This window comes from Balearica regulorum, chromosome W (genome assembly GCF_011004875.1).
Source record: "Balearica regulorum gibbericeps isolate bBalReg1 chromosome W, bBalReg1.pri, whole genome shotgun sequence".
NCBI classification, from domain to species: Eukaryota; Metazoa; Chordata; class Aves; order Gruiformes; family Gruidae; genus Balearica; species Balearica regulorum.
Window position 1 is genome coordinate 9048579 of NC_046219.1, and position 1153433 is coordinate 10202011.

A 1153433-nucleotide genomic window follows, 5' to 3' on the forward strand; every position below is an offset into this window, starting at 1 on the left:
TCTTTCATGTGGGCATGAATGGCACTGCAAGACAGAACCTGGGTAGAATCAAGGAAGACTATAAAGGCCTGGAGGTGCAAGTGAAAAACATCAGAGCCCAAGTTAGCTTTTCCTCCATTCCACCAGTTGGAGGGAAAGGGGCAGCCAGACATAGACATATAATGTATATCAACTCCCGGCTACGTAGCTGGTGCCATCACGAGGGTTTTGGCTTTTACGGCAATGGGAAATTCTTTGATGACTATAGCCTGCTAGGGAGGGATGGGATCCACCTGTCTAGAAGAGGCAAGGGAATCTTTGGCAGCAGGCTGGCCAACTTGGTGAAGCGGGCTTTAAACTCAAGGATTCAGGGGGTGGGGTCCAAAATGGCAAAGCTCATGCCATTACATCCAACTGGGGAATAAGCCAGGCCAACCAAAGCAGCAACAAATCTCCTGTAACTGCCTCCCAAGATGAGAACCAGAAAGCCAACCGCCTCAAGGGTGTGTGTATGGCTATGGTGGATCCTCTTGATTCTATGATTATATGTAAACCAGTTGGGAATTACAGTAAATTGGCATTACTTAAATGCTATCTTCACACTTGTCCCAAGACTGGTAAGTCTAAAATATTCTACCTGAGTTGTTTCATGGTGTAGCTGTGGTAATTGCCCAAGCATGAAGATACACATATTGTTTTTTGTCCAGGGATGACTCCGTAAATGATTCTTTAGCTTATGGGGAAGCAAAAAGCACCTGCTTGGTAAATAACTATTTTTATACCTATATTTCAGATAAATAAAATGAAAAATAAACTGGTGCACAAATGGGTTTAGTGATGACAGGATTATTGAACAGTTAATCCACGGTGTGAATGAGACCAAAGCTATAGATGGCACTGTCGCTCAATTCAAAGTCATTCTGCTTATTCACAGAATGATTTTCTCTAAAAGACCTTCTGATTTCCAATAACAAGCTAGCATATGTTCTAGTAGTTCAAAGTAAACAAGAAGAAAAAAAGCCCTATTGCATCAGTTTATATTTAAAATGCAGTGTTATACATAAATAAAAGCCAGCAAAGCAGGTGCATTGGAATAATCTCCCCAGGGAAGTGGTGGATTCCCCAGCATCGGACACTTTTAAGATTCAGCTGGACGTGAGGAGGTAGGATGGAAAACCTACCTTGTCCCTGCAGGCACAAGTATGTAAGTTGCAAGGCAAAACAACCAGAAAAGGGGATTCTTCCAGGAAAAATGTCACTCCAGTCTCCAGCGGGCAGTCCCCCAAACCAAGTAGAAGGCCTAACCATACTTACGATCCTCTTGAAGGGACTTCTAAGTCATTTTTACAAGAAGTGAGTAGCGAATACGATGAGCAGGATTAGAGGGGCCCTGCCTCCAGCCAGGTGGAGGAAAGGGACAACTGGGTTTACTGGACTGTGTGGATCCAATGGCCTGGCACGTCAGACCCCCAGGAGTATAAGGCTCTAGTGGACACCGGTGCACAGCGTACTTTAATGCCATCGAGCTATGAAGGGGCAGAAGCCATCTGTATTTCTGGAGTGACAGGGGGATCCCAACAGTTGACTCTACTGGAGGCCAAAGTGAGTCTAACTGGGAATGAGTGGGAAATGCACCCATTGTAACTGGGCCAGAGGCTCCGTGTATTCTTAGCATAGATTACCTCAGGAGAGGGCATTTCAAGAACCCAAAGGGATATCGGTGGGCTTTTGGCATAGCTGCCTTGGAAACAGAGGAAACTGAACAGCTGTCTACCTTGCCCAGTCTCTCAGAGGACCCTTCTCTTATGGGATTGCTGAGGGACAAAGATCAACAGCTGCCGGTTGCAACCATGGCAATACCGCACCAACTGAGACTCCCTGATTCCCATCCATAAGCTAATTCATCAACTGGAGGGTCAGGGAGTGATCAGCAGAACTTGCTCACCCTTTAACATCCCCATATGGCCAGTGCGAAAGTCTAATAGAGAGTGGAGGCTGCCAGTAGACTATCGTGGCCTGAATAAAGTCACGCAGTTGATGAGTGCTGCCATGCCGGACATGCTGGAACTTCAATATGAAGTGGAGTCAAAGGCAGCCAAGTGGTACGCCACAACTGATATTGCATATGCGTTTTTCTCAATCCCTTTGGCAGCAGAGTGCAGGCCACAGTTTGCTTTCACTTGGAGGGACGTCCAGTACACCTGGAATCAACTACCCCAGGGGTGAAAGAAGGTTATTGGGAGCGGTCAACATTGATTCACCAAAGAGAAATCATGTCTGACCAATCTGACAGGCTTCTATGATGGCATGACTGGCTGGGTGGATGAGGGGAGAGCAGTGGATGTTGTCTACCTTGACTTCAGCAAGGCTTTTGACACTGTCTCTCATAACATCCTCATAGACAAGCTTAGGAAGTGTGGGTTGGCCGAGTGGACAGTGAGGTGGGTTGAGAACTTGCTGAACGGCAGAGCTCAGAGGGTTGTGATAAGTGGCACAGAGTCTAGGTGGAGGCCTGTAGCTAGTGGTGTGCCCCAGGGGTCAGTACTGGGTCCAGTCTTGTTCAACATATCCATCAATGACCTGGATGAAGGGACAGAGTGTACCCTCAGCAAGTTTGCTGATGATACAGAACTTTGAGGAGTGGCCGACACACCAGAAGGCTGCGCTGCCATTCAGTGAGACCTGGACAGACTAGAGAGTTGGGTGGAGAGGAACCATATGAAATTCAATAAGGGCAAGCGTAGGGTCCTGCACCTAGGGAGGAATAACCCCAAGCACCAGTACAGGTTAGGGGTTGACCTGCTGGGAAGCAGCACTGAGGAGAAGGACCTGGGAGTCCTGGTGGACAAGAAGTTAAGCGTAAGCCAGCAGTGTGCCCTTGTGGCCAAGAAGGCCAATGGTATCCTGGGGCGCATTCAGAAGAGTGTGGCCAGCAGGTCGAGGGAGGTTATCCTCCCCCTCTACTCTGCCCTGGTGAGGCCACATCTGGAGTACTGTGTCCATTTCTGGGCTCCCCAGTTCAAGAAAGACAGGGAACTACTGGGGAGAGTCCAGTGGAGGGCTACAAAGATGATTAGGGGACTTGAACATCTCTCGTATGAGGAAAGGCTGAGAGAGCTGGGTCTGTTTACCCTGGAGAAGAGAAGACTGAGAGGGGGTCTTATCAACGCTTATAAATATCTAAAGGGTGGATGCCTAGAGGAAGGGGCCAGACTCTTTTCAGTGGTGCCCAGCGACAGGACAAGGGGCAATGGGCACAAACTGGAACACAGGGAGGTCCATCTGAATATGAGGAAAAACTTCTTGACTTTGAGCATGACCGAGCACTGGAACAGGCTGCCCAGAGAGATTGTGGAGCATCCTTCTCTGGAGATATTCTAAACCCACCTGGATGTGGTCCTGTGCAATCCTGCTCTAGGTGATCCTGCTCTAGCAGGAGGGTTGGACTAGATGATCTCTAGAAGTCCCTTCCAATCCCTAACATTCTGTGATTCTGTGATTTTCATGAATTGTCTTACTAAATTTAATGGGAACTCTGACAAATTTAAGATCCTAGTTTTGAAATACTTCCAGAATATCTTTGCTTTTTATAACAAACATGATTTTAAAATCAAATGTATTTTTTCTCCTGACATGTTATGTGTATTTTTGCTGTGTCTACCTCCTGGACACTGCAAACAGCCCCGTCAATCTCATGACTGTTCCTGGAATTCTTATATACCAGGAAAATGCTGCACAACTGATAATTATTTTTGTTTCTGGAAATCCCTTCCCTGAATACAAATGTAATTATTTGGAGTAAAATACACTGTTGTGTTCCCTAAGTTCTAGGGAGGGGTGTCATTTTTCAAAGCGTAATTCTGTGGCTTTTACACTGGGGTAATTGCTGCTCCTGGAATGCTAATACCATAGCAGTAAACCTGCATATGGCTATGCTTGTTTCCTGCAAGAAACAACTGACCTCTTTCCAGTAATCACTGCCATTTGGTGTCTGTAAAATGACATGACCTACATTGAGCTCCTAGCAAATAAGTGTCTGTCCTGTATAATCACCAGAAACGCTGACATGGGTCTTCTTCAGCTGTTTCAGAAATGCCAAAGAAACCAAGTAATGTCCTGCTCCTCCTCCAGTGGGACCCTCCCACACAGATACCCCTGCTTCCCGTTGGCATCACCATCACTGAACAAAAAATCAGGAATTGAAAGGGAGGTTTAAGACAGCTTCTGGAAAGGTTTTAGCACAAAACTGAATGCTTAAGGTTCCGCTGGTTTAGATGTGTAAAACTGGAGATAAATAGGGGTGTTAAAGCATGTCAGTGTTAACTTCAGGGAAAACACAGCAGAACCAGTATGAACCCTAGAGACGGAGTTGTTCTGCTCTTTCTCTGGATGTTTTAGTGCCTATGGTGAGGTGATTCATATCGATCTGTGGTGGAGGAGATCTCCGCCCTCTGAGGAACACTAAGGTTTGTGTCTTGCTCCAATGCCTAGAGTTTTGTTATTTACCCAAGCAGAAATTGCTTGTGTAATACTAACATTGGAAAAGACAAAATATGGAAAAAATTATGATTGAAGGCAGGGCTTTCCTTTTGAGGAAAAAAAAAAAAGCCTTAGAAATAAGTATCTTTATTTTTGTGCATTCATGGGGCACAGCCCATCACAATAAAAATTATTTGGTGTGATTTGACCAGTCTCCTTTGGGAACACCACTGTATCTTTCTCAGGCCTTCCCCTCGGGGGCCCTTACAGTGCCCACCAGCTACTTCAGTTGTCAGAATTTCATGAGCTTTTGTACTCAACACCCCCTGGGCTGACCTGTGTGGAGGAGCCATCCCACTCAAGCCATGCAATGAGGTTCCAGCATCTTTGTGCTTGAGACTGCTTTATACAGGAAAGATGATAAATTCCTGTCCTTCCCATTCAGAACCAGCTCTGCTGAAGACTACAGGTATTAATTATAGATGCATGTTCATTTCTCTTTATGGCAATTACACACTGGTGAGTTTTTGTCGCAGGTCATGACCACACTGGATGCAGTTCCCATTGGGCAGCAATTCAGCTAATGGGAACTCCACTGGCGGTCCTGTCTCAGGTACAGAGCATCCGGGCAGAACCTTTTGGTTACTTTCACATTCAAACAAAGTTTCCACAGAAATTTTACTCAAAAAGCACTCTATGGTAGAACTGAGGAGAGTATAACTGTGGTGGGTTGACCCTGGCTGGAGGCCAGGTGCCCACCAAAGCTGCTCTATCAATCCCACTCCTCAAATGGACAGGAGAGAGAAAAATATAACAAAAGGCTCGTGAGTTGAGATAAGGACAGGGAGAGATCATTCACCAATTACCGTCATGGGCAAAACAGACTCAACTCACAAAATTCATCTAATTTATTACCAAGCAAAACAGAATAGGATAATGAGAATAAAACCAAATCTTAAAATACCTCCCCCCACCCCTCCCTTTTTCCCGGGCTAAACTTTACTCTCGATTTCTCTACCTCCTCCCCCCGAGCGGCACAGGGGAACAGGGAATGGGGGTTGCGGTCAGTTCATCAGACATTCTCTCTCCTGCTCCATCCTCCTCAGGGGGAGGACTCCTCACACTCTTCCCCTGCTCCACTGTGGGGCCCCTCTCACAGGAGACAGTCCTCCACAAACTTCTCCAATGTGAGTCCTTCCCATGGGCTATAATTCTTCACGAACTGCTCCAGCATGGCTACTTTCCATGAGGTGCAGACCTTCAGGAACAGACTGCTCCAGCATGGATCCCCCACAGGGTCACAAGTCCTGCCAGCAAACCTGCTCCAACATGGGGTCCTCTCTCCACAGGTCCACAGGTCCTGCCAGGAGCTTGCTCAAGCGTGAGCTTCCCACGGGGTCACAGCCTCCTTCAGGTGTCTCCACCTGCTCCAGTGTGGGGTCCTCCACAGGCTGCAGGTGGATATCTGCTCCACCATCATCTTCCATGCGCTGCAGGGTGACAGCTTGCTTCACCATGGTCTTCATCACAGGTTGCAGGAGAATGTCTGCTCCGGCGCCTGGAGCACCTCCTCCCCCTCCTTCTGCACTGACCTTGGTGTCTGCAAAGTTGTTTCTCACATCTTCTCATTCATCTCTCTGGTTGCAAAAGCCACTGCTAGGTTGTTTGGGGTTTTTTTCCATCTTAAATATGTTATCACAGAGGCGCTACTACCATCGCTGACTGGCTCGGCCTTTGCCAGTAGCGGGTCTGTCTTGGAGCTGGCTGGCATTGGCTCTATTGGACACAGGGGAAGCTTCTAGCAGCTTCCCACAGAAGCCACTCCTGTAGCCCCTCTGCTACCAAAACCTTGCCATGCAAACCCATAACGATAATGGCAATTATCCAACTACAAATATAAACTGTTAAAGCAGCATCTGGTGTGGTAGCTTTTTAGTTTAAAAGTATATTCCAATTACTTAAATTTTTTGCTAGCGTGATTCCAGAAAAATTACACAAATTAGAGAAATTTTTTAAAGTTGTGCTTCCTAAAAAGGCGAAGTAATTATACAGGCATCTAAACTAAATTTCACCTCTTCACAACCTGAAAACATATATAGGACGTAGGCCTTCTCTAGCGGGAAGAGAAAGAAAAGAGGATGAAGTGAAGAAGACTCTTGGATAAATTAGGAGAATAGAAAGAGGAGCAATACAGGGAGGAGAAGCAGAGACTGGAAGGGGAAAATGCAGAAGAGGAGGAAGGACCCAAAGAGGGAAGGGGAATAAGAGAAGTGAGAGGGATGGCATGTCTTCCTCTGTCTTTAAAAATTCTGGAGAAAATATTTCCTTGAAGAGAGTGTGAGCTTAACCTGGGAGATCAAACCCTGTGTTGCAGCAGGACAGTTTTAGATTTACAGAAAGACGTGAATACCTGGTGCTCCCTTCCCCTAAAATCTCTGCGCCTCACAAATTCAACCTGTCTTGGACTGGCCATGCTTGTGCTGCCCACAGAGGATAAACAAGCTCTTTCTGAACAGACTATCTGGCTTGTGTCTTACATTGTGTAGAGTATTCCATTAATATTTATAAACCTTCTGCTATGCAGAATATCCCCAAATCCTTTATGATAGGAATTATTTATAAACTGAAGTGGAAGGGGTACAAAGGGAAACATGCAGGCAGTGCTCTTGACTTTCAGTTAACGGGATTAATGTTGTTGAAGAAAACAAACTCCTCCAGATCTGTACCAGTATAATTGAGGGCAGAATTGCTATATTCACCTTCTCACATTTAAGAGGGCAGCATGTTCTTCTCCAGCTGTAACTTTTGTGATCATAAATTCTAACAGAAGTGACCTGATAACTTTGGAGGATATTTTCTGGTCCAAGAGGGTAGCATGCAAGAAAAGCAAATTGGAAATTGAAACTCAGTTAGGGGACAGAGAAAGGGGAGGCAGGCTTGCATTGGAGGTAAAAGGGGACAGGGCCATTGACAACCCAGTTAATGAGAGGCAGCTCTCTTCCACTAAGCTTCTGGAGCTGGCTTGAAAATTCATGGGTACTCTGAAAAGAGAAAAGAAAAAAACACTCTTGGCATTTCAGACAAAGAAATATTTTTCCTGTATCATGCTGACTGGACCCAGAGACTAGCTGTACCTGGCAGAGGTCAAGGACAACATAGCCATGATACTTTTGCTCTCCCCTGAATCTGGAATTAAATCAGTTGTATACACTTGTCGCATAAAAGGGTACAAGTCTGATGTGTGGCTGAGGGAGGCCCTCCCGTTGAGTCACGAGGTTCAGAAAGGACCCCCTTGCTTTCTAAACTCCTTCTCAGAGAGGAGCCTAGGTGCGGCTAGGTCCAGTCTTAGTCCCAGACTTGGTCAACGGTTTATGTCTAAAGGGTTATGTGTGTAGCCACTTATCAGAGTCAACGTTTGCCTGTCAGAGCCCCACCAAGGACTTTCACTGAGACAGTTTCACAAAGTTGAAAAAAGAATAGGTAATTTATTGGAGCGACAGATATAAAAGTTCAGAATTGCCGTTGATAAATGCACTAACTGCAACAATTTTGAGCTCAAGTTAATAGTTCAGCGCTTTTGTGAATGATAGTTTTCCCGGGGTAACATCCGACATAATCGGAGGCGCAAGTCTTACCAAAGAGGCGTCCCTGCTTGGGGAGGAGAGAGGTCCAGGCCCGTCGACCCGTCCAGATAGTTGGAGTTCTCGTCCTCAAAAAAGACGATTCTAAATGCCAGATTTATACTTTTGGCGAGGTGGGACTAAGTCAGGTATTGTGTGTCGATTGGCCCTTAACAAGGCTTGTTGTGCAGTTGATCGGGGCTGGGGGGGGAAGTGGCAGAGAACAAAGGCGTTCAGTACAGAGGAGCGGTGGTCTGTTTAGTTTTACCAAAGTAACGTCAAGCTGTGAAGGCTCCCCCTCACCCCAGGCGTCACTTAGTTGACTGAGTAGACCCGTCAGGCGCTGCATCTTGTTAAGATGAACACATTGCTCATCTCCTGCCCCTGTTCGGGTCCAGTGCTTATCAGTGCAAGATAAGCAAGTTGCTCAATCCCTGCTCTCGCCCAAGCTGGACTCCCCCAGGGCCCCTTCTGCTGGGTCATAATGGCCCTGTATTTGGCACCAACAAGCCTGGACAAGTCAAGCATCCCACAACACTGCAGTGCAGTCAACAGTGAAATTACTTCCAGTTGGGTTGCTGTTATTTTTGCTAATAGCAGCTAGAGTTTAGCTGTCTCTTTTCTCCCGAAGAATCAGTGTTAAGAGGGGGAAGATAATACACTGATGAAAATTACTGTTTCTGTTCAACATCCTATACTCAGTATGTTTTTCTACGCCTCTCTAAATATAGAAGTGAGTGCTTGGTGGTGGATGCTGCGCACTCTGTTCAGATTCACAGTGCTGCACAGGAACGGTGCCCTTCTCAAATGCCTTGTGTGCAAATCGCTTCCACAGCCTTCCTCAACCTCAGCTGCATCAGTTTCTTTTTCTTTAATTAGTAAAACAAAAGTGCAACAGGGAATTAATTTCCACTGGCTATGTTCTTTTTTATTAATGCATTTTTCAATTTTAAGTACACAAGTAAATAGGACTCAGACAGACTTGAGTAATTAAAGTGACGGAAGATCTGAGAATTTTTTTTTCTGATGAACACAATTTCCTCAAAAAACATCAGTTCGCTGAACCTAAATCACTTTCTTCAAAACATCTTGAGTTGGCCCTTTTGCTGACCCCAAAGCCAGATTCAGTGTTCCTAGCAGCTCTTGTCACCTGGAGTGGTGCAGGTGTCCCCGTGAGGTGCAGGGCTGGTCCAGGAACCAGGCTCCCAGCCTTGCAGCAAGTAAGTTCTGCTGGCCTGTCCATCCCAGGCAAGGGATGCCAGAGGTGCCAAGTACCTCTCGGCAGCACCTCCTGGCTCTGCCCCAGAGCCACGGACGATTTCCAGAGCCCCTGTCCACAGCAAAGCCAACACAGAAAGTCATTTCAATGGCAGGCTTCTGGGTTGAAGGAGCCTCAGGTTCACATGAAATTTGGGTCAGAGAAAGGTTTCCACCCAAAGTAAGCAAAATAACCACAAAGCTGAATACCTGGTTTCAGAGCAGTTCTTGTATCTTTCCAAGGTATGGAAATTGCACTCTCTGCTCTAGCTGTGAGCTTTGACTTTAAGAGACTAAGGGGAATCTTATATCCATGTGCAAATACTTTTATGGCCCCAATCCTGCAATTTATAATGCTCAGGCAGACCACTGTACTCAAGTGGAGCACCATTAACATTAATGTGGATTTCAGTCATGCATTTTAAAATGCCATATCAGAGGCTGAAATTATATGCACTTGAGGGCAGGCGTTGTCTAAAGCATCTTCTACAATACTGAGCAGATCGTGAGCATTTAACAAAGGATAATAAAAGCATTCAAATCATTCAAATATAATAATAGCAATAACAACAACAGTAATAATGATGATGAAAAAAGAATAGATTATAATGCTGTCTACAACATTATTTCAATTTTCTTCAAAAACAAAAAACATATCAGCTTGAACCGGAGTAAAGTAACATTTTTGAGCCATGATGCAGCAAGTTGAGCCCAGTTTGAGAAAATTCTGTTAGGAATATTGGATTATTTTTCCAATTATGAAACAATTTTGTACAGAGTTGTTTAAATAAAATAACATTTTTATCCCTTGTGCAGCTCTCAAATTGTGATTCATAGATAAGCGATGGCCGAAACAGGTCCTTTTTCAGAAGTGGAGGGAGTCTTCTCAGATTCATCAAATTCACAGCTCTCTCCTCAGCACCTAAGCAACCAGGGGCTCTGGATCAGCCTTGCCCAAACACCAGGGGCATATGGGCTGTCCTGTGTCAAATCCCTCCTCTAAACAATTGAGAAGCAAGAATTTGGAGCCATCTCCCTCTGTCATTAACCTTCCTCGCTATTAAAATCAGAGAGTAATTTGAATTCAATTGGTCTCAGCATAACCATATTTTTCTATTAAGTCTTTCTCTGGGAAACTTAAAGGACCTATAATATTCTATATTTTCTCCCCTGGAGGCATCTGTACATTAAAATCAAGTCATTTTTCACTATTAATTCTGGTAAGATAAATAGCTCAAGCTCTTGAAGTTTCTCACTGTACAACATTTCCTCTAAGCATTTTCTGGACCCATTTCCATATCCAGTTTGCCAATGCTCTTCTCAAATGGATGCAACCAGACCTCCATGCAGCCCCAGCAATGCCACACTCCCAGTTAGGTTTATCTTCTTACTCCTATCTGCTACTCCTATGTCTGCATGTAAGAAATCTCAGGGTAAGAGACCTCTTTTTGTGATTGTCCTGGCCACAGTTCTATTTAGCATTCTAATTATTTTGCCTTCCACAAATTGTAAATCACTATAATGATACACTTACCTCCAATTCACTGAGAAAAATATTGAATACATTAGGTATAATCCTGATTCCTGAACAATTGCCCTAGAAACTTCTGCATGAAGGGAAGATCCAGAAACTTGTGGAGATCTGCTTCTTTCTTAAATAGCCATTCCTTTAAGAGAAGAACTGCTGTTTTTCAAAACTGACCTTAAACTAATACTGATTTTTTTCTGATAAAGATCTGAGAAAAGATCCATAAATTTGTGACCTCCAGTCTGGATGAATGTAATGTACTCATCTTTGGGCTTCAGGAGAATATTACTTAGAAATATAAACTAAGACAAAATGGAAAAATCCTCTTTGGCTTGATCTAGAGTTTAAATACAAAGAAATCTTTCCTTCTCCATCAAGACATTTTAGATTATACATTTACCGGCACTGCTGATAGGGATTATGTCAAGTCTTCCAGACCAATAAGAAATTTGAAATCCTGGAAGATCACTTTTCTAACCATGTCCTATCACTGCAGACTGTGATACCTTACAAGAGACTCTAGATATGATTGCATTAGTCGTTTCTCAAGTGTGGGATGTAAAAGGCTTCATAAGTCATTATGAAATACTATATGTGGCTTAAATCTCTTTATATATGACCTGGAATTTCTATTCCCCACTTGGGCCCTGGGGGCGGGCGTGAGGAGTTATATGGAAAGAAATGAGTTATAATTTTAAAAAAACCAACATAGGAAATGCTGTCTAGATTTCCTATTCTTGGCAAAGACCATGACTCAGGAAGTCACTTCCCCAAGGCTGTGACAAGTGCCAGTGCTGCTCGCTCTGGGGCATCTCCATCCAGCCACTCAGATTTTTGCTTCAGAGAGGGCACATGATCTCTGGGCTTCTTTTTATACTTGCTTAGAGCTTTAATCTCAGGTTGCCCACCAGTTTATGCTTTTGCGGCTTTTGTGAAAGCAAGGTGTATTCTGTGGAGTTGTTAATTGCTGGCTGGTTAGTATTAATGTGTTTACTACACACCAGTTCATAGAATAATAGAATCATGGAATGGTTTGGGTTGGAAGGTGATGTTGTTTAGCCCCAGCTGGAAGCTGAGCACCACACGGCCGCTCACTCATCCCTCCCCCAGTGGGACGGGGAGGAGAATGGGAAAGACAAAGGCAAAACCCCGTGGGTTGGGATAAGGACAGTTTACTGGGACAGCAAGGGAGAGGGAAACAACAACAGTACTGATAACAGAATATTCACAATGGGTGATAACAGAAAGCAATTTATCGATCGGACAGATCGATAAATATTCAGGAGCGGACGACTGACCGACCAACCAACCGGACGCTCAGCCCACACTCAGACCGTCCCAGAGCCACGCCGAACCCGCCCCTTCCCCGACTAGCCCCCTTTTATGGTGAGCATGACATCACATGGTATGGAATAGCCCCCTGGCCAGCTTGGCTCACCTGTCCTGGCTCCTTGTGAAAATTAACTCTATCCTAGTCAGAACCAGGACAGAAGGGACCTCAAAAATCATCTAGTTCCAACCCCCCTGCCATGGGCAGGGACACCCTCCACTAGACCAGGTTGCCCAAAGCCCCATCCAACCTGGCCTTGAACACTTCCAGGGAGGGGGCCTCCACAACCTCTCTGGGCAATCTGTTCCAGTGCCTCACCACTCTCACAGTGAAGAATTTCTTTCTAACATCTAATCTAAATCGACCCTCCTTCAGCTTAAACCCATTACGCCTTGTCCTGTCACTACATGCCCTTGTAAAAAGTCCCTCTCCAGCTTTCCTATAGGCCCCGTTTAGGCTCCCCGGAGCCGCCTTTTCTCCAGGCTGAACCATCCCAACTGTCTCAGCCTGTCCTCATAGGAGAGGTGCTCCAGCCCTTGGATCATCTTTGTGGCCCTCTGGACTCTCTCCAAGAGCTCCATGTCTCTCCTGTACTGGGGCCTCCAGAGCTGGATGCAGTACTCCAGGTGGGGTCTCACCAGATCGGAGTAGAGGGGCAGGATCACCTCCCTCAACCTGCTGGTCATGCTGTTTTTGATGCAGCCCAGGACATGGTTGGTTTTCTGGGCTGCAAGCGCACATTGTCGGCTTATGTCAAGCTTTTCATCAATCAACACTCCCAAGTCCTTCTCCTCAGGGCTTCCCTGAATCCATTCTCCACCCAGGCTGTAGTTGTGCTTGGGATTGCACCAACTCATGTGCAGGACCTTGCACTTGGCCTTCATGTGGTTTGCACAGGCCCACCTCTCAAGCCTGTCAAGGTCCTTTTGGATGGCATCCTTTCCCTCCAGCATGTCGACCGCACCACACAGCTTGGTGTTATTTTTATAAATGTTGTTATAAATGTGAGAATGAACACCTTTTTTCTAAACTATCTGTAAATAGGGAAAGATAAATAAGGGGAGTTCCTGAAACAGGGAAACCTCATGGGAGCGTCGAGACCACCAGGAGCCCGCAGCTCATGGGAGAGCGGCTGATGAGACCTGAGCAGGGCCAGGAGCAACTAAGGCCAAGCCCCGACACCTATAAAAGAAACCCCTAGGGAGTGCTAGTGACCAGGGCGTGGAAGGGTGCTGTAGCTCTGCCAGCTTGATCAGGGAGCAATGGTATCTAACTGGCAGAAGGCTATGTCCTCTCTAAACTCTGCAACCCCCAAGGCTAACACAGCTTCCCAGACAGAGCTCCGAAGGGACCATGCTGCCACCCAGGTGTCAGGCTGTAGGGTGTGCCCTGCTTTTATGCCAGTACTAGCCGGCAGCAGTGAGTACATCTGTGGGACATGCGCCCAGGTAGAGAAACTCCTCTGCTTAGTGGCAGAGCTCTGAGAGGAGGTGAGTAGGCTGAGGAGTATCAGGGAGCCTGAGAAGGAGGTAGACTACTAGAACCTCACCCTACCTTCCCTGGGACAGACCTGTCAGGCAGACAGGACACATGATATGGAGGATTGCTTATCCTCTCTTCACCTGGCAAAACATGGTGATTTAAGGGATAGGGGGGAATGGCGACAAGTTCCTGCCTGGTGCAACTACCTCACCTTCCCAGGTACTGTTGCATAATAGGTATTAGGCTCTGTAAGTGGAACCAATGATGAGGACAATGGTCCATCTAGGTTGGAGGTGTCGCCAAGATAAGTTGGCCTACACCCTGTGTCAAAACCACTTCCATTAAGAAAAAAGATGGGTTATTGTCATAGGAGACTCTTCTGAGAGAAACAGAAGGTCCAATATGGCCACCTGACCCACTTCTTAGGGAAGTCTGCTGCCTCCCTGGGGCCCAGGTTAAAGATGTGATGAGAAACTTCCTACCTTGGTACAGGCCTTGGATTATTATCCATTATTTCTTTTTCATGTAGGCAGTGATGAAGTTGCAATAAGAAGTCTAAAGGTGATCAAAAGAGACTTCAGGGCCTTGGGATGACTGGTTAAGGGATCAGGAGCACAAATAGTGTTCTCCTCTATCCTTCCAGTTGCAGGGAATGATGAGGGAAGAAACAGGAAGACCCAGCTGATCAATATCTGGCTCCATGACTGGTGTCACAGTCAGAATTTTGGGGTTTTTGATCACAGGTCAGTCTACATGACACCATGCCTGCTGGTAACAGACAGGGTACACCCAGGGAAAAGGATCTTTGCACAGGAGTTAGCAGGGCTCACTGAAAGAGCTTTAAACTAGATTTGAAGGGGGAAAGGGATAAAACCAGGCTCACTAGTGATAAGCCATGGGGCAGCACACCAATGTTTGAGGGATGGTGTGCTAGTGAGGTCCTCCGGTCTGCTCCATAATGTGCTGAGTACACTGGAGCACATTTGAAATGTCTCTGTACTAACACGCACAACACCTTAGCCATCTCAGTTGGGGTAGGGGATGGAGCTCCACATGGCAGCAAAGTTGCAAGGGTTATTGATCTGTTAGAAACCATGGAAGCACCTGAGAACAGTCACATAGGAATTAGTGCTTGTACCCTCAAAAAGGTGGCAGGATCAATGGCTGTGGGAAAATAACAGAAGATTGGCAAGGAGGATTGTAACCACGCTCAAGTGACTTGCAGCTGGGGTATAGAAAAACACATATAACATACTAATCATTGTTTAGTCTTGTGTGCTTCACAAGTAGAACATCTGTGTTTAGATAACATAGGCCTGTGATAGACTCAGAGGCACCCTAATGAACATGCTTGAGATTCTTGCCCTGCTGTGGCAGCTTTTGCAGCCAGAGAAAGGAGTGAGAAGATGTAAGAAACTCTGCAGACACCAAGGTCGGTGAAGAAGGAGGGGGAGGAGGTGCTCCAGGTGCCAGAGCAAAGATTCCCCTGCAGCCCATGGTAAAGACCATGGTGAGGCAGGCTGTCCCCCTGCAGCCCATGGAGGATGATGGTGCAGCAGAGATTCCCCTGCAGCCCGTGGAGGACCCCACGTCAGAGTAGGTGGAGGTACCTGAAGGAGGCTGTGACCCCATGGGAAGCCCATGCTGGAGAAAGTTCCTGGCACGACCTGTGGACCCGTGGAGAGAGGACCTCATGTTGGAGCAGGTTTGCTGGCAGGACTTGTGACCCCATGGGGGACCCATGCTGGAGCAGTCTGCTCCTGAAGGACTGCACCCCATGGAAGAGACCCATGCTGGAGCAGTTCATGAAGAACTGTAGCCTGCGGGAAGGACTCATGTTGGAGAAGTTAATGGAGGACTGCCTCCTGTGAGAGGGACCCCATGCTGGAGCAGGGGAAGAGTGTGAGGAATCCTCCCCCTAAGGAGGAAGGAGTGGCAGAGACAACAGGTGATCAACTGACCGTAACCCCCATTCCCCATCCCCCTGTGCCACTGGGGGGGAGGAGGTAGAGAATTCAGGAGTACAGTTAAGCCTGGGAAGAAGGGAGGGGTGAGAGGAAGTGTTTTAAGATTTGGTTTTAGTTTTCATGACTTCACTCTGTTTTGTTTGGTAATAAATTAGATGAATTTTTTTCCTGAGCTGAGTCTGGTTTTCCCATGACAGTAACTGGTGAGTGATCTCTCCATGTCCTTATCTTCACCCACGAGCCTTTTGTTATGCTTTCTCTCCCCTGTCCAATTGAGGAGGGGGAGTGATAGAGCAGCTTTGGTGGGCACCTGGCCTCCAGCCAGGGTCAACCCACCACACAAGTTATTACCATGGTTCTCTTATATAGTAACGTGCACTTCATTTCAAAACATGATTATTTTAATATAAAGACAGTGCCTAACATTGTGCAAGCTTTCATGCAACATCAAAATCATACCATGTTCACAAATAAATATTGATTTTTTCTGCTACTACATTATTATCTCATAATGTGAAGGAGGGAAAAATCCTTATTCTGTAGAAGGCACTGGAAGCATTCAAGTGGATTTTCAAAAGCACTGGACCTTCACTCAGCTCTTCTCCTTGGTATGCATGTGTTTAGCTGCCTGGAGGCTTTAAATTGTCACCCATCATCTTTGTCTCCCAGTGCCTTCCAAATCAAATTTTAAACAGTGAAATTCCTAAAGGGGTCTTTGGAGTGTGGAAACCTCAGCTTCAGTAAGAAAAGAGTTAAGTCAAATGTCTGTTTCTCAATGTCTTGATCTTATCACAGTACCACTGTAGTTGAGGGACATTTTTGTCCATGGCTGTTACTCCGTTGTTAGACAGTGTGCATTTGACCGCTCCTAAAGTTGATAAGAATTGCTTGCATTCCTCACTCATGAGGAAGAAAATAAGCTTCCTTTCTCATTTTCTTATTCCTTTAGCTCTTTAACCTATGCAGAACATATGGAATTAAATTCTTATTGGGTAAAAAATGATGCATTCCTATAGCATTGTTTTCTAGCCGTGGGATTATCTGGAGACAGCTACATGAGCTTCCTATATCCCAGAGAGCTTCCTGTATCCCAGATCTGGAATTCAGCAACAAAATTTAATTCAGTGCAACCAGTTTCTTTCCACTGTCTACCATGAAGGTCACTTCAAATGCCTTAAAAATAAAGCTTATAATTACTATCCAAGGTAAAATATTTATAGCATGAAATACTTTGACTTGAAGGCATTTCATTTAGAAGAGAGAATTTCATTTTAGTTCAAACACCAGTTTGTGAATTTACATTCAGGGCTTCAGATTTTTTCTCTTTTATATCCATCTCCTGTTATCTGCCTTTTTAATATTGCATGCTTATATTCTGAAAAATATTCTTTTGATAAAAACTTACACTAGATCCCACAAAGGTACAAATGTATTCTTTAACTGTCACTGGTGATCTTTATTATTTAATCTTACAGGGATACTGTGGTTTTACAGCTTATCTCTTTGCTGAGCCAAATCAATGAAAAGATTAGGGTAATCTTAGAATACCTGGAAACACCACTGGAGAAATTTAATTTCCTCAGCATTTACTTTCCAGTAATATTGGCTTGGTTGTACCACTCTGCAGCTGTGAAGTAAATGGCAAGACTAAATGTGCTGAAAATCTGACATGTTCCCTGAGCAGAGGGACTGAAGGCAAATGTTAGAGTATTACTGACAAGACCAGTAGTGCTTGTTTAAGCATTTGCTTCATAAATAATAAAAAGCAGCATTAAAAAAGCAATCAAACAAAAGAATTTTCAAGCAAGCTTCTCTGCTTTTTCTTTCTCCTTTGATTAGCTTTCTTCTGCTGTTTCTCTTTATTCTCCTTTTTAATTAAAAGCTCATCTGCAGTAGCTGCTTATGAAGCTTGGTATTCTCTTCAGTGGCACTTCCTTCTAGAAGCCTTTGCCATTAACAGTTTTCTCCTTGATATGAGGGAGATTTTTATTATTGCTTACCTTGCAATATCACCTCCAGCTCTCAGTAACTGCATGATGAACAAACCACAAGAAATTTTCTGACCTGAAGACCTTAGAGTTTATCCTGTAGCAACGCAGCAGTAGAACATTATTGGCGGGGTTTGTTCATGGGGTTTTGTGTGGTTTTCTATTTTATATGGTTCACTGGTGAACTCAGACTAAGGGACCTGTGAGACCTGAAGTCCCATGGCCAAACTGATCTGATGTACAGCTCACCTGTCTTCAGAAAGTCTGGGGAGAGACCTCAGATATCCAGAGCCTTTGTCTCCTGGTCTAATCCCAGGGATTTTTTTTCAAACGAAATATTTCTCAGATTTCTCATTTTACAGATTCACAGAATCACAGAATGTTAGGGATTGGAAGGGACTTCTAGAGATCATCTAGTCCAACCCTCCTGCTAGAGCAGGATCACCTAGAGCAGGATTGCACAGGACCACATCCAGGTGGGTTTAGAATATCTCCAGAGAAGGATGCTCCACAATCTCTCTGGGCAGCCTGTTCCAGTGCTCGGTCATGCTCAAAGTCAAGAAGTTTTTCCTCATATTCAGATGGACCTCCCTGTGTTCCAGTTTGTGCCCATTGCCCCTTGTCCTGTCGCTGGGCACCACTGAAAAGAGTCTGGCCCCTTCCTCTAGGCATCCACCCTTTAGATATTTATAAGCGTTGATAAGACCCCCTCTCAGTCTTCTCTTCTCCAGGGTAAACAGACCCAGCTCTCTCAGCCTTTCCTCATACGAGAGATGTTCAAGTCCCCTAATCATCTTTGTAGCCCTCCACTGGACTCTCTCCAGTAGTTCCCTGTCTTTCTTGAACTGGGGAGCCCAGAAATGGACACAGTACTCCAGATGTGGCCTCACCAGGGCAGAGTAGAGGGGGAGGATAACCTCCCTCGACCTGCTGGCCACACTCTTCTGAATGCGCCCCAGGATACCATTGGCCTTCTTGGCCACAAGGGCACACTGCTGGCTTACGCTTAACTTCTTGTCCACCAGGACTCCCAGGTCCTTCTCCTCAGCACTGCTTCCCAGCAGGTCAACCCCTAACCTGTACTGGTGCTTGGGGTTATTCCTCCCTAGGTGCAGGACCCTACGCTTGCCCTTATTGAATTTCATATGGTTCCTCTCCACCCAACTCTCTAGTCTGTCCAGGTCTCACTGAATGGCAGCGCAGCCTTCTGGTGTGTCGGCCACTCCTCAAAGTTCTGTATCATCAGCAAACTTGCTGAGGGTACACTCTGTCCCTTCATCCAGGTCATTGATGGATATGTTGAACAAGACTGGACCCAGTACTGACCCCTGGGGCACACCACTAGCTACAGGCCTCCACCTAGACTCTGTGCCACTTATCACAACCCTCTGAGCTCTGCCGTTCAGCAAGTTCTCAACCCACCTCACTGTCCACTCGGCCAACCCACACTTCCTAAGCTTGTCTATGAGGATGTTATGAGAGACAGTGTCAAAAGCCTTGCTGAAGTCAAGGTAGACAACATCCACTGCTCTCCCCTCATCCACCCAGCCAGTCATGCCATCATAGAAGCCTGTCAGATTGGTCAGACATGATTTCTCTTTGGTGAATCAATGTTGACCGCTCCCAATAACCTTCTTTCACCCCTGGGGTAGTTGATTCCAGGTGTACTGGACGTCCCTCCAAGTGAAAGCAAACTGTGGCCTGCACTCTGCTGCCAAAGGGATTGAGAAAAACGCATATGCAATATCAGTTGTGGCGTACCACTTGGCTGCCTTTGACTCCACTTCATATTGAAGTTCCAGCATGTCCGGCATGGCAGCACTCATCAACTGCGTGACTTTATTCAGGCCACGATAGTCTACTGGCAGCCTCCACTCTCTATTAGACTTTCGCACTGGCCATATGGGGATGTTAAAGGGTGAGCAAGTTCTGCTGATCACTCCCTGACCCTCCAGTTGATGAATTAGCTTATGGATGGGAATCAGGGAGTCTCAGTTGGTGCGGTATTGCCATGGTTGCAACCGGCAGCTGTTGATCTTTGTCCCTCAGCAATCCCATAAGAGAAGGGTCCTCTGAGAGACTGGGCAAGGTAGACAGCTGTTCAGTTTCCTCTGTTTCCAAGGCAGCTATGCCAAAAGCCCACCGATATCCCTTTGGGTTCTTGAAATGCCCTCTCCTGAGGTAATCTATGCTAAGAATACACGGAGCCTCTGGCCCAGTTACAATGGGTGCATTTCCCACTCATTCCCAGTTAGACTCACTTTGGCCTCCAGTAGAGTCAACTGTTGGGATCCCCCTGTCACTCCAGAAATACAGATGGCTTCTGCCCCTTCATAGCTCGATGGCATTAAAGTACGCTGTGCACCGGTGTCCACTAGAGCCTTATACTCCTGGGGGTCTGACGTGCCAGGCCATTGGATCCACACAGTCCAGTAAACCCAGTTGTCCCTTTCCTCCACCTGGCTGGAGGCAGGGCCCCTCTAATCCTGCTCATCGTATTCGCTACTCACTTCTTGTAAAAATGACTTAGAAGTCCCTTCAAGAGGATCGTAAGTATGGTTAGGCCTTCTACTTGGTTTGGGGGACTGCCCGCTGGAGACTGGAGTGACATTTTTCCTGGAAGAATCCCCTTTTCTGGTTGTTTTGCCTTGCAACTTACATACTTGTGCCTGCAGGGACAAGGTAGGTTTTCCATCCTACCTCCTCACGTCCAGCTGAATCTTAAAAGTGTCCGATGCTGGGGAATCCACCACTTCCCTGGGGAGATTATTCCAATGCACCTGCTTTGCTGGCTTTTATTTATGTATAACACTGCATTTTAAATATAAACTGATGCAATAGGGCTTTTTTTCTTCTTGTTTACTTTGAACTACTAGAACATATGCTAGCTTGTTATTGGAAATCAGAAGGTCTTTTAGAGAAAATCATTCTGTGAATAAGCAGAATGACTTTGAATTGAGCGACAGTGCCATCTATAGCTTTGGTCTCATTCACACCGTGGATTAACTGTTCAATAATCCTGTCATCACTAAACCCATTTGTGCACCAGTTTATTTTTCATTTTATTTATCTGAAATATAGGTATAAAAATAGTTATTTACCAAGCAGGTGCTTTTTGCTTCCCCATAAGCTAAAGAATCATTTACGGAGTCATCCCTGGACAAAAAACAATATGTGTATCTTCATGCTTGGGCAATTACCACAGCTACACCATGAAACAACTCAGGTAGAATATTTTAGACTTACCAGTCTTGGGACAAATGTGAAGATAGCATTTAAGTAATGCCAATTTACTGTAATTCCCAACTGGTTTACATATAATCATAGAATCAAGAGGATCCACCATAGCCATACACACACCCTTGAGGCGGTTGGCTTTCTGGTTCTCATCTTGGGAGGCAGTTACAGGAGATTTGTTGCTGCTTTGGTTGGCCTGGCTTATTCCCCAGTTGGATGTAATGGCATGAGCTTTGCCATTTTGGACCCCACCCCCTGAATCCTTGAGTTTAAAGCCCGCTTCACCAAGTTGGCCAGCCTGCTGCCAAAGATTCCCTTGCCTCTTCTAGACAGGTGGATCCCATCCCTCCCTAGCAGGCTATAGTCATCAAAGAATTTCCCATTGCCGTAAAAGCCAAAACCCTCGTGATGGCACCAGCTACGTAGCCGGGAGTTGATATACATTATATGTCTATGTCTGGCTGCCCCTTTCCCTCCAACTGGTGGAATGGAGGAAAAGCTAACTTGGGCTCTGATGTTTTTCACTTGCACCTCCAGGCCTTTATAGTCTTCCTTGATTCTACCCAGGTTCTGTCTTGCAGTGCCATTCATGCCCACATGAAAGAGTAGCAGTGGATAGTAGTCTGTGCTCTTGACAAGCTGTGGCACCCTCTCCGCAACATCTCGGATCTTGGCTCCCGGAAGGCAGCATACCTCTCAGACCTCCCTGTCAGGTCAGCAGATGAGTGCCTCGGTGCCCCTTAACAGAGGGTCACCCACTATGAGCACTCATCGTTTCTTTTTACGGTGTGTTGGTTTTGCATGGCAAGGTTTTGGTAGCGGGGGGGGCTACAGGGGTGGCTTCTGTCAGAAGCTGCTAGAAGCTACCCCTGTGTCTGATAGAGCCAATGCCAGCCGGCTCCAAGACGGACCCGCCGCTGGCCAAGGCCAAGCCAATCAGCGCCTCTGTGATAACATATTTAGGAAAGAGAAAAAACAGTTAGAGAGCGCTTTTGCAGCCAGAGAGAGGAGTGAGAAGATGTAAGAACATCTGCAGCCACCAAGGTCAGTGAAGAAGGAGGAGGAGGAGGTGCTCCAGGCGCCGGAGCAAGATCCCCTGCAGCCCCTGGAGAAGACCATGGTGAAGCAGGCTGTCCCCCTGCAGCCCATGGAGGGAGGATGAGGGGGTGTAGAGATTCCACCTGCAGCCCGTGGAGGACCCCATGCTGGAGCAGGTGGAGGCACCCAAAGGAGGCTGTGACCCTGTGGGATGCCCCTGCTGGAGCAAGCTCCTGGCAGGACCTGTGGAGAGAGGACCCCATGTTGGAGCAGGTTTGCTGGCAGGACTTGTGACCCCGTGGGGGACCCACGCTGGAGCAGTTTGCTCCTGAAGGTCTGCACCCCGTGGAGGAGACTCACGTTGGAGAAGGTCGTGAAGGACTGTCTCCCGTGAGAGGGACCCCACGCTGGAGCAGGGGAACGATGAGAGGAGTCCTCCCCCTGAGGATGAAGAAGCGGCAGAAACACCGCGTGATGAACTGACCGTAACCCCCACTCCCCGTCCCCCTGTGCCGCTGAAGGGGGGCGGAGGTTGAAGCCAGGAGTGAAGTTGAGCCCGGGAAGATGGGAGGGGTGGGGGGAGGTGTTTTTAAGATTTGGTTTTATTTCTCATTCCTCTACTCTGTTTTGCTTAGTAATAAATAAGATGAATTCCCTCTCTAAGTTTGGTCTGTTTTGCTCGTGATGATAATTAGAGAATGATCTCTCCCTGTCCTTATCTCGACCCGTAAGTTTTTTTTTCATTGTACCTTTTCTCCCCTGTCTAATGAAAGAGGGGAGTGATAGAGCGGCTCTGGTGGGCACCTGGCCCTCAGCCAGGGTCAACGCACTACATACGGTATCTACTGTGTGCTGCTGGTACAATTTCTCCTTGCACATCTTGCTCATGGGTGTCTACAGCTGTTAAGGCTTCATATCTGGTTTTGGTTGTGAAGCTGGAGGGTGAAGACTGAAGCAGAGCCCTACATTTGTGGGTCACCAGGGTCCAAGGTGCCTCATTCTCTGTGGTGCCCACTACAGGTACTTGGTTATGAAACCACCTGTCTGTGTCTCGGCCCCCCTAATATTACACAGCCTTTTGACTGTTTCCTGCAACTCAGCCACCTGATGTAGCAGATCATCAACCTGTGCACACCTTTTCACCAGAAAAAGGTTCTGGGCACTCGCTGCAGCCTACCACCTGTACTGAAGTCTCCTTTCTTACCACTTCCATCTGGATGAATGCATCAGACATTTCAGGGGAGATGTTCTCTGTAGGAACACTGGCTTTAGCTCTGAGGCAAATGCCCACCATTTTGGTGGAGACCTAGAGCACTTCCCTGGGCTGTGGGCCTACAAGCAGATTACAGGGTGCAAACTGCCGCACAAACTGCCACGCAAACTGCTGCACCCTGACTGACGTGCCCCGCCCTGTTCACAGTGCTCCGAGTCGCTAGTGCTCCCTAGGGCCAATTAAATCTCCCACAGTTGCTCTTGGTAAGGCCCAAGCCACATCAGCCTCACGCAGGCCACGTCAGCCTTCCTCGCAAGAGCTACCAGTCCCTGGCGGGTCTCTCCACTCTTCCTCAGGTTTCCCTGGCTCCAGGAATCCCCTATCTGCCTTAATCTAGCGCTCGGCCACAGGACTTACCGTTGCCACCGCTGCGTTCCTCACCGACTGAGGAACTTACTTCCTCACTTCTTTATATTTTCCACTTGCTTGCATTGCTTCCACAAATAAAATCTTTTCACCTGAAGCAGTCTTCCTTCTCCCATATTTTGATAAGGAGGTGCTCTCCCATCCATGTAACATTATCTGTCATCAGTTCCACAGGTCTGATTCAGTCCCTCTGAATCCCCGCAGTGAAAGCATCAGGCACTGTTCAGCCAAATCTTCTTGCAACTCCTTTGGTTCTAAATTAGGTTTCCTCTCATTCTTTCTATCTCTTGTCTATTATCCTTTCTGCAATCCTTAATGGCAGTTAAGAGAAGCTGTAACTGTAACTGAGATTCAGCACAAAAAAAAATCTTCCTGTTTTTCTCCTGTTCTTGTGACCTCTGCTTGGAGAGGTCAGGTGACATCCGCAGGTTTTATGGTGTGACTCTGGAGTAGCTCAGTCAATGCCAGTGAATTTACAGTGTTGTGTTGTAATATTATAGTAAAGTGAGAGACTGATCTGTGTCAAGTATCCTCTGTTAGATTTTATTCTACTTCCAGTTCTGCTGATATTCTGTCTTCAATATCTTTATAGATTTTATCCAGCTGCGAGTCATGCAAGAAAACATGAGGGAAAGCCTGCTCTCTCCTAAAGCAACGTAAGCTTGGTAAAATCTGGGGAGTTTTCAAAGGTTAACTGAGAACAGAGTTTTGACCATTACTTGAAATGACAGAAGATAGACTTAGTCATTACAAATTAGCTATAGTGATTAAACCTGAGTGTCAGTACTTCTTAAAGAAAATATGACTACTTTTTCCCATGTGAGTTTTTGAAATTCATAATCAAGAAAAAGCAGTGGCAGCCAAGCGTCCATTAGTGACAAGTGCGTACCTGCATGTTTGTACCCTCAGGAATAATTAGATTAAGCTGGAACTGTAAACATCAAGAGTGGGGAGAGATGTACAGAATTCAAGTTGGAAATCCTAAGAAAAAAAATCTGCTTGTTACCGTGAAATAGATTTTTAATGCCCTGAAGGCTTCATAATCACAATGCCCATTTGAAGTGCCTAAAATACAAAAGAAACAAAAACTTACATTTTAAAGTGCAAGAAAATAAGGTGAGGGATAAGATATATAATTCTCAAGAAGCACTGAGTCTCAAGGTCGAAAAATTACATTAAGAAGTAGCAACTGATACGAAACTAGGAGGAGTGGCCGACACACCAGAAGGCTGTGCTGCCATTCAGCGAGACCTGGACAGACTAGAGAGTTGGGTGGAGAGGAACCATATGAAATTCAATAAGGGCAAGCGTAGGGTCCTGCACCTAGGGAGGAATAACCCCAAGCACCAGTACAGGTTAGGGGTTGACCTGCTGGGAAGCAGCACTGAGGAGAAGGACCTGGGAGTCCTGGTGGACAAGAAGTTAAGCATAAGCCAGCAGTGTGCCCTTGTGGCCAAGAAGGCCAATGGTATCCTGGGGCGCATTCAGAAGAGTGTGGCCAGCAGGTCGAGGGAGGTTATCCTCCCCCTCTACTCTGCCCTGGTGAGGCCACATCTGGAGTACTGTGTCCATTTCTGGGCTCCCCAGCTCAAGAAAGACAGGGAACTACTGGAGAGAGTCCAGCAGAGGGCTATGAGGATGATTAGGGGACTTGAACATCTCTCGTATGAGGAAAGGCTGAGAGAGCTGGGTCTGTTTACCCTGGAGAAGAGAAGACTGAGAGGGGATCTTATCAATACTTATAAATGTTAGAAAGATCAATACTTAGATGTTAGAAAGAAATTCTTTACTGTTAGAGTGGTGAGGTACTGGAACAGGTTGCCCAAAGAGGTTGTGGAGGCCCCATCCCTGGAAGTGTTTAAGACCAGGTTGGATGAGGCTTTGGGCAACGTGGTCTAGTGGAGGGTGTTCCTGCCTGCAGCAGGGTGGGTTGGAACTAGATGATCTTGAAGGTCCCTTCCAGCCCAAACCATTCTATGATTCTATGATTCTATGAAATATCTAAAGGGTGGATGTCTAGAGGAAGGGGCCAGACTCTTCTCAATGGTGCCCAGTGACAGGACAAGGGGCAACGGGCACAAACTGGAACACCAGAATTTCCATCTGCATATGTGAAAAAAACTTCTTTACTCTGAGGGTGACCAAGCACTGGAACAGGTTGCCCAGAGAGGCTGTGGAGTCTCCTTTTCTGGAGATATTCAAAACCCACCCGGACATGATTCTGTGCAACATGCTCTAGGTGATCCTGCTCTAGCAGGGGGGTTGGACTAGATGATCTCTAGAGGTCCCCTCCAGCTCCTGTGAATCTGTGAATCTGTGAATCTCTGAACTCTGCTCTGGGTTTCCTTCCCACAGGCTGGAGCAGTGGTCCCACAGAGGAGCTGTCCTAGAGACACCCAGAACAAGGGAGCATGGCTCACCCCATGCAATGCTCTGTGCTGGAGGCACTCACAACAGCTCACAGCTGGCAGGTAAGTGATTTTTTTATTCATTATGTATTATTTTTAAGAATAAAAGTGAGGACTTCTTTTCTAGCCATCGGGAGGATATTTGAGCAAAAGTTTTTGAAAGGCAGTGTTAAAAAAGAGAGGAGGAAGCAGTAAGCAAAATGTTGGCTTCTCCCATGCTGAATGCCCTTTCACAGCATCTTTCTTTTATTTCTCTACCAATGGAGAAGTAGTTACAGCACTAATGCAAACAGTAATTGGAGTAGTAAGGGGAGCACAAACCTGACCTAATTAGATATTATCCCCAAAATGTTAAACCCTAGAAAATCAGACATCCCACAGGTATAAAAGGGCTAAATCTCCACATCAAATCACTACCAAATATGGTGTGTGCACATGGGATTAGCAAGTGGCAAAGGAAGGGAAGACTCCCAACGCTCCCAGTTGCAGAACTCAAGAGCAAAATCAGGAAGAGGAAAAAGAAGGCTAGAAAGGCACCAGCCACCATGTATCTGAGCGTGCACTAAAAGACCCTCCTGGCCAATCTCAGTTATTTGACTCAACACTTAGTGTCCAGAGACACCAAAAGGCTATTTAGTTTTTGATATAAGTGATAGTCTGTTCACCTCCAAAGACATGGCTGGTGTGATGTTCGGGATGAAATACTGACAACTCACCAAGCATGGCAGTAACGCTGTGGTGTGTGGGAGGAATTGTCTAATAACAATAACATAGCATGTTCCATCAGCTTATACACCCTATAGACACAGTTCAGCTTTTGACTGGTGATGTTTGTGTGCATTGCCTGACAGTCAGCTGCAGTTCTCTGCCCTTCAAAAAGGAGCCTTCAACTCTTATTCAGCAATGATGAACCAGAAATCCTAGAAATTAAGAGAAAGGAGGGGGGATAAAAATCAGAGGAATTCAGGTAGTCACCCAAGTGGTAAGACGAAGCAAACGAGAGTCCTTTGTGAATATATAAATGCAACATTTTTTTCTTGTGCACTTAGTGAACATCTAATATGATGATCTAGGTTTGAAACGATCTCTATTTAAAGGTACATGTATTAATTTGGACTAATGAGTGGAAAACCTACCGGGAATTATAGAATTTGTAAATAACGTGGCAGCAAAAGAAACAAATAGGGTTTTGGGGCTTTTTTATCATAGAATCATAGAATGGTTTGGGCTGGAAGGGACCTTCAAGATCATCTAGTTCCAACCCCCTCTGCTGCGGGCAGGGACACCCTCCACTAGACCAGGTTGCCCAAAGCCTCATCCAACCTGGCCTTAAACACTTCCAGGGAGGGGGCCTCCACAACCTCTCTGGGCAACCTGTTCCAGTGCCTCACCACCCTCACAGTAAAGAATTTCTTTCTAACATCTAATCTAAATCGACCCTCCTTCAGCTTGAACCCATTACCCCTTGTCCTGTCACTACATTCCCTGATAAACAGTCCCTCCCCAGCTTTCCTGTAGGCCCCCTTCAGGTACTGGAAGGCTGCAATTAGATCTCCCCAGAGCCGCCTTTTCTCCAGGCTGAACCATCCCAACTCTCTCAGCCTGTCCTCATAGGAGAGGTGCTCCAGCCCTCTGATCAGCTTCGTGGCCCTCCTCTGGACTCTCTCCAACAGCTCCATGTCTCTCCTGTACTGGGGTCCCCAGAGCTGGATGCAGTACTCCAGGTGGGGGTCTCACCAGATCGGAGTAGAGGAGCAGGATCACCTCCCTCGACCTGCTGGTCACACTTCTTTTGATGCAGCCCAGGATGTGGTTGGCTTTCTGGGCTGCAAGTGCACATTGCCGGCTCATGTTGAGCTTTTCATCAATCAATCAATACCCCCAAGTCCTTCTCCTCAGGGCATTTTTTCATAGAATCTTTAAAGTTAGAAAAAGTTAATACCTGTTTGCAGTAATCTTTCTCACTAACAGTGAAGGTGGGATTGTTTGTTACTGAGGCACCAAAGGGTGTCAATAACAGACTGGTTTACATTGGATTTCCAGTATATCCTGACAGAGACTACTTAATAATACTGCATGTTCATGAGGGTAGGGGTCTTTTTAATATTAGCCCAACTTCTGGTTCTGATTGCTATCCATCACTCCCTATTTATATGCATGCAACATGCAAAACTATTCTCAGTATTCCCAGTGACTGTATTTTTCATGTTTTTTCATTTGTAATGGCCCCCTAAGCAAACCATACATAGCTCTATTCATCTTGCCTGAAAATCTCTACCACCCTTGCCTTTATTTCTTTGCTTCTCAGGTTAGCTCTAATGATTTAAACTATTTGAAAGCATACAGTAATATTCTACAACACATCTCGGCCCCCCTAGTATTAGCCTTCTTTTCTCCAGTCTCAACAACCCCAACTCTCTCAGCCTGTCCTCATAGGAGAGGTGCTCCAGCCCTCTGATCAGCTTCGTGGCCCTCCTCTGGACTCTCTCCAACAGCTCCATGTCTCTCCTGTACTGGGGTCCCCAGAGCTGGATGCAGTACTCCAGGTGGGGGTCTCACCAGATCGGAGTAGAGGAGCAGGATCACCTCCCTCGACCTGCTGGTCACACTTCTTTTGATGCAGCCCAGGACATGGTTGGCTTTCTGGGCTGCAAGCGCACACTATCAGCTCATGTTGAGCTTCTTATCAATCAATACCCCCAAGTCCTTCTCCTCAAGGCTGCTTTCAATATATTCTCTGCCTAGCCTATAGTCGTGCTTGGGATTGCGCCGACCCACGTGCAGGACCTTGCACTTGGCCTTGTTGAACTTCATGCGGTTCGCATGGGCCCACCTCTCCAGCCTGTCAAGGTCCCTCTGGATGGCATCCCTTCCCTCCAGCGTGTCGACCACACCACACAGCTTGGTGTCGTCAGCAAACTTGCTGAAGGTGCACTCAATCCCACTGTCCATGTCGCCGACAAAGATGTTGAACAGTGCCGGTCCCAGTACTGATCCCTGAGGAACACCACTCATCACTGGTCTCCACTTGGACATTGAGCCGTTGACCACAACTCTTTGAGTGCGACCATCCAGCCAATTCCTTATCCACCGAGTGGTCCACCCATCGAATCCACGTCTCTCCAATTTAGAGACAAGGATGTCATGCGGGACAGTGTCACATGCCTTGCACAAGTCCAGGGAGATGATGTCAGTTGCCCTTCCCTTATCCACCAATGCTGTAACCCCATCATAGAAGGCCACCAAGTTTGTCAGGCACGATTTGCCCTTAGGGAAGCCGTGTTGGCTGTCACCAATCACCTCCTTATTTTCCATCTGCCTGAGCATACTTTCCAGGAGGCTCTGCTCCATGATCTTGCCAGGCACGGAGGTGAGACTGACCGGCCTGTAGTTCCCTGGGTCTTCCTTTTTGCCCTTCTTAAAAATGGGGGTTATGTTTCCCCTTTTCCAGTCAGTGGGAACTTCGCCAGACTGCCAGGACTTCTCAAAGATGATGGAGAGTGGATTAGCAACTTCATCCGCCAGTTCCCTCAGGACGCGTGGATGCAACTCATCAGGTCCCATTGTGTTGGGTTTGTGTGGCAAGGTTTTGGTAGCGGGTGGGGGCATGGGCTATAGGGGTGGCTCCTGTGAGGAGCTTCTAGAAGCTTCCACAGTGTCTGATAGAGCCAATGCCAGCCAGCTCCAAGATGGGCCCGCCCCGGCCAAGGCCAAGCCAATCAGCGCCTCTGTGATAACATATTTAAGAAGGGGGGAAGTTTTTTTACAGCTGGAGGGGGAAGTGCGGAGATGTAACATCAAGGTCAGTGCAGGAGGAGGGGGGAGGAGGAGGAGGTGCTCCAGACACCGGAGCAGAGATTCCCCTGCAGCCCGTGGTGAAAACCATGGTGAAGCAGACTGTTCCCCTGCAGCCCGTGGAGGAAGGATGAGGGGGTGTAGAGATTCCACCTGCAGCCCGTGGAGGACCCTATGCTGGAGCAGGTGGAGGCACCCGAGGGAGGCTGTGGCCTGTGGGAAGCCCGGGCTGAAGCAAGTCCCTGGCCAGACCATTAGACCCGTGGAGAGGGGAGCCCACGCCAGGGCAGGTTTTGGTGGCAGGACTTGTGACCCCGTGGGAGACCCATGCTGGAACAGTTTTCTCCTAAAGGTCTGCACCCCATGGAAGAGACCACGCCGGAGCAGTTCGGGAAGGACTGTAGCCCGTGGGAGAGACTCCATTTTGGAGCAGGGGAAGGATGAGAGGAGTCCTCCCCCCGAGGACAACGAAGCGGCAGAAACAACGTGCGCTGCACTGACCGCAACCCCCCCCCCCGCCGCTGAGGGGGGAGGAGGTTGAAGCCAGGAGTGAAGTTGAGCCGGGGAAGGGGGGAGGAGTGGGGGGAGGTGTTTTAAGGCTTGATGTTATTTGGTTTTTTTTTCATTGCTCTATTCTGTTTAGTAATAAATTAGATGAGTCCCTTTTTCTAAGTTCAGTTTGTTTTGCTCGTGATGATAATTAGCTCTCCCTGTCCTTATCTCGACCCGAGCCTTTTGTTAACTTCTCCTCCCCATCATGCTGGGGAAGGAGTGAGTGAGCGGCCGCGTGGCGCTCAGCTGCCGGTTTGGCCTAAACCATGTCACCCATGGACTTGTGCACCTTCAGGTTCCTTAGATATTCTCGAACCTGATCTTCTCCTACAGTGAGCGGTTCTGCATTCTCCCAGTCCCTGCCTTCTGTGACCTGGGCAGTGTGGCTCAAGGATTTGACAGTGAAGACTGAGGCAAAGAAGTCGTTGAGTACCTCATCCTTCTCCATATCCTGGGTAACCAGATCACCCGTTTCATTCCAGAGAGGACCCATGTTTTCCCTCATACCCCTCTTATCACTAACATATTTATAGAAGCTTTTCTTGTTGTCCTTGACATCGCTGGCCAGACTAATTTCTATCAGGGATTTGGCTTTCCTAACCTGATCCCTGGCTGCTCGGACAGTTTCTCTGTATTCTTCCCAGGCTACCTGCCCTTGCTTCCACCCTCTGTAGGCTTCCTTTTTGTGTTTGACTTTGCCCAGGAGCTCCTTGTTCATCCACAGGGGCCTCTTGGTGTTTTTGCTTGACTTCCTCTTGGTTGGGATGCATCGCTCCTGAGCTTGGAGGAGGTGACCCTTGAATATTAGTGTGGGGTGCCAGACTTATCCAGGCTTGTTGGTGCCAAATACAGGGCCGTTATGACCCAGCAGAAGGGGCCCTGGGGGAGTCCAGCTTGGGCGAGAGCAGGGATTGAGCAACTTGCTTATCTTGCACTGATAAGCACTGGACCTGAACAGGGGCAGGAGATGAGCAATTTGTTCATCTGAACAAGATGCAGCGCCTGACGGGTCTGCTCCTTAATCAACTAAGTGACGCCTGGGGTGAGGGGGAGCCTTCACAGCTTGACGTTACTTTGGTAAAACTAAACAGACCACCGCTCCTCTGTACTGAACGCCTTTGTTCTCTGCCACTTCCCCCCCCAGCCCCGATCAACTGCACAACAAGCCTTGTTAAGGGCCAATCGACACACAATACCTGACTTAGTCCCACCTCGCCAAAAGTATAAATCTGGCATTTAGAATCCTCTTTTCTGAGGACGAGAACTCCAACTATCCGGACGGGTCGACGGGCCTGGACCTCTCTCCTCCCCAAGCAGGGTCGCCTCTTTGGTAAGACTTGCGCCTCCGATTATGTCGGATGTTACCCCGGGAAAACTATCATTAACAAAAGCGCTGAACTATTAACTTGAGCTCAAAATTGTTGCAGTTAGTGCATTTATCAACGGCAATTCCGAACTTTTATATCTGTTGCTTCAATAAATTACCTATTTTTTCTTTTCAACTTTGCGAAACTGTTTCAGTGAAAGTCCTTGGTGGGGCTCTGACAGGCAAACGTTGACTCTGATAAGTGGCTACACACATAACCCTTTAGACATAAACCGTTGACCAAGTCTGGGACTAAGACTGGACCTAGCCGCACCTAGGCTCCTCTCTGAGAAGGAGTTTAGAAAGCAAGGGGGTCCTTTCTGAACCTCGTGACTCAACGGGAGGGCCTCCCTCAGCCACATATCAGACATGTACCCTTTCACGCGACAGTAAAATTGGCGTCACGGACAGGATTGCCATGGATAAACTGCTGCAAAAATATAAGTGTGCACCATCCCAAGCGGGAATAGAATGGGCCCAAAAATTTTGGAAAGATGAGGAGAAAGTGATAGAGAGGATAGAACAGTGTAGAAGTGAGCAAAAGATTAAAAAAGGTAAAGGCAAAGGAATTGTTTGTGCAGTGTTGGGGGCTTGTTTATCCTGTGCACAAAGGGAAATTAAAGAGTCCCCTCCCCCCGAACGAATTGCAGATGTAGAATATGCCTCTCTGAAATCAGAAAATGAAGTATTGAAAACTTCATTAACCTTTGAAAAGGAAAAAGGTGAGAAATTGGGAACACGAGTAGATGCCCTCGTGACTGAAAACCAAAGCTTAAAAACAGAAAATAGGGAACTTAAAATGCTATTAGCCTCAGCGGAAAGGCGAGAAAAACAACTGCAGGAAAAGTTAAATCTTTTACTGAATCAAATGCCATCCTCGGTCTCGGCTAAACAGATCCGCAAATTAATACACTGTGCAGATCCCGAGACATGGGATGGAGACATCTGGTATGATAACGATAATGATGAACCGGTGGAAGATTTTGATCTTACCCCAGAACCTGTGCCTATACGACCACTGATTAAAACTGAAACTACAAATGAGGGGGATGATGATGTTCGTACTACTGTACGCACCATTCCCTGGTCTCCTGCTGAATTAGCAAAGTTGCAGGAAAAGTATTCCAGGAACCCGGAGGAGTCCGAGACGGAATACGTGTGGCGAGTCTCCCTTACGGGGGGGGACCGAATTTTACTAAGCGAGGAAGAAGCAGGAGGCTATTGGGGCCCTGGAGTGTTTTTAACCACTACACCAGGCAATCATAATTATTCATTAACGACACGGGCTGCCTATTGGGCTGGCAGCATAGACCCGCAAGAAAGAGGAGATCCCCTTGTTATCAAAACATCAGGATTCTCTGACTTGGCTGTGTCTGTACAAAAGGCAGCCTGCATACAAGCAATGTATGAGAAGGATGTGTTAAGGAAATCCCCGATGCTAGCCCCTATTGACCCAGCAAGGTTAACTCCCCTCATCCGTGGCCTCCCGGACAGCCTAAAGACATATGTAGCTAATGTCCAGGATAGGATCAGAGCCACCGGGGAGGCTAATGCTGTACCTTACCGTGCACCCCGAGTTGGGAGACACAGGGATCAGTCAATTCCCACCTGGAGCGAGTTTGTACAAGAGATAGTGAATTATGGGCGCCGCATGGGTTGGATTGGACCGACCACTGGGAAACCGCCAGAACCACCCCCTCGACGAGTTCGTCAGGTCCACACCACTAAGCCTAAATCAGAGTTCAAACTAAAGTTTGATAAGGAACGTAATGATCTGTGGCGCAGAGCCTTGGCGATGGGAGTGCCACGACAGTTACTATACAGCACATCCACTGCTGATCTCCGAGCTCTGGTACAATCACTAAGCCAAAGAATTGATTCAGTGGGGGGAAGTCAGACGGCTGGAAATAAATCAATTCCTGTTAGATCCTTGCCCTCAGCCCCACAGCAGGAGCTGATTGATTTAGTAGATACTCCAACAAAAAACTTGCATCCCCGGGGAGGACAGTGAGCCACCCTGCCCGGCAAGTGCTAACTATACAATGGCTCTTTGATAAACACCACGAACCTGTCATTGCTATTCCAGTAGGACCAAGGAGAATTTTTACATATTTCCTCATTGATACGGGTGCTCAAATGTCAGTAATCACCAAGGAGACCGTGGAATGCCTAAATGTGAAACCCGGTCGCCGTAAGGTAAAATTTACAGGGATTGATGGGATCGTAAAGGAATGCCCCACAGCAAAAATTGCCTTGTGGCTCCCAGGCGAGAGCAAATTGACCCGCACTGAAGTACTGGTCGGTGCTGCAAACACCAACATATTGGGATTTGATGTGTTGTATGGCAGAGTGTGGAAACTCCCCGATGGGGCACCCTGGAGTTTCGCCGGACGAGGTGATGGAGAAATAGCATGGCTTGAAGAGGATGAAACTAAAGCTATAAACTTATTAGAGATGTCTATACCTCTACCCCCATCAAGAATTACTAATGTAAAGCAGTACTCCCTGCCAGCAGCTGCACATTCGGGCATTGACGGGGTGGTAACAGATTTAGAAAAAAGAGGTATTATCACTCGCACACACTCCCCCTATAATTCTCCTGTCTGGCCAGTAAAAAAGCCAAATGGACAGTGGCGGCTTACAATTGATTATAGGCAATTGAATGCCAATACTGCACCTTTAACAGCAGCCGTACCAAACATTGCAGAATTAGTAACCCAAATTCAGGGAGCATCGCACCCATGGATGGCAACTTTAGATGTCAAAGATATGTTCTTTATGATCCCACTCCAGGAACACGATAAAGCCCAATTCGCTTTTACCTGGAAAGGGGTACAGTACACCTTTAATAGGCTGCCTCAGGGTTATAAACACTCCCCCACCATTGCTCACAATGCTTTGGCGAAGGTTTTATCAGAAATTCCCAGCCCACAGGGTGTCACGATATATCAATATATTGATGACATACTGATAGGAGGAGAAAACGCAGAGGAAGTCGGGCATACCATGGAAGGTATACAAGAAAAACTGATGACTTTGGGACTAGACATTCCCCCATCCAAGTGTCAGGGACCTGCCCAGGAGGTTAAGTTCCTGGGAGTTTGGTGGATTAAAGGAGCCGCCTCTGTTCCCCCTGACACCCTGGAAAAAATAGAGCATGGGCAGAATCCATCTAGCATAAAGGAGTTACAGCAAGTTCTGGGAACCTTAGGCAAACATATCCCTGGTTTTTCTATTATTGCCCGTCCCTTATACAATCTGCTCAGGAAAGGTAAATCATGGGAATGGACTAAACAGCACGAGACTGCATTAGAATTGTTAATAAGAGAACTGAGGCTATTTCAACAGCTAGGCCCCTTACACCCGACTGACCCTATCCACATAGAGTGGGGATTCAGTGAACATGGTTCCCATTGTAACCTATGGCAAAAGGGACCAGAAGGGCCAGAGAGACCGCTAGAGTTTAGCTCCCATTCTTTCAATGACACTGAAATGAGATATTCAGACCTTGAAAAAGGCTTGCTATCCTTAGTGCGAGCAGTGAGAAAAGTGGAACAGATAAGAAAAGAACAGAGTGTGATCATTCGGGGACCTTTCCGTCTTCTGGATATAGTTCGGAAGGGTACGGCACCACCTGCAGGCATTGCCCAGAAGCCTACAGTCCGTAAATGGTACGCCTACCTGGAAAGTATCAATGACATCATGCCTATTACGGAAGGCAGCATTAAAGTATCTAAATTGCAGAAAGATATAGTCAGCACATTGTTATTCCAAACTCCACCAAGCAAACCATCTCCAATTCAGGAGGTACCTCCTCTGAAGGAAGGCAGTGACCTTAAAGGGGTATGGTTCACTGATGCATCATCTTACAGGCAAAACAATGAGTGGAATTATAAGGCCGTGGCACTGGAAGTGGCCACGGGGGAAAAGTTAAGCGAAACAGGTAAAGGAAGTGCACAAGTAGGGGAGCTTAGGGCAGTCCTACTAGCCGCCCGACATGGTGCCAGCCATATCTACACCGACTCATATGCTGTTTTTAAAGGAGCCACAGAGTGGGTAGGCCACTGGGCAGTCAATGACTGGCAGGTAAACAGAGTCCCAGTCTGGCAAACTGACAGCTGGAAACAATTGCTAGAAATAGGAGAACAAAGGCTGCTGCATATGGGATGGGTGAAAGGGCATGATCGATCAGCTTCTATTGCTGCCCAGTTCAATCAACAAGTCGATAGCCTCACACGACTACAGAAAATTGATGTCGTGAGCAATGAGCATGAATGGGAACGCTTGCTTGAATGGTTGCACATAAAACGAGGCCACACTGGGCGAGCCGATTTGTATTGAGAAGGTATAGCCCGAGGATGGCCCGTATCAGTAAAGCTGTGTGAGCAAGTAGTAACTGCCTGTTCACAATGTTGTCTGCGACTTAACAAAGATCATCCAAGTAAGGCACCTCCCCTGCATATCCGGGACAAGAAAACACTGTGGCACACCTGGCAGATTGACTACATTGGCCCACTACGACCGTCAGGGGGTAAAAAATACATACTGGTGGGAGTGGAAGTCATTTCAGGAGTTACCATGGCTACAGCTGTCGCAGCTGCCACTGGTGAAAACACACTCCATAGTCTGAAGGAATGGTTTAGTACACTTCCCCTTTCTGAAGAGATTCAAAGTGATAACGGGTCACATTTTTCAGCTACAGTAGTACAAGACTGGGCAAAGGAAGAAGGCATCCGGTGGGTATTCCATACTCCTTACTACCCCCAAGCCAATGGTATTGTGGAGCGAACAAATGGCTTGGTCAAGCGATTTGCTAAAACTCGTGAATCTGGATGGCATCTACGACTGTCCAGTGCCATCTATCAATTAAACAATAGATGGAGCAGAGACGGTTGCCCAAAGATGAAAGATTTTTGTGCTTCTGCCACAACTTCAGTGCCAAAGGCAGATGTAAAACCTGGGGAATACCCTACTGGCTTTTATGCAGGCCAGCCTGTGCTGGTTAAAATGCCTCACATTGGGCCAGTGGCAATGGTACTAACAACTCCAAAGAATCTTTATGCTTGGGAAGTGAAAGACAGTTCTGGAAAACTCCATCGAATCAGCACTAGGTGGATAGTACCCACCTTCTAACCTAATATCTGCCGGTTAAATCAAGACCGAGCACTTCTTTTGTGTTCACAGGTATTCCGAATGACAGGAAATTGCACCTGGGATCACGGACTCCCCTACACCAATCTAGAGTGCCCCCAAGGGCTACTGATTTTTATTTGTTGCGTATTTCTATTTCTAATTCTCATACTTATCTGGAAACCAAAGTTTTAATATGGCCATGGTTAACAAAACTGTGATATTGTTTGGGGCCACAGTTGAAATAAGTTGTGTGTTTAGTAAAATGCTGGTTTGGAATATATTCCAGGCTTAACTGTGTTCATCATTACTGCTGTTCTGTTTGTACTATTTACTGTTAAGTGGCAACCAAAGTTTTGATTATGAGCCTATTATGTGTAAGTAGTTTTAGGATAAGTTTAATATATATGTACGTGTTAGGTATAGTAATTGTGTGTGTGATCCATAGAGACTATGATCAAAGAAGTAAAAGAACCTTAGAAATGCTACAGGACAACACTGCTTTTAAGCTAATGCAAGGATTTTTTAGGATGATGGAGTGGACTCAGGGTACTACTTGCTTAATGATGCCAACAACCCCTGCGGAGGGACTCCCTTTTATGGTGATTCCTCCTGACCTAAGTGGAGCACTGTCTGATCTGTGGAAAAGAAATGACACTCTAATACAAGACTTAACATGGATGAATGTAGAAAATACTACTTCTTTAAACTATACATATCCCTTGGGCCTCAACCTCAGCAATATATGGGGTACCAATTGCACTATGCAATATTGGCCACAGAATCCTTGGATAAACCCACACAGAGCAGCTGATAACAACAATGTACCTGCAAATGTCAGTTGCACTGAGGTACCTTGGCTTAATCAGCCTCCTCGGCCGTTCTGGGGTTTGCCTATTACATTCCAATATAATGTCCCAGTAGAAGCTGAATGGTGTATTGAGTTTCCCTCTAAGTATGGATCTGACTGTGGCCCACAATCTAATAATTCATCTTGCATATGGACCACCACTGATCACAAAAAACGTTTTGAACAATGGGTGAGGAGACCCCAATATACCACGCCATTGGGACCAGACAGGTTATGGAATTGTACCAACAAAATAAATTGCTCCAATATTGATGATTATCTATGGGTATGGTTTGCCTCAGACCTCTATCATGCCTTAAGAAGTATATGTCTGTGTCTGTATTGGGTCTGGCTGAGATGGAGTTAATTCTCCCCACAGCAGCCCTCATAGTGCTGTGCTGTGTATTGGTAGCTAGCAAACTGTTGATAACACACCAGTGTTTTGGCTACTACTGAGCAGTGCCAGCACACATCAAGGCTTTCCAACATTTCTTTTTCCCCAGCAGCAGGCTGGGGGTGGGCAAGATCTTGGGAGGGGACACAGCTAGGACAGCTGACCCAAACTGACCAAAGGGATATTCCATACCATATGATGTCATGCTCAGCAGTAAGAAACTGAGACCAGGGGGAGGAACAGGGCGGGGGCATTCGTTGTTTTTTTTTTTTTTACAATGTTTGTCTTCCGGGGGTAAGGGACACACTTACTGAAGCCCTACTTCCCAGGAAGTGGCCGGACATCGCCTGCTGATGGGAAGTAGAGAATAATCTTTGCTTTTTGCTTTGCTTCCGCGCGCGGCTTTTTGCTTTAGCTACATTAAACTGCCTTTGTCTCGACCCATGAGTTTGGGATTGTTTTTTTTCTCCATCTTCCTTTCTCCCCTCCCTGCCTTGCTGAGGAGGCGAGTGATAGAGCGGCTCTGGTGGGCACCTGGCCCCCAGCCAGGGTCAACCCACCACAGTCCTTTTTGGCGCCCAACGTGGGGCACGACAACGGCAGTTTAGTATTAAGAGTGCTACAGCTATAGTAGTTATTAAGTTGCAAGCTCCTGTGCAGGTCACGGGGTTTGTTAGCTGTGCTGCTTATCTCTATTTTGCTAAACTTAGGAACATGCTGATACAAACAATGGCTGCTCTGTGCTTTGGCCTAATGTTCATGATCTTACTGTGCTGGGGTAGCTATTTCGTGGGGAGGATGAAGGAACTTGGGAGCATGCTAGTACAAACAATGGTTATGTGCATGGCCCTGGCATCAATGTTATTGCTGTGCTGGGGGAGCTATCTTGTGGAGATGATGGGGGAATACATCTCTCTCTCTCTACCTGCTTTTGACGTGGATGGTTTCATTATGCAGGCTCCTAAGGTCCTTGTTCACCCTTATGTAAGCTCATTAATATTACTAATTCATACTGCTGGCATATTACAGGTGTTGTGGAGTTTGGTTTTGTCCTGGTTTAAGGGGAGACAACTTTTAAGTGAGGCAATACTGAAACGTGCCCTGAGGCAGCCAGTCCCCAGGTGGCAGGGTGTGTGGAAGGATTTGGGCAGGTTCCTAGGATGGTTATCACCTCCTATAGCCTGGGACTTCACACCTGAACAGGCAAGCAATCCCAGCAAACTGACACGCCACCTGATAGAAGGGTGTCTTGCCTACCCCAATGAAAACCAACAGCTTCTAGCACTGTACTGGGGCCTGGCCTGGGCCTATCGAGCCACAGTGCAGAACTCTCAGAGGACTGTGGTTGAGGAAGGCACCCAAACTGCAGCTGAGGACACCGTGGCTGAGATAGGGACACAAACAGTAACAGCTACAGTAATTGCCCCAGTAGTAAAAAAGAAACAGTGGACCAGGAGGTCAACAGGTCCCTATCATCGATTAGTAAGGGAAGAGGAAGAAGAGGAGGAGAGGTTTGAGCAGGAAGCTGGTCCTTCAGCAAAGAAGTGGGAGGAAGGAGTGAGAGAAATAAGACAAGAAGCAGAAACTACCCGGTCTCTGACCTCATCCGAACTTCGAGATATGCGGAAAGATTACAGCTGCCAGCCTGGTGAGCGGATTGCTGCCTGGCTGCTTCGATGCTGGGATAATGGGGCTGACAGTCAGCAATTGGAAGGCAGGGAAGCCCAACAGCTGGGATCCCTAGCTAGAAACCGAGGAATTGAGAGGGGAATTGGAAAAGAGACAGCAATTTGCAGTCTCTGGAGACGGCTGCTTTCAAGTGTGAGGGCAAGATACCCATTCAAGGAAGATCTTGTTAACTCCCCAGGAAAGTGGACCACCGCAGATGAAGGCATCCAGTACCTGAGAGAACTAGTGGTGTTGGAAGTCATCTATAGTGATCTAGATGATGAGGAGGTCTCCAAAGATCCAGAGGATGTCCTGTGCACACGGGCCATGTGGAGGAAGGTGATTCAAAGTGCCCCAGCATCGTATTCTAACAGCTTGGCAGCAATGTATTTCCCAGATATGGACACACCAACTGTGGAGAAGGTGTCTGCTTGGCTTCAGAACTTTGAAGAAAACCTCTGTACCACCTCCTCCTCCCTACGGGCCAGTACGTCGGCTGTCAGAGGTACCCCAAGAAATCAGTCATCTCCTGCTCCGGTCAGAGGGAAAGGGAGCCCCAGGCATATGCCACGTGGTACACTCTGGTTTTTCCTGCGTGACCAAGGGGAGGACATGAGGAAGTGGGACGGTGAACCCACCTTTAAGTTGAAAGCCCGTGTTCGTGAACTAAGAGGGAAGACAGCTATTAAGAAGGGGACACCCAAGAAGGCCATCAGTGTAGTTGCTACAGAGACACGAGAAGGCAAACAGCGATCTCCCAGATGTAAAACTAAAATCACCTCCCTTGATCCTGGTGAGGGGACATCTGGTCTGTCACCACGAGGGTCAGACAGTGAATACTCTGACCAGGAACAGGAATAGAGGGTCCCTGCCTTCGGCCAGGAGGAGGAAAGGGATGACCGGGTATACTGGACTGTGTGGATTCGATGGCCTGGCACATCAGACCCACAGAAGTATAAGGCTTTGGTAGACACTGGTGCACAGTGTACACTGATACCATCAGGGTATAGGGGCACAGAACCCATCCGGATCTCTGGAGTGACAGGGGGATGCCAAGAACTGTCCGTATTGGAGGAGCAGAGGAAGCTCATGGAATGGGATAATAACATCTATCTGTTAAAGGACTGGAAATAGTAGTTAATAAGAAGTAAATACAATGAAACGGTTGTAAAATATATATATATATATATGTATTAAAGTGTGTGGAGCGTAAGCACGACACAAATGGTATGGAATAAGGGGTGGAGACTGTATTGGGTCTGGCTGAGATGGAGTTAATTCTCCCCACAGCAGCCCTCATAGTGCTGTGCTGTGTATTGGTAGCTAGCAAACTGTTGATAACACACCAGTGTTTTGGCTACTACTGAGCAGTGCCAGCACACATCAAGGCTTTCCAACATTTCTTTTTCCCCAGCAGCAGGCTGGGGGTGGGCAAGATCTTGGGAGGGGACACAGCTAGGACAGCTGACCCAAACTGACCAAAGGGATATTCCATACCATATGATGTCATGCTCAGCAGTAAGAAACTGAGACCAGGGGGAGGAACAGGGCGGGGGCATTCGTTGTTTTTTTTTTTTTTTACAATGTTTGTCTTCCGGGGGTAAGGGACACACTTACTGAAGCCCTACTTCCCAGGAAGTGGCCGGACATCGCCTGCTGATGGGAAGTAGAGAATAATCTTTGCTTTTTGCTTTGCTTCCGCGCGCGGCTTTTTGCTTTAGCTACATTAAACTGCCTTTGTCTCGACCCATGAGTTTGGGATTGTTTTTTTTCTCCATCTTCCTTTCTCCCCTCCCTGCCTTGCTGAGGAGGCGAGTGATAGAGCGGCTCTGGTGGGCACCTGGCCCCCAGCCAGGGTCAACCCACCACAGTGTCATAATTATAGTGCTCCAATCCCTGGGCCAGCACCAGACTGTAAAAAGGAGGTGACGCCTGGAAACATCACTGTCTGGTCAGTGTACAATTCTGGTAAATGTAGAATCCCTACGAGACATTATAGGAATGGACACTCCACGCGTAGCGTAGTAGAAAACAGTACGTGTACCACTCTAATGTTACCTGCACCACCTGAGACCATATGGGTATGTTCTGATGGACTGATATCGGATTACATTCAACCCTATTGGGATGGGTTGGAATGCACTTTAGGACTTCCAAGTTTATGTCCTACAATAGCTTTTAATTACACTCAATCAATCATTGACGAAAGTAAGAGGGTACAGAACAAAGAGAAACGTATTGCCCCCCATGTCATGGCCAAGTTATTATACACCGGGAATGAGGATAAATTTAGCCATGAAAGCATTCTGGGGTCACTGGACAGTAATAGTTAACAATCAACTTCATATAGAAAATCTAACGTGGCAAGTAGAGACTCTTGCTAATTGGACACGAACTGCCATCGAGGCTAGCAACACCCAGCTACAAGCAACCTCACAGATGACCTTACAAAATCGATTGGCCTTGGATATACTACTGCTGAAGGAGAACGGCGTTTGTGGGTGGCTAAATAACACCTATCCCGATGAAACTTGTTGTGTTTCAATCCCAAATGTGTCTGATACCTTGCACGAAGCAATGGATGAGATGAGAAAAATTGCAGACCAGACCCGCGAACTCCATGAGAAAATGAAACCAGGAGACTGGCAGTGGACTGGGTGGATTTCAAAAGTTTTCAGTTGGTTTGGATTAAAAGTGAGTGGATGGATTCAGAATCTAATCCAGTATGCATTAATGTTTATCATAATGATTGTTATTGTTGGAATTGGATTGTCATGTGTGAAAACTATGATAACCAGAGCTGTAACTGCACAAGTCAGGATGCTTCAAGTCTGTGATCCTGAATATGTCCCTTTAATACCATCCCCTATTGAAAATTATGAGAATGAAAACACGGGAGAGAGAGATGGATCCCTCAACCCGCCTAAATCCAAATTATATGATGTTCCTCTTGGCGAGTTGTGACTAAAGTCATGGGGTGGATAATGTGGGGTGCCGGACTTATCCAGGCTTGTTGGTGCCAAATACAGGGCCGTTATGACCCAGCAGAAGGGGCCCTGGGGGAGTCCAGCTTGGGCGAGAGCAGGGATTGAGCAACTTGCTTATCTTGCACTGATAAGCACTGGACCTGAACAGGGGCAGGAGATGAGCAATTTGTTCATCTGAACAAGATGCAGCGCCTGATGGGTCTGCTCCTTAATCAACTAAGTGACGCCTGGGGTGAGGGGGAGCCTTCACAGCTTGACGTTACTTTGGTAAAACTAAACAGACCACCGCTCCTCTGTACTGAACGCCTTTGTTCTCTGCCACTTCCCCCCCCAGCCCCGATCAACTGCACAACAAGCCTTGTTAAGGGCCAATCGACACACAATACCTGACTTAGTCCCACCTTGCCAAAAGTATAAATCTGGCATTTAGAATCCTCTTTTCTGAGGACGAGAACTCCAACTATCCGGACGGGTCGACGGGCCTGGACCTCTCTCCTCCCCAAGCAGGGTCGCCTCTTTGGTAAGACTTGCGCCTCCGATTATGTCGGATGTTACCCCGGGAAAACTATCATTAACAAAAGCACTGAACTATTAACTTGAGCTCAAAATTGTTGCAGTTAGTGCATTTATCAACGGCAATTCCGAACTTTTATATCTGTTGCTTCAATAAATTACCTATTTTTTCTTTTCAACTTTGCGAAACTGTTTCAGTGAAAGTCCTTGGTGGGGCTCTGACAGGCAAACATTGACTCTGATAAGTGGCTACACACATAACCCTTTAGACATAAACCGTTGACCAAGTCTGGGACTAAGACTGGACCTAGCCGCACCTAGGCTCCTCTCTGAGAAGGAGTTTAGAAAGCAAGGGGGTCCTTTCTGAACCTCGTGACTCAACGGGAGGGCCTCCCTCAGCCACATATCAGACTTGGACCCTTTCACGCGACAATTAGCCAGCTGTCTTGGGCCCCTCTTCGTTCCAGGGCTTTGTCGATATCGATATTTATAAGCATCGATAAGATCCTCTCTCAGTCTTCTCTTCTCCAGGGTAAACAGACCCAGCTCTCTCAGCCTTTCCTCATACGAGAGATGTTCACGTCCCCTAATCATCTTTGTAGCCCTCCACTGGACTCTCTCCAGTAGTTCCCTGTCTTTCTTGAACTGGGGAGCCCAGAAATGGACACAGTACTCCAGATGTGGCCTCACCAGGGCAGAGTAGAGGGGGAGGATAACCTCCCTCGACCTGCTGGCCACACCCTTCTTAATGCACCCCAGGATACCATTGGCCTTCTTGGCCACAAGGGCACACTGCTGGCTCATGGGGAGGTTGTTGTCCACCAGGACTCCCAGGTCCTTCTCCTCAGTGCTGCTTCCCAGCAGGTCAACCCCTAACCTGTACTGGTGCTTGGGGTTATTCCTCCTTAGGTGCAGGACCCTACACTTGCCCTTCTTGAATTTCATTAGGTTCCTCTCCGCCCAACTCTCTATTCTGTCCAGGTCTCACTGAATGGCAGCGCAGCCTTCTGGTGTGTCGGCCACTCCTCCCAGTTTTGTATCATCAGGCCATTGATGAATATGTTGAATAAAACATATTCAGGTCATTAACGAATATGTTGATCCCATCATCCAGATCACTTCTGAAGATATTAAACAGCATTGGACCTAGTATCGATCCCTGGGGGTCCCCACTTGTGACAGGTTGCCAGTTCAAAAAAAGAGCTATTTACCACCACCCTCTGGGTGCAACCTGTCAGCCAGTTCCCCACCCACTGCATTGACCATTTGTCTAGACCGTAACGCATCAGTTTCTCTAGGAGGAGGCTGTGGGGAACCATATCAAAAGCCTTGGAGAAATCCAGGTAGACAATGTCCACTGCTTGCCCCACGTCAATTGAGTAGGTTACTTTGTCGTAGAAGGCGATCAGGTTTGTCAAGCACGATTTGTCCTTGGTGAATCCATGCTGGCTTTTCCCAATCACGTGCTTCATATGACTTGTGATAGCCCCCAGGAGGATTCGTTCCATAACTTTCACAGGGATTGAAGTAAGACTGATGGGCCTATAATTTCCTGGATCCTCCTCTAAGCCCTTCTTGTAGATGGGGGTGACATTAGCCTTCTTCCAATCTTCTGGGACGTCCCCCGATCTCCATGATGTCTCAAAGATTATGGAGAGCGGCCTCACAATGACATCAGACAGCTCTCTCAACACCCCCGGGTGGATACTGTCAGGGCCCATCGATTTGTAGGGGTCAAGCTCCTGTAATAGTTCACATACCAACTCTTCCTTCACTGACGGCGGGTCCGTGTTTGCATCGACCTGGATTCTTGTTCCCAAGGCCTGGGGCCCAACAGTGCAGGTAAAGACAGAGGTGAAGAAAGTGTTGAGAATCTCTGCCTTTTCAGCATTGTTGGTGACTAATTCACCTCTCCTGTTTAACAGTGGGCCAATATTGTCCTTCTGCTTCTGCTTGTTGTTTACATATCTGAAGAAACCTTTCTTGTAGTTTTTGACATCTCTGGCCAATTTCAATTTGAGCTGAGCTTTTGCTTTTCTAACTGCATCTCTGCATGCCCTGGCAATGCCCTTATAGTTCTCAATGGGTACTCATCTGCTTTTCCATCTCTGGTACGCTTCCCTTTTGGTTTTGAGCAGACTCAGAAGCTCGCAATTAAGCCAAGGGGGGTCTCTTGCTCCACCTACTTCCCTTACCTTTAAAGGGGATGAACTGTTTTTGTGCTTCCAGGAGACGGTTCTTGAAAAACTCCCAGCACTTGCTAGCTCCTTTATCCTCCATGGAAGCTTCCCATGGAATCTCTCCCAACTGAGCTCTGAGCGAGCTGAAGTTTGCTCTTCTAAAATCTTTGTCTTAGTACTTCACTTAGTACTTCAGCGTGCTCAGCAGGATCCCAAGCTCCACAATATTGTGATCACTGCAGCCAAGGCTGTCACTAACCGCGATATTACAAAGCAGGTTTTCTTGGTTTGTGAGTAGCGAGTAGTCCAGCAGTGCCTCATTCCTGGTTGGTACATCTAACATTTGTATGAGGGAGCAGTCCTCTATGCATTCCAGGAACTTGATGGATGATGTGTGAGCTGCTGTACTGTTCTTCCAACAAATGTCTGGGTAGTTCAAGTCACCCATAAGAACCAGGTTCTGTTGAACCGAAGCTTGCTTAAGTGACCCAAATATTGTTTTGTCCGCCTTATCGTCTTGGTTTGGAGGTCGGTAGCAGATGCCTACTGTAAGATCCCCCTTGGAGAGGCATGGTGGTGCAACCCCCCTTCTCTTGAGATGCTCGGTACTTGGCGCAATCTCCCCCCACTCTTCTCTGGGCCGCATATCTGAGCAGCAAGCAGACCAGAGCATCAAGGGGCCCCCTTAATGCGTCTGGTTCTTGCTTCCTTGGTAACGGTAACGACCTGGTACATCTGTGCTTGAACCATGACATTCTTGTTGCTTCATTACTTGGGAACAATAATGATAATTGATCACCTCCTGACAACCTGGTACACCTGTTCCTTTCCATGCAAATTTTGAACTTCATATCTAAATTGCCTGCTAAGGCAAGGTGCATTGGAAAATGAATGAAAAACTTAGAGTCATATTGTTAACTTAGTAGCATTAGCTCTTCTGGATAAAGACTGGTGAAGCATAACTGTATGCCTCATCTTACAAATGCCAGGACAAGCTACAAAGACTGCCATTTGATTTATAAAAGCCACTTGCTATCATTTATCAGCAGTTCTGGCTAACCGGGGAGGTCTCAGTTGACTGGAGGTTAGCTAATGTGATGCCCATCCACAAGAAGGGCTGGAAGGAGGATCCGGGGAACTACAGGCCTGTCAGTCTGACCTCAGTGCTGGGGAAGGTTATGGAGCAGATCATCTTGAGTGCCATCACATGGCACATACAGGACAGCCAGGTGATCAGACCCAGTCAGCATGGGTTCATGAAAGGCAGGTCCTGCTTGACTAACCTGATCTCCTTCTATGACCAGGTGACCCACTTAGTGGATGAGGGAAAGGCTGTGGCTGTTGTCTACCTGGACTTTAGCAAAGCCCTTGACACTGTTTCCCATAGCATTCTCCTGGAGAAACTGGCTGCTCATGACTTGAATGGGCATACGCTTTGCTGGGTAAAAAAACTGGCTGGATGGTCGGGCGGAAAGAGCTGTGGTGAATGGAGTTAAATCCAGTTGGCGGCCAGTCACAAGTGGTTTTCCTCAGGGTGCAGCACTGGGGCCAGTTCTTTTTAATATCTTTATCAATGATCTGGACAAGGGGATCGAGTGCACCCTCAATAAGTTTGCAGATGACACCAAGTTGGGTAGAAGTGTTGATCTGCTTGAGGGTAGGAAGGCTCTGCAGAGGGATCTGGACAGGCTGGATCGATGGGCTGAGGCCAACTGTATGAGGTTCAACAAGGCCAAGTGCCGGGTCCTGCACTTGGGTCACAACAACCCCATGCAACACTACAGGCTTGGGGAAGAGTGGCTGGAAAGCTGCCCGCTGGAAAAGGACCTGGGGGTGCTGGTTGACAGCCAGCTGAACATGGGCCAGCAGTGTGCCCAGGTGGCCAAGGCGGCCAACAGCATCCTGGCTTGTATCAGAAATAGTGTGGCCAGCAGGACTAGGGAAGTGATTGTGCCCCTGTACTCGTCACTGGTGAGGCTGCACCTCAGATACTGTGTTCCCTTTTGGGCCCCTCACTACAAGAAGGACACTGAGGTGCTGGAGCGTGTCCAAAGAAGGGCAACAAGGCTGGTGAAGGGTCTAGAGAACAGGTCTTATGAGGAGCGGCTGAGGGAACTGGGGTTGTTTAGCCTGGAGAAAAGGAGGCTCAGGGGAGACCTTATTGCTCTCTACAACTACCTGAAAGGAGGTTGTCGCACGGTGGGTGTTGGTCTCTTCTCCAAATTAAAAAGTGTTAGGAAAAGAGGAAATGGCCTCAGGTTGTGTCAGGGAATGTTTAGATTGGATATTAGGAAAAATTTCTTCACCGAAAGGGTTGTCAATCGTTGGAACAGACCACCCAGGGAAGAGGTTGAGTCACCGTCCCTGGAAGTATTTAAAAGATGTGTAGATGTGGCGTTTAGGGACATGGTTTAGTGGTTGGACTTGGAAGTGCTAGGTTAACGGTTGGACTTGATGATCTTAAAGGTCTTTTCCAGTCCAAACAATTCTATGATTCTATGGAGTCTCTGGCAGAAAGCACCAGGGGAGACTCCAGTTCAACCCCTAGGGTTTTGAAGTCAGGGATACAGAGGATCCGAGGCCCGCTCCATCGCACATAACATTTCCTTAGGAAGACAAACGCCATAACTCCAAATGTCCCCCCTCTTCCTTCTTCTTCCCCCAACTTTATATGCTGAGCATGATGTCATATGGTACGGAATATCGGAATATCCTCTTGGTCAGTTGGGGTGAGCTCTGAGAAGCAGAAAAGGTCTTGACCGTGTAAGAACTGCTTAAGCAATAACAAAAACATCCCCATATTATCAACACTGTTTTCACCACAAATCTGAATTATAGCCCCATACTATGAAGAAGATTAACACTATCCCAGTCAAAACCAGCACAGTACTGAAGCAGAGCTCCTCCTGGCACCCCTAATGCCAGTGCTGGGCTGGATGTTCAAAGGAAGGATCCCCTCTATGCACCATGCAACTGATGCTACATGGAGTAAATGGGTCACACTGATCACACAGCGGGCTAGAATAGGAAACCCCAATCACCCAGGAATCTTAGAAGTGATCATGGAATTGCAAGAAGGCAAAGATTTCAGAATATTGCCAGAAGAGGAGGTGATGCGTGCTGAAGAGACCCAACAATATAGTAAACTACCAGAAAATGAGAAGCAATATGCCCTGTTCACTGATGGATGGATGGGCATTTTGGGAAAACATCGGAGGTGGAAGGCTGCTGTATGGAGTCCTACATGACGAGTCACAGAAGCTGCTGAAGGAGAAGGTGAATCGAGCCAGTTTGCAGAGGTGAAAGCCATCCAGCTGGCTTTAGACATTGCTGATGGTGAAAAATGGCCAGTGCTCTACCTCCATACTGACTCATGGATGGTGACACCCTGTGGGGTGGTTGCAGCAATGGAAGCAGAGCAATTGGCAGCGCAGAGACAAACCCATCTGGGCTGCCCCATTGTGGCAAGATATTGCTGCACAGCTAGAGAAGCTGATTGTAAAAGTACGTCATGTAGACGCCCATGTACCCAAGAGTCGGGCCACTGAGGAACATCAGAACAACCAGCAGGTGGATCAGGCTGCTAAGATTGAAGTGGCTCAGGTAGATCTGGACTGGCAACATAAGGGCGAATTATTTATAGCTCGTTGTGCCCATGATGCCTCAGGCCATCAAGGAAGAGATGCAACATATAGATGGACTCGTGATCAAGGGGTGGACTTGACCACGGACGTTATTGCTCAGGTTATCCATGAATGTCGAACATGCACTGCAATCAAACAAGCCAAGAGGTTAAAGCCTCTATGGTATGGCTGAAATATAAATTTGGGGAGGCCTGGCAGATTGATTACATCACACTCCCACAAACCCACTGGGGCAAGTGCTGTGTACTTACAGTGGTGGAAGGAACCACTGGATGGCTGGAAACATATCCCGTGCCCCATGTCACTGCCTAGAACACTATCCTGGGCTTCAAAAAACAAATCCTATGGCAACATGGCACCCCAGAAAGAATTGAGTCAGACAACAGGACTCATTTCCGGAACAACCTCATAGACACCTGGGCCAAAGAGCATGGCATTGAGCAGGTATATCACATCCTCTATCATGCACAAGCCTCCAGGAAAATCTAACAGTACAATGGACTGTTAAAAACTACACTGAGAGCAATGGGTGGTGGGACCTTCAAACATTTGGATATACATTTAGCAAAGGCCACCTGGTTAGTCAACACTAGGGGATCTACCAATCGAGCTGTCCCTGCCCAGTCAAAACTTTTACGTACTGTAGAAGGGGATAAAGTCCCTGTATTGCACATAAAGAATATGTTAGGGAAGACAGTCTGGGTTACTCCTGCCTCGGGCAAAGGCAAACCCATTCGTGGGATTGCTTCTGCTCAAGGACCCGGGTGCACTTGGTGGGTAATGTGGAAAGATGAGGCAGTCTGATATGTACCTCAAGGGGATTTGATTTTGAGTGAGACTAGTCAATGATTTTAATTGTATGATGTTAATGGTTACATAACATTGCATGTTATTCACTACTATGATTGCTATATGCCATAACAACAGTATTACCGTAAAAATCAGCCAGACTAATGAAGAATGAACTTTGATGGAACCGAGCAATGTACAGAGGTGATGAAGCCAGAACTGGCTTCAGCAACGAGCGCTCAGCAACTTCCTTGATATCGACATCTTCAACCCGCAGAGCGTGAGCATGGACCACACCGAATACATCAGCTACGAGCTCCGGATGCAGCATGCAACAATCCAACATCACACACCATCTCCCCTGCCCTGAGAGTCTAACAGATGGAGCCTAAAATTCATATACTAAATGAACTCAATGGACATTTTAGAGGGATGATCCATAGACTAAAGGAATGATATCTGTGTGTACATATCAGAAGACAGGAAAAGTGATGGTGATTAATTGGAATGTATTAGGAAGTATAGGACCTGGGCATGACGTAGATGGTATGGAATAAGGGGTGGATAATGTCCTGGTTTCGACTGGGATAGAGTTAGTTCTCTTTCTAGTAGCCGGTATAGTGCTATGGTTTGGATTTAGTATGAGAATAATGTTGATAACACACTGATGGTTTTAGTTGTTGCTAGGTAGTTGTAGTGTCTACACTAAGTCAAGGACTTTTAAGCTTCTCACGCCCTGCCAGGTGCACAAGAAGCTGGGAGAGCATAGCCAGGACAGCTGACCCAGAATGGCCAAAGGGATATTCCCTACCTTATAACGTCATGCTCCTTTATATAACTGGGGAACCTAGTGTCATGTAAAGGGTGTGAGTCTGATGTGTGGCTGAGGGAGGCCTTCCCATTGAGTCATGAGATTCAGAAAGGATCCCCTTGCTTTCTAAACTTCTCAGAGAGGAGCATAGGCGCAACTAGGTCCAGTCTTAGTCCCAGACTTTGTCAACGGTTTATGTCTAAAGGATTATATATAGCCACATATCAGAGTTAATGTTTGCCTGTCAGAGCTCCCTAAAGGACTTTCACTGAGACGGTTTCACAAAGTTGAAACAGATAGAAAGTTTATTAAAGTGACAGATATAAAGAGTTCAGAATTGCCATTGATAAATGCACTTAAAGCAATAGCACTAATATATGACTATAATGCCAGAAAAATGCTATCCCAGGTATTCTTCACCAAAAAAGTGAAATTGCAATGCTTACCAAGAAGGCATCCCTATCTTGGGTGGAGGAGAAGGAACACAAACCGTCGACTGCCTCTTTGGGGATATATCCTTTATACCCTAACCTTAGCTGTCCTCTCCCTGGGGTGACATTTAACATGATTTGGGTGGACAGTCGAGTAACTATAGTCATATATGTTTGGCACGTACTTTTTTTAGCTCATTATCATACTTAGGGATGTCAACTACAATATTAATTTCATGGATAATGAAGCGAAAGGTCTCACTCTGGGCACCGTGGCCTTCAAGATTCTGTGTAGAAACTGTCTATCGGTTTATTCCGCGTTCTCTAGCAAAAACAGGGCCGTCCTGTGGCCGTAAGACTTCCTACTTCGGCTGCTTCACATACCAACCTTGGGGATCTCCATCCACAATGTTTGCATAAGAGATAAGCAAACACCAGTGTTTTTAACCTCTTATGTGCAATTGTCACACCTAGTCAGAAGGAAGAATCACTGCTCAGAAACAGACTGTGCATCGGGTTGTTTGTTTTTTTTCCTTCCACATGCAGTGAGCAATTGTATTTGTGCATCACTTGTTGTTGCTATTATCGTTATCATCATCATCATCTTACTTTGTTATCCTATGTGGTGGGTTGACCCTGCCTGGGGGCCAGGTGCCCACCACAGCCGCTCTATCACTCCCCCTCCTTCACTAGACAGGGGAGAAAAGGTATAACTAAAGGCTTGCGGGTCGAGATAAGGACAGGGAGAGATAGTTCACCAATTGCCATCACGGGATAAGCCGACTCAACTTAGAAAAAATTAATCCAATTTATTATCAAGCAAAACAGAGTAGAACAATGAGGAAAAACCCCAAATCTTAAAAGGCCTTCCCCCACCCCTCCATTCTTCCCGGGCTTAACTTCACACCCGATTTCTACCTATTCCCCCCTCAGCGGCACAGGGAGATGGGGAATGGCGGTTACAGTCAGTCAATGACACGTTGTTTCTGCCGCTTCTTCCTCCTCAGGGGGAGGACTCCTCACACTCTTCCCTTGCTCCAGCATGGGGTCCCTCTCACGGGAGACAGTCCTCCATGAACTTCTCCAATGTGAGTCCTTCCCACAGGCCTCGGTGTCTGCAAAGTTTCTCACATCTTCTCACTTCTCTTTCTGGCTGCAAAAGCTCCCCCCAGGGTGTTTTTTTTCCTTCTTAAATATGTTATCACAGAGGCGCTACCACTGTCGCTGATTGGCTCAGCCTTGGCCAGCGGCGGGTCCGTCTTGGAGCCGGCTGGCGTTGGCTCTATCAGACACGGGGGAAGCTTCTAGCAGCTTCTCACAGAAGCCACCCCTGTAGCCTCCCCTCTACCAAAACCTTGCCACACAAACTCAATACATTCTATTAAACTGTCTTTATCTCAGTCCATGAGGTTTTTTTCCATTCTCCTAACCCATCCCCTTGGGAGGGAGAAGGGTGTGTGAGTGGCTGTGTGGTGCTTAGTTGCCAGCTGAGGCAAAACCACGATAGAAGATGTCATGGGTTGACCTTGGCTGGATGGCAGGTTCCCACCAAGCTGCTCTATCACTCCCCCTCCTCATCTGGAGAGGGAAGAAAAATATGACAAAAGGCTTGTGGACCGAGATAAGGACAGGGACATCACTCAGCAGTTACCATCACACTGTTGTCCCAAAACTGAGGGTTCATTTACCCAGTGTGCAATATGCCAATATACACACAGAGCAGAGGTATTTTGTTGCATATTTGCGCAGATATGGGTGTCTGTCCCAAGACAGCACCCCAAAGCTCCAAATCAGTGGTTATTTATACATAAAACATTAACATATTCATCTTTCTAATACATATGTATTATTTATCATTATATGATTGGTTGATAAATGTTCGCCTCCTATGTAAATTAGTGCACATGCCTAATAGTTCTTTCTTTTGAGTCAGTGGTGTAATCAGGGTGGGTGGTCCATGGGTCGGTGGTTGCGATCTCCCCCTGTTGGAATTACCTTTCCCCTAATTTCCTCCTTCTTTGGCAATCCTTTCCCCTAGTTTCCTGGTACTTTTGGCAAGTCCAAATGGTTCTTCAAGGCTTGTTGGTCAAGCTAACAATTTATCAGTTATGCTTCTACTTCTTGACAATCCCATCTTAATTAGTACATTGTTTATATATACATTAACTAACACAGGGGTAGGACTATACAATGATCGCCCTTAGCAGCAATAGTCTTGGTTACATTTGATTTTGCTGCAACAATTTCCCCCCTTTGAGACTTATCAAAGTTCTATTTTTCGACAAGTCTCACCTCTATTTTGTACAACTAACATAGGACTGAGACATCTTTTTAGTAATCAAACTTTTCAAACATCCAAACATGATACAGACAATTATAATGATTATTATAAAGATAACTAAATTTTGTAGCAAACTTGGAAGCCATCCCGTCAGGGAGAATCCTAGGCCATGTAAAATTTTATTAAGCCACCCCGTTTCCATTGCCTCTCTCAGATTTTGACTTGATTTTGCTATTTGCTGAATAGTGTCAAGCTGCCTTTCCACATTTTCGGTTACGTTTGGAATGTGTACACAACATTTCTCATCATTTAATTTCAAATAACCAAGATACATCACTACCTACCCATACAGTATGTCCTACGGGGAGAATAATTTCCCATTCACAATTTATAACTTTGCCCTTAATCGTAGTTCCTGTCCAAGTATCGTTTATGGAAGTTGAATAATTCCAACATAAACACCCCAATTGTAGAGCTCTTGCTAGCGGTCCTGTCCTTTGAAGTTCGGATACATTTGTTGAACAGTCATAGACTCCAGTACAATTCCAATTATAAGCCTTAGGAGAACTTCTATTTTCAGTCAAATTTGAAGGTAAAATGATTTTTTTTAATCTTTTCTTTTGATTGATCTCCTATCCAATCAATAAACCAAGGAGTTGCCTGCATATAATGCCAATCTCCTTCTTCAGCAGTCTTCCAAACAGAGGGAAACTGCATTCCCCAAGGGAATCGATCACAAGACTCTGCCTCTTCAACAAATTCTGTCTGGTGTGTTTCATTAACACACCAACACAAATTTTTAGTTTCATCCCCTAAGATTTTCCACTTTCCTAGCCCAAATACTTTTTCCTTCTGTCCTGTTTTCAGCTGAGAGGGTTAATTTTCTTCATAGTAGCTAGTATGAGGCTATGTTTTGGATTTGTGCTGGAAGCAGTGTTGATTATATAGAGATGGCTTTGTTATATAGGGATATTTTTGTTGTTGTTCAGCAGTGCTTACACAGAGTCAAGGCCTTTTCTGCTTCTCGCACTGCCCCGCCAGCAGGATGGCTGGGAGTGCACAAGAAGTTGGGAGGGGACACAGTTGGGACAACTGACCAAAGGGATATTCCATACCATATGACGTCATGCTCAGCTCATAAAGGGCTTGGGGAAGAAGAAGGAAGGGGAGGGACGTTCGGGGTGATGGCATTTGTCTTCCCAAGTAACCGTTATGCGTGACGGAGCCCTGCTTTCCCGGAGATGGCTGAACACCTGCCTGCCGATGGGAAGTGGTGAAGGAATTCCTTGTCTTGCTTTGCTTATGCACGTGGCTTTTGCTTTACCTATTAAACTGTCTTTATCTCAGCCCATGAGTTTTCTCTCTTTCACTCTTCCAATTCTCTCCCCCATCCCAACGGGGAGGGGAGTGAGCGAGCGGCAGCATGGTGCTCAGATGTCGGCTAGGGTGAAACCATGACACCCCAGCTGCAGCTGAGCACCACACTGCCGCTTGCTCACCCCTCCCCCAGTGAGATAGGGAAGAGAATGGGAAGACAAAGGTAAACCCCATGGGTTGGGATAAGGACAGTTTACTGGGACAGCAAAGGGAAATAACAACACTACTTATATCTGAATATACACCACAGCTGATAACACAAGGCAATTTACAGATCCAATTACTGACCTGACACTCAGCCCACACTCAGACCTTCTGGGAGCCACCCTGAGCCACCCCTCCCAACTAGCCCCCTTTTATGGTGAGTATGACATCACATGGTATGCAATATCCCCCTGGCCAGCTTGGCTGAAATGTCCCGGCTCCTTGTGAAAATTAACCCTATCCTAGCCAAAACCAGGACATGAGGCCAGGGACCAGGTAGTTTCTGCTTCCTGTCCGAATTCTCTCACTCCTTCCTCCCATTTGTTTTCTGAAGAACCCGCTGCTTGGTCAAACCTTTCCTCTTCTTCCTCCTCCCTTATTAATCGATGATACGGACCCATTGTTCTCCTTGTCCACTGTTTCTTTTTCACTACTGGGGCAATTACTGTAGTTGCTGTTTGGATCCCTATCTCAACCAGGGTGTCCTCAGGTGCAGTTTGGGTCCCTGCCTCAACCACAGTCCTCTGACAGTACTGCCCTGTGGCTCAATAGGCACAGGCCAGGCCCCAGTACAGTGCTAGAAGCTGTCGGTTTTCATTGGGGTAGGCAAGGCACCCTTCTATCAGTTGGTGCCTCAGTTTCCCAGGGTTGCTTGCCTGTTCACGCGTAAAGTCCCAGGCTATAGGAGGTGATAACCATCCTAGGAACCTGCCCAAATCCTTCCACATACCCTGCCACCCAAGGACCGGCCACCTCAGAGCACATTTCAGTATTGCCTCACCCAAAAGTTGTCTTCTCTTAAACCAGGACAAGACCAAATTCCACAAACCCCATAATATGCCAACAGTATTAATTAGTAATATTAAACAGATCACATAAGGGTGAACAAGGACCTTAGAAGCCTGCATAATAAAACCATCCACATCAATCCCGGGAAGGGAGAGGGAGATATATTCCCTCATCTCCACAAGAGACCTCCCCCAACACAGCAAAGTCATCAATGTCAGGCCAAAGCACATAACCATTATTCGTATTAACATGTTCCCAAGCTAAGTGACCTGCACAGGAGCTTGCCGCTTAATAACTACTATAGCTATAGCATGCTTAATACAAAACTGCTGTTATCTTGTGCTCCACATTGAGCACCAAAAAAGACTGTGGTGTGTTGACCTTAGCTGGATGCCAGGTGTCCACAAAGCCACTCTATCACTCCCCTCCTCAGCAGGACAAGGAGGGGAGAAAAATAAGATGGAACAAAAACTTGTGGGTCAAGATAAAGGAATTAAAGGAAAAAAAACAAAAGATTTATTCTCTACTTCCCGTCAGCAGGCGATGTCCGTCCACTTCCCAGGAAGGAGGGCTTCAGTACACGTAGCAGTTGCTCCAGAAGACAAATATTGTAAATAACAAATGCCCCCCACTTCCTCCTCCTTTCTCTCAGCTTTTTATTGCTGAGTGGAAGTCATATCTTATGGAATATCCCTTTGGTCAGTTTGAGTCAGCTGACCTGGCTATGTCCCCTCCCAAGATCTTGACCCCCCTGTGGTGGGTTGACCCTGGCTGGAGGCCAGGTGCCCACCAAAGCTGCTCTATCACTCCCCCTCCTCAATTGGACAGGGGAGAGAAAGCATAACAAAAGGCTCGTGGGTGAAGATAAGGACATGGAGAGATCACTCACCAGTTACTGTCATGGGAAAACCAGACTCAGCTCAGGAAAAAAATTCATCTAATTTATTACCAAACAAAACAGAGTGAAGTCATGAAAACTAAAACCAAATCTTAAAATACTTCCTCTCACCCCTCCCTTCTTCCCAGGCTTAACTGTACTCCTGAATTCTCTACCTCCTCCCCCTCCAGTGGCACAGGGGGATGGGGAATGGGGGTTACGGTCAGTTGATCACCTGTTGTCTCTGCCACTCCTTCCTCCTTAGGGGGAGGATTCCTCACACTCTTCCCCTGCTCCAGCATGGGGTCCCTCTCACAGGAGACAGTCCTCCATGAACTTCTCCAATGTGAGTCTCTCCCACGGGCTACAGTCCTTCACGAACTGCTCCAACATGAGTCCTTCTCATGGGGTGCAGACCTTCAGGAGCAAAGTGCTCCAGCATGGGTCCCCCATGGGGTCACAAGTCCTGCCAGCAAACCTGCTCCAACACAGGGTCCTCTCTCCACAGGTCCTGCCAGGAGCTTGCTCCAGCAGGGGCATCCCACAGGGTCACAGCCTCCTTTGGGTGCCTCCACCTGCTACAGCATGGGGTCCTCCATAGACTGCAGGTGGAATCTCTACACCCCCTCATCCTTCCTCCATGGCCTGCAGGGGGACAGCCTGCTTCACCATGGTCTTCACCATGGGCTGCAGGGGAATCTCTCCACTAAACACTCAGCTCTGACTTTCATGAGCTGAAAAGTTTTTGATTGGTTAGAATTGAGCCAGCTGCAGTTGGCTCTAATCAGCTTTGGCTGCCTGATGTCAGTCAGTGAGTTACTAAATAAAGAGCATTACTCAGATTTCCTTACTTTGCCTATAAGCCACACTCAATTAAAAATGATGAGTTTTTATTCCATATGAGGGAAAACCAGGCCACTAATTCTACAGTTCAGTGACAATTACATAGTGTGTCAAGGATGTCCCATCTAAAGAAACACATGATCCGCATATTTTCTTGGAAGCTCCTCTTAGGTATGATTCAGGCAGCCATTCCTGCAGTGTAATAAAATGGAGTTTTTCCCTCTGTAACTATTCCAAGTAGGATTTGAGATTGCTCACTCTCTCACTGCTGGATTTTGTAATGTCTGCCTAGTCACTTACCATTTCATCAGCTGCAGAAGGCAGAAACAAAACCAAATAATTTGTCCTCCTCTCATTCTAGTGTCCAAAGCAGCACAGCATCTCAGAAGGCTGCAGCAGGCAGGGAAAGACTCATCGTGATCACCTTTGTTGCTGTCTCAGCAAGAACCTGCCTTCTCACCACAACCCCAAATATTCTGATAGTCAGGAGATAAATTGTGTCCTGGGAAGACTCCTTTAGAAAAGTCCAACAGACAGAAACCTGGCAGTGGGATGAAGGACTAAGTGAAGGCTGGCCTGGCAGCTGTGACATGCTCGGAGACAGTGACAGGAGTTGCAGCAACAGGCAAATAGCCCTGGAAAAGGATGTATCTCTGGGGGCCAGGAGTGCTTGTGGAGTTGGGGAAGAAGCAACAGAGAGAGAAGACCCTTCAGTCTTGAGAGGAGGGAATGAGGCACAGATTCACAGAAAGATGCCAGAAGAATTGAAATTTGTAAGTCGGGGGGTCAAATCTTGAGGAATTTGAACCAGCTCCACCTGAATCAGCTTTGCTAAGTTTGGTCAATAGTTCCCAAGGGAAGCAGTCAATAAGCTGCCAATTCCCAGCAGCTCCAGCTCCTCTCTATATCAGATCCCACGTACCAAGAAGGAGGTCAGATGGGGATTTTCATGGTCATCATGAGTAAAAACAAACTACATGTGAATTTTAGACATTGGCTTTCTTCCACTCCCAGCTACCCAACAGCTTGATCACAGACACCGTCTCCACAAAAAGCAGAGGCTGTGGCCAGGGGTGCGTGCTGTCAGCACCCCATAGCACATCATCCCCTCCCTGGTGGCTGCCAGCTCTAACCCCAAGACAGGAAGTTGTGGTGGCATACAGGGGATGAGAGCAAGCCAGCCTGTGCTGGGCTGGCAGTAGGGGGTTATTGCAGCTGAACACCATCCTGTAGGCATGCTGTAGCCATCATGCCTCAACAGATATAACCATGACTTCCCTGAGGGTTAGCACACAGCATGAGCAAGGCCCAGGACTCCTGCTTTTCAGGCTTTCAGAGTTCAGTGATAAATTAACTCAGCTGCTTAAAGTAAACCCAGCCCTACTGAAGTTGGTGAGAGCTTTGCCATTGAATGAACTGAGCTGAGACAGTTCATGACTGAGCTGAATGTGCATGCTTTGCAAGCTAAATCAGTCCTCTTTTTTTCTGATCTGAAGACTTCTGAGTGTATTTTGAAAGGGAATCATCTTTTCAGGGAGAAGGCAAGAAAGGAAAAGGAAACTTTGATATTTGTTTCATTCAGGTACCTGTGCAAATTTATAATTAACTTTTAAGAACGCCATCGCAAATAACTCAGTTGTGAAACACCATGGGAGATATATTAAGATCTAGTTCTAATTTTTGCTTTCAGTGATGATTGATCTTTTGGGTTTTTTAGCTCACTTCCACTGGGTTAATAAAAACTTGGGAGCAAAAACATGGTATTGTCCTTGCATTGCAGTTATGCTCCTTTGTTAATTTTGGACTGAGTCCTACACTGTAGCAAAATTATTGAACTTGGTTTTGCTGTACCCTGCAGCGATCAAACCTCTGTCTAGGTTGCAGCAAGGAGGTAGGAACGTGGGGTGCTGCTGAACAGCCAAGTCTTTCTTGTTTCTCAATGGAAGGAGGGAGTTGTATGCCCAGTGCCTCATTAAAAGGCTTGCAGCTCTAGTTAAGCCTGAATCTCATTAACAATGCCCTTTTCTCTTTGTCTCAGGCCCCTTTTTTTACCCTTCCCCATGAGCAGGATGAGGAGGCATGCAGGGAACTGGCAATTCGCTTCTGTGCAGTGCAAGGACCTGCGACAGGGCCTCATCTTGCTCAACGTGGCACTCCTCGCCATGCACATGCTTTTCCTAGAGTACAGCAACCCCATTGTGCTTGCAGAGCCATGCAAAATCATTTCAAGTGCAGCTGCTTTCCATAGCTGAATATTAAGAAGTAACACTAATACCTTACTCTTAAGCCTTTTTTGTCAGTAGACCTGCTTTTTACGTCATTTTACCCACCCATTATCTCTGACCTCTTCCAGTCCTTCCAAGGAGGGATTCCCCAGCGTCCCTGGATAACCTGCTCCCTCATTGCACTCTTCACCTAGCAAAGAAATTTTCCTAATGTCTACTCTGACCTTCCAAAGGTGCAGTTTGTAGCCATTGCCCCTTTCTGAGTTTTCTGCTGAGACTGCCATGAAAACAGTGTAGTGTGATGGTGGTGGTGCTCTTCTGTGAGAGGGATTTCTGTCCCAAGAAAAAGACTGACTATTTGCCCCTAGATGGTAAGGGTTACTGAGCCACTTTGTCTGTCCATTCAAAAGACAGAAGTTATCTCTCTCAAATAAAACTATTAGTGACTTGTACTTCTGTTTGGTCTTCATGTCAAAGTTGGTCTCTTCAGACTACAATATGAAGTAGTGCCAAGTTGTAATGCACATACACTGAAATGGGAGACAGTGATGTGGAGGACTATTCAGCCAACCCGGCAGACCTCCTATTCATTCTGCAATATGATTATGAGCTGGAAAACACTGACAGATAAATACCTTAGAGTTGCCTGCAGGCTATTTCTGTTCTGCAGTTCATACAGACAGGCCTGAGCTAGCTTTAGAATAGCCAACTTGGCTATTACAAACATTGCAGTTTTGGGTGAATTCATCTTGATGCAGATTAATCCCACAGATTTTCTGTTATCTCCTGCATGGGTCTTGCAAGCCACACCAACTCCTCCACTGACCCAGCTACACTGCTGGCAGTGCTGGCTGCACAGTGTGGAGGTGCCTCCTGCTTCTAAAGTAGAAGGATATAGTGTCCCAGCAATGCAATTCAGCTTCCATTTTTGCCTAGGAGCATATTCTGTAGAGGTGGCCATGAGGCAGCAACTTGGGCTGTGGGGGATATGAACAACCACCACTATTGACCTCATACGGCTCATTGAAGATGTGGATGGCTGGTCTACACAGCTCCTTCCCATTCCCTCCTTGTCGCAGTTCCTTTCTTATTCTTTCTTGCAAATATCCTTGCTGTGAAGCTACATTTCTTCCTGATGCCATAGACATTTTTAACATTGCTTATGCATACTAGTTTTTTGTATTATTTACTTAAGAAGCAGAAGGATTAAAGGGACCACTTTACTGCTACCCAAATGTTCTACGTCAGCAACAGCAAGCATCTTTATATCGTCATACAGCTACCATTTAACTGCTTGCAGACATGGAGTTCGTATGCTCGCTAGAATTGGGGTGCATTTTATAAGATGACTGCTGCTGACAGGACACCAATCCTGGCCAACCTTATGGTAACACATTATGGCAACAATTCATTACAAATATCCCTTTGTTATGAACCTATTTTGCTTTGCACTCAGTGTGTCACAATGATATCTGGTATTGAAGTTAAGAGTTAATCATGATTCTATAGCTAAGAAGTTACAGATAGTTCTTCATAGTTCCATAGTTAAGGATGTCACAGATAATTTTGCAAATAGTTGCTAGGTACTACTAAGGATGGCTATTGTACAATTCTACCATTATGTTAGTTAATATTCACCCAAACAATGTATCAATTAAGACGTGATTGTCAAGAGGTAGAAGAAATCGTTAGTCTGATCAATAGACCCTGAAGAAACATTTGGAAGTGCCAGAAGTATTGAGAAACTAGGGCAAAAGGTAATTTGGGCCAGGGTCTCCATGACCACCGACCCATGAGCCCCCTACCCAAATTATACCACCTATACCCAAAAGATAGAGGCGGAGAAAAGAACTGAGCGTGCGTTCTAGTTTGCATACTAGGCGAAGAAATATGAACCAATCGTTGTAACTGGGAGTGTACTAATTTGTAACATTTGTGTATAAATATGACAAGAGAACCAGCGTTAGGTGTGCCTGATTTGTGGAAATCCACCAAGCACCCAGGCCTGAATAAAAAGCAATATCTCTCCTGTGTGTGTGAGAATTGACTTATTGCACACCGGGCAACAAATCCGCTTTTTGGACAACAACAATGCCGAAACAGACAGTGCAATACATGCTTCTCAGGAGCTGTGATGTGACATTCTGTTTTCGTCCTCCCATTGTCCTACAGGGAAACACTCAGCCATCAGCATCTGAAGGGATGGCCATAGTTATTTTTGATGTTACAAAAGAACAGAAGAGAACATATTACCCTTTATGATGTGAATAATAACTAGATATCTGAAGGGTATTTATTCAACACATGAATTAAATTTCAAGGCTTCAAAAATAAACATCAGTGGAAGTTTAAAATATACTTTCCCAAGTGCTATTTTTACAGGGGTTTATTTGCTGAAATACCTTTGTTTTTACAGGAGATGACATTTAGCTGTGATGGGAATATATTATATACTCTTTAATAGGTTATTCTAAAAATAATTAACTGCTTAGATATAAGGCATTTATTTAAGGGGCAGTCATGAAGGACCAGGGTCTTTTAGGGCAGTGTGTCTGCTTCATCTCAACAATGTAAGAGCAGGGTCAGGACAAAACTCCACACGGCGTGAGCCTGCAGCCCACAGAAACCAAGGGCAGAGGTTGCCATTGCAGGAGCCGTGCTGGCATGTCCCGCCAGCTTTCAGCTGCACATGCTTTAGGGTCTTGGTGGCAGCATGCTGTGAGCTACCTGGATTAACCACCCCAGCGAGCATCTGCCTTCTCCCTGTGGTCCCAGACTGACTGGGCTGGCTGGTGTGGGGAGGCCAGGTCAGGACCACGGCAGGGGTGCGGAGGTGTAAAGAAGGACAGACCTGTTCACATCCTGACTTCTGCTCCATGAGTCATGTCCACCCCAGGATATGGCTTGTGAACCTCACTCCTCCACTGCAGGCACACTTGTGCATGGACGTGGAGCTGGAAGCGATGGGCCTGGAGCAGGGACTGACACAGCTGCAGCAGCCACAGCTCTCTGGAGCAGGGGTGCAGGGATCTGGCAGCAAGGAGAGGACCCTGCCTTTTTGCGCTGGCTCCTATAACCAGTAGAGCTACTGCTGCAAAAGACTACCTGGACCAACATAAATTTTTGAGCAGCATTCAAATTCAAGCTCATGGCTACACTAGCTAAAAGTAGCCTTTCTGCCTTTCTGCTCTTTGGATCCTGCATCCCAGGTCGCAGCCTGAAAATTGACCTGGACTTCATGCACCCCTTTCCTCCCGCCTCTGCCCACCCTCCCAGCTGTTCCTGAATGCCAAGGCATCTGTCTGCTTCTTGCCTTCAGCTTGCATTTGAATCCCTGGAGTCCTGTCCTCCAGCCTCCGGGTATGTACAATGCACAGAGATATCAAGGGGTCTCCAATGGCAAAACTAGCACCCAGCTCTTCTCTGCCTGTGCCACACTCCTTTTCCCTTTGTAGGCTCACCTCCCTGTCTCACTCTGTGACTTCCCTCTCCCATGTGTCACAGCAGCAGCTCTGAAGTCAGCAGTGAAGCTGGCTGATACTCAGGTTTAAGTGACAGAACAGGTCTTTTCAGCCTGGATAGGAGATGGCAGCAGCAGTAAGGACATTTGTAGGATGTAACTTTGTTCAAGGGCAGCTTGAAGCTCACCTTTGTACTTGCCTGGTCCTGCTGGCTGGGGGGGACAGCCTGGACTGGTATGAAGCAGAGAGACTGGTGAGAGGAGACAGCAGATTCTGTCCTTTGTTCTCTGTCCTGCAAGATGGTTAAATGCCAACTCTTAATTATGTTTCAGCATTTTCCCTTTTAATGTTAACGCCAATGTTAATTAAAGAAAGACAGTGTCACTCGATTTATCTGAGCTGAGATTGATTTATCTGAGCTGAGATGGACAGTTGTTCTGAAGGTAAATAGGTACAATCATTTTCATTTTACTGGATTTGCATTCACTTACACACTGTATTTATTTGGCCTTCTGCCTCTTAAAAATACACAAGAAAATTTTGTTTAGCAAATTACCTTTGAGTCACCTTTTGTTTGGAGGAGCCAGGCATACAGGTACCTTTCCGGACTTCTCTGTTGTGGGATGACACATGAAATAATACACTAAGTAATTTGATCCAGCAATTAAAAGCAAGGCATGAATTATACTAACAACTATCATGGAGAGAAAATTAATTCTCTCATAGCTACACTGGTACTGTAAATGAAGTATCACAGGTGATTATAAACCAATTGTGATGAGCCAAATTGTCTCAGAAAAATGTGAGAACTTTGTAAACATGCTGACAAGCACAGATCTGCCCCCCAGGTGTGGAGGGCCCGAGACCTTGCTTCACGGTTTAATCTGCAGTAACTGGGAGCATCAGCAGGGGATCCTAGAACCACTGTGTGAGCAGATTGCAAAAGTATTCATCTTTATACATCACTTGCAACTTTCTGTTAGCTTTTAAGAGCCTCCTAAAATGTGATGCTGCATGGTACCAGTTAATGTTCCCTATTGCTTCTGAGGGTAATGGTGAGGAAGAACTTCTCAAGTTAGCAGGTATGAGACCTCATTTCTAAAATTTTGACCCATGTTCACACCTGACAGCCTGACAGCCTTTATGTCAATTCTGATATTCTCTGACAAAAAAAACCCCAAAAAACAACAAAAAAGAGAAACAAATTATAGATTTTGCCCTGGATGATTCCAAAATTAAATTTCTTAATAGGCTGTAATACAGCAGGCTGATTTTTTTCCCTAACCTCAGAACACTGGATGGGAGAGGCCAATACCAGCCATCATGGACAGCTTGATGTTATCACAGACAGCCACATCATTGGATCCATTTCATTAACTCACAGTACAGAGAATACAAGAACTTCATTGACTGGTAAAATTTAATGGAGGGTGGTGAATGAAGAGATAAAAAAATTGGCCAGATCTGCTCATCTCTTTATTGATGACATGAAAATTGGGCATATGTCATAGACATACTGCTTCTAACGTCTTAAAAGACTCCTTCAGCTTAAAGAGGCAAAGATCTGTTTCTGAAGCATGAAGACTGAGGACTTAACCCTATTGTCACAGGAACTTCCATGTGTATAATGGAGCAGAAACAGAGCAGCCTTCGTGGTCATGGACTTGTCATACAATGCATGAGTCCAACAGGTCTAGCAGGAATGATATGTCAATCTTCCAGCTGTTTAGACATCACTGCCATGAAAGTGTGTTTCAGAGGTAGACAATAAGCACTGTCCTAGGAAAGTTGTTTTGAGAGTCATGAAATCAATCCACATGTGAAGCAACGAGGATTGGTCAGATGGTCAATCTGAGTAGCCCGGTCATCCTGGTGGAGCAGATCAGATTAACCTCCCGAGGAGCACCTTACTGATTGTCTGATGCAGCCCCATAGCGCATCTCAACACACACTACACAGGACCCACATGTGCTTCCCATTTGTAGCTGAAGGCAGAGTGAGGGTTTCCTTCACTGCATATCTGCCCATCCTGCTGCTGAGCATGCATGTGGTATAGCCACTTGTACTTCAGCTGACTAACTACAGAGTAAGGAATTTAGCCATTATTTACAGCCTGGCCTGTGCTGGATGAGTTTCCTCCCTTTTTACCATTACTTTACTGTTTTATTCCCATTACTTGGCCCTTCCTTGCCTAGCATCATTTTCACAACAGAGGTGTCCTTTACCTGTCAATAGAGAGGGTGATAGACAATTACTAGAAGTTGTTCTTGTGGACCAAGTGGCTCAGTTGGATGCCAAGCTGAGAGCAGGAGTGGGCTCTGTCATCAGACTGCAGAGTGACTCAGTATCCCCCACTACAGAACTGGGACAACAAGGTCTCCCTTTTTGGTGGAAATGCATAGAAAAGGGTTGAAGAAAATCAAGTATTCTTCTTCTAACTCATTAAAATGAAACCAGTACTTTGGAAAAAAAATTCTGGGAGGAGAGCTGCCTTAATTTTCACAGATTTGCATAACAGGAAGCATTTGTCACCCTGAATAAACTGTGAAAAGTATTTTTAGCATGTTTAATTACAATTGGCATTCCTGCAGCACAGCTGAATGCTAGACCTGGGCAGCTCTCTGAAAAGTGATTGTAACAACACTAGCAGTGTGGGAGCCCTGCGAGGAAAACTGTAAGCCAGTTTCTAGCTCTCTTTTATCATTAAGCCATCTTTAAAAACTAAGCTATCTATCATCTGCTCCATTTTAACTGGCTGAACATTAAGGATTTTCTTCAAAACAGCATTAATAACAGGAATAACTTGGGTTTTACAGTGAGTCCTATTGGCCTTTCACTTAGTGATGATAAGAACACCATTACCTTTGCCATAAGATGGTTATCACAGTCCGACTGCAATTATAAACTGTGTAGATGCACATACACACACATACAAACTCTGCTTGCTCTGTTCAGGGTAAGAAGTGCTTCTTATCTTCCACACTCTTAAATTGAGACACCAACAAAATTTTTTACTCCTTTCCCTTTATGGAATAATAGCTGTGCACACCAAGTGGGGGTTTAAGACTGTGATGGATTCATAAATTGTCATGGAAATAGCCCCTTTTAGGATTCTTTCCTGTATTCACTACAATTCTAGGATCTCCCTTCCAACCCCACCAGGCAAACATCAGTCACTTTAGTCTCCATATTGCCCCTTTCCTCACTGCAGTGGTGTTTCCCTCGCTCTCACAGTAAAATATGATTGACAACAGAAATGAAGAGCCATGTGTTAATGTCCTGGCCGAGGGCTGTTGCTGCACAGTGGGGCATGAAGCCACCCAGCCACAACCATTCCCATGTCTCATTCAGCGGGGAGTAAGGTCACCTGGCAGCCTACCCCAGGTAAAAGAAGATTATGGACATCCTATTTCAGTGTGCCACAAGCTACAGTGAATTTTTGCCGTCAAACTGCAGTAGCTCATGGTGCCAGCAGTACCCACAAGGTCAGCCTGGCCCTCGTTTCCATTCCCCAGGTTTGGTGTACTGTAAAGTATTAGTATTAATAAACATTGGACTAGATTCATAATTCATTAACATCTATTACAAATTCACAGAATCACAGAATGGTAGGGGTCAGAAGGGACCTCTGGAGATTATCTAGTCCAACCCCCTTCTAAAGCAGGTTCACCTACAGCAGGTTGCACAAGATTACATCCAGGTGGGTTCCAGTTCCTGTGTTCCAGTTTGTGCCCGTTGCCCCTTGTCCTGTCACTGGGCACCACTGAAAAGAGTCTAGCCCCATCCTCTTGACATCCACCCTTTAGATATTTATAAGCATTGATAAGACCTGCCCCCTCAGTCTTCTCTTCTCTAGGCTAAACAGACCCAGCTCTCTCAGCCTTTCCTCATACGAGAGATGCTCCAGTCCCCTAATCATCTTTGTAGCCCTCCACTGGACTCTTTCCAGTAGTTCCCTGTCTTTCTTGAACTGGGGAGCCCAGAAATGGACACAGTACTCCAGATGTGGCCTCACCAGGGCAGAGTAGAGGGGGAGGATAACCCCAGAATACACCCCAGGATACCATTGGCCTTCTTGGCCACAAGGGCACACTGCTGGCTTATGCTTAACTTCTTGTCCACCAGGACTCCCAGGTCCTTCTCCTCAGCACTGCTTCCCAGCAGGTCAACCCCTAACCTGTACTGGTGCTTGGGGTTATTCCTCCCTAGGTGCAGGACCCTACGCTTGCCCTTCTTGAATTTCATATGGTTCCTCTCCACCCAACTCTCTAGCCTGTCCAGGTCTCGCTGAATGGCAGCGCAGCCTTCTGGTGTGTCAGTCACTCCTCACAGTTTTGTATCATTAGCAAAAGGGTACACTCTGTCCTCTCATCCAGGTCATTGATGAATATGTTGAATAAGACAGGACCCAGTACTGACCCCTGGGGAAAACTGCTAGCCACAGGCCTCCCACTAGACTCTGCACTGCTTAACATAACCCTCTGGGCTCTGCCGTTCAGCAAGTTCTCAATCCACCTCACTGTCCACTCATCTAACCCACACTTCCTAAGCTTGTCTATGAGGATGTTATTGGAGATGGTGTCAAAAGCCTTGCTGAAGTCAAGGTAGACAACATCCACTGCTCTCCCCTCATCCACCCAGCTGGTCATGCCATCATAGAAGGCTATCAGATTGGTCAGGCATGATTTCCCCTTGGTGAATCCATGTTGACCACTCCCAATAACCTCCTCTTTCTCCACGTGCTTAGAGATGACCCCCAGAATGAGCTGTTCCATCACCTTTCCAGGGATGGAGCTGAGGCTGACTGGCCTGTAGTTTCCTGGGTCCTCCTTCCTGCCCTTTTTGAAGACTGGAGTGACATTGGCTTCCCTCCAGTCCTCAGGCACCTCTCCTGTTCTCCATGACCTTTCAAAGATGATGGAGAGTGGCATAACAATAACATCTGCCAGCTCCCTGAGCACTCGTGGGTGCATCCCATCAGGGCCCATGGATTTGTGGATGTCGAGTTTGCCTAGATGTTCTCTAACCCAATCCTCCTCGACCAAGGGAAGGTCGTCTTTTTGCAAGACTTTCTCTCTTCCCTCCAGGGTGTGGGATTCCTGAGGGCCAGCCTTAGCTGTCAAGACTGAAGCAAAGAAGGCATTCAGTAACTCCGCCTTCTCTGTATCCTCTGTCACCAGGGCACCCACCTCATTCAGCAGCAGGCTCATATTTTCCCTAGTCATCCTTTTGCTGCTGATGTATTTGAAAAAGCCCTCCTTGTTGTCCTTGACATCCCTTGCCAGATTTATATGCAAGTGGGCCTTAGCCTTCCTTGTTGCATCCCTATATTCCTCCCAAGTGTCCAGTCCCTTTTTCCACATTCTGTAAACTTCCTTCTTCCCTTTGAGTTTTTTCTGGGAGCTCCTTGCTCATCCATGTAGGTCTCCTGCCTCCTTTGCTTGAGTTCTTATTCATAGGGATGCACCGATCTTGAGCTTAATCTACTCTGTTTCTAAAAAGGAAACTACTGTACTACAATAACATGACCAGATCATTATCTTTCTGGTACCTCTATAACAGTTTTTGTATCATACTTGTTTTCTACAGAAATGCAGTATGTTATTCAAATGAGACCATGCCTCAGTTGTAATTTTGCCACTACACTTAATTCATCTTGCACCAACCTCTGTCCTCATTACATTTTTATTATAAGAATTAATACATTTTGCCATTTGCTATTCTAGTTACAATCATGAAGAAGTCATGAGAATGAATAAATTTTGTACCACATTGTCCTCGTTATAATTTTAAGATGTTCTCATCAAGAATGGATTAATTCAATGCCACTTTTCGCCCTTTATCCTAGAAGAAAAATTAAAATAGTTGTGAAACTCCTGCGGGCACTATTCTTTAGCTATTTTGTTATCAGTATAGAGATTATAACAAGAAGAAAAATAATAATAAAATGTATAATTCTGTTTGAGAGAGAATGTGCAGGAAATTAATAAAATGGTACAGATGACCTAGTCCTTGTGACTGTCCGAATGTCATAATCTCAAGTCCTGTTCAGATGCTATAATTATAAAGATATATTTTTCATTAGTTCCCAAGCGGAGTGAAAGCAACTGTTTAAAAATTAACAGTAGGAATATTTAGAGTTCTGCCATTTAGCTTCCCCAGCAACATTTGTCATTTTCTGTTCATTCTGAAAATCTGAAATAAAAATAAAACAAAATAAGTAGAATATATTCAAAGAGCAGTAGATTGTATTAGTAACTGATGTAACTCTATCATAAGTTACCAAGATGACACAGTGCAGTTGTCTTAGGATTTGATCATATTCCCATTAAATAAAATAAAATCCCTATGGATTTTTATGAGTGTTGGATCAAATCTATGCTCATCATGTGGAAACCAAGTTCAAAGCAACTCAGAGGATTTTCCTGTACTGATCATGGTCACCTCTTCCCTCAGTACCACATTCTTTCAGACTCGTAGAGTAGCACTGCCTCAGGTCCTGATGGAGATTTTATCTTTTTTGGAATCAGTGCATTCATATGGCTGAAGTTTAACAGGAGAAAGGAGTTTGAAGGCTTCCTAATGGATGATGCAAGGGCTCTGGATACCCTAATGGGTTGGCAGATGTCAGAGAAAACTCACATTATCATTAAAAAGCTGAGCAAGCATGTTGCACCTCTGCCGTCTTCTTTCTCAGTAGTGTGATCAGTAACACCAGCTCCTCAATGCTAGGTGAGATAAAAAAATTAAGAAAAAATCCTTTTTATTAAGTGAAGAGACTGAAAATACTGTAAAATAGGGCTTTCAATTCCTTTCCTAATAATGTAGATGAGTAACAATTCAGCTAATGCTTATTCTAGGTCCATTACTGCAAAAACAGCCATTTTCTCCCCGATAATATAACATAAGGAGAGAAAGATTAATTACATTATATCGTGCATCAGCAACTGCTGTGCTGGTGGTGGGTATCTGATGGTCTTCCTCTGTCTGTGGAGCTATTCTGTACATCCAACTTTCTTAATTTTTTTACAGTTTTGACTGTATTCTCACAGCACATAGCTATCCAAAGTGTATGTTATTGCATGCTACAACACAGCCTTCATGTCTGTTTTTTCCTGCCACGTGTTGTCTACTACAAGTGCAGGTTAGTTTCTACCTTACCTAAGGGAGAAGGAGAGAGTGAGAACAGAAAATGAGTACAGAGAAACTGTCCGAGCAGCCAGGGATCAGGTTAGGAAAGCCAAAGCCCTGATTGATAGAAATTAGTCTGGCCAGGGATGTCAAGGACAACAAGAAAAGATTCTATAGGTATGTCAATGATAAAAGGAGAACGAGGGAAAATGTGGGTCCCCTCCGGAATGAAACAGGAGACCTGGTTACTCAGGATATGGAGAAGGCTGAGGTACTCAACGACTTCTTTCCCTCAGTCTTCACTGGCAAGTGCTTGAGCCACACTGCCCAGGTTGCAGAAGGCAAAGGCAGGGACTGGGAGAATGCAGAACCGCCCACTGTAGGAGAAGATCAGGTTCGAGAATATCTAAGGAACCTGAAGGTGCACAAGTCCATGGGACCTGATGAGTTGCATCCATGTGTCCTGAGGGAAATGGCGGATGAAGTGGCCAGGCCACTCTCCATCATATTTGAGAAGTCCTGGCAGTCCAGTGAAGTTCCCGCTGACTGGAAGAGGGGAAACATAACCCCCATTTTTAAGAAGGGAAAAAAGGAAGACCCAGGGAACTACAGGCCAGTCAGTCTCACCTCCGTGCCTGGCAAGATTATGGAGCAGATCCTCCTGGAAACTATGCTCAGGCACATGGAAAACAAGGAGGTGATTGGTGACAGCCAACATGGCTTCACTAAGGGCAAATCGTGCCTGACAAATTTGGTGGCCTTCTATGATGGGGTTACAGCATTGGTGGATAAGGGAAGAGCAACTGACATCATCTCCCTGGACTTGTGCAAAGCATTTGACACTGTCCTGCATGACATCCTTGTCTCTAAATTGGAGAGACATGGATTTGATGGATGGACCACTCGGTGGATAAGGAATTGGCTGGATGGTCACACTCAAAGAGTTGTGGTCAACGGCTCAATGTCCAAGTGGAGACCAGTGATGAGTGGTGTTCCTCAGGGGTCAGTACAGGGACCGGCACTGTTCAAGATCTTTGTCGGCGACATGGACAGTGGGATCGAGTGCACCCTCAGCAAGTTTGCTGACAACACGGTGTTGGTTGATGAGAAGCTCAACATGAGCCAGCAGTGTGCGCTTGCAGCCCAGAAAGCCAACCGTGCCCTGGGCTGCATCAAAAGAGGTGTGACCAGCAGGTCGAGGGAGGTGATCCTGCCCCTCTACTCCGCTCTGGTGAGACCCCACCTGGAGTACTGCACCCAGCTCTGGGGGCCCCAATACAGGAGAGACATGGAGCTGTTGGAGCAAGTCCAGAGGAGGGCCACGAAGCTGATCAGAGGGCTGGAGCACCTCTCCTATGAGGATAGGCTGAGAGAGTTGGGATTGTTCAGCCTGGAGAAGAGAAGGCTCTGGGGAGACCTTATTGCAGCCTTCCAGTACCTAAAGGGGGCCTACAGGAAAGCTGGGGAGGGACTGTTTATCAGGGAGTGTAGTGACAGGACAGGGGGTAATGGGTTCAAGCTGAAGGAGGGTCGATTTAGATTAGATGTGAGGAAGAAATTCTTTACTGTGAGGGTGGTGAGGCACTGGAACAGGTTGCCCAGAGAGGTTGTGGATGCCCCCTCCCTGGAAGTGTTTAAGGCCAGGTTGGATGAGGCTTTGGGCAACCTGGTCGAGTGGAAGGTGTCCCTGCCCATTGCAGGGAGGTTGGAACTAGATGATCTTTGAGGTCCCTTCCAACGCAAACCATGCTATGATTCTATGATTCTATGATTCTATGAAGAATAGTTGCCACATTGTTCACAAGATGAAACTCAACAAGAAATCCAAGTTTTACTGCTTTGGACTTTGTAAATGAGTTCGAAAATGAGTTCTGCTCAAAACTCCAACTCATATGAATGACCTCAAGAGCAAGGGAAATTTTTTGCTGCCTGCAGACTGCTTATTTTGTATTAAATAAATCTGTGATCCTGACTCTGACTGGATATACATGGTTGGCATCTTTTTAGCAGCCTATTATTGAACTAAAAATTAACTTCTTTTCATGTACTCCTCCAAGCATCCCCTGTGCACCAAGAGAGGGACCTTTGTTTGGACAGACTGGAGGTGCATCTCCCATGACCAGGGCTGCTCTTCATCTCCTCTGTGGCTGGCTCAAGGTCTTTGCCTGGCCTGAGACTCCATAAACTCTAAATCCACTTGAAAAAAATCATGAAAGAAATGTGTCTTTCCATGTAGATAGCATCAAATCCCTTATTTTTAACCTTTTAAACTGTCCTGGCTCCTTGTGGAATTAACTCTGTCCTTGCCAGAACCAGGACATTATAGATAGATTGAGGCCAGGGCCCAGCACAGCGCAGTAAGTTGTGTCTCCTTAGAATCCCCACAGCATTTTCCTTTCAAATATTCCACCATTTTATCAGGGTCTTGCAGTTGTTCGGGAGTGAAGCTCCAAACCATTGGGGGTGAAAAGGTCTCTAGATACCCGCCCATACTCTCCCACATGCCATGCCAGCCCTGACCATTCAGCCTTGGGGAAGATCCCTGGGTGGTATTCTTGAAACAATTTTTGCTAACCCTGAACAGGACTTGGAAAGCATGCAGGAGACCTACCAATAGGAATATACTGGCCTGAACATTCCAAGGGTATTCAAAATTCTCAAAAATTGTTGGAACCAACCAGAAGGGAAAAGGGGAGGTGACACATGCTGAAGAAGCCCCACCGTATAATAAAGTAACAAAAGATGAGAAACCATATGCCCTCTTTACTGATGGGTCCTGTCACATCATGGGAAAGCATCGAAGGTGGAAGGCTGCTGTATGGAGTCCTACACGACGAGTCACAGAAGCTGCTGAAGGAGAAGGTGAATGGAGCCAGTTTGCAGAGGTGAAAGCCATCCAGCTGGCTCTAGACATTGCTGAAAAAGTGGCCGATGCTCTACCTCTATACTGACTCATGGATGGTGGCCAATGCCCTGTGGGGGTGGTTACAGCAGTGGAAGCGGAGCAACTGGCAGCTCAGAGGCAAACCCATCTGGGCTGCCCCATTGTGGCAAGATACTGCTGCCCGGCTAGAGAAGCTAGTTGTAAAGGTATGTCATGTAGATGCCCACGTACCCAAGAGTTGGGCCACTGAGGAACATCAGAACAACCAGCAGGTGGATCAGGCTGCCAAGATTGAAGTGGCTCAGGCAGATCCGGACTGGCAACATAAGGGTGAATTATTTATAGCTCGGTGGGCCCATGACACCTCAGGCCATCAAGGAAGAGATGCAACATATAGATGGGCCCGTGATCGAGGGGTGGACTTGAGCATGGACGCCATCTCACAGGTCATCCATCGATGTGAAACGTGTGCCACAAGCAAGCAAGCCAAGTGGGTAAAGCCTCTGTGGTATGGAGGACGATGGTTGAAATATAAATATGGGGAAGCATGGCAAATCGACTACATCACGCTCCCACAAACTCGCCAAGGCAAGCGTTATGTCCTTACAATGGTGGAAGCAACCACTGGGTGGCTGGAAACATATCCTGTGCCCCATGCCACTGCCCGGAACACTATTCTGGGTCTTGAAAACAAGTCCTGTGGCGACATGGCACCCCAGAGAGAATTGAGTCAGACAACGGGAGTCATTTTCGGAACAACCTCATAGACACCTGGGCCAAAGAGCATGGCATTGAGTGGGTGTATCACATCCCCTACCATGCACCAGCCTCTGGGAAAAATCAAAAGGTACAATGGACTGCTAAAAACTACCCTGAGAGCAATGGGTGGTGGGACCCTCAAACACTGGGACACACATTTAGCAAAGGCCACCTGGTTAGTCAATACTAGAGGATCTGCCAATCGAGCTGGCCCTGCCCAGTCAAAAATTCCACGCCCTGTAGAAGGGGATAAAGTTCCTGTAGTGCGCATGAAGAATATGTTGGGGAAGACAGTTTGGGTTATCCCTGCTTCAGGCAAAGGCAAGCCCATCTGCGGGATTGCTTTTGCTCAGGGACCAGGGTGCACTTGGTGGGTGATGAGAAAAGATGGGGAAGTCCGGTGTGTACCCCAAGGGGATTTGATTTTGGGTGAGAATAGCCAATAAATTAAATTGCATGATGTTAATAGCGATATACTGTATCAACTGTATGACCATAAGAATCACCCAAAACTAATGAAGGATGGACTTTGAAACTGAACAAAGTGCCACGATGATGGAACTAGAACTGACTTCAGCAACTGGTGCCCAGGAACTTTATCGAAAAATCACATCTTTGACATCCAGACTGTGAGCATGGACCATACCAGATACACCGGCTGTGAAAACTCCGGGTGCAGTGTGCAACAATCCAGCAGCATGCACCATTGTTTCTGCTCTGAGAGACTGTAATGGCAGATGGAACCCAAAACCATGGACTAAATGAACTCGACAGTCATTTTAGAGGGATGGCCCATAGAGTAAGGCAATGAGATCTGTAAAATAATCTGGGCATGACGTAGATGGTAGAGAATATGGGGTGGATAATGTCCTGGTTCTGGCAAGGATAGAGTTAATTTCCCAAGGAGCCAGGACAGGTGAGCCAAGCTGGCCGGGGGCTATTCCATACCATGTGATGTCATGCTCACCATAAAAGGGGGCTAGTCGGGCAGGGGCGGGCGTGTCGGCGTGGCTCTGGGGACAGGTCGAGTGCTGGTCGGTCGTGGTAAATCGTGGTAAATCGTTCTCTGTTACCACCCATTGTTACTGTCTGTTATCAGCACTGTTGTTGATTGTTTTCTCTCTCCCTTGCTGTCCCAGTTAACTGCCCTTATCCCAGCAGCTCTGTGACTTTATACCATCATTATAGCAATTTACCGTTCCATGGCACCTGTCAAACCAAAGCAAGCCAGTGAGAGTGCTGAAATGCTACCTCCTTGCAGTTGAAGAGTGGCAGATGCTGCACCACATGCTATATGACTGGGGTAGAAATGACATTTGGACAAGGACACAGGGACCAATTCCCATGAGAAAAACATCTAGCATGTGCACTGTGAAGACTGCAGAGCACAGAAAGGTCTCTTCCCAAAGATGCTATCACAGTGTGCAGCATGGAGCTTACTTGCTTCCGGATATGATGTTCTGGGATGCTCTTATAGAGAAACCCTGTTCTCTGGACTTTGGTATAAAGGTACTGAAGGGGAAATTCAAACTGTAACTGCTCAGCAGTGGTAATTTGTGACAGAGGAATGATCTGGCACAGCGGGCAAGAAGGCCCAACTGCAGAAGGGGTTAAACTGGCTGGAAGCAGGAATGCCAGAGATACTCCCTCTTTGCAAGGGAGTGAAGTTTCCCTGGGTGATAAGATAAGAAACAGCCTCAGCTATTGTCTTGTAAACCATTCTGGAATGTGAGTGTTCAGGGGCCCAAGCTCAGGGGCCATCTTTCTGCAGCAGAGCTGGGCTGGGGGATGGACCCAGGGCCAGGCTTAGGTGCCCCATGCAACTGCTCACAGGATTGATGCTGGTACAAGTGGATATAAGGCACCACTTATGGTGGTAGGACCCTGCACAATGTAATGTTCTTTTGTGTGTGTGTATATATTTTTAAGCACAAACATGTATTTAATTCTCCTCAAGGGGTACCATAAAAATTCCCCAACAGTACAGCCATCCCATCTGTGGCTTTTCGCTCTCTTCCCATGCTGCCAGCTCTACTGTTGGTGAGCTGAAAGGCACAGCGAGCCTCTAGGTGTGTCTGTGTGTGTGCATGTGCACATGTCTGTGAGCATGTGTGGAGTGGGGCACTCACAGGCTGCGGGGGCTCTGCAGTCACTTTTAGCAGATACATCCACAGCCGTGATTCAGCACTTGGCAGCCCATGAAACCATCTCTCTCTCTCACTCATGCTCACTATCTCGCTGTAGCAAAATACTCCATCTTTCCAATCTTATGACATTTACTATGCTATCTAAATGCACCCTGTGATTCAAGTGATGACAATATTTTCCCTGCGTGCCCACCTTGCCTTCAGGAGGGAGCTGCAAGGTGGCTGAGAGCAGCATGGTGAGGATGAAGATGCAGCCATGGGAGAGCTTGCACAACAATTGTCTTGAGCTCTGAATCATACAAGATTTGTAGTTATTTTTCTTGGCTAAGTGCAATGGCTTTCTACTGTTTTGGCTTTCTACAAGAGGACAGGAGAAGAAACAGAAAAGACTCTGCTGTGGGAGACCTTAACCAGAATTCATGCCATCGTTGAGGCTAGTAGGTCAGTCATGGCCTGAGTCTATTCATTTTGCAAGCAGAACCTGAGGCTCAGAGTGCCTTGAGATACACAGGCCTTGACAAAATGGCTGGCCATGGCCCAAACCATGGCTGCAAAGGATGGCATGTTTCCTTCCAATTTTTTTTCCTCTGGGGAGGGAATACCTAAGCTGGGAAGGCTCACAGTGCCACTTGCAGCAGGCAGTCATTCAGCAATTTGATTTTCTGTGTGATGTGCCACACACTTGCAGTGAGATAAGTGACAATTTCCACTGCAAGTTATTAAATAATAAGTGCAACATGTCCCCAGACACTCAAGCAGGTTCAGCACCAACAAGGCCCTCTCTCCCTGTGCTGAAGGATATCTGCTGCAGAGGGAGCTCTGGCAGGAAAAAATGAGCAGCAATAAAAGGCAGGCATTTGTCATGTATGAGGCAAGTCAGTGATTTTTGTCACCGAAACAGCAAGAACGGTGCTTGAATAGTTCTGATATTAACCTTCAATTAATGAAAAGGGGGAGGAAACAGCACAACAGGACTGTAGCAATGAAGCGGAAGATGAGCAAATGTTACGCTTCAGTTGAACACATGTAATCACTTCCTATACTCCCTCCTTTCCCTCCATCTTCGTTCTCCTCTTCCCTCTCTCCTTGCAGCTTGAAAGCAAGGCTGGGAAGGCAGGGAGTACAAGCCCTCCTCCTGCTTGTACAAATAAGATCAAACAATGAGATTTCTAGCTGGGGTTTTTCCACACCACTAGCAAAGGGTTCACAACAGTTTGCCTCACCTAAGAGCTTGCACTGGTAGTTAACCAGGCTGCTCTCTGTGGGCGAAGGTACGGGTCTGGCAGCAGAAGGAAACAAGGACTGCTCTTTCACTTCTCTTGCACCGAGCAGTGTGGTAAATCGTTGACAGTCCCTGGAGATGTGAATGGTGTTCATTATTTTTAAAAACTGGAACTGAATTTCTTATATACACACACAAGCTTGCTGGCTCTGGCTCTGTCCTGAAACACCCAGCACATTTTCAACTCCTACCAGTCCTGGAAAATGCACATGAAGAAAACACTAAGGCAAATATTTGCACACTTCAGTATCAGCGTGTGTTGGTTTTGTGTGGCAAGGTTTTGGTAGCGGGGGGGCTACAGGGGTGGCTTCTGTGAGAAGCTGCTAGAAGCTACCCCTGTGTCTGATAGAGCCAATGCCAGCCGGCTCCTAGACGGACCCGCCGCTGGCCAAGGCCAAGCCAATCAGCGCCTCTGTGATAACATATTTAAGAAAGACAAAAACAGTTAGAGAGCGCTTTTGCAGCCAGAGAGAGGAGGGAGAAGATGTAAGAACATCTGCAGACACCAAGGTCAGTGAAGAAGGAGGGGGAGGAGGTGCTCCAGGCGCCGGAGCAAGATTCCCCTGCAGCCCGTGGTGAAGACCATGGTGAAGCAGGCTGTCCCCCTGCAGCCCATGGAGGGAGGATGAGGGGGTGTAGCGATTCCACCTGCAGCCCGTGGAGGACCCCACGCCGGAGCAGGTGGAGACACCTGAAGGAGGCTGTGGCCCCGTGGGAAGCCCGCGCTGGAGCAAGCTCCTGGCAGGACCTGTGGATCCGTGGAGAGAGGAGCCCACGCCAGAGCAGGTTTGCTGACAGGACTTGTGACCCCGTGGGGGACCCACGCTGGAGCAGTTTGCTCCTGAAGGTCTGCACCCCGTGGAGGAGACTCACGTTGGAGAAGGCCGTGAAGGACTGTCTCCCGTGAGAGGGACCCCACGCTGGAGCAGGGGAACAATGAGTCCTCCCCCTGAGGATGAAGAAGCGGCAGAAACACCGCGTGAGGAACTGACCATAACCCCCACTCCCCGTCCCCCTGTGCCGCTGAGGGGGGCGGAGGTTGAAGCCGGGAGTGAAGTTGAGCCCGGGAAGATGGGAGGGGTGGGGGGAGGTGTTTTAAGATTTTGGTTTTATTTCTCATTCCTCTGCTCTGTTTTGCTTAGTAATAAATAAGATGAATTCCCTCTCTAAGTTTGGTCTGTTTTGCTCATGATGATAATTAGAGAATGATCTCTCCCTGTCCTTATCTCGACCCGTAAGTTTTACCTTTTCTCCCCTGTCTAATGAAAGAGGGGAGTGATAGAGCGGCTCTGGTGGGCACCTGGCCCTCAGCCAGGGTCAACCCACCACACAGCGACAGGGAGTAAAAGTAGAATCTGGAAATACATACAGTTTAAAATGCGATTTGGTAGTATATGGATACTAGACTATCCAGGATGGTCACAATCACTGACGACAAACATTTTCTTAAAGAATGCTAAACCATGCTTTCCAGGCCTGACTGCTACAGAACAGGATCTCTAATCTCAAATACAGATCCCAAACATATAGGATTGTTACTGCCTCTCCTGAAAAAAATATCAGCCATAATTAAAGATAGAGTCTAAACCTAGATGGACCTGGAGTCTGAATATGGCAGCTCCTCATCTAGCAATGCCAGATCTCCTGGGTCTGTGGAGGCAGAGCAGATGAAATAATAGAAAAACATAGATTAAAATATCACAGTAGCCTCTAGACAGCAAGGTAGGAATATTGGTAACTGTGTGTCCTGGTTTTGGCTGCCAGAAAGAAAATTAACTCTATCCCTGCCAAAACTAGGACACTGTGGTGGGTTGACTGTGGCTGGATGCCAGGTGCCCACCAAGTCACTCAATTACTCCCCTCCTCAGCTGGACAGGGGAGAGAAAATATAACAAAAGGCTCATGGGTTGGGATAAGGACACAGAGAGATCACTCACCAATTACCGTCATGGGCAAAACAGACTCAACTTGGGAAAATTAATTATTGCCAATCAAATGAGAGTAGGGTAATGAGAAAAATAAAAACAAATCTTAAAAACACCTTCCCTCCACTCCTCCCTTCTTCCCAGGCTTAACTTCACTCCTGATTTTCTCTACCTCTTCCCCCTGAGTGGCACAGGGGGATGGAGAATGGGGGTTATCTCTGCCCCTCCTTCCTCTTCAGGAGGAGGACTCCTCACACTCTTATCCTGCTCCAGCATGGGTGTCACGGAACCACACAAACTAGGCCAGTTCAGTTAACAAACAATCAATCAAACATATTTATTTTACAAGATGGAAGGGGAAAAACTAAGTTTTGTTCTAACTGAAACCACTCTGGCTCCAACAGACATTAACAATCCACAGGTTCAGGATGTCGGTCGGAATATTAGTACTACACCACTGACTTAAGAGCTCCTAAGGTTTATGGTTGATGACCCAAAAATGCGCAAAAATCACTCATCCATGTAAGATGATGTCTCTCAATCTGTACAGAAGATGAACCGTAGGTGGCGTCCCAACCTACAGGGAGAGCCTCTGACCGCAGTCCTGCTGCTCTGAGGGAGACTGACTCAAGATGGCCCCCTCGCGGGACCCCATTTATACCCAATTCGAATCTGGCCTGTGGTCATACATGGTCACGTAGGCCTCCTATTGGCCAAAGATCTCAGCTTTGTCTCCCGTCAACTGAAACTGCCAATGCCCTGCGGGCATAATTCAAACTGTGGCAGGAAGGTTTTCCTGCAGGCTTTGTCGGGGTGGGTGCATCTGCCACACAATCCACCCCATGACCACAGTCATGATTCGATTGGTTTCCTTGGAGTGGTGGCACAGTCACCTCTTGCCTCCAAAGTTAAAAGGGAGCGCAGTCTTGATGCTCATTGTGGATCATCATTTCTCAATTGTTCTATGGCTATATTGGGATATCATTTACATGAACAGGTTGTAAGGGAGTATATTTTACAACTGACACAGATCTTACTATCACGCGCTTAATACAACCTATTATAACACAGATTACAATGATTATAACTGCAAACATTATCAAAGACTGAAGGAGACTGGTTAGCCGTCCAGCAAGAGAAAAACCAAACATGTCAAAAACTTTCCCCAGCCAGTTCATTCCTAGTCCAGCAACAATTGCTTCTGAATCTTTGGCTACTTTCTTCATCTTGTTGATTTGGTCTTGAAGTCGTATTGATACATTTGGGATGTGGACACAACAGTCATCTATTGACAGGTTCAGAACTCCACATATGCCTTTCTCCTTTAGCAGCATCAGGTCTAAAACAACTTGGTTTTGAATGGTCATTTTACTGCTATGTTGTTAATTGATCATTTAAAAGCTTCAGACTGTCAGATGTGGCATTGGATCTTGGCCTACAACTATCAGCTTTAGCCAAAATAGCTTGTCGGTTTCGTACTGGGGCAATTCCTACTCCAAATAATGATTCCATCCACCACCCAATTCGTGTTGGGGCTTCTTGCCATCCCTTCTGTACACCCCTTGGTCTACAGTCCCACCACTGGTGTGGGATGGGCCCTTCCTGATAAATGGGACAGAGGGAGAGCACGGCCAGTGTACAGGCTAGCCCAGGAATAGTTGAATGTAGTCGGGAGTATAGGTGACCGTCAGAGCATGCCCATACTAAGTTAGGGGGTGCAAGGATGGTGGATGTTTGGGCATGAACCTGGTATGGTAGTAATAGGGGGACAATAGCCTTTCTTACTACAGTCTAAGACAAAGGGTCTGAGTAACAGGTATTACTGCACAAGCAGCCCTGTGTTAGAGCTCTTTTAATGGGAGGGTATAACCATAGTAATGGCATCTTGTCGATGTTTTTGCATCCAATTTCTACTTGGCAGTTCCAAAGAGGAGATTTCCTTGCTAGGAGTATTTTATCCTTGTTCCCATCCCAACTGGGCATATAGATATGTCTAGTCCATGTGCAGTTGAGAGGACAGTCAAATGAGTTTTGATTACATGTGCTGGGACACTCATTACTATCCCTTTCAGGGTGTTTAATACACCATGAGACGTTTAATGGTTTTGTATATTGTAGAGACTGATCGTCAGCACTCCATCAAATATTATATTCAGTAGCTCCCCATGAAATATAGGGACATGGTACAGTGCCATTCACACTCCACGCCGTGGTGTCAATAGGGGATTGGAGAATATAATTGCATCTTGCATCCCATACCGAGCTTGCATTTAACGCACCCAGTGACCAACTATAGACAACAGAAGTGTAACCTTTGCCTTCAGGTCTCTTGAAATACCAGCTATAATTGTTATATTGCTTCCATGTGAGCTCAAGAGCAAGTGATATGTTAATGTCTTGCACAAAAATCAGTAAGGGGTCTGCTGATGTGGGGGTAGGTAGACAAACCGTCACTGAGGTTAGATTCATCATTCGGGCAAACCCCATCATCATTTTCGCTACCATGTTATCATCCAGGTCTTCGCTGTCCGCATCAGCCAGTATTACTATTACTAGTAGGAGCAGCAGCAGGACAGCCCTCTTCTTCATTGTCCTGCAAGAAAGCACAAAAAATCGAGCCTCGATCCTTTGAACTGGGTTTTCAGGGTTAAAAATCAGGGATTATCCACTGAGTACTAATACAGTGGGTCTTTCCACTCCCATCTAGGGCTTCCCAGGCATATAAGCCTCTTGGTTTTGCCAGGGTCATGGGTACAAAGCCAATAGAAGGTAGTTTCACCATGACAGGTTGGCCTGCGCATCTCCTCAGTGGGAAGTGGTCCTTTTGATCATCAGGTATGGGGGTGTCGCCCATCAATGGTCCCGTGGGACAAAATGCTCGTATCTTTGGGCTTCCATAATTTCCCCATCAGTTATTAACAGTGAAGACTGCTTGTGGCAATCGTATGTCCCAGTTATGGTGCGAGACATCAGCATGTCTTTTAACCAAACCATTGGTTCGCTCAACTATCCCATTGGCCTGGGGATAATATGGCGTGTGAAACACCCATCTGATACCTTCTCTCCACGCCCAGTCCTGTACCACTGTGGCTGTGAAATGCGACCCATTGTCGCTCTGAATACATTCAGGAATGGGCAAAATACCAAACCATTCTTGCAGCACTTGAACTGTTTGATCTCCTGTGGCTGTGCCAACAGCTGTGGCCATGGTTAATCCTGATACCACCTCTACTCCTATCAAAATATATCTCTTTCCATGTGAAGCTCTCAAGGGCCTGACATAATCAATTTGCTAGGTACTCCAAAGACCTTTGCCTCATTTGATATGCTGGGCAGGGGCTTGATTTGGGTGGCTGGCCTTGAGCCTTATTTGGCATTGTGGGCAATGGTAGGAGATTATTTATATCCTTGAGGCAGTCGTTTAAAGGTGTACTGCACTCCTTCCCAAGTGAAAGCAAACTGGGGTTTATCCTCTTCTCTCAGGGGTATCATAAAGAACATGTCTTTAACATCTAAAGTGGCCATCCATGCATGAGCAGCTGCCTGGATCGCCATCACCACTGATGTTATGCTCGGGACAGCAGCAGTTAAGGGTAGAGTATTACTATTCTATTTTCTATAATCAATCATTAGATACCACCATCTGTCAGGCTTACAGACTGGCCAAACTGGATAATTGTATGGTGAGTGGGTGCGACTTATGATTTGCCTTTTTTCAAAATCGTTAATTACATCCGTAATGCCCTGTTTTGCTGCAGTTGGCAAAGGGTATTGAGAAACACAGGTTAGATTGTGGTAGTGCAGGTGCAAGCTGCAGGGTTCTAACATGGGCAGCTTTTGCCCATCGACTTCCAAAACTCCATATCTTGCCATTAGGTAGGCACCACTGCCTGCCCTCTAGTACATCAAATCCCAATATATTTTCCTTATGAGGGCTTAGGGTCACTTCCACAGCTGTCATTCTTTTCTCCCCAGGTAGCCAAAGTTGAATCCGAGCTAAAGGACATTTTTCTGCTGTACCTGTTACACCTATTATATTTATAGCTTTTTTTGAGGGTTTAATTCCCAATTTCTCAGCCTGTTGCTTATTCAAAACGCTAATTTGGGCTCCTGTATCAATTAAAAATTCTAATTTCACAGAGGCACAAAAGGGTTAAGGTTCCTTTCCACAGTGGTTGCGGTTGCTGGCACCTCCTGTTGTTCTTTAATCTTCCCCTCTAGCAATTCCACCGGTTTCCATATCTGAGCCGAGGACTGCCCATGCAGCATTGTTCTAGGTACTCCTAGTGCTAATGCCTTTTGCCAAAGGCTATTTCTTTCTGACTGGCTCTCTGAATTCTTTCTCTCAGAGACTGAACATGTATTTTCAAAGTGTCTGGCAATCCCCTAATAAGAGGTCTCAGGTTGATATCCAAAAGTAGAATTTTCCACTTTACAGGGACAGAAATGTGTTTGGGTTAGTGCTTAGACATTGTTTAATTTAGGGTTAAATGCACTACTTGCTTTGCTGATGACTATATCTTTGAAGAAGAGCCGAAAGACCGATAAAAAGCATGCTTTGCTAAAGAGTATCCTTGAAGGAGAGCTGAAAAACTGATAAAAAGGAAACATCCTGCCCCAGAAGGTGCCGAGAGCTGGGTGATTGCCAGAGAGGCCTGAAGTCAAGAAGAATCGCCAGTAACCAGGGGAAAGGAAAGGTGGCTGGGGGGAGCCGGTTCGCCACCACCTACCCAGTTAAAGGACTATGAAAATTACACCCACACACACACACATCCTCAAGGAGTATGTGTGCTAATTTAAAGATGCTTGACCAATAGTAGATGATGTGGTGATTAATAACGAATTAGTGTAAATTTAGGCAGGTTTTTCTAATCCTGTAACAAGATAAATATGTGGTAGATTGGGTGTGTAGTGTGCTAGCTTTGTGGAATTACCACCTAGCACCCATCTCTGCACAGACATGAAATAAATAAAATACTGAATAAGGGAAACTAATTAGCATAGAACAATTTTAAAACAGAATATATAACTTGGCAACACTTGAGTCAGGCCCCACAAACTCAGGCTTTGCCTGTCTCATGCTCCAGTATGAAAGGAAACAATTAGTAAAATAGTTGGAATGTAGAGACAGGATAAGAGAAGCCGTAAGTTAGGGAATAGTCCTTGGGTATAAACTAGAAAAAGACACAAAGTTTGAGGCATCCTGATAAAGGGGGCCCAATATGCCAACAAGCCTGGGACCATCTGGGCAGGACGGATAACAAGGTTGCTGAGCTTGCAAAATGGAGATAATGAAGAAGAGGTCACCCAACTGTGTACACTGAAGAAGAGGAGAAAGAGGAAGATTTGAGGAGGACGACCCCTGACAACCACCTGAGAAAGAAACTGCGCAGGCGTATCAGGACATTAGCATATATTCATGAGTTCCCGGAATAATAATGAATATGTATTAAATTTATCAGAAACCTAATGAATATGTAACTCTCTTGTAATATAAATCACGTACAATTTGTTTCTCATCGAGACGCACATTTGTGGAAATATCCCGGTGCGACTCCCAGCGCTGCAATAAAGGATACCTGCTTAATAGTCACATTGGCTATTGAGTGAATTTTTTTGATTCAGATTGGCAACCCAGATGGGACCCTCTCTTCCTGGCTGCAGGACCCATTGAGATTGGGACTCTCTTGGGTACCCCCGGGGATTTCTCTGGAGAGACTCCTCTCCTCAATCAGATCACTGCGGGGACAGACAAGGACCATCTATTGTTACCGGAAAGCGGCAAAATAATTCACACTCTAAGACTTATTTTGAAGTTTTAGAAAGCAGGCATTCTTTATTGCAGCGCTGGGTGCACCAAGGATAACTCCACCTAACGTACACACCCAAAAGACAAAACTAGCAAGTTTTTATATTATGTTAATATACATATTCAGTATATTTCCGAGTAGTGCTTATCACATTCATGGATTTTCCGGGAACTCGTTAGCATATGCTAATGTCTTTCGCGCATGTTTGTTGGCACCTCCAGGTGGTCGTTGGGGGGTCTTCAGACTCAGTCCTGGTATCACCTAAGCCTTATCCCTCAAGGCTGGTTTTGTGATCACCTTGTAACTCTCTTATCTTTGCGCATCTGTTCTTCCAAGGCGGAGCTGTTTAAAATGAGATTGTTCCAGAGCTTCTTATCTTACAACTAATTATTTTCTAAGTTACAATGTTTTCCCTTTTGTTTGGTTACATCTATTGAGCAATGGCTCTAATTGCTTGAATTGATCTTATTATTTCAATATTCACAGATATCACTATTCAAAGGTATTCTTTAAAATATTTTGCTTTTTTTATTTATTTTTTTTTAAGTAACTGTTTGGAGGTACTGGTTGTTTAGGAGTTTAACAGTTACTACTCTGTTTCTGGAACCGGTTCGTCTGTTAACTCCCCGTAGGTCATTACGTTATAACGCAGGGTGAGCGTATGCGGGACTGCTAGCGTCTTCTTCGCATACATTTAAAAAGTAACTGTCTGGAGGTACTGGTTGTCTAGGAGTTTAACAGTTACTGATACACACACACTTGAGAAGTAACTGTCTGGAGGTACTGGTTGTCTAGGAGCTTAACAGTTACTGTTTCAAGAAGTTTTTTTTTCTTTCTCAAATATAACTTGATGTGTTTGAATTTGTGTGAGTGTGTGAGACGTACAATCACGTACGAAGCGAATGTGGAGTCCGGATCTGTGGTTCTGTTATCCCGTGAGGGAAACAGCCAGAGAAGGACAAAGCGAATGATGAATGATACCCTTGTGGGTAATTAGATTAATAGCATCATTGACGTGTAAGTTTGGATGTCCTTTATTGCCGTGTTAAAACACTAACTAAAAATCTGAATGATGCAGCCCCTGAAGTAAAATTGTTGGTAAATGTGGGAACCAGAATATTGCCTTTTACACCCTAAAAATATTGTGAATCAATAATTATTTTTTGAATGTTTATGGTATTGTAACCGATGTGTTTAACTTTTTAACCATGGTGATAGGATCAAGATGAGATTATTAGCAATAGTAGGGAATGAGAAAATATTTTAGGAATGAGGACCTGAGAGCTTGGTGGTACCATGGAACTGATAAACTGTGTGGTCGATATGTACCATGGAACTGATAAACTGCATTATTGGTACGTGAGCCAAATAATATTTCATTTTCTGTCAAAATCATGTCCTTTGAGTGAACTTTGCTTATTATAATCTCATTATAATACCAAAACACACCTCCATGCTAAAAGCTACCCACCTCCAAGGTACGACCACCCCTCACTGGGCATGCTCTCTGAATTTCTTTAAGTCTGTAGCTTTAAAAGCAAAGCGAGAAAGTTTTACACCAATCATAATGAAGTAACTATGTAACTATGTGATGTAATTGTGACCATGTGTGTATTGAGAATATAAATATGTGCATGTTCGTAGGCTAGGTATGCACGTTGGGTGGAACTATCCCCCGTGCATCCAGCGCTGCAATAAAGAATGCCTGCCTTTTAACACTACATTGGTGTTACGAGGTTTATTCCCGGATTTCGGTGACAGTTTCTGGCGACCCAGATTGGACCCTGCTTTTGAACCTCGACGGATCCGTGGGATCGCAGGACCTCCAGCCGGCACCGGGGAATTCTCAGGGAGAACCTCCGATCCCCGGACCGAAGAGCTCTGAGCAAGACCCCTGGGAGAGGTAAAGGCATTCTTATTTGATTTGAATATTGTTTTTTTTGAATACTTGCTCTTACCATCGTGGCGGGACAGGCCCGCACCAAGAGCACAAGTTGAAGGCCTTATTCAAGGAGCCCCGTGGCTCTCCGGGACAGGCCCGCATTGGGACAGGACCGCACCGGGACAGGCCCGCATTGGGACAGGCCCACACTAGGAGCACGGGAGGCCTGCTCGTAAGGCGCGGTGAAAGCTGCGCAGAGTTGGGCTGAGGAGACGTCTCAGGTAAAAGTCTCTGCTAGGCGAAAGCCTGTGGAGCAGGGCCCACCGGGGAGGGGAAGCCTCCAAGATTGGGATTTCTGGTGGCAGCAGAAATCCCTGGGATTTCCAGTGGCAGGGGAAATCCCTGAGGGAGCTCTAACACGGGTTGGGGTCCCTCTGACTAAGTGCTTGTGATAGTGCACAATCACAACCACTGAGTCCTTGAGAGATGGGTACTTTTCCGAGTAAGAAATCAATCCCACGAAAAACACCACTGGGATGTATTTTGGAGCATTGGAAAGATCTGGGAAACATTGATCCTTTGACTTGGAAACAGTTGATTGAATATTGTAATCACTGGTGGCCACTGTATATTTTAGAGAATGGGGAAAAGTGGCCGGAAAACGGGACGTTGCAGTTGTGTTGGTTTTGCGTGGCAAGGTTTTGGTAGCGGGGGGGCTACAGGGGTGGCTTCTGTGAGAAGCTGCTAGAAGCTTCCCCTGTGTCTGACAGAGCCAATGCCAGCCGGCTCCAAGACGGACCCGCCGCTGGCCAAGGCCAAGCCAATCAGCGCCTCTGTGATAACATATTTAAGAAAGACAAAAACAGTTAGAGAGAGCTTTTGCAGCCAGAGAGAGGAGTGAGAAGATGTAAGAACATCTGCAGCCACCAAGGTCAGTGAAGAAGGAGGGGGAGGAGGTGCTCCAGGCGCCGGAGCAAGATCCCCCTGCAGCCCGTGGTGAGGACCATGGTGAAGCAGGCTGTCCCCCTGCAGCCCATGGAGGGAGGATGAGGGGGTGTAGAGATTCCACCTGCAGCCCGTGGAGGACCCCACGCCGGAGCAGGTGGAGACACCTGAAGGAGGCTGTGACCCCGTGGGAAGCCCGCGCTGGAGCAAGCTCCTGGCAGGACCTGTGGACCCGTGGAGAGAGGAGCCCACGCCAGAGCAGGTTTGCTGACAGGACTTGTGACCCCGTGGGGGACCCACGCTGGAGCAGTTTGCTCCTGAAGGTCTGCACCCCGTGGAGGAGACTCACGTTGGAGAAGGCCGTGAAGGACTGTCTCCCGTGAGAGGGACTCCATGCTGGAGCGGGGGAACGATGAGAGGAGTCCTCCCCCTGAGGAAGACGAAGCGGCAGAAACACCGCATGATGAACTGACCGTAACCCCCACTCCCCGTCCCCCTGTGCCGCTGGGGGGGCGGAGGTTGAAGCCGGGAGTGAAGTTGAGCCCGGGAAGATGGGAGGGGTGGGGGGAGGTGTTTTTAAGATTTGGTTTTATTTCTCATTCCTCTACTCTGTTTTGTTTAGTAATAAATAAGATGAATTCCCTCTCTAAGTTCGGTCTGTTTTGCTCATGATGATAATTAGAGAATGATCTCTCCCTGTCCTTATCTCGACCCGTAAGTTTTTTTTCATTGTACCTTTTCTCCCCTGTCTAATGAAAGAGGGGAGTGATAGAGCGGCTCTGGTGGGCACCTGGCCCTCAGCCAGGGTCAACCCACCACAGTCTTTTTGGCGCCCAACGTGGGGCACGAGAGACTCGAGATAAGGATAGTAATTGGAAGAGGTAACGGGCAAAACATTGACTGAACGTAACTTGAGAGTGATATATTTGTGAAGGGACTAGAGATAGATTTTGTGTGTAGATTGTCCACTCTTGTTTGGTGTTGTGATAGTGTTGTTTTGATGTTGGTGTGTGGAATTCTTTTTTCTTTTCCTTTGTTGATGTGATTAGTGTTTGTGAAGTTTTGTGTTGAATGTATATTTTAATGATAATTCTTAAATATGTGATTCACAGAGGCGAGGGGTGGAATGTGTTGGTTTTGCGTGGCAAGGTTTTGGTAGCGGGGGGGCTACAGAGGTGGCTTCTGTGAGAAGCTGCTAGAAGCTTCCCCTGTGTCTGACAGAGCCAATGCCAGCCGGCTCCAAGACGGACCCGCCGCTGGCCAAGGCCAAGCCAATCAGCGCCTCTGTGATAACATATTTAAGAAAGACAAAAACAGTTAGAGAGAGCTTTTGCAGCCAGAGAGAGGAGTGAGAAGATGTAAGAACATCTGCAGACACCAAGGTCAGTGAAGAAGGAGGGGGAGGAGGTGCTCCAGGCGCCGGAGCAAGATCCCCCTGCAGCCCGTGGTGAGGACCATGGTGAAGCAGGCTGTCCCCCTGCAGCCCATGGAGGGAGGATGAGGGGGTGTAGAGATTCCACCTGCAGCCCGTGGAGGACCCCACGCCGGAGCAGGTGGAGACACCTGAAGGAGGCTGTGACCCCGTGGGAAGCCCGCGCTGGAGCAAGCTCCTGGCAGGACCTGTGGACCCGTGGAGAGAGGAGCCCACGCCAGAGCAGGTTTGCTGACAGGACTTGTGACCCCGTGGGGGACCCACGCTGGAGCAGTTTGCTCCTGAAGGTCTGCACCCCGTGGAGGAGACTCACGTTGGAGAAGGCCGTGAAGGACTGTCTCCCGTGAGAGGGACTCCATGCTGGAGCGGGGGAACGATGAGAGGAGTCCTCCCCCTGAGGAAGACGAAGCGGCAGAAACACCGCATGATGAACTGACCGTAACCCCCACTCCCCGTCCCCCTGTGCCGCTGGGGGGGCGGAGGTTGAAGCCGGGAGTGAAGTTGAGCCCGGGAAGATGGGAGGGGTGGGGGGAGGTGTTTTTAAGATTTGGTTTTATTTCTCATTCCTCTGCTCTGTTTTGCTTAGTAATAAATAAGATGAATTCCCTCTCTAAGTTCGGTCTGTTTTGCTCATGATGATAATTAGAGAATGATCTCTCCCTGTCCTTATCTCGACCCGTAAGTTTTTTTTCATTGTACCTTTTCTCCCCTGTCTAATGAAAGAGGGGAGTGATAGAGCGGCTCTGGTGGGCACCTGGCCCTCAGCCAGGGTCAACCCACCACACAGTATAACACAATTTTGCAACTAATGTTATTTTGTAAAAGGGAAGGTAAATGGAATGAAATGGCATATGTGGATTTGTTTTTCACACTGCAAAATCATCCGGAATGGCAAAGACAATGTGAATTGGTTTCATCTAGTTCTACGGTAATGGCATTAAAGGGGCAGGAACCTGATAAAGATTTAAAAACAGGTTGCTCATCTTGTGATAGTGGTAAACGGTGTTTTAAATGTGAATTTGAAGATGATGATGTTGAATTATTGGTTGCACCTCGCAGGAGGTTAGGAAATGATCAAGGGGATCAAAATCTGGGGGTCAATAATGCTTCCGCCCCTCCTGTGGAAGAGGAGGCGGAAGGATTTAGCCCAATTGCTGGGAGAACAAGGGGAAGAGGGGGAGGAAACGGATTAACTCCCCTCCAGGCCCCTCTTCGACAGGCTGTTGGCAACAAGGGTCCGGTAATGGTGAAAGTCCCCTTCTCCATAACCGATTTAAGAGCATGGAAAGAAACTGCAGGCACCTATCAGGATGACCCAGAAAGAGTTGCCAAAGTAATGGAAACAATAATTAGAACCCAAAACCCTGATTGGGAAGATTTGCAAGTAATATTGGATACATTATTGGAAGACACTGAAAAGAAAATGGTATTAAACACAGCCCGAAAACAAGTAGAAAGTGCCCATGCTAATGGAAATATACAAGGATCGGTGGACCAGAATTTTCCATCCACAAACCCTGAATGGAACCCTAATCAGCCGGGGCCCAGAGGAATGTTGACTAGGTACCAGAAGTGGATTTTGTTTGGCGTTAGACATGCAATGCCAAAAGCAATTAATTGGTCTAAATTATATGAAGTAAGACAAGAATTAAACGAATCCCCTTCGGCCTTTCTGGAAAGACTGAAGGTGACTGCTAGAAAATATACTAATTTGGACCCAGAGAAAAAACAAAACAAAACAAAACAAAAAACCACCACGGAAGAAGCTATACAATTGGCCTGTATATTTATGGGACAATCAGCCCTAAAAAAAAAAAAAAAAAAAAAAAAACAAACCTCCAGAAACTGGAAGGGGCTGAGTCCAGAGACTTAGGTAAAATGCTTGAAGTAGCCTGGGCTGTGTATAACAACAGAGAGAAAAAGAAAAAGAAGTCAGTCAAATGCAAAGGGATGGAAAATTCTGGCAATCTTGACCGAGAATAATAAACATGTAAAGCAAAACTCAGCTATAAATCAGCAGAGGGTGTTGGTGCGACAGGGCAAAAAGAGAACTGGCCTTTCTTGAAACTGTTAAAATTTAAGCTGGGAAAACAGTGGGTAACACATCAATTTTTATATATGCCCGAATGTCCATTGCCTTTATTGGGGCGGGATTTATTAAGCAAATTAGAGGCACACATTATTTTTAAAGATGGAGAAATTAGATTACTAATACCAGAATCAAAAGCTATAGAGGCGAGAGTGTTTATGTTACAGGATTCCCCCAAGGAGGAACAGATTCCAGAAGCGGTGGACAATGCAGTTATCCCCCTGGTATGGGCAAGTGGAGTTCCGGGACGATCCAAACTGGCAGAACCGGTAAAGGTGACTTTAAAACCTGGAGCCAAGCCGGTAAGACAAAAACAGTACCCTCTCAAATGGGAAGCCCGAAAGGGGCTAGAGGAATTAATCACAAAATTTTTAGAATATGGGCTGTTAGTAGAATGTGAATCAGAATATAATACCCCTATATTACCAGTAAGGAAATCAGGAGGCAGGGAATATCGAATAGTTCAGGATTTAAGGGCCATAAATCAGATAGATAGTTCAAGATACACACCCAGTAGTGGCCAATCCATATACCTTGCTGACATCTCTGAGGGAGGAACATAAATGGTTTACTGTGCTGGATTTAAAGGATGCCTTCTTTTGCATACCTCTGGATACGAAAAGTCAAGGCATATTTGCCTTTGAATGGGAGAGTCCCACTACAGGAAGGAAAACGCAGTTAACATGGACTGTACTTCCACAAGGATTTAAAAATAGCCCTACAATATTTGGAAACCAATTGGCAAAGGAATTAGAAATGTGGAAGAAACAGAATCAAGGAGAAGGCATATTACTACAGTATGTGGATGACATCCTGATAGCAGCAGAAAGTAAAGAAACATGTTTCGAAATGACTATCAGTTTATTGAATTTCCTGGGCCAGGGAGGATATAGAGTCTCCAGAAACAAGGCTCAGATGATAGGGAAAGAAGCAGTAATTTATTTGGGATTTGAGATATCTCAAGGACAAAGACACTTGGGAAACGAAAGGAAAGAAGCCATTTGTCAGATTCCCGAACCTAACAGCCCAAAGGAACTGAGAGCCTTTTTGGGAATGATTGGATGGTGCCGACTCTGGATTTTAAATTATGGACTGTATGTGAAACCCCTATATGAAGCCCTGAAAGAATCTAAAGATCAATACCTGACTTGGACACCTGAATGCCATAAATCATTTAAAGAACTCAAAAAGGCATTGATGACGGCCCCTGCACTGGGTCTACCTGATCTAACCAAACCTTTTGAGCTGTTTGTACACGAAAGGCAACATCTGCCCCTTGGAGTGCTGGCGCAACGGCTGGGACCTTGGAAGCGACCGGTGGGGTACTTCTCCAAACAACTTGACACTGTGATTAAAGGACAGCCGGGATGTTTGCGTGCCGTGGCAGCAACAGTGCTGCTGATTCAGGAAGCCCGAAAATTGACTATGGGCCAAAGAATAGTGGTATATGTACCGCATATGGTAATAACTGTCTTAGAACAAAAGGGGGGTCATTGGTTATCCCCTAGCAGAATGTTGAAATACCAGGTTGTCCTATTGGAACAAGATGATGTGGAATTAAAAACCACAGCAATTGTAAATCCAGCAATGTTCCTGTCAACAGAAAATCCTACTGAGAAATTGGAACATGACTGTCTGTTAACCATTGAACAAGTTTATTCCAGCAGACCGGACCTGAAGGACGAACCCTTGGAGAATCCTGATCTGGAACTGTTCACGGATGGAAGCAGTTTTGTGCAAGAAGGAAGGCAAATGGCCGGGTATGCTGTTGTCACCATCGACAAGATATTGGAGTCAGGGACACTACCTGCAAATACATCAGCACAGAAAGCAGAATTGGTGGCGCTGAAGCAGGCCTTACGAATGGCCGAAGGGAAAAGAGTAAACATATGGACTGATTCCAAATATGCATTTGGTGTGATCCATGCTCATGGAGCCATATGGAAAGAAAGAGGGCTGTTATCAGCCCAAGGATCACCTATAAGACATAAGGAGGAAATTCTTCAGCTCCTACAAGATGTGCAGAAACCGAAGGAAGTGGCCGTAATGCATTGCAAAGCTCATCAGTTTGGTCAGACGGCTGTCAATATAGGTAATCGGTTGGCGGATAAAGCTGCAAAAGAGGCTGCAGAACGAGGTATCCTTGCACTGGTACCAGTAAAACAGGTAAAAATTCCAAATGTAAAAGTAAGATATGGTAAATTAGACGAACAATTGGCAGAGCATTTAAAGGCATCCCAAAATGCAGAAGGATGGTGGGTAACACCAGAAAATCAGGTAATAGTGACCCCACAAATTATGTTGGAATTTGCAAAAGAGCAACATGAACAGACACATTGGGGTGTAGATGCCATGGTTACAAATTTGAAAACATTTGTAGTGTGCGTAGGAATGACAGGAATAATTAAGTCAATAATAGCTAAGTGCCCGATCTGTCTTAAAAATAATCCTTTAAACCAGAGGAAAGCACCTTTAGAAGTAACAAAGCAGGGTAATTCCCCAGGAGATTATTGGCAAATCGATTTTTCTGAATTACCCAGACAAAATGGGTATAGATATCTGCTGGTACTGATTGATACGTTTTCTGGATGGCCGGAGGCTTTTCCTTGTCGCACCAACAAAGCGAGAGAAGTGGTTAAAATATTGTTAAAAGAGATAATACCAAGGTTTGGGGTACCATTGGGCATGTCTTCTGATAGAGGACCACATTTTGTAGCAGAAATAGTCCAACAAGTAAGTAAAATTCTGGGGATAAAATGGGACTTACACACTCCCTGGAGACCGCAATCAAGCGGGAAGATTGAAAGAATGAATCAGACCTTGAAAAGACAAATGAATAAAATTTGCCAAGAAACATCTTTGAAATGGCCACAGGCTTTGTCATTAGCTCTGTTAAGAATAAGAATCCAACCAAGGTCTAAAGGCGGTGTAAGTCCATATGAAATATTATATGGCAAACCCTACCAAACTCCTTTAATCCCAGGGGACATGAGGGTAACAGGGGAAACAGATTTGAAAACATACCTGATTTCTTTAGGAAAGACCCTCGAAGCGCTCAGAAGATATATTGTGCTGACCAGACCACTTGCTCTTGATACGCCTGTACATCCATACCAGCCGGGTGACTTTGTGTATATAAGAACATGGAGTTCTGAACCACTCCAAGAAAAGTGGAAGGGACCCTTCCAGGTACTGTTGACAACTTATACCGCAGTTAAGGTAGAAGGAGTGGAGCCGTGGATTCATTATACTCGAGTAAAGAAGGCACCGTCAGAGCAGTGGACATCTATGCAAAAAGGACCTTTGAAACTCAGACTGTGTAGAAAATTTGACAGGGAACTGGAAAGCTAAAAGAACTGGTTTTCAGAATGGAAGATTTATAAAGGGTTTGCATGTTATGTGTTGAACTATGAATATTATGAATTGTTTGATTGGGTTAATAACACTTTTTTGTGTTTTGTCGCTGATCCGTAGCCAAAGAAATACAGAATGGCCATGGTCCCAAGCTATGATGGGACCATATCCCAAAGACCGTTCCCCAAATTTAGCCACTGTGGTAATGCATGAATCTGAAGTTTACCACCCACCTGAGTGGGAATGGGACAGAAAGGACTGGGTCCGTGTCTTAACAGGAACAATTGGAGAAAAAATCCAAGTAGGATGCAGAAAGATGGAAGGATCTCTTCATGAGAAAGCTTCTTCAGTTACCATCACCGGAAATCTATTAGACCCTAGTTCTAATCTTACAACGAGACTCTGTCCCACCACAGAATGGAAATGTAACAAACAAGATTCTCTCATTACGTGTTGCCGCCAGCAGAATGTCGGTAATTACTCCTTAGACCCTAGTACCAATAATGTTGAAATCACCAAATTCTGTATTAAGGAACAAGGAGATTGTTGGCACAATTTTACTTTGACTAAGCCAGTTTATGTGATATGCAATTGGCGACCTAATCCATTGACAGGAGGATTACGAAGCCTTACATTCAAATTCAAGATAAATGTTGTAACTAAACCCCTAGTGATGCTTGTTGCAGTAGTCACGCACGCTGGCACAGATACCCTTTTTACGTTAACTAGTAAAAGTGAAGTCACCCCCTCTTTTATGGTACCACAAGGGAATGACATCACAATAAGATGCAGATTAATCACTGAATCTCGCATTGAACCTATAAACAGTTATGAAAATGGATCACATGGCCCTATTTTGTGTAAAGATCAAAATTTAGACTGTTGGTTAAATTTGACTGCTGTACAATACTCCCGTAAAGTGATCTGTGGTAAAAATAACACCAAATACTGGGGAGAACTTAAAATAGACGTTATAATACCTACTACCCAACCAATTGTTGCGCTTAACCCGAAAATCTTTGAAATTGGACCATACGTGATCAGAAATACAGGCTTGCAACAAATGTTGTTTAACCCGGCATGGTCTCTCAAACAAGTTGAATTGTCAATGCAAAACAATGTTTCGGATATTCAACCAGCTTGTTCACCTTTCTTAAAAATCTCATATGAGGGGTGGACAACCTGGCTACAAAAACGAACTCTTACTACGAAAAGAACACAAAGAGACTTGACCGGTGTTTTGGGAACAGGATTGGGAGTTTTAAATAGCATTGATTCAGAAGTAATAATGAACAAATTGGCAGCCTCAATTAGTGATTTGGCTAGATTACAACAACCTTTACGATCCTCTTTACTGGCTTTAGGAACTAACCAGTGGCTGTTGTCAAGTATATTACCCACATGGGAAAGAATAAATGTAAGGGACCACGAGTTAATTACGGACGCACTTGGGGTGATCCAAAATAACCTCTCCTTGACTCTCAGTTGTATCCAGGCTCAATTATGGATGCAGTCGGTGGCTGCCTCAATTATAAGAGAAGGCGAAGAAGGCACTCTCCCTACTGAAATTAAGAAAGTAATTTGGGACAGTGCTACTGATTTTGAGAAAGAACTCCAGTCCTGGTGGAGCCTGGTAAACTTTACTTATGATCCCGTTACAAACACAGCTACAACTTTTGTGCTCACTATATCTAATGCTACTAAATACTCAATTTATCCCATCATTGCATTAGGGATAAACCATAACGGAACTATACTCTATCCTTCCGAGCATAGAGTATAGGCCCGAAAGATGAATGAAAAATGGCAAGCTGTTAATTTGGAATCTTGCATCGTACGAGAACAACAAGGATTTGTCTGTGAAGGTAATGCAATTGAGGCACAAGATATTTGTTTGGACACTGAACAAAATATTTGCCATTTTGAGGTTCATCCTAACGAAAACCCTGAAACCATACTTATATATATTGGCAAGGGCTGTGTATGCTTGAGAACTGTTTGTGATTTTTTATATGTAGATGCGGTAGTGGTAGAGATTAAAAATAATTCAAATTTTTGTATTTATAATTTTACTAAGATTGATGGATGTGACTTTTCTTATTCGACCCCAGTCACATCGCACCAACTTTTGCAGTCTAACTACATGTTGATTCATGAATTATTACCTATCCCCATTGGAATGAATCTCACTTTAGTAAAACAGTTATTACGACACAAGGATTTGATTGAAATTCTGGGAAAAATTAAGGGAAACGGGCAGAAAACCCTAATAACTGTTCATCACAATGTGAAAGAAATACATCGAGTTTTTGAAAGAGTGCAGAGAGATGCAGAACTTAAATGGTGGGACACACTTTTCGGATGGTCGCCTACTGCTACAGGCATCCTAAACAAGTTGTGTCGCCCCATCGTGATTCTTTTAACATTGGTTTTGATCAGTATGACCTTGTCAGTAATATTATATATCATAACTTGGAAAATGATGAATCGGTTAACACATCTGAAAAAAACAAATTATTCGTGAAACTTCTCTCACTCATATGATCATCCAAGCTGTTGTGAAACAGCAAAATAAACAAACAATCCCAGAGTTTCCTCCAACACATAGAAAATAATTAGTATAGTGGAAGTATTGAAAAGGTGATTATTTCAAAACTTCCAAAGGGGGGATTGTAACCGATGTGTTTAACTTTTTAACCATGGTGATAGGATCAAGATGAGATTATTAGCAATAGTAGGGAATGAGAAAATATTTTAGGAATGAGGACCTGAGAGCTTGGTGGTACCATGGAACTGATAAACTGTGTGGTCGGTATGTACCATGGAACTGATAAACTGCATTATTGGTACGTGAGCCAAATAATATTTCATTTTCTGTCAAAATCATGTCCTTTGAGTGAACTTTGCTTATTATAATCTCATTATAATACCAAAACACACCTCCATGCTAAAAGTTACCCACCTCCAAGGTACGACCACCCCTCACTGGGCATGCTCTCTGAATTTCTTTAAGTCTGTAGCTTTAAAAGCAAAGCGAGAAAGTTTTACACCAATCATAATGAAGTAACTATGTAACTATGTGATGTAATTGTAACCATGTGTGTATTGAGAATATAAATATGTGCATGTTCGTAGGCTAGGTATGCACGTTGGGTGGAACTATCCCCCGTGCATCCAGCGCTGCAATAAAGAATGCCTGCCTTTTAACACTACATTGGTGTTACGAGGTTTATTCCCGGATTTCAGTGACAGTATAAACAGAGATTGTGGATTCAATCTGGGACAGACAGAGTGTGCTAAGTGTAAAGTGTGGATGCCTTGGGAAAAGAAGGAGCATGCTACTGAAATAGCAAAGATTGTTTGTGGTTGGCGAGATAGTAAAATGGGAAGTAATCAGAGCAGAGAAGTCTTGAAAAAAGAGTCCATTAGGATGCATACTGAGACATTGGAAAGAAATAGAAGGTTCACTGGGAGGTGTAACAGATAAGAGAACTCTGATAAAATATTATAATCACCGATGTATAAATTGGATGATCAGGAAAAATGGCACAAGAATAAGAATTTGGAATATAATACAATATTACAGTTGATGTTGTTTTGTAGAAGGGAGAAGAAATGGGATGAGGTACCTTATGTTGATTTGGTTTTCACCTTGCAAAATCATCCTGAGTGGCTGAAGGACTGTGGGTTTACCCTGCAAGACCCCCTGGCATCAGCATTAGAAAAGCAGGAAAAGGCAGCGAGAGGCTGTGAAGGTGTTGCTCTGCTTGTAGTACAGGGCAACGGTGTTTGAAGTGCGGGCGTGATGAGGAGGATGATTTGGAATTAATGAAAGATGTTGGAGGTTGCATGGATGGTTTTTGATAACAGGGAGAAAGGGAAGGAAATGAGAGAAGAGCAACGAGAAAACGAAAGAGAGCGGAGACAGGCACGGAGAGACAGGGAAAGAGACAGTAACCTGAGAGCTGTGCTGCAGGGAGCGTCAGCAAACAGTAACTTCAGGGGAGGACAACAATACTATGGGGGAGAAGCGGGGCCCTTCCAGCACAAAATACCAGGAATACCTTAGGAAATAATCGGTGTGCATATTGTAAAGAACTGGGACATTGAAAATGGGATTGTCAGAAATTTAAGGACCGTTTTAGGGGTCCTATTCCTATCAGTCGAGAGGTTCTGGAGGAGGCACGATACAATCAAGAAGCAACTCCCTTTCCACATCAGTTCCCCTTAACTAAGTCCTGAAGGGGACCAGGGGAAACCTCCCCAGCAGAACCCCTGGCTACAGTAGAGCTGGGAAAAAGGAAAATAGATTTTCTTGTAGATACTGGGGTAACTTATTCTGTGTTAAATACTTATCAAAGAAAATTGAGCGATAATACAATAAACATTGTGAGTGCCACAGGGAAAGCGGAACAGCGTGCCTTTTTCCATCCTTTAAATTTTAAGCTTGGAAAACAATGGGTAACTCACCAATTTTTATATATGCCTGAATGTCCTATACCACTCTTGAGACGGGACCTATTGAGTAAATTGGAAGCGCAGATCACCTTTAAAGATGGGGAAGTTCAATTATTAATCCCTGAATCTAAAGCCATCGAGGCAAGAGTTTTTATGTTGCAGGAACAACCTAAGACTAACAAAGGAATTCCCGAGGACGTGAAGAATGCAGTGACACCTTTGGTATGGGCTAATGAGGTCCCGGGTAGATCCAGAAGAGCGGAACCCATAAGAATTATCCTTAAACCTGGAACAAATCCGGTAAGACAAAAATAATACCCATTGAAAATAGAGGCCAAAAAGGGATTAAAAAGGTTAACACTCAACTTTATAGAATATGGGTTGCTCATATAATGCGAATCAGAATTTAATACCCCAATTTTACCGGTGAAGAAACCGGATGGGAAGAATTATCGGCTAGTACAGGATTTAAGAGCAATAAATAAGATTGTAGATGATTTGCACCCAGTGGTTGCAAACCCCTATACATTATTAACTCAATTGAAAAATGATCTAATTTGGTTTACCGTACTGGACCTAAAGGATGCTTTTTTCTGTCTGCCCTTGGCAGTAGAAAGTCAGAAGCTCTTTGCTTTTGAATGGGAAAATCCTGAAACAGGCAGAAAAACACAATTAACTTGGACAGTGTTACCTCAAGGATTTAAGAATAGCCCTACTATCTTTGGGAACCAGGTTGTAACCGATGTGTTTAACTTTTTAACCATGGTGATGGGATCAAGATGAGATTATTAGCAGTAGTAGGGAATGAGAAAAACATTTTAGGAATGAGAACCTGAGAGCTTGGTGGTACCATGGAACTGATAAACTGTGTGGTTGGTACATGAGCCAAGTAATATTTCATTTTCTGTCAAAATCATGTCCTTTGAGTGAACTTTGTTCATTATAATCTCATTATAATACCAAAACACACCTCCATGCTAAAAGCTACCCACCTCCAAGGTACGACCACCCCTCACTGGGCATGCTCTCTGAATTTCTTTAAGTATATAGCTTTAAAAGCAAAGCGAGAAAGTTTTACACCAATCATAATGAAGTAACTATGTAACTATGTGATGTAATTGTAACCATGTGTGTACTGAAGAATATAAATATGTGCATGTTCGTAGGTTAGGTATGCACGTTGGGTGGAACTATCCCCCGTGCATCCAGCGCTGCAATAAAGAATGCCTGCCTTTTAACACTACATTGGTGTTACGAGGTTTATTCCCGGATTTCGGTGACAGTTTCTGGCGACCCAGATGGGACCCTGCTTTTGAACCTCGACGGATCCGTGGGATCGCAGGACCTCCAGCCAGCACCGGGGAATTCTCGGGGAGAACCTCCGATCCCCGGACCGAAGAGCTCTGAGCAAGACCCCTGGGAAAGGTAAAGGCATTCTCATTTGATTTGAATATTTGGGGTTTTTTATGAATACTTGCTCTTACCATCGTGGCGGGACAGGCCCGCACCAAGAGCACAAGTTGAAGGCCTTATTCAAGGAGCCCCGTGGCTCTCCGGGACAGGCCCGCATTGGGACAGGCCCACACTAGGAGCACGGGAGGCCTGCTCGTAAGGCACGGTGAAAGCTGCGCAGAGTTGGGCTGGGGAGACGTCTCAGGTAAAAGTCTCTGCTAGGCGAAAGCCTGTGGAGCAGGGCCCACCGGGGAGGGGAAGCCTCCAAGACTGGGATTTCTGGTCGTAGCAGAAATCCCCAGGATTTCCAGTGGCAGGGGAAATCCCTGAGGGAGCTCTAACACGGGTTGGGGCCCCTCTGACTAGTGCTTGTGATAGTGCACAATCACAACCACTGAGTCCTTGAGACATGGGTACTTTTCCGAGTAAGAAATCAATCCCACGAAAAACACCACTGGGATGTATTTTGGAACATTGGAAAGATCTGGGAAACATTGATCCTTTGACTTGGAAACAGTTGATTGAATATTGTAATCACTGGTGGCCACTGTATACTTTAGAGAATGGGGAAAAGTGGCCGGAAAACGGGACATTGCAGTATAACACAATTTTGCAACTAATGTTATTTTGTAAAAGGGAAGGTAAATGGAATGAAATGGCATATGTGGATTTGTTTTTCACACTGCAAAATCATCCAGAATGGCAAAGGCAATGTGAACTGGTTTCATCTAGTTCTACGGTAATGGCATTAAAGGGGTAGGAACCTGATAAAGATTTAAAAACAGGTTGCTCATCTTGTGATAGTGGTAAACGGTGTTTTAAATGTAAATTTGAAGATGATGATGTTGAACTGTTAGTTGCGCCTCGCAGGAGGTTAGGAAATGATCAAGGGGATCAAAATCTGGGGGTCAATAATGCTTCCGCCCCTCCTGTGGAAGAGGAGGCGGAAGGATTTAGCCCAATTGCTGGGAGAACAAGGGGAAGAGGGGGAGGAAACGGATTAACTCCCCTCCAGGCCCCTCTTCGACAGGCTGTTGGCAACAAGGGTCCGGTAATGGTGAAAGTCCCCTTCTCCATAACCGATTTAAGAGCATGGAAAGAAACTGCAGGCACCTATCAGGATGACCCAGAAAGAGTTGCCAAAGTAATGGAAACAATAATTAGAACCCAAAACCCTGATTGGGAAGATTTGCAAGTAATATTGGATACATTATTGGAAGACACTGAAAAGAAAATGGTATTAAACACAGCCCGAAAACAAGTAGAAAGTGCCCATGCTAATGGAAATATACAAGGATCGGTGGACCAGAATTTTCCATCCACAAACCCTGAATGGGACCCTAATCAGCCGGGGCCCAGAGGAATGTTGACTAGGTACCAGAAGTGGATTTTGTTTGGCGTTAGACATGCAATGCCAAAAGCAATTAATTGGTCTAAATTATATGAAGTAAGACAAGAATTAAACGAATCCCCTTCGGCCTTTATGGAAAGACTGAAGGTGACTGCTAGAAAATATATTAATCTGGACCCAGAAAAACCCGAGGAAGCTTCACAATTGGCCTCTATATATTTATGGGACAATCGGCCCTAGAAAAAACCTCCAGAAATTGGAAGGAGCTGAGTCCAGAGACTTAGGTAAAATGCTTGAAGTAGCCTGGACTGTGTATAACAACAGAGAGAAAAAGAAAAAGAAGTCAGTCAAATGCAAAGGGATGGAAAAATTCTGGCAATCTTGACTAGAATAATAAACATGTAAAGCAAAACTCAGCTGTAAATCTGCAGAGGTTGTTGGTGTGACGGGGCAGAAAGAGAACCGGCCCTTTCTGAAACCATTAAAATTTAAATTAGGAAAACAGTGGGTAACACATCAATTTTTATATATGCCCGAATGTCCATTGCCTTTATTGGGGCGGGATTTATTAAGCAAATTAGAGGCACACATTATTTTTAAAGATGGAGAAATTAGATTACTAATACCAGAATCAAAAGCTATAGAGGCGAGAGTGTTTATGTTACAGGATTCCCCCAAGGAGGAACAGATTCCAGAAGCAGTGGACAATGCAGTTATCCCCCTGGTATGGGCAAGTGGAGTTCCGGGACGATCCAAACTGGCAGAACCGGTAAAGGTGACTTTAAAACCTGGAGCCAAGCCGGTAAGACAAAAACAGTACCCTCTCAAATGGGAAGCCCGAAAGGGGCTAGAGGAATTAATCACAAAATTTTTAGAATATGGGCTGTTAGTAGAATGTGAATCAGAATATAATATCCCTATATTACCAGTAAGGAAATCAGGAGGCAGGGAATATCGAATAGTTCAGGATTTAAGGGCCATAAATCAGATAGTTCAAGATACACACCCAGTAGTGGCCAATCCATATACCTTGCTGACATCTCTGAGGGAGGAACATAAATGGTTTACTGTGCTGGATTTAAAGGATGCCTTCTTTTGCATACCTCTGGATACGAAAAGTCAAGGCATATTTGCCTTTGAATGGGAGAGTCCCACTACAGGAAGGAAAACGCAATTAACATGGACTGTACTTCCACAAGGATTTAAAAATAGCCCTACAATATTTGGAAACCAATTGGCAAAGGAATTAGAAATGTGGAAGAAACAGAATCAAGGAGAAGGCATATTACTACAGTATGTGGATGACATCCTGATAGCAGCAGAAAGTAAAGAAACATGTTTCGAAATGACTATCAGTTTATTGAATTTCCTGGTCCAGGGAGGATATAGAGTCTCCAGAAACAAGGCTCAGATGATAGGGAAAGAAGCAGTAATTTATTTGGGATTTGAGATATCTCAAGGACGGAGACAATTGGGAAACGAAAGGAAAGAAGCCATTTGTCAGATTCCCGAACCTAACAGCCCAAAGGAACTGAGAGCCTTTTTGGGAATGATTGGATGGTGCCAACTCTGGATTCTAAATTATGGACTGTATGTGAAACCCCTATATGAAGCCCTGCAAGAATCTAAAGACCAATACCTGACTTGGACACCTGAATGCCATAAATCATTTAGAGAACTCAAAAAGGCATTGATGACGGCCCCTGCACTGGGTCTACCTGATCTAACCAAACCTTTTGAGCTGTTTGTACACGAAAGGCAACATCTGGCCCTTGGAGTGCTGGCGCAACGGCTGGGATCTTGGAAGCGGCCGGTGGGGTACTTCTCTAAACAACTTGACACCGTGAGTAAAGGACGGCCGGGATGTTTGCGTGCCGTGGCAGCAACGGTGCTGCTGATTCAGGAAGCCCGAAAATTGACTATGGGCCAAAAGATAGTGGTATATGTACCGCATATGGTAATAACTGTCTTCTTAGAACAAAAGGGGGGTCACTGGCTATCCCCTAGCAGAATGTTGAAATACCAGGTTGTCCTATTGGAACAAGATGATGTGGAATTAAAAACCACAGCAATTGTAAATCCAGCAATGTTCCTGTCAACAGAAAATCCTACTGAGAAATTGGAACATGACTGTCTGTTAACCATTGAACAAGTTTATTCCAGCAGACCGGACCTGAAGGACGAACCCTTGGAGAATCCTGATCTGGAACTGTTCACGGATGGAAGCAGTTTTGTGCAAGAAGGAAGGCAAATGGCCGGGTATGCTGTTGTCACCATCGACAAGATATTGGAGTCAGGGACACTACCTGCAAATACATCAGCACAGAAAGCAGAATTGGTGGCGCTGAAGCAGGCCTTACGAATGGCCGAAGGGAAAAGAGTAAACATATGGACTGACTCCAAATATGCATTTGGTGTGATCCATGCTCATGGAGCCATATGGAAAGAAAGAGGGCTGTTATCAGCCCAAGGATCACCTATAAGACATAAGGAGGAAATTCTTCAGCTCCTACAAGATGTGCAGAAACCGAAGGAAGTGGCCGTAATGCATTGCAAAGCTCATCAGTTTGGTCAGACGGCTGTCAATATAGGTAATCGGTTGGCGGATAAAGCTGCAAAAGAGGCTGCAGAATGAGGTATCCTTGCACTGGTACCAGTAAAACAGGTAAAAATTCCAAATGTAAAAGTAAGATATGGTAAATTAGACGAACAATTGGCAGAGCATTTAAAGGCATCCCAAAATGCAGAAGGATGGTGGGTAACACCAGAAAATCAGGTAATAGTGACCCCACAAATTATGTTGGAATTTGCAAAAGAGCAACATGAACAGACACATTGGGGTGTAGATGCCATGGTTACAAATTTGAAAACATTTGTAGTGTGCGTAGGAATGACAGGAATAATTAAGTCAATAATAGCTAAGTGCCCGATCTGTCTTAAAAATAATCCTTTAAACCAGAGGAAAGCACCTTTAGAAGTAACAAAGCAGGGTAATTCCCCAGGAGATTATTGGCAAATCGATTTTTCTGAATTACCCAGACAAAATGGGTATAGATATCTGCTGGTACTGATTGATACGTTTTCTGGATGGCCGGAGGCTTTTCCTTGTCGCACCAACAAAGCGAGAGAAGTGGTTAAAATATTGTTAAAAGAGATAATACCAAGGTTTGGGGTACCATTGGGCATGTCTTCTGATAGAGGACCACATTTTGTAGCAGAAATAGTCCAACAAGTAAGTAAAATTCTGGGGATAAAATGGGACTTACACACTCCCTGGAGACCGCAATCAAGCGGGAAGATTGAAAGAATGAATCAGACCTTGAAAAGACAAATGAGTAAAATTTGCCAAGAAACATCTTTGAAATGGCCACAGGCTTTGCCATTAGCTCTGTTAAGAATAAGAATCCAACCAAGGTCTAAAGGCGGTGTAAGTCCATATGAAATATTATATGGCAAACCCTACCAAACTCCTTTAATCCCAGGCGACATGAGGGTAACAGGGGAAACAGATTTGAAAACATATCTGATTTCTTTAGGAAAGACCCTCGAAGCGCTCAGAAGATATATTGTGCTGACCAGACCACTTGCTCTTGATACGCCTGTACATCCATACCAGCCGGGTGACTTTGTGTATATAAGAACATGGAGTTCTGAACCACTCCAAGAAAAGTGGAAGGGACCCTTCCAGGTACTGTTGACAACTTATACCGCAGTTAAGGTAGAAGGAGTGGAGCCGTGGATTCATTATACTCGAGTAAAGAAGGCACCGTCAGAGCAGTGGACATCTATGCAAAAAGGACCTTTAAAACTCAGACTGTGTAGAAAATTTGACAGGGAACTGGAAAGCTAAAAGAACTGGTTCTCAAAATGGAAAATTTATAAAAGGAACTAACCAGTGGCTGTTGTCAAATATATTACCCACATGGGAAAGAATAAATGTAAGGGACCACGAGTTAATTACGGACGCACTTGGGGTGATCCAAAATAACCTCTCCTTGGCTCTCAGTTGTATCCAGGCTCAATTATGGATGCAGTCGGTAGCTGCCTCAATTATAAGAGAAGGCGAAGAAGGCACTCTCCCTACTGAAATTAAGAAAGTAATTTGGGACAGTGCTACTGATTTTGAGAAAGAACTCCAGTCCTGGTGGAGCCTGGTAAACTTTACTTATGATCCCGTTACAAACACAGCTACAACCTTTGTGCTCACTATATCTAATGCTACTAAATACTCAATTTATCCCATCATTGCATTAGGGATAAACCATAACGGAACTATACTCTATCCTTCTGAGCATAGAGTATGGGCCCGAAAGATGAATGAAAAATGGCAAACTGTTAATTTGGAATCTTGCATCGTGCGAGAACAACAAGGATTTGTCTGTGAAGGTAATGCAATTGAGGCACAAGACATTTGTTTGGACACTGAACAAAATATTTGCCATTTTGAGGTTCATCCTAACGAAAACCCTGAAACCATACTTATATATATTGGCAAGGGCTGTGTATGCTTGAGAACTGTTTGTGATTTTTTATATGTAGATGCGGTAGTGGTAGAGATTAAAAATCATTCAAATTTTTGTATTTATAATTTTACTAAGATTGATGGATGTGACTTTTCTTATTCGACCCCAGTCACATCGCACCAACTTTTGCAGTCTAACTACATGTTGATTCATGAATTATTACCTATCCCCATTGGAATGAATCTCACTTTAGTAAGTTATTACGATGCAAGGATTTGATTGAAATTCTGGGAAAAATTAAGGGAAACGGGCAGAAAACCCTGATAACTGTTCATCACAATGTGAAAGAAATACATCGAGTTTTTGAAAGAGTGCAGAGAGATGCAGAACTTAAATGGTGGGACACACTTTTCGGATGGTCGCCTACTGCTACAGGCATCCTAAACAAGTTGTGTCACCCCATCGTGATTCTTTTAACATTGGTTTTGATCAGTATGACCTTGTCAGTAATACTATATGTCATAACTTGGAAAATGATGAATCGGTTAACACATCTGAAAAAACAAATTACTCGTGAAACTTCTCTCACTCATATGATCATCCAAGCTGTTGCGAAACAGCAAAATAAACAAATAATCCCAGAGTTTCCTCCAACACACAGAAAATAATTAGTATAGTGGAAGTATTGAAAAGGTGATTATTTCAAAACTTCCAAAGGGGGGATTGTAACCGATGTGTTTAACTTTTTAACCATGGTGATAGGATCAAGATGAGATTATTAGCAGTAGTAGGGAATGAGAAAAACATTTTAGGAATGAGAACCTGAGAGCTTGGTGGTACCATGGAACTGATAAACTGTGTGGTTGGTACATGAGCCAAGTAATATTTCATTTTTTGTCAAAATCATGTCCTTTGAGTGAACTTTGTTCATTATAATCTCATTATAATACCAAAACACACCTCCATGCTAAAAGCTACCCACCTCCAAGGTACGACCACCCCTCACTGGGCATGCTCTCTGAATTTCTTTAAGTCTGTAGCTTTAAAAGCAAAGCGAGAAAGTTTTACACCAATCATAATGAAGTAACTATGTAACTATGTGATGTAATTGTAACCATGTGTGTATTGAGAATATAAATATGTGCATGTTCGTAGGCTAGGTATGCACGTTGGGTGGAACTATCCCCCGTGCATCCAGCGCTGCAATAAAGAATGCCTGCCTTTTAACACTACATTGGTGTTACGAGGTTTATTCCCGGATTTTGGTGACAAGGTGGCCCGAGAATTTGAAACATGGACTCCTCCATCTCAGACAGAGACTTTATTATAGTATGTGGATGATTTACTAGTGGCTACAACTACTAAGGAGGACTGTGCCCAATGGACAGTGAGCTTGTTAAATTTTCTAGGATCGAGTGGGTACAAAGTTTCCCAGCAAAAGTCCCAAGTGATTCAGCAACAAGTCACTTACCTCGGATTTGAGATCTCAGGAGGACAAAGAGAACTCGGTAAAGGTCGAAAAGAAGCTATTTGCCGCACGCCATTGCCGGGAACTGCAAAAGAACTTAGGACCTTTTTAGGTATGACAGGATGGTGCAGATTATGGATATATAATTATGGACTCTTAGTAAAACCGCTGTATCAATTACTAAAAGATAATCGGTTAAAGTTGACCTGGACAGGAGAAGCAAAAAGAGCCTTTGATTTGTTCTTTGCATTGAGAAGTGATTTGAATGTTAGAAAGAAATATGGTTTGATGGATTTGGAATACCAGAAGGGAATATATTCTTTAACCGAGGAAAAAAAAGAAAAGGGAAAAGAGTGTTTGTGTTGTACCAATTGTAAGATGGGAAAAAACAGGTCAGAAGACACGGAGGAAGATGTTCAGCTATTGGTAGCCACACACACCCCCCCCCCACCCCAAAACAATTAGAATCAGATTCCACAAGTGAGGAGGAAAAGGAAATTACTGGTCCTGTTTCTGGAAGACCTAGGGGACAGAGACAGAGAGCTGTACTCCAGGCCCCTCTTAGGCAGGTTGTAGGACCCGACGGAGCCCCAGTGTATGTTCATGTACCATTTACCACTTCGGACTTATTACACTGGAAACAGGCAGTCGGGTCTTACCAGAATAATCCAGAGGGACTGTATAGCACAGTTAAGACTGTGATGATGACGACTCATGACCCTAATTGGAGAGAGATACAAGTCCTTATGCAATATTTGTTTACCCAAGAGGAAAGGAGGACAGTCTTAGAAAAAGCTAGGGAAGGATTGTACCAGAAGCATGGAGGAGTACCTAATGCTGACATATCTCTCCCGAGGGAAGATCCAAAGTGGGATCCTAATACAGATAAAGGATTACAGGGAATAAGGGAATACCAAGAACTAATTCTGTATGGAATCCAAAAGGGAGTAGAAAAGCCCAAAAATTTATCAAGTTGTATGAAATAAGGCAAGGAGACAAAGACGACCAATCTGCTTTTTATGAAAGATTGTGTGAGGCAGCTCGAAAATGGACAGATTTAGATCCGGAGGATGCTAGCAATATGAAATTGTTTAATATGTTGTTTATTGGTCAATCTGTGTCAGACATTAGAAGGAAACTGCAACAGGTGGATGGTGTGGATGGAATGCCAATTTCACAGTTGATGTTGATTGCATGTAAAGTATATAATAATAGAGAAGAGGTGGAAGAAAAGGAGACGCGAGGGCGAGCAAAATTGCAGGCTTCTTTGCTGGCTGCCCTGACAGAAGGACGGGGAAGAGGAGGTGTACGAAGAGGATTTAGAGGCACAGGCAGGGGTCATGGAGGTAGCAGAGGAAGTTGCTGTGAAATTTCTCTAAGAACAAATCAGTGTGCGTATTGTAGGCAGGAGGGTCATTGGAAAAAGGGAATGTCTTTTGAATAGCCAGAGGAAGAGAGGGAGGAAGATGTGAGGATAATGGCAGAGACTGGATTAGGTGGAAGGGGACTGGAGGAATCCATTAAAGTTTCCCCAGCCAATCCTCTGGTTCCAATTAAGCTGGGGACTGAAACAATAGATTTTCTGATTGATAACGGGGCCACCCATTCTGTATTAACTAATTGTAAGGGACCATTAAGTAAGACTAAGATAAGCATTGCTGGTCCTACAGGGAAAAAAAACTTTGAGGCCATTTTTACAGCCTATGGAACTCGCAATTGGGGATACTAAATTAACACACAAATTCCTCTATATGCCAGAATGCCCTTTACCATTACTTGGATGGGATTTACTCTGTAAATTAAATGCACAATTAACCTTCTCTGAAAATTCTGTTCAGTTACATATTCCCCCAGAGAATGTGTGGAGAGCTCAGATGTGCCTATTGACTGAGAAGAATCCTACAGAAGAGGGAGATATTCCCGATGAAGTGTTGTACGCGGTAATACCTATAGCGTGGTCCTCGGGAACTACAGGATGAGCCAAGAATGTGACTTGGGTAAAGATTGAACTGAAACCAGGAGCCCAGCCGGTAAGAAAGAAACAATATCCTATTAAATTGGAAATTCGGAGGGGACTGGAACTTACGATAAATTCTTTTTTAGAACATGGACAGCTAAGGGAATGTCAATCAGAATTTAATACTCCAATTTTGCCTGTAAAGAAATCTCACTCCCAGGGATATAGACTGGTACAAGATTTACGAGAAGTTAATGTGAGAACTATCGATGTGCTCCCTGTGGTTCCAAATCCTTACACCCTCCTTGCCTCAATTCCTGACAGCAATACTTATTTTACGGTACTGGACTTGAAGGATGCTTTCTTTTGTATACCTGTGGATGAACAGAGTCAGACCATTTTTGTTTTTGAATGGGAAAACCTGACTACAGGATGAAAGATGCAACTCTGTTGGACTGTCCTTCCCCAAGGATTCAAAAATAGCCCCACCTTTGCATTGGCGAAGGAACTAGAACAATGGCACAGTGAGTATAACACCATCACACTGTTACAGTATGTAGATGACTTGCTGATTGGTTCTGATACCTATGAAGAGTGTTTGGAAACCACAATCAGCTCGCTTAATTTTCTAGCTTTAGCAGGCTACAGAGTCTCCAAGAAGAAAGCCGAGATAGTGTTGCAAGAATGCCCATCCTGGGGGATTACTTACAAATGACCCAACAACAGATGCCAGATAAGAGTCAGGAAACACCTCTTGCAACACACTGTGACAAGATTGCTCAAGGAGTCAACTCATGACCATATATGGAAGAAAGACTCAGAAGTTCATGAAAAAGGACACCAAAAGTGCCTCTTCAATAAAACCACTAGGGACCACCAGAGACTTAAAGCACACATGTAATTAAGATGCAAATATTATAATGAGTTCTGGGAAACATAAGGAATATGTATGATTTGGGGCAATATAAACCTCACTGGTTATAGCTGGCAGCATGCATGATAGGCGGAGCTATCCCCCGTTCATCTGGCGCCATAATAAAGAATGCCTGCTCTTTAATACTACATTGGTGTTAAGGAGTTTTATTCCCGATTTTGGTGGTAGTTTTTGGCGACCCAGATGGGACACTGCTTCTGGACCTCAATGGATCTGCAGGATTGCAGGACCTCCAGCTGGCACCGGGGAATTCTCGGGGAGAACCTCCAATTCCCGGACCGAAGAGCTCTGAGCAAGACCCCTGGAAAAGGTAAAGGCATTCTTATTTGATCTGTATATTTGCTCTTACCACCGTGGCGGGACAGGCCCGCATCAAGAGCATGGGTTAAGGTTGCCTGCCTGTAAGGCATGGCAAAAGCCTCGCAGGGTTGGGCTATAAATGTACCTAAGGGAAGGATTTGATCCTATCGGGCGAAAGTCTGTAGGACACCCAGGTTTGGAATTTGTATTTGGCTTGGATGTCTTCTTGTTCTGTTGTTGTTTTGTATTGTTTTTGTATTGCCTTCGTGTTTTGTGGTTTTTTTTATAATGGGCAATAAGCCCTCGGCAGAAGGGGGGATTTTGAAAAGATCCCCCCCTAGGATGTGTGTTGAAGCATTGGGGAAAGATTGGGGGGGACCCCCTCACTCAGAAACAGCTAATAGAATATTGCAATAATTGGTGGCCGGAGTATACTCTTGAAGATCAGGAGAAATGGCCAAGGAATGGAACCTTGAGATATAATACTATATTGCAATTGATGTTATTTTGTAGACGGGAGGGTAAATGGGATGAAGTACCATATGTGGATTTATTTTTTTTTTACCCTGAGAAACCATACAGAATGGTAAAGGAAGTGTGGAATAATTCCACAGGACCCTATGGTCCTGACTTTAGAAAAGGAGGGGAGGAGAAAGAATTTAAAATGGTGTTGCTCTGCTTGTAGCATTGGGAAGTGGTGTTTAAAATGTGGACGGGAGGAGGAAGAGGATTTGGAACTGATAGTTACTCCTTGGCAGAGGCTGGGGGAGGGTCCTGATCCTGATCGGAATGATTTACAGGCAGTATTAGATACATTATCAAATGATACTGTCACCGAAACCCGGGAATAAACCTCGTAACACCAATGTAGTGTTAAAAGGCAGGCATTCTTTATTGCAGCGCTGGATGCACGGGGGATAGCTCCACCTATAGCACCTGGGATAGCATGCCAGGTGATCACCAACACGCAGGTTATGTAGGATCAAAACATACATATTCATCATTTTTCTCAGAAAAGGCAGTCCTATGATAATCATTTCTTGGAATTCATTTCCATATTCTCCTCCCCATCACGCATGCTCAGTGATTTGAGTTGGTGGTCCTCAAGGGGTCTCTGGTGGTCGTCAGTGGTCTCACACCCGTGTCCGCTGGGTGACCCCCTTCATGCAGGCATGCGCAGTATCCTTGTTGTAGGTGCACCTATCCATAGCAACTTACTTCATAAGATTAATATCTCCAAACCTATTGTTCAGTTTGGTAGGGACTGTACATGGAACATAGCAGCATTGTACCTTGCCATGGTCAGTTAGCTTCATTACCTATTACCTTGGTTACAAGCTAATTATCTCAACCTGATTCTATAGTTTCTGTTTCACGGCCCCTATCCCACGGTTACAATACTGAGAAAAGAATGGTATTAAACACTGCCCGAAAACAGGCAGAAGGTGCACATGCTAATGGGGATTTGCAGGGGACAATAGATCAGAATTTTCCTGCCACAGATCCAGGGTGGGGTCCCAACCAACCGGAACCCCGGGGGCTTTTAACAAGATAGCAAAGATGGATACTATTTGGCATAAGGCACACCATGCCAAAAGTGATCAACTGGTCTAAATTATATGAAGTTAAGCAGGAACCAAATGAATCTCCATCCACCTTCATGGAATGGTTAAAAGTCACTACCAGGAAATATACTGATCTGGACCCTGAGAAACCAAGAGAGGCTGTTCAATTGGCCTCTATCTTTATGGGACAATCGGCCCCAGATATAAGAAATAAACTCCAAAAAACTGGAGGGGGCAGATTCAAGAGATTTGGGAAAGATGTTAGAGGTAGCATGGACAGTTTTTAATAATAGGGAGAAGGAAAAGAAACACGCAACTTATTCTGTACTTAACACGTGTAAGGGGAATTTCAGCCATGAAACTGTAAATGTTGTTGGTGCAGCCCCTAAAACTTAAATTAAGAAAACAATGGGTAACTCACTGTCCTGGTTTCAGCCGAGAGGGTTAATTTTCTTCATAGTAGCTAGTATGGGGATATGTTTTGGATTTGTGCTGGAAACAGTGGTGATAATATAGAGATGGTTTTGTTCTATGGACCTATTGGTGAGCAGTGCTTACACAGAGCCAAGGCCTCTTCTGCTTCTTGCACTGCCGTGCCAGTGGGATGGCTGGGGGTGCACAAGAAGTTGGGAGGGGACACAGGACAGGTGACCCAAACTGACCAAAGGGGTATTCCATACCATATGACCTCATGCTCAGTTTGTAAGGGGCTGGAGGAAGAGGATGGGGGGAGGGGGGCGGCGTTCAGAGTGATGATGTTTGTCTTCCCAAGTAACCATTACGTGTGACGGAGCCCTGCTTTCCTGGAGATGGCTGAACACCTGCCTGCCCATGGGAAGTGGTGAATGAATTCCTTGCTTTGCTTTGCTTGCACGTGTTGCTTTTGCTTTACTTATTAAACTGTCTTTATCTCAACCCACAAGTTTTCTCACTTTCACTCTTCCAATTCTCTCCCCTATCCTGACGGGGGGAGTGAGTGAGCAGCTGCATGGTGCTCAGCTGCCGGCTGGGGTAAAACCACGATACTCACCAATCTTTATATAAGCCTGAATGCCCGATGCCCTTGATGGGAAGAGACTTATTGAGCAAATTAGACGTGCAGACAACTTTTAAGAATGGAGAAGTGCAACTGTTAATACCTGAATCAAAAGCTGTGGAAGCAAGAATTTCTGTGTTACAGGATGCACAAAGACCAGAGGAAGAAATTCCTGCAGAAGTAGAGGATGCAGTAACACCCTTGGTATGGGCTGGTGGAATCCCAGGTTGGTCTAAATTGGTGAAACCAGTAGAAGTTGTCCCTCCTAAAATCTGGAACTAAACCCGTGTCCTGGTTCTGGCAAGGATAGAGTTAATTTCCCAAGGAGCCAGGACAGGTGAGCCAAGCTGACCGGGGGCTATTCCATACCATGTGACATCATGCTCACCATAAAAGGGGGCTAGTCGGGCAGGGGCGGGTTCGGCGTGTCGGCGTGGCTCCGGGACGGGTCGAGCGTCCAGTCGGTCGGTCGTCGGATCGGTAAAATCGTTCTCTGTTATGACCCATTGTTACTATCTGTTATCAGCACTGTTGTTGATTGTTTTCCCTCTCCCTTGCTGTCCCAGTAAACTGCCCTTATCCCAACCCCCGAGGCTTTGCCGTTGTTTTTCCGTTCTCCTCCCCATCCCGCCGGGGGAGGGGTGAGCGAGCGACGCGTGGCACTTAGCTACCGGCTGGGGCTAAACCACGTCAACCCGTAAGGCAAAAACAGTATCCTATCAAGTGGGAGGTTAGGAAGGGATGGGAAGAGTTAATGAAATTTTTGGATTATGGATTATTGATAGAGTGTGACTCAATATAATACCCTGACATTGCCAGTGAAAAAGCAAAATGGCAAGGAATATAGATTAGCTCAAGATTTTAAGAGCTGTAAATCAAATTGTTCAAGATATTCACCCCATAGTGGCTAATCCATATACCTTGCTAACATCCTTGAAGGAAAAACATAAGTGGTTTACTGTACTTGATCTCAAGGATGCTTTCTTCTGCATACCTCTAGATAAAGATAGCCAGGTGATATTCACCTTTGAATGGGAAAGCCCCACCACCAGGCGCAAAACACAACTTACCTGGACGGTGCTACCTCAAGGGTTTAAAAGTAGTCCTACAATATTTGGCAACCAGCTGGCAAAGCAGCTGGAATTATGGAAGAAAGAAAACCCAGAGGGAACAATACTGCAATATGTAGATGATATTTTGTTGGCTGCAGAGACTCAGGGAGAGTGTCTATAGATGATTATAAGCCTGTTGAATTTCTTAGGACAAGGATGATATTGTGTATCAAAGAGCAAAGCTCAGGTGGGAAAAGAGACTGTGATTTATTTAGGTTTCGAGATTTCACAAGGACAAAGGAGACTGGGAGCCGATAGAAAACAGGCGATCTGCCAAACTCCAGAACCAAGAACTGTACAAGAGCTGAGGGCGTTTCTGGGTATGGTCGGATGGTGCAGACTGTGGATCCTCAATTATGGACTGTTGGTAAAACCCCTTTATGAAACTTTGAAGGGGTCAAAAGAGAACCACCTACTATGGACCCCTGAATGCCAAGTAGCTTTTAAGGACTTGGAAAAGGCTTTGATGTCAGTGCCTGCATTGGGATTTCCAGATCTGTCTAAACCTTTTGAATTATTTGTACATGAACGATGACATCTTGCCCTGGGCATGCTGAATCAGAGACTGGGAACATGGAGAAGTGCTGTGGGATATTTCTCCAAACAATTGGACAGTGTAAGTAGAGGATGGCCATGGTGTCTGCATGCTGTAGCCACAACCGTCCTTTTAATCCAAGAGGCCAGAAAATTAACTATAGGACAAAAAAATCACTGTGTATGTTTTACACATGGTGATTTCTGTCTTAGAGCAAAAGGGGGGGGGCATTGGCTGTCTCCAAGCCGTATGCTCAAATATCAAGTTCTCTTGTTAGAACAGGATGATGTGGAACTTAAAACCACCACAGCAATCAACCCAGTGATGTTTTTAAATTCAGAATTGAGGGACTCTGAACCCTTGCACCATGATTGTCTGCAAACCATTGAGCACATATATTCGAGCAGACAGGATCTGAGGGATGAACCATTAATTAATCCTGATTTGGAGCTGTTTACAGGTGGTAGCAGCTTTGTCCAAGATGGAAAACGGATGGCCAGATATGCAGTGGTTACAACCACACAGGTAATAGAGGCTGGGACCCTACCCACTAACACGTCAGCCCAGAAGGCGGAGTTGGTGGCGTTGAAGCAAGCCCTAAAGATAGCTAAAGGGAAAAAGGTAAATATATGGACTGATTCAAAAATATGCATTTGGAATAGTCTACGCACATGGGGCTATCTGGAAGGAAAGAGGCTTGTTGTCAGCTCTAGGATCACCTATTAAATACAAGGAAGAAATTCTCCAACTACTACAGGGAATTCAGAAAACTAAAGAGGTGGCAATAATGCATTGCAAAGCACATCAATTCGGGCAAACCGCAGTAAATGTGGGCAACCGATTGGCTGATAAAACTGCTAAAGAAGCAGCTGAACAAAGCATCCCTAATTATAATGAGGCAGATCAACAATTGGCATCACTGTTAAAGGCAACCACAAATGGAGAGGGTTGGTTAATAACTCCCATGAAACAAGTCATTGTTCCACTGCAGATAATGACTGAGATTGTAGAAAAGAGACACAAGGAAACACACTGGGGAAGTGAGGCTATGATTTCTAGTCTACAAAATTCGATTATATGTGTAGGGATGACTGGGATAGTAAAGTCAAAATGTCTCGTTCGTTTAAAAAATAATCCCATTAACAGGAAAAGTCCGCTCCCAGGGACCACTAGGAAAGGAAATTCCCCTGGATATTGACAGATTAATTTTTCTGAATTACCAAAATGGCAATAGATATCTCCTGGTATTGGTTGATACCTTCTCAGGATGGCTGGAAGCCTTCCCCTGTCGCACCAACAAAGCTAGGGAAGTAACTAAGCTGTTACTCAAAGAAATAATACCAAGGTTTGGGGTACTGATAGGAATGTCCTTTGATCAGGACCCACATTTTGTAGCAGATGTGGTCCAACAGTTAAGTAAAATCCTTGGTATCAAATGGGATTTACATACCCCATGGAGGCCTCAGTCAAGTGGAAAAGTAGAAAGAATGAATCAGACCCTGAAATGACAAATTAGTAAGATATGTCAAGAAACCTCTTTAAAATGGCCTCAGGCCCTTCCATTAGCTCTTCTAAGAATCAGAATATAGCCAAGGACTAAGGACAAAATTAGTCCTTATGAGGTATTGTATGGGAAACCATACCAAGCACCACTGATCCCAGGGGAAGTAAATGTAGGGGGGGAAATGGATTTAAAACTTTATCTGATTTCTCTAGGATAAGTCCTTACAGCTCTCTGACAACACATTGTCCTGACAGGACCACTCACATTGGACACTCCTGTCCATCAGTATCAACCCAGAGACTTTGTATACATAAAAACGTGGAACTCTGAACCTCTACGAGAAAAGTGGAAAGGATCCTTTCAGGTACTCCTAACGACTTATACAGCAGTCAAGGTAGGAGAGATTGAACCTTGGATTCATTATACACGGGTAAAGAAAGCGCCACCAGATCAATGGAAAATTACTTCTGAAGGACCCTTGAAGATAAAAATCAATCAAGTCATGTGAAACAGTGTATTTGCTGTTTACCTTGGTTGGGATTATAGGACCTATACTATCTGACGGACATGCATCATACAAATTATCTTTGTGTAACCCAGAGCTATTTTAAAACTTACAATAGGTTCCTCTTGACCATAGGGATCTTAATTAATTTGGCAAATTCCCTTCAAGGGCACAATAACATGAAACAGAGATCAAAAAGAAGCTTAGAGTCAGAAGGGCATGCATATGAACTTCCCATCTGGGATCCAGAGGAAAATTTATGGGAACAATTAGCCACTAAAGTAGTTAATACTTCTAACTTTTGTTTACATTCTGGTAGTTTGGTTAGTAAAGTGTTCACTTCCTGCCTTGTTGGAGTGCCCACCCCTCTGAGAACCTTGAAACATTATCACTTCCAATACAACAGCACAAGCCCAACCAGAGAAACCATATAATGGGAAGTCGTTAATAAAAATTGTCTGCAACGTCAGACCGGGCTTCCAACCGGGGAAATACTGTGTTGGGCCATAGCAGGAGATGACTTACAACATAGTGAAACCACAGTGGAGGCTTTGGGAAAAGTTAGTCAAGAGTTTAATAGGAAAATGCTCAAGGTTAGACTAGGAAACTCATTTCCAGCTGAGAGTTGCATGAGGTTTGTTAATTGCTCCCAAAACTGCATAAATTATCTAGACCTAAGCCTACATTACATTGTAATCGGACATACGACATGTCAACCAATCGCAAACATGTCATGTTACCTCAAGGGTGGTTTTTACCGTGTGGTAGAATGGCTTACACATATATCCCGGCCAACTGTACCGGAGGTCCCTGTTCTCCGGGAAGATTAGTTCCCCGATTATATAGGTCAGCTGATATCACAAGGCAGGAAACTAGGCCCAGAAGGTCAGTCCACTCATTGGGGGAAGAATGTGATGCGGAAGTAATGCTCTTTAGTCCTGAAGAAATATCAGCAGCTGCATTTCTGGCCCCTGGAGTAGGGGTTGCTATGAATTATAATATAATGAAATGACTGTCGTGCCTTAGTGAAAAATATCAATTACACCTCTCAAGCACTATCCGCTATACAGGAAGAACTGAGCCAGATAAAGCAAGCCACTTTAGAAAATAGGGCAGTCATAGACTATTTATTACTCCGTCACAATCATGGATGTGAAGAATTCGAAGGCATGTGCTGTTTCAACCTAACAGACAAGTCAGAGCTGATAGAGAGTAAAATACAGAACCTGAAACACGTAGCCCATGATATTAAAGAAAGACAAGGGCTGGATTGGTCATGGCTGACAAATTGGTTACCAAACTTAGCCTGGGTTAAACAAATCTTCATAGCTGTCATTCTTATTATTATAATCATCTTGGTAACTTGTATATTAATACAATGTATTCCTATAATTAGGACCCTGGGTGAGTCAAAATATATAAAGTATTGAGATCTCTCTAATGAGATAGAGAAATCTCAAAAGGGGGGAACTGTTGCAAGAACTTCCATCCTGGGGGATTACTTACAAACGACCCAACAACAGATGCCAGATAAGAGTCAGGAAACACCTCTTGCAACACACTGTGACAAGATTGCTCGATGAGCCAACTCATGACCATATATGGAAGAAAGACTCTCATGAAAAAGGACACCAAAAGCGCCTCTTCAACAAACCACTAGGGACCACCAGAGACTTAAAGCGCTCGCGTAATTAAGATGCAAATATTATAATGAGTTCTGGGAAACATAATGAATATGTATGATTTGGGGCAATATAAACCTCACTGGTTGTAGCTGGCGGCATGCATGATAGGCCGTGCATCTGGCGCCATAATAAAGAATGCCTGCTCTTTAATACTACATTGGTGTTAAGGAGTTTTATTCCTGATTTCAGTGACAGTACCAGTTATATTTGTCCATCAGGTGAAAAAATATTGACCAAAACTAGAAGCATGTGATCAATAACCTTGAATCTCTACCTCATCCTTTTTTAATCATCATTTTCCCAAGGAGAGAAAAACCTGGCTGCCTTGAGGTCCTTTCCCATCTACCCAGAGGGGTTTAGGGAGAAAGGAGGTTTGTAGTTACCAGGTAGCAGTCCAGGAAGGAGAACTGCCTGGCTAACTTCTATACTCCAGATACAAGTGTTTTTGCCTCCTGAAAAGATACCTGACTATGAAAATCTCCAATATTTAATATTGGCCTAAATTTTACCATCCCTTAACCAGGACCTGAGTTCTGTTCTATATCAAATCAATTGAAGCCAATCACAAGGAGTGATTATCTGATAACTATCTGAAGCATATTAAGGTTCTTTACTAGGGAAAACTTACAGACTTTAGCATTCACATAAACTATCACAAGTGCATTCAGACCAAACCTTATCTGCAAACAAGAGCATGTATACAACTGAGAGAGAAACATAATGCTTTATGTGGGTACTGTAAAAATATAGAAGCTTAGCTATAAGAAAACTTATATTAACTAGAAAGCTGCTTAAGGCCTAGAACTGTTTTAAAGCCTATAATCATGGGAAAGGGGTTTGTAATCAAGGTAATAGCTAACTGACCATGGCAATGTACAATGCTGCTACGTTCCTTGTACAGTCCCTACCCAACTGGACAATAGGCCCGGGAATATTAATCTTATGAAGTAAGTTGTAAGGGACAAGTGTATCCACAGCAAGGATACTGCGCGTGCCTGCAAGAAGAGGGTCATCCAGCGAACACGGGTGCGAGACCACTGACGACCCCCAGAGACCCCTGAGGACCACCAACTCAAATCACTGAGCATGCGTGACGGGGAGGTGAATATGGAAATGGATTCCAAGAAATGATTATCATAGGACTGCCTTTTCTCGGAAAAATAATGAATATGTATATTTTGATTCTATATAACCTGTATGTTGGTGATCACCTGGCATGCACATTTGGTGGAGCTATTTCCCCCGTGCATCCAGCGCTGCAATAAAGCAAACCTAGGGAAACTCACGCCTGGTAGAATTTTTCTTTAACAGATGGCGACCCAGATGGGACCTTAGGACGCAAGAGGAAGAAGCACCAGTTAATTCTCTGGACAAACCTGTGACCAACGCTCGTTGCCGGCAAAAATTGGTGAGTTCACCTAAGAGACTTGGACACGGGTCTTTCCAGACGATACTGGGAGTACTCTTGTGTTTAAACTTGCTGAAAGATTTGGTAAGAGGAAAAGAAGTAAGAAATGGGAAATACACCCAGCATTGAAAGGGGGACGCCCCTTGCTGAGGTTTTGGAAAACTGGAATAAGGTTTATGGGGCACAGACTTTGCAAAAGAAAAGACTGATTGTGTTGTGTCAGGAGGAATGGCCATTCCTAACTCGATCTCGAGGGGGAGGACCTATGGATATTTGGCCTTCCAAAGGAACTTTTAAGCCCCATAAGTTAAAGTTTTTAAGGACTATTTCAGAAGATACTGCAAGTCAAAATATTGATTATTGGTATATTTGGTATGATTGGTCTTGTCAAAGATGTAAGCCATCTAAACCATGGGTAAGCCCACTTCCCTCTGCCCCTGAGGCCGAGGAAACTTACCTTCCCCAAGCAGGGATGTTTCCCATGAAATTGGATTACATCCCAAATCCCAGAGCAGGACCAGGAGCTCCTCCTGATGTCCCTGCAGTGACTGCTGTGATGCGCCACGAACCTTGGAAACAAGGTGATTTGATTATGTGGCAAAGCAAAATGCCAAGATTAAGAGATGATGCAGAAAAATGTGCGCAAATGCTATCTGGAATAGTCACTGATTATACACCTAATTGGAGTGACATGAAAACTTTGTTGAGAGAACTATTCCAGATGGATGAGCGAGATAAAATTTTTCAAAAGGACCAAGAAATTGCTCAGAGGGGCCAAGGATTAAATCCCTGGCCCACTGAGGACCCTAATTGGAATTTAGCCACAACCGATGGAATGCAAGCTTATCGGGCAGCCATCGGACAATTATTGGAGGCCATATGGCAATGTGGCGAAAGAGTTACAAATTGGACAAAGGTCCTTGAATGCAGACAAAAACCTGATGAACACCCCAGCAATTATTGGATAAGATTGAAAACTACCTTGTTGAAATACGGGGGAATGACTAGAGAAAATTTTCAAGAACCATTGGCTATTAGTGTATTTGTGGAGCAGTCTTCTCCTGATATAAATAAGTATTTTAAAAAGCACATGCCCGGGTGGCAAGGGGAAACCCTGACTAAAATACTGCGTATTGCTGCGTTTGTTTTTGATGGTAGAGATGAAGAAAAACAAAAGAGAGAGAACGAGAGAAATAAACAGGAAAGAAAACGAGAGCGACAGGAAAAAGAGAGAGAAATTAGTTTGTTGGCTGCAGCAATTACACAGAATTATCAATCAAGAGGAAGGGGCAGAGGAATTTCAAGGGGAACGCCAAGAGGAAGGGGACGTGGGGGAAGGGCTCCCTTTCTTTCTTCTCTTAACCAATCTAATCCTAATACTTTAGAGGGTTTTTATTGTGGGAATATAGGACATATCCAGCGGGAGTGCCCACTCCGCCCAGTAAGTGCTGGATGAGGATCAAATCCACCATATCCACCGCACCCTCACTCACAATAGAAAATTAATGAGCTGAATTCCATGCTTGCCGAAGGACTGCGAAAATGTCGAATGAAGGAGTGAAGGTAAATGAGTATGGACAAATTACTGCAAAGGTAAACGGACTTTTTGTTGAATTTTTAGTAGACACAGGAGCAACTTTGTCCCTTTTGAATTACGCACTCCCACAAACATTGATTTCTAAAGAGAAGGTACTTATAAGAGGGGTTGTTGGACAAGAAATAAAATATATTTCAACCCCACTTCCAATTATCATTGCAGAGGAAATGGTATGGGGAAGATTTGTGATATCTCCAAATTCACCTGTGTCTTTGCTAGGACGTGATCTTTTGCAGGAATTTGGTACTCAAATACTCCTCTCCTTGCTCCGGCTGGAATCAAGTTAATAATCATGGGATCAGAAATTGTGCAAATTCCACAAGAAGAAGAATCGGCTTTTAAAATTCCAAAAGGACTTGAAGCAGTTCCCCGGGAACTATGGAGCAGCTCTGGTGATGATATAGGATTATTGTTATCCGCAGAACTGGTAATAATCAAAACAAAAGGAGGGTCACCTCCATCAATTAAACAGTACCCGATTGCAGATGGGGCTATTCTGAGTATTCAAAAACAGATTGCAGTTTTCTTAGAAAAAGGAATACTCAAGGAATGTCAAAGTCCATATAATACTCCAATCTTGCCAGTAAGTAAACATCGATTAGATAAAGATGGGGATCCAGAATTTAGATTTGTTCAAGATCTCCGTGCAGTAAATGAGCATGTAATTTCCCCACACCCTGTTGTCCCTGACCCGAGTTTAATTCTTACCCAAATACCTGTATGGGCACAATATTTTACTGTTTTGGATTTAACAGGAGCATTTTTCAGTATACCTATTGCTGAAGAAAGTCAATTGATTTTTGCCTTCACTTGGCAAGGGAAACAGTTGACTTGGACATGCTTGCCACAAGGGTTTACTAGTTCACCAACCATCTTTTCTCAAATTCTCAGAAACGATCTAAGAGACTTAAAATTTTCTGGGGGTTCTGTTTTGATTCAATAGGTTGATGATTCGTTACTAGCAAGCCATACGGCTGAAGATTGTATGCGGGAGACTGAATATCTGTGCATCCAACTTGCAAAAAAGGGTCACCGTGCATCTCTATCCAAACTGCAACTCTGTCAACAACAGGTAAAGTATCTGGGGTTTATTCTTAAACCAGGGAGGAGAGAAGTAGATCCAGAACGGGTAAGAGCTATACAAGAAATTCCCAGACCAGTAACAAAGAAACAATTAAGGGGATTTTTTAGGACAAGTAGGATATTGTAGGCCATGGATTCCTGGATTCAGTGAAATAGCAAAACCTCTTAATGAGGCAACGAAAAATGAGGAAGTGGAACCAATAGCTTAGGGTCCTGAACGAGAAAAAGCCTTTTGTGCATTAAAGGGAGCATTAATGCAAGCTCCAGCTTTGGGGCTTCCAGACTATTCTAAACCCTTTAAACTTTATTGCACAGAAAACAAAGGAACAGCAAATGGAGTTTTAGTTCAAACTTTAGGGCCACATGAAAGACCTATAGCCTATTATTCTTGCACATTAGATTCAGTAGCAAGAGGAACTCCATTTTGCATAAGAGCTGTGGCTACTGCTGCTGAGTTAGTAGAAAAAAGCCGGAACATAGTCTTGGGACATCCCCTAGTAGTCTGTGTGCCACATGAAGCTGAAATATTATTGAAACAATATGCCGAGAAAGCACTTTCTCCACAAAGGGCACATAAACATGAACTAATACTTCTGCTTGCTGACAATTGAAGATTGGAAAGATGTAACACTTTGAATCCTGCCACCTTAATGCCACTGCCCACGGATGGAGAAAAGGATGAACATGATTGTGAACAGGTGATCAAAATGACGAGCAAACCACGAGACGACCTACGAGATCAGCCTTTGGATAACCCAGATATGAACTTGTTTACCGACGGCTCCTCCTATTATGAAGAAGGATGGAAATGTACAGGGTTTGTTGTTACCATGGAAACTAAGGTATTGTTAGCAGGACCTTTGCCTCCCAGTCTAGGTGCTCAAGGCGCAGAGATCGTTGCCCTCACGAAAGCTGCACAATATGAGATCGGAATACGGGTTAATTTGTATACTGACTCTAAGTATGCGTTTGGAGTTTGTCATGCTACAGGAATGCTGTGGAAAGAAAGGGGGTTTCTCACATCAGCAGGTAAAACGATCGCCCATGGACAACAGATTAAAGAACTTTTGGAGGCGATCCAATTACCATCTGAACTAGCAGTAATATATATTAAAGCACACACCAACCAAGAGAATCAATTGGCAAAAGGGAACGAGCTCGCGGACCAGGCTGCAAAAGCAGCAGCCCGACAAGTCATCTTTGCAATGACACTGACCCATCAAGGAGAGCTCGACCGGGAATTGCCAGACACGCAAAAGCTGTATGAGGAACTTCCTGAGGAAGACAGCCAGCTCTGGGAGAAGCTGGGAGCTGAACAGCAGAATGGACAATGGTCTCTAGGGGGGAAACCATTACTCCCAAAAAGGTATTTAATACCGATCGCGCGATGGCACCATGAGAAAACCCATGGTGGACCTGAGAATATAGCTTTGAGAGTACAGAGACTGTGGGCAGCACCAGGGATTTACACTGCTATTAAGAGAGTTTGCGAAGGGTGTCGACTGTGCAAACAGTATGCCTCTTTGAAAATCAAGGCACCAGCAGGAAAGCGACCTCCAGCAACATATCCTTTTCAAAAACTACAAATTGACTACGCGGAGATGCCTAGGGCTATGGGATATGCTTATTTACTTGTGATCATTGATCAGCTTTCGGGCTGGGTGGAGGCTTTCCCAACTCGAAAGAATGACTCAAAAGCAGTGGTTAAAGCTCTGTTAAAAGAGATAATACCTAGATATGGAGTTCCTGAAATAATTGACTCGGACAGGGGAGCACATTTCTCTGCCGCAATTTTAGTGCAAATTTATCATTCATTAAATATCAAGATGCAATTGCACGCACCTTATCATCCACAATCGTCAGGACAAGTAGAAAGGATGAATAGGACGATCAAAGACAAATTGGTTAAGACCTGTAAACAAACTGGCTTGAAGTGGCCAGAAGCATTAAATTTAGTACTTTGGGACATTAGAAATACACCAAGGCAACCAGTAGGTGTATCTCCAGCAGAAGTTTTATTTGGGAGAATTTTAGCAGTACCTGGAACTTATATTCCAGCAAAAACAAGCCTTTTGGATGGAGATGAACAGGTAACTCAATATTTATTGTATTTGCAAAATTCTTTTATGCAATTATGAAATCATGCTTATTGGTATCAAGGGATAACACCTGAAATTCAGGTACATAATATTCAACCAGGGGATAAAGTGTATATAAAGAATTTTAAACGGAAAAATAGATTTGAGCCCAAATGGGAAGGACCTTACATGGTGTTATTAACCTCCTTTTATGCTTTAAAGGTACAAGGAAAAGAGATGTGGATCCATCACTCACATGTGCTTAAAGATTCCGTGACAGAATGAAAATCAACGCACTGCTGTATTTGCTGATTTGTTTTCTCTTGAGTAAGAGTGATACCTTGTGGACAAAGTTCATCCTGCGATACCGAGATGCAATTACAAAAGGAACCATAATACAATATAGTAATACTAGTCTCTGGGAGCAAACCTTTTGTAAAGTTTGGGGAACTAAGAATGCAAAAGGGGAAAATATTGTAGTGGGTAGAGATACTGAGATTGTATGGAATCCTTTTTTTAATCCTAATGTTTTTCTAGAATTTTGTGTTGGATTTGTGATGGGAGATCCTGAGAATGGAACGGAATCATCAAGAAGTTATACATGGAATATGTATCCATATCACACATATATATATGAGCCGCAAACAGGAACAGGAACCTGGTGTGTCAACCATCACTTATGGGTAATGACAGAGGGTAAAAACAATGATTGGTGTTGTATCAATTTGAATCTGACGAGTCCATCCTTTTTTGTAATGTATTACATTATCAAAGATGGGTTTAGGAATTTTCTGGTAGCACATGATTATGAATTTCCATGGGGTTTTCAAACTGGCATTTCTGATACTGACAAAATAATGACCAAATCTAGATTAAGTAAACGAAGTTTAGTTGGAAATGAAGAAGAAACTTTTTGGTTAAATAACACTCACGTTTCCTTAATGAAGTCCTTTGCGAAGAATTTGAATTATACTGAATGTTGGCTTTGTGCATCTTTACCAAAATCTGTAGGTCGAGGGTTTGATTTAATTGGTATTCCAATTCCGAAGGATTCAGTTTGGGAAAAGTTTTGGAGAAATACCTCTATAACGACTAAATATGAGGAGCAAATATTAACCATCAGAATTCCTCCTTTAGACGAATATCATAACATCCTCTGTGTAGAAAGATGTTACCCCCCAGAGAACTGGACTCGGCAGTTTTGTCTTAATCACACTTTTGTGGGAAATTGGACTAAATGCAACACAACTAATCATATTAAATCTCGCTTAAGCTGGGCTTGGAGGGGACCAAATGCACTAGGACTATTTTGGTTATGTGGTGACAAAGCTTATAAAGTACTCCCACCACGCTGGGGAGGAATTTGCACTCTAGGACTGGTAACTGTGGATTTACAAATTCTCCCTAAAACTATAAATGTTCCAATCTGGCATCGCACCTTTTTAACTCGTGTTAAAAGGACCAATAACCCACTAATAGAAAAACCCTCAGGATTTCACTCTTTTCTCCGATGGTTCATACCATCTTTAGGGGTGAGTGAACTGGAAAAAGCGATTTTAAACATATCAGGGGAAATTGAAAAATTGGCAAATTATACTGCTCATGGGTTAACAACCTTGCAAATTGAAATTGCAGAACTCTCAAAAATTACCCTACAAAATCATATGGCCTTAGATATGATGTTAGCATCACAAGGTGGAGTTTGTACAATGCTAAATGTGAGTTGTTGCATGTATGTAGATCATTCAGGGGAATTATTGACTGACGTACATAAAATCTGGGAGATTAGTTCTCAAATGCGACAAGTACAAAAAGATGATACATCCTGGGGTTTTATTGATACTGTGTCGTGGTTGACTTCCTGGGCTCCTGATTTATCTGTGTGGCTCAAAAAGGCGCTTGCTGTAGCAGCCTTAGTGATCATAGGGATTGTATGTATAATAGTGATTTTTCAATGTTGCATAACCTGTTTTTCTAGTAGAGTAGCAAAATTACAAGGAGCTTGGAGATATAAATAATTGCAGGGATGCAATGAAAACAAAAGGAGGGAATTGTAAAAATACAGAAGCTTAGCTATAAGAAAACTTATGTTAACTAGAAAACTGCTTAAAGCCTATAATCATGGGAAAGGGGTTTCTAATCAAGGTAATAGGTAATGAAGCTAACTGACCATGGCAATGTACAATGCTGCTACGTTCCTTGTACAGTCCCTACCCAACCGGACAATAGGCCCGGGAATATTAATCTTATGAAGTAAGTTGCTATGGACAAGTGTATCCACAGCAAGGATACTGCGCATGCCTGCAAGAAGAGGGTCATCCAGCGAACACGGGTGCGAGACCACTGACGACCACCGGAGACCCCTGAGGACCACCAACTCAAATCACTGAGCATGCGTGATGGGGAGGTGAATATGGAAATGGATTCCAAGAAATGATTATCATAGGACTGCCTTTTCTCGGAAAAATAATGAATATGTATATTTTGATTCTATATAACCTGTATGTTGGTGATCACCTGGCATGCACATTTGGTGGAGCTATTTCCCCCGTGCATCCAGTGCTGCAATAAAGCAAACCTAGGGAAACTCATGTCTGGTAGAATTTTTCTTTAACAGTTACTACCTAGTTGCAAAGGGCTGGGATTTCCATGTGTTAATTTTGATGGAAATATGCACATTCTGGAAAGAAGATCCTGTTAACCAGGTACCCAAATATTTTTTATTTCTTTGGTCTTTGTGTTTAAATCCATTAGGCTGTTTTAAGCTGCATGCCTAAAACCCACACTCAAGTGAGGAGTTTCCAAAACCATCTTAACGGTTCTGGAGACTCTGGGTACAACACTGATCAAAGGTTTTTACAGTGCGGAAGCAAATTAGATAGCAAATGTGGCACAGTCAGAGAGGGACACACACACACAAGGTAATGCAATGAGGCACATACAAGTCCAATGGTTTCAAGGTCAATGCCACTGCACACCTGTGATTCACCAGAGTCACAGTTCTGGATGCCCAGCAGCTCAGATGAAGTGGCATGAAAATAAGGGAGAAACCACAACTATGTTTTCCAGCTGAATCAGGGAAGTCAACAGTGTAATAAGAGAAACCCTGTGTTTTCTGTGTGGTAGCCCTAGAATTGGTTGATTTGTCTGGTGCCCCTTGAACTGAAGGGTGAACGCCATGTTCTTTCAGGGCCTTCGTGATAAAATGCAAAGGGAATTTCAAGTGGAAAGTACACAAAGAATAAAGCCTCTGAAAATGCCTCTGAATGTGGCAAGATGTTACTTAGCCAAGTAAAAGCACTGTGAGATCATAACTCAAGAGAAAACCAATGCCATCATATTGCAGGCATTTTAATTGAAAAATGTTCCACTTGAAAATTGTTAGATATTAATTTCTATATGCAGTACAATAAACTTTTCAATTATAAAAGGCATAAAAATGATGCTTAACTGCTACAACTAATCAGTCACTTTATTCTAAGCAGGTAGCCCTATGCCCACACTTTGTCATGCTTGCAGCAGCATCAACTAACCAACAAAGAGCCCAGAGCTAGACAAAGCAATGTATAAACAAGTTCTCATTGGGGTTTGGAAATGGGAAGGAGCACAGCTGTCATCCCTAGCCAGGACAAGGAAACCTGCAGGTAGATTAGGTGGTGGTGATCTCACAACTCTGCTCAGCACCAGTTTCTCACCTCAGATAAATCAGCAAATAGTTTCTTCTAAGACTAGGAATGAAGTCCTGACCATGGTGAAATCAATACCAAAACCTCTGTTAACTGTGCTTGTGCCACTATTTTACTTGGTGCCTCCAGTGATTTACATCACTTCAGAATAGGGTTCTGGATCAATATGTTTATTAATCTCACAAAGTAGATTACAAAGAGAGGCAGCTCAAAGTCTTAAGGGACAGCAGTGTGCATTGTGGGGGGTTATTTCATACCCATTTCATCATTTTAAACCTATTGTTGATTATCATGTGAATATTACATTAACTTTGGCTTTGAAAAGCTCCTAATAATCATGATTCATGAAGCTGTCAACTACTACTATACCTATTCACTTTTTTAAGACCTATACATCAATAGATTGGAAAAATCCTCGAAAATTAATAAAGGGAGAAGAGCAAGGAAAGAAAAGGAAGAGCTTTGCATCAGCCCTCTGTTGTGGAGAAGGATAGCAGCAATAACAGCAGTCTGTCTCAGGGGGTAGAAAGGCCTTTGGACAGCTATAGGTGACAGTGTAACATCCTGGGCCAGAGCATCAGTGCAAAGAACTCTTGCACCAAAGAGAGCAGAAAGGTAAGAAATTGAACTCTAAATGTAGGAAAGACCCACAGTTTCACCTTAGATTAGCAGAAGCGAAGCTCTCTACTGACAGCCTGCCAGGGAGTCATTTGTCATTTAATGACCTTCCCAAGAGAAGCAGGTCCATTAGTGACATATAAACCGTGCAGAACAAGAATACAGTGGATTTTCTTCTGTAATACTGAATTTTAGATCTACCCAAATGTTAGACAGTAAATAAAATGTCTTTGAAAAATAAGCTTCTCTGAATGATCCTTGGCACTGCACAGAAAGACACCCCTCCCAGGGAAGAGGGTGAGAGAAGTCCAACCATCAGATCAGCTCTCTCTCAAGCATTTGCAGCCTACCCTGTGGATCCCTACATGTCCTCTCACAAATAAAGCTATCAGACAGAAAGAAAACACTGTGAAAAAACAAGGGCACACATAAGAAACATTAGTAAAACTCTTGGTTGGGAGGGTGACCTGGTTTAGCCCCAGCCGGTAGCTAAGTGCCACGCGCTGCTCACTCACCCCTCCCCCGGCGGGATGGGGAGGAGAATGGAAAAACAACGGCAAAGCCTCGAGGGTTGGGATAAGGGCAGTTTACTGGGACAGCAAGGGAGAGGGAAAACAATCAACAACAGTGCTGATAACAGACAGTAACAATGGGTGGTAACAGAGAACGATTTACCACGATTTACCACGACCGACCAGCACTCGACCTGTCCCCAGAGCCACGCCGACACGCCCGCCCCTGCCTGACTAGCCCCCTTTTATGGTGAGCATGACATCACATGGTATGGAATAGCCCCCGGCCAGCTTGGCTCACCTGTCCTGGCTCCTTGGGAAATTAACTCTATCCTTGCCAGAACCAGGACATTATCCACCCCTTATTCCATACCATCTACGTCATGCCCAGATTATTTTACAGATCTCATTGCCTTACTCTATGGGCCATCCCTCTAAAATGACTGTCGAGTTCTAGTCCATGGCTTTGGGTTCCATCTGCCATTACAGTCTCTCAGAGCAGAAACAATGGTGCATGCTGCTGGATTGTTGCACGCTGCATCCGGAGTTTTCACAGCCGGTGTATCTGGTATGGTCCATGCTCACAGTCTGGATGCCAAAGATGTGATTTTTCGATAAAGTTCCTGGGCACCAGTTGCTGAAGTCAGTTCTAGTTCCATCATCGTGGCACTTTGTTCAGTTTCAAAGTCCATCCTTCATTAGTTTTGGGTGATTCTTATGGTCATACCATTGATACAGTATATCGCTATTAACATCTTACAATTTAATTTATTAGCTATTCTCACCCAAAATCAAATCCCCTTGGGGTACACACCGGACTTCCCCATCCTTTCTCATCACCCACCAAGTGCACCCTGGTCCCTGAGCAAAAGCAATCCCGCAGATGGGCTTGCCTTTGCCTGAAGCAGGGATAACCCAAACTGGTTTAACCAACATATTTTTCATGCGCACTACAGGAACTTTATCCCCTTCTACTGGGCGTGGAAGTTTTGACTGGGCAGGGCCAGCTCGATTGGCAGATCCCCTAGTGTTAACTAAACAGGTGGCCTTTGCTAAATGTGTGTCCCAGTGTTTGAGGGTCCCACCATCCATTGCTCTCAGGGTAGTTTTTAGCCGCCCATTGCACCTTTCAACTTTCCCAGAGGCTGGTGCATGGTAGGGGATGTGATACACCCACTCAATGCCATGCTCTTTGGCCCAGGTGTCTATGAGGTTGTTCTGAAAATGAGTCCCATTGTCTGACTCAATTCTCTCTGGGGTGCCATGTCGCCACAGGACTTGCTTCTCAAGGCCCAGGATAGTGTTCCGGGCAGTGGCATGGGGCACAGGATATGTTTCCAGCCATCTGGTGGTTGCTTCCACCATTGTAAGAACATAATGCTTGCCTTGGCGGGTTTGTGGGAGTGTGATGTAGTCGATTTGCCATGCTTCCCCATATTTATATTTCAACCATCGGCCTCCATACCACAGAGGCTTTACCCGCTTGGCTTGCTTGATTGCGGCGCACGTTTCACATCGATGGATGACCTGTGAGATGGCGTCCATGCTCAAGTCCATCCCTCGATCAAGGGCCCATCTATATGTTGCATCTCTTCCTTGATGGCCTGAGGTGTCATGGGCCCACCGAGCTAGAAATAATTCACCCTTACGCTGCCAGTCCAAATCCACCTGAGCCACTTCAATCTTGGCAGCCTGATCTACCTGCTGGTTGTTCTGATGTTCCTCAGTGGCCCAACTCTTGGGTACGTGGGCATCTACATGACGTACCTTTACAATCAGCTTCTCTAGCCGGGCAGCAGTATCTTGTCACAATGGGGCAGCCCAGATGGGTTTGCCTCTGAGCTGCCAGTTGCTCCACTTCCACTGCTGTAACCACCCCCACAGGGCATTGGCCACCATCCATGAGTCAGTGTAGAGGTCGAGCATCGGCCACTTTTCTCGTTCAGCAATATCTAAAGCCAGCTGGATGGCTTTCACCTCTGCAAATTGGCTCGATTCACCTTCTCCTTCAGCAGCTTCTGCAACTCGCCGTGTAGGACTCCATACAGCGGCCTTCCACCTTTGATGCTTTCCCATGATGCGACAGGACCCATCAGTGAAGAGGGCATATGGCTTCTCATCTTCTGGCAGTTTATTATATGGTGGGGCTTCTTCAGCACGTGTCACCTCCTCCTCTGGCGACATTCCGAAATCTTTCCCTTCTGGCCAGTCTGTGATCACTTCCAGAATCCCTGGACGATTGGGGCTTCCTATTCTAGCCCGCTGTGTGATCAGTGCAACCCACTTACTCCACGTAGCATCGGTTGCATGATGTGTAGAAGGAACCCTCTCTTTGAACATCCAACCCAGCACTGGGAGTCGGGGTGCCAAGAGGAGCTGTGCTTCAGTGCCAATCACCTCTGAAGCAGCTTGAACCCCTTCATATGCTGCCAATATCTCCTTTTCCGTTGGAGTGTAGCGGGCCTCGGATCCTCTGTATCCCCGACTCCAAAACCCCAGGGGTCGACCTCGAGTCTCCCCTGGTGCTTTCTGCCAGAGACTCCAGGTAGGGCCATTCTCCCCGGCTGCGGTGTACAGCACATTTTTTACATCTGGTCCTGCCCGGACTGGCCCAAGAGCTACGGCATGAACTATTTCTTGTTTAATTTGTTCAAAAGCTTGTCGTTGCTCAGGGCCCCATTTGAAATCATTCTTCTTCCGGGTTACATGGTAGAGAGGGCTTACTATCAAACTGTAATTCGGAATGTGCATTCTCCAGAAACCCACAACACCTAAGGCGGCCTGTGTCTCCTTTTTGTTGGTTGGTGGGGACATGGCTGCTATTTTGTCGATCACATCCATTGGGATCTGACGCTGCCCATCATGCCACCTTATGCCTAAAAATTGGATTTCCTGCGCAGGCCCCTTCACCTTACTTCGCTTTATGGCAAAGCCAGCCTGCAGCAGGATTTGGATTATTTTCTTCCCTTTCTCAGAAACTTCCTCTGCTGAGGTGCCCCATACAATGATGTCATCAATGTATTGCAGGTGCTCTAGGGCTTCACCCTTTTCCAGTGCAGTCTGGATCAGTCCATGGCAAATGGTGGGGCTGTGTTTCCACCCCTGGGGCAGTCGATTCCAGGTGTACTGGACACCCCTCCAAGAGAAAGCAAACTGTGGCCTGCACTCTGCTGCCAAAGGGATCGAGAAAAAGGCATTAGCAATATCAATTGTGGCATACCACTTGGCTGCCTTTGACTCCAGTTCATATTGAAGTTCCAGCATCTCTGGCACAGCAGCACTCATCAGCGGTGTGACTTCATTCAGGCCACGATAGACTACTGTCAGCCTCCACTCTCCATTGGACTTCCTCACTGGCCATATGGGGCTGTTAAAGGGTGAGTGGGTTCTGCTGATCACTCCCTGACCCTCCAGTTGATGAATTAGTTTGTGGATGGGAACCAGGGAGTCTCGGTTGGTGCGGTATTGCCGCCGGTGCACAGTTGTAGTAGCAATTGGCACCTGTTGCTCTTCAACCTTCAGCAGCCCTACAACGGAAGGGTCCTCCAAGAGATGGGGCAAACTAGACAATGGTTCAATTTCCTCCGCTTCCAAGGCAGCTATTCCAAAAGCCCACCAGTAACCTTTTGGGTCTTTGAAATACCCTCTCCGGAGGTAGTCTATGCCCAGAATGCATGGAGCCTCTGGCCCAGTCACAATGTGGTGCTTTTGCCACTCATTCCCAGTTAGACTTACTTCAGCCTCCAACAGAGTCAACTGTTGGGATCCCCCTGTCACTCCAGAAATAGAGATGGGTTCCACCCCTTCATAGTTCGATGGCATTAGGGTACACTGTGCACCCGTGTCCACTAGGGCTTTGTACTCTTGTGGGTTCGATGTGCCAGGCCATCGGATCCACACAGTCCAATAAACCCTATTGTCCCTTTCCTCCACCTGGCTGGAGGCAGGGCCCCTCTAATCCTGCTCATCATAGTCACTACTCACCTCTTGCAAAAAGGACTTAGAAGTCCCTTCAAGAGGATCAGAAGTGCGATCAGGCCTTTCACTTGGTCTGGGGGGCTGCCTGGTGGAAACTGGAGCAGCATTCTTTCTGGAAGAGTCCCTTTTTACAGCTGTCTTGCCTTGTAGCTCATGTACGTGTGCCCACAGGGTTGAGGTGGGCTTCCCATCCCATTTCCTCATGTCTTCTCCGTGGTCACGCAGGAAAAACCACAGGATACCTCGTGGTGTGTATGCTCTATATCCCCTCTCCAGAGCAGAAAAACGCTTACTCCTAACAGCTGAAATACGGGTCTGTACAGGTGGGGAGTAAGATACATCCTCTTTGAGTTGCCGGATGTCCTGAGACAGTTTCTCCACAGCCGAGACGAGGGAGGAAGAAAGGCTCTCTTCATATTGCTGGAGTCAGCCAGCCACTTCGTCCACCGTGGGTGCCTCTTCACTCTTCCAGTCGATTAGTGCCAGTGAGTTGGCGTACGATGATGGTGCACTTCGTACAAATTTTCCCCACATGGGTCGGGTACAGTGGACTTCATTGGGGTCTGTGGGCAACTGTGCATTGTCCAGATCATAATAAACCATCTCCCGCACAGCTAATTCCCTCAGATATTGAATACCTCTCTCCATAGTGGTCCACTTGCCTGGCCGACATATGACATCTTCGCTGAAAGGATACCTTTCCCTCACACTTGACAGGAGTCGCCTCCAGAGGCTAAGGGCCTGTGCCTTCTTCCCAATTGCCTTGTCAATGCCCCCTTCCCTAGACAAGGATCCTAGCTGCTTGGCCTCCCTGCCCTCCAGTTCCAGGCTACTGGCCCCATTATCCCAGCAGCGGAGCAGCCAGGTAATAATGTGCTCCCCTGGAAGGCTGCTGAAATCTTTCCGCATATCTCGCAGCTCCCTCAGGGACAGGGATCGAGTGATCACTTCTGGTTCTGGCTCTTCTTCTTGTTCTCGTGATGGCCCCGATTCATCATCATCTTTCACTAAGCGAACCGATTCCCTTGTGTATTTCTTCTTGTGTATAGGGGTGACTGATACTGGTATGGGTTGATCTTTTGGCTCGACTACAGTGCCTGTTGCAGGGGTTTGGGCAGCTGCAGTGCCTGTGAGTCCACTCTCTCCCTCTGGATGGTGCTGTCTACTATCAAGCAGTGTTTGATAGATTGTGGCCAGGGCCCAGCACAGCGCAGTAAGTTGTGTCTCCTTAGAATCCCCACAGCATTTCCCTTTCAAATATTCCACCATTTTATCATGGTCTTGCAATTGTTCGGGAGTGAAGCTCCAAGCCATTGGGGGTGAAAAGGTCTCTAGATACCTGCCCATACTCTCCCACATGCCATGCCAGCCCTGACCATTCAGCCTTGGGGAAGATCCCTGGGTGGTACTCTTGAAAAAATTTTTGCTAACCCTGAACAGGAGTGGGAAAACATTCAGGAGACCTAGCAATAGGAATATACTGGCCTGAACATTCCAAGGGTATTCAAAATTCTCAAAAATTGTTGTAACCAACCAAAAGGGAAAAGGGGAGGTGAAAGAGTGGGAGAAGGTATCCCCCCCTGTCTTCCCCATAGATTGGGTCCAATTATTAATTAATTCTGAAAGGTATTGACCGAGGTACGGGCCTGACCGAAATGCTACATACACATACCAGCTCAGACCCATGACTGTCAATGATATCTTATCATAAGTCATTATCACACAATATAACAACATGAGAACACGAACCCCTCTCCCAGAGGTGATAAACAGCGCCGCAGGGATTGCATAGAGTAAACACGGGTTTACAAACCAGAGCCATGTGACCAAACAGAACATCATTATGACCAGTGACTGTTTCAATAACATCATAAATGCTTATAAAACAACTTTGTTTTAACACACTTGGGTCAGACTTGTTGTTATCACAACCCCTCGAGCCCCACGTTGGGCGCCAAAAAGGACTGACGTGGTTTAGCCCCAGCCGGTAGCTAAGTGCCACACGCCGCTCACTCCTCCCCCGGCGGGATGTGGAGGAGAACGGAAAAACAACGGCAAAGCCTCGAGGGTTGGGATAAGGGCAGTTTACTGGGACAGCAAGGGAGAGGTAAAACAATCAACGACAGTACTGATAACAGATAGTAACAATGGGTGATAACAGAGAACGATTTACCGATCCCACGACCGACCAGCGCTCCACCCGTCCGGGAGCCACACCGACATGCCGAACCGCCCCTGCCTGACTAGCCCCCTTTTATGGTGAGCATGACATCACAAGGTATGGAATAGCCCCCGGCCAGCTTGGCTCACCTGTCCTGGCTCCTTGTGAAATTAACTCTATCCTTGCCAGAACCAGGACAGAGGGTATACACTGCTGATAAACAGAATCTCATTCTTATTTCTTAAGAATAATGAGAGGACAAAATAAAACACTTTTCTTGTAGGAATAAAGAATCTTTCTTCATTAGCCAGGTCTTAGACTCTTGTCTAAGCCTCAGAATGACTGAAATCTGGCGAGTTTCATAAAATTCAGTGGGTAAAAGACCGCCTTGCATCCAGGTGATGGTAGACACTTCTGCATTGATTTTGTTCAGGTGTATTTTCCTAAATTTGGTTACCATATAAAGCTTTCTGCAGGCAGAACCTCTCTTTGCTCAGCCCTGGTGCATGTACTGATATCTTGCATCAAATTTAAAAGTTAATCATGATTCTGTAGCTAAGAAGTTCCAGATAGTTTTTCATAGTTAAGGATGTTACAGATAGCTTTGTAGATAATTGCTAGGTACTACTAAGGATGGCTATTGTACAGTCCTACCCCTATGTTAGTTAATATTTGTCCAAACAATGTATCAATTAAATGTGATTGTCAAGAGGTAGAAGCATAAATGATAAATCATTAGTCTGATCAACAGACCCTGAAGAACCATTTGGAAGTGCCAGAAGTATTGAGAAACTAGGGAAAAGGTAATTTGGGCCAGGGTATCTGTGACCACCGACCCATGAGCCCGCTACCCAAATTATACCACCTACCCAAAAGATAGAGGCGGAGAAAAGAACTGAGCATTCATTCTACTTTGCATACTAGGTGGAGAAATATGAACCAATCATTGTAACTGGGAGTGTACTAATTTGTAACATTTCTGTATAAATATGACAAGAGAACTGGCGTTAGGTGTGCTTGATTTGTGGAAATCCACCAAGCACCCAGGCCTGAATAAAAAGCAATACCTCTCCTGTGTGTGTGAGAATTGGCTTATTGCACACTGAGTAATGAATCCGCTTTTCAGACAATGGTACCATTCGCCCCAAGTCAAGGGAGAGTGGATTGAGTTTGCTGTGGTAAAGGCCATGGTTAACACTTGTCCAGGCCCATTAAAGTGATCCCATTGCAGGCTTCCATGGCGCACACACATTCTTCCACACCCTGCAACAAACTGCATCCAACTTTCTGCCCTCTTCTACCTGCCCACTTTGTTGTCCCCTTTTTCTGCTATTAAAAATATGATGGCCTTAGACCAGATGGCATATAAGACCTTAACATCTCTTAGACAAAAAACCCCCAAAGTATCTCACTTGTGTAAATGGGCATACTCAATGTATTTATCCATTTGAAACAATAAAGTTTGAGCACAAAACGACCATGCAGACTGTGGGATTCTTTTAGAAAAAAAATACTAGATGAATATACTTTAGTGGAGCTGCACTGCAACTGTCAGTAGTAATAGGAAATAGACAGATGGATAGGTGTGACTTTTGAACCGCTCACTCCAAGTATAGAAGAAAGGATCACAGGGACTCCACAACTTACCTCATATTCCTATCTTGGGCAAAATGTTCTTCCAGCAGCAAGGGACTGTCCATTTTGTTTGCACAAGCACCTTGAGGTGGCTGGTGCATGAACTGTCATCTTCCTCCTAGTCACTTCCAGTCCAAGCAAGCTCAGAAACATCTCAAGTTAAATGTCAACACTGTCACTTCATAATTTGGCTCTGTCAGTTCAGCAACATGTGTCTTTCCAAATATAAACAAATGTTTTATAAAGTTTTGCTCTACTCAATTATATATGTACATTTATCTTGCTTGCAACCAATAGCTTGCTAATACTCATATATTGCTTGAAGAGCATTCCAGGTGGTTAGATTTTCACCCAAACATGTGAATTGAAACCTCAGGCAAAACAAGAACTGTCTCTCATACCTTTTATGGATTAACAAATAGTTCTTGCCCTGCTAATACCATTCTTAATTGGACTACACTGTGAGGAGCAATTAATACTAAATGGCCACTTGCTAAGAGCTGGTGAAAGAGAAATTGCAGCTTGAGACATCCACATTCTCCAAATAAAGTGCAGTTGCCTTGCTTTGGTGTTAAAGAAAGAAGCTTAATTTTTTTAATGGCTTGGTATATTAAAAATGAATTATTCAATTCACAGCAGGGAAAACAGTTTGGGGAGGTTTCAGGTTTTTTTGTTTTGGGGATTTTTTTTGCAAAACCATTTTGTACATTTAAAGCCTCCTGACTGACAGAACCAGAGGTGGGACTCTCCCATCCCAGAGAGAAGCAGTGACAGTTACAGCTGCAATAACATGCACTGGTAGCTTGCAGAAGCCATTCCAGGGCTAGAAAGAGATTTTCCCATTTAGCTTGTGTCCTGCTAATCTGTCAGATAAGTACTGGGTGCATGATGTAGCAGTTGAAATGAAATCTAGGTAACTATTGACATATCTTGGGGAGGTTCAGACTTGACATTTCTTTACAGAGAGGGTGGTCAAACACTGGAACAGGCTTCCTAGAGAGGTGGTCGATGCTCCATGCTTGTCAGTGTTTAAGAGGCATTTAGACAATGCCCTTAATAATATGCTTTAACTTGTGGTCAGGCAGTTGGACTAGATAATCCTTGTAGATCCCTTCCAACTGAACTGAACTGTTCTGTTCTATTCTATCTTCTTATCATGAAGGGCCTGTTAGCCTATGGAATGTACTCCCTCTGTTATAGCAAAATCAAATATAACCAAGACTATTGCTGTTAAGGACGACCATTGTATAGTCCTACCCCTGCGCTAGTTAATGTTTATCCAAACAATGTACTAATGAAGATGTGATTGCCAAGAAGCAGAAGCATAACTGATAAATTGTTAGTTTGACCAACAAGCCTTGAAGAACCATTTGGACTTGCCAAAAGTACCAGGAAACTAGGGGAAAGGTAATTCTGGCAAGGGGAATTGCGACCACCGACCCATGGACCACCTACCCCAATTATACCATCTACTCAAAAGATAAAGGCGGAGAAAAGAACTGAGCACGTGTTCTAGTTTGCATGCTAGATGAAGAAATCTAAACCAATCATTTCATAGAATAACAATGCATATGTATTAGAAAGATGAATATGTTAATGTTTTATGTATAAATAACCACTGATTTGGAGCTTTGGTGTGCTGTCTGGGGACAGGTACCCATATCTGCGCAAATATGCAATAAAATACCTCTGCTCTGTGTGTATATTGGTGTATTGCACACCAGGTAAACAACCCCCCAGTTTTGGGACAACACCTCTTCAGATATAGCCCAGTGTGAGCCATACCTGCTGCCTTTCCTCCATGATGATTAAAATAAGTGCCACCTGTAGTGAATTGCAACCATCTTGAGAAGGATCATAGTCCTTTATTTGAGAGAAAAGGTCACACTCACTCCACTGACTGACAACAGAGGAAGAAATTTTCTGCAGTCATAGCAAAGTATATATCCCAGAATGGTTAAACCTGAGGAGGACCACTGTCCCTCACAGCTGGCAGTCTGTTGTCTTTCGTTCATGCTAAAATTTGGATCCTGACAGAGTTTCCCAGTTTCACCTTCTACTCTCCCCTCTCCTCACCCCTGCTTGTATCCTCCCTGTGCTGATGTTAAGCCAGCTGTGTCTCACCCAGCTGCCCACATCCCTTGGGCGCTGCTGAAAAGCCAGTGCCTGGTCACCTTGTTTGTGGTTTAGCCACCACAGGCCACAGCAGGGCCATCAGCTGCTGGTATCTCAGCTCTGCCTGAAAGGGTTTTCTCACCAGAAGCCTTCTGCAATCCTCTCTGACTGGGAACAAATCCCCTTGTGGGAGTCAAACTCAGTGCAAACTGGCTGGACTAAGGTGTGGGAAGAGTGAGAAAAGCAGCCTTTGGTCTCAGCTGCTTGGTCTAACCCCAGCTGGAAAAAAAGCTCAAGAGGGTATCCATTTTTCCAGGAGGGAAGCCTATATTTATAAGGGTGGATCAAGAGCGTTCAACCACGGTTTTGGCTGCAACCTCTACGTATGTTTCTAAACTCTGAATTATGAGACTACCCCACTGGCTCCAACAGAAGAGCTTTGCTAGGTTTTCTAGGAAAGTCAATTGTTCTTCTGACAGATCCTTACCGAAATGAGGTCCCCTCAACTTCCATTGCTCACATCACTTCCATACAGACTTTAAAAGCCTGAATGGCTAAGGATTTGTCTAAACTAGTTTTATATCACACCCCAGGAATTTTTAGTGCAAGTTTTTCTTTGTCTGAAAAATTTGGAATTAGGAAATATATCAGTTCACAATGTTATCTATATATCTATATTTCATCCTTTTTACTTTCTACGTCAATTCTCTCCCTCCACAGAGACCATGATCTGAACTCCCTTTATCCAACATTGCAGGCAATCTCAGTATCATTAGTATAATTTCATCCTAGCATATCATCTATCTAGTGACTTAACCTCATGAGATGACACTAGCAAACATTAGTATTTCATTTTTCCATTCCCAAAAAGATATTTCTTTTCAATTTAACTACTACCTGACAACAATATTGGTGAACACCTGCAAGAGATAAAACAACTTTAATTCAATTTCTTTTCGCAGATGCTAAGGGCCATGTTTTTCTGCCACTCATGCAGCTTATAGCTCAGAATTCTGCACAATTTAAATGAGAAGCAAGTTGTTTGACTTGGCTGTGAGAGTTTTATAAACAAATGTAGTCTTCCCTTCGCTGATGTGTGCCTTGGAGAGAGCTCAGTGCTTACCTGAGGGAGGAGGGAGCACAAGTGTCTCAAAGCCAGGTATAAATCAGTAGCAATGGAGAAAGGAGCTGCTTCACTGTGCATTCCTCTGTAAGACTTGTGCATCTGAGGCAAGTCAAGGCAAAATAAAAGGAACCAAAAAGAAAGCCACTTCTGACAGTAAATGATCCACACTGGAGCTAGAGTCTATAATCTGCTGCTCTGACTCACAGACTAGATGTAGCTAATTGGCATAGCTCTTTAATTAGCACAGAGCTGCCATCTCCGCAGATGGTGAGAGAAGATGTACAACATGCTGGCATGGAGCACAGCACATGTCAAGCACCTGACCAAGCAACAGGCAGGATGGGGAGCCCTCTCCTCCCATTCGGCAGGTGGCGAACCTTCTCCTCCTCACACACCTCGCCTTCCCATGTAACCCTGTGCAACAGGTACCAGGCTCTGGCTGTGGAAGGCCACTCGAGCGAGGATACGGATGACAGTCAAGCTACGCCAGAGGTAGCACCTAGGCCAAAAAGGCCCATGCCTTGGGTCGTGACCACCCCCCCAAAGAAGAAAAGGAGAGTTATAGTCGTAGGGGACTCCCTTCTGAAGGGTACAGAGGGCCCGATATGCAGGGCAGACCCTCCTCTTAGGGAAGTCTGCTGCCTCCCCAGGGCCCATGTTAAGGACATCGCTAGGAAACTCCCCAGCCTGGTACAGCCCTCTGACTATTACCCACTGCTGCTCCTCCATGTGGGTGGGGATGAAGCAGAGACACGTACCACGAAAGTGAACAAAAGGGACTTCAGGCTCTTGGGACAGTCACTGAAGGATTCGGGGGCGCAGGTAATATTCTCCTCCCTCCTTCCAGTTGAGGGCAGCAATGGTGGGTGGAACAGGCAGACACAGTCCATAAATGCATGGCTCCATGGCTGGTGTCAATGCCACAACTTTGGGTTCTTTGGGAAAATGGGACGGCCTACACGGCACCAGGCCTGATGAACCCTGATGGGATTCATGTCTCTCAAAGGGGAAAGAGGATCTTTGCCCAGGAACTAGCGGGGCTCATTGACAGAGCTTTAAACTAGGCTCAAAGGAGGAGGGGGATAACATCATCAGGCTTGCCAGCGACATGTTGTGGGATGACGTGCCCAGGTCGGAGGGACGGGGTGCTGGCAAGGTCCCTCGGCCTACTGCTCAGAGACGTGCTGGATGCACTACAGCACGCTCGAAGCCTAGAGGAGATGAGCCGGGGGCTCCTGAGGTAATAGGAACCAACAGGGAAACACTGGTAAAATTCATCAAAAGAATTCCAGCCACTCCAGCCAGTAAGTCAGCTTCATTGTGGGCCCAACTTCACTGTCTCTATGCAAACGCACGTAGCATGGGGAACAAACAAGAGGAGTTGGAGACGTGTGCACGCCTGCAGGGCTATGATCTTATTGGCATTACAGAGACGTGGTGGGACAGCTCTTATGACTGGAGTGTTGGGATGGAAGGGTACAGGCTCTTTAGGAAGGACAGGCAGGGCAGGTGAGGAGGGGGTGTCACCCTCTATGTCAATGACCAGCTGCAGTGCATGGAACTCCACCTGGGGATGGATGAGGAGCACACCAAGAGCCTATGGGTCAGGATTAAAGGGAGGGCAGGGACAGGGGACACTATAGTGGGGTCTTCTACAAGGCCACCTGACCAGGGAGACCGAGCAGATGAAGCCCTCTATAGGCAGATAGGAGCAGCCTCACATTCACAAGCCCTGGTCCTTATGGGGGAGTTCAACCACCCCGACATCTGTTGGAGGGACAACACAGCTGAGTGTAAGCAATCCAGGAAGTTCCTGGAATGTGTTGATGACAACTTTCTCCTCCAACTGATAGAGGAGCCCATGAGGAGAGGTGCCATGCTGGACCTTATTCTCACCAATAAGGAGGGCCTGGTAGGGGATGTTAAGCTCAAGGGCAGCCTTGGCTGCAGTGACCACGAAATGGTGGAATTCAAGATCCTCAGGGCAGCGAGGAGGGCACGCAGCAAGCTCACTACCCTGGACTTCAGGAGAGAAGACTTGGCCTCTTCAGGGACCTGCTTGGTAGAATACCATGGGACAAAGCCCTGGAAGGAAGAGGGGCCCAAGACAGCTGGCTAATATTCAAGGGTCACCTCCTCCAAGCTGAGGAGCAATGCATCCCAACCAAGAGGAAGTCAAGCAAAAACACCAAGAGGCCCCCATGGATGAACAAGGAGCTCCTGGGCAAAGTTAAACAAAAAAAGGAAGCCTACAGAGGCTGGAGGCAAGGGCAGGTAGCCTGGGAGGAATACAGAGAAACTGTCTGCGCAGCCAGGGATCAGGTTAGGAAAGCCAAAGCCCTGATAGAAATTAGTCTGGCCAGGGATGTCAAGGACAACCAGAAAAGCTTCTATAGGTATGTTAGTGATAAGAGGAGGACGAGGGAAAATGTGGGTCCCCTCCGGAATGAAATGGGTGACCTGGTTACCCAGTATATGGAGAAGGCTGAGGTACTCAACGACTTCTTTGCCTCAGTCTTCACTGGCAAGTGCTTGAGCCACACTGCCCAGGTCGCAGAAAGCAAAGGCAGGGACTGGGAGAATGCAGAACCGCCCACTGTAGGAGAAGATCAGGTTCGAGAATATCTAAGGAACCTGAAGGTGCACAAGTCCATGGGACCTGATGAGATGCATCTGTGAGTCCTGAGGGAACTGGCGGATGAAGTGGCCAGGCCACTCTCCATCATCTTTGAGAAGTCCTGGCAGTCTGGCGAAGTTCCCACTGACTGGAAAAGGGGAAACATAACCCCCATTTTTAAGAAGGGTAAAAAGGAAGACCCAGGGAACTACAGGCCGGTCAGTCTCACCTCCGTGCCTGGCAAGATCATGGAGCAGATCTTCCTGGAAACTATGCTCAGGCACATGGAAAACAAGGTGGTGATTGGTGACAGCCAACACGGCTTCCCTAAGGGCAAATCGTGCCTGACAAACTTGGTGGCCTTCTAGGATGGGGTTACAGCATTGGTGGATAAGGGAAGGGCAACTGACATCATCTCCCTGGACTTGTGCAAGGCATGTGACACTGTCCCGCATGACATCCTTGTCTCTAAATTGGAGAGACATGGATTTGATGGGTGGACCACTCGATGGATAAGGAATTGGCTGGATGGTCGCCCTCAAAGAGTTGTCGTCAATGGCTCAATGTCCAAGTGGAGAACGGTGATGAGTGGTGTTCCTCAGGGGTCGGTACTGGGACCGGCACTGTTCAACATCTTTGTCAGCAACATGGACAGTGGGATGGAGTGCACCCTCAGCAAGTTTGCTGATGACACCAAGCTGTGTGGTGTGGTCGACACCCTGGAGGGAAGGGATGCCATCCAGAGGGACCTTGACAGGCTGGAGAGGTGGGCCCGTGCAAACCACATGAATTTCAACAAGGCCAAGTGCAAGGTCCTGCACGTGGGTCGGCGCAATCCCAAGCACGACTATAGGCTGGGCGAGGAATGGATTGAAAGCAGCCCTGAGGAGAAGGACTTGGGGGTATTGATTGATGAGAAGCTCTACATGAGCCGGCAGTGTGCGCTTGCAGCCCAGAAAGCCAACCGTGTCCTGGGCTGCATCAAAAGAGGTGTGACCAGCAGGTCGAGGGAGGTGATCCTGCCCCTCTACTCTGCTCTTGTGAGACCCCCACCTGGAGTACTGCATCCAGCTCTCTGGGAGCCCCAGTACAGGAGAGACATGGAGCTGTTGGAGCGAGTCCAGAGGAGGGCCACAAAGCTGATCAGAGGGCTGGAACACCTCTCCTATGAGGACAGGCTGAGAGAGTTGGGGTTGTTCAGCCTGGAGAGGAGAAGGCTCTGGGGAGATCTAATTGCAGCTTACCAGTACCTGAAGGGGGCCTACAGGAAAGCTGGGGAGGGACTGTTTATCAGGGAATGTAGTGACAGGACAAGCGGTAATGGGTTTAAGCTGAAGGAGGGTTGATTTAGATTAGATGTTAGAAAGAAATTCTTTACTGTGAGGGTGGTGAGGTACTGGAACAGGTTTCCCAGAGAGGTTGTGGAGGCTCCATCCCTGGAAGTGTTCAAGGCCAGTTTGGATGAGGCTTTGGGCAATGTGGTCTAGTGGAAGGTGTCCCTGCCCGCAGCAGGGTGGGTTGGAACTAGATGATCTTTGAGGTCCCTTCCAACCCAAACCATTCTATGATTCTATGATAATGATCCCCTGGATGAGCAAGCAACAGGTTGCTCTTAACTAAAGAGCAACACTGAAGGCAGAAGAGGGGAAACTATGAAAGCTATGGAGCTTCTTTAACATGCAGAGGGTTAAGCAGCTGAGCAGCCAACATGCTTCTCTGTAGGCCTTACCCTAAGGAGGTTTTCCCTGGAGGGCTGAAAACGGAAAATTTGTCATGCAAGTGGTTGCTCAGACTTAATACACCCTAATACGAAGGGAAGAGGCTGATGCTTCACTTAATGTGTTTTCATGTACATTCTCCATTTGCATTAAATGGTGCAAACCATGCATGCCCTGGGACAGGTAAGTATTTTCACCTCCGGCCCACAGAGTTCGTTGGCACTTCGGTATTGCCGTATGCAAACAGTTGCTCTGACTACAGACCAAACATCTTTGACTAAAGATTTTTACTAAACAATTCAGCAAGTAGTGAGCAACCTCTGCTAAGAATAACGTGACATGATATAGATAAGGCAGCAATTGGTTCCTAGCTACCAAATAAGCCTTAAGCAGGCAAATCAGCAATTTTTCTTTTTTGAGTTTTTAGACTGAGGAGAAATTTCCTGAAAAGAATCCATCCTTTGCAGAATACTTCTGAAGTTCATTTGCAGAAGTGGTTATGTATCTCAATATGTTCTGCTGTCCAAAGGCATCCATCCAAAGTGTCTATCACCCTCCTTTTTCATGCTCACAACTCAGCCTGCAGCTACTGAAGCTAAAGTCTGATGATAAGTCAGACTTTTCTGCTTCTCACACCACCCCACAAGCAGGATGACTGGATCACTCTGAATGCCACTGCCACTGCTACCCCCCCCGCCACTTCTTCTTCCCCAAGCCCCTTATAAGCTGAGCATGATGTCATATGGTATGGAATATCCCTTTGGTCAGTTGGGGTCAGCTGTCCTGGCTGTGTCCCCTCCCAACTTCTTGTGCATCTCCAGCCATCCCACTGGCGGGGCAGTGCGAGAAGCAGAAAAAGCCTTGACTCTGTGTAAGCACTGCTCAACAATAACAAAAAACACCTCTATATAACAAAAACATCTCTATATTATCAACACTGTTTTCAGCACAAATTCAAAACATAGCCCCATACTAGCTACTATGAAGAAAATTAACTATCTTGGCTGAAACCAGCCCTTAATATAATGTATACTTTTATTTGCTGAAGAGAGCTGCACTGTCCTTGAAGATGCTAGAAGACCCTAGGAAAGCTTCAGGTTAAGATAAAGTTTAAAATGAGATGAGACCTTCTCCCTCCTCCTGGGAAGAGTGACTACGTATAATTACAGTTCCAAGACTGTGTTAGGCCCAAATAGTTCCCCAGTTCCCTCAGCCGCTCCTCATAAGACTTGTTTTCTAGACCCTTCACCATCTTTGTTGGCCTTCTCTGGACATGCTCAAGCACCTCAATGTCTTTCTTGTAGTGAGGGGCCCAAAACTGTACTCAGTACTTGAGGTATGGCCTCACCCATACCGAGTACAGGGCGTCCTGCTGGCCACACTGTTTCTGATACAAACCAGCATGCTGTTGGCCTATCTGCAAGACTCTTAATTATGGGTGATAACTACTGAAATGAACAAGAGTAGGTTGTTTTTAGAATGGCTTATAATATTAAGCACTGGAATAAACCCTCAGCTTAACATCCAAGAAGTGATGGCAACAACTTTCAGTCACCAATGCCAGTTTGAACCAGTGCTGTATAAATTACTTCTCACAAGCATTAAGGACATTTTTTCCCTTAACTGAACAGCATTTCATATATTTTTTTCTGATTTTAATGTTGATTTAACAACAACAGGAATGCAGTAAACTAAACTTGTAGAAACTGGGTTTGTAGTATATTAATCAGGATATTTTCCTGCTAACTCCTCATTCACAACAGGGATGTGAATACAAGTAGTGTAGTCACATTCAGTAAAAGCTTTTTTCCTACTGAACCTTCTCACAGTTTGCTTTTGTTCAGAAAATTCTTCATATTATACTAATACATAACTTAGTCCTCTCTAATATTTGCTCAAACTTTCAATTCAGTGCAGTACATAAGTAGGCATAAGTTTAGAAGTTAAGCACATGCTTAGGTATTTTGCTAAAACAGATTTAAAAGACAAGTTTATAGAACAGCCCATGAGAATATTCAAGGAGAGTAGTTAATCCATGTTTTCTTAACATTAGACTCAAAACAGAGTTTCGCCACTATTTTTACATTTCACAGTAACTTTCCTAAAGTATATCTGCTTCAAAATGCACTCCATTATTAAGTTCTCCAGTCTAATCTCTTCTACAACATCCTCTGCCTTCCTTTTTGTATCCAGATTCCTTCCCTTTGCAGTGCCCATACACCCAGACGGTGCTTTGGAGACACCAGTCTACCCTTGCAAATGGACACACTGAAATCACAGAATCATAGAATGGTTTGGGTTGGAAGAGACCTTTAAAGGTCATCTAGTTCCAACCCCTGTGCCATGGGCAGGGACACCCTCCACTAGACCACATTGCCCAAAGCCTCATCCAACCTGGCCTTAAACACTTCCAGGGAGGGGGCCTCCACAACCTCTCTGGGAAAACTGTTCCAGTGCCTCACCACCCTCACAGTGAAGAATTTCTTTCTAACATCTAATCTAAATCGACCCTCCTTCAGCTTAAACCCCTTGTCCTGTCACTACACTCCCTGATAAACAGTCCCTCCCCAGCTTTCCTGTAGGCCCCCTTCAGGTACTGGAAGGCTGCCATAAGGTCTCCCCGGAGCCTTCTCTTCTCCAGGCTGAACAACCCCATATCTCTCAGCCTGTCCTCATAGGAGAGGTGCTCCATCCCTCTCATCAGCTTCCTGGCCCTCCTCTGGACCCACTCCAACAGCTTGATGTCTTTCTTGTACTGGGGAACCCATAGCTGGATGCAGTACCCCAGGTGAGGTCTCACGAGAAGGGAGTAGAGTGGAAGAGAAATCTAATAACAGGAACATTTTCACATGCCAATCAGTGGGTCACATTCAGATATCATGTTCCATCCTGCTCTATGAAAACAAAATCTTATATTTGTTATATATGAGTATTACATCATTAATACAATATAAATGGGTGATATGAATCATTAAGATTGTGACACACAAAGAAGTGGCACTTAATCAACTTTAAATAATATTTGACAAGTGATGTATGCTGTCAAATTTGTTGTCCACTGCTGTCACGCAACATGAACCAATGGGATAATGTACATAATTACTATGCAGTTGGACTACTATACATTATGTTGTTATAAGTTTTTCCTTCAAGCTTTAGACATGGAAACAATTAAAGTTAACAGAATACGTAGTAGCACTTCCAGCAAAGAAAATACATCAGTTAATTAACTGTACTTTGTGACCCGAATACATTTGAGGAAAGACACAAAGTGGGTAGAAAAACATATACCCACAGACCTAATTGTTCCTTTGCAGTTATGCCAAATCTTCTATATTGGATTTGTGTGGCAAGGTTTTGGTAGCGGGGAGGCTTTTGTGAGAAGCTGCTAGAAGCTTCCCCCATGTCCAATAGAATCAATGCCAGCTGGCTCCAAGATGGACCTATCGCTGGCCAAGGCCAAGCCAATCAGCGACGGTGGTAGCAGCTCTGTGATAACATTTTTAAGAAGTGGTAAAAACTGCTGCGCACAGCAGCTGGAGGAGAGGAGTGAGTATATTCGAGAGAAAAAACTCTGCAGACACCAAGGTCAGTGAAGAAGGAGGGGGAGGAGATGCTCCAGATGCCAGAGAAAAGATTCCCCTGCAGCCCATATGAAGACAATGGTGAAGCAGGCTGTCTCCATGGTGGAGCAGATATCCACCTGCAGCCCATGGAGGACCCCACACTGGAGCAGATGGATGTGCCCAAAGGAGGCTGTGATCCTGTGGACACATCTTGCTGGAGCAGGCTCCTGGCAGGACCTGTGGACCCGTGGGGGATCCACACTGCAGCAGTCTGTTCCTGAAGGACTGTACCCCATGGAAAAGGACACGTGGAAAGGACCCATGCTGGAGCAGTTCATAAAGAACTGCAGCCCGTGGTAAGGACCCACTTTGGAGAAGTTCATGGAGGACTGTCTCCCATGGGTGGGAGACATAAAAAATATGTCATAGGATGGAAAATGCAAAGCATTGCTGACATAGTACAAAAAAAGGTGTCCAATATGCTGTGCTAACAATCCAAAGGTGGAAAAGAAAGCAATAGAAGGAAATGTAAAACGAGGAATAACACCTGGGGAGTACTGGTAAATAGATTTTTCAGAGTTACCTAGATGTAACTTTTATAAATATTTGTTAGTCTTGGTAGATAACTTCTCTGGTTGGCCTGAAGCTTTCCCCCGTTGCACCAATAAGGCAAGAGAAGTGATTAAGGTAAGGCTAAAAGAGATAATCCCTCGATTTGGTATTCCAGAAGGAATATCTTCAGACAATGGACCTCATTTTGTGGCAGAAATAGTCCAAGGAGTATCAAAGATTTTGAAAATAAAATGGGATCTTCATACTCCATGGAGATCCCAATCTAGTGGAAAAGTAGAGCAAATGAATCAGACTCTTAAAAGGCAAATTTCCAAATTATGCCAAGAAGCTCACCTCGAATGGATAGAAGCTCTACCTTTAGCCCTATTAAGAGTTAGAATCACCCCCAGAATTAGAGAAAAAGTAAGCCCCTTAGAGATAATGTATGGAAAACCATATCCTATTAATACACTTAGAATAAAGGAGGAACAAATGCACCTCAAAGGACAGGAAATGGTCAAAGTATTATTCTCTTTTGCAAATTTTATCTTCTTTACATAGGTATTTAAATCAGAGAGCACCGTTGCTGTTGGACACCCCTGTTCATCCCTTTCAGCCGGGAGACCTTGTCTATATGCGGACTTGGAAAGATGAACCACTAAAGGAAAAGTGAAAAGGACCATACACTGTGTTGTTAAAAACTTACACTGCAGTGAAAGTGGACAGAGTGGACTCTTGGATCCATTATACGAGAATCAAGAAAGCATCATCTCTGGAGCAGAAACAATGGACTTCTAGAGAAACAGAACCTTTAAAATTAATACTCTCTCATTTTTGACTTATTATTTTATTGATTATAGTAATTTATAGTGCATTTTGTCTTAGTAAATCCAAACATGATGAAATTGAAATTGGAATTAGTCTTATTGATTTACCAATGCATGTACATCTGTCATAGCAATTTAGTTTTGCAACTTATCCGGTCCTTCAGGAGAATCCACAATGTTAGTCAGATCACAGCATGTTTACCATTGCCAAAATCTGCTGCCTCCCCTTTAGACTAGGGAATTTAAACTTTGGACTTAAATCGAACCTTTGACACCATGCTGACTAATGGGACAGAAATATTGCAGTTTAATTTAAAGAAGGTGTTGTGGTTTTATCCCAGCCGACATCTGAGCACCATGCTGCCACTCGCTCACTCCCCTCCCCGGTGGGATGGGGGAGAGAATTGGAAGAGTGAAAGAGAGAAAACTCATGGGCTGAGATAAAGACAGTTTAATAGGTAAAGCAAAAGCCACGTGCATAAGCAAAGCAAGACAAGGAATTCCTTCACCACTTCCCATCGGCAGGCAGGTGTTCAGCCATCTCCGGGAAAGCAGGGCTCCGTCACGCATAACGGTTACTTGGGAAGACAAATGCCATCACCCCGAACGTCCCTCCCCTTCCTTCTTCTTCCCCAAGCCCTTTATGAGCTGAGCATGACGTCATATGGTATGGAATATCCCTTTGGTCAGTTGTCCCAACTGTGTCCCCTCCCAACTTCTTGTGCACTCCCAGCCATCCTGCTGGCGGGGCAGTGCGAGAAGCAGAAAAGGCCTTGACTCTGTGTAAGCACTGCTGAACAACAACAAAAATATCCCTATATAACAAAGCCATCTCTATATAATCAACACTGCTTCCAGCACAAATCCAAAACATAGTCTCATACTAGCTACTATGAAGAAAATTAACCCTCTCAGCTGAAAACAGGACAGAAGGAAAAAGTATTTGGGCTAGGAAAGTGGAAAATCTTAGGGGATGAAACTAAAAATCTGTGTTGGTGTGTTAATGAAACACACCAGACAGAATTTGTTGAAGAGGCAGAGTCTTGTGATCGATTCCCTTGGGGAATGCAGTTTCCCTCTGTTTGGAAGACTGCTGAAGAAGGAGATTGGCATTATATGCAGGCAACTCCTTGGTTTATTGATTGGATAGGAGATCAATCAAAAGAAAAGATTAAAAAAAATCATTTTACCTTCAAATTTGACTGAAAATAGAAGTTCTCCTAAGGCTTATAATTGGAATTGTACTGGAGTCTATGACTGTTCAACAAATGTATCCGAACTTCAAAGGACAGGACCGCTAGCAAGAGCTCTACAATTGGGGTGTTTATGTTGGAATTATTCAACTTCCATAAACGATACTTGGACAGGAACTACGATTAAGGGCAAAGTTATAAATTGTGAATGGGAAATTATTCTCCCCGTAGGACATACTGTATGGGTAGGTAGTGATGTATCTTGGTTATTTGAAATTAAATGATGAGAAATGTTGTGTACACATTCCAAACGTAACCGAAAATGTGGAAAGGCAGCTTGACACTATTCAGCAAATAGCAAAATCAAGTCAAAATCTGAGAGAGGCAATGGAAACGGGGTGGCTTAATAAAATTTTACATGGCCTAGGATTCTCCCTGACGGGATGGCTTCCAAGTTTGCTACAAAATTTAGTTATCTTTATAATAATCATTATAATTGTCTGTATCATGTTTGGATGTTTGAAAAGTTTGATTACTAAAAAGATGTCTCAGTCCTATGTTAGTTGTACAAAATAGAGGTGAGACTTGTCGAAAAATAGAACTTTGATAAGTCTCAAAGGGGGGAAATTGTTGCAGCAAAATCAAATGTAACCAAGACTATTGCTGCTAAGGGCGATCATTGTATAGTCCTACCCCTGTGTTAGTTAATGTATATATAAACAATGTACTAATTAAGATGGGATTGTCAAGAAGTAGAAGCATAACTGATAAATTGTTAGCTTGACCAACAAGCCTTGAAGAACCATTTGGACTTGCCAAAAGTACCAGGAAACTAGGGGAAAGGATTGCCAAAGAAGGAGGAAATTAGGGGAAAGGTAATTCCAACAGGGGGAGATCGCAACCACCGACCCATGGACCACCCACCCTGATTACACCACTGACTCAAAAGAAAGAACTATTAGGCATGTGCACTAATTTACATAGGAGGCGAACATTTATCAACCAATCATATAATGATAAATAATACATATGTATTAGAAAGATGAATATGTTAATGTTTTATGTATAAATAACCACTGATTTGGAGCTTTGGGGTGCTGTCTTGGGACAGACACCCATATCTGCGCAAATATGCAACAAAATACCTCTGCTCTGTGTGTATATTGGCATATTGCACACTGGGTAAATGAACCCTCAGTTTTGGGACAACAGTGTGATGGTAACTGCTGAGTGATGTCCCTGTCCTTATCTCGGTCCACAAGCCTTTTGTCATATTTTTCTTCCCTCTCCAGATGAGGAGGGGGAGTGATAGAGCAGCTTGGTGGGAACCTGCCATCCAGCCAAGGTCAACCCATGACATCTTCTATCGTGGTTTTGCCTCAGCTGGCAACTAAGCACCACACAGCCACTCACACACCCTTCTCCCTCCCAAGGGGATGGGTTAGGAGAATGGAAAAAAACCTCATGGACTGAGATAAAGACAGTTTAATAGAATGTATTGAGTTTGTGTGGCAAGGTTTTGGTAGAGGGGAGGCTACAGGGGTGGCTTCTGTGAGAAGCTGCTAGAAGCTTCCCCCGTGTCTGATAGAGCCAACGCCAGCCGGCTCCAAGACGGACCCGCCGCTGGCCAAGGCTGAGCCAATCAGCGACAGTGGTAGCGCCTCTGTGATAACATATTTAAGAAGGAAAAAAAACACCCTGGGGGGAGCTTTTGCAGCCAGAAAGAGAAGTGAGAAGATGTGAGAAACTTTGCAGACACCGAGGCCTGTGGGAAGGACTCACATTGGAGAAGTTCATGGAGGACTGTCTCCCGTGAGAGGGACCCCATGCTGGAGCAAGGGAAGAGTGTGAGGAGTCCTCCCCCTGAGGAGGAAGAAGCGGCAGAAACAACGTGTCATTGACTGACTGTAACCGCCATTCCCCATCTCCCTGTGCCGCTGAGGGGGGAATAGGTAGAAATCGGGTGTGAAGTTAAGCCCGGGAAGAATGGAGGGGTGGGGGAAGGCCTTTTAAGATTTGGGGTTTTTCCTCATTGTTCTACTCTGTTTTGCTTGATAATAAATTGGATTAATTTTTTCTAAGTTGAGTCGGCTTATCCCGTGATGGCAATTGGTGAACTATCTCTCCCTGTCCTTATCTCGACCCGCAAGCCTTTAGTTATACCTTTTCTCCCCTGTCTAGTGAAGGAGGGGGAGTGATAGAGCGGCTGTGGTGGGCACCTGGCCCCCAGGCAGGGTCAACCCACCACATAGGATAACAAAGTAAGATGATGATGATGATAACGATAATAGCAACAACAAGTGATGCACAAATACAATTGCTCACTGCATGTGGAAGGAAAAAAAACAAACAACCCGATGCACAGTCTGTTTCTGAGCAGTGATTCTTCCTTCTGACTAGGTGTGACAATTGCACATAAGAGGTTAAAAACACTGGTGTTTGCTTATCTCTTATGCAAACATTGTGGATGGAGATCCCCAAGGTTGGTATGTGAAGCAGCCGAAGTAGGAAGTCTTACGGCCACAGGACGGCCCTGTTTTTGCTAGAGAACGCGGAATAAACCGATAGACAGTTTCTACACAGAATCTTGAAGGCCACGGTGCCCAGAGTGAGACCTTTCGCTTCATTATCCATGAAATTAATATTGTAGTTGACATCCCTAAGTATGATAATGAGCTAAAAAAAGTACGTGCCAAACATATATGACTATAGTTACTCGACTGTCCACCCAAATCATGTTAAATGTCACCCCAGGGAGAGGACAGCTAAGGTTAGGGTATAAAGGATATATCCCCAAAGAGGCAGTCGACGGTTTGTGTTCCTTCTCCTCCACCCAAGATAGGGATGCCTTCTTGGTAAGCATTGCAATTTCACTTTTTTGGTGAAGAATACCTGGGATAGCATTTTTCTGGCATTATAGTCATATATTAGTGCTATTGCTTTAAGTGCATTTATCAATGGCAATTCTGAACTCTTTATATCTGTCACTTTAATAAACTTTCTATCTGTTTCAACTTTGTGAAACCGTCTCAGTGAAAGTCCTTTAGGGAGCTCTGACAGGCAAACATTAACTCTGATATGTGGCTATATATAATCCTTTAGACATAAACCGTTGACAAAGTCTGGGACTAAGACTGGACCTAGTTGCGCCTATGCTCCTCTCTGAGAAGTTTAGAAAGCAAGGGGATCCTTTCTGAATCTCATGACTCAATGGGAAGGCCTCCCTCAGCCACACATCAGACTCACACCCTTTACATGACACTAGGTTCCCCAGTTATATAAAGGAGCATGACGTTATAAGGTAGGGAATATCCCTTTGGCCATTCTGGGTCAGCTGTCCTGGCTATGCTCTCCCAGCTTCTTGTGCACCTGGCAGGGCGTGAGAAGCTTAAAAGTCCTTGACTTAGTGTAGACACTACAACTACCTAGCAACAACTAAAACCATCAGTGTGTTATCAACATTATTCTCATACTAAATCCAAACCATAGCACTATACCGGCTACTAGAAAGAGAACTAACTCTATCCCAGTCGAAACCAGGACATTATCCACCCCTTATTCCATACCATCTACGTCATGCCCAGGTCCTATACTTCCTAATACATTCCAATTAATCACCATCACTTTTCCTGTCTTCTGATATGTACACACAGATATCATTCCTTTAGTCTATGGATCATCCCTCTAAAATGTCCATTGAGTTCATTTAGTATATGAATTTTAGGCTCCATCTGTTAGACTCTCAGGGCAGGGGAGATGGTGTGTGATGTTGGATTGTTGCATGCTGCATCCGGAGCTCGTAGCTGATGTATTCGGTGTGGTCCATGCTCACGCTCTGCGGGTTGAAGATGTCGATATCAAGGAAGTTGCTGAGCGCTCGTTGCTGAAGCCAGTTCTGGCTTCATCACCTCTGTACATTGCTCGGTTCCATCAAAGTTCATTCTTCATTAGTCTGGCTGATTTTTACGGTAATACTGTTGTTATGGCATATAGCAATCATAGTAGTGAATAACATGCAATGTTATGTAACCATTAACATCATACAATTAAAATCATTGACTAGTCTCACTCAAAATCAAATCCCCTTGAGGTACATATCAGACTGCCTCATCTTTCCACATTACCCACCAAGTGCACCCGGGTCCTTGAGCAGAAGCAATCCCACGAATGGGTTTGCCTTTGCCCGAGGCAGGAGTAACCCAGACTGTCTTCCCTAACATATTCTTTATGTGCAATACAGGGACTTTATCCCCTTCTACAGTACGTAAAAGTTTTGACTGGGCAGGGACAGCTCGATTGGTAGATCCCCTAGTGTTGACTAACCAGGTGGCCTTTGCTAAATGTATATCCAAATGTTTGAAGGTCCCACCACCCATTGCTCTCAGTGTAGTTTTTAACAGTCCATTGTACTGTTAGATTTTCCTGGAGGCTTGTGCATGATAGAGGATGTGATATACCTGCTCAATGCCATGCTCTTTGGCCCAGGTGTCTATGAGGTTGTTCCGGAAATGAGTCCTGTTGTCTGACTCAATTCTTTCTGGGGTGCCATGTTGCCATAGGATTTGTTTTTTGAAGCCCAGGATAGTGTTCTAGGCAGTGACATGGGGCACGGGATATGTTTCCAGCCATCCAGTGGTTCCTTCCACCACTGTAAGTACACAGCACTTGCCCCAGTGGGTTTGTGGGAGTGTGATGTAATCAATCTGCCAGGCCTCCCCAAATTTATATTTCAGCCATACCATAGAGGCTTTAACCTCTTGGCTTGTTTGATTGCAGTGCATGTTCGACATTCATGGATAACCTGAGCAATAACGTCCGTGGTCAAGTCCACCCCTTGATCACGAGTCCATCTATATGTTGCATCTCTTCCTTGATGGCCTGAGGCATCATGGGCACAACGAGCTATAAATAATTCGCCCTTATGTTGCCAGTCCAGATCTACCTGAGCCACTTCAATCTTAGCAGCCTGATCCACCTGCTGGTTGTTCTGATGTTCCTCAGTGGCCCGACTCTTGGGTACATGGGCGTCTACATGACGTACTTTTACAATCAGCTTCTCTAGCTGTGCAGCAATATCTTGCCACAATGGGGCAGCCCAGATGGGTTTGTCTCTGCGCTGCCAATTGCTCTGCTTCCATTGCTGCAACCACCCCACAGGGTGTCACCATCCATGAGTCAGTATGGAGGTAGAGCACTGGCCATTTTTCACCATCAGCAATGTCTAAAGCCAGCTGGATGGCTTTCACCTCTGCAAACTGGCTCGATTCACCTTCTCCTTCAGCAGCTTCTGTGACTCGTCATGTAGGACTCCATACAGCAGCCTTCCACCTCCGATGTTTTCCCAAAATGCCCATCCATCCATCAGTGAACAGGGCATATTGCTTCTCATTTTCTGGTAGTTTACTATATTGTTGGGTCTCTTCAGCACGCATCACCTCCTCTTCTGGCAATATTCTGAAATCTTTGCCTTCTTGCAATTCCATGATCACTTCTAAGATTCCTGGGTGATTGGGGTTTCCTATTCTAGCCCGCTGTGTGATCAGTGTGACCCATTTACTCCATGTAGCATCAGTTGCATGGTGCGTAGAGGGGATCCTTCCTTTGAACATCCAGCCCAGCACTGGCATTAGGGGTGCCAGGAGGAGCTCTGCTTCAGTACTGTGCTGGTTTTGACTGGGATAGTGTTAATCTTCTTCATAGTATGGGGCTATAATTCAGATTTGTGGTGAAAACAGTGTTGATAATATGGGGATGTTTTTGTTATTGCTTAAGCAGTTCTTACACGGTCAAGACCTTTTCTGCTTCTCAGAGCTCACCCCAACTGACCAAGAGGATATTCCGATATTCCGTACCATATGACATCATGCTCAGCATATAAAGTTGGGGGAAGAAGAAGGAAGAGGGGGGACATTTGGAGTTATGGCGTTTGTCTTCCTAAGGAAATGTTATGTGTGATGGAGCGGGCCTCGGATCCTCTGTATCCCTGACTTCAAAACCCTAGGGGTTGAACTGGAGTCTCCCCTGGTGCTTTCTGCCAGAGACTCCATAGAATCATAGAATTGTTTGGACTGGAAAAGACCTTTAAGATCATCAAGTCCAACCGTTAACCTAGCACTTCCAAGTCCAACCACTAAACCATGTCCCTAAACGCCACATCTACACATCTTTTAAATACTTCCAGGGACGGTGACTCAACCTCTTCCCTGGGTGGTCTGTTCCAACGATTGACAACCCTTTCGGTGAAGAAATTTTTCCTAATATCCAATCTAAACATTCCCTGACACAACCTGAGGCCATTTCCTCTTTTCCTAACACTTTTTAATTTGGAGAAGAGACCAACACCCACCGTGCGACAACCTCCTTTCAGGTAGTTGTAGAGAGCAATAAGGTCTCCCCTGAGCCTCCTTTTCTCCAGGCTAAACAACCCCAGTTCCCTCAGCCGCTCCTCATAAGACCTGTTCTCTAGACCCTTCACCAGCCTTGTTGCCCTTCTTTGGACACGCTCCAGCACCTCAGTGTCCTTCTTGTAGTGAGGGGCCCAAAAGGGAACACAGTATCTGAGGTGCAGCCTCACCAGTGACGAGTACAGGGGCACAATCACTTCCCTAGTCCTGCTGGCCACACTATTTCTGATACAAGCCAGGATGCTGTTGGCCGCCTTGGCCACCTGGGCACACTGCTGGCCCATGTTCAGCTGGCTGTCAACCAGCACCCCCAGGTCCTTTTCCAGCGGGCAGCTTTCCAGCCACTCTTCCCCAAGCCTGTAGTGTTGCATGGGGTTGTTGTGACCCAAGTGCAGGACCCGGCACTTGGCCTTGTTGAACCGCATACAGTTGGCCTCAGCCCATCGATCCAGCCTGTCCAGATCCCTCTGCAGAGCCTTCCTACCCTCAAGCAGATCAACACTTCTACCCAACTTGGTGTCATCTGCAAACTTATTGAGGGTGCACTCGATCCCCTTGTCCAGATCATTGATAAAGATATTAAAAAGAACTGGCCCCAGTGCTGCACCCTGAGGAAAACCACTTGTGACTGGCCGCCAACTGGATTTAACTCCATTCACCACAGCTCTTTCCGCCCGACCATCCAGCCAGTTTTTTTACCCAGCAAAGCGTATGCCCATTCAAGTCATGAGCAGCCAGTTTCTCCAGGAGAATGCTATGGGAAACAGTGTCAAGGGCTTTGCTAAAGTCCAGGTAGACAACAGCCACAGCCTTTCCCTCATCCACTAAGTGGGTCACCTGGTCATAGAAGGAGATCAGGTTAGTCAAGCAGGACCTGCCTTTCATGAACCCATGCTGACTGGGTCTGATCACCTGGCTGTCCTGTACGTGCCATGTGATGGCACTCAAGATGATCTGCTCCATAACCTTCCCCGGCACTGAGGTCAGACTGACAGGCCTGTAGTTCCCCGGATCCTCCTTCCAGCCCTTCTTGTGGATGGGCATCACATTAGCTAACCTCCAGTCAACTGAGACCTCCCCGGTTAGCCAGAACTGCTGATAAATGATAGCAAGTGGCTTTTATAAATCAAATGGCAGTCTTTGTAGCTTGTCCTGGCATTTGTAAGATGAGGCATACAGTTATGCTTCACCAGTCTTTATCCAGAAGAGCTAATGCTACTAAGTTAACAATATGACTCTAAGTTTTTCATTCATTTTCCAATGCACCTTGCCTTAGCAGGCAATTTAGATATGAAGTTCAAAATTTGCATGGAAAGGAACAGGTGTACCAGGTTGTCAGGAGGTGATCAATTATCATTATTGTTCCCAAGTAATGAAGCAACAAGAATGTCATGGTTCAAGCACAGATGTACCAGGTCGTTACCGTTACCAAGGAAGCAAGAACCAGACGCATTAAGGGGGCCCCTTGATGCTCTGGTCTGCTTGCTGCTCAGATATGCGGCCCAGAGAAGAGTGGGGGGAGATTGCGCCAAGTACCGAGCATCTCAAGAGAAGGGGGGTTGCACCACCATGCCTCTCCAAGGGGGATCTTACAGTAGGCATCTGCTACCGACCTCCAAACCAAGACGATAAGGCGGACAAAACAATATTTGGGTCACTTAAGCAAGCTTCGGTTCAACAGAACCTGGTTCTTATGGGTGACTTGAACTACCCAGACATTTGTTGGAAGAACAGTACAGCAGCTCACACATCATCCATCAAGTTCCTGGAATGCATAGAGGACTGCTCCCTCATACAAATGTTAGATGTACCAACCAGGAATGAGGCACTGCTGGACTACTCGCTACTCACAAACCAAGAAAACCTGCTTTGTAATATCGCGGTTAGTGACAGCCTTGGCTGCAGTGATCACAATATTGTGGAGCTTGGGATCCTGCTGAGCACGCTGAAGTACTAAGTGAAGTACTAAGACAAAGATTTTAGAAGAGCAAACTTCAGCTCGCTCAGAGCTCAGTTGGGAGAGATTCCATGGGAAGCTTCCATGGAGGATAAAGGAGCTAGCAAGTGCTGGGAGTTTTTCAAGAACCGTCTCCTGGAAGCACAAAAACAGTTCATCCCCTTTAAAGGTAAGGGAAGTAGGTGGAGCAAGAGACCCCCCTTGGCTTAATTGCGAGCTTCTGAGTCTGCTCAAAACCAAAAGGGAAGCGTACCAGAGATGGAAAAGCAGATGAGTACCCATTGAGAACTATAAGGGCATTGCCAGGGCATGCAGAGATGCAGTTAGAAAAGCAAAAGCTCAGCTCAAATTGAAATTGGCCAGAGATGTCAAAAACTACAAGAAAGGTTTCTTCAGATATGTAAACAACAAGCAGAAGCAGAAGGACAATATTGGCCCACTGTTAAACAGGAGAGGTGAATTAGTCACCAACAATGCTGAAAAGGCAGAGATTCTCAACACTTTCTTCACCTCTGTCTTTACCTGCACTGTTGGGCTCCAGGCTTTGGGAACAAGAATCCAGGTCGATGCAAACACGGACCCGCCGTCAGTGAAGGAAGAGTTGGTATGTGAACTATTACAGGAGCTTGACCCCTACAAATCGATGGGCCCTGACAGTATCCACCCGGGGGTGTTGAGAGAGCTGTCTGATGTCATTGTGAGGCCGCTCTCCATAATCTTTGAGACATCATGGAGATCGGGGGACGTCCCAGAAGATTGGAAGAAGGCTAATGTCACCCCCATCTACAAGAAGGGCTTAGAGGAGGATCCAGGAAATTATAGGCCCATCAGTCTTACTTCAATCCCTGTGAAAGTTATGGAACGAATCCTCCTGGGGGCTATCACAAGTCATATGAAGCACGTGATTGGGAAAAGCCAGCATGGATTCACCAAGGACAAATCGTGCTTGACAAACCTGATCGCCTTCTACGACAAAGTAACCTACTCAATTGACGTGGGGCAAGCAGTGGACATTGTCTACCTGGATTTCTCCAAGGCTTTTGATATGGTTCCCCACAGCCTCCTCCTAGAGAAACTGATGCGTTACGGTCTAGACAAATGGTCAATGCAGTGGGTGGGGAACTGGCTGACAGGTTGCACCCAGAGGGTGGTGGTAAATAGCTCTTTTTTTGAACTGGCAACCTGTCACAAGTGGGGACCCCCAGGGATCGATACTAGGTCCAATGCTGTTTAATATCTTCAGAAGTGATCTGGATGATGGGATCAACATATTCGTTAATGACCTGAATATGTTTTATTCAACATATTCATCAATGGCCTGATGATACAAAACTGGGAAGAGTGGCCGACACACCAGAAGGCTGCGCTGCCATTCAGTGAGACCTGGACAGAATAGAGAGTTGGGCGGAGAGGAACCTAATGAAATTCAAGAAGGGCAAGTGTAGGGTCCTGCACCTAAGGAGGAATAACCCCAAGCACCAGTACAGGTTAGGGGTTGACCTGCTGGGAAGCAGCACTGAGGAGAAGGACCTGGGAGTCCTGGTGGACAACAACCAGAGAGTCCAGCAGAGGGCTACAAGGATGATTAGGGGACTATGAGGAAAGGCTGAGAGAGCTGGGTCTGTTTAGCCTGGAAAAGAGAAGACTGAGAGAGGATCTTATCGATGCTTATAAATATCGATATCGACAAAGCCCTGGAATGAAGAGGGGCCCAAGACAGCTGGCTAATATTCAAGGGTCACCTCCTCCAAGCTGAGGAGCAATGCATCCCAACCAAGAGGAAGTCAAGCAAAAACACCAAGAGGCCCCCATGGATGAACAAGGAGCTCCTGGGCAAAGTCAAACACAAAAAGGAAGCCTACAGAGGCTGGAGGCAAGGGCAGGTAGCCTGGGAAGAATACAGAGAAACTGTCCGAGCAGCCAGGGATCAGGTTAGGAAAGCCAAATCCCTGATAGAAATTAGTCTGGCCAGCGATGTCAAGGACAACAAGAAAAGCTTCTATAAATATGTTAGTGATAAGAGTGAAAACATGGGTCCCCTCTGCAATGAAACGGGTGACCTGGTTACCCAGGATATGGAGAAGGCTGAGGTACTCAACGACTTCTTTGCCTCAGTCTTCACTGGCAAGTGCTTGAGCCACACTGCCCAGGTCACAGAAGGCAAAGGCAGGGACTGGGAGAATGCAGAACCGCCCACTGTAGGAGAAGATCAGGTTCGAGAATATCTAAGGAACCTGAAGGTGCACAAGTCCATGGGACCTGATGAGATGCATCTGTGAGTCCTGAGGGAACTGGCGGATGAAGTGGCCAGGCCACTCTCCATCATCTTTGAGAAGTCCTGGCAGTCTGGCGAAGTTCCCACTGACTGGAAAAGGGGAAACATAACCCCCATTTTTAAGAAGGGCAAAAAGGAAGACCCAGGGAACTACAGGCCGGTCAGTCTCACCTCCGTGCCTGGCAAGATCATGGAGCAGAGCCTCCTGGAAAGTATGCTCAGGCAGATGGAAAATAAGGAGGTGATTGGTGACAGCCAACACGGCTTCCCTAAGGGCAAATCGTGCCTGACAAACTTGGTGGCCTTCTAGGATGGGGTTACAGCATTGGTGGATAAGGGAAGGGCAACTGACATCATCTCCCTGGACTTGTGCAAGGCATGTGACACTGTCCCGCATGACATCCTTGTCTCTAAATTGGAGAGACATGGATTCGATGGGTGGACCACTTGGTGGATAAGGAATTGGCTGGATGGTCGCCCTCAAAGAGTTGTGGTCAATGGCTCAATGTCCAAGTGGAGAACAGTGATGAGTGGTGTTCCTCAGGGGTCGGTACTGGGACCGGCACTGTTCAACATCTTTGTCGGCGACATGGACAGTGGGATCGAGTGCACCCTCAGCAAGTTTGCCAATGACACCAAGCTGTGTGGTGTGGTCGACACCCTGGAGGGAAGGGATGCCATCCAGAGGGACCTTGACAGGCTGGAGAGGTGGGCCCGTGCGAACTACATGAAGTTCAACAAGGCCAAGTGCAAGGTCCTGCATGTGTCATGTTAATCCCAAGCACGACTATAGGCTGGGCAGAGAATATATTGAAAGCAGCCCTGAGGAGAAGGACTTGGGAGTATTGATTGATGAGAAGCTCTACATGAGCCGGCAGTGTGCGCTTGCACCCCAGAAAGCCAACCGTGTCCTGGGCTGCATCAAAAGAGGTGTGACCAGCAGGTCGAGGGAGGTGATCCTGCCCCTCTACTCTGCTCTTGTGAGACCCCCCCACCTGGATAACTGCATCCAGCTCTGGGGGCCCCAGTACAGGAGAGACATGGAGCTGTTGGAGAGAGTCCAGAGGAGGGCCACAAAGCTGATCAGAGGGCTGGAGCACCTCTCCTATGAGGATAGGCTGAGAGAGTTGGGATTGTTCAGCCTGGAGAAAAGAAGGCTCTGGGGACATCTAATTGCGGCCTTCCAGTACCTAAAGGGGGCCTACAGGAAAGCTGGGGAGGGACTGTTTATCAGGGCGTGTAGTGACAGGACAAGGGGTAATGGGTTTAAGCTGAAGGAGGGTCGATTTAGATTAGATGTTAGGAAGAAATTCTTTACTGTGAGGGTGGTGAGGCACTGGAACAGGTTGCCCAAAGAGGTTGTGGAGGCCCCCTCCCTGGAAGTGTTTAAGACCAGGTTGGATGAGGCTTTGGGCAACGTGGTCTAGTGGAAGGTGTCCCTGCCCACAGCAGGGGGGGTTGGAACTAGATGATCTTTAAGGTCCCTTCCAACCCAAACCATTCTATGATTCTATGATCTACAGGGCGGATGTCTAGAGGAAGGGGCCACACTCTTCTCAATGGTGCCCAGTGACAGGACAAGGGACAGCAGGCACAAACTGGAACACAGGAAGTTCCATCTGAACATGAGGAAAAACTTCTTTCATACCTGTGAATATTGAAATATTAAAATCAATTCAAGCAATTAGAGCCATTGCTCAATAGATGTAACCAAACAAAAGGGAAACCATTGTATCTTAGAAAATAATTAGTTGTAAGATAAGAAGCTCTGGAACAATCTCATTTTAAACAGCTCCGCCTTGGAAGAACAGATGCGCAAAGATAAGAGAGTTACAAGGTGATCACAAAACCAGCCTTGAGGGATAAGGCTTAGGTGATACCAGGACTGAGTCTGAAGACCCCCAACGACCACCCGGAGGTGCCAACAACCATGTGTGAAAGACATTAGCATATGCTAACAAGTTCCCGGAAAATCCATGAATGTGATAAGCACTACTTGGAAATATACTGAATATGTATAGTAACATAGTATAAATACTTGCTAGTTTTGTCTTTTGGGTGTGCACGTTAGGTGGAATTATCCTTGGTGCACCCAGCGCTGCAATAAAGAATGCCTGCTTTCTAAAACTTCAAAATAAGTCTTAGAGAGTGAATTATTTTGCCGCTTTCCGGTAACAACAGATTTTGGCGACCCACATGGGACTCTGCTCTTGAACATCGGCAGATCCGAGGGATTGCAGGACCTCCGGCCGGCACTCAGGGATTCTCGGGGAGAACCTCCGATCCCCGGACCAAAGAGTTCTGAGCAAGGACCATCAATAAGGTAAAGGCATTCTTTCAGTATTATTTTCTGTTGCCTGCCCGTCAGTCTTAGGGAAAGCTGCACAGGGTTGGGCTGTATCCCTGGGGCAAAGGGAAAGTACCCTTTGATTGAAACTGAAGGATAGGTTTCCTTCCTGAAACTGAGGCTCAGAAGTTTGTCTGTTGAATGTTGATCATAATTGTGTGGGTTTGTGTGTTTGTTGTTATAGTGTTTGTAAGCGTGTATTATTGTTGTAAAAAGCTGGGGTTAAATTGTTTTGAGCCCTGTTTTTTTAAAATGGAAACTGGAACTTCTAAAAGGGAATTGATCTTAAAGAAATCTCCTCTCAGGTGCATTTTATTAAATTGGAAGCAAATAGCAGGACCCCCCAGGAGGAGTCACAAAGAAAGATGATCTAATTAAATATTGTAATCAGTGGTGGCCATTGTATAGACTGGATGATGGAGAAAAGTGGCTGGTTAATGGGACTTTTATGATACTCTGTTACAATTTTTGTTATTCTTGAGACGGGAAGGAAAATGGGATGAAGTGCTATATGCTGATATGTTTTTCACTTTGCGTTCACACCCTGAATGGCAGAAGTCTGGGATAAATTTGGCTCCCTCAGATCCCCTGGCATTAGCATTAGAAAAGCAGGAAAAGGCAGCGAGAGGCTGTGAAGGTGTTGCTCTGCTTGTAGTACAGGGCAACGGTGTTTGAAGTGCGGGCGTGGTGAGGAGGATGATTTGGAATTAATGAAAGATGTTGGAGGTTGCATGGATGGTTTTTGATAACAGGGAGAAAGGGAAGGAAATGAGAGAAGAGCAACGAGAAAACGAAAGAGAGCGGAGACAGGCACGGAGAGACAGGGAAAGAGACAGTAACCTCATAGCTGCACTGCAGGGAGCGTCAGCAAACTAACTTCAGGGGAGGACAACAATACTATGGGGGAGAGGCAGGGCCCTTCCAGCACAAAATACCAGGAATACCTTAGGAAATAATCGGTGTGCATATTGTAAAGAACTGGGACATTGGAAAGATTAAGGACCGTTTTAGGGGTCCTATTCCTATCAGTCGAGAGGTTGTCACCGAAATCCAGGAATAAACCTCATAACACCAATGTAGTGTTAAAAGGCAGGCATTCTTTATTGCAGCGCTGGATGCACGGGGGATTGCTCCACCTAACGTGCATGCCAGGTGATCACCAACACACAGATTATGTAGGATCAAAACATACATATTCATCATCTTTCTCAGAAAAGGCAGTCCTATGATAATCATTTCTTAGAATTCATTTCCATATTCTCCTCTCCGTCACGCATGCTCAGTGATTTGAGTTGGTGGTCCTCAAGGGTCTCTGGTGGTCGTAAGTGGTCTTGCACCCGTGTCCGCTGGGTGACCCCCTTCATGCAGGCATGCGCAGTATCCTTGTTGTAGGTGCACCTGTCCATAGCAACTTACTTCATAAGATTAATATCTCCAAACCTATTGTTCAGTTTGGTAGGGACTGTACATGGAACATAGCAGCATTGTACCTTGCCATGGTCAGTTAGCTTCATTACCTATTACCTTGGTTACAAACTAATTATCTCAACCTGATTCTATAGTTTCTGTTTCACGGCCCCTATCCTACGGTTACAAGGTTCTGGAGGAGGCATGATACAATCAAGAAGCAGCTCCCTTTCCACATCAGTTCCCCTTAACTAAGTCCTGAAGGGGACCAGGGGAAACCTCCCCAGCAGAACCCCTGGCTACAGTAGAGCTGGGAAAAAGGAAAATAGATTTTCTTGTAGATACTGGGGTAACTTATTCTGTGTTAAATACTTATCAAAGAAAATTGAGCGATAATACAATAAACATTGTGAGTGCCACAGGGAAAGCGGAACAGTGTGCCTTTTTCCATCCTTTAAATTTTAAGCTCAGAAAACAATGGGTAACTCACCAATTTTTATATATGCCTGAATGTCCTATACCACTCTTGAGACGGGACCTATTGAGTAAATTGGAAGCGCAGATCACCTTTAAAGATGGGGAAGTTCAATTATTAATCCCTGAATCTAAAGCCATCGAGGCAAGAGTTTTTATGTTGCAGGAACAACCTAAGACTAACAAAGGAATTCCTGAGGAGGTGGAGAATGCAGTGACACCCCTCATATGGGCTGGAAAATTCCCTGGTAAAGCTAAGAATGCCGAACCTGCAAGGATTGAACTCAAAGCAGGAATGAAGCCGGTAAGGCAAAACCAATATCCTTTGAAACTAGAGGCTAGAATTGGGCTAATGCCAATTATTAAGAAATTTATAAAATATGGCCTGTTGAAAGAATCTCAATCGGAATACAACACCCCTATCTTGCCAGTAAAAAAGGCAAATGGGAAAAATTACAGATTGGTCCAAGACTTAAGAGCTATTAATCAAATCGTTCAGGATATTCATCCAGTAGTTGCAAACCCATACACTTTGCTGACAACAATAAATGAAAACCAAGAGTGGTTCACAGTTCTAGATTTGAAAGATGCCTTTTTCTGCATACCTCTCGAGCGAGAAAGTCAAAATATATTTGCCTTTGAGTGGGAAGACCCAGAAATGGGTTGCAAATCACAGTACACTTGGACAGTGTTGCCACAGGGATTTAAAAATAGTCCCACAATATTTGGAAATCAATTAGCCAAAGAATTGGAAACCTGGAAAAGAAAACATAAAACAGGGACTGTGTTGCAGTATGTTGACGATATTTTAATTGCAACTGTAACCTGGGAAGAATGCTTACAATTAACCATTGATCTTCTGAATTTTTTGGGATTAAACGGTTACCGAGTTTCAAAAGAAAAGGCTCATATCACACAAGAATCTGTTAAATACTTGGGATTTGAACTTTTAAAAGGACAAAGAAGATTGAGCGCAGAGAGAAAAGAAGCTATCTGTCAACTCCCAGAGCCCCAGAATGCACACGAACTGCGAACCTTCCTTGGAATAGTGGGGTGGTACAGGCTGTGGATTGCCAATTATGGACTCATTGTGAAACCTTCATATGAACTACTGAGAAATTCACCACCTGAACATTTGGAATGGGACAACAGTACCAGAAATGCGTTCAAACAACTAAAAAGAACTCTGATGAAAGCACTAGCTTTAGGACTCCTGGCTCTAACCGAAACCTTTGAATTGTTTGTTCAAGCTGTAGCTCTGGGGGTGCTCTCTCAGATGTTGGGAGGCAACAGACACGCTGTGGCCTATTTCTCCAAGCAATTGAACCATACCAGCAAAGGATGGCCAGGATGTCTGAGAGCTGTGGCTGCTACTGTGCTGCTAATTCAAGAAGCCCAGAAACTGACACTGGGACAGAAGATTGGTTTTGTACCACACATGGTACTCACTGTCCTGGACCAGTAAGGTGGGCACTGGCTGTCTCCGAGCCAGATGTTGAAGTATCAAGTGGTGCTTCTCGAACAAGATGATGCTGTTTTGAAATCCACTGCAGTAGTAAACCCGGCAGTTTTCCTGTCATCCTGACAACTGGAAGAAGAGGAACCCACACATGACTGTTTACAGACCATTGAGGAAGTGTATTCCAGTCAACCTGACCTGAAGGACTCTCCTCTGGAAAACCCAGACTGGGAGCTATATTCAGATGGGAGCAGCTTCATGGGAAAAAAAGGGATCTGGATGTCAGGATATGTTGTGACCACAGTGGATACTGTTGTAGAAGCAAAAGCTCTGCAACCAAAAACATCAGCCCAGAAAGCAGAATTGACTGCACTAACAAGAGCCTTGGAACTAAGTGAAGGAAAGCGAGTGAATATATGGACCGATTCCAAGTATGCATTTGGAGTATTACACGCACATGGAGCAATTTGGAAAGAAAGGGGACTGTTGTCATCTCAAGGAACTGGAATTAAACATGGGGAGCAGATTTTAAAATTACTTGAAAGTGTACAGAAACCAAGAGAAGTGGCTATCGTGTTGTAAAGCTCATCAAACCGGATGAACCCCACAAGAAAGAGGCAATCAATTGGCTGATGTGACCACTCATAAGGTTGCAGAAAAGGGTAAAGGGATATTGGCAATAATACCTGAAAAGAAGATAGAATTAGGAGAATTCCCTAACTATGATAGTCGGGATAAGAATTTAATTAAAATACTGAGAGCTGAAATACAGGAAAATGGATGGGCTGTTACTCCTATGGGGCAGGTAATACTAACCCCAATTTTGATGCATGAAATAGTAAAGAAAGAACAAAATAGCGTTCATTGGGGAACTGAAAATTTATTGAAACATCTACAAAAATCAGTGGTGAGTGGTAATATGGTAGAAATTATAAAGTCTGTAGTTGAAAGGTATGAAACGTGCTTTAGGAATAATCCAAAGACACAGAATAAAATTCAATTTGGGTTGACAAAACCAGGAAATATTCCAGGAGAACACTGGCAGATAGATTTCACTGAACTACCAAGAAAAGGAGGGTTGAGATATCTATTAGTATTAGTGGATACTTTTACAGGATGGCCTGAAGCCTTCCCATGTTGTATTGTGTTTGCGTGGCAAGGTTTTGGTAGCTGGGGGGGGGGCTACAGGGGTGGCTTCTGTGAGAAGCTGCTAGAAGCTTCCCCTGTGTCTGATAGAGCCAATGCCAGCCGGCTCCAAGACGGACCCGCCGCTGGCCAAGGCCAAGCCAATCAGCGCCTCTGTGATGACATATTTAAGAAGGGAAAAAACCAACTTAGAGGGAGCTTTTGCAGCCAGAGAGAGAAGTGAGAAGATGTAAGAACATCTGCAGACACCAAGGTCAGTGCAGAAGGAGGGGGAGGAGGTGCTCCAGGCGCTGGAGCAGAGATTCCCCTGCAGCCCATGGTGAAGACCATGGTGAAGCAGGCTGTCCCCCTGCAGCCCATGGAGGAAGGATGAGATGAAGGGGTGTAGAGATTCCACCTGCAGCCCGTGGAGGACCCCACGTCAGAGCAGATGGAGGCACCTGAAGGAGGCTGTGGCCCCGTGGGAAGCCCGTGCTGGAGCAAGCACCTGGCAGGACCTGTGGACCTGTGGAGGGAGGAGCCCACGCCAGAGCAGGTTTGCTGGCAGGACTTGTGACCCCACGGGGGACCCCACGCTGGAGCAGTCTGCTCCTGAAGGTCTGCACCCCGTGGGAGAGACCCACGTTGGAGCAGTTCATGAAGGACTGTCTCCCATGAGAGGGACCCCATGCTGGAGCAGGGGAACGATGAGAGGAGTCCTCCCCCTGAGGATGAAGAAGCAGCAGAAACAATGTGTGATCAACTGACCGTTGATTCCCCGTCCCCCTGTGCCGCTGAGGGGGGCGGAGGTTGAAGCCGGGAGTGAAGTTGAGCCCGGGAAGATGGGAGGGGTGGGGGGAGGTGTTTTAAGATTTGATTTTATTTCTCATTCCTCTACTCTGTTTTGCTTGATAATAAATTAGATGAATTCCCTCTCTAAGTTCAGTCTGTTTTGCTCGTGACGATAATTAGTGAGTGATCTCTCCCTGTCCTTATCTCGACCCATAAGCTTTTTGTTATACTTTTTCTCCCCTGTCTAGTGAATGAGGGGGAGTGATAGAGCGGCTCTGGTGGGCACCTGGCCTCCAGCCACGGTCAACTCACCACACTTTTATGGTGGAAACAATCATCTGTGACATGTCTATGTTATTTAGCTTTTTCTAAGAGACATAAACATATCTACAGTGACTCCACTTTTCATGTACCACCACCAGTCTGATCTCATTTCCAGCTGTATCTCTGGCAGTCGGAATTCATATTTCATTTGAGAGATTTTTTTTTAGGATGATTGATACATATATGAAATCTTTCTCTGGATTTTGTTCTACTGCTATTTTAAATGCTCTACCAAGTGCTTTTGCAATAGCCAGATCTCTCCCAGGATTGCATTCAAACAGCAGATCATAAATTTTCAGAGAAAATTAAATCCCTTTAGTCTTGAATAACATTTGTGAAGTTCATTTTGGTCATCATGATGAATGTTGTATGATTCCTCTGCACTGACATTGGCCTCTCAGAAATGAAGTTCTGAAACCTTTCACATGTGAGGACTAAGCATCCTTGTCTATGTAAGTGTACTGACTTCCAGTTTTTATTGATATCTATGGCATATACGTTAAAACTATCCAGATATGACCTTACAGATGTATGAGCACAGCATCAGCATGCTCTTTGGAAACATCTGTGAATAGGATAGACTTTAGCTCAGAGTGGGACCTCAGTGTTGCAAACACTTGTCAAGAGGTTTGACTTCATGCCCATCTGATATCCTTGATCAAAAAATCCTTATTAAAAAAAAAAAAAAAGACTACCCTATAAGTCTTCAGCCTTTGCTGCCTGTGCTTTCCTTGCCATGCTCACATCACAGTTTCTAGCACTGTGGGCACATGTTCCCATCCTGTTATTACTGAATGATCCATCTGAGATGAGTTTGACAAAGAGGGCAGTGCAGCCCTGGGACAGGTTACTGAGAGATACTGGTGAATCTCCATCCTTGCAGATTTTCAAGACCGGAGTAGATAAAGTCATGGCTGACCTGATCTGGTACTGGTGAAAGTCCTGCTTTGAACAGAAGGCTGGGTTAGATGTCTCCTCCCAGCCAGCATTTCTGTATGTCTAGTGTGAATGGTTCATTCGCCCTGAGCCGTGATACTGGCAAATGCTTTGCAGAGGATTTTCTGTGAGCTAATGGTGCTGTTGTCATCCTGTTTAAATCATCTCCAGTTATCCTTGTCACATCCAGCAATTTCATAATGCCACTTTTAACTCCTCCCTTCAGACACTTGGGAATTTTTCTGAGGTTCATTTTATAGGTAGTGGCACATATTGTTCAGCAACTGGCCAGAAACAGGATATCTATAGACTTGTGATTCATTTGGCCCAGTGCATGACGCAGGAACTGGTCCCACTAGTGCATTTCAGAGCCCCTTGGAGGTACTGCTTCCCACGGGGAAATACCCCAGCGAGTCAGACAGTAGCTGAGCTTGCCCTTTCACCAACTCCATAATAGCTTTTCTCAAGAAAAGGAGGTTAGGGACAAGCTGATAACTGGCGAGGTCCCCTGACAGCCAGACTCCTGATGCAAGAAGGAAACCTCCAGGGATGAGACTTGTGTGTGCCCTATGCTTCAGAAAGTCCCCTTATGAAACCTGGCTTCAACTACATCTGCCTTGCCCTTATTGTTAAAGAAATCTACCAGACGTGAGTTACCCCAGGTTTGCTTTATTGCAGCGCTGGATGCACGGGGGACAACTCCACCAAACGTGCACACAGGTGATTACCAACACACAGGTTATATAGAATCAAAATATACATATTCATTATTTTCCAAGAAAAGGCAGTCCTATGATAATCATTTCTTAGAATCCATTTCCATATCCTCCTCCCTGTCACACATGCTCAGTGATTTGAGTCGGTGGTCCTCAAGGGGTCTCCGGTGGTCGTCAGTGGTCTCGCACCCGTGTTCGCTGGATGACCCTCTTCTTGCAGGCATGCGCAGTATCCTCGCTGTGGATACACCTGTCCATAACAACTTACTTCATAAGATTAATATTCCCAGGCCTATTGTCCAGTTGGGTAGGGACTGTACAAGGAACGTAGCAGCATCGTACATTGCCATGGTCAGTTAGCTTCATTACCTATTACCTTGATTACAAACCCCTTTCCCATGATTATAGGCTTTAAGCAGTTTTCTAGTTAACATAAGTTTTCTTATAGCTAAGCTTCTATATTTTTTACACTTATGCTTAGTTACTTGTCTGAGTACCTCTATTATTATGGCTGCAGAAATATCGTGTAAAGTTATGTTTTATGTTTGGTGTGATTTAAACTTATTTTTTCATTGCAGGGGTTTTGGGGTTTTTTCCATTTAGATTTTGGATTATGTTGTCAAATTAGCTCCGAAAATAATTTCTTGACCTTGTTTGGCTTTGTAATGAAGTTTTAATTGCTTTATGCTATCCTTATTTCAATCAAGTATTTTTTAAATCCTTTTGGCCCTAGAATTTACTCTACAGGTTTGTTCTTGGTGCATCTCAGTTCCAAGATTTCTCCTTATACAAATCACCATCTTTGCTTTTTTGCTGACCAAATAACTGGAAGATATTTCCTTTGATTCATTACCCATCCGAATGCCAGGAGTCTCCCTATACCAGCATACAGTGCATGTTAATAAGACAATGTACACTAATGACAGCATTATTATATGCTATCCTGCAGCCTCTGATGACAGCCGGACTTTATAAAAACTGCATTATCACTTAGTGAAATGTGTCACCAAGAAAAGGAAATGGTCCCACAAGCAGTGAGACCGCAAAGTCCATAGTTCCTCTGCTCTTTTTTGCTTATACAGGACAAGAATTAATTTTGCATAGTGGTATACTTAGATCCAGATCATTGCCTGTATCACATAAATGATCTATGGAATTACATCAGAGATCATCTTGGGTCCTTGTGTCATTATGATGATTACATACTAGTTTTACCAGAACTAAAATAAAATTGGAAGCCTAAACTATATTTTTATAAAACATAGCTGCTTTACCCATTGTGGTGGGTTGACCCTGGCTGAGGGCCAGGTGCCCACCAGAGCCACTCTATCACTCCCCTCCTTCTCTAGACAGGGGAGAAAAGGTGCAACGAAAAGCTTGTGGGTCGAGATAAGGACAGGGAGAGATCACTCACTAATTATCGTCACGAGCAAAACAGACTGAACTGAGAGAGGGAATTCATCTAATTTATTATCAAGCAAAACAGCGTAGAGGAATGAGAAATAAAATCAAGTCTTAAAACACCTCCCCCCACCCCTCCCATCTTCCTGGGCTCAACTTCACTCCCAGCTTCAACCTCCGCCCCCCCTCAGCGGCACAGGGGGACAGGGAATGGGGGTTACGGTCAGTTGATTACGGTCAGTTGATCACACGTTGTTTCTGCCGCTTCTTCATCCTCAGGGGGAGGACTCCTCTCATCGTTCCCCTGCTCCAGCGTGGGGTCCCTCTCATGGGAGACAGTCCTTCACGACCCTCTCCAACGTGAGTCTCTCCCACGGGCTACAGTCCTTCACGAACTGCTCCAGCGTAGGTCTCTTCCACGGGGTGCAGACCTTCAGGAGCAAACTGCTCCAGCGTGGGGTCCCCCACAGGGTCACAAGTCCTGCCAGCAAACCTGCTCTGGCGTGGGCTCCTCCCTCCACAGGTCCACAGGTCCTGCCAGGTGCTTGCTCCAGCACGGGCTTCCCACAGGGCCACAGCCTCCTTCAGGTGCCTCCACCTGCTCCAGCGTGGGGTCCTCCACGGGCTGCAGGTGGAATCTCTACACCCCTTCATCTCATCCTCCCTCCATGGGCTGCAGGGGGACAGCCTGCTTCACCATGGTCTTCACCATGGGCTGCAGGGAGATCTTGCTCTGGCGCCTGGAGCATCTCCTCCCCCTCCTTCTTCACTGACCTTGGTGTGTGCAGAGTTTCTTACATCTTCTCCCTCCTCTCTCCGGCTGCAAAAAGCTCTCTCTGACTGTTTTTCTCTTTCTTAAATATGTTATCACAGAGGTGCTGATTGGCTTGGCCTTGGCCAGTGGCAGGTCCATCTTGGAGCCGGCTGGCATCGGCTCTATCAGACACAGGGGAAGCTTCTAGCAGCTTCTCACAGAAGCCACCCCTGTAGCCCCCCCGCTACCAAAACCTTGCCACGCAAATCCAACACACCCATTTTTATTAGACGTGTCCTCTAGCTTGCAGTATACTATAGAGTAGCCAGGAAAAAAAAAAAGATGCATTTTATACATAAGCAAGATGTGCTTCTGCCTACATTTGGGTACATGCTATGTTAACATTATTTTCTTAATATTTGCCAACATATTTGCAGCTGTACCTAAGGTTCTTCATTAGAATAGATAAAGGTCCTATATAAATCAATGAATAAAATAAATACTTCAGGGTTTAGTTTATTTTATTTTTGAGGCATACTTTAACTAGAAATGTGATAAAAAGCACATATGCAAGAGCATATTCAGACAGTACTTTGCCATGAATATTTTAAGGAATGCAAGGAGTACTGGAATAGCCAAAATGGCATATAAGCATATGTGGTGGTGCAGCCCCCCGGGCCACTCTGAGATCTCAGGATAAGCCCCATTGTGCTGTTATCTTGGATACAAGTGCAGTGACTTAGGTGCCAGACACTCTGGCCACACCTGGGCCACATGCTGTCTGAATTGTCTACCAGAATGACTCAGCAGGAACTGTGGCCAGAATGGAGAATAATGACCAAAGCAAATCATCTAGACATCCTATAAATAGCGATTGAAAAGTGAGACCTTTTGAGCTCTTTGGGACCACAGCTGGCTGTGTGACCCAGTATCTACCCCTGAGCTGGGATGCTTCTCAGGGTAGATTTTATGAGGACTGAAAGATCATCCGTCGACGATTTCATGAGGATGCAAAGGCCTGATTTCGTGAGGTTCACCGACTGTCCGTTGATGAATGCCGGCACATAAAAGTAATTTATGAAACTCACAAAAAGGGAAATTTTAATCATAGGTTAACCTCTGTGTGTGTATGCAATTTGGTTCAGAACTATTTGCCTGTCTGTCTGTGTGTGTAATTTGATTCAGGATTGTTTGTCTATCTGTCTGTACATGTGATTTGATTTAATCTCCATCTGTGTGTGCAACCCTGTTGTAAATTTTGGGCAACCCTCGAATCTTTAACTAAGTCGCTATTTTGATTGTAACAAATTCCATTGAATCATTCTGTTAAATTGGCTGATGATTAAGTGCTGTTAATTATACAACCTAATATTGTGATCTGTCTCAAATATTAAATCCTAAATTGCTGCTAAACCTAAGCCGTGCAACAAAATCTCATTTGCGACAGCATATTATGCATACATCATAGTGTCTATATATGTATATATAACTTGAATTAAATATTTAAAGAAATTGCAGAAATCATCTCATTTTATGATAGCATTGATTGGTTATTTTACTTGATGGTTATTTAAAACTGAATAATGCCCCAAAATAATTACATTTTAAAATAATATATCTAATTGTGGAAGAAGTATTCCAAAATAATTTTCAAAATTTTAAATTTACAAAATCTGTATTTATTGCTGATTTCTACTATTAAGCCAACTACATATAAGCAGTGCTGATTGCAATATAAAGAATTATTCTCCTGGGTCCTACTTGTATTCATTCTCATTCTACACTTTAAAAATCCATTCATCAATTACTCTGCAGTGGCACCAGAGCTTAGCATGTGCATATTATCCTTCACTCATATTCCAGTGCAGTCTTCTGGAGAGGAAGAGCGAGACTGCGAGTGTGCGTAGCATGTGTGACTCCCTTGCCATACACACACGCACACATAGATCTGTGTATACATTCATAGCGCATCACACGTTATTGCTGAGAAGCCCTTTGCAGGGGGTGGATATAATAGTCTTCTCTCCCCAGAATCTCTCGTAATGTTTGGAGTCTTGTAAACCAATCTTGTAAACAGCTAGGTGAGCATCAATGCCAGGAGTTTTTTGATATGCAGTGTAAGTGAAATGCTACATAATATAAAATGATGGCGCCATTAATCCTATAGCACTAGTGATTCCCAGCCCCCTCCGCTACTGATACCAATGCCATTGTCTCTGGCTTTACACTTCATCAGTATGCAAATGGAGTGTCACTATGATGGGTGGTAACTTGGTTGGATGCATTTTCTACATTTCTGGCAAATGAGTATAATTATTTTCAGAGCTGCGGGCAACTCATGCATGTTTTATCTTCCATCTGGACCTGCATGCTACAGGACAGTGATAAAAGATTATTTCCCCCCTTGGATGTTTGTAGGCCATCATTGACACTGTCCTGATGAAATGGTCATGTATCCCCTAGCATTTTATCTGCCACAGCTTGACAACAAAATTATTTCCCTATAGTACTAAAACACTTCAGTTATTCAAGCCCTCTGTGCATATATTTCTGGTTTGAAGCATTCTGCGTTAACGTAATGTGGTAATTTATAAACTGACAAGTTAACTATGCAGAAATCTGAGCAGGGTCTTATGAGGTTTGCAAAGCAGCAGAAAAGAAAGCAAAAGCTTTTTGTGCTCTATAATAATAATCTTATCAAGTGTCAGAGGCAGGTTTTAGTCTCCCATTATTAGTGCTTTTCACTCCTGGGCCTGCTTACTGTATGCTGAAGCTGAGATGCTTTGAATCAAACTATTGTCATGGTTGCAGTTCACAACAAACTGTACCATCATTGCTTGAGCAAAAAGGGTAAATATGAACTTCCATCGCTAACCATTTAAAAAGGAAAAAGATGAAGGCAAAAGGCTAAAATAGAATTTACCAAAATTAAACATTCACATCCATGATAGAAAATAAAGTCTATCCAAGCAAGAAGAATCAATATCTGCAAAGCTGATATTGCTCACAAGAAAGAGAAGAAAAGAAAGATCAGCTTCCTTTGTTTCTTTGTTATAAAATAATTTTAATTATTAAAATCCATCACTTCGATCTCACTCCTTAGTAAGCACAGGCTGCCCTTACAGGCTCGCCATTGATCCCTAAATAGCTAGACATCAGGATTTTCATTGCCTGTACCAACTGAGGTGAAGGACACGCTTCTCACTTTTAGTGCAGGAACCCAATTAACCCCCAAATAAATTAAGGACTAATTTTGCCGGAACCTGGGAGAGGACTCAGTGTCTTCTGCTACCCCTGTCTGTCTGGTGCAGACATGTCCAACAGGCGGCTTCTCCTGGCATGGGCAAAGCAAGGTGCACGGGGTGCTGCACCCCTTGGGGCAGCCCTGCATGCTACACCTGAGCACGGGGGTCACCAGCATAAACGCTTCTCACTGGGGCTGTGCTAGAGTCACCATGGCAACAGTATAATAGATTTGCCCTTATTCAATCCCAGAGGCCACATTGAAGCGTGATGCAAAATTTGCTGGAGCCTGAATTCCTTTCAAGTCATGGCTCATGTCAGGAAACAAGTCAATGCACAGACAGCAGTAAACACAGGGATGGAAAGAAACCTTTACTTTCCTGTGCTGTGTGCTCCTGATAACATTCAAAAGTCAAGACCCCTCTGGACCCCATTTCTGATGGGGGCGGGGGTGGCAATGGGACGAGGGCAGCCTGGCAGCCCAAAGGTGATTGCGCTCTGTGCAGGTGGAACCTGGCCCCCAAAACTACCTTACCCCAGAGGAAAGAGAGCCCCATCCCCAGGGCATGGAGCATCCCCTGTGAGGCCAGGGCCACCTCAGCATCACCTTTGGTGCTGCAAAGCATGGGCAAGCACAGCTTGGAAGTGAAACCATCCCCTCTGCAAAGTTTATCTTAGTCACTAGCCAAAGAGCAATGAGTTTAACTGGGAGCCATGCCATTTGCAGGGTGAAGACTCTCTGGCAAAGGCCTTGTGGTGTCCAGGTCATGGGCTGCAGTTGCTCTGCCAGTCGTCATGTGTTTGTCGTGCACCCTTCCACTGAGGCATGCTGGCAACTCTGCAGCAGGCCACCCTGGCCCTTGCCCTGGCCCTTGCCCTGGCCCTCCTCTCTCCTATTTGCCAAGGACCAATGCAGTAGGCTGCTCCTCAATGATGGCTTCCTGGCAGGGCTCATGGGGTACAGAGAGAGAAAGCGAGAGCTTCTCCAATGCAGATTATTCATTTAAAATATGTATTTATTTCTTTGGTTTCTTTTCTCTATCGTTTGTCTCTTGTCTTCCCTAACTTGTATGCTGAAATTGGCGCTTAATTTTCACTTCATTCCCAGTCTCTTATTGCAGTGATGTAAGACAGTGGGGAAAAAAACACCCAATCCTTACGCTCCATGAATCCACTGGTGATAGATTAAATATAACATATTTTTTTCCTTATATATTATGGAAATAGTTCTTGCATGTCTGAAGACACACAGTATTATTCACCTCTCTCAAAGGGGAAAGAGGATCTTTGCCCAGGAGCTAGCGGGGCTCATTGACAGAGCTTTAAACTAGGCTCAAAGGAGGAGGGGGATAATATCAGACTAACCTGTGAGTTGTGGAATGACATGCCAAGGTTGGAGGGATGGGATGCCAGAGAGGACCCTCAGCCTGTTGCTCTGAGACGTGCTGGACACACTGCAGCATGCTTGAAGTCTAGAGGAGATGAGCCAGGGGCTCCTGAGGTAATAGGAACCAACAGGGAAACACTGGTAAAATTCATCAAAAGAATTCCAGCCACTCCAGCCAGTAAGTCAGCTTCATTGTGGGCCCAACTTCACTGTCTCTATGCAAACGCACGTAGCATGGGGAACAAACAAGAGGAGTTGGAGACGTGTGCACGCCTGCAGGGCTATGATCTTATTGGCATTACAGAGACGTGGTGGGACAGCTCTTATGACTGGAGTGTTGGGATGGAAGGGTACAGGCTCTTTGGGAAGGACAGGCAGGGCAGGTGAGGAGGGGACATCGCCCTCTATGTCAATGACCAGCTGGAGTGCATGGAGCTCCACCTGGGGATGGATGAGGAGCACACCAAGAGCCTATGGGTCAGGATTAAAGGGAGGGCAGGGACAGGGGACACTATAGTGGGGTCTTCTACAAGGCCACCTGACCAGGGAGACCGAGCAGATGAAGCCCTCTATAGGCAGATAGGAGCAGCCTCACGCTCACAAGCCCTGGTCCTTATGGGGGAGTTCAACCACCCCGACATCTGCTGGAGGGACAACACAGCTGAGTGTAAGCAATCCAGGAAGTTCCTGGAATGTGTTGATGACAACTTTCTCCTCCAACTGATAGAGGAGCCCATGAGGAGAGGTGCCATGCTGGACCTTATTCTCACCAATAAGGAGGGCCTGGTAGGGGATGTCAAGCTCAAGGGCAGCCTTGGCTGCAGTGACCACGAAATGGTGGAATTCAAGATCCTCAGGGCAGCAAGGAGGGCACGCAGCAAGCTCACTACCCTGGACTTCCGGAGAGCAGACTTTGGCCTCTTCAGGGACCTGCTTGGTAGAATACCATGGGACAAAGCCCTGGAAGGAAGAGGGGCCCAAGACAGCTGGCTAATATTCAAGGGTCACCTCCTCCAAGCTGAGGAGCAATGCATCCCAACCAAGAGGAAGTCAAGCAAAAACACCAAGAGGCCCCCATGGATGAACAAGGAGCTCCTGGGCAAAGTCAAACACAAAAAGGAAGCCTACAGAGGCTGGAGGCAAGGGCAGGTAGCCTGGGAAGAATACAGAGAAACTGTCCAAGCAGCCAGGGATCAGGTTAGGAAAGCCAAAGCCCTGATAGAAATTAGTCTGGCCAGCGATGTCAAGGACAACAAGAAAAGCTTCTATAGGTATGTTAGCGAGAAAAGGAGGACGAGGGAAAATGTGGGTCCCCTCTGCAATGAAACGGGTGACCTGGTTACCCAGGATATGGAGAAGGCTGAGGTACTCAACGACTTCTTTGCCTCAGTCTTCACTGGCAAATGCTTGAGCCACACTGCCCAGGTCGCAGAAGGCAAAGGCAGGGACTGGGAGAATGCAGAACCGCCCACTGTAGGAGAAGATCAGGTTCGAGAATATCTAAGGAACCTGAAGGTGCACAAGTCCATGGGACCTGATGAGATGCATCCGCGGGTCCTGAGGGAACTGGCGGATGAAGTGGCCAGGCCACTCTCCATCATCTTTGAGAAGTCCTGGCAGTCTGGCGAAGTTCCCGGTGACTGGAAAAGAGGAAACATAACTCCCAATTTTAAGAAGGGCAAAAAGGAAGACCCAGGGAACTACAGGCCGGTCAGTCTCACCTCCGTGCCTGGCAAGATTATGGAGCAGAGCCTCCTGGAAAGTATGCTCAGGCACAAGGAAAATAAGGAGGTGATTAGTGACAGCCAACACGGCTTCACTAGGGGCAAATCGTGCCTGACAAACTTGGTGGCCTTCTAGGATGGAGTTACAGCACTGGTGGATAAGGGAAGAGTGACAGACGTCATCTACCTGGACTTGTGCAAGGCATTTGACACTGTCCCGCATGACATCCTTGTCTCTAAACTGGAGAGACATGGATTCGATGGGTGGACCACTCGGTGGATAAGGAATTGGCTGGATGGTCGCCCTCAAAGAGTTGTCGTCAATGACTCAATGTCCAAGTGGAGAACAGTGATGAGTGGTGTTCCTCAGGGGTCAGTACTGGGACCGGCACTGTTCAACATCTTTGTCGGCGACATGGACAGTGGGATCGAGTGCACCCTCAGCAAGTTTGCCAACGACACCAAGCTGTGTGGTGTGGTCGACACACTGGAGGGAAGGGATGCCATGCAGAGGGACCTTGACAGGCTGGAGAGGTGGGCCCGTGCGAACCCCATGAAGTTCAACAAGGCCAAGTGCAAGGTCCTGCACATGGGTCGGCGCAATCGCAAGCACAACTACAGGCTGGGCGAGGAATGGATTGAGAGCAGCCCTGAGGAGAAGGACTTGGGTTATTGATTGATGAGAAGCTCTACATGAGCCGGCAGTGTGCGCTTGCAGCCCAGAAAGCCAACCATGTCCTGGGCTGCATCAAAAGAGGTGTGACCAGCAGGTCGAGGGAGGTGATCCTGCCCTTCTGCTCCGCTCTGGTAAGACCCCACCTGGAGTACTGCATCCAGCTCTGGGGGCCCCAGTACAGGAGAGACATGGAGCTGTTGGAGCGAGCCCAGAGGAGGGCCACGAAGCTGATCAGAGGGCTGGAGCATCTCTCCTATGAGGACAGGCTGAGAGAGTTGGGATTGTTCAGCCTGGAGAAAAGAAGGCTCTGGGGACATCTAATTGCGGCCTTCCAGTACCTGAAGGGGGCCTACAGGAAAGATGGTCAGGGACTGTTTATCAGGGAGTGTAGTGATAGGACAAGGGGTAATGGGTTTAAGCTGAAGGAGGGTCGATTTAGATTAGATGTTAGGAAGAAATTCTTTACTGTGAGGGTGGTGAGGCAGTGGAACAGGTTTCCCAGAGAGGTTGTGGAGGCTCCATCCCTGGAAGTGTTCAAGGCCAGGTTGGATGAGGCTTTGGGCAATGTGGTCTAGTGGAAGGTGTCCCTGTCCATGGCAGGTTGGAACTAGATGATCCTTCCAAACCATTCTATGATTCTATGATTATATAAAGCACTCTATTTAGACATGAAGCTAAGTTGCCTCTGCTCTACTCTGAGTAAACAGGATCAGGCTAACAGTGTTTTGTGTAAATGAGGCACATGTTTGAGTGCGTTCAGGTCTGTTTATCTAGTTACGATTTTTCTTTGCAAGAGTCTTTCAGTCTCCAGTTTCCTTGTACAAATGTCCCTTGCACTGGGTATCTGGGTGATGGGGGAAGATCTAAAGAAGTTCAAGATTTTACAGATCAGTTGAATACTGAGGAAAATGGATACCAAGGTCAGGTTAAGAATAAAGAAATTGATTCCAAGGGCAGTGGAACAATGGAAAAGACCTAGGCTCCAGCAAAACGTATTCTTTATCATTGTTCTGCTATATAAAAAAAAGTTGATTGTAATAGAAGATGACAACACAAACCTGCTCCACCATGGGCTCCTCTCTCCATGGGGTCACAGGTCCTGCCTGCTCCAGTGTGGCCTCTCCATGGGGTCACAGCCTCCTCTGGGCACATCCACCTGCTCTGGCGTAGGGTCCTCCACGGACTGCAGGTGGATATCTGCTCCACTATCATCCTCCATAGGCTGCAGGGCGACAGCCTGCCTCTCCATGGTCTTCTCCATGGGCTGTAGATGAATCTCTGCTCTGGCACGTGGAGCACTTCCTCCCCTTCCGTCTTCACTGACCTTGGTGTCTGCAGAGTTGTTTCTCTCACATATTCTCACTCCTCTCATCCAGCTGCAGTTGCGCAGCAGTTTTTTTCCTCCTTCTTAAATATGTTATCACAGAGGCGCTACCACCATCGCTGATTGGCTTGGCCTTGGCCAGCAGCGGGTGTGTCTTGGAGCCAGCTAGCATTGGCTCTATCAGACTTGGGGGAAGCTTCTGGCATCTTCTCACAGAAGCCACCCCTGCAGCCCCCTGCTACCAAAACCTTGCCATGTAAACCCAATACACTACTAAAGTAAAACTCAAGGAAATGAGATAAGCAGGAGGACATATGTGAAGGACTGATTTGCAGACAAGTCACCTCATTCAGCCATTTGGGGCATGGAGGTCATGCCTTTTTAACTCTTATGGAGCAAGTCCAATCCCTTAAAATCCTGTAAGCCAAGAGATCTGCATTTGGGCAGCGATGTTCAAGGGAAGGTGGGACATGTAGGGGGTGTGAGCATGGAGCACTTGTTCATCCCATGAAAAACAGCACAGATTCAGGAAAAAGGGGCTTCCAGGAGTTTTTCTTTCCCCACTTCCCCGGGGTCCAGCTCACCTGCACAACTCAGTGAGGTTAGATGGGATGGGGGGAATCTGAATTGATTGCTAATGTATTGGGTCTGGCTGAGATGGAGTTAACTTTCCCCATAGCAGCCCTCATAGTGCTGTGGTGTGTATTGGTAGCTAGCAAGGTGTTGAAAATACACCACTGTTTTGGCTACTACTGAGCAGTGCTGGCACACATCAAGGCTGTCTCTCCAACATTTCTCCCCCTCCCCCTCAGCAGTAGGCTAGGGGTGGGCAAGATCTTGGGAGGGGACACAGCCAGGACAGCTGACCAAACTGACCAAAGGGATATTCCATACCATATGACATCTGGTCAGCAATAAGAAGCTGAGAGATAGGGGGAGGAATGGGGTGGGGGCATTCTTTTTTTTTTTTTTTTTTTTGCAACGTTTGTCTTCTGGAGTAACCAGTACACGTACTGAAGCCCTGCTTCCCAGGAAGTGGCCGGACATTGCCTGCTGATGGGAAGTAGAGAATAATCTTTTGCTTTTGCTTTGCTTCCGCGCGCAGCCTTTTGCTTTTGCTACATTAAACTGCCTTTATCTTGACCCATGAGTTTGGGGTTGTTTTTCCCCATCTTATTTTTCTCCCCTCCCTGACTTGCTGAGGAGGGGAGTGATAGAGCAACTTGGTGGACACCTGGTGTCCAGCCGAGGTTAAAGCACCACAGCTAACCACAGCCCTCCAGACTTTCATTAGCCTTTTTTGGGGAAGGAGGGGGTCAATGATCCCACCAGCCCCCAGGTGACTGTCCAGCAATGAGGCCACATCAAGACCTTCCCTTCTCTGCTGAAGCACTGTGACCTAGCTCTGGTCCTGTGGCTTCCCCACTCTGTTCCCTCCCATCTGTTGCTTTCTCATGCTTTGAACATGAGCCTCCTACCCTGGATGCTCTGGTGCTCTGGAGCAGCCTTCTATGCATCTCTCTCCTCTCTCATCAGGAACATATCCTTTTCCATCCTAATCTTTCTTTCTGGTCCAATTATTCAGTAATAAGATAAAACACAGACAATTCACTTGGCTTTCTTATATAATGTGAAAGAAACTGGGTGAATCAGGCACCAAGTCGGGAAGCTCTTTTCTGTTCTCAGCTCTGCCCATAACTGGCCTCACGGCCATAGAATCATAGAATGGTTTGGGTTGGAAGGGACCTTTAAATGTCATCTAGTCCATCCCCCCCCCTACAATGAGCAGGGACATCTTCAACTAGATCAGGTTGAGCTCAGAGCCCCATCAACCTGACCTTGAATTTTTCCAGGGATGGGGCATCTACCACCTCTCTGGGCAGGCTTTTCCAGTGTTTCACCACCCTCATTGTAAAAAATTTCTTTCTTATATCTAGTCTGAATCTACCCTCTTTTAGTTTAAAACCATTACCCCTTGTCCTATCACTACAGCCCCTACTAAAAAGTTTGTCTCCCTCTTTCTTATAAGTACTGAAAGGCCACAATAAGGTCTCCCCAGAGCCTTCTTTTCTCCAGGCTGAACAACCCCAACTCTCTCAGCGTTTCCTCATAGGAGGGGTGTTCCACTCCTCTGATCATTTTCATGGCCCTCCTCTGGACCCACTCCAACAGCTCCATGTCTTTTCTGTACTGAGGACTCCAGAGCTAGACGCAGTACTCAAGATGGGGTCTCACCAGAGCAATGTAGAAGGGCAGAATCACCTCCCTCAACCTGCTGACCAAGCTTCTTTTGATGCAGCCCAGGATATGGTTGGCTTTCTGGGCTGCTGGAACACATTGCTGGCTCATGTCCAGCTTTTCATCCACCAGTAGCCCCAAGTCCTTCTCAGCAGGGCTGCTCTCAATCCCTTCATCTCCCAGCCTGTATGGATACCAGGGGTTGTCCAGACCCAGGTGCAGGACCTTGCACTTGGCCTTGTTGAACCTCATGAGGTTCACATGGGCCCACTTCTCAAGCTTGTCCAGGTCCCTCTGGATGGCATCCCATCCCTCAGGTGTGTCAATCGCACCACTCAGCTTGATGTCATCTGCAAATTTGCTGAGGGTGCACTCAATCCCACTGTCCATGTCGTTGATGAAGATATTAAACAGTACTGGTCCCAATACGGACCCCTGAGGGACACCACTTGTCACTGATCTCCATCCGGACATTGAGCCATTGACCACTAGTCTCTGGATGCGACCATCCAGCCAATTCCTCATCCACTGAACAGTCCATCCATCAAATCCATATCTCTCCAATTTAGAGAGAAGGATGTTGTGGAGGACCATGTCAAAGGCCTTACAGAAGTCCAGATAGATGACATCCATAGCTCTTCCCTTGTCCACTGATGTAGTCACTCCATCATAGAAGGCCACTAGACTTGCCCTTGGTGAAGCCATGCTCGCTGTCTTGAATCATCTCCCTCTCCTCCGTGTGCCTTAGCATAGCTTCTAGGAGGATCTGTTCCATGATCTTCCCAGGCACAGAGGTGAGACTGACAGGTCGGTAGTTCCAAGGGTCTTCCTTTCTACCTTTCTACCCATTTTTAAAATGGCTGCAATGTTTCCCTTTTTCCAGTCACCAGGGACTTTGCCTGACTGCCATGACTTTTCAAATATCATGGAGAGTGGCTTGGCAACTACATCAGCCAATTCCCTCAGGACTCTGGGATGCATCTCATCAAGTTCCATAGACTTATGCATGTTCAGGTTCCTCAGGTGGTCTTGAACCTGATCTTTTCTTACAGTGGGAGGGACTTTGCTCCCCCAGTCCCTGCCTTGAGGTCCATCCACTCAAGAGGTGTGGGAAGAGAGGTTGCCAGTGAAGATCAAGGCAAAAAATTTATTGAGTACCTCAGCCTTCTCCTTGCATGTTGTTACCAGTTTGCCAGTTGTGTTCATCAGGGCGGGGGGGGGTGGGGGGTGGGGTGGCATACACTTTCTTTGACCTTTCTTTTCTGGCTGACATACCTGTAAGAAGCCCTTATTATTTTTTGCATCCCTTGCCAAGTTCAGCTCCAGCTGTGCCTGGGCCTTCCTGACTCCATCCCTACACAACTGGGCAACGTTCCTATGCTCTTCCCAGGATACCTGTCCCTGCTTCCACTGCCTGTGCATTTCCTTCTTGCCCTTTAGTTTGACCAGCAAGTCTTGACTCATCCATCTTGACTCTTGCCTTCCTTTCCTGATTTCTTACATGTCGCGACTGAGAGTTCTTGCACTCTATGGAAAGCATCCTTAAAGATCTGCCAGCTCTGTTCTGCTTCCTTGTCCCTGAGGGCAGTTTCCCGGGGGGTCCTATTGACCAACTCCTTGAACAGCTGGAATTTTGCTTTCCTAAAATTCATGGTCCTGACTTTACTCTTTGCCTGACCCATATCCCTCAGGACTGTGAACTCCACCAGTGCATGATCACCACAGCCCAGGCTGCCTCCAATCTTGATGTCGCCGATTAGCTCACTTGCACTGGTGACCATCAGGTCCAGTATCACATCCCCTCTGGTAGGGCTGTCTATTACCTGTCTTAGGAAGTTATCCTCAATGCACTCCAGGAGTCTCCTGGATTGCCTACAGCTCGCCGTGCTACTTTTCCAGCAGATGTCGGGGTGGTTGAAGTCTCCTAGCAAGATGAGAGCCTGCGAGCGCGATGCTTCCTGTAGCTGGAGTAAGAAGACTTCGTCAATAGGCTCCCCTTGAGCATACGGCCTGTAGTAAACACCAATCACAAGGTTCCCTTTTTTGCCTCAGTATCTAATTCTTACCCATAAGCTTTCAAACTGCTTGTGGCTATTCTTCAGAAACTGCTCTTCACAATCTATCCATTTATTGATGTAGAGGGCAACCCATCTACCCTTCCTTCCTCTCCTGTCCCTTCTGAACAGCCTGTAGCCATTGATAGCCTCACTCCAGTCATGGGATTCGTCCCACCAAGTTTCATTGATGGCAACTAAGTAGTAGCTTTCTAGCAGCATGGTGGCTTCCAACTCCTGTTTGTTGACCATCCTGCGTGCATTGGTGTAGAGGAATTTCAGCTGGGCTGTCAGCCGTGTCACCTTCTTAGAGGAACACACTTTAATTCCTTTGAGGTATTTCACCCGTGTTTCCCTGTTGGCTCCTATTACCACAGGAGTCCCTGGCTCATCTCCATAAGACTTCATATGTGCTGCAGTGTACCCAGCACATCTCAGAGCAACAGGCTGAGGGCCCTCGCTAGCACCCCATCCCTCTAACCTTGGCGTGTCATGTCACAGCTTGTCACGGGCAGGCCTGCTATTATCCCCCTCCCCCTTCAAGCCTAGTTTAAAGCTCTGTCAATGAGCCCCACGAGCTCCTGAGCAAAGACCCTCTTCCTCCTTGGACAAAGCTGAATCCCATTTGACACCAGCAGGCCTGGTGCGGTGTAGGCCATCCCATTATTGAAAACTGCGAAATTGTGGCGGTAACACCATGTATTAATAGACTGGGTCCATCTGTTTCTTCCAGTGTCGCTGGCTGCAACTGGAAAGAGAGAGGAAAAAAAATAACCTGTGCTTCAGATCCCCTTACCAATCATCCCAAGGCCCTGAAGTCTCTTTTGATTGCCCTTGGACTACACGTTGCAGCTTCATCACCACCCACATGGAAGAGCAGTAATGGGTAATAGTCCAAGGGCCATACCAGGCTAGGAAGTTTCCTAGTGATGTCCTTAACCCAGGTCCCAGGGAGGCAGCAGATTTCCCTAAGAGGAGGGTCTGTCCAGCTTATTGGACCCTCTGTTCCCCTTGGAAGGGAGTCACCTACAACTATAACCTGTCTTTTCTTCCTCATGGAGGTGGTCATGATATGGGAGGTAGGTCTTTCTGACCTTGGCGACACCTCTGGTATAGATGGACCATCATCCATGTCCTCCATTGACTGGCCTTCCACAGCCAGAGCCTCATACCTGTTGTACAGAGACACTTGGGAAGGCAAGTTCTTCACATCAGAAATTTCATCTGAAGGGAAGGGTGGCTAAGACCAATGTTTTTAAACACATGGGCCAACAGTTATGCATTTAATTTTAAGTGATATTAAATTTGTGGCATCAGAGAAACACAGAGTACCTCTAAACATCAGATAATTTATTCAGAAGTTTGAGGATAGATTTATACAATGAATTTACACTCATTGGTATGGAAGTGCATACCTCTGTCTTCCTATCTGCAAAACAGGGAGAACATATGAAATAACCACAGCTGTGTAGCATGTTGAAATCTGCAGAGGAAAAGTGATAAATAGGGCACCTGATCCTACATATTATCAAATGCCACTCACACTGGTAACACCATAAACTCCATAATTACTGTGCTGTCAGTATTCTTACAAAAATACTCAGTACATTGCTGTAGTAAAGCAGGGATGAATTTCCAAAATACTGCATGCAGCATGAAAGGCTGAAGGCTAGCATTGGTACAAGAAAAAGAGGTCATCCTTTGACCAAGAATAAATTTGAGCTGAAAACCGTAAAAAGATTTCTGACCACTAGAAGTTCAGGAGTTGCCTCCCAGTAGGAACAGTAGAAGCATATACCCTAACTAATCCTACAGGGCTACAAACAAGCTGTATAATATTGTTTCCTGAAATAACTGGACTTCCTGGCCTGGGAGTCTTTCCCATCCGTGCATTCTTTAACCAGTCTGAACAATCTGATGATGCTCATGAGAAAAATATTGTGCTCCCACATCCTCTGGTTTGGACAAGTCCTCATCCTCACATGGCACAGTGAATCAAGATGGGCAAACGTGGAACCCAGACGAATGCATCCAATTTCACATGCTCCACTGAAGCATATGGAGGATATGGTACTACAACCCACAAGATGTAGGAAAATTCTCCAAAATCTAGGGAAGAAAAAGATCTCCTTGGGACTGATTCACCCTGCAGTTGAGAAATCAAGTTACAGCAAGGGTTTCTGAAAAACCTCACTTACCTGCCATATTATATTGCTATTACAGACATATGCAGACATATATTTAGCTTAGCTTTTGTAGAATTAGGCTGTCTAATGCCCTTTTCCCACTGTGTTTTAATGCAATATGTGCAGACAGCAGTGATTTTTCCCTGTTTTAGGCAGAACGACAGAAAAGGAGACATTGTGTGCTCCAGAACCCAGGCTGTAGAAAGTGAAGTACCTAGTATGAAAGACAGATAAGGAATGCTCAAAAAAAATTATGAAAATTCATCAGTTTCCAGGAAACACCCCACAACCTGCTGACTTTTGTGGTCTCTAGTAGTTCAGCAGGTTCTTGTTCAAGGTCCTGCGCCATTAAATTTTTTCTTATTTATAGGAGTGAAACAGATCCAGCATGAGAAACCGAGAACAGTATTTGTGATACAGCTTCAGAGATCTGGGAAAGCTTTACAAAAAAAGTAGTTGTGAGAAGGTAAATAGCACAAATGACACTAGTAAGAAAAGGAGCAAAATCTCTGCCTAGGATAAGCTTAGAGAATACAAGGAAAAGTTAAATGTCTTCAAATCATGTGGCAGGAACTCCAGTTTAAGGTGCTCAGGGGATGGGCTGAGTCATTAGTGTTATCCCTTGGGACTCCTGAGTAACAGGTGAGGAACCAGAAGGCCCAAAATGATGCGACTCTTGAACAGGGGGAAAAGGGGAGGAGGTCTACTTGATTTCAGCGTCTGTGAAAAACACTGTAATGCAAGGTATATAAAAATGGGGTGATTCAAGCTGGTTTTATCTTACATTGGAGAAATCTTTGAATGCTGTCATAAAGACCAGAACAGACTGCCAGCAAAAAGCTAAATGTGTCCTCAACATGTACATCGAGGAAAGTTGCTAATAATTCTGCTGTGACTTGGTCATGGCTGCCTGGGTTTGTTTCCATCCCCTCTGTGCTTTTTGTTGGGTACATGCAGGAAAGCCACTATGCCGGAGGACATGCTGGAGAGGAAATTCACCAGAAATCTTTCCAAGTGTGCCACTGTCAGCATCTGCGTTGTTGCACACCTGATTCACCTGTGTGGGATCATGCACGGACATAACAGAGCTGCACCATATGACATGCATGTTCAATCAAAACAACTCGTATTTTGAGTATTAAATATTTGAAACAAGTAACACAAGAACAAGTTGTATCTCATGAATTATTCACTGTAATTTGGTGTTTTGAAAAGTGAATATTTGATAAACTGTGACTTGTTCATGGACAATATGTAATCAGAAAGAGACGAAAATCATCGATACATTATTCATTACAAATTATTTGTTCATTTCTAGTATCAAGTTATCTGAGCTGTTACTCTTAGAACTTCTCTCTGAAGTCATCCTCAATGTCATTTCAGATAGCACTGTGCACCCAAGAGAGCCCAGGGCCTGTTGTTCACCCAAGGTTCACCCAAGGTCCCTGGTGAGCAGCAGAGCTGTGGAGCTGTCCCAGCACGGTCGCTCCTTGCCCTTCCCTACTGCACAGGTGATGCTGTGGCACTGGCTACACCTGCAAATCCGGTCTCTCGGGGCTGACCAGACTTTGGGAGCAGGCGAAGCGTGTAGCAACAGCATGGTGCAACTTGAGGAGGAGGGAATATAAGGCTAACTCACTTCCTCGCCCTCCCCTCCACCTCTGCGAGGGCCTAGCTGCTGAGGTTGGCAACCTCCACTTGCGCTGCTGTGGGAAGGTTTCTTTCCACTCCCTCACCACCAGCCCCTTGTTTGACTCCCCAAAGCTGGCAATAGCTGGTGACTCTCTGGGAGGATGTCCTGGAAACTCACCGCAGCACCAGGCAGTGGTGCTTCACAACTTTGCCCACTCCTGCAGAGTTTGCCCAATGTGCTTGCTGCCACTCATTGTTTTTTGCAATGAAGCAAGCTTTCCTCAACTGCAAGGGTCAGGCTATGGTACCAAGCTCACTCATACACAACATCTCACTGTAAGGCACTACTCTTGTACCACTTTATTAGCTATTTAGCAAACCTAGATTTTTTGCATAGCTCTGAAGTGGGATGAAAGTAGTCACTTAAAACAGGGCAGATGCTGCCAAGCCAGTGTCCTGAGAGCAGAGGAACAGCTGGACTTAAAACCAAAAACTTATATGCTTCAGTGGCTAAGGAAAAACTCTTAGCAAAAAAATATTCATGTTACCCAAGATGAAGTACAGCTCCTTGAAACATATGATTTCATGCTGGGCATCTCTATGCTCCACAGAGAAAACAGCCCCAGCCTGCATCCAGGTCAGTAGGATGGGGGTGAGGTGGTTTCGGGCAGTTCGCAGAGTCAAGAGTTTGGTGGTGCTACAGGCTGGACTGGTGGGGCCCCAGCCCCACTCACAGCAGTGGAAGAGGTAATCAAGTCAGAGGGCTGGTGAAGGGGTCTGTTCCTTCTTCCACTTGGTCATTATCCATGATTACTACCCACAGAATCTGCTGGATTTTTTTAAGAAACTTTGGTTGGAAATGCACCTTTTTTTTTTTTCAGTGGCAAAATGAAAAAAGAGTGAACTGTGGAAGGGAGACAGATACTGGAAGAGATGAAATCTGACATTCAAGTTCCTCCCTCCACCTCTAAAACAGCTGTCGTGGTTTAAACCCAGCTGGTAACTAAGCATCACACAGCTACTCGCTCACTGGTCCCCCTCCCCAGGGGATGGGAAAGAGAATGGAAAAAAAACCTCGTGGGTTGAGATAAAGAAAGTTTAATAGGAAGAGATAGTTTAACAAAGGAAGAGAATAATAATAAAAGTAATACTAATAATAATAACAACAACAATATTAACAATAATAATGATAATGATAATAATACAAGAGATGCACAAATGTTCTATTTTTCACCTATTGTTCACAACAGGCAGAAAAAAACAATCGGATGCCCAGGCTGTTTCCAAGTAGCAATTCCACCTCCTGGCTAGCTTCCCCAGTTATATACAGAATATGACATTATAAGGTAGGGAATATCCCTTTGGCCATTCTGGGTCAGCTGTCCTGGCTGTGCTCTCCCAGCTTCTTGTGCACCTGGCAGGGCATGAGAAGCTGAAAAGTCCTTGACTTAGTATAGACACTACAACTACCTAGCAACAACTAAACACATCTGTGTGTTATCAACATTATTCTCATACTAAATCTAAACCACAGCACTATACCAGCTACTAGAAAGAAAAAATAACTCTATGTATGTCAGACGAAACCAGGACATTATCCAATCCTTATTCCACACCATCTACATCATGCTCAGGTCCTATACTTCCCAATAGATTCCAATTAATCACCATCACTTTTCCTGTCTTTTGATATGTACACAGATATCATTCCCTGAGTCTATGGGCCATCCTTGTAAAATGTCTGTTGAGTTCATTTAGTCCATGACTTTGGGCTCCATCTGTTATAACAGACTCTCAGGGCAGGGGAGATGGTGTGTGATGTTGGATTGTTGCATGCTGCATCCAGAGTTCATAGCTGATGTATCTGGTGCAGTCCATGCTCATGGACTCTGTCTGGGGTGCCATGGACTTGCTTTTCAAGGCCCAGGATAGTATTCCGGGCGGTGGCATGGGGCACGGGATATGTTTCCAGCTATCCGGTGGCTGCTTCCCCCATTGTAAGTACATAGCACTTGCCCCAGTGGGTTTGTGGGAGTGTAATATAATCAATCTGCCAGGTCTCCCCATATTTATATTTCAGCCATCATCCACCATAGCAGACAGGCTTTACCTGCTTGGCTTGCTTCATTGCAGCGCATGTTTCACATTCATGGATGAGCTGTGAGATAGCATGAATGGTTAATTCAACCCTTTGATTGCGAGCCCATCTATATGTTGCATCTCTTCCTTGATGGCCTGAGGTGTCATGGGCCCACCATGGACTATAAATGTTGCCAGTCCAAATCCACCTGAGCCACTTCAATCTTAGCAGCCTGATCCACCTGGTGGTTGTTCTGATGTTCCTCAGTGACCTGACTCTTGGGTACGTGGGCATCTATGTGATGAACATTTAGAATTAGGTTCTCTAGCCGAGCAGCAATATCTTGCCACAATGGGGCAGCCCAGATGGGTTTGCCTCTACGCTGCCAGTTGCTCCGCTTCCACTGCTGTAACCACCCCCACAGAGCATTGGCCACCATCCGTGAATCAGTATAGAGGTTGAGCATCGGCCACTTTTCTCTTTCAGCAATGTCTAGAGCCAGCTGGATGGCTTTCACCTCTGCAAACTGGCTCCATTCACCTTCTCCTTCAGCAGCTTCTGTGACTCGTCATGTAGGACTCCATACAGTAGACTTTCACCTCTGATGTTTTCCCACAATGTGACAGGATCCATCAGTGAACAGGGCATACTGCTTCTCATTTTCTGGTAGTTTATTTTATGGTGGGGCTTCTTCAGCACGCATCACCACCTCCTCTAGCAATATTCTGAAATCTTTGGCCACTCTGTGATCACTTCCAAGATTCCTGGGTGACTGGGGTTTCCTATTTGAGCCCACTGTGTGATCAGTGCAACCCACTTAGTCCACGTAGCATCAGTTACATGGTGTGAGCATGCTTTTTACATCTTGTCCTGCCCAGACTGGCCGAAGGACTACTGCATGGACAATTTCCTGTTGAATTTCTTCAAAGGCTTGTCGTTGCTCAGGGCCCCATTTGAAATCATTCTTCTTCTGGGTTACATGCTAGAGAGGGCTTACTATCAGACTGTAATTTGGATTATGAATTCTCCAGAAACCCACAACACCTAAGAAAGTTTGTGGGGTTTTTTTGTTAGTTAGTGGAGACATAGCTGCTATTTTGTTGATCACATCCATTGGGATCTGACAGCCATTTTATTCCTAAAAACTGGATCTCCTGTGCAGGTCCCTTGACCTTACTTTGTTTTATGGGAAAATCAGCTTTCAGAAGGATTTGGACTACTTTCTTCCCTTTCTCAAAAAATTCTTCTCCTGTGTTGCCCCATACAATAATGTCATCAATGTATTGCAGGTGCTCTGGGGCTTCACCCTGTTCCAGTGCAGTCTGGATCAGTCCATGGCAAATGGTGGGGCTGTGTTTCCACCCCTGGGGCAGTCGATTCCAGGTGTACTGGACGCCCCTCCAAGTGAAAGCAAAGTGTGGCCTGCACTCTGCCGCCAAAGGGATTGAGAAAAACGCATTTGTGATATCAATTGTGGCGTACCACTTGGCTGCCTTTGACTCCAGTTCATATTGAAGTTCCAGCATGTCTGGCATGGCAGCACTCATGGGTGGTTTGACTTCATTCAGGCCACGATAGTCTACCATCAGCCTCCGCTCTCCATTAGACTTCCGCACTGGCCATATGGGACTGTTAAAGGGTGAGCGTCACTCCCTGACTCTCCAGTCAATGAATCAGCTTATGGATGGGAATCAGGGAGTCTCAGTTGGTGCGGTATTGCCGCCGGTGCACCGTTGTGGTAGCAATTGGCACATGTTGTTCTTCGACCCTCAGCAACCCCACAATAGAAGGGTCCTCCGAGAGACTAGGCAAGGCAGGCAGCTGTTTAATTTCCTCCGACTTCAGGACAGCTATTCCAAAATCCCACTGTTACCCTTTTGGGTCCTTGAAATATACCCTCTCCAGAGATAGTCTATGCCCAGGATGCATGGAGCCTCTGGGCCAGTCACAATGGGGTGCTTTTGCCACTCATTCCCGGTTAGACTTACTTCAGCTACCAATAGTTAGCTGTTGGGATCCCTCTGTCACTCCAGAAATACAGATGGGTTCCACCCCTTCATAGCTCGATGGCATTAGAGTACACTGTGCCACCAGTGTCTACTAGAGGCTTATACTCCTGGGGGTCTCATGTTCCAGGCCATTGAATCCACACAGTCCAATAAACCCTATTGTCCCTCTCCACCACCTGGCTGGAGGCAGGGCCCCTCTAGCCCTGGTCATAGTATTCGTTATCAACGAATGGATTTGTGTGGCACACATGAGTTCAAATCTCATCCTTATTACTCACTTCTTGTAAGACCAAGCTCCTTCCATAAGATCAGAATTAAGATAAGGCCTCCTACTCTGTCTGGGGAATTGCCTGCTGGAAACTGGAGCAGCGTTTTTCCTGGAAGAATCCCCTTTTGTCATTGGTTTGCCTTGCATCTCACATACTCGTGCCTCAAGTGTCAATGCAGGTTTTCCATCCCACCTCCTCGTGTCCTTTCCGTGCTCACGCAGGTAAAACCACAGGCTGCCTCGTGGTGTATACCCTCTATATCCTCTGTCTGGAGTAGAGGAATGCTTACTCCTAACAGCTGAGATATACTGTTTCGTACAGATGGGGAATAGGACATATCCTCTTTGAGTTGCTGGACCTCTGGGGACAGTTTATTGAATAGATTTTTCCGATTTTTCAGACAGTGTTTCCACGAAAGAGAGGCCTGTAGGGAGGAAAAGAGATTTTCTTTGTATTGCCAGAGTCAGCCAGCCACTTCATTCACACTTGGTGCCTCTTTGTCTTTCCAGGCCAGTACTGCCAATGAGTTGACATACACTGGTGGTGCACTCTGTACAAACCTCCGCCACATGGGTCAGGTACATTGGACTTCATAAGGATCTGTGGGTAACTGCACATTGTCCAGGTCATAATATACCATCTCCCACATGGCTAATTGCCTCAGGTACTGGATACCTCTCTCCATGGTGGTCCACTTGCCCGGATGACTGTGATGGGTTGACCCTGGCTAGAGGCCAGGTGCCCACCAAAGCTGCTCTATCACTACCCCTCCTCAAATGGACAGGGGAGAGAAAATATAATGAGATGCTCGTGGGTCGAGATAAGGACAGGGAGAGATAACTCATCAATTACTGTCATGGGCAAAACAGACTCAACATAGAAAAAGAAATTAATCTAATTTATTATCAAGCAAAACAGAGTAATGAGAAATAAAACCAAATCATAAAACACCTCCCCCCACCCCTCCCTTCTTCTTGGGCTCAACTTTACTCCCAAATTCTCTACCTACTCCCCGCCAGCGGCACAGGGGGACAGGGAATGGGGGTTGCAGTCAGTGCATCACACATTGTCTCTGCCCCTCCTTCCTCCTCAAGGGGAGGACTCCTCACACTCTTCCCCTGCTCCAGTGTGGGGCCCTTCTCATGGGAGACAATCCTCCATGAACTTCGCCAGTGTGAGTCTTTCCCACAGGCTACAGTTCTTCACAAACTGCTCCAGTGTGGGTCTCTTTCATGGGGTCACAAGTCCTGCCAGAAAACCTGCTCTGGCATGGGGTTCCTCTCTCCACGGGTCCACAGGTCCTGCCAGGAGCCTGCTCCAGCATGGGCTACCCATGGGGTCACAGCCTCCTTCAGGTGTCTCCACCTGCTCTGGCATGGGGTTCTCCATGGGCTGCAGGTGGAATCTCTGCTCCAGCACCTGGAGCTCCTCCTCCCCCTCCTTCTTCACTGACCTTGGTGTCTGCAAAGTTTCTTACATCTTCTCACTCCTCTCTCTGGCTGCAAAAGCTGCTGCTCCTTTTTTTTTTTTTTTTTTTTTCCTTCTTAAATATGTTATCACAGAGGCATTACCATTGTTGCTGATTAGCTCAGTCTTGGCCGGCGGCAGGTCCATCTTGGAGCCGGCTGGCATTGGCTCTGTTGGACACAGGGGAAGCTTCTAGCAGCTTCTCACAGAAGCCACATCTGTAGCCCGCCCGCTACCAAAACCTTGCCATGCAAACCCAGTACAATGACATATAACATCTTCACTGAAGGGATACCTTTCCCTCATGCTTGAAAGAAGTTGCCTCCAGAGGCTGTGAGCTCATGGGTTTTTTTCCCAATCTCCTTGTCAGTGCCCCGTTCCCTAGACAGGGATCCCAACTGCTTGGCTTCCCTACCCTCTAATTCCAGGCTACTGGCCCCATTATCCCAGCATCGGAACAGCCAGGTGATAATGTGCTCACCTAATTGATAACTGAAATTTTTTTGCATATCTCGCATCTCACTCAGGGATAGGGATCAGGTGGTTATCTCTGGTTCTGTCTCTTCCCCCTGTTCTTGTCATGACCGAAGTTCATCGTCATCCTTTACTAAACGAGTTGACTTTCATGTCCATTTCTTCTTATGTGTAAGGGCAATTGATACCGGTATGGATTAGTTCGCTGGTTCAGCTGCAGTGCTTATCGCCAGGGTTTGATTAGCCACTGTGCATGTCTCCGGGGTTTGAGTAGCCACAGTGACTATCGCCAGGGTTGGAATAGCCACAGCACTTGTCATGGGGGTTGAAGTAGCCACAGCGCCTGTTGCAGGGGTTGGTGTAGCCACAGTGCCTTTCGCAGGGGTTGATCTCTGGATGGTTTTCTTAAATAATTCCTTAACCCTAAGCAAGACCTGAACCACATTCACCTAACAATAGAAGCATGCTGGTCTGAACATCCTATTCAACATTCTCAAGAGATGGAGAAGGGGAAGGTGAAAGAAGTTGTCTCCCTCACACATTTGCTCTCCAAGGAGAAAAAGTAAAAAGTATAACTATTAATAGCTTCTGACAGATGACTCTCGAAGTATGGAGATGAAGCTGTCACTGTCACTCCACTGCCACTGAATACAGATTCAGCTGCCACTGAATACAAATAGAAAACTGGTCTGACTATCAATGATTTTATCATACCATTAGCCAGTAGTACACTGAACAGCAGAGCAATAACCTTAATCCAATGCCCAGACGTGACAAACCACACATACTGGCTACTAGAAAGAAAATTAACTCTATCTATATCTCAGCCAAAACCAGGACAACAGCCTAGGTTTTTGTGCAGATATTTGACAGACCTGCACTGAACAATGAAATTGATTTAAGAAACCCTTCCAAACTTTCAAAGTGGAAATTAATGCAGTAATTTTCTGCAAAAATATCTTAACATTTTTTGATCAACACCAGTTATCTCTGCCAAAGTAGGGTTCAAAATTATCCCTACAGTACATAGAAGAAAACCAGACAAGTCATGTCATGATACCAGTCATGGTATCCTCATGTTTTGCTACTTTCATGTTGGGAAATGACTTTATCTCCACTCATCTCTGTCTCTAATCTGCCAGTTTCTAAACCATGACAGAACATTGTCTGTTCCTCCGCAATTATTTAGACTTGCTCTTGCAATGGATGGTAGCAAGCTTTTTGGAAACCTAAATATATATAATTTACCAGTTCTTTATCTTATCTCATCTCTGTAGAAAGTTGTGCTATTGTGACTAAAGATATAATTTTATATTGCATAAATCTGCATTAGCTTAATTCAGTTGATATAAAATTATGCCATTTGTCATTTATTAATATGTATACATCCATTATCAATTGAAACTTTGCTTATCTTCGTCCATCTTGCACTGATGAATTTACAGGTACAAGTTAAATGCATATAACACATTTGAAGCCTTTTTTTAAAAAAATAAATATACAGAAGTTGCATCACTTTTTAACTAAAAACAGATTCTGTATGGTGCTGTATACAAGCCCTAAGGGATGGGTGGCAACATTTCTCTTTACAGAAGATGCAAGGAATACAGATCTTGCAGAAGGAGCTAGTAAGTATATCACATTTTTAAATGTCGGCTGCTCAAACCATTACTTTTCTTAGTGTTTCATTTCCGGAAGTATTTCACTGAAATTCCTCCTTTCTATTCTCATTTAGAGCAAGCAGAGACTGAGGAGAGAGACTGGGAAGCTGACACTCATCCAGATCTAGAAAGCCGGTTGCTGGCAAAACATTTCTGGAAATTTGAAGAGTGAACCCAGCTCTTTGTCTTTTGTACATATCATTGTAGGGCACTCATTTCTGTAACACTCTTTTTTTTCCCTTTTTTTTTCTTTTTTCTTTTTTTTTTTTCTACCAGGTAATCTGTACATCCTGGTGCCATGCATTACCTGCTGTGCAATCAGTAGATATATGTGTGGTTTGTGTGAATTTTAATAGTTAAAGATCCCAAATGAATACACTTAAAGCAATTCTCCAACAATTCTGGAGTCACTTAGGTTCAACACCCATAAAAAGCTGTATTTCTCCATATATACACCTCTTTTTCATGGGTCTGTGGGAGAAGGAAACTCCCACAGGCTATGGCAGTGGAAGAAGAGCTGGGAACACAGCCTGAGAGGAGGGGAGCAGAGCAGGCTGCTCTCCCACCTTTGCCTTCTGGAGGCTCACATGCACCCCCCAATGCCCAGAGCAACTACAGTCCCAGGGGCATTCTTGAAGATCGCCTCAACCATGGATTTCTTTTTAAGGAACAGACGTTACATAAAGAGATGCACTCAGAAGCAACTTAGAATAGTCAGGCAGGGTGTGCAATACCTGCAACATAATGATAAGCTGGTAGCTGCCAGTAAATTAATTAAAATAGCCTGATAAATGCACCCATATTGAGAAGTATATGAATGCTTCAACCCCAAAGACTGATAGGAAAGGTACCCATTCAGAAATAATGGTAGAGTAGTTGTTCCCTTTCTGAATTAATATTCTCCATCAGAAGCTATACAGAGTCTGTTCTACTGGTTTTTGGTACCATCATTATGTGCCAAAGGAATGTGGTTGGTGATGAATAGTATTTGTCCTCAGTACAGGATTTGAACAGGAATAGATATAGAAAGGGATGTGAGACAGGATGTATTCAGATTATGAAGACTGCGAATTTTTAGGACTGAATGTTAGAAAACACATAATACCAAAAAAAGGCAGTTGTCTTAGATTTGGCAGGTATGCAGGCATTTCCTTCCATACTGTTGTGGTTTAGCCCCGGCCAACAACTAAGCACCACACAGCTGCTTGCTCACTCCCCCAGCTGGTGGGATGAGGGAGAGAATCAGAAGAGTGAAACTGAGAAAACTCATGGGTTGAGATAAAGACAGTTTAATAAGTAAAACAAAAGCCACGTGCACAAGCAAAGCAAGACAAGGAATTCATTCACCACTTCCCATGGGCAGGCAGGTGTTCAGCCATCTCCAGGAAAGCAGGGCTCCGTCACGCGTAACGGTTACTTGGGAAGACAAATGCCATTGCTCCGAATGCCGCCGCCCCCCCCCCTCTTCCCCCAAGCTCCTTATAAACTGAGCATGACGTCATATGGTATGGAATATCCCTTTGGTCAGTTGGGGTCAGCTGTCCTGTCTGTGTCCCCTCCCAACTTCTTGTGCACTCCCAGCCATCCTGCTGGCGGGGCAGTGTGAGAAGCAGAAAAGGCCTTGACTCTGTATAAGCACTGCTCAACAATAACAAAAACATCCCTATATAACAAAACTATCTCTATATTATCAACACTGTTTTCAGCACAAATTCAAAACATAGCCCCATACTAGCTACTATGAAGAAAATTAACCCTCTCAGCTGAAACCAGGACAGGACTATAAATAAAAAAAATCATGGGACAGACATTTATGCAAATTGCTTTGAAAGTGTGGTGGAGTTGTATTTGCTTTACTAAAAAGCCTTCCTTCTTTCCTTCCTTCTTTCCTTCCTTCCTCCCTTCCACCCTTCTTTTCTTTCTCTTTTTTCTTTCTTTCCACACTATACATAGCAGAGTTGCAGTGACATCACATGGATAGAAATGAGCTTATATTGTTTTTAATTTTTTTCCAATTAGAGGATTCTGCACTTGAATTGAGCTTTTCATTCTCCGGCTTGAACAGAAGTTTTTTTCAGATTTCTGATTTCTAGACAAGCAGAAAGAAAGAAAAAAACAAAGAGAGAAAAGGGAGGGAATTTCTATTTCTGCTGTTTTAATCAAGATGTGTGTTACCTTTCTCTAAGGAAGAACTGATGTCATAATGATGCCGCTGCAATTCTTTGTACATAGCACGAGCATGAGCAGAGTGTGAACCCCGTTAGTTATGTTACAGAACAGAAGCAGTCTTTATAATTATAGACCTTTTGCCATTTCTCCCCATAAGGTGCCCATTTCAAAACAGACAATTCCTGCTAGCAAAAGAGACCATATATCACTCTGTTGCACATTTCAGGTTGTTTTTCTGAGCAATAGACTTTATTATTTGTTGCATTTACACAAGAAGGTTATCCACAGTAAAAGTGCTTTTTCTATACACCAGTTTATCACTGTCATGGCTCATTTATGTGTGAATATGACTGACTAATGTCAACGTTATCCACAACTGACAAGTGTCAGACCTACAGTTCAATTTATCCCTTCCTTAAGATAATGCCAAGGGCCAGTTTTTTGAAGTATGAAGACAAAGAAGTGGAGAAAGACAATCAGGGTCAAATTGATCCAATTCCCTGTGTATAAAAGGGATTCTGCCTAAATAACACACAGCTCTTTTTGCTCTGCAAACACATTAGACCTTAAACAGGGACCTAGTCTTCAAGAAAATGTGTGACTGACATGAAAATGATGAAGTTTTAAGGTGGTTTCTTTACTCTTTTCCATTCAAGGCCTTTCATTAAGAGTATAGTGTAAACCCAAGATAAAATGCATCAGATTCAGAGATTGATAGGGGTTGGAAGGGACCTCTGGAGATCATCTAGTCCAATCCCCCTGCTAAAGCAGGATCACCTAGAGCAGGTTGCACAGGATCGCATCCAGGTGGGTTTTGAATATCTCCAGAGAAGGAGACTCCACAACCTCTCTGGGCAGCCTGGTCCAGTGCTCTGTCAGCCTCAGAGTCAAGAATTTTTTTCCTCATATTCAGGTGGAACTTCCTGTGTTCCAGTTTGTGCCCATTGCCCCTTGTCCTGTCACTAGGCACCACTGAAATGAGTCTGGCCCCTTCCTCTAGGCATCCACCCTTTAGATATGTATAAGCATTAATTAGATCCCCTCTCAGTCTTCTCTTCTCCAGGGTAAACAGACCCAGCTCTCTCAGCCTTTCCTCATACGAGAGATGTTCAAGTCCCCTAATCATCTTTGTAGCCCTCCACTGGACTCTCTCCTGTAGTTCCCTGTCTTTCTTGAACTGGGGAGCCCAGAAATGGACACAGTACTCCAGATGTGGCCTCACCAGGGCAGAGTAGAGGGGGAGGATAACCTCCCTCGACCTGCTGGCCACACTCTTCTTAATGCACCCCAGGATACCACTGGCCGCCTTGGCCATGAGGGCACACTGCTGGCTCATGGAGAGCTTGTTGTCCACCAGGACTCCCAGGTCCTTCTCTGCAGCGCTGCTTCCCAGCAGGTCAACCCCTAACCTGTGCTGGTGCTTGGGGTTATTCCTCCCTAGGTGCAGGACCCTACACTTGCCCTTCTTGAATTTCATATGGTTCCTCTCCGCCCAACTCTCTAGCCTGTCCAGGTCTCGCTGAATGGCAGCGCAGCCTTCTGGTGTATCGGCCACTCCTCCCAGTTCAGTATCATCAGCGAATTTGCTGAGGGTACACTCTGTCCCCTCGTCCAGGTCATTGATGAATATGTTGAACAAGACCAGACCAAGCACTGACCCCTGGGGCACACCACTAGCTACAGGCCTCCAGCTAGACTCTGCGCCGCCTATCACAACCCTCTGAGCTCTGCCATTCAGCCAGTTCTCAACCCACCTCACTGTCCACTCATCCAACCCACACTTCCTAAGCTTGTCTATGAGGATGTTATGGGAGACGATGTCAAAAGCCTTGCTGAAGTCAAGGTAGACAACATCCACTGCTCTCCCCTCATCCACCCAGCTGGTCATGCCATCATAGAAGGCTATCAGATTGGTCAGGCATGATTTCCCCTTGGTGAATCCATGTTGACCGCTCCCAATAACCTTCTTCTCCTCCACATGGTAATTGATGACCCCCCAGAATGAGCTGTTCCATCACCTTCTCAGGAATGGAGATGAGGCTGACTGGCCTGTAGTTTCCTGGGTCCTCCTTCCTGCCCTTTTTGAAGACTGGAGTGACATTGGCTTCCCTCCAGTCCTCAGGCACCTCTCCTGCTCTCCATGACCTTTCAAAGATGATGGAGAGTGGCCTAGTAATAACATCTGCCAGCTCCCTGAACACTTGTGGGTGCATCCCATCAGGGCCCAAGGATTTGTGGATGTCGAGTTTGCCTAGACGTTCTCCAACGTTCTCCAACCTGATCCTCCTCGACCAAGGGAAGGTCTTCCTTTCTCCAGACTTTCTCTCTTCCCTCCAGGGTCTGGGTTTCCTGAAGGCCAGCCTTAGCAGTCAAGACTGAAGCAAAGAAGGCATTCAGTAACTCCATCTTCTCTGTATCCTCCATCACCAAGGCACCCACCTCATTCAGCAGTGGGCCCACATTTTCCCTAGTCATCCTTTTGCTGCTGATGTACTTGAAGAAGCCCTTCTTCTTGTCGTTGACTTCCCCTGCGAGATTTAATTCCAAGTCGGCCTTAGCCTTCCTTGTTGCGTCTCTGCATACTCTGACTACATTCCTATATTCCTCCCAAGTGTCCAGTCCCTTTTGCCACATTCTGTAAACTTCCTTCTTCCCTTTGAGTTTTTCCAGGAGCTCCTTGCTCATCCATGCAGGTCCCCTGCCTCCTTTGCTTGTCTTTCTGTTCTTTGAGATGCCCCGATCTTGAGCTCAGAGGAAGTGGTGCTTGAATATTGACCAGCTCTCTTGGACCCCCTTGCCTTCTAGAGCCCTAACCCATGGGATTCTCCCAAGCAGGTCTTTGAAGAGGCCACAGTTAGCTCTCCTGAAGTCTGGGGTTGTAGTCCTACTTACTGCCCTGCTCCTTCCACGCAGGATCCTGAACTCCACCATCTCATGGTCACTGCAGCCAAGGCTGCCCTTAACCTTCACATCCCCAACCAATCCTTCTTTGTTTGGTAGTACAAGGTCCAGCAGCGCCCCTCTCCTCGTGGCCTCCTCCACCACCTGTGTCAAAAAGTTGTCATCAATGCTCTGCAGGAACCTCCTGGACTGTGCGTGCCTGGCTGTGTTGCTTTTCCAGCAAATATCAGGGTGGTTGAGGTCCCCCATGAGGTCCAGGGCCTGCGATTGTGAGGCTACTTCCAGCTGTCTGTAGAAGGCCGCATTGACTTCCTCTTCCTGATCAGGTGGCCTGTAGTAAACACCCACAACAGTGTCACCCATATTAGCCTGCCCCTTAATTCTTACCCATAAGCTCTTGACTCATTCTTCATCCACCCCTAGGCGGAGCTCAATACATTCCAGTTGTTCTCTCACATAAAGAGCAACTCCACCACCTCGCCTTGCTGGCCTGTCTTTCCTAAAAAGTACGCAGCCATCCATGACAGCATTCCAGTCATGCGAGCTATCCCACCATGTCTCTGTAATTGCAATGAGATCATGACCCTGCGACTGCACACAGATCTCTCTCTAGTTCTTCCTGTTCCATTAAATTTAATCCTGTCCCATTTTTAGGCTGTGAAAAGTGCCTCTTTTTTTCCACCAGAGTTACCCTAATGTGGACAAATAGAGCTCATCCTATAGTAAATTTAGACCTCTGTGTTTAGTTCAGCAGGGTTACGGCAGACCTCAGCTATGGGCCTGTGAAAGGCCTAATACTTGTCTCTGTATGGAAAAGTTGCATGTAAGTGATAGGGCTGAGATCAGTAGGAATCCAAAGAAATCATTCTAAAACCCAATAGTTTTCATAAAGAATAATCTCCTTTCTATATATTTTAACAATCCTATGAAATTCTCCAGTAACACTGTATATTTCTAACACATTCTATGTGATGGTTAGAAAAGACTGCATGAAGGTTATAATTTTCTCTGCAATTCTAGAGTTATTTGCCAAACGCAGTCATCAGAACTCTAAAAAGTAATAGTTTCACTGCTGGACATGGGATCTGAGAATTGATTCAGGAAAATGAGAATTTGCCTGTACTGAATTGGGGACTGTCTATATACTAATTCCATTTGCTTTTTGTGTGATCTTCTATGTGTGTTTACAACAGTGTGAAAACCCTATGTTAACTGTGAGGCTTGCCTGCCTCCTTTATTTCCTTGTGGATGATAATTCTGGCAAGCAGTGACACTGAGTTGACAGTGGAGGGTCATTAAGCATTGACAGTCCTTTATTCATGGAGGTAAACAATAGAGCAGAGGTTTGGTTACGATTTAGCGGAGTTGGGCTGTCCAAGTGGCCACATCTCTAAAGGGGAGTCCCCCCTCAGGGATCCTGCAATCCCACACTGAGGTACTTACCTGTGGTTATAGTTCTTAATATTAAGTGAACTAAATCCCACCGTATATATAAACTGAATACATCTTGTAAGGGCAGATAAGGGCAACTGTGATCATCTGATCTGACCACTTTTGTAACAAAGGTTGTAGGACTTCCCTGAATTAATTAATAAAGCTTTTTCATAGAAGAATATGTTTTCTTCCCCAAATGAGAGCCCAAGCATGCTGAAGATGGTGCCTTTCCAAGGAACATACCTGACTCACAATGCCTCACCTGTGCAAGAGGGTCTTGTGGCTCCCCTGAGCTCCGTCTGTAGGAGAGGTAGGAGCTGGCAGCCTTCACCTACCCAGATCACCACAGCCCCACTTCCTACCCTGTGCAGGCCCTCCTTGCACCAGCCAAAACCTGCTCTGTGGGGCGGGTGCCTGCAGGCTCAGGGAGAGAAGGGAGTTCCCCATGTCCTCCCTGGGCAGCAGGAGGGATGGGCTTGGAAATCCTGGAGAAGCCTTGGAGGGCTTTCCTTAAGAAGTTGAACTTTTTCTGGAGCAATTCTGAACCTTTTGAGGTTTAGCTGAACTCTGAAATCAATTTTATTTGCCAGCACTGTGGGACACTGAGCTTACCCTGATGCACACTATGAGAAAAAATTTTCTTTCATATGTGATATGAAACATCACACCACAGCTACTAGCCCTCTCTTCCAGAGGAATGAGTGCAATAAGACAAAGCTTATAGACATTTACAGCAGCCTAAGGGCAAGTAATTTCTAAATTTTCAGGAGAAATCACTGTTTCTTGCAGGATTGCATGTGCTGGCTGATATTTTGTTTAAATACCATACACAAGCATTATAGAAGAACATTCTTTTTCAAAATTTCTCAAAATATTTTGTGCTGGTGAGAGGAGCCACTTTACCATTTAGGAAAATGCATGAGGTCTTTCAACACGTTGACACCTTTCCTGAGACTGACACCAAGATTTTGAATGCTCTGGGAGAATTTTAACAATATGGACAAGATAAGTAGGTTGAGACATCAGTCCATTTCTCTTATAGATATTCAAGAAAGCTTATGTTGCCAGGTCACCATACTAAGAGTCTGAGTCAGATTTGGACCAGTGACCCTAGAAAGCTCAAGTACGCAAAGGAAAAACTCCTGTGCTTTGGGAAGCACACTTCAGAGTTATAAGTTGTCTTGGCCGCTGAGCCTAGCTGAGTTGCAGGTGGGCTTTTCACAGAGGATTCCCAAATAATTCATCTCTCTTCTGACTCATGGCTGTGTGCTTGCACATGTGATCTTTACCAAACCAGGCAATGCATACCACTCTCCTCTTGATAGGCTCAGTCTTGTCCCTTTGCCACACCCACAGTAATCCTCTGTCACCATCCCAAATGAGTGATTCACCCTGACAAGTGCTTCCACGACCAAACCAGTAACAGCCACCTCTCTAGCTATGGCTCAGATGAAATATGTTACCATGAAGTTACCTGTGGCACCTAGCCCACTGCAGCTGGGGTCTGGCAGTGCCAGGGGGTAGCTGTGTGACTCGGCCCATCTTCGGCGTTGTGGCAGGGCGGGCAGTGGGGCTGATGGTGGGTAACCCCACACACACACATTACCTCTCTCACCAAGGCAATCCAGCCTGAGGGGCTTTGAGGCATCTTCTTGAGGAGGAAGCGCAGGACTGTGACAAGGGAGGCAGAAGAGTGGCAGCAGATGAGGGAAAGGGGCTATTGAATGTCTCAGCAAGGAGCAGAGGTGACAGGAGGGAGGATTCAAGAAAAGAGATCAGCTGTATGGAAACTGTAGGGAAAAAACAAGGGCTGCCAGTCTTTCCTCCTGGTCAAAATCACATAGTTGCACAAGGCTATGAGTTTTGGTTGGGTTTTTTTGCTGCAAATGTTGCTAAAAATATACCTTTTTATCTTTGATAAAATAGTTCTTGGTAGACTCCTAACAAATATGATTGATGATTGACAGTCTGACGTTGAGTAAGGGACTATCTCTTATGGTATGATATGATGTATTTGGTTTGCATGGCAAGGTTTTGGTAGAGGGGGGGGCTATACAGGGGTGGTTTTTGCAAGAAGATGCTAGAAGCTTCCCCCATGTCAGATAGAGCCAAAGCCAGCTGGCTCCAAGATGGACTCGCTGCTGGCCAAGGCTGAGACAATCAGTGACGGTGGTAGCGCCTCTGTGATAACATATTTAAGAAGGAAAGAAAAAAAAAAACCACCAAGAGCAATTGCAGTCAGAGAGAGGAGTAAGAATATGTGAGAGGAACAACTAACTCTGCAGACATGAAGGTCAGTGAAGAAGGAGGGGGAGGAAGTGCTCCAGGCGCCAGAGCAGACATTCCCCTGCAGCCCGTGGAGAAGACCATGGTGAGGCAAGCTGTCCCCCTGCAGTCCATGGAGGATGATGTTGAAGCAGAGATTCCACCTGCAACCTGTGGAGGACCCCACGCCGGAGCAGGTGGAGACACCTGAAGGAGGCTGTGACCCCGTGGGAAGCCCATGCTGGAGCAGGTTTTCTGGCAGGACTTGTGATCCTGTGGGGGGAGTCACAGTGGAGTAGTCTCTTCCTGAAGGACTGCACCTCATGGAAGAGACCCATGTTGGAGCAGTTCGTGAAGGACTGTAGCCCGTGGGAAGGACTCGCGTTGGAGAAGTTCATGAAAGACTGTCTCCCGTGAGAGGGACCCCACGCTGGAGCAGGGGAAGAGTGTGAGGAGTCCTCCCCCCATAAGGAGGAAGGAGCAGCAGAGACAATGTGTGATGAGCTGACCACAACCCCCATTCCCCGTCCCTCTGTGCCGCTGGGGGGAGTATGTAGAGAAATCAGGAGTAAAGTTGAACCCAGGAAGAAGGGAGGGGTGGGGGGAGGTGTTTTAAGATTTGGTTTTATTCCTTATTACTCGACTCTGATTCGATTGGTAATAAATTAATTTTCCTGAGTTGAGTCTGTTTTGCCTGTAACAGTAATTGGTGAATGATCTCTCCCTGTCCTTATCTTGACCCACAAGCCTTTCATTATATTTTCTCTCCCCTGTTCATTTGAGGAGGGGGAGTGATAGAGCGACTTTGGTGGGCACCTAGTGTCGAGCCAGGGTCAACCCACCACAGATGAATACATATTCCACTGTTTCGAGGAAGAGATCTTAAGGTTCTGGCTTACACCTTTAAAGATGTCCCCATGGCAGATCTGCTCAAAGCATTAATTAAACCAAACTTTTCTTGGAATACAGCTCCCATGGAAAACAAGGCTGGAAGGGACATGGAGGACAGATGCTGCTGCCGCAGGCAACTGCATCAAAATGTACTGTTTCATAAACAGATTAAGAAAAATGTAAAAACAGGTTTATGTCCTCAACAGTATGAGTAGGAGATGTTAAAACACCTCGATCCTATGGTCAAAAGAAATTTGCTGATATTTTTTCTCAGGGAATGTTATTATGCAGTTGTCCTGGTTTCAGCTGAGAGGGTTAATTTTCTTCATAGTAGCTAGTATGGGGCTATGTTTTGAATTTGTGCTGAAAACAGTGTTGATAATATAGAGATAGTTTTGTTATATAGGGATATTTTTGTTATTGTTGAGCAATGCTTACAGAGTCAAGGCCTTTTCTGCTTCTTGCACCGCCCCGCCAGCAGGATGGCCAGGGGTGCACAAGAAGTTGGGAGGGGACACAGACAGAACAGCTGACCCCAACTGACCAAAGGGATATTCCATACCATATGACGTCATGCTCAGCTTATAAGGGGCTTGGGGAAGAGGAAGGATGGAGCGGGGGGCGGCGGCATTCAGAGTGATGATGTTTGTCTTGCCAAGTAACCATTACACATGTGATGGAGCCCTGCTTTCCTGGAGCTGGCTGAACACCTGCCTGCTGATGGGAAGTGGTGAAGGAATTCCTTGTCTTGCTTTGCTTGTGCATGTGATTTTTGTTTTACTTATTAAACTGTCTTTATCTCAACCCATGAGTTTTCTCAGTTTCACTCTTCTGATTCTCTCCCCCATCCTGCTGGAGGAGGAGTGAGCATGGTGCTCAGCTGCTGGCTGGGGTAAAACCACAACAGTTTTAAAGTTGATATTTCCCATTAACTGTAAATCTCTCTTTTCCCTTTTGGCATTAAACCACTCTACTTCCCAAGCTATTCACAGAGAGTGGCCATGTCCTTTATCTGCCAGTGAAGGCAAGAAGCTGGGAACCTGCCCCCTAGGGCATGCTACCATTGTCATGGCAGTCCTAGGAGCCTCGCTCTTCCTGACTCCCACCTAAGCACCTTCACTAAACACAGGAGACCAGACCTATATATACATTTCCAGATGGAATCTCTTCAATATTGCACCCTCTGGCATGTACAAAATATATTTCCCTAACTCTGATGATGCCACCCAGGCTTGCATTTTTTTTTCCACAGGTCCATTATATTTATAGCTACTTTATGCTTGGCAGAATGTCTCAGGACTTTCTTCTGTTGCCAGTCATCAACCTTATAGCAGAAATGTTTGTTCCCCAGTGAGTGACCCTGTGTATGCAGCAGCAAATCCCACACCACATCTGTTAGTCCCATCCACAATTTTGTCTGCTCCTTCCTCTGATATCCTCCGATTCCCTTTAATGCACCTATATCTTCACCAGCCACCATCCAGCCTGTTGTCCCAAAAGTGGGATCCCTTACCCGGTGTGCAGTACGCCAATATACACACAGAACAGAGGTATTTTATTTATTTCATGTCTGCGCATAGATGGGTGCTAGGTGATAATTCCACAAAGCTAGCACACCACACACAGAATCTACCACATATTTATCTTTTTACAGGATTAGAAAAACCCACCTAAATTTACGCTAATTGGTTATTAATTACCACATCATCTACTATTGGTCAAGCATCTTTAAATTAGCACGCATGCTCCTTGAGGGTGTGGGGGTGTAATTTGCATAGTCCTTTAATTGGGTAGGTGGTCGCGAACTCCCCCAGCCACCTTTCCCTTCCTCTAGATTTTTGACTTCAGGCCTCTCTGGCAATCGCCCAGCTCTCAGCGCCTTCTGGGGCAGGATGTTTCCTTTTTATCAGTTTTTCAGCTCTCCTTCAAGGATACTTTTTAGCAAAGCATGCTTTTTATCAGTCTTTTGGCTCTTCTTCAAAGATATAGTCATCAGCAAAGCAAGTAGTGCATTTAACCCTAAATTAAACAGTGTCTAAGCACTAACCCAAACACATTTCTGTCCCTGTAAAGTGGAAAATTCTACTTTATAGATATCAAGCCCATTGTAATTTTTCATTCCTCATTTGGACAAAGAATATCTTCACAAAAATAGCAAGAGAGCATGAGGAAGCCTGGATGACTAACTGTATTTTTACACTCCTTTTCATTCCCATTCGCAGCATTTCCACCAGCACGTAGCTCCTATACCTCTTCCTCTGCTGCATTAACACGCATTCCATTCCTCCCCAAGTCCCCCGCCCGAGTAGCCTTTTGTCACCAAACTGATGGCTATTATCACATCTTGGAATTTATATTTTTACTGTGTAATCAAAGTCCATGAGCAATGTCACATAAGCCATTTAGCATATACAAGATCCAGGGAAAAACATCTTTCCCCTATGCAATAGAAAGAAAAATGCCAAAAATCTATACCTAGGCTCCCTGCCTTCTCAGATTAATATTTCAAATATGTATTTAAAAAAAAACCAAACAGCTGAAGAATGTCTGCTGCTAAAGACATTAAGCCACATTCAGCTGGGAAGTCAAGTTCTCAAAAAGTTATGAGCCCACTAGGAATGAAGTAGCCCTGGAAAAGGCAAGCTTAGGATCTCACTTACCAGGGTCAGCATTTCTCATCCATCCCAGGTCAGTGTAGTAATCCTGCCTACTCAGAGCAGAGTGGGAGGATCTGGGAACTTTTACAGATAGTATAAAAATGAATCCAGGATCAGTCTGCTTAGGGCCACCTTCTGCGCATATCTTTTTCTTGATGGTATTGCTGTATCCTTCAAACAGCAGCCTGTTATGGACAAGGTAGAGCCCCGCAACGCCAGGAGGACAGGGCACTCTCAGCAAGGAAACATGGCAAAGTCCCAGCTGCCCCATCTTGTATCAGCTCTACTTGCAGCACCCAGGCTCTTGCTACCTGCCAGCAAACCCCGGCTGTGTCTTTTGCTGCATGTACCCTTGAGCCAAGAGCTACATTGAGGTTTGCCATCAGCCACAGCCCTAATGGTGGCTGTACTTGAGGCAGAGTACCTGAGTTGTTGGCATCTACCCTTTCTCCACTTGCAGGAAGGGGCCTCATGTCAACATTACACTGCAGCACCTGCCACAGAGGCTTTGGACAACATGGGTGCACAGGAATCAAATCAAACAAAGAGGCTACAGAGGCTCACATTTGTTGGTCTATGAGGTCTTTGCAGACATGGACTGATGTTCAGCCCAAGTGCCCCAGAGGCACAGATGTTCCCTGATGCTTGCCGGGACCCGTGGCTGCTCCTTCAGTGACACTGCACATGCACCTTCATCATGCATGAAAGCCAAGCTGGAAAGAGCAGTAGCTCTTTTGGCACCTGTATCCAGACAGGCACGGCCATACTAGCTGTACCTTGGGCTACTGAGAGTCAGGGTTTCCCTCCAGGATCATTTTCTCCCTTCCAGATGACAGTGGTGTGTGTATGTGTGTGCTGTCTGTCTCTTTGCTGAACAAACCAGCACAGGCAAGGAGCCCATCTCCCTGGGGACCCACCTGCTGCACGCTTGCTGTCACGGGTTAGGTAGACACCCAAGTCAGGGGTTTGGTGTCATTAGATATAGCTGTATGACTGCTACGCAGCAGCATGCCTCCTGCCATGTACCCTGAGGTGCCAAGTGGGGTCTTCATTAGTTTACAAGGGGCTGCTGTTGCAAAACATGCCAGCATCAGCACTCTCCCAAGCACAGTTGCATTGCTTCTTTCTTGCTTTGATGTGTCTCAAAGCCTAACATGGAAAAAAAAATCAGAGAGTAAATTGTCATATACTCTAAAAGTAGGAGGGATTGTGAGCTGTCTAGTCTCCTCCTCTGCATAACATAGACTGTTGTTTCAAGTCTGGACCAATACATCCAAGTCCATGGCACCTGCATGCCAGGTACCAAGAACAGGGGGTTCCCGGTGTCTGCTGTACTGTACACCCAGGGACTGATCAGCTTCCCTGTGGGAAAGCCATGCTACACGCTCTCCAGACACTACTGCCAATTGAGTTGATCCTCTGCACATGAATCCTAACTCTTGTGACCAGCGTGAACCTGAGCTTATGAGCAAGACAGACCAATCTTCCCAGGCACTGGACTAGCTTCTCAGAATCTCACAGCAGCACCAGCTGTACATCTGTTGTCTTGGAGCAAGTCTTTGTATATGTGGCAAATGGTCACAGTGCTGTAATTTCCTTTCTGGGCCCTTGTAGTTATTGTTGTGCATGTCTTTTTTTTCATAATTATGTGATAGCTGGATCAGTGGGAACCCTAGTCATTGACAGCAAAGCAGAATATAACAGGTCTGACACAAAAGGAATCCAGTAATGAGATTTATGCATTCAAGGTTTAATTGTTTAGCATTCTTCATCCAGTGCTCCTATTATTTTCTCCTGTTACACAATGGTTATCTTCATAGAATAGATTTCTATCAGACAAAAATGACTTAGTCTATAATTAACCACTAAAATGTATATATTAACTCTGTATTCACATGTACACAGACACAACAAATGGCTTGACAAAAAGGACATGAAGTGCGCTGTGTTTTCCATTACATGTGCCACTGAAAATACTACAGGAAAATGTATTCCCATGGTACTATGAATGAAATGAAAGATAATGGCATAGAAAATAAAAATTAACAAAAAATCCTGCTAAGCTATGCTAAAACACAAAATGTAAGGGACCAATACCGGCCAAAACAAAATTCTGAAAGTAAAAACTTACAGAAAAATTTAGGCAAACTTTATCCCATTGGTATATTTTTAGCATGAAGACCTGAAAAAATGCACAATAAAAAAAGATTGTTGTGCAGCAAGGCTGATCAGAGCCCCTATTGCTATCATAATTGCAGAGCAGTTGTACAAAATAAAAGAGAGGACATCCCTGTATCCCATATGCTTCAATATTCAAACTATCTGCCTGCTTATAATTACAGTGCTTGGAAAAAAAAATGTTGCAGAAGGAAAGAGGAAAAAAGTCTGCCTGGATATTTTTCTCCTGTTGTGTGTGGCTCCTTTGAATGATGGTGTATTGTGGTTCATAGCAGAGGATTTTGTGCCTGGAATAATGAATTGTCTTCTAGCATAAAATATCTATGCTCATCTTCAGCATCCATTGAGAAAAAGATGTTAAACACTGTAGTGATATACTGCAGCAGCAGGGAATTTCATATTAATTATATCATGTGATGCCAAATGCCCTGCTGGTATTGTTTGTGACACTGCTGTAGAGCTGTTAAGCTTTTCATTGTCAGTGTTGCTAGCTTTTTACTGAATTCAAATGTAAATACTATTAATAAATTACAGATTAAAATATGGTAGGAAATCCTCTCTCCTTTAGAAAAAAAAAGCAGCTGATATTTAAGTCTTAAACAAACTGTTTTCTTTCTAAGATCTTCACATATAGTACACAAACAGCTTACCACAGGCTAAGCTGAGATGTGAATAAATAGGCTGCTGTTGGCTGCTCTGGGTAGCCACCCGTGGGGATGCTCTTACTCTAGGGAAGATGTACACCAGCTTCTCTCTCCCCTCTCAGGGAAACAATTGCTCCACATACACCATGGGCAAGAGCATACTCACAGTCTGTAATCAAAAAACAGCTGACGTGCTCTATCTGCATGTCCAAAATTACTTCACAATAACTTTGTACTGGAACCGTATTCCAGGCGGAGATTTACCCTGGCAACATTAGGGATTTAATTTCTTCTTTTGTTCCCTGTCTACTAACCCTTTTTCCCTCCTCCCCTATCAGTGTGCTAGTGTCTCCAGTATAAGACTGTATCTTCTTTCTAATTCCCCAGTTTCACACACATGGAAGGCAAGTGCAGTAATGGCAATATATGAGGCCCATGCAGTCGCAAGGGAGGAAGAGATGGAAAGTGAAGGTACTAACACCTCTTCTTGGCTGAAGATATGTGTCACCAGCCTTCCTCCTGCAAGGGCACCCCTAGTATATCGTTCAAAACAAGGTGTTCTTGCATCAACTCACACACCTTCAAAATCTGTTCAGATACAGAGTTAACTGCAGCATATAGATAGGTATCTAATATACACAATATAGATTTTTAAAAGCAGAGATGAAGATAAATCACTTAGAGCAATCACATCCTTCCCTGACATTGCAGGGATGTTCCTTACAGTTTGGAGCTGAAAAGCACCAAATTATGGACTTTATGCACATTCTTAGCATATTGTTCTACTTTCATGGGCAGGAAATATTTTTCTAATCTTCATCTAAATTTACTCAAGCTGCTGTTCCCACACTACTGATAACAAATCTTTGAAAATTAGTATTCCACAATAACTGATTCACAAATTTCTCCCTCCAAACTGCAGGTCTGGACTGTGGTGATGGAAAAATCCTGCCTTAGAAGCATGCTAGCACTGCGGGTACGTTACTGTTGTAATCACTACTGAGACTGGCTGCTTGTGTAGATGTATGTGGGCAAGGCAGTTTGACAGTAGTTTGACTTGGGTATAGCCAGCAGAATGTTATAGCAACACAAAGCTCAACATAGGCAGAAAGCCTGACCAAGAGCAGGGATAAATAGTTTGCATGGTGAGGGTCACAGATAACCTGGTTAGAGCTCCCAGTTGCTGCAGTCACTCTGCTTGTTTCATCCAATCTAATTTCAATTGGTCAAAGCCAGCACAGATATATTCAAAGCTAGAGATGTAGTGAAGAAATGCCCTTAGGAATGAGGACAGCCTCTTCCAAATTTGACAGTGATATTTTTCTGGTGAGAAAAAGGATGGTGCTAAAAAAATAGAGAAAAAAGTTTTGATTGCTTGTTTTAAAAAATGATGAAATGTTGCATTGTTTTGAAGTTTCACTCTTGTTTCCTCTTCTTTCCAATATATAATAGCTGTTTTGAACTAGAAGATAGAATATAGTTACAAATGGGAGAAAAATTTTCTTTGCAACTTTTGTCTTTTAGAAAAGAGATTTCTCTGTTCTTTATACACCTTGTTTTGATGTGTATTTGATTAAAAAATACTTTTTAAAATGAAAGTAGGCATTTGGGGGGGTTGACATTAAGGATTCCCTATCTAGTCTAACATTTCTATAGTTGTTAACCCTGATAGAATGACCTTCAAAGTTTATTAATAGCTATCTTTCAACAAGCCAAAATGCAGATAAAATTCTGCTTAGCCTTGAACTCTGCCAGTCTCTCTCCATGTTGAAGGTACAAAGAAAAGGAAAGACCATGCCTTTGTAATTTTCCTCGAATAAATTGGAAAAATTTTAAAATTATGTTGGGGTTTTTTTTTCCCCTCAAGTTTAAAATTATTCATCTCCTCCAAAGAGGAACCTAATGCTGAGATGTTGCAAAACAACACTTTTGATTAGGAAACAATATTTGAGGGTAGAGGGATGAGATATTTTTCTATGCCTTTCTAGAGGACTCATGGGTCCTTTCTGGTTTTCTGTGGCTTTCTTGAAGAGTGCTGTTGTAGCTCTGTTCAGTCCCAGGCTGAGCTGCTCCAAGCAAGGAGAACTGCCAGAGCTGCTGAGGATACCACATTTTCCAAGAGGACCTGCTGCCCTTGGTTTTAGTGATAGAGAAGCTGGGAGCTCTCCAGAATTGGCCATGGGAGCTCTGGCTCAAATTCCTGGGACAACAATAGCCTTAGAGCCCTACAATTAAAGGCAGAAGTATATTTTTTTCCAAAATCCCAAGCTGCTTCCCTCAGACCTTTTTCTCCCTCCATAATAATCCAAACTCCCTTTCCACAGCTACAGCTCCTCAAACAAGATAATACTGGCTAGAACTGTTTTGCTCCCAAACCCCAACAATGGAGTTCATACCTATTCTATAATACAAAATCAGAATACAGTTTACAGACATAGCTTCTTCATCAAGCCACTTGGCAGCCAGTTCTTCATTTTGACATGCCTCTTATATGCATGGATGTAAAAGATTGCACAATGGCATTGCAGCCTGTGACAACGTGCATTTGGATAACAGCTGAGGTCTCTCACAGTGGTAAAAAGTCAGAAGTGGGAGGAGGGAAGGCAAAATCATCCAGCCTTTCCCATCCAACTTTGTAGTTCTCATAAAAACACAAGCTGATCCAGATTTCTGAAGTGTTTTGAATAAAACATATGATGCTAGCGTCCATACAGCCACACTACTTTGGATCTCTGTAAAGACTAAAGTAAAGTACAGTTCACGTTCTATCACAGCACCCCAAAATTTTGGGGGCTTGCACAAAGAGAACTCAGATACTCCAAAACACTTATGATTTTTATCTTATGACTTTTTTACAAGGGCATGTAGTGATAGGACAAGGGGTAATGGTTTTAAACTGAAAGAGGGTAGATTTAGATTAGATATTAAGAAGAAATTCTTTACTATGAGGGTGGTGAGGCACTGGAACAGGTTGCCCAGAGAAGTTGTGGATGCCCCCTCCCTGGAAGTGTTCACGGTCAGATTGGATGAGGCTTTGGGCAGCCTGGTCTAGTGGAGGGTGTCCCTGCCCGCAGCAGGGGGGTTGGAACTAGATGATCTTTAAGGTCCCTTCCAACCCAAACCATTCCATGATTCTATGATTTCAGATCACCAAAACCTGAGAAAAACAAAACTTCATCAACCTGCTTCTTGTATTTTTCCAATAGAAATAAAAGCACATATCAATACTGAATATGAGCAGACTGTGCAGGCTGAATATCTGAAAGGAAAGCCTTGTAAAGCAGACTTGTAAATCCATTTACTACATCTTTTAGATCAATTTCTTTCTGACTTCTGTCGTGGTTGTGGTTCAGCCCCAGCCGGCAGCTGAGCACCCTGGGGCTGCTCACTCACCCCTCCCTCAGCAGGATGGGGAGGAGAATGAGAAAGAAAAAGGCAAAACTCCGTGGGTTGGGATAGGGACAGTTTACTGGGACACCAAAGGGAGAGAGAAACAACAACAACAGTACTTAGAATATACACAACGAGTGATAACACAAGGCAATTTACTGACCCGACGACCAACCGGACACTCAGCCCAATTTACTTCTTTTCTCTCCATACTTTTGTTTTTGGCTTACTTTCAAACAAATGACTAATTCAATTTCTTGTTACTGTTCTTTCTCCCACTGTCAGGTCTTAATTGTAAGCCAGCAACACATTGGCTGTGTGGACAAAATTAAAAATGGAAAAAAAATCAATAAAAGCATGTGCAACTTTTTACTACAATTTACTCACCTTTGTTTGGCTTTATGACAAGCTATGGCTTGGCAAAATGTCTTACCATAATCTAGTTTTCTTGTTATAAATATAAATCCGCTGTTATTCTGTATATACTGCCCTTCAGTAACTTTCCTAAGATTTTGCCTTGCATTAAGTAGGAACATTTCAAAAATAACAGAGGAATTTGCTATAGCAGCTATGAGCTTTAGCCCCTCTCCTCTAGAAATGGAAAATAAAATTTCAAGAAGGTATTGGTCATGAGCTATTTTTACCTCTGTGGTTTGGGGGTTTTTTACCCGTATGATTACTTGGATGGGTACCTTAAGGGAAGAAAGAATTATCATTCTGCTCTTCTTTGAATATGTACTATAGCTCAGAATAAAACAACTAAACACATGCAAAGCTGTAACATCCCCAAGTTGATATAAATAAGTGCATATCTTCCCTCCAAGAATTGATTCGGATTATAACCTCTGTGTTGCCATTAATTCAAGGCTAATCTACATGCAAAGGTTTCAATGCATATGTAATGTGAAGTGGGGCTAGAGTCTGAGTACCCACAGCTCATCAGCTGTGGCTGGGATCACCGTGTGCTGCAAACCCCTGATTGGTGCCATGCAGGTGGTGCCCAGCACCACAGCTGGTTCTCAGCTGACCACAGTCAGCTCCAGAGGAGTCAATGTGGAAAATGAAAATTACTCTGAAGGTGATTTTACAGTGAAGGTGTAGTCTCTGGGTGAAGCTTATGTAGTCTGGCAACTGCTTCATCATTTGAATGATACCTACCAGCTACTACAGATTGCTGGACTTAGATTACTGTTGCTAGCACACAGTAAATTCATGTTACATGGACCCACAGCTTCTCCTATTGAACAATGCATTTAATTTGGTCCCTCGTATTACATCTACACACAGATTTCAGTGTTTTTATTATTTAGAATTATTCATTGAATAATTCATAGGAACATCTTGCAGACTGTGTACTTACTTGTGAATGCTGTGCCACAGTTATTGCTTGTTCACTAGTTGGACTGTGTGATTGGTCACCAAAGCCAACCAGTATTTTTTCTGCTCTCCCTGTAGCCTCCCCAGCCCAAGAAGCATCTTCAAGTTCCATGTTTTAAAAATGAGAATAATCAGTCATATGCACTTTTTTCACCAGTACCTATAACATTTCCAATTCCTTTGCACATTCCTAAGAGAATAAATTTTGTATGTTCACATGTGCAGCCAATAAAATGTGAAACAAAACTGTAAATGTAAATGAATACATAAATAAAGCCAGCTCTTAGCCTAGCGGGCAGAATACTTACCTAGGTGCGTTGGGTTTGCATGGCAAGGTTTTGGTAGCGGGGGGGCTACAGGGGTGGCTTCTGTGAGAAGCTGCTAGAAGCTTCCCCTGTGTCTGATAGAGCCAATGCCAGCTGGCTCCAAGATGGACCCGCCGCTGGCCAAGGCCAAGCCAATCAGCGCCTCTGTGATAACATATTTAAGAAGAGAAAAACAGTCAGAGAGTGCTTTTGCAGCCGGAGAGAGGAGGGAGAAGATGTAAGAAACTCTGCAGACACCAAGGTCAGTGCAGAAGGAGGGGGAGGAGGTGCTCCAGGCGCTGGAGCAGAGACCCCCCCTGCAGCCCATGGTGAAGACCATGGTGAAGCAGGCTGTCCCCCTGCAGCCCATGGAGGAAGGATGAGGGGGTGTGGCGATTCCACCTGCAGCCCGTGGAGGACCCCACGCCGGAGCAGGTGGAGGCACCTGAAGGAGGCTGTGACCCCGTGGGAAGCCCGTGCTGGAGCAAGCTCCTGGCAGGACCTGTGGATCTGTGGAGAGAGGAGCCCACGCCAGAGCAGGTTTGCTGACAGGACTTGTGACCCCGTGGGGGACCCATGCTGGAGCAGTTTGCTCCTGAAGGTCTGCACCCCGTGGAGGAGACTCACGTTGGAGAAGGTCATGAAGGACTGTCTCCCATGAGAGGGACCCCACGCTGGAGCGGCGGAACAATGAGTCCTCCCCCTGAGGATGAAGAAGCGGCAGAAACACCACATGATGAACTGACCGTAACCCCCACTCCCTGTCCCCCTGTGCCGCTGAGGGGGGCGGAGGTTGAAGCCAGGAGTGAAGTTGAGCCCGGGAAGATGGGAGGGGTGGGGGGAGGTGTTTTTAAGATTTGGTTTTATTTCTCATTCCTCTACTCTGTTTTGCTTAGTAATAAATTAGATGAATTCCCTCTCTAAGTTCGGTCTGGTTTGCTCGTGATGATAATTAGAGAATGATCTCTCCCTGTCCTTATCTCGACCCGTAAGTTTTTTTTTTCATTGTACCTTTTCTCCCCTGTCTAATGAAAGAGGGGAGTGATAGAGTGGCTCTGGTGGGCACCTGGCCCTCAGCCAGGGTCAACCCACCACAGTGGGTGAAGAATAAATAAAAAAAAAAACCCAAAACCCCAAGAAAACTTGATTTTGTAACTTTGTAGCCTGGCAGCTGGTGGGAGAAGGTAGCCGTGACCTGAAGCCCTTTTTTGGAGAAACTCTCTCAACTACAGCAAAGGCAATGGCAGAGGGTAGCACTAGCGTGGTGAAAAACACCTTCCAAGCAGCAAGGCCTGCTCACCCAGCACCAAGGCAGTTGCTACACTCTGGGTCCAGAGGGGATAGAGAGCGCCCAGGGTACAGCTCTGATTCAGGCACGAGGGAGGAACAGGAATGGAGAACATCTGTTGCCATGTCTCCTGCTGACTGGCTCCAGGTTGCTGTCTACCCGGTACGGGGAATTTGGGGGTTACCTTTTGGAGCTGTGTTACCCTTCCCATTGATTGCACAGGTCTCATTTTGACCTCTGAACCACCAAATGGGGTTGGACTCCTGAAGTTTTAGACAGTGCAAGGTCTACATGGGAAGCCCCAAACAGATGCTCTGAATTTGGCCCCTATTTCCTGTTTTCAATTATTTCTCTCACTCTAACCCTGTAAATTATTCTCATGTGTCACTCCTCATTGTCAGAGGGGAGGTGCAGTACATTGCAGGGCCTCCAGAAGAGCTGACAGAAACTTCACTTCCCTCCAGCTCTGTGTGTGCCATTGCCATGGCCCTGAATGTGCTGAAGACACAGGGACAGGGCAGGGGACAACCTCTGAGGCCAGGCCCAATGAAAGGCATGGCCAAGCCAGTGCCATGCTTCTGAATATGACTATCAAGGAAGGAGGAGAAGGAGGTGGGCTAAGCAGAAGGCACAGGTACTGCTGTAGAGCACTGCACACTGGACTAAAAGGAGAGCCATGCAGAGCCACAATAATCATGCAGGTACAATGCAGTAACTTGGAGTAGTGATGCAGGAAAATAAAGTCTACGTAGCAGGAGCAGAAATAGAAAGAATCAACAAATGCTTGTTGAGATGTTTGCTGAATCTGTTTATATATTTACATATCTCTAGAAACCAGGCAGGCATGGTTTGCCTTTGCACTCGTCTTGGAGGGAGGAAGGTGACTTCAAATAAAGGAAGGGGAAAAGGCACTGAAATGGGACCCCTCATCCACTGCCTCCCCATCCCCTGCTTACACACATGCTTACATGGCCTAGATGCTCTCGTGCTCAGTAGGGGATGTCAGCACCAAGAAGCTGCTTGAGCAGCGCAGCTTCCTGCCATGTCTACTTTGTTTCACATCACTTGGGAAAGTCCTTGAACATAGCCCATACATGCTACAGAGGTGCAGATGATTTTAAATTGCCACCTGCACTTGGTGGCACACCACAAGTGCACACTAATGTTCTCAAGTTCAGGCCCCTCAAGGCTTGCATTTGAAGACAGCTCCTTGTATGGTCCTATTTTCCATCTGTAGCACAAAAAACACTAGCTATTGAGAAGCACAGCCAACAGCAGTATACACTGAAGTTAGAAAAGTAAAGCAGCAGGCTCCAGCCTAATAAGTGAATGTGACGTGCTGTCAAATGGCAGGCTTGGTTCAGATGAACTACCTTAGGTCATTTTTTCTGAGAATTACTGGGACTGGGAGCATCACCAATGTAATAATCATTGCCTCCAGGGAAGAGTGCTGTTCTCACGGCTCCCCCATGCCCTGGCAGAGAAAATGGAGGTTGCTGTGATGGACCTTACAGATAATGGTGTAAAAAGGCACTTCAGTACTGTTGTCCACACCAGGCCTGTGCCTACAGCCACCTCATCACACTTCATGCTCCTACCACACATGGCTGGGGGCTTGAGGATGTCACCAATCTGTAGCTGACTCAAGCATCCTCCCTTTCTGAAGACTGGCAAATTCAAATGCAACATTAAGTTCATTTTCCAGCTCTTGACTCAAAGCAGACCTTTCCTTCAAGTCATGTGAATAATGGATTCATTTGATTTGTTGGTGACACCAAGAACATGTTTTTTTTTGTTATGAATCAACCTAAAGCAGTTTATCTGCTTTATGGCAGGGGAAAGTTCGTTGTGAATTAAGACGCTTAATTCAACCCCAAATCAAGATGTTTCATTTCATTCTTTGGATGGGGGAGGAGAACTGTGTCTTTTTCTCTAAATTAAAATTAGGAAAAAAAGGCAGAGGGGGTGTTGAGAAAGCTTAGGGTGGATATCTTGACATGAAACAAAGTTGCTTTACGAATCAGTTTGTCTCCCAATTTTAATGCAGTTCCGTATTCAGCATGAGACGAAAATTACTCTTTCTATGATTCATTCTCACATGAAATTCATAGGATTTAAAAAAGTGCCTGATTTTAGAAAGTTTCCTATGTTGCTACCTAGTTTTATAGCTTAGGTAAGGTCTTCAGTAATAAAGCCCAGTTCCAGCAAAGACTTCTGAACATGGGCAAGCAGAGAAATCCCACTGTGCAGGGCAGCCTGGCACAGCACAGTTTGTGACCACAGAATAGAGCATGCAATGCTGAACAGGGGTTAGGAGGTGGAAAAAGAAGGAAAGAGAATGGGGAAGTCTGAAGAAACACAGGATGTGCAAGAGGCACCATCAGAGTGAATCAGTGAGATTTTTCCAGTAACCCTGAAGTCACAGGAGGGGCCAAGTGGCAACACCCACATGCAAACTCCAAACTCCTGAAACCTTCAGACAGGGAAGGGCTGGTGGGACTCAGGTCACAGATTTGGGGTTGAATTGTCCATCTCTAAGCAGCATAGCCATTTGAAGGATCCATGAACTCTCTTCCTGCCTTGCTATCTCAAACATCCTTATTTCTCCTCTTTTAAGGAGAAATGTTCAAACATATGTGTTTTTAGACCTAATTAAAAGATGTGATTAGGCTAAAAAATATCTAAAACTGTTATAGTGAATGATTAACAATAACAAACACACTACATGATTGCATTCCATTTAATGGCATACACAGAAGCAAGGAATGAATATAGGATGTACCCCTGCTTGCCTCACTCTTGGACATGAGCTAGGAGCAGTAGCAGGGTTCACAGGCTTAGCCAAAACAACCAAGGTGCCTCAGACAGGCCTGAGGCTGGCTGGTCACTGGAGAAGGTGCACCATAGCTGTCTAGACCATAAATGACACTGTAAACACAAGAATTACACCATTGGTGTGTTAGAAATGTGAGCACTTGGACAAAATTTCAGCATGGGGCTGAATCATAGAATCAGAATATCCTGAGTTGGAAGGGACCCATAAGGATCATCGAGTCCAGCTCCTGGCTCCACACAGGACCAGCCGAATCATAGCATGTGACTGAGAGCATTGTCCAGATGCTTCCTGAACTCAGTCAAGCTTGGTGCTGTGACCACTTCCCTGGGGACCCTGTTCCAGTGCCCGACCACCCTCTCGGTGAAGAACCTTTTCCTGATATCCAACCTAAACCTCCCCCGTCGCAGCTTCATGCCGTTCCCACGGGTTCTATCACTGGTCACCAGAGGGAGGAGATCAGCGCCTGCTCCATCGCTCCCCCTCGTGAGGAAGCTGTAGGCCGCGATGAGGTCTCCCCTCAGTCTCCTCTTCTCTAGCCTGAACAAACCAAGGGACTTCAGCCTCTCCTCATACGTCTTCCCCTCTAGACCCTTCACCATCTTTGTTGCCCTCCTTTGGACACTCTCCAATAGTTTTATGTCCTTTTTGTACTGTGGCACCCAAAACTGTACGCAGTACTCGAGGTGAGGCTGCACCAGCGCAGAGTGGGACAATCACTTCCCTAGACCGGCTAGCAATGCCGTGCTTGATGCACCCCAGGATACGGTCGGCCTTCCTGGCAGCCTGGGCACACTGTCGACTCATGTTCAACTTGCTGTTGACCAAGACCCCCAAGTCCCTTTCAGCATGGCTGGTCTCCAGCATCTCATCGCCCACTCTGTATGTATAGCCAGGGTCGCCCCTTCCCAGGTGCAGAATCCGGTACTTGCCTTTGTTAAACCTCATGCGGTTGGTGATTGCTCAGTTCTCCAATCTGTCCAGATCTCTCTGCAAGGCCTCTCCGCCCTCGACGGAAGCAACAGCTCCTCCCAATTTGGTGTCATCCGCAAACTTGCTCATGACACCTTCTAGTCCTACATCCAAGTTGTTTATGAAAACATTAAAAAGAACTGGCCCTAAAATGGAGCCCTGGGGAACCCCACTAGTGACTGGCCACCAGCCTGATGTAACCCTGTTTACCATAACCCTTTGGGCCTGACCTGTCGGCCAGTTGCTCACCCATCGCGCTATGGTTTTGTCAAGCTGTATGCTGGACATTTTGTCCAGAAGGATGCTGTGAGAGACAGTATCGAAAGCTTTACTGAAATCTAAAAAAATGACATCAACTGGCTTCCCTTGGTCAACTAGACGGGTGACCTTGTCGTAAAAGGAAACTAAGTTTGTTAAACAGGCCCTTCCTCTCACGAACCCATGTTGGCTGTGACCAATGACTGCGTTGTCCTTCAGGTGTTTTTTGATAACTCCCAGGATAATTTTCTCCATAATTTTACCAGGCACTGAAGTGAGACTGACAGGCCTGTAATTACCAGGGTCTTCTTTCTTGCCCTTCTTGAAGACTGGAACAACATTTGCCAGCTTCCAGTCAACTGGGACCTCTCCAGATTCCCAAGACCATTGAAAAATAATTGAGAGAGGTCTCGTGATGACATCAGCCAGCTCTCTGAGCACCCTGGGATGAATCCCATTGGGCCCGATGGACTTGCATGCATCCAGGTGGAGCAGCAAGTCCCGCACTAGTTCGGGGTCAGCTGGGAGTTTATCGTTACCGCAGTCACGGTCCTCTAACTCGGGGCATCTGAGGTCCCAGAGCCCGTCATCAGTGTTGAAGACAGAGGCGAAGAAGGCATTAAAGGTCTCTGCTTTGTCTATGTCCCTGTTTGTAAGGTGACCATTCTCATTGAGTAACGAGCCAATATTCTCTCTGGTCCTCCTTTTGTTAGTAACATACTTAAAAAAGCCCTTTTTATTGTCCCCCACAGTACTGGCCAGCTTCGACTCTAACTGAGCTTTGGCCGCACAAATTTTCTCCTTACAAAGGCGAGCAGCATCCCTGTAGTCCTCCCACGTTGCCTGACCCTGCTTCCAGCGAGCATACACTTTCTTTTTCCACCTAAGCTCTAGAAGAAGATCCCTGTTCAGCCAAGCCAGCCTTCTGCTCCCCAAAAAGCTGTGTCCATCTAGAGAAAGAGTGGTTCTGTCTTCCAGTCCCTCAAAAGCTGCTTTAGAAACATAACACAGTGGGAAAAGGCCATTTCCTGACTAGGCAAGAAGTATCCTCTGAGTCTGGGGCAAGGATTTGGCCTCGCGTAGGACCGCAAACAAATTACAGGGCAGAAATGAAGGACACAGTTGGAGCTGGGGCTACAAATTAATAACAACACAGTGATGCCAAACAGTACTGCTAGTCTGTGGTGGGTTGGCCTTTGCTGGACACCAGGTGCCCACCAACCTGCTCTATCACTCCCCTCCTCAGCAGGACAGGGGGAGAGAAAATATAAAAGGCTCGTAGGTCAAGATAAGGACAAGGAGAGATCACTCACCAATTACTGTCATGGGTAAAACAAACTAGACTCGGGGAAATTAATTAATTTAGTACCAATCAAATCAGAGTAAGGTAATGAGAAATAAAACAAAAATCTTAAAACATCTTCCCCCACAACTCCCTTCTTCCTGGGCTCAACTTCATTCCCAATTTCTCTACCTCCTCCCCCGAGCCGCACATGGGGACAGGGAATGGGGATTGTGGTCAGTTTATCACATGTTGTCTCTGCCACTCCTTCCTCCTCACACTCTTCCCCTGCTCCAACGTGGGGTCCCTCCCACAGGAGACAGTCCTCCACAAACTTCTCCAACATGGGTCCTTCCCATGGGCTGCAGTTCTTCATGAACTGTTCCAGGGTGGATCCTTTCCATGGGGTGCAGACCTTCAGGAAGGGGCTGCTCCAGCGTGAGTCACTTCCATGGGGTCACAAGTCCTTCCAGCAAACCTGGGCTCCTCTCTCCAAGGGGTCACAGGTCCTGCCAGGAGCCCGCTCCAGTGCAGGCTCTCCACAGGGTCACAGCCTCCTTCGGATGCATCCACCTGCTCTGGTGTGGGCTCCACCATGGGCTGCAGGTGGATATCTGCTCCACCGTTAACCTCCATGGGCTGCAGGGGGACAGCCTGCTTCACCATGGTCTTCTCCAAGGGCTGCAGGGGGATCTCTGCTCCGGTGCCTGGAGCACCTCCTCCCCCTCCTTCTTCACTGACCTTGGTGTCTGCAGAGTTGTTTCACTGTATTGGATCTGGCTGAGATGGAGTTAATTTTCCCCATAGCTTTGTACTGATAGCTAGAAAGGTGCTGATAACACACCAGTGGTTTGGCTATTGCTGAGCAGTGCTGGCACAGCATCAAGGCTATCTCCCCAACATTCCTCCCCCTCACCAGTAGGCTGGAGGTGGGCTAGCTCTTGGGAGACAGCCAGGATAGCTGACTCAAACTGACCAAATGGATATTCCATACAATATGATGTCTGCTCAACAATAAATCTAAGAGAAAGGAGGAGGAAGAGAGGACATCATTGTTATTTACAATGTTTGTCTTCCAGAGCAACTGCTGTGCATGCTGAAGCCTGTCCTGGTTTCAGCTGAGAGGATTGATTTTTCTTCATAGTAGCTAGTGTGGGGATATGTTTTGGATTTGTGCTGGAGACAGCATTGATAATATAGACATGTTTTTGTTCTATGGACCTATTGTTGAGCAGTATTTACACAGGGCCAAGGCCTTTTCTGCTTCTTGCACTGCCCTGCCAGCGGGATGGCTGGGGGTGGACAAGAAGTTGGAAGGAGACACAGACAGGACAGGTGACCCAAACTGACCAAAGGGATATTCCATACCATATGACGTCATGCTCAGTTTATAAGGAGCTTGGGGGAAGAGAGAGGGGGGGCGGCGGCATTCGGAGAGATGGCGTTTGTCTTCCCAAGTAACCGTTACGCGTGACGGAGCCCTGCTTTCCTGGAGATGGCTGAACACCTGCCTGCCCATGGGAAGTGGTGAATGAATTCCTTGCTTTGCTTTGCTTGTGCGTGCGGCTTTTGCTTTACCTATTAAACTGTCTTTATCTCAACCCACGAGTTTTCTCACTTTAACTTTTCCAGTTCTCTCCCCCATCCCGATGAGGGGGGAGTGAACGAGCGGCTGCGTGGTGCTCAGCTGCCGGCTGAGGTAAAACCACGACAGTCCTTTTTGGCGCCCAGCATGGGGCACGAAGGGTTCGAGATAATGACAGATTTGATTGGAATGTGCTAGATTGAATTTATAGCTGTTATTAGCTATTTAGTATTAGCTGTTTAGCTATTAATTGGCAGGCTCCTGTGCTTGCCATGGGGCTTGCTTGCCTTACTATCCATTAGAGTCTAGCGCTCATTAGTGGCTGCTTTGTGCTTTCGCTGCTTGCTGTACTGCTGTTGTTTTTCCATCTTATTTCCCAACCCCCATCCCCATCCTGCTGAGGAGGGGAGTGATAGAGAAGCTTGGTGGTCACCTGGCATCAAGCCAAAGTTAAACCACCACAGTCCTTTCTGGCACCCAACATGGGGCACGACAACAACAGTTTTGTATTAAGCATGCTACACCTATAGTAGTTATTAAGTGGCAAGCTCCTGTGCAGTCACGGAGTTTGTTAGCTGCACTGCTTATCTCTTTATTTTGCTAAGCTTGGAGACATGCTAATACAAATAATGGCTATGATGTGCTTCGCCCTGGCACTGATGATCTTACTGTGCTGGGGGAGCTATTTTGTGGGGAGGATGAAGGAACTTGGGAGCATGCTAGTACAAACAATGGCTACATACCTTGCCCGGGCACTGATGTTATTGCTGTGCTGGGGGAGGTCTCTTGTGGAGATGATGGGAAAATACATCTCTCCCTACCTGGGATTGATGCGGACGGTTTTATTATGCAGGCTTCCAAGGTCCTTGTTTACCCTTATGTGATTTCTTTAATATCGCTAATTAATACTGTTGGCATATTACTGGTTTTGTGGAATTTGGTCTCGTCCTGGTTTAAGAGAAGACAACTTTTGGGTGAGGCGATACTGAAACGTGCCCTGAGGTGGCCGGTCCTTGGGTGGCAGGGTATGTGGAAGGATTTGGGCAGGTTCCTAGGATGGTTATCACCTCCTATAGCCTGGGACTTCACACCTGAACAGGCAAGCAACCCTGGGAAACTGAGGCACCAACTGATAGAAGGGTGCCTTACCTACCCCAATGAAAACCGACAGCTTCTAGCACTGTACTGGGGCCTGGCCTGGGCCTATTGAGCCACAGTGCAGTACTCTCAGAGGACTGTGGTTGAGGCAGGGACCGAAACTGCACCTGAGGACACCCTGGTTGAGATAGGGACCCAAACAACAACTACAGTAATTGCCCCAGTAGTAAAAAAGGAACAGTGGACAAGGAGGTCAATGGCTCCATAGCATTGATTAGTAAGGGAGGAAGAAGAAGAGGAGGAAAGGTTTGATCAGGAAGCTGGTCCTTCAGGAAAGAAGTGGGAGGAAGGAGGGAGAGAAATCAGACAGGAAGCAGAAACTACCCAGTCTCTGACCTCATCAGAACTTCGAGATATGTGGAAAGATTACAGCCGCCAGCCTGGTGAGTGGATTGCTGCCTGGCTGCTCTGATGCTGGGATAATGGGGCCGACAGTCAGCAATTGGAAGGCAGGGAAGCCCAACAGCTGGGATCCCTAGCTAGAAACTGAGGAATTGAGCGGGGAATTGGAAAAGAGGCAGCAATTTGCAGTCTCTGGAGACGGCTCCTCTCAAGTGTGAGGGCAAGATATACATTCAGGGAAGATCTTGTGAACTCCCCAGGAAAGTGGACCACCACAGATGAAGGCATCCAGTACCTGAGAGAATTAGGGGTACTGGAAGTCATCTATAGTGATCTAGATGATGAGGAGGTCTCCAAAGATCCAGAGGATGTCCTGTGCATACAGGCCATGTGGAGGAAGGGGATTCAAAGTGCCCCAGTGCCATATTCTAACAGCTTGGCAGCCATGTATTGCCCAGATATGGACACACCAACTGTGGAGAAGGTGTCTTCTTGGCTCAAAAACTTTGAAGAAAATATCTGTATCTCCTCATCCCTACAGGTCAGTGCCTTGGCTGTCAGGGGCACCCAAAGAAATCAGTTGTCTCCTGCTCCGGTCAGAGGGAAAGGGAGCCCCAGGCACTCTGGTTCTCCCTGCGAGACTAAGAGGAGGACATGAGGAAGTGGGATGGTGAACCCATCTTTAAGTTGGAAGCCCGTGTACGTGAACTGAGAGGGAAGACAGCTGTTAAGAAGGGGACACCCAAGAAGGCTGTCAGCGTAGTTGCCGCAGAGACACAAGAAGGCAATCAGCCATCTCCCAGACATAGAAGAACTGAAATCACCTCCCTCGAGCCTGGTGAGGGGACTTCCAGTCTGGTACTGCGAGGGTCAGACAGGGAATTCTCTGACCAGGAACAGGAATAGAGGGTCCCTGCCTTTGGCCAGGAGGAGGAAAGGGATGACCGGGTATATTGGACTGTGTGGATTCGATGGCCTGGCACATCAGACCCACAGAAGTATAAGGCTTTGGTGGACACTGGTGCACAGTGTACGCTGGTACCATCAGGGTATAGGGGCAAAGAATGCATCTGGATCTCTGGAGTGACAGGGAGATGCCAAGAATTGTCTGTATTGGAGGCTGAGGTGGGTTTAACAGGGGACAAGGAGGAGAAGCACCCCATTGTGACCAGCCCAGAGGCCCCTTGTATCCTTGGCATAGATTACCTCAGGAGAAGGTACTTCAAGGACCCAAAGGGGTACCGATGGGCTTTCGGTGTAGCCACTGTGAATACAGAGAAGATCAAATGGCTATCATCTACCCTGTCTGGTCTCTCAGAAGATCCCTTTGTTGTGGGATTGCTGCGAGCTGAAGAACAGCAGGTGCCAATTGCTACCAGGACAGTGCACCGGCGGTAATATTGCACAAACCGAGACTCCCTGGCTCCCATCCATGAGCTGATTCATCAACTGGAGAACCAGGGAGTCATCAGCAAGACTCATTCACCCTTTTAATAGTTGCATATGGCCAGTGCAAAAGACTGACAGAGGGTGGACGTTAACAGTGGACTACTGTGGCCAGGAATGAAGTGACGCCCCCACTGAATGCTGCTGTACCAGACATGTTAGAGCTCCGATATGAACTGAAGGCAAAAGCAGCCAAGTGCTATGCTACAAATGACATCGCCAATGAGTTCTTCTCAATTCCTTTGGCAGCCGAATGCAGGCCACAGTTTGCTTTTCACGTGGAGAGGTGTCCAATACACCTGGAATTGACTGCCCCAGGGGTGGAAGAATAGTCCTACCATTTGTCATGGACTAATCCAAACTGCACTGGAAGAGGGTGGTGCCCCTGAACATCTACAATACATCGATGACATCATTGTGTGGGGCAATAAGGCAGAAGAAGTGTTTGAGAAGGGAAAAAGAGTAATTCAGATTCTTCTGAAAGCTGGTTTCACCATAAAGAAAAGCAAGGTCAAGGGACCTGCACAGGAGATCCAGTTCTGGGGAATAAAATGGCAGGATTGGACGCCATCATGTGCCTATGCATGTGGTCAGCAAGATAGCAACTATGTCTCCACCAGCTAACAAGAAGGAGACACAAGCCTTCCTGGGCCTTGTAGGGTTCTGGAGAATGCATATTCCAGGTTACAGTCAGCATGTGAGCCCTCTCTATTGAGTAACCCGAAAGAAGAACTATTTTGAATGGGGCCTTGAGCAACAACAAGCCTTTGAGCAGATCAAACAGGAAATAGCTCATGCAGTAGCTCTTGGACCTGTCCAGACAGGACCAGCTGTACAAAATGTACTCTACACTGCAGCTGGGGAGCATGGCCTCACCTGGAGCCTCTGGCAGAAAACAGCAGGAGAAACCCACGGTCGACCATTAGGGTTTTGGAGCTGGGGGATATCAAGGATCAGAAGCCCACTACACCCCAACTGAAAAAGAGACACTAGCAGCATATGAGGGGATTCGAGCTGCTTCAGAAGTCGTTGGTACAGAAGCATCTCTCCTCTTGGCACTGCAATTGCCCATGCTACACTGGATGTTCAAAGGAAACATCCCTTCTACACATCACGCAACCAGCGCTACATGGAGTAAGTGGGTAGCAAAATCATGCAGCAAGCTCGACTGGGGAAACCCAACCACCCAGGAATCCTGGAAGAGATTATGGACTGCCCAGAAGGTAGAGATTTTGGAGCACTGCCTGAGGAGGTGGCTCGTGCCCAAGAGGCACCACCATATAATGAGTTACCAGAAGATGAAAGGCATTATGCTTTGTTTACTGATGGATCCTGTTGTGTTGTAGGAAACCATCGGAAGTGGAAAGCTGCTGTATGGAGTCCCACATGACAAGTCGTTGAGGCCACTGAAGGAGAAGGTGAGTCAAGTCAGTTCGCAGAAGTGAAAGCCATTCAGCTAGCCCTAAAGATTGCTGAACGAGAAAAGTGGCCAGTACTCTACCTCTATACTGAGTCCTGGATGGTGGCTAATGCCCTATGGGGGTGGCTACAGCAGTGGAAGAAGACCAATTGGCAGCGCAGGGGTAAACCCATCTGGGCTGCTGCATTGTGGCAGGACATCGCTGCCCGGGTAGAAAACACGGCTGTGAAGGTACATCATGTAGATGCTCACGTGCCCAAAAGCCATGCCGCTGAAGAACATCAAAACAATGAACAGGTAGACAAGGCTGCCAAAATTGAAGTAGCTCAGGTGGACCTGGACTGGGAGCGTAAGGGTGAGCTATTTGTAGCTCGATGGGCCCATGAAACGTCAATCAACCTCACCGTCCACTCATTTAACCCATACTTTCTAAGCTTACAAGAAGGACACTGGAAAGTCAAAAAATGGATGAAGGTGATTAAGGACAGAACTAAATATTCCTGTGGTGAAGTTGCTGGAATTATGTCAAGGCTGATCTTGGCACACACTTTTGGGAAGTCTACTAGTTACAAGAACAGTGGTGGGTAAAGTAGTGCCAAAATCTGCTTAGTCAGTGGGCAGGAAAAATCATTTGGGGCTTGTGGCCTCCAATTCCAGGTGACCTGAATCTCATTAAATGGCACAATGACTATTTCCATTGCTTTCTTTATCACCTAGCTTTTCCTATTGTCGTGGTTTTACCTATGCACAGGGAAACAAGTCAGGCAGACTGCACCTCATCTCTTAGATGCATTACAAATGGTAGAACTGAAGCCCTCTGTCCCTTTGCTGCTGTTCAAGTGTGTGCTTATAGGTGAGCATGTTCAGCGAGGGCAGATATAGACTGATCTCACTGTGTGGGGACAAGGGGGAGTCCAAGCCTAAACATGGCTACTAACCACTGGCCCAAGCTTTTTTTTCAGATGTTGCAGTTGTGTGAAACATTTGTGGAATGATGCACAGAACAGGCTGGCTCACTAGCTGATATCTGTAGCTTTAGTCTTTCCAAGCAGCGTGTACATCCTACATTACCCCAATGCTGGAAATTTTCCCCAACATTACCAATTTTCCCCAACATTAGAAACTTTTAAGATTCAGCTGGACAGATTGCTGAGCCATCTTGTCTAGATGGTGCTTTTGTCTAGACAGAGCTTTTGCCAAGAAAGGCTGGACCAGATGATCCTCGAGGTCCCTTCCAACCTAGTATTCTATGATTCTATGATCCTGTGAGGATGTGCTATGACTGGGCCAAAAGACAGCAAGGGAGACAAAACAACCAGGTAACATATTTGTTTCTGGACACAACTACACGGCTTGATAAACCATGGGCATAGGTAGCCCAAGGGAAACTGCTTGTTTCATCTTTCCCTAGTATTAAGTACTTCACTATTGGAAAAATGATGGCGAGGATTAAGGCAACAGGGTGAGCCCTATGCAGGGCATGTGATTGAGAGAGAGAGAGAGAGAGAGATCACACATCTTTAGAGCCTCCCTGTGTTGGGTTCCCCCATCCGATCTGTGAGCCTGAGTGCTGCCTCTGCGCCTTTGTTTGAAGTGAACGCTCTTTTGTGCAGCTCGGCTTTCTGCAGATGTTTTAACTTACCAGCAATTCTGGTGATTTTTTTGTATGTAAGAATCGTGAGGAATTAAACTGCTTATTTAACTGCCATGTGTTAAATTCAGAAATGATAGCATTTCGGAATTTGGTTATAAAAAATATTCCTTGGCTTGTTCAATGGGTCCTTGATGTCTGCCTTTTCCAAACTGATGGTTTTCAGCTTGCTGCATTTATTGCACAATTGGCAGCACAGCTGCAGAACCCTCTCAGCACTACAGAAAGCACATACAAGACACTGGTCTCTGGAAGCTGTAATTCCAAAAGACTAAATACATCTGGCTTTTGTTTTTTTCCCATGAATTCTTGTGCTATATACTGGGTGAGTAGCAGTTCCCACAGCAGACCTCAGGGATCCCTAACATGAAGACCAGATGTAAGTCTGGAACAGTCTTATTGTTTTAGGTTTCTGGATTAGCAAGATACAGGAGCAGACAGTTGAGTTTGTGTGAATAGTCCTTGTGAGGTCAATGGTACTTCTCACTTCCTTAAAGCACTTTGCTAAAAAGAGGACTTAGAAGCACAGTGGAGCACACAGCCAGCTCCTTCAGCAGCTGGCAGGAGCCAGACCATCTGCACAAAGTACGTCATCCTTGGGGGCATCTGCCCAGAGCTTCTGGGGGTGACTCCCCACTTCCACCCCTTGCTGCAAAGCTCCACCAACAGGTCCTGGGAGGAGCCTGTCCTGGTCTGTCTGTAGAGATCTGTGGGAGACATAGTGCTCCTTGGAGATTCAGATATGGGAGGGAGTTCACTAGGGAGGCTAGGGAGGGAACATACTTTCTTAAATGGAGAAGCTTTTCATTCAGTTTCCTTTTGTGGTGGTTTAAACTTGGCTGGATGCCAGGTGTCCACCAAGCCGCTCTATTACTCCCCTCCTCAGCAGGACAGGGAGGGGAGAAAAATAAGATGGGGAAAAACCCAACCCCAAACTCATGGGTCAAGATAAAGGCAGTTTAATACAACAAAAGCAAAAGGCCATGCATGGAAACAAAGCAAAAGATTATTCTCTCCTTCCCATCAGCAGGCGATGTCTGGCCACTTCCTGGGAAGTAGGGCTTCAGTACATGTAGCGGTTGCTCGGGAAGACAAACGTTGTAAAAAAAAAACCCCGAATGCTCCCCACTTCCTCCCCCTATCTCTCAGCTTTTTATTGCTGAGCAGACATCATATGGTATGGAATATCCCTTTGGTCAGCTCGGATCAGCTGTCCTGGCTTTGTCCTCTCCCCAAGATCTTGCCCACTCCAGCCATCCTGCTGGTAGGGTGGTGTGAGAAGCAGAAAAGGCTCAGCATATAAGGGGCTAGGGGAAGAGGAAGGAGGGGGGGGACGTTCGGAGTGACGGCATTTGTCTTCCCAAGTAACTGTTATGCATGATGGAGCACTGCTTTCCCGAAGACGGCTGAATACCCACCTGCCGCTGGGAAGCGGTGAATGAATTCCTTGTTTTGCTTGGCTTGTGTGCATGACTTTAGTTTTACTTATTAAACTGTCTTTATCTCAACCCACAAGTTTTCTCATTTTCACTCTTATGATTCTCTCCCCCATCCCACTGGGGGGGAGTGAATGAGCGGCTGCGTGGTGTTTAGCTGCCAGCTGGGGTTAAACCACAAGCTGTTAGCAAGTCATATTTTACATGACAAATAAAAAAGATTCAGATCTTTTCCTCCTTAATCTTCCAGAGACAAAAGTCTCACTGTCAGAATTCATGGGTACACTGGCATCTCTGACAGACGCTTGCTGCATGCTAATTCTCTTTTCACCTAAAAAAGTGAAGGTGTTCAGATCATGTAGTCAAATATGACATCATATAACATACCTATGATGATAAAGATCTTGGTAAAGCAGAAAGCTACTCTTCAATTTTCAATCATGTCATATCCCATTATTCACTGAGGGCTGGAAAACTTACACAAATCTTACAGAGCAAAGGCTCCAAAAAAGTAGAAATATTAGCTGTCAGCTGGCAAGCAGGAACTCCATGCTGGGTGGTGTGAGCTGCACTGTTCAGAACACACAAAATGCTTTAGAAAAGCCAAAGAACAGCAAGAATTGTCTTTGTATATATTTGCAGCACATCTCAACTCTCATGGTCACCCAAACAATCCAGAGTGGGAACATGCCCCTGTGGGGTGCCGGACTTATCCAGGCTTGTTGGTGCCGAATACAGGGCCGTTATGACCCAGCAGAAGGGGCCCTGGGGGAGTCCAGCTCGTGCGAGAGCAGGGATTGAGCAACTTGCTTATCTTGCACTGATAAGCACTGGACCTGAACAGGGGCAGGAGATGAGCAATTTGTTCATCTTAACAAGATGCAGCGCCTGACGGGTCTGCTCCTTAATCAACTAAGTGACGCCTGGGGTGAGGGGGAGCCTTCACAGCTTGACGTTACTTTGGTAAAACTAAACAGACCACCGCTCCTCTGTACTGAATGCCTTTGTTCTCTGCCACTTCCCTCCCCAGCCCCGATCAACTGCACAACAAGCCTTGTTAAGGGCCAATCGACACACAATACCTGACTTAGTCCCACCTCGCCAAAAGTATAAATCTGGCATTTAGAATCCTCTTTTCTGAGGACGAGAACTCCAACTATCCGGACGGGTCGACGGGCCTGGACCTCTCCTCCCCAAGCAGGGACGCCTCTTTGGTAAGACTTGCGCCTCCGATTATGTCGGATGTTACCCCAGGAAAATTATCATTCACAAAAGCGCTGAACTATTAACTTGAGCTCAAAATTGTTGCAGTTAGTGCATTTATCAACGGCAATTCCGAACTTTTATATCTGTCGCTTCAATAAATTACCTATTTTTTCTTTTCAACTTTGCGAAACTGTTTCAGTGAAAGTCCTTAGTGGGGCTCTGACAGGCAAACGTTGACTCTGATAAGTGGCTACACACATAACCCCTTAGACATAAACCGTTGACCAAGTCTGGGACTAAGACTGGACCTAGCCGCACCGAGGCTCCTCTCTGGGAAGGAGTTTAGAAAGCAAGGGGGTCCTTTCTGAACCTCGTGACTCAACGGGAGGGCCTCCCTCAGCCACATATCAGACTTGTACCCTTTCACGCGACAGTAAAATTGGCGTCACGGACAGGATTGCCATGGATAAACTGCTGCAAAAATATAAGTGTGCACCATCCCAAGCGGGAATAGAATGGGCCCAAAAATTTTGGAAAGATGAGGAGAAAGTGATAGAGAGGATAGAACAGTGTAGAAGTGAGCAAAAGATTAAAAAAGGTAAAGGCAAAGGAATTGTTTGTGCAGTGTTGGGGGCTTGTTTGTCCTGTGCACAAAGGGAAATTAAAGAGTCCCCTCCCCCCGAACGAATTGCAGATGTAGAATATGCCTCTCTGAAATCAGAAAATGAAGTATTGAAAACTTCATTAACCTTTGAAAAGGAAAAAGGTGAGAAATTGGGAACACGAGTAGATGCCCTCGTGACTGAAAACCAAAGCTTAAAAACAGAAAATAGGGAACTTAAAATGCTATTAGCCTCAGCGGAAAGGCGAGAAAAACAACTGCAGGAAAAGTTAAATCTTTTACTGAATCAAATGCCATCCTCGGTCTCGGCTAAACAGATCCGCAAATTAATACACTGTGCAGATCCCGAGACATGGGATGGAGACATCTGGTATGATAACGATAATGATGAACCGGTGGAAGATTTTGATCTTACCCCAGAACCTGTGCCTATACGACCACTGATTAAAACTGAAACTACAAATGAGGGGGATGATGATGTTCGTACTACTGTACGCACTATTCCCTGGTCTCCTGCTGAATTAGCAAAGTTGCAGGAAAAGTATTCCAGGAACCCGGAGGAGTCCGAGACGGAATACGTGTGGCGAGTCTCCCTTACGGGGGGGGACCGAATTTTACTAAGCGAGGAAGAAGCAGGAGGCTATTGGGGCCCTGGAGTGTTTTTAACCACTACACCAGGCAATCATAATTATTCATTAACGACACGGGCTGCCTATTGGGCTGGCGGCATAGACCCGCAAGAAAGAGGAGATCCCCTTGTTATCAAAACATCAGGATTCTCTGACTTGGCTGTGTCTGTACAAAAGGCAGCCTGCATACAAGCAATGTATGAGAAGGATGTGTTAAGGAAATCCCCAATGCTAGCCCCTATTGACCCAGCAAGGTTAACTCCCCTCATCCGTGGCCTCCCGGACAGCCTAAAGACATATGTAGCTAATGTCCAGGATAGGATCAGAGCCACCGGGGAGGCTAATGCTGTACCTTACTGTGCACCCCGAGTTGGGAGACACAATTACAGGGATCAGCCAGTTCTCAACTGGAGCGAGTTTGTATGAGAGAGAGTGAATTATGGGCGCCGCATGGGTTGGATTGAACCGACCACTGGGAAACTGCCAGAACCACCCCCTCGACGAGTTCGTCAGGTCCACACCACTAAGCCTAAATCAGAGTTCAAACTAAAGTTTGATAAGGAACGTAATGATCTGTGGCGCAGAGCCTTGGCGATGGGAGTGCCACGACAATTACTATACGGCACATCCACTGCTGATCTCCGAGCTCTGGTACAATCACTAAGCCAAAGAATTGATTCAGTGGGGGGAAGTCAGATGGCTGGAAATAAATCAATTCCTGTTAGATCCTTGCCCTCAGCCCCACAGCAGGAGCTGATTGATTTAGTAGATACTGAAACAAAAAACTTGCATCCCCGGGGAGGACAGTGAGCCACCCTGCCCGGCAAGTGCTAACTATACAATGGCTCTTTGATAAACACCACGAACCCGTCATTGCTATTCCACTAGGACCAAGGAGAATTTTTACATATTTCCTCATTGATACGGGTGCTCAAATGTCAGTAATCACCAAGGAGACCGCGGAATGCCTAAATGTGAAACCCGGTCGCCGTAAGGTAAAATTTACAGGGATTGATGGGATTGTAAAGGAATGCCCCACAGCAAAAATTGCCTTGTGGCTCCCAGGCGAGAGCAAATTGACCCGCACTGAAGTACTGGTCGGTGCTGCAAACACCAACATATTGGGATTTGATGTGTTGTATGGCAGAGTGTGGAAACTCCCCGATGGGGCACCCTGGAGTTTCGCCGGACGAGGTGATGGAGAAATAGCATGGCTTGAAGAGGATGAAACTAAAGCTATAAACTTATTAGACATGTCTATACCTCTACCCCCATCAAGGATTACTAATGTAAAGCAGTAGCTCCTGCCAGCAGCTGCACATTCGGGCATTGACGGGGTGGTAACAGATTTAGAAAAAAGAGGTATTATCACTCGCACACACTCCCCCTATAATTGTCCCGTCTGGCCAGTAAAAAAGCCAAATGGGCAGTGGCGGCTTACAATTGATTATAGGCGATTGAATGCCAATACTGCACCTTTAACAGCAGCCGTACCAAACATTGCAGAATTAGTAACCCAAATTCAGGGAGCATCGCACCCATGGATGGCAACTTTAGATGTCAAAGATATGTTCTTTATGATCCCACTCCAGGAACACGATAAAGCCCAATTCGCTTTTACCTGGAAAGGGGTACAGTACACCTTTAATAGGCTGCCTCAGGGATATAAACACTCCCCCACCATTGCTCACAATGCTTTGGCGAAGGTTTTATCAGAAATTCCCAGCCCACAGGGTGTCACGATATATCAATATATTGATGACATACTGATAGGAGGAGAAAACTCAGAGGAAGTCGGGCATACCATGGAAGGTATACAAGAAAAATTGATGACTTTGGGACTAGACATTCCCCCATCCAAGTGTCAGGGACCTGCCCAGGAGGTTAAGTTCCTGGGAGTTTGGTGGATTAAAGGAGCCGCCTCTGTTCCCCCTGACACCCTGGAAAAAATAGAGCATGGGCAGAATCCATCTAGCATAAAGGAGCTACAGGAAGTTCTGGGAACCTTAGGCTATTGGCGCAAACATATCCCTGGTTTTTCTGTTATTGCCCGTCCCTTATACAATCTGCTCAGGAAAGGTAAATCATGGGAATGGACTAAACAGCACAAGACTGCGTTAGAATTGTTAATAAGAGAACTGCGGCTATTTCAACAGCTAGGCCCCTTGCACCCGACTGACCCTATCCACGTAGAGTGGGGATTCAGTGAACATGGTTCCCATTGTAACCTATGGCAAAAGGGACCAGAAGGGCCAGAGAGACCGCTAGAGTTTAGCTCCCATTCTTTCAATGACACTGAAATGAGATATTCAGACCTTGAAAAAGGCTTGCTATCCTTAGTGCGAGCAGTGAGAAAAGTGGAACAGATAAGAAAAGAACAGAGTGTGATCATTCGGGGACCTTTCCGTCTTCTGGATATAGTTCGGAAGGGTACGGCACCACCTGCAGGCATTGCCCAGAAGCCTACAGTCCGTAAATGGTACGCCTACCTGGAAAGTATCAATGACATCATGCCTATTACAGAAGGCAGCATTAAAGTATCTAAATTGCAGAAAGATATAGACAGCACATTGTTATTCCAAACTCCACCAAGCAAACCATCTCCAATTCAGGAGGCACCTCCTCTGAAGGAAGGCAGTGACCTTAAAGGGGTATGGTTCACTGATGCATCATCTTACAGGCAAAACAATGAGTGGAATTATAAGGCCGTGGCGCTGGAAGTGGCCACGGGGGAAAAGTTAAGCGAAACAGGTAAAGGAAGTGCACAAGTAGGGGAGCTTAGGGCAGTCCTACTAGCCGCCCGACATGGTGCCAGCCATATCTACACCGACTCATATGCTGTTTTTAAAGGAGCCACAGAGTGGGTAGGCCACTGGGCAGTCAATGACTGGCAGGTAAACAGAGTCCCAGTCTGGCAAACTGACAGCTGGAAACAATTGCTAGAAATAGGAGAACAAAGGCTGCTGCATATGGGATGGGTGAAAGGGCATGATCGATCAGCTTCTATTGCTGCCCAGTTCAATCAACAAGTCGATAGCCTCACACGACTACAGAAAATTGATGACGTGAGTAATGAGCATGAATGGGAACGCTTGCTTGAATGGTTGCACATAAAACGAGGCCACACTGGGCGAGCCGATTTGTATCGAGAAGGTATAGCCCGAGGATGGCCCATATCGGTAAAGCTGTGTGAGCAAGTAGTAACTGCCTGTTCACAATGTCGTCTGCGACTTAACAAAGATCATCCAAGTAAAGCACCTCCCCTGCATATCCGGGACAAGAAAACACTGTGGCACACCTGGCAGATCGACTACATTGGCCCACTACGACCCTCAGGAGGTAAAAAATACATACTGGTGGGAGTGGAAGTCATTTCAGGAGTTACCATGGCTACAGCTGTCGCAGCTGCCACTGGTGAAAACACAGTCCATAGTCTGAAGGAATGGTTTAGTACACTTCCCCTTCCTGAAGAGATTCAAAGTGATAACGGGTCACATTTTTCTGCTACAGTAGTACAAGACTGGGCAAAGGAAGAAGGCATCCGGTGGGTATTCCATACTCTGTGCTACCCCCAAGCCAAAGGTATTGTTGAGTGCACAAATGGGTTGGTCAAGCGATTTGCTAAACCTCGTGAATCTGGATGGCATCTACGACTGTCCAGTGCCATCTATCAATTAAACAATAGATGGAGCAGAGACGGTTGCCCAAAGATGAAAGCTTTTTGTGCTTCTGCCACAACTTCAGTGCCAAAGGCAGATGTAAAACCTGGGGAATACCCTACTGGCTTTTATGCAGGCCAGCCTGTGCTGGTTAAAATGCCTCACATCATTGGGACATTGGCAATGGTACTAACAACTCCAAAGAATCTTTATGCTTGGGAAGTGAAAGACAGTTCTGGAAAACTCCGTCGAATCAGCACTAGGTGGATAGTACCCACCTTCTAACCTAATATCTGCCGGTTAAATCAAGACCGAGCACTTCTTCTGTGTTCACAGGTATTCCAAATGACAGGAAATTGCACCTGGGATCACGGACTCCCCTACACCAATCTAGAGTGCCCCCAAGGGCTGCTGATTTTTATTTGTTGCGTATTTCTATTTCTAATTCTCATACTTATCTGGAAACCAAAGTTTTAATATGGCCATGGTTAACAAAACTGTGATATTGTTTGAGGCCACAGTTGAAATAAGTTGTGTGTTTAGTAAAATGCTGGTTTGGAATATATTCCAGGCTTAACTGTGTTTATCATTACTGCTGTTCTGTTTGTACTATTTACTGTTAAGTAGTAACCAAAGTTTTGATTATGAGCCTATTATGTGTAAGTAGTTTTAGGATAAGTTTAATATATATGTACGTGTTAGGTATAGTAATTGTGTGTGTGATCCATAGAGACTATGATCAAAGAAGTAAAAGAACCTTAGAAATGCTACAGGACAACACTGCTTTTAAGCTAATGCAAGGATTTTTTAGGATGATGGAGTGGACTCAGGGTACTACTTGCTTAATGATGCCAACAACCCCTGCGGAGGGACTCCCTTTTATGGTGATTCCTCCTGACCTAAGTGGAGCACTGTCTGATCTGTGGAAAAGAAATGACACTCTAATACAAGACTTAACATGGATGAATGTAGAAAATACTACTTCTTTAAACTATACATATCCCTTGGGCCTCAACCTCAGCAATATATGGGGTACCAATTGCACTATGCAATATTGGCCACAGAATCCTTGGATAAACCCGTGCAGAGCAGCCTGATAATAACAATGTACCTGCAAATGTCAGTTGCACTGAGGTACCTTGGCTTAATCAGCCTCCTCGGCCGTTCTGGGGTTTGCCTATTACATTCCAATATAATGTCCCAGTAGAAGCTGAATGGTGTATTGAGTTTCCTTCTAAGTATGGATCTGACTGTGGCCCACAGTCTAATAATTTATCTTGCATATGGACCACCACTGATCACAAAAAACGTTTTGAACAATGGGTGAGGAGACCCCAATATACCACACCATTGGGACCAGACAGGTTATGGAATTGTACCAACAAAATAAATTGCTCCAATATTGATGATTATCTATGGGTATGGTTTGCCTCAGACCTCTATCATGCCTTAAGAAGTATATGTCTGTGCCATAATTATAGTGCTCCAATCCCTGGGCCAGCACCAGACTGTAAAAAGGAGGTGACGCCTGGAAACATCACCGTCTGGTCAGTGTACAATTCTGGTAAATGTAGAATCCCTACGAGACATTATAGGAATGGACACTCCACGCGTAGCGTAGTAGAAAACAGTACGTGTACCACTCTAATGTTACCTGCACCACCTGAGACCATATGGGTATGTTCTGATGGACTGATATCGGATTACATTCAACCCTATTGGGATGGGTTGGAATGCACTTTAGGACTTCCAAGTTTATGTCCTACAATAGCTTTTAATTACACTCAATCATTGACGAAAGTAAGAGGGTACAGAACAAAGAGAAACGTATTACCCCCCACGTCATGGCCAAGTTATTATACACCTGGAATGAGGATACATTTAGCCATGAAAGCATTCTGGGGTCACTGGACAGTAATAGTTAACAATCGACTTTATATAGAAAATCTGACGTGGCAAGTAGAGACTCTTGCTAATTGGACACGAACTGCCATCGAGGCTAGCAACGCCCAGCTACAAGCAACCTCACAGATGACCTTACAAAATTGATTGGCCTTGGATATAGTACTACTGAAGGAGAATGGCGTTTGTGGGTGGCTAAATAACACCTATCCCGATGAAACTTGTTGTGTGTCAATCCCAAATGTGTCTGTTACCTTGCACGAAGCGATGGATGAGATGAGAAAAATGGCAGACCAGACCCACGAACTCCGTGAGAAAATGAAACCAGGAGACTGGCAGTGGACTGGGTGGATTTCAAAAGTTTTCAGTTGGTTTGGATTAAAAGTGAGTGGATGGATTCAGAATCTAATCCAGTATGCATTAATGTTTATCATAATGATTGTTATTGTTGGAATTGGATTGTCATGTGTGAAAACTACGATAACTAGAGCTGTAACTGCACAAGTCAGGATGCTTCAAGTCTGTGATACTGAATATGTCCCTTTAATACCATCCCCTATTGAAAATTATGAGAATGAAAACACGGGAGAGAGAGATGGATCCCTCAACCCGCCTAAATCCAAATTATATGATGTTCCTCTTGGCGAGTTGTGACTAAAGTCACGGGGTGGATAATGTGGGATGCCGGACTTATCCAGGCTTGTTGGTGCCAAATACAGGGCCGTTATGACCCAGCAGAAGGGGCCCTGGGGGAGTCCAGCTCGTGCGAGAGCAGGGATTGAGCAACTTGCTTATCTTGCGCTGATAAGCACTGGACCCGAACAGGGGCAGGAGATGAGCAATGTGTTCATCTTAACAAGATGCAGCGCCTGACGGGTCTGCTCCTTAATCAACTAAGTGACGCCTGGGGTGAGGGGGAGCCTTCACAGCTTGACGTTACTTTGGTAAAACTAAACAGACCACCGCTCCTCTGTACTGAACGCCTTTGTTCTCTGCCACTTCCCTCCCCAGCCCCGATCAACTGCACAACAAGCCTTGTTAAGGGCCAATCGACACACAATACCTGACTTAGTCCCACCTCACCAAAAATATAAATCTGGCATTTAGAATCCTCTTTTCTGAGGACGAGAACTCCAACTATCCGGACGGGTCGACGGGCCTGGACCTCTCTCCTCCCCAAGCAGGGACGCCTCTTTGGTAAGACTTGCGCCTCCGATTATGTTGGATGTTACCCCGGGAAAACTATCATTCACAAAAGCGCTGAACTATTAACTTGAGCTCAAAATTGTTGCAGTTAGTGCATTTATCAACGGCAATTCCGAACTTTTATATCTGTTGCTCCAATAAATTACCTATTTTTTCTTTTCAACTTTGCGAAACTGTTTCAGTGAAAGTCCTTAGTGGGGCTCTGACAGGCAAACGTTGACTCTGATAAGTGGCTACACACATAACCCCTTAGACATAAACCGTTGACCAAGTCTGGGACTAAGACTGGACCTAGCCGCACCGAGGCTCCTCTCTGGGAAGGAGTTTAGAAAGCAAGGGGGTCCTTTCTGAACCTCGTGACTCAACGGGAGGGCCTCCCTCAGCCACATATCAGACTTGTACCCTTTCACGCGACAAAAAGTAGAAATATTAGCTGTCAGCTGGCAAGCAGGAACTCCATGCTGGGTGGTGTGAGCTGCACTGTTCAGAATACACAAAATGCTTTAGAAAAGCCAAAGAACAGCAAGAATTGTCCTTGTATATATTTGCAGCACATCTCAACTCTCATGGTCACCCAAACAATCCAGAGTGGGAACATGCCCCCACACACTCTTCTATCCCACCAGGGCAATATGTCAAGGCTTACAGTTCGTGGTATATATGACACATCTTCAATCGCAGGCAGCATTTGGTCCCTCTGACACACCAGGTTGTCTTCTACCAGCAAAGGAGCTGCTGCAATTATGAACACTACCATTCCTCAGCAGATTTTTTGAAGAACAAAACATTTCTTTCCTGGTCTTGGTGGTCATATTGCTTATCACCATCACACATCAAAGTTGCAAGCTGGGCATTTAACATCTATGAACTGTCCATATGCAATTCAACTGCAATAACAGACACCATAAAGGAGGCAGAATCAACTTTCAAAAAACTAATTTTAATCAAAACAAAAAAAAATTGTTGATCATCATTAACAAGTTTATAAAACAGTGATTTAGTTACATAAATAAATTGATATCAGTGTATCAAATCTTAATTACTTTCAACTTCATGAGCATGTTTACATGGGTGATGAAGTACAACCTTTTTACCTATAATAAATAAAATGGAGAGCATGAAATAGTTTTTCTAAACAAAAATACCTACAAACATACCTCTAGCGTGTTCTCTAATGAAGGGAACAAGAGACACTGGACAACTTTTGCACCAAAACATAAAAACTGCTTTAAAAAGCACAAGGATACAGAACCATCAGCTAAAGTAAAGACACTATACTGTAACCAAAGTTGGCACTTAATAATATAATGAACAGTTTGGTAGTTAGATCTTGAGTTTGGTTATTTTAAAGCATTAAGACAAGGCAAGATAGAAGGCTGCTTTTGTTTGAGTAATTCTAGAGAAAATAAAATATTTAAAAAAAATGAACAGAAAAGTAGAACAGTCATACCTACACAACTTTGTCCTGCACAAAGTCAAATTACCTATGCAGAATATATATATAATATATATATATTTGTGCACAAAGGTTAGCTTATTATTAGCTCACTGCAAAGGCGTAATGTATCATGTCAATCATTTTGCGTTTTGTGTCAAAAAGGATATTTCTTTAAGTTTCTTAGGCTAGGAGGCACAAACCCTGATTCTGGCATACTGTATTCTTAATGCTAAGGCTTGCTGCTCTGGCTGTGTATTTTTTGTTGTCCCTCTTTACTATAGTGCCTGTTACAAGCATGTGTGTATGTGTGTATACATATATACATATACACGTGTTGTATAAATATATATATATATATATAAAATTTTCCCCAATAGGTATCAGTCCAACCATGCAATCCAAAAGGTGGCTCTGCATAGATGCCCAGCATATAGTTCACCACCTGAGCCAACCCTGAAGCAAGGCGCACTTTAGTCCTTCGGATAGGTTTTCTTTTTTGTTTAAAACCAAGCTACTGCAGCTTCAAGTATTTTGCATTACATAGATTTTTTTTTTTATAAATTAATGTTATATTTTTTCAATATTCAGACATATACTATAATATAATATACAGTACAATAAATGCTCTCATTCTTTTTTAATTTTTGATAAATCCCTGAGAATGTATGTTGACAGTTGCTAAGTTTCCACATGCACAAGCATTGTGTGCCATGCTTCTGGATGAACAGCACTGCAAAGCCACGTGGTCAGCCTTTTAACTATTAGTATTTCATTTGTTGGTTTGTTTAAATATGCTGAAATGTAAGGATGAGTTACAAAGGAGTAAAGCTGAATCCATTCGAGGTACTTATCACAGGATGGAGGTGTGGTGTTTGGTTTTTAAAGCCATTGCAGTATATGTTTGTTTTTGAGACTGTGAACATATACAGAAAGAACAGGAGAGCGATGTGGGCTTTTGCCACTTGACAACATATACTCAGTGTAAACCAAAACTTTTTTAACCTCTCTCTCACACAAAACATTAAAAAGGAAAAAAATTATACACACAAACTTTCACAACATGACAGTTTAGTTTGCAAACTCAATATAACTATACACATATAATACCGGTGTGGCTCTGTTTCTTTAAGTTCAAAAGGATACAAAGGCAGACTCAAGTAAAAACAAACCACCCCTCCTCCCCCTGCATTTTCATCAACCAAACCGCTCACGAACCAACATCATCAGTTTCTTTTTGCCTTTGTAGATTTGTTTTAGGTTGTCAATAAACTGTGTAAACTGGATGTGTCCATCATGAGCCATTAAGAAGGTCTCTCGGGCCTTGCTGAGGAACTCTATAAACTCACTATAGTGTCGTGGGCTGATGTGAGTGAGACGTGAATGAGTTGTATTAATGTAGGCTCCGATCGTGGCATCCAAGAGTTGCCTTAAAGGGGCTTTGTCCAGTGACATGAGCTTACCAGAGTTCCTCCTTCCATGAAGTCCCACCATGCCAGGAGTGGTCAAAGTACATCTACGCAAAATATCTGACAGTACTGTTGCACATTTGACACTTTTGACCACCAGAGGTATTATAGCTGCGAGCTCATTTTTCCCAAGGGAGTGGCTGAGTGCACATGCCCACAGAACATCATTAATGGCAGGGTGTGTGTCCTGATTGTAACTCAGGTTGAGATGAGTCATGGCCAAAGTGGCCAGCTTGTAGGCCCGCATGGGGTAACCACGGTGCTCCATGTATCGTGCTATAGTAAAAAGCTGCGAGTAGCTCATGCCGGTTGTAGCAGCATCTAGAACAATTTGGTAAGCGGTCTCAAAAGCTATGTGATCCTTTTCGCATAAGGTCAGTGCAGAGAGGGCACAGTTTTGAGGATCCTTCATGGCACATTGTAGAGCAAGCGTCCTAGCACTGCCGGCCAGCTTCTCCTGCTGATGGCAGTCCAGATGCAGACGGACAATGGTGCTGTTGGACATCACTGTTGTAGCAACAATACTAGTGGCTTCTGTTGGAGTGAAAAGTGTAAACCAGTTTTGCATTATACTATCCAGTGCATAAACACCTGGGGAGAGAAAGAAAGGATTAGCCACAAGTGATAAAACCTAGCAGATACAGATGTTCAGCAAGCAATTACATTTTCAAAGTCTAAGAGGTTGCCAGTACATCCAAGGAGACGTGCTTCAGCAAGAAGGGCTAAACCAGATAGCATGGCTGGAAAAGGACATTAAAACAAAGGCTACTATGCAAACTCTGTAGCAATCACTGAAATGCAGATAACAACAAAAAAGCCTACAAGATAAGCTTTAATCTCCTGGTGTGACAACTGAGCTGTTTTACTTGTTTTCTAAGACAATTTGGATAACAAGTTCTGGCTCATTTGGTCTCATCACATCACTCAAAAGCAGCCCTCACATTGAACACTTAAAAAGGCAATTTTTACTTCTTTTCTCAATGTGCATCTCAATGTACAGTGCATGCACAAAAGAATATGAAAGCATGCTAAATGTCTCATTTAATAGAACACCATGGCATTTAATAGTAAGCATACCTTTAAAAAAAATCCTAACCCCCACCCCTTCTCAACAGGCTTTTCAGATACATCTTGTATCAAATTCATATGCACCCAAACATCAAGATCCTTATTACAGAAATACTCTGAGCAATATGCACTACTGGATATTATCTGAGATAGTTATTTTCCTTAGTATCACTTTATTCTTGGCACGTATGTGTGTGTGTGTGAGAGAAGGGGGAAACAGTGACTGACCCCTTCACTCGTGCAAAAATTCAGCATAGTCAGAAAATTCAGCATAGTCAGAAAATACCAGATCTTCATTTAAATAAACAGATTCTTTGTTTTATCAACTTGATTAAGTCTCAAGAATACTTTGCATGACATTAAAGTTTCTTTATGGGATGCTTCTATTAGAATACGTAAACTAATTTAAAGCAATATTAAAACCAGTATTTTATTTGCCAATATGTAACTGCACAAAATAATACCCAGGCACTAATATCTGCAAGATAGCCTCAGTAATAATTACCTTAGCAAAGATATAAAAGCAATAAAACAAGAGCATTGCATGAAAATTTGCAGACACAAACCATTTTCTGGCTGAGGGCATACAAAGGTAAGCTGTATTTTCCCATGCTACTGACAACATTAATTTCTCAGTTAAGCATAAAGCAAAGAATAAACTAATCCAGAGAATAAGCAGCAGCAATCCTTTTAAGTTCTGAAACTCAAGAAGCACCTATGTGATACAATCCAACTCAGATGTATGAAAAAGGAGTAAATATAGTAGGGAAGCATACTTTCCAAAAACTTCCTCCCTTATCATAGCATTTATATTGTCCTCACTACCACAGCTGCTGATTTTTATTTTTTTTGTTTTTACAGCTACACAGTTTTTAATGCTCTCATCTTCACTTTCAGATTCTGTATCCACATCTTGCAAATGGTAAACTGGAATACAGAAGCTAAGGGACAACTCATCAAGACACACAATAAATTTACGGCAAAGCCCAGAAATTAACATAATGTCCTTCTGAGCGCACTTTTCTCCCACTGCTATCCTCTAAGTATGAGGCTAGTTCTGCTCCCACCTTATTTTCACCTTATGTGGTTACAGATGGGTGCATTAGTGTTTGGTTTGCTTTCTAGTGCAGATGAGAGGCCTGCACAATGTCATAGCCACATAACAAAGATGCATTACACTCTAAGCTTGGATTTACCCAGGGGCTTAAAAACACACCCCCAAAAAACAAACAACAAGCAATGAGAAACCCTTCATGAGATCTTGTCTGCCACACAGTGGGAGGCATCCTCAGCATTTAATTCACCTGTTTTCTGGTTCCTCTTCCCACAGCTGACCAGATAGCACTCTCACCAGTCTTTTGGAGCCTCACCTTTCAGGGCAAGCAAAGTTGTAGCATAGTGTAACAGCCCATAACCACAAGCCTTTTCTCTGCTGCAGCCTCAACCTCAAACCAAAAATGAAGGGGACAAGGGGAAATCTGGGATATTTCCCATGAGGTTATGCACATCCCTACCTTGCAGGGAAAAGAAGTCACACTGCATTCATTACTCAACTGTTGTCTCACTTGGCCTGTGCCTATTCTATCACATACTCAAAAAACCCACTCATTATTGCCATAATTAATGTCTTCTAACCAAAGGAATTTTATAGATGAACAGAAAGTGGGAGACATTTGCAGAGCCTGGGTGTTGACAAACAAGGTCAAGCCCTCTAAGATTAGCTGACAAAAAGGCAGGAGCCCTTGAGAAGCGTCTTAGAACATACCTACTTCTGTTGCACATGTTACCAACCACCTCACCATTTCCCGCCGTCGCCAATTCAGTGTTGACAGTGTTATCCGCATCACCTATTAAAGCAACACAAACAGCCAACTGCACTTTACATCAGAAATCAGAATCTAAAAATTCCAGACAGAGTCCAAAGAGGGTATGATCCTCAGTGACTTAAAGAGCTGTACCCACCAACACAGGGGCAAATTCCTGTCTTCTACTGTAGTAATAATAAACAAGGGAAATACCTGAAGGCCCAACTCCAGAGAAACTTTCAGAAGAGTGATGTCTGGCAAGCTGTCCATGAGTGTTGCTATTTTAAATGCATCCTGGGCAAGTTTGAAGATGTGTGATGAGGAGTGGATATTTTTCTGGATGGATTCTAACACTGTTTCCAGCCTCCGAACATCACCTGCAAGGTGTAAACAGAATCACCAAAACAGAACAAGCTCCCAAAACATCCAGAAATTCATTATAATTGAGCCTACCATTGCTATGCAGTAGTATGACATTTCACAGAATCACAGAATGGTAGGGGTTGGAAGGGACCTCTGGAAATCATCTAGTCCAACCCCCCTGCTAAAGCAGGATCACCTAGAGCAGGTTGCACAGGATCGCGTCCAGGCGGGTTTTGAATATCTCCAGAGAAGGAGACTCCCCAACCTCTCTGGGCAGCCTGGTCCAGTGCTTGGTCACCCTCAGAGTAAAGAAGTTTTTCCTCATATGCAGATGGAACTTCCTGTGTTCCAGTTTGTGCCCATTGGCCCTTGTCCTGTCGCTGGGCACCACTGAAATGAGTCTGGCCCCTTCCTCTTAACATCTGCCCTTTAGATATTTATAAGATCTCTTCTCCAGGGTAAACAGACCCAGCTCTCTCAGCTTTTCCTCATAAGAGAGATGCTCCAGTCCCCTAATCATCTTTGTGGCCCTATACGCTTATACACATTTTGTTCTTCCATAATTAAATCACATGAATGAAAGATACAAGACAGCACAAACTCCTCTAGTGCCTGGTGGTGTTAGTATAGTACATGGCCAAGTCATCCTGATTTGTGAATTTTAGAAGTGATTTGTCCACTCCTGGGTTTCATAGTCTATATTGTGTCTCAGAAGAACAAAAAGCTGTCTCATCAGCCTCAAATCAAGCTCATCTGGCTACCATCTAGCTAGCTTAATTACTTTGCTAGAAAATTAAGTAAGTGACAGGTTTAAGCCAGTTCAGTTTGTTGGACCCATTTCAAGCTCCTGTCAGACTGCAATTTGGATTTCTAAACACAAGTTTTATAATCTGTTTACCCCATGCAATATTAAAAGCATACATTTAGTCGAGTACATAACTGACAGCAATGTACCTTTGGCCGCTGTTAGCATAGTCGATGCCAGCTCACACTGCTGGGATTCAATGTGACTTAGGGTGAACCAGCGGGGATAGCGGTTTGGAACAATTGATGCAATGTGGTGCGGGTGGGACATGTCTCCTGAAGGAGCTGTAGATTCCAATACTAGCAACCTGAAATAAGGAAGAAATCCTCTTTTATTAAATCATTATTATATTAGGTTATTCATAAGCAAAACTAAAGCTGCAAAAACACTTGACCTTGTTTATGAAATGTGTAGTTTTGGGTATAAAGATATTGGAAAACCACTTCTCTTCTTGGGGAATCTTAAAAGTCCATTTGCCAAACTTGCCTACATCAGTGGGCATCTGCAGGAATTCACAGGACAATTAAGCCATCCATTAGTCAAGGCAGCAGAGACTTTCTGCATCATCCATAGAGTTGAAGCTTTTTTCCCCTGCCTTGTTTCAGTCTTTGAACCACAGCCCTCAGGAAGGAAAGTGGAGTAGTTCATCATACCAAGAACATGTAAATATTTTCCAATATTTGGAATATACTTTCTTTACTTGCAAATGTTCAAAGTAAGGGAGAGGGATATTCAACAAGTCATTTGGATTTTGACCTTGCAATAAATTCAGACATACCAAAAAGGACATTTTACCGTTCAAATGTCAACTACTTTTTAAAGTCCTTAAATTCTAGCCTACCAACATTTGATAATGTGCATGCTAATATGAAAAAAAGACTTCCCTTTTGATTTGTATCAAGAGTTAAATCTCTTCCCTAGTACCACTGAGACACCTCTTTATATAGCTTTATATACATAAAAATAAAATACATATAAATTCTTCAGCTGATATTTTCCAAGCACAGAGAGAGGGGGGAGAGAAAAAGATGCATTATTAAATGGTTTCAACAAACAGGAAAAATCCCAACTACATAATGCAAAAAGGATTATTAGGTTATGAGTAACAGTAAATAGACAAAGAGCATGAAAAGAGGCGGCTGTTTTGGGGAAATCTTTTGTGACTTTGAATTTCATTTCCAGTTTCTATGTTCCTTTGCTGTGAAAAGAAATGCTGTTGTGAATTGGTGGCTTTCGTGCAATTTTGGCAAGATTAGGAAACATCATAACAAGCACAAGCAGATTTAACATTCTTCACTTTTTTTCCCTTTCAAACCAATTATTTTAGCTAGGTTTTAGCAAAGCTACTTTGTGATTAAAGTCTGACTCCCAAAGCCTGGGTTGAAATTCAAGCTTAAACAAGGGATCAGCCAAACTCAGCCAAACATTCAAGTTCAGATTCCAAGTGAGCAGTCAACTAGGTCACCACAAATCCACATTCTCCAAGGCTCTACTCCATATGTTTCAGTGCTGCAAGCAGAGAACTGTAGACAGAAGCAACCATCAAGGATAGCACATCCTGTCCTTGCAGACCTGAGGTGCATGCATGAAAGGCCTTATGGTCTCAGCTTCCATTGATTTCACACTGAGTGTTCCATACACTAAGAGACGATTAAAAAAACAAAAAAAAAGGAATAGCAACATATGATTTTGAATACAGAGAGGCAAAATACTCCAGAGTTGCCATCATGGGTCAATGACCTGTGTAGACTTGTATGTAGACTGACACTAAACACTTATGTCTGGAGAGCAACTAGCTGTAGTCTTAGGAAGTTCTTCGATAAATGTTCAAGTGAAGAAAAAAAAATTATGCTCCACTTCTAAAAGCATGAACAACCACACAGATTTCTATGCAGAAATATTTCACCTGTGTCATGGAAGAAGGGATGCTCAAATTTCCCTCTTCTGATCCATTCCACCTCACAAACATGAGACAGACATTCAATCTTCATGTTTGCTTTCTTCTCCTCGCCCCCCCCCCCTCAAAGCAACATTTGGTTTTAGTTAGTTTTTCATTTGGTTTGTATCATCAGGAGTGCTTTGTACACTGAACTATCACTTTGGTGTGAATGGAAAGAGTAACCAACCTTCTTTATGGGAATTTTTGAGAAGTGCTGAGGAATGCAAACAGACATGGAATAGAAAGTGTCTGCATCTGCCATCACCACAGTTCAAGATAACAGTCCACATTTAAGAGTGCCCTCTATATATATATAAAAATTAAAAAAAAAATAATAAAAAATATAAAAAGCTGAACTCTTATCTGCCTTATAAAGTGATGCCAAGAGAACTATAGAGAATAGCCCTGATTATGCTGATGTCTCCTGTGATTTTACCAGATGGATGGAAACAGACAGACAATTCTTTCTTATACTGGTCTGTTTGAGAAGTAACTTTTTTGGCTGAGATGGCAGCTTCATGCCAAAAGATGGCTGGAGCTCCCCATGATTAACTAGAGATTTCATCATTTGGATCTTTCAGTGCCTTGCTTGTTTTAGTTGAGAAAGGAAACCTCCAGAAAAGAAGTTTTCAGTTATGATTTGTTTCTGGGAAAGCCCAAATCCTTCCTCAAGAGGAATGGCCTGCTGCCATCACATTCACCAAAGCATTCGGTGCACTGTGCAAAGCTGCTGATAGATGTCTATTCCAACCTTTCAACATGGTTTCAGTAGTTTAAGGAGGAAAACTCCACACAAACAATCTCTGAGAAACACTTTAAGGTAGTGACTGGAATTAAATACAAGGACACAAGTCTACTTTATAAAATTAGTTGTTTTAAACAAACAAAAAAACCCCAAAACAAAACCACCACCCCCCAACAAAACCCAAAACAAACAAACAAACAAAAAAAACCCCAAAAACCCCCACCACACACAACCACACAGCACACATTTTGTACTATCTTGCTGAACTGGTATGACCAGGGTTATTGATGCACTTAACTTGCAATGAAAGAAATGGGGTGTACCTAGATGGCCCTGACAGCTTTCTAATCATACGTTTGAATGTTCTCAACAGTTTATCAGTAATGCACTTTTGTCTTCTCAATCTAAAACCTAAAATTCTAATCATAAGCAGCAATTATGCAAGGTCACTCTTCATATTTCTTTGACTCCTTCCCTAACATCCACTATTAGATATTCTTGGAGGCAAAAAAACCCCAAACAGGCTAAGAGACCTTTGGTCTGACCTGATAGTAGCTATGTTTTCTTATGCGTGCCCTCCCATTTAGTCCTTTGAACATAGGATTATTTCCTCCCCATTTAGCTTTCTGGAGAACTAGCTCCAGAATACACCTCTCCAAATCACTAGGACACAACCTGTCTGATGAAGCTAAATGCTACTTATGTGGATAGTGTGTCCTTCAGTCACTGTGCAATCATTCTTGATAATAAAGACCAGGAAAAAACAAATTTTAATTTTTTTTAGTTTTTTTTTTAAATCTGGGACTTGATTGCTCTTAGTATTCAATTGTGGCTATTCTTTGTCAACCATCATTCACTACTGTGTTGGGTTTGCGTGGCAAGGTTTTGGTAGCGGGGAGGGGCTACAGGGGTGGCTTCTGTGAGAAGCTGCTAGAAGCTTCCCCTGTGTCTGATAGAGCCAATGCCAGCCGGCTCCAAGACAGACCCGCCGCTGGCCAAGGCCAAGCCAATCAGCACCTCTGTGATAACATATTTAAGAAAGAGAAAAAAAACAGTCAGAGAGCGCTTTTGCAGCTGGAGAAAGAGGAGTGAGAAGATGTAAGAACATCTGCAGACACCAAGGTCAGTGCAGAAGGAGGGGGAGGAGGTGCTCCAGGCGCCGGAGCAAGATTCCCCTGCAGCCCGTGGTGAAGACCATGGTGAAGCAGGCTGTCCCCCTGCAGCCCATGGAGGAAGGATGAGGAGGTGTAGAGATTCCACCTGAAGGAGGCTGTGACCCCGTGGGAAGCCCACGCTGGAACAAGCTCCTGGCAGGACCTGTGGACCTGTGGAGAGAGGAGCCCATGCCAGAGCAGGTTTGCTGACAGGACTTGTGACCCCATGGGGGACCCCATGCTGGAGCAGTCTGCTCCTGAAGGTCTGCACCCCATGGGAGAGACCCACGTTGGAGCAGTTCATGAAGGACTGTCTCCCGTGAGAGGGACCCCACGCTAGAGCGGGGGAACGATGAGAGGAGTCCTCCCCCTGAGGATGAAGAAGCAGCAGAAACACCGTGTGATGAACTGACCGTAACCCCCACTCCCCGTCCCCCTGTGCCCCTGAAGGGGGGCGGAGGTTGAAGCCGGGAGTGAAGTTGAGCCCGGGAAGATGGGAGGGGTGGGGGGAGGTGTTTTAAGATTTGATTTTATTTCTCATTCCTCTACTCTGTTTTGCTTAGTAATAAATTAGATGAATTCCCTCTCTAAGTTCGGTCTGTTTTGCTCGTGACGATAATTAGTGAATGATCTCTCCCTATCCTTATCTCGACCCACAAGCTTTTCGTTGCACCTTTTCTCCCCTGTCTAGAGAAGGAGGGGATTGATAGAGCGGCTCTGGTGGGCACCTGGCCTCAGCCAGGGTCAACCCACCACAACTACTTTTGACAGCAACCAGACAATCCAGATGGGACCAGTTTCTTCCCTGCACTGTATGTGGACAACATAGATTTATTGCTGATCATTTAGGCCCTTGGAACTTCTATCAGAAGGTCCTTCTTAGTCACCATTAACAATCATCTGGCCTGCCCTGGGATAAAGCCAACACACACTGAGCACTCCCTGAGAAACATCTTTTTCCCCTGATTACTGAAGACAAATGTGATGCAAGTCAGACATTTTGTTGTCATATGACGTACTCGATTTAAATCCCAACATTCACCCAGAAGTGTGCAAGATGGCTTAGTTATGAAGCACAAGAAAAAGGTACTGGCTCAGACCACACCATATGGTTTCAAATCTACCATTAAGACTTAATTTATAAAGAAGGCTGGTGGAACAAATAGTCCTATCATCTGCTAAGCAGCAGATGATCCTGAGATTGCTGGTGAGATGCCTCTTTCCTCATTTCCTCACCACTACCATCACACACACAACCACATTAGTAAGAGAACACACACGCTAAAGCTGTCGTTTAACACAAAACCACATGCTCCAAGAGTAGAATTCTTGAAGGATTTGTAACATAGAAAGCTGTTTTACATTTGTAGAGAAACACTAATTGTACATTTATAAATTATTATACTGTAGTTACTACAGACATCAATTGCTTTTACAGATCATAGAATCATAGAATGGTTTGGGTTGGAAGGGACCTTAAAGATCATCTAGTTCCAACACCCCTGCTGCGGGCAGGGACACCCTCCATTAGACCACGTTGCCCAAAGCCTCATCCAACCTGGCCTTGAACACTTCCAGGGATGGGGCCTCCACAACCTCTCTGGGCAACCTGTTCCAGTGCCTCACCTCCCTCACAGTAAAGAATTTCTTCCTAACATCTAATCTAAATCGACCCTCCTTCAGCTTAAACCCATTACCCCTTGTCCTGTCACTACACTCCCTCATAAACAGTCCCTCACCAGCTTTCCTGTAGGCCCCCTTCAGGTACTGGTAAGCCGCAATTAGATCTCCCTGGAGCCACCTTTTCTCCAGGCTGAACTATCCCAACTCTCTCAGCCTGTCCTCATAGGAGAGGTGCTCCATCCCTCTGGTTAGCTTCATTCTTCAGATGACAGACCCAAAGTAATTTCTCCTTAAAGTGAACAATGCTTCTTTTAGAAAAAAAGACTAGGTCTTGATTACCAAGATTTTTTCCCTTTTCCAAACCACTACTTGTGCTCTTTCTAGATGACTTGTGAATACATACCGCATGGCTCTCAGTGCAGTTTTGTATGCCAGTTCAGCATCATGAGGTAGGAGAGAGGTGAAAAGATACTTGGCAAACATGTGCATTGGAACACTCTCTCGATGGATGACTTCACCTAAACCACTATATGGTCCAGCTGTGGGAAAGAGAAACAGAATGTCAGTCTTTACAGACTGTTAAAACCCAACTTCTGGACCTTTAAAAACATTCACTATACCTTGAGTTAGAATTGGTATTCAGAGACAGTTTGCTGTACAAAAAGTAAAGTTACATTGATATTTTTGTGAAATATATTACAAGTATATTAAATACCATATATTCTTTGAGACAAGACAGACTGCAAATTGTATAGTACTAAGCACACTACCAGTACACATACAAATGACAGAATGGTCCCAGGGCTCCATGGGGCTCATTCAGCAAGTCTATGGTATGCAAAAATAGAATGTGATAATCCTAGCTTTGCCTCTGTGTAATTATATTGTGCACATGAATCCCTATGCACCCTCTGCTGGTGCATAATTGCTTTATCACAAATCTACCGAAGGAAAACAAAACAAAAAAGTGGTTACAGTGGAAAAATATGTATCTTTAATTGAAGTTACATAACCAATTACTACAGCAGTACATGATCCCTATTAATGTCTCACCTGACATTAGGCATTTAAATAACCCTTTGGTCTAGACTTGGTCTCCAGAGAAGACTAGGTCAGATCTTGCACCAAAGCTACTTTTGTTAGTCCATTATAGCCACACGATCTTAAAAATTGTATTTGTTGTGGGGAAACTATTCCCACTGTTGAGGCAATGGATTTTGCTCACACTCAGTGCAGCCAGTGCAGTACTGGCCTTAGCACAAAATGCAAAGATAAAAATCACTAGGCATGAAAAATCTGAGCTCCATAGGTGGGCATTTCTGAAGACTGGGGCTGATCACAAAGGAAACCTCAATGAAGACTAAGTAGGTGACAGTGTGTCTGTCAATCATTTAAAATGAAGTTGAAAGCCATTCAAAATAGCTGGCATTGCTTCAATGAAAGAAGCCATTTCATGTATGTTTGCCAGTTGGTGGTCCAGTCAGAAACTCAGTTAGGACATGAATACATGACAAAGCATTTACATGAAAATATATTCTGCCATTAACTTAGCAGTCAAGCAAAAAATTAGAATACTTCTTGCAACACAGTCTTATGTTCTGCTTTCCCATGCGTTCAAATGGTAGCTACATACAGCATGCATTAATCTGCTTTAACAACACAGAAATCACCTTAATATTGGATTAAGCTTTCTTTATTATATCTACAGGACTTTTAACTATAAAAGCACAATTGATATGATTAGGATCTTAAATCACTGCACAGATTTTCCTCCATGTGAGCTGGCAGTTTCTGTCTAACCTGGAGTAAACAGAAGCTATTGCAGAAAAGCCAGATTTCACAGCACACAGTAATGCAAGACCATTATTGCACTCTGCTCACCACAGCAATTTTGTAGGTAGTTATTTTAGCAGATTTCCTGCTATGATCACTTGCTTACTACTCTAAGAAAACAAAAAGAATATCAGTGATCAAAGTAGTAAACTAGAAGTATCAGAGAATACTTGAGAGAAGTCCTGCCTTTTCCTCATAAAGCATCCTTACCAGTAAATAGATGCAGCAAATTGATTTTATAATCCATAGAATCCCTCTATGGCAGTTAACAGCTGGATCCAGCAAGCAGCTGTTCTTGTCCAAAGGCCATAAAGCAGCAGTTACAGCCACACCATAATGGAAACTCTCCTTATGATGCAGCTTCTCTGCAGTTTTGAATGGCAGTAGGTACCAAAGTCTTTAAGGATCTAGGCAATAATAATGACTCAAAGCTGAGAACCCTAAACAACATACTGCATCTCTTCCATTAAATAAATAGTTTTAAAAGACAAATGTCTTACAGAAAGAAAGCAAAACTTGACTGCTGTGTAATAGTCTTCACAACTTACCTAGAGCAGTATCACACTCCCCACCATCCCTTGAGCAAGCACTCAAAACTTGGACCATGCCTTTAGCTAATTGGTTCCTTTAAAGTTTTTTCTTCCATTTAAAAAAAACCCCAAAAACTAGAAAGACAACCTTAGAACCCACAAGACTACTCTGAACATGAGGCTTAAGTGCTATATGTTAAGCCTTTTTAAAAGCTAAGGCAAAAGCATGCACGTTTTTGTACAGGTTTTATTGCAATACACCAGATAATTCCCAAACACAAGTTATTTGTCTTAATCAAAATTTAGTCACAAGACCAGGTCTTAAGCCTCAATATATGACCACATATGATACAAACTTCAAAGGCAAGTAATTTTCCTAACTGCTGCAAAGAAAATGTTATATTTCTGTCACAGCAATTCTAAGTGAATTTCCTGAGCTCTTCACTTGGGAACAGAGGTAAAAATCTTCATACATTTACAAAGCTGCTAGTCCTTTTTCAGGATACAAGTGACATTTAGAAATTTGCTACCTGAGAACTGTTGATGATAACTGATGTCTATATTTTTTAATTGTGAGCCTGGGTTGTATAATTAGGATACTGAGATTATGACAAGCAACAAATCTAAAGAACAAAGTGCAATAAAAATTAAAATGAAAGGCTTATAGGTCAGTAGATGTGATATCTGAAGTATGTTTGATTTTCATAAAAGACTGGAAATAAAATTTTGCTGGAGTTCTACGTCAAAAAACATCTTAAGTATGTAAGGCAGTTTCCACTGGAATACTAATTCAGTGGGCTTGTGTAAGTGAAGACAGTTTAAAGCAGCAGTTAGAATCTACATTGAGCTACCTTCTAATAGGAAGACTGCTTGTTTTCGAAAAATCTTCACCAGAGTATCATCCAATTCAATTTCCTGTAGCTTAGAAATGAGCTGCTCCTCATTTCGACAAACTTTCTCTTGTGCATACAAGCCATCAGGCATTATTCGTTGCTGTCCCAGCCCTATCAATGCTACTTCCACAGCCAGCGTTAAATAAGATTCTCCTTCTTCTAAGAACTTGTGTGCAGGCAGGTGCTGGTACTCCAGAGATTTGCATTGCCCCATGTTCTCTGTAAAGGGTGACACAAAGAACAACACATCAGGGAAATCATTCTAATCCATAATCTTCCTATAATGCCACATTTACAAATGCTTCCTCTGTCAGTATTCATTTAAAAAAATTATTTAAATTACTAGCGCAATCTCAAGATCCAACGATTCAATCTAAACTACCTGATCCAATTCCACATGGCAGAAATACATGAAAAAATTAGGTTTTAAAAAACCCAATCAAGTAAAAATAAAAGTTTGCATTTTAAACTGCATTATTTGGAGGAAGGCAGTTTCTGCATCTTTGTGTTAATAAGGCCAAAATTGGAAGATCTATTTCAATTTTTTCCCCACTCATTTCTGTAGCTCCTTAAAGCTTTGAGGCATAAGTGGAAAGGGAAGGTGCTTATACACCTGCATAGATTTCAGTTGAAGCTATTAGGATTGTGCAAATACAGTAGGCCTGGGAACTCCACAACTTTAAAGCATCCTGTTTACTAGAGCTCTTTTCATGCTTTTTTAGTTGTTACAGTTGTATTTATGATAAACATGTAAAATGTTTCTGACTTTTACTAACACTAGAAGTGCTAATTTTAGTAAAGATCACTTGTAAATTCCACACAGACCAAGCCATAAATTGCTTTAAGAGGGTGTCCTGGTTTTGGCAGGGATAGAGTTAATTTTCTTCCTAGCAACAGGTATAGTGCTGTGTTTTGGATTTAGGATGAGAATAATGTCGATAACACCCTGATGTTTTTAGTTGTTGCCAAGGAGTCAAGGACTTTTCAGCTTCTCATACTGCCCTGCCAACGAGAAGGTGGGGAATGCCCAAGAAGCTGGGAGGGGACACAGCCAGGACTGCTGAACAAACTGACCAAAGGGATATTCCATACCATATGATGTCATGCTCTGTATATAACTGGGGGTTGGCTGGGAGGTGGGGCAGCTTGGAGTCTTGGGGAGCATCAACTTTGGGTGGTGAGAAATTGTGCTGTTCATCACTTGTTTTTTTATTATTACTATTATTATTATTTTCTGTCCTATTAAACTGTCTTTATCTCAACCCATGAGTTGCACTTTTTTTTTTTTTTTCATTTTTGATTCTCTCTCCCATCCCACTGGGAGAGGGGGGGGAGTGAGCGAACGGCTGTGTGGTTGTTTTAGCTGTCAGCTGGGTTAAACCACAACAGAGGGTACTACTGATTCATTTGGTACTTCATAGATACACCATATGACAAAATTCTATTCCAACCTCTAGCAGTTTACAATCTAGTTTGGAAACACAAAGTTGTAATGTACAGATGTAAGGAGATGGACAGCTGCAGCAAATGAGACTGCAGAATGCATTTGGTAGATTGCATATGCGTGTGTAGGGGGAATTTACTTTTCAACACATGCTACTTTTATTTCATGGGTTTGTTTTGTTTTTTTCTAATTGCAAATAATCTGATTTATTTTAATTAAAAGTTCTTCCAGAATTGGTGGATATGGGATTAGAAGTTTATTGAAGAAAAACTAATTGCATAAAATTAGTTTTGAGGCAAAGCCCCAAGAAGATTTGGGATGTGCATATAAAAGAGCTGCAGGTAGAGGGATGAATCGAGTTTCTGGCCACACAGAAGGTGAGAAGAAACTACCACAGAGGTGGAAAGAAAATGAGAATAAGGAATAAATTATTTAAGCTCCTGGGAAGCAAATACTGAAGTTAAAATGGGTCACACATCCTGTCCTAAATCATGTATAAATACTGCAACACTATTTTCCAATTCATAACCTTTATAGACCATGTATGTTATAAATTTTAAGTGTTTTGTCATCAATTTGAAGTATTATGTACACTTGTAGCTAAGTCATCAAATAACATCCTGGACTGCACAGGAGGAGCATCACCAGCAGACTGAGGGAGGTGATCCTTCCCCTCTGCTTGGCACTGGTGAGCCCACACCTGGAGTGCCATGTCTAGTACTGGGCTCCCCATGGACATACTGGAGCAGATCTAGTGAGGGGCCACAAAGATGATTAATGGACTGGAACATCTCCCATATAAGAGACTGAAACAGCTGGGATTGTTTAGCCTGGAAAAGAAAAGGCTCAGGATTATCTTAACAAAATGTATAAATATCTGATGGGAGAATGTAAAGAAGACAGAGCCAGACTCTTCTCAGTGGTATCCTGTGACAGGACAAGAGACAATGGGCACAAACCGAAATACAGGAAATTCCATTTGAGCCTAACAAAACACTTTTTTACTGTGAGGATGGTCAAACACTGCAAGAGGTTGCCCAGAGAGGTTGTACAGTGTTCATTCTTGGGGTTATTCAAAATCCAACTGGACAGAGTCCTGGGCAATCTGCTCTAGGTGACCCTGCTCTGAGCAGAGCAGGTGGACTAGACGATCTCCAGAGGAGTCTTCCAACCTCAACAGTTCTGTCATTTCCTGTAATTTCTCAAAAAGAGGACAGAGTAATGTACGGGGAGAGAGTTGCTGCTATAAAGTCTTATTTGGTTTTATTTTAAGCGTGAAATACAGAATTGTCTTCAAGAATGAGTAACTGGTAATTTTTTAAGTGCTGTCATAAAACTTATAACAAAATTTTACTTTAAACATTTTCTCTCCCTCATGTTTTCTTAGGGAATAGCAAATGTGAGTTCTTATACTATAAAGACACTGGCTTTGAAGTTAATTCAGAAAGGCAAGATAGAAAAACACTCCAGTTACTGAAGACTTCGAGAGAAGATTGCTCCCTTTGCATGGCCTTACCTGTGAAGTCTGAGAATCCATGGAAGCTCTCATCATCCACTCTGCAGGCTTCCATCAGGCTACTGAAGAGTGTGCCAATCGGATCCAAAGGGTGTCCCACCCAACCTTCAAGATTTGTTATTGAGGTTACTCCTTTGTGAAGAAGTTCTGTGACAAAAAAGATGGAGGGAGGAAGGAGGGAAAGAGAGCACATGTTAGCCCCTCAAAACAATTATAGAAGTAAAACTGATTAAAATGCTCTCAGTACAGAATTCAAACTATTTCCAGTAGCTTCTGCTTAGAAGGAGAAAATAGTATCTTTCAGGGTGAATTCATTGCCCTTTGTGAATATGTTAAAAGAGGAAAAAAAGAAAATGGATAAAGGCCAAACATTTCGAGCACTAGCAAAGTTCATTTTAGATCAAAAATTTCAACTGCAGTATCTTTTGAAATCTCTTACTTGATACCAGTAATTCTTCTGAAAATGTCTGCTGAAAAATTATAGTAAAGAATTTTTTTTTTGGTAAAATAGTCACAACTGTTTCCTCACTCAAAAGACGCAGTACCATTTTTACATTTTAAGTGATCTGATGGCACTGAAATAAATTAAAATATTAAAAATGTTCCATTTTAATAAATAAAGTATGAGCTTATCTTGCATCTAAATATTTATTGAAGTAATAAACACAGGGTGACAGCTTCCTCCCCCCCCAAAAAGGATAACATGCTTAAATGAGGTATATGAGAAAAAATTGTCCTTTAAGTGTATTTTTTGTCATTCTAAAATTTCAGTCAACAAATACTGTCATGGATACTTTGTTTTGTAGCCCTCATCTATCAGTCAGTTACAACATGAAAAAATTGTTTAGCATAATGAGTTGAAGGAATTTTTTACTAAGAGTCTTATGGCATTAGCTCCCCTTTGACTCAAATTCCCAACTTTTTTCTCCTAGACACATACACATGACTGAACTATGAGAGATCAGACGTATTACAGGTGACCATTTAAAAACTATATACAAGCCATTACGGTTACTCTGTTTCTCTGCCTATTACACACTAACTTGTACCTGCCTATGCTCTCTCTTGTTCACAAAGTGCCATCCTTCCGAGTAACTATATGTATTATCACAAAGCTTTAAAGCTTGCTTCTTGTCTATTTAAATGTGTGGGACTACAAAGTGAAACACAGCTACACTGTTGAACTGAGTGTTCAGGAGGGTGGCTTTTTTTTAAAGAATCAACTGATACATAATATGAAAAACAAACAAGTAAATAACTGTCTTACTAACAAATAGCATGTGCTAAAGATGACAGGCAGAAGCATGTAATATTACCAAAAAGAATTAATATCGGTAACTTCTTACTGACTCTTTTATATTCCATTTCATCTATTGTGTCTACTTATGAGCTTTACTTATGTATGTCAAACAAAGGCTTCAGTCCTCCATTCATATAGACATTTAACTTTAAATCACACAAGTGGTTCCATGGACATCAGATCAGTCACATGAATGAAAGCTAAGTAGAAGCATGTGGTGGTTATTGAACTGAAACCTAAAGCTGGGCTGTAGCTGCAGAATTAAACTGCTTATAGAGAAGTCCAGCATATTTTGCAGTATTAAAAGAATATTTTTATAATTCCAAACATAAGAGGAAATAAAATCCAAAAGCAGTGAATAACAACATAGAAATGACAAACTACTTTGTTTTGGGGTAGGATGAATCGTATTTCATACACTGTATTTTTTTATAATAGCATAATATCAGTTGACAGCTATGGAAACTGCTCACAGGGAAAGGAACTTAACAGAAGTATTGAATGTCTAGATACTCCATTAGCAACTGGGAATGAAAAGGAGCAGTACTACGACCAGCACACTTGCAGTAGACCCTTCACACCTGTCAGTGGTACATACACACATACACACATTGACAAAGCCCCCTTCCTTCTTACCTCCCCAGTCTGAGAAGCTGGAAAACGTGCAAAGCTTTTAAGGGAACACATGTTAAAGATAGATATATTACACAATAAAAAGACTCAGAAAAATTCTCCTAAGTAATAATACAAAGTGCTTTTAAGCACTAGGATCCACAATAGTGCTCAAAACTTCTTCCTCGGGTACCGTGAAACGGAAATGAAGGCACATAGGAACTGCCAGCCAATTTATATTTTTTTCAGTCAGGTGTCTACCTTGTCTTCACTTCAATTTCTAAATGATAATTTCTGGGAAAATACCTGCACATACACTTGAAAAATTTACACACGTGACTTCACACTGGTATTTTTGCCTACAATGCATGAGGATACACATAGTAAGAGTAGCAACAAAGATCTAAAATAAAATTTGAATGAAAGGTGTTCTTGTAGTAGCTGAGAACGTAAATCCAGTTTTTCCATGTGCATTCTTTAACCACAAAGCCATCCTTTCTTCTTCCACTACCTCTTCAAACTTATGACAAAGTTCAGTGCAGGATTATTTTTGGTAGAACGTTCCTTCAAAAAACAAGGGTAGTGCTCAGAGGAACACCACAGAACATTTTATAAAGCTAATGTTTCAAAAATCTAATTTCCAGTGATGTGAACCCACTAAAATTTTAAGCATCATAAGAGACTTTTGGAACAAACTGCCAAATTTGATGAATTTCTGTAGCACAGACTTTGCCTTGTTGTTACCCTCAATGTCAACTTTAGGCTTCCACCTCAGAAATATATAGCTCTGCTAAATTATACATCAGAGGAAAAAATTATTTTAAATACCTGACGCGTCAAATGCAAAGCTTTGTTTAAAAGCCTATAAATTACACAGGATGAATATTTACACTGTATAACCAAAAACCTTGATTTGTATAAAGGCCCCATCATGTCAGATGTATTGCAGCAGGCAGAACAGAGCCCTTGCCTTGCAGAGCTCACAACCCAGCTTAAAAAACCCCTCCAACATCCAGAATGTGACATTACCACTATGATCATTTGGACCAAAGAGTTAGTCATCTCTTTTGCTTTAATTTCAAAAGCAGTTTTCACATGCAAAGTTGCAGTCCATTATTATTGTCACCTTGTCATGTCCTTTGCCCTTTTCTCTCTTCCCCACATTTACCTTTCTTCTGAGCCTGGAACATTTCCAGCTGTTTCTGCTGCTGCCTTCTTAGTGTATTAACAATAGCTATTGCTAGCCTCAGTGCTTCTCGTGGGTATCCATGAGATCGTAATGCGTCCACCCTCGCACAGGCTGTAGGAACATGTTCTAAAATGGAGAAAATAATCGAGGAATAGCAATGCTTCCATGTCTGCAATAGTATGTTTTGCTAGGTTACTCAAAAGGATTTTTTTTCTTTGTTTTTAAAACTATGTAAGAGAGACTTAAAGAACTACTTCTGAGCCAGCATTTCAAGGGAGCCTCTGTTCTTTTTGCTAGGCTTTTCATTCATCTACCCACCATCCCCCCAAATAATGCCATAGAAACTGAACAAAGCAGCAAGTCATAGAAATGTCTTTCCGGTTTAGCCACTTACCATGCCAGAGGGGCCACCCGTGAGCGTCAAAGAGTGAGTTTTCAGTGTCGTCATGGTAACAGTAGTTGGTGTATAGGTCACTGTGGATAATGTGCTGTAAGTGGCTGTCTTGCCAGTGCAGATCGCACGCCTCTATGGCTCGAGTGAATACTGTCCGATGTGGCCTGTTCGATGAATCTGTCATTTTCACAAGTTCAGAAAGCTGCATCACCTTTTACTCATTCATATGTGAATCAGTCATTCACAGTATTCTTGTTTTCTGCCTATTCACCAACCTCCAACTGACAGCAGCCTGCCTTGCCCCCCTCTGCAAGGAGCAGCCCACAGATGACATCTCACATCCTATTACCCAACAGCTCAGACGAAATGTGTGCTATTCACTTTGCATTGAGAGAGATTTACAAACCAGAATGGCTAATGCTAAATAGGACTTTGCAAAGGGACCAGCTAGAGGTGAAGGACATTAAACAGCACATACAGAACTCCCCTAAAAACAAACTAGAAAGTGTATGGCACACAGCTACTCAAGCATCCTCAGCTTCTCTCCTTCTTAGACCCAGAGCAACTAGGATGAGGGACAGATAAATATCACATGAAAGATTTTTATTTGTTCTCTTTGAGAAGTGACATTAACTTTGAGCACTTATACATTTTTTTGTCATAAACATATACAAATGCTGCAAAGAAAGTGAGGTGCTGAGGCCATGGTACTGACATAATCCTTACTGGACATATTCCTATGGCAAAAGCGCTCTGTTGACACGGCACTGTGTCTATGAATGTTGAAATGGCATATTAGAGTTGCCAGTAGCCTGCCCAGGTTGAACTGAACATCACAACATCCAGAAAGCAAAATGTCTCTGTAGGAAGTTATATGTTGAATGAACTTCTGTCCCCAGCTAACTGCAAGATTTAAAAATGAACCAAGTCTGTTTCCTTCAGAGGTAATCTTCCAAGAAAAAGAAGGAAACCCCCATCTAAGTCCAAATCTGCCACCTCCCACAAGCATTTAATTTTAACTTTATCATGATTATATGAAATATGTATGAAAATACTGAGGGTTTTGAGGATTATGAAGGTTTTCTTCCCAGGTAAATATCCTGCATCTTCCTCTGTTATTAGCAATGCAGCAATCTTTGCTTGAAGATGACTGGAGAAGGCTTCTGTTAGATTTGATAATCACATTTTAGATTAGAAAGCATCATATTAAGTAAGAAGAGACATCTCCTCCAAGAAGGCAGTGTTGCCTCTGCACTCCCCACACACCTGTCAATGCAGACTCCACAACACAGAGCACATCCCACAGATAGCTGCTTTAGTTTCTTACGCACTCAGTTTAATGCAGTTAGAACAGATCTCCCTTTAAGTAAGTATCAAAGGCTTTGTAACTGCAAACAAAATAAAAACCCCAACACCAGAAGGGATATAAGATTATAGTCAAGCAAAAAAACAACAGGCTTTTATGTGACATACTTCAGGGACATCCAATTTTCATGCAACAAGTGTTTAGAAGGACCAAGTTAGAAGACCTAACTAAACACTAATACTTGCTTTGAAAACATTGCAGCTCTGGCACAAAAAACCCCCCTATTTATCCTTTCTGCAAGGATAGTATTAGTGAAACTAAATTGGGCTGGTCAATCCTCAGCAAGAAAGTTACTTGTCCCAGGAAAGAGTGCTGAATACTACAAGGCTAGAATATATAAATAGTGACTATATTATATGTTGCAGTCAGTACATATATTTAGTCTCACCTTGGTTAGCATTTGCATCCTGAGGCAAAGCATTGGTTAAATTGAGCAGCTCATTTCCATGGTTTCCATCTTCCCAGGGACAAACATCCACACTGTTCCATTTTTTCAGCTGTTTTAGCCAACTGGTCTTCTGCTCCAACTTGCAGTGGGGATTTAAGACTATACACATCCACAGAGCACCTGATTTAAAAAAAAAAAGCAAGCTAAATTATGTTTTCTATTAAAAATGCAGCAGCCCATGATTAATTGCAAACTTCTATACTGTAATGCTTTTTCTCCCCTCGAATGCTACACTGCTTGTTTTTCAGCTATGTCTAACACCAGGCAGACTGAATTCCTGACACAGAATCTTGGAGCTGGTGAGGCCCATCTGAAGCAGTTGAAAGACTGTATCAAGTCAACCTTCTCAATTAAAAGGCATTAAAGGGGTCTTTTGTATTAGAAAATCCATAGTTCACAATGTACGTCCCATGTACTATGTATCTTTCAGCTTCACATTACAGGAACCAAACAAATGCATTAGTAAGACATGTATTTTGTAAACATATACTTCCACACTCAAACCCCAGAAGTACTGCTGATCATATAACACATCTGGACCTCAGAGATCCAGTAAACACTAGTTTTGTGCAGTCTAATAGGAATAAGATATTTTTACTGCTACTATTTCAGTAATTTGGTTACACTAGAAAATTTTACGTTTTCTGTTGACAGAGCTTGAAGGGAAAGCTAAGTTGCACTGATGTTTCACATATACCATCACTTCAGAACCTGTTCTCTGACACTATATAGCAGAGCAGGCATAAATACATCATGGTCTCTAGCAACAATTTTCAAATGGAAAGATTTTTCTCTAAATCAGCTGTCTCTTCATCAGCGTGAACTTTGACAGAAACATGAAGACATCTGAAAGTACTGTTTAGCAACAGTTCATTTGCTCATTAAGAACATGCCTTATACACTACAAGAGATTTAAAGAATATGTTTCAGAAGCTCCTCTATGCATGTGGTACATCCAAGAGGCAAGAAAGAGAAGAGATATCCCAAAGTACCAAAATCATTTAAAAACTTTTTTGGTTTAAAGAGGGAAACTATGTCAAGCATAACTACATTGTTAGAGCGACTGTCTCAGAAATCCACGCTATTTTTATGCAAATGAAGCACAAGGACAAGTGTGTTTCTAATAAACCCCACACAAACCGCTTAAAATTTCAATAGATCAACTGCACCCTGCATGCACATCTAAGATCTTGCCCAGCTTTCATGGCTGCCGGATTCCCTGCAGAAAGAGGAGTGAAAGACAAAACTCTCCCACTGAGGAGAGAAGGGAACAGAAAGAGCCTCAGGCTCAGCTCCTGTAGCACTACAAAGGCTACCATCTGGGAGAAGGAAGCATAATGCTAATAACCTCACAATCTTCAGCCTATTTGGGTTTCAAGTTTTTGCATGTATGTGTGTGATCCCCCCAGCATGTGTGTGTTTGCCTGCATTCATATTTCTCCCCCCTCCCCTGACATCTGCTCCATTCTGGCTCTTTCACAATTCACTGGTTCCTGTCCTGCTCCTAGCGCTGAAAAGTCTGAGGAAAATGTTCACTTGTGCCCAGATTTTACCACATGCCAACTGGAAGGAGCCTGGAGGATATTCGCGCTTACCCCTTACTGCAGATAAGGCTTATGGAAAACCGAAGGGCAGCTACTTGCAATTAATTTGTGGGGAACGTATCTAAATCCATTTCTGGTGACTTCAGCCTGGAAACTGCTGTTCGCAACAGCCTATACTCAAAAGAAGTTTCTCAAAATACATTCCTGGCATTCTCAAATAAGTTTACCTGGTTGACTAGATCTAATGATGTCACCAATGCCACCCGCAATATGAACAAATGTCTCATTAAATGGAAAAAACAAAACAAACTCAAACAAAAAGATAATGTGTTTGTACTTACACGTTCTGGTTTTCTAACACAGTTCACTTTTTCCTGTCTCCCTTTCCCCAGGTACCAGATATCTTTTCATACTGGATCTCAGAAGACTGACACATCCCCCTCCCCCCCAAACTAAGCCAAAAGTAAAGTTCTGATTTGGATCCCTTGACTGTGACCCATGTCTTTCCAATATGAAGCTCCTCACAACACAGTGGCAAAATATCACAAACCAATATGCAAATATTTTCCCCCCAGAAGATAACTGGAAGACAAGTCATGATGTGACTGCAATTTGATATTAATTTCACAAGGGAATTGTCCTGGTTTTGGCTAGGATAGAGTTAATTTCCCAAGGAGCCAGGACAGGTGAGCCAAGCTGGCCAGGGGGCTATTCCATACCATGTGACATCATGCTCACCATAAAAGGGGGCTAGTCGGGCAGGGGAGGGTCAGCGCAGCTCTGAGATGGTCTGAGTGGGGGCTGAGCATCCGGCCAGTCATTAGATCAGTAAATTGCCTTGTGTTATCAACCATTGCGTATATTCCATTATAAGTACGGTTGTTATTTCCCCCTCCCTTTGCTGTCCCAGTAAACTGTCCTTATCCCAACCCACAGGGTTTGCCTTTGTCTTCCCATTCTCCTCCCCATCCCACCAAGGAGGGGTGAGTGAGCGGCCGCATGATGCTCAGCTGCCAGCTGGGGCTAAACCACAACAGGAATGAATATTACAACTGTCATATTGGAGTGAGGAATTGCCTATTTTGGTTTAACACTAATCCTTTTGACCTGGAAAAAGCTAGCTTTGCCAAAACAGACCTTTTGTTCAAATAGGCCTCTTGTTGAAAATGCACAGTTGTAATTCACCTTTAGTGCACCTCACACCACAAAGAAATAGGTTACAGTACTGCTTTACACAATGCATGCATACCATGTACATACAGGAGGAACATCAGTACTTTTGTATTTCTCAGTAGACCATCCATACCTCTGAACTCATGAGGGAGAAAGGAACAGCATGCCTTTACACTGATGAGGATTTAAACATGAAAACTGAAAAGCATTAAGTAGTATTTAGTCACTGTAAAAGTAGGTGTTGTAATAATTACACATCTTGTCTATGCATGTATTCATGAAGCCAAAGAAAGTGCAAGGAATGTATACAGACTCTCTCAAGAAATTAAGCATTGCTTGGTTTTCATAAATCCCATTATATTTTACTCTTGTCCCAGTAAATGGGAGGGTGGTGGTAGAAACAGTTTTATTGCGGGCTAGGACACTGAGCATGAATGATGATCCAGTGTACAGTTATGTTTGATTATAGCCTTCCCAAGAAATCTGCTTTTCCTAGAAATATTATGCTAGCTTGACAGGGCTGCTGTGTAGCTAAGTTTGGGTCAGTGTTTCCTCATTTACAATACCTGTGTAATCAGTGGCTCAAACTTGGCCTTTGCCTTGGAATTTTACATTTAATACACTTAAAATCAATCAATTCATTTGCAAAATTAAAATACGCAATAAGCTGATGCACGGTTGACGTGTCTTTGCTCTTCCTATTAATGCATGTCTCCCAAAAAACTAAAAACCCCAAAGCTACTAGGTTAGTAACATTTGATTATTTCAAAGTAAGCGGAGCCAGGTAATCAAGATCATTCCCTTTGTGCAACAGACAAATCAGCTTCAGTACTTGCTGCACACTTGCCACTGTGTCTTATTTGAACCTAATCAATTCTATTACAAAAGCATAATTTTCCAGCATTGGAAGTGCCAGAATAGAAACAATAATAGGAGATGGAACCTATAATCCCTTTAAAATAGAAGTGTCAGCACAAGATTTTAAAGTGGTTTACATCTGGTTTTTAAACACATATGCACTTTCACTGGAACAGTCACTTGGAAACCTCAAAGAACGTAGCATATGACACTTACTGCTTCTCAACAAGGACAAGTGCCTTGAGAATGACTGGCAAAGCCACCTCCCTCCTCCAGGAACAGCGAGATCTCCATTAAAACAAAGCATAATCAGAAGTCCCACTGGAGAATGCTCCAATTAAACAGTTGCTTTTACGGAATAGTGAAGATAGGCAAAGCACTTCAGTGCTGTTCTCTCCTTGATAAGAATCCCAAGGAAAAGTACTCTCAGCATTCAGCTGGATCCAAGTTGCAATTTTATTAATAAAAACAAGTCCGTGATACACTCTGGTTTCTCTATGCAGCCTTCAGAAAAAAAGGCTTGCTATGAGTGCTGTTTCTTGGAGAACAGAATGTTTGATTTTGCTCTATTTCATTCTATTAATGAATGAAACTTAGATGCATTGGTCTTAAGTGCTTCATACTGATTGTATTGTGTATGATAGCATAATCACTCCCCATGCATTTCACAGTAGCTGGTTAATTAATGCAATAGATTACCTGCAGCACTGATGGCAAGAGGGAATCATTGCCCTTCTGCACACTAAACTTTGAATGTGCATTAGAGGGAGTGGAGGTGTAAGCAAGGACAAAAAAAAGGGTCGAATTGCTTAAGTTTCCCTTTCTCTCTTGCTGCATACCTCTGCTCCAAAGGTTAAAGGCACACTTGTATTCATCTGAAAGGAAACAAGTATTTACATTTTGAGATTCTATTCTAAGCTACTATCAACTACATGCTCAGATCTGTGTGTCAAGTAATGAAAAACTCCTGCTCCTGTCTTCCTACATTTTCAACTTTTAGCACAATGGGAAAAAGGAACTAATCAAACACTTCTGTCATTTTGCATGAGCCCACTGTTCTGGGTTCACAGAATCATAGAATGGGTTGGGTTGGGAGGGACCTTAAAGATCATCTAGTTCCAACCCCCCCTGACATGGGCAGGGACACTCTCCACTAGAACATGTTGCCGAAAGCCTCATCCAACCTGGCCTTAAACACTTCCAGGGAGGGGGCCTCCACAACCTCTCTGGGCAACCTGTTCCAGTGCCTCACCACCCTCACAGTGAAGAATTTCTTTCTAACATCTAATCTAAATCCACCCTCCTTCAGCTTAAACCCATTACCCCTTGTCCTGTCACTACATTCCCTGATAAACAGTCCCTCACCATCTTTCCTGTAGGGCCCCTTGAGGTACTGGAAAGCTGCAATTAGGTCTCCCCGGAGCCTTCTCTTCTCCAGGCTGAACAACCCCAACTCTCTCAGCCTGTCCTCATAGGAGAGGTGCTCCAGCCCTCTGATCAGCTTCGTGGCCCTCCTCTGGACTCCCTCCAACAGCTCCATGTCTCTCCTGTATTGGGGCCCCCAGAGCTGGACACAGTACTCCAGGTGGGGTCTCACAAGAGTGGAGTAGAGGGGCAGAATCACCTCCCTCGACCTGCTGGTCATGCCTTTTTTCATGCAGCCCAGGACATGGTTGGCTTTCTGGGCTGCAAGCGCACACTGCCGGCTCATGCTGAGCTTCTCATCAATCAATCAATACCCCCAAGTCCTTCTCCTCAGGGCTGCTCTCAATCCATTCCTCGCCCAGCCTATAGTCGTGCTTGGGATTGCGCCGACCCACGTGCAGGACCTTGCACTTGGCCTTGCTGAACTTCATGCGGTTCGCACGGGCCCACCTCTCCAGCCTGTCAAGGTCCCTTTGGATGGCATCCCTTCCCTCCAGCGTGTCGACCACACCACACAGCTTGGTGTCATCGGCAAACTTGCACTCGATCCCACTGTTCATGTCGCTGACAGAGATGTTGAACAGTGCCGGTCCCAGTACCGACCCCTGAGGAACGCCACTCGTCACTGGTCTCCACTTGGACATTGAGCCGTTGACCACAACTCTTTGAGTGCGACCATCCAGCCAATTCCTTATCCACCGAGTGGTCCATCCATCGAATCCATGTCTCTCCAATTTAAAGACAAGGATGTCGTGCGGGACAGTGTCACATGCCTTGCACAAGTCCAGGTAGATGACGTCAGTTGCCCTTCCCTTGTCCACCAACACTGTCACCCCATCCTAGAAGGCCACCAAGTTTGTCAGGCACGATTTGCCCCTAGTGAAGCCGTGTTGGCTGTCACCAATCACCTCCTTATTTTCCATGTGCCTGAGCATAGTCTCCAGGAGGGTCTGCTCCATAATCTTGCCAGGCACGGAGGTGAGACTGACCAGCCTGTAGTTCCCTGGGTCTTCCTTTTTACCCTTCTTAAAAATGGGGGTTATGTTTCCCCTCTTCCAGTCGGCAAGAACTTCACCAGACTGCCAGGACTTCTCAAATATGATGGAGAGGGTTATGCCTTTTTCATTTTGTTTTAATAACTGCTGCATCTTTGCGGACACTCTGCCATTTGACCAAAGGGTTTCATAGAAGAGAAATTTGCTTGAAAGGGGCAGTTTACAGTATCATAGCCTGAGACTACAATCTCCCTAAGAGAGCATTTAAGGTATCTGTCACGTGTCCATTAGATGCCCCTCTATGCACTTATAGTACCCTATAACCTAATCACCATAGCAAGGCATAGGCTATTAGCCTACAAAGCTATAAATCACCTGCAAATGAATCTCACTGATTAACTTCCCTAATATTCACAAAACCATTCATTTGTTCACAGTCAATTGAAGGTAAAAACATTGCTAATACTAGCACAAATAGTATAAAAATACTCCTTTATGGATAACTTAATATGATTCTTCACAATTTTAAGTAGTTGCCAGCGTTTACAGCTAGGCGGCGAACACAAATATGCTCCAGCCCAAAACAAAGGCTAGACATTTTATCAAATATTTTAACTGGTAATACACTCTCAGCGGTCACAGTCTATTTTCAGAGATGTTGACAATTTTCAGAATAAAAGTTAATGCGACTACTAACTATAAATACACTATCCTACTTCTATTTAAATCTATCATAGAGATGAATGAATTCCTCTCAGTTAATTTTCTCAGGAAGATGCAAAACTGGAAAGTTTGAGAAGTTTGTCAAACAAAATGAGATATTCATAAAAAAAATACATATAGTTTTTTAAAAGAGTGGAGCAAGTGCAAATACTCCCTTATATGGTGGGAAAGGTCAGGAAAAAAAAGTATGATTGCCATAACTATGTTCACAGAAGGTAAATAACCCACTATAAATGGTCAGAACGCATTCTGATTATCTAGTCTGAATTCCTTCATACTCTAAGACTTCCTGTGTTAGGAGATCATCCTTCTTTGTCTTGCATGACAGGCCCGAGCAGACTGAGATTCTTGCATCTCTCAATTTAGATTATTTTTCCAATTTTTCAGTTATTTTTCCAGTATACATTCAAGACAGAAAACTGGAAAATATCACAAGGCCAGATTACTGGACTGCAGAAATTAGTGAAGATTCAGTAATTCTTCTCCATAGATCTATTACTTCTCTTTAGCTCTGGTATTTACTAGAAATGGTATCAGAAAATTAAGTGACAACTTAATGTTATTGAAGCATTAAAAATAGAGGAAGGAAAAAAATAATGCTAAGTACCAGTTTGGGCTCACAGTAAAACTCTGACCTTAATTTTGAAAGTCACAACTCTACAGTTAGAGCCACAATGAGTTTTGTATCTGCTCCAATATAGAACAATTTTTTAGAACATTTATAAGTAAATGAGTTCAACAGTTTAGAAATAAAAACTTCAAAAACTGTTTTAATGTGAGTACTTGAAGAAATTTGGCTCCTACTGTAAAGGTTTTGGTAGCGGGGGGGGGGGGGGGGGGGGGCTACAGGGGCGGCTTCTGCGAGAAGCTGCTAGAAGCTTCCCCTGTGTCTGATAGAGCCAATGCCAGCCGGCTCCAAGACGGACCCACCGCTGGCCAAGGCCAAGCCAATCAGCGCCTCTGTGATAACATATTTAAGAAAGAGAAAAACAGAGAGAGCTTTTTGCAGCCGGAGAAAGAGGAGTGAGAAGATGTAAGAAACTCTGCAGACACCAAGGTCGGTGCAGAAGGAGGGGGAGGAGGTGCTCCAGGCGCCGGAGCAAGATCCCCCTGCAGCCCGTGGTGAAGACCATGGTGAAGCAGGCTGTCCCCCTGCAGCCCATGGAGGGAGGATGAGGGGGTGTAGAGATTCCACCTGCAGCCCGTGGAGGACCCCATGCTTGAGCAGGTGGAGACACCTGAAGGAGGCTGTGGCCCCATGGGAAGCCCATGCTGGAGCAAGCTCCTGGCAGGACCTGTGGACCCATGGAGAGAGGAGCCCACGCCAGAGCAGGTTTGCTGGCAGGACTTGTGACCCCGTGGGGGACCCACGCTGGAGCAGTCTGCTCCTGAAGGTCTGCACCCCTTGGAAGAGACCCACGCTGGAGCAGTTCATGAAGGACTGTAGCCTGTGGGAAGGACTCATGTTGGAGAAGGTTGTGAAAGACTGTCTCCTGTGAGAGGGACCCCACGCTGGAGCAGGGGAAGAGTGTGAGGAGTCCTCCCCCTGAGGATGAAGAAGCGGCAGAAACACCGCGTGATGAACTGACCATAACCCCCATTCCCCGTCCCCCTGTGCCACTGAGGGAGGAGGAGGTTGAAGCCAGGAGTGAAGTTAAGCCTGGGAAGATGGGAGGGGTGGGGGGAGGTGTTTTAAGATTTGGTTTTATTTCTCATTCCTCTACTCGGTTTTGCTTAGTAATAAATTAGATGAATTCCCTCTCTATGTTCGGTCTCTTTTGCTCGTGACGATAATTAGTGAATGATCTCTCCCTGTCCTTATCTCGACCCACAAGCTTTTCATTATACTTTTTCTCCCCTGTCTCGTGAATGAGGGGGAGTGATAGAGCAGCTCTGGTGGGCACCTGGCCCCCAGCCAGGGTCAACCCACCACACCAACTGAACTAAATAGAAACCCAAACTTTCTGTATGGCATTAAAAATAAATCCCTCAAGCTATGCTTATAGACTAAAGTTAATTACTTTGACCATTATTCCTCAAATCCAATAAATACAGTTTACCTATAGGAAAGAATACCTTCTTTGAAAATGGCTCCCACTTACTGTCATACTCCAGCCTCATATACCCTCTATTTCAAATACCATTATGACAGATGCCAATAATCTTCTACTGTTTATAATGAAGGAGGAAGAAAATCATCCTCAAAAAAGATGGACAGAACCCATCTTTGCACAATGGTAGCCTCGCTTCATTCACCAGGGGAATGAACTTGACAGCAACAACTGAGACACTCCAGGGCCATGACAGCAATTTCTTTAACTTGTCATCTATAACTCAGGCCTTAGAGCAGCAAAATTGTCTTGTGATGCTAACTCAGAAGTACTGTTAATATAGTGCCTCCAATAGCATAAATCATTCAAATATACTGACACGTATTAATGGCTTGTTCTGTGAAAGAGATGTAACTTCAAGCGCATGAACTGAAGGCAACTGTGTTTTGTAACTGTATAGCAACCACACCAAGACTAAGCAAATCGACAGTAAAAAAAGGAATATCAATTAAGCAAAGACAGTCTACTGAATATGACACAGCTGTAGACATCCATTAAGTCTCACAATGAAAGACCAAAGGAAATGGTGCAAAGCATTGTGCATCCCATTTCCTTTGGTGGGGCATTCCTACAGCTTTCACTTCAAGGCCAGAAATGTAATATGTGCAAGTGATTAAATCTAAACTATGAAATTTGAAGGTGCAGGGAATTTGTACTCTCCTTAGCTTTAAGGCAGAACATGATTCCATTAGAAATTTGGATACTCAAAGAAATCATGTAAATATGGATAAAAGTTTGGCACTCAAATTTCAAAATTAGAGCCTCACCGTATGATTTTTGAAATACCATAAAATATAGGGAAAAGTAACCATTTCTACTGCATAGTGGATCCTAAAAGGGATTGCATGAAGTATGCAGCTCCAGAAAAATGGCATTAGAACACAAAAACTGTAATGAATGCTTAACTTTAGGGATTCTTTTTCATGGCAGCCCTGAAATAGTCACCAAATCTGGCATCAGGAAGGAATTTCACTATGGGCATACTGGCAACAACCCTAATGGTTTTTGACCTTTTTTTTTCCCCCCCTCCCTTAAGTACTAAGCAGAGATAATCTGTTTAGAACAGCTGGTATGTCCCATTCATTCAAGTTTGTGTCTCTAACTGCAAAGGGAAGGAATGCCTGAGATAAAATATAGATGGGGAAGAGCTTAATTTAGTTAAGGTTAAATCTAACTTGGTATTTTCTAGGGATGAATAAAAACTTATATCAGAAAAATCTGAATCAAAAAAGCATTATTTAACATTCAATCATTAGTTTGCTCATGGCAAAATAGTAATTAAATATCTCTTAATTAGAATCATAGAATGGTTTGGGTTGGAAGGGACCTCAAAGATCATCTAGTTCCAACCCCCCCTGCCATGGGCAGGGACACCCTCCACTAGACCACGTTGCCCAAAGCCCCATCCAACCTGGCCTTGAACACTTCCAGGGAGGGGGCCTCCACAACATCTCTGGGCAACCTGTTCCAGTGCCTCACCTCCCTCACAGTAAAGAATTTCTTCCTAACATCTAACCTAAATCCACCCTCCTTCAGCTTAAACCCATTACCCCTTGTCCTGTCACTACACTCCCTGATAAACAGTCCCTCTCCATCTTTCCTGTAGGCCCCCTTCAGGTACTGGAAGGCTGCAATTAGATCTCCCCGGAGCCACCTTTTCTCCAGGCTGAACAATCCCAACTCTCTCAGCCTGTCCTTGTAGGAGAGGTGCTCCAGCCCTCTGATCAGCTTCGATCTATAATGATTCTTTGCCTAAACTCAACATTTAGAATTAAGTTTTAGATGAGGAGCAAAGTGTTACTAAAAAAATTTAGGCATGATCCTTCAGGAAATGTACTATTTCTCTGCATGACATGACCTTGTAAAATGATATTTTAGTTTTAAATTTTAACACAAAAATATATCACTAATCCATAAAATGTCCAAATGTGGTGGGTCGACCCTGGCCGGAGGCCAGGTGCCCACCAGAGCTGCTCTATCACTCCCCCTCCTCAACTGCACAGGGGAGAGAAAAATATAACGAAAGGCTCATGGGTCGAGATAAGGACAGGGAGAGATCACTCACCAATTACCGCCATGGGCAAAACAGACTGAACTTAGAGAGGAAATTCATCTAATTTATTACTAAGCAAATCAGAGTTGAGTAATAAGAAATAAAACCGAAACTTAAAACCACCTTCCCTCCACCCCTCCCTTCTTCCCAGGCTTAACTTCACTCCCCAATTCTCTACCTACACCCCCAATGGCACAGGGGGACGGGGAATGAGGGTTGCGGTCAGTTCATCACACATTGTCTCTGCTGCTCCTTCCTCCTCAGGGGGAGGACTCCTCACACTCTTCCCCTGTTCCACCGTGGGGTCCCTCTCACGGGAGACAGTCCTCCATGAACTTCTCCAACATGAGTCCTTCCCACGGGCTACAGTTCTTCACAGACCACTCCAGCATGGGTCTCCTCCATGGGCTGCAGGGGGACAGCCTGCCTCACCATGGTCTTCTCCAAGGGCTGCAGGGGAATCTCTGCTCTGGCACCTGGAGCACCTCCTCCCCCTCCTTCTGCACTGACCTTGGTGTCTGCAGAGTTGTTCCTCTCACATATTCTCACTCCTCTCTCTGGCTGCAATTGCCCCTGGGTTTTGGTTTTTTTGTTGTGGTTTTTTTTTCCCTCCCCTTTTTAAGTATGTTATCGCAGAGGCACTACCACTGTTGCTGATTAGCTCAGCCCTTGGCCAGCGGCGGGTCCGTCTTGGAGCCGGCTGGCATTGGCTCTATCAGACACAGGGGAAGCTTCTAGCAGCTTCTCACAGAAGCCCCCCCTGTAACTCCTCCCAAACCTTGCCACACAAACTCAATACACCAAAATAGCAGCAAACGTGAACTCAAAGTAGATCATCAGGCTGTTCCAACAGTTAAAAAGCAGCCCACAGTAGGGCAAAGTGCTAGTGAAAAACTACTAAGACTATTAGAACTTCTAAGGCAAAGACATGTTATTCTGCTCAGGAAATACCTTTGAGAACAAGCCATTTAGTACGCATATCAGAAAGGATTGTAAGGACATCACCCAGAAAAAGCTTTATCCCACGAATGAGGCTCATGGCAATATTGTGAGAGGTTCCTACACTTAAAAACTTTAGATATCAACAAATGGTTGAGATAGACAGGAGAAGCTTATACATTAAAATGTGGAGAGTATCCAGCTGGAAGTACAGAATACCTTTTAAGTTCTCCTCAACTTCATGAAATACGAGAACCAACAGAGATCAGGATCAGCATGAGGAAAACCCAGAACAAGTTTGCCAATTTTATCCACTGCCCCACCTTGCAAGAGCTCTCTAAATATACCCTCTTCCCCATGTGTATTGGGTCTGGCTGGGGTGGAGTTAATTTTCCCCATAGCAGCTCTCATAGTGCTGTGCTTTGTATTGGTAGCTAGAAAGGCACAACACACCAGTGTTTTGGCTACACTACTAAGCAGTGCTGGGACAGCATCAGGGCTGTCTCTCAAATATTTCCCCTCCCCCCAACCAGTAGGCTGGGGGTATACAAGACATTGGGAGGGGACACAGCCAGGACAGCTAACCCAAACTGACCAAAGGGATATTCCATACCATATGACATCTGCTCAGCAATAAAAGCTCAGGGGGCGGGGGGGGCATTTGTTATTATGACATTTGTCTTCCAGAGCAACCACTATGTGTACTGAAGCCCTACTTCCCAGGAAGCGGCTGGACATCACCTGCTGATGGGAAGTAGAGAATAAATCTATTGTTTTCCTTTGCTTCCACATGCAGCCTTTGCTTTTGCTTTATTAAACTACCTTTATCTTGACCCATGAGTTCTTTTCCATCTTATTTTCTCCCCCTTGTTTTGCTGAGGAGGGGAGTGATAGAGCAGCTTGGTGGGCACCTGGCATCCAGCAAAGGTCAACCCACCATACCATGACACAGCCATCATATTTTGTTCCATAAGAAACTAATCCTTGACTCACGAAACGGCTCTCTTCCTCCTTAAACTGTTCTTAAATATAAAAATTGAGGAAATTACTAGAAATGTTTGTTTTGAAACATGCAAATTATGTGAAGACAAGCAAGAAGATATAAAGATATTGAAAATGGTACTTCACAAAAAATATCTGATCCTGTAATCTACGTGTTGACAAGCTGTTGGGCTCCCTCACTCCACCAAGTAGATTCTTGTCTTAGATTCTTCTACTTGACTACTTTCATCAGGTTAAGCATCTGGGATTTACTTTAACAGTTTCACCTTTATTAAGCTGTTACAAGAGCAGCCCTGCTTTGATAACAGTAGCTGCTCCAATTATGGCTTGGTTTAGGGTTGACAAGTATGATGATTCATTCCTGGCACATGAGAAGCAATAAAAGGTTGTTTTGCATTACAGATTTAAAAATGTGGGTACTTTTTTCATTTAATTTATCAGTTAGCTTTTGCTAAGAGGACATTTAAATTGCAGTAAAAGGCAAATGGTGCTTTTAGTTTAAATGTAATCCCCATATTTAAATGGTCTGCAATGGCTCAGTGTTCAATGGGAACACTATTGTTTCACAGTGGGCCCTGATGGTGACCTGACATTTGTATTCAGGTCCTGTATTATCCATGTGGCTAAAGGGCTTCCAATTTCATTTCACAGCCAGAAGCTTGCAGAAAACACCAACTAACTTGCAGATTCCCATTTGCCAACAAAACTCAGCCTCTTCTCAATGTCTGGCATCTGTCAGCACTCAACATTTAATTCCAAAGCAGACTCTTGCAGCCATCACGATCCCTGGGCTGGGGCACAAAGTCAAATTTTCCCCCTTTATTAAGGAATTTTTTTCACTTTTGTAGAAAACAAGAAACTTTTACTTAATTTTTGATGGACGAGTATGAACGAATTACTGCTGTAGTAAGATTGCATGGACCATTTTTTCTCCCTCTAGAGTACAAAGAAGGTTAACTGACCTTTTCTTCAAATCTGAGATCTCAGTTCAACAAGCATTAGCAGATATTTACTGTGCATTTTCATATTCCTCCATTTTACCAATGCAACTTAATTAAAAAGACAAACCAAGGGGCTTCAGATAGTTAATCACAAAGATCAGCATGTGAAATTTACCTACCTAGACACCATTTAAGCAGCAACAACATGAAGAATTCCAACTTGACTCTAAACTCTGGAAAGTGCATTCATGTATTACTGTGGCAAGTTGGAAGTGTTCACCAGTGCATCACTGAAGCTGCATCTAAATTCTTCTAGCATGAGAAGTATATGAGCAAGTCTTATAACTTTGACCTGTAATTTCAATCTTTTCAATACTACACCTTTGGAGCATTTAGCTCAACCTATTCTTTGATATACAATAGGGGAATCTGCTGAGCATAATTATATTCTTCCTCCTGACCTAGAGGCTTTAAAACACAACAAAAAAGTCTTACGCATAACTAGCTAGTTAACTTGAAGCCTTTGAATCATAAATTGCTTACAGAATTAGGACTTTATATTAGAAAAATCACCGGGCTCATACTTAGACGTGAAGTATTTAATTTTGTTTTTTAAATCAGCATCTTCAAACATACAAACCCAATCTGACTTCTACTGAAGTCAACACAATTTACCATAAACTTCATCATGAACTCTGCTCAGAGCCCAATGTATCCTTCCAGTATCCTTGGCTAATGCCAGGCAGGAAGCATCAATTAAGTTCTAATGAAAGGCTCAACTGACCCAGTCAAGGAGCAAAGCTGAAGTTATTTAAGTATGCTTAAAAACCTATGCCAAAATGGAACTGACAGAGTGGCCATACGCCTAGCAGTTGGCAGACAGCATACCAGTGCAAGCAAGCCTTTATTAAGCAAAGTCTATATTTACATACTTTACACGTCCTAAAAATCTCCATAACTACAATGTTGCTACCTATCTCTGAAATAAATGAGATATAAAGCTTTTTTTTTTAAAAAAAAGACATACATATATGCCACTCCTAGATTACTCTGAACAGATAATACAAAAAGTTAAGTATGCAAAGAAAGGCCTGTCCCACTCCCTTTATTGATATTTTAGTTCTCCGACATCCTAGAAGATTACAAGATAGGAAACCAACATTATTTTAGAACATAACGATACCATCGCCCCCATAAACCCAATGTCTGAGTTCTCTGCCACTACTGGCATGGATCAAGGGTCGCCAGGAAGGAACATCCTGTTCCTTCTGTAGTTTGCTATCATAACTCTGGTCTCCCTTAAAACCTCCTTCAACTTTTGCACATTCACATACATGTTTCACCTGGAAAAAGGGATGTGTTTAACTAGAGTGAAACTCAAGGTGAAATCCTAGCAAAAACATGGCAGCAGCTTCTAATTTTTACACAAGGCAGGAGTCAAGTTGGAGAGATTCATCCAATTAACAGAAATTTTCAGGGAACTTGCTAAGCACCAGTGGAAGGAATCCTACTGGTGTGGGGAAGAAATGGAAATGGACAGTTTAGCAACATAAACACAAGCAGGAGGTGGAAGAACCAATTTAAGTTCTACCCTTAGCACACCTGAAGTGATTGAAATGTATTTGCAATTGAAACTGTGGTACACGATCACATATTTTGATACTGTTAGGGGAGGCAGAGCTTTGCCTGCTCTGATATTAAGGCCTTCCACCACAGAAGTCTATAATATCAACTATAGACAGCCAGTGCTTTATTAGCCTAATGCTTCATTTAGAATGAACATAATTTATGCTAAACAGGTTATATCCAGTCTTAGCCCCACCAGACAACATGCAATCAATCATGATCATCTTTAACCTTTAACAGTGGAAAACGTAAGTTTTACTTTTGAATTTTCCTTTTTAAATGAAGCATGTTATTCTTGCTTGGATTTAATTTCATTTAGCTTGATTTTGGACCTTTAAAATGCACCAAGAACATTAGGGTTTTTGGCTTTGCTCTCTGCAGTGTTTACATATTGTCCCAAGGGGTGTCATCAGTAAGTTTTGGGTTGTTGGTTTTTTTTGGTTTGGCTTTCTAGGTTTGGTTTTTTGTTGTTGTTGTTGTTTTTGGGTTTTTAAAATATATATATTTAATATTCCATGCCACATAAGTCAGTAATAGCAATATTGACCAGAACCTATCTCAAAACAGACTCCTATAAGTCTAGACTTGAAGCGTCTTTCTAGATTGAGTGAGAGTACAGGTAACTACTCCAAGTTCCATGAATCACAAGGCAATTCCATCTAGGCTGTATATCTTCAACTTGCTTTGAGAAAGCCTCCAAGAAAGCATCCAAAACCTTACTACAGCTAAGATAGATACATTAATTTCTTCACTCATACACTCAAGTGAATTATCTTTTAGAGAAACAAATTATATTTACCACTGTATTCTAAATAATTCAGGTTGTCTTTTATTGCTTTTATTTTCTATATGCTTACATACCAACTGGCTAGTAGTTTGTTCTAGTACCTTACATCTAGGAAAGCAATGCTGGTGGTTATTTAACATTATTCTTTCCACCCACCTTTAAAATATTGGTGGCATTTACCTTCAAGTTGTTTTGAATTTCCCCTCCCTACCACAAATTCCTATAGATTTTGAGAACTTCTGAAGCAGCAGTTCAAAACTGTGTCAGCGAGTTTCTGGAACACTTTAGAGCAAGTGTCTTCAGACTTTACCAGTTTAAATATTCTTTTCTCATTTCAGCCTGCGTTCCTCTCTGTTGTACAAGTCATGTATCTGGTCACAACTGACCTTTCCTGTAAGACAGTGTTAATTGTTATAGCCCTCTGTTATTTGATCTCCTTTCCTGCTCAGTAATGGACTTCTGCTTTCCCTTGTTGCTATCTTCTCATACTCTTAATGAATCTTCTCTTTTTGCCTTCTATTTCTCTCTGGTTGTGAATCAATTTCTTCCTTAACCTTTCCAGTTTAGCACTAGTGGCTTATATACTTACCCTCAGTTGTGTAGCTATGTTTCCACTTTTTGCTTTATTCTTTTTAGATCCTCAGGTACTTACAACCTGTTGCAATCATACTTGTTTCATACCACGCTTCCTCTCCTCCAACTGTAATTGTCTCATGCAGTAGACCAAAAATTCAATTTTGCCCAACCTTAACCAAACAAGCAAACCTACAGAAAAATCTAACCTGCTTTATCTAGTACCACAAGAAAGTTTCTCTCCATCCAAAATATGTAATTGTTTCTTCATTATACACATGAACACCTAAATGATTTTGAAGTCTATTTACCCAATTCATCCCAGAGCTGCCTATACTTGTCAGTCATTGCAGTTCCTTGTTGTCTCCAAAGCGACAGACGAGGGTCAGCCATGAACTGTTCTGTTATCAATGTCAACATGCGAGCTCCATTTGAATCTCTCATCTTTAGCATCTCTCGCACCTAGGAAATGAGTTTTTTAATACAAACTTGAAAAAAACAAACCAAACCACAATACAGACAATATGCTGCAGTGTTAAACATTCCATCTCTGTTAAATAAGAAATATAATTTATACATCTGATGTGAAATTAAGTAGAAAAAAAAAAAATCTGCCTTCTCAATTTTAACAACAATTTTTAGTTTTGGTATCCCATTGCAATTCTGCAAACACACTTCTTCCACAAGTAATCCACAGGTGTATTATGCAAGCTGCTGAAAGACCATCATTTCTACAGGTTTCTCCAACATTTAGGGGTAGAAAGGAAGAGAACAGCAAAGCTGTAGACAGTTTAAATGTTACTTCATAACCTTAAACTGATCTCAAGAGACACCAGACTGTGTTCCATTACATTATTAATTTGCCATCATGTTCCCAAGGCTTTGTCTTGTTTTAGAACAATAGGACTTTTAGTAAGTGAACAAGTACAGACTGGCTGGGGGAGTGGGGGGAGAGAAAAGAGGAAAGGTTTAGAGTATTCAACATACCTTTGCAAAAAGCAAATTGAGCTGCTTCCCTGATCCATGGTATCCGCCCTGGGAGAGGAAGAGTTTAACCTGTTCTTGGACCTGTTCCTCATCCAAATGCCAACAGTTTTCATCATCTATGCTAGCGCCTGCTGTTGGGTCAGGAGCACCTGCAAACAGCAAGAAAAGAAATCATTATGTTCTATATAAAGAAGAGGGGTTTCTGGATCCAGGGGAAAGGAGTATTGCAGAGGGTTTTGAATTTGTGTATTGTCCCAGTTTGGATTGTCTTGGCTTTAATCTAGAAGTTCTTTAAAATAGACCTAAATTTCTCCTCAGTAGTGTTAAGCAGTTTGAAATGACAGCCTATGAAAAGGTATTTAAACAACAATATTTTATAATAAAACATTAAAATCAAGGTGAGTTTTTTCCTCCCATCTCAGCAGCTATTCTAGAATGCTTTCACAAAGAAAATACACTTTACATTGTATTTCAACAACTGCAATGTTAAAACCACTCTCACCAAAACACCTGTGTAATTCTTGTACCTCCAGCAATCTTGCTCAGATTTAAGTGACTGCTAATGAGCACTACTATTGATGAACATGAGGAAGATCACCTCAGTGTCTCTGAGCTGTGATGGCTCTGCAAAACTAAACAAAGAGTAAAAAAAAAAAAATAAAAAATCCCCACACAAATCCAAAGTCTTTAAGCACTAAAGGCATTTCCATCATAAAGAGTTACAGCTGTGTAAGACTGCAGTGCTTCTGAAAGAGCATTTTTACATAGGCAATTACATAGGCAATATCATCAGCACAGAGTCAGTTCAGAGCAACTCTACCTGAATTAGCCTAGTGCCAACTAAAGTGACTGGATTTATATCAGGCAATGCTTTGGCCACAGGTTGCTCTAACTCAAATTTTGCAGTTGGGATCAGCGAATTTCTACTTGTGGCTTCTTCTAAAGACTGACCAAACTAAAAAAAGTTCTTGCACCGTGTAGCAATCTACATATTTCTGAAGAAGCCTGCACCTTTACTAGATATTTTTAAAAGGTATTGATACCTGTGAATATTGAAATATTAAAATCAATTCAAGCAATTAGAGTCATGGCTCAATAGATATAACCAAACAAAAGGGAAACCATTGTAACTTAGAAAATAATTAGTTGTAAGATAAGAAGCTCTGGAACAATCTCATTTTAAACAGCTCGGCCTTGGAAGAACAGATGCGCAAAGATAAGAAAGTTACAAGGTGATCACAAAACCAGCCTTGAGGGATAAGGCTTAGGTGATACCAGGACTGAGTCTGAAGACCCCCCAAGGACCACCCGGAGGTGCCAACAAACATGTGCGAAAGACATCAGCATATGCTAACGAGTTCCCGGAAAATCCATGAATGTGATAAGCATTACTCGGAAATATACTGAATATGTGTATTAACATAGTATAAATACTTGCTAGTTTTGTCTTTTGGGTGTGCACGTTAGGTGGAGTTATCCCCCGTGCACCCAGCGCTGCAATAAAGAATGCCTGCTTTCTAAAACTTCAAAAGAAGTCTTAGAGAGTGAATTATTTTGCCGCTTTCCGGTAACAGTATTAAAACTGAACAGGTTGAAAAGCACTTATCTAGACTGTCAGGGAAACAACTCAAGGTAGTGCATCATCACCATACCAGATGTAAGGTATTTTAAGCATGCCCAAGACTCAAGTTAACTTGACATTTTGATTTTGGGCTTGTCACAACTGTGTAATCTTTGTCAGGTTTTGAGAAGATGTTAGAAATTGAATGGCATAACACGATCTATCACTTTTAAATCCCAGATCATGTTACCTCTGTAGCCAATACTAAAAGGATACTGGCAGGGAAGGAAAATTACATGGTCAGATTTGTAAAAATTTGCTTTCAAATAGGTCCTCAGGACTTGAAAAGCAAAGGTAGCTACAACTCTTCAGATGTATAGGAGTTGAAAAATTTACAGAAACATTGATTCTATCAATTTAAGCCTTTATTTCACAATTGCAGCTCTGCTATATAGGTGAATCTTTTAAATGGAATCTTTATTCAACAAAAATACAACCGGAAGATTTAAAGGGTCAAAGGGAGGTCTTGTTTACTAGTTCCTGAGAGAGTCAAAAAAGTCTTCCAAGCTCAGCAACTTTCTAAACTGCCTCCAACTTCAGAGCCTACAGCTGTGAAGATTGCACTGCTGTCCATATATACATACATATTTCAGATTAATAAGAAACTGTGTCTTTGAAGATGTGAAAGAACTCTCCTGTCTTCCACAGGAAAAGTAAGAGGGTCTCAGAAGACAAGAATCAAGCCCAAAACAGTACAAAAACCAAGGAATGAAAAACTCTCTCTCTTCCGTGAGTATTTCCATCTTTACTATATTAGTTTTAAGGGGGTTTCAATTCAATCAGCTACAAGAAACATGCTGATAAATCTTCAGTTGCAAAGAACAAGAAAAAAAGTGAAATCAACCACATGAGAGCAAGCAGCGCAGCTGTTGAACACATCCAGGTTTGCAATGTCACCTCGCAAATAATTTAAATATTTAATTGCTCTAAAACACAGTGTCATGGTTTAGTGCCAACCAAGAGCTGAGCACCACGCGGCCACTCGCTTTCTGACCACCCCCCCCACACGCACCCCACCCCCACCCCTCCACAGGATGAGGAGGAGAATGGGAAAACAAAGGCAAAACCTTGTGGGTTGGGATAAGGACACTTTACTGGGACAGCAAAGGGAGAGGCAAACAACAACAGTACTAATAACACAACACACAAAACTGGTGATACACAATGCAGTTTCTCACCCAACAATGTCTCCCAGAGCCACGCCGCCCCTCCCTGACTACCCCCTTCTATGCTGAGCATGTCACATGGTATGGAATACCCCCCTTTGCCTAGTTTGGGTCACCTGTCCTGGCTGTGTTCCCTCCCAGCTTCTTCTGAAAATTAACTCTATGCTAGCCGAACCCGGGACATTATCCACCCCTTATTCCATACCATCTATGTCATACCCAGATCCTACACTTCCCAATTAATCACCACCATTTTCCCTGCATTTGAGAGAGATATATATACACATGCACAGATATCATTCCCTTAGTTTATAGGCCATCCCTCTATGGTGTCCATTGAGTTTATTTAGTCCATAACTTTGGGCTCCATCTGTCATAACAGTCTCTCAGGGCAGGAGAGATGATGGGTACTGTTGGATTGCTACATGTTACATCTGGAACTCACAGCTGTGTGCCTGGCGTGGTCCATGCTTGTGCTCTGTGGGCTGAAGATCTTGATTTCAAGGAAGTTGCTGGGCACCAGTAGCTAAGGCCAGTTCTAGTTCCATCACTGCAGCATTCATCCTTCATTAATTTGGGTGATTCTTACTGTAATACCACTTATACAGCATATAGCAATTGTAGCAATGATAACGTACGACAGAGTTATTTAGCAATTAACAACATACATTGTAATTCATTGGCTATTCTCACATAAAATTAGATCCCCTTAAGGTACACATAGGACTACCCATCCTTCCCCATCACCCAGAAGGTGGACCCAGTTCCTTCAGCAAAAGCAATCCCACAGATAGGTATGCTTTTGTCTGAAGCTGGGCTAACCCAGACTGTCTTCCCCAGCATATTCTTTGTGTGCACTATGGGGACTTTATCTCCTTCTACAGTGCGTGGAAGTTTTCATTGCACAGAGCCAGCTCAATTGGCAGACCCCCTACATGTAAACTAACCAGGTGGCCTTTGCTAAATGTGTCTCCAAAGGTTTGAGTGTCATAGAATAGAATCATAGAATAGTTTGGGTTGGAAGGGACCTCAAAGATCATCTAGTTCCAATCCCCCTGCCATGAGTAGGGACACCCTCCACTAGACCACATTGCCCAAAGCCTCATCCAACCTGGTCTTAAACACTTCCAGGGAGGGGGCATCCACAACCTCTCTGGGCAACCTGTTCCAGTGCCTCACCTCCCTCACAGTAAAGAATTTCTTTCTAACATCTAATCTAAATCCACCCTCCTTCAGCTTAAACCCATTACCCCTTGTCCTGTCACTACACTCCCTGATAAACAGTTCCTCACCATCTTTCCTGTAGGCCCCCTTCAGGTACTGGAAGGCTGCAATTAGGTCTCCCCAGAGCCTTCTTTTCTCCAGGCTGAACAATCCCAACTCTCTCAGCCTGTCCTCATAGGAGAGGTGCTCCAGCCCTCTGATCAGCTTCGTGGCCCTCCTCTGGACTCGCTCCAACAGCTCCATGTCTCTCTAGCTCTAGGGGCCCCAAAGCTGGACGCAGTCCTCCAGGTGAGGTCTCACAAGAGTGGAGTAGAGGGGCAGGATCACCTCCCTCGACCTGCTGGTCATGCCTTTTTTGATGCAGCCCAGGACATGGTTGGCTTTCTGGGCTGCAAGCGCACACTGCCGGCTCATGTTGAGCTTCTCATCAATCAATACCCCCCAAATCCTTCTCCTCAGGGCTGCTCTCAATCCATTCCTCGCCGAGCCTGTAGTTGTGCTTGGGATTGTGCCGACCCACATGCAGGACCTTGCACTTGGCCTTGCTGAACTTCATGCGGTTCGCACGGGCCCACCTCTCCAGCCTGTCAAGGTCCCTCTGGATGGCATCCCTTCCCTCCAGCGTGTCGACCACACCACACAGCTTGGTGTCGTCAGCAAACTTGCTGAGGGTGCACTTGATCCCACCACCCACTGCTCTCAGGGTAGTCTTTAGCAATCCATTGTATTGTTCAATTTTCCCAGAGACTGGTGCATGGTACGGGATGTGATGCACTGATTCAATGCCATGCTCTTTGGCCCAGGTGTTTATGAGGTTGTTCCAGAAACGAGTCCCATTGTCTGACTCAATTCTCTCTGGGGTGCCATTTCGCCACAAGACTTGCTTTTCAAGACCCAGAATAGTGTTCTGGGTGGCAGCATAGGGCACAGGGTATGTTTCCAGCCATCCGGTGGTTGCTTCCACCATTGTAAGTACATAGCACCTCCCCAGTGGGTTTGTGGGAGTGTGATGTTGTCAATCTGCCAGGCCTCCCCATGTTTATATTTCAGCCATCATCCACCATAGCAGAGAGGCTTTACCTGCTTGGCTTTCTTGATTGCAGCGCATGTTTCACATTCATGGATGACCTGGCAGATAATATCCATGGTTAGGCCTACCCTTCGGTCACGAGCCCATCTATATGTTGCATCTCTTCCTTGATGGCCTGAGGTGTCATGGGCCCACCATGGGTTATAAATAATTCACCCTTATCTTGCCAGTCCAAATCCACCTGAGCCACTTCAATCTTAGCAGCCTGATCCACCTGCTGCTTCTTCTGATGTTCCTCAGTGGCCCAACTCTTGGGTACATGGGCATCTACATGACGTACCTTTACAACCAGCTTCCCTAGCCGGGCAGCAATGTCTTGCCACAATGGGGCAGCCCAGATGGGTTTGCCTCTGCGTTGCCAGTTGCTCCGCTTCCACTGCTGTAACCACCCCCACAGGGCATTGGCCACCATCCATGAGTCAATACAGAGGTAGAGCATCGGCCACTTTTCTCTTTCAGCAACATCTAGAGCCAGCTGGATGGCTTTCACCTCTGCAAATTGGCTTGATTCACCTTCTCCTTCAGCAGCTTCTGCAACTTGCTGTGTAGGACTCCAGACAGCAGGCTTCCACCTCCAATGTTTTCCCACAATGCGACAGGACCCATCAGTGAAGAGGGCATATTGCTTCTCATTTTTGGCAGTTTACTACACAGCAGGCTTCTTCAGCACATGTCACCTCCTCCTCTGGCAACACTGCAAATTCTTTGCCTTCTGGCCAGTCTGTGATCACTTCCAGAATTCCTGGACGATTGGGGTTTCCTATTCTCGCCCACTGTGTGATCAGCGCAACCCACTCCACGTAGCATCACTTGCATGGTGTGCAGATAGGACGCTCTCTTTGAACATCTAGCCCAGCAGTGGCAGTTGGGGTGCCAAGAGGAGCTGTGCTTCAGTGCCAATCGCTTCCAAAGCGTATCAAATCTCTAGCGGGCTTTGGATCCTCTGTATCCCTGACTCCAAAACCCCAGGGGTCGGCCTCGAGTCTCCCCTGGTGCTTTCTGCCAGAGACTCCAGGTAGGGCCATCCTCCCCGGCTGCAGTATAGAGCACATCCTTTACATCTGGTCCTGCTTGGACTGGCCCAAGAGCTATGGCATGAACTATTTCTTGTTTAATTTGTTCAAAGGCTTGTCGTTGCTCAGGGCCCCATTTGAAATCGTTCTTCTTCCGGGTTACGTGATAGAGAGGGCTTACAATGAGACTGTAATTTGGAACGTGCATTCGCCAGTGTCCTGGTTCTGGCAAGGACAGAGTTAATTTCCCAAGGAGCCAGGACAGGTGAGCCAAGCTGGCCAGGGGGCTATTCCATACCATGTGACATCATGCTCACCATAAAAGGGGGCTAGTCGGGCAGGCTCCGTGTGGCGCCCGGACAGGCTGAGCATCAGATCTGTAAATCGTTCTCTGTCATCACCCATTGTTACTATCTGTTATCAGTACTGTTGTTGATTGTTTTCCCTCTCCCTTGCTGTCCCAGTAAACTGTCCTTATCCCAACCCTTGAGGCTTTGCCATTGTTTTTCTGTTCTCCTCCCCATCCCGCCAGGGGAGGGGTGAGCAAGTGGCATGTCATGCTCAGCTGCCGGCTGGGGCTAAATCACGTCAGCCAGAAACCCACAACACCCAAGAGAGCCTGTGTTTCTTTTTTGTTGGTCGGTGGAGACATGGCTGCTATATTGTTGATTACATCCATTGGGATCTGATGATGCCCATATTGCCACTGTATTCCTAAAAACTGGATCTCCTGTGCAGGTCCCTTGACCTTACTTTGGTTTATGGGAAAATCAGCTTTCAGCAGGATTCCCTTTCTCAGAGACTTCCTCTGCTGAGTTGCCCCATACGATGATGTCATCAATGTATTGCAGGTGCTCCGGGGCTTCACCCTGTTCTAATGCAGCCTGGATCAGTCCATGGCAAATGGTGGGGCTGTGTTTCCACCCCTGGGGCAGTCAGTTCCAGGTGTACTGGACGCCCCTCCAAGTGAAGGCAAACTGTGGCCTGCACTCTGCCGCCAAAGGGATTGAGAAAAATGCATTAGCTATATCAGTTGTGGCATACCACTTGGCTGCCTTTGACTCCAGTTCATATTGAAGTTCCAGCATGTCTGGCATGGCAGCACTCATGGGCGGCGTGACTTCATTCAGGCCACGATAGTCTACCGTCAGCCTCCACTCTCCATTGGACTTCTGCACTGGCCATAAGGGACTGTTAAAGGGTGAGTGGGTTCTGCTGATCACTCCCTGACTCTCCAGTTGATATATCAGGTTATGGATATTAATCAGGGTAACTGCACATTGTCTGGGTCATAATAAACTATCTCTGAGCAAAGTCAAACAAAAAAAAGAAAGTCTACAGAGAGTGGAAGCAAGGGCAGGTAGCCTGGGAGGAATACAGAGAAACTGTCCGAGCAGCCAGGGATCAGGTTAGGAAAGCCAAAGCCCTGATTGATAGAAATTAGTCTGGCCAGGGATGTCAAGGACAACAAGAAAAGCTTCTATAGGCATGTTAGTGATAAAAGGAGGATGAGGGAAAATGTGGGTCCCCTCCAGAATGAAACAGGCAACCTGATTACCCAGGATATGGAGAAGGCTGAGGTACTCAACGACTTCTTTGCCTCAGTCTTCACTGGCAAGTGCTTGAGCCACACTGCCCAGGTCGCAGAAGGCAAAGGCAGGGACTGGGAGAATGCAGAACCGCCCACTGTAGGAGAAGATCAGGTTCAAGAATATCTAAGGAACCTGAAAGCGCACAAGTCCATGGGACCTGATGAGTTGTATCTGCGGGTCCTGAGGGAACTGGCAGATGAAGTGGCCAGGCCACTCTCCATCATATTTGAGAAGTCCTGGCAGTTCAGCGAAGTTCCCACTGACTGGAAAAAGGGAAACATAACCCCCATTTTTAAGAAGGGTAAAAAGGAAGACCCAGGGAACTACAGGCTGGTCAGTCTCACCTCCGTGCCTGGCAAGATCATGGAGCAGATCCTCCTGGAGACTATGCTCAGGCACATGGAAAATAAGGAGGTGATTGGTGACAGCCACCATGGCTTCCCTAAGGGCAAATCGTGCCTGACAAACTTGGTGGCCTTCTATGATGGGGTTACAGCACTGGTGGATAAGGGAAGGGCAGCTGATGTCATCTCCCTGGACTTGTGCAAGGCATGTGACACTGTCCCGCATGACATCCTTGTCTCTAAATTGGAGAGACATGGATTCGATGGATGGACCACTCGGTGGATAAGGGATTGGCTGGATGGTCGCACTCAAAGAGTTGTGGTCAACGGCTCAATGTCCAAGTGGAGAACAGTGACGAGTGGTGTCCCTCAGGGGTCGGTACTGGGACCGGCACTGTTCAACATCTTTGTCGGCAACATGGACAGTGGGATCGAGTGCACCCTCAGCAAGTTTGCTGACGACACCAAGATGTGTGGTGTGGTCGACACGCTGGAGGGAAGGGATGCCATCCAGAGGGACCTTGACAGGCTGGAGAGGTGGGCCCGTGCGAACTACATGAAGTTCAACAAGGCCAAGTGCAAGGTCCTGCACGTGGGTCGGCGCAATCCCAAGCACGACTATAGGCTGGGCGAGGAATGGATTGAGAGCAGCCCCGAGGAGAAGGACTTGGGGGTATTGATTGATGAGAAGCTCAACGTGAGCCAGCAGTGTGCACTTGCAGCCCAGAAAGCCAACCGTGTCCTGGGCTGCATCACAAGAAGTGTGACCAACAGGTCGAGGGAGGTGATCCTGCCCCTCTACTCTGCTCTTGTGAGACCCCACCTGGAGTACTGCATCCAGCTCTGGGGGCCCCAGTACAGGAGAGACATGGAGCTCTTGGAGAGAGTCCAGAGGAGGGCCACAAAGCTGATCAGAGGGCTGGAGCACCTCTCCTATGAGGACAGGCTGAGAGAGTTGGGGTTGTTCAGCCTGGAGAAGAGAAGGCTCTGGGGAGACCTAATTGCAGCCTTCCAGTACCTGAAGGGGGCCTACAGGAAAGATGGTGAGGAACTGTTTATCAGGGAGTGTAGTGACAGGACATGGGGTAATGGGTTTAAGCTGAAGGAGGGTGGATTTAGGTTAGATGTTAGAAAGAAATTCTTTACTGTGAGGGAGGTGAGGCACTGGAACAGGTTGCCCAGAGAGGTTGTGGAGGCCCCCTCCCTGGAAGTGTTCAAGGCCAGGTTAGATGAGGCTTTGGGCAACATGGTCTAGTGGAGGGTGTCCCTGCTCATGGCAGCGGGGTTGGAACTAAATGATCTTTAAGGTCCCTTCCAACCCAAACCATGATTCTATGATTCTATGACTTTGTCAGGGTCTGTGGGTAACTGTGCGTTGTCCGGGTCATAATAAACCATCTCCTGCACAGCTAATTCCCTCAGGTACTAGATACCTCCCTCTGTGGTGGTCCACTTGCTTGGCCGACATACATCATCTTCACTGAAGGAGGGATACCTTTCCCTCATGCTTGACAGGAGTTGCCTCCAGAGGCTGAGGGCTTGTGCCTTCTTCCCAATTGCCTTTGCAATGCCCCCTTCCCTAGACAGGGATCCCAGCTGCTTGGCCTCCCTACCCTCTAATTCCAGGCTACTGGCCCCATTATCCCAGCATCGGAGCAGCCAGGTAATGATGTGCTCCCCTGGAAGGCGGCTGAAATCTTTCTGCATATCTCGCAGCTCACTCAGGGACAGGGATCAGGTGATTACCTCTGGTTCTGGCTCTTCTTCCTGTTCTTGTGATGGTCCCGGTTCATCGTCATCCCTCACTAAGCGAGCCGATTTCTTTGTGTATTTCTTCTTGTGTATAGGGCCAACTGATACTGGTACAGATTGGTTTTTTGGTTCACCTGCAGTGGTTTTTTTGGGGGTTTGTGTAGTTGCCGTGCCTGTTGAGAGGGCTGAGCTATCTGCAGTGCTGGTGGGTGTTTTCTCCCTCTCTTCCCCCGATGGTGCTGCCTACTATCAAGCAGTGTTTGGTAAATAGTGGCCAGGGCCCAGCACAGTAAGCTGTGTCTCCTTGGAATAGCCACAGCATTTTCCTTTTAAATATTCTAACACTTTATCAGGGTCCTGTAGTTGTTTGGGAGTGAAGTTCTAAACCATTGGGGGTGAGAAGGTCTCTAGATACCCGCCCATACTCTTCCACATGCTATGCCAGCCCTGACTATTCAGCCTCAGGGAAGATCCCTGGGTGATATTCTTAAAACACTTTCTTGTAACCCTGAACAAGATTTGAAACACATTCAGAAAACATAATAATAGGAGCATGCTGGCTTGAACATCCCAAGGGTATTCAAAATTCTCAAAAGCTGCTGTGACTAGCCTGAAGGGAAAAGGGGAGGTAAAGGAATGGGAGAAGGTATTCCCCCCCATCTTTCTCATAGATTGGGTGCGACTATTAATCAATTCAAAATGATGTCATCTGAGATACAGGCATGACAGCAAGGCCACATACAAATACCAGCTTAACCTCACGAGCATTGATGTTATCATAAGGTGATATTGCACGGTACAGCAAAATGAGAATCCAGACTCCTGTCCAAAGGTAATAAACAGTGCAAAAAGGAATACATACATACATTAAGGGTTTACATACCACAGGCCTGTGAACAAACAAAACGCCATTGTAACCAATGACTGTTTAAATAATACAATAAATACTTATCACAACTTTGTTTTTAACACACTCTGGTCAGATCTGTCATTATCTCAACCCTTCAAGCCCCACGTTGGGCACCAAAAAGGACTGCCGTGGTTGCAAAGTATTAAATTGCAAATAATTTAAATATTTCATTGCTCTAAAACACAGTGTCGTGGTTTAGCCTCAGCCGGCAGCTGAGTACCACACGACCGCTCGCTCACACACCCGTGCCCCCCTCCCCAGGGATGGGGAGGAAAATGGGAAGACAAAGACAAAGCCTTGTGGGTTGGGATAAGGACAGTTTACTGGGACAGCAAAGGGAGAGGGAAACAATAGCAGCAGTACTTATAATATACAAAACTGGTGATACACAGTGCAGTTTCTCACCCAACAACTGTACAACTCAGACCACACGCTCAGACCCATCCCGAAGCCAGGCATCCTGGAGCCACGTTGCCCCTCCTGGACTAGCTCCTTTTTATGCTGAGCATGACATCACATGGTATGGAATATTCCCTTTGGCTAGTTTGGGTCACCTGTCCTGGCTGTGTCCCATCCCAGCTTCTGGTGAAAGTTAACTCTATCCTACCTGAACCCAGGACACACAGAGAAAAGACATATGAAAAGGCACTATATAAAAGCACCAATATTCAACACGCACACATTTATCCCTCACTGCAATGGAGATTTATCTTTAAATAATCTTGGTATGGCTATTTTTAAGTCATATTAAAAATAGCATAAGATTCCTCAGCTAAGCTTCCCTATTTAGAGAAAAAACAAAATTTTTCCATAACTGTTTACATTTTATCAAAAGCTCATTGGTCAGTTTGCGCTAGAAGGTTAAACACAGCTACCACAGATTCTTTAAACAGAGTTTCTTTACAGGAACAAGGGCACCTGCTGCCCCATGCCAGTAGCGCTGCCCCCACCAAGGCCTCTTCTCCCAGCACAATCCCAAATATACCTTCCCTAAGGGCTCAGCATTGCTATACTTACACCAGCATTATTTTCATTCCAGTGGGTTAGAAGACTATAAAAGCTGAGGACATCAAGCTGAGGGTCTGAGCTGTACAATGCTATTCAGCACAGTACTATAGATACTTCTCACTCAGAACAATTTTTCCTCACAAGATTGTATATAGGCTACACTCAGTATGATAAAAATTTTTAAGGCAGGATGTATAAAGAAATTTCAGTATATATGTAACCAGCACCAGCTCTTACACCACCAGTGGCAGTCTTCAGCAATAGCCATGGACTAACAAGGTATGGAGACAGTGTGTCTGATCAGGCACAAGTCCAAAACCCCTTCACAGCCCTGGCAGCAGCCAGGCCTCCTGGCTGTGCTGCTGGGGAAGCCTCAGCTCCCACTGCCCATGTCACTCTTGTTTTGGGGTCAAGACACTACCATCTCCACATCTCTCAACCAGACACTTTTCAAGATCACTACATTCACTTACAGTCAGGTGAACGCTGATTGACCTAGTCTGCTTCCTCTCCCATTAGCACAAACACATCACTCGAGCAACAGATAAGATTTCTACACTGACAATTTTCTTCTCAAGACATGGGACCAGATGAGTAGACAAGAAACTATCTGAACAAACAACAGGACTGCAGGAGGGAGCTGCCTTAAGAGCTGCGAGATGAAGCCCTAGCAATAGCCAGCAAGAAGTCTCAGGCTCAACACCAGGTAGATCTGAAGGGTCAACCCAAAGGCAGCGACTTCACTTGGGGTGCAGTGCAGCCTTGAACAGGTGGATGTTCAGTGGATGGACAGTTTGGCTGCTGAACATGGGCAGCCCTGAATTTAACCTCTGCAATACAGTTAGGTACCAAGACCAAATCCCTTTCCCCACTTGTAAACTGGGGATAATTATTACCTATACACTTTAGAGGTGTGTCATGAGGATAAATTAGTTCCCATTTTAACTATTAAATTGAAAAGCACTGTGTAATTATAGTAAAACTTGTAATTAAACTGTGTTAGTTTATAGATACTAACTTATTAATTTCTGTCGTGGTTTAACCCCAGCCAGTAAGTGAACACTATGCAGCCATTCAGTCACTCCTCCCCCTTGAGGGAATAGGGAGGAGAATGGAAAAAAAACCAAACTTGTGGGTTGACATAAAGACAGTTTAATAGAAAAACAATAAACTCAATAACAACAATAAACACAAGTGATGCACAAATGCAATTGCTCACCACATGTGAAAGGAAAATAAAACAATCCAATGCCATGTCTGTTTCTGAGCAGCGATTCTGCCTCCTGGCTAGCTTCCCCAGTTATATATGGAGCATGATGTTATAAGGTAGGGAATATCCCTTTGGCCAGTCTGGGTCAGCTCTCCTGGCTATGCTCTCCCAGCTTCTTGTGCACCTGGCAGGGTGTGAGAAGCTGAAAAGTCCTTGACTTAGCGTAGACACAACTACTACCTAGCAACAACTAGAAATATCAGTGTGTTATCAACATTATTCTCATACTAAATCCAAAACACAGCACTATACCAGCTACTAGAAAGAAAAATTAACTCTGTCTCAGCTGAAAACAGGACAATCTCCCTCCTGTCAACCTCTGGCTTTGTTAACTTGTTATGACTGGTCTTTGAAATAGGTTTCACATCATGTACTTAGAATTAAATAAAGTATTTATACTCACTAAATTGCAACCTTATCAAAGCAGGAATACCATGCACAATTGTAACACTGAACACTTAAAATTTGAAAACAGGGTAACAGCCTTTTATATTTATGGTCATAACAGGTTACACGTTAAATATAATCAACTCCCAAGTTCTAAGAAGCAGCAGCATTTAAAAAAAAAATTAAACACTTTAATAATTTACATAGCAATTTTCAGAGCAACTGCTTTCAAAATGAGCAAGCGCATTCAAGAACTGATATCATATGGAGAACTTAACCTCAAAAAGTAAATAAAAGCAAAACAAGGGGCTTGGACTAAAATAGGCTAAGAATAGCCTATATCACAAACTACTCGTGAGCAGATCAACAGTAAATTTTGGTTAAAATAACAACAGAATGTAGTATCTTCAAGGTAAACGGCTTCCCTGGTCCTTATTTCTGAGGTATCAGAAGAGTTGAATCTTCAAATGAAACCATGCCAGATTACTCACTCAGCCATACTGAATTTTCTGAACTCCATTTTACAAAACTCTTATGAATTTAAGTATAAAATGAACTGTAGATCAGTTAATTTGTATTAATGCTGCCATGGGATGACACTTAATTAGAAAAAGATATGGAAAAACAATTGCAATTAAAAAGCACGAGCACTATGCAAAGATTGAATGGTCCCAGCTAGAAACCAATACTGCTGTATGCTGATTCACAACATAATAGTCATTGATTTTATAAACTTAAGTGTGCTCAGAATTATTCTAAGCAGTAATTATATAGAAACAAAGATCATAAAATTAATGATTCAAAAATATTATGCCTTTGATTCCCCAAATGATTCAAAGTTTAGACAGAAGTCACTTCATCTTGTATTTAATTTCAAAACTCTTGGGTGAAATATAACACCCGTTCAGCAGTGCACAGCATCAAAGAAAAACAGCAACTGCTGTGAAGCAGCCAGTGCTAATAAAAAAAACGTAAAGACAGGACAGGCTATGCTAAGTTGCTGAGAACAGTTAATAAACACCCAACAAATTTTTAACTTCCAATAAATTCTTTCCCTTCCATCTGCACATACAGCAAAATACATAAACTTATCTGCGGACAATATCTAACCTCTCCTGCTAAAATCCCAGTCCCACAAACATTATATAGTAATAAGTTTCAAAGTCTACTTGTGCGAGGCAGTTAAACTTCCTTATCAGTACAGACTAGCATGCAAACAAAAAAAACTCACTATTTTCTATATAACAAGTTTTATTTTAATGATTAATATATCTGCAAAAACCTTTCCTAAAAATCCAAATTTCATAAAATGCTTTTCATATTATTTTGCAGCTATCAGTCTTTCATTTCATTTTACATCGTACTACTTATTTACCTCTAATTTGGTTTCTGAAATTTCTCTATTTTTGACTAGCCTTGTTACTACTTCCTTCTCAAATCCAATTCACTAAACTCTCATACTAAGCATTGGAACGCTTTACTTTTATCCTTCTTGAAAGGAAACCCACCTGCCATTTCTTATGTTATTTCTCTTGCAACTAGCCTCTCAATCAGTTTTATTAGTTTAAGCAGGTGACATGGTTTAGCCCCAGCCAACAGCTGAGCACCACCCAGCCACTTGCTCACCCCTCCCCCAGCGGGATGTGGAGGAGAACGGAAAAACAACGGCAAAGCCTCGGGGGTTGGGATAAGGGCAGTTTACTGGGACAGCAAGGGAGAGGGAAAACAATCAACAACAGTGCTCATAACAGATATTCACAATGGGTGATAACAGAACAATTTACCTATCCAGGGCCAACACCCACCAGATACTCAGCCAGTCCCAGAGCCACGCTGAACCTGCCCCTGCCCGACTAGCCCCCTTTTATGGTGAGCATGACATCACATGGTATGGAATAGCCCCCTGGCCAGCTTGGCTCACCTGTTGTGTTGGTTTTGCGTGGCAAGGTTTTGGTAGCAGGGGGGCTACAGGGGTGGCTTCTGTGAGAAGCTGCTAGAAGCTTCCCCTGTGTCTGATAGAGCCAATGCCAGCCGGCTCCAAGACAGACCCGCCGCTGGCCAAGGCCAAGCCAATCAGCGCCTCTGTGATAACATATTTAAGAAAGACAAAAACAGTTAGAGAGCGCTTTTGCAGCCAGAGAGAGGAGTGAGAAGATGTAAGAACATCTGCAGACACCAAGGTCAGTGCAGAAGGAGGGGGAGGAGGTGCTCCAGGCACCGGAGCAGAGATCTCCCTGCAGCCCCTGGAGAAGACCATGGTGAGGCAGGCTGTCCCCCTGCAGCCCATGGAGGGAGGATGAGGGGGTGTAGAGATTCCACCTGCAGCCTGTGGAGGACCCCACACCAGAGCAGGTGGAGGCATCTGAAGGAGGCTGTGACCCCGTGGGAAGCCTGAGCTAGAGCAAGCTCCTGGCAGGACCTGTGGATCCGTGGAGAGAGGAGCCCATGCCAGAGCAGGTTTGCTGGCAGGACTTGTGACCCCGTGGGGGACCCACACTGGAGCAGTTTGCTCCTGAAGGTCTGCACCCCGTGGAGGAGACTCACGTTGGAGAAGGCCGTGAAGGACTGTCTCCCGTGAGAGGGACCCCACACTGGAGCGGGGGAACGATGAGAGGAGTCCTCCCCCTGAGGATGAAGAAGCGGCAGAAACACTGCGTGATGAACTGACCGTAACCCCCACTCCCTGTCCCCCTGTGCTGCTGAGGGGGGGATGGAGGTTGAAGCCAGGAGTGAAGTTGAGCCTGGGAAGATGGGAGGGGTGGGGGGAGGTGTTTTTAAGATTTGGTTTTATTTCTCATTCCTCTACTCTGTTTTGCTTAGTAATAAATAAGATGAATTCCCTCTCTAAGTTCGGTCTGTTTTGCTCGTGATGATAATTAGAGAATGATCTCTCCCTGTCCTTATCTCGACCCGTAAGTTTTCTTTTTCATTGTACCTTTTCTCCCCTGTCTAATGAAAGAGGGGAGTGATAGAGCAGCTCTGGTGGGCACCTGGCCCTCAGCCAGGGTCAACCCACCACACCTGTCCTGGCTCCTTGTGAAATTAACTCTATCCTTGCCAGAACTAGGACAGCAGGGACATATAAAAGATTCCATCATTTTTTAAATATAATTTATCTTTAATGTTAAATGTTCCCTTTTCTAGTAGATTGGCAATACACTGTATTGTGTTGTTCAGCCCTACCCTACAATTTCCCACTAAAAACCCCACCGTTCCAGCTAAATACCCTAGGTTCAGATTAACACGTATTCATTGTTATCTCCAGATCACCCTTTGGAACTTACAATACAGGAACAGCACTAGATATTCTGAAACTTTCTTTCAAAGCAAATATGAATTTTGTTTTTATAGATGTTTTCTTTTCAAATGCCTCCACCAGCACTCCTAATACACGTTACAGATTAATGTTTGCAGAGGATGTATCTAACACTGCCTGGAAAATTAGAGAAACAACTACCTGGGCACCTCTGCTTCTGAGAAGACAAATGTACATAAACCCCTTTTTCTCCCAGTTCTTCCCTGTTAAATTTGAGTTCACCTGCATATAGTTTTGTATCTAATCAGAGAATGGGAGAAAGTGTGAAGACATCCATATGGCTTTCTAAAGAGAGACATAACAGCAGCACTAAACACTAAGGAAAGAAACAGTACACCTTAAAAGGAAAAAATTAAATTGATTTGCTAGGCTATCTTTATACCAGTAAGAGGCAGACCCTTCTTCAATACGCGTATAATGAAAAATCAATGCATATTAATCTCATATCAGCAAACAGAGCTTCCCCCCAATCTTGCAGTTACTTTCCTATTTCCACTCAAATTCTCAGGAACATAGTTTGATCTTGCAACCAATTTAAGTGAAAATTTCATATCTAAGACACAACGGACCCAAAGCTGACAAATGCAGCTGATAATCTGTCATCCTGACTGTTCTCTTCCTAGCCTTACACACCTGCCAGCTTCCTCTGCTATGATGGTACAAAAGTTAATGGGGGGGGAAGCCTCAGCTAAGCAGGATTCAAATCTACATCCAGCTTTCCAAGTCAGTATCCCCAAATTGAAACCCAATGTGAAGCCAACAGTTATGCAGCACAGAATTCAGGGTATCAGTATGAATACCTACTATTGTCTTCAGTACAGAAGATTAGACCCCACAGATGAGACAGATCTCCAGTTTTGAAATCATCAGAAACATGTACAGCTGTAGCACTGTCACATGAGAAAAGCAGAACACAAGAAATCTTCTCAAATGTAAGAGGTGCTTTTATGCCTTAAAAACATGCAAAACCCTCTTTGTAATGTAATCACCACCAAGTGAAAATTAACATGGCAAATACAGAAGATTTCCAATAAATCACTCAGCTCTCCTAAAGTTAGTGAATAGACAACATTCCCGTGCTTCTATCAATATCCCCTTATTTTTTCCTGCAGTGATGCTCAGTCATGAAGCAAGAAAGGATATTGCATCACTTGTACACACTGAGGAACTTAAAAGGATTTGTCATTTCAAATCCCATGACATCAATGTATGTCACTTCACTAATTCCCCCAGTAACCTCCTTCACAAGGAAGGTGGCCAAAGCCAGCCATCAAATACTGCTTAAGGTAATTCTGAGTAAATAATTACCCAATTCACCTTTTGTGAAAGGAAAGTACTGCAGAGTTATTCCATCTCCCTAGACTGCTGTGGTCAGAGATCTTCAAAGCCCCAGAGCGCTGTGAACAGGGCAAGCAAACAGGGCATGGCATGTCAGCCAGAGCATGGTATGGCAGTTTGCATGGCAGTTACAAGCAGGGAGCGCCCTGTAACCTGCTTGTAGGTCCACAGCCCAGGGAAGTGCTCTAGGTCTCTGTCAAAATGGTGGGCACTTGCCTCAGAGCTAAAACAAGTGTTCCTACAGAGAACATCTCCCCTGAGATGTCTGATGCATTCATCCAGACAGAACTGGTAAAGAAGGAGACTTCAGTACAGGCAGAAGGTTACAGTAAGTGCCCAGACCCTTCTCCTGGTAAAAAGGTAAGTACCTGTATAAGGCATGCATAGGTTGATGATCTGTTGTATCAGATGGCTGAGTTACAGGAAACAGTTAAAAGACTGTGCAGTATTAAAGGAGCAGAGACAGATAGATAGGTGAACTCTACTTCAGTCTTCACCCTCCAGCTTCACAACCAAAACCAGATATGAAGCCCTAACAGCTGTAGACACCCATGAGAAAGATGTGCAAGGAGAAACTATACCAGCAGCACACAGTAGATGATACCATAAAAGGAAACAATGAGTGCTTGTAGTGGGTGACTCTCTGGTAAGGGGCACTGAGGCACCCATCTACAAACCTGACAGGGAGTCACGAAAGGTATGCTGCCTTCCAGGAGCTAGGGTTCGAGATGTTGCCAAGAGGGTGCCACAACTTGTCAAGAGCACAGACTACTATCCACTGCTACTCTTTTATGTGAGCATGAATGACACTGCAAGACAGAACCTGGACAGAATCAAGGAAAACTATAAAGCCCTGGGGGTGCAAGTGAAAAACATTGGTGCCCAAGTTAGCTTTTCCTCCATTCTACCAGTTGGAGGGAAGGGGGCAGCCAGACATAGACGTATAATGCATATCAACTCCTGGCTACGTGGCTGGTGCCATTGCGAGAGTTTTGGCTTTTATGACAATGAGAAATTCTTTGACTATAGCCTGTTAGGGAGGGATGGGATCCACCTGTCTAGAAGAGGCAAGGGAATCTTTGGCAGCAGGCTGGCCAACTTGATGAAGCAGGCTTTAAACTGAAGGACTGAGGGGGTGGGGGTCCAAAGTGGCAATGCTCATGCCATCACATCCAACTGGGGAATAAGCCAGGCTGACCAAAGCAGCAACAAATATTCCTTAGCTGCCTCCCAAGATGAGAACCAGAAAGACAAACAACCTCAAGCATTTATATGGCTATGGTGGATCCAACCTGCATGCTCAATTACCTCTCTGAAACACCTGTACACCAATGCACGCAGCATGGGGAATAACCAGGAAGAACTAGAGATCTGTGTGCAGTCGCAGGGCCATGATCTCATTGCAATTACAGAGACATGGTGGGATAGCTCGCATGACTGGAATGCTGTCATGGATGGCTGCGTACTTTTTAGGAAAGACAGGCCAGCAAGGCGAGGTGGTGGAGTTGCTCTTTATGTGAGAGAACAACTGGAATGTATTGAGCTCCGCCTAGGGGTGGATGAAGAATGAGTCAAGAGCTTATGGGTAAGAATGAAGGGGCAGGCTAATATGGGTGACACTGTTGTGGGTGTTTACTACAGGCCACCTGATCAGGAAGAGGAAGTCAATGAGGCCTTCTACAGACAGCTGGAAGTAGCCTCACAATCGCAGGCCCTGGACCTCATGGGGGACTTCAACCACCCTGATATTTGCTGGAAAAGAAAAACGGCCAAGCATGCACAGTCCAGGAGGTTCCTGCAGAGCATTGATGACAACTTTTTGACACAGGTGGTGGATGTGAAAGTTGGGGGCAGCCTTGGCTGCAGTGACCATGAGATGGTGGAGTTCGGGATCCTGCGTGGAAGGAGCAGGGCAGTAAGTAGGACTACAACCCCAGACTTCAGGAGAGCTAACTGTGGCCTCTTCAAAGACCTGCTTGGGACAATCCCATGGGTTAGGGCTCTAGAAGGCAAGGGGGTCCAAGAGAGCTGGTCAATATTCAAGCACCACTTCCTCTGAGCTCAAGATCGGGGCATCTCAAAGAACAGAAAGACAAGCAAAGGAGGCAGGGGACCTGCATGGATGAGCAAGGAGCTTCTGGAAAAACTCAAAGGAAAGAAGGAAGTTTACAGAATGTGGCAAAAGGGACCGGCCACTTGGGAGGAATATAGGAATGTAGATAGAGTATGCAGGGATGCAACAAGGAAGGCTAAGGCCCATTTGGAATTAAATCTGGCAGAGGAAGTCAAGGACAACAAGGAGGGCTGCTTCAAGTACATCAACAGCAAAAGGATGACTAGGGAAAATGTGGGCCCACTGCTGAATGAGGTGGGTGCCCTGGTGATGGAGGATACAGAGAAGATGGAGTTACTGAATGCCTTCTTTGCTTCAGTCTTGACAGCTAAGGCTGGCCCTCAGGAATCCCACACCCTGGAGGGAAGAAAGAAAGTCTGGAGAAAGGAAGACCTTCCCTTGGTTGAGGAGGATCGGGTTAGAGAACATCTAGGCGATCTTGACATCCACAAATCCTTGGGCCCTGATGGGATGCACCCACAAGTGCTCAGGGAGCTGACAGATGTTACTGCTAGGCTGCTCTCCATCTTTGAAAGGTCATGGAGAACAGGAGAGGTGCCTGAGGACTGGAGGGAAGCCAATGTCACTCCAGTCTTCAAAAAGGGCAGGAAGGAGGACCCAGGAAACTACAGGCCAGTCAGCCTCACCTCCATCCCTGGAAAGGTGATGGAACAGCTCATTCTGGGGGTCATCAATAAGCATGTGGAGGAAAAGAAGGGTATTGGGAGCGGTCAACATGGATTCACCAAGGGGAAATCATGCCTGACCAATCTGATAGCCTTCTATGATGGCATGACCAGCTGGGTGGATGAGGGGAGAGCAGTGGATGTTGTCTACCTTGACTTCAGCAAGGCTTTTGACACTAGCTCCCATAACATCCTCATAGGCAAGCTTAGGAAGTGTGGGTTGGATGAGTGGACAGTGAGGTGGGCTGAGAACTGGCTGAATGGCAGAGCTCAGAGGGTTGTGATAAGCGGTGCAGAGTCTAGCTGGAGGCCTGTAGCTAGTGGTGTGCCCCAGGGGTCAGTGCTTGGTCTGGTCTTGTTCAACATATTCATCAATGACCTGGACGAGGGGACAGAGTGTACCCTCAGCAAATTCGCTGATGATACTGAACTGGGAGGAGTGGCCGATACACCAGAAGGCTGCGCTGCCATTCAGCGAGACCTGGACAGGCTAGAGAGTTGGGTGGAGAGGAACCATATGAAATTCAAGAAGGGCAAGTGTAGGGTCCTGCACCTAGGGAGGAATAACCCCAAGCACCAGTACAGGTTAGGGGTTGACCTGCTGGGAAGCAGCGCTGCAGAGAAGGACCTGGGAGTCCTGGTGGACAACAAGCTCTCCATGAGCCAGCAGTGTGCCCTCGTGGCCAAGGCGGCCAGTGGTATCCTGGGGTGCATTAAGAAGAGTGTGGCCAGCAGGTCGAGGGAGGTTATCCTCCCCCTCTACTCTGCCCTGGTGAGGCCACATCTGGAGTACTGTGTCCATTTCTGGGCTCCCCAGTTCAAGAAAGACAGGGAACTACTGGGGAGAGTCCAGTGGAGGGCTACAAAGATGATTAGGGGACTTGAACATCTCTCGTATGAGGAAAGGCTGAGAGAGCTGGGTCTGTTTACCCTGGAGAAGAGAAGACTGAGAGGGGATCTAATTAATGCTTATACATATCTAAAGGGTGGATACCTAGAGGAAGGGGCCAGACTCATTTCAGTGGTGCCTAGTGACAGGACAAGGGGCAATGGGCACAAACTGGAACACAGGAAGTTCCATCTGAACATGAGGAAAAACCTCTTTATTTTGAGGCTGACAGAGCACTGGACCAGGTTGCCCAGAGAGGTTGTGGAGTCTCCTTCTCTGGAGATATTCAAAACCCGCCTGGACGCGATCCTGTGCAACCTGCTCTAGGTGATCCTGCTCTAGCAGGAGGGTTGGACTAGATGATCTCCAGAGGTCTCTTCCAACCCTTACCATTTTGTGATTCTTATGTAACAATAAGTAATATTCAAGAGCTGATTCTTTTTTGGCTATTGCTAGAAATATATGAAAACCAGAATTAGCACAGCTATGACAAGAGGTAAAAAAAAAAAGTTTTATATTAACAACCCTGGAATTAAAACACCTCTAGGTAACATTGAAGAGAATTTCCTCATCCAAGTCCATATTCAGGACTTTCCTTTAATCAAAGCTGTTTCTGTTGTTTCTGTGCCAGGTCTCCTCTTGCTTCAGAAAGTTGAACCTCACTAAACCAATGTTTGAAGAGGTATCATATTGAACACTGCTTGAAGGCACAGGTAAGTAAGATGAAAAACTTCCTTACATAAAGCTTGCTTATAAAAAGTAAGAGAGGTCTACAAGACAGTTTTTTATTACAAACTGAGCACTTGCAACACATGAGATATGACAGTGAATGGTGATCTTATGTTCAGCCACCTATGCTATTAGAACCAGGGGTAGATTTCTTCTGGTTACTTTTTTATTTCTCATTTAAGGAATTTGATTAAAGATCAAAGTAAGAGAATTACAGTATGAATACCAGAAGAACACTCACTTGCTATACAATCAGAGGAACTAACTTTTTCCTTAAAAGTATCCTTGAATGTTTAACATCGTAAACATATCTTAAAAAAATAAAATAAAAACATAATCAGACCATGGTTTCACAGGAGTCAGAGGAAGATCAGGAGACTATAAATCCTCTTTTGTAACCCAGCTTTCTTTGGTAATAACAGCTTATTTTCTTGTGCTGCCTGGATTTTCTACTTCAGTTTTGGTTTTTTTTGTGTGTGTGAGATTTATTTGGTTTTTGGGGTTTTTTTAATACCAACAGTCAATAAAAGACATACTGCAGTCTCATTTACTAGGAAAACAGCAACATGTAGAAAGACAAACATTTTAGTTTTGTGGATCTTTAACTACCCTAGTCAAACACGTTGTGAAATTTTGTAATTGATCAACAACTTAGTTTTTTTGTTTCCTATTCTTTTTGCTATTTGAGCCGATATAAACATTAAATATCTCTAAAAATACTTTAAATACTAATGAGTAAAGAGATATTTTGAATAATAAGGAAATAGCTGACAAAGATCAACATGCCTGTGATTAGTATAATTACTATATTGATGAAGTTTAAGCACTCTCTCTCTGCAACACCCTTTCTGTCATTTCTCCTCTTACATTAGCCATAACAACCATCATATATCCTTCCTTTCCCACCCTTGCCTTCCCCTTTTCTAATCACCCTTGACTGTTTTAGTCTTCTCTGCACTACTGGCATACTCACCATAATTCTTCCTTCTCCTTAATTCCTTATGTTCAGGCTATTACCAACTCTCACGTGATAGATGCCTTCAGCTTACAACATCTGAGCATCTTCCTCTATTCCTTCATGTCCTACATCTGCTTTAGCTTCCCTTTCCACTGGCACTAGGCAGCTCTGCAAACTACCTTCTCATTAGGTCCCACAACTAGAGCAATTGCCTTGCCTCTGGCCACATCGTCATAGTCCTCAAAGGGAAAGAGCAGCACTGCTCACAAAATTAACTTTGCAGCACTGCCTGCCTGGGCCTGTCAGGGTCACCAGAAGGAGAGGGGCTAGGCTGCAGAAGAGCCCTGTTATCAGAAAGACTCTCTTCTTTTGTTCCACCTACTCTCTATCTAACAAACTTTTTGGAAAAGAGAAGAGACACATATTACTTCCTAAACATCTTAAAGCAAAGGTTCAATAACAGAATCCTCTTTAGTAAACACCATAAAAATCACAAAATAATTCAGGTTGGAAGGGACCTCAGGAGGTCATGCTCCTGAATGTCACAAAAAAGCTCAAAACCAAAGAGGGAATGAAACAAAGGGAAGAACAAGTATCAAACTTACCATGGACTTGACTGATTTCTGAATTCTGAGAAAGAATTTCATCTGCTAATTTTTGAGCAGTTGGCAAAACTTCTGTGTGGTGCACTGTAATCAAATACTGTACAAATTTTTGTAGTTGGTCTCTGTTCATTTGAAAGAGTGTCTCTGAAATGGGAAGATGCAGTTTGACCTGATCTGGCTTGCGGATCCGGTATAAAGAGAGTGCCACAACATGGGCACAGTAAAATATGTCCTTGTTTCCACAGCTACAGGTCACTGAGGTAATCTTGCAACGATCAAAGCTGATAGCTACATTGCAAACAGTTTCTGGCTCCGATTGCATTGCAGGCTCTGTCACTGTGCCACTCAAGTGGAAACCTGTGAAGGAGAAAAAAAAAAAGAGAGAGCTTACATTAAGTAAAATACCATACCTAATTATCAATAACCTTTCATTAAACAAATAAAAGTCATCATCTGTTTTTGAGAACTGATCTATCTTAAAGAACTTGCTTTAATTACAAATATGATGAATCCTTTCTTTTGTACATACCCTTTTCATCTCCAATAAAATCAAAAGGAAGGAAAGAGCTAGTTTATAAACTCTCTGCTATTCTATCACAACATTCATAAGATTCTGATAGTAAGAAAAACATTTATTTGGTAAACAATAGCTGCAGAAGCAGAGCTGCATCCAATTAAAACCAACACGAAACTCCCAGTAGCTCAGCAAGTTGGCAGCAATTTTCCAAACTCCACACCAGGGAGCCTGCACCTACCAGCAAATTTAACCATTCTCTCAATAAGTAAGAAGGAAGTAGTGCACTCTAGTGGCACCAACCCAGGTCCTAATCTCAACTCTGTCACTGATTCACTGACACAAGTAACCTCTTTGCTTTCACTTCTCCCACCACTGAGCTGATGCTAAAGCTCACCTTCAACTCAAGCAATCTGGTAGGGCAGCTGTAGTTGTGTAGCTATTTGGAGATGAAAAATGCTGCAGTTATCAATACAGAGGATATTAGATTTATAATACTGAAATGAGACATGCATGCACCATTTCAGAAGTCCGCATTTCCGCTTGGCACAATAAAGCACAAGGCAAAAAGATCTGTTCCTTATAAGAAGGTATGGTATACCATAAGAAAGATGTTCACTTCAGCCACTACTCGACAAAGCACAATGTTGAACCAAGGTCTCAAATTCTATTCTCTGAATATCAGATCTAAACCCATCTCCATTTTCCCCAATACAAAGACCCAAGTTTGGCTCTCAGTACTTTATCATTACAGAATTTGGATGTTTCTTTTGGATTTTATGTAAACATGACATTGATTTTTGGCTCAAGCATTAAGTCAGAGGTATACATAGAGAGCAATACAAACAAATTTCATATGCTATATCAGTATTAAACTTGAACAGACTGTGCATATAAAATCTGGAATAGATACTACAAGTAAGGTGTTATACATTAACTATTTATAATAGAAATAATATAAAACCACACTTCCTCAAAGTCCAAAACTTATTTAGTATTCTTGAAATATAATAAAAGTGTGTTGTAGGAAGCAGTATCACATGAAAATTAGGTTGAAAAAATATATATACATAGCTCTAATCCAAAATGTTCTATCTCCAATTGTTTTTAAAAGCTCTTCGAGCTACAGGAAATGAAGAGGAAAATCTCTCATTTCTTCCATTTGTTTATGCTGCACATTTCAGAGCAGGTTGTGCAGTCAGCATCACTGTTTGGATTATGTTCAACTGCAGTACTCTGATACTCTACCCTGAAGAAAATCATACACCCCTCCCCCTCAATTTTGCAAGAGGATGTTTACCAGTTAAAGTAGTTGGAGTTGAAGCTGAAGAGGCAGTAAGTTGTAAAGTGCACAGAGAGGAGGGGGGGAGGATGAAGAAGCCCTGGCACGTCATATTCTTGCTCTTGGCTCCACTCAACACTTATACAGAGAAGGGGAAGGGAACTGCCCCTTGAATCATGAACTCTATCTTTCCTTTTGGGTTGTAAGTAGTCATGGCACATTCCCATGAGTGCCCTCTCAAAAAAAAAAGAGGCTTTGTTAAAACTTGGCCAGCTCTATTTCAGGTTAATTCCCAGTAAACAAGAGTTAGATTAGTAGTCTCAAAAGAAACTGTACAGGAGATTGTTTTGGGTTGTTTTTTTTTTTCTTTAGTATCACTTTCCTATGAAGCATACATAAAACTCTCCTCTTTCTTTGACACTTGAACACTGGAAGGGCCTGATCCCACTCCTTCCTCCTATCAGTAAATAGCTAAACTCCTATAAATTCTGATAGAAAAAGACCTAATAAAAGATTTTCTATTAAACCACTTCAAAAAAGTGCCCAACCAACTACTCCAATAATATTATCACTTAATTTGTCAGCATATAATTCAAGTATTCAAAAGGTTAAAATTTTCCTGGACAGATGAGCATCTCCAGAAATATTTAGAGTTAACAGCAAACCTGCCTTTAAGTCCCTACTTGCATTCAGACACAAATGCAGCTCCCTCACCACTGAGATTTTTTGATAATTCATGTGCCAAAGCAACATTTATAAACACAGATCTTGATCTAAACAATGACAGCACTAATACACTCAAGTTACCTAACCCACCCTTCTTAAGTTACAGAGGGTTTAAACAAAAAGATCAGCTGCCCTTGCAGCCTAAAATGTACAAGCTCTGTATTAACGACAGTGCAATGATGTACTATGCCCGGTAATCACAAAGAACTATTTTCCTCTTCTTTTTCTGTTTGTGTATTGAAAGAAAGAAATTGTTGTTAGTAAATATGACCTTTAAAAAGGTTTCAACATGCAACAAAACAACACATGAAATTTCAGCTCAGAAGCCCTAGTAGAGCTGTTACAATTTAACCTACCAGACAAACACTGCCTTCTCCACTAGTCCACAACACTGGAGAGTACTCAACAGGGAAGGTTGTTCCCCTCCCACAGACATAGCCTTAATCTTTTTTTAACGTAATCATCACAAAATATCAAAAGCTTATAAAAAAATTGATGCACTGTGCTTCACTAGAAAACTTTCACTAGCAGTAATTTATAGCCTGCCAAGAAAAGAGATATTACATGCTTCTGGAAGAAGGGAAAAGGAATCACCTGCACAGAGACTCAAAGATAATGACATTTCACTAAGACCCAAAGCAGCAGAAAAAGTCTCCTCAGCTAAAAACTGCAAGCCCTCAGTCCAAATATGTATTTCCCTTCAAAGGGAAAATTCCTCTTTTACTCAGAGTTACAAACCTTTGCTAGAAGTATTTATCCATTCCAAAAAACCCCCAAGAACTCTAGTGTTTCAACCTTTAAAATAAAGAGCTTGTTATTATCTAAAGATAACAAAAGATTCACAGGCAGAAAAGCATGTGTTCGCTACTATTTATAGAGCAGGCACGTTTCACCTTTGCCCTTCAGCTGCAACAGTTAAAAATGTTTTACTGTTTTCAAACCGGCACCTGACCAGAACAGGGATTGTATTATGCAAAAATGCATTTAGAAAAGTAGTTAGAGCATTAAGAAAACATATCAAATTAAACTCTTTTGCAAAGTGATTATGTTTCTGTTCAACACTCACCTCAAACACACACACCACAAATGATTTAACATCAAAAAAAAAAATTTTTTTCAGCTGCTGTACTTTTGGAAGGAAACTGTGCCAAAGTGCCATCAGGAGGAAAGCATTAAGTCACTGAATTGTACAAAGTAATTTTTGCCAAAATGTGTTTGACAGCATCCAATCTGTTATGTAAAAACATTCTGGGAATGTAGAGTTATCTGATAAATGAAAATTCGCATTACTATAATGCGGTATTTGCCAGCACAAGTATATACAATTCAGATATCTGTCCTGGTTCTGGCAAGGACAGAGTTAATTTCCCAAGGAGCCAGGACAGGTGAGCCAAGCTGGCCGGGGGCTATTCCATACCATGTGACGTCATGCTCACCATAAAAGGGGGCTAGTCGGGCAGGGGTCAGTCAATAGGGCTCTGGGACAGTCCGAGTGTCCAGTCAGTTGTCGGATTGGTAAATTGCTTTCTGTAATCACCCGTTGTGTATATTCTGTTATAAGTACTACTGTCGTTGTTTCCCTCTCCCATTGCTGTCCCAGTAAATTGGCCTGATCCCAACCCATGGGATTTTGCCTTTGTCTTTCGGATTCTCCTCCCCATCCCACTGGGACAGGGTCATAAGCCTAAGCTGGTATCTGTATGTAGCATTTCTGTCATGCACATACCTTGGACAACATCTCTCAGAATTGATTAATAATCACACCCAATCTATGGGGAAGACGGCAGGGGATACCTTCTCCCACTCTTTCACCTCCCCTTTTCCCTTTTGGCTGGTTACAACAGCATTCAAGAATTTTGAATACCCTTGGGATGTTCAAGCCAGCATGTTCCTATAGCTAGGTCTCCTGAATATGATTCAAGTCCCATTCAGGGTTACCAAAAAGTGTTTTAAAAGAATATCACCCAGGGATCTTCCCCGAGGCTGAATAGTCAGGGCTGGCATGGCATGTGGGAGAGTATGGGCAGGTATCTAGAGACCTTCTCACCCCCAATGGTTTAGAACTTCACTCCCAAACAACTACAGGACCCTGATAAAGTGTTAGAATATTTAAAAGGAAAATGCTGTGGCTATTCCAAGGAGACACAGCTTACTGTGCTGGGCCCTGGCCACTATTTACCAAACACTGCTTGATAGTAGGCAGCACCATCGGGGGAAGAGAGGGAGAAAACACCCACCAGCACTGCAGATAGCTCAGCCCTCTCAACAGGCACGGCAACTACACAAACCCCCAAAAAAACCACTGCAGGTGAACCAAAAAACCAATCTGTACCAGTATCAGTTGGCCCTATACACAAGAAGAAATACACAAAGAAATCGGCTCGCTTAGTGAGGGATGACGATGAACCGGGACCATCACAAGAACAGGAAGAAGAGCCAGAACCAGAGGTAATCACCTGATCCCTGTCCCTGAGTGAGCTGCGAGATATGCAGAAAGATTTCAGCCGCCTTCCAGGGGAGCACATCATTACCTGGCTGCTCCGATGCTGGGATAATGGGGCCAGTAGCCTGGAATTAGAGGGTAGGGAGGCCAAGCAGCTGGGATCCCTGTCTAGGGAAGGGGGCATTGCAAAGGCAATTGGGAAGAAGGCACAAGCCCTCAGCCTCTGGAGGCAACTCCTGTCAAGCATGAGGGAAAGGTATCCCTCCTTCAGTGAAGATGATGTATGTCGGCCAAGCAAGTGGACCACCACAGAGGGAGGTATCTAGTACCTGAGGGAATTAGCTGTGCAGGAGATGGTTTATTATGACCCGGACAACGCACAGTTACCCACAGACCCTGACAAAGTCATAGAATCATAGAATCATGGTTTGGGTTGGAAGGGACCTTAAAGATCATTTAGTTCCAACCCCGCTGCCATGAGCAGGGACACCCTCCATTAGACCACGTTGCCCAAAGCCTCATCTAACCTGGCCTTGAACACTTCCAGGGAGGGGGCCTCCACAACCTCTCTGGGCAACCTGTTCCAGTGCCTCACCTCCCTCACAGTAAAGAATTTCTTTCTAACATCTAACCTAAATCCACCCTCCTTCAGCTTAAACCCATTACCCCATGTCCTGTCACTACACTCCCTGATAAACAGTTCCTCACCATCTTTCCTGTAGGCCCCCTTCAGGTACTGGAAGGCTGCAATTAGGTCTCCCCAGAGCCTTCTCTTCTCCAGGCTGAACAACCCCAACTCTCTCAGCCTGTCCTCATAGGAGAGGTGCTCCAGCCCTCTGATCAGCTTTGTGGCCCTCCTCTGGGCTCCCTCCAACAGCTCCATGACTCTCCTGTACTGGGGCCCCCAGAGCTGGATGCAGTACTCCAGGTGGGGTCTCACAAGAGCAGAGTAGAGGGGCAGGATCACCTCCCTCGACCTGTTGGTCACACTTCTTGTGATGCAGCCCAGGACACGGTTGGCTTTCTGGGCTGCAAGTGCACACTGCTGGCTCATGCTGAGCTTCTCATCAATCAATACCCCCAAGTCCTTCTCCTCGGGGCTGCTCTCAATCCATTCCTCGCCCAGCCTATAGTCGTGCTTGGGATTGCGCCGACCCACGTGCAGGACCTTGCACTTGGCCTTGTTGAACTTCATGTAGTTCGCACGGGCCCACCTCTCCAGCCTGTCAAGGTCCCTCTGGATGGCATCCCTTCCCTCCAGCGTGTCGACCACACCACACAGCTTGGTGTCATCGGCAAACTTGTTGAGGGTGCACTCGATCCCGCTGTCCATGTTGCCGACAAAGATCTTGAACAGTGCCGGTCCCAGTACCGACCCCTGAGGGACACCACTCGTCACTGTTCTCCACTTGGACATTGAGCCATTGACCACAACTCTTTGAGTGCGACCATCCAGCCAATTCCTTATCCACCAAGTGGTCCATCCATCGAATCCATGTCTCTCCAATTTAGAGACTAGGATGTCGTGCGGGACAGTGTCAAATGCCTTGCACAAGTCCAGGGAGATGACATCAGCTGCCCTTCCCTTATCCACCAGTGCTGTAACCCCATCATAGGAGGCCACCAAGTTTGTCAGGCACGATTTGCCCTTAGGGAAGCCATGGTGGCTGTCACCAGTCACCTCCTTATTTTCCATGTGCCTGAGCATACTTTCCAGGAGGGTCTTCTCCATAATCTTGCCAGGCACGGAGGTGAGACTGACTGGCCTGTAGTTCCCTGGGTCTTCCTTTTTGCCCTTCTTAAAAATGGGGGTTATGTTTCCCCTTTTCCAGTCAGTGGGAACTTCACCAGACTGCCAGGACTTCTCAAATATGATGGAGAGTGGCCTGGCCACTTCATCTGCCAGTTCCCTCAGGACCCGCAGATGCAACTCATCAGGTCCCATGGACTTGTGCACCTTCAGGTTCCTTAGATATTCTCGAACCTGATCTTCTCCTACAGTGGGCGGTTCTTCATTCTCCCAGTCCCTGCCTTCTGTGACCTGGGCAGTGTGGCTAGAGCACTTGCCAGTGAAGACTGAGGCAAAGAAGTCGTTGAATACCTCAGCCTTCTCCATATCCTGGGTAACCAGGTCACCCGTTTCATTCTGGAGGGGACACCCACATTTTCCCTCGTCTTCCTTTTATCACTGACATACCTATAAAAGCTTTTCTTGTTGTCCTTGACATCCCTGGCCAGATTAATCTCTATCAGGGCTTTGGCTTTCCTAACCTGATCCCTGGCTGCTCGGACAGTTTCTCTGTATTCCTCCCAGGCTACCTGCCCTTGCTTCCAGCCTCTGTAGGCTTCCTTTTTTTGTTTAACTTTGCCCAGGAGCTCCTTGTTCATCCATGGGGGCCTCTGGGTGTTTTTGCTTGACTTCCTCTTGGTTGGGATGCATCACTCCTGAGCTTGGAGGAGGTCACCCTTGAATATTAGCCAGCTGTCTTTGGGCCCCTCTTCCTTCCAGGGCTTTGTCCCATGGTATTCTACCAAGCAGGTCCCTGAAGAGGCCAAAGTCTGCTCTCCGGAAGTCCAGGGTAGTGAGCTTGCTGCGTGCCCTCCTCGCTGCCCTGAGGATCTTGAATTCCACCATTTCGTGGTCACTGCAGCCAAGGCTGCCCTTGAGCTTGATGTCCCCTACCAGGCCCTCCTTATTGGTGAGAATAAGGTCCAGCATGGCACCTCTCCTCATGGGCTCCTCTATCAGTTGGAGGAGAAAGTTGTCATCAACACATTCCAGGAACTTCCTGGATTGCTTACACTCAGCTGTGTTGTCCCTCCAACAGATGTCGGGGTGGTTGAACTCCCCCATAAGGACCAGGGCTTGTGAGCGTGAGGCTGCTCCTATCTGCCTGTAGAGGGCTTCATCTGCTCGGTCTCCCTGGTCAGGTAGCCTGTAGCAGACCCCCACTATGATGTCCCCTGCCCCAGCCCTCCCTTTAATCCTGACCCATAGGCTCTGGGTCAGCTCCTCATCCATCTCCAGGTGGAGCTCCATGCAGTCCAGCTGGTCATTGACATAGAGGGTGACGTCCCCTCCTCGCCTGCCCTGCCTGTCCTTCCTAAAGAGCCTGTACCCTTCCATCCCTACACTCCAGTCATAGGAGCTGTCCCACCACGTCTCTGTAATGCCAATAAGGTCATAGCCTTGCAGGTGCACACACCTCTCCAGCTCCTCTTGTTTATTCCCCATGATCCGTGTGTTCGTGTAGAGGCATTTCAGTTGTGCCCCCGATGAGGCTGACTTACTTATTGGCTGGGGTGGCTGGGATTCTTTGGATGTATCTTCCCAGTGTTACCCTGTTGGTTCCTGTTGCATCCGGAGCCCCTGGCTCGTCTCCTCTAGGCTTCGAGCGTGCTGTAGTGCATCCAGCACGTCTCTGAGCAGTAGGCTGAGGGCCCTCGTCAGCGCCCCGTCCCTCTGACCTGGGCACATCATCCCACAACATGTCGCTGGCAAGCCTGATGATGTTATCCCCCTCCTCCTTCGAGCCTAGTTTAAAGCTCTGTCGATGAGCCCCGCTAGTTCCTGGGCAAAGATCCTCTTTCCCCTTTGAGAGACATGAATCCCATCAGGGTTCATCAGGCCCAGTGCCGTGTAGGCCGTCCCATTTTCCCAAAGAACCCAAAGTTGTGGCGTTGACACCAGCCACGGAGCCATGCATTTATGGACTGTGTCTGCCTGTTCCACCCACCATTGCTGCCCTCAACTGGAAGGAGGGAGGAGAATATTACCTGCGCCCCCGAATCCTTCAGTGACTGTCCCAAGAGCCTGAAGTCCCTTTTGTTCACTTTTGTGGTGCGTGCCTCTGCTTCATCCCCACCCACATGGAGGAGCAGCAGTGGGTAATAGTCAGAAGGCTGTACCAGGCTGGGGAGTTTCCTAGCGATGTCCTTGACATGGGCCCCGGGGAGGCAGCAGACTTCTCTGAGAGGAGGGTCTGCCCTGCATATCGGGCCCTCTGTACCCTTCAGAACAGAGTCCCCTACGACTATAACTCTCCTTTTCTTCTTTGGGGGGGTGGTCACGACACGAGGCATGGGCCTTTTTGGCCTAGGTGCTACCTCTGGTGTAGCTTGACTGTCATCCATATCCTCGCTCGAGTGGCCTTCCATAGCAAGAGCCTGGTAACTGTTGCACAGGGGTACGTGGGAAGGCAAGGTGGGTGAGGAGGAGAAGGTTCACCTGCCGTGCCGAGTGTGGGCTTGTTTCCACTTGCTCCCCTCTTTGAGGCTGCTGCCTTCTGCCTGGCAAGGGGAGGATACAGGGTCCCCTTCACTTTGGCTTTGGTCTGTTAGCTGTCCCTGTCCCATGTACTCAACCCATGTGGCAGAAGTTTGTATGGAGCGCACTATCATCATACGCCAACTCACTGGCAGTAATAGACTGGAAAAGCAAAGAGGCACCAACAGTAGATAAAGTGGCTGGCCAACTCTCGCAATATGAAGAGAAATTCACTACAAGGCACTAAAAAGGAAAAACAATGGCAGCATGCAGAGAACCAGCAGCAGGTCAGCTTTCAGTTACTCAAGTCAAAAGCAAATTTTGAAATAGTGAGTTCCACTAATCTAATAGCATAAGCAGCAGATTTACTGCACTAAATAAGCATCAGTGTAAGTATCTCACAAACTTAGTTCATTTCTACTATCACCCTGTGTTACAAAGCATCTTCCTCAGTCTACCCAAGTCTAAAGATGTACTTTAAGATACTCACCAAAATGTACAAAATCTAATCAGAACAAGTGGCTATGTAAAATGCTGAGGGGCAGGTGGGGAAGGATGATTTATGCTGAAGATGATTTATTGTGTTGCGGCTCAAAGAAATTTAAAAAAGTACAATATAAATTTTAAATTAACTATAATTAGCAATTCAATTTAAAGTTTTAGACCATTGGATTCTTTTCTCTAAGTAGTTTAGAATTCAGAATTCTAAAATTTTCCTGTAGACACAGGAAAAAAAGAAATTAAAGAAAAAACCTCTCATTCAAGGGGAGCTGCATCCATTTGTCATTCAGCAACAATACAGCAAGCTATTATGAAGTGAACCTTAGAATTATTCAAAATATTTTTTCAGCTTTCTCAGTAAACTTTTTAGCTGCCTATTAAAAATGCCAATAATATGACATGAAAACAAACACATTACCTGGTCAAAAAAATAGCAGGCTTTTCTTATGAACATACAATAATAGTACTTTAACAAAATTTATTAGAAGAACCCAAACCTGCATTGCATATATTAAAAATATATCTTTGCTGTCAAGAATTCTAATGATTAGAAAAATAATCACTTGAAGTTCACACTTGTAATTGAAAGCTTTGATTGAAATGCAACCATAGATCAACACTGGGTATTGTTTATCCTCTACAGAAAATACAGAAATGTCAGAACTGGATTACAGATTTACCTTAAAGGTTAAAAACCAGTGCATTTGAATAGCTGTCTGCTATGTATCTTTTGAGAACACCATACATACTTCATCCACTATACACACACATTATCTTAAAATTAGGAAATGTGTTACCAACTGTATTTGGAAAACAGAAGCATTCCTTAATATTGATAGACTACTTGAAAAAAGGTCAGTGTACAAGAATCATCTTTATACTCCTATTTAAAAAAAAAACACAAACAAAAACCCCACAAAAACCAAAAACACCCTACAAAAACTGGGTGGGACCCCACCCTGCACTGGAGCAGGGGAATAGTATGTGGAAGAAGGAGCAAAGGCAACTTTCCGGTTTTTCAGAGATATGATCTTAGGCTGTGAGCAGTGCTGGTGAGAACATCATTCTATAGTTCGTATGGGGTTCCTATACAGTGGGTTGGAACACTCCAACTTATTAAATACGGATATAGTCAACCTCATTTTAGGTGTTTGCCACATTAGCTTTGTGGACAAGGCAAAACCAGCAAAATCTTGGTGTAAATAGGAGATATAAAAAAAAAAAAAAAAAAAAAAAAAAGAGCAGCACCTCCCAGACAGCAGTAACATAGAACTCTACCTCTATCACAGTGATCCAGGATGCTATGGCAAACAATGCTTATGGCTAAAAAAGCAGCAGCAGAGCAGCAGCAGCAGCAATGTCTCTTCAATTAAAGGCTTAAAGTGCCAAGCATTCACTAGAAGTGTCAATGCTGACCAACTCCTGTCAGGTCAAGAAGGCTAGCAATCCATGGTTGCAGGCCACCCTCTATCAGGTATATAATCCAAGTTTGTTTTTAAAAGGGTATCAGTTTAAAACTGACTTTGCTCCTCTGTGCAAAGAGTTTAACAACTCCTCTCCCAGTACAGTGTATCATAAGAGCAGCAGTAAAAAAAAACAAAAAAAACCCAAAAAAACAAAACCCAAAAAACCACACAACCAAAAAAACCCCACACACCACCACAAAAAACAACCCCAAACCAAAAACCAAACAAGAACGTAGTCTCAGTCTGACCCTGGAAACCCTGAAGCTGATAGGCAGAAAAAGTACAGTTTGCTGAGAGACACCAGCAAAAAGGAAATTTCTTTATATATCTGACAATTTTTCTAGTTATATACCCCACAGGGATCAGGTGAAAGCTATTGAAAAAAATCAAGAAGGCCAAATAAATCATAAGCTTCATAAAATTTGCACACATTCTGTGATTTATGACACATGTTTATTGATTGGGTCTGCATGGCAAGGGGGGGGAGCAGTACAAAGAGGTGGCTTATATGAGAAGCTGCTAAAAGCTTCCCCTATGTCCAATAGTGTAGCCAAAAAGAAAGGCCTGTAACGAAGGCCTGCTTATATTATACATAATAAGAAAATGTAGCCAAGAAGAAAGGCCTGTAATGAAGGCCTACTTGTATTATATGATAAGAAACTATTCATTATTACTTTAGGTAGAAGGCTAATGATTCTTAGAATGAGCACCTGCTACACATCATGAGAAAAAGGAGGAGCTACAAGACACTTCAAGGTCCTTATGTACATACTTTGCAGAAAGGGAGGACATTAATTCCCTCCAGCAACATCCTTATCTTTCTGAGGCGTATAGCAAACAATTACCAACACCGAAATACTGAGAAACTAGGGGAAAGGTAATTTGGGCCAGGGTCCCCACGACCACCGACCCATAAGCCCCCTACCCAAATTATACCACCTACTCAAAAGATAGAGGCGGAGAAAGGAACTGAGCATGCGTTCTAGTTTGCATACTAGGCGAAGAAATATGAACCAATTATTGTAATGGGGAGTGTACCACTTTGTAATCTTTGTAACATTTGTGTATAAATATGACAAGAGGACCAGCATTAGGTGTGCCTGATTTGAGGAACTATCCTCCTGACACCCAGCGCTGCAATAAAAGGAAATGCCTGCTGCTTCATGCTAAATTGGTGTTAAGGAGTTTTCTTTCATTCCTGAATTTCGGTGACAGTTTTGGCGACCCAGGTGGGACAAGGCTTTTGAATCTCGACGGATCCGTGGGATCATAGGACCTCCAGCCGGCACCGAGGGATTCTCGGGGAGACCCTTCGATCCCCTGGACCGAAGAGTTCTGAGCACGTTCCCTGGGACAGGTAAAAGGCATTTCTCTTACTTTTTAAATGTGATTTAAGATTTTTGGGTTAGAGGCCCCCTTAGCCTTCAAGTAAGCCGTGGCGTGAGCTACGCGAGGGGCTATTGTACTGTGATTTAAGATTTTTGAAAAGAACTTTTGAAAGGTATTGATCAATCAAGAATTTGTGTTTTAATTGTTTTGTGTTGCTTTTGTCACCTTTGTCATTTGTCAATTTTTGTTCTGTGGTTTTTTTGTGGTATTTGCGTTACGATGGGTAACAAACCTTCGGTGGATGGGGGAATATTAAAGAAATCTCCCCTAGGGTGTATTTTAAAACGTTGGAAACAAATAGGAGGGGACCCTCTTATAAAAAGACAACTAATTGAGTATTATAATCACTGGTGGTCAATATATAAATTGGATGATCAGGAAAAATGGCCCAAGAATAAGAATTTGTAATATAATACAATATTACAATTGATGTTGTTTTGTAGAAGGGAGAAGAAATGGGATGAGGTACCTTATGTTGATTTGGTTGGGTTTTTTTTCACCTTGCGAAATCATCCTGAGTGGCTGAAGGACTGTGGGTTTACCCTGCAAGACCCCCTGGCATCAGCATGAGAAAAGCAGAAAAAGGTAGCAGGAGGCTGTGAAGGTGTTGCTCTGCGTGTAGTACGGGGCAATGGTGTTTGAAGTGCGAGCGTGATGAGGAGGTGATTTGGAATTAATGAAAGATGTTGGAGGTTGCATGGATGGTTTTTGATAACAGGGAGAAAGGGAAGGAAGTTAGAGAAGAGCAACGAGAAAACGAAGGAGAGCGGAGACAGGCACGGAGAGACAAGGAAAGAGACAGTAACCTGAGAGCTGTGCTGCAGGGAGCGTCAGCAAACAGTAACTTCAGGGGAGGACGGCAATACTATGGGGGAGAGGCAGGGCCCCTCCAGCACAAAATACCAGTAATACCGTAGGAGATCATCAGTGTGCCTATTGTAAAGAATTGGGACATTGGAAATGGGATTGTCAGAAATTTAAGGACTGTTTTAGGGGTCCTATTCCTATCAGTCGAGAGGTTCTGGAGGAGGCACGATACAATCAAGAAGCAGCTCCCTTTCCACGTCAGTTCCCCTTAACTAAGTCCTGAAGGGGACCGGGGGAAACCTCCCCAGCAGAACCCCTGGTTACAGTAGAGCTGGGAAAAAGGAAAATAGATTTTCTTGTAGATACTGGGGTGACTTATTTTGTTAAATATTTGTCAAAGAACATTGAGCGATGATACAGTAAACATTGTGAGTGCCACAGGGAAAGCGGAACAGTGTGCCTTTTTCCATCCTTTAAATTTTAAGCTCGGAAAACAAAGGGTAGCTCACCAATTTTTATATATGCCTGAATGTCCTATACCACTCTTGGGACGGCACCTATTGAGTAAATTGGAAATGCAGATCACCTTTAAAGATGGGGAAGTTCAATTATTAATCCCTGAATCTAAAGCCATTGAGGCAAGAGTTTTTATGTTGCAGGAACAACCTAAGACTAACCAAGGAATTCCCGAGGACGTGGAGAATGCAGTGACGCCTTTGGTACGGGCTAGTGAGGTTCCAGGTAGATCCAGAAGAGCAGAACCACTAAGAATTATCCTTAAACCTGGAACAAATCCGGTAAGACAAAAACAATACCCATTGAGGATAGAGGCCAAAAAGGGATTAGAAAAGTTAATACTCAACTTTATAGAATATGAGTTGCTCACATAATGCGAATCAGAATTTAACACCCCAACCTTACTCGTTAAAAAGCCAGGGGGTGAGGAATACAGATTAGTGCAAGATTTACAAGCTGTGAACCAAATAGCGCAGGACATTCACCCGGTGGTGGCAAACCCCTATACATTACTTACAGCCCTCAAAGATAAACATGAATGGTTCACAGTCCTAGATTTAAAGGATGCCTTCTTTTGTATACCTCTCGAAAAACAGAGTCAGGCTATTTTTGCCTTTGAATGGGAGAGCCCAACCACTGGATGAAAAACTCAGCTAACCTGGACTGTGTTGCCTCAAGGATTCAAAATCGTCCAACAATCTGTGGAAACCAGTTAGCTAAAGAATTAGAAATATGGAGAAGAGACCATCCTGGAGGAGTTATGCTGCAATATGTGGATGATATCCTATTAGCAGCAGAAACCTGGGAGGAGTGTATACAAATGACTGTTGAACTTCTTAGGACAAGAAGGATGTAAAGTGTCCAAGAAGGCGGCACAGATTGCAAAACCAATGGTCACTTACCTGGGATTTGAGATTTTACAGGGCCAGCGGAGATTGGGAACAGATCGGAAAGAGGCCGTTTGTCAGATCCCAGAACCAAAGACAGCAATAGATCTGAGGGCCTTCCTGGGAATGGCTGGATGGTGTCGTCTGTGGATATCCAACTATGGACTGCTGGTAAGACCTCTTTACAACATCTTGAAGGAGGCACAGAGAGAATATCTGCCTTGGAACCCTGAATGTGGCAGGCCTTTCGGAGCCTAAAAAAGGCTTTGATGATGGCGCCTGCACTAGGGCTGCCGGACTTATCTAAGCCCTTCGAACTATTTGTATATGAAAGGCAACATCTCGCTTTGGGAGTATTGGCCCAGAAGATCGGGGACTGGAAAAGACCAGTCGGGTACTTCTCTAAGCAACTGGACCCTGTAAGTAAGGGATGGCCGGGATGTTTGCGAGCCGTAGCGGCCACCGTCCTATTAATACAGGAAGCCAGGAAATTAACCATGGGGCAAAAGATAATTGTATATGCACCTCATATGGTTACCACAGTTCTAGAACAAAAGGGGGAACATTGGTTATCCCCCAGCAGAATGCTTAAATATCAGGTGATGCTATTAGAACAAGATCATGTAGAACTCAAAGTCACCTCTGCTGTCAATCCGGCTGTTTTCTTGTTTTTTTGTTGTTTTTTTTTTTTTTAACCTTGAATGAAGAAAGCAAGGACCCTTTGAGCCACAACTGTCTGCAAACAATTAAACAAGTCTATTCCAGTCACTCAGATCTGCATGACGAACTTTTGACTAACCCTGATTTGGAGCTATTTACAGATGGTAGCAGTTTTGTACAGGATGGGAAATGAAGGGCCGGGTATGCTGTTGTTACAACTACAGAAGTTGTGGAGGCCAAGACGCTACCCATCGACACGTCGGCGCAGAAAGCGGAACTGATTGCACTATATGTCAGGCCTTGAGAATAGCTAAAGGTAAACAGGTAAAATATATGGACAGACTCCAAATATGCCTTTGGTGTCATGCACAGAGCCATTTGGAAAGAAAGAGGATTGCTGTCAGCACAAGGATCTTCTATTAGACACAAAGAAGAAATTTTACAACTTCTCCAAGCTGTCCAGGAACCAGAAGAGATTGCTATAATGCACTGCCGGGCACACCAGTTTGGGCAATCCAATGTTAATATAGGAAATCCTTTGGCAGATTGCACTGCCAAGGAGGTTGCACAACAAGGTATTCTAGCACTAATCCCAGCTAGAAGGATACAGCTACCAGGGACTAAGCCTTTTTACAGTGAAGTAGACCGTAAATTGGCATTGCATTTAAAAGCAACAGAATATTCAGAAGGATGGCTGATAACCCCCAATGAGCAAGTTATTGTGCCACCTCAATTAATGACACAAATAGCTGAGGCCAGACATAAACAAACGCATTGGGGAGTGGAGTCTTTGATTGACAGCCTCCAATCACAAGTACTTAGTGTTCGAATGACTAAGATTATAAAATCAGTTACAGAGAAGTGTCCAGTCTGTTTAAAAAAACAACCCTCTTAACCAAAGGAGGCCACCCCCAGGGGTTACTAAGCGAGGGAACTCCCCCGGAGATTACTGGCAAATTGATTTTTCTGAGTTACCCAGGCAAAATGGCTATTGATATCTTTTGGTTTTGGTGGATACCTTTTCAGGATGGCCTGAAGCTTTTCCCTGTCGCACCAACAAAGCACGGGAGGTTGTTAAATGCTTATTAAAGGAAATAATACCTAAGTTTGGTGTACCAATTGGAATGTCCTCAGATAGAGGACCGCATTTTGTGGCTGAGGTTTTGCAACAATTAAGTCAAACCTTGAATATTACATGGGATTTACATACTCCATGGAGACCGCAATCTAGTGGAAAAGTTGAAAGAATGTATCAGACTCTTAAGAGACAAATAAGTAAAATCTGTCAGGAAACAACATTAAAATGGCCCCAAGCCCTTTCTTTAGCACTTCTCCACATTAGGGTACAACCTCGGACTAATAAAAAGGAAAAACGCTTGCAGGTCTAAAGAGATACATCACCTTATCTGAGCCTCTGACCCTTGATACCCCCATGCATCCATACCAGCCTGGCAACCACGTCTACATAAAGACTTGGAACTCTGAACAGCTAAAGGAAAAGTGGAAAGGCCCCTTCCAGATTCTTTTGACAACCTACACAGCAATCAAGGTTGAAGGAATTGAACCATGGATCCACTATACCCGAGTTAAGAAAGCCCCCCTGGATCAGTGGCAAGTAACTATGGAAGGGCCTCTAAAAATCAAATTGAATTGGGTTTGAAAAAGTATGTATGTCAAGTATGTAAGATGTCTTGCTCTGTTAGGACAGGTATGGTCCTGTTCTGGGTATTACTGGCAGTTCCTTTGCTCTCCAGTCAAGGGAACCAACAGGAGCTATGGTCTCAAGCCCATAAACAACATACTGGTATAATGGGGAATGTAGGCAAAGCTACCTTACTGACAGTGGTAATACATGGAACTGAGGTGTTTTTAGAAAATGAATGGGGCTTGGAGGATGGCCATTGTGGGAAAATTCCCATAATTAAGGGGAAGGTAGGGAAAGAAATGAAAATAGGATGCAGAATGATAAATGGATCTACACATCAGAGGGCAAATAAGGCCACATCTTGTATAGGAGAAGGTCAAATTACGACCCAATGTATTTCTAGTACCTTAGATTGTTGGCACAATTTTACTTTGGTACAATCTGTGCACGTAATCTGTTTAGGCGTCCGTGATCAATTGGTGGCATTAACATTTAAATTTAAGATAAACGTTATCGAACCTAGCATGACACGATCCCCTAGTCTAAGCCTTCCCACAACATCTGGGCCTGTGCCAACAGGACCCTCTGGACTGACTCCATTTACTTTTAGCATTGGTCTATATGTTGTTAAAAATGTGGGACAACAACAAATCTTACTAAATTAATTTTATTCCCTTAAAAGGGTGGAGTTGTCCATACAAATCAATATTGTCGCACTAAAATCCTCATGTTCCCCATTCTTGAACACAGCCCATACTGGATGGCTGGCCTGGTTACATGGGCAGACTCCCACCTCTCATAGAGCACAAAGAGATCTAACTGGCACTTTGGGAACAGGAATGGAAACATTGAACAGTATAGATGCTGAAGTCCTCACCAATAAATTAGCTGCTGCCACTAAGGACGTGCAAGGATTACAACATCCTCTTCGATCCTCCCTTTCAGCTTTAGGGGCAAATCAGTCGCTGTTACCAGATATATTGCCTCAATGGAAACAAATTAATGAAAATGACCATGAGATAATCCTGGAGGGCCTGGGCACTGGCCAAAGTAATATCTTGTTAGCTCTTAGCTGTATTCAAGCCCAACTATGGGTCCAGTCGGTGGCATCAGCAATCATTAGAGAAGGGGAAGAAGGGGTCTTACCTAGTGAAGTCCCTAAAGTCATTTGGGATAACGCAAATGAATTTGAAAAAGAATTCCAGTCTTGGTGGCAGTTAGTGAATTTCACCTACAATCCCACCAACCATAGTGCCACAGCATTTGTACTGACTATATGAAATGCTTCAATACATACCCCTATAGGAATGAATTTAACACTCGTGAGAGAACTTTTACATCATCAAGACCTACAGGAAATTTTGCAGACATGAAAACGGATGGAAAACATTGATAACCATCCACCACGATACTGAGAAAATCCATCAGGTGTTGGAAAGAGTGAAGGAAGATGGGGAGCATAAGTGGTGGGATACTCTGTTTGGATGATCGCCTAACGTTACTGGACTATTGAACAAAATGTTGCATCCGGTTATTGTATTGCTTTTGCTTATTAGGCTTTGTTTTAACTACAGTTTTGTATATTAAGCTTTGGATAATGATGAAGCACTTGATACAGCTCACAATGTTTGCTAGAAGTACTGCTAATACATCTACTGATTTATATATGGCTCTGATAGAAAAAGGTGAAGGTGAAACTTATAAGAATCTGAAAGGATCTGAAAAGTTTCAAAAGGGGGGAATCGTAGCCAAAAAGAAAGGCCTGTAACGAAGGCCTGCTTATATTATACATAATAAGAAAATGTAGCCAAGAAGAAAGGCCTGTAATGAAGGCCTACTTGTATTATATGATAAGAAACTATTCATTATTACTTTAGGTAGAAGGCTAATGATTCTTAGAATGAGCACCTGCTACACATCATGAGAAAAAGGAGGAGCTACAAGACACTTCAAGGTCCTTATGTACATACTTTGCAGAAAGGGAGGACATTAATTCCCTCCAGCAACATCCTTATCTTTCTGAGGCGTATAGCAAACAATTACCAACACCGAAATACTGAGAAACTAGGGGAAAGGTAATTTGGGCCAGGGTCCCCACAACCACCGACCCATAAGCCCCCTACCCAAATTATACCACCTACTCAAAAGATAGAGGCGGAGAAAGGAACTGAGCATGCGTTCTAGTTTGCATACTAGGCGAAGAAATATGAACCAATTATTGTAATGGGGAGTGTACCACTTTGTAATCTTTGTAACATTTGTGTATAAATATGACAAGAGGACCAGCATTAGGTGTGCCTGATTTGAGGAACTATCCTCCTGACACCCAGCGCTGCAATAAAGGAAATGCCTGCTTCTTAATGCTAAATTAGTGTTAAGGAGTTTTCTTTCATTCCCGAATTTCGGTGACAATAGGGCCAATGCTAGCCAGCTTCAAGATGGACCTGCTGTTGGTCAAGGCCAAGCCAAATCATTGACAGTGGTAGCACCTCTATGATAATGTATTTAAGAAGGGGAAAATACTGTTGTGCAACAGCAGCTGGAAGAGCGAGAATATGTGAGAGAAACAACTCTGCAGACACCAAGGTCAGTGAAGAAGGAGAGGGAGGTGCTCCAGATGCCAGAGCAGAGATTCCCCTGCAGCCTGTGGAAAAGACCATGGTGAGGCAGGCTGTCCCCCTGCAGCCCATGGAGGTTAACAGTGAAACAGATATCCACCTGCAGCCTGTGGAGGACCCCACACCAGAGAAGGTGGATGTGCCCGAATGAGTCTGTGACCCCATGGAGAGCCCATGCTGGAGCAGGCTCCTGGCAGGACCTGTGACCCTGTGGGGGACCCACACTGGAGCAATTCATGAAGAACTGCAGCCCATGGGAAGGGCCCATGTTGCTGAAGCTCGTGGAGTACTGTCTCCTGTGAGAGGAACCCCATGCTGGAGCAGGGGAAGTGTGAGGAGTCCTCCCCCCATAAGGAGGAAGGAGCAGCAGAAACAACATGTGATGAACTGACTGCAACCCCCATTCCCCATCCCCCTGTATTGCTGAGGGGGGAGTAGGTAGAGAAATTGGGAGTCAAGTTGAACCTGGGAAGAAGGGAGGGGTAGGGGGGGAGGTGTTTTAAGATTTGGGTTTATTCCTCATTGCTCTACTCTGATTTGATTGGTAATAAATTAATTTCCCCAAGTCAAGTTTGTTTTACCCATGATGGTAATTGGTGAGTGATCTCTCCCTGTCCTTATATCAGCCCACAAGCCTTTCATTGTATTTTTCTCCCCCTGTCCATTTGAGGAGGGGTGATAGAGCAGCTTTGGTGGGTACCCAGCATCCAGCCAGGGTCAACCCACCACATGCATGGAATATGGTAAGCCTCAAACTTTTGAGGGAGGCTTAATAGTCTATATCTGAGCCGAGGCAAAATGGCTGGAACCATCATATAGTAAGCGTGAAGTGGGAATCATCACGTCTACGCTGGCACTGAAGAGAAACTGGATGTAAATTCAAAACCAAAAGGTAATGGGGGCGGGGGGGGGGGGAAGGGGTAATTAATACTCAAGAAAGTTGCTAGAGGTGGAGCTACTCCAAAATAATTGAGGGAGGGAAAAACAGGAAGAACCCAGCTCTAATCAATTTTTTTTGTTTTGAAGTTTCCCTTCCTCCAGTCCAACCTTACCTCTGCTCTTATCACCTTCAACTGGCTCAAAGCATGCCCTTATCCATTTCCCATTAAATAGGGGAAAAGATCCTATAAAGGAACAATACAGCACTCACTGATATAAACTTGGGAAAAGATTTTAAAAAAGATTAGAAAATAACTACTTACTGAAAAGAGTGTGTCTGGATTTTCATAGCCATACTTACAGTTTGGGAAAACCCATCACAGGATGTCTGAAACAAAGGCATCCTGCAGTAAAAGGTATTTAGGTCATTTCAACAATATAAATTACTCAATCAGTTAAATGTTTTAAAATTGCACTCAAACAGTTAAAATTTAAGCTATGCAAAAGCATAAGCCAGTATAGTTTTGAAACTAAACTGACCTTCCAATAAGAAGCATTACGCTTGTCCTAAAAGAGGAAACTGCCACTCCCATTTCCATTACTAGTTGTGGAATAAATAGTTTTCTTTGTTTAAAAAAAAAAGGGGGGGGGGGGGGGGGGGGGAGAAAAAAAAGAGATTAATATTTCACTTGTGCCAAATGAAAAACAGCATTAAAACTCCTAGAAAGGGAGACCCTTTCTTTATGACCATGATTCTATTTCACTTGTATACTAAATATTCAGAAAGAATTAATTCTTAGCACTTACAAAATTCTTTTATTGTTTTAGTTTTATTTATAACAAATGTTTGTGTATTACTGCAAGAGTCAAGATGTTTATTGACCTCATTTTATTCATAATCAAAATGGAAGTAAAAGGAGGAAGAGAGGAGTTTGTTTTGGTTTTTTTTAAGTGTAGAAACAATGTAGGACTTCAGGAGGGGCTCAGTTCATTTTGGACTGTGAATTTTACAAGATAAGTATTTTCAGCAACTTTCTCTGGTCATCAGAGCATTACACGTGACTCCAGCAAAAATAATGATGTAGTATTTCCTGACAAAGGAGGAGAGAAAAAAAAACCCAAAACACTAAAACCATAGGGTTGAAAGAGTTCCAGGATGAAAGTCTAAAAATACACCAACATCACAGATGAATCACCCTTGCATGGCTGGAGCCAACATCAGGGGGAAGCATCTATCTTTTTCTAGATGTCCAGAACCAACCACAGTGGAGCCCCAAATGCAGACTAGAATCCTGCAGAACTATAAAAAAAAATCTTAAAAAAAATCCAAACAAAACCAAAAAGAGGCATATACAAAGGTCACCTATATTCTAAATCAGGACATCCTTGATAACACTGGCACACAGCCTAAACCCACACAAGGGGACATGTTGTATGAAAACAGGTTCTTGTGGTTCACAGTTGCTAGGCTAGATCCTAATTCACCTCTCACTGTTCCAGTTATTAGTTGATGAAATCAAATCAATATACAGAAGCCCTGGCTAGTGCACCCCATCGTCAAAACTGGCTGATGAAACTTGCCATACTAGTACTCCTCCATACTAGGTTTGCATCACCTCTTTCCAGATACAGGATGCAGAATGAATATGCTTCACATAATAAAAACAAATTTCCAAAGGCACAGAAAACTGAGTGCAAGTCACTTGCATATCTTTTTGTATTTATAAAATACAAATATATGATAGTTCAAACAAAAATTACTATGAGATCCCCCCATGGGATGGGAGAGAGAATCAAAAATGAAAACAAAAAAAAGTGCAACTCATGGGTTGAGATAAAGACAGTTTAATAGGACAGAAAATGAAGATAATAATACTAATATAGAAAAACAAGTGATGAACAGCACAATTTCTCACCACCCAAAGTTGATGCTCCTCAAGACCCCAAGCTGCCCCACCTCCCGGCCCAACCCCCAGGTATATACAGAGCGTGACGTCATATGGTATGGAATATCCCTTTGGCCAGTCTGGGTCAGCAGTCCTGGCTGTGTCCCCTCTCAGCTTCTTAGGTGCCCCCCACCTTCTTGTTGGTAGACCAGTATGAGAGGCTGAAGAGTCCTTGACTACTTGGCAACAGCTAAAAACATCAGTATGTTATCAACATTATTCTCATCCTAAATCCAAAATACAGCACTATCTTCTACTACTTTCTTCTGCTAAGAAGAAAATTAACTCTATCCTTGCTGAAACCAGGACAATAGGGTTGAACGATAAAATGCAATATGAGATTTTTTTTTAAATTCTTGTCTCACACACACACAAAAAAATAAATAAAAAAATAAAAACTTTCCAGATAACACAGACTGAGATAGTAAAGAGTTTGGAAAGGAAGGGGGAAACAGGAAAAAAAAAGGAACTGCACAATCAAGGAAGTAAAACTTCCAGGGTAAATTAAAGAAAAACAATCAAGGAAGGAGGACAAATTATACAACCAAACACAATGTAATTTGTCATTTAGACTTATCAAGCAAATTACCGGAATTCAACATGCTGTGATTTGGCCTCCAAGACCAGGTTTTACAGTATCTAAGCTATTAGACTGAGGACCCCAACAAAAACAAAAAAAAAGCAAAACAAAAACCCCACACACAACACCAAAACACACACACACAAACCCAAACCAAAAATACCACACACAAAAAGCACTTCTGATAACATATAACATTTCTAACTTTCACTGACAAGCCAAGAAACATCTTAAACTATCCTTTGACAGACGAAAAGGAAACATTACAAAGCCACCACCATTTATTCCACTTTTACAGTGCACTGCAGGCAGACAAAAAACCCCAAGGGGACAGAAGACAAAAACCTCAGGGATGGCAAGTCTCTCTAGCTGCCAGTGAGCCAAGCAACATGCTGCTTTCATGCAACGATGAAGTAACTCACTCTCCCTTCCAGATCCCTGCATTCTCTTGCCAACTTATTTTTGGGCTTCAGCTTCCGATAACCTATCTATACTACAACTATTAGTATTTGTGATAAGGTGGTAGGTGGTGTACTTGCGGAAGTGTGCTTAATGCTTCATTTTGTTAGCTTTGGTTGTCTACTAAAATAGTCAAGGGTTAGGCTTGCTGATGAACACAAAACTAAACCCACAAGACTAAGTACATTGCTGATTAATTTTATGACTGTGTTGGTTTTGCGTGGCAAGGTTTTGGTAGCGGGGGGGGCTACAGGGGTGGCTTCTGTGAGAAGCTGCTAGAAGCTTCCCCTGTGTCTGACAGAGCCAATGCCAGCCGGCTCCAAGACGGACCCCTGCCCAAAGGACTGTGGTGGGTTGACCCTGGCTGAGGGCCAGGTGCCCACCAGAGCCGCTCTATCACTCCCCTCTTTCATTAGACAGGGGAGAAAAGGTACAATGAAAGAAAACTTACGGGTCGAGATAAGGACAGGGAGAGATCATTCTCTAATTATCATCATGAGCAAAACAGACCGAACTTAGAGAGGGAATTCATCTTATTTATTACTAAGCAAAACAGAGTAGAGGAATGAGAAATAAAACCAAATCTTAAAAACACCTCCCCCCACCCCTCCCATCTTCCCGGGCTCAACTTCACTCCCGGCTTCAACCTCCGCCCCCCGCCAGTGGCACAGGGGGACGGGGAGTGGGGGTTACGGTCAGTTCCTCACGCGGTGTTTCTGCCGCTTCTTCATCCTCAGGGGGAGGACTCATTGTTCCCCCACTCCAGCGTGGGGTCCCTCTCACGGGAGACAGTCCTTCACGGCCTTCTCCAACGTGAGTCTCCTCCACGGGGTGCAGACCTTCAGGAGCAAACTGCTCCAGCGTGGGTCCCCCACGGGGTCACAAGTCCTGTCAGCAAACCTGCTCTGGCGTGGGCTCCTCTCTCCACGGATCCACAGGTCCTGCCAGGAGCTTGCTCCAGCGCGGGCTTCCCACGGGGCCACAGCCTCCTTTGGGTGCCTCCACCTGCTCCGGCGTGGGGTCCTCCACGGGCTGCAGGTGGAATCGCTACACCCCCTCATCCTCCCTCCATGGGCTGCAGGGGGACAGCCTGCTTCACCATGGTCTTCACCACGGGCTGCAGGGGGATCTTGCTCCGGCGCCTGGAGCACCTCCTCCCCCTCCTTCTTCATTGATCTTGGTGTCTGCAGATGTTCTTACATCTTCTCACTCCTCTCTCTGGCTGCAAAAGCGCTCTCTAACTGTTTTTGTCTTTCTTAAATATGTTATCACAGAGGCGCTGATTGGCTTGGCCTTGGCCAGCGGTGGGTCCGTCTTGGAGCCGGCTGGCATTGGCTCTGTCAGACACAGGGGAAGCTTCTAGCAGCTTCTCACAGAAGCCACCCCTGTAGCCCCCCCGCTACCAAAACCTTGCCACGCAAAACCAACACATTCCACCCCTCGCCTCTGTGAATCACATATTTAAGAATTATCATTAAAATATACATTCAACACAAAACTTCACAAACACTAATCACATCAACAAAGGAAAAGAAAAAAAAAAAGAATTCCCCACACCAACATCAAAACAAGAGTGGACAATCTACACACAAAATCTACCTCTAGTCCCTTCACCACTATATCACTCTCAAGTTACGTTCAGTCAATGTTTTGCCCGTTACCTCTTCCAATTACTATCCTTATCTCGATTTTCTCGAGCCCCACGTTGGGCGCCAAAAAGGACTGTGGTGGGTTGACCCTGGCTGAGGGCCAGGTGCCCACCAGAGCCGCTCTATCACTCCCCTCCTTCATTAGACAGGGGAGAAAAGGTACAATGAAAAAAAAAAAAAAACTTACGGGTCGAGATAAGGACAGGGAGAGATCATTCTCTAATTATCATCACGAGCAAAACAGACCGAACTTAGAGAGGGAATTCATCTTATTTATTACTAAGCAAAACAGAGTAGAGGAATGAGAAATAAAACCAAATCTTAAAAACACCTCCCCCCACCCCTCCCATCTTCCCGGGCTCAACTTCACTCCCGGCTTCAACCTCCGCCCCCCTTCAGGGGCACAGGGGGACGGGGAGTGGGGGTTACGGTCAGTTCCTCACACGGTGTTTCTGCCGCTTCTTCATCCTCAGGGGGAGGACTCATTGTTCCCCCGCTCCAGCGTGGGGTCCCTCTCATGGGAGACAGTCCTTCACGGCCTTCTCCAACGTGAGTCTCCTCCACGGGGTGCAGACCTTCAGGAGCAAACTGCTCCAGCGTGGGTCCCCACGGGGTCACAAGTCCTGTCAGCAAACCTGCTCTGGCGTGGGCTCCTCTCTCCACGGATCCACAGGTCCTGCCAGGAGCTTGCTCCAGCGTGGGCTTCCCACGGGGTCACAGCCTCCTTCAGGTGCCTCCACCTGCTCCGGTGTGGGGTCCTCCACGGGCTGCAGGTGGAATCGCTACACCCCCTCATCCTCCCTCCATGGGCTGCAGGGGGACAGCCTGCTTCACCATGGTCTTCACCACGGGCTGCAGGGGAATCTTGCTCCGGCGCCTGGAGCACCTCCTCCCCCTCCTTCTGCACTGACCTTGGTGTCTGCAGAGTTTCTTACATCTTCTCCCTCCTCTCTCCGGCTGCAAAAGCGCTCTCTGACTGTTTTTCTCTTTCTTAAATATGTTATCACAGAGGCGCTGATTGGCTTGGCCTTGGCCAGCGGCGGGTCTGTCTTGGAGCCGGCTGGCATTGGCTCTATCAGACACAGGGGAAGCTTCTAGCAGCTTCTCACAGAATCAACCCCTGTAGCCCTCCCCCGCTACCAAAACCTTGCCACGCAAAACCAACACATTGAGTCAAGGTTGTTTGTTGATTTTACTTATCTCAAACTACACATTTGTCTTGTAGTGGTAGTAAATCTCCTTTTTGATGCAGGTCTCATGCCTACAAGTCTACCTTTTGTGATAAGAAAAGGTTCTCTTTCTATGCTCTTTTATCATAGCCTACATAAAAATAACTGGGAGAAAAAAGGAATAACATCTCAAGTTCTTTGAAGAAAAACAGGTGTTTACATGAACTGAAACAGATGCAGGTAAAGATAGAAAGGGTGCTTGCCCTTTGCTGGCAGAAAAGTTGAACAGGAATCATTCCTCTCACCACAGTTGTTGATATTATCACAGAAAACAAATTTTAACAATTAGTATCAGATTAATTTAAGATGAAATTCAGCAACATACTGAATTATTACATCGTACTGTTGTCACCTGGCTAATGTTGTATTATCACAGTGCATGTTAATTTATATGTAATCTTGTCTTTGTCTTGCTATTTAAGTGTTGCCCAAGATACTCAAATCAAGAGACTTGCTAGTATTCAAGGTGATTCTCTGTATCACAATAAGAAAGGCAGAAACAGAACAGAGTTCAATCCTATAATCTAGCCTTCGTTATGACGATAAAGATCCGTAAACTGAGAACTGGGCCTTTAACTTTTAACACTGTCAGTATCCCAGCTCTCAAAATTAATTTAAATACTTCAGTCAGGGCCCTTATGTAGAGGGCTATTGATTTATTTTCTTTATACTTTAAAAGGTTCAAAGAAATTTGAAGCATCTAGAAAGAATACCTTCAGTCTTGTCCCCTGCAACAACATCCCCATCCCTTTTCACAAATCTCCTCTGCTCTCTCACTTGGCAGAATAATTCAAAGGAAGCAGCTGGGTACTATACCAGAGTTGTCCACTTTTTAAATCAAAATAACTCCCCCCAAAAAATCCATCCATACCCTCTTCAGTCAAATGGGAAGGAAAAGAACTATTTAACTAGCATCATGCTTCCAGAAGGTTGACTACTCTGATTTAGTTATTTGTATCTGTTGAGAAAGGGTTTAAATAGATCATTCACTATACCAAGTTAGATTAGACTACGTAGCAAGGATTACTATTCCTTACATCTGTTTTTTCCTGTTTACTTAGCCAAACAGGAGGTTTCTTCCTCTGATAAGGAGGAAGACAGATATCAGGAGCTGCAAACATTATCAACTGCTTCCTTAGAAATCTGTCTTCTCTGTAGTCTGAATCTCTGGATGAGAGTTGTGACAGATGTCCATAGGATGCCTGCCTTAAATTCTCCAAGCAAGTCTTAAAAGTCCAGATTCATAGACCTAGCTTGGTCCTAACAAGCAATGATGATATTTTAAGATTAAATGGGATCACTTTCCTATATAAATATTTGAACGTTAGACCAACTATTTTCAAAATACTTTGAAAACACAGAATCATATCAGTAATAAATCTAGAAAACCCAAAGCTTTTTGACCCCTGCTTACTCAGCAAGAAAATCCTATTTCTCAGCAAGATATGTCCTAGTTATCACCTCTCACAAGACTCACAAGCCCATGAAATGTGTGAGTGCCAGATTCAGTTGCTAGCTGAATCTTCCTATCTGTGACATACATTCATTAGATCAACAAGCATCCTCACATGCTCTGAAAGAGGGATGAGGGAAAACATTGCTCGCCTTTTCAGTGCTAATTCTCATGTATGCTTTCACTTGTTTTTATTTCATCTTTTGGTTACACAAGAAGTAAAATACAAGACATCCACCACCTCAGAGGAGGCACCAAAACCTACCATCATCTCATCCCTGCAATGTGTATTTCATAAGCCTGCTCATTCATTTGCAGCAATAATTCCTCAGTTTGAATACTAAGTAAGAGATATTCAGATATTATGTACTCTTAAGTAGCATTATTCCCTTTGAAAAACATTGTACTTTTTATTAGGCCTTTTCCCTGGTATTCTTTGTAACAGAACCCCAAATGAACAGCTCAGACTATTCTAGACCAAAAAACCCCAGGACTCAGGGTGAGGTAACCAAACATGACAAGCTTCTGGCCTGCAACTACTAACATAATTCAGTTTTTTTCCTGGGTCTCACTCCCCAGTCTATAGTTTTACATTGTTTTGATATGAAGGGAAGTGGAAAGGGAATCATATCTGGACAACTGGTGGGAAACCTATTCCAGGTTATTCTTGCCACTGGAAATATGAATACTTGTATTAGAGCAGTAACCTTTGCAACAAGTTTTATTCTTTCTACTAGAGGACACTAAGTAGTAATATTAAAGTTCTACTACATACAGTTATTAATAATTTTGTTCGCAATAGCAAATTACTTCAGAGGAAAGAAGTCAAAGTTTTAAACTAGAGAAACAAGTTGTATTTTTGGGGGATTTTTTTGTTTTGGTTGGTTTTGTTGGGGTTTTTTTGCAGTCAAGTGTTGGATCAACGCACACAGGATGTTTCATGTCCTTCAGGAAATACTTCTGTGTGCTCCTACACCAAACATAGTCTTAAGACAGCATCACCAATCCTCCCTACATCTAACTCAGGGAAAACAGATTATGAAGATGGTTATTCCAAGTGACATAGTGACTGGTCATTTAGTCTAGAAGGCAGCAAGTACTAGCATGTATGGTTCCCAGCTCAGATTGTGACTTTAATTACATACTTTCAAAGCAGCCCAAGTAAAAGGTAACAAATCTACTCCGCATTACTAAAGCAATGCCCTCTGGGAAACACTTTATCACTTGCTCCAAAGCAGGTTTAATCTGCTCTCTGTTGGAGGGCAAGTGCAACACAAAGCAAAGGAGATTCCAATACACTTAGCTAAAACAAACTTTATCTCAACTAGACACTCACAATTATGTGGGCAGATGTTTGCTCCAGAATTAGTTTTCAGATCATTTTGATGTTAGGAAGATTTGGGGGCTATGACAACACAGAAATACCCCCAAAGGCTGCTTTAGGATGTTAGGAACAAAATTCCAATTGGTACATTTTCCTTGTTCCTAACTGCAAATAGATCTAAACATAAGAAAAGTAACAGAGACAACCCCCCCCCCCTTGCTGGCCAGACAGAGTCTCAATGTAGTCTTACCTGCTATGAGTACAGATAGTCAAATAGTCCATTGTTTTGATATGAAAGGATGCCCACGGCCTTCCTATCCCTCCTTTTTATTTATGCAGTAGACAAGTCTCATTCCTGAGGACAAAGACTCCAATGGACTAGGCCTTTCTTCTCATCCAACACACACAGGCTGCTCTGATCTGCAACCCAAACACTGCCCTGATAATTTTGGAAAGCAGAGCATCACTGCATTGCCTGACAACTTAGAGAAATCAGTAGGCTGAAGTAGGTTGCTGCCTGCTATGCATTGCTGATCAGAGTATGGACTGCAGGTACTGAGAAGACTGTACCAGGGAGGCACTGCAGAAGGAAAGACCAACATATTCCCCCCGCCATTACACACGTGTGCATGCACACACACACACAGTTTGCATGCAATCAGAACAGGAAAACTGTCAGTCTTTTCCATTTTGGATCTACTTAAGACATTCTATAAAGCAACAAGAAGGATATTTTAATTTTTTTGTGTGCTGTTACTGGAATATACAAAGTTTCTTTTTTTTTAAAGCAGTAAGCCATTCAAACACATCAATATCTCTCAAGATGAGACAATGCTGACGCTAACAGTGAGGAAGGACAGTCACAACTATTGAAATCTATGAAGCATATGAGGGTGAGTGGAGCCTTTTCTCAAATGAATCATGCCAGATTCAGAACAAAACACCCAAAACACCTCACCAAGCAAAAAAACCCCTAAAATTCTGTTTATTCCACCATATGCATATTTAACAAAGACAACCCCCTTGTCCATATGAAGAGAAACAACCCAAATAGTAAAATCATGAAGCAGAACCAAGACTTCTAAAAAAAGGGTAAGTTTTTTTTATTCCTCTACATAAAATTTATGAAGTAGAAAATAGAACTGTTATATTCTGGTTTTGCAAATTTAATATGCTTTTAAAATATTCCTGCCAGAGATAAAACTGGTCCAAAAAGGAAATAAGTCCTTCTTTTCTAAGAGTAAGGATGTCACAGTCCACACATTTTGTTTTGAGATGTGATGTTTGTTTTTTGCATGAGAGGGCAATGCAAATTCCAAACCTTCTAGATCATGAAAAACCAAAAGATGGCTGAAGAAACCATGTTTTAAAGCAGGATCATACTTCATTTCTGGAAAAAGAAAAACAGAAAAAAATAATTGTCCAGAATATGAAGAGATGTAACCTTTTCTCTTCAGTCTGCCTTCCAAACAAACACTGGAAAAGCCACAAGCATTATTTCTATTTCAGATGAGTTTCAGGGATTTTGGTTTTAATCTAGCTGTCCCTACAACCTTATTAACCACATTTGGACAGGGAATTTTTATATGAACTAATTTTTATAGTCAAACATATAAAGTTTTTCTGAGGACACTGATTTATTGCTCTAATGAGATGTTAAGAGAAGGAGTAATTACTTTAAAGATTTTCTACAATCTGACCAGCTCAAAACAAATACTACTTGTAGTTATTCTTTTAGAGTTAATATTGAAATCAGAAGTTGTATTGGGTCTGGCTGAGATGGAATTCATTTTCCCCATAGCAGCCCTCATAGTGCTGTGCTGTGTCTTGGTAGCTAGCAAGGTGTTGATAACACACCAGTGTTTTGGCTACTACTGAGCAGTGCCAGCACACATCAAGGCTGTCTTTCCAACATTTCTCCCTCCCTTAGCAGTAGGCTGGAAGTGGGCTAGATCTTGGGCAGCCAGGATAGCTGCTATTGCAGAGCAGGGGTGGCACACATCAAGGCTATCTCCCCAACATTTTCCCCCTCCCTTCACTAGTAGGCTGGGGGTGGGCAAGATCTTGGGAGGGGACACAGCCAGGACAGCTAACCCAAACTGACCAAAGGGATATTCCATACCATATGATGTCTGCTCAGCAAGAAAAAGCTGAGAGAAAGGAGGAGGAAGTGGGGGGCATTCATTATTTACAACGTTTGTCTTCCCAAGCAACTGCTACACATACTGAAGCCCTGCTTCAGTCCAGACACTGCCTGCTAATGGGAAGTAGAGAATAAATCTTTTGGTTTTCCTTTGCTTTTGCACTCAGCCTTTTGTTTTATTAAGCTGCCTTTATCTTGACCCATGAGTTTGGGGTTTTCCCCCCCCATCTTATTTTTCTCTCCTTCCTGTCCTGCTGAAGAAGAGAGTGATAAAGCAGCTTGGTGGACACCTGGCATCCAGCCAAGGTTAAACCACCACAGAAGTAAAACTTACTGAAACAAACTACTGAACTTTTTTTTTCTTAATTACCTGTTAAGCAAGAAAAAAGCCTTAATGAAAAGATAACTAAATTTGTTTGGATGCAGAGCTCCTGGCCTGACAATCTCCAGTAAGAAAACATCTTTCTTGAAAGCAGAGGAAGCCTCCCTTCTTACTGTTCTTTACGGGTAATGAAGAGAGAAAATGACTAATCTCACAAAGTACCTGTGCCTCCAATCACCTAATGAAGTTTTTTTTCTGCCTTTTTTTTCCCCTCAGGACTCCAAAGGCCCTGCTTGTAAGGAAGCCGCTCACCCCAACACTGACCCACACCACCACTGCTTCAGAACGTGAAGAAAAAAAATCTTCCAAAACACCACAGGCAGTTTACTAGTGCTTGCAGCACTACAGAGTATTATTTATACTCATAATCCACAAAAATAATCATGACGGGGGGGATATATATCTATTTCTCCCTTTATTATAGATTGCACAGGGCTGTATTGAGGAAAGGCAGTGAAGACGTGGCACAATGGCAGAGCAGGCTAAATGACAACAAGGTTGACGGCTATCCTGGAGGAATGCCTGGGTGACACCCGGCCTATCTCAGTCCAAGAGGAGAGTCAAGAGGCTGTAGTTACCAAAAACTGCTTCCTATTTGCAGCAGTCTGAAAAGCAGAAGCTTGTATATGAAAAGCTTGCAGGACAGACTAGAGGGTTAGATGAGAAGGTTGTCTAACAAACACCAACAGAAGGTGAACTCCAAACAAAGAGAGGAAAAGAGCCCACGCTGCTGCTCACATAGGAGTGAGCAGCACAACTTGTGAGTGATGCCTGCTCCAAGGAAGAGCAGTGCATGCTAAACAGGCAGTTTATACGGGGAGGTGGGGAGGGGCAGTAAGGGTGTTGTCCTGCTTTTTTTACTTCAACTGTTTCACAATCCAGACTTGTCCGTCCCACATGAAAAAAAGGGGGGGGGGAAGAGGCAGGCAGCCTTGCAGGAAGACTTACACCATTTCTTAAGAAATAAGTCTGCCACCATTTATTGATGGTTCTTACTTCAAGTCTTCGAAAAGGTTATTTTGCCACTTAATAGCTCAAGGATCATAATTTTCTCATAGCTGTGTCATCAAGAACAGAATCTGATCTCACTATCTCCACCAATTTGATGGTGGCTAAGTTGATGCTAAGAATTCTTCAGCCTAGTCTATAACCTACTTTTAGAAACTAGGAAAAGCCATTAAACTGACTACTTTAACGCAGCATAGTAAACAATTACCCAACAGATTAAAAATATGCAAAGAACAGCAGAGAATGCTGGGCATCCATACCCTGCAAACAACCTATTTTTCTTCACTCAACAGCAGTTCTTCAGTCATACAGCAGCTAGCCAAATGTACCAAGTTTTAACCTTTCAAGTAGGAGGATAGAATGGAATAAGGGTAAGGAAAGGACATATTAGGAAAATTAAGCCTTCATGAAACCAGAAATTATTTGAAACATAGTATTTAACAGTTGTTTAAAATATGCATAACTAGGTTTGGAATCGTTAACCTGATTTAGAGCATGAACACATCTGTTTACATGTAAACATACTGTCTGACAGCAATTTGGATCATCAGAAAGAATCAACTGCAAGTTTAATAAGCATTATTTGTATTCTACATAATAGTCTATTTGTTCTTTCAAGCCCCTGCAGTGATAACACATTCAAAGGTGTCTACTGTGTACTAAATCTAAGGTACCTAGGCAAAGCACAGCGTATTCCAGTTGGATGCTTCCCAAATCATATCGCTCAACTTATTTTAAAATAATATTACTGCCATCTGGCTACTAGGTTTTCTTTACCAAAACAGTAGCTGTGCACACATTTTTACAGCAGCTGTAGTAAAAAAAAAATTAAGTAATACCATTTGGTTAAGTCACAATTCACTTTAAAAAAACATAACAGAAAACTAAAACTATTTTATCAGTTACCATTGTACCTAGAAAAATTGACTATATGTAGCTTTGTGTTTTGCTTGCTTTCCCATTTCAATACTTTAATGTTCTTCAACTCATTTCCCATCTACACTGGCACAGGAAAGAAATAACAGTGATAGAAGAATTTGTGAAGAGCTAAATAAGTGGTCTTGTATTACCTGTAATTCCTTTCTGGATGAGCACTGGCACTATAAAAGTAGGACACTGAAATGCTGTTATGCTAGTACCTCTGTTCTTAGGATACATAGCAAGTCATACAACCCTCTCAAAGAGACCCCAAAATGAAGCTGAAATCTCTGATAAATTCCAGGGACTCTTCCCAGTGTCTAGACCACACTAAACAAAATATTTCAATTATGACTAATCTGAAACAATGCACCATGAAAGCTGGTAAAGTCTTGGGAACAGTGAAATATTTAAAATGGAAAAGAGCCTGCAGGGATTTTTCCTATTCCCAGTTACAGTACATCATTGTATTAATCAGGCCTGGAAACCACAAACCCAAGGCTCTTTGTGACTGAGTTGTCATGGCAGCACAAAACACACTCAAGGCCAAACAGGTGAAGAAGCATTTTCAGCAGCTTACTGTGTGGATATCTTATAGGTGTACAGCACAGAGGAATTCTGATCTTTAAAAAAGGTTGTGACCTCAGAGAGCAGATATCCTTAGCTGGATAAAACCCAGTGATAATGTAATTACAGCAGAGTGTTTTGAAGTTCTGCTGTTCTTAAAACTTTGCCTAAAGTTCCATCCAAATACCTATTCATTTCAATACTCAAATAACCAAATATAAAAGAATCTAGCAGTTACTTAAAATATGCCCAACTAGATTTGAAATGGTCGTACCAATTTAAAGCACACACACATGTGTTTGTGTGCAAGAAAATACAGCCTGACAGCAATTTGGATCAACTACCAAAATCAAATGCAAACTTAAGTTATGGGATAACTAACAAATGTCATTTGTACTTATGTGAATATGTTGAGATATATGCTATTGGCTCAAGTTTTCCACCAGCAACTCTGAGTTTGGTACACACACATACATTCTTTGTGGCAGTCACAGCTCATTCCTAGATCTGAATGAAGACTGCAGACTTATAAAGCGCTTTACAGTCCAGAACAGCTTTGCAGGCTTATTTTGCAGACACTATAGTAGAAAAGGGTCTCTGTTCTCATCCAGAAAGCAGAATTTTGTGTCCTACAGTTTGTTCGCATGTTGATGTTTTAGAAAGAATTCAGTATTTTTGGAAGCAATAATTAAGCTTTTACTTTTGTTTCCCCTCTCTCTGGAGTCAGTAACCCCAGTCCCTGTGAGAAGTGATATGTTCTAGCCCACCATGACTGACACAGGTACAGCATCTGGCTAAGTTTTAGCCTGAGCTAACTTGAGTGCTTTATAGAAGATTTCAGGCCATCAGAGCAGTTTCCCCTTGCTAGCAATCAAAACAAAAGAGTTGTAAAAAACCAAAACATATATACTTTTGATTCATAATAAAAAAATCCACCACAATTATGTGATAAAAGTCACCCAATACACACGGAACTCAGTGAGTCTATTAAAGTAAAATACCTTCATGAAAGAATCCTGAAGTATCAGGAAAATTACCATTAGAGGTTTTATATGAACCATCTACTAGGCCAAAAAGATAAACTGACACAGTAAGTATTTTCTCCTCTTCCTGTTTTATACAGAACAGCTTTGAGAAGGTCATCTAAAAAGCTAAGAAGCCATATTAGCTTTCCTCAAATATTTTCATAACATATTTTATCTTAGGGATGAATTACGCAGTAAGTCCTAATATAAGAGATTACAGTAACCAAATATTAATGAACAATAATAACATGATCCTCATATTTTATAATACTACTCAGCTGCTGGATATTTGAGAATGGCCAGTGCTGTCTCCTCCCATCTAGCTGGGAAACTTATGGAAGGATTGTGCTTTAGATAAACAAAACCAATACAGGTTATATAGCAGAACATGCCAGGTAAATCTCTGAACAGATAAGTAGTGAAAAAAATAGTGAACGATTACAGGAATTTCAAATTTCTCAAGTTTGAACAAGTTCAGGAATTGGATGTTCCTTTTTTGGATGCACGTCATGGTTTAGCCTCAGCCAGCAGCTGAGTACCACACAGCAGCTCGCTCGCTCCTCGCCCCTCCCCCCCCAGGATGAGGAGGAGAATCAGAAGACAAAGGCAAACCTCATGGGTTGGGATAAGGACAGTTTACTGGGAAAATAAACTCTGTCCTGGTTTCAGCTAGGATAATGTGAATCAATGAGTAAGCACTGAGCAATAATAAAAAAAAAATATATATAGGAAAAAAAATAGACAAGATAGAAGAACTGCAACACCAGATTATTACTCCTTAACTCTACTTATCTCCTAGAGAAGTTGGTTACTACTGTGGTGCTTGCTTCAGAAACATGTCCCTCTGAGAGATTAATTTGAGATCCTTCAAGCACAGCTGGCAAGGAAGAATGGTATTCAAGTACCAAATTCAGTTCAATTACTTTTTGGAAAGAGATAGAAAGAAAAAAAGAAGAATGCATTACCTTGTATAAAGACATATTCATTTTTAATATTTCCTTATATCTTCCACCCCAACCTTTTATGTGTCTTATCTGATAAATCTTGTAATGACAGAGAGTTGGCACTGATGCACTAAATGTTTTTCCTGTTTGTACAGCATACTTATACACAGTTCCAGTCTCAATGAAACCTCTAGAAACTACCAAAAATATTTATATTTAGTTTTTAAATGTAACCTCCAAGGTGTATACTGCAATCTAAACACTTAAATGAAAGGTGTCAAGAAGCAGTGGTAGTTTTGTTTCTTTCCTCCTCACTTCTCCCCAGCTTTGTGACAAAAAGAAATCCCCTTTTAATTCTCCCCTTTGCTTCTGACCCACACCTAACTGCTTTTCCAGTGTTAAGTAATACCAGCTGGGATAGCTGTGGATAAAAGCATTATTCACTTGCCCTGGGCTTCAGGAGCTGAAGTCAATGGTTCAACTTGCGCAGGTTGTCTAGATTCCATCACCATCTTGCCAATGATGTATACGCATCTAAATTCAAATGTAGTACAGGCCAAAGTTTAATTTAACATTGTTAGGAAGAAGGAGGCAGAATTGTTTTGAAGCTCTCCCTGAAAAACAGCCTGTTGTATTAGAATAAAGCAGCTTGTTTCTATCATTCCTTTGTCTGACAATTTTGGCTGGTTAGAAAGGTCATTTATGCCTCAAAGCATCAAATTAACATTTGAGGACACGAATTTTAAAAACAGCTATTTGCTTCTGCTCTCTGAATTGCTAATGATTTTTTCCTTTAAAAAAAAAAAAGAGAGAGAGAGAGACACATAGCCAGACCCCAAAAGGAAAGAAGAGCCTTTTCCTCAGGCAAACTAGGCATTGATTTTATGTCTATGTCAGCACAAGCTGACTATATCATAATTAAACCTCACAGGTAGCTGAAATGGTATCAAAGAAAAATATCATTTAATTACTAAAGAAATACTTTTTGGCATATCATATACAACTTCCTCCCTCCCTTCCACATAGACAAGCTCCGATACTCAAAATGTGAAATCCCCACTAACAGCAACAGCTTCCAAGATGTGCTGGTTTTGGCTGGGATAAAGTTAATTTTCTTCATAGTAGCTAGTAGGAGGCTATGTTTTGGATTTGTGCTGAAAACAGCATAGATAATTAAGGGATGCTTTCCTTATTGCTGAGCAGTGCTTACACAGAGTCAAGGCCTTTTCTGCTTCTCACATCACCCCACCAGTGAGTAGGCTGGGGGTGCACAAGAAGCTGGAAGGGGACACAGCCAGGACAGCTGACCAAGACTGGCCAAAGAGATATTCCATACCATATGACATCATGCTCACCAATAAAAAGCTGAGGGAAAAAGAAGGAAGGGAGGGGGACGTTCAGAGTGACAGCATTTGTCTTCCCAAGTAACGATTATGCATGATGAATGAATTCCTTGCTTTGCTTGCAAGCACAACTTTTGCTTTACCTATTAAACTGTCTTTATCTCAACCCATGAGTTTTCTCACTTTTACTCTTCTGATCCTCTCCCTCATCCCACCAGATATATATAAAATAATAACAATTTTACTATTATAATATATATTATATAAACTATATATTATGATATAATAATAAATTTCTAAGTGTTGGGGGTTTAAAAGAAATAAGGCCTATGTGCTTTTAAACTAGACAACCATTAGTATTTGAGACCACATTCTCTAAACATCAGACCTTCCACTCCCCACCTCTGAAAGCACTTGTGCTTTTCATCTGCTCTTCACAACTAGCATCATCTAAACTAAAAATTGCATTTCAATGAAAACCTTACAAAACATTCTCAAACCCACAAATATTCTTCAAAAACAATCAAGTTGAAGTCAAATCATTCCAAACAGGTACAATTTGAGCAAAACTTCAGGCCTGGTCATTTGCTCTCTCCAGCTCTCCAAAATCTGTTTGCCTGTGTTGCATTCATTTCCTCCTCCCAGTAGACGGGGACAGGAAGACAAACCACAGATAATATTCCCTGCTACCTGCAGATCTTGCTAACTAAAAGAACTCTAATTTTAAACAACAATTCCCAAACAATTACACTACTGGTTCAGCTCTAGCAATATGGATAACAACGACTAATAAAGCCAGTACCAACTAAGTTATTTCAAAGAGGTGGGGCACTGGGAGGAGCCCAAGATAGCACACACCTCCCTGGAAAATGTCCTCACCTGCCAAAAAGAATCACCCGGAATTCACTGGGGATTGTTTTGTAATGCTCCATTTTAATGGGAAATTTGTACTTATTCTGAACAAGCCACATTCACTGTAAAAACTTAAGAATTGTCCAAACCTTTCAGCCAAAAAGAACCTCTATGCTCTTTCACAGTCAGAAATGTTTCAGATTCAGCATCCACAAGAGCTCAAATATCATACCAAATGTAACAATTCCCTTCCAGCCAGGGCAAGGCTCAAACTCAGAAGTTCCACAATATCTTAAAGAGACACTGCTCACCTAAAAAACAATTAGATTGTCACAGAGTGTATACTGAGTAATCTGTAGCAACAAAAGCACTGCCTAGATGTTATGAGGCACTAGTTCATAGGAAATAAAATTGTAACTTGCTAGTACAAAACCAGCTGTTATTTTAAAGGCAGAAAAAAAATTAAGACAGCAGATCCTAACACAGGCAAGCAAAGTCAAAGTTTTCTTCATGTTTACACCTGTCGATGTGAAAAGTATCTCATTGCTTTATGCCAAAACAAGGAAGAGATCAGTGAGCAAAGAAAAAACCTAACCTGCACAAATCTGCTTATAAAAATGCTGCTTTGTCACTTTCCTGTAATTGTTGTGTTATTTGTTGAAACATCAATGCATGTGTTTGGTTTAACCCCAGCACCAAGCTGCCTTTCACTCACCCCTCTCCCGGAAGGGGATGGGGAGGAGAATGGAAAAAACCCTTGAGGGTTAAGATAAAGACAGTTTAACAGGATAAGAAGGGAAGATAATAATAACAACAACAATAATAACAACAACAATAATCGCCTGTGACAAGTTGTGGGATGACATGCTAAGGTTGGAGGGACAGGGTGCCAATTAGGGCCCTCAGCCTGTTGCTCAGAGAGGTGCTGGACACACTGCAGCACGCTTGAAGGCAATAGGAACCAAGAGGGAAACATTGGAAAAATACATCAAAGGAATTGATGGACAGATAGGAGCAGCCTCACGCTCACAACCCCTGGTCCTTATGGGGGACTTCAAACACACCGACATCTGCTGGAGGGACAACACAGCTGAGTGTAAGCAATCCAGGAAGTTCCTGGAATGTGTTGATGATAACTTCCTCCTCCAGGTGATAGAGGAGCCCACGAGGAGAGGTGCCATGCTGGACCTTATTCTCACCAATAAGGAGGGCCTGGTAGGGGATGCAAAGCTCAAAGGCAGCCTTGGCTGCAGTGACCACGAAATGGTGGAATTCAAGATCCTCAGGGCAGCGAGGAGGACACGCAGCAAGCTCACTACCCTGGACTTCCGGAGAGCAGACTTTGGCCTCTTCAGGGACCTGCTTGGTAGAATACCATGGGACAAAGCCCTGGAAGGAAGAGGGGCCCAAAGACAGCTGGCTAATATTCAAGGGTGACCTCCTCCAAGCTCAGGAGTGATGCATCCCAACCAAGAGGAAGTCAAGCAAAAACACCCAGAGGCCCCCATGGATGAACAAGGAGCTCCTGGGCAAAGTCAAACAAAAAAAGGAAGCCTACAGAGGCTGGAAGCAAGGGCAGGTAGCCTGGGAGGAATACAGAGAAACTGTCCGAGCAGCCAGGGATCAGGTTAGGAAAGCCAAAGCCCTGATAGAGATTAATCTGGCCAGGGACATCAAGGACAACAAGAAAAGCTTTTATAGGTATGTCAGTGATAAAAGGAAGACAAGGGAAAATGTGGGTGTCCCCCCTGGAATGAAACAGGATATCTGATTACCCAGGATATGGAGAAGGCTGAGGTACTCAATGACTTCTTTGCCTCAGTCTTCACTGGCAAATGCTTGAGCCACACTGCCCAGGTCACAGAAGGCAGGGACTGGGAAAATGCAGAACCGCCCACTGTAGGAGAAGATCAGGTTCAAGAATATCTAAGGAACCTGAAGGTGCACAAGTCCATGGGACCTGATGAGATGCATCCGCGGGTCCTGAGGGAACTGGCAGATGAAGTGGCCAGGCCACTCTCCATCATATTTGAGAAGTCCTGGCAGTCTGGTGAAGTTCCCACTGACTGGAAAAGGGGAAACATAACCCCCATTTTTAAGAAGGGAAAAAAGGAAGACCCAGGGAACTAGAGGCCGGTCAGTCTCACCTCTGTGCCTGGCAAGATCATGGAGCAGACCCTCCTGGAGACTACGCTCAGGCAGATGGAAAATAAGGAGGTGATTGGTGACAGCCAAACATGGCTTCACTAAGGGCAAATCATGCCTGAGAAATTTGGTGGCCTTCTATGATGGGGTTATAGCATTGGTGGACAAGGGAAGAGCGACCGACATCATCTACCTGGACTTGTGCAAGGCATTTGACACTGTCTCGCATGACATCCTTGTCTTTAAATGAGACAGGGGTCAGTATTGGGACCAGCACTGTTTAACATCTCTGTCGGTGACATAGACAGTGGGATCGAGTGCACCCTCAGCAAGTTTGCCAGTGACACCAAGCTGTGTGGTGTGGTTGACACACTGGAGGGAAGGGGTGCCATCCAGAGGGACCTTGACAGGCTGGAGAGGTGGGCCTGTGCAAACTGCATGAAGTTCAACAAGGCCAAGTGCAAGGTCCTGCACACGGGTCAGCGCAATCCCAAGCAGAAATACAGGCTGGATGGATTGAGAGCAGCCCCGAGGAGAAGGACTTGGGGGTATTGATTGATGAGAAGCTCAATATGAACTGGCAGTGTGCGCTTGCAGCCCAGAAAGCCAACCGTGTCCTGGGCTGCATCAAAATAAGTGTGACCAGCAGGTCGAGGGAGGTGATCCTGCCCCTCTACTCTGCTCTCATGAGACCCCACCTGGAGTACTGCATCCAGCTCTGGGGGCCCCAGCACAAGAAAGGCATTGAACTGTTGGACAGAGTCCAGAGGAGGGCCACAAAGTTGATAAGAGGGGCCTACAGGAAAAATGGGGAGGGACTGTTTATCAGGGAATGTAGTGAGAAGACAAGGGGTAATGGGTTTAAGCTGAAGGAGGGTCGATTTAGATGATTAGATGTTAGAAAGAAATTCTTTACTGTGAGGGTGGTGAGGCACTGGAACAGGTTGCCCAGAGAGGTTGTGGATGCCCCCTCCCTGGAAGTGTTTAAGGCCAGGTTGGATGAGGCTTTGGGCAATGTGGGCTAGTGGAGGGTGTCCCTGCCCGTGGCAGGGGGGGTTGGAACTAGATGATCTTTGAGGTCCCTTCCAACCCAAAACATTCTATGATTCTATGAATAATAATTAAAAAACAAGTGATGCACAAATGCAATTGCTTACCACATGCAGAAGGAGAAGAAAAAAAACCCCAACAATTCGATGCCCAGTCTGTTTCTGAGCAGCAAATCTGCCTCCTGGCTAGCTTCCTCAGTTATATACGAAGCATAATGTTATACGGTAGGGAATATCCCTTTCACCAGTACAGGTCAGCTCTCCTGGCTGTGCTCTCCCAGCTTCTTGTGCACCTGGCAGGGCATGAGAAGCTGAAAAGTCCTTGACTTAATGTAGACACTACAACTACCTAGGAACAACTAAAAACATCAGTGTGTTATTAACATTATTCTCATACTAAATCCAAAACACAGCACTATACTGGCTACTAGAAAGAAAATTAACTCTCTCTCAGCCACAACCAGGACAGCATGGAAAAGAAAAAGTATTAGTATAGGGTTACCCACAGAAGTTATTTCCAAACACAGAGGAATTATTCTTTTAATGTGTGCAGTTATCAGCATGAAAAGCCAGATATTGTACTTTTACATTATCAATTTTGCAGCTAATAAAGTTGTAATAAACTCTTATTAAAACAACCATATAATTCCAGCCAGGTAGGAGCAAGTATGTCAAAACTTGTGAATCCTTGTCTTTATTATTTTTAATTTCAGTTAGTATTGCAATAACATGTTGATTACAAGGATCTGTGCAGCAACTGTCACTTCAAATAGCATACTTTGAAATAGTCTCAAGAGAAAAAGTTTCCAAAATTTCATAAAGTCAGCCAAAACCAAGCCTATACTCTTCTAGTCCTCTCCTACAGATCCTACAAATCTCAAAGCACTGGAGAAATGCAGATAACGCTTGTAGTGGATTGACCTTGGCTGGATGCCGGGTGCCCACCAAGCTGCTCTATTACTCTCCTCCTCAGCAGGACGGGGGGGAAAAATAAGATGGAAAAAAACTCATGGGTTAAGATAAAGGCAATTTAATAAAGCAAAAGCAAAGGCTAGAACAAGGGTACATCATGTTTCATGGAAAATAATCTTGCATACTTGAGGCATCAGGAGCAGTTAACAACAAAGAGAATGCAAAATCTCTTTAACCAAATTCTAACTGAGCAGGATCCAGTTTTTCCCTAACTTTGGGCCTCCTACTAGCACAGGTAGACACATCCAAACCATGCCAACTGGTGTCTTGCTTTTGGGATGCAGACAAACGATACACTCAGCACAATGAGCTGTGCCATTTGCATCCTAAAATTAATAAAACATAGTTTATATTTTACAGAATAAGGTAAAAGAGTGGAATACAGTTGGCATCAAAAAAGGTTCAAATCAAAAAGATACAAGAATTCAAAGTTAAACTTTCTATAGAGACTGAAAAGTCATTTTAACAAAAGTTTAAGAAAAGGCTCCACTTGCTCATTTAGCTACAGTCCCCTCTGGATACAGTTATTTTACCATTATTAGAAGCATTAAGAGAAAAATTTAAATAACTGTTACAATGGTAAAACCAGCCACCTGCAGTCAAGTCTATGTCATGCAGAAGAGCTCTGAGCCACACACTGCATTTGGTGTGGGGTTCCCAGAGACATTAACATTCAGTTCCTCCTTGCTGCTGCTCAGCTGAGACTCCTGCAGACCAGAAGATCTGACAAAGGGCACCAATTACACTCACTATGGCTCACATCCTGGTGTAGGGACAATATGGGATGCTGGGCAGACAGACTTGCAGCAAAAGCTGCCAAGTGTTTGAGGAAGGAGAGATGGAGAAGTGATATGCAGCAAATAGGATGGGAAAGAAAGGTTGTTTATTTGTCACCCCTACTGTGTCCAAATCCCATCAAGGCAAGCATCAAGCAAAAGATATTTTTCATTCTCTTGATTCACCAAACCAGAGGAGAGAAAGAGAAGAAGAAAAAACCAACCAACAAAAAACCTGCCTTTTTAAAGCTAGAGGAGTATCTCCATCCCCACCCCATGAAAATTAAGAAACAACTGCAAAACAAAGGCATTTATGTGCCATGGCACATTGGGGGGAAAAAAAAGGGGGAGGGAGGGGGAGAGACACTTGGTAAACTTTCACATTCACCTTCTGCAAAAAGTTCTACTCAGAATCACTACAAATGCCTTTTGCTGCACTTAAAACCAAATTATTTTTGGCTAATAATACTCAGGAAACTAGTTCTGTTGAGTGCTATTTTCTTACCTAATCAAATAGCTTCCTAATTTATTATTCCTAATTTATCCACCAGCTGTGAGAGCACTCTGCTCTCAGTTCTCTGGCTGTAAGAGTTCACCAGAGGGACAGTCCCCAAAGAGAGACCTAGCAGGGGAAAAGAAGGGAAGAAAAAGTGGTGTCTTAATCAGAGCCCTTGCTAAAGTACTTTCTGTACAAGCTGTATGTGAAGTTGCCTTTTAGTTAAAGACTCTAGAAGTGAGGTGAGGACATGTCGTGTTTCAAACTTCTTTGGTTATTAAAACTCAAGGATGCAAATTTTGCATCAGTACCCCTTTACTCAAATAGTCAATACATGAAAAAAACCCAAAACAAAACATGGCACTTAATACCCTGTCAGGGATAGGAGGATCACCCAGTGAAAGTAGCTAGCACCCACACGGCATTCATTAGAAGTTTGATCTCTGTGCTATTACTCTATTATTAGCTTTTCAGAAGCATTCTGGTGTTTTGTTCCCGCAAACTTACACTGCCATTGTACTGAATTGCTAATACTGCATTAGTACAGATGGACAAGACCTCTACAAGACAAGACCATCAGCTGGTAGAGCACAAAGGGAAAACAACATGCCATTTGGGTACCAGCACTGAAGCACTGCTCCATGCTTCTTTTTAAAATGACAATAAATGCTATGCTGCACAGGATTTCTTAGTGGATACGTTACTGGGTATGTTTCCCTTCAGTTTACAGGGGAAGGGCCTCTCTCTCTCTGAACTCTTTCTAGATTTCTTTCATTATGAGTCACCATGATGAGGGATTTCGAGGTACAAGAGCAAGGAGCACTACGCCTTGAAAAACCAGGCTCCAAAAAAGAGAAGTGAAACAGTGAATATGAGGAACACTATCATCTACCATAACACCAATGAAAATCAAATACACAAGATTGCTTCTGCCATGTTAATTCATAGATTTAATCAACAAAGAAAAAAGAAATGCATGCTTACGTAGACATTTTAGTAAAATCCACAACCTTGAAGTTTAATCCACCTCCACATATCAAATTAAACCTCAGACTGAATTTCAGAAGCAGGCAATGTGTTAAGCTTTATGTGGTGCCTATTCTTTGTGGAAATGCAGAACTTCAACGAGTGTCTTATGGCTCAAATGCAACATACCTAATTTCTATTCAATACACAGCAATATTGGTCTGTGCCGTGTTTAACTAGACTCGGTAATTTTATAGCTCAAGAGGAAATCCCAGATTGTGCTCAGTGAAATGAGAGGTGTAAAACTAGTCTGATTCACAGAGGCAACCCAGAGGCTTCCTTATAGTCACACTACTGTATTACTACTGCCCAGATGCCCCAGACAGAACTTGAGGTACCACTGTGGTATGCACTGTCCAGCAGTAGTCATGAAATTTAATAATAATCTCCAACAGACAAGATAGGAGAAAGCAGCACATACAAGCAGTGACTCACCCAGAGTCATGCAGCACCTCAGTAGTATAGAAGAAATTCACCTCTTCTGAATCCTAAAGCTCCAACCACTGACTAGGTCATGTCTCAAATTTTAAAAGGTCTTTTCCATACTAGTGCATCTGGATTTTTTTGGTTCCACTTAAGACATGGCCCCAATACCATCTGGTAATGAATTTCATGAACTAGTGTTGCCTAGCACAAACAAGTTTCTTTTTAACAGTTTCAAAATTTGTTATCTCTAGTCTGCTGATTGTTCTCTCGTTTGTCTTTATTATTAGGAACAGGTAACTATAATGATGCCACCTACATCTGCAAAATCATTCACAGGATAGGAAGTGGGAGAACAAAGAGAAAAGGGCTTCTCATTATTTTTTTTTCATCTCCCCTCTCCTTCATAAAACTCTTAGAAAAATCAGTTCTATCATGTATTTATATTTAAACTCTGAATGGAGTCCTGCAACCTGTATCTCTAATTTACAACAGGATTAGACTGTTTTATATAAGACTTAGTGACAAGTGCACACTGACCAGAGACACCTGTGATGAGAAACACTGCCCCAGAAGTTTTGCAGATCTAATGAAGACTAGAAGCAGTAAGACTGGTTATAGGAGGAGAAGTCCAAAAAATTAAAACTGAATTAGAAAAGCCAAGGGAGTAGCTTCAAAGAAGCTGCCTGAACCTGCTTAGCAAGTGTCTAGACAGCCCAGAAGCCTCTGCAATCAACGGTTCTCCCAAAATCCTTTAAAAAGAAACATTTAAGTAATGCTCCATTTACCTATATTGCCAGTAAGGCTGATATTGAAACATGCTTTGTCACTCTTCCACAGCCTGCATATTTTCCAGATACGATCATATTTTCTATTTGTTTCATAATAATCCAGAACCATAAATCCACACTGAATCTGATTATAGAGCTGAAGAGAATATAACCCAGAAAGCAATCAAATCCAAAAATTGTATTCATTTTGAACCAAAAGCTTAACACCTTGCCACCCTCAAAATACTTTTCTATGGAAGTTTTCCCTAATTTTATAAAAAAAAAGAAGGAAAAAAAAAAAAAGCTGTGATGGCACCATGGCATCCTTACTGCTCTAGTGCTTCTGGCTGTAAGCTGATACCCGACAAGTCTCCTCTGTATGGGGCAGACAAGTCATGAGCTTCTGCTTCAGTATCTGGCTGGGCTGAAGATGGACTGGATGGGCAGTGGAAGGAGTTCTGACGGTGGATGACACACAATGCCTCCCAAAATCTTCCAACCCCAAAACTGTGAAAGCTAAAGGCTATTTTTTTGCACCCTCTTCACCAGCTCATCCGCAGTGCTGAAAACGAAATACAAAAGCAGACCTTGTGCCGTTGGGGGGAGACATTCTTTTTCAGTTCAATGACAACTTTGCCTTTATACTGTAGACCCCAGTATGATGGAGCAAGATGAAGAAGGGGATGGAAGCGGCAGGGAGGCCGCAGGACCTCGGCAGGGTGGGGGGGAGAAGAGGGTATTTCAAGGCAGTGAGGACAGAAGGCCTGTGCCTGCCTGCCTGGCTGTCAGCTGAACTGTGTCAGCTAGCAGCGGAGGCAGCATTCCTGAACAGTTCAAATTCACTGGTGCGAAACTTTGAAAACTCTCAGCTGTAGTAGAAAGCAAAGGCTTGGCCAGGAGCCAGACTACTGAGCTCAGCATTTTGTAATGCACTTCCTTTTTACTGAGCAGCATGTATAATGCCTCGGGCCCTTCCACCTTTTTAACCCTTTATTCACCCACACACCCTCATGCACACCTTGAAATCAGGTTTACAGTTGCAGCACTTTCTCATCACCCACTCCCACAATGCTGGGCTGGCAACTCTCCATTAGAAACACCAGAAAACAAACTGAGAGGCTGCAGCGACCAGGGGAGTTACTGCCACATTTACTCAAAACTGTGTGTCGGAAAAAGGAAAAGAGGAACTAACCTGAAGTACTGCAAAGTACATACAAATTCGGCAGTAACATTCACAGCCAAAAGATTATCTTCATTTCCTCTGGTTCTGCGTGAGTCTGTGTGTTGACAGAGACAGTTGAATGCAGATACTGTATTTAGAGCAGCTCTGATTTTAATCAGATTTATATATATGATATTTACACATGAATCCTGAAAGTACCACTAGTCACAGATTCATGCATACAAGCCAGAGAAACCAGCAGATTGTCATTTGTGCTGCACCAGGGGCCAGGTTCAGGGCTCAGAGCAAACACAGAAAGATGTGGTTCTCGTCATGATGAGCTGGCCGTCTAATTTAAGAAAAGACTCAAAACAAGCAGATCTGAAACCAGAGGTGGGGAGGAGGCTAAGAATAGCTGTGGCTGCTACATACACTATGCAAACAATTTCCAATAATCTCTACAAATCCAAAAAAATGAAGGAAGTTTTATGAAAGTCATGTAACCTTAGTTTCGACATTTCATTCATATACCCTGACTACATTTGAGACCACATAGTTCCCATTTTAAAGCTGTGAAGACAGTACAGTGGAATAAATTCTGCGCCGCTGCATTCCTCTCAGTCGGTGAGGAACGCAGTGGCGGCAATGGTAAATCCTGTGGCTGAGCACTAGATTAAGGCGGACAGGGGATTCCCAGAGCCAGGGAAACCCGAAGAAGAACGGAGAGACCCGCCAGGGACCAGCAGCTCTCGCAAGCGAGGCTGATGTGGCCTGCACATGGCTGACGTGGCTTGGGCGTTGCCGGGAGCAATCGCAGGAGATTTAAACAGCCCTAGGGAGCACTAGCAACCTGGATGCGGCACGGAGAGCCCTGTAGTCTGCTTGTAGGCCCACAGCCCAGGGAAGTGCTCTAGGTCTCCATGACAATGGTGGACATTCACCTCAGAGCTAAAGCCAGTGTTCCTACAGAGAACATCTCCCCTGAGATGACTGACACATTCATCCAGATGGAAACGGTAAAGAAGGAGACTTCACTACAGGCAGTTGGTTGCAGCAAGTGCCCAGACCCTTCATTCTGGTGAAAAGGTAAGTATCTGCACATGATATGCACAGGTTGATGATCTGTTACATCAGGTGGCTGAGCTGCAGAAAACAGTAAAAAGGCTGTGTAGTATTAGGGGGGCCGAGACATAGACAGATAGGTGGTTTCATAACCAAGTACCTGCAGTGGGCACCACAGAGAATGAGGCACCTTGGACCCTGGTGACCCACAAATGTAGGGCTCCGCTTCAGTCTTCACCCTCCAGCTTCACAACCAAAACCAGATATGAAGCCCTAACAGCTGTAGACACCCATGAGAAAGATGTGCAAGGAGAAACTATACCAGCAGCACACAGTAGATACCATAAAAGGAAACAATGAGTGCTTGTAGTGGGTGACTCTCTGGTAAGGGGCACTGAGGCACCCATCTACAAACCTGACAGGGAGTCACGAAAGGTATGCTGCCTTCCAGGAGCTAGGGTTCGAGATGTTGCCAAGAGGGTGCCACAACTTGTCAAGAGCACAGACTACTATCCACTGCTACTCTTTTATGTGAGCATGAATGACACTGCAAGACAGAACCTGGACAGAATCAAGGAAAACTATAAAGCCCTGGGGGTGCAAGTGAAAAACATTGGTGCCCAAGTTAGCTTTTCCTCCATTCTACCAGTTGGAGGGAAGGGGGCAGCCAGACATAGACGTATAATGCATATCAACTCCTGGCTACGTGGCTGGTGCCATTGCGAGAGTTTTGGCTTTTATGACAATGAGAAATTCTTTGACTATAGCCTGTTAGGGAGGGATGGGATCCACCTGTCTAGAAGAGGCAAGGGAATCTTTGGCAGCAGGCTGGCCAACTTGATGAAGCAGGCTTTAAACTGAAGGACTGAGGGGGTGGGGGTCCAAAGTGGCAATGCTCATGCCATCACATCCAACTGGGGAATAAGCCAGGCTGACCAAAGCAGCAACAAATATTCCTTAGCTGCCTCCCAAGATGAGAACCAGAAAGACAAACAACCTCAAGCATTTATATGGCTATGGTGGATCCAACCTGCATGCTCAATTACCTCTCTGAAACACCTGTACACCAATGCACGCAGCATGGGGAATAACCAGGAAGAACTAGAGATCTGTGTGCAGTCGCAGGGCCATGATCTCATTGCAATTACAGAGACATGGTGGGATAGCTCGCATGACTGGAATGCTGTCATGGATGGCTGCGTACTTTTTAGGAAAGACAGGCCAGCAAGGCGAGGTGGTGGAGTTGCTCTTTATGTGAGAGAACAACTGGAATGTATTGAGCTCCGCCTAGGGGTGGATGAAGAATGAGTCAAGAGCTTATGGGTAAGAATGAAGGGGCAGGCTAATATGGGTGACACTGTTGTGGGTGTTTACTACAGGCCACCTGATCAGGAAGAGGAAGTCAATGAGGCCTTCTACAGACAGCTGGAAGTAGCCTCACAATCGCAGGCCCTGGACCTCATGGGGGACTTCAACCACCCTGATATTTGCTGGAAAAGAAAAACGGCCAAGCATGCACAGTCCAGGAGGTTCCTGCAGAGCATTGATGACAACTTTTTGACACAGGTGGTGGATGTGAAAGTTGGGGGCAGCCTTGGCTGCAGTGACCATGAGATGGTGGAGTTCGGGATCCTGCGTGGAAGGAGCAGGGCAGTAAGTAGGACTACAACCCCAGACTTCAGGAGAGCTAACTGTGGCCTCTTCAAAGACCTGCTTGGGACAATCCCATGGGTTAGGGCTCTAGAAGGCAAGGGGGTCCAAGAGAGCTGGTCAATATTCAAGCACCACTTCCTCTGAGCTCAAGATCGGGGCATCTCAAAGAACAGAAAGACAAGCAAAGGAGGCAGGGGACCTGCATGGATGAGCAAGGAGCTTCTGGAAAAACTCAAAGGAAAGAAGGAAGTTTACAGAATGTGGCAAAAGGGACCGGCCACTTGGGAGGAATATAGGAATGTAGATAGAGTATGCAGGGATGCAACAAGGAAGGCTAAGGCCCATTTGGAATTAAATCTGGCAGAGGAAGTCAAGGACAACAAGGAGGGCTGCTTCAAGTACATCAACAGCAAAAGGATGACTAGGGAAAATGTGGGCCCACTGCTGAATGAGATGGGTGCCCTGGTGATGGAGGATACAGAGAAGATGGAGTTACTGAATGCCTTCTTTGCTTCAGTCTTGACTGCTAAGACTGGCCTTCAGGAATCCCACACCCTGGAGGGAAGAAAGAAAGTCTGGAGAAAGGAAGACCTTCCCTTGGTTGAGGAGGATCAGGTTAGAGAACATCTAGGCGATCTTGACATCCACAAATCCTTGGGCCCTGATGGGATGCACCCACAAGTGCTCAGGGAGCTGACAGATGTTATTGCTAGGCCACTCTCCATCATCTTTGAAAGGTCATGGAGAACAGGAGAGGTGCCTGAGGACTGGAGGGAAGCCAATGTCACTCCAGTCTTCAAAAAGGGCAGGAAGGAGGACCCAGGAAACTACAGGCCAGTCAGCCTCACCTCCATCCCTGGAAAGGTGATGGAACAGCTCATTCTGGGGGTCATCAATAAGCATGTGGAGGAAAAGAAGGTTATTGGGAGTGGTCAACATGGATTCACCAAGGGGAAATCATGCCTGACCAATCTGATAGCCTTCTATGATGGCATGACCAGCTGGGTGGATGAGGGGAGAGCAGTGGATGTTGTCTACCTTGACTTCAGCAAGGCTTTGGACAAAGCCTCTCATAACATCCTCATAGGCAAGCTTAGGAAGTGTGGGTTGGATGAGTGGACAGTGAGGTGGGCTGAGAACTGGCTGAATGGCAGAGCTCAGAGGGTTGTGATAAGCGGCGCAGAGTCTAGCTGGAGGCCTGTAGCTAGTGGTGTGCCCCAGGGGTCAGTGCTTGGTCTGGTCTTGTTCAACATATTCATCAATGACCTGGACGAGGGGACAGAGTGTACCCTCAGCAAATTCGCTGATGATACTGAACTGGGAGGAGTGGCCGATACACCAGAAGGCTGCGCTGCCATTCAGCGAGACCTGGACAGGCTAGAGAGTTGGGCGGAGAGGAACCATATGAAATTCAAGAAGGGCAAGTGTAGGGTCCTGCACCTAGGGAGGAATAACCCCAAGCACCAGTACAGGTTAGGGGTTGACCTGCTGGGAAGCAGCGCTGCAGAGAAGGACCTGGGAGTCCTGGTGGACAACAAGCTCTCCATGAGCCAGCAGTGTGCCCTCGTGGCCAAGGCGGCCAGTGGTATCCTGGGGTGCATTAAGAAGAGTGTGGCCAGCAGGTCGAGGGAGGTTATCCTCCCCCTCTACTCTGCCCTGGTGAGGCCACATCTGGAGTACTGTGTCCATTTCTGGGCTCCCCAGTTCAAGAAAGACAGGGAACTACTGGAGAGAGTCCAGCGGAGGGCTACAAAGATGATTAGGGGACTTGAACATCTCTTGTATGAGGAAAGGCTGAGAGAGCTGGGTCTGTTTACCCTGGAGAAGAGAAGACTGAGAGGGGATCTAATTAATGCTTATACATATCTAAAGGGTGGATGCCTAGAGGAAGGGGCCAGACTCATTTCAGTGGTGCCCAGTGACAGGACAAGGGGCAATGGGCACAAACTGGAACACAGGAAGTTCCATCTGAACATGAGGAAAAACCTCTTTATTTTGAGGCTGACAGAGCACTGGACCAGGTTGCCCAGAGAGGCTGTGGAGTCTCCTTCTCTGGAGATATTCAAAACCCGCCTGGACGCGATCCTGTGCAACCTGCTCTAGGTGATCCTGCTCTAGCAGGAGGGTTGGACAGGATCATCTCCAGAGGTCCCTTCCAACCCCTACCAATCTATGAATCTGTGAAATTCCTTCCTCACAGTCTTCCGTTTTGTAACATTATCTATTCACAGATCCCTATTCTAAACCATTAAGTTTAGGTCTATTCTTCTGAGCACATGCTACACAGAAATAATTTTCTAGCACATATAGAGTTTTTGCCGTATTAAGTGAACACCTAACCAGTACACGATGCCTCACCCAGCAAGAGGCACTCATTTTAAAATAGTGATAAGCCTAAGAAATATTTGTATAAGATTGTTTAATTTTGACTGTCAGCATCACCTCAGTACCATAACACTACAGATACTACAAACCTGAATCAAATAATGTCTGAAAAATTTCATAGTAAAACTAGAGATAAGTTTTAATTCAGCTAGCAAGTAAATTGCTGGCAATGTGAAACTGTGTCACAGAAAATTCTTTACAAAAAGCATGAAACCATTTTACAGACATTTAGTTTTGATCAGCTGTTTCCAGTCCCCACTACCATTTCCAACACAAGTAAACATATTCCTGTAACCAGGTCAGATGACCCAAGTTTAAAGAAAACAAAACCAAAACACATCTATGTACTTCCTGAAGAGCAGCAAGTACAGTGTTGACAAGGATTCATAAATAAGTTTACAGTTAACAGTTTTTCAGTGACAAACTACATTTCCTAAAATGGATTTTAATGTTTTTAATCAGAAAAAAATATAAGTTCCACAATTAAAAAGAAAACAAAAACCCCAGAAAAATACCCATCTCATCTAGCATTCTTCAGAACAGGACATTGCTAAGGAAAGTGACGAGGTTTAGCCCCAGCCGGCAGCTGAGCACCACCCAGCCCCTCTCTCACCCCTCCCCCAGCTGGATGGGGAGGAGAATGGGAAGACAAAGGTAAAACTCGAGGGTTGGGATAAGGACAGTTTACTGGGACAGCAAAGGGAGAGGGAAATAACAACAAAAGTACTTAGAATATACAAAACGAGTGATACACAATTCAATTTACTGACCCCACGACCCTACACTCAGACCACACACTCAGCCTCCCTGACAACCCTACCATGATGTCACATGGTATGGAATACCCCTTTGGCTAGTTTGGGTCACCTGTCCTGGCTATGTCCCCTCCCAGCTTCTTCTGAAAATTAACTCTATCCTAGCCAAATCCAGGACATTATCCACCCCTTATTCTATACCATCTACATCATGCCCAGATCCTACACTTTCCAATTAACCACCACCACTTTCTCTGTATTTGAGATATATATATATAGGCACAGATATCATTCCCATAGTCTATAGGCCATCCCTCTAAAATGTCCGTTGAGTTCATTTAGTCCATGACTTTGGGCTCCACCTGTCTTCCAGGGTAGGAGAGATGGTAAGTGCTACTGGATTGTTGCATGCTGCATCCGGAGCTCCCTGCTGGTGTATTTAGCGCCAATGCCCACAATCTGTGGGTTGAAGATGTCGATTCCAAGGAAGTTGCTGAGCATCAGTTGCTGAAGTCAGTTGTAGTTCCATGATTGCTGCACTGTGCTCAGTTTCATCAAAGTTCATCCTTCATGAATTTGGTTGTTTCTTACTGTAATACCATTGATACAGCATATAGCAATTGTAGCAATGATGATATACAATGGCAGGGTAATAACCTGCAATTAACAACATAGAATTTAATTTATTGGCTATTCTCACCCAAAATTAAATCCCCTTGAGGTACACTTTGGACTTCCCCATTCTTCCGCATCACCCACCAAGTGCACCCCGGTCCTTAAGCAAAAGCAATCACGTGGATGGGTTTGCCTCTGCCTGAAGCAGGGATAACCCAGACTCTCTTCCCCAACATATTCTTCATGCGCACTACAGGAACTTTATCTCCTTCTACAGGACGTGGAAATTTTGATTGTGCAGGGCCAGCTCGATTGGTAGATCCCCTAGTGTTAACTAACCAGGTGGCCTTTGCTAAATGTGTATCCCAATGTTTGAGGGTCCCACCACCCATTGCTCTCAGGGTAGTCTTTAGCAGTCCATTGTATCGCTTGATTTTCCCGGAGGCTGGTGCATGGTAGGGGATGTGATACACCCACTCAATGCCATGCTCTTTGGCCCAGGTGTCTATGAGGTTGTTTTGGAAATGAGTCCCATTGTCTGACTCAAATCTTTCTGGGGTGCCATGCTGCCACAGGACTTGCTTTTCAAGGCCTAGAATAGTGTTCCGGGTGGTGGCATGGGGCACAGGATATGTTTCCAGCCATCCAGTGGTTGCTTCCACCACTGTAAGTACATAGCACTTGCCTTGGCAGGTTTGTGGGAGTGTGATGTAGTCAATCTGCCAGGCCTCCCCATATTTATATTTTAGCCATTGTACCCCATACCAGAGAGGCTTTAACTGCTTGGCTTGTTTAATCACAGCGCGTTTCACATTTATACATGATCTGTGCAATAGCATCCATGGTCAAGTCCACCCCTCGATCACAAGCCCATCTATATGTTGCATCCCTTCCTTGATGACCTGAGGTGTCATGGGCCCAATGAGCTATAAATACTTCACCCTTATGTTGTCAGTCTATATCTACCTGAGCCACTTCAATCTTAGCAGCCTGATGCACCTGCTGGTTGTTCTGATGTTCCTCAGTGGCCCAACTCCTGGGTACGTGGGCATCTACGTGACGTACTTTTACAACCAGCTTCTCTAGCCAGGCAGCAATCTATCCTCCTATCACTCCAGAAATAGAGATGGGTTCTGCCCCTTCATTGCTGGATGGCATTAAAGTACACTGTGCACTGGTGTCCACTCGAGCCTTGTACTCTTGTGGATCTGATGTGCCAGGTCATCGGATACACACAGTCCAATAAACCCGGTTCTCCCTCTCCTCCACCTGGTTGGAGGCAGGGCCCCTCTAATCCTGGTCATCGTATTTGCTACTCATCTCTTGCAAAAATGACTTAGAAGTCCCTTCAAGAGGTTCCTAAGTACAATCAGGACTTCCACTCGGTCTGGGAGGCTGCCCGCCGGAAACCAGAGCGGCAGTTTTCCTGGAAGAATCCTCTTTTGTGACTGTTCAGTTATTGAGCTTCCACTTCCCCAGTTTTAGATTTTCTTTTGGTATACTTGCATGAACTATTAAAATAGCTCCCCATGTGCTTCCCCTGTTGCTTTTGTTCCAGTAATGCCCATAAATCACCTTTGCTGATAAAATACTAGTTGAGAAACATTTACTACATCTCCTTTTTGACACTACTGTTTGGTATAAAATTCAAACTAACAATGTAAAGTGGACAGACATTTTGAATTTGGATTTAGCTTTATGTCATGTTTATAACAGTTCCTCAGGACTATTCCAGGTAGTGCTGTCATTGAGAATGATATAATTTGCATCGTTTTTACCTTATCACCATCGCAATTATCCTCAGTATTCCTCAAAAGAAAAAAAAAGTCATCAGCACAGAAGCCAACCATATCACTTGCTGTTTCTGGCTCCTCTGAGGGATTTGAAAACAGGAAAGTGACTGATGGTCTACAGGCCATTCCAATCCTAGCAACATTTAGTATTACCAGGTTTGTGTTTCACTACTAGCTTACCATTTGAAAAAGCTCAACACCTCGATACTAGGACAGGCAGCTGCTATCTTCAAAAGTCTTCCTAGAATAATCCCATTCTTAAATTTCTCAGTTTTCTGCTTGCCATTGGGTTTCTCTTATTTAAAACAGTAAAGTTTTATTTGTGTCTGCTTTTTGACCTTTGGATTATTTTTGAACTTCTCTTTTTAGCTGCAGAAGACAGTTTGAAAACTGCAAGCCCCTAAAGCATTAGAAGAGGCAAATAACCATGGTATTCAAAAATTGTCTCCTAGGGTTTTTTATTATTATTTTTAAGCCTTTTGATTTCAGGAGAAGTTAATCATGATTTCTGAACACTTCAGTTGACAATTACACAACACTCTGTAATTATGTACCTGTTTAGCTGTGAAACCACATGTTCACATCTTTGTTCTCATTCACTCTTCCCCTTCAGGGTTTTTTTGCTACACCCTTTTGCATCATAATTTTAAGAATAAACTTTTCAGAGCAAGGACTGACTGTTAATGTGAGTTTGCACAGTATCTAACACAAACAGGATGAAATAATAAATGAGTACAGGTGGGTAAGGGCAGAGGTGATGGGGAAAGTACTGGAGTGACAGTGTACACAAGCTCTGAAGAAATCCTTCAGTCGTCTATGGATATCTCTATCAAATCAACCAAAAACAAGATGACTTTATAAACTTGAAACAAATCATTCAAACTTTGTAAGGGGGATAAATACAGTTATAAAAAGCTTCTAAACATGACTAGTATAAAATTGAAAATTCAGAGAGGAAATCCTTGTTCATGTGTTAGAGAAGTGAGTGAAGGGAATCAAAAGGACAACTCAGCATAAAGTTAAACTCAACATACAACTCAGCATACAGTTAAAATTTCCATTTCAAGAGAAAAGCTAAGGTGGCTCTTATAACCAATAAGCATCTTTATTTTTATTGCAGTTAAATATAAATTACTAGCCTTGCAACTGTTCTTAAAGACAAACTCCAGTGCTAAACTGTACCCTTTTGAAAGTTGGCAACTCTTCACAAGTTCTATCTAAGAACAAACCAAACACATTTCATTTATGCAGGCTAAGACATGGTTTTCTCCTGTGAGCTCTGCACTTTCAAAAGATCTCATTCTCAGTCATCTCTATAAACCCATATTTCATTCATAAGAGGCCTAAAAAAAGGAACTTTCAAATGACCTTAACTTGTCCCTTACCTACCTTTACAGTTTGTACTGCAACAGACAGTTAAGTGCACAGATACAGAGCATTTTCAAGCAGCTGTTACTATGTTGCACTGCAGTGTACTGCCTGCTTTCTTAGGGCTAAAGATGAAGTGTTGAGCATCAGGCTATTTCATGAACTCTACAGCAGAGACCTAAGGAATGACGGATGCTGCAGAGGGAACAACTCTCCATTTTCTCAGCCAACCTCGATACGTTTCAGGAAGCAGACCAGCATACGTTCCTTTTTTTTCAACCAGCAAAGACAGGAGTAGGAAGAAGCTTGCCCACCAAGGCTAAATTACATGGACTTTTTTACATGCAGAACTACATCAGATAAACCAAACCCTTGAAAGAGCCACCTGGGGGAAGGGACACTATTGTCAGGTAATTTTCTTCCTCCTCTTACTTTTGGGTGGCAGGGGATGGTTATTGCTTCCTCCTTCCATCTCGTTTTTTGGAAAAACTTCAGCAGCCAGGCCTAAAATGTAATTTAAGAGCTGATTAGGAGAAACCAGATGAGCCAGATACAAAGGGGATTCCCCACCTCCTCCTTAGCATAAGCACAGATTAGAAGAAAGGTAATAAAGTATTCCATTAATTGGTTATGATTAGGATTCGGAAATCCATAGCACCTCAGGCTAACACACCTATGGGAATGGCCTCATCTGTGTTACTTTCAGCATTAGGGAAGCAGCAGGAGCTGCAGAGAACTGCGCCAGCCACTGACCCTCATTCTTGTTCCCTACTCTGAGCTCTCAAGTTTCACCAAAGCTCCTCTTTGTGGTCTTACATCCTGAACTGAATCAAGGAATGGACTCAGCTAGGAGGGAAAAAAAAAAATTCACTAAGTTCCCTGACCCACATCACCACATCAGGCCACAGAAAACAAAACCCCCACTTCCACTGCCACAACTAAAGGAATAGTGCAAAGACAGAAAGAAACAACTGAGAGCAACTCCAGCTCATACTGACACTACAAGAAATGTACATGAAACCACAGCCTAAATCCTACTTAAGTATGCATTGAGTTTCCCCACTGGCCACAGTACATGGTAAAACATACTTGCAAATCTTTACCCCCTCTCAGGAATTATTTTAATAGGTTTTTACTAGTTTAAAATGTAAATTTAAGTAAAACTGGCTGAACCAAAAATGCAACAGCTTACACACAAAGACAGTAGGTACAAACACACACACGCACACACCTTTGTTCTCTCCCCACTGCACTCTCAGAGAATTGTTAAAATGTAACAAAACCCAGAACCCCCATGTCATTTAAGTTGCTGACCTGGCATGAAAACATCAGTCCCTGAACTTTTTTTTTTCCTCACCACTACTTTAGCTAACAAGCCACCACAGTATAAACACTCATGAAGCAGTCCGAAACTTTCACAAGTACTCTGAATATGCATAACTATATCATGCAATTTTAAGTAAAAGACATTATGTTCCAACCTCTGTGTTTCATTATGGCATGGCTCAGGGTATATATTGCTAGTTTCTCTCTTTCAAAACAGTTTTGCAAACCTCTAGCAAGGGTTAAACCTGTTTTCTTGAAATGTTAAACCCAAACAAGGAGAGGCAAAAACCCTGCTTGTATAACATGCTGGAGTTTACTATGGTAACTTCCAGCCCTTACAAAGAGCTGTTCTAGTTCAAACTACAGCCTTCCTTGTATTTTCTGCCCACAATATAGTGTTCATAATAAAATGCATTAATCTGCAAGGAAGCATCATCAGCTAATTAGAACTGCAACTCTAGCAACTGAAGGGGTGTCATCACGGGGTTCAAACAAAAAGTAAAAATACAACAGCAGTATATTGGGATGCTCCAGCAGTACAGTCATTACGTTTGTGTGTCGGACAACATAAATCATCATACAAAGAAAGAAATTCAGATACTTAAAATAATCATAGTTCATAAGCTGCTAGCCAATTATCTGTTCAAAACAGATTCTTCTGAGTAATCACCCCTTCTGTCCTGGTTTCAGCTGAGATAGAGTTATTTTTTCTTTCTAGTAGCTGGCATAGTGTTGTGTTTTGGATTTAGTATGAGAATAATGTTGATAACACACAGATGTGTTTAGTTGTTGCTAGGTAGTTGTAGTGTCTACACTAAGTCAAGGACTTTTCAGCTTCTCACGCCCTGACGGGTGCACAAGAAGCTGGGAGAGCACAGCCAGGAGAGCTGACCCAGACTGGCCAAAGGGATATTCCCTACCGTATAACATCATGCTCCGTATATAACTGGGGAAGCTAGCCGGGAGGCAGAATCGCTGCTCAGAAACAGACATGGCATTGGATTGTTTTATTTTCCTTTCACATGTGGTGAGCAATTGCATTTGTGCATCACTTGTATTATTGTTGTTGTTGTAGTAGTTATTATTATTATTCTCTTCCTTTTTTATCCTATTAAACTGTCTTTATCTCAATCCACAAGGTTTTTTTTCCATTCTCCTCCCCATCCCCTTGAGGGGGGGAGGGGTGAGCAAGTGGCTGCATGGTGCTTAGTTACTGGCTGGGGTTAAACCACGACACCTCGTTATTGACATTTTAATGGATCTGAAAGAACTGGAAAAAATCCTGCCTTGTACCAAAAGAGAAAGGCCAGCTGTTAAAACTGTGGTTTTGCTGAGGCAAAACAAAATAAAATGAACAAACAGGATTGCCAAGTGCATTGAAACATTGTAGTGTCACTGCTATAGGGCAAAATTAAGAGGTATTTGTGACTGTCCTGGTTTCAGCTGAGAGTTAATTTTCTTCATAGTAGCTAGTATGGGGCTGTGTTTTGGATTTGTGTTGGAAACAGCATTGATAATATAGAGATGTTTTTGTTATATAGACATGTTTTTGTTGTTGTTGAGCAGTGCTTACACAGAGTCAAGGGCTTTTCTGCTTCTCACATCCCCCTGCCAGCAGGATGGCTGGAGATGCACAAGAAGATGGGAGGAGACACAGACAGGACAGGTGACCCAAACTGACCAAAGGGATATTCCATGCCATATGACATCATGCTCAGTTCATAGGAGGCTTGGGGAAGAGGAAGGATGAGGGGGGTGGGGGTGGCGGCATTTGGAGTGATGGTATTTGTCTTCCCAAGTAACCATTATGCATGACGGAGCTCTGCTTTCCTGGAGATGGCTGAACACCTGCCTGCCCATGGGAAGTGGTGAATGAATTCCTTGTTTTGCTTTGCTTGCACACCCAGCTTTTGCTTTACCTATTAAACTGTCTTTATCTCAGCCCATGTGTTTTCTCACTTTTACTCTTCCGATTCTCTCCCCCATCCCACCAGGGGAGAGTGAGCGAGCGGCTGCGTGGTGCTTAGTTGCTGGCCAGGGCTAAACCATGGCAGACTCAAAGCTACCCCAACAATTGCAAAAAAAAAAAAAGGTAATATTTACCATTCAAGAAAAGCTACCATTACAGAAATAAAGTTAAAAGACACTAGTAAAATGCCAAACTTGCAGGATGTTTAAACACCATAGCAACACCACCACCTATAAAAGTAATGTTCACAATTAGTAACAAGGCCTCCAGCCTCTAATTCTATTTACAGAATGCTGGAGAGGTGTTCATTTGTATCCTGATGCATTAAAAGATTTTGTCCCCAAGTTAAGGATACGATGCAAAAAATGGAAGGACTGTCCTAGCTAATGACAACAGTACTGAGGTTCCAGAGAGTTTGATCCAGGCTGCCTTTGTGAAGGGGCAGCCTCTCTGAGAAGATAAGAGTCTAAGTCAAAGCACATTAGCAGCCATCTAACCTCTTAGTAGTTTCCTGGAAACTTCCCAACAGACAAACTGATAGAAACTAGCCTTGAAAAACTGAGATGTAGAAACCAATATCCAACCCTGTGTAACTCATCTTCTCCAAAGATCTTCAGGGAAGAAAATGGTTCCCAGGGAGTACCTGTTCCCTCAGAATGGCCAACTTTGAGAAAAGTCTTATAAAGTTTAAGAACTTAGCAACAATGAAATACAAACAATATTTACACAAAATTTCCTTCTCGTTGCTCATAAACTACCCTATTTCTCAAGGACTAAGTCATAATCAAAATTCTCTACTTCAAACCCTTTTATTTCACTGCTGTTATTTCAGGGAATGCAACTTTTAAAAATTGTCTTTACAAATAACAGCCTTTCAAATCTTTTAATTAGGTGGTGGTGGTTACCTCAGATTTTATCCGAAAAACTAATACCATACTTATTCATCATGCAAGGGCATAAATTATAACGTGTAAGCCAAAGCTATGCCAAAACTCCTACTGAGAATTTACTCCATGTCTTATGTTCCAAGGAAGCCCTAGCTTTTGATGGAAGGGTCAATCTTAGTAATTGTAGAAGGTGAAGACATGAATGGTTTGCAGATGAAACCAAAGTATTTAACTTACTGCTGTCACAGATTTGGTTGCAGCAACATCTACTTCTGAGATGATAGAAAATACTTCTCTAAGTTACATTATCTTCTCCATCCAGGATGGTGCTGGCCAGAACAAGAGTGTCGCTTCCCTTTCTGTCAAATGTAATGGGCTAGGCAGACTCTACTGATGTATCTGCAGGCCTATTTCTCCTGTTGCTTTACTGGCCCTGAATGGAATAACAGAACTGGGAAGGAAATATGGCTTCATCCTAGTTGCCTCAAGACATGGTCTAATCTCTGGACAAAATAATAATTTCTTAACCTGAAGCCACTGAAAAGACAAGGTCTCTGCTCCAGCAAAACAGAACCACATCTGCTCAAAACCTGAACTTCACACAGCTCTATTTTGTGTTCCAAAAATTTTAGGTTAGTCCAACCTGCCACTCTTAATTACTGAGAAAAGGATCTGAAGCACGATCAGCCAAAGCCAACAGACTGTGGTTTGCCTGTTTACATCCTCTGCTGATGAGAAAACTTCTGTCTCCGTCATCTTGACAAAACAGATGAGAAAAATGAATAAAGTGTGCAGAAATTCTAAGATCCCAAACACGCCAATGTTGTCTCAGTCATACTGCTCTCCAGTGACCATGATAGTGAAACTGTAGAGACAGAGAATATGAACAGAAGAAGCCAGGCTGAGTTTTATTAATTGCAGATTTCCCTGTCAAGAAAAAACAACAAAACACCTACCTACATGTTTGCACCAACAGTCCTGCCAAACCAAGTTGCTTAGATCCAAATAACTTTGTCTTTTGGACTGAAATGATCCATTTGTCTCCTTTGGTTAGTTATTTAAATTCAAGCCCATTAACATGCTCTTCAGTACCTAAATTCCATTATTATGTCACTTTACTTTGGAATTGTAAAACTCTGAATTTTCCCTAATTAAGTCTTACTTGGAAGAATCTAATTTACAGTAGCTTCCTCATACTCAAACAGACATTTTCTTACTGATTTCAGTGACTAGATTGAAATAATGTTAGGTAAGATGCAAGGCAAAATTTTAGTGAGGATGGGATTGGTGAAATGAATACTTTGCTAAACATGTTCATGGCATGGAGGGAATGTGAATGAGCAAGCATCTAGTAGCTCACTTGTCACTAATATAATAATTATGAGTCCTCTGGCTATACTTGCGATACTTTCCTGTGTCTGGCATGATCCTAAACATTTTAAATTTTTACTTAGTCATACATCTTCAATGATCCATTGCAATATATGAACTTACCTTTAATTACCATGAAATCTTCTGTACTACTTTCAAGATAAACTCTATGCCTTTTTCCATAACTTAAATTTTTGAATATCCTCTTAAAAGCAACAGTAGCATTTCTGCAATGTATTCTAAACAATCTCTACCATGAACTTTTCCTGCATGTTTATCTCCACCTGCTGCAAGATGTTCTCAAGAGTACATAGGAAGGCTACAGCTTAACAGATTCCAACTCAACTTAGGTCCACCTAAACTAATACACCCAACAAGAAGCTAGTATTTGACAATTAGGTTGTGGCTATGACTTCATCCTTACACGTCCAGGGGTAATGGCTGAAAATGCTTGAGGTTTTCCAACCAAGCGTTCAAAGACACAAGCAGATCTTCACAGTTTGGGGGGAGGATTTTGCCTAAACTCCCCCAAAAGGAGACCATTTTAGAACATGAGAATTTGCAAAGAAAACAATATATTAGAATACTACTGAGACAGGGGTCAAACACACAAACTGGAGTTAAAAATAAAAGACACATTGCTTACTTGTTTCCAGAACATTTCCTTGCTTCCTTATTTTTGGGGTTTTTTTGGAGGAATTATCTGCAAACATCTATAAAACTGTATCATTACTGCACTTCAAATTTTCCTCTGAGAGCAAGGGCTAAAACTTTGACTGCAAGGTGGTATCTGTATCTATATCTATTTTATCACCTACTTTCCCACCTTCCATCTATACACCACTTCTATCTAAACCACAGCCTACCTGTATTTCTCAACTATAATCCAAAAAACAAAGAGAACTTAAGTTTATTATAATGACAACAAAAACAATAGCAGATCCTATATGTAAGCTTTAGGAAGTAAACACATTTTTTAAATGTGGTAATCCTTTCTTTATTTTTTTTAATCCCTCCCGCAATGCTTATCTTCTGCAAATACTAGTGACTTCTCAAATGGCGTGGAATGGAGAGCAGAGGAGGGCATGGATCAGTTGTCTACTACTCCATTTGACAGCTAGCTTCTGAGTTGAACTGCAAACAAAAACCCCCAACTTTTCTTTAGAGAAGGGGGAAAAAAAGTCATTAGTACACACTTGCTATTTAGTTACCTCTTCATCTGCATGAAAATGCTTATTTTATAAGCCTTACTGTACACAGAAAAGGTACATAGATTCTGGAAACTGAGAGCCTCTTAGACCACTTTCAAGAAAAGATTTGCTGTTAAAAGAACATTAAATAATTTCATTTCTCAAATGTAATTCTGCAGCTGTTTTTCTCGCCTTTCACTTTCTCTATAACTGTGATAAACTGAACCTATAAAAATATGTTGCTTATTAAGGACAAATAATAATGATCTTGAAAACTACTTGGCTTTCAGCATTCTCTGCTCTACATTCAAACATTCTTTACCATCTGACCAGAAACTAGCCACTCAGATGTATTTTGCAACTATATTTTTTGTTTTGAAGTATCATCTATTTGTAGGAGATTCATCATAAGATTTATTTACATTCTGGGGGGCAATCCAGGTAAACCTTACATTAGTACCCCCATGCCCCAAGAGACCTGTCTGTCAGAACCAAAGCAGCAGCAGGTCATCTACAACCAAGTTCTACTAAGCAGAAATCCAAGAAATTCATAGAAACGACCATAACAAACTTACACTGGTTAACAAACAATATGCTAATGGAGAAGAAAATATACAATTAACAAAGTAATTATGTAGCTCCTCCCAAATAAAACCAGCACCAATTCCAATCTCCATCCACTAACAAATTAGTAATAATGTTGCTGTTGTTAGAAATTCAATCTTCAAACCTGTTCCCTCAGAGTTAAGAACAAAATTGTTCCAATTACACAGGCAGGGCAAATGAGGAGTTGTGACTGCTCTTTAATTTAAGTAAGTGTTTTTATTTCACTGATGTTTGGGGTTAAGGGTAGTCTGAAACTCTGAAACTAAAAAAAAAAAAGTTATATAGCTCTCTTTTGATTGTTAGTTGAAAAATAATTAGAAGCTTCAAAATTCTTAAACTCTTCACTTATATTAGTAAAAAATATCAATACAACAACAACAACGAAACTCCAACCTCACAAACAAGTGCAAGCACTCATTCATCAACAAGCTTGGAAGGATACTCATAAGCAAATAATTTGTATTCTACTTTCAGCCAGAATCACCATGAACTACCCTGAACTGAAAAAAGCAAATTATTTCCACTAAGTCCTACTCCACCAAGAATTAGTTTGAAGAAAGCAAGTGGGACTTGCACTCCTAAATAGAGCAGAATTTTATTTTTTTAACCTTCAATACACGATCACTGTTTACAGCTATTACCATGATATCTGCATCTTGGATTAAGAACATGGCTAGCATTTTACATAGCTTTTCTTCCTGCTCCAACAGTTATGTCCCTTCTCAAGCAAAAGCTGAGTAAATTTGATGAATAAGGGGACAGAAGATGTTTTTTTAAAAAAACCCACTAACCAAAGTGATGCATACTGTGCTTAAAATAAAGACCAAAAGTGTTTCTTAAAGGTACCTTGTGACTGAGCACAAGATTTCTCAGCCCCAGCAGTTGTTTGCTATAAGCTAAACTGCACCTATATCACTTAGCATACTGAAGAGACCCAAACACTGATGTGCCAGTGTGTCCCCATGGGCAGCAGAAAGGCAGTTTACCACAGACTCAGATCCAAGCAATCCACTGTCTTGGTCAGAATTTCTTTGGGTGAAGTCTCTCATGCCCAAGAATAAATCAAGTTCTGATGCATTAACTGCTATGCAAGCCTCTGGTCACTGACGTTCAGCTCTGCAGTAATGCAAGTTGTGTCTGTACTACTGCACAGAAAGTGTAAGATTCTCTTCCATCAGTAGCCTATAAAACAAATTTTGTTTATGTGGCCAGGTATTTGTATTGTGCCATGTATTGTGCTGTCGGCCAACCAACTGGAAAGCAGCTTTGCAGAAAAGGACCTGGGGGTCTTCGTGGACACCAAGTTCAACAGGAGCTCTTGTGGCAAAGGCATGTAGTGGCATCCTGGGCTGCATTAGGAGGAGCATTGCTAGCAGGTCAAGGGAGGTGATCCTCCCCCTCTGCTCCAATCCTCCCCATTGTTGAGGCCACACCTGGACTCCTGTGTCCAGTGCTGGGCTCTACCAGAGACATGGACATATAGGAGAGAGTCCAGCAAAGGGCCACAAAGGTAATGAAGAGACTGGAGCATCTCACATCATAGAAAAGGCTGAGAGAGCTGGGACTGTTTAGCCTGGAGAAGAGAAGGCTCATGGGAATCTCATCAATTTGTACAAATATATGAAGGGAGGGTGCAAAGAGGATGTAGCCAGGCTCTTTCCAAAGAGGTCAAAATCCCAGAAACAGAACTAGTTTTCTCCCTGGATTAACTTGGGGGAGGGACAACACGGACGGACGGATGGAACACAAACAAACACCACACACAACCAACCACCCACAAAACACCACACCACACAAAACACCACCACCAAACAAAATCAAGGAGACAATAGGCCTAAACTATATTGATAACTGTCCAAAAATTCTAAAGCTTAAATTCAGCTACCAGCAAACACAGAATCAAAGTGGTTAATGCCTGCCGAAAGATTTGAAAACATCAAAAGGGGCAGAGTTGTTTTTGTTTTAAAATCTCTTGTTAAAGGTCATTCTTCAGGAAGCAGTTATTTCTTGAAAGAAACCAGTATCTTTTTTTTTAAAGACATTTTAGTGCCAACGAATACAAACATGCACCAAGTGATTAGCTGTGTGGTGGTTTAAACTTGGCTGGATGCCAGGTGCCCACCAAGCTGCTCTATCACTCCCCTCCTCAGCAGGACAGGGAGGGGAGAAAAATAAGATGGGGAAAAAAACCCAAACTCATGGGTCAAGATAAAGGCAATTTAATATAGCAAAAGGCTGCGTGCAGAAGCAAAGCAAAACCAAAAGATTTATTCTCTACTTCCCATCAGAAGGCAATGTCCAGCCACTTCCTGGGAAGCAGGGCTTCAGTACGTGTACTGGTTAATCCGGAAGACAAACGTACAAACGAATGTTCCCACTTCCTCCCCCTATCTCTCAGCTTCCTATTGCTGAGCAGATGTCATATGGTATGGAATATCCCTTTGGTCAGTTGGGGTCAGCTGTCCTGGCTATGTCCCCTCCCAAGATCTTGCCCATCCCCAGCCTACTGCTGAGGGGGGGAATGTTGGAGAGACAGCCTTGATGCTGTGCCAGCACTGCTCAGTAGTAGCCAAAACACTGGTGTGTTATCAACACCTTGCTAGCTACCAAGGCACAGCCCAGCACTATGAGGGCTGCTATGGGGAAAATTAACTCCATCTCAGCCAGACTCAATACAAGCTGTGTAACTACTGTTGAGCTATACATTTGTCCACAGACTTAGGTATTAAGTACTCTACAAATCTGACTCCAACCAATTTCTGGTTTCAGTGAAAATTAGGTTTAAGTTCTGCAATCACTTATCAGCTTTCAGTAGGTTCCACATTAGCAGTATATGCCTCACAGCACATGTAATTCATGTAATCTCAATTCAAGGCCCATCAACACTTCCAGAGTACATGTTCTTCAACTGCAGATGTAGCCAAAGCTATGTTAGCACTAGGAATGTCCAATGACATACTGTGCAGATACATGTCTTAGAATAACCCAGCCCCATATTTCTATAAAGGTATTCATATATATATTCTAAAACTGCAAAAGAAATGCAAGCTATAACTTTTAGTTAGCCTTATCACATGCAGCTCTTCATAGGATGAACCATGTTTAAAGAACTGCAGATGCCCTTTGAAAAAGGTTTAAGACTTTTTATGCAGAGTTTCAAAAACACAATCTATATTAGATCAGTATTTTTCTTGCTCTATTTAAGTATCACAAACTACAAAGAACCCAACCAAGCCCTAATGAGGGTCATGAGCAAGAGACTTCATCCCATTATTCATTTGCAACAGATGAAGAACACAGTACAGAACAAAAATTGGGAGAGGGGGCCAGAAGGGCAGGAAAGGGAATGTATTGATACAAGTATCTAGCCAAAGGGAACCCAAAATGACTTGCTGAGCTCCAGTAATGCTGCTCTCCATAATCTAGAAGGCGCCTTCAATAGCTGACAAAGAGCTTGCCACAAGCAAGATAAAAAAAAAAAGTCAAGTCTACAATAGAAATAGGTCATTTTGGCTTGGTGGGGCGAACAGAATGATTGCTATCCATGATCTTTCTATGTCAGAGTCAGCTCAGCTTTATCTCTAATACAGAAGAACATTTTGAATGGTATAATCCATAGTATCTTTTAGCATTGAGCACGTTGTGTTTTGATAGCCCTACACATAGCGAGTCAGTGAACTGTTGTAACAACAGTTTTCAAATATGCACTACACCCTTTAAGAAAAGAATTCTAAACTCTGACGATCTCTTGCTCTTTATGGACAATACAGTTGAATAACTACAAAGCAGAGTAATTTAAAAACAGCGTAAAGAGCTTAGAAAAAAAGGTGGCTGTAACCAATTTTAAATTGCTTTCTGTTGTTCAATGAACATGTTGCACCTTATCCTCTGTAAAAGCAGCCTAAGCGCTCAACTCTGATGTAACTAAGCTCAATGTCTACTACATGCAAGACATGGAACTTAGAACTGCGTTATTTTGTAAGATATTATCACTGGCACAGAACTGAACAATATTTTTTAAAAAGTACCTCAATTAGTATAATTATTCTAAATCATGAATTTAATTATTTTTATTTTATATATTCAGTATCAGTTAAAGCTCCAAATGAAATGTTACAGACTGAAATGTTATTTTGTTTCAGATCATGTAACTCAGCTAGGTTAATACCTAGCTGAAGCTCCAGGAAGCCTCCCAAAGTGTTCAACAGCACACACTTTAAAAGAGGTAGCACACCACATTAGAAATCACAGAATCACAGAATGGCTTGGGTTGGAAGGGACCTTCAAGATCATCTAGTTCCAACCCTTCTGCCATGGGCAGGGACACCCTCCACTAGACCAGGTTGCTCAAAGCCTCATCCAACCTGGCCTTGAACACTTCCAGGGAGGGGGGCATCCACAACCTCTCTGGGCAACCTGTTCCAGTGCCTCACCTCCCTCACAGTAAAGAATTTCTTTCTAACATCTAACCTAAATCCACCCTCCTTCAGCTTAAACCCATTACCCCTTGTCCTGTCACTACATTCCCTGATAAACAGTCCCTCTCCAGCTTTCCTGGAGGCCCCCTTCAGGTACTGGAAGGCTGCAATTAGGTCTCCCCGGAGCCTTCTTTTCTCCAGGCTGAACAACCCCAACTCTCTCAGCCTGTCCTCATAGGAGAGGTGCTCCAGCCCTCTGATCAGCTTTGTGGCCCTCCTCTGGACATTCTCCAACAGCTCCATGTCTCTCCTGTACTGGGGCCCCCAGAGCTGGATGCAGTACTCCAGGTGGGGTCTCACAAGAGTGGAGTAGAGGGGCAGGATCACCTCCCTCGACCTGCTGGTCACACTTCTTGTGATGCAGCCCAGGACACGGTTGGCTTTCTGGGCTGCAAGTGCACACTGCCGGCTCATGCTGAGCTTCTCATCAATCAATACCCCCAAGTCCTTCTCCTCAGGGCTGCTTTCAATCCATTCCTCGCCCAGCCTATAGTTGTGCTCTGGATTGCGCCAACCCACGTGCAGGACCTTGCACTTGGCCTTGTTGAACTTCATGCGGTTCGCACGGGCCCACCTCTCCAGCCTGTCAAGGTCCCTCTGGATGGCATCCCTTCCCTCCAGCGTGTCGACCACGCCACACAGCTTGGTGTCATCGGCAAACTTGCTGAGGGTGCACTCGATCCCACTGTCCATGTCGCTGACAAAGATCTTGAACAGTACCAGTCCCAGTACCAACCCCTGAGGAATGCCACTCGTCACTGTTCTCCACTTGGATATTGAGCCGTTGACCACAACTCTTTGAGTGCGACCATCCAGCCAATTCCTTATCCGCCGAGTGGTCCATCCATGTCTCTCCAATTTAGAGACAAGGATGTCGTGCGGGACAGTGTCAAATGCCTTGCACAAGTCCAGGGAGATGATGTCTGTCGCTCTTCCCTTATCCACCAATGTTTTAAACCCATCATAGAAGGCCACCAAATTTGTCAGGCATGATTTGCCCCTAGTGAAGCCGTGTTGGCTGTCACCAATCACCTCCTTATTTTCCATGTGCCTTAGCATAGTCTCCAGGAGGGTCTGCTCCATGATCTTGCCAGGCACGGAGGTGAGACTGACCGGCCTGTAGTTCCCTGGGTCTTCCTTGTTTCCCTTCTTAAAAATGGGGGTTATGTTTCCCCCCATTCCTCCCTCTTTAAAGAAAAAAGTAGTTTCTACTGTTGGTTTTAGACTGGTAGATTCATGACAGTTTATAAACCGAAGTACAAAAACATCTGTTTGCCAGTCATGAAGGTTGTAATAAAACCTTTGGTTTTGCTCATCAAGAAAAATAAATTTACTCTCAGCAAATGAACAAGCTGAATTTTGCAACATTGCTTTGCTCCATTTACACCGTTTAGCCTGTAGAGTGCAACTGGGCTGCTTTCTCATCATGCTGTTGCACTCAAGTTGTTGTTATTTGTACCTGGAGAACTTGATTTAGTTTCTGCCAGTACAGCCTTCTCCTAACCCAGTCACACATTAGCAGTGGCTACCCTTCCAAGCAGAACATGCATTTCTCCTTAAGAAAGTTCTCAGAGCATTGCTGCTGAGTTATAGGGTTAAATAGCAGAGTAAACAAACAACTCAAGAGTTAAAGCAGTCACAGAGCATGATCAAGGGTTTGTGGTAATGGCTTAGATACCAAAAAAAAAAAAAAATAAGGGGCAGATGAGTAGCATTCCTTTAAGGTTATCTAAGTAATAACACATATGCAAAATAAGAGGTACTATGGCTGTGGAAGGAGTATTACAAAAGCAAGCACATCAAATTACTGGCTTACAAACAGCAGGGGCTAAGTATTTCCATAATGCTCCTGCATAATGCCAAATTCAGGAAAACCCAAGAGCTCCAAGACCTACAGGGTTTATTTAATCTAGTTTTACCCTAGAGACCCCCCATTCCTCACAAGACAAATCACATAATTTGTGCAAGCACTTCCTTCCCTCTATTTTAACAGAATTATTCTCTGTGCATTACAGTGTTTTTTACAACCCAAAAAGCAGCAGCATACAGTTTTATTTGCTAAATTTTAACATCCTTAAAGACAATAAAGAAAACATGAATCTCCCCTAGTTTCAGCTAGGAGACAGTTAATTTTCACCAGAAGCTGGGACAAGACACAGCCAGGACAGGTGACCCAAAAAAGCCAACCAGGTATTCCATACCATATGACATCATGCTCAGCATAAAAGGGGGCTAGCTGGGGAGGGGCGGCGCAGCTGCAGGACCAGCTCTGGGTTGATCTGAGTGTCTGGTCGGTGATTAGTTGAGAAAATTGCATTGTGTTATCACCCATTTTGTATATTCTAAGTACTGTTGTTATTTCCCTCTCCCTTTGCTGTCCCAGTAAACTGTCCTTATCCCAACCCACGAGGTTTTGCCTATATCTTCCCATTCTCCTCCCCATCCCGCCGGGGGAGGGATGGGGGCAGAGAGGAGAGGAGTGAGCGAGTGGCGGTGTGTTGCTTAGCTGCCAGCTGGGACTAAACCACGACAGTCCTTTTGGCACCCAACGTGGGGCACAAAGCATTGAGATAACAACAGATCTGACCTGACTGTGTTGAAAACAAAGTTGTGAAAAGTATTTATAATATTATTTAAACAGTCGTTGGTCACAATGGTGTTTTGTTTGGTCACGGTGCTGTGGTATGTAAACCCTTACTTACTCTATGTATTTCCTTCAGTGCTCTTTATCACCTCTGGGAGAGGGGTCAGGATTCTCATTTTCTTGTACTGTGTGATATTGACTTATGATATGATAACATCAATGGTCATGAGGTTAAGTTGGTATTTGTATGTGGCATTGCTGTCATGTTCGTACCTTGGACGACATCTCTCGGAATTGATTAATAATCTCACGATATCTATGGGGAGGATGGGGGGGGATACCTTCTCCCACTCTTTCACCTCCCCCTTTCCCTTTTGGCTGGTTACAACAGCTTTTGAGAATTTTGAATACCCTTGGAATGTTAGGGCCAGCATGTTCCTATTGTTAGGTCTCCTGAATGTGCTCAAAGTCTTGTGCAGGTTTACAAAAATTTTTTTAAGAATCCTACCCAGGGATCTTCCCCGAGGCTGAATAGTCAGGGCTGGCATGGCATGTGGGAGAGTATGGGCAGGTATCTATAGAACTTCTCACCTCCAATCGTTTGGAACTTCACTCCTGAACAACTACAGGACCCTGATAAAGTGGTAGAATATTTGAAAGGGAAATGCTGTGGCTATTCCAAGGAGACACAGCTTATTGCACTGTGCTGGGCCCTGGACACTTATCTACCAAACACTGCTTGATAGTAGGCAGCGCCCTCAGGGGGAAGAGAGGGAAAAAAGACTGACAGGCACGGTGGCTACTCAAACCCCGGCAAGAGACACTTTGGCTACTTAAACCCTGGCAACAGGCACTGTGGCTAATCAAACCCTGTTGACAGGCAGTACAGCTAAACCAAAAAACCTAACCCATGCCAGTATCAGTCGTCCCTATACAGAAGAAGAAATACACAAGGAAATCGGTTCGCTTAGTGAAAGATGATGATGAACTGGGACTATCACAAGAACAGGAAGAACAACCAGAACCAGAAGTGATCGCCCGATCCCTGTCCCTGAGGGAGCTGCGAGATATGCAGAAAGATTTCAGCCACTATCCAGGGGAGCACATTATTACCTGGCTGCTCCGATGCTGGGATAATGGGGCCAGTAGCCTGCAATTAGAGGGTAGGGAGGCCAAGCAACTGGGATCCTTGTCTAGGGAAGGGGGCATTGACAAGGCAATTGGGAAGAAGGCACAAGCCCTCAGGCTCTGGAGGCGACGTCTTTCAAGCATGAGGGAAAGGTATCCCTTCAGTGAAGATGTTTTATGTCGGCCAGGCAAGTGGACCACCATGGAGAGAGGTACCCAGTAGCTGAGGGAATTAGCCATGCGGGAGATGGTTTATTATGACCCGGACAACACGCAGTTACCCACATATCCTGATGAAGTCCAATATACCTGATCCATGTGGCAGAAGTTTGTACGGAGTGCAAAATCGTTGTATGCCAACTCATTAGCATTGATGGACTGGAAAGGCGAAGAGGTGCCAACAGTGGATGAAGTGGCTGGCCGACTCCAGCAATAAAAAGAAAGTCTCTCTTTCACCCTCATCTCGGCTGTGGAGAAATTGACCTGGAAGGTCCAGTAACTTGAAGAAAATATGTCCTACTCACTCCCCGCCAGAACGGACCAGTATTTCAGCTATTACAAGTAAGCGTTCCACGGCTCCAGAGAGGTGATATAGAGGGTACACACCATGAGGCACCCTGTGGTTTTACCTGCGTGACCACAGAGAGGACATGAGGAAGTGGGATGGAAAACCTACCCTGACCCTACAGACACGACTACGTAAGTTGCAAGGCAAAACAGTTACAAAAGGGGGTTCCTCCAGAAACACTGCTGCTCCAGTCTCCAGCGGGCAGTCCCCCAGATCGAGTGAAAAGCCTACTCATATGTATGATCCTCCTAAAGGGACTTCTAAGTCCTTTTTGCAAAAAGTGAGTAGCGAATATGATAAGCAGGATTGGAGGGGCCCTGCCTCCAGCCAGGTGGAGGAGACGGACAACCGGGTTTATTGGACTGTGTGGATCTGATGGCCTGGCACATCAGATCCACAAGAGTACAAGGCTCTAGTGGAAAGCAGTGCACAGCGTACTCTAATGCTATCAAGCCATGAAGGGGCAGAACCCACCTGTATTTCTGGAGTGACAGGGGGATCCCAACAGTTGACTCTACTGGAGGCTGAAGTGAGTCTGACTGGGAATGAGTGGGAAAAGCACCTCATTGTGACTGGGCCCAGAGGCTCTGTGCATCCTGGGCATAGACTACCTCCAGAGAGGGTAATTCAAGGACCCAAAAGGGTACCAATGCGCTTTTGGTATAGCTGCCTTGGAGATGGAAGAAACTGAAAAGTTCTCTACTTTTCCCAGTCTATTGTTGTGAGGTTGGTGACGTTTGACAGGTGCAAATCGCTACCACAATGGTGCACCGGTGGAAATATCACACCAGTCGAGACTCTCTGATTCCCATCCATAAGCTAATTTGTCAACTGGAGGGTCAGGGAGTGATCAGCAGAACTCGCTCACCCTTTAACAGTCCCATATGGCCAGTGCAGAAGTCCAATGGAGAGTGGAGGCTGACAGTAGACTATCGTGGCCTGAATGAAGGCACACTGCCGATGAGTGCTGCTTTGCCAGACATGCTGGAACTTCAATACGAACTGGAGTCAAAGGCAGCCAAGTGGTACGGCACAATTGCTTTCACTTGGAGGGGCGTCCAGTAGACCTGGAATCGACTGCCCCAGGGGTGGAAACACAGCCCCACCATTTGCCATGGACTGATCCAGGCTGCACTGGAACAGGGTGCAGCCCCAGACCACCTGCAATCCATTGACGACACCATCATATGTGGCAACACAGAAGAAGAAGTTTCTGTCAAAGGGAAGAAAATAATCCAAATCCTTCTGAAAGCTGGTTTCGCCATAAACCAAATTAAGGTCAAGGGACCTGCACAAAAGATCCACTTTTTAGGAATAAAATGGCATGACAGGCATCATCAGATACCAATGGATGTGATTAACAAAATAGCAGCTGTCTCCACCAACTAACAAAAAGGAGACACAGGCTTTCTTAGGTGTTGTGGGTTTCTGGCGAATGCACGTTCCAAATTACAGTCCCATTGTAAGCCCTCTCTATCATGTAACCCAGAAGATGGATTTCAAATGGGGCCCTGAGCAACGACAAGCCTTTGAACAATTAAACAGGAAATTGTCCATGCAGTATCCCTTGGGCCAGTCTGAGCAGGACCAGATCTAAAGGATGTGCCCTACACTGCAGCTGGGGAGTATGGCCCTACCTGGAGTCTCTGGCAGAAAGCACCAGGGGAGACTCGAGGTCGACCCCTGGGGTTTTGGAGTTGGGGATACAGACTATCCAAGGCCCGCTACAGTCCGACTGAAAAGAGATATTGGCAGCATGAAGGGGTTCGAGCTGCTTCTTGTGGTACGTACTGAAGCAGAGTCCTCCTGGCACCCCGACTGTCAGTGCTCGACTGGATGTTCAAAGGGAGGGTCCCCTCTACGCACCACGCAACTGATGCTACATGGATCTATTGGGTCTGGCTGAGATGGAGTTAATTTTCCCCATAGCAGGCCTCATAGTGCTGCGCTTTGCATTGGTACCTAGCAAGGTACCAATACACCAGTGTTTTGGCTACTGCTGAGCAATGCTGGCACACATCAAGGCTGTCTCTCCAACATTTCTCCCCCCATGAGGAGTAGGCTGGGGGTGGGCAAGATCTTGGGAGGGGACATAGCCAGGACAGCTGACCCAAACTGACCAAAGGGATATTCCATACAATATGATGTCTGCTCAGCAATATGAAGCTGAGAGATAGGGGGAGGAATGGGGGGGAGGCAGCATTTCGCTGGACATCGCCTGCTGATGGGAAGTAGAGAATAACCTTTTGCTTTTTGCTTTGTTGTGCGCGCTGCCTTTTGCTACATTAAACAGCCTTTATCTTGACCCAAAAGTTTGGGGTTGTTTTTTTCCCATCTTATTTTTCTCCCCTCCCTACCCTGCTGAGGAGGGGAATGATAGACCACCTTGGTGGACACCTGGCGTCTAGATGAGGTTAAACCACCAAACTGGAGTAAGTGGGTCGCATTGATCACACAGCAGGCTTGAACAGGAAACCCCAACCGCCCAGGATTTCTGGAAGCGATCGTGGATTTGCTAGAAGGCAAAGATTTACGAATATCGCCAGAGGAGGTGATAGGTGCAGAAGAGGTCCTGCCATATAATAAACTAACAGAAAATGAGAAGCCATGTGCCCTGTTCACTGATGGGTCCTGTTGCATTGTGGGAAAGCATCAGAGGTGGAAGGCTGCTGTATGGAGTCCTACAGGACGAGTCGCAGAAGCTGCTGAAGGAGAAGGTGAATGGAGCCAGTTTGCAGAAGTGAAAGCCATCCAGCTGGCTCTAGACATTGCTGAAAGAGAAAAGTGGCCGATGCTTGACCTCTATACTGACTCATGGATGGTGGCCAATGTCCTGTGGGACATTGCAATGCAAGCGGAGCAACTGGCAACGCAGAGGCAAACCCATCTGGGCTGCCCCATTGTGGCAAGATATTGCTTCCGGGCTAGAGAAGCTGATTGTAAAAGTATGTCACGTAGATGCCCACGTACCCAGGAGTTGGGCCACTGAGGAACATCAGAACAACCAGCAGGTGCATCAGGCTGCTAAGATTGAAGTGGCTCAGGTAGATATAGACTGACAACATAAGGGTGAAGTATTTATAGCTCATTGGGCCCATGACACCTCAGGTCATCAAGGAAGGGATGCAACATATAGATGGGCTTGTGATCGAGGGGTGGACTTGACCATGGATGCTATTGCACAGATCATGTATAAATGTGAAACGCGCTGTGATTAAACAAGCCAAGCAGTTAAAGCCTCTCTGGTATGGGGTACAATGGCTAAAATATAAATATGGGGAGGCCTGGCAGATTGACTACATCACACTCCCACAAACCTGCCAAGGCAAGTGCTATGTACTTACAGTGGTGGAAGCAACCACTGGATGGCTGGAAACATATCCTGTGCCCCATGCCACCACCTGGAACACTATTTTAGGCCTTGAAAAGCAAGTCCTGTGGCAGCATGGCACCCCAGAAAGATTTGAGTCAGACAATGGGACTCATTTCCAAAACAACCTCATAGACACCTGGGCCAAAGAGCATGGCATTGAGTGGGTGTATCACATCCCCTACCATGCACCAGCCTCCGGGAAAATCAAGCGATACAATGGACTGCTAAAGACTACCCTGAGAGCAATGGGTGGTGGGACCCTCAAACATTGGGATACACATTTAGCAAAGGCCACCTGGTTAGTTAACACTAGGGGATCTACCAATCGAGCTGGCCCTGCACAATCAAAATTTCCACGTCCTGTAGAAGGAGATAAAGTTCCTGTAGTGCGCATGAAGAATATGTTGGGGAAGAGAGTCTGGGTTATCCCTGCTTCAGGCAGAGGCAAACCCATCCACGTGATTGCTTTTGCTTAAGGACCGGGGTGCACTTGGTGGGTGATGCGGAAGAATGGGGAAGTCCAAAGTGTACCTCAAGGGGATTTAATTTTGGGTGAGAATAGCCAATAAATTAAATTCTATGTTGTTAATTGCAGGTTATTACCCTGCCATTGTATATCATCATTGCTACAATTGCTATATGCTGTATCAATGGTATTACAGTAAGAAACAACCAAATTCATGAAGGATGAACTTTGATGAAACCGAGCACAGTGCAGCAATCATGGAACTACAACTGACTTCAGCAACTGATGCTCAGCAACTTCCTTGGAATCGACATCTTCAACCCACAGATTGTGGGCATTGGCGCTAAATACACCAGCAGGGAGCTCCGGATGCAGCATGCAACAATCCAGTAGCACTTACCATCTCTCCTACCCTGGAAGACAGGTGGAGCCCAAAGTCATGGACTAAATGAACTCAACGGACATTTTAGAGGGATGGCCTATAGACTATGGGAATGATATCTGTGCCTATATATATATATCTCAAATACAGAGAAAGTGGTGGTGGTTAATTGGAAAGTGTAGGATCTGGGCATGATGTAGATGGTATAGAATAAGGGGTGGATAATGTCCTGGATTTGGCTAGGATAGAGTTAATTTTCAGAAGAAGCTGCGGCCGGAGGACTGCCCAGGGACCAGCAGCGCCCAAGCGGGCAGTGCCGCCGCCTGCCAGGGCTGCCCCAACCAGAAGCTCTGCGCTGCCGGCGCCGCCGCCCCTTCTCTATCAGACACAGGGGAAGCTTCTAGCAGCTTCTCACAGAAGCCACCCCTGTAGCCCCCCCGCTACCAAAACCTTGCCACGCAAAACCAACACATTCCACCCCTCGCCTCTGTGAATCACATATTTAAGAATTATCATTAAAATATACATTCAACACAAAACTCCACAAACACTAATCACATCAACAAAGGAAAAGAAAAAAAAAAATTCCCCACACCAACATCAAAACAAGAGTGGACAATCTACACACAAAATCTACCTCTAATCCCTTCACCACTATATCACTCTCAAGTTACGTTCAGTCAATGTTTTCCCCGTTACCTCTTCCAATTACTATCCTTATCTCGATTTTCTCGAGCCCCACGTTGGGTGCCAAAAAAGACTGTGGTGGGTTGACCCTGGCTGAGGGCCAGGTGCCCACCAGAGCCGCTCTATCACTCCCCTCTTTCATTAGACAGGGGAGAAAAGGTACAATGAAAAAAAAAAACTTACGGGTCAAGATAAGGACAGGGAGAGATCATTCTCTAATTATCATCACGAGCAAAACAGATGGAACTTAGAGAGGGAATTCATCTTATTTATTACTAAGCAAAACAGAGTAGAGGAATGAGAAATAAAACCAAATCTTAAAAACACCTCCCCCCACCCCTCCCATCTTCCCGGGCTCAACTTCACTCCCGGCTTCAAACCTCCGCCCCCCCCAGCGGCACAGGGGGACGGGGAGTGGGGGTTACGGTCAGTTCCTCACACGGTGTTTCTGCCGCTTCTTCATCCTCAGGGGGAGGACTCATTGTTCCCCCGCTCCAGCGTGGGGTCCCTCTCACGGGAGACAGTCCTTCATGGCCTTCTCCAACGTGAGTCTCCTCCACGGGGTGCAGACCTGCAGGAGCAAACTGCTCCAGCGTGGGTCCCCACGGGGTCACAAGTCCTGTCAGCAAACCTGCTCTGGCGTGGGGTCCTCTCTCCACGGATCCACAGGTCCTGCCAGGAGCTTGCTCCAGCGCGGGCTTCCCACGGGGCCACAGCCTCCTTCAGGTGCCTCCACCTGCTCCGGCGTGGGGGTCCTCCATGGGCTGCAGGTGGAATCGCTACACCCCCTCATCCTCCCTCCATGGGCTGCAGGGGGACAGCCTGCTTCACCATGGTCTTCACCACGGGCTGCAGGGGGATCTTGCTCCGGCGCCTGGAGCACCTCCTCCCCCTCCTTCTGCACTGACCTTGGTGTCTGCAGACGTTCTTACATCTTCTCACTCCTCTCTCTGGCTGCAAAAGCGCTCTCTAACTGTTTTTGTCTTTCTTAAATATGTTATCACAGAGGCGCTGATTGGCTTGGCCTTGGCCAGCGGCGGGTCCGTCTTGGAGCCGGCTGGCATTGGCTCTATCAGACACAGGGGAAGCTTCTAGCAGCTTCTCACAGAAGCCACCCCTGTAGCCCCCCCGCTACCAAAACCTTGCCACGCAAAACCAACACAGTTTTTACGAACACATTAACAACAAAAAGAGGGCCAAGGAGAATCTCCACCCTTTATTGGATGCGGAGGGGAACATTGCCACCAAGGATGTGGAAAAGGCTGAGGTACTTAATGCCTTCTTTGCCTCAGTCTTTAATAGTCAGGCCAGTTGTCCCCAGGGCATTCAGCCCCCTGAGCTGGAAGACAGGGACAGAGAGCAGAATAAAACCCCCATAATCCAGGAGGAAGCAGTTAACTACCTGCTATGCCACCTGGACACTCACAAGTCTATGGGGCTGGATGGGATCCACCCGAGAGTGCTGAGGGGGCTGGCGGAGGAGCTTGCCAAGCCACTCTCCATCATTTATCAACAGTCCTGGCTAACAGGGGCGGTCCCAGATGACCAGAGGCTTGCCAATGTGATGCCCATCTACAAGAAGGGCCAGAAGGAGGATCCGGGGAAATACAGGCCTGTCAGCCTTACCTCAGTACCGGGGAAGATTATGGAGCGGTTCATTTTGAGTGCGCTCACCAGGCATGTGCAGGACAACCAGGGGATCAGGCCCAGTCAGCATGGGTTCATGAAAGGCAGGTCCCGCTTGACCAACCTGATCTCCTTCTATGACCAGGTGACCCGCCTAGTGGATGAGGGAAAGGCTGTGGATGATATCTACCTGGACTTTAGTAAAGCCTTTGACACTGTTTCCCACAGCATTCTCCTGGAGAAACTGGCTGCTCATGGCTTAGACAGGTGCACTCTTTGCTGGGTAAAAAACTGGCTGGATGGCCAGGCCCAAATTGTTGTGGTGAATGGAGTTAAATCCAGTTAGCAGCTGGTCACAAGCAGTGCTCCCCAGGGCTCAGTACTGGGGCCAGTTCTGTTTAATATCTTTATCAATGATCTGGACGAGGGGATCAAGTGCGCTCTCAGTAAGTTTGCAGACGACACCAAATTGGGTGGGAGTGTCGATCTGCTCGAGGGTAGGAAGGCTCTGCAGAGGGATCTGGACAGGCTGGATGAATGGGACGAGGCTAATTGTATGAGGTTTAACAAGGCCAAGTGCCAGGTCCTGCACTTGGGTCACAACAACCCCATGCAATGCTACAAGCTTAGGGAAGAGTGAATGGAAAGCTGCCTGGCAGAAAAAAAAATGGGGGTGTTGGTTGACAGCTGGCTGAATGTGAGCTGGCAGTGTGCCTAGGTGGCCAAGAAGGCCAACAGCATCCTGGCTTGTATCAGGAATAGTGTGGCCAGCAGGAGTAAGGATGTGATCGTCCCCCTGTACTCGGCCCTGGTGAGACTGTACCTTGAATACCGTGTTCCGTTTTGGGCCCCTCACTACAAGAAGGACATTGAGGTGCTGGAGCATGTCCAAAGAAGGGCAACGAAGCTGCTGAAGGGTCTAGAGCACAAGTCTTAGGAGGAGCGGTTGAGGGAAATGGGATTGTTTAGTCTGGAGAAGAGGAGGCTGAGGGAAGACCTTATCGCTCTCTGCAATTACCTGAAAGGAGGTTGTAGTGAGGTGGGTGTTGGTCTCTTCTCCCAAATAATGAGTGATAGGAGAAGAGGAAACGGCCTCAAGTTGCGTCAGGGGAGGTTTAGATTGGATATTAGGAGAAATTTCTTCACTTAAAGCATTGCAACAGACTGCCCAGAGAGGTGGTGGAGTCACCATCCCTGGAGGTATTCAAAAAATGTGTAGACGTGGCACTTCGGGTCATGGTTTAGTAGGCATGGTGGTGTTGGGTTGACAGTTGGAGTTGATGATCTTAGAGGTCTTTTCCAACCTTAATGATTCTATGATTCTATGATCTTCAACCTGTAGACCATGAGTATGGACCACGCCAGATACACCAGCCGTGAGCTCCGGATGCAGCATGCAACAATCCAACAACACACACCATCTCTCCTGCCCTGAAAGACTGTTATGACAGATGGAGCCCAAAGTCACAGACTAAATGAACTCAGTGGACACCATAGAGGGACAGCCTATAGACTAAGAGAATGATATCTGTGTATGTGTGTGTGTGTATATATATATATCAAAGACAGGGAAAGTGGTGGTGACTAATTGGAAGTGTAGAATCTGTGCATGATGTAGATGGTATGGAATAATGGGTGGATAATGTCCTGGTTTCGGCTAGGTTAGAGTTAATTTTCAGAAGAAGCTGGGAGGGAACACAGCCAGGACAGGTGACCCAAACTAGCCAAAGGTGTATTCCATACAATATGACGTCATGCTCAGCATAAAAGTAACAGCTCAGTGTTCAGTTTTGCTTTTGCCTTTGTCTTTTCTTCTTGTCAGTACTACATGGTGGAGGGGAAAGAAGAGAAGGAAATTAACTGAAAAATCATGAAGCTCAATGAGAAATACAGTGTGGACCTGTATATTCACTATATTTCATCATTCAAGATAGATTTTTCCTTCTTTTAAGGAAGCTGGTATTTCCACAACTGATGCACTGCTTCTAATGTGAACGCTTAGTAAATCCAGACAATGGTCTAAGTCAAGAATAGCCACTCCTACCTGAAAACAAGTTTCATATAGGTGATTCCAGTGAAGAATGTTCTGAGGCCTCACAATAGCCAAGGCTGCAATCATTATGCACAAAAAAACCCACTTTTTGCTTTATTACCTGGTGCAGTGTTATTCTTGGGAAGATACTATTAAATAGCACCTCTTAAAGACTCAGACTAGTCAATTTTGTGCCTGTTGTTTCTGCCCAAGTATTCTGAGCTAAAACAGATCCAGTACTTGCATCCTGAATCTGTAACAGATTCAACTTGATGGAAGCCTATCAAATCACTTTATGCACTCTAAGTTCTTCTGGGATGCATTTAGCAGAAAATATGTGGTGAAAGTAATTTCATGAGTCCCAGCTCCTGCATAAATGTGTATATGAGTATTGGGTTTGCATGGCAAGGTTTTGGCAACAGGGTGGGGCAGGGTGGGGGAGGACCCAACTACAGGAGTAGCTTCTGTGAGAAGATACCATAAGCTTTCCCCATATGCAACAGAGCTAGTGCCAGCCAGCTCCAAGACAGACCCACCACCGGCCAAAGGTGAGCCAATCAGCAATGGTGGTAGCACCTCTGTGATAAAATATTCAATAAGGGGAAAAAACTGCTGCGCAACAGCAGCTGGAAGAGAGGAGTGAGAAGATGTGAGAGGAACAACTCTGCAGACACCAAGGTCAGTGAAGAAGGAGGGGGAGGAAGTGCTCCACATGCTGGAGCAGAGATTCCCCTGCAGCCTGTGGAGAAGACCATGGTGAGGCAGGCTGTCCCCCTGAAGCCCTTGGAGGTCCATGGTGGAGCAGATATCTACCTGCAGCCCATGGAGGATGCCACATCGGAGCAGGTGGATGCATCTGAAGGAGGCTGTGACCCTGTGGAGAGCCCGCGCTGGAGCAGGCTCCTGGCAGGACCTGTGACCCTGCAGGGGACCCACACTGGAGCAGTCTGTTCCTGAAGGACTGTACCCCGTGGAAGGGACTCATGCTGGAGCAGTTCGTGAAGAACTGTAGCGCATGGGAAGGACTCACATTGGAGAAGTTCGTGAAGGACAGTCTCCCGTGGGAGGGACCCCATGCTGAAGCACGATAAGAGTGTGAGGAGTCCTCCCCCTGAGGAGGAAGGAGGGGCAGAGACAATGTGTGATGAACTGACCGCAACCCCCATCCCCCTGTACTGCTGGGGGCAGGAGGTAGAGAAATCTGGAGTGAAGTTGAGCCTGGGAAGAAGGGAAGGGTGGCGGGAGGTGTTTTAAGATTTGGTTTTATTTCTCATTATCCTACTCTGATTTTGATTGGCAATAAATTAAATTAATTTCCCTGAGTTGAGTCTGTTTTGCCCATGATGGTAATTGGTGAGTGATCTCTCACTGTCCTTATCTCAGCCCACAAGCCTTTTGTTATATTTCCTCTCCCCTGTCCAGCTGAGGAGGGGGAGTGATAGAGTGGCTTTGGTGGGCACCTGGCATTCAGCCAAGGCCAACCCATCACAAATTGACAGGAACTCTCTGGCCTGAATTCAAATAGCACCAAAGTAAGTGGATAAAACCAAACAAACAGTTTTAATAGTAGTAGTAATCTGAAACCAGTATGACCTCTTCCCTCATATCTTCATATTGGGATTAAAATCCTGAGAGTTGTCTTGGACTTCTCTACTAGGTCAAACAACCTTGTATAACTTCACACCTACTACAGCAACAAAAACTATGCAAAGGCATGGCTGGTGGCACATTCATCACTCTACAGAAATTGCCCTGTGCACAGTCTCCCAACAGTGACTGAAAAGTAATCCACAGGACTTTACCCCTTGGTGGAAAGCAGTCAGCTGTCTTTTGGGAAGGTCCAAAGAAAGGACTTTTCAGCAAGCAGCTTCTGGCCATGCACCCACAGGCAGCATTCCCACCTTCAGCTGGTGTGAAGGTATTTATGTAATGCTCCTGGAGGGCTTTGGCAAGGATGGCAAATGCAGGTCAGGATTCCTGTACCAGTTCTGCAAAATTCTGAACTTGTGAGCAAATCTGTATGCAAAGAACTAGGTAAATTCTTCTGGTTTTTGGTGATAGATTGTTTTTCACTCAACCACATAGTTGTGATGAGAACATCCACTGTGAGCTGTCTGTTCCATTAAGAAACATCAATCCCACTGAGTTTTAAGTTTGGCAGGTTTGAGGAGGCTCACTCAACTGTAGGGCACAAAAATTCCAGGCTTTTAACCCTCTTAAATGCCTTTCCAATAAAATAATGCTTTTTTACTGAGGAAAAAAAAAATATTTTCCCCAGATTAAAGACAAAACATACTTGGTTATGAATAAAATGTGACTTAAAATACTTTTTCTAGACTAACCTGAATCTGTGTCATGATCTTGGATTTGTGTGAATATAATAATTACAGTACACACATCCACCCATAGCAGATGAAATAATTTAAGAATTTCATGAAGATAAAGAAAGCCTACAAGCACTGCTCCTCTCCCCCCACTCAGGTCCTGTAAGCCTTCATCCTTCCTGGGACAGTACTTCTCACACTGAATATAGCTTAGCTGAGCTTCAAAATTGAATGCTTTTGTTTTATTTGACTGTGTTTAAAGAACCTCTTGCATTACTCAAGGAGATTGTTCTTTTTCCTAGTTGTTAGCTTCATGTGAGCAACAGCACTACGTATAGCTCAGTACGCTGTTCTGAACAGTCAGTTTCCCCAATTGTATGTCTTCAAAATAGCAAAGAGGAAGTAGGGGTAGAAGTGGAGGGGTTAAAAGGAAGACAGCCATGAAACCAAACTAATTGGTACAAAAATTGAAGGACTGATATACTTGACTGCTCTTCAATCATTAAGTGTACAAGAGTTCAAGCTGGTACTTCTTTAACAAACCTGGCTTGCAGAAATCATGGTCAGCTCACAAAAGTATCACATTAATCACCTGTGATCAGCCTAAAACATGATTTGACAGAAAATAGCCATCTAATTTTAGAAGACTCATAGCAGTGCAGCAATGGAGCAGGAAAGGTAACAGACTAATTTTCTCATTTGAGGAAGGTGAAGTCTTTAGTTTAGAAGCCTGAATAAACATGTACAATAAACACCACCAGCAGAGGTTAGGAAGGAAACTAGACACTTCAGTTAGGGTTGGAGGTCATGCAGGCTCCTTTCCAGCAGGAGACAACCAAGAGAGGTAAAGTACCCTCCTTAAGCTCTGTACAACTTAAGGACTTGGTCTCTCACTCCACACTATGCAAGTTATACAAAAGCACCAACATTCTACTCAATTGCTGTTCTAGTTGGGGAAGTAGTAATGATACTGGAACTCCACAAAGCTATTTTAGACTCTCAGTGAGGTCCATATCAAAAGTACTCAGTTTACAAGCAATAAGGGTTGTTTTTTTCCCCTACATGCCAGCCATACAAACTCAGCTTGAGATCTACAAGTCCTACTTCCACCATTTCCTTCTCATGCATTACTACCAGTAATAAAGACTGTGCAAGCCAACTGAAGTTTCTGCTATACCATCATGACCCTGCAGCCTCCAGTGAGACTGTTGAGGGGCAACCGATCAAAGCCCAAGAAACAAAGAGGAGATTCCAGCTCATTCTTAGCTATGTTGGCTCAGCAGGCCTAACCAGACAAAAAGCTGTGAATGCTTACTTTAGCAACTGAAGTCAACAGCTATGAATGAAAATAAAACATAGAACACACTATTTGGTCACCAAAAAACTGTATAATAAGTGGAAAAATTGCCTCAAAAGTCTGTGCTATGTATAAGTATGCTGAAGCTCAGCACTGTCTCAAAAGAGGCAAGATATGAACTTTGAAGGCAAAAAGCACCTTTTGCAACAGCTATGCAGATACAGAGAGAAGTGAACAAGCACAATTGGAGTAAATAGGTATTTCTTTCCCCTTTCCTGTACTCCTAAAGTAACCATTTGTCTGGCTTGCTTTTAACCACTGGGGGAGCGTGGTAGGGGGACTTGTCTCTTGGTCAAGGTTTTGTAACAAGGAAAAACACTATGGATGAAGAAGTGTGGAAGATGGCTCACTCATACAGGCCCAACACACATCACAGCTCAGGAAAGGCCCATGCTGCCATCTCTGGAACAAGCAGGCCATCTTTTGCCAATAGTGAATTCCCAAGCACAGCAGCCACCTTTCCCCATATAGCAGTCAGAGCTTCATGATCACTTTAAGCCAGTCTAAGTGTGACTGACACAGAAATGAGTCCTGCCCTTCTCAGTGCCCCCTTCTTGCAATCTACTCTCCCTTGAATCAACAGTAGTATTTTTTTGGCCAATAAACCAGGTAAAACTCACCTAGCAAGATCTGAACTAATAAGCAGGCCAGTTGTCTGACTCGCCACACAGCTCCACAAACCCTGACACAAGGTCTAAGCTTGAGGAGAACTGCAGCATCCCTTTGACAGCAGGCTGCATTTAAGCCAGCCTAAAGCAACCATGTAAGTTCAGGGTGAATGACACACAGTGGTCTTCACAGTGGGTGAAGTTTGCAAATTACATTCACGAAAGCACTTTACAAATAAAAGTTTATAAGCACAGCAATATGCATTTTCTGTTCTAAGAGTTACACAATGAGGCACAGAGCAGTAAATGAGTCACAGCACAGCAAATGAGTCAATTAATTTACCATATTAATGACTAGAGTATTTCACATTTGTTAGGCCTGTTTGATAGTCCATCCTTGGAGAAGTTCACCAAGTGACAAGAGGGTGCAAGTTTGCTGGAATGGGCTCCTGGAGAAGGACTCCCATGCTCACAAGAAAGTGAGCATTGTGCTGCTGTATCATCAGCTTTCCTCATGGCAGCAGGCTTGGTCAACGAGGAATGTGCCCACTCCCTAGAAAAAGGGAGGAGGAAGAGTGATAACGCTACTAAATTATAAGTGGAAATACAGTTTCAACTTCTCTCAGACTAAAGGTTTATATCTTTTATCATTTATAATCTTTGTCAGGCAACCTAAGGTTACCAGCCTTAGAAAGACGACAGACATTAGGCTTGTATTTTAGCTTTAAACCTGTATTTACAAAGACCATAGACTACTGGTCTCAGCCTTTGATCAGCACATCACCTTTATGAAAACAATCCAGGTTTTGTAGGCCAGTACAAGAGTCTCTAAACAGCTGACATGCACAGCTCAAGCTAATAGAGGCCCTTTCATCATAACACCAACTCCTAGTACCTATATCACTGCACCAGCATGCCCATGTCAGCGCTAACGAGCTGTAACCACCACGCTGGGCACTGCCATTAGACACATAGAGCACATATTGCTAACAAACCTCACAACAGCCTCCTGCCCACAAATATATTCATTCCCACAGGAAAGCAAACTGAACAAAGGCCTGGCAGTGCTTTTGCCCATGGAAGAGAAGCTGCTTGGTGCTGAGAGCAGGGTGTGATGGCACTGAACTCTGTGGGGGATGAGCCTGTAAAAGGTCCTTCCAATCTGTGCTGAACATGCCGCTGGCAACTTCTACTTGTACCCAACCACTGATGGAAGATTAAATTGTAGGCTATGTCAGCAGCAGTCACACCACAAGCCCACACTGCAAACATACCCTTCCCACTGTAATTCAAACCAGCATCAGATGGCAGCAACTGCAATATAGGTGGATCTGCTTATTCCCTCCCCCATCCCCAGGTTCAAGACATTAATTTCCTTACCAAGGTCACATGCAATGCTATCCCTTCCAAGCTGCCTGGCCCAAAACACAGCTACAGATAACACCCCACTCCCACCTACCAATTGAGCTACATGTTAGGGATCAGGTTAGGAAAGCTAAAGCCCTGATAGAATTAAATCTGGCCAGGGACATCAAGGGCAACAAGAAAAGCTTTTATAGGTATGTCAGTGATAAAAGACTAGGGAAAATGTGGGCCTCTGTGGAATGATACGGGAGACCTGGTCGCCATATGGAGAACACTGAGGTACTCAATGACTTCTTTGCCTCAGTCTTCACTGGCAAGTGCTCTAGCCACACTGCCCAAGTTGCAGAAGGGAAAGGCAGGGACTGGGAGATTGAAGAACTGCCCACTGTAGGAGAAGATCAGGTTCAAGAATATCTAAGGAACCTGAAGGTGCACAAGTCCATGGGACCTGATGAGATGCATCCGCGGGTCCTGAGGGAACTGGCAGATGAAGTGGCCAGGCCACTCTCCATCATCTTTGAGAAGTTGTGGCAGTCCAGTGAAGTTCCCGCTGACTGGAAAAAGGGAAACATAACCCCCATTTTTAAGAAGGGAAAAAAGGAAGACCCAGGGAACTAGAGGCCGGTCAGTCTCACCTCTGTGCCTGGCAAGATCATGGAGCAGATCCTCCTGGAGACTATGCTCAGGCACACGGAAGATAAGGAGGTGATTGGTGACAGCCAACATGGCTTCACTAAGGGAAAATCATGCCTGACAAATTTGGTGGCCTTCTATGATGGGGTTACAGCGTTGGTGGATAAGGGAAGGGCAACTGACGTCATCTACCTGGATTTGTGCAAGGCATTTGACACTGTCCCACATGATATCCTGATCTCTAAATTGGAGAGACATGGATTTGATGGATGGACCACTTGGTGGATAAGGAATTGGCTGGATGGTCGCACTCAAAGAGTTGTGGTCAACAGCATCAGTGACGAGTGGCATTCCTCAGGGATCAGTATTGGGACCAGCACTGTTTAACATCTTTGTTGGCGACATGGACAGTGGGATCGAGTGCACCCTCAGCAAGTTTGCCGACAACACCAAGCTGTGTGGTGTGGTCGACATGCTGGAGGGACCTTGACAGGCTGGAGAGGTGGGCCCACACGAACTGCATGAAGTTCAACAAGGCCAAGTGCAAGGTCCTGCACCAGGATCAGGGCAAGCCCAAGCACAAATACAGGCTGGGTGAGGAATGGATTGAAAGCAGCCCCGAGGAGAAGGACTTGGGGGTATTGATTGATGAAAACCTCAACATGAGCCGGCAATGCGAGTTTGCAGCCAACCGTATCCTGGGCTACATGAAAACAGACATGAGCAGCAGGTCAAGGGAGGTGATTCTGCCCCTCTACTCTATGCTTGTGAGACCCCACCTGGAGTACTGCATCCAGCTCTGGGGGCCCCACTACAAGAGAGACATGGAGCTGTTGGAGCAAGTCCATAGGAGGGCCACGAAGTTGATCAGAGGGCTGGAGCACCTCTCCTATGAGGACAGGCTGAGAGAGTTGGGATTGTTCAGCCTGGAGAAGAGAAGGCTCCGGGGAGACCTAATTGCAGCCTTCCAGTACCTGAAGGGGGCCTACGGGAAAGATGGAGAGGGACTTTTTTCAAAGGCATGTAGTGACAGGACAAGGGGTAATGGCTTTGAACTGAAAGAGGGTAGATTTAGATTAGATGTTAGGAAGAAATTCTTCACTGTGAGGGTGGTGAGACACTGGAACAGGTTGCACAGAGAGGTTGTGGAGGCCCCCTCCCTGGAAGTGTTTAAGACCAGGTTGGATGAGGCTTTGGGCAACGTGGTCTAGTGGAGGGTGTCCCTGCCCATGGCAGGGGGGGGTTGGAACTAGATAATCTTTAAGGTCCCTTCCAACCCAAACCATTCTATGAATGCTCGGCTAATATACATACATACATTTTGCACTCTTATGCTGCTGACCCCACCACCTCATTCACCCATGTAACTTCTGCCTGAGGTGCTTGTGTTATTATATTACACCACGTGCCCCACATCACCATCTTCTCACTCCCACTGCAAAATAATTGAGTACATTGAGGCCGTTGCCTGAAATGTAATTCTGCTACTGTGCCTCTGCTGGTTTGTATTGGGTCTGGCTGAGATGGAGCTAATTTTCCCCATAGCAGCCCTCATAGTGCTGTGCTGTGTCTTGGTAGCTAGCAAGGTGTTGATAACACACCAGTGTTTTGGCTACTACTGAGCAGTGCTGGCACAGCATCAAGGCTGTCTCTCCAACATTTCTCCCTCCCTTAGCAGTAGGCTAGAAGTGGGCTAGATCTTGGGAGACAGCCAGGATAGCTGACCTATACTGACCAAATGGATATACCATACAATATGATGTCTGCTCAACAATAAAAGCTAAGAGAAAGGAGAAGGAAGAGAGGGCATTTGTTATTTACAACGTTTGTCTTCCAGAGCAACTGCTATGCTTACTGAAGCCCTGCTTCCGGGGAAGTGGATGGACATCACCTGCTGATGGGGAGGAGAGAATAATCTTTTGCTTTGCTTCCATGCGCAGCTGTTTGCTTTTGCTGTATTAAACTGCCTTTATCTTGACCCATGAGTTTTGGGTGGGTTTTTTCCATCTTATTTTTCTCCCCTCCCTGTCCTGCTGAAGGAGGGGAGCGATAGAGCACCTTGGTAGACACTTGTCATCCGACCAAGGTTATAACACAACAGTCCTTTTTTGCACCCAACGCGGGGCACAAGGAATTCAAGATGAGGACAGTAATTGGAAGAGGTAATGGGTAAAATGTGGACTGAACATAGCTAGAGAGTGAAATAATTGTGGAGAATTTCTGTTGTTCTGATTGTGGTAAAGGGATGAGGGGTGGATTGTGTGTATAAATTGTCCACTTTCAGTGTTGTAATGATGGTATTTTGATTTTGGTGTGGGGAATTCTGTTTTTTGTTGATGTGATTAAAGTTTGTGAATTTTGTGTGATGAATCTGGATTTTAATGATAATTCTTAAATGTGTAATTCACAGAGGCAAGGGGTGGAATGTTTTGGGTTTGCATAGCAAGGTTTTGGTAGTGGGGGGGGAGGAGCGCTACAGGGTGGCTTCTGCAAGAAGCTACTAGAAGCTTCCCCTATGTCCAATAGAGCCAATACCAGCCAGCTCCAAGACAGACTCACTGTTGTCCCAGGCCAAGCCAATCAGCAACAGTGTTAGCACCTCTGTGATAACATATTTAAGAAAAGGAAAAAAAACCTAGCAGTAGCTTTTGCAGCCAGAGAGAGGAGTGGGAAGATATGAGAAACAACTTTGCAGACACCAAGGTCAGTGAAGAAGGAGGGGGGAGGAGGTGCTCCAGGCACCTCAGCAGAGATTCCTCTGCAGCCTGTGGTGAAGACCATGGTAGAGACAGGCTGTCCCCCTGCAGCCCATGGAGGATGATGGTGAAGCAGAGATTCCACCTGCACACTGTGAAGGACCCCATGCCAGAGCAGGTGGAGGCACAGGAAGGAGGCTATGACCCCGTAGGAAGCCCACACTGGAGCAAGCTCCTGGCAGGGCCTGTGGAGAGAGAAGCCCACGCTGGAGCAGGTTTGCTGGCAGGACTTGTGACCCCATGGGGGACTCATGCTGGAGCAGTCTGCTCCTGAAGGTCTGCAACCCATGGAAGGGACCCATGCTGGAGCAATTCGTGAAGAACTGCAGCCCATGGGAAGGACTGTCTCCTGTGAGAGGGGCCCCACACTGGAGCAGGGGAAGAGTGTGAGGAGTCCTTCCCCTGAAGAGGAAGGAGGGGGCAGAGACAACATGTGATCAACTGACCACAACCTCCATTCCCTGTCTCCCTGTGCTACTGAGGGAAGAGCAGGTAGAGAATTCAGGAGTGAAGTTGAGCCCAGGAAAACAGAGTGGGGGGAGGTGTTTTAACATTTGGGTTTATTTCTCATTATTCTGTTTTGCTTGGTAATAAATTATATTAATTTTTTCTACATTGAATCTGTTTTGCCCGTGACAGTAATTGGTGAGTGATCTTTCCCTGTCTTTATATTAACCCACGAGTCTTTTGTTATATTTTTCTCTCCCCTGTCCAGTTGAGGAGGGGAATGATAGAGCAGCTCTGGTGGGTACCTGGCATCCAGCCACAGTCAACCCACTACACAAGTCATTGAGGCCACTGAAGGAGAAGGTGAGTCAAGTCAGTTCGCAGAAGTGAAAGCCATCCATCTAGCCCTAGAGATTGCTGAATGAGAGAAGTGGCCAGTACTCTATCTCTGTACTGACTCCTGGATGGTGGCTAATGCCCTATGAGGGTGGCTACAGCAGTGGAAGAAGACCAATTGGCAGCACAGGGGTAAACTCATCTGGGCTGCTGCATTGTGGCAGGTCATTGCTGCCCAGGTAGAAAACATGGGTCTGAAGGTACGTCATGTAGATGCTCACGTGTCCAAAAGCCATGCCACTGAAGAATATCAAAACAATGAACAGGTAGACAAGGCTGCCAAAATTGAAGTAGCTCAGGTGGACCTGGATTGGGAGTGTAAGGGTGAGCTATTTGTAGCTCGATGGGCCCATGAAACATCAGGACATCTAGGGAGAGATGCAACATACAGATGGGCTTGTGATTGAGGAGTGGACCTTACCAGGGAGGCTATCACACAGGTCACTCATGAATGTGTGTCCTGGTTTCAGCTGAGAGAATTAATTTTCTTCATAGTAGCTAGTGTGGGGATATGTTTTGGATTTGTGCTGGAGACACTGTTGATTATATAGAGATGTTTTTGTTCTATGGACCTATTGCTGAGCAGTGCTTACACAGAGCCAAGGCCTTTTCTGCTTCTCACATCCCCCTGCCAGCAGGATGGCTGGGGGTGCACAAGAAGTTGGGAGGAGACACAGACAGGACAGGTGACCCAAACTGACCAAAGGGATATTCCATACCATATGACATCATGCTCAGTTTATAAGGAGCTTGGGGGAAGGGGGGGCAGCAGCATTCGGAGTGATGGCATTTGTCTTCCCAAGTAACCGTTATGCATGATGGAGCCCTGCTTTCCTGGAGATGGCTGAACACCTGCCTGCCCACAGGAAGTGGTGAATGAATTCCTTGTTTTCCTTTGCTTGCCTGTGCAGCTTTTGATTTACCTATTAAACTGTCTTTATCTCAACCCACGAGTTTTCTCACTTTCACTCTTCCAATTCTCTCCCCCATCCCAATGGGGAAGGAGTAAATGAGCAGCTGCATGGTGCTCAGCTGCTGGCTGGGGTAAAACCACAATAATGTGAAATATGTGCTGCAATCAAGCAAGTCACACAAGTAAAATCTCCCTGGAATAGAGGGCAGTGGCTGGGTTTTTGAGATGGCAAGGCCTGGCAAATTGACTATATTGGGCCGCTGTCACGAACATGCCAAGGCAAGCGCTACATACTCACCATGGTGGAAGCAACTACTGGCTGGCTAGAAACATACCCTGTAAACCATGCCACTGCCCGAAACACCATCCTAGGCCTTTCACAGCATTGAGTGGGTGTATCACATCCCCTATCACCCACAAGCCTCAGGAAATATGGAGAGAGATATAATGGACTGTTAAAGACTATGTTGAGGGCATTGGGCAATGGGGCATGGAAGCACTGGGATACCAATTTAGCAGAAGCCACTTGGCTGATTAACACCAGAGGATCTGCTAACTGTCCTGGTCCTACCCAAACAAAATCCCTACATGCTGTGGGAGGAGATAAGGTCCCCATAGTGCACAAGGGGAAGTGGCTGGAGAAGGCAGTGTGGATTGCTCCTCCCATGGGAAAAGGCAAACCCATTCTTGGAACTGTTTTTACTCAAAGACCTGGGAGCATGTGGCAGATAACATGGAAGTAGGGGAGACCCAGTATGTGCCTCAAGGATATTTAACCTTGGGGGAAAAATAATCTGTGATGTGAGTTCTATGTTGTAGGAAGTAATGTAGCAGGAATGACCTGAACCAGCAAATAGTGAGCTTTGCAAGGAACCGGACAAGTGCAACAATGACCCAAACCAAGCCAGTGCCCAACTATTGAACATACTGCTTCTCCTGTCCTGAACACCTATCTTGACCAATAGGGCCCAAGTCTAGACTGTTCTTATGAAGATCCAGAGAATTAGAATAAGCTTATGAAACAGGAGAGCAATACCTATCTGTTAAAGGACAGGGGAGAGTAGTTAATGAGAAGGTATAAATTTTATGTTGGGTATAAACTACATACTTAAACCATATTTAAGTTGTAAGCATTGGTAAGAAGGGATTTCAGTAATGAGAATTAAATACAATGGAATGGTTAGAGGATAGATATGTATTAAATTATGTGGGACTTCAACATAATTGAAGTGGTATGGAATAAGGGGTGGAGATTGTATTTGGTCCGTCAGAGATGGAGTTAATTTTCCCCCTAGCAGCCCTCCTAGTGCTATGCTGAGTATTGGTAGCTAACAAGGTGCTGATAACACACCAGTGTTTTGGCTACTGCTGAGCAGTGCTGGCACAGCATCAACACTGTCTCTCCAACCTTCCCCCCTCACCAGTAGGGGACATAGCCAGTACAGCTGACCCAAACCAACCAAAGGGGTATTCCATACCATATGATGTCTGCTCAGCAATGAAAAGCTGAGAGAAAGGAAGAAGGGGATACATTCATTATTATGACATTTGTCTTCCAGAACTGCTATACATACTGAAGCCCTGCTTCCCAGAAAGTGTCTGGAAATCACCTGCTGATGGAAAGGAGAGAATAAATCTTTTCTTTTCCTTTGCTTCCTTGTGTGGCTTTTGCTTTATTAAACTGCCTTTTATCTTGATCCACAAGGGTTTTTCTGTCCTCCTCCTCCCCCACCAAGTGATAGAGTGGCTTGGTGGACACCTAGCATCCAGCCATGGTCAACCTACCACATGGTTCCAGCGCAGTGGATCACACTGTGATGGCTCTCAAAGTCCCCAGTGGAAAGCTTTTCTGGATATGCTTCAGGATTTGTATTCCTTTACTTTTCAAGCACTTCTATAAATTGACTATTCCTCTCCCAGAAGTTTTGACCTTTACTGGCTTTTGTGACTCGTTACTTCCTAAAAATCACAGCTCAGCATCTCATTGCATAGTTATCCTCCTCTGCTTCCTCCTTTCACTAGATATTTCTTGACACTTCATCTCTACTTCTTAAATTCATTTTGTTATTCTAGGAGGGAAGGGAAGATGGACCTCTTAATAGGCAGGATTCACCGAAGTGCATGCTCATGCTTGACATGCCTTTCCATTTATCCAGCCTAACATTGCACTTCCCATCCTTATTCCCAGGTCAGCACAACATATAGCCTTGGGGAAAAAAAAAAAAAACCCAAAACACCACCAAGCAAAAAACCCCAAAAATAAACCCTCTATATTCTTCTCAAGTCTGGGTACCACAAATATTCACTACTATGGAGGAAAAGAAAATAGAAGACACATCTGCTCTTTTTGTAATACGGAATGCTTTAAAATTAAGTCATTTATTGACTGTTGAGGAGAATTGAGACAATTTGACTATACCTTATAATAAAAGAAATTCAGTTATATTCTATGATCTTATCAATGCATATTTAACTCTATGAATAAATATGTTTCAAACAGTTGTACAAAATTAAGTCAATGGGTTGGGGTTTTTTACCACTAATGATGAAGCCTCTGCCATAACCCAACAGAAATAGCTTCCACTTCTGATAAAGTAGTCTGACAAACACCATTCAATTAAATATAAAGTCAGCGCTTTCTGAAAAAGTGTTTCCTTTGTGTGTCAGATACATATTATTTATAAAATTTTAATTGGGATATAAAATTAGAGAGCAAGAGAACACCCACTTCATAACTTTAAACATATTTTACAATTTCAAAAGCTACAGGACAGCTAAGTTAGTTTGCTGACCTGCTTCCCATTTTGAAAGCTTTCTTTCATTTTGTAGGAAAGAATCTATCAGCTTCCATACCTTCTTTAATACCCATTCAAAGTAGATCATGTAGAGGCAGCAGTCATTCAGACTATATCCTCCTTAAATACACCTCTTCAGGGATCAAGTGAGCTCTTTCACCTCTACCTTATCTCAGGCATCATCACTTTCCCACTTCTCTTCCTAGCCTCTCATCTATAAAGGTCAACTCAGCATTTTACTACCTCCCTTCTCTTCAAGTATATCTTTATTCAGTGAGCCAAACTCTTGTTTACTCCTAAACATTTCTTCCCTCCTGCCATCAAACGACCACTTACATTCATCATCTACGTAACTACCTAGAAATTAAGCCTGTAAATTATTGCCAGGATACACAACAATGTAAAGTTTTATCACTGAAAACCATCAGTAAAACTAAGTGGTATGTTGCTTCTAAAAGTAGCACTAATCAAGTTATTCTCAGCTTCCTTATCCCATCAGACTGCCAAGGCATCTGTTACATCAAGTCCCATTCCTAGTCACTATCATTCATGCATTAGTAGCACATTTAGCTGAAATCACCTCTATAAATTCATGCATTTAGATTTGACCAAGAAAGCTACATGATGACTCTCTCACATATCATGGCTTACAATAACTAAGAGCTAGAAGTTACATGTGTCATCCTCATCCCTCCGCTCTAGAAGAATCGAAGTTGAAATTTCATACTTCTACATAATATAGCTACACTAAATCCAGATACAGAATATAATGGACTGATATTTTATCCCCAAGACAGTAATTGTAATCAATTTGCAATGTTTCATTTTACAACCTAAATCAGTAGAGGAACAGAGACTCATTTTTGCATGTACAACAGCAGCAGTACAGCCAGTTGTCCCAGTCGTCATTGGTCATAACACAGTATTTCAGAATAAAAGCATTCCAGGTTTCCTTCCTTTAGCTAATATATTAGACAATTCATTTAGACTAATTTTTCCATGTTCTTGAATTCAGCAGAATTATCTTGAAGAAGCACAAGTCATGCTTAATGAGGTCACTGAGGGCAGCTTTGTAAATATGCTAACAAGTGTTTCATAGAATGGTTTGAGTTGGAAGGGACCTCAAAGATCATCTAGTTCCAACACCCCTGCTGCGGGCAGGGACACCCTCCACTAGACCAGGTTGCTCAAAGCCTCATCCAACCTGGCCTTGAACACTTCCAGGGAGGGGGCCTCCACAACCTCTCTGGGCAACCTGTTCCAGTGCCTCACCACCCTCACAGTGAAGAATTTCTTCCTAACATCTAATCTAAATCGACCCTCCTTCAGCTTAAACCCATTACCCCTTGTCCTGTCACTACATTCCCTGATAAACAGTCCCTTCCCATCTTTCCTGTAGGCCCCCTTCAGGTACTGGAAGGCCGCAATTAGATCTCCCTGGAGCCACCTTTTCTCCAGGCTGAACAACCCCAACTCTCTCAGCCCAAAATGTGAGAAACATGAAAACTGACCCAAAACAAGTGATGAAAAATTGTTAGGTCAACCCAATATAAAACTTTTTTATAAAAGAAGATTCCTTGTTTTAAAAATTGTGATGGGAAGTGATTTACAGTTAATTTTCTCCTTATAAAGAGTTCTAGAGCAATGACAACATTGTCCTATTACATTTATCTTACTATTCATAATTACATGGAAAGATAGTATAAAGTTTTATTTTTACCTCTTGGAATCACTTTAAAATGCTTAATTTCTCTTGAAATCCAGATAAGATATTTTTAGAGAAAGACTAAAAAGGCAGAAGCTGATTTACCAAGTTTTCCATGTTTAGTACTGGTCTTGAAAGAAAGCTCCCTCCCCCCTTCTTCTAGGGTTTCCAAAGAAATTATTCAAGGTCAAAGATAGTATATCAGAGCATACATGCATACACACTGAAAATAGCTTGCACGTTCCCTAATTAATGCATTGCATTCCAAATCTAACAAGGAAACTGGAATGCATTCAGACATCTCCCTTTGATTAAGAAATATTTAAAAGTTAGTTTACTGTTTCTGTTCTGGAACTTGGAAATATTGGTAGTTATTCTTAAAGGAAACTGAATCACTCAAGATATTTTCACAAGACACTAGTAGTCTTTGAACTATGTCAAAAAAAGTCCAACAAGAAGTCAGACATCGTTTATTTACTCCTCTACCACAATATTGCATTAACAAATTCTGGATTACTTGTTTTTAGTCATACATTCCTAACCAAATCCCATCAGGCTGACTGTGGAAGAAACCATGCTCATTTCTTTGGCACGTCAGCAGATAAACTTCTTGTCCTCCTCAGGCAGAGTTTAACACAACCTTCTCCCCTTGGAAAAAGGTCACTACACATACCAGGACAATTTGGTATCACAGGACACCAAGAAGTTAATGCGAAAATACAGTGCTTGTAACAAATGACAGCCTTAGTTTTGTCACATAATTTAGTATTGCTTGCATTAAATATATATATTTTTTTTTTTTACTAAAACTATATGTTCTACAGGTTTCATCAAGAATTAGATAGGTATTGCATACATCAGTGAAGATCATCATGTCTGCTAAAAGGTGCATTTCAATTCACAACAAACATTGTGCCAGCTTTGCTGATAAAATACCACCAGGTATTTTATCAACAGAAAGGTGTTTCACATGATACTGTTGGCACTCAAACAATTAAGCCTTGAAGGAAGAGAAATTACATTTAATTTGCTTGCTCTACAATTTCACATTATTTTGAGCAAAGATGGCTAGCGAAAAAATTATTAACTAGAATCATCACTCATTAAAAAATGATCTGAAATTTGCTGATTACAATACATAAATATATCACATTCCATCAGAATTACACGTAACAGTTACCAACATGGTCTTGTAAAGCTTTCTCTTCCTGATGAGAAAAATAGCTTCTGGTTTTGAAAGCAATCACCAACTTTTAGCTCACATTCCCAAAAAACCACAAACAAAAAAAAACCCACCACCACCACAAAAACCCCACAACACACATCCAAAAAACAATAAAAAACAATAAAAAACAACAAAACCCACCCAAACCAAATGAAAACAAACCCTGCAGGGTCTATGCAAAGACAAGCTGACCTCAAATTAGACAGGAATAACATATTAAAAAAAAGGCACTTCAAGTACTTCTAACATGGATGCAGCTACAGCAGCAAAGCTGAGTTTTTATAGCACTACAGCAAAGGCAGTCTCCATCTTTCCCCAAGCAAGAAGAGTCATAACAGCAGAAGCACAGGGTTTTGTTGGGGTTTTTGTTTGCTTGTTGTTTGTTTTTTTTCTTTTTTCTTCTCCTAGAACAGCTGCATTAAGGGCAGTCACCAGGGTCAACTGTGCTACTGACAGATCACCTCTTCCTAACTTTGACAGCCACAGCTGTGAAGACAATCAGTACCATATACTAATTCAGGGATAACCTCAGAAACCAAGTATACACTTCACCATCTAAAACTGTCTGCTCACTCCTGGCATATTCACCAATTTGGCCAAGTGAAACACAGTCAATTTTTAATTTTTCCTTCCAGATTGCTATACTTACTCACAAAGTGGTTTCATGTTTAGACTGTAACTTTTAGTAAAAATACTTGGTTTGAAATAAACACATGTATAGTAGAAAAGCTGTTTTATACAGTTGAAAAGGTTTGCTTTAGGAGCTTACTTTTTTTTTAATAAACTAAAGAAGAAAATACCTTCATGTCCAATTGAAACAAAAAAAGCTATAAAATCATCAATAAGTGCAAATGGAACTTTGAAGCCAACTTCTTGCTTAGACAAAAGTTTTTGAAATTCTTTCACTTGAAATAAGATGCCATGATAAAGTTGTATGACTCTTTATTCAGGGCTAGACAGAAAAAGAACCAAACGTAAGATTCAGAAGCAAATTGTTCAATTTAACTACCACTGAACTGAAATGTATGAATCTCCCTCAGAAATCAGATCCTGTATTCTCTGTTTATAGCAATACTTAGTGTTTCAAATAAAGCTGTTAGAATCAATATGTAGTAAAGCATACTTTGTCCAGTAACTGCACTTTTCCATAGTACAACAGTAAACATTTACAGAGTTTCCATTACTCATACTGTATTTATACATTCACTAAACATGCACTTAAACTCAGTCTTAAGTTCTCCTCAATGCTACATATTCAACCATATTATATGGAACCAATTCCATTCTCCACCCAATATATTTCACTCCAGTTAATTTGCTTTCACAGTTGTACCTTTCTGCTTCACAAGGAGTATCTCACCAGCAAGAGCCTTTACCAGCCCTAATGACACAGCTACCTATCCAAATTACACCAAGAACTTTCCTACATCAGGACTCAGCCTAGCCAAATGCTCCATGACTCCCTTGCTAGGCAAACCAAAGGCCTCCATCAGAATAAAGTAGAATAATTTCAGTTGGAAGGGACCTACAATGATCATCTAGTCCAACTGCCTGACCAAAAATTAAAGTATATTAAGGGCATTGTCAAGATGCCTCTTAAACACTGACGGGCTTGGGGCATTGACCACCTCTCTAGGAAGCCTGTTCCAGTGTTTGACCACCCTCTCGGTAAAGAGATGCTTCCTAGTGTCTGGTCTAAACTTCCTCTGGCACAGCTCTGAACCATTCCCATGCATCCTATCACTGGATACCAGGCAGAAGAGATCAGGACCTCCCTCTCCACTCCCCTCCCACCCCCAGGAAGCTACAGAGAGCAATAAGGTTGCCCTTCAGCCTCCTTTTCTCCAAGCTAGACAACCCCAAGAGCCCTTAGCCACTCCTCATAGGACATTCCTTCCAGCCCTTTCACCAGCTTTGTTGCCCTCCTCTGGGCACATCCAAGGACCTTAACATCCTTCTTAAATTGTGGAACCCAGAACTGCATATAGTACTCAAGTTGAGACCGCACCAATGCTAAATACAGTGGGAAAAACGTCCCATGCCTGTCAGTGTTTAAAAGTCAATTGTATTGTTAAGGACACTGTCCAAATGCCATGCTTCATATCACCAGCCTCTATTTTTGCATAGACTTCTAAAGTAGGCTCACATAAGGTTAAAAAAAAAACTAAAGCAAACTCAACTAAAGGTATTTTCAGCAGTAGCAATAACGTTTGTTTGGAATGCAGTTAAGGGGTCCAGAAGCACCAGTCAACACTTCAGTTGTATTTATTTATGCATATTTTCTTTCTTCACATTGACCCTTGCCAACATTACTCTCCTTCTGAAGCTATGCAAAAAGTTTTTTTTTCTTTCATAACTATTCATTGAGGCCTATTCCACTACTGAAAGCAAGCAAAGCCAAGCTCACACTGGGTGTCCTAGAAAAGATTGCATATTTTCTTTATCACACCTTGGCTTTATTTTCAGTGAATTCCTAGCTTAAAGGTAATCAGCCAAGAAACCCTCCCCACGTGCACTCCTGCCATTACACACTGCTTGCAAACAGAATCAAGCACAGAAGGGAAAAAAGTCTCAGACTAAAAAAGCCCTACTTCTGGTTTTGCCAGTCCTGAGAGGAACTACAGATGCACCTCAGACCTTTGGAAAGAGGGAGAAAGCCAAAAGACTAAAATTTTGTTTAAAAAAAATATCTAAAGCTGAACTTCACCTAGACAGAAGGGAAGGGCATTTGCCCAAGAACAGCAGCAGAGCTTCCCTTCGGAAAGTAGAAGGCATCTTTGCAGGCTGCCCCAAAGTGAAATCTGCTGCGGACAAAGCTGAGGGGTAGCCTGGCACCCTCCGATCCCGAACCGCAACACTGGGGCCTCCGCCAGAGCTCGGCGCGGCTCAGACCCACACAGCGCGGCGAACAAAAGACGAGCAGCAGCCACAGCTGAGCCACAGGGGAACGGTCCGACCCAGCACAGGGCGGGACAGAGGGACCGGCCCCGCAGAGCCACCGTCCCGCCCGCCCACCCCCCCCAATTGTCGAGCCAGCGGTGAGAAGCGATAGTCTCTTTTGTCTGGGTTCCACTTTCGGGGACGGGAGGGGGAACAGAAAACCGAAAAGAACACATGAAAATGAGAACAAAGTGCCCAGTAGTCATCATCGTCGTCGTCGTCTCCTCCGCGAGGCGCCCATGCCACACAAAGCGCAAGCACACCACCCCCCCACGGAAGTTTCCCGGGGAAGCTTTAAGCCCCTTCCCCGCGGGACCGCCACCAATTCGTCAGAGGGCGCCAACCTCCAGAGCCCTTTAAACGGAGCCAGTGAGGAGTTAACCGGGGGCGCCGTTCCGCTGCGGGTGAAGAGCGGCGGCAGACTGTGGCCGCCGGGTGCGGGGGCAGCGGCGGAAGGGGAGGGGGAAGTATTGTTCCAAGAGGAGGAAGAGCAGTGCTTTCCTCCTCACCTCGCCGTTGTCACGCAGGGACTCATCCTAAAATAACTCGTGGGTCCCTCCGCGCCCGAGCTGCAGCAGCTCCTCGCCGTCGGCCCGAACCGGAGGTCTTTCCCGACGCGCCCCTCACACACACGGCGGCGGGGCTTGGGCGGGTCGCGCCCCCACCGCTGTCCTAGAAATGCCTTTGTTCGCAGCTTCCCACACATACACCCCGCTCCTGGGGTCTCGCCCCCTCCTTTATTTCGCACCGCGGCGCATCCCACCCTCTTCCCCCGCCGGCTGCCTTCTGCTGATTCATTTCCACCGGTAGTCCCGGGAGGGAGGGGGGCGGAGGCATCTCCTCGCTATTGTGGCTCAGGGTATGGATTACTAAGGGTGGGGGCTGGGAGGGAGCAGAGCCAAACGGGATTACACGGAGCGAGCACGACGCGTCAGGAGTGTTAAAGGGACGGGGAGGGGGACGCGGACAGCGTGCCCGGCCTGGCTGCTGGCGGCGGGGGCCGTAGATGTATGATGTAGATGGGGAGGAGACTGGCGGAGGAAGTTGCCCGGGCCGAATTACAGTCTGGGAGCGAAGGGTTCGTGCAGGCCGGGCCGCGGCAGCTCCCCGGCCGCGCTACCGGTCCTCCGAGGGGCTGCCGGGGCGCGCCAAGGAGGCGGGGTGGCTCCGGCCATCGGGGCCGCGCAGGGAGGGAGGTGGCTCCCCGGATGGCAGGCGGGTGAGACGCAGGGGGAGACCCGCAGCTGAGGAGGCTGGCGGCGCCCTGCCCAGGTGGCCGCGGCCCGGCCCCAGCCGGTGACTCACCGACTTGCAGAACGTTATCGACACAGCCGCCGTCTAGCAGAACAATGCCCCTGCGGAAGGGCAAGCGGTTCTCGGCGGCGGCGTCCGCGCCCCCACCGGGCGCGGTGCCGGCCCCCCCGGGGGCGGCAGCGGGGTCCTCAGCGCCAGTGTTGAAGGAGGAGTACATGCAGATCTCTCTCTCACTGCGGGGGAAGGACCAGTAGACGATCCTGCGCTGCACCGGCTCCGGAATCCGCTCGAATCGCTCCTCCACCCGCTGGAAGGGCCATTTCTCCGCCACCTTGCGAGCCGCGATATCCAGCAGGGACTCGGGGCTCTGAGTCTTGCCGAGCGGCAGCAGCCCCAGGGCGGCGGCGGTGGCGGCGGCGGCAGCAGCAGCTGCTGCTGCTGCTGCAGAGGAAGGTCCGGCACAGAGCGCCCCACTGCCGAGTCCGGTGCCGCCCACTCGCTGGCCTGGCCTGCACCCCGAACCATAGCCAGGTCTGCAGCAGAGGCGCTTTGTGGGGGGAGGGAGCTGACTACGCTCCGCCATGATCGCACCGCTTCTAAACGAATAGCGGAAGTGGCTGTACCCTATAAATGGCACCAGGAAGACAGCGAGCGGCCGCGAACCATCCCGGTCACGCCCCCCCTTCCCTTACATGGCTGAGGGGGCGGTGCCGTTCGCCTCGCCCACGGCAGGGGGCGGAACCTTATGCAAATCGGCATCACAAACATAAATAGAACGGCCCGAGGAAGGCTCGTTCTGTGCCCTGGTGGGGGATGGTGCGTGTGCTCTTTGCGCGGGGATGCCGTGCTGAGGTGTTGCCTTTTTCTCCCTTCCCCCCTGCTGATGTCACGCGCGCAATCCCGAGAGCGCCTCACGCGCCCGGTGGGAAAAGGAGGTGTAGCTTGGTGGCACCCCTCTTTGACAGCATGTAAGGAATGGAATGTGGGGGCGGGGCCGACACGGCCTCAACCCGGTCACCTCTGCTAGGAAAGCTGGCGGGTGAGGAGAATTGCGCCCCGCAGCTAGAAAATACGGTAATGGCTGAGGCAGCCACCCTCGCCCGCGGAAGCAGAGCGACGCCTGCTTTTCGCCGGAGCTCCGTGGGAGTTCAGAGCTGCTAGGAGGCGGCAGAGGCGCCTCGGAGGGCAGGTAGGAGGCGCCTACGGCCGGCCCCACGTGGGGTGGCTTGGGCTTCCGCCTCAGGCGGTCTGAAACGGGTGCAGCCGGGGTGGTGTTGTCGGGGTACTGCTCCTCTGGGGTAGGAGCCGGGGTGGCTGACCCCACGCGTGCCCGTAACAAGCCCTTGAGGTAGCTCAGTGAGGCGCGCCCCAAATCTTTCCCTTCTATTAGAGGCACTACGGTAGTTACAGCCATTGGGCCACAGGGTGAGCCCCCGGCGTGTACTTCCTCGCTGGTCGTGCGCGCTGTGGGCGCGTTTGCGCGTGGGCTGGTCCCTGGAAGCGCTGGCTACAGCCTGATGTGAGCTCTATGCGGCTGGCTCGCTTCGCAGATGGTCCGGCTTGGAACCACTCTAGTAGCTCAACGTGAAGGGCTCCATGCCACGACCCGCAGTAAGTAAATTGAATGCAATTAACGTGTTGTGTTTACCTTGGTGTCGAAAAGGTCTGTAAAAAGGCTAGTGTTGGCCATCTGTCCCGGTTAATTTTTACCAAGGGGTGTGGTGTGTAATGCTTGCAGTTGCCGCAGAGCATAAAGAAAGAAGGATTCTTTTTATTTTTCTGTGTTCATTAAAAACCATACCATTCGGGATCATACCGATTCCTCAAATTCAAATGGCCTTCCTGAAAAAAAAAATTAAAAAAAATGCTGACGAGCCGCAGTGGCAGGCTGAGGACATAAGACTCCTGCATAGCACAGGGTAAATACCAAATGCTACCTCTGCTTTTACCAGGGAATTCTGTCCCTAATTACAGCTACACTGCCAATGTAAAATATTATGAAAATAATATACAATAAGGATCAGAGCTAGCAAAAAAAGCTGATACCATCTGTGGTGGGTTGACCCTGGCTGGGGGCCAGGTGCCCACCAGAGCCGCTCTATCACTCCCCTCTTTCACCAGACAGGGGAGAAAAGGTGCAACGAAAACCTTACGGGTTGAGATAAGGACAGGGAGAGATCATTCTCTAATTATCATCATGAGCAAAACAGACTGAACTGAGAGAGGAAATTCATCTAATTTATTACTAAGCAAAACAGAGTAGAGGAATGAGAAATAAAACCAAATCTTAAAAACCCCTCCCCCCACCCCTCCCATCTTCCTGGGCTCAACTTCACTCCTGGCTTCAACCTCCACCCCCCGCCCCCCAGTGGCACAGGGAATGGGGGTTATGGTCAGTTCATCACACGTTGTTTCTGCTGCTTCTTCATCCTCAGGGGGAGGACTCCTCTTAATCGTTCCCCTGCTCCAGCATGGAGTCCCTCTCATGGGAGACAGTCCTTCACGAACTGCTCCAGCATGGGCCTCTCCCACAGGGTGCAGACCTTCAGGAATAGACTGCTCCAGCGTGGGTCCCCCACAGGGTCACAGGTCCTGCCAGCAAACCTGCTCTGACGTGGGCTCCTCTCTCCATGGGTCCACAGGTCCTGCCAGGAGCTTGCTCCAGTGCGGGCTTCCCAGGGGGCCACAGCCTCCTTCAGGTGCCTCTACCTGCTCTGGTGTGGGATCCTCCACGGGCTGCAGGTGGAATCTCTACACCCCCTCATCCTTCCTCCATGGGCTGCAGGGGGACAGCCTGCTTCACCATGGTCTTCACCACGGGCTGCATTGGAATCTCTGCTCCGGCGCCTGGAGCACCTCCTCCCCCTCCTTCTGCACTGACCTTGGTGGCTGCAGAGTTTCTTACATCTTCTCACTCCTCTCTCTGCGGCTGCAAAAACTTACTTTAACTGTTTTTTCTCCTTCTTAAATATGTTATCACAGAGGCGCTGATTGGCTTGGCCTTGGCCAGCGGCGGGTCCGTCTTGGAGCTGACTGGCATTGGCTCTGTCAGACACAGGGGAAGCTTCTAGCAGCTTCTCACAGAAGCCACCCCTGTAGCCCCCCCTCCTACCAAAACCTTGCCACGCAAACCCAACACACCATCTTTCTTATGGAGAGAGACTTTGATGTATCATTTTAAAACAATCATTATTTTTAATTAATTATTTTGGAACTTTTGCCTGAAAATGGCATTTTTTTGAGATTTACGGTTGAAAACATTTACTCATCTCGCTTGGATTTAATAATGAACAGCACTTGATATCATACGATGTAGAAGCTGTAATTTGAGTGCCTAGTTGCTTCATTCACGGATAGTTTACCCAGTTAGACTACATTTTCCATGATGCAATGCAAGTGTTCAGCTGGGAGGTGCGCAGCCGGGAGATGGCTCCATCAGCGAATGCAGCGAAAGAATGTCAAGTGTGTCAGGCGTAAGATCTAAGATCAAGTTGACTTGAAACTTAACATCCACCAAAAACCAAGACTACAGCAATAGTTTATTTTCTAAACAGATGATGGAAGAGCTTTGTGGAAACTGTGTTTTCCACTAAAAATGGATGGGAAATTCAGTGAACTGTATCAGACTTGCTGACTTTGATTTTTAAAGAAAGATTGGCAGAAAACCTGAAGATGGTTTAAAATATGCAAGTATTGCCTTTTTTTATATGCTAGTAAGCTCTTAGACAGTAGCGTTGATTTGTAATTTCAACAGGTAAAGAATTTTTTTACATCTACGTATAGAACTTTTTGCTTTTTCTGCTGTCAGTTGCTTATACTAAGAAAATGGCTAATGGTTTTTAACCAAGGAGTTTAAACTGCAGACAGGGACTAACTTATGTTCTGCAGAGTTTATTTTCTGTATATGCTACAAGGTGTTTTTCCTTTGGGATCATGAGAGCTACCTTCTGGACAGGAAATGAGTATGAACTGATGCTTGTGCTTCTGGGTATAGACCACACAAAACAGTGACTCTTGAGGTGCCATTTTCATAAATTCACAGACACCTTGCTGGGATATTAACTGACATCATCATCATTTTAGGCATATATTTTACAAGTGATCTACTGGATTTATATACTTAATTCCAACTACATTTTGGAGGTATTTGGGAGCCTGAACGCTACAGGCAAGAGATGAGAATGTAGTACTTTCTTTTACTATTAATATGGTATTGATTTCAGTATTTCTGAGAGCAGAGAAATGGAATATGTAGGAGGTAAAAAATTAAGAACTTCATAATTGCATGTGTATGAGAACAGAGGAAAATTATATTTAATTTTCACCCCATCACTTTTTGTTAATAATTGTTCACATCTTGAAGCAATTTTTCTTCTATGTTCTTCTAGCACTATTTCTGTTTTAAACAAGTATCTAGCAAGTCAGTAAAAATGTTCTTCTAAATTGGGTAATGGCTATTCTTTACTAGATCTTAGCCACCTGCTGCAATAAAAATAACACGCTAATGCCACTGGAAGAATTCTTCCTGTCATAGTAAAGAAGCTTTACAGTAAAAATTGAGAAATAAGAGTGAGAGAGATCCCAATGAAAAATAGAACTTCCATAATAAGCAGAAGTAGCCCATGTGTCAGTTATCTCAACTTAGTCATTCTTCTGTTTTTTCAGATCTGGGCAGAAGTTATCAAATTCACTTAAGAAATCCCAGAGAAAAGCAGGTGGAAAAGCCCATAGATCCACCTTTTTCATCCATCTACTACTCAGCAGGAATAGCTACTTCCCATTAAGTCTATGAATATTAATAGCTACACAGGATGCTGTTGAAGCTTTTTTAATTTCTAGACTAGGGAGTACATGAAGAAGTAATGGCATATTTGCTCTTGAAATTCTGCCCTAAGCACCAGGTATGCTTCTCCTTGGGCTCCTTCTGCATTGATGTAGCTCTACAATGGCTTGCAAATTATAATCTGAGTCTGAAGTTCCTTTGTCCTGCTAGTATTGCCCCTTGAGTTCCTTTAACTTTCTGAAAGCAAGTGGGAAGATGTGTTAATTTCAGGGAAGAAATTAAAATGCGTTAAAGCCATACCTGAACTGTATTTAGATTTATAGTTAGTTTTTTCTTTCAATGGATGATGTTCTTATGGAAAGACCTAGCTGAGCTGAGCATTCATTTCCTTTTTTTCTGCCTCACTGTTTTGGGAGGTCTGTATTCCAGAGCTACGCAGAGAGGAAGGAATGGCTGCAAAACAGCAGCCTTGACTTGATTAATTTCCTGCATGTAATCAAAGGCTATTCTATGAGCTACTTGGAAAAATACCCTTGGCCACCACTCAGTGAAATTCATTCTTAATAATATTTCAAAGCATTAGGCCACTTGCAGTCATTTTTGCTCATTCCAGTAATACATACAGGGCTTGAGCATTCTACCAGTTATGGTAATTTAAAAGAAAGATCACATACAGCTGCATGGTTGTGTTTGTATGAAGCAAACAATGGTCTAAATGTAGAGAAATGGATTGCAGACAACCTAATGCTGGCCAACACAAGTCACCCTGGTGGTTAAAACTTATCTGGAAAGATGAGAACAAGTACAACAACCATTAAGAGGAGACATGGCATTTAAGCTGAACAAGAGTCCAGATTCATGCGCTGCATAAATGTTTCTAAACGCTGGGAGGGTAGGGGGTCAGAGATGAAGAGGAAGAAACTCAGGAAGGGAGGCTAGAGGGCTCTCAGAGCTAGAGCTTTAACAAAAAACACAAGAAAAATTACTCAAGGTGACAGCACTAAAATAATCAAATACAAAATGACTGAAACAGATGTATTTAAAATGCTAAAACAAGTCCTTTTTAACCTGTTTCTGCACTTCAGTTCTTATAAGAAATCTATAGATTTTATGGATTCCAAATGTATTCTATCATTTATCATTTGAAAGCTCGAAAACCGTTACTGTAGATAAAGGTAGTGAATATCACTACACTTTGCAGTGTAGTGACTCTGTAAATTCAAATACAGGAAAAATGGATAATAGTATTGAGTGTCAAAGTTATTGTCTTAAGATTGGTCAATGAAGAAAATAGTGTTTGATCAATATCTTTGGTTTTACAATGTTTTCTTAAATAGTTTCATTCATTATGTTCAGAAACTATTTTTAATATAAGGAGTTAAAAATAGAATGCTTCCCTTTTAGTAGCCTTTTAAATCAAATACTCTAGGATAAATATTGCCAGCTCTTTAGAGTCTCTCTATTAAAGTGAAAATAAACCAGCAGCACTGAATGAGCCCTTTCAAAGTGCAGCTTTTTATTCTAATTAAATTCCATGATGATTCCAAAACTGGAGTCAGAGGCTAGAATCTAAAAGCATTTAGTAAATGTACTTAAAATACTAAGTGTGCTTTACCAGTATTCTACAATAATGAAAATATACAAACATCCTAATTTCACCTAAATTCTCTTGACATTCATTTCTGTGTCCTCTGCCTTTTTGTGGCTTGATACTTGACGTATGAAGTCATTCTGAGATGGGCTGAAGGAGAGGGCATTGTGTGTGCCAGAGTCTCAGAGCTGTGTGAATTAATGCTGCTCTGTATTTCCTCAAGGAATGAGTACATGCAGTTGCAAAATGCCACCGATTGATCTACCATCATGTATAGGAACACCTCAGCATATATAATGTACAGAAAGTGAAGTAGACTGGTGGTCTAAATGGAAACATCATTGGACTGCCTTCACGTGGATAAGCATCCTACACTAACAAATCTCCTTTTTATCTTCTCCGGCTTCCTCCCTTTAAACTGAATTTTACTTTAGACTTCCTTGCATTTAGACCAAATAGCTACTTTGTCATGGCAGGCAACTGTGGTGGGTTGACCCTGGCTGAGGGCCAGGTGCCCACCAGAGCCGCTCTATCACTCCCCTCTTTCATTAGACAGGGGAGAAAAGGTACAATGAAAGAAAACTTATGGGTCGAGATAAGGACAGGGAGAGATCATTCTCTAATTATCATCATGAGCAAAACAGACCGAACTTAGAGAGGGAATTCATCTTATTTATTACTAAGCAAAACAGAGTAGAGGAATGAGAAATAAAACCAAATCTTAAAACACCTCCCCCCACCCCTCCCATCTTCCCGGGCTCAACTTCACTCCTGGCTTCAACCTCCATCCCCCCCTCAGCAGCACAGGGGGACGGGGAGTGGGGGTTACGGTCAGTTCATCATGTGGTGTTTCTGCCGCTTCTTCATCCTCAGGGGGAGGACTCCTCTCATCGTTCCCCCGCTCTAGCGTGGGGTCCCTTCTCACGGGAGACAGTCCTTCACGACCTTCTCCAACGTGAGTCTCCTCCACGGGGTGCAGACCTGCAGGAGCAAACTGCTTCAGCATGGGGTCCCCCATGGGGTCACAAGTCCTGTCAGCAAACCTGCTCTGGCATGGGCTCCTCTCTCCACGGGTCCACAGGTCCTGCCAGGAGCTTGTTCCAGCGCGGGCTTCCCACGGGGCCTCAGCCTCCTTCAGGTGTCTCCACCTGCTCGAGCATGGGGTCCTCCACAGGCTGCAGGTGGAATCTCTACACCCCCTCATCCTCCCTCCATGGGCTGCAGGGGGACAGCCTGCTTCACCATGGTCTTCTCCAGGGGCTGCAGGGAGATCTCTGCTCCGGTGCCTGGAGCACCTCCTCCCCCTCCTTCTGCACTGACCTTGGTGTCTGCAGATGTTCTTACATCTTCTCCCTCCTCTCTCCGGCTGCAAAAGCGCTCTCTGACTGTTTTTCTGTTTCTTAAATATGTTATCACAGAGGCGCTGATTGGCTTGGCCTTGGCCAGCGGTGGGTCCGTCTTGGAGCCGGCTGGCATTGGCTCTATCAGACACAGGGGAAGCTTCTAGCAGCTTCTCACAGAAGCCACCCCTGTAGCCCCTCCCCGCTACCAAAACCTTGCCACGCAAAACCAACATAGCAACATAATAATTCTTGGGCAGAAACTCTGCGTGAAGACGGGCATGCAAACCTCAATCCACTAATATAAGGGGGGAAAAAAAAGGCATTGCTTACCCAGATTTTCACCTATGGCAAAGAAAGAGAAACAGCATATACTAAAAATTCTCAGAAATGCATTTTCCAGGATGTTAAGTGCTGGTAGAACAGCTTTAAAGTGAGCAAAAAAAAAAAAATAATCCAGAAAGAACCCTCTTCCTCCCATTTCAAGAAGTCTGAGTCCAGATTCATTTGTGATGGTAAGGGAGCTGTACTTACAAGGGAACAGCTTAAATATGCCAAAACCTGAAGCTCTTGCCTATGCACTAGAGATGCGGTGTGTATCTGTCGGATACCTTGTTGTTCTGGTGCATCCTTGTCTCCACCAGTGCAGCCAAGACAACAGTGCAAGGAAGAGGAAAACATAGCTACCTGGCCAGCAATTGCTTCAGATATTTGCCAGTCTTCTGTGAACTTCTCTGTCTTTATAAATTATAACTGAGGACCTGCAGAAAGTATGGAGGCAGAGAAAAGGCAGATAGCTAAATAACACTTAAATTATTCCTGTTTAAAAAAAAAAAACTGGCATTCTTTTAAAAAGCTTGGGTACAACATCTGATTCCTCTAACTTAGTCACCAGTGATTGCATTTAGCAAGCTGGGGAAACTGAGCTGGTCTTAAAGATTTTTTTCTTAACAGTCCGTTTAAACTTTGATTCCCACTAGTTCTTAAATTCTTAGTTTACAAGTATTCAAACAATATTAAAAACCTGCCTCTAGCTTTGCTGGGACTGAATCACCTAGTCAGGATTTACAGACTTCTCTTTTCTTGGGTTGTATCAAAGACAAACTTACAAGGTAGTGCTCTAAATATGAGGGCTTCTGTATAATTTAGACATCCTATGAAATTAGAGACTTTTTTTCTCTATGGCAGAAAAATGATGCTGTGCCATCTGGTTAAGCTTTGTTTAGTCAAAGAGGAATGCACTGAGGAATTAATGGAGACCCAGTGTGAGGGTATAATGTTCTGGGGAGTTGTGTTTAATTTTTTCTTTTTCTTTCTTTCTTTCTTTCTTTCTTTCTTTTTTTTTTTTTCCCCCTTCAGATTTCATCTTCTATTTGTATCTATAGCAGTATTTGGTGTCAACTCCATCCATAAGCAAAGTGCCATTTAAAGGTGATGATATTTTTGTGAGTTGGGTTTAACTAAATAAAACTTAGTTACAGTAAAACTGTACTGTTCTGTCCTGACTAATGCCCCATAAACATTCCATCCACTTATCTTCCTTCTTCCTATTCTTCCTGTCCTGCAGTCTTGGAAACTGTACCAGAGGTAATATCTCAAGCTAAGCCCTGTAATCAAATTCAAAAGACAGAGATAAGCTATGGTTAGAGCTCTGCAGTAAAAATTTGTCAGAGAACCCAGTACTTCCTTCTACTTCAGAAGCTTCAAAGGTTTTGTTGGAATCCCTTTCTTGGAGCAGGGATTTAATTTTTTTTCATAGAATCATAGAATGGTTTGGGTTGGAAGGGACCTCAAAGATCATCTAGTTCCAACCCCCCTGCCATGGGCAGAGACACCCTCCACTAGACCACGTTCCCCAAAGTCTCATCCAACCTGGCCTTAAACACTTCCAGGGAGGGGGTATCCACAACCTCTCTGGGCAACCTGTTCCAGTGCCTCACCACCCTCACAGTAAAGAATTTCTTCCTAATATCTAATCTAAATTTACCCTATTTTTTTTTTTCCTACTGGTCTGTTGCTAAACATCATGTAACTTTTGAAGTTGTTCTGAATAGAAAGGGAGAACATTCTTCTTTTCCTTCTTCTGTGCTCCAGGCATTAAGATGAGCTGAGAGATGTCTCTGGTGCACTTCTCTACTTGGAATAATAGTGGCACAATGTACTCGTATATTTCCAGAAAATTAGTGCTTTCAGCCTCTTCCAGGGGATATTAAGAGTTGCAAGAATTTGGCAGTTTTACTACTGAAAAGAAAGGGACCCCTTGTTACTTAATACTTATCCATGCTTCTTTGCTTCAATAAATTAGGCAGGACTCATGGGACAGCTGTCTTATTGCTAGACGCTGTCATCTACTGGGCTGTATTGGGGTCCTTCAGAAGGAATAGATACAGGCACTGTGTGTGGTTTAAATGCTCTAGGAGATACTGTGTCACGCTGACTGTGGGCTTAGGCAGATGTCACCATCAGTAATCCTGTGGATGTTGTGATCCATGAGCAGGGGGGAGAGAAAACTATTCTGGTGTGCTCATGTAAAATACTTTTTAGTGGTTCCAAAAAATGTAGCCTCTGGGCAGGAACAGGTCTCAATGGAGCATCTGAATTCATATAGTTGTAGTGAAGATCCAATGCTATGTTACTGCTCCCCCAATCTGAGAAGAAGGAAGAATCTCTCCAGTACCCTAAGTCAGAATTGCTTCCCAGTTAGTAATTTTAATATGTGCTTCTCAGAGCTCTGTTACAGCCAGCACAAAAATTGCCTTGTTCTTCTGTGGTTTCAGTGGTTCTGAGCAGCAGCAGCAGCAAAGCCTGACAGATGCTGTCCAGTTTTCACTGTGCTCAGGGCAGCAGCACAGGCACCAAAGCTCTCTGCACACTTGGACAACCAGTACTAAGTAAGTTTGCACCCTACTCTGACCTTTCAATTTATCTCTACAAACATAAAGGCTTTGATTTTTTTGTTTTTTAAAACAAAAGTTCATTGGCTGCGGTTGAATGGCTGCTTTAGAAGTTCTCTAGGAAAGCCAGAGATCTTTTCTTTAAAAAGAAAATAAGAAATCACTAGGATATGAGTTAGGAGTGGAAGAACTGAGGAAGAGAAGGGCAGAACTAATGCAAATAAGATTTGAGGGATGAGTATAAACCCAATCCCTTGCCAACTGCACCCTTGTCGTGGTTTAACCCCGTCCGGCAACTAAGCACCACTTAAGCAAAGTAAAACAAGGAATTCATGAGGAGAAAAAAAGATGAGTTACAGTTGTAAGTGACTCCCTTCTGAGGGGAACAGAGGGTCCAATATGCCAGACAGACCCTCCTCTTAGGGAAGTTTGCTGCCTTCATGGGGCCTGTGTTAAGGACATCACTAGGAAACTTCCCAGTCTTGTATGGCCCTCAGACTATTACCCATTACTGCTCATCCATGTGGGTGGTGATGAAGCTACAATGTGTAGTCCAAGGGCAATCAAAAGAGACTTCAGGGCCTTGAGACGGTTGGTAAGGGGATCTGGAGCACAGATAAACTTTTCCTCTAGCCTTCCAATTGCAGGCAGCAATGTTGGAAGAAACAGATGGACCCAGTCTATTAATACATGGCTCCATGACTGATGTCACCACCACAATTTTGTGTTTTTTGATAATGGGATGGCCTACACAGCACCAGGCCTGCTGGTGTTGGATGTGATTCAGCTTTCTCCAAGGGGGAAGAGGGTCTTTGCTCAGGAGCTAGCAGAGCTCATTGACAGAGCTTAGTTTAAAGCTTGAAGGGGGAGGGGGAATAATGTCAGGCTTGCCTGTGACAAGCTGTGACATGACACACCAAGGTTAGAGGGACAGGTTGCTAGTGAGGGCCCTCAACCTGTTGCTCTGAGATGTGCTGGGTACACTGCAGCACACTTGAAGTCTTACAGAGATATCAAGAAATGGATAGATTATGAAGAGCAGTCTCTGAAGAATAGCCACAAGCAGGTTGAAAGCTTATGGGTAAGAATTGGAGACCGAGGCAACAAATGGAACCTTCTGGTTGGTGTTTACTACAGGCCGTCTGTTCAAGGGGAGCCCATTGACAAAGCCTTCTTACTCCAGCTACAGGAAGCATCACGCTTGCAGGCTCTTATCCTGCTGGGGGACTTCAACCACCCTGACATCTGCTGGAAAAGAGTCAGAGGCTAAGACTGGATCCAGCCACACCTAGACTCCTCTCTGAGAAGGAGTTTAGAAAGCAAGGGGGTTGAGTCTGAACCTCATGACTCGGTGGGAGGGTCTTCTTGGACTCTGCTAGAACAGATGGGACCCTAGGACACATCTGTGAATCTTCCCAACTTCAAACATCCATATTGCCGGCAGACAGATGAGTTCACCTGGGAACTTTGGAGTGCGAGGCTATAGAGAGAAAGAGTTTAAACTCTGACACAGAGATCAGGAAGGAGGTGGGGTTTGAGTCCCTATGCTCCATACTTAATAAGAAGGGGTTCGAGTCTCCTGAGTCCAAGTGGGTTCGAGTCCCACGTCGGAAGTCTGAGTGGGTTTGAGTCCCGCTTCAGAAGCATGCTAGGATAAGTGTGCGCAGCCTGATCAGCATAAGGCGCACAAATTTGTCATACAGATATGGGCAACGTACCTGGCATAGAGAAGGGGATGCCCTTGGCTGAGGTACTAGAAAATTGGAGGAAATTATATGGGACAGCAGATTTATCAAAAAAGCACACTATAAAATTGTGTCAAGAGGAATGGCTGTTTATTACTAGAAAAGCAGGGGGAGATCCACAGGAAATCTGGCCAGGCTACGGAACATTTGATCAAAAGCGACTAACATTCTTGAGAAAATCTTTAGAAGACCCTTGTCTGGGTCAATTAGATTATTGGTTCATATGGAACAATTTGGCTTATGAAAGGAAATAATTTAAAACAAAAATGGAAGAAAAAATAACATCTGCAATTTTGGAAACTGTAGCAGGAGCCAGGAAGGAAATTGTAGCTTATCTGTTTTCTCTTGCTTCTGCTCCCTCTCCTCTACCTGCTCTGCCTGCTTTCTCTTCTGCTCCCCCTCCTCCTCAGGCTGTAGGGCTATACCCTATCTCTATGCAACCAGTATTGAATCCTGCTGCTAGGCGACCTGGAGCTCCACTCGATATCACACCAGTATTAGCATTCTATAACCATTGCCCCTGGTCTCCAGGGGATTTAGCTGCTTGGGGAAGTAAAATGCCGAGGTTGAGAGATGCGCTCAACTCTTTTCAAATATACGCACTGGATATAATCCAAATTGGGGGGATATGCAAATGTTGTTAAGAGAACTGTTTAGGGCAGAGGCACAAGAAAAATTACTCCAGAAGGATGCAGAACTAGCTCTACCAGCTGGAGGGAGAAGAACTCCCTGGCCAGCAAATGATCCTAATTGGAATTATAATGATGTGCACGATAAAGAGGCGTGCAATCAAGCCTTATAGAATTTGGTAGAAGCAATCCGAGCATGTGCTGAAATGGGAGTAAAATGGATGAAAGTACAGGAATGTGAGCAGAGGCCAGATGAATACCCCAGTGATTATTGGGGAAGACTTAGACAAGCTTTATTAAAATATGGAGGGATGACCCTTCAAAATTTTAATGACACGCTAGCCATCACTGTTTGTGAATCAGTGTGGTGGTTTACCCTCAGCTGGACACCAAGTGTCCACCAAGCTGCTCTATCACTCCCCTCCTCGGCAAGGCAGGGAGGGGAGAAAATAAGATGGAAAAAACAACCCCAAACCCCCCAAAAAGACTGTGGTGGTTTAACCCTGGCTGGGGGCCAGGTGCCCACCAGAGCCACTCTATCACTCCCCTCATTCACCAGACAGGGGAGAAAAAATATAACGAAAAGCTTGTGGGTTGAGATAAGGACAGGGAGAGATCATTCACTAATTATCGTCATGAGCAAAACAGACTGAACTTAGAGAGGGAATTCATCTAATTTATTACTAAGCAAAACAGAGTAGAGGAATGAGAAATAAAATCAAATCTTAAAACCCCTCCCCCCACCCCTCCCATCTTCCTGGGCTCAACTTCACTCCTGGCTTCAACCTCCTCCCCCTTCAGTGGCACAGGGGGACGGGGAATGGGGGTTACGGTCAGTTGATCACATGTTGTTTCTGCCGCTTCTTCATCCTCAGGGGGAGGACTCCTCTCATTGTTCCTCTGCTCCAGCATGGAGTCCCTCTCACGGGCTACGGTTCTTCACGAACTGCTCCAGCGTGGGCCTCTCTCACGGGGTGCAGACCTTCAGGAATAGACTGCTCCAGCGTGGGGTCCCCCATGGGGTCACAAGTCCTGCCAGCAAACCTGCTGTGTCGTGGGCTCCTCTCTCCACAGGTCCTGCCAGGAGCTTGCTCCAGCGTGGGCTTCCCACAGGGTCACAGCCTCCTTCAGGTGCTTCCACCTGCTCCGGTGTGGGGTCCTCCACAGGCTGCAGGTGGAATCTCTACACCCCCTCATCCTTCCTCCATGGACTGCAGGGGGACAGCCCTGCTTCACCATGGTCTTCTCCAGGGGCTGCAGGGGGATCTCTGCTCTGGTGCCTGGAGCACCTCCTCCCCCTCCTTCTTCACTGACCTTGATGTCTGCAGAGTTTCTTACATCTTCTCCCTCCTCTCTCTGGCTGCAAAAGCTCCCTCTAACTGGTTTTTTTTTTCCTTCTTAAATATGTTATCACAGAGGCGCTGATTGGCTTGGCCTTGGCCAGCGGCGGGTCCATCTTGGAGCCTGCTGGCATTGGCTCTATCGGCTACAGGGGAAGCTTCTAGCAGCTTCTCACAGAAGCCACCCTTGTAGCCCCCCCGCTACCAAAACCTTGCCATGCAAACCCAACACAATCAGGCAGCCCCAGACATCTAGAAATATATTATAATACCCCCATTCTACCAGTTACAAAAATAGAATTGATGAAGATGGTAATCCAGAATATAGAATCGTACAGGACTTAAGGAAAATTAATGAGCATGTGATAGTACCACATACTGTGGTACCAGATCTGTCAACCATTTTATTACAAATTCCACATTGGGCAAAAGTTTTTATGGTTATAGATTTAACTGCTGCATTTTTCAGTATACCAGTTGAAGAGGAAAGCCAGCTACTGTTTGCTTTCACTTGGGAAGGGAAACAGTTAACTTGGACAAGATGATTGCCACAGGGCTTTGCGAGTTCACCAACTATATTCTCACAAATATTGAAAACATATTTGGAAGATATACATCTACCCAGACATTCAGTATCGGTGCAGTATGTGGATGATTTGTTGATAGCGAGTAATTGAAAAGATAACTGTTTGGTAGACGCTGTACACTTATATACAAAATTGTTGGAAAAAGGACACTGTGCATCTCCATCTAAGTTACAGCTGTGCTAAACAGAACATAAAATATTTGGGATTTATCCTAAAAGAAGGGCAGAGGTTAATAGATCCAGAGAGAATTGAAGCAATCATTAATTTACCCCAGCCAGTAACAAAAAAGCAGTTTAGAGGGTTTTTGGGACAAGTGGGATTCTGTGGACTGTGGATTCCAGGACTTGGAGAGTTAATTAAGCCCTTAACTGAAGCCACAAGACAGGAAGTATTAGAACCTCTGCAGCGGGGCCCAGAAAGAAGGGGGCATTTGGAACTGTAAAGAGAGCTTTAATGACCACTCCGGCATTAGGCTTACCAGATTACACTAAACCTTTTAATTTGTATACTCATGAGAGAAAGGGAGTAGTAGCCAGCAGAATGATTACACAGAAACTGGGACCACATCAGAGGCCCGTAGCATTTTACTCAGTCAAGTTAGATGCTGTTATAAATGATACTCCTCAATGTATTAGAGCAATAGTGGCAGCCAGCGGAGATGAATGATAGAAAAAAGCCGTCCTTTGATTTTAGGACATCAGTTATATGTGTTTATACCACATGAGGTGGAAATATTATTAAAACAATACGCAACTCAGGCCCTATTGCCACACTGAGCTCATAGGTATGAACTTATTTTATCAATGGCAGATGATATAATTTTAAAGCGTTGTAATACCTTGAACCCTGCTATGCTCTAGCCGTTGCCAGAAGACAGCACCCCACACCATGACTGTGAGAAAATCATTATGACTACTAGTAAACCACAAGAGGATTTAAAAGACAAACCCATGTTAAACCCTGATTTAACTTTATACATGGATAGATCCTCATATTACCAGGATGGGAAATGCATGACTGGATATGCAGTAGTGGATGATGATGGAGTGTGAGAATCAGAAGCTTTACCAGCAAAAACAAGTGCACAAGGAACAGAACTGATAGCCCTAACACAAGCAGCTAAACAAGGTAAAAACAAGCGAGTAAATATACCAACTCATGATATGCTTTTGGAGTGTGTCATGCTATAGGAACACTGTGGAAGGAGAGAGGATTCCTGACTACCTTGGGAAAGGAAGAAAGGAAGTGGCAAATGGAAAGGAGATAAGGAAACTACTAGAGGCTATACATTTGCCAGAACAAATATCGGTGATACACTGCGCAGCCCATACCCTGGAAGATAATCCAGTTGCTCGGGGAAATGCCTTAGCTGATGCCGCAGTGAAAGCAGCAGCTAGACAACAGGTGCCAGTTTTTATGCTTGTGACATGAAATCCAGAGGGACTGAGCTTACCAGGTATGACAGAACTATACAACGAGGTAAGCCCGGAAGAAAAAAAGCAATTTGGAAAAGTGGGAAGCAATCCAAGACAAAGATGGCATATGGACAATAGGAGGAAAGCCTGTTTTACCAAGAAAATATTTATTGGTCGTTGCTAGATGGTTCCATGATAAATCTCACGGTGGAGCAGAAAACGTTGCCAATCAAGTGCAACGAATGTGGGCAGCACCGGGAATTTATGCTGCTGCAAAGAGGATTGTAGGGGAATGTAAGACTTGTCCAAAATTTACCACTACCAAAGCCCCTGAGCATAAAGGCACATGACCCCTAGCATGCTTTCCTTTTCACAAGTTACAGATTGCTTACACAGATATGCCATCATCATTGGGATATAGGCATTTGTTGGTGATAGTAGACCAATTATCGGAGTGGGTAGAAGCTTTTCCTACCTGAAAGGCAGATTCACGAACTGTGGTAAAAATTTTACTTAAGGAAATCATTCCTAGATATGGAGTACCAGAAGTGATAGATTCAGATAGGGGCTCACATTTTGGGGTAGCTATATGCATTCAAGTATTCAAGGCACTGGGGATCTTACAACAATTACATACACCTTACCACCTGTCCCGATCCAATATCGGGGAGGTTTCGATACGATCCCAAGAGGGAGATTAAGACACAAACGAGGTCAAATGCCGTACACCAGAAACAGTTTTATTATGAAAAGAGTAAAAAAAAGAAAAGGTAATGGTAACCGATAAGAGCGATAGGACAGGGCAGAAAAGAAAGGCAGAAAACCAAGCAAGACTCCGGGATAGAATCGCAAGAATAGTCACTGCCATGAGTCCACGGTGCCTTGGTGGGGGGGAAAGGGGTCCAAATCTCTCGTTCTGCGACGGCGGACGAAGAGGCGGGTCCACAGCGTCTCGGAGGTCCGTCTCGGGAGAGTCCAAATCTCTTGCTCTGTGGCGGTGGGCAAAGGTGCGCCATCCTCATCTTGGCGGTCCCCTTTTATACTCGTGGTGGTCTTCACGATGGCATGACACGGCTTCCACATTCCTGCACATGCGTACACACAGTTCCAGCCCCATTCTTCACACGACTGTTATCTGACGCCGTGGCGCGTGATCCGGCAAGGCGTTTTTCGAAGGTTGAAAGTCTCGACGACCCGGCAATCGTCCTTACGACCCGGCAATTACCTTTATGGCACTCAGTAGTTGAAGGGGTTTCCCGCTTGAGCAAAGCGATCTTTGAGACAAAAGTTCTTTCAGTCCGGTTTCTCACACCACCCCCAATCATCAGGGAAAGTAGAGAGAATGAATAGGACAATCAAAGAAAAATTAGCCAAAGTATGCATGCAGGCAGGGTTAAAATGGCCGGAGGCTCTAAATCTAGTTTTATGGGACATAATACACCTAAGCATCCCATAGGACTATATCCGGCAGAAATATTATTTGACAGGCTTTTGGCAGTACCTAGAACTTATATCCCAGCAAGGATCAGCCTATTATTAGATGGAGATGAACGAGTGACACAATATGTATTATATGTGAGAATGTTGATAATGAGTAGGTGCTTTGAGAAATTCCAAGAACTCTAAAATATTAGCAAGTATGCTGAATAAAACAAAGGGGAGACTTTTGGGGATTAAAATAGTTTACTTATACAATATTAGAATTAATTCTGTGATCGCTTAAAATTAGGTTGAATTGAATCTTGAGTGGCTTTGCTCGGCATGAGTGATTTTTGCTTGGTATGAGTGACTGGAGTGCAGAAGCCTTAGGCTGCAAACGGTAACTGAACTTTAGTTGAACCTTTGCTTGGTCAGAAAGGAGAAGTACTGAGAGTCTTGCACAACAAGATAAACTGGACCAAGCCTATAATTCAAGGGAAAGACCTTCAAAGAAAGAGAGAAACCATTCCATCTCAAGTCAACAGAAAACAGACAAGACCCAAATGCAGATAAGATGGGAGGATGATGAAACTGCATGAGTAGATAAAATTTGAAAGATGTTACTCCAATCATCGTAGAGGAAAAGCGGCTATTAAACAAATTGATTGGACAAAAAGTCCACGCATGTCGCGTGGACAGCCACGTGAACACCTTGTGTAGTAGATTGTGAGGCCTTAAAAGGCACAGGAAAATAACCGAGGGCGTCTCTCTTTGGAGATACCCAGCTCAAGTTGAAATAAACCGACTCTGTGGCAGACCCTGGGGTCCGAACTCTTCTTTAGAGTTGGAGGCTAAGACTGGATCCAGCCGCACCTAGACTCCTCTGTGAGAAGGAGTTTGGAAAGCAAGGGGGTCAAGTCTGAACCTCACGACTCAGTGGGAGGGTCGTCTTGGACTCTTCTATAACAGGGATACTGATGGATGAAAAGCTGGACATAAGCTGGCAATGTGCACTCACAGCCCAGAAAGCCAACCATGTCCTGGGCTGCATCAAAAGCAGCTTGGTCAGCAGGTCGAGGGAGGTGATTCTGCCCCTCTACTCTACTCTGGTAAGACCCTACCTGGAGTACTGCGTCCAGTTCTGGAGTCTTCAGTATAGGAAAGACATGGACCTGTTGGTGCGGGTCCAGAAGAGGGCCAGAAAAATGATCAGAGGGCTGGAGCACCTCTCCTATGAGGACAGGCTGAGAGAGTTGGGGTTGTTCAGCCTGGAGAAGAGAAGGCTCTGGGGAGACCTTATTGTGGCCTTTCAGTACTTAAAAAAGGAGCTTATAAGAAAGAGGGAGACAAACTTTTTAGTAGGGGCTGTAGTGATAGGACAAGGGGTAATGGTTTTAAACTAAAAGAAGGTAGATTTAGGCTAGATATAAGGAAGAAATTTTTTACAATAAGGGTGCTGAAACACTGGAACAGGCTGCCCAGAGAGGTAGTAGATGCCCCATCCCTGGAAACATTCAAGGTCAAGTTGGATGGGGCTTGAAGATGTCCCTGCTCATTGTAGGGGGGGGTTGGACTAGATGACCTTTAAAGGTCCCTTCCAACCCAAACCATTCTATGATTCTATGATTTTAAGAAGCGTAAATGAAGAGGAACCACTTTAAGAGTACCTGGGGATTGGTCTAAATTGAATTTTGCCATTGAATGTGGGTTTATTTCATACTGTTTACTAAATGTTGCTATAACCATAGCAACATTCATGACATGCTCTGTATGGATCTGCCAACACAAGAGTAGAATTAGCATTCAGAAGACAACTTTCTGAAAGTGGCTTGAGAACTGAAAAATCATGTTTCGGACTACAGTCTGGATGAGAATACACTTCAGCATCTGCAAAGTGAACATTATGCAAAATTTACTACTTTGGCTTAAGCTGATCTCAGCAAGAGTATTTGTGGTATCATTTATATAGATCTTACCTTGATGAATGAAAGCATAATGGTATAAATATTAATTGCCAGTGGTGATTCTGAAAAGCCCAGTAACAGCTTCAATTTTGTGTGAAGTATACTTAAAAATACAAATACTACTAGCCTTGTATGCTCAACTGTAGTGCAAAGATAGTTAAAATCTTTTTTCCAAGTTTACTTGGAAAAAAATAATGAATGACAATTCCTGGATAAGATGAAGGTTCTACTGTCTGCATATAAAGAAAAAAGGTGTGGGGTAAATGGAAATAAGGAGGGGAATATAAAAGGAAATTTCTAGATCTGAGTTAGTCCTCTGCTGTCCCAGGTATAAACTGTTGATAAACTTAGTCTAATAAATTTGTTGTTGTTGTTGCAGCATGTTGTGATGTTCTTGCAGAAATCTTTAATATGGGAAGTTGTGGTCTGACAGAATGAAGGTGGATTGAATAATTGCATGCTGCTTCATGTATCTCCACAGGTCACTTCTTTTTTCTGAAAGGAACAGAATCAACGTAACTACACATTTCTCATTGAGAGTTATACCAGCTGTTGCAAGTAATGCTGAACAAAATATTTACCTGGTTATTCTGTCTACACTTTTATCTGTGGTTAACTTCAAAGTTTTTCTTTGAGTCAGTTTCTTCTTTTGTGTGCATCTGTCATATAGCAGGAAAGACATGTTTCTGTAAATAAGCTTCACAAGTCCTTTAGGAGATGCGTAGGAAAATATAAAACTGCTTTTAACTAACTTTTGAAAGTTGGCTAGATTTTAAGCTGACTCTGCCCTTTCAACAGATGCTCAGAACAGTGACTACTCTTTATTGCTTCAACATACCATCTTGGGATAACACATCAACCAGTCTTATGGGATATTTTATGTAGAGTTACTACTTCCCGTGAGTGCTGTAAACAGCAATCACATCTGCAAAGAACACAGCATAATTCATGTCCCTTACTGCCCTCATGGCTGAAAGTGGTACATTTAGGGAGGGTTATGTTAGTCCTAAGAATCATAAGGACTACAGAAATGATGGAAATGTTGTTAGTACATCACAAAAGACTGAATAAATAAATAATGTGCATTCATTCTTCGTCTCTCCTAGCTTTACTAGTATAACAGTTAGAGCTCTACAAAATTGCTCCAGATCATTTCTGAATGAGTCTTATTGGTACAAATAAAGGAATAAAACCATATCTGCAGATAATTACCTGTGGTGGGTTGACCCTGGCTGGAGGCCAGGTGCCCACCAGAGCAGCTTTATCACTCCCCCTCCTTCACTAGACAGGGGAGAAAAAGTATAACAAAAGGCTTGTGGGTTGAGATAAGGACAGGGAGAGATCACTCACTAATTATCGTCACGAGCAAAACAGACTGAACTGAGAGAGGGAATTCATCTACTTTATTACCAAGCAAACCAGAGTAGAGCAATGAGAAATAAAATCAAATCTTAAAACACCTCCCCCCACCCCTCCCTTCTTCCTGGGCTTAACTTCACTCCTGATTTCTACCTCCTCCCCCCTCAGCGGCACAGGGGGATGAGGAATGGGGGTTACGGTCAGTTGATCACACATTATCTCTGCTGCTGCTTCATCCTCAGGGGGAGGACTCCCCTGCTCCAGCATGGGGTCCCTCTCACGGGAGACAGTCCTCCACGAACTTCTCCAACATGAGTCCTTCCCACAGGCTACAGTCCTTCACGAACTGCTCCATCATGGGTCTTTCCCACGGGGTGCAGACCTTCAGGAACAGAGTGCTCCAGCGTGGGGTCCCCCACGGGGTCACAAGTCCTGCCAGCAAACCTGCTGTGTCGTGGGCTCCTCTCTCCACGGGTCCACAGGTCTTGCCAGGAGCTTGCTCCAGCGTGGGCTTCCCACGGGGCCACAGCCTCCTTCAGGTGCCTCCACCTGCTCCGGTGTGGGGTCCTCCACAGGCTGCAGGTGGAATCTCTACACCCCCTCATCCTTCCTCCATGGGCTGCAGGGGGACAGCCTGCTTCACCATGATCTCCTCCATGGGCTACAGTGGAATCTCTGCTCCAGCACCTGGAGCACCTCCTCCCCCTCCTTCTGCACTGACCTTGGTGTCTGCAGATGTTCTTACATCTTCTCCCTCCTCTCTCTGGCTGCAAAAGCTCCCCCTAAGTTGTTTTTTTCCATTCTTAAATATGTTATCACAGAGGCGCTGATTGGCTTGGCCTTGGCCAGCAGCAGGTCCATCTTGGAGCTGGCTGGCATTGGCTCTATCGGCTACAGGGGAAGCTTCTAGCAGCTTCTCACAGAATCAACCCCTGTAGCCCTCCCCCCTGCTACCAAAACCTTGCCACACAAACCAAATACATTCCCATGCTTCAATCATCAGTCACATTATGGCAAAGTTAATGCTGCTATTGCATTTTTTATCTTCACAGATTTGTGTTTTGCTTGACCTAAGAAAAACTGAAAATTCTACTTGGAATTTTTCTTCTGTTAACAGGTTTTTATTTGGGGATTTGGAGGAGGAATTAAGAGGTACAGAGAGATTTATCAAGGAACGTAACAATGAATGAACTCTTAAATATGGTGCTTTGTTCAAAAAGCCTCATGTAATTCTTGGCAATACAAAGAGAAATCTCTAGGGACTACAAAGACAATACTACTTCTATGTTTGGCACTGAAGCAATTTTTCTTGGAATTTGCTTTGTCCAGTTTAGGATTTAAAAGACGACTCTTAGTAGACTATATTGGGTTTGCGTGGCAAGGTTTTGGTAGCAGGGGGGCTACAGGGGTAGCTTCTGTGAGAAGATGCCAGAAGTTTCCCCCATGTCTCATAGAGCCAGTATCAGCTGGCTCCAAGACAGACCCGCCACTGGCCAAGGCTCAGCCAATCAGTGATGGTGGAAGCGCCTCTGTGATAACATATTTAACAAGGGGAAAAAACAGCAACTGGGAGAGAGAGGAGTGAGAATATGTAAGAGAAACAACTTTGCAGACACCAAGATCAGTGAAGAAGTAGGGGGAGGAGGTGCTCCATGCACCAGAGCAGAGATTCCCCTACAGCCCATGGAGAAGACCATGGTGAGGCAGGCTGTCACTTTGCAGCCCATGGAGGTTAATGGTGGAGCAGATATCCACCTGCAGCCTGTGGAGGACCCTATGCCAGAGCAAGTGGATGCAGCCAAAGGAGGCTGTGACCCCATGGAGAGGAGCCCACACTGGTGGGGAAGAGTTTTCTTTTCTTTGTGAAAGGGACGGGTGCCCTAGAATGGGTTCACCCCGAGAGAAAGGTTCATGCCTTGGAAAGTGTCATGATTCTGACGGCGTCCAGTGAGCTCTCACTGGCCAGTGAAAATCCAGGGGAGAGGCAGCCAATTGAAAGGGAGTCAGGTTCAGATCCCCGAATCTGCAGTGGCAGAAATGAGCGCTGTGAGGCACCCGGTGCAGTGATGCAACCAGTCCCGAAGAAGCCAACAGAAGTGCCTGGAAGAGTGTGAGGAGGAAGGAGTGGCAGAGAAAACATGATGAACTGACTGCAACCCCTATTCCCTGTCCCCCCTGCGTCGCTTGGAGGAGGGAAGATGTTGGAAAGGATCCATGCTGGAGCAGTTCATGAAGAACTGCAGTCTATGGGAAGGATCCATGTTGGAGAAGTTTGTGGAGGACTGTCTGCTGTGGGAGGGACCCCACACTGGAGCAGGGAAAGACTGCGAGGAGGAAGGAGTGGCTGAGACAAAATGTGATTAACTGACCGCAACCCCCATTCCCCATCCCCCTGCACTGCACAGGGGAGGAGGTAGAGAAAATCAAGAGTGAAGTTGAGCCTGGGAAGAAGGTAGGGGTTGGGGGGAAGGTATTTTAAGATTTGGGGTTTATTTCTCATTATCCTGCTCTCATTTGATTGGCAATAAATTAAATTAATTCCCCAAGTCAGGTTTGTTTTGCCTGTGATTGTAATTGCTGAGAGATCTCCCTGTCCTAATCTTGACCCAAGAGCCTTTCGTTATATTTTCTCTCCCCTGTCCAGCTGAGGAGGGGGAGTGATAGAGCAGCTAGGTGGGCATCTGGCATTCAGCCAAGGTTAACCCACCACATAGAGAGAAAAGGCTGAGGGAAGAGTCAGAAAAATCATTGATTCATGTGGCGTTCTCCTGGATTCATCTGTATTAGGTTTGCGTGGCAAGGTTTTGGTAGCAGGGGGGAGGGCTACAGGGGTTGATTCTGTGAGAAGCTGCTAGAAGCTTCCCCTGTGTCTGATAGAGCCAATGCCAGCCGGCTCCAAGACGGACCCGCCGCTGGCCAAGGCTGAGCCAATCAGTGAAAATGGTAGCACCTCTGTGATAACACATTTAAGAAGGAAAAAAACCACAGGAAGCTTTTTGCAGACAGAGAGAGGAGTGTGATGTGAGAAACTTTGCAGACATCAAGGTCAGTGCAGAATGAGGGGGAGGAGGTGCTCCAGGTGCCAGAGCAGAGATTCCCCTGCAGCCCATGGTGAAGACCATGGTGAGGCAGGCTGTCCCCCTGCAGCCCATGGAGGGAGGATGAGGGGGTGTAGAGATTCCACCTGCAGCCCGTGGAGGACCCCACGTGGGAGCAGGTTTGCTGACAGGACTTGTGACCCCGTGGGGGACCCCACGCTGGAGCAGTTTGCTCCTGAAGGTCTGCACCCCATGGGAGAGACCCACGTTGGAGAAGTTCATGAAGAACTGTCTCCCGTGAGAGGGACTCCATTTTGGAGCAGGGGAACGATGAGAGGAGTCCTCCCCCTGAGGATGAAGAAGCGGCAGAAACACCGTGTGATGAACTGACCATAACCCCCATTCCCCGTCCCCCTGTGCCGCTGGGGGGGCGGAGGTTGAAGCCGGGAGTGAAGTTGAGCCCGGGAAGATGGGAGGGGTGGGGGGAGGTGTTTTAAGATTTGATTTTATTTCTCATTCCTCTACTCTGTTTTGCTTAGTAATAAATAAGATGAATTCCCTCTCTAAGTTCGGTCTGTTTTGCTCGTGACAATAATTAGTGAATGATGTCTCCCTGTCCTTATCTCGACCCACAAGCTTTTCGTTATACTTTTTTCTCCCCTGTCTAGAGAAGGAGGGGGAGTGACAGAGCAGCTCTGGTGGGCACCTGGCCTCAGCCAGGGTTAACCCACCACACTGGTACAGTGCTGTATTTTGGATTTAGTATGAGAATAATGTTGATAACACACTGATGGTTTTAGTTGTTGCTAGGTAGTTGTAGTGCATACACTAAGTCAAGGACTTTTCAGCTTCTAACGCCCTGACGGGTGCACAGGAAGGTGGGAGAGCTGACCCAGACTGGCCAAAGGGATATTCCCTACCTTATAATGTCATATTCTGTATATAACTGGGGAAGGTAGCTGGGAGGGAGAATTGCTGCTCGGAAACAGACATGGCATCGGATTGTTTTATTTTCCTTTCACATGTGGTGAGCGATTGCATTTGTGCATCACTTGTGTTATTGTTATTATTCTCTTCCTTTTTTATCATCTTAAACTGTCTTTATCTCAGCCCATGAGGGGTTTTTTTTTCCGTTCTCCTCCCCATCCCCTTGAGGGGGGGAGGGGTGAGCGAGTGGTTGCATGGTGCTTAGTTACTGGCTGGGGTTAAACCACGACAGTCCTTTTTGGCAACCAACATGGGGTACAAAGGGTTGACATTGCAACAGATCTAACCAGAGTGTGTTAAAAGAAATTTATTATAAGCATTTATTATATTAGTTTAATAGTCACTGGTCACAATGTTGTTATATTTATTCTCAGAATTGTATGATGTAACACCTTAATTGCCGTACATACTCTTTATCAGTGTTTATGTGTAATTTGCCACCTCTGGGCATTGGATTAGGGTTATCACTCTGCTGTTCGGTGTACTTCTGGATTATGGTATGACAAAATCATTGATAGTCAGACCAGTTTTCTATCTGTATTCAGCAGTGCCTGAATCTGTATTCGGCAGCAGCGGAGCAACAGCAACGGTTTCGTCTCTGTACTTTGGGAGCCATCTGTCAGAAGCTATTAATAATTATTCATTTTCCTTTTTCACCTCAGAGAGCAAATATGTGAGAGGCAATGTGGCTACTCAAGTTCTGGCAAAAGGCACTGCAGTTACTCCAACCCCCACGACAAGCACTGCGGCTACTCCAACCCTGGTGATAGTCAGTGTGCCTACTGAAATGCTGGCAACATGCACTGTGGCTACTCAAACCCTGGTAACAGGCACTGCAGCTGAACCAAAAAAACAACCCATACCGGTATCAGTCGTCCCTATACATAAGAAAGGGACACAAAAGTCAACTTGTTTAGTAAAGGATGACAAAACAGGGACATCACAAGAACAGGAGGAAAAGACAGAAACAGAGTTAACCACCTGATCCCTAACCCCGAGTGAGCTGCGAGATATGCAAAAAGATTTCAGTTATCAATTAGGAGAGCAACTTGTCACCTGGCTGCTCTGATGCTGGGATAGCAGAGCCAGTAGCCTGGAATTAGAGGGTAGGGAAGCCAAGCACCTGGGATCACTGTCCAGGGATGGGGTCACTGACAAGGCGATTGGAAAAGGGACACAAGCCCTCAGCCTCTGGAGGTGACTCATCAGGCATGAGGGAAAGGTGGATCACCATGGAGAGAGGTACCCAGTACCTGAGGGAATTAGCCATGCAGGAGATGGTTTATTATGACCCGGACAATGTACAATTACCCACAGATCCAGATGAAGTCCAACATTCCCAACCCATGTGTCAGAGGTTTGTATGGAGCGCACCACCAGCATATGCCAAATCATTGGCAGTACTGGCCTGGAAAGACAGCTGTTACGAGTAAGCATTCCTCTGCTCAAGACAGAGGATATAGAGGGTACACACCACGAGGCACCCTGTGGTTTTACCTGTGTGACCATGGAGAGGACATGAGGAAGTAGGATGGAAAATCTACCTCGACCCTAGAGGTACGACTATGTAAGTTGCAAGGAAGAACAGTCACAAAAGGGGGTTCTTCCAGAAACACTGCTACTCCAGTCTCCAGTGGGCAGTTCCACAGACAGAGTAGGAGCACTGATCTTATGGAAGAAACTTCTGATTCATATTTACAAGGATGCGATTCGAACCCACATGTGCCACGTGAACCCATTTGTTGGTAACGACGAGGACTAGAGGGGCCCTGCCTCCAGCCAGATGGAGGAAAGGGAGAACCGACTTTATTAGACTGTGTGAATTCGATGGCCTGGCACATCAGATCCACAGGAGCACAAGGCTCTAGTGGACACCAGTGCACAGTGGCGTTTCTCAGGACCCCATTTGAAATCGTTCTTCTTCTGGGTCACCTGATAGAGAGGGCTTACAATGAGACTCTTAATTCAGAATATTCATCCTCAAAAAACCCACAACACCTAAGAAAGCTTGTGTCTCCTTTTTGTTGGTCGATGGAGACATAGCTGCTATTTTGTTGATCACATCCATTGGGATCTGACAGCATCCATCTTGCCATTTTATTCCTAAAAACTGGATCTCCTGTGCAGGTCCCTTGACCTTACTTTGGTTTATGGCAAAACCGGCATTCAGAAGCATTTGGACTATTTTCTTCCCTTTCTCAAAAATTTCTTCTATGTTGCCCCATATGATGATGTCATCAATGTATTGCAGGTGTTTTGGAGCTTCACCCTGTTCCAGTGCAGTCTGGATCAGTCCATGGCAAATGGTGGGGCTGTGTTTCCACCCCTGGGGCAGTCGATTCCAGGTATACTGGATACCCCTCCAAGTGAAGGCAAACTGTGGCCTGCACTCTGCCACCAAAGGGATTGAGAAAAATGCATTAGCTATATCAATTGTGGCATACCACTTGGCTGCCCTTTCCCTCTCAGCTGAAAACAGGACAACTTTTTTTTCTTTTTCAATTCTCTCCCCATGCCACTGGAGCACGAATACATGAGCTGCAAGGCAAAACAGTCACAAAAGGGGATTCTTCCAGGAAAAATGCCACTCCTGTTTCCAGCGGGCAGTTCCCCAGACCAACTGGAAGGCCTACTCATACGTATGATGCTCTTGAAGGGACCTCTAAGTCCTTTTTGCAAAAAGTGAGTAGCGAATATGATGAGCAGGATTAGAGGGGCCCTGCCTCCAGCCAGGTGGAGGAAAGGGACAAATCGGGTTTATTGGACTGTGTGGATCCAATGGCCTGGCACGTCAGATCCACAGGAGTACAAGGCTCTAGTGGACACTGGTGCACAGTGTACCCTAATGCCATCGAGCCATGAAGGGGCAGAACCCATCTCTATTTCTGGAGTGATGGGGGGATCCCAACAGCTGACTCTGCTGGAGGCTGAAGTGAGTCTAACTGGAGATGAGTGGGAAAAGTACTCCATTGTGACTGGCCCAGAGGCTCCGTGCATCCTGGGCATAGACTACCTCTGGAGAGGGTATTTCAAAGACCCAAAAGGGTACCAATGGGCTTTTGGTATAGCTGCCTTGGAAGCGGAGGAAATTGAACCGTTGTCTACTTTGCCCGGTCCCTCAGAGGACCCTTCTGTTATGGGGTTGCTGAGGGTTGAAGAATAACAGGTGCCAATGGCTGCCACAGTGGTGCACTGGTGGCAATACCGCACCAACAGACTCTCTGATTCCCATCCATAAGCTGATTCATCAACTGGAGGGTCAGGGAGTGCTCAGCAGAACTTGCTTACCCTTTAACAGTCCCATATGGCCAGTGCGGAAGTCCAATGGAGAGTGGAGGCTGACAGTAGACTATCGTGGCCTGAATGAAGTCACACCGCCCATGAGTGCTGCTGTGCCAGACATGCTGGAACTTCAATACGAACTGGAGTCAAAGGCAGCCAAGTGGTATGCCACAATTGATATAGCTAATGCATTTTTCTCAATCCCTTTGGCAGCAGAGTGCAGGCCACAGTTTGCCTTCACTTGGAGGGGTATCCAGTATACCTGGAATCGACTGCCCCAGGGGTGGAAACACAGCCCCACCATTTGCCATGGACTGATCCAGGCTGCACTGGACCAGGGTGAAGCCCCGGAGCACCTGCAATACATTGATGATATCTTCATATGGGGCAACTCAGCAGAGGAAGTTTCTGAGAAAGGGAAGAAAATAATCCAAATCCTTCTGAAAGCTGGTTTTGCCATAAACCAAAGTAAGGTCGAGGGACCTGCACAGGAGATCCAGTTTTTAGGAATAAGATGGCATGATGGGCGTCATCAGATCCCAATGGATGTGATCAACAAAATAGCAGCTATGTCTCCATCGACCAACAAAAAGGAGACACAAGCTTTCTTAGGTGTTGTGGGTTTCTGGCGAATGCACGTTCCAAATTACAGTCTCATTGTAAGCCCTCTCTACCATGTAACCCTGAAGAAGAATGATTTCAGTTGGGACTCTGAGCAACGACAAGCCATTGAACAAATTAAACAGGAAATAATTTGTGCGATGTCCCTTGGGCCATTCTGAGCAGGACCAGATGTAAAGGATGTGCTCTACACCGCAGACAGGGAGAATGGCCCTATCTGGAGTCTCCGGCAGATAGCACCAGGGGAGACTCGAGGTCGACCCCTGGGGTTTTGGAGACGGGGATACAGAGCATCCAAGGGTCACTATACTCTGACTGAAAAAGAGATATTGGCAGCCTACGAAGGGGTTCGATCTGTTCTGAGGTGACTAGTACTGAAGCACAGCTCCTCCTGGCACCCTGACTGCCGGTGCTGGGCTGGATGTTCAAAGGGATGATCTCCTCTACGCACTATGCAACTGATGCTACATGGAGTAAGTGTGTTGCACTGATCACACAGCAAGCCCGAATAGGAAACCCCAATCGCCCAGGAATTCTGGAAGTGATCATGGACTGGCCAGAAGGGAAAGATTTCGGAATGTCACCAGAGGAGGAGGCGACACGTGCTGAAGAAGCCCCACCATCTAATAAACTAACAGAAGATGAGAAACCATACACCCTGTTCACTGATGGCTCCTGTCGCATTGTGGGAAAGCATCGGAGGTGGAAGGCTGCTGTATGGAGTCCTACACGATGAGTTGCAGAAGCTGCTGAAGGAGAAGGTGAATCGAGCCAGTTTGCAGAGGTGAAAGCCATCCAGCTGGCTTTAGATATTGCTGAAAGAGAAAAATGACTGATGCTCTACCTCTGTATTGACTCATGGATGGTGGCCAATGCTCTGTCGGGGTGGTTGCAGCAATGGAAACAGAGCAACTGGCAGCTCAGAGGCAAACCCATCTGGGCTGCCCCATTGTGGCAAGATATTGCTGCCTGGCTAGAGAAGCTAGTTGTAAAGGTACGTCATGTAGATGCCCACGTACCCAAGAGTCAGGCCACTGAGGAACATCAGAACAACCAGCAGGTAGATCAGTCCGCCAAGATTGAAGTGGCTCAGGTGGATTTGGACTGGCAACATAAGGGTGAATTATTTATAGCTCGTTGTGCCCATGACACCTCAGGCCATCAAGGAAGAGATGCAACATATAGATGGGCTTGTGATCAAGGGGTGGACTTGACCATGGACGCTATTGCACAGGTCATCAATGACTGTGAAACATGCGCTGCAATCAAGCAAGCCAAGTGGGTAAAGCCTCCCTGGTATGGAGGCCGATGGTTGAAATATAAACATGGGGAAGCATGGCAAATCGACTACATCACGCTCCCACAAACCTGCCAAGGCAAGCGTTATGTTCTTACAATGGTGGAAGCAACCACTGGGTGGCTGGAAACATATCCTGTGCCCCATGCCACTGCCCGGAACACTATCCTGGGCCTTGAAAAGCAAGTCCTGTGGCGACATGGCACCCCAAAGGGAATTGAGTCAGACAACGGGACTCATTTTCGGAACAACCTCATAAACACCTGGGCCAAAGAGCATGGCATTGAGTGGGTGTATCACATCCCCTACCATGTACCAGCCTCTGGAAAAATTGAAAGGTACAATGGACTGCTAAAGACTACGCTGAGAGCAATGGGTGGTGGGACCTTCAAACATTAGGACATGCATTTAGCAAAGGCCACCTGGTTAGTTAACACTAGGGGGTCTGCCAATCGAGCTGGTCCTGCCCAATCAAAACTTCCACGCACTGTAGAAGGGGATAAAGTCCCCATAGTATGTATGAAGAATATGCTGGGGAAGACAGTCTGGGTTATCCCTGCTTCAGACAAAAGCCAACCTATCCCTGGGATTGCTTTTGCTTAAGGACCGGGGTGCACTTGGTGGGTGATGCGGAAGGATGGCTAAGTCCTATGTGTACCTCAAGGGGATTTGATTTTGGATGAGAATAGCCAATAAATTACAATGTATGTTGTTAATTTCTAAATAACCCTGTCATTGTACATTATCATTGCTACATTTGCTATGTGCTGTATCAATGGTATTACAGTAAGAATCACCCAAATTAATGAAGGATGAATGCTGCAATGATGGAATTCGAACTGGCCTTAGCAACTGGTGTCCAGCAACTTCCTTGAAAATCAACATCTTCAACCCACAGACAGTGAGCACAGACCACGCCAAACACACCAGTCGCAAGTTCCGGAATGCAGCATGTAGGAATCCAACAGTACACATCATCGCTCCTGCCCTGAGAGATTTTTATGATAAATGGAGCCCAAAGTTATTGGCTGAGTGAACTCAATGGACATTTTGTGGACATTTATGGACATTTTAAAAGGGTGGTCCACAGACTAAGGGAATGATATCAGCATATCAAGGGATGAGAAAGGTGGTATTGGTTAATGAGATGTATTGAATTGTGTGGGACCTGAGCATGACGTAAATAGTATGGAATAAGGGGTGGATAATGTCCTGGTTTCAGCTGAGAGTGTTAATTTTCTTCATAGTAGCTAGTATGGTGCTCAGCTACCAGCTGGGGCTAAACCATGACAAAAGTAAAACTTGTGGGTTGAGATAAATACAGTTTAATAGGACAGAAAAGGAAGATAAAGGAAGATAATAATAATAATAATAGCAACAATAATAATAATATACAAAACAAGTAATGAACAACACAATTTCTCACCACACAAAGCTGATGCTTAGCTAGTTCCTGAGCTGCCCTGTCTCCCAGCCAACGCCCCAGTTATATACAGAGCATGATGTCATATGGTATGGAATATCCCTTTGGTCAGTTTGGGTCAGCATTCCTGGCTGTGTCCCCTCTCAGCTTCTTGGGCACCTCCTGCCTTCTTGTTGGCAGGCCAGTATGAGAAGCTGAAAAGTCCTTGACTGCTTGGCAACAACTAAAAACATCATTGTGTTATCAACATTATCATCCTAAATCCAAAACATAGCACCATACCAGCTGCTAGAAAGAAAATTAACACTATCCCTGCTGAAACCAGGACAGTATCTTATACAAGTCTCCCAATCTCTTTAATTACTTTGATACTGATAAGGAAGGGATGTGTTTAAAAAAAAAGCATCACAAAGGACCCTGTGCCCTGTGTTTTCCTGTCCTGTGTTGAAGAAGCTAATAAATTGCATGATCTTAAGAAATCAAGATAAGGAAAAGCCACAGTAGTGTCATAAAGGTAGTAGATAGCACTGGTCACCTTGTTATTGCAGCACTGACCAGGAAGGAACTGCACTGATTGCTGCCCTTGGTATTAGTAGCTCCAGGGCTTAGCCTCTGTTCAGATGAAGCAAGTTTCTCACTAAGCTCCCAGGCAGTCATATTTTACTACTGAGGAGATTCTTTATTCTCAGCATTTACATTCTTATCAGACTGACTTGCATGTTCTTTGTAGTTTCACTGGTCACTACTCATTGAGGAGTACACGTGATGTGTCACTACTTCCTCATCCATCTTTGAATCAGATAGTTGTTTGATTATACTTAAACAAACTACTCTGGAAATCTACAGCTAAGCAAAGCACAAAATTTCTAAGTAAGCTTTATGTCATAGGCCTGAATCTCTCAGGTGGATGGTCCTATGTTTCTATGCCTTTTGAACTCCAGTTTTTGATTGCGTGCTTTTAAGAATCATCTTTAACTTTGGCTCTTTGTGTGTCCCCTCTATGGTAAAGACTGCCTGACAACTCTCACTGAGACAGGAGGCTCCAAAGTACAACTGTCATGAGACAATGGCTTAGTACCTCATGCATCCACAGTTGATTTTTGCCTTCTACCGGAGTCTTGTGTCTCAGATGCTATAGTCTGTGTTGCAACAAAGTCACAAGGAGAGACCTTGCAAAGCAACTTCTCACATGCACTCAGCACAGCATTTGCTGGTCTATGCACAACTACACTTGATCGTAATCCCCCCCTTTCTCATAGGCATTTGAAGAAACAAATTTTGATCTGTGGCTGTGGGGAAAGGAGGCAAAACCTTCTCCATCTTCCTTTCCCCAGTTTTGCTGTCTCTCTTTGCATTGAAGTACACTAGGCAGCATTTCTCATTTAAGATTCCTGTAGTGAGGCTGTATTTCCCATGATACCTCAGATTCTTATCTGGTGTAAATTATCATAGTTCCAGTTAACTTCAATGGATTTGATAATTTATACCATCTGAGGTTCTGCATATGAAAACTCTATAATAAAAAGCATCTGCTACTTTAACTAATCAGAAAAATTATAAGTGCCTAGTATGTGTCTAACTATCTTAATATCTGATAACTCAGCTGCCAGCAGACCGCCACATACTGGAGAATTAAAGTCCTTTGTCTTGTGTCTGAGTAACTGGGACTATATGTCCTGTATTTTATCAAAAATGAAAATTGAACAGACTGTCATAGTTCTTGACAGTAACTTTGCTGGGAGACCCAAAAGACAGCATTCCCTCAGCAAAGCCCATGAGCTTGGCTCTGCTAGAAGCTAGTCATATCTTTATACTGACTGTGAACATTACATATTAATATATGAAATATTTTAGAGCAGCTACTTAGGTTTGTCACTTTAATGTGTTTTAGTTTTGGTTTCCATATTCATCTTCAAGCCATACGAACATTACTTGATGTTTGGTATTAATTTGAACTTGTAAAGAATATGAGATTGCATGGGTATCAACTATTTATATCAAGAATATGGTAAGAATTTATAAAATGTTTCATAGAAAACATGGTCTCTGACCTATTCCAGAATGTGATACTGTAAATAAAGTGCCTATCACTATGCTTGAAGAAAATTTGTCTTCTTTATTTACAGTTGATTTAACTCTCCACACAGAACAAATCATCATTTTTATATTACTGGAGTATGTTATGGAATTTTGCCTGTAAAGAACTATTTTTTCCATAAAGCATGAAACTTTCCCCTATTACTTTAAAATTTATATACAATTGTGCTTTTTCTATTAGTAACAACAGGACATTAGATATACACAACACCTTTTCTATAAATCACATTCAGTCCTGGCTCAAGCATACTCCATGACTGCTAGCCAGCGGGGACACCTTTAGTGAATGACAGAAGTTTCTGTCCATACTCAGAAAACATCCTTAATAGGTCAGTGAGAAAAATAATAAAATTTAATTCCAGCTTGTTCATCATAAATCACTGGTCTGACTGTCTTTACATCTTGCAAAGACTTTACATCCATCTAGGCCTAAAAGTAACTTTTCCTGGTATGCATGAGTAGAAGCATTGATAAATGAGAGAATATTGGATTTTAGGAGATTAACTTTTTTCCTGCTACCCGAAGGTCATCTTTTACATTTCTAGGGCTGAATGATTGTTTCATGTTTCCTCTGCATCATCCCCTCTGTTTAATACCCTACTACATACCTTAAGAAATTGCTAGCTAGTGCTAAGCCCTTGTGTTGGTTTTGCGTGGCAAGGTTTTGGTAGCGGGGGGGCTACAGGGGTGGCTTCTGTGAGAAGCTGCTAGAAGCTTCCCCTGTGTCTGACAGAGCCAATGCCAGCCGGCTCCAAGACGGACCCGCCGCTGGCCAAGGCCAAGCCAATCAGCGCCTCTGTGATAACATATTTAAGAAAGAGAAAAACAGTTAGAGAGAGCTTTTGCAGCCAGAGAGAGGAGGGAGAAGATGTAAGAACATCTGCAGACACCAAGGTCAGTGAAGAAGGAGGGGGAGGAGGTGCTCCAGGCGCCGGAGCAAGATTCCCCTGCAGCCCGTGGTGAAGACCATGGTGAAGCAGGCTGTCCCCCTGCAGCCCATGGAGGGAGGATGAGGGGGTGTAGAGATTCCACCTGCAGCCCGTGGAGGACCCCACGCCGGAGCAGGTGGAGACACCTGAAGGAGGCTGTGGCCCCGTGGGAAGCCCGCGCTGGAGCAAGCTCCTGGCAGGACCTGTGGATCTGTGGAGAGAGGAGCCCACGCCAGAGCAGGTTTGCTGACAGGACTTGTGACCCCGTGGGGGACCCACGCTGGAGCAGTTTGCTCCTGAAGGTCTGCACCCCGTGGAGGAGACTCACGTTGGAGAAGGCCGTGAAGGACTGTCTCCCGTGAGAGGGACCCCACGCTGGAGCGGGGGAACAATGAGTCCTCCCCCTGAGGATGAAGAAGCGGCAGAAACACCGCGTGATGAACTGACCGTAACCCCCACTCCCCGTCCCCCTGTGCCGCTGGGGGGGGCGGAGGTTGAAGCCGGGAGTGAAGTTGAGCCCGGGAAGAAGGGAGGGGTGGGGGGAGGTGTTTTAAGATTTTGGTTTTATTTCTCATTCCTCTACTCTGTTTTGCTTAGTAATAAATAAGATGAATTCCCTCTCTAAGTTCGGTCTGGTTTGCTCGTGATGATAATTAGAGAATGATCTCTCCCTGTCCTTATCTCGACCCGTAAGTTTTACCTTTTCTCCCCTGTCTAATGAAAGAGGGGAGTGATAGAGCGGCTCTGGTGGGCACCTGGCCCTCAGCCAGGGTCAACCCACCTCAGCCCTAAACCCTCTAATTAGGGGAGGGGGAAAGTATTTTTGCTTTTTCCTCCTTTGTCAAATTTTCTTAGAGATGTGTAAACAAGAATGAGTTATGAATCAGCAATCTAAAGAAATTAGGTATTTACAATCCCAAATTGTGAGAGATATTTTGACAATATGTGTCAGGTCCTATTACAGTCATGGGACTTGGTAAGGGGATCCTGGGTTAGTTGCTTTGTACAATAGCTGTAGTTGCATTACCCAACAGAGCCTATTACATGCAAAAGGAACACATTTACCCTTCACAAACCTTTTGGAGGTGCAAACAGAAGCATGACAAAAATTACCTGGCTGACCTTAGGTAAATAAAACACCATCAAGCACAGTCAAAGTGTCCTTGTCTGTAGATTGGTAGCAAAACTTAAGCAAGGACCTCCCCAAACTTATCTTTTCTCGGCCTCCCAGTGTCTTTACCCTCACTGCTGTTTGACCACTGTCCACATTTGGGTGACTCCATCTTACTAAAGAGGGAGAACGTCCTCTACCCATCCCAAACTGCAGCTGCTTTCCAGCTCTTATATTCCTCGGCTTCCTGCCGTCTTGTTCCCACCTAGTGGCCATGTGTGTGAAGTAATCACCAAGAGTGAGAGAAAGGGCAACAAAGACAAATAAATGTATGAAGATCATCTTCTCAGTGAGTCTGCAGGAAGCCTGAGGTGTGGTTGAACTAGTCTGGTAATGTTCTGCCCTTTGGCGCTATTTTATATATACTCAGAGGAAATAATCAGAAGTACAGTCATTTTTACATTTAGGGTATACAGATAATTTGTGAGTCCAATAAATATTTTGTTTATGTAGCACATATGTTTGAGTACAGCTTTACCCACTTATGAGAAATTACTCTTTTTTCTCCATGTGCTTTTAAATATGCTGCTTACATTTTGCAGTGCTATTATGGATAGATAAGTAGTGTATGTTATGTGTGGGGGACAAATATTGCAACACTTGTGTTATTTTACATGCTGACAAATTGATTTGAATTTATTTGCAGCTAACCAAAGCACCATATCCAAAAACCTGATCTTAATTATGGATATTCAATTTTGCATTTGCTAGAACAAATAAACACCATCTTTTCGTAGATATGAGTTTGGATGATAAAATATAAAATGAGATGCAGTACCTGAAATTTCTCCTCTGGTCTAGCCAAAGGATGCCACAACCACTGAGTTATGAGTTGGCTCCAGAACCTACACAGCAAGCAAGGGTAAACACCTTGGCAGCTGAAAGGGAAAGTACTTGGGCTCCAGGGGATCTTCAGAGACAGGGAAGGGAGTCAGCATGAGCTCCTCCCACAAAGCTAGTTTTGCAGCTTGTCCTGACTTTTTTTTAAGGTGTATAAACTGGAGTGTAATCAATTGCTTCTTGTTTTGCTATTCCCATCAACAGTGTCTTTTGAAAACTTAACTCAAAACATTTTGCTAAGCTGAACTGGTAGGATTTCCCCTTCAGCTCTGAGAGATTTCATTCTTGTTCAAGATCTCATTCAGGCCAGTAATGGAAATACAAAAGTTTGGAAACAGCCACAGGACAAGGGCAAGCTGCCAGTGAGGGTCTTTGGTGAACTGCAACCCAGGAGGAGAGGACAGATCCCTGGCCCCTTTTTCTGTCATCTTTCTTACATAACATGGAAGTGATCTGAAAAGGGTATCTCCACATGTCATCTGATTTATTAAATTTTTGTTATTCCTTCTTGCCACCTGACATCCTGATCTGCCCGGTCTCCTTTCTACAACTACAGAGCTTTATTCCTACCCTCTTCTATTGCTCCAATTTCATGTCAGTGCTAGTTTATGCTGCCTTAAAAACCCCAGAGAAATAACAACCTAAAAAATCCACAGCCTTACCATTCCTGCTTTCCTTGTGATCCTGTTCTTCCCTGTTCTAGCATACTCCATTTAATCTCAGGCTAGCCTACAAAGCTTGTTTGACCAAAGTCAAACTATGCTCACTACTGCTGTTGGAACAGCTACACCTAGAGACTAGAATGATACCAATTGCCTCAGTGATATTACCTGAGGAAAGTGATAGAGCCACATATTGATATTCACCTCAACTCTTCTAGTTTGAACAGTCCCTAACACAGACTCCAAATGCCCCTAGTGTTTTGGTGAAAGGTCTCAAACTCAAAGTGTCTGAAAATTGATTGTTCCTTCTCTCCTTTAAATAGCAGTGCTGTTTTTAAAAAAAAGTGTACATCCTCTCAGCCTGAATGGCATATGAACATTAGGCAGCAAGAGCTGGACACTGCCATGTAAGTGAAGAGAAAAAAAGAGAGCGAACAAACCTAGCTTCACAAGACCATAGCAGCTGTAATATCTCTGTCCAGGTCTATTGCTGTGTATCCAGTAGAACAAGCAAACCAATGTTTTCCTCATCCTCAGGTCCTGCTGCCATCAATAATGTATACTGTATGACCCAAAATGTCACTACAGTTAAGGACAGGGCATGATATGAAAGCTACCTTAAAATAAAAAACAAAGTTTCATTGAGAATTTGATATTATAGGAAAATAATTTTCTGAATGTTGTGGTTTAGCCCCAGCCCACAGCTGAGCACCACGCGGCCACTCTCTCACCCCTCCCCCAGCTGGATGGGGAGGAGAATTCCTCTTTATGATTTTTATACTGTACACAAATTTCTATTGTATCTGACATCTCCTTCCAAACACTGAACTGTTTTCTGTCTCGTCATATGCAAGCAATAGATACTAATAATTTCCAGAAACTCTGTATTTCTATTAGGATTTTTAAATCTTGGTAGATTTCTTTTTATTTTAAGTGAGGACACTCCTATTCAGAAAAAAGCACGAAAACCCTCCACACAATATCTGATCCACACATTGCTAGCCCTTATATAGATAGATGGCATTTTATTAATATCCATCTGACTTCAAGCAGGCACAGTTAAAGGCTATAGCAGGAGAAATCAAGCAGAATTTACCTCTACACTATTTTTTTCATTAATTTTAAAGTATATTTGAAATTATTAAAATAATTTGTGTGAGACTAGCAGAACAAATAAAAAATATAAGGACATTAAAATAATTTAAATTGCTAAATATTTTGTATTAAAAGTCAGATTTGTCTAACATTCATGCAAGAATATAAGTGCTGACTGATATTGATAACATCTCTTATTTTCCTCATAATAAACCAGATTTGTATGCACATGTAAATTTGTGTAGTTGTAGTCTTCCTTGCTAACATTTAGTAATGCATATATATATACATCTGAACAGTATAATAACTGAACACATTTTGAAGAGGTAACAGTATTTAATTTGAATTTAAATGTCTTGTTTTGAATAAGCAGTTATGTTATGGAGCTAAATCAGTCAGCTTAACAACAAAGGGCAGTGTGCTGATGAATTATGTATGTTATCTGCATTTTCTGCCTGCTGATAATTGACAGGTATCATGGCACCTTTTACAAACTTCCTGTAATTATATGCCACATATCAAACACCAACTTATGTGTAATGGTCCTCTCCCCACATACGTACACACAAAATGTTTTTATGTTTTATTTAAAGCTTATAGCATTTTTAAATTTTCTGTTTCTCTCACTCTGGTTTCACAGAATGGTAGGGGTTGGAAGGGACCTCTGGAGATCATCTAGTCCAACCCCCCTGCTAAAGCAAGATCATGTAGAGCAGGTTGCACAGGATCGCGTCCAGGTGGGTTTTGAATATCTCCAGAGAAGGAGACTCCCCAACCTCTCTGGGCAGCCTGTTCCAGTGCTCGGTCACCCTCAAAGTGAAGAAGTTTTTCCTCATATTGAGATGGAACTTCCTGTGTTCCAGTTTGTGCCCATTGCCCCTTGTCCTGTCACTGGGTACCACTGAAAAGAGTCTGGCCCCTTCCTCTTGATATTCGCCCTTTAGATATTTATAAGTACTGAGGAGATCCCCTCTCAGTCTTCTCTTCTCCAGGCTAAACAGGCCCAGCTCTCTCAGCCTTTCCTCATAGGAGAGATGCTTCAGTCCCCTAATCATCTTTGTAGCCCTTCACTGGACTCTCTCCAGTAGTTCCCTGTCTTTCTTGAGCTGGGGAGCCCAGAAATGGACACAGTACTCCAGATGTGGCCTCACCAGGGCAGAGTAGAGGGGGAGGATAACCTCCCTTGACCTGCTGGCCACACTCTTCTTAACGCACCCCAGTGCTTTGCCACACAACACATTCAAAAATGTTAAATTAATAAGATTTCTTCAGTATTAGTTTGTTAGAGTCACTCATTCAAGCTTTTGTTCCATCCTTTTTATTTGTTTTGTTTCAAAAAATTTAGCAAGCATAAACGAATACCAAAGAAAATTTACCTTGTAAATGTTTAAGAGAAATTAACTGTAGTAAAACAGATGTCTCAGTGTTTGATATCAAGTTTCTGTCTTTATTTAAAGATATATTTTAGTTATTATGTAGCAACTTTACGTAGCAACAGGTTAAAAACCCTAGTGTCTTTAACAGAGCTGATTAAATAGCTAGATCCTTCTTGGTAGTACGCATTTATTTCAGACTAACTCCACCATAACAAGAATACATTAATTGGGTAGCTCTGCAATTGGACTCATTAGATGCAATGCTTACTGATTACATTTAAACCACTACTGGGTATCTTAGCACATGATTCAGAATTACTTTTCTTTTAATTCAGTGTTCTGTTCCTTGGAAGGAAATTTTGCTGAGAATTATTTTAATGAACCTGCGATAATAAAGCTATAATTAAAAAGGAATCTTTTAGTTACCTAGAAGGGCTTTTTAATTATATTGCCTTAAATACCGAAATTTATATTTTAATCTAAAAACCTATGTTCAGCAAATTATATGCCTGTTGTATGTAGAACAGCACCACTAGTATATGCAGTAGAAGAGTTCCTCACACTATACCATTGCATCCTTGACAGCTGTGGTGGTTTAAACTTGGCTGGATGCCAGGTGTCCACCAAGCCACTCTATCACTCCCCTCCTCAGCAAGGCAGGGAGGGGAGAAAATTAAGATGGAAAAAACAACCCCAAACTCATGGGTCAAGATAAAGGCAGTTTAATACAGCAAAAGCAAAAGGCCACACACAGAAGCAAAGCAAAAGATTTTTCTCTACTTCCCATCAGCAAGCGATGTCTGTCCACTTCCCAGGAAGCAGGGCTTCAGTATGCATAGCGGTTGCTCCAGAAGACAAATGCTGTAAAAAAATGAATGCCCCCCCCCCTTCCTCTTCCTATCTCTCAACTTCTTATTGCTGAGCAGACATCATATGGTATGGAATATCCCTTTGGTCAGTTCGGGTCAGCTGTCCTGGCTTTGTCCCCTCCCAAGATCTAGCCCACCTCCAGCCTACTGCTGAGGGGGGGAGAAATGCTGGAGAGACAGCCTTGATGCTGTGCCAGCACTGCTCAGTAGTAGCCAAAACACTGGTGTGTTATCACCACCTTGCTAGCTACCAAGACACAGCACAGCACTATGAGGGCTGCTATGGGGAAAATTAACTCCATCTCAACGAGACCCAATACAACAGTATTCACTACCAGAGAAAGTGCATGAAACAAAGCCCTAGAATTTACAGAAAGTAATTGTGCATAAAGAAAACTAGATAAATATCTGCTTTGTTCCCATTAATTTAGACTTCATTTGTCAAGTTCTTTAGAAACTGAAGCTTATATTCTTATCCTGTATTGTTGACTAAGTTTGTTCTGAGGCTCATATCATAATGAAACAAATGATACGATACACTGTTTCTCAGTGAATTAAAATATACTATTAAATATATTTATAAAGCCCCTTTCATAAAAAAGCACTTAAACTTTCAAGATATGATACCCTGGGACTTTGTAGAAGGTGACAGCCTGTGAGCAGTCAGTGACGGCAAAGGAATTGTAATGTACTACCACCAGCGAGTAACATCCTGTGGTGGGTTGACCTTGGCTGGCTACCAGGTGCCCACCGAGCCTCTCTGTCACTCCCCCTCCTCAACTTCCTCTTGTCCTTTCACTAGTTACTTGGGAAAAGAGACCAACATCCACCTCACTACAACCTCCTTTCAAGTAGTTCTCTCCTCTCAGCCTCCTTTTCTCCAGGCTAAACAACCCCAGTTCCCTGAGCTGCTCCTCATAAGACTTGTTCTCTAGATCCTTCACCAGTTTTGTAGCCCTTCTTTGGACATGCTCTAGCACCTCAATGTCTTTCTTGTATTGAGGGGCCCAAAACAGAACATAGTATTCAAGGTACGGTCTCACCAGGGGCGAGTACAGGGGGACGATCACATCCTTACTCCTGCTGGCCACACTATTCCTGATACAAGCCAGGATGCTGTTGGCCTTCTTGGCCACCTAGGCACACTGCCGGCTCACATTCAGCCAGCTGTCAACCAACACCCCCATTTTTTTTTCTGCCAGGCAGCTTTCCATTCACTCTTCCCCAAGCCTGTAGCATTGCATGGGGTTGTTGTGACCCAAGTGCAGGACCTGGCACTTGGCCTTGTTAAACCTCATACAATTAGCCTCGTCCCATTCATCCAGCCTGTCCAGATCCCTCTGCAGAGCCTTCCTACCCTCGAGCAGATCGACACTCCCACCCAATTTGGTGTCGTCTGCAAACTTACTGAGAGCGCACTTGATCCCCTCGTCCAGATCATTGATAAAGATATTAAACAGAACTGGCCCCAGTACTGAGCCCTGGGGAGCACTGCTTGTGACCAGCTGCTAACTGGATTTAACTCCATTCACCACAACAATTTGGGCCTGGCCATCCAGCCAGTTTTTTACCCAGCAAAGAGTGCACCTGTCCAAGCCATGAGCAGCCAGTTTCTCCAGGAGAATGCTGTGGGAAACAGTGTCAAAGGCTTTACTAAAGTCCAAGTAGACAACATCCACAGCCTTTCCCTCATCCGCTAAGTGGGTCACCTTGTCATAGAAGGAAATCAGGTTAGTCAAGCAGGACCTGCCTTTCTGGAACCCATGCTGACTGGGCCTGATCACCTGGTTGTCCTGTATGTGCCATGTGATGGCACTCAAGATGATCTGCTCCATAATGTTCCCCAGCATCAAGGTCAGACTGACAGGCCTGTTGTTCCCCAGATCCTCCTTCCGGCCCTTGTAGATAGGCATTACATTTGCTAACCTCCAGTCATAGAATCATAGAATATCCTGAGTTGGAAGGGACCCATAAGGATCATCGAGTCCAGCTCCTGGCTCCACACAGGACCAGCCGAATCATAGCATGTGACTGAGAGCATTGTCCAGATGCTTCCTGAACTCAGTCAAGCTTGGTGCTGTGACCACTTCCCTGGGGACCCTGTTCCAGTGCCCGACCACCCTCTCGGTGAAGAACCTTTTCCTGATATCCAACCTAAACCTCCCCCGTCGCAGCTTCATGCCGTTCCCACGGGTTCTATCACTGGTCACCAGAGGGAGGAGATCAGCGCCTGCTCCATCGCTCCCCCTCGTGAGGAAGCTGTAGGCCACGATGAGGTCTCCCCTCAGTCTCCTCTTCTCTAGCCTGAACAAACCAAGGGACTTCAGCCTCTCCTCATACGTCTTCCCCTCTAGACCCTTCACCATCTTTGTTGCCCTCCTTTGGACACTCTCCAATAGTTTTATGTCCTTTTTGTACTGTGGCACCCAAAACTGTACGCAGTACTCGAGGTGAGGCTGCACCAGCGCAGAGTGGGACAATCACTTCCCTAGACCGGCTAGCAATGCCGTGCTTGATGCACCCCAGGATACGGTCGGCCTTCCTGGCAGCCTGGGCACACTGTCGACTCATGTTCAACTTGCTGTTGACCAAGACCCCCAAGTCCCTTTCAGCATGGCTGGTCTCCAGCATCTCATCGCCCACTCTGTATGTATAGCCAGGGTCGCCCCTTCCCAGGTGCAGAATCCGGTACTTGCCTTTGTTAAACCTCATGCGGTTGGTGATTGCTCAGTTCTCCAATCTGTCCAGATCTCTCTGCAAGGCCTCTCCGCCCTCGACGGAAGCAACAGCTCCTCCCAATTTGGTGTCATCCGCAAACTTGCTCATGACACCTTCTAGTCCTACATCCAAGTTGTTTATGAAAACATTAAAAAGAACTGGCCCTAAAATGGAGCCCTGGGGAACCCCACTAGTGACTGGCCACCAGCCTGATGTAACCCTGTTTACCATAACCCTTTGGGCCTGACCTGTCGGCCAGTTGCTCACCCATCGCGCTATGGTTTTGTCAAGCTGTATGCTGGACATTTTGTCCAGAAGGATGCTGTGAGAGACAGTATCGAAAGCTTTACTGAAATCTAAAAAAATGACATCAACTGGCTTCCCTTGGTCAACTAGACGGGTGACCTTGTCGTAAAAGGAAACTAAGTTTGTTAAACAGGCCCTTCCTCTCACGAACCCATGTTGGCTGTGACCAATGACTGCGTTGTCCTTCAGGTGTTTTTTGATAACTCCCAGGATAATTTTCTCCATAATTTTACCAGGCACTGAAGTGAGACTGACAGGCCTGTAATTACCAGGGTCTTCTTTCTTGCCCTTCTTGAAGACTGGAACAACATTTGCCAGCTTCCAGTCAACTGGGACCTCTCCAGATTCCCAAGACCGTTGAAAAATAATTGAGAGAGGTCTCGCGATGACATCAGCCAGCTCTCTGAGCACCCTGGGATGAATCCCATTGGGCCCGATGGACTTGCATGCATCCAGGTGGAGCAGCAAGTCCCGCACTAGTTCGGGGTCAGCTGGGAGTTTATCGTTACCGCAGTCACGGTCCTCTAACTCGGGGCATCTGGGGTCCCAGAGCCCGTCATCAGTGTTGAAGACAGAGGCGAAGAAGGCATTAAAGGTCTCTGCTTTGTCTATGTCCCTGTTTGTAAGGTGACCATTCTCATTGAGTAACGAGCCAATATTCTCTCTGGTCCTCCTTTTGTTAGTAACATACTTAAAAAAGCCCTTTTTATTGTCCCCCACAGTACTGGCCAGCTTCGACTCTAACTGAGCTTTGGCCGCACAAATTTTCTCCTTACAAAGGCGAGCAGCATCCCTGTAGTCCTCCCACGTTGCCTGACCCTGCTTCCAGCGAGCATACACTTTCTTTTTCCGCCTAAGCTCTAGAAGAAGATCCCTGTTCAGCCAAGCCGGCCTTCTGCCCTGCCTGCTTGACTTGCGGCATTTTGGAATTGCCTGTTCCTGAGCTCTTAGGAGGTGGCCCTTAAAAAGTGACCAGCACTGATGGACCCCAATGCCTTCAAGAGCAGTTTCCCAGGGGACCTGACTGATTAGTTCCCTGAGCAGCCTGAAGTCTGCTTTCCCCATATCCAGGGTTGAAGTTTTGGTGGCAGTTTTCCTCCTATCGCCAAAGATTTTAAATTCTACCACTTCATGGTCACTATGGCCAAGACAGCCACCAATCACCACTTCCCCCACGAGACCTTCTCTGTTCACGAGTAACAGATCTAGGAGGGCACCTTTCCTCATTGGCTCCTTTAATACCTGTACCAGGAAGTTGTCATCGAGGTGTTTCAGGAAATTCCTGGATCTGCTGGTATCACCTGTGTGGTGTTCCCAGTTGACGTCTGGCAAGTTGAATTCCCCCATAAGGACAAGGGCAGTTGATCTAGAGGCCTCTCTTAGTTCCTTAAAGAATAATTCATCGGTGGCGGCGTCCTGGCTGGGTGGTCTATAGTAGACTCCCACAATGACATCCCCCTTATTTGCTTGTCCCTTAATCCTTACCCAGAGCCTCTCAACTGTGTCGTCACCGACTGACAGCTCCGTACAGTCCAGCCCCTCTGTTACACAGAGTCAACTGGGATCTCCCTGGTTAGCTAGGATTGCTGATAAATGATGGAAAGTGGCTTGGTGAGCACTTCTGCCAGCTCCCTCAGTACCCTTGGGTGGATCTCATCCGACCCTATAGAAGACTTGTGTATGTCTAGTGAAGGGTGTCCCTGCCCATGGCAGGGGGGGTTGGAACTAGATGATCTTTGAGGGCCCTTCCAACCCAAACCATTCTATGATTCTATGATTCTAAGTGGTGTAGCAGGTCGCTAACCATTTCCCCTTGGATTATGGGGGCTTCGTTCTGCTCCCTGTCCCTGTCTTCCAGCTCAGGGGGCTGGGTACCCTGAGAACAACTGGTCTTACTGCTAAAGACTGAGGCAAAGAAGGCATTAAGTACCTCAGCCTTTTCCAATATATTTCTCCCCACATCCAGTAAATGATGGAGATTCTCCTTAGTCCTCCTTTTGTTGTTAATGTATTTATAAAAACATTTTTTTTCTTTAACTGCAGTAGCCAGATTAAGTTCTAGCTGGGCTTTGGCCTTTCTAATTTTCTCCCTGCACAACCTCACAATGTCTTTGTAGTCCTCCTGAGTTGCCTGCCCCTTCTTCCAAAGGCAATAAACTCTCCTTTTTTTTCCTGAGTTCCAGTCAAAGCTCTCAGTTCAGCCAGGCTGATCTTCTTCCCTGCTGGCCTGTCTTGCGGCACACAGGGACGTCCTGCTCCTGTGCCTTTAAGATTTCCTTCTTGAAGAATGTCCAGCCTTCCTGGACTCCTTTGCCCTTCAGGACTTCCTCCAAAGGGACTCTGTCAACCAGTCTCCTAAACATGACAAAGTCTGCCCTCCGGAAGTCCAAGGTAGCAGTTCTGCTAACTTCCCTCCTTACTTCTCTGTGAATCAAAAACTCTATCATTTCATGATCGCTGTGCCAAAGATGGCCTCCAACCATCACATCACCCACAAGTCCTTCTCTGTTCGCAAAGGACATGTCCAGCTGGGCACCTCCCCTGGTTGGCTCACTCACCAGCTGTGCCAGGAAGTTATCTTCCACACACTCCAGGAACCTCCTGGACTGTTTCCTCTCTGCTGTATTGTATTTCCAGCAGAAATCTGGTAGGTTGAAGTCCCTCATGAGAAAAAGGGCTAGTGAGTGTGAGACTTCTCCCAGCTGCTTATAGATTATTTCATCTGCCTCTTCATCCTGGTTGCATGGTCTATAACAGTCTCCCACTATGATATCTGCCTTGTTGGTCTTTCCCCTGATTCTTACCCATAAACACTTGACCCTTTCATCACCATCATCAAGCTCTAGACAGTCATAACACTCCCTAACATACAGGGCTACCCCATCGCTCCATACCTTACAATGCCAGAGTGTCTCAGTGTCTTTTGTCTCTCTTACATATAGATATATATTTAAGAAGCAGTTATATGCTCCTTTTCTCAAATTTGAAGATCATCAACATCCACCTAATTGTGCAATCACAGTAGTAAATTAACAAGCAAGATTGATCTTTTTGATGTATATGAGAAACAAGTACATACTCTATCGCCCCAAACAGAAATATTTTGATACTACATTTCTCACTCCATCATTTGGTGTTACCCTTCTGGAGTCCTGCTTCGCCAGAAACATGGTGGGATGCAGAGCAAGGTGTCCAGGGACCAGGGACTTGTCTTAAAGACCAAGTACACAAGCAGTTCATTCTGGAGAAATGGAAAGCACCTATCTGCAGTGGCAAGCCAAGGATCTGAGTTCACCCCCTCTGGTGGTCTGCTGGGGCTTGCAGAGTGTACAGTGTCTGGCTGCATCCTGGCACACACTGCAGTCAGTCAGGGAGAACAAGATTGGGCTGCCTTGTCCTGTCTCTTACAGGGAATTTAAACCCTGTTGTTATTGCATAACATGCTATTAGAATAAGTAGTTACATTTTTTCCTAGTGTCACATTTCTTTGCATGAATACAAATATCAGGTGCCATACATGTTGCAGCACTGGTTTATATTTGCACAGTAATTACCTAAGCAAATTACAGTGCATGAGTAAGCAGAAGGGGAATAGAGAGAGGACTTCCCACCTGGATTAAAGTTTTCCATTGCCTGCGTAATATATATTTATCCTTGTGCTTGCCTTAGAATGGATCTTGTCGACCCAATAGCATGACACTGAATTATTTGGCACTATTAGTTTGCTGAAGTCCCCACATCACTGGCTATGTTGGAGCACTTCAAAAAGCAGCTGACTGCATCTGTGACTGAAAACACTAGCGCGCTCCATTTCCAACTGTTTCCTATGCATTCATCTCTCAATCTGTGAGGGTTGAATCCACAGCTTTCACCTCCCAGTACTTATAACTGTGAGAACAGAGGTAAAGAAACCACTAGGACTACTAATTTCTTAAGCAGAGATGAGAAGATGTCCTACCTAAAAATAAGATATTCTTCAAATCACCTCTGTTATTGGGCAAGGAGCAGAAGAGTTGGGAAGAGAGGTTTGGGGAAGAGAGATTGGAGCTATGCAGAATGCTTCAGTTCTTCCACTACCACTTGGTCATTGCTGAGTTTTGTAGCAATAACAACAGGTTTGGGGCTACAGTTGAAGATGGGTAACACTCCCAGAAAATAGCTTCAGTTGGGGTTGGCCAATACTAACTTAGTGTCACTGATAATGGCAGCAATGTCCATATCACAGAAAAGAGGCCTTGAATGATGATTCAGTATTTCCCTTTACAATGTTTTCAGAATTATTTTCAGCAGCATTTTACTTGCTTGAGTGCACTGTTTTACATCTCTCTAGAGCTGCATCAATAAAGATCTAATGTTCTACCTCTCCAAATGCCTCTCAGATATTGAAAAAAACATAATATACATCACAAATAGTGAACTTTTAATGTTCTCTCTTGTCACTGGTTCATTCTCACTCCAGCCAACATTAATCCCTGTTACTCTCTTGATGCTATTCTGTTATGAGGCTTAAAGTGCAGCTGCTACTTCACTGTGTAGGGATAGATAAAAAAAGAGACAAAGGGGAGGAACAATAGCTCTTTAGTGAAAATAAACACAGCCTTGGATGCAGGCAGAGTCAGGATTAGCAGATACACACACTCCCAGTTACACTGCAGAAGGCAGCTTACGTGGTTGGGCTTATGCTGAGATCCTTTGCATGATCAGCATCAAAGCATTCACAGTTCTGCTCCAATTTTCACATTTTATTTCATTTCTCAATTCTCATTTTTTTTCCTTGATTTGGCAATGAAACATAAAAGGTGGGAATGAGGGAGCCCACAGGAGCTGTGAGGTTGTCACAGAAACTGGGGAAGTGACTAGAGCAGGTATGCAGGTGAGGGAGGGAGGCTGAGGAGCTGTGGAAGTTGGTGGAGCAGCCAGGGAAGGAGCAATGAGAAAAACTCCAGCAGGGAAACCATAGCCAGGAAGATGGGTGAGGAGCAATGAAGAGGAGAAAGAGAGGTAACATCAAGCAGGCAAATCTACAAACCATTTGGTCTCAAATGTGCTCTGACACCCTTACTAAGATAAGCAGAATGGTTCAGATGGCTGACTATATGCCTAGGAAGACCCAAAGTACTCTCACCATATGGTGCATGCACTCCTAATGAAAGCCTAGAGCAATTTGTTATTAGCTTGTTCCTGTAAAACATACAAGATGTGCACTGACAAATTAGTATTGCACCCTGAAGTCGGAGAATTTTCTGACTTTTAGTATTTGGTCACTTAATCCCAACATTACTCTTATTTCATGCACGTATACATTCAAACACATCTAAGGAAACTTAAGCAAAACTACTACAACTTACTGAAAAGTCATATTCTCAGGTTGTCATCAGAGTGCCATGTTAAATCTTTGACTTTCTTAGAAAACTAGAAATGTGTTAAAAATGCATTCAGACTTAATTAGATGGTATTTCTGTTATAAAGGACAAGCCTCAGATTGATCTGCTCACATGAAAATACCAAACATGATATCTTTTTAAATTTTTCTTTTTTAAAAATATCCTCTTAAATGTGTTTCTTTTATCCCATTTCTTGGAATAATTAGCAATCACTGGTAGGTAGTATGCTCTGCTGTAGCTTATTTCCCTTAAGAAAAAATGAACGTATCAGGGCTGCCCATGTCTAATGGGTTTTTTTTACAAAAAGTTTTGAGGGTTAGGCTGGCTCTGCTCAGTGCATCATTTGTTATCCCAGGTCTCTCCATGAATAATAGGCAACAGAGTGTAAAGTGCATAGGTTTCAAAGTGATTCCTCTTCCTTTATTAGTTACAGATGCAAGCAAGGAAATCCAGAGTCTTTCACATTAAATCCTATACCTTCAGGAGAGCTGTTCCCATAAAACCTCCTTTGAGTCTCAGACAAGAAGCTCAACTATTGACTAGGAAATATCAAAACAAAGTCAACACATTAAAGGAATTTGGCTTCCTGGCCCAGCCAGCTCAGCACCACTGTCTTTAGGAGGCAAATCCACAAACTCAGATCTTCCTCAGCAATCCTGAGCAGATCCCATTCTTGGAAGCCACCTTCTGCATATCTCCCCAGGTAAGAGGGTAAATATGTTTTCTTCATGAGTTTGGCAGAAAGACTCTCTGATTAGCCACTAAAGCGAGACCTCTTGACCAGGAACAGTCTATTCTCTCTTTTCTTCTGTAACTAGCTAGTTACCTCACATATGGTGATAACAATACTTCTACCCAGCTGCCATCCTGCTGGATCCCTCTAGTTCCTTCACCATGTTAGCCCAAAGTTATGGCTACCAGCACCAACCAAACAGGAAAAAAAAACCCCAAAACAGTATCTGTCAGTTCATTAAATTATGTGGTGAAACAGGAATAGGATTTTACGTACAAATAAAATTTAATCAAGTGTATAATTGCTGATGTATGACCTCTGATATCTAAACCATACCTCCCAAAAACTTAATCTATGAAGGTCATAAAACCAAAAAGAAAACCCACAAAACTTGGAATGGCTTACCTTTGGGACCACCTGACACCTTCAGCCACAGTCCCTTATCCATGGGAACTCTTGTTATAGCCCTGGTTGAGTTCCCCTCTGTGACTAGTCACAGGACTGATGTATTGGATCCACCTTTTGGATCTTATTTGTTTTCAAGCCACCTCAGCTGGAGTTGTACCAACAGAGTGTCTAAGCCTTCATATGCCTTCATGGACCTTCTTCAGTTGCAAGTGCCCACTATGGGGATTATACAGTCAATGACATAGCTGTTCCAGTTACCAGTTTAACTCTCTGAGGACTGCATGATAGGTAGAGCATTTACAGCCTTCACAAACAAACTTTTTACTGTGAAGCCACCCATTTAACTTATAGGTAAAAAACATGAGAGTTAAGAGCTGGGCAAAAAATAATAAATGTCTTTTTTGGGATCCTCAGTACACCTAGGCAGCGTAACTCTTCCTGCTCCCCCATATTCCTGCTCACTCTTCCAGTCTGGTCATGGTGAGAACTCCTTCCCCTTTACTGGATGTTGCCATTCTCCTTCATCTTTTAAACTTGCTCACCAAGAGTTATTAGTAATCTGCAGCTGGTACCCTTTATTGGCCAGGCAAGACAGCTCTAATGGTTATTACCCTTAAAGGAATATCAGTTTCTCAGACAGTCTCCATTTCTTGACATAAAATGGACAATTCAGGTTGCACTGAAAGTGATGGGGAGTTTGTAGAATGGAATAAATGCACATTGCAGGGTTCCCTGGCCCACCACAGCCAGGGCTCCCTTTGCAGCCTGGGTTAGAGCCATGTGAGTTGCCTTGCCCAACGTGCAGCAAAGAAAAACTGCTTGGAGAACAATCATCTGGCAGCCTGTGTGTATTCTTTGTACCACCTCTGAGGAACATGAAACTGTGTCCACATAATTAAAGAAACCATGGCACATTCAGTCTTATTCTGGCCCTAAATCTCATGTTTGCCTAATTTATCTCTTAAAAATAATTATGACTATATGTTCTATGCACTGGCATATTTGTTCTGTTTTATTAAACCTGTTTTTCTTGTTACAATAGCATGTGATCCATTAACTATTTAATACAATTAAGGAAAAAACCCAGTAACTCTGCAAGTAAGGCTGTGAACACATTCCAAGGCTGTGATAATATCACAAGTCATGAGAGCTTTGCTTTTTGAGAGAGTATCGTTTTGTCAGAACGACTGGGTGTTGGTGCCTTTGGGTTAAAAATTTTGGGTTTTTTGGACGTAGCTTTTGATTCTCTAGCCTACATTTTTAAGATAGGAAGGAAGCTTCCTAGTGCCAAATGCTGCATCTAAACATGTGACTAATTACACCAGAGACAAGCAGTGCTACCGCTGATAGGAAGAACAAGTTCTGAGAATGAACATTTCTGGGATCACCCCAACATGAGCATACTGACAGCCTGATGATATTTAAACTGCTTATTGTAGAAACTTTCTTCCCAAAGTTCCCTTATTAGGCAACTTGAAGTTACTGTGGTTCACTTCACTAAAGATCTCCTGTTTGCTTTCCAATACAGTTTGGAAAAAGTAATTTTTGACCCACTCATGATGACCTCCAAGATGCAGCTCTCCTGACTTGCAGTACTGCTGGATTTCCAAAATAACTGTACATTCCATCTCATCCTAAGCTCTCTTGGATACCTGATGGATCAAGAGAGATATTTCAGTGGTTTTCTCTCTGTTGAATGCATTCAGGATAGTATCTGCATAATAATTTAAAGATCTAGCATTTGTTGTTTGAATCGATGAGGCCTTATTTAAGGTTGTGTTTCAAAAGTATATAACACTTCAGTGTTTTTGTCTTCTTTCCTTCCTAGCCTTTGCATGCCAGATATATTTGTCTTCTTTTCCTGCTGGCTATTGCATGCCAACTAACTTATCGCTATGGCACAGAATATACCCCATCTGTCACAAGTATTTTTTAACATAGTCTAAGCTGAATGTTGAATGAAGACATGCCTTATGTAGAGGAGTTTTAATTATTCTTTGGTCTGTGGAAGTAGGGAGTAGGGCCAGCATGAGGATGAGTAGGTTGTCAGGAAGATAGCTAGAGGGAATCAGAATATATCATTACCTAAGGGAACGGTATCCTCAGTCTTCATCTACTTTAATTTTCTCACCAGACACATCAAATGACAGTGCTGTAGGGCTTAAAAAAATTGGGGCAAAGCTGGGGCAGCAGGTGGCTGATAATGACAGCCTGTCTCAATGTCTGAGTGGCAGACAAGTGGAGAGAATGAAGTTTGCGGTACGGGCTAGCTCAAGTGGAGTGATAATGTATTTGGTTTTTATCTGCTTTCTTTCCTGAGCAGGATTTGGCAACTGGTTAAGCTGGCTAGCTCTACATGAGCTTCACAATGATGTCTGTTTTGGGAGTTTTTTTGCTAAAAGAAATGTGAAATTTGACAATCTCAGCTTGCCCACAACTGATTGCTATTGCATGGAGCACAAGCATGAATGACTTGAAAGACTCTTGCTTTATCGGCAGAAGCAAGAGGCAGCCACAGTCTGATTTCTTTCCACACCTCCTACAATGGATTCCAGTTAGGAGCCCATTGCAGATGGAATTACTCAGGGCAAAGGGCTCTCCGTGAAGGGATGTAGCTGCAGTTCTGCCAGTCTCTCCTTCCTATGAAAAAATGTGTCTATTCCATGTCTGTCTCACTATTTACTGTGGTTGGTTGACCCTGGCTGAAGGACAGGTGCCCACCAGAGCAGCTCTATCACTCCTCCTCCTTCACTAGACAGGGGAGAAAAGGTGCAATGAAAAGCTTATGGGTCGAGATAAGGACAGGGAGAGATCACTCACTAATTATCGTCACGAGCAAAACAGACTGAACTGAGAGAGGGAATTCATCTAAGTTATTACCAAGCAAAACCAGAGTAGAGCAATGAGAAATAAAATCAAATCTTAAAACACCTCCCCCCACCCCTCCCTTCTTCCCAGGCTTAACTTCACTCCCGGTTTCTACCTACTCCCCCCTCAGCGGCACAAGGGGACGTGGAATGGGGGTTACGGTCAGTTCATCACACATTATCTCTGCCGCTCCTTCCTCCTCAGGGGGAGGACTCCTCTCATTCTTCCCCTGCTCCAGCATGGGGTCCCTCTCACGGGAGACAGTCCTTCACGAACTTCTCCAACGTGAGTCCTTCCCACGGGCTGCAGTTCTTCCCAAACTGCTCCAGTGTGGGTCTCTCCCATAGGGTGCAGACCTTCAGGAGCAAACTGCTCCAGCATGGGTCCCCCATAGGGGTCACAAGTCCTGCCAGCAAACCTGCTCTGGCGTGGGATCCTGTCTCCACGGGTCCACAGGTCCTGCCAGGAGCTTGATCCAGTGCAGGCTTCCCACGGGGTCCCAGCCTCCTTCAGGTGCCTCCACCTGCTCCAGCGTGGGGTCCTCCACGGGCTGCAGGTGGAATCTCTACACCCCCTCATCCTCCCTCCATGGGCTGCAGGGGGACAGCCTGTTTCACCATGATCTCCTCCATGGGCTGCAGGGAGATCTCTGCTCCGGTGCCTGGAGCACCTCCTCCCCCTCCTTCTGCACTGACCTTAGTGTCTGCAGAGTTGTTTCTCTCACGTCTTCTTACTCCTCTCTCTCACTAGTTTTTTTTCCCTACTTCTTAAATATGTTATCACAGAGGCACTACCACCCTCGCTGATTGTCTCAGCCTTGGCCAGCAGTGGGTCCGTCTTGGAGCCGGCTGTCATTGGCTCTATCAGACACAGGGGAAGCTTCTAGCAGCTTCTCGCAGAAGCCACCCCTGTAGCCCTCCCCCCCCCAAAACCTTGCCACGCAAACCCAATACATTTACATATGGAAATCTATTTCCTACTCCCTAAGCAAATCTGACATGTGTTCCTTTAGCTCATTAAACTCTCATGGCACATGCATATATAGTTGTCACCATAGCCATAAGTAACCTGCAGAACCCTTGCTGATCCCACCCTGAGCCCTACGAGGCCAGGAGGTGCTGATTCACCCAGCACAGCTAGGAGCTCTGGCACTTTCCAATGATTCTCATGGGAGATGAGGTGCCTCATCGGCTCAGGGCGATGAAGTATCTCATAGAATCATAGAATCATAGAATGGTTTGGGTTGGAAGGGACCTCAAAGATCATCTAGTTCCAACCCCCTTGCCACAGGCAGGGACACCCTCCACTAGACCACGTTCCCCAAAGCCTCATCCAACCTGGTCTTTAACACTTCCAGGGAGGGGGCATCCACAACCTCTCTGGGCAACCTGTTCCAGTGCCTCACCACCCTCACAGTAAAGAATTTCTTTCTAACATCTAATCTAAATCGACCCTCCTTCAGCTTAAACCCATTACCCCTTGTCCTGTCACTACACTCCCTGATAAACAGTCCCTCACCATCTTTCCTGTAGGCCCCCTTCAGGCCTCTCATCATTCCTTTCCCTGCCCAGACTTGGCGATTACTATGAGCTGGCAAGCGAGGGGTAATATAGTGCTACCCCATCACTTTAGCATAGAAGACAATTTCTGACTTAAAAAGCTTTTCCATTTCCAGTGAAAGAGTGCAGATGAAAAGGTGAGGAGCATGCACAAGGAAGGGTGGGGTTGCTGTTAAACAGCTGTGTCTACTTAAAAGTTAGGCATTTAGCTGGGGTAGTCATAAGCCTCCACCTACAGACAAGGAAGAGAAACAGGTACTTCCAGAGACACATTCATGCCATCTGAGGCAGATGTCCAAAGAGAGCACCTCTGGCAGGTGATTCATCCCATCTAGTACTTTCTCCACAGACTAGAGAGGGAGTCTAGACAACTGGGTGTCTTACCTTCAGATGGCAAAAATTAGATGAGATGCAATGCAATATAGATAAAAATAAACATGGGGCATGAGTTTTCTTTGGATACCATCCCCCAGCTGTTCTTCAACAAAGTTAATGATGTTGTTTATTTTTTCTTTTTTAATGTTAACTCTTATCTGAAATCAAATATTTATTTAGTAGCTAAACAGGCCAAATCAGCTATTATAGATCTGCCTGTTGATTAGCAGCAGTTTTGTTACCACATAAGACAACTAATACACCATTCCCGTACTGTGTCATGGTAGCATTTTAATCAAAGTCTCAAAGATTTCTCTCTTCCACTCCCTGCTGTTTAAGCAGACAATAAAGGGTTGCTCAGATGTAAAGGTGGCTGGCCTTATATAAATATATGGTGTATAGTATATAGACTCTCTGAACTTACCCACCACTCCAGATTTCCAAATTGCTTATCTGTGATGGTAGTCAGCATGTAATTCCTTACAAACAAACTGCAAAAAGCTCACCGCCAATAGTCCTAATTTCTGCTCTCTTGGTTACACATCAGGTGACACTGCATCTATTCCCTGCACACACAGAATAAGATCTGTTTTCCTTTCCTGGTCTAGGACTACAATGAACTAATGTCATGCAAAAACCAAAATGACATATCCTTCCCTAAACACCTTACAATCTTAATATAAAAAAGAGACAATAAGCAGGCACAGAGGGGAGTACAAGAAAAATGGCAGTAACAGACAGCTTGTCAGGCAGTACACATTGTACATCTGCAGCCTGGTTTATTCAGGCCTCTGCAAACATCATGAAAGAAAAGAGCTTGCTGGAGACAAGCTGGCATTCTGCAAAGGCTTGCAGTGGGCTCCAGAACACCAGGCCAACATGGGCTTTCTCAAAGCCAAACATGAAGTTCTCTACTCCTTCAGAGAAAGAAGGAAAAGGTTCAGCAGAGTGATTCCAAAATAGCATCTTTTGTTGCCCAGAGTAAGACTTTCAATTCTCTGTGAAGGACAGAATTTAAAACATATCCTTCTCTCCTTGGCAGTGCTATTTCCCAGCTTTGGCAACTCCCCATTCAGCTGCCTTCCACAAATCCCACTCCAAGATGCCAAATTTCCAGCATACTCGTGGATCAGATTTGAATGTTAGAAATGCCATTGGTGCCTACAACTCAGGAACCTTCAGCATTATAATGTCCAAGTCTTTTATTGGCTATAGACCAAAGACACTGAAGGGCCTTATAGAAAGAGAAATAGAGGCTGTTCACATATGTTTTAGCTAGCAATAGTGTCGTGGTTTAGCCCCAGCTGGCAGCTGAGCACCACGCTGCTCGCTCACTCCTTTCCCCCCTCCTCAGTGGGATGGGGAGGAGAATTGGAAGGAAAAGGTAAAACTCGTGGGTTGGGATAAGGACAGTTTACTAGGGCAGAAAAGGAAGAGGAAAATAACAACAACAATACTTAGAATACACAAAGTGGATGATACACAATGCAATGTATATATGGAACAGCCCTTTGGCTAGTTTGGGTCAGCTGTCCTGGCTGTGTCCCCTCCCGGCTTCTTGTGAAAATTAGCTCTATCCTAGCCGAAAACCAGGACAAATAGGACATCTCTTTCTAGGCTGCCTCAGATCATGCCCTGCCAGTTTCCAATCTGTAGCACACTGGGTGCTAAGTCTACTACTTTCTAAAGAAAATAAGAAAAGACTCCAGTTTTACAAAAAGATCCATAGGGCAGATGCTACATTAAGAACAAGGGCTAAAGGTATACAGAATTCAAACAAGCCATACTGCTGAGTGCAATGGACCCTGGAGGACTCCCTCACAGGAGACCACTGCTGAAACAGTGCAGTTTAGATTTGGAGAGCCCATACTTGTGGCAGGGTGGGGAGAAACTGTAGCTCATTACCCTACCTCATTAGCCCTACCTGCTTGCTTCCTGTCACCCATGGCCTGGTGGCATTGGTGGCTCAGACTGGAGGAGCAGGAGCGAGGTGCTAGTGGCTCATGAGGGGCTCATACACTTTTTACAGACTTGGTGCAAGGATTTATTTGCTTCAGGTCTAGCTTATTAGTCAATCTTTGCAGTAATCAGAGAGCATGGAAATATTTGTAAGAAGCAAACAAAAAGGCCGCAAGCATCTCTTTCATGTTCAAATGAATATTCGTACATCTCCCCATTCCCTTTACCCTGTCTTTAGGTGTGCATTCCTCAGAAGTAACATATATCTGCGATTTATTTATTTATTTGCACGCTTGGATTTATATTTTGCAGGGGTCCATATTGGCCAACTCAAGGCAAAAGCCAGGAAAACATGAGGTTGTGCTTAAAATATAACTTGTAAGTCACTCAGAGTGGGAAAGGGTCCAACATGAAGTTATTCTATTCTGTCCTTCATTCCCAAATGGAGAAAAGCTTTTAAATCAAGCAAACCCATTGTACATCCACAGTAACTGGAAGCAAATTATATTATCAATTTCCAAAATGAGAAAACATATTTTCAGGAGAACTATAATGCACAGGCCCATGCATTAATCTAGGTCCCAAATAAGTTTGATATTGAGGACTTTGGTGACATGTGAGTGGCTGCTGGCACTAGCTGTGCCTGATGGGAGTTGCATCCTTCTGACTCAGCCTAGCACCCAGTAAAGTTGGTGCTTGATTGGCCACTGCCTCTGTGGCAGTGGGACCAAAGGCCACTGTTCAAGAGCAGAATATGATGTATTGTATCTTAGCCTCAGTCTCTGAGGGACTTCCATATTGCGAGTCCCTTCTGTCTTTTGTCTTTGCAATTAAATGAAACACATATTACAATAATTAAAAAATACATCCTTAGAGCATTCATATCTGCATTTTTCATTCCACATTGCACTGCCAAAATGTTCAGAGCCAGCCCTATCCATTAAAAAGGGATGTTAAAGACTTGGAAAAGCATATAATTTTCCGAAGCCATAGACCAAAGAGCCAGTAGACCAAAGTCTGCAAGATGAGAACTTCTTCAGGGCACATGTACTAACTTATTCAGGAATGAGCAAACTCTGCTTTATCCTGTTATTGTTTGATTTGCACAGAATAAACATTCCAGACCAATATACATCATACACAAAGGCCCATTTCTGGCTTAGGGGACCAGGGACTGTATTGTGTTTTGTTCAGTCCTAGACCTGAAAGCAAAAGGCTTCAATTAGAGATATTGCTCATTTTCTGAGCAGTAGCAAAACCAATCTGTACTCTAAAAATGGCATTCAGGTGTATTCCGCTTCTTCAGGAGAAGGGTAGATACTCAGTCTTGTGCTGCAATGTACTCCCTCTTCATTTGTGCTAGCACTGACATTTTCTGGGCTGCATTGTCAGCCAGGGTAGAGGACTGACATGACTTCAGTCCTTCTTACTCCCCTTTTCTGTCAGAGCACACAGAGATGAGCCTTTTCACTTTCTGGAGGGCTTCAATGAAAGGACAATTCATTCATTGGCTGCTGGCTCTCAGCCCTGGATTTGGTCATTCCTTTGGACCAAATTCTCCCCTTGGGCATGGCCTAACATGGTCACACAATGACTTCAATGGTGTAAGGCTCTGATAACAAGTGAATGTTGCAAACATCTGTCTTGACCCAAGCAGGGATAAACTGATAATGAGGGAATGCGGCAGACATCTGTCTTGACCAAGGACAGAACTTGTGGAGGCAGGATACCATCTTGTGAGCCCATTCCCCTATTCCTGAAACATGTAGACAAAAGACCATCTGTGTCCTGTGTGTGCGTGCCTGCGAAAGGCCATCACTCAGTTAACCCCAAAGTGGGGGGGACAGTGAGACCCCCAAGACCCCACAACCCACTGACTCATTTCTGGAACATTCCTGAGCACATACTGCGCCTGCTCAGTGATGACAGACCCCTGCCTATGATGTGGAGCATTTTGGGTTAGAAAAGGAGGAAACAAGTTTTCAGCACGCGCCTATCGCCTGAGGACTACAACTACGAGCAGAGAACATCGCTGGATCCAAGGGTGATGATATCTTTTCTCTCTCTCTATCACTCTCTCTGTCTCTAACTTCATTTTCAGCACATTAGGGTAATATCGTCAAAAGTTTTGCCAAGCCATTACCTTTCGTAGTTCTGCTAAGTTTTAAGTATTGTTTTAACTTTTGCCAAGCCACTATCTTTTGTAGTTCTGGTGAGTTTTAAGTAAATTTGTGATTTGTCTGAACCTCTAGAGTAATTGTCGTTACTCCTGATTACCACGCAGAGAATTAAAAAGTTAACCTCACCCTAACCCACCGAGTGGGACGGGACAAATGGCAATCCTGCCCACTGAGCTGAGAGCACAATTTAGCTGTTAAAGCTGACACAAATCCTGATGCAAAGTCTTTCCTTTGTTCTTTTCTATCTCAGAAAGAAAGTCAGCCTCCCTTGCAGCTGTTATTTTTATCCAATAATAACAACACTTTTGTGGTCTTCACAAAAAAAATATCTGCCCAAAACCTCTGCTTAAAATAGCATTGTACAGCATTTAAAGTATCATTTCTCTTGCATTACTGCTTTTAGGCATCACACTTAACTCCATGGGATGCCTTTTTATGTGTTGATTTAGGTAGTTGCATTTCCTGTTGCAGAGATGAAAATAATACATATATTTTTTAAAACTTCTCTCCAACTTCCAGTGAACAAAACTGTGTCCCAAATGGCATAGGACCAGGCTCTCATTCCTTTTCTGGTATTGAAGAATATTTTACCATGCAAGTTTTCCTATTGAAATCAGTGAAACTATCTGTGGAATAATGCACCATTTGGGAATAGTGGGATACTGACTTTTAACCCTTCATTACAGCAGCGCCTCTGTAACTGTAGCCATGTACCAAACCCAATACATTGCCCAGGATGATGCTAACAAAAAAACCCTAAACAAATTAGCAAAAACCCAATAAATCCTCCTTCATGATTAACTGCATTTAAATGAGCAACAAACGATATATGAATTCCTGGATTAATATTTTCCAAACATAACATCTTTTATGCATTTATTTTATACAAAAAATTTAATGAAATGCTTAGTTTTTTTAAATTATTATGCAAAAAATTAAAGTCTGTTTATATGCTCTGCTCTTCCAAGATGCTTAAAATATTGTTAAGATTTTGGGAAAATGGTCAAGAAGTCAGGGAAATTTTAAGTTTAAATTGAGGTATTACCAGTTTCTGAAGATTGTACACACACACGCACACACATTTAGGCTCACGATAATGTAGAATGGCTTCTAGGGCATCTTCAGATGTATTATCCTTGGCTCATTGAAATAACATTTTTGGTTGCTGATGATCTGTGCTGGTGACAAAGGGGACTAGAAGATCAGTAATTTTACATAGCTACTAGAAATGCTCCACAGGCTGCACAGGGTTCTGAACTCCTGTCATCCAACACTAAAGGGACAGACGGGTTCTTTTAGGGATCCTTGGCAGAATGATGATGGCACTAAATCATAGTTACAATTAAAGCTTTATTTTCTTAACAGGATATTATGTTTAGTATAGCACAGAATTTATGATTAGAATGGCACAGGATTTCTACAAGCAGAATCAATAGTACAATTTATAAACAGTGTAATACAGAATTTATAATACAACTTAACTTCTGACTTCTAATCACCTGGACCCTCTGCAAATCAGGTCAAATCTTAATATGTGGCTTGCTGTATTGATATAGCAATCATAATATAGACTCAAACATTGTATAAAAGGATCCGAGTCACTCAATCCTCAGAGGAAGCAAACAACAACAGTGGAGGCATCTCTGGCCACCAGGGGGTCATGGGTCTCACTGTGCAACAGCAGTTCCAGTCCAAGTTCCCCTCTTAGGACTTGTAACTGCTTGATTTTATAGACAGTGCTCTGTGTGCTGTTATGCTTCCCTGTTCTGTGATGGGATCATCAACAACACCTGGTTGGCTGTGTACCTGGGACCTTCAAGGCCGGTAAGGGAGTAATTGGCCTGGCACCCAGGAATCTCGAGACCGGTAGGGAGGAGAAGAAGAAATTTGGTTTGTCTACTTGGTTCATAGGACCTTCAGGGCCTGATAATGAGGGAAAGGGAATGAATATGTGACCTGCTCGGTCACAGAGAATGGCTGCTTGCCTCATAAAATGGCATTAGTTATGCTAACCACATTACCAAGGGTCAGGAGCAGGGGGTACTGGTCACAATTCCTTGCTGTTCACACCTGGAGAGCCTCACTGTGGCAGATACTACACAGGAACCCACAGTGAGGGCCAGGGCAATTAAGCAACAAGAGCAGGGGGAGAGAGGTCATATGCAGAAAAAGGAAGGCAAATGGACATTCTCACAGCATCTCCTTTGGCTTGTACATCTGTGACCAGCTTGGAAAAAAACAGCCCAGCCATTGAATGTAATCCTGAATTTGATACAGAGTGCCCCAAGACTTTTTTTCATTCATAATGATATGCCTCAGATTTTGAAGGAGTGGAGATTTTATATTCGACTAAAATTTTTCTGCATGTAAAGTAATTCTGTTGGAAACAGATTATCAATTCTTAAATTTCAAAAAAGGGCTTTGGGACTATTACAAAGCTCTTCTTCACATGCAAGTCAGGTTCCTTGCCCATCTCATTGCAGGGAGCAGGAGTGCTTACTACATGTACTTCAGTCAGCGGTCTTTTGCTTAAGATGAGTAGAAAGTGTGATGTACAGTGAGGAGCATGGGAGTCCTTTGCTTTAGTAGTCACCCATTTGCCCTGTCCTGAAGGTGTGCTTTTCATTCTAGGATGTTTCAGGGAATGGAAAGATACTGACTTTATTTTTGATGGTCAGGATGACCATTTGTTTTTTCTCTTTCTGAAAAAGAAAAAAAAATAATTCTTGGAACAAGATTAAGCCCATGGTACGTAGGTGTATACACAGAGAACACGACATTTTCCACTACAAACATATGGACAAAACCAGAAATATTTTTGCAAAAATACTTTATGGACACCATAGAAAAACAAAGTTGTAATTGTCATAGGAAGTTGCAAGAGAGTGGTAAAATATCTTGACATTTAAAATAAGACCACTTTGTGGGTGCATTTTGCTTTCTGAGCTTCTAAATCTGCCCTGCCTCTTTCCTTTTTGTCACCTGGACTGTAACCTATTCAAGACAAGAAGAATATGTATTATGATTCAGGATGAAATCTATTCATAGCAATTAACAATGGAACAGAAAGGACCATTGAAGGGGGAAGATTTCCTCAGTAGGATGTGTCTTTGGCAGGAACTGTATGTTTCTCTTCAGGAGAACCATTGTACAGGGAAAGATGAGACTTGAGAGCGAGCCTGGCATCTTGCACTAAACCTTAGGTGCAGAAGATAGGCAGCTTTGCTGCTCAGAGCTCCACAGTGTGCAGCCTGGCAAAGCAGCATTTACTACGTGGATCAAGAAAGGAGGTGCAATAGTGAAGACTGTATACTAATAACCCAAGTTTCAGTTAAGAGTTGGTTATAATAAAGGCAGGAATCCTCTCACCTCACCTGGCTGTATAAAAACTAGGCATCCCATCCAGTCATCTTGGCTCTCTCCTTATTGTCAATGGTGAGAGACAGACACTCCAGAGGATGATTTATCCTTCCTCTTATGGGTGCATGCCCTAGGATAACATCACTCACCTTCTGAAAGAAATTTTGAATAGAGACAGGTTACAGTCTTAACACCTTGTCTCTTCCAGAGATTTTAGCAATTCCCAATTAAAAATGGCAGCACTGCCACGGTGGTGGAAGCATGTGAGAATGCTGAAGGAAAACAACCTTTTTTGTCTACTAGTCATATGAACCTGCTTCGGGAAGTTGTAGGTAACATGATACTGAAAAAGCCCGTGGTCTCCAGAGCCTGATCTATATTCACATTCCCTCTGTGACTAGCCAAAAGGGAGCTGTGCTGGCAGCAGGAACAGCAATTTTTGCCACGCAGCATGAAAGGGCAGGATGACAGCTCTCCAGCTAGCTCCAGAAATTAACATTCTCCATTAATGGAATGAATGGCAACACAATAGACACAGCAAATTTGCCAAAGAATTCATTACAGTGGATTAGTGGTGTGGATTGCACTGCTGTATAACGATCCCTTTGTTAGGTGTAAGCTGCACATCCCTACATGAGAGGTTTGATCAAATGTTTCATCATTTTAGATTTTCATCTAAAGATGAGATTGCAATACAGATGTAAATATTGCCTTTTGTTTCCAAAAAAACATTTAACTCTAACAGAGGGGGACATATTGCCTCCTTTTCCATCAATATGTAGAAGTTGCACTGCAAGGGAATTCCTAGTGAGGCTCTTTTTGCATACACCAGCCATATTTTCTTCTTAGATGTATCTATTCACGCGGTTTTGCTTCACTGAAGTCAGTGAAATAATTCCAGCTTTTCACTGATGCAGAGGAGATCAGAATCTGCTGGCTGTGACATTAGCCTTCAGATTGCCCGTTCAAGCAAGTCCCACATCATTAAGTAGATTTTTATACAGAACAAACTACACTGCCAAGAGGGGGGCATGGCTTTGTAGTTAAAGCTCCAGCACTGGTTTAAGGCCTCTTTGTGCTACTGTTTAGGAGATTTAAGGAATAAACAACTGTACTAAGCATGTAACTCTGAATGACTTGGACTGGGAGACTCAGGAGCCCGAGGGCTGGTAGGGCTGGCTTTATCGTGCCTTTTCATATACAGTGTGTGGGCACAGAGGGAGTGATCCCTTAGTGGAACAGAGATCCCTCCACGCCATAACGATACACAAAACTTAGAGTTGCCCAGAATGAAGTGCTCAGTTAGTGTCTGAATGACAAAATCCTCTCCAGAGAACATAATTCTATTCTGCTGTGTAACCTAAATCTGCAGTATAAATGCAAAGAGAACAGTTTAGTGTAAATGTGTCTTTACATAACTATATATCTGGGAATGGTTCAGTTTTAATATGCCATTGATATCAATAAGAAACAAAATCTGGCATCTGGTGACCTCATAATTTCAGACATTAATAATAAAACCTCAAATAGCAATAATTTCAAGGTTTCACCCTCAACCTAGGGTTTTTTTTATCATTGGAGCTCACCTCTGTGTTTCCTCCCACACCACCCCCCCACCTTAGAGAGACTGGGAAAGGAAGGCACAAAGAGATGAAGTAAATAGTCCCAACTTACCCAAGACCCCAATGACAGAACCAGAAGCAGAATTATAGTCTCAACGTAGAGCAAATAACTACACTATGACTTGCTATGTGCCTGAGAGGGCCCAGTCACTAAAACGAGACCATGTTAGGGCTCTTACTTATGCTTACTCATGGGAAAACGTTCCACTGGTGGGAATACACAAACTGCCTTTGTGGGGAACCACTGCATCTGAGCCTTACTGCAGAAAGCAGAGAGTACAAAAGGTGAGCTGTGACCTTTCGAAGAAGATCCAGCTGGTAAGAAGCGTCCAAATCAAAGAGAAGATGTGGCAAAGCAACAGCTGCTTCACAGCCCATGTTCCTACTTCCACCATGTTCTTCTATGCTCACCTCCATCCTCTCTGCTGGTTATGATTTTTCTAAACTTTGTCTGCAATTTCTAGGTACGTGTGATTCTTCTTCCATAAAATGAAGGAAAATATTTTAAAAAGGGGATTTTTCTTGCTGTTCCCTTCAGCGCAAGCACCTTTCCCATCTCTATTTGCTGCCATTAGTCCTAGCCATAGCTGTTTGTACAGTCCAATAGCATGAGAGTTTGTGACCACTTAAGGATCAGAACAATTACTAAAAGCATTGCAATTAACTCAGGACCTTTTGTTGATCTACCAGGACAACACTTTGTTCCTGCATATTTCAACACGGGGCTCTTTCAGTTATTCTGGTATTATATGTTTTGATTCTGATCTTCCTTACAGCAGATTTAGGTAAATGTATGTTTTGGGTTTGCGTGGCAAGGTTTTGGTAGCGGGGGGGGGGCTACAGGGGTGGATTCTGTGAGAAGCTGCTAGGAGCTTCCCTTTATGGCCGATAGAGCCAATGCCAGCTGGCTCCAAGACAGACCCGCCACTGGCCAAGGCTGAGACAATCAGTGGCGGTGTTATCACCTCTGTGATAACTTAGTTAAGAAGGGGGAAAAAAAAAAAAAAAAAAACTAGTGAGAGCTTTTGCAGCCAGAGAGAGGAGTGAGAAGATGTAAGAAACTCTGCAGACACCAAGATCAGTGCAGAAGGAGGGGGAGGAGGTGCTCCAGGTGCCGGAGCAGAGATCCCCCTGCAGCCCATGGAGAAGATCATGGTAAAGCAGGCTGTCCCCCTGCAGCCCATGGAGGATGTTGGTGGAGCAGATTCCCCTGCAGCCCGTGGAGGCTCCACACCAGAGCAGGTGGAGGCACCTGAACCCGGGACCCCTTGGGAAGCCCACACTGGAGCAAGCTCCTGGCAGGACCTGTGGACCCATGGAGAGAGGAGCCCACGCCAGAGCAGGTTTGCTGGCAGGACTTGTGACCCCTATGGGGGACCCATGCTGGAGCACTCTGTTCCTGAAGGTCTGCACCCCGTGGGAGAGATCCACGCTGGAGCAGTTCGTGAAGGACTGTAGCCTGTGGGAAGGACTCACGTTGGAGAAGGTCGTGAAGGACTGTCTCCCGTGAGAGGGACCCCACGCTGGAGCAGGGGAAGAATGAGAGGAGTCCTCCCCCTGAGGAGGAAATAGCGGCAAAGATAATGTGTGATGAACTGACCGTAACCCCCATTCCCTGTCCTCCTGTGCCGCTGAGGAGGAGTGGGTAGAGGATTCGGCAGTAAAATTGAGCCCGGGAAGATGGGAGGGGTGGTGGGAGGTATTTTAAGATTTGGTTTTATTTCTCATTACTCTACCCTGTTTTGCTTGGTAATAAATTAGATTAATTTCTTTCTGAGTCTCTTTTGCCCATGACAGTAATTGGTGAATGATCTCTCCCTGTCCTTATCTCGACCCACATGCCTTTCGTTATATTTTCTCTCCCCTGTTCATTTGAGGAGGAGGAGTGATGGAGTGGCTCTGGTAGGCACCTGGCCTCCAACCGTGGTCAACCCACCACAATGTAATGCTACTGAAATTTGGTGGAATGTGTGGAAACTCATAAATATAGGATGAAAAGGTTTAACTCTAAGGAGGTGTAATCAGCAGGATCAGGCCTAATTCTTAGATGCTTAAAAAAAACCCCCTCAAACTTAATGGAAAATCTCATAGGATTCAAGTACTCAAAAGAATCTTTTTTTCTGTCTTATAGCACTGAGCTGTGAGACTGTGTGTGATTTCTGTCCCATTTCATGGTTAGTCACACTCACATCAGCAGAAGGAAGTGTGCAGTAGAATTTTTAATAGCTCAGATTGTTCTGTGCCATTGCCCTGAACATACCCACAAGTACAGCAAAGAGCAAAAGCTGTCATGGCCTTAACATTTAGACAATACAGCGTGTGTGCATGTAGTTGGAGCATGTGTTAACACTATAACTGTGACTAGTCTTATATCTTTAGTCATGCAGTTGAGTCTTGCAGCTATAATTTCTGAAACATCTTTCAGCGACAATTTACAAAAGTAATCCCCAAAGATGAGCGAGTGCCCTTTTGCTTTTCCTTACAGGCATGTTATTGCAACAGTGTCCAATGGGAGTGGTGGTGTGTTTTTGCATCTGAAACACATCAGACAAAGCATGTCACAAGACAGCATTCCTTCTGTGTCCCAAACTCCTAATGACTTTGATGAAGTTTGACACGTGTTTAGTGTTCTAAGAACTTTTATTTATACGGTGATTAAAAAAACCCTACTTGATAGTTTGTGTCAGCTGCTGCTTATTGTATAAAGAAATTATTATTTTTTTTAATTGATAGGTCTTTGTAATTGCAGCACAGCTGGAAAATCACAGTTCTAAAATATAAAATTATATATATATGTCTATGGTGATCTTTTGAAGATGATCATCAGCTAATCATAGACTGTACCAAAGCCCACCAAAGTCAGTGAGAATCTTTCCATTGCATCCAAGGAGAGAACTGTAATACCTGACAAATTAGGTATTACACTGAGGAGGTACAACAGAAGTTCAGCTCATCCTGAGGAAAGGCCAACATGGATATTGTTACACCACGTGAGTTGTAACAGACATATGGACTGCCCTGCTAGGATGCTCCCCACAGCTTTGTAGTTTACACCAGGGACCAACCTCTGCATGATCACCTTGCACAGCTGCCAATGGGCTATTCATGGCCCAGGCTCCTGAGACTGCTCTGCCTTCTCCACTTCAGCTTCTACTACTTCCTGAAGCAGAAAATGTTTAAGACTCAGCCTACAGTAGCTCTGTCCTGGCAATATTTCTGAATTGCTGTTATACTGGCTGCTGGTGTTGTAAATGGACAAGACTGTAATGGAGCCAAAATCTGGGCCATATGTTGTCCAATTAGCTAAATAAACTTGGATTTAAAAAAGCAAAGATGGCAAGGGGATTGTCTTTGATATGCATGCTAAATTTGCATTTGGCATTTGTTAGTCATAGGTCTTTTCTTCTTTTTATTATTATTACAGCATGAATCTTATTATTAGAGCATTTATTTTTAATTCCTTGTTGACCATAATACCAGAAAAATTGAAATTAACATGCATTTGTTTGCCAGCTTTGTTTTGGCAAATACTGCAATAACCCTTTTTAGGGGGAATTATATAAAGACATCCTGCTTTACTTGTTTTGGTATCTTAGACACATATGATTCCAACATAATTTGGGGATTAATAATGATTTATTAGCCTGTGCTCCATTTACTAATTGGCTGACTTTGTAACAGCAGAGCAAGCATGCTGAATAGAGCCACATTAGCATGGAACATTTTTTTGACATACCACCAATGGATTAAAAAGTAAACTAGAAATGAGAGGTCATCTCATGCAGTAAAACAGTCTCAGAAACATTCCCCAAACTATTTACCAGCATCTCGTTAATATCAAAACTGCACAGATGATACACAAGTATATTTTCCAATTCATCTAAACTTGATAGGTATGCAGTATAGATACCAGAAATGTATATTAATACAATAGGAAGGAATTTGTCTGTTACTATTAACAATAAGCATACTATGACCATGTGTCATCAAAAGAATTATCAGAAAAGTTGATTCATCAAAAAACACTCTAAACATTTTAAATATCATTAGAACTGATTTACAATGCATCGATGAATCTCTAGGGCAATAACATCATTGTTTCTCTGGAAAATAGTGTACCTCTAAGAGAAAAGCACAATAGAGGGAGGAGGAGGAAAAAAAGAAATATATAATAAGCTATATAACCAAAACAGTAATGCTCACAGGTACTGTGAACATTTAACTACTAAAAATTTTAGATGATCTACATAAGAAATGTATGCCAAGCATGCTTGCTCCAAATTCTTGCCATTAAAGTCTTATTGGACTTTGCACTATTACAATCTAATATACTGATTAAACGTGTGTGAGAGAGAAATAAAACATGTTTTTGTAAACACATTTATCAGAGTAGTCATTTTCTAAACCATCAGATTGGCTATTCAAATGTGGGATTTTTCATTTGAATAATACACTGGAATATCCCTCAAACTCATTTTTGTCTATTAGATAAATGATACATAGAGTAAACATTAGCATGAAACTGAAAAGGATAGTAACGTTTCTATCTAGCCTACATGGATATCTAAAAACACTAAGGGTACAGAAAAAATGAAGGAAAAAATACAGGCTTAAGGGGTGAGACTCATTTTGTCCTTAAGTCTCTCTCTGAATAACATGGTGTCAGTTTATACTGGATGATTCATACTTCTGCTTGCATGAAAACTTCAGTATTATGTACCTGTCTCTCAAGTATTAAACACAAGTGATTTTTTTTTCTTCACTAACAGCTAATTGCAGCGTGAAAGCAGATCCCTCTTTCCTGCTGTGCTCTTGGTAAACATCAATTGTGTCACTTGCCTTGGCAACATGTCTTCAGTATACCTTTTTCAATATGATTTTGCATTTGTATGTGTGGTGGGTTGACCCTGGCTGAGGGCCAGGTGCCCACCAAAGCCGCTCTATCACTCCCCTCTTTCATTAGACAGGGGAGAAAAGGTACAATGGAAAAAAAACTTACGGGTCGAGATAAGGACAGGGAGAGATCATTCTCTAATTATCATCACGAGCAAAACAGACCGAACTTAGAGAGGGAATTCATCTTATTTATTACTAAGCAAAACAGAGTAGAGGAATGAGAAATAAAACCAACTCTTAAAAACACCTCCCCCCACCCCTCCCATCTTCCCGGGCTCAACTTCACTCCCGGCTTCAACCTCCGCCCCCCTCAGCAGCACAGGGGGACGGGGAGTGGGGGTTACGGTCAGTTCATCACACGGTGTTTCTGCCGCTTCTTCATCCTCAGGGGGAGGACTCATTGTTTCCCCCGCTCCAGCGTGGGGTCCCTCTCACGGGAGACAGTCCTTCACGGCCTTCTCCAACGTGAGTCTCCTCCACGGGGTGCAGACCTTCAGGAGCAAACTGCTCCAGCGTGGGTCCCCCACGGGGTCACAAGTCCTGTCAGCAAACCTGCTCTGGCGTGGGCTCCTCTCTCCACGGATCCACAGGTCCTGGCAGGAGCTTGCTCCAGCGCAGGCTTCCCACGGGGTCACAGCCTCCTTCAGGTGTCTCCACCTGCTCCAGCGTGGGGTCCTCCATGGGCTGCAGGTGGAATCGCTACACCCCCTCATCCTCCCTCCATGGGCTGCAGGGGGACAGCCTGCTTCACCATGGTCTTCACCACGGGCTGCAGGGGAATCTTGCTCCGGCGCCTGGAGCACCTCCTCCCCCTCCTTCTTCACTGACCTTGGTGTCTGCAGATGTTCTTACATCTTCTCACTCCTCTCTCTGGCTGCAAAAGCGCTCTCTAACTGTTTTTCTCTTTCTTAAATATGTTATCACAGAGGCGCTGATTGGCTTGGCCTTGGCCAGCAGCGGGTCCGTCTTGGAGCCGGCTGGCATTGGCTCTGTCAGACACAGGGGAAGCTTCTAGCAGCTTCTCACAGAAGCCACCCCTGTAGCCCCCCCACTACCAAAACCTTGCCATGCAAAACCAACACAGTATGGAATTACTCTTTTCAGGGAAGTATATTCCTTCATTTTCATTTCAGGATGTGATTCCCTTCTAGAAATTTGTCCTATTTCGTACAAACTGTTTTAAGTGACATTGTGTTTCTTGCATAGTAATGGTCATTCACCCAACTTAAAGGATAAAAAATAATGTATTTTCCTAGTTTTGTTAGCATGAGAAATAATTTAAGATCTTGCTTACTAAAACCCAACCAAACAGAAAAACCCTCAAAGCATGTTACCATGAATCCAGAGTAACATTGACAGCAAGACACAGAATTCACAATAACATGGAACTGAACTGTGGAGAAAGAAAATGTCCTGAATTTTACAGCGGCCATAATTTGTCAATGTTGGTGAAATGAAATACACTTTACTATTTATTTGGGTGTTTTTGAAACAATGCAGTTGAAAATAATAGACTATTTTCAACATATTCATCAATGACGTGGACGAGGGGACAGAGTGTACCCTCAGCAGGTTTGCTGATGATACAAAACTGGGAGGAGTGGCCGACACACCAGAAGGCTGCGCTGCCATTCAGCGAGACCTGGACAGGCTAGAGAGTTGGGCAGAGAGGAACCATATGAAATTCAACAAGGGCAAGTGTAGGGTCCTGCACCTAGGGAAGAACAACCCCAAGCACCAGTACAGGTTAGGGGTTGACCTGCTGGGAAGCAGCACTGCGGAGAAGGACCTGGGAGTCCTGGTGGACAAGTTAACCATGAGCCAGAACTGTGCCCTTGTGGCCAAGAAGGCCAATGGTATCCTGGGGCGCATTCAGAAGAGTGTGGCCAGCAGGTCGAGGGAGGTTATCCTCCCCCTCTACTCTGCCCTGGTGAGGCCACATCTGGAGTACTGTGTCCATTTCTGGGCTCCCCAGTTCAAGAAAGACAGGGAACTACTGGAGAGAGTCCAGTGAAGGGCTACAAAGATGATTAGGGGACTTGAACATCTCTCGTATGAGGAAAGGCTGAGAGAGCTGGGTCTGTTTACCCTGGAGAAGAGAAGACTGAGAGGGGATCTCCTCAATACTTATAAATATCTAAAGGGTGGATGTCAAGAGGATGGAGGCAGACTCTTTTCAGTGGTGCCCAGTGACAGGACAAGGGGCAATGGGCACAAACTGGAACACAGGAAGTTCCATCTGAACATGAGGAAAAACTACTTCACTTTGAGGGTGACCGAGCACTGGACCAGGCTGCCCAGAGAGGTTGTGGAGTCTCCTTCTCTGGAGATATTCAAAACCCACCTGGATGCAATCCTGTGCAACCTGCTCTAGGTGATCCTGCTCTAGCATGGGGGTTGGACTAGATGATCTCCAGAGGTCTCTTCCAACCCTTACCATTTTGTGATTCTGTGAGTCTCTGCCACTGTTAGAATCATTAAAGACAGGAAGGGACCTCTCGAGATCAACTAGTCCATGCCTCCTGCTCAAGTGGGGTCTGCTACAGCGAGTTGCCCAGGATGATGTCCAGTTGGGTTTTGAGCATCTTCACAGATGGAGACTCCACAACCTCTCTGGGAAACCTGTTCTGGTTGTTTGACAGTAAAAAGTGTTTTCTTGTGTTCAGATGTAATTTCATGTGTTTCAATTTGTGCCCATTGCCTCTTTTCCTGTCAGTGGGCACCACTGATAAGAGTCCAGCTCTCTCTTCTTCATTCCTTCCCATCATGCATTTAGACACATTGGTAAGATTCCCCCTGATCCCTGTTCACTGGGACGGAGAAAGCTGTGTAAAACATCAAGGATCTGGCCCTATAGAAAAGTACCGCATGATCTCTAATTACCACCTGCAAAACTATCTGATCGGCAAAGTGAATTTCTCTAACAATTCATTGAAATGACAGAAATATTGCTTTCTTTAGAGCTGCACTGTTCTACCAGCACTTCCCTAGATTTTCTGATTCAGAGGGGAAAGTCTTGACAATTTAGCTTTGAGTCATGCATGCCACGAGAACAATGTGCTTCCACAAATAAGATTTCCATCCTTTCACCAGAACACATCCATATGACAGGATCATTTGGGCATTTTTCTGGGCCTAGCTAACCTGAATGCAAAGCCTACTGCTGCAGGTTTCAGAATGTATTTTATTTCTCAATTTCAAAAGCATTTTCAGAGCACAGGAGTCCACCATGAGCTACTGAAGGGGTTGTATTTAATGATGAGAACATTGATCTGTCTCAACATCCAGTCATTTTCAGGAACCATTCTGTATAGCTAGTCAACAAGTGACAATGGCTTCTGATACAGAGATACAAGTGTATTTGGAACTGGACTAGACTAGACTCTTTTAATTCATAGGCAGTGGCCACTATGTCAAGGAGAGCATGTCAGCTCCTGCTGTAGATATTTATTTTTCTATTGGTATGGGAAATTGGTATTACAGAGAAAATTCTGACACAAATAGATGAAAGTATTTAAAATATAAAATAACTATTAGTTAAATCTAAGATAGTATTATATTAAAATGTCCAGTGGCCTCCATACTGTCCATGTTATTTTTAATGAGATGGGTTTCAAGGTCAAGAAAGAACAATTCTGAAGCCTGAAAATTAAGGAAGTCAAAGCCAAAAAGTCAATTCTACTGCTTGGTGTATGTATCCCATGCACTCCACAGCATACTGGTTGGACACATCTGGTTGGCTACTGGTTGGCTACTGAAAATATGTACTATCTTCTAAGCTTTTGTATTGGGTTTGCATGGCAAGGTTTTGGCAGTGGGGAGGCTACAGGGCTAGCTTCTGTGAGAAGCTGCTAGAAGCTTCCCCTATGTCCGATAGAGCCAATGCCAGCTGGCTCCAAGACGCACCCGCTGCTGGCCAAGGCTGAGACAATCAGCAACGGTGGTAGCAACTCTGTGATAACATATTTAAGAAGGGAAAAAGAAAAAACAAACCAGGAGCAATTTTCAGCCATCAAGCTCAGTGCAGAAGGAGGGGGAGGAGGTGCTCCAGGCGCCAGAGCAAAGATTCCCCTGCAGCCCGTGGTGAGGCAGGTTGTCCCTGTGCAGTCCATGGAGGTTAATGGTGGAGCAGATATCCACCTGCAGCCCATGGAGGACCCCATGTCTGAGCAGGTGGATGCACCGAAAGAAGGCTGTGACCCCGTGGGAAGCCCATGCTGGAGCAGGCTCCTGGCAGGACCTGTGGACCCATGGGGGACCCACGCTGGAGCAGTCTGGTCCTGAAGGACTGCACCCCATGGAAGAGACCCACGCTGGAGCAGTTCGTGAAGGAATGTAGCCTGTGGGAAGGACTCACGTTGGAGAAGTTCATGAAAGACTGTCTCCCGTGAGAGGGACTCCACGCTGGAGCAGGGGAAGAGTGCGAGGAATCCTCCCCCTGAGGAGGAAGGAGCAGCAGAGACCACGTAGGATGAACTGACCACAACCCCCATTCCCTGTCCCACTGTGCCACTGAGGGGGAGTAGGTAGAGAAAACCAGGAGTAAAGTTAAGCCTGGGAAGAAGGGAGGGGTGGGGGGAGGTATTTTAAGATTTGGTTTTATTTCTCATTATCCTACTCTGATTTGATTGGTAATAAATTAAATTAATTTTCCCAAGTTGAGTCTGTTTTGCCCATGACGGTTATTAGTGAATGATCTCTTCCTGTCCTTATCTCGACCCACATGCCTTTCATTATATTTTCTCTCCCCTGTCCAGTTGAGGAGGAGGAGTGACAGAGCAGCATTGGTGGGCACCTCATGTCCAGCCAGGGTCAAACCACCACAGCTTTCTATTGAAGTTTTTGTTTGGTTAGAGACTTTGTGTGCAGGGGAAAAAGTCAGAGGAATTACATTCTCCGAAACAAGTAACTTGACTGGAATGCAGGGTGGTGGCCAGTCTTGTCCCTCAGAGAGGGGATGATAAGCAATAAACTTTTCTCACCTTGCTGTTTTTTTTAATCAAGATTTTTCATTAAGTTTAAATGGCACCTTAGTTCTTGTCACAAGATTTATAATCACTTATCATGAAGACTTTACTTAGTAGCCTATTAGGTAAGTTCTTCAATGAGAGAAAAACAAGTAGCTAATACTGAACTTTGCTCAAAATTCTTTCCAGTAGCCCTCTCCAATACATGAAATCCTGATCTACTGAAGTTAGTGGCAGAGCTACACTGACTTTAATTGGCATGATTTCACTCAGCCACTCTTAAACACTTTATGGCAGACACCCAATACCTGACTGTAAACTCTACATACGCACGCTTTGCAACTTGTTAATGACTTAATGTTTTTGCTCTCAGGGGAGCTTATCACATGTTAACCATTGCCCCAAGATGAGTAAAATCATGCAATGCATATTATAATAATTTATTTTAAACCTATAAAATAAAGAATGCCTTTGTCCTAATGAAATGGACACACAGCTAGTAGCACAAGAAATACAAGGGAAATAACATGTGATGGCTCTCCTGTTTCAGCATTCCTTGGTAGTTCTGATGTTTGCCATTACCAGTACTGGTGTAATTGTCTAGGAATCCAGAATTACATTTGCCATTCTTTGCTCATCATTAGAGTGTATTGTTTATTTTCCACAAAATTTAAAAAACTCCACCCAACCCCAATACACAAAACCACAGTAAAACTGGGAGGTAACTACAACTCTTAGAATAAAGATGGGCTGTCAGCTCAGCTGTTATCAGCAAAGCTGATTTCATCTCCATTTGCGGCTGCTTCTGCAGGGTTTAGATCAGGCACTTTCCTAGAAAGAATCTATTTCCTGATGGTAGGAGTGAAGCCCCTCCCCCCCTCAACTGTGAATACACTAGTTTTGGTCCACAAAATCGTGAATAGAATGAAACCCCCATCACTTACGATTGACAGAAAGAATCTGAATTCACTGGCCTCAGCTACAGAAGACACAAGAACACCAAATTTGATTTCACTTTAAAAAATATGTTCTATGATGTATAATTTAATCACAGATATATATACTTTGTCTCTGAAACCTCATTTTAAACCCAACCCTTATGCCCAAAGCTATTTTTAGATGACCTAACAAAGGCTTATTAGTAAAAGTATGGCACTCCAATATGTAAAATGTCACTCCAAAAGCTTTCTACCAGAGGCTGGTTATTCATGCACTCCAGTTGACAACAAATCAGTTATTTTTAATGAAATCATATAATATCATACTTTATAACTGAGAATTTGCAGGAAAGGCAAATACTTCCTTCTAAAAATTTCTTTCTACTCTTCTCTTTGAAGGTTGAAATGCTGGGGATAAATTGTGTCCCATTTGGGTGGTATCTGGAGTTTACCCCTCATTGGATCAGCTCAGTGGACAGCCTGGACCTACTGATGTTTTTATTTTTTTGTAATGTCCTTGGGGAACCAAAATCAGAAATGGTAAATGTCTTAGAACAAAGAAGCTAATTTGAGACTTATGTAATGTAGCAAGGCCCTATATTAGCCAGACAGGCTGCTTAAGTCACTGAGAGAACTTAAGCACTCAGACCTACATACATGAATTTTGCTGAAGTGGGGCTTTGAGCAGAAGAGTTTGGTCCAGAGAATACCTTGGATTCTGCTCCCATCTCTTCTGCTTGCTACCACTTACAACCTTAGTCAGATCTAGCAATGGATTTGAGCAATCAAAACTAGATTTAGGCATGCTTGAGGTGTTTTAAGCATCTGTGATGCCACCCTTCACACACACAGTGGCCATTTTTTAAATTAGGCTTACAACCTTTGGGCTTGAGAATCCCATAAGCACTATCTGATTTGTGACTGCTCCCACCAAACCAGGCAAGCACTACACAAGCACCACAGGACCTAGAAACTTGGAGAGCAACGTGTAAGCCCTGCTCAGTAAACGCTCTCTAAGCACACCTAACTGAAGCTGACAGAATGAGATCCTTCACAAAATGCAATTGCATTTGCCATCTGTCCTGGTTTTGGCTGAGAGAGGGTTAATTTTCTTCATAGTAGCTAGTACGGGGCTATGTTTTGGATTTGTGCTGGAGACACTGTTGATAATATAGAGATGTTTTTGTTATATAAAGATGTTTTTTTGTTGTTGTTGAGCAGTGCTTACACAGAGCCAAGACCTTTTGTGTTTCTCTCACCGCCCTGCCAGCAGGATGGCTGGGGGTGCACAAGAAGTTGGGAGGGGACACAGGACAGCTGACCCAAACTGACCAAAGGGATATTCCATACTATATGACGTCATGCTCAGTTTATAAGGAGCTTGGGGGAAGAGGAAGACGGGGCGGGGGTGGCAGCGTTCGGAGCAATGGCATTTGTCTTCCCAAGTAACCGTTATGCATGATGGAGCCCTGCTTTCCTGGAGATGGCTGAACACCTGCCTGCCCATGGGAAGTGGTGAATGAATACCTTGTTTTGCTTTGCTTGTGTGCGTGGCTTTTGCTTTACCTATTAAACTGCCTTTATCTCAACCCACGAGTTTTCTCACTTTAACTTTTCCAATTCTCTCCCCCATCCCGATGAGGGGGAGTGAGCAAGCGGCTGCATGGTGCTCAGCTGCCAGCTGGGGTGAAACCACGACACCATCCTTTTCAGACCCCGTTCTTGGTGGTACAGGTAACTTATCTATCCAACCTAATGGCTAGAGCACTTATCTGAAGTGGGAAATCCAAGTTCACATCCCTCTTTGGCCACAGTGAGTTCAAGTCCGCAAATGTCCCTTCACAGAAGACAATCCAAATCCCAGGATACAGGCTATGAAGCTAATGTAAGCAAAGCAGCAAGATTTACTGGGCAGCAGAACAGTAAGCAAAGGGCATGATTCTGCAGTGCTCAGCAGCTCTCAGGCCTTCTCCCGTGAAAAAGTCAGAATTGACCTTGTGCTGCTCCTCCAACTAGAATCTCCAGACATGTTTGGAGGGGGAGTGAAACAAGCATAAGCACAGTGTTCATTTTAAGGCCCACAATATTCACAATATTTTCACTATGCAGACATGCTTCTTTGTAAATATTATGTTTTTATCACCAAAGCAATCCTAAATGGCTACTCTATCAGAGAAATTTCTAGCTGGCTAGCTAGTCAGTTTACTTCCATCTTTTAGTTTCTGGGATATGCATGTCACATTCACAAACTCAGCTCAGCCTAATTTCATGCCAGAAGATATACAAAACCCATACACAGGGAATCGATTATGCTGTAAAAGGGAATAAGAGTTTAAGGATTCCAGGGGAGCGATGGTGGTAGTAATATTAATGAGTGCTGCAGGTGCCTTTGTTGTTCTAATAAAGCACACAGCGTGCCAGCTCTAAAGATATTACGCTCTGACTTAGCAACACAGAACAGTGCAAAAATGTAAAGAAACCAGTGATGCGTCTTTGCTGAGGAGTACAAGAGGAGAGCTTCATGGAAGAAAGGAATTTTAAAGATGAGTTTAATGATGATAAAGAAGAGTACACTGGGCATACCAAGTAGGAACCAGAAGTAAGGGAGATGGAAGTTACATCCTCCCTATATGTGTGCATCTGAGCCTAACTACTGCTAAATAGAGTCAAGGGCAAAATGTCATGGAAGAATACAGGTACTTGGGAACATACAAAGGATAATAGTGTGGAGATTTATGATAAGAAAATTACTGTGGTTTAATTAAACACTTCTGAAGGCCATATTTTTAACCATTACACTGTTAATAAAACACCAGGTGCAAATAATTTTAGGGTGTCAAAGTATGTGGGAGATGTCAGGGTCTAGCATGAGCATTACTGCACAGGGAGCGTGGCTGAGAGGCAGGAGGCAGCATATCTATTTCAGACTGTGCCACCAGTTTGTTTCTTAACTGAGTGAATCACAAGACTTAAATATTCAAAAGCAGCTTCTAATTCCAGATGCTTTGCCTTAGACACTGAGTCTGTCTTTTGAAAAGTGCTGGATACCTGCAGCTCTCCTTGTAGGCAGATGGGATATTCTCTGGATGAAGTCATAAATATCTGAAGGCAAGTTCTGAATAACTAAGAGTGAGATTTCATGTTATAGCAAAATTGATCAGCTGTCTAGCTGCTGGTAAAAGAGCTTTCCTGCTCCCACTTGATTCTCCCACGAGCTGCTTTTGCTTTTCTTGGGATAGGTCTGACCTCACAGAGCCAGGGGGCTAAACTGGCAGAAATATTCACTTGTGGTGGCTTACATATCTTCTGGATTAGCTCTTTGAGTCATCCTAACTTTTGGTTACACAAGCATTGGAGGCAGTAAGGAGGAGTAAGGATTCCCTCTGAGGCAGCCATATTTCAAGGCTAATTTTGAACACATATGTCATATTCACCATTCATTTGTTTCAGTCTCATCATTTGTAAAATAGGGTTGGGGACAGGTTATTGTAAGATGACACTAATGGGAATACATATGAGGAAGTGCAAAGACTAAGAGCAACTCCACATAAATACAAATCCTAACTAAAATGTTCTTATCCTCATGTTTCTTTCACAACACTGCCCACTATTCCTTTTTCATCATTCTCACCTCTCTCCTTATTAATGCTGTTGAACACATGTATTTGTTTCAATTCAATTTTAATTGAAAGACACTCACTGTATAGTACTTGTAATCAGGCCTGTGTGTTGAAACCAGGCCTATTACTTTTAGTTTCACTCCAGCTGTGCTGCTGCTTCTTGTACCTTGAAATATCACTCCTCAATCAGTGCCTCTTATCAGAGCCTGACAGGAGGTGCTGCTTCCAGTTCATCAGCTGGGAGCAAAAGGCTTGCAGTAGGATAGCTGCTGGTCTGCCAATGCCACTTGACAATAGTCAACTTTTGAGAGGGATTACTAATTCAAATATTCAATTAGTGAAATCCTAGCTATACTGAAGAAGGCAGTGGGATCTTTGTTACTTGCATGCAGTGAAGCCAAGATTTCACCCATTGTCTGTATGTGGTTGCAGCACACTGAGGCTCAGGATTTTCAGGCTTACCCATAAAAGGTTATTCTCTGCTTCTGAGTTAACTCAGAAGTTGTAGTTATAGACCATCCAGTATTTTACCATGACGGCCCCCACAGAGATAAATATGTCAGTCAGCATGGCTGTGAGAACAGGAGGGTGGGTGTTAAACATGAAATATTTAGAGCTAACAGGTGCTGAAAGGTAGGGTGGATTTCTTTTTGCCATACATTTCAGACTGAAAGACTAACTGGAGAAGAATACAAGAAGAACCAAGCTACATTTATCAGCAACTAATTATTAAAAAAATCCACATGAAATTAGTTTTTACCTTCTACATGAGCAGGTAGTCTCATTATGCAACTCAGTGATAACAACAATAGCTATGACCAATTCAGTTATATTAATTTTGCTTCTTAATACAACTATATTATAAGCAGATTTATTGACTGTACTGTTACATAAGGTTATTCCTCCCTAGGTGCAGGACCCTACACTTGCCTTTGTTGAATTTCATTTGATTCCTCTCCGCCCAACTCTCTAGCCTGTCCAGATCCTTAGCCATTTACTCAGCACTTGGAAATGTCACTCTGTGGACAAAGTAGACTATGCTCCACATTAGCTGCACTAAGCAAACAGACATTCAAAGTAAATATTAACAGGACTTCATTTAATGCAGGAGAGAATGTCCGTTTGCATTGTTTTATTTTCTTTAAAATGCTGAAGTATTACACTTGTGAACACAGGAAGACATCTATATCCATTAATATACCCAAGCTTAAACCAGACCAAGTTCCAAAATGGAGGTCCACAGCACCAATTCATCCAGTACCTACTGAAATTAATAGAAGGCCTTCCACTGACTTCTAAGTGCACTGAATCATGTGGTTAGTCAACATTGCATGATTTTAAAACTACATATAGATGGGTAGTTTCTTCTTATAAAAACATATGCTCATATTTTAATCACTAAAGTGGAGTTCTCATTTATAAATATTTACTTGTGCTCAACAGAAAATAGGTATTAGTTTTTTTTAAAAACATTTTGCATGTTCAAAAATAGCTAAAATATAGAAAAGTTTTTGCATGAATAAAGAAAGATAAGAGTTTGGTTAGGTTTGTCACATTCTCATATGCTTACCTTGTATCTTTTTACTTCCACATTAGGTAAGAGGACTGCAATCAAGTTTAATGGATACAATGAAGAGCTAATTTTAGTCTGGTGTAGGACAACAGAAAAAAAAGTCAGTTACAGTTAGAATTTCCCCTTTGGACACAACAGCACACATACCCTGCACTGTGCAGGGAGGCCTGTGAGGGGCCTGAATAATGGGAATGGAAAAGGAAAGGACCCAGGAAAGAGTTGTACTGCTAGAGAAAGAATAATAAGAAAAGCAATTTGATAAGCACCCTGATGTTCCTTTACCTGCTAAAGGTCTTTCCATGTGCTTTGCTTCATAGATATGCATGAAAGCACAAAATCCCACCTCCTCATCATATGACTCCAAGGAGATTCTGTTGCCAGGATGCTGCAAGTTTATAAATTGCTTTCAAAGCTGTTTAGGCAATACCAAGTAGTTTATGATACAATCCAATAAGCACAGTGTCATTCTGGAAAATGGCAGGCAAAGAAAATATCAAAATCTATACCGAAACACAAAACACAGAAACATAAAATTGTGTTTCTGAAGGCAAAGAGAGAATCTTTTTTACTAAACATTTATGTAGTGTGAAAAGCAATCCTAGTCTAGTCATGAAAACTATACAGTGCAAATTCATTTTATATTGGAGGAAAAATGTCTTCTGAATGTCATTCTCTTTGCTGTGAGGACTGCTATACTAGATTTTTAAGGTGTCCAGTTTGAAGAGTCTGTGTGCCTGAAGCACCCACATGTGCTTCTGGAGTGATGAGGAGGAGACGTGTAATTTCTGAGTGGGAGGGCTGTTATAGTATAGTATGAGAAGAAGGAGGAGGAGAGGAGCAGCACACACATTTGTGATTAACTGAACTGTAAGTAGATGTTTATGGATGATCTACTCATATTAAGTCCCTTTAATATTACTGCAGAAACAACTAGACATTTCCAGGGTTACAGTTCATCTTATCCCAGACTGAATGTCTGCATTGGGTCAGATAAATTGTACCTTTAAATTGGCACTTCTTTCCAGCAGCTGTAATGAGGTATTAGGACTCAGCTGTAGCAGGTAGGCAAGATAAATCCTTTCACCAATACTTGTTAAAGAGATACAGATGAATTAGAAGCAGAGAATAAAAAATCCAGTGCATGAAGTAGAGGAAGAGTCATGTGTAAAACCACCTAGGAATGGGATCTGATTCAGGATGGGGATGGGATGGGGGGGGCATTAGGGACAGAACAGTTCTCTGTTTCTGGAAGGGGGTCCATCCTTAGCTGAAGGGATACAGTGCCAGCAGCTTGAGAGAGAAGTCCATGCAGATTAAATGCTTAACACTGTGCACAGTGTAAATGAGTGAACAGAGTTGATCTCTCAGGGCACAGCTGTTTCCTGGCATAGTACCAAAATGCAAGTGATTCTTCCTCAGCCTATATGCCATACAGAAGAAGAAAAAGATGTTGTGGACTTCTGCTTGAGCAGACTTCTCTGACCTCCACAATATTGCTGATAGCACTATCTGTTTGCTTGGAAGTGCTGAAAATGCAGGTGGTAGTTATCATGATGCCTAGCAGAGCCAATTCACATGGCAGCTTCCAGAAGCTTTTCACTCTGGGTTACATGAAAGGCTAGGTGGGTGACACTACAACTTGGGTCTATCCTAAGGATTGGCAGCTGTTGGAGTCAGATCTTGTGGATGTGCCCTAAAGTCTAGAGAAATTGTGCTTTACAGTACAATCACTCTGTATTACTCTTTGCTAGGAGAATCATATCCTATCTCATGCCCAAAAGATCCTGGATACGGAAGACCCAATGTGATTCTGTTGTACAGCAGACAAATTCCATGACTGGGTTCTGATGATGTAGTTTGACATTACAGCCAAAAATTTTAACAGCCAGCTGCAACCAAAACCAGCAATTCTTTTCCCCCACTGCTCTTTCTTCATGCCCTGGCAGGTGGAAAGGAATGCATCGGAGGAACTTCCCTAACTCAAGGAAAGAGAAGCAATGGTGTGTGCACAGGGGAATGATAGCACATAGGTCCTTCACCTGGATTGGCATTAATCTACATAGCAGTGAAATGGGCTAGAGAGCTAACCTGGCACAAAAATTAGTGGTTCACTTGAAACCATTTGTCAATGGACTGAGTAGCCATGGCATCTCCAAATTTCTTAGCATCCAAGGCAAAATTGAGCTTTGTTGCCTTTAATTCACTTTAGAAGTAGATAATATAAACAGGAAAATCTCTTTACACAGTATGAATGTCCACAAACATTTATTCTGTAATGCTTATCCCACTTTATTTTACACTAGCAGTCACAAACAGATGAGTTCCAGGTATCCAGCTGCTTCATTGGTAAAAAATTGGTGGCAATCTAATCTAGGAAATGAGGTCTTTTAGCTTTCACTAAAGATTTTACAAATAAAAATACTTTGACACACTGGTAGTAGTGGTACATACTCTTTCATATGGAAGAAGGCACAGCTAATAAAAATATGGAAAATAAAATTCAGTATACTTTCTTAAAATTGACCTAAATAAAAACTGTCCCAAACCATACTCCTCTCAATTCCTGCTTTATTCAAAGTGTATTTGCCCTGAACCCATTAATTGTTTGTTTTGTACAACTTTTATGAAAAAATGGAAATTCTAGGTTCTAACTATATGTCTTAGGAAAGGGGAAACAGGTCTAAGAAATGTGATACTACAGTCAAGTCCACAAAGAAGCCTGTATCTTCCACAGTCTCTGCACACAACTGCAGTATTGGACCAAAGTACAGGGCAAACACTTGGCTCTTACTACTGCATTGTGTTCTAGAAAGAGTAAATCTCAGGCAAATAATAGAAAATGCCATGGTCTCCCTGACATGGGTACTTCCTGTTTTTACAGAAGAGGAAATTCAAATTGTATCTGCTCAGCACTGGTAATTTGTGACCAAGGAATCTGGCACAAAGGGCAAGAAGGCCCAGCTGCAAGAAGGGGTTAAACTGGCTGGAAGCTGACAGAGACAGAAGGACTCCTAAGTGTCCCTGGGTGATAAGAAACAGCCTCAGCATTGTCTTGTAGCCATACTGGAATGTGAGTGCTCAGTGGCCCAAGTTCAGGGGCCATCTTTGGGCAACAGAGCTGGGCTGGACCCAGAGCCGGGCTGAGGTGCCCCATGCAACTGCTCAGGGGATTGGTGCTGGTGCCAATGTATATAAGGAATCTGCTTGTGACTACTCTTTGCAGATGCCTTGTAGAACTGCTTATGGTGGTAGGACTCTGCCCAATGCATTGTTCATTATTTTTTTCTTTTATATTTAAGCACAAATCTGTGTTTAATTTGCCTCAAGGGGTACCATAAAAATTCCCCAACATTACATTGATTCATATTCTATTTCTTTTAGAATTCTCCTCTTGAAATAGCTAAACATTGAATTTAATTAGCTGCATTTAATAAGCAGAAAACATTGTCATATTAAATATACATTCTCTGTGAAGATGCAGTTATGTTTGAAGAAAAAAATATTCTAGCCTTCAAAATTACAGCTGCTAACCAATACTTAGACAAAGTAACTACATATTCCTTATTATCTTTACATTTCTTGTATGTTATCACTACATATATGTTAGATAGCTGTGGCCCAAAAGCAGGGCCCAAATTCTGAGGCTTTCTAAACTATTTGGGAGTTCAGGAATAACAGAATACTCCCCATGAGAGGTCCCCATGAGAGTATTCACAGCTGGAAATTCTGATGAACTGAAGTACCTACTGAAACCTTGTAGGCTTTCAGCAGGCTAAATGCAGAAAGATACTTAAAGCTGTGGGTCATTATATATGTCATTCACTTGTTCCACAACAAAAACAATATGAAGAAACTATGCCATATAATTAAGTAAGTCCCAAATAACTGCACTTATTAAATAATACACAAACATGCAAGATAGAGCTAGGAGCATGCTGCTGCTCTGAAAGGTTTCTGGCAGATTCTATAAACACAGAGTGTGCTATTGAGAGATTCACAAGTGCTTTAAAGAGATGTTAATGTATCCTTATACACTAAGAAATCAAATTGGTGCTGAAGAAATGAAATCAATAAATGAAAAGAACTGTACATTGTGTTATCCCAAAAGTGGGATCATTTACCCAGTGTGCAGTACACCAATATACACACAGTGCAGAGATATTTTATTCATTTCATGTCTGCACAGAGATGGGTACTAGGTGGTAATTCCACAAAGCTAGCACACCACACACAGCATCTACCATATATTTATCTTGTTACAGGATTAGAAAAACCTGCCTAAAGTTACACTAATTGGTTATTAATTACCACATCATCTACTATTGGTCAAGCATCTTTACATTAGCACACATACTCCTTGAGGGGGTGTAATTTGCATAGTCCTTTAATTGGGTAGGTGGTGGTAAAGCTGCTCCCTCCAGCCACCTTTCTCATCCCCTGGTTACTGGTGATTCTTGTTGACTTCAGGCCTCTCTGGCAATCGCCCAGCTCTCAGTGCATTCTGGGGCAGGATGTTTCCTTTTTATCAGTTTTTCAGCTCTCCTTCAAGGGTACCCTTTAGTAAAGCATGCTTTTTATCAGTCTTTCGGCTCTTCTTCAAAGATATAGTCAAAGCAAGTAGTGCATTTAACCCTAAATTAAACAGTGTCTAAGCACTAACCCAAACACAGTTCTGTCCCTGTAAAGTGGAAAATTCTACTTTATAGATATCATTTCCCCCCCCTTTGAGACTATGAGATCTCTTTTCATTGATCTCATATCTCACTATTTCTTTTCATTATAACTACAATTGTCATTCACAGATGGCTAATACTGAATATACTATTACAATATTTACAATTTTAGCAGTTAAATTAATAACACTTTCCCAGAAGGTTCTATAATTATCCCTGCAGAAAAAAAATTCATTCTGTACATAAACAGCAAAACAATCAGTAACTAAATTATTAATCCTAAATACCAAAACAATTGGCTTTGTGGGCACTTCACCTCTACTTAGGCAAGTCCTGTTTCTCAGGTACAGTTCATTGAAGCTTAACTTCTCTGGTTGGTGTGGAGGTCCATTCATCTTCATCAGGCCTTGGTGCTCTTTTTACCCATGTATAATGAATCCAGGAATTACTTCCCTCTGACCGCACTATAAATCTTCAATAGCACGGTATAGGGTCCTTTCCATTTCTCTTTTAGTGGTTCATCTTTCCAGGTCCGTATGTAAACAACATCTCCGGGTTGGAATGGGTGAACTGGTGCATCCAAGGGAAGAGACTCCTTTTGATTTAGGTACCTGTGTAGTGAAGATAAAGTCTGCGAAAGAGAAATCAAATAGTCTTTAATTGCAGCCTGACCTTTTATATGAACTTGGTCTCCCCTGACATTTAAAAGGTTTGTAGGATATGCTTTCCCGTATAGGATTTCAAAGGGGCTTACTCCTCCCTTGACCCTAGGGGTTATTCAGATTCGCAAAAGAGCTATGGGTAAGGCTTCTGTCCACTTAAGGTATGCTTCCTGACAGAATTTAGAAACTTGTCTTTTGAGAGTCTGATTCATTCTTTCTACTTTCCCACGAGACTGAGGCCTCCAGGGGGTGTGCAGTTCCCACTTAATCTGCAAAAACTTGGAAATTTCCTGTACTATTTCTGCAATAAAATGAGGTCCGTTATCAGAGGAGATCCCCTCTGGAATACCAAATCTGGGTATAATTTCTTTTAACAAGATTTTAATTACCTCTCTAGCTTTGTTGGTACGACAAGGGAAAGCTTCTGGCCAACCAGAGAAGGTATCTACTAATACCAATAAATATTTATACTGGTTACATCTAGGTAATTCTGAAAAGTCTATTTGCTAGTATTCCCCAGGAGTTATTCTTTGTTTCACAAGTCCTCCCATAATCTTCTTCCCGATTTTTGGGTTATTAGCGCAACAGATGGCACATTTCTTTACTACAATATCTGCTATACTCTGCATTTTGGGCCCAAAACCATTTCTTTTAGCAGTTAATACCAGTGCATCAGCTCCTGTATGTGTTTCTTGGTGCAGTCTTTTAAGCACAGTTTCCATCATTTTTTTTCAGGAATCAATAATTGTTTCAGTGGTGTCACCCACCAACCTTGATCATTTTTGGAGCAATCTAATTGTTCTGCCAACTGGTTTTCCTTTTCAGTGTATTTTGATGGTAACAGTTCTAAATGAGATCCTGGAATTAAAGCTCCTTCTAAGTTGGACTCCCTCATGGCTGCTTCTTTAGCTAGCCAATCTTTCAATTTCCTTTTATGACTTCACTGTTTCCCTTTTGGTGAGCTTTACAATACGTTGTTGCAACCTCTTTTGGTTGAAGAACTGTTTGTAAGAGTTTCATAACTTCTGTCCCATATTTTATCGGATTTCCTTGTGAGTTTAATAGTCCTCTCTTTCCAAATTGCTCCATGCGCATGCACCACTCCAAAAGCATATTTAGAATCAATATAGATATTGACCCTTGTTCCATGACTCAGCTCTAAAGCTCTAGTCAGTGCTATCAATTCTGCCTTTTGAGCGGATGTATTGCTAGGCAGTGCTCTGGTTTCTCATGTTTGGTTATTTGTTACCACTGCGTATCCAGCTCTTCATTTTCCTTCCAACACGTAACTGCTGCCGTCAGTGAAGAGCTCTGCTTCGGCATCCGGTAGGGGTTCATCTTGTAGGTCTGGCCTGCTGAAATACACTTGTTCAATAGTGGTTATACAATCATGTTGCAGTTCATCAGACTCAGAGATTGGGAGTAAGGTGGCAGGATTCAAGGTGGAGGTCAAAGAAAGTATGACATCATCTTGTTCTAACAGCACAGCTTGATATTTAGCTAACCTACTCAGGGATATCCAGTGGTGTCCCTTATTTTCAAGAAGAGACGATACAGCATGAGGTACAAATACAGTAATTGGTTGGCCCAGGGTTAGTTTTCGAGATTCCTCAATTAGGGTTACAGTCTCCGCTACTGCTCACAAGCAGGCGGGCCAACCTTTACTGACCTCATCCAGTTGTTTGGAAAAGTATCCCACTGGTCTCTTCCAGCTTCCCAATTTCTGTGTCAGCACCCCCAGTGCCATTTGTTGTCTCTCATGTACATATAACTGAAAGGGTTTTCTCAAGTTTGGGAGCCCTAGTGCAGGGGCTTCCATCAGTTTTCTCTTAATTTCATAGAAACTTTTATGACATTCCAGTGTCCATTCTAAAACCCCTTCAGTTCCTTTTACAGCAGCATACAATGGTTTGGCAATTAGTCCAAAATTAGGAATCCATAGCCGACACCATCCAGCCATTCCTAAAAATCCCCTTAATTGCTTCTTTGAAGTAGGTACAGCAATTCTGCAAATGGCCGCCTTTCTTTCAGCACTCAATTCTCTTTGTCCTTTCATAACTTCAAATCCCATATATTGGACCCTTTCTTTTCCTATCTGGGCTTTCTTCTTGGAGACTCGGTAGCCTGCTAAAGCTAGAAAATTAAGCAAGCTGATTGTGGCTTCCAAACACTCTTCATAGGTATCAGAACCAATCAACAAGTCATCTACATACTGTAACAGTGTGATGGTGTTATACTCACTGTGCCATTGTTCTAGTTCCTTCGCCAATGCACTACCAAACAAGGTGGGGCTATTTTTGAATCCTTGGGGAAGGACAGTCCAACAGAGTTGCATCTTTCATCCTGTAGTCAGGTTTTCCCATTCAAAAACAAAAATGGTCTGACTCTGTTCATCCACAGGTATACAAAAGAAAGCATCCTTCAAGTCCAGTACCGTAAAATAAGTATTGCTGTCAGGAATTGAGGCAAGGAGGGTGTAAGGATTTGGAACCACAGGGTGCACATCGATAGTTCTCACATTAACTTCTCGTAAATCTTGTACCAGTCTATATCCCTGGGAGTGAGGTTTCTTTACAGGCAAAATCAGAGTATTAAATTCTGATTGACATTCCCTTAACTGTCCATGTTCTAAAAAAGAATGTATTGTAGGTTCCAGTCCCTTCCGAATTTCCAATTTAATAGGATATTGTTTCTTTCTTACCGGCTGGGCTCCTGGTTTCAGTTCAATCTTTACCCAAGTCACATTCTTGTCTCGTCTTGTAGTTCCCAAGGACCACGCTATAGGTATTACTGCGTCCAACACTTCATCAGGATTATCTCCCTCTTCTGTAGGATTCTTCTCAGTCAATAGGCACATCTGAGCTCTCCACACATTCTCTGGGGGAATATGTAACTGAACAGAATCTTCAGAGAAGGTTAACTGTGCATTTAATTTACAGAGTAAATCCCATCCAAGTAATGGTAAAGGGCATTCTGGCATATAGAGGAATTTGTGTGTTAATTTAGTATCCCCAATTGTGAGTTCCATAGGCTGTAAAAATGGCCTCAAAGTTTTTTTTCCCTGTAGGACCAGCAATGCTTATCTTAGTCTTACTTAATGGTCCCTTACAACTAGTTAATACAGAATGGGTGGCCCCGTTATCAATCAGAAAATCTATTGTTTCAGTCCCCAGCTTAATTGGAACCAGAGGATTGGCTGGGGAAACTTTAATGGATTCCTCCAGTCCCCTTCCACCTAATCCAGTCTCTGCCATTATCCCCATATCTTCCTCTCGGCTATTCAAAAGACGTGGACATTCCCTTTTCCAATGACCCTCCTGCCTACAATAGGCACACTGATCTGTTCTTAGAAAAGTTTCACGGCAGCTTCTTCTGCTACCTCCGCGACCCCTGCCTGTGCCTCTGAATCCTCCTCTTCCCCGTCCTTCTGTCAGGGCAGCCAGCAAAGAAGCCTGCAATTTTGCTTGCCCTCGCGTCTCCTTTTCTTCCACCTCTTCTCTATTATTATATACTTTACATGCAATCAACATCAATTGTGAAATTGGCATTCCATCCACACCATCCACCTGTTGCAGTTTCCTTCTAATGTCTGACACAGATTGACCAATAAACAACATATTAAACAATTTCATATTGCTAGCATCCTCCGGATCTAAATCTGTCCATTTTCGAGCTGCCTCACACAATCTTTCATAAAAAGCAGATTGGTCGTCTTTGTCTCCTTGCCTTATTTCATACAACTTGATAAATTTTTGGGCTTTTCTACTCCCTTTTGGATTCCATACAGAATTAGTTCTTGGTATTCCCTTATTCCCTGTAATCCTTTATCTGTATTAGGATCCCACTTTGGATCTTCCCTCAGGAGAGATATGTCAGCATTAGGTACTCCTCCATGCTTCTGGTACAATCCTTCCCTAGCTTTTTCTAAGACTGTCCTCCTTTCCTCTTGGGTAAACAAATATTGCATAAGGACTTGTATCTCTCTCCAATTAGGGTCATGAGTCGTCATCATCACAGTCTTAACTGTGCTATACAGTCCCTCTGGATTATTCCGGTAAGACCCGACTGCCTGTTTCCAGTGTAATAAGTCCGAAGTGGTAAATGGTACATGAACATACACTGGGGCTCCGTCGGGTCCTACAACCTGCCTAAGAGGAGTACAGCTCTGTCTCTGTCCCCTAGGTCTTCCAGAAACAGGACCAGTAATTTCCTTTTCCTCCTCACTTGTGGAATCTGATTCTAGTTGTTTCAGGGGTGTGGGATGCCGGACTTGTCCAGGCTTGTTGGTGCCGAATACAGGGCCATTATGACCCAGCAGAAGGGGCCCTGGGGGAGTCCAGCTTGGGCGAGAGCAGGGATTGAGCAACTTGCTTATCTTGCACTGATAAGCACTGGACCTGAACAGGGGCAGGAGATGAGCAATTTGTTCATCTGAACAAGATGCAGCGCCTGACGGGTCTGCTCCTTAATCAACTAAGTGACGCCTGGGGTGAGGGGGAGCCTTCACAGCTTGACGTTACTTTGGTAAAACTAAACAGACCACCGCTCCTCTGTACTGAATGCCTTTGTTCTCTGCCACTTCCCCCCCCAGCCCCGATCAACTGCACAACAAGCCTTGTTAAGGGCCAATCGACACACAATACCTGACTTAGTCCCACCTCGCCAAAAGTATAAATCTGGCATTTAGAATCCTCTTTTCTGAGGACGAGAACTCCAACTATCCGGACGGGTCGACGGGCCTAGACCTCTCTCCTCCCCAAGCAGGGACGCCTCTTTGGTAAGACTTGCGCCTCCGATTATGTCGGATGTTACCCCGGGAAAACTATCATTAACAAAAGCGCTGAACTATTAACTTGAGCTCAAAATTGTTGCAGTTAGTTAGTGCATTTATCAACGGCAATTCCGAACTTTTATATCTGTTGCCTCAATAAATTACCTATTTTTTCTTTTCAACTTTGTGAAACTGTCTCAGTGAAAGTCCTTAGTGGGGCTCTGACAGGCAAACGTTGACTCTGATAAGTGGCTACACACATAACCCCTTAGACATAAACCGTTGACCAAGTCTGGGACTAAGACTGGACCTAGCCGTGCCTAGGCTCCTCTCTGAGAAAGAGTTTAGAAAGCAAGGGGGTCCTTTCTGAACCTCGTGACTCAACAGGAGGGCCTCCCTCAGCCACATATCAGACTTGTACCCTTTCACGTGACAGGGGGGGCTACCAATAGCTGAACATCTTCCTCCGTGTCTTCTGACCTGTTTTTTCCCATCTTACAATTGGTACAACACAAACACTCTTTTCCCTTTTCTTTTTTTTCCTTGGTTAAAGAATATATTCCCTTCTGGTATTCCGAATCCATCAAGCCATATTTCTTTCTAACATTCAAATCACTTCTCAATGCAAAGAACAAATCTGCATATGCTATCTCATCCCATTTCTCATTTCTTTGACAAAACAACATTAATTGAAATATAGCATGATATTTCAAAGACCCATTTTCAGGCCATTTTTCACCATTATCCAATTGATATTGTGGCCACCATTCATTTCAATACCATTTTAATTTACCCCTAGTCATGGGGTTCCCTCCGAATTTACTCCAATTCTTTAGGATGCATCCTAAGGGAGAACAAAGAGGAACCTCCTTGGAAGCAGTACCATTTTGGTACCAAACAAAAGAATTTCCTAACCCAACATTTCATCCACCAAAATTCCAAATACAAAATGAGAGATCTCTCCCCTACATTATTTAAAACAACATGTAGAAACAAACCAACACTGCTACTGTATATTTTTCTGATGCATCTTATGCAGAGCTTAATCAAAGAACAACTCCCACTGCTTCCTTAAGAAGTCTCACTTCCCCCCCACCTTTTCCTCTGAAATACCTCTTTCAAATAGCATTGCACCGTTGTGTCGATTACCACCCGACTGCAGGAGAGGGGCCACTGGAGTCCCCGATCAACAGGTCAGTGCGCACTGGAGTCCAGTTGGTCCACTTCTCCTCATCAGGTACAGCAAGACGATCTGGGCAAGGCTGTCAGCACAGTCCCAAAAACTGTTGTCCCAAAAGTGGGATTGTTTACCCAGTGTGCAGTACACCAATATACACACAGAGCAGAGGTGCTAGGTGGTAATTCCACAAAGCTAGCACACCACACACAGCATCTACCATATATTTATCTTGTTACAGGATTAGAAAAACCTGCCTAAAGTTACACTAATTGGTTATTAATTACTGCATCATCTATTATTGGTCAAGCATCTTTAAATTAGCACACATGCTCCTTGGGGGGGGGGGGGGAGTGTGTGTAACTTGCATAGTCCTTTAATTGGGTAGATGGTGGTAAAGCTGCTCCCTCCAGCCACCTTTCCCTTCCCCTGGTTACTGGTGATTCTTGTTGACTTCAGGCCTCTCTGGCAATCAATCACCCAGCTCTCAGCACCTTCTGGGGCAGGATGTTTCCTTTTTATCAGGTTTTCAGCTCTTCTTCAAGGATAGTCTTTAGCAAAGCATGCTTTTTATCAGTCTTTCAGTTCTTCTTCAAAGGTATAGTCGTTTGCAAAGCAAGTAGTGCATTTAACCCTAAATTAAACAGTGTCTAAGCACTAACTCAAACACAGTTCTGTCCCTGTAAAGTGGAAAATTCTACTTTTGGATATCAAGACCACAAATAGAAAAAGTATTAGAACCACATCCATACTCCCTGGATTTGAAAAGTTTATGTTTAGATCCATTACTTGCATATGGCTTCATAATAGGCATAAATTGAATGTTAAAATTAAGCTTCTACAAAATCAAGGAAAATATGAATCTGAAAGTTAAAGCAATAGTCATACTGGCCCTGCTCCTTTTACTCAAGAACCTCAAAATATTTTAAGATGGATAAACATTATCACCTACATACATATCATACACATTGTGCAAGCTGGCACAGGCAGGATGCAGGAACAACCACAAAACCACAGATGAAATACAAAGAGTAAAGTCAGAGGCACACAAGCAGGGACGCAGGCTCTGTGGAGCTTGGTCCATGCTAAAGGATCACTGAACCTGCTGGTTTTGCCTGTATATCAGGGATTCACACAGGCGTAATATACCACTGTGCTTTGATGTTTCCCACAGCAGGGCAGGAATCTCAAGCATGTTCGATAAGGTGCCTCTGAGTCTATCACAGGGCTATGTTATCTAAACACAGATCTTCTACTTGTCCAATACGGAAGGCTAAACAACAATTAGTATGATATATGTGTTTTCCAGCACCCCAGCTACAAGTCACTTGAGCGTGTTTACAATCCTGCTCACCAATCTTCCGTTATTTTCCCACACACATAAGGAGGTGGAGTTGATTCACTGAAGGATATGTTGTTTGTTTTGGGTTCCTTGCACTTCAATTTGGCATTTAACTGAGGTGTTTAAATTGGGAACACCCTCCACAATCCTTAGTGACCTCTATGGTCCGTAAAAGGAAACAAGCAGCTTCAGAGAGTGACTCCCATGGTGGTGGGTCTGAATCGCTGTTCAGAGGCACCAATCTTTCTCCATTGTTCCCAGCGAATCAGACTTCTGTGGAGACACCTAAAATTTTCAGAATGAGCCCAGGCCTAGTGTCACAGTTGGTATAAGATCCCATGATTCTCAGTTTCTTACTCAACCTGCTACACTAGACTACCTCTGGGTTTTTATAAAGCTGTATCGATGATGATATTTTTTTCTCTCATTCCCTTTAAAATAACCCAAGAAAATCCAGAATCCAGTTAATATGCATATTGACCATGGCCATATGAGAATGCAGTAGTGATCTAGGAGAAGAAAAGATCTCTATTTATTTGTATAACTTCCATTCGCATATTTGATAATTCCTTTCCCCTTTTGTATTGTAAAAAGACCTAAAATAGGAACAAATGAAGGATGGAGTAAGGTTGTCACACTTCAGTTCTTCACTTATATCATTCATTATAAAGGTAATAAAAACAATGCTATTACATAAATGAGTCCCCCTAGAACACAGAAGCATTTCATCATTCTTTAACTGAATATTGGAAATAAATACATACTTATATTGGGTTTATGTGGCAAGGTTTTGGTAGCAGAGGGGCTGCAGGAGTGGATTCTGTGAAAAGATGCCAGAAGCTTCCCCTACGTTCAACAGAGCCAAAGCCATCTGGCTCCAGGACAGACCCGCCACTGGCCAAGGCCGAGCCAATCAGTGATGGTGGTAGCGTCATTGTGATATATTCAAGAAGGTGTCATGGTTTTACCCCAGTCGGCAGCTGTGCACCATGCAGCTGCTCACTCACTACCCCCAGCGAAATGGGGGAGAGAATTGGAAGTGTGAAAGTGAGAAAACTTGTGGGTTGAGATAAAGACAGTTTAATAGTGTAACCATGGGATAGGGGCTGTGAAACAGAAACTATAGAATCAGGTTGAGATAATTAGTTTGCAACAAAGGTAATAGGTAATGAAGCTAACTGACCATGGCAATGTACAGTGCTGCTACGTTCCTTGTACAGTCCCTACCCAACTGGACAATAGGCCTGGGAATATTAATCTTATGAAGTAAGTTGTTATGGACAGGTGCATCCACAGCGAGGATACCGCGCATGCCTGGAAGAAGAGGGTCCTCCAGTGGACACGGGTGCGAGACCACTGATGACCACCAGAGACCCCTTGAGGACCACCAACTCAAATCACTGAGCATGCGTGATGGGGAGGAGAATATGGAAACGGATTCTAAGAAATGACTATCATAAGACTGCCTTTTCTTGGAAAAATGATGAATATATATATTTTGATTCTATATAACCTGTGTGTTGGTGATCGTATGCACGTTGGGTGGAGCTATCCCCCGTGCATCCAGCGCTGCAATAAAGAATGCCTGCCTTTTAACACTACATTGGTGTTACGAGGTTTATTCCCGGATTTCGGTGACAATAGGATAAACAAAAAAAAGGATAATAATAATAATAATATATACAAAACAAGTGATGAACAGCACAATTTCTCACCACCTGAAATCGATGCTGTGCAAGACCCCCAGCTGCCATGCAAGGCACCCAGCTGCCACGCAAGGCCCCCAGTTGCAAATGGAACATGATGTCATATAGTATAGAATATACTTTTGGTCAGTTTAGGTCAGCTGCCCTGGCTGTGTCGCCTCCCAGCTTCTTGGGTGTTGGCAGGGCAGAATGAGAAGCTGAAAAGTCCTTGACTACTTGGCAACAACTAAAACCATCAGTGTGTTATCAACATTATTCTCAACTTAAATCCACAACTCAGCACTACAACAGCTGCCAGAAAGAAAATTAACTCTGTCCCTGCCGAAATCAGGACAGAAGGGGAAAAAAAACACCAGCAATTTGAAGCCAGAGAGAGGAGTGAGAATATGTGAGAAAAACAACTCTGCAGACACCAAGGTCAGTGCAGAAGGAGGGGGAGGAGGTGCTCCAGGCACCGGAGCAGAAATCCCCCTGCAGCCCGTGGTGAAGACCATGGTGAGGCAGGCTGTTCCCTTGCAGCCCATGGAGGAAGGATGGGGGGAGCAGATATGCACCTGCAGCCCGTGGAGGATCCCACGCCAGAACTGGTAGATGCACCCAAAGGAGGCTGTGACCCCATGGGAAGCCCGCACTGGAGCAAGCTCCTGGCAGGACCTGTGGACCCATGAAGAGAGGAGCCCACACTGGAGCAGGTTTGCTGGAAGGACTTGTGACCCCGTGGGGACCCACACTGGAGCAGTCTGGTCCTGAAGGTCTGCACCCTGTGGAAGGGAATCATGCTGGAGCAGTTCGTGAAGACCTGCAGCCCGTGGGAAGGACTCACATTGGAGAAGTTCATGGAGGACTGTCTCCCATGAGAGGGGCCCCACGCTGGAGCAGGGGAAGAGTATGAGGAGTCCTTCCTCTGAGGAGGAAGGAGTGGCAGAGATAATGTGTGATGAACTGACTGCAACCCCCATTCACCATACCCCGTGCCACTGGGGGGGAGGAGGTAGAGAAAATGGGGAGTGAAGTCAAGCCCGGGAAGAAGGGAGAGGTGGGAGTGAAGGTGTTTTTAAGATCTATTTTTATTTCTCATTATCCTACTCTGATTTGATTGTTAATAAATTAAATGAATTTTCCCAAGTTGAGTCTGTTTTGCCCATGACAGTAATTGGTTAACTATCTCTCCCTATCCTTATCTTAACCCATGAGCCTTTCGTTATTTTTTTCTCTCCCCCGTCCAGTTGAGGAGGGGTAGTGATAGAGCAGCTTTGGTGGGCACCTGACGTCTAGCCAGGGACAACTCACCACAATACTTCTATGTTTTAACGCTTTCTTAAAATAGAAGAGTGTGCAGCACGTTACTTGGCATGTGGTCATGCACTGTCCCAACATATGCTCTGTCCTTGAAAGTATATAGTAGCAGAACAATGATGATGGGAAGTGAATTAAGTAGAACAGCAATATTACCCATAATTTTGACTACTTTCATCTTCGATACTCAGGCCTAGCTGCATTGAATGGCAGCCAAATTTCAAATATATGGGGTTGTTCATGCAATTTACGCAACAAAGACATACTGCAAATTCATTTAAACATACACCACCAATGTTTTAAAACAAAGATTTGTACCAGAAAAAGAATCATTAATCCCCAGTGGTACAAAGGAGTATTGTTGGCTCAAGTTGGCAGGGCATAAGCAATCCAGGAGGTTCCTGGAATGCATTGATGATAACTTCCTCCTCCAAGTGATAGAAGAGCCAATGAGGAGAAGTGCCATGATGGACCTTGTTCTCACCAACAAGGAGGGGCTGATGGGGAATGTGAAGCTTAAGGGCAGCCTTGGCTGCAGTGACCACGAAATGGTGGAATTCAAGATCCTCAGGGCAGCGAGGAGGGCGCACAGCAAGCTCACTACCCTGGTCGTAATGATGTTCTCTTTGGTCACATGGCTCTGGTTTGTAAACTGGTGTTTACTCTATGTAATCCCTGTGGTGCTGTTTATCACCTCTGGGAGAGGGGTTCCTGTTCTCATATTGTCGTATAGTGTGATAACGACTTATGATAAGATAGTCATGACTCTGAGCTGTTACTTGTATGTAGCATTTCTGTCATGCCCGTACCTCGGTCAACATCTCTCAGAATTGATTAATAATTGCACCCAATCTATGGGGAAGACGGGGGAGGGGGGGGGGATACCTTCTCCCACTCTTTCACCTCCCCTTTTCCCTTTTGGTTGGTTACAACAATTTTTGAGAATTTTGAATACCCTGGGAATGTTCAGGCCAGTATATTCCTATTGCTAGGTCTCCTGAATGTTTTCCAAGTCCTGTTCAGGTTTAGCAAAAATTGTTTCAAGAGGACCACCCAGGGATCTTCCCCAAGACTGAATGGTCAGGGCTGGCATGGCATGTGGGAGAGTATGGGCGGGTATCTAGAGACCTTCTCACCCCCAATGGCTTGGAGCTTCACTCCCGAACAATTGCAAGACCCTGATAAAATGGTGGAATATTTGAAAGGAAAATGCTGTGGGGATTCCAAGGAGACACAACTTACTGCGCTGTGCTGGGCCCTGGCCACAATCTATCAAACACTGCTTGATAGTAGACAGCACCATCTGGGGGGAGAGAGAACAGACCCATAGGCACTGCAGCTACCCAAACCCCTGCAACAGGCATTACAGCTACCCAAACCCCCCCATCAGACACTGTGGCCGAGCCAAAAGATCAACCTGTACTGGTATTAGTCACCCCTATACTCAAGAAGAAATACACAAGGAAATCGGTTCGCTTAGTGAAAGATGATGATGAACTGGGACCATCACGAGAACAAGAAGAGACAGAACCAGAAGTGATCACCCGATCCCTGTCCCTGAGTGAGCTGCGAGATATGAGAAAAAATTTCAGCCACTATCCAGGGGAGGACATCATTACCTGGCTGCTCCGCTGCTGGGATAATGGGGCCAGTAGCCTGGAATTAGAGTGTAGGGAGGCCAAACAGCTGGGATCCCTGTCTAGGGAAGGGGGCATTGACAAGGCAATTGGGAAGAAGGCACAGGCCCTCAGCCTCTGGAGGCGACTCCTGTCAAGTGTGAGGGAAAGGTATCCCTTCGGTGAAGATGTTGTATGTCGGCCAAGTGAGTGGACCACCATGGACAGATATATCCAGTAGCTGAGGGAATTAGCCGTGTGGGAGATGGTTTATTATGACCCGGACAACGTGCAGTTGCCCACAGACCCTGATGAACTCCAATGTACCCTGATCTGTGTGGCAGACGTTTGTATGGAGCACACATTCATCGTATGCCAACTCACTGGCAGTAATCGACTGGAAGAGTGAAGAGGCACCCACAGTGGACGAAGTGGCTGGCCGACTCTGGCAATATGAAGAGAGCCTTTCTTCCTCCCTCGTCTCGGCTGTGGAGAAACTGTCCCAGGACGTCCGGCAACTCAAAGAGGATATATCTTACTCCCCACCTGCACAGACCCGTATTTCAGCTGTTAGGAGTAAGCGTTCATCTGATCCAGAGAGGGGATATAGAGCATACACACCACGAGGTATCCTGTGGTTTTACCTGTGTGACAAGGGAGAAGACATGAGGAAATGGGATGGGAAGCCCACCTCAACCCTGCGGGCACGAGTACATGAGCTACAAGGCAAGACAGCTGTAAAAAGGGACTCTTCCAGAAAGAATGCTGCTCCAGTTTCCACCGGGCAGCCCCCCAGACCAAGTGAAAGGCCAGATCGCACTTCTGATCCTCTTGAAGGGACTTCTAAGTCCTTTTTGCAGGAGGTGAGTAGTGACTATGATGAGCAGGATTAGAGGGGCCCTGCCTCCACCCAGGTGGAGGAAAGGGACAATAGGGTGTATTGGACTGTGTGGATCCGATGACCTGGCACATCAGACCCACAGGAGTACAAGGCCCTAGTGGACATCAGTGCACAGTGTACTTGAATGCCATTGAGCTATGAAGGGGTGGAACCAATATCTATTTCTGGTGTGACGGGGGGATCCCAACAGTTGACTCTGCTGGAGGCTGAAGTGAGTCTAACTGGGAATGAGTGGGAAAAGCACCCCATTGTGACTGGGCCAGAGGCTCCGTGCATCCTGGGCATAGACTGCCCCCGGAAAGGGTATTTCAAAGACCCAAAAGGCTACTGGTGGGCTTTTGGAGTAGCTGCCTTGGAGATGGAGGAAATTGAACCATTGTCTAGTTTGCCCCATCTCTTGGAGGACCCTTCTGTTGTAGGGTTGCTGAGGGTTGAAGAATAACAGGTGACAATTGTTACCACAACTGTGCACCGGCGGCAATACCGCACCAACAGAGACTCCCTGGTTCCCATCCACAAGCTAAATTATCAACTGGAAGATCAGGGAGTGATCAGCAGAACCCACTCACCCTTTAACAGTCCCATATGGCCAGTGAGGAAGTCCAATGGAGAGTGGAGGCTGACGGTAGACTATCGTGGCCTGAATGAAGTCACGCCGCCCATGAGCGCTGCCGTGCCAGACATGCTGGAACTTCAATATGAACTGGAGTCAAAGGCAGCCAAGTGATATGCCACAAGTGATATGGCTAATGCATTTTTCTCAATCCCTTTGGCGGCAGAGTGCAGGCCACAGTTTGCTTTCTCTTGGAGGGGTATCCAGTACACCTGGAATCGACTGCCCCAGGGGTGGAAACACAGCCCCACCATTTGCCATGGACTGATCCAGGCTGCACTGGAAAAGGGTGAAGCCCCAGAGCACCTGCAATACATTGATGACATCATTGTATGGGGCAACTCAGCAGAAGAAGTTTCTGAGAAAGGGAAGAACATAGTCCAAATCCTGCTTCGCCATAAAAAAAAGTAAGGTTAAAGGGCCTGCATAGGAGATCCAGTTTTTAGGAACAAAATGGCAAAATGGATGCCATCACATTCATTGAAGTGAGTGTATGACATCCCTTACCATGCACCAGCCTCTGGAAAATTGAAAGGTACAAGGGACTGCTAAAGTCTACACTGAGACAATGGGTGGTGGGACCCTCAAACATCGCTATGGTGTAGAATAAGGGGTGGATAATGTCCTGATTTTGGCTAGGATAGAGTTAATTTTCACAAGGAGCCAGACAGGTGAACCAAGGTGGCCAGGGGGCTATTCCATACCATGTGACGTCATGCTCACCATAAAAGGGGGCTAGTCGGGGAGGGGTGTGGGATCGGGAGGGGTGTGGGAACGGTAAATTGCTTTCTGTTATCACCCAGTGTGAATATTCCATTATCAGTACTGTTGTTGTTTGTCTACCTTTGAAGAAGAGCCAAAAGACTGATAAAAAGCATGCTTTGCTAAAGAGTATCCTTGAGGAAGAGCTGAAAAACTGATAAAAAGGAAACATCCTGCCCCAGAAGGCGCCCAGAGCTGGGCGATTGCCAGAGAGGCCTGAAGTCAACAAGAATCACCAGTAACCAGGGGATGAGAAAGGTGCCTGGAGTGGGGGGCAGGTTTACCACCACCTACCCAGTTAAAGGACTATGAAAATTACACCCCCCAAACCCTCAAGGAACGTGCCTGCTAATGTAAAGATGCTTGAACAATAGTAGATGATGTGGTAATTAATAACCTATCAGTGTAAATTTAGGCAGGTTTTTCTAATCCTGTAACAATATAGATATGTGGTAGATTCTGTGTGTGGTGTGCTAGCTTTGTGGAATTACCACCTAGCACCCATCTCTGCGCAGACATGAAATAAATATAATACCTCTGCACTGTGTGTATATTGGTGTACTGCACACTGGGTAAACGATCCCACTTTTGGGACAACAGAAAAGCAGGATTGCTTTTGCTCAGGGACCAGGGTGTACTTGGTGGGTGATGAGAAAGGATGGGGAAGTCCAGTGTGTACCCCAAGGGGATTTGATTTGGGGTGAAAATAGCTAATAAATTAAATTGCATTATGTTAATCGCTATATCCTGTATCAATGGTATGACCATAAGAATCACCCAAAACTAATGCAGGATGGACTTTGAAACTGAACAAAGTGCCACGATGACGGAACTAGAACTGACTTCAACTGGTGCCCAGAAACTTTATCAAAAAATCACATCTTTGGCATCCAGACTGTGAGCATGGACCATACCAGATACACCGGCTGTGAAGACTCCGGATGCAGCGTGCAACAATCCAGCAGCACACACCATTGCTCCTGCTCTGAGAGACTGTAATGGCAGATGGAACCCAAAACCATGGACTAAATGAACTCGACAGACATTTTAGAGCGATAGCCCATAGAGTAAGGCAATGAGTTCTGTAAAATAATCTGGGCATGACGTAGATGGTATAGAATAAGGGGTGGATAATGTCCTGGTTCTGGCAAGGATAGAGTTAATTTTCACAAGGAGCCAGGACAGGTGAGCCAAGCTGGCCAGGGGGCTATTCTATACCATGTGACATCATGCTCACCATAAAAGGGGGCTAGTCAGGGAGGGGTGGGTTCAGTGTGGCTCCAGGACGGGCTGAGCATCCGGTCGGTCAGTCGTGGGATCGGTAAATTGCTTTCTGTTATCACCCATTGCGAATATCTGTTATCAGTACTGTTGTTGTTTCCCTCTCCCTTGCTGTCCCAGTAAACTGTCCTTATCCCAACCCTCGAGGCTTTGCCGTTGTTTTTCCATTCTCCTCCCCATCCCGCCATGGGTGAGGGGTGAGCGAGTGGCGCGTGGTGCTCAGCTGCCGGCTGGGGCTAAACCACGTCAAGGGTCACCTCCTCCAAGCTCAGGAGCGATGCATCCCAACCAAGAGGAAGTCAGGCAAAACCACCTGGAGGCCTGCATGGATGAACGAGGAGCTCCTGGACATACTCAAACACAAAAAGGAAGCCTACAGAGGGTGGAAGCAAGGGCAGGTAGCCTGGGAAGAATACAGAGAAACTGTCCGAGCAGCCAGGGATCAGGTTAGGAAAGCCAAAGCCCTGATAGAATTAAAACTCACCAGGGATGTCAAGGACAGCAAGAAAAGTTTCTATAGGTATGTCAGTGATAAAAAGAAGATGAGGGAAAATGTGGGTCCCCTCCGGAATGAAACAGGTGACCTGGTTACCCAGGATATGGAGAAGGCTGAGGTGCTCAATGACATTTTGCCTCAATCTTCACCAGCAAGTACTCTAGCCACACTTCCCAGTCCTCTGAATGATAAAAGGAAGACCCAGGGAACTACAGGCCGGTCAGTCTCACCTCCGTGCCTGGCAAGATTATGGAGCAGATCCTCCTGGAAAATATGCTAAGGCACAGGGAGAATAAGGAGGTGATTTGTGACAGCCAACACGGCTTCACTAGGGGCAAATCATGCCTGACAAATTTGGTGGCCTTCTGTGATGCGTTTAAAACATTGGTGGACAAGGGAAGAGCGACAGACATCATCTCCCTGGACTTGTGCAAGGCATTTGACACTGTCCCGCATGACATCCTTGTCTCTAAACTGGAGAGACATGGATTTGATGGATGGACCACTCGGTGGATAAGGAATTGGCTGGATGGTCGCACTCAAAGAGTTGTGGTCAATGGTTCAATGTCCAAGTGGAGTACAGTGACGAGTGGCGTTCCTCAGGGGTCGGTACAGGGACCGGCACTGTTCAACATCTTTGTCGGTGACATGGACAGTGGGATCGAGTGCACCCTCAGCAAGTTTGCCGACAACACCAAGCTGTGTGGTGCAGTCGACATGCTGGAGGGAAGGGATGCCATCCAGAAGGACCTTGACAGGCTGGAAAGGTGGGCCCGTGCGAACCCCATGAAGTTCAACAAGGCCAAGTGCAAGGTCCTGCACGTGGGTCGGCGCAATCCCAAGCACAACTATAGGCTGGGCGAGGAATGGATTGAGAGCAGCCCTGAGGAGAAGGACTTGGGGGTATTGATAGATGAGAAGCTCAGCATGAGCCGGCAGTGTGCACTTGCAGCCCAGAAAGCCAACCGTGTCCTGGGCTGCATGAAAAAGGCATGGCCAGCAGGTCGAGGGAGGTGATTCTGCCCCTCTAGTCCACTCTTGTGAGACCCCACCTGGAGTACTGTGTCCAGCTCTGGGGGCCCCAGTACAGGAGAGACATGGAGCTGTTGGAGCGAGTCCAGAGGAGGGCCATGAAGCTGATCAGAGGGCTGGAGCACCTCTCCTATGAGGACAGGCTGAGAGAGTTGGGATTGTTCAGCCTGGAGAAGAGAAGGCTCCGGGGAAACCTAATTGTGGCCTTCCAGTACCTGAAGGGGGCCGACAGGAAAGCTGGGGAGGGACTTTTTACAAGGGCATGTCGTGATAGGACAAGGGGTAATGGGTTTATGCTGAAGGAGGGTCGATTTAGATTAGATGTTAGAAAGAAATTCTTTACTGTAGGGGTGGTGAGGCACTGGAACAGGTTGCCCAGAGAGGTTGTGGAGGCCCCCTCCCTGGAAGTGTTTAAGGCCAGGTTGGATGAGGCTTTGAGCAGCGTGGTCTAGTGGAGGGTGTCCCTGCCCATGGCAGGGGGGTTGGAACTAGATGATCTTTAAGGTCTCTTCCAACCCAGGCGATTCTGTGATTCTGTGAAGTAAACCAAAATGTTTATTGGCTGGCACATGCTGTGGATGTACCATGCACAGTCAAAAAAGTGCCAATAAATCTTTCACAGCTTAGACATTTTACAGGCTGGGGAAAAAAGCAATAGTCAAGTTTAATTTTAAAATTTTTAAAACTATTCAGAAAAGCATCGTTGTGCAGAAGAATTCCACCTAGTTCTAGAAAGAGGCACATTCAGCAGGTGGAGTACATAAGTATACATAAAGGTTATTGGGGAATTCATGCTGTACGTAGAAAAAAGTAGCTTCAAGGAACTAATTTTTCCTCAGAATTTACAAATGATAAAAGAGTAGTTAGAGATTACACTGCATGAAAAATTTAGCAGCTTCCATGTATAGAGTGATTCTGGACCACTGATACATGTCAACACATCTAAGTGAAATGAATACATTTGCTCAAAGCTTGTCTTTACCACACACACTCAAACAGTAAGAGACTCTTGAGTCACTGCTGGCATGAGAAATTGACGTGGTTTAGCCCCAGCCGGCAGCTGAGTGCCACCCGTCGCTCGCTCACCCCTCCCCTGGTGGGATGTCGAGGAGAACGGAAAAACAACAGCAAAGCCTCGAGGGTTGGGATAAGGACAGTTTACTGGGACAGCAAGGGAGAGGGAAAACAATCAACAACAGCACTGATAACAGATAGTAACAATGGGTGATAACAGAGAACGATTTACCGATCCAACCACCGACCAACCAGACGCTCAGCCCCTCTGAAACCCGGCCGAAACCACACGGCCCCTCCCCTGCTCGACTAGCCCCCCTTTTATGGTGAGCATGACGTCACATGGTATGGAATAGCCCTCTGGCCAGCTTGGCTCACCTGTCCTGGCTCCTTGGGAAATTAACTCTATCCTTGCCAGAACCAGGACATTATCCACCCCTTATTCCATACCATCTACGTCATGCCCAGATTATTGCACAGACACCATTCTCTTACTCAATGGGCCATCGCTCTAAAGTGTCCATCGAGTTCATTTAGTCCATGGCTTTGGGTTCCATCTGTCACGACAGTCACTCAGAGCAGAACAATGGTGCATGCTGCTGGATTGTTGCACACTGCATCCGGAGTTTTCACAGCCGGTGTATCTGGTATGGTCCATGCTCACAGTCTGGATGCCAAAGATGTGATTTTCAATGAAGTTTCTGGGCACCAGTTGAAGTCATTTCGAGTTCCAAAGTCTATCCTTCATTAGTTTTGTGTGATTCTTATGGTCATACCATTGATACAGTATATAGCTATTAACATCATACAATTGAATTTATTAGCTATTTTCACCCAAAATCAAATCCCCTTGGGGTACACACCGGACTTCCCCATCCTTTCTCATCACCCACCAAGTGCACCCTGGTCCCTGAGCAAAAGCAATCCCACAGATGGGCTTGCCTTTGCCTGAAGCAGGAATAACCCAAATGGTTTTACCCAACATATTTTTCATGTGCACTACAGGAACTTTATCCCCTTCTACTGGGCGTGGAATTTTTGATTGGGCAGGGCCAGCTCAGCTCGATTGGCAGAACCCCTCGTGTTAACTAATCAGGTGTCTTTTGCTAAATGTGTGTCCCAGTGTTTGAGGGTCCCACCACCCATTGCTCTCAGGGTAGTCTTTAGCAGTCTGTTGTATCCCTTGATTTTCCCAGAGGCTGGTACATGATAGGGGATGTGATACACCCACTCAATGCCATGCTCTTTGGCCCAGGTGTCTATGAGGTTGTTCCAAAAATGAGTCCCGTTGTCTGACTCAATTCTCTCTGGGGTCCCATGTTGCCATAGGACTTGCTTTTCAAGACCCAGGATAGTGTTCCGGGCAGTGGCATGGGGCACAGGATATGTTTCCAGCCATCTGGTGGTTGCTTCCACCATTGTAAGTACATAGCGCTTCCCTTGGCGGGTTTGTGGGAGCGTGATGTAGTCGATTTGCCATGCTTCCCCATATTTATATTTCAACCATCGTCCTCCATACCACAGAGGCTTTACCCGCTTGGCTTGCTTGATTGCAGCGCATGTTTCACATTCATTGATGACCTGTGAAATAGCGTCCATGGTCAAGTCCCGCCCTCGATCACGGGCCCATCTATATTTCGCATCTCTTCCTTGATAGCCTGAGGCGTCACGGGCCCATCAAGCTATAAATAATTCACCCTTATGTTGCCAGTCCAAATCCACCTGAGCCACTTCAATCTTAGCAGCCTGACCTACCTGCTGCTTGTTCTGATGTTGCTCAGTGGTCTGACTCTTGGGTACGTGGGCATATACATGACGTACCTTTACAACTAGCTTCTCTAGCCGGGCAGCGATATCTTGCCACAATGGGGCAGCCCAGATGCGTTTGCCTCTGCGCTGCCAGTTGCTCCGCTTCCGCTGCTGTAACCACCCCCACAGGGCATTGGCCACCATCCGTGAGTCAGTACAGAGGTAGAGCATCAGCCACTTTTCTCTTTCAGCAACATCTAGAGCCAGCTGGATGGCTTTCACCTCTGCAAACTGGCTCCATTCACCTTCTCCTTCAGCAGCTTCTGCACCTCACCATGTAGGACTCCATACAGTAGACTTTCACCTCTGATGTTTTCCCACAATGTGACAGGACCCATCAGTGAACAGGACATATGGCTTGTTGTTTTCTGGCAGTTTATTATATGCTGGGGTCTCTTCAGCACGTGTCACCTACTCCTCTGGTGACATTCCAAAATCTTTCCCTTCTGGCCAGTCCATGATCACTTCCAGAATTCCTGGGCGATTGGGGTTACCTATTCGAGCCCCCTGTGTGATCAGTGTGACCCACTTAATCCACATAGCATCAGTTGCATGGTGTTTGAACATCCAGCCCAGCACTGGCAGTCGGGGTGCCAGGAGGAGCTGTGCTTCAGTGCCAATCACTTCTGAAGCAGATCAAACCCCTTCATAGGCTGCCAATATCTCCTTTTCAGTTGGAGTGTAGCGGGCCTCGGATCCTCTGTATTCCCGACTCCAAAACCCCAGGGGTCGGCCTCGAGTCTCCCCTGGTGTTTTCTGCCAGAGACTCCAGGTAGGGCCATTCAGCATAGAGCACATTTTTCACATCTGGTCCTGCCCGGACTGGCCCAAGGGCTACTGCATGAACTGTTTCTTGTTTAATTTGTTCAAAGGCTTGTTGTTGCTCAGGGCCCCATTTGAAATCATTCTTCTTTGGGGGGTTACGTGATAGAGAGGGCTTACTATCAGATTGTGATTTGGAATGTGCATTTGCCAGAAACTCACAACACCTATGAAAGCCTCTGTTTCCTTTTTGTTAGTCGGTGGAGACATGGCTGCTATGTTGTTGATCACATCCATTGGGATCTGATGACACCTGTCTTGCCACCTTATTCCTAAAAAATGGATTTCCTGTGCAGGCCCCTCGACCTTACTTCGGTTTATGGCAAAACCAGCTTTCAGAAGGATTTGGATTATTTTCTTCCCTTTCTCAGAAACTTCTTCTGCTGAGTTGCCCCATACGATGATGTCATCAATGTATTGCAGGTGCCCTGGGGCTTCACCCTTTTCCAGTGCAGCCTGGATCAGTCCATGGCAAATGGTGGGGCTGTGTTTCCACCCCTGGGGCAGTCGGTTCCAGGTGTACTGGACACCCCTCCAAGAGAAAGAAAACTGTGGCCTGCACTCTGCCGCCAAAGGGATTGAGAAAAATGCATTAGCCATATCACTTGTGGCATACCACTTGGCTGCCTTTGACTCCAGTTCATATTGAAGTTCCAGCATGTCTGGCACGGCAGCGCTCATGGGCGGCGTGACTTCATTCAGGCCACGATAGTCTACCGTCAGCCTCCACTCTCCATTGGACTTCCTCACTGGCCATATGGGACTGTTAAAGGGTGAGCAAGTTCTGCTGATCACTCCCAGACTCTCCAGTTGATGAATCAGGTTATGGATGGGAACCAGGGAGTCTCTGTTGGTGTGGTATTGCTGCAAGTGCACACTTGTGGTAGCCATTGGCACCTGTTGCTCTTCAACCCTCAGCAACCCCACAACAGAATGGTCCTCCAAAAGACTGGGCAGACTAGACAACGGTTCAATTTCCCTGTCTGCAAGGCAGCTATTCCAAAAGCCCATTGGTACCCTTTTGGGTCTTTGAAATACCCTCTCCGGAGGTAGTCTATGCCAAGAATACATGGAGCCTCTGGGCCAGTCACAATGAGGTGCTTTTCCCACTCATTCCCAGTTAGACTCACTTCAGCGTCCAGCAGAGTCAGCTGTTGGGATCCCCCCGTCACTCCAGAAATAGAGATGGGTTCTGCCCTTTCATGGCTTGATGGCATTAGCATACGCTGTGCACCAGTGTCCACTTGAGCCTTATATTCTTGTGGATCTGACGTGCCAGGCCATCAGATCCACACAGTCCAGTAAACCTGGTTGTCCCTTTCCTCCACCTGGCTGGAGCCAGGGCCCCTCTAAGCCTGGTCATTGTGTTTGTTACTCACTTCTTGTAAAGATGACTTATAAGTCCCTTCAGGAGGATCATAAGTATGATCAGGCCTTCCACTCTGTCTGGGGAACCGTCTACTGGAAATTGGAGTGGCATGCAAGCACCAGGCAAGGCCCCCACCTGCCACGCAAGACCCCCAGCTGCCACACAAGACCCCCAGCCACCGTGCAGGACCCCAGCTGCCCAGTTGACACATCTCTCAGCCCAGTCCCCAGTTATAAACAGAACGTGACATTGCATGTTATGGAATATCCATTTGGTCAGTTTGGGTCAGCTGTCCTGGCTGTGTCCCCTCACAGCTTCCTGGGTGCTCCCTGCCTTCTCGTTAGCAGGGCAGAATGAGAAGCTGAAAAGTCCTTGACTCCTTGGCAACAACTAAAACCATCAGTGTGTTATCAACATTATTCTCATCCTAAATCCAAACCACAGCACTACACCAGCTGTCAGAAAGAAAATTAACTCTATCCCTGCCATAACCAGGACATGGACCAATAGTAATCTTAGGGTCTGGGGTCTTCCTGTTCTTCATTGGGTCCTTTCCTTGTTTCTAGGTGGGCCATTTGTTTTCTTCTCTAAGGTTGCTGCATCTGCTGATGGTTGTAGCTTCTTTATCTTCCTGCTTCAACTGGCTCTGGGGCCTTCTTTTACTTAACCAGGCATAAGTTCAACAAAAGCTCAACATATCTAGGTGAAAGTTCACAGCTTGTGGCCTAAGGTTTCAGCAAATTTAGTCACTTATGCTAAGCTAGTTATGCCAACTCTTATGCTAAGCTTGACAACTAATATTTCCCAAGTCCTCTCTTTGTTTTTATTTAGCATTCCTGCTAATATATTAGGCAAAGTTCATGAAGTCTTTCAAAGTGTATAATTAATCTCCATATTTTATATATAAAATGATTACGAGCAGTAAGCAAAGCACAGTTAAGGTTAATAAGACTATAATCAGGTGAAGCATTATATTATATACTGTGGTTGCTGTTGGTAACCATCCCAGGAGAGTCTCCCACCATTTATGTCCTCCATCCCTTTTTACCTTTTCAAGGACATGATATATCTCTTCCATATCATGGTGGATGGTGATCAAAGTTGGTTTGGTTTTGGGTTTTTTTTCACACATCTCAATATTCGATATAAATTGTCATGCTGCAATAATTTTCTTACTAATGTAAGGTTCGTTCTTATAGGAGTGAGCAACAGATCCTGATATAGTGTATAGATAGATTGTAGTAGTTGGTGGGATACAATGGGAGCTGAATAATTAAAGTCACATCCCATAATATTAGTGAAGTTACAAACAGAAATATTTGAGTGATTGCTTTGGTTTACAGTAATGTTATCTACAAATATAAAATCACAAAGGGTTCTCATGCAAGCACATCCCTTTCTGATATATACCAGTACAGTCTCAGGGGTTTAATTGGGATTGTGAGGCTCTGATAACAAGTGAATGTCGCAAACACCCGTCTTGACATGGACAGGGATGGGCTGATGATGACCAGGGAGTGTTGAACAAGAACGGAGCCTGCGGAGGCAGGATAACATCTTGTGAGATCACTCCTCTATTCCTGAAACACGTAAACAATGACCATCTGTGCTCTGTGCACCATGTGCCTGTGACAGATCACCACTCGCTTGGTCAGCCCTGAAGTGTGTGTGTGGGGGGGCAGTGAGTCCCCCGGACCCCCACAACCCACCGACTCATTTCTAGAACATTTCTGAACATTCCTGAGCACATACTGCGCCTGCTCAGTGATGACAGACCCCCGCCTATGGGGCGGGCACATCGGGTTATAAAAAGTGGAAACATAAGTTTTTGCCACGCGCCCACCACCTGAAGACTACAACTACGAGCAGAGAACATCGCTGGATCCAAGGGTGGTGATATCTTTTCTCTCTCTTTCTCTCTCTCTCTTCTTTCTCTCTTTCTTTTCCTCTCTATCACTCTCTTTGTAACCTAATTTTCGGCATATTAGGGTAATATTGTCACACATTTTGCTAAACGCTTACCTTTCATAGTTCTGCTAAATTTTGAGCATTGTTATGACCTTTGCCAAGCCTCTATCTTTTATAGTTCCACTGAATTTTAAGTAAGTTTATAGTTGGTTTGAACCTCTGAAGTAATTGTTGTTACTTCTCATTACCGCGCAGAGAATTAAAAAGTTAACCTCACCCTCACCCCCTGAGTGGGATGGGACATTAAATTGGCGTAGTCGGCAGGATTCTCTGTAAGAAGCGGTAAAGAGGTTCCATAAAAGGGATATCAGCCAGAGTGCTGTAGAAAGGAGAACTGATATTCGGTTGAAGCCGAAATCTCCGGCGGTAGGTCATGGCAACCCGGGATAAGCCTGATCTTGACTGCTCCCCGCTGTTGGATTTGTTGAAGAGCTATAAAGCTTGCCCGACCCCGAAAGGGCATAGCTGGGCTGAGGGACACTGGCAGTCCCCAACAACTGTAGCAGAACAGATAAGAGACTTGGCAAAAGAAAATAAGTTTAAGCCTGGAAAGGGAAAGGCTGTGGTTTGTGGTGTCTTGGGAGCCGCGTTGATAGCTGCCCAGAAGGACAAATACGTTGTCACACAAGCTGAGCGGGAGGCAAATGAGTCCCTTCAGGAACTGGTTAGAAAACTACAGGCAGAACTGGAAACGGAATGGGTGAGACGGCAACTAGCCGAAAAAGCATTAGCGGATGAGAAAAGAATCACAGAAAACTTGAAGGGTAGCCTACGAGATGCTTTTGTGAGGGAAAGAGAGCTGAAGCTGCAGCTCCCTGGGGACCTTGACAGCGAACCAGGATTTTCTAGCTTATCAAAAGAAGCAGACCTCATTGCGAGGGAGGTTGCCCCTCACTATCCATGGGAGGAGCTCAGGGCAGTGACAGAACCTGACCCTACTCTCAAGCTCCGTCCACTTATTAAAACTGAAGTCATGTATGACAGTGAAAATATAGAACCTGCCGTTACCACTAAAGAGATACCTTATACCATTACTGAATTAGCAAAACTACAGGAAAAGTATAGTAGGCAGGCTAAGGAAACTGAGACCGAATATGTGTGGAGGGTCTCCCTGACAGGCGGAGACAGAATAAGGCTTTCGGAGGAAGAGGCTCAGGGATACTGGGGTCCTGGTGTATTTTTGACTGTAGATGATGAACGGGAACCTTGGTCCCTGACCCAAAGGGTGGCATATTGGGCTGGAGGGTTAGACCCCTTGGAGAGAGGAGATCCTATTGCCATCCCCACCCCTGGGGTAAGCCAGCTTACATAGAGTGTACAGAAGGCGGCTTGCCTCCAACTAATGCATGACAGGCGCCTAGTTCCCCGTCAGCCTTCCCCGATGCTGCTGTTTGCCAATCCGGATAGGATTGTAACCATAGGATAGGGGCTGTGAAATAGAAACTATAGAATCAGGTTGAGATAATTAGTTTGTAACCAAGGTAATAGGTAATGAAGCTAGCTAACCGTGGCAAGTGGCAAGGTGACCGTGGCAAGATACAATGCTGCTATGTTCCACGTACAGTCCCTACCAACCGGACAATAGGCCCGGGAATATTAATCTTATAAAGTAAGTTGCTATGGACAGGTGCAGGTGCACCTCTATGGACAGGTGCAGGTGCACCTGCAACAAGGATACTGCGCATGCCTGCATGAAGGGGGTCATCCAGTGGACACGGGTGCAAGACCACTGACGACCACCAGAGACCCTTGAGGACCACCGACTCAAATCACTGAGCATGCGTGACGGGGAGGAGAATATGGAAATGAATTCTAAGAAATGATTATCATAGGACTGCCTTTTCTGAGAAAGACGATGAATATGTATGTTTTGATCCTACATAACCTGTGTGTTGGTGATCACCTGGCATGCATGTTGGGTGGAGCTATCCCCCGTGCATCCAGCGCTGCAATAAAGAATGCCTGCCTTTTAACACTACATTGGTGTTACGAGGTTTATTCCCGGATTTCGGTGACAGGATGACTCCCTTGATTAAAGGGTTACCTGATTCACTGAAGGTTTATGCTGTGCAAATTCAAAACCGACTAAGAGCCACTGCAGCCATGGTACCTCAGGGTGGGCCGGGTCTTACCTGGGGGGAAATTGCACGGGAACTGATCAACTATGGCAGGCGTGTGGGGTATGTTGGAAAGGAAGGGAAGGCACAAGCGGCGGTCCGTAGGACCGAGACAGAGGAGAAAATACTCTGCCCCTGAGATAGAAGCTTGGGGGGGGGGGGGAAGGGGCCTCAAGGAATCAGTTGTGGAAGGAAGGTCGAGATAAGGGTATTCCCTGAGAATTAATGGATGGCTTACCCCTCCCCAATTTGCAGCTGCTTGTAAAAATGTGGAAACCGATAGATAGAGGTCAGTCGGGAAAAGAAAACGTCTCCACAGTCCCTGTACCTCAGAGATCAGCCGTTCCTACGACTCCCGTGGAGGGGCTCACCAGCCCTCCAAAGTCGGGAAACTTCTTGCGCCGTCCCCAGTGAGTGAGCCGAGGGATGGCCGGTGGGTGTATTTTAGAAGGCTCACTGAAAACGAGCAGGGGGATCTACTGGTAACTTTTCCCCTTGGTCCCTTTAAGACTCCGGTCACTTTTCTGGTAGACACAGGGGCCCAAATGTCTGCTTTAAATGCTAATACCGCAGACCGGAGTGGAATTGTCCCTGATAAAAACCAGATACGGGTTACCGATGTGTTCGGATATTCCAAACCCCAACCTACAGCCCAAGTAAAGTGCTGGCTGCCGGGAGACACCACCCCCACCGAGACCACTATGGTACTGGGAGTGCTCCCCACGAATATTCTGGGATTGGATTTATTGAAAGGGAAGTCCTGGACAGACTCGGCAGGGAGAGAGTGGAAGTTCGGGTCTCCGGCAACCCTGATAAGGCTTTTGCAGACTGCCCCTACCCTTCCCCCGTCTAAAATCGTGAATGTGAAACCCTATCCCTTACCGCTGGGAGCGAGGGAGGGAATCGCTCCGGTGATAAGAGAGCTGCGGGAGCAGGGGATAATTATTGAAACTCACTCCCCTTATAACTTTCCGGTGTGGCCAGTTCGCAAACCGAATGGTAAGTGGCCGCTAACGATCGATTATCGACGCTTAATCGCCGGCACTAGTCCCCTGACAGCGGCCGTGCCTAATATAGCCGAACTGATTGTCGCCATACAGGAACAGCCTCATAACATTTTAGCCACCATTGATGTAAAAGACGCGTTTTTCATGGTTCCTTTACAGGAAGGTGATAGAGATAGATTTGCATTTACATGGGAAGGTATACAATACACCTTTACTCGTTTGCCCCAAGGATATCGGCATTCGCCTACCTTGGCACACCACGCCCTGGCACAAGCACTATCACAAATCACCCCTGAGGAGGGAGTTAAAACCTACCAATACATTGACGATATATTGGTGGGGGGGTCCGACACCACTGCAGTGGGACAAACCCAAAAGAAAATAATCACTTACCTGGAAAGTTTAGAACTTCAGGTTCCAGCAGAAAAGATACAACTCAACTCCCCTCCCCTCAGGTGAAGTTCTTAGGTATATGGTGGAAAGGAGGAGTGATGTGTATTCCCCCCGAAACCTTGGTTACTTTAGAACAGATAAAAATCCCAGAGAACAAAAAGGAACTGCAACATATCCTAGGCTTGCTGGTATTCTGGAGGAAACATATTCCGGATTTTTCTATCACAGCTCGTCCCCTGTATGATTTAACACGCAAAAAAGCTACCTGGGATTGGACTCCTGTTCATGAGGAAGCCCTAAAATTACTAGTGTTTGAAGCAGGAGCATATCAAGCTTTGGGTCCAATACACCCAACAGATCCGCTCCAAATTGAATGGGGTTTTGCAATTCATGGGGTGTCTATACACATGTGGCAGCGTGGACTGGAGGGTCCGACCCGCCCCATTGGGTTTTATTCACGCAGCTTTAAAGATGCAGAAAAACGATACTCAGTCTGAGAAAAGGGTCTTTTTGTGGTCAGTCTAGCCTTGCAGGAGGCTGAAAGAATTATACGACAACAATCCATAATCCTGCGAGGGCCCTTTAAGGTCCTAAAACCCGTACTGGCAGGCACCCCACCCCCTGTGGGAGTTGCACAATGGGAAACAGTCAGGAAATGGTATGCCCAGCTGGAGCGTTACAGTCACACTTATCAAGTGCAGGAGGGAGCACCCAAAATGCTCCAAATACAGGAAAAATCATCCACTCCCTCAGAAGAGGAAAACCCTTCTTCCTACATAAAGGAAGCACCCTCATTTGAATCCCACCTGAAAAATGTGTGGTTCACTGATGCCTCTTCAAGGAGGGAGGGGAAAACATGGAAATACCGAGCAGTTGCTCTACACATTGATTCTGGGGAACAAATTGTAACAGAAGGAGAAGGGAGCGCTCAGGTGGGAGAACTGATAGCAGTTTGGAGTGTGATGAGAGAGACAGACAGTATTGAACCCGTACATATCTACACTGATTCTTATGCCGTATTCAAGGGATGCACCGAGTGGCTCTCCTTCTGGGAACAAAACCAGTGGGAAGTAAACCGGGTGCCCGTATGGCAAAAGGAAAAGTGGGAGGAAATATTAGATTGGTGGGGTGGATAGCCGCCCACCAAGGGGGAGACCACTCAGCGCACATTCTGAACAATCAGGTAGACTCACTCACCCACCTGGCTGTGCTGGCGGAAGAGAGAGAAGAGGAGAAATGGGAACGCTTATTGGAGTGGCTACACGTGAAACGTGGTCACTCGGGAGTCAAAGATCTTCTTAAGGAGGCTGGGAGCAGAGGATGGCCTGTTACCCGAAAACTCTGTAGCACAGTAATTTCTGCCTGCGGCCTATGCCATACCAGACTGGAAAAACACCCCTTACAAGATCCCCCACTCCATCTGAGGGATGGGAAAGGACTATGGGAAACCTGGCAGGTTGATTACATAGGGCCTTTCAAGAAATCAGAAGGGAAACAATATGTGCTTGTTGGAGTGGAAGTAATATCAGGACTTGTTCAGGCCAAAGCAGTAGCACGAGCGACTGGAGAAAATATGGTAAAAGGGTTAAAGTTGTGGTTTAGCTTTTTACCTAAACCTAATTCGATTCAATCGGACAACGGCAGCCACTTTACTGCCGGGGTGGTCCAGGAGTGGGCAAAAACTGAGGGAATACAGTGGACATTCCATACCCCCTACTATCCCCAAGCTAACGGGATAGTAGAAAGGACCAATGGACTCCTAAAACGCATCCTAAGGCCTCACGACCCTGGGTGGTCTGCAAGACTCCTGGATGCCATAGTCAGAGTAAACGGTCGGTGGGGGATAAAAGGATGCCCTAAACTTACTGCTTTCTGTCCAACACCCCCTTCCTTGCTCCCTGAAAAAAGGGAGAAAAAGGATCCTGTAAAACCCTTACACTATCCAGGACAACCTGTTCTGGTGGACCTCCCAACAGTGGGGGAGGTGCCTCTGACCCTTCAAACTCCACTGAACACCTATTCATGGATAACTGCTGATGCCCATGGAAAGGAACACAAGATTAATACCAGATGGATTGTCCCATCCTTTTAACCACCGATTTGAAAGAATCGGGATCTTTTCCTTTGTTCTTTCTTACAGGTGTAACTACCGGAAACATCCTCTACCTCAGAAAAACTGAAGCTGGTGCTATTTTTGGGAATTTGTACTCGTAATCTGTGTGATACAGAGAGGTACATAGCCAAACCATGATTGTCAATTCTGCTGAACACCGACAATTGTGGGTCTGGTCCTATGTTCTTTGTCTCTCCCTATGTGTTATAGGAATCACAAGCCAAAATACCCCAAATCTAGCTTGGGAATTAGTTCAAGGTTTTGTTAGAATGTGGGGTTACCAAAATAAAGGTCTGTGTCTTACTTTACCTAGATCAGCCGAAGAAGGTTTAAGGTTTTTTATGTCACCTGTAAATCTGTCGTTTAATATGACTAATGCCATGTCTGTAACATTCCTGTCTCCCAACTGGACCATCAGGAATAACTGGGTGTATTTTCGACAACAGCCAATGATAAGGTCTGATATATATGACGTTTGGAATAAACCTCCAAACAAGCCAAAAATGCGAAGTTATATTCAACAGGAAAGCTACTAGACCATCATTTAATGTCTCTATTCCTTCTCCGATAGATGGATCAAACTCCTTATTTGCTAGTGCCAGGGGGAACATACCTACCGGAAATGTCACTTTCAAAAAATTCACCAAGAGGACCTCCTGTTATTATCATCCATGGGATCCTCTGTTTGATCCATTGGCAAAGTCTGATTTCTATGAAGCAAACTATTCTACTCAAGGGACCCAGAATGGTGTATACTACTCCCAAGTAAGACTCATATAACCTCTCGAGATAGAAATAATTTGATGTGGGCTTGGTCAGGGAATAAAGTGGGAGAAGTTTTTATAGAGCCCAAATTTGATAATTTGATCCACCTATCAGGGAAGTTGAAACCCCCCTTTTTTAATTGTTCTAAGACAATCGCTTGTGATTCAGGACCAGGAGATCCTCCTGAAACTTGGTTTATTGATAGTCTCAGAACTCTAATTTGAGATATGTGCACATGTTGGGGATATCCATCAAAGGGATGGCGAAATAGTGACAAAACTTGTAACATCACTCTTCCCAGAAGTCACAATTTTTTTAAACAAGAACTGTGTGGAGTACCCTTTACTCATTATTCCCTACAAGGGACACCCTTAAACACCAAACCTATTATATATGCTGTAAATTATACCTGTAAAACTAGCATATATCCAGCTCCGTTGGGATTAGCATGGGGATGCTCCAATGGAAAATTTTACTCTTACTTAACATTGGAATAACATGCTGGCCTTAGGTGTGGATTAGCTATCCCTTCTTTGTGTCCATCTCGTGTTTTTAATTTTATAGTACCTTCCTGGCAATCGTGTAGAGAAGCGGGAAGTAATCCAAAGGCTCGTCCCGAGTGGGCGATTAACGGAGTCCAAACTCCCAATTATTATACTGCTGGACAACTAACTGCATTAATGTTCGAGAATATTTTTACCCCTTACGTAACCTTAAAACGACACCAATTTGTCCTAGAAAATATTACCTGGCAGGTACATCTTTTAAGTAACTGGACATGATATGCTTTTGGAGAATTAAACTTACAGGTCCAACAGGTATCAAAGATGACCCTTCAGAATCGTCTAGCCCTAGATACGATATTGCTTAAAGAACAAGGAGTTTGTGGAATGTTAAATCTCACCGATAGAGAATGCTGCATCACCATACACAATGCTACTACCTCAATAGAGGAGTCTCGAACAAAAATGAAGGAGATAACAGACCAGACGGCGGAACTTTTTCGATCCATGCAACCGAAAGACTGGTTTGATGACGAGACACCGAACTCTTGGTTACAATCCATCCTACAATCCATGGGACTCACGGGATGGGGGGCATGGTTAATGAAAATAGGACTAACATTAGTTGTCGGTTTCATATTTTTAAACATTGGCATAGCTATTGTTCACTGTATGATTACCTGTGCCACCTCTTCCTTTTCTTCTCTCCTTTCCCCCTCTGTTCGCTATGTGAGAATCACCACCCTAGAAGATGACATCCGAGAAGAAATCAAGACGTCTGTTTGAGCCACGGGGTGGTGTGAGACTCTGATAACAAGTGAATGTCGCAAACACCCGTCTTGACATGGACAGGGATGGGCTGATGATGACCAGGGAGTGTTGAACAAGAACGGAGCCTGCGGAGGCAGGATAACGTCTTTTGAGATCACTCCTCTATTCCTGAAACACGTAAACAATGACCATCTGTGCTCTGTGCACCATGTGCCTGTGACAGATCACCACTCGCTTGGTCAGCCCTGAAGTGTGTGTGGGGGGGGGGCAGTGAGTCCCCCGGACCCCCACAACCCACCGACTCATTTCTAGAACATTTCTGAACATTCCTGAGCACATACTGCGCCTGCTCAGTGATGACAGACCCCCGCCTATGGGGCGGGCACATCGGGTTATAAAAAGTGGAAACATAAGTTTTTGCCACGCGCCCACCACCTGAAGACTACAACTACGAGCAGAGAACATCGCTGGATCCAAGGGTGGTGATATCTTTTCTCTCTCTCTCTCTCTCTCTCTCTTCTTTCTCTCTTTCTTTTCCTCTCTATCACTCTCTTTGTAACCTAATTTTCGACATATTAGGGTAATATTGTCACACATTTTGCTAAACGCTTACCTTTCATAGTTCTGCTAAATTTTGAGCATTGTTATGACCTTTGCCAAGCCTCTGTCTTTTGTAGTTCCACTGAGTTTTAAGTAAATTTATGATTGGTTTGAACCTCTGAAGTAATTGTCGTTACTTCTGATTACCGCGCAGAGAATTAAAAAGTTAACCTCACCCTCACCCCCTGAGTGGGACGGGACAACCACTTAGACACACACAAGTCCCAAGGGCTATAGTTCTTCATGAACTGCTCCAGCGTGGGTCTCTTCCACTGGGTGCAGTCCTTCAGGAGCAGACTGCTCCAGCATGGGTCCCCCATAGGGGTCACAAGTCCTGCCAGCAAACCTGCTCCAGTGTGGGCTCCTCTCTCCATGGGTCCACAGGTCCTGCCAGGAACTTGCTCCAGCGTGGGCTTCCCATGGGGTCACAGCCTCCTTCAGGTATCTCCAGCTGCTCCAGCGTGGGGTCTTCCATGGGCTGCAGGTGGATATCTGCTCCACCATCATCCTCCGTGGGCTGCAGGGTGACAGCCTGCCTTACCACGGTCTTCTCCATGGGCTGCAGGGGAATCTCTCCTCCGATGCCAGGAGCACCTCGTCCTCTTCCTTCTTCACTGACCTTGGTGTCTGCAGAGTTGTTTCTCTCACATCTTCTCACTCCTCTCTCTGGCTGCAAAAAAACTGCTCCTAGGTTGGATTTTTTTCCTTTCTTAAATATGTTATCACAGAGGCACTACCACCATCGCTGATTGGCTTGGCCTTGGCCATCAGTGAGGCTTTCTTGGAGCTGTCTGGCATTGGCTCTCACACATGGGGGAAACTTCTAGCAGCTTCTCACAGAAGCCACCCCTGTAGCCCCCCTGCTACCAAAACCTTGCCACGCAAACCCAATACTCTAGGGAAGTGATCGTCCCCCTGTACTCGGCTCTGGTGAGGTCGCACCTCGAGTACTGTGTTCAGTTTTGGGCCCCTCACTAGAAGAAAGACATTGAGGTGCTGGAGTACGTCCAAAGAAAAGCAATGAAGCTGGTGAAGGGTCTAGAGCACAAGTCTTAGGAGGAGCGGTTGAGGGAAATGGGATTGTTTAGTCTGGAGAAAAGGTGGCGGAGGGGAGACTTTAAGCAATAAAGTCTCCCCTCCGCCACCTTTTCTCCAGAATAAACAACCTGAAAGGAGGTTGTAGTGAGGTGGGTGTTGGTCTCTTTTCCCAAGTAACAAGCAATAGGACAAGAGGAAATGGCCACAACTTGCACCAGGGGAGGTTTAGATTGGATATTAGGAAAAATTTCTTCACCGAAAGAGTTGTCAATCATTGGAACAAGCTACCCAGGGAAGTGGTTAAGTCACCATCCCTGGAGGTATCTAAAAGACACGTAGATGTGGTGCTTAGAGACATGGCTTAGTGGTTGGACTTGGCAGTGCTAGGTTAATGGTTGGACTCGATGACCTTAAAGGTCTTTTCCAATGTCATGGTTTAGCCTCAGCTGGCAACTAAGCACCATGCAGCCACTCACTCACTTCCCCCCCACCCCCGGTGGGATGGGGAAGAGAATCGGAAGAGTGAAAGTGAGAAAACTCGTGGGTTGAGATAAAAACAGTTTAATAAGTAAAGCAAAAGCCATGCGTGCAAGCAAAGAAAAACAAGGAATTCATTCACCACTTATCATCAGCAGACAGGTGTTCAGCCATCTCCAGGAAAGCAGGGCTCCATCACGCATAGTGGTTACTTGGGAAGACAAACGCCATCACTCCTGATGTGGAGCATCAGGAGCCCCAGCCAGCAGCTGAGCATCATGCGGTTGTTCGCTCACCCCTCCCTCCCCTAGCGGGATAGGGAGGAGAATGGGAAAGACTAAGGCAAAACCTTGTGGGTTGGGATAAGGACAGTTTACTGCGACAGCAATGGGAGAGGGAAACAACAACAGTACTGATAATGGAATATTCACACTGGGTGATAACAGAAAGCAATTTACCGATCCCACACCCCTCCCCGACTAGCCCCCTTTTATGGTGAGCATGACGTCACATGGTATGGAATAGCCCCCTGGCCACCTTGGTTCACCTGTCTGGCTCCTTGTGAAAATTAACTCTATCCTAGCCAAAATCAGGACATTATCCACCCCTTATTCTACACCATAGCGATGTTTGAGGGTCCCACCACCCATTGTCTCAGTGTAGACTTTAGCAGTCCCTTGTACCTTTCAATTTTCCAGAGGCTGGTGCATGGTAAGGGATGTGATACACCCACTCAATGCCCTGCTCTTTGGCCCAGGTGTCTATGAGGTTGTTCCAAAAATGAGTCCTGTTGTCCGACTCAATTCTTTCTGGGGTGCCATGTCGACATAGGACTAGCTTTTCAAGGCCCAGAATAGTGTTACAGGCAATGGCATGGAGAATGGGATATGTTTCCAGCCATCCAGTGTTGTTTTCACCACTGTAAGTACATAGTTCTTGCCTTGGTAGGTTTGTGGGAGTGTGATGTAGTCAATCTACCAGGTCTCTCCATATTTATATTTCAACCATCATCCACCATACCACAGAGGCTTTACCCGCTTGGCTTGCTTGCTTGAGGTGCATGTTTCACATTCATTGATGACCTGTGCAATAGCGTCCGTGGTCAAGTCCAGACCTCGATCACAAGCCCATCTATATGTCGCATCTCTTCCTTGACGGCCTGAGGTGTCACGGGCCCATCAAGCTATAAATAATTCACCCTTATGTTGCCAGTCCAAATCCACCTGAGCCACTTCAATCTTGGCAGCCTGATCCACCTGGCGGTTGTTTAGATGTTCCTCAGTGGCCCGATTCTTGGGTACATGGGCATCTACGTGACATACCTTTACAATCAGCTTCTCTAGCCCGGAAGCAATGTCTTGCCACAATGGGGCAGCCCAGATGGGTTTGCCTCTGCGCTGCCAGTTGCTCCGCTTCCACTGCTGTAACCACCCCCACAGGGCATTGGCCACCATCCACGAGTCAGTATAGAGGTAGAGTGTTGGCCACTTTTCTCGTTCAGCAGCATCTAGAGCCAGCTGGATGGCTTTCACCTCTGCAAACTGGCTCCATTCACCTTCTCCTTCAGCAGCTTCTGCAACTTGCCGTGTAGGACTCCATACAGCTGCCTTTCACCTTCGATGCTTTCCCTCGATGTGACAGGACCCATCAGCGAACAGGGCATATGGCTTCTCATCTTCTGTTAGTTTATTATACGGTGGGGCTTCTTCAGCACATGTCACCTCCTCCTCTGGCGACATTCCGAAATCTTTCCCTTCTGGCCAGTCCATGATCACTTCCAGAATTCCTGGGTGATTGGGGTTTCCTATTTGAGCCTGTTGTGTAATCAGTGCAACCCACTTACTCCACATAGCATCGGTTGCATGATGTGTAGAAGGAGCCCTCTCTTTGAACATCCAGCCCAGCACTGGCAGTCGGGGTGCCAGGAGGAGCTGTGCTTCAGTGCCAATCACCTCTGAAGCAGCTCGAACCCCTTCATAGGCTGCCAATATCTCCTTTTCCGTTGGAGTGTGGCAGGCCTCGGATCCTCTGCATCCCCGACTCCAAAACCCCAGGGGTCGACCTCGAGTCTCCCCTGGTGCTTTCTGCCAGAGACTCCAGGTAGGGCCATTCTCCCCGGCTGCGGTGTAGAGCACATTATTCCTAAAAACTGGATTTCCTGTGCAGGCCCCTCGACCTTACTTCGGTTTATGGCAAAGCCACTTTTCAGCAGGATTTGGATTATTTTCTTCCCTTTCTCAGAAACTTCCTCTGCTGCTGATTTGCCCCATACGATGATGTCATCAATGTATTGCAGGTGCCCTGGGGCTTCACCCTTTTCCAGTGCAGCCTGGATCAGTCCATGGCAAATGGTGGGGCTGTGTTTCCACCCCTGGGGCAGTCGATTCCAGGTGTACTGGACGCCCCTCCAAGAGAAAGCAAACTGTGGCCTGCACTCTGCCGCCAAAGGGATCGAGAAAAATGCATTAGCCATATCACTTGTGGCATACCATTTGGCTGCCTTTGACTCCAGTTCATATTGAAGTTCCAGCATGTCTGGCACGGCAGCGCTCATGGGTGACGTGACTTCATTCAGGCCACGATAGTCTACCGTCAGCCTCCACTCTCCATAGGACTTCAGCAATGGCCATAAGGGACTGTTAAAGGGTGAGTGGGTTCTGCTGATCACTCCCTGACTCTCCAGTTGATGAACTATCTTATGTATGGGAATCAGGGAGTCTCTGTTGGTGTGGTATTACCACTGGTGCACGGTAGTTATAGCCATTGGCACCTCTTGTTCTTCAACCCTCAGCAACCTCACAACAGAAGGGTCCTCCGAGAGATGGGGCGAACTAGACAATGGTTCAGTTTCCTCCTTCTCCAAGGCAGCTATTCCAAAAGCCCACCGGTAGCCTTTTGGGTCTTTGAAATACCCTTTCCGGAGGCAGTCTATGCCCAGGATGCACGGAGCCTCTGGCCCAGTCACAATGGGGTGCTTTTCCCAGTTAGACTCACGTCAGCCTCCAGCAGAGTCAACTGTTGGGATCCCCTTGTGTCATGGTTTTACCCCAGCCGGCAGCTGAGCACCACGCAGCCCCTCGTTCGCTCCCCCCTCATCGGGATGGGGGAGAGAACTGGAAGAGTTAAAGTGAGAAAACTCGTGGGTTGAGATAAAGACAGTTTAATAGGTAAAGCAAAAGCCGCGCGAACAAGGAAAGCAAAGCAAGGAATTCATTCACCACTTCCCATGGGCAGGCAGGTGTTCAGCCATCTCCAGGAAAGCAGGGCTCTGTCACGCGTAACGGTTACTTGGGAAGACGAACGCCATCGCTCCGAACGCCACCGCCCCCTCTCTCTTCCCCCAAGCTCCTTATAAACTGAGCATGACATCATATAGTATGGAATATCCCTTTGGTCAGTTTGGGTCACCTGTCCTGTCTGTGTCTCCTCCCAACTTCTTGTGCACCCCCAGCCATCCCACTGGCAGGGCAGTGCGAGAAGCAGAAAAGGCCTTGGCCCCGTGTAAACACTGCTCAAGAATAAGTCCATAGAACAAAAACATCTCTATATTATCAATGCTGTCTCCAGCACAAATCCAAAACATATCCCCACACTAGCTACTATGAAGAAAGATCAATCCTCTCAGCTGAAACCAGGACACCTTGTCACTCCAGAAATAGAGATGGGTTCCACCCCTTCATGGCTTGATGGCATTAAAGTACACTGTGCACCAGTGTCCACTAGAGCCTTGTACTCCTGTGGATCTTACGTGCCAGGCCATCGGATCCACACAGTCCAATACACACTATTGTCCCTCTCCTCCGCCTGGCTGGAGGCAGGGCCCCTCTAATCCTGCTCATCATATTCACCGCTCACTTCTTACAAAAAGGACTTAGAAGTCCCTTTAGGGGGATCATACGTACGAGTAGGCCTTTCACTTGGTCTGGGGGGGCTGCCTGCTGGAAACTGGAGCAGCATTTTTCCTGGAAGAGTCCCTTTTTACAGCTGTCTTGCCTTGTAGCTCACGTACTCGTGCCCGCAGGGTTGAGGTAGGCTTCCCATCCCATTTCCTCATGTCTTCTATATGGTTGCGCAAATAAAATCACAGGGTACCTCATGGTGTGTATGCTCCATATCCCCTCTCCGGCGCAGAGGAACGCTTACTCCTCACAGCTGAAATACGGGTCTGTGCAGGTGGGGAGTAAGATGTATCCTCTTTGAGTTGCCGGACATCCTGGGACAGTTTCTCCACAGCCGAGACGAGGGAGGAAGAAAGGCTCTCTTCATATTGCCAGAGTCGGACAGCCACTTCGTCCACTGTGGGTGCCTCTTCACTCTTCCAGTCGATTACTGCCAGTGAGTTGGCGTACGATGATGGTGCGCTCCGTTCAAACTTTCGCCACACGTCAGGTACATTGGACTTCATCGGGGTCTGTGGACAACTGCTCGTTGTCCGGGTCATAATAAACCATCTCCCGCACAGCTAATTCCCTCAGATATTGGATACCTCTCTCCATGGTGGTCCACTTGCCTGGCCGACATACGACATCTTCGCTGAAAGGATACCTTTCCCTCACACTTGACAGGAGTCGCCTCCAGAGGCTAAGGGCCTGTGCCTTCTTCCCAATTGCCTTGTCAATGCCCCCTTCCCTAGACGGGGATCCCAGCTGCTTGGCCTCCCTGCCCTCCAGTTCCAGGCTACTGGCCCCATTATCCCAGCAGCGGAGCAGCCAGGTAATGATGTGCTCCCCTGGAAGGCGGCTGATATCTTTCCGCATATCTCGCAGCTCCCTCAGGGACAGGGATCGGGTGATCACTTCTGGTTCTGGTTGTTCTTCCTGTTCTCGTGATGGTCCTGGTTCATCATCATCTTTCACTAAGCGAACCGATTCCCTTGTGTATTTCTTTTTGTGTATAGGGGTGACTGATACTGGTATGGGTTGATCTTTTGGCTCATCTACAGTGCCTGTTGCAGGGGCTTGGGTAGCCGCAGTGCCTGAGGGTCTCCTCTCTCCCTCTGGATGGTGCTGTCTACTATCAAGCAGTGTTTGATAGATTGTGGCCAGGGCCCAGCACAGCGCAATAAGTTGTGTCTCCTTGGAATCCCCACAGCATTTCCCTTTCAAATATTCTACCACTTTATCAGGGTCTTGCAGTTGTTCGGGAGTGAAGCTCCAAGCCATTGGGGGTGAGAAGGTCTCTAGATACCCGCCCATACTCTCCCACATGCCATGCCAGCCCTGACCATTCAGCCTTGGGGAAGATCCCTGGGTGGTATTCTTGAAACAATTTTTGCTAACCCTGAACAGGACTTGGAAAACATTCAGGAGACCTAGCAATAGGAATATACTGGCCTGAACATTCCCAGGGTATTCAACATTCTCAAAAATTGTTGTAACCAACCAAAAGGGAAAAGGGGAGGTGAAAGAGTGGGAGAAGGTTCCCTCCCATCTTCCCCATAGATTGGGTGCAATTATTAATCAATTCTGAGAGATGTTGACCGAGGTACGGGCATGACCGAAATGCTACATACAAGTACCACCTCAGACTCATGACTGTCGATGTTATCTTATCATAAGTCATTATCACACAATACAACAATATGAGAACAGGAACCCCTCTCCCAGAGGTGATAAACAGCGTCCACAGGGATTACATAGAGTAAACACGGGTTTACAAACCAGAGCGATGGGACCAAACAGAACATCATTATGACCAGCGACTGTTTGGATAACATTATAAATGCTTATAACAACTTTGTTTTAACACGCTTGGGTCAGACTTGTCGTTATCACAACCCCTCGAGCCCCACGTTGGGCGCCAAAAGGACTGACATGGTTTAGCCCCAGCCGGCAGCTGAGCACCATGCTGCCACTCACTCACCCCTCCCCCTGCGGGATAGGGAGGAGAACAGAAAAACAAAGGCAAAGCCTCGTGAGTTGGGATAAGGACAGTTTACTGGGACAGCAAGGGAGAGGTAAAAACAATCAACAACAGTACTGATAACAGATATTCACAATGGGTGATAACAGAAAACAATTTACCAATCCAAGAAATGACCTACCGATTAGACGCTCAGCCCATCCCGGAGCCACGCCACCCCTGCCCCTGCCCGACTAGCCCCCTTTTATGGTGAGCATGACATCACATGGTATGGAATAGCCCCCTGGCCAGCTTGGCTCACCTGTCCTGGCTCCTTGTGAAATTAATGGCAATACCAGCTTTCAGAAGGATTTGGATTATTTTCTTCCCTTTCTCAGAAACTTCCTCTCCTGCTGATTTGCCCCATACGATGATCTCTTCAATGTACTGCAGGTGCTCTGGGGCTTCACCCTTTTCCACTGCAGCATGGATCAGTCCATGGAAAATGGTGGGGCTGTTTTTCCAGCCCTGGGGTAGTCGATTCCAGGTGTACTGGACGCCCCTCCAAGAGAAAGGATACTGTGGCCTGCACTCCACTGCCAAAGGGATCGAGAAAAATGCATTAGCCGTATCAATTGTGGCATACCACTTGGCTGCCTTTGACTCCAGTTCATATTGAAGTTCCAGCATGTCTGGCACGGCAGCGCTCATGGGCGGCGTGACTTCATTCAGGCCACGATAGACTACTGTCAGCCTCCACTCTCCATTGGACTTCCTCACTGGCCATATGGGACCGGTAAAGGGTGAGCAGGTTCTGCTGATCATTCCCTGACTCTCCAGTTGACGAATTAGCTTATGGATGGGAATCAGAGAGTCTCTGTTGGCGCAGTATTGCCGCCGGTGCGCTGCTGTGGTAGCGATTGGCACCTGTTGTTCTTTGACCCTCAGCAACCCTACAACAGAAGGGTCCTCTGAGAGACCAGGCAGGGGAGACAACTGTGGTGGGTTGACCCTGCCTGGGGGCCAGGTGCTCACCAGAGCCGCTCTATCACTCCTCCTCCTTCACTAGACAGGGGAGAAAAAGTATAACAGAAAGCTTATGGGTCGAGATAAGGACGGGGAGCGATCACTCACTAATTATCGTCACGAGCAAAACAGACTGAACTGAGAGAGGAAATTCATCTAATTTATTACTAAGCAAAACAGAGCAGAGCAATGAGAAATAAAATCAAATCTTAAAACACCTCCCCCCACCCCTCCCTTCTTCCCGGGCTCAACTTCATAGAATCATAGAATCATAGAATGGTTTGGGTTGGAAGGGACCTCAAAGATCATCTAGTTCGAACCCTCCTGCTGCGGGCAGGGACACCTTCCGCTAGACCACGTTGCCCAAAGCCTCATCCAACCTGGACTTAAACACTTGCAGGGATGGGGCCTCCACAACCTGGGATGGGGCCTTCACTCCTGGCTACAACCTCCGCCCCCCCATCAGCGGCACAGGGGGACAGGGAATGGGGGTCACGGTCAGTTGATCACACGTTGTTTCTGCCGCTCCTTCCTCCTCAGGGGGAGGACTCCTCTCATCGTTCCCCTGCTCCAGCATTTAGTCCCTCTCACGGGAGACAGTCCTTCACAAACTTCTCCAGCATGAGTCCTTCTCATGGGGTGCAGACCTTCAGGAGCAAAATGCTGCAGCATGGGGTCCCCCACGGGGTCACAAGTCCTGCCAGCAAACCTGCTCTGGCATGGGCTCCTCTCTCCACGTGTCCACAGGTCCTGCCAGGAGCTTGCTCCAGCATGGGCTTCCCACGGGGTTCCAGCCTCCTTCAGGTGCCTCCACCTGCTCCAGCATGGGGTCCTCCATGGGCTGCAGGTGGAATCGCTACACCCCCTCATCCTTCCTCCATGGGCTGCAGGGGGGACAGCCTGCTTCACCATGGTCTTCACCATGGGCTGCAGGGGGATCTCTGCTCCGGCACCTGGAGCACCTCCTCCCCCTCTTTCTGCACTGACCTTGGTGTCTGCAGAGATTCTTACATCTTCTCACTCCTCTCTCTCCGGCTGCAAAAGCTCCCTCTAGCTGTTTTTTTTCCCTTCTTAAATATGTTATCACAGAGGCGCTGATTGGCTTGGCCTTGGCCAGCGGTGGGTCCATCTTGGAGCTGGCTGGCATTGGCTCTATCAGACACAGGGGAAGCTTCTAGCAGCTTCTCACAGAAGCCACCCCTGTTCCCCCCCCCCCCCCCCCCCGCTACCAAAACCTTGCCATGCAAACCCAAAACAACAATGGTTCCATTTCCTCCATCTCCAAGGCAGCTATACCAAAAGCCCACCGGTAGCCTTTTGGGTCTTTGAAATACCCTCTCCAGAGGTAGTCTATGCCCAGGAGGCACGGAGCCTTTGAGTCAGTCACAATGGGGTACTTTTCTCAGTCATTCCCAGTTAGACTTACTTCAGCCTCCAGTAGAGTCAACTGTTGGGATCCCCCTGTCACTCCAGAAATAGAGATGGGTTCCACCCTTTCATAGCTGGATGGCCTTAAAGTAGACTGTGCACCCATGTCCACTAGAGCCTTATACTCCTGTGGATCTGATGTGCAAGGCCATCGGATCCACACAGTCCAATAAACCCGGTTGTCCCTTTCCTCCACCTGGCTGGAGGCAGGGCCCCTCTAATCCTACTCATCATGTTTGCTACTCACTTCTTACAAAAAAAGGACTTAGAAGTCCCTTTAGGGGGATCATACGTACGAGTAGGCCTTCCACTTGGTCTGGGGGAGTGCCCGCTGGAAACAGGAGCAGCATTTTTCCTGGAAGAATCCCCTTTTGTGACTGTTTTGCCTTGCAACTCATGTACTCGTGCCTGTAGGACCGAGGTAGGCTTTCCATCCCCTTTCCTCATGTCCTCTCCGTGGTCGCGCAAGAAAAACCACAGGGTGCCTTGTGGTGTGTACCCTCTATATCGTCTCTCCTGAGCAGAGGAACGCTTACTCCTAATAGCTGAGATACTGGTCTGTACAGGCGGGGAGTAAGACATATCCTCTCTGAATTGCTGGAACTCCCGGGACAGTTTCTCCACAGCTGAGATGAGGAAGAGAGACTCCCTTCATATTGCCGGAGACGGCCAGCCACTTCTAGATACCTGCCCATATTCTCCCACATGCCATGCCACCCCTGACTATTCAGCCTCAGGGAAGATCCCTGGCTGGTATTCTTAAAACACTTTTTTGTAACCCTGAACAAGGTTTGAAACACATTCAGGAGACATAGCAATAGGAACATGCTGGCTTGAACATTCCAAGGGTATTCAAAATTCTCAAAAGCTGCTATGACCAGCCTGAAGGGAAAAAGGGAGGTGAAAGAGTGGGAGAAATTATCCCCCCCCCATCTTTCCCATAAATTGGGTGCAATTATTAATCAATTCTGAGAGGTGTCATCCGAGGTACGGGCATGACAGCAAAGCCCCATACAAATACCAACTTAAGCTCATGACCACTGATGTTATCATATCATAAGTTGATATCGCACAGTACAGCAAAATGAGAATCCGTGCCCCTCTCCCAGAGATGATAAACAGCATCGCAAGGAGTACATACAGCAAGTAAGGGTTTAAATACCACAGCCATGTGATCAAACGAAACACCATTGTGACCAGCAGCTGCTTAAAATAATGCAATAAATACTTAGCACAACTTTGTTTCAACACACTCAGGTCAAATCTGTCATTATCTCAACCCTTCGTGCCCCATGTTGGGCGCCAAAAAGGACTGTCGTGGTTTAGCCCCAGCTGGCAGCTGAGCACCACGAGGCCGCTCACTCACACCCCCGCCCCCCGCCCCCCGCCTCCCCCGGTGGGATGGGGAGGAGAATGGGAAAGACAAAGGCAATAGCCTTGTGGGTTGGTATAAGGACAGTTTACTGGGACAGCAAAGGGAGAGGGAAATAACAGCAACAGTACTTAACCGAATACACAAAACTAGTGACACACAATGCAGTTTCTCACCCAACGACTGTACAAGTCAGATCGCACGCTCAGACCCGTCCCCAAGCTGGACCGTCCCTGAGCCACGGTCCTGAAGCTGTGCTGCCCCTCCCTGACTAGCCCCCCTTTTAGACTGAGCATGATGTCGCATGGTATGGAATACCCCCTTTGGCTAGCAGGAGTAGGGATGTGACTGTCCCCCTGTACTCAGCTCTGGTGAGGCCACATCTGGAGTACTGTGTCCAGTTCTGGGCTCCCCAGTTCAAGAAAGACAGGGAAGTCCTGGAGAGAGTCCAGCAGAGGGCTACAAAGATGATTAAGGGACTGGAGCATCTCTCTTATGAGGAAAGGCTGAGAGCTGGGTCTGTTTAGCCTGGAGAATCATAGAACCATAGAACCATTAAGGTTGGAAAAGACCTCTAAGATCATCAAGTCCAACCATCAACCCACCACCACCATGTCTACTAAACCATGCCCCGAAGTGCCACGTCTACACATTTTTTGAACACCTCCAGGGATGGTGACTCCACCACCTCTCTGGGGAGCCTGTTCCAATGCCTGACCACCCTTTCAGTGAAGAAATTTTTCCCAATATCCAATCTAAACCTCCCCTGACGCAACTTGAGGCCATTTCCTCTCATCCTATCGCTTGTTGCTTGGGAGAAGAGACCAACACCCACCTCACCACAACCTCCTTTCAGGTAGTTGCAGAGAGCAATAAAGTCTCCCCTCCGCCGCCTTTTCTCCAGACTAAACAATCCCATTTCCCTCAACCGCTCCTCCTAAGACTTGTGCTCTAGACCCTTCACCAGCTTCATTGCTTTTCTTTGGACGTACTCCAGCACCTCAATGTCTTTCTTCTAGTGAGGGGCCCAAAACTGAACACAGTACTCGAGGTGCGGCCTCACCAGAGCCGAGTACAGGGGGACGATCACATCCTTACTCCTGCTGGCCACACTATTCCTGATACAAGCCAGGATGCTGTTGGCCTTCTTGGCCACCTGGGCACACTGCTGGCTCATGTTCAGCTGGCTGTCAACCAGCACCCCCAGGTCCTTTTCTGCCAGGCAGCTTTCCAGCCACTCCTCCTCAAGACTGCAGCATTGCCTGGGGTTGTTGTGACCCAAGTGCAGGACCCGGCACTTGGCCTTGTTAAACCTCATACAATTGGCCTCGTCCCATCCATCCAGCTTGTCCAGATCCCTCTGCAGAGCCTTCCTACCCTCGAGCAGATTGACACTCCTGCCCAATTTGGTGTCATCTGCAAACTTACTGAGGGCACACTCGATCCCCTCGTCCAGATCATTGATAAAGATATTAAACAGAACTGGCCCCAGTACTGAGCCCTGGGGAGCACTGCTTGTGACCAGCTGCTAACTGGATTTAACTCCATTCACCACAACTCTCTGGGCTCGGCCTTCCAGCCAGTTTTTTACCCCGCAAAGAGTGCACCTGTCTAAGCCATGAGCCACCAGCTTCTCCAGGAGAATGCTGTGGGAAACAGTATCGAAGGCTTTGCTAAAGTCCAGGTAGATATCATCCACAGCCTTTCCCTCATCCACTAGGTGGGTCACCTGGTCATAGAAGGAGATCAGGTTGGTCAAGCGGGACCTGCCTTTCATGAACCCATGCTGGCTGGGCCTGATCCCCTGGTTGTCCTACACATGCCTGGTGAGCGCACTCAAAATGAACTGCTCCATAATCTTCCCCGGTACCGAGGTAAGGCTGACAGGCCTGTATTTCCCCGGATCCTCCTTCTGGCCCTTCTTGTAGATGGGCATCGCGTTGGCAAGCCTCTGGTCGTCTGGGACCGCCCCTGTTAACCAGGACTGTTGATAAATGATGGAGAGTGGCTTGGCAAGCTCCTCCGCCAGCTCCCTCAGTACTCTCGGGTGGATCCCATCCAGCCCCATAGACTTGTGAGTGTCCAGGTGGCATAGCAGGTAGTTAACTGCTTCCTCCTGGATTATGGAGAGTTTATTCTGCTCTCTGTCCCTGTCTTCCAGCTCAGGGGGCTGAATGCCCTGGGGACAACTGGCCTGACTATTAAAGACTGAGGCAAAGAAGGCATTAAGTACCTCAGCCTTTTCCACATCCTTGGTGGCCATGTTCCCCTCCGCATCCAATAAAGGGTGGAGATTCTCCTTGGCTCTCTTTTTGTTGTTAATGTATTCATAAAAACATTTTTTGTTATCCCTTACAGCAGTGGCCAGATTGAGTTCTAGCTGGGCTTTTGCCTTTCTCATTTTCTCTCTGCATGACCTAACAAGATCCCTGTATTCTTCTTGAGTTGCCTGCCCCTTCTTCCAAGAGTGGTAGACTCTCCTTTTTCCCCTGAGTCCCAGCCAAAGCTCCCTGTTCAGCCAGGCCGGTCGTCTTCCCCTTCGGTTCATCTTACAGCACATGGGGACGGCTTGCTCCTGCGCCTTTGACTTCCTTCTTGAAGAATGCCCAGCCTTCCTGGGCCCCTTTGCCCTTCAGGACTATCTCCCAAGGGACTCTCTCAACCGCTGTCCTGAGCAGGCCAAAGTCTGTCCTCTGGAAGTCCATGGTGGTGGTTTTGCTTATCCCCCTCCTTACTTCACCACGAATCAAAAACTCTATCATTTCATGGTCACTAAGCCCAAGACGGCCTCTGACCTTCACATCTCCCACCAGTCCTTCTCTGTTTGTGAACAGCAAGTCGAGCGAGACACCTCCCCTGGTTGGCTCACTTACCAGCTGTGTCAGGAAGTTATCATCTTCCACACACTCCAGGAACCTCCTAGACTGTTTCCTCTCTGCTATGTTGTATTTCCAGCAGACGTCTGGTAAGTTGAAGTTCCCCACGAGAACAAGGGCTAGCGATTGTGAGGCTACTGCCAGCCACTTGTAGAATGTTTCATCTGCCTCTTCATCCTGGTTGGGTGGTCTGTAACAGACTCCCAGCAGGATATCTGCCTTGTTGGCCTTCCCCCTCATCCTTACCCATAAGCACTTGACTTTTTATCATCACAATCGTCAAGCTCTATACAATTGAAACACTCCCTAACATACAGAGCCACCCCACCACCTCTCCTTCCATGCCTATATGGTAGGAAATATCCCTTTAGCCAGTCTGGGTCAGTTGTTCTAGCTATGCTCTCCCAGCTTCTTGTGCACCTAGCAGGGCGTGAGAAGCTGAAAATTCCTTGATTTAGTGTAGACACTACAACTGCCTAGCAACAACTAAAACCATCAGTGTGTTATCAATATTATTCTCATACTAAATCCAAAACGCAGCTGTCGCGTAAAGAGTACGAGTGATGTGTGGCTGAGGGAAGTCATCCCGTTAAGTTACGAGATTCAGAAAGGAACCCCCTTGCTTTCTAAACTCCTTCTCAGAGAGGAGCCTAGGTGTGACCAGGTCCAGTCTTAGTCTCAGACTTGGTCAAAGGTTTATGTCTAAAGGATTATGTGGGTAGCCACTTATCAGAGTCAACTTTTGCCTGTCAGAGCCCCCTAAAAGACTTTCACTGAGACAGTTTTGCAAAGTTGAAAAAGATAGGTAATTTATTGAGGCAACAGATATAAAAAGTTCAGAATTGCTGTTGATAAATACACTTACTGCAATAGCGCTAATATATTGTGATAGTGCTAGCAAAATGCTATCCCAGGTATTCTTCACCAAAAAGGTGAATTTGCAATGCTTATCAAGAAGGCATCCCTGTCTTGGGTGGAGGAGAAGCACAGCCCATTGACTGCCTCTTCCAGGTCTTCAATCTCTTTGCTCCCCCCAGGGGTATTTTCCTCAATATCCTTTATACCCTAACCTTAGCTGTTCCCCTCCCTGGGGTGACGTTTAACATTATTTGGGTGGAGAATTGAGTACTATAGTCATATATGTTGAGCATGTACTTCTTTAAGCTCATTATCATATTCAGGGGTGTTAACTTTAATATTCATTTCACAGATAATTAAGCAAAAGGTCTCACTCCGGGCACTGTGGCCTTCAAGATTCTGTGTTGAAACCATTTATCTGCTTATTCCGCATTCTTTACGCAAAATAGGACTGCGCCATAAGACTCCCTCCTTCAGCTGATTCTTGTGCCGACCTTGGGGATCTCCATTCACAACGTCTGCATAAATAAAATGCTGCATGAAATATGCCATCTCATGAATCTCTAAAGGTATGTAAAATTATTGATCTCCTCTCAGGAGCACTATTGACATGTCTCAAGGAGGTAAATTACACATTCTACAGTAGGTGAACATACAGAACTAACATTACAGAAAGGTTATCTGTTGTCTGCATCCATATCACTGTTGGGGATTAAAATAGTTTACTTATACAATATTAGAATTAATTGTGTTATTGCTTAAAATTAGGTTGAATTGAATCTTGAGTGGCTTTGCTCGGTATGAGTGACTGGAGTGCAGAAGCCTTAGGCTGCAAACGGTAACTGAACTTTAGTTGAACCTTTGCTTGGTCAGAAAGGAGAAGTACTGGGAGTCTTGCACAACAAGATGAACTGGACCAAGCCTATAATTCAAGGGAAAGACCTTCAAAGAAAGAGAGAAACCATTCCATCTCAAGTCAACAGAAAACAGACAAGACCCAAATGCAGATAAGATGGGAGGATGATGAAACTGCATGAGTAGATAAAATTTGAAAGATGTTACTCCAATCATCGTAGAGGAAAAGCGGCTATTAAACAAATTGATTGGACAAAAAGTCCACGCATGTCGCGTGGACAGCCACGTGAACACCTTGTGTAGTAGATTGTGAGGCCTTAAAAGGCACAGGAAAATAACCGAGGGCGTCTCTCTTTGGAGATACCCAGCTCGAGTTGAAATAAACCGACTCTGTGGCAGACCCTGGGGTCCGAACTCTTCTTTAGAGTCGGAGGCTAAGACTGGATCCAGCCGCACCTAGACTCCTCTCTGAAGGAGTTTAGAAAGCATGGGGGTCGAGTCTGAACCTCAGAACTCGGCCAGAGGGTCTTATAGTGCTCTTCTATAACAATCACCTAGGGAAAGGAAAACTATGCAGTCCCGCTTTGTAGTAAAATATAAGAGGTTTCATCTAAACAAAACCATGTAATATTTGTATTGTGTGCATGGATTACATTCTAAATTCAAAACTACAGTACAAATGGAAACACAGTTTTGGATTTTTAAAACAAAATTCAACTTTATTTTCAGTGTACAAATAGCTAACACTAAGGAGAATGCAAGGGATTATGATTCTGTTTTTATAATATTGAGCATGTTTCAGTTTTAAAAAAGCCTTAATGGACATTCAAAAGTTTTGTAAAATTCACAGGTCTGAGAACTTAAGAAATTTAATCCTGTGGAGCACTTAAAACTAACATCTTCAGGAGAAAAAATCCAGGCAAACCCTTCAGGAGTAAGCCCTTGGCCCTGTATTCAGTAAACTCTCAGGACTAATACACAAACATACTCTCCAGAGTCTGAGGAACAGTTCGCACAGATTGAGTCTGTAATCTGGATGACTGGTTTATCTACTTGGTCTTGGTTACCCTATTTCATGTTTATAACTTGATAAATACAGTCCCAAAATCAACCCCTTAGTTCACCAGCTTTCCAGGCTGTAGGTCTTAGATACACAATGAGATTTAACTCAGATCCCTTCAAATGTCACTACAGGCTGCTCCCAATCCCTTGCCCTTGGTTTTGTGCAAGTTCTCATCAGTCAACTCACATCCTTAAATATTTCCAGGGACAGTACTTTTATTCATTTAGGATACAAGAGGTTTATTTTTCTAGCCTCAGAGTGTGACATAAGGAAACAGGGAGAGGGAAACAGTACCAGGATGACTGCTTTTAAATCAGGTGGCCATTAAGGATTACACAAGTAAAGCTGAGTCCTGGCAGAACAAAGACAGCACAGGTGAAAGCAGTTCTCCACAGATCCCTAGAAAAAAGAGAAGAAATAAGGCAGCAGTCACTTTAGTACAGTCCTTAAAGTGAAAAGCCTGAGAAGGCTAGGCAAGGAGATTGCTTAATTAGTCAAAGCTGAAGGAGAGAGGCTGTAGATGTTAGAGAGCATAGGCAGGATTTGGAGAGAAGGCCCCTGGAGATGTAAGCATGTGCCCAGCAGAGACAATTTAGAAGACTAAAAATAAAAAAAAAAAAATTAAGAGTAAAGAGAAAACAGAAGTAAGAAATATTATACAGTCTTCTATTCATCTTTTACTGTTCAGAGAAAAAAGCAAGTGTTTTAGAAAGCTTTCTGCAAAGTCTCAGACTATTTGCTGGAATGATCAGTGTCCACAACAGCATGAATTATGAAGTAAATACCCACAGAAAGAATTCACTGGGAAATTTTCAGGAGTCTGGACAGAAGATATAGAGTGAAAGTTCAGCACAGGTCTTGTGGGTCTGGGAAACTTCTAGACCAATCTTAAAGAGGAAAAAGTAGAGACAGAATTATAATGAGCCTTTCAGCAACTGTGTCTAAAAACCTTGTATTATAGTGTTCCCACTCAGTTAACTGGCTTCTATAGTAGTATTTTGTCGTGGTTTAACCCCAGTTGGTAACTGAGCACCACACAGCTGCTCACTCACTACTCCCCCCCACAAGGGGATGAGGAGGAGAACGGAAAAAAAAAAACAAAACAAAACACCTTGTGGATTGAGATAAAGACAGTTTAATAGGATAAAAAAGGAAGAGAACAACAACAATAACACAAGTGATGTGCAAATGCAATTGCTCACCACATGCAAAAGGAAAATAAAACAATCCAACACCCAATCTGTTTCTGAGCAGTGAATCTACCTCCCAGCTAGCCTCCCCGGTTATATACGGAGCGTGAGATTATATGGTAGGGAATATCCCTTTGGCCAGTCTGGGTCAGCTGTCCTGGCTATGCTCTCCCAGCCTCTTGTGCACCTGGCAGGGCATGAGAAGCTGAAAAGTCCTTGACTTAGTATAGACACTACAACTACCTAGCAACAACTAAAAACATCAGTGTGTTATCAACATTATTCTCATACTAAATCCAAAACACAGCACTATACCAGCTACTAGAAAGAAAAATTATCTCATCTGAAACTAGGATAGATGGCTATCTGACTGATACAGAACAAGGAGCAACTAGATTAAGACTTGCCAGCCAACTGTGGGTACTGTGGCAGTAGAAGACAGAAGCTGTTGATACTGTGGTTTCCCCACAGTTGACAAATGCTACTAATAGGGTTGAAACCTCTTTGAGAAGCTTTTAGCTGTTAATACTAGCCTTAGTTGATCACACGCACACAAAAAAAAAAAATCATAGGAATCAGTGTAATGACAATGATAAAATGCAAGATGAGAATATTTGATATTTCTCTACTGACTCCATGAAGGGATATACTGGGACCAAAGTTCTCTCTTAGCTCAGTATCATCTCCCTCAGGGGCCAACAGTGAGTGCCAAGGAAAGAGAATGAGGTAAAGCAAGTATATTGTGATATTTCCTCAAAACACACTGTAGCCTCCATTAATTTTCAGTTCACTGACAAATTAAACCAAAAGTGATGTCTGTATATGAGAAGGATTTTTCTTCCACAAATTTTTTTAATCACTTTTTGAACTCATGCAAACTTCCAGCAAGCAGAATATTCAATGACAAGGAATTCCACAGTTTAACTACATACTGCTTAAAATAACACATATGCTTGCAAACTAAATATTTTCTATGTTAAAAAATGAAAACCAGTAGGCAGCTCTCTGATAGGGAACATTCAATATATTAAAAGGGGAGCCAATGTGGAGAATCTGGATCTACATCCCACCCACAGATTCTACTACAGCCAAAGAGGAAGAACTAAAGTTCAGCCAGTGATGTAGTACACAGCAGTCAGATATCATGCTACTGTAAAGAGGAATAGATAGTGTATATTTCAGATTAAAAAAAAAAATTTGAAATATTTTTAACTACTGAAGCCTTCACTTTCGAAAGAGTATTTTAATTTGTTTTTGAATTAGCAGATGATACTGGAAATATGGGAAAGTTCCAAATCCCTCACAGGGGAAAATCCTAACAACATTCCCCAGACTTTTTCTCCCAGATTTTTCCCTTCCCCGGAGGCTCATATAGAGAAATTTGACATTTTGAGGAAACACAAAGAAATATCTGCTTAAAATATTTTCTTTCATAATGATGTGATTAATGCAGTTCATTCCTTCAATATGCTTTCAACAAGTATTTAAAATTAAGTTATTTTAAAACTGATAGCAGTCAGGAGTTACAATTCATCCATCTGTGGTTAATAGCTAAACTGCATACTATTGTTCATTATTATGTATTTAATACAGCAAAATAAGAAGAACTTGTATAGAAATTGCTATTCCTTTTTTAGGTACCTTCTTTAGCTTTATATTTCTTTTTATTTTTAATCAATTAATCAATTTTGTTGACTTCTGTATCTAACATTTTTTGGTGTCTGTTTCAGAGATACACCATCAGGCAAAGAAAATAGTGTTAGCGTACTTTCATCTCCAAGATTAGATGTTTTTATCAGTGTTGAAATATATATGATTTCTATTTATTTGTTTTATAAGTACAAAATTCCTATATGCTGAATACATTATACTTCATACACTTGCTTTAAAATAATTTCCTTTCAGCAATATCATGAATAAATCAATTTCTCAAATTTTTCTTTATCTATGAAGGAAAACAAAAATACAGAATTACTTTCTTCCCATACAGAAGATTTCCAGAAAAGTTGAAGACCTATCTATTTATGCCTGATCCTATGTAAGTCTTAGAATTAACACTCTTCTCTATTGTTGGAAAGTCACTGCATTTTACTGTTAGCACAGGGCCTTTTAAAAAACTGTCCATAATTTGTCCAGTTAGGACAGTCTGAGTAAACTGACATGAGCAAAAGTAACAAAAAGGAGTGTTTTTCTACCTGCCACCACGACATATGATTGATGTTATATCTTTATACATTCCCAAATAAAAAGTTCTTAACTAATCTACTTTTAACAAAACATACCACTTTTTATTCTGCTGCAAGCTTTCACAAAACATATGTAAAAAATTCATTCTCTGGATTCCACAGTCAAATCACATTGTAGAGCCAAACTCAGAAAATTATTTCCAAAAAATGTTATTTTGAAGAATCATCACACAGTAGTGCTGGTGGCTTTTAAGCCTCTCTGCATTTGTGACACACACATGACAGTAATTAACTTCAACTGTCTGATTTGCCTTGTCCCCTAGGTTTCTTTTGGCAGACCACCGCTAACAAATAATTTGCGTAGACTTTTCTATTGAAAATCACAGAGGCCTCTCTAGATTTAATTAAAACATTTTACAGTTTAGAGAAGCGTTTTTTCATACTAAAGATATTGACTATTTTGCTTTATATTGATTTATTCCCATGTTTTCAAATAAATACTGTGGTCTTTGCTATTGCAAAGAAACTTCACTTGTAAGCATATACATATGAAGCAATTGCAAATAGCAATGTAAGAATCACTTTTTACAGTTTTAACTTTAAAATTAAATTAACCTCATTTTCATGTGACCACTAGATCTTAGAAACATAGAAGAACTGCTATTACTTCAAGTTTTTTAAGTTGGGATTATATAAATCACAACATATCCAAAGAATAACAGACAATAACTCATAAAACAAAAAGCAGATTACTTCAGAAAGATTTTAACGGATGTACAGAATACTCACATAGAATACTCAGATAGAACATCATTTGCACAAAACACTGAAGTAGCCAAGATTTGACGCTGTGCATGAGTTACAAAGCCTGCATGAGCAGGCAAAATGGCCAAGAAGTCTAAGTAACGCACAGATCTTTCAGCAAGTGATACTGTACATATTTTCTCTAAGCCTTTCTGTCTCAGTCTATATGAATGTTCATGTGATGACTGAAGTGAATTTGTTTAAAAGCCTGAAAACAAAAGTCTTTAACAGAAGTTAGGCATCCTGCCAGCATGAGAAACGGGTAGCCAAAGCCAGCAAGGGAAATAGTAAGTTGTCCTGGTTCCGGGTAGGATAGAGTTAATTTTCACAAGGAGCCAGGATAGGTGAGCCAAGCTGGCCAGGGGGCTATTCCATACCATGTGACATCATGCTCACCATAAAAGGGGGGAGGGGTGGGTTCCGCATGGCTCCGGGAGGGTCTGAGCATCTAATCGGTCAGTCAGTCAGTCATGGGATTGGTAAATTGTTTTCTGTTATCACCCATTGTGAATATCTGTTATCAGTACTGTTGTTGATTGTTTTTACCTCTCCCTTGCTGTCCCAGTAAACTGTCCTTATCCCAACTCACGAGGCTTTGCCTTTGTTTTTCTGTTCTCCTCCCTATCCCGCAGGGAGACATGCTGTTCACAAACAGAGAAGGACTGGTGGGAGATGTGAAGGTCAGAGGCCGTCTTGGGCTTAGTGACCATGAAATGATAGAGTTTTCGATTCGTGGTGAAGTAAGGAGGGGGATAAGCAAAACCACCACCATGGACTTCCAGAGGACAGACTTTGGCCTGCTCAGGACAGCGGTTGAGAGAGTCCCTTGGGAGATAGTCCTGAAGGGCAAAGGGGCCCAGGAAGGCTGGGCATTCTTCAAGAAGGAAGTCAAAGGCGCAGGAGCAAGCCGTCCCCATGTGCTGTAAGATGAACCGAAGGGGAAGACGACCGGCCTGGCTGAACAGGGAGCTTTGGCTGGGACTCAGGGGAAAAAGGAGAGTCTACCACTCTTGGAAGAAGGGGCAGGCAACTCAAGAAGAATACAGGGATCTTGTTAGGTCATGCAGAGAGAAAATGAGAAAGGCAAAAGCCCAGCTAGAACTCAATCTGGCCACTGCTGTAAGGGATAACAAAAAATGTTTTTATGAATACATTAACAACAAAAAGAGAGCCAAGGAGAATCTCCACCCTTTATTGGATGCGGAGGGGAACATGGCCACCAAGGATGTGGAAAAGGCTGAGGTACTTAATGCCTTCTTTGCCTCAGTCTTTAATAGTCAGGCCAGTTGTCCCCAGGGCATTCAGCCCCCTGAGCTGGAAGACAGGGACAGAGAGCAGAATAAACCCTCCATAATCCAGGAGGAAGCAGTTAACTACCTGCTATGCCACCTGGACACTCACAAGTCTATGGGGCTGGATGGGATCCACCCGAGAGTACTGAGGGAGCTGGCGGAGGAGCTTGCCAAGCCACTCTCCATCATTTATCAACAGTCCTGGTTAACAGGGGCGGTCCCAGACGACCAGAGGCTTGCCAACGCGATGCCCATCTACAAGAAGGGCCAGAAGGAGGATCCGGGGAAATACAGGCCTGTCAGCCTTACCTCGGTACCGGGGAAGATTATGGAGCAGTTCATTTTGAGTGCGCTCACCAGGCATGTGTAGGACAACCAGGGGATCAGGCCCAGCCAGCATGGGTTCATGAAAGGCAGGTCCCGCTTGACCAACCTGATCTCCTTCTATGACCAGGTGACCCGCCTAGTGGATGAGGGAAAGGCTGTGGATGATATCTACCTGGACTTTAGCAAAGCCTTCGATACTGTTTCCCACAGCATTCTCCTGGAGAAGCTGGTGGCTCATGGCTTAGACAGGTGCACTCTTTGCGGGGTAAAAAACTGGCTGGAAGGCCGAGCCCAGAGAGTTGTGGTGAATGGAGTTAAATCCAGTTAGCAGCTGGTCACAAGCAGTGCTCCCCAGGGCTCAGTACTGGGGCCAGTTCTGTTTAATATCTTTATCAATGATCTGGACGAGGGGATCGAGTGTGCCCTCAGTAAGTTTGCAGATGACACCAAATTGGGCAGGAGTGTCAATCTGCTCGAGGGTAGGAAGGCTCTGCAGAGGGATCTGGACAAGCTGGATGGATGGGACGAGGCCAATTGTATGAGGTTTAACAAGGCCAAGTGCCGGGTCCTGCACTTGGGTCACAACAACCCCAGGCAATGCTGCAGTCTTGAGGAGGAGTGGCTGGAAAGCTGCCTGGCAGAAAAGGACCTGGGGGTGCTGGTTGACAGCCAGCTGAACATGAGCCAGCAGTGTGCCCAGGTGGCCAAGAAGGCCAACAGCATCCTGGCTTGTATCAGGAATAGTGTGGCCAGCAGGAGTAAGGATGTGATCGTCCCCCTGTACTCGGCTCTGGTGAGGCCGCACCTCGAGTACTGTGTTCAGTTTTGGGCCCCTCACTAGAAGAAAGACATTGAGGTGCTGGAGTACGTCCAAAGAAAAGCAATGAAGCTGGTGAAGGGTCTAGAGCACAAGTCTTAGGAGGAGCGGTTGAGGGAAATGGGATTGTTTAGTCTGGAGAAAAGGCGGCGGAGGGGAGACTTTATTGCTCTCTGCAACTACCTGAAAGGAGGTTGTGGTGAGGTGGGTGTTGGTCTCTTCTCCCAAGCAACAAGCGATAGGATGAGAGGAAATGGCCTCAAGTTGCGTCAGGGGAGGTTTAGATTGGATATTGGGAAAAATTTCTTCACTGAAAGGGTGGTCAGGCATTGGAACAGGCTCCCCAGAGAGGTGGTGGAGTCACCATCCCTGGAGGTGTTCAAAAAATGTGTAGACGTGGCACTTCGGGGCATGGTTTAGTAGACATGGTGGTGGTGGGTTGATGGTTGGACTTGATCTTAGAGGTCTTTTCCAACCTTAATGGTTCTATGGTTCTATGATTCTCCAGGCTAAACAGACCCAGCTCTCAGCCTTTCCTCATAAGAGAGATGCTCCAGTCCCTTAATCATCTTTGTAGCCCTCTGCTGGACTCTCTCCAGGACTTCCCTGTCTTTCTTGAACTGGGGAGCCCAGAACTGGACACAGTACTCCAGATGTGGCCTCACCAGAGCTGAGTACAGGGGGACAGTCACATCCCTACTCCTGCTAGCCAAAGGGGGTATTCCATACCATGCGACATCATGCTCAGTCTAAAAGGGGGGCTAGTCAGGGAGGGGCAGCACAGCTTCAGGACCGTGGCTCAGGGACGGTCCAGCTTGGGGACGGGTCTGAGCGTGCGATCTGACTTGTACAGTCGTTGGGTGAGAAACTGCATTGTGTGTCACTAGTTTTGTGTATTCGGTTAAGTACTGTTGCTGTTATTTCCCTCTCCCTTTGCTGTCCCAGTAAACTGTCCTTATACCAACCCACAAGGCTATTGCCTTTGTCTTTCCCATTCTCCTCCCCATCCCACCGGGGGAGGCGGGGGGCGGGGGGTGGGGGTGTGAGTGAGCGGCCTCGTGGTGCTCAGCTGCCAGCTGGGGCTAAACCACGACAGTCCTTTTTGGCGCCCAACATGGGGCACGAAGGGTTGAGATAATGACAGATTTGACCTGAGTGTGTTGAAACAAAGTTGTGCTAAGTATTTATTGCATTATTTTAAGCAGCTGCTGGTCACAATGGTGTTTCGTTTGATCACATGGCTGTGGTATTTAAACCCTTACTTGCTGTATGTACTCCTTGCGATGCTGTTTATCATCTCTGGGAGAGGGGCACGGATTCTCATTTTGCTGTACTGTGCGATATCAACTTATGATATGATAACATCAGTGGTCATGAGCTTAAGTTGGTATTTGTATGGGGCTTTGCTGTCATGCCCGTACCTCGGATGACACCTCTCAGAATTGATTAATAATTGCACCCAATTTATGGGAAAGATGGGGGGGGGATAATTTCTCCCACTCTTTCACCTCCCTTTTTCCCTTCAGGCTGGTCATAGCAGCTTTTGAGAATTTTGAATACCCTTGGAATGTTCAAGCCAGCATGTTCCTATTGCTATGTCTCCTGAATGTGTTTCAAACCTTGTTCAGGGTTACAAAAAAGTGTTTTAAGAATACCAGCCAGGGATCTTCCCTGAGGCTGAATAGTCAGGGGTGGCATGGCATGTGGGAGAATATGGGCAGGTATCTAGAAGTGGCTGGCCGTCTCCGGCAATATGAAGGGAGTCTCTCTTCCTCATCTCAGCTGTGGAGAAACTGTCCCGGGAGTTCCAGCAATTCAGAGAGGATATGTCTTACTCCCCGCCTGTACAGACCAGTATCTCAGCTATTAGGAGTAAGCGTTCCTCTGCTCAGGAGAGACGATATAGAGGGTACACACCACAAGGCACCCTGTGGTTTTTCTTGCGCGACCACGGAGAGGACATGAGGAAAGGGGATGGAAAGCCTACCTCGGTCCTACAGGCACGAGTACATGAGTTGCAAGGCAAAACAGTCACAAAAGGGGATTCTTCCAGGAAAAATGCTGCTCCTGTTTCCAGCGGGCACTCCCCCAGACCAAGTGGAAGGCCTACTCGTACGTATGATCCCCCTAAAGGGACTTCTAAGTCCTTTTTTTGTAAGAAGTGAGTAGCAAACATGATGAGTAGGATTAGAGGGGCCCTGCCTCCAGCCAGGTGGAGGAAAGGGACAACCGGGTTTATTGGACTGTGTGGATCCGATGGCCTGGCACATCGGATCCACAGGAGTATAAGGCTCTAGTGGACATGGGTGCACAGTCTACTTTAAGGCCATCCAGCTATGAAAGGGTGGAACCCATCTCTATTTCTGGAGTGACAGGGGGATCCCAACAGTTGACTCTACTGGAGGCTGAAGTAAGTCTAACTGGGAATGACTGAGAAAAGTACCCCATTGTGACTGACTCAAAGGCTCCGTGCCTCCTGGGCATAGACTACCTCTGGAGAGGGTATTTCAAAGACCCAAAAGGCTACCGGTGGGCTTTTGGTATAGCTGCCTTGGAGATGGAGGAAATGGAACCATTGTTGTTTTGGGTTTGCATGGCAAGGTTTTGGTAGCGGGGGGGGGGGGGGGGGGAACAGGGGTGGCTTCTGTGAGAAGCTGCTAGAAGCTTCCCCTGTGTCTGATAGAGCCAATGCCAGCCAGCTCCAAGATGGACCCACCGCTGGCCAAGGCCAAGCCAATCAGCGCCTCTGTGATAACATATTTAAGAAGGGAAAAAAAACAGCTAGAGGGAGCTTTTGCAGCCGGAGAGAGAGGAGTGAGAAGATGTAAGAATCTCTGCAGACACCAAGGTCAGTGCAGAAAGAGGGGGAGGAGGTGCTCCAGGCGCCGGAGCAGAGATCCCCCTGCAGCCCATGGTGAAGACCATGGTGAAGCAGGCTGTCCCCCCTGCAGCCCATGGAGGAAGGATGAGGGGGTGTAGCGATTCCACCTGCAGCCCATGGAGGACCCCATGCTGGAGCAGGTGGAGGCACCTGAAGGAGGCTGGAACCCCGTGGGAAGCCCATGCTGGAGCAAGCTCCTGGCAGGACCTGTGGACACGTGGAGAGAGGAGCCCATGCCAGAGCAGGTTTGCTGGCAGGACTTGTGACCCCGTGGGGGACCCCATGCTGCAGCATTTTGCTCCTGAAGGTCTGCACCCCATGAGAAGGACTCATGCTGGAGAAGTTTGTGAAGGACTGTCTCCCGTGAGAGGGACTAAATGCTGGAGCAGGGGAACGATGAGAGGAGTCCTCCCCCTGAGGAGGAAGGAGCGGCAGAAACAACGTGTGATCAACTGACCGTGACCCCCATTCCCTGTCCCCCTGTGCCGCTGATGGGGGGGCGGAGGTTGTAGCCAGGAGTGAAGGCCCCATCCCAGGTTGTGGAGGCCCCATCCCTGCAAGTGTTTAAGTCCAGGTTGGATGAGGCTTTGGGCAACGTGGTCTAGCGGAAGGTGTCCCTGCCCGCAGCAGGAGGGTTCGAACTAGATGATCTTTGAGGTCCCTTCCAACCCAAACCATTCTATGATTCTATGATTCTATGAAGTTGAGCCCGGGAAGAAGGGAGGGGTGGGGGGAGGTGTTTTAAGATTTGATTTTATTTCTCATTGCTCTGCTCTGTTTTGCTTAGTAATAAATTAGATGAATTTCCTCTCTCAGTTCAGTCTGTTTTGCTCGTGACGATAATTAGTGAGTGATCGCTCCCCGTCCTTATCTCGACCCATAAGCTTTCTGTTATACTTTTTCTCCCCTGTCTAGTGAAGGAGGAGGAGTGATAGAGCGGCTCTGGTGAGCACCTGGCCCCCAGGCAGGGTCAACCCACCACAGTTGTCTCCCCTGCCTGGTCTCTCAGAGGACCCTTCTGTTGTAGGGTTGCTGAGGGTCAAAGAACAACAGGTGCCAATCGCTACCACAGCAGCGCACCGGCGGCAATACTGCGCCAACAGAGACTCTCTGATTCCCATCCATAAGCTAATTCGTCAACTGGAGAGTCAGGGAATGATCAGCAGAACCTGCTCACCCTTTACCGGTCCCATATGGCCAGTGAGGAAGTCCAATGGAGAGTGGAGGCTGACAGTAGTCTATCGTGGCCTGAATGAAGTCACGCCGCCCATGAGCGCTGCCGTGCCAGACATGCTGGAACTTCAATATGAACTGGAGTCAAAGGCAGCCAAGTGGTATGCCACAATTGATACGGCTAATGCATTTTTCTCGATCCCTTTGGCAGTGGAGTGCAGGCCACAGTATCCTTTCTCTTGGAGGGGCGTCCAGTACACCTGGAATCGACTACCCCAGGGCTGGAAAAACAGCCCCACCATTTTCCATGGACTGATCCATGCTGCAGTGGAAAAGGGTGAAGCCCCAGAGCACCTGCAGTACATTGAAGAGATCATCGTATGGGGCAAATCAGCAGGAGAGGAAGTTTCTGAGAAAGGGAAGAAAATAATCCAAATCCTTCTGAAAGCTGGTATTGCCATTAATTTCACAAGGAGCCAGGACAGGTGAGCCAAGCTGGCCAGGGGGCTATTCCATACCATGTGATGTCATGCTCACCATAAAAGGGGGCTAGTCGGGCAGGGGCAGGGGTGGCGTGGCTCCGGGATGGGCTGAGCGTCTAATCGGTAGGTCATTTCTTGGATTGGTAAATTGTTTTCTGTTATCACCCATTGTGAATATCTGTTATCAGTACTGTTGTTGATTGTTTTTACCTCTCCCTTGCTGTCCCAGTAAACTGTCCTTATCCCAACTCACGAGGCTTTGCCTTTGTTTTTCTGTTCTCCTCCCTATCCCGCAGGGGGAGGGGTGAGTGAGTGGCAGCATGGTGCTCAGCTGCCGGCTGGGGCTAAACCATGTCAGTCCTTTTGGCGCCCAACGTGGGGCTCGAGGGGTTGTGATAACGACAAGTCTGACCCAAGCGTGTTAAAACAAAGTTGTTATAAGCATTTATAATGTTATCCAAACAGTCGCTGGTCATAATGATGTTCTGTTTGGTCCCATCGCTCTGGTTTGTAAACCCGTGTTTACTCTATGTAATCCCTGTGGACGCTGTTTATCACCTCTGGGAGAGGGGTTCCTGTTCTCATATTGTTGTATTGTGTGATAATGACTTATGATAAGATAACATCGACAGTCATGAGTCTGAGGTGGTACTTGTATGTAGCATTTCGGTCATGCCCGTACCTCGGTCAACATCTCTCAGAATTGATTAATAATTGCACCCAATCTATGGGGAAGATGGGAGGGAACCTTCTCCCACTCTTTCACCTCCCCTTTTCCCTTTTGGTTGGTTACAACAATTTTTGAGAATGTTGAATACCCTGGGAATGTTCAGGCCAGTATATTCCTATTGCTAGGTCTCCTGAATGTTTTCCAAGTCCTGTTCAGGGTTAGCAAAAATTGTTTCAAGAATACCACCCAGGGATCTTCCCCAAGGCTGAATGGTCAGGGCTGGCATGGCATGTGGGAGAGTATGGGCGGGTATCTAGAGACCTTCTCACCCCCAATGGCTTGGAGCTTCACTCCCGAACAACTGCAAGACCCTGATAAAGTGGTAGAATATTTGAAAGGGAAATGCTGTGGGGATTCCAAGGAGACACAACTTATTGCGCTGTGCTGGGCCCTGGCCACAATCTATCAAACACTGCTTGATAGTAGACAGCACCATCCAGAGGGAGAGAGGAGACCCTCAGGCACTGCGGCTACCCAAGCCCCTGCAACAGGCACTGTAGATGAGCCAAAAGATCAACCCATACCAGTATCAGTCACCCCTATACACAAAAAGAAATACACAAGGGAATCGGTTCGCTTAGTGAAAGATGATGATGAACCAGGACCATCACGAGAACAGGAAGAACAACCAGAACCAGAAGTGATCACCCGATCCCTGTCCCTGAAGGAGCTGCGAGATATGCGGAAAGATATCAGCCGCCTTCCAGGGGAGCACATCATTACCTGGCTGCTCCGCTGCTGGGATAATGGGGCCAGTAGCCTGGAACTGGAGGGCAGGGAGGCCAAGCAGCTGGGATCCCCGTCTAGGGAAGGGGGCATTGACAAGGCAATTGGGAAGAAGGCACAGGCCCTTAGCCTCTGGAGGCGACTCCTGTCAAGTGTGAGGGAAAGGTATCCTTTCAGCGAAGATGTCGTATGTCGGCCAGGCAAGTGGACCACCATGGAGAGAGGTATCCAATATCTGAGGGAATTAGCTGTGCGGGAGATGGTTTATTATGACCCGGACAACGAGCAGTTGTCCACAGACCCCGATGAAGTCCAATGTACCTGACGTGTGGCGAAAGTTTGAACGGAGCGCACCATCATCGTACGCCAACTCACTGGCAGTAATCGACTGGAAGAGTGAAGAGGCACCCACAGTGGACGAAGTGGCTGTCCGACTCTGGCAATATGAAGAGAGCCTTTCTTCCTCCCTCGTCTCGGCTGTGGAGAAACTGTCCCAGGATGTCCGGCAACTCAAAGAGGATACATCTTACTCCCCACCTGCACAGACCCGTATTTCAGCTGTGAGGAGTAAGCGTTCCTCTGCGCCGGAGAGGGGATATGGAGCATACACACCACGAGGTACCCTGTGATTTTATTTGCGCAACCATATAGAAGACATGAGGAAATGGGATGGGAAGCCTACCTCAACCCTGCGGGCACGAGTACGTGAGCTACAAGGCAAGACAGCTGTAAAAAGGGACTCTTCCAGGAAAAATGCTGCTCCAGTTTCCAGCAGGCAGCCCCCCCAGACCAAGTGAAAGGCCTACTCGTACGTATGATCCCCCTAAAGGGACTTCTAAGTCCTTTTTGTAAGAAGTGAGCGGTGAATATGATGAGCAGGATTAGAGGGGCCCTGCCTCCAGCCAGGCGGAGGAGAGGGACAATAGTGTGTATTGGACTGTGTGGATCCGATGGCCTGGCACGTAAGATCCACAGGAGTACAAGGCTCTAGTGGACACTGGTGCACAGTGTACTTTAATGCCATCAAGCCATGAAGGGGTGGAACCCATCTCTATTTCTGGAGTGACAAGGTGTCCTGGTTTCAGCTGAGAGGATTGATCTTTCTTCATAGTAGCTAGTGTGGGGATATGTTTTGGATTTGTGCTGGAGACAGCATTGATAATATAGAGATGTTTTTGTTCTATGGACTTATTCTTGAGCAGTGTTTACACGGGGCCAAGGCCTTTTCTGCTTCTCGCACTGCCCTGCCAGTGGGATGGCTGGGGGTGCACAAGAAGTTGGGAGGAGACACAGACAGGACAGGTGACCCAAACTGACCAAAGGGATATTCCATACTATATGATGTCATGCTCAGTTTATAAGGAGCTTGGGGGAAGAGAGAGGGGGCGGTGGCGTTCGGAGCGATGGCGTTCGTCTTCCCAAGTAACCGTTACGCGTGACAGAGCCCTGCTTTCCTGGAGATGGCTGAACACCTGCCTGCCCATGGGAAGTGGTGAATGAATTCCTTGCTTTGCTTTCCTTGTTCGCGCGGCTTTTGCTTTACCTATTAAACTGTCTTTATCTCAACCCACGAGTTTTCTCACTTTAACTCTTCCAGTTCTCTCCCCCATCCCGATGAGGGGGGAGCGAACGAGGGGCTGCGTGGTGCTCAGCTGCCGGCTGGGGTAAAACCATGACACAAGGGGATCCCAACAGTTGACTCTGCTGGAGGCTGACGTGAGTCTAACTGGGAAAAGCACCCCATTGTGACTGGGCCAGAGGCTCCGTGCATCCTGGGCATAGACTGCCTCCGGAAAGGGTATTTCAAAGACCCAAAAGGCTACCGGTGGGCTTTTGGAATAGCTGCCTTGGAGAAGGAGGAAACTGAACCATTGTCTAGTTCGCCCCATCTCTCGGAGGACCCTTCTGTTGTGAGGTTGCTGAGGGTTGAAGAACAAGAGGTGCCAATGGCTATAACTACCGTGCACCAGTGGTAATACCACACCAACAGAGACTCCCTGATTCCCATACATAAGATAGTTCATCAACTGGAGAGTCAGGGAGTGATCAGCAGAACCCACTCACCCTTTAACAGTCCCTTATGGCCATTGCTGAAGTCCTATGGAGAGTGGAGGCTGACGGTAGACTATCGTGGCCTGAATGAAGTCACGTCACCCATGAGCGCTGCCGTGCCAGACATGCTGGAACTTCAATATGAACTGGAGTCAAAGGCAGCCAAATGGTATGCCACAAGTGATATGGCTAATGCATTTTTCTCGATCCCTTTGGCGGCAGAGTGCAGGCCACAGTTTGCTTTCTCTTGGAGGGGCGTCCAGTACACCTGGAATCGACTGCCCCAGGGGTGGAAACACAGCCCCACCATTTGCCATGGACTGATCCAGGCTGCACTGGAAAAGGGTGAAGCCCCAGGGCACCTGCAATACATTGATGACATCATCGTATGGGGCAAATCAGCAGCAGAGGAAGTTTCTGAGAAAGGGAAGAAAATAATCCAAATCCTGCTGAAAAGTGGCTTTGCCATAAACCGAAGTAAGGTCGAGGGGCCTGCACAGGAAATCCAGTTTTTAGGAATAATGTGCTCTACACCGCAGCCGGGGAGAATGGCCCTACCTGGAGTCTCTGGCAGAAAGCACCAGGGGAGACTCGAGGTCGACCCCTGGGGTTTTGGAGTCGGGGATGCAGAGGATCCGAGGCCTGCCACACTCCAACGGAAAAGGAGATATTGGCAGCCTATGAAGGGGTTCGAGCTGCTTCAGAGGTGATTGGCACTGAAGCACAGCTCCTCCTGGCACCCCGACTGCCAGTGCTGGGCTGGATGTTCAAAGAGAGGGCTCCTTCTACACATCATGCAACCGATGCTATGTGGAGTAAGTGGGTTGCACTGATTACACAACAGGCTCAAATAGGAAACCCCAATCACCCAGGAATTCTGGAAGTGATCATGGACTGGCCAGAAGGGAAAGATTTCGGAATGTCGCCAGAGGAGGAGGTGACATGTGCTGAAGAAGCCCCACCGTATAATAAACTAACAGAAGATGAGAAGCCATATGCCCTGTTCGCTGATGGGTCCTGTCACATCGAGGGAAAGCATCGAAGGTGAAAGGCAGCTGTATGGAGTCCTACACGGCAAGTTGCAGAAGCTGCTGAAGGAGAAGGTGAATGGAGCCAGTTTGCAGAGGTGAAAGCCATCCAGCTGGCTCTAGATGCTGCTGAACGAGAAAAGTGGCCAACACTCTACCTCTATACTGACTCGTGGATGGTGGCCAATGCCCTGTGGGGGTGGTTACAGCAGTGGAAGCGGAGCAACTGGCAGCGCAGAGGCAAACCCATCTGGGCTGCCCCATTGTGGCAAGACATTGCTTCCGGGCTAGAGAAGCTGATTGTAAAGGTATGTCACGTAGATGCCCATGTACCCAAGAGTCGGGCCACTGAGGAACATCTAAACAACCGCCAGGTGGATCAGGCTGCTAAGACTGAAGTGGCTCAGGTGGATTTGGACTGGCAACATAAGGGTGAATTATTTATAGCTTGATGGGCCCGTGACACCTCAGGCCGTCAAGGAAGAGATGCGACATATAGATGGGCTTGTGATCGAGGTCTGGACTTGACCACGGACGCTATTGCACAGGTCATCAATGAATGTGAAACATGCACCTCAAGCAAGCAAGCCAAGCGGGTAAAGCCTCTGTGGTATGGTGGATGATGGTTGAAATATAAATATGGAGAGACCTGGTAGATTGACTACATCACACTCCCACAAACCTACCAAGGCAAGAACTATGTACTTACAGTGGTGAAAACAACACTGGATGGCTGGAAACATATCCCATTCTCCATGCCATTGCCTGTAACACTATTCTGGGCCTTGAAAAGCTAGTCCTATGTCGACATGGCACCCCAGAAAGAATTGAGTCGGACAACAGGACTCATTTTTGGAACAACCTCATAGACACCTGGGCCAAAGAGCAGGGCATTGAGTGGGTGTATCACATCCCTTACCATGCACCAGCCTCTGGAAAATTGAAAGGTACAAGGGACTGCTAAAGTCTACACTGAGACAATGGGTGGTGGGACCCTCAAACATCGCTATGGTGTAGAATAAGGGGTGGATAATGTCCTGATTTTGGCTAGGATAGAGTTAATTTTCACAAGGAGCCAGACAGGTGAACCAAGGTGGCCAGGGGGCTATTCCATACCATGTGACGTCATGCTCACCATAAAAGGGGGCTAGTCGGGGAGGGGTGTGGGATCGGTAAATTGCTTTCTGTTATCACCCAGTGTGAATATTCCATTATCAGTACTGTTGTTGTTTCCCTCTCCCATTGCTGTCGCAGTAAACTGTCCTTATCCCAACCCACAAGGTTTTGCCTTAGTCTTTCCCATTCTCCTCCCTATCCCGCTAGGGGAGGGAGGGGTGAGCGAACAACCGCATGATGCTCAGCTGCTGGCTGGGGCTCCTGATGCTCCACATCAGGAGTGATGGCGTTTGTCTTCCCAAGTAACCACTATGCGTGATGGAGCCCTGCTTTCCTGGAGATGGCTGAACACCTGTCTGCTGATGATAAGTGGTGAATGAATTCCTTGTTTTTCTTTGCTTGCACGCATGGCTTTTGCTTTACTTATTAAACTGTTTTTATCTCAACCCACGAGTTTTCTCACTTTCACTCTTCCGATTCTCTTCCCCATCCCACCGGGGGTGGGGGGGAAGTGAGTGAGTGGCTGCATGGTGCTTAGTTGCCAGCTGAGGCTAAACCATGACATTGGAAAAGACCTTTAAGGTCATCGAGTCCAACCATTAACCTAGCACTGCCAAGTCCAACCACTAAGCCATGTCTCTAAGCACCACATCTACGTGTCTTTTAGATACCTCCAGGGATGGTGACTTAACCACTTCCCTGGGTAGCTTGTTCCAATGATTGACAACTCTTTCGGTGAAGAAATTTTTCCTAATATCCAATCTAAACCTCCCCTGGTGCAAGTTGTGGCCATTTCCTCTTGTCCTATTGCTTGTTACTTGGGAAAAGAGACCAACACCCACCTCACTACAACCTCCTTTCAGGTTGTTTATTCTGGAGAAAAGGTGGCGGAGGGGAGACTTTATTGCTTAAAGTCTCCCCTCCGCCACCTTTTCTCCAGACTAAACAATCCCATTTCCCTCAACCGCTCCTCCTAAGACTTGTGCTCTAGACCCTTCACCAGCTTCATTGCTTTTCTTTGGACGTACTCCAGCACCTCAATGTCTTTCTTCTAGTGAGGGGCCCAAAACTGAACACAGTACTCGAGGTGCGACCTCACCAGAGCCGAGTACAGGGGGACGATCACTTCCCTAGAGTATTGGGTTTGCGTGGCAAGGTTTTGGTAGCAGGGGGGCTACAGGGGTGGCTTCTGTGAGAAGCTGCTAGAAGTTTCCCCCATGTGTGAGAGCCAATGCCAGACAGCTCCAAGAAAGCCTCACTGATGGCCAAGGCCAAGCCAATCAGCGATGGTGGTAGTGCCTCTGTGATAACATATTTAAGAAAGGAAAAAAATCCAACCTAGGAGCAGTTTTTTTGCAGCCAGAGAGAGGAGTGAGAAGATGTGAGAGAAACAACTCTGCAGACACCAAGGTCAGTGAAGAAGGAAGAGGACGAGGTGCTCCTGGCATCGGAGGAGAGATTCCCCTGCAGCCCATGGAGAAGACCGTGGTAAGGCAGGCTGTCACCCTGCAGCCCACGGAGGATGATGGTGGAGCAGATATCCACCTGCAGCCCATGGAAGACCCCACGCTGGAGCAGCTGGAGATACCTGAAGGAGGCTGTGACCCCATGGGAAGCCCACGCTGGAGCAAGTTCCTGGCAGGACCTGTGGACCCATGGAGAGAGGAGCCCACACTGGAGCAGGTTTGCTGGCAGGACTTGTGACCCCTATGGGGGACCCATGCTGGAGCAGTCTGCTCCTGAAGGACTGCACCCAGTGGAAGAGACCCACGCTGGAGCAGTTCATGAAGAACTATAGCCCTTGGGACTTGTGTGTGTCTAAGTGGTTGTCCCGTCCCACTCAGGGGGTGAGGGTGAGGTTAACTTTTTAATTCTCTGCGCGGTAATCAGAAGTAACGACAATTACTTCAGAGGTTCAAACCAATCATAAATTTACTTAAAACTCAGTGGAACTACAAAAGACAGAGGCTTGGCAAAGGTCATAACAATGCTCAAAATTTAGCAGAACTATGAAAGGTAAGCGTTTAGCAAAATGTGTGACAATATTACCCTAATATGCCGAAAATTAGGTTACAAAGAGAGTGATAGAGAGGAAAAGAAAGAGAGAAAGAAGAGAGAGAGAGAGAGAGAGAGAAAAGATATCACCACCCTTGGATCCAGCGATGTTCTCTGCTCGTAGTTGTAGTCTTCAGGTGGTGGGCGCGTGGCAAAAACTTATGTTTCCACTTTTTATAACCCGATGTGCCCGCCCCATAGGCGGGGGTCTGTCATCACTGAGCAGGCGCAGTATGTGCTCAGGAATGTTCAGAAATGTTCTAGAAATGAGTCGGTGGGTTGTGGGGGTCCGGGGGACTCACTGCCCCCCCACACACACACTTCAGGGCTGACCAAGCGAGTGGTGATCTGTCACAGGCACATGGTGCACAGAGCACAGATGGTCATTGTTTACGTGTTTCAGGAATAGAGGAGTGATCTCAAAAGACGTTATCCTGCCTCCGCAGGCTCCGTTCTTGTTCAACACTCCCTGGTCATCATCAGCCCATCCCTGTCCATGTCAAGACGGGTGTTTGTGACATTCACTTGTTATCAGAGTCTCACACCACCCCGTGGCTCAAACAGACGTCTTGATTTCTTCTCGGATGTCATCTTCTAGGGTGGTGATTCTCACATAGCGAACAGAGGGGGAAAGGAGAGAAGAAAAGGAAGAGGTGGCACAGGTAATCATACAGTGAACAATAGCTATGCCAATGTTTAAAAATATGAAACCGACAACTAATGTTAGTCCTATTTTCATTAACCATGCCCCCCATCCCGTGAGTCCCATGGATTGTAGGATGGATTGTAACCAAGAGTTCGGTGTCTCATCATCAAACCAGTCTTTCGGTTGCATGGATCGAAAAAGTTCCGCCGTCTGGTCTGTTATCTCCTTCATTTTTGTTCGAGACTCCTCTATTGAGGTAGTAGCATTGTGTATGGTGATGCAGCATTCTCTATCGGTGAGATTTAACATTCCACAAACTCCTTGTTCTTTAAGCAATATCGTATCTAGGGCTAGACGATTCTGAAGGGTCATCTTTGATACCTGTTGGACCTGTAAGTTTAATTCTCCAAAAGCATATCATGTCCAGTTACTTAAAAGATGTACCTGCCAGGTAATATTTTCTAGGACAAATTGGTGTCGTTTTAAGGTTACGTAAGGGGTAAAAATATTCTCGAACATTAATGCAGTTAGTTGTCCAGCAGTATAATAATTGGGAGTTTGGACTCCGTTAATCGCCCACTCGGGACGAGCCTTTGGATTACTTCCCGCTTCTCTACACGATTGCCAGGAAGGTACTATAAAATTAAAAACACGAGATGGACACAAAGAAGGGATAGCTAATCCACACCTAAGGCCAGCATGTTATTCCAATGTTAAGTAAGAGTAAAATTTTCCATTGGAGCATCCCCATGCTAATCCCAACGGAGCTGGATATATGCTAGTTTTACAGGTATAATTTACAGCATATATAATAGGTTTGGTGTTTAAGGGTGTCCCTTGTAGGGAATAATGAGTAAAGGGTACTCCACACAGTTCTTGTTTAAAAAAATTGTGACTTCTGGGAAGAGTGATGTTACAAGTTTTGTCACTATTTCGCCATCCCTTTGATGGATATCCCCAACATGTGCACATATCTCAAATTAGAGTTCTGAGACTATCAATAAACCAAGTTTCAGGAGGATCTCCTGGTCCTGAATCACAAGTGATTGTCTTAGAACAATTAAAAAGGGAGTTTTCAACTTCCCTGATAGGTGGATCAAATTTGGGCTCTATAAAAACTTCTCCCACTTTGTTTCCTGACCAAGCCCACATCAAATTATTTCTATCTTGAGAGGTTATATGGGTCTTATTCGGGAGTAGGATACACCATTCTGGGTCCCATCGAGTACAATAGTTTGCTTCATAGAAATCAGGCTTTGCCAATGGATCAAACAGAGGATCCCATGGATAATAATAACAGGAGGTTTTCTTGGTGAATTTTTTGAAAGTGACATTTCCAGCAGGTATGTTCCCTTTGGCGCTAGCAAATAATGTGTTTGATCCATCTATCGGAGAAGGAATAGAGACATTAAATGATGGTCTAGTAGCTTTACACACCACTGTTGAATATAACTTTGCATTTTTGGCTTGTTTTGGAGGTTTATTCCAAACGTCATATATATCAGACCTTATCATTGGCTGTTGTCGAAAATACACCCAGTTATTCCTGATGGTCCAGTTGGGAGACAGGAATGTTACAGACATGGCATTAGTCATATTAAACGACAGATTTACAGGTGACATAAAAAACCTTAAACCTTCTTCGGCTGATCTAGGTAAAGTAAGACACAGACCTTTATTTTGGTAACCCCACATTCTAACAAAACCTTGAACTAATTCCCAAGCTAGATTTGGGGTATTTTGGCTTGTGATTCCTATAACACATAGGGAGAGACAAAGAACATAGGACCAGACCCACAATTGTCGGTGTTCAGCAGAATTGACAATCATGGTTTGGCTATGTACCTCTCTGTATCACACAGATTACGAGTACAAATTCCCAAAAATAGCACCAGCTTCAGTTTTTCTGAGGTAGAGGATGTTTCCGGTAGTTACACCTGTAAGAAAGAACAAAGGAAAAGATCCCGATTCTTTCAAATCGGTGGTTAAAAGGATGGGACAATCCATCTGGTATTAATCTTGTGTTCCTTTCCATGGGCATCAGCAGTTATCCATGAATAGGTGTTCAGTGGAGTTTGAAGGGTCAGAGGCACCTCCCCCACTGTTGGGAGGTCCACCAGAACAGGTTGTCCTGGATAGTGTAAGGGTTTTACAGGATCCTTTTTCTCCCTTTTTTCAGGGAGCAAGGAAGGGGGTGTTGGACAGAAAGCAGTAAGTTTAGGGCATCCTTTTATCCCCCACCGACCGTTTACTCTGACTATGGCATCCAGGAGTCTTGCAGACCACCCAGGGTCGTGAGGCCTTAGGATGCGTTTTAGGAGTCCATTGGTCCTTTCTACTATCCCGTTAGCTTGGGGATAGTAGGGGGTATGGAATGTCCACTGTATTCCCTCAGTTTTTGCCCACTCCTGGACCACCCCGGCAGTAAAGTGGCTGCCGTTGTCCGATTGAATCGAATTAGGTTTAGGTAAAAAGCTAAACCACAACTTTAACCCTTTTACCATATTTTCTCCAGTCGCTCGTGCTACTGCTTTGGCCTGAACAAGTCCTGATATTACTTCCACTCCAACAAGCACATATTGTTTCCCTTCTGATTTCTTGAAAGGCCCTATGTAATCAACCTGCCAGGTTTCCCATAGTCCTTTCCCATCCCTCAGATGGAGTGGGGGATCTTGTAAGGGGTGTTTTTCCAGTCTGGTATGGCATAGGCCGCAGGCAGAAATTACTGTGCTACAGAGTTTTCGGGTAACAGGCCATCCTCTGCTCCCAGCCTCCTTAAGAAGATCTTTGACTCCCGAGTGACCACGTTTCACGTGTAGCCACTCCAATAAGCGTTCCCATTTCTCCTCTTCTCTCTCTTCCGCCAGCACAGCCAGGTGGGTGAGTGAGTCTACCTGATTGTTCAGAATGTGCGCTGAGTGGTCTCCCCCTTGGTGGGCGGCTATCCACCCCACCAATCTAATATTTCCTCCCACTTTTCCTTTTGCCATACGGGCACCCGGTTTACTTCCCACTGGTTTTGTTCCCAGAAGGAGAGCCACTCGGTGCATCCCTTGAATACGGCATAAGAATCAGTGTAGATATGTACGGGTTCAATACTGTCTGTCTCTCTCATCACACTCCAAACTGCTATCAGTTCTCCCACCTGAGCGCTCCCTTCTCCTTCTGTTACAATTTGTTCCCCAGAATCAATGTGTAGAGCAACTGCTCGGTATTTCCATGTTTTCCCCTCCCTCCTTGAAGAGGCATCAGTGAACCACACATTTTTCAGGTGGGATTCAAATGAGGGTGCTTCCTTTATGTAGGAAGAAGGGTTTTCCTCTTCTGAGGGAGTGGATGATTTTTCCTGTATTTGGAGCATTTTGGGTGCTCCCTCCTGCACTTGATAAGTGTGACTGTAACGCTCCAGCTGGGCATACCATTTCCTGACTGTTTCCCATTGTGCAACTCCCACAGGGGGTGGGGTGCCTGCCAGTATGGGTTTTAGGACCTTAAAGGGCCCTCGCAGGATTATGGATTGTTGTCGTATAATTCTTTCAGCCTCCTGCAAGGCTAGACTGACCACAAAAAGACCCTTTTCTCAGACTGAGTATCGTTTTTCTGCATCTTTAAAGCTGCGTGAATAAAACCCAATGGGGCGGGTCGGACCCTCCAGTCCACGCTGCCACATGTGTATAGACACCCCATGAATTGCAAAACCCCATTCAATTTGGAGCGGATCTGTTGGGTGTATTGGACCCAAAGCTTGATATGCTCCTGCTTCAAACACTAGTAATTTTAGGGCTTCCTCATGAACAGGAGTCCAATCCCAGGTAGCTTTTTTGCGTGTTAAATCATACAGGGGACGAGCTGTGATAGAAAAATCCGGAATATGTTTCCTCCAGAATACCAGCAAGCCTAGGATATGTTGCAGTTCCTTTTTGTTCTCTGGGATTTTTATCTGTTCTAAAGTAACCAAGGTTTCGGGGGGAATACACATCACTCCTCCTTTCCACCATATACCTAAGAACTTCACCTGAGGGGAGGGGAGTTGAGTTGTATCTTTTCTGCTGGAACCTGAAGTTCTAAACTTTCCAGGTAAGTGATTATTTTCTTTTGGGTTTGTCCCACTGCAGTGGTGTCGGACCCCCCCACCAATATATCGTCAATGTATTGGTAGGTTTTAACTCCCTCCTCAGGGGTGATTTGTGATAGTGCTTGTGCCAGGGCGTGGTGTGCCAAGGTAGGCGAATGCCGATATCCTTGGGGCAAACGAGTAAAGGTGTATTGTATACCTTCCCATGTAAATGCAAATCTATCTCTATCACCTTCCTGTAAAGGAACCATGAAAAACGCGTCTTTTACATCAATGGTGGCTAAAATGTTATGAGGCTGTTCCTGTATGGCGACAATCAGTTCGGCTATATTAGGCACGGCCGCTGTCAGGGGACTAGTGCCGGCGATTAAGCGTCGATAATCGATCGTTAGCGGCCACTTACCATTCGGTTTGCGAACTGGCCACACCGGAAAGTTATAAGGGGAGTGAGTTTCAATAATTATCCCCTGCTCCCGCAGCTCTCTTATCACCGGAGCGATTCCCTCCCTCGCTCCCAGCGGTAAGGGATAGGGTTTCACATTCACGATTTTAGACGGGGGAAGGGTAGGGGCAGTCTGCAAAAGCCTTATCAGGGTTGCCGGAGACCCGAACTTCCACTCTCTCCCTGCCGAGTCTGTCCAGGACTTCCCTTTCAATAAATCCAATCCCAGAATATTCGTGGGGAGCACTCCCAATACCATAGTAGTCTCAGAGGGGGTGGTGTCTCCTGGCAGCCAACACTTTACTTGTGCTGTAGATTGGGGTTTGGAATATCTGAACAGATCAGTAACCCGATCTGGTTTTTATCAGGGACAATCCCACTCTGGCCTGCGGTATAAGCATTTAAAGCAGACATTTGGGCTCCTGTGTCTACCAGAAAAGTGACCGGAGTCTTAAAGGGACCAAGGGGAAAAGTTACCAGTAGATCCCCCTGCTCGTTTTCAGTGAGCCTTCTAAAATACACCCACCGGCCATCCCTCGGCTCACTCACTGGGGACGGCGCAAGAAGTTTCCCGACTTTGGAGGGCTGGTGAGCCCCTCCACGGGAGTCGTAGGAACGGCTGATCTCTGAGGTACAGGGACTGTGGAGACGTTTTCTTTTCCCGACTGACCTCTATCTATCGGTTTCCACATTTTTACAAGCAGCTGCAAATTGGGGAGGGGTAAGCCATCCATTAATTCTCAGGGAATACCCTTATCTCGACCTTCCTTCCACAACTGATTCCTTGAGGCCCCTTCCCCCCCCCCCCAAGCTTCTATCTCAGGGGCAGAGTATTTTCTCCTCTGTCTCGGTCCTACGGACCGCCGCTTGTGCCTTCCCTTCCTTTCCAACATACCCCACACGCCTGCCATAGTTGATCAGTTCCCGTGCAATTTCCCCCCAGGTAAGACCCGGCCCACCCTGAGGTACCATGGCTGCAGTGGCTCTTAGTCGGTTTTGAATTTGCACAGCATAAACCTTCAGTGAATCAGGTAACCCTTTAATCAAGGGAGTCATCCTGTCACCGAAATCCGGGAATAAACCTCGTAACACCAATGTAGTGTTAAAAGGCAGGCATTCTTTATTGCAGCGCTGGATGCACGGGGGATAGCTCCACCCAACATGCATGCCAGGTGATCACCAACACACAGGTTATGTAGGATCAAAACATACATATTCATCATTTTTCTCAGAAAAGGCAGTCCTATGATAATCATTTCTTAGAATTCATTTCCATATTCTCCTCCCCGTCACGCATGCTCAGTGATTTGAGTCGGTGGTCCTCAAGGGTCTCTGGTGGTCGTCAGTGGTCTTGCACCCGTGTCCACTGGATGACCCCCTTCATGCAGGCATGCGCAGTATCCTTGTTGCAGGTGCACCTGCACCTGTCCATAGAGGTGCACCTGCACCTGTCCATAGCAACTTACTTTATAAGATTAATATTCCCGGGCCTATTGTCCGGTTGGTAGGGACTGTACGTGGAACATAGCAGCATTGTATCTTGCCACGGTCACCTTGCCACTTGCCACGGTTAGCTAGCTTCATTACCTATTACCTTGGTTACAAACTAATTATCTCAACCTGATTCTATAGTTTCTATTTCACAGCCCCTATCCTATGGTTACAATCCTATCCGGATTGGCAAACAGCAGCATCGGGGAAGGCTGACGGGGAACTAGGCGCCTGTCATGCATTAGTTGGAGGCAAGCCGCCTTCTGTACACTCTATGTAAGCTGGCTTACCCCAGGGGTGGGGATGGCAATAGGATCTCCTCTCTCCAAGGGGTCTAACCCTCCAGCCCAATATGCCACCCTTTGGGTCAGGGACCAAGGTTCCCGTTCATCATCTACAGTCAAAAATACACCAGGACCCCAGTATCCCTGAGCCTCTTCCTCCGAAAGCCTTATTCTGTCTCCGCCTGTCAGGGAGACCCTCCACACATATTCGGTCTCAGTTTCCTTAGCCTGCCTACTATACTTTTCCTGTAGTTTTGCTAATTCAGTAATGGTATAAGGTATCTCTTTAGTGGTAACGGCAGGTTCTATATTTTCACTGTCATACATGACTTCAGTTTTAATAAGTGGACGGAGCTTGAGAGTAGGGTCAGGTTCTGTCACTGCCCTGAGCTCCTCCCATGGATAGTGAGGGGCAACCTCCCTCGCAATGAGGTCTGCTTCTTTTGATAAGCTAGAAAATCCTGGTTCGCTGTCAAGGTCCCCAGGGAGCTGCAGCTTCAGCTCTCTTTCCCTCACAAAAGCATCTCGTAGGCTACCCTTCAAGTTTTCTGTGATTCTTTTCTCATCCGCTAATGCTTTTTCGGCTAGTTGCCGTCTCACCCATTCCGTTTCCAGTTCTGCCTGTAGTTTTCTAACCAGTTCCTGAAGGGACTCATTTGCCTCCCGCTCAGCTTGTGTGACAACGTATTTGTCCTTCTGGGCAGCTATCAACGCGGCTCCCAAGACACCACAAACCACAGCCTTTCCCTTTCCAGGCTTAAACTTATTTTCTTTTGCCAAGTCTCTTATTTGTTCTGATACAGTTGTTGGGGACTGCCAGTGTCCCTCAGCCCAGCTATGCCCTTTTGGGGTCAGGCAAGCTTTATACCTCTTCAACAAATCCAACAACGGGGAGCACTCAAGATCAGGCTTATCCCAGGTTGCCATGACCTACTGCCGGAGATTTCGGCTTCAACCGAATATCAGTTCTCCTTTCTACAGCACTCTGGCTGATATCCCTTTTATGGAACCTCTTTACCGTTTCTTACAGAGAATCCTGCCGACTATGCCAATTTAATGTCCCATCCCACTCAGGGGGTGAGGGTGAGGTTAACTTTTTAATTCTCTGCGCGGTAATGAGAAGTAACGACAATTACTTCAGAGGTTCAAGCCAACTATAAATTTACTTAAAATTCAGTGGAACTACAAGAGAGAGAGGCTTGGCAAAGGTCATAACAATGCTCAAAATTTAGCAGAACTATGAAAGGTAAGCGTTTAGCAAAACGTGTGACAATATTACCCTAACGTGCCGAAAATTAGGTTACAAAGAGAGTGAGAGAGAGGAAAAGAAAGACAGAAAGAAAAGAGAGAGAGAGAGAGAGAAAAGATATCACCACCCTTGGACCCAGCGATGTTCTCTGCTCGTAGTTGTAGTCTTCAGGTGGCGGGCGCGCGCCGAAAACTTATGTTTCCACTTTTTATAACCCGATGTGCCCGCCCCATAGGCGGGGGTCTGTCATCACTGAGCAGGCGCAGTATGTGCTCAGGAATGTTCAGAAATGTTCTAGAAATGAGTCGGTGGGTTGTGGGGGTGCGGGGGACTCACTGCCCCCCCCCCCTTCACGGCTGACCAAGCGAGTGGTGATCTGTCACGGGCACATGGTGCACAGAGCACAGATGGTCATTGTTTACGTGTTTCAGGAATAGAGGAGTGGTCTCACAAGACGTTATCCTGCCTCCGCAGGCTCCGTTCTTGTTCAACACTCCCTGGTCATCATCAGCCCATCCCTGTCCATGTCAAGACGGGTGTTTGCGACATTCACTTGTTATCAGAGCCTCACAATCCCAATTAAACCCCTGAGACTGTACTGGTATATATCAGAAAGGGATGTGCTTGCATGAGAACCCTTTGTGATTTTATATTTGTAGATAACATTACTGTAAACCAAAGCAATCACTCAAATATTTCTGTTTGTAACTTCACTAATATTATGGGATGTGACTTTAATTATTCAGCTCCCATTGTATCCCACCAACTACTACAATCTATCTATACACTATATCAGGATCTGTTGCTCACTCCTATAAGAACGAACCTTACATTAGTAAGAAAATTATTGCAGCATGACAATTTATATCGAATATTGAGATGTGTGAAAAAAAACCCAAAACCAAACCAACTTTGATCACCATCCACCATGATATGGAAGAGATATATCATGTCCTTGAAAAGGTAAAAAGGGATGGAGGACATAAATGGTGGGAGACTCTCCTGGGATGGTTACCAACAGCAACCACAGTATATAATATAATGCTTCACCTGATTATAGTCTTATTAACCTTAACTGTGCTTTGCTTACTGCTCGTAATCATTTTATATATAAAATATGGAGATTAATTATACACTTTGAAAGACTTCATGAACTTTGCCTAATATATTAGCAGGAATGCTAAATAAAAACAAAGAGAGGACTTGGGAAATATTAGTTGTCAAGCTTAGCATAAGAGTTGGCATAACTAGCTTAGCATAAGTGACTAAATTTGCTGAAACCTTAGGCCACAAGCTGTGAACTTTCACCTAGATATGTTGAGCTTTTGTTGAACTTATGCCTGGTTAAGTAAAAGAAGGCCCCAGAGCCAGTTGAAGCAGGAAGATAAAGAAGCTACAACCATCAGCAGATGCAGCAACCTTAGAGAAGAAAACAAATGGCCCACCTAGAAACAAGGAAAGGACCCAATGAAGAACAGGAAGACCCCAGACCCTAAGATTACTATTGGTCCATGTCCTGGTTATGGCAGGGATAGAGTTAATTTTCTTTCTGACAGCTGGTGTAGTGCTGTGGTTTGGATTTAGGATGAGAATAATGTTGATAACACACTGATGGTTTTAGTTGTTGCCAAGGAGTCAAGGACTTTTCAGCTTCTCATTCTGCCCTGCTAACGAGAAGGCAGGGAGCACCCAGGAAGCTGTGAGGGGACACAGCCAGGACAGCTGACCCAAACTGACCAAATGGATATTCCATAACATGCAATGTCACGTTCTGTTTATAACTGGGGACTGGGCTGAGAGATGTGTCAACTGGGCAGCTGGGGTCCTGCACGGTGGCTGGGGGTCTTGTGTGGCAGCTGGGGGTCTTGCGTGGCAGGTGGGGGCCTTGCCTGGTGCTTGCATGCCACTCCAATTTCCAGTAGACGGTTCCCCAGACAGAGTGGAAGGCCTGATCATACTTATGATCCTCCTGAAGGGACTTATAAGTCATCTTTACAAGAAGTGAGTAACAAACACAATGACCAGGCTTAGAGGGGCCCTGGCTCCAGCCAGGTGGAGGAAAGGGACAACCAGGTTTACTGGACTGTGTGGATCTGATGGCCTGGCACGTCAGATCCACAAGAATATAAGGCTCAAGTGGACACTGGTGCACAGCGTATGCTAATGCCATCAAGCCATGAAAGGGCAGAACCCATCTCTATTTCTGGAGTGACGGGGGGATCCCAACAGCTGACTCTGCTGGACGCTGAAGTGAGTCTAACTGGGAATGAGTGGGAAAAGCACCTCATTGTGACTGGCCCAGAGGCTCCATGTATTCTTGGCATAGACTACCTCCGGAGAGGGTATTTCAAAGACCCAAAAGGGTACCAATGGGCTTTTGGAATAGCTGCCTTGCAGACAGGGAAATTGAACCGTTGTCTAGTCTGCCCAGTCTTTTGGAGGACCATTCTGTTGTGGGGTTGCTGAGGGTTGAAGAGCAACAGGTGCCAATGGCTACCACAAGTGTGCACTGGCAGCAATACCACACCAACAGAGACTCCCTGGTTCCCATCCATAACCTGATTCATCAACTGGAGAGTCTGGAAGTGATCAGCAGAACTTGCTCACCCTTTAACAGTCCCATATGGCCAGTGAGGAAGTCCAATGGAGAGTGGAGGCTGACGGTAGACTATCGTGGCCTGAATGAAGTCACGCCGCCCATGAGCGCTGCCGTGCCAGACATGCTGGAACTTCAATATGAACTGGAGTCAAAGGCAGCCAAGTGGTATGCCACAAGTGATATGGCTAATGCATTTTTCTCAATCCCTTTGGCGGCAGAGTGCAGGCCACAGTTTTCTTTCTCTTGGAGGGGTGTCCAGTACACCTGGAACCGACTGCCCCAGGGGTGGAAACACAGCCCCACCATTTGCCATGGACTGATCCAGGCTGCACTGGAAAAGGGTGAAGCCCCAGGGCACCTGCAATACATTGATGACATCATCGTATGGGGCAACTCAGCAGAAGAAGTTTCTGAGAAAGGGAAGAAAATAATCCAAATCCTTCTGAAAGCTGGTTTTGCCATAAACCGAAGTAAGGTCGAGGGGCCTGCACAGGAAATCCATTTTTTAGGAATAAGGTGGCAAGACAGGTGTCATCAGATCCCAATGGATGTGATCAACAACATAGCAGCCATGTCTCCACCGACTAACAAAAAGGAAACAGAGGCTTTCATAGGTGTTGTGAGTTTCTGGCAAATGCACATTCCAAATCACAATCTGATAGTAAGCCCTCTCTATCACGTAACCCCCCAAAGAAGAATGATTTCAAATGGGGCCCTGAGCAACAACAAGCCTTTGAACAAATTAAACAAGAAACAGTTCATGCAGTAGCCCTTGGGCCAGTCCGGGCAGGACCAGATGTGAAAAATGTGCTCTATGCTGAATGGCCCTACCTGGAGTCTCTGGCAGAAAACACCAGGGGAGACTCGAGGCCGACCCCTGGGGTTTTGGAGTCGGGAATACAGAGGATCCGAGGCCCGCTACACTCCAACTGAAAAGGAGATATTGGCAGCCTATGAAGGGGTTTGATCTGCTTCAGAAGTGATTGGCACTGAAGCACAGCTCCTCCTGGCACCCCGACTGCCAGTGCTGGGCTGGATGTTCAAACACCATGCAACTGATGCTATGTGGATTAAGTGGGTCACACTGATTACACAACAGGCTCAAATAGGAAACCCCAATCGCCCAGGAATTCTGGAAGTGATCATGGACTGGCCAGAAGGGAAAGATTTTGGAATGTCACCAGAGGAGTAGGTGACACGTGCTGAAGAGACCCCAGCATATAATAAACTGCCAGAAAACAACAAGCCATATGTCCTGTTCACTGATGGGTCCTGTCACATTGTGGGAAAACATCAGAGGTGAAAGTCTACTGTATGGAGTCCTACATGGTGAGGTGCAGAAGCTGCTGAAGGAGAAGGTGAATGGAGCCAGTTTGCAGAGGTGAAAGCCATCCAGCTGGCTCTAGATGTTGCTGAAAGAGAAAAGTGGCCAACGCTGTACCTCTATACTGATTCACGGATGGTGGCCAATGCCCTGTGGGGGTGGTTACAGCAGCGGAAGCGGAGCAACTGGCAGCGCAGAGGCAAACGCATCTGGGCTGCCCCATTGTGGCAAGATATCGCTGCCCGGCTAGAGAAGCTAGTTGTAAAGGTACGTCATGTATATGCCCACATACCCAAGAGTCAGACCACTGAGCAACATCAGAACAAGCAGCAGGTAGGTCAGGCTGCTAAGATTGAAGTGGCTCAGGTGGATTTGGACTGGCAACATAAGGGTGAATTATTTATAGCTTGATGGGCCCGTGACGCCTCAGGCTATCAAGGAAGAGATGCGAAATATAGATGGGCCCGTGATCGAGGGCCGGACTTGACCATGGACGCTATTTCACAGGTCATCAATGACTGTGAAACATGCGCTGCAATCAAGCAAACCAAGCGGGTAAAGCCTCTGTGGTATGGAGGACGATGGTTGAAATATAAATATGGGGAAGCATGGCAAATCGACTACATCACGCTCCCACAAACCCGCCAAGGGAAGCGCTATGTACTTACAATGGTGGAAGCAACCACCAGATGGCTGGAAACATATCCTGTGCCCCATGCCACTGCCCGGAACACTATCCTGGGTCTTGAAAAGCAAGTCCTATGGCAACATGGGACCCCAGAGAGAATTGAGTCAGACAACGGGACTCATTTTTGGAACAACCTCATAGACACCTGGGCCAAAGAGCATGGCATTGAGTGGGTGTATCACATCCCCTATCATGTACCAGCCTCTGGGAAAATCAAGGGATACAACAGACTGCTAAAGACTACCCTGAGAGCAATGGGTGGTGGGACCCTCAAACACTGGGACACACATTTAGCAAAAGACACCTGGTTAGTTAACACGAGGGGTTCTGCCAATCGAGCTGGCCCTGCCCAATCAAAAATTCCACGCCCAGTAGAAGGGGATAAAGTTCCTGTAGTGCGCATGAAGAATATGTTGGGGAAGACAGTTTGGGTTACCCCTACTTCAGGCAAAGGCAAGTCCATCTGCAGGATTGCTTTTGCTCAGGGACCAGGGTGCACTTGGTGGGTGATGAGAAAGGATGGGGAAGTCCCGTGTGTACCCCAAGGGGATTTGATTTTGGGTGAAAATAGCTAATAAATTCAATTGTATGATGTTACTAGCTATATACTGTATCAATGGTATGACCATAAGAATCACCCAAAACTAATGAAGGATGGACTTTGAAACTGAGCCAAGTGCCACGATGATGGAACTAGAAGTTACTTCAGCAACTGGTGCCCAGGAACTTCATCGAAAATCACATCTTTGGCATCCAGACTGTGAGCATGGACCATACCAGATACACCAGCCATGAACACTCCGGATGCAGTGTGCAACAATCCAGCAGCACGCACCATTGCTCCTGCCGTGAGAGACTGTAGTGACAGATGGAGCCCAAAGCCATGGCCTAAATGAACTCGACAGATATTTTAGAGGGATGGCCCATAGACTAAGGCAATGATATCTGTGAATAATCTGGGCATGATGCAGATGATATAGAATAAGGGGTGGATAATGTCCTGGTTCTGGCAAGGATAGAGTTAATTTCCCAAGGAGCCAGGACAGGTGAGCCAAGCTGGCCAGGGGGCTATTCCATACCATGTGACATTATGCTCACCATAAAAAAGGGGGCTAGTCAGGGAGGGGTGGGTTTGGCGTGGCTCTGGGACGGGCCGAGTGTCCGGTCGGTCCTTGGATCGGTAAATTGCTTTCTGTTATCACCCATTGTGAACATTCGATTATCAGTACTGTTGTTGATTGTTTCCCTCTCCCTTTGCTGTCCCAGTAAACTGTCCTTATCCCAACCCATGAGGCTTTGCCTTTGTTTTTCCCATTCTCCTCCCCATCCTGCCAGGGGACGGGTGAGCGAGAAGCTGCATGGTGCTCAGCTGCTGGCTGGGGCTAAACCATGACATAAGTGAAATGTGAAGGGTTAGCAAATGGCTTAATGGATTATTTTCTACATTTCTACAGCCTTGTCTTTAGACTGTGAAGCCTAGAAACTAAGGTATATTTCCACAACAAAAACATGGTACACTGTAGAAATGCTCAGATGTCATAAAGCAAATATTTTAATTTTTCAGTTTCTTCTAGGGAAGAGCCTCTCTTCTATGGAAGAAAAAATCCTAGTCGTTTTCACTGCAGTCACTAAATCTGATATATCCACATTTGCATTAAGAAAAACTCACTGAAGAACCTTCCAGATCAAAATAAAGTTAAATAATGAATAATCCCAAGCTTGTGTTTTCCATATACTAATGAAAATTCTTCCCATATCAATTTCTAAAAATGATATGTATGTATTATTTTAAAGATCTCCAGTAGCCCTAAATTGATTTTCACTGTTTACAAAATTGTTACTGTGTACAGCTAGGACAAACTATGGCATGCATTATCATAGAGAGGAGAAACTGGACCATCAACAAGGAACTGGATGGTTTTGGTACCTGAAGTGAACAAGAGCTCCTTCTGGCTGTGAAATATCATTATGTTTTGCAGTCAGCAGATGGAAACAGGTCAGACACACATGGGCATGCATGGAGCTACCTCATGAAAGCAACAATTCACAACTCCCATTTAAATCAATCATCTCAGATGCTCATGAGAACTCAGGACTGGGACTCTTTTTGCTTGCTGATTTGCGCTGTCTGCATGGTAAGAGTCCATGGAAGAAACACTTTATTAATTACTTAAAGGGGGAAAAAAAAGCACAGTCTGAATATGCAACCTTTGTTAAGACAAATAGACTTGATTTCACTTGCACAGCCTTGCTGTAAACTTTATGATGAAACAAGCAAATATTTTTAAAGCATAGTTATTTATTGAAACACTATGTACTTGAAAGGAATTATATTGTATTTCATTTACTAACAGTATGTTATTTCATCATCCATAACACAACATAAACTTTACCTAGTGGAAACAAAGTTTTCTAAAAATTTTTTCAGAAGTATTTTAAGAAGTTCACAGAATGGATCCCCCACATCTTGTCTCTTGTATGGTGAGATCTCAACAAACTGCAGTTTTTGCTAAATATGAAGTTAGCAAAGCAACTGAACTATCAGCACTTCTTCCCACAAAGCAGAGAAAGAATTATTCCTCTAGAGACAACAAAACCTAGATTATTTCTCTACAGGCTGCAGGAGTGGCTCATCACCTTCAAAGCAAGATATGAAGCTCTCATCTCTATTGTAGAAGAGAAAAATAAAATTAAAAAAAAATCTGTTGTGAAGAAAAGGAAATGCAGCCCTTTTAAAGGTGAACATAAATTTGTGCAAGCCTAGATCCCTCCTTGGCATAGATTTATAGCTGAGTGACCCTGTTCATTGGTGACTGCCTTCATGTTACCTTGTGGTCAGAATTCCAATATTTCTGCAATAATAACCTTCACTTTAGGAAGGAAGTCAACATTTTAAGATAATCTTTTTCTCTCAAAGAATTCTGATTTTATTTGTTCATAATTTAAATTTCTATAAAGTTAATTAAGTTTTGCTGAGTGACAAATTAATAACTTTCAATAGTTCATATTTATTCATACAATAAATCCATGTTATAGTCTAAAATAAAATACAAAAAGTTTAATATTTGCACCTAACATCTATCACTTATGCATGTAGTTATATTTTCTCCAATAATTCACAGACTTAAAGTAATCTAAAACTCTTTATGCTTTATAAAATCATATTAGAAACTAATTTAAACTTTTAAGAGCAGCAAGTAAGTCCATAGGCTGCTTTGTTCTACAATTCTAGTTTCCATTAACTGCAAGAGAACCAGGATCAGTGATTTCCAGTTTTACAGTGATGCAGGATCAAGCAATATTAAACTTGGTAAGTGCTGAATGAGCAAGTCCAAAGAAGCTGGAAGCGCCTAGCACTCAGGGTCAAAATCATGCTTTGATTTTACTATTTATATTTACATCTTATCAACAATATATTTGGCTTTACAGAGTTGTCTGCAAGTACTATTTTCTTTCCAAAGAAAGATGTGTTTCTTCAGATTTCTACTGAAGGTTTGAAGTCAGGCCGATTGCTTCCATTTTTTGGGAACACATACTGCCAAAGGAAAAGACTCACATGCAGTACAAGCCTCGCAGTCCCTTTTCACTTCCCAAAAGAAATGCCAGCTGACAGTTCCAGTGTTATAGCCATACCATCTTAGTATTACTTGTTATTTTGTATTAACTGCTGTTCCAACTATCCCACACTGTGTACCAAAATAATTATTCCCACCTTGCTCTGATTTTCTATAGCATTTACAACTAATGTCCAGTAAGGTGGAAACAGCTTGCCATGTTTAATTCACTTGGTTAACAGATTTTTCCAATACAATTAATTAAATATTACTTGTATCCCACTAATAATGCATTAGACACGGTACAAAAAGATTAAGGGTAGACTCATGTTGCAACAGAAGCTAAAGATAGCCAAGCTAGTTTTAAGTGAGTTCACTTACATTCCAGAAACAGTCTAGTCACAGCAAATTCATAGCTTTGATACTTTCTCCCACCTTCTCTCAGAGTTTGACAGCCTTCCAGACACCTGCCCCAGCAGGTAACACTAGCCCAAATAGTCTATACATTTACTGCAGCCTCTAGTCAATGTACCTTAAAAAAAACTATAGCCTAAGTAGTTTAACACAGATAAGATCAGACTTACAGGTCTGGGTCTCTTGCAGGAGATTAAGCTTTTTGGTTTTGGTTTAATTGTCATGAAGTACTTATAATCACCACAGAAGATATCAAATTTTAATGTGGAATTTAGATGAGGAGAGAGTGCTAGCTTTGCCAGAGACATGTTTCAACATCATATCTTTTGTCAGAAATGAGTATTAGCATAATGGCAGCACATCTGATGCTGTCCCAAAAGACTTTGCTTCTCCTTTAAAATTTCCATCGACGAGGACTTCACATCTTGACAGGATCCACTGTCAGTTTCCCAGGGAAAGGGATTTGTATAAAAATCATCTTCAAAAGCTTCTCTAGGATGGACTGTTGGTCCTCTGGAGAAGTTCTCACACTTGTAAACATAATCGACACTACTATTCCAAAAGCATTATAGTATAATTAGCCTGGTTTTGTCCTAAATTTTAATCCAGGATGTCAACTTAAATCTGACTTTTGATGCCATCTAGATTCTGCCCTTCTTATAAGTGTATGCTAAACAATGAAGTTTTTGCAAACAAGACATTGTCCAACTATTCACTAACTATTGATCTATTACAATGTATAAATACTCTGCAAACAAACAAAAATCAAATGAAATTATGTCCAGAAGAAAGACCATACATTATTCCTTGAAACAAGAGCCACGTTGTTTATTTCTGAGAAAATTTTTATTTCCTTGGTGCATGAAAATTATTTACAGGCATATGGAACAGGAAAAACTGCTGAAGATCCTTCTTGCTGTAGTCATGTATGACTATAAGGAAATTAAACACCTTCTTATCCTGTTAGATCAAGAAATTGTTGCTGATTTTCCATGAAGTAAACAAGAAAGACTTAGAACAGTTACTTCCAAACAGGCAACAACTCAATCCTGCCCTATTTAACCCAACCGAATGCAAATAATATTGCAAGGTAACCAGGCCTATATGGAATAATTCCAATTTCATATACCAATTTGTATCTTTTGTCTGCTAACTAGAACAATTTTGACACTGTTAGCTGCTTTGTTTCTTTAGATGGATATATTCTGTATTTTGATTAATACAGAACAAGCTTATCCCTCAGCCCTCTCAAAAGACAATTCACTTTCATAACAGCTGTCAGATATCTAGAGTGTCCAGGCTGCAACTCAATTATGTTGCACAGTTAAAACCAGTTATGCATATTAAAATTTTCCATATTGGCACAAATGGCAGATATTTTTTTCCCCTCTCTTAAATCAAAAGGCCTATGCTTGTGCAGGTGATTAGTCCATGCAAATCACATTTTTGCTTAACTGCTCCATTGCATGCATCCAGTCACTGATATACTGAATGTACATACATACACACATATATACATACACATACAAATTTTCTACGACCCATTGCCTAATTATGGTTTCAGAAGAAATTAAAAATTACAGTAACATAAAATGTGCAATATAGATAATAGCAATGTTCAAATGAAAGTTACTCAGCCAAAGTGCTGATAATAAAGATATGGCTGATAATATGCTGATAATAAAGATCAATGAAACTTTGGGAAAATACCTACATAACCAGCCAGGAAGAAATGGGATGGGAGTAGAAAAAAAAATAGAACTCTGAGTTTAAAAATGCAGTTACTATAGTTAAAATGTGGACAACAAGTTTAAAAAAAATGAAAACAGCACAGGCTTTGTGTTTTATTGTTTTTTTAAATGCCTGCATATGCCTCCTCTCCCCTAATTATAAGTCTATGCTATTTTTTGTAGACTGCTACCTTCCTAGTCTAGGACTCTGCCCTGCACATATCTGTCAACTACCTAGAAAACTAGGATGACAAAGAATTAATACAAAAATTTGTCTAGAAGCTGTCTCTTTGAACAGGAAAAAAATATGCACATCAAACTCTTTAAAGTGAAAGAGGGTAGATTTAGATTAGATATAAGGAAAAAATTCTTCACTATGAGGGTGGTGAGGAACTGGAACAGGTTGCCCAGAGAGGTTGTGGATGCCTCCTCCCTGGAAATGTTCAAGGCCAGGTTGGATGGGGCTTTGGGCAACCTGGTCTAGTGGAGGGTGTCCTTGCCCGTGGTGGGAGGATGTGGAACTTTAAGGATCTTTGAGGTCCCTTCCAACCCAAACCGTTCTATGATTCTATGATTCTATGCACATACCTGGGTTGTAAGGCTCATTGATACAAGTTGTAATTTCTGAAACCGGTGATGGAACAAATATTTTAATACTAACTGGTAATAGAAGAAAATACTGGGAGAGGTAACCCAATTATACAGTGTGCAATGCTAGTAATGATTTCATTATCCATTTTCCCAAGGTAATCTACAACTGTAGATCTCACTGAAATCAGAAGGAGATGTTTTCTTAATATACACTGCTCCCTCCATTCATTTTACTCAGTAAGACCATAACAGTACCATATCGCTGTTAGTAAGGTCAGTTCCTTACAGAAAGAGCTTAGTACATTTTAGAACAGATTCCTCTAAGGTGATCTTCAGAATGTTGCTGGTCTCTTTAAATTACAAACTGTATTTCTGTCTGACTGCTCTAATTGCCAAAAGTTTAAAAATTTCTATCTGGATTATGGCCAACTGTGTTTAAATGTCTCTTAACTGTTTGTTTAAGTGTAAACAAGTATATTGTCTAAATTAAAACAAGTTTTGCTATGGAAAGTTCAAGTTCTCAAAAAACTTTGCAATAAATGTTTTATTTAAATAATATACTTCTGTTTTACAAACATCGTCAAAAAGTCTAGACGATATTCTAGCAAATCATTACTGGAAGACGCCACTTTTTACTTTGGTCCTGGCAGAGGGGAAACAACACCACCAGGAACATAACACAACCATTTAGAGGCTAGTAGAAGATAATTTTTTTGCTGTACAGACAGATGTGAAGACAAGCTTAGTAAAACATCTGATTAAAACATTTGCATGTGGAAGGAGAAAAGCTTTACTTACCACCAGTATGGCAGTCTAACTGCATGTTAGATTTCACAGAGTAATTCTGATACACTGTCTCCATTGTTGTTGAATATTGCTTTGAAATCCTTCTGGATGGCAATTGTGAACTCAACCCAAGATGGCCCCAAAATACAGTCTTTGGGCTGAGAGAGCTCTAAGTTTTTAGTAGGCCAGAAGATGCTTTTTCAGTGTAGAACTATAAAAGTCATCTTGTGGGGTCTGTGTTAACATCTATGTGCCAATCCAGAGATGTGGCACCAGCTCCTATAGATACGTCTCTAACATCTGAGGTGTTAGTTCATTGAATCTACTGTGGCAGGAATCATTTGATTAAAATGCTGCTATTGCTGGGTTGAGTTTGTTCATTGTTTACATGGTCCATGTATATTTGCCTAGAACTCTGACAAATACCTTTAATTTTATAAATAATAATTTCTGTCATTGTTCTCGAGGATGTGGATGCCATCACTGTTCCTGAGGATATGGGTAGCATTACAGATACTATGCTAATACCTTAGAAATCCAGGTCATGGACAAGGATCAAAACATATTGTTTGTTATCTCTGATAGCCTGTGCTGCTGAAGAAAAAGAATAATAAAATAACCACACTATTCTCAAAGAAGGGTAGGTAATTAGCACTAAGAAACATAAAACCTCTCTCCACTTTTGTCAGAGCGTCTAGGGCTGAAGGGATTATAAAAGAAATGAGAATATTCATTTTGAGATATGACAAATTCCTTCCAAGCAGTAAGATGAAATCTATCCTTAAATATAATAGAAGACAAGTGTGGTGGGTTGACCCTGGCTGGAGGCCAGATGCCCACCAGAGCCGCTCTATCACTCCCCCTCCTTCACCAGACAGGGGAGAAAAGGTATAACGAAAAGCTTATGGGTCGAGATAAGGACAGGGAGAGATCACTCACTAATTATCGTCATGAGCAAAACAGACTTAACTGAGAGAGGGAATTCATCTAATTTATTACCAAGCAAAACAGAGTAGAGCAATGAGAAATAAAATCAAATCTTAAAACCCCTCCCCCCACCCCTCCCATCTTCCCAGGCTCAACTTCACTCCCGGCTTCAACCTCCACCCCCTCCTCAGCGGCACAGGGGGACAGGGAATGGGGGTCAAGGTCAGTTCATCACACGTTGTTTCTGCTGCTTCTTCATCTTCAGGGGGAGGACTCCTCTCATCCTTCCCCTGCTCCAGCGTGGGGTCCCTCTCACGGGAGACAGTCCTTCACGAACTTCTCCAACATGAGTCCTTCCCAAGGGCTACAGTCCTTCATGAACTGCTCCAGTGTGGGTCCCCCACGGGGTCACAAGTCCTGCCAGGAAACCTGCTCCGGCATGGGCTCCTCTCTCCATGGGTCCACAGGTCCTGCCAGGAGCTTGCTCCAGTGCAGGCTTCCCACGGGGTCACAGCCTCCTTCAGGTGTCTCCACCTGCTCTGGTGTGGGATCCTCCACAGGCTGCAGGTGGAATCTCTACACCCCCTCATCCTTCCTCCATGGGCTGCAAGGGGGACAGCCTGCTTCACCATGGTCTTCACCACGGGCTGCAGGGGGATCTCTGCTCTGGCGCCTGGAGCACCTCCTCCCCCTCCTTCTGCACTGACCTTGGTGGCTGCAGAGTTTCTTACATCTTCTCACTCCTCTTTCTCCGGCTGCAAAAGCTCTAACTTGTTTTTTTCCTTCTTAAATATGTTATCACAGAGGCGCTGATTGGCTTGGCCTTGGCCAGCGGTGGGTCCATCTTGGAGCCTGCTGGCATTGGCTCTATCGGCTACAGGGGAAGCTTCTAGCAGCTTCTCACAGAAGCCGCCCCTGTAGCCCCCCTGCTACCAAAACCTTGCCACGCAAACCCAGTACAACAAGTAAACCACAGCGTTCTCTGGATCCAAATGTTTTACAGTATCTTCTCTGTAGTCAAATAAGAGAACAAATAAAACACACCCTACTCCAAAAAAAACCCTAAACCCTTATCTCTAGCCAAAGAGAGCGAGTAAAACAAGGCTCAGTTTCACCACATTGTAAATATTACAATTGGGCAAGCAGACAAATGCATACAAACTTAAGTATGTCTACAATATGCAAACTGAACCTAACACTCCATGCCACACTGGGAGTAGAAAGCCAATCCTGTACAAAAATTAAAAATATGCATTTTAAACCCAGCAGGAAGAGTACAGGAAGGCAGAACTTGAAGTCTGAATAACTGTATTAAATACTTGGTACAGATACTCCACATTATTTCACAGAAAGATTAGCAATCAGTGTGTATACACTGATTCACTAGGGCTCATATATATTGAGAAATATTTTACTTTCACAAAGACCAAACAAATGATTATTACAATGATTCCATTTTGAGTATCTCATTCTTAAAGAAATCGTCAAGAGCTATACATAGTGCTAATATCTGTCCTAGTAAAAGTCTCTGGACAGTACAATTTGTACAAAAATATCTCAAAGTTGGTTTTAGTCACACTTGATTATCAAGCAGCTAATGATTAAGAGGATGGTTTCAGCGTTTCTATACATTCAAATGCTCCCTGACAAACTGGTAGCTGTTACTGGAACTCTGACTCTACTGTCGAAAAGCTATTAACTGGTATCAAAAAACTAATAGATGCAACACTTCTGTTAATGAGGCCAAAGAGAAGGGAAAGAGAAAAAAAAATAAAATACAACAATTAATCAGTGATAGATTAGGTCTTCCATTTTTTTATATTTTAAAAATTAACTAGTATTTAATTTGATTTTTTATAAAGTACGAAAATACTTGTATGATATAACAAAAAATTAATACATATGCTGAAAATATAGTATATTTGCTGGTATAGTCCAGAAAATCTAGATGGTCTGTTCTGTTGATATGAATGATTGTAAGACTGGCCAGGCTCTGAACATGACTCATTTGTGAGCAAGATATGATCACTTCATAACTTTCTATCTGATAAACCAATGTGCATGCAGACCAAGATAAGTGGCAGAGACTTCAACTGCAAATCCTTAGTTTAGGTCATTACAATGCAAAACTACACCTTCTAAAGTTTTTATTCTGGATACTCCTCTAACAATTGCACATTGTCTTTTTAGCAGTACTATTTGCAATAAAAGAAATGGGAGGTAATATTGAACATACTGAAAGTACTCTTGTAACTTCAGCCTGAAAGCTCTCTAGGGAAGGAGTCTGCTTTGCCATTCATTTCAAATCTTATCCGTTATATGATAAGTATGTGAAAACTGTCCTCTGCTTGCACTGCACAGATTCACATTTTCTGTACATAAGGACAAAATGAATTTAAACATACTCATTCTAATTTCTGAAAGTCAATTTATCACTCTTCCCTGTACCAAATTTGTCATTTTGGTTTTAAGGGTTTTTTTAATCTTTTATCATTGTAGGACATTCTAACTACTCAGAAGGGAAACTACAAATGTGTTTTTCTCTCATAACAAAAATTAGTTTATTCTAATAAAATTAGAATGCTGTGAACAATTATGAGCTGCTGAGCAGTCAATTTGTATGCACCTATGTCTATGTTATAAGTATATGAAAAAGGGCATCCTGTATTTGTCCTGGTTTCAGCTGAGACAGTTAATTTTCTTCATAGTAGCTAGTATGGGGATATGTTTTGGATTTGTGTTGGAGACAGCATTGATAATATAGAGATGTTTTTGTTATTGTTAGCAGTGCTTACACAGAGTCAAGGCCTTTTCTGCTTCTCACACCACCCTGCCAGCGAGATGACTGGGGATGCACAAGAAGTTGGGAGGGGACACAGACAGGACAGGTGACCCAAACTGACCAAAGGGATATTCCATACCATATGATGTCATGCTCAGCTTATAAGGGGCTTGGGGAAGAGGAAGGATGGAGCGGGGGATGGGGGGGCGGCGGCGGCAACGACAACATTCGGAGTGATGGCATTTGTCTTCCCAAGTAACTGTTAGACGTGATGGAGCCCTGCTTTCCTGGAGATGGCTGAACACCTGCCTGCCGATGGGAAGTGGTGAATGAATTCCTTGTTTTGCTTTGCTTGCACACCCAGCTTTTGCTTTACCTACTAAACTGTCTTTATCTCAAACCATGAGTTTTCTCACTTTAACTTTTCCAATTCTCTCCCCCATCCCGATGGGGGGGAGTGAGCAAACAGCTGCATGATGCTTAGTTGCCAGCCGGGGCTAAACCATGACAGTGTTCTATATTTTCTTTTTAAGAATGACAAATTTAAGAATCCTAAAATGCTGAACATGTAAATGCACTAGGGATCAGAGCCCATGGCTTTTATACAAGTTCACACAAGCCTTATGTTTTGAAAGCCTGCTGTATCTCAGACACTGGCAGTTAACTCAAGTAAAAATACTTTTTATTGCACTTTCTCTGAGAAGCAAGTTCCTTCAGTGGACACTGAGATTTAAAAACCCTCTGCTAAATGCCCGTTGCCATTCTAGTCCCCACATCAGGATGCACTGACACTAGCCCCCATTTCCTGCTCACTGGAAAGCTTTGCGCCTTCTACCTCATCATAACAACAGGAAGCCCAACAGATACTATACCTTTACAAAGAACCACTGTTTTGCAAATGAATCTATAATAAACTTACTAGAAATACGCAACATTACAATTTTTTTTTGCAACAAAAGTGTAAATAATACAAGTACAAATGCCGCTTCCTTGGATAGCTGATGGATGCTCAGTGCTCTGGCATGCAGAAGCTTTCTCCCAACTCTTCTTTTGGTTTGTTTTGGTCTATCAGATTCAAGAAACTGTTTTCGACCAATTACTGTCAAAATGTGAATAAATCCAGGAATGAAGTACTGAATATTTTCTGTAAATATATAAAAAACAGCTTAAAAAAAGGTTTTAGTATGTATAAAGGGAATTTAGCAAGCAGATAGAAAGTGTACAATAAAAACACAATGCATAATATAAACAAAAAGACAGTCACGCAGGGAAGAGAAGTGGGCAAATGACAGCAAGGGTACAAATTGTAAATGAAATGAAAAGAAAGTTACAACCGTGGAGAACATCAATTAAGTAATATGACCCAACATAGCAGTGTTACAGTCTGGTTTGGATGATTAATTATATTTCAATTTTAAATCATTTGCAAATACTCATTTACTATCTCCATTTTTTCAGAATAAATGGAATTATTACAGCTAGCTGCACATACACGCTCAAGGAGCTAATGCTATTTCTGTTTTTTATTAAGTTTTAATAAATTTTACAAAAGTATTACGGGTTTGAGATTTGCAAAGAAAATTCAGTCTTATACAAGGTCTGAACACAATTATAACTAGTCCTGTGCATAGCACTTGAAGGATTAAAGAATACTAGTACTGCTATTTTATTGCACTTGCTTTTCATTGCAGAGTATAGGAGAGAATGCTCATGTATATTTCAGCCACAGTCAACCTAAGAGCACAGCTTCTGAAGAAAAGGAAGGTTAGCTCAACTAACTTGTCCTTTGAGATACATTATCCATTTCAGGTATATGCATATACTATAGACATTTCTTTTAAACAGCATTAAAAATTATCCTTTATCCTACAATTTATATGCTACTCATTTTATTATATAAGTTACAAAATTATCCTTTAAAGCTACACTTGCACTATTTGTATACTCCAAGACAGAGCATTTGAGAACATAAGAGAAGGTGTGTATATATAAATCCCCACCTAGTTAGTCCTTTCACTAACAGAAGTCTCATGAATACAGACTCAGATGAAAAAGTGGGATGCAGATACATCAATATAACACAACCAATAAAATCTTACTGTAGTTAAGTTGCTTGTTCTCACTTACAAAGCAATTAGACAAAAACTCTTGCAAAGCTCCCATCTGAGTGAGATGTGAACAGAATTCCTAAAATTTCAGATACAGAAGGTGGAGGTGAGCCCCTTCTAAATGCGTCAACGTGGCTCTGAAGTTGGTGGTGTGGTTTGAAATCTGAGTAGAACCAGACTTAGCTACTGACGCCCTCTGCAAATGCCACAGTCAACTTGGGAGACAAGATCAATGTGTATGTTTGGTTCAAAAAAACCTCTCAGTTCATTTAGCAGATGAAATACTACTCTTCATGGGTTAAAATATGGATTTTGGAAAGAAAATAAGAAATATTGACTGTTGTGAAAGCCCAAGGATCAAGGAAAAAGAGACAAAATAAAAATTAAAATATCAGAGAACAAGGCCTAAACATAATGTGGTCCTCACAGAACACTACCTGTTGGACCCTGACAGTCTGTCTTGCATTTCACTGACATTTTTAAACTAGGATGATGACCACCAAAATGACATTTTCAAAGTAAGACTGATAAAGGGAACAGGTTAGTGTGGATTCAGAGGGACAGCCCACTAGGCAGGACAAGGCCTGACAGGGATCTCAGGAAAGATCAATAGCTCTTCCTTGGGAGAAGAGGAAGCAATTTTAATACGACAGGACAAGTGACTACAGCATGACCCTGAACATGCAAATGATTTGCAGGGATGTCTGCTAAGTAAAGACTACATGACTTGTGTTTCACCATACTAAAGCACAACTCTGCATTGTTCAGGTACAGAGAACTCCCTTATCAGTTTCTGGAACATTTAGGTGTCTACTGACCTCAAAATTTATTTTTGTTGACCTTACTTAGCTTGCAAGACATGACAGAACTGCAGCATAGGATGGCATAGATGCAGACCATTAACTATGAGGAAAAGGCTTCTGAATATAACTCCGTGGGTATAGCTGCCTTGCTATACATTGGGAATTGCATGCATAAATCTCTAGCACCGAGATGAAAGAAAACACCTAAACATTAAAACTTCCTGTAGTCTTAAGACGCACAGGTATTTTGAAACAGAGGTGTTAAGAGAGTTACAGTCTCTCAAGGATGATAATAATGATACTGTTTCTGCCAAAAAAGAGGATATTTCAAAAATATTTAACTTTCCCCCCCTCCAGTTCATAGAATCATAGAATCATAGAATGGTTTGGGTTGGAAGGGACCTCAAATATCATCTAGTTCCAACCCCCCTTGCTGCGGGCAGGGACGCCCTCCACTAGACCACGTTGCCCAAAGCCCCATATAACCTGGCCTTAAAAACTTCCAGGGAGGGGGCATCCACAACCTCTCTGGGCAACCTGTTCCAGTGCCTCACCACCCTCATAGTAAAGAATTTCTTCCTAATATCTAATCTAAATCTACCCTCTTTCAGTTTGAGGCCAAAACCCCTTGTCCTATCACTACATGCCTTTGTGAACAGTCCCTCCCCATCTTTCCTGGAGGCCCCCTTCAGGTACTGGAAAGCCGCAATAACATCTCCCCGGAGCCTTCTTTTCTCCAGGCTGAACCATCCAAACTCTCTCAGCCTGTCCTCATAGGAGAGGTGCTCTAGCCCTCTGATCAACTTCGTGGCCCTCCTCTGGACTCACTCCAACAGCTCCATGTCCTTCTTATGTTGGGGCCCCCAGAGCTGGATGCAGTACTCCAGGTGGGGTCTCACAAGAGCAGAGTAGAGGGGCAGAATTACATCCCTCGACCTGCTGGTCACGCCTCTTTTGATGCAGCCCGGGATATGGTTGGCTTTCTGGGCTGTGAGCGCACACTGCCGGCTCATGTTGAGCTTCTCATCAACCAACACCCCCAAGTCCTTCTCCTCAGGACTGCTCTCAATCCATTCTCCACCCAGCCTGTATTTGTGCTTGGGCTTGCCCCGACCCATGTGTTCCTTCCATGGAAACATAAATGGACAGTAATATACAAAACCTTCTAAACAAGAGATAAATTTGTTCAATTACCTTATACCATTTGTCTCAATGGCATTTCTTACTAATTGTTTTGACAACATGTATTGTTTTTGTGAATGCATGTTTGCTTTGAAGTGATCCACGTAATGAGAGTTGTTAGAAAAATAAATTCACATCCTACACATCCTCTCCTAGCTGCAAATTTCATGAGACCTCCATCTTCACGATGAATGTTTAACTGAGTGTCAAAACAATCTGTGGATTTCTACCTGATTAATCACATTTTGAATTGTAAATTTCTGCAATTTTCTCATGTTAGAATTCGAGTTGCACTAAAATAGAGCTAGCTCAGATATAGTACCTAGCAGCTTGAGACAAGTCATTTTTTCCCTTCGTTATCTCTCTACACCATTGAAGGGGTTAAATAATAACCCATAAAAAATGACCTGTTTTTTTTCTTTTACATAAAATATTAAATTATATTTTATATTCTGTTTAGTAGTAGAACAAAATAGAAAGGCCTTCAATATATTCCAAATATTTTTCAAATCAGTTATTTGAACCCGCTATTCATTTTGCAGTATTTTGCAGTAATAAAATCCCCAAAAATAGCTGTAATAAAACTTAAAAGAATTTCCTATGGTGTCATAATGGTCCAATATTCAAGAAGAGCAAGTTCAGTTCACAGAAGCAGTTTCTGTTTCTTCCAAATCTTGACTTACAATAAATGTTGATGGAAAAAAGAAAATATGTATGTAAATTACTAAGATAAAAACTTAGTACAGTTTTGAACAGTTTGCTGTTCTCTGAATACAGAAAAGCAAAATACAATTTCTCATTCAGTTACTGTTTCTTACAATAGCTTAGAAAACACACACAGCCTATCAGGTATATTATAGCAGCTCAAGTAGTTTACCTTAGAAGAATATTTGTTTCTCTCTTCTGTAGACACTAACATGAAATATGTAAAACAATACTACTTTTCCAATTTGCAAGCAAACTAAATAGTCTGTTTATTGCAAATCCTTCTCATCTCCTTTTCCATATATAAAAATACCATTCACAAAGAGAAATTCACTGATAAAGACAATTCATCTATTATGTAGTTAAGAACTGGCTGCCTTTCTACTTGTTTTTTCCTCTCCAGGGATAAATACTGGTGGTGGTGGGGCTAACTGAACTGTACTTTACTAACACTGAAAAGAATGATGCCATTTTGGATGTTTCAATAAAAATACCATCTTCCAAAACACAAGACTGTCATTCAGTTTACACAAGAATTCAATGGGGCATCTTCTTTTTGTATACACCAAACTTTCAGTTAATTCTCAGAATGAAGAAAGAAGCCTAAAAAAGAGCAGCTACAGAATAATTCCCTTGCAGAAGACTTTTAATGTACTGAAGTTTTATCACTCTTAATATGTCACTACAGGATTCCTTTGGTCAAGCTGGGGGGGGGGGGCTTGGTTACCTGCACTGCATTCTGTTTTATGTGAACCTGAGAGCTGATCATATTTCCAAACTCTCAAAACTAACTGATCAATACAATTTCCCTGACAGGTTTCTTAACCTTAAGTATGATTTATTTATCAAAAAAACCCAAACCCACAGAACAAAACATATGAGAGAACTATTCTATGTCAAAAATCAGATTTGTCTCAAAAAAAGGCCCAAGGAAAGAATGCTGACATGCAGCTGCTGAGGGGAATTGCACTAGTTAGGTGAAATCTTATGCTCCAGCAAATAAGCAGGTCAGAGGGGTGAGTCACTCAGAGAAAACTACTGGGCTCCTTTTTAGACCATATTCATTAAACTGACCCTCATAAATTTCCTACTATTAGAATGCAAGCTCCCTGCTCAGCGTGACAAAACCCCCCCCCCAACTTTGCTCAAAATGTTATTTCAACGGATCTCTGGTTTTACTTCATTGAGTCGCAACATCCCAGATAAAATAATGCCAGGACTTTATTTCAGTTTCACATGGTCATGTATTTATTAGCTTTAACAGCAAAACAAAAGCACACCCTAATCTCTTCTCTAATGCCAGTCATTTTATATAGTGAAGCAGATGTTCTGTAACACATGTAGTTTCCAGTCACAAGTTTTAGTACCTGCGTATAGCTACAGATTCTGCTGGGGTAGATAGCAAGAATGGTAATTACTGAATGTATTATAATAGCTTTCATTATAACAGCTTCCTGAATATTGCATTATTTAGTTACATTTATCTGTGGAGCCTGCCAGAAAGGAAGGGAGGCATAACAAGAAAATCTGGTTCTATTTCTCAAAATATCCAGAGTACTACTCATAGAACTCACTGTAATATATGCGAAGGACAGGCACCAAGAATTCATCCTAACTGTATTAATCCACCATCATTGGGCATTTGTTTTTAAGGTTTAGTTTTGTCTCGCGTTATTTCAAAACCTCACCTCTATTTCTCAAAAACAATTACATCCATTGTATCCATATCTTTCAAGTTCTAAGCCATCATGCTTTATTAAAGTGCAGAGGGTTGAAGTACTTCCAAAGGGAGCTGAATAAATTTTCATCTAACACACTGAAGTGCAGAATTTTCCAATTTCTGTATGGACTCAGACATGACAACTTCCAGGCTTCCTATCAAAACTGAAAACACCAAAGTACTTTAAAACTTAGGCAAGAAAATGAAAATTGAAACCAGTGTTAGTAGGCAACACAGAGCTGCACAAAAGAAAACTCACTGTAGTACAAGACCAACAAATGCAATCCTACAAAATCTAAGATGTGCTACATAGTTCTTCAGTGCCATCTTCTGACACCAGTTAAAGTTACTAAACAAGTGTGATTTCTTTTTTCCTTCCAATATAACTTTGAAAATAGTTAGCATATCTCCTGGTTTCAGCAGGGATAGAGTTATTTTTCTTTCTGGCAGCTGGTGTAGTGCTGTGTTTTTGATTTAGGACAAGAACAATGTTGATAACTGTATTGGATTTGCGTGGCAAGGTTTTGATAGCGGGGGGGCTACAGGGGTGGCTTCTGTGAGAAGCTGCTAGAAGCTTCCCCTGTAGCCGATAGAGCCAATGCCAGCAGGCTCCAAGATGGACCCACCGCTGGCCAAGGCCAAGCCAATCAGCGCCTCTGTGATAACATATTTAAGAAGAAAAAAAACAAGTTAGAGCTTTTGCAGCCGGAGAGAGAGGAGTGAGAAGATGTAAGAAACTCTGCAGCCACCAAGGTCAGTGCAGAAGGAGGGGGAGGAGGTGCTCCAGGCGCCAGAGCAGAGATCCCCCTGCAGCCCGTGGTGAAGACCATGGTGAAGCAGGGCTGTCCCCCTGCAGTCCATGCAGGAAGGATGAGGGGGTGTAGAGATTCCACCTGCAGCCTGTGGAGGATCCCACACCAGAGCAGGTGGAGACACCTGAAGGAGGCTGTGGCCCCATGGGAAGCCCTTGCTGGAGCAAGCTCCTGGCAGGACCTGTGGACCCATGGAGAGAGGAGCCCACACCAGAGCAGGTTTGCTGGCAGGACTTGTGACCCCATGGGGGACCCACGCTGGAGCAGTCTGCTCCTGAAGGTCTGCACCCCATGGGAGAGACTCACACTGGAGAAGTTCGTGAAGGACTGTCTCCCGTGAGAGGGACTCCATGCCGGAGCAGGGGAGGAGTGTGAGGAGTCCTCCCCCTGAGGAGGAAGGAGCGGCAGAAACAATGTGTGATGAACTGACCGTAACCCCCATTCCTCATCCCCCTGTGCTGCTGGGGGGAAGTAGGTAGAAACCGGGAGTGAAGTTAGGCCTGGGAAGAAGGGAGGGGTGGGGGGAGGTGTTTTAAGATTTGATTTTATTTCTCATTGCTCTACTCTGTTTTGCTTGGTAATGAATTAGATGAATTTCCTCTCTCAGTTCAGTCTGTTTTGCTCGTGACGATAATTAGTGAGTGATCTCTCCCTGTCCTTATCTCGACCCACAAGCCTTTCGTTATACCTTTTCTCCCCTGTCTAGTGAATGAGGGGAGTGATAGAGTGGCTCTGGTGGGCACCTGGCCTCCAGCCAGGGTCAACCCACTGATGTTTTTAGTTGTTGCCAAGTTGTCAAGGACTTTTCAGCTTCTCATACTGCTAATGAGAAGGCAGGGGGTGCCCAAGAAGCTGGGAGGGGACACAGCCAGGGCAGCTGACCCAAACTGACCAAAGGGATATTCCATACCATACAATTTCATGTTCTGTTTGCAGCTGGGGGCCTTGCGTAGCAGCTGAGAGCCTTGTACGGCAGCTGGGAGTCTTGCACAGCGGCATTCGGAGTGATGGCATTTGCCTTCTCAAGTAAGCATTACGCATGATGGAGCCTTATTTTCCTGGAGATGGCTGAACACTTGCCTGCCGATGGGAAGTGGTGAATGAATTCCTTGTCTTGTTTTGCTTGTGCGTGTGGGCTGAGAGGCTGGGCAGCTGGGGATCTTGCACAGCATCGACTTCGGGTGATAAGAAATTGTGATGTTCATCACTTGTTTTGTATATATTATTATTATTATTACCTTCCTTTTCTTGTTTGTCCTATTAAACTGTTTTTAACTCAACCCATGAGTTTTCTCACTTTCACTCTTCTGATTATCTCTGTCCCACCTCAGGGGGGAGTGAGCCAGCAGCTGTGTGGTGCTTAGTTGCCAGCCGGGGCTAAACCACGACAGCATATCAATCAATCAATATGTGTGTTTAAAAGAATAGTAAATTATGCACACAAAAAGAGCCCTAATCCTGAGTAAAACAGTTTTAGAATTTTATTTTATTTTATGTGAAAAGTTGTATCTGGAGGGGAATTCAGTAATCTGCAGATATGAAAATATGCACCAATCAGTAACGTCACAAGTCAGATAAACAAAGGACAACACTAAACTTACATTTTGGCAAGGTGTCAAAAGTATTACAAATAAACAAAACCTGTAATTTTTATTGCATTAAATTATACCACCTGCAGATTTTATCGGCCTCTGTCGGGGTTTAGCCCCAGCCAGCAGCTAAGCACCACACAGCCATTAGGTCAGACCTTCCCCCTGAGTGGGACTGGGAGGAGAATTGGAAGAAAAAGGCAAAACTCATGGTTTGGGATAAGGAGAGTTTACTAGGAGAGCAAAGGAAGAGGAAACAACAACAACAATACTTATAAAAGGATATATAAAGCAAGGGATACACAATGCAATTTGCTCGCTGTCTGGAGCCCAATGCTTAGCCTGTCCCTGATCAGCTACCCCTCCTCCCTGGCCAGCCCCATTTATATATTGAGCATGACATCATATGGTATGGAATATCCCTTTGGTTAGTTTGGGTCAGCTGTCATGACTGTGTCCCCTCCCAGCTTCTTGTGACAATTAGAATCATAGAATCAAAGAATTGTTTGGGTTGGAAGGGACCTTAAAGATCATGTAGTTCCAATCCCACTGCCATGGGCAGGGACACCCTCCACAAGACCAGGTTGCTCAAAGCCCCATCCAACCTGGCCTTGAATACTTCCAGAGAGGGGGCATCTACTATCACTCTGGGCAACCTGTTTGTCCTGGGTTCAGCTAGGATAGAATTAATTTTCACCAGAAGCTGGGAGGGGACACAGCCAGGACAGGTGACCCAAACTAGACCCAAACTAGCCAAAGGGGGTATTCCATACCATGCGACATCATGCTCAGTCTAAAAGGGGGGCTAGTCAGGGAGGGGCAGCACAGCTTCAGGACCGTGGCTCAGGGACGGTCCAGCTTGGGGACGGGTCTGAGCGTGCGATCTGACTTGTACAGTCGTTGGGTGAGAAACTGCATTGTGTGTCACCAGTTTTGTGTATTCGGTTAAGTACTGTTGCTGTTATTTCCCTCTCCCTTTGCTGTCCCAGTAAACTGTCCTTATACCAACCCACAAGGCTATTGCCTTTGTCTTTCCCATTCTCCTCCCCATCCCACCGGGGGAGGAGGGGATGAGTGAGCGGCCTCGTGGTGCTCAGCTGCCAGCTGGGGCTAAACCACGACAGTCCTTTTTGGCGCCCAACATGGGGCATGAAGGGTTGAGATAATGACAGATTTGACCTGAGTGTGTTGAAACAAAGTTGTGCTAAGTATTTATTGCATTATTTTAAGCAGCTGCTGGTCACAATGGTGTTTCGTTTGATCACATGGCTGTGGTATTTAAACCCTTACTTGCTGTATGTACTCCTTGCGATGCTGTTTATCATCTCTGGGAGAGGGGCACGGATTCTCATTTTGCTGTACTGTGCGATATCAACTTATGATATGATAACATCAGTGGTCATGAGCTTAAGTTGGTATTTGTATGGGGCTTTGCTGTCATGCCCGTACCTCGGATGACACCTCTCAGAATTGATTAATAATTGCACCCAATTTATGGGAAAGATGGGGGGGGGATAATTTCTCCCACTCTTTCACCTCCCTTTTTCCCTTCAGGCTGGTCATAGCAGCTTTTGAGAATTTTGAATACCCTTGGAATGTTCAAGCCAGCATGTTCCTATTGCTATGTCTCCTGAATGTGTTTCAAACCTTGTTCAGGGTTACAAAAAAGTGTTTTAAGAATACCAGCCAGGGATCTTCCCTGAGGCTGAATAGTCAGGGGTGGCATGGCATGTGGAAGAGTATGGGCATTTATCTAGAGACCTTTTCACCCCCAGTGGTTTGGAATTTCACCCCTGAACAACTACAGGACTCTGATAAAGTGATAGAATATTTGAAAAGGAAATGCTGTGGCTATTCCAAGGAGGCACAACTTACCACACTGTGATGGGTCCTGGCCACTATCTACCAAACACTTCTTGATAGTAGGCAGTGTCATCAGCAGGAAGAGAGGGAGAACAGACCCACTGGCACGGCAGCTAGCCCAACCCCTACGACAGGCACTGCGGCTACTCAAACCTCTGTGACAGGGATCACAGGTGAACCAAATAACCAACCCGTACTGGTATCAGTCACCCCTATACACAAGAAGAAATACACAAAGAAATCAGTTCGCTTAGTGAGGGATGATGATCAACTGGGACCATCACGAGAACCAGAAGAAGAGCCAGAACCCAAGGTAATCAACTGATCCCTGTCCCTGAGTGAGCTGCGAGATATGCAGAAAGATTTCAGCCGCCTTCCAGGGGAGCACATTATTACCTGGCTGCTACAATGCTGGGATAAAGGGGCCAGTAGCCTGGAACTGGAGGGCAGGGAGGCCAAGCAGCTGGGATCCCTGTCTAGGGAAGGGGGCATTGACAAGGCGATTGGGAAGAAGACACAAGCCCTCAGCCTCTGGAGGCGACTCCTGTCAAGCATGAAGGAAAGGTATCCCTCCTTCAGTGAAGATGTTTTATGTCGGCCAGGCAAGTGGACCACCACGGAGAGAGGTATCCAGTACCTGAGGGAATTAGCTGTGCGAGAGATGGTTTATTATGACCCGGACAACACACAGTTAACCAAAGACCCCGATGAATTCCAGTGCACACACCCCATGTGGCGGAAGTTTGTACGGAGCGCACCATCATCGTATACCAACTCACTGGCAGTAATGGACTGGAGAAGCGAAGAGGCACCCACAGTGGATGAAGTGGCTGGCTGACTCAGGCAATATGAAGAGAGGGTCTCTTCCTGCCTCATTTCAGCTGTGGAGAAACTGTCCTGCGAGTTCCTGCAATTCAGAGAGGATATGTCCTACTCCCCACCTGTATGGACCAGTATCTCGGATATTCAGAATAAGCATTTCTGCTCAGAAGAGAAGATATAGAGGGTACACACCACAAGGCACTCTGTGCTTTTTTCTGCGCAACCATGGATAGGACATGAGGAAAGGGGATGGAAAGTCTACCTCAATGCTACAGGCATGAGTTGCAAGGCAAAACAGCCACAAAAGGGGATTCTTCCAGGAAAAATGACTCTCCTGTTTCCAGTGGGCAGTCCTCTAGACCGAGTGGAAGGCCTACTGGTACGTACGATCCCCCTAAAGGGACTTCTAAGTCCTTTTTTGTAAGAAGTGAGTAGTGAATATGATGAGCAGGATTAGAGGGGCCCTGCCTCCAGCCAGGTGGAGAAGAGGGACAACCAGGTTTATTGGATTGTGTGGATCCGATGACCTGGCACGTCAGATCCACAGGAGTACAAGGCTCTAGTGGAAACGGGTGCACAGTGTATTTTAATGCCATTGAGCTATGAAGGGGCGGAACCCATCTCTATTTCTGGAGTGACAGGGGGATCCCAACAGCTGACTCTGCTGTAGGCCAAAGTGAGTCTAACTGGGAATGAGTGGGAATAACACCCCATTGTGACTGGCCCAGAGTCTCCATGCATCCTGGGCATAGACTACCTCTGGAGAGGGTATTTCAAAGACCCAAAAGGGTACCAATGGGCTTTTGGAATAGCTGCCTTGCAGACAGGGAAATTGAACCGTTGTCTAGTCTGCCCAGTCTTTTGGAGGACCATTCTGTTGTGGGGTTGCTGAGGGTTGAAGAGCAACAGGTGCCAATGGCTACCACAAGTGTGCACTGGCAGCAATACCACACCAACAGAGACTCCCTGGTTCCCATCCATAACCTGATTCATCAACTGGAGAGTCTGGAAGTGATCAGCAGAACTTGCTCACCCTTTAACAGTCCCATATGGCCAGTGAGGAAGTCCAATGGAGACAGTAGACTATCGTGGCCTGAATGAAGTCACGCCGCCCATGAGCGCTGCCGTGCCAGACATGCTGGAACTTCAATATGAACTGGAGTCAAAGGCAGCCAAGTGGTATGCCACAAGTGATATAGCTAATGTGTTTTTTTTCACTCTCTTTGACAGCAGAGAGCAGGCCACAGTTTTCTTTATCTTGGAGGGGTGTCCAGTACACCTGGAACCGACTGCCCCAGGGGTGGAAACACAGCCCCACCATTGGCCATGGACTGATCCAGGCTGCACTGGAAAAGGGTGAAGCCCCAGAGCACCTGCAATACATTGATGACATCATCGTATGGGGCAACTCAGCAGAAGAAGTTTCTGAGAAAGGGAAGAAAATAATCCAAATCCTGCTGCAGGCTGGCTTTGCCATAAAGCGAAGTAAGGTGAAGGGGCCTGCACAGGAGATCCATTTTTTAGGAATAAGGTGGCAAGACAGGTGTCATCAGATCCCAATGGATGTGATCAACAACATAGCAGCCATGTCCCCACCAACCAACAAAAAGGAGACACAGGCCTTCTTAGGCGTTGTGGGTTTCTGGAGAATGCACATTACAAATCACAATCTGATAGTAAGCCCCCTCTATCATGTAACCCCCGAAGAAGAATGATTTCAAATGGGGCCCTGAGCAACGACAAGCCTTTGAACAAATTAAACAAGAAACAGTTCATGCAGTAGCTCTTGGGCCAGTCCGGGCAGGACCAGATGTTAAAAATGTGCTGTACACCGCAGCCAGGGAGAATGGCCCTACCTGGAGTCTCTGGCAGAAAGCACCAGGGGAGACTCGAGGCCGACCCCTGGGGTTTTGGAGTCGGGGATACAGAGGATCCGAGGCTCACTACACTCCAGCTGAAAAAGAGATATTGGCAGCATATGAAGGGGTTTCAGCTGCTTCACAAATCATTGATACTGAAGCACAACTTCTCCTGGCACCCCAACTGCTGGTGCTGGGCTGGATGTTCAGAGAGAGTGTCCTATCTACGCACCATGCAACTGATGCTACATGGACTAAGTGGGTCACACTGATCACACAGGGGGCTCGAATAGGTAACCCCAATCGCCCAGGAATTCTGGAAGTGATCATGGACTGGCCAGAAGGGAAAGATTTTGGAATGTCACCAGAGGAGGAGGTGACACATGCTGAAGAGACCCCAGCATATAATAAACTGCCAGAAAACAACAAGCCATATGTCCTGTTCACTGATGGGTCCTGTCACATTGTGGGAAAACATCAGAGGTGAAAGTCTACTGTATGGAGTCCTACATGGTGAGGTGCAGAAGCTGCTGAAGGAGAAGGTGAATGGAGCCAGTTTGCAGAGGTGAAAGCCATCCAGCTGGCTCTAGCTGTTGCTGAAAGAGAAAAGTGGCTGATGCTCTACCTCTGTACTGACTCACGGATGGTGGCCAATGCCCTGTGGGGGTGGTTACAGCAGCGGAAGCGGAGCAACTGGCAGCGCAGAGGCAAACGCATCTGGGCTGCCCCATTGTGGCAAGATATCGCTGCCCGGCTAGAGAAGCTAGTTGTAAAGGTAGGTCATGTATATGCCCACATACCCAAGAGTCAGACCACTGAGCAACATCAGAACAACCAGCAGGTAGGTCAGGCTGCCAAGATTGAAGTGGCTCAGGTGGATTTGGACTGGCAACATAAGGGTGAATTACTTATAGCTCGTTGGGCCCATGACACCTCAGGCCATCAAGGAAGAGATGCAACATATAGATGGGCCCGTGATCGAGGGCCGGACTTGACCATGGACGCTATTGCACAGGTCATCCATGAATGTGAAACATGCGCTGCAATCAAGCAAGCCAAGCGGGTAAAGCCTCTGTGGTATGGAGGACAATGGCTGAAATATAAATATGGGGAAGCATGGCAGATTGATTACATCACGCTCCCACAAACCCGCCAAGGGAAGCGCTATGTGCTTACAATGGTGGAAGCAACCACCAGATGGCTGGAAACATATCCTGTGCCCCATGCCACTGCCCGCAATACTGTCCTGGGCCTTGAAAAGCAAGTCCTGTGGCAACATGGAACCCCAGAAAGAATTGAGTCAGAAAATGGGACTCATTTTCGGAACAACCTCATAGACAGCTGGACCAAAGAGCATGGCATTGAGTGGGTGTATCACATCCCCTACCATGCACCAGCCTCTGGGAAAATTGAGCAATACAATGGACTGCTAAAGACTACCCTGAGGCAATGGGTGGTGGGACCCTCAAACACTGGGATACACATTTAGCAAAGGCCATCTCCATCTGCTTATTTAACTCGAGGGGTTCTGCCAATTGAGCTGGCCCTGCCCAATCAAAACTTCCATGCCCTGTAGAAGGGGATAAAGTTCCCATAGTGTACATGAAAAATATGTTGGGGAAGACAGTCTGGCTTAGTCCTGCTTCAAGCAAACCCATCTGCAGGATTGCTTTTGCTCAGGGACCAGGGTGCACTTGGTGGGTGATGAGAAAAGATGGGGAAGTCCAATGTGTACCTCAAGGGGATCTGATTTTGGGTGAGAATAGCCAATGATTTTAATTGCATGATGTTAATTGCTAAAAAACCCTTCCATTTTATGTCATCATTGCTACCATTGCTATATGCTGTATCAACGGTATCACCATAAAAATCACTCAAATTAATGAAGGATGGACTTTGATGATACTGAGCGAAGTGCCGTGATGATGGAACTAGAACTGACTTTAGCAACTGGTGCCCAGCAACTTCCTTGAAAATCAATGTCTTCAACGCACAGACTGCGAGCATGGACCATGCCAGATACACCAGCTACAAAACTCCAGATGCAGCATGTTACAATCCAGCAGCACACACCATTGTTCCTCCCCTGAGAGACTGTGATGACAGATGGAACCCAAAGTCATGGACTAAATGAACTCAACGGACATTTTAGAGGGATTAACTCTATCTTAGCCAAAACCAGGACAAGGTTAAAGAACAGCAGTTGCCAATTGCTTCCATGACAGTGCACTGGTTACAGTATCGCACCAATTGAGACTCCCTGGTTCCCATCCATAAACTAATCTGGCAACTGGAGAGTCAAGGAGTGATAAGTAAGACTTATTCACCCTTTAACAGTCCTGCATGGCCAGTGTAAAAATTTAACGGAGAGTGGAGGCTAACAGTGGACTATCGAGGCCTGAACAAAGTCACATTGCCGCTGAGTGCTGCCATACCAGACATGCTAGAACTCCAGTACAAACTGGAGTCAAAGGCAGCCAAGTGCTATGCAACAATTCATATCACGATATCGTGGTTTTTTCAGTCTTTGACAGCAGAGTGCAGTCCACAGTTTGCTTTCACTTGGAGGGGCATCCAGTACACCTGGAATTGACTGCCCCAGGGATGGAAACCCAGCCCCACCATTTGCCATGGACTGATCCAGACTGCACTGGACCAGGGTGAAGCCCCAGAGCACCTGCAATACATTGATGACATCATTGTATGGGGCAGCTCAGCAGCAGAAGTTTCTGAGAAAGGGAAGAACATAGTCCAAATCCTTCTGAAAGCCAGTTTTGCCATAAAACGAAGTAAGGTCAAAGGACCTGCACAGGAAATCCAGTTTTTAGGAATAAAATGGCAAGATGGGCATCGTCATATCCCAATGGATGTGATCAATAAAATAACAGCTATGTCTCCACCAATATAAAAAAGGAAACACAATCTTTCTTAGGTGTTGTGAGTTTTTGGAGAATGCATATTCCAGGTTATAGTGTGATTGTAAGGCCTCTCTATCGAGTGACCCAGAAGAAGAACTACCTTGAATGGGTCCCTGAGCAGCAGCAAGCCTTTGAACAAATTAAACAGGAAAAAGTTCATGCAGTAGCACTTGGACCAGTCCGGACAGGACAAGATATGAAAAACATGCTTTACACCTCAGCCAGGGACCATGGCCCCATCTGGAGCCTCTGGCAGAAAGTGACTCAAGAGACTTGAGGCTGACCTCTAGGGTTTTGGTGCTGGGGCTATAGAGGATCCGAGGCTCGCTACAGTCCAACTGAAAAAGAAATATTAGCAGCATCTGAAGGAATTCAAGACACTTCAGAAGTAGTTGGTACTGAAGCACAGCTCCTTTTGGCACCTTGATTGCCTGTGCTGGGCTGGATGTTCAAAGGGAGGGTCCCCTCTACACCTCATGGAACTGATGCTAAGTGGAGTAAGTGGGTCACACTGATAATGCAACGGGCTCAAATGGGAAATGCTGACCACCCAGGAGTCCTGGAAGTGATCATGGACTGGCCAGAAGGCCCAAACTTTGGAGTGTCGCCAGAGGAGGCGACGCATGCTGAAGAGGCCCCACTGTATAATAAACTACCAGAAAATGAAAAGCCATATGCCCTGTTGACAGATGGATCATGAGCCCATTTGTATGTTGCATCCTTTCCTAAATGTCCTGATGTGACATGGGCCCATTGAGCTATAAATAATTTACCCTTATGTTCTCAGTCCAGATCCACCTGAGCCACTTCAATTCTACCAGCCTAGTCCAACTGCTGGTTGTTTTGATGTTCTTCAGTGGCACAGCTCTTGGGTATATGAGCATCTACGTAACGTATATTCACAACCAGCTTATCTACCTGAGCAGCAATATAGAATCATAGAATCACAGAATGGTTAGGGTTGGAAGGGACCTCAAAGATCATCTAGTTCCAACCCCCCCTGCCATGGGCAGGGACACCCTCCACTAGACCACATTGCCCAAAGCCTCATCCAACCTGGCCTTAAACACTTCCAGGGAGGGGACATCCACAACCTCTCTGGGCAACCTGTTCCAGTGCCTCACCACTCTCACAGTGAAGAATTTCTTCCTAACATCTAATCTAAATCGACCCTCCTTCAGCTTAAACCCATTACCCCTTGTCCTGTCACTACATTCCATGATAAACAGTCCCTCACCATCTTTCCTGTAGGCCCCCTTCAGATACTGGTAAGCCGCAATTAGATCTCCCTGGAGCCTTCTTTTCTCCAGGCTGAACAATCCCAACTCTCTCAGCCTGTCCTCATAGGAGAGGTGCTCCAGCCCTCTGATCATCTTTGTGGCCCTCCTCTGGACTCCCTCCAACAGCTCCATGTCTCTCTTGTACTGGGGCCCCCAGAGCTGGACGCAGTATTCCAGGTGGGGTCTCACAAGAGTGGACTAGAGGGGCAGGATCACCTCCCTTGACCTGCTGGTCACACCTCTTTTGATGCAGCCCAGGACACGGTTGGCTTTCTGGGCTGCAAGTGCACACTGCCGGCTCATGTTGAGTTCTTCATCAATCAACACCCCCAAGTCCTTCTCCTCAGGGCTGCTTTCAATCCATTCCTCACCCAGCCTATAGTCATGCTTGGGATTGCGCTGATCCACGTGCAGGACCTTGCACTTGGCCTTGTTGAACTTCATGCAGTTCGCACGGGCCCACCTCTCCAGCCTGTCAAGGTCCCTCTGGATGGCATCTCTTCCCTCCAGCGTGTCAACCACACCACACAGCTTGGTGTCGTCAGCAAACTTGCTGAGGGTGCACTCGATCCCACTGTCCATGTCGCTGACAAAGATGTTAAACAGTGCTGGTCCCAGTACCGACCCCTTGCAACAATTCAGCAGCCCAGATGGGTTTACCTCTGCACTGCCAGTTTCTCTGCTTCCATTGCTGTAACCACTCCCACAGAGCATTTGCCACCATCCATGAGTCAGTATAAAGTACTGGCCATTTTTCTCGTTCAGCAATATCTAAAGCCAGCAGATGGCTTTCACTTCTGCAGACTGACTATATTCACCTTCTCCTTCAGCATTTTCTGTGACTCATCATTTAGGACTCCATACAGGAGCTTGAGTCTGCTTTGAATCTTCATGGTGTGAGAAGCACACCAAACCGCAAAAGCCAAAAGCAATCTTTAACATGCACACCTGTGGTGGGATGGGGGAGAGAATCAGAAGAGTAAAAGTGAGAAACTAACTCTTGGGTTGACATAAAGACAGTTTAATAGGTAAATCAAAAGCTGCACAGGCAAGCATAGGAAAACAAGGAATTCATTCACCACTTCCCATGGGCAGGCAGGTGTTCAGCCATCTCCAGGAAAACAGGGCTCCATCATGCGTAACGGTTACTTGGGAAGACAAATGCCATCACTCTGAACATCCCCCCTTGCTGCTTCTTCCCCCAGCTTTTTATTGGTGAGTATGACATCATATAGTATGGAATATCCCTTTGGTCATTTGGGGTCACCTGTCCTGTCTGTGTCTCCTCCCAGCTTCTTGTGTACCCCCAGCCATCCCACTGGTGGAGCAGTGTGAGAAGCAGAAAAGGCTTTGGCTCTGTGTAAGCACTGCTCAACAGTAACAAAAATATCCCTGAATTATCAATGCTATTTCCAGCACAAATCCATAACATAGCCCCATACTAACTACTATGAAGGAAATTAACTCTATCCCAGCCAAAACTAGCACACATGGTCTCACCTTGCAACATTTATGAACAGCATCTTGTGCTGGTCACATTTGTGTATAGCAGGGTCAGACCAGGGCTTGGGTGCTTTTAAAACTGGTAAAGAAGTTTAAAGATGGGGGATGGGGAAGGAAATTTATTTTAGTTTATAGAAACTAAAATATGCATGTGCAGAAAACTTCTGAAGCTCATTTTTAAAAGAAATTGGGAATTTAAAAGTGTGGAGCAAAACCATATTGAAGAAATGCTCTCTTTTTAAGTGTTGGAGAGCATTATTTGTTGTACATTAGGACAATCTGCAGCATATATATGGTTTATATCTTACACTCTGTCCTAGCCATATAGAGACCAGTGCAGGATGGGAACAGCACTGGAAAGGAAATTAATTATAAAGGAAACATTGTAGAGACACTCAGCTCTTGTATACAGGTTCCACTGCAAGGTCACTGCAGTGTGTCTGTCCTAAGCTTTGCTTTCCTCCAGATTTGGAGAGGACTAATTAGCTCTAGAACAGTGCTGGGCCTCATGTGCTTTATCCCCTTGTACTGTTCTTGAGTAAATAAGCTCTTGCAGAAAGAGAGTGCAAAACTGACAGGTGCTGCTTTGTCTTTTGTGTCCTAGACTTGGTAGGTATGTCCTACTCAGACCTGGGGCTGGGCTTTGTTTCAGACTAGGAGTGAGATCCCACCTTCAGCTAGAGGTGAGAATGGATAATGTAGGTAGTATCTACACCTTCTTGTGCTTCAAGCAAAAGCTGGCTGACAGCTTTGTTGTGGCCTGCCCTGGTCCTTGAAAGGGGTTTAGAACAGAAATACATGGAGCCTACAATGCAAAGAATTAATGTTTAGTTTCTTTCAGTTTTGAATTGTTCTCTCCTAAATTCAGTCCAGAGTCTAGGACTCTCTTGGACGCTGGGGCTGTGTCTACATTAGTTACAAGTGGTAGGAGCAGATCATCGGATCGAAGTGGTTGATGTTGAATTTCCTCACACTTCCATCAAATGTGATTCAGAGAGTTTATTTCTCATTAAATTTATTCTGTTTCCTAGGACTGAACGTCTACAATATATGTAGTTTGAAGTTCTCAGAAAGGTAAAAAAAAAAGTTAGGTAAATGCTGCAGGTGTGGCCTTCATGTGTCCTTGGTTCCTGGTATCCTGTTAACTTTTGAAATGTGAGGATTCCTTGTTTAAAAAAGCAAGTTCTGCACACAGAAACTACTTTGAGATACAAATCAGCATGTGGTAAATAGAGGCAGCATGGAATTCACTCCAAAACCACACTTGCTTTGAATCAAATCACTACTGTAGACATAGTCTCACAAATATCTTAAAATCTGGGATGTCCAGGTCAAACTCAAGATGGAGCAACTGTACCCTGAAACCACCTTTACTTGTTTGTAGTGACACAAAAGTTGTCTTGCATTCCTGATTTTGACTGTCTCTGAATAATTAGATTATTAGAAGGTGAGCTAGCAATTAGCTAGCAAACTTATTTCATTGTGATGTAGGGAATCATTGTGGAGATTTAAACAGGAGTATCAGCTCTCAGTGACATGCAAAGATACTGATTTTAACATGTTTTGGCTTATTTTAAAAAGACCTAATGAGTAATGGCAAAAAAATATGAGCTTGCAAGGGTATCACAGTTCTTCTGGGTGAACATAGAAAGGATTGGCAGTTTGGAAAGGAAGGGAAGGAAAATGTAAAACTGAGCTGCTTGAGTTTGGTTGCATTAATTCTCTTGAAAGAGAGAAGGTGAATGTTGAAAGTCCCTAGACTGTAAGAATGAGAAGTTAGATTCAGTAAAGAAAGGAATTGCTAAAAATAGATAAAGGAGTTAAGAAAAATTTCAGTGTTAAGACAGAGTGGAAAGACTCTGTAAAAGGAACCATTCTGCCCATGGGAATACAAAAGAATTGGTAAGAATTAGAGTAGTTAATTTTCTGAAAATGTGGAAGTTCAGATGCGGTGCGACTGAAGTACATTGTGTAATGTTTATCAGGGATTTTTATTTTCAAGTGGGAAGAAAGTATCATCTTCAAAGTCAAGTCAAACCTTCAACACTATGGTCAGGTAGGCTCATTTGGAAGAGATGACTGTATTTAATGACATTCTGCAAGTGGGGTTTTTTTACAAGATTACCTTCAAGTCATGACAGTGATTAAATAGTACAATTGCATTGTGCTTATCATGAGAGGAACATCCAGCATAACTAATTAACTCTGAGATGACTCTTCAGTTGCCAGTCCTGAAACTGAATGTGATAGAAGATGGGAATAGACAGTTGAGTAGTGGTGATTGGTGACTTATTTCAGTATCTCAGACAAGTATTTCACTAAACAAACTAGATTTATCAATGTAATTAATTTATTTTTCTTATTGTATAACATACTGTCAAGGCATTGCCATAGCTTTGCTATATGATTAATTGTTCTTGCTGCAGAACATGGAGTGATACTTAAAATGTTCGTATTTTTTTAATTACAAAACAAATTCCTCATACAGTTTATGCATTTATTACAACCAAATATATCTTATAGGAAATAACTGATTCCATTTTCCATTAAAAAAATTTATAAAGACTCTTAATAACCTATTTATTAAAAAATGCAGGAAGAGAAGAGGCACTAAATATTTAAGATCTGGTATATATTTTTCATCTTTTCTAAATGCTGATTAATGGGCAGCTTATATTTAAACTTTTCCTTTTCAATATCTTCATTTGTACTGTCATCTATTGTAATGATTAAGAGTTAAAATGACCGCACTGTGAAATACTGGCATATGCAAGTTTTTATAAGAATGGTAGATCAGCAACAAGAGGGTAGTTTCTTTAAAAGATTATGTATCGGTGTGACTCAAGTTTTAAGGTTCCCTTTGGGGAAACAACAGACTCAAGTTAGACTTGGTTTGCAGCTGCAACTTACCAGGAGTAGCTGGAAAAAGCCTGAACCATTCTGTATCTGCAGGTTTTTATATGTTGCATAAACCCTGTATTAGGGGGCATATGTGGCCTGAGCCTATGATGATCTGAGCTTTAAGAAGGAAGCTGGCAAGCAAAACGTTTCTCAGTATTCTTGTAAATGCCATCTGAAACAAAAATGGCATTATGAAGTTTCAGTTGTAAATTTTGTTGCTCTAGTAATTGGGTGTAAGCATTGACTTCTGTGGGAAATCTTTTGTTCGTGTGGAATGCCCACTCAGATTCACGGAAAAGGCCTGTTACCTTGTGAACTGTTTTTCTTGCAAACCAGAAATGTGCAAATAAGAAAGAATCTGTATAAGGAAAAGATAATAATTGCTCAGTTGTGTGAAATGTGTAGGATGTTCTAAATCTTATTGAATCCAGACTTTAATAGAAATATATACTTTTTAATGAAAGTTAGAAAAAATTTACAATTCTGTTAGGATTAAAAGAATCCTTTGTGATTGTTTCTGTTGCTGCTTGTTTTCTGTTTTAGATAGTGGCCTGTTACCTTCCTGTGCATCAGAAGTGTAGCATAGAATTCCTATTTTTTTTTTCAAAATTTGACATAAAATAAAATTTTATGTTGAAGACTAGATTGAAACACTCCTGCAATGCTTTATACTGAATAGGATAGAGTGGAAGGACCAAAATCTTATCTCCAAAGCATATCTTCTGAGGTTAGAGCTACAGTTTTCTTTTGACTCTGAACGTTACTTTTCTCACTAACAGGAATGAAGTCTGAGGAAGAGGCAGAAACTGATTCTGATGGTATGAAGCATTTGTAAACTGATTATCAAGTATTGCAGATTATTGTACGGAGTATTGGTGAACATAAAAAAAAGTTTTGCAAGCTAGTTTATCAAGTGTTGGTGGAAAGTTAATAAATACATTTTAGTTATACATGTCTAATTTTAAGATAATAAGGAAACACAGAATTTGAATTTTGATTAATGAATATGAAACCTAATTTTAAAAGACTTAATTATTTTGGATATGAAAATAAGTGTATTGAGAAAGTGTTTTTTCACATTAGGAGATTTTAGCCAGATACATACTCTCACATCCAGTAATAACTGGCAGTTACAGGTTTGTCCAGACGGTGGCAACGTTGTTTCAGAAACAGTGCATAGTGACAGCTCACTGAATATTCCTTTCAGATGAGACTACGTAACATAGAAACCTAGCTCTAAAATAATTGTGTGTATGTGTGTTTGTACAGAAATAAAACTTTTATTGCAGACTGCCAGCTTCTAGGATGTGGTGGGTTGACCCTGGCTGAGGGCCAGGTGCCCACCAGAGCCGCTCTATCACTCCCCTCTTTCATTAGACAGGGGAGAAAAGGTACAATGAAAAAAAAAACTTACGGGTCAAGATAAGGACAGGGAGAGATCATTCTCTAATTATCATCATGAGCAAAACAGACCGAACTTAGAGAGGGAATTCATCTTATTTATTACTAAGCAAAACAGAGTAGAGGAATGAGAAATAAAACCAAATCTTAAAAACACCTCCCCCCACCCCTCCCATCTTCCCGGGCTCAACTTCACTCCCGGCTTCAACCTCCGCCCCCCCCAGCGGCACAGGGGGACGGGGAGTGGGGGTTACGGTCAGTTCATCATGCGGTGTTTCTGCCGCTTCGTCTTCCTCAGGGGGAGGACTCCTCTCATCGTTCCCCCGCTCCAGCATGGAGTCCCTCTCACGGGAGACAGTCCTTCACGGCCTTCTCCAACGTGAGTCTCCTCCACGGGGTGCAGACCTTCAGGAGCAAACTGCTCCAGCGTGGGTCCCCCACGGGGTCACAAGTCCTGTCAGCAAACCTGCTCTGGCGTGGGCTCCTCTCTCCACGGGTCCACAGGTCCTGCCAGGAGCTTGCTCCAGCGCGGGCTTCCCACGGGGCCACAGCCTCCTTCAGGTGTCTCCACCTGCTCCGGCGTGGGGTCCTCCACGGGCTGCAGGTGGAATCTCTACACCCCCTCATCCTCCCTCCATGGGCTGCAGGGGGACAGCCTGCTTCACCATGGTCTTCACCACGGGCTGCAGGGGGATCTTGCTCCGGCGCCTGGAGCACCTCCTCCCCCTCCTTCTTCACTGACCTTGGTGTCTGCAGATGTTCTTACATCTTCTCCCTCCTCTCTCTGGCTGCAAAAGCGCTCTCAAACTGTTTTTCTCTTTCTTAAATATGTTATCACAGAGGCGCTGATTGGCTTGGCCTTGGCCAGTGGCGGGTCCGTCTTGGAGCCGGCTGGCATTGGCTCTATCAGACACAGGGGAAGCTTCTAGCAGCTTCTCACAGAAGCCACCCCTGTAGCCCCCCCGCTACCAAAACCTTGCCACACAAAACCAACACATTCCACCCCTCGCCTCTGTGAATCACATATTTAAGAATTATCATTAAAATATACATTCAACACAAAACTTCACAAACACTAATCACATCAACAAAGAAAAAGAAAAAAAAAAAAGAATTCCCCACACCAACATCAAAACAACACTATCACAACACCAAACAGGAGTGGACAATCTACACACAAAATCTATCTCTAGTCCCTTCACAAATATATCACTCTCAAGTTACGTTCAGTCAATGTTTTGCCCGTTACCTCTTCCAATTACTATCCTTATCTCGAGTCTCTCGTGCCCCACGTTGGGCGCCAAAAAGGACTGTGGTGGGTTGACCCTGGCTGAGGGCCAGGTGCCCACCAGAGCCGCTCTATCACTCCCCTCTTTCATTAGACAGGGGAGAAAAGGTACAATGAAAAAAAAACTTACGGGTCAAGATAAGGACAGGGAGAGATCATTCTCTAATTATCATCATGAGCAAAACAGACCGAACTTAGAGAGGGAATTCATCTTATTTATTACTAAGCAAAACAGAGTAGAGGAATGAGAAATAAAACCAAATCTTAAAAACACCTCCCCCCACCCCTCCCATCTTCCCGGGCTCAACTTCACTCCCGGCTTCAACCTCCGCCCCCCCCAGCGGCACAGGGGGACGGGGAGTGGGGGTTACGGTCAGTTCATCATGCGGTGTTTCTGCCGCTTCGTCTTCCTCAGGGGGAGGACTCCTCTCATCGTTCCCCCGCTCCAGCATGGAGTCCCTCTCACGGGAGACAGTCCTTCACGGCCTTCTCCAACGTGAGTCTCCTCCACGGGGTGCAGACCTTCAGGAGCAAACTGCTCCAGCGTGGGTCCCCCACGGGGTCACAAGTCCTGTCAGCAAACCTGCTCTGGCGTGGGCTCCTCTCTCCACGGGTCCACAGGTCCTGCCAGGAGCTTGCTCCAGCGCGGGCTTCCCACGGGGCCACAGCCTCCTTCAGGTGTCTCCACCTGCTCCGGCGTGGGGTCCTCCACGGGCTGCAGGTGGAATCTCTACACCCCCTCATCCTCCCTCCATGGGCTGCAGGGGGACAGCCTGCTTCACCATGGTCTTCACCACGGGCTGCAGGGGGATCTTGCTCCGGCGCCTGGAGCACCTCCTCCCCCTCCTTCTTCACTGACCTTGGTGTCTGCAGATGTTCTTACATCTTCTCCCTCCTCTCTCTGGCTGCAAAAGCGCTCTCAAACTGTTTTTCTCTTTCTTAAATATGTTATCACAGAGGCGCTGATTGGCTTGGCCTTGGCCAGTGGCGGGTCCGTCTTGGAGCCGGCTGGCATTGGCTCTATCAGACACAGGGGAAGCTTCTAGCAGCTTCTCACAGAAGCCACCCCTGTAGCCCCCCCGCTACCAAAACCTTGCCACACAAAACCAACACATTGGACAGTAATTCTGTAATGACAAAATAGCTTTTCAGTCTGGGTGATACATTATGCAGCAAAGCAATTACACTGTGAAGAGCTCACTGCAGAGTATAAAAGCATTAATATTTGAAAACAGTGTTTGGGTGCAGTGATATGTTTTCCCTTCAGCTGCCAGAAGTGAATTGACAGCAGGCATGGTATGTTAATCTCTCTGACTTGAAAACTAGGAATAGCAATAAGTAGTCATACAGACAACCAGTAACTTGCATGTTATCTGTTGCTATGGCCAGGTTTGATCTTATTGTGTATATTGATATTAAACTGAGATGTTGATCTTGTTGAAATTTGCCTACCAGTATTAAGTTTTATATGCTGTATATTTTTTTCATTTTAATTATTGTGTTTTTTGTTTCAGAACCTGTTTTGATTCTTTCAGTGGGGGTGTGTGTTGGGTTTGCGTGGCAAGGTTTTGGTAGTGGGGGGGGCTACAGGGGTGGCTTCTGTGAGAAGCTGCTAGAAGCTTCCCCTGTGTCTGATAGAGCCAATGCCAGCCGGCTCCAAGACGGACCCGCCGCTGGCCAAGGCCAAGCCAATCAGTGCCTCTGTGATAACATATTTAAGAAGGGAAAAAACAGCTAGAGAGAGCTTTTGCAGCCAGAGAGAGAAGTGAGAAGATGTAAGAAACTCTGCAGCCACCAAGGTCAGTGAAGAAGGAGGGGGAGGAGGGGCTCCAGGCACCAGAGCAGAGATCCCCCTGCAGCCCATGGTGAAGACCATGGTGAAGCAGGCTGTCCCCCTTGCAGCCCATGGAGGAAGGATGAGGGGGTGTAGAGATTCCACCTGCAGCCCGTGGAGGACCCCACGCCGGAGCAGGTGGAGGCACCTGAAGGAGGCTGTGACCCCGTGGGAAGCCCGCGCTGGAGCAAGCTCCTGGCAGGACCTGTGGATCCGTGGAGAGAGGAGCCCACGCCAGAGCAGGTTTGCTGGCAGGACTTGTGACCCCATGGGGGAGACCTACGCTGGAGCAGTTTGCTCCTGAAGGTCTGCACCCCATGGAGGAGACTCACGTTGGAGAAGGTCGTGAAGGACTGTCTCCTGTGAGAGGGACTCCATGCTGGAGCAGGGGAACGATGAGAGGAGTCCTCCCCCTGAGGATGAAGAAGCGGCAGAATCAACACGTGATGAACTGATCGTAACCCCCATTCCCTGTCCCCCTGTGCCGCTGAGGGGGGCGGAGGTTGAAGCCTGGAGTGAAGTTGAGCCCGGGAAGATGGGAGGGGTGGGGGGAGGGGTTTTAAGATTTGATTTTATTTCTCATTCCTCTACTCTGTTTTGCTTGGTAATAAATTAGATGAATTCCCTCTCTAAGTTTGGTGTGTTTTGCTCGTGACAACAATTAGTGAATGATCTCTCCCTGTCCTTATCTCGCCCCACAAGCTTTTCGTTATACTTTTTCTCCCCTGTCTAGTGAACGAGTGGAGTGATAGAGCGGCTCTGGTGGGCACCTGGCCCTCAGCCAGGGTCAACCCACCACAGGGTGTTATGGGGTTGTGCTGGTTTTGTGGGTTTTTGAGGTCTGTTTGATGGCTAAAAATCAGATAGTAAAAAATATATATTTTTATTTTCCTTGTTTTAATAGCTTTCTTTTATTGTATGTGGAAAAAGAAACAGTAAAGTACTGGACAGATACATGTTTTTAATAGCTGGAAAAAATCTTAGCTGATTTTGATAATCATGCTGACTTAAACAGCTGCCACCGCAGAGTTCAGAATAACAGCCCTTTTGGTTGTTGTTACAAGCATGTTTCATAGGCATATCTTTTCTAAGAGTTAAAATAACTATATAGGGTACCTGTGCTGTCTTGATGAAGTTGCTTGCACTTATTTTTCCTGTCTGTATATTAAAGAGCGGCGTGGCGTGACTCACTACTACATCATTCCATTGTAAGTTAGCACAGGTGAGCCTGCTGTGGGTTCACAGTGGCAAGAGAAGGGCAGCTGTCCCAAGAATAGAGTTTTGTTGCTTTCTGATGAAACTGTCAGCAGTCTTGCCCATATTTCATCCTTGGAACATGATCACTACAGAGCTAGGAGTGTTGCAATTGTCATATCATCATACTTGATTAATGGCTAAATTCTATCACTTTTAGTTTCAGTTATCTTGAAATACAAGAATTCAACTTATTTTTCTGGTTCAAAAGGAAAAAAAATTGGTCAGTAATATATATAAGAACAAACCACCTACTCTGTATAAAACTTTAGGGTTTGAAATCATATTAGCAAACTAAAGAACAGATTTAACATACAATAGAGACTTGAAGTGTGTCTGCAGCTGGTACAGGAAACATTTTTTAATATGTGTGTATAATTAATTTCAGCTCATTATATGAATTTGGATTAACAAAATTATAAATACTGTCCAAATACTTTGTTAATTGTGATTGTCATATGAAAATTTTTTATGTCCGCTTTTGCTAGTAGCTTATTTGATGTATCTTTTTTTTAGAAGTGGTTTATTACTGTGAAATAAGACTAGAAAGAAAATTAAAACATTTTAAAAAAAAACGTGGAGGAGCTACACTGTTATTTTTTAAAAGGAGAAGATGGAATAAGAAGGGTAAAGAGCTGAACAAGAGAGTGTAGTTGAGAAAACATAGTAAAAGAGAGATTAAATAAAAGGAGCTGAGGAAGGTTGGCATGCTACCCTGTGGGCCACTGTAACCTTTTCAGTTTCTCCTGAAGAATAGAAAAGGTGGTAAGGAATTAGGTGCCATGCAATTTAAAAGAACTTCAAGGATAGTTGTTTTAGATAAGCCACATTTTTGGTAGTTTTTGTGGGAGTGTCATGCCATGGTTCTGTTTGCTTGCTCCCTGGATCACTACTTCACTTTAGATCACTACTTCACATCAGATCACTACTTCACATCTTGCATCAGGTATGGTGGTCCTGTGCCTTACTCAAGGTGGTCTTTGTTACTAGTTTTTCAGACCAGCATGGGGCCAGGGCACAGCAAGTTCTGTGTTAGCTTAATCTGTTTTTATCTAGCAGCTTTTCTTGTTCCCCTATCAACAAGTGTTCGTTCTGTGTTGAAAGAAATGGAAAAAAAAGTCTAGTGAAGAAGAACTTCATGCTATACAAGAGCTGTGAAAGGTTCAGGTGGAGCAAGAGAGAAACTTCAGAGTTGGTTATTACCAGGAAACTCTACAGATTGTTTCAATATTATGTCTGAAAGAAGTGTTACAGTTGTCTATTTTAGTCATCAGATCTTGCCTACTTGTACTTGAGAAGTGGTGACTTTTTCTAGTATACTAGATAGAAATTGAAATATTGAATGCTGGTTGGTATAGTCATCACAATATTGAAACAACCAGAGATTATTTTAAACTTCAGATGAACTGATATTCTAGAAGCTTTAAAAAAGTTTGTCCTGATGTAAACAACCTCTAATTGTGGGACTATGAATGTTTTAGTTATAGTGATATGACTTTCCTAAGCAGATATAATACATCTTTTTCTTTTTTACTCAGTCAAGAAATGTTAGTTAATAAATGATGACTTGATTAGGGCCAGATCCATCTGTTATGCTTTCTCTTTTACTACATCAGATTTTTTTAAAACAGACTTTGAATGCTTTTTCCTAAGAAATGCAAAGAAACTGATACTGTTGAAGTCAATGATGTAATGTCTGTTGTCTTCCAAAATTTCACCTCTCTTTTTACCATTCTTGCAAAATAGCTACTGAGAGAGGAGTTCTGTATGGAAATGTCTATTTAATTTAATGCATGTGGTGTTTAAACTGATTTAAAAAGACAAACTGTAAATACTTGATCTAAGCAATATGCTAGAAACACAGGACTCTCAAATTGCCAAAAAATAAACTGTTCATGGTTCCATTTTGTGCAAAACTACTTGGCTATAGCCAAGTAAACATCCAGATTTATTTCCATGATAAAGTAAATCTCTGATCTGAGAGTTATCAGAAGCTAGTATTTCTGTCAAATAAAGGCAGAGTGGTCCTTTTCCTTTGTCTGGCTGCTCACATCTACCTTCTAACATTGGCCTCTCCCTCTTTCTCATCACAAGTGTTTGTGCAGCCTCGTGCTGGGTCTGTCATGTGTAACCTAGTGTGCTTCCTTTTCTCAGCAAGAGTAATTACCTGATCTGGTTCATGGCACAAGCTGTGCAAGTGCAAAAGTCAGTGTAAGGGAGCAAAAAGCACCTGGGGATGAGAACAAGGCAGGTCTGCTACTTAGTTGCTCTTCTAGCTCAAAATGCTAGTTAAACTGCTAATCTAGGTTCACTGTGGAGTAGTTGTAGTAATTCTAAAGAATTGAGGCTACGCTGTTCATTTTTACCTATCTGAAAATAACTACTGGAGATTTGCAAACTACTGGTATTGTTTTTCTTAGCTCATATTTGTAATAGCATTGAGAACTTTGCCACTGTTATCTTATCATACAAAGCAAAATCCTGAATTAAACCTAGTATAATAATTATAAAGTAATCATAGAATCAAAGAATGGTTTGGGTTGGAAGGGACCTTTAAAGGTCATCTAGTCCAACCCCCTTGCAATGAGCAGGGACATCTTCAACTAGATCAGGTTGCTCAGAGCCCCATTCAACCTGACCTTGAACGTTTCCAGGGATGGGGCATCTACCACCTCTCTGGGCAGCCTGTTCCAGTGTTTCACCTCCCTCATTGTAAAAAATTTCTTCCTTATATCTAGTCTGAATCTACCCTCTTTTAGTTTCAAACCATTACCCCTTGTCCTATCACTACAGGCCCTACTAAAAAGTCTGTCCCTATCTTATAAGCCCCCTTTAAGTATTGAGAGGCCACAATAAGGTCTCCCCATAGCCTTCTCTTCTCCAGGCTGAACAACCCCAACTCTCTCAGCCTTTCCTCATAGGACAGGTTGTTAGTGTTAGATCTTTTATATGAGAAAGAACTGGTAGTATTTGCTAATAGGAAGTTTAGTGTGATTTGTTGTTATGATCACAGATTTTTGGCAGGTATCTTAAACATTTTTCCAGTCCTGGAAGAAGCCATTTAACCTTTTCACCAGAAGAGAAGATTGCCAAATTGAGGATTTTAACAGACTTTACAGAAAGTTTCTGTCAGTTGAATCTCTACTAATATTTGACATACGTAGCTGGAACGTAGGTCTGTATGGTCTGTGCAGATCCCATACAATGGTAAGGTAATGCTTCTGAGGAGCTCCTCAGGCCAGGGCTTTCCTCTGAGTGGGGGAAGGAAATACGAAGACCCAGTCTCTTTGGAGATCATATTAATTTTTAGACTTTTGCAACAACCACAGTATTCCTGAATGTGAATACCTCTGTCATTCTGCTCTGGAACAGGAATATAGGCAGACTCTCAAAAAGGAGAAATTAATTGTCTGGTTTCTGCTGTTCCAGTGTGCAACAAGGCAGTTCAGTACACTCCATAACTCTGACTTAGTCTCTTCTGTGTCCTTTGAGTGTTCACATTTTCCTCTCAATAAAAGAAAGGTGGCTAATTCCAAATTAGAGTTAGAGGCCTTGGATGCCTAGCCACCACAGCCTACCAAAATAATCTCAATCATAGAATCATAGAATCATAGAATCGTTTTGATTGGAAAAGACCTTTAAGATCATCAAGTCCAACCGTTAACCTAGCACTGCCAAGTCCACCACTAAACCAAGTCCCTAAGCACCACATCTACACATCTTTTAAATATCTCCAGGGATGGTGACTCCACCACTTCCCTGGGCAGCCTGTTCTAATGCTTGACAACCCTTTCAGTGAAGAAATTTTTCCAATCTAAACCTCCCCTGGCACAACTTGAGGCCATTTAGCCAGCAAGAAACATGCTAGTTGCATAAGTCACATCGTTAAATGGCTAGTTCTTGGACATTTGGTATTTTGCTTTAATAACAATGAGGCAGCTGGTGAACAGACAGTTCAAATAAGGAACAAACATGGGTCACCCAAGCACCTTGGAGCCAGTTACAGTCACACCTACAAAAGAGAGCTTCAACCAGTAACATGTCCTGATCTCCCTCCTGAGTGACAGCTGTGCACTGGCTGGCTATCTGGTTTTTACAAATTGTGACTCTGTATGTCTCTAAGTGTTGTCAGAGTACATGTACATACATGTAGTAAGTTTATTTATAGTAACCTTTTGTATGAAGAGCAGTCATCAAAATATCTTGTAGTAATGCATTTGTAATTTATTAAAGTACATAAGAAATCAGGACTTTTAATACGAATTACAATCTCATGACCCAAAAAAGACTCTGCATTGAGTTTTATTACATGGTTGCATAGCAATAAATACTATTAGTTTATCATGGGAGTCACCTTATCACAAACAGTGTAATTTTGGGGGAGGGACAGAGAAGGGGCAAACACCCACTCAAGGAAAGATGGAAATGTGTGGAGAAATATACTATTGTGTTGGATGTACACATCTAAAGAACGATCTAAGTTTTCACCCTGGAGGCCTGCTGGTATGAAAATCTTGCTGCAATGGATCATGGACTTTACCATGAAGAACAGTAGGAAGACACAGCTGCACTTTCCTGAACATCTTGCCACCTGTTGTGGTTTAACCCAGCAGGCAGCTAGAACAACCACACGGCCATTCACTCACTCCCCCCCTCCCACTGGGATGGAGGAGAGAACTGAAAATGGAAAAGGGAAAAAAACCTCATGGGTTGAGATAAAGACAATTTATTAGGACAAAACAACAAAAAAAGGATAATAATAATTAAAAAAAAAAAACAAACAAGTGATGAACAGCACAATTTCTCACCACCCAAAGTCGATGCTCCGCAAGACCCTGAGCTGACCCACCTCCTGGCCCACCCCCCAGTTATAAACAGAACATGGCATCCTATGGTATGGAATATCCCTTTGGTTATTTTGGGTCAGCTGTCCTGACTGTCTCTAAACTGGGCCCCAGGGAGGCAGCAGGCTTCCCTGTGGGATGGGTCTGGTCGGCATATTGGGCCCTCTGTTCCCCTCAGAAGGGAATCGCCTATGACAATTACCCTCCTTTTTTTCTTAACAGAGGCAGTCATAATGCGCCCAATGTGGGGCACAAAGGGTTGAGATAATGACAGATCTGACCACAAATTTGTTAAATGTATTTATTATATTAAATAGTTGCTGGTCACAATGGTGTTTTGTTTGTTCACATGGCTGTGTTATGTAAATCCTTACTTACTGTATATATTCCCTGCAGCACTGTTTATCACCTCTGGGAGAGGGGTTTGTATTCAGATTTTGTTGTACTGTGTAATATCGATTTATGATATGATAATATCAATGGTCATGAGGTTAAGCTGGTATTTGTATATGTGGCATTGCTATCATGCCCATACCTTGGACAACATCTCTTGGAATTGATCAATAATTGCACCCAATCTATGGGGAAGATGGGGGGATACTTTCTCCCACTCTTTCACCTCCTTTTTTCCCTTCAGGCTGGTCACAGCAGCTTTTGAGAAATTTTAATACCCTTGGGATGTTCAAGCCCACATGCTCTTATTGTTATGTCTCCTTGTGTTGGTGTTGCGTGGCAAGGTTTTGGTAGCAGGGGGGCTACAGGGGTGGCTTCTGTGAGAAGCTGCTAGAAGCTTCCCCTGTGTCTGATAGAGCCAATGCCAGCCGGCTCCAAGACAGACCTGCCGCTGGCCAAGGCCAAGCCAATCAGCGCCTCTGTGATAACATATTTAAGAAAGAGAAAAACAGTTAGAGAGCGCTTTTACAGCCAGAGAGAGGAGTGAGAAGATGTAAGAAACTCTGCAGACACCAAGGTCAGTGCAGAAGGAGGGGGAGGAGGTGCTCCAGGTGCCGGAGCAGAGATCCCCCTGCAGCCCGTGGGGAAGATGTCGTGGTTTTACACCAGCCGGCAGCTGAGTACCACGCAGCCGCTCGTTCACTCCCCCCTCATCGGGATGGGGAAGAGAATTGGAAGAGTTAAAGTGAGAAAACTCATGGTTTGAGATAAAGACAGTTTAATAGGTAAAGCAAAAGCCGCGCGCACAAGCAAAGCAAAGCAAGGAATTCATTCACCACTTCCCATGGGCAGGCAGGTGTTCAGCCATCTCCAGGAAAGCAGGGCTCTGTCACGTGTAACGGTTACTTGGGAAGACAAACGCCATTGCTCCGAACGCCGCCGCCCCCCCTCTCTCTTCCCCCAAGCTCCTTATAAACTGAGCATGACGTCATATAGTATGGAATACCCCTTTGGTCAGTTTGGGTCACCTGTCCTGTCTGTGTCTCCTCCCAACTTCTTGTCCACCCCCAGCCATCCCGCTGGCAGGGCAGTGCAAGAAGCAGAAAAGGCCTTGGCCCCGTGTAAACACTGCTCAACAATAGGTCCATAGAACAAAAACATCTCTATATTATCAATGCTGTCTCCAGCACAAATCCAAAACGTATCCCCACACTAGCTACTATGAAGAAAAATCAATCCTCTCAGCTGAAACCAGGACAGAAGACCATGGTGAAGCAGGGCTGTCCCCCTGCAGCCCATGGAGGAAGGATGAGGGGGTGTAGAGATTCCACCTGCAGCCCATGGAGGACCCCATGCTGGAGCAGGTGGAGGCACCTGAAGGAGGCTGTGGCCCCGTGGGAAGCCCATGCTGGAGCAAGCTCCTGGCAGGACCTGCAGACCGGTGGAGAGAGGAGCCCATGCCAGAGCAGGTTTACTGGTAGGACTTGTGACCCCATGGGGGACCCATGCTGGAGCAGCCTGCTGACTCATGGATGGTGGCCAATGCCCTGTGGGGGTGGTTACAGCAGTGGAAGCAGAGCAACTGGCAACGCAGAGGCAAACCCATCTGGGCTGCCCTATTGTGGCAAGATATTGCTGCCCGGCTAGAGAAGCTGGTTGTAAAGGAACGTCACGTAGATGCCCATGTACCCAAGAGTCGGGCCACTGAGGAACATCCAAACAACCACCAGGTGGATCAGGCTGCCAAGATTGAAGTGGCTCAGGTAGATCTGGACTGGCAACATAAGGGTGAATTATTTATAGCTCTTTGGGCCCATGACACCTCAGGCCATCAAGGAAGAGATGCAACATATAGATGGGCTCGTGATCGAGGGATGGACTTGAGCATGGACGCCATCTCACAGCTCATCCATGAATGTGAAACATGCACTGCAATGAAGCAAGCCAAGCAGGTAAAGCCTCTGTGGTATGGAGGACAATGTCTGAATTATAAATATGGTGAGACCTGGCAGATTGACTACATCACACTCCCACAAACCTGCCAGGGCAAGCGCTATGTACTTACAATGGTGGAAGCAACCACTGGATGGCTGGAAACATATCCTGTGCCCCATGCCACTGCCCGGAACACTATTCTGGGCCTTGAAAAGCAAGTCTTGTGGCGACATGGCACCCCAGAGAGAATTGAGTCAGACAACGGGACTCATTTTCGGAACGACCTCATAGACACCTGGGCCAAAGAGCATGGCATTGAGTGGGTGTATCACATCCCCTACCATGCACCAGCCTCTGGGAAAATTGAATGATACAATGGACTGCTAAAGACTACCCAGAGAGCAATGGATGGTGGGACCTTCAAACATTGCTATACACATTTAGCAAATGCCACATGGTTAGTCAACACTAGGGGTTCTGTCCCTGCCCAGTCAAAACTTTTACGTACTGTAGAAGGGAATTAAGTCCTCCTAGTTCTCATAAAGAATATGCTGGGGAAGACAGTCTGTGTTAGCCTTGCTTCAGGCAAAGGCAAACCCATCTGCAGGACTGCTTTTGCTCAAGGACCTGGGTGCACTTAGTGGGTGATGCGGGAGGATGGGGAAGTCTGATGTGTACCTCAAGGGGATTTGATTTTGGGTGAGAATAGTCAGTGATTTAAATGGTATGATATTAATTGCTCAATAACCCTGCCATTGTATGTCATCACTACTACAGTTGTAGTATATAGGCTATATCAATCGTATTACAGTAATACTGAAATCAATGAAGGATGAGCTTTGACGAAATCGAGCAAAGTGCAGCAACGATGGAACTAGAACTGGCTACACCAACCAGCGCCAAGCAACTTTCTTGAAATCGACATCTTCTACCCGCAGACCACAAGCATGGATCGTGCCGGATGCACCAGCCATGAGCTCCGGATGCAGCATGCAACAATCCAACACCGCACACCATCTCTCCTGCCCTGAAAGACTGTTGAGCTGAAGTCATGTATTAAATGAACTCAGCGGACATTTAGAGGAAGAGACTAAGGGAATGATATCTCTCTGTGTGTGTGTGTGTGTGTGGTGGGTTGACCCTGGCTGAGGGCAAACTGCTCCAGCGTGGGTCCCCCACGGGGTCACAAGTCCTGTCAGCAAACCTGCTCTGGCGTGGGCTCCTCTCTCCACGGATCCACAGGTCCTGCCAGGAGCTTGCTCCAGCGAGGGCTTCCCACGGGGTCACAGCCTCCTTCAGGCATCTCCACCTGCTCCGGTGTGGGGTCCTCCACGGGCTGCAGGTGGAATCTCTACACCCCCTCATCCTTCCTCCATGGGCTGCAAGGGGGACAGCCTGCTTCACCATGGTCTTCACCACGGGCTGCAGGGGGATCTCTGCTCTGGCGCCTGGAGCCCCTCCTCCCCCTCCTTCTTCACTGACCTTGGTGGCTGCAGAGTTTCTTACATCTTCTCACTCCTCTCTCTGGCTGCAAAAGCGCTCTCTAACTGTTTTTCTCTTTCTTAAATATGTTATCACAGAGGCGCTGATTGGCTTGGCCTTGGCCAGCAGCGGGTCCGTCTTGGAGCCGGCTGGCATTGGCTCTATCAGACACAGGGGAAGCTTCTAGCAGCTTCTCACAGAAGCCACCCCTGTAGCCCCCCCGCTACCAAAACCTTGCCACGCAAAACCAACACAGTGTGTATATATATCTCAAAGACAGAAGGAGTGGTGGTGATTAATTGCAAAGTGTAGGATCTATGCATTATGTAGGTGGTATAGAATATGGGGTGGATAATGTCCTGGTTTTCAGCTGGGATAGAATTAATGTTGGTGGTGATGAAGCTGCAATGAGTAGTCCATGAGTGATCAAAAGAGTCTTCAGGGCCTTGGGATGGTTGCTGAGGGAATTTGGTGCACAGGTTATTTTTTCCACTCTCCTTCCTGTTGTGGGCAGCAACATTGGTAGAAACAGACGGACCCAGTCTATTAATACATGACTCCATGGTTGGTATCACGGCCACAATTTTGGGTTTTTCAATAATGGGACGGCCTACACAGCACCAGACTTGCTGGCGTCAGATGGGATTCACCTTTCTCAAAGGGGAAAGAAGGTCTTTGCCCAGGAGTTTGCAGGGCTCATTGACAGAGCTTTAAACTAGTCTTGAAGGGGGAGCGGGATAATATCAGGCTTGCCTGCAACAAGCTGTGGGATGACATGCCAAGGTTGGAGGGATGGGGTGCTAGTGAGGGCCTTCAGCCTGTTGCTCAGAGACATGCTGGACACACTGCAGCACACTTGAAGTCTTACGGAGATGAGCCAGGGGCTTCTGAGGTAATAGGAGCCAACAGGGAAACACTGGGAAAATACATCAAAGGAATTCCAGCCACTCCAGCCAGTAAGTCAGCTTCATTGGGGGCCTAACTTAAATGCCTCTATGCAAATGCATGTAGCATGGGGAATAAACAAGAGGAGCTGGAGATGTGCTCACGCCTGCAGGGCTATGATCTTATTGGCATCATGGAGATGTGACGGGATGCCTCCTATGACTAGAGTATTAGAATGGAAGTATACAGGCTCTTTAGGAATGACAGGCAGGGGAGAGAAGGAGGGGGTATTGCCTTCTATGTCAGTGACCAGCTGGAGTACATGGAGCTCTGCCTGGGGATGGATGAGGAGCTGACCGAGAGCTTATGGGTCGGGATTAAAGGCAGGGCAGGAACAGGGGACATTATAATGGGGGTCTCCTACAGGCCACCTGACCAGCAAGACTGAGTGGATGAGGGCCTCTACAGACACAAGTAGCAGCCTCACGTTCACAAGCCCTGGTCCTTATGGGGGAGTTCAACCACCCTGACATCTGCTGGAGGGACAACACAGCAGGGCATAAGCAATCCAGGACGTACCTGGAATGCATTGACGATAGCTTCCTCCTCCAAGTGATAGAAGAGCAAACAAGGAGAGGTGCCATGCTGGACCTTGTTCTCACCAACAAGGAGGGGCTGGTAGGGGATGTGAAGCTCAAGGGCAGCCTTGGCTGCAGTGACCACGAAATGGTGGAGTTCAAGATCCTCAGGGCAGCGAGGAGGGCACACAGCAAGCTCACTTTCACAGGAAAGCTGGAGAGGGACTTTTTAAAAGGGAATGTATAGAATTATAGAATCATAGAATCATAGAATGGTTTGGGTTGGAAGGGACCTCAAAGATCATCTAGTTCCAACCCCCCTGCCACAGGCAGGGACACCCTCCACTAGACCACGTTGCCCAAAGCCTCATCCAACCTGGCCTTAAACACTTCCAGGGAGGGGGCCTCCACAACCTCTCTGGGCAACCTGTTCCAGTGCCTCACCACTCTCACAGTAAAGAATTTCTTTTTAACACCTAATCTAAATCGACCCTCCTTCAGCTTAAGCCCATTACACTCCCTGATAAACAGTCCCTCACCATCTTTCCTGCAGGCCCCCTTCAGATACTGGAAGGCTGCAATTAGATCTCCCTGGAGCCGTCTCTTCTCCAGGCTGAACAACCCCAACTCTCTCAGCCTATCCTCATAGGAGAGGTGCTCCAGCCCTCTGATCAGCTTCGTGGCCCTCCTCTGGACTCACTCCAACAGCTCCATGTCCTTCTTATGTTGGGAGCCCCAGAGCTGGATGCAGTACTCCAGGTGGGGTCTCACCAGAGCGGAGTAGAGGGGCAGGATCACCTCCCTCGACCTGCTGGTCACACCTCTTTTGATGCAGCCCAGGACACGGTTGGCTTTCTGGGCTGCAAGCACACACTGACGGCTCATGTTGAGCTTCTCATCAATCAATATCCCCAAGTCCTTCTCCTCAGGGCTGCTCTCAATCCATTCCTCGCCCAGCCTGTAGTTGTGCTTGGGATTGCGCTGACCCACGTGCAGGACCTTGCACTTGGCCTTGTTGAACTTCATGCAGTTCGCACGGGCCCACCTCTCCAGCCTGTCAAGGTCCCTCTGGATGGCATCCCTTCCCTCCAGCATGTCGCCCACACCACACAGCTTGGTTTTGTTGGCAAACTTGCTGAGGGTGCACTCGATCCCACTGTCCATGTCGCCAACAAAGATGTTGAACAGTACCAGTCTCAATACCAACCCCTGAGGAATGCCACTCGTCACTGTTCTCCACTTGGACATTGAGCTGTTGACCACAACTCTTTGAGTGCGACCATCCAGCCAATTCCTTATCCACCGAGTGGTCCATCCATCGAATCCATGTCTCTCCAATTTAGAGACCAGAATGTCATGCGGGACAGTGTCAGATGCTTTGCACAAGTGCAGGTAGATGACGTCTGTCGCTCTTTCCTTGTCCGCCAATGCTGTATCTATTGTCCGAAAAGCGGATTCATTGCCCGGTGTGCAATAAGTCAATTCTCACACACACAGGAGAGGTATTGCTTTTCATTCAGGCCTGGGTGCTCAGTGGATTTCCACAAATCAAGCACCCCTAACGCTGGTTCTCTTGTCATATTTATACACAAATGTTACAAATTAGTACACTCCCAGTTACAATGACTGGTTCATATTTCTTCGCCTAGTATGCAAACTAGAATGCATGCTCAGTTCTTTTCTCCACCTTTATCTTTTGGGTAGGTGGTATAATTTGGGTAGGGGGCTCATGGGTCGGTGGTCATGGAGACCCTGGCCTAAATTACCTTTCCCCTAGTTTCTCAATATTTCTGGCACTTCCAAATGGTTCTTCAGGATCTGTTGATCAGACTAACCATTTCTTCTACCTCTTGACAATCACGTCTTAATTGATACATTGTTTGGGTGACTATTAACTAACATAATGGTAGAATTGTACAATAGCCATCCTTAGTAGTACCTAGCAACTATTTGCAAAACTATCTGTGACATCCTTAACTATGGAACTATGAAGAACTACCTGTAACTTCTTAGCTACAGAATTATGATTAGCTCTTAACTTCGATGCCAGATATCATAACCCCATCATATAAGGCCACCAAATTTGTTAGGCACGATTTGTGCTTAGTGAAGCCATGTTGGCTGTCACCAATCATACATAATCAAGAATCATGATTAATCAAGAGTCATGATTAACTCTTAACTTCGATGCCGGATATCAGTTCCCCCCTTTGAGACTTATATAGCTTAAAGTATTTTTAAGTCTCACTTTAATCCATTATACTTCCCTGGCCTACAGAGGGGTATGCACTGGATAAGGCAACAAGTAATGATAATCACAATTTCAAACAACAAAATGAATACAAATAATTGTTTCAACGAACTTAAACTGGGAAGCCATGAGGTCAACCAAGAGAGGTCCAATCCTTCTTGTTCTGCAAATTTAGAAGCCTACTCTTTCAACTCTTGGATTTTCTTTTCTATCAGCAGCCAATTGTCAGAAAGATTGAAACAACACATCCTCTTAAATTCTTCACATCCATGATTGTGCCTCAGTAATAAATAATCTGTAGCCGCTCGATTTTCTAAGGTAGCTTCTCTGATTTGAACCATTTCAGTTCCCAAAGCTTGTGAAGTATAGTTTATATCCTTTACCAAGGCACAGGCCATTCTCTTTAATGTGTGGTAGTTCGTGGCTACTCTTCCTCCTGGGGTCAATATTGCAGTGGCTGTCATCTCACCGTCACTGTATATGGTGACTTGGGAATCACAGTCTTCGGGCAACTGATGGACAGTTCTTTTTGATCTGTTTTCATGCTTTAAATCTTCCTTATTTAATAGTAAAGGAGCTAATCTTCCCACAGAGCAAGGACCTCCAGTTATATTAGCTGGCACATAGGTATAAGCAATTTGTCCACAAAGTAAAAACCACCCTAAAGGTAATTTGGTATGGGCCCAAGCATAACTCACAACCTGTGTTGTATTACAGGTCAAAGGGAGTTGGAGTTGTGCTAAGTTTTTGCATCTTGAGGTACAATTTACAAAGGTAACACAATATCTAGCTGGAAGAGTTCCTTGTATTTTAACTTTCAGCATTCCTTTTTCCTTGATTCTAGTTGTCCTTCCCATACTATGCAATTGGTGGTAAGTCAGATTTGCATCAAAGCTCTTAAACATTGTATAGTTCTTTAATAACTCCAAACGGGTTGGAACTCCTATTAAACAGGAACTATACATTTCTCCTACTGAATTCCCTGCATCCAAAGAGAAGGAAGACATGTTGGTTACTTCTTTGGCTAATAGCTCCCAAATGTTTCTATTCCAATCCCATTTTGGTAATAGAATTTGAGAATCATCGTTTCCTATCCAAGACATAAAAACACCCATAATGACTAACCCTTTCATTATTGATTAAAAAATTAAATTTGTTATACCAACAATACAATAGATACTATTCCTAGCAAAACTATAAAACTATACAAAAATATTTCTCCTTGGATTTAATCTAATTGAATAAATGATTCAGCATAATTCATCAAATGTGACTCAGTCTCAATTTCAAAGGTCCCTTTTGTATGGATGTCCACAGATGAGAAGGTGTCTTCTTTATCCTAGCATAGTGGATCCACGATTCAACACCCTTAAGCTTCACTGCAGTATTTGTGGTTAGCAGCACCTGGTAGGGTCCTTTCCACCTTTCTGCAAGTGGTTCGTCTTTCCACGTCCAGAGGTATACTGAGTCTCCGGGCCTGAAGGTATGTACTGGTGAATCCAAAGGCACAGGAGCTTTAACCTGGATGTATCTGTGGAGAGAGTTAATGACCTTGCCCAAAGATATTACATAATCACTCAAAATTTGCTCTCCTTTCAGGTGCATCTGACTACCTTTTCCTGTCAAATTTGCAACATAAGGCTTTCCATATAATATTTCAAATGGACTAACTTTCTTTTTTGTTCTAGGAGTTATTCTAATTCTAAGTAGTGCCAATGGCAAAACCTTGGTCCATTTCATCTTGTGTTTCTTGACATAATTTCCTAATTTGCTGTTTGACTCTTTGGTTCATTCTCTCTACCTTTCCACTAGACTGTGGTCTCCATGGGGTATGCAAATCCCATTTAATTAACAAAAAATTTAGAAACTTCCTGAATGATTTCTGCTTTTCTTTTGATTCCTAATTTCCTTTCCCCTTGGGATATCTCAAACTCTTAACTTCGATGCCAGATATCATCCTCATAGTGGTTTTTTTTTCCTTCTGTCCAGTCTGAACCTCTCTTGTTTTAGCATCTGCTGTCTCTCATCTCCCAGCATGCACTACTGTGACTGGCCTGACCTCTTGTAGATGTTGCAAGACTACTCTTAGCTCTGCCTGAAGCCTTCTCCTCATGATGAACAAGCCCAGTTTCTTCTTCCTCTCCTCACAAGTCAAGCCCCCAGACCATCTTGGTGACCCTCTGCTGACCTTGCTCCAGTTTACCCATCTTTCATGTAATGGAGGGCCCAACAGTGGGCACAGTTTTCTACATGCAGTCCAATAAGTACTAAGTAGAGGGATAATCACTTCCCTTGATTTAGTGGCTGTGCTCCTCTTGATACAGCCCAGGATGCTGTTGGCCATCTTAGCTACCTTTTCCGCAGAGCTACTCCCTGGCCAGTCAGACCCTTGTCTGTAAGGTTACAAGGGGTTCCTCCTTCCCAGGTGGAGGAATTTGCATTCATTCTTGTTGAATTTCATGCAGTTCCTCTTGGCATATTCCTCCAATCTGTCCAGGTCTCTCAGAACTTTGTTCCTCAAGGACCTGCCCTTCAGCATATTTACTGGTTTGCCCTGGGAGACCCATTTCTTTCCTTCTGACATGGAACTAGGCAGAACTGAGACTACCAATGCTCAACCCTGTCTGGTGTTTTCCCTCCTATTTTATCACTTTATTTATTTGGGGCTGGATTAATATTTAGATGCAGCTTTTTTAATGGATAGTGGAACAACGGATGTGCTTTTTCTGCTCTGCTTCTTGCTTTCTGACCCTTTTCCACTCTTTCTATACTGTAGCTAGTCACATTGTAGAAGTGAGGTTTTAAACGCTTCATCAAGAACATTTTGTTTTTATTTGCCTGTGAAATGTTTAGCATACATTGGGTCAGACTGTGAACTCTCTATTGACATTACTGAAACCTTACTCATAGTGTTACTGGCTTCAGAAGCTTTGAGAATTTACATAACAGGAATTTGATCCTGTCAGTCTGCATTCATGCAGTCCCATCTTTCAAATGTGAAGTCAAAAGACACGTATCAAACAAGACTAGTTGGATCTAGTCCTTAACAAAACTAACCAGACAAACTCAAGACACATGCTGGGGGCAGAGGAATTTTCAAGGGAGAAAGAAACTGCTCAAAGATGTGGTTTTCCAAGGTCAATTTCAGTAACAGTGAAACTCAAATCTGGTTAGGAAAAAGGTAGGTAGGGTATCTGGCAGTAGTAAATTTAGACTTCTAAGCAGTGAGAAGGACTTCGTCCAGCATTCACTGAGCAGTGAGCAACCTGAACCAGACATCATCATCATCGACATCATCATCATCAACATCATTAAGGTTCATTGTATTGGGTTTGCATGGCAAGTTTTTAGTAGTGGGGAGGGCTACAGGGTGGTGTGGTGGTTTAACCTTGGCTGGATGCCAGGTCTTCACCAAGCCGCTCTATCACTCCCCTCTTCAGCAGGACAGGGAGGGGAGAAAAATAAGATGGAAAAAAACCCCAACCCCAAACTTGTGGGTCAAGATAAAGGCAGTTTAATACAGCAAAAGCAAAACGGTGTGCGAGGAAGCAAAGCAAAACCAAAAGATTTATTCATATATTATATCAGCAGGCTATGTCCGGCCACTTCCCGGGAAGTAAGGCCTCAGTACGTGTAGCAGTTGCTCCGGAAGACAAACATCGTAAATAACGAATGCCACCACTTCCTCCTCCTTTCTCTCAGGTTTTTATTGCTGAGCAGATGTCATATGGTATGGAATATCCCTTTGGTCGGTTTGGGTCAGCTGTCCTGGCTGTGTCCCCTCCCAAGATTTTGCCCACCCCCAGTCTACTGGTATAGTGCTGTGTTTTGGATTTAGTATGAGAATAATATTGATAACACACTGATATTTCTAGTTGTTGCTAGGTAGTTGTAGTGTCTACATTAAGTCAAGGACTTTTCAGCTTCTCATGCTCTGCTAGGTGCATAAGAAGCTGGGAGAGCACAGCCAGGACAGCTGACCCAGACTGGCCAAAGGTATATTCCCTACCATACAACATCATGCTCCCTATATATATAATTGGGGAGGCTAGCTGGGAGGCAGATTCACTTCTTGGACACAGACTGGGCATCGGATTGATTTATTTTCCTTTCACATGTGGTGAGCAGTTGTATTTGTGCATGACTTGTATTATTATTATTATTAATGTTTATTACTATTATCTTCCTTTGTTATCCTATTAAACTATCTTTATCTCAATCCATGAGGTTGGGTTTTTTTTCCCCATTCTCCTCCCCATCCCCTTGTGTGGGGAGGAGTGAGCGAGAGGCTACGTGGTGCTTTTCTGCTGGCTGGGGCAAAACCATGACATACACAGTACAGGTTTTCTGCTCTCTGTTCCAGCTTGTCGCATAAAAGGGTATGAGTCTGATGTGAGGCTGAGGGAGGCCCTCTCATTGAATCACGAGGTTCAGAAAGGACCCCTTGCTTTCTAAACTCCTTCTCAGAGAGGAGCTTAGGTGTGGCTAGGCCCAGTCGTAGTCCCAGACTTGGTCAACGGTTTATGTCTAAAGGGTTATGTGTGTAGCCACTTATCAGAGTCAACGTTTGCCTGTCAGAGCCCCCAAAGGACTTTCACTGAGACAGTTTTGCAAAGTTGAAACTAATAGAAAGTTTCTTAAAGCGACAGATATAAAGAGTTCAGAGTTGCCATTGATAAATGCACTTATTGCAATAGCACTAATATATGACTATGATCATAATTATAATGCTAGCAAAATGCTATCCTGGGTATTCTCACCAAAAAGGTGAAACCACAGTGCTTACCAAGAAAGTGTCCCTGTCTTGGGTGGAGGAGAAGGAGCACAGCCCATCAACTGCCTCTTCAGGGTCTTCAATTTCTTCTCTCCCCATATGGGGTTAACTTCCTCAATATTCTTTATACCCTAACCTTAGCTGTTCCCTCCCAGGGGTGACGTTTAGCATGATTTGGGTGGAGAGTCGAGTACTATAGTCATATGTGTTTAGCATGTATTTCTTTAAGCTCATTATCATGCTCAGGGGTGTCAACTTTAATATTAATTTTGCAGATAATGAAGCAAAAGATCTCACTCCGGGCACTGTGGCCTTCAAGATTCTGTGTAGAAGCTGTCTATCTCTTTATTTCGCATTCTCTAGCCAAAACAGGGCCATCTTGCTGCTGTAAGACTCCCTCCTTCGGCTGCTTCTCATGCCAACCTTGCGGATCTCTGTCTACAATGTTTGTATAAGAGATAAGCGGACACCAGCATTTTTAAACTCTTATGTGCAATTCTCACAGACCTTAATCTAGGTTTGTTGGGGAATGGTGACCAAAGCCTGAAGAGAAGTGGAAGGAGATATGACAGGTAGTGTCCTGGTTTAGCCCCAGCTGACAGCTGAGCACCATGCGGCCGCTCGCTCACCCGTCCCCCAGTGGGATGGGGAGGAGAATGGGAAGATAAAGGCAAACCCCATGGGTTGGGATAAGGACAGTTTACTGGGACAGCAAAGGGAGAGGGAAATAGCAACAACAGTACTTAGAATATACACAACGGGTGATAACACAAAGCAATTTACCAACCCTACGACCTACCGGTCGCTCAGTCCACACTCAGACCGTCCTGGAGCCTCGTTGAGCCATTTCTCCCCAACTAGCCCCCTTTTATGGTGAGCATGACATCACATGGTATGGAATATCCCTTTGGCCGACTCGGGTCATCTATCCTGGCTTCTTGTGAAAATTAACTCTGTCCTAGCCAAAACCAGGGCATTATCCCTCCCTTATTCTATACCATCTACATCATGCCCAGATCTTACACTTCCAATTAATCACTACCACTTTTCCCATCTTTGAGAGAGAGAGATATATATGCATACACAGATATCATTCCCTTAGTCTATAGGCCATCTAAAATGTATGTTGAGTTCCTTTAGTCCATGACTTTGGTCTCCATCTGTCATAACACTCTCTCAGGGCAGGAGTGACGGTGTGTGCTGCTGGATTGTTGCATGCTGCATCGGGAGCTCATGGCTGGTGTATCTGGTGTGGTCCATGCTTGCAGTCTGTGTGTCGAAGATGTTGATTTCAAGGAAGTTGCTGGATGGTGGTTGCTGACATCAGTTCTAGTTCCATCATTGCAACATTTTGCTCAACAAAGTTTCATCAAAGTTCATCCTTCATTAAAATCAAATCCCCTTGACATGCACATTGGACTTCCCCATCCTTCCGCATCACCCACCAAGTGCACCCTGGTCCCTGAGCAAAAGCAATCCCATGGATGGGTTTGCCTTTGCCCAAAGCAGGAGTAACTCAGACTGCCTTCCCCAACATATTCTTCATGCACACTACAGGAACTTTATCCCCTTCTACTGGGCGTGGAAGTTTTGCTTGGGCAGGGCCAGCTTGAACTGGTAGAACCCCTAGAGTTAACTAACCAGGTGGCCTTTGCTAAATGTGTGTCCCAATGTCTGAAGGTCCCACCACCCATTGTCTCAGTGTAGTCTTTAGCAGTCCATTGTACCTTTCAATTTTCCCAGAGGCTGGTGCATGGTAGGGGGTGTGATACAACCCACTCAATGCCATGTGCTTTGGCCCAGGTGTCTATGAGGTTGTTCTGAAAATGAGTCTTGTTGTCTGACTCAATTCTCTCTGGGGTGCCATGTCGCCACAGGACTTGCTTTTCAAGACCCAGAATAGTGTTCTGGGTGGTGGCATGGGGCACGGGATATGTTTCCAGCCATCCAGTGGTTGCTTCCACCATTGTAAGTACATAGTATTTGCCTTGTTTGTGGGAGTGTGATGTAATGAATCTGCCAGGCCTCCCCATATTTATATTTCATCCATCCTCCTTGTGTTGGGTTTGTGTGGCAAGGGTTTGGTAGCGGGGGGGGCTACAGGGGTGGCTTCTGTGAGAAGCTGCTAGAAGCTTCCCCTGTGCCTGATAGAGCCAATGCCAGCCAGCTCCAAGACGGACCCGCCGCTGGCCAAGGCCAAGCCAATCAGCGCCTCTGTGATAACATATTTAAGAAGGGAAAAAAACAGAGAGAGAGCTTTTACAGCCAGAGAGAGGAGTGAGAAGATGTAAGAAACTCTGCAGCCACCAAGGTAAGTGCAGAAGGAGGGGTAGGAGGTGCTCCAGGCGCCAGAGCAGAGATCCCCCTGCAGCCCCTGGAGAAGACCATGGTGAAGCAGGCTGTCCCCCTGCAGCCCATGGAGATTAATGGTGGAGCAGATATCCTCCTGCAGCCTGTGGAGGACCCCACACCAGAGCAGGTGGAGACACCCAAAGGAGGCTGTGGCCCCGTGGGAAGCCCTTGCTGGAGCAAGCTCCTGGCAGGACCTGTGGACCCGTGGAGAGAGGACCCCAGGCCAGAGCAGGTTTGCTGGCAGGACTTGTGACCCCGTGAGGGACCCCACGCTGGAGCAGTTTGCTCCTGAAGGTCTGCACCCGGTGGGAGAGACCCACGCTGGGTCTTTAAAAAGAAATCATTTCATCCCCAGTGACGTGGTTTAGCCCCAGCCCCAGCTGAGCACCATGCCGTGGCTCGCTCACCCACCCCTCCCCCGGCGGGATTGGGAGGAGAACGGGAAAACAAAGGCAAAGCTTTGTGGGTTGGGATAAGAACAGTTTACTGGGACAGCAAAGGAGAGGGAAACAATCAACAACAGTGGTGATAACAGATATTCACAATGGGTGATAACAGATATTCACGATGAGTGATAACAGAAACCAATTTACAGATTCCAGGACCAACCCAACAACCAACCAACTGGAGGCTCAGCCCATCCTGGAGCCAAACCCACCCCTCCCTGACTAGCCCCCTTTTATGGTGAGCATGACATCACATGGTATGGAATAGCCCCCTGGCCAGCTTGGCTCACCTGTCCTGGCTCCTGGTGAAAATTAACTCTATCCTAGCCAAAACCAGGACACCCAGTGTGAAAAGGGGACATGAGTTCTTAGAATTGGTTTTTCTAGTTCCAAATCATGTGTGCACTATATAATGAAATGTCACTGACAAGAATGAAAGAAGAGGTCAATAGGTGAAATGTGGGAATGAAGTGCTATAATCCTGAGGAAACCACACAGTGAATTTTGCTGATTTATGAGGCAATCATAACTTCTAACATTTGGTACCAAGCTACGTGAGATCAAGTACTGATTTATGTCAGATTTACTCCATAAAGAGTTGCATGTGCTTTGTTCCAACCCCATTTTTCCACAAACTTTTCTTATCAAATAAAGTCAACAAAATCTCACTTTAAAGCCCCATCCATTTTCTCTTTCTTTCCTGATCTCTAATTTATATTTAAGAAGCTGAGGCAATGAGAACTTTGGAGGTGAAGCAGTTAACAGTTACAAGCAGGGGAATTTCAGGCTTCATCATTCTGTCTTGGCACATAGATCTTATGATGAGACTTTCAAGTATACTTAGGGCACCTTCACAGTCTTCTGCTAGCATATGCTGCTTTTGTACTGGTGCTGCACCACTGAAAACTTTAACCTAATTTTAAAATGCTTTCTTATGCCCTGGAATTCAACCCCCAAGTTAGATGCCCTCTCTCCCTACACAATGCTTGGGGAATGTCAGGTGTGTAGACATGGTATTCATTAAGACATTGTGCTAACATGTTAAGAGTATCATAAGGCTAATGTACAGACCTATGTTTAGGCTACATTTCTAAGACAAGGGTTTATATCTAGATAGAAGAAATTTCAAGATAGCTCTTCTAGCTTCTGAATGAGTGCTCTGTTTGGCAGTAAAGGATGAGAAGCAGGGTATTGTTCCTTTTTGACTGTGCTTTGTGGGACAGTTTGTCATTTTCTAAGGAATACTGTGGGCTTTGGACCCCAGAGATAGATATGTGGAGAATTCCTACTATGTGACTCTTGTTTGAGCTTAGCATGAGATAAACTGAGCATGCCCAGTCCGTAGGTGGCTCTGTACTTGCCCAGTAGCAGAAATTTAGAGTCCTGACAACTATAATGAGAAAGCTCACAGGCCTCCAGGTTTAGATGGTGAATTTTAAGGAACATATTTTGGACCTAGATGCCCACAGTGTCATATAAATACCTTTAGCCTCCCTATGACTATAACCTGAAGTACAGAGAGTATTCTTTCTAATTTAAGAAAGATAAGATATCTTAGTAAGAGAAAAGAAGGGCAAATGTGATTTTCAGATATCTGCTTCTTTATGTTACTTTCTTCTAGTCTGAGCCACTTACAGGTATTAGATTTTCTTTTTTCTTTTTTTTTTCCCCTTTTTTTTCTCTCTACATTCCTATGCAGGACAGGGAAGAGGCTCCAATTTGCTGAGGGAAATTCTGTTGCTAAGAGAAATGTAGTCCTGATACAGTGACTCAGAATTCTGTGCAACTCTAAGGAACTGTAGCAAACTGTCAACTTCAAGTGATTCCTTTCACCCACATACTCACTATTGCCTATTGTGGCACAGAGGGAAGAAGAAGGATGGGGCTAAGTGAGCATTACAGTGGGGTTATATTTGTAGCATGATGCTGAAACTTTGTGATCTCTGAGCTGTTTCTCAGATGCTACTTTTGTGGTGGACTGGCTTTTGGGAATAAATTACAGATGCTTAGAAAGAAAAAGAAAATATTAGGGCCTTTGACCAAAGGAAATGAAAATAAAATAAGGGCTTAAAGGAGGATCCAGGAAATTAACTGGCCACACCCAGAGGGTGGTGGTAAATAGCTTTTTCTAACTGGCAATCTGTTACAAGTGAGATCTCCCAGAGAGGGGGGAAATAGATACTTCCCCACTTCCCTCACTTCCCCACTGAGTGGGGAAATAGACACTTCAGAATGGAGAGCCACCCTGCAGGAAGACCTGTATAGACTGGAAGAGTGAGCTAACAAGAACCTTATGAAGTTCAACAAAGACAAATGTAAGGTCTTGCACCTGGGAAAACATAATCCAGGAGTGCAGCACAGGCTGGGATCTACCCAGCTGGGGAGCAGCTCTGTGGAAAGGGACCTGGGGGTCCTGGTGGGCAACAAGCTCAATATGAGTGAACAGCGTGCTGCTGCGGCAAAGAAAGCCAAGGGGTAATGGGTGCAAGTTACTCCTGGGGAGATTCCGATTGGACACAAGAGGAAAATTTTTCACAATGAGAACAATCAGCCATTGGAATAATCTCCCCAGGGACGTGGTGGATTCCCCAACATTGGACACTTTTAAGATTCAACTTGACAGGGTGCTGGTCCATCTTGTCTAGATGGTGCATTTGTCTAGATGGAGCTTTTGCCAAGAAAGGTTGGACCAGATGATCCTTGAGGTCCCTTCCAACCTGGTATTCTATGATTCTATGAAAGATATATACAAGAACAAATGAAAAGCAAGAATTGCAACATAAGAAGGGACATAATGAATGAAAAAAAAGCCAACCCCAATGGACAAATTAATGATCTCTTTGAGAACAAAAGCATGTCATTTTCCCTCAATTTTAATTTTGTCTCTTTCTGAATATTATCTTCCCTCACTTGCATCCCTAGACCTCCAATAATATTAAATAAGCTGGCATGTGTAAAGGGCAGTCACACCTAGGAAAAAGCAGTAAAATTATTACCTTTGCAAAACTAATGTACTGATAACCTGATGACTTTCAGTTTGAACTACTGAATTGCCTCACAGCTTTCAAAACAAAATAATAGCATTAATTGGTTATAACAGTCCTCTTAGATCCTGAAAAACTTCTAGAATTTACATAAATTAGAGAACTTAAAACCCCAAGGAACCTTTCAGCACAGTGACATTTTTTAAAACTAAGTTATTTCGTTTCCAAACCTCTTAAAAGTAAACTCAACTTTAACTAGTTGCATAGACACTAGAAAACTAGTATACAATGGAAGTTTTAGCCCTCAAATTTGGCAGGATTCCTGGACAATAATGAATAATGAAAGCTCAAAGATTTATTTAAAAGAAGGCTTCAGAGTTGACAGCTAAGTTGACCAGCGTACTGGAATTAAAAGCTGTGCAGGGTCTATTTATTTAAGCTCTATTTGCCAGAGAAACACTACCTTCCTTGCTCTTAATGGGGAAATTCTTCACCTTCTCCCTCAAATACAACTAATTAAACATGCAAATAAATACACATGAGGACTAGCAAAGGCAACATTTCATTCAGAACAGTGATTGGTTTGTAAAGTTCAAGGTCTTTCAACTAATTTAGTAAACAAGGACAATAGTATGATCATCTATTTAGGAGCAACAGAGATTTAAAATCAGAATATGTAGGAAGAAAATGTGACTTTCCCAATTGTCAGATGGTGATTTTTTCCTCTATGGTAAAATTAATGAGAAGCATTTTTGGTACTGAAATAATCTAATGACGTTTCTCTTCATTCTGCATATTTCTTTTGGGGCTTTTGTCCCAGAAAATCTCATTTCTATTCTCTTGGTTTTAGCTTGTCTGACTTTTGTTTAGCATATATGTTTTGTTGGTCCTGGAATATAAATTAAAATGTCATGGGCACCAGATGTCTGATGGTATGAGCCAGAGCAGAAGCCACAAAACAATGATTCCAATTCAAATGGAAAAATGAATAACAATGTAGGCAATGATGAAATCTACCTGGAGATCTACGTCTGAGAGAACAAAATATATAGAATGATGATTGTTTATTCCTTTACTAACATGATCAGATATTGCTATTAATTTGTTCTCACTGTGAGAATGTCTATTAATTTTTTTGTTTGTTTCTGATCTCCTTTCCAGCCATGGGAACAAAGGAAATGGAAGTCACACTCCCAGCCAAAACCAGCACAGCTCCTTATTTATACCTACTTAGACACTGGTTTGGAGAGGTTTAGTTGCCTGCACGTTCATGGATTTTGTAAATGCTATTGTACAGTCATTATCTTTTCTTCTTCTCTCACAGTTGAATAGTGTGGTTACTAGACTGAGCATTTTAAATAAAGATGAAAAAATTTATAGTCTTCAGAAACATGCCCACAGTGATGACTCAGTCAAGCCAGCTAACACAGTGAACAGTTCAGCAACATCTAAAGTACCCACAATTTCTTCTTGGCTCTTGAGCTAACATTTTTCATCTCCTCTATGAGGAGACTGTGGGAAATCGTATCCAAAGCCTTGGAGAAATACAGGTAGACAATGTCACATCAACCGAGCAGGTTACTTTGTTGTAGAAGGTGATCAAGTTTGTCAAGCATGATTTTCCCTTGGTGAATCCATGCTGGACTTTCCCAATCACATACTTCGTTTGACTTGTGATAGCCCCCAGGAGGATTCGTTCCATAACTTTTCCAGGGACTGAAGTAAGACTGATGGACCTATAATTTCCTGAATCCTCCTTTAAGCCCTTCTTGTAGATGGGGGTGACATTAGCCTTCTTCCAGTCTTCTGGGACATCCCCCAATCTCCATAATGTCTCAAAGATTATGGAAAGCATCCTTGCAATGACTTCAGCTATCTCTCTTAACACCCTCAGGTGGATATTGTCAGGGCCCATCGATTTGTGGGGGTCAAGAGAGTTCACATACCAACTCTTCACTGACTGTTTGAAAAACTGGTCCATGTTTGCATCAACCCCAAGGCCTGGGGCCCAACAGTGCTGGTAAAGACAGAGGTGAAGAAAGTGTTGAGAAGCTCTGCCTTTTCAGCATTGTTGAGACTAATTCACCTCTCCTGTTTAACAGTGGGCCTGAAAGTGCACAAGTCCATGGGACCTGATGAGTTGCATCCGTGGGTCTTGAGGGAAATGGCGGATGAAGTGGCCAGGCCACTCGCCATCATCTTTGAGAAGTCCTGGCAGTCTGGCGAAGTTCCCGCTGACTGGAAGAGGGGGAACATGACCCCCATTTTTAAGAAGGGAAAAAAAGAAGACCCAGGGAACTACAGGCCGGTCAGTCTCACCTCCGTGCCTGGCAAGATCATGGAGCAGACCCTCCTGGAGACTATGCTCAGGCACATGGAAAACAAGGAGGTGATTGGTGACAGCCAACACGGCTTCACTAAGGGCAAATCATGCCCGACAAACTTGGTGGCCTTCTATGATGGGGTTACAGCACTGGTGGATAAGGGAAGGGCAACTGACATCATCTACCTGGACTTGTGCAAGGCATGTGACACTGTCCCGCATGACATCCTTGTCTCTAAACTGGAGAGAGATGGATTCAATGGATGGACCACTTGGTGGGTAAGGAATTGGCTGGATGGTCGCACTCAAAGAGTTGTGGTCAACGGCTCAATGTCCAAGTGGAGAACAGTGACGAGTGGCGTTCCTCAGGGGTCAGTACTGGGACCGGCACTGTTCAACATCTTTGTCGGTGACATGGACAGTGGGATCGAGTGCACCCTCAGCAAGTTTGCTGACGACACCAAGCTGTGTGGTGTGGTCGACGTGCTGGAGGGTAGGGATGCCATCCAGAGGGACCTTGACAGGCTGGAGAGGTGGGCCCGTGCGAACCTCATGAAGTTCAACAAGGCCAAGTGCAAGGTCCTGCACGTGGGTCAGCGCAATCCCAAGCACAACTATAGGCTGGGTGAGGAATGGATTGAGGGCAGCCCTGAGGAGAAGGACTTGGGGGTGTTGATTGATGAGAATCTCAACATGAGCCGGCAGTGTGCGCTTGCAGCCCAGAAAGCCAACCGTGTCCTGGGCTGCATCAAAAGAGGTGTGACCAGCAGGTCGAGGGAGGTGATCCTGCCCCTCTGCTCCGCTCTGGTGAGACCCCACCTGGAGTACTGCATCCAGCTCTGGGGGCCCCAGTACAAGAGAGACATGGAGCTGTTGGAGGGAGTCCAGAGGAGGGCCACGAAGCTGATCAGAGGGCTGGAGCACCTCTCCTATGAGGACAGGCTGAGAGAGTTGGGGTTGTTCAGCCTGGAGAAGAGAAGGCTCTGGGGAGATCTAATTGCGGCCTTCCAGTACCTGAAGGGGGCCTCCAGGAAAGATGGTGAGGGACTGTTTATGAGGGAGTGTAGTGACAGGACAAGGGGTAATGGGTTTAAGCTGAAGGAGGGTCGATTTAGATTAGATATTAGGAAGAATTTCTTTACTGTGAGGGTGGTGAGGCACTGGAACAGGTTGCCCAGAGAGGTTGTGCAGGCCCCATCCCTGGAAGTGTTTAAGTCCAGGTTGGATGAGGCTTTGGGCAACCTGGTCTAGTGGAGGGTGTCCCTGCCCGTGGCAGGGGGGGTTGGAACTAGATGATCTTTAAGGTCCCTTCCATCCCAAACCATTCTATGATTCTATGATTTAATATTTTCCTTCAGTTTCTGCTTGTTGTTTACATATCTGAAGAACCCTTTCTTGTAGTTTTTGACATCTCTAGCCAATTTCAATTTGAGCTGAGCTTTTGCTTTTCTAACTGCATCTCTGCACGTCCTGGCAATGCCCTTGTAGTTCTCAACGAGTATTTGACCGCTTTTCCATCTCTGGTACACTTCTCTTTTGGTTTTGAGCAGACTCACAAGCTCACAGTTAAGTCAAGGGGGGTCTCTTCCTCTGCCTTATTCCCTTCTCTTTGAAGGGCATGAACTGGTTTTGTGCTTCCAGGAGACGGTTCTTGAAAAACTCCCAGCACTTGCTAGGTCCTTTATCCTCCACAGAAGCTTCCCACAGAATCCCTCCCAATTGAGCTCTGAGCGAGCTGAAGTTTCTAAAATCTAAAACCTTTGTCTTCTTAGTACTAACCCTCAGTGTGCTCAGCGGGATCCCAAACTCCACAATATCGTGATCACTGCAGACAAGGCTATCACTAACCAAGATATTACAAAGCAGGTTTTCTTGGTTTGTGAGCAACAAGTTGTGATGGTTTTGGCTGGGACAGAGTTAATTTTCTTCACAGTAGCTAGTATGGGGCTATGTTTTGGGTTTGTGCTGGAAACAGTGTTGATAATATAGAGATGTTTTCGTTATTGCTGAGCAGTGCTTACACAGAGTCAAGGCCTTTTCTGTTTCTCATGCCGCCCCACCAGTGAGTGGGCTGGAGGTGTACAAGAAGCTGGGAGGGGACACAGCTGGGACAGTCGACTCCAACTGACCAAAGGGATATTCCATACCATATGATGTCATGCTCAGCCTATAAAGCTGGGGGGAAGAAGAAGGAAGGGGGGGTGACATGTTCAGAGTTATGGCGTTTGTCTTCCCAAGTAACTGCTACGTGTGATGGAGATGGCTGCACACCTGCCTGCTGATGGGAAGTAGTGAATGAATTCCTTGTTTTGCTTTGCTTGTGCATGCCGCTTTTGATTTACCTATTAAACTGCCTTTATCTCAACCCATGAGTTTTCTCATTGTACTCTTCTGATTCTCTCCCCCATCCCACCTGGGGGGAGTGAGCGAGGGCTGCATGGTGCTTCGTTGCCAGCTGGGGTTTAACCACTACAGAAGACCAGCAGTGCCTCAGTCCTGGTTGGCACATCTAATATTTGAATGAGGAAACAGTCCTCTACGAATTCCAGGAATTTGATGGATGACATGAGAGAGATAGAGTGGTGGAGCCAAGCTCTGCCCTCCCTGAGACAGAAACAGGGACAGCTAACAGATGAAAGCCAAAGTGAAGGGGACCCTGTATCCTCCCCTTGCCAGGCAGAAGGCAGCAGCCTCAAAGAGGGGAGTGAATGGAAACAAGTCCACGCTGCGCATGCTTTCGCACAGGTGAACCTTCTCCTCCTCACCCACCTCGCCTTCCCATGTAACCCTGTGCAACAGGTACGAGGCTCTGGCTGTGGAAGGCCACTCGAGCGAGGATATGGATGACAGTCAAGCTACACCAGAGGTAGCACCTAGGCCAAAAAGGCCCACACCTCGGGTCGTGACCACCCCCCCAAAGAAGAAAAGGAGAGTTATAGTTGTAGGGGACTCCCTTCTGAAGGGTACAGAGGGCCCGATATGCAGGGCAGACCCTCCTCTCAGAGAGGTCTGCTGCCTCCCCGGGGCCCATGTCAAGGACATCGCTAGGAAACTCCCCAGCCTGGTACGCCCCTCTGACTATTACCCACTGCTGCTCCTCCATGTGGGTGGGGATGAAGCAGAGACACGTACCACGAAAGCGAACAAAAGGGACTTCAGGCTCTTGGGACAGTCACTGAAGGATTCGGGACTGCAGGTAATATTCTACTCCCTCCTTCCAGTTGAGGGCAGAAATGGTGGGTGGAACAGGCAGACACAGTCCATAAATGCGTGGCTCCGTGGCTGGTGTCAACGCCACAACTTTGGGTTCTTTGACAATGGGACGGCCTACACGGCACCGGGCCTGATGAACCCTGATGGGATTCATCTCTCTCAAAGGGGGAAAGAGGATCTTTGCCCAGGAACTAGCGGGGCTCATCGTCAGAGCTTTAAACTAGGCTCGAAGAGAGAGGGGGATAACATCATCAGGCTTGCCAGCGACATGTTGTGGGATGATGTGCCCAGGTCGGAGGGACGGGGCGCTGGTGAGGGCCCTCAGCCTACTGCTCAGAGATGTGCTGGATGCACTACAGCACGCTCGAAGCCTAGAGGAGACGAGCCAGGGGCTCCAGATGCAACAGGAACCAACAGGGTAACACTGGGAAGATACATCCAAAGAATTCCAGCCACCCCAGCCAATAAGTCAGCCTCATCAGGGGCACAACTGAAGTGCCTCTACACGAACGCACGGATCATGGGGAATAAACAAGAGGAGCTGGAGACGTGTGTGCGCCTGCAAGGCTATGACCTTATTGGCATTACAGAGACGTGGTGGTATAGCTCCTATGACTGGAGTGTAGGGATGGAAGGGTACAGGCTCTTTAGGAAGGACAGGCAGGGCAGGCGAGGAGGGGACGTCACCCTCTATGTCAATGACCAGCTGGACTGCATGGAGCTCCACCTTGGGATGGATGAGGAGCCCATCGAGAACCTATGGGTCAGGATTAAAGAGAGGCCAGGGGCAGGGGACACTATAGTGGGGGTCCTCTAACAGGCCACCTGACCAGGGAGACCGAGCAGATGAAGCCCTCTACAGGCAGATAGGAGCAGCCTCACGCTCACAAGCCCTGGTCCTTATGGGGAAACTTCAATCACCCTGATATCTGTTGGAGGGACAACGCAGCTGAGCATAAGCAATCCAGGAAGTTCCTGGAATGTGTTGATGACAACTTTCTCCTCCAAGTGACAGAGGAGCCCACGAGGAGAGGTGCCATGCTGGACCTTATTCTCACCAATAAGGAGGGCCTGGTAGGGGATGCGAAGCTCAAAGGCAGCCTTGGCTGCAGTGACCACGAAATGGTGGAATTCAGGATCCTCAGGGCAGCGAGGAGGGCACACAGCAAGCTCACTACCCTGGACTTCAGGAGAGAAGACTTGGCCTCTTCAGGGACCTGCTTGGTAGAATACCATGGGACAAAGCCCTGGAAGGAAGAGGGGCCCAAGACAGCTGGCTAATATTCAAGGGTCACCTCCTCCAAGCTCAGGAGCGATGCATCCCAACCAAGCGGAACTGAGGCAAAACCACCCAGAGGCCCCCATGGATGAACAAGGAGCTCCTGGACAAAGTCAAACACAAAAAGGAAGCCCACAGAGGGTGGAAGCAAGGGCAGGTAGCCTGGGAGGAATACAGAGAAACTGTCTGCGCAGCCAGGGATCAGGTTAGGAAAGCCAAAGCCCTGATAGAGATTAATCTGGCCAGGGATGTCAAGGACAACAAGAGAAGCTTCTATAGGTATGTTAGTGATAAAAGGAGGACGAGGGAAAATGTGGGTCCCCTCCGGAATGAAACAGGAGACCTGGTTACTCAGGATATGGAGAAGGCTGAGGTACTCAACGACTTCTTTGCCTCAGTCTTCACTGGCAAGTGCTTGAGCCACACTGCCCGGGTCACAGAAGGCAGGGACTGGGAGAATGCAGAACCGCCCACTGTAGGAGAAGATCAGGTTCGAGAATATCTAAGGATCCTGAAGGTGCACAAGTCCATGGGACCTGATGAGATGCAGCCGCAGGTCTTGAGGGAACTGACGGATGAAGTGGCCAGGCCACTCTCCATCATATTTGAGAAGTCCTGGCAGTCTGGCGAAGTTCCCACTGACTGGAAAAGGGGGAACATAACTCCCAATTTTAAGAAGGGTAAAAAGGAAGACCCAGGGAACTACAGGCCGGTCAGTCTCACCTCCGTGCCTGGCAAGATCATGGAGCAGACCCTCCTGGAATCTATGCTCAGGCACATGGAAAACAAGGAGGTGATTGGTGACAGCCAACATGGCTTCACTAAGGGCAAATCATGCCTGACAAACTTTGTGGCCTTCTATGATGGGGTTACAGCACTGGTGGATAAGGGAAGGGCAGTTGACGTCATCTACCTGGACTTGTGCAAAGCATTTGACACTGTCCCGCATGACATACTTGTCTCTAAATTGGAGAGACATGGATTCGATGGATGGACCACTCGGTGGATAAGGAATTGGCTGGATGGTCGCACTCAAAGAGTTGTGGTCAACAGCTCAATGTCCAAGTGGAGAACAGTGATGAGTGGAGTTCCTCAGGGGTCAGTACTGGGACCAGCACTGTTCAACATCTTTGTCAGCGACATGGACAGTGGGATCGAGTGCACCCTCAGCAAGTTTGCCGACGACACCAAGCTGTGTGGTGTGGTGTGGTTGACACCCTGGAGGGAAGGGATGCCATCCAGAGGGACCTTGACAGGCTGGAGAGGTGGGCCCGTGCGAACCGCATGAAGTTCAACAAGGCCAAGTGCAAGGTCCTGCATGTGGGTCGGCGCAATCCCAAGCACAACTATAGGCTGGGCGAGGAATGGATTGAGAGCAGCCCTGAGGAGAAGGACTTGGCAGTATTGATTGATGAAGAACTCAACATGAGCCGGCAGTGTGCGCTTGCAGCCCAGAAAGCCAACCGTGTCCTGGGCTGCATCAAAAGAGGCGTGACCAGCAGGTCAAGGGAGGTGATCCTGCCCCTCTAGTCCACTCTTGTGAGAACCCACCTGGAGTACTGCATCCAGCTCTGGGGGCCCCAGTACAAGAGAGACATGGAGCTGTTGGAGCGAGTCCAGAGGAGGGCCACGAAGCTGATCAGAGGGCTGGAGCACCTCTCCTATGAGGACAGGCTGAGAGAGTTGGGATTGTTCAGCCTGGAGAAGAGAAGGCTCCGGGGAGCCCTAATTGCAGCTTACCAGTACCTGAAGGGGGCCTACAGGAAAGATGGTGAGGGACTGTTTATCATGGAATGTAGTGACAGCACAAAGGGTAATGGGTTTAAGCTGAAGGAGGGTCGATTTAGATTAGATGTTAGAAAGAAATTCTTCACTGTGAGGGTGGTGAGGCACTAGTGGAGGGTGTCCCTGCCCACAGCAGGGGGGTTGGAACCAGATGATCTTAAGGTCCCTTCCAACCCAAACCATTCTATGATTCTATGACGTGTGAGCTGCTGTATTGTTCTTCCAACAAATGTCTAGGCAGTTGATGTCACCCATAAGAACCAGGTTCTGTTGACATGAAGCTTGCTTAAGTGACCCAAATATTGCTTCATTGTTCTTATCATCTTTTGGAGGTTCGTACTAGATGCCTACTGTAAGATTCCCCCTTGGAGACAACCCCTCTGATCTTGACCCAGAGGCATTCGATAGGGCTTCCACAGTCGCTGTGGTTGACTTCTATACTTTCAAGGATCTCCTTAAAATAGAGTGCGACTCCTCTTTCTCTTCTTCCCTGCCTGTCTTTATGAAACAGCCTATAGCCATCCATCGTGGTCCTCCAGTCATGTGAGTTGTCCCACCATGTTTCAGTCATTCCTATGATATCATAACTTTCTGACTGGGCGTGGAGCTCCAGTTCCTCCTGTTTGTTTCCCAGGCTGCGTGCATTGGTATATATATACCCTTGAGGTTGTTGGTTTTCTGGTTCTCATCTTGGGAGACAGCTAAGGAACATTTTTCACTGCTCTGGTTGGCCTGGCTTATTCCCTAGTTGGTTGCAATGGCATGAGCATTGCCACTTTGGACCCTGCCCCCTGAGTTCCTCAGTTTAAAGCCTGCTTCACCAAGTTGGCCAGTCTGCTGCTGTGGTGGGTTGACCCTGGCTGAGGGCCAGGTGCCCACCAGAGCCACTCTATCACTCCCCTCTTTCATTAGACAGGGGAGAAAAGGTATAACAAAAAGCTTACGGTTCGAGATAAGGACAGGGAGAGATCATTCACTAATTATCATCACGAGCAAAACAGACTGAACTGAGAGAGGAAATTCATGTAATTTATTACTAAGCAAAACAGAGCAGAGCAATGAGAAATAAAATCAAATCTTAAAACACCTCCCCCCACCCCTCCCATCTTCCCGGGCTCAACTTCACTCCCGGCTTCAACCTCCGCCCCCCCTCAGCAGCACAGGGGGACGGGGAATGGGGGTTATGGTCAGTTCATCACACGTTGTTTCTGCCGCTTCGTCATCCTCAGGGGGAGGACTCCTCTCATCGTTCCCCTGCTCCAAAATGGAGTCCCTCTCACGGGAGACAGTCCTTCACGAACTGCTCCAGCGTGGTCTCTCCCACAGGGTGCAGGCCTTCAGGAGCAGACTGCTCCAGTGTGGGGTCCCCCACGGGGTCACAGGTCCTGCCAACAAACCTGCTCTGGCATGGGCTCCTCTCTCCACAGGTCCTGCCAGGAGCTTGCTCCAGCGTGGGCTTCCCACGGGGCCACAGCCTCCTTCAGGTGCCTCTACCTGCTCTGGCATGGGGTCCTCCACGGGCTGCAGGTGGAATCTCTACACCCCCTCATCCTCCCTCCATGGGCTGCAGGGGGACAGCCTGCTTCACCATGGTCTTCACCATGGGCTGCAGGGGGATCTCTGCTCTGGCGCCTGGAGCACCTCCTCCCCCTCCTTCTTCACTGACCTTGGTGTCTGCAGATGTTCTTACATCTTCTCACTCCTCTCTCTGGCTGCAAAAGCTCTCTCTAACTGTTTTTTTTCCCTTCTTAAATATGTCATCACAGAGGCACTGATTGGCTTGGCCTTGGCCAGTGGCAGGTCCATCTTGGAGCCGGCTGGCATTGGCTCTATCAGACACAGGGGAAGCTTCTAGCAGCTTCTCACAGAAGCCACCTCTGTAGCCCCCTCCCCCCCACTACCAAAACGTTGCCACACAAACCCAACACATACATATATAAATTATAATAATATTATTGTTATTATTCACTTTGTTATCCTATTAAACTGTCTTTAGATAAACTCATGAGTTTTTTTCCATTCTCCTCCTCATCCTCTTGAGGGGGTGGAAGGGTGAGCAAGCAGCTGCATGGTGCTTCATTACCAGCTGGGGTCAAACCACTACAGTCCTTTTTGGCACCCAACATGGGGCACAAAGGGTTGAGATAATGACAGATCTGACCAGAGTGTGTTAAAACAAAGTTGTTATAAACATTCATTATATTGGTATAATCATCACTGGTCTACTGCTCAAAATGTTGTTTTATTCTCAGAGTTCTGTTATGTAAAACCTTACTTACCATATATACTGTTTATCAGTGTTTATGTGTGGTTTTTCACCTCTGGGCACTGGATTAAACTTATTGCTCTGCTATACTGTGTCCCACTGGCTTATCATGTGATAAAATCATTTAGGGTCAGACCAATCTGGAATCTGTACTCAGCAGCAGCAGGCAGCACACAGAGTGGTGTGATAGTGGCAGTTTCATCTCTGTACTTCGGGAGCCATCTGTTGGAAGCTATTAATAATTATACTTTTTACTTTTTCTCCATGGAGAGCCAATATGTGGGGAGACACCTTCCTTCACCTTCCCCTTCTCCAGGCTAATTACAACAGCTCTTGAGAATGTTGAATATCCTTGGGATGTTCAGACCAGCATGCTTCTATTGCTAGGACTCCTGAATGTGGTTCAGGTCTTGTTTAGGGTTAAACAACTATTTAATAATACCACCCAGAGATCAACCCCTGTGACAGGCACTGTGGCTTCTTGAACCCTGGTGATAAGCACTGCAGCTGAACCAGAGAACCAACCCATACCAGTATCAGTCACCCCTATACATAAGAAGAAATGGACACAAAAGTCAACTCGTTTAGTAAAGGATGATGAAACAGGGCTATCACAAGAACAGGAGGAAGAGACAGAACCAGAAATAACCACTCGATCCCTATCCCTGAGTGAACTGTGAGATATGCAAAAAGATTTCAGATTGATTAGGCAAGCGACTTGTCACCTGGCTGACCCGATCCTGGGATAGCAGGGCCAGTAGCCTGGAATTAGAGGGTAGAGAAGCCAAGAAGCTGGGATTCCTGTCCAAGGAAGGGGTCATTGACAAGGCAATTGGAAAAGGGACACGAGCCCTAGCCTCTGGAGGTGACTCTTGTTAGACATAAGGGAAAGGTACCCCTTCAAAAAGATGTTATATGTCACCCAGGCAAGTGGACCACCATGGAGAGAGGTATCCAGTACTGGAGGGAATTAGCTGTGTGGGAGACGGTTTATTATGACCCAGACAATGCGCAGTTACCCACAGATCCAGATGAAGTCCCACATGGCAGAGGTTTGTACAGAGTGTGTGTCCTGGTTCTGGCAAGGATAGAGTTAATTTCACAAGGAGCCAGGACAGGTCAACCAAGCTGGCCGGGGGCTATTCCATACCATGTGACATCATGCTCACCATAAAAGGGGGCTAGTCGGGCAGGGGAGGGGGCAGCGCGGTTTTTGGGCACGGGGTTCGGGACGGGCTGAGTGTCTGGTCGGTCGGTCGTTGGATCGGTAAATCGTTCTCTGTTATCACCCATTGTTACTATCTGTTATCAGTACTGTTGTTGATTGTTTTCCCTCTCCCTTGCTGTCCCAGTAAACTGCCCTTATCCCAACCCTCGAGGCTTTGCCATTATTTCTCCATTCTCCTCCCCATCCCACTGGGGGAGGGGTGAGTGAGCGGCCGCGTGGCGCTCTGCTGCCGGCTGGGCCTAAACCACGTCAGCATGCCACCAGCATATGCAAAATCGTTGGCAATACTGACCTAGACAGATGAAGAGGCACCAACAGTGAATGAAGTGGCTAGCCAACTCTTACAATACAAAAAAAATCTCTCTTGCTCCCTATGGGTCTGTTTCTTGGCCATGAAAAGACTGTCCAAAAAATCCAAAAACCTGTTCGAGAAACTGTCCCGGGAGGTCTGGCAACTCAAAGAGGATATATCAAATTCTCCACCTGTATGGACCAGTATCTCAGCTATTAGGAGTAAGCGTTCCTCTGCTCGAGGGAGAGGATATAAATGGTACTGATGATGAGGCACCCTGTGATTTTTACCTGCGAGACCACGGAGAGGACATGAGAAAGTGGGATGGAAAACCTACCTCAGCCCTACAGGCGCGAGTATGTGAGTTGCAAGGAAAAACAATAACAAATGGGTGTTCTTCCAGGAAAAATGCTGCTCCAGTCTCTAGTGGGCAGTTCCCCAGACAGTGTAGGAGGCCTGATCTTACTTCTGATCTTATGGAAGGAGGTTCTGATTTGTATTTACAAGCGAGTAACAAGGATGGGATTCCAACCCATGTGCTCCACATGAACCCATTCTTTGGTAATAAATACTATGACCAGGACTAGAGGGGCCCGACCTCCAGCCAGATGGAGGAAAGGGACAATCGGTTTTATTGCACTGTGTGGATACGATGGCCTGGCATATCTGACACCCAGGAGTATAAAGCTCTCTGGACACCAGTGCACAATGTACCCTAATGCCATCGAACTATGAAGGGGTGGAAGCCATCTGTATTTCTGGAGAGATACCAACAGCTAACTTTACTGGACACCGAAGTAAGACTAACTGGGAATGCGAGGCAAAAGCACCCCATTGTGCCTGGCCCAGAGGCTCCGTGCATCCTGGGCATAGATTACCTCAGTAGAGGGTATTTCAAGGACCCAAAATGGTATCAATGGGCTTTTGGTATAGCTGCCTTGGAGATGGAGGAAATTAAACAGCTGTCTACTTAGCCTGGTCTCTCGGAAGACCCTTCTGTTGTGGGGTTGCTCAGGGTTGAAGCACAACAGATGCCAATTGCTACCACAACTGTGCACCAGCAGCAATATCGGAATCAACTGAGACTCCCTGATTCCCATACATAAGCTGATTCGTCAACTAGAGAGTCAGGGAGTGATCAGCAGAACCCACTCACCCTTTAACAGTCCCATATGGCCAGTGCAGAAATCCAATGGAGAGTGGAGGCTGACGGTAGACTATCGTGGCCTGAATGAAGTCATGCTGCCCATGAGTGCTGCCGTGCCAGACATGCTGGAACTTCAATATGAACTGGAGTCAAAGGCAGCTAAATGGTATGCCACAATTGATATAGCTAATGCATTTTTCTCGATCCCTTTGGCAGTGGAGTGCAGGCCACAGTTTGCTTTCACTTGGAGGGGCGTCCAGTACACCTGGAATCGACTGCCTCAGGGGTGGAAACACAGCTGCCTTCTTTGCCATGGACTGATCCAGACTGCACTGGAAAAGGGTGAAGCCCCAGAGCACCTGCAATACATTGATGATATCTTCATAGGGGGCAAATGGGGCAGAAGAAGTTATTGAGAAAAGTTAATGAGCATGCACAAAAGTACTTCAGGGCTTGCCAGTGGGAAGCAGTTCAGTTTTTGGCTCTTACCCAAGCTCACTCAAGTTTGAAACTAAGTATTTCTCTGTGTCTTAGACTACACTTTCTGGTTCAGCACAGTACCAAGAGGAGTGACCATACTTTTCCACAAGACCACATTACTTATTGTGGATGTGTGGGACCCAATTTCAATTATTTTCTGTCTCTAAAGAGACTGAAGTTTGTGTTCCCTACCTCTCAGATGAATTCTCTGCCTGTATGATTAGTAGGATGTTTGAGGGTAAATATCTCTAAATCCTTCTTGCTGCTTTTCATGAAATAATGGAACATTTAACTGTACAAGAAAGGAGGCCTCTTTCACCCTTCTCGCCTTTCAGTACCACAAGCACTTGATTACAAAATCATTGTCTCACCAACTGGAGCCACTTCTGAAGGCCTAAGAGATGCCAAATATGCATCCAAATTCATACTTACTCTTTTAAGATAAAACCAGTCTCCACAATTGCTCCTAAAACTTATGTACATTTTTTATTTATTTATACGGGAAAATGTAGCATTGAGGAAGGTAATTTGGCAGTTTGGGTAGCTTTCCTTTTGGCCTGGTGCCTCCTAGAAACATCAAAGTTACACTGTGATAATGTATAGAATCATATAAAAATTTAGACCAAAAGGGGCCTCTGGAGCTCATCTGATCCATCATCCTGTTCAATGCTTGAATCAGATTGTAACATAAATCGTATTTCATGTTGCAGAAGAAAACTCAGATTACTTCATCATGAGTTCCAACTGACAGTTATAGGGAAAAAAAGTATAACTGCAGATGGATTTGGATTCTTTATGCAAAAAGTGATTAATAAATTAACTGTAGTGATTTTTCATGAACTAAATGAAATAGGAGCTGTGTGAACTCTAATATTGTGTGTCACAAACATGAAAACACAGCCAGTGAACTGTGACTCCAGTGATTTGCTGGCTTTGGAGTTAATGTTTATTGCTTAAGTGTGACATATACTGAGTGTTTTCCAGTAATTTCTTCGAAATGATGAGAATAACCTAGCTCTCCCTCTTAAATGACTGCAGACTAGCATCACTTTCGTGAGACTGCTGAGTTGTGGCACTGCCACTTCTCCATGCCTCAGACTATCCATAACTTGCTGCTTCCTTCCAGAATGACCAATGTGTGCTTAGGTGAACAATTTCATGGAGGACTTCTGTAACTTAAAGAAGTATCATAGAATCATAGAATCATAGAATGTTTCGAGTTGGAAGGAACCTCAAAGATCATCTCATGTTGACCATTTCATCAATCAACACTCCCAAGTCCTTCTCCTCAGGGCTGCTTTCAATCCATTCCTCGCCCAGCCTATAGTTGTGCTTGGGATTGCGCCGACCCACATGCAGGACCTTGCACTTGGCCTTGTTGAACTTCATGCAGTTTGCACGGGCCCACCTCTCCAGCCTGTCAAGGTCCCTCTGGATGGCATCCCTTCCCTCCAGCGTGTCGACCACACCACACCACACAGCTTGGTGTCGTCGGCAAACTTGCTGAGGGTGCACTCGATCCTAATGTCCATGTCACCGACAAAGATCTTGAACAGTGCTGGTCCCAGTACTGATCCCTGAGGAACTCCACTCATCACTGTTCTCCACTTGGACATTGAGCCGTTGACCACAACTCTTTGAGTGCGACCATCCAGCCAATTCCTTACCCACCAAGTGGTCCATCCATCGAATCCATGTCTCTCCAATTTAGAGACAAGGATGTCATGCGGGACAGTGTCAAATGCCTTGCACAAGTCCAGGGAGATGACATCTGTCACTCTTCCCTTGTCCACCAACGCTGTAACCCCATCATAGAAGGCCACCAAATTTGTTCAGGCACGATTTGCCCTTAGTGAAGCCGTGTTGGCTGTCACCAGTCACCTCCTTATCTTCCATGTGCCTGAGCATAGTTTCCAGGAGGGTCTGCTCCATGATCTTGCCAGGCACAGAGGTGAGACTGACCGGCCTGTAGTTCCCTGGGTCTTCCTTTTTACCCTTCTTAAAAATGGGGGTTATGTTCCCCCTCTTCCAATTGGCGGGAACTTCGCCAGACTGCCAGGACTTCTCAAAGATGATGGCGAGTGGCCTGGCCACTTCATCCGCCATTTCCCTCAGGACCCGCGGATGCAACTCATCAGGTCCCATGGCCTTGTGCACCTTCATGTTCCTTAGATGGTCTTGAACCTGATCTTCTCCTACAGTGGGCGGTTCTGCATTCTCCCAGTCCCTGCCTTTGCCTTCTGTGACCCGGGCAGTGTGGCTCAAGCATTTGCCAGTGAAGACTGAGGCAAAGATAGGCAAAGGCACAATAGCTTTGTGAAGGATACTATTTTATTTAAAAACTATTATTCTTATTTTTGTTGTGTAGGCAAAATGCGCACAATTACTGGAATTGGAGTCGGGTGTATGTAGAAGTCTTCATATGAAAATGAGATAAATTATTCACTGTAATGTTTTAAATCATTTATTACGCACATTTTAAATATTTAGTTTTATTTTTTTAATAATTTATTATGCACATTTATTTACCTCTCTTTCTACAAAAGTTATGCCAGGTATATTTTAAAAAGTAATCTGCTCCAAGATTGCTCTAAGGTAATCAAGTTTTTATTGTATTAACATAATAATAAGTCTACCTGTTCTGAAATTTTTTTTTTTCTTTTTTTGGAAGGCTAACATTGATCAGTGACATCTTAATGAACATTTGTAGAGTTTCGTGCTTGTATTACCATATAGCAAGCACATATTCAGATTAATCTTAATTGAATATATTCCCTGTTGTGCTGTGCATTCTTTCTAGAAATGAGAAATATCATACACTCATCTGGAATTAGAAAAGGAAGAGAGAACTGGGGGCTTCTTCTGTCTTTCTTTCTTTACAAGTAGTAAGCAGAAATATGTTAAATGACTTAGAGATGAGATGAAACAAACCATCTGGCCATAATAAAGATCTATGTCTGTCTTGAATTATTGCCAAATGTAAATGTGTGCATAGCCTCCAGGTCTTGTTCTACAGCTTTTCTGGTATCTTCTAGACATCAGTTTACTAATGCAGAAATTCTAGTTCATAGCATGGATCCTTCAGTGTCAGATAATTTGTAGGTGAAAATAGGCCATCTTTAAGGGGCATATCAGAAGTGAGAAATTTCTCTATTCCTTACTCCAAAACTGATAAAATCTGTTTTTCTAAATGTTCTTAATTCTTTACATGCAATTATTTATTCTTATTTTGGGGAGGTAGATTTTTTTGTGGTAAAAAGACTAGTAATTCTTTCAAATGATGTCTCAAGCCTAGTTTTACTCTTAAGTTTATATGGAGGCAATCAAAGCCATAAATATGTGTGTGTGTGCACACATGCACTCACACACACACACACTCAAAGTACCAACTAAATTAATCTAATTTTTAAGCATTTCAAAGCAGACTGGCATTAGCAAGATCTAGTGTTCTAAAATCATTAGGTGGTATATTATCACCACTGAAACCTAAAGGATTTTAAAATATCTTCTCATTATAAAAGTTCCTCATTTCTGTAATAAGAATGCTGGACCAGAAAGACAGCTTGTACAGTGTCCAACTGCTTACAGTAACAGGTGGCTGTGTTATAGAGGGCATCATTGTTATCATGCTTGGGCTGCTCAGGAAAAGAAAATTCAGAGAATGATTTGTATATTTTTTCCAGTTCTTCAAATTATAAGGAAAAATGACTCAATGGCAAAATGAAGCACTGCCACCACTGTCTTTCCTTAACATCTGTTAACTGCTAGCAATGACTGGATAGGTCTCATCGCTATAAATATTAAGCTTGTTCTAATTTATTTGGATCCTTGATTACAAAATATTTTGTCTGAGGAAGTGAAGAACTTTGATGTTTACACTTTCAGATATGGCTAGATTTAGTTTGCCTCCAGGTAGTTGTATGTACTTTTGTATGCTGAGAGAATTAGTTAATAAAATTCAATAGGTCATCTGTGCAAAGTGTAATCTCACATTATTTTTCAGTGTTTTTAATGAGAATTTTGAGATTTGCTGTTACTGCCACACATTATTATTGATGTCCAGGTGTATTATATTCCCAATTCTGTAAGTTTTGGGTCGTACAGTCAAACAGGTGTATTAAGGTCTCTGTTCAGTAAGTCCCTAAGCCTTTAAGTAGTTAGATGTATTACTAAAGGGTGCACTGAATTTGAAACACAAACATTTTAATCTCATCTTACTGAAAGGTGAAATATAGTTGTTCTACAAATTTTTTCCATATTACAAAAATTTTATTGAAATAAAATGTAGAAAATAGTGGTTTATCACTCTGAGAAAGAGCCTGTGAACAATATTCATCTTGGGTTTTTTGGAATAAATTATTTTACTATGTATTTTTTTCTATAAATAATATATTCTGTCCTTTGTACTTATGTAAAATGATGTACCACTTGAACAGTGCTTGTGTCATGGTTTAGCCCCAGTCAGCAGCTGAGCACCACCCGGCAGGATGGGGAGGAGAATCAGAAGACAAAGGCAAATCCCATGGGTTGGGATAAGGACAGTTTACTGAAACAGCAAAGGGAGAGCAAAATAACAACGGTACTTAGAATATACACAACGGGTGATAACACAAGGCAATTTACCAACCTACTGGTGGCTCGGCCCACACTGAGACAGTCCTGGAGCCACATGGAAAGACTAGCCCCCTTTTATGGTGAGCATGACATCACATGGTATGGAATACCCCCCTGGCCAGCTTGGCTCACCTGTCGTGGCTCTTTGTGAAAATTAACTCTCTCCTAGCCAAAACCAGGACAGCTTGTCCTACTGTGACTGAAGGCATGTTTTAGTGTAATGTAGAGCTCTGAAGCTACACCAGTCTACATTGGTTGTCTGCGTCACCAAATTAACTTTTGTCCTCATTTTGCAAAATTTAGTTTGCCTGCATCAACTGACCAATGCTTGTGAGTTGATTTCTTTATTTAGACTGATATTTTGATCAAGATAAGACAATTAATCAGATCACTGTGGAAAATGGAATCCTATATGTGAAGAGTACCTTAAAGTTGTGTTTCTCTAATATTTGCAGTTAGTATGAGAACTTTGAGATTTTTAGATAATTTTGTTGCCTTTCTATTAATTTTTGATTGAATAATGTACATTGTAGCATTGATTACTATGGAAGTAAATGTCTCAGAATTCTTTTGAATTTGAATACTTGGACTCACGATCCTTACTTGAATTTTATTTTAGGTTTTCTCTTCCTCAGAAGGTCAGACATTACCAGAAATATCTGATTTCAAACTTTACTGGTTTCCAGAAAGCAGATGATGAGATGGACTGAGGGGATACATGGCATTTTAAAATTGACCTTCTTTTACTAACATGTCCAGAATTCTCAACAGACTGTCCATCATATTTAGAACTTTTGACCTAATTCCATACCACAGAGGAATTGAGCTTTTTCACTTGAACTGCTGTGTCACTGTTTCATACTTTCATTTATGATTTTGCTTTGCAACATTGCAGCTTACACCAAATTTTAAGATAACTTTTAGAAATCTAAAGCAAAGAAAATTAAAGAAAGCAAGTTCACCCCACTGGGAAAAGGCTTCTGCTATCTGGTGGTACATCTCATAACTCGTGGTTTTGTCCCAGCTGGCAGCTAAGCACCACACAGTCACTCACTCCCCCCGAGGCAGGATGGGGGAGAGAATCAGAAAAGTGAAAGTGAGAAAACTCACGGGTTGACATAAAGGCAGTTTAATAGCTAAAACAAAAGCCATGCACTCAAGCAAAGCAAAACAAGGAATTCATTCACCACTTTCCATTGGCAGGCAGGTGTTCAGTCATCTCCAGGAAAGCAGAGCTCCATCACGTGTAATGGTTACTTGGGAAGACAAACGCCACCACTCTGAACATACCCTCCCCACCTTCCTCCTTCTTCCCCCAGCTTTATATACTGAGCATGACATCATATGGTATGGAATATGCCTTTGGTCGATTCAGGTCACCTGTCCTGTCTGTGTCCCCTCCCAGCTTCTTGTGCACCCCCAGCCTACTTGCTGGTGGGGCGGTGTGACAAACAGAAAAGGCCTCGACTCTGTGTAAGCACTGCTCAATAATAAAAAAAAATCTCTATATCATCAACACTGTTTTCAGCACAAATCAAAAAACATAGCCCCATAGTAGTTAGTATGAAGAAAATTAACTCTATCCCAGCCAAAACCAGCACATTCTACACCCCTTATTCCATATAATTTACATCATGCTCAGTTCACACACTATCCAATACATCCTCATTAACCACCATCCCCCTTCTCATCCTTAGATATAATATGCTGATATAATTCCCTTAGTCTATGGACCACCCTTGTAAAATGTCCATAAAATGTCCACAAAATGTCCACAAAATGTCCATTGAGTTCATTTAGCCCATGACTTTGGGCTCCATCTGTTATGATGGTCACTCAGGACAGGAGAGGTGGTGTGATGCATGGAGTTACTGGGCACCAAAAGCAGCTCAGGTCAGGTCCACTGCTGCACTTGCGCTGCTTCCTGTAAGGCTTGTTCTCCATTGGTTCGGGTGATTTCTGCTACAGTAATTCCTGTAACATGCAACTCAAGTCCTGGGTTACAACAATTTAAAGGTATTTCCATTACAGTCTCCACCCCTGGTCCCTTTGGACACGATCATTGGGTTTACCATTGCAATGAACTCTTCCCTTTGCCCCTGCTCCAGCTTGGACTTATCCACAGGCTGCAGTCCCTTAGGGGTGTACCTGCTCCAAGTGGAGCCTTATCCATGAGCCACAGTCTCTCCAGGGGTACACCTGCTGTGGCATAAACTTATCCACAGCCACAGTCGCTTCGAGTTGCACCTGTTTCAGTGTGGCCTTCTCCATGGGCCACAATGCCTTCAGAGATATACCTGCTCCATAATGGCCTTGCCCACAGTCACAGTCACTTCGGTCCCTTCAGAAATAAACCTGCCCTGTCGTGGGCTCATCCATGGCCACATGCTTTGAGGTGCTCCAGCATAACTTTATGCACAGTCACGGATGCTTCAAGGTGTACCTGCTGCAGCATGGATTTATCCACAGCCACATATGCTTTGAGGTGTACCTTCTCCAGCATGGACTTATCCTTGGACCACAATCCCTTTGGAGGTATACCTGCTGCGGCACAGACAAAACCGTGGCCACAGACGCTTTGAGATATACCTGCTCTGGGGTGGACTTATCCATGGCCACAGATGCTTTGGGGTGTCCTGCTCCCACATGGACTCATCCCCAGGTCACAGTCCCTTCGACTTGAGTTCACACTGGATTTCTAGCCTGTCCAGTTGTGTTGGTTTTGCGTGGCAAGGTTTTGGTAGCAGGGGGGCTACAGGGGTGGCTTCTGTGAGAAGCTGCTAGAAGCTTCCCCTGTGTCTGATAGAGCCAATGCCAGCCGGCTCCAAGACGGACCCGCCGCTGGCCAAGGCCAAGCCAATCAGCGCCTCTGTGATAACATATTTAAGAAAGAGAAAAAAAAAGTTAGAGAGCGCTTTTGCAGCCAGAGAGAGGAGTGAGAAGATGTAAGAACATCTGCAGACACCAAGGTCAGTGAAGAAGGAGGGGGAGGAGGGGCTCCAGGCGCCGGAGCAAGATTCCCCTGCAGCCCGTGGTGAAGACCATGGTGAAGCAGGCTGTCCCCCTGCAGCCCATGGAGGGAGGATGAGGGGGTGTAGCGATTCCACCTGCAGCCCGTGGAGGACCCCACGCCGGAGCAGGTGGAGGTACCTGAAGGAGGCTGTGGCCCCTTGGGAAGCCCGTGCTGGAGCAAGCTCCTGGCAGGACCTGTGGATCTGTGGAGAGAGGAGCCCACGCCAGAGCAGGTTTGCTGACAGGACTTGTGACCCCGTGGGGGACCCACGCTGGAGCAGTTTGCTCCTGAAGGTCTGCACCCCGTGGAGGAGACTCACGTTGGAGAAGGCCGTGAAGGACTGTCTCCCGTGAGAGGGACCCCACGCTGGAGCAGGGGAACAATGAGTCCTCCCCCTGAGGATGAAGAAGCGGCAGAAACACTGCGTGATGAACTGACCGTAACCCCCACTCCCTGTCCCCCTGTGCCGCTGAGGGGGGCGGAGGTTGAAGCCGGGAGTGAAGTTGAGCCCGGGAAGATGGGAGGGGTGGGGGGAGGTGTTTTAAGATTTTGGTTTTATTTCTCATTCCTCTACTCTGTTTTGCTTAGTAATAAATAAGATGAATTCCCTCTCTAAGTTCGGTCTGGTTTGCTCGTGATGATAATTAGAGAATGATCTCTCCCTGTCCTTATCTTGACCCGTAAGTTTTTTTTTCACTGTACCTTTTCTCCCCTGTCTAATGAAAGAGGGGAGTGATAGAGTGGCTCTGGTGGGCACCTGGCCCTTAGCCAGGGTCAACCCACCACACCAGTACAGCAGCACAGAAACAGCAGCGATGCCCTGGCCATCTGCCAGCCCAGGCACATCGCCATTGCTGTTATCAAAATGTTCCCAGGCACAGCACAGTAAGATGATAAGCAGTACAGCAAGCAGTGAAAGCAAAAAGCACCCACTAACGAGCACTAGACTCTACTATATTGCTCAACAATAACAAACACATCTCTATTTCTGCATAAATCCAAAAGATAGCCTCATACTTCCTACTATGAAGAAAATTAACTCTATCCCAGCCAAAACCAGCACACTCATAATTCTGGAAAATAACATTTTTAACCATTTTTAAAATTAATGATGTGAATACAGATGAGAGCAGTAGATGTCTTTTACCTTGACTTTAGCAAGACTTTTGACACTATGATGTCCCACAATATTCTTGCATCCAAGTTAAATTAGTGCAGTGTAGATAGATGTGCAACTTGATGAGTTAAAAACAATTTGGTGACCTGGCTCAAAGGCTGATGGGTAATGGGTTGTATTCTACCTCAATGCTGATAACAAATATAGTACTGCAGGGATCTGTTGTGGAACATATTCTCATTAACACCTTTATCAATGTTCTGGAGGAGGTGACAAAGTGCACAGTTGTCAAGTTTGCAGGTGACACCAAACTAGAGGACTTGTTGATATGCTCAAGGGCAGGGCTGTCATTCAGAGATACCCAGACAGTCTGGAGGAATGGGTTGACAGGAAATATAATGAAATTCAAAAAGGACAAATGCAAATTCCTCTTCCTGGAAAGTAAGAACCCATTGCTGCAGTCCCAAGACAGGAAGAGGACTGACTGGCCAGGGAGCAACTCTGCAGAAAAGGCCCTGGAAGTCCTGGTAGCCAGTAAGCTGAATGTGAGTCAGCAGTGAACCCTGGCAGCAAAGGCGGCCAAGGGTATCCTGGGCTGTATTAACAAGAACACAGCTCGTACATCAATGGAAGGGATTATCCCTCTGCTCAGTACTCGTTAGACCACATTAGAATACCGCATCCAGTGTGAGCTCCCATAAAAGAACATCACTAAACTGGATTGAGTTCAGCATCATGTCACCAAGATAGTTAGAGGGCTTTTTTTTCTGGACGATCCTACTTTTCTGTCTGCAAAGTCCTGCCCAGGCAGATTTTGACATTTTTCTTCCTTGCTGAGAAGTACTGCCCTTTCTGACACCTTTTGACTCTTGGTTGCATGCTTTACATCTATTTCTATTTTATTTACTTTTGGTTTACTTTTTCTTTTGTTGCTGTTGAAACTATGGTAGCCAATACATGTAGCACGTACCTTGTATCTCAGATTTCAGCCAACTACAGCAAAGTAATTGAGTCCTCTGCACAATGCAAAGATTGGAGCAGGTACAGCCTGAGTTGTGTGAACTCCCACTGTCATCCAACAGCTACCAATTTTTTTGTGGCTCTCAGCATTTTATCATTTGAACACCTCACAATCATTAAGGTATCTATCCACTTCAGGAAAGTAGAGAAGCATTATTATCTCAAATTCTCTGCCAGCTCTGTGGCAGATGAGGTGCAGAAGTCTGGGACAATTGTAGTCTGATGAGGATTGGATGCGAAGATCTAAAGGAGCTCATCTTAGTTGTGCCTTGCATCCAGAGCCAAAAAGCTAGAAACCTTTGAAGAGATGAGAAGTAAAGGATGTGCTGCAAGAGCATGTCCTTCTCTTTCAGGAAGAGGAATGCAATATTCAGAGAGAGTAGAGGAGGCATTCAAAGCTTGTTCCTCCTTTAGTTTGCATCATGGGGGCATTTTGAGTCTATGAAGTACTGGTATGACTTTTCCTGGGACTTACTGGAGTTGAAATGAGGTATATATATTATTTGAGGTACCTAATCTTGCAATAAAGTCTTGGACTGACCTATAACAGCAAAGTACTTCTGAAATACTGGTCAGTAATAAACACAGGAATTAACATTATAGCCGCTGGATGAATTTAGTAGGATATTATTTATATACAAAGACACACTCAGTCAGTAAAATTGTCTCTAAACATTAAATTAGTCACACTATTCTTGTAAATGCTATTCCCTTCTTAATAAACATTTAAGTAAAGTATCTCTCACATTCACTATATTTCAAAATGGAGTTGCTAAAATGCATTTAATTGAAGTTAAATGATTCAATACTTCTAAAAATAATTGAATATATATTCATTAAAAACAATACAGTTTTGAGCTGAGTGAGCCCATACTTTGAGTGAGCACATGCTGTCCTTCATTAGCCAGATACAGTATGATCTGTTCTTGGGCAATATGAAAGTGAACATTGGCAGAAAAGTTACTGGAAATTGAAATCAGGAGTGATGATGTATCAACTGCTCTGTGACAAATGTGTTTGTATTCAGTCTCATCCTGAAATAAACAGAGGTATCTTATCCCTCAATGTACATGACTGTCTGAAAAGTGATCTTAAATTCTTTGTGCTAAAGGCAAGCTAATACAAAGTATTTGCAAGATATTTTTGCTTAAAGTGTGACTGAGAGGGAAAAAAAAAAAGGGAAAAGAGTGGAAACTACAAATGGAGATATTTTCAAGTAGTTCATCTGGTCCAAATAGCTAAGCAGTAAAAACTTAAGAACATCTCATCATTTGGACTGTTTTGTCTTTTCACATTTTAAATTTTCACCTTAAGTTTTACCCCTCAACATTTGCCTGCACCTTCCTTATTGATACTATGCTGTGTCAAAACCAATGTAGCAACAAGTAGAAGTTAAGGAGTGCATGAATGGAAACTGTTTCATGGATCTGCAAAATAATTTTGTCAGATAGCAATTACTGTGAAAGAGTTTGTTTCTAAAACATTGTTTTTCCACTGAATTCAGAAGCTCTTCTACAGAAGTCTCTCCTAACAGTCAAAGACTTGCCCAAGTGACAACTGTTTTATACTTTAAATTTGCCACAAGCAAGCACTAGATTAGTGGCAAGCTATTTTATCAACTGGAAGTGTATTCCCACCAAGCAAAAGGAGATTTGGACATTTTTCACTTTTATTTAACAGCAACAACAGAAACAACAGAAATGAACCAAATATGTAACTCCTGTAGGCTTTCTATAGGTCTTATGAGTTCATCCCAAATTCAGTCACCCCAAAGTATTTAATTACAGTAACATCTGATCTCAGTCAAGAATTAGTAAACAGATTTTTTTTTTTTTTTGGTCTCATTTAAATGATAGAGAGAAATCTATGTTGGGAGTGACCTCTGGGATCTAATGTCTTGCTCAAAGCAGAACTAACTTCAAAGTGTTGTGTTTTTGCCCCAGCTGGCAACTAAGCACCACACGGCTGCTCACTCACACCCCCTCCCCGGTGGGATGGTGGAGAGAATTGGAAGAGTGAAAGTGAGAAAACTCATGGGTTGAGATAAAGACAGTTTAATAAGTAAAGCAAAAGCCTTGTGCACAAGCAAAGCAAGACAAGGAACTCATTCACTAATTCCCATCAGCAGGCAGGTGTTCAGCCACCTCCAGGAATGCAGGGCTCCATCACATGTGTAATGATTACTTGAGAAGACATACACCATCACTCCGAACGTGTCCCTCCCTTCCTCCTTCTTCCCCCAGCCCCTTATATGCTGAGCATGACATCATATGGTATGGAATATCCCTTTGGTCAGTTTGGGTCAGCTGTCCTGGTTGTGTCCCCTCCCAACTTCTTGTGCACTCCCAGCCATCTTGCTGGCGGGGCAGTGTGAGAAGCAGAAAAAGCCTTGACTCTGTGTAAGCACTGCTCAGCAATAACGAAAACATCTCTGTATTATCAACACTGTTTTCAGCACAAATCCTAAACATAGCCCCATACTAGCTACTATGAAGAAAATTAACTCTATCCCAGCCCAAACCAGCACAATTAGGTTGCTCAGGGCTTTCAAATATCTCCAAGGATGGAGATTCCACAACCTTTCTGTGAAATGTCTTCCAGGGTTGCACTATCCTCTCAGTGAAGAATATTTTCCTAAGGTCCTTATGTCAAGAAAAGAAAGGACTGAATTTCAGGATAAAAGTCTGTACCTGTCAGGATCCTCTAGGATTGTGAAGGATAGCATCATATGTTCCACTAAGACAGAAGGATTTTATTAGGCTTCTGAAAGAAGTCTCTAAAGGAAGCTCTTGTTGGGAGGCTTCCTCTCCTGGGTGAGTTCTCTCATGGAAGCATTTTCTCTTTATAAATGCGTCCTGACCCATAAACTATACACAGAGACTGAAACCTTGACTGCAGCCTTGACAGAAGCAAGCAGCAAGTCAGTGGGGTGAGAAACTTTCTAATGTATGTTTAGCTTAAGTAGATTAAGTGTATTCTGTGTATTTACCTATGACTTTTACAAATATTAAGTGCATGATTTATTTTGCATGTCATACATAAATGATTTTGCTTGGATTTGACCTATAAGTGGCTTCAGATAGGCATGACATAAGTTTGCTGGACAACAATATGTCAATCGTCTCTTAAAAGTGTGAGAAATACATCAAGTGGGGTTCCCGAGCTCACCAGTACAGCCCTGTCCCATGCCACTCGATGAGTTAGGGTGAGGTTAACTTTTTAATTCTCTGCACGATAATCAGGAGTAAGGACAATTACTCTAGGAATATTCAGAAATGTACTTGAAATGAGTCAGTGGGTTGTGGGGGTCTTACTGTCCCCCCCACCAAGTGAGTGGTGATCTGTCACAGGCACACGGCTCACAGGACACAGGTGGTCTTTTGTCTACATGTTTCAGGAATAGAGGAGTGGGCTCACAAGACGTTATCCTGCTTCCGCAGGTTCCATTCTTGGTCAACACTCCCTTGTCATCAGCCCATCCCTGCCCATGTCAAGACGGGTATTTGCAACATTCACTTGTTATCAGAGCCTTACAACCCCATATTGTATCCAAAGGGTAATGTAATGGACCTCTCTTTCATCTGCAAAGGCCAGAAAGAGAAATAGCCTGGGGAAGCAAGAAGGGAAGAAACATCCTCTGATGACCATGAAGCCTTTAAGATGTTGGAGTGCATGTTTGAACTACAACTGTCACAGGCGGTATGTTACTGGTACATATCCCTGAGATCCTCAGATCACAGAATCATAGAATGGTTTGGGTTTGAAGGGACCTTAAAGATCATACAGTTCCACCCCCCCTGCCACGGGCAGGGATACTTTCCATGAGATCAGGTTGCTCAAAGCCTCATCCAACCTAGCCTTGAACACTTCCAGGGAGGGGGAATCCACAACTTCTCTGGGTAACCTGTTCCAGTGTCTCACCACCCTCGTAGAGAAGAATTTCTTCATAAGATCTAATAGAAATCTACCCTCCTTCAACTTAAAGCCATTTCCCGTTGTCCTATCACCACATTCTACACTCCCTGATAAACAGTCCCTCCCCATCTTTCCTGTATGCCCCCTTTAAGTACTGGAAGGTCAAGATCCTGTCAGGGTATTTCAGGCAACAGCTACAGTGAGAGAAACCTTCAAAACCAGCAAGGAAACATAGAATCATCGAATGGTTTGGGTTAGAAGGGACCTTAAAGATCATCTAGTTCCAACCCCCCTGCCATGGGCAGGGACACCCTCCACTAGACCAGGTGGCCCAAAGTCCCATGCAACCTGGCCTTGAACACTTCCAGGGAGGGGGAATCCACAACCTCTCTGGGCAGCTCGTTCCAGTGTCTCACAACCCTCACAGTGAAGAATTTCTTCACAGAATCATAGAATCACAAGAATCACAGAATGTTAGAGGTTGGAAGGGAACTCTTGAAATCATCTAGTTCAACTCCTCTGCTAAAGTAGATGCACAGGATTGCGTCCAGGTGGATTTTGAATATCTCCAGAGAAGGAGACTCCACAACCTCTCTGGGCAGCCTGTTCCAGTGCTCGGTCACTCTCAAAGTAAAGAAGGTTTTTCTCATATTCAGATGGAACTTCCTGTGTTCCAGTTGGTGCCCATTGCCCCTTGTCTTGTCACTGGGCACCAGTGAAAAGAGTCTGGCCCCTTCCTCTTGACATCCACCCTTTAGATATTTATAAGCATTGATGAGATCCTCTCTCAGTCTTCTCTTCTCCAGGGTAAAGAGACCCAGCTCTCTCAGCCTTTCCTCATAGGAGAGATGCTCCAGTCCCCTAATCATCTTTGTAGCCCTCTGCTGGACTCTCTCCAGTAGTTCCCTGTCTGTCTTGAACTGGGGAGCCCAGAAATGGACACAATATTCCAGATGGGGCCTCACCAGGGCAGAGTAGAGGGGGAGGATAACCTCCCTCGATCATCTGGCCACGTTCTTCTTAATGCATCCTAGGATAACATTGGCCTTCTTGGCCAGAAGGGCACACTGCTGGCTCATGGGGAAGTTGTTGTCCACCAGGACTCCCACTCTGTCCCTTCATCCAGGTCATTGATGAAGCACTGACCCTTGGGGCACACCACTAGATACAGGCCTCCAACTAGACCCTGTGCCGCTTATCACAACCCTCTGGGCTCTGTCATTCAGCCAGTCCTCTACCCACCTCACTGTCCACTCATCCAACCCACACTTCCCAAGCTTGCTTACGAGGATGTTATGAGAGGCTTTGTCAAAAGCCTTACTGAAGTCAAGGTAGACAACATCCACTGCTCTCCCTTCATCCACCCAGCTGGTCATGCCATCATAGAAGGCTATATCAGATTGGTCAGGCATGATTTCCCCTTGGTGAATCCATGTTGACCACTCCCAATAACCACCTTCCCCACCACATGCTTATTGATGAACCCCAGAATGAGCTGTTCCATCACCTTTCCAGGGATGGAGGTGAGGCTGACTGGCCTGTAGTTTCCTGGGTCCTCCTTCTTGTCCTTTTTGAAGACTGGAGTGACATTGGCTTTCCTCCAGTCCTCAGGCACCTCTCCTGTTCTCCATGATCTTTCAAAGATAATGGAGGGTGGGCTAGCAATAACATCTGCCAGCTCCCTGAGCACTTGTGGGTGCATCCCATCAGGGCCCATGGATTTGTGGATGTCGAGTTTGCCTAGATGTTCTCTAACCCGATCCTCCTCAACCAAGGGAAAGTCTTCCTTTTGCAAGACTTTCTCTTCTACCTCCAGGGTCTGTCCATCTCTCAAGCCTGTCAAGGCTCAAGCTCCTTGTCCATCTCTCAAGCCTGTCAAGGTCCCTCTGGATGGCATCCCTTCCCTCCAGCATGTCGACCACACCACACAGCTTGGTGTCGTCAGCAAACTTGCTGAGGGTGCACTCGATCCCACTGTCCATGTCGCCGACAAAGATCTTGAACAGTGCTGGTCCCAGTACTGACCCCTGAGGAACGCCACTCGTCACCGTTCTCCACTTGGACACTGAGCCATTGACCACAACTCTTTGAGGGCGACCATCCAGCCAATTCCTTATCCACCGAGTGGTCCATCCATTGAATCCATGTCTCTCCAGTTTAGAGACAAGGATGTCGTGTGGGGCAGTGTCAAATGCTTTGCACAAGTCCAGGTAGATGATGTCAGTTGCCCTTCCCTTATCCACCAGTGCTGTAACCCCATCATAGAAGGCCACCAAGTTTGTCGGGCATGATTTGCCCTTAGTGAAGCCATGTTGGCTGTCACCAATCACCTCATTTTATAATGAACATAATGATGATGTGTATCACATATTAAAACCTGCCAATATATTCATAGCATCTGTTATTACAAGGAAGCATGCTTCAGAAATTTCTCCTCAAATGCTCCATGTCTGTTACTGTGCAAATCTTTTTTTACTGAAAACATATCCTAAACCAGCAAAGTAGATCATAAGTGTGTGCTACATTACAAAAGACAAGGGACTGTATAGCATGCAGTAGGTCAGCAGAAACCCTACTTTCGTGGTAAGGATGGGAATTAGGTGCCAGGGACCTAAAAGCACCCTCCCTTCTGGGGGAGTTGGCTGCTTGGGCTCAGGGCCAGCCTTGGTAGTGCAGCTGCCCGGCCTTGTATCAGGGAGCTGTCTGGAAACCACTGTGTGAGAAAAAGCTTTGAGCAGTAGGGCCTCTCCCGCTTTGCTTTGGAACTGCTTTTAAGCCCAGGCCCTTGCTCTCAGTCTCTATAGTAGATACTTTGCAGCAGTACCCACGCTTGGCTGTGTCTGTACCTTGGATGACATCTCTCAGAATTGATTAATAATCAAATCCCATCCATGCGGAAGACGGGGGGATACTTTCTCCTGCTCTTTCACCTCCCCTTTTTCCTTCAGGCTAGTTACAACAGCTTTTGAGAATTTTGAATATCCTTGGGATGTTAAAGCCAGCATGTTCCTATTATTATGTCTCCTGAATGTATTTCAAGTCCTGTTCAGGGTTACAAAAAATTGTTTTAAGAATAGCAACCAGAGATCTGCCCTGAGGCTGAATAGTCAGGGCTGGCATGGCATGTGGGAGAATATGGGCAGGCATCTAGAAAATGTCTCACCCCCAATGGTTTGAAGCTTCACTCCTGAACAACTACAGGACCCTGTACCCCTGTGCAACAGGTACGAGGCTCTGGCTGTGGAAGGCCACTCGAGCGAGGATATGGATGACAGTCAAGCTACACCAGAGGTAGCACCTAGGCCAAAAAGGCCCACACCTCGAATCGTGACCACCCCCCCAAAGAAGAAAAGGAGAGTTATAGTTGTAGGGGACTCCCTTCTGAAGGGTACAGAGGGCCTGATATGCAGGGCAGACCCTCCTCTCAGAGAGGTCTGCTGCCTCCCCGGGGCCCATGTCAAGGACATCGCTAGGAAACTCCCCAGCCTGGTACGCCCCTCTGACTATTACCCACTGCTGCTCCTCCATGTGGGTGGGGATGAAGCAGAGACACGTACCACGAAAGCGAACAAAAGGGACTTCAGGCTCTTGGGACAGTCACTGAAGGATTCGGGACTGCAGGTAATATTCTACTCCCTCCTTCCAGTTGAGGGCAGAAATGGTGGGTGGAACAGGCAGACACAGTCCATAAATGCGTGGCTCCGTGGCTGGTGTCAACGCCACAACTTTGGGTTCTTTGACAATGGGGCGGCCTACACGGCACCGGGCCTGATGAACCCTGATGGGATTCATCTCTCTCAAAGGGGGAAAGAGGATCTTTGCCCAGGAACTAGTGGGGCTCATCGACAGAGCTTTAAGCTAGGCTCGAAGAGAGAGGGGGATAACATCATCAGGCTTGCCAGCGACATGTTGTGGGATGATGTGCCCAGGTCAGAGGGACGGGGCGCTGACGAGGGCCCTCAGCCTACTGCTCAGAGACGTGCTGGATGCACTACAGCACGCTCGAAGCCTAGAGGAGACGAGCCAGGGGCTCCAGATGCAACAGGAACCAACAGGGTAACACTGGGAAGATACATCCAAAGAATTCCAGCCACCCCAGCCAATAAGTCAGCCTCATCAGGGGCACAACTGAAGTGCCTCTACACGAACGCACGGATCATGGGGAATAAACAAGAGGAGCTGGAGACGTGTGTGCGCCTGCAAGGCTATGACCTTATTGGCATTACAGAGACGTGGTGGTATAGCTCCTATGACTGGAGTGTAGGGATGGAAGGGTACAGGCTCTTTGGGAAGGACAGGCAGGGCAGGCGAGGAGGGGACATCGCCCTCTATGTCAATGACCAGCTGGACTGCATGGAGCTCCACCTTGGGATGGATGAGGAGCCCATCGAGAACCTATGGGTCAGGATTAAAGAGAGGCCAGGGGCAGGGGACACTATAGTGGGGGTCCTCTAACAGGCCACCTGACCAGGGAGACCGAGCAGATGAAGCCCTCTACAGGCAGATAGGAGCAGCCTCACGCTCACAAGCCCTGGTCCTTATGGGGAAACTTCAATCACCCTGATATCTGTTGGAGGGACAACGCAGCTGAGCATAAGCAATCCAGGAAGTTCCTGGAATGTGTTGATGACAACTTTCTCCTCCAAGTGACAGAGGAGCCCACGAGGAGAGGTGCCATGCTGGACCTTGTTCTCACCAATAAGGAGGGCCTGGTAGGGGATGCGAAGCTCAAAGGCAGCCTTGGCTGCAGTGACCACGAAATGGTGGAATTCAGGATCCTCAGGGCAGCGAGGAGGGCACACAGCAAGCTCACTACCCTGGACTTCAGGAGAGAAGACTTGGCCTCTTCAGGGACCTGCTTGGTAGAATACCATGGGACAAAGCCCTGGAAGGAAGAGGGGCCCAAGACAGCTGGCTAATATTCAAGGGTCACCTCCTCCAAGCTCAGGAGCGATGCATCCCAACCAAGCGGAACTGAGGCAAAACCACCCAGAGGCCCCCATGGATGAACAAGGAGCTCCTGGACAAAGTCAAACACAAAAAGGAAGCCCACAGAGGGTGGAAGCAAGGGCAGGTAGCCTGGGAGGAATACAGAGAAACTGTCTGCGCAGCCAGGGATCAGGTTAGGAAAGCCAAAGCCCTGATAGAGATTAATCTGGCCAGGGATGTCAAGGACAACAAGAGAAGCTTCTATAGGTATGTTAGTGATAAAAGGAGGACGAGGGAAAATGTGGGTCCCCTCCGGAATGAAACAGGAGACCTGGTTACCCAGGATATGGAGAAGGCTGAGGTACTCAATGACTTCTTTGCCTCAGTCTTCACTGGCAAGTGCTCTAGCCACACTGCCCAGGTCACAGAAGGCAGGGACTGGGAGAATGCAGAACCGCCCACTGTAGGAGAAGATCAGGTTCGAGAATATCTAAGGATCCTGAAGGTGCACAAGTCCATGGGACCTGATGAGGTGCATCTGCGGGTCCTGAGGGAACTGGCGGATGAAGTGGCCAGGCCACTCTCCATCATCTTTGAGAAGTCCTGGCAGTCTGGCGAAGTTCCCACTGACTGGAAAAGGGGAAACATAACCCCCATTTTTAAGAAGGGCAAAAAGGAAGACCCAGGGAACTACAGGCCGGTCAGTCTCACCTCCGTGCCTGGCAAGATCATGGAGCAGACCCTCCTGGAAACTATGCTCAGGCACATGGAAAACAAGGAGGTAATTGGTGACAGCCAACACGGCTTCCCTAAGGGCAAATCGTGCCTGACAAATTTGGTGGCCTTCTATGATGGGGTTACAGCACTGGTGGATAAGGGAAGGGCAACTGATGTCATCTCCCTGGACTTGTGCAAAGCGTTTGACACTGTCCCGCACGACATCCTTGTCTCTAAACTGGAGAGAGATGGATTCAATGGATGGACCACTTGGTGGGTAAGGAATTGGCTGGATGGTCGCCCTCAAAGAGTTGTGGTCAACGGCTCAATGTCCAAGTGGAGAACAGTGATGAGTGGCCTTCCTCAGGGATCAGTACTGGGACCGGCACTGTTCAACATCTTTGTCGGCGACATGGACAGTGGGATCGAGTGCACCCTCAGCAAGTTTGCCGACGACACCAAGCTGTGTGGTGTGGTCGACATGCTGGAGGGAAGGGATGCCATCCAGAGGGACCTTGACAGGCTGGAGAGGTGGGCCCGTGCGAACCGCATGAAGTTCAACAAGGCCAAGTGCAAGGTCCTGCACGTGGGTCAGCGCAATCCCAAGCACAACTATAGGCTGGGCGAGGAATGGATTGAAAGCAGCCCTGAGGAGAAGGACTTGGGGGTGTTGATTGATGAAGAACTCAACATGAGCCGGCAGTGTGCACTTGCAGCCCAGAAAGCCAACCGTGTCCTGGGCTGCATCAAAAGAGGCGTGACCAGCAGGTCGAGGGAGGTGATCCTGCCCCTCTAGTCCACTCTTGTGAGAACCCACCTGGAGTACTGCATCCAGCTCTGGGGGCCCCAGTACAAGAGAGACATGGAGCTGTTGGAGGGAGTCCAGAGGAGGGCCACAAAGATGATCAGAGGGCTGGAGCACCTCTCCTATGAGGACAGGCTGAGAGAGTTGGGATTGTTCAGCCTGGAGAAGAGAAGGCTCCGGGGAGATCTAATTGCAGCTTACCAGTACCTGAAGGGGGCCTACAGGAAAGATGGTGAGGGACTGTTTATCAGGGAATGTAGTGACAGGACAAGGGGTAATGGGTTTAAGCTGAAGGAGGGTCGATTTAGATTAGATGTTAGAAAGAATTTCTTTACTGTGAGAGTGGTGTGGCACTGGAACAGGTTGCCCAGAGAGGTTGTGGATGTCCCCTCCCTGGAAGTGTTTAAGTCCGGGTTGGATGAGGCTTTGGGCAATGTGGTCTAGTGGAGGGTGTCCCTGCCCGCAGCAGGCAGGTTGGAACTAGATGATCTTTGAGGTCCCTTCCCACCCAAACCATTCTATGATTCTATGATTCTATGATAAAGTCCTAGAATATTTGAAAGGAAAATGCTGTGGCTGTTCTAGGGAGACACAACTGACTGCACTGTACCCGGCCCTGGCCACTATCTGCCAAACACTGCCAGTATTAGGCAGCACCCTCAGGGGGAAGAGATGGAAAACAGAGTGACAGGCAGTGTAGCTACTCAAACCCCACTGACAGATTGGGCAGCTGAACAAAAAAAAAGAGCCCATGTTGATATCAGTCACCACTATAGAGAAGAAGAAACACACACACAAAAATTCAGTTCACATAGTAAGGGATCACAATGAATCAGGACCATCACAAGTAGAGTCAGAACCAGAGTTAATCCAGTCCCTGTCCCTGAGTGAGCTGTGAGTTATGAGAAAATATTTCAGCCGCCTTCCAGGGGAGCACATCGTTACCTGGCTGCTCCAATGCCTGGAATTAGATGGTACAGAAGCCAAGCAGTTGGGTTCCCTGTCTAGAGAAGTGGGTGGCAACAAGGGAATTGGAAAAAAGATGCAAGCCCTCAGATTCTGGAGGTGACTTCTTTCAGCATGAGGGAAAGGTATCCCTTCAGTGAAGATGGTGTATGTTGTCCATGCAAATGGACCACCATAGAGGGAGGTATCAAGTACCTCAAGGAATTAGCTGAGTGGGAGATGCTTTATTATGACCTGGACAACATGCACTTACCCACAGATCCTGATGAAGTCCAATGTACCCAACCCATGTGGCAGAAATTTGTACGGAGTGTACCATCGTTGTACGCCAACTCATTGTCAGTAATGGACTGGAAAAGTGAAGAGGCACCAACAGTGGATGAAGTGGCTGGCCGACTCTGGCAATATGAAGAAAGTCTCTCTTCCTCCCTCATCTCAGCTGTGGAGAAACTGTCCTGGGAGTTCCAGCAATTCAGAGAGGATATGTCCTACTCCCCACCTATATGGACCAGTATTTCAGCTATTAGGAGTAAGCATTCTTCTGCACAAGAGACAGGATATAGAGGGTACACACCATGGGGACCCTGTCATTTTCACTGCGTGACCACGGAGAGGATATGAGGAAGTGGGACAGAAAGCCTACCTCGATCCTACAGGCACGAGTACATGAGTTGCAAGGCAAGACAGTCGTAAAAAGGGATTCTTCCAGGGAAAATGCTGCTCCTGTTTCCAGTGAGCAGTCCCCCAGACCGAATGGAAGGCCTACTCATTCGTATGGTCCTCTTGAAGGGACCTCTAAGTCATTTTTGCAAGAGGTGAGTAGTGACTATGATGAGCAGGATTGGAGGGGCCCTGCCTCCAGCCAGGTGGAGGAGAGGGACAACCAGGTTTATTGGACTGTTTGGTTTCGATGGCCTGGCACGTCAGATCCACAAGACTGTAAGGCACAGCAGACACCGACTTGGGGCACTCACAAAGCCCCTGAGCCGTGGTGGGGAACTGGGGGTGGTTACAGCAATGGAAGCGGAGCAACTGGCAGCGCAGAGGCAAACCCATCTGGGCTGCCCCATTGTGGCAAGATATTGCTGCCTGGCTAGAGAAACTGGATGTGAAAGTACGTCATGTAGGTGCCCATGTACCCAAGAATCAGGCTACTGAGGAACATCACAACAGCCAGCAGATGGATCAGGCTGCCAAGACTAAAGTGTCTCAGGTGGACTTGGACTGGCCACATAAGGGTGAATTATTTATAGCTTGCTGCGCCAACGACACCTCAGGCCATCAAGGAAGAGATGCAACATATAAATGGGCTCGTGATCGAGGGGTGGACTTGACCATGGATGCTATCTCACAGGTTATCCATTGTCGGATGCTAGACTTGTCCAGGCTTGTTAGTGCCGAATACAGGGCCATTATGACCCAGCAGAAGGGGCCCTGGGGGAGTCCAGCTTGGGCGAGAGCAGGGATTGAGCAACTTGCTTATCTTGCACTGACAAGCACTGGACCTGAACAGGGGCAGGAGATGAGCAATGTGTTCATCTTAACAAGATGCGGCGCCTGACGGGTCTGCTCCTTAATCAACTAAGTGACGGCTGGGGTGAGGGGGAGCCTTCACAGCTTGACGTTACTTTGGTAAAACTAAACAGACCACCGCCCCTCTACACTGAACGCCTTTGTTCTCCGCCACTTCCCCCCACCAGCCCCCATCAACTGCACAACAAGCCTTGTTAAGGGCCAATCGACACACAATACCTGACTTAGTCCCACCTTGCCAAAAGTATAAATCTGGCATTTAGAATCCTCTTTTCTGAGGACGAGAACTCCAACTATCCGGACGGGTCGATGGGCCTGGACCTCTCTCCTCCCCAAGCAGGGACGCCTCTTTGGTAAGACTTGCGCCTCCGATTATGTCGGATGTTACCCCGGGAAAACTATCATTAACAAAAGCGCTGAACTATTAACTTGAGCTCAAAATCGTTGCAGTTAGTGCATTTATCAACGGCAATTCTGAACTTTTATATCTGTCGCCTCAATAAATTACCTATTTTTCTTTTCAACTTTGCGAAACTGTTTCAGTGAAAGTCCTTGGTGGGGCTCTGACAGGCAAACGTTGACTCTGATAAGTGGCTACACACATAACCCTTTAGACATAAACCGTTGACCAAGTCTGGGACTAAGACTGGACCTAGCCGCACCGAGGCTCCTCTCTGGGAAGGAGTTTAAAAAGCAAGGGGGTCCTTTCTGAACCTCGTGACTCAACGGGAGGGCGTCCCTCAGCCACACATCAGACTTGTACCCTTTCACGCGACATCCATGAATGTGAAACGTGCTACAATGAAGGAAGCCAAATGGGTAAAGCCTCTCTGGTATGGAGGATGATGGCTGAAATATAAATATGGGGAGGCCTGGCAGATTGATTACATCACACTCCCACAAACCTGCCAAGTCAAGTGTTATGTAATTACAAAGATGGAAGCAACCACCAGATGGCTGGAAACATATCCCTTGCCCCATGCCACCGTCCGCAACACTATTCTGGGTCTTGAAAAGCAAGTCCTGTGGCTACATGGCATCTCAGAAAGAATCAAGTCAGACAATGGGACTCATTTCTGGTACAACCTCATAGACACCTGGGCCAAAGAGCATGGCATCGAGTGGGTGTATCACATCCCCTACCATGCACCAGCCTCTTGGAGAATTGAATGATACAATGGACTGCTAAAGACTACCCTGAGAGCAATGGGTGGTGGGACCCTCAAGCACTGGGACACACATTTAGCAAAGGCCACCTGGTTAGTCAACATTACAATTGACCTGGCCCTGCTCAGTCAAAACTTCCACATCTTGTAGAAGGGGATAAAGTTCCCTTAGTGCACATGAAGAATATGTTGGGGAAGACAGTCTGGGTTAGCCCTGCTTCAGGCAAAGGCACCCCCATCCATGGGATTGCTTTTGCTCAGGGACCAGGGTGCACCTGGTGGGTGATGTGGAAGGATGGTGAAGTCCTATGTGTACGTCAAGGGGATCTGATTTGGGGTGAGAATAGCCAAGAAATTAAATTGCATGATGTTAATTGCTAAATAACCTTGCCGTTGTATGTCATCACTACTACAATTGCTATATGCTTTATGAAGGGTATTACAGTAAGAATCACCCAAATTAATAAAGGATGGACTTTGATGAAAGTGAGCAAAGTGCAGAGGTGATGGTACTAGAACTCACTTCAGCAGCCGGCACCCAGCAACTTCCTTAAAATCAACATTTCAACCTGCAGACCACGAGCATGGACCACACCAGATACACTAGCCATGAGCTCTGGATGCAGCATGCAACAATCCAACAGTACACATCATCACTCCTGCCCTGAGAGACTGTTATGACAGATTGCGCCCAAAGTCACAGACTAAATGAACTCAACGGACATTTTAGAGGGATGGCCTATAGGCTAAGGGAATGATATCTGTGTGTGTGCATGTGCGTGTGTACGTATATGTATGTAAAAGCAAGGAAAGTGGTGATGATTAATTAGAAAGTGTAGGATCTAGGCATGATGTAGATGGTAGAGAATGAGGAGTGGATAATGTCCTGGTTTCGACTAGGATAGAGTTAATTTTCACAAGAAGCTGGGGCTAAACCATGACACTCTGTCTTGTCTGACATCATCCCACTTCCAGATATCTTACTGGAACAAAACAACCATTTGAATGATGTCTCTGTGGGCTTTCTGGAAGAAATGGTTGACTTGGAAGTTTATGAGAATGAAATTTGTAGTGAGTACACTACATGTAGAGAATATACATGGTGATAAGTAGATGAAGCTTTAATAACTGAGGCAGCTGGAAGAATACTTTGTATGGTGTTGCTCCTAGAAACAAAATTCTTAATTAGGATGTTGTGGTCATTATGTGTATTCAGAAAAATATCATTAGATGAGGAGAACCAAATCCTCTCTTCCTGTCATCTCTTTCCTTATGTTCCACTATATTTTATGTATGTGATCTAAGGCAAAAATAAAATTAGCACAATAATTTATAAATTTATAAGTAGAAGATAAGATCAACTGCAGCTGCATATCTTTGTAAAAACAGTGATTAATTTAAATCAAGTCCTTCACTTGTTTATGAAACAGCACAAGTCAGAAATCCTTCAGAAGAATATTTCCTATATGGTACTTTCTATCCAATTTTTTATTAATTTGCATTAGTAATTTGATTTTCTTTGTAAAAAATAGATACATATGTAAAATTTTAATACCCCATTACAACTTGATCAGTTTTGGTTCTAAAAGCTATGCCACCCTAAAGGTAAAATAAATTTGACGTCAGGCAGGCTTTTTATGCATGTTTCTCATTCTGGGAACTAAGCATTCTTAATGTTAAAAATAATATCAGAGAAAGAAAAGTAATTGAAGAGCTGCAAAGAACAATTGGAAAAAATATTCAAGACAAATGTTAAATAAATTATATTGTCCAGAAAAGTGAATAATCGTAATACATTTATTGTGAACATTGTGATAAAAAGTTAATTATCTGACATTGGAAAAGGCTTACTGAGCATTTTTAGATTTGTTTTGCAAATTATTTGACTGGCCACAGTTTTATAATTTAGATATGACAGGACATCATTAGGGGAGGAAGAGTGAAAAATAATCATCCTTCAGAAACTCCAGTGTGAAGTATCTAGTCACGGTGAGTTGTTAGTCACATGAATATTTACTTAGAGCCCCTTATGTGAATAACTGATCACTGGGAGGAACAAACTTTCAAATCTGGCTTTGAATGATTACATGGTAACTATGGGCTTGTGAATGTTTATAAATCACTAAAATGGTATCTCTGTGTGTGTAGGTGTTTGATATAGCTGATTCAAATAATTCTAGGATGGGGAGGGGTAAAGTCAGAGTTTTGACTTACCCCTTCTCCAGCTGTGGCCACATTTGTTTCATACCAGAGGATATTTGAATGTTTTGGATTGATGTTGGTGACTCAGCTAGAATTTTAGATAAACCATTAGAAGCCTCCTTATTCTTTGAATCAAAAGTAGCTTAATGGATGGACTCTACAGGCATTCCTAACTTCATCCTATTTTTGAAATGTTTAATAAGATTGGAACATGTTATTTGCACACAGCCACCCGTACTTTTTAGCAGATTTGAAGCTCAAATCTACTCTTGCCAAAATGCAAAATCTCTGCTAGTTTCAGTGACATCAAGATTTGGCTCCTGATTCTTAAGTATAAAGCAACTTAAGGGTTGCTCTCCTTTACACCACTCAGCCTGTTCATAACTTACTGCAAACCAATGTGCCCTTCTCCTGGCATGCTGTAAAGTAATTTGATATAAGGCTCATGATTGCACTTAGGATGCTTGCAAACTAGATGTAACTTACAAAGCAAGGAGGATAGCATGAAATCTCCTGCTAGGAAGGCTGAAAATAGGATACGATGACCCTTATTTACAGTTTCACTGTGATTTCAGCTTTTTCTCATATGCATGAACATTCAATGCTAATTTGACTGCTTGAATGGATGTATAAATTGCACTACCATGTACATTATTTGCCATATTTTCCAGCAGCATGTGGAAACCAGTCACCTCAGAACACCATTGTGCAGGTGTTGTACAAGTATATAAACAAAAGCAACTCTAATACAGCGATTTTGTGTCTTGCTGCAGAATTTAGTACTGATTTTCACCTACTTGCTCCAGATCTGTGAGGTTTTTTACTTCCCTTTGTACTGGGAAAAGAAGAATGATTCAGTTCTATATATATTGTTAGTTGCAACACAGGGTTAAAGGCCTGTTTCAAGGATTCACTTTACTCTTATGTCTGGAAATCCTAAACCAAATCTTACATTCTTTTCTGTATCTTTTGACTACTACAGTTTGTTGGATTACTGCCCTTCAATGTGAATAGCCATAAGGTCTTTGCCTTTATGCTTGAGAAATTTCCTCCAGTTACAGGTAACAAGTAGTCTAAGGAGGACAAGATTTGACCCATATGTTTTATTCCTTTGAACTGAATTGCCTTTTCTAAAAGCAGCATTCAAAAAAAGTGAATTCTACAGCAGATACGCTGAGCCTAGTTGTCCTTTTGTGCACTGGTGTGTCAGTTATTCCACTGGTGTCAATGGAGATACTCCAATGAAAAATTATATCAAGAGGGAGTTTGGCCTTTACTTTTAGGAGCAAATGAAGTTATGTGGTCCATGGGGTGGCCAGATAGTCCAATCACAACATGCTTGTGGTACTCACTAACTTCATGAACTCTTGCTTCATTGTTTCGTAGAGCATTTTATATTTTAAGTGGTAATGTTGTTATCCGAAAAGCAGATCCGTTACCTGGTATGCAATAAGCCAATTCTCACACGCAGGAGAGATAATGCTTTTTATTCTGGCCTAGGTGCTAGGTGGATTTCCACAAATCAAGCACACCCAATGCCGATTTCCTCGTTATATTTATACACAAATGTTACAAGATAGTACACTCCCAGTTACAATGATTGGCTAGTAATTTACATGTAGTTATAATATTTACTGTGTCATTTTCTTCAATCACTGTGCCTGCATGGAGGAAGGGTCTTCACCTGGGCAAGGGTCTTCTTGACCTGTGGGTGTGTTTTTTAGTATTATAATGAAGACAGTTCAGTTGAGGACACCTGGACTTCGGTCTTCACTGTCAAATTGGCTATGTGTGTGGAAACATCTTGATTAGATATTCATTCAATGTCTTAGTGTTCCAGGACAATTAGTTTACAGATGTTCCTTCAAACAGTTCCCTTTGATCTTTTCCTTAGCAACCACTTAGCAACTATCTACAACATTCTTAACTATGGAGCCATTGTATATAAAATGTGATTAACTACAGAGCCATGGTTAACTTTAAATTCGATGATAGATATCAGTAATGTTTTTAAGCTTATGAACAAGTAGAATATGTTCTCTTTATAAATACAGTTTCTGACATTTAAAATCACTGCAATCCAATATATTCTTTCTTGGTGATTTAATACTGTTAGTGTTTGATAAGTGCATAAAGGATGGAGAGGAGAGGAAAGACTCCTAGAGCTGCTGAGCTAATTAGAACAATTGCAGGAAAATCAGATTTTTTCAATCATTAACCTAATCCAGAATGAGCATTGCCTGTGCAAAGCACACTTGACGTGTTTACTGATGTTTATTTTCCTCCATTTTTTTATAAAATACTTTATTGTAGTCCACAGTGAGTCATCCATTTGCACTGCTGTGTATTTTTTATAGACCTACTTGTTAACTCCTGTTACTGTTTTATCTTCAGAATTTAGGTTTCTTATAGCTTGATTCTGGTCTCTGATCAGATTATACATGGCTTCAAAGAATGGAGCAATATATGTAATGAAAAGAACCCCAAAGTTTTCTATGGAATTTGTATTGATCTCAGGATTAATTTGTTTTCTCCTAGAAATTCAGTAGGACAAATACACTTGTTTCACTTGCTTATTTGGAAAGATTTCTGAAAGGAAGCAATGAATAAATAACACTGTTCAAATATAGCCCATTAAACTAGTGATATGTGTGATATGTTACAGCTTCGTACTACAAACAATCCTTGCAAGTCTCTTCAGATGTTCATACAGGCCGTAGGGAAGCTTCAGTCAACTTGTGATTTACACAGCTTTTCATTATTCCTTAAATATATATGCAAGATTCAACACTCTGGGGCATCATATGCATGACTGAGATACCTGCAGGAAGACTGTGGAGTCATGATTTAATTATCATATTATTTACATGATTTGTTTACAGATTTTAAGTTATAAAAGATGTTCTTGGGGATATTCTTCATTTAAAAGATAATCCTAGCATAATTTCATTGTATCTTCATGTCATTTATCTAGTCCCAGAGAACAAACCTCAGAGAATGCAGGTGCAAATACATAACTATGAAAATATGGGTTTGTTGTGCAACATCTAGATACAGAAAAATGAAAAGGCACGTTATAATTTTTCTTTAGATGGATGTGGCAGATGTACCTGCCCTGACAAAGCCCGTGGAAAAACCTTCCCACCACAGCTTGAATTATGCCCACACAGCAGTGGTCATTTTGATTGACAGGTGATGAAGCTGAGGTCTTCAGCCAACAGGAGGGCTACATGACCATATATGACCACAGGTCAAATTTGAATTGGGTATAAATGGAGTCCTGTGAGAGCCGTTTTGAGTTGGTCTCCTTCAGAGCAGTATGTCTGTGGTTGAGATTCACAAGACAATCTAGTTTATCCATTTGTCCTAAGGCAATTCAATCATCTTTAAACATATGTTTTTCTGATGTTTTCTTAAAAGCCATCAATGATGGGGATTCCACCATTGCCCAAGACAATCCATTCTAATGCTTCACTCTTCTCCTAGTCAGGAATTTTTCCACTCAGGAAAGTGAATCTTGCTTGTGGGACTTCCTACACCAACTTCACTTCTCACCCTGATCTTAACTTGCAGTCTTTGTGTTTGGAATGCAGGCAACTTGGCACTGTTCCTGCAAAGTGCTCATGGCCCATGCTCTGGGAGGACAGTAAGGAAGAAGGATGCAGTGGTCTTTGGGTGGTCATAGGGTCTGTTGCAATCCCTTCTGAAACAAGCCATTTCATATACTCTCCCCTGTCTCTGCCTCTCATAAAACAGTCTTCTGAAATAAAGTGTGTGCGTGGGTTTCACTATTTTTATTTTTCCCTTCTACCGGGAAAAAGGGGCTTGTTTTCGCAGAGGCTTCCCAGCCTTGCCCGCGGGGAAGGGTTCTGTGCCTCCTCCTTGCCTGGCTCTGGTCGCTGCCTGTGGCTGGGATCGCCCCTCACTCCCACTCTTTCAATGGTGGCGGCCGCCGCCCGCGCCGCGCCTCACTCGCCTGCTCCCTCCCTCTCTTCAGCACTGCAGCAGAAGCTTCACCGCAACGCGAAGCCCACACAGCCACTCCGGACCGCCCCTCCTCTGGTCTGTCACGCTTGGCGGCTCCTCCGGAAAGCTCCTCGGTCCCTCCCGCAGCCTCACGCCGCGAGCAGGAGGCAGTGGGGAGCGGAGGGAACCGGAAACGCCCGGCCTGCCCACGCCACAGCTCTCCGCCGGCTGCCCCACCGGTAAGTGATGCTCCGGGTAGTGAGGCGGCCGCTACTGCTCTCGGGCAACTTTTTTCTTTTTCTTTTTCTTTTTCTTTTTCTTTTTCTTTTTCTTTTTCTTTTTCTTTTTCTTTTTCTTTTTCTTTTTCTTTTTCTTTTTCTTTTTCTTTTTCTTTTTCTTTTTCTTTTTCTTTTTCTTTTTCTTTTTCTTTTTCTTTTTCTTTCTCTTTCTCTTTCTCTTTCTCTTTTTCTTTTTCTTTCTTGAAGCAGAGGAGGAGTTCAACTTTTCCACAGGACTTATAGGGATTTTGCTTGCTGGGGAGGAGGGTGAGCTCTCTTCGCAACAGGTTGAGCATTACAGGGAGCACGGGGTTCCATCACATCTCAGCGGTGAGCGGGAGCAGTCTGCTTGGCTGATGCTCACTTCAGCTCTGTCCAGAGCTCTCTTGCTCTTTTGCACAGAGAGCGCAGGTTGCACAGATCCGAGGCGGTATGAGTGTCTAATCTCTGCTTTTGAAGCTGACTGGCATATTAAGGTTGGCAGAGCTTTTGCACACTAGGGGATCAAAACCCAAGGGTGTTAAGGTTTGCAGAGACTCCAGATGTTTGAAGAAAACAAGCTTGCAGATGTCCTGGCGGTAAGGCTGGTGAGGAAAATCAAAGATGTAGGAAGGGTGTCAAGATTCCAGCTCCTTAGAGAACCAACACTTTCTAAGATGGGTTTAGAAGGGAACAGGCAAGGTTTCAGACCCTGCAACAGAAAAAAAAAAAAAAGAAAAAAAAAAGAAAAAAAAGAAAAAAGAAAAAAGAAAAAAGAAAAAGAAAGAAAAAAGAAAAAAGAAAAAAAATAAACAATTTAAGTGCTTTTGAAAGCTATGTTACTTTTTTCAGTATAGGTTGCCTTCAAGGATCGTGACTCACATTGACTACGTGTGGAGAATAGCTTAACATTTATGACCCATAAAGGAGAGGAAGGATTCCCTTCCTTACAGCTTCAGGAAAGGACTTTTCCAAAAATCGTCTCATCGAAAGATGCTGAGATCATCCTCCGTGATTGATAGTATCTGTCTCTGCTTCCCATAAAGGGTTAGGAGGCTGATGAGTATATCTCTGATGGAGGCAGGGGAGGGGGTGGGGGGTGGATTGCAGGATTTTACAACACAAGGGAAACCTACCCAGACAAACACAATTGGTACTGCTGATACTTGGGCTGCATTGCACTGCACTGCAGGGAGCTCACAGCAACTTTTACCTTAGGAGAGAGAGGGAGACACCGAATTGATTTGTAGAGATATCACAAGCTATGCCAAAGATTATTGCTTTGCAAGAGAAATGCAGATAGAACAGGAAGTAGAACTGTAAGGAGATTTTGGAAGGAACTTCCTGATGAATTTACAATTAACCACAAAGGATTTTAGGGGGGGAAAAAACCCAAATAAAGTTCTCTGATTAGAATAATTGTAAATGGTATACTTCTGTCGGAAGTGTTTTTCCTCTTAGTTCTCTATGGGAAAGAGCCCTGTTTTAACTATGCCATATGTCCTCCTGAATTATTGAAGTTTTACAATGGATTATCTTTTAATGGATTGAGGTCCTTGTAGGAATGAAAACTACCATTGTGTTGCTTCGTGCAATATTCAGCATTTTTCCCTGTAATTAAGCATTTTTTTTTACCATTTTCATAGAGAACAAGGCACCATGGTAAACCAGAGACACCATTCCTTCCTTCTCAGCTAGTAATTTTCTGCAATTTTCCTGAATAATATGCATTAAATCTTACTGTTTTGGTGCTTATTTTGTGGGGGTTTTTATCTGTTTCTGTAATGTGAGAACAGGAGGCATTGCTTTTCTGCATTCCAAAGAAATGCAGAATTCACTAAAAGATAGCCACAGTGAATTCCAAGTGGACATTTATATATATATTTGGAGGAAAGCTTTGCATAGGCCAAATATTGCAAAAAGACAATCTGTCAATTAACATTATTGACACACATGGTGCCTCCAAACATCTTCAAATGATACTTGAAGAAAAAAAAAGAAACAATGTTTTAATGTCTATATTTCTGAAGCTGTATTCCTACTGCTAATTCATTAAAGGTGATCCTGAATATCAGTGGTACAGACTAGACATAGCCTTTCTCCGATTGCAACTTGATGTAAAATCACATGTCATTGCATTCTGGAAAAATAGATTTGTATTTGGCCCAATAAGATCAAGCCAAGTGTTTTCTGATTATATATTGGAGAAATCTAATTAATTTTTAATAGTAGTAAGATGAAAGAGTTTTTTCTCAGTTCTGAGTAACATGCAAGAAAGATGTTTGCAACAAAGGAAGATTGCATGAAGAGTCCAGTTATATTTGCAAAATATGGTGCTACCGCAGGTGACAACATGAAATCTATAATCGAGATCATATGTACCTGATTATATAAGCTTGTATAAGTTGCTTGCAGTAATGGCTGATTTCAAATTAATTTTTAAAATGATATGTTCCAAAGCACAGGGGACAAACATATATCCAGTGGTCCTGATCCTCCCATTAAAATCAGTGTGAATTGCATTGTACATTTCAGTGGGAACCACAATGAATTCAGCTATATAATTCTATTTTTTTAATGAAAATAATATTAATGAAGATATTTCACATTCTCAGTCATATCGAAATTGTTTCAGCCTCACAGGAAAATCACTTGGGCTGTATGTTGCTGTGAACCTTTGCAACCCATATGCATCATAGGATGCATATCAATGCTTGTTTAAAGAAAAGCTCATCAATTAGATTAAAGGTGTTTGCAAACCTGTGATAGGGAACCCACAGCTGCTGCCACTGCCTTCGTATTATGTAGTGCATAATATTTTCCTCTTAAAACATATCAGAGTCCTTTTTAAAATGATACAGAGGACTAGATTTAGAGCTTGTTTAAAGTGATTGTAAGCAGTTAAATGGAAAAATTAATTGATACTATGCTCAAAGTATTGACACTGAAGGAAAGAGATATTTAAATTTTTCTTTTAATTTATAAAACTGTTTCAGTTTTAAGTTAAATGTGATATATTCTCTGGTAACTATGTTACAAAACATGGTGGGCCTTTTTTCCATAAAATAGTGGTTGACAGCTGCAAATATGTGCCTCACGGGCTTTTAATTTATCTTTGATTTTCTGTATCACTACATGGTTCTTCTAGAGACATTCTAAACATGCAGAGTACCTATTCTCCTGTAAATATATATGTTGCCAGTCTGTGATATGTTAGCATCCTGGTTTTAGCAGAGATAGAGTTAATTTTCTTCCTAGCAGCTGATATAGTGCTGTGTTTTGTATTTAGGATGAGAATAATGTTGATAACACACTGATGTTTTTAGTTGTTGCCAAGCAGTCAAGGACTTTTCAGATTCTGAGAACCAGAAAGCCAACCACCTCATGGGTGTGTGTGGCTATGGTGGACCCTCTTGCACCCCTCCAGGGAAACCTCCATGCTCAATTACCTCTCTGAAATGCCTGTACATCAACACACGCAGCATAGGGAATATACAGGAAGAACTAGAGGTCTGTGTGCAGTCGCAGGGCCATGATCTCATTGTAATTACAGAGACATGGTGGGATAGCTCACATGACTGGAATGCTGTCATGGATGGCTGCATACTTTTTAGGAAAGACAGGCCAGCAAGGTGAGGTGGTGGAGTTGCTCTTTATGTGAGAGAGCAACTGGAATGTATTGAGCTCCGCCTAGGGGTGGATGAAGAAAGAGTCGAGAGTTTATGGGTAAGAATGAAGGGGCAGGCTAATATGGGTGACACTGTTGTGGGTGTTTACTACAGGTAAATTGTTACTGATTTCTTAGTTGTCTTTTGCAACTCAGCAGGAATTTCTACAACTGGTTACCAAGGAATCAGATTTGCAATCATATCTGTGCAGGTCTTTGGAGAACAATAGGTGATCACAACCAGAATAATTTCAACTCTATTATAGAATCATAGAATGATTTGGGTTGGAAGGGACCATTAAAGGTCATCTAGTCCATCGCCCTGCAATAAGCAGGGACATCTTCAGACTAATATGGGTGGCACTGTTGTGGGTGTTTACTACAGGCCACCTGATCAGGAAGAGGAAGTCAATGAGGCCTTCTACAGACAGCTGGAAGTAGCCTCACAATCGCAGGCCCTGGACCTCATGGGGGACCTCAACCACCCTGATATTTGCTGGAAAAGCAACACAGCCAGGCATGCACAGTCCAGGAGGTTCCTGCAGAGCATTGATGACAACTTTTTGACACAGGTGGTGGAGGAGTCCATGAGGAGAGGTGTGCTGCTGGACCTTGTACTACCAAACAAAGAAGGACTGGTTGGGGATGTGAAGGTTGGGGGCAGCCTTGGCTGCAGTGACCATGAGATGGTGGAGTTCAGGATCCTGCGTGGAAGGAGCAGGGCAATAAGTAGGATTACAACCCTGGACTTCAGGAAAGCTAACTTTGGCCTCTTCAAAGACCTGCTTGGGAGAATCCCATGGGTTAGGGCTCTAGAAGGCAAGGGGGTCCAAGAGAGCTGGTCAGTATTCAAGCACCACTTCCTCTTAGCTCAAGATTGGTGCATCCCGAAGAGTAGGAAATCACGCAAAGGAGGCAGGAGACCTGCATGGATGAGCAAGGAGTTCCTGGAAAAACTCAAAGGGAAGAAGGAAGTTTACAGAATGTGGAAAAAGGGACTAGCCACTTGGGAGGAATATAGGAATGTAGTCAGAATATGTAGGGATGCAACAGGGAAGGCTAAGGCCCACTTGGAATTAAATCTGGCAAGGGATGTCCAGGACAACAAGAAGGGCTTTTTCAAGTACATCAGCAGCAAAAGGATGACTAGGGAAAATGTGGGCCCACTGCTGAATGAGGTGGGTGCCTTGGTGATGGAGGATACAGAGAAGGCAGAGTTACTGAATGCCTTCTTTGCTTCAGTCTTGACTGCTAAGGCTGGCCCTCACGAATCCCAGACCCTGGAGGTAGGAGAGAAAGTCTTGCAAAAGGAAGACCTTCCCTTGGTCAAGGAGGATCGGGTTAGAGAACATCTAGGCAAACTCAACATCCACAAATCCATGGGCCCTGATGGGATGCACCCACAAGTGTTCAGGGAGCTGGCAGATGTTATTGCGAGGCCACTCTCCATCATCTTTGAAAGGTCATGGAGAACAGGAGAGGTGCCTGAGGACTGGAGGAAAGCCAATGTCACTCCAGTCTTCAAAAAGGGCAGGAAGGAGGACCCAGGAAACTACAGCCTCACCTCCATCCCTGGAAAGGTGATGGAACAGCTTCTTCTGAGGGTTATCAATAAGCACATGGAGGAAAAGGTGGTTATTGGGAGTGGCCAACATGGATTCACCAAGGGGAAATCATGCCTGACCAATCTGATATAGCCTTCTATGATGGCATGACTGGCTGGGTGGATGAAGGGAGAGCAGTGGATGTTGTCTACCTTGACTTCAGTAAGGCTTTTGACAAAGCCTCTCATAACATCCTCATAGACAAGCTTGGGAAGTGTGGGTTGGATGAGTGGACAGTGAGGTGGGTAGAGAGCTGGCTGAATGGCAGAGCCCAGAGGGTTGTGATAAGCGGCACAGAGTCTAGTTAGAGGCCTGTAGCTAGCGGTGTGCCCCAAGGGTCAGTGCTTGGTCTTGTCTTGTTCAATATATTCATCAATGACCTGGACGAGGGGACAGAAGATACTCTCAGCAAATTTGGTGATGATACTAAGCTGGGAGGAGTTGCTGATACACCAGAAGGCTGTGCTGCCATTCAGCGAGACCTGGACAGGCTAGAGAGTTGGGCGGAGAGGAACCATATGAAATTCAATAAGGGCAAGTGTAGGGTCCTGCACCTAGGGAGGAATAACCCCATGCACCAGTACAGGTTAGGGGTTGACTTGCTGAGAAGCAGCACTGCGGAGAAGGACCTGGGAGTCCTGGTGGACAACAAGCTCTCCATGAGCCAGCAGTGTGCCCTTGTGCCCTGCCTGAACGCCATCCTGTGCAACATGCTCTAGGTGAACCTACTTCTGCAGGGGGCTTGGACTAGATGATCTCTAGAGGTCCCTTCCAACTCCTACTGTTCTGTGATTCTGTGAGTGGTTTAACCTTGGCTGGATGCCAGGTGTCCACCAAGCCACTCTATCACTCCCCTCCTCAGCAGGGCAGGGAGGGGAGAAAAATAAGATGGAAAAACCAACCCCAAACTCGTGGGTCAAGATAAAGGCAGTTTAATACAGCAAAAGCAAAAGGCTGCATGTGGAAGCAAAGCAAAAAGGAAAAGATTAATCTCTACTTCCCATCAGCAGGTGATGTCCAGCCACTTCCTGGGAAGCAGGGCTTCAGTACGCATAGCGGTTGCTCTGGAAGAGAAACGTAAAAAAATGAATGCCTCCACCCCGTTCCTCTCCCTATCTCTCAGCTTCTTATTGCTGAGCAGATGTCATATGGTATGGAATATCCCTTTGGTCAGTTTGGGTCAGCTGTCCTGGCTGTGTCCCCTCCCATGATCTTGCCCACCCCCAGCCTACTGCTGAGGGAAGGAGAAATGTTGGAGAGACAGCCTTGATGCTGTGCCAGCACTGCTCAGTAGCAGCCAAAACACTGGTGTGTTATCAACACCTTGCTAGCTACCAGTACACAGCACAGCACTATGAGGGCTGCTATGGGGAAAGTTAACTCCATCTCAGTCAGACTCAATACAATCTCCACCCCTTATTCCATACCATTTGTGTCATGCTCAATCACCACACACTTTAATACATATAGAAATTTTATAACCATTCCATTGTATTTAATTCTCATTAACTACTATCCCCAGTCCTTTAACAGATAGATGTTAATCTCCTGTTCCATGACCTTCCTCCACTCCTCCAGATGTTCATGAAGAGGCTATGACTTGGGCCCAATCTGTTAGGATGGGTGTTCAGGACAGGAGAAGCAGTATGTTCAATTTTTGGGCATCAACACTGGCTTGGTTTGGGTCATCTTTGCACTCATCTGGCTCCTTGCGAAACTCACTCTTTGTCGGTTCAGGTCATTCCTGCTAAATTACTTCCTACCACATAAGTCTCACATTACAGATTATTTTTTCCCCAAGGTTAAATCTCCTTGAGGCACACACTCCATCCTTCTGCATTACCCACCAAGTACACCCAGGTCCTTGAGCGAAGACAATCCCAGGAATGGGTTTGCCTTTTCCCATGGGAGGAGCAATCCACACTGCCTTCCCCAGCCACTTCCCCATGTGCACTACAAGGACCTTATCTCCTCCCACAGTATCTAGGGGTTTTGTTTGGGCAGGACCAGCAGGGTTAGAAGATCCTCTGGTGTTAACTGGCCAAGTGGCTTCTGCTAAATTTGTATCCCAGTGCTTCCATGCCCCATTACCCAACACTCTCAACATAGTCTTTAACAGTCCATTATATATCTCTTCATCTTTCCAGAGGCTTGTGGGTAATAGATGTGATACACCCACTCAATGCTGTGTTTCTTTGTCCAGGAGTTTAGGAGGTTATTTTGGAAATGAGTCCTATTGTCCGATTCAATCCTTTCTGGGGTACCATGTTGCCACAAAATTTGCCTTTCAAGGCCTAGGATGGTTTACAGGATATGCTCCTAGCCAACCAGTAGTTGCTTCCACCATGGTGAGTATGTAGCGCTTGCCTTGGCATGTTCGTGGCAGTGGCCCAATATAGTCAATCTGCCAGGCCTTGCCATCTCGAAAACCCAGCCACTGCCCTCTATTCCAGGGAGATTTTACTCGTGTCGCTCGCTTGATTGCAGCACATATTTCACATTCATGAGTAACTTGTGTGATGGCCTCCATGGTCAGGTCCACCCCTCGATCACGAGCCCATCTGTATGTTGCATCTCTCCCTAGATGTCCTGATGTTTCATGGGCCCATCGAGCTACAAGTAGCTCACCCTTACACTCCCAGTCCAGGTCCACTTGAGCTACTTCAATTTTGGCAGCCTTGTCTACCTGTTCATTGTTTTGATGTTCTTCAGTGGCACGGCTTTTGGGCACGTGAGCATCTACATGACGTACCTTCAGACCCATGTTTTCTACCCGGGCAGCAATGTCCTGCCACAGTGCAGCAGCCCAGATGGGTTTACCCCTGCGCTGCCAATTGGTCTTCTTCCACTGCTGTAGCCACCCCCATAGGGCATTTGCCACCATCCAGGAGTCAGTACAGAGATAGAGTACTGGCCACTTCTCTCATTCAGCAATCTCTAGGGCTAGATGGATGGCTTTCACTTCTGCGAACTGACTTGACTCACCTTCTCCTTCAGTGGCCTCAATGACTTGTTGTGTGGGACCCCACACAACAGCTTTCCACTTCCGATGGTTTCCTACAACACGACAGGATCCATCAGTAAACAGAGCATAACGCCTTTCATCTTCTGGTAACTCATTATATGGTGGTGCCTCTTGGGCACGCGCCACCTCCTCAGGCAGTGCTCCAAAATCTCTACCTTCTGGGCAGTCCATGATCTCTTCCAGGATTCCTGGGTGGTTGGGTTTCCCCAGTTGAGCTCACTGCATGATCAATGCTACCCACTTACCCCATGTAGTGCTGGTTGCGTGATGTGTAGAAGGGATGTTTCCTTTGAACATCCAGTGTAGCACAGGCAATTGCGGTGCCACGAGGAGAGACGCTTCTGTACCACCAACTTCTGAAGCAGCTCGAATCCCCTCATATGCTGCTAGGATCTCTTTTTCAGTTGGGGTGTAGTGGGCTTCTGATCCTCGATACCCCTGGCTCCAAAACCCTAATGGTCGACCGTGGGTTTCTCCTGCTGTTTTCTGCCAGAGGCTCCAGGTGAGGCCATGCTCCCCAGCTGCAGTGTAGAGTACATTTTGTACAGCTGGTCCTGTCCGGACAGGCCCAGGAACTACTGCCTGAGCTATTTCCTGTTTGATCTGCTCAAAGGCTTGTTGTTGCTCAAGGCCCCATTCAAAATAGTTCTTTTTCCAGGTTACTCGATAGAGAGGGCTCACATGCTGACTATAACCTGGAATATGCATTCTCCAGAACCCCACAAGGCCCAGGAAGGCTTGTGTTTCCTTCTTGTTAGCTGGTGGAGACATAGCTGCTATCTTGCTGACCACATCCATAGGCACATGACGGCTTCCATCTTCCAATTTTATTCCCAAGAACTGGATCTCTTGTGCAGGTCTCCTGCTTTTCTTTATGGTGAAACCAGCTTTCAGAAGAATCTGAATTACTCTTTTTCCCTTCTCAAACACTTCTTCTGCCTTATTGCCCCACACAATGATGTCATCGATGTATTGTAGATGTTCAGGGGCACCACCCTCTTCCAGTGCAGTTTGGATTAGTCCATGACAAATGGTAGGACTATTCTTCCACCCCTGGGGCAGTCGATTCTGAGTGTATTGGATGCCCCTCCAAGTGAAAGCAAACTGTGGCCTGCATTCGGCTGCCAAAGGAATTGAAAAGAATGTATTGGCAATGTCATTTGTAGCATAGCACTTGGCTGCTTTTGCCTTCAGTTCATATTGGAGCTCCAACATATTTGGTACAGCAGCACTCAGTGGGGGCGTGACTTCGTTCAGGCCATGATAGTCTACTCTTAAACTCCATTCTCCATCACACTTCTGCACTGGTCACATGGGACTATAAAAGGGTGAGTGAGTCGTGCTGATGACACCCTGGTTCTACAGTATATGTGTGGTGGGTTGACCCTGGCTGGGGGCCAGGTGCCCACCAGAGCCGCTCTATCACTCGCCTCCTCAGCAAGGCAGGGAGGGGAGAAGGGAAGATGGAGAAAAAACAATCCCAAACTCGTGGGTCGAGATAAAGGCAGTTTAATGTAGCTAAAGCAAAAAGCCGCGCGCGGAAGCAAAGCAAAAAGCAAAGATTATTCTCTACTTCCCATCAGCAGGCGATGTCCGGCCACTTCCTGGGAAGTAGGGCTTCAGTAAGCGTGCCCCTTACTCCGGAAGACAAACATTGTAAAAAAAAAAACCAACGAATGCCCCCGCCCTGTTCCTCCCCCTGTTCTCAGTTTCTTACTGCTGAGCATGACGTCATATGGTATGGAATATCCCTTTGGTCAGTTTGGGTCAGCTGTCCTAGCTGTGTCCCCTCCCAAGATCTTGCCCACCCCCAGCCTGCTGCTGGGGAAAAAGAAATGTTGGAAAGACAGCCTTGACGTGTGCTGGCACTGCTCAGTAGTAGCCAAAACACTGGTGTGTTATCAACAGTTTGCTAGCTACCAATACACAGCACAGCACCATGAGGGCTGCTGTGGGGAGAATTAACTCCATCTCAGCCAGACCCAGTACAATCTCCACCCCTTATTCCATACCATTTGTGTCGTGCTCACGCTCCACACACTTTAATACATATATATATATATAGTAACTGTTTCATTGTATTTACTTCTTATTAACTACTATTTCCAGCCCTTTAACAGATAGATGTTATTCTCCCATTCCATGAGCTTCCTCTGCTCCTCCAGATGTTCATGAACCGGCTATGACTTGGGCCCAATCTGTCAGGATGGGTGTTCAGGTTCAGTTGTTGGGCACCAACACCGGCTTGCTTTGGGCTGTTGTTGCATTCATCTGGCTCCTTGTGAAACTTGCTCTTCATTGGTTTGGGTCATTCCTTCTACATTACTTCCTAGAACGTACAACTCACATTACAGATTATTTTACCCCAAGGTTAAATCTCCTTGAGGCACACACCGGGTCTCCCCATCTTTTCGCATTACCCACCAAGTACACCCAGGTCCTTGAGCGAAGACAATCCCAGGAATGGGTTTGCCTTTTCCCATGGGAGGAGCAATCCACACCGCCTTCCCCAGCCACTTTCCCATGTGTACTACAGGGACCTTGTCTCCTCCCACAGTATGCAGGGGTTTTGTTTAGGCAGGACCAGGACAAAACCAAACTCCACAACACCCGTAATATGCCAGCAGTATTAATTAGTAATATTAATGAGCTTACATAAGGGTGAACAAGGACCTTAGGAGCCTGCATAATGAAACCATCCACGTCAAAAGCAGGTAGAGAGAGAGAGATGTATTCCCCCATCATCTCCACAAGATAGCTCCCCCAGCACAGCAATAACATCGATGCCAGGGCCATGCACATAACCATTGTTTGTACTAGCATGCTCCCAAGTTCCTTCATCCTCCCCACGAAATAGCTACCCCAGCACAGTAAGACCATCAACACTAGGCCAAAGCACAGAGCAGCCATTGTTTGTATCAGCATGTTCCTAAGTTTAGCAAAATAGAGATAAGCAGCACAGCTAACAAACCCCGTGACCTGCACAGGAGCTTGCAACTTAATAACTACTATAGCTGTAGCACTCTTAATACTAAACTGCCATTGTCAAGCCCCACGTTGGGCGCCAAAAAGGACTGTGGTGGGTTGACCCTGGCTGGGGGCCAGGTGCCCACCAGAGCCGCTCTATCACTCGCCTCCTCAGCAAGGCAGGGAGGGGAGAAGGGAAGATGGAGAAAAAACAATCCAAAACTCGTGGGTCGAGATAAAGGCAGTTTAATGTAGCTAAAGCAAAAAGCCGCGCGCGGAAGCAAAGCAAAAAGCAAAGATTATTCTCTACTTCCCATCAGCAGGCGATGTCCGGCCACTTCCTGGGAAGTAGGGCTTCAGTAAGCGTGTCCCTTACCCCCGGAAGACAAACATTGTAAAAAAAAAAACAACGAATGCCCCCGCCCTGTTCCTCCCCCTATTCTCAGTTTCTTATTGCTGAGCATGACGTCATATGGTATGGAATATCCCTTTGGTCAGTTTGGGTCAGCTGTCCTAGCTGTGTCCCCTCCCAAGATCTTGCCCACCCCCAGCCTGCTGCTGGGGAAAAAGAAATGTTGGAAAGCCTTGATGTGTGCTGGCACTGCTCAGTAGTAGCCAAAACACTGGTGTGTTATCAACAGTTTGCTAGCTACCAATACACAGCACAGCACCATGAGGGCTGCTGTGGGGAGAATTAACTCCATCTCAGCCAGACCCAATACAATATGATTCAGCTCATGGATGAGAATCAGGGAGTCTCGATTGGTGCGATATTGCCACTGGTGCACTGTCCTGGTAGCAATTGGCACCTGTTGTTCTTCAACTCACAGCAATCCCACAACAAAGGGATCTTCTGAGAGACCAGGCAGGGAAGATAGCTGTTTGATCTTCTCTGCATTCACAGTGGCTACACCAAAAGTCCGTCAGTACCCCTTTGGGTCCTTGAAGTACCTTCTCCTGAGGTAATCTATGCCAAGGATACAAGGGGCCTCTGAGCTGGTTACAATGGGGTGCTTCTCCCACTTGTCCCCTGTTAAGCTCACCTCAGCCTCCAATACGGACAGTTCTTGGCATCTCCCTGTCATTCCAGAGATCCGGATGGGTTCTGTGCCCCTATACCCTGATGGTACCAGCATACACTGTGCACCAGTGTCCTCCAAAGCCTTATACTTCTGTGGGTCTGATGTGCCAGGCCATCGAATCCACACAGTCCAGTATACCCGGTCATCCCTTTCCTCCTCCTGGCCGAAGGCAGGGACCCTCTATTCCTGTTCCTGGTCAGAGTATTCCCTGTCTGACCCTCGTGGTGACAGACCAGAAGTCCCCTCACCAGGATCAAGGGAGGTGATTTTAGTTTTACATCTGGGAGATCGCTGTTTGCCTTCTCGTGTCTCTGCAGCAACTATGCTGACAGCCTTCTTGGGTGACCCCTTCTTAACAGCTGTCTTCCCTCTTAGTTCACGAACACGGGCTTCCAACTTAAAGGTGGGTTCACCGTCCCACTTGCTCATGTCGTCCCCTTGGTCATGCAGGGAGAACCAGAGTGTACCACGTGGCATATGCCTGGGGCTCCCTTTCCCTCTGACCAGAGCAGGAGATGACTGATTTCTTTGGGTACCTCTGACAGCCAAGGCACTGACCTGTAGGGATGAGGAGGTACAGAGGTTTTCTTCAAAGTTCTGAAGCCAAGAAGACACCTTCTCCACAGTTGGTGTGTCCATATCTGGGAAATACATTGCTGCCAAGCTGTTAGAATACGATGCTGGGGCACTTTGAATCCCCTTCCTCCACATGACCCGTGTGCACAGGACATCCTCTGGATCTTTGGAGACCTCCTCATCATCTAGATCACTATAGATGACTTCCAACACCACTAGTTCTCTCAGGTACTGGATGCCTTCATCTGCGGTGGTCCACTTTCCTGGGGAGTTGACAAGATCTTCCTTGAATGTATATCTTGCCCTCACACTTGGGAGGAGCCGTCTCCAGAGACTGCAAATTGCTGCCTCTTTTCCAATTCCCTGCTCAATTCCCTGGTTTCTAGCAAGGGATCCCAGCTTCCCTTCCTTCCTATTGCTGACTGTCAGCCCCATTATCCCAGCATTGGAGCAGCCAGGCAGCAATCCACTCACCTGGCTGGTGGCTGTAATCTTGAAGTTCGGATGAGGTCAGAGACCGGGTAGTTTCTGCTTCCTGTCTGATTTCTCTCCCTCCTTCCTCCCACTTCTTTGTTGAAGGACTGGCTTCTTGATCAAACCTTTCCTCTTCTTCCTCCTCCCTTACTAATCTGTGATATGGACCTGTTGTTCTCCTTGTCCACTGTTTCTTTTTAATTTACTGGGGCAATTACTGTAGTCATCGTTGTTTGGGTCCCTATCATCTCAACCATGGTGTCTTCAGATGCAGTTTATGACCCTTCCTCAACCACAGCCCTCTGAGAGTACTGCACTGTGGCTCGATAGGCACAGGCCAGGCCCCAGTACAGTGCTAGAAGCTGTCGGTTTTCATTGGGGTAGGCAAGGCACCCTTCTATCAGTTGGTGTCTCAGTTTCCCAGAGTTGCTTGCCTGTTCAGGTGTAAATTCCCAGGTTATAGGAGGTCACAACTACCCTAGGAACCTGCCTAAATCCTTCCACACACCCTGCTACCCAGGGACCAGCCACCTCAGGGCACATTTCAGTATTGACTCACCCAAAAGTTGTCTTCTCTTAAACCAGGACAAGACCAAATTCCACAAACCCCATAATATGCCAACAGTATTAATTAGTAATATTAAACAGCTCAAATAAGGGTGAACAAGGACCTTGGGAGCCTGCATAATAAAACCATCCACATCAATCCCGGGTAGGAAGAGAGAGATGTATTCCCCCATCATCTCCCCAAGATAGCTCCCCCAGCACAGCAATAACATCAATGCCAGGGCAAAGCACATAGCACATGTATTAACATGTTCTCAGGCTCAGAAAAATAGATAAGCAGTGAAGCCAGTTGTGGGAATTGCACCTAAGAGGTTAAAAACACAGATGTCCGCCTCTCTCTTATACAAACATTGTGGATGGAGATCTGCAAGGTTGGTAGGAGAAGCAGCAGCAGGAGGGAGTCTTACGGTGGCAAGATGGCCCTGTTTTGGCTAGAGAATGTGGAATAAACAGATAGTTTCTACACAGAATTTTGAAGGCCATGGTGCCCGGAGTGAGACCATTTGCTTCATTGTCTGCAAAATGAATATTCAAGTTGACACCCCTAAATATGCTAATAAGCTAAAAGGAGTACATGCTAAACATGGTACTCGACTGTCCACCCAAATCATGTTAAACATCACCCCTGGGAGGGAACAGCTAAGGTTAGGGTATAAAGGATATTGAGGAAGTTACCCCTGGGGCGGGAGAGAAGAAATTGAAGACCCTGAAGAGGCAGTCGATGGGCTATGCTCCTTCTCCACCTAAGACAGGGACGCCTTCTTGGTAGGCATTATGGTTTCACCTTTTTGGTGAAAAATATACCCGGGATAGCATTTTACTAGCATTATAATTATAATCATAGTCATATATTAGCACTATTGCAGTGAGTGCTTTTATCAATGGCACTTCCAAACTCTTTATATCTGTTGCTTTAAGAAACTTTCTATTAGTTTCAATTTTGCAAAACTGAGTCAGTGCAAGTCCTTTGGGGGCTCTGACAGGCAAACGTTGACTCTGATAAGTGGCTATATATGTAATCCTTTAGACATAAACCGTTGACCAAGTCTGGGACTAAGACCGGACCTAGCCGCACATAGGCTCCTCTCTGAGAAGGAGTTTAGAAAGCAAGGGGTCCTTTCTGAACCTCGTGACTCAGCCACGCATCAGACTTTACCTTTTACATGACACCAGCAAACTCCATGACCTGCACAGGAACGCTTCATACAAAACTGCCGTTGTCTCGTGCCCCACGTTGTGTGCCAAAAAGGACTGTGGTGGGGTGACTTAGCTGGATGCCAGGTGCCCATCGAGCCGGTCTATCACTCCCCTCCTCAGCAGGACAGCAGGGGGAGAAAACATGATGGAAAAAGTCCTTGTGGGTCACGATAAAGGCAGTTTAATAAAGCAAAAACAAAGGCTGCGCATGGAAGCAAAAACCAGAAGATTTATTCTCTACTTCCCATCAGCAGGTGATGTCCAGCCACTTCCCTGGAAGTAGGGTTTCAGTACGCATAGCATTTTCTCCGAAAGACAAACATTTTTATAACGAATGCCCCCACTTCCTCCTCCTTTCTCTCAGCTTCTTATTGCTGAGCAGACGTCATACGGTATGGAATATTCCTTTGGTCAGTTTGCATCAGCTGTCCTGGCTATGTCCTCTCCCAAGATCTTGCCCATTTCCAGCCTACTGGTGAAGCAGGGGGACAAATATTGGGGAGACAGCCTTGATGCTGTGCCAGCACTGCTCAGCAGTAGCCAGAACATTGGTGTGTTATCAATACCTTTTTAGCTACCAATACACAGCACAGCACCATGAGGGCTGCTGTGGGGAAAACTAACTCCATCTCAGCCAGACCCAATACAATGTGTGATGGACAAAGTGTCTTCAAAGACTCAAAGAAACCAGTTTATCAGGCAGACAGACATTTTTATCTGACTTTTATTTGGATGATAGAAAGTTGGGAGAGTAATGTAAACTAGGAAAATTAAGAAAATGGTGTAAAGTGACAATGGCTTTACATCCATACTGTTAAAGGTCTACATTCTCAAGTATAGGTAAACATTGCCAGTTTGCAAAAATTTCTTCATGTCACTTTATCTGGACTGAAATTATTTACAATATACTCGTTAGCAGTGTAGCAGTGGAGCCTCATATGAAGTTGAGGGAGTATGGATGATTGTAACCCATGTGATGTGCCACTCTCTGTGCTGTGTATTGTTTTTTTCTGGCATTTGTCAGACCTACTAATTTTCATAGTGCACAAATATTTTCCTTATCCACTAGAATTCAGAGTGATTTTTCAAGGTTGGTTCTGAAGTTGCCTCTAGCAAGTCTTGTTAAACAGAGATCAGGAACTGATAGATACAGCCATCTGTTTTCCATTTAGAGTTTATAACAGTGTCTTCTGGCACTACTGTAAATACTGTCCTGTCCCACTCGGTGAGGGAGGGTGAGGTTAACTTTTTAATTCCCTGCGCGGTAATCAGGAGTAATGACAATTACTCTAGAGGTTCAAACAAATCACAAATTTACTTAAAACTCAGTGGGACTACAAAAGATAACAGCTTGGCAAAAGTTATAACAATACTTAAAACTCGGGGGAAAGATAATGGCTTATCAAAACTTGTAATGATATTATCCTAATGTGCCGAAAATGAAATTAGAGACAAAGAGAGTGACAGAAAGAGAAAGAGAGAAAAAGAGAAAGAAAAGAAAAGAAAAGAAAAGAAAAGAAAAGAAAAGAAAAGAAAAGAAAAAGATATCACCACCCTGGGATCCAGTGACGTTCTCTGCTCATAGTTATAATCCTTTAGGTGGCGGGCACGCACCGAAAACTTGTGTTTCCCCTTTTTATATCCCAATGTGCTTCCCCCCCCATAGGTTGGGTTTTGTCATCACTGAGCAGGCGCAGTATGTGCTCAGGAATGTTCAGGAATGTTCTAGAAATGAGTCGATGGGTTGTGGGGGTCGTGGGGGTCTCACTGTCCCCCTCCCTTCAGGGCTGACCGAGCGATGACCCCTCATGGGTATGCATGCACAGCAGATGGTCTTTGTCCACATGTTTTAGGAATAGGGGGATGGGCTCACAAGATGGTATCCTGCCTCTGCAGGTTCTGCCCTTGGTCAACACTCCCTCATTCAAGATGGGTGTTTGTGACATTCACTTGCTATCAGAGCCTTACACCATCCCGTGGCTCAAACAGACATCTTGATTTCTTCTTGGAGGTCATCTTCTAGGGTGGTGATTCTCACACAGCGAACAGAGGGGGAAAGGAGAGAAGGAAGAGATGGCACGGGTAATCATACAGTGAACAACAGCTTTGTCAATCATTAAAAATATGAAACCGACAACTAATGTTAGTCCTATTTTCATTAACCGTGCCCCCCATCCCATGAGTCCCATGGATCGTAGGATGGATTGTAACCAAGAGTTCGGTGTCTCGTCATCAAACCAGTCTTTCGGTTGCATGGATCGAAAAAGTTCCGCCGTCTGGTCTGTTATCTCCTTCAATTTTGTTTGAGCCTCTTCTATTGAGGTAGTAGCGTTGTGTATGGTGATACAACATTCTCTATCGGTGAGATTTAACATCCCACAAACTCCTTGTTCTTTAAGCAATATCATATCCAGGGCTATACGATTCTGAAGGGTCATCTTCAACACCTGTTGGACCTGTAAGTTTAATTCTCCAAAAGCATATCGTGTCCAGTTACTTAAAAGATATTCCTGCCAGGTAATAATTTCTAGGACAAATTGGTGTTGTTTTAAGGTTACATAAGAGGTAAAAATATTCTCAAACATTAACGCAGTTAGTTGTCCAGCAGTATCATAATTGGGAGTTTGGACTCCGTTAATCGCCCACTCGGGGCAGGCCTTTAGATTACTTCCCGCTTCTCTACATGATCGCCAGGAAGGTGCTGTAAAATTAAAAACATGGGATGGACACAAAGAAGGGATACCCAATCCACACCTCAGGCCAGCATGTTATTCCAATGTTAAGTAAGAGTAAAATTTTCCATTGGAGCATCCCCATGCTAGTCCCAACGGAGCTGGATATATGCTAGTTTTACAGGTATATTGATTCGTATAACTCACAGCATATATAATAGGCTTGGTGTTTAAGGGTGTCCCTTGTAGGGAATAATGAGTAAAGGGTATTCCACACAGTTCTTGTTTAATAAGATTGTGACTTTCAGGAAGAGTGATGTTACAAGTTTTGTCACTATTTCGCCCTCCCTTTGAAGGATATCCCCATCACGTACACATATCTTGAATTAGAGTTCTGAGACTATCAATAAATCAAGTTTTGGGAGGATCCCCTGGTACTGAATCACAAGTGATCATTTTAGAACAATTAAAAAGGGGGCTTTCAACTTCCCTGATGGGTGGATCAAACTTAGGCTCTGTAAAAACTCATCCCACTTTGTTCCCTGACCAATCAAATTATTTCTATCATCTTGAGAGGTTATATGGGTCTTATTCGGGAGTAGGATACACCATTCTGGGTTCCATCGAGTAGAGTAGCTTGCTTCATAGAAATCAGGTTTTGCCAATGGATTAAACAGAGGATCCCATGGATAATAATAACAGGAGGTTTTCTTGGTGAATTTTTTGAAAGTGACATTTCCAGCAGGTATGTTCCCTTTGGTGCTAGTAAATAAGGAGTTTGATCCATCTATTGGAGAAGGAATAGAGACATTAAACGATGGTCTAGTAGCTTTACACACCACTGCTGAATATAAGTTCGCATTTTTGTCTCATCTTGGAGGTTTATTCCAAACGTCATATATACCAGACCTTATCATTGGCTGTTGTCGAAAATACACCCAGTTATTCCTGATGGTCCAGTTGGGAGACAGGAATGTTACAGAGGTGGCATTAGTCATATTAAAGATAAACGACAGATTTACAGGTGACATAAAAAAACCTTAAGCCTTCTTCAGCGGATCTAGGTAAAGTAAGACACACCTTTATTTTGGTAACCCCACATTCTAATAAAACCTTGAACTAATTCCCAAGCCAGAAAGCAAGCAAGCAAGCAAGCAAGCAAGCAAGCAACATTCTCTGCTCGTAGCTGTAACCCTTTAGGTGGCGGGCACGCACCGAAAACTTGTGTTTCCCCTTTTTATAACCCAATGTGCTCCCCCCCTATAGGCGGGGTTTTGTCACCACTGAGCAGGTGCAGCACATGTTCAGGAATGTTCAGGAATGTTCTAGAAATGAGTCGATGGGTTGTGGGGGTCTTGAGGGTCTCACTGTTCCCCTCCCTTCGGGGCTGACCGAGCGATGGCCCCTCGCAGGCACACATGCACAGCAGACAGTCTTTGTCCGCATATTTCAGGAACAGAAGGATGGACTCCCAAGATGGCGCCCTGCCTCTGCAGGTTCTGCCCTTGGTCAACACTCCCTCATTCAAGATGGGTGTTTGTGACATTCACTTGCTATCAGAGCCTTACAAATACATAATTAAAAAGCCTGTTTAGCATCACCAGCACCTGCAGGTGTATTGGCACTGTACAGAAGATTATTCTGATCCATTATTCCTCATTCTGATGTTGGATTAGTTAATTTCATTGACTCTAAACGGGAAAGCAGAAAGAAGTGAGACCATTAGCAAAGGGAGTTTCCTTTTTCACTCATATGCTGTTGTGTGCTAGGTGAGGAAGACCAGGTCTCTTGTCAGATGCTGTGGGAGATGTGTGGGTAGACTCTTATTAATTTTGGTAACCTGTTCCTGATGAGTTTAGGCCTAATTCAATGTCTTTTTCTGAAGCCAGTGGAATGTCTTTGGGTTTGTTTTTTTCTTTTTTTTTAGCATCATTTCTCTTCCCCCACCCTTTCACTTCATTGGAACAAAGGTGGTAACAGCCACCATATAGATGAAGGAAAATAAAATAGTTACTTCCTCCCATTTACAAGGAAATAATTTGGCACAGTACTGGAATATAGTTGCAGTAAGGAGAGTTAATGGCTGATTAAAAACTGAAGAAATAACCAACTGTTAGCTTTAATATTTTACAGATGCCTTCATTAGGAGCATAGTTTTATTAATTAGTTTTTAGTATCACATGCTTTGATTTGCTAAATTAGATGCATCTACTATTAATGTAGATGTAGATACTTTAGGCTTTTTTGTTTTAATTCAGCAGTAATTAAAAGTTAGTGATATTCATGAACTTCTCTGTTTTGAGTTAGAAGCAGGACTAGGTAAATAAGAAATTAACATTCAGGCAATAAAACATGTAGCCAAAATCAACAGTTTTGATATGAAATGAGATGATTAATGTTGATGACTGCATGGGCAATTTAAAGCTTTAGTGAAATATATTTTTTTACTTTGAAATTTAATTAATCCTAGCACATTGTACAGTATGTGCTGTGCACTGTTCAATCATATGCAGCATTTATAATCATTCTGATTCTTAGGATTGCCATGGAAGTGCATTTCAAATTGCAAAGTCACAGCAGTTTCTAGCATGACATAGTCAATTCAGAGCTGGGCAAAGAGTGCATTGAATTTAGCATCTAAATCTGAAAGGAGAAAAATCCAGAGGAACCTCTGCAGTTGCAGTGGAAAAAAACAGGAATTAGCGATATTAGGACAGCTTAACTAGGTGTGTTTTATCTGAAGCTTGTCTGTTAGGATTTTCTTTCTAATGTCAGAAGGAACTGTTGGATCAAAGGAGAAGATAGTGTGAAAATGTGTTCAGTGATAGCACCTATGGAATCTGTCAACAGCTTCACATCATCACCTGGGAATGCCTGGGGTTTTGATAAAAGTGCTTTATATATTGCATATTGGTAACAACAGTCTTTTAAAAATATTGTTTATATGGGAAGACAAATACCACATATTGGCTGGTTCTTACAGCCCCATGTTGCTAAATTTGAATGCTGATTGATTGTGTTGTATCAAGGAAGCAGCGCTTTGGTCTTTTTCTCTATAATGCATTGTTGATTTAGCTAGCCAAGCAATAGCAGTATAAAATAGTAGTGTGCTGCCATTTCCTGCAATAATCACTACCAGTATTCAGGTTGTAAATGATTATAATGAAGAAAATGGAATAACTCTGATCTGAGAAATCTGTTATGGAATAAAAATGATGCTAGCGTCTGGTAGCAGATTGCACTTTTTTAAAGACTTAATTATTGACATGATAACTTTCTTAAGGCAGAAGTGATGATGACAATGTACTGCAAAGTTACTGGTTTACCATATTCTCTATTTTGTTGCCTTGTCATAAAATACAGCTGTGAAGAAAATTCCCAATCCTAGCAAGTAATCTATTACCTGTCACAGTTTCTGCAGTTGCTAAACTGCTTCTATGCATTTATTAATTTATCTAATTTAGATCTGAGTAAAAGCAGGAGCAGTTATTCCTTTTGTTATTACAGTGTTTTAATTAAAATAATATCTGAGTACACAGGAAACATCTGTTAAGATAGAGTATTATTTCATTATTTTAAAAAGTATGTATCAATCAGCATACCTGCTTCTGTAAATTTTAGATATCTTATAAGGTGAACGTCCCTGGAACTGTAAGGACATTTAATAGCATACATACTCTTAAAGCAACAAAATATTTTGTTTTTCTAAATTGACAGGTAACGTAAAGGTCCAGAGCTAAATCATCTTGTTCTGCACTTACAACAAAATGGAATTAGTCTCATAAGACCAATGAGAGAAAAAATGGAGGCAAAATGCCATTTTTTCCCTCTTGGAATGAAAGTGAGCCTTAGACCACAAACACCTCAGGTTGTAAAGCTCACACTTGAGCTACAGGAAACAAATCAAAAGTAGACATATTAGCCACATAAACTTAACACAAGCATGCCAGAGGAAACAAACAAAATAATTAACTAATACTTGAATGAAATCTGTGCCAATGATTGTTTTGGGGCCCTTTGACTTTCATGTGAGTGGTATTTCTGATATAGCACTGGAAAAGCTTTGGTCAAACCTCTCCAGCTATGGGTTTTCATCTCTGGAATTTTTTTTTTTTTTGTGTCAATGTTAAATCAAGACAAATATATTATAGATATTTGTTGATATAAAATTTTTTGATCTAAAATTGTGTTGTCAAATTTTGTCTTGCATTATGTGCTTTCTGCTTTCCGAGTATGTCATAAGTCCCATTCACTTAGATTCAGTTGTCTTCCAACTATTTTGGAGGTTCCTTAGTGGGCTTCTACATCTATTTCCCTTTTTGAATTCAGTTCTCTGGAAAATTTGGACTTGATCCTTTTGAAAGGTTAAAAATATGGAAAAAATGTGTTTGTTGGGTTTTTAAATCTCCATTTAATATTTTGTACTTTTTCTAGGCTCTATCTTTGTTTAGTATTTGTCAGGCTTCTCTTTAGACGTACAGTACTTGGCTACCTCATGACAGTTTTCCTTTGACTAACTCAATCATCAAATTATGCCTGTCATACTATTACAAACCTGTGTTGTTTGTCTGTGTTGCTGATCATGTTTTTTCCCCTATTATCTTAAAGACACACATTATCTTAAAGCTTTGCACATAGAACTGTTGAGTTACTTTCTCTTTCATTTTCCTATTTACACTGGTCAACTGAATGTGATCTTGCTTTTGCTCAGCTTTGCTTTCAGTCCCATTTTCCTGACTTTCATGATTGAGTTCCTCTATCAAATATTGCAGTTCATCAGTATTGTCTGAGAACAGGATCATTTTGTCTGAGAACCAGATACATTCACTTGATTTCTATTTATGTGATGTTTCTGGATTGGTATCAGATTGAATGTCATCAGATGTTTTGTAGGTATGTTTGAAAGTGGTATAAGGAGATAGTCTGTGCTCGTTTTCTTCTTTCTGTTGACGGAGTAGAGGGACTATTTGTTGTATTGTTATTTGATGGTTTGAGCTATGAATTATATACTATGTATTTTTGGTAGCCTTTATATCAGAGCATTTCCGTGAGTTATTTTCCGATGTAAATGCTAGGGAAATGGACTTTTAGAAATTAATAAACATTTTTAAAAATTGATTTGGATTGAAACAATGTTTTTTAGCTTTCTTCCCTTCATGAAAACATTAACATTTCTGTATTGCTCAGAATGTTTCAGAAGAGGAGATGAGGTTGTCTTTTTTCACTGATCTCACTGGGATTCAGTATCTTTCTTCCTCTCAATGAATGTGAATTTATATCTTTCTTTAGTTATTATGGAGATAAAGTTGTCCTTTTTTACTGACTGTGAAGGATATCTAGAATGTCTTGTGCACTAAGCAGCTAAATATATGCAAAAGCTAAATGGTCTGTCATGCAAAGACTTGCCTCTTAGGAATTATTACTATTAGAGAACTAAGCATACAGGTTAGTTGCAAGTCCCACTGGAAGGTCCAAGAATCACTGCAGTGTGGTAGACACTGTACAAACTTTTATATTGAGACTGAAGAGCTTCAGCATTCATTTTAAAATAGCTTTATACCTTTCATGTATTTAAACAGATAAAAACCCTATTACCAGAATAATTGCTATAAATAATTCTAATAATGTAATAATTAGAAAAACTTGACTGTTTGTAAATATATATTAAGTAGAAGAGCAAAAAGCTTCAAAATGAGTGTGTAATTAAGCATCTGCACTAAAGAGTATGAAATTGCGGATTGAAGTCTGTCTGCAGCTGTCCTGAAAGTGAATGCAGGAGGAGTGGATAGTCTGAAGAGTAGTAAAAGAAAAAGAGCCTGATATGCTGTGGCATTTGGGGATTTGCATAAATTGCATATTATTAGGTAAGAGCAATCGTTTAACATCTAAAGTTAAGAGAAAATGATTGCTGTGGGAAACAGCTAGCATTTGGATAAAAGAAATCTATGGCTAGAAAAGTCTTGAACTTGCAAAGACTCATGCAAAATTTAAATTTTAATTAATATGGTTGCTGGCTCACACATTTGTTGGAAAGCAGTACCTATCATCTTTTTCAGATGGCTGAACAATTAATGTTTTACTCCTTTAACCATTTAGAACTACACCTTAAAAATTTACCATTCCATAAATATACAATTTGTTGTTCCACCACTTCAAGCACTGTTTAGATGTCCTGGTTTTCGCCTAGGATAGAGTTAATTTTCACAAGAAGCTGGGAGGGGACACAGCCAGGACAGGTGACCCAAACTAGCCAAAGGGGTATTCCATGCCATATGATGTCATAGTGCTTAGCTGCCAGCTGGGGCTAAACCACGATATTAGAGAAAAGAAGAAATGGTTGTTATGTAGGAATATTCATTTGTGGCAGTTCTTTATGTAAGACTGTTTGAGTGTTAGTACCTCTGAGGAGGTGAATGGCATAATATAACAAATAAGAAGTGAAGATCTAATATTCTGACTATACAGATGGTTTTAGATATCCAAGGACAATGGCTTTAGAAAACATAGTTCTTCTGTCAATTCTGGAGTTATTACAGTTTTCTTATATTTGTCGTCTTAATGGAAAAGTGTTTGCTTTAATTATCTCCTATTATGAACAATTTAATTATTTTTGTTTGACTGAAGTTAGTTGTTGCATGGTTTGCAATTCTTTTCAAAGTCTTTTCTGATCAAAGAAACTAATGACAGATAATAATTAACTATAGTTGTAAAAGATTATCATCTTTGAACTCTGAATATGCAGTTTATCAAGGTTAAAACAATGATAAATCTGGATATTCTTTCTTACTCATTCTGATGCTTATAGGCATTGGCGTTCTTCACTACGAACTGTTATATTCTAAACAATAACATATAGGAAGATCCCAGTACAAATAAATAAAACACTGATTAAAGTACAGTATAATCTTATGAAAGGAGTTTTTCTCCTGTTGGAGCTGTCTTAGATCTGCATTTATAATCTCATTTTCCAAAATATAAATAATCTTTTAATCTTATTTTTAGAGTATTTTTTTTAATGAGAGTACTTTTTATGGTTCTATGAAATATGTTCTTCACTCAGACAAATGGCCTAAACAAAACAACAGGATAAAACAACTTCAGACTAGTTTTATATCTACTTTATAATAGGTGTGTTAAAGCAAAAGACGGCCATCAGTGAGTCCCATAGCCTGAGTCTCTCTGTTGCAAGGAAGTCTGTCTTTAATTTTATTGCTTTCATTTCACCCAATGAAGTGTATACTTACAGACTGATTTTTCAGAAGGGTTTGGCTATCATTTAGATATCAGGATATGAATTGCAACAGCCAGTTGCAAGTAATAAAGTTATGGCAGCACAAGGAGTAAAATACTGTTGAACTGAACCTCAGTGATGGATCATACATGTATTCTTATCCCATTGCTTAAATTGCCTATAACTAGGGTTTGAACACTGAGGGATTTCTTGGTTGGCTGCTTTGTTTTTAAAAGGATGTGCACACAGCATCTTTCAGGTTGCTAGCAACAGCTAAACCTTACAATCTAGCTACCTGGTAGCCAAAGTGTGTGCATGGTGTAAACCAATTGCAAACTCGGCTCCCCTTATCTGAAGAGGAGGCAATCATGTATTTTGTATATTTGTACAATGAGAAAAATCATTGAAGTATGTAGAATTTCTGCTGTGGAAAGAAGATATAGATTGTTAAAACTTGGTAAAAGCAATAGAAGAGAATATTCATTTTAGCATGGTGCAAGTTTCTTTTCAGCTGTCACTTGTCTCTTCTTGTTACAGCAAAATCAAATGTAACCAAGACTATTGCTGCTAAGGACAACCATTGTATAGTTCTACTGCTGTGTTAGTTAATGTTTATCCAAACAATGTACTAATGAAGATGTGATTGTCAAGAAGTAGAAGCGTAACTGATAAATTGTTAGTTTGACCAACAAGTCTTGAAGAATCGTTGAGGATTGCCAAAGAAGAAGGAAATTAGGGGAAAGATAATTCCAACAGGGGGAGATCGTGACCACCGACCCATGGACCACCCACCCTAATTACACCACCTACTCAAAAGATAAAGGCGAAGAAAAGAACTGAGCATGCATTCTAGTTTGCATGCTAGACGAAGAAATCTAAACCAATCATTTCATAGAATAACCATGCATATGTATAAGAAAGATGAATATGTTAATGTTGTATGTATAAATAACCACTGATTTGGAGCTTTGGTGTGCTGTCTTGGGACAGACACCCATATCTGTGGAAATATGCAATAAAATACCTCTGCTCTGCGCGTATACTGGCGTATTGCACACTGGGTAAACGAATCCTCAGTTTTGGGACAACAGTTCTCAGTGATTTTCCAACAAATGACAGAGTTTGAGATTGCACATTACTTCCTGGGGGAAATCAAAGACTTATGTTGCAGACACCACTAGTAGTCTTAGTATTTTAAAATAGACTTTAACTTTTAAAAAATGTTTCTGGGATCATGCTGGATATGAAATCAGTGTGTGCCTTGTGCTACATGAGCTAACTTCTTTAGAGGCACAAGTAGGGTGTACCAAAAAGAAAAAGGATAGCAGCCAGTTTTGTGATCAGCAGTATCTTCTCAAAAAGGGCATACCACCTTCAGGACGACACGCTAGATTAAAATATATATACGTATATGCATACCCATATAATTACCATTGTGATGACAATTGTGAAAAGGTAATGAGAAAAGGGAACAAGGTCTGACTACCATCAGGATATTTAAATTTTACATATTTAAAATCATGCAAAATGCAAAGTATTTTGCAGTATGCAAAATGTAATATGCGATTTTATGAAAGGTGTGCAAAAAAAAAAGCAGCAACATTTTCCCCATGATATTCGTGTTATGACCAGTGGCATGATATAATAAATGAGCTACAAAGGTTAGAAAGGAAGGGATGATGAAGGCTAAAATGATAATCTGATGTCATTGGTTAGGTGGTACAGCTATTTCAACTGTTCATAGTTAGAGTTCTCCTTCACCATTTGTCACTTTTAAGGCTTATTGTGAATATTGCTGGAGGGGAAAAAGGTCTTAAGGAATGATTAAGCTGAGAAGAAGGGAACTATGTTTATGGGCTATGGGCAAGAGTTATGTTTTGTATAAAGAGAGAAGGAAAATATGAAAAAGATGACAGACAGGAAAATACATTGAAACAGGTATCATTGGCAGCTGCAGTAGATTCAAGATGGAAGGGATACAGATCTTTGGTGGGTGTCATAGCTTAACCCCAGGCAGCAACTTAGCACCACACAGGTGCTTGCTCACTCCCCTCCAGTACAATGGGGGAGAGAACAGGAAAGGTAAAAGTGTGTCCTTGGTTCGGCTAGGATAGAGTTAATTTTCACCAGAAGCTGGGATGGGACATGGCCAGGACAGGTGACCCAAACTAGCCAAAGGGGGTATTCCATACCATGTGACATCATGCCCAGCAAAAAAAGGGGCTAGTCGGGAGGGACGACACAGCTCTAGGGTGCGTGGCTCGGAAGGTCCAGCTTCAGGATGGGTGTGTTCGGGCGTGTGGTGTCATTGGGTGAGAAACTGCATTGTGTATCACCAGCTGTGTATATTCTGTTAAGTACTGTTGTTATTTCCCTCTCCCTTTGTTGTCCCAAAAGCGGGATCATTTACCCGGTGTGCAGTACACCAATATACACACAGAACAGAGGTATTTTATTCATTTCATGTCTGCGCATAGATGGGTGCTAGGTGGTAATTCCACAAAGCTAGCAGACCACACACAGAATCTACCACACATTTATCTTGTTACAGGATTAGAAAAACCTGCCTAAATTTACACTACTTGGTTATTAATCACCACATCATCTACTATTGGTCAAGCATCTTTAAATTAGCATGCATGCTCCTTGAGGGTGTGGGGGGTGTAATTTGCATAGTCCTTTAATTGGGTAGGTGGTGGTGGCGAACCGCCCCCCAGCCACCTTTACCTTTCCCCTGGTTACTGGTGATTCTTGTTGACTTCAGGCCTCTCTGGCAATCACCCAGCTCTCGGCGCCTTCTGGGGCAGGATGTTTCCTTTTTATCAGTTTTTCAGCTCTTCCTCAAGGATACTCTTTAGCAAAGCATGCTTTTTATCAGTCTTTTGGCTCTTCTTCAAAGATATAGTCGTCAGCAAAGCAAGGTAGTGCATTTAACCCTAAATTAAACAGTGTCTAAACACTAACCCAAACACATTTCTGTCCCTGTAAAGTGGAAAATTCTACTTTAAAGATATCACCTTTGCTGTCCCAGTAAACTGTCCTTATCCCAACCCACGGGGTTTTGCCTTTGTCTTCCCATTCTCCTCCCCATCCCACCGGGGGGGGCGGGGTGAGTGAGCAGCCACGTGGTGCTCAGCTACCAGCTGGGGCTAAACCACGACAGTCCTTTTTGGAGCCCAATGTGGGGCACGAAGGCTTGAGATAATAACAGATCTGACCAGAGCATGTTAAAACAAAGTTGTGCTAAGTATTTACTGCATTATTTTAAGCAGCTGCTGGTCACAATGTTTTTTTGTTTGGTCACGTGGCTGTGGTATCTAAACCCTTACTTGTTGTATGTACTTCTTGCGATGCTGTTTAACATCTCTGGGAGAGGGGCACAGATACTCATTTTGCTGTACAGTGCGATATGAGGCTTTGGGCAACATGGTCTAGTGGAGGGTGTCCCTGCCCGCAGCAGGGGGGGTGGGAACTAGATGATCTTTAAGGTCCCTTCCAACCCAAACCATTCTATGATTCTATTCTATGATTCTATATCAACTTATGATATGATAACATCAGTGGTCATGAGCTTAAGTTGGTATTTGTATGGGGCTTTGCTGTCATGCCTGTACCTCAGACGACATCTCTTTGAATTGTTTAATAATCACACCCAATCTATGGGAAAGATGGGGGGGAATACTTTCTCCTGCTCTTTCACCTCCCCTTTTCCATTCAGGCTAGTCACAGCAGCCTTTCAAAACTTTGAGTTCCCTTGGGATGTTCAAGCCAGCATGTTCCTATTATTATGTCTCCCAAATGTGTTTCAAACCTTGTTCAGGGTTACAAAAAAGAAGTGTTTTAAGAATACCAGCCAGGGATCTTCCCCGAGGCTGAATAGTCAGGGCTGGCATGGCATGTGGGAGAGTATAGGCAGGCATCTAGAGACCTTCTCACCCCCAATGCTTTGGAATTTCACCCCTGAACAACTACAGGACTCTGATAAAGTGCTAGAATATTTGAAGGAAAAATGCTGTGGCTATTCCAAGGAGGCACAACTTACCACCCTGTGCTGGGCCCTGGCCACTATCTACCAAACCCTGCTCGGTAGTAGGCAGCGCCATCGGGGGAAGAGAGGGAGAACAGACCCACCAGCACGACAGGCACTGCGGCCAGCCCATCCCCCACAACAGGCACTGTGGCCACTCAAACCCCAGCGACAGGCACTGTGGCTACTCAAACGCCCGTGACAGGGAATGCAGGTGAACCAAAACCCAACCCATACTGGTATCAGTCACCCCTATACACAAGAAGAAATACACCAAGAAATCAGTTTGCTTAGTGAGGGATGATGATGAACTGGGACCATCATGAGAACAGCCAGAATCAGAGGTAATCACCTGATCCCTGCCCCTGAGTGAGCTGTGAGATATGAGAAAAGATTTCAGCTGCCATCCAGGGGAGCACATGATTACCTGGCTGCTCCGATGCTGGGATAATGGGGCAAGTAGCCTGGAATTAGAGGGCAGGGAGGCCAAGCAGCTGGGATCCCTGTCTAGGGAAGGGGGCATTGAAAAGGTGATTGGGAAGAAGGCACAGGTCCCCAGCCTCTGGAGGCGACTTCTGTCAATTGTGAGGGAAAGGTATCCTTTCAGTGAAGATGTTTTATGTTGGCCAGGCAAGTGGACCACCATGGAACGAAGTATCCAATACCTGAGGGAATTAGCTGAGCAGGAGATGGTTTATTATGACCCGGACAGTGCGCAGCTACCCACAGACCCTGACAAAGTCCAGTGCACACGACCCATGTGGCGGAAGTTTGTACAAAGCGCACCATCATCGTATGCCAACTCACTGGCAGTAATGGACTGGAAAAGTGAAGAGACGCCAACAGTGGATGAAGTGGCTGGATGATTCCAGCAATATGATAAGAGTCTGTCTTCCTCCCTCATCTCGACTTTGGAGAAACCGTCCTGGGAGTTCCAGCAATTCAGAGAGTATAGGTCCTACTCCCCACCTGTACAGACCAGTATCTCAGCTATTAGGAGTAAGCACTCCTCTGCTCAAGAGAGAGGATATAGAGAGTACAGACCACGAGGCACCCTGTGGTTTTTCCTGTGTGACCATGGAGAGGACATGAGGAAGTGGGATGGAAAGCCTACCTCAGTCCTACAGGCATGAGTACATGAGTTGCAAGGCAAAACAGCCACAAAAAGGGGATTCTCCCAGGAAAAATGCTGCTCCTGTTTCCAGCAGGCAGCCCCCCAGACCGAGTGGAAGGACTACTTGTACATATGATCCTCTTGAAGGGACTTCTATGTCCTTTTTGCAAGAAGCGAGTAGTGAATACGATGAGCAGGATAAGAGGGGCCCTGCCTCCAGTCAGGTGGAGGAAAGGGACAACCGGGTTTATTGGACTGTGTGGATCCGATGGCCTGGCATGTGAGATCCACAAGAGTACAAGGCTCTAGTGGACACCGGTGCACAGTGTATCCTAATGCCATCGAGCCATGAAGGGGCAGAACCCATCTGTACTTCTGGAGAGACAGGGGGATCCCTACAGTTGACTCTGTTGGAGGCTGAAGTGAGTCTAACTGGGAATGAGTGGGAAAAGCACCCCATTGTGACTGGCCCAGAGGCTCCGTGCATCCTGGGCCTAGACTACCGCAGGAGAGGGTATGTCAAAGTCCCGAAAGGGTACCAGTGGGTTTTGGTATATCTGCCTTGGAGATGGAGGAAATTGAACCATTGTCTACTTTGCCCGGTCTCTCAGAGGACCCTTCTGTTGTGGGGTTGCTCAGGGTCAAAGAGCACCAGGTGCCAATCGCTACCACAACCATGCACTGGCAGCAATACTGCACCAACCGAGACTCCCTGATTCCCATCCATAAGCTGATTCATCAACTGGAGAGTCAGGGAGTGATCAGCAGAACCCACTCACCCTTTAACAGTCCCATGTGGCCAGTGCAGAAGTCCAATGGAGAGTGGAGGCTGACAGTAGACTATCGTGGCCTGAATGAAGTCATGCCGCCCATGAGTGCTGCCATGCCAGGCATACTAGAACTTCAATACGAACTGGAGTCAAAGGCAGCCAAGTGGTACGCCACAGTTGATATAGCTAATGCATTTTTCTCGATCCCTTTGGCGGCAGAGTGCAGGCCACAGTTTGCTTTCTCTTGGAGGGGCGTCCAGTACACCTGGAATCGACTGCCCCAGGGGTGGAAACACAGCCCCACCATTGGCCATGGACTGATCCAGGCTGCACTGGAAAAGGGTGAAGCCCCAGAGCACCTGCAATACATTGATGACATCATCGTATGGGGCAAATCAGTAGAGGAAGTTTCTGAGAAAGGGAAGAACATAGTTGAAATCCTTTTGAAAGCTGGTTTCACCATAAAACGAAATAAGCCCAAGGGACCTGCACAGGTGATCCAGTTTTTAGGAATAAAATGGCAAGATGGGCATTGACATATCCCAATGGATGTAATCAACAAAATAAAAACTGTTTCTCCACCAACCAACAAAAAGGAAACACAAGCTTTCTTAGGTGTTGTGGGTTTCTGGTGAATGCACATTCCAAGTTACAGTCTCATTGTAAGCCCTCTCTATCACATAACTCAGGAGGAGAACGATTTCAAATGGGGCCCTGAACAACGACAAGCCTTTGAACAAATTAAACAGGAAATAGTTCATGCGGTAGCTCTTGGACCAGTCCGAGCAGGACCAGCTGTAAAGAATGTGGTCTACACTGCAGCTGGGGAGAATGGCCCTACCTGGAGTCTCTGGCAGAAAGCACCAGGGGAGACTCGAGGTCGACCCCTGGGGTTTTGGAGTCAGGGATACAGAGGATCTGAGACCCACTACACTCCAACTGAAAAAGAGATATTGGCAGCACATGAAGGGGTTCATACTGCTTCAGAGGTGATTGGCACTGAAGCAGAGCTCCTGCTGGCACCCCAACTGCCGGTGCTGGGCTGGGTGTTCAAAGGGAGGGTCCCCTCTACACATAGCAACTGATACTATGTGGAGTAAGTGGGTTGCATTGATCACACAGTGGGCTTGATTAGGAAACCCCAATCGTCCAGGAATTCTAGAAGTGATCATGGACTGGCCAGAAGGGAAAGATTTTGGAATGTCGCCAGAGGAGGTGACGTGCTGAAGAAGCCCCACCATATACTAAACTCTCAGATAATGAGAAGCCATATGCCCTGTTCACTGCTGGGTCCTGTTGCATTGTGGGAAAGCATCAGAGGTGGAAGCCTGCTGTATGGAGTCCTACACGGCGAGTTGCAGAAGCTGCTGAAGGAGAAGGTGAATCGAGCCAGTTTGCAGAGGTGAAAGCCATCCAGCTGGCTTTAGATATTGCTGAAAGAGAGAAGCGGCCAGCACTCTACCTCTATACTGATTCACGGATGGTGGCCAATGCCCTGTGGGGGTGGTTACAGCAATGGAAGCAGAGCAACTGGCAGCTCAGAGGCAAACCCATCTGGGTTGCCCCATTGTGGCAAGATATTGCTGCCTGACTAAAGAAGCTGGTTGTGAAAGTACGTCACGTAGATGCCCATGTACCCAAGAGTCGGGTCACTGAGGAACATCCAAACAGCCAGCAGATGGATCAGGCTGCTAAGATTGAAGTGGCTCAGGTGGATTTGGACTGGCAATGTAAGGGTGAATTATTTATAGCTCGGTGGGCCCATGACACCTCAGGCCATCAAGGAAGAGATGCAACATATAGATGGGCCCGTGATCAAGGGGTGGACTTGGCCATGGACGCCATCTCACAGGTTATCCATGAATGTGAAACATGCACTGCAATGGGTAAAGCCTCTGTGGTATGGAGGACGATGGCTGAAATATAAATATGGGGAGGCCTTGCCGATGGATTACATCACACTCCCACAAACCTGCCAAAGCAAGTGATATGTTCTTAAAATGGTGGAAGCAACCACCGGATGGCTGGAAACATACCCTGTGGCCCATGCCACCGCCCAGAACACTATCCTGGGCCTTGAAAAGCAAGTCTTGTGGTGACATGGCACCCCAGAGAGAATCAAGTCAGACAATGGGACTCATTTTCGGAACAACCTCATAGACACCTGGGCCAAAGAGCATGGCATTGAGTGGGTGTATCACATCCGCTCCTATCATGCACCAGCCTCTGGGAAAATCGAGTGATACAATGGACTGCTAAAGACTACCCTGAGAGGAATGTGTGGTGGAACCTTCCAGCATTGGGACACACATTTAGCAAAAGCCACCTGGTTACTTAACTCTAGGGGGTCTACCAGTCAAACTGGCCCTGCATAATCAAAACTTCCACATCTTGTAGAAGGGGATAAAGTTCCCTTAGTGCACATGAAGAATATGTTGGGGAAGACAGTCTGGGTGTTCCCTGCTTCAGACAAAAGCAAACCAATCCATGGGATTGCTTTTGCTCAGGGACTGGGGTGCACTTGGTGGATGATGTGGAAGGATGGTGAAGTCCGATGTGTACCTCAAGGGGATCTGATTTTAGGTGAGAATAGCCAATACATTAAATTATATGATGTCAATTGCTATATACTGTATCAGTGGTATTACAGTAAGAATCCCCCAAATTAATGAAGGGTTAATGCTGCAATGGAACTAGGACTGGCCTCAGCAACTGATGCCCAGCAACTTCCTTGAAATCAATATCTTCAACCCACAGAGCAATCATGGACTATGCCGGATACACCAGGTGCAAGCTCTGGATGCAGCATGCAACAATCGAACAGCACACACCATCACTCTTGCCCTGAGAGACTGCTATGACAGATGAAGCCCAAAGTCACAGACTAAATTAACTCAGTGGACATCATAGAGGGACAGCCTATAGACTAAGGGAATGGTATCTGTGGGTGTGTGTATATATCTCTCTCTCTCAAACAGAGGGAGAATAGTGGTGATTAATTGGGAAGTGTAGGATCTGGGCATGACATAGATGATATGGAATAAAGGGTGGATAATGTCCTGCATTCGGCTAGGATAGAGTTAATTTTCACCAGAAGCTGGGATGGGACACAGCCAGGACAGGTGACCCAAACTAGCCAAAAGGGGTATTCCATACCATCTGATGTCATGCTCAGCATAAAGGGGGGGCTACTCGGGGAGGAGTGGTGCAGCTCCAGGATGTGTGGCTCAGGGACGGTTCGGCTTCAGGACAGGTCTGAGCATGCCGTCTGAGTTGTATGGTCGTTAGGTGAGAAACTGCATTGTGTATCACCAGTTTTGCATATTCTGAGTACTGTTGTTGTTATTTCCCTCTTCCTTTGCTGTCCCAATAAAGTGTCTTTATTCCAATCCACAAGGTTTTGCCTTTGTCTTCTCATTCTGCTCCCCATCCCGCTGGGGGAGGGGGGCAGTGAGCGACTGGCTGCATGGTGCTCAGCTGCCAGCTGGGTCTAAACCACGAGAGAGCGAGAAAGCTTGTGCATTGAGATAAAGACAGTTTAATAGGTAAAGCAAAAGCCACGCGCACAAGCAAAGCAAGACAAAGAATTCATTCACCGCTTCCCATGGGCAGGCAGGTGTTCAGCCATCTCCAGGAAAGCAGGGCTCCATCACACGTAACGGTGGAAAGACAAACTCCATCACTCTGAACGCTGCCGCCCCCTCTCTTCTTCTTCCCCCAAGCCCCTTGTAAACTGAGCATGACATCATATGGTATGGAATATCCCTTTGGTTAGTTTGGGTCACCTGTCCTGTCTGTGTCTCCTCCCAACTTCTGGTGCACCGCCAGCCATCCTGCTGGCAGGGCAGTGCGAGAAGTAGAAAAGGCCTTGGCTCTGTGTAAGCACTGCTCAACAATAGGTCCATAGAACAAAAACAACTCTATATTATCAACGCTGTTTCCAGCACAAATCCAAAACATATCCCCATACTAGCTACTGTGAAGAAAATTAACCCTCTCAACTGAAACCAGGACAACTAGCTACTATGAAGAAAATTAACTCTATCCTAGCTAAAACCAGCACAGTGGGGGAGAAGGTTTGCGGAGGATCTGCAAGGCATTTAGGAAAAAATTCAAAGTTAATATGATGGGAAATAATGAGCTAATGGTGGAGCTCAGAGAGCAGCTTATTTATAGTAGTTTATTGATAGGAGGGGAATATTGTTTTAGCAGCTATCTTTTGAATGCTCTTCCAGAGAATTTTATGAGTATCAGAGAGGCCACAGTACAGTACAATGATGAAAGGACTTTTAATCAAAAAATAAGATTAATGTTTTTAAATTCTTAAGACTTTGAACCTTTTTTTCTTTTGTTGTTCAGAGTGTTTTGATATGTCTATGCATCACAAGGAAAGTAGCTACTTGGTAAAATTAAGAGTATTTGCATAAAATATTTCAAAGTTATCTATATAAAGAAATGCCAAAATATTTGACTGGCCTTCTGTGAGTATTTCTAATATTAGAGTGGTGATCGGGAAAGCCCAACATTTATGCATGTCATATACAGTAGTAAATAATTTTGCTTTAAAAGTAAAAATTAACCATTTTTGTTGCCTTTTTGAAATCAATCCGCTGGCAATGCAGCTATTGAACTATTTTTGCTAAGATCTTTCAACTAATATTTACAAGTAAGCACCAGCTCTGCTGGATAGACTTTCCAAACTGCTTGTGATTACTGGTCTACTGGTACAGTAATCTTGCTCACAGGAGAGATCTTAAAGGAGGCTGAGTGAATATGTCAAGCCTCTCACCAACTTTGTGTCTTTAGAATCAGAAAATTTAAGAGCTCTGTGTGTGTGTGCTCTCAGGAAAATCCCAAGTATTGGAATAAAAATTTCTCATCAGAACGAAGGAACTATCTGATAAAGATCTGCTGCTAAACACTGCTAAACCAAAGAGAATATTGTAGTGTCTGCGTCCTTCCTTGGCTAAGAAGAAAGATAACAAAGATATCTTAGGACTTCTACAAATTCTGGATTTACCTACATTGTCATCAATATCCTTTGATGAAAGACTAAGATCCCAGTAACAGCTAGAAAATGTCCATTGAAAAAAGGTGTTTTGAAAAGACATTTGACTGTTGTTCTTAAGGAGTTTGTTGATCTTACTTAGGTAAAGAGATAGTTAATGCTCCTGTGATGAGCAACAATGGATCTGCCATCCTGTCCTTAGGGACTCAAGGAGAAGACAGTCTAGAAATATCCTGTTCTTATTTTCTGTTGGCTAAAAAGACAGCTGCAGAAACGGTTGTTTTGCTGGTATTGGTCACAGTCAAGGGCAAAGGAGATAGCTGTTTTCATCTACTTCAGATTGCCCAGGTTGAGGACTGACAGATATTCTTTTGGTCCAGATAACTGAGCATGTGGAATTCATTATTTGAATCAGAAATTGCTATAGGCTGCTTTCTTTTCAATAAGTAAGTTGAAATAGGAATGGACCAACAAGAATAATCTGCTCTAGTTACTACAGGTGTATTCTGCTCCTGTATACACGAAGATGATCCAAGGGCTGGAGCACCTCTCCTGTGAGGACAGGCTGAGAGTATTGGGATTGTTCAGCCTGGAGAAGAGAAGGCTCCAGGGAGACCTTATGGCAGCCTTCCAGTACCTGAAGGGGGCCTACAGGAAAGCTGGAGAGGGACTTTTTGCAATGGCAGGTAGTCATAGGACAAGGGGTAATGGCCTTAAACTGAAGAAGGGTAGATTTAGATTAGATATTAGGAAGATATTCTTCACTGTGAGGGTGGTGAGGCACTGGAATCATAGAATCATAGAATGGTTTGGGTTGGAAGGGACCTCAAAGATCATCTAGTTCCAACCCCCCCTGACATGGGCAGGGACACCCTCCACTAGACCACATTGCCCAAAGCCCCTTCCAACCTGGTCTTAAACACTTCCAGGGAGGGGGCCTCCACAACCTCTCTGGGCAACCTGTTCCAGTGCCTCACCACCCTCACAGTAAAGAATTTCTTCCTCACATCTAATCTAAATCGACCCTCCTTCAGCTTAAACCCATTACCCCTTGTCCTGTCACTACACTCCCTGATAAACAGTCCCTCACCATCTTTCCTGTAGGCCCCCTTCAGATACTGGTAAGCCACAATTAGATCTCCCTGGAGCCACCTTTTCTCCAGGCTGAACAATCCCAACTCTCTCAGCTGAAGAGTGCAGCTCCGGTGCCAGCCTGACCCGCAGCAGAGCGGCAGATCTAGCCGCACAGGGTTTTTTCCTGACTTTCCAGAGGCAGGGAAACGCCAGGGACACAGAAGAGACCTGCCACAAGCTGGCTGCTCTCGCGGGAAACGCTGACAGGACCTGGGCGTTGCCAAAGCAATGGCGCCCACCCCCCGACGCCTATAAGCAGCAGCCTAGGGAGCGCTAGCGACCCGGAGCACGGCATGTCAGCGGTTGCCCAGAGAAGTTGTGGATGCCCTGTCCCTGGAAGTGTTCAAGGATCATTCTCTAATTATCATCACGAGCAAACCAGACCGAACTTAGAGAGGGAATTCATCTTATTTATTACTAAGCAAAACAGAGTAGAGGAATGAGAAATAAAACCAAAATCTTAAAACACCTCCCCCCACCCCTCCCATCTTCCCGGGCTCAACTTCACTCCTGGCTTCAAACCTCTGCCCCCCCTCAGCGGCACAGGGGGACGGGGAATAGGGGTTACGGTCAGTTCATCACACGTCGTTTCTGCCGCTTCTTCATCCTCAGGGGGAGGACTCCTCTCATCGTTCCCCCACTCCAGCGTGGGGTCCCTCTCATGGGAGACAGTCCTTCACGACCTTCTCCAACGTGAGTCTCTTCCACGGGGTGCAGACCTGCAGGAGCAAACTGCTCCAGCGTGGGGTCCCCCACGGGGTCACAAGTCCTGCCAGCAAACCTGCTCTGGCGTGGGCTCCTCTCTCCACGGATCCACAGGTCCTGCCAGGAGCTTGCTCCAGCGCGGGCTTCCCACGGGGTCACAGCCTCCTTCGGGTGTCTCCACCTGCTCCGGCGTGGGGTCCTCCACGGGCTGCAGGTGGAATCTCTACACCCCCTCATCCTCCCTCCATGGGCTGCAGGGGGACAACCTGCTTCACCATGGTCTTCACCATGGGCTGCAGGGAGATCTCTGCTCCGGCGCCTGGAGCCCCTCCTCCCCCTCCTTCTTCACTGACCTTGGTGTCTGCAGATGTTCTTACATCTTCTCCCTCCTCTCTCTGGCTGCAAAAGCACTCTCTAACTGTTTTTCTCTTTCTTAAATATGTTATCACAGAGGCGCTGATTGGCTTGGCCTTGGCCAGCGGCGGGTCCGTCTTGGAGCCGGCTGGCATTGGCTCTATCAGACACAGGGGAAGCTTCTAGCAGCTTCTCACAGAAGCCACCCCTGTAGACACCCCCCCACTACCAAAACCTTGCCACGCAAAACCAACACACCCACAGAGGGTTTGTCCCTGGAAAGGAAATAATGTACAATATGATAAGATGTGAATGGTCAGAGTGTTAAATATTTCAACTTACCTTTCTATGGGAAAGTACTTAACTTTGAAAAAATCATTAACTTCAAAAAAAATCACCCCAAAATTATTTTTCCCCATCTCATTTTAATGTATTCAGATAAACTGCAATGTATCTGTTCAAAATTCTTTGTAAACAAAATTTTTCCAGTTCTTTTCTTTATATGCAGGACAATACCTTTTAAAATAAAGCATTACACTGCATAATTTTCTGCATAATTTTACCAGGCACTGAAGTGAGACTGACAGGCCTGTAATTACCAGGGTCTTCTTTCTTGCCCTTCTTGAAGACTGGAACAACGTTTGCCAGCTTCCAGTCAACTGGGACCTCTCCAGATTCCCAAGACCATTGAAAAATAATTGAGAGAGGTCTCGCGATGACATCAGCCAGCTCTCTGAGCACCCTGGGATGAATCCCATTGGGCCCGATGGACTTGCATGCATCCAGGTGGAGCAGCAAGTCCCGCACTAGTTCGGGGTCAGCTGGGAGTTTATCGTTACCGCAGTCACGGTCCTCTAACTCGGGGCACCTGGGGTCCCAGAGCCCGTCATCAGTGTTGAAGACAGAGGCGAAGAAGGCATTAAAGGTCTCTGCTTTGTCTATGTCCCTGTTTGTAAGGTGACCATTCTCGTCGAGTAACGAGCCAATATTCTCTCTGGTCCTCCTTTTGTTAGTAACATACTTAAAAAAGCCCTTTTTATTGTCCCCCACAGTACTGGCCAGCTTCGACTCTAACTGAGCTTTGGCCGCACAAATTCTCTCCTTACAAAGGCGAGCAGCATCCCTGTAGTCCTCCCACGTTGCCTGACCCTGCTTCCAGCGAGCATACACTTTCTTTTTCCGCCTAAGCTCTAGAAGAAGATCCCTGTTCAGCCAAGCCGGCCTTCTGCCCTGCCTGCTTGACTTGCGGCATTTTGGAATCGCCTGTTCCTGAGCTCTTAGGAGGTGGCCCTTAAAAAGTGACCAGCGCTGATGGACCCCAACGCCTTCAAGAGCAGTTTCCCGGGGACCTGACTGACTAGTTCCCCTAATAATCAAGAACTCTGTTCTGTAGAGCAATTAGTTTAGCATTTCTGGTAATTGCTTGATTCAGATAAAAACTCCCAATTACAATTCCATTTCAGGCCACTATCAGGCCACTATCAATCTTTAGGATGCTGAACAGGCAGGAGCTGCTAAGAGCACAGTATGTTGTGTTGTAAAGGTGTGCACAAAGTCCATTGCTTGTATGGTTTGTTTGCTGTAGTTTATGTAGCTGTAGTACACTAACACTATTGTGTGATGTTTGCATTTTTAGCAACCCCTTGAACTGGTCTGAAGTATGGTCTGAAGTAGTCATACCAAAAAGAAATTGCCATAGCACTAAATACAATTAAACTGATTTAGTAAGGTGGATAGAAGGGCAAGGGGAGAGAGGAAGATGTGAGGAGTCGTCTTGCTAGAAGAATATCCTCAGTCTGTCACCAAATTGTCAGACATGACTCTAAAAGAGGTTAAAAGGAAATGGCAACTGTTCTACTTCTTAAAACAAAAACAAAAAAAACTTAGAAAAACAAAAAAAAGCCCCATTCAGCTTCTCTACATGTTTTTAATTTCATAGGCCACTATCAGTTCCAGGTGCTATGTTTTGTCTCTCTATATTTCTGCATTTTCATCAAGGTCCTGACACTAGTTACAAGCTGTCTTCACTGCAAAGAGATTTTTCTGTTCTTGTACCTCTGTGGCTGGTTAATGGACCATTGTTCTGAGAAAACAATTTTTTATCATGTTGCATGACACTTTCACTCTTTCATGATCCTGTCAAAATCCAGAAGCTTGTTGTATTCCTGCTTAGCCTGCCCAATTCGTGAGGGCAGTACTGGAATCTTGTGCCACAAAGGTTTGTCTTTTGGCAGACAGGTTTGTGATACTGTTGGCTCTCACTCAGATTGTCCCTCTTGTGTTTGTCATGCCAAACTTGCCTGCAGGGTCTCCTCACCTGTAGCAGTAGCTTTTCCAGTAACTTACAGTGCCTGTAGCTTTACTCGTAATAGATGCATGTCCTGGATTGGGAAGCATGTTCAGTTGTGTACCTGGCTTATGATTAATGGTCTTTGAAGGAGCAGGCCCTTCATATCCATTTCTTATACCTCCATGTGGGTCCATGCTGTGTCCAAAGTCCTCCTACCTCATCTCTGAGAACTGCATGAACAGATGATTATAGATAATTTTCCACCATCTACTAACACCACCACCACAAACCCAAGACCACATGAGTTTCAGAGTCATTTCTCATAGCTATTACTGCAGAGAAAGATTCATGGCTGGCTCACATTTGTTTCTTCAAATACAGGGTTTCTCTCCAGAAGAACCTCCTTCAACTGGTATCAGTTGCATTTTATCCTAGATATCACCTATCATAAAAGCCACAAGTTTTCTAGAACTGAATCTGTCCTTCATACCCTCGAGATGAGGGAAGGCTCTTCCTTTTTCTGTTCTCACTGTTTTCCTGTGATGATATAGTTTTTCCACCAGACTTTGCATGTTTGGAGCCCTTCTTTTCAGAACATTCATCGGCTCACCCACTCTCAGTGAAAGCTTACTTTTCACTTGAGTGGTATTCAAGATGGCATTTGTGTCACATCTGCCTTTCCTCTGTTTTTTAATCCCATTTTATCTATGATCTTATGTTGAGAGCAGTTGTAATAGCAACATACACATCATATGCCAAACACCAAGAAAGAAAGGAGAGGCTAGAACATTCCAACTGCAGAGGCTGCAAAGTAAAATCTTTCTGCTTTTAGACAGCTGTGCACAAATATACCCACTGTTAGAACATACATCTTACAGTTCTCTATTTCCAGATACTTGGCATCAGCCTTTGTGCAAGAAGGCAAACTCTTTTTGGTATCACTCACTGAAGAACTTCCAGATGTTTGTGCCAGCTTTGAAGCCATATTTTCTTGCAGTATGACAGGAAATTTTCTCAAAGGGTTTGAATTAAATCTTTAACATTTGTTGCATTCCTTACTACATCTCACATCTTGCTCAAATGAAAAGGAAATTGTGTCAGTTGAATGGGAATAGAAATTCAACTTAATTTCTCTTTATAACCTCTCCTCATTTTAGAGGTCCTGTCTTTGGACAATACATGTCAGTTCCCCTTTCTTAGTGAAAGACACTGAATATATATCTCTGTTATCAAGGGAGGAGGTTTTGTTCCAGTAATTTTGTGTGAATCAGAGCTCAAATATGAAATATGAATAATTTCAAGCAGTGAAATGAATTATATGTTTTAAAGGTAAAATAATATTTACTCAGATTGGAGAAGAGCTTTCTGAAGGGGCAGAGAGTTACCTGGACAATTTCATATAATTAAAAGTCAATAAAATTTTAAGAAATATTCATAAGATATAAAATTGTTTGGGTGTATAGAGTTTAAAATGGTCTGTTATCTTCTAGAAAATATAGATTAAGAAGCATGAACAATAAAACCAGCATCCAATAGAAGATTTTATTTATAAAAAATACTATAAAATAGATTGTCCTCAGATTCTCTTGTAGTCAAAATGTGTTTATAGAAGTAAATTGCTCAGGGAAAAAAATCCCTTCTGATCATTTTTTTTGCATCTGAAAAACCTAAAACTAGTAAAAATTTTTCATTGCAAAAAAGTGATTCGGAATACAAAACTGTATAAATAATATTAAGATATTGCTGGGTAAAGGGCATTGAGGGATATGAAAGTCTGAAAGGTGAACTTAAGCTAGTGAAAAGAATAAAGAAATGTTGGACAGTCTGCAAAATTTTTTCTTTTTACATAAAATAATATCACAACTCTGATTCCTCCATTGATTAATGCAAAATCAAAACTCAAAAAGAAATTTAATCCCAAAGCCAGATAAAGATCTAGGAGGGATTTAGACATGGCTTCCTACAAAGTAAAAAGACCTAGACAAGAAACTGTGAGCTATATTCATCATTAGCCATTGGAGGAATGTGCAAAGATTTATCATCAAAAAGCACATTGTCAGATCTGTCTTTGAAATTGTCAAAGGAAGGTTTCTCTAATACCAGAACATGACTCATAATATCGCTGCTAACTTGAATGGAACTGGAGTTGTTGCCTATTCAACACTGCCACTGTTAAACATTAATCTCAGCTAAAGAATTTTATCTAACCTCTAGTACAAAAAAAAAGTTATATTTATTTCATCTAATCAATTAATTTACTGGTTTTGGTACTTTTAGATCAGTTTAGATGCAGTTTTTCTAAGTACAACAACTCAATTTAAAGTGCTTAAAAGTGCACTATATGTTTGTATTATCCCAGCAAATTTCATTTTGGTTTCCTTGAAATAACCAAAGATGATACAATTTGGGAAAATGTATCATGCTTATCCAGCCCAAACGTTACTTCTAAAAGTAATCAAAATTTTCACGTAGTAAAAACCTAGTTGAAATAAACATATACATAATTGAGACCAACCACAGTTTCGAAATTCTCCAATACATGGTGCAATTTGAGAAAAAAATCACTCTTTGCAGAAAAGCTGCTTGCAATTTGGGTTTTAAATGATTGCAAATCTAGGTGTCATGGTTTAGGCCCAGCTGGCAGCAAGGTACCACGCAGCCGCTCGCTCACCCCTCCCCCAGCACGATGGGGAAGAGAAGTATAACAAAAGGCTTGGGTCGAGATAAGGACAGGGAGAGATGACTCACTAATTATCATCATGAGCAAAACAGACTGAACTTAGAAAAGGGATTCATCTAATTTATTACTAAACAAAACAGTACCTGAAGGGGGCCTACAGGAAAGATGGTGAGGGACTGTTTATCAGGGAATGTAGTGACAGGACAAGGGGTAATGGGTTTAAGCTGAAGGAGGGTCGATTTAGATTAGATGTTAGGAAGAAATTCTTCACTGTGAGAGTGGTGAGGCACTGGAACAGGTTGCCCAGAGAGGTTGTGGAGGCCCCCTCCCTGGATGTGTTTAAGACCAGGTTGGAAGGGGCTTTGGGCAATGTGGTCTAGTGGAGGGTGTCCCTGCCCATGTCAGGGGGGGTTGGAACTAGATGATCTTTGAGGTCCCTTCCCACTCAAACCATTCTATGATTCTATGATCAGACATGAAAGCATCTACTACATAATGCAACATCTGTTGATCTCTTTTGTATTCCAGTAAGAGGCAAAATGATCCCAAACGTGTTGTGCTTCCCCACATACTTAGTGCACTTCCATTAATTTTGTATCTTGCAGGCTGAAGCTATATCTATACTTTTAAAATTCAAGTTAATTAAAATGGATGTGAGATAGTTTTAATGTTAACTTGAGTTATCAATTCCTATTCATGAACTGTTTTTCATTTGAAAAATATCCTATGAAATTAGATTATAATAATGTGTATACTTAAAAAAACCCTCTTTGTTTTGTGGATTGTAAAGTGCCTTCACTGAACAGTTGCACAGAACCAGACCCAAACAAGGACTTTGCAGAACTCTATGTGTACCTAAATCTCTGGGGTCACTGACTCAGCCAGACAGTCAGATCAATTATGTGACACAGTGCTTGTAATGAGATTGTGGTGGGTTGACCCTGGCTGGGGGCCAGGTGCCCACCAGAGCTGCTCTATCACTCCCCTCGTTCACTAGACAGGGGAGAAAAGGTATAACAAAAAGCTTATGGGTCGAGATAAGGACAGGGAGAGATCACTCACTAACTGTCGTCACGAGCAAAACAGACCGAACTGAGAGAGGAAATTCATCTAATTTATTACTAAGCAAAACAGAGTAGAGGAATGAGAAATAAAACCAAATCTTAAAACCCCTCCCCCCACCCCTCCCATCTTCCTGGGCTCAACTTCACTCCCGGCTTCAACCTCCTCCCCCCTTCAGCGGCACGGTGGGGGAATGGGGGTTGCAGTCAGTGCAGCGCACATTGTTTCTGCCGCTTCTTCATCCTCAGGGGGAGGACTCCTCTCATTGTTCCTCTGCTCCAGCATGGAGTCCCTCTCACGGGCTACAGTCCTTCACGAACTGCTCCGGCATGGTCTCTTCCATGGGGTGCAGACCTTCAGGAGCAAACTGCTCCAGCGTGGGTCCCCCATGGGGTCACAAGTCCTGCCAGCAAACCTGCCCTGGCATGGGTTCCCCTCTCCATGGGTCTACCGGTCCAGCCAGGGACTTGCTTCAGCCTGGGCTTCCCACGGGCCACAGCCTCCTTCAGATGTCTCCACCTGCTCTGGTGTGGGATCCTCCATTGCTGCAGGTGGAATCTCTACACCCCCTCATCCTTCCTCCATGGACTGCAGGGGGACAGCCTGCTTCACCATGGTCTTCACCATAGGCTGCAGGAGGATCTTTGCTCCAATGCCTGGAGCACCTCCTCCCCCCTCCTCCTCCTGCACTGACCTTGGTGTTACATCTTCACACTTCTCCCTCCAGCTGCAAAAACTTCCCCCCACAGGTTGTGTTTTTTTTTTTTCCCTTCTTAAATATGTTATCACAGAGGCACTGATTGTCTTGGCCTTGGCCAGGGGCGGGCCCATCTTGGAGCTGTCTGGCATTGGCTCTGTCAGATACTGTGGAAGCTTCTAGAAGCTCCTCACAGGAGCCACGCCTATAGCCCGCCGCCCCCCCCCCCCCCCCTACCAAAACCTTGCCACCCAAACCCAACACAATAGGCTTGTTCAAACTTTAATTAGCTGTTAAGCTCTGCCTTAATCCATGATATATATCTCCTTTTAGGATTGGTGGAGCTGTGCCCACAGTCGTCTCCTTTTTTTTTGGAAGTGCTTGCTCAGGAGAAACGAGGCAAACACCTGATTTGGCTCTGTATGTTTTGGATGATTGGTGGTATCTACGCTTCTGCATTGGTTCGGGCAATAATTCCTCATTATGGTAAGAAAAACATCTCTGTGATTTGTAGCTTTTCTAGTATAAAAGTAAATTCTAGTTTCTAGTATAAAAGTAAAGTATAAAAGTAAAAAGTATAGTTTGAAGAGGGGACTTTATGTCTGTTCTCAAAATACTTATCCTGCCATTAAGAAAAAATCTATTCCTTTTGGGGAAAGTAAGGAGAATAAATTGTACACTAAATAACAATATATTAAATGGAGCAAAAATTAGCCATTCCCCTTGCTTAATCAGATTCTTTAAATTACTGGAAACTTGGACACATGAAAATACAATTGGTGTTATTGTTGAAACTGGAGAAAATAGGTGATATGGAGACTTGCATCAGAGAAAAATAGCTTTTAAAATGCCAGATGTCAAATTTGTGCTAGATTTTTTGCTTGTTTGAAAGAGAGATAAAATGTCAATTATACACTCTTGAGAAAGAAAAGAAAGGACCATCATAATGTTTGCAGCACTAGTTCTGAATATAAAACTATGCTGAATGTTTTGTTCTTAGTAGATCTTTTAAAATGATATAGAAATATAGAAATCAGAGTGCACTTAAATGCTGTAGGGGTGAATGAGGGTGAATAAGACAGAAAGCTTCAATGTTTGAAATTCTATGAACATGCAATATATGCCACTTTGTGAAAAAACTCTTTACTGTCCTGACACAGTTAAATATTATGTAGAGGAACAGATTCAATTATTAGTATCTCGGGCTTGCCTTTTAGAAGAGTTAAGTGTTCATGGCTCTCAAGGGTTGCTGAGACTGCTCAGTGGTTCTTAAAAATCAGCCTCTGCAAGCACTTCTCCCCAGCACTCTTCAAGTAAAGCAAAGTTGTGAGTTAGCTGGCATCCAAAGCAGCTTTCTTAAGGCAAGCAATGAGGTTTATTGCAGTTGGATTGTGAAAGAGAGGAAAACTTCATAAGGTTTGCTGAAAGTGATTGGAACATTTAGTAAGTGATAATGCCTAGAAATAAATTATAATCATGCAGACTAATCACATATCTAGACTGATGTATTAAGATTAATTTTAGAGTGCTGTACACGCTGCCTGAATCTGTCTTTAACCTTGCCTTTTGGCTTTGAATTGCTGGAATGAGAGAGGAATTTTTGCTGACAAGACACAATGTGGATAATTTTTTCCCAATTAGTAAATTGCTCTGGATGCCAAGTATTTTTTGCTTTCCTATGTATTTTTATTTTCTTTATCTTTCAGTGTAAAATGTAAACATTATGACAGAATGATTTAATAGGTTGTCTAATTTCATTGTAGATTTTATAAATAACTCAATATCCTTTACTGAGTTGCTTTAAAAACATCACATGGCAGTATATCTCGATGAATAATAATACACATCCTTATATCAAAGCAGTGGCACGAGAGGGAATAATTTTCCTCTGTCAGTGCCGCAGTGACTTTTTTTTTGTCCTGCAAAAATATCTGCAAAATCACTTAAGACAAAAGAATGTAAAAACAGAATTTAAAAGACAGTATTCTTCAGTGTTAGACATATAGAGTTGTAATAGCCAAAAGGAGGGCTAAAAAGGGAGCTATAAACAGCAGAATCAATCCTTTCTCACAGGAAAAGAATTGGGTTTACATATCATTTTGGCAAAATGAAACAGAATATATTTATGGGGGTTCAGTCCTTCTCATCATTCACATCTCCATTGACTAGGAAGCAAAAATTAATTTTGTAGATTTTTTTTTTTCTCTCCCTCTTCTACAAATGTATTCCTTTCATTTGCACTGGTTCTTATATAAGTCACTTTAAAAAGTCCTAGATTCATAGCCAGTTTACATTATCTAGCCCAAGGCAGCCAGTGAAGCTGAGTTTACCAGTTGAATATTTAGCTCTAATGAGAAAAGAAAGATTACATTCTCTATATGTAATAGTTTATCTCTGATTCTGTTCAAGAAGCATGAGAGTGTCTGAAACCTGAGTAACACTCTGAAACATAAAATAAAGGGAAGCTAACAGTTGCGTTGGCACCAGCATGTTATTAAGAGAGGACTCAATGTGATGTAGTGCTGCAGTGACCATATACTGAAAGGTTAATTCAATCTGGAAGACAAGCATCTCTGTTTCACGGCTTCTTTAAGTCTATAGCTGTTGGCTTGTGTTTAAAAATTGAAAATGGATGTAGACTTGTTCAGGGTTTCTGAAACAGGAGTTCAGGTCATGGAGAAGCTATTAGAAGAAACATCTGCAGAGAAATGCTTCGAATTGCTGCCAATAAACAAAGTCCCAGATTAGGCTGCTACAAAGAAATTCCTTATGCAGTACTTAGGTCAGGTTGGATAGGAAGGATAATTACTGTTTTGTAATCCATTTTGAAAGTTGTCCTGGTTTCAGCTGAGATAGAGTTAAATCTCTTTCTAGTAGCTGGTATAGTGCTGTGTTTTGGATCAGTAAGAGAATAATTCTTCTAGGTAGTTGTTGTGTCTACACTAAGTCAAGGACTTTTCAGCTTCTCACACCCTGGCAGGTGCACAAAAAGCTGGGAGAGCATAGACAGGACAGCGGACCCAGATTTGTCAAAGGGATATTCCCTACCATGTAACGTCATGCTCCCATTATATATAACTGGGGAGTCTAGTTGGGAGGCAGAATCACCTCTCAGAAACAGACTGGGCATTGGGTTTGTATTTTTTTTTTTCTTCTTCATATGGTGAGCAATTGCATTTGTGCATCACTTGTTTTATATATATTATTATTGTTGTTGCTATTCTTATTACTATTATTATTCTCTTCCTTTGTTATCTTATTAAACTATCTGTATTGGGTCTGGCTGAGATGGAGTTAGTTTTCCCCATAGCAGCCCTCATAGTGCTGTGCTTTGTATTGGTAGCTAGAAAGGTGTTAAAAACACACCACTGTTTTGGCTATTACTGAGCAGTGCTGATGCAGCATCAAGGCTGTCTCTCCAACATTTCCCCCTCATCACCAGTAGGCTGGGGGTGGACAAGATCATGGGAGGGGACATAGCCAGGACAGCTGACCCAAACTGACCAAAGGGATATTCCATATGACATCTGCTCAGCAATAAGAACCTGAGAGAAAGGAGGAGGAAATTGGGGGCATTCGTTATTTATGTTTGTCTTCCGGAGCGACTGCTACACATACTGAAGTCGTACTTCCTGGGAAGTGGCTGGACATTGCCTGCTGATGGGAAGGAGAGAATAATCTTTTGTTTTTCCTTTGCTTCTGCCTTTTGCTTTATTAAACTGTCTTTATCTTGACCCATGAGGTTTTTTACATCTTATTTTTCTCCCCTCCCTGTTCTGCTGAGGAGGGGAGTGATAAAGCAGCTTGGTGGACACCTGGCATCCAGCCACGGTCAACCCACCACATTGTCAGAGGTGTGTTTTCCATTCTCCTCCCCATCCCCTTGGGGGGGAGGGATGAGCAAGTGTCTGTGTGGTGCTTGGTTACCGGCTGGGGTTAAACCATGACACAAGTGCAACTATAAATTTAGCATAATGTTTCAAGGTAGATTAGTTCAAAGACTGTCAAATGCATCAAATGTGTATCACAGTATTGTATAAAATGTTAATTATTCAACTAATGAAGAATCTTAAGAGTGAGGAATTATATTTCAGTTTAAAATCCAGATAGTGATACATTCCCATTTTTTACACCAAGGTTCTGTATTACTTTGAGGATAGGAACAAAAACGGATCATTATACTCCTTCAGCAAGCTCACTACCCTGGACTTGAGGAGAGCAGACTTTGGCCTCTTCAGGGACCTGCTTGGTAGAATACCATGGGACAAAGCCCTGGAAGGAAGAGGGGCCCAAGACAGCTGGCTAATATTCAAGGGTCACCTCCTCCAAGCTCAGGAGAGATGCATCCCAACCAAGAGGAAGTCAAGCAAAAACACCAAGAGGCCCCTGTGGATGAACAAGGAGCTCCTGGGCAAAGTCAAACAAAAAAAGGAAGCCTACAGAGGGTGGAAGCAAGGGCAGGTAGCCTGGGAGGAATACAGAGAAACTGTCCGAGCAGCCAGGGATCAGGTTAGGAAAGCCAAAGCCCTGATAGGATTAAATCTGGCCAGGGATGTCAAGGACAACAAAAAAAGCTTCTATAGGTATGTTAGTGATAAAAGGAGGACAAGGGAAAATGTGGGTCCCCTCCAGAATGAAACGGGTGACCTGGTTACCCAGGATATGGAGAAGGCTGAGGTACTCAACGACTTCTTTGCCTCAGCCTTCACCAGCAAGTGCTTGAGCCACACTGCCCGGGTCACAGAAGGCAAAGGCAGGGACTGGGAGAATGCAGAACCGCCCACTGTAGGAGAAGATCAGGTTCGAGAATATCTAAGGAACCTGAAAGTACACAAGTCCATGGGACCTGATGAGTTGCATCTGCGGGTCCTGAGGGAAATGGCAGATGAAGTGGCCAGGCCACTCTCCATCATCTTTGAGAAGTCCTGGCAGTCTGGCGAAGTTCCCACTGACTGGAAAAGGGGAAACATAACCCCCATTTTTAAGAAGGGAAAAAAGGAAGACCCAGGGAACTACAGGCTGGTCAGTCTCACCTCCGTGCCTGGCAAGATCATGGAGCAGACCCTCCTGGAATCTATGCTCAGGCACATGGAAAATAAGGAGGTGATTGGTGACAGCCAACACAGCTTCACTAAGGGCAAATCGTGCCTGACAAATTTGGTGGCCTTCTATGATGGGGTTACAGCACTGGTGGATAAGGGAAGGGCAACTGATGTCATCTCCCTGGACTTGTGCAAGGCATTTGACACTGTCCCGCATGACATCCTTGTCTCTAAACTGGAGAGACATGGATTCGATGGATGGACCACTTGGTGGATAAGGAATTGGCTGGATGGTCGCCCTCAAAGAGTTGTGGTCAACGGCTCAATGTCCAAGTGGAGAACAGTGATGAGTGGAGTTCCTCAGGGATCAGTACTGGGACCAGCACTGTTCAACATCTTTGTCGGTGACATGGACAGTGGGATCAAGTGCACCCTCAGCAAGTTTGCTGATGACACCAAGCTGCGTGGTGTGGTCGACACGCTGGAGGGAAGGGATGCCATCCAGAGGGACCTTGACAGGCTGGAGAGGTGGGCCCGTGCGAACCGCATGAAGTTCAACAAGGCCAAGTGCAAGGTCTTGCACGTGGGTCGGCACAATCCCAAGCATGACTATAGGCTGGGCGAGGAATGGATTGAAAGCAGCCCTGAGGAGAAGGACTTGGGGGTATTGATTGATGAGAAGCTCAACACAAGCTGGCAGTGTGTGCTTGCAGCCCAGAAAGCCAACCGTGTCCTGGGCTGCATCACAAGAAGTGTGACCAGCAGGTCGAGGGAGGTGATCCTGCCCCTCTACTCCGCTCTTGTGAGACCCCACCTGGAGTACTGCATCCAGCTCTGGGGTCCCCAGTACAGGAGAGACATGGAGCTGTTGGAGGGAGTCCAGAGGAGGGCCACGAAGCTGATCAGAGGGCTGGAGCACCTCTCCTATGAGGACAGGCTGAGAGAGTTGGGATTGTTCAGCCTGGAGAAAAGAAGGCTCTGGGGAGATCTAATTGCGGCCTTCCAGTACCTGAAGGGGGCCTACAGGAAAGATGGTGAGGGACTGTTTGTCATGGAATGTAGTGACAGGACAAGGGGTAATGGGTTTAAGCTGAAGGAGGGTCGATTTAGATTAGATGTTAGGAAGAAATTCTTCACTGTGAGAGTGGTGAGGCACTGGAACAGGTTGCCCAGAGAGGTTGTGGAGGCCCCCTCCCTGGATGTGTTTAAGACCAGGTTGGAAGGGGCTTTGGGCAATGTGGTCTAGTGGAGGGTGTCCCTGCCCATGTGAGGGGGGTTGGAACTAGATGATCTTTGAGGTCCCTTCCCACCCAAAACATTCTATGATTAAAAAACACCCAAAAAAGTTATAAAAGTATCCATCTATCAAAAAAGAAAAAAATTATGTTGCCTGCAATACACATTTATTCCTGAATGAGAAGGAGAATACAGGGCCTAAAGGAAATTAGATTACAAGGCAGAGAACTGGAGGTGATGGGGAGTATGACCAGGATGGTGCAGATGTCAAGTGTCATAGTTTAACCCCAGTCAGCAACTAAGCACCACACAGCTGCTTGCTCACTCCCCCGTGACAGGATGTGGGAGAGAATTGGAAGAGTGAAAGTGAGAAAACTCATGGGTTGAGATAAAGACAATTTAATAGGTAAAGCAAAAGCCACGTGCACAAGCAAAGCAAGACAAGGAATTCATTCACCACTTCCCATGGGCAGGCAGGTGTTCAGCCATCTCCAGGAAAGCAGAGCTCCATCACACATAACAGTTACTTGGCAAGACAAACGCCATCACTCCGAACGTCTCCCCCTTCCTTCTTCTCTCCCCAGCTTTTTATATGCTGAGCATGATGTCATATGGTATGGAATATCGCTTTGGTCAGTTGGGGTCAGCTGTCCTGTTTGTGTCCCCTCCCAACTTCTTGTGCACCCCCCCAGCCTGCTCACTGGTGGGGTGGGGTGAGAAGCAGAAAAGGCCTTGACTCTGTGTAAGCACTGCTCAGCAATAACAAAAACATCTCTATATTATCAACACTGTTTCCAGCACAAACCCAAAACATATCCCCATACTAGCTACTATGAAGAAGATTAACTCTATCCCAGCCAAAACCAGCACAAGGCTGCTACAGCATAAACTGCAGTTGTAAACTGAAGCTCAGAAACCACAGGATTGTGTGACAGTAATCAGAAGACTGCATCAAGTATAAAATAAGATTTCATGTTCCTCTTTTTTATATTTCTTTCAAAATAATGTAATTTGTTTTTTTTCTTAGAAGATCAGTAAAAAAAATATTCAAATGTGCATATCTTTTTAAGCTCATTCCTAAATTATGGGAAGGGGCCTTCATTGGCATTAATTGTTACTGATTTCTTAGTTGTCTTTTGCAACTCAGCAGGAATTTCTACAACTGGTTACCAAGGAATCAGATTTGCAATCATATCTGTGCAGGTCTTTGGAGAACAATAGGTGATCACAACCAGAATAATTTCAACTCTATTATAGAATCATAGAATGATTTGGGTTGGAAGGGACCATTAAAGGTCATCTAGTCCATCGCCCTGCAATAAGCAGGGACATCTTCAGACTAATATGGGTGGCACTGTTGTGGGTGTTTACTACAGGCCACCTGATCAGGAAGAGGAAGTCAATGAGGCCTTCTACAGACAGCTGGAAGTAGCCTCACAATCGCAGGCCCTGGACCTCATGGGGGACCTCAACCACCCTGATATTTGCTGGAAAAGCAACACAGCCAGGCATGCACAGTCCAGGAGGTTCCTGCAGAGCATTGATGACAACTTTTTGACACAGGTGGTGGAGGAGTCCATGAGGAGAGGTGTGCTGCTGGACCTTGTACTACCAAACAAAGAAGGACTGGTTGGGGATGTGAAGGTTGGGGGCAGCCTTGGCTGCAGTGACTATGAGATGGTGGAGTTCAGGATCCTGCGTGGAAGGAGCAGGGCAATAAGTAGGATTACAACCCTGGACTTCAGGAAAGCTAACTTTGGCCTCTTCAAAGACCTGCTTGGGAGAATCCCATGGGTTAGGGCTCTAGAAGGCAAGGGGGTCCAAGAGAGCTGGTCAGTATTCAAGCACCACTTCCTCTTAGCTCAAGATTGGTGCATCCCGAAGAGTAGGAAATCACGCAAAGGAGGCAGGAGACCTGCATGGATGAGCAAGGAGTTCCTGGAAAAACTCAGAGGGAAGAAAGAAGTTTACAGAATGTGTAAAAAGGGACTGGCCACTTGGGAGGAATATAGGAATGTAGATAGAGTATGTAGGGATGCAACGGGGAAGGCTAAAGCCCACTTGGAATTAAATCTGGCAAGGGATGTCCAGGACAACAAGAAGGGCTTTTTCAAATACATCAGCAGCAAAAGGATGACTAGGGAAAATGTGGGCCCGCTGCTGAATGAGGTGGGTGTCCTGGTGATGGAGGTTACATAGAAGGCAGAGTTACTGAATGCCTTCTTTGCTTCAGTCTTGACTGCTAAGGCCAGCCCTCAGGAATCCCACACCCTGGAGGTAGGAGAGAAAGTCTTGCAAAAGGAAGACCTTCCCTTGGTCAAGGAGGATCAGGTTAGAGAACATCTAGGCAAACTCAACATCCACAAATCCATGGGCCCTGATGGGATGCACCCACAAGTGCTCAGGGAGCTGGCAGATGTTATTGCGAGGCCACCCTCCATCATCTTTGAAAGGTCATGGAGAACAGGAGAGGTGCCTGAGGACTGGAGGAAAGCCAATGTCACTCCGATCTTCAAAAAGGGCAGGAAGGAGGACCCAGGAAACTACAGGCCAGTCAGCCTCACCTCCATCCCTGGAAAGGTGATGGAACAGCTCATTCTGGGGGTCATCAATAAGCATGTGGAGGAAGAGAAGGGTTTTGGGAGTGGTCTACATGGATTCACCAAGGGGAAATGATGCCTGACCAATCTGACAGCTTTCTATGACGCCTTCTGTGATGACATGACCAGCTGGGTGGATGAAGGGAGAGCAGTGGATGTTGTCTACCTTGACTTCAGTAAGGCTTTTGACAAAGACTCTCATAACATCCTCATAAGCAAGCTTGGGAAGTGTGGGTTGGATGAGTGGACAGTGAGGTGGGTAGAGAGCTGGCTGAATGGCAGAGCCCAGAGGGTTGTGATAAGCGGCACAGAGTCTAGTTAGAGGCCTGTAGCTAGCGGTGTGCCCCAAGGGTCAGTGCTTGTTCTTGTCTTGTTCAATATATTCATCAATGACCTGGACGAGGGGACAGAGTATACTGACCTAGACAGGCTAGAGAGTTGGGCGGAGAGGAACCATATGAAATTCAAGAAGGGCAAGTGTAGGGTCCTGCACCTAGGGAAGAACAACCCCAAGCACCAGTACAGGTTAGGGGTTTACCTGCTGGGAAGCAGCACTGCAGAGAAGGACCTGGGAGTCCTGGTGGACAACAAGCTCTCCATGAGCCAGAACTGTGCCCTCGTGGCCAAGAAGGCCAAAGGTATCCTGGGGCGCATTAAGAAGAGTGTGGCCAGCAGGTCGAGGGAGGTTATCCTTCCCCTCTACTCTGCCCTGGTGAGGCCACATCTGGAGTACTGTGTCCATTTCTGGGCTCCCCAGTTCAAGAAAGACAGGGAACTACTGGGGAGAGTCCAGCGGAGGGCTACAAGGTTGATTAGGGGACTGTAGCATCTCTCTAATGAGGAAAGGCTGAGAGAGCTGGGTCTGTTTAGCCTGGAGAAGACTGAGAGGGGATCTCCTCAATGCTTATAAATATCTAAAGGGTGGATGTCTAGAGGAAGGGGCCAGACTCTTCTCTGTGGTGCCCAGTGACAGGACTAGGGGCAATGGGCACAAACTGTAACACAGGAAGTTCCATCTGGATATGAGAAAAAACTTCTTCACTTTGAGGGTGACAGTGTACTGGACCAGGTTGCCCAGAGAGGTTGTGGAGCATCCTTCTCTGGAGATATTCAAAACCCACCTGGACGCAATCCTTTGCAATTGCTCTAAGCGATCCTGCTCTAGCATGGGGGTTGGACTAGATGATCTCTAGAGGTCCCTTCCAACCCCTACCAATCTGTGAGATCTGGTTGCTTAGAGCCCTGTCCAGCCTGACCTTGAATGTTTCCAGGGATGGGGTATCTACCACCTCTCTGGGCAACCTGTTCGAATGTTTCACCATCCTCACCGCAAAAATTTTTTTCCTTATATCCAGTCTGAATCTACCCTCTTTTAGTTTAAAACCATTACCTCTTGTCGTATTGCTACAGGCCCTACTAAAATGTGTGTCCTCATCTTTCTTATAAGCTCCCTTTAAGTGTTGAAAGGCTGCAATTAGGTCTCCCCAGAGCCTTCTTTTCTCCAGGCTGAACAACCCCAACTCTCTCAGCCTTTCCTCATAGGAGGGGTGTTCCACTCCTCTGATCATTTTCATGGCCCTCCTCTGGACCCACTCCAACAGGTCTATGTCTTTCCTGTACTGAGGACTCCAGAGATGGATGCTGTACTCCAGGTAGGGTCTCACGAGAGCATAGTAGAAGGAAAGAATCATTTCCCTCAACTTGCTGGCCCAGGATACAGTTGGCTTTCTGGGCTGCAAATGCACATTGCTGGCTCATGTCCAGCTTTTCATCCACCAGTAACCCCAAGTCCTTCTCAGCAGGGCTGCTCTCAATCCCTTCATCCCCCAGCCTGTATTGATATTGGGGGTTGCCCCCCACCCAGTTGCAGAACCTTGCACTCGGCCTTGTTGAACCTCATGAGGTTTACATGGGCCCGCTTCTCGAGCCTGTCTAGGTCCCTCTGGATGGCATCCCATCCCTCAGGCATGTCAACTGCACCACTCAGCTTGGTGTCATCTGCAAATTTGCTGAGGGTGCACCCGATCCCACTATGTCATTGATGAAGATATTAAACAGTACTGGTCCCAATACGGACCCCTGAGGGACACCACTTGTCACTGATCTCCATCCGGACATTGAGCCATTGACCACTAGTCTCTGGATGTGACCATCCAGCCAATTCCTTATCCACCAAATAGTCCATCCATCAAATCCATATCTCTCCAATTTAGAGAGGAGGATGTTGTGGGGGACCATGTCAAAGGCCTTACAGAATTCCAGATAGATGACATCCATAGCTCTTCCTTTGTCCACTGATGTAGTCACTCCATCATAGAAGGCCACTAGGTGGATCACGCAAGACTTGCCCTTGGTGAAGCCATGCTGGCTGTCTTGAATCACCTCCCTGTCCTCCATGTGCCTTAGCATAGCTTCTAGGAGGATCTGTTCCATGATCTTCCCAGGCACAGAGGTGAGGCTGACAGGTCGGTAGTTCCCAGGGTCCTCCTTTCTAACCTTTTTAAAAATGGGTGCAATGTTTCCCTTTTTCCAGTTGCTGGGGACGTCACTTGACTGCCATGACTTTTCAAATATCACGGAGAGTGGCTCAGCAACTACATCAGCCAATTCCCTCAGGACTCTGGGATGCATCTTGTCAGGTCCCATAGACTTATGTATGTTCAGGTTCCTCAGGTGGTCTTGAACTTGAGCTTCTCTTACAGTATGAGGGATCTTGCTCCCCCAGTCCCTGCCTTGAGGTCCATCCACTTCAGAGGTGTAGGAAGAGAGATCACCAGTGAAGACTGAGGCAAAAAATTTGAGTACCTCAGCCTTCTCCTTGCATGTTGTTACCAGTTTGCCAGTGTGGTGGGTTGACCCTGGCTGAGGGCCAGGTGCCCACCAGAGCCGCTCTATCACTCCCCTCCTTCATTAGACGGGGAGAAAAGGTACAATGAAAAAAAAAAACTTACGGGTCAAGATAAGGACAGGGAGAGATCATTCTCTAATTATCATCACGAGCAAAACAGACCGAACTTAGAGAGGGAATTCATCTTATTTATTACTAAGCAAAACAGAGTAGAGGAATGAGAAATAAAACCAAATCTTAAAAACACGTCCCCCCACCCCTCCCATCTTCCTGGGCTCAACTTCACTCCCGGCTTCAACCTCCGCCCCCCTCAGCGGCACAGGGGGACAGGGAGTGGGGGTTACGGTCAGTTCATCACGCGGTGTTTCTGCCGCTTCTTCATCCTCAGGGGGAGGACTCATCGTTCCCCCGCTCCAGCGTGGGGTCCCTCTCACGGGAGACAGTCCTTCACGACCTTCTCCAACGTGAGTCTCCTCCACGGGGTGCAGACCTTCAGGAGCAAACTGCTCCAGCGTGGGTCCCCCACGGGGTCACAAGTCCTGTCAGCAAACCTGCTCTGGCGTGGGCTCCTCTCTCCACGGATCCACAGGTCCTGCCAGGAGCTTGCTCCAGCGCGGGCTTCCCACGGGGCCACAGCCTCCTTCAGGTGCCTCCACCTGCTCGAGCATGGGGTCCTCCATGGGCTACAGGTGGAATCTCTACACCCCCTCATCCTCCCTCCATGGGCTGCAGGGGGACAGCCTGCTTCACCATGGTCTTCACCATGGGCTGCAGGGGAATCTTGCTCCGGTGCCTGGAGCCCCTCCTCCCCCTCCTTCTGCACTGACCTTGGTGTCTGCAGATGTTCTTACATCTTCTCCCTCCTCTCTCTGGCTGCAAAAGCACTCTCTAACTGTTTTTCTCTTTCTTAAATATGTTATCACAGAGGCGCTGATTGGCTTGGCCTTGGCCAGCGGCGGGTCCGTCTTGGAGCCGGCTGGCATTGGCTCTATCAGACACAGGGGAAGCTTCTAGCAGCTTCTCACAGAAGCCACCCCTGTAGCCCCCCCACTACCAAAACCTTGCCACGCAAAACCAACACAGCCAGTTGTGTTCATCAGGGAGGGATATACTGTCTTTGACCTTCCTTTTCTGGCTGACATACCTGTAGAAGCACTTACTATTTTTTGCCAAGTTCAGCTCCAGCTGCACCTTGGTTTTCCTAACCCCATCCCTACACATCCCTATATTCTTCCCAGGATATCTGTCCCTGCTTCCACTTCCTGTGCATTTCCTTCTTGCTCTTTAGTTTGACCAGGAGATCTTGACTCAGCCATGTCAGTCTCTTGCCAGTTTTTCCTGATTTCTTACACCTGGGGATCAAGAGCTTTTACACTCTACGGAAAGCATCCTTAAGGATCTGCCAGCTCTGTTCTGCTCCCTTGTCCCCAAGGGAAGTTTCCCAGGGGGTCTGACGTGATTCAGCCCCGGCCGTTAGCTGAGCACTGCGTGCCCCTCCCTCACCCCCCCTGGTGGGATGGGGAGGAGAATGGAAAAGACAAAGGCAAAGTCTCCTGGGTTGGGATAAGGACAGTTTACTAGAACGGCAAGGGAGAGGGAAACAATCAACAACAGTGCTGATAACAGATATTCACAATGGGCGATAACAGAAAGCAATTTACCGATCTGACTACCGACCCACCAACCACTCAGACCACACCAAACCCACCCCTCCCTGCCCCTCCCCGCCCAGCCCCCTTTTATGGTGAGCATGGTATGGAATAGCCCCCGGCCAGCTTGGATCACCTGTCCTGGCTCCTTGTGAAAATTAACTCTATCCTAGCCAAAACCAGGATATGGTCCCATTGACTAACTCTTTGAACAGCTGGAAGTTTGCTTTCCTAAAATTCAGGGTCTTGACTTTACCTTTCACCTGATCCATATCCCTCAGGACTGCAAACTCCACCAGTGCATGATCACTGCAGCCCAGGCTGCCTCCAATCTTGATATCTCTGATTACCTCACTTGTGTTGGTAACCAACAGGTCCAGTAATGCATCCTCTCTGGTAGGGCTGTCTATTACCTGACTTAAGAAGTTATCCTCAATGCACTCCAAGAGTCTCCTGGATTGCCTACAGCTCGTCGTGCTACTTTTCCAGCAGACGTCAGGGCAATTGAAGTCCCTGTATTGGGTTTGTGTAGCAAGGTTTTGGTAGCAGGGGGGCTACAGGGGTGGCTTCTGTGAGAAGCTGCTAGAAGCTTCCCCTGTGTCTGATAGAGCCAATGCCAGCCAGCTCCAAGATGGACCCGCTGCTGGCCAAGGCTGAGCCAATCAGCACCTCTGTGATAACATATTTAAGAAGAGAAAAAAAAAAAAAGCCTGGGGGAGATTTTGTAGCCAGAGAGAGGAGTGAGAAGATGTAAGAAACTGCAGACACCAAGGTCAGTGAAGAAGGAGGGGGGAGGAGGTGCTCCAGGCACTGGAGCAGAGATCCCCCTGCAGCCCGTGGTGAAGACCATGGTGAAGTAGGCTGTCCCCCTGCAGCCCATGGAGGGAGGATGAGGGGGTGTAGAGATTCCACCTGCAGCCTGTGGGGGACCCCATGCCAGAGCAGGTGGAGGCACCTGAAGGAGGCTGTGACCCTGTGGGGGACCCATGCTGGAGCAAGCTCCTGGCAGGACCTGTGGACCGGTGGAGAGAGGAGCCCATGCCAGAGCAGGTTTGCTGGCAGGACTTGTGACCCTGTGGGGGACCCATGCTGGAGCAGTTTGCTCCTGAAGGACTGTACCCCGTGGGAGAGACCTATGCTGGAGCAGTTCATGAAGGACTGTAGCCCGTGGGAAGGACTCACATTGGAGAAGTTAAGCCTGGGAAGATGGGAGGGGTGGGGGGAGGTGCTTTAAGATTTCATTTTGTTTCTTATTGCTCTACTGTTTTGCTTAGTAATAAATTAGATGAATTTTCCTTTGAGTCTGTTTTGCTTGTGATGGTAATTGGTGAGTGACCTCTTCCTGTCCTTATCTCAACCCACAAGCCTTTTGTTATACCTTTTCTCCCCTGTCTAGTTAAGGAGGGGGAGTGATAGAGCGGCTAAGGTGAGCACCTGGCCTCCAGCCAGGGTCAACCCACCACAGTCCCCCAGCAGGATGAGAGCCTGCGAGTGCGATGCCTCTTGTAGCTGGAGTAAGAAGGCTTTGTCAATAGGCTCCCCTTGATCAAGTGACCTGTAGTAGACAGCAACCACAAGGTTCTCTTTGTTGCCTCGGTCTCTAATTCTTACCCATAAGCTTTCAACCTGCTTGTGGCTATTCTTCAGAGACTGCTCTTCACAATCTATCCATTTCTTGATGTAGAGGGTAAACCCTCCTCCCCTCTTTCCTCGTCTGTCCCTTCTGAACAGTCTGTAGCCATCGATAGCTACACTCTAGTCATGGGATTCATCCCACCAGGTTTCAGTAATGGCAACTAGGTCATAGCTTTCTAGCAGCACAGTAGCTTCCAACTCCTCTTGTTTGTTGCCTGTGCTGTGTGCATTGGTGTAGAGGCACTTCAGATGGGTTGTCGGCAGTGTCACCTTTTTTAGAGAAACACCCCTTAATTCCTTTGAGGTACTTCACCCGTGTTTCCCTGTTGACTACTTTTACCTCAGGAGCCCCAGGCTCCTCTCCATAAGACTTCAAGTGTGCTGCAGTGCACCCAGCATGTCTCTGAGCAACAGGCTGAGGGCCCTCACTAGCACCCTGTCCCTCAAACCTTGGAGTGTCATCCCATGGCTTGTCATGGACGATCCTGATGTTATCCCTCCCTTCATGTCTAGTTTAAAGCTCTGTCAATGAGCACCACTAGCTCATGAGCAAACACCCTCTTCCCCCTTTGAGAAAGATGAATTCCATTGAATGCCAGCAGGCCTGGTGCTGTGTAGACCATCCCATTATCGAAAAACCCCAGATTCTCATGGTGACACCAGCCACGAAGTCATCTATCAATAGACTGGGTACATCCGTTTCTTCCAATATTGCTGCCTGCAACTAGAAAAATAGATGAGAAAATTACCTGGGCTCTGGATTCCCTTACCAACCATCCCACAGCCCTAAAGTATCTTTTGATTGCCCTTGGACTATGTGTTGCAGCTTCATTGCTACCCACATGGAAGAGTAATTATAGGTAATAGTCTGAGGGCTGTACCAGGCTAGGAAGTTTCCTAGTGATGTCCTTAACCCGGGCCCCAGGGAGGCAGAAGACTTCCCTAAGAGGAAGGTCTGTCCAGCATATCAGATCCTCTGCTTCCCTCAGAAGGGAGTCCCCTACAGCTATAACCCACCTTTTCTTCCTCACGGAGGTGGTCGTGATACAGGGGGTAGGCCTTTCTGACCTTGGCAACACCTCTGGTATAGATGGACCATCATCCACACCATTAATTGACTGACCTTCCACATCCAGAGCCTCATACCTGTTGCACAGAGGCACCTGGGAAGGCAAGGTAGGCAGGGAGGGGGTTTGCCTGCTGCCCTGAGCGTACACTTGTCTCCATTCACTCCTTCCTTTTAAGCTCCTGCCTTCATCCTGGCAGGGGGAGGATACAAGGTCCCCTTGATCTTGGGTTTTGTTTGGTGTCTGTCCCCATTTCTGTCTCAGGGAGAGCAGAGCATGGCTCCACAAGTGTATCTTTTTTGCAGCCTCCCTGATGCTCCTTAACCTTTCCACTTCCTCTCATAGCTCTGCCACCAGGCTGAGTGGGTCTTTCACCTGGTCATGCCCCACACAGGTGTTCTCACTACTGCCATCAGGTACTGATGAAAGGCTCTGGCACTCACTGCACTTTGGGACTTGGGTGGTTGTGTGTTTTCATGGGGGTGTTGTCTGGGTAGCTACATCAGTTCTGGTGATTGCAGAGGATGTCACTTTCTGCTGAGTGGTTACCACATAAGTCCCTTGTGGGAGGGTGATGATCACCAATTGAACTGATCTATGGTAGCAGAGAACCTGGCACAAGGGGATTGTGCTACTGACTAAGGTCTGAAGGTCCTAATAATATCAGGATTGGAAATAGGTGGGATTTTTCATTTTGTGGTGTAAACAACTCAAAATTTCAAGCCACTGGTCTCTAACGTCCCTCACTGCCTATACTGTGTTCATTACTTTCATAAGGCCTTAGCCTCAGGAATCCTCCTTAAAATTATCTTTCTGAACTTTCTGATGGTTTTAGGATGAGGTTGTTGTCCCAAAACTTGGGGTTCATTTACCTGGTGTGTAATATGCCACTATACACACAGAGCAGAGGTATTTTATTGTATATTTGTGCAGATGTGGGTGTCTGTCACAAGACAGCACACCAAAGCTCCAAATTGGGGGTTATTTATACATACAACATTAACATATTCATCTTTCTAAAACATATGCATTGTTATTCTATTAAATGATTGGTTTAGATTTCTTCATCTAGCATGCAAACTAGAATGCATGCTCAGTTCTTTCTCCACCTTTATCTTTTCTGTAGATGGTGTAATCACATTACATAACAGATCTTCATCTGAACTATATGCCCATCTACAAGAAGGGCCAGAAGGAGGATCTGGGGAACTACAGGCCTGTCAGTCTGACCTCGGTGCCAGGGAAGGTTATGGAGCAGATCATCTTGAGTGCCATCATGTGACATGTACAGGACAACCAGGTGATCAGGCCCAGTCAGCATGGGTTCCAGAAAGGCAGGTCCTGCTTGACTAACCTGATCTCTTTCTATGACAAGGTGACCCACTTAGTGGATGAGGGAAAGGCTGTGGCTGTTGTCTACCTGGACTTTAGTAAAGCCCTTGACACTGTTTCCTATAGCATTCTCCTAGAGAAAATAGCTGCTCATGGCTTGGATAGGCATATTCTTCACTGTGTGAAAAACTGGCTAGATGGCCAGGCCCAAAGAGTTATGGTGAATGGAGTTAAATCCAGCTGGTGGCCAGTCACCACTGGTGTCCCCCAGGGCTCAGTATTGGGGCCAGTTCTCTTTAATATCTTTATCAATGATCTGGACAAGGGGATCGAGTGCACCCTCAGTAAGCTTGCAGATGACACCAAGTTGGGCAGAAGTGTTGATCTGCTTGAGGGTGGGAAGGCTCTACAGAGGGATCTGGACAGGCTGGATCGATGGGCCGAGGCCAGTTATATGAGGTTCAACAAGGCTAGGTTCTGGGTCCTGCACTTGGGTCACAACAATCCCATGCAATGCTACAGGCTTGGGGAAGAGTGGCTGGAAAGCTGCCAGGTAGAAAAGGACCTGGGGATGTTGGTTGACAGCCAGCTGAATATGAGCCAGCAGTGTGCCCAGGTGGCCAAGAAGGCCAACAGCATCCTGGCTTGTATCAGGAATAGTGTGGCCAGCAGGACTAGGGAAGTGATCGTCCCCCTGTACTCGGCTCTGGTAAGGCCGTACATCAAATACTGTGCCCAGTTTTGGGCCCCTCACTACAAGAAAGATATTGAGGTGCTGGAGTGTGTTTAAAGAAGGGCAACAAAGCTGCTGAAGAGTCTAGAGAACGAGTCTTATGAGGAGTGGCTGAGGGAACTGGAGTTGTTTAGTCTGAAGAAAAGGAGGCTGAGGGGAGACCTTATCGCTCTCTACAACTACCTGAAAGGAGGTTGTAGCCAGAAAGGAGGTTTTAGCAGGTGGGTGTCAATCTCTTCTCCCAAGTAACAAGTGATAGGACAAGAGGAAATGGTCTCAAGTTGCACCAGGGGACATTTAGATTGGATATCAGGAAAAATTTCTTCACTGAAAGCGTTATCAAACATTGGAACAGGCTGCCCAGGGAAGCGGTTGAGTCACCACCCCTGGAGGTATTTAAAAGATATGTAGATGTGGTGCTTAGGGACATGGTTTCATGGTTGGACTTGGCAGTGTTAGGTTTACAGTTGGACTCGATGATCTTAAGGGTCTTTTCCAACCTAAATAATTTTATGATTCTATTATTCTATTCCTTTTTCATCAACTGAGTCTTTTTTCCACTTAGTTGAGGACCAGCCACTTGTTCATAAGAGAGGTATTTAGCACCAATCAGGGAACACAAATTTGGAGGAGAAAGAAATGGAATAAGAAGTCTAAGGATAAAGCATTTAGTTTCAGAATAGATGATTTCTTGTCTACCTGTAATGTCTCTTGGTGTAAGTAGGAAAGTATTAACTTGTTCAGTATTTAAGCAGATTTTTCTGTTGCATTGGAAATAACTTTTATTTTGTACTGTGACTGAAAGAGGATAAGTTACAAATGATATTTCTACACCAGTCATTAGAATTTTGCTAAACTAAAGAAAGCAAATTTTTTCTGGATATTAAAAAAAAATTTTTTTTACAGAGAATCACATTTTTACAGTAACACAGAACTTAAAAATATGTATATAGAAGTGTCTAAACTACGGACTCAAACCTAAGACTTGCAAAACATTGTATTAAAAACATTAACTTAAAAGTTTTCATTATATCTTCTACTGGAAAATTTGTATTCTTTTCATGGTTTGTAAAATATATTTGCTCCTATTTTTTTTTCTCTGAAGATCTTTGCCTTTTGCTTTTCTCCTTCCAATATCCTTAAGTGAGTTCAAATAGCAGGAACTGGGATTTAGTTTAGATAGGAAAAAAGTTAAGTTTCAAATATAGATGTATTAAAATACTAACAGAAACTGCAAAATGCAGTTACAGAATCTCCATCACTGGAGGTTTTTAAGGGCACATTAGACCACAGCCTGTCCTCAATAGTTTAGGACCACACTAAATTCACTTTCTGTAAGTAGATAAGTCTTTTCATAGGCACAGGAGTCCATAAAAGGCTTGTATTTCCAGCTGAGTGTAATTATGATTAGAGTAGACAAATCTGGTTTTCTTTTGAGTAAGTGGCTTGCAAAGTGACCTGAAAACCATTTCTCAGTTTGTAGCAGAAGATTGTTGAGGTGAAGCAGATCATTTCACCTGAATAAACTAACTTTACTGGCAATCAAAAAGATCTTTTTATCATCTTTTTGGTAGGTGGCTCAAGAGTAGTTTCTGTAGTATTTTCTGTTGTCGTGTTTGCTTGGGTCATCCAGTTGGAGATAAAAAAGGTAAACATACCTTCAAAGCTGCAATAAAATCCCTCTCAATATGAAACCATTGTGAACTATACTGTGATAAAACAGGCAAGGAGGTAAACAGAGCTGGATGCAGCCACTGTGTGGATGACAAGATGGAGAGCTATTGGCTTGCTGTGCAACTCGGAGCATGTAAAGCACCAGGCAGTGTTAATGGAGGAGTTAATCTCTTAACTTGCGACAGACTATACGGAAAACATGATGGATTAAAACTATTCAGTGGCAATGAAGTCAGAAAAACTTTTAACTTCCTTATTCTATCTTTTTTGTTGGGCTTAAGGGTTTCTCAGTGACACATGACAGCAGCAGTACTGGGATAAAAAAAATCCTATTCCAATGCTGTGTGTTATCAGTGGGGTTATGGCGAATACTTGAGTAGCTATAAAAGCAGAAGGAACCATTCATCTTCAAGCACTTCTGATGAGCAGAACCAGATCCTTCTGAGCGGTGGGAGTTGCAAGAATGGACGTACATAGATTTCTATCTAGCCTGCTGGATTCCTCCCATTATGAGGAGACAAGAGTAAGTAGCAAAGTAGAGTCAAAAGGTTGCACTCTTCTGTGGTGATTATTCCAAGAGGAATGCCACAAAACAATTGTTCCCCACTATATAAATATTACATATTATATAGTTTAGATAATATAAAGAAAAAGTGGAGTTTTTTCTGTTTGTCAGCATTTATTTTTGTAGAAATTAAAAGGTTAATGAGTGGATTTTTTACTAAGATGAAGGACTAGAAGCCAGATTTTTTTGCTAGCAAATTGTATAGGCTACATTTTTTCAAAAGTAACCCATGAACTTGGGTATCTCAAAGCATCTTCTGACATCTTTTTGAATTAAGGTTTAGGTCAGGATTGTACCTGGATGAATATAGAAAATTCTTGACTACTTTGAAAAATTAGGGTCTTAACCTCATTATTACTTGTCTGTAGAAAAAAACACTATTAATTACTATGTTGAGATTGCACAGATTAATATCTGTAAAGCATCCTTAGACACAATTTTTCTGTTCAAATATATAAGTTTCAAAGTGTCAAAGTTGATGGTGATGCTGTAAATAAGTGGCTGTTACTTTTACAGATACCACTGCTTTTCAAATATTTCTGTAGCGCTTCTAAATTCTGAAATGTGTGTTAGAGGTGAGTATGAGCATCAGAGAAACAGCTTGATTTCACTCATGGCTATTTCATCAGCTGCTCCCAGAATTTCCTCAGCAGTGAGGTGCCCAAAAGCTTATAAACATATTATAAATCACGGTTTCATTTTAGGCAAAGGATCACCAAGTTCTTTCTTCCACCCTTCCTTTGCTGTAGTCCCCAGAGGGGACTAGAATATGACTGTCTCTGATGCAGTGCACCTATCCAATCAAAAGACCAGAATGCACTTAGATGATTTATAATAAAAAGAGCCATGCCTTACTGATTTCATATTGCTGCATCATTGTGGTGACTGTACCCAAAACAACCAGGGAAAGAAATTATACTCAGTAGTCATATCTATAGAGATGATTTACTGCAGTCCCTTGTATATCAACACCTGATTGACGTGAGTTGGAAATAGGAAAAATAGCTACATTTGGTTTCTTTGTTCAAAGTTTGAACGTGCTGAAATAGGATGTCATCACTGATTTAGACATGAAAGATGTGATGTCTTCTCTAATCTTGCAGAAGACATAGGAAAAAAGCATTATTAGCTGCAAAGGGAAAAGGAATAAACTGCTTACTGGTGATAAGACAAAGAGTAATGAGCTGAAATTTCTATCAAGGGGGGTACTATAGATAATGAAAAAGACGTTCTAATGGTGTGTTCGTAAAGCATTTGAATAAAACTGCTATTGAAGTAGTGAAATCTCAGTCACTGTAAGTCTTTAAAAAGAGATTAGATTAACATATTTTGAGAATATTGCAGGGGCCATCATTGATTCTGATTTAGAGCAAGTGGATGCATTGGATGCTCCCTCGAGGTCCCATCCACCCCTGTTCCCATAGAACTATTAAACAGATGCTGTTGCTCCAGAGGGTGCTGGGGTAAGCCAGAAAAGAGCAAATGAAGAAAACAAAGACAAAAAGAGAGAACTTCAGAAATCAGAAGAAATAAAAGAGAAGACAAAAAAAAAAAAAGATTCCCAACACATGTAGGAAAATGCCGGTCTATCAAACTGTTCTAGCTGGTAGCTCCAAAAAGAAGACAAAGTTTCTCTGCACTGGTAGAAAGATAAATGAAAAAGTCTGTCCTTCTCTAATCTTTAAAATTCTGGAGTCTCGATTTTAAAAAGCATTATTTTTCTTATTTTTTCCTCAAATTTTTGCCTACTACTCTGCATTTTCATGGTGGTTCAGAACAACTCCAAGCCATGGCAGCAGCTGTTTTAGAAAAAGCTAAGCCAAGGCTCCATTTTCTATTACACAGTAGCTTCTGTCCTCTGCAGAAGATCTCTAAATTTTATCAGTAGTTGAAAACAAAGAGAGAAGCCAAAGATGATGGCCTGGGGAAGAGCTGTATGTGTATTTCCTCAGTAGTAAAAAGTCCATGAATGCATTAATACATCTTCAGAATTCGAAATCAATATATTCTCTTTTTCTTTTTTTTTTTTTTTAACTTAGTGGAGGAAATATTTGATCCAAATTTTAAAACTGAGAGCAGGTCTTCTACTTTGCCTTTTTCATACAGTTGCCTTTCTGATACACCTTCTGGCTTAAGAATGCATGAATCTATGGATAACTTTTAACCAATGGAAAATACTGTTTGAGATTTAAAAGAAATTTGAGATTTGTTAATGTTGAATCTGCATTTGCTATGAGACTCTGTCATGATGAACAAATGGAATAGATCAAGATCATGGAGCAGATCCTCCTGGAAACTATGCTCAGGCACATGGAAAATAAGGAGGTGATTGGTGACAGCCAACATGGCTTCACTAAGGGCAAATCATGCCTAACCAATTTGGTGGCCTCCTATGATGGGGTTACAGCATTGGTGGATAAGGGAAGAGTGACAGATGTCATCTACCTGGACTTGTGCAAGGCATTTGACACTGTCCCACATGACGTCCTTGTCTCTAAACTGGAGAGACATGGATTCGATGGATGGACCACTTGGTGGATAAGGAATTGGCTGGATGGTCACCCTCAAAGAGTTGTGGTCAACGGCTCAATGTCCAAGTGGAGAACAGTGATGAGTGGAGTTCCTCAGGGATCAGTACTGGGACCGTCACTGTTTAACATCTTTGTCAGCGACATGGACAGTGGGATCAAGTGCACCCTCAGGAAGTTTGCTGATGACACCAAGCTGTGTGGTGTGGTCAACACGCTGGAGGGAAGGGATGCCATCCAGAGGGACCTTGAGAGGCTGGAGAGGTGGGCCCGTGCAAACCGCATGAAGTTCAACAAGGCCAAGTGCAAGGTCCTGCACGTGGGTCAGGGCAATCCCAAGCACAACTACAGGCTGGGCAGAGAATAGATTGAAAGCAGCCCTGAGGAGAAGGACTTGGGGGTGTTGATTGATGAGAAGCTCAACACAAGCCGGCAGTGTGCACTTGCAGCCCAGAAAGCCAACCGTGTCCTGGGCTGCATCAAAAGAGGTGTGACCAGCAGGTCGAGGGAGGTGATTCTGCCCCTCTGCTCCGCTCTGGTGAGACCCCACCTGGAGTACTGCATCCAGCTCTGGGGGCCCCAGTACAAGAGGGGACATGGAGCTGTTGGAGGGAGTCCAGAGGAGGGCCACAAATTTGATCAGAGGGCTGGAGCACCTGTCCTGTGAGGACAGGCTGAGAGAGTTGGGATTGTTCAGCCTGGAGAAAAGAAGGCTCCGGGGAGATCTAATTGCGGCCTTCCAGTACCTGAAGGGGGCCTACAGGAAAGATGGTGAGGGACTGTTTGTCATGGAATGTAGTGACAGGACAAGGGGTAATGGGTTTAAGCTGAAGGAGGGTCGATTTAGATTAGATATTAGAAAGAAATTCTTCACTGTGAGGGTGGTGAGGCACTGGAACAGGTTGCCCAGAGAGGTTGTGGAGGCCCCCTCCCTGGAAGTGTTCAAGGCCAGGTTGGAAGGGGCTTTGGGCAATGTGGTCTAGTGGAGGGTGTCCCTGCCCATGGCGGGGGGGGTTGGAACTAGATGATCTTTGAGGTCCCTTCCCACTCAAACCATTCTATGATTCTATGATCAGACATGAAATCATCTACTACATAATGCAACATCTGTTGATCTCTTTTGTATTCCAGTAAGAGGCAAAATGATCCCAAATGTGTTGTGCTTCCCCACATACTTAGTGCACTTCCATTAATTTTGTATCTTGCAGGCTGAAGCTATATCTATACTTTTAAAATTCAAGTTAATTAAAATGGATGTGAGATAGTTTTAATGTTAACTTGAGTTATCAATTCCTATTCATGAACTGTTTTTCATTTGAAAAAAATCCTATGAAATTAGATTATAATAATGTGTATACTTAAAAAAACCCTCTTTGTTTTGTGGATTGTAAAGTGCCTTCACTGAACAGTTGCACAGAACCAGACCCAAACAAGGACTTTGCAGAACTCTATGTGTACCTAAATCTCTGGGGTCACTGACTCAGCCAGACAGTCAGATCAATTATGTGACACAGTGCTTGTAATGAGATTGTGGTGGGTTGACCCTGGCTGGGGGCCAGGTGCCCACCAGAGCTGCTCTATCACTCCCCTCGTTCACTAGACAGGGGATAAAAGGTATAACAAAAAGCTTATGGGTCGAGATAAGGACAGGGAGAGATCACTCACTAACTGTCGTCACGAGCAAAACAGACCGAACTGAGAGAGGGAATTCATCTTATTTATTACTAAGCAAAACAGAGTAGAGGAATAAGAAATAAAACCAAATCTTAAAACCCCTCCCCCCACCCCTCCCATCTTCCTGGGCTCAACTTCACTCCCGGGTTCAACCTCTGCCCCTCCATCAGTGGCACAGGGGGACAGGGAATGGGGGTTACGGTCAGTTGATCATGCGTTGTTTCTGCCGCTTCTTCATCCTCAGGGGGAGGACTCCTCTCATTGTTCCCTTGCTCCAACATGGAGTCCCTCTCACGGGAGACAGTCCTTCACGAACTTCTCCAGTGTGGGTCTCTCCAACGGGGTGCAGACCTTCAGGAGCAGACTGCTCCAGCGTGGGTCCCCCACGGGGTCACAAGTCCTGCCAGCAAACCTGCTCTGGCGTGGGCTCCCCTCTCCACGGATCCACAGGTCCTGCCAGGAGCTTGCTCCAGCGAGGGCTTCTCACAGGGCCACAGCCTCCTTCAGATGTCTCCACCTGCTCCGGCGTGGGGTCCTCCATGGGCTACAGGTGGAATCTCTACACCCCCTCATCCTTCCTCCATGGGCTGCAGGGTGCAGCCTGCTTCACCATGGTCTTCTCCAAGGGCTGCAGGGGGATCTCTGCTCCGGCGCCTGGAGCCCCTCCTCCCCCTCCTTCTGCACTGACCTTGGTGTCTGCAGAGTTTCTTACATCTTCTCACTCCTCTCTCTGGCTGTAAAAGCTTTCTCCCTAACTGTTTTTTTCCCCTTCTTAAATATGTTATCACAGAGGCGGTGATTGGCTTGGCCTTGGCCAGCGGTGGATCCATCTTTGATCTGGCTGGTATTGGCTCTATCAGACACAGGGGAAGCTTCTAGCAGCTTCTCACAGAAGCCACCCCTGTAGACTCCCCCCCCCTGCTACCAAAAACTTGCCATGCAAACCCAACACAGAGATTTTTCAATGGTATCAGATAAATCTTAATCCTTGGTGGTGTATTCTGTTATTTTTTTACATGTGAGTAATTAGAAAATCATCTTTTCAATTCTTCAGTCTCTGTTCTGCTTTGGACTATAATATAAACTCAGTGTAATTACTGAATAGCTCTTACTGATAATGGAAAAGGCTCACAAAGCTCTGTGTGAGGATCCCATATCAGCTGGTGAATATTCAAGCACCACTTCCTCTTAGCTCAAGATTGGTGCATCCCGAAGAGTAGGAAATCAAGCAAAGGAGGCAGGAGACCTGCATGGATGAGCAAGGAGTTCCTGGAAAAACTCAGAGGGAAGAAAGAAGTTTATAGAATGTGGAAAAAGGGACTGGCCACTTGGGAGGAATATAGGAATGTAGTCAGAATATGTAGGGATGCAACGGGGAAGGCTAAGGCCCACTTGGAATTAAATCTGGCAAGGGATGTCCAGGACAACAAGAAGGGCTTTTTCAAATACATCAGCAGCAAAAGGATGACTAGGGAAAATGTGGGCCCGCTGCTGAATGAGGTGGGTGTCCTGGTGATGGAGGTTACATAGAAGGCAGAGTTACTGAATGCCTTCTTTGCTTCAGTCTTGACTGCTAAGGCCAGCCCTCAGGAATCCCACACCCTGGAGGTAGGAGAGAAAGTCTTGCAAAAGGAAGACCTTCCCTTGGTCAAGGAGGATCGGGTTAGAGAACATCTAGGCAAACTCAACATCCACAAATCCATGGGCCCTGATGGGATGCACCCACAAGTGTTCAGGGAGCTGGCAGATGTTATTGCGAGGCCACTCTCCATCATCTTTGAAAGGTCATGGAGAACAGGAGAGGTGCCTGAGGACTGGAGGAAAGCCAATGTCACTCCAGTCTTCAAAAAGGGCAGGAAGGAGGACCCAGGAAACTACAGGCCAGTCAGCCTCACCTCCATCCCTGGAAAGGTGATGGAACAGCTCATTCTGGGGGTCATCAATAAGCATGTGGAGGAAGAGAAGGGTTTTGGGAGTGGTCTACATGGATTCACCAAGGGGAAATGATGCCTGACCAATCTGACAGCTTTCTATGATGCCTTCTGTGATGACATGACCAGCTGGGTGGATGAAGGGAGAGCAGTGGATGTTGTCTACCTTGACTTCAGTAAGGCTTTTGACAAAGCCTCTCATAACATCCTCATAGACAAGCTTGGGAAGTGTGGGTTGGATGAGTGGACAGTGAGGTGGGTAGAGAACTGGCTGAATGGCAGAGCCCAGAGGGTTGTGATAAGCGGCACAGAGTCTAGTTAGAGGCCTGTAGCTAGCGGTGTGCCCCAAGGGTCAGTGCTTGGTCTTGTCTTGTTCAATATATTCATCAATGACCTGGACGAGGGGACAGAAGATACTCTCAGCAAATTTGGTGATGATACTAAGCTGGGAGGAGTTGCTGATACACCAGAAGGCTGTGCTGACATTCAACAAGACCTGGACAGGCTAGAGAATTGGGCGGACAGGAACCATATGAAATTCAATAAGGTTAAGCGTAGGGTCCTGCACCTAGGGAAGAACAACCCCAAGCACCAGAGCACAGGTCAGTGGTTGACCTGCTGAGAAGCAGCACTGCGGAGAAGGACCTGGGAGTCCTGGTGGACAACAAGCTCTCCATGAGCCAGAACTGTGCCCTCGTGGCCAAGAAGGCCAAAGGTATCCTGGGGCGCATTCAGAAGAGTGGGGCCAGCAGGTTGAGGGAGGTTATCCTTCCCCTCTACTCTGCCCTGGTGAGGCCACATCTGGAGTACTGTGTCCATTTCTGGGCTCCCCAGTTCAAGAAAGACAGGGAACTACTGGAGAGAGTCCAGCAGAGGGCTACAAGGTTGATTAGGGGACTGTAGCATCTCTCTAATGAGGAAAGGCTGAGAGAGCTGGGTCTGTTTAGCCTGGAGAAGAGAAGACTGAGAGGGGATCTCCTCAATGCTTATAAATATCTAAAGGGCGAGTGTCAAGAATATGTGGCCAGACTGTTTTTCAGTGGTGCCCAGTGACAGGACCAGGGGCAATGGGCACAAACTGGAACACAGGAAGTTCCATCTGCATATGAGGAAAAATGTCTTTACTCTGAGGGTGACCGAGCACTGGAACAGGCTGCCCAGAGAGGTTGTGGAGTCTTCTTTTCTGGAGATACTAAAAATCCACCTGGACGCAATCCTGTGCAACATGTTCTAGGTGAACCTGCTCTAGCATGAGGGTGGGACTAGATGATCTCCAGATGTCTCTTCCAACTCCTGCCATTCTGTGATTTTGTGATTACCCCATCCCAAGTGGAGAATCTGGCACTTGCTTTTGTTAAATTTCATATGGTTGGAGATTGCCCAGCTCTCTAGTCTATCCAGATCTCTCTGTAAGGCCTCTCTACCCTCAAGAGAGTCCACAGCTCCTCCTAATTTAGTATCATTGGCAAACATGCTTAATGTACATTTGATTCCTTTGTCCAGATCATTTATAAAATATTAAAGAGCATTGGCCCTAAAATTGAGCCCTAGGAAACCCCACTGGTGATTGTAAAGAGCTATCAAGTTCCCTTTCTGCCCTTATTTTGAAAATTTAAGTAAACCTTCCCCATTAGCCGGCTCTCATTGGGTAGTCTCTCATCACATAACCACTGCAGAAGATGATCCTTGTCCTTGAATATACCCACTGTTTCTCGGGTAATATACATTTATAAAATTCAGCATAATATGGACAAGTTTACCTCTATATTTATTCAGAAAGTCTATGACAGAAATGGTCTTTTTTTTCCTTTGGAGCAAGAACCTGTTTATAATATCCTTTTAATTTATTAATATTATGGAGTAGATGAAATGCTGCATTGAGAGGGAAGATTGACATTGAATTCAACATATAAATTGGTGATTAGATATAAATTATCATCTTGGTACATTTTGCTTTTGCTCCGATCCATGCTATGGTGGTTCTGTAATCAGTAATTGCCATGTCTGTGATTCATTTGGTCTTTTCTAGCAGTCAGTAAAGTGAGAGCGTGATATTCAGGAAGAAGGCTGCTGCAGTGGCTTCAGATTCAGTCATTGCAGGTTTTAAATTGCTCAGTCATTCCCAAGATGCATTTGGACATAGCCAGGGAGCAAGGGTGAAGTTTAGCTCTAGATTGCTGTGTACTGCTCTGAACGCAACTGTGTAGAGCTGCTCCGACTTTGCTATTGTATCATAAATCAGGGATGGGAGAAGCAAAATGAATTACAGCCAAGAACACACTTCCATTTGGTTTCAAGACTTGCATACAAAAGGAATGAAAGTCAATTTGTGAGATAAATTCAGAACTACTCTTATGTCTCATGACCTAGGAAAATGGGATGTGTTAAACATAAGAATAAATCTAAACTTTCTCCACATTTAAAATATATATTTGTTTTACTGATCTAGCATGTGGTGCTGGAATAGACAGGAGAGTAGCCTCAAGAAAGCTGTGTTGCAGCTGCCATTTTTTCTACCAATTGCTTCTTATAATTGACATTCACTATTATCATTAATTCAGCAGATATGTTAAATCATGAGACAAATTGCAGCAGATAATACAATGCATAGAGAAAAAGATGGAATAAGAGCAATAAAAGCCATAATGAACATTTAACTTGACAAGCCCCTCAGATATTTTGAGGAGTAAAAAAGATGTTTTGCAGGTTGTCACGATGACAGCAGGATGAATGGTGCACTCATTGCTTTTAATTAAGTGTAGTATGGTTCACTTTTACATTAATAAATGACAGCTTAAAATAAATTATTAACAGTGTTTTCCAGGACTGGCTACAGAGCACAAGATGCTGCTGTTGTTTTATAACAGATATAAAGCCAGGTTGATTTAATTTACCACAGAAGTGCCCTTTCTACAGCTCAGTCTTACAAAACATAAGCCAGAGTGATAAAAGGCAGATTGTCTAAACATACTAGTGGCTCTGTGTATTTCTGGGACAGTTTCTAATGACAACAAGAGCCAATACCTTGATCGTACTGTTCTGAGAGATGAAAACCCCAGTCCTGTGCCTCCTTTCCTATGATGCTAGCAGTTGCACCACTGCCCAGCAAGTCAGATGAGCTCACTGCTCTAATAAAAAAATAATCTAACTAAAAGGAAATAATTTTGCAAGTTCTATATCAGGTGATTTTGTACTATAGTTTAAAATATATAATGAAGAATATAATTGTAATTATTATAATAGAATGTGTACACAATAGACAAAACATAGGTATGATTTCTAATTGCCTCATTAACTCACTGCAAACCTTTCCTTCTTTATTTCCTTCCCTTCCCAATTTAGATGAAAAGTATGACCATATTATTTAAGATTTGAAATTCCATAAGATTAAAAGTTGACATTTTCCAAAAGTCAGTAAAAGCAAATTTTTAATACACTTTTACATCCTTTTCTGTTTGTTTTTTTTAATCTTAAATTTTCATTCCAAGTTCTATTTTGGAATAAAATTTAACATGACATTTTAGACAGCGTCTTTGGACAGCAGCCTTCTGGTGGAGGGAACTTTGGAGGAGGGAGGTATGTTTATCTGGAGCCTTACTTATGAAAAAAAGTAATATGGCATTCCAAGATCATTGCCAGTACTGTCACTGATTTTGCCTCTGTCTTCCTGGGGTAAAGATGGCAGGGCTAAATGAGGCTGTAGAGCAAGCTGATATCATTTCAGAAACAGAAAGTTTGTAGGACACCAGAAAAAAACAGGTTCTGAAGACTGCAGATCAAAACGTTTCACTGAGCTGTTGATAAAGGGCAAATGAATAAATTTTTCATATTGTAGTATGTAAGTACTTTAATAAGAAAAAGGATTTTTTTTCTAAGAATGTATTTATGATCCACAGTATGAGATCTTTAAATTCCAAAATACACTATACATTTAATAGATTAATACCTCCTTTGAAGAACTATTTAATAGGCCCTTTGGTACCATGTTGTACCAGTTGTTTACTGACATCCAGACATTTGCCATGTCTTTTGTCTAGAAAAATCAGTTAGCAGAGAAATATAGCAGATGAATCTGACATCAGCTCTTTCATTAGCCAGGATTCCATTTTCTTCCAGTATCCACTTCTGTCATTTATCGTTATTCTTATTTTCCACTCTGCTTTTAATAATTTTTCCTTGAAAATTTTCCTTGAAAGATTCTGCTGTATTGAAGCCAGACTAAAAGGTCAGGTAGTTACTCAAATCATATTTTTCTCTTTCTTAGGATAAATTCTTAAATTTCTTAAAATTCTAGCATTTCAAGAGTCCAGTCATAATATACCACCAAATCAGATATTTTATTAAAAAGCTGAACTACCACCCCTGCAGTTTCACATACAGGTTTTCCAGTATTTCCTTTTACATTCTTCTCAATATATTTTAACAATGGCTTCTACTGCATATTATTAGTCAGCGCTCAGATATATCTCAAGAACAATTTTTCGGAGGAAGAGAGGTTTTTTTCCTGTAGTACTTTTTTCTTAACCTCTTTATATAATTATAATTTTCTCTCTACTTCAGTGTTAAGATTGTCCATTTCAGATATAAGTTTAAATACTGAATATTTTTTCCTGTACATCTAGTTATGGGGCAAGGGGTCAGCTGTTAGTCTGCTTTTACCAGAATTGAAGGAGTGGTATAGTGCTCTGGAAGAAGATGGAAACCAAAGTTGGGCACTGTAAATGCTTTATGTGTTACACTGTATTACATTAGGAGACTGTTATTAAGAGTATTGAAATTAACTCTTTATTAATAATAATGACATAATTGCAAACCTTAAAACTCCAATTGTCATATTTTGTAATCAAATATATAGATAATTATTATTCCTGCAACATTAATTTTTATAAAATAGCACAGTGAATATCACAATAAAAACTACTCTCAAAATTCCAAAATACTAATCACCCATACCTAAAGGAACCATTGGCTTCAACCATCCATACTACTAATGGAAGGGAAACACTAATTCAGAAACATCTCAACCAAAAAAAAAAAAAAGGAAAGAAAATTAGATCAGATGTAAACCATATCCCTGTGCTTTAGTGCTGAGTTACAAGATGCGTGCTTATTTGAAGAAGGTCCAAGAGCACAGAGATTTTGAATAATTTATTCTGGTGTCATGGTTTTACCCCAGCTGGCAGCTGAGCACCACACAGCCGCTCGCTCACTCCCCCCTCATCGGGATGGGGAAGAGAATTGGAAAAGTTAAAGTGAGAAAACTCGTGAGTTGAGATAAAGACAGTTTAATAGGTAAAGCAAAAACCGCGCGCACAAGCAAAGCAAAGCAAGGAATTCATTCACCACTTCCCATGGGCAGGCAGGTGTTCAGCCATCTCCAGGAAAACAGGGCTCCATCATGCGTAACGGTTACTTGGGAAGACAAATGCCATCACTCTGAACATCCCCCCTTGCTTCTTCTTCCCCCAGCTTTTTATTGGTGAGTATGACGTCATATGGTATGGAATATCCCTTTGGTCATTTGTGGTAACCTGTCCTGTCTGTGTCTCCTCCCAACTTCTTGTGCACCCCCAGCCATCCCACTGGCAGGGCAGTGCAAGAAGCAGAAAAGGCCTTGGCCCTGTGTAAACACTGCTCAACAATAAGTCCATGGAACAAAAACATCTCTATATTATCAATGCTGTCTCCAGCACAAATCCAAAACATATCCCCACACTAGCTACTATGAAGAAAATCAATCCTCTCAGCTGAAACCAGGACATCTGATTTTAGCATTTCCATTTCTACCAGTCTGTAGACTTGACTGTACTGTTGTTTGAATGCTTTTCTCATATTTTTACTGTTTCTTCCTTTCTTATTGATTGCTAATGATTTGCTATGAGAATTCAATACTCAATACTCATTACTACTTTAAATAGCTTCTAGGAGGAAGACTTGAAGAAGCCAATTAGGTTTTGATTTTGTCAGTGTTGGTGAAAGCTAATAGATTGATGGATTTTTTTTTTTAAACTCTTTAATAGATACACAGATGCATCATTTCCAAAGTCATAAAATTCCATAAAATATATCATCTGAGTGCAGATTTTTTATTCTCCCCTCTTCCAATATTCATACAAAACTATTTCTTTGTATATATAGTCTTATTTATGATGATGGTGTCCCTGTTTTGGTCACATAACTACCTTCATGCAGATTTTGCCAAAAATCTTGAAAGAGGCTTCTTCGTCTCTGTGTAAGGAAGTCTCCCATTCTGCATTATATGGCCATTTTCCAGCATGATGAGTCACATGCAAGAGGTTGAAATTCATAGTGTAAGATTATTTGTGAAATCATTGATATTTCTGGAAATAGAAGAGATCAATCAGGCTTCATTTAGATACAGGTATCATTTTGCATCTCCAAAAAGCTGCAGACTCCCACATACAATACTCATTTCTCTACATTTTGTGAATTTCTTCTTTCGTAGGATGGAGTTTCAGCATGGGCTCTGCCTACCAGTTTCACAGCTGGCGAGTGTTTGTGATCTTCTGTGCACTGCCCTGCATCTCTTCTGTGGTAGCTCTCACCTTTATGCCAGAAAGTCCACGGTTCTTGCTGGAGGTATTACTTTCAAAATGGTTTTTAGATTCCAGTCAAAATTATTTCTGTGTTTACATCATAAGATCTGTATAACAGGCATTAAGATTGTTCAGTGACTATAGTGAATATCTTAATCTGAATATATGTTTTATTTAAATGCTTTGATCAAATGTTTAGGTTGGAAAACATGATGAAGCTTGGATGATACTCAAACAAATTCATGACACAAACATGTGAGCTCGTAGTCAGCCTGAAAAAGTCTTCACAGTGAGTATTGCTTTTTAAGCTAATCGCTTAGCATGTCAGCCAGCTTGCTGACTGGCAAGGTCTGGAATGCTTAAGCAATCAATATTAATACTCTGCATGACAAAGTCAATCATTTGCACTCTAAATATAAGAACTGAATTCCTACTGAAATTATTATATATTCAGCAGATGTTAAGATATCAGCCTTTGGCCAGGATATTCTTGAGCATATGAACCCATGGTACGATCACTTTCTCTGTTGTACTGAGATACTTAATAGACTCCATCTGTGGTTTTTTAAGTTTACTTCATCCTTAATAATAACAGCAAGCACATAGTACAAGTCCAAGTTAGTTGTTTGTTGTGTCTTTAAAGCTTTTGAAATTATTTTTCATTTTTATCAGCTAGAATAGTAATTTTAAAAAAATCATTTTAATTTCTGTGAAATAGTAATTTTTCAGACATTGAATTTTCTCAAAATATCTTGGAAGCTCAACTGCATCTTGTTGACTTGCAAGTCTAATGATAACACCATATTCAAAGTATTGATGTGTTGTTTCTATTTGGAGGAGAAATTGGCAGTTCAGATGTGGGGCTTTTTTATGGCATCTTCCTTATTTATAAAGAATATACACAGCAATTTTGTCTTCCTGAATACAGTAGGACCAAACAGCAGAAGGCATTTTCTTGCTTTCAAATCCAGTCTGCCTTTCCAGCCTGTGCTGTGCCATGGGAGTGCTGACACTCTGCTCCCTCTCAGAGCCATGTGTGGCATTTTTTTCCTCTTCCAGAGGCTTTCTCCATGCTTTAATGCACATATAACTCAATTAAGAAATTCTCTTTAAGGTTCTGTGTTTGCAGGAAGTCTCAAGGAATGACCATCTGACCATATAACTTTATTCCATTGAGACTTGCAATTTATTGCCTTGGATGCCATTTCCGTTGTCTCCATTTAATTTTTTCCACAAAGAAGCTTGAGAACTCCTATATTTAGCCTGAAAGAAGGCTGGTTAGCATATCTATCATGTTAAATCTACATTTATTGATACACTGGTGACCTATCCCATATCTTGTCTAATCTAAAATTTTGGGGTTTTATTTAATTTACAAGTAAAGGGATTTGCCTAACACCATACAGCTAGGGTCTAATTTCACACTTGGCTCATGCTGATCTGAGCTGCTTTCAGACAGAGTATTCCTGCCCCCAGTCACTTTGTTTTTCTTCTTCCAGCATTGATATTGATTGATTGCACAGTCAGCAATAGCATAGACTCTATTCCCCTATGGTGTTAGTTTAGGCATGAGGAAGAAGACAGAAATATTCTGGGACAAGAAGTAAAAGGAAGGATCAGATACAGTCTCACAGCAGTTCAACATAATTGTAATCATTTCATAAAGCAGCCATGGAGAAGAAAACAAAGCATGTGCTTGTTGTTTCCAGTTCTTGTGATCTAACAAGTCTTTCTCTCTAAGGTTGTTGAAATGTAACACTGAACCATGTTAAACTCAGCAGTTTATTTATAGCTATTTTCATTAATTGGCCAGCCATGAATAAAGAAAAAAATACCTTTCTCTTGGGATTTTTTTGCCAGTTTCTGCCATGAGCATTGGGAAGACTCAACTCTTGATGCTGAAGAGTTGCAGGATTAGAAGTACTGTACTGTATGTCAAGGTTACACACTGATAGAAGTCCCTAATTTTAGCTTGCATTAATATGATTAGAAAATACATCATTGTCTTCTCTTTGGACACTATTAGCACTTTATCTTATAAACCCCAGAATGCAAAGAAAGTCTGCATAATCTGTTTGGGACATCCTTTTAGTCTCTAAAAATTTAAATTAGTCCTGGATATTGTGGCATTTTGTCTCAGTAATTTATTCACATAGCTCTCCTAAGCCCCATTGCTTCATCCAGTATCATTCTATGACTAATGTGTTAATATTTTCCTCCACTTCGGGTGACTAGTTTCATCAAACATACACTTTGATAGTATGTTTTCTAATCCTACAGCTGATGTAATTTTTAATCCATTACTGCTATAGTTTTAGTGTGCTTTCCCTTAATATATTTTCCTAATAATATTGATGTCATCTTTTCCTGGAAGCTTCTTTCACAAGTCATGTTTATTCTTGTTGCTCATATTATTGAGGATTTTATCTTCAAACAGAAAAAGCATCACCTGATGAACAGTTGGTTTTAGAGTTAGAAACTCCAAAATGGATGTATTCTAGTGACTGTGAAATTTGTGGAGGTGGTGGCTCTTAACACTTTTGAAAATCTCCCCTGAGAGCAGTGACACTAATAAAGCCAGTAGTAAGTTGACAGTATCTTCCATTATGGGGCTACCCATGTTAAACATTTATGTACATGCTTAATTACCTTCCTGGGTCCTTAAAATATACATTCGTTAGATCAGTTGGTTTAAATGTTTAAGTAAAAAAAAAATCTTTGTATCCCTAAAACCAAAATTCTCTCTGCTCTTTCATTGCCATGTATTAATTAATCATTTTTTTTACAAACATTCTCCTTTGCAGCATGTCTTGATTTTGTGAAATTTAAAACATTGCATATTTCTAGCCATTGCTTTTAAACAGAAGTTCCATTTTCATTTAAATAGGTATTCTTTATTGTTTTTTCTTTTATTCTTCATATACTGACAGCTGAATTTGCATGCTCCAGATGGACCATTGTCCTGATTGAATAGGACTTTTCTTATGTTAAAGGACCTTCAAGGCCATGGGCTATTTGTCCCCAGTCAAATACCATGGTCCTAGAATATATATGATTCCTCTAACCTTCACAGCTCCAAACAAGTCAGGTGGCCAGGACAGTGAAAAGGCTGCCTCTCAGCCTACAAGTGTTGTTCTTTCTTATACAGTGTGATTCAAAAGGCATGCCCTTTCTGCCCAGAGGTGTGGCATGAGAGCACATGAGGATGTCTGTATGTACAAGGTCTTAAATAATCTTGGAGGACTCAACTCAGTCTTTTGTATAAAATGTTTAAGAAAAGCAGTTTAAGAAAAGCTTAAAATCAACTAAATGATGCAGACAGGATTATTGCTATTGGAAGAGGCATGACGAGAAGGGTACAGGCTTTTGATATAGTCGTGGTTTGGCAAGACAGTGAGCTTCAGTGTTTCAGAAATGAAGGTGATTACAGCTAAAACTGCTTAGTGGGCTTTTGTTTGGTTTTGTTCATGGGATGAGGCTGCTTGTGCATCTTAAACAATGTACATCTGTAAAAGCAGTGGGCTGAAAACAAGAGCTTTACCATCAATACTGCTATTCGTTGATGTCCTCTAATCCACTATGATACATCTCTGTGGGGGGTGTCCTCATTCTGTTAAGAAGAAACATGAGCTATTGCTACCTTTGGAAATTGCAGTATGTCGTGGTTTAACCTCAGCAGGCAGCTAAGTACCACACAGCCGCTCGCTCACTCCCCCATGACAGGATGTGGGAGAGAATCAGAAGAGTGAAAGAGAGAAAACTCATGGGCTGAGATAAAGACAGTTTAATAGGTAAAGCAAAAGCCACGTGCACAAGCAAAGCAAGACAAGGAATTCATTCACCACTTCCCATGGGCAGGCAGGTGTTCAGCCATCTCCAGGAAAGCAGAGCTCCATCACACATAACAGTTACTTGGCAAGACAAACGCCATCACTCCGAACATCTCCCCCTTCCTTCTTCTCTCCCCAGCTTTTTATATGCTGAGCATGATGTCATATGGTATGGAATATCGCTTTGGTCAGTTGGGGTCAGCTGTCCTGTTTGTGTCCCCTCCCAACTTCTTGTGCACCCCCCCAGCCTGCTCACTGGTGGGGTGGGGTGAGAAGCAGAAAAGGCCTTGACTCTGTGTAAGCACTGCTCAGCAATAACAAAAACATCTCTATATTATCAACACTGTTTCCAGCACAAACCCAAAACATATCCCCATACTAGCTACTATGAAGAAGATTAACTCTATCCCAGCCAAAACCAGCACACAGCCAAACACTGAACACTCAGTCTGTTTCTCTCTCCCTCCTTATATGTCAGTCCCTTTCCCCATTTTATTTATTTTCTTTCCATTGTCTTTCTATTTGCTGTCTTTTTAAATAAAATGTGTATGAATACACTCCTTTTTGTGATATTGCTATGATCCTGGGACCAGAGTGGAAGCCAAAACCAAAACCATACAAAGGTCTAAGTTTGCCAGTTCCTGAATTGGCTGAGAAGACCATATAACATATTCTTGTTCTGCTACACAGGAGAGTGCAGGTGAAAATTAGCATTGTAGACAACATTGCATTCTCTGTCACTTGTATTTCTGTTTTTTTCCCTGATGTTTGTTTATCTCATTTCACTTTAGATTAAGTAGATGATTGCTCATAACAGCAATAACATGCATGGTTCCAGATAATTTCTCATAATTTTTTCTCTCTTCATTAAAAAGAATAGTTAAAGTTGATATCCAAAAGTCAGGGAGAGTTCTCTGTCTACCACTACAGGAAATAAGAACAAAAGAAAAATGTTATTCAGCTATTAATTCTTGACATTTCAAATACTTCTATTTTCATATTCTATTTTTAATCAATAGAGTTTCAACAATTTTGTGATCGCAAGTCGGAAACAACTTGATAGAAAACTCTGGACATGCTTAACTGAGGGTTTAAACAATGTTTTATCCTTTGTGGCATTAGAGAGGTGTACAGCAACACTCTAGCAAAACCTGACAGTAACAGCTTTTTTTATTCAGAGGAAATGGATTTCCTGCATGGTTTGAAAGTAGAGGTTTTGAATGCAGTTCTATCCATAATGAACTTTGGGATTATAATGTGCTACTAATCTTTTATATTCCTAAAGCATTCCTTGTTGTGGTGGGTTGACCCTGGCTGGAGGCCAGGTGCCCACCAAAGCTGCTCTATCACTCCCCCTCGTTCACTAGACAGGGGAGAAAAAGTATAACAAAAGGCTCATGGGTTGAGATAAGGACAGGAAGAGATCCTTCACCAATTATCGTCACGGGCAAAATAGACTCAACTTAGAGAAAAATTAATCTAATTTATTACCAAGAAAACAGAGTAGAGTAATGACAAATAAAACCAAATATTAAAACACCTTCCCCCCACCACTCCCTTCTTCACGGGTTTACCTTTACTCCTGATTTCTACCTACTCTACCGCAGCAGCACAGAGGGATGGGGAATGGAGGTTGTGGTCAGTTCATTACATGTCGTCTCTGCCGCTCCTTCCTCCTCAGAGGAAGGATTCTTCACACTCTTCCCCTGCTCCAGTGTGGGATCCCTCTCACAGGAGACAGTCCTTCACGAACTGCTCCAGTGTGAGTCCCCCATGGGGTCACAAGTCCTGCCAACAAACCTGCTCCAACATGGGTTCCTCTCTCCACAGGTCCTGCCAGGAGCTTGCTCCAGCATGGGCTTCCCACAGGGTCACAGCCTCCTTCAAGTGTCTCCACCTGTTCCAGCATTGGGTCCTCCATGGGCTACAGGTGGAATCTCTACACCCCCTCATCCTTCCTCCATGGGCTGCAGGGAGACAGCCTGCTTCACCATGGTCTTCACCATGGGCTGCAGGGGGATCTCTGCTCTGGCGCCTGGAGCACCTCCTCCCCCTCCTTCTTCACTGACCTTGGTGTCTGCAGAGTTGTTTGTCACATCTTCTCACTCCTCTCTCTGGCTGCAAAAGCTGCCGCTAGTTTGGTTTTTTTCCTTCTTAAATATGTTATCCCAGAGGCACTACCACTGTCACTGATTGGCTCGGCCTTGGCCAGCAGCGGGTCCATCTTGGAGCCAGTTGGCATTGGCTCTGTTGGACATATAGGAAGCTTCTAGCAACTTCTGACCAAAACCACCTCTATAGCCCCCCCCACTACCAAAACCTTGCCATGCAAACGCAAAACACTAGTATAGACACAGGTTTAATATCTGCTCATTTTTAGTTTATGGGTTTTATTAAAACCTTCTATTACTCCTTGATAGGCAGTTAATGATTCAAGAAATACAGATGTATGTGTACAAATATTTGCTGTTCTGTTTTTATTTCTAGGTTAACAGAATCAAAACTCCGAAGCAGATAGATGAGCTCATAGAAATAGAGAGTGATACAGGAACTTGGTACAGGAGGTGTTTTGTTAGAATTCGCACAGAGCTATATGGTGTAAGTAGCAACATCTCTGTTCATTCTGTAATTACATTTCTCTTTTTTAATTAGCATTCAGAAATGGGATGCATTGATTGAACTCATGCTGGTGATAGCTGCAATGCTACATTTTCCATGCAACTGGGAGATTCAGGAATCAGTGTAAGATTCTGGTTTCCCAACCCAGAAGAGCAACAGATGAATCACAGAGGTTGGTTCCAACTTCTGAGGATGAAAATGCTACATTGGCCTTTACACAACTGATGGCTAATAGTTACACAGCCATATGCCCAAGCACCACAATATAACACGTAGTGGGAATGCATATTAACATATACTTATGGAAAGAGGTGACACATGACCAGATGAAAAATTATCAGCGGGAACTTGAGGCAGCCACATTACTTAGAAATGGTAAAGTCATGAATAAACTGTGTAAATGAATGTCAATAAAACCTTTTATAAAGCATTAAATCTGCATGTATTTTTAGTCATGTCAAACGTTTTACCAGAAAACTACTTTAGGACTATTTCAGAGAGTTTAATACAAACTCACTGGGAATGTGCTCCATATCCTTTTTTACAAAACCAAAATTATGCAGTATCTATGAACCTTGTAATGAAAATTGAGAAAAGTCCCATTAATTTAAAAAACACTAAAAATGTCAAAAATAGCTTTCCCAGCTGTTAAAAATCTGGCATCTTAAAGTTCTCCAGAGCTATGATGAAGTGTTGTAAAAAACGGTTTGTCACATATTTCCAATCAAAATTGCTTTGATTGGAAAAATAGTATTTTCCCTATGAAAAAAAATAGAATCATAGAATCATAGAATCATAGAATGGTTTGGGTTGGAAGGGACCTCAAAGATCATCTAGTTCCAACCCCCCCTGACATGGGCAGGGACACTCTCCACTAGACCACGTTGCCCAAAGCCTCATCCAACCTGGCCTTAAACACTTCCAGGGAGGGGGCCTCCACAACATCTCTGGGCAACCTGTTCCAGTGCCTCACCACCCTCACAGTGAAGAATTTCTTCCTAATATCTAATCATCTAAATCAACCCTCCTTCAGCTTAAACCCATTACTCCTCGTCCTGTCACTACATTCCCTGATAAACAGTCCCTCACCATCTTTCCTGTAGGCCCCCTTCAGGTACTGGAAGGCTGCAATTAGATCTCCCCGGAGCCTTCTCTTCTCCAGGCTGAACAACCCCAACTCTCTCAGCCTGTCCTCATAGGAGAGGTGCTCCAGCCCTCTGATCAGCTTCGTGGCCCTCCTCTGGACTCCCTCCAACAGCTCCATGTCTCTCCTGTACTGGGGCCCCCAGAGCTGGATGCAGTACTCCAGGTGGGGTCTCACCAGAGCGGAGTAGAGGGGCAGGATCACCTCCCTCGACCTGCTGGTCACACCTCTTTTGATGCAGCCCAGGACACGGTTGGCTTTCTGGGCTGGAAGTGCACACTGCCGGCTCATGTTGAGCTTCTCATCAATCAACACCCCCAAGTCCTTCTCCTCAGGGCTGCTCTCAATCCATTCCTCGCCCAGCCTATAGTTGTGCTTGGGATCGCACTGACCCATGTGCGGGACCTTGCACTTGGCCTTGTTGAACATCCTTGTTATCTCACTGGACTAGCCTCTGGGTGAGAGTGTCTTCCCTGTTGTATGATGTGTGCTAAAATCTCCTAGGACAGACTGCCTCTTCTCTTCAAAAGGAGGAGATCATCTTGAGATATTGGGGGGGGAGAGAAACACCATTCTCAGCCAGCTCTGCTGTAGCATCTCCAACCTTGGGGTAGTCCCAGCTTTTCCTCATATAGTTAAAGTATTGATTTCTAGCTGTGATTGATAACTTATGACAGATCAGACTCTGAGTGTGTCCCTGTTGAATTATGGAATATAGTTTGTCAAAACTTAAAGCAGTGTAATGCTGGGAAATGAGGAGGAAACATTTCTGATGATCTCTGATTTATTTGAGATGATAGTGAAATGAAGCTGCCTAGAGATTAGGAAAGTTTGAGGTGATCAGAGCAGAGGTGAATTAATGACACAGTCCACACTGATGGATGAAAAATTGGACATGAGCCAGCAATGTCTGCTTGCAGCCCAGAAAGCCAACCGTATCCTGGGCTGCATCAAAAGAAGCATGGCCAGCATGTCGAGGGAGATGATTCTGCCCCCTCTGCTCTCATGAGACCCTATCTGGAGTGCTGTGTCCAGCTCTGGGGTCCTCAGTACAAGAAAGACATCGACCTGTCAGAGCAGGTCCAGAGGAGGGCCACAAAAATGTTTAGAGGGCTGGAGCACCTCTCCTATGAAGAAAGGCTAAGAGAGTTGGAGTTGTTTAGCCTGGAGAAGAGAAGGCTCCGCGGAAACCTTATTGCAACCTTCCAGTACGCAAAGAGCGCCTACAGGAAAGATGGAGAGGAACTGTTTACAAAGGCATGTAGTGACAGGACAAGGGGCAACAGTTTTAAACTGAGAGTAGGTTTAGATTGGACATTAGGAAGAAATTATTTAGTGTGAAGGTGAAAAACAGAACGTGCACAACCTGGCTATAGCTGGAGATTAACATACTTGTATCAGAAGTATAGCTGATCTGCTCTCTCTGATGTCCTGAAGAAGCAAGCAAATAAGAATCAAAACCTTCTATCATTTAACAAAATGATTCAAAATGTGATTTAAAATAAATTTATTTCCTAATGATTTACAGATTTGGCTGACTTTTAAGATGCTTCAACTACCCAGTGAAGAATAATACAATCAAACTTACAGATGTATGGTTCACCCTGTCTTTTGGGTAAGAGTGGTTGAGATCCTAAACCATTTTTGATAGACTTTGACAAACAGAAAAATCATGTGCATGCAAATCTCTGTCACTATGATTACCTTCTTTGTTTGAAAAGGTTTTATTCAGTATCTTTCCACAAAACGTTAATTTATCGGTTAGTCTATTCTTGGTTGCAAACCTGACTCATCAAAAATATCTCCTTCAGAAAACTGGCATCTTCTTTGGTCAGCATCTTTCAATATTTTTATATAGTCAATCAGCAAACACAGAGGAACTGTGCCTGCCTCAACATTTTAAAGATGTGAGCTTGGTACTCTATCTGCATGTTTTACGTGTTTTAACCAGGGAGGTCAGACTTCATTCGTACAGGGTTTAGAAGATGTACTGGGTGTTGTCACACATTGTTCCCAAGCCCACTGTTGTCATTGCAGGCACATGCTCCTGTAGTTCACCTGTTTATATCTAAAGGCAATTGTGCTGTGTGGATTTTTTTTTTTTTTTGTATTTTAAAAACTAATTTAAGTTTAAAGCAGACTCTAGAAAAGATTTCTTCTTTGTACCTCTCATGCTCTGCAGTCTGTGGAAAACTCCATTTTTTGTGTCTGGGCACTGCAGGGGCTCCCCAGTGTCTGGCAGGGCAAGGCCTGGCAGCTGGGGCCTGTTCCGCTGTCCCAGCCAGGAGCAGGGCAGGCAGGGGCACCCGGGCATTGGGCACCTCCCTGGGGACAGGAACAGGCTGAGGCCAGGCCAGGATGTGGGCCCGAGGACAGGTCCAGTTCAGTGCAGCCCATGGCCAGGCAGGACAGGGCAGGGCTGTGGGGACCTGGAGACCGGCTCTGTTGTGGCATCACTGGGGCAGGGCATGATGGCCTCAGGGAGTCTGGGTTGTGAGCAGGGTGAGGGAGCCCTGGGGGTGTGTGCAGGGATGTCAGGGCTGCGAGTGCTCTCAGGGCCCAGACACATTGGTTTCATGCAGAAGTTAATTCCACTTTGAATTTGCTCTTTAGAAATGATATGTGGAGATCATGATACAGGGCACAACAGCTCCATCATGTAAGTGGCCAAGGGAGCTGCTCATCCTCACCTTGCACAGGTTTACAAACCAGTGAGATGATTGGCAACTGAGCATTTTTTGGTTTTTTCACAGCTACTATGGCTTATCTGTCTGGTTTCCTGATGTCATTAAACATCTGCAGTCAGATGAGTATGCGTCCCGAGTGAAATATTTCCGCAATGAGGAGGTTTCAAATTTTGTCTTCAACTTCACACTGGAAAATCAGATTCACAGCAATGGAGAATACATCAATGACAGGTTTAGAGATTTCCTAATGTCCTGAGTTGGCTGGAATAAATAAATGCATGTTTTAAAGCAAGTCCTAATAATCTAATTTTTTTCTTCATTAACTGTTGTGTTTTAACCCCAGAGGCAACTAAGCACCACACAGCTACTCGCTCACTTCCTCCATGATGGGATGGGGGAGAGAATTGGAAGAGTGAAAGTGAGAAAACTTGTGGGTTGAGATAAAGACAGTTTAATAGGTAAAGCAAAAGCCACGCGTGCATGCAAAGCAAAACAAGGAATTCATTCACTACTTCTCATTGGCAGGCAGGTGTTCAGCCATCTCCAGGAAAGCAGGGCTCCATCATGCATAACAGTTACTTGGGAAGACAAATGCCATCACTCTGAACATCCCCCCTTCCTTCTTCTTCCCCTAGCTTTTTATTGCTGAGCATGACATCATATTTTATGAAATATCCCTTTGGTCAGTTGGGATCAGCTGTCTGGGCTATGTCCCTGTGGTGGATTGACCTTGGCTGGATGCCAGGTGCCCACCAAGCTGCTCTATCACTCCCTTCCGCTGCAGGATGGGGGAGGGGGGAGAAAATAACATGGAAAAAAACCCTTGTGGGTCAACATAAAGGCAGTTTAATAAAGGAAAAACAAAGGCCATGTGCAGAAGCAAAGAAAACAAAATATTTATTCTTTACTTCCCATCAGCAGGTGATATCCAGCCACTTCCTGGGAAGTAGGTCTTCAGTACATGTAGCAGTTGCTCCAGAAGACAAATGTCATAATAACTAGTGCCCCCCCCCCTTAGCTTTTCTTGCTGAGCAGATGTCATTTGGTATGGAATAGCCCTTTGGTCAGTTTGGGTCAACTGTCCTGGCTGTGTCCCCTCCCATGATCTTGCCCACCCCCAGCCTACTGGTGAGGGAGGAATGTAGGAGAGACAGCCTTGATGCTGTGCCAGCACTGCTCAGTAGTAGCCAAAACAGTGGTGTGTTTTTAACACCTTGCTAGCTACCAGTACACAGCACAGCACTATGAGGGCTGCTATGGGGAAAATTAACTCCATCTCAGCCAGACCCAATACAGTCCCCTCACAATTTCTTGTGTACCCCCAGCCTACTCACTGGTGGGGCAGTGTGAGGAGCAGAAAAGACCTTGACTCTGTGTAAAGCACTGCTCAGCAATAACAAAAACATCTCTGTGTTATCAACAGTTTTCAGCACAAATCCAAACCAGCCCCAGACTAGCTACTATGAAGAAAATTGACTCTATCCCAGCCAAAACCAGCAGACTAATAATAGATGGTTTTGTTACTTTTTAATGGGAATTTATTTCTCTTCTTGGTTTCTTATGACTTGATCTTGAACCATGCTCTGGAGCATGGGGAGAAGTGGACCTGTACATGCCTGGTCATTCCTGTATGAGGATCCTCCATGAAACCCATCTTCTTTGCCTTCCCAAAAAACACACTAAAAAGCCTAAGTTAATGATGCTTCCTTTCACACTGGCATTCAAAGGTTTTCAGACCCAACACATGAGGCATATTGTAGGGGGCTGGATGTACTTTCATCTCTGTTGCTGGTTCTTTTCTTGTATCAATGAAAGATGGTTCTGTGAAAACATTGAGCATTGAGAGGATAGGATTTTATCACAGAAAAATAAAAACTAAACACTACTGTAAATCAACAAAAAGTATGAACAGCTGTCCCGTCCCACTCAGGGGGTGAGGGTGAGGTTAACTTTTTAATTCTCTGCACGGTAATCAGAAGTAACGACAATTACTTCAGAGGTTCAAACCAATCATAAATTTACTTAAAACTCAGTGGAACTACAAAAGATAGAGGCTTGGCAAAGGTCATAACAATGCTCAAAATTTAGCAGAACTATGAAAGGTAAGCGTTTAGCAAAATGTGTGACAATATTACCCTAATGTGCCGAAAATTAGGTTACAAAGAGAGTGATAGTGAAAGAGAGAAAGAAGAGAGAGAGAGAGAGAAAAGATATCACCACCCTTGGATCCAGCGATGTTCTCTGCTCGTAGTTGTAGTCTTCAGGTGGTGGGTGCGCGCCAAAAACTTATATTTTCCCTTTTTATAACCCGATGTGCCCGCCCCATAGGCGGGGGTCTGTCATCACTGAGCAGGCGCAGTATGTGCTCAGGAATGTTCAGAAATGTTCTAGAAATGAGTCGGTGGGTTGTGGGGGTCCAGGGGACTCACTGCCCCCCCCCCCCCACTTCAGGGCTGACCAAGCGAGTGGTGATCTGTCACAGGCACATGGTGCACAGAGCACAGATAGTCATTGTTTACGTGTTTCAGGAATAGAGGAGTGATCTCAAAAGACGTTATCCTGCCTCCGCAGGCTCCGTTCTTGTTCAACACTCCCTGGTCATCATCAGCCCATCCCTGTCCATGTCAAGACGGGTGTTTGCGACATTCACTTGTTATCAGAGCCTCACAACAGCTCTAAAATGGGAAACAACACGTTGGCAATGCCTTTTGTGTTTTTTAACTGAATCTGTACATATTAAGGCTCTATCTAGACTTTACAGATAACTAGATAACTTAGGGGGAAATTAAACACAGCTGGTTTAGGTATCTGGTTTCTCTTAAGAAATATACAGAACAACCATGTGGATGGTCTCCTGGATGTTATGGTGCTAATTATTACTTCCATAGGAAAATGTATATCTAAGTGAATAAAATTAATGATTTTTGTAATTCAGGGCTTTTTTTTTTTTTTTTTACAAGAATTTGAGTTTTGATGCAGTTAAAAGTCTATGCATTTCAGACAAAAATGAAGAGTTATCTCATTTTTAAGCTAGCCATAGCTTCCCAGTTCTGTTTCTTTCCAGGAGGTACATGTTGTTCTAAAAGCAAAGAACCATTTACTGTCATTAAGTTTTAGTAATTTTGCACTCTGTCAACCAAGATCTTATCAATTTAAACTGAAAATTCTTGTAAAACACTAAATCTAACACTAATCTCCTCTAAAACACTAATTTACTCTTTCAAATGTGCAAATTTAATAGGCCTCTGACAGTTATTTGAGATTCACAAAACATTTTCCACAGTAGTATGAACTCTTTTGATATTCTTCCTCCACAAATGTTTCAATGCTCCACTCACTTCTAATTTCAGTGTTTCCTTCATGTTCTTTCTTAACTAGAAGACCCATCAATACTTTTTAATTAATTACATTTCTGTTGGGTTTGAATTCAAATCATTGCAACACCAGTTTTAATATAGTCACAAAATATTTCCTGTGCAAAGGTAAAAAATGCTTCAGAAGACTGTAGGACATATAGTCTGTCATTTCTTTTCCAACTGACTAATGTAATTGCTAAATTCTCTTTGTTCTCCTCTGGAATTAAGCTACATTTTAAACCAGAAATTGCTATATGAAAAATGATAATGAGTTGACAGTGAATGCCAGCCTGATTTTAATTGGTCTGTCATAAATGAGAAATGATATAGTAACTAAAACTAATGGGCTGAAAACACCATTTTTCTGACCAATACACAAAGAGAATTCATTAGCTAAGAAGCCTTTTCCTGTGATAAACACAGTTAGCTTTTGCTCTCCTTTCTCATAAAGATGTGATTCCAACAACTTTATTGTTGAGTTTAATTCCTACTGTTTTGTAGGTAGCATATTTTGTGTGTTCCTATTCCTACTATTAGTCTTGTTATAAGAAAAAATATTTAGCTAGTCACACCAGGTTTAATTAGACTAGAGCCAGATCTGTGTTCAGAAGGCTTTACCATTTCAACAGTTCTTACCATCATATAACTATTAAAGTACTGCTTTTCAAAGTGTTGCCACTTTGGGTGAATTCGGCCAGCAAAACTGCCCTTTTTTAGTTGTAGCTTTTTCCACACCCTCATGTGAAATAAAAGACATCACAAAAATAATGATATATTGCTACATTTGTCTTTTTTTTTTTTTGTTGTTTTCATAATGTTAGTTGATATGAGTATACTAGAAAAGGCTTACAGCATTGTTTTAGCCTAGTAACATTGAGGTACAAAGTTACTGCTAGTAATACATTTTGTCCCTGACTTTTTCTATGAATGACTTCATTTACAGTCATGATCAAAGACCTAGGAGTTAAATGAGAGTCAGTAGGAAAAAGGATGTTTAGAAATAAGAAAAGCTACTGATAATTTGTTTGTGCATGTTTTATGCACACAATTATGGCAATTGCATCCACAGACAGGAATAACAAACACACACTTCCAGTTAGATACCTAGCTGTATACTGCCAACGTAATTGTTGTATTTGTGTTAAACCATTTTGTGAAACCATTTTTAAACACTTGGACCACTGTGGTTTGGATTTGAATCTGACACTGTGCACAGTGTGTTCATCTGGAGAAATAAAGGTACTTTCAAAAATTCTTTCTTTTGAGTTTGTTGGTACCAGCAGGTGATTGTTTGTTCCAAGAGACCGGGTTACTAGAGACTGAGCTCCCAATTTCCAACTGTAATGTCAAATTACAAGTAATAGTGATTTTACAAAGCTATTCCATGAATGTCATGACATTGTTTTTTGTTGATGATTAAGAGTAAGTAATAACTGAAATACTATCAAAGAAATTGTATTACTGGTTATGGCCAGCAGCTATGTGGAGCTATTTGTCTTATTAATGCTTTTTCTGAATGATAATATTCTAAAATCATCTAATTTTTAATTATGTTTCCAGAATGCTTTTAAGGAATCACTGTTTCTGGGGTTGAGATTTTTTAGACCTGTGTAGCTGTATCAGCTTGACCTGTTGCTCTTTCTAACCTATGAAGGTAGACTGACAGAAATTATTTGTATTGAACAGGTTTATTATGATGAAATTTAAATCAGTAACCTTTGAAGATTCCCTTTTTAAGAATTGTGTGTTTGAAGACATTACTTCACTGAACACATACTTCAGGAACTGTACTTTTGTGAATACTATCTTCTACAACACAGGTATTACAAGAAAAAAAACTGAACACCAATTGTTTAGCTGCATGTTGTCATCTTACTATTTTGGACTGTTTATAATTTCTGTATTTCTAATAGGGCATACAAGAAGCCTTCTTGTAGGGAATAAAAAGCTATAAAAAGCAATAGGCCTCAGTAATATAATACCAGAAAAGAGAAAGGATCACACCCCATTAGAGATATCACAGGCCTAATATTGACTCGGATAATAAACATCTCTTTGATTTTAATATTCTCTAAAGAGATTCAGTCTGGAGAGGAGAAAATATGTTTACTGCTTTATTGATAGCTTTAACTAGGTGAATTTTTATTTGGTCTAAATGGGACTGGTGAAATACATTGTTGTATTGTGCTTGCTGTGGCACGGGGATCTGAGTTCAGGACTCAAACTAGCTTATCTATAATCATTCTCAGTCTACTAAGTATTCTACCAAAAAAAGGAATGCATATTTTCATATGTTTAAATAGAGGACTCATTTTTTTCAGTTTAATACAATATAAGTGAAAATAGAATATGGCCAACTAAGCTTGGAAAGATGTGGCACTTACCACTTTCCTGTAACTCCAGCAATCGTAATAGCAATAGAGTTATGTTTCAGAACAAACAATGCCCAGCTTGCTTTGCCTGGAAAGAAAGTATTCTTGATTCAGGGTTAAAAGGCTGACAGGAGGAACAGAAAGAAAGAGAAAAGTATAAGGAGAGATCTCTGAAATGGTATTCGAAGAAGAATGGCCTAAACTGTTGCATGTAGTAACTCATTCATGTTCAAGCTGAAGACAAAGCAGCCTGCTCAGAAATGAAAATGGGTTTAATTTGAATTCATAGGAACATTTCCCTTTAAAAGAAGTCAAACCAAACTGGGCACGATCAGCAGTCTCATCTGAAAGTCTATCTGGTGTGGGAATATATCTGATACTGAGCAAGACCAAGTGATAGAAAATTGCAGATATCCAGTGCTTTTTATATAAGACCGGCTGGTGCTGAGAGGTCTTAACCAAATATAGTCCAAGCAGAGCTGAAATACATTAATATAATTTGCCTAATTCCAGGCCTTAGTTGCTCTTTGCATATTTTTCTATTAAGATAAAAAGGTATCAAAATTAACAGCAATAACTAGTCCCATTTTACAAAGCAGTGAAAGCTCCTAGTTGTCATTAAAGTTGCCTAAACTTAAAATGTTTTTAATCAAAAACTGTACATGGAGTCGGCCATTAGCTGAAATCTTTCTTTTTCTTCTTTCCACAGATCTCGAGCAATATAAATTTGTTGACAGCAAATTGATAAACTGCACATTTTTCCACATCAGGACAGGATGCCAGATTTCTTTCAATGATGAATACAGTGCCTACTGGATCTACTTTGTTAATTTCCTGGGAACTTTGGCAGTGTTACTGGGGAATATTGTGTCCACTCTCCTGATGGATAGAATTGGACGGCTAATGATGCTAGGTAGGGGCTTCACTTTAAAACAGAGAACACCACCAACACCTAAAGCTCTCCTGGTAAAGTAACATATTCTCTTTTTAAAGGATTTGGGTCAGAGAGATGCAGAAAATTCCTTTTGCAGATACTTTTTTTATATGGTATTCTAAGTGCAGTTTTAAAAAGCCCCCAATTTAGAAACTCTAGGAACAAAGGAGTCTGTAACCAGTTCTGCTATGTTGTGTTATCAGTCATTGCTCTTCCACACTTATATTACAAGACTGCAATTTAGGCAATTGGGATGAGATTTTGGAGAGTGCTGACCATTGGCTTATCTTTGCTCTAGCTGAAAGGAAAGCAAGATGTATACAGATGACCCTCAGTTTATGAAGCAGCTCCTAGGGAAAGTTGCCTGTTATCTACTTTGCAAAGTAACACAGGTGAAAGATGTCTACTGTGGATTATCTGCAATCACAAATCTGTTTTCATTTTATTTAAATAACTATGTCTTAGTTCATTACATTCATTTTCCAGGAGAATATCTTTTGTCCTGATTTCAGCAGGGATAGAGTTAATTTTCTTCCTAGCAGCTGGTGTAGTGCTGTGTTTTGGATTTAGGATGAGAATAATGTTGATAACACACTGATGGTTTTAGTTCACAGAATGGTAGGGGTTGGAAGGGACCTCTGGAGATCATCTAGTCAACCCCCCTGCTAAAGCAGGTTCACCTAGAGCAGTTGTTGCCAAGCAGTCAAGGACTTTTCAACTTTTCATACTGGCCTGCCAACAAGAAGGCAGGGGGCACCCAAGAAGCTGGGAGGGGCACAGCCAGGACAGCTGACCCAAACCAACCAAAAGGATATTCCATACCATATGACATCATACTCCATATATAACTGGGAAGTTGGCTGAGAGGTGGGGCAGCTTGGGAACTAGCTGAGCATTGGCTTCAGGTGGTGAGAAATTGTACTGTTCATCACTTGTTTTGTATATTATTTTATCATTATTATTATCTTTGTTTTCTGTTCTATTAAACTGTCTTTATCTCAACCCATGAGGTTTACTTTTTTTTTCTTTCTTTTTTGATTCTCTCCCCCACCCCACTGTAACGGGGGAGTGAGTGAACAGCTGTGTGGTAGTTTTAGCTGTCTGATGGGTTAAATCATAGCATCTCTATATAAATGCAATTCCTATTCAATGTTTTTATTACTGCAACATATGAGTGAGTTTCATGTAGTTGCAGAAGATGATGAATGAAGCAGAACAGGGGTAGTTTTTCCCAGGCAGGTTGCTTTGGGAGCTCAGAGAGCTTAATACTTTATTATATATACTAATGTTTGAGGAGTTATGGTTTTTTCCCTGAGCCCCTTATAAAGTTTGTCTGCCTGACTGGTCTTACCAGCAGAGGATGTCTATTTTTTTAACTCAATTATACAGGGTGACTACCCCTGTAGCCCCCCCCCCCCCCCCCGGCTACCAAAACCTTGCCATGCAAAGCCAACACATTGGGTAAGTTATTTAGCTACATTGTGTGAATAGAAACATTTGACGCAACAAAGATAATCCTTTAAATACAGCTCCATTTAGTGTTCATTTCATCTGTCTTGTACCTAGGGGGTTCTATGGTTCTTTCTGGCACAAGCTGTTTTTTCCTGTGGTTTGGGACCAGTGAATCCATGATAATAGGTATGCTGTGCCTCTACAATGGTCTCACCATCTCAGCATGGAACTCTCTTGATGTCCTTACTGTGGAGCTGTATCCTACAGACAGAAGGTATGTGCAGATACATCTCCATTAATGCTGTTGACTCTATCTACCAGCAGAAATGGTTAAGTATGAGCTTTACAGTGGTAGTGATGTTTTGAGTGGGCTGAATGAATAGTTTGTCTTATGAATAACAAGGGGGGGGAAATAATCAAAATATTATTTTTTGAGTTATTTGGGATGTATTTAATATCAAATATTGCCTAATCAGGAAAATACCACAAATGTAGCTTCATATGAATAAAACCCTGCTACTCTCAATTAAAACACAGCTAATGAGTAGTATTTCTGAAAAGAGTAATGGAATATTTCTGAGTTTCCCCTAGTGCAACTAGCTATGATGACAATAGTTGGTCCAAAATAGCAATATAGCTGCATTTGTCTGTTGGCTGTGAAATGGTGGGGGTGATAATAAAAAAAATCCCTCTCTGGAGATGAACAGCATCTTCTGGAAGAGATTGTTGGCTTGAACCATACTGAGCTGTTAATCAGCCTGCTATGAATTTGTATGCAGGGTCACTAGGAGTCTGTATGTACTCATCATTAAGCAGATACAAAACTGTCTTGGGCACTGCTCCTGACCCTTCAAGGCTCTTGCAGAAAAGCTCAGGACAGTTTTCATGTCCTGCAAGCATTGCTGCTAGACAGCATGGGCTGGTTGGGTTTTTTTGAAGTACAGGGTACTCTTTAACCCTGATCTTAAGTCACTGAATGGACTGAAGGAAGAACAGTTAAGTCATATGCCACTGTATGTCAAGTGTAAAAATGTAAAAGCCACATTTTCCTGAATAGACCTATGAACCCCCCCCTCCTTAAAAAAAAATTCTGTGTAAAATTGCCTAGATGCCTGCCAAGGGATGGCATGTCCTTTCTCTTATCACTTTGCTATTCATTATGGCATTCACTAGAAGTTTCAAATATGGTGAAAAAAATTTCTAGTTTATTAATATGTGATGCCATGCTGGCAAGTCTAAGTTTTTTGGACACAGGTGCAACTGGCTGTGGTATTGTCCATTAAGAGAGGAAGATTGTAGACTGGCTTCTTTGGGTATATTTCATTGGCATTGGAAAAAAACCAACAAACTTCTTCACACAAGAAATACATCTCCATTGTTGTGGTTGTATCAAATAACCATACTAGGCTACTTATGAATCCAAAGCATTAAGCTTTAATATTAAGCACTACTTGTTTTCATTGCACCTCAGGAAATTGCTCTTCTGGCAAGAATTATTCCATCAGCCAAAATCTATGATATAATTCTAATAAATGTCCTGTAGAAATAGCTATCATCTTGACATTCCTGAATGTAGTAGGCACAAATATTTTCTTAAAATGAAGTAAAGAAAAATAATTGAAAAAGCCATGATGGAAGAAAAAATTATAATCATTACTAGAAATGATAAAAAGAATGTAACTGATATCTATTCTAGGGAATCTGAATTTTGTAGATAACGGTTGTTTTGAAGTTTCTGCTAGCTTTGAGAAAAAATTGCTACAGTCCCCATTTTCCTTTTTTAAAAAGCTTGTGTGCAATAATAGCTGTATTGAATTTCATCTCAAAAACTTACTTGCAGCTGAGTTGTTGGGGTTTTTTTGCAACAGCTTGGATAGAAAACTTGTCATTTTATATCATCAATATAAAAAGGCTGATAACCCAAATCTACATTTTTCAGGAAAGACATTGCTGACATATACTGAAGATTAGATTTATTTTTTTTCCCCAAAAAAGTTCTGGTTCCATCACTGCCAGTTTTTGCCAGTTTGGTTACAAGGAAACAAGCAAACAAGGCGGCAGCTCTTCCTATACATATTTTCTGAGATTAGTGCAAAGCTTCTTCATGTTTCATAGAACTATTTGAAAATTAATACCTTCAGGGACTCAAATAGGCTGCTTCCCACAGGTTTTTTTTCTCTGATATATTTTTTGTCCAGACCAGCTGCAGTTTAACAGCTGCCATTACTCATCTCTGATGGTCCTGTCTTTGCTTCTAAGATTCCTCTGATCTCCATAGCCTGGCATGACTTGCCACAGTTTGCCAGGAATTTCCAGGTTCTGCAAGTAGCTGTAGGGCTGAACAGCTTTTCCAGGTACATACAGTACACAAAGCTACCTGATCTGATTTTGCATATGGGGTCCTTCATACTTAAGATGATGTGCTTCACTTTAAAGCTGCATCCAGAATTAATGGTCCTGGTCTTGAAACTAGCTTCCAGTTTTCCCTCCAAATGTGATCTAGGCACAACAATTTTGCTCACTGCATCACCATTTTACTATTCCAATACGTACTTTTTCCTTATTCCCAACCAGTGAAATAACCACAAACCAGCAGCAAAGTGCAGCTGGAGGTTGGGCTGGAAAAAATGTGTGTGGAAGGAGGCCAGTTCACACTACCACAGACAAGAGACCAGCCTGGCCAGCCCCTCCTTTTCATCCTGCACAACTCCTCATGGAAACTAGCCAATTGCCAAACCACTGGGGCTTTGCCAGTGTCGTGCAGGGTAGTACAAAAGGTGTTTCATATATCGTGCTGCAGGTTATTTATGGATCATACTGGCTTTTTTGCCAGGTAGGGGTGTGGTGAGCAATTTGGAAATGTGCAGTGTATATGATACATGGGACATATTTGTTTCCTCTTCATCAGCTGCCCGCAGGGTGGAGTTAAGATTGCTTCAAAATCTTAACAGATTTGGATTCTATATGCATTCAAACTCACCTGCGTATTTACATTTTCATTTACTTATGCCTGAATTTGAGGTAACTAAGTAGTTTATCCTAAATTCTTGATAAGTACTTTCAAACTTTATGCTATTGTAGCATAGCTTTTGTCTGCATATTCTTTATAAAACCTCAGTTGATTTGCACAACTGCTAAAATAAGAGATGTTAGACACTATAGATTTCAAATGGTTCTCAGGTAGATGAAGAAGTTATCTTAAAAGGTGATGATATGTTACCAATGCTAGTCATAGGTAGGTTTCTGTCTTCTAGATGATACGCACGGTGGTAACGAATAATCATATAATAATTTTTTTTTTTTTTTTTACTTTTCAATACACAAATTTTAAAGGACACCCATGATGACTAGCTATAAACTAGCTAATTTCCAATAAGCAAGTAAATTAATCCAGCTCCACAATGTAAAGAACTTGAATTATCTCATCTTTTGTCTCATCTTTTCTCTTGTCTTTTGTCTTATCTTAATGGCCTGTGCTATCCTGGATTGCTCAGCAGTCAGCTGGTTCTGAAAAGTCTTTGGTCAGTCATGACCCTCTTGAAAGCAAAACCAAACTATTCTATAGCCATGGAAGCTCTGCTCTGAAGGAGAATTATTGAATGTCTTGCAAACATTTCTGAGTGCTCCTAGAGTGATTTCCTACTATTTCTAAAACTTTCTGTATTTTCAGAATGCTACTTTGAAAGAAGGTGATGTATAAATTGAGGCACAGAGGAAAAAGATATTTTTAAAAATTACTTTAGGTGCCAAATTTGACACATTTGGTACCTATGATCACAGTCACTGAGCATTTTAGAAGGGGGAATGGGCTGAAAGTATAACTTCCACTGCAGCTATAAGCACTCAGCGCTTCAGCAACACAAACCTGAAGGTGCTAAGCTGAGCACACAGAAAATGTGAAATGCATACTTAATGACTTTAATTAGCTTTAAGTGACTTGCTAGCATCTTATTGGAATTCTGTGGCAGGAGCAGGGATTGTATCCATTCTCCTGACAGCACTCAAGTACCTTAACCATGAGACTCTGTTTTCTTGTCCTGTAGTCCCTAACCTTATTCACAGCGCACCTTTCAACTTCTGCAACAGATGAGGGAAACCAAGTTTCCTTCTAGATACATGTGTCCTGGTTCTGGCTAGGATAGAGTTAATTTCCCAAGGAGCCAGGACAGGTGAGCCAGGCTGGCCGGGGGCTATTCCATACCATGTGATGTCATGCTCACCATAAAAGGGGGCTAGTCGGGCAGGGGTGGGTTCGGCGTGTCGGCATGGCTCCGGGACAGGTCCAGCGTCCGGTCGGGTCGGTTGTGGGATCAGTAAATCGTTCTCTGTTATCACCCATTGTTACTATCTGTTATCAGCACTGTTGTTGATTGTTTTCCCTCTCCCTTGCTGTCCCAGTAAACTGCCCTTATCCCAACCCTCGAGGCTTTGCCGTTGTTTTTCTGTTCTCCTCCCCATCCCGCCGGGGGAGGGGTGAGTGAGTGGCGCGTGGCACTTAGCAACCGGCTGGGGCTAAACCATGTCAGTCCTTTTTGGCGCCCAACATGGGGCTCGAGAGGTTGTGATAACGACAAGTCTGACCCAAGTGTGTTAAAACAAAGTTGTTATAAGCATTTATGATGTTACTGAAACAGTCACTGGTCATAATGATGTTCTGTTTGGTCACATGGCTCTGTTTTATAAACCTGTGTTTACTCTATGCAATCCCTGTGGTGCTGTTTATCACCTCTGGGAGAGGGGTTCGTGTTCTCATGTTGTTGTATTGTGTGATAATGACTTATGATAAGATATCATTGACAGTCATGGGTCTGAGCTGGTATGTGTATGTAGCATTTTGGTCAGGCCCGTACCTCGGTCAATATCTTTCAGAATTGATTAATAATTGGACCCAATCTATGGGGAAGACAGGGGGGGATACCTTCTCCCACTCTTTCACCTCCCCTTTTTCCCTTTTGGTTGGTTACAACAATTTTTGAGAATTTTGAATACCCTTGGAATGTTCAGGCCAGTATATTCCTATTGCTAGGTCTCCTGCATGCTTTCCCACTCCTGTTCAGGGTTAGCAAAAATTTTTTCAAGAGTACCACCCAGGGATCTTCCCCAAGGCTGAATGGTCAGGGCTGGCATGGCATGTGGGAGAGTATGGGCGGGTATCTAGAGACCTTTTCACCCCCAATGGTTTGGAGCTTCACTCCTGAACAACTGCAAGACCCTGATAAAATGGTAGAATATTTGAAAGGAAAATGCTGTGGGGATTCTAAGGAGACACAACTTACTGCACTGTGCTGGGCCCTGGCCACAATCTATCAAACACTGCTTGATAGTAGACAGCACCATCCAGAGGGAGAGAGCAGACTCACAGGCACTGCAGCTGCCCAAGCCCCCGCAACAGGCACTGTAGCCGAGCCAAAAGATCAACCCATACCAGTATCAGTCGCCCCTATACACAAAAAGAAATACACAAGGAAATCGGTTTGCTTAGTGAAAGATGATGATGAACCGGGGCCATCACGAGAACAAGAAGAAGAGCCAGAACCAGAAGTGATCACCCGATCCCTGTCCCTGAGGGAGCTGCGAGATATGCGGAAAGATTTCAGCCGCCTTCCAGGGGAGCATATTATTACCTGGCTGCTCCGCTGCTGGGATAACGGGGCCAGTAGCCTGGAATTGGAGGGCAGGGAGGCCAAGCAGCTGGGATCCTTGTCTAGGGAAGGGGGCATTGACAAAGCAATTGGAAAGAAGGCACAGGCCCTTAGCCTCTGGAGGCGACTCCTGTCAAGTGTGAGGGAAAGGTATCCTTTCAGCGAAGATGTCGTATGTCAGCCAGGCAAGTGGACCACCATGGAGAGAGGTATTCAATATCTGAGGGAATTAGCTGTGCGGGAGATGGTTTATTATGATCCGGACAATGCACAGTTGCCCACAGACCCCGATGAAGTCCACTGTACCCGACCCATGTGGCGAAAATTTGTGCGAAGTGCACCATCATCGTACGCCAACTCACTGGCAGTAATTGACTGGAAGAGTGAAGAGGCACCCACAGTGGACGAAGTGTCTGGCCGACTCCGGCAATATGAAGAGAGCCTTTCTTCCTCCCTCGTCTCGGCTGTGGAGAAACTGTCTCAGGACGTCCGGCAACTCAAAGAGGATATATCTTACTCCCCACCTGTACAGACCCACATTTCAGCTGTTAGGAGTAAGTGTTTTTCTGCTCCGGAGAGGGGATATAGAGCATACACACCACGAGGTATCCTGTGGTTTTACCTGCGTGACCAAGGAGAAGACATGAGGAAATGGGATGGGAAGCCCACCTCAACCCTGCGGGCACGCGTACATGAGCTACAAGGCAAGACAGCTGTAAAAAGGGACTCTTCCAGGAAGAATGCTGCTCCAGTTTCCACCGGGCAGCCCCCCAGACCAAGTGAAAGGCCAGATCGCACTTATGATCCTCCTGAAGGGACTTCTAAGTCCTTTTTGCAAGAGGTGAGTAGTGACTATGATGAGCAGGATTAGAGGGGCCCTGCCTCCAGCCAGGTGGAGGAAAGGGACAATAGGGTTTATTGGACTGTGTGGATCCGATGGCCTGGCACATCGAACCCACAAGAGTACAAGGCCCTAGTGGACATGGGTGCACAGTGTACCCTAATGCCATCGAACTATGAAGGGGTGGAACCGATATCTCTTTCTGGTGTGACGGGGGGATCCCAACAGTTGACTCTGTTGGAGGCTGAAGTGAGTCTAACTGGGAATGAGTGGCAAAAGCACCCCATTGTGACTGGGCCGGAGGCTCCGTGCATCCTGGGCATAGACTACCTCCGGAAAGGGTATTTATTTCAAAGATCCAAAAGGTTACCGGTGGGCTTTTGGAGTAGCTGCCTTGGAAGCGGAGGAAATGGAACCATTGTCTACTTTGCCCAGTCTCTCAGAGGACCCTTCTGTTGTAGGGTTGCTGAGGGTTGAAGAGCAACAGGTGCCGATTGCTACTACAACTGTGCACCGGCGGCAATACCGCACCAACCGAGACTCCCTGGTTCCCATCCACAAGCGAATTCATCAACTGGAGGGTCAGGGAGTGATCAGCAGAACCCTCTCACCCTTTAACGGTCCCATATGGCCAGTGCAGAAGTCCAATGGAGAGTGGAGGCTGACAGTAGACTGTCGTGGCCTGAATGAAGTCACACCGCTGATGAGTGCTGCTGTGCCAGAGATGCTGGAACTTCAATATGGAGTCAAAGGCAGCCAAGTGGTATGCCACAATTGATATTGCTAATGCATTTTTCTCGATCCCTTTGGCAGTGGAGTGCAGGCCACAGTATCCTTTCTCTTGGAGGGGCGTCCAGTACACCTGGAATCGACTGCCCCAGGGGTGGAAACACAGCCCCACCATTTGCCATGGACTGATCCAGACTGCACTGGAAAAGGGTGAAGATCCAGAGCACCTGCAATACATTGATGACATCATTGTATGGGGCAACTCAGCAGAAGTTTCTGAGAAAGGGAAGAAAATAATCCAAATCCTTCTGAAAGCTGGTTTCACCATAAAACGAAGCAAGGTCAAGGGACCTGCATAGGAGATACAGTTTTTAGGAATAAAATGGCAAGATAGGCATCGTCAGATCCCAATGGATGTGATCAACAATATAGCAGCCATGTCTCCATGGACCAACAAAAAGGAAACAGAGGCTTTCATAGGTGTTGTGAGTTTCTGGCAAATGCACATTCCAAATTAGTCTGATAGTAAGCCATCTCTATCACGTAACCTGGAAAAATGATTTCAAATGGGGCCCTGAGCAACGACAAGCCTTTGAACAAATTAAACAGGAAATAGTTCATGTGGTGGCCCTTGGGCCAGTCTGAGCAGGACCAGATGTAATAAATGTGCTCTACACTGCAGCCAGGGAGATTGGCCCTACCTGGAGTCTCTGGCAGAAAGCACCAGGGGAGGCTCGAGGTCAACCCCTGGGGTTTTGGAATCGGGGATACAGAGGATCCAAGGGTCACTATACTCCAACTGAAAAAGAGATATTGGCAGCCTACGAAGGGCTTCGAGCTGCTTTAGAAGTGATTGGTAGTGAAGCACTGGTCCTCCTAGCACCCCGACTGCCAGTGCTGGGCTGGATGTTCAAAGGGACAGTCCCCTCTACGCACCATGCAACTGACACTACATGGAGTAAGTGGGTTGCATGGATCACACAGTGGGCTCGAATAGGAAACTATAATTGCCCAGGAACTGTGGAAGTGGCCAGAAGGCAAAGATTGGAATATCACCAGAGGAGGTGGTGACGCATACTGAAGAAGCCTCACTGTATAATAAACTGCCAGAAAATGAGAAGCCATATGCCCTGTTCACTGATGGGTCCTGTCGCATTGTGGGAAAGCATTGGAGGTGGAAGGCTGCTGTATGGAGTCCTACAGGACAAGTTGCAGAAGCTGATGAAGGAGAAGGTGAATGGAGCCAGTTTGCAGAAGTGAAAGCCATCCAGTTGGCTTTAGATATTGCTGAAAGAGAAAAGTGGCTGATGCTCGACCTCTATAATGACTCATGGATGGTGGCCAATGCCCTGTGGGGGTTTTTGCAGCAAGGGAAGCAGAGCAACTGGCAGCTCAGAGGCAAACCCATCTGGGTTGCCCCATTGTGGCAAGATATTGCTGCCCGGCTAAAGCAGCTGGTTGTGAAAGTACGTCACGTAGATGCCCACGTACCCAAGAGTCGGGCCACTGAGGAACATCAGAACAACCAGCAGGTGAATCAGGCTGCCAAGATTGAAGTGGCTCAGGTAGATCTGGACTGGCAACATAAGGGTGAATTGCTTATAGCTTGGTGGGCCCATGACACCTCAGGCCATCAAGGAAGAGATGCAACATATAGATGGGCTCGTGATCGAGGGGTGGACTTGACCATGGATGCTATCTCAGATGTTATCCATGAATGTGAAATATGCGCTGCAATCAAGCAAGCCAAATGGGTAAAGCCTCTGTGGTATGGAGGATGATGATTGAAATATAAATATGAGGATAGCTGGCAGATTGATTATATCACATGCTTGAAAAGCAAGTCTTGTGGTAACATGGCACCCGAGAAAGAATTGAGTCAGACAACAGGACTCATTTTCGGAACCACCTCAGAGACACCTGAGCCAAACAGAATGACATTGAATGGGTGTATCGCATCCCCTACCATGCACCAGCCTCTGGGAAAATCAAACAGTACAATGGACTGCTAAAGACTACACTGACAGCAATGGGTGGTGGGACCCTCAAACACTGGGATACACATTTACCAAAGGTCACCTCGTTAGTTAACAGTAGGGGGTCTACCACTGTCCTGGTTTTGGCTAGGACAGAGTTAACTTTCACAAGGAGCCAAGACGGGTGATGCAATCTGGCCAGGGGCCTATTCCATACCATGTGATGTCATGTTCACCACAAAAGGGGGCTAGCCGGGGAGGGGTGGCTCTGCAAGGCTCCAGGATGGTCTGAGTGTGGGCTAAGTGTCCGGTCACTCATGGGGTTGGTAAATTGCCCTCTGTTATCACCTGTTGTGTATATTCTGTTAAGTACTGTTGTTATTTCCTTCTCCCTTTGCTGTCCCTGTAAACTCTCCTTATCCCAATCCGCAGGGTTTGCCTTTGTCTTCCAATTCTCCTCCCCATCCAGTCTGGGGAGGCATGAGTGAGTGGCCACATGGTGCTCAGCTGCTACCTGGGGCTAAACCACGACAACCAGTCAAGCTGTCTCAGCCCAATCAAAACTATTACATAGGAGATAAAGTCCCCATAGTGCACATTAAAAAAAAAAAAAAACAAAAAAAAAACAAAAAACAAACTATGTTATGGAAGACAGCCTGGCTTATTCCTGCCTCAGCAAATGCAAAATCTGTGGGATTGCTTTTGCTCCACGAGCCGGGTGCATGTGGTGTGTAATGCAACAGGATGGGAAGTCCGAGGTGTACCTCAAGTGGAGCTGATTTTGGGTGAGAATAGCCACTATATTGGCATGCAGGGTGTGCGCGTAGGGTCTAGTCAGTTTACCTGCTCAAGGGGGGAGTCCATTGGTGGTCATCACCCTCTCACAGATGGAGTTTAGCCATGGCACCCACCAGGCAGAAAGCCCTAAGCTCTGTGCTCGACAGAAGGCATGTGGCAACGCAGACAGAGCTGCCACAGAAGCATGCAGCCACCCAGCTCTCAGGCTGCAGGGAGTATCTGAACTTGGCACTGGCAGGGGAAGGCAGTAGTGAGATTGGCTGCCTGAGGTGTGACCAGGTGGATGATCTGCTCAGCCTGGTGGCAGAACTCCATGAAGAAGTGGAGAGGTTAAGGAGCATCAGAGAGGCTGAGAAATAGACTGGTGGAGCCAAGCTCTGCCCTCCCTGAGACAGAAACAGGGACAGCTAATAGACCAAAGCCAAAGTGAAGGGGACCCTGTATCCTCCCCTCGCCAGGCAGAAGGCAGCAGCCTTAAAGAGGGGAGTGAATGGAAACAAGTCCACACTCGGCGTGGCAGGCAAACCTTCTCCTCCTCACCCACCTCGCCTTCCCATGTAACCCTGTGCAACAGGTACGAGGCTCTGGCTGTGGAAGGCCACTCGAGCGAGGATATGGATGACAGTCAAGCTACTCCAGAGGTAGCACCTAGGCCAGAAAGGCCCACACCTCGGGTCGTGACCACCCCCCCAAAGAAGAAAAGGAGAGTTATAGTCATAGGGGGCTCCCTTCTGAAGGGTACAGAGGGCCCGATATGCAGGGCAGACCCTCCTTTCAGAGAAGTCTGCTGCCTCCCCAGGGCCTGTGTCAAGGACATCGCTAGGAAACTCCCCAGCCTGGTACAGCCCTCTGACTATTACCCTGTGATGGGTTGACCCTGGCTGGGGGCCAGGTGCCCACCAGAGCCGCTCTGTCACTCGCCTCCTCAGCAAGGCAGGGAGGGGAGAAAGGAAGATGGAGAAAAACAACCCCAACCTCGTGGGTCGAGATAAAGGCAGTTTAATGTAGCTAAAGCAAAAAGCCGCGCGCAGAAGCAAAGCAAAAAGCAAAGATTATTCTCTACTTCCCATCAGCAGGCGATGTCCGGCCACTTCCTGGGAAGTAGGGCTTCAGTATGCGTGCCCCTTACTCTGGAAGACAAACATTGTAAAAAAAAAAAAAAAACAACGAATGCCCCCACCCTGTTCCTCCCCCTATTCTCAGTTTCTTACTGCTGAGCATGACATCATATGGTATGGAATATCCCTTTGGTCAGTTTGGGTCAGCTGTCCTAGCTGTGTCCCCTCCCAAGATCTTGCCCACCCCCAGCCTGCTGCTGGGGAAAAAGAAATGTTGGAAAGACAGCCTTGACGTGTGCTGGCACTGCTCAGTAGTAGCCAAAACACTGGTGTGTTATCAACAGTTTGCTAGCTACCAATATGCAGCACAGCACCATGAGGGCTGCTGTGGGGAGAATTAACTCCATCTCAGCCAGACCCAATACATACCCACTGCTGCTCCTCCATGTGGGTGGGGATGAAGCAGAGACACGTACCACGAAAGCGAACAAAAGGGACTTCAGGCTTTTGGGACAGTCACTGAAGGATTCGGGGGTGCAGGTAATATTCTACTCCCTCCTTCCAGTTGAGGGCAGAAATGGTGGGTGGAACAGGCAGACACAGTCCATAAATGCGTGGCTCCGTGGCTGGTGTCAATGCCACAACTTTGGGGTCTTTGACAATGGGGCGGCCTACACGGCACTGGGCCTGATGAACCCTGATGGGATTCATCTCTCTCAAAGGGGGAAGAGGATCTTTGCCCAGGAACTAGCGGGGCTCATCGACAGAGCTTTAAACTAGGCTCGAAGGAGGAGGGGGATAACATCATCAGGCTTGCCAGCGACATGTTGTGGGATGATGTGCCCAGGTCAGAGGGACGGGGCGCTGACGAGGGCCCTCAGCCTACTGCTCAGAGACGTGCTGGATGCACTACAGCACGCTCGAAGCCTAGAGGAGACGAGCCAGGGGCCCCGGATGCAACAGGAATCAACAGGGTAACACTGGGAAGATACATCAAAGGAATTCCAGCCACCCCAGCCAATAAGTCAGCCTCATCAGGGGCACAACTGAAGTGCCTCTACACGAATGCACGGATCATGGGGAATAAACAAGAGGAGCTGGAGACGTGTGTGCGCCTGCAAGGCTATGGCCTTACTGGCATTACAGAGACGTGGTGGTATAGCTCCTATGACTGGAGTATAGGGATGGAAGGGTACAGGCTCTTTAGGAAGGACAGGCAGGGCAGGCGAGGAGGGGACGTCACCCTCTATGTCAATGACCAGCTGGAGTGCATGGAGCTCCACCTGGGGATGGATGAGGAGCTGACCCAGAGCCTATGGGTCAGGATTAAGGGGAGGGCTGGGGCAGGGGACATCATAGTGGGGGTCTGCTACAGGCCACCCGACCAGGGAGACCGAGCAGATGAAGCCCTCTACAGGCAGATAGGAGCAGCCTCACATTCACAAGCCCTGGTCCTTATGGAGGACTTCAACCACCCTGACATCTGCTGGAGGGACAATGCAGCAGAGCACAAGCAATCCAGGAAGTTCCTGGAATGTGTCAATGACAACTTTCTCCTCCAAGTGACAGAGGAGCCCACGAGGAGAGGTGCCATGCTGGACCTCGTTCTCACCAACAAGGAGGGCCTGGTAGGGGATGCGAAGCTCAAGGGCAGCCTTGGCTGCAGTGACCACGAAATGGTGGAATTCAGGATCCTCAGGGCAGCGAGGAGGGCACACAGCAAGCTCACTACCCTGGACTTCAGGAGAGCAGACTTTGGCCTCTTCAGGGACCTGCTTGGTAGAATACCATGGGACAAAGCCCTGGAAGGAAGAGGGGCCCAAGACAGCTGGCTAGTATTCAAGGGTCACCTCCTCCAAGCTCAGGAGAGATGCATCCCAACCAAGAGGAAGTCAAGCAAAAACACCAAGAGGCCCCCATGGATGAACAAGGAGCTCCTGGGCAAAGGCAAACACAAAAAGGAAGCCTACAGAGGGTGGAAGCAAGGGCAGGTAGCCTGGGAGGAATACAGAGAAACTGTCTGAGCAGCCAGGGATCAGGTTAGGAAAGCCAAAGCCCTGATAGGATTAAATCTGGCCAGGGATGTCAAGGACAACAAGAAAATTTTCTATAGGCATGTTAGTGATAAAAGGAGGACGAGGGAAAATGTGGGTCCCCTCCAGAATGAAACGGGTGACCTGGTTACCCAGGATAATGAGAAGGCTGAGGTACTCAATGACTTCTTTGCCTCAGTCTTCACTGGCAAATGCTTGAGCCACACTGCCCAGGTCACAGAAGACAGGGACTGGGAGAATGCAGAACCGCCCACTGTAGGAGAAGATCAGGTTTGAGAATATCTAAGGAACCTGAAGGTGCACAATTCCATGGGACTGGATGAGTTGCATCTGCGGGTCCTGAGGAAGCTGGCAGATGAAGTGGCCAGGCCACTCGCCCATCATATTTGAGAAGTCCTGGCAGTCCGGCAAAGTTCCCACTGACTGGAAGAGGGGGAACATAACCCCCATTTTTAAGAAGGGCAAAAAGGAAGACCCAGGGAACTACAGGCCGGTCAGTCTCACCTCCGTGCCTGGCAAGATCATGGAGCAGACCCTCCTGGAGACTATGCTCAGGCACATGGAAAACAAGGAGGTGATTGGTGACAGCCAACATGGCTTCACTATGATGGGGTTACAGCGTTGGTGGACAAGGGAAGAGTGACAGACGTCATCTACCTGGACTTCTGCAAAGCATTTGACACTGTCCCGCATGACATCCTTACCTCTAAATTGGAGAGACATGGATTCGATGGATGGACCACTCGGTGGATAAGGAATTGGCTGGATGGTCGCCCTCAAAGAGTTGTGGTCAACGGCTCAATGTCCAAGTGGAAAACGGTGACGAGTGGTGTCCCTCAGGGGTCGGTACTGGGACCATCACTGTTCAACATCTTTGTCGGCGACATGGACAGTGGGATCGATTGCACCCTCAGCAAGTTTGCCGACGACACCAAGCTGTGTGGTGTGGTCGACACACTGGAGGGAAGGGATGTCATCCAGAGGGACCTTGACAGGCTGGAGAGGTGGGCCCGTGCAAACTGCATGAAGTTCAACAAGGCCAAGTGCAAGGTCCTGCATGAGGGTCGGCACAATCCCAAACACAACTATAGGCTGGGTGAGGAATGGATTGAAAGCAGCCCTGAGGAGAAGGACTTGGGTTATTGATTGATGAGAAGCTCAACATGAGCCGGCAGTGTGCGCTTCCAGCCCAGAAAGCCAACCGTGTCCTGGGCTGCATCACAAGAAGTGTGACCAGCAGGTCGAGGGAGGTGATCCTGCCCCTCTGCTCCGCTCTGGTGAGACCCCACCTGGAGTACTGCATCCAGCTCTGGGGGCCCCAGTACAGGAGAGACATGGAGCTGTTGGAGGGAGTCCAGAGGAGGGCCACGAATTTGATCAGAGGGCTGGAGCACCTCTCCTATGAGGACAAACTGAGAGAGTTGGGATTGTTCAGCCTGGAGAAGAGAAGGCTCCAGGGAGATCTAATTGCAGCCTTCCAGTACCTGAAGGGGGCCTACAGGAAAGCTGGGGAGGGACTGTTTATCAGGGAGTGTAGTGACAGGACAAGGGTTAATGGGTTTAAGCTGAAGGAGGGTCGATTTAGATTAGATGTTAGAAAGAAATTCTTCACTGTGAGGGTGGTGAGGCACTAGTGGAGGGTGTCCCTGCCCATGGCAGGGGGGTTGGAACTATATGATCTTTGAGGTCCCCTCCAACCCAGACCATTCTATGATTCTATGATTCTGTTATCCTTCAGAAAAGCCAGACTGTGGCACTTCTAACCACAGAATGGGAAATTGTCAAAATATTCCTCAAACACACAGTCCAGTGCTAAAAAAATAGGTATTGAAGAATCATCAGCTACAAGAATGAAGTGTGAATTGCCTGCTGTAACCACTTTAAATGTTGGTTAGATATCTAGATATTTTGGCTGAATTCTAATTAGATACAGGCTAAGCTAACCTCTTTTCTCCTACTGGCAAATGGCACTTTTATTAAAAAAGTTTCATGATAATGCACAGAGTTGGATTATTGCAGAACAACAGTGTTTTTTTCGGTGTTTACAATAGCTCTGAATTGTGGATTTTACAATAGGTTACATTATAACATATTTAACTGTGTTTTCCCTTATTCATCATCCGACACTGACAAGTCATAAAAAAATTCTCAAATACACCTGAAAGAGAGAAAGGAGAGAATGGGTGAATAGGGATGAATCATTTTTATGTTCTTTTTATGTTCTTTCCCTCCAGGACTTTCTTTTTCTCCTCACCCAAGGAACCTGAAACTGAGACTAGAATCATGCAATTTTCATCTGATTATTTTGAGCACTTCATCTAATGTCACATGTTTCCTTCAGGTGCTCTCCTATTGCCCACTTCCTTTAAACTACTGCAACAACCACAAATTCTGTCAGAGAATGAAAATGTTGGTCTTTAGTGTTGTCCCAAAAGTGGGATCATTTACCCGGTGTGCAGTACACCAATATACACACAGAACAGAGGTATTTTATTTATGTCTGCACAGAGATGGGTGCTAGGTGGTAATTCCACAAAGCTAGCAGACCACACACAGAATCTACCACATATTTATCTTGTTACAGGATTAGAAAAACCCACCTAAATTTACGCTACTTGGTTATTAATCACCACATCATCTACTATTGGTCAAGCATCTTTAAATTAGCACGCATGCTCCTTGAGGGTACGTGAGGGGGGTAATTTGCATAGTCCTTTAATTGGATGGGTGTTTGCGAACTCCCCCAGCCACCTTTCCCTTTCCCCTGGTTACTGGTGATTCTTGTTGACTTCAGGCCTCTCTGGCAATCACCCAGCTCTGGACACCTTCTGGGGCAGGATGTTTCCTTTTTATCAGTTTTTCAGCTCTTCTTCAAGGATACTTTTTAGCAAAGCATGCTTTTTATCAGTCTTTTGGCTCTTCTTCAAAGATATAGTCGTCAGCAAAGCAAGGTAGTGCATTTAACCCTAAATTAAACAGTGTCTAAACACTAACCCAAACACATTTCTGTCCCTGTAAAGTGGAAAATTCTACTTTATAGATATTATCAGGACCTGTGTGCCCATACAGACTGACTTGCAATAAAAACATCCTTTGCTTTGCAGTCAGATGAGCTGGCAGACTTTACAGAGAGTAGGAATGAGAAATCAGATAAAACTAAGAGTAATTCACCTTCTCCAGCCTCCTGGAGTGAAGCCATTAGTGGACTCTTATATTTGCTACATCATTTAGCTTTGAGTAGCTGTCCTTGCACACACTCCCCCAAGGACTCCGTTGCAAATTGTGGATTCTGTCTACAAACAGTATTTTGCAGCATTGGTGGTAGAACTAGACCATTTGAAAGGCAATCCTCCTGGTATGTAGGATTACATAGCAGTTAGGATCTTTTTTCCCCAAGTTTATTTCCCATCTAGCAGGTCTGGGGCCTTGGCGAACTGCTATCTATTGATATGTTCCCCTGCTATTCTGTTTGTAATGAGTTACAGAAATTATTTTTTTATTAGTGTGCAGCAAAATTATATAGAAAATGAGCTCAGCCTCCTTGAGCACAATTACTCAGCAGCCCAATTCTCAGTATGCAACAGGAGTTTAACTCCATCTTTTCAGTTTTAGCTAAAATTAGAGCTTTTTAAATTCGAATAAAATGGTGAATTTGTTCAGAAAAAAAGAGATCACTAGCAATTAGTGAAGATGTTGAAGTAGGACCAAGGAACAATAAGATATTGCAATACTCTTGAGTTACAGGAATATCAGTATTACACCGCTAATGTGAACTCTAACCAATCTTTGGTAGGGCTGTCATACTGTGTTTTCTGAACTAAAATACATAATTGGTAAGAATAGGAATACATGAGTGTTGTGGTTTAACCTCAGCCAGTAACTAAGCACCACACAGCTGCTCACTCACTCCTCCCACATCAGGATGGGGGAGATAATCAGAAGTGTAGAAGTGAGAAAACTTGTGGGTTGAGATAAAGACAGTTTAATAGGTAAAGCAAAAGCCACGTGCACAAACAAAGCAAAGCAAGGAATTCGTTCACCACTTCCCATGGGCAGGCAGGTGTTCAGCCATCTCCAGGAAAGCAGGGCTCCATCACGCGTAACAGTTACTTGGGAAGACAAATGCCATCACTGTGAACGTTGCCCCCTTCCTTCTTTTCCCCCCAGATTTAAATGTATACCATGATGTCGTATGGTATGGAATATCCCTTTGGTAAGTTGGGGTCAGCTGTTCTGTCTGTATCCCCTCCCAACTTCCTGTGCACCCCCAGTCTACTCACTGGTGGGGTGGTGTGAGAAGCAGAAAAGGCCTTGACTCTGTGCCAGCACTGCTCAGAAATAACAAAAACATCCCTGTATTATCAAAACTGTTTCCAGCACAAATCCAAAACATAGCCCCATAGTAGCTACTATGAAGAAAATTAACTCCATCCCAGCCAAAACCAGCACAGTGGGCATATGGAACCCAATTCTCAGGGAAAAACTCTGGACTTTGCCTGGCAAAAGCATATCAGAACTATTGACTGATTATAACACACACCCCCCATTCAAAAAAAAAAGGTGGATAATAGAGCACATTTGTTTATGACATCATCTGTAATTAACTATGTTCTTACCGTTATTGTTACACGAATGTTGAAACCAAGGAAAAATTTCTTTTCACTACGACAGAGGACCCTCCCTATGTGGAAACATTAATGTTAGCCATGTCAGGGGCTTTGATTGCATAAGCCAGTATCTGGGTATAGAAAATTAACAGGCCTATGTTGATATAATGCAATTGCCAATTTGACCTACAGGTGGAGCAGGAAAAATAACTAATGGAAACGATCAGGAAAGATCTTCTTATCATAAAGCTTGCACAGTTTCAGCTATCATCGCCCAGTAGCAGGCTGAGATCTTTCACTTGTGCCTAGGAACGTACTGCCTGGGAACCACATGCTTTGTGACATGGGCAAGCAAAATGTCCTGAGCCAGAGACTAGCGCACCTCTGCCCACAGACAGACAGTGCTCAGGGAGAGCATCGTGCAGCCCCTAGTCACCCTGACTACTTCAAACAGGGCATTTTCAGGGGCTTTGTAATTACCACAAACTTTGGCTCCAGGATGAAACTTTGAAGATAGCACCATGGAAAGCTTCCAGCAGAAACGAGACATTTAATAAGTTCTACAGGTACAAACCAAAAGTGATTTCACATCCTTTTTTTTGCTTGCCTGCCACAAGAAATAGCAATGTGTTTTGGTGGGGCCTTGTGAAGGGCAGTTGACGAGGACCCGAGCCAGCCCCTCTCCACTTGTTATTGACAGAGAGCTGAAAAATAGTTTCAAGGTTAAAAGCACCATGAGAACCCAGCTGGACATTTCTCAACCGACGACACGACAGCCATACACAACTGCACGCTCACACTGTCCCAGAGCTGCACCACCCCTCCACGACTAGCCCCCTTTCATGCTGCGCATAATGACACCTGTCCTGGTTATGTCCCCTCCCAGGTTCTTGTGAACATTAACTCTGTCCTAGCCAAAAATCAGGACATTATCCACCCCTTATTCTTTACCATCTACATCATGCCCAGATCCTACAGTTTCCATCTAATCACCACCACTTTCCATGACTTTGAGATATATATATATACAAGCATAGATATCATTCCCTCAGTCTATAGGTCATCCCTCTAAAATGTATGTTGAGTTCATTTAGTACATGACTTTGGGCTCCAACTGTCATGTCAGTCCCTCAGGCCAGGAGAGATGGTGTGTGGTGTTGCAGTGTTGCATGCTGCATCCGGACCTCGCTGCCAGAATATCTGGCTAGACCCATGCTCGTGGTCTGCGGGCTGAAGATGTCGATTTCAAGGAAGTTGCTGGGCAATGGGTGCTGAAGCCAGCTCTAGTTCCATCATCACGGCACTTTGTTTGGTTTCATAAGAGTTCATCCTTCATTAATTTGAGTGATTCTCACTGTAATACCATTGATACAGCATAAAGCAATTGTAGAAATGATAACGTACAAAGAGTTATTTAGCAATTAGCATCATACAATTTAATTTATTGACTATTCTCACCCAAAATCAGATCCCCTTGAGGTACACATCGGACTTCCCCATCCTTCCACATGACCCACCAAGTGCACCCAAGTCCTTGAGCAAAAGCAGTCCCATGGATGGAGTTGCCTTTACCTGAAGAAGGACTAACCCAGACTGTCTTACCCAACATATTCTTCATGCGCACTACAGGAACTTTATCCCCTTCTACAGGGCGTGGAAATTTTGATTGGCAGGGCCAGCTCGATTGGTAGACCCCCTAGTGTTAACTAACCAGGTGGCCTTTGCTAAATGTGTGTCCCAGTGTTTGAGGGTCCCACCACCCATTGCTCTCAGGGTAGTCTTTAGCAGTCCATTGTATCATTCAATTCTCCAAGAGGCTGGTGCATGATAGGGGATGTGATACACCCACTCAATGCCATGCTCTTTGGCCCAGGTGTCTATGGGGTTGTTCTGGAAATGAGTCCTGTTGTCTGACTCAATTCTCTCTGGGGTGCCATGTCGCCACAGGACTTGCTTTTCAAGACCCAGAATAGTGTTCTGTGCGGTGGCATGGGGCACGGGATATGTTTCCAGCCACCCAGTAGTTGCTTCCACCATTGTAAGTACATAGCACTTGCCTTGGCAGGTTTGTGGGAGTGTGATGCAATCAATCTGCCATGCTTCCCCATATTTATATTTCAGCCATCATCCTCCATACCAGAGAGGCTTTACCTGCTTGGCTTCCTTGACTGCAGCACATATTTCACATTCATGGATAACCTGTGCGATAGCGTTCATGGTCAAGTCCAGACCTCGATCACAAGCCCATCTATATGTTGCATCCCTTCCTTGATGGCCTGAGGTGTCATGGGCCCACCGAGCTATAAATAATTCACCCTTATGTTGCCAGTCCAGATCTGCCTGAGCCACTTCAATCTTAGCAGCCTGATCCACCTGCTGGTTGTTCTGATGTTCCTCAGGGGCCCGACTCTTGGGTACATGGGCATCTACGTGACATACTTTTACAATCAGCTTCTCTAGCTGTGCAGCAATATCTTGCCACAATGGGGTAGCCCAGATGGGTTTGCCTCTGCGCTGCCAGTTGCTCTGCTGCCATTGCTGCAACAACCCCCACAGGGCATTGGCCACCATCCGTGACTCAGTATAGAGGTCGAGCATTGGCCACTTTTTCAGCAATGTCTAGAGCCAGCTGGATGGCTTTCACCTCTGGAAACAGAAGCGATTCGCCTTCTCCTTCAGCAGCTTCTGCAACTTGCCTTGTAGGACTCCATACAGCGGCCTTCCACCTCTGATGCTTTCCCACAATGCAACAGGACCCAGCAGTGAACAGGGCATATGGCTTCTCATTTGCTGGCAGTTTAGTATATGGTGGGGTCTCTTCAGCACATGTCACCTCCTCCTCTGGCAACATTCCAAAATCTTTGCCTTCTGGCCAATCCGTGATCACTTCCAGAATTCCTGGATGATTGGCGTTTCCTAATCAAGCCCGCTGTGTGATCCATGCAACCCACTTACTCCATGTAGCATCAGTTGCATGATTTGTGGAGGGGACCCTCCCTTTGAACATCCAGCCCAGCACCGGCAGTTGGGGTGCCAGCAGGAGCTGTGCTTCAGTACCAATCACTTGTGAAGCAGCTTGAACCCCTTCATATGCTTCAAATATCTCTTTTTCAGTTGGAGTATAGCAGGCTTTGGATCCTCTGTATCCCCGACTCCAAAACCCCAGGGGTCGGCCTCGAGTCTCCCCTGGTGCTTTCTGCCAGAGTCTCCAGGTAGGGCCATTCTTCCCGGCTGCAGTGTACAGCAGAGTCAATTGTTGGGATCCCTCTGTCACTCCAGAAGTACAGATGGGTTCCACTTCTTCATGAATTTATGGCATTTAATACACTGTGCACCCATGTCCACTAGACCCTTATACTCTTGTGGATCTGATGTGCCACGCCATCGGATCCACACAGTCCAATAAACCCGGTTGTCCGTCTCCTCCACCCGGCTGGAGGCAGAGCCCCTCTAATCCTGCTCATCATATTTGCTACTCACTTCTTGCAAAAAGGACTTAGAAGTCCCTTCAAGAGGATCATATGTACGAGTAGGCCTTCCACTCGGTCTGGGGATCTGCTGTCACGTAAAAGGTTGCAAGTCTGATGTGTGGCTGAGGGAGGCCCTCCCGTTGAGTCACGAGGTTCAGAAAGGATCCCCTTGCTTTCTAAACTCCTTCTCAGAGAGGAGCCTAGGTGCGGCTTGGTCCAGTCTTAGTCCCAGACTTGGTCAACGGTTTATGTCTAAAGGATTATGTGTGTAGCCACTTATCAGAGTCAACGTTTGCCTGTCCCACTAAGGACTTTCACTGAAACAGTTTCGCAAAGTTGAAAAGAAAAATAGGTAATTTATTGAGGCGACAGATATAAAAAGTTCGGAATTGCCATTGATAAATGCACTAACTGCAACAATTTTGAGCTCAAGTTAATAGTTCAGCGCTTTTGTTAATGATAGTTTTCCCAGGGTAACATCCGACATAATCGGAGGCGCAAGTCTTACCAAAGAGGCGTCCCTGCTTGGGGAGGAGAGAGGTCCAGGCCCGTCGACCCGTCCGGATAGTTGGAGTTCTCGTCCTCAAAAAAGAGGATTCTAAATGCCAGATTTATACTTCTGGCGAGGTGGGACTAAGTCAGGTATTGTGTGTCGATTGGCCCTTAACAAGGCTTGTCGTGCAGTTGATCGGGGCTGGTGGGGGGAAGTGGCGGAGAACAAAGGCGTTCAGTACAGAGGAGCGGTGGTCTGTTTAGTTTTACCAAAGTAACGTCAAGCTGTGAAGGCTCCCCCTCACCCCAGCCGTCACTTAGTTGATTAAGGAGCAGACCTGTCAGGCACCGCATCTTGTTAAGATGAACACATTGCTCATCTCCTGCCCCTGTTCAGGTCCAGTGCTTGTCAGTGCAAGACAAGCAAGTTGCTCAATCCCTGCTCTCGCCCAAGTTGGACTCCCCCAGGGCCCCTTCTGCTGGGTCATAATGGCCCTGTATTCGGCACCAGCAAGCCTGGACAAGTCCGGCATCCCACAACTGCCCGCTGGAAAAAGGAGCAGCATTTTTCCTGGGACAATCCCCTTTTTGTGACTGTTTTGCCTTGCAACTCATGTACTCTTACCTGTAAGATCGAGGTAGGTTTTCTACCCCACTTCCTCATGTCCTCTCCGTGGTCACACAGAGAAAAAAAATTGGGTGCCTCATGGTGTGTACCCTCTATATCCTCTCTCCTGAGCAGAGGAACACTTACTCTGAATAGCCAAGATACTGGTTTGTACAAGTGGGGAGTAGGACCTATACTCTCTGAATTGCTGGAACTCCCGGGACAGTTCCTCCACAGCCGAGATGAGGGAGGAAGAGAGACTTTCTTCATATTGCCAGAGTCAGCCAGCCACTTCATCCACTGTTGGTGCCTCTTCACTTTTCCAATCCATTACTGCCAGTGAGTTGGCGTACGATGATGGTACGCTCCGTACAAACTTCTGCCACATAGGTTGTATGCACTGAACTTCAGGGTCTGTGGGTAACTGTGTCCAGGCTACTGGCCCCATTATCCCAGGATCGGAGCAGCCAGGTAATGATGTGCTCCCCTGGATGGCGGCTGAAATCTTTTCTCATATCTCGCAGCTCACTCAGGGACAGGGATCGGATGATTGCTGCTGGTTCTGGCTCTTCTTCCTCCTGTTCTCGTGATGGTCTCAGTTCATCATCACCCTTCACTAAGCAAACTGATTTCTTGGTGTATTTCTTCTTGTGTATGGGGGCAACTGATACCAGTACAGGTTGTTTTTTTGGTTCACCTGCAGTCTCTGTCACAGAGTGTCCTGATTCTGGCAAGGATAGAGTTAATTTGACAAGGAGCCAGGACAGGTGAGCCAAGCTGGCCGGGGGCTATTCCATACCATGTGATGTCATGCTCACCATAAAAGGGGGCTAGTCGGGCAGGGGCGGGTTCGGCGTGTCGGGTGGCTCCGGGACAGGTCCAGCATCCGGTCGGGTCGGTTGTGGGATCAGTATATCGTTCTCTGTTATCACTCATTGTTACTATCTGTTATCAGTACTGTTGTTGATTGTTTTCCCTCTCCCTTGCTGTCCCAGTAAACTGCCCTTATCCCAACCCTCGAGGCTTTGCCGTTGTTTTTCTGTTCTCCTCCACATCCCGCTGGGGGAGGGGTGAGCGAGCGGTGTGTGGCACTTAGCTGCCGGCTGGGGCTAAACCATGTCACAGAGGTTTGAGTAACCAGTGTCTGTCGTTGGGGTGTGAGTAGCCACAGTGCCTATTGTGGGGGTTGGGGTAGCTGCAGTGCCTGTCATGAAGGCTGAGCTAGCTGCCGTGCCAGTGGGTCTATTCTCCCTCTCTTCCCCCGATGGTGCTGCCTACTATTGAGCAGTGTTTGGTAGATAGTGGCCAGGGCCCAGCACAGGGCGGTAAGTTGTGCCTCCTTGGAATAGCCACAGCATTTTCCTTTCAAATATTCTAGCACTTTATCAGGGTCCTGTAGTTGTTCGGGGCTGAAATTCCAAACCATTGGGGGTGAGAAGTTCTCTAGATGCCTGACCATACTCTCCCACATGCCATGCCAGCCCTGACTATTCAGCCTCGGGGAAGATCCCTGGCTGGTATTCTTAAAACACTTTTTTGTAACCCTGAACAAGATTTGAAACACATTCAGAAGACATAATAATAGGAGCATGCTGGCTTGAATATCCCAAGGGTATTCAAAGTTCTCAAAAGCTGCTGTGACTAGCCTGAACGGAAAACGGGAGGTGAAATAGCTGGAGAAAGTATCCCGCCCCCTCCCTTCCCCATAGATTGGGTGTGATTATTAAACAATTCAAAGAGATATTGTCCGAGGTACAGGCATGACAGCAAGGCCCCATACAAATACCAACTTAAGCTCATGACCATTGATGTTATCATATCATAAGTTGAGATTGCACAGTACAGCAAAATGAGAATCCGTGCCCCTCTCCCAGAGATGATAAACAGCATCGCAAGGAGTACATACAGCAAGTAAGGGTTTAAATACCACAGCCACGTGACCAAACAAAATACCATTGTGACCAGCGGCTGCTTAAAATAATGCAATAAATACTTATAACAACTTTGTTTTAACACACTCGGGGCAAATCTGTCTGTTATCTCAAGCCTTCGTGCCCCACGTTGGGCTCAAAAAAGGACTGTCGTGGTTTAGCCCCAGCTGGCAGTTGAGCACCATGTGGTTGCTCACTCACTGAGCATGATGTCACATGGTATGGAATACCCCCTTTGGCTAGTTTGGGTCAGCTGTCCTGGCTGTGTCCCATCCCAGCTTCTGGTGAAAATTAACTCTGTCCTAGCCAAACCGAGGACAAGCAGATATCCACCTGCAGCCTGTGGAGGACCCCACACCAGAGCAGGTGGAGACACCTGAAGGAGGCTGTGACCCTGTGGGAAGCCCACGATTGAGCAGGCTCCTGGCAGGACCTGTGGACCCGTGGAGAGAGGAGCCCACGCCAGGGCAGGTTTTCTGGCTCCGTGGGGGACCCACGCTGGAGCAATCTCTTCCTGAAGGTCTGCACCCCATGGAAGGGACCCACGCTGGAGCAGGTCTTGAAGAACTGTAGCCCATGGGAAGGACTCACGTTGGAGAAGTTGGTGGAGGGCTGTCTCCCGTGAGAGGGACCGCACGCTGGAGCAGGGGAAGAGTGTGAGGAGTCCTCCCCCTGAGGAGGAAGGAGCACCAGAGAGAATGTGTTTAAACCCCATTCCCCATCCCCCTATGCCACTCGGGGGGAGTAGGTAGAGAATTCGGGAGTAAAGTGAAGCTCGGGAAGAAGGGAGGGGTAGGAGGAGATGTTTTAAGATTTGATTTTATTTCTCATTCTTCTACTCTTTTTTGCTTAGTAATAAATTAGATGAATTTTTTTTCTAAGAAGTTCAGTCTGTTTTTCCCATGATGGTAATTGGTGAATGATCTCTCCCTGTCCTTATCTGAACCCACATTATACCTTCCATTATTTTTTCTCTCCCCTGTCCAGCTGAGGAGGGGGAGTGATAGAGTGGCTTTGGTGGGCACCTGGCATCCAGCCAGGGTCAACCCACCACAGATAGTTAGACCAGTTTTGTATTTATATTCAGTGACAGCTGAATCTGTATTCAGCGGCAGCGCAGCGACAGTAACAGTTTCATCTCTGTACTTCGGGAGCCATCTGTTGGAAGCTATTAATTATACTTTTTACTTTTTCTCCTCGGAGAGCCAGTATGTGGGGGAGACACCTTCCCTCACCTTCCCCTTCTTCTCTAGGCTAATTACAATAGCTCTTGAGAATGTTGAATATCCTTGGGATGTTCAGACCAGCATGCTTCTATTGCTAGGTCTCCTGAATGTGGTTCAGGTCTTGTTTAGGGTTAAACAACTATTTAAGAATACCACCCAGCGATCAAGCCCTGTGACAGGCACTGCGGCTACTCCAACTCTGGCGACAGGCACTGTGGCTACTCCAATCCTGGCAACAGGTACTGTGGTTAATCCAACCCCTGTGACAAGCACTGTGGCTACTCAAACCCCAGTGACAGGCACTGTGGCTACTCAAACCCTGGTGACATACTCTGTGGCTATTCAAACCCAGCAATAAGCACTGCAGCTGAATCAGAAAACCAACCCATACCAGTATCAGATGCCCCTATACACAAGAAGAAATGGACAGGTTTAGTAAAGGATGACGGAACAGGGCTATCACAAGAACAGAAGAAAGAGACAGAACCGGAGATATCCACTCGATCCCTATCCCTGAGTGAGCTACGAGATATGCAAAAATATTTCAGCTCTCGATTATGCGAGCAACTTGTCACCTGGCTGCTTCGATGCTGAGATAACGGAGCCAGTAGCCTGGTATTAGAGGATAGGGAAGCCAAGCAGCTGGGATCCCTGTCAAGGGAACGTCATGGCGGCAATGATAAGTTCTGTGGCCGAGCGCTAGATTGAGGTGGACGGGGGTTTCCTGGAGCCAGGGAAACCCGAGGATGAGCAAAGAGACCCACCAAGAGCCAGCAGCTCTTGCAAGTGAAGCTGATGTGGCTGGGGCATTGCCAGGAGCAACTGTGGGAGATTTAAACAGCCCTAGGGAGTGCTAGTGACCCAGAGAGCTGTGAACAGGATGAGCAAACAGGGCGTGGCATGTCAGTCACGTGGCATGGCACTTCGCATGGGAGGGCACACAGAGAAGGCCCTGTAACCTACTTGTAGGTCCACAGCCCAGGGAAGTGCTCTAGGTCTCTGCCAAAAAGGTGAGCATCTGCCTCAGAGCTAAAACCAGTGTTCCTACAGAGAACATCTCCCCTGAGATGTCTGATGCATCCACCCAGATGGAACTGGTAAAGAAGGAGGCTTCATTACAGGCAGTAGGTTGCAGTGAGTGCCCAGACCCTTCTCCTGGTGAAAAGGTGCACAACCTGCACAAGATGTGCACAGGTTGATGATCTGTTACGTCAGGTGGTCAAGTTTCAGGAAACAGTTAAAAGGCTGCACAGTATTAGAGGGGCCGAGACGGAGATAGATAAGTGGTTTCATAACCAAGTTCCTGTAGCGGACACCACTGACAATGAGACACCTTGGACCCTGATGACCCACAAAAGCAGGACTCCAGTCTCCACTCTCCAGCTTCACAACCAAAACCAGATATGAAGCTTTGACAGCTATAGACACCCACGAGCAAGATGTGCAAGGAGAAACTGTACCAGCAGCACACAGTGGATACCGTAAAAAGAAATGACGAGTGCTCGTAGTGGGTGACCCTTTGTTAAGGGGCACTGAGGTGCCCATCTGCTGACCTGACACAAAGTCACGAGAGGTATGCTGCCTTCCAGGAGCCAAGATCCGGGATGTTGCTGAGAGGGTGCCACAACTTGTCAAGAGCACAGACTACTATCCACTGCTACTCTTTCATGTGGGCATGAATGGCACTGCAAGCTGGAACCTGGGCAGAATCGAGGAAGACTATAAAGCCCTGGGGGTGCAAGTGAAAAGCATTGGTGCCCAAGTTAGCTTTTCCTCCATTCTACCAGTTGGAGGGAAGGGGGCAGCCAGAAATAGACGTATAATGCATATCAACTCCTGGCTACGTGGCTGGTGCCATCACGAGGGTTTTGGCTTTTATGACAATGGGACATTCTTTGATGACTATAACCTGTTAGGGAGGGATGGGATCCACTTGTCTAGAAGAGGCAAGGGAATCTTTGGCAGCAGATTGGCCAACTTGGTGAAGTGGGCTTTAAACTGAAGGACTCAAGGGGCAGGGTCCAAAATGGCAATGCTCATGCCATTGCATCCAACTGGGGAATAAGCCAGGCCAACCAGAGCAGTGACAAATGTCCCGTAGCTGCCTCCCAAGATGAGAACCAGAAAGCCAACCACCTCAAGGGTGTGTATGGCTACGGTGGACCCTCTTGCACCCCTCCAGGGAAACCTCCATGCTTGATTACCTCTCTAAAATGCCTGCACACCAACACACGCAGCATAGGGAATATACAGGAAGAACTAGAGGTCTGTGTGCAGTCGCAGGGCCATGATCTCATTGCAATTACAGAGACATGGTGGGATAGCTCTGTCGTGGTTTTACCCCCGCCAGCAGCTGAGCACCACGCAGCCGCTCGTTCACTTCCCCCCCGTCGGGATGGGGGAGAGAATTGGAAGAGTTAAAGTGAGAAAACTCGTGGGTTGAGATAAAGACAGTTTAATAGGTAAAGCAAAAGCCGCGCGCACAAGCAAAGCAAAGCAAGGAATTCATTCACCACTTCCCATGGGCAGGCAGGTGTTCAGCCATCTCCAGGAAAGCAGGGCTCTGTCACGCGTAACGGTTACTTGGGAAGACAAACGCCATTGCTCCGAATGCCGCCGCCCCCCCTCTCTCTTCCCCCAAGCTCCTTATAAACTGAGCATGACGTCATATAGTATGGAATACCCCTTTGGTCAGTTTGGGTCACCTGTCCTGTCTGTGTCTCCTCCCAACTTCTTGTCCACCCCCAGCCATCCCGCTGGCAGGGCAGTGCAAGAAGCAGAAAAGGCCTTGGCCCCGTGTAAACACTGCTCAACAATAAGTCCTGTGTTGGTTTTGCGTGGCAAGGTTTTGGTAGCGGGGGGGCTACAGGGGTGGCTTCTGTGAGAAGCTGCTAGAAGCTTCCCCTGTGTCTGACAGAGCCAATGCCAGCCGGCTCCAAGACGGACCCACCACTGGCCAAGGCCAAGCCAATCAGTGCCTCTGTGATAACATATTTAAGAAAGAGAAAAACAGTTAGAGAGCGCTTTTGCAGCCAGAGAGAGGAGTGAGAAGATGTAAGAATATTTGCAGACACCAAGGTCAGTGCAGAAGGAGGGGGAGGAGGTGCTCCAGGCGCCGGAGCAAGATTCCCCTGCAGCCCGTGGTGAAGACCATGGTGAAGCAGGCTGTCCCCCTGCAGCCCATGGAGGGAGGATGAGGGGGTGTAGCGATTCCACCTGCAGCCCGTGGAGGACCCCACGCCGGAGCGGGTGGAGGCACCTGAAGGAGGCTGTGGCCCTGTGGGAAGCCCGCGCTGGAGCAAGCTCCTGGAAGGACCTGTGGATCCGTGGAGAGAGGAACCCACGCAAGAGCAGGTTTGCTGACAGGACTTGTGACCCCATGGGGGACCCACGCTGGAGCAGTCTGCTCCTGAAGGTCTGCACCCCGTGGAGGAGACTCACGTTGGAGAAGGTCGTGAAGGACTGTCTCCCGTGAGAGGGACCCCACGCTGGAGCGGGGGAACGATGAGTCCTCCCCCTGTGCCGCTGGGGGGGGCGGAGGTTGAAGCCGGGAGTGAAGTTGAGCCCGGGAAGATGGGAGGGGTGGGGGGAGGGGTTTTTAAGATTTGGTTTTATTTCTCATTCCTCTACTCTGTTTTGCTTAGTAATAAATTAGATGAATTCCCTCTCTAAGTTCGGTCTGTTTTGCTCGTGATGATAATTAGAGAATGATCTCTCCCTGTCCTTATCTCGACCCGTAAGTTTTTTTTTCATTGTACCTTTTCTCCCCTGTCTAATGAAGGAGGGGAGTGATAGAGCGGCTCTGGTGGGCACCTGGCCCTCAGCCAGGGTCAACCCACCACAGTCCTTTTTGGCGCCCAACGTGGTGCACGAGAAAATCGAGATAAGGATAGTAATTGGAAGAGGTAACAGGCAAGACATTGACTGAACGTAACTTGAGAGTGATATAGTGGTGAAGGGACTAGAGGTAGATTTTGTGTGTAGGTTGTCCACTCTTGTTTGGTGTTGTGATAGTGTTGTTTTGATGTTGGTGTGGGGAATTCTTTTTTTCTTTTCCTTTGTTGATGTGATTAGTGTTTATGAAGTTTTGTGTTGAATGTATATTTTAATGATAATTCTTAAATATGTGATTCACAGAGGCGAGGGGTGGAATGTGTTGGTTTTGCGTGGCAAGGTTTTGGTAGCGGGGAGGGGCTACAGGGGTGTCTTCTGTGAGAAGCTGCTAGAAGCTTCCCCTGTGTCTGACAGAGCCAATGCCAGCCGGCTCCAAGACGGACCCGCCGCTGGCCAAGGCCAAGCCAATCAGCGCCTCTGTGAGAACATTTTTAAGAAAGACAAAAACAGTTAGAGAGCGCTTTTGCAGCCAGAGAGAGGAGTGAGAAGATGTAAGAACATCTGCAGCCACCAAGGTCAGTGCAGAAGGAGGGGGAGGAGGTGCTCCAGGCGCCAGAGCAGAGATCCCCCTGCAGCCCGTGGTGAAGACCATGGTGAAGCAGGCTGTCCCCCTGCAGCCCATGGAAGGAGGATGAGGGGGTGTAGCGATTCCACCTGCAGCCCGTGGAGGACCCCACGCCGGAGCGGGTGGAGGCACCTGAAGGAGGCTGTGACCCCGTGGGAAGCCCGCGCTGGAGCAAGCTCCTGGCAGGACCTGTGGATCTGTGGAGAGAGGAGCCCACGCCAGAGCAGGTTTGCTGACAGGACTTGTGACCCCGTGGGGGACCCACGCTGGAGCAGTTTGCTCCTGAAGGTCTGCACCCCGTGGAGGAGACTCACCTTGGAGAAGGTCGTGAAGGACTGTCTCCCGTGAGAGGGACTCCATGCTGGAGCGGGGGAACGATGAGTCCTCCCCCTGTGCCGCTGGGGGGGGCGGAGGTTGAAGCCGGGAGTGAAGTTGAGCCCGGGAAGATGGGAGGGGTGGGGGGAGGTGTTTTTAAGATTTGGTTTTACTTCTCATTCCTCTACTCTGTTTTGCTTAGTAATAAATAAGATGAATTCCCTCTCTAAGTTCGGTCTGTTTTGCTCGTGATGATAATTAGAGAATGATCTCTCCCTGTCCTTATCTCGACCCGTAAGTTTTACCTTTTCTCCCCTGTCTAATGAAAGAGGGGAGTGATAGAGCGGCTCTGGTGGGCACCTGGCCCTCAGCCAGGGTCAACCCACCACAGTCCATAGAACAAAAACATCTCTATATTATCAATGCTGTCTCCAGCACAAATCCAAAACATATCCCCACACTAGCTACCATGAAGAAAAATCAATCCTCTCAGCTGAAACCAGGACAAGCTCACATGACTGGAATGCTGTCATGGATGGCTGCATACTTTTTAGGAAAGACAGGCCAGCAAGGCGAGGTGGTGGAGTTGCTCTTTATGTGAGAGAGTAACTGGAATGTATCGAGCTCTGCCTAGGGGTGGATGAAGAAAGAGTCGAGAGCTTATGGGTAAGAATGAAGGGGCAGGCTAATACGGGTGACACTGTTGTGGGTGTTTACTACAGGTCACTTGATCAGGAAGAGGAAGTCAATGAGGCCTTCTACAGACAGCTGGAAGTAGCCTCACAATCCCAGGCCCTTGTCCTCATGGGGGACCTCAACCACCCTGATATTTGCTGGAAAAGCAACACAGCCAGGCAGGCACAGTCCAGGAGGTTCCTGCAGAGCATTGATGACAACTTTTTGACACAGGTGGTGGAGGACCCCACAAGGAGGGGTGTGCTGCTGGACCTTGTACTACCAAACTGCAGTGGGTTGACCCTGGCTGAGGGCCAGGTGCCCACCAGAGCCGCTCTATCACTCCCCTCTTTCATTAGACAGGGGAGAAAAGGTAAAACTTACGGGTCGAGATAAGGACAGGGAGAGATCATTCTCTAATTATCATCACGAGCAAAACAGACCGAACTTAGAGAGGGAATTCATCTTATTTATTACTAAGCAAAACAGAGTAGAGGAATGAGAAGTAAAACCAAATCTTAAAAACCCCTCCCCCCACCCCTCCCATCTTCCCAGGCTCAACTTCACTCCCGGCTTCAACCTCCGCCCCCCCCAGCGGCACAGGGGGACGGGGAGTGGGGGTTACGGTCAGTTCCTCACACGGTGTTTCTGCCGCTTCTTCATCCTCAGGGGGAGGACTCATTGTTCCCCCGCTCCAGCGTGGGGTCCCTCTCACGGGAGACAGTCCTTCACGGCCTTCTCCAACGTGAGTCTCCTCCACGGGGTGCAGACCTTCAGGAGCAAACTGCTCCAGCGTGGGTCCCCCACGGGGTCACAAGTCCTGTCAGCAAACCTGCTCTGGCGTGGGCTCCTCTCTCCACGGATCCACAGGTCCTGCCAGGAGCTTGCTCCAGCACGGGCTTCCCACGGGGTCACAGCCTCCTTCAGGTGCCTCCACCTGCTCCGGCGTGGGGTCCTCCACAGGCTGCAGGTGGAATCTCTACACCCCCTCATCCTCCCTCCATGGGCTGCAGGGGGACAGCCTGCTTCACCATGGTCTTCACCACGGGCTGCAGGGGAATCTTGCTCCGGCGCCTGGAGCACCTCCTCCCCCTCCTTCTTCACTGACCTTGGTGTCTGCAGATGTTCTTACATCTTCTCACTCCTCTCTCCGGCTGCAAAAGCGCTCTCTAACTGTTTTTCTCTTTCTTAAATATGTTATCACAGAGGCGCTGATTGGCTTGGCCTTGGCCAGCGGCGGGTCCGTCTAGGAGCCGGCTGGCATTGGCTCTGTCAGACACAGGGGAAGCTTCTAGCAGCTTCTCACAGAAGCCACCCCTGTAGCCCCCCCCGCTACCAAAACCTTGCCATGCAAAACCAACACATTCCACCCCTCGCCTCTGTGAATCACATATTTAAGAATTATCATTAAAATATACATTCAACACAAAACTTCATAAACACTAATCACATCAACAAAGGAAAAGAAAAAAGAATTCCCCACACCAACATCAAAACAACACTATCACAACACCAAACAAGAGTGGACAATCTACACACAAAATCTACCTCTAGTCCCTTCACCACTATATCACTCTCAAGTTACGTTCTGTCAATGTTTTGCCCGTTACCTCTTCCAATTACTATCCTTATCTCGATTTTCCCGTGCCCCACGTTGGGCGCCAAAAAAACTGTGGTGGGTTGACCCTGGCTGAGGGCCAGGTGCCCACCAGAGCCGCTCTATCACTCCCCTCTTTCATTAGACAGGGGAGAAAAGGTAAAACTTACGGGTCGAGATAAGGACAGGGAGAGATCATTCTCTAATTATCATCACGAGCAAAACAGACCGAACTTAGAGAGGGAATTTATCTTATTTATTACTAAGCAAAACAGAGTAGAGGAATGAGAAGTAAAACCAAATCTTAAAAACACCTCCCCCCACCCCTCCCATCTTCCCGGGCTCAACTTCACTCCCGGCTTCAACCTCCGCCCCCCTCAGCGGCACAGGGGGACAGAGAGTGGGGGTTACGGTCAGTTCCTCACACGGTGTTTCTGCCGCTTCTTCATCCTCAGGGGGAGGACTCATTGTTCCCCCGCTCCAGCGTGGGGTCCCTCTCACGGGAGACAGTCCTTCACGGCCTTCTCCAACGTGAGTCTCCTCCACGGGGTGCAGACCTTCAGGAGCAAACTGCTCCAGCGTGGGTCCCCCACGGGGTCACAAGTCCTGTCAGCAAACCTGCTCTGGCGTGGGCTCCTCTCTCCACGGATCCACAGGTCCTGCCAGGAGCTTGCTCCAGTGCGGGCTTCCCACAGGGTCACAGCCTCCTTCAGGTGTCTCCACCTGCTCCGGCGTGGGGTCCTCCACAGGCTGCAGGTGGAATCTCTACACCCCCTCATCCTCCCTCCATGGGCTGCAGGGGGACAGCCTGCTTCACCATGGTCTTCACCACGGGCTGCAGGGGAATCTTGCTCCGGCGCCTGGAGCACCTCCTCCCCCTCCTTCTTCACTGACCTTGGTGTCTGCAGATGTTCTTACATCTTCTCACTCCTCTCTCCGGCTGCAAAAGCGCTCTCTAAATGTTTTTTCTCTTTCTTAAATATGTTATCACAGAGGCGCTGATTGGCTTGGCCTTGGCCAGTGGCGGGTCCGTCTAGGAGCTGGCTGGCATTGGCTCTATCAGACACAGGGGAACCTTCTAGCAGCTTCTCACAGAAGCCACCCCTGTAGCCCCCCCCCGCTACCAAAACCTTGCCACGCAAAACCAACACACAAACAAAGAAGGACTGGTTGGGGATGTGAAGGTTAAGGGCAGCCTTGGCTGCAGTGACCATGAGATGGTAGAGTTCAGGATCCTGTGTGGAAGGAGCAGGGCAATAAGTAGGATTACAACCCTGGACTTCAGGAAAGCTAACTGTGGCCTCTTCAAAGACCTGCTTGGGAGAATCCCACGGGTTAGGGCTCTAGAAGGCAAGGGGGTCCAAGAGAGCTGGTCAATATTCAAGCACCACTTCCTCCGAGCTCAAGATTGGTGCATCCCGAAGAGTAGGAAATCAAGCAAAGGAGGCAGGAGACCTGCATGGATGAGCAAGGAGTTCCTGGAAAAACTCAGAGGGAAGAAAGAAGTTTACAGAATGTGTAAAAAGGGACTGGCCACTTGGGAGGAATATAGGAATGTAGTCAGAATATGTAGGGATGCAACGGGGAAGGCTAAGGCCCACTTGGAATTAAATCTGGCAAGGGATGTCCAGGACAACAAGAAGGGCTTTTTCAAATACATCAGCAGCAAAAGGATGACTAGGGAAAATGTGGGCCCGCTGCTGAATGAGGTGGGTGTCCTGGTGATGGAGGATACAGAGAAGGCGGAGTTACTGAATGCCTTCTTTGCTTCAGTCTTGACTGCTAAGGCCAGCCCTCAGGAATCCCACACCCTGGAAGCAGGAGAGAAAGTCTTGCAAAAGGAAGACCTTCCCTTGGTCAAGGAGGATCAGGTTAGAGAACATCTAGGTGATCTTGACATCCACAAATCCTTGGGCCCTGATGGGATGCACCCACGAGTGCTCAGGGAGCTAGCAGATGTTATTGCGAGGCCACCCTCCATCATCTTTGTCATGGAGAACAGGAGAGGTGCCTGAGGACTGGAGGAAAGCCAATGTCACTCCAGTCTTCAAAAAGTGCAGGAAGGAGGACCCAGGAAACTACAGGGCAGTCAGCCTCACCTCCATCCCTGGAAAGGTGATGGAACAGCTCATTCTGGATGTCATCTTGTATTGGCTTTGCATGTCAAGGTTTTGGTAGTGGGGGGATACAGAGGTGGCTTCTGCAAGAATTTGTCCTACACAATCGATGTCAGCTGGCTCCAAGACGGACATGCTACTGGCCAAGGCCAAGCCAATCAGCGACAGTGGTAGCACCTTTGTGATTATACCTTTAAGAAATGGGAAGAAAAACCTTAGGAGTGGCATTTGCACTCAGAGAGAGGAGTGAGAAGATTTGAGAAACAACTTTGCAGACACCAAGGTCAGTGCAGAAGGAGGGGGAGGAAGAGGTACTCCAGGTGCCGGAGCAGAGATTCCCCTACAGCCCATGGGGAAGACCATGGTGAGGCAGGTTGTCCCCCTGCAGCCCATGGAAGATGATGAGGAGCAGATATCCACCTGCAGCCCATGGAGGACCCCACACCAGAGCAGGTGAAGACACCTGAAGGAGGCTGTGACCGCATGGGAAGCCCGTGCTGGAGCAAGCTCCTGGCAGGACTTGTGGATCTGTGGAGAGAGGAGCCCACGCCGGATCAGGTTTGCTGGCAGGACTTGTGACCCCGTGGGGGACCCACGCTGGAGCAGTCTGTTCCTGAAGTTCTGCACCCCATGGAAGGGACCCACGCTGGAGCAGTTTGTTGCCCGTGGGAACGACTCACATTGGAAAAGTTCGTGGAGGACTGTCTCCCATGAGAGGGACCCCACGCTGGAGCAGGGGAAGAGTGTGAGGAGTCCTCCCTCTGAGGAGGAAGGAGCAGCAGCAGAGATAATGTGCGATGAACTGACTGCAACTCCCATTCCCCATCCCCCTGTGCCACTGGGGGGAGTAGGTAGCAATCGGGAGTAAAGTTAAACCTGGAAAGAAGGGAGGGGTGGGGGCAGGCATTTTAAGATTTGGTTTTATTTCTCATTGCTCTGTTTTGGAAACACAGCCCCAACATTTGCGATGGACTTATCCAGACTGCAGTGGAAAAGGGTGAAGCCCCAAAACAACTGCAATGCATTGATGACATCATTGTATGGGGCAGCACAGCAGAAGAAGTTTCTGAGAAAGGGAAGAATGTAGTCCAAATCCTTCTGAAAGCCGGTTTTGCCATAAAATGAAGCAAGGTCAAGGGACCTGTGCAGGAGATCCAGTTTCTAGGAATAAAATGGCAAGACGGGTGTCGTCAGATCCCAATGGATGTGATCAACAATATAGCAGCTATGTCTCCACCGACCAACAAAAAGGAAACACAACCTTTCTTAGGCGTTGTGGGTTTCTGGAGAATGCATATTCCAAATTACAGTCTCATTGTAAGCCCTCTCTATCGCATGACTCAGAAGAAGAATGATTTCAAATGGGGCCCTGAGTAACGACAAGCCTTTGAACAAATTAAACAAGAAATAGTTCATGCGGTAGCTCTTGGACCAGTCCAAGCAGGACCAGATGTAATGCATGTGCTCTGCATCGCAGCCGGGGAGAATGGCCCTACCTGGAGTCTCTGGCAGAAAGCACCAGGGGAGACTCGAGGCCGACCCCTGGGGTTTTGGAGTCAGGGATACAGAGGATCCGAGGCCCGCTACGCTCCAATGGAAAAGGAGATATTGGCAGCCTACGAAGGGGTTCGAGCTGCTTCACAAGTGATTGGTACTGAAGCACAGCTCCTCCTGGCACCCCGACTGCTAGTGCTGGGCTGGATGTTCAGAGAGAGGGTCCCCTCTACACACCAAGCAACTGATGCTACGTGGAGTAAGTGGGTCACACTGATCACACAGCAGGCTCGATTAGGAAACCCCAATCGTCCAGGAATTCTGGAAGTGATCGTGGAGTGGCCAGAAGGCAAAGATTTTGGAATATAACAGAGGAGGAGGTGACACGTGCTGAAGAATCCCCACCATATAATAAACTGCCAGCAAATGAGAAGCCATATGCCCTGTTCACTGATGGGTCCTGTCACATTGCGGGAAAGCATCAGAGGTGGAAGGCCGCTGTATGGAGTCCTACACGGCGAGTTGCAGAAGCTGCTGAAGGAGAAGGTGAATCAAGTCGGTTTGCAGAGGTGAAAGCCATCCAGCTGGCTCTAGACATTGCTGAAAGAGAAAAGTGGCCAACGCTGTACCTCTATACTGATTCACGGATGGTGGCCAATGCCCTGTGGGGGTGGTTACAGCAGTGGAAGCAGAGCAACTGGCATCATAGAGGTAAACCCGTCTGGGCTGCCCCATTGTGGCAAGACATTGCTGCCCGGCTAGAGAAGCTGATTGTAAAAGTACGTCATGTAGATGCCCACGTAGCCATGAGTTGGGACGTGGTTTTTTTTTTCATTGCTTGCTATACTGCTGTACTGCTTATCTTCTTACTCTACCTTGCCTGGGAACATTTTTATAACAGCAATGGCCATGCGTCTGTTCTTACAGATGGTCAGGGCATTGCTGCTGTTTCTGTGGTGCTGAACTGGACAGGCTGGAACTCTAGTACGAACTCACATTGAAGGCATTGTTACCTGTGCATGAGTCCACGCGGTACCAGGAGACTCCATGGTGGAGAAGGTACACCTCAAAGCATCCGTGGCTGTGGATAAGTCCATGCTGCAGCAGGTACACCTTGAAGCATCAGTGGCTGTGCATGGGGTCGTGCTGGAACATCTCAAAGCACGTGGCCATGGATAAGCCCAGAACAGAGCAGGTACACCCTGGAGGGACTGCAGCTATGGGTAAGGCCATGTTGGAACAGGTTTACTTTTGAAGGCATTTTGGCTCATTGAGAAGGCCACGCTGAAACAGATGCAACTCGAAGCGACTGTGGCTGTGGATAAGTCTATGCCGAGCAGGTATACCCCTGGAGAGACTGTGGCTCATGGATAAGGCTCCACTTGGAGCAGGTACCCCCTTAAGGGACTGCAGTCTGTGGATAAGTCCAAGCTGGAGCAGGGGCAAGTGGAGGAGTTTATTGCAATGTCATCCCTATGATCTGGTCCAAAGGGACCAGGGGTGGAGATTGTAACGGAAATAACTTTAAATTGCTGTAACCCATGATTTGAGTTGCATGTTATAGGAATTACTGTAGCAGGAACCACCTGAACCAATGGAGGACAAGCCTTACAAGAAGCAGTGCAAGTGCAGCAGTGGACCCGACCCGAGCTGGCTTTGGTGCCCAGTAACTCCACTCAACACAACACCTCTCCTGTCCTCAGTGTCCACCATAAGAGATGGAGCCCAAAGTCATGGACTAAATGAACTCAATGGACATTTTACAGACATTTTACAGGGGTGGCCCATAGACTAAGGGTATGATATCTGTGTATTATATGAACAAATGGGAAGTGGGGGGTTGGTTAATGAGGATGTATTGGATAGTGTGGGACCTGAGCATGACATAAATAGTATGGAATAAGGGGTAGAGAATGTGCTGGTTTTGGCTGGGATAGAGTTAATTTTCTTCATAGTAGCTAGTATGGGGATATGTTTTGGATTTGTGCTGGAAACAGTGTTGATAACACAGGGATATTTTAGTTATTGCTGAGCAGTGCTGGCACAGAGTCAAGGCCTTTTCTGCCTCTCACACCATCCCAGCAGTGAGCAGGCTGGGGGGGTGCACAAGAAGTTGGGAGGGGACACAGACAGGACAGCTGACCCCAACTGACCAAAGGGATATTCCATACCATATGACATCATGCTCAGCATATAAGTCTGGGAGAAGAAGAAGGAAGTGTGGGATGTTCGAAGTGATGGCGCTTGTCTTCCCAAGTAACCATTATGTGTGATGGAGCCCTGCTTTCCTGGAGATGGCTGAACACCTGCCTGCCCGTGGGAAGTAGTGAATGAATTCCTTGGTTTGATTTGCTTGCATGCATGACTTTTGCTTTACCTATTAAACTGTCTTTATCTCAGTCCACGAATTTTCTCACTTTTATTCTTCCGATTCTCTCCCCCATCCCGATGTGGGGGGAATGAGCGAACAGCTGTGTGGTGCTTAGTTGCCACCTGGGGTTAAACAATGACACAGGGTCAAGGAAGCTTAGAGAAATACTAAACTTAGATTTTTATTTTTTTTTCCCCAGAATGTTTTCAAGTTGTTTTTTTTTCATGCATTGCATTTCTAAACTAATTTCAGTAAATACATATTCTACTACTGGCAATGCTTACTGGCAAATGATCAACTCCCAATCTCTCATGTTGGGTGTTATGGTTTATTAGACCTTTCTATATGCAAATTTTTGCAGCATTTCCATGAGGGTCTTAAGGAAACAAACTTTACATGCACAAAAATTTGTGGTTTTTTTTTTTTTAATTAAAATGAAGATATTTGCAGCATACATTAGAGTAATTGTTGTATAGCAGTAACCACACATCTGCCTTTACTTTTAGGCTTTTTATTTAGAAAATGGTGAGCAAAAGAAACACTGTCTTTATATTGCCAGTTACCATCATTACACAGTGTCCAGAACTCAAACACTGCCTTTGTATTCTTTGTATCATATCCATTTCTACTATTTAGATGAAATAGCAGTACTGTAAGAATAAAAACTAACCTGTAAAGAATTGTAGTTCTTTGATTTAAGGAAGTCTTTTTCAGTCTCTCCTTGGTCCTCTGACAAAGTGGCTTAATTTTCTATTATAAAATATCTGTATGACAAATCTTAATCCTATTTTTTCCTAGTTTTCAGCAGTCACCACTACCTTCATCTTGCATTTTCTTAAAAAGCTAGAAGAGTTCTTTACAGATTTTTTTGACTCAGTCTATTGCTGTTTTACCAAGATTCAAAATAAATTTATGTTATTGTAGCAACTTCCATTAGTAGCATGTATTCTTACAAGCACATGCATAAAGCTGCCCAACAGCCCTGCAGTTACCCAGTTTTCAATCCACAAATCTTGTCACAGTAAAACTCCAGTCTAACAGTGTTGGAATAATTGCAGCTCTGTTCAACACATGCACTGCCAGAATTTTCAGAGAGGATACTATACAAGTCAAGGGAAAGCAGAGTGTTTTCTGACACTCAAATGCATATAGAAATATTGAAGTAATGTGGATGCAACTCAGGGCAGGGCTTTAAATAAATGACTTTGAGGAACAGAACGCATTGCAATCCACTTCAGTTTTGCAGAAGTTGTATCAAGTAGTTCAGTGCTTTGCTCTCCTAATGCTTAACGCATTTGATTTTATTTTTTTTCCCCTTATTTAAAACCATGCACTGTGGACATCTCTTGAGCAATGCATTTCTGACCTCTGAAGGACAATTATCTGCATCAGATTGAACAATATCTGATGTTCAATGCTCTTCAGTTATGGGTTGGTGGAAGAGTAATCTTTTCTGATGGTACCAGTCACATGAGTGCATAAATAGGAAATCCCTCTCCAGAAGTAGAAGGCAGTCAACTAATGACCCCTCTCTAACTCTTTTTAAGTTGCAAGTCCAAGATGTGATCTGGGTTAGGGACAAAGGGAAAAGACCTCTTTCAGAAAGAGGTTTAAGTTATGATGAATTTGAGTTCAACACTATATTTAACGGGCTTACCAGGAACATCTGTTTGCCTTCTGGTTACAATAATCAGGAGCAGCAGTAGAAGAAAAGCATGCTGCTCTAAGAGGCAGAGCCAGCACTATATCACACAGGGAGTTGAAGCGCACAGACTGAACATGTAGAATTATCTTGCTTAGTGCTGTGCTTAATACAAGTGGGTCAGTTTACATGCTGGTTTTTATTCACTGTTTAGTTTTTAATATGGAAGACAGCAAGAGATGAAGTAATAAGAAACATGCTGCTCAGTTCATTTATCTTAGGGATACACTGTATACTGTATTTCCAAGCCAGGGTCAGACATCTGAAAGTGTGACAGTTAGTAGCAAATGAAATTCCACATACATTCCCAAAGCAGCAGAATTTAAGTTGATACCTCTGCCAGTGACAGGAGAGGAATAAAAGGAGAAGAAAAAAATAGATTTATAAGACTGTTTATTTTCCCATCAAGGCTTACCTGTTGCTCTCTACTGTCTTTGCCATTTTATAAGGGAAACTACTTTGGTCTCAGTCTTATTTGATGCAGGTTTACAGCATTTCACTTGCCCATGCCAGGTACTGGCCAGGAACCCCAGACGCCATATCAGGATTACAGACCACCCCAAGCCACTGGGGCAAAGGAGGCCCAGGGATGGCAAATTACTCCCCAGGTCCCACCAACAGCACAAGGGCCATTGGCAATCATCAGTTTTTTGAACCATGAGGCAGGGTGGGGAAGGGGACACAAAGAAACATCTCATTTCAATACATTAGACATTTGCATCTGAAATTATGTCAATCCACTCACTCTAGTGAGGTACAAATAGATTGGCCACTGGACTAGTTAACATGCTTCTTCCCTTCCTATTCTCTGCTGCTCATTCTTGCCTGAATTTCCCCTCAACCTTTTGGCCACACTGGCGGCCCAGGGGCTGTGAGGAGAGTGTGACTGGGGAACTGATCTTGCTGAGAACTAATGCAACACCACAAGATACATGTTAGTGCTTGACCGGATCAATTCCCTGGTCTGACACATAGCTTGGCTGCATGAACTAGTGCTGGCACGAGGCAGAGAGAACAGGATTAGTCACCCTCTGATCATCTGAAAACATGGTTTGAGGAACACTGCAGCTTTTCTTTATGCCTTTTGCACTACCTCTGCATTTAATAAGTACACACACAATTATACTGATTTTAAAATTGACATATGCATCTGATATGCAGCTATTTCTTTTTTGTTCTTGTCAGCCCAATTTCTAAAAAGCCTTTGGTTTGTACATAGGATATTACATCATTATTCAAATGACATCATTTTCTAGCAATTATGCCAGGCCTAACCTGCGAGTCACTTTCCAAAAAAAGGGAAGAGCCACACTAGGGAAGAACATGCAATTCAAAGGTTTCTATTGTTCTAGTGGACTATGGGCTCCATGCAAGATAGGTCACTGCTCAGTAAAGAAAATCAGCTAAAAATCTCACTATTGACTTAAATGAAAAGGAGCATCTTAGAGAAGCAAACAGGCAGATACACAATTGTACAGTCCAAAAAACTGGAGCTACATGATCACATGTTTGCATGTATTGGTTTATTAATGGGTGATGCATAGTAGATATGCAGGCACACATTGAGCTGCAAATTACTTTACCTGTATTTGCCAGCTAAGAGTTTCCACAGCTATAAGCAGCAGTTTCACTAACACTGTGCACAAGACAGCACCACGGGACAAGACGACTTACTTATCTACTCAAATCTGTCCAACCCTTCAATCAATCAGAGAAATAGATGAAAAGAGACCCAAAAGACTATGGAAACAGTTTCTCTTTACAGACTGTCTTTAGGAATATTGCTAATCATCACAGAAGTGTTTCCAGTTCTTTACCAAAATCAGAGAAGAATGTTTCCTTTTTAGTCACTAATTGGATATTGTTTGTAAAGCCAATCTTTGTTTCAAAGTCTAACATAGTTTGGCAACCATGGTACTATGGGGGCAGAAGAATAAAATGCCTCTCCACAGCTGACAAAGTGTTGTGGTTCAGACCCAGCCAAAGCTGAGCACCATGCGGCAGCTCGCTCACCCCTCCCCTGGCAGGATGAGGAGGAGAATGGGAAGACAAAGGCAAATCTTGTGATTGGGATAAGGACAGTTTACTGGGACGGAAAAGGGAGAGGGAAATAACAACAGTATGTATAACAGAATATACACAACGGGTGATAACACAAGGCAATTTACCAACCCCACGCTCAGCCAAAACTCAGACCATCCCAGAACTCCTCCGAGCTGTCCCTCCCTGACTAGCCCCCTTTTATGCTGAGCATGATGCCACATGGTGTGGAATAGCCCCCTGGCCAGCTTGGATCACCTGTCCTGGCTCCTTGTGAAAATTAACTCTATCCTAGCCAAAACCAGGACATAATCCACCCCTTACTCCATATCATCTATGTCATGCTCAGATAGTACACTTCCAATTAAGCACTACCACTTTCCCCATCTTTGATATATATATATATATATGCATACACAAATATCATTCCCTTAGTCTATAGGCCATCCCTCTAAAATGTCTGTCGAGTTCATTTAGTCAATGACTTTGGGCTCCATCTGTAAGAACAGTCTCTCAGGGCAGGAGCAATGGTGTGTGCTGCTGGATTGTTGCATGCTGCATCCATAGTTCGTGGTTGGTGTATCTGGTGTGGTGCATGTTTGCAGTCTGTGTGTTGAAGATATTGATTTTTCAAGGAAGTTGCTGGGCAATGGTTGCTGAAGTCAGTTCTAGTTCCATCATCATGGCACTTTGCTCGGTTTCATCAGAGTTCATCCTTCATTAATTTGAGTGATTCTTATGGTAATACTGTTGATACAGCATATAGCAATTGTAGCAATGATGACATGCAATGGCATGGTTATTTAGCAATTAGCATCATACAATTTAATTTATTGGCTATTCTCACCCAAAATCAAATCCCCTTGGGTAATCCTTTCGCATTACCCACCAAGTGCACCCGGGTTGTGGAGCAAAAGCAATCCCATGGATGGGTTTGCCATTGCCTGAAGCAGGGATAACCCAAACTGTCTTCCCCAACATATTCTTCAGATGCACTAAGGGAACTTTATCCCCTTTTACAGGGCATGGAAGTTTTGATTGGGCAGGGCCAACCTCATTGGTAGATCCCCTCGTGTTAACTAACCAGGTGGCCTTTGCTAAATGTGTGTCCCAGTGTTTGAGGGTCCCACCACCCATTGCCCTCAGGGTAGTCTTTAGCAGCCCATTGCACCTTTCAACTTTCCCAGAGGCTGGTGCATGATAGGGGATGTGATACACCCACTCAATGCCATGCTCTTTGGCCCAGGTGTCTATGAGATTGTTCCGAAAATGAGTCCCATTGTCTGATTCGATTCTCTCTGGGGTGCCATGTCGCCACAGGACTTGCTTTTCAAGACCCAGAATAGTGTTCCGGGCAGTGGCATGGGGCACAGGATACGTTTCCAGCCATCCGGTGGTTGCTTCCACCATGGTAAGCACATGGTGCTTGCCTTGGCGGGTTTGTGGGAGTGTGATGTAGTCAATCTGCCAGGCCTCCCCATATTTATATTTCAACCATCGTCCTCCATAGCAGAGAGGCTTTACCTGTTTGACTTCCTTGACTACAGCACATATTTCACATTCATGGATAACCTGGCGATAGTGTCCATGGTCAAGTCCACCCCTCAATCACAAGCCCATCTATATGTTGCATCTCTTCCTTGATGGCCTGAGGTGTCATGGGCCCAACGAGCTATAAATAATTCACCCTTATGTTGCCAGTCCAAATCCACCTGAGCCACTTCAATCTTAGCAGCCCGATCCACCTGCTGACATTTTGAAGCTCTTCAGTGGCCCGACTCTTGGGTACGTGGGCATCTACGTGACGTACTTTTAGAACCAGCTTCTCTAGCTAGGAAGCAATAACTTGCCATATCATGTCACCTCCTCATCTGGCGACATTCCGAAATCTGCCTTCTGGCCAGTCTGTGATCACTTCCAGAATTCCTGGATGATTGGGGTGTCTTAACTGAGCCTGCTGTGTGATCAGTGTGACCCACTTACTCCACGTAGCATCAGTTGCATGGTATGTAGAGGGGGCCCTCCCTTTGAACATCCAGCCCAGCACCAGCAGTCGGGGTGCCAGGAGGAGCTGTGCTTCAGTACCAATCACTTGTGAAGCAGCTCGAACCCCTTCATAGGCTGCCAATATCTCCTTTTCCGTTGGAGCGTAGCAGGCCTCGGATCCTCTGTATCCCTGACTCCAAAACCCCAGGGGTCGGCCTCGAGTCTCCCCTGGTGCTTTCTGCCAGAGACTCCAGGTAGGGCCATTCTCCCCGGCTGCGATGCAGAGCACATGCATTACATCTGGTCCTGCTTGGACTGGTCCAAGAGCTACCGCATGAACTATTTCTTGTTTAATTTGTTCAAAGGCTTGTCATTGCTCAGGGCCCCATTTGAAATTGTTCTTCTTCCAGGTTACGTGGTAGAGAGGGCTTACAATGAGACTGTAATTTGCATTCTCCAGAAACCCACAAAGCCTAAGAAAGCCTGTGTTTCCTTTTTGTTGGTCAGTGGAGACATAGCTGCTATTTTGTTGATCACGTCCACTGGGTCTGACGATGTCCGTCTTGCCACCTTATTTCTTAAAACTGGATCTCCTGCGCAGGTCCCTTGAGCTTACTTCATTTTATGGCAAAGCCAGCTTTCAGAAGGATTTGGACTACATTCTTCCCTTTCTCAGAAACTTCTTCTGCTGTGCTGCCCCATACAATGATGTCATCAATGTATTGCAGGTGCTCTGGATCTTCACCCTTTTCCAGTGCAGTCTGGATCAGTCCATGGCAAATGGTGGGGCTGTGTTTCCACCCCTGGGGCAGTCGATTCCAGGTGTACTGGACGCCCCTCCAAGAGAAAGAAAACTGTGGCCTGCACTCTGTCGCCAAAGGGATCGAGAAAAATGCATTAGCTATATCAATTGTGGCGTACCACTTGGCTGCCCTTGACTCCAGTTCATATGGAAGTTCCAGCATGTCTGGCATGGCAGCACTCATTGGCGGCTTGACTTCATTCAGGCCACGATAGTCTACTGTCAGCCTCCACTCTCCATTGGACTTCTGCACTGGCCATATGGGACCGTTAAAGGGTGAGCGGGTTCTGCTGATCACTCCCTGACTCCCCAGTTGACGAATCAGCTTATGGATGGGAATTAGGGAGAGACCAGGCAAAGTAGACAATGGTTCAGTTTCCTCCTTCTCCAAGGCAGCTATTCCAAAACACGCTGGTACTGTTTTGGGTCCTTGAAATACCCTCTCCAGAGGTAGTCTATGCCCAGGATGCACGGAGCCTCTGGGCCAGTCACAATGGGGTGCTTTTCCCAGTCATTCCCAGTTAGACTCACTTCAGCCTCCGGCAGAGTCAGCTGTTGGGATCCCTCTGTCACTCCAGAAGTACAGATGGGTTCTGCCCCTTCATGGCTTGATGGCATTAGAGTACGCTGTGCACCAGTGTCCACTAGACCCTTATACTCTTGTGGATCTGATGTGCCAGGCCATCGGATCCACACAGTCCAATAAACCCGGTTGTCCCTCTTCTCCACCCGGCTGGAGGCAGGGCCCCTCTAATCCTGCTCATCATATTTGCTACTCACTTCTTGCAAAAAGGACTTAGAAGTCCCTTCAGGAGGATCATAAGTATGATCCGGCCTTCCACTCACTGTGCGGGTTGCCCAATGGAAACAGGAGCAACATTTTTCCTGGAAGAATCCATTTTATGATTGTTTTGCCTTGCAGTTCACGTACTCGTGCCTGTAATTTTGAGGTAGGTTTTCCATCCCACTTCCTCATGACTTCTCCATGGTCATGCAGGTAAAACCACAGGATACCTTGTGGTGTATACCCTCTATATGCTTTCTCTGTAGCAGAGGAATGCTTACTCCGAATAGCTGAAATACTGGTCCGTACAGGTGGGGAGTAGGACATATCCTCTTTGAGTTGCCAGACCTCCTGGGACAGTTTCTCCACAGCTGAGACGAGGGAGGAAGAAATACTCTCTTCATATTGCCGGAGTCAGCCAGCCACTTCATCCACTGTTGGCACCTCTTTGCTTTTCCTGTCCATTACTGCCAGTGAGGTGACGTATCATGATGATGGTGCAGCTGTAAAAACTTCCGCCGCATGGGTCGGGTATATTGGACTTCATCGGGGTCTGTGGGTAACTGTGGGTTGTCTGAGTCATAATAAACCATCTCCCGCACAGCTAATTCCCTCAGGTACTGGATACCTCTCTCCATGGTGGTCCACTTGCCTGGCCAACATATAACATCTTCACTGAAGGGATACCTTTCCCTCACACTTGAAAGAAGTCGCTTGTTTCTTTTTCCCAATTGCCTTGTCAATGCCCCCTTCCCTAGAAGGCCTCCCTACCCTCTAATTCCAGGCTACTGATCCTCTTATCCCAGCATTCGTTAAGCCAGGTAATGATGTGGTCACCTGGAAGGCCACTGAAATCTTTTCTCATATCTCACAGCTCACTCAGGGACAGGGATCGGATGATTACCGCTGGTTCTGGCTCTTCTTCTGCTGTTCTCGTGATGGTCTCAGTTCATCATCACCCTTCACTAAGCGAACTGATTTCTTTGTGTATTTCTTCTTCTGTATAGGGGCGAGTGATACAGGTACAGGATGGTCTTTTGGCTCAGCTACAGTGCCTGCCACTGGGGTTTGACTAGCCAAAGTGCCTGTTGTGGGGGTTGGGGTAGCTTCAGTGCCTCTTGCGGGGGTTGCGGTATCCACAGTGCCGGTGGGTCTGTTTTCCCTCTCTTCCCCCTTGATGGCACTGCCTACTATCGAGCAGTGTTTGGTAGATAGTGGCCAGGGCCCAGCACAGGGCGGTAAGTTGTGCCTCCTTGGAATAGCCACAGCATTTCCGTTCCAAATATTCTAGCACTTTATCAGGGTCCTGCAGTTGTTCGGGAGCGAAGCTCCAAACCATTGGGGGTGAGAAGGTCTCTAGATGCCTGCCTATACTCTCCCACGTGCCATGCCATGCCAGCCCTGACTATTCAGCCTCGGGGAAGATCTCTGGCTGGTATTCTTAAAACAATTTGTTGTAACCCTAAACAAGAGCTGGAACATGTTCAGGAGACCTAGCAATAGGAGCATGCTGGTTTGAACATCCCAAGGGCATCTCAAAAGCTGTTGTAACCAGCCAAAAGGGAAAAGGGAAGGTGAAAGAGTGGGAGAAATTATCCCCCTCTGTCTTCCCCATAGATTGGGTGTGATTATTAAACAATTCTGAGAGATGTTGTTAAAGGTATGGGCATGACAGAAATGTCACATACAAATACCAGCTTAAGCTCATGACCGTCGATGTTATCATAAGTCGATATCACACAGTACAACAATACGAGAATCCAAACCCCTCTCCCAGCAGTGATAAACAACAAAGCAGGGATTACATAGAGTAAGTACAGATTTACATATCACAGCCACGTGACCAAACAAAACATCATTGTGACCAGTGGCTGTTTAAATAGCATTATTAATACTTATCAGAACTTTGTTTTTAATACGCTCGGGTCAGATTTGTCCTTATCTCAACCCTTCCTGCTGGGCACCAAACAGGATTGTCGTGATTCAGCCCCAGCTACATCTCAGCACTACGTGGCTGCTCGCTCACCCCTCCCCTGGTGGGATGGGGAGGAGAATGGGAAGACAAAAGCAAACCCCGTGGGTTGGGATAAGGACAGTTTACTGGGACAGCAAAGGGAGAGGGAAATAACAACAGTACTGATAACAGAATAACTACAACGGGTGATGACACAGGGCAATTTACCAACTCGATGACTGACGAAATGCTCAGCCCACACTCAAACCATCCCAGAGCCTCGCTGAACCTGCCCCTCCCCGACTAGCCCCCTTTTATGGTGAGCATGACGTCACATGGTATGGAATAGCCCCCTGGCCAGCTTGGCTCACCTGTCCTGGCTCCTTGTGAAAATTAACTCTATCCTAGCCAAAACCAGGACACAAAGACCCTAGAAACATTGCCCATACATAAAAGGACGGGTTGCATTAACATACGTTGTTTTCCTTTTTGTTTTTATTTTGCAGCTAAGGTAAGATGTGACACTAACTCTGTTCTAGGTATATTGGAAGCATCTGGTCTTACACGACTGCTGAGTCCCATTTAAAATATTTATTAACCTGGAAGGCTAACTGTACACTGAATCAGTCACTTTAAATGCGATGAAAATGATGGATTTATTAATTGCTTAAGTTTGGGAAACTTAGGAGACAGCTACTCCAAGAAAGAACCAGCATTGCTTATTTAAGGCAGTGGTGCATACCAGAACAAAATACAGATTTGCTATACTGATGTTTTCCTGCTTTAGACTCAAACCACTATTTCTCCCCTCCCCAATAATGGGGATACCTGAAAACACCAGAAATGGACAAATGTTGCACAATGATTCATTACAAGCACAGCATATTGGCAAACCTCCATCCCTTGCAAACAAGAAGTTTGACCTAGGGGAAATGAACTTTCCTAGAATTTAAGATCTCATTGTTTCTCATTACTGCAAAAAGCTTAAAATGTGAAGGCAATGTAAAAGTATCACCAACTTTTTGAGCATGCAGACTCCTACAGCACTTATTTACTGTCTTTCTAAAACCAGGGAGACTATATTTATTCTGTTCACTTTTGCTCCTGATGTTCAGGATACAGAAAGGCCCATACCTGGCTGAGGCAAAGCAGGGAACACCAGTAAAGGGTGGAGACTAATTGTCAGTTATATATAGGCAGCAAGTCTCTTAACCCTCCCAAAAGCAAAGGCTTAGGAAGATGCAACAACAACAAGAACTGGGCTTGGCTGTAAGAGAGACTAGTAGGAAGGAAACCAGAAGAAAAACTCCTTTCTTAAACCAAAAATGAGGGGGCAGAATAGGAGTTATAAAACTTCAGGTTTGGTTTGTGGTTTTTTTTCTCCCCCAAAAATAGAGACACTAGCTAAGACTTCATCTAGGTTTGGGAACAACACTGTTGTCTCACATCTGGGTTCTTCACCCGGTGTGCAAAGAGCCAGTCACACACAGAGTCAAGATATTTGTTTATTTCAGTTCTGTCCAGAATAGAGTGTCAGGCATCTAACACCAGCTGGCAAACCGAGTACATCAAACATGCCTTTTTTATAATAACAAGATATAGCTGATTGGTGTTCTTAAACTTCCTTAACCACCTTTTACCCGCCTTCACCATACATATGCATTTTACTTCATGTTTCAAACATTTGGGGAGGTCTTCTAATTAGCATGCTCATTATTCACAAAGGGGTGTACATTTTAGTATTAAAATCAATACAGGTGAGTTGAGGATACACTATTTCATGATACTATTCCAAGGCTAGATATATTTTATATACACTTACAGTAAGGAAAGAATAGCTTGAAAGGTCCTATTTTTCTAAACCCCTAGTTGAGAGATCACAATACCTATTGTTTTAAATCCTTGGTCCATTGAGAGGTCCTACTCTGGTTACTATGGTTTCAGAACATACTGTCAAGGATACTTAAAGTGCCATGTACTTTATACAATCTTAACACTTATTTTTCCTACATCAAGACCTGTTGAAAAATATACGGTCTCACAGCCGCCTTTCTTCCCAATGATGATTCTTAAAAGGATGCTTTCCTGAGCACACCTCAATTTTCATGCTTGCCACTGGCTAACAGCTTTTTAAATATTGGTCAGACTACTCAAATAGTCAAGGATTTTCAGCTTATTTCCAATAAGGCATACCAATTTGAGGCTGTTACAGCAGCACCATACTAACTGTGCAATGTCTTTTACATAGATACTGTGTCATGGTTTAGCCCCAGCCGGCAACTAAGCACCATGCGGTCGCTTGCTCAATCCTCCCCCTGGTGAGATGGGGAGGAGAATCAGAAGAAAAAGGTAAAACTCATGGTTTGGGATAAGGATAGTTTACTAGGACAGCAAAGGGAGAGGAAAATAACAATACTACTAATAAAAGAATATACAAAGCGGGTGATACACAATGCAATTTGCTCCTGCCCAGAACCCGATGCCCACCCCATCCCCGAGCAGCAATCCCTCCTGCCTGGCCAGCTCTCCCCCTTATATACTGAGCATGATGTCATATGGTATGGAATATCCCTTTGGCTAGTTTGGGTCAGCTATTCTGGCTGTGTCCCCTCCCAGCTTCTTGTGAAAATTAACTCTATCCCAGCTGAAAACCAGGACATACCGAGACAGGATATTTGCTGTATTCATCCCTAATCTATTCAAACAGGTCACTCAAAGTTCAGTATTGCACATAGATACCACTACCAGACAGGTTATCTGAAATGCAGTATTTTCTCAAGTACTCTAAAAAAGCATGACAAAGGCAGACCTCAATCAACGTGACTACCTATAAAAAGCAGATTTAAGCAATGCAATAACTATCTCAAAGTCTGAACCTTTAGCCTTCCCGATCTATACATTTACATGTTCAGTTGTAATACTTGTAATACAGAACTAGTGAAGTGCTTTTCTAACTTGAATCCTAATGGGAGTGGAAGGAAAGAAGTGGCAGAAAAAAGATCATTAAATACTTTGGCAGCTAGCATCAGCTCAATACCCTTAAAAGCATTTTAGTCCCTCCAATACACATGATCAAGGGTAAAGATTTCCAGCTGTAACTCTTCCACACCAGAAGAACAGAGCTGCTTCTGACTTTAACAGGGCTGGCACAGAGATGACCACAGAGAGAGCCTAAGAGATTGCATTTTTAAAGTTTTAGAAAAAAGGCTATTAATGGGCTCCTTAGCTGCTTGGGTGCATGTTTCTTTGCCATTCACATCATGGAAAACTGTCAAGCCCGCTAAATACACAAATAAGTCAAACAGAACAAAGCTATCTGTCCCCTCTCACATATCCCAGCGCTTTCCCAGGGAGGGGGGAGGAAGAAAAGGTTGGGTTCACTACAAAACACCTACTGAGTGTTTCTCACACAGTTTCGCTCAGGAAAGTGGCAGGAGTCCATTTTCAACTCTTGCGCAGATATGCCAAGTTTATAATTCAAAACACTTCTTCCAGTCTCCAACCTTGAAAAATCTACCATGGGACTCAAGCTATTTCACCTATTATTTGCAGCTGTTAAAAATGCATTCTGCAGATCAAGTCATAAGTCTTTAATCTGTCTTGACAGGTTTACATCTATTAATAAATTGTAGTTAGAAGTCTTACCTCTAAGAAAATCCAATACAGTTCACTTGTAGCACCATAAGCCAGCATAGCTAACAAAAGTGAATTACAACAAAGGCTTATTTGTATCACCAGCTCAAGCACTTAAATTTTAATATATGACCCCTATTCAAATCAGGATTGCACTTTAAACTCATTAAGCCACTTTCTAGGACATACTGTGTCAGGGCACTTCATCACAATTTGTGAATGGGTGCCTTGAGAAACTTTCTAATAGATGATGCAGAAGGAAAAAAAGTCTGAGGTTATTCAGGGTTTTTTTTGGCCCCTTGATCAGATTCCTTAAAGTAATATGGTCATCATGAAAACATTCTGCAACACTGACTCAATATTATTTCAACATTTAATGTGTCAGACATGGATGAAAGTGGTATTGTACAAAAGTTCTAACAACTGTTATTGTAGAAAGTGCTTTATCAGACATTACCATTTACTAGTAGACAGCCACACAAAAGAATTTACTACTTCAAGGTGATAGCTGTTTTACACTAGACACATGCTTATTTCAATAGCAGCACTCAAAAAAGCTGAATGCCTCATGTTAAATATTTGGACCTCTAGTTCAGCTAACAAATTTGCACATCCCTTTCCCCAATCCTTGCTCAGCCAGTCTTGAGAAGAGCAGATATTCCTCTTCTGTTGCAGGAGGAAAACCCCAGTTGCATCTTCTTCTGCTATATCTGCTTCTGCTGCTCTGCTACAGATGCCCAAGCAAACCAACACCACTCTTGCAAGATGCCCACTCCCATCATACTGCTGCATGTCCCAGCACACTTCTCTGGTCTAAAACAAATGGCTAAAAAAAAAAGGAAGTTACTAGCAGAGAAAGGTCAGGAACTTTGTTAAAATGAAACTGAGAAGTGGGAGACTTAAACCCAACAAGAAGTCATTCCTTTGGTGCCTTCTTAGCACAGAGAACATCAGCCAAGAGCTCAGAATTTTTCTTCAAAGAGCTGGACTGGTTTTTCATGCCTGCCAAAAGCACAAAAAGCTGTCATAGCATTTAGTTTACAAGAATTAAATGTTTGTTTCATCTTATTCTGTCACTCTCCTGCTTAAAAAAACCCAGGGGGTTATTTTGATGTACTGTTCTTAAAGCGTACTGGAAGACTAGAAAGCCATTTTCATACCAGTTTGAAGTGTGTGTGTGCATAAGTCCAGGAGTAAATAGCACCTTCTGGAATAAATTCCTGTTTTAATGTACATTCTCTCCTATTACTTCTCATTAGGGAAAGCAATATGTGCTAGTAACCATTATGTGATACCACTTTGACCTTGATGAAGTGGAGAAAATGTTGAAATTGGAATCACAACAGAAATATGTTTATTTAGCAGCAGCAGATCAAGGTCTCTCTCTGGGGACAGAAAGCAGCAGGAACATTAAAAAAGCATTTGCCAGCTTCACAAACTGAACACAGAAATACGCCAATAACATTCTATACTTTACTCTCGCATTTATCAAGACTCCAATTAAAGTATAAGCCCTCCCAAAAAAGACAGTAGTCATCCCAGTATTAAGTATGAAGCTAATCACAACGTTAGATCAATGCTTTTGGGGAGGAAAACAAGGGGAAGGGGACACAAACAGAAGATGTGAAAAATACTATAAATGCATGCTATTAAAAATCCAAAAACCTGCAAACACAGCTCTTTCAGTGCCATCAATACTTTATAAAAAGTACTTTTTCCCCTCTCCCAACAGTTCATGTTCAACAAAAACATGAAGAGTTTTGATTTCTGTTTTTGAAAGCAGCTGAAGAAAGTGTAACTCAGAGTTAATGGGCATATCATGTTGACTCTCTCCTGTTCATCAGAAAAAACAGAAGCCCTAAAACCCAACTTCAGTCACAAATCCAATTGAACTCTATCCCAGTAAAGAGTGCAGCTGAGACCAAGGGCTGACACTCCCTCAAACATGCTGCAAAGCAAATCCCACATGACTAAGTCTGTACATCACGTGAACACAGACACATTTGAGTTAAACACACTGTGCTTTCCTTGGGCCATGACAAGGGAGGTGATGCAATCTGCAGCTTGGAAGCTGTCAGGAAAGGAAGATGTTCCAGCTTGCAACATTCACCGATGCCACATTATTTCAGTGCTTTGTTTCTTTAACAGAGAAAAAGAGGTTTGGCACAATGTGTAGATAGATGTTTGATATAAATCATGCTATTTACCCATCTTAGAGGAGCCTGTATGAAATCCAGGCTTAAAAGACACTCCTACCACTGAGTATGACTTATGATGCATTTGATGCTGAAACTTACCGTAAGACCGGTGACAGGGTGCCCCATGGGAGAGCAAGGCTGACATGCAGCAGCATCCTCCTGTATTAGGTTTACATGGCAAGGTTTTGGTAGCAGGGGGCTGCAGGGGTGGCTTCTGTGAGAAGATGCCAGAAGCTTTCCCCATGTCCAACAGAGCCAGTGCCAACCGGCTCCAAGACAGACCCACTGCTGGCTAAAGCTGAGCCAATCAGTGATGGTGGTAGCATCTCTGTGATAACATATTTAAGAAGGGGGGAAAAAACTGTTTCACAGTAGCAGCTGGGAAAAGGAGTGAGAATATGTGAGAGAAACAACCCTGCAGACACCAAGGTCAGTGAAGAGGGAGGGGGAGGAGGTGCTCTGGGTGCCAGAGTACAGATTCCCCTGCAGCCCATGGTGAAGACCATGGTGAGACAGGTTGTCCCCCTGCAGCCCATGGAGGTTAACGGTGGAGCAGATATCCACCTGCAGCCCATGGAGGGCCCCATGCTGGAGCAGGTGAATGCATCCGAAGGAGGTTGTGGCCCTGTGGAGAGGAGCTCACACTGGAGAAGTTTGTGAAGAACTGCAGCCCGTGGGAAGGACCCAAATTGGAGAAGTTTGTGGAGGACTGTCTCCCATTGGTGGGACCCCATGCTGGAGCAAGGGAAGAAAGTGAGGAGGAAGGAGCGGCAGAGACAACGTGTGATGAACTGACCGCAACCCCCATTCCCTGTCCCCCTGTGCTGCTTGGGGTGAGGAGGTAGAGAAATCAGGAGTTAAGCTGAGCCCGGGAAGAAGGGAGGAGTGGGAGGAAGGTGGTTTTAGATTTGTTCTTATTTCTCATTATCCTACTCTGACTTTTGATTGGCAATAAATTAAATTAATTTCCCTGAGTCAAGTCTGTTTTGCCCATGACAGTAATTGCTGAGTGATCTCTCCCTGTCCTTATCTCGACCCACGAGCCTTTTGTCATATTTTCTCTCCTCTGTCCAGCTGAGGAGGGGGAGTGATAGGGCAGCTTGGTGGGCACCTGGCATCCAGCTAAGGTCAACCCACCACACCTCTGCACACCCCCCCAGCCTCACAGCTCAGGAGCTGCAGTCGGGGCACTTACCATGTATTCAATGACTTTCCACAAATTCCTCCTACTTTTAAGCCTCCTCTCTAGACTCCACTCTCAATTCCATATATATGAATCTTTGTGAAGGCTGTGCCCAGTCCCAATGTCAGCACCTGAAACCCCTCTCCCTGATCTTTCTGTGAGCATATTCCCTCCCTCACTTCACCAGCAATTTTCAACTAAAACACCAGAGGAACCGGAGGAAGGGCAGTCTGGTGTACTTTTTGCACAACTCCAGTGCCCCATTCCCCTTTCTCTCCTTGCTCCTATTGCTTTTCCCTATTCCCTGCCCCCACTGGGAAACACAAACACTAGTGTCCTGAGCATACCTACACCATATCAGGGCAATTACTATGTAGTGAGGGGTGCCTGGCTGCAGGTACTACTGCAGCTTTTACTGCCTTCATGCACGAATTCTGCCTTTGCCACTATGACAGGCAGACTGTTAGGGAGCAGAACGATAGAGGTAATGAAAAGCACTGGGTTTAAGGCAATTTCATTCATTACAAGAGTTCCTTTTACATTCTTACTTACTGCACCAAATTTTATAATACTCCCATCCACTTTGATGGTAATTAGAAATAGCTAACATGATATAGATGGCCGAAGAGTTCAAGGTGTCAGACTAGATTTATCACTTCCCTCACAGGGTGGAGACACCATAAATAACCCAAAACCTTTAACAATCCAGGGAGGAGCAATAAGAACCAGGATCAGAATTCCAGGCTCTCATCTCCTCTGCTGCACAAAGCAATATGAGTACGGTACTCGTGCATCAGAAGCCTTTATAGCACATCTTTATGACTGCAAATATATGAGCTCTCATCCCAGCTAGCTGTTTGTCCTCTGGGTAGCTGGAAAATTATGCATGCAGTTAACCATCATTCTGCTAGAATAAATCTGTACTCAATACCACAATAACTCACTTGTCAACACTTCTCATCTCAACTCAAAAAAACCTGCAAGATTCTCTCCCCTTCAAGCTGATAGAGCTGTTACACTTGCAACTAGTACAGGTCTCTGCTTTCAAGCCATGTGAAATCCTTCCTAGCACTTCAAACTTTAGAGCAGCTCCATTCATTTGCTTGAAGATTCATTCACAGCCCTTCCCTCAAACACAAATTTGTCAGGCTCAAAACCCATTCACAGCTCTTGGTCTCTACTTCTGAAACCAATTTCAGGCCTTAGTTGTCAAGAATGATGCTAGCGTGGAGTAGAAATAGTGGAATACGTTAAGTATTCAGGGACATGTCCTGCTTTCGCTGCACAGACAGACAAGCATGATCTCACTTTATCTTGCAGCTAACACAAGGCTAATTCTGAACACATACACTGTGGACAATTATGGCAATGATGTTTTGGTCCATCATTTCTCAAACAGAAACAGATAACTCCATGTACTATTTTCTCTTCTACACATGCACTGGTCTCTGTCGTGGTATAGCCCCAGCTGGCAGCTGAGCACCACGCAGCCGCTTGCTCACCCCCCCTGCCCCGGTGGGATAGGAAAGAGAATGGGAAGACAAAGGCAAAACCCATGGGTTGGGATAAGGACAGTTTACTGGGACAGCAAAGGGAGAGGGAAAATAACAACAACAGTACTTAACAGAATATACACAACTGGTGACACAATGCAGTTTCTCACCCAATGACCATACAACTCAGACCGCATGCTCAGACTCGTCCCGAAGCCAGACTGTCCCTGAGCCACATGTCCTGGAGCCACCCAGCTCCTCCCCAACTAGCCCCCCTTTTATACTGAGCAGGATGTCACATGGTATGGAATACCCCCTTTGGCTAGTTTGGGTCACCTGTCCTGGCTGTGTCCCATCCCAGTTTCTGCTGAAAATTAACTCTATCCTAGCTGAACCCAGGACATTATCCACCCCTTATTCCATACCATCTACATCATGCCCAGATCCTACACCACCAATTAATCACCACCATTTTCCCTGTCTGTTATATATATACACACACAGAGATATCGTTCCCTTAGACTATGGGCCATCCCTCTAAAATGTCCATTGAGATCATTTAGTCTGTGACTTTGGGCTCCATCTGTCATAACAGTCTCTCAGGGCAGGAGTGATGATGTGTACTGTTGGACTGTTGCGTGCTGCATCCAGAGCTTGCGCCTGGTGCATCTGGCGTGGTCCGTGCTCACAGTCTGCGGGTTGAAGATGTTGATTTCAATGAGGCTGCTGGGTGCTGATTGCTAAGGCCAGTTCTAGTTCCATCATCACAGAATTCATCCTTCATTAATTTGGGTGATTCTTACTGTAATACCATTAATACAGCATATAGTAATTGTGGCAATGATAACGTACAATGAAAGGGTTATTTACAAATTAACAACAATTAAATTTATTGGCTATTCTCACCCAAAATCAGATCCCCTTAAGGTACACATCGGACTTCCCTATCCTTTCACATGACCCACCAAGTGCACCCTGGTCCCTGAGCAAAAGCAATCCCACGGATGGGTTTGCCTTTGCCTGAAGAAGGACTAACCCAGACTGTCTTCCCCAACATATTCTTCATATGTACTATGAGGACTTTAACCCCTTCCATAGTATGCAGAAATTTTGATTGGGCAGGGCCAACTCGATCGGCAGATCCCCTCGTGTTAACTAACCAGGTGGCTGACGTGGTTTAGCCCCAGCCGGTAGCTAAGTGCCACGCGCCGCTCGCTCACTCCTCCCCCGGCAGGACGTGGAGGAGAACGGAAAAAAAACGGCAAAGCCTCGAGGGTTGGGATAAGGGCAGTTTACTGGGACAGCAAGGGAGAGGGAAACAATCAACAACAGTACTGGTAACAGATAGTAACAATGGGTGATAACAGAGAACGATTTACCGATCCCACGACCGACCGACCGGACGCTCGACCCGTCCCGGAGCCACGCCGACACGACGAACCCGCCCCTGCCCGACTAGCCCCCTTTTATGGTGAGCGTGATGTCACATGGTATGGAATAGCCCCCCCGCCAGCTTGGCTCACCTGTCCTGGCTCCTTGTGAAATTAACTCTATCCTTGCCAGAACCAGGACATTATCCACCCCTTATTCCATACCATCTACGTCATGCCCAGATTATTTTACAGATCTCATTGCCTTACTCTATGGGCTATCGCTCTAAAATGTCTGTCGAGTTCATTTAGTCCATGGCTTCAGGTTCCATCTGCCATTACAGTCTCTCAGAGCAGGAGCAATGGTGCGTGCTGCTGGATTGTTGCACGCTGCATCCGGAGTTTTCACAGCCGGTGTATCTGGTATGGTCCATGCTCACACTCCGGATGCCAAAGATGTGATTTTTCAATAAAGTTCCTGGGCACCAGTTGAAGTCAGTTCTAGTTCCATCATCGTGGCACTTTGTTCAGTTTCAAAGTCCATCCTTCATTAGTTTTGGGTGATTCTTATGGTCATACCATTGATACAGTATATCGCTATTAATATCATGCAATTTAATTTAGTGGCTATTTTCACCCAAAATCAAATCCCCTTGGGGTACACACCGGACTTCCCCATCTTTTCTCATCACCCACCACGTGCACCCTGGTCCCTGAGCAAAAGCAATCCCGCAGATGGGCTTGCCTTTGCCTGAAGCAGGGATAACCCAAACGGTTTTACCCAACATATTTTTCATGCGCACTACAGGAACTTTATCCCCTTCTACTGGGCGTGGGAATTTTGACTGGGCAGGGCCAGCTCGATTGGCAGATCCCCGAGTGTTAACTAAACAGGTGGCCTTTGCTAAATGTGTGTCCCAGTGTTTGAGGGTCCCACCACCCATTGCCCTCAGGGTAGTCTTTAGCAGCCCATTGCACCTTTCGATTTTCCCAGAGGCTGGTGCATGATAGGGGATGTGATACACCCACTCAATGCCATGCTCTTTGGCCCAGGTGTCTATGAGATTGTTCCGAAAATGAGTCCCATTGTCTGATTCGATTCTCTCTGGGGTGCCATGTCGCCACAGGACTTGCTTTTCAAGACCCAGAATAGTGTTCCGGGCAGTGGCATGGGGTACAGGATATGTTTCCAGCCACCCAGTGGTTGCTTCCACCACTGTAAGAACATAACGCTTGCCTTGGCGGCTTTGTGGGAGCGTGATGTAGTCGATTTGCCATGCTTCCCCATATTTATATTTCAACCATCGGCCTCCATACCATAGAGGCTTTACCCACTTGGCTTCCTTGATGGCGACGCACGTTTCACATTGATGGATGACCTGTGAGATGGCGTCCATGCTCAAGTCCACCCCTCGATCACGGGCCCATCTATATGTTGCATCTCTTCCTTGATGGCCTGAGGTGTCATGGGCCCACCGAGCTACAAATAATTCACCCTTACGCTGCCAGCCCAAATCCACCTGAGCCACTTCAATCTTGGCAGCCTGATCCACCTGCTGGTTGTTCTGATGTTCCTCAGTGGCCCGACTCTTGGGTACGTGGGCATCTACATGACGTACCTTTACAACCAGCTTCTCTAGCCGGGCAGCAATGTCTTGCCACAATGGGGCAGCCCAGATGGGTTTGCCTCTGCGCTGCCAGTTGCTCCGCTTCCACTGCTGTAACCACCCCCACAGGGCATTGGCCACCATCCATGAGTCAGTGTAGAGGTACAGCGTTGGCCACTTTTCTCTTTCAGCAATATCTAAAGCCAGCTGGATGGCTTTCACCTCTGCAAACTGGCTCGATTCACCTTCTCCTTCAGCAGCTTCTGCAACTCGCCTTGTAGGACTCCATACAGCGGCCTTCCACCTTTGATGCTTTCCCACGATGCGGCAGGACCCATCAGTGAAGAGGGCATATGGCTTCTCATCTTCTGTTAGTTTATTAGACAGTGGGGCTTCTTCAGCACGTGTCACCTCCTCCTCTGGCGACATTCCGAAATCTTTCCCTTCTGGCCAGTCTGTGATCACTTCCAGAATTCCTGGATGATTGGGGCTTCCTATTCTAGCCCGTTGTGTGATCAGTGCAACCCACTTAGTCCACGTAGCATCGGTTGCATGATGTGTAGAAGGAGCCCTCTCTTTGAACATCCAACCCAGCACCAGCAGTCGGGGTGCCAGGAGGAGCTGTGCTTCAGTGCCAATCACTTGTGAAGCAGTTCGAACCCCTTCGTAGGCTGCCAATATCTCCTTTTCCGTTGGAGCGTAGCGGGCCTCGGATCCTCTGTATCCCCGGCTCCAAAACCCCAGGGGTCGGCCTCGAGTCTCCCCTGGTGCTTTCTGCCAGAGACTCCAGGTCGGGCCATTCTCCCCGGCTGCGATGCAGAGCACATGCATTACATCTGGTCCTGCTTGGACTGGTCCAAGAGCTACCGCATGAACTATTTCTTGTTTAATTTGTTCAAAGGCTTGTCATTGCTCAGGGCCCCATTTGAAATTGTTCTTCTTCCAGGTTACGTGGTAGAGAGGGCTTACAATGAGACTGTAACTTGGAATGTGCATTCTCCAGAAACCCACAACGCCTAAGAAAGCCTGTGTTTCCTTTTTGTTGGTCGGTGGAGACATAGCTGCTATTTTGTTGATCACATCCATTGGGATCTGATGACGCCTGTCTTGCCATCTTATTCCTAGAAACTGGATCTCCTGCGCAGGTCCCTTGACCTTACTTCGCTTTATGGCAAAGCCAGCTTTCAGAAGGATTTGGATTATTTTCTTCCCTTTCTCAGAAACAACTTCTGCTGTGCTGCCACATACGATGATGTCATCGATGTATTGCAGGTGTTCCGGAGCTTCACCCTTTTTGCAGTGGACTCTGGGTCAGCCCATGGCAAATGGTGGGGCTGTGTTTCCACCCACGGTGTAGTCGATTCCGGGTGTACTGGATGCCCCTCCAAGTGAAAGCAAACTGTGGCCTGCACTCCGCTGCCAAAAGGATCGAGAAAAATGCATTAGCTATATCAATAGCTAATTCCGCACTGGCCATATGGGACTGTTAAAGGGTGAGCGGGTTCTGCTGATCACTCCCTGGCTCTCCAGTTGACGAATCACCTCATGGATGGGAATCCGGGAGTCTTGGTCAGTGCAGTATTGCCGCCGGTGCACCACTGTGGTAGCGATTGGCACCTGTTGTTCTTTGATCCTCAGTAACCCCACTGTCCTGGTTTCAGCTGAGAGAGTTATTTTTTTTCGTAGTAGCTAGTATGGGGCTATGTTTTGGATTTGTGCTGAAAACAGTGTTGATAATATAGAGATGGTTTCGTTACTGGTGAGCAGTGCTTACACAGAGTCAAGGCCTTTTCTGCTTCCCACACCGCCCCACCAGCGGGATGGCTGGGGGTGCACAAGAAGATGGGAGGGGACACAGACGGGACAGCTGACCCAAACCATCCAAACAAGGTATTCCATACCATGTGACGTCATGCTCAGCATATAAGGGGGGCTAGTCGAGGAGGGGTGGCACAGCTTCAGGGTCTGTGGCTCGGGGATGGTCTGAGCATGCCGTCTCAGTTGTACGGTCGTTGGGTGAGAAACTGCATTGTGTATCACCAGTTTTGTATATTCTAAGTACTGTTGTTGACTGTTTTCCCTCTCCCTTTGCTGTCCCAGTAAACTGTACTTATCCCAATGCAGGAGGCTTTGCCTTTTCCTTCCCATTCTCCTCCCACTGGGGGAGCAGAGGTAGGGGGGGGTGGGGCGTGAGCAGCTGTGTGGTGCTCAGCTGCCTGCTGGGGCTAAACCATGACAGAAGGGTCCTCCGAGAGACCGGGCAAAATAGATGACTGTTCGTTTTCCTCCGTCTCCAAGGCAGCTATACCAAAACACGCTGGTACCGTTTTGGGTCCTTGAAATACCCTCTCCAGAGGTAGTCTATGCCCAGGATGCACGGAGCCTCTGGGCCAGTCACAATGAGGTGCTTTTCCCAGTCATTCCCAGTTAGACTCACTTCAGCCTCCGGCAGAGTCAGCTGTTGGGATCCCCCTGTCACTCCAGAAATAGAGATGGGTTCTGCCCCTTCATGGCTTGATGGCATTAGGGTACGCTGTGCACCCATGTCCACTAGACCCTTATACTCTTGTGGATCTGATGTGCCAGGCCATCAGATCCACACAGTCCAATAAACCCGGTTGTCCGTCTCCTCCACCCGCCTGGAGGCAGGGCCCCTCTAATCCTGCTCATCATATTTGCTACTCACTTCTTGCAAAAAGGACTTAGAAGTCCCTTCAAGAGGATCATAAGTATGATCAGGCCTTCCACTCGGTCTGGGAGACTGCCTGCTGGATACAGGAGCGGCATCTTTCCTGGAAGAATCCCTTTTTGTGGCTGTTTTGCCTTGCAACTCACGTACTCGTGCCTGTAGGATCGAGGTAGGTTTTCCATCCCACTTCCTCATGTCCTCTCCATGGTCACACAGAAAAAACTACAGGGTGCCTCGTGGTGTGTTCCCTCTATATCCTCTCTCCTGAGCAGTGGAACGCTTACTCCAAATAGCCGAGATACTGGTCCGTACAGGTGGGGAGTAGGACCTATCCTCTCTGAACTGCTGGAACTCCCGGGACAGTTTCTCCACAGCTGGGATGAGGGAGGAAGAGAGACTCCCTTCATATTGCCGGAGTCGATCAGCCGCTTCATCCACTGTTGGCGCCTCTTCACCTTTCCAGTCCATTACTGCCAGTGAGTTGGCGTACGATGATGGTGCGCTCCGTACAAACTTCCGCCACGTGGGTCGGGTACAGTGGACTTCATCGGGGTCTGTGGGTAACTGCGCGTTGTCCGGGCCATAATAAACCATCTCCCGCGCAGCTAATTCCCTCAGGTACTGGATACCTCTCTCCATGGTGGTCCACTTGCCTGGCCGACATACAACATTTTCCTTGAAGGGACACCTTTCTCTCACACTTGACAGGAGTCGCCTCCAGAGGCTGAGGGCCTGTGCCTTCTTCCCAATTGCCTTGTCAATGCCCCCTTCCCTAGACGGGGATCCCAGCTGCTTGGCCTCCCTACCCTCTAATTCCAGGCTACTGGCCCCATTATCCCAGCATCGGAGCAGCCAGGTAATGATGTGCTCACCTGGAAGGCGGCTGAAATCTTTTTGCAGCTCACTCAGGGACAGGGATCGGATGATTATCTCTGTTTCTGGCTCTTCCTCCTGTTTTCATGATGACCCAGGTTCATCATCATCCCTCACTAAGCGAATTGATTTCTTTGTGTATGCCTGCCACTGGGGTTTGACCAGCCAAAGTGCCTGTTGTGGGGGTTGGGGTAGCTGCAGTGCCTCTTGCGGGGGTTGCGGTATCCACAGTGCCGGTGGGTCTGTTTTCCCTCTCTTCCCCCTTGATGGCACTGCCTACTATCGAGCAGTGTTTGGTAGATAGTGGCCAGGGCCCAGCACAGGGCGGTAAGTTGTGCCTCCTTGGAATAGCCACAGCATTTCCCTTTCAAATATTCTAGCACTTTATCAGGGTCCTGCAGTTGTTCGGGAGCGAAGCTCCAAACCATTGGGGGTGAGAAGGTCTCTAGATGCCTGCCTATACTCTCCCACATGCCATGCCAGCCCTGACTATTCAGCCTCGGGGAAGATCCCTGGCTAGTATTCGTAAAACAATTTTTTGTAACCCTGAACAAAACTTGAAACACATTAAGGAGACATAATAATAGGAGCATGCTGGCTTGAACATCCCAAGGGTATTCAAAATTCTCAAAAGCTGCTGTGACTAGCCTGAAGGGAAAAGGTGTGGGATGCCGGACTTGTCCAGGCTTGCTGGTGCCGAATACAGGGCCATTATGACCCAGCAGAAGGGGCCCTGCGGGAGTCCAGCTTGGGCGAGAGCAGGGATTGAGCAACTTGCTTGTCTTGCACTGACAAGCACTGGACCTGAACAGGGGCAGGAGATGAGCAATTTGTTCATCTTAACAAGATGCGGCGCCTGACGGGTCTGCTCCTTAATCAACTAAGTGACGCCTGGGGTGAGGGGGAGCCTTCACAGCTTGACGTTACTTTGGTAAAACTAAACAGGCCACCGCTCCTCTGTACTGAACGCCTTTGTTCTCCGCCACTTCCCCCCACCAGCCCCGATCAACTGCACGACAAGCCTTGTTAAGGGCCAATCGACACACAATACCTGACTTAGTCCCACCTCGCCAGAAGTATAAATCTGGCATTTAGAATCCTCTTTTCTGAGGACGAGAACTCCAACTATCCGGACGGGTCGACGGGCCTGGACCTCTCTCCTCCCCAAGCAGGGACGCCTCTTTGGTAAGACTTGCGCCTCCGATTATGTCGGATGTTACCCCGGGAAAACTATCATTAACAAAAGCGCTGAACTATTAACTTGAGCTCAAAATTGTTGCAGTTTAAGTGCATTTATCAACGGCAATTCCGAACTTTTTATATCTGTCGCCTCAATAAATTACCTATTTTTCTTTTCAACTTTGCGAAACTGTTTCAGTGAAAGTCCTTAGTGGGGCTCTGACAGGCAAACGTTGACTCTGATAAGTGGCTACACACATAGTCCTGTAGACATAAACCGTTGACCAAGTCTGGGACTAAGACTGGACCTAGCCGCACCGAGGCTCCTCTCTGGGAAGGAGTTTAGAAAGCAAGGGGGTCCTTTCTGAACCTCGTGACTCAACGGGAGGGCCTCCCTCAGCCACACATCAGACTTGTACCCTTTTACGTGACAAAAGGGGAGGTGAAAGAGCAGGAGAAAGCATCCCCCCCGTCTTCCCCATAGATTGGGTGTGATTATTAAACAATTCAAAGAGATGGTGTCAGAGGTACGGGCATGACAGCAAGGCCCCATACAAATGCCAACTTATGCTCATGACCATTGATGTTATCATATCATAAGTTGATATCGCATAATACAGCAAAATGAGAATCCGTGCCCCTCTCCCAGAGGTGACAAACAGCATCGCAAGGAATACGTACAGCAAGTAAGGGTTTAGATACCACAGCCACGTGACCAAACAAAACACCATCGTGACCTGCAGCTGATTAAAATAATGCAATAAATACTTATAACAACTTTGTTTTAACACACTCGGGGCAAATCTGTCCGTTATCTCAAGCCTTTGTGCCCCCACGTTGGGCTCCAAAAAGGACTGTCGTGGTTTAGCCCCAGCCAGCAGTTGAGCACCACGCGACCGCTTGCTCACTCACCCCGCCCCCCCCCTCCCAGCGGGATGGGGAGGAGAATGGGAAGACAAAGGCAAACCCCGTGGGTTGGGATAAGGACAGTTTACTGGGACAGCAAAGGGAGAGGGAAATAACAACAACAACAGAACTTAGAATATACAAAGCAGGTGATACAGAATGCCATTTGCCTACTGCCTGGAACTTGATGCCCAGTTCATCCCTGGGCAGCAACTCCTTCCCGGCCAACTCCTCCCTTTATATACTGAGGATGACATCATATGGTATGGAATACCCCTTTTCGTAGTTTGAGTCAGCTGTCCTCGCTGTGTCCCCTCCCAGCTTCTTGTGAAAATTAACTCTTTCCCAGCTGAAAACCAGGACAACGCCTAATTGCTTATTCCTGATTTTATTCTTATCAGGAGTTTAAGGATACTGGAGACTATCCATTTTTCTTTACTTTTTTTGTAATATGCAATAAGCTTTCATTAAAGACAAAAGTAATAAACCAAACAACACATGAGCAACCAAAACGTCAGTTTGTCAAATGTGTGATGTGGGGAGAAAGGGGCCAGCAATCTAAGAGTAAAATGTTTTTTTCTTCCAGTATCAAATATAACATCCTATTCAAACCTTACTGACCTCTGCAGATATTACAAGCTTGCTCATCATGTTTAAAAAACAATTTCCTACACTGTACACATACAATAGATACTGTACCTAGCACAGAAGGTACTATTTGCAGAAGCATCAGCTACCAGCAACAGGATTCTTTTTTCATGTTAAACTTGGAAAGTTTTTATTAAAGCTGGGCTACAGGAAGTAAGTGTGCAAGCAGTGGTCTAAAAAAACAGATGAAAGTACACATTCTTCACCATTTTAATTAACTCTAGCATTTCAAAATGCAGAGCTGCTATAAAATATTTTTATTACAAATATGGCCAGAAAAAGACAACTCCTGCCATAGTACTGTATATAAAGCCATCTTCTGTCTCAATCTTTTACTATTTATTGCTTATTTTAGTATTTATTCGTCTTCAATATGGGCCAAAACACATTGTGTTTGCACACTGCTGCTTAGCTGAAACAGTATTTGCTGTCATTTCAGCAGCTGCCAACTGAATGGAAAAACTCACCTTGCTTTACCCATTTCAATCTATTTATCATCATTGCTGTTTATAGTGTCCTGAAAAACACTAAAAAAATCCTCTCCATGCATTCAGGTTTTATAGAAGCATAAAAAAGCTTGCAACTGTAAACAGAAATCAAATATCTAGATCAAATGTCAGAGAAACACTGCCAGGAGCAAGCAGGCAGCAGCCGCAGCACCTGGGGCCAAAGGCATCATCCCACCTCCTCCAACCCAGCCCCACCACAAGTGTGCAGCCCAGGAGAGGGCCCCATGCACCCTGAGGGGGCTGCTCTAGCACTGGGGAGCAGGGGCGAGCACCCAGCTTGGACCCCTCCATTCAGCAGCAGCAAAAGCTGATCCATCAGCTGGCGCCGCCTGCAAAACTGCACCCCCAGCACGGCTGAAGCACATGAACTGCCACATGCTGTCAAGGCAGCTTATGCCCTACACCCAAGCCTCCCAAGCTTGTGCTGGTCTCATCTTGCCACAGTTTAAATTACAACTCTGTTACCCCCTCTGAGGCTGCTATCTCACTTTCCCTAGTTTTGTTTAGGCTCTGTTGTTACAAAAGAAAATGCTACAACCACGCAAGTACAGAACAGAGGCTGCACATCAATGTATTTCACCCCTAATAAAGTACATCAAGGGGGCGATAACTGTGCAGTGAGAAGAGATACAGCATTTTCTCATGCTGCTGTTTCACTGGGTCAGGGCTGGGGAGAGTGTGGCTGCGCACCTTCACCACCCCAGCCCGTCCCTGCTGCCAGCCCAGTCACCCTGGCCGGCGTTACTCTCCTCCTGGGGAAGCAGGGCTAGGGGCTATACAACTATGAAACACAGGCATTTTTGCTTGTTTCTGCAACGTTTATTGAACTTGTTCATTGCTGGGCTGTTTTCACATTAGTAGGAGTCCTTCTCAGGGCAAAATCTCATTATGCAACTGAATTATCCCAGCAGCTCACTCTGAAGGGAGAAGTTTCCCTTGCCCTCTCTTTTCCCCCACAGCAGCTTCATCCATCTGAGCGCACCCTGAAAGAATCTTCACCACCCCCACCATCACTCTCTCCTCCCTAACGAGCACTGGGGACAGTGCATTGAGGCACAGGAGGAAGATATCCAGCAGCATCAGGCTGCCACATCAGCTCCACCAGTGACAGTCCCACCCCTCGGCGGGGGAAGCACAAGGCCCCTTATACTGCAGCACTCATCCCTGCCTCACACAGTAGCGAGCATTACCAGTAAATTCCAGATTGAGATCCAGAAATGCTTCCAAGGTAGCTAGCAGCCCTGGGAGTGACTGTTCTGGCTAAGGGTCTGCTGTGAGTCCCATTATCTGCTAGCAGAGCTAAAGGAGTGTTTCTTCCAGAAAATCACCAATAGCATGAATCCATATGAAAATAAATACAAGGAAGAGGAAGGGGTTACTCATAGCAGATGCTAAGTCACTAATTGTAAAAATAACTTCACATTTCCTTGTAAAGCATCAAGGGAGACACTTCAAACAAAGAACTAGAGAACTTGAGTTCAAAGTGACTAGTAGCCCTGGGAAGGGGGGAGGGTGGGGAAAAAAGTCAGGAAGATTAATTAGCAATAATAGTAATAAGAAGAGAAAAGGCTGGATTTGGAGACTAATTATTATTCCTATCTTGCCAGAAGCCAGCAGGTTGCCAAGTTGCAACAAACTGAGGAAGAACCTTGAGTAAAATCAAAGCTTGACTCAGATGGAGGTATCCTGAGATGGTAAAGCTGATCTAACCTCTCAGCAAGCAAGGTGGAAACCTGCTCCCTCCTCTGTGCAGCTGCACCCCATCCCCTTGTTAAGGAAGTTTCTTCACCCTAGGTTTCCCACAGCAGAGTTTCAGGCTCTAAATCCCATGAGATAATTTATTTGGGTGGTACAGCAGTTGTAAGAGCTCAAGCTGGGTGCCTCCGCAGAGAGACCCTGAATAAAGAAATCCCTGGGCAATTACACCCTTATAATCTAAGTTCCCCTCCCCTCGTGTGACAGTTCAAACCAATAGTAATATTAGGGTCTGGGGTCTTCCCATTCTTCATTGGGTCCTTTCCTTGTCTCTAGGTGGGCCGTTTCTTTTCTTATCTCTAAGGTTGCTGCTTCTGCTGACAGTTGTAGCTTTATCTTACAGCTTGAACCGGCTCTGGGACCTTCTTTTACTTAACTAGGCAAAAGTTCGACAAAAGTTCAACATATCTAGGTGAAAGTTCACAGCTTGTGGCCTAAGGTTTCAGCAAATTTAGCCACTTATGCTGAGCTTGACAACTAATATTTCCCAAGCACTGATTCTCCTCTGACCCCTTGATCAGACTAGTCAGCTCACTAAACCAGTAGAAAACTAACTCAGCAAAAGAGCTACCAATTTTCTGCCAGCATAGCTAGCTGACTCATTTGACCAAGGGCAATCTCTTGCAACTGCACGATGGAGGCAACAGGAGTGTGCAGGATAGGACAGTCTTCTCTAGCAGCAGTAAGACACTTGCCGTCTTACATATGTGAACAGGGAAACTGCTCTGCAGTGCAAAGAGGAAGAAGGAGCAAAGGAGATAATGTTTGCTACAGCAAGTGGGACAGCATAATGAATAGGAAATAAGAATGGCTGATTTTTATAACAATCTCCCTAGGACAAGATAATTGGCAGCTAGCTGCCCCAAAACTGCTAGAAAGATAACAGTCAGTGCCACACAGTGATGGTGAGGGGAACTGTGTGGACACAAAGCCCAGGACGCTGTTTTACAGTTGATTCCTGACTGAAGTATGCTGGGTTACTCCATTCTAAGGATTCTGTGATTTGTAATCGGACTGAGGTTTCCCAGGCTTGTACTACTAATCAAAGTTCAAATTTTCTTTTGTACACAGAAGTTTCTAGGAAATTCATCCAAATAAAGATTAGGACTAAAGATACCACCATCAAATGCAGAACAGAAGCAAGACACTTACCAACAGTGCCCAGGGCATTAAAGTGAGCACAACAGGCATCTTTGAAAAATTCCAACTAGACTGAATGTAAAATATGCTTTTACATATGATAATGGCAGCACTTCAAGCTACTCCAAAAGCACAAGGATATTCCACCTCGGTTCCTTGCTCAGTAATGACGAAAATATTGTTGAATGTCTGTTTTGAGAATGAAATGTATATAGCACAGTGCATTTGCACAAGACAAAATCTCTGTGCACTTGCAGATCAGTGCTTCATCATGGGCTGTCACTTCAAGAGATGAGTACACCTGACCAACGGGTTAGAGGAACTAAAGGAAGCGCAGAGTCCAGGTTATCTGTTATTGCCCTGCCTGCACTTATCACTGAAACACTGAGACGGTATGGATCATTAACCCAGTAAGAGCCCAGGTGATTTTCTGCCATCTTAGCAACCTCAGTCTCTCCACGAGCACTAGCATCAAGGGAGTAGGACCTGCAGCCAGGAGCAAAAGACTTTCCCCTAGTTAGTCACATAAGCCTGACTCAGCTTCTCACAAAACCACAGCCTTAGGTTTTAGTAAAACTTTCATTGAAGACGGTCACCACAGTAACTGAGGAAATTTTCTTGATTATTTGTAAATCCTTCTTTGAATTAGACTTTTCATATTGGGCATTTGTTTCTCATACTGAAATGCTATAAAATTCTAACATTAAGTTAATCTTTTAAAGTTTCAGTGCTCAAGAACACAGGCCTGAACTTCTGTATTTAAAGGCCAGGTATAAGCGTGCTTTCATTTACTTACCTTTTTGCTTCTTCTAAGTGGCAGAGATACTCATAAGCAATGTTCTGACGCCTCCTCTCATCCATTTCCTCTGCTGAAAGCCTTTCATCATCCACAATAGCTGCAAACAGAAACCCATATCAAGTAACACAAGTCAGGGGTGATTCTTCAAGCAATTTTTCTGAGAACCTAAGTAAATTACTGCAGAAAAGAAATTAAAATAGTCATCTCTCCTCCTCAAAAGAAGCCTTTTATTGCATGGTGCACAAAGATATTTAGATCACCAAGAATATGCCATTCTCTGTACAGTGAATTGCTCAAGTTCCACTTGTTCAAACCAAGCATGTATCATTCTTTGTCCATCACCTGGTTTGGGGGCAGGATGGAACACTCAAACACATGGGGCTAAGGAGGGGAGCCAGCAGAGTTTCAGCTTATACATCTTCAGAGGACTGTGAGGACTCCCATGTTGTGGTGGGTTGACCTTGGCCGTCTGACAGGTGTCCACCAAGCCACTCTATTACTCCCCTCCTCAACTGGACAGGGGAGAGAAAATATGACAAAAGGCTCAATTACCATCATGGGCAAAACAGACTCATCTTTGGCAATAAATTAAATTAATTTCCCCATCAAAAGTCAGAGTAGGATAATGAGAAACAAAACCAAATCTTAAAAACACCTTCCCTCAGCCCTCCCTTCTTCCCGGGCTTTCATTCCTGATTTTCTCTACCTCCTCCCCTCCTGACCCCAAGCAGTGCAGAGGGACAGGAAATGGGGTTGTGGTCAGTTCATCACACGTTGTCTCTGCCACTCCTTCCTCCTCACACTCTTCCCCTGCTCCAGCGTGGGTCCCTTCCACAGGCTGCAGTCCCTCAGAAGTAGACTGCTCCAGCATGGGTCCCCCACAGGGTCACAAGTCCTGCCAGCAAATCTGCTCCAGTGTGGGCTTCTCTCCACAAGTCCACAGGTCCTGCCAGGAGCCTGTTCCAGCACAGGCTCTCCATGGGGTCACAGCCTCCTTCAGGCACATCCACCTGCTTCAGCATGGGTTCCTCCATGGGCTGCAGGGGGACAGCCTGCTTCACCATGGTCTTCTCCATGGGCTGCAGGGGAATCTCTGCTCCAGCGCCTGGAGCACCTCCTCCCCCTCCTTCTTCACTGACCTTGGTGTCTGCAGGGTTGTTTCTCTCACATATTCTCACTCCTCTCTTCTGGCTGCTGTTGCACAGCAGTTTTTTTCCCTCTTCTTAAATATGCCATCACAGAGGTGCTACCACCGTCACTGATTGGCTCAGCTTTGGCCAGCAGTGGGTCTGGGAGACAGACAGCTGGCACTGGCTCTGTTGGACATGGGGGAAGCTTCTGGCATCTTCTCACAGAAGCCACCCCTGCAGCCCCCTGCTACCAAAACCTTGCCATGTAACCCCAATACACACGTGCAAACTCAAAGTGAGCAGTGGATGGAGCAGCCCCATGCTAAGCAGAGTCTCAGCAGTAGAGATGAAGACAATAACATGCTGCAAACGTATCTCAAGGGCAACTTGGTAACCAGCTGCAGTTTCAGCAGCCTGTTAGACTGCCACAGACTGAGCTGCCTCCCACTGATGGGTGTAACAAGGGCTGTAATCGAATGAGCAAGCTATGATATTCACATCCCTACTTTCTGCTGCAACCACATCACCTCCCATAAAAGCCCTCCTCCCACCTATTAAGGATGACTCTGTGCACATCCCCAGCTAGAAACAGCCCTGATTAACTACTACCCCATGACTGGTCTCCCTCTCTTCATAGGGAACAGAAGTCCTCTGTGAGCAAATCTGCAATTCTTCCAGTCGTTCAGATGTTTCCAGCAACGAATCTGAAGGACTATATAGTGGTGCTGACTTCTGGCTGAGTTTCAGTCACAGCATGTGAAGCTTTTGGAGACAGCCTTTGGCATAAGCCAGTTACCAAAATGACACCCTATTTTTGCTAGCAGCTGCTAAAAGAGCTGGCCCTGCCCTTGTGTTTCCCAGCCACATACTCCCATCACCTCTCATGTCAGAGCCAGCAATCCTTCGGCTGCTTCAGTGAACCAGAACAAGGAGTAACCCTCACTGAAGAGCAATGGCTATGAAGAAACCTGCTTCTAGGGAAATCAGGTTTCTGATCTGAGCCACTGCACATCTGCGGGCATGCTAGCGCAGGCACAAAGGAGGGGACAGAAACACAGGGCTGGGCCAGCTGCTTTCTGTGGCAGCCCACAAGTGGGTTAGCTGAGAACATCAAGATGCATCCTTGGTAAAATCACGGTCCTTCTCCCCAAATGCGCTGAGACGCACTTTTTTAGTTGAACTGCCACACTGATCATGCATGCTGTGAGCAAGTTTTCAGCATTTCCTTGATGCAGCTGCCTCATTTAGTGAGTAAACACTTTCCTGTAGCCGATATGAGCAACTTGGGTAAAAGGCACTATAATAAAGCAAGAAACTGTGCTTTACAAGTACATACATTGAAGGCTGTACCTGAAAGAAGTGATCCCACATGCAAGAATGACACTACTCGCCCACATTTTAGACTGATGCTACCACACATTTGTTAGCGTATCATACAGCTGCTTTAAGCTTTGTAGTTTCAGTTTTAATCACCACAAGCACTGATATCTCATCTTCCTTGGCTTTTAAGATGGCTCTTCTTAATTACCCAGAAGTTTCATACACTGATAAAACAAATATGTGTCTTTCTCCGAGTAACTTTTAAGTCTAGTACCTCCAATAAGCATGACTCACTCTAAAATGAGTTCTCAAATACTGTAATCAGGTCATCACTTGCTATGAACTGAAACATTAGTTTGGATGCAAACATGAGGCGCGGGCTGTAAAACACTCTGCATGGTAAACTGGCTGTGGGGGCTGCTCTGCTGCTACACTTGCCCATGCTGCCATCAGCACATACAGGACAGGCTGCTCCCACACCCCAAAAGCTCCTCTGCTGGGGAGGGATCCTGGCTCCCCAGAGCAAGGGAGGAGTATTGATGAGCCACCACACTGAAATTTAATATACCACTTCATTACTTGTGGCATTGAGCTCTAGAGCCACTTTTCAAATGGCACTGCTCTCCCACAGCTGAGCCCCCCACAGGTGAAGACAAGTGCCATCAGAGGAGCCCAGCCAACTGCCCTAGCATGCTATGGTCCTGTCATCCAGAATGTGGCAGCTGATACCAGACTCGGCCTCAGTCCCCCGCAACACAGCTCCCATGCCCTGCTCCTCTCAGCTCATTAAACAGACATTTACTCCTGCCCATAAACACAACTCTCCACAGCCATAAGCAAAGCAGCAAAAAAGGCAGCTTGTCTGAAAGTAGGAGTAAAAAAACCACATAGCCCATTTGATAAGCATCAGTCTAGGAATTTACCTGACTAATGCTTTACAATCTAGTCCTGGATCTACACATCCATGGGTCCCTCCCATCCTCAACAAGGACATCCCAGATCGAGCAGCCCTGACCAGCTACGAATCCCTCATTAAAATTATTTGCAAAGATTGACTCAGAGGGTAGATGAAGGCACTGAGATATTGTGGTATTGTACTAGTTTTGCTTAGGAAACCCTCCGATAATGAGGGCAAGAGCAGAGAATGAGTAACTTGTAGACACTGAAAAGTGAAAAACAGATACTTTCTAGAAGAGATGCTGTATTAGCAGCTCACAGATAGGAAGTCGTCTTTCCTGCCAGGGCCAAAGCAGCTGTTTCTGAGCTGAATATCCAAGCACTGAGAAGGCAGAGCACAGGGAGTGCCAACACCTACAGTGTTTATGCTGGGAGGAGTCTCTTTCCACACCAGCTTCTGATAAGTCCAATTACATGCTTTCCTCCTCCAGCACATACTGGCTTCAAAGCAGCAGTGCTATCACATTAAATAAGCAGTTACAGATGATTTTAGAAACAGCAATGACAACCTGCAGGATAAAGGTGGCCCCAGGACTGAGCTGAAGAGGAAACTAGTTTGAAGACTTTCAAAATTATGAGTCCTTAAAGTCTAGTCTGCTATAATATTTTTTGGCAAAGACTTCAGTCTGACTAGGACCCAGCAGATAGTTTTCCACAGCTTCAGACAAACACCTTATGAGTACATCCATCCATCAATCCAGCCACATCAAGTTCAACACAAACAAACTTGGTTTGAAGACAGAAAGCTCAGTCTTTCTGCTTAACAGGGCAAGTATTAGTCAGAAGACTGGGAAGATTTATGAAAGAATAAACACATTTCTGCTGTACCAGTAACTTCTTCATAGTGCTCAACTCATGAGGGAAGAGAGTGCTGCGATAAAGGATGCTACAGGGCAGAGTAAGTAGGACTGGGGTTCAACTGGAGACCTCCAGCCCACTGATAATCATGGAATCATAGAATGGTTTGGGTTGGAAGGGACCTCAAACATCATCTAGTTCCAACTCCCCCTGCCATGGGCAGGGACACCCTCCACTAGACCAGGTTGCCCAAAGCCTCATCCAACCTAGCCTTGAACACTTCCAGGGAGGGGGCCTCCACAACCTCTCTGGGCAACCTGTTCCAGTGCCTCACCACCCTCACAGTGAAGAATTTCTTCCTAACAGCTAGTCTAAATCCACCCTCTTTCAGTTTAAAGCCATTACCCCTTGTCCTGTCACTACACTCCCTGATAAACAGTCCCTCACCATCTTTCCTGCAGGCCCCCTTCAGGTACTGGAAAGCCACAATAAGGTCTCCCTGGAGCCTTCTCTTCTCCAGGCTGAACAATCCCAACTCTCTCAGCCTGTCCTCATAGGAGAGGTGCTCCAGCCCTTTGATCGTCTTCGTGGCCCTCCTCTGGACTCGCTCCAACAGCTCGATGTCTCTCTTGTACTGGGGCCCCCAGAGCTGGACGCAGTACTCCAGGTGGGGTCTCACCAGAGCGGAGTAGAGGGGCAGAATCACCTCCCTCGACATGCTGGTCACACCTCTTTTGATGCCGCCCAGGCTATGGTTGGCTTTCTGGGCTGCAAGCGCACACTGCCGGCTCATGTTGAGCTTCTCATCAATCAATACCCCCAAGTCCTTCTCCTCAGGGCTGCTTTCAATCCATTCCTCGCCCAGCCTGTAGTTGTGCTTAGGATTGCGCCGACCCACGTGCAGGACCTTGCACTTGGCCTTGTTGAACATCATGCGGTTCGCACGGGCCCACCTCTCCAGCCTGTCAAGGTCCCTCTGGATGGCATCCCTTCCCTCCGGCGTGTCGACCACACCACACAGCTTGGTGTCGTTGGCAAACTTGCTGAGGGTGCGCTCAATGAGGAGTGCACTCAATAAGACCAAGCACGATCCAGGCAGACAAAATGTTGCTGCTAAAAAGATCCAAATGCAACAGAACAAGGCACATGCATGCTACATAGGAGCTATACAGGAAAAAGATGCATCTAAAATAATGTCTTATGATTAATTGAATCAATTTTTTGACTTTTAATTTGAATTAAGATAAAAATATCAAATATTCCCTCAAAGAGAAAGTGTTATGAGTGTCCGGACTACTGACAAGAACTAGTAAAATGCCAGTGCAGCTAGCATAAAAGCTCTCCATTTCAGTTCATTTTAGATGTTGCTACCCCCATTAGCCAACAGTTAATACATACAAAATGTGTGCTAAGTCACCATGTTCCCTCATTATAGAGATTGCTTCATGGAAAACACTAAAGGAAGTGTGTAGGAAACACTACATGGAGCAGTGAGCAGCATTAAAGCTTAAATTGCCACACCTAATTTTGAACAAACCCAGGAACAGACTTATTCTGGCACTCGGTATGGTGTAACAATTGTCTAAGTAAATTCTTCCCACGATTAATTGATTCAATGGAAAAAAGTCACATTCTACTAGCGACTTCCTACATATTCTCATTCTACATTTCTTGCAAAAGATATGTTTGTTTACCAGGGAGTGTTCATGAGTTAAGAGACTTGAGACTTTTCTATCAGCTGATATATCACACCTGTATCCACCTTCACCTTTGAAATATTTCTGTACTGTGTACCACCACCATGAAAGAAGCAGAAGAACAGGTAAGGCAGTAGCTAGGACTAATGGAGATTTGGGGTTTGTTTATGGATTGCAAAAACTTTCTAATACTCCCTGATCCAAGACAGCCACTCCAGATCCTGGCAAATACTTGGAGCTCTGTCAGCTGCCAGCCACAGGGCTGCCAATACAGCCCAAGGAAGGTTCTCCATGCACCTAACAGTCAACATGGCACAAGAAGCATTTACTGAGTAACTCAGTATTAGTAGACAACATAAAAGCATTTCAACCTTCTGGATTTGAGCATGTTTTCAGAAATAGGGCCGCCACTTCTGAAGCTGCAATACAGTTACTGAAACTAGTGATCAGCCCAGATGTGCAAGAGCTACTGGAACCATGCATGACCTTATTAATGGTGTCTGGAAAGAGATTCAAAACTTCAGGTTCACCTAAGATCTCCTCAGTTTACACAAGAATTTTAAGAACAAGTGCTAGCTATTTAAATGCTGCCCAAGTTCAGAGTTAACCCTCTTATCACAACCAGGACAAGGATTTTGGAGGTCCCAGGGTAACAGAGATAATCCACATAAACACCGAGCTCACAGAATCTCTCACATTAGTATATTATACTTGAGATTACAGTAAATAAAACATGTTTTACAGGTCTAATTTGCAACAATTTTCAAATGATCCAATGGATTTTTAAATGAAGCTAAAATTGAAACTTCTGTAAAAAGATAACCAAAGAGCATGCAAGGAAAATAACATTTGTTTTAATTTCTGAATGCAAATTTATGGAACCCTTCACAAGACAATTGCAAGATATTCAGTGATAACACTTCCCAAAACTGTCGTCTTTTGTTATCTTTAAAAACCGAGATTGGAAAAAAAAAGTACTGCAAAACATACAGCAGCATTTAATGCTTCCTGGTCATTCATTTGCACTCAGCTATATGACTATTTGCAATAGTTGCAGAACAACATGTGGCTGCTTCTAGCAGGCAGATACTTTAATAAGGGGTTTGCCACAGACATACAAAAAGACTTCTTATACTGAAGAAGGCAAAGAAGGGAGCAGAGGCTTTTATTTCCCAAGGCCAATCCCCCTCAAATTCCTGCCACCAGAGACTTTTTCCCCACGGAATGCGAGACATGAGCAAGAAGGGCTCTTTTGGCACCACAACAGGGAAGCTCAATGCACAGGACATAAGAGGATGGAGAGAACAAAATCATCTTATGGTGACAGAAAAGAATTTGTAAAGTCAGGATTGAGAGAGAGGAAAAGAGATACATGAGTGAATACTGTAAAATACTGGAATAAAAGTTTCTCACTGGAGCATTTGAATTAAATATTAGCTAAATCACATTTGACAGTCCCAGCTGTGTGCCATCCTGGCCACACAGTAGGCAAGGTAGCACTCCAGTCCACTGGCAAGAAATTCTGCAAATTTTGTGTATCCCCTTCTCACACTTTCCTGCCTCCTCCACCTGAGCCCCTGCCCCGCCCCCCCCCCCCCCCCCAGTATTAGCACACTGAAAAACATTTAGCAGAGCCATGCTGTAACAGCTGAAAACACAGAAAAAAAAGCCAAGCCCCTCTTGCACAAAAACTCCTGACTGACACTTCGCTGGCTGTAGCCAGCCCCAGTGAAAGCAGAGCCCAGTTTCAATGCAGTGACTGACAGACACTAGGCAGCATACCATTTACATCTGTCTATACCATGAGGACAAATGACTCCATCATATTTGAGAAGTCCTGGCAATCCGGTGAAGTTCCCACTGACTGGAAAAGGGGAAACATAACCCCCATTTTTAAGAAGGGAAAAAAGGAAGACCCAGGGAACTACAGGCCGGTCAGCCTCACCTCTGTTCCCGGCAAGATCATGGAGCAGACCCTCCTGGAGACTACGCTCAGGCACATGGAAAATAAGGAGGTGATTGGTGACAGCCAACATGGCTTCACTAGGGGCAAAGCGTGCCTAACCAATTTGGTGGCCTTCTGTGATGGGGTTACAGCGTTGGTGGACAAGGGAAAAGTGACAGACGTCATCTACCTGGACTTGTGCAAGGCATGTGACACTGTCCCGCATGACGTCCTTGTCTCTAAACTGGAGAGACATGGATTCGATGGATGGACCACTTGGTGGATAAGGAATTGGCTGGATGGTTGCACTCAAAGAATTGCGGTCAACGGCTCAATGTCCAAGTGGAGAACGGTGACGAGTGGTGTTCCTCAGGGGTCGGTCCTGGGACCGGCACTGTTCAACATCTTTGTCGGCGACATGGACAGTGGGATCGGGTGCACTCTCAGCAAGTTTGCCGACGACACCAAGCTGTGTGGTGTGGTCGACACGCTGGAGGGAAGGGATGCCATCCAGAGGGACCTTGACGGGCTTGAGAGGTGGGCCCGTGCGAACTGCATGAAGTTCAACAAGGCCAAGTGCAAGGTCCTGCACGTGGGTCGGCGCAATTCCAAGCGCAACTACAGGCTGGGTGGAGAATGGATTGAAAGCAGCCCTGAGGAGCCGGCAGTGTGCGCTTGCAGCCCAGAAAGCCAACCGTGTCCTGGGCTGCATCAAAAGAAGCGTGACCAGCAGGTCGAGGGAGGTGATCCTGCCCCTCTACTCCGCTCTGGTGAGACCCCACCTGGAGTACTGCATCCAGCTCTGGGGGCCCCAGTACAAGAAAAACATGGACCTGTTGGAGGGAGTCCAGAGGAAGGCTACGAAGCTGATCAGAGGGCTGGAGCACCTCTCCTATGGGAACAGGCTGAGAGAGTTGGGATGGTTCAGCCTGGAGAAGAGAAGGCTCCGGGGAGATCTAATTGCGGCTTTCCAGTACCTGAAGGGGGCCTGCAGGAAAGATGGTGAGGGACTGTTTATCAGGGAGTGTAGTGACAGGACAAGGGGTAATGGCTTTAAACTGAAAGAGGGTGGATTTAAATTAGATGTTAGAAAGAAATTCTTCACTGTGAGGGTGGTGAGGCACTGGAACAGGTTGCCCAGAGAGGTTGTGGAGGCCCCCTCCCTGGAAGTGTTCAAGGCCAGGTTGGATGAGGCTTTGGGCAACCTGGTCTAGTGGAGGGTGTCCCTGCCCATGGCGGGGGGGGGGGTTGGAACTAGATGATGTTTGAGGTCCCTTCCAACCCAAAGCATTCTATGATTCTATGACAAGCTGCAAATATGAAGCATTTGCCATCACAGTTCAGTGCTGTAGTTTCAAGAAAAAGCTAGTTGCATTTTAGATGGTCAAGGTGACCCCAAAAACCTTAGGCTGTATGAGAGCATATAACTATTTTGTCCTAATGTGAATGAGGCCAATAAGTTCAGTACCATCTTTTTATTTCTAGTAAAATTTGTGCTTTCAGGTACCCAGGACCCCAGCACTGTCTGCCCAGAGTGGTTTGGCTCAGCTGTCACTCCTAGGGTGGAAGTTCAGGTGCTGATACCCCACCAACACAGCACCAGCCAGCCCCCGTAACTGGAACAGGTCTGATCTGGCGATGCTCTCTGAGCCAGGCTCATCGCTACCTGAGCTGCCCTCACTACAGTGGGGCAGAAGCTTATGGCATTGTCAGGCAGTTGGAAAATACATGGACAGGATTACATGTAGAGATATCAGAAGAACGCTGCTCAAAGCTGCAGAGGCAGAAAGAGTTCCTTCCCCAGCCTCCATTCCCAAATACCGACTGACAGGTATCTAATGCAACAGCTTATTAAAAATGCAGAAGAAAATACGCCAAATTTAACTATGAACAGAAATCATTCAATAGGCCACTAAAAAAAAAAGTTTTACAGCACCAAACGTCTATGAGTTCTCTTAAGGTATTTAGTACCTACAGGTCCACTGTTTTACTAGAAGATATTTATCTTTGGATGAAAAATTTAAGGCTCTGATCAAGACAGCCTTCTATAGACTTCCTCTGTCAAAGAGGACAGTTGCAAGCAGCTAGTGCATGTCCCACAACAATAAAACCAGATTACTTGAGTCTTTTTGTCTATGGCTCCGGTTAAGGGAATTTAGTTCGTTCCCTGAAAATTTTCTCCAAGACAGGGCTCTGGGCAAAGGCAGACACTGTAAGCACTCAAACACCTATCACAGTTATGAACTTGGAGGGCAGATTCGCTTGATATAATAGACTAATACACTTTATTAAATTATGAGGCTCTTCAATCCGGCATTTTTCAAATCTTTCCAACATTAAATTACTCTCCCTTAAAAAAATGGCTATGGCTCTCCAAATCTAGTTATTACGTTGTCCGAAGCATGCAGGCTCAGATTTTCATACAGGAATGCACATGCATCTTCTGGAGAGCAGACAGACATTAACCACTCTCACAAATTATTTGTCACACAGGATCTACAGGGCCACTGCTCTGGACCAGATCTTACTGCCAGACACCATGCAAACAGGGAAAACAAACACCATTTGCATGGGAGCGTTGACAACAGAAGTCCAGTAAAAAGACATCTTGATGCAAAATTAAAAACTAATCCTTCCCTTGACCTTTCTTGTAGAGCCTTATTCCGGTGCATTTACTCTCCTGAGTCCTCCTCAACTTCCTTGAAAAAGGTCTTATTTCAGTCTTATGTATCTGTGTGTTGGGTTTGCGTGGCAAGGTTTTGGTAGTGGGGGGGGGTCTACAGGGGTGGCTCTGTGAGAAGCTGCTAGAAGCTTCCCCTGTGTCTGATAGAGCCAATGCCAGCCGGCTCCTAGACGGACCCGTCGCTGGCCAAGGCCAAGCCAATCAGCGCCTCTGTGATAACATTTTTAAGAAAGAGAAAAACAGCTAGAGAGAGCTTTTGCAGCTGGAGAGAGAGGAGTGAGAAGATGTAAGAAACTCTGCAGACACCAAGGTCAATGAAGAAGGAGGGGGAGGAGGTGCTCCAGGCGCCAGAGCAGAGATCCCCCTGCAGCCCGTGGTGAAGACCATGGTGAAGCAGGCTGTGCCCCTGCAGCCCATGGAGGGAGGATGAGGGGGTGTAGAGATTCCACCTGCAGCCCGTGGAGGACCCCACACCGGAGCAGGTGGAGATGCCTGAAGGAGGCTGTGACCCCGTGGGAAGCCCACGCTGGAGCAAGCTCCTGGCAGGACCTGTGGATCCGTGGAGAGAGGAGCCCACGCCAGAGCAGGTTTGCTGGCAGGACTTGTGACCCCATGGGGGACCCACGTTGGAGCAGTTTGCTCCTGAAGGTCTGCACCCCGTGGGAGAGATGCACACTGGAGCAGTTCGTGAAGGACTGTAGCCCATGGGAAGGACTCACGTTGGAGAAGGTCGTGAAGGACTGTCTCCCGTGAGAGGGATCCCACGCTGGAGCAGGGGAACGATGAGAGGAGTCCTCCCCCTGAGGATGAAGAAGCGGCAGAAACAACGTGTGATGAACTGACCGTAACCCCCACTCCCCGTCCCCCAGTGCCGCTGAGGGGGATGGAGGTTGAAGCCGGGAGTGAAGTTGAGCCCAGGAAGATGGGAGGGGTGGGGGGAGGTGTTTTAAGATTTGATTTTATTTCTCATTCCTCTACTCTGTTTTGCTTAGTAATAAATTAGATGAATTCCCTCTCTAAGTTCGGTCTGTTTTGCTCGTGACGACAATTAGTGAATGATCTCTCCCTGTCCTTATCTCGACCCACAAGCTTTTCGCTGTACTTTTTCTCCCCTGTCTGGTGAATGAGGGGAGTGACAGAGCGGCTCTGGTGGGCACCTGGCCCCCAGCCAGGGTCAACCCACCACAATCTGCTACCACAAGTCCAACCACATCTGTTTACAGAGATGGAGTGCTATTACAATACATGAACCTTAGGACTATCATACCAAGGGGAATGTGATACAAGAGCAACCACAAACCATGTGCCTGGAGCCAAGCATCGAAACTCCTTGATTTCAGAGTCTGTCAAGTGCCAACACTGGCAGAAGGCTGTAGTACACCTGAGAAATGTCTCAAGATACATGAATTCCCACAAAGTTAAAAAAAGTCACATAGACAAGATATATGAAACCCCAAACAATTTCAATTAGCTTCACAGTAGTGCTTCCACCTGCAGTTATGAACCTGAAATGCAATTATCAGACTGGAAAAGCAAACAGGCACCAACAGTGGATGAAGTGGCTGATCGACTCCGGCAATATGAAGAAAGTCTCTCTTCCTCCCTCGTCTTGGCTGTGAAGAAACTGTCCCGGGAGTTCCAGCAATTCAGAGAGGATAGGTCCTACTCCCCACCTGTACGGACCAGTATCTCAGCTATTCGGACTAAGCATTCCTCTGCTCAAGAGAGAGGATATAGAAGGTACACACCATGAGGCATCCTGTGGTTTTATCTGCGCGACCACGGGGAGGACATGAGGAAGTGGGATGGAAAACCTACCTCAACCCTAAAGGCACGAGTACATGAGTTGCAAGGCAAAACAGTCACAAAAGGGGATTCTTCCAGGAAAAATGCCACTCCTGTTTCCAGTGGGCAGTCTCCCAGAGCGAGTGGAAGGCCCGATCATATTTATGATCCTCTTGAAGGGACCTCTAAGTCCTTTTTGCAAGAAGTGAGTAGCGCATATGATGAGCAGGATTAGAGGGGCCCTGCCTCCAGCTAACTGAGTTTATTGGACGGTGTGGATCCGATGGCCTGGCACGTCATATCCACAAGAGTACAAGGCTCTAGTAGACACCGGTGCACAGTGTACCCTAATGCCATCAAGCTATGAAGGGGCAGAACCCATCTCTATTTCTGGACTGACAGGAGGATCCCAACAGCTGACTGTACTGGAGGCTGAAGTAAGTCTAACTGGGAATGACTGGGAAAAGCACCCCATTGTGACTGGCTCCAAGACGGACCCGCCGCTGGCCAAGGCCAAGCCAATCAGCGCCTCTGTGATAACATTTTTAAGAAAGAGAAAAACAGTTAGAGAGCACTTTTGCAGCCGGAGAGAGGAGTGAGAAGATGTAAGAAACTCTGCAGCCACCAAGGTCAGTGCAGAAGGAGGGGGAGGAGGTGCTCCAGGCGCCAGAGCAAGATTCCCCTGCAGCCCGTGGTGAAGACCGTGGTGAAGACCATGGTGAGGCAGGCTGTCCCCCTGCATCCCATGGAGGAAGGATGAGGGGGTGTAGCGATTCCACCTGTAGCCCGTGGAGGACCCCACGCTGGAGCAGGTGGAGACACCTGAAGGAGGCTGTGACCCGTGGGAAGCCCACGCTGGAGCAAGGGGAACGATGAGAGGAGTCCTCCCCCTGAGGATGAAGATGCGGCAGAAACACCGCGTGATGAACTGACCGTAACCCCCACTCCCTGTCCCCCTGTGCCGCTGAGGGGGGGCGGAGGTTGAAGCCGGGAGTGAAGTTGAGCCTGGGAAGATGGGAGGGGTGGGGGGAGGTGTTTTAAGATTTGGTTTTATTTCTCATTCCTCTACTCTGTTTTTGCTTAGTAATAAATTAGATGAATTCCCTCTCTAAGTTCGGTCTGTTTAGCTCGTGACGATAATTAGAGAATGATCTCTCCCTGTCCTTATCTCGACCCATAAGTTTTTTTTCATTGTACCTTTTCTCCCCTGTCTAATGAAGGAGGGGAGTGATAGAGCGGCTCTGGTGGGCACCTGGCCCTCAGCCAGCGTCAACCCACCACAACATTTTATCCATGAAAGTTAAACATGTGCTGCAATCAAGCAAGCCAAGCGGGTAAAGCCTCTGTGGTATGGAGGACGATGGCTGAAATATAAATATGGGGAGGCCTGGCCGATCGACTACATCACACCCTCAAACCTGCTAAGGCAAGCGCTATGTACTTACAATGGTGGAAGCAACCACCAGATGGCTGGAAACATATCCTGTGCCCCATGTCCCCGCCCGGAACGCTATCCTGGGCCTTGAAAAGCAAGTCTCGTGGTGACATGGCACCCCAGAGAGAATTGAGTCAGACAACGGGAGTCATTTTCGGAACAATCTCATAGACACCTGGGCCAAAGAGCATGGCATTGAGTGGGTGTATCACATCCCCTACCATGCACCAGCCTCTGGGAAAATCGAACGATACAATGGACTGCTAAAGACTACACTGAGAGCAATGGGTGGTGGGACCCTCAAACACTGGGACACACATTTAGCAAAGGCCACCTGGTTAGTTAACACGAGGGGATCTGCCAATCGAGCTGGCCCTGCCCAATCAAAATTTCCACGCCCAGTAGAAGGGGATAAAGTTCCTGTAGTGCGCATGAAGAATATGTTGGGGAAGACAGTTTGGGTTACCCCTACTTCAGGCAAAGGCAAGCCCATCTGCGGGATTGCTTTTGCTCAGGGACCAGGGTGCACTTGGTGAGAGACTGTAATGACAAATGGAGCCCAAAGCCATGGACTAAATGAACTCGACGGACATTTTAGAGTGATGGCCCATAGACTAAGCAAATGATATCGGTGTATGATCTGGGCCTGACGTAGATGGTATAGAATAAGGAGTGGATAATATCCTGGTTTTGGCTAGGATAGAGTTAATTTTCTCAAAGAGCCAGGACAGGTGATCCAAGCTGGTCAAGGGGGTATTCCATACCATGTGACCATAAAAGGGGGCTAGTTGGGGAGGGGCAGCTCGGCATGGCTCCGGGATGGTCTGAATGTGGGCTGAGCATCTGAGTTGGTCATGGGGTCGGTAAATTGCCTTGTGTATCACCCATCGTGTATATTCTGTTATAAGTACTGTTGTTATTTCCCTCTCCCTTTGCTGTCCCAGTAAACTGTCCTTATCCCAACCCATGGGGTTTGCCTTTGTCTTCCCCATCCCACTGGGGGAGGGGTGTGTGAGCGGCCGCATGGTGCTCAGCTGCCGGCTGGGGCTAAACCATGACAATCCTTAATAAGACTGTAACTGTTTACTTTTACATACTTGGCTAGTTCGTCACCTGTCATGGTTTAACCCCAGCTGGTACCTAAAATCCATGCAGCCACTCACTGACCCCTCCCCCTGCCAAGGGGATGGGGAGGAGAATGGAAAAGAACCCCACAAATTCGTGTGATAAAGACAGTTTAATAGGAAAACAAAGGAGGAGAATAATAATAATATTAGTAATAACAAGAGAAATAATAGAAACAACACGAACAACAACAACAACAGTAATATATATTTTAAAAAGTGATGCACAAATGCAATTGCTCACCACATGCAGAAAGGAAAAGAAAACAAACCCCGATGCCCAGTCTCTTTCCGAGCAATGATTCCACCTCCCGGCTAGCTTCCCCAGTTATATATGGAGCATGATATTATACGGTGGGGAATATCCCTTTTGTTAAAGAAAAATTCTACCAGGCGTGAGTTACCCTAGGTTTGCTTTATTGCAGCGCTGGATGCACGGGGGAAATAGCTCCACCAAACGTGCATGCCAGGTGATCACCAACATACAGGTTATATAGAATCAAAATATACATATTCATTATTTTTCCAAGAAAAGGCAGTCCTATGATAATCATTTCTTGGAATCCATTTCCATATTCTCCTCCCCATCACGCATGCTCAGTGATTTGAGTTGGTGGTCCTCAGGGGTCTCTGGGGGTCGTCAGTGGTCTCGCACCCGTGTTCGCTGGATGACCCTCTTCTTGCAGGCATGCGCAGTATCCTTGCTGTGGATACACTTGTCCCTTACAACTTACTTCATAAGATTAATATTCCCGGGCCTATTGTCCGGTTGGGTAGGGACTGTACAAGGAACGTAGCAGCATTGTACATTGCCATGGTCAGTTAGCTATTACCTTGATTACAAACCCCTTTCCCATGATTATAGTCTTTAAAACAGTTCTAGGCCGTAAGCAGCTTTCTAGTTAATATAAGTTTTCTTATAGCTAAGCTTCTATATTTTTACAATTCCCTCCTTTTGTTTTCATTGCATCGCTGCAATTCTTTATATCTCCAAGCTCCTTGTAATTTTGCTACTCTACTAGAAAAACAGGTTATGCAACATTGAAAAATCACTATTATACATACAATCCCTATGATCACTAAGGCTGCTACAGCAAGCGCCTTTTTGAGCCACACAGATAAATCAGGAGCCCAGGAAGTCAACCACGACACAGTATCAGTAAAACCCCAAGATGTATCGTCTTTTTGTACTTGTCGCATTTGAGAACTAATCTCCCAGATTTTATGTACGTCAGTCAATAATTCCCCAGAATGATCTACATACATGCAACAACTCACATTTAGCATTGTACAAACTCCACCTTGTGATGCTAACATCATATCTAAGGCCATACGATTTTGTAGGGTAATTTTTGAAAGTTCTGCAATTTCAATTTGCAAGGTTGTTAACCCACGAGCAGTATAATTTGCCAATTTTTCAATTTCTCCCGATATGTTTAAAATCGCTTTTTCCAGTTCACTTACCCCTAAAGATGGTATGAACCATCGGAGAAAAGAGTGAAATCCTGAGGGTTTTTCTATTAGTGGGTTATTGGTCCTTTTAACACGAGTTAAAAAGGTGCGATGCCAGATTGGAACATTTATAGTTTTAGGGAGAATTTGTAAATCCACACTTACCAGTCCTAGAGTGCAAATTCCTCCCCAGCGTGGTGGGAGGACTTTATAAGCTGTGTCACCACATAACCAAAATAGTCCTAGTGCCTTTGGTCCCCTCCAGGCCCAGCTCAAGCGAGATTTAACATGATTAGTTGTGTTGCATTTAGTCCAATTTCCCACAAAAGTGTGATTAAGACAAAACTGCCAAGTCCAGTTCTCTGGGAGGTAGCATCTCTCTACACAGAGGATGTTATGATATTCGTCTAAAGGAGGAATTCTGATGGTTAATATTTGCTCCTCATATTTAGTCGTTATAGAGGTATTTCTCCAAAACTTTTCCCAAACTGAATCCTTCGGAACTGGAATACCAATTAAATCAAACCCTCGACCTACAGATTTCGGTAAAGATGCACAAAGCCAACATTCAGTATAATTCAGATTCTTCACAAAGGACTTCATTAAGGAAACGTGAGTGTTATTTAACCAAAAAGTTTCCTCTTCATTTCCAACTAAACTTCGTTTACTTAATCTAGATTTGGTCATTATTTTATCAGTATTAGAAATGCCAGCTTGAAAACCCCATGGAAAATCATAATCATGTGCTACCAGAAAATTCCTAAACCCATCTTTGATAATGTAATACATTACAAAAAAGGATGGACTCGTCAGATTCAAATTGATACAACACCAATCATTGTGTTTACCCTCTGTCATTACCCATAAGTGATGGTTGACACACCAGGTTCCTGTTCCTGTTTGCGGCTCATATATATATGTGTGATATGGATACATTTTCCATGTATAACTTCTTGATGATTCCGTTCCATTCTCAGGATCTCCCATCACAAATCCAACACAAAATTCTAGAAAAACATTAGGATTAAAAAAAGAATTCCATACAATCTCAGTATCTCTACCCACTACAATATTTTCCCCTTTTGCATTCTTAGTTCCCCAAACTTTACAAAAGGTTTGCTCCCAGAGACTAGTATTACTATATTGTATTATGGTTCCTTTTGTAATTACATCTCGGTATCGCAGGATGAACTTTGTCCACAAGGTATCAGTCTTACTCAAGAGAAAACAAATCAGCAAATACAGCAGCGCGTTGATTTTCATTCTGTCGTGGAATCTTTAAGCACATGTGAGTGATGGATCCACGTCTCTTTTCCTTGTACCTTTACAGCATAAAAGGAGGTTAATAACACCATGTAAGGTCCTTCCCATTTGGGCTCAAATCTATTTTTCCATTTTAAATTATTTATATACACTTTATCCCCTGGTTGAATATTGTGTACCTGAATTTCAGGTGTTATCCCTTGATACCAATAAGCATGATTTCGTAATTGCATAAAAGAATTTTGCAGGTACAACAAATATTGAGTTACCTGTTCATCTCCATCCAAAAGGCTTGTTTTTGCTGGAATATAAGTTCCAGGTACTGCTAAAATTCTCCCAAATAAAACTTCTGCTGGAGATACACCTACTGGTTGCCTTGGTGTATTTCTAATGTCCCAAAGTACTAAATTTAGCGCTTCTGGCTGCTTCAAGCCATTTTGTTTACAGGTCTTAACTAATTTGTCTTTGATCGTCCTATTCATCCTTTCTACTTGCCCTGACAATTGTGGATGATAAGGTGTGTGCAATTGCATCTTGATATTTAATGAATGATAAATTTGCACTAAAATTGCAGCAGAGAAATGTGCTCCCCTGTCCGAGTCAATTATTTCAGGAACTCCATATCTAGGTATTATCTCTTTTAACAGAGCTTTAACCACTGCTTTTGAGTCATTCTTTCGAGTTGGGAAAGCCGCCACCCAGCCCGAAAGCTGATCAATGATCACAAGTAAATAAGCATATCCCATAGCCCTAGGCATCTCCGCGTAGTCAATTTGTAGTTTTTGAAAAGGATATGTTGCTGGAGGTCGCTTTCCTGCTGGTGCCTTGATTTTCAAAGAGGCATACTGTTTGCACAGTCGACACCCTTCGCAAACTCTCTTAATAGCAGTGTAAATCCCTGGTGCTGCCCACAGTCTCTGTACTCTCAAAGCTATATTCTCAGGTCCACCATGGGTTTTCTCATGGTGCCATCGCGCGATCAGTATTAAATACCTTTTTGGGAGTAATGGTTTCCCCCCTAGAGACCATTGTCCATTCTGCTGTTCAGCTCCCAGCTTCTCCCAGAGCTGGCTGTCTTCCTCGGGAAGTTCCTCATACAGTTTCTGCATGTCTGGTAATTCCCGGTCGAGCTCTCCTTGATGGGTCAGTGTCATTGCAAAGATGACTTGTCGGGCTGCTGCTTTTGCAGCCTGGTCCGCGAGCTCGTTCCCTTTTGCCAATTGATTCTCTTGGTTGGTGTGTGCTTTAATATATATTACTGCTAGTTCAGATGGTAATTGGATCGCCTCCAAAAGTTCTTTAATCTGTTGTCCATGGGCGATCGTTTTACCTGCTGATGTGAGAAATCCCCTTTCTTTCCACAGCATTCCTGTAGCATGACAAACTCCAAACGCATACTTAGAGTCAGTATACAAATTAACCCGTATTCCGATCTCATATTGTGCAGCTTTCGTGAGGGCAACGATCTCTGCGCCTTGAGCACCTAGACTGGGAGGCAAAGGTCCTGCTAACAATACCTTAGTTTCCATGGTAACAACAAACCCTGTACATTTCCATCCTTCTTCATAATAGGAGGAGCCGTCGGTAAACAAGTTCATATCTGGGTTATCCAAAGGCTGATCTCGTAGGTCGTCTCGTGGTTTGCTCGTCATTTTGATCACCTGTTCACAATCATGTTCATCCTTTTCTCCATCCGTGGGCAGTGGCATTAAGGTGGCAGGATTCAAAGTGTTACATCTTTCCAATCTTAAATTGTCAGCAAGCAGAAGTATTAATTCATATTTATGTGCTCTTTGTGGAGAAAGTGCTTTCTCGGCATATTGTTTCAATAATATTTCAGCTTCATGTGGCACACAGACTACTAGGGGATGTCCCAAGACTATGTTCCGGCTTTTTTCTACTAACTCAGCAGCAGTAGCCACAGCTCTTATGCAAAACGGAGGTCCTCTTGCTACTGAATCTAATGTGCAAGAATAATAGGCTATAGGTCTTTCATGTGGCCCTAAAGTTTGAACTAAAACTCCATTTGCTGTTCCTTTGTTTTCTGTGCAATAAAGTTTAAAGGGTTTAGAATAGTCTGGAAGCCCCAAAGCTGGAGCTTGCATTAATGCTCCCTTTAATGCACAAAAGGCTTTTTCTCATTCAGGACCCCAAGCTATTGGTTCCACTTCCTCATTTTTCGTTGCCTCATTAAGAGGTTTTGCTATTTCACTGAATCCAGGAATCCATGGCCTACAATATCCTACTTGTCCTAAAAATCCCCTTAATTGTTTCTTTGTTACTGGTCTGGGAATTTCTTGTATAGCTCTTACCCGTTCTGGATCTACTTCTCTCCTCCCTGGTTTAAGAATAAACCCCAGATACTTTACCTGTTGTTGACAGAGTTGCAGTTTGGATAGAGATGCACGGTGACCCTTTTTTGCAAGTTGGATGCACAGATATTGAGTATCCCGCATACAATCTTCAGCCGTATGGCTTGCTAGTAACAAATCATCAACATATTGAATCAAGACAGAACCCCCAGAAAATTTTAAGTCTCTTAGATCGTTTCTGAGAATTTGAGAAAAGATGGTTGGTGAACTAGTAAACCCTTGTGGCAAGCGTGTCCAAGTCAACTGTTTCCCTTGCCAAGTGAAGGCAAAAATCAATTGACTTTCTTCAGCAATGGGTATACTGAAAAATGCTCCTGTTAAATCCAAAATAGTAAAATATTGTGCCCATACAGGTATTTGGGTAAGAATTAAATTTGGGTCAGGGACAACAGGGTGTGGGGAAATTACATGCTCATTTACTGCACGGAGATCTTGAACAAATCTAAATTCTGGATCCCCATCTTTATCTAATCGATGTTTACTTACTGGCAAGATTGGAGTATTATATGGACTTTGACATTCCTTGAGTATTCCTTTTTCTAAGAAAACTGCAATCTGTTTTTGAATACTTGGGATAGCCTCATCTGCAATCGGGTACTGTTTAATTGATGGAGGTGACCCTCCTTTTGTTTTAATTATTACCGGTTCTGCAGATAACAATAATCCTATATCATCACCAGAGCTGCTCCATAGTTCCCGGGGAACTGCTTCAAGTCCTTTTGTGATTTTAAAAGCCGATTCTTCTTCTTGTGGAATTTGCACAATTTCTGATCCCATGATTATTAACTTGATTCCAGCCGGAGCAAGGAGAGGAGTATTTGAGTACCAAATTCCTGCAAAAGATCACGTCCTAGCAAAGACACAGGTGAATTTGGAGATAGCACAAATCTTCCCCATACCATTTTCTCTGCAATGGTAATTGGAAGTGGGGTTGAAATATATTTTATTTCTTGTCCAACAACCCCTCTGATAAGTACCTTCTCTTTAGAAATCAATGTTTGTGGGAGTGCATAATTCAAAAGGGACAAAGTTGCTCCTGTGTCTACTAAAAATTCAACAAAAAGTCCGTTTACCTTTGCAGTAATTTGTCCATACTCATTTACCTTCACTCCTTCATTCGACATTTTCGCAGTCCTTCGGCAAGCATGGAATTCAGCTCATTAATTTTCTATTGTGAGTGAGGGTGCGGCGGATATGGTGGATTTGATCCTCGTCCAGCACTTACTGGGCGGAGTGGGCACTCTCGCTGGATATGTCCTATATTCCCACAATAAAAACACTCTAAAGTATTAGGATTAGATTGGTTAAGAGAAGAAAGAAAGGGAGCCCTTCCCCCACATCCCCTTCCTCTTGGAGTTCCCCTTGAAATTCCCCTGCCCCTTCCTCTTGATTGATAATTCTGTGTAATTGCTGCAGCCAACAAACTAATTTCTCTCTCTTTTTCCTGTCGCTCTCGTTTTCTTTCCTGTTTATTTCTCTCGTTCTCTCTCTTTTGTTTTTCTTCATCTCTACCATCAAAAACAAACGCAGCAATACTCAGTATTTTAGTCAGGGTTTCCCCTTGCCACCCGGGCATGTGCTTTTTAAAATACTTATTTATATCAGGAGAAGACTGCTCCACAAATACACTAATAGCCAATGGTTCTTGAAAATTTTCTCTAGTCATTCCCCCGTATTTCAACAAGGTAGTTTTCAATCTTATCCAATAATCGCTGGGGTGTTCATCAGGTTTTTGTCTGCATTCAAGGACCTTTGTCCAATTTGTAACTCTTTCGCCACATTGCCATATGGCCTCCAATAATTGTCCGATGGCTGCCCGATAAGCTTGCATTCCATCGGTTGTGGCTAAATTCCAATTAGGGTCCTCAGTGGGCCAGGGATTTAATCCTTGACCCCTCTGAGCAATTTCTTGGTCCTTTTGAAAAATTTTATCTCGCTCATCCATCTGGAATAGTTCTCTCAACAAAGTTTTCATGTCACTCCAATTAGGTGTATAATCAGTGACTATTCCAGATAGCATTTGTGCACATTTTTCTGCATCATCTCTTAATCTTGGCATTTTGCTTTGCCACATAATCAAATCACCTTGTTTCCAAGGTTCGTGGCGCATCACAGCAGTCACTGCAGGAACTTCAGGAGGAGCTCCTGGTCCTGCTCTGGGATTTGGGATGTAATCCAATTTCATGGGAAACATCCCTGCTTGGGGAAGGTCAGTTTCCTCGGCCTCAGGGGCAGAGGGAAGTGGGCTTACCCGTGGTTTAGATGGCTTACGTCTTTGACAAGACCAATCATACCAAATATACCAATAATCAATATTTTGACTTGCAGTATCTTCTAAAATAGTCCTTAAAAACTTTAACTTATGGGGCTTAAAAGTTCCCTTGGGAGGCCAAATATCCATAGGTCCTCCCCCTCGAGTTCGAGTTAGGAATGGCCATTCCTCCTGACACAACACAATCAGTCTTTTCTTTTGCAAAGTCTGTGCCCCATTAACCTTATTCCAATTTTCCAAAACCTCAGCAAGGGGCGTCCCCCTTTCAATGCTGGGTGTATTTCCCATTTCTTACTTCTTTTCCTCTTACCAAATCTTTTAGCAAGTTTAAACACAAGAGTACTGCCAGTATCGTCTGGAAACACCCGTGTCCAAGTCTCTTAGGTGAACTCACCTATTTTGCCGGCAACGAGCATTGGTCACAGGTTTGTCCAGAGAATTAACTGGTGCTTCTTCCTCTTGCGTCCTAGGGTCCCATCTGGGTCGCCATCTGTTAAAGAAAAATTCTACCAGGCGTGAGTTTCCCTAGGTTTGCTTTATTGCAGCGCTGGATGCACGGGGGAAATAGCTCCACCAAACATGCATGCCAGGTGATCACCAACATACAGGTTATATAGAATCAAAATATACATATTCATTATTTTTCCGAGAAAAGGCAGTCCTATGATAATCATTTCTTGGAATCCATTTCCATATTCTCCTCCCCATCATGCATGCTCAGTGATTTGAGTTGGTGGTCCTCAGGGGTCTCTGGTGGTCGTCAGTGGTCTCGCACCCGTGTTCGCTGGATGACCCTCTTCTTGCAGGCATGCGCAGTATCCTTGCTGTGGAAAAGAAAACAAACCCCGATGCCCAGTCTCTTTCCGAGCAATGATTCCGCCTCCCGGCTAGCTTCCCCAGTTATATATGGAGCATGATATTATATGGTGGGGAATATTTGGCCAGTCTGGATCAGCTGTCCTGGCTGTGCTCTCCCAGCTTCTTGTACGCCTTGCAGGGCATAAGAAGCTGAAAAGTCTTTGACTTAATGTAAGCACTACAACTACCTAGCAACAACTAAAAACATCAGTGTATTATCAACATTATTCTCATACTAAATTCAAAACACAGCAATATATAAGCTACTAGAAAGAAAATTAACTCTATCTCAGCTGAAACCAGGACAGTATCCACCCCGTATTCTATACCATCTACATCATGCCCAGGTCTTATACTTCTCAATACATTCCATATAATCACCATCACTTTTTCCTGTCTTTTGACACACAGATATCATTCCCTTAGTCTATGGGTCATTTCTCTAAAAAGTCCGTTGAGTTTATTCAGTCCATGACTTTGGGGTCCATCTGTCATAACAGTCTCTCAGGGGAGGAGAGATGGTGTGTGATATTGGAGTGTTGCATGCTGCATCCGGAGCTCACGTCTTGTCTATCTGGCACAGTCCATGCTCACAGTCTGCAGGTTGAAGATGTCAGTCTTGAGGAAGTTACTGGGTGCTTGCTGCTGAAGCCGGTTCTAGTTTCATCACCACTGAACCTTGCTCAGTTTCATCAAAATTCATCCTTCATTAATTTGGGTAATTCTTACTGTAATACCGTTGTTATGGCATATAGCAAACATAGTAGTGATGACGTGCAATATTATGTAGCAGTTAACATCATACAATTTAATTTATTGACTGTTCTTATGCAAAATCAAATCCCCTTGAGGTACACATTCAACTGTCTCATCCTTCCACATCACCCACCAAGTGCGCCCAGGTCCTTGAGCAAAAGCAATCTCATGAATGGGTTTGCCTTTGCCTGAGGCAGGGATAACCCAGACTGTCTTCCCTAACATATTCTTTATGTGCACTACAGGAACTTTATCTCCTTCTAAAGTATGTAAAAGTTTTGATTTGGCAGGGCCAGCTAGGTTGGTAGATCTCCTAGTGTTGACTAACCAGGTGGGTTTTGCTAAATGCGTGTCCCAATGTTTGAGGGTCCTACCACACATTTCTCTCAGTGTAGTTAAAACAATCCTAGCGGGACTCTGTTTTCAACAGTTTGCTAGCTACCAATACACAGCACAGCACCATGAGGGCTGCTGCGGGGAGAATTAACTCCATCTCAGCCAGACCCAATACAATCTCCACCCCTTATTCCATACCATTTGTGTCGTGCTCACGCTCCACACACTTTAATACATATATATATATATTTTATAACCGTTTCATTGTATTTACTTCTTATTAACTACTATCTCCAGTCCTTTAACAGATAGATGTTACTCTCCCGTTCCATGAGCTTCCTCTGCTCCTCCAGATGTTCATGAACCGGCTATGACTTGGGCCCAAACTGTCAGGATGGGTGTTCAGGTTCAGTTGTTGGGCACCAACACCGGCTTGCTTTGGGCTGTTGTTGCATTCATCTGGCTCCTTGCGAAACTTGCTCTTCGTTGGTTTGGGTCATTCCTTCTACATTACTTCCTAGAACGTACAACTCGCACTACAGATTATTTTACCCCAAGGTTAAATCTCCTTGAGGCACACACCGGGTCTCCCCATCCTTCCACATTACCCACCAAGTACACCCAGGTCCCTGAGCGAAGACAATCCCAGGAATGGGTTTGCCTTTTCCCATGGGAGTAGCAATCCACACTGCCTTCTCCAGCCACTTCCCCATGTGCACTACGGGGACCTTGTCTCCTCCCACAGTATCTAGGGGTTTTGTTTGGGCAGGACCAGGACGGTTAGCAGATCCTCTGGTATTAATCAGCCAAGTGGCTTCTGCTAAATTTGTATCCCAGTGCTTCCATGCCCCATTACCTAATGCCCTCAACATAGTCTTTAACAGTCCATTATATATCTCTCCATCTTTCCAGAGGCTTGTGGGTGATAGGGGATGTGATACACCCACTCAATGCCGTGTTTCTTTGCCCAGGAGCTTATGACATTATTTCGAAAATGAGTCCCATTGTCTGATTCAATCCTTTCTGGGGTACCATGTCGCCATAAAATTTGCCTTTCAAGGCCTAGGATGGTGTTTCGGGCAGTGGCATGGTTTACAGGAAATGTCTCTAGCCAACCAGTAGTTGCTTCCACCATGGTGAGTATGTAGCACTTGCCTTGGCATGTTCGTGGCAGTGGCCCAATATAGTCAATCTGCCTGGCCTCGCCATATCGAAAACCCAGCCACCGCCCTCTATTCCAGGGAGATTTTACTCGTGTCGCTCGCTTGATTGCAGCACATATTTCACATTCATGAGTAACTTGTGTGATGGCCTCCATGGTCAGGTCCACCCCTCGATCACGAGCCCATCTGTATGTTGCATCTCTCCCTAGATGTCCTGATGTTTCATGGGCCCATCGAGCTACAAATAGCTCACCCTTACGCTCCCAGTCCAGGTCCACCTGAGCTACTTCAATTTTGGCAGCCTTGTCTACCTGTTCATTGTTTTGATGTTCTTCAGTGGCACGGCTTTTGGGCACGTGAGCATCTACATGACGTACCTTCAGACCCGTGTTTTCTACCCGGGCAGCGATGTCCTGCCACAGTGCAGCAGCCCAGATGGGTTTACCCCTGCGCTGCCAATTGGTCTTCTTCCACTGCTGTAGCCACCCTCATAGGGCATTTGCCACCATCCAGGACTCAGTACAGAGATAGAGTACTGGCCACTTCTCTCATTCAGCAATCTCTAGGGCTAGATGGATGGCTTTCACTTCTGCGAACTGACTTGACTCACCTTCTCCTTCAGTGGCCTCAACGACTTGTCATGTGGGACTCCATACAGCAGCTTTCCACTTCAGATGGTTTCCTACAACACGACAGGATCCATCAGTAAACAAAGCATAATGCCTTTCATCTTCTGGTAACTCATTATATGGTGGTGCCTCTTGGGCACGAGCTACCTCCTCAGGCAGTGCTCCAAAATCTCTACCTTCTGGGCAGTCCGTGATCTCTTCCAGAATTCCTGGGTGGTTGGGTTTCCCCAGTCGAGCTCGCTGCGTGATTAGTGCTACCCACTTACTCCATGTAGTGCTGGTTGCGTGATGTGTAGAGGGGATGTTTCCTTTGAACATCCAGTGTAGCACAGGCAATCGCGGTGCCAAGAGGAGAGACGCTTCTGTACCAACGACTTCTGAAGCAGCTCGAATCCCTTCATATGCTGCTAGGATCTCTTTTTCAGTTGGGGTGTAGTGGGCTTCTGATCCTCGATACCCCTGGCTCCAAAACCCTAATGGTCGACCGTGGGTTTCTCCTGCTGTTTTCTGCCAGAGGCTCCAGGTGAGGCCATGCTCCCCAGCTGCAGTGTAGAGTACATTTTGTACAGCTGGTCCTGTCCGGACAGGCCCAAGAGCTACCGCATGAGCTATTTCCTCTTTGATATGCTCAAAGGCTTGTTGTTGCTCAAGGCCCCATTCAAAATAGTTCTTTTTCCGGGTTACTCGATAGAGAGGGCTCACAAGCTGACTGTAACCTGGAATATGCATTCTCCAGAACCCCACAAGGCCCAGGAAGGCTTGTGTCTCCTTCTTGTTAGCTGGTGGAGACATAGCTGCTATCTTGCTGACCACATCCATAGGCACATGACGGCGTCCATCCTGCCATTTTATTCCCAAAAACTGGATCTTTTGTGCAGGTCCCTTGACCTTGCTTCTCTTTATGGCAAAACCAGCTTTCAGAAGAATCTGAATTACTCTTTTTCCCTTCTCGAATACTTCTTCTGCCTTATTGCCCCACACAATGATGTCATCGATGTATTGCAGGTGTTCAAGGGCATCATCCTTTTCCAGTGCATTTTGGATTAGTCCATGACAAATAGTAGGACTATGCTTCCACCCCTGGGGCAGTCGATTCCAGGTGTATTGAACACCTCTCCAAGTGAAAGCAAACTGTGGCCTGCATTCGGCTGCCAAAGGAATTGAGAAGAACTCATTGGCGATGTCATTTGTAGCATACTACTTGGCTGCTTTTGACTCCAATTCATATTGGAGCTCTAACATGTCTGGTACAGCAGCACTCTGGGGGTGTCACTTCATTCAGGCCACGATAGTCCACCGTTAACCTCCACCCTCCATCAGACTTTTGCACTGGCCATATGGGACTATGAAAAGGTGAATGAGTCTTGCTGATGACTCCCTGGTTCTCCAGTTGATGAATCAGCTCATGGATGGGAGCCAGGGAGTCTCGATTTGTGCGATATTGCCGCCGGTGCACTGTCCTGGTAGCAATTGGCACCTGTTGTTCTTCAACTTGCAGCAATCCCACAACAAAGGGATCTTCTGAGAGACCAGGCAGGGTAGATAACTGTTTGATCTTCTCTGCATTCACAGTGGCTACACCGAAAGCCCATCGGTACCCCTTTGGGTCCTTGAAGTACCTTCTCCTGAGGTAATCTATGCCAAGGATACAAGGGGCCTCTGGGCCAGTCGCAATGGGGTGCTTCTCCCACTTGTCCCCTGTTAAGCTCACCTCAGCCTCCAATACGGACAGTTCTTGGCATCCCCCTGTCACTCCAGAGATCCGGATGGGTTCTGTGCCCCTATACCCTGATGGTATCAATGTACACTGTGCACCATTGTCTACCAAAGCCTTATACTTCTGTGGGTCTGATGTGCCAGGCCATCGAATCCACACAGTCCAGTATACCCAGTCATCCCTTTCCTCCTCCTGGCCAAAGGCAGGGACCCTCTATTCCTCTTCCTAGTCAGAGTATTCACTGTCCGACCCTCACAGTGCCAGACCAGAAGTCCCCTCACCAGGATCAAGGGAGGTGATTTTAGTTTTACATCTGGGAGATCGCTGTTTGCCTTCTCGTGTCTCTGCGGCAACTATGCTGACGGCCTTCTTGGGTGTCCCCTTCTTAACAGCTGTCTTCCCTCTTAGTTCACGAACACAGGCTTCCAACTTAAAGGTGTGTGGTGGGTTGACCCTGGCTGAGGGCCAGGTGCCCACCCGAGCCGCTCTATCACTCCCCTCTTTCATTAGACAGGGGAGAAAAGGTACAATGAAAGAAAACTTACGGGTCGAGATAAGGACAGGGAGAGATCATTCTCTAATTATCATCACGAGCAAAACAGACCGAACTTAGAGAGGGAATTCATCTTATTTATTACTAAGCAAAACAGAGTAGAGGAATGAGAAATAAAACCAAATCTTAAAAAAATACCTCCCCCCACCCCTCCCATCTTCCCGGGCTCAACTTCACTCCCGGCTTCAACCTCCGCCCCCCTCAGCGGCACAGGGGGACAGGGAGTGGGGGTTACGGTCAGTTCCTCACGCGGTGTTTCTGCCGCTTCTTCATCCTCAGGGGGAGGACTCATCGTTCCCCCGCTCCAGCGTGGGGTCCCTCTCACGGGAGACAGTCCTTCACGACCTTCTCCAACGTGAGTCTCCTCCACGGGGTGCAGACCTTCAGGAGCAAACTGCTCCAGCGTGGGTCCCCCACGGGGTCACAAGTCCTGTCAGCAAACCTGCTCTGGCGTGGGCTCCTCTCTCCACGGATCCACAGGTCCTGCCAGGAGCTTGCTCCAGCGCGGGCTTCCCACGGGGTCACAGCCTCCTTCAGGTGTCTCCACCTGCTCCGGCGTGGGGTCCTCCACGGGCTGCAGGTGGAATCTCTACACCCCCTCATCCTCCCTCCATGGGCTGCAGGGGGACAGCCTGCTTCACCATGGTCTTCACCACGGGCTGCAGGGGGATCTTGCTCCGGCACCTGGAGCACCTCCTCCCCCTCCTTCTGCACTGACCTTGGTGGCTGCAGATGTTCTTACATCTTCTCACTCCTCTCTCTGGCTGCAAAAGCGCTCTCTAACTTTTTTTTTCTCTTTCTTAAATATGTTCTCACAGAGGCGCTGATTGGCTTGGCCTTGGCCAGCGACGGGTCCGTCTTGGAGCCGGCTGGCATTGGCTCTATCAGACACAGGGGAAGCTTCTAGCAGCTTCTCACAGAGCCACCCCTGTAGCCCCCCCTGCTACCAAAACCTTGCCACACAAAACCAACACAAGGTGGGTTCACCATCCCACTTGCTCATGTCCTCCCCTTGGTCATGCAGGAAAAAACAGAGTGTACCACGTGGCATATGCCTGGGGCTCCCTTTCCCTCTGACCAGAGCAGGAGATGACTGATTTCTTTGGGTACCTCTGACAGCCAACGTGCTGGCCCGTAGGGAGGAGGAGGTACAGAGGTTTTCTTCAAAGTTCTGAAGCCAAGAAGACACCTTCTCCACAGTTGGTGTGTCCATATCTGGGAAATACATTGCTGCCAAGCTGTTAGAATATGATGCTGGGGCACTTTGAATCCCCTTCCTCCACATGACCCGTGTGCACAGGACATCCTCTGGATCTTTGGAGACCTCCTCATCATCTAGATCACTATAGATGACTTCCAACACCACTAGTTCTCTCAGGTACTGGATGCCTTCATCTGCGGTGGTCCACTTTCCTGGGGAGTTGACAAGATCTTCCTTGAATGGGTATCTTGCCCTCACACTTGAGAGGAGCCGTCTCCAGAGACTGCAAATTGCTGCCTCTTTTCCAATTCCCCGCTCAATTCCTCAGTTTCTAGCTAGGGATCCCAGCTGTTGGGCTTCCCTGCCTTCCAATTGCTGACTTTCTGCCCTGTTATCCCAGCATCGAAGCAGCCAGGCAGCAATCCACTCACCAGGCTGGCGGCTGTAATCTTTCCGCATATCTCGAAGTTCGGATGAGGTCAGAGACCGGGTAGTTTCTGCTTCTTGTCTTATTTCTCTCACTCCTTCCTCCCACTTCTTTGCTGAAGGACCGGCTTCCTGCTCAAACCTCTCCTCCTCTTCTTCCTCTTCCCTTACTAATCAATGATATGGACCTGTTGACCTCCTGGTCCACTGTTTCTTTTTTACTACTGGGGCAATTACTGTAGCTGTTGTTGTTTGTGTCCCTATCTCAGCCACGGTGTCCTCAGCTGCAGTTTGGGTGCCTTCCTCAACCACAGTCCTCTGAGAGTTCTGCACTGTGGCTCGATAGGCCCAGGCCAGGCCCCAGTACAGTGCTAGAAGCTGTTGGTTTTCATTGGGGTAGGCAAGGCACCCTTCTATCAGGTGGCGTGTCAGTTTGCTGGGATTGCTTGCCTGTTCAGGTGTGAAGTCCCAGGCTATAGGAGGTGATAACCATCCTAGGAACCTGCCCAAATCCTTCCACACACCCTGCCACCCAAGGACCAGCTGCCTCAGAGCACGTTTCAGTATTGCCTCACTTAAAAGTTGTCTCCCCTTAAACCAGGACAAAACCAAACTCCACAACACCCGTAATATGCCAGCAGTATGAATTAGTAATATTAATGAGCTTACATAAGCATGAACAAGGACCTTAGGAGCCTGCATAATGAAACCATCCACGTCAAAACCAGGTAGAGAGAGATGTATTCCCCCATCATCTCCACAAGATAGCTCCCCCAGCACAGCAATAACATTGATGCCAGGGCCATGCACATAACCATTGTTTGTACTAGCATGCTCCCAAGTTCCTTCATCCTCCCCACGAAATAGCTACCCCAGCACAGTAAGATCGTCAACACGAGGCCAAAGCACAGAGCAGCCATTGTTTGTATCAGCATGTTCCTAAGTTTAGCAAAATAGAGATAAGCAGCACAGCTAACAAACCCCGTGACCTGCACAGGAGCTTGCAACTTAATAACTACTATAGCTGCAGCACCCTTAATACTAAACTGCCATCCTCGAGCCCCACGTTGGGCGCCAAAAAAGACTGTGGTGGGTTGACCCTGGCTGGGGGTCATTCACCCCTCATTCACCAGACAGGGGAGAAAAAGGACAATGAAAAGCTTGTGGGTCGAGATAAGGACAGGGAGAGCGCAGGGGTAAACCCATCTGGGTCACGGGGTTTATTAGCTGTACTTTTTCTCCCCTGTCTGGTGAATGAGGGGAGTGATAGAGCGGCTCTGGTGGGCACCTGACCCCCAGCCAGGGTCAACCCACCACAGTCTTTTTTGGCGCCCAACGTGGGGCTCGAGGATGGCAGTTTAGTATTAAGGGTGCTGCAGCTATAGTAGTTATTAAGTTGCAAGCTCCTGTGCAGGTCACGGGGTTTGTTAGCTGTGCTGCTTATCTCTATTTTGCTAAACTTAGGAACATGCTGATACAAACAATGGCTGCTCTGTGCTTTGGCCTCGTGTTGACGATCTTACTGTGCTGGGGTAGCTATTTCGTGGGGAGGATGAAGGAACTTGGGAGCATGCTAGTACAAACAATGGTTATGTGCATGGCCCTGGCATCAATGTTATTGCTGTGCTGGGGGAGCTATCTTGTGGAGATGATGGGGGAATACATCTCTCTCTACCTGGTTTTGACGTGGATGGTTTCATTATGCAGGCTCCTAAGGTCCTTGTTCATGCTTATGTAAGCTCATTAATATTACTAATTCATACTGCTGGCATATTACGGGTGTTGTGGAGTTTGGTTTTGTCCTGGTTTAAGGGGAGACAACTTTTAAGTGAGGCAATACTGAAACGTGCTCTGAGGCAGCTGGTCCTTGGGTGGCAGGGTGTGTGGAAGGATTTGGGCAGGTTCCTAGGATGGTTATCACCTCCTATAGCCTGGGACTTCACACCTGAACAGGCAAGCAATCCCAGCAAACTGACACGCCACCTGATAGAAGGGTGCCTTGCCTACCCCAATGAAAACCAACAGCTTCTAGCACTGTACTGGGGCCTGGCCTGGGCCTATCGAGCCACAGTGCAGAACTCTCAGAGGACTGTGGTTGAGGAAGGCACCCAAACTGCAGCTGAGGACACCGTGGCTGAGATAGGGACACAAACAACAACAGCTACAGTAATTGCCCCAGTAGTAAAAAAGAAACAGTGGACCAGGAGGTCAACAGGTCCATATCATTGATTAGTAAGGGAAGAGGAAGAAGAGGAGGAGAGGTTTGAGCAGGAAGCCGGTCCTTCAGCAAAGAAGTGGGAGGAAGGAGTGAGAGAAATAAGACAAGAAGCAGAAACTACCCGGTCTCTGACCTCATCCGAACTTCGAGATATGCGGAAAGATTACAGCCGCCAGCCTGGTGAGTGGATTGCTGCCTGGCTGCTTCGATGCTGGGATAACAGGGCAGAAAGTCAGCAATTGGAAGGCAGGGAAGCCCAACAGCTGGGATCCCTAGCTAGAAACTGAGGAATTGAGCGGGGAATTGGAAAAGAGGCAGCAATTTGCAGTCTCTGGAGACGGCTCCTCTCAAGTGTGAGGGCAAGATACCCATTCAAGGAAGATCTTGTCAACTCCCCAGGAAAGTGGACCACCGCAGATGAAGGCATCCAGTACCTGAGAGAACTAGTGGTGTTGGAAGTCATCTATAGTGATCTAGATGATGAGGAGGTCTCCAAAGATCCAGAGGATGTCCTGTGCACACGGGTCATGTGGAGGAAGGGGATTCAAAGTGCCCCAGCATCGTATTCTAACAGCTTGGCAGCAATGTATTTCCCAGATATGGACACACCAACTGTGGAGAAGGTGTCTTCTTGGCTTCAGAACTTTGAAGAAAACCTCTGTACCTCCTCCTCCCTACGGGCCAGCACGTTGGCTGTCAGAGGTACCCAAAGAAATCAGTCATCTCCTGCTCTGGTCAGAGGGAAAGGGAGCCCCAGGCATATGCCACGTGGTACACTCTGTTTTTTCCTGCATGACCAAGGGGAGGACATGAGCAAGTGGGATGGTGAACCCACCTTGTGTTGGTTTTGTGTGGCAAGGTTTTGGTAGCAGGGGGGGCTACAGGGGTGGCTCTGTGAGAAGCTGCTAGAAGCTTCCCCTGTGTCTGATAGAGCCAATGCCAGCCGGCTCCAAGACGGACCCGTCGCTGGCCAAGGCCAAGCCAATCAGCGCCTCTGTGAGAACATATTTAAGAAAGAGAAAAAACCAGTTAGAGAGCGCTTTTGCAGCCAGAGAGAGGAGTGAGAAGATGTAAGAACATCTGCAGCCACCAAGGTCAGTGCAGAAGGAGGGGGAGGAGGTGCTCCAGGTGCCGGAGCAAGATCCCCCTGCAGCCCGTGGTGAAGACCATGGTGAAGCAGGCTGTCCCCCTGCAGCCCATGGAGGGAGGATGAGGGGGTGTAGAGATTCCACCTGCAGCCCGTGGAGGACCCCACGCCGGAGCAGGTGGAGACACCTGAAGGAGGCTGTGACCCCGTGGGAAGCCCACGCTGGAGCAAGCTCCTGGCAGGACCTGTGGATCCGTGGAGAGAGGAGCCCACGCCAGAGCAGGTTTGCTGACAGGACTTGTGACCCCGTGGGGGACCCACGCTGGAGCAGTTTGCTCCTGAAGGTCTGCACCCCGTGGAGGAGACTCACGTTGGAGAAGGTCGTGAAGGACTGTCTCCCGTGAGAGGGACCCCACGCTGGAGCGGGGGAACGATGAGTCCTCCCCCTGAGGATGAAGAAGCGGCAGAAACACCGCGTGATGAACTGACCGTAACCCCCACTCTCTGTCCCCCTGTGCCGCTGAGGGGGGCGGAGGTTGAAGCCGGGAGTGAAGTTGAGCCCGGGAAGATGGGAGGGGTGGGGGGAGGTATTTTTTTAAGATTTGGTTTTATTTCTCATTCCTCTACTCTGTTTTGCTTAGTAATAAATAAGATGAATTCCCTCTCTAAGTTCGGTCTGTTTTGCTCGTGATGATAATTAGAGAATGATCTCTCCCTGTCCTTATCTCGACCCGTAAGTTTTCTTTCATTGTACCTTTTCTCCCCTGTCTAATGAAAGAGGGGAGTGATAGAGCAGCTCGGGTGGGCACCTGGCCCTCAGCCAGGGTCAACCCACCACACACCTTTAAGTTGGAAGCCTGTGTTCGTGAACTAAGAGGGAAGACAGCTGTTAAGAAGGGGACACCCAAGAAGGCCGTCAGCATAGTTGCCGCAGAGACACGAGAAGGCAAACAGCGATCTCCCAGATGTAAAACTAAAATCACCTCCCTTGATCCTGGTGAGGGGACTTCTGGTCTGGCACTGTGAGGGTCGGACAGTGAATACTCTGACTAGGAAGAGGAATAGAGGGTCCCTGCCTTTGGCCAGGAGGAGGAAAGGGATGACTGGGTATACTGGACTGTGTGGATTCGATGGCCTGGCACATCAGACCCACAGAAGTATAAGGCTTTGGTAGACAATGGTGCACAGTGTACATTGATACCATCAGGGTATAGGGGCACAGAACCCATCCGGATCTCTGGAGTGACAGGGGGATGCCAAGAACTGTCCGTATTGGAGGCTGAGGTGAGCTTAACAGGGGACAAGTGGGAGAAGCACCCCATTGCGACTGGCCCAGAGGCCCCTTGTATCCTTGGCATAGATTACCTCAGGAGAAGGTACTTCAAGGACCCAAAGGGGTACCGATGGGCTTTCGGTGTAGCCACTGTGAATGCAGAGAAGATCAAACAGTTATCTACCCTGCCTGGTCTCTCAGAAGATCCCTTTGTTGTGGGATTGCTGCAAGTTGAAGAACAACAGGTGCCAATTGCTACCAGGACAGTGCACCGGCGGCAATATCGCACAAATCGAGACTCCCTGGCTCCCATCCATGAGCTGATTCATCAACTGGAGAACCAGGGAGTCATCAGCAAGACTCATTCACCTTTTCATAGTCCCATATGGCCAGTGCAAAAGTCTGATGGAGGGTGGAGGTTAACGGTGGACTATCGTGGCCTGAATGAAGTGACACCCCCAGAGTGCTGCTGTACCAGACATGTTAGAGCTCCAATATGAATTGGAGTCAAAAGCAGCCAAGTAGTATGCTACAAATGACATCGCCAATGAGTTCTTCTCAATTCCTTTGGCAGCCGAATGCAGGCCACAGTTTGCTTTCACTTGGAGAGGTGTTCAATACACCTGGAATCGACTGCCCCAGGGGTGGAAGCATAGTCCTACTATTTGTCATGGACTAATCCAAAATGCACTGGAAAAGGATGATGCCCTTGAACACCTGCAATACATCGATGACATCATTGTGTGGGGCAATAAGGCAGAAGAAGTATTCGAGAAGGGAAAAAGAGTAATTCAGATTCTTCTGAAAGCTGGTTTTGCCATAAAGAGAAGCAAGGTCAAGGGACCTGCACAAAAGATCCAGTTTTTGGGAATAAAATGGCAGGATGGACGCCGTCATGTGCCTATGGATGTGGTCAGCAAGATAGCAGCTATGTCTCCACCAGCTAACAAGAAGGAGACACAAGCCTTCCTGGGCCTTGTGGGGTTCTGGAGAATGCATATTCCAGGTTACAGTCAGCTTGTGAGCCCTCTCTATCGAGTAACCCGGAAAAAGAACTATTTTGAATGGGGCCTTGAGCAACAACAAGCCTTTGAGCATATCAAAGAGGAAATAGCTCATGCGGTAGCTCTTGGGCCTGTCCGGACAGGACCAGCTGTACAAAATGTACTCTACACTGCAGCTGGGGAGCATGGCCTCACCTGGAGCCTCTGGCAGAAAACAGCAGGAGAAACCCACGGTCGACCATTAGGGTTTTGGAGCCAGGGGTATCGAGGATCAGAAGCCCACTACACCCCAACTGAAAAAGAGATCCTAGCAGCATATGAAGGGATTCGAGCTGCTTCAGAAGTCGTTGGTACAGAAGCGTCTCTCCTCTTGGCACCGCGATTGCCTGTGCTACACTGGATGTTCAAAGGAAACATCCCCTCTACACATCACGCAACCAGCACTACATGGAGTAAGTGGGTAGCACTAATCACGCAGCGAGCTCGACTGGGGAAACCCAACCACCCAGGAATTCTGGAAGAGATCACGGACTGCCCAGAAGGTAGAGATTTTGGAGCACTGCCTGAGGAGGTAGCTCGTGCCCAAGAGGCACCACCATATAATGAGTTACCAGAAGATGAAAGGCATTATGCTTTGTTTACTGATGGATCCTGTCGTGTTGTAGGAAACCATCTGAAGTGGAAAGCTGCTGTATGGAGTCCCACATGACAAGTCGTTGAGGCCACTGAAGGAGAAGGTGAGTCAAGTCAGTTCGCAGAAGTGAAAGCCATCCATCTAGCCCTAGAGATTGCTGAATGAGAGAAGTGGCCAGTACTCTATCTCTGTACTGAGTCCTGGATGGTGGCAAATGCCCTATGAGGGTGGCTACAGCAGTGGAAGAAGACCAATTGGCAGCGCAGGGGTAAACCCATCTGGGCTGCTGCACTGTGGCAGGACATCGCTGCCCGGGTAGAAAACACGGGTCTGAAGGTACGTCATGTAGATGCTCACGTGCCCAAAAGCCGTGCCACTGAAGAACATCAAAACAATGAACAGGTAGACAAGGCTGCCAAAATTGAAGTAGCTCAGGTGGACCTGGACTGGGAGCGTAAGGGTGAGCTATTTGTAGCTCGATGGGCCCATGAAACATCAGGACATCTAGGGAGAGATGCAACATACAGATGGGCTCGTGATCGAGGGGTGGACCTGACCATGGAGGCCATCACACAAGTTACTCATGAATGTGAAATATGTGCTGCAATCAAGCGAGCGACACGAGTAAAATCTCCCTGGAATAGAGGGCGGTGGCTGGGTTTTCGATATGGCGAGGCCAGGCAGATTGACTATATTGGGCCACTGCCACGAACATGCCAAGGCAAGTGCTACATACTCACCATGGTGGAAGCAACTACTGGTTGGCTAGAGACATTTCCTGTAAACCATGCCACTGCCCGAAACACCATCCTAGGCCTTGAAAGGCAAATTTTATGGCGACATGGTACCCCAGAAAGGATTGAATCAGACAATGGGACTCATTTTCGAAATAATGTCATAAGCTCCTGGGCAAAGAAACACGGCATTGAGTGGGTGTATCACATCCCCTATCACCCACAAGCCTCTGGAAAGATGGAGAGATATATAATGGACTGTTAAAGACTATGTTGAGGGCATTAGGTAATGGGGCATGGAAGCACTGGGATACAAATTTAGCAGAAGCCACTTGGCTGATTAATACCAGAGGATCTGCTAACCGTCCTGGTCCTGCCCAAACAAAACCCCTAGATACTGTGGGAGGAGACAAGGTCCCCGTAGTGCACATGGGGAAGTGGCTGGAGAAGGCAGTGTGGATTGCTACTCCCATGGGAAAAGGCAAACCCATTCCTGGGATTGTCTTCGCTCAGGGACCTGGGTGTACTTGGTGGGTAATGCGGAAAGATGGGGAGACCCGGTGTGTGCCTCAAGGAGATTTAACCTTGGGGTAAAATAATCTGTAGTGCGAGTTGTACGTTCTAGGAAGTAATGTAGAAGGAATGACCCAAACCAACGAAGAGCAAGTTTCGCAAGGAGCCAGATGAATGCAACAACAGCCCAAAGCAAGCCGGTGTTGGTGCCCAACAACTGAACCTGAACACCCATCCTGACAGTTTGGGCCCAAGTCATAGCCGGTTCATGAACATCTGGAGGAGCAGAGGAAGCTCATGGAACGGGAGAGTAACATCTATCTGTTAAAGGACTGGAGATAGTAGTTAATAAGAAGTAAATACAATGAAACGGTTATAAAATATATATATATATGTATTAAAGTGTGTGGAGCGTGAGCACGACACAAATGGTATGGAATAAGGGGTGGAGATTGTATTGGGTCTGGCTGAGATGGAGTTAATTCTCCCCGCAGCAGCCCTCATGGTGCTGTGCTGTGTATTGGTAGCTAGCAAACTGTTGAAAACAGAGTCCCGCTAGGATTGTTTTAACTACACTGAGAGAAATGTGTGGTAGGACCCTCAAACATTGGGACACGCATTTAGCAAAACCCACCTGGTTAGTCAACACTAGGAGATCTACCAACCTAGCTGGCCCTGCCAAATCAAAACTTTTACATACTTTAGAAGGAGATAAAGTTCCTGTAGTGCACATAAAGAATATGTTAGGGAAGACAGTCTGGGTTATCCCTGCCTCAGGCAAAGGCAAACCCATTCATGAGATTGCTTTTGCTCAAGGACCTGGGCGCACTTGGTGGGTGATGTGGAAGGATGAGACAGTTGAATGTGTACCTCAAGGGGATTTGATTTTGCATAAGAACAGTCAATAAATTAAATTGTATGATGTTAACTGCTACATAATATTGCACGTCATCACTACTATGTTTGCTATATGCCATAACAACGGTATTACAGTAAGAATTACCCAAATTAATGAAGGATGAATTTTGATGAAACTGAGCAAGGTTCAGTGGTGATGAAACTAGAACCGGCTTCAGCAGCAAGCACCCAGTAACTTCCTCAAGACTGACATCTTCAACCTGCAGACTGTGAGCATGGACTGTGCCAGATAGACAAGACGTGAGCTCCGGATGCAGCATGCAACACTCCAATATCACACACCATCTCTCCTCCCCTGAGAGACTGTTATGACAGATGGACCCCAAAGTCATGGACTGAATAAACTCAACGGACTTTTTAGAGAAATGACCCATAGACTAAGGGAATGATATCTGTGTGTCAAAAGACAGGAAAAAGTGATGGTGATTATATGGAATGTATTGAGAAGTATAAGACCTGGGCATGATGTAGATGGTATAGAATACGGGGTGGATACTGTCCTGGTTTCAGCTGAGATAGAGTTAATTTTCTTTCTAGTAGCTTATATATTGCTGTGTTTTGAATTTAGTATGAGAATAATGTTGATAATACACTGATGTTTTTAGTTGTTGCTAGGTAGTTGTAGTGCTTACATTAAGTCAAAGACTTTTCAGCTTCTTATGCCCTGCAAGGCGTACAAGAAGCTGGGAGAGCACAGCCAGGACAGCTGATCCAGACTGGCCAAATATTCCCCACCATATAATATCATGCTCCATATATAACTGGGGAAGCTAGCCGGGAGGCGGAATCATTGCTCGGAAAGAGACTGGGCATCGGGGTTTGTTTTCTTTTCCTTTCTGCATGTGGTGAGCAATTGCATTTGTGCATCACTTTTTAAAATATATATTACTGTTGTTGTTGTTGTTCGTGTTGTTTCTATTATTTCTCTTGTTATTACTAATATTATTATTATTCTCCTCCTTTGTTTTCCTATTAAACTGTCTTTATCACACGAATTTGTGGGGTTCTTTTCCATTCTCCTCCCCATCCCCTTGGCAGGGGGAGGGGTCAGTGAGTGGCTGCATGGATTTTAGGTACCAGCTGGGGTTAAACCATGACAGGTGACGAACTAGCCAAGTATGTAAAAGTAAACAGTTACAGTCTTATTAAGGATTGTCATGGTTTAGCCCCAGCCGGCAGCTGAGCACCATGCGGCCGCTCACACACCCCTCCCCCAGTGGGATGGGGAAGACAAAGGCAAACCCCATGGGTTGGGATAAGGACAGTTTACTGGGACAGCAAAGGGAGAGGGAAATAACAACAGTACTTATAACAGAATATACACGATGGGTGATACACAAGGCAATTTACCGACCCCATGACCAACTCAGATGCTCAGCCCACATTCAGACCATCCCGGAGCCATGCCGAGCTGCCCCTCCCCAACTAGCCCCCTTTTATGGTCACATGGTATGGAATACCCCCTTGACCAGCTTGGATCACCTGTCCTGGCTCTTTGAGAAAATTAACTCTATCCTAGCCAAAACCAGGATATTATCCACTCCTTATTCTATACCATCTACGTCAGGCCCAGATCATACACCGATATCATTTGCTTAGTCTATGGGCCATCACTCTAAAATGTCCGTCGAGTTCATTTAGTCCATGGCTTTGGGCTCCATTTGTCATTACAGTCTCTCACCAAGTGCACCCTGGTCCCTGAGCAAAAGCAATCCCGCAGATGGGCTTGCCTTTGCCTGAAGTAGGGGTAACCCAAACTGTCTTCCCCAACATATTCTTCATGCGCACTACAGGAACTTTATCCCCTTCTACTGGGCGTGGAAATTTTGATTGGGCAGGGCCAGCTCGATTGGCAGATCCCCTCGTGTTAACTAACCAGGTGGCCTTTGCTAAATGTGTGTCCCAGTGTTTGAGGGTCCCACCACCCATTGCTCTCAGTGTAGTCTTTAGCAGTCCATTGTATCGTTCGATTTTCCCAGAGGCTGGTGCATGGTAGGGGATGTGATACACCCACTCAATGCCATGCTCTTTGGCCCAGGTGTCTATGAGATTGTTCCGAAAATGACTCCCGTTGTCTGACTCAATTCTCTCTGGGGTGCCATGTCACCACGAGACTTGCTTTTCAAGGCCCAGGATAGCGTTCCGGGCGGGGACATGGGGCACAGGATATGTTTCCAGCCATCTGGTGGTTGCTTCCACCATTGTAAGTACATAGCGCTTGCCTTAGCAGGTTTGAGGGTGTGATGTAGTCGATCGGCCAGGCCTCCCCATATTTATATTTCAGCCATCGTCCTCCATACCACAGAGGCTTTACCCGCTTGGCTTGCTTGATTGCAGCACATGTTTAACTTTCATGGATAAAATGTTGTGGTGGGTTGACGCTGGCTGAGGGCCAGGTGCCCACCAGAGCCGCTCTATCACTCCCCTCCTTCATTAGACAGGGGAGAAAAGGTACAATGAAAAAAAACTTATGGGTTGAGATAAGGACAGGGAGAGATCATTCTCTAATTATCGTCACGAGCTAAACAGACCGAACTTAGAGAGGGAATTCATCTAATTTATTACCAAGCAAAACAGAGTAGAGGAATGAGAAATAAAGCTAAATCTTAAAACACCTCCCCCCACCCCTCCCATCTTCCCAGGCTCAACTTCACTCCCGGCTTCAACCTCCGCCCCCCCTCAGCGGCACAGGGGGACAGGGAGTGGGGGTTACGGTCAGTTCATCACGCGGTGTTTCTGCCGCATCTTCATCCTCAGGGGGAGGACTCCTCTCATCGTTCCCCTTGCTCCAGCGTGGGCTTCCCACGGGTCACAGCCTCCTTCAGGTGTCTCCACCTGCTCCAGCGTGGGGTCCTCCACGGGCTACAGGTGGAATCGCTACACCCCCTCATCCTTCCTCCATGGGATGCAGGGGGACAGCCTGCCTCACCATGGTCTTCACCACGGTCTTCACCACGGGCTGCAGGGGAATCTTGCTCTGGCGCCTGGAGCACCTCCTCCCCCTCCTTCTGCACTGACCTTGGTGGCTGCAGAGTTTCTTACATCTTCTCACTCCTCTCTCCGGCTGCAAAAGTGCTCTCTAACTGTTTTTCTCTTTCTTAAAAATGTTATCACAGAGGCGCTGATTGGCTTGGCCTTGGCCAGCGGCGGGTCCGTCTTGGAGCCAGTCACAATGGGGTGCTTTTCCCAGTCATTCCCAGTTAGACTTACTTCAGCCTCCAGTACAGTCAGCTGTTGGGATCCTCCTGTCAGTCCAGAAATAGAGATGGGTTCTGCCCCTTCATAGCTTGATGGCATTAGGGTACACTGTGCACCGGTGTCTACTAGAGCCTTGTACTCTTGTGGATATGACGTGCCAGGCCATCGGATCCACACCGTCCAATAAACTCAGTTAGCTGGAGGCAGGGCCCCTCTAATCCTGCTCATCATATGCGCTACTCACTTCTTGCAAAAAGGACTTAGAGGTCCCTTCAAGAGGATCATAAATATGATCGGGCCTTCCACTCGCTCTGGGAGACTGCCCACTGGAAACAGGAGTGGCATTTTTCCTGGAAGAATCCCCTTTTGTGACTGTTTTGCCTTGCAACTCATGTACTCGTGCCTTTAGGGTTGAGGTAGGTTTTCCATCCCACTTCCTCATGTCCTCCCCGTGGTCGCGCAGATAAAACCACAGGATGCCTCATGGTGTGTACCTTCTATATCCTCTCTCTTGAGCAGAGGAATGCTTAGTCCGAATAGCTGAGATACTGGTCCGTACAGGTGGGGAGTAGGACCTATCCTCTCTGAATTGCTGGAACTCCCGGGACAGTTTCTTCACAGCCAAGACGAGGGAGGAAGAGAGACTTTCTTCATATTGCCGGAGTCGATCAGCCACTTCATCCACTGTTGGTGCCTGTTTGCTTTTCCAGTCTGATAATTGCATTTCAGGTTCATAACTGCAGGTGGAAGCACTACTGTGAAGCTAATTGAAATTGTTTGGGGTTTCATATATCTTGTCTATGTGACTTTTTTTAACTTTGTGGGAATTCATGTATCTTGAGACATTTCTCAGGTGTACTACAGCCTTCTGCCAGTGTTGGCACTTGACAGACTCTGAAATCAAGGAGTTTCGATGCTTGGCTCCAGGCACATGGTTTGTGGTTGCTCTTGTATCACATTCCCCTTGGTATGATAGTCCTAAGGTTCATGTATTGTAATAGCACTCCATCTCTGTAAACAGATGTGGTTGGACTTGTGGTAGCAGATTGTGGTGGGTTGACCCTGGCTGGGGGCCAGGTGCCCACCAGAGCCGCTCTGTCACTCCCCTCATTCACCAGACGGGAGAAAAAGTACAGCGAAAAGCTTGTGGGTCGAGATAAGGACAGGGAGAGATCATTCACTAATTGTCGTCACGAGCAAAACAGACCGAACTTAGAGAGGGAATTCATCTAATTTATTACTAAGCAAAACAGAGTAGAGGAATGAGAAATAAAATCAAATCTTAAAACACCTCCCCCCACCCCTCCCATCTTCCTGGGCTCAACTTCACTCCCGGCTTCAACCTCCATCCCCCTCAGCGGCACTGGGGGACGGGGAGTGGGGGTTACGGTCAGTTCATCACACGTTGTTTCTGCCGCTTCTTCATCCTCAGGGGGAGGACTCCTCTCATCGTTCCCCTGCTCCAGCGTGGGATCCCTCTCACGGGAGACAGTCCTTCACGACCTTCTCCAACGTGAGTCCTTCCCATGGGCTACAGTCCTTCACGAACTGCTCCAGTGTGCGTCTCTCCCACGGGGTGCAGACCTTCAGGAGCAAACTGCTCCAACGTGGGTCCCCCATGGGGTCACAAGTCCTGCCAGCAAACCTGCTCTGGCGTGGGCTCCTCTCTCCACGGATCCACAGGTCCTGCCAGGAGCTTGCTCCAGCGTGGGCTTCCCACGGGGTCACAGCCTCCTTCAGGCATCTCCACCTGCTCCGGTGTGGGGTCCTCCACGGGCTGCAGGTGGAATCTCTACACCCCCTCATCCTCCCTCCATGGGCTGCAGGGGCACAGCCTGCTTCACCATGGTCTTCACCACGGGCTGCAGGGGGATCTCTGCTCTGGCGCCTGGAGCACCTCCTCCCCCTCCTTCTTCATTGACCTTGGTGTCTGCAGAGTTTCTTACATCTTCTCACTCCTCTCTCTCCAGCTGCAAAAGCTCTCTCTAGCTGTTTTTCTCTTTCTTAAAAATGTTATCACAGAGGCGCTGATTGGCTTGGCCTTGGCCAGCGACGGGTCCGTCTAGGAGCCGGCTGGCATTGGCTCTATCAGACACAGGGGAAGCTTCTAGCAGCTTCTCACAGAGCCACCCCTGTAGACCCCCCCCCACTACCAAAACCTTGCCACGCAAACCCAACACACAGATACATAAGACTGAAATAAGACCTTTTTCAAGGAAGTTGAGGAGGACTCAGGAGAGTAAATGCACCGGAATAAGGCTCTACAAGAAAGGTCAAGGGAAGGATTAGTTTTTAATTTTGCATCAAGATGTCTTTTTACTGGACTTCTGTTGTCAACGCTCCCATGCAAATGGTGTTTGTTTTCCCTGTTTGCATGGTGTCTGGCAGTAAGATCTGGTCCAGAGCAGTGGCCCTGTAGATCCTGTGTGACAAATAATTTGTGAGAGTGGTTAATGTCTGTCTGCTCTCCAGAAGATGCATGTGCATTCCTGTATGAAAATCTGAGCCTGCATGCTTCGGACAACGTAATAACTAGATTTGGAGAGCCATAGCCATTTTTTTAAGGGAGAGTAATTTAATGTTGGAAAGATTTGAAAAATGCCGGATTGAAGAGCCTCATAATTTAATAAAGTGTATTAGTCTATTATATCAAGCGAATCTGCCCTCCAAGTTCATAACTGTGATAGGTGTTTGAGTGCTTACAGTGTCTGCCTTTGCCCAGAGCCCTGTCTTGGAGAAAATTTTCAGGGAACGAACTAAATTCCCTTAACCGGAGCCATAGACAAAAAGACTCAAGTAATCTGGTTTTATTGTTGTGGGACATGCACTAGCTGCTTGCAACTGTCCTCTTTGACAGAGGAAGTCTATAGAAGGCTGTCTTGATCAGAGCCTTAAATTTTTCATCCAAAGATAAATATCTTCTAGTAAAACAGTGGACCTGTAGGTACTAAATACCTTAAGAGAACTCATAGACGTTTGGTGCTGTAAAACTTTTTTTTTTAGTGGCCTATTGAATGATTTCTGTTCATAGTTAAATTTGGCGTATTTTCTTCTGCATTTTTAATAAGCTGTTGCATTAGATACCTGTCAGTCGGTATTTGGGAATGGAGGCTGGGGAAGGAACTCTTTCTGCCTCTGCAGCTTTGAGCAGCGTTCTTCTGATATCTCTACATGTAATCCTGTCCATGTATTTTCCAACTGCCTGACAATGCCATAAGCTTCTGCCCCACTGTAGTGAGGGCAGCTCAGGTAGCGATGAGCCTGGCTCAGAGAGCATCGCCAGATCAGACCTGTTCCAGTTACGGGGGCTGGCTGGTGCTGTGTTGGTGGGGTATCAGCACCTGAACTTCCACCCTAGGAGTGACAGCTGAGCCAAACCACTCTGGGCAGACAGTGCTGGGGTCCTGGGTACCTGAAAGCACAAATTTTACTAGAAATAAAAAGATGGTACTGAACTTATTGGCCTCATTCACATTAGGACAAAATAGTTATATGCTCTCATACAGCCTAAGGTTTTTGGGGTCACCTTGACCATCTAAAATGCAACTAGCTTTTTCTTGAAACTACAGCACTGAACTGTGATGGCAAATGCTTCATATTTGCAGCTTGTCATAGAATCATAGAATGCTTTGGGTTGGAAGGGACCTCAAACATCATCTAGTTCCAACCCCCCCCCCCGCCATGGGCAGGGACACCCTCCACTAGACCAGGTTGCCCAAAGCCTCATCCAACCTGGCCTTGAACACTTCCAGGGAGGGGGCCTCCACAACCTCTCTGGGCAACCTGTTCCAGTGCCTCACCACCCTCACAGTGAAGAATTTCTTTCTAACATCTAATTTAAATCCACCCTCTTTCAGTTTAAAGCCATTACCCCTTGTCCTGTCACTACACTCCCTGATAAACAGTCCCTCACCATCTTTCCTGCAGGCCCCCTTCAGGTACTGGAAAGCCGCAATTAGATCTCCCCGGAGCCTTCTCTTCTCCAGGCTGAACCATCCCAACTCTCTCAGCCTGTTCCCATAGGAGAGGTGCTCCAGCCCTCTGATCAGCTTCGTAGCCTTCCTCTGGACTCCCTCCAACAGGTCCATGTTTTTCTTGTACTGGGGCCCCCAGAGCTGGATGCAGTACTCCAGGTGGGGTCTCACCAGAGCGGAGTAGAGGGGCAGGATCACCTCCCTCGACCTGCTGGTCACGCTTCTTTTGATGCAGCCCAGGACACGGTTGGCTTTCTGGGCTGCAAGCGCACACTGCCGGCTCCTCAGGGCTGCTTTCAATCCATTCTCCACCCAGCCTGTAGTTGCGCTTGGAATTGCGCCGACCCACGTGCAGGACCTTGCACTTGGCCTTGTTGAACTTCATGCAGTTCGCACGGGCCCACCTCTCAAGCCCGTCAAGGTCCCTCTGGATGGCATCCCTTCCCTCCAGCGTGTCGACCACACCACACAGCTTGGTGTCGTCGGCAAACTTGCTGAGAGTGCACCCGATCCCACTGTCCATGTCGCCGACAAAGATGTTGAACAGTGCCGGTCCCAGGACCGACCCCTGAGGAACACCACTCGTCACCGTTCTCCACTTGGACATTGAGCCGTTGACCGCAATTCTTTGAGTGCAACCATCCAGCCAATTCCTTATCCACCAAGTGGTCCATCCATCGAATCCATGTCTCTCCAGTTTAGAGACAAGGACGTCATGCGGGACAGTGTCACATGCCTTGCACAAGTCCAGGTAGATGACGTCTGTCACTTTTCCCTTGTCCACCAACGCTGTAACCCCATCACAGAAGGCCACCAAATTGGTTAGGCACGCTTTGCCCCTAGTGAAGCCATGTTGGCTGTCACCAATCACCTCCTTATTTTCCATGTGCCTGAGCGTAGTCTCCAGGAGGGTCTGCTCCATGATCTTGCCGGGAACAGAGGTGAGGCTGACCGGCCTGTAGTTCCCTGGGTCTTCCTTTTTTCCCTTCTTAAAAATGGGGGTTATGTTTCCCCTTTTCCAGTCAGTGGGAACTTCACCGGATTGCCAGGACTTCTCAAATATGATGGAGTCATTTGTCCTCATGGTATAGACAGATGTAAATGGTATGCTGCCTAGTGTCTGTCAGTCACTGCATTGAAACTGGGCTCTGCTTTCACTGGGGCTGGCTACAGCCAGCGAAGTGTCAGTCAGGAGTTTTTGTGCAAGAGGGGCTTGGCTTTTTTTTCTGTGTTTTCAGCTGTTACAGCATGGCTCTGCTAAATGTTTTTCAGTGTGCTAATACTGGGGGGGGGGGGGGGGGCGGGGCAGGGGCTCAGGTGGAGGAGGCAGGAAAGTGTGAGAAGGGGATACACAAAATTTGCAGAATTTCTTGCCAGTGGACTGGAGTGCTACCTTGCCTACTGTGTGGCCAGGATGGCACACAGCTGGGACTGTCAAATGTGATTTAGCTAATATTTAATTCAAATGCTCCAGTGAGAAACTTTTATTCCAGTATTTTACAGTATTCACTCATGTATCTCTTTTCCTCTCTCTCAATCCTGACTTTACAAATTCTTTTCTGTCACCATAAGATGATTTTGTTCTCTCCATCCTCTTATGTCCTGTGCATTGAGCTTCCCTGTTGTGGTGCCAAAAGAGCCCTTCTTGCTCATGTCTCGCATTCCGTGGGGAAAAAGTCTCTGGTGGCAGGAATTTGAGGGGGATTGGCCTTGGGAAATAAAAGCCTCTGCTCCCTTCTTTGCCTTCTTCAGTATAAGAAGTCTTTTTGTATGTCTGTGGCAAACCCCTTATTAAAGTATCTGCCTGCTAGAAGCAGCCACATGTTGTTCTGCAACTATTGCAAATAGTCATATAGCTGAGTGCAAATGAATGACCAGGAAGCATTAAATGCTGCTGTATGTTTTGCAGTACTTTTTTTTTCCAATCTCGGTTTTTAAAGATAACAAAAGACGACAGTTTTGGGAAGTGTTATCACTGAATATCTTGCAATTGTCTTGTGAAGGGTTCCATAAATTTGCATTCAGAAATTAAAACAAATGTTATTTTCCTTGCATGCTCTTTGGTTATCTTTTTACAGAAGTTTCAATTTTAGCTTCATTTAAAAATCCATTGGATCATTTGAAAATTGTTGCAAATTAGACCTGTAAAACATGTTTTATTTACTGTAATCTCAAGTATAATATACTAATGTGAGAGATTCTGTGAGCTCGGTGTTTATGTGGATTATCTCTGTTACCCTGGGACCTCCAAAATCCTTGTCCTGGTTGTGATAAGAGGGTTAACTCTGAACTTGGGCAGCATTTAAATAGCTAGCACTTGTTCTTAAAATTCTTGTGTAAACTGAGGAGATCTTAGGTGAACCTGAAGTTTTGAATCTCTTTCCAGACACCATTAATAAGGTCATGCATGGTTCCAGTAGCTCTTGCACATCTGGGCTGATCACTAGTTTCAGTAACTGTATTGCAGCTTCAGAAGTGGCGGCCCTATTTCTGAAAACATGCTCAAATCCAGAAGGTTGAAATGCTTTTATGTTGTCTACTAATACTGAGTTACTCAGTAAATGCTTCTTGTGCCATGTTGACTGTTAGGTGCATGGAGAACCTTCCTTGGGCTGTATTGGCAGCCCTGTGGCTGGCAGCTGACAGAGCTCCAAGTATTTGCCAGGATCTGGAGTGGCTGTCTTGGATCAGGGAGTATTAGAAAGTTTTTGCAATCCATAAACAAACCCCAAATCTCCATTAGTCCTAGCTACTGCCTTACCTGTTCTTCTGCTTCTTTCATGGTGGTGGTACACAGTACAGAAATATTTCAAAGGTGAAGGTGGATACAGGTGTGATATATCAGCTGATAGAAAAGTCTCAAGTCTCTTAACTCATGAACACTCCCTGGTAAACAAACATATCTTTTGCAAGAAATGTAGAATGAGAATATGTAGGAAGTCGCTAGTAGAATGTGACTTTTTTCCATTGAATCAATTAATCGTGGGAAGAATTTACTTAGACAATTGTTACACCATACCGAGTGCCAGAATAAGTCTGTTCCTGGGTTTGTTCAAAATTAGGTGTGGCAATTTAAGCTTTAATGCTGCTCACTGCTCCATGTAGTGTTTCCTACACACTTCCTTTAGTGTTTTCCATGAAGCAATCTCTATAATGAGGGAACATGGTGACTTAGCACACATTTTGTATGTATTAACTGTTGGCTAATGGGGGTAGCAACATCTAAAATGAACTGAAATGGAGAGCTTTTATGCTAGCTGCACTGGCATTTTACTAGTTCTTGTCAGTAGTCCGGACACTCATAACACTTTCTCTTTGAGGGAATATTTGATATTTTTATCTTAATTCAAATTAAAAGTCAAAAAATTGATTCAATTAATCATAAGACATTATTTTAGATGCATCTTTTTCCTGTATAGCTCCTATGTAGCATGCATGTGCCTTGTTCTGTTGCATTTGGATCTTTTTAGCAGCAACATTTTGTCTGCCTGGATCGTGCTTGGTCTTATTGAGTGCACTCCTCATTGAGCGCACCCTCAGCAAGTTTGCCAACGACACCAAGCTGTGTGGTGTGGTCGACACGCCGGAGGGAAGGGATGCCATCCAGAGGGACCTTGACAGGCTGGAGAGGTGGGCCCGTGCGAACCGCATGATGTTCAACAAGGCCAAGTGCAAGGTCCTGCACGTGGGTCGGCGCAATCCTAAGCACAACTACAGGCTGGGCGAGGAATGGATTGAAAGCAGCCCTGAGGAGAAGGACTTGGGGGTATTGATTGATGAGAAGCTCAACATGAGCCGGCAGTGTGCGCTTGCAGCCCAGAAAGCCAACCATAGCCTGGGCGGCATCAAAAGAGGTGTGACCAGCATGTCGAGGGAGGTGATTCTGCCCCTCTACTCCGCTCTGGTGAGACCCCACCTGGAGTACTGCGTCCAGCTCTGGGGGCCCCAGTACAAGAGAGACATCGAGCTGTTGGAGCGAGTCCAGAGGAGGGCCACGAAGACGATCAAAGGGCTGGAGCACCTCTCCTATGAGGACAGGCTGAGAGAGTTGGGATTGTTCAGCCTGGAGAAGAGAAGGCTCCAGGGAGACCTTATTGTGGCTTTCCAGTACCTGAAGGGGGCCTGCAGGAAAGATGGTGAGGGACTGTTTATCAGGGAGTGTAGTGACAGGACAAGGGGTAATGGCTTTAAACTGAAAGAGGGTGGATTTAGACTAGCTGTTAGGAAGAAATTCTTCACTGTGAGGGTGGTGAGGCACTGGAACAGGTTGCCCAGAGAGGTTGTGGAGGCCCCCTCCCTGGAAGTGTTCAAGGCTAGGTTGGATGAGGCTTTGGGCAACCTGGTCTAGTGGAGGGTGTCCCTGCCCATGGCGGGGGGGGGGGTTGGAACTAGATGATGTTTGAGGTCCCTTCCAACCCAAACCATTCTATGATTCCATGATTATCAGTGGGCTGGAGGTCTCCAGTTGAACCCCAGTCCTACTTACTCTGCCCTGTAGCATCCTTTATCGCAGCACTCTCTTCCCTCATGAGTTGAGCACTATGAAGAAGTTACTGGTACAGCAGAAATGTGTTTATTCTTTCATAAATCTTCCCAGTCTTCTGACTAATACTTGCCCTGTTAAGCAGAAAGACTGAGCTTTCTGTCTTCAAACCAAGTTTGTTTGTGTTGAACTTGATGTGGCTGGATTGATGGATGGATGTACTCATAAGGTGTTTGTCTGAAGCTGTGGAAAACTATCTGCTGGGTCCTAGTCAGACTGAAGTCTTTGCCAAAAAATATTATAGCAGACTAGACTTTAAGGACTCATAATTTTGAAAGTCTTCAAACTAGTTTCCTCTTCAGCTCAGTCCTGGGGCCACCTTTATCCTGCAGGTTGTCATTGCTGTTTCTAAAATCATCTGTAACTGCTTATTTAATGTGATAGCACTGCTGCTTTGAAGCCAGTATGTGCTGGAGGAGGAAAGCATGTAATTGGACTTATCAGAAGCTGGTGTGGAAAGAGACTCCTCCCAGCATAAACACTGTAGGTGTTGGCACTCCCTGTGCTCTGCCTTCTCAGTGCTTGGATATTCAGCTCAGAAACAGCTGCTTTGGCCCTGGCAGGAAAGACGACTTCCTATCTGTGAGCTGCTAATACAGCATCTCTTCTAGAAAGTATCTGTTTTTCACTTTTCAGTGTCTACAAGTTACTCATTCTCTGCTCTTGCCCTCATTATCGGAGGGTTTCCTAAGCAAAACTAGTACAATACCACAATATCTCAGTGCCTTCATCTACCCTCTGAGTCAATCTTTGCAAATAATTTTAATGAGGGATTCGTAGCTGGTCAGGGCTGCTCGATCTGGGATGTCCTTGTTGAGGATGGGAGGGACCCATGGATGTGTAGATCCAGGACTAGATTGTAAAGCATTAGTCAGGTAAATTCCTAGACTGATGCTTATCAAATGGGCTATGTGGTTTTTTTACTCCTACTTTCAGACAAGCTGCCTTTTTTGCTGCTTTGCTTATGGCTGTGGAGAGTTGTGTTTATGGGCAGGAGTAAATGTCTGTTTAATGAGCTGAGAGGAGCAGGGCATGGGAGCTGTGTTGCGGGGGACTGAGGCCGAGTCTGGTATCAGCTGCCACATTCTGGATGACAGGACCATAGCATGCTAGGGCAGTTGGCTGGGCTCCTCTGATGGCACTTGTCTTCACCTGTGGGGGGCTCAGCTGTGGGAGAGCAGTGCCATTTGAAAAGTGGCTCTAGAGCTCAATGCCACAAGTAATGAAGTGGTATATTAAATTTCAGTGTGGTGGCTCATCAATACTCCTCCCTTGCTCTGGGGAGCCAGGATCCCTCCCCAGCAGAGGAGCTTTTGGGGTGTGGGAGCAGCCTGTCCTGTATGTGCTGATGGCAGCATGGGCAAGTGTAGCAGCAGAGCAGCCCCCACAGCCAGTTTACCATGCAGAGTGTTTTACAGCCCGCGCCTCATGTTTGCATCCAAACTAATGTTTCAGTTCATAGCAAGTGATGACCTGATTACAGTATTTGAGAACTCATTTTAGAGTGAGTCATGCTTATTGGAGGTACTAGACTTAAAAGTTACTCGGAGAAAGACACATATTTGTTTTATCAGTGTATGAAACTTCTGGGTAATTAAGAAGAGCCATCTTAAAAGCCAAGGAAGATGAGATATCAGTGCTTGTGGTGATTAAAACTGAAACTACAAAGCTTAAAGCAGCTGTATGATACGCTAACAAATGTGTGGTAGCATCAGTCTAAAATGTGGGCGAGTAGTGTCATTCTTGCATGTGGGATCACTTCTTTCAGGTACAGCCTTCAATGTATGTACTTGTAAAGCACAGTTTCTTGCTTTATTATAGTGCCTTTTACCCAAGTTGCTCATATCGGCTACAGGAAAGTGTTTACTCACTAAATGAGGCAGCTGCATCAAGGAAATGCTGAAAACTTGCTCACAGCATGCATGATCAGTGTGGCAGTTCAACTAAAAAAGTGCGTCTCAGCGCATTTGGGGAGAAGGACCGTGATTTTACCAAGGATGCATCTTGATGTTCTCAGCTAACCCACTTGTGGGCTGCCACAGAAAGCAGCTGGCCCAGCCCTGTGTTTCTGTCCCCTCCTTTGTGCCTGCGCTAGCATGCCCGCAGATGTGCAGTGGCTCAGATCAGAAACCTGATTTCCCTAGAAGCAGGTTTCTTCATAGCCATTGCTCTTCAGTGAGGGTTACTCCTTGTTCTGGTTCACTGAAGCAGCCGAAGGATTGCTGGCTCTGACATGAGAGGTGATGGGAGTATGTGGCTGGGAAACACAAGGGCAGGGCCAGCTCTTTTAGCAGCTGCTAGCAAAAATAGGGTGTCATTTTGGTAACTGGCTTATGCCAAAGGCTGTCTCCAAAAGCTTCACATGCTGTGACTGAAACTCAGCCAGAAGTCAGCACCACTATATAGTCCTTCAGATTCGTTGCTGGAAACATCTGAACGACTGGAAGAATTGCAGATTTGCTCACAGAGGACTTCTGTTCCCTATGAAGAGAGGGAGACCAGTCATGGGGTAGTAGTTAATCAGGGCTGTTTCTAGCTGGGGATGTGCACAGAGTCATCCTTAATAGGTGGGAGGAGGGCTTTTATGGGAGGTGATGTGGTTGCAGCAGAAAGTAGGGATGTGAATATCATAGCTTGCTCATTCGATTACAGCCCTTGTTACACCCATCAGTGGGAGGCAGCTCAGTCTGTGGCAGTCTAACAGGCTGCTGAAACTGCAGCTGGTTACCAAGTTGCCCTTGAGATACGTTTGCAGCATGTTATTGTCTTCATCTCTACTGCTGAGACTCTGCTTAGCATGGGGCTGCTCCATCCACTGCTCACTTTGAGTTTGCACGTGTGTATTGGGGTTACATGGCAAGGTTTTGGTAGCAGGGGGCTGCAGGGGTGGCTTCTGTGAGAAGATGCCAGAAGCTTCCCCCATGTCCAACAGAGCCAGTGCCAGCTGTCTGTCTCCCAGACCCACTGCTGGCCAAAGCTGAGCCAATCAGTGACGGTGGTAGCACCTCTGTGATGGCATATTTAAGAAGAGGGAAAAAAACTGCTGTGCAACAGCAGCCAGAAGAGAGGAGTGAGAATATGTGAGAGAAACAACCCTGCAGACACCAAGGTCAGTGAAGAAGGAGGGGGAGGAGGTGCTCCAGGCGCTGGAGCAGAGATTCCCCTGCAGCCCATGGAGAAGACCATGGTGAAGCAGGCTGTCCCCCTGCAGCCCATGGAGGAACCCATGCTGAAGCAGGTGGATGTGCCTGAAGGAGGCTGTGACCCCATGGAGAGCCTGTGCTGGAACAGGCTCCTGGCAGGACCTGTGGACTCGTGGAGAGAAGCCCACACTGGAGCAGATTTGCTGGCAGGACTTGTGACCCTGTGGGGGACCCATGCTGGAGCAGTCTACTTCTGAGGGACTGCAGCCTGTGGAAGGGACCCACGCTGGAGCAGGGGAAGAGTGTGAGGAGGAAGGAGTGGCAGAGACAACGTGTGATGAACTGACCACAACCCCATTTCCTGTCCCTCTGCACTGCTTGGGGTCAGGAGGGGAGGAGGTAGAGAAAATCAGGAATGAAAGCCCGGGAAGAAGGGAGGGCTGAGGGAAGGTGTTTTTAAGATTTGGTTTTGTTTCTCATTATCCTACTCTGACTTTTGATGGGGAAATTAATTTAATTTATTGCCAAAGATGAGTCTGTTTTGCCCATGATGGTAATTGAGCCTTTTGTCATATTTTCTCTCCCCTGTCCAGTTGAGGAGGGGAGTAATAGAGTGGCTTGGTGGACACCTGTCAGACGGCCAAGGTCAACCCACCACAACATGGGAGTCCTCACAGTCCTCTGAAGATGTATAAGCTGAAACTCTGCTGGCTCCCCTCCTTAGCCCCATGTGTTTGAGTGTTCCATCCTGCCCCCAAACCAGGTGATGGACAAAGAATGATACATGCTTGGTTTGAACAAGTGGAACTTGAGCAATTCACTGTACAGAGAATGGCATATTCTTGGTGATCTAAATATCTTTGTGCACCATGCAATAAAAGGCTTCTTTTGAGGAGGAGAGATGACTATTTTAATTTCTTTTCTGCAGTAATTTACTTAGGTTCTCAGAAAAATTGCTTGAAGAATCACCCCTGACTTGTGTTACTTGATATGGGTTTCTGTTTGCAGCTATTGTGGATGATGAAAGGCTTTCAGCAGAGGAAATGGATGAGAGGAGGCGTCAGAACATTGCTTATGAGTATCTCTGCCACTTAGAAGAAGCAAAAAGGTAAGTAAATGAAAGCACGCTTATACCTGGCCTTTAAATACAGAAGTTCAGGCCTGTGTTCTTGAGCACTGAAACTTTAAAAGATTAACTTAATGTTAGAATTTTATAGCATTTCAGTATGAGAAACAAATGCCCAATATGAAAAGTCTAATTCAAAGAAGGATTTACAAATAATCAAGAAAATTTCCTCAGTTACTGTGGTGACCGTCTTCAATGAAAGTTTTACTAAAACCTAAGGCTGTGGTTTTGTGAGAAGCTGAGTCAGGCTTATGTGACTAACTAGGGGAAAGTCTTTTGCTCCTGGCTGCAGGTCCTACTCCCTTGATGCTAGTGCTCGTGGAGAGACTGAGGTTGCTAAGATGGCAGAAAATCACCTGGGCTCTTACTGGGTTAATGATCCATACCGTCTCAGTGTTTCAGTGATAAGTGCAGGCAGGGCAATAACAGATAACCTGGACTCTGCGCTTCCTTTAGTTCCTCTAACCCGTTGGTCAGGTGTACTCATCTCTTGAAGTGACAGCCCATGATGAAGCACTGATCTGCAAGTGCACAGAGATTTTGTCTTGTGCAAATGCACTGTGCTATATACATTTCATTCTCAAAACAGACATTCAACAATATTTTCGTCATTACTGAGCAAGGAACCGAGGTGGAATATCCTTGTGCTTTTGGAGTAGCTTGAAGTGCTGCCATTATCATATGTAAAAGCATATTTTACATTCAGTCTAGTTGGAATTTTTCAAAGATGCCTGTTGTGCTCACTTTAATGCCCTGGGCACTGTTGGTAAGTGTCTTGCTTCTGTTCTGCATTTGATGGTGGTATCTTTAGTCCTAATCTTTATTTGGATGAATTTCCTAGAAACTTCTGTGTACAAAAGAAAATTTGAACTTTGATTAGTAGTACAAGCCTGGGAAACCTCAGTCCGATTACAAATCACAGAATCCTTAGAATGGAGTAACCCAGCATACTTCAGTCAGGAATCAACTGTAAAACAGCGTCCTGGGCTTTGTGTCCACACAGTTCCCCTCACCATCACTGTGTGGCACTGACTGTTATCTTTCTAGCAGTTTTGGGGCAGCTAGCTGCCAATTATCTTGTCCTAGGGAGATTGTTATAAAAATCAGCCATTCTTATTTCCTATTCATTATGCTGTCCCACTTGCTGTAGCAAACATTATCTCCTTTGCTCCTTCTTCCTCTTTGCACTGCAGAGCAGTTTCCCTGTTCACATATGTAAGACGGCAAGTGTCTTACTGCTGCTAGAGAAGACTGTCCTATCCTGCACACTCCTGTTGCCTCCATCGTGCAGTTGCAAGAGATTGCCCTTGGTCAAATGAGTCAGCTAGCTATGCTGGCAGAAAATTGGTAGCTCTTTTGCTGAGTTAGTTTTCTACTGGTTTAGTGAGCTGACTAGTCTGATCAAGGGGTCAGAGGAGAATCAGTGCTTGGGAAATATTAGTTGTCAAGCTCAGCATAAGTGGCTAAATTTGCTGAAACCTTAGGCCACAAGCTGTGAACTTTCACCTAGATATGTTGAACTTTTGTCGAACTTTTGCCTAGTTAAGTAAAAGAAGGTCCCAGAGCCGGTTCAAGCTGTAAGATAAAGCTACAACTGTCAGCAGAAGCAGCAACCTTAGAGATAAGAAAAGAAACGGCCCACCTAGAGACAAGGAAAGGACCCAATGAAGAATGGGAAGACCCCAGACCCTAATATTACTATTGGTTTGAACTGTCACACGAGGGGAGGGGAACTTAGATTATAAGGGTGTAATTGCCCAGGGATTTCTTTATTCAGGGTCTCTCTGCGGAGGCACCCAGCTTGAGCTCTTACAACTGCTGTACCACCCAAATAAATTATCTCATGGGATTTAGAGCCTGAAACTCTGCTGTGGGAAACCTAGGGTGAAGAAACTTCCTTAACAAGGGGATGGGGTGCAGCTGCACAGAGGAGGGAGCAGGTTTCCACCTTGCTTGCTGAGAGGTTAGATCAGCTTTACCATCTCAGGATACCTCCATCTGAGTCAAGCTTTGATTTTACTCAAGGTTCTTCCTCAGTTTGTTGCAACTTGGCAACCTGCTGGCTTCTGGCAAGATAGGAATAATAATTAGTCTCCAAATCCAGCCTTTTCTCTTCTTATTACTATTATTGCTAATTAATCTTCCTGACTTTTTTCCCCACCCTCCCCCCTTCCCAGGGCTACTAGTCACTTTGAACTCAAGTTCTCTAGTTCTTTGTTTGAAGTGTCTCCCTTGATGCTTTACAAGGAAATGTGAAGTTATTTTTACAATTAGTGACTTAGCATCTGCTATGAGTAACCCCTTCCTCTTCCTTGTATTTATTTTCATATGGATTCATGCTATTGGTGATTTTCTGGAAGAAACACTCCTTTAGCTCTGCTAGCAGATAATGGGACTCACAGCAGACCCTTAGCCAGAACAGTCACTCCCAGGGCTGCTAGCTACCTTGGAAGCATTTCTGGATCTCAATCTGGAATTTACTGGTAATGCTCGCTACTGTGTGAGGCAGGGATGAGTGCTGCAGTATAAGGGGCCTTGTGCTTCCCCCGCCGAGGGGTGGGACTGTCACTGGTGGAGCTGATGTGGCAGCCTGATGCTGCTGGATATCTTCCTCCTGTGCCTCAATGCACTGTCCCCAGTGCTCGTTAGGGAGGAGAGAGTGATGGTGGGGGTGGTGAAGATTCTTTCAGGGTGCGCTCAGATGGATGAAGCTGCTGTGGGGGAAAAGAGAGGGCAAGGGAAACTTCTCCCTTCAGAGTGAGCTGCTGGGATAATTCAGTTGCATAATGAGATTTTGCCCTGAGAAGGACTCCTACTAATGTGAAAACAGCCCAGCAATGAACAAGTTCAATAAACGTTGCAGAAACAAGCAAAAATGCCTGTGTTTCATAGTTGTATAGCCCCTAGCCCTGCTTCCCCAGGAGGAGAGTAACGCCGGCCAGGGTGACTGGGCTGGCAGCAGGGACGGGCTGGGGTGGTGAAGGTGCGCAGCCACACTCTCCCCAGCCCTGACCCAGTGAAACAGCAGCATGAGAAAATGCTGTATCTCTTCTCACTGCACAGTTATCGCCCCCTTGATGTACTTTATTAGGGGTGAAATACATTGATGTGCAGCCTCTGTTCTGTACTTGCGTGGTTGTAGCATTTTCTTTTGTAACAACAGAGCCTAAACAAAACTAGGGAAAGTGAGATAGCAGCCTCAGAGGGGGTAACAGAGTTGTAATTTAAACTGTGGCAAGATGAGACCAGCACAAGCTTGGGAGGCTTGGGTGTAGGGCATAAGCTGCCTTGACAGCATGTGGCAGTTCATGTGCTTCAGCCGTGCTGGGGGTGCAGTTTTGCAGGCGGCGCCAGCTGATGGATCAGCTTTTGCTGCTGCTGAATGGAGGGGTCCAAGCTGGGTGCTCGCCCCTGCTCCCCAGTGCTAGAGCAGCCCCCTCAGGGTGCATGGGGCCCTCTCCTGGGCTGCACACTTGTGGTGGGGCTGGGTTGGAGGAGGTGGGATGATGCCTTTGGCCCCAGGTGCTGCGGCTGCTGCCTGCTTGCTCCTGGCAGTGTTTCTCTGACATTTGATCTAGATATTTGATTTCTGTTTACAGTTGCAAGCTTTTTTATGCTTCTATAAAACCTGAATGCATGGAGAGGATTTTTTTAGTGTTTTTCAGGACACTATAAACAGCAATGATGATAAATAGATTGAAATGGGTAAAGCAAGGTGAGTTTTTCCATTCAGTTGGCAGCTGCTGAAATGACAGCAAATACTGTTTCAGCTAAGCAGCAGTGTGCAAACACAATGTGTTTTGGCCCATATTGAAGACGAATAAATACTAAAATAAGCAATAAATAGTAAAAGATTGAGACAGAAGATGGCTTTATATACAGTACTATGGCAGGAGTTGTCTTTTTCTGGCCATATTTGTAATAAAAATATTTTATAGCAGCTCTGCATTTTGAAATGCTAGAGTTAATTAAAATGGTGAAGAATGTGTACTTTCATCTGTTTTTTTAGACCACTGCTTGCACACTTACTTCCTGTAGCCCAGCTTTAATAAAAACTTTCCAAGTTTAACATGAAAAAAGAATCCTGTTGCTGGTAGCTGATGCTTCTGCAAATAGTACCTTCTGTGCTAGGTACAGTATCTATTGTATGTGTACAGTGTAGGAAATTGTTTTTTAAACATGATGAGCAAGCTTGTAATATCTGCAGAGGTCAGTAAGGTTTGAATAGGATGTTATATTTGATACTGGAAGAAAAAAACATTTTACTCTTAGATTGCTGGCCCCTTTCTCCCCACATCACACATTTGACAAACTGACGTTTTGGTTGCTCATGTGTTGTTTGGTTTATTACTTTTGTCTTTAATGAAAGCTTATTGCATATTACAAAAAAAGTAAAGAAAAATGGATAGTCTCCAGTATCCTTAAACTCCTGATAAGAATAAAATCAGGAATAAGCAATTAGGCGTTGTCCTGGTTTTCAGCTGGGAAAGAGTTAATTTTCACAAGAAGCTGGGAGGGGACACAGCGAGGACAGCTGACTCAAACTACGAAAAGGGGTATTCCATACCATATGATGTCATCCTCAGTATATAAAGGGAGGAGTTGGCCGGGAAGGAGTTGCTGCCCAGGGATGAACTGGGCATCAAGTTCCAGGCAGTAGGCAAATGGCATTCTGTATCACCTGCTTTGTATATTCTAAGTTCTGTTGTTGTTGTTATTTCCCTCTCCCTTTGCTGTCCCAGTAAACTGTCCTTATCCCAACCCACGGGGTTTGCCTTTGTCTTCCCATTCTCCTCCCCATCCCGCTGGGAGGGGGGGGCGGGGTGAGTGAGCAAGCGGTCGCGTGGTGCTCAACTGCTGGCTGGGGCTAAACCACGACAGTCCTTTTTGGAGCCCAACGTGGGGCACAAAGGCTTGAGATAACGGACAGATTTGCCCCGAGTGTGTTAAAACAAAGTTGTTATAAGTATTTATTGCATTATTTTAATCAGCTGCAGGTCACGATGGTGTTTTGTTTGGTCACGTGGCTGTGGTATCTAAACCCTTACTTGCTGTACGTATTCCTTGCGATGCTGTTTGTCACCTCTGGGAGAGGGGCACGGATTCTCATTTTGCTGTATTATGCGATATCAACTTATGATATGATAACATCAATGGTCATGAGCATAAGTTGGCATTTGTATGGGGCCTTGCTGTCATGCCCGTACCTCTGACACCATCTCTTTGAATTGTTTAATAATCACACCCAATCTATGGGGAAGACGGGGGGGATGCTTTCTCCTGCTCTTTCACCTCCCCTTTTGTCACGTAAAAGGGTACAAGTCTGATGTGTGGCTGAGGGAGGCCCTCCCGTTGAGTCACGAGGTTCAGAAAGGACCCCCTTGCTTTCTAAACTCCTTCCCAGAGAGGAGCCTCGGTGCGGCTAGGTCCAGTCTTAGTCCCAGACTTGGTCAACGGTTTATGTCTACAGGACTATGTGTGTAGCCACTTATCAGAGTCAACGTTTGCCTGTCAGAGCCCCACTAAGGACTTTCACTGAGACAGTTTCACAAAGTTGAAAAGAAAAATAGGTAATTTATTGAGGCGACAGATATAAAAAGTTCGGAATTGCCGTTGATAAATGCACTTAAACTGCAACAATTTTGAGCTCAAGTTAATAGTTCAGCGCTTTTGTTAATGATAGTTTTCCCGGGGTAACATCCGACATAATTGGAGGCGCAAGTCTTACCAAAGAGGCGTCCCTGCTTGGGGAGGAGAGAGGTCCAGGCCCGTCGACCCGTCCGGATAGTTGGAGTTCTCGTCCTCAGAAAAGAGGATTCTAAATGCCAGATTTATACTTCTGGCGAGGTGGGACTAAGTCAGGTATTGTGTGTCGATTGGCCCTTAACAAGGCTTGTCGTGCAGTTGATCGGGGCTGGTGGGGGGGAAGTGGCGGAGAACAAAGGCGTTCAGTACAGAGGAGCGGTGGCCTGTTTAGTTTTACCAAAGTAACGTCAAGCTGTGAAGGCTCCCCCTCACCCCAGGCGTCACTTAGTTGATTAAGGAGCAGACCCGTCAGGCGCCGCATCTTGTTAAGATGAACAAATTGCTCATCTCCTGCCCCTGTTCAGGTCCAGTGCTTGTCAGTGCAAGACAAGCAAGTTGCTCAATCCCTGCTCTCGCCCAAGCTGGACTCCCGCAGGGCCCCTTCTGCTGGGTCATAATGGCCCTGTATTCGGCACCAGCAAGCCTGGACAAGTCCGGCATCCCACACCTTTTCCCTTCAGGCTAGTCACAGCAGCTTTTGAGAATTTTGAATACCCTTGGGATGTTCAAGCCAGCATGCTCCTATTATTATGTCTCCTTAATGTGTTTCAAGTTTTGTTCAGGGTTACAAAAAATTGTTTTACGAATACTAGCCAGGGATCTTCCCCGAGGCTGAATAGTCAGGGCTGGCATGGCATGTGGGAGAGTATAGGCAGGCATCTAGAGACCTTCTCACCCCCAATGGTTTGGAGCTTCGCTCCCGAACAACTGCAGGACCCTGATAAAGTGCTAGAATATTTGAAAGGGAAATGCTGTGGCTATTCCAAGGAGGCACAACTTACCGCCCTGTGCTGGGCCCTGGCCACTATCTACCAAACACTGCTCGATAGTAGGCAGTGCCATCAAGGGGGAAGAGAGGGAAAACAGACCCACCGGCACTGTGGATACCGCAACCCCCGCAAGAGGCACTGCAGCTACCCCAACCCCCACAACAGGCACTTTGGCTGGTCAAACCCCAGTGGCAGGCATACACAAAGAAATCAATTCGCTTAGTGAGGGATGATGATGAACCTGGGTCATCATGAAAACAGGAGGAAGAGCCAGAAACAGAGATAATCATCCGATCCCTGTCCCTGAGTGAGCTGCAAAAAGATTTCAGCCGCCTTCCAGGTGAGCACATCATTACCTGGCTGCTCCGATGCTGGGATAATGGGGCCAGTAGCCTGGAATTAGAGGGTAGGGAGGCCAAGCAGCTGGGATCCCCGTCTAGGGAAGGGGGCATTGACAAGGCAATTGGGAAGAAGGCACAGGCCCTCAGCCTCTGGAGGCGACTCCTGTCAAGTGTGAGAGAAAGGTGTCCCTTCAAGGAAAATGTTGTATGTCGGCCAGGCAAGTGGACCACCATGGAGAGAGGTATCCAGTACCTGAGGGAATTAGCTGCGCGGGAGATGGTTTATTATGGCCCGGACAACGCGCAGTTACCCACAGACCCCGATGAAGTCCACTGTACCCGACCCACGTGGCGGAAGTTTGTACGGAGCGCACCATCATCGTATGCCAACTCACTGGCAGTAATGGACTGGAAAGGTGAAGAGGCGCCAACAGTGGATGAAGCGGCTGATCGACTCCGGCAATATGAAGGGAGTCTCTCTTCCTCCCTCATCCCAGCTGTGGAGAAACTGTCCCGGGAGTTCCAGCAGTTCAGAGAGGATAGGTCCTACTCCCCACCTGTACGGACCAGTATCTCGGCTATTTGGAGTAAGCGTTCCACTGCTCAGGAGAGAGGATATAGAGGGAACACACCACGAGGCACCCTGTAGTTTTTTCTGTGTGACCATGGAGAGGACATGAGGAAGTGGGATGGAAAACCTACCTCGATCCTACAGGCACGAGTACGTGAGTTGCAAGGCAAAACAGCCACAAAAAGGGATTCTTCCAGGAAAGATGCCGCTCCTGTATCCAGCAGGCAGTCTCCCAGACCGAGTGGAAGGCCTGATCATACTTATGATCCTCTTGAAGGGACTTCTAAGTCCTTTTTGCAAGAAGTGAGTAGCAAATATGATGAGCAGGATTAGAGGGGCCCTGCCTCCAGGCGGGTGGAGGAGACGGACAACCGGGTTTATTGGACTGTGTGGATCTGATGGCCTGGCACATCAGATCCACAAGAGTATAAGGGTCTAGTGGACATGGGTGCACAGCGTACCCTAATGCCATCAAGCCATGAAGGGGCAGAACCCATCTCTATTTCTGGAGTGACAGGGGGATCCCAACAGCTGACTCTGCCGGAGGCTGAAGTGAGTCTAACTGGGAATGACTGGGAAAAGCACCTCATTGTGACTGGCCCAGAGGCTCCGTGCATCCTGGGCATAGACTACCTCTGGAGAGGGTATTTCAAGGACCCAAAACGGTACCAGCGTGTTTTGGTATAGCTGCCTTGGAGACGGAGGAAAACGAACAGTCATCTATTTTGCCCGGTCTCTCGGAGGACCCTTCTGTCATGGTTTAGCCCCAGCAGGCAGCTGAGCACCACACAGCTGCTCACGCCCCACCCCCCCCTACCTCTGCTCCCCCAGTGGGAGGAGAATGGGAAGGAAAAGGCAAAGCCTCCTGCATTGGGATAAGTACAGTTTACTGGGACAGCAAAGGGAGAGGGAAAACAGTCAACAACAGTACTTAGAATATACAAAACTGGTGATACACAATGCAGTTTCTCACCCAACGACCGTACAACTGAGACGGCATGCTCAGACCATCCCCGAGCCACAGACCCTGAAGCTGTGCCACCCCTCCTCGACTAGCCCCCCTTATATGCTGAGCATGACGTCACATGGTATGGAATACCTTGTTTGGATGGTTTGGGTCAGCTGTCCCGTCTGTGTCCCCTCCCATCTTCTTGTGCACCCCCAGCCATCCCGCTGGTGGGGCGGTGTGGGAAGCAGAAAAGGCCTTGACTCTGTGTAAGCACTGCTCACCAGTAACGAAACCATCTCTATATTATCAACACTGTTTTCAGCACAAATCCAAAACATAGCCCCATACTAGCTACTACGAAAAAAATAACTCTCTCAGCTGAAACCAGGACAGTGGGGTTACTGAGGATCAAAGAACAACAGGTGCCAATCGCTACCACAGTGGTGCACCGGCGGCAATACTGCACTGACCAAGACTCCCGGATTCCCATCCATGAGGTGATTCGTCAACTGGAGAGCCAGGGAGTGATCAGCAGAACCCGCTCACCCTTTAACAGTCCCATATGGCCAGTGCGGAATTAGCTATTGATATAGCTAATGCATTTTTCTCGATCCTTTTGGCAGCGGAGTGCAGGCCACAGTTTGCTTTCACTTGGAGGGGCATCCAGTACACCCGGAATCGACTACACCGTGGGTGGAAACACAGCCCCACCATTTGCCATGGGCTGACCCAGAGTCCACTGCAAAAAGGGTGAAGCTCCGGAACACCTGCAATACATCGATGACATCATCGTATGTGGCAGCACAGCAGAAGTTGTTTCTGAGAAAGGGAAGAAAATAATCCAAATCCTTCTGAAAGCTGGCTTTGCCATAAAGCGAAGTAAGGTCAAGGGACCTGCGCAGGAGATCCAGTTTCTAGGAATAAGATGGCAAGACAGGCGTCATCAGATCCCAATGGATGTGATCAACAAAATAGCAGCTATGTCTCCACCGACCAACAAAAAGGAAACACAGGCTTTCTTAGGCGTTGTGGGTTTCTGGAGAATGCACATTCCAAGTTACAGTCTCATTGTAAGCCCTCTCTACCACGTAACCTGGAAGAAGAACAATTTCAAATGGGGCCCTGAGCAATGACAAGCCTTTGAACAAATTAAACAAGAAATAGTTCATGCCTTAGCTCTTGGACCAGTCCAAGCAGGACCAGATGTAATGCATGTGCTCTGCATCGCAGCCGGGGAGAATGGCCCGACCTGGAGTCTCTGGCAGAAAGCACCAGGGGAGACTCGAGGCCGACCCCTGGGGTTTTGGAGCCGGGGATACAGAGGATCCGAGGCCCGCTACGCTCCAACGGAAAAGGAGATATTGGCAGCCTATGAAGGGGTTCGAACTGCTTCACAAGTGATTGGCACTGAAGCACAGCTCCTCCTGGCACCCCGACTGCTGGTGCTGGGTTGGATGTTCAAAGAGAGGGCTCCTTCTACACATCATGCAACCGATGCTACGTGGACTAAGTGGGTTGCACTGATCACACAACGGGCTAGAATAGGAAGCCCCAATCATCCAGGAATTCTGGAAGTGATCACAGACTGGCCAGAAGGGAAAGATTTCGGAATGTCGCCAGAGGAGGAGGTGACACGTGCTGAAGAAGCCCCACTGTCTAATAAACTAACAGAAGATGAGAAGCCATATGCCCTCTTCACTGATGGGTCCTGCCGCATCGTGGGAAAGCATCAAAGGTGGAAGGCCGCTGTATGGAGTCCTACACGGCGAGTTGCAGAAGCTGCTGAAGGAGAAGGTGAATCGAGCCAGTTTGCAGAGGTGAAAGCCATCCAGCTGGCTTTAGATATTGCTGAAAGAGAAAAGTGGCCAACGCTGTACCTCTACACTGACTCATGGATGGTGGCCAATGCCCTGTGGGGGTGGTTACAGCAGTGGAAGCGGAGCAACTGGCAGCGCAGAGGCAAACCCATCTGGGCTGCCCCATTGTGGCAAGACATTGCTGCCCGGCTAGAGAAGCTGGTTGTAAAGGTACGTCATGTAGATGCCCACGTACCCAAGAGTCGGGCCACTGAGGAACATCAGAACAACCAGCAGGTGGATCAGGCTGCCAAGATTGAAGTGGCTCAGGTGGATTTGGGCTGGCAGCGTAAGGGTGAATTATTTGTAGCTCGGTGGGCCCATGACACCTCAGGCCATCAAGGAAGAGATGCAACATATAGATGGGCCCGTGATCGAGGGGTGGACTTGAGCATGGACGCCATCTCACAGGTCATCCATCAATGTGAAACGTGCGTCGCCATCAAGGAAGCCAAGCGGGTAAAGCCTCTATGGTATGGAGGCCGATGGTTGAAATATAAATATGGGGAAGCATGGCAAATCGACTACATCACGCTCCCACAAAGCCGCCAAGGCAAGCGTTATGTTCTTACAGTGGTGGAAGCAACCACTGGGTGGCTGGAAACATATCCTGTACCCCATGCCACTGCCCGGAACACTATTCTGGGTCTTGAAAAGCAAGTCCTGTGGCGACATGGCACCCCAGAGAGAATCGAATCAGACAATGGGACTCATTTTCGGAACAATCTCATAGACACCTGGGCCAAAGAGCATGGCATTGAGTGGGTGTATCACATCCCCTATCATGCACCAGCCTCTGGGAAAATCGAAAGGTGCAATGGGCTGCTAAAGACTACCCTGAGGGCAATGGGTGGTGGGACCCTCAAACACTGGGACACACATTTAGCAAAGGCCACCTGTTTAGTTAACACTCGGGGATCTGCCAATCGAGCTGGCCCTGCCCAGTCAAAATTCCCACGCCCAGTAGAAGGGGATAAAGTTCCTGTAGTGCGCATGAAAAATATGTTGGTTAAACCAGTTTGGGTTATCCCTGCTTCAGGCAAAGGCAAGCCCATCTGCGGGATTGCTTTTGCTCAGGGACCAGGGTGCACGTGGTGGGTGATGAGAAAAGATGGGGAAGTCCGGTGTGTACCCCAAGGGGATTTGATTTTGGGTGAAAATAGCCACTAAATTAAATTGCATGATATTAATAGCGATATACTGTATCAATGGTATGACCATAAGAATCACCCAAAACTAATGAAGGATGGACTTTGAAACTGAACAAAGTGCCACGATGATGGAACTAGAACTGACTTCAACTGGTGCCCAGGAACTTTATCGAAAAATCACATCTTTGGCATCCGGAGTGTGAGCATGGACCATACCAGATACACCGGCTGTGAAAACTCCGGATGCAGCGTGCAACAATCCAGCAGCACGCACCATTGCTCCTGCTCTGAGAGACTGTAATGGCAGATGGAACCTGAAGCCATGGACTAAATGAACTCGACAGACATTTTAGAGCGATAGCCCATAGAGTAAGGCAATGAGATCTGTAAAATAATCTGGGCATGACGTAGATGGTATGGAATAAGGGGTGGATAATGTCCTGGTTCTGGCAAGGATAGAGTTAATTTCACAAGGAGCCAGGACAGGTGAGCCAAGCTGGCGGGGGGGCTATTCCATACCATGTGACATCACGCTCACCATAAAAGGGGGCTAGTCGGGCAGGGGCGGGTTCGTCGTGTCGGCGTGGCTCCGGGACGGGTCGAGCGTCCGGTCGGTCGGTCGTGGGATCGGTAAATCGTTCTCTGTTATCACCCATTGTTACTATCTGTTACCAGTACTGTTGTTGATTGTTTCCCTCTCCCTTGCTGTCCCAGTAAACTGCCCTTATCCCAACCCTCGAGGCTTTGCCGTTTTTTTTCCGTTCTCCTCCACGTCCTGCCGGGGGAGGAGTGAGCGAGCGGCGCGTGGCACTTAGCTACCGGCTGGGGCTAAACCACGTCAGCCACCTGGTTAGTTAACACGAGGGGATCTGCCGATCGAGTTGGCCCTGCCCAATCAAAATTTCTGCATACTATGGAAGGGGTTAAAGTCCTCATAGTACATATGAAGAATATGTTGGGGAAGACAGTCTGGGTTAGTCCTTCTTCAGGCAAAGGCAAACCCATCCGTGGGATTGCTTTTGCTCAGGGACCAGGGTGCACTTGGTGGGTCATGTGAAAGGATAGGGAAGTCCGATGTGTACCTTAAGGGGATCTGATTTTGGGTGAGAATAGCCAATAAATTTAATTGTTGTTAATTTGTAAATAACCCTTTCATTGTACGTTATCATTGCCACAATTACTATATGCTGTATTAATGGTATTACAGTAAGAATCACCCAAATTAATGAAGGATGAATTCTGTGATGATGGAACTAGAACTGGCCTTAGCAATCAGCACCCAGCAGCCTCATTGAAATCAACATCTTCAACCCGCAGACTGTGAGCACGGACCACGCCAGATGCACCAGGCGCAAGCTCTGGATGCAGCACGCAACAGTCCAACAGTACACATCATCACTCCTGCCCTGAGAGACTGTTATGACAGATGGAGCCCAAAGTCACAGACTAAATGATCTCAATGGACATTTTAGAGGGATGGCCCATAGTCTAAGGGAACGATATCTCTGTGTGTGTATATATATAACAGACAGGGAAAATGGTGGTGATTAATTGGTGGTGTAGGATCTGGGCATGATGTAGATGGTATGGAATAAGGGGTGGATAATGTCCTGGGTTCAGCTAGGATAGAGTTAATTTTCAGCAGAAACTGGGATGGGACACAGCCAGGACAGGTGACCCAAACTAGCCAAAGGGGGTATTCCATACCATGTGACATCCTGCTCAGTATAAAAGGGGGGCTAGTTGGGGAGGAGCTGGGTGGCTCCAGGACATGTGGCTCAGGGACAGTCTGGCTTCGGGACGAGTCTGAGCATGCGGTCTGAGTTGTATGGTCATTGGGTGAGAAACTGCATTGTGTCACCAGTTGTGTATATTCTGTTAAGTACTGTTGTTGTTATTTTCCCTCTCCCTTTGCTGTCCCAGTAAACTGTCCTTATCCCAACCCATGGGTTTTGCCTTTGTCTTCCCATTCTCTTTCCTATCCCACCGGGGCAGGGGGGGTGAGCAAGCGGCTGCGTGGTGCTCAGCTGCCAGCTGGGGCTATACCACGACAGAGACCAGTGCATGTGTAGAAGAGAAAATAGTACATGGAGTTATCTGTTTCTGTTTGAGAAATGATGGACCAAAACATCATTGCCATAATTGTCCACAGTGTATGTGTTCAGAATTAGCCTTGTGTTAGCTGCAAGATAAAGTGAGATCATGCTTGTCTGTCTGTGCAGCGAAAGCAGGACATGTCCCTGAATACTTAACGTATTCCACTATTTCTACTCCACGCTAGCATCATTCTTGACAACTAAGGCCTGAAATTGGTTTCAGAAGTAGAGACCAAGAGCTGTGAATGGGTTTTGAGCCTGACAAATTTGTGTTTGAGGGAAGGGCTGTGAATGAATCTTCAAGCAAATGAATGGAGCTGCTCTAAAGTTTGAAGTGCTAGGAAGGATTTCACATGGCTTGAAAGCAGAGACCTGTACTAGTTGCAAGTGTAACAGCTCTATCAGCTTGAAGGGGAGAGAATCTTGCAGGTTTTTTTGAGTTGAGATGAGAAGTGTTGACAAGTGAGTTATTGTGGTATTGAGTACAGATTTATTCTAGCAGAATGATGGTTAACTGCATGCATAATTTTCCAGCTACCCAGAGGACAAACAGCTAGCTGGGATGAGAGCTCATATATTTGCAATCATAAAGATGTGCTATAAAGGCTTCTGATGCACGAGTACCGTACTCATATTGCTTTGTGCAGCAGAGGAGATGAGAGCCTGGAATTCTGATCCTGGTTCTTATTGCTCCTCCCTGGATTGTTAAAGGTTTTGGGTTATTTATGGTGTCTCCACCCTGTGAGGGAAGTGATAAATCTAGTCTGACACCTTGAACTCTTCGGCCATCTATATCATGTTAGCTATTTCTAATTACCATCAAAGTGGATGGGAGTATTATAAAATTTGGTGCAGTAAGTAAGAATGTAAAAGGAACTCTTGTAATGAATGAAATTGCCTTAAACCCAGTGCTTTTCATTACCTCTATCGTTCTGCTCCCTAACAGTCTGCCTGTCATAGTGGCAAAGGCAGAATTCGTGCATGAAGGCAGTAAAAGCTGCAGTAGTACCTGCAGCCAGGCACCCCTCACTACATAGTAATTGCCCTGATATGGTGTAGGTATGCTCAGGACACTAGTGTTTGTGTTTCCCAGTGGGGGCAGGGAATAGGGAAAAGCAATAGGAGCAAGGAGAGAAAGGGGAATGGGGCACTGGAGTTGTGCAAAAAGTACACCAGACTGCCCTTCCTCCGGTTCCTCTGGTGTTTTAGTTGAAAATTGCTGGTGAAGTGAGGGAGGGAATATGCTCACAGAAAGATCAGGGAGAGGGGTTTCAGGTGCTGACATTGGGACTGGGCACAGCCTTCACAAAGATTCATATATATGGAATTGAGAGTGGAGTCTAGAGAGGAGGCTTAAAAGTAGGAGGAATTTGTGGAAAGTCATTGAATACATGGTAAGTGCCCCGACTGCAGCTCCTGAGCTGTGAGGCTGGGGGGGTGTGCAGAGGTGTGGTGGGTTGACCTTAGCTGGATGCCAGGTGCCCACCAAGCTGCCCTATCACTCCCCCTCCTCAGCTGGACAGAGGAGAGAAAATATGACAAAAGGCTCGTGGGTCGAGATAAGGACAGGGAGAGATCACTCAGCAATTACTGTCATGGGCAAAACAGACTTGACTCAGGGAAATTAATTTAATTTATTGCCAATCAAAAGTCAGAGTAGGATAATGAGAAATAAGAACAAATCTAAAACCACCTTCCTCCCACTCCTCCCTTCTTCCCGGGCTCAGCTTAACTCCTGATTTCTCTACCTCCTCACCCCAAGCAGCACAGGGGGACAGGGAATGGGGGTTGCGGTCAGTTCATCACACGTTGTCTCTGCCGCTCCTTCCTCCTCACTTTCTTCCCTTGCTCCAGCATGGGGTCCCACCAATGGGAGACAGTCCTCCACAAACTTCTCCAATTTGGGTCCTTCCCACGGGCTGCAGTTCTTCACAAACTTCTCCAGTGTGAGCTCCTCTCCACAGGGCCACAACCTCCTTCGGATGCATTCACCTGCTCCAGCATGGGGCCCTCCATGGGCTGCAGGTGGATATCTGCTCCACCGTTAACCTCCATGGGCTGCAGGGGGACAACCTGTCTCACCATGGTCTTCACCATGGGCTGCAGGGGAATCTGTACTCTGGCACCCAGAGCACCTCCTCCCCCTCCCTCTTCACTGACCTTGGTGTCTGCAGGGTTGTTTCTCTCACATATTCTCACTCCTTTTCCCAGCTGCTACTGTGAAACAGTTTTTTCCCCCCTTCTTAAATATGTTATCACAGAGATGCTACCACCATCACTGATTGGCTCAGCTTTAGCCAGCAGTGGGTCTGTCTTGGAGCCGGTTGGCACTGGCTCTGTTGGACATGGGGAAAGCTTCTGGCATCTTCTCACAGAAGCCACCCCTGCAGCCCCCTGCTACCAAAACCTTGCCATGTAAACCTAATACAGGAGGATGCTGCTGCATGTCAGCCTTGCTCTCCCATGGGGCACCCTGTCACCGGTCTTACGGTAAGTTTCAGCATCAAATGCATCATAAGTCATACTCAGTGGTAGGAGTGTCTTTTAAGCCTGGATTTCATACAGGCTCCTCTAAGATGGGTAAATAGCATGATTTATATCAAACATCTATCTACACATTGTGCCAAACCTCTTTTTCTCTGTTAAAGAAACAAAGCACTGAAATAATGTGGCATCGGTGAATGTTGCAAGCTGGAACATCTTCCTTTCCTGACAGCTTCCAAGCTGCAGATTGCATCACCTCCCTTGTCATGGCCCAAGGAAAGCACAGTGTGTTTAACTCAAATGTGTCTGTGTTCACGTGATGTACAGACTTAGTCATGTGGGATTTGCTTTGCAGCATGTTTGAGGGAGTGTCAGCCCTTGGTCTCAGCTGCACTCTTTACTGGGATAGAGTTCAATTGGATTTGTGACTGAAGTTGGGTTTTAGGGCTTCTGTTTTTTCTGATGAACAGGAGAGAGTCAACATGATATGCCCATTAACTCTGAGTTACACTTTCTTCAGCTGCTTTCAAAAACAGAAATCAAAACTCTTCATGTTTTTGTTGAACATGAACTGTTGGGAGAGGGGAAAAAGTACTTTTTATAAAGTATTGATGGCACTGAAAGAGCTGTGTTTGCAGGTTTTTGGATTTTTAATAGCATGCATTTATAGTATTTTTCACATCTTCTGTTTGTGTCCCCTTCCCCTTGTTTTCCTCCCCAAAAGCATTGATCTAACGTTGTGATTAGCTTCATACTTAATACTGGGATGACTACTGTCTTTTTTGGGAGGGCTTATACTTTAATTGGAGTCTTGATAAATGCGAGAGTAAAGTATAGAATGTTATTGGCGTATTTCTGTGTTCAGTTTGTGAAGCTGGCAAATGCTTTTTTAATGTTCCTGCTGCTTTCTGTCCCCAGAGAGAGACCTTGATCTGCTGCTGCTAAATAAACATATTTCTGTTGTGATTCCAATTTCAACATTTTCTCCACTTCATCAAGGTCAAAGTGGTATCACATAATGGTTACTAGCACATATTGCTTTCCCTAATGAGAAGTAATAGGAGAGAATGTACATTAAAACAGGAATTTATTCCAGAAGGTGCTATTTACTCCTGGACTTATGCACACACACACTTCAAACTGGTATGAAAATGGCTTTCTAGTCTTCCAGTACGCTTTAAGAACAGTACATCAAAATAACCCCCTGGGTTTTTTTAAGCAGGAGAGTGACAGAATAAGATGAAACAAACATTTAATTCTTGTAAACTAAATGCTATGACAGCTTTTTGTGCTTTTGGCAGGCATGAAAAACCAGTCCAGCTCTTTGAAGAAAAATTCTGAGCTCTTGGCTGATGTTCTCTGTGCTAAGAAGGCACCAAAGGAATGACTTCTTGTTGGGTTTAAGTCTCCCACTTCTCAGTTTCATTTTAACAAAGTTCCTGACCTTTCTCTGCTAGTAACTTCCTTTTTTTTTTAGCCATTTGTTTTAGACCAGAGAAGTGTGCTGGGACATGCAGCAGTATGATGGGAGTGGGCATCTTGCAAGAGTGGTGTTGGTTTGCTTGGGCATCTGTAGCAGAGCAGCAGAAGCAGATATAGCAGAAGAAGATGCAACTGGGGTTTTCCTCCTGCAACAGAAGAGGAATATCTGCTCTTCTCAAGACTGGCTGAGCAAGGATTGGGGAAAGGGATGTGCAAATTTGTTAGCTGAACTAGAGGTCCAAATATTTAACATGAGGCATTCAGCTTTTTTGAGTGCTGCTATTGAAATAAGCATGTGTCTAGTGTAAAACAGCTATCACCTTGAAGTAGTAAATTCTTTTGTGTGGCTGTCTACTAGTAAATGGTAATGTCTGATAAAGCACTTTCTACAATAACAGTTGTTAGAACTTTTGTACAATACCACTTTCATCCATGTCTGACACATTAAATGTTGAAATAATATTGAGTCAGTGTTGCAGAATGTTTTCATGATGACCATATTACTTTAAGGAATCTGATCAAGGGGCCAAAAAAAACCCTGAATAACCTCAGACTTTTTTTCCTTCTGCATCATCTATTAGAAAGTTTCTCAAGGCACCCATTCACAAATTGTGATGAAGTGCCCTGACACAGTATGTCCTAGAAAGTGGCTTAATGAGTTTAAAGTGCAATCCTGATTTGAATAGGGGTCATATATTAAAATTTAAGTGCTTGAGCTGGTGATACAAATAAGCCTTTGTTGTAATTCACTTTTGTTAGCTATGCTGGCTTATGGTGCTACAAGTGAACTGTATTGGATTTTCTTAGAGGTAAGACTTCTAACTACAATTTATTAATAGATGTAAACCTGTCAAGACAGATTAAAGACTTATGACTTGATCTGCAGAATGCATTTTTAACAGCTGCAAATAATAGGTGAAATAGCTTGAGTCCCATGGTAGATTTTTCAAGGTTGGAGACTGGAAGAAGTGTTTTGAATTATAAACTTGGCATATCTGCGCAAGAGTTGAAAATGGACTCCTGCCACTTTCCTGAGCGAAACTGTGTGAGAAACACTCAGTAGGTGTTTTGTAGTGAACCCAACCTTTTCTTCCTCCCCCCTCCCTGGGAAAGCGCTGGGATATGTGAGAGGGGACAGATAGCTTTGTTCTGTTTGACTTATTTGTGTATTTAGCGGGCTTGACAGTTTTCCATGATGTGAATGGCAAAGAAACATGCACCCAAGCAGCTAAGGAGCCCATTAATAGCCTTTTTTCTAAAACTTTAAAAATGCAATCTCTTAGGCTCTCTCTGTGGTCATCTCTGTGCCAGCCCTGTTAAAGTCAGAAGCAGCTCTGTTCTTCTGGTGTGGAAGAGTTACAGCTGGAAATCTTTACCCTTGATCATGTGTATTGGAGGGACTAAAATGCTTTTAAGGGTATTGAGCTGATGCTAGCTGCCAAAGTATTTAATGATCTTTTTTCTGCCACTTCTTTCCTTCCACTCCCATTAGGATTCAAGTTAGAAAAGCACTTCACTAGTTCTGTATTACAAGTATTACAACTGAACATGTAAATGTATAGATCGGGAAGGCTAAAGGTTCAGACTTTGAGATAGTTATTGCATTGCTTAAATCTGCTTTTTATAGGTAGTCACGTTGATTGAGGTCTGCCTTTGTCATGCTTTTTTAGAGTACTTGAGAAAATACTGCATTTCAGATAACCTGTCTGGTAGTGGTATCTATGTGCAATACTGAACTTTGAGTGACCTGTTTGAATAGATTAGGGATGAATACAGCAAATATCCTGTCTCGGTATGTCCTGGTTTTCAGCTGGGATAGAGTTAATTTTCACAAGAAGCTGGGAGGGGACACAGCCAGAATAGCTGACCCAAACTAGCCAAAGGGATATTCCATACCATATGACATCATGCTCAGTATATAAGGGGGAGAGCTGGCCAGGCAGGAGGGATTGCTGCTCGGGGATGGGGTGGGCATCGGGTTCTGGGCAGGAGCAAATTGCATTGTGTATCACCCGCTTTGTATATTCTTTTATTAGTAGTATTGTTATTTTCCTCTCCCTTTGCTGTCCTAGTAAACTATCCTTATCCCAAACCATGAGTTTTACCTTTTTCTTCTGATTCTCCTCCCCATCTCACCAGGGGGAGGATTGAGCAAGCGACCGCATGGTGCTTAGTTGCCGGCTGGGGCTAAACCATGACACAGTATCTATGTAAAAGACATTGCACAGTTAGTATGGTGCTGCTGTAACAGCCTCAAATTGGTATGCCTTATTGGAAATAAGCTGAAAATCCTTGACTATTTGAGTAGTCTGACCAATATTTAAAAAGCTGTTAGCCAGTGGCAAGCATGAAAATTGAGGTGTGCTCAGGAAAGCATCCTTTTAAGAATCATCATTGGGAAGAAAGGCGGCTGTGAGACCGTATATTTTTCAACAGGTCTTGATGTAGGAAAAATAAGTGTTAAGATTGTATAAAGTACATGGCACTTTAAGTATCCTTGACAGTATGTTCTGAAACCATAGTAACCAGAGTAGGACCTCTCAATGGACCAAGGATTTAAAACAATAGGTATTGTGATCTCTCAACTAGGGGTTTAGAAAAATAGGACCTTTCAAGCTATTCTTTCCTTACTGTAAGTGTATATAAAATATATCTAGCCTTGGAATAGTATCATGAAATAGTGTATCCTCAACTCACCTGTATTGATTTTAATACTAAAATGTACACCCCTTTGTGAATAATGAGCATGCTAATTAGAAGACCTCCCCAAATGTTTGAAACATGAAGTAAAATGCATATGTATGGTGAAGGCAGGTAAAAGGTGGTTAAGGAAGTTTAAGAACACCAATCAGCTATATCTTGTTATTATAAAAAAGGCATGTTTGATGTACTCGGTTTGCCAGCTGGTGTTAGATGCCTGACACTCTATTCTGGACAGAACTGAAATAAACAAATATCTTGACTCTGTGTGTGACTGGCTCTTTGCACACCGGGTGAAGAACCCAGATGTGAGACAACAGTGTTGTTCCCAAACCTAGATGAAGTCTTAGCTAGTGTCTCTATTTTTGGGGGAGAAAAAAAACCACAAACCAAACCTGAAGTTTTATAACTCCTATTCTGCCCCCTCATTTTTGGTTTAAGAAAGGAGTTTTTCTTCTGGTTTCCTTCCTACTAGTCTCTCTTACAGCCAAGCCCAGTTCTTGTTGTTGTTGCATCTTCCTAAGCCTTTGCTTTTGGGAGGGTTAAGAGACTTGCTGCCTATATATAACTGACAATTAGTCTCCACCCTTTACTGGTGTTCCCTGCTTTGCCTCAGCCAGGTATGGGCCTTTCTGTATCCTGAACATCAGGAGCAAAAGTGAACAGAATAAATATAGTCTCCCTGGTTTTAGAAAGACAGTAAATAAGTGCTGTAGGAGTCTGCATGCTCAAAAAGTTGGTGATACTTTTACATTGCCTTCACATTTTAAGCTTTTTGCAGTAATGAGAAACAATGAGATCTTAAATTCTAGGAAAGTTCATTTCCCCTAGGTCAAACTTCTTGTTTGCAAGGGATGGAGGTTTGCCAATATGCTGTGCTTGTAATGAATCATTGTGCAACATTTGTCCATTTCTGGTGTTTTCAGGTATCCCCATTATTGGGGAGGGGAGAAATAGTGGTTTGAGTCTAAAGCAGGAAAACATCAGTATAGCAAATCTGTATTTTGTTCTGGTATGCACCACTGCCTTAAATAAGCAATGCTGGTTCTTTCTTGGAGTAGCTGTCTCCTAAGTTTCCCAAACTTAAGCAATTAATAAATCCATCATTTTCATCGCATTTAAAGTGACTGATTCAGTGTACAGTTAGCCTTCCAGGTTAATAAATATTTTAAATGGGACTCAGCAGTCGTGTAAGACCAGATGCTTCCAATATACCTAGAACAGAGTTAGTGTCACATCTTACCTTAGCTGCAAAATAAAAACAAAAAGGAAAACAACGTATGTTAATGCAACCCGTCCTTTTATGTATGGGCAATGTTTCTAGGGTCTTTGTGTCCTGGTTTTGGCTAGGATAGAGTTAATTTTCACAAGGAGCCAGGACAGGTGAGCCAAGCTGGCCAGGGGGCTATTCCATACCATGTGACGTCATGCTCACCATAAAAGGGGGCTAGTCGGGGAGGGGCAGGTTCAGCGAGGCTCTGGGATGGTTTGAGTGTGGGCTGAGCATTTCGTCAGTCATCGAGTTGGTAAATTGCCCTGTGTCATCACCCGTTGTAGTTATTCTGTTATCAGTACTGTTGTTATTTCCCTCTCCCTTTGCTGTCCCAGTAAACTGTCCTTATCCCAACCCACGGGGTTTGCTTTTGTCTTCCCATTCTCCTCCCCATCCCACCAGGGGAGGGGTGAGCGAGCAGCCACGTAGTGCTGAGATGTAGCTGGGGCTGAATCACGACAATCCTGTTTGGTGCCCAGCAGGAAGGGTTGAGATAAGGACAAATCTGACCCGAGCGTATTAAAAACAAAGTTCTGATAAGTATTAATAATGCTATTTAAACAGCCACTGGTCACAATGATGTTTTGTTTGGTCACGTGGCTGTGATATGTAAATCTGTACTTACTCTATGTAATCCCTGCTTTGTTGTTTATCACTGCTGGGAGAGGGGTTTGGATTCTCGTATTGTTGTACTGTGTGATATCGACTTATGATAACATCGACGGTCATGAGCTTAAGCTGGTATTTGTATGTGACATTTCTGTCATGCCCATACCTTTAACAACATCTCTCAGAATTGTTTAATAATCACACCCAATCTATGGGGAAGACAGAGGGGGATAATTTCTCCCACTCTTTCACCTTCCCTTTTCCCTTTTGGCTGGTTACAACAGCTTTTGAGATGCCCTTGGGATGTTCAAACCAGCATGCTCCTATTGCTAGGTCTCCTGAACATGTTCCAGCTCTTGTTTAGGGTTACAACAAATTGTTTTAAGAATACCAGCCAGAGATCTTCCCCGAGGCTGAATAGTCAGGGCTGGCATGGCATGGCACGTGGGAGAGTATAGGCAGGCATCTAGAGACCTTCTCACCCCCAATGGTTTGGAGCTTCGCTCCCGAACAACTGCAGGACCCTGATAAAGTGCTAGAATATTTGAAAGGGAAATGCTGTGGCTATTCCAAGGAGGCACAACTTACCGCCCTGTGCTGGGCCCTGGCCACTATCTACCAAACACTGCTCGATAGTAGGCAGTGCCATCAAGGGGGAAGAGAGGGAAAACAGACCCACCGGCACTGTGGATACCGCAACCCCCGCAAGAGGCACTGAAGCTACCCCAACCCCCACAACAGGCACTTTGGCTAGTCAAACCCCAGTGGCAGGCACTGTAGCTGAGCCAAAAGACCATCCTGTACCTGTATCACTCGCCCCTATACAGAAGAAGAAATACACAAAGAAATCAGTTCGCTTAGTGAAGGGTGATGATGAACTGAGACCATCACGAGAACAGCAGAAGAAGAGCCAGAACCAGCGGTAATCATCCGATCCCTGTCCCTGAGTGAGCTGTGAGATATGAGAAAAGATTTCAGTGGCCTTCCAGGTGACCACATCATTACCTGGCTTAACGAATGCTGGGATAAGAGGATCAGTAGCCTGGAATTAGAGGGTAGGGAGGCCTTCTAGGGAAGGGGGCATTGACAAGGCAATTGGGAAAAAGAAACAAGTGACTTCTTTCAAGTGTGAGGGAAAGGTATCCCTTCAGTGAAGATGTTATATGTTGGCCAGGCAAGTGGACCACCATGGAGAGAGGTATCCAGTACCTGAGGGAATTAGCTGTGCGGGAGATGGTTTATTATGACTCAGACAACCCACAGTTACCCACAGACCCCGATGAAGTCCAATATACCCGACCCATGCGGCGGAAGTTTTTACAGCTGCACCATCATCATGATACGTCACCTCACTGGCAGTAATGGACAGGAAAAGCAAAGAGGTGCCAACAGTGGATGAAGTGGCTGGCTGACTCCGGCAATATGAAGAGAGTATTTCTTCCTCCCTCGTCTCAGCTGTGGAGAAACTGTCCCAGGAGGTCTGGCAACTCAAAGAGGATATGTCCTACTCCCCACCTGTACGGACCAGTATTTCAGCTATTCGGAGTAAGCATTCCTCTGCTACAGAGAAAGCATATAGAGGGTATACACCACAAGGTATCCTGTGGTTTTACCTGCATGACCACGGAGAAGTCATGAGGAAGTGGGATGGAAAACCTACCTCAAAATTACAGGCACGAGTACGTGAACTGCAAGGCAAAACAATCATAAAATGGATTCTTCCAGGAAAAATGTTGCTCCTGTTTCCATTGGGCAACCCGCACAGTGAGTGGAAGGCCGGATCATACTTATGATCCTCCTGAAGGGACTTCTAAGTCCTTTTTGCAAGAAGTGAGTAGCAAATATGATGAGCAGGATTAGAGGGGCCCTGCCTCCAGCCGGGTGGAGAAGAGGGACAACCGGGTTTATTGGACTGTGTGGATCCGATGGCCTGGCACATCAGATCCACAAGAGTATAAGGGTCTAGTGGACACTGGTGCACAGCGTACTCTAATGCCATCAAGCCATGAAGGGGCAGAACCCATCTGTACTTCTGGAGTGACAGAGGGATCCCAACAGCTGACTCTGCCGGAGGCTGAAGTGAGTCTAACTGGGAATGACTGGGAAAAGCACCCCATTGTGACTGGCCCAGAGGCTCCGTGCATCCTGGGCATAGACTACCTCTGGAGAGGGTATTTCAAGGACCCAAAACAGTACCAGCGTGTTTTGGAATAGCTGCCTTGGAGAAGGAGGAAACTGAACCATTGTCTAGTTTGCCCGGTCTCTCAGAGGACCCTTCTGTTGTGGGGTTGCTGAGGGTTGAAGAACAACAGGTGCCAATCGCTACCACCACCGTGCACTGGCAGCAATATCACACCAACCGAGACTCCCTAATTCCCATCCATAAGCTGATTCGTCAACTGGGGAGTCAGGGAGTGATCAGCAGAACCCGCTCACCCTGTAACGGTCCCATATGGCCAGTGCAGAAGTCCAATGGAGAGTGGAGGCTGACAGTAGACTATCGTGGCCTGAATGAAGTCAAGCCGCCAATGAGTGCTGCCATGCCAGACATGCTGGAAATTCCATATGAACTGGAGTCAAGGGCAGCCAAGTGGTACGCCACAATTGATATCGCTAATGCATTTTTCTCGATCCCTTTGGCGACAGAGTGCAGGCCACAGTTTGCCTTCACTTGGAGGGGCGTCCAGTACACCTGGAATCGACTGCCCCAGGGGTGGAAACACAGCCCCACCATTTGCCATGGACTGATCCAGACTGCACTGGAAAAGGGTGAAGATCCAGAGCACCTGCAATACATTGATGACATCATTGTATGGGGCAGCACAGCAGAAGAAGTTTCTGAGAAAGGGAAGAATGTAGTCCAAATCCTTCTGAAAGCTGGCTTTGCCATAAAATGAAGTAAGCTCAAGGGACCTGCGCAGGAGATCCAGTTTTAAGAAATAAGGTGGCAAGACGGACATCGTCAGACCCAGTGGACGTGATCAACAAAATAGCAGCTATGTCTCCACTGACCAACAAAAAGGAAACACAGGCTTTCTTAGGCTTTGTGGGTTTCTGGAGAATGCAAATTACAGTCTCATTGTAAGCCCTCTCTACCACGTAACCTGGAAGAAGAACAATTTCAAATGGGGCCCTGAGCAATGACAAGCCTTTGAACAAATTAAACAAGAAATAGTTCATGCGGTAGCTCTTGGACCAGTCCAAGCAGGACCAGATGTAATGCATGTGCTCTACATCGCAGCCGGGGAGAATGGCCCGACCTGGAGTCTCTGGCAGAAAGCACCAGGGGAGACTCGAGGTCGACCCCTGGGGTTTTGGAGTCGGGGATACAGAGGATCCGAGGCCTGCTACGCTCCAACGGAAAAGGAGATATTGGCAGCCTATGAAGGGGTTCGAGCTGCTTCACAAGTGATTGGTACTGAAGCACAGCTCCTCCTGGCACCCCGACTGCTGGTGCTGGGCTGGATGTTCAAAGGGAGGGCCCCCTCTACACACCATGCAACTGATGCTACGTGGAGTAAGTGGGTCGCACTGATCACACAGCAGGCTCAGTTAGGAAACCCCAATCATCCAGGAATTCTGGAAGTGATCATGGACTGGCCAGAAGGCAAAGATTTCGGAATGTTGCCAGAGGAGGAGGTGACATGTGTTGAAGCAGCCCCACCCCCATCACAACACCAATACACGCAGAGTCCACCTCTCGTCCCTTCACCAATATTTCAGTCTCAAACAATGTTCAGTTCATGTTTTGCCTGTTACCTCTTCCAATTAGTATCCTTATCTCAATTTTCTCGGGCCCCACGTTGGGTGCCAAAAAGGACTGTCGGGGTTTAGGCCCAGCCAGCAGCAGGGTACCACGCGGCCGCTCGCTCACCCCTCCCCCAGCACGATGGGGAGGAGAAGTATAACAAAAGGCTTGGGTCGAGATAAGGACAGGGAGAGATCATTCTCTAATTATCATCACGAGCAAAACAGACCGAACTTAGAGAGGAAATTCATCTAATTTATTACTAAACAAAACAGAGTAGAGCAATGAGAAAATAACATCAAGTCTTAAAACACCTCCCCCCACCCCTCCCATCTTACCAGGCTCAACTTCACTCCCAGCTTCAACCTCCTCCCCCCTCAGCGACACGGGGGGGAAATGGGTGTTGCGGTCAGTGCAGCGCACGTTGTTTCTGTTGCTCCTTTGTCCTCAGGGGGAGGACTCCTCTCAACGTTCCGATGCTCCAAAATGGAGTCTCTCCCACGGGCTACAGTCCTTCACGAACTGCTCCGGCATGGTCTCTTCCATGGGGTGCAGACCTTCAGGAGAAAACTGCTCCAGCGTGGGTCCCCCATGGGGTCACAAGTCCTGCCAGCAAACCTGCCCTGGCATGGGCTCCCCTCTCCACGGGTCTACCGGTCCAGCCAGGGACTTGCTTCAGCCTGGGCTTCCCATGGGGTCACAGCCTCCTTCAGCTGCCTCCACGTGCTCCAAGGTGGGGTCCTCCACAGGCTGCAGGTGGAATCGCTACACCCCCTCACCCTTCCTCCATGGGCTGCAGGGGGACAGCCTGCTTCCCCATGGTCTTCACCTAAGGCTGCAGGGGGATCTTTGCTCCGGTGCCTGGAGCACCTCCTCCCCCTTCCTCCTCCTGCACTGACCTTGGTGTTACATCTTCACACTTCTCTCTCCAGCTGCAAAAACTTCCCCCACAAGGGTTTTTTTTTTTTTCCCTTCTTAAATATGTTATCACAGAGGCGCTGATTGGCTTGGCCTTGGCCAGGGGCAGGCCCATCTTGGAGCTGGCTGGCATTGGCTCTGTCAGACACTGTGGAAGCTTCTAGAAGCTCCTCACAGGAGCCACCCCTATAGCCCCCACCTGCTACCAAAACCTTGCCATGCAAACTGAACACACCACCATATACTAAACTGCCAGCAAATGAGAAGCCATATGCCCTGTTCACTGCTGGGTCCTGTTGCACTGTGGGAAAGCATCGGAGGTGGAAGGCTGCTGTATGGCCTCCTACACAATGAGTCGCAGAAGCTGCTGAAGGACAAGGTGAATCGAGCCAGTTTGCAGAGGTGAAAGCCATCCAGCTGGCTCTAGACATTGCTGAAAGAGAAAAGTGGCCGATGCTCTACCTCTATACTGACTCAGGGATGGTGGCCAATGCCCTGTGGGGGTGGTTACAGCAATGGAAGCAGAGCAACTGGCAGCGCAGAGGCAAACCCATCTGGGCTGCCCCATTGTTGCAAGATATTGCTGCCCGGCTAGGGAAGCTGGTTGTAAAGGTACATCATGTAGATGCCCATGTACCCAAGAGTCCGGCCCCTGAGGAACATCAAAACAGCCAGCAGGTGGATCAGGCTGCCAAGATTGAAGTGGCTCAGGCAGATCTGGACTGGCAGTGTAAGGGTGAATTATTTATAGCTCGTTGGGCTCATGACACCTCAGGCCGTCAAGGAAGAACATATAGATGGGCCTGTGTTCCAGGGGTGGACTTGACCATGAACACTATGGCACAGGTTATCCATGAAAGTTAAACATGCGCTGCAATCAAAAAGCCTCCCTGGTATGGAGGATGATGGCTGAAATATAAATATGGGGAGGCCTGGCAGATTGACTACATCACACTCCCACAAACCCACCAAGGCAAGTGCCACGTGCTTACAACGGCGGAAGCAACCACCGGATGGCTGGAAACATATCCTGTGCCCCACGCCATTGCCCAAAATACTCTCTTGGGTCTTGAAAAACAAGTCCTGAGGTGACATGGCACCCCAGAAATAAGTGAGTCAGACAATAAGACTCATTTTCAGAACAACCTCATAGACACCTGGGCCAAAGAGCATGGCATTGAGTGGGTGTATCACATCCCCTACCATGCACCAGCCTCTGGGAAAGTTGAAAGGTGCAATGGGCTGCTAAAGACTACCCTGAGGGCAATGGGTGGTGGGACCCTCAAACACTGGGACACACATTTAGCAAAGGCCATCTGGTTAGTTAACTCCAGGGGGTGTACCAATCGAGCTGGCCCTTCCCAGTCAAAACTTCCATGCCCTGTAGAAGGTGATAAAGTCCTCATAGTACATATGAAGAATATGTTGAGGAAGAGTCTGGGTTAGTCCTTCTTCAGGCAAAGGCAAACCCATCCGTTGGACTGCTTTTGCTCAAGGACCAGGGTGCACTTGGTGGGTGATGCAGAAGGATGGTGAAGTCCGATGTGTACCTTAAGGGGATCTGATTTTGGGTGAGAATAGCCAATAAATTTAATTGTTGTTAATTTGTAAATAACCCTTTCATTGTACGTTATCATTGCCACAATTACTATATGCTGTATTAATGGTATTACAGTAAGAATCACCCAAATTAATGAAGGATGAATTCTGTGATGATGGAACTAGAACTGGCCTTAGCAATCAGCACCCAGCAGCCTCATTGAAATCAACATCTTCAACCCGCAGACTGTGAGCACGGACCACGCCAGATGCACCAGGCGCAAGCTCTGGATGCAGCACGCAACAGTCCAACAGTACACATCATCACTCCTGCCCTGAGAGACTGTTATGACAGATGGAGCCCAAAGTCACAGACTAAATGATCTCAATGGACATTTTAGAGGGATGGCCCATAGTCTAAGGGAACGATATCTCTGTGTGTGTATATATATAACAGACAGGGAAAATGGTGGTGATTAATTGGTGGTGTAAGATCTGGGCATGATGTAGATGGTATGGAATAAGGGGTGGATAATGTCCTGGGTTCAGCTAGGATAGAGTTAATTTTCAGCAGAAACTGGGATGGGACACAGCCAGGACAGGTGACCCAAACTAGCCAAAGGGGGTATTCCATACCATGTGACATCCTGCTCAGTATAAAAGGGGGGCTAGTTGGGGAGGAGCTGGGTGGCTCCAGGACATGTGGCTCAGGGACAGTCTGGCTTCGGGACGAGTCTGAGCATGCGGTCTGAGTTGTATGGTCATTGGGTGAGAAACTGCATTGTGTCACCAGTTGTGTATATTCTGTTAAGTACTGTTGTTGTTATTTTCCCTCTCCCTTTTCTGTCCCAGTAAACTGTCCTTATCCCAACCCATGAGGTTTTGCGTTTGTCTTTCCCATTCTCCTCCCCATCCCACTGCTGGAGGTGAGGGGTGAGCAAGTGGCCGCGTCGTGCTCAGCTACTGGCTGGGGCTAAACCATGACACTGCTCTACCATGTATCTCCATGGGCTGCAGGGGGACAGCCTGCCTCACCATGGTCTTCTCCATGGGCTGCAGGGGAATCTCTGCTCCAGTGCCTGGAGCACTTCCTTCTTCACTGACCTTTTTGTCTCCACAGTTTTTTCTCTCACATATTCTCACTCCTCTCTTCTGGCTACAATTGCTCTTTGGGTTTTTTTTTTTCCCCTTTAACTATGTTATCCCAGAGGTGCTAGTACCGTCACTGATTGGCTTGGCCTTGGCCAGCAGTGAGTCCATCTTGGAGCCAGCTGGCATTGGCTCTATCAGACATGGGGAAAGCTTCTAGCAGCTTCTCACAGAAGTCACCCCTGTAGCCCCCTACCCACTATCAAAATCTTGCCACGCAAACCCAATACGCTATCAATGATTTTATTATACCATAAGCCAGTAGTACACTGAACAGCAGAGCAATAACCTTAATCCAACGCCCATAGTTTACAAATCACACATAAACAGTGATAACCAGTATATATGGCAAGTAAGGTGTTAGATAACACTACTGTGAGAACAATCATTTGAACAAATAAAACAATATTGTAACCAGAGGACCGATTAAACTAATACAATAAATGCTAATAACAAATTTGTTTTATCACGCTCTGGTCAGATCTGTGGTTATCTCAAGCCTTCATGCCCCACGTTGAGTACCAAAAAGGACTGTCACAGTTTAACCCCAGCCAGCAGCTAAGCACCACACAGCCACTCACTCACTCCCCCCATGTCGGGATGGAGGAGACAATTGGAAGAGTAAAAGTGAGAAAACTGTGCGTTGGGACAGTTTAATAAGACAGTTTAATAGGTAAAGCAAAAGCTGCATGCATAAGGAAAGCAAAACAAGGAATTCATTCACCACTTCCCATCGGCAGGCAGGTATTCTGCCATCTCCAGGAAAGCAGGGCTCCATCACACATAATAGTTACTTGGGAAGACAAACGCCATCACTTCAAATGCCCCCCTCTTCCTCCTTCTTCCCCCAGCTTTATAAACTGAACATGATGTCATATGGTATGGAATATCCCTTTGGTCAGTTGGGGTCAGCTGTCCTGGCTGTGTCCTCTCCCAACTTCTTATGCACTCCCAGCCTACTCACTGGCAGGGTAGTGTGAGAAGCAGAAAAGGCCTTGACTCTGTGTAAGCACTGCTCAGCAGTAACAAAAACATCCCTGTGTTATCAACACTGTTTCCAGCACAAATCTAAAACACAGCCCCATACTAGCTACTATGAAGAAAATTAACTCTATCCTCGTCTAATCCAGCACACTCTGTTTCTTGCTCCATACAGTTGGTGTGTTTCTCTGTCCAGTTTTAAATACTTTAGCCAGAGATGTGGTGTTCTTGTTGTACACTGCTGTAGTGGTGGGATAGTAGTCTTTCGAAGCAAGCCAGAATCGAGCAGAGAGGCAGTGTTTATGTCAAGTAATCTGTGTGAAAGGACCATACTATAATGCAAGAATAACATATATTTATAAATGTAGAATTAATTTACTCAGGATTTTGCTAACAAACTGCTCATATCTTAAGACTACATCTGCCACCAGAGTGATATTGAAAAGAATAGCTTAACTTTCATTTAACATCTTTGCAAAAAGAATCAATTGCAAAGAAAAAATATTGTTTCTGAAGGATAAATGCTTATACTCTTTCCCTGGCCAGCCATCCTGAACACAAAGCACTTTTGTGCAGATATCTAGAAAAGTATAATTTCCAATATCTTTGAGTTAGGGCATTATGCTGTGTGTATTCTGGGTACATTCTGCTATTTTTTGGTAAAGCTAAGAGAAATAAAGACTGTATTTACAGCAGTCAGTTGATGGAAAAAATGATTACTCTGGGATTTCTCTTGATACCAGGTCTACTGTCTGTTACTGTGCATAAATGTTACTTTATTTTCATGCCTCAGATACTGTCCTGGTTTTCAGGTAGGATAGAGTTAATTTTCACAACAAGCTGGGAGGGTGTATTAGGTTTGCATTGCAAGGTTTTGGTAGCAGGGAGACTACAAGGGCGGCTTCTGTGAGAAGCTCCTAGAAGCTTCCCCTGTGTCTGATAGAGCCAATGCCAGTCGGCTCCAAGACGAATCTGCCACTGGCCAAGGCCAAGCCAATCAGCAAGGATGGAAGACCATGGTGAGGCAGGCTGTCCCCCTGCAGCCCATGGAGGATGATGGGGAGCAGATATCCACCTGCAGCCCGTGGAGGACCCTGCACTGGAGCAGGTGGAGACACCTGAAGGAGGCTGTGGCCCTGTGGGAAGCCCATGCTGGAGCGAGCTCCTGGCAGGACCTGTGGACCCGTGGAGAGAGGAGCCCATGCCAGGGCAGGTTTGCTGGCAGGACTTGTGACCGCCTGGGGGACCCCATGCTGGAGCAGTCTCTTCCTGAAGGTCTGCACCCCGTGGGAGAGACCTACGCTGGAGCAGTTTATGAAGAACTGTTGCCCATGGGAAGGACTCACGTTGGAGAAGTTCGTGAAGGACTGTCTCCCGTGAGAGGGACCCCACGCTGGAGCAGGGGAACGATGAGAGGAGTCCTCCCCCTGAGGATGAAGAAGCGGCAGAGAAAACACGTGATCAACTGACTGCAACCCCCATTCCCCATCTCCCTGTGCCGCTGGGGGGGAGTAGGCAGAGAAAACCTGGAGTGAAGTGAAGTCTGTGAAGAAGGGAGTGGTGGGGGGAAGGTGTTTTAAGATTTGGTTTTATTTCTCATTACTCTACTCTGTTTTCCTTGGTAATAAATTAGATTTTTTTTTAAGTTGAGTCTGTTTTTCTTGTGACAGTAACTTGTGAATGATCTATTCCAGTGCTTATCTTGACTCACGAGCCTATCGTTAATTTTCTCTCCCCTGTCCATTTGAAGAGGGGGATTGATAGAGCAGCTTTGATGGGCACCTGGCCTCCAGCCAGGGTCAACCCACCACAGAGGGCACACAGTCAGGACAGGTGACCTAAACTAGCCAAAACTCAGCATATAAAAGGGGGCTGGCCTGGGAGGAAGGGTGGCTCCCAGACAGGTCTCAGTGTCTGGTCCTTGGGTCCAATCATCAGGTGAGAAATTGCATTGTCTATCGCCCATTTTGTATATTCTAAGTACTGTTGTTATTTCCCTCTTCCGTTGCCGTCCCAGTAAACTGTCCTTATCCCAACCCACGAGGTTTATCTTGGTCTTCCAATTCTCATCCCCATCCCATAGCACTTGCCGGGTTTGTGGGAGTGTGATATAATCAATCTGCCAGGTCTCCCCATATTTATATTTCAGCCATCATCCTCCATACCAGGGAGGCTTTAACTGCTTGGCTTGCTTGATTGCAGCGCACGTTTCACATTGATGGATGACCTGTGAGATGGTGTCCATGCTCAAGTCCACCCCTCAGTCACAAGCCCACCTATATGTTGCATCTCTTCCTTGATGGCCTGAGGTGTCACGGGCCCACCGAGCTACAAATAATTCACCCTTATGTTGCCAGTCTAGATCTGCCTGAGCCACTTCAATCTTAGCAGCCTGATCCACCTGCCGGTTGTTTTGATGTTCCTCAGGGGCCCGACTCTTGGGTACGTGGGCATCTACATGACGTACTTTCACAATCAGCTTCTCTAGCCAGGCAGCAATGTCTTGCCACAATGGGGCAGCCCAGATGGGTTTGCCTCTGCGCTGCCAGTTGCTCTGCTGCCATTGCTGCAACAACCCCCACAGGGCATTGGCCACCATCCGTGAGTCAGTATAGAGGTCGAGCATCAGCCACTTTTCTCTTTCAGCAATGTCTAGAGCAAGCTGGATGGCTTTCACCTCTGCAAACTGGCTCAATTCACCTTCTCCTTCAGCAGCTTCCGCGACTCATCATGTAGGACTCCGTACAGCGGCCTTCTACCTCCGATGCTTTCCCACAATGCGACAGGACCCATCAGTGAACAGGGCATATGGCTTCTCATTTTCTGGCAGTTTAGTATATGGTGGGGCTGCTTCAGCATGTGTCACCTCCTCCTCTGATGATATTCCAAAATCTTTGCTTTCTGGTCCATGATCACTTCCAGAATTCCTGGGCTATTGAGTTTTCCTGTTCAAGCCCGCTGTGTGATCAGTGCGACTCACTCCATGTAGCATTAGATGCATGTGTACAGGGGACCCTCCCTTTGAACATCCAGCCCAGCACCAGCAGTCAGGGTGCCAGGAGGAGCTGTGCTTCAGTACCAATCACTTGTGAAGCACATCAAACCCCTTCATAGGCTGCCAATATCTCCTTTTCCGTTGGAGCGTAGCGGGCCTCGGATCCTCTGTATCCCCGACTCCAAAACCCCAGGGGTCGACCTCGAGTCTCCCCTGGTGCTTTCTGCCAGCGTCTCCAGGTAGGGCCATTCTCCCCGGCTGCGGTGTAGAGCACATTTATTACATCTGGTCCTGCCCGGACTGGCCCAAGGACTACTGGATGAACTATTTCCTGTTTAATTTGTTTAAAAGATTCTCGTTGCTCAGGGCCCCATTTGAAATCATTCTTCTTCTGAGTCATGCGATAGAGAGGGCTTACAATGAGACTGTAATTTGCATTCGCCAGAAACCCACAAAGCCTAAGAAAGCCTGTGTTTCCTTTTTGTTGGTCGGTGGAGACATAGCTGTTATTTTGTTGATCACATTCATTGCGGTGCCCGTCTTGCCATCTTATTCCTAAAAACTGGATCTCCTGTTCATGTCCCTGTGTCATAAGTTATCTTCCACACACTCCAGGAACCTGGACTGTTTCCTCTCTGCTGTATTGTATCTTCAGCAGATATTTGGTAAGTTGAAGTCCCACATGAGAACAAGGGTGAGCGACTTTGAGCCTTCTCCCAGCTGCTTATGGAATATTTCGTCTGCTTCTTCATCCTAGCTGGGTGGTCTATAACAGCATCCCACATGATATCTGCCTTGTTTGCCTTCCCCCGATTCTTACCCATAAACACTCAACACTATTGTCATCATCGTCAAGCTCTAGACAATGAAAACACTCCCTAACATACATGGCTATCCCACCACCTCTCCTTCCTTGCCTGTCCCTCCTGAAGTGTTTATAGCCATCCATTGCAGCACTCCAGTTGTGCGAGTCATCCCACCATGTTTATGTGATGGCAACTATATCATAGTTTTCCCACTGTACAATGGCTTCCTGCTCCTCCTGTTTGTTGCCCATGCTGCGTGCATTGGTGTAGATGCACTTCAGTTGGGCTATTGATCCTGCCACCTTTTTTTGCAGGGGAAGCCCTAATTCCTACATGACTGTTCTCAGGCACTTCCATGGTTTCTAGCACATCAATAAACCTTGTGTCTTTGCTGCCACATGGATCTCCATCGCCTACCTCCACTGAGATGGCAGACCAAAGGACCTCGCTATCACACTGTCCCTCAAACATTGGCATGCTTCCCCCAAGCTTATCTCTAGTGAACCTGGTTTTATCCCCTTCCCCCCTTCAAATCTAGTTTAAAGCTCTTTCAATGAGCCCTGCTAACTCCTGTGCAAAGATCCTGTTCCCTCTTTGAGACAGGTGTACCCCACCTGTCACCAGCAGGCCTGGTGCCATGTAGACCAACCCATGATCAAAAAACCCAAATTTTGCTGGTGACACCAGACTCAGAGCCAGGTATTGATATGCTGGCTCTTCCTGTTTCTCCCTTCATCATTCCCTGAAAATAGAGGGATAGAGGAGAACACTACTTGTGTTCCTGAACCCTTAACCAGTCATCCCAAGGTCCTGAAGTCTCTCTTGATTGCCCTCAGACTTCTTGTTGCAACTTCATCGCTGCCTATCTGAAAAATCAATAATGGATAATAATCTGAGGGCCATACCAGGGTAGGAAGCTTTCTCTTCACATCTTTAACCCTGGCCCCAGGGAGGCAGCAGACTTCCCTAAGAAGTGGGTCTGGTCTGCATATTGGGCCCTCTGTTCCCTTCAGAAGGGAGTCTCCTATGGCAACGACCCATCTTTTTTTCTTTATGGAAGCAGTTTTGATGCAGGGTGTAGGCCAACTTAACCTCAGCATCACCTCCAAGCTAGATGAACCATCTTCCTCATTAATGTTCAGTTCCACTTGCAGAGCCTCGTACCTCTTATGCAAAGGAACCTGGGAAGGTGGGGTAGTCACAGAGGAGATGCGCCTGCTGCACTGGGCAGGAACTTGTCACCATTGCCCCCTATCCTTTAAGTCACTGTGTTCGGCCAGGCAGAGAAAGGATAGGAAATCCTCTGTGTCATGCATCCTGCCTGCCTGTTGAGCCTGTCCCATGGAAGGTAGGATGCAGTTCCAGTAGTCTATCTCTCTCTCGCACTCCCTGATACTCTTCAACCTACTCACTTCCTCCTGGAGCTCTTTCACTAAGTGGAGTAGTTCCTCTACCTGGGTGCACCTCCCACAGGTGTGCTCACTACTGCCATCTGATACTGGCATAAGAGTAGGGCACACCCTGCAGCCTGACACCAGTTAGATATTTGAAAGCAACACAAGTAAGGATTTTTATTTGTAGTCTCCGAACAGTACCTCTGTGCATCAGGTCTATGTATCTAATGAGAATGACTATATACCAAGAAGACTTTGCATACTACTTGCCCACTTAAGTATTAGAGGGCATCTGCCCTGGGAAGATATAAAATCCTTCTAGAAAAACTTAATGAGATAAATACAAAGAGCACAAGAACAAATACATCATATGCTGTCAGCTGCATAGCAAACAGCTTCCTTTCCACCACATAAAATGCAGAGTAAAAGTGACAGTAATTTACATGGACTAAAAGGTATACAGTGGAAAACATTTCTCTTTGGCTTCAGTACAGACTGAAGTTATTCTCAAGAAAAAAAACATACATTAAGATTTACCTGTAAAAGGTAGAATAAATATTGATAAGCCTCCAGGTTTTTTTTCTCTCTTTACTTAAACCTTTGATACCCTGTTTGTCAACCATAACCATCTCTTCCAGCTGACTTTTGCTCTTTTTAAGTTTCTTACTGTGCAGTACCACATCCTGCAGACAGGATGATCAAAGGTTTAGATTATATATTCACAAAAAAGACAAATTGGAAAAATTAACATTTCCCCAAACATTTTAAATGTCATATTCTTCCAAGGGCCTTTATTAGCAGCTTTGTACATTTTGCTGTTCTATTCACTAACTTGTCCTTCGAACATCTTTATCTTCTCACCAGTATGGCTTGCCAACAATGATCATCTGCGAAACCTGATCTCATGTATGGACTCATTCATCATTTAGTTAACAATGAACAAGCTCTCAAATATGATCAGAAGTCTACTCCGTTCTACCACAGAAAAGATGCTTAAAATCTGCCAAGCAATTACTATTGTCCACAAGTAGCAAAACAGTGACATTCAGTAGCAAACTGACATACCACTTGGGACAACAGAGCAACTTCTAACACAAGCTATTTTGACAAGATTACTTAAGCAAAGAAAGTGCTTCATTTCCCAGGAGTATTTTAACTAGTTGAGGGTGACCAAGCATTTGCACAGGCTGCTCAGAGAGGTTGTGGAGTCTCCACCCTTGGAGATATTCAAAAGCCATCTGGACATGGTCCTGGGCAATCTGCCCTGGGTGGCCCTGTTTGAGCAGGGGGGAGGTGGACCAGATGACCTCCAGAGGTCCCTTCCAACCTCAACCATGCTGTGATTTTGTAATCCTGAGCTTCTTGAACACATGGAAGTGTTCAGTGCATGCTGCCAAGTGAGCCTGAACAGAGCCTGCTGACCTGAAGAGTGATTCTGTTTTTCACCAGCAGTCCAATCTTTATATCCATTAAGTTCAAGTCCTTCTCCAGCTGTTGATTGGATCGAATTTTTGTAACCACTTCTTCCCTTAACCTTGTTACTTCTAGTTCTTCTTGAAAGTTTAAGTCACTTTGGTCCAAAAGGTAAGCAAATTTGTGCAGGACAGTCAAGGGTGGATTTTCAGCACCAACTATAGTTGAAGTAAATAGGCTTGTTAGTTGACATAATACTAAACACGCCTAAAACCCTCAGGAAACTGATCACTACAGAAAATTTCTGAACTGCAGAGAGGTTTATGCTAGTTACAGCAAGAGTTGAATACTTTTGTCATACTGCATAAGTACAGCTATCTATAATAGTTTCAGCTGTAAAACAATTGGTTTACAAATACTCACATCTCCTTTTGAAGGGGAATAGGAGACTGAAAAATCCTGGGTGAAAGTTTTTAAAAAATAACTGAACACAGTAACATACTGCTCCCCAAATATACAACATTCAACTGTTACCACTTAGTGTTCTGTAGTCCTCCCTGACTTTGTTTGTTCTGAGAAATGCTTGTATCTTCACAATTGCTTCATTCTGGAAGGGACCAAGATTAAGCAAAAGAATCAAAGTTATGACATTTCTGCTCAGAAACATACTGCAGAACCTTCACACTCTTTCCTGAGATTCCCAAAACTGCACGTGCAGTCATATTACCCTATTTTAATGCTTCATGTTCAAAATGGAGAAAAAGGACTTACGTAATCCTTGAAGTATTGCAGCCGTTTCCTGTAAGCTCTCTTTGCTAGCCATATTTTGACCCATGACTGAATCTGAAAATTAAATAAAAACTTAACAGACACTGCACAAACTGTTTTGCATGTGTGTCTGCAAGTGTATGTGTGCTCTAAACTCACCTCTGACAGTCCTCTGCTGCAGGCATGCGGTTCTCACATGCTTAGGGCCATAGATGACTGGGCTCCTAGAGTTCAGTGACAGATTAATGGGTTTTGACTAAAATAGAAAGTTGAATTCAAGGCTTTATCTACTATCCATATGTAGAATTATCTTTAGAATTAATTTCTACTTTCGAGTCTCATCTCTTAGTTGTAAACCAGTCTCCCTCAGAGACAGGAGATCAATATCAATCAGGGTCTTGAGGGAACTGGCGGATGAAGTGGCCAGGCCACTCTCCATCATCTTTGAGAAGTCCTGGCAGTTCAGCGAAGTTCCTACTGACTGGAAAAGGGGAAACATAACCCCCATTTTTAAGAAAGGTAAAAAGGAAGACCCAGGGAACTACAGGCCGGTCAGTCTCACCTCCGTGCCTGGCAAGATTATGGAGCAGACCCTCCTGGAGACTATGCTCAGGCACATGGAAAATAAGGAGGTGATTGGTGACAGCCAACACGGCTTCACTAAGGGAAAATCGTGCCCGACAAACTTGGTGGCCTTCTAGGATGGGGTTACAGCATTGGTGGATAAGGGAAGGGCAACTGACATCATCTACCTGGACTTGTGCAAGGCATTTGACACTGTCCCGCATGACATCCTTACCTCTAAATTGGAGAGACATGGATTCGATGGATGGACCACTGGGTGGATAAGGAATTGGGTGTATGGTCGCACTCAAAGAGTTGTGGTCAAGGGCTCAATGTCCAAGTGGAGATCAGTGACGAGTGGCATCCCTCAGGGATGAGTACTGGGACCGTCACTGTTCAAGATCTTTGTCGGCGACATGGACAGTGGGATCGAGTGCACCCTCAGCAAGTTTGCCAACGACACCAAGCTGTGTGGTGTGGTCGACACCCTGGAGGGAAGGGATGCCATCCAGAGGGACCTTGACAGGCTGGAGAGGTGGGCCCATGTGAACCCCATGAAGTTCAACAAGGCCAAGTGCAAGGTCCTGCACGTGGGTCGGCACAATCCCAAGCATGACTATAGGCTGGGTGAGGAATGGATTGAAAGCAGCCCTGAGGAGAAGGACTTGGGGGTATTGATTGATGAGAAGCTCTACATGAGCCGGCAGTGTGCGCTTGCAGCCCAGAAAGCCAACCATAGCCTGGGCGGCATCACAAGAAGTGTGACCAGCATGTCGAGGGAGGTGATCCTGCCCCTCTACTTTATGCTTGTGAGACCCCACCTGGAGTACTGCATCCAGCTCTGGGGGCCCCAGTACAAGAGAGACATGGAGCTGTTGGAGCGAGTCCAGAGGAGGGCCACGAATTTGATCAGAGGGCTGGAGCACCTCTCCTATGAGGACAGGCTGAGAGAGTTGGGATTGTTCAGCCTGGAGAAAAGAAGGCTCCAGGGAGATCTAATTGCGACTTTCCAGTACCTGAAGGGGGCCTACAGGAAAGCTGGAGAGGGACTGTTTATCAGGGAGTGTAGTGACAGGACAAGGGGTAATGGGTTTAAGCTGAAGGAGGGTCGATTTAGATTAGATGTTAGGAAGAAATTCTTTACTGTGAGGGTGATGAGGCAGTGGAACAGGTTGCCCAGAGAGGTTGTGGAGGCCCCCTCCCTGGAAGTGTTCAAGGCCAGGTTGGATGAGGCTTTGGGCAACGTGTTCTAGGGGAGGGTGTCCCTGCTCGTAGCAGGGGGGTTGGAACTAGATGATCTTTGAGGTCCCTTCCAACCCAAACCATTCTATGATTCTATGATTCTATGATTCTATGAATATCCCATCTGCAATCTACATCTATTCATGGCATAGCATCCTATTAGCATCTCAGAGAAGTGAATGCTTTTCAGACATATATTTGACAGCTTTTAATGAAATAACACACAGTCATCTCCAATATTTTCTTATTTAGTATTATGGAAAGGGAAGCATAAGGAAATCTCTATTATGAGTTACTCAAGTTCAGCAAAGACTGATAAAAGTCAAACACCTTTCAAGAAGCTATTTACTTAAGCTCTCAGTTAAACAATTTTCAACACCATGCAAATTTCTGGAGTACAAGTCCATTCAGTTTTTGCTGTTAGTCTCTGATACCCAGGTGGAGGACCATGCCAAGGGATAAAGCGTACTCAGAGCCCGAAGCACCATGAAATCTTACCTTAACAATAGCAGCAACATTGCCTTGAAGCACCTTTAATCTATCAACATAACTTTTCCTTTGTTTGAATCCTTTCTAGAAAGCCTATTTTATAAAAGGCAGAAGATCATTATTACTAATAAGAAACTAATATTTATTCAAGTCTGCATATATACACTAAAATCACAAAGTGTTTATCTTGTAAAGATAACTGCCATTGTGGTAAAATTACAATTAAGGTGTAAGCAAGCTTGCCTCTATATTTTCAAGGTGCCCTGATATATTTCATGTAAATTTTGGCCAATCTCAGCACAAACACTCACTGGCTTTTCACAAGCCATTTCCATTTTAATGTCCATGGAAAACAATCAGAGAAGAGCTTTATTTACCTAAATTTCTCCATACTTTTGAATCTGTTCATAGACCCTGAATTACTCAAAGAACAGTACGGTCCTTTAGTGGGCCCAGACACCAGAAAAAGAAAATCCAGTCCAAACAACAGCTATTTGTGGTAAAAGGTATTTATCATAATGAATTGTTAAGTTACTATAGATTAAAAAAAAAAAAATCAGTTGTACATTTTTCTATAATTTTGGGGTGGTTGGTTGTTTTTCAAGACTAGAATAAACTGCTTTTAACAGGAGGTAGATATTTCACCATTCAAAACCAGCGTGCGTACATTTATCAGTGTTCATACCCTCAGCACAAAGTTTCCTTTATACTCATTTTGGAGTTCAGCAAACTGAAGACATCCAAGTAATAGTGCCAGAGCCCGAAAATACCAGGGTAGCTGCCACTCCCTACCCAGTTATGACTTCATGAAGCAGAGGCAAACCACTTCCAAGTGGGGATAGTCTAGAAAGAAATGTATTTCTTAAGTCATGCTTTGCAAAGGAATTTTTGCTTCAATACTCAACAAATATCTTCTGATCTTGTACTGCAGGTAATTAGGTATACCACGCAAAACCTGAGCACCTCAGAATAAAGCCAGGGCTGTGTATTTCTGAGCTTCTCCCACTGAAGTAACTTAGATGGCAGGTGGATATGATCCATTCTTTTAAAACTAGAGATTTGCTATTTTAAAAGCACAATTACTCCAATGAAGACAAAAACAAATTTGCAGATGTAGAAGTTTGAACTGCTGCTAACGAAGACAGGGAAACAGACCTATTTGAAAATTTTATTAGCGGTAAGCAGCCATATCATCTGTCACATTCAGAAAGTTACCCAAGCCAGGTTACCTTCTCATTCTAGTATAATACCTACAATTTGACAGCAGATGATTCCTGGTTTTGGAGGTATAATTTTCTCTCACAATATTTTTTTCTGACTAAGAATCCCCTTGCTCGAGCTTGCAGCTGAACAATCAGATTTTCATTAGCAAGCCACAGCTGCTCTCAATTGTAATCTGTTACAACTTGCCCCATAATGCTCTGTTAAAAGATCATGAAAAAAGGTTATTTAAAAGGAGCTAAGCAAAAAAATGAGCCAAAAAAATCTAGAATTTGGCCTGTATTCTCTCCATCTATATGGCTTATGTGCATCATAAGAGTCACTGAGGGGAGTTGCTCTGGTGCTGGCCTGACCCACAGCGGAGTGGCAGATCTCAGCACACAGGGGCTTTTCCTGAGGAAGGGAAGCACCAGGGGAGTGGAGAGACCCGCCAGGAGCTGGCAGCTCTTGTGGGAGGTGCTGACAAGGCTTGGGCATTGCCAGAGCAACTGCATCCACCCCCATGCCTATAAAAAGCAGCCTAGGGAGCACTAGTGACCTGGAGTGTGGCATGCCAGTTTGTGCATGAAGGATGTAGTCACCATACCAGCTCAAGAGGTGAGTTCAGTTGGTGTTCATCACCCACTCCAAAGGACCTTAGCTATGGTATCCACCTGGTAGAAAGCTCTGTGATCACCAGAATGGATGTGGCAACCCAGACAGAGCTCCCATGAAAACATACAGCCATCCAGGTCTCAGGCTGAGGGATGTGCCAGAGCCTGTCACTGGGAATAGGTGGCAGTAGTGAGAACAGCTGTGTGAAGTGTGACCAGGTGGATAATCTACTCAGCCTGGTGGCAGAGCTTACAAGATGAAGTGGAAAGGTGAAGGAGCATCAGGGAGGCTGCAAAAGAGATACTTGTGGAGCCATGCTCTGCCTTTCCTGAAACAGAAATGAGGACAGCCACCAGACAAAAACCAAAATCAAGGGGACCCTGTATCCTCCCCCTGCCAGGATGAAGGCTAAAGTATATTTTTAAAAGATGATATGGTGTTTATTGTTACAAAAGTGAATAATTGTCATCTGCCTTACAAGATTGTGTCTTACTTTGTTTACAATCATGTCTGGCATGCATTTCTCATTCTGTCTGTGAGTACCTAATGTATTGGGTTTGTGTGGCAAGGTTTTGGTAGCAGGGGGGCTACAGGGGTGGCTTCTGTGAGAAGCTGCTAGAAGTTTCCCATGTGTCCAATAGAGCCAATGCCAGCTGGCTCCAAGACGGACCCGCTGCTGGCCAAGGCCAAGCCAACCAGTGATGGTAATAGCTCTGTGATAACATATTTAAGAAGGGAAAACAAGCCACCAGGAGCAATTGCAGCCAGAGAGAGAAGTGAGAATATGTGAGAGAAACAACTCTGTAGACACCAAGGTCATTGAAGAAGGAGGTGGAGGAAGAGGTGCTCCAGGTGCTGGAGCAGAGATTCCCCTGCAGCCTGTGGAGAAGACCATGGTGAGGCAGGCTGTCCCCCTGCAGCCCATGGAGGGAGGATGAGGGGGTGTAGAGATTCCACCTGTAGCCTGTGGAGGACCCCACACTAGAGCAGGTGGAGGCACTCAAAGGAGGCTGTGGCCCTGTGGGAAGCCCGTGCTAGAGGAAGCTCCTGGCAGGACCTGTGGACCCGTGGAGAGAGGACCCCATGCCAGAGCAGGTTTGCTGGCAGGACTTGTGACCCCTATGGGGGACCCCACGTTGGAGCAGTCTGTTCCTGAAGGTCTGCACCTTGTGGGAGAGACCCACGCTGGAGCAGTTCATGAAGAACTGTTGCCCGTAGAAAGGACTCACATTGGAGAAGTTGGTGGAGGACTGTCTCCCATGAGAGGGACCCCATGCTGGAGCAGGGGAAGAGTATGAGGATTCCTCCCCCTGAGGAGGAAGGAGTGGCAGAAACAACATGTGATGAACTGATTGCAACCCCCATTCCCCATCCCCCTGTGCCACTGAGGGGGGAGTAGGTAGAAACTGGGAGTGAAGTTGAGCCCGGGAAGATGGGAGGGGTGGGGGGAGGTGGTTTAAGATTGGGGTTTATTTCTCATTGCTCTACTCTGTTTTGCTTGGTAATAAATTAGAGAAAAAAATCATCTAAGTTCAGTCTGTTTTGCCCATGATGATAATTGGTGAGTGATCTCTCCCTGTCCTTATCTTGAACCACAAGCCTTTTGTTATACCTTTTCTCCCCTGTCTAGTTAAGGAGGGGAGTGATAGAGCAGCTCTGGTGGGCACCTGGCATCTAGCCAGGGTCAACCCACCACAATGGGCATGACAGAAATGCCACACACCAATACCAGCTTAGGATCATGACCACTGATGTTATCTTATCATTAGTTGATATCACACAGTACAACAAAATGGGAATCCGAACCTCTCTCCCAGAGGTGAGAAACAACACAGCAGGGATTACATAGAGTAAGTACGGGTTTACATACCACAGCCACCAAACAAAACATCATTGTGACCAGCAACTGTTTAAATAGCATTATAAGTACTTATCACAACTTTGTTTTTAACATGCTCTGGTCAGATGTGTCCTTATCTCAACCCTTTGTGCCCCATGCTGGGTGGCAAAAAGGACTGTTGTGGTTCAGCCCCAGCCTGCAGCTGAGCACCACGAGGCTGCTCGCTCATCCCTCCCCCAGCGGGATGAGGAGGAGAATGGGAAGACAAAGGCAAACCTTGTTGGTTGGAATAAGGACAGTTTACTGGGACAGCGAAGGGAGAAGGAAATAACAACAGTACTTATAATATACACAACGGGTGATAACACAAGCCAATTTACCGACCCGACAACTGACCAGACACTCATCCCACGCTCAGACTGTCTGGGAGCCTCGCTGAGCTGCCCCTCCCTGATTAGCTCCCTTTTATGATGAGTATGATGTCACATGGTATAGAATAGCCCTCTGGCGAACTTGGCTCACTTGTCCTGGCTCCTTGTGAAAATTATCCTAGCCAAAACCAGGACACAGGTGTACTGGATACTCCTGCATGTGAAAACAAACTGTATCCTGCATTCTGCTGCCAGAGGGATCAAGAAAAATGCATTGGTGATATCAATTTTGCTTACCATTTAGCAGCCTTTGACTCCAGTTCATATTGGAGTTCTAGCATGTCTGGTATGGCAGCACTCAGCAGCGGTGTGACTTCATTCAGGCCTCAGTAGTCCACTGTTATTCTCCGCTCTCGATTAGGTTTTTGCACTCGCCATATGGGACTATTAAAGGGTGAATCAGTCTTCCTGATCACTCCTTGACTCTCCAGTTGCCAGATCAGCTTATGGATGGGAATCACGAAGTCTCGATTGGTGGGATACTGTCACTGGTGCATTGTCATGATAGCAATTGGCACCTGCTGTTCTTTAACCTGCAGCAACCCCACCACAGACGGATCCTCTGAGAGACCAGGCAAGCTAGACAGCTCAGTACTCAAGGCAGCTATACCAAAATCACACTGGTACCCTTTTGGGTCTTTGAAGTACCCTCTTGTCCTGGTTTCAGCTGAGAGGGTTAATTTTCTTCATAGTAGCTAGTGTGGGGATATGTTTTGGATTTGTGCTGGAAACAGTGTTGATAATATAGAGATGGTTTTGTTCTATGGACCTATTGTTGAGCAGTGCTTACACAGAGCCAAGGCCTTTTCTTCTTCTTGTACTGCCCTGCCAGCGGGATGGCTGGGGGTGCACAAGAAGTTGGGAGGGGACACAGACAGGACAGGTGACCCAAACTGACCAAAGGGATATTCCATACCATATGACGTCATGCTCAGTTTATAAGGAGCTTGGGGGAAGAGGATGGGGGGGCGGCGGCATTCGGAGCAATGGCGTTTGTCTTCCCAAGTAACTGTTACGTGTGACAGAGCCCTGCTTTCCTGGAGATGGCTGAACACCTGCCTGCCCATGGGAAGTGGTGAATGAATTCCTTGTTTTCCTTTGCTTGCACACCCAGCTTTTGCTTTACCTATTAAACTGTCTTTATCTCAACCCACGAGTTTTCTCACTTTAACTCTTCCAATTCTCTCCCCCATCCCGATGAGGGGGAGTGAACGAGTGGCTGTGTGGTGCTCAGCTGCTGGCTGGGGTAAAACCACGACACCTCTCTTGAAGCAGTCTATGCCAAGAATACATGGAGCCTCCGGAGCAGTCACAATAGGATACTTTTGCCACTCATTCCCAGTTAGGCTTACCTCAGCCTCCAACACAGACAGTTCTTGGGATCCTCCTGTAACTTCAGAAATGCAGATGGATTCTGCTCCTTTATAATCTGATGGTATTAGAGTACACTGTGCACCAGCGTCCACTAGTGCTTTATATTCCTTTGGGGCAGATGTGCCAGGTCATCAAACCCACACAGTCCAGTAAACCCGGTTGTCCCTTTCCTCCACCTGGCCAAAGGCAGGGCCCCTCTATTCCTGGTTGGAGTCTTCATTACTTGATTTTTATAACAGCAAAACAGAAGTCCTTTCATCAGGGTCAAAAGTACAATCATCCCTTCTACTCTGCCCAACAGATAATGGAGCAGTGATTTTCCTGGATGGATGTTTTTTTGGCTGTTTGTTTTCCTTGCAGTTCCTATACCCAAGCTTCTTGTCTCCAGGTAGGTTCACCATCCCACTTCCTCCTGTCCTCCCCCGGTCACGCAGGAAGAATATCAGGGTTGCACGTTGAAACTTCCTAGCCTGGTACAGCCCTTGGACGATTACCTATTACTGCTCTTCCATGTGGGTGGCGATGAAGCCTCAATGCGTAGTCCAAGGGCAGTCAAAAGATACTTCAGGGCCTTGGGACAGTTGGTGAGGGACTCTGGTGCACAGGTTATTTTTTCTTCTCTCCTTCCAATTGCGAGCAGTGACACTGGAAGAAACAGACAGATCCATTATATGGATCACGATCATTCTTCTAGAACAAAACAGCTATGATGCTAGTACTGATCCACTGCCAGCTTCTCCAAACCCCAACATGTCAAGTTGGTGCTTGCTCCTGAAACAGTGTATGCCACATCTTCCATTATCGCTCACATAACTGGAACTGAAACTGTTTATAAAAAAATATTCTTCTTGTCTTCTGGCCAAATGCTGAGACTTAATGATACTTAGCTCACACTGGACGTTTCCAATATCCACATCATTGCCTTGTTTATTGCTTTGATAAGCAAGGCTATATAGAATCATAGAATCATTTAGATTGGAAAACATGTTTAAGATCATTGAGTCCAACCATAAACCTAACACTGCCAAGTCCACCACTAAACCAGTTCTTGGTTAGGGTTACAAAAAACTGGTTTAAGAATACCACCCAGGGATCTTCCTTGAGGCTGAACATTCAGGGCTGGCATGGCATGTAGGACCATATAGGCAGGTATCTAGAGACCTTCTCACCCCCAATGTCTTGGAATTTCAGCCCCGAACAACTACAGGACCCTGACAAAGTGCTAGAATATTTGGAACGGAAATGCTGTGGCTATTCCAAGGAGACACAACTTACCGCCCTGTGCTGGGCCCTGGCCACTATCTACCTAACACTGCTCGATAGTAGGCAGCGCCATCAAGGGGGAAGAGAGGGAGAATAGACCCACCGGCACTGCAGAAACCCGAACCCTTGGAACAGACACTGTGGCTACTCAAACCCCAGTGACAGGCACTGTAGGCGAGCCAAAAGACCAACCCGTACCAGTATCAGTCGCCCCTATACACAAAAAGAAATACACAAAGAAATCAGTTTGCGTAGTGAAGGATGATGATGAACTGGGACCATCACGAGAACAAGAAGAAGAGCCAGAACCAGAGGTAATCACCCAATCCCTGTCCCTGAGTGAGCTGCGAGATATGCAGAAAGATTTCAGCCGCCTTCCAGGGGAGCACATCATTACCTGGCTGCTCCGATGATGGGATAACTGGGCTAGTAGCCTGGAATTAGAGGGTAGGGAGGCCAAGCAGCTGGGATCCCTGTCTAGGGAAGGGGGCATTGACAAGGCAATTGGGAAGAAGGCACAGGCCCTCAGCCTCTGGAGGCGACTCCTGTCAAGTGTGAGGGAAAGGTATCCTTTCAGCGAAGATGTCCTATGTCAGCCAGGTAAGTGGACCACCGTGGAGAGAGGCATCTAATACCTGAGGGAATTAGCTGTGCAGGAGATGGTTTATTATGACTCGGACAATGCACAGTTACCCACAGACCCTGATGAAATCCAGTGTACCTGACCCACGTGGCGGAAGTTTGTAGGGAGTGCACCATCATCATACGCCACCTCTCTGGCAGTAATGGACTGGAAAGGTGAAGAGGCGCCAACAGTGGACGAAGCAGCTGGCCAACTCCAGCAATATGAAGAAACTCTCTCTTCCTCCCTCGTCTCGACTGTGAAGAAACTGACCTGGGGGGTCTGGAAACTCAAAGAGGATATATCTTACTCCCCACCTGTACAGAACAGTATCTTAGGTATTGGGACTTAACGTTCCTCTGTTCAAGAGAGAGGATATAGACGTACAGACCACGAGGCACCCTGTTGTTTTACCGGTGTGACCACGGAGAAGTCACGAGGAAGTGGGATGGAAAACCTACCTCAGTCCTACAGGCACGAGTACGTGAGCTGCAAGGCAAAACAGTCACAAAAGGGGATTCTTCCAGGAAAAATGCTGCCCCTGTTTCCAGTGGGCAGCCCCCCAAAATGAGTGGAAGGACTACTCATACGTATGATCCTCTTGAAGGGACTTCTAAGTCCTTTTTTGCAAGAAGTGAGTAGTGAATATGATGAGCAGGATTAGAGGGGCCCTGCCTCCAGCCAGGTGGAGGAAAGGGACAACCGGGTTTATTGGACTGTGTGGATCCGATGGCCTGGCATGTCAGATCCACAAGAGTACAAGGCTCTAGTGGACACTGGTGCACAGTGTAATTTAATGCCATCGAGCCATGAAGGGGCAGAACCCATCTGTACTTCTGGAGTGACAGGGGGATCCCAACAGCTGACTCTGCTGGACGCTGAAGTGAGTCTAACTGGGAATGAGTGGGAAAAGCACCCCATTGTGACTGGCCCAGAGGCTCCGTGCATCCTGGGCATAGACTACCTCTGGAGAGGGTATTTCAAGGACCCAAAAGGGTACTGGTGGGCTTTTGCTATAGCTGCCTTGGAGATGGAGGAAATGGAACCATTGTCTAGTCTGCCCAGTCTCTCGGAGGACCCTTCTGTTGTAGGGTTTCTGAGGGTTGAAGAGCAACAGGTGCGAATTGCTACCACAACTGTGCACTGGCAGTAATATCGCACCAACAGAGACTCCCTGGTTCCCATCCATAAGCTAATTTGTGAACTGGAGAGTCAGGGAGTGATCAGCAGAACCCACTCACCCTTTAACAGTCCCATATGGCCAGTATGAAAGTCTAATGGAGAGTGGAAACTGACAGTAGACTATCGTGGCCTGAAGTCACACCGCCGCTGAGTGCTGCCGTGCCAGACATGCTGGAACTTCCATATGAACTGGAGTCAAAGGCAGCCAAGTGGTACGCCACAATTGATATGGCTAATGCATTTTTCTCAATCCCTTTGGTGGCAGAGTGCAGGCCACAGTTTGCCTTCACTTGGAGGGGCGTCCAGTACACCTGGAATCGACTGCCCCAGGGGTGGAAACACAGCCCCACCATTGGCCATGGACTGATCCAGGCTGCACTGGAAAAGGGTGAAGATCCAGAGCACCTGCAATACATTGATGACATCATTGTATGGGGCAGCACAGCAGAAGAAGTTTTTGAGAAAGGGAAGGAAATAATCCAAATCCTTCTGAAAGCTGACTTCACCATAAAGCGAAATAATGTCAAGGGACCTGCACAGGAGATTCAGTTTTTAGGAATAAGATGGCATGATGAGCGTCATCAGATCCCAATGGATGTGATTAACAAAATAACAGCTATGTCTCCACTGACCAAAAAAAAGGAAACACAAGCTTTCTTAGGTGTTATGGGTTTCTGGTAAATGCGTATTCCAAATTACAACTCGTCCTGGCACCCCAACTGCTGATACTGGGCTGGATGTTCAAAGAGAGGGCCCCCTCCACAAATCATGCAACTGATGGTACATGGAGGAAGTGGGTCACACTTTTCACACAGTGGGCTTCAACAGGAAAACCCAATCTGCCAGGAATTCTGGAAGTGTCAACAGACTGGTCAGAAGGCAAAGATTTTGGAGTGTTGCTAGAGGAGGAGGTGACACACGCTGAAGGAGCCCCAGCGTATAATAAACTGCCAGAGAATGAGAAGCAATATGCCTTGTTCACTGATGGGTCCTGTCGCATTGTGGGAAAGCATCAGAGGTGTAAGGTTGCTGTATGGAGTCCTACATGACGAGTTGCAGAAGCTGCTGAAGGAGAAGGTGAATCGAGCCAGTTTGCAGAGGTGAAAGCCATCCAGCTGGCTCTAGACATTGCTGAAAGAGAAAAGTGGCCGATGCTCGACCTCTATACTGACTCAGGGATGGTGGCCAATGCCCTGTGGGGGTGGTTACAGCAGTGGCAGCAGAGCAACTGGCAGCGCAGAGGCAAACCCATCTGGGCTGCCCCATTGTGGCAAGACATTGCTGCCTGGCTAGAGAAGCTGGTTCTAAAAGTATGTCACATAGATGCCCACGTACCCAAGAGTCGGGCCACTGAGGAACATCAGAACAACCAGCAGGTGAATCAGGCTGCCAAGATTGAAGTGGCTCAGGTGGATTTGGACTGGCTATGTAAAGGTGAACTATTTATGGCTCATTGGGCCCATGACACCTCAGGCCATCAAGGAAGAGATGCGACATATAGATGGGCTTGTGACTGAGGGGTGGACTTGAGCATGGACGCCATCTCACAGGTTATCCATGAAAGTTAAACATGTGCTGCAATTGAGCAAGCCAAACAGGTAAAGCCTCTCTGCTATGGAGGAAGATGGCTGAAATATAAATACGGGACAGTATGGCAGATATTTATTACATCACACTCCCACAAACCCGCCAAGGCAAGCACTATATACTTACAATGGTGGAAGCAACCACTGGGTAGCTGGAAACATATCCCGTGCCCCATGCCGCCACTGGGTTATAACAAGGGGAAACAGAAGTTTTCAGTGCGCGCCCACCACCTGAGGACTATCACTACAAGCAGAGAACATTGCTGGATCCAAGGGTGGTGATATCTTTTCTCTCTCTTTCTTTCTCTCTTTTCCTCTCTATCACTGTCTTTGTCTCTAACTTCATTTTCAGCACATTAGGGTAATATTGTCAACAGTTTTGCTAAGCCATTACCTTTTGTAGTTCTGCTAAGTTTTAAGTATTGTTTTAACTTTTGCCAAGCCACTATCTTTTGTAGTTCTGCTGAATTTTAAGTAAATTTGTGATTTGTCTGAACCTCTAGAGTAATTGTCGTTACTCCTGATTTGATTACTGCGCAGAGAATTAAAAAGTTAACCTCACCCTAACCCACTGAGTGGGATGGGACATTAAATTGGCGTTACGGACAGGATTCTCTGTGAGAAGCAGTAAAGAGGTTCCGTAAAGGGGATAGCCAGAGTGCTGAAGAAGGGAGAACTGATTTTTGGTTGAAGCCGAAATCTCTGGCAGTAGGTCATGGCAACCCAGGATAAGGCTGATCTTGACTGCTCCCCGCTGTTGGATTTGTTGAAGAGCTATAAAGCTTGCCCGACCCCGAAAGGGCAGAGCTGGGCTGAGAGACACTGGCAGTCCCCAACAACTGTAGCAGAACAGATAAGAGACTTGGCAAAAGAAAACAAGCTTAGGCCTGGAAAGGGAAAGGCTGTGGTTTGCAGTATCTTGGGAGCTGTGTTGATAGCAGCCCAGAAGGACAAATGTGTTGTTAAACAAGCTGAGCAGGAGGCAAATGAGTCCCTTCAGGAACTGGTTAAAAAACTGCAGGCAGAATTGGAAACAGAATGGGTGAAACAGCAACTAGCTGAAAAAGTGTTAGTGGACAATAAAAGAATCATGGAAAACTTGAAGGGTAGCCTGCGAGATGCTTTTGTGAGGGAAAGAGAGATGAAGTTGCAGCTCCCTGGGGACCCTGAGAGTGAACCAAGATTTTCTAGCTTATCAAAAGAAGCCGACCTCATTGCGAGGGAGGTTTCCCCTCACTATCCATGGGAGGAGCTGAGGGCGGTGACAGAACCTGACCCTACTCCCAAGCTCCGGCCACTTATTAAAACTGAAGTTGCGTATGACGGCGAAGATGCGGAACCTGCTGTTACCACTAAAGAGATACCTTATACCATTACTGAATTAGCAAAACTACAGGAAAAATATAGTAGGCAGGCTAAGGAAACTGAGGCCAAATATGTGTGGAGGGTCTCCCTGACAGGTGGAGACAGAATAAGGCTTTCGGAGGAAGAGGCTCAGGGATATTGGGGTCCCGGTGTATTTTTGACCGTAGATGACGAGTGGGAACCTTGGTCCCTGACCCAGAGGGTGGTATATTGGGCCGGAGGGTTAGACCCCTTGGAGAGAGGAGATCCTATTGCCATCCCCACCCCTGGAGTAAACCAGCTTACAGAGAGTATACAGAAGGAGACTTGCCTCCAACTAATGCATGATAGGTGCCTAGTTCCCTGCCAACCTTCCCCAATCTTGTTGTTTGCCAATCCGGATAGGATGACTCCCTTGATTAGAGGATTACTCGAATCACTGAAGATTTATGCTGTGCAAATTCAAGACTGACTAAGAGCCATTGTAGCCATGGGACCTCAGGATGGACCGGGTCTTACCTGGGAGGAAATTGCACGGGAACTGATCAACTATGGCTGGTGTGTAGGGTATGTCAGGAAGGAGGGGAAGGCACAAGTGGCGGTCTGTAGGACTGAGACAGAGGAGAAAATACTCTGCCTCCGAGATAGGAGACTTGTGGGTGGGGCCTAAAGAAATCTGGTTGTGGAAGAAAGGTCTAGATAAGGGTATTCCCTGAGAATTAATGGATGGCTTACCCCTCCCCAATTTGCAGCTGCTTGTAAAAATGTGGAAACCGATAGATAAAGGCCGGCCAGGAAAGGAAAGCATCCCCACAGCCCCTGTACCTCAGAGACTGACCGTTCCCACGGCTCCCGTGGAGGGGCCTGTCAGTCCTCCAAAGTTGGGAAACTTCTTGCGTCATCCCCAGTGAGTGGGCCGGGGGACAGCCAGTGAGTATATTTTAGAAGGCTCACCAAAAATGAGCAGGGGGACCTACTGGTAACTTTTCCCCTTGGTCCCTTTAAGACTCCGGTCACTTTTCTGGTAGACACAGGGGCCCAAATGTCTGCTTTAAATGCTGATACCACAGGCAGGAGTGGGATTGTCCCTGATAAAAAACAGATATGGGTTACCGATCTGTTTGGATATTCCAAACCCCAACCTACAGCCCAAGTAAAGTGCTGGCTGCCAGGAGACACCACCCCCACCGAAACCACTATGGTATTGGGAATGCTCCCCATGTATATTTTGGGATTGGATTTATTGAAAGGAAAGTCCTGGACAGACTCGGCAGGGAGAGAGTGGAAGTTCGGGTCTCCGGCGACCCTGATAAGGCTTTTGCAGACTGCCCCTACCCTTCCCCCCGTCTAAAATCGTGAATGTGAAACCCTATCCCTTACCGCTGGGAGCAAGGGAGGGAATCGCTCCGGTGATAAGAGAGCTGGGGGAGCAGGGGGTAATTATTCAAACTCAGTCCCCTTATAACTGTCCAGTGTGGCCAGTTTGTAAACCCAATGGTAAGTGGCAGCTAACGATCAATTATCAGCACTTAAATGCAGGCACTAGTCCCCTGACAGCGGCCATGCCTAATATAGCCAAACTGATTGTCATCATACAGGAACAGTCCTATAGCCAAAAAGGTAGGACTGTGACCAAGGCCTACTTGTGTTATATGTGATAAGAAACTATTCATTGTTTACTTTAAGTAGAAGGCTAACGATTCTTAGGATGAGCACATGTTACACATCATGATAAAAAGGAAGAGCTACAAGACACTTCAAGGTCTTTATGTATGTACTTATCAGAAAGGGAAGACACTAATTGTCTCCAGGAGCATCCTTATCTTCTTAAGGCATTTAGCGAACATTTACCAGGACCGAAGTAGTGAGAAACTAGGGGAAAGGTTACTTGGGCCAGGGTCTCCGCGACCACCGACCCATGAGCCCCCTACCCAAATTGTACCACGTACTCAAAAGATAAAGGCGGAGAAAAGAACTGAGCATGCGTTCTGGTTTGCATACTAGGTGAAGAAATATGAACCAATCATTGTAACTGGGAGTGTACCACTTTGTAACATTTGTGTATAAATATGACAAGAGCACCAGCATTAGGTGTGCTAGATTTGTGGAAATGTACCACCTAGCACCGGGTGCCGAATAAAGCAATATCTCCTCTCTAAACTGAAATAAGTTTCAGGAGTTTTACTTTTGGTAACAATTTTTGGTGACCCAGATGGGACAGTGACTTCGAGTTCAGCCATTTCTCCTCGCCGCTGGGACCATGACGGGAAACTCCAGCACGCACCAGACAAATTTTCTGGGGACTCCCCCGAAGTGTTTCCTAGTGGGCGGTGAGTAATTGCCAGGGCCGCAAGCAGAGATATTGCTCGAATATTGGAACAAGTCCCCAAGTAAATCGTGACATTTAGAGTATGCATTGGCGGATTTAGGATTGGGTTTTGGTATTGCAGCTGCAGGGTATTACTGGACTGGGTATTACTTGCACTTGTACAGTGATGACCAGAGCAGGTAATAGGGTGTAATGGGTAATGTAACATCTTTTATGAAAGGGGGGATTATAAAAGCCTCTCGATTGGGATGTATATTGAAACATTGGAGTAAGTCTGGGGGATATCCACTGACGCGTAACAAATTAATTGAATATTGTAACCAATGGTGGCCAGTATATGTTTTGGACGATCAGGAAAAGTGGCCAAAGAATGGCACTTTGAATTATAATACCATATTACAATTAATGTTGTTTTGTAGGCGGGAAGGAAAATGGGATGAAATACCGTATGTTGATTTGGTTTTCGCCCTGAGAAATGATTATAAGGCAAGAAAGGATTGTGGGTTAGTAACTAAGGATGCCGGTGTGTTGTCATTAGAAAAAGAGGATGAAAGAAATAATTGTTTAAAGCACTGCTGTTCCACATGCAGTATTGGAAAGTGTTGTAATAAGTATAAAGATGCAGATGAGGATGATGATGTCCAACTTCTGGTGGCTCCACGTAGACCGGAGGAGAAACTGGACAATGCTAGTGAAAACCATGATGTTGAGAATGATCAATATAGCCCGATTGCCGGGAGAACGAGACAGGGGAGAGGGGGGCTGTATTGCAAGCACCTTTGAGACAAGCTGTAGGACCGGCAGGGGAACCAGTGTGGGTAAAAGTACCTTTTTCTGTGGCTGATCTGCAGATGTGGAAAGAGATGTCTGGGACTTACAGAGAGGACCCAGAAAAGGCAGCACAAACTTTAGAAACTAATATAGAGAATCACAATCCGGACTGGAAGGATCTGCAAGTGGTAATGACTACTTTGTTTACTTCCGAAGAACCCATCCAAGCCATGAGCAGCCAGTTTCTCCAGGAGAATGCTGTGGGAAACAGTGTCAAGGGCTTTACTAAAGTCCAGGTAGACAACATCCACAGCCTTTCCCTCATCCACTAAGCGGGTCACCTTGTCATAGAAGGAGATCAGGTTAGTCAAACAGGACTTGTCTTTCATAAACCCATGCTAACTGGGCCTGATCACCTGGGTGTCCTGTACGTGCCACCTGATGGCACTCAAGATAATCTGCTCCATAACCTTCCCCGGCACCAAGGTCAGACTGACAGGTCTGTAGTTCCCCGGATCCTCCTTCCAGCCCTTCTTGTGGATGGGCATCACATTGGCTAACTTCCAGTCAACTGGGACCTCCCCAGTTAGCCAGGACTGATGATAAATGATGGAAAGTGGCTTGGTGAGCACTTCCACCAGCTCCCTCAGTATTCTTGGGTGGATCCCATCTGTCCCCATAGACTTGTGTGTGTCTAAGTGGTGTAGCAGGTCATTAACCATTTCCCCTTGGATTATGGGGGCATCATTCTGCTCACCTTCCATGTCTTCCAGCTCAGGGGGCTGGGTACCCAGAGAACAACTGGTCTTACTGCTAAAGACTGAGGCAAAGAAGGCATTAAGTACCTCAGCCTTTTCCTCATTCTTTGTCATTATGTTTCCCCCTCGCATCCAATAAAGGATGGAGATTCTCTGAAGTCTTCCTTTTGTTGTTAATGTATTTATAAAAGCATTTTTTAATTGTCTTCAACTACAGTAGCCAGGTTAAGTTCTAGCTGGGCTTTGGCCAATAAAGCTTTTGGCTGTATTACAGACCTAAGGAATACCAGTGGAATAAGTATTTTCAAAGAAAAGAGCCTAAACAATACTGCAAATTAGCAAAATATTTTCCTCTATAGTTTTGATTAGGTTTCAGTTCAACCAGCTCTTGATTCATGAACAGCTCTGAAGGACAGAACAAGGCTTTCCTGTCTGAGGCATGTGCCGCTGGAGTTCAGGATTGGCACCACTTCCTCAGGATTCTTGCATAAACCAGAACAGACACAAGGACTGCAAAAGCTAGGTAATGAATTGACTTTAGGTTGCCCTGTACTTGTAGACCAGTAAGCTTACTGAACCCATGCAATAGAAGCAAGCTGGATGTCTATTTTATACAAAGCAGATCTATGTATTAAGGAGTTTTTTTCTGAATGAGTGTGATCTTTCAATTACAAACAATGCAGATGTTTCAACTGGCCTTGTAACTGGTTGCTGCTGTGGGGCATTAGCAATTTGGATTGCATAAAAAATTTTTGCAAACTTAGCTTAGAAAGCTTAAAATAATTCCTTGAAAATAACCCTTTGTTCTATACTTCCTACCTTCTCACTCTGCCCAAGCCCTTGATTCCTTCCCATTTCTCAGCTGTGTGCCAGCGCTTTCCGCTGCCGTTTTCGCAGCGCCGAGGCTGCTGGCTGGGCTGTTGTGCTGCGGAGGCAGCAGAGGCGGGCTAGCCCCAGCACCCTCCGAGCTGCGGGCTCTACCCTGCCCTCCCCTCGCGGGGACGTCGAGTCCCGACTCTCCTCCCCGCCCTCCCGGTGGGTGGTGCGGGACCGGGGCGCAGCTCCCCCCCGGCCGGGACGGCGCGGCAGGATGGTGCCGTCGCCGGTCCTGCCGCCGCAGAAAACTGCGGCGGATCTTCCCCTACCCCAGCCTCCCAGCGGTTACTCGCATCTTTCTGCGCTAGACGAGCGGAGCGGAGCGGAGCGGAGCGGAGCGGAGCGGAGGGAGCACCCCCCGCGCGACCTGCCCCCTTCCCCCCCTCGGCGCGGTGGCCATGGAGCCGCGTGCGCTACCCGCGTTGCTCTGCGTTCTGGCGGTCCTCAGCTCCCTGCTCCCGCCGCCCATCTCGGCGACCCGCGTCGGTGAGTCACCGCCTCACCCCTGCGCGGAGGAGGTGCCGGGGGGACGGGACGGGAGCCTTCAGCTCTCTCGGGCCTGAGCGCTCCCGTCCCAGGCGGGGTCTCCTTGGAAGCGGTGACCGGGCGGCCCGGCGGGGCGCTGAGTGAGGAGCCCGGCTGTCACCGAAATTCGGGAATAAAAGAAAACTCCTTAACACCAATTTAGCATTAAGAAGCAGGCATTTCCTTTTATTGCAGCACTGGGTGTCAGGAGGATAGTTCCTCAAATCAGGCACACCTAATGCTGGTCCTCTTGTCATATTTATACACAAATGTTACAAAGATTACAAAGTGGTACACTCCCCATTACAGTAATTGGTTCATATTTCTTCGCCTAGTATGCAAACTAGAACGCATGCTCAGTTCCTTTCTCCACCTCTATCTTTTGAATAGGTGGTATAATTTGGGTAGGGGGCTTATGGGTCGGTGGTCGTGGGGACCCTGGCCCAAATTACCTTTCCCCTAGTTTCTCAATACTTCGGTGTTGGTAATTATTCACTATATGCCTCAGGATGATAAGGATGCTCCTGGAGGCAATTAGTGTCCTATATTGCCCAAACTGGTGTGCTTGGCAGTGCATTACAGCAACCTCCTCTGGTTCCTGGACAGCTTGGAGATGTTGTAAAATTTCTTCTTTGTGTCTAATAGAAGATCCTTGTGCTGACAGCAATCCTCTTTCCTTCCAAATGGCTCTGTGAGTGTGCACCACACCAAAGGCATATTTGGAGTCTGTCCATATATTTACCCATTTAGCTACTCTCAAGGCCTGATGTAGTGCAATCAGTTCTGCTTTCTGCACCAACATGTTGATGGGTAGCGCCTCGGTCTCCACAACTTCTGTAGTTGTAAAAACAGCATACCTGGCCCTTCATTTCCCATCCTGTACAAAACTGCTACCATCTGTAAATAGCTCCAAATCAGGGTTAGTCAAAGGTTCGTCATGCAGATCTGAGTGACTGGAATAGACTTGTTCAATTGTTTGCAGACAGTTGTGACTCAAAGGCTCCTTACTCTCCTCATTCAAGGTTAAAAACATAGCTGAATTGATAGCAGAGGTGACTTTGAGCTCTACATCATCTTGTTCTAGTAGTATCACTTGATATTTAAGCATTCTGCTGGGGGATGATCAATGTCCCCCCTTTTGTTCTAGAACTGTGGTAACCATATGGGGTGCATATACAATTATCTTTTGCCTCATAGTTAATTTTCTGGCTTATGGTGGCCGCTACGGCTCACAAACATCCCGGCCATCCCTTACTTACAGGGTCCAGTTGCTTAGAGAAGTACCCAACCGGTCTCTTCCAGTCCCCAATCTTCTGGGCCAATACTCCCAAAGTGAGATGTTGCCTTTCATATACAAATAGTTCAAAGAGCTTAGATAAGTCTGGCAGCCCTGGTGCAGGTGCCATCATTAAAGCTTTTTTTTTTCAGACTCTGAAAGGCCTGCCACATTCAGGGTTCCAAGGCATATATTCTCCCTGTGCCTCCTTCAAGATGTCGTAAAGAGGTCTTACCAGCAGTCCATAGTTGGATATCCACAGATGACACCATCTGGCCATTCCCAGGAAAGCCCTCAGATCTCTTGCTGTTTTCGGTTCTGGGATCTGACAAACGGCCTCTTTCCGATCTGTTCCCAATCTCCGCTGGCCCTGTAAAATCTCAAATCCCAGGTAAGTGACCATTGGTTTTGCAATCTGTGCTGCCTTCTTGGACACTTTGCATCCTTCTTGTCCTAAGAAGTTTAACTGGCTTATAGTCATTTGTATACACTCCTCCCAGGTTTCTGCTGCTAATAGGATATCATCCACATATTGCAGCATAACTCCTCCAGGATGGTCTCTTCTCCATATTTCTAATTCTTTAGCTAACTGGTTTCCAAAGATTGTTGGACTATTTTTGAATCCTTGAGGCAACACAGTCCAGGTTAGTTGAGTTTTTCGTCCAGTGGTTGGGCTTTCCCATTCAAAGACAAAAATAGCCTGACTCTGTTTTTCAAGAGGTATACAAAAGAAGGCATCCATTTAATCTAAGACTGTGAACCATTCATGTTTATCTTTGATAAGTAATGTATAGGGGTTTGTCACCACCGGGTGAATGTCCTGCACTATTTGGTTCGCAGCTTGTAAATCTTGCACTAACCTGTATTTCTCACCCCCTGGCTTTTTAACGAGTAAGATTGGGGTGTTAAATTCTGATTCGCATTATGTGAGCAACTCATATTCTATAAAGTTGAGTATTAACTTTTCTAATCCCTTTTTGGCCTCTGTCTTCAGTGGGATGCCGGACTTGTCCAGGCTTGTTGGTGCCGAATGCAGGGCCATTATGAGCCAGTGGAAGGGGCCCTGGGGGAGTCCAGCTTGGGCGAGAGCAGGGATTGAGCAACTTGCTTATCTTGCACTGATAAGAACTGGACCTGAACAGGGGCAGGAGATGAGCAATGTGTTCATCTTAACAAGATGCAGCGTCTGCTCCTTAATCAACTAAGTGACGCCTGGGGTGAGGGGGAGCCTTCACAGCTTGACGTTACTTTGGTAAAACTAAACAGACCACCGCCCCTCTGTACTGAATGCCTTTGTTCTCCGCCACTTCCCCCCCCAGCCCCGAACAACTGCACAACAAGCCTTGTTAAGGGCCAATCGACACACAATACCTGACTTAGTCCCACCTCGCCAGAAGTATAAATCTGGCATTTAGAATCCTCTTTTTTGAGGACGAGAACGCCAACTATCCGGACGGGTCGACGGGCCTGGACCTCTCTCCTCCCCAAGCAGGGACGCCTCTTTGGTAAGACTTGCGCCTCCGATTATGTCGGATGTTACCCTGGGAAAACTATCATTAACAAAAGCGCTGAACTATTAACTTGAGCTCAAAATTGTTGCAGTTTAAGTGCATTTATCAACGGCAATTCCGAACTTTTATATCTGTCGCCTCAATAAATTACCTATTTTTCTTTTCAACTTTGCGAAACTGTTTCAGTGAAAGTCCTTAGTGGGGCTCTGACAGGCAAATGTTGACTCTGATAAGTGGCTACACACATAACCCTTTAGACATAAACCATTGACCAAGTCTGGGACTAAGACTGGACCTAGCCGCACCTAGGCTCCTCTCTGGGAAGGAGTTTAGAAAGCAAGGGGGTCCTTTCTGAACCTCGTGACTCAACGGGAGGGCCTCCCTCAGCCACATATCAGACTTGTACCCTTTCACGCGACACCCCTAAAACAGTCCTTAAACTTCTGACAATCCCGTTTCCAATGTCCCAATTCTTTACAATATGCACACTGATTATCTCCTAAGGTATTCCTAGTATTTTGTGCTGGAGGGGCCCTGCCTCTTCCCCCATAGTATTGTCATAGAATCATAGAATCATAGAATGGTTTGGGTTGGAAGGGACCTTAAAGATCATCTAGTTCCAACCCCCCTGCCATGGGCAGGGACACCCTCCACTAGACCACGTTGCCCAAAGCCTCATCCAAACTGGTCTTCCAGGGAGGGGGCCTCCACAACATCTCTGGGCAACCTGTTCCAGTGCCTCACCACCCTCACAGTAAAGAATTTCTTCCTAACATCTAATCTAAATCGACCCTCCTTCAGCTTAAACCCATTACCCCTTGTCCTGTCACTACACTCCCTGATAAACAGTCCCTCACCATCTTTCCTGGAGGCCCCCTTCAGGTACTGGAAGGCTGCAATTAGATCTCCCTGGAGCCTTCTTTTCTCCAGGCTGAACAATCCCAACTCTCTCAGCCTGTCCTCATAGGAGAGGTGCTCCAGCCCTCTGATCATCTTCGTGGCCCTCCTCTGGACTCGCTCCAACAGCTCCATGTCTCTCCTCTACTGGGGCCCCCAGAGAGCTGGGTGCAGTACTCCAGGTGGGGTCTCACAAGAGCGGAGTAGAGGGGCAGGATCACCTCCCTTGACCTGCTGGTGACACTTCTTTTGATGCAGCCCAGGACACGGTTGGCTTTCTGGGCTGCAAGCGCACACTGCCGGCTCATGTTGAGCTTCTCATCAATCAATACCCCCAAGTCCTTCTCCTCAGGGCTGCTTTCAATCCATTCCTCACCCAGCCTATAGTCGTGCTTGGGATTGTGCCGACCCACGTGCAGGACCTTGCACTTGGCCTTGTTGAACTTCATGGGGTTCACATGGGCCCACCTCTCCAGCCTGTCAAGGTCCCTCTGGATGGCATCCCTTCCCTTCAGCATGTTGACCACACCACACAGCTTGGTGTCTTCCCCTGAAGTTAATATTTGCTGACGCTCCCTGTAGTGGAGCTATCAGGTTACTGTCTCTTTCCCTGTCTCTCCGTGCCTGTCTCCGCTCTTTCATTTTCTCATTGCTCCAATTCCCTTCCCTTTCTCCCTGTTATTAAAAACCATCCATGCAACCTCCAACATCTTTCATTAGTTCCAAATCATCCTTCTCATCATGCCTGCACTTCAAACACCGTTGCCCTATACTACAAGCAGAGCAACACTTTCACAGCCTCCCACTACCTTTTCCTGCTTTTCTAATGCTAATGCCAGGGGGTCTTGCAGGGTAAACCCACAGTCCTTCAGCCACTCAGGATGATTTCACAAGGTGAAAAACAAATCAACATAAGGTACCTCATCCCATTTCTTCTCCCTTCTACAAAACAACATTAATTGTAACGTTGTATTATATTCCAAATTCTTATTCTTGTGCCATTTTTCCTGATCATCCAATTTATACATTGACCACCAGTGATTATAATACTCAATTAGTTGTCTTTTTATAAGAGGGTCCCCTCCTATTTGTTTCCAGTGTTTTAAAATACACCTTAGGGGAGATCTCTTTAATATCCTCCCATCCACTGAAGGTTTGTTACCCATCATAACACAAATACAACAAAAACCACAAAACAAAAAATGACAAATGACAAAAGTGACAAAAGTGATGAAAGTAACACAAAACAAAAAAACCACAAGTTCTTGATTGATCAATACCTTTAAAAAGTTCTTTCAGAATTCTTAAATCACAATACAATAGCCCCTCGCATAGCTCATGCCACGGCTTACTTGAAGGCTAAGGGGGCCTCTAACCCAAATCTTAAATCACAATTAAAAGTAAGAGAAATGCCTTTTACCTGTCCCAGGGAACGTGCTCAGAACTCTTTGGTCCGGGGGATTAAAGGGTCTCCCTGAGAATCCCTTGGTGCCGGCTGGAGGTCCTATGATGCCACAGATCCGTCGAGATTCAAAAGCCTTGTCCCATCTGGGTCGCCAAAACAGGCGTTACAGGCCTATCTTTTTTGCTACATGGCCGTCCAACAAATTCCGGGCAGCTGCACCACCATTTGCCTCGGCAGCAGGGCCAGAGCTGTGTGCCTTGACAGAGGAAAATAAATAATATATTTATTAGCACACAGCATCATTGGCCTGTATATAGCTAGGATAAGGGTCTCCTCCTCTGAAGTTTTGATTAGAGCTTTTCTTTGGCATTTTAAAATGCTTCTCTAGGTTTGTTCTCATAGCAGTTTCAAGAGAACATGCTAAAAAACAGTTATCCTGGGTTGTGTTGGGTTTGCATGGCAAGGTTTTGGTAGGGGGGGAGCTACAGGGGTGGCTTCTGTGAGAAGCTGCTAGAAGCTTCCCCTGTGTCTGATAGAGCCAATGCCAGCCGGCTCCAAGACGGACCCACCGCTGGCCAAGGCCAAGCCAATCAGCGCCTCTGTGATAACATATTTAAGAAGGAAAAAAAAAACCAGTTAGGGAGAGAGCTTTTGCAGCCAGAGAGAGGAGTGAGAAGATGTAAGAAACTCTGCAGCCACCAAGGTCAGTGAAGAAGGAGGGGGAGGAGGTGCTCCAGGCGCCGGAGCAGAGATCCCCCTGCAGCCCATGGTGAAGACCATGGTGAAGCAGGCTGTCCCCCTGCAGCCCATGGAGGGAGGATGAGGGGGTGTAGAGATTCCACCTGCAGCCCATGGAGGATCCCACACCAGAGCAGGTAGAGGCACCTGAAGGAGGCTGTGGCCCCGTGGGAAGCCCACGCTGGAGCAAGCTCCTGGCAGGACCTGTGGACCCGTGGAGAGAGGAGCCCACGCCAGAGCAGGTTTGCTGGCAGGACTTGTGACCCCGTGGGGGACCCACGTTGGAGCAGTTTGCTCCTGAAGGTCTGCACCTCGTGGGAGAGACCCACGCTGGAGAAGTTCATGAAGGACTGTCTCCCGTGAGAGGGACTCCATGCTGGAGCAGGGGAACGATGAGAGGAGTCCTCCCCCTGAGGATGAAGAAGCGGCAGAAACAACATGTGATGAACTGACCGTAACCCCCATTCCCCGTCCCCCTGTGCCACTGAGGAGGGGGCGGAGGTTGAAGCCTGGAGTGAAGTTGAGCCCGGGAAGATGGGAGGGGTGGGGGGGAGGTGTTTTAAGAATTGACTTTTTTTCTCATTGCTCTACTCTGTTTTGCTTAGTAATAAATAAGATGAATTTCCTCTCTCAGTTCAGTCTGTTTTGCTTGTGACGATAATTAGTGAGTGATCTCTCCCTGTCCTTATCTTGACCCACAAGCCTTTTGTTATACCTTTTCTCCCGTCTGGTGAATGAGGGGAGTGATAGAGTGGCTCTGGTGGGCACCTGGCCCCCAGCCAGGGTGAACCCACCACGTGGGTAAAGCAACGCCAGCCAGATATTTTTTGTTTGAGAACTACTGTTTTGAATAAAGGAAATGTCATAGATCTGAAATACATATATTTGAGAAAGACACAGCATTACAAGTAGGATTATTGAAGATGAAGAATGGTTTACAGTTGTCCCATGGCTAAGGAGGCAGCCAGGCAATAGTGATTTATGATGGAAAGAAGTGACCAGGCTGGTGAGATGTGCTGGTGGACTTCCTGAAAGAACTGGTGTTGCCTTTCATTAACAACTTCAGGAGATAAAGTGCCCGCTGAATTTTTAGGTAGCGGGAAGTTTGACAGATCTGCCAACACAAAATAATTCAGAATATCCACCCCAAGTAGATGACCTTCATGTTTATTTAATTAGAAATAGCACTAATGGCAACATCAGTGCTATAACTGGTGAGACCTTGGATCTGCTAGCTCAGAGCTTGTCTGACACTGCAGATGCTGAGGGAAGGAAGATAAGAGAAGACATGTATGCATGTAACCTCCCAGATTATACATTTAGACATTAGCAACTCTTTTTTTTTTTTCTGTAAAATTCAACTTAATATTTCTTTTAATCACATAGTGATCATAGTGCTCCTGTACAAATAACTTAGCCCCATGAGATTCCTGCTGGGAAGACTCATTTCAAGCTCTATGTACAGAAAAGGGCCGATTAGAGGAACAGCTAAGGAGAAATTTCAGTGTGGCATACTTTGACTACTAAAAGGAAGGCTGAAAGTGGACATAGTATTTATAATTATGCTGGGAGGGAAATATCAGAGAGGGCAAATTATTTTGGCTAAATGACTTTTTGGCACAAGGACAAGTGGGAATGAAGAGATCACAACCATGTTCATATTGGAAGTCTAAGGAACATATCCTTATTTAAAAAAAAAAAAAAACCGGCAGGGGGGATAATGACAAACTGTACAAATAAAAAAGATTGTATTGTTCAATGCTGTTCTTCCAGTTTATGGAAGTATTCAAACTTGTTTTCCTGCCTTTTTGTAATTATAGTCTTCATTGAAGAGCATCCCAAATTACACTATTTATTTACTGCTTCCTTAGGAAATAATGATCAAACCAGTTACTCTATTGCTGTTATAGAAGAGTCCAAGACGACCCTCACACTGAGTTGTGAGGTTCAGACTGGACTGCCTTGCTTTCTAAACTTCTAGGTGCGGCTGGATCCAGTCTTAGCCTCCGACTCTAAAGAAGAGGTTGGACCCTAGGTTCTGCCAGAGTCGGTTTATTTCAGCTCGAGCTGAGTACCTCCACAGAGGGACCCTGAACAAAGAAATTCCTGGGCAATTATACCCTTACAATCTAAGTTCCCCTCCCATCACGTGACAGTTCAGTCCAATAGTAATATTAGGGTCTGGGGTCTTCACATTCTTCATTGGGTCCTTTCTTTGTGTCTAGGTGGGCCGCTCATCTCTAGGGCTGCTGCCTCTACTGATGGTTGTAGCCTCCCTATCTTCCAGCTTAAACCAGCTCTGGGGCCTTCTTAACTAGGAAAGGATTCAGCAAAAGTTCAATATATCTAGGTGAAAGTTCACTGTTTGTGGCCTAATGTTTTGGCAAATTTAGCCACTTATGCTCAATTAGTTATGCCAACACTTATGCTAAGCTTGACAACTAATATTTCCCAACAATTGCATCACTAGGAAAAGAAAAATTCAAAACAAGTTACTTCATGCATACTAGAGCTAATAAAGCCTGGCCATCTGAACATGTCTTCTGCTCTCCTTGTGCCCGCTCCCACTGTAACAATATAATTTCCCTGCTGTCCTGGATAACCTTCCCTGTTTCCACCACAACATACTTAATTCCTGTCACACATGCACTGCTATATCCCCAGGTCTGCTCTGCCCTTGCACCTGCGGCTTCTCCCCTACTTTTCCCTTGGTCTGTCAATATCCACAGTTCTCACCTTATTGACCTGTTCTGGTCCTGCAGGTGGGTGAAAAAGCAATGGCTTGGCAGTGGGTTGGTGCTAGGTGCTTGCAGATTAGCCAACCAGGTGGTGCCAAAGTGGCTAGCTGAAGTCTGAACCTGCCCAGACTTTCCTGCATTGGGACAATGATAGTGGGATAGAGAAAGATGTTATCATTGATTGAAGCCAGCACCTCTGATGAAAGCTATTGAGAAAGGAAAGCAAAATGGAGCAGATATCTGGTTGCAAGAAAATGATACTTTAGGAAAATGTGTTCAAATTGTTACTACATTACTTGTCTAATACAATAATGAATTCCGTATAAACGTAGATGTGGGCTAAAGTATATTTTTAAAAGATGATATGGTGTTTATTGTTACAAAAGTGAATAATTGTCATCTGCCTTACAAGATTGTGTCTTACTTTGTTTACAATCATGTCTGGCATGCATTTCTCATTCTGTCTGTGAGTACCTAATGTATTGGGTTTGTGTGGCAAGGTTTTGGTAGCAGGGGGGCTACAGGGGTGGCTTCTGTGAGAAGCTGCTAGAAGTTTCCCATGTGTCCAATAGAGCCAATGCCAGCTGGCTCCAAGACGGACCCGCTGCTGGCCAAGGCCAAGCCAACCAGTGATGGTAATAGCTCTGTGATAACATATTTAAGAAGGGAAAACAAGCCACCAGGAGCAATTGCAGCCAGAGAGAGAAGTGAGAATATGTGAGAGAAACAACTCTGTAGACACCAAGGTCATTGAAGAAGGAGGTGGAGGAAGAGGTGCTCCAGGTGCTGGAGCAGAGATTCCCCTGCAGCCTGTGGAGAAGACCATGGTGAGGCAGGCTGTCCCCCTGGAGGGGACAGCCCATGGAGGATGATGGGGAGCAGAGATTCCACCTGTAGCCTGTGGAGGACCCCACACTAGAGCAGGTGGAGGCACTCAAAGGAGGCTGTGGCCCTGTGGGAAGCCCGTGCTAGAGGAAGCTCCTGGCAGGACCTGTGGACCCGTGGAGAGAGGAGCCCATGCCAGAGCAGGTTTGCTGGCAGGACTTGTGACCCCGTGGGGGACCCACGCTGGAGCAGTCTGTTCCTGAAGGTCTGCACCTTGTGGAAGGGAGCCACGCTGGAGCAGTTCATGAAGAACTGTTGCCCGTAGAAAGGACTCACATTGGAGAAGTTGGTGGAGGACTGTCTCCCATGGGAAGGACCCTACGCTGGAGCAGGGGAAGAGTATGAGGATTCCTCCCCCTGAGGAGGAAGGAGTGGCAGAAACAATGTGTGATGAACTGATTGCAACCCCCATTCCCCATCCCCCTGTGCCGCTGGTGGGGAGTAGGTAGAGAAAACCGTGAGTAAAGTTAAGCCTGGGAAGAAGGGAAGGGTAGGGGAAAGGTGTTTTAATATTTGGTTTTCTCGTTACTCTGATTTGCTTGATAATACATTAAATTAATTTTCCTGAGTTGAGTCTGTTTTGCCTGTGACGGTAATTGGTGAGTGATCTCTCCCTGTCCTTATCTTGACCCATGAACCTTTCATTATTTTTTCTTTCCCCTGTCTAGTTAAGGAGAATGAATGATAGAGCAGCTTGGTGGGCACCTGGCATCTAGCCAGGGTCAACCCACCACAATGAAGCAAACTGTCAATTTTGTGCCAAATGAAATTTGGAGGTGAGGAGGTGTCCGGCATTAAAAATGCATAAGAAAGCTTGCTAATGTTGTAGATATGCCAGCTTCATGTTGTGGCGATATTGTAATCAGCATGGTTTCTGTTGACAGAACACCTCATATAATGGCTGTCACTGGTATAACATTTCAGGAAATATGGGGCTATGTTTTGGATTTGTGCTGGAAACAGTGTTCATAATATAGATGTTTTTGTTATATGGACCTGTTGTTGTTGAACACTGCTTACACGGTCAAGGCCTTTTCTGCTTCTCACATAGCCCCATACTAGCTACTATGAATGAAAATTAACTCTCTCTCAGCTGAAACCAGGACATTATCCACCTCTTATTCCATACTATTTACGTCATGCCCAGGTCCCACACAATCCAATACATCTTTAACCACCATGACCTTTCTCATCCCTTGATACAATATAATATGCTGATATCATTCCCTTAGTCTATGGACCATCCTTTTAAAATATCCATAAATGTCCCTAAAATGTCCATTGGGTTCACTCAGTCCATAACCTTGGGCTTCATCCACCATGGTGGTCACTCAGGACAGAAGGGGTGGTGTGATGTGTGGAGTTACTGGACACCAAAAGCAGCTCAGGTCAGGACCACTGCTGCACTTGCGCTGCTTCTTGTAAGGCTTGTTCTCCATTGGTTCAGGTGATTTCTGCTACAGTAATTCCTGTAACATGCAACTCAAATCATGGGTTACAACAATTTAAAGTTATTTCCATTACAATCTCCACCCCTGGTCCCTTTGGACCAGACCATCCAGATTAACATTGCAATGAACACCTCCCCTTGCCCCTGCTCCAGCTTGGACTTATCCACAGACTGCAGTCCCTTAGGGGTGTACCTGCTCCAAGTGGAGCCTTATCTATGAACCACAGTTTCTCCAGGGGTACACCTGCTGTGGCAAAGACTAATCCACAGCCACAGTCGCTTCAAGGTGCACCTGTTCCAGCATGGCCTTCTCCAAGGGCCACAATGCCTTCATAGATACACTTGCTCCAGCGTGGCCTTGCCCACAGTCACAGTCACTTCGGTCCCTTCAGAAATAAACCTGCCCTGTCGTGGGCTCATCCATGGCCACACACTTTGAGGTGCTCCAGCATGACCCCATGCACAGCCATTGATGCTTCAAGGTGTACCCACTGCAGCATGGACTTATCCTTGCCACAGATGCTTCAAGGTGTACCTTCTCCAGCGTGGACTTATCCTTGGCTCATAATCCCTCCAGAGGTATACCTGCTGCAGCACAGACACAACCACGGCCCCAGACACTTCGAGATATACCTGCTGCAGCACAGATGCAACCACAGCCACAGATGCTTTGGGGTGTCCTGCTCCTACATGGACTCATCCACAGGTCACAGTCCCTTGGACTCGAATGCACACGGGAGTTCCAGCCTGTCCAGGACAGCAGCACAGAAACAGCAGCGATGCCCTGGCCATGTGCCAGCCCAGGCACATCGCCATTGTTGTTATCAGAATGTTCCCAGGCACAGCACAGTAAGATGATAAGCAGTACAGCAGTACAGCGAGCAGCGAAAGCAAAAAGCAGCCACTAAGGAGCACTAGACTCTACTACACAGTAAGGCAAGCAAGCCCCATGGCAAGCACAGGAGCCTGCCAATTAATAGCTAAACAGCTAATACTAAATAGCTAATAACACCTATAAATTCAGTCTAATCTAGTACATTCCAATCAATCCTGTAGTTATCTTGAATGCTTCGAGCCCCACCGTTGGGCACCAGAAAAGACTGTCGTGGTTTCACCCCAGCTGGCAGCTGAGCACCACACAGCTGCTCACTCACTCCCCCATGACGGGATGGGGGAGAGAACTGCAAGACTGAAAGTGAGAAAACTCGTGGGTTGAGATAAAGACAGTTTAATAAGTAAAGCAAAAGCCACGTGCGCACAAGGAAAGCAAAGCAAGGAATTCATTTACCACTTCCCATGGGCAGGCAGGTGTTCAGCCATCTCCAGGAAAGCAGGGCTCCATCGCGTGTAATGGTTACTTGGGAAGACAAATGCCATCACTCTGAACGCCGCCGCCCTCCTTCTTCCTCTTCCCCAAGCTCCTTATAAACTGAGCATGACGTCATATGGTATGGAATATCCCTTAGCTACTATGAAGAAAATTAACCCTCTCAGCTGAAACCAGGACAACCACCCAGAGACCTGCCCTGAGGCTGAATAGTCAGGGCTGGCGTGGCATGTGGGAGAGTATGGGCAGGTATCTAGAGACCTTCTCACCCCCAATGATTTGGAATTTCACTCCCAAAAAACTACAGAACCCTGATAAAGTCATAGAACATTTGAAGGGAAAATGTTGTGGCTATTCCAAGGAGGCACAACTGACTGCACCGTGCTGGGCCCTGGCTACTGTCTACCAAACACCGCTTGATAGTAGGCAGCACCCTCAGAGGGAAGAGAGGAAAAACAGACTCACTGGCACTTCGGATACCCAAAACCCCCAACAGACACTGCAGCTACCCCAGCCCCCACAACAGGCATGGCAGCTACCTCAACCTCCACAGCTACCCCAGACCCAACAACAGGCACGGCAGCTACCCCAACCCCCACGGCTACCCCAGCCCCTGCAACAGACACTGTGACTACCCAAACCCCTGTGATAGGCACTGCAGGTGAACCAAAAAACCAACCCATACTGGTATCACTCGCCCCTATACACAAGAAGAAATACACAAAGAAATCGGTTCGCTTCATGAGGGATGATGATGAACCGGGACCATCACAGGAGGAAGAGGCAGTACCAGAGGTAATCACTTGATCTCTGTCCCTGAGTGAGCTGCAAGATATGAGAAAAGATTTCAGCCGCCTTCCAGGGGAGCACATCATTACCTGGCTGCTCTGCTGCTGGGATAACAGGGCCAGTAGCCTGGAATTAGAGGGTAGGGAGGCCAAGAAGCTGGGATCCCCATCTAGGGAAGGGGGCATTGACAAGGCAATTGGGAAGAAGGCACAGGACCTCAGCCTCTGGAGGAGACTCCTGTCAAGTGTGAGGGAAAGCTATCCCTTCAAGGAAAATGTTGTATGTCGGCCAGGCAAGTGCACAACCATGGAGAGAGGCATCTAATACCTGAGGGAATTAGCTGTGCGGGAGATGGTTTATTATGACTCGGACAATGCGCAGTTACCCACAGACCCTGATGAAATCCAGTGTACCTGACCCACGTGGCGGAAGTTTGTAGGGAGTGCACCATCATCATACGCCACCTCTCTGGCAGTAATGGACTGGAAAGGTAAAGAGGCGCCAACAGTGGATGAAGTCGCTGGCCAACTCCAGCAATATGAAGAAACTCTCTCTTCCTCCCTCGTCTCGACTGTGAAGAAACTGACCTGGGGGGTCTGGAAACTCAAAGAGGATATATCCTACTCCCCACCTGAATGGACCAGTATCTCGGCTATTCAGAGTAAGTGTTTCTCTGCTCAGGAGAGAGGATAATGAGGGTACACACCACGAGGCACCCTGTTGTTTTACCGGTGTGACCACGGAGAAGTCACGAGGAAGTGGGATGGAAAACCTACCTCAGTCCTACAGGCACGAGTACATGAGCTGAAAGGTAAAACAGCCTCAAAAGGGGATTCTTCCAGGAAAAATGCTGCCCCTGTTTCCAGCGGACAGTTCCCCAGACCAAGTGGAAGGCCTGATTGTGCTTATGATCCTCTTGAAGGGACTTCTAAGTCCTTTTTGCAAGAAGTGAGTAGTGAATATGATGAGCAGGATTAGAGGGGCCCTGCCTCCAGCCAGGTGGAGGAAAGGGACAACCGGGTTTATTGGACTGCGTGGATCTGATGGCCTGGCATGTCAGATCCACAGGAGTACAAGGCTCTAGTGGACACTGGTGCACAGTGTAATTTAATGCCATCGAGCCATGAAGGGGCAGAGCCCATCTGTACTTCTGGAGTGACAGGGGGATCCCAACAGCTGACTCTGCTGGACGCTGAAGTGAGTCTAACTGGGAATGAGTGGGAAAAGCACCCCATTGTGACTGGCCCAGAGGCTCCGTGCATCCTGGGCATAGACTACCTCTGGAGAGGGTATTTCAAGGACCCAAAAGGGTACCAGTGGGTTTTGGTATAGCTGCCTTGGAGACGGGGGAAACTGAACCGTTGTCTACTTTACCCGGTCTCTCGGAGGACCCTTCTGTTGTGGGGTTGCTGAGGGTCAAAGAACAACAGGTGCCAATCACTACCACAACGGTGCACCGGCGGCAATACTGCACCAACAGAGACTCCCTGGTTCCCATCCATAAGCTAAATTATCAACTGGAGAGTCAGGGAGTGATCAGCAGAACCCACTCACCCTTTAACAGTCCCATATGGCCAGTGCGGAAGTCCAATGGAGAGTGGAGGCTGACGGTAGACTGTCATCGCCTGAATGAAGTCACGTCACCCATGAGTGCTGCCGTGCCAGACATCCTGGAACTTCCATATGAACTGGAGTCAAAGGCAGCTAAATGGTACGCCACAATTGATATAGCTAATGCATTTTTCTCAATCCCTTTGGCGACAGAGTGCAGGCCACAGTTTGCCTTCACTTGGAGGGGCGTCCAGTACACCTGGAATCGACTGCCCCAGGGGTGGAAACACAGCCCCACCATTGGCCATGGACTGATCCAGACTGCACTGGAAAAGGGTGAAGCCCCAGAGCACCTGCAATACATTGATGACATCATCGTATGGGGCAACTCAGCAGAAGAAGTTTCTGAGAAAGGGAAGAACATAGTCCAAATCCTTCTGAAAGCTGGTTTCACCATAAAATGAAGTAAGCCCAAGGGATCTGCACAGGAGATTCATTTTTTAGGAATAAAATGGCATGATGGGCATCATCAGATCCCAATGGATGTGATCAACAAAATAGCAGCCATGTCTCCATCGACCAACAAAAAGGAAACACAGGCTTTCTTAGGCGTTGTGGGTTTCTGGAGAATGCACATTCCAAGTTACAGTCTCATTGTAAGCCCTCTCTATCGCATGACTCAGAAGAAGAATGATTTCAAATGGGGCCCTGAGTAACGACAAGCCTTTGAACAAATTAAACAAGAAACAGTTCATGCGGTACCTCTTGGACCAGTCCAGGCACAGCCAGATGTAAAAAATGTGCTCTACACCGCAGCCCTACCAGGAGTCTCTGGCAGAAAGCACCAGGGGAGACTCGAGGCCGACCCCTGGGGTTTTGGAGTCGGGGATGCAGAGGATCTGAGGCCTGCTATACTCCAACGGAAAAGGAGATATTGGAAGCATATGAAGGGGTTCGAGCTGCTTCACAAGTGATTGGTACTGAAGCACAGCTCCTCCTGGCACCCTGACTGCTGGTGCTGGGCTGGATGTTCAAAGGGACAGTCCCCTCTACACACCATGCAACTGATGCTACATGGAGTAAGTGGGTCGCACTGATTACACAGCGAGCCCGAATAGGAAACCCCAATCGTCCAGGAATTCTGGAAGTGATCATGGACTGGCCAGAAGGCAAAGATTTTGGAATGTCGCCAGAGGAGGAGGTGACACACTGAAGAAGTCCCAGCATATAATAAACTGCCAGCAAATGAGAAGCCATATACTCTGTTCACTGATGGGTCCTGTTGCATCTTGGGAAAGCATCAGAGGTGGAAGGCCGCTGTATGGAGTCCTACATGATGAGTCGCAGAAGCTGCTGAAGGAGAAGGTGAATCGAGCCAGTTTGCAGAGGTGAAAGCCATCCAGCTTGCTCTAGACATTGCTGAAAGAGAAAAGTGGCCGATGCTCGACCTCTATACTGACTCATGGCAGCAGAGCAACCGGCAGCGCAGAGGCAAACCCATCTGGGCTGCCCCATTGTTGCAAGATATTGCTGCCCGGCTAGAGAAGCTGATTGTGAAAGTACGTCACGTAGATGCCCATGTACCCAAGAGTCGGGCCCCTGAGGAACATCAGAACAACCAGCAGGTGGATCAGGCTGCTAAGATTGAAGTGGCTCAGGCAGATCTGGACTGGCAACATAAGGGTGAATTATTTATAGCTCGGTGGGCCCATGACACCTCAGGCCATCAAGGAAGAGATGCAACATATAGATGGGGTCGTGATCAAGGGGTGGACTTGAGCATGGACGCCATCTCACAGGTTATCCATGACTGTGAAACGTGCGCTGCAATCAAGCAAGCCAAGCAGTTAAAGCCTCCCTGGTATGGAGGATGATGGCTGAAATATAAATATGGGGAAGCATGGCGGATTCATTACATCACACTCCCACAAACCCACCAAGGCAAGCGCTACATACTTCCCATGGTGGAAGCAACCACCAGATGGCTGGAATCATATCCCATGCCCCATGCCATTGCCTGGAACACTATCCTGGGCCTTGAAAAGCAAGTCCTGTGGCAACATGGCACCCCAGAAAGAAATGAGTCAGACAATAAGACTCATTTCTGGAATAACCCCATAGACACCTGGGCCAAAGAGCATGGCATTGAGTGGGTGTATCACATCCCCTACCATGCACCAGCCTCCGGGAAAATTGAACAATACAATGGACTGCTAAAGACTACCCTGAGAGCAATGGGTGGTGGGACCCTCAAACATTGGGATACACATTTAGCAAAGGCCACCTGGTTAGTTCACTCTAGGGGGTCTACCAATCGAGCTGGCCCTACACAGTCAAAACTTCCATGCCTTGTAGAAGGAGATAAAGTCCCTGTAGTGCACATGAGGAATATGTTAGGGAAGACAACCTGGGTGTTCCCTGCTTCAGACAAAAGCAAACCCATCCATTGGATTGCTTTTGCTCAAGGACCTGGGTGCACTTGGTGGGTGATCTGGAAGGATGGCTAAGTCCTATGTGTACCTCAAGGGGATCTGATTTTGGGTGAGAATAGCCAATAAATACAATTGTCTGTTGTTAATTGCTAAATAACCTTCTTATTGTACATTATCACTGCCACAATTGCTATATGCTGTATCAATAATATTACAGTAAGAATCACCCAAATTAATGAAGGATGAATGCCATGATGATGGAACTAGAACTGGCCTTAGCAACTAGCACCCAGCAACTTCCTTGAAAATCAACATCTTCAACTCACAAACCTCGAGCATTGACCACGCCAAACACACCAGTCGCAAGTTCTAGAATGCAGCATGCAACAATCCAACAGTACACATCATCACTCCTGCCTGGAGAGTTTGTTATCATAAATTGAGCACAAGGTTATTGGCTGAGTGAACTCAATGGACATTTTGTGGACATTTATGGACTTTTTAAAAGGGTGGTCCACAGACTAAGGGAATGATATCAGCATATTATATTGTATCAAGGGATGAGAAAGGTGGTGGTGGTTAATGAGAATGTATTGGATTGTGTGGGATCTGAGCATGACGTGAATAGTATGGAATAAGGGGTGGATAATGTCCTGGTTTCAGCTGAGAGGGTTAATTTTCTTCATAGTAGCTAGTGTGGGGCTATGTTTTGGATTTGTGCTGGAAACAGTGTTGATAATATAGAGATGTTTTTGTTATATGGACCTGTTGTTGTTGAACAGTGCTTACACAGAGTCAAGGCCTTTTCTGCTTCTCGCACCACCTTGCCAGTGGGATGGCTGGGGGTGCAGAAGGAGTTGGGAGGGGACAGAGACAGGACAGGTGACCCCAACTAGCCAAAGGGGGTATTCCATACCATGTGACATCATGCTTAATATAAAAGGGGGACTAGTCGTGGAGGGGCAACACAGCTCCAGGACGCATGGCTCAGGGACAGTCCGGCTTCGGCATGGGTCTGAGCGTGCGGTCTGAGTTGTACAGTCATTGGGTGAGAAACTGCATTGTGTATCACCAGTTTTGTATATTCTCTGATGTACTGTTTTTGGGTTTTTTTCCCCTCTCCTTTGTCCCAGTAAACTGTCCTTATCCCAACCCAGGAGGTTTTGCCTTTTCCTTCCCATTCTCCTCCCCATCCCACTGGGGGAGGAGGGGCCGGGGGGAGTGAGCGAGCGGCTGCCTGGTGATCAGCTGCCGGCTGGGGCTAAACCACGTTAGTCAGAGCTGATAAAGTCAACCTACAATAAAAATCTTGCTTAGTGTTCCCTCACCAAAATAAAAATGAATGACATCATTGAGTCAAATTCATCTCCATTCCATAGTAAGCCTGGGAAAGTCCCTGAGAACCCAGTCCTGGATGGGGAAGAACAGAGAGAGAGGGAGAAAACTTTGCTATCCAGACTTTTACACTGCTGTTCAATCACTAATAAATCTCCCTCCTTCAGAATAATATTTTAACTATATTTCCAAGAATATTTTTCTTGCGTGCTTTTACTATAGGTCACATAAGGAATAAACGTCAGTAGCAGTGCCAATTGTATAATTTCTTTTAATTTATTTTCATGCTTTTTTTGTCTCCACCTTTGCTGACTCTGAGGTACATGCAATTCTACACAGCAAATAATATAATACATCCAGTTAATTATCACTACTTTTGTATTCCTACCAATGAAAATGCCCATTTATATTTATAGAAGCTCTGAAATTCAGTTTAGTTCTCCTACTTTGCTTTAACATTTTTTTCCTGTTTTGTTTTGCATATTATCTTTAGTAAAATCTTTTAAAAGGAGGGACTTATTGTGCTTCACTCAGTAGATAATTTACATATTTGTAAATTTGCTGTGAACTTGTCATGGTTTTACCCCAGCCGGCAGCTGAGCACCACACAGCCGCTCGTTCACTCCCCCTCATCGGGATGGGGGAGAGAATGGAAGACTGAAAGTGAGAAAACTCGTGGGTTGAGATAAAGACAGTTTAATAGGGAAAGCAAAAGCCGCGTGCACAAGCAAAGCAAAGCAAGGAATTCATTCACCACTTCCCATCACAGGCAGGTGTTCAGCCATCTCCCTGAAAGCAGGGCTCTGTCACACGTAACAGTTACTTGGGAAGACAAACGCCATCACTCTGAACGCCGCTGCACCTCCTCCCCCCCCCCAGTCCCTCCTCTTCCCCAAGCCTCTTATAAACTGAGCGTGATGTCATATGGTATGGAATATCCCTTTGGTCATTTGTGGTCACCTGTCCTGTCTGTGTCCCCTCCCAACTTCTTGTGTACCCCTAGCCATCCCGCTGGCAGTGTGAGAAGCAGAAAAGGCCTTGATTCTATGTAAGCACTGCTCAACATTAATGAAAACATCTCTGTATAACCAAAACAACTCTATATTATCAACACTGTTTCCAACGCAAATCCTAAACATAGCCCCATACTAGCTACTATGAAGAAAATTAACTCTCTCTCAGCTGAAACCAGGACAGAACTATATGGACATTTTTCATTAAACAGTTAAAATATTTTTAAATGTTTTATATATCTGTATCAAAGATACTGAGTTTTAGTACTGAAAATTCTTTCAAAACTACATTTAAAATGTTAAGACTGTTAAAGAGACAGACTTGCCTAAAGAAATATTATCTTTCATTAGCCCAATAGATACATTTTAGTGGAAAAAAGAGACAATGTTTTGGGTACTTTAAACCATTCTGGGTAACTTTCCAGGTGTCCTGGTTTCAGCAGGGATAGAGTTAATTTTCTTCCTAGCAGCTAGTATAGTGCTGTGTTTTGGATTTATGATGAGAATAATATTGATAACACACTGATGTTTTTAGTTTAGGACAAAACAAAAAAAGGACTATTGTCAAAACCATTAAAGAAAGGCCAATCTATCCTTGCAAAACTGGTGAAATGGTTCTCACCAGAGCAAGCAGACAATTTGCAGTTATGGTGAAAGCTGTGTGCACCTAGCCTGGCATTGCCTCCCTGAGCTCAGGCTGGGGATGAGCAGCCCCCCAGGTCCCTGGGGCCAGCTGGGGTGGCAGCAGGCACCTCAGCAGCTGTGGCTCAGCTGTCTCAGCTCTCCTGGTCCTTCACTCACCCATCTACTCAGCTCTCATGAGCACAGTCACACATCCAAACTGAGGAGAAGGAGGCAAGATGATGGCAGCCTCCACCCTCCTCCATCTCCATGGCTGAAGTTCTCTGCTACAGCCTGGGCTCTCACACGCGGCAGGGTACAATCTCTGGGGTGTGCAGCAAGCCAGCCTGCGTCTCACATTTTTCTGGGACCTGGGAGCTTGCCCAGCCTCTGCCCCCAAGCACAGGGACAGCCATGCCTGGGCTTCCTCTCACATGTGCAGGGCAGGGATTTTTGCTGCCCCCATTAATAGGCAGGTGCCAGCCTTATCTGTGCCACAAACCAGGCCCAGCCCTTGACTTTTAGAAGACTTCATTAAGATTTATTTACCTCTGTCAAGAGGAAACAGGACTTAGCTTATCAATGATACAGCAAATGAGCTTCTCCTGCCTAAAGTGGTGTGGTTTTGTCCATGTGCGAGAGCTTGGATAGGCTAATTTAGGACTTTCCTTTGACTGAGGAATCATCTGTCTTGGTCCCAGTGCCAAAGAGCAGAGCCTGGTTGCCTCCAGTTTCCCTTCAGCATCTCATCTTCCTATGTGAGCAATGTACAAACAGCCCAGGTTTACTCCTCTCCTCACAGGAACAACCTGCATCAGACCTTACTACGTGAGGGAGGTGGGACCATGGAGCTAGGGGTGGCATCACCCTTGCATTAGCAAACTGGCATAGCCTCTCCACTGCCTGGGACCCATGGGCACGTGGGGTTACAGAGCAATCTTACCAAATGCTGTTGATGCCTGAGGTGCAGCCACCCTGGAGAGGGTGCGAGATGGGAACCCACCCTACGAGCCCCATGTCCAGCATCTATATGTATATGTGTATCAGTCACTTATCGGACAGTTTTATTTTAATCCATTGCTGTAACCATGACAGCAGCACTATCAAGCAGGCATTTCCTGTATTTCTTTCTCAAATACAGAAACCAGATGTTTTATGAGTGTCCTGGTTTCAGCTGAGAGGGAGTTAATTGTCTTCATAGTAGCTAGTATGGGGCTATGTTTTAGATTTATGCTGGAAACAGTGTTGATAATATAGAGATGGTTTCGTTATTGTTGAGCAGTGCTTACACAGAGTCAAGGCCTTTTGTGCTTCTCGCACTGCCCTGCCAGCGGGATGGCTGGGGGTGCACAAGAAGATGGGAGGGGACACAGACAGGACAGGTGACCCAAACTGAACAAAGGGATATTCCATACCATATGACATCATGCTCAGTTTATAAGGAGCTGGGGGAAGAGGAAGAGGGGGGCAGGGGCATTCGGAGTGATGGCGTTTGTCTTCCCAAGTAACTGTTATGTGCGACCGAGCCCTGCTTTCCTGGCGATGGCTGAACATCTGCCTGCCCATGGGAAGTGGTGAATGAATTCCTTGTTTTCCTTTGCTTGTGCGCGTGTGGCTTTTGCTTTATCTATTAAACTGTCTTTATCTCAGCCCACGAGTTTTCTCACTTTCAGTCTTGCAGTTCTCTCCCCCATCCTGGTGGGGGGGAGTGAGTGAGCAGCTGCATGGTGCTTAGTTGCCAGCTGGGCTAAAACCACAACAACAAGCCATAACCAGAGTCGATCACTTTTCATAATGACCCTGATAAAGACATCCAGCCCCACAGACTTTGGTCTTTAGGGCTTCTCTAGCAAATCACGAGTTACATTCTGCAGCAGTTAGACTGCACGCAACAAAAGGAAGAAGTTTTTAAGGACGATCTTCCAATATAATTCACTGTGAACAAATATCACATGGAGAAAAATCTGGAGCTCACTTTTATAAGCAAAGTCGCAATATCGTGCGTGAGGATCCTTGTATGTATTGTTAGCTCCTTAAACTCATCAGACAAATGCTTTGTGACAAAAGTAGGGACAAATAGCATTGCTGTCCTTTGTGTGAGGGTTTCCTTAGAGAGATTTTTACTCCTGCTTGTTGTATTGGACAAGAAATTACTATAATTGTGTGGTGGGTTGACCTTGGCTGGATACCAGTTGCCCACCAAAATAAAAACAAATCTTAAAACACTTCAACACCACTCCTCCCTTCTTCCTGGGCTCAACTTCACTCCCGATTTTCTCTACCTCCTACCTGCCAGTGGCACAGGGGGATGGGTGTCGTGGTTTAGCCCCAGCCGGCAGCTGAGCACCACTCAGCCACTCGCTCACCGCTCCCCCCGTGGGATGGGAAGGAGAATGGGAAGACAACGGCAAAAGCCTCGTGGGTTGGGATAAGGACAGTTTACTGGGACAGCAAAGGGAGAAGGAAATAACAACAACAGTACTTAACTGCATATAAAAAACTGGTGATACGCAATGCAGTTTCTCACCCAACAACCATACAACTCAGACCGCATGGTCAGACCCATCCCAAAGATGGACTGTCCCCGAGCCACACACCCTGGAGCCACGCTACCCCTCCCCGACTAGCCACCCTTTTATACTGAGCATGATGTGCCTCTATGCGAATGCACAGAGCATGGGGAATAAACAAGAGGAGCTGGAGACGTGTGCGCACCTGCAAGGCTATGACCTTATTGGCATTACAGAGACGTGGTGGGATAGCTCCTATGACTGGAGTGTTGGGATGGAAGGGTACAGGCTCTTTAGGAAGGACAGGCAGGGCAGGGGAGGAGGGGGTGTCACCCTCTATGTCAATGACCAGCTGGAGTGCATGGAGCTCCACCTTGGGATGGATGAGGAGCCAACCAAGAGTCTATGGGTCAGGATTAAAGGGAGCACAGGGACAGGGGACACTATAGTGGGGGTCCTCTAACAGGCCACCTGATCAGGGAGACGGAGCAGATGAGGCCCTCTATAGGCAGATAGGAGCAGCCTCAAGTTCTCAAGCCCTGGTCCTTATGGGGGACTTCAATCACCCCGACATCTGTTGGAGGGACAACACAGCAGGGCACAAGCAATCCAGGAAGTTCCTGGAATGTGTCGATGACAACTTTCTCCTCCAAGTGATAGAGGAGTCCATGAGGAGAGGTGCCATGCTGGACCTTGTTCTCACCAATAAGGAGGGCCTGGTAGGGGATGTCAAGCTCAAGGGCAGCCTTGGCTGCAGTGACCACGAAATGGTGGAATTCAAGATCCTCAGGGCAGCAAGGAGGGCACACAGCAGGCTCACTACCCTGGACTTCAGGAGAGCAAACTTTGGCCTCTTCAGGGACCTGCTTGGTAGAATACCATGGGACAAAGCCCTGGAAGGAAGAGGGGCCCAAGACAGCTGGCTAATATTCAAGGGTCACCTCCTCCAAGCTCAGGAGCGATGCATCCCAACCAAGAGGAAGTCAAGCAAAAACACCAGGAGGCCCCCATGGATGAACAAGGAGCTCCTGGGCAAAGGCAAACAAAAAAAGGAAGCCTACAGAGGGTGGAAGCAAGGGCAGGTAGCCTGGGAGGAATACAGAGAAACTGTCTGCGCAGCCAAGGATCAGGTTAGGAAAGCCAAAGCCCTGATAGAGATTAATCTGGCCAGGGATGTCAAGGACAACAAGAAAAGCTTCTATAGGTATGTTTAGTGGTAAAAGGAGGACGAGGGAAAATGTGGGTCCCCTCCGGAATGAAACAGGAGACCTGGTTACCCAGGATATGGAGAAGGCTGAGGTACTCAATGACTTCTTTGCCTCAATCTTCACTGGCAAGTGCTTGAGCCACACTGCCCAGGTCACAGAAGGCAGGGACTGGGAGAATGAAGACCCACCCACTGTAGGAGAAGATCAGGTTTGAGAATATCTAAGGAACCTGAAGGTGCACAAGTCCATGGGACCTGATGAGATGCATCAGTGTGTTCTGAGGGAACTGGCGGACAAAGTGGCTAAGCCACTATCCATCATCTTTGAGAAGTCCTGGCAGTCTGGCGAAGTTCCCACTGACTGGAAAAGGGGAAACATAACCCCCATTTTTAAGAAGGGCAAAAAGGAAGACCCAGGGAACTGTAGGCCGGTCAGTCTCACCTCCGTGCCTGGCAAGATCATGGAGCAGACCCTCCTGGAGACTATGCTCAGGCACATGGAAAATAAGGAGGTGATTGGTGACAGCCAACACGGCTTCACTAAGGGCAAATCGTGCCTGAACAAATTTGGTGGCCTTCTAGGATGGGGTTACAGCATTGGTGGATAAGGGAAGGGCAACTGATGTCATCTCCCTGGACTTGTGCAAGGCATTTGACACTGTCCCACACAACATCCTTGTCTCTAAATTGGAGAGACGTGGATTCGATGGATGGACCACTCGGTGGATAAGGAATTGGCTGGATGGTCGCCCTCCAAGAGTTGTGGTCAATGGCTCAGTGTCCAAGTGGAGAACAGTGATGAGTGGCATTCCTCAGGGGTCGGTACTGGGACCGGCACTGTTTAACATCTTTGTCGGCGACATGGACAGTGGGATCGAGTGCACTCTCAGCAAGTTTGCCAACGACACCAAGCTGTGTGGTGTGGTCGACACGCTGGAGGGAAGGGATGCCATCCAGAGAGACCTTGACAGGCTGGAGAGGTGGGCCCATGCGAACCCCATGAAGTTCAACAAGGCCAAGTGCAAGGTCCTGCATGTGGGTCAGCACAATCCCAAGCACAACTACAGGCTGGGCGAGGAATGGATTGAGAGCAGCCCTGAGGAGAAGGACTTGGGGGTATTGATTGATGAGAAGCTCAACATGAGCCGGCAGTGTGCTCTTGCAGCCCAGAAAGCCAACCATGTCCTGGGCTGCATCAAAAGAAGCGTGACCAGCATGTCGAGGGAGGTGATCCTGCCCCTCTACTCCGCTCTGGTGAGACCCCACCTGGAGTACTGCATCCAGCTCTGGGGGCCCCAGTAGAGGAGAGACATGGAGCTGTTGGAGGGAGTCCAGAGGAGGGCCACGAATTTGATCAGAGGGCTGGAGCACCTCTTCTATGAGGACAGGCTGAGAGAGTTGGGATTGTTCAGCCTGGAGAAGAGAAGGCTCCAGGGAGATCTAATTGCAGCCTTCCAGTACCTGAAGGGGGCCTACAGGAAAGATGGGAAGGGACTGTTTATCAGGGAATGTAGTGACAGGACAAGGGGTAATGGGTTTAAGCTGAAGGAGGGTTGATTTAGATTAGATGTTAGGAAGAAATTCTTTACTGTGAGGGTGGTGAGGCACTGGAACAGGTTGCCCAGAGATGTTGTGGAGGCCCCCTCCCTGGAAGTGTTCAAGGCCAGGTTGGATGAGGCTTTGGGCAACGTGGTCTAGTGGAGGGTGTCCCTGCCCGCAGCAGGGGGGTTGGAACTAGATGATCTTTAAGGTCCCTTCCAACCCAAACCATTCTATGATTCTATGATTCTATGATTCATACTATTCACATGGTATGGAATACTCCCTTTGGCTAGTTTGGGTTATCTGTCCTGGCTGTGTCCCATCCCAGCTTCTGGTGAAAATTAACTCTGTCTTAGATGAACCCAGGATAATGTTATATAGGAGAGAAGGAATGGATACACAAACTCACGGTGAGATTGATATGATTACCAGAAAAAGCAGTAGCCATGACCAAGCATCTTTGCTTGACCAAGTCAAGATTTCTGTAAGCCTCACAACCCAAGTTAAAGTGAAATCAGAAAGTGGGTATTTCTTTGCGGATTTTGCAAGGAGGTTCTTCTAGACATAAAAGATGACACAAAAGAAATAATAACAATAATAAAAAGAAAATTAAATGCAAATCTATTTCTAAACAATATTGGAGGTGACCTGTGGAGGCAATTATTTGTTGGAGGAGGGAATAATAAGATAATAAGAAGGGAAATATTTTTATTAAATTACATTGTGTATTGTTAAAGTTTCCTTATCTCTTTTACAATACCTAGTAAATAACCATGACAAAGTTGGATGAAACATTTTTCACCAAAAAAGCCCCAAAAGTTCTTGGTCCTTCCATGCAAATGTCAGCAAAAATGAAGAAAGAAACCCAGAACCAATTTCTAGGTTCTTTCCTTCATTTGTCGGGAAAGCAAAAAATACAAGAAGTAGAATTACTAATTTTAAGAATTTCATGACAGGTTTAAATTCCAGTCTTCACCCATTAACATGTCTTGTTTTCTACTGCTATGTATTGCAGAACAATTTTCACTATGTAACACTCTTTAAATAAAGTTTTCTGTCTGTCTTTGAAAGGCAAGTGCAAAATATAATCAGTATTATTCTAATTAGGTTAAAAAAATAAGGTAACATAAACCTTGGTCCTGCTACATAGAGTTGTATGAGTTGATCTTTGAGCTCACAAGGCTTCTTAATGGAATAAGTGTGTTTTGGTATGACCTAAAGGTTATTCCCATATTAATCTCTTTTTCCACAGCCAACAGACCTTTGTCAAGGCTTGGTCATAAATGGATTTTTAAGGTAATCACTGTATTTAAAAAGTTCTGTTCATGCTGTCTCCCAAAACCCCTCTTGTCATCTGATAGTTTCAGGAAAGTTACATTATTTTGGACATGCATGTGGTAGGAAATCATTATTAATGCTCTGAATCCCTGCTCCTCTCGCCCCTGGAGCAACAAACTTATCTTTGGTAGACAGCATTGTGAAGTCAATGGACTGCTGTCCCTCACATGGGGCAGTGACCCCATTTTGTGCTCAGTCTCCTCTGTCCAAATGTAGAAAAAAAGATAGGCCTGTAATGAAGGCCTACTTATATGTGATAAGAAACTATTCATTGTTACTTTAGGTAGAAGGCTAACGATTCTTAGAATGAGCACCTGCTACACATCATGAGAAAAAGGTGGAGCTACAAGACACTTCAAGGTCCTTATGTACATACTTTGCAGAAAGGGAGGACATTAATTGCCTCCAGCGACATCCTTATCATCCTGAGGCATATAGTGAATAATTACCAACACCGAAGTATTGAGAAACTAGGGGAAAGGTAATTTGGGCCAGGGTCCCCACGACCACCGACCCATAAGCCCCCTACCCAAATTATACCACCTATTCAAAAGATAGAGGCGGAGAAAGGAACTGAGCATGCGTTCTACTTTGCATACTAGGCGAAGAAATATGAACCAATTATTGTAATGGGGAGTGTACCACTTTGTAATCTTTGTAATATTTGTGTATAAATATGACAAGAGAACCAGTGTTAGGGGTGCCTGATTAGAGGAACTATCCTCCTGACACCCAGCGCTGCAATAAAAGGAAATGCCTGCTTCTTCATGCTAAATTGGTGTTAAGGAGTTTTCTTTTATTCCTGAATTTCGGTGATGCCAATGATGTCACCACAGCTGTGCACCTAGTACTTCCCCAGCTTGGCGCAAAGGATCACACACTACAAAGCAAGGGTACATTGCATTGCCTAAGTCAAGTGTGAGTGCTGTCATCCCATAAGAATCTTTGTTTAATTTTGTTGCTCTTCAGTTCCCTGGCATGCAGGTCTTCTTAGGGGTAGATGCTCTGGTGCCACGGCCTATTAGTGGTCAGTGCTGGGAAACAGGGCTGGCTGTTGGCTGTTTTCCTTTGGAAAAACATGCTCCTGCCAGTAATTTAGTTCAGTTGGCCCCCTAGTTTGGTGAACAGGAGCGATGGTGAGGCCTCAGGCTGGCCCGGGTGTGTCAGAGATGGGGAGGCGGCGGCTCGAGGTGTAGCAGCGGGAGTGCGTCAGCGGCGAGGGGCGGGAGGGGAGGCCGCCGGGGAAGATGATATCAGGCGCCGGAGAGCCTCGTGAACGCTGCCAGGGAGTCCGGCCACCGCCTACTTTCTCTCCTGCCACAGCCGCGGGAGGCTGCCTGGCCGGCTGAGGTGAGGCGCGGCGGGGATGTGAGGGGTAACTTACCGGGGCGTCCCGTTTCTCCACGCAGCCCAGCCGGGCCTGGCTAGGCGAGTAGAAGGACTCGGCGGCCGCCTGCTGCGGCCAGGGTAATGGAGGTAGGTCCGGCTCGCCGCGCCGATGGGCGCGGGACGTGCTGCCCACCGGGAGGCAGGTGGGCGGGCCGGAGCGGCTGCTACCTCGCGGCCCTTCGCGCCCGCCGTCGCGGCAGGCTCCGGCGCCAGGTGTCCGCTTGCACCCCTGCCGCTCCCTCCTCCCGCGGATGCCGCGCTCCCTCCCTGGGGGCAGTGCCCAGCCTCCGCCGCCCTCTGCGGCCATCGCGGCGCCGGGCAGGCTGGTGTGGCTGCGCTGAGCCCGCCGCCGTAGGAGCCGCCGAGGCCACGGAGAGGGGCAGATGCGGCTCTGTCAGGCTCGGGCGGGCGGTGGGGCCAGCCAGGCCTCCTCTCGGCTGGGCCTGCCGTCCCTCGCCTCGACTGATCTCCGCCCGGCGCGGAGCCCGGACGCCGTGGGGTGCGGGCCGGGCTATGCGCAGTGCCAAGTTTTGTGTGAGTTTTTAGGAAAACGGCCACGTTTTGGCCCAGGCCGCTCCATGTTGGGTAGGGCCAGCCATCTTTTATGGAAGCATCTATTGTAGCGTTGCAATTTATATATTATAGCCACATACGTATATAAGATCTATTATATATACATATATCTTTATGCATATATATGAAAATAAAAATTGCAATGCTGCAATAGATGCCTCCTACAAAAGATGGCTCTGTGTGCATGTGTGTAAAAATACATGTGGATGCATACAGTCTCACATATGCACTCACCTGGTCTCCTATATGACGTGTGGGGTTTTTTTTAATTTTATTTTGAGGTAGAGTTGATTCTTTCCTTTTAAAACAAGGGGAAGCATTTTGCCTAAGATATCCACTGATGCAGCATTGTTATCCTGCTTATGAAGTGTTAAATTCAGCCTGAGAAAGTGGGTTACTTTGGGTGCTAGAGCAAAAGGTTTTACTAGCGTTAATGGAAAACAAAATATACTAACTCGCTGGTTTTAGATACATATTAATGTCCTATTTAGAGGAAACAAAGAAGGATCTTTAAGCTGTGTTGGGCTGTGGTGTTTTCAGCATTAATAATGAGAAATTTGGAAAACTACCCTTTGGTGTGGAGACACTGTCCAGCTGATACTTGGTTTTGTGTGTGTGTGTGCGTGCAAGAGAGAGGAAGGAACTTTTTCTCCTTCCTGCTTAAGTTCAGATACTTGTTTTGTGTGTTGGGCCACGCCATTGGTCATAGTCTGGTATATAACCCACCAGTTTTTAAGGGGAATAAGTATTGTGGCAGAGTGATCAGTAGAATAAAATCAGTGCTGCTTCACTGGAGGACCTATAAAAGATTGCTGCAGATCAGAATGATTGTGGTCTCTCCTCAAAACTTTTCCTATGGGAACTGAATGCATCTTCTCTCTGTTTCCTTAACCACACCAGAACCTTTCTTGTTTAATTGACCTCTGCTTGATTTAAATATTGAAGAACTTCTCACTTCTTGTCTTAACGGTGTCTAGTAAGAAACATTTTAGCACCTATTTCATAGAGGAAAACATCGGGGCAGAGAGATGCTTATACTAGAAATCTTTAAATTCAGGTGTTAACTTCAGCGATCATCCCAATTTCAACACTATTTTATGAATGAAAAGTTGCTGGGGACTCTGATATAGCAGACTGGTGTTTAAGTTGCTTCCCCAGTCTGATCTTACTTAGCATCTGCTCTGTGCAGAAGCAAATGTTTTACATCTTTACTGTTGTGGAAGATGCGTAATTAAAATGGGATTATACTGTACTTTTCCAATGAACTATCTCCAGCAATGCATGATCAAGACACACAGTACCAAGTCTTTTTGGAGTGTTTCTTAACCTAGCTCCTTTCCAAAGAGGCATTACTCTGACAAATTACTTGTAAAATACTCTTAATTTCTTCTGTATGGATATTAAGATAGATAACATCACTTTAATTATTAAAAACCAGATTTATTTATTTTTTAATTCTTATTAGTATTGCAAAAAATAACATAACTCAGAACAAACTTAAAACTCTCCTTACTTATCCAAACATCTTATCTGTGCAGGTTGGTTTAAATACTTGTAATTGCACACCTATTATGGTGCAGAATCTTTGCCAGTGAAAGACGGATGAAGTTCACTTCAGTGTTAAGGCTGACATTTAATAATGTTTTTGTTTTTATTTTTAAATGTGAAAAATGGAAATGTTTGATATGAAATTGTTAAGAGAAGAACGTGGAATTTGGTGGTATTAGAGAAAATCATCGGAGTAGAAGAGCCCTTTACTTGCTTATTTTCTTAGGTATAGTAAGGCTTGGTTTATCAATATCTTGTACCAATCAATGCATATCAAGTAGTAGTAATTATTTCAATGTGTTACCAATTACATTTTTAAACTTCAAATACAAATAGTATTATTACAGCTGAAGTGAAGTGTACTTATGCTTTTTTTCACATTGCTATTCCTTATATATTTCTATATTCAAGTTACTAGCTTCTCATTTCCTCACAGATAAATACCTTCCTCCAGCCTCACAAGGTTGTAACCTAGTCATCAAATTGTATCAGCTATACATCCCAGAAAGCCTTTATCATCCTTTGATCTGTGAAATGTAAAGTTTTGGGCAGGTATGGTAGAGCTGCATGCTTTTCTTTGGAACTGTTTTCATCAGTGAATGAGTCTTGAATAGTCATTTTGTAAACTGGTTATAAACAAACGAAAAACTTTTTCATACAATAGAAATGGGTTTAAAAAAAATTCAAGCAAAATTCAACCCTCCTCCCAAACTTCTGCTTCCAGCTGTTTCAGTATGGATTAAACAATCCTGAGTGGAAAGGCCTGCTTTAATGTGTTTCCCCTACTGCATTGTTTTAAATATGACTGAAATGGCATATGCATTGTCTTGATAGCTCTTCTCTGGCATTTTTGCAGTTTTGTTTGCTATTGCTGACTTTCAAATTTGTTTTTCAAATATGGGTTGTTCCTCTCTTGGTCCTGTACTTTATTTTTGTAGTAAAATACTATCCTATGATTTTATTATTACTGTAGAGCAGGGGACCTGCGTGTTCACAGTGGCAGTGTTTCTCTCTTCTGCTTATGGTTAGAGCTTGTTTATGGGCCAGGGTGAATTGAATTCACTGTTACCCTTTCTTCTAGGCTTCATCAAAACATGTAAAGTAAGGGTGGTTAAATAGGTTTCTTTAATTCTGTGGAATGGCTGAAGAGGAAGAATAATTGGTAAAGGTGTGGTCTCTGTCGAATCAGTAGCTCCTGAGGCAGTGCTAGAAGAATACACCTTGTTCAGAAGTTCTAGCAATAGTGGTGGTTGTGAGCCTGTTGCTGCACTGGCATTTCCCAAGCACTGAATATCGATGAACTCCGAATGTTATGGAATGCTGCATTAACCATAACTGATTTTATACTTCTGTGGGCTTTTTTTTTTAATGAGCTTGTAGCATCTCCTGTTCACAGTTGAAATGCTTTTGGAAACAACCAGTTGGTAGGCACACTAACTGGCCAGTTGTAGAGAGAAGTTCTGAACAACAACTCTGTTTCTTCAGAGAGAGATTTCAATGCAAAGTCTCCAAAATAAATGAACTCCTCCTTCCCACTGTTATCTTTTGGGCTGTTTACTATTTATTTGCTTATCTGTGGCTTCAAAAACATCAGCTGGAATGGAGATAAGTGAGCCTGCCACCTCAAGGCAGTATGTGGTCTATTGTAAACGTGCTGCAAACAGGGGGGTTGTGAGTTGGAAATCTGCCACGTTTGGGTCTAGGGGGATCTATGGGCTAAACCCTTCCTTGTCTGCTTATAAACGTAGATTGGGTTCACGTATCATTTTACAGACTGGGTGTTAATAGGCACCATCCTAATTAAATGCCTGGAGCATTTCTCCTTTCCAACTTGGACATAGAAGGCTCTAGAGAGCAGCAGAGGGAGGTGTTCAACAGTCTTAGTTACATGTTTAGTAGGAATATGTGATAAACTGTGCCTCATATCTCTCAAACTATCTGCAGTAATAATGTTGCTTATTTCTCAAGATGATGGCATTCCCTGTGGATATGTTGAACAGCTACAGTCATGAGGACTTGGAGAGCTCTGCAGAGGACTACTTGTCTGACCTTCGGTGTGGGGATCCATGTTGTCCTGAATTCTTGTCCCTGCCAGACCGTGGCAAAGTAAGAACTAGCAAATACCTTTGTCCCAGTTTTGTTGATATACTTGTAGATTTTAAATATTTAAAATATCCAGTCCATAACTATTGAATTACATCATTATTTTAGCAAAGCTTTTATATTTTCCAAATTCCTGTTTGTGTGTTAAGCTCTACTTTTTTCATTTTGTAATTGGGTTTAAATTTAGGTGTCAGTGACTATTTGCTGCTTCTAGTCAATGGATCTGTATGCATTAAGTAATTTTAAAAAGCCCCAAATTTAACATCTCAACTGATGAGTCAAGCTCTTTCCTAAAAACACTAACTCAGAGTCACAAAAATCTATCATCATAACTAAGGGGTTCATGATTTACTGAAGCTAACTGGCTCTCTTTGTATCTCAGTCCTTCAGTGATCTTCATGGTTGGGTTCAATTCCTGATCAGCAAGTTTCACTAATTTTAAAAACAATTCTTTTCTTTTTATCTGAAATATTCCCTGCTGTTGTTGGGAGCTCTAGTAGAGGCTGGTTGTGACACTTCATGTTTTAAACACTTATCCCTTAAGTGATAAGTTAGTTAATGTTGCTTCTGTCTAGATGAGCATTTCTAATAGAACTAGTACCAATAAAAGCAATGGTGTATAACTTCAATGAAAAATAAGTGAGCTGAGAGGATTCTCTGTGGGAACAAAAGGTCAGTGCTGCAGATTCCTTGGCAGAAGCAGAGTCTTGAGTACTTTCCTGCATTTCTGCAGGTGCTGTGTACCTAAATATTTGTTTGTATTAACATCATTGTTTGTGGCATAGCATATCCTAATCTTCTTAAATTGGATAAGCAAGTCTGTCTACCACACCATTAATGTCTGTCTAGTTTTTATGCATTAATTAAATATTGAAAACATGCAAATTTAAATATCAAAATGCTTTTTCACAAAGGTTCTCAGCTCCTGAAAGGGGGATTGGTTTGACCCTTTTCACGTTGTTCCTGAGAAAGTCAAGCAGACAAATTTGGAATTTCTAAAATGTGTGCAATTTAAGGGAAGAAAATGGTTTTGAATTCAACCTTCCCAGCTTGGCATGTTAGGGCTCATGTTAACAAACAGCAGTTTCGCTGTGCCAGTTTGTTTCTGTGCCTGCCTGCTTGCTTCGTTCTTCTGTCAGCTTTGACAGCTTGTGTAGCTGGGGCAATTGAAGTGATCATACTGCTGGCTCCTTGCACACCTTACTTCAGTTGTGCACATAAAAGCAAACTGCTGACAGCAGAGAGCTGTAACAGTATAAATTGCTGTAGCTAAATCTGCCAGAGCTTGAGAGTCAGAGCTCTCTATAATGTAGTCTGTCTTTAGGAAGAAAACGTCTAAAGTAAGGGCCAAGGTCTGATACTTGTCTTTTACAGTTAACTGTTAAGCACTCAGTTTTCAACATTCATCTTGCTTACCATGCTAAACATTGTCTGTATATTTTACTAATGTTGTATTAGCAAGAGTCTATTGAAGTATTGTACGTTCTTGTTTCAGATTCCTATTAGATTGTGAACTGTAGGCTTTGCTCCTCTTTATGATGGAGGGCAGACACACAAAGTTCTTGCTTTGTTTGCACCAGAGGACTTGCTCACAGGTTTCATTTTAAGATTCTAATCTGTGTGTTGCTGTTTCTTTTTCTGTGACAAATACATGTAACCAGGCCCTTGCTCATTCCATGCTAGTGTAGCTTATAACTTTGCCACTTTTGCATTTGTTGTTCGGTGCCTTCTTGTTCTCGTACTATTCTTGTTGTTGTAAATTCATATAAACAAGTGATAAAACCTTGCTTGCTAATCAGAGTAGAACTGAATTTGGAACATATGTAGCAAAATAACATGATGGTCATCTGAATCCAAGTACAACATGTGTCTCTTGATTGTTTTATGTATACTTCACCTCTCCAAAAGGAATTTATTGAGCATTCGTAGAATCTATTTATTTGCCTGTGAATTTAGATGCTCTTTATTAGCAGTGATTGATCAGCATCAAATGTAAATTTGTCTTTACCTTCAGGTCCTAACATAGCTCTGACCAAGGTGACATCTCACTTTTTGGGATTTGTTTTTTTTCCCCTCCTTTTCTCCCTTCTTTTCCAGTCCTTCATGTTTCCTTCTCTTTCCATATAATGCCATGTATATGATTGCTAAGTTTGTCACAAATGCCCGTGGATCAAACTCTTCCTGATTGCTAATCACATGACTATCGGCTTTTTTACATTTATCTGGCTCCCTAAAACTGGCACAGTTTCAATATCAGTATCCATTAACAAGCCAAAACTAAAATACATGTATGAATGAGATTCTTCTTGACAGACCCAGTTTTTAGTGGAAGGAGGTGTTAGAGCACAGTGACGCAATTCCTGTATGTCATGCTACACAAAATCTGAATTTGGTTTTATTGTTCTCAGTTTTCAAACAAGTTTTGGACCAGGGAGCGTTTGTAGTGGGTTGACCTTGGCTGGCTACCAGGTGCCCACCAAGCTGTGCTCTCGCACTTGGGGGGGAGTAGCGGAGAACAAAGGCGTTCGGTACAGAGGTGCGGGGGGTCTGTTTAGCTTTACTGAAGCTAAATATTGGGCTGTGAAGGCTCCCCCTCACCCCAGGTGTCACTTAGTTGATTGAGGAGTAGATTGTCAGGCACCACATCTGTTAAGATGAGCAAGCTGCTCATCCCTTGCCTTTGTTCAGGTCCAGTGCTTATCAGTACAAGATGAGCAAGAGCACAGATTGAGCAACTTGCTTAAGTCAGACCCCGCTACTCTGCCAACTCACAGTGACCCTGTATTCGGCACCAAGAAGTCCGGCGTCCCATATGATCCACCCTGTGACTTTAGTCACAACTTGCCAAAAGGACCATCATATAATTTGGATTTAGGTGGGTTGAGGGATCCATCTCCCGTGTTTTTGTTCTTGTAATTTTCAATAGGGGATGGTATTAAAGGGACATATTCAGGATCACAGACTTGAAGCATCCTAACTCATGTAGTTACAGCTCTAGTTATCATAGTTTTCACACATGACAATCCAATTCCAACAATAACAATCATTATGATAAACATTAATGCATACTGGATTAGATTCTGAATCCATCCACTCACTTTTAATCCAAACCAACTGAAAACCTTTGAAATCCACCCAGTCCACTGCCAGTCTCTGGACTCACCCAGTCCCCTACCAGTCTCCAGTTTCATTTTCTCATGGAGCTCGTGGGTCTGGTCTGCAATTTTTCTCATCTCATCCATTGCTTCGTGCAAGGTAACAGACACATTTGGAATTGACACACAGCAGGTTTCATCAGGATAGGTGTTATTTAGCCACCCACAAACACCATTCTCCTTCAGTAGTAGTATATGCAAGGCCAATCGATTTTGTAAGGTCATCTGTGAGGTTGCTTGTAGCTGGGTGTTGCTAGCCTCGATGGCAGTTCGTGTCCAATTAGCAAGAGTCTCTACTTGCCACGTTAGATTTTCTATATAAAGTCGATTGTTAACTATTACTGTCCAGTGACCCCAGAATGCTTTCATGGCTAAATGTATCCTCATTCCCGGTGTATAATAACTTGGCCATGATGTGGGGGGCAATAAGTTTCTCTTTGTTTTGTACCCTCTTACTTTCGTCAATGATTGAGTGTAATTAAAAGCTGTTGTAGGACATAAACTTGGAAGTCCTAAAGTGCATTCCAACCCATCCCAACAGGGTTGAATGTAGTCCGATATCAGTCCATCAGAACATACCCATATGGTCTCAGGTGGTGCAGGTAACATTAGAGTGGTACACGTACTGTTTTCTACTACGCTACGCGTGGAGTGTCCATTCCTATAATGTCTCGTAGGGATTCTACATTTACCAGAATTGTACACTGACCAGACGGTGATGTTTCCAGGCGTCACCTCCTTTTTACAGTCTGGTGCTGGCCCAGGGATTGGAGCACTATAATTATGGCACAGACATATACTTCTTAAGGCATGATAGAGGTCTGAGGCAAACCGTACCCATAGATAATCATCAATATTGGAGCAATTTATTTTGTTGGTACAATTCCATAGCCTGTCTGGTCCCAATGGCGTGGTATATTGGGGTCTCCTCACCCATTGTTTAAAACATCTTTTGTGGTCAGTGGTGGTCCGTATGCAAGATAAGTTATTAGACTGTGGGCCACAGTCAGATCCATACTTAGAAGGAAACTCAATACACCATTCAGCTTCTACTGGGACATTATATTGGAATGTAATGGGCAAACCCCAGAATGGTCAAGGAGGCTGGTTAAGCCAAGGTACCTCAGTGCAACTGACATTTGCAGGTACATTGTTGTTATCAGCTGCTCTGTGTGGGTTTATCCAAGGATTCTGTGGCCAATATTGCATAGTGCAATTGGTACCCCATATATTGCTAAGGTTGAGGCCCAAGGGATATGTATAGTTTAAAGTAGTATTTTCTACATTCATCCATGTTAAGTCTTGTATTAGAGTGTCATTTCTTTTCCACAGATCAGACAGTGCTCCGCTTAGGTCAAGAGGAATCACCATAAAAGGGAGTCCCTCCACAGGGGTTGTTGGCATCATTAAGCAAGTAGTACCCTGAGTCCACTCCATCATCCTAAAAAATCCTTGCATTAGCTTAAAAGCAGTGTTGTCCTGTAGCATTTCTAGGGTTCTTTTACTTCTTCGGTCATAGTCTCTATGGATCACACACACAATTACTATACCTAACACGTACATATATATTAAACTTATCCTAAAACTACTCACACATAATAGGCTCATAATCAAAACTTTGGTTGCCACTTAACAGTAAATAGTACAAACAGAACAACAGTAATGATGAACACAGTTAAGCCTGGAATATATTCCAAACCAACACCCTGATAAATACACACAAATTATTTCAACTATGGCCCCAAACAATATCACAGTTTTGTTAGCTGTGGCCATATTAAAATTTTATTTCCAGATAAGTATGAGGATCAGAAATAGAAATATGCAACAAATAAGCTGCTCATCCCTTGCCTTTGTTCAGGTCTGGTGCTTATCAGTACAAGATAAGCAAGTTGCTCAATCTGCACTCTCGCTCAAGTCAGACCCCGCTACTTTCTGCTGGCTCACAGTGACCCTGTATTCAGCACCAACAAATCTGGCATCCCACAACCATGGACCTCCATGGGCTGCAGGGGGACAGCCTGCCTCACCATGGTCTTCTCCACAGGCTGCAGAGGAATCTCTGTTCCAGCACCTGGAGCACTTCCTCCTCCCCCTCCTTCTTCACTGATCTTGGTGTCTGCAGAATTGTTTCTCTCGCATATTCTCACTCCTCTCTTCTGGCTGTTGTTGCACAACAGTTTTTTCCCCTTCTTAAATATGTTATCACAGAGGTGCTACCACCGTTGCTGACTGGCTCAGCTTTGGCCAGTGGTGGGTCCATCTTGGAGCCGGCTGGCTCTGGCTCCATCTGACATGAGGGAAGCTTCTAGCAGCTTCTCACAGAAGCCACCCCTGTAACCCTCGCTTCTACCAGATCCTTGCCATGGAAACCCAATACAGCATTGCGTATGGGGAGGGGGGGCAGGCATGTATAGCACCACATGTTGTTTTAATGAATATGTTTCTCTTTGGAATTGTAAGAATCACTAACTTTTTATTTCCCCTTGTTTCTTTCAAGCTGTAGCCTTGTATCTTGCTGACCAGTGGTGGTCAACTGATGACATTGTGAGAACATCTGTCCCTTCTAGAGAGGGGCTTCAGCAGGTAAAGTGCTTCAACATTCACCTAGTAATTATTCTTATCCTTCAAGATAATAGCAAGTAATGGCAAATAGGTAGTGTGCGAGATGTTACATGTTTTCATTTCATTCAGAAATGAGTTAGCTGACTCATGTCAAAAGCAAGGTCAATGGGAATAGAGGAAGTAGGTACTAGGGGGAAGGGTTGTGAAGACAGTGTTTAGAGAAAGAGGGACTCTTGTACAGTAGCTTCATATGCAAGCTGTTTAGATGTTAATGATGTTAAGAAGAGTTTTTTCCTTACTCTTTAGAACATAGTATGTCTGATTGTATTGAAATGTCTTAGTAGAGTGGTGTATTCTATCATAGCAGTACCTATTGGTCTTATCAGGAGACTAGTAAGCTAAAAATATTGAAAGGAACCTGTCTGATAGAGGCAAGTTGGAGCTGGTGGCCTGCAGTGGTGATACATGAGGTTTGGGGAAAGTAAATTGCCTGGTATCTGCTTTATTGCTCATCATTGAGCTGTGTTACCATTACTGACACCTATGTAGTGTGGAGTTTTGGGTTCTTCCAAAACTGGAAACCTGTATTTTTCCAGGAGTGTAATTCATATCTGGGCACTCATCTTTGATTATGGTATTTAAATTTACTTGAGAGAATTTGGCATGTAGCCTTGTTTTCAGTGTGTTTTATAATGGTAGGATGGTGAGTAAATCAGGAAAGCTGAGTCTTTTACAGGTAGGGTAGCTGAGACTCGGGCATTGGGAAGGGAACATGGTTTCTCCATTCTTCCTTCACAGTGGGTAGGATAGTGGTGAACTTTTAAATTTCATATGTAAAAGGAATCCTGCAGAACAGAGAAAAGGACATTGAATTACTTGTTTCATGCCACAGAAACTGTTGTAACTAGTTCTTTCACTGCATCATGTCCTGTTGTCTTGCCACACTATCGGCAGAGATTGATTGTGCCAAGTCCTGCTACCCTGTGAGGCTCATAAATTCTTCTTTGTAGGACTCCAATTGCCTGCCAGCCTGAGAAATCTGAGGCTGGCATACTGCTATTGTATGTGGTGAATGTTTCTTAAATCCAAAAGTAGTTTTGAGTTAAAATCAAAACATTCCCGCCACTACCCTACTCCCAGCACTTCTCTCAACTTTTACCCATTGGATTGGGAGTGACATTGAAGTTGTGAAATATCCTCTGTCTATGGTAGTGCTTCATACTTAACCTATTGCTATGGCTTCAGAGCATCTCCTAGGCCTCAAACCCCAGAGCTTCATCCTGCTTTAGCATTTACAGCTTCTCTTGACTCTGCAGCTGTGTTAGCTGGTAACTTTGAAAAATAAGGTTTCTGATGTGTGAGTATCAACTAAACTGACCACTCTTCTAAAATGTTTTTCTGTGTTTCCTTAGGTGAAGTCTGTTGGAGAGAGAGTAGTTCTCCATGTTCTGAATCGAATTATCTATTGGAAACAAGAAATAGAAACAAATGAGGTCCCATTTCTCTGTCACGGTAGCAATGACTATGCTAAGATCATGTGGAAAAAAGGAGAGACTGCTGGGTTCTATTCTGTTAAACCTACAGGTAACACACTTGCCTATTGTGGGATTTGGGAGGGGTAGAAGGGGGGAGATAGGAAGCTTATTTGAAGAATATTGTTTAGTAGACTTTACAAGCCTTGCAGGCCTAGTGAGTTGGTGTTTTCTTGAATTCATAAGAAGTTAGATTGCAATTAAAATTTCTGGCTTAAATGCTTATGTCCTTTAGTAATCTAAGAAACTTTTTAGATTCCTTCATATTCTACAAAATAGATTTAAAACTGTAGAAATGAGGTATATCTGAAAGCTTTTTTCTTTTTTCTTTCTCCTTTTTTTTCTGTAGAACAATTGTTTACTGTTAGATTGGGCTATGCTTGGGGTTTGTTTGTTTGTTGGTTTGTTTTGAGGGTTTTTTTTTTTTCGGGGGGGGGGGAGTGTTTGTGTGTTTGGTTTTTTACCTAGCTCCTGTTTATCTGAAATGATTGTAGAATCAGATGTCATTATCACTTAAACATTTTATAGCATTACAACATAGAAACTTTGCTCACAGGCACAAGATTCATCTATACTTGGTGGTAACAAAGAGATGCCCTTTCCTTCCACACATGCATTCCCTCAGAGATTACAGTTTAGCTAGCAGGTTTATGTCATTAATGGTACAGATTTTCTGTTGTTTTTCTAAAACATTATAATTTCCCTTTAGTTATTTTGGACTTAATTGTGTTTTTCAATTTTTGCTGAATAAAATTTGGTATTTGAGTAGGCTGTTTAGCATGATGATAGCACTGTGTAGAATATCAACTTTTGGATCAAGAAGAAACAATCTGTCATTTTTGTTTTATCTCTAGAGAGAGTTAATGAATCGAAGATTAATGATGGTACTGGAGGCTCGCTGGAGACTTCTCCTGTCTGACATACATATATGCCTTTGGAAACTGTTAAAAATACAACTGTAAACTGTCTTGATCACTGACCTATTCTGGTCTGGCAATCAAGATAGGAAAGCAACCAGCTAATTTGTTCTGATTGTCTTTGTTATCTTTTTGTGGATTTTTTTTTTAAAGAAATGATGCATTGCATAATTTGTATAATTCTCAGTGTTCTTTTTAATGTAAAAAAAAAATGCTGTAGCATGGTGGTCACAATCGTAGAATCATTTAGGTTGGAAAAGACCTTTAAGATTATAGAGTCCAACCATTAACCTAACACTGCCAAGTCTACCACTAAACCATGTCCCTAAGCACCCCATCTACACCTCTTTTAAATACCCCCCAGGGATGGTGACTCAACCACTTCCTTGGGCAGCCTGTTCCAATGCCTGACAACCCTTTCAGTGAAGAAATTTTTCCTGATATCCAGTTTAAACCTCCCTTGGTGCAACTTGAGGCCGTTTCCTCTTGTTCTTTCACTTTTTACTTGGGAAAAGAGACCGACACCCACCTCGCTACGACCTCCTTTCAGGTGGTTGTAGAGAGAAATAAGGTCTCCCCTCAGCCTCCTCTTCTCCAGACTAAACAACCCCAGTTCCCTCAGCCGCTCCTCATAAGACTTGTTCTCTAGACCCTTCAGCAGCTTTGTTTGCCTTCTTTGGACACACTCCAGCACCTCAATGTCTTTCTTGTAGTGAGGGGCCCAAAATGAAACACAGTATTTGAGGTGTGGCCTTACCAGAGCCAAGTACAGGGGGATAATCGCTTCCCTAGTCCTGCTGGCCACACTAGTCCTGATACAAGCCAGGATGCTGTTGGCCTTCTTGGCCACTTGGCCACGCTGCTGGCTCATGTTCAGCTGGCTGTTGACCAGCACCCCCAGGTCCTTTTCTGCCAGGCAGCTTTCCAGCCACTCTTCCCCAAGCCTGTAGTGTTGCCTGGAGTTGTTGTGACCCAAGTGCAGGACTTGGCACTTAGCCTTGTTGAATCTCATACAGTTGGCCTGTCCAGATCCCTCTGTAGAGCCTTCCTACCCTCAAGCAGATCGACACTCCTGCCCAATTTGGTGTCATCTGCAAACTTACTGAGAGTGTGCTCAATCCCCTCGTCCAGATCATTGATAAAGATATTAAACAAGACTGGCCCTGTAACCGTAGGACAGGGGGCCGTAGTTTGTAACCAAGGTAATAGGTAATGAAGCTAACTAACCATGGCAATTGGCAAGATGACCGTGTCAAGATACAATGCTGCTATGTTCCTTGTACAGTCCCTACCCAACCGGACAATAGGCCCGGGAATATTAATCTTATAAAGTAAGTTGCTATGGACAGGTGCAGGTGCACCTGCACAACAAGGATACTGCGCATGCCTGCATGAAGGGGGTCATCCAGCGGACACAGGTGCAAGACCACTGATGACCACCAGAGACCCCTGAGGACCACCGACTCAAATCACTGAGCATGCGTGATGGGGAGGAGAATATGGAAATGAATCCTAGAAATGATTATCATAGAATCACCTTTTCTCGGGAAAATAATGAATATGTATATTTTGATTCTATATAACCTGTGTGTTGGTGATCACCTGGCATGCACGTTGGGTGGAGCTATCCCCCGTGCATCCAGCGCTGCAATAAAGAATGCCTGCTTTTTAACACTACATTGGTGTTACGAGGTTTATTCCCGGATTTCGGTGACAGCCCCAATACTGAACCCTGGGGGACACTGCTTGTGACCGGCTGCCAACTGGATTTAACTCCGTTCACCACAACTCTCTGGGCTTGGCCATCCAGACGGTTTTTTACCCAGCAAAACGTATGCCCATCCAAGCCATGAGCTGCCAGCTTCTCTAGGAGAATGCTATGGGAAACGGTGTCAAAGGCTTTACTAAAGTCCAGGTAGACAACAGCCACAGCCTTTCCCTCATCCACTAAGCGGGTCACCTTGTCATAGGAGGAGATCAGGTTAGTCAAGCAGGACCTGCCTTTCAGGAATTCATGCTGACTGGGCCTGATCACCTGGTTGTCATGTACATGCTGTGTGATGGCACTCAAAATGATCTGTTCCATAACCTTCCTTGGCACCAAGGTCAAGTATCATTTGCATTGCAGTGGTTTTTGTTGTGGTCTTATAAAGCTGGAAATTAGAATAGTGGTTCTATTTTTAGTCTAGAATGGGGATGCTTGTGTATGTGGCACTGAAGTCTTGCTATACTCATGCTCATTTGTTATAGTTTTCATGATGCTCTCTCATTTACTTGTCCTAAGTTAGCAAACACTGAAGGCATTATCAGTATTTGACCCATATTTGATTGTGTGATGTACTCTCCAAATGAGTATCCCATGTGGAGAAAGACAGCTGTGGATATAGATCAGATGGTTAGGAAAGAGTGGTGGAGCTTGACTGGTATCCCAAAAGGTACCTAAGTAATGTAACTTCTTTGCCCACATTTTCCTTGCTTGAAAAATGAAGTTAAGCTTATGTTCATTGGTCTCAAAAGTACAAGGTTGCGAAGACAAGCTATCTTGTATAGATGACTGTGTGCTTCTCTTTGGCCTGTTTAGAGGAAAGGGCTGTTTTTAATTTATTTTTTTTAACGTTATTGACACTGGCAAAATGAGGGTCTGAAAATGGATTGGATAGTTGACGTGCTATCTTAATGCCATTATATGGTATCACTTTGTCACCACTGAGTCCATAGCTACCCTTTGAATCCTCTGATGCTGAAGTACATAGGTCTTGTGATAATCTATTTCATCTTCATTTAATTATGGATAATGTATTATTTATGGGAGAATTTCAATGTAAAACATCCTAGGATTTTTTGTGGCTTCACTTAAACAATTGGAATTATTGTTTTAGTCCTTAAACAAGAGCTGAATTGTAGTTTTCATATTTGTCCTGAGGACTTATATAATCTACATAAAAGTGCAATTCAAGAATTTTATTGTCTCCTTTTCCCTCCTTCTTTTTTCAGCTTCATTTTTAGTATGGTTTTCCTATGGAATTGTATAGTGAGATTTCAAAGTGAGCCTTTCCTTTCTATCTTTGCTGTTCTTTTTTGGTACTACTGGACTGCTTTAGCAGGCTCTTTCTAACATATTAATCTATGATATATCTTGGCAACATTATGAAGACTGCCCAAACAGCCAATAAATGTCTGATAGCAATTATTTATTTTTAATTAATATTATACATTATTTTATAACTTTAATATAATTTTATATATTTATATGACTTATTATATAGTTTGATATAATTTTTATAAATTATAAAGGTCTTTATTTGAATATGCTGAAATCCATGCAACAACATGTTAATGCTGAAGTACTGATGGATTTCCCCTCCATTATTTCAGGAAGTATTTGTAGCTCTTCTCTTACTCAGAGTTATCAGCTGCCAGTGCTAGACACAATCTTTGTAAGAAAGAAACATCGTGGGAAAGACTTTGGGTAATCATGTTGGAAGACTTTGTGGATTCCTTTACTGAAGACGCTCTTGGCCTATGATATCCACTGTCATCCTTCATGTACGTAGGCAAGCTCTTTGATTTATTCTTCTGATCTTCTTTGTGCTTTCTTTACATGTCCAAATGAGTGCTGCTGTTCAAGCTCCATGTTTGTGTCTGCATCCTCTGTTTTTGTATTAAACGTCCTGCTCTTTAGCGAAGGTTAAAAATCCCGATTTGTTGAAGATGGTGAAGTATTTCCTGATTAGATTTTAATCCTCTGTATGAGGTTAGATTATTTGGTCTCTGTTAGCTTTCTGCTGCTGTGCAGTTTACTGCTATATTCCCCCCCCAAGCCTCCAGAGTGGGCTGAGGTGTTTCTGTGTATGATCTCCTAATGTATATCTTCTTTGTAGCACCTTTTTCTTGTTCACTCTTAAGCCTCACAAGGTCATTTAATTCATGCTTTCTCAGAACTTCTGGTCAAACGGGCATACTGTGTTTTAACATGGGTATAAGAAAGCATAGTTCTAATGTACAAGGAAAACACTTATGGCTCTTCCATTAACAACTCAAGAGGGTTATGTCAGCTAGGAAATGACACACATTTTGGAAATGATGTTGCTTGGGACTGTGTTCAGACAAGAAGCATTTCCTTTGTCCAGTTTCTCAAGGCCTACTCTCGGGCCATCTGTCAGGCTTATTTCTAGTAACATTTTCATCTGGCCTTCTTAGGCACTGGAAACTTTCTCCTTTTCCAAGTACCACTGTCTGCTGTTGGATGTGTCTAGACCTGGTTTGTTAGGCTTCAACCAGCAAACTGTCTTGAGCAGAAATTAATGAATAATCCATTTCCCTGGCCAAGGAATGATATGGCAGGGATCCTGTCCACTGAGATTATGCATCAGTAGTGAATCAAGTGAAAAATGGTAGTTTTCCTGGTATCTACTACAGAATAACATCAAAGCATTCCTCTCCATGCTGATGTTTAGTATGTGTATTGAGAGGAAAGAGGTGGAGGGACAGCAGAGAAGAAAACATTCCAAAAGTTAACAGTGAGTGGATGATAAACCATGCAATGGTAATGTGTTCGTGTTCCCAAAGAGTGCTTTTCAGAAGTGCCTATGATAACACGAGGTGACAAAAATCACTTGACTACATCCTCTGTCTAAGAGCCATTCCATCCTGGTTGGGTCTTGTGATTGGCAGGGACAGTGACCAGTGATGTTGTAAAACCCCAAAGTGGGTGCCTAGAAAAGAAGGAAAAAAAATCCCATCTATCTTTGTTTGCAGTTTAAGATAATAATGGAAAGTGCTTAAACTTGGAGAAAGGATTTATTGAGAAGGATGACTAGGTAGGGTAAAGCAATATTATGTTTATTTCAGACTGGACTGTTTTGTTGAACAGTTCTTTCTATGGTGGTATATGTGTATGATGGAAGATTGCAAATGAATTTAATTTCAGATAAACTTTAAAAACTAATATATGGATGAGTATATAGTGTATATATAGTAGTGTGTTTTTTCTTATGTTTGTTCAGCTTGTAAGCACTATCTTCAAGTACCCTGGGGACCTTTTGTGGGAAGTGCAGGGAGCAGGATGTTGGTTCCAGAGAACATCTATTACCACTGTATTGCAAAGGGAAAAGCTCAAAATTGCAGGTATGGATGCTTTGTTTTGTTTCTGACACTTTATAAAAGTTATACTGTAGAGTGTTTGTTTAACAGTGACTTCTGTGAACATTGCCCATGGAAACTAGCAGAAAGATTTTTATTTGTCCTGAGATCAGTGAGATCATATTTGGAATGGTTAATTGTTATATAAAGGTACTATAATTTTCCTCTTCCCTGTTTCCTCTTTTAAATCTTAACAACAGAGATATCTCAGAAAGAAAATACAAGTTTCCAAGCAGAGGATTATTTTTGACAGTCTGCAGTCTATTTTCGTCTGCAGCAGAATCTGAAGCAAGTGGACAAAAGACTGAGCTAGAAACACAGCGAAGTATGGGTACACAGACTGTTTTCCATATATTAAAAAGGCTTGAGAGCTTTAAAGAGTTGTTGTTTTTTTTTTTAAATAATCATATAATGTATCTTGTCCTATTCTTCTGACTTTAATTACCTGGTTTTTATATTCAGTAAATATTTTTAATTTCTACAAAAGAATACATTTCTGAAATGAAAATATGTTGGTTTTCAGCAGATTAGTATGCTTGATCAACTGTGTGTTATGCTTGCTTGATATTTCTATTTCAAGTTCTCAAAGAACAGTCCTGAGTTGTGCAGAGAGCTTGTACTTCTCATATCTCTTCACTTTGTCTAGGTGGCAGCCAGTCTGACAGAACCCATGGTTCTATCAGAGGTATCACCAGAAAGTGATAACTCTTTGATTGCTTAGTTACTAAAAAACATAACAAATGGTTTTTGTCCATCTCATTATAATTGAATTGACTCAAGTCTGGACTATATATAAAAGGCAAATGCTTTTGTTACTTTTTGGGTGGATGTTATGCTTCCCACTGAGGTAATACCGACGACTAAGCTGGGGTTAAAAATACACTTTTTTGGGGAGGGAGGGAGGTGTCCCATGAACATAGAGGAGTCTGTCACACCTGTCAGGGTCTAGTAATTTGAGCTGTTTGCTAGCAGCTTAGAGAAGGAGAGTATTTCAACTGGCTCTGAGATTAAACTGTCTAGAAAGGCTGTTGAACAGTAGAGTCATCGTAAGAGTGGAGAGAATGAGGAAAAGTGTTTATGAGAAGCTGAAAAGTCCTTGACTATTTGGCAACAACTAAAAACATCAATGTGTTATCAACATTGTTCTCATCCTAAATCCAAAACACAGCACTACACCAGCTGTCAGAAAGAAAATTAACTCTATCCCTGCTGAAACCAGGACATGTGTGCTTCAGGACTGTCTGTAGTATTGACATGACCATGCTCTCATAGAAGTCAGTGTTAAAAATAGGAAATAATGGTTGAATCGGTACTCTCAGCTCTTCGTATCTAAACTTTAGATTTATAATGTAAAAGTCAAATGTCCCTTTTCCCAGTTGAGAAAATTGGCATTTCCCGAAGCAAAACTGACAGCAAAGTAGTGATGTTTTTAGTCTCTAAATGATCAGAAGCAACAACTCTTAGTTATCTTTAATTTTTAACAGTGTCTTGAGCATCATCACTGATTCTAGAGTCGGATTCCAATAATGATAATATCATTATGTATCAGTAATGATAATATTAAAAAAAAAAGGAAATAATGGGGTGGTGGGGAAGAACAAGAGGCAAAAGAGCTCTAGGGAGAGGGAGCTCTGACACAAGCAGCCTCTTGTGCTGACTGTACATGTAATCTGCATTACTGCTGAATCACTAAGTTCTATGTTGGGTTTTTTTTTCTTGTCTGATCTCTCCCTTTTTTCTTTTTTTCTTTTAAGATAACCCATGGGCTGCCATATTTTATTGCATACCACAATAAAAATAAGACTACAAAATAGAATACAAGTATAAAAAAAAAAACAACTGTCCTGATAAACTTTGTCAACTACTGTAGTACAGTCCCTTGGGTTTATACAAAAAGGAAAAACAAAAAAAAAATCAGAAAAAATACTTCTAGCATTTAATTCTGTGGACATCTGTTATAAACTGAATGGTTAGGAAAAAACTTGGTAGTGTTGTTTATAACATCAGGTTACTTTGAAGTCTGATCCTCTATGTTGAGATCAGAAAAAATATTCATGCTTGTAGTAAAGATAGTAAAAAGTATGTAATCTGTTGAGAGATAAGATACATACATACATATAAGTATCTTAAATTAAGAATGGTTATAGCTGCTCTTCCATAGGATCATTACTATGAAATAGTGCTTTAGAAAGATGCAACCACAGGTAGGGAGATGAAGGTATTTCAGTCAATTCAGAAGTTTTTGGAATAACATTAGCCTTGCTTTTGCTTCACAGGCTGACTCTCAAACAGGTAAAGAATCAATAGATGTCCATGCAAGCACATCTGAAGGTAAGAATAACCTTGATTATCAGTATTGTGATTACTGTGGATTAGTAGACTAGCAGGCTCTTTTACCACTTTCAAGCTTAGCATATTCATCTGCAAAGTGTATAAAAACCAAACCAAACCAAACCACCAAAACAAAAACAAACCCCCCCCCCCAAACCAAAACAAACAAACAAACAAAAAAACAACCCATGCCTTCCTCTAAAGTGCTGAGGCTCAACTCATAAACATTTTGAGGTCTTTGGATAAAATTGTTATGAGTCTTGGTAAAGAGACTATGTGTGTATAATTAGAAAATAAGTACCACAGTGAAATGTTTTACTTGCGATCAGTTGCTTTAATGAAACTTTGGGAAGGAGGGAGGGGGAAATACGTGCAGATCTTACAGACTGCATTTGTTCACTTGCATTTATTTTGGGTTTTGTGTTTTGGTGGGATTTTTTGTTTGTTTGTTTCTTTTTCCTAAGACCCTGACATAACTCCTGTTTCAATTCGGACATGAAGCAGTCATTTAAAACGTCCCAGGATAGGAAAAAATAGCCAGGAATCTGAACCTGAAACTTCTCAAGGAAATGAGGAAAATGTTCTTCATGTGTCAGAAAGCAGGTAAAGGAGCCCTTTATTACCCTTTGATTATTTTTTTATTTTGTTGCTTGGGCAGTCACAAACTGTAGCGGTGTCTCCCAGTGTGCTAATTGGTATTTATTCTCCTTTTTTCCTATTCTGAGTGCTTGATTTTAAAATTACTGAAAACAAAGCCTGATGTGAGAAAGGAAATTGAGACATCACCTGAAGAGTGATTGCACCAAAATGTCTGGTGTCTCTGAAAGCTCAGTAGATATTGGAAATAACAATAAGAAAACAGTGAGGACTGAGGGTGTATGTACAAGGGGATGTGTTCTAACTGAGTCTGCATTAAGGGAAAACCATCTGTATTCATACAGCATAATTTCTTGCAATAGTATTTGTGGATACATGTTCAGTTATATTATGTGTGATCTTTGGAGAGAGGTCCCTTCCTGACGTCTTGTGGCATATTGCAGTAAAATAAAGCCTGACTTTAGTTTGGGAGCTGGTTACTGCTTATCACTTAATAACAAGAGTTACAGGGAGCCACCCGTCTTCAAAGTAAAACCCTTTGTTTAGACAAGTTCTGATGTAAAACCATCATATCCGAATTTACATCCTTAAAAAAAAGTCATCTCCAGTTTAAAGAATGTTATCCTGTGTAATAACTGTCAAGTGGGAATGTGAAGAATTGTACCACTTGTGTTCTATAACAGTTCATACAAGACAGGGCCTGAAGTACTAATTTGCGCTGGCTTCCATCCAGAAAGCAGAGCTGTGCCTATTTAAAATAAATAAATAAATAGCTCCTTCCTCCTTCTTCCTGTGTGTGGGTATATGTACACTTATAGACACACACTGCTTCTCTCTCTCTCTGTGTATTCTCTTAAACAAACCTACCCAAAATAACCCTCACCCCCAACAAACAAAAAAACCACAAACCCTCTTTTTGGGAACTAAAGATGACATGATTATTTTCTAGGAAATCCCTCAAACTTGTTCCATTAGCTTTCTTTAAACAGATAAAATTTGGTTTTGGGTTTGTTGTTTTTTGTGTTTTGGGGTTTTTTTGTTTGGTTTTTGTTTGGTTTTTTCGTTTTTTTTTTTTTTTTTCCCCTGTGAGGCTGAGTTCTTCAGCTAGCTACAGCCTAAGTTTTGCATTTAAATCGCTCTGTGGAACTACAGAGATACAGCACTGCTGTCCTGCACTGTCAGTGTGCTGCCCTAAGCTGGTTCAGAACAGGCAAAATGGCATGGTTTGACTCTGCTACAGGTTGAGAAATTCTTTGCTGTTACTATTAATTGGCTAGTTGGTATGTGAGAGGACTAGCCTGTTCTTGAACATCAGTATTTTGGGCCTTGCAAGGTGGAGTCAACAAGGTGCCACTATTCCTCTCAACAAGATGTGTAACATGGTGCTCATGAGCAGAGCTACAGTGAATTCTGATGGCAACAGGGCAGGATATCAGCTTGATTCTTCCCTTCCATACACATTAGCAAATGCAGCAGGGTCGCCTGTTAGGGACTTTCTCCTCTGGAATGCCTTCATCTCAAGACTGGCACCTAGGATAAAACCCTCCAATACTGCCTTTATTATGAGATTGTGAAGCAGCCTCCTGCAAATCGATTGTGTGTACTTTTTCTTTGCTTGTATATAATACTTCCAGTACATCTAAATTTAATCATCTCAAAAATGAGAGCTGAATGTTTGAGATGGTGTTACTACCTATTAGGTGCATCAGAACTTTGTCTTTAGCTTTTTGCTAATTTAATCTCTAGCTGATTGAATCTTCTTCAGCCTTGATGTGTTTATCACCTTGAATTCTTTTCCAGTCATGGTCCTTGTAATATATCTATATTCAATGATTATACAAGCATATCTGCTTATATAGCTCCATAATTTTAAACTGTTTCTTCAGTGAGGCTGGGAGAAGTTGCTTCCTTTCTCACCCCTTTGTGGCTTCCAAATATGTAATTGATTACTGCTTTCTAAATTTAAAATAACAAACACATTTCTGACTCTTATTCACATAAAATGGAAGTGGGATAGATGTCTTCATTTTATAATTGTCACAGCAATTTTGTTTAGTTAATGTATTTTTTCTAATTAGGAGTTAGCTGGTTTTAGATGTATTTTGTTTTCTGGATTTGTATTTCCTATGACAAGTATGTGATATAACAGTTTAAAATTGATCATGAAAGAATTTCTCTGCTGCTGAGATCACCAAAATTATGTATTAATCTAAAAGACTTAAAGGATATATCTTAATACCTGCTGCAGGCTGGAACTTTCTGCCCACGCATTTGAAAGCTCTGAAGACTTAGTAGAAGAACCTGAGGAGAATGCTGAGGAAATGATTGTTGAAAATGAGGACCAATCTGTATCAGAAATGGAGTTATATGCATCACCCCCTGAGAAACGGAGTGAGGAGGTGGTGAGCTGGATGTGATAGCAATAGCAGATAAGAAGTTTAGAATATAGCTACAGTTTTTTAAGTATGGTTCTTGATCCATGTGACTGTCATGGTTTAACCCGGCAGGCAGCCAAACACCATGCAGCTGCTTGCTCGCCTTCCCCCTCCCCTCAGTGGGATGGGGGAGAGAATTGAGGGGGGGGGGAAAGTAAAATTTGTGGGTTGAAATAAAAACAGCTTAATAGGACAGCAAAGGAAGAGAAAATAATAATGATAAAAAAATATACAAAACAAGTGATGCACAATACAATTGTTCACTGCCTGCTGACCAATGCCCAGCCTGTTCCTGAGCAGCGATCGCAGCCCTCTGGCCAACTCCCCCAGCTCGTATACTGGGTATGATGTCATATGGTATGGAATATTCCTTTGGCCAGTTTGGGTCAGCTGTCCTGGCTATGCTCCCTCCCAGCTTCTTATGCACCTCCTCACTGGCAGACCATGGGAAGCTGAAAAGTCCTTGACTTAGTATAAACATTACTTAGCAACAACTAAACACATCTGTGTGTTGTCAACATTATTCTCATCCTAAATCCAAAATGCAGCACTATACCAGCTGCTAGAAAGAAAATTAACTCTATCCCAGCTGAAACCAGGACAGTGACTATCAACTCTTTGATTTTTGTACCGATGCTAAATAAAGCTAGTATCAGGGAATATTCCTTTACTTATTTTGAATGATAGAGTTCATAGGACCTTCAGTAAGGTGAATTTCTAGCTTGTTTATCAACCTTTCTTAATTGATTTGTCCTATTCAAATATTGTGGAGAACTGAAGTAGGGTCAAGAGCTGATCCAGTATCTCTAATTTAAAAATTTTTCTTAGTACCTTCTTAGTAATTTCTAGGTACCTGAGCTAACTGCTTCTCAGATTAAGCTGCAAATTTAGATCACAGATACACCCACTAGTGTTTGGGAACAATAGTTGGGCATAATCTTGACTTAGAAATGTGATTTTTAGGAAACTCTGTCTGAACCTCTTAACAGTGAGGTAACAGAAGAAACTGGTAAGACCTCACTTATGGCTGAAAAGGAAACAGCAAATGAAGTTCTAGGTGGTGAATCAAAACTGCAGTCTGAGAGTCAAGGAGAAGAACCCTTCATGCTATTTGTTCCATTAATCCTTGAGTCTTCAGCAAAACCTTCAGAAGACACTGTATCAGAGGTGAGAGAATTGAAACAAAATATTAGGTCATCTTTCCTTCAGAGTGTACGTACCTTGTTGTTTTTAATTTTGTTAAGTAACAGATAGAAAGTAGCCCCTACCATCATATGAAATTCTTGGGAGCAGCAATTATTAGGCTAGATGATGTAAATCCATAAACAGAATACACTAATGTTTCTGTTTTAATATGCGGAAGTGGGACATATAAGTATGGGATACCAAAAAGAAAGATGCATTGCTCCAGTTTGCCTTGACAGTAATGAAACAGCTTTTTCTCACTAAAAATATTAGTTGGATATGAGTGAAAAGCCACATCCTTACTTTGTCTAGTAATTCTGCCCTGGTGAAGTGTACAAGCAATTAATTAATGGTAAAATACCCTTCTAAAACACAGATTTTACTGGGGGTTTTTTGTTTATAGCGCAAAAGCAGATTGTTATATGCTAGCAAAATGATAATTGTATCTGTCTAAAATAAAACACGTTTATTTTTTTCCCCGGGATTAATTTCAGAATGTCTTTACTGTACCTGAATAATCCATTGAATAATTTGAAAATAGGAGAGCAACTCTGGATATCAAATGCAGTTCACAAAATAGTCTTGTGCAAAAAGGAGAGGATTGGTTTGTTGACTGTGCACGTAGTCATGCTGAATGCCAAAATAGCCTCTGAGGTTGTTAACTAGGGGCAGTAGTTGTTCAGCCTCTTGTATCTTCAATTAATTGTCTCTTTGATTGTTTTGGCACCCTTCCCCTCCCCCTGCAGGTTTTAAATGCAAATGATTCAGAAGTGCTGACTGAAGAAAGCACATCAGTGGAGAAGGAGGGCACTGAAGAACACCACCAAAAATCTGAAAAGTCATCATCCACTGAAAATGCAGCTGCTTCAGCACTGAAGGAACAACCCTCTGATGATGACCTGCCCAACTCTATGGTAATTAAAGCAGCAGAAGAATCTGTTTCTGAAAATGTATTGCCCAAAACAGCTTCCTCAGTGGAAGATCAAAGTGAGGAAGCAGGGCACAACTCACAGGAGACCCCTGATGCTTTGAGTCAGAGCTCTTTGATAGTGGTTGAACTCAAGGGTGTTTCTTTTCAGCAGCCTTCTGGACAGGAAGTACAGAAGAACCAGTTGGAAGAACACTTGGAAGAGTCTACTGAGCAGACAGATTAGTACATGCAGACAATGGCAGAGCGGGCTGCTGACAGCAGCTCTGAGGAAGCAGAAATTGAGATACCCATTGTAGATTGGAGAAACTTGCGAAGAAAGGCCAAAGGTTACAAAGGTCTACCCAAGAAAAAAGGAAAGCCGGCTTAAAAATGAAATATTGATTGTTAATTCATATATTTGTAAGGAAGTTGTTATTTTGTGTAAAACACTAGGGTATAACTGAACTGTATGGGGGACAGGAAACACATGTTTAAAATACCGGGTTGGACTTCCTTTTGGGATTCATCACCTTTCTTCATGTTTTCTTGAATTTTTAACCATTAGTCATTGAGCTTCATCAGAGCATGAAAGTAAACAGCCAGTCTCCTCCTTTTATAAAGGATACATGCTGAATAAATACAGTTGTACTAGCAAAGGGAACAGCTTGTATATTTGAGGTGGCAGTCTTGGAAGAAAAATGAAGTGTGAAATCCTGGTGCCACTAAGATCCCTTAAATTACCATAGATTTCCACAAGGCCAGACATCACTCTAGTATTTGTTTAATAACCTTGTGTTTCTCTACTGTGGGGAGAAGCAGAACACAAAAAATCCTTCCTTGCTTCTTGTTCCCTCCCTATAGACTTTCTCAGATGAGATTAAAAGAATGTAAGATTCTGTAATTCTAGGTCTCCAAATATATAAGAAGATATAACTTAGATCAAAACAACATAAGCAGCATTTGTCTTTCACGAGAGTCAGACTCGAGAGAATTGACTCTGATTCAAGTGATTAGCAAATAGTAGTTTTGAAACAACCGAGTCAGCAGAAACACCATCAAAGCAGTATCTACCATAGTGCACTCTGATAATTAAGTTCTTTATATGGAGATTAAGAGATGTCTACACAGTACTGTAGCTTCCAAAGCAAGCATCTTGCTAAGCATAAGTTTTCCCAGAATGTATGGAGTGTAGACTCCAGTACATGTATGGAATTGTTTGAACTGCCTTTCTAACTACTTGCATGTGTTGAGTGGATACTTGATTACTTCTTACATTACAGGAAAAGGATATGACAACTTTTGATCTAGTTTTGGTCTGAATGGAAGTGATGCTTTGTGTTTTCCAAATACTCAGCTAGTGCTGTGGGGTAACTATTAAAATGTTGTATCTGCCAGGTGTATGACTCCTGAGAGCTCTGGCCTTTCAGGTGGTTGAGACATTCATTAGTGTGAATATTAGTGGGTGTTTCAGCAAATACTTGCTTGCCAAACTGCTATGTCTTTAGGAGTTAGCAGGTGATTGCTGCAAATACTTGTGATTCCCTCTTTCTTTTTCTAACTGTGTTGGTTTTGCATGGCAAGGTTTTGGTAGCGGGGGGGACTACAGGGGTGGCTTCTGTGAGAAGCTGCTAGAAGCTTCCCCTGTGTCTGATAGAGCCAATGCCAGCCGGCTCCAAGATGGACCCGCCGCTGGCCAAGGCCAAGCCAATCAGCGCCTCTGTGATAACATATTTAAGAAAGAGAAAAAACACTTAGAGAGCGCTTTTGCAGCCGGAGAGAGGAGTGAGAAGATGTAAGAACATCTGCAGACACCAAGGTCAGTGCAGAAGGAGGGGGAGGAGGTGCTCCAGGCGCCGGAGCAAGATTCCCCTGCAGCCCGTGGTGAAGACCATGGTGAAGCAGGCTGTCCCCCTGCAGCCCATGGAGGAAGGATGAGGGGGTGTAGCGATTCCACCTGCAGCCCGTGGAGGACCCCACGCCGGAGCAGGTGGAGGCACCTGAAGGAGGCTGTGACCCCATGGGAAGCCCACGCTGGAGCAAGCTCCTGGCAGGACCTGTGGATCCGTGGAGAGAGGAGCCCACGCCAGAGCAGGTTTGCTGACAGGACTTGTGACCCCGTGGGGGACCCATGCTGGAGCAGTTTGCTCCTGCAGGTCTGCACCCCGTGGAGGAGACTCACGTTGGAGAAGGTCGTGAAGGACTGTCTCCCGTGAGAGGGACCCCACGCTGGAGCGGGGGAACGATGAGTCCTCCCCCTGAGGATGAAGAAGCGGCAGAAACACCGTGTGATGAACTGACCGTAACCCCCACTCCCTGTCCCCCTGTGCCACTGAGGGGGGCGGAGGTTGAAGCCGGGAGTGAAGTTGAGCCCGGGAAGATGGGAGGGGTGGGGGGAGGTGTTTTTAAGATTTGGTTTTATTTCTCATTCCTCTACTCTGTTTTGCTTAGTAATAAATAAGATGAATTCCCTCTCTAAGTTCGGTCTGTTTTGCTCGTGATGATAATTAGAGAATGATCTCTCCCTGTCCTTATCTCGACCCATAAGTTTTTTTTCATTGTACCTTTTCTCCCCTGTCTAATGAAAGAGGGGAGTGATAGAGCGGCTCTGGTGGGCACCTGGCCCTCAGCCAGGGTCAACCCATCACACTAACTTGGGTGTAATTCCTGGGATAGTAGCTTCCCAGTTCATAGCTTTTAAGAAAAGCAGCAACCAAACTTTGCTGTATGCAAACAGAAATAAACAGGCTCTTCACGTATGTTTCCCTTCAGAGGTTCTCCTGGCAAACCATATGTTGTATGTATGACAAATTAAGTTAAATAAGTTACTCCTTAGTTTGCTATGTGTTTCTTTCAATAAATGAAGCTCTTCTCGTAATGGGTTAAAAACTCAGGAATGAGAAAGAACAGTGGTTCTAAGAACGGGAAATCACACAACTATTTGTCCTGCTATATACCTTTTCTAAGACGAATTAACTGGTCTCCTACCGTGCCTCAAATAGAGGTATCGTAGAAATTTTTGTTCAGGACTACTGAGTACAAGGTTTGCTTGAATAGTTACAATGCTGTCTTAATTTTTATCCCTCTATGAAGCTAATGTAAGAATCTGATTTTGGATTTTATGCTTATACAGTTTAACTGTATTTATAAGATACTTTAACTGTATAAGATATATGCTTACTATTTATTTCAGCAGATGAAGTACCATGCTCCTTTTTAATCTGTTAAGAGAAGCTTAAGGAAAAAAGACAGTTTTTAAGAAGCATATATTACCTAAACTTTAGATTTAGGGTGCATGGGATTAACTAGTAAAATCTGAGTTTCTTGCACTGTTGCACATAGCTGTAACTTCCTATCAATGTACATACAGGTACTCCTTATGAACCCTGTGACTGATAAATGTTCACTATCTTTCATGTTTGTTTGTAAACATATTCAAGTGAACCGTAAGCATTTCTAAAACTAATCAAACATTTTTTATGAAGCACATGAGACAAAACTTTTGTTATCTTCTGTATGGCTTCTCTTTTAGTGCTAAGATTTATTGTGTTGAAAGAAAAAGTGGCTGGAAAACACATCTATTGCATAGCTAAGAATTTGGGATTTGTGAGGGCTGATGGCTTATAAAAGGGTGGTTGTATACAGTAAATTGTGACTCATCTTCTATTTGTTAGAACAAGCTTTACCAAAAAATAATCTGCTGAATACTACAATTGAAACAATTGAATCCACTTTCATTAAGTTAAGGATTCTTTTGTTTATGAAAAGTGAGTCCCAATTACTTCTAGATGGATTTTTGATACATATGTTTATCGCTTGTATTCTCTGTGAGGTTGGAAAACAGTGTTTGTGAGAAGGTGATTTCACTCATCTGACTTTTACTTTTCATGGCTAAGTTGGAACTGATTTCAATTAGTATCATACTTTTACGACATTTGTATTTTGAATGCATAAATTATTACAACAGAATTATTAGATTAGGTCAGTCTTGGTTTCTGCTGAGAACAATCAGATTTCTGATCTAATTTCAGTGAGTCAGTTTTAAATACTGAACTTAAGAGTACACTTTAAAATATGAATTTGAGTAGATACCTTTGTAAATCTGGGGTACCTGAGATGATAGTACCTGATGGCCAGATTGTTACGTACAGAATGTGGGCAGTTGGGGTGTGACTAGCAATTCTGATAACCAGTACGGTCTTGAAAACTGGACATAGTGATCACAGCAGCACTTTGAACTAAAGGGCACAGTTTATTTCTGTAACAACTTATTTGGCGTCAATCATCTTGCAGTAAATAGAGTAGCAAAATCAAAATACTGACTTTAAATAATAGGTTTTATTGCTGTACTGATTGTCCCATTGGAACAGTAGTTTAATAGTCTATACCTTCTGTTACATTAATGCAAGGGAACATATCTGATGGCAGTATTGACTGAAGTGTTTTACCTTGGGAAAACCAGCATTATTTTGGCTTGGATGATTTTTTTTTTTTTGATGTCTGTTAACTGTCTTATTACAATCGAATGCTTAAAGAATTTTTAAGATCTTATCTCACCAGCAACCAATGATTAAAACATCGACTTTATACAAGTTTGTGCCAAATGCTATTACAACATGCTGTGGAACAACATGTGTACAGTGAAAGCAAGCAGTATTATTTTTGAGCTTTATTTAGTCTAGGAATAGAGTTTAAAGAACTTTAATTTGTAACTTCAGCCTTGGACTTAAATGGTAAATGGTTTTGTATTTGAATCCAACATTTGTTCAAATGTCTCTCTTGTACTGCTTGTTAACTTTTAACAGGATTTGCTATGCTTCTCCCACATTCTCTTTTGGTCTTTTCATTTCATGCAGAATTCTTGTTTGTTGTTCTCATGTTTCATAGCCCTTTACATGAAATTGTATACGTGTCTTAAGATAAAAGCACTTTAGAAATAAATGATGTCTGACCTTGGTTTGTTGCTTTTTTTAATACCATTTCATTTGTAGATGTCAGTAATCAAATGATCATTTACAATGTCATCAACACGACTAAGTTAAGCATAGCAATAAATAAGCCTAAGTTTCAGCTTCTCTGCCCTGTGACTGTTTTAAAATTTTATTTCCAAGAGGATACACTTCTAAATTTATTTTCATAAATGTGGTGTTAGATGTTTTCTAAACTAGTGATACCCTGTTTATAAATCTTATGAAAGATGTGTTGCTATTCTAGAGTACTGTACTTAACTAAAACCACACTGTTACAAGACTTCTTTCCTTTTTTTAGTCTTGACTGCTTTTGAAATGTTTTGAAGTAGTATTTAAAGTTATATTTTGTGATTATTCTTTTTCTTGGTTTTTAGTATTTGAGTCCTTTCTGCTATCCAGGAGGCATGTTTTAAAGTGGTTCAGTTCACTAGAACTAGGATCATTGCACAATGTCTGCTACAAAGGAGCTTTAAAAGATCAAAGATTAATTGAAAAATCTTTTGCCTGTTAAAACAATTTCCTGTACTTAATTAGCTTATGCATCAGACTTTTTTTAAAAAGCTATAGAATAGGCTGTTCTGAATGTTACACTGTATTCTGCTGTTTATATCATCTTGTATAGTTGGTATAAACTAAGCAGTTATTCATGTAGTTTGTTATAGACAAGCCAACTAGAAATGCTGTAACATACTCCCTATAGTGTGGTACACTAAAATGTCTTAAGTGCAACAATTGTTATTCAGCCAACAAGTCATGTATTTTATAACACAAAATGTAGTAATGTTCTTAAGACAGCTGTACTTTACAAGAGGGGGGGCACTGTGTAATAGAAAATTATTCTGTTCATGTTATTTGTTAACATGCAGTAAAGGGTAAAGCAACAAGGACTTAAATGGAGGCTTATCTGTTTTGACAAAATGCCCCCTCTCCAAGCAAATGACTTACTGGCTTGGCTACTGATCCTCTCTCACTTTCAAATCACTTCTCACTACACAAATAAGTAAAAATCATAGTAAGTTACTAAGTCTAGACTAGGGCAATGTGTTGAACTAACAAAATAGCCTGCAAGAGGAGAAAACTTTGGTATTGTTAAAGTACTGCCTCTATCAGATAGTGTAAGAGAAGTTACAAAGCTGGTACAAAAGCAGCTAGCTTGACTTCCTGGCCAGAGTTTCAGATCTGGAAATACTGTTAGAGTCATGAAGATGATTAAGGGATTGGAGCATCTGTCATGGCAGTTCTTCAACCTGGAGAAGAGAAGGCGGGGGGGGATGGGGGGGGAATCTTACCCTTGTGTACAAATACCTAGTGGGAGGGTATAAAGAAGATGGAGTAAGCCTCTTCTCAGTGGTTCCCAGTGACAGGGCACAAGAGGCAGTGGGCACAAACTGGAATATAGGAAATTCTATTTAAACATAAAGCATTTTAAACTGTAAGAGTGGTCAACCACTGGTTTGGGTTGCCCAGAGAGGTGGTAGAGTCTCCATCCTTGGAGATATTAAAAACCTGACTGGACGTGGCCCTCGGACACCTACTGTAGTTGACTCTGCTTTAGGTAGGGGGCTTGTACTAGATAATCTCAAGAGATCCCTTCCAACCTTAACCGCTCTGTAATTCTATAATCGCCTGCCTGTCTCTGTGGCTTACTGCATGTGTGACCACCTCTAGTCTTAACTTTTTGTCTATGTTAATGCAAAAACCCCCAAAACTTATTCACATTCTGGTTTCTGAAATATTTTGAAGTTTTGTTTGAAAGTTTCCCTTTTACAATGTTGAGGGATAAGAGTGTCTTCATAAACTGGATTTAACTTGGAATTTGTGTTAAAAGTTCCTTGGCTTGAAATGAAGTACTGTTTAAGGGTAGGACTATAAAATGGTGAGTGTGTGTATTTGTAGTGGTAGATTGTGCTGTTTGTTTTCCACCAAATTCTCAACTGGAAGATTACTGATGCAGCTGTTATACAGCATCACTGAAAGCTTCCAGTTCAGAAGCAGCTTTTGTTTCTTGCATTTTGAGGACGTAAGCTAAATATACATTGATCAGTTGATGCTTGTGACTTTAGTTTTCTTGAATGTAGCTATCAGAGTTGTCATGCCATTCTCACATTTCACATTGTAAAACCCCTACAGCTTCATAAACTTACACTTCTGAAACTTCTCTTGCCTGGAACCTCAATGCTACGCCCCCTAGCCCTTCTTCTTTCCATTAATGCAGTCATGGAGGCAAAGGGGAGAAAGAGGAGATGACAGGAAAAAAGAAATAGCTGCCCTTCTAGTTACCTTCCTCACTGCACCCCCACGCTGCTGATATGATCTCAAGCCTGTGCAAGTACCAAACCGGGTGTTTAATTTCTGATGTAAGTCTGCAGTAAGGTTATAGCTGCATTCTTCCAACTCTACTGCTTTTCCAGAAGCAGAATGCAAGTTAATATGTTCCTCTGTACCTTTAGCTATTACAGTAGGCCATCATGGGAGATTAGTGGCTGTATTTCCCATCACTAGGAATGTGAGCTGAATAAGTATTTATACAATATATCTACTGTAAAAACACCAAGGTGGTTTAGATCAATACCACATTAGCAAAACATGAAAATTTAATCACTTTATTTGGACAAAAAACATCTGAGCAGTCATTTCTGGCACATTCAAGTTCCTCACCAGCTTGTAGGGTCAATGTTTTTGAATGGCTGAAGGTTCCTGAGATCTTGCAAACTTGTTGAAACTGCACTGATTTTGCAGGAGCCCATGTCCAATGCTTCATATGAAACACAACTTAGACAAGTAGAACTGCATTAATACAGCCATCATTTTCTGGATTGCTTGTTACTTGTGCATATTTCCCTAAAGAGAAAAGGGAATTAAATATCTACAAAAGCTTGAAGTAGTTTATATAATAAATTAGAATTTTCTATGTTTGCAAGTTCAATCCACAAGTCGCTTTAGAAGTGTAGGAAATTCCTGTTCCCAAACTGAAATGCACTTTGAAATCTAAATGTACTTGCTGCTGAGCTGCAAACTTAGGTTCTCAAAATATTTTATTCAGGTTGTTTTTATAAGTGTATCATTTTGAGTTATGGGAACATCAAAAAAATAATCATAGACTGGTTTGGGTTGGAAGGGACCTTTAAAGGTCATCTAGTCTAACCCCCCTGCAACAAGCAGGGACATCAACTAGATCAGGTTGCTCAGAACCCTGTCCAACTTGACCTTGAATATTTCTGGGGATGGGGCATCTACCACCTCTCTGGGCACCCTGTTCCAGTGTTTCACCACCCTCACTGTTTAAAAAAAAAATAAATTCTTCCTTATATTTAGTCATGGGTTCTGCTATAGTTCAAGTCAACCTCACTGTTAAAAGAAGTCCATCTCATCCTATAAAGATACTTGTATACAGAACTTCCACTGAAAACATATGATTATTCATAGTTCACATAGTTAGGTCTTTATAGACTTGTAGCACTGCTTAATGTGAGACGTAGGCAAGCAAGTTAAGTCTTTTTTTCTGAACTTCACCTAATTTGACATTGAAAGTGTGAACTGAAAGCCTAAGACTTAAAACTTGCATTTATAGAGCTTCCTAGGAGTTGCTTCTGCTACAGCCCAAACCTAACATTTAACAATGGATCAGTTATGACAATTTATAGGACGTGATCTTAACAATGCATCAGACAATGAAGACTTAAAACTTGTTAAAGTAGTTCTGCAGTAGAGCTAGTTTAACAACTTATCCCACATAACTTTGCCACCTTGTGTCACGAGGCCAAGCTCACTCATGTTCACCTTGATGATGGTACCTTTGGGTAATTACACCCAGTGTTGTATACAAAGGAGAAAGAAGATTCTTTTTTACACCAAGGATAGGTAGGCAAAAAGTAGCTTTAAGTTCAGGATATGTCACATGTGCCACCTTGAAATGTAAGCCCTGTTGTTAGAACAAGTTAATATTTGCTTTAAGCCCTCATGACTAATCTAGCTTAACACTTTTAGCATTGTGTCCTCAGCTTTATGTTTTAAGAGACTGGGAAGAATGAAACAACCTAGAATACAGAATACTATCTGCCTACTACAAAATACCAGATTTGTTTAAAAAGCTGATTAAAGACAAGCCAAAGCTTTCTATGTATATTTTTAAGATGCCAATTTTTAATAGTAGTACAAGAAGAATACTTGCTACCTCAGATGGCTTCTGTTCCATGAACAAATTAGGAGTTTATGGTAAAGCATTTAACAGTTCTACTGGTTTTTAAGACCAGAAATTTTTCCTTTATTCTTGTAAAACTGAAAAATCTCTCACATACTGTAAAATATTAAATACCCATCTTTTATAACACTTTCTATCTAGTGACCTGTGCTTTGTAAAGGGGATTTTACCACCAAGTACCATAACCTTTTCTGCATCAATAAAAAATCTATCCAAGGCTTCTGTGTAAGATGACTGTCAAAATAGTAATGAGGTATGATCCAACAGGCAGCCTGTATAGTGATTCTGTTGATTCCTGTAAGGAAACAGGAACAGGTATTTATAGAAAAACTATACTATCTTAGTGAATCTATTTTTCCTCCTGCGTGCTGCTAGGCAGCTAGAGCCCACGCACTGTTCCTGCAGCCATGTAAGAAAAGGTCAGGCTGGAGGCATAGCATTTCCCTTGCATATGGTCACCTCTGTGCTTCGAGCTTATTTAACAAGCCACAAGGAGGGAAGTTCTGGAGTCCTAGAACAGAGTTGCCTACTGCAGCTGACAGAATCACAGCAGCCTGAAAAAACACAGAAGCCTCCAATTTTAAAAGTTATTCAAAATGCCTCTGCTAAAGACCTTCTCATGCTAATTTGACAGCTTGTAGCTTTAACTTACTGGCACCATCTGAATTATGGGAGTAAGAATTGAGATATTTCAATGCAGATTGTGACTGCAGGGGCATCTTCCCACCCTCAGGCTATTCTAAGTTTAGATTTCTGCAAGGAAACTAATAAGAATGTTCTACATCAGTAGTAATCAAGTGCATTATCATAGAAGAAAGTTTCCTTACCACAGGAATTCAAAACAGTAAGTCAAAAGAATTATTACTTAAACATTCTTTAAAAGTCTCAAAAACATTACGAACAATTCATTTGACCAATGGTATTTAGGAGGTTTCCTAGTAAAGCCATCTCCAATAAAACAAACTTTTGTAACCGTTCTCTTCCAGGCCTTCTTTCTCTTTCCTGTATGAGTCACTTCTTTTAAAACTTCTGTTTCTCCTTGTGCATGGACCTTTAGCACAGGAACTTCCCATTTCCCCTGGAAGGAGGTGGGGGAAATAAGAAAAAGTCAATAGTCTTACATGCAGCACTGCTACACAAAAGGGGACAACCAAAGCATAAAATAAAATTTCCCTAAAGAGTAGTGGTAGACCATACCTTTTATACAACTCATAGCTACTTATTTTAACTAGCATTTAAAGTTATAAAAGATCAAGATATTGCATATGTTTACTTTGTCCTAGATTGTTCAATTATTGGAGGTTTCAGGTTTTGTACAATATCAATATTTAGACTTTGCTTGTAGGCTGTAAGTTACCTGAGCATCAGCAACACAGTGGTCATTGTCAGAAATAATAGTAAGTATCTGAATTTTATTAGTTAGTTACAGCTTTTTGTTTTCTTTTCTGTTTGATCACATTAGAGAGAACCTTAGCTTGGGACTGGCCCTCTCTGTTCAGCAGGTATGCTGGTACAGCTCCTTTAGGTGTTTTTTCCATCATTCTTTTCCTTTGCATTTCTCTTTTCATGCATTTTAATGCTGCAAGGAAAGAAAAACAGTATTTTTTTTAAAACCCACTCAGTATTAAGAGTAGAAAAAAGCGCACATTTTTAGATATGATATCCTTTTAACTTAGCTTGTGCCTGCTCAAAGTTCTCTTTTGAAAGAGATATTTGTAAACAAGTACATATTTATAGTCAAGGAATAATCCTAAATACTTTTCAAGGTAAACAAGTAGTTTCACTTAATATAATGATTGACAGACTACAGAGTGCATAAAACCTTGTCAATTCCTGTCAAGACAGGGACATGAGACATTCATCTTACTAAGGAATTTCTGAATGGCTTAAAACAACCAGCCTAACTCTCAAAGCCAAGCACTTTGAGAGACAGTAGCCTTCCTCTTTGAAAAAAATTAACATACTACTACTCTTCTGAGATTTGATGCAATGCTTACAAATCTGAGGAATGTGTGTGTGTAAAAGGGGTCATGTTTCATTAGTTGGAGGGAGGGGAAGAGACCGACATACTAGTTAACAAACCTAATACCTTTACAAGTAGCAGAGAAAAACAACTGTCTACTCTTGGAAAACAACAGGGTGGACAGATTAGGTTCATTAGCAATAAGTGAATATTGTTAATAGCTTTGATTTCAAGCTCTAAACAACAGAGAAAATTCTCAGAAAAATGCTTTTGTTTATCTGTGTTTGATATTGTAATTTATCCTGGAAGACAAGCCTCACGTTCTGCTTAAAAACTGTGTATGTTACTGTACTTTTTCCATTAACACAGTTTAAAAAATGCCTGCTGCCTCTTACTACACTAATACAGCTGTTGCTGTAAAAACCCTAAGTAAATGCATTCATATTTTTTGTCATAATTACATCAGTCATGGCTACTGCTAATTAACACATCTTAAGGAATGCTTTTAGGAGAAGAATTGTTAACTGCTAATGGTAAACATCCATTAAGAGAGGAAGTCAGAAATGCCTTCGTTGTGGCAAAGCCCACTTTCTCCTACAAACTAAGCACTATTTAAAAGTATGATGTATGACTCAAGTAACAAGTAGTTCTTTGTAAATACATTAACATCTAATCTCATCCTTCAAATGTCAGGATGACTGGACAGCATCAGAGATGAGGTGGGTACTCATGTCATCTTCATCTGAATCTTCTCAGTATGCCGCTGCTTGTGGTAGAGCTTGGCCTTCAGCCCAATCATCTTCTTGGCCTTCCTGGACCGCTCGTGAGCTTCGTGGCCTTCCTTCTTCTCCTCTTGTGGTAGTCCAGGCGGTACCCAAAGCGCTTACGATGCAGCTCAATGTACTCATTCTGCGGTTGTGTGCACAAAGAAGCGCAGTGAGCAGGTAACGGCAGCCGAGGACCAGGTGGTTGGGGTTGGCACTACCCCATCACCAAGGCCCTGCACCACTGGGACGCGCCACGGGAGCCCGAGCAGGCCGCAGCACAATGGCGGCACCCTTAGTGCGGGACAACAGGGCCAGCTCGACCGCATTCACCCCACCCCGCCACCCCCACCGTGGCAGCAACACCACAACACCTCATCACACTCAGCTGACCCAGCAGCCTCTTCCACAGCAAAAAGGGCGGGTGGGCCGAGAAGCAGCCCTGGCTGGAAATGCTCCCTCGTGGCACTTTGGTTCTTCCTGGCAGAGAAGTGGTGGTCCACATACCCCATGGGCTTCACGCCCGACTTGGCGGGGCTGGGAAGAGGGAAAAACACAACGGAAGAGGCTGGGATGGTGCTTTTTGCTGCCTGGGTCTGTCAGGTCCGGGCGGGAGGACGGAACACAGGGCGGTTAGGTGGTGGGGAAAAGAAGAAGGAGCATGCCTTCTGGCAGTGTGTAGTACCACAGCTGTCTCGGTTGAGGCTGGGCCCGGGCTCGTCACAGGTCCTGGGCGTCATTCTGCTCTATAAGTTGAGGTGTGACCTTTTTAAAGTTCTTAATCTAGAGGCAGAAGATAATGCAGGGGCCAGCTGAGTAATGCACAAGTGGTTCCTAACACGTTAGGCAGGGGAATGTCAGTTTGTGAGGCGCCGGTTGTGTAACCAGGAAACGGCTGCCTGGGCTGCTCGTGGTGCTCGGTGAGGTGGACTTATAATTGATAGTATGAAGACACTACTTCTTTTCCTGCTTTCCTGGTTAGCAAACTATAGCGGTGACTGTAGAAAACGGACATTTGGCTCATGAGGGGGGTGGAAGTGAGCCGTATGCAAGTTTCCTTTATCGTGAAACTCTACCATGAAGCATAAAATCACTAGAGCTGTATACTGCTGGCTCCTTAAATAAGCAGCAATCGGCTAGGAATATTTTTGAAGCTTCTGCACTTGGGCATTGTGTTACAGTGGTTTTGGCGATGCTTAAAAGCTTGTGGTATGTAATATTTTCTTTTATTTCTGTTCCAAAAACGTACTTTTCCCTGACCTACCTCCTTTGAGATCGGAAGAGCTATTTATGCTTCACTGATTGGTAATCGGGACACTAGAGCTTATTTGAGCGTGAGTGTAAACTCTGATGTTAATTTTTCTGCTTTACTGGTTGTAAATTTCTTTGAGAAATATATTTAGTGTTTTGTGGGCATACAGTTATGCTACATTTTTAAGGCTTAATAATATTATTTTTACAGATCTGACACTGATTTAACCTGCAAAGCAGTAACCTGAAAAACAGTAACCTGATCTAACTTGAAAAGCAATTAAGTTTCACAATTCATTTATGAGGCAGTAGTATAGTTACCTGCTTTCTGTCATAAACATTTTGTACAATGTTTACTTATCTTGGCAGGGAACAGCTTCAGAGATGGGAGCCATAATGTTGAGAATTATGAGGAAATCTTCAGTGAATGCATTGAAGCTATCAAGTTTATGCGATGAGGTAATTTTTTCCCCAACTTTTGATACTTTATCTGTGAGCAAAAGAAATACTCGGGTTACTCTGAGTAAACTTTTTTTTTCTCTTTAGTTTAAAAATTGGTATCCAAACAGAACGCATAATTTCATGTTGGAATTGGGCTTCACATAAATCAGAATGTGGAAGTTGGGTTTGTAATTTTTCTGTAAACTTTTTTAGCTACCTGTGATTTTGATTACCTAACATTTTTCATTGTTAAATTTATATTATTTACACAAATATTTAGATGTATTTTAAATATTGTGGTTACCGACAACTTGTTTTGATGCTATTGTAGATTTTTACTGGACTTCCCAAATAATATTGGGATTGGACTTGGTTTAAACCTTGGTGCTACCATTGTCATGCTTCTGCTTCCAAATAGCTGGTATTTTGAGCTTATATAAATATCTAACAACAGTATCCATTCCTGCAGATATTTTTTGAGTTTATTTTTCTGTAACTGGCAAAAATATACCTACAAAGTAATTATCTATAATGATAACTTTTCTATATGATTTATTTTTTTTGCCTTTTAAGCACATGTATTTCAGGAAGACAAAAATGAGTCATAAGTGCAACAGAAAAACTGCAGTCTAAGAAACTACAGTTCTCCACCAGGTATAAGTTTAAATTATTTTCTTAATAGTAGGGATTACTCTAAAAATGAGTAAGAATACTTTCTGAATTGTGATTTATTGTATTCTTTTGGCCATTATTCATAGAATTTGGTGTATGAAGCGCAAACAGAGCAGTTAAAAGGTTCAAGGACTGAAAAGTAGTGTTTTGTATTGCTGCTGTTTTCTCAGTAGATGTATGGTATAAAGCCTTTAGGAAATAAGAAAAAGAAAAGATATAGACGTATAAGAAGTCAGGTCATCTGTGAAGTGTGCTGGAACCCCTGTCCAGTTGCCTGAAGTATTAATTGGTTATCAAATAACTGATGATAGCCAGCATGCTGGACAAGAGGAAGAAGACAGGAATCTGATTAAATAGAAATTTTAAGTTATCATTAGTGTATTTTCTTTTCAGATTCAGGATAAAAGAGAATAAGAAGAATAAGATACTTGGAAAACAAAATTTCAATTAAAAGGAATTTTAGCTTGTTTTTGAGTAGCTGCACTGAGGTTAAATGGAAATCAATTGACATAAGGTATTGATGGGAGTCAGGGCTGCTTTTTCCACGATGTTTTCGATCAAGAAGGAGATAGGAAGAAAGTATTGGTAACTGGTGGGTAACCAACTTCCTTTAAAAACAAATAAAAATCATTAATGGGATTCAGCACTATGTATGTTAGCAAAAAGTCTTTAATCTGCAGTCATGTACCTGAGAAGACTTACTCTTAGTTGCTAATGTCAACACAATCTCTGTTACTACATATTACTGTTTCTATGTAGTTGTCTATGCAATGTCCCTGCTGCCTACTGTATTTATCCCCAGTTTTGCTGTGCTGAATACCTCAGTATGTTACATGGAGGTAGAGGTTCATTCCATACACAAGAAGATATTGAAACTTAAGCAAGAAATCTCAAACATACTAATGTGTTATTTTGTGGGTTATTTTAGAAACTGGAGGGGAAAAGGCAGTGTTAGTTGGAGTTTTTATTGGAGAGGGTGGAGGGGGTGGAGGGTGTTGGTGAATTTCCAGCCTACTACCTTGCTTCTCCTAAGATCAGTCTTTCTCCTTATAGAGATGTTAACCTATAAGATGCCCCTTTAATGCCTCTCTGATGAAAGAAATGATCTGTAGATGGTGAAGGAATGTTAGTTTAAATATTGTTGAATTCTGTTTGGCCTATCAAAGATAAACTAAAGCACTAGGAAAGTGAGTTCCTGAAACACAACTTAAATGGCTTGAATAACTAAATTATTGATTAATTTCAAAAAAATTTAGCTTGGATGCTTATTTTCCAACTAAATAGAGTGTGAGAGAGGAAATATCTTTCAAAAAAATAAGAATTTAAAACTCCTCAGTCCCTTGTTTTCTTAACCTAGGCCAGTTTACATTTTCTCTCCAAGAATTATGTTGTCTAGCTTCAGTACTTAAAGAAGAAATAACTTTTGAAATTTGTTATTTAATAGCCAGTTCAGATGAATGTCAGCATCACAGTTGTCTTGAACTGTGGCATGTTTTGTTATTGCTTCTGCAGAGTAAGATTTTACTGTGCTGATGATACTTTTCTGTGTTGGCTTTTTCCTATTGTTTCTAAATTGCAGCTATTTTGAGGAGTTTCTCTTTTTAAAGAGAGATATATATTTGTTGAAAATGAAGTACATATCTTTAGAAATTTGAGGTGGTAGGGATTACAGATTGTCATGAGTTGTGGCTCTGGATCTTTTTTGGATAAGCTTTTTAGGAAATTCTTAAATATATTTAATTTTGTTAAAATCTATCATTTCTACATTGGGATCATCCTGACAAATTGTTGGTTTGTTTTGTTTGTCTCCAGGAGATGTTAAGTCTCTACGTTCTGTCATTAATCCTTGTATATCCAGGTACATCATGCTAGCTTATTTTTTGGATGTAACTGCCAGTCAGACCAATTGATGTGATTGATAAAAGTCATGGGCTGTTACTATGCCCGTCATATGCGTAGTTTATGTGCATGTTCCAAATTAAAGTTAGTACTTCCTTACTTTTACCCTTCTGACATTTCAATATAGAACAGTTGTTGGTGTCAAGAGAGGTCTTGGACTGATAAAACGCGAGTCTCTTGTTTACATCATCAGAACCAAAATTGGCCTCTTAGGGACGCTCCAAAGCCATGGTGGTTGCTGGGAGCTGAATGAAGGGGAAGGAATGTCTTGGCAACTAGACCACCACCATGGGCAGGGCTGTATACTTCATGTGAGCACTCAGCTGTGTTAGATGAGGGCCTTAGTAATGAGGGCAAGGTCATTAGAGGCTGAGCTGCTATTGTGGTTTAGCCCCAGCCAGCAGCTGAGCACCACATGGCCACTTGCTCACTCCTCCCCATCCCTGGTGGGACAGGGAGGAGAATCTGAAGAAAAAAAGGTAAAACTTGTGGGTTGGGATAAGGACAGTTTACTAGGACAGCAAAGGAAGAGGAAAATATCAGCAACAGTACTTTATAACAGAATGTACAAAGTGGGTGATACACAATGCAATTTGTTCACCTGCTAACCAAAAACCAGACACTCCAGAGTGTCTGGAGTGTCCCAGGGCTGCTGCTCCTCCTCGACCAGCCCTCTTTATATGCTGAGCATGATGTCATATGGTATGGAATACCCCCAGTGGCTAGTTTGGGTCACTTGTCCTGGCTGTGTCACCTCCCTGCTTCTTGTGAAAATTAACTCTATCCTAGCCAAAACCCATGACATTATCCACCCCTTATTCCATACCATCTATGTCATGCCCAGATCCTACACTTTCTAATTAACCACTGCCACTTTCCCTGTCTTTGAGAGATATCTATATACACACACACACACACATTCATATATATTCACACATACACACAGAGATATCATTCCTGTAGTCTATAGGCCATCCTTCTAAAATGTCCGTTGAGTTCATGTAGTCAATGACCTTGGGCTCCATCTGTCATAACAGTCTTTCATGGCAGGAGCGATGGTGTGTGGTGTTGGATTGTTGCATGCCACATCCGGAGCTCGCAGCTGGTGTATCTGGCACTGCCCATGTTCTGCGCGTTGAAGATGTTGATTTAGAGGAAGTTACTGGGTGCCAGTTGCTGAAGTCAGTTCTTGTTCCATAATTGTGCACTTTGCTCGGTTTCATCAGAGTTCATCCTTCATTAACTTGGGTGATTCTTATTGTAATACCATTGATATAGCATATATCAATTGTAGTAGTGATGACATACAATGGCAGGGTTATTTAACAGTTAACATCATACAATTTAATTTATTGCCTATTCTCACCCAAAATCAAATCCCCTTGAGGTACACATCGGACTTCCCCATTTTCTGCATCATCCACCAAGTGTACCCAGGTCCTTGAGAAAAATCAATCCCACAGATGGGTTTACTTTTGTCTGAAGCCAGACTAACCCAGACTGTCTTCCCTAACATATTCTTCACATGCACTACAGGGACTTTATCCCCTTCTACAGGGCATGGAAATTTTGATTGGGCAGGGCCAGCTCGATTGGCAGATCCCCTCGTGTTAACTAACCAGGTGGCCTTTGCTAAATGTGTGTCCCAGTGTTTGAGGGTCCCACCACCCATTGCTCTCAGGGTAGTCTTTAGCAGTCCATTGTACCTTTCGATTTTCCCAGAGGCTGGTGCATGGTAGGGGATGTGATACACCCACTCAATGCCATGCTCTTTGGCCCAGGTGTCTATGAGGTTATACCAAAAATGAGTCTTATTGTCTGACTCAACTCTTTCTGGGGTGCCATGTCGCCACAGGACTTGCTTTTCAAGGCCCAGGATAGTGTTCCGGGCAGTGGCATGGGACACAGGACATGTTTCCAGCCATCCGGTGGTTGCTTCCACCATTGTAAGTACAGAGCACTTGCCCTGGCAGGTTTGTGGGAGTGTGATGTAGTCAATCTGCCAGGCCTCCCCATATATATGTTTCAGCCATCGTCCTCCATAGCAGAGAGGCTTTGCCTGCTTGGCTTCCTTGATTGCAGCGCATGTTTCACATTCATAGATAACTTGTGCGATAACGTCCATGGTCAAGTCCATCCCTTGATCATGATCCCATCTATATGTTGCATCTCTTCCTTGATGGCCTGAGGTGTCATGGGCCCAGCGAGCTATAAATAATTCACCCTCATGTTGCCAGTCCAAATCCAGCCTGATATACCTGCTGGTTGTTTTTATGTTCCTCAGTGGCCCAAATCTTGGGTAGGTGCACATCTATGTGAGGTACTTATACAGCCAGCTTCTCTAGCCAGGCAGCAATATCTTGCAACAATGGGGCAGCCCAGATGGGTTTGCCTCTGCGCTGCCAGTTGCTCTGCTGCCATTGCTGTAACCACCCCCACAGGGCATTGGCCACCATCCATGAGTCAGTATAGAGGTAGAGTGTTGGCCACTTTTCTCTTTCAGCAATATCGAAATCCAGCTGGATGGCTTTCACCTCTTGAAATGGGCATTGACATTCAATGCTTTCCCACAATGTGACAGGACCCATCAGTGACCAGGGCATATGGCTTCTCATTTTCTGGCATTTATTCTACAGTGGGACTTCTTCAGTGTGTATCACCTCCTCCTCTGGCAACATTCCAAAATCTTTGCCTTCTGTCCAGTCCATGATCACTTCCAGAATTCCTGGATGATTGGGGTTTCCTAACTGAGCCTGCTGTGTAATCAGTGCGACCCACTTACTCCACGTAGCATCAGTTGCATGGTGTGTAGAAGGGGCCCTCCCTTTGAACATCCAGCCCAGCACCAGCAGTCGGGGTGCCAGGAGGAGCTGTGCTTCAGTACCAATCACTTGTGAAGCAGCTTGAACCCCTTCATATGCTTCCAATATCTCTTTTTCAGATGGAGTGTAGCGGGCCTCAGATCCTCTGTATCCCCAACTCCAAAACCCCAGGGGTCAACCTCGAGTCTCCCCTGGTGCTTTCTGCCAGAGACTCCAGGTAGGGCTGCGGTGTAGAGCACATTTTTTACATCTGGCTGTGCCTGGACTGGTCCAAGAGGTACCGCATGAACTGTTTCTTGTTTAATTTGTTCAAAGGCTTGTCGTTACTCAGGGCCCCATTTGAAATCATTCTTCTTCTGAGTCATGCGATAGAGAGGGCTTACAATGAGACTATAATTTGGAACGTGCATTCTCCAGAAACCCACAACACCTAAGAAAGCCTGCGTTTCCTTTTTGTTGGTCGATGGAGACATGGCTGCTATTTTGTTGATCACATCCATTGGGATCTGATGATGCCCATCATGCCATTTTATTCCTAAAAAATGAATCTCCTGTGCAGATCCCTTGGGCTTACTTCATTTTATGGTGAAACCAGCTTTCAGAAGGATTTGGACTATGTTCTTCCCTTTCTCAGAAACTTCTTCTGCTGAGTTGCCCCATACGATGATGTCATCAATGTATTGCAGGTGCTCTGGGGCTTCACCCTTTTCCAGTGCAGTCTGGATCAGTCCATGGCCAATGGTGGGGCTGTGTTTCCACCCCTGGGGCAGTCGATTCCAGGTGTACTGGACGCCCCTCCAAGTGAAAGCAAACTGTGGCCTGCACTCTGCCACCAAAGGGATTGAGAAAAATGCATTTGCGATATCAATTGTGGCGTACCACTTGGCTGCCTTTGACTCCAGTTCATATTGAAGTTCCAGCATGTCTGGCACGGCAGCACTCATGGGTGACATGACTTCATTCAGGCCACGATAGTCTACCGTCAGCCTCCACTCTCCATTGGACTTCCGCACTGGCCATATGGGACTGTTAAAGGGTGAGCAGGTTCTGCTGATCACTCCCTGACCCTCCAGTTGATAATTTAGCTTATGGATGGGAACCAGGGAGTCTCTGTTGGTGCAGTATTGCTGCTGGTGCACCGTTGTGGTAGTGATCGGCACCTGTTGTTCTTCAACCCTCAGCAACCCCACAACAGAAGGGTCCTCCGAGAGACCGGGTAAAGTAGACAACGGTTCAGTTTCCCCCGTCTCCAAGGCAGCTATACCAAAACCCACTGGTACCCTTTTGGGTCCTTGAAATACCCTCTCCAGAGGTAGTCTATGCCCAGGATGCACAGAGCCTCTGGGCCAGTCACAATGGGGTGCTTTTCCCACTCATTCCCAGTTAGACTCACTTCAGCGTCCAGCAGAGTCAGCTGTTGGGATCCCCCTGTCACTCCAGAAGTACAGATGGGTTCTGCCCCTTCATGGCTCGATGGCATTAAATTACACTGTGCACCAGTGTCCACTAGAGCCTTGTACTCCTGTGGATCTGACATGCCAGGCCATCAGATCCACGCAGTCCAATAAACCCGGTTGTCCCTTTCCTCCACCTGGCTGGAGGCAGGGCCCTTCTAATCCTGCTCATCATATTCACTACTCACTTCTTGCAAAAAGGACTTAGAAGTCCCTTCAAGAGGATCATAAGCACAATCAGGCCTTCCACTTGGTCTGGGGAACTGTCCGCTGGAAACAGGGGCAGCATTTTTCCTGGAAGAATCCCCTTTTGAGGCTGTTTTACCTTTCAGCTCATGTACTCGTGCCTGTAGGACTGAGGTAGGTTTTCCATCCCACTTCCTCGTGACTTCTCCGTGGTCACACCGGTAAAACAACAGGGTGCCTCGTGGTGTGTACCCTCATTATTCTTTCTCCTGAGCAGAGAAACACTTACTCTGAATAGCCGAGATACTGGTCCATTCAGGTGGGGAGTAGGATATATCCTCTTTGATTTTCCAGAGCCCCCAGGTCAGTTTCTTCACAGTCGAGACGAGGGAGGAAGAGAGAGTTTCTTCATATTGCTGGAGTTGGCCAGCGACTTCATCCACCGTTGACGCCTCTTCACCTTTCCAGTCCATTACTGCCAGAGAGGTGGCGTATGATGATGGTGCACTCCCTACAAACTTCCGCCACGTGGGTCAGGTACACTGGATTTCATCAGGGTCTGTGGGTAACTGCGCATTGTCCGAGTCATAATAAACCATCTCCCGCACAGCTAATTCCCTCAGGTATTAGATGCCTCTCTCCATGGTGGTCCACTTGCCCGAATCACATACATCTTCTTTGAACAGATATCTTTCTTTCACATGTGACAGGAGTCGCCTCCAGAGGCTGAGGGCTTATGTCTTTTTCCAAATTGCCTTGTCAATGCCCCCTTCCCTAGACAGGAACCCCAGCTGCTTGGCCTCCCTACCCTCTAATTCCAGGCTACTGGCCCCGTTATCCCAGCATCAAAGTAGCCAGGTGATAATGTCCTTGCCTGGATGATGGCTGAAATCCTTTTGTATATCTCACAGCTCACTCAGGGACAGGGATTGGGTGATTTCCTCTGCTTCTGCCTCTTCCTCCTGTTCTCATGATGACCCTGGTTCATCGTCATCCCTTACTAAGCAAACTGATTTTTTTTGTGTATTTCTTCTTTATAGGTGCAACCGATACTGGTACAGGTTGTTTTTTTGTTTAGCTGCAGTGCCTGTTGCCCAGGTTGGAGTCGCTGCAGTGCTTGTTGCAGGGGTTGGAGTGGCCACAGTGCTTTCCTTCTCCCATCCCTCAGCTTCTTATTGCTGAGCAGACATCATATGTTATGTAATATCCCTTTGGTCACTTTGGGTCAGCTGTCCCAGCTATGTCCCCTCCCAAGATCTTGCCCACCCCCAGCCTACTGATGAGGTGGGGAGAAATAGAGAGACAGCCTTGATGCTGTGCCAGCACTGCTCAGTAGTAGCCAAAACACTGGTGTGTTACGAACACCTTGCTAGTTACCAATACACAGCACAGCACTATGAGGAAAATCAGCTCCATCTCAGCCAGACCCAATACAAGAGCAAAACTTGATATGATAGCTTTATGGTGTATAAAGCAGCCATAGCTGTCAGCTCTACCATCTATCAATTTGAGTAGAAACTGCAGAGGTTGCCTTACCATCTTGCCTGTGAATTGGAAGGCTATCCCAGATGACTGGCCCTGTTGTGTTTTCATGCACAAAGTCTGTTCACATTTCAATTCAGATACAGTGTAACAACATGCTTCTTTCTTTCCTTAAAGGTCACTTGTGCTTAGCTTTCATCATTGCATTCAGTTTGCATAGGCAGTTTCAGCTCTAGCTAGTCTGAGGACAGCATGCTCTTTTTTACTGCATACCTGATTTTAAGGCCATCTAAACTGAGGAAACTTTTACTGCAGCTATGGTAGCCTGCTGCAAAGTTTTATGAGTCCCAGCACTTGGGTAATCTGGCACCACCATGTGAAATTATAATGGTGCCCTGGGGTACTTGAAGCAGTTTGTATTGTAACTGTTCAGATGGTGGGAGCACCTGACAGCTATTTTAATGAGGTACTTTTATATCTCTGGTGATGTGGGAAAGCATTTTGGTTGCTGATACAATCCTTGAATAGTGATATAGGTTGTCTTTTGGATAATAAACTAAAACAAAGGGAAAAAAAAGTTGTCAAGTGTCTGAAAATGAGTCTAATTTTTCTGTTGATAAGGTCCTCTAATTTTTCAGAGTAAATTTTGCCATCTAGTTTATTTTTAAAAGGGACAAAAAAAGTCTGTACTTCAGTAACAGCAGCTTCTTAATTCTTTTGTTTTATTTTGGGGTGGTTTTTTTGAGAGAGAGAGTAGTGGAACAAGCAGTTCAAAAGGAAGAAGTTTTGCTGGCTGGAAAGTTCCAAATACAAATAATGCCTCTGGAGAGTTATACTAAGTGAATGAATTTGCAGCAAAAGCCCTTAAAAGAAAGCTAACTACAGTTTTCCTTCCCATTGTCTATATCATTGTCTTTATCAATGGTTTGCCAAGTGATGCCATGGCCCTCTGGGTCTTTTTTTTCCAAACAAAGAAGAAACATCTGGCTGTGATTTATATGGTTAACTTGGCATTGGCAGACCTTCTCTTTGTTGTCTGGTTCCCACAGAAGATTGCGTACCATGCAAATGGCAATAATTGGCTATTCAGTGAAGGTCTCTGCAAAGTACTGTTGGATTTTTCTATGGAAATATGTACTGCTACATTCTCTTTATGACATAGAATCATAGAATCTTAAGGTTGGAAAAGACCTCAAAGATCATCAAGTCCAACCGTCGACCTAACACCGTCATGTCTACTAAACCATGTCCTGAAGTGCCACATCTACACATTTTTTGAACACCTCCAGGGATGGTGACTCCACCACCTCTCTGGGCAGCCAGTTCCAATGCCTAACCACTCTTTCGGTGAAGAAATTTTTCCTAATATCCAATCTAAACCTCCCCTGATGCAACTTGAGACCATTTCCTCTTGTCCTTTCGCTATTTACTTGGGAGAAGAGACCAACACCCACCTCACTACAACCTCCTTTGTGGTAGTTGTAGAGAGCAATAAGGTCTCCCCTCAGCCTCCTCCAGACTAAACAACTCCAGTTCCCTCAGCCGCTCCTCATAAGACTTGTGCTCCAGTCCCTTGACCAGCTTCGTTGCTCTTCTCTGGACATGCTCCAGCACCTCAATGTCCTTCTTGTAGTGAGGGGCCCAAAAGGGAACACAGTATTTGAGGTGCAGCCTCACCAGTGTCGAGTACAGGGGGACAATCACTTCCCTAGTCCTGCTGGCCACACTATTCCTGATACAAGCCAGGATGCTGTTGGCCTTCTTGGCCACCTGGGCACACTGCTGGCTCATGTTCAGCTGGCTGTCAACCAGCACCCCCAGGTCCTTTTCTGCCAGGCAGCTTTCCAGCCACTCTTCCCCAAGCCTGTAGTGTTACATGGAGTTGTTGTGACCCAAGTGCAGGACTCAACACTTAGCCTTGTTGAACCTCATACAGTTGGCCTCAGCCCATCGATCCAGCCTGTCCAGATCCCTCTGCAGAGCCTTCCTACCCTTGAGCAGATCAACACTCCCACCCAACTTGGTGTCATCCACAAACTTACTGAGGGAGCACTTGATACCATCATCCAGCTCATTGATAAAGATATTAAACAAGACTGGCCCCAATACTGAGCCCTGGGGAACACTAGTTGTGACTGGCCACCAACTGGATTTAACTCCGTTCACCACAACTCTCTGGGCTCGGCCTTCCAGCCAGCCTTTCCCTCATCCACTAGGCGGGTCACCTGGTCATAGAAGGTTGGTCAAGCAGGACCTGCCTTTTATGAACCCATGCTGGCTGGGCCTGATCCCCTGGTTGTCCTGCACCTGCCTGGTGAGCGCACTCAAAATGAACTGCTCCATAATCTTCCCCGGTACTGAGGTAAGGCTGACAGGCCTGTGTTTCCTCGGATCCTCCTTCTGGCCCTTCTTGTAGATGGGCATCGCGTTGGCAAGCCTCCGGTCATCTGGGACCTCCCCTGTTAGCCAGGACTGTTGATAAATGATGGAGAGTGGCTTGGCAAGCTCCTCTGCCAGCTCCCTCAGTACTCTCGGGTGGATCCCATCCAGCCCCATAGACTTGTGAGTGTCCAGGTGGCATAGCAGGTCGTTAACTGCTTCCTCCTGGATTATGGAGGGTTTATTCTGCTCTCTGTCCCTGTCTTCCAGCTCAGGGGGCTGAATGCCCTGGGGACAACTGGCCTGACTATTAAAGACTGAGGCAAAGAAGGCATTAAGTACCTCAGCCTTTTCCTCATCCTTGGTGGCCATGTTCCCCTCTGCATCCAATAAGGGATGGAGATTCTCCTTGGCCCTCTTTTTGTTGTTAATGTATTCATAAAAACATTTTTTGTTATCCCTTACAGCAGTGGCCAGATTGAGTTCTAGCTGGGCTTTTGCCTTTCTCATTTTCCCTCTGCATGACTTAACAAGATCCCTGTATTCTTCTTGAGTTGCCTGCCCCTTCTTCCAAGAGTGGTAGACTCTCCTTTTTCCCCTGAGTCCCAGCCAAAGCTCCCTGTTCAGCCAGGCTGGTCGTCTTCCCCTTCGGTTCATCTTACAGCACATGGGGACGGCTTGCTCCTGCGCCTTTAAGACTTCCTTCTTGAAGAATGCCCAGCCTTCCTGGGCCCCTTTGCCCTTCAGGACTATCTCCCAAGGGACTCTCTCAACCGCTGTCCTGAGCAGGCCAAAGTCTGTCCTCTGGAAGTCCATGGTAGTGGTTTTGCTGATCCCCCTCCTTACTTTGCCATGAATCGAAAACTCTATCATTTCATGGTCGCTAAGCCCAAGATGTCCTCCGAGCACCACATCTCCCACCAGTCCTTCTCTGTTTGTGAACAGTAGGTCGAGCGAGACACCTCCCCTGGTAGGCTCACTTACCAGCTGTGTCAGGAAGTTATCATCTTCCACACACTCCAGGAACCTCCTAGACTGTCTCAGTGTGCAACGGTATTGGGTTGTAGTGAACCCCATAGTGCATTCAAGAAAGAAATCTGAAATTGCCTTGGGCATCTCCCTTGCTATGTGGATACTGATTTTTGTTGGGCACCATTCCAATGTATCTTGTTAATCAGACTCCATATATTTCAAATCTTAACATCACTACCTGCCATGATGTGTTGCCTGAAAATGTTTTGGCTCATGACATGTTCAATTATTTCCTCTCACTTGCAATTGAGCTCTTCCTAATCCCAGCTCTCCTCATAGCTGTTGCTTATATACTAATGATTAAGAATGTGAATGCTTCTATCTCAGATATAAGCACTGGGAAGAAACAAAAATGAGCAATCAAACTCATTATTGCTATTCTGTACATGTATATCTCATCTGTTTTACACCTAGCAGTGTGCTGCTTGTTGTGTGCTATTTGCTCCTCAAAACCTACAGCCAGAGCTATCTGTATGTATTGTACATAACTGCACTGTCTTTCTAATCTGAAGAGTTGTGTTGATCCATTAACCTGTTATTATATTTCAAAAGACTTCAGAGACAACCTTAAAAATGCTCTTCTTTGCCAAAGTGTGTGAACTACATGGAGGATGCAAGTCTCTCTCTCTTCAAGCAGATACCCCAAGATATCTAATTCTTACTTTTCAAACTGAAATGGAACCACTGAATCAACCTACTGAGTTTAGTCCTAGAAGAAAAGTGAACTTTTACTATTACTGCTGAAATAATGTGACAAGAGAGTTATTTTGTACAAGAGAGTCTGAAGAAACATCTTTGCTTTTTAATTATGTTGAAGCCTGAATTTCAGAACTTGCAGCTGCTTACCCTGTATAGAAATCGTAAGCAGATAAATCCTCCCAGCAGACTGGAAAAAAATCATGACATTTCTGATGCTCTGCAAAAATTCTGCTGACCTGGAAGTGAATTGTGGTTGAAGACATTTTTGTTCAATATCAAAGTTGTTAAAAAGCAAAATGTCACTAGAACGTTATATAGTGTTGCTAGTATATTTAATTAACAGAGAAATTTGTTTTGTTTGGCTTTAACAGTAATGTATTAAACAGTTGAACAGATTGTTTATGTAGGACCTTGCTCTGTGTACCTCCTTACACTAAACATTATTTGAAACTGTGAAAAGAAGGAAAGTAGAATCCTTTTCACCATTTTGGTGTGGGTCCAGCAATGTGACTGCTTATTATCTTCAGTATAATGTAATTTTATATTGTTTTCCAAGTTTTCATGTTGTAAATACATGGTAGAAGCCTGTAAGGTTATCCTATTGACTTGACAAGCTGAACTTGTTATCAGCTAGCACTGAGATAAATAAAATGTTAGTTGAGATTATACACTGTTACTTAACGCATGCCAGTACATGATCTTAAATGGGGCTATTTAACAAAGTTTTGATGAATAGCTATTTGATTTTTATATAATGTATCTTGTATTTTTTAAGATATCTAAATAAGATATTTTTAATTTTTTTTAATAACACATTTGAGTTGGGTGCTTTCTTTTATGCTTTTACATGCTCTTCAAGATGCTGGGTAGTTCTACTTGCCTGGTTTCAGGTAACAAATTTATTATTCCTAAAAAAGTGAATTAGAAGTTTGACAACTGTAGCTGTAATGTCTAAATGGGTTAAGTTAAATTTACCTAATGATGCATTTCATTAGAGCAAAACTGTTCCCTTATCTTATTAGCAGATAACTAAACCCAAAAGATTCAGAGCTGGGAGGGGAATAATGAGATATGAACAAACATGTTAACAAAATGGCAAACTTCAGCCCCAGTGGATTTCTAAAATGTCTTAAGTCCTCCTCCCCCACCCAGAATAGTTGTGACTGCTCAGGAATATAGAAACACATTTACTTTTAATCTGAAAACCAGATGGATATATGATTGGTTATAGGATTTAAATGCATTCTTTCAAATCTTACAGTCCTGATAAGTTTCACTAAGTTGTACACTGAACTAGCATCAAAGTGACCTATCTGAGATTTAGGCATAGCTGGGTCCCTGCAACCAAAAGCAAATAGAAAAGCCCCGAGTCCAAAAACTACTCTGAAATGACTGATATATAGATGGGAAATATTCAACATTTCAAATATGGAGACTAAGAAAGGGGGGAAATTGAACTGTATCAAGAATTTGAACAGTCTTGTACAGCTTAGAGGCCATAAGTATTTTTATAATATTTTTGTATGTGTGTGTGCTATTCACAGATTCACAGACTGGTAGGGGTTGGAAGGGATCTCTGCAGATCATCTAGTCCAACCCCTCTACTAGAGCAGGATCACCTAGAGCAGGTTGCACAGGATCGCATCCAGGTGGGTTTTGAATATCTCCAGAGAAGGATGCTCCACAGCCTCTCTGGGCAGTCTCTTCCAGTGCTCGGTCACTCTCAAAGTGAAGAAGTTTTTCCTCATATTCAGGTGGAACTTCCTGTGTTACAGTTTGTGCCTGTTGCCCCTTGTCCTGTCACTGGGCACCACTGAAAAGAGTCTGGCCCCTTCCTGTAGGCATCCACCCTTTAGATATTTATAAGCGTTGATAAGACCCCCTCTCAGTCTTCTCTTCTCCAGGGTAAACAGACCCAGCTCTCTCAGCCTTTCCTCATACAAGAGATGTTCAAGTCCCCTAATCATCTTTGTAGCCCTCCGCTGGACTCTCTCCAGTAGTTCCTTGTCTTTCTTGAACTGGGGAGCCCAGAAATGGACACAGTACTCCAGATGTGGCCTCACCAGGGCAGAGTAGAGGGGGAGGATAACCTCCCTCGACCTGCTGGCCACACTCTTCTGAACGCACCCCAGGATACCTTTGGCCTTCTTGGCCATGAGGGCACAGTTCTGGCTCATGGGGAGGTGGTTGTCCACCAGGACTCCCAGGTCCTTCTCTGCAGCGCTGCTTCCCAGCAGGTCAACCTGTAACCTGTACTGGTGCTTGGGGTTGTTCTTCCCTAGGTGCAGGACCCTACACTTGCCCTTGTTGAATTTCATATGGTTCCTCTCTGCCCAATTCTCTAGTCTGTCAAGACCTTGTTGAATGGCAGTGCAGCCTTCCGGTGTGTTGGCCACTCCTCCCAGTCTTGTATCATCAGCAAACTTGCTGAGGATACACTCTGTCCCCTCATCCAGGTCATTGATGAATATGTTGAATAAGACCAGACCCAGTACTGACCCTTGGGGCACGCCACTAGCTACAGGCCTCCAGCTAGACTCTGGGCCGCTTATCACAACCCTCTGGGCCCTGCCATTCAGCCAGTTCTCTACCCACCTCATTGTCCATTCATCCAACCCACACTTCCTGAGCTTGCTAATGAGGATGTTATGAGAGACTTTGTCAAAAGCCTTGCTGAAGTCAAGGTAGACAACATCCACTGCTCTCCCTTTATCCACCCAGCTGGTCATGCCATCATAGAAGGCTATATCAGATTGGTCAGGCATGATTTCCCTATTGGTGAATCCATATTGACTGCTCCCAATAACCTTCTTCTCCTCCACATGCTTATTGATAACTCCCAGAATGATCCATCATCTTTCCAGGGATGGAGGTCAGTTCCTTCCCTTGTCTTGTTCTTTGATTTCCACATTCTCCCCCTACTTGGCTAACAAGTTTTTTTTCCCCCACACATAATAAAGACTAAGAGGTTTGTTTAATGTGTTTGATCTCTCATCTCAAGGGTTAATTAAGCGCTAACTTTCCTTTTATCTGTTACAGTCTCGTCTACTAACTCTTACCAGGTGCTTACCATAAAAGCAGGATGTTGTGTGGTGGTATCTCAGAGATCCAAGCTAAAATAGCACCTTATTATCTTAATAAATGTCTGTTTGAGGAGCAGAGAGTGTACAGCTCTTGAGATGGCATGGAACACAAATGCTTCTCAGGCATGAACACAGTTTACTCTTCCTGTTTCCTAACAGAAACACAAGGAAATAATTATTTATTGCTGAACTGAAGATGTAATACAGCATCCTTATTTAAACAACTGTATGTAAGAGGCCATAGATCACTGGAAGGATCTGGGAAGAAAGGGGTTGCACCATCTTCACAAGCCTTCTGAACTCTTCCCTTAACCTTTGAGTGATAAACAGAATACAAGAATTTCCTTTATCTTGCTGAACAGGTGTGTTGGGTTTGCGTGGCAAGGTTTTGGTAGCAGGGGGGTCAACAAGGGTGGCTTCTGTGAGAAGCTGCTAGAAGCTACCCCTGTGTCTGATAGAGCCAATGCCAGTCGGCTCCAAGACAGACCAGCCGCTGGCCAAGGCCAAGCCAATCAGCGCCTCTGTGATAACATATTTAAGAAGGGGAAAAAAACAGTTAGAGAGAGCTTTTGCAGCCAGAGAGACGAGTGAGAAGATGTAAGAACATCTGCAGACACCAAGGTCAGTGCAGAAGGAGGGGGAGGAGGGGCTCCAGGCACCAGAGCAGAGATCCCCCTGCAGCCCATGGTGAAGACCATGGTGAGGCAGGCTGTGCCCCTGCAGCCCATGGAGGGAGGATGAGGGGGTGTAGAGATTCCACCTGCAGCCCGTGGAGGACCCCACGCCGGAGCAGGTGGAGACATCTGAAGGAGGCTGTGGCCCCGTGGGAAGCCCATGCTGGAGCAAGCTCCTGGCAGGACCTGTGGACCCGTGGAGAGAGGAGCCCAGGCCAGAGCAGGTTTGCTGGCAGGACTTGTGACCCCATGGGGGACCCACGCTGGAGCAGTTTGCTCCTGAAGGTCTGCACCCCATGGGAGAGACCCATGTTGGAGAAGTTCATGAAGGACTGTCTCCCATGAGAGGGACTCCATGCTGGAGCAGGGGAACAATGAAAGGAGTCCTCCCCCTGAGGAGAAAGGAGTGGCAGAAACAACGTGTGATGAACTGACCGTAACCCCCATTCCCCATCCCCCCTGTGCCACTGGCGGGGGGAGGAGGTTGAAGCCTGGAGTGAAGTTGAGCCCAGGAGGATGGGAGGGGTGGGGGGAGGTGTTTTAAGATTTGATTTTATTTCTCATTCCTCTACTCTGTTTTGCTTAGTAATAAATTAGATGAATTCCCTCTCTAAGTTCAGTCTGTTTTGCTCATGACGATAATTAGTGAGTGATCTCTCCCTGGCCTTATCTCGACCCACAAGCTTTTTGTTATACTTTTTTTCTCCCCTGTCTAATGAAGGAGGGGAGTGATAGAGCAGCTCTGGTGGGCACCTGGCCCCCAGCCAGGGTCAACCCACCACAACAGCCTAGTATGCTTCCTGCTCTATATATGGTAATGAATAACATGAAAGAAGTGCATGCAGTTCATGTGATTAGAGCACTGCTTGTGTTCTGCCAGGATTCCAAGTGTTACAGGTTGTATGTTGTAAAGGTGATGAATTGTCTATGAGTGTCTACATAAGACCACAAAGATATCACTCATGATTCATGGATTATTGTTAAATTGCTGAAAAATAATATACTTAATATAGCCATTTGTCGTGGTTTAGCTCGAGCTGGCAGCTAAGCACCACACGGCCGCTAAGCACCACACGGCCACTTGCTCACCCCTTGCCCCTCCTCCACCCTGCCCTCCAGTGAGATGGGGAAGAGAATGGGAAGACAAAGGTAAAACTCAAGGGTTGGGATAAGGACAGTTTACTGGGACAGCAAAGGAAGAGCAAAATAACAACAACAGTACTTATAACAATATACAAAATGGGTGAAACACAATGCAATTATCTCACCAGATGACCGACCGGACACTCAGCCCACCCGGGAGCTGCACCATCCCTACCCCACTAGCCCCCTTTTATGCTGAGCATGAAGTCATATGGTATGGAATCTCCCTTTGGATAGTTTGGGTCACCTGTCCTGGCTGTGTCCCATCCTAGTTGTCCTGGTTCTGGCTAGGATAGAGTTAATTTTCACAAGGAGCCAGGACAGGTGAGCCAGGCTGGCCAGGGGGCTATTCCATACCATGTCACTTCATACTCACCATAAAAGGGGGCTAGTTGGGGAGGGGCACTTGGCACGGCTCCTGGACGGTCTGAGTGTGGGCTGAGTGTCCAGTTGGTCCTCAGATCAGTAAATTGCTTTCTCTTATCACCCACTGTGTATATTCCGTTATCAGTACTACTGTTATTTCCCTCTCCCTTTCTGTCCCAGTAAACTGTCCTTATCCCAAATGACAAGGTTTTGCCTTTGTCTTTCCTATTGTGCTCCCCATCCTGCCGAGGGAGGGGTGAGCGAGTGGCTGCATGGTGCTCAGCTGCTGACTGGGGCTAAAACATGACAGTCCTTTTTAGTGCCCAACGTGGGGCATGAAGGGTTGAGATAATGACAGATCTGACCAGAGCATGTTAAAATAAAGCTGTGATAAGTATTTATAATGTTATTTAAGCAGTTGCTGGTCAGAATGATGTTTTGTTTCATCACGTGGCTGTGGTACGTAAACCCATACTTACTCTATGTAATCCCTGCGGTGCTGTTTATCACCTCTGGGAGAGGGATTCGGATTCTCATTTTGTTTTACTGTGTGATATCAACTAATGATAAGATAACATCGATGGTCATGAGCCTAAGCTGGTATTTATATGTAGCATTACTGTCATGCCCGTAGCTTGGACATCTCTCAGAATTGTTTAATAATCGCACCCAATCGATGGGGAAGGCAGAGGGGGATACCTTCTCCCACTCTTTCACCTCCCCTTTTCCCTTTTGGCTGGTTACAATAGCTTTTGAGAATTTTGAATACCCTTGAAATGTTCAGGCCAGTATATTCCTATTGCTAGGTCTCCTGAATGTCTTCCAGCTCTTGTTCAGTGTTACAACAACTTCTTTTAAGAATACCACTCAGGGATTTTCCCCGAGGCTGAATAGTCAGGGCTGGCATGGCATGTGGGAGAGTATAGGCAGGCATCTAGAGACCTTCTCACCCCCAATGGCCTCGAGCTTCACTCCCGAACAACTGCAAGACCCTGATAAAGTGACAGAATATTTGAAAGGGAAATGCTGTGGCTATTCCAAGGAGACACAACTGACTGCCCTGTGCTGGGCCCTGGCCACTATCTACCTAACACTGCTTGATAGTAGACAGCGCCATCAGGGGGAAGAGAGGGAGAATAGACCCACAGCCACTGCGGATATACAAACCCTCACAACAGACGCTGTGGCTACTCAAGCCCCCGCAACAGGCACTGTAGCTGAGCCAAAAGACCAACCCGTACCGCTATCTCTTGCCCCTATACACAAGAAGAAATACACAAAGAAATCAGTTTGCTTAGTGAAGGATGATCATGAGCTGGGACCATAATGAGAACAGGAGGAAGAGGCAGAAGCAGAGGAAATCACCCAATCCCTGTCCCTGAGTGAGCTGCGAGATATACAAAAGGATTTCAGCCGCCTTCCAGGGGAGCACATCATTACCTGGCTGCTCTGCTGCTGGGATAATGGGACCAGTAGCCTGGAATTAGAGGGTAGGGAGGCCAAGCAGCTGGGATCCCTGTCTAGGGAAGGGGGCATTGACAAGGCAGTTGGGAAAAGAACACAAGCCCTTAGCCTCTGGAGGCGACTCCTGTCAAGTGTGAGGGAAATGTATCCCTTCAGTGAAGATGTTTTATGTCGGCCAGGCAAGTGGACCACCATGGAGAGAGGTATCTAGTACCTGAGGGAATTAGCTGTGCAGGAGATGGTTTATTATGACCCGGACAACGTGCAGTTACCCACAGACCCTGATGAAATCCAGTGTACCTGACCCATGTGGTGGAAGTTTGTACGGAGCGCACCATCGTCGTACGCCAACTCACTGGCAGTAATGGACTGGAAAAGCGAAGAGGCACCCACAGTGGATGAAGTGGCTGGCCAATTCCAGCAATATGAAGAGAAACTCTGTTCCTCCCTTTTTTCGGCTGCAGAGAAACTGTCCCAGGAGGTCTTGTAACTCAAAGAGGATATGTCCTACTCCCCACCTGTACAGACCAGTATTTCAGCTATTAGGAGTAAGCGTTCCTCTGCTCCAGAGAGGGGATATGGACAGTACACACCACGAGGCATCCTGAGGTTTTACCTGCGTGACCATGGAGAGGACATGAGGAAGTGGGATGGAAAACCTACCTCAGCCCTACAGGCATGAGTACATGAGTTGCAAGGCAAAACAGTCACAAAAAGGGGATTCTTCCAGGAAAAATGCTGCTCCTGTTTCCAGTGGGCAGTCTCCCAGACCGAGTGGAAGGCTTGATCATACTTATGATCCTATCGAAGTGACTTGTAAGTCCTTTTTGCAAAAAGTGAGTAGTGAGTGTGATGACCAGGATTATAGGGCCCCTGCCTACAACCAGGTAGAGGAAAGCGACAAGCAAGTTTATTGGACTGTGTGGATCTGATCACCTGGCATGTCAGATCCACAGGAGTGTAAGGCACAGCAGACACTGGCTTGGGGCACTCTAAAAGACCTCAAACTGTGGTGGGGAACTGGGGGAGGTTACAGCAATGGAAGCATAGCAGAGGCAAACCATTATGGCAAGATATTGCTGCCTGGCTAGAGAAGATGGTGTTAAAAGTACGTCATGTAGGTGCTCATGTACCCAAGACTTGGGCCACTGAGGAACATCAAAACAACCAGCAGGTGTATCAGGCTGCCAAGATTGAAGTGGCTCAGGTGGATTTGGACTGGCAGCATAAAGGTGAATTATTTATAGCTTGTTGGGCCCATGACACCTCAGGCCATCAAGGAAGGGATGCAACATATAGATGGGCTTGTGATCGAGGGGTGGACTTGACCATGGATGCTATTGCATAGATCATGTATAAATGTGAAACGCGCTGTGATTAAACAAGCCAAGCGGGTAAAGCCTCTCTGGTATGGAAGATGATGGCTGAAATATAAATATGGGGAAGCATGGCAGATACTGATTATATCACACTCCCACAAACCCGCCAAGGCAAGCTCTATGTACTTACAATGGTGGAAGCAACCACTGGATACTGGAAACATGTCCTGTGCCCAATGCCACTGCCTGGAACACTATCCTGGGCCTTGAAAAGCAAGTCCTGTGGCTACGTGGCACCTCAGAAAGAGTTGAGTCAGACAACGGGACTCATTTCTGAAACACCCTCATAGACACCTGGGCCAAAGAGCATGGCATTGAGTGGATGTATCACATCCCCTACCATGCACCAGCCTCTGGGAAAATCAAAAGGTACAATGGACTGCTAAAGACGACACTGAGAGCAATGGGTGGTGGGACCCTCAAACACTGGGACACACATTTAGCAAAGGCCACCTGGTTAGTTAACACTACATGCCCTGTAGAAGGAGATAAAGTCCCTGTAGTGCACATGAAAAATATATTAAGGAAGACAGTCTGGGTTAGTCCTGCTTCAGGCAAAGGTAAACCCATCTGCAGGACTGCTTTTGCTCAAGGACCTAGGTGCACTTGGTGGGATAAAATGATTCACCTCCCTCGCAACCCACCAAGTGGGACGAGACAGTGATGTGGAAGGATGGGGAAGTCCGATGTGTACCTCAAGGGGATTTGATTTTGGGTGAGAATAGCCAATAAATTAAATTGTATGATGTCAGTTGCTAAATAACTCTGCCATTTTATGTCATCACTACTACAATTGCTATATGCTCTATCAATGGTATTACAGTAAGAATGACCCAAATTAATGAATGTTTCTGAGAGTGTGGTGTAATGAATCTGCCAGGCCTCCCCATATTTATATTTCAGCCATCGTTCTCCATACCACAGAAGCTTTAACTGCTTGGCTTGCTTGATTGCAGCGCATGTTTCACAGTCATGGATAACCTGTGAGATGGTGTCCATGCTCAAGTCCACCCCTCGATCACGAGCCCATCTATATGTCGCATCTCTTCCTTGATGGCCTGAGGTGTCATGGGCCCAATGAGCCATAAATAGTTCACCTTTACATAGCCAGTCCAAATCCACCTCAGCCACTTCAATCTTAGCAGCCTGATTCACCTGCTGGTTGTTTTGATGTTCCTCAGTGGCCTGACTCTTGGGTACGTGGGGCATCTACGTGACGTACTTTCACAGCCATCTTCTCTAGCTGGGCAGCAATGTCTTGCCACAATGGGGCAGCCCAGATGGGTTTGCCTCTGCGCTGCCAGTTGCTCTGCTGCCATTGCTGTAACCACCCCCACAGGGCATTTCCCACCATCCATGAGTCAGTATAGAGGTTGAGCATTGGCCACTTTTTTCTTTCAGCAATGTCTAGAGCCAGCTGGATGTCTTTTACCTCTGCAAACTGGCTCGATTCACCTTCTCCTTCAGCAGCTTCTGTGACTTGTTCTGTAGGAGTCCATAGAGCAGCCTGCCACCTCCGAAGCTTTCTCACAATGATATGACAGGACCCATCAGTGAACAGGGCATATGGCTTCTTATTTTCTGGAAGTTTATTATATGCTGGGAGTTCTTCAGTGTGTATCACCTCCTCCTCTGGCAACATGCAAAAATCTTTGCCTTCTGTCCAGTCCATGATCACTTCCAGAATCCGTGCACAATTGGGGTTTCCTATTCTAGCCCGTTGTGTGATCAGTGCGACCCACTTAGTCCATGTAGAGCCAGTTACATGATGCGTAGAGGAGGCCCTCTCTGAACATCCAGCCCAGCACCAGCAGTCAAGATGCCAGGAGGAGCTGTGCTTTAGTACCAATCACTTGTGAAGCAGCTCGAACCCCTTCATATGCTTCCAATATCTCTTTTTCAGATGGAGTATAGCGGGCCTCAGATCCTCTGTATCCCCAACTCCAAAACCCCAGGGGTCAACCTCGAGTCTCCCCGGTGCTTTCTGCCAGAGACTCCAGGTAGGGCTGCGGTGTAGAGCACATTTTTTACATCTGGCTGTGCCTGGACTGGCCCGAGGACTACTGCATGAACTGTTTCTTGTTTAATTTGTTCAAAGGCTTGTCGTTGCTCAGGGCCCCATTTGAAATCATTCTTCTTCTGAGTCATGCGATAGAGAGGGCTTACAATGAGACTATAATTTGGAACGTGCATTCTCCAGAAACCCACAACACCTAAGAAAGCCTGCGTTTCCTTTTTGTTGGTCGATGGAGACATGGCTGCTATTTTGTTGATCACATCCATTGGGATCTGATGATGCCCATCATGCCATTTTATTCCTAAAAAATGAATCTCCTGTGCAGATCCCTTGGGCTTACTTCATTTTATGGTGAAACCAGCTTTCAGAAGGATTTGGACTATGTTCTTCCCTTTCTCAGAAACTTCTTCTGCTGAGTTGCCCCATACGATGATGTCATCAATGTATTGCAGGTGCTCTGGGGCTTCACCCTTTTCCAGTGCAGCCTGGATCAGTCCATGGCCAATGGTGGGGCTGTGTTTCCACCCCTGGGGCAGTTGATTCCAGGTGTACTGGACGCCCCTCCAAGTGAAAGCAAACTGTGGCCTGCACTCTGCCACCAAAGGGATTGAGAAAAATGCATTTGCGATATCAATTGTGGCGTACCACTTGGCTGCCTTTGACTCCAGTTCATATTGAAGTTCCAGCATGTCTGGCACGGCAGCACTCATGGGTGACATGACTTCATTCAGGCCACGATAGACTACTGTCAGCCTCCACTCTCCATTGGACTTCCACACTGGCCATATGGGACTGTTAAAGGGTGAGTGGGTTCTGCTGATCACTCCCTGACCCTCCAGTTGATAATTTAGCTTATGGATGGGAACCAGGGAGTCTCTGTTGGTGTGGTATTGCCACCAGTGCACCACTGTTGTAGCGATTGGCACTTGTTGTTCTTTGACCCTGAGCAACCCCACAACAGAAGGGTCCTCTGAGAGACTGGGCAGACTAGACAACGGTTCAGTTTCCCCCGTCTCCAAGGCAGCTATACCAAAACCCACTGGTACCCTTTTGGGTCCTTGAAATACCCTCTCCAGAGGTAGTCTATGCCCAGGATGCACGGAGCCTCTGGGCCAGTCACAATGGGGTGCTTTTCCCACTCATTCCCAGTTAGACTCACTTCAGCGTCCAGCAGAGTCAATTGTTGGGTCCCCCTGTCACTCCAGAAGTACAGATGGGTTCTGCCCCTTCATAGCTTGATGGCATTAGAGTACACTGTGCACCGGTGTCCACTAGAGCCTTGTACTCCTGTGGATCTGACATGCCAGGCCATCGGATCCACACAGTCCAACAAATCCGGTTGTCTGTTTCCTCCACCTGGCTGGAGGCAGGGCCCCTCTCATCCTGCTCATCATTCACTACTCACTTCTTGCAAAAATGACTTAGAAGTCACTTCAGGAGGATCATACGTAAGAGTAGTCCTTCCACTCGGTCTGGGGTGCTGCCTGCTGGAAACAGGAGCGACATCTTTCCTGTAAGAATCCCCTTTTGAGGCTGTTTTACCTTGCAACTCACGTACTCGTACTTCTAGGGTCAAGGTAGGCTTCCCATCCCACTTCCTCATGTCATCTCCATGGTCATGCAGATAAAACCACAGGGTGCCTTGTGGTGTGTACCCTCTATATTTTCTCTCCTGAGCAGAGGAATGCTTACTTTGAATAGCTGAGATACTGTTCTGTACAGGTGGGGAGTAGGACATGTCCTCTCTGAATTGCTGGAACTCCCGGGACAGTTTCTCCACAGCCGAGATGAAGGAGGAAGAGAGACTCCCTGAGTCGACCAGCCACTTCATCCACTGTGGGTGCCTCTTCGCTTTTCCTGTCCATTACTGCCAGTGAGTCGGCATACAACGATGGTGCGCTTTGTACAAACTTCCACCACATAGATTATGTGCACTGGCCTCCGTCAGGATCTGTGGGTAACTGCGCATTGTCCGGGTCATAATAAACCATCTCCCGCATGGCTAATTCCCTCTGGTATTGGATATCTCTCTCCATGGTGGGCCACTTGCCTGGCCAACATAAAACATCTTCACTGAAGGGATACCTTTCCCTCACACTTGAGAGGAGTCGCCTCCAGAGGCTGAGGGCTTGTGTTCTTTTCCCAATTGCCTTGTCAATGCCCCCTTCCCTAGACAGGGATCCCAGCTGCTTGGCCTCCCTACCCTCTAATTCCAGGCTACTGGCCCCATTATCCCAGCATCGGAGCAGCCAGGTGATAATGTGCTCCCCTGGAAGGCGGCTGAAATCTTTCTGCATATCTCGCAGCTCACTCAGGGACAGAGATCGGGTGATTACCGCTGGTTCTGGCTCTTCTTCCTCGTGATGGTCTCAGTTCATCATCCTTCACTAAGCGAACTGATTTCTTTCTGTATTTCTTCTTGTGTATGGGGGCGACTGATATCGATATAGGTTGTTTTTTTGGTTCACCTGCAGTGTGTGTTGCACAGGATTGAGTACCCGCAGTGCCTGTTGTGGGGGTTGAGCTAGGTGCTGTGCCTGTCATGAGGATTGGGGTAGCTGCAGTGCCTGCTGTGGGCATTGGGCTAGCTGCAGTGCCTGTCATGGGGGTTGGGGTAGCTGCCATGGCGGTGGGTCTATTCTCCCTCTCTTCCCCCTGATGGCGCTGTCTACTATCAAGCAGTGTTAGGTAGATAGTGGCCAGGGCCCAGCACAGGGCAGTCAGTTGTGTCTCCTTGGAATAGCCACAGCATTTCCCTTTCAAATATTCTGTCACTTTATCAGGGTACTGTAGTTGTTCAGGAGTGAAGTTTGAAGCCATTGGGGGTGAGAAGGTCTCTAGATGCCTGCCCATACTCTCCCACATGCCATGCCAGCCCTGACTATTCAGCCTCGGGGAAAATCCCTGAGTGGTATTCTTAAAAGAAGTTGTTGTAACACTGAACAAGAGCTGGAAGACATTCAGGAGACATAATAATAGGAACATGCTGGCTTGAACATCCCAGGGGTATTCAAAATTCTCAAAAGCTATTGTAACCAGCCAAAAGGGAAAAGGGGAGGTGAAAGAGCAGGAAAAAGTATCATTTTTCCCATAGATTGGGTGCGATTATTAATCAATTCAAAGAGATGTCATCCGAGGTACAGGCATGACAGCAAGGCCCCATACAAATACCAACTTAAGCTCATGACCACTGATGTTATCATATCATAAGTTGATATTGCACAATACAGCAAAATGAGAATCCATACCCCTCTCCCAGAGATGATAAACAGCATCGCAAGCAATACATACAGTATGTACGGGTTTACATACCACAGCCATGTGACCAAACAAAACACCATTGTGACCAGCAGCTGCTTAAAATAATGCAATAAATACTTATAACAACTTTGTTTTAACACGCTCTGGTCAGTTCTGTCATTATCTCAAGCCTTCGTGTCCCACATTGGGCACCAAAAAGGACTGTCATGGTTTAGCCCCAGCTGGCAGCTGAGCACCACACGGCCGCTTGCTCACCACCCCCACACCCCCCCACCGTGGACTGGGAGGAGAATGGGAAAAACAAAGGCAAAACCTTGTAGGTTGGGATAAGGACAGTTTACTGGGATAGCAAAGGAAGAGGCAAACAACAACAGTACTTAACTGAATGTACAAAACTGGTGATACACAATGCAGTTTCTCACCCAACAACCATACAACTCAGACCGCATGCTCAGACCCGTCCCAAAGCCGGACCGTCCCCAAGCCACGTGTCCTGGAGCTGTGCTGCCCCTCCCCGACTATCCCCCCTTTTATGCTGAGCATGATGTCATATGGTATAGAATACCCCCCCTCTGGCTAGTTTGGGTCACCTGTTCTGGCTGTGTCCCATCCCAGCTTCTGGTGAAAATTAACTCTGTCCTAGCCGAACTCAGGAGAAATAAACTGCCAGAAAATGAGAAGTCATACGTCCTGAACATTGATGGGTCCTGTCATATCATGGGAAAGAATTGGAGGTGGAAGGCTGCTGTATGGAGTCCTACATGGTGAGGTGCAGAAGCTGCTGAAGGAGAAGGTGAATCAAACCAGTTTGCAGAGGTGAAAGCCATCCAGTTGGCTCTAGACATTGCTGAAAGAGAAAAGTGGCCGATGCTCGACCTCTATACTGACTCAGGGATGGTGGCCAATGCCCTGTGGGGGTGGTTACAGCAGTGGAAGCAGAACAACTGGCAGCTCAGAGGCAAACCCATCTGGGCTGCCCCATTGTGGCAAGATATCGCTGCCCGGCTAGAGAAGCTGGTTGTAAAGGTAGGTCATGTAGATGCCCACGTACCCAAGAGTCAAGTCACTGAGGAACATCAGAACAACCAGCAGGTGGATCAGGCTGCCAAGATTGAAGTGGCTCAGGTGGATCTGGACTGGCTACGTAAAGGTGAACTATTTATGGCTCATTGGGCCCATGACACCTCAGGCCATCAAGGAAGAGATGCGACATATAGATGGGCTCGTGATCGAGGGGTGGACTTGAGCATGGACGCCATCTCACAGGTTATCCATGACTGTGAAACATGCGCTGTAATCAAGCAAGCAAAGCGATTAAAGCCTCTGTGGTGAACGATGGCTGAAATATAAATGTGGGGAGGCCTGGCAGATTGATTACATCACACTCCCACAAACCTGCCAAGGCAAGCACTATGTTGAAGCAACCACCGGATGGCTGGAAACATATCCCATGTCCCATGCCAAAGCCCGGAACACTATCCTGGGCCTTGAGAAGCAAGTCCTGAGGCGACATGGCACCCCAGAGAGAATTGAGTCGGACAACAGGACTCATTTTCGGAACAACCTCATAGACACCTGGGCCAAAGAGCATGGCATTGAGTGGGTGTATCACATCCCCTACCATGTACCAGCCTCTGGGAAAATCTAACGGTACAATACATTGTTAATGACTACCCTGAGAGCAATGGGTGATGGAACCTTCAAACATTGGGACACACATTTAGCAAAGGCCACCTGGTTAGTTAACACTAGGGGATCTGCCAATCAAGCTGGCCCTGCCCAATCAAAACTTTCACTTACTGTAGAAGGGGGTAAGGTCCCTTGTAGTGTATATAAAGTATATGTTAGGGAAGACAGTCCTGGCTCGGGCAAAGGCAAACCCATCCATGGGATTGCTTTTTCTCAAGGACCTGGGTGGGTCATGTGGAAGGATGGGGAAGTCTGATGTGTACCTCAAGGGGATTTGATTTTGAGTGAGAATAGCCAATGATTTATATTGTATGATGTTATTTGTTACATAATAATGCATGCCATCACTACTGTGTTTGCTATATGCCATAACAATGGTATTACAATAATAATCATCCAGACTAACGAAGAATGAACTTTGATGAAACTGAGTAAGGTGCAGAGGTGATGAAATCAGAACTGACTTCAGCAATCAGTGCCTAACAACTTCCTCGAGACTGACATCTTCAACCCTCCGATTGCAAGTATGGACCGTGCCGTATACATCACCTACGAGCTTCGGATGCAGCATGCAACAATCCAACATCACACCATCTCACTCTGAACACAAAAATCACCACAACAAATATAGACAAAGTTTTCCATAGAGCAAATACATCTCCGCTATAAATTAAGTTGTAATGCAATATAATAGGAGGAAATAATTTAACCTATCTCTAAGTCCTACTCAGAAAAATATCACTTTTTCCATTTCTTTCAGGGCTATCCTTGAACTAATGCAGGAAAACAAAAGCTGTAGGTTTTTCCTAAAGAGTTTAAATTACTTAAATTATAATTTGCACAGGATGGGATTAACATTAATGCAGACTCCTAATACTAGAAAGCAAACTATATATAGTACATACTAAAAGACACAACCCAGGTATACTTGCTTTGATAGTTGTCAGTACTTTATCTTTGATTTAGATTAAACACAAACCAATTATCTTCTATGTACCTCTCATTGCAGGGAGCATAAAATGCACCATGCATAAACGTTCTTGTATAGAATTATTACCTAAAAGGAAAATCTCACTCCCAGACTGCATGGTGGGGTTTGAATTAATACTGATGACTAGCAAATCATTAGCAGAGAAGCATTCTGCCTCTGGATTAAGAAATACAAGACATTGCTAATTCTGCTCATCATGATAGTAACCCAAAAACAAATACGATGCACAAAGAAATATATGCAAAAGACATATGCATGCAACCACATCATTAAAGATTTGTAGGAACAAGTGCTGTATATTGAAGAGAACAACTATCTTTTGGTTCAGACAATAAAAGGAGCTCCCAATGTAATTTTATGAGGGAAGTTATAGCATTCCAAGCCAGCTCCATGGTCTCATTTTTGTGCTGTGTGAAACAAGTAATTTATGTCAGTAATAGATGTTTGTCTGATACACCAGTGTTGTGGTTTACCCCAGCCGGCAGCTAAGCACCATGCAAATGCTCGCTCACTCCTCCCCGCTCCAGTGGGATAGGGAGGACAATTGGAAGAAAAAGGTAAAACTCATGGGTTGGGATAAGGACAATTTACTAGTGTGTTGGGTTACGGGGGTGGCTTCTGTGAGAAGCTGCTAGAAGCTTCCCCTGTGTCTGATAGAGCAAATGCTAGCTGGCTCCAAGACAGACCCGCCGCTGGCCAAGGCTGAGCCAATCAGCACCTCTGTGATAACATATTTAAGAAGGGGAAAAAACAGTAAGAGAGAGCTTTTGCAGCCAGAGAGAGGAGTGAGAAGATGTAAGAACATCTGCAGACACCAAGGTCAGTGAAGAAGGAGGGGGAGGAGGTGCTCCAGGCACCAGAGCAGAGATCCCCCTGCAGCCCATGGTGAAGACCATGGTGAGGCAGGCTGTCCCCCTGCAGCCCATGGAGGGAGGATGAGGGGGTGTAGAGATTCCCCTGCAGCCTGTGGAGGACCCCATGCCGTAGCAGGTGGAGGCACCCGAAGGAGGCTGTGACCCTGTGGGAAGCCCACGCTGGAGCAAGCTCCTGGCAGGACCTGTGGACCCATGGAGAGAGGAGCCCACGCCAGAGCAGGTTTGCTGGCAGGACTTGTGACCCCGTGGGGGACCCCACGCTGGAGCAGTTTGCTCCTGAAGGTCTGCACCCCGTGGGAGAGACCCACGCTGGAGCAATTCATGAAGGACTGTAGCCCGTGGGAAGGACTCACATTGGAGAAGTTCATGGAGGACTGTCTCCTGTGAGAGGGACTCCATGCTGGAGCAGGGGAACGATTAAGAGGAGTCCTCCCCCTGAGGATGAAGAAGCGGCAGAAACAACGTGTGATGAACTGACCGTAACCCCCATTCCCCGTCCCCCTGTGCCGCTGATGGGGGGCGGAGGTTGAAGCCGGGAGTGAAGTTGAGTCCGGGAAGATGGGAGGGGTGGGGGGAGGTGTTTTAAGATTTGATTTTATTTCTCATTGCTCTACTCTGTTTTGCTTAGTAATAAATTAGATGAATTCCCTCTCTCAGTTTGGTCTGTTTTGCTTGTGACGATAATTAGAGAATGATCTCTCCCCGTCATTATCTCGACCCACAAGCTTTTCATTATACTTTTTCTCCCCTGTCTAGAGAAGGAGGGGAGTGATAGAGCGGCTCTGGTGGGCACCTGGCCCTCAGCCAGGGTGAACCCACCACAACTAGACAGCAAAGGAAGAGGAAAATGAAAGCTACAGTACTTTGAATACACAAAATGAGTGTTACACAATGCAATTTCTCACCCAACAACCTGACCCAACGAACAATCAGCCCACTCAGCCCATCCCGGAGCCACTGCTCCTCCCCGACTAGCCCTCTTTTATTCTCAACATGACCTCATATGGTACGGAATACCCCCTTTGGCTAGTTTGGATCACCTGTCCTGGCTGTGTCCCATCCCAGCTTCTTGTGAAAATTAACTCTTCCAGAAACCAGGATAATCAGCCACCAACAATTGACATTATCACAGAATCATAGAATCATAGAATGGTTTGGGTTGGAAGGGACCTCAAAGATCATCTAGTTCCAACCCCCCTGCCACAGGCAGGGACACCCTCCACTAGACCACGTTGCCCAAAGCCTCATCCAACCTGGTCTTCCAGGGAGGGGGCCTCCACAACCTCTCTGGGCAACCTGTTCCATTGCCTCACCACCCTCACAGTAAAGAATTTCTTCCTAACATCTAATCTAAATCTACCCTCTTTTAGCTTAAACCCATTACCCCTTGTCCTGTCACTACACTCCCTGATAAACAGTCCCTCACCAGCTTTCCTGGAGGCCCCCTTTAGGTACTGAAAGGCTGCAATAAGGTGTCCCTGGAGCCTTCTCTTCTCCAGGCTGAACAAGCCCAACTCTCTCAGCCTGTCCTCATAGGAGAGGTGCTCCAGCCCTCTGATCAGCTTCGTTGCCCTCTTCTAGACTTGCTCCAAAAGGTCCATGTCCTTCTTATGTTTGGGGCCCAGAGCTGAACACAGTACTCCAGGTCTCATGAGAGCGGAGTAGAGGGGCAGAATGACCTCCCTTGTCCTGCTGGTCACGCTTCTTTTGATGCAGCCCAGGATATGGTTGGCTTTCTGGGTTGCAAGTGCACATTGCCATGTCATGCTAAGCTTCTCATCAATCAATACTCCCAAGTCCTTCTCCTCAGGGCTGCTTTCAATCCATTCCTCGCCCAGCCTGTAGTTGTGCTTGGGATTGCACTGACCCACATGCAGGACCTTGCACTTGGCCTTGCTGAACTTCATGCGGTTCGCACAGGCCCACCTCTCCAGCCTGTCAAGGTCCCTCTGGATGGCATCCCTTCCCTCCAGGGTGTTGACCACACCACACAGCTTGATGTCGTCGGCAAATTTGCTGAGGGTGCACTCGATTGATTAAGTAAGTTTTCTGCAAGAAAACACATAGCTATGCTTGCACTATTTAAACCGTAGTATTTTTATTAGATCTGGCAAGCAACCCAGCAAAATTACAAGTTTAAATGGGCCATATTGTCTTTGATTTATACACACCTCCTACAGAAGTCCAACCAAGCTTCAAAACAGAGAACTGGAGAAGCTATGCAGAGTCCCTGCTTGGAATGGAAAGACACTTCTGACCACAGAAATGACCTTATATACTGCTTTCTTGGGCTGGTCGTACTTTTTCACAGTATTTCTCTTGTTCCTCTCTTCTTTCTGAACACCTGAATGATCCTGGGTTTACTTCCATTGACTAACTTTCTGAAAATATTCTCTCTTTCACATTTACAAAGCTGTTTTGATTTTGCATGGGAAGGTTTTGGTAGCAGGGGGACAACAGGGGCAGCTTCTGTGAGACGTTGCTAGAAGCTTCCCATAGGTACGACAGAGCCAAAACCAGCCGGCTCCAAGACGGACCTGCTGCTGGCCAAAGCCAAGCCAATCATCAGCAACAGTCGTAGTGCCTATATGATAACATATTTAAGAAGGGAAAAAACCAAAAACTAGCAGCAGTTTTTGCAGCCAGAGAGAGGAGTGAGAATATGTGAGAAACTTTGCAGACACCAAGGTCAGTGCAGAAGGAGGGGGAGGAGGGGCTCCAGGCGCCAGAGCAAGATTCCCCTGCAGCCCATGGTGAAGACCATGGTGAAGCAGGCTGTCCCCCTGCAGCCCATGGAGGGAGGATGAGGGGGTGTAGAGATTCCCCTGCAGCCTGTGGAGGACCCCACGCCGTAGCAGGTGGAGGCACCCGAAGGAGGCTGTGACCCTGTGGGAAGCCCACGCTGGAGCAAGCTCCTGGCAGGACCTGTGGACCCATGGAGAGAGGAGCCCACGCCAGAGCAGGTTTGCTGGCAGGACTTGTGACCCCGTGGGGGACCCCACGCTGGAGCAGTTTGCTCCTGAAGGTCAGCACCCCATGGAAGAGACCATGCTGGAGCAGTTTGTGAAGGACTGTAGCCCGTGGGAAGGACTCATGTTGGAGTAGTTTGTGGATGACTGTCTCCCGTGGGAGGGACCCCACGCTGGGGAAGAATATGAGTCCTCCTCCTGAGGAGGAAGGAATGGCAGAAACATGTGATGAACTGACCGCATCCCCTATTCCCCATCCCCCTGTGCCACTGGGGCAGGAGGTAGAGAATTCAGGAGTGAAGTTGTGCCCGGGAAGATGGGAGGGGTGGGGGGAGGTGTTTTAAGATTTGATTTTATTTCTCATTGCTCTACTCTGTTTTGCTTGGTAATAAATTAGATGATTAATTTTTTCTAAGTTGAGTCTGGTTTGCCTGTGACAGTAATTGGTTAATGATCTCTCCCTGTCCTTATCTTGACCCACAAGCCTTTTGTTATATTTTCTCTCCCCTGTCTGGAGAAGGAGGGGGAGTGATAGAGCGGCTCTGGTGGGCACCTGGCTTCTAGCCAGGGTCAACCCATCACAAAAACTATATTGAAGACCTATTGAGACAGCAAACAGATCAGAGACACAGTGGGATAAACATTCAATGCATCACTTTTTTCCCCCACTTAATTAAACCGTACAGATGAAAACAAATTATAACCAAATAGCCTTACCAAACACTAGTTCTGCTTAGTTTTTCATGGAAAATTAATTTAGAACACCTGCCTAATCAGGCAGAGGTAGGAGGAAATCTTCTGTTGCAAAATGTCAGCTTCTCCAAGTTACAAGTATGCCTTTTCAGAAAGTTTATCTTTTAAAAGACTACTTCATGCCCCCACATGTTAGTACGAATGTTGCTTGGGTTATTTGTGCTTGTTACACAAAAAAGAGTATTTAACTATTTAACCATTCTGGGCCTGCATCTGGCAGTGGCAGTAGTAAACCCAGAAATACCACATCTGGATATTTTTCATAGTATTTTGCAATGCTGCCAGCGTTTTCTGAAACAGTCATGTTCACAGGTGATGTGCATATATTATACACACACATAAATATATTATTATCAATATACAAAAGAAATGATAACAAATAATGTGTCTGAGTTTTAATTATCTGCATTCATAATTGACACTGCTCATGCAGAGATGCTCAAAATGTATTTGCATCCTTTTCTTTAAATTAATTATTCTATATGTTAAAGCAGGAAGTTTTGAATGAGAAGGATATAAAGTTTATTTGAAAAAGAAATTCATGAAAACAAAACATATAGCAAGAGACCATTGATGCATCTGTTAATACTTTAATGAAAAAAAAAAAGATAGTTTTAATTCCTGTATATTTTGGTAAACAGAAAGAGACAGGTAGAAACACCAAAACACTTCTACATACAGAATACAAAGTGATGAATGCTGTAAAACCCTCAGATAAGAAATTAAGGAGGCCATTTGCATAAATTTACAGTTTCTGGCACGAATCTGACTTTGAACATTTGTCGTGGGTTTACCCCAGCCAGCAGCTAAGTACCATGCAGCCACTCGCTCGCTCCCCCGCAGGGAATGGGAGAGAGATTTGGAAGAGTGAAAGTGAGAAAACTCGTGGGTTGAGATAAAGACAGTTTAATAACTAAAGCAAAAGCCACGCGCACAAGCAAAGCAAGACAAGGAATTCATTCACTACTTCCCATCAGCAGGCAGGTGTTCAGCCATCTCCAGGAAGGCAGGGCTCCATCATGCGTAACGGTTACTTGGGAAGACAAACGCCATCACTCCAAACGTCATCATCCCCGCTTTCATTCCTTTTCCCCAAGCCCCTTATAAGCTGAGCATGACGTCATATGGTATGGAATATCCCTTTGGTCAGTTTGGGTCAGCTGTCCTGTCTGTGTCCCCTCCCAACTTCTTGTGTACCCCTAGCCATCCCGCTGGCAGTGTGAGAAGCAGAAAAGGCCTTGATTCTATGCAAGCACTGCTCAACATTAATGAAAACATCTCTATATAACCAAAACATCTCTATATTATCAACACTGTTTCCAACGCAAATCCTAAACATAGCCCCATACTAGCTACTATGAAAACAATTAACTTTATCCTAGCCAAAACCAGGACATTATCCACCCCTTATTCCATACCATTTACATCATGCTCAGGTCCCACACTATTCAGTACATTCTCATTAACCAGCACCACCCTTCTCATCCCTAGATAGAATATAATATGCTGATATCATTCCCTTAGTCTATGGACTGCCCTTTTAAAATGTCCATAAAATGTCCACAAAATGTCTATTGAGTTCACTCCTCATGGCTCCATCCGCCATGGTGGTCACTCAGGACAGAAGGGGTGGTATGATGCGTGGAGTTACTGGACACCAAAAGCAGCTCAGGTCAGGTCCACTGCTGCACTTGCGCTGCTTCTTGTAAGGCTTGTCCTCCATTGACTCAGGTGGTTCCTGCTACAGTAATTCCTATAACATGCAACTCAAATCATGGGTTACAACAATTTAAAGTTATTTCCATTACAATCTCCACCCCTGGTCCTTTTGGACCAGACCATCCAGATTAACATTGCAATGAACACCTCCCCTTGCCCCTGCTCCAGCTTGGACTTATCCACAGACTGCAGTCCTTTAGGGGTGTACCTGCTCCAAGCGGAGCCTTATCTATGAACCACAGTCTCTCCAGGGGTACACCTGCTGTGGCATAGACTTATACACAGCCACAGTCACTTTCGAGGTGCACTTGTTCCAGTGTGGCCTTATCCAAGGGCCAGAATTGCATTTTGCATGCACAAACATGTATTCACTTGAACATGGAGTCACTTCGAGATAGGTTTGCAAAGAAGGTCTTAGAAAAATATGTTTCTTAAACAGAGACACTGAAATCTGTAGAGAAATAATAGTATTTTTTGTAGATGAACCTGGAATTCATTTATGACACCCAGAGAACTACCCCTTCTTTGGATGACCTCAACTTCAAAGGCTCTTTTTTCACACAATTGAATTGCAAACATAATTACATGCATGTATAACACCTATATTAAATATAAAATTAGTCACATTAAAGAAAAAGTGATAATGGAATGAACATAATTTAATTTCTCACTAAGATAAAAATCTATGCTCCTGGTCTGCAAGTCTCACCTAAGCAAGAAAATAAAAACTCAGGATATCAGGAGCCAGCTCCAGATTGTATTCAGCTCAAGCTGTCAAATATGAAATCTCACACATATGAGATCAAGAATGACTACATGAAGTTTTACTGTCATGTAAATTTGCAGCCCATAAGCCTTATGCATAAGACAGCATTTTTTAAATGCTACCCTTGCAATTAACTGAGCAGAAGTCGTTCTGCAATATTTCTGCTAAAGGATCTCACCCTGACTGTGATGCTAGTAGTAATGGTTGCTAGAACACTGCCAAATTCAATATGGACACCTCAAAATATATGGGACACAAGCAAGCGTCAGAATAAAGGACACATACTGCATTTTACAATAAGGAAAGCTGTCATTTAAACTACCAGTGAATGAAACTGTACACAGACTAAGCTTTCTCAGGGTACCAGTTACTAAAGCACTTATGTTTGTCCTTTACAAAATAGCTGAACAAGGAAATAAGGTATAGTAATTAGTTAACATACAGATGCAAAGCACATATACATGTAGCTGGGAAGAAGCAGAAAGTAACTTGATACAATTATGTAGATCAAGCAGTTTATGTTTGCAGTTTCTTACAATTCTACATACCGCAATTTGAACTGAGATCGCACTTCCCCATGTTCTATTTGAATCAGTTCATTGTAACACAACACCTAAGAAAGCCTGTGTTTCCTTTTTTTTGGTCAGTGGAGACATGGCTGCTATATTGTTGATCACATCCATTGGGATATGACGATGCCCGTCTTGCCATTTTATTCCTAAAAACTGGATCTCCTGTGCAGGTCCCTTGACCTTACTTCATTTTATGGCAAAACCAGCTTTCAGCAGGATTTGGACTATTTTCTTCCCTTTCTCAGAGACTTCTGTTGCTGTGTTGCCCCATACAATGATGTCCTCAATGTATCAATGAGTCACCTAAGGGAGTTGCTGTGGTGCCGGACCGACCCACTGTGGAGCAGTAGATCTAGGCACACCGGGGATTTTCCTCAATTTCCAGAGGCAGGGAAATGCCAGGGGAGCAGAAGAGACCTGCCACAAGGCGACAGCTCTCACTGCAACCACTGACAAGACCTGGGCGTTGCCAGAGCAGGCCTAGGGAGTAGTCTAGGGACTGCTAGCGACCCGGAGTGCGACGCGTCAGCCAGGGCATGGCGTGGCAGTTCGAGTGGGAGGGTGCACAGGGAGGGCCTAGTCACGCTACCAACTCAAGAAGTGAGTCCATCGGTGGTCATCACCCCCTTGGAAGGAGCTTAGCCATGGCATCCACCTGGCAGAAAGCTCTGACCTCTGCGCTTGCCAGAAGGCACGTGGCAATCCAGACAGAGCTGCCACAAAAACATGCAGCCACCCAGCTCTCAGGCTGCAGGGAGTGCCAGAGCCTATCACTGGTAGTGGATGACAGTAGTGAGAATGGCTGTGTGAGGTGTGACCAGGTGGATGATCTGCTCAGCCTGGTGGAAGAACTATGTGAAGAAGTGAAAAGGTTAAGGAGCATCAGAGAGGCTGCTAAAGAGAGACTAGTGGAGCCAAGCTCTGCCCTCCCTGAGACAGAAACAGGGACAATAAACACAAAACCCAAGATGAAGGGGACTTAACCATCGATGCTATTGCACAGGTCATCCATGAATGTGAAACGTGCTGCGATTAAACAGGTAAAGTGGTTAAAGCCTCTCTGGTATGGAGGACAACGGTTGAAAGGGGGCTCTGTATCCTCCCCCTTCCAGGATGAAAGTAGTAGCTTAAAAAGAAGGAGTGAATGTAGGCAGGTCCACACTTGGGGTGGCATGCGAACCTTTTCCTCCTTGCCCACCTCACCTTCCCAAGTGCCTCTGCACAACAGGTACGAGGCTCTGGCTATGGAAGGCCAGTGAAAGGAGGATATGGATGATAGGCGAGATACATCAGAGGTAGCACCAAGGTCAGAAAGGGCCGCACCCCATATCATGACCCTCTCCACAAAGAAGAAAAGGCGGGCTATAGCTGTAGGGGACTTCCTTCTCAGGGGTACAGAGGGTCCAATATGCAGGGCAGACCCTCCTCTCAGAGAAGTCTGCTGCCTCCCAGGGGCCCGAGTTAAAGACATCGCTAGGAAACTCCCCAGCCTGGTACGGCCCTCTGACTACTATCCAGTACTGCTCCTCCATGTGGGTGGTGACAAAGCTGTGACACATAATGCAAAAGTTGTGGGACGACATGCTTAGGTTGGAGGGACAGGGTGCTGGTGAGGGCCCTCAGCCTATTGCCCAGAGACGTGCTGGACACACTGCAGCACACTTGAAGTCTAGAGGAGATGAGCCAGGGGCTCCCGAGGCAACAGGAACCAACAGGGAAATATTGGTAAAATATATCAAAGGAATTCCAGCCACTCCAGCCAGCCAGTCAGTCTCATCGGAGGCACAACTGAAATGTCTCTATGCAAATACACATAGCAAAGGGAACAAACAAGAGGAGTTGGAGATGTGTGCACACCCACAGGGCTATGATCTTACTGGCATCACAGAGACATGGTGGGATGGCTCCTATGACTGGAGTGTTGGGATGGAAGGGTACAGGCTCTTTAGGAAGGACAGGCAGGGCAGAAGAGGAGGGGGTGTTGCCCTCTATGTCAATGACCAGCTGGAGTGCATGGAGCTCCACCTGGGGATGGATGAGGAGCTGACTGAGAGCCTATGGGTCAGGATTAAAGGGAGCATAGGGACAGGGGACATCATATCTGTTGGAGGGGCAACACAGCAGAGCACAAGCAATCCAGGAAGTTCCTGGAATGTGTTGATGACAACTTTCTCCTCCAAGTGATAGAGGAGCCCACGAGGAGAGGTGCCATGCTGGACCTTGTTCTCACCAATAAGGAGGGCCTGGTAGGGGATGCGAAGCTCAAGGGCAGCCTTGGCTGCAGTGACCACGAAATGGTAGAATTCAAGATCCTCAGGGCAGCGAGGAGGGCACACAGCAGGCTCACTACCCTGGACTTCAGGAGAGCAAACTTTGGCCTCTTCAGGGACCTGCTTGGTAGAATACCATGGGACAAAGCCCTGGAAGGAAGAGGGGCCCAAGACAGCTGGCTAATATTCAAGGGTCACCTCCTCCAAGCTCAGGAGCGATGCATCCCAACCAAGAGGAAGTCAAGCAAAAACACCAGGAGGCCCCCATGGATGAACAAGGAGCTCCTGGGCAAAGTCAAACACAAAAAGGAATCCTACAGAGGGTGGAAGCAAGGGCAGGTAGCCTGGGAGGAATACAGAGAAACTGTCTGCGCAGCCAAGGATCAGGTTAGGAAAGCCAAAGCCCTGATAGAGATTAATCTGGCCAGGGATGTCAAGGACAACAAGAAAAGCTTCTATAGGTATGTTTAGTGGTAAAAGCAGGACGAGGGAAAATGTGGGTCCCCTCCGGAATGAAACAGGAGACCTGGTTACCCAGGATATGGAGAAGGCTGAGGTACTCAATGACTTCTTTGCCTCAATCTTCACTGGCAAGTGCTTGAGCCACACTGCCCAGGTCACAGAAGGCAGGGACTGGGAGAATGGAGACCCGCCCACTGTAGGAGAAGATCAGGTTTGAGAATATCTAAGGAACCTGAAGGTGCACAAGTCCATGGGACCTGATGAGATGCATCTGTGGGTCTTGAAGGAAATGGCGGATGAAGTGGCCAGGCCACTCTCCATCATCTTTGAGAAGTCCTGGCAGTCCAGTGAAGTTCCCGCTGACTGAAAGAGGGGAAACATAACCCCCATTTTTAAGAAGGGAAAAAAGGAAGACCCAGGGAACTACAGGCTGGTCAGTCTCACCTCCGTGCCTGGCAAGATCATGGAGCAGATCCTCCTGGAAACTATGCTCAGGCACATGGAAAACAAGGAGGTGATTTGTGACAGCCAACACGGCTTCACTAAGGGCAAATCGTGCCTGACAAATTTGGTGGCCTTCTATGATGGGGTTACAGCATTGGTGGATAAGGGAAGGGCAACTGATGTCATCTCCCTGGACTTGTGCAAATCATTTGACACTGTCCCGCATGACATCCTTGTCTCTAAACTGGAGAGACATGGATTTGATGGATGGACCACTTGGTGGATAAGGAATTGGCTGGATGGTCGCACTCAAAGAGTCGCAGTCAACAGCTCAATGTCCAAGTGGAGACCAGTGACGAGTGGCATTCCTCAGGGGTCGGTACTGGGACCGGCACTGTTCAACATCTTTGTCGGCAACATGGACAGTGGGATCGAGTGCACCCTCAGCAAGTTTGCTGACGACACCAAGCTCTGTGGTGTGGTCGACATGCTGGAGGGAAGGGATGCCATCCAGAGGGACCTTAACAGGCTGGAGAGGTGGGCCTGTGCGAACCACATGAAGTTCAGCAAGGCCAAGTGCAAGTTCGGTGCAATCCCAAGCACAACTACAGTCTGGGCGAGGAATGGATTGAAAGCAGCCCCGAGGAGAAGGACTTGGGGGTATTGATTGATGAGAAGCTCAACATGAGCCGGCAGTGTGCGCTTGCAGCCCAGAAAGCCAACCGTGCCCTGGGCTGCATCAAAAGAAGCGTGGCCAGCAGGTCGAGGGAGGTGATCCTGCCCCTCTACTCCGCTCTTGTGAGACCCCACCTGGAGTGTTTCATCCAGCTCTGAGGGACTCAGTACAGGAGAGACATGGAGCTGTTGGAGCAAGTCCAGAGGAGGGCTGTGAAGATGATCAAAGGGCTAGAGCACCTCTCCAGTTAAGATAGGCTGAGTGTGTTGTGGTTGTTCAGCCTGGAGAAGAGAAGGCTCCAGGGAGACCTAATTGCAGCCTTCCAGTACCTGAAGGGGGCCTCCAGGAAAGATGGTGAGGGACTGTTTATCAGGGCGTGTAGTGACAGGACAAGGGGTAATGGGTTTAAGCTGAAGGAGGTTCGATTTCGATTAGATGTTATAAAGAAATTCTTCACTGTGAGGGTGGTGAGGCACTGGAACAGGTTGCCCAGGGAGGTTGTGGATGCCCCCTCCCTGGAAGTGTTCAAGGCCAGGTTGGATGGGGCTTTGGGCAACGTGGTCTAGTGGAGGGTGTCCCTGCCCACAGCAGGGGTGTTGGAACTGGATGATCTTTGAGGTCCCTTCCAACCCAAACCATTCTATGATTCTGATTCTATTGCAGGTGCTCCAGAGCTTCACCCTTTTCCAGTGCACTCTGGATCAGTCCATGGCAAATGGTGGGGCTGTGTTTCCAGCCCTGGGTGCAGTTTATTCCAGGTGTACTGGACGCCCCTGCAACTGAAAGCAAACTGTGGCCTGCACTCTGCCACCAAAGGGATTGAGAAAAATGCATTTGTGGTATCAGTTGTGGCATACCACTTGGTTGCCTTTGACTCCAGTTCATATGGAAATTCCAGCATGGCTGGAATGGCAGCACTCATGGGCGACGTGACTTCATTCAGGCCACGATAGTGTACTGTCAGCCTCCACTCTCCATTGGACTTCCACACTGGCCATATGGGACTGTTAAAGGGTGAGTGGGTTCTGCTGATCACTCCCTGACCCTCCAGTTGATAATTTAGCTTATGGATGGGAACCAGGCAGTCTCGGTTGGTGCGGTATTGCTGCTGGTGCACAGTTGTGGTAACAATTGGCACCTGTTGTTCTTCAACCCTCAGCAACCCCACAACAGAAGGGTCCTCCGAGAGACCGAGCAAAGTAGACAATGGTTCAATGTCCTCCGCTTCCAAGGCAGCTATTCCGAAAGCCCACCAGTAGCCTTTTGGGTCTTTGAAATACCCTCTCCGGAGGTAGTCTATGCCCAGGATGCACGGAGCCTCTGGGCCAGTCACAATGGGGTGCTTTTCCCACTCATTCCCAGTTAGACTCACTTCAGCGTCCAGCAGAGTCAGCTGTTGGGATCCCCCTGTCACTCCAGAAGTACAGATGGGTTCTGCCCCTTCATGGCTCGATGGCATTAAATTACACTGTGCACCCATGTCCACTAGGGCCTGCCCCCAATATAAGTGTAGTTAACCTCTCCTTTTCTCACACAAAAGCTTTACTTCCCACTTGAGCTCCTACCAATACTGGAATGGAACTTAATGCAAGTTAATGGGACTTAATATAATTTTGATTCTCTTGTATCAGAATAGAAATGAAAGTTAGCATCGATCATCAACCATGTGGTTATAAGTAAGGTTAGAGAAACAGAGTTCTCTGAAAGCTCCCAGCCCCCCATTCCCCCCCCCGTTCCATCCCCCCCAAGACAACCAGTACATTCACACTCCAGCGGTATTATGTAGGAAACTCTTACATACATTTTTTAATCATGGTTCACTTGGATATTTTTTTTTAAGTGTTTTAAAGTAGTCTCATTAAACAAATCTGTAAGAATACACAGCAGACTTGGGTCAGTATCAGCACAAAAGCTTCTTTTTTTAAAAAGGCACAGCTCTGTCCCCGAATGTATTGATCAAGAGCCTGGGATCCTTCACAAAAGACAGTTAGGAAACAGATATATATTTTATTATTTATTTATTAATGCTACTAGGGAATTGATACTGTAAATGAATGCCTTCTGCTTTGCTACCACTTCAGAGGACATCCAGCTTTAATTACTCTGTTTTGTACAAGATGGAATAGCTGTGTCTAAGACATAGATCAGTGCAGGCAAGTCTATCAATCCCTTTACAGAGAGTCCTTTATAGAGTAGCCACTTGTCTTAGCCTGGGTATTTTAAAACAACAAAAAAATCCACACAACTGTAACTTGAGGTGTCTCTGCTGCTTCTGTGTCAGCCTCATGAATAGCAAATACCTGAATAGAAGGACCTAAAAATCAGGCAAATCAGGGTCTCTCTTACTTCTTCCCTGCCCCCTCCCCCCCAGTTTCAGAGTGTTCCTGCCTTTGCTAATAGGAAAGTTTCACGGGCATTAGAAAATCTGAGAACCCCATTGTAGGTGAACTTGTCCCAGTCCTGCTCTGCACAGACATGATAGGATCAAAACCACACATGGATGCAGAAAAGATGCTGCTATATCTGAAAGATTTCCATATGTAACCTTTAACTCGCTAAGCTGCTCAACTTCATTACTTATATAATGCATGGAAACAGATGGGACCCTCAAATTAAGACTGGCAATGAACCTGAGCATAGGAAGGATTAATAAACCTTCTAATTGGATACAGCAAAGAATATGTCTGAAATCCTCCTTCCTAGACTTAAGAGTTCTGAGTTACGTTTTGCAAGCTGAATCAGTCCCTTGGATTTATATGCCCAAATTGCTTTAGGTACAAGTGATTGGCTCATCTTTCTCTTTCAAAACACAGCTAGAAGAGGCAGCAAGAATAATGACATGAGTGCCTGGCCTTCATAAATGTCCTACGGATCTCTCCATGTCCTGAAGGAACTAATTTCAGATCTTCATAACTCCTAGAAGAATCTGACCATGTGGACCTTTCATATTAGTGATACCACAACCATACCTTTGCTCATTTCCTGACTTAAGTAAATATCTCATTGCTGATAATTTCCAATTTAAATAAATATCTCATTATTTTACTGACTGACAGGAAGGACTGCTAATAGACTTGCAACCTAAATCAATTAGTACAGTAGCTCATGACAAACCTTTCTGGTAAAACATATGGAGACAGCCCTGGTTCCAAAGAGGTCATTGAGAAAATCCCTGATTTCCCTACCTTCCCTGAGAAGAGGAACAGACACAGTACTGGAAGCAAAGAAATCATAAATAAACTAACCATTTGGCAATAACAAGAGCTTAAAAACAGTGAAGAAATGTTTATTTTAACATTTTAAACTGTTCAATATTATTTCCAGTATCATTCTAACCTCCTTAGGCAATCTCCACAGGAATCAGCTTTTAACTAAAGAATAAAAACAAAGTCAATGGTACTTTCTTAAATCCTATGTTTTAATATAAATCAGTGATTATCAATTACTATCATAGTAGTACCATTAAGCAAAATGTACTTACCATTTCATTAGAGTCTCACCCTTTTAAATCACCAATACAAAAATCTTTTCCCTTCCCATATGACTGAAGACTTACAGCCCCTGCATTTTATGAATCATCAACAATTAGTATCACAACTACTGTAAAGATAATGACTAATTAGTACAGCAAAACCTTCTTGAATAATTCTTCATTGCACCAGAGAAACAACAGCAACTAGAGCCAACTAAGTGGTGAAGCAAAGGTGTTGGGGAGTTCATCCTTCTGGAAAGGCTCAGGACAGATGTGCTGGTTGAGAAGCTGTACTTGTAATGGACATTGCACAGATACCAAGGGCTCTACAGACACCCTTTTGCCCTGAAGGCTCCTCCCCCCTACCCACTCTATCTCCTTCCACCTTTACACATTGATGGACCCATTCCCTCACTTTTGTAGTACGCTTTCAGACCTCTGTCCCTTTGGTTGTGTGGTGCGTAACAGGACTCTCTTTTAGACCCAGTTCTCATCACACCACTGCACTCCCCTGGCTTCATCTCCCCTTCTTTTCTAGGCCTCATTTGATTTCTCTCCAGCTCAGCTTTTCCAGTCCATGCCATCCTTTCTCTATTATTATCATTTCCATATTCAATTATACCACTATTTTCAACCTCAAATCCCTACTTTTTTTTTTCCTGGTCAAACCAGTCCTGAAAAGGATTACAACCATGCGTGACCTCAGCACTGGTCTTAGCCTTGCGTTCTCTTGAGGACTTGAATTCCCTTACGAGATACAGGGCCCACAGCTCCAACATCCCTGACCTGGAGCTGGTGTCCTCCTCTTCCTGCTCCAACACATCTGACCAGGGTGTCCAGCTCCTCTTCATCTATTCAGAAATGTTATGCCTCTCTCTTCTTTCCCTTCTTTTCTCTGTCTTGTCTTTCTTAGCAGAACTATATCTCAGTCTTTCTCCTCTCTTACTTTTTTATCACTTCTGGCCCATTCAACTCCCATCCATTGGCATTTTTCTATATTTAAACACCTGGCCACTCTTTCTGTTTGGAGCCTCCCACATGCCTCTCTGTCAGCTTCAACTGTTACAGGGAGTATCACTTGACCTGTCTAGCAATTTATGTGGATTAAAGGGACAGATTTACAAGAGAAAAATGAAGAGCTCTTTTCACAAAGATGCCACCTCTGACTCAAGAAGCCCCTTAATCATAAACTGGCAAAGGTTGGAAGAATAAACAGGATTGATCACTACATGCTCCTCCCAGGGCTCCTGCTGCTGGAAACTCAGTGCTGAGCTAGATGGTTTTTGGCCTGACCTCCATGGCTTTTGCAGGCACCATCCTTCCGAGTCATTCATTTGACCAGCTACCTTGAGTCATCGTCTCCTCCCACCAACATAGCTACTCTCCCAACTCTCTGCTACCCCTGTTGTCAAGTTCTGCACAGGCACTCAGAGCATTACCACCTGTTTTTTTTTAATTCCCCCTTTACTGTGGCTTCTGCTTTCCCAGCTGCTCATACCTTGCATTTCCCTGGCTCCCACTAGAGGGCTGCCAACTCATTATGCTCCCCTCATGCTAGCCAGCTGCCAATTTTTCCAAGGAGTCCAGAGGATCATTAAATAATTGGATAGCTTAACTCTAAGGTTAATGTAAGGTCATGCTATTTTATTAACTGAAAATAATGATCAAACACACATATCATTTAGAAGAAATGAGGTTTCATCATTGTTGACTTAACCACTGCAAACTCTGCAAGCATCCATAAAAGAAGCCTCACCCATCAAATATGTAGGTGCATTGGGTTCGTGTGGCAAGGTTTTTGTAGCAAGGGGGCTACAGGGGTGGCTTCTGTGAGAAGGTGCTAGAAGCTTCCCCCCATGTCTGACAGAGCCAATGCGAGCCAACTACAAGACGGACCTGCTGCTGGCCAAGGCCATGCCAATCAGCAGCAGTGGTAGCACCTCTGCAATAACATATTTAAGGGAAAAAGAACATCAGGAGTAATTGCAACCAGAAAGGAGTGATAATATGTGAGAGAAACAACTATGCAGACACCAAGGTCAGTGAAGAAGGAGGGGGAGGAGGTGCTCCAGGTGCCAGAGCAGAGATCCCCCTGCAGTCCATGGAGAAGACCATGGTGAGGCAGGTTGTCCACCTGCAGATCATGGATGTCCATGGTGGAGCAGATATCCACCTGAAGCCTGTGGAGGACCCCATGCTGGAGCAGGTGGATGCCTGAAGGAGGCTGTGACCCCATGGGAAGCCCATGCTGGAGCAGGGTCCTGGCAGGACCTGTGAACCTGTGGAAGGGACCCATACTGGAGCAGTTCATGAAGAACTATAGCCTGTGGGAAGGACTCATGTTGGAGAAGTTCATGGAGGACTGTCTCCCATGAGAGGGACCCCATGCTGGAGCAAGGGAAGAGTGTGAGGAGTCCTCCCCCGAGGAGGAAGAAGGAGCAGAAAAAAAGTGTATCGAACTGATTGCAACCCCCATTCCATGTCCCCCTGTGCCGCTGCGGGGAGTAGGTAGAGAAATCTGGAGTAAAGTTAAGCCCTGGAATAAGGGAGTGGTGGGGGGAAGGTGTTTTAAGATTTGGTTTTATTTCTCATTACTCAACTCTGATTTGATCGGTAATAAATTAAATTAATTTTCCTGAATTGAGTCTGTTTTGCCCATGACGGTAGTTGGTGAACAATCTCTCCCTGCCCTTATGTCGACCCATGAGCCTTTCATTGTATTTTCTCTCCCCTGTCTAGTTAAGGAGGGGGAGTGATAGAGTGGCTTTGGTGGGCACCTGGCATCTAGCCAGGGTCAATCCACCACAGTAGGAACTGGTAAAAAATATGCATAAGCATTTTGAAGAGCTAACCTATTCACAACATGTGCAATATAAGCTTTGTGTAAGTCACAAAAATTTTCAAAAATGGCAAGTATGAACTTTTTGTGGGATGTTTAGAACCAAGAAATTAAGACCACTGCAGATCCTCAATGTATAAATAACCCTTTGTGGTGGTTTAGCCCCAGCCGGCAGCTGAGCACAACGTGATTTTCTTCATTGACCCCACTCTTGGGTACGTGGGCATCTACATGACGTACTTATACAACCAGCTTCTCTAGCCGGGCAGCAATTTCTTGCCACAATGGGACAGCCCAGATGGGTTTCCCTCTGCGCTGCCAGTTGCTCTGCTTCCACTGCTGTAACCACCCCCACAGGGCATTAGCCACCATCCATGAGTCAGTATAGAGGTACAGTGTTGGCCACTTTTCTCTTTCAGCAATGTCTAGAGCCAGCTGGATGGCTTTCACCTCTGCAAACTGGCTCGATTCACCTTGTCCTTCAGCAGCTTCTGTGACTTGTCATGTAGGACTCCATATAGCAGCCTTCCACCTCCGATGCTTTCCCACGATATGACAGGACCCATCAGTGAACAGGGTATACTGCTTCTCATGTTCTGGCAGTTTATTATATGATGGGGCCTCTTCAGCACAAGTCACCTCCTCTGGTGACACCCTGAAGTTTCAGCCCTCTGGCCAGTCCATGATCACTTCCAGAATTCCTGGGATTTCCTATTCGAACGCTTACTCCTAATAGTTGAAATACTGGTCTGTACAGTTGGGGAGTAGGACATATCCTGTTTGAGTTGCCAGACTTCCCGGGACAGTTTCTCTACAGCTGAGATGAGAGAGGAAGAGAGACTTTCTTTGTATTGCCGGATTCGGCCAGCCACTGTCTACCAAACAAAACATCATTGTGACCAGTGACCATTTAAACAACATCATAAATACTTATCACAACTTTGTTTTTAACATGCTCCTGTCAGATCTGTCATTATCTCAACCCTTTGTGCCCCATGTTGGGCACTAAACAGGACTATCATGGTTTAGCCAGAGCGGGCAGCTGAGCATCATGTGGCTGCTCACTCACCCCTCCCCTCGGCAGGATGGGGAGGAGAATGGGAAGAAAAAGGCAAAACTTCATGGGTTGGGATAAGGACAGTTTACTAGGACAGCAAAGGAAGAGGGAAATAACAACAACAGTACTGATAACAGAATATACACAACGAGTGATAACACAGGGCAATTTACTGACCTGACAACCGACTGGGTGCTCAGCTCACGCTCAGATCATCCGGGAACCCCGCCGACCCACCCCTCCATGACTAGCCCCCTTTTATGGTGAGCATGACATCACATGGTATGGAATACCCCCTTGGCCAGCTTGCCTCACCTGTCCTGGCTCCTTGTGAAAATTAACTCCTAGCCAAAACCATGACACCCTTGCACAGGCTTCCACTTGTGATAACACCATGGAAATAGCTGGCTGTATGCCATAAGACTTGTTAGTAAGTTCATATAGGTCAATGACTACAAATTCACACATCCACTGCTGAGACCACAAAATTACCTAGGCTTTAGATTCGGCCTACAGAAACTCTCATACCTTTCCTTTCTTAAACTATTTTGAACTCAGCTTCTCTTGGCACTCCACTCAAAGAGAAGTCTCTAAGTGTCTCTTTAGAGTCAAAGCTCAGCAGTACTCCCTAGTCCTCTTCCATGCTCCCATCAGCTGCCTTTCACACCACTGACACTCTATTGTTTGAAATCTAGTCTGACCTTGGCTTTCAGAAGTGTCCTTTACCCTAAGACCCTTTCTACTTTTTCTTAATCCCTTCAGAAGGTCCTCCATAGAATACACTTTAACTTTGACAAAGGTCTCTGGTTGTTTTTCACTCACCATGTATCACTGCAGGGAGTATACCTTAAAAATACTAATCTAAAGGCCCATTTACGTGGAATAGAAAAGAGATTTTATTATGTTTTTTATTTTTTTTTCTTGATCACAAGAAACAAACAATTTGCTCCAAAACCACAGCTCAACTAAGGACTTGCATCTATAAATCTCTAATCCAGATCTCTTATCACTTTTGGCAACAGAAATCTCAACTTTTCTCTATACACATGTCTAGCTGTCATTTCAAGTTCCATCACTGCTGCACTTTGCTTGGTCTCATCAAAGTTCATCCTTCATTAATTTGGGTCATTCTTACCGTAATACCATTGATATAGTATATAGCAACTGTAGTAGTGATGACATACAATGGTAGAGTTATTTAGCAATTAACATCATACAATTTAATTTATTGGCTATTTTCACCCAAAATCAGATCCCCCTGAGGTACACATCGGACTTCCCCATCCTTCCACATCACCCACCAAGTGCACCCTAGTCCCTGAGCAAAAGCAATCCCGCAGATGGGTTTCCTTTTACCTGAAGCAGGACTAACCCAGACTGTCTTCCCCAACATATTCTTCATATGTGCTATGGGTACTTTATCCCCTTCTACAGGGCATGGAAGTTTTGATTGGGCAAGGCCAGCTCGATTGGAAGACCCCCTAGAGTTAACTAACCAGGTGGCCTTTGCTAAATGTGTGTCCCAGTGTTTGAGGGTGCCACCACCCATTGCTCTCAGGGTAGTCTTTAGCAGTCCATTGTACCTTTCGATTTTCCCAGAGGCTGGTGCATGGTAGGGGATGTGATACACCCACTCAATGCCATGCTCTTTGGCCCAGGTGTCTATGAGGTTGTTCCGAAAATGAGTCCCGTTGTCTGACTCAATTCTCTCTGGGGTGCCATGTCACCACAGGACTTGCTTTTCAAGGCCCGGTATAAGTGTTCTGGGTGGTGGCATGGGGCACGGGATATGTTTCCAGCCATGCAGTTGTTGCTTCCACCATGGTAAGCACATGGTGCTTGCCTTGGTGAGTTTCTGGGAGTGTAATATAAACAATCTGCCAGGCCTCCCCATATTTATATTTCAGCCATCATCCTCCATACTAGAGAGGCTTTAATCACTTGGCTTCCTTGATTGCAGCGCATGTTTCACAGTCATGGATAACCTCTGAGACAGCGTCCATGGTCAAGTCCAGCCCTTGATCATGATCCCATCTATATGTTCCATCTCTTCCTTGATGGCCTGAGGTGTCACAGGTCCACTGAGCTATAAATAATTCACCCTTATTTTGCCAGTCCAAATCCACCTGAGCCACTTCAATCTCAGCAGCCTAATCTACCTGCTGGCAGTTTTGATGTTCCAATAATGTCTTGCTTTGTTTCTGTGCGTGGCTTCTGGTTTCCTTATTAAACTGTCTTTATTTCAGCCTATGAATTTTCTCACTTTCACTCTTCCGATTCTCTACCTCATCCCGCTGGAGGGGAGAGAGCGAGCGGCTGCGTGGTGCTTAGCTGCTGGCTGGGGTTAAACCATGACAGTCCTTCAATACAACAGGACTCACTGGAGAACAGAGCATATCGCTTCTCATTTTCTGGCAGTTTAGTATATGGTGGGACCTCTTCAGCATGTGTCATGTCCTCCTCTGGCAACATTCTGAAATCTGTTATTTTGTTGATCACATCCATTGGGATCTGTCAACGCCCGTCTTGCCATCTTATTCCTAAAAATTGGATTTCCTGCAAAGGTCCCTTGGGCTTACTTCATTTTATGGTGAAACCAGCTTTCAGAAGGACTTGGACTATGTTCTTCCCTTTCTCAGAAAATTCCTCTGCTGAGTTTTGTCATACAATGATGTCATCAATGTATTGCAGGTGCTCTGGGGCTTCATTCTTTTCCAATGCACTCTGGATCAGTCCATGGCAAATGGTGGGGCTGTGTTTCCAACCCTGGGGCAGTCGATTCCAGGTGTACTGGTCACCCCTCCAAGTGAAGGCAAACTGTGGCCTCACTGTGCCACCCCAAAGGGATCGAGAAAAATGCATTAGCGATATCAATTGTGGCGTACCACTTGGCTGCCTTTGACTCCAGTTCATATGGAAGTTCCAGCATGTTTGGCATGGCAACACTCATGGGCGATGTGACTTCATTCAGGCCATGATAGTCTACTGTCAGTTTCCACTCTCCATTGGACTTCCGCACTGGCCATATGGGACTGTTAAAGGGTGAGTGGGTTCTGCTGATCACTCCTTGGCTCTCTGGTTGACGAATCAGCTTATGGATGGGAACCAGGGAGTCTCAATTGGTGCGATATTGCCGCCAGTGCATTGCTGTGGTAGCAATTGGCACCTATTGCTCTTCGACCCTCAGCAACCCTACAACAGAAGGGTCCTCTGAGAGACCAGGCAAGGTAGACAACAGTTCAATTTCCTCCATCTTCAAGGCAGCTATACCAAAAGACCACTGTCACATAAAGGGTGCGTCTCTGATGTGTGGCTGAGGGAGGCGCTCCCATTGAGTCATGAGGTTCAGAAAGGACCCCCTTGCTTTCTAAACTCCTTCTCAGAGAGGAGCCTAGGTGCAGCTAGGTCCAGTCTTAGTCCCGGACTTGGTCAACAGTTTATGTCTAAAGGATTGTGTGTGTAGCCACTTATCAGAGTCAACGTATGCTTGTCAGAGCCCCCAAAGGACTTTCACTGAGACAGTTTCACAAAGTTGAAACTGATAGAAAGTTTATCAAAGCGACAGATATAAAGAGTTCAGAATTGCCATTGATAAATGCACTTACTGCAATAGCACTAATATAGGATTCTAATGCTAGCAAAATACTGTCCCGGGTATTCTTCACCAAAAAGTGAAGGCGCAATGCTTACCAAGAAGGCATCCCTATCTTGAGTGGAGGAGAAGGAGCACAGCCCATCGACTGCCTCTTTGGGGTCTTCAATCTCTTCTCTCCTTCCACGAGGGTAACTTCCTCAAATATCCTTTATACCCCAGCCTTAGCTGTTCCTTCCCAGGGGTGACATTTAACATGATTTGGGTGGAGAGTTGAGTACTATAGTCATATATGTTTAGCATGTACTCCTTTTAGCTCATTATCATACTTAGGGGTGTCAACTTTAATATTCGTTTCACGAATAATGAAGCAAAAGCTCTCACTTCAAGCACGATGTCACTAATTCCCAGATAGGCTTACTTCGGGCTCCAATACAGTCAACTGTTGGGATCCCCCTGTCACTCCAGAAATACAGATGGGTTCTGCCCCTTCATGGCTTGATGGCATTAGGGTACACTGTACACCGGTGTCCACTAGAGTCTTATACTCTTGTGGATCTGACTTGCCAGGCAATCAGATCCACACAGTCCAATAATCCCGGTTGTCCCTTTCCTCCACCTGGCTGGAGGCAGGGCCCCTCTTATCCTGCTCATCATATTCACTACTCGCTTCTTGCAAAAATGACTTAGAGGTCCCTACAAGAGGATCATAACTACGATCAGACCTTCCACTCAGTCTGGGGAACTGCCTGCTGGAAAATAGAGTGAAATTTTTCTGGAAGAATCCCCTTTTCTGATTGTTTTGCTTTGCAGCTCACATACTCGTGCCTGTAGGGTCATAGAATCATAGAATCATTTTTGCTGGAAAAGACCTTAAGATCATCAAGTCCAACTGTCAACCAACTGTTAACACTGCCAAGTCCAACCACTAACCTATGTGTCTAAGCACCACATCTACACATCTTTTAAATACTTCCAGGGATGATGACTCAGCCACTTCCCTGGGCAGCCTGTTCCAATGATTGATAATCCTTTTGGTGAAGAAATGTTTCCTAATATCCAATCTAAACCTCCCCTTGATATCTATAAAGTAGAATTTTCCACTTTACAGGGACAGAAATGTGTTTGGGCTAGTGCTTAGACACTGTTTAATTTAGGGTTAAATGCACTACCTTGCTTTGCTGACGACTATATCTTTGAAGAAGAGCCGAAAGACTGATAAAAAGCATGCTTTGCTAAAGAGTATCATTGAAGGCGAGCTGAAAAACTGATAAAGAGGAAACATCCTGCCTCAGAAGGCACCCAGAGCTGGGTGATTGCTAGAGAGGCCTGAAGTCAACAAGAATCGCCAGTAACTAGGGGAAAGGGAAAGGTGGCTGGGGGAGTTCGCAAACACCCACCCAATTAAAGGACTATGCAAATTACCCCCCTCACACGCCCTCAAGGAGCGTGTGTGCTAATTTAAATATGCTTGACCAATAGTAGATGATGCTGTGATTAATAACCAATTAGCGTAAATTTAGGTGGGTTTTTCTAATCCTGTAACAAGATAAATATGTGGTAGATTCTGTGTGTGGTCTGCTAGCTTTGTGGAATTACCACCTAGCACCCATCTCTGCGCAGACATGAAAAAAATAAAATACCTCTGCTCTGTGTGTATATTGGCGTGCTGCACTCCGGTTAAACAATCCCACTTTTAGGGCAACAAACTCACTGGCAGTAATGGACTGGAAAAGCGAAGAGGCGCCAACAGTGGATGAAGTGGCTGGTTGACTCAGGCAATATGAAGGGAGTCTCTCTTCCTGCCTCATTTCAACTGTGGAGAAACTGTCCTGGGAGGTCCAGCAATTCAGAGAGGATAGGTCCTACTCCCCACCTGTACAGACCAGTATTTCAGCTATTAGCAGTAAGCCTTCCTCCGCTCAGGAGAGAGGTTATAGAGGGTACACACCACAAGGCACCCTGCAGTTTGACCTGCATGACTATGGAGAGGACATGAGGAAGTGGGAGGGAAAGCATACCTCGATCTTACAGGAACAAGTACATGAGCTGCAAGGCAAAACAGCCACAAAATGGGATTCTTCCAGGAAAAATGCCACTCCGGTTTCCAGCAGGCAGTCTCCCAGACTGAGTGGAAGGACTACTCTTATGTATGATCCTCTTGAAGGGACTTCTAAGTCATTTTTGCAAGAAGCGAGTAGTGAATATGATGAGCAGGATAAGAGGGGCCCTGCCTCCAGCCAGGTGGAGGACAGGGACAACAGGGATTATTGGACTGTGTGGATCTGATTGCCTGGCATGTCAGATCCACAGGAGTACAAGGCTCTAGTGGACACTGGTGCACAGTGTACTTTAATGCCCAAAGGGTACCAGTAGGTTTTGGTATAGCTGCCTTGGAGATGGAGGAACCATTGTCTAGTCTGCCTGGTCTCTCGGAGGACCCTTCTGTTGTGGGGTTGCTGAGGGTCAAAGAACAACAGGTACCAATCGCTATGACAGTGGTGCACTGGTGGCAATACTGTACCAACTGAGACTCCCTGATTCCCATCCATAAGCTGATTCATCAACTGGAGAGTCAGGGAGTGATCAGCAGAACCCACTCACCCTTTAACAGTCCCGTATGGCCAGTGCGGAAGTCCAATGGAGAGTGGAGGCTGACAGTAGACTATCGTGGCCTGAATGAAGTCAAGCCGCCGATGAGTGCTGCCGTGCCAGACACGCAAGAACTTGATGAACTGGAGTGAAAGGCAGCTAAATGGTATGCCACAATTGATATAGCTAATGCATTTTTCTCGATCCCTTTGGCAGCAGAGTGCAGGCCACAGTTTGCCTTCACTTGGAGAAGCATCCAGTACACCTGGAATCGACTGCCCCAGGGGTGGAAACACAGCCCCACCATTTGCCATGGACTGATCCAGACTGCACTGGAAAAGGGTGAAGCCCCAGAGCACCTGCAATACATTGATGACATCATTGTATGGGGCAACTCAGCAGAGGAAGTTTTTGAGAAAGGGAAGAACATAGTCCAAATCCTTCTGAAAGCTGGTTTTGCTATAAAACAAAGTAAGGTCAAGGGACCTTTGCAGGAAATCCAGTTTTTAGGAATAAGATGGACGTGGTCAGATCCCAATGGATTTGATCAACAAAATAGCAGCCATGTCCCCACCAACCAACAAAAAGGAGACACAGGCCTTCTTAGGTGTTGTGGGTTTCTGGAGAATGCACATTCCAAGTTACAGTCTGATTGTAAGCCCTCTCTACCATGTAACCTGGAAGAAGTATGATTTCAAATGGGGCCCTGAGCAACGACAAGCCTTTGAACAAATTAAACAGGAAATAGTTCATGCGGTGGCTCTTGGACCAGTCTGGGCAGGACCAGATGTAATAAATGTGCTGTACACCGCAGCCGGGGAGAATGGCCCTACCTGGAGTCTCTGGCAGAAAGCACCAGGGGAGACTCGAGGTCAACCCCTGGGGTTTTTGAGTCAGGAATACAGAGGATCCGAGGCCTGCTACACTCCAACGGAAAAAGAGCATATGAAGGGGTTTGATGTGCTTCACAAGTGATTGGTACTGAAGCACAGCTCCTCCTGGCACCCTGACTGCTGGTGCTGGGCTGGATGTTCAAAGGGACAGTCCTCTCTACGCACCATGCAACTGATGCTATGTGGAGTAAGTGGGTCACACTGATTACACACTGGGCTCAAATAGGAAACTCCAATCATCCAGGAATTCTGGAAGTGATCATGGACTGGCCAGAAGGCAAAGATTTCGGAATGTCGCCAGAGGAGGAGGTGACACGTGCTGAATAAGCCCCACCATACAATAAACTCTCAGATAATGAGAAACCATATGCCCTGTTCACTGATGCGTCCTGGCGCATTGTGGGAAAGCATTGGAGGCAGAAGGCTGCTGTATGGAGTCCTACATGACAAGTCACAGAAGCTGCTGAAGGAGAAGGTGAATCGAGCCAGTTTGCAGAGGTGAAAGCCATCCAGCTAGATCTAGACATTGCTGAAAGAGAGAAGTGGCCAATGCTCTACCTCTAGAGTAATGGATGGTGGCCAATGCCCTGTGGGGGTGGTTACAGCAATGGCAACAGAGCAACTGGCAGCGTAGAGGCAAATCCATCTGGGCTGCCCCATTGTGGCAAGATATTGCTGCCCGGTGACGTGGTTTAGCCCCAGCCGCTCGCTCACCCCTCCCCCGGCGGGATGGGGAGGAGAACGGAAAAACAACGGCAAAGCCTGGAGGGTTGGGATAAGGGCAGTTTACTGGGACAGCAAGGGAGAGGGAGAACAATCAACAACAGTGCTGATAACAGATAGTAACAATGGTGATAACAGAGAACGATTTTACCGATCCGACGACCGACCGACCGGACGCTCGACCCGTCCCGGAGCCACGCCGACACGCCGAACCCGCCCCTCCCCGCCTGGCCCCCTTTTATGGGGAGCATGATGTCACATGGTATGGAATAGCCCCCGGCCAGCTTGGCTCACCTGTCCTGGCTCCTTGGGAAATTAACTCTATCCTTGCCAGAACCAGGACATTATCCACCCCTTATTCCATACCATCTACGTCATGCCCAGATTATTTTACAGAACTCATTGCCTTACTCTATGGGCTATTGCTCTAAAATGTCTGTCGAGTTCATTTAGTCCAGGGTTCTGGGTTCCATCTGCCATTACAGTCTCTCAGAGCAGGAGCAATGGTGCGTGCAGCTGGATTGTTGCACGCTGCATCCGGAGTCTTCACAGCCGGTGTATCTGGTATGGTCCATGCTCACAGTCTGGATGCCAAAGATGTGATTTTTCGATGAAGTTTCTGGGCACCAGTTGAAGGCAGTTCTAGTTCCATCATCGTGGCACTTTGTTCAGTTTCAAAGTCCATCCTTCATTAGTTTTGGGTGATTCTTATGGTCATACCATTGATACAGTATATCACTATTAATATCATGCAATTTAATTTATTGGCTATTTTCACCCAAAATCAAATCCCCTTGGGGTACACACCGGACTTCCCCATCTTTTCTCATCACCCACCAAGTGCACCCTGGTCCCTGAGCAAAAGCAATCCCGCAGATGGGCTTGCCTTTGCCTGAAGCAGGGATAACCCAAACTGTTTTACCCAACGTATTTTTCATGTGCACTACAGGAACTTTATCCCCTTCTACTGGGCGTGGGAATTTTGACTGGGCAGGGCCAGCTCGATTGGCAGATCCCCGAGTGTTAACTAAACAGGTGGCCTTTGCTAAATGTGTGTCCCAGTGCTTGAGGGTCCCACCACCCATTGCCCTCAGGGTGGTTTTTAGCAGCCCATTACACCTTTCAACTTTCCCAGAGGCTGGCGCATGATAGGGGATGTGATACACCCACTCAATACCATGCTCTTTGGCCCAGGTGTCTATGAGGTTGTTCTGAAAATGAGTCCCGTTGTCTGACTCAATTCTCTCTGGGGTGCCATGTCACCACAGGACTTGCTTTTCAAGACCCAGAATAGTGTTCCGGGCAGTGGCATGGGGCACAGGATATGTTTCTAGCCACCCAGTGGTTGCTTCCACCATTGTGAGGACATAACGCTTGCCTTGGCGGGTTTGTGGGAGCGTGATGTAGTCGATTTGCCATGCTTCCCCATATTTATATTTCAGCCATCGGCCTCCATACCACAGAGGCTTTACCCACTTGGCTTGCTTGATTGCAGCGCATGTTTCACATTGATGGATGACCTGTGAGATGGAGTCCATGCTCAAGTCCACCCCTCGATCACGGGCCCATCTATATGTCGCATCTCTTCCTTGATGACCTGAAGTGTCATGGGCCCACCGAGCTAGAAATAATTCACCCTTACGCTGCCAGTCCAAATCCACCTGAGCCACTTCAATCTTGGCAGCCTGATCTACCTGCTGGTTGTTCTGATGTTCCTCAGTGGTCCGACTCTTGGGTACGTGGGCATCTACATGACGTACCTTTACAATCAGCTTCTCTAGCCGGGCAGCAATATCTTGCCACAGTGGGGCAGCCCAGATGGGTTTGCCTCTACGCTGCCAGTTGCTCCGCTTCCACTGCTGTAACCACCCCCACAGGGCATTGGCCACCATCCATGACTCAGTGTAGAGGTACAGCGTTGGCCACTTTTCTCTTTCAGCAATATCTAAAGCCAGCTGGATGGCTTTCACCTCTGCAAACTGGCTCGATTCACCTTCTCCTTCAGCAGCTTCTGCAACTCGCCTTGTAGGACTCCATACAGCGGCCTTCCACCTTCGATGCTTTCCCACAATGCGACAGGACCCATCAGTGAAGAGGGCATATGGTTTCTCATCTTCTGGTAGTTTATTATACGGTGGGGCTTCTTCAGCACGTGTCACCTCCTCCTCTGGCGACATTCCGAAATCTTTCCCTTCTGGCCAGTCTGTGATCACTTCCAGAATCCCTGGACGATTGGGGCTTCCTATTCTAGCCCGTTGTGTGATCAGCGCAACCCACTTAGTCCACGTAGCATCGGTTGCATGGTGTGTAGAAGGAGCCCTCTCTTTGAACATCCAACCCAGCACTGGGAGTCGGGGTGCCAAGAGGAGCTGTGCTTCAGTGCCAATCACCTCTGAAGCAGCTCGAACCCCTTCGTAGGCTGCCAATATCTCCTTTTCTGTTGGAGTGTAGCGGGCCTCGGATCCTCTATATCCCCGGCTCCAAAACCCCAGAGGTCGACCTCGAGTCTCCCCTGGTGCTTTCTGCCAGAGACTCCAGGTAGGGCCATTCTCCCCGGCTGCGGTGTACAGCACATTTTTTACATCTGGTCCTGCCCGGACTGGCCCAAGAGCTACAGCATGAACTATTTCTTGTTTAATCTGTTCGAAAGCTTGTCGTTGCTCAGGGCCCCATTTAAAATCATTCTTCTTCCGGGTTACATGGTAGAGAGGGCTTACTATCAAACTGTAATTCGGAATGTGCATTCGCCAGAAACCCACAACACCTAAGAAGGCCTGTGTCTCCTTTTTGTTGGTTGGTGGGGACATGGCTGCTATTTTGTTGATAATATCCATTGGGATTTGACGCCGCCCATCATGCCACCTTATTCCTAAAAATTGGATTTCCTGCGCAGGCCCCTTCACCTTACTTCGTTTTATGGCAAAGCCAGCCTGCAGCAGGATTTGGATTATTTTCTTCCCTTTCTCAGAAGCTTCCTCTGCTGAGTTGCCCCATACAATGATGTCATCAATGTATTGCAGGTGCTCTGGGGCTTCACCCTTTTCCAGTGCAGTCTGGATCAGTCCATGGCAAATGGTGGGGCTGTGTTTCCACCCCTGGGGCAGTCGATTCCAGGTGTACTGGACGCCCCTCCAAGTGAAGGCAAACTGCGGCCTGCACTCTGCTGCCAAAGGGATCGAGAAAAATGCATTAGCTATATCAATTGTGGCATACCATTTGGCTGCCTTTGACTCCAGTTCATATTGAAGTTCCAGCATATCCGGCACGGCAGCACTCATCGGCGGCTTGACTTCATTCAGGCCACGATAGTCTACTGTCAGCCTCCACTCTCCATTGGACTTCCGCACTGGCCATACGGGACTGTTAAAGGGTGAGTGGGTTCTGCTGATCACTCCCTGACCCTCCAGTTGATGAATTAGTTTGTGGATGGGAACCAGGGAGTCTCTGTTGGTGCGGTATTGCCGCCGGTGCACAGTTGTAGTAGCAATCGGCACCTGTTGCTCTTCAACCTTCAGCAACCCTACAACAGAAGGGTCCTCCGAGAGACCAGGCAAACTAGACAATGGTTCAATTTCCTCCGCTTCTAAGGCAGCTATTCCAAAAGCCCACCTGTAACCTTTTGGGTCTTTGAAATACCCTTTCCGGAGGTAGTCTATGCCCAGGATGCATGGAGCCTCTGGCCCAGTCACAATGGGGTGCTTTTGCCACTCATTCCCAGTTAGACTTACTTCAGCCTCCAACAGAGTCAACTGTTGGGATCCCCCCGTCACACCAGAAATAGATATTGGTTCCACCCCTTCATAGTTCGATGGCATTAGGGTACACTGTGCACCTGTGTCCGCTAGGGCCTTGTACTCTTGTGGGTTCGATGTGCCAGGCCATCGGATCCACACAGTCCAATAAACCCTATTGTCCCTTTCCTCCACCTGGCTGGAGGCAGGGCCCCTCTAGTCCTGCTCGTCATAGTCACTACTCACGTCTTGCAAAAAGGACTTAGAGGTCCCTTCAAGAGGATCAGAAGTGCGATCTGGCCTTTCACTTGGTCTGGGGGGCTGCCCGGTGGAAACTGGAGCAGCATTCTTTCTGGAAGAGTCCCTTCTTACAGCTGTCTTGCCTTGTAGCTCATGTACGCGTGCCCGCAGGGTTGAGGTGGGCTTCCCATCCCATTTCCTCATGTCTTCTCCTTGGTCACGCAGGAAAAACCACAGGATACCTCGTGGTGTGTATGCTCTATATCCCCTCTCCGGAGCAGAAAAACGCTTACTCCTAACAGCTGAAATGCGGGTCTGTACAGGTGGGGAGTAAGATATATCCTCTTTGAGTTGCCGGACATCCTGAGACAGTTTCTCCACAGCCGAGACTAGGGAGGAGGAAAGGCTCTCTTCATATTGCCGGAGTCGGCCAGCCACTTCGTCCACCGTGGGTGCCTCTTCACTTTTCCAGTCGATTACTGCCAGTGAGTTGGCGTACGAAGATGGTGCACTTCGCACAAATTTTCGCCACATGGGTCGGGTACACTGGACTTCATCGGGGTCTGTGGGCAACTGTGCATTGTCCGGATCATAATAAACCATCTCCCGCACAGCTAATTCCCTCAGATATTGAATACCTCTCTCCAAAGTGGTCCACTTGCCTGGCCGACATACGACATCTTCGCTGAAAGGATACCTTTCCCTCACACTTGACAGGAGTCGCCTCCAGAGGCTAAGGGCCTGTGCCTTCTTCCCAATTGCTTTGTCAATGCCCCCTTCCCTAGACAAGGATCCTAGCTGCTTGGCCTCCCTGCCCTCCAGTTCCAGGCTACTGGCCCCATTATCCCAGCAGCGGAGCAGCCAGGTAATAATATGCTCCCCTGGAAGGCGGCTGAAATCTTTCCGCATATCTCGCAGCTCACTCAGGGACAGGGATCGAGTAATCACTTCTGGTTCTGGCTCTTCTTCTTGTTCTCGTGATGGCCCTGGTTCATCATCATCTTTCACTAAGCGAACTGATTTCCTTGTGTATTTCTTTTTGTGTATAGGGGCAACTGATACTGGTGTGGGTTGATCTTTTGGCTCGACTACAGTGCCTGTTGCGGGGGTTTGGGTAGCTGCAGTGCCTGTCGCAGGGGTTTGGGTAGCTGCAGTGCCTGTCGCAGGGGCCTGGGCAGCTGCAGTGCCTGTCGCAGGGGCCTGGGCAGCTGCAGTGCCTGTTGCGGGGGCCTGGGCAGCTGCAGTGCCTGTGGGTCCACTCTCTCCCTCTGGATGGTGCTGTCTACTATCCAGCAGTGTTTGATAGATTGTGGCCAGGGCCCAGCACAGCGCAGTAAGTTGTGTCTCCTTAGAATCCCCACAGCATTTTCCTTTCAAATATTCTACCATTTTATCAGGGTCTTGCAATTGTTCAGGAGTGAAGCTCCAAACCATTGGGGGTGAAAAGGTCTCTAGATACCCACCCATACTCTCCCACATGCCATGCCAGCCCTGACCATTCAGCCTTGGGGAAGATCCCTGGGTGGTACTCTTGAAAAGATTTTTGCTAACCCTGAACAGGAGTGGGAAAGCATTCAGGAGACCTAGCAATAGGAATATAATGGCCTGAACATTCCAAGGGTATTCAAAATACTCAAAAATTGTTGTAACCAACCAAAAGGGAAAAGAGGAGGTAAAAGAGTGGGAGAAGGTATCCCCCCCTGTCTTCCCCATAGATTGGGTCCAATTATTAATCAATTCTGAAAGATACTGACCGAGGTACGGGCCTGACCGAAATGCTACATACACATACCAGCTCAGACCCATGACTGTCAATGATATCTTATCATAAGTCATTATCACACAATATAACAACATGAGAACACGAACCCCTCTTCCAGAGGTGATAAACAGCACCGCAGGGATTGCATAGAGTAAACATGGGTTTACAAAACAGAGCCATGTGAGCAAACAGAACATCATTATAACCAGTGACTGTTTCAATAACATCATAAATGCTTTTAACAACTTTGTTTTAACACACTTGGGTCAGACTTGCCGTTATCACAACCCCTCGAGCCCCACGTTGGGCGCCAAAAAGGACTGACGTGGTTTAGCCCCAGCCGCTCGCTCACCCCTCCCCCGGCGGGATGGGGAGGAGAACGGAAAAAACAACGGCAAAGCCTGGAGGGTTGGGATAAGGGCAGTTTACTGGGACAGCAAGGGAGAGGGAGAACAATCAACAACAGTGCTGATAACAGATAGTAACAATGGTGATAACAGAGAACGATTTTACCGATCCGACGACCGACCGACCGGACGCTCGACCCGTCCCGGAGCCACGCCGACACGCCGAACCCGCCCCTCCCCGCCTGGCCCCCTTTTATGGGGAGCATGATGTCACATGGTATGGAATAGCCCCCGGCCAGCTTGGCTCACCTGTCCTGGCTCCTTGGGAAATTAACTCTATCCTTGCCAGAACCAGGACACCCGGCTAGGGAAGCTGGTTGTAAAGGTACGTCATGTAGATGCCCACATACACAAGAGTCGGGCTACTGAGGAACATCAAAACAACCAGCAGGTGGATCAGGCTGCCAAGATTGAAGTGGCTCAGGTGGATTTGGACTGGCAACATAAAGGTGAATTATTTATAGCTTGGTGGGCCCATGACACCTCAGGCCATCAAGGAAGAGATGCAACATATAGATGGGCTCGTGATTGAGGGGTGGACTTGAGCATGGATATTATCTCACAGGTTATCCATGAATGTGAAACATGTCCTGTAATCAAGCAAGCCAAGTGGGTAAAGCCTCTGTGGTATGGAGGACGATGGCTGAATATAAATATGGGGAGGCCTGGCAGATTCATTACATCACACTCCCACAACCCCACCAAGTCAAGTACTATGTACTTACCATGGTGGAAGCAACCACCGGATGGCTGGAAACATGTCCCGTGCCCCATGCCACCACCCAGAACACTTATACCGGGCCTTGAAAAGCAAGTCCTGTGGCTACATGGCACCCCAGAAAGAAATGAGTCAGACAACGGGACTCATTTCTGAAACACCCTCATAGACACCTGGGCCAAAGAGCATGGCATTGAGTGGGTGTATCACATCCCCTACCATGCACCAGCCTCCGGGAAAATCGAACGATACAATGGACTGCTAAAGACTACCCTGAGAGCAATGGGTGGTGGGACCCTCAAACATTGGGATACACATTTAGCAAAGGCCATCTGGTTAGTTAACTCTAGGGGATCTGCCAATCGAGCTGGCCCTGCCCAATCAAAACTTCCATGCCCTGTAGAAGGGGATAAAGTCCGCATAGTTCGTATGAAGAATATGTTGGGGAAGACAGTCTGGGTTAGTCCTGCTTCGGGTAAAAGGAAACCCATCTGTGGGATCGCTTTTGCTCAAGGACCTGCATGCACTTGGTGGGTGATGTGGAAGGAAGGGGAAGTCTGATGTGTACCTCAAGGCGATATGATTTTGGGTGAGAATAGCCAATAAATTAATTTTTATGTTGTTCATTTGTAAATAACCCTGGCATTGTATGTCATCATTGCTACAATTGCTACATGCTGTATCAATGGTATTACAGTAAGAATCACCCAAATTAATGAAGGATGAATGCCATGATGATGGAACTAGAACTGGCCTTAGCAATCGGCACCCAGCTGCTTCCTTGAAATCAACATCTTCAACCCGCATCCCGCAAGCATGGACCATGCCAGATACACCGGCCGTGAGTTCTAGATGCAGCATGCAACAATCCAACAGCACACATCATCACTCCTGCCCTGAGAGACTGTTATGACAGATGGAGCCCAAAGTCACAGACTAAATGAACTCAACAGACATTTTAGAGGGATGGCCCTTAGACTAAGGGAATGATATCTCTGTGTGTATATATATCTCTCAAAGACAGGGAAAATGGTGGTGATTAATTGGGAAGTGTAGGATCTGGGCATGACGTAGATGGCATGGAATAAGGGGTGGATTATGTCCTGGTTCTGGCTAGGATAGAGTTAATTTTCACCAGAAGCTGGGATGAGACACAGCCAGGACAGGTGACCCAAACTAGCCAAAGGGTTATTCCATACCATCTGACGTCACGCTCAGCATAAAAGGGGGCTAGTCAGGGAGGGGTGGCGCGGCTCCAGGACGGGTGGCTTGGGGACAGTCTGGCTTCGCGACGGGTCTGAGCATGCGGTCTGAGTTGTACGGTCGTTGGGTGAGAAACTGCATTGTGTATCACCACTTGTGTATATTCTGTTAAAAGTACTATTGTTGTTACTTCCCTCTCCCTTTGCTGTCCCAGCAAACTGGCCTTATCCCAACCCACGAGGTTTTGCCTTTGTCTTCCAATTCTCCTCCCCATCCTGCCGGGCGGGTGTGGGGCAGGGGAGGGGTGGGCAGTGAGAAAGCTGCTGCCCGCATGGTGCTCAGCTGCCGGCTGGGGCTAAACCACGACTCTCTTCTTGTTTATTCCCCATATACATGTGTGCGTTTGCATAGAGGCATTTAAGTTGGACGCCCGATTAAGCTGACTTACTGGCTGGAATTCCAGTGTGTGTGCCCACGCTTCTGCCTTGAGGGTCAGGTAGGATGAGTACCCTTGACCTCTCACAGAATGGTGCCCAGTTGCTGGGTTATGTGTACTTCAAGTCTCCCAGTCAGCCACTGGAATGCCTGTTCTTTGAAGAGGCTCTCTCCCTGTGTGCTCTCCCGCACAAACTGCCGCACCACACCCTGGCTGATGTGCCAGGCTCTGTTTGCCTGCTCTGGTCGCTAGCACTCCCTGGGCTGCCTTTTGTAGGTGTGGGGGTGGCCACCGTTGCTCTGCCGATGCCCAGGTCGCATCAGCCACATCAGCAGCTCCCGTGAGAGCTACTGGCTCCTGGTGGGTGTCCCCGCTCCCATGGCATTTCCCTGCCTCAGTAAAACCTGCTACGAGCCAAGATCTGCTGCTCCGCTGCAGGTTGGGCTGGGTCTGGAGCAGCTCCCTTAGATTCTTAATATAGCTTTGCAAAGCACACAAGATCTGTAGGACTCTTTACAGAGTCATTCAGACAAATGCACAAAGTGGAAGGACACCACTAGAGGATCCATCCACCATTAGCGGATCTAATGCAAAGATATTGCTTAGGTAACAGCACAGGAACAAACTTCATTAAGGAAAGAGGGTTTGAGTGAGGATGGGAGAGGGAGTTTTGAAGTAGGTAACTGTTGAGTTTGCCTGGTGAGATTTTTGGTAGCGGGGGGCGGGGGGGGCAGGCTACAGGGGTGGTTTCTGTGAGAAGCTGCTAGAAGCTTCCCCTGTGTCTGATAGAGCCAATGCCTGCCGGCTCCAAGACGGACCCCCCACTGGCCAAGGCCAAGCCAATCAGCGCCTCTGTGATAACATATTTAAGAAGGAAAAAAAAACCAGTTAGGGAGAGAGCTTTTGCAGCCAGAGAGAGGGGAGTGAGAAGATGTAACTCACTCCGCAGACACCAAGGTCAGTGCAGAAGGAGGGGGAGGAGGTGCTCCAGGTGCTGGAGCAGGGATCCCCCTGCAGCCCATGGTGAAGACCATGGTGAAGCAGGCTGTCCCCCTGCAGCCCATGGAGGACCCCATGCCGGAGCAGGTGGAGGCACCTGAAGGAGGCTGTGGCCCTGTGGGAAGCCCACGCTGGAGCAAGCTCCTGGCAGGACCTGTGGACCCGTGGAGAGAGGAGCCCACGCCAGAGCAGGTTTGCTGGCAGGACTTGTGACCCCGTGGGGGACCCACGCTGGAGCAGTCTGCTCCTGAAGGTCTGCACCCCATGGAAGAGACTCACGTTGGAGAAGTTCATGAAGGACTGTCTCCCATGAGAGGGACTCCATGCTGGAGCAGGGGAACGATTAAGAGGAGTCCTCCCCCTGAGGATGAAGAAGCGGCAGAAACACCACGTGATGAACTGACCGTAACCCCCATTCCCCGTCCCCCTGTGCCGCTGAGGGGGGCGGAGGTTGAAGCTGGGAGTGAAGTTGAGCCCAGGAAGATGGGAGGGGTGGGGGGAGGTGTTTTAAGATTTGGTTTTATTTCTCATTCCTCTACTCTGTTTTGCTTAGTAATATATTAGATGAATTTCCTCTCTCAGTTCAGTCTGTTTTGCTCATGACGATAATTAGTGAGTGATCTCTCCCTGTCCTTATCTCGACCCACAAGCTTTTTGTCATACTTTTTTTCTCCCCTGTCTAGAGAAGGAGGGGGAGTGATAGAGCAGCTCTGGTGGCCACCTGGCCCCAGCCAGGGTCAACCCACCACAGTAACTTGTGGGTGCAGTGAGTGGAAAATGGTTGCAAGCAGGTAGGATCCCTGCACTCAGACTTACACTTATATATTGGTGGGTACCTGCAAATGATCAGAAATTATTTACTGTTATTTTTGTGACATGTCATAATTTTTCTCTCTTCCTGTAGCAAAGCCTTGACCATTTAGATGAGGTGGCTGCATTAATATCTGCCACCATTCATGACGTAGATCACCCTGGACGGACCAACTCTTTCATGTGCAATGCAGGCAGTGAATTAGCTGTCCTTTACAATGATACGGCTGTATTAAAGAGTCATCACACAGCACTGGCATTTCAGCTTACAGCTAAAGACAGCAAATGAAACATTTTCAAGAATATTGATAGGTGAGTCTGCTAGAGAAGGGGAGTGTGTGTGTGTGTGTGTGTGTGTGTATTGCTTGTTTGGGGATTTTTGTTTGGGGCAGATTGAGATCTTACCTTCTAAACCAGAAAATATAATTTGAACAGAGACATTAATATTTAACCTATTCCAGAATTCTATGTAGACATTATTTTTAAAAAAGGTTTTAATTCTCCCCCTCAGTGCTCCAATTTGTATTGTTTGGAAGCATATAAAGATGTTTGATAATCTTTTATGGATGACATCGGCATGATCCAGTTGGCAGCCTCAAGGCTGCATCTGACCCACTTGCAGGAGCTTGGAAATGGCTTTTTAGGCCATGCATTTCCACCCAAGCAGCCAGATGCTGCAAGCTGTGTCTGTGCATGGCCTCGTGCTTGCTGGAACTGCTGCATTCACATGGGATGGAAAGGGGGGGTGGCAGACGGAGTTGAAGCTCTGGGAGACTTGGAGGCAACCCTGCTGCTGGGCGTACTCATAGCCTCGGAGTTTCCATTGCATCATCGTAGCTTTTGCAGGGGCAAGGTGGGAGGGAAAGGGATCAGGGCCTGACCCCAAACAGCTAATGAGTTTGTTGAAAAATCTGAGATTTGAGTTCCAAGATAACGTACAGTGTGATGGAAATATGTTGGTGCCATTCCTGGAGAAGTTGTCTCAGTATTACAGCATTATGAAATTGAATTTTAATTTTTTATTGACTTCAGGGGATTGTTTTTCATTAGGTAAAAATAACAGAAAAAAAGGCGATACAGGAGTTCAGAGCTGGAGGAACCTGGAGAGGAGTGGTCTAGTCCATTCCTCCAACCCTAGACCATTCATAACTATTAAGGTGACAGTTCATGTGGATGAGCCCCCAAGCAGCATTTTGCAGTGCTGTTTGGGAAGGGACAAGGAAAGGATGGAGTTCTATCTGGCAGGCTTGTGAGCAGGAACTATTTTTTCTTTCCTAGAAATCACTACCGGACATTGTCCCAGGCCATTATTGATATGGTTTTGGCAACAGAGATGATGAAGTACTCTGAGCATGTGAACAAATCTGTGGACAGCATCAACAAGCCAATGGCTTCTGAGGAGACCAGCTCATACGTAAGAGCTTGCAGGACTTTATGCCTTCAGACATTTCAGTGAAGTTCTTCTGAGACAACTTTGAAGTATCATTTTCATTCACGTTGTATTGATTTGCACTGTGGTAATGCCCAAAAGACACAATTGGATTTGTGACCTCATACCTCAGTGTGAAAAAATACTTTTATTTTCTTAAGTTTTCTGTATCTGGCTTTGCCCTTAGCTCATTTAAACGCTTCATTTTATAAGCTTTGCCTTCAAAGCCATCTTGTGTTTAGAAAATGTGTGAGTGGATGCTTTTGTACATGCAAAATTCCGTGCATGGACCCAGGTTGGCACTTGTGCCTATGGTCCTGCCTCCAAACAGTGGGATTTGCCTAAGCCTGGGGTTGTAACTGAGGAAACTGCCCTGATAGTTTTGTGTCTACATGGAGCCTTCAAGCCATAAGGAATAACTCCATTGCTTCTTGAGACCTCTCCACTCCAGTCCCATTCTTGATTGCACCAAAAGATGTCCAGGCCACTATTCCTATCAGTTTCTTGCACCTTAATGCTCCATCAACAGCCAGGGCATATTTCATGAGACACCTTCGAGTTTCCCAGCCCAGGCCCCTTTTTACCTTCTCTTGTTGCCTCTCAAGGTTGAATGCTCAGTGTCTGACAGGGTTCTCTAGGGCAGTGTTACTCACCTAAGCAAAGATCATCTTATCACAGCTTAGTGAAAATCATGCTTTGTTATAAATGTAACAACCGATGTGTTTAACTTTTTAACCATGGTGATGGGATCAAGATGAGATTATTAGCAGTAATAAGGAATGAGAAAAACATTTTAGGAATGAGAACCTGAGAGGTTGGTATGTACCATGGAACTGATAAACTGCGTGGTTGGTACATGAGCCAAGTAATATTTCATTTTTTGTCAAAATCATGTCCTTTGAGTGAACTTTGTTCATTATAATCTCATTATAATACCAAAACACACCTCCATGCTAAAAGTTACCCACCTCCAAGGTATGACCACCCCTCACTGGGCATGCTCTCTGAATTTCTTTAAGTATATAGCTTTAAAAGCAAAGCGAGAAAGTTTTACACCAATCATAATGAAGTAACTATGTAACTATGTGATGTAATTGTAACCATGTGTGTATTGAGAATATAAATATGTGCATGTTCGTAGGCTAGGTATGCACGTTAGGTGGAACTATCCCCCGTGCATCCAGCGCTGCAATAAAGAATGCCTGCCTTTTAACACTACATTGGTGTTACGAGGTTTATTCCCGGATTTCGGTGACAGTTTCTGGCGACCCAGATGGGACCCTGCTTTTGAACCTCGACGGATCCGTGGGATCGCAGGATCTCCAGCCGGCACCGGGGAATTCTCGTGGAGAACCTCCGATCCCTGGACCGAAGAGCTCTGAGCAAGACCCCTGGGAAAGGTAAAGGCATTCTTATTTGATTTGAATATTTGTTCAAGGAGCCCCGTGGCTCTCCGGGACAGGCCCACATTGGGACAGGCCCGCACCGGGACAGGCCCGCATTGGGACAGGCCCACACTAGGTTCAAGGAGCCCCGTGGCTCTCCGGGACAGGCCCACATTGGGACAGGCCCGCACCGGGACAGGCCTGCATTGGGACAGGCCCACACTAGGAGCACGGGAGGCCTGCTCGTAAGGCGCGGTGAAAGCTGCGCAGAGTTGGGCTGAGGAGACGTCTCAGGTAAAAGTCTCTGCTAGGCGAAAGCCTGTGGAGCAGGGCCCACTGGGGAGGGGAAGCCTCCAAGATTGGGATTTCTGGTGGTAGCAGAAATCCCCGGGATTTCCAGCGGCAAGGGAAATCCCTGAGGGAGCTCTAACGCAGGTTGGGGTCCCTCTGACTAGTGCTTGTGATAGTGCACAGTCACAACCACTGAGTCCCTGGGAGATGGGTACTTTTCCGAGTAAGAAATCAATCCCACAAAAAACACCACTGGAATGTATTTTGGAACATTGGAAAGATCTGGGAAGAATTGATCCTTTGACTTGGAAACAATTGATTGAGTACTGTAATCACTGGTGGCCACTGTATACTTTAGAGAATGGGGAAAAGTGGCCGGAGAATGGGACATTGCAATATAACACAATTTTGCAATTGATGCTATTTTGTAAGAGGGAAGGTAAATGGAATGAAATGGCATATGTGGATTTGTTTTTCACGCTGCAAAATCATCCGGAATGGCAAAGGCAATGTGAATTGGTTCCATCTAGTTCTGCGATAATGGCATTAAAGGGGCAGGAACCTGGTAAAGATTTGAAAACAGGTTGCTCATCTTGTGATATTGGTAAACGGTGTTTTAAATGTGAATTTGAAGATGATGATGTTGAATTATTGGTTGCACCTCGCAGAAGGCTAGGAAATGATCAAGGGGATCAAAATCTGGGGGCCAATAATGCTTCCGCCCCTCCTGTGGAAGAGGAGGCGGAAGGATTTAGCCCAATTGCTGGGAGGACAAGAGGAAGAGGGGGAGGAAACGGATTAATTCCCCTCCAGGCCCCTCTTCAACAGGCTGTTGGCAACGAGGGTCCGGTAATGGTGAAAGTCCCCTTCTCCATAACCGATTTAAGAGCATGGAAAGAAACTGCAGGCACCTATCAGGATGACCCAGAAAGAGTTGCCAAAGTAATGGAAACAATAATTAGAACCCAAAGCCCTGATTGGGAAGATTTGCAAGTAATATTGGATACATTATTGGAAGATACTGAAAAGAAAATGGTATTAAACACAGCCCGAAAACAAGTAGAAAGTGCCCATGCTAATGGAAATATACAAGGATCGGTGGACCAGAATTTTCCATTCACAAACCCTGAATGGGACCCTAATCAGCCGGGGCCCAGAAGAATGTTGACTAGGTACCAGAAGTGGATTTTGTTTGGCGTTAGACATGCAATGCCAAAAGCAATTAATTGGTCTAAATTATATGAAGTAAGACAAGAATTAAACGAATCCCCTTCGGCCTTTATGGAAAGACTGAAGGTGACTGCTAGAAAATATACTAATTTGGACCCAGAGAAAAAACAAAACAAAACAAAACAAAAACCACCACAGAAGAAGCTATACAATTGGCCTATATATTTATGGGACAATCAGCCCTAGAAAAAAAAAAAAAACAAACAAACAAAAAACAAACCCTCCAGAAACTGGAAGGGGCTGAGTCCAGAGACTTAGGTAAAATGCTTGAAGTAGCCTGGACTGTGTATAACAACAGAGAAAAAGAAAAAGAAGTCAGACAAATGCAAAGGGATGGAAAATTCTGGCAATCTTGACCGAGAATAATAAACATGTAAAGCAAAACTCAGCTATAAATCAGCAGAGGGTGTTGGTGCGACAGGGCGAAAAGAGAACTGGCCTTTCTTGAAACTGTTAAAATTTAAGCTGGGAAAACAGTGGGTAACACATCAATTTTTATATATGCCCGAATGTCCATTGCCTTTATTGGGGCGGGATTTATTAAGCAAATTAGAGGCACAAATTATTTTTAAAGATGGAGAAATTAGATTACTAATACCAGAATCAAAAGCTATAGAGGCGAGAGTGTTTATGTTACAGGATTCCCCCAAGGAGGAACAGATTCCAGAAGTAGTGGACAATGCAGTCATCCCCCTGGTATGGGCAAGTGGAGTTCCGGGATGATCCAAACTGGCAGAACCGGTAAAGGTGACTTTAAAACCTGGAGCCAAGCCAGTAAGACAAAAACAGTACCTTCTCAAATGGGAAGCCCGAAAGGGGCTAGAGGAATTAATCACAAAATTTTTAGAATATGGGCTGTTAGTAGAATGTGAATCAGAATATAATACCCCTATATTACCAGTAAGGAAATCAGGAGGCAGGGAATATCGAATAGTTCAAGATATACACCCAGTAGTGGCCAATCCATATACCTTGCTGACATCTCTGAGGGAGGAACATAAATGGTTTACTGTGCTGGATTTAAAGGATGCCTTCTTTTGCATACCTCTGGATACGAAAAGTCAAGGCATATTTGCCTTTGAATGGGAGAGTCCCACTACAGGAAGGAAAACGCAATTAACATGGACTGTACTTCCACAAGGATTTAAAAATAGCCCTACAATATTTGGAAACCAATTGGCAAAGGAATTAGAAATGTGGAAGAAACAGAATCAAGGAGGAGGCATATTACTACAGTATGTGGATGACATCCTGATAGCAGCAGAAAGTAAAGAAACATGTTTCGAAATGACTATCAGTTTATTGAATTTCCTGGGCCAGGGAGGATATAGAGTCTCCAGAAACAAGGCTCAGATAGGGAAAGAAGCAGTGATTTATTTGGGATTTGAGATATCACAAGGACAAAGACAATTGGGAAACAAAAGAAAAGAAGCCATTTGTCAGATTCCCGAACCTAACAGCCCAAAGGAACTGAGAGCCTTTTTGGGAATGATTGGATGGTGCCGACTCTGGATTCTAAATTATGGTCTGTATGTGAAACCCCTATATGAAGCCCTAAAAGAATCTAAAGACCAATACCTGACTTGGACACCTGAATGCCATAAATCATTTAGAGAACTCAAAAAGGCATTGATGACGGCCCCTGCACTGGATCTACCTGATCTAACCAAACCTTTTGAGCTGTTTGTACACGAAAGGCAACATCTGGCCCTTGGAGTGTTGGCGCAACGGCTGGGATCTTGGAAGCGACCGGTGGGGTACTTCTCCAAACAACTTGACACTGTGAGTAAAGGATGGCCGGGATGTTTGCGTGCCGTGGCAGCAACGGTGCTGCTGATTCAGGAAGCCTGAAAATTGACTATGGGCCAAAAGATAGTGGTATATGTACCGCATATGGTAATAACTGTCTTAGAACAAAAGGGGGGTCACTGGTTATCCCCTAGCAGAATGTTGAAATACCAGTTGTCCTATTGGAACAAGATGATGTGGAATTAAAAACCACAGCAATTGTAAATCCAGCAATGTTCCTGTCAACAGAAAATCCTACTGAGAAATTGGAACATGACTGTCTGTTAACCATTGAACAAGTTTATTCCAGCAGACCGGACCTGAAGGACGAACCCTTGGAGAATCCTGATCTGGAACTGTTCACGGATGGAAGCAGTTTTGTGCAAGAAGGAAGGCGAATGGCCGGGTATGCTGTTGTCACCATCGACAAAATATTGGAGTCAGGGACACTACCTGCAAATACATCAGCACAGAAAGCAGAATTGGTGGCGCTGAAGCAGGCCTTACGAATGGCTGAAGGGAAAAGAGTAAACATATGGACTGACTCCAAATATGCATTGGGTGTGATCCATGCTCATGGAGCCATATGGAAAGAAAGAGGGCTGTTATCAGCCCAAGGATCACCTCTAAGACATAAGGAGGAAATTCTTCAGCTCCTGCAAGATGTGCAAAAACCAAAGGAAGTGGCCATAATGCATTGCAAAGCTCATCAATTTGGTCAGACGGCTGTCAATATAGGTAATCGGTTGGCGGATAAAGCTGCAAAAGAGGCTGCAGAACGAGGTATCCTTGCACTGGTACCAGTAAAACAGGTAAAAATTCCAAATGTAAAAGTAAGATATGGTAAATTAGACGAACAATTGGCAGAGCATTTAAAGGCATCCCAAAATGCAGAAGGATGGTGGGTAACACCAGAAAATCAGGTAATAGTGACCCCACAAATTATGTTGGAACTTGCAAAAGAGCAACATGAGCAGACGCATTGGGGTGTAGATGCTATGGTTACAAATTTGAAAACATTTGTAGTGTGCGTAGGAATGGCAGGAATAATTAAGTCAATAATAGCTAAGTGCCCGATCTGTCTTAAAAATAATCCTTTAAACCAGAGGAAAGCACCTTTAGAAGTAACAAAGCAGGGTAATTCCCCAGGAGATTATTGGCAAATCGATTTTTCTGAGTTACCCAGACAAAATGGGTATAGATATCTGCTGGTACTGATTGATACGTTTTCTGGATGGCCGGAGGCTTTTCCTTGTCGCACCAACAAAGCGAGAGAAGTGGTTAAAATATTGTTAAAAGAGGTAATACCAAGGTTTGGGGTACCATTGGGCATGTCTTCTGATAGAGGACCACATTTTGTAGCAGAAATAGTCCAACAAGTAAGTAAAATTCTGGGGATAAAATGGGACTTACACACTCCCTGGAGACCGCAATCAAGCAGGAAGATTGAAAGAATGAATCAGACCTTGAAAAGACAAATGAATAAAATTTGCCAAGAAACATCTTTGAAATGGCCACAGGCTTTGCCATTAGCTCTGTTAAGAACAAGAATCCAACCAAGGTCTAAAGGCGGTGTAAGTCCATATGAAATATTATATGGCAAACCCTACCAAACTCCTTTAATCCCAGGCGACATGAGGGTAACAGGGGAAACAGATTTGAAAACATATCTGATTTCTTTAGGAAAGACCCTCGAAGCGCTCAGAAGATATATTGTGCTGACCAGACCGCTTGCTCTTGATACGCCTGTACATCCATACCAGCCGGGTGACTTTGTGTATATAAGAACATGGAGTTCTGAACCACTCCAGGGAAAGTGGAAGGGACCCTTCCAGGTACTGTTGACAACTTATACCGCAGTTAAGGTAGAAGGAGTGGAGCCGTGGATTCATTATACTCGAGTAAAGAAGGCACCGTCAGAGCAGTGGACATCTATGCAAAAAAGGACCTTTAAAACTCAGACTGTGCAGAAAATTTGACAGGGAACTGGAAAGCTAAAAGAACTGGTTCTCAAAATGGAAAATTTATAAAAGGAACTAACCAGCGGCTGTTGTCAAATATATTACCCACATGGGGAAGAATAAATGTAAGGGACCACGAGTTAATTACGGACGCACTTGGGGTGATCCAAAATAACCTCTCCTTGGCTCTCAGTTGTATCCAGGCTCAATTATGGATGCAGTTGGTAGCTGCCTCAATTATAAGAGAAGGCGAAGAAGGCACTCTCCCTACTGAAATTAGGAAAATAATTTGGGACAGTGCTACTGATTTTGAGAAAGAACTCCAGTCCTGGTGGAGCCTGGTAAACTTTACTTATGATCCCGTTACAAACACAGCTACAACTTTTGTGCTCACTATATCCAATGCTACCAAATACTCAATTTATCCCATCATTGCATTAGGGATAAACCATAACGGAACTATACTCTATCCTTCCGAGCATAGAGTATGGGCCCGAAAGATAAATGAAAAATGGCAAACTGTTAATTTGGAATCTTGCATCGTACGAGAACAACAAGGATTTGTCTGTGAAGGTAATGCAATTGAGGCACAAGACATTTGTTTGGACACTGAACAAAATATTTGCCATTTTGAGGTTCATCCTAACGAAAACCCTGAAACCATACTTATATATATTGGTAAGGGCTGTGTATGCTTGAGAACTGTTTGTGATTTTTTATATGTAGATGAGGTAGTGGTAGAGGTTAAAAATCATTCAAATTTTTGTATTTGTAATTTTATTAAGATTGACGGATGTGACTTTTTATTTGACCCCAGTCACATCGCACCAACTTTTGTAGTCTAACTACATGTTGATTCATGAATTATTACCTATCCCCATTGGAATGAATTTCACTTTAGTAAAACAGTTATTACGACACAAGGATTTGATTGAAATTCTGGAAAAAATTAAGGAAAACGGGCAGAAAACCCTAATAACTGTTCATCACAGTGTGAAAGAAATACATCGAGTTTTTGAAAGAGTGCAGAGAGATGCAGAACTTAAATGGTGGGACACACTTTTCGGATGGTCGCCTACTGCTACAGGCATCCTAAACGAGTTGTGTCACCCCATTGTGATTCTCTTAACATTGGTTTTGATCAGTATGACCTTGTCAGTAATATTATATATCATAACTTGGAAAATGATGAATCGGTTAACATATCTGAAAAAAACAAATTACTCGTGAAACTTCTCTCACTCATATGATCATCCAAGCTGTTGTGAAACAGCAAAATAAACAAACAATCCCAGAGTTTCCTCCAACACATAGAAAATAAGTAGTATAGTGGAAGTATTGAAAAGGTGATTATTTCAAAACTTCCAAAGGGGGGATTGTAACCGATGTGTTTAACTTTTTAACCATGGTGATGGGATCAAGATGAGATTATTAGCAGTAATAAGGAATGAGAAAAACATTTTAGGAATGAGAACCTGAGAGGTTGGTATGTACCATGGAGCTGATAAACTGCGTGGTTGGTACATGAGCCAAGTAATATTTCATTTTTTGTCAAAATCATGTCCTTTGAGTGAACTTTGTTCATTATAATCTCATTATAATACCAAAACACACCTCCATGCTAAAAGTTACCCACCTCCAAGGTATGACCACCCCTCACTGGGCATGCTCTCTGAATTTCTTTAAGTATATAGCTGTAAAAGCAAAGCGAGAAAGTTTTACACCAATCATAATGAAGTAACTATGTAACTATGTGATGTAATTGTAACCATGTGTGTATTGAGAATATAAATATGTGCATGTTCGTAGGCTAGGTATGCACGTTAGGTGGAACTATCCCCCGTGCATCCAGCGCTGCAATAAAGAATGCCTGCCTTTTAACACTACATTGGTGTTACGAGGTTTATTCCCAGATTTCGGTGACATAAACATTGGGGGGGAAAAAAAAATCAGACCAAATGGAAGGTCAGTGGTATTAAAAATAAATAAAGGAGCTTCTGTCAGTTTTCCATAACTGGACTTTTTGTACTGTAAACTGTCATGGGCGCAGAAACCAGTCAAGACTGGTCGGGTTTATGACTTTAGGGACATCGTTATGCCAGTTGAACTGACCTGCTTCTAGGGACTGCTGAGCTCTGTTCTCCCAACACTTTGAGCTGGAAATCACAAATGCTGCTGAACTTCACTGGCTCTGTAGACACTTTGCACTGCACTCCTCAGCACTTCCAAGCTCTGGAGGGCTCACTGGACATGGCATTGGGTCTGAATTCTTCTCCACGGGCTGCAGGGGAATCTCTGCTCTGGCACCTGGAGCACCTCCTCCCTCCCCTTCTTCACTGACCTTGGTGTCTGCAGAGTTGTTCCTCTCACATATTCTCACTACTCTCTCTGGCTGCAAATATTCCCCTTGGTTACTTTTTTTTTTTTTTTTTCCTTCTTAAATATGTTATCACAGAGGTGCTACTACCGTTGCTGTTTGGCTTGTCCTTGGCCAGCAGCGGGTCTATCTTGGAGCCGGCTGGCATTGGCTCTATTGGACATAGGGGAAGCTTCTAGCAACTTCTCACAGAAGCCACCACTATAGCCCCCCCACTACCAAAACCTTGCCGTGCAAACCAAATACACTCAGTAAGGAACATAATATACCTATGCCCTTCTAAACTGCTCGAGACCCAGAAGATGATGCCGCAACAGACTTGTTACTACTCCATCCCCTCCACCCGCTCTCCAGAGCAGTCAATAAGCAGTTCAGTATTTTACTGCCTAGCAAGCAAAGCCTTTCTGCAGTCAGTCTGCTTCTCTTGCATTTTCCTACTGTTAATCTCAAAGATTATCTGAGACCTAATCTTAGCTGGTGCCTAAAACCAAAAAGTGTTCCAGGCTGGGAGTTCGAAATCCAGAGCAAAGGCGGCAGTTTTATTTGAAAACATACTGAAACTGAATGGCACAGACTTGCTTTTCTGCCTCTAAAAGAAAGAGTCGGCTGTGAAAATTGGTTCACCCCTCTGTTGCCTGCCTCAGTTTTCCCATCTGGGCATGAAAACTGAACTCTAGAAACTCCCCTAAATGAAGCACTCCCAAATTTAAACACTTAGCAGTGAGAGAGTGGTTTATCAGCTTGCAGTTAGTGGATGCTTCCACCACATTGGCACACTGGTCCTGTTCCAAGAGGGCAAGGCTGGGATGCAAAGAAGGGTAACTCACCCTAGCTGATAAAGAGCCTGTGACTCCTTTATTTCACAAACTTTGCTATTATGTCTGAGAATCTCCCCAACTGTCTCATGTAATGGGGCTATCATTAGTTACTTAGCAAGGCTGCTGTCCTCAGGCATCACTTTTTCCTCTGAATTCCTGGTGCTTTGCATGGAATTAGAAGTCATCGGACTGGATGCATAAGTGCTGTAGAGCTAATAATGATGTCCTCACTGCTAGCAGGGATGCTGGCCACCAGCCCCTGTAACCAACTCTCTTTTACAGAGTGAAGGCAGTGACTGTGAATGTACAGCCAATATAAAGAATTTTCCAGATAACCAGACACTGATCAAGCGTATAATGATTAAATGTGCGGATGTAGCAAATCCATGTCGTCCCCTAGAGCTATGTATTGAATGGGAAGGGAGGATTTCAGAGGAATATTTTGCACAGGTACGTATATTTTTATAATTTATTATGTTATGTAAGAAAGCACACATCGGCTGGTCTGCTGTTGTGCATGGAGTCTGCCTGGCATCACCACAGAGTACAGATGTATGTTTTTCATCCCCAGTCAGGACTGGCCCCTCACTTTCATGCAGAAGAATTCACTCCAGTCAAAGTTAGCTAGTTTGTTTACCCTGAAGCTTGCAGTACAGAATGGTGGAAAGGAGGTTTTTACACTTTTAAATTTCTCCATCTGGCCAAACCAAAATGATTTGATTAACCTTAGTCAATTTAATTGTCTGAAATTCAAGACCATCACCATTCTAGCTACTAGTCCCAATACTTTCCCTGAAGAGAGCATGAAGATCCATGCCTGACAAAGCCCTTGACTGACTCATCAGGCTGGCCTTTTCTCTTCTAAGATGGTACCTGAACTATTGTCACGGTAGGCAGATGATGTGGCAGGCCAGTACTGCAGACACATGGGCAGTATAAATGTTTATTACATGTGATTCCTCAGAACAGAACTGGAAGCTCAACTTCCTTTCTTAATATTCAGTTTTTCTAACACAAATGTACCGGCTTCCTGAAAGTGAAACACTCTTCTAGTCCTTTATTTGACTAACTGATAGATTTTTAGCTTTTATTTGCATAGAAATCAGCAGCTACGATTGGAGAGATAGAAAAGTGGGCATGTCTACCATCCAAATTCAGATCATAGATGTGACAGTTATTACTGAAACAAAGTAGTAGTTAGTATCTGGGACATGTCTGAATTTCATTTTAATTGTAGTGAATAAATTTGATCACTTCCTGGGTAAGATCAAGGATCATTTAGGTTGTATCTCCCTAGCAGTATCATGAGCTAGCTTTAAATTGCCAATCTTAGGCACTAGTCTGCTTGCAGCAATGCAAGGTGCTGAGAACTGTTCTGCTCTTCATTCACCTCATCTGGCAATTTTGGGAACTGCTCTGCTGCCACTTCCATCATTAGATGCTGCCTAAACTACTTAAAATTGGTTTTTGTAATTAAATTATAAGACTGTTGAGGTGATTGGCTCCTCTACCATACTAAGAGCAACAAAATCGGCCCTCTTCCATTTGTGGATACCGAGTTAAAGGGCATATCATGACTTCTATTCATTTTATAACCCAATACAAGCAGAGAAAGTAGTGACAGCACCATCAATCTTACTGAAAAAAGAAATGGTTTGGAACAGCCACCAGGCACATGGAAAAGGAGAGTTCAAATCTGTCCTCCGCTAAAGGGACTCTGAAACCTCATTTTCCATTTTTAGCTGGTGTACCCTAATCACCAGATTAGAGCGTTCTGTCTCACCGGAACTAAGAGCAATCACAGCACTACAGTAACGGAGTACTTGTAAAAGGGAAGAGATGTTGATTTCAGTCCCTGTTCTAGATGAAATAAAGCACGTGAACCTAAGCCAGTTCACCTCAGGGGTTCTAAGTTTTGTCTCAAATCTCTTACTGCAATTCATCTAATCCCCTTGCCTTTGCTATTCCAGCATGAAAGGCAGCAAAGCTCTGGAGGCTACCTGGAGTTTTGTTTTCTTAGATGGATGAAGAGAAGAGACAGGGTCTGCCTGTTGTAATGCCAGTATTTGATAGAAACACCTGCAGCATCCCCAAGTCTCAGATTTCCTTCATTGATTATAACAGATATGTCCGATGCATGGGATGGTAAGTACTTCTGCTTTTTTCTTCCTTGCTCTGAGACAGAGATTTCTAGAGACTAAAATGAATAATCTCAAGATGGCCATTAGTCCATTTTTCTCAGGGGCAGTACCTGTATATAAGCATTCAGTATGCAGTACAGCATAGGATCTAAGCAACAATGCTGTTGAAGCTGTTTTCACTGCACACACCACCAGCATCACAGAAGTTGAGTGCTTACCAAACAATCTATGTAAAGAAGGAAGGAGGAATGGCTTAAAACTAAGCTTTTTTCATCTAGGTCCTTTTTTTTCCTTTAGCAATGTATTTCTTCTGGGCAGCAGAAACTGAGATCATAGTGGTTGCATGGTAGCATAATTGATAGTCGTCATACTTTAAGAAAGGGATTTTCTTGAAAGAGAAACAGACTGAAAAAAAAAGAAAGAGAAAAAGACTGAAAAAAAGCATGTTCTGTATAATTGGTGCCATCCACATGTTTCTCTGCCATCTTAGAAATGTTACTGTGTGATGTTTTGTCAAATTTTATGTATAAGCTATTATGGCAATTGATCAACATTCTTTTTTATAAAGTGTTTGTATACATGGTCATCAATTTTATTAAACTAACCTAAATTTTATGACAAGGACATATATTGTGCTACTTATTTATAGGATGAACCTGTAGCTTTTTAAAAAAGTTTCCAGGTTATAATTCATAACAACATTGTAATTTGTACTGCTTTTTCCTTCCTAATAAAACACTGTTTTGTTTTATGATGTAAAAAGTATTTCAGAAGATGTAAATAAGTTAGAAATCAAATACAGTCTTTCATTAGCTTTAAGAGATGAAATTTATGCTAAAGCTTCCAAAGCACAAATGCATATTTTTTGTACATCTCATTTTAATCACGTGCAGAACATGAACATGAGTTCAAATTTTAGACTATTATTCAGTTAATAAATACTAGCAGAACTGCTGATTTTTAACACCATGCACTCCAGACTGCAGGCAAGAGCGTCAAAGCTGTGACTTCAGTTGAAGTAGTCCACTAATTAAAAGGAAAGGTCTTGAGACATACTCTTTACCTCCCCTATGCTGTATCAAGAATTGAACCGGGTAAAAAAAACCCCAAAACCAAACAAAAACACACAACAAAAACAAACAAAGAAAAAACACCTCCAGAGCTTAAATTGCTTTGGAAGAAAAGTGTTAGTGATTGTTGTTTACTGCAGGTACCTTACATAATATGCCAATCTTTTTTGTATGTTTTGTACCAAGTTCTGAAAACAAAAGGAAACATTCATAAAATATATGTGCAGAGAAATCTATATAAGCTATATTTTTGTTAGAATTGTAATAAAATCTTGCTTTTGTCATAGCTAAGGCAGGTTGCTGTGTATTAAAATGCTGCATTGTGTATATTTGAAGAATGGTGTTTATGGTAAAGTATGTTTATTCATTATTTCTTATTATGTAGTACAACATTTTTCAATGGATTTTTATTCAGGTAAGTTGATGGTTGTACTTGATGATCTTAGAGGTCTTTTTCAACCTTAAAGATTCTATGAATCTATGAACCTCTGTTTTTTATACTGTAAACTGTTTGCTTTTTACCATTTCTTTTATTTAGAACTAGTGCTCTCAGTGGTTGTACCTTAACTATTCTGATGACTGAACGCTCACTGCAGCTTGCATTAGAGAAAAGAATTTCACAAGATTCAAAGCTTTGTCATCTTAATTTAATTTGTTCAAGACAGAAACACTGTAAGATCCCAGCCATGTAAAACATTTTAATTAATTATTTTTGTCACACTTCTGTTACAAGGAGGGAACTGTGAACGGTGGAAGGAACCTAAGAAAAAGTTCAGCCTCAGTTCTGGTTCATGAGTTAAGACTTTAATGTGAAATCAGCATAGTTGTTGCAAGATCCTGCGTTTCTTCCCCCACCCAGAGACTAAGCAAAAAGGTAATTTGCGTGGAGTGTCCTGGTTCTGGCAAGGATAGAGTTAATTTCACAAGGAGCCAGGACAGGTGAGCCAAGCTGGCCGGGGGCTATTCCATGCCATGTGACGTCATGCTCACCATAAAAGGGGGCTAGTCGGGCAGGGGCGGGCTCGGCCTGGCTCCGGGACTAGTGGAGCATTTGGTCGGTCAGTCCTGTGATCGGTAAATCGTTCTCTGTTATCACCCATTGTTACTGTCTGTTATCAGCACTGTTGTTGATTGTTTTCCCTCTCCCTTGCTGTCCCAGTAAACTGCCCTTATCCCAACCCTCGAGGCTTTGCCGTTGTTTTTCTCTTTTCCTCCCCATCCCACCGGGGGAGGGGTGAGCGAGCAGCGTGTGGCACTTAGCTACCGGCTGGGGCTAAACCATGTCAGGAGAGATGTCCTCTTTAAGAGCAGAAGAAATCAGCATAGCTTAGTCACCATGTGCCAATTCTGTCAGGTCTAACAGCTTGTTGTTTCATGCTCTTGTCAGTGCACAGGTACTTAAAACGACCTCCTCAGAGTTGTACAAGTATTAAGGGTAGGTCTGATAAAGATATTTACTTTCATGAGGTGAACAACATATGGAATTCTGCTTTACTACGAGGTGGAGAAAAGAATTTAAAAGGACACTAGCTGGAAGTAAAATTTATAACCTGGTCATCCTAATTCTGCTCACTGCACTTCTCAACAGCAAGTGACAAACTTTTATTTAACAGGAGTGGGCTAGTATAGCCTTACTGTGTTCACTGTTATGTTCATGTGTAAAACAAAGAACTCAATTTAATACTTTCAACTCAACCCTTTTTAAAGGAAGAGACCCTTAGAAGATCTCAGATACACTTCAATGGTAGTAGAACAACGGCACTTTTGATATAAATATTTATATGTGCATGTAGGACTATTTAAGGCTGAATTAGATCCCTGTAAAATGCACAGTGAGTTTTGTGACTAGAACTGTTCAGTTAAATAGGTCTGTTTCTCTACCAGGTATTCACTTCAAAGCAGTCACTTAAAAATGAAATAGTTCTTCCTATACCATGAGAACAAGAGCTAACAAAAAGATGATGTTCATGTCTCTAGTTATAACTGATGATAGCAGTAGCCTCTCAAAAAAAAAAAAACCCTAACTGTTTTATAAGCTTTCACTGTAACGTTTTAGTAATGATGTTTAAACACAGTTCATATACAACTAAACAGTTATTTCTCAATTTAAGCAAGGAAAAAAGAGCCAAAGAGAAACTGATCTCCCCCCCCCCCAGCTCGTACCTTTCAGAGAGTAACTAAAAATGCAACACTTGCTGATGAAGACCAGCTAAAACAATGCATCAGCTACAGACTGACAGGCAAAAAGGCTTAACATGCCTTCATTCCCCCAAGTTTAATACCATATACCCAAAGGCATATCATCAGCTGTAATCCAAACACCTTTCTTATGCTGGTCTATAGTATAGCTACCCTAAGCAAAGAACATGCAGCTCAAGATTTAACACTAACTTAACCTTCCTGAATCAAAAGGAGAGGGTAATTTAACAATTTCACCATCTGTTTTGATACCTGTGAATATTGAAATATTAAGATCAATTCAAGCAATTAGAGCCATTGCTCAATAGATGTAACCAAACAAAAGGGAAACCATTGTAACTTAGAAAAATAATTAGTTGTAAGGTAAGAAGCTCTGGAACAATCTCATTTGAAACAGCTCGGCCTTGGAAGAACAGATGCGCAAAGATAAGAAAGTTACAAGGTGATCACAAAACCAGCCTTGAGGGATAAGGTATACGTGATACCAGGACTGAGTCTGAAGACCCCCCCGAGGACCACCCGGAGGTGCCAACAAACATGTGCGAAAGACATCAGCATATGCTAACGAGTTCCCGGAAAATCCATGAATGTGATAAGCATTACTCGGAAATATACTGAATATGCGTATTAACATAGTATAAATACTTGCTAGTTTTGTCTTTTGGGTGTGCACGTTAGGTGGAGTTATCCCCTGTGCACCCAGCGCTGCAATAAAGAATGCCTGCTTTCTAAAACTTCAAAATAAGTCTTAGAGAGTGAATTATTTTGCCGCTTTCCGGTAACAGTTTTGTGGTTTTGAGATATGCCATTTTGGGCTCTACACTCAAATAAGATTAGCTGTACAAGTTGACTAAAGTGGGGAAAAATACAGCCCAAAATTTTACTGTCCCTCTGCCCTGCCTTCCAGGGATGATTATGGTCAGACTCCAGAGGCAAAGGAAGCTGGAGCTTCCTCCTTTTGCTTCTGCTCTTGTCAAGATCAGCTTAGCCCTTTGTTTTAATTGCACTTACTGCAGCCACTGGCTCTTAAGTCTGGAATCACAGCCCTGAAGTCTCCTGTACTGAAAACAGTTTTCACTGAATCAAAGGCAAGAGAGAGCACTGAAAAGTTCCATGAGAATTACTTCGAAACTGTTCAAGTGCTGGATCTTCTGAGTAGACATTAGGACAGTGGCACCCTATTCTACGTGGCTTTACAACCACTAAACTCCCATCAGAGTATAAGCAGCAATTGAACAACTGTTCAACTGTTCTGGGTTTAACTTTGCTTATTTTGGCTTTTGGGGTTTTGCTGTTTGGGGGGACGGGGGGTTATAGTTTGGGGGTGTATGTTTCCCACTCCTGTTTAGTTTGCAGATTACTGCTTCTATCTCAGACTTGAAAAAGGCACTGTGTACTTAAGAGGCTTTGTATTTTTAAACTCTAAAATACTATCTGTCTTTATAAACTTGGTGCAGATTTCTCTGCAGTCAAACTTCAGCTGAGAATTTAGTATTCATCTGACAGAACTGTTTTGCTAGTCCTGAACACATCAACTTCTACTGGTTATGGAAGTATTTACATCCTGGAAATCCATGGTAAGGCCAGTGCTTTTTGTTACAAATGCATTTGATGAATGCACTATGGAAAGATTAAGCTAATCCAATCACACTTCATGCTAGACATGGTAATGGTGCTATATAAACTCCAGTAGTGTAGGTTAATCCACAGTAAAACTGCAGCTGCTGCAAGCAAGGAGTATCTCTATACTACTGTAACCGATGTGTTTAACTTTTTAACCATGGTGATGGGATCAAGATGAGATTATTAGCAGTAGTAAGGAATGAGAAAAACATTTTAGGAATGAGAACCTGAGAGGTTGGTATGTACCATGGAGCTGATAAACTGCGTGGTTGGTACATGAGCCAAGTAATATTTCATTTTTTGTCAAAATCATGTCCTTTGAGTGAACTTTGTTCATTATAATCTCATTATAATACCAAAACACACCTCCATGCTAAAAGTTACCCACCTCCAAGGTACGACCACCCCTCACTGGGCATGCTCTCTGAATTTCTTTAAGTATATAGCTTTAAAAGCAAAGCGAGAAAGTTTTACACCAATCATAATGAAGTAACTATGTAACTATGTGATGTAATTGTAACCATGTGTGTATTGAGAATATAAATATGTGCATGTTCGTAGGCTAGGTATGCACGTTAGGTGGAACCATCCCCCGTGCATCCAGCGCTGCAATAAAGAATGCCTGCCTTTTAACACTACATTGGTGTTACGAGGTTTATTCCCGGATTTCGGTGACACTACTACCTTGCTTTACCAAAAATTAAAACCTGCACAAACTAGTATTGCCTGCTTTTTCTTCCTCTTACCCTTGGTGCAGGATAGTAACTTCAAATGCAAAAATTCTATTTGAGAACTGTTTGTTTGTGGTTTTTTTGTAGATATATAAATCTGAGCCATCAGTGACTGAAGTCCAGCTTCAAGAAATAAGTTACATAAAGCAGGAAGCCTCAGATTTGTTTCTATGCCTCCTTTCTGCATATAACACTGTGGAATGCCCCCAGCTGCTTTAGTTATGATTCATCTAAGGATTTTAACAAATCTTAATTTTGACATACACCCATGATGTTTTTAAACATTAGGAATAATATTAGAAACTGTTTATTGAGTCATCGTTATCTTCAGTATGTTAAGAGAACAGCATTTCTCCCGACAGAGTAAGCCAAGTAAGTTTCAACATGCAAAATTCTCCTTTGAGAAGAGTAGTAGCAACTAATAAAAGTTCCAATATAATACATGACTTTAGGTGTAAACCTTATTGATAGTCACATTCCCAGTAGCTCAGACTTTCCTTTACACTTATGTTACCCAAAAGTAAAACTCCCGAAACTTATTCCAGTTTAGAGAGGAGATATTGCTTTATTCAGCACCGGGTGCTAGGTGGCATCCTGCCACAAATCTAGCACACCTAACGCTGGTGCTCTTGTCATATTTATACACAAATGTTACAGAGCGGTGCACTCCCAGTTACAGTGATTGGTTCAGATTTCTTCGCCTAGTATGCAAACCAGAACGCATGCTCAGGTTTTTTCTCTGCCTTTATCTTTTGAGTAGGTGGGATAATTTGGGTAGGGGGCTCATGGGGTGGTCGCGGAGACCCTGGCCCAAGTGACCTTTCCCCTAGTTTCTCACTACTTCGGTCCTGGTAAATGTTCGCTAAATGCCTTAAGAAGATAAGGCAATTAGTGTCTTCCCTTTCTGATAAGTACGTTCATAAAGACCTTGAAGTGTCTTGTAGCTCTTCCTTTTTATCATGATGTGTAACATGTGCTCATCCTAAGAATCGTTAGCCTTCTACTTAAAGTAAACAATGAATAGTTTCTTATCACATATAATACAAGTAGGCCTTCGTCACAGGCCTACCTTTTTGGCTACACTTACATTTAAAGCACATCCAGTTTATGCATATTTAGACTGTATTAGAGCGATTTAAAGTTTGAGCTGCAAATCACCATTTTGCACTAATTTCTGAAATAGTGTTAAACTGCAGAGTCTAGATTCTCATTTACCATCCTTCCACAAAATGATGAGATGGTCAGCAGAGCATATAGCCAGTCCCAGTTCACTAAAGTACAGGAACATCTGCAATGAAACCATTATTATTACCATGATGCTCACGATATTCTTAGCTTGCTGTGTTGCACACCTGATGTTCAGTGTACAGCTAGACTAAAATACATGTGTCTGAACTTGGTAACTCAAGTAAAAAGGTATAGTAATAATGGGAATACAACAATCACTGGAGGGTGGGATCCCGAAATGTTCACCTCTGGGTTGTATTCTGAAACATTGGAATAAGTTTGGAGGAGATCCTCTAATTAGAAGGAAGCTTGTTGAATATTGTAATCATTGGTGGCCGCTGTATACTTTAGAGGATCAAGAAAAATGGCCGAAGAATGGTAGTTTAAAATATAACACTATATTGCAGCTAATGTTGTTTTGTAGAAGAGAAGGAAAATGGGATGAAGTGCCGTATGTAGATTTGTCTTTTGCTCTAAGGAATGATTGGCCAATTCGGCGAAAATGTGGGTTGAATAAAGATCAAGTTATGATGGTAGGGGTAGCAGATAAAGCCCCGAAGAGATGTTGCTCTGCCTGTAGTATTGGACCCTGAAAATAATCCAAATTGGGACCCAAATAATCCCCCCCCAAAGACTGATGTTAACCGAATATCAGAGATTGGTTCTATACAGTATAAGAAATGCAATACCAAAGGCTAAGAATTGGTCAAAATTGTACCAGGTCATTCAGGGAAAGGACGAAAATCCCTCGTCCTTCCTTGAAAGACTGTTAGAAATGGCACGAAAATACACTGATTTGGATCCCGAGAATGAAAGGGATCAAGTTTCCCTGGTTCACATATTTATGGGATAATCAAGTATAATAACAGAGAAAAAGAGGAGGAGGAGCATAAAAAGAAAGAAAGGATGAGAGAAACAAAACTATTAGCTGCAACGATAGCTTTGGAAACAAGGAAGGTTAAAGGACAAGGGTGTGCGGGACCTAGGAGAGGGAATCCCAGACCCCCAAGGTTCCGATTAGAAAAGGATCAATGTGCATTTTGTAAAAAGAAAGGACATTGGGGAAAAAAAAGAGTGCCCTCAGCTGAGGAATGGGGAGAGGGAAGCAATGCCTCTGCTCACCCTGGACTCAGACTGAGGGAGACCGGGGGCTGAAGAACATTCCCCAGTAGATGAGCCCCTGGTTATAGTAAAGATGGGGAACAATGATATGGAATTTTTAGTAGATACAGGAGCAACTTACTCAGTATTAAATACTTGTAAAGGAACTGGGAAATTGTCAAAGGAGAAAACATCAGTGATTGGTGCCCCAGGGAAAAAGGAAAATAGGCCATTTTTCCAACCTATAAAGTGTAAAATTGGAGAAAGGGTGTTAACCCATCGATTTTTGTATATACCGGATTGCCCTGTGCCTTTGCTGGGATGAGATGCATTGAGTAAATTAAATGCACAGATAACTTTTGAAAAAGGAAAAATTCAAGTAACGATAGCACAAGATAAAGGCTTGAATGCGCAAGTGTTTATGTTACAGAAGGAGATGCCACCTCTAGAAATACCCAAAGAAGTCAAGGATGCTGTGATTCCTTTGGTTTGGGCATCAGGAACACCTGGAAGATCTAGGGCAGCAGAACCTGTAGTAATTCAACTAAAACCAGACACCAAACCGGTAAGACGAAAACAGTATCCTGTGAAATTAGAAGCTAGAAAGGGACTGGAGCCAGTAGTTGAACAACTTTTAAAATATGGACTTTTAAGGGAATGTCAATCAAAATATAATACTCCAATCCTGCCCATGAAGAAACCCCACTTGGAAGAGTATAGGCTGATACAAGATTTAAGGGCAATAAATCAAATTGTCCAAGATGTGCATCCAGTGGTAGCAAATCCCTATACTTGATTAACAACCTTGAAGGAAACTGATAAGCGGTTCATGGTACTGGATCTAAAAGATACTTTCTTCTGCCTGCTGCTGGCTACAGAAAGCCAAAAGATATTTGCCTTTGAGTGGGAAAATCCCATCGCTGGAAGGAAAACACAATTGTGCTGGACTGTGTTGCCGCAAGGCTTTAAAAATAGCCCAACCATTTTTGGAAATCAATTAGCAAAAGAGCTGGAGGAATGGAAGAAAGATCACAGAGACTTAACTTTAGTACAGTATGTTGATGACATTTTGTTGGCAACAGAAACAAAGGAAAAAGTATTACAAAACACAATTGAATTATTGAACTTTTTAGGCCTAGCAGGATACAAAGTGTCCCAAAAGAAAGCCCGGATTGCGAAGGAAGAAGTAATTTTCCTGGGATTTACTATTTCTCAAGGACAACGGAGTCTAGGGCAGGAAAGAAAGGAAGCAATTTGTCAGATTCCTGAACCAAACTCAAAGAAAGAATTGAGGGCTTTCCTGGGCATGATCGGGTGGGGTCGCCTTTGGATTGTGAACTTTGGGTTAATAGCGAAACCATTATATGAGGCTCTCCAACGAGAAGAGCAAATATTAACCTGGACACCTGAATGCCAGAAAGCCTTTCAGAAATTAAAAGAATCTTTGATGAGTGCACCCGCACTAGGGCTTCCTAATTTGGAGAAACCATTTGAACTGTTTGTGCACAAAGGGTTACATATCGCATTAGGAGTCCTAACTCAAAAGTTAAGATCCTGGAAACGGCCAGTGGGATATTTTTCTAAGCAATTGGATAATGTGAGTAAAGGATGGCCCACTTGTTCGAGAGCAGTAGCCGCGACGATATTGCTGATACAGGAATCTCGAAAACTAACACTAGGACAAAAGATGACTGTCTATGTACCCCATGCAGTGACCACAGTATTGGAACAAAAGGGGGGGTCATTGGTTATCTCCTAGCCGAATGTTAAAATATTAAGCGGTGCTGCTAGAACAAGATGATGTGGAACTTAAGGTAACAACTGTAACCAATCCTGCAATGTTCCTAACAGCCAATGCAGAATCAGGAGAATTAACTCATAGTTGTTTACAGACTCTTGAACAGGTGTACTCCAGCAGACCTGATTTCAAAGATGATCCCCTTGAATAAGCTGACTTGGAGCTGTATGTGGATGGAAGCAGTTTCGTGGAAGGCGGCACTCGAAGGTCCGGATATGCATTGGTAACTGCAAGAAATATCCTGGAGGCAAAGGCGCTGCCATCGAATACGTCAGCCCAGAAAGCAGAACTGATTGCTCTACTAAGAGCATTGGAGTTATCCAAAGGAAAGAAGGTAAATATATGGACTGATTCAAAATTTGCTTTTGGAATTGTGCATGCCCATGGAGCTATTTGGAAGGAGCGAGGACTCTTAACGTCACAGGGCTCGCCGGTAAAATATGGGCCCACCATTGAACTTTTGTTAAAAGCGGTCCACTTGCCAGCTAAGGTAGCTATCATGCATTGTAAAGCTCATCAATGTGGACATTCGCCAGTTCAAATGGGGAATCGAAGAGCCAACAAAGCAGCAAAAGAAGCAGCAGGGAAACAGGTGCTGCTACTCCTACCACGGAAGCAACAGAATTTAGAAACAAAAGAACCAAAATATACCCCTGAAGATGATAAGCTGGCAGAAGTGACAAAAGCCAAGAAAAATTATGAAGGATGGTGGGTTACGCCGACAAACCAGATGATAATTGTAACACAAGAACTAATGAGGGAACTAGCTGAGAGAAAACACGCAGAGACTCACTGGGGAATAGAGTCCCTGATCGAAGCACTAAACCCACAAGTAATTAGTGTTTGAATGATGGGAATTGTGAAAAGTATAGTGCAAAGATGTGAACTGTGTTTAAAGAATAATCCTCAAACTTGTCAAAGACTTTTACAGGGAATAACCAGAAGAGGAAATTCACCAGGACACTACTGGCAGATTGACTTCTCGGAACTCCCAAGGCAAAATGGGTATTGGTATCTTTTAGTATTGGTAGATACATTTTCAGGATGGCCTGAAGCCTATCCATGTCGTACCAATCAAGCGAAAGAAGTAGCAAAAGTGCTACTAAAGGAAATAATACCAAGATTTGGGGTGCCACTAGGATTATCATCAGATAGGGGACCTCATTTTGTTGCAGAATCAGTTAAAATTTTAGCTACAGTATTAGGAATAAAATGGGATTTACATACTCCCTGGAGACCACAGTCCAGTGGAAAGGTAGAAAGAATGAACCAAAATTTGAAGAGGCAAATAAGTAAAATCTGTCAGGAAGCCCAGATCAAGTGGCCAGACGCATTGCCTCTTGCTCTCTTAAGAATTAGAATTCAACCAAAAAGTGTTGAAAAAGTAAGCCCATTTGAGATATTGTATGGAAAACCATATCAAACTACTATCAAAGCGAGAAAGTTCTTTACCAATCACAATAAGGTAACTATGTGACGTGGTTTAGCCCCAGCCGGTAGCTAAGTGCCACGCACCGCTCGCTCACCCCTCCCCCGGCGGGATGGGGAGGAAAAGAGAAAAACAACGGCAAAGCCTCGAGGGTTGGGATAAGGGCAGTTTACTGGGACAGCAAGGGAGAGGGAAAACAATCAACAACAGTACTGATAACAGACAGTAACAATGGGTGATAACAGAGAACGATTTTACCGATCCCAGGACCAACAGACCAGACGCTCGTCCCGGAGCCACGCCGAGCCCACCCCTGCCCGACTAGCCCCCTTTTATGGTGAGCATGACGTCACATGGTATGGAATAGCCCCCGGCCAGCCCGGCTCACCTGTCCTGGCTCCTTGTGAAATTAACTCTATCCTTGCCAGAACCAGGACATTATGTGATGTAAATGTAATTTCATAGTGATGTAAGTGTAATTTTGTAACCTAAGGGTATAAATGTGTAAGGGATTGAAGACTAGGTGTGCATGTTAGGAGGAGAGATCCCCCATGCACCCAGCGCTGAATAAACCAATAATGGCTTTCTAAACTACATTTCTGTTTGGAAAGTTTTTATTGCCATTTGAGCATGTCCTGGTTCTGGCTAGGATAGAGTTAATTTCACAAGGAGCCAGGACAGGTGAGCCAAGCTGGCCGGGGGCTATTCCATACCATGTGACGTCATGCTCACCATAAAAGGGGGCTAGTTGGGCAGGGGCGGGTTTGGCATGGCTCCGGGAGGGACCGGTCCAGCATCAGGTCGGTCCTGGGATCGGTAAATCGTTCTCTGTTATCACCCATTGTTACTGTCTGTTATCAGTACTGTTGTTGATTGTTTTCCCTCTCCCTTGCTGTCCCAGTAAACTGCCCTTATCCCAACCCTCAAGGCTTTGCAGTTGTTTTTCTGTTCTCCTCCCCATCCCACCGGGGGAGGGGTGAGCGAGCGGTGTGTGGCACTTAGCTACCGGCTGGGGCTAAACGATGTCAGTCTTTTAGGCGCCCAACGTGGGGCTCGAGGGGTTGTGATAACAACAAGTTTGACCCAAATGTGTTAAAACAAAGTTGTTATAAGCATTTATAATGTTACTGAAACAGTCGCTGGTCATAATGATGTTCTGTTTGGTCACATGGCTCTGGTTTGTAAACCCGTGTTTACTCTATGTAATCCCTTCAGCGCTGTTTATCACCTCTGGGAGAGGGGTTCGTGTTTTCATGTTGTTGTATTGTGTGATAATGACTTATGATAAGATATCATTGACAGTCATGAGTCTGAGCTGGTATGTGTATGTAGCATTTCGGTCAGGCCCGTACCTCGGTCAACATCTCTCAGAATTGATTAATAATTGGACCCAATCTATGGGGAAGACAGGGGGGGATACCTTCTCCCACTCTTTCACCTCCCCTTTTCCCTTTTGGTTGGTTACAACAATTTTTGAGAATTTTGAATACCCTGGGAATGTTCAGGCCAATATATTCCTATTGCTAGGTCTCCTGCATGCTTTCCAAGTCCTGTTCAGGATTAGCAAAAATTTTTTCAAGAGGACCACCCAGGGATCTTCCCCAAGGCTGAATGGTCAGGGCTGGCATGGCATGTGGGAGAGTATGGGCGGGTATCTAGAGACCTTTTCACCCCCAATGGTTTAGAGCTTCACTCCTGAACAACTGCAAGACCCTGATAAAATGGTAGAATATTTGAAAGGAAAATGCTGTGGGGATTCTAAGGAGACACAACTTACTGCACTGTGCTGGGCCCTGGCCACAATCTATCAAACACTGCTTGATAGTAGACAGCACCATCCAGAGGGAGAGAGCAGACTCACAGGCACTGCAGCTGCCCAAGCCCCCGCAACAGGCACTGCAGCTGCCCACTGCACCTAGGATCCTTGTCTAGGGAAGGGGGCATTGACAAGGCAATTGGGAAGAAGGCACAGGCCCTTAGCCTCTGGAGGCGACTCCTGTCAAGTGTGAGGGAAATGTATCCTTTCAGCGAAGATGTCGTATGTCGGCCAGGCAAGTGGACCACCATGGAGAGAGGTATTCAATATCTGAGGGAATTAGCTGTGCGAGAGATGGTTTATTATGATCCGGACAACGCACAGTTGCCCACAGACCCCGATGAAGTCCAGTGTACCTGACCCATGTGGGGAAAATTTGTGCGAAGTGCACCATCATCGTACGCCAACTCACTGGCAGTAATTGACTGGAAGAGTGAAGAGGCACACACGGTGGACGAAGCGGCTGGCCGACTCCAGCAATATGAAGAAACTCTCTCTTCCTCCCTCGTCTCAGCTGTGGAGAAACTGTCTCAGGCTGTCCGGCAACTCAAAGAGGATATATCTTACTCCCCACCATTTGCCATGGACTGATCCAGACTGCAATGGAAAAGGGTGAAGCCCCAGAGCACCTGCAATACATTGATGACATCATTGTATGGGGCAACTCAGCAGAAGAAGTTTCTGAGAAAGGCAAGAACATAGTCCAAATCCTGCTGCAGGCTGGCTTTGCCATAAAGCAAAGTAAGGTGAAGGGGCCTGCGCAGGAAATCCAATTTTTAGGAATAAGGTGGCATGATGGGCGGCATCAGATCCCAATGGATGTGATCGACAAAATAGCAGCCATGTCCCCACCAACCAGCAAAAAGGAGACACAGGCCTTCTTAGGTGTTGTGGGTTTCTGGCGAATGCACATTCCGAATTACAGTTTGATAGTAAGCCCTCTCTACCATGTAATCCGGAAGAAGAATGATTTCAAATGGGGCCCTGAGCAATGACAAGCTTTTGAACAAATTAAACAAGAAATAGTTCATGCCGTAGCTCTTGGGCCAGTCCGGGCAGGACCAGATGTAAAAAATGTGCTATACACCGCAGCCGGGGAGAATGGCCCTACCTGGAGTCTCTGGCAGAAAGCACCAGGGGAGACTCGAGGTCGACCCCTGGGGTTTTGGAGTCGGGAATACAGAGGATCCGAGGCCTGCTACACTCCAACAGAAAAGGAGATATTGGCAGCCTATGAAGGGGTTCAAGCTGCTTCACAAGTGATTGGCACTGAAGCACAGCTCCTCCTGGCACCCTGACTGCCAGTGCTGGGTTGGATGTTCAAAGAGAGGGCTCCTTCTACACATCATGCAACCGATGCTACGTGGAGTAAGCGGGTCGCACTGATCACACAACGGGCTCGAATAGGAAGCCCCAATCATCCAGGAATTCTGGAAGTGATCACAGACTGGCCAGAAGGCAAAGATTTCGGAATGTCGCCAGAGGAGGAGGTGACACGTGCTGAAGAAGCCCCACTGTATAATAAACTAACAGAAGATGAGAAACCATATGCCCTCTTCACTGATGGGTCCTGTCGCATCGTGGGAAAGCATCAAAGGTGGAAGGCCGCTGTATGGAGTCCTACAAGGCGAGTTGCAGAAGCTGCTGCAGGAGAAGGTGAATTGAGCCAGTTTGCAGAGGTGAAAGCCATCCATCTGGCTTTAGATATTGCTGAACGAGAAAAGTAGCCAACACTCTACCTCTATACTGATTCACGGATGGTGGGAAATGCCCTGTGGGGGTGGTTACAGCAGTGGAAGCGGAGCAACTGGCAACGCAGAGGCAAACCCATCTGGGCTGCCCCACTGTGGCAAGATATCGCTGCCCGGCTAGAGAAGCTGGTTGTAAAGGTAGGTCATGTAGATGCCCACGTACCCAAGAGTCAAGTCACTGAGGAACATCAGAACAACCAGCAGGTGGATCAGGCTGCCAAGATTGAAGTGGCTCAGGTGGATTTGGACTGGCAACATAAGGGTGAATTATTTATAGCTCGGTGGGCCCATGACACCTCAGGCCATCAAGGAAGAGATGCGACATATAGATGGGCCTGTGATCGAGGGGTGGACTTGAGCATGGACGCCATCTCACAGGTCATCCATCAATGTGAAACGTGTGCCACAAGCAAGCAAGCCAAGTGGGTAAAGCCTCTGTGGTATGGAGGACGATGGTTGAAATATAAATATGGGGAAGCATGGCAAATCGACTACATCACGCTCCCACAAAGCCGCCAAGGCAAGCGTTATGTTCTTAAAATGGTGGAAGCAACCACTGGGTGGCTGGAAACATATCCTGTGCCCCATGCCACTGCCCGGAACACTATTCTGGGTCTTGAAAACAAGTCCTGTGGTGACATGGCACCCCAGAAAGAAATGAGTCAGACAACGGGAGTCATTTTCGGAATAACCTCATAGACACCTGGGCCAAAGAGCATGGCATTGAGTGGGTGTATCACATCCCCTACCATGCACCAGCCTCTGGGAAAAATCAAAAGGTACAATGGACTGCTAAAGACTACCCTGAGAGCAATGGGTGGTGGGACCCTCAAACACTGGGACACACATTTAGCAAAGGCCACCTGGTTAGTTAACACTCGGGGATCTGCCAATTGAGCTGGCCCTGCCCAATGAAAATTCCCACGCCCAGTAGAAGGGGATAAAGTTCCTGTAGTGCGCATGAAAGATATGTTGGGTAAAACAGTTTGGGCTATCCCTGCTTCAGGCAAAGGCAAGCCCATCTGCGGGATTGCTTTTGCTCAGGGACCAGGGTGCACTTGGTGGGTGATGAGAAAGGATGGGGAAGTCCGGTGTGTACCCCAAGGGGATTTGATTTTGGGTGAAAATAGCCAATAAATTAAATTGCATGATGTTAATAGCTGTATACTGTATCAATGGTATGACCATAAGAATCACCCAAAACTAATGAAGGATGGACTTTGAAACTGAACAAAGTGCCACGATGATGGAACTAGAACTGACTTCAGCAATTGGTGCCCAGGAACTTTATCGAAAAATCACATCTTTGACATCCAGACTGTGAGCATGGACCATACCAGATATACCGGCTGTGAAAACTCCGGATGCAGTGTGCAACAATCCAGCAGCACGCACCATTGTTCCTGCTCTGAGAGACTGTCATGGCAGATAGAACCCAAAGCCATGGACTAAATGAACTCGACAGACATTTTAGAGCGATAGCCCATAGAGTAAGGCAATGAGATCTGTAAAATAATCTGGGCATGATGTAGATGGTATGGAATAAGGGGTGGATAATGTCCTGGTTCTGGCAAGGATAGAGTTAATTTCACAAGGAGCCAGGACAGGTGAGCCAAGCTGGCCGGGGGCTATTCCATACCATGCGACATCATGCTCACCATAAAAGGGGGCTAGTCGGGCAGGGGCGGACTAGGTGTGGCTCCAGGACGGGCTGAGGGTCAGGTAAATCCTTCTCTGTTATCACCCATTGTGAATATCTGTTATCAGTACTGTTGTTGATTGTTTCCCTCTCCCTTGCTGTCCCAGTAAACTGCCCTTATCCCAACCCTCAAGGCTTTGCCGTCGTTTTTTCAGTTCTCCTCCCCATTCCGCAGGGGGAGGGGTGAGCGAGCAGCGCGTGGCACTCAGCTGCCAGCTGGGGCTAAACCATGTCAATCTCATCAGGTCCCATGGACTTGTGCACCTTCAGGTTCCTTAGATATTCTCGAACCTGATCTTCTCCTACAGTGGGCAGTTCTGCATTCTCCCAGTCCCTGCCTTTGCCTTCTGTGACCTGGGCAGTGTGGCTCAAGCACTTGCCAGTGAAGATTGAGGCAAAGAAGTCATTGAGTACCTCAGCCTTCTCCATATCCTGGGTAACCAGGTCACCCGTTTCATTCTGGAGAGGGCCCACATTTTCCCTAGTCTTCCTTTCATCACTGATGTACCTATAGAAGCTTCTCTTGTTGTCCTTGATGTCCCTGGCCAGATTTAATTCTATCAGGGCTTTATCTTTCCTAACCTCATCCCTGGCTGCTCGGACAGTTTCTCTGTATTCCTCCCAGGCTACCTGCCCTTGCTTCCACACTCTGTAGGATTCCTTTTTGTGTTTGACTTTGCCCAGGAGCTCTTTGTTCATCCATGTGTGCCTCCTGGTGTTTTTGCTTGACTTCCTCTTGGTTGGGATGCATCGCTCCTGAGCTTGGAGGAGGTGACCCTTGAATATTAGCCAGCTGTCTTGGGCCCCTCTTCCTTCCAGGGCTTTGTCCCATGGTATTCTACCAAGCAGGTCCCTGAAGAGGCCAAAGTCTGCTCTCCTGAAGTCCAGGGTAGTGAGCTTGCTGTGCGCCCTCCTCGCTGCCCTGAGGATCTTGAATTCCACCATTTCGTGGTCACTGCAGCCGAGGCTGCCCTTGAGCTTGACATCCCCTACCAGGCCCTCCTTGTTGGTGAGAACAAGGTCCAGCATGGCACCTCTCCTCGTGGGCTCCTCTATCACTTGGAGGAGAAAGTTGTCATCAACACATTCCAGGAACTTCCTGGATTGCTTGTGCTCTGCTGTGTTGCCCCTCCAACAGATATCAGGGTGAATGAATTCCCCCATGAGGACCAGGGCTTGAGAACTTGAGGCTGCTCCTATCTGCCTATAGAGGGCCTCATCTGCTTGGTCTCCCTGGTCAGGTGGGCCTGTTAGAGGACCCCCACTATAGTGTCCCCTGCCCCTGCACTCCCTTTAATCCTGATCCATAGACTCTTGGTTGGCTCCTCATCCATTCCCAGGTGGAGTTCAATGCCCTCCAGCTGGTCATTGACATAGAGGGTGACACCCCCTCCTTGTCTGCCCTGCCTGTCCTTCCTAAAGAGCCTGTACCCTTCCATCCCAACACTCCAGTCATAGGAGCTATCCCGCTGTCACCAAAATCCAGGAATAAACCTCGTAACACCAATGTAGTGTTAAAAGGCTGGCATCCTTTATTGCAGCGCTGGATGCACGGGGGATAGCTCCACCCAACGTGCATGCCAGGTGATCACCAACACACAGGTTATATAGAATCAAAATATACATATTCATTATTTTTCCAAGAAAAGGCAGTCTTGTGATAATCATTTCTTGGAATCCATTTCCATATTCTCCTCCCCGTCACGCATGCTCAGTGATTTGAGTTGGTGGTTCTCAGGGGTCTCTGGTGGTCGTCAGTGGTCTCGCACCCGTGTCCGCTGGATGACCCTCTTCTTGCAGGCATGCGCAGTATCCTTGTTGTAGGTGCACCTATCCATAGCAACTTACTTCATAAGATTAATATTCCCGAACCTATTGTCCGGTTGGGTAGGGACTGTACGTGGAACATAGCAGCATTGTAGATTGCCATGGTCAGTTAGCTTCATTATCTGTTACCTTGGTTACAAACTAATTATCTCAAACTGATTCTATAGTTTCTGTTTCACGGCCCCCTATCTTATGGTTACATTTCCCCCCTTTGGAAGTTTTGAAATAATCACTTTTCAATACTTCCATTTAGGCAATTAATATTTTCTTCTATATTTGCTTTAAAATCATATGTTTAACACAGCCAATTGCAATACAACAGGTCACTAACACAATCACAATTATAATAAGACTTTGCAAAAGGCTTGCCAACCATCCAGTTAAAGAAAATCCCAATCTATGTAGAATCTTGTTTAACCATGAATTTTCTAATCCAATTCGTAATTCTCTACTGTTTTGTGCCACTCGTTTTATTCTGGCCAATTGTTGGTTAAGATCTTCCGTCACATTCGGTACATGCACACAACATGTATCATTGGTGAGCCCTAGATATCCACATGCTCCATGTTCTTTGAGTAATAAAAGATCCAGAGCCAATCTGTTCTGTAATGCCGTTTTGCTAGTGGCTTGTACTTGGGTATTTAACTCAGCTAAGCCTGTTTGTGTGGCATTTGCTAATATTTCTACTTGTATCGAGAGATTATGCAAGATCAATTTGTTTTGCAATGCTGATATTCCAGGTAAAAAAATAGACTCCAATACCCACCCAACTTTAGTCCCGGTACTAGGGGATTGCCAAGAGTCATCCTCTCTTTTCACTCGAGTCCACCATCAGGGTCGTAATGGTGACTTCCTCCAAAGGGGACATAGTGTTAACAGTCCCAAAGTCCACTGTTTATTTCGATTCCTTATCGGCATGTGAGTATTCCATTTTCCATCGCTGCTTACCCACACTGTCAACCCCAAACTCTCTATTTGTCCCCTAACACAATCTATTCCAGGCCACGTTTTCCTATCGTCCTTCAAGTGGGACCAGGTATCATTTAAATCATTACTATAATTTCTGCATGCACATCCCCACCTTAAAGCTTTTGCAATTGGGTAAAGTCGTTGGACCTCAGCATTGGTTGTTTCACAGTTATAGACCTTCGAACAATTCCACTTTGGGTGAACATCCTGTTCTCTTTGTCTCATTTGCTCAACATTGCCATAAATTGTCCTCACTCGAGGAGGATCCTTTAGAGATCCAGGCATTCCAGTAAAATCTATGCACCATTCTATCTTTTGAATATGATCCCAGGTTCCTCTTTGGGGTTGCTTCCATGTTTTCATGATTTGGCATCCCCAAGGTATATTGGTACAGGCATCTCCAGATGGTCGATAATTTCCTTTGCCCATGGGGTTGCAGGTTTAGTAATGTTACATTTAGAAATTGTTTCATTATTTCTTTCAAAATTCAGAGTATAATTTCCTTCCGACCCCACCCAGGGCAATTTGTTAACTTTTCCTTTCCACATAATTTTCCATGCTGCAGTCAGATTCATGGTTAATATTCCCCAAGGAATTGGGTCCCTAGCAGATCTTGGGATTGGCAGGCAAGCTGTTACAGATGTTAAATTCTGCACCTTTGCAAACCCTTGAATTAGTTGTAAAATCAAATTATTCTCTAGTGCCATTCCCACCGAAAAGAAAACACTCACTAACACCGTTATTGTCATCTTCTAATAATCGACGTCCTATCCTACTGTTTCTAAAAGTATTGTTTCGGGCTCACGATTTCTCTGAAGAGAGGAAGGAAAAAAGGAAAAAAATAATCGACAACATCTTACAAAAACTATTACAATTCCTCCTGAAAAGATACCCAACAGAAACCCCAAAAGTATCAGTTTAGCACAATTATTCTCCCAAATACACTGCATTAAATTTTTCTGCGGAGTCTAAGTTTTAAAAGTCCCTCTTGCGTGGATGTCCACTGATCCGATGGTGCCTTCTTCACCCGGGTGTAGTGAATCCATGGCTCCACTCCTTCTACCTTAATTGCGGTATAAGTTGTCAACAGTACCTGGAAAGGTCCCTTCCACATTTCCTGGAGTGGTTCAGAACTCCATGTTCTTATATATACAAAGTCACCCGGCTGGTATTGATGTACAGGCGTATCCAGGGCAAGCAGCCTGGTCAGCACAATATATCTTCTGAGCGCTTCGAGGGTCTTTCCTAAAGAAATCAGATATGTTTTCAAATCTGTTTCTCCTGTTACCCTCATATCCCCTGGGATTAGGGGAGTTTGGTAATGTTTGCCATACAATATTTCATATGGACTTACACCATCTTTAGACCTTGGTTGGATTCTTGTTCTTAAAAGAGCTAATGGCAAGGCCTGTGGCCATTTCAAAGATGCTTCTTGGCAAATTTTACTCATTTGTCTTTTCAAGGTCTGGTTCATTCTTTCAATTTTCCCGCTTGATTGCGGTCTCCAGGGAGTATGTAAATCCCAATTTATCCCTAGGATTTTACTTCCTCGTTGGACTATTTCTGCTACAAAATGTGGTCCTCTATCAGAAGACATGCCTAATGGTACCCCAAACCTTGGTATTATTTCTTTTAACAATATTTTAACCACTTCTCTTGCCTTGTTGGTGCGACAAGGAAAAGCCTCCAGCCATCCAGAAAACGTATCAATCAATACCAACAAATATCTATACCCATTTTGTCTGGGTAACTCAGAGAAATCGACTTGCCAATAATCTCCTGGGGAATTACCCTGCTTTGTTACTCCTAAAGGTGCTTTCCTCTGGTTTAAAGGATTATTTTTAAGACAAATTGGACACTTAGCTATTATTGATTTAATTATTCCTGTCATTCCTACACACACTACAGATGTTCTCAAACTTGTAACCATAGCATCCACACCCCAACGTGTCTGCTCATGTTTCTCTTTTGCAAGTTCTATCATAACTTGTGGGGTCACTATTACCTGATTTTCTGGTGTTACCCATCATCCTTCCATATTCTGAGATGCTTTTAAGTGCTCTGCCAATTGTTCATCTAGTTTACTGTATCTTGCTTTTAAATTTGGGATTTTCATCTGTTTTACTGGTACTGGTGCAAGGATACCTTGTTCTGCAGCCTCCTTTGCAGCTTTATCCGCCAACCGATTACCTATATTTACAGCCGTCTGACCAAATTGATGAGCCTTGCAATGCATTATGGCCACTTCCTTCGGTTTCTGTACATCTTGCAGGAGTTGAAGAACTTCCTCCTTATGTCTTATAGGTGATCCTTGGGCTGATAACAGTCCTCTTTCTCTCCAGATGGCTCCATGAGTGTGGATCACACCAAATGCATATTTGGAATCTGTCCATATGTTTACTCTTTTCCGTTCTGCCATCTGTAAAGCCTGCTTTAATGCCACCAATTCTGCTTTCTGTGCTGATGTATTTGCAGGTACTGTCCCTGACTCCAATATCTTGGTGGTGGTAACAACAGCATACCCAGCCATTCGCCTTCCTTCTTGCACAAAACTGCTTCCATCCGCAAACAGCTCCAGATCAGGATCCTTCAAAGGTTCATCCTTCAGGTCCGGTCTGCTGGAATAAACTTGTTCAATGGTTAGCAGGCAATCATGTTCCAATGTCTCAGTAGGATTTTCTGTTGACAGGAACATTGCTGGATTTACAATTGCTGTGGTTTTTAATTCCACGTCATCTTGTTCCAATAGGACAACCTGGTATTTCAACATTCTGCTAGGGGATAGCCAGTGACCCCCCTTTTGTTCTAAGACAGTTATTACCATGTGTGGTACATATACCACTATCTTTTGGCTTCCTGAATCAGCAGCACCGTTGCTGCCACGGCACGCAAACACCCCGGCCATCCTTTACTCATGGTGTTAAGTTGTTTGGAGAAGTACCCCACCGGCCGCTTCCAAGATCCCAGCCGTTGCGCCAGCACTCCAAGGGGCAGATGTTGCTTTTCGTGCACAAACAGCTCAAAAGGTTTGGTTAGATCAGGTAAACCCAATGCAGGGGCCATCATCAATGCCTTTTTGAGTTCTTTAAATGATTTATGGCATTCAGGTGTCCAAATCAAATATTGGTCTTTAGATTCCTTCAGGGCTTTACATAAGGGTTTCACATACAGACCATAATTTAGAATCCAGAGTCAACACCACCCAATTATTCCCAGAAAGGCGCTCAGTTCCTTTGGACTGTTAGGTTCGGGGATCTGACAAATGGCTTCTTTTCTTTCCTTTCCCAATTGTCTCTGTCCTTGAGATATCTCAAATCCCAAATAAATCACTGCTTCTTTCCCTATCTGGGCCTTGTTTCTAGAAACTCTGTATCCTCCTTGGCCCAGGAAATTCAATAAACTGATGGTCATTTCAAAACATGTTTCTTTGTTTTCTGCTGCTATCAGGATGTCATCCACATACTGTAATAATATACCTTCTCCCTGATTCTGTTTCTTCCACATTTCTAACTCTTTTGCCAATTGATTTCCAAATATTGTGGGGCTATTCTTAAATCCTTGTGGAAGCACAGTCCACGTTAGTTGCGTTTTTCGTCCTGTAGCAGGACTTTCCCATTCAAAAGCAAATATGCTTTGACTTTTTGTATCCAGAGGTACGCAAAAGAAGGCATCCTTTAAATCCAGTACAGTAAACCATTTATGTTCCTCTTTCAAAGAGGTCAGTAAATAGTATGGATTGGCCACTACTGGGTGTATATCTTGAACTATTTGATTTAAGGCCCTTAGATCCTGAACCAGTCAGTATTCCTTGCCTCCTGATTTCCTTACTGGTAATATGGGGGTATTGTATTCTGATTCACATTCTACTAACAGCCCATATTCTAAAAATTTTGTAATTAATTCCTTGCCCATACCGAAGGCGTTACTGCATTGTCCACTTCTTCTGGAATCTGTTCCTCCTCGGAGGAATCCTGTAACATAAACACTCTCGCCTCTATGGATTTTGATTCTGGTGTTAGCAATCTGATTTCTCCATCTTTAAAAATTATTTGTGCATCTAATTTCCTTAATAAATCTCGTCCCAATAAAGGCAACGGACATTCGGGCATGTACAAAAATTGATGTGTTACCCACTGTTTTCCCAGCTTAAATTTTAATGGTTTCAAGAAAGGCCGGTTCTCCTTCTGCCCCGTCGCACCAACAACCTCTGCTGATTTATGGCTGAGTTTTGATTTACAGATATTCAGTACCGAAGATGTAGCCCCCGTATCTACAAAACACTCCATTTCTTCATTCCCTAGCCTTAATGTAACCAGGGGCTCAGCTAGGGTTGATTCCCCCGGTCCCCTTCATGACTTGTTATCCAAAGTCGTTGGATCTAATCCTCCAGCTTTAGGGCAGTCTTTTCTCCAATGCCCACGTTCCTTGCAAACAGCACATTGATCTCCTGCCAATCTGGAGACCACCCTTCTCCTTCCAAGCCCCCGATTGACAACATTCATTCCTTGTCCCCTTCCCATGCCTCCTTTATTATTCTCAGTCAAAATGGCCAGAATTTTCCCATCCCTTCGCAATTGTCTGACCTCTCTGTTATTATACACAGTCCAGGCTACTTCAAGCATTTTACCTAAGTCTCTGGACTCAGCCCCTTCCAATTTCTGGAGCTTTTTCCTGATGTCTGGGGCTGATTGTCCCATAAATATAGAGGCCAATTGCATAGCTTCATCAGGTTTTTCTGGGTCCAAATTAGTGTATTTTCTAGCAGTCACCTTAAGTCTTTCCATAAAGGCTGAAGGGGACTCATTTAATTCTTGTCTCACTTCATAAAGTTTAGACCAATTAATTGCTTTTGGCATTGCATGTCTAACACCAAACAAAATCCACTTCTGATATCTAGTCAGCATCCCTCTGGGCCCCGGCTGATTAGGGTCCCACTCAGGATTTGTGGATGGAAAATTCTGGTCCCCTGTCCCCTGTATAATCCAATTAGCATGGGATCCCTCTACTTGTTTTCTGGCCATATTTAACACCATTTTCTTTTCAGTATCTTCCAACAAAGTATCCAATATTACTTGCAAATCCTCCCAATCGGGGTTTTGGGTTCTGATTATTGTTTCAACTACTTTGGCAACCCTTTCGGGATCATCCTGATAAGTGCCTGCAGTTTCTTTCCCTGGTCTTAAATCAGTTATTGATAAGGGAACTTTTACCATTACCGGACCCTCATTGCCAACTGCCTGTCGAAGAGGGGCCTGGAGGGGAATTAATCCGTCTCCTCCCTCTCTTCCCCTTGTCCTCCCAGCATTCGGGCTGAATCCTTCTGCCTCCCCTTCCACAGGAGGGGCGGAAGCATTATTGGCCCCCAGATTTTGATCCCCTTGATCATTTCCTAGCCTTCTACGAGGTGCAACCAATAATTCAACATCATCATCTTCAAATTCACATTTAAAACACCGTTTACCAATATCACAAGATGAGCAACCTGTTTTCAAATCTTTACCAGGTTCCTGCCCCTTTAATGCCATTATCGCAGAACTAGATGGAACCAATTCACATTGCCTTTGCCATTCCGGATGATTTCGCAGCGTGAAAAACAAATCCACATATGCCATTTCATTCCATTTACCTTCCCTCTTACAAAATAGCATCAATTGCAAGATTGTGTTATATTGCAATGTCCCATTCTCCGGCCACTTTTCCCCATTCTCTAAAGTATACAGTGGCCACCAGTGATTACAGTACTCAATCAATTGTTTCCAAGTCAAAGGATCAATTCTTCCCAGATCTTTCCAATGTTCCAAAATACATTCCAGTGGTGTTTTTTGTGGGATTGATTTCTTACTCGGAAAAGTACCCATCTCCCAGGGACTCAGTGGTTGTGACTGTGCACAATCACAAGCACTAGTCAGAGGGACCCCAACCCGTGTTAGAGCTCCCTCAGGGATTTCTCTTGGTGCGGGCCTGTCCCGCCACGGTGGTAAGAGAAATCTCAACCTTGGAGGCTTCCCCTCCCCTGTGGGCCCTGCTCCACAGGCTTTCGCCTAGCAGAGACTTTTACCTGAGACGTCTCCTCAGCCCAACTCTGCGCAGCTTTCACCGCACCTTACGAGCAAGCCTCCCGTGCTCCTGGTGTGGGCCTGTCCCGCCACGATGGTAAGAGCAAATATTCAAAAGAGCAAATATTCAAATCAAATATTATTATTTTTCCAAGAAAAGGCAGTCCTATGATAATAATTTCTTGGAATCCATTTCCATATCCTCCTCCCTGTCACGCATGCTCAGTGATTTGAGTCGGTGGTCCTCAGGGGTCTCTGGTGGTCGTCAGTGGTCTCGCACCCGTGTCCGCTGGATGACCCTCTTCTTGCAGGCATGCGCGGTATCCTTGTTGTAGGTGCACTTGTCCATAGTGACTTCATAAGATTAACATTCCTGAACCTATTGTCCGGTTGGGTAGGGACTGTACGTGGAACATAGCAGCATTGTAGATTGCCATGGTCAGTTAGCTGCGTTATCTGTTACCTTGGTTACAAACTAATTATCTCAAACTGATTCTATAGTTTCTGTTTCACGGCCCCCATCCTACGGTTACACCAGTCCTCGGGATCTGCACCCGCAATTAATTTTTGGATTTGGAAAATACTGGGAGGTGTTTTCGTTTGTGCTATCATTAGTTCAAATTCTTGTTTCAGCAGGCGTGTCTGCTCTCTTTCTCTTTGCAATTCTCCTTTCAAACAATCTATTTCTAGCTGTTTCTTCAGATTGTCCGTGGCTAATCTTTTGCAATCATTATTTTGTTTCTGTGCTTGAATGAAGCAGGCACCTAGGATGGCACACATAGTTCCTTTACTTTTGCCATTTTGACTGTTTCCGTGGCATTGTTCTATCCTCTCCACGACCGCTACTGGGTTGGACCACTTCTCCTTTGCCCAATCTAAACCTGGGGGAGAAGGACTACAGCCATGCTTCTGTAATAACTCCTCTATAGACATCCTGCCACCTACGCCAATTTAAAATGTCATGGAACTTCACAAACTAGGCCAGTCCAGTTAACAAACAAACAAACAAGAAGATTTATTTTACAACTTGGAAGGAAAAAAATCAAACTAAATTTGATTCTAACTGAAACCACTCTGGCTCCAACAGACATTAACAATCCACAGGTTCAGGATATTGGTCGGGATATTAGTTCTACACCACTGACTTAAGAGCTCCTAAGGTTTATGGTTGATGACCCAAAATGCGCAAAATTACTCACCCATGTAAGATGAAGTCTCTCAATCTGTACAGATGAACTGTAGGTAGCATCCCAACCCACGGGGAGAGCCTCTGACCACAGACTCACTGCTCTGAAGGAGACCCACTCAAGATGGCCCCCTCACGGGGCTCCATTTATACCCAATTCGAATCTGACCTGTGGTCATATATGGTCTCGTAGGCCTCCTATTGGCCACAGATCTCAGCTTTGTCTCCTATCAACTGAAATGGCCGCTGCCCTGCGGGCATAATTCAAACTGTGGCAGGAAGGTTTTCCTGCAGGCTTTGTTGGGGCGGGTGCATCTGCCACAGGTGGTTAATGAGGATGTACTGGACAGTGTGGTACCTGACCATGACATAAATGGTATGGAATACAGCATGGAGAATGTGTTGGTTTTGGCTGGAATCGAGTTAATTTTCTTCATAGTAGCTAGTATGGGGCTATGTTTTTGATTTGTGCTGAAAACAGTGTTGATAATATAGAGATGTTTTTGTTATTGCTGAGTAACGCTTACAGAGTCAAGGCCTTTTCTGCTTCTCACACCGCCCCACCAGCAAGTAGGCTGGGGGTGCACATGAAGTGGGGAGGGGACACAGCCAGGACAGCTGTTCCAGACTCGCCAAAGGGATATTCCATACCACATGACATCATGCTCAGCACATAAGGGACTGGGGGAAGAAGAAGGAAGGGGAGGAATGTTCAGAGTGATGGCATTTGTCTTCCCAAGTAACTGTTATGTGTGATGGAGCCCTGCTTTCCTGGAGATGGCTGAACACCTGCCTGCTGATGGGAAGTGGTGAAGGAATTCCTTGTTTTGCTTTGCTTGCACAGGTGGCTTTTGCTTTGCCTATTAAACTGTCTTTATCTCAACCCATGAGTTCTTTCACTTTTACTCTTCTGATTCTCTCCTCCATCCCACCGAGGGAGGATGAGCAAGCGGCTGTGTGGTGCTTAGCTGCCGGCTGGGGTTAAACCACGAGAAGTAATGAGTAAGGTTAAGTCAGGAGAGGGCCTCATTTTCTTTGGCCTTGATCTCATGAATCCTTGCACAATGTACAGCTGTAAGTTTAACAGTGTTGCTCTCAAGGCTAATTTTGGGCAGAAGAGTCTGGATGGTGTAGCATAGTGTGTTCGAGAGCCAGCTAACCAGATGTGTCATTTGTCCTGTTGCTGTGCTGGATTTCCTCGCCTCCTCCCATATGATATTTTCCTTGGTTGTCTCCCAGAGCAAGTACAGGCAGATGCTGCATCTGGGCTGCAAGGAAAGTTAGGTGATAGCTGCAGTCTTCTGCTTAGTGTGCGAATGATTCCCAAGAGCTTGTTCTCTTACACTGTTCCCTTCATTACAAGAATAGCAAAAAAAAAGGGCACAAAAACATTTAAGATGGGTGACCAACGATACTGGGAGCCTTAGTCAAAAGAACAAAGTCAGTGTAAAAGCAGCATGAATTTCAGAAGAATCAATTCCCCTGTCTAAACAGGGATCCTCAGAATCGTACTCCTCTCTCACTTTCCTCTTAGAATAGGACAGACTGTGTTGATACAAACACCAGGCCAGGTTATATCTTCTTTCAGTAATGCTTTCTTGAGTAATGCACTGAGATCTCCAAGGTGTCCTGGCTTGAAGGACATTTTAATAGGCTTTCAGTCTTTTCTAAACTTTCCTCTTCTTTTCTCCCAGGCATTCTTCCTACAAAAGTCCAGCTCTTAAGCAAAAAAAAAAGTTTTAAGCCAGAAAGAGGTACTATGTTCAGTAACTCTCATCTTCCATGTAACACAGACCAGAAAACTTCACCCAACCATTTCTATAGCAAGCTTCCATGCAAGCTGCACTAAGTCTTCATAAAGGCAGCCGCTCTTCATGTAGGGATCTTGCATGACAGAATCTAGCACCTATCTGGTCAAACTACTCCAGGGCTTGATTCACTTCACTATTTGGTGAGGTTGGAGTTGGACTCAATGATCCTTATGGGTCCCTAATGATCCTTATGGATCCCTTCCAACTTGAGACATTCTATGATTCTATGATTCTAAAATGTTTAAAAACTTCTATAACATCCAGCCACAAGGATTATGGTGTGTCTTTTTCTGCTAGATTTCAATAGCTAATTCCTTCATTCCTAGTCAAGTCAGTGTGTTGGTTTTGCGTGGCAAGGTTTTGGTAGTGGGGGGGGGGGGAGTCTACAGGGGTGGCTTCTGTGAGAAGCTGCTAGAAGCTTCCCCTGTGTCTGATAGAGCCAATGCCAGCCAGCTCCAAGATGGACCCACCGCTGGCCAAGGCCAAGCCAATCAGCGCCTCTGTGATAGCATATTTAAGAAAGAGAAAAAACAGTTAGAGAGCGCTTTTGCGGCCAGGGAGAGGAGTGAGAAGATGTAAGAAACTCTGCAGACACCAAGGTCAGTGCAGAAGGAGGGGGAGGAGGTGCTCCAGGCGCCGGAGCAAGATTCCCCTGCAGCCCGTGGTGAAGACCATGGTGAAGCAGGCTGTCCCCCTGCAGCCCATGGAGGGAGGATGAGGGGGTGTAGAGATTCCACCTGCAGCCTGTGGAGGACCCCACGCTGGAGCAGGTGGAGACACCCGAAGGAGGCTGTGACCCCATGGGAAGCCCACGCTGGAGCAAGCTCCTGGCAGGACCTGTGGATCCGTGGAGAGAGGAGCCCATGCCAGAGCAGGTTTGCTGGCAGGACTTGTGACCCCATGGGGGACCCACGCTGGAGCAGTTTGCTCCTGAAGGTCTGCACCCCATGGAGGAGACTCACGTTGGAGAAGGTCGTGAAGGACTGTCTCCCGTGAGAGGGACCCCACGCTGGAGCAGGGGAACGATGAGAGGAGTCCTCCCCCCGAGGATGAAGAAGCGGCAGAAACACCGCGTGATGAACTGACCGGAACCCCTATTCCCCGTCCCCCTGTGCCGCTGATGCGGGGGTGGAGGTTGAAGCCGGGAGTGAAGTTGAGCCCGGGAAGATGGGAGGGGTGGGGGGAGGTGTTTTAAGATTTGGTTTTATTTCTCATTCCTCTACTCTGTTTTGCTTAGTAATAAATAAGATGAATTCCCTCTCTAAGTTCGGTCTGTTTTGCTCGTGATGATAATTAGAGAATGATCTCTCCCTGTCCTTATCTCGACCCATAAGTTTTTTTTTAGTTATACCTTTTCTCCCCTGTCTAATGAAGGAGGGGAGTGATAGAGCGGCTGTGGTGGGCACCTGGCCCCCAGCCAGGGTCGATCCACTACAGTCAGCAAAGTGAGCAACTAAGTACTTTCCTGTACTTCTGTGAACTTTCCTGTACTTGCAAAATTTATTTTGTTCTTTCCCAGATATATTCTTGCTCTCCACCTCAGCAACTGGGCTCTCCATCCTCACCTCTTTACCATACTAATGCTGTAAGCTTGCATACCTGTTTAAGCCTCCTCTTTTGTCCACAGACGTGTGAGGATGCAAGCCCTGTGGCGTAGTCTCACCTGTCATGCTACTCATCATCAATTAAATAAGTAATCAGAGGATGATGCCTACCAGACATCATACACGTGTGTGAAATTTTGTGAGAGGATTGTACTTGAGGGAATCCACATAAGTAAAAACTTAACTTCTGGTTCTGACATGACCAAAATGTAGGAACTGTGGACTGCTGAGACCAGTTGATAATGTTACAGTAAAACCAAATGTAAAATGTGATATGAATCAAGTTGTCATGCTGCTGCAAAAGTCCATTGTGTAGCCCTACCACTGCTGATCTAAGGCCAGACAAGAAATATCTAAATAATGTACCTTTGTCTGATAAGTAGGATGTGATTATCAAAAGGTAGAAGCATAACTGATAAATTGTTAGTTTGACTAACAAACTATGAAGAACCATTTGGACTTGCCAAAATTACCAGAAAACTAGGGGAAAGGTAATTCCAGCAAGAGGAATTGTGACCACCAACCCATGGACCACCTACCCCAATTATACCATCTACTCAAAAGATAAAGGCGGAGAAAAGAACTGAGCATGCGTTCTAGTTTGCATGCTAGATGAAGAAATCTAAACCAATCATTTAATAGAATAACAATGCATATGTATTAGAAAGATGAATATGTTAATATTAAGTGTATGAATGACCACTGATTTGTAGATTCGGTGTGCTGTCTTGGGACAGACACTCATATCTGTGCAAATATGCAATAAAATACCTCTGTTCTCTGTGTATATTGGCGTATTGCACACTGGGTAAATGAACCCCCCGTTTTGGGACAACAGTAAAGGTTAAAGTTCATATCTCAGCTGAACACAAGTATCTAAAAAACAATGACCAGCTGCTTCGGTAGAGTCTTACATATCTTGAATTCATCAGGAGATAATATGGCTCCTGTTTCAGCTGGGGGAACTCAGCCATGGTAAAGCATAACCCAGTTCAGATGATGATACTTACATTAAGACCATCAAGAAACATTCGTGGATGCTTCTGTTCCCAGTCTGATGGTTTTAGCATTTTGTTATGCAGCATGCAGCCAAAGAGAGAAAAAGCCTAGTTATTGCTGTTCACAGACCAGAGCTGCTGCTTTACAAAAAGCCACCAGATAGGCAGCCTCAGCCTGACTGAATGAATTAGGGGACAAAAAGGACATGTTCCTGCCCTGGGGCTAGCCACAGCTCTGTCCTGTAAAGGGTGTGAGTCTGATGTGTGGCTGAGGGAGGCCCTCCCGTTGAGTCACGAGGTTCAGAAAGGACCCCCTTGCTTTCTAAACTCCTTCTCAGAGAGGAGCCTAGGTGCAGCTAGGTCCAGTCTTAGTCCCAGACTTGGTCAACAGTTTATGTCTAAAGGATTATGTGTGTAGCCACTTATCAGAGTCAACGTATGCCTGTCAGAGCCCCCAAAGGACTTTCACTGAGACAGTTTCACAAAGTTGAAACTGATAGAAAGTTTATTAAAGCGACAGATATAAAGAGTTCAGAATTGCCATTGATAAATGCACTTACTGCAATAGCACTAATATACAATTATAATTATAATGCCAGCAAAATACTATCTCAGGTATTCTTCACCAAAAGGTGAAGTCGTGATGCTTACCAAGAAGGCATCCCTATCTTAGGTGGAGGAGAAGGAGCACAGCCTATCAACTACCTCTTCAAAGTCTTCAATTTATTCTCTCCCCCCACAGGGGTAACTTCCTCAAATATCCTTTATACCCCAGCCTTAGCTGTTCCCTCCTAAGGGTGACATTTAACATGATTTGGGTGGAGAGTTGAGTATTATAGTGATATATGTTTATCATGTATTCCTTTTAGCTCATTATCATACTTAGGGGTGTCAACTTTAATATTCATTTCACAGGTAATGAAGCAAAAGGTCTCACTCTGGGCACCGTGGCCTTCAAGATTCTGTGTAGAAACCGTCTATGTTTATTCTGCATTCTCTAGCCAAAACAGGGCCATCCTGCCACCGTAAGACTCCCTCCTTTGGCTGCTTCTCATACCAGCCTTGCGGATCTCCATCTGTTTATATGAGATAAGTGGACACCAGTATTTTTAACCTCTTATGTGCAACTGTCACAACATTAAACTGAATTTTGGCCAGTGCAAGCAGCTAGGGAGAGTTTGTTCCTGTGTCACCCCAAAGAGGATTTTGTGCTTTTTAGTTCCTCCCTTCCCCATCACCCCAGTCTTGGGTAGAAAGGCTCTACAGAGCCTGAGTCAAGCCAGCAGATAAAACAGGTAATTACCTGGCTGCAGTAATGAGGTCTCTTTGCCCAAGTTCTAAGTAGTTTAAGAGAAAGCAGGTTGTTTAAGCAGTGGGTTGCAGGAGGGAGGCAGAGTGCTCTAGGGAAATCCTTGGAGTTGGAAAGCAGCAATCCCATTTCCTTGGGGGTCCTGGTGGTAATTCACATGTGGCATGGTCCCTCTGAGGACTGTTGCACCAGCATTTGCCTACCACAGAGGGGTCAGCACAAAGATGTTCATGAGGAATCATGATCCTTCAATCAAATCACACACTCTGCCTGCTGAAATTAGAAAAGACCCAACTTCTGATGTATTTTTAAATCAAAGAAAATAATTGATGCAATAAAAAACATCAACACATCTTAATGTAATTTAAAATTGGCTATTAATGCTGCATTTGTAGTTTTCCCATAAATCAACTTAAATTGTCTGAAACAGTTTGTCCTGGTTTTGGCAGGGATAGAGTTAATTTTCTTCCTAGCAGCTGGTACAGTGCTGTGTTTTGGATTTAGGATGAGAATAATGTTGATAACACACTGATGTTTTTAGTTGTTGCCAAGCATTCAAGGACTTTTCATCTTCTTATAGTGCCCTGCCAATGAGAAGATGGGGGGTGCCCAAGAAGCTGGGAGGGGACACAGCCAGGATAGCTGACCCAAACTGGCCAAAGGGATATTCTATAGCATATGGTGTCATGTTTTGTATATAACTGGAGGTGTGGGCCAGCAGGCAGGGTAGCTTGGGGTCTTGCTGAGCATTGACTTCAGGTGGTGAGAAATTGTGCTGTTCATCACTTGGTTTGTATATTCTATTATTATTATCTTCCTTTTCTGTCCTATTAAACTGTCTTTATCTCAACCCACAAGTTTTACTCTTTCTTTTCCTTTTTCAATTCTCTCCCCCATCCTACTGGGAGGGGAGGAGTGAGCGAACCACTGTGTGGTTGTTTTAGTGGTCAGCTGGGTTAAACCCTGACACAGTTGCTACCTGAATGTCTGCAAAAAATAATAAAAAATAGAACAATGTGTCTATTAAACCCATAGGAGCCTCTTCTAACACCAAAGGGGTGAGAGCAATCTATACCTGTTGATTTATAAGATGCCCCTGCCTGGCATTTTAAGCCTCAGATGTTTTCTTTAAAATACAGATTAAAATAACTTGTGGTTTTCCACATAATGCAGACTGTATTAAGGCAATTAACATTTAACTAACAGGAGGTTTTCCTTGGAAGGTCAGATTGCAAAGGGTTCACTGTTGTTGCCATAGAAAATGGAAGGCTGGGCTGTTTGGTTTCCAGAAAAGAAACAGTTGTGTTTGAGTTCTGACAGTCTGAAATCATCCTTGGTAGGCTATAATGCTCCAGAGGACAAGGAGAGGAGGAGGTTCTCAGTGTTGTAGAGACCATCTTAGGCTGCTGGAGAATGTTATCTGTTTTAGAAATCAGTGTGCTGTTAGGGTATGCTTTTAATTGAACTGACAGTAGTAAATTCCAGAACAAAGCTCAGTAGCTTCCATCTTAAATTAACACATTTTGGGGTGTTTTGATTTGGGGTGCCAAGCTTTAGGACCACTTTCAGAAGTGCTGAGCACTGCCCACGAAAGGAGGGTTGTCCACAGCTGTTGATGCTCAGTGCCTCTGGAAAACACATCTCAAGGAGTTTTTAAACACATATCCAAAAATCAGGAACAGCTTTTGAAATGTACAGGCTTCCAAAGTAGCTGAAGCAGCTCTGCCACTAACCAGCCAACTTGATACACTGCCAGTCAGGCCTTCTCCAGCAGCAGCTTTTAAAATCACATTTGCTTGTTGAGTAATTTTATTTATTGCAACTTCTGCAAGTGTTACTTTGAGAATATGGACTTGGTACCACCATTTCTTTTTTGTTGTAGCAGTAGTTGTGTCCACATGGTATCTTAGCTGGATCAGCTCTGAATCCAAGTGAGAATTCAAGAGAAGTAAATGAAAAGAATGAGGGAAATTCTTCTTTTTCTTTGATACATCAGCCAAAGAATGGCCAGGCTCCCTCACCTGCAATTCCTAGATAACTATTTGGATTTTCATGGATATTCACCTAGATATCTTGGCATTATCTGCAGTTGATGGCACAGATCTTTTTTTATTTCAGTAGGGCCAGAACTTCACTCAAATTCTTGATAGACTCAAGGAAAATTGTGAATGCATCCCTGGGGACAGAGCTTTGTCTTCTTGTGCAAGGTATAAGAATCCCCAGTGGATTTGCATAACCCCAAAACCAGCCCAGCTGTTTTTGGGGTTATGCCCAATTTACTGGATGACCTTTTTGCTTTCTCATCTCTGGATAAGAGACAACCTTTGTGATGAAAACAGTTGCGAAGCAAAACGGAGTTACTGGATTTGTGATTTAAGACCTTTCTTGTGTCATACTTTTTGATACTCACCCAGGCTGCTGCTTCTCTCTCACCCTAGTTGCAGGCAATGGGTAGTGTTTTCCCTGGTCTCAGGCACCCAAGAGGTACCAGCATTTAAGCAAATACAAAATGATGAATACATAAAGCTTGCGGCTCCGTGTAGACAGATATCCTCACCTTTGCAAGATGGCTCAGCTCCTCTTGTCATCTCCCAAGTTAGACAAAGCCTGTCAATGACAAACAGATTGGTACATTCAACAAAAGCCCTTCTGACCTACTCTCTTTTGCTGAGAGGCTTCAACTCCTCTCAGCTTTTACATCATTAGCACTCTCAGGGCAAGCAGGGGGTCATTTCTAATTTGTGAATGCACAAGCTGGGATTTTTGTTTACCTTGCGTATTAAACAGTACTTTCAAAGGCATTGCCAATAAATCTATGAATAGGGATCTTCATTCCAAACCTAGCTGTTACTTTAACTTTTTTGATTTGATTAGATGAGAGAAAAATTCTTTGAGGGCAATCTTAGTCACCAAACATGGTGCCATCACCAAAATCCCTGGAGGGTTGAGGGCAAACCTCAGGTTTCATGATGTGAGGGAAGAGCACTACTTTGCGAAGGAGAAGTCTAACCAAGCTGCTACTTTGGACCCAGAAGTGGGCACTCAACTTACAGGCATGTGGCAGTGAAAAGTGCCCCCTGGGAGAAGCTCATATATGGTTTCTGCCCACCAAGAGGGATGGAGGGCTGTGTCACCTTGCCCAGGGTACACTTGGGAGGGCCTAGACTTGTGCTAGTCTAATCAATACATTGATTAGCATTAAATACTGATTATTGCAATTTATTTCAGAAACAGATGGGATGCATTGAGTAAAAAGTCAGAGTGTTTAAACAGAGCACACTCCCAGGCTGACTGCTGTTGAATGATGAATACAAAAACTTTATTAATGAACAAGAAAAAGCAAAAGGAAAGAGGAAAGGACACTTCACGCTGGCTCCTTTTCAAGCACCTCCCTCACTTGAGAGTCTACAAAACTGCCATTAAGGAGAATTTAAATCAAATAATGCCATCCAAAGATGCGCATGGAAAGCTCTGGCACAGCAAAGACAAAATCCTGACCCTGAGTTTCAGCCAAAAGGAGGAAAAACCTGCCCTGAGGAGCCAGAGTCTCGTCCCCCTCTTCGGGCTTGTCCCCTGGTGCCACCAGGTGGCAGCCGCCCACGATGCACATTTCCCCGGCACATTTTGGGGTTTTTTCCGCGATCCCCGTGGAACTTCTCGGGCTGTGTGAAAACTCGGTTGGATTTCCCTCTATTCGCAATGGCCTCAAAGCATCTCGTTTTCAAATATGCTGTCTTCAGTTGGCACCTGATAGTAGGAATACCCCTGTCTCTACTATAGGTTTCACAGCTCTTGCGTGTTTGTGTGTGCAACTATATAGATTATATATATATATAAAATTTTGACACAAAAATAAGATGTACATAACCTGTATAAAAATGATCTATTAATCAGCCACATGTACATGGATGATCATAGCTTTTTAATAACAAAATGAGCATTTACAACAGCAATGCAATGTAAACATGCTATTCATGTTTACAAATATTCTCTAAGAGAAACCTTTCTTTCCCAAAAACTTGTCAGTAGGTCTTTCATCTTTATTTAGGAAAGTACATTGAAATAGTTTCAGGAAAGGAATAGGCAGGCTCATGAAAGGTAGGTCCATTGGTGGTTTTTAAACATGACGGTTCAACATCTGGCTGAGTACAGTACGGGAGGGATTATTTCTATATGCATCCTTCTTCTTACACTCTTTTCTTAAGAAAATGTATCCACTGCTGGGCACTGATGAACCCGTAGCCTGACTCAGTGCATTGGTTTATATCTTATTTAAATTAGCTTTCTGTATAATTAATGACACAGCCAATTAGTCTGTCAAAGGCTGAAATATCATAGCTAAAATAAGCTTTGACACTTCAATAGATCTGTTCATGTAGATTACATATAAATGTTATTTCTGTACTACCCATTCACACCCTTTCCTTTTGTTTTACGCATTTTACATTTCTAACAGAAATTCCCAAAGCAGGAGGTGGAAATCTCCAAGGGGAAGCAGTTCTACCTTCCCTCTTCTGGTTATTTTATTCCTGAGGGGGGCCTCATTCTCCTTTCATGCAGCTGCACACAAGCTTTGCAATTTAGGATAGCAAAGGAAGGGAAACCATCCTGCCCTCCCACACACCCTGTATGCCAGACACACAGATACATAGGCAGCATAAATTTTTTTTTTCCTTTTTAGTTGCAGAACATAAGTTAATGTAGAGCTGGGGAAATAAAGACTCCATCCATCAGAGAATATAGTTCATCCTGAAGGAATGAGTTGGGCTCCCCTTGAGCAAAGCCTGAGGGAAGGGACCTGGAAAAGGGAAGGAATTTTTCTCTGAAGTTCACATAAGGAGTTTGCTCCAAAATTTTTCTATTTTCCTCTCATTTAGCTTTGTGCTGCTATTACAGTATGCGATTCTGAACATTGCTTTGGGTTACAATTTTTAGGAAAGATACTGTTCACAACAACTGTATCTTCACTTAAATCTCTTTCTGATTAATCAACTGCTTAAGGACACTTGGGTAAGTTTCTTGGCATTCAAAAGAGAAAATAATTCTGAACAGGGAGCATTTATTTAGGAACACACACACACTCCCCAAATACAGAGAATTAATTCACGAGCTCTTTAAAACATATGAACTCTCCCAGCACTGAGAGTGAAATTCTTTGTTAATGTTTCGAGTTGCTGTGGCACAGAGCCAATGTTTCAGTTACAATATAAAAAGCACCCAAAAATTGCCAACTCCTTTCCTCATCTTCAAAGTTTTATTAAATACTCAAAAGTACTTAAAAGATCAGTGTCCTGGTTTCAGCTGAGAGGGTTAATTTTCTTCATAGTAGCTAGTGTGGGGATAAGTTTTGGATTTGTGCTGGAAACAGTGTTGATAATATAGAGATGTTTTTGTTCCATGGACCTATTGTTGAGTAGTGCTTACACAGAGCCAAGGCCTTTTCTGCTTCTCACACTGCCCTGCCAGCGGGATGGCTGGGGGTGCACAAGAAGTTGGGAGGGGACACAGACAGGACAGGTGACCCAAACTGACCAAAGGGATATTCCATACCATATGATGTCATGCTCAGTTTACAAGGGGCTTGGGGAAGAGGAGGGACTGGGGGGCAGCGGCATTCGGAGTGATGGCATTTGTCTTCCCAAGTAACCGTTATGCGTGATGCAGCCCTGCTTTCCTGGAGGTGGCTGAACACCTGCCTGCCCATGGGAAGTGGTGAATGAATTCCTTGCTTTGCTTTCCTTGTGCACGTGGCTTTTCCTTTATCTATTAAACTGTCTTTATCTCAACTGTCCTGGTTCTGGCAAGGATAGAGTTAAATTCACAAGGAGCCAGGACAGGTGAGCCAAGCTGGCCGGGGGCTATTCCATACCATGTGACGTCATGCTCACCATAAAAGGGGGCTAGTCGGGCAGGGGCAAAAACTCGACTGCGTAATTTGTGGTAGTGGGGAACTGCGTTCGCGCTCTCCCCTGTTTGTTTTTTTTTTAAATCCATACCATCTACGTGATGCCCAGATTATTTTACAGATCTCATTGCCTTACTCTATGGGCTATCGCTCTAAAATGTCTGTCGAGTTCATTTAGTCCATGGCTTTGGGTTCCATCTGTCATCACAGTCTCTCAGAGCAGGAGCAATGGTGCGTGCTACTGGATTGTTGCACACTGCATCCGGAGTTTTCACAGCCGGTGTATCTGGTATGGTCCATGCTCACAGTCTGGATGTCAAAGATGTGATTTTTCAATAAAGTTCCTGGGCACCAATTGCTGAAGTCAGTTCTAGTTCCATCATCGTGGCACTTTGTTCAGTTTCAAAGTCCATCCTTCATTAGTTTTGGGTGATTCTTATGGTCATACCATTGATACAGTATATCGCTATTAACATCATGCAGTTTAATTTATTGGCTATTTTCACCCAGAATCAAATCCCCTTGGGGTACACACCAGACTTCCCCATCTTTTCTCATCACCCACCAAGTGCACCCTGGTCCCTGAGCAAAAGCAATCCTGCAGATGGGCTTGCCTTTGCCTGAAGCAGGGATAACCCAAACTGTTTTACCCAACATATTTTTCATGCGCACTACAGGAACTTTATCCCCTTCTACTGGGCATGGAAATTTTCATTGGGCAGGGCCAGCTCGATTGGCAAATCCCCTAAATGTGTGTCCCAGTGTTTGAGGGTCCCACCACCCATTGCCCTCAGGGTAGTCTTTAGCAGCCCATTGCACCTTTCGATTTTCCCAGAGGCTGGTGCATGATAGGGGATGTGATACACCCACTCAATGCCATGCTCTTTGGCCCAGGTGTCTATGAGGTTGTTCTGAAAATGAGTCTTATTGTCTGACTCAATTCTTTCTGGGGTGCCATGTCACCACAGGACTTGTTTTCAAGACCCAGGATAGTGTTCCGGGCAGTGGCATGGGGCACAGGATATGTTTCCAGCCACCCAGTGGTTGCTTCCACCATTGTAAGAACATAACGCTTGCCTTGGCGGGTTTGTGGGAGCGTGATGTAGTCGATTTGCCATGCTTCCCCATATTTATATTTCAGCCATCGTCCTCCATACCACAGAGGCTTTACCCGCTTGGCTTCCTTGATGGCGGCGCACGTTTCACATTGATGGATGACCTGTGAGATGGCGTCCATGCTCAAGTCCACCCCTCGATCACGGGCCCATCTATATGTCGCATCTCTTCCTTGATGGCCTGAGGTGTCATGGGCCCAATGAGCTAGAAATAATTCACCCTTACGCTGCCAGTCCAAATCCACCTGAGCCACTTCAATCTTGGCAGCCCGATCCACCTGCTGGTTGTTCTGATGTTCCTCAGTGGCCCGACTCTTGGGTACGTGGGCATCTACATGACGTACCTTTACAACCAGCTTCTCTAGCCGGGCAGCAATGTCTTGCCACAATGGGGCAGCCCAGATGGGTTTGCCTCTGCGTTGCCAGTTGCTTCGCTTCCACTGCTGTAACCACCCCCACAGGGCATTGGCCACCATCCATGACTCAGTATAGAGGTAGAGTGTTGGCCACTTCTCTCTTTCAGCAATATCTAAAGCCAGCTGGATGGCTTTCACCTCTGCAAACTGGCTCGATTCACCTTCTCCTTCAGCAGCTTCTGTATCTCACCGTGTAGGACTCCATACAGCAGGCTTCCACCTCTGATGCTTTCCCACAATGCGGCAGGACCCATCAGTGAAGAGGGCATATGATTTCTCATCTTCTGTTAGTTTATTAGACGGTGGGGCTTCTTCAGCACGTGTCACCTCCTCCTCCGGCGACATTCCGAAATCTTTGCCTTCTGGCCAGTCTGTGATCACTTCCAGAATTCCTGGACGACTGGGGCTTCCTATTCGAGCCCGTTGTGTGATCAGCGCAACCCACTTACTCCATGTAGCATCGGTTGCATGATGTGTAGAAGGAGCCCTCTCTTTGAACATCCAGCCCAGCACTGGCAGTCAGGGTGCCAAGAGGAGCTGTGCTTCAGTGCCAATCACCTCTGAAGCAGCTTGAACCCCTTCATAGGCTGCCAATATCTCCTTTTCTGTTGGAGTGTAGCAGGCCTCGGATCCTCTATATCCCCGGCTCCAAAACCCCAGGGGTCGATCTCGAGTCTCCCCTGGTGCTTTCTGCCAGCGTCTCCAGGTAGGGCCATTCTCCCCGGCTGCGGTGTATAGCACATTTTTCACATCTGGTCCTGCCCGGACTGGCCCAAGAGCTACGGCATGAACTATTTCTTGTTTAATTTGTTCAAAAGTTTGTTGTTGCTCAGGGCCCCATTTGAAATCATTCTTCTTCCGGATTACATGGTAGAGAGGGCTTACTATCAAACTGTAATTCGGAATGTGCATTCGCCAGAAACCCACAACACCTAAGAAGGCCTGTGTCTCCTTTTTGTTGGTTGGTGGGGACATGGCTGCTATTTTGTCGATCACATCCATTGGGATCTGACCACGTCCATCATGCCACCTTATTCCTAAAAATTGGATTTCCTGCGCAGGCCCCTTGACCTTACTTTGCTTTATGGCAAAGCCAGCCTGCAGCAGGATTTGGACTATGTTCTTGCCTTTCTCAGAAACTTCTTCTGCTGTGCTGCCCCATACAATGATGTCATCAATGTATTGCAGGTGCTCTGGGGCTTCACCCTTTTCCAGTGCAGTCTGGAGCAGTCCATGGCAAATGGTGGGGCTGTGTTTCCACCCCTGGGGCAGTCGATTCCAGGTGTACTGGACGCCCCTCCAAGTGAAGGCAAACTGGCCTGCACTCTGCTGCCAAAGGGATCAAGAAAAATGCATTAGCAATATCAATTGTGGCATACCACTTGGCTGCCTTTGACTCCAGTTCATATTGAAGTTCCAGCATCTCTGGCACAGCAGCACTCATCGGCGGTGTGACGTCATTCAGGCCACGATAGTCTACCGTCAGCCTCCACTCTCCATTGGACTTCCACACTGGCCATATGGGACTGTTAAAGGGTGAGTGGGTTCTGCTGATCACTCCCTGACCCTCCAGTTGATAATTTAGCTTGTGGATGGGAACCAGGGAGTCTCTGTTGGTGCGGTAATGCCGCCAGTGCACAGTTGTGGTAGCAATTGGCACCTGTTGCTCTTCAACCCTCAGCAACCCTACAACAGAAGGGTCCTCCGAGAGACCGGGCAGACTAGACAATGGTTCAATGTCCTCCGCTTCCAAGGCAGCTATTCCAAAAGCCCACTGGTAGCCTTTTGGGTCTTTGAAATACCCTCTACGGAGGTAGTCTATGCCCAGGATGCACGGAGCCTCTGGGCCAGTCACAATGGGGTGCTTTTGCCACTCATTCCCAGTTAGACTCACTTCAGCCTCCAACAGAGTCAACTGTTGGGATCCCCCCGTCACACCAGAAAGAGATATCGGTTCCACCCCTTCATAGTTCGATGGCATTAGGGTACACTGTGCACCCGTGTCCACTAGGGCTTTGTACTCCTGTGGGTTCGATGTGCCAGGCCATCGGATCCACACAGTCCAATAATCCCGATTGTCCCTTTCCTCCACCTGGCTGGAGGCAGGGCCCCTCTCATCCTGCTCATCATAGTCACTACTCACCTCTTGCAAAAAGGACTTAGAAGTCCCTTCAAGAGGATCAGAAGTGCGATCTGGCCTTTCACTTGGTCTGGGGGGCTGCCCGGTGGAAACTGGAGCAGCATTCTTTCTGGAAGAGTCCCTTCTTACAGCTGTCTTGCCTTGTAGCTCATGTACGCGTGCCCGCAGGGTTGAGGTGGGCTTCCCATCCCATTTCCTCATGTCTTCTCCTTGGTCACGCAGGAAAAACCACAGGCTACCTTGTGGTGTGTATGCTCTATATCCCCTCTCCGGAGCAGAAAAACGCTTACTCCTAACAGCTGAAATACTGGTCTGTACAGGTGGGGAGTAAGATATATCCTCTTTGAGTTGCCGGATGTCCTGAGACAGTTTCTCCACAGCCGAGACGAGGGAGGAAGAAAGGCTCTCTTCATATTGCTGGAGTCGGCCAGCCACTTTGCCCACCGTGGGTGCCTCTTCACTCTTCCAGTCGATTACCGCCAGTGAGTTGGCGTACGATGATGGTGCACTTCGCACAAATTGTTGCCACATGGGTCAGGTACACTGGACTTCATCGGGGTCTGTGGGCAACTGTGCATTGTCCGGATCATAATAAACCATCTCCCGCACAGCTAATTCCCTCAGATATTGGATACCTCTCTCCATGGTGGTCCACTTGCCTGGCCGACATACGACATCTTCGCTGAAAGGATACCTTTCCCTCACACTTGACAGGAGTCGCCTCCAGAGGCTAAGGGCCTGTGCCTTCTTTCCAATTGCTTTGTCAATGCCCCCTTCCCTAGACAAGGATCCTAGCTGCTTGGCCTCCCTGCCCTCCAATTCCAGGCTACTGGCCCCGTTATCCCAGCAGCGGAGCAGCCAGGTAATGATGTGCTCCCCTGGAAGGCGGCTGAAATCTTTCCGCATATCTCGCAGCTCCCTCAGGGACAGGGATCGAGTGATCACTTCTGGTTCTGACTCTTCTTCTTGTTCTCGTGATGGCCCTGGTTCATCATCATCTTTCACTAAGCAAACCGATTTCCTTGTGTATTTCTTTTTGTGTATAGGGGCGACTGATACTGGTATGGGTTGATCTTTTAGCTTGGCTACAGTGCCTGTTGCGGGGGTTTGGGTAGCTGCAGTGCCTGTTGCGGGGGTTTGGGCAGCTGCAGTGCCTGTTGCGGGGGTTTGGGCAGCTGCAGTGCCTGTTGCGGGGGCTTGGGCAGCTGCAGTGCCTGTGAGTCCGCTCTCTCCCTCTGGATGGTGCTGTCTACTATCAAGCAGTGTTTGATAGATTGTGGCCAGGGCCCAGCACAGTGCAGTAAGTTGTGTCTCCTTGGAATCCCCACAGCATTTTCCTTTCAAATATTCTACCATTTTATCAGGGTCTTGCAGTTGTTCAGGAGTGAAGCTCCAAACCATTGGGGGTGAAAAGGTCTCTAGATACCTGCCCATACTCTCCCACATGCCATGCCAGCCCTGACCATTCAGCCTTTGGGAAGATCCCTGGGTGGTCCTCTTGAAAAAATTTTTGCTAATCCTGAACAGGACTTGGAAAGCATGCAGGAGACCTAGCAATAGGAATATATTGGCCTGAACATTCCCAGGGTATTCAAAATTCTCAAAAATTGTTGTAACCAACCAAAAGGGAAAAGGGGAGGTGAAAGAGTGGGAGAAGGTATCCCCCCCTGTCTTCCCCATAGATTGGGTCCAATTATTAATCAATTCTGAGAGATGTTGACCGAGGTACGGGCATGACCGAAATGCTACATACACATACCAGCTCAGACCCATGACTGTCAATGATATCTTATCATAAGTCATTATCACACAATAGAACAACATAAAAACACGAACCCCTCTCCCAGAGGTGATAAACAGCGCTGCAGGGATTACATCATAGAGTAAACACGGGTTTACATACCAGAGCCATGTGACCAAACAGAACATCATTGTGACCAGCGACTGTTTCAATAACATTATAAATGCTTATAACAACTTTGTTTTAACACATTTGTGTCAGACTTGTTGTTATCACAACCCCTCGAGCCCCACGTTGGGTGCCAAAAAGGACTGACCGGCAGCTAAGTGCCAGGCGCCGCTCGCTCACCCCTCCCCCGGCGGGATGGGGAGGAGAATGGAAAAACAACGGCAAAGCCTGGAGGGTTGGGATAAGGGCAGTTTACTGGGACAGCAAGGGAGAGGGAAAACAATCAACAACAGTACTGATAACAGACAGTAACAATGGGTGATAACAGAGAACGATTTACCAATCCGACAACCAACCAACTGGATGCTCAGCTGGTCCTGGCCGAGCCCACCCCTGCCCGACTAGCCCCCTTTTATGGTGAGCATGAGGTCACATGGTATGGAATAGCCCCCGGCCAGCTTGGCTCACCTGTCCTGGCTCCTTGTGAAATTAACTCTATCCTTGCCAGAACCAGGACATCAACCCACGAGTTTTCTCACTTTAACTTTTCCAATTCTCTCCGCCATCCCCATGTGGGGGAGTGAGCGAGCGGCTGCGTGGTGCTCAGCTGTTGGCAGGGGTAAAAGCACAACAATCAGTTATCCAATTCACTGCTATTGGGGGATTACTCTAACATGATGTGTTTGTCTCCTATTGTGAGTAGTGAAAATCCCCCTGTATCCAGCATGTTTTGTTTGGATTGAGATGGCATGCAGCTGAAGGCTGTGATCTTCATGGTGGCTTAGATCTCTGGCTGGCACTGATTTTTGATTTAATGCAGATCTGCTGCGTTTGTCACAGACTGCAAGATGCTTTCCATGCACTAATGGAACAGCTCAAGGGCAGAAGGGCCCTGTAAATGTCTTTCACCAACATCATTGTGCTAAATAGACAGCTGAGTTTTCTACATGTGAATGACAGACACTGAGATTTTATACAGGAGTGAACTGGGAGTTCTTCCGCCTGGGCTGATGCTCAGCAGTAAATGAATGTCACTGTAAAATGAGAGTTTTTATTATTATGAGAGGTAATTAATATAAGTGTACAGTGTTAAACAGAATACTTAATATTGCCTATATATCCACATCTGATGGCAGGAACTAGCAATATACAGACCATGTGCCCTGTAAGCAGTTGTGTATTTCCTTCAAATCCTAGAGAATTTGCACCAGAGCTCAGTTTGACTCTATCTGCAATTAATAAGTCATTAATAAATCCTGTTCCTTATTGACATATTCAGCTGAAAATGAATTCACCCCAAGCTCTCCCTAGAAGGAAACTAGCAAACTGGATTGCAAATGGCAAAGGATTCCAGGTTAACTCTTTGCTTATTCACCAATGTTAGGAATGGATGAAGGGCCAATCCGATGGTGTCTACATAGGGAAAATCTCCTATTAGGCTCAGTGGAAGTTTCTTCTACATACAAGTGCAGGGAGAGGCTGTTAGGTTTGCTTCAATAGTATAGGGAGCAATGCAATGCAGTTTACTGTCATATTAATTTTATCACTCTAACATTTTTAACAAAACAGGTCTTTACAGGATAAACATATTCCTTGCGCTCAGAACATCCTATCAAGCTGATTTGTAATTTCCATATATTAGATGCAATCTGGAATATTCAGATTACATAAACAAATGGGATAATAAATATGTGCCCTCTTAAGTGTAACAGACCAAATCATACCATCGGCTTCTGCACAGATCTCCCAAATGAAATCAAAACAAAGAGTGCTGCATTGAATTGGAGAGGAATGAGGAATTCTGCTTAAAAGTCAGAACTGTCTTTCTCTCAGCTGAATGGCGCTCTCATTATTGAAAAATTATCTACTTATTAACTACTTAACTGCTTTTTTAAGTTGTTGGTTTAATGATTAAGGTTGCTATCACTAATTTCTAAGGTGGGAGAGAAAAGGAAGGAGACTGCTGCCTCCTCGTTCTGCCTTTTGATAGCTAAGTGCATTTTTAAGCATACTCGAAACTGCGTTTCGTTGCCCATTGCCCCACGGAGAAGCAAGGGGTAATTGAAACCTGGGAGCACTCTGGCCATGGAGCGATGCTCAGGACCATCTTTGCTGACTTCAGTCCATGTACTGAGTGAAGCTATATTAAGCCAGTTTTCCAACTAAAGGAACACAAACAAGCTATGGTAGAAGGAAATAGTTCAACCCCTTTTTCAACCCAGTTTTCCTATTTATGGGGAAAAAAACCTATGAAATTGAATTAAGATATTCTGAGCATGTAAATTATGAAATCAATCAAGGAATTTTTATGAAGGAGGTAGAGGGAGTAACATCCATTATGGAATTTTGAAATAAAGGGATTTTAGAGTAATTCCCCCAAGTCCTTTTGTTTCCAGCAGTAATGAGTACTCTATGAGTTTTGTCTATAGGAACCATTTCTTCCTTTGGGTGAGGACTGTAGTCCTCTCAATTGGCCCAGGAAAGTATTTTCACTGGTTTTGACAGACAGAGGCCAAGCAGTATCAGGCTATAGGCTATGGAGCCTCAGTTTCCTCATCTGCAACAGAAAAGTCCTTTTCCTAAGGGTGTTGTTGGGCTAATTAATTACCATTACCAGAGTGCAACAAGAGTATTACATGGATGAGCGAGAGACAGAGATCAATTCCATCTGGGGCTGAGCTCTCTGCTCAGCTTCAGCCTGAGCCTTGGCTCAGAGGAAGATGATTTGGCGGGATGTGAGTGACACAGTACAGCTTTGGGCTGTGGAGGACCAGGGTTTCCCTCCAGCACCTGCTGCTGCCTGGGGTTTGTTTGAGCATTGTGGTTGTTTGGAAGACCTTGAAGAAGGACACTTTGAGCTGTTCAAATCATACACCACCCAGAGCTTCCAGGCTGGCACCCTGCCTACATCCAGATTGCGCTGGGCACTCAGCTCCCTCCACTGCCTGTAAGGGAGCCAGTGTCTAGCAGCCCCGTACCATAGAAAGTGTGAATTCCTCCTCTCTGCTTGAATTTAGACACCACAAGAAGTTCAACACCTCACAGTTTTGGCTGCTGTGATGCGAGGGCTTAGTGTTTTTAGGATGCAGTTCAAGTAAGTGAAGGGTGCTGTGCTGGGCCAAAGCCCTGACCCACTTCCAGTGTGCTTCAGGCTAAAGATATGAGGGCCATGTCCCCTGCCCTGGCACCTTGTCCTGGGGCTGTCCCCACTCCCCATGGGCCCAGGACCCCCAGAGATCCGAACCTCTGGCCATGCCTGTTTGAAAGGTGCTGCGAGGAGGCTGGTCCTGGTGGTGAAATTGGGATCCTGGAAATAGCTGCTGTGAGAAAGGCTTGGACATCAGTAGTCAAGACTCGATGTGGAATATCATAGCAACTGTTGGGAGACTGCAGGCAGGCATGCTTATTGATAGGCATACTTAAAAGACAATATATCTTGTGCTCTGATGTGAACATGATGCTCTTACACAAATTAGCATCCCTGGACACTCTTCCATGGCTTCCATAGCATAGGACTCCATTGGGG

General features: G+C 45.1%; 2 protein-coding genes, 4 long non-coding RNA genes and 2 pseudogenes across 9 annotated transcripts; 7 read left to right on the top strand and 1 right to left on the bottom strand.

Moving 5' to 3' along the window:
* The first annotated feature begins 97919 nt into the window (after positions 1 to 97919).
* Positions 97920 to 105700, top strand: LOC142599122 (uncharacterized). Its single transcript, XR_012832805.1, has 3 exons — positions 97920 to 98010; positions 100501 to 100642; positions 105557 to 105700. It is a non-coding gene; the product is annotated as an uncharacterized LOC142599122 (long non-coding RNA).
* A 67706-nt stretch (positions 105701 to 173406) lies between these two features.
* Positions 173407 to 728163, top strand: LOC142599223 (uncharacterized). The gene is made up of 3 exons (XR_012832845.1): positions 173407 to 173490; positions 173581 to 173674; positions 728052 to 728163. It is a non-coding gene; the product is annotated as an uncharacterized LOC142599223 (long non-coding RNA).
* Positions 244431 to 411990, bottom strand: LOC142599152 (zinc finger SWIM domain-containing protein 6). Of its 2 annotated transcripts, none has more exons than XM_075738877.1 (14): positions 411449 to 411990; positions 309135 to 309491; positions 285124 to 285272; positions 284448 to 284598; positions 267327 to 267506; positions 265573 to 265749; positions 265158 to 265304; positions 262078 to 262224; positions 259076 to 259336; positions 256265 to 256400; positions 250550 to 250707; positions 249446 to 249609; positions 249193 to 249274; positions 244431 to 246950 (listed from the first exon to the last, which is right to left on the bottom strand). In XM_075738877.1, the coding sequence occupies exons 1-14, from the start codon at positions 411978 to 411980 to the stop codon at positions 246088 to 246090; spliced, it is 3504 nt and encodes a 1167-aa protein (XP_075594992.1). In that variant the 5' UTR covers positions 411981 to 411990; the 3' UTR covers positions 244431 to 246087. The 2 variants fall into 2 exon arrangements, with proteins under 2 accessions (XP_075594992.1, XP_075594994.1); XM_075738879.1 differs by lacking the exon at positions 411449 to 411990 and adding an exon at positions 410488 to 411239.
* On the top strand, positions 412210 to 425054 carry LOC142599241 (uncharacterized). Its single transcript, XR_012832870.1, has 3 exons — positions 412210 to 413008; positions 421889 to 422002; positions 423143 to 425054. It is a non-coding gene; the product is annotated as an uncharacterized LOC142599241 (long non-coding RNA).
* Positions 728164 to 728691: 528 nt separating the features above from the next.
* LOC142599297 (synaptic vesicle glycoprotein 2C-like) lies at positions 728692 to 783887 on the top strand (annotated as a pseudogene).
* A 204535-nt stretch (positions 783888 to 988422) lies between these two features.
* On the top strand, positions 988423 to 1014526 carry LOC142599212 (soluble lamin-associated protein of 75 kDa-like; annotated as a pseudogene).
* Positions 1014527 to 1026522: 11996 nt separating this feature from the next.
* LOC142599238 (uncharacterized) lies at positions 1026523 to 1029082 on the top strand. Of its 3 annotated transcripts, none has more exons than XR_012832866.1 (4): positions 1026523 to 1026768; positions 1027055 to 1027144; positions 1027700 to 1027780; positions 1028601 to 1029082. It is a non-coding gene; the product is annotated as an uncharacterized LOC142599238 (long non-coding RNA). The 3 variants fall into 3 exon arrangements; XR_012832865.1 differs by having other exon boundaries at positions 1028852 to 1029082; XR_012832864.1 differs by having other exon boundaries at positions 1027700 to 1029082.
* Positions 1029083 to 1034655: 5573 nt separating this feature from the next.
* On the top strand, positions 1034656 to 1039753 carry LOC104636159 (proteinase-activated receptor 2). The gene is given in 7 exon segments (XM_075739169.1): positions 1034656 to 1034691; positions 1036388 to 1036751; positions 1036754 to 1036799; positions 1039056 to 1039161; positions 1039163 to 1039441; positions 1039444 to 1039544; positions 1039546 to 1039753. Coding segments are annotated over 7 exon segments (1140 nt in total).
* The last annotated feature ends 113680 nt before the right edge of the window (positions 1039754 to 1153433 follow it).

Excerpts from the sequence above, each read along its gene's own strand:
- LOC142599152 (XM_075738877.1), bottom strand. The coding sequence starts at position 411,980 with ATGGCGGAGCGTAGTCAGCTCCCTCCCCCCACAAAGCGCCTCTGCTGC. Across the intron at positions 309,492-411,448 it reads CGATAACGTTCTGCAAGTCG|GTTTCCACTTGAGTGGCACA; the intron begins GTGAGTCACCGG and ends TCTCCTTCACAG. Across the intron at positions 265,305-265,572 it reads CGGGTGGCCCCTCTGGCATG|AACATGTTCCTACAGCCTGT; the intron begins GTAAGTGGCTAA and ends TCTCCATTTTAG.